General features: G+C 34.7%; 26 protein-coding genes, 10 long non-coding RNA genes and 1 pseudogene across 58 annotated transcripts; 19 read left to right on the top strand and 18 right to left on the bottom strand.

Annotated features, from left to right (window-relative positions):
* The first annotated feature begins 17,209 nt into the window (after positions 1-17,209).
* Positions 17,210-79,634, top strand: LOC136779708 (carboxypeptidase N subunit 2-like). 2 transcript variants are annotated; one of them, XM_066737446.1, is made up of 2 exons: positions 17,210-17,716; positions 74,817-79,634. In XM_066737446.1, the coding sequence occupies exon 2, from the start codon at positions 74,852-74,854 to the stop codon at positions 76,718-76,720; it is 1,869 nt and encodes a 622-aa protein (XP_066593543.1). In that variant the 5' UTR covers positions 17,210-17,716; positions 74,817-74,851; the 3' UTR covers positions 76,721-79,634. The 2 variants fall into 2 exon arrangements, with proteins under 2 accessions (XP_066593543.1, XP_066593544.1); XM_066737447.1 differs by lacking the exon at positions 17,210-17,716 and adding an exon at positions 74,179-74,722 and having other exon boundaries at positions 74,801-79,634.
* LOC136779593 (replication protein A 70 kDa DNA-binding subunit-like) lies at positions 66,091-69,635 on the top strand. The gene is made up of 13 exons (XM_066737250.1): positions 66,091-66,564; positions 66,629-66,676; positions 66,770-66,966; positions 67,091-67,260; positions 67,338-67,425; positions 67,506-67,668; positions 67,749-67,953; positions 68,056-68,168; positions 68,252-68,418; positions 68,503-68,716; positions 68,818-68,901; positions 68,982-69,176; positions 69,254-69,635. Exons 1-13 carry the CDS (start codon positions 66,535-66,537, stop codon positions 69,302-69,304), a joined length of 1,725 nt encoding a protein of 574 aa, XP_066593347.1. The 5' UTR covers positions 66,091-66,534; the 3' UTR covers positions 69,305-69,635.
* LOC136779717 (uncharacterized) lies at positions 79,615-81,772 on the bottom strand. The gene is made up of 4 exons (XR_010823665.1): positions 81,712-81,772; positions 81,179-81,318; positions 81,032-81,057; positions 79,615-79,754 (listed from the first exon to the last, which is right to left on the bottom strand). It is a non-coding gene; the product is annotated as an uncharacterized lncRNA (long non-coding RNA).
* Positions 81,773-82,392: 620 nt separating this feature from the next.
* On the top strand, positions 82,393-85,810 carry LOC136779712 (uncharacterized). 2 transcript variants are annotated; one of them, XM_066737452.1, is made up of 4 exons: positions 82,393-82,510; positions 82,567-82,923; positions 83,015-83,138; positions 83,220-85,810. In XM_066737452.1, the coding sequence occupies exons 2-4, from the start codon at positions 82,570-82,572 to the stop codon at positions 83,534-83,536; spliced, it is 795 nt and encodes a 264-aa protein (XP_066593549.1). In that variant the 5' UTR covers positions 82,393-82,510; positions 82,567-82,569; the 3' UTR covers positions 83,537-85,810. The 2 variants fall into 2 exon arrangements, with proteins under 2 accessions (XP_066593549.1, XP_066593548.1); XM_066737451.1 differs by having other exon boundaries at positions 83,015-83,141.
* LOC136779511 (uncharacterized) lies at positions 83,890-85,065 on the bottom strand. Its single transcript, XM_066737134.1, has 2 exons — positions 84,763-85,065; positions 83,890-84,678 (listed from the first exon to the last, which is right to left on the bottom strand). Exons 1-2 carry the CDS (start codon positions 85,063-85,065, stop codon positions 83,890-83,892), a joined length of 1,092 nt encoding a protein of 363 aa, XP_066593231.1.
* A 6,906-nt stretch (positions 85,811-92,716) lies between the features above and the next one.
* On the bottom strand, positions 92,717-96,072 carry holn1 (CD2 antigen cytoplasmic tail-binding protein 2 homolog holn1). Its single transcript, XM_066737450.1, has 5 exons — positions 95,906-96,072; positions 95,374-95,515; positions 93,996-94,159; positions 93,405-93,900; positions 92,717-93,321 (listed from the first exon to the last, which is right to left on the bottom strand). The coding sequence occupies exons 2-5, from the start codon at positions 95,507-95,509 to the stop codon at positions 93,083-93,085; spliced, it is 1,035 nt and encodes a 344-aa protein (XP_066593547.1). The 5' UTR covers positions 95,510-95,515; positions 95,906-96,072; the 3' UTR covers positions 92,717-93,082.
* Positions 96,073-116,101: 20,029 nt separating this feature from the next.
* Positions 116,102-117,307, top strand: LOC136779510 (putative nuclease HARBI1; annotated as a pseudogene).
* A 10,443-nt stretch (positions 117,308-127,750) lies between these two features.
* LOC136779706 (E3 ubiquitin-protein ligase MARCHF6) lies at positions 127,751-132,971 on the top strand. The gene is made up of 7 exons (XM_066737444.1): positions 127,751-127,923; positions 128,342-128,786; positions 128,870-129,194; positions 129,262-130,367; positions 130,497-131,153; positions 131,263-131,716; positions 131,790-132,971. Exons 2-7 carry the CDS (start codon positions 128,400-128,402, stop codon positions 132,542-132,544), a joined length of 3,684 nt encoding a protein of 1,227 aa, XP_066593541.1. The 5' UTR covers positions 127,751-127,923; positions 128,342-128,399; the 3' UTR covers positions 132,545-132,971.
* Positions 132,972-134,710: 1,739 nt separating this feature from the next.
* On the bottom strand, positions 134,711-139,262 carry LOC136779707 (DIS3-like exonuclease 2). The gene is made up of 8 exons (XM_066737445.1): positions 138,905-139,262; positions 137,569-138,737; positions 137,197-137,458; positions 136,521-137,047; positions 136,159-136,453; positions 135,841-136,031; positions 135,485-135,767; positions 134,711-135,372 (listed from the first exon to the last, which is right to left on the bottom strand). The coding sequence occupies exons 1-8, from the start codon at positions 139,031-139,033 to the stop codon at positions 135,283-135,285; spliced, it is 2,946 nt and encodes a 981-aa protein (XP_066593542.1). The 5' UTR covers positions 139,034-139,262; the 3' UTR covers positions 134,711-135,282.
* A 6,530-nt stretch (positions 139,263-145,792) lies between these two features.
* LOC136779710 (uncharacterized) lies at positions 145,793-147,336 on the top strand (the record flags this gene model as incomplete). Its single annotated transcript, XM_066737449.1, has 4 exons — positions 145,793-146,101; positions 146,179-146,531; positions 146,717-147,144; positions 147,211-147,336. Coding segments are annotated over exons 1-4 (1,059 nt in total), but the record flags the coding sequence as incomplete, so codon positions are not given.
* A 1,280-nt stretch (positions 147,337-148,616) lies between these two features.
* On the bottom strand, positions 148,617-149,575 carry LOC136779716 (uncharacterized). The gene is made up of 4 exons (XR_010823664.1): positions 149,401-149,575; positions 149,192-149,284; positions 148,821-149,060; positions 148,617-148,732 (listed from the first exon to the last, which is right to left on the bottom strand). It is a non-coding gene; the product is annotated as an uncharacterized lncRNA (long non-coding RNA).
* A 7,308-nt stretch (positions 149,576-156,883) lies between these two features.
* On the top strand, positions 156,884-157,543 carry LOC136779509 (uncharacterized). Its single transcript, XM_066737133.1, has 2 exons — positions 156,884-156,929; positions 157,002-157,543. The coding sequence occupies exons 1-2, from the start codon at positions 156,884-156,886 to the stop codon at positions 157,541-157,543; spliced, it is 588 nt and encodes a 195-aa protein (XP_066593230.1).
* Positions 157,544-159,230: 1,687 nt separating this feature from the next.
* Positions 159,231-160,663, bottom strand: LOC136779508 (putative nuclease HARBI1). The gene is made up of 3 exons (XM_066737131.1): positions 160,528-160,663; positions 160,185-160,341; positions 159,231-160,026 (listed from the first exon to the last, which is right to left on the bottom strand). The coding sequence occupies exons 1-3, from the start codon at positions 160,661-160,663 to the stop codon at positions 159,231-159,233; spliced, it is 1,089 nt and encodes a 362-aa protein (XP_066593228.1).
* Positions 160,664-163,605: 2,942 nt separating this feature from the next.
* On the top strand, positions 163,606-167,988 carry Ifrd1 (Interferon-related developmental regulator 1). Its single transcript, XM_066737448.1, has 6 exons — positions 163,606-163,851; positions 164,944-165,413; positions 166,308-166,561; positions 166,641-166,884; positions 167,034-167,249; positions 167,330-167,988. Exons 1-6 carry the CDS (start codon positions 163,818-163,820, stop codon positions 167,414-167,416), a joined length of 1,305 nt encoding a protein of 434 aa, XP_066593545.1. The 5' UTR covers positions 163,606-163,817; the 3' UTR covers positions 167,417-167,988.
* Positions 167,989-178,061: 10,073 nt separating this feature from the next.
* Positions 178,062-847,016, top strand: trol (terribly reduced optic lobes). Its single transcript, XM_066737443.1, has 60 exons — positions 178,062-178,176; positions 211,722-211,887; positions 212,953-213,032; positions 218,296-218,461; positions 218,554-218,722; positions 218,838-219,011; positions 219,746-219,888; positions 220,276-220,449; positions 221,742-221,858; positions 269,808-269,915; positions 273,215-273,331; positions 274,802-274,918; positions 275,399-275,512; positions 277,940-278,047; positions 282,096-282,212; positions 283,440-283,583; positions 285,771-285,878; positions 289,981-290,182; positions 290,697-290,860; positions 292,649-292,753; positions 292,847-293,020; positions 293,284-293,595; positions 294,110-294,175; positions 294,412-294,426; positions 299,123-299,350; positions 299,433-299,570; positions 299,901-300,146; positions 300,244-301,129; positions 301,230-301,354; positions 301,467-301,647; positions 301,760-301,967; positions 302,251-302,391; positions 302,477-302,770; positions 303,789-304,000; positions 306,636-306,861; positions 342,099-342,475; positions 342,591-342,873; positions 342,990-343,425; positions 344,712-344,851; positions 344,930-345,110; positions 345,191-345,220; positions 345,316-345,588; positions 366,931-367,328; positions 367,405-367,567; positions 367,663-368,083; positions 372,893-373,130; positions 373,222-373,504; positions 375,691-375,951; positions 376,857-377,126; positions 388,212-388,481; positions 388,776-388,927; positions 389,061-389,368; positions 389,494-389,963; positions 390,055-390,220; positions 477,203-477,596; positions 609,073-609,448; positions 654,739-654,940; positions 656,784-657,134; positions 657,360-657,614; positions 846,166-847,016. The coding sequence occupies exons 1-59, from the start codon at positions 178,081-178,083 to the stop codon at positions 657,565-657,567; spliced, it is 12,792 nt and encodes a 4,263-aa protein (XP_066593540.1). The 5' UTR covers positions 178,062-178,080; the 3' UTR covers positions 657,568-657,614; positions 846,166-847,016.
* LOC136779713 (uncharacterized) lies at positions 432,702-435,285 on the bottom strand. Of its 14 annotated transcripts, none has more exons than XR_010823663.1 (8): positions 435,120-435,278; positions 435,003-435,044; positions 434,574-434,852; positions 434,245-434,510; positions 434,041-434,170; positions 433,831-433,975; positions 433,267-433,716; positions 432,702-433,190 (listed from the first exon to the last, which is right to left on the bottom strand). It is a non-coding gene; the product is annotated as an uncharacterized lncRNA (long non-coding RNA). The 14 variants fall into 14 exon arrangements; XR_010823661.1 differs by having other exon boundaries at positions 434,918-435,044; positions 435,146-435,278; XR_010823662.1 differs by having other exon boundaries at positions 433,267-433,346; positions 433,454-433,716; positions 434,574-435,284.
* On the bottom strand, positions 442,974-445,074 carry LOC136779738 (uncharacterized). The gene is made up of 3 exons (XM_066737498.1): positions 443,983-445,074; positions 443,620-443,902; positions 442,974-443,536 (listed from the first exon to the last, which is right to left on the bottom strand). Exons 1-3 carry the CDS (start codon positions 445,072-445,074, stop codon positions 443,265-443,267), a joined length of 1,647 nt encoding a protein of 548 aa, XP_066593595.1. The 3' UTR covers positions 442,974-443,264.
* Positions 558,739-559,356, bottom strand: LOC136779718 (uncharacterized). The gene is made up of 3 exons (XR_010823666.1): positions 559,177-559,356; positions 558,967-559,105; positions 558,739-558,848 (listed from the first exon to the last, which is right to left on the bottom strand). It is a non-coding gene; the product is annotated as an uncharacterized lncRNA (long non-coding RNA).
* LOC136779507 (putative uncharacterized protein DDB_G0294196) lies at positions 685,036-689,394 on the bottom strand. Its single transcript, XM_066737130.1, has 4 exons — positions 689,367-689,394; positions 689,031-689,294; positions 685,409-685,600; positions 685,036-685,196 (listed from the first exon to the last, which is right to left on the bottom strand). Exons 1-4 carry the CDS (start codon positions 689,392-689,394, stop codon positions 685,036-685,038), a joined length of 645 nt encoding a protein of 214 aa, XP_066593227.1.
* LOC136779506 (protein FAM200C-like) lies at positions 690,546-692,492 on the top strand. The gene has a single exon (XM_066737128.1). It carries the CDS (start codon positions 690,546-690,548, stop codon positions 692,490-692,492), a length of 1,947 nt encoding a protein of 648 aa, XP_066593225.1.
* On the bottom strand, positions 708,735-709,958 carry LOC136779505 (piggyBac transposable element-derived protein 4-like). Its single transcript, XM_066737127.1, has 2 exons — positions 709,776-709,958; positions 708,735-709,670 (listed from the first exon to the last, which is right to left on the bottom strand). Exons 1-2 carry the CDS (start codon positions 709,956-709,958, stop codon positions 708,735-708,737), a joined length of 1,119 nt encoding a protein of 372 aa, XP_066593224.1.
* Positions 733,733-734,666, top strand: LOC136779693 (uncharacterized). Its single transcript, XR_010823647.1, has 3 exons — positions 733,733-734,163; positions 734,256-734,424; positions 734,516-734,666. It is a non-coding gene; the product is annotated as an uncharacterized lncRNA (long non-coding RNA).
* Positions 782,015-782,890, bottom strand: LOC136779503 (uncharacterized). The gene has a single exon (XM_066737126.1). The coding sequence runs from the start codon at positions 782,888-782,890 to the stop codon at positions 782,015-782,017; it is 876 nt and encodes a 291-aa protein (XP_066593223.1).
* LOC136779502 (piggyBac transposable element-derived protein 4-like) lies at positions 786,443-787,296 on the top strand. The gene is made up of 2 exons (XM_066737125.1): positions 786,443-787,193; positions 787,289-787,296. The coding sequence occupies exons 1-2, from the start codon at positions 786,443-786,445 to the stop codon at positions 787,294-787,296; spliced, it is 759 nt and encodes a 252-aa protein (XP_066593222.1).
* On the top strand, positions 787,322-788,092 carry LOC136779768 (piggyBac transposable element-derived protein 4-like). Its single transcript, XM_066737545.1, has 2 exons — positions 787,322-787,779; positions 787,831-788,092. Exons 1-2 carry the CDS (start codon positions 787,322-787,324, stop codon positions 788,090-788,092), a joined length of 720 nt encoding a protein of 239 aa, XP_066593642.1.
* LOC136779501 (putative nuclease HARBI1) lies at positions 798,211-799,568 on the bottom strand. The gene is made up of 5 exons (XM_066737124.1): positions 799,348-799,568; positions 798,980-799,266; positions 798,575-798,887; positions 798,335-798,457; positions 798,211-798,220 (listed from the first exon to the last, which is right to left on the bottom strand). Exons 1-5 carry the CDS (start codon positions 799,566-799,568, stop codon positions 798,211-798,213), a joined length of 954 nt encoding a protein of 317 aa, XP_066593221.1.
* On the bottom strand, positions 805,965-806,539 carry LOC136779680 (uncharacterized). Its single transcript, XR_010823642.1, has 3 exons — positions 806,421-806,539; positions 806,150-806,330; positions 805,965-806,080 (listed from the first exon to the last, which is right to left on the bottom strand). It is a non-coding gene; the product is annotated as an uncharacterized lncRNA (long non-coding RNA).
* Positions 810,288-811,204, top strand: LOC136779660 (uncharacterized). Its single transcript, XR_010823633.1, has 4 exons — positions 810,288-810,509; positions 810,583-810,748; positions 810,839-811,019; positions 811,089-811,204. It is a non-coding gene; the product is annotated as an uncharacterized lncRNA (long non-coding RNA).
* On the bottom strand, positions 827,424-830,450 carry LOC136779500 (uncharacterized). Its single transcript, XM_066737123.1, has 3 exons — positions 830,078-830,450; positions 829,780-829,987; positions 827,424-829,458 (listed from the first exon to the last, which is right to left on the bottom strand). Exons 1-3 carry the CDS (start codon positions 830,448-830,450, stop codon positions 827,424-827,426), a joined length of 2,616 nt encoding a protein of 871 aa, XP_066593220.1.
* A 4,761-nt stretch (positions 847,017-851,777) lies between the features above and the next one.
* Positions 851,778-854,144, top strand: LOC136779583 (uncharacterized). 3 transcript variants are annotated; one of them, XR_010823607.1, is made up of 5 exons: positions 851,778-852,310; positions 852,399-852,879; positions 853,071-853,221; positions 853,301-853,394; positions 854,043-854,144. It is a non-coding gene; the product is annotated as an uncharacterized lncRNA (long non-coding RNA). The 3 variants fall into 3 exon arrangements; XR_010823608.1 differs by lacking the exon at positions 854,043-854,144 and having other exon boundaries at positions 852,399-852,653; positions 852,731-852,879; positions 853,301-854,035; XR_010823606.1 differs by lacking the exon at positions 854,043-854,144 and having other exon boundaries at positions 853,301-854,035.
* A 1,413-nt stretch (positions 854,145-855,557) lies between these two features.
* Positions 855,558-857,918, bottom strand: LOC136779551 (uncharacterized). 4 transcript variants are annotated; one of them, XR_010823602.1, is made up of 5 exons: positions 857,392-857,918; positions 856,823-857,303; positions 856,481-856,631; positions 856,308-856,401; positions 855,558-855,659 (listed from the first exon to the last, which is right to left on the bottom strand). It is a non-coding gene; the product is annotated as an uncharacterized lncRNA (long non-coding RNA). The 4 variants fall into 4 exon arrangements; XR_010823601.1 differs by lacking the exon at positions 855,558-855,659 and having other exon boundaries at positions 855,667-856,401; XR_010823603.1 differs by lacking the exon at positions 855,558-855,659 and having other exon boundaries at positions 855,667-856,631; positions 856,823-856,971; positions 857,049-857,303.
* Positions 857,919-864,711: 6,793 nt separating this feature from the next.
* Positions 864,712-867,290, top strand: LOC136779433 (uncharacterized). Its single transcript, XR_010823592.1, has 2 exons — positions 864,712-865,675; positions 865,757-867,290. It is a non-coding gene; the product is annotated as an uncharacterized lncRNA (long non-coding RNA).
* ste14 (isoprenylcysteine carboxylmethyltransferase ste14) lies at positions 866,170-868,482 on the bottom strand. Of its 3 annotated transcripts, none has more exons than XR_010823590.1 (4): positions 868,119-868,482; positions 867,565-868,044; positions 866,637-867,489; positions 866,170-866,269 (listed from the first exon to the last, which is right to left on the bottom strand). XR_010823590.1 is itself a non-coding variant. In XM_066737022.1 (3 exons), the coding sequence occupies exons 1-3, from the start codon at positions 868,314-868,316 to the stop codon at positions 867,307-867,309; spliced, it is 861 nt and encodes a 286-aa protein (XP_066593119.1). In that variant the 5' UTR covers positions 868,317-868,482; the 3' UTR covers positions 866,362-867,306. The 3 variants fall into 3 exon arrangements, 1 of the variants encoding a protein (XP_066593119.1); XR_010823591.1 differs by lacking the exon at positions 866,170-866,269 and having other exon boundaries at positions 866,362-866,946; positions 867,023-867,489; XM_066737022.1 differs by lacking the exon at positions 866,170-866,269 and having other exon boundaries at positions 866,362-867,489.
* An 11,263-nt stretch (positions 868,483-879,745) lies between these two features.
* Positions 879,746-881,349, top strand: LOC136779498 (E3 SUMO-protein ligase ZBED1-like). The gene is made up of 5 exons (XM_066737121.1): positions 879,746-879,789; positions 879,848-879,941; positions 880,015-880,174; positions 880,249-881,264; positions 881,314-881,349. The coding sequence occupies exons 1-5, from the start codon at positions 879,779-879,781 to the stop codon at positions 881,347-881,349; spliced, it is 1,317 nt and encodes a 438-aa protein (XP_066593218.1). The 5' UTR covers positions 879,746-879,778.
* A 12,206-nt stretch (positions 881,350-893,555) lies between these two features.
* Positions 893,556-894,284, top strand: LOC136779497 (uncharacterized). The gene has a single exon (XM_066737120.1). The coding sequence runs from the start codon at positions 893,556-893,558 to the stop codon at positions 894,282-894,284; it is 729 nt and encodes a 242-aa protein (XP_066593217.1).
* A 1,532-nt stretch (positions 894,285-895,816) lies between these two features.
* Positions 895,817-897,014, top strand: LOC136779495 (uncharacterized). Its single transcript, XM_066737119.1, has 3 exons — positions 895,817-896,089; positions 896,196-896,315; positions 896,427-897,014. Exons 1-3 carry the CDS (start codon positions 895,817-895,819, stop codon positions 897,012-897,014), a joined length of 981 nt encoding a protein of 326 aa, XP_066593216.1.
* Positions 897,015-897,542: 528 nt separating this feature from the next.
* LOC136779494 (uncharacterized) lies at positions 897,543-898,744 on the bottom strand. The gene is made up of 2 exons (XM_066737118.1): positions 898,725-898,744; positions 897,543-898,623 (listed from the first exon to the last, which is right to left on the bottom strand). The coding sequence occupies exons 1-2, from the start codon at positions 898,742-898,744 to the stop codon at positions 897,543-897,545; spliced, it is 1,101 nt and encodes a 366-aa protein (XP_066593215.1).
* Between the last annotated feature and the right edge of the window lie 40,392 nt (positions 898,745-939,136).

Here is a 939,136-nt window from a genome sequence, read left to right as displayed (position 1 = left end):
ATTTTGTTTATTATTTTTGAATATTTTTCGATTAAGGCTGAGAAAAACTATTCTACTTTTAATATACATTGCAATTTTGTCCGTAGATGATTCAGTACTAAGAAATCCTGCTCATCGCTAACATCATTTTTTAAGAGTCTACCCATAACTAAAGTTCCCATTTATAACCCCGGACACGTTAGACATATTGAAATAAAGACTGTTATTATTGAAAATAGGTTTATAGGAGCAATGGAATAATTATATATTTATTAAAATTATAAATACCCCTATTGAATTTCATTGGAATTCGCTTGAAAGAGAATGATGTGCGTGAAAAAGAGGACGGGATGGCAAGCCTACCCATAATGTCGCATGGTGACGTCATAAATATTATTTTCGTTCTTTGTTAAAATTCATATATACTTACTAACTATCATGGCATTATGTAGTTTACATAGATTTCTTTAAAGTATGCAGAAATTCTTTGAAAAAAATTTCGAAATAAGAGTTTTTTTTCGGAAAATAACTGCATGTAACCCCTTAAAACAAATTATGCAAATGTCAGTTATTATTACTAAAAATCACGTTTAATCTTTGAATTCATAGGACCTCCGGCTGGACAATCAAACACTTCAAAAAATTTGTTAGAATTCAAAATAGCACCAATTACTAGGATCTTTTTAGGACTTTGCATAGCGTTTCGTATGACGTCATCCAAATACTTCGTTTTGTTAATTTCACAACATATCTGTAACATCGTTATCAAAGAGCATATCATTTTGTTTTAAATTATGGTAAACATACACACAAAATCACACAAGATTCTTAACCATTTCACTGGCACGCAACAACATTTGGCGCATATGCATTAGTGCTAAATTTGGTACAAGACGACTTTTGGTGCAACTTTTCGATTTTCGTTTAGCTTTATATCTAAGGATCATTCTGATCGCTGACTACGAATCCGTAAATAAAATTTCTTTAAATTCAGTTTAAATTATATACTCAGCACTTAAAATAAATTTGTCAAATAATTCTGACGATACTTCGACTTCGAGTTCTGATGAGGATTCTTCAGAAGATTTTCAAAATAAATGTCCAAATGAGCATAGTTCATGTGATGATTCTGATATTCCTCTTAAAATTCAGTTTAAAAAATATATCGTGTAAGTGATCTGAAAGATACTTACAAATTTGATATATTCATAATCAGCGACGAAAAAAATACCCCAGATTTAAAGCTAAACGAAAATCGCGCGAAAAGTTATACCAAAAGTCGTCTTGTGCCGGATTTGGCACGAACGCGTGTCTGCTAAATGTCATCGGGTACCAGTGAAATGGATGAAGGCTTGAATAAAACTGCATATCTGGAAAATGATAAAGTTTCGAAAAAAATTAATAAGTTACGTTTAGAATACTGTAAAAGAGAGGTATATCATAATCATATTTATGTGATTATGAAAAACACCAGTAAGATTATATAAAGATTACGATGATATCTTAAAAGGGAAATTTTATTTCTCAATTTACGTTTTGTAGATTATGTGAAGATCTTTCCAAAATTCTGTTTCATTTTCTCATTTCGTTCAGTCAATTATGTAATAATTCGATTTAAAAGTATATATATATATATATATGTGAGCGACTATACATTTGAAGCAGTTACGCTCACCCATTCAGCCAAATACACAATTATATTTAATTTCAAATCGAAATATCTAGTGAAAAAATGAATAAAATGATACATTCAACAGCACGTTGAGATGTTCTTGATATAAGGACAAATTTGCAAAATTAAATGATGATTTCATTTAAAAAACTAGAAATAACTTTTGTTTAACCATCAAACAACTTCTTAGTGAAAGAAATGAAATCGCTTCACGACCCTCTCAAAATTAAAAGAGTTTCGTTTGTTATTTTCATTTCTAATTTTCATTTCAAAGAAGATAAGAGAAAATACAGTACATACAAAATATTTACCTCATGTATGTTAATTAAATAAATTTCTATCAGGAATACAGAAGTTCTTTTTGCAAAATAAATCATAAAGTTAAGTTTATTTTCCTCTGTCTACGCATATCTTTCCTTAAAATTCTTACATGATAACGAATCTCTACTGAAATATTGGACTTTGACGATCTATAAATATAAATATATATAATTACATCAGAAACGATACTGTACGTTCTTGCAACATTCCTGGCACCTAAATCAATGTATATTAATAACTAAAAATATTTTTTTTAAATGAAGAAAAAAGACAGTTTTCATTTCAACAAAATTTATATAATTAAAACTACCTCATTAGTGAATCTTTCAATTATTAGTCATCGTCTATCTATTGGGCATGTTACCGATAAAGCAAAATTTTGTTCATTTTATATTTAAAAAATACCTCACTAGTACAGTATTAAACGAAACGCCCGAGCTACCTTAATCGAGCCCTATCGCGAAATTTTTGAAATCACCAAAAAGATCTTTGTCAATAGGGATCAGTAAAGTATTTAAATAACTTTTTCTTGTCACTCTAAATGACTATATATATTAACACCGATACTACTGTTTCATCATCATAATTTGGTTTCCTTTAAAACTTTATAATATTATAAATAATTGTTCACCCACCCTTGATGTCTCGCAAAGGGATATAGTCTTATACATTATACAATTTAATATCCATTTAACGTGTATCAATCGCTTGCAATAGCATTTTCGATCAAGATTGCATGGTCTATCAAAAGTTGTTATGTACAAGAGCAGGTTTTTCCTTCGATAAAAAATTATAATCATTTTATTTTGAAGCTTCTAAATATGTTACTCCCTTAAAAGAATATAAAAATTAAGAAAAATTTAATCTCTTTTAAATTTTTCCATAGGCTGTCGATAACATTATGTCGAAATTTTTCGGTGTCAATAAGCTTCCTACATGTGTCGTTAACCTTTGGTTCCTCAGCGTTATGATTAGCCCTGCGCCTGACGTCTTTATGTGTGTACTTAGGCTACGTTTAAGGCAAAGAATGATCTCAAGTTTCACGACTCTTGGTTAAACGGGGTTCGAGGTATACATATCATGTTCACGCGTGACTCCCAGCTACAGCCCCTTTATGAAAAGCCACGTAACCTCGAAAGAATGGGAAAGCTCGGCTGGCTGGCTCTCTTCCATTTTGGTTGAGTTCGGGGATTCTACTCTTTTGTAAACACTATTCACGAGCTATTTTCAATAAAAATATTATTTCGCTTTACAAGAGAATAACAATTCTTTTACACATCACTTGCTGCCATTTCAACGAGTATCACTGATGAAAGAATCCAGACGATGTAGGACTCGTGAAAATTTTCATTTCATCGACACCCTACCTTTTCATCAAAAAACACAAAGTTCGTTTTCTTGAATCAACAATCGAAAGCTTTGCTTTGCCATTTGCTTGTTATCGCGTTTTTTCCAAGCCATCCTATAAAGCTTCGACAATGAAGTCAAAAGAACTGGCTTGCAGGAAATTTTCACAAGGAAAGTAAAGTTTTCTTGCAATAGTGCTGAGACTATATACATATAAGGGGGGTAATGTTAGCAGCTTTTCTCCATTAATTGATAAAAACAAAAATCGAAAGTTTTCCAATAAATATACTACGATGATATATTTTTTCTTATGGTACTTTCTGATAGTGTCGATATTTTTGGCTCGAAATCTGTTACTTTTAAGGATAATTATCAATATAGTGAAAGATAAAAATCTATATACAAGGTATTTCATATGTAAATCTGGGCTTTCCTATGAAGACTCGATAGATGGTAAAATTTAAAAAAGCAAATTACATTTTACTATTTCCTGTGATTGCTCAGTTATTAGGTAAACGATTCGGTTCATTATTGGATGACTTCACTGATCATCTCTATCTCCTGTCGAAGACAGCCAACGGTTTGTATTTATTGTCTCTTGAGATGCTTGATCATAGAAAATACGAATAGCAGCATATAAATAAAGTTTGTAAAATTTGTTTAAATATGTTCCAGGATATCACACGAATATTCTACGAATATTCAACGGGATAAGCTCAAACGTATTCCATACACTATAGAATATTATCTCATACTCAAAAGTATACAGGTTTATACATTCTATGATTATTCTTTTGAATATTCTTTGGATATTCTATAGGTATCTATGAACACATTCTCAAGATGTCTCTGAATTCTCTATGGATATTCTGCATAAAAATTTTAAAAATACGTACAGAATTCAATTTCTTCAATTACTCTTTTGTCAATAGGTGCTCAATCACTAATCCCAATTAATTAATCATATAACTAAAATGCCAATTCTCGTGTTAAATACTTTTATCCCTAGAGACATACGAACCGGTGACGGTTAGTATCCTTCGTTTAACGGGTCTGCTGCTTCAACCCATTCGTTCAAACATGCAACTTCCTCCTAATAAAATTATGTATTACGTTTCAATTAAATGAGCATAAGCTTACTACATAATTTTATTTTCTCGTATAAACAAGTCTGCTTAAAATATTTTTGTTACTTATAAGAGGCCTAACCAGTAATACTCACCTTTTCCCCTTTGAACTAAAACGCTTTTATTTGACACATATTTTCAAGAACTTAATTGTTTTCGAAATAATTAAAGGCGACAAAATTAAACTGGAATATCCAGTATTTGCGTGTCATCTAATATAGTACGTTAATTCGCAAATGTTCTAAAAAGCTCGTTCTCCAATATTCTAATAATCTACTGTACCGTTTATCTGCTGAAAATTCCTTAATGATTATCCTAAGAGTGAACTTTCGTGATAACCTAAAAAAGTTTGTTCTTGAATATTCTATGGAAAGGAGTCCACCAACATCATATGTTCACTAAATATTCGTCATTGAATATCCTAAGAACGCATTATTACGAATATTAGAAAAAAATATATTTATAGAAAATAAATGGATATTCGAAAATCAATATTCAAAAAAAAATATTCGTCGATGATTCTGTAAATACACTTTTTTCAATATTCGTCAAGGGTATTCTCGCGTATCCTATACGGATACCTATAGAATAATTATGATAAGTGCGTTACAATTTATTTTATTGTTACTTTTTTATGTACATTTAGAACTTTTTTTATCAACTTCTGCAAAATTAATGTTGTAAATAATAATAATATAGTATACCAGTCATACATTTGTATACGTTTTTGTCAATAAAACGTAATTTTTTAGTTCTAAATGAGGATATACGTCTACACGCAGTAAACAGCTCTATTCATCAGTAGCAATTATCGATTTTAGCATTTTTAGAATTACTTCTTTAACACGTTCGCGACGTCGAAGAATCTAGTAGGGATTCTTCAAAGACGTTTCAGATTTGTTCTGATCACGCTATTGACACACTTTAAACATGAATAAATGCTATATTATATTGTGCTTCCCTTTTTTCAATATTTTTATCCGTGACCCACCGGTGAGCACGCACACATGTTCATAAGCAATAATAATAGTGACCCACCGATGGGTTACAACGTCGCGAACGTGTTAATACATGTAGACATTGATACCTTTTCCACTAAAAATGGTTTTTTAAATATATACTTTTTTTTAGATTATATTTAATTAATAATGTTATATTCAATTATATCTATATATATTCACCATAATATCCTTCAGGAACTCCTCATCGATTAACTTTTGATTAATATTTTTAAAATCTTTTAAATTATGAATGGAAAATTGCATTCCAGCACAAATTATAAAAATTTTTGGCATGCGATATTGTTTTTAAATTAAAGTTAAATAATAAATTATCATTTAACGATTTAAAACAATTATTTACATTCATCTGTAATGGACAAGTTGACTTTCTTATTTCCTTTCTCAAAACCACTTCAAATATATCCATTAATAATTCTTTTTTGAGGATCACATCATAAACTGCTGTAGTAGCTTTTAACTTATTTAGATTTTAATTAGACCTTTGTCTAGGGGGAATCTTATCAAATTCATTTACATGGTTGAAACATTATAATTTTTTAGAATAAAGAATATTGATTACTTAATGTAATCTTAATTAGTAGTCAAAATTATGTATTGTAAAATTTATCATCACTTAAAGACATCAAACTTCTCCATATTTCTTATTTCCAACGTTACAAGATTTAAGCATTTCTTTTCTAGCTGCCTTAGAAAGAATATTCAATCTACTAATTTTGTTTTTGAAGATAGAATTATCAGAGGGTTCTATTTCACCTTCCAATGAACACAAAATATTAAAAACATTTATTTAATAATTGCTTTTCATTACTTTTTTATTCATTTGCAAAAGTCTTTATTTAACATTTAATAAATATTAATATACTATTATTGTAATAATTAAAATCATTTTTTTTTAAATCGTGAATAGCTAAAATATTAAAATAGATTTTTAACAGTTTTAATAAGTATTTCATTAATATCAAAATTTAATATTGTAAATTTTAGCAAGTATTTAATGCAAATAATCTATCTTTGATGTATAACAACTATACTTATCATTTGTTTTTAATTTTTTTGAGAAATCTTAATTTAACATTTGATATAAATATTATTATAATATTTTTTAGTGTTTCATGATATGCAGTTTTATTATAAATTTTAAACAGCACAAAAATTTAAGAAATATTTGTAAAATGTTTAATGAACATTTAATTAATTTCCATTCATTATTTAATTTTTAACTTATTGTAGTCACATTGGGTCAATTAGACCTTAGGTTATCTTTGAACCAACGTAGCTTCCAAGAGACTATTGAGGTTTGACATTGTGGTGCCATCTGCTGTTGTTTGAAGGTACTATAATATATTTCAAGGAGTTTTGAAAGTAAAAGTGGAGTTAAACAGTATTAAGACGTCGATTTCTTCGGAAGTGTTTTTCTGTAGGGTCCAGCAGACCCTATGTGACCATTGTATGGCATTATTGAGAAAAAAGAGAGTGCATTTCAAATTAATTTATTTTTCGTTAAAGCGTGAGTAACAACGTATTTATTAGTGCATATAATGTCCTTATTTTTTCCACAAAATAATAGTTTTAATGTTTAAATATATGGCAAAACAAAACTTCAATATCCGAGCTGTGAAAGATCAATATGCAACGACAATCGCACGTGTTTATGTATTGAACGCGCTAGTCAATAATATAATTATGCATTAATATTTATTTTTTCTACGTTTTTTACATATAATTATAAATAATATATTTAGTTTTTGACATAAAAACTGTTTATTTCTTAAAAGTATACTATGTTAAACCTTAATGGTCACTAGGGGTCTAAAATACACCCAAAATACAGATTTAATTGTAACTTTTAGGATTTTAAGTTTTGTGTTTGTACCATCAATTGTGAAAAACCGATTCATGAGAAACATTATTAATTATTTTCGTAATAGAATACTTGAAAATAAAAGTTTTGTAGCCATTATAAAAAATTAGGGTCTTTTAGACCCCATGTACGTTTTATGATATTAATAAGAAATGTCCGGTTTAAGGGTTAAGAGTAAAACGAACGTAATTTAGTTACATTATCAAAAACATTGAAATTATGAATAATATTTTTATTAAAAATTAGGGAAAAATAATTCATTTTAAAAATAAGATTTTAAAAAAAATTTCTATAAACTGCAAAATTGATGCATTAACGGGAATCCGTATACCGACATTAGAGGATGAAAACTGCTTCGCATGTAGCGTTGTCATTTGTTGGCGGATTGTAAAGTTATTATAGGTTTTTGGAAATGCCAGAAGATTATCTACTGAAGTACGTTGGGTAAATTAACAAAAAATGAGAAAAAAATTTTGTTTAAATAAATATATTAACATTATTAAGAAACAACAATTAAATCGCAAAATCCCACAACGTACTTCACTAGATAATATTCTTCTGTTTCCAAAAAGTCCATAAAAATGCAAATCCGTCAAGAAAGGACGATGCTGCATGCGAAATAAATAATAGAAGAATTTCATGTTCGGGAAGTCGCCAACACGAAATTCTTCTATTATTTATTTCGCATGCAGCATCGTCATTTCTTGACGGATTTAGATTTTTGTGGACTTTTTGGAAACGTAAGAACATTATCTAGTGAAGTACGTTGGAGGATTTTGCGATTTAATTGTTGTTTCTCAATAATGTTAAGATATTTATTTAAACAAAATTTTTTTTTCATTTTTTGTTAATTTACCCAACGTACTTCAGTAGATAATCTTCTGGCATTTCCAAAAACCTATAATAACTTTACAATCCGCCAACAAATGACAACGCTACATGCGAAGCAGTTTTCGCCCTGTAATGTCGGTATACGGATTCCCGTTAAATAGAACGCAAATGGCAACTGATATTCCCCGTGGAGTCTTTTGGATCCCTTGTGACCACAACGGGTTAAAAATACCTAAATCATACATTTCGGTTTCAAACACTATATAATATATGTAATAATATTCAAATATTTAATTATTGCATTCCGATTAAGTATATAGCTCGAACAATATAATGTTTAAGTACGTTAATCGAAATGTAAATATTACCATTTTTAATATGAATGGAAAGTCTAAAAACAGGTAGATTTTGATTATTGAGATGGTAATAAAAGTAAACTCAATAATAAATTAAATTTTTTAAATTTATTAAGGTAAAAGATCCACTTAGCCTATATGTTGATAGTAAACATTGAATTTTTTTTAACGCCAATTGGTCTCATGGACAACGTGTCGGCCTCATCATCCGGAGAAACCTAGTTTAAATCCCGCCGTGGGAATTACTTTTTCCAGAGCTTATACATACGAAATAATATAATAAATAATTTAAAAATTCCAAATTCAATTTAGAGATAAAAAATAATTATATCATCACCATTACTGTGTGGATTTTTTTAGGAACTCCTATCACATAAATAACATTTTAAAAACATTTATTTAATTTTATTCCCCTCCCCTTATTAAGTTTTGTAACAAAGCTTTGTCCAGACTCCATAGGCCCTGAACATTAGTTTCTATAAAATAAGGTATTTATAGAAAAAATAACATATACGCATTATATTTTCTTATTAAGTTCAGTAAAAAATAAAATATGCAAAGTGCTCGATTAGCTCCTGACAAACCTATTCAAATTTAGAGAGCTAATGGTTTAATGAATAAAATGTTTATACCATTTTTAACGCAATTCTTATATAAAAATGATCAAGAATTAAAAATTCATTCAATTTAGACTTCATATTAGGACAACTATTTAACGACCTTCTTCTATTGGCCAACTAGGCATTGCTTAGACCATCATAACACTAATAGAAGGTTTCGAAGTAAGCAATTTTTAATTATTAATAGCTTTTAAAATAAAGGTCATATAAAAAATGATATAAGAAAGTAGTCCTTAAATTTATTCACTGTAAATAAGCTTAATTGTTAGTTTGCCACAAATTGACTAGTAACCTTTGTTTAAGAACAAAACAATATACAACACTTGATAATCTTATCTTAATTTACTAACTTTTTAATTACATATAAAAACATTAATGCTATTTTTTTAAGTATTTACCTGCTTCTAATATAATTTCGATAATATCTTGATTCCAAGTTGGGGCTGGTGGATTTTTTTTCCTGCCACCCATTTTTCTACCAATTGGTAATCCTCTTCACTAGGACAAAAAACTGAAATCTTTTCACCTTCTTCCTTTAACCATGAACTAGGTACAAGCTCTATTTGCTCTTTTACTTCATAGCTTTTTTAGCAAGAATATATGATACAAAATTTATTCGCTTTATCACTCATTTTTTAATTTTAAAATTTTTTATTAAATTCGTGTTATAAAATGAAAGAGCTTATTCCCTCCTATAGACTTTTTAATTATGGATAAACGCAAATAAAGTTGTATAAAAATGTTATAATGCATCCGTCATCCAATGCATCGGTGTTTAGCTTGCTAGAAAAAATTGAACTGATACAATGAATGAAACATAACAATAGCGTTGCCATTTCACCTTTTTTGTATTGGTTCAAAATTTACTGTATTTGGTAAAGTGTTTATTTTCTTTTTATACTACGTTAGATCAAAAAAAGGTTATGCTGTAAATTTGATCTGATTTTAAACTAAATTTAAAAGCTGGTTATTATTAGTACCATATTTTGTTAGCATTTATTTGTGATGTTACTTTCTGAAGATGAGAAGATTAATAACCCACACAGTATAAAATCTATGCTTGAGCAGAGCGAACAATCCTATTCACTCGCCCTTCTTTATTCCTGAATTATACCTTACAATAAATTACAAATTCCATATTCGTCTCTCCCTTTGACCGGCCTAATGGAGAAACATTAGGTTAGCCCTCAGTAGGTCACGCAAAATAAAATTATATATACAAACTATATACACTTTCAATTTACACATAGGCTTAGGCCTTTCCAATTCGCGTTCGAGACTCTGAAAAATTATTTCTATTTTTCAATATTGGACACCAGGCCCTTGCACCGTGCCAATTCGAAAAATCTTTCCTTATACTTTGTGAGAACTACCTTGGCCCTAACCTATTTTCCTTTACCTGTTGACGACTATATCTTCGGGGTAGCTCGAGTTGGCACAAATTTGCCTACAACGCGGAGGTTTTTCCTTTCTCTGACTACCCATACAGTACACTTGACTAAAAGTTCTCTTATAGACATCTTTTAGTCATCAAATTGACTGAAATACATCTAAAAGATGTCTTTAAGTTAATTGGTGCTCTATGGGTTACTATTTATCGTGCGGCTAACACTATTCTTGTTTATGAGTAGGCTGATCACTTCTACCTCGATAATACTCGAATTCTTTGCTTCCTAGCTCCTCTAACCTAGAAATGCTGAGAAAGTTAGATTCTGCCACATTTAGATTAGGAGGATCGTTGATCGCGCACTTCTAATGTGCCTACGATTCTCCTGACCGGTTACACATGTCCAGGTAGAACTTTCGCACACGATAGAAAAAACTTAACCAGGTTCCTGGCAGGCTACCGAATATATTCTTCGGAGTTCGCTTTCCGGGCAAAACTTAATTCTCAGTTTTCCGGCGATTTCCCTTTATTCCTTGCTTCAGGTTCCTCCTTCCTAGCTTGCTGGGCATTTTCTTCGCTCTCCTTGTCCTGGCTATGCTCGCTTCTCAGTCACTTTCCTTTCCTAGAACTCCAATTCTCTACAATACCTCCTTGCTCAAGGTCTAGCGCAGCATTCAAGCTATCCTTGCAATAAGCTTTCATCGATTAAGCTTCGATTATCGATTATTGTGGCAACACTAGGCTTACGTGACTACACTCGGTCTCATCGCGAAAAGGCGCGAGTATACAAAAAGAAACTTAATTTTACGTTCATAATTCCACTTGGAATATACAACATTACATATGCACATTATCTACAATTTAACAAAACTTCTTATTCTTTCTCTACATAATTTATTGATTGCTCAATAAATAATTTTTTGTCTGTATTTAAAAAAAACAAACAGTTTGAATTTGATCAATCGAAACTCTGGCGACGGTGTTTAACAAGCTACATTCATGAATATGTGAAAGTTAAATATCATTGAATGTAAAGAGTTCATGGAGTTAAACTAATTTGTCTACTGCATAATATCTTCCATTATATTAACAATCCTGTTTTATATAAAAATAATCACTTATTTTTATAAAATACATTACTCTACCGAATGAGTATGATTTGTTCGCTTCTAAATACATTATGTAGGAGGAATCGGTTTGTAATTGTATAGGGAATGCAATAGCTACATAAATTAGTCATACTTTAACAGTTTGAAAAACTGCCTTATGGATATATTTTTATTAAAGTTAGCATTCTTTTTAAATCTAATGGTACGGTTTTTAATTTTAAATAATGCCCGACCACATAGAAATTACGAACAGATTCGTTAATTTTAACTTGCTGTTTGAATTTAAGTGCATAACTTTTCATCCGTCCATTTTTTAATTGGCTGACTTGAAACACATCTTGTAAATAATGCCAATGCGAATTTATAATCTGCGAGTTAATGTTTTTAGTTCCGTGAACAAGTTTTCTGAGCTGTCCATTAATATCTTCGAATAAAAAGCATGAATGTATCCACAAAGGTCCAAATTTTCTTACATGATCAGGTACACAGTAACAAACGAATATTAATGCTGCAGAAATGTTGTCCATATACAGATTCCAATTCTTTAACAAAATTATACTACAGTGTATTTACCTTTTGAAATTGTTCTGTGGAACACTTTCTGAATTTAATAAAAGAATAGCACACACTAAAATAATGTAATGTGAAAAATATTCAGGCTTCATTACTTCCTTTAGTATCACTAGGAAATAATAAAAAAACCAACATTTTAACTCAGAAGCTTTCCATCAAGAGAGTTTATCAACGCTTTTCTTCATTCAATGGACAAATTTTGAAGGTTTTATTTTTAATAAGCTATCACTGACAAATGGCATCATTAAGCAATAAAGCACGGCTCATATGAAAAACAATTGTCAAACCATAAGGCTAACAATGTTTTTACGACACTTTCAAAAACTGCGTGCATAGAGTCAATCGCAGCTCCTTCGATATAATTCGCCATCATATTTACTATACAAAAAACCCCTCAATACCTTGAACTAAACTAACATTTTTTTCAGTGGTCCTTCTTTCCCATTACTGATGAGTCGCATAATTAATTGTATTTTCAAGGATCCTGTTTCTCCAATTATTTGTAAACCTATATATACCGGTAATGTCTATACTTAATAACTGACATGACTCAGATCGATGCTCACAATTGGGCAGCCGTATTCACCGTTGAATTGTTGTATGTTCAAAAACAAACTTTTAGCAGTCAGATCGCATGTTCCACTTATTAACAAGTAAAGGATAAAAATATTTTCACTTGAATTAGGTAACTTAATCCTGAATCCTTTAGTTCTGCAAGTTCATATTTCAGTGATTGCAAATACAGATTTGCAAATGGTTTATTCCTGCCAAAGCATAATACAGCGAGTATTGTGTTTTCTCGAAGAGTTCTTTTACGATGTGGCAATTCATTGATTCGTATATAGGTAGAACAGTCAAATAGATATATTACAAGAATTAAAAATAGTCACCCTATCTTATGAGCAGGTTAATAATGTGCTGTTCTCTTCTGATAACATAATTCTTTGTTTTCTAAATATATCATGCTATCATAAATGTCTTCAATATTATGTTTGTTTGTTTTTCTACGATTGAATCTAAAGAGCCTGATTTTGCATGAGTTTTTAAATAATTAGTACAAAACCAGGTATAAAATCTTGGTTTTTGGTCTCGTTAATAAATCAAACTTAGTTAAAGAAAGGACCTTATTATTGACTTGGGACGAGTCAATTTCGGGAAATATTCTTTAGCCGTCTGTTGTTTCTTCTTTAATTATACCTCTTTCTCAAGAAAAAAATCAGTATATCCTTTTATGCTTTTTATAAAGGTTTTATCCGGTGTGTTGCACACAAAACCTAAAATATTAAAAGAGTACCTCTTATTCTTTATTTCTATTCCATTTTCAATTAATCTATTACATTCTTCTATAAAATTAAAAAAAAACTGTCAGCTTCTGCACACTGGCTTCGAATCTGTATAATATAAAGCAATAACAAATGGTTTACAAACATAATTTTCGTAAAAAATTTGTCCTTGTATAACCTATAATTTTTTCTTATAGAAAAATTAAATATCCATAAACCATCAACATTAACATGTCCCATACAGCACACTTGACTAAAAATTGTCCTATAGACATCTTTTAGTCATTCAATTGACTAAAAGACATATAAACGTTGTCTTTAAGTTATTTGGTGCTCTATGGGGTTTTTCTATTTTGGTTTCGGTATAAATTTCTGGAGACACAATACTGCGTAAACTCTTTTCTATTCCAAAATATTTATGTTTATCTCCGTTAGAAACAGTTTTTATTGGTTGCAATTTTTGTAATTCTTTCTTACTTTCTGCGCATTCTGTTACATGTAATCTTTCTTCCTTTGAAATACGTAATGATTTTGAAATTGATTTTTTGTTTAATTTCGATATATTTTCTAAACAAAATAGTTTTAAATTTTCTCGTAATGATTTTTTATCCTTAAAAGTACATTCACCATTTATTTGCAGGGCTTCGGAATCATCAAATAAATCGAGATTAATCTCGACAAGATGAAGGCGAAACCAAAACGAGAACAATTACGTCGATACCGAGATTCTCGGTGTGACTCTCAGTGAAAATTGTTCTTCGTAAAAAAATAATTTATTTAATAATTACATAATTGTTACTTTATAATTAAGTAAAAGACTTAATATTTTACATGAACAAAAATTTTAATACAGATAGTAAATACTTTTGAATTGAAAAATTAAATATTATAGTCATTACACCGATCATTATAACAGCCTTAAAATAACTAAAGGCCTATACCAATCAATGTTATCCTTTCAAATTTAATGAATTCATTATTTCTTATTACTAAACCTCCTGTGATTTCGCTCCCGTAGTTTAATTTCACAGGCCAAAATTGTGATTCCTTTATTCTTTTAATTTTTTTATTCATAAGTGGCGCCTATAGAAATGGACGAAGTCAAATGATAAGTAGGGTATCTTCGACTGTAAGCCTGGCTGCCATGAATTTTTTTGTTAATTTATGCATCTCTTTACTCACACATTATGTTGACATAGGAAAACTGTGAAGCTTCGATAAGTTTCATTGTAGACATTCACGGTTTCTGGATTCTTTACCTAAAACATTATTGCTGCATGGTAATACAAGAATAACATTATTTAAAGAGGTATTACAAAAAATACGATTCAGTTCTAACAATAAGATAGCAGTAGCAAAAATAAATAATCTTGGTGAGGTATCCAGCTGATTCGAAGTTTTACTACGCCAATTTCGTGATGTTATAATACCGTGGCGACCCTGCATTAATAAGCAACGAAGTATGACTGAAAAATGCAAATTTGTAAACACTTATATCCTGAAAAAATTCAAACCAACTTTATTGGAAAATAAAATATTTTTACTAGAAAAAATGTAGGAGTTCATCCCTGCATTAAGGTGTGGCTATTTAATAAACACCCTATATACTTCGTAAATAACAATTTTTTATGTGTGTATAATAAGAACTTTCATATTACGGTGTGTTAAGAACAGAACATTTAACCTTTATCGGTCATAAGTCATCTCTCACGTGAGAGGTGACTTACGATAACGGTTAACAAGGAAAGAGTCCAAAAAAGTACATTTTGTCCTATAAAAAAATCGTTAATTTTATACATTCCTTTATAGTGATTTTATTAAGATTGTCTAAATAACTCCTCATTTGTAATCAAAAGGTTAGACTGGTTCAGGGTCCATTATCTTCTGGCAAAAATCAATACTGGAAACCTATAAAATAACTGATATTAAAAAAGCAATTTTCATGGTTATAGTTTTATTATTTAAGCATTAGTATTATAAATTATTTGATATAGCAAATCAACGATGGTTAGAACCATTATTATTATCAGTTTATATGATGATAATCTTACCATGGATTACACATTTTTTTTTATTTCGTGTGCATGAAAAACGATCTTAGCAACTATAATTTTTTTCAGGGGGCTGAAGTATAAGTCATCAGGCCCATTGAAAAATCACTGTCTGAGGGAACAATTAGCCAAGGATTGGCTTGTGAATAAAGAAGAATAATACTAATTTCAATGGCAAATGCATGTTACAGATATTGCTAATGTAAGGTTAGAAATAAATTTGCCTGTTAAGTATACAAAAAACTTTGTACCCGTTTTTCTTGAAACTACGTTTCAAAAATGTACACGGAAACAAACTCCAACAAATCTTTACTAATCGTTTTGAAATTTGTACCACGTTTTCACAACTAAATTATCTATAGAAGTACGTTGTCTTTCTTTTTTCTTGCACATTTTTTGTCATTATTTATTATATTATCTGCGGATTTTTTTTTAAATTTCTCAAGTTCTTTTTAAAAGTCGCGCCAAATCCTGAAAAATCAATATTTTCAAAAAAAGAATCCTACGTACTTCTATAGCTGGTGATATATAAAATCAAAAGCTTTTTCTTTTTTTATTCTAGGTTCAAAATTGCAGGCGATAGATTTCCGCCCCTTTACCCCTACAACAAACGAGGCACCAGGAGGAAGATATTTCGTACATCCATTATTTTCTTATAAATAATTATAAAAAAAAATCTATTTTCAAGCTTAAATTTTACTTTATGATAATACATAAAAGAATTAAAATTGATTCTACCTTCTTGTCAAAATAAATATTTTCAAATTATCCTATTTTTTCCTTCCTCTATATATCATTGAAAACTCACACCTGAACTGCGAAACCTTTACTAAAATATTTGCTAAGAACTTACAAAATAGTCCTACCAAAACCCAAATGATAAATTTTTACTCGATTAGGACCAATTTGTCTACTGAAAAATGAACCATCTAACATTATAGCCTATTTTTTCAAAGTTAACCTTTCCAAAAGTGTTAAATTGTTCCACAAAGACATATAATCCTAAAATCGTGGTCACATTTTTCCACACTGAAATTAAAATGTCACGAGCACTACAATTAGTCCTTACTCACTACACCATCATTCCCTTACTATTTTATTACCACAATGGTATCGAGGTACCTCAATCCAATAACACAAATCACCTATTGGCCTGTCCATTATCTTCTCCACACATAACGATCATGCCCTCTCTAGTAAGATTACCAGGACCATTGTATACATTCGAGGGCAAGCCTGAACGAAATAGTGTAAAAGTAAGAGTTCCACGTACTGGTAGAGACACTATCACAAAGACAGTAGTTTCGACGTTGGTGTGAAAATGGAGGAATACAGGGGGACGTCCAGACTCGTATAGGTTGGGTGTTGCAACGTTCCAATATTAGTATAAGCAGATCTGTAGTCTGTACAGATTTTCTACACACTCGCACTGTGTCAGTGTATCGCAGGGTAGCCTCCGAACGAGTGGTGGTGAGAACTGGTGGGAAGTGGGAAAATACTGGGAACATAACTGGGAACACAGGGGAGCTGGCTGCAGCCTGCGCTTTCTGCGCGTGTCTAAGCTTGCGCAGCTCCCTCTCCACCCAACTACTGCTAACTCCAGCCGCAAGCAGCAGCGACGAAACAAGCCAGACCGTCGGTTCAGTTCAGTTAGGATCCAAACTCTCCGGTCTTCGGTGCACGTTTAGATCTCACAGCGCCGTTTCCTTTTTCTTCCTTTCTCTCTCTCTCTCTCTCTCTCTCTCTTTCTATCTCTTTCTCTTTCTCTCTCTTACTCTATCTCTATCTCTATTTCCCCCAACTCTTTTCTCCCCCCTCTTCCCCCTCTACATCAGTCTTCAACTCTTCCCATCCACCAATATCACCTCTTATCAACTTATTCTGTCTTACAGCTCACCTAATTTCTTTCCATCGCTTTTTTTGGCATCTCTTCCGGCTACCATCAACCGTCACCTCTCGTGTACATGTAACTCAACCTCGTGTATATGATATATATACACGTACTCTCGACAGTTCTAGGCACGCGACTTGCGCCGAACTGTGATCGGCTTTTCTAGGATAACGTCACGTGGATTCGTCTCTAGTTTTACTGTTAGCATGGACTACGTTCGAATCTGAAGCCATTCCTGCGGGATTAATTTGTGCTTCGGTTGGAATCTTGATACTCTACTGTCAACGTAAGTTTTTGCTCTTGTACATTTTTTACTTTGACAGATAAAAACTGTTGAGGCGCTACTCTCTTATACAGCAATTTTTTATACACTACTTTAAAATATAAACGTGTCATTCTTTAGAGTGTAGTGTTATGTTTATTTCAGTTTTTTATCATAGTTCTTTGGTTAGTTTGTTTTGTTTTTTTTATTGTGTTCTTTTGGTGCTACGAAGAATTTTGTTGTGTTTTTGCAGGGGTATAGAAAATCAGTAAGAATTGTTAAGGTTTATCATTGTGAGTCGTCTAATCTGATAGATTAGAGGAGTATAATGTTTTCCAAGAAATTGCTACAAACAGTTATCTGGTATTTAGTGTTTTAGTGAGATTGCAGGGGGATTTTGACATTAGAGAAGTTGGATTCTTGCATCACGTGAAGATTCACTAGAATAGAAGAGAAGTGGAGGGTTGCTGTGTGATAGTTTCCCCCTTTACCATATTCCCAATATATATATATATATATATATATATATATATATATATATATAGGAATTGCTGAAATAAACGGACCTACTCGTTTTAACTTTCACTCAGCAATGTGTAAACACTCGAACAGTTCTTCTTTCTTCGGATCAAACTTTTAAGCCAATTCTTTTTTCTCCCCTATAAAGAACCCTCGAATCGTAACAAAGCCTAAAAGCTAGTGGTATTTGTACACTTTGGCAAAATAGTTTCTGTTTAAATACATTATATTTACAATACATCCAATTTGTCAGTATATCATTAAATTCTTATTCATTTTGAAAATTTTATTAAGTTCTTCTTTCGAAAATTAGTTTTTAAAAGATTCGTAACGTGTATCGTGATTTTAATAATATCATTAAACTCACTGAAAAAGACATTTAATCATATTACCACAATCCAATAAAGCAATCATTTTTATGCAGCCAACAAACAAGCGTTCGTTATTCAATTACTTCTTTTATTAATCAATGTACACTCTTTGTAAGCAATATACTCGCAAAGCCAGTTAACAATGACGAAATGTATAAATTAGAATATTATGATTAATTACAGAAGACAAAATATTCTATATTTTCCCTTTCCTCTATTTTTACATCAGGCCTTATCTGCACAGTTATGAAGGATTAAGGATTACTTAATTTAAGGCCTCATATTGGTCTGGAGTGCATTCCGATGAAGTCTGCACTATAGAATATCGGTTGATTGCTCTCCAATTAAAAAATATCTAATTGAGAAATATTTAATCTTCAATAACTTTTTAATTAACATCTCTAACTTTTAAAATGTTATGAGAAACTTGACTTTAGAATTATTTATATTATTCAATTTTATATGATTGAACAAAGTTAACCGGTTATTCGGTATAAAGAATTATTTGTAAAGACTAAAATAATATTTATTGTTCCTACTAATATACAGGATATACCATTAAAGACTGGCCAGAAAACACACAAGTGAAAATTCATTTCTCTTCGAAACTATAGAGACAGTGTATACTAACACAGTGACAATGCAGTGAGAGTGTGTGAGTGCATACCACTACGAAAATAGCTCACCAAAAATGACAAAAGTTATCGATAGGAAAAACGTTGATGGCATCCATATTTATTACTATACATCCTCACCATGCAATGGACACTGCGTTGATATATATGCTCACATAACGAATCACAAATATTAATTTTTTATTTAGAACCTTTCAAAATGCAAAGAAGTAAAAGCTTCGAAAAGATTCTTTCAAAAAAATATATATATCACTGGTAGACTCAAAAAAATAATTGAGCCTTACATCCAAGCTTTAATAGACCTTTATTGGTCAACTATGTATTTATTGATTCAAAATAAAAACGAAAATATTTATAAATTTGGTAATGGTATGCATCAATCGGATTTATTAAAAATTATTTTCTGTGGAAACTACTATTTTTTTGATAGATTCATGATAGAAACGACATGAAGTATAATAATTAAAATTTATGTTGATCATTTTTTTAACAAAAATATGAAAATATTCATGTGAAATATTAAATGATATTTTCAACAAATTTTTTTAAAATTTATCATCGCAACCTTCTTATTTACACAGTAAACGTTGCTCTATTGTATCGACTAAAACACAAATTCCTTTAATTCTAATAATTCACGCATAAAACTATTTCGATTATTGTTATTATGATTATTGAGAACGATCTTCATCCAATTAAAATCCCTGGTTATCGGTTTCCCCAGGAATTGTTACAAATTACTGTTTTTAATTAAAAAACAAAAACATTAATTGATTCTGTCCAAAAAGAAGTATTCATCCAAAGACTGCCTAATATATTACGGTTGATTAAATTACTTGAATGATGTTTTTTCAAGTTGACCTCATAATTCTCATTTTGATAGTTTCTTTATTCGATCTTTCGATAAATATATATTTTCAAGACGTATTTCACTGAAAAGTAAAAGAGCATTCATCGTAGGGAATCGGATTTTCAGGCTCAGGTTTGGTCAAACTTAAAATCAAAGATCACGCTTGGACGATCACAGTCCTTAAGCCGAGTTTAAAGTTTGATCGTGCGGCTACGTCGGATACTGATAGCGATATGTCCTGTTATCTCTCATTGTTTCAAACTACTTCTCCACGTCCTCTCGGAAACTGTTCATTCCTAGATCTCATCTTTTTTACCAAATTTCAATAGAGAATTTCTACGCAAAGAAATATTCGAACCCAATAAAAACCTGAAACGAAATTAACCAGGTATATGCTGACATTCTGGCATGTAATGAAATTCACGGTTCGACAATTATTCCTCGTTTTTACGTCTGCAATTTGAAAAGCGCGAAATCCACAGGGGTTCGATTAGATTTTACAAAAAGCAAACATCCAATTTATTCTCCTTTTCACGCATGCTACCAGCAAAAGCGAATGGGCGTCGAATTAATAAAGGGAATTCCTGGAAACTATCGAAATGTCGAATGAGCTCGATTATTTTTGCCTCCATGTAAATAAAGCATGTATGTCTATGCATCTGCAATGGAATTATGCTAAACTGCATCAGATTATACTGAAATCGATAGAACGTTTCTATCGAAGGATTCGTTCGAATAAATCGAAAGTTCTGCTGACGTTTTCTTGTTTGTTTAGTGTGGGTTTCTATGAGGATTCAAGAATATTTAGCAGTTAGCTCGCGTTGAGACGATAAACCATCAGCAGAGCTGAAAGTTTCTTTGTTCACAGCAGCTGGAAGGTTGCATCATTAAGATTTTTCAAGCTTGAAAACTCAACCCTGCGTCCATAATGCGTCTTGTACCAGCATGAATACCTCTACAGCTTCCAATAGTCGGATCCTTTGAACTGGGCGAGCACATCCTACGAAAGGACTAACCTTACCTCTTTCTCACTTACATTTATTCGCATGTATTTTACCCTATATGCTCCCCTTGCATTCTACACACTTATCCATCCCTTTGCTTTTCAGTATTTTCGAAAAAGATACTCACTTGTTCCTTGAACAGTTAGGTATTTTTTATGAATATATTTGTCAGGCAGAAACAATGACAGTATTGATTTAATGTTTATTAAAGTTTGGTTTTTTATTTCAATTTCAGTATAACCGAAGAAATATCAAGTTCTGAATTGTTTAATAACGAATACCAACATCATAGAATGCTCCAATAAATGTAACACCAAACGTAATTTATTAAATAACACTTGATTTTATTGAAAAGTTTGCAAAAATCACCGGAGAGCTTTCAGGTAATAAAAAAATTGCTTTTTATCAAATAATTGCTTTGATTTCTTCTCTAAAAAGACTGATTCGATCCAAACTTTATGAGAGATTTAAAAACGGTTGTACAAATATTTTAGCAGGTATAAGCCTATAGATGAATTTAAAATATGTATCTTGTAAAAGTACGTGTTAAGTTGTAAATTTATTATAAGGTTTTGGAAAGCTCTTGAGGTAAACTTTCTAAATAGGCAACAATGTAATATATAATTTAATTGAAATTTTTATAAGCAATATTCACAATGCTATTCAGCATCCAATGGTTTCACCAATACTATCGCACAATTCAATTCTAAAAATTCTACAACATTTGTCTAGGTTATGTTTCTTTAACATGCCTGTAATTCGAGAGATTTTGATAATACAACTGTGGCTGATCTTAAACATCCTCTTAAATAATATTATTACTCCATAAGAGATGTGTCAATGTAAAAGTATGATTTTTATTGATAAATAACATAAAATTGTCGATGCATGTCTCTCTAAAGCTACCACTTCGTTTATTAGGTTTGCTTAAACAAATAGAAGTTCTTGTAGTATTCTTAACTATTAGCTGGTCATTAATTTTACAGCAAGGGATAATTAACAGATCGAACCGTTGAAGACTTCCAATACTACACTGTTAGAGCTACGAGATCAAACTTCAACTTTTGTACTTTTCTAAAATTTGTATGTAATATTTAAATGTTAATTTAATAAAATAGATGTTTGGAATTAGCAAAATCGAGTTTTAAGTTTGTTAGAAACATTGGAGAATGTAGATGAAAATGGGATGAATGGCTTTTTTTTACTCAATAGGCTATAGGTTCGTTTATGGCCCAAAAAGTTATTTAAGGGTTAATAACACTACGGGGTTTTATAGCATTTTTTTTTAAATTTTTGTCTTTTATTACAATAGAATGGGTTTAAAAAAAAGTATTGTTAATTTCACAATGAAATGTTTAGCATTGCTTCAAAAAATGAATGCAACTAACGTATTCAAATTGTTCTGTAGTTCTATGTTAATTTTAATAATATTTCTATTCTTCTTATTCTAAACAAATTAATCTTAAATAATTAAAAAATTCATATTTCTTATTTTAATAATTAAATCGCAACATTTTTTTTTTGAGGAAATTTCAAGAGGAACAAATAGTACAGGTCACTAATTTTCGATGCTTGGAAGGTAGTTCTGAGAAAATTCGAGGGATGTGACCTCACCCCTATCGCCATAAAGAAATAAAAAAGCCCCTAAATAGAGGGACAATCTTGATCTTTTTTAAAACAGCATTGCACTCAGGATGAAGTTTCTGATGGGACTAAGAGACACGGTGGTGCCTCGGCGGCAACTACATATACGCAAGTTTACGTATATATATAAATAAAGTTTGGGGAAAAATTCTGGGAAGCCCTAAAAATTTCGAGAGCTAAATATTTTAGAAAAAAAAAATTACGAATAATTCTCAGTACTTAAAAACATCTATTGGATGGTTATATTGGTTTGACCTTGATAAGCACTTTGAAGGTCATACGAAGGTCGTCTGAATTTTTTTAAATGAAAACCTCAATTTTTTTATAAAATTTTTTTATAAAATTTTTTTATAGCTTATATTTCAAGTACCTTCAAAACCGTAGTTTTCATTATTTCATTTCATCCAGTCAATTACATGATATTTCGATTTGAAAGTATACGTATTAGGTAAGCGATTATGAGTTTGCCCATACGTGAAAAAGTCACGCACACTACTACTCCAGACCTACAATTTTATAAACGGTGTAATGCAGGTCATAGGAAATATTTCTACCTTAGGTTCTTCAGACAACTTCCAGTAAGAGAATGCAATAAAATTATTTTCTAATGATCGGTTGTTTCATTTATTGGTAGCATTTATCTGCTTGGTAAAAATTACAAACTGTAGTAAATTCTATTCAATTTCAAGATTTATCAAATGAGTAAATTTATCCAGACGTTTGCCAATAAGTGGAACAACCAGCCCTAAGTCTTACTATTTTTCAATTGCTTCATTTTCTCATTTATATTATAACAATGCTTCAGCAGTAAGTGCGAAAAAAAAGCGCTCATCCTTATTACCTTCGCATACTCTATTTTTTAATCTTGTAAATAAAACAGTATTATAGGCTAAGTTCAAAAATCAAATATTTCAAAACAGAACGAAATTTAAATAAAGAATCATTGCACTATTTTACTTGGAATATTGTTTGAAAAGCATATATAGTCAATATATTTTCTGTAACTCGCGTTAGATTTGTTTATACAATTTTAAATAGAGATATCTCGTAAGCGACTGGCTGACATAAAACAAAAATGTGATTTTTTAAATTATTGAAATGAATTGTAGAAATATGAAAAAAAAAAAATAAAGGATTGCACTTAATAATTTTAAAATTACCATTATTAGGTCCTTAGCATGTTTCCCAAGGTCAAAATGTTGTAACCATCTGATAAAATTTTTTAAGACAATATTCTTTTATTTTGCAACATTAAAAAAAAATGTAATTTTCATGATTTTTAACAGTTTCGAGATATATTAGAATCTTTGTATTCGTAAGATAAGCAATTTTAGATTAACAGGCAAATAACTTAAAAAATATCCAAAGTATATGAGAATTTATCAAGTAAAGTTTGTTTTCATTCGAAGAGGACGTGTTATGGTACCCTTGATTTGACCTTCAAAAACTATTTAGAAAAGTTGCATTATGATCACCTAGGATTTTTAAATGCAAACTCTTACACATTTTAAAGTAGCCGTGTAGTTAATCTCAAGAGTTTTCCAAAGCACTATATCGATTTATCTTTTAATCGTGTGATTCACTAGATATTTTGATTCGAAATTGGATATAGCTGTAGGTTATTGACTTAAGTAACACGTATCCACTGCGCATACGCATACTTAGCTGCTCACCCATTTATAATTTAAAATTGACAATTTCAGTAAACAATAGAATAAAATGATAAATATAGTATTTTTAAAGACTCTTGAGATACGTTACAAAAATATGTAACAAAAATTAACCCCTTCCCGTACAATTTAATAACAAAAAAACTGCATGAAATTACAATTTAATTTTTATTGTAAAAAAATTGTTTAATTTTACCGGAAGAAGTTTACCATATCTATTTAAGAAATTGAAAGTCATCTTTACATAGCGATCATCACTCCAACCAAGGTCAAGCGAATATCACCATGCTCCGCCCCTTTGGAAATAAAATAATTTAAATTCGAATCTATATATTACATATTTAATATTTTTTTAACAACTTACCTTTCAAAATTAAAATAACTCTTCCTGCACGTTGCCAGTGACATGTTAAATTAAACTTCCATTCGAGATAAAAGATGCTTAAAGAAAATATTCCTTCTACTAGATTACATCAAGAATAGTCTAAAGAAGCTTCAGAAAATAATAGCTTCGCTCCTCGACTATCCGTGCAATAATCGTCGTAGAGGAAGTCAGTCGTGTGGAAGGAAATTATCGTATTGTTCGAGAATTGGAAAAATCCGAAGGATCGTGGATCTGCAGGATCCTCGAGGGTACGAAGGGTTGTTAAGAAAAAGCGTTGTGCGATACTGTCATGGGAATTTCTTGAATGAAAAGAAAATAGGTTTGATGGAGAGTGACAGGGGGTAAAGTTTGGAGGTCGTGGCAAAAAATTTAATAACCAGCAAGGATGCTGAACACTGTGTGGCTGTTCTATCGTGCTAAATCACGACGCACCTGGCACCTGGCACCTGGCCTTTCTCGCTCCCCTAGAAGACCTCTCATTCCTTTTTTCTCCTAACATTTTCATCCTACATCGCTCCACTTTCTTCCACCGCAAGATATTTTCTTCCAGCAATATACCCTCTTTCGTCGATTCCACTCTAATGAGATAAATTGATTCCTCCCAAATTCTAACGATATCTTCGACTGAAATTTTCTATTGCCTTTTTTTTTAAACGAACCAATTACTCAAGATCGTGTATCGTGGTATTCGTGTGTTATTATTATTTGCCCTTTTTGTGGCGTCGAATAATAGCCATTGTAATTTTTCGGTACCGGGTACACCAGGTAAAGCTTGTTCAATGGATTCTATAGACACAAAAAGCTAATGGAATCGATAATGGCGTGCTTGTTAGTCTCGTAAAGTCTTAATCAAACGAAAAACACGAATAATTTTCTTGCGTTGTTTAAAGGGTGACATTATTGTAGTAATTGAAAGAGAAAAGGGTTTTTTGATATTCATTTTTTTTTTTTAGAAGGGAAGTAAGTAAGAAAATATTATTTACGTGTGTTGTTAGGTATATATTAAGCTTTAAAATAAAAAATTGTTATTAGTGAATATTGCAAAATAGCAGTACTGGAGCCATTCTTCTAAAGTACTGAGGTGCTCCATATAACGTAGTATAGCTCCAACAATTTTAAATATTTATGTTTAAAAGTTTAAATACGTTTTTGAAATAACATTTTGAAAAGAAATATGTACGAAATTTTTAGTAGGGTAATTTATGCAAGTGTTTTTCATAAACAAATAATTATCATTTTTTGGGGATCGAAATTGAAAGTTTGGGGCCAAATAAAAACCAAGCATAAATTAATATTATAAAAATTCTTACCTGTTTCTTTTTAGATTTTAAAGATGTGTTTAAAATTAGGAACGAAACTATTGAAAATGTTTGGAGTTGTGCTGTATTCTGTTGAAAATTCAATACTTTAGGAGAATAGGGTAGGCGTAGCTACTTAGTACTAAGTTTCAATGAAAATATTTTGTTTAATACTTCAATATGTAGCTAATAACATATATATATATATATATATATATATATATATAATTAATATTTTATTATTTAGTTTTCTTTCATAAAAAAATTGTCAAAAAACATTTTTTTCGTTTTAAATTGCTGAAGTAGTGTTACCCCTAATTGTTCATTCTAGTATTAATAATATCGAGCTGTTACTTATAAATTAATTTGTTTATCTTTGTATCGGATAAGAAAGATATCACTATTTGTTCTCCAATACTCAACTGTGAGTCTGTGCAAATAAAAAACTTTTAAATTTATTGACACAAAATAAACTAAATAATTTTAGTATAATATTCATTCATTAATTTAACTTCGTCGCTTCGTATAGAAATTTACTAAATATTCTACATCGATTGAACCAAATTTAAAAAACACATTATTAAGAGGTTCCATATTTGCATAAAGATCCATTGTCTACTATAATAACATTACACATTACATATCTATGAGACTCATCAGAATATATTTTTCTGTGTTTCACCGGTGACGAACATGCGTTTACACGCGATTGTATGGGCGAGCCGAAGATTAATGGCTTGGGGACGGTAATCGCCATACCAGTGCACCGGTAATTATCGTAAGCCCTTTGTTGGGATAACTTTATTAATGGAATTTCACCGTAGACGCTTTTCGAACCCTTTTATTACTTAGGAAGAGTCCACCGTTTTATCAAGAATAAAAAATGATTCTTACAAAAATCTTATACAACACACATTGGAGAATAAAGGATACATGTTTTCGTTGAATAAAACAGCGGACAAAGCTTATAACGGAATTGGGATGAAAATTCTATAAACAAATGGGATTATCCGACGTATATTTTCAAAGACTCTCTCTCTCTCTCTCTACTTGTTCGGTTAGACCAGTTGCCAGGAGCGAAGATGCGTATCTCCAAAAATAGGACTGTCATGGCATGTATTGTGCTTGTTCCAGTGTTTCTCATTTGGGATACACCGCTACCTTAGCTGTCTCGATGATTCACTCTCTTCTGCTATGTGTATAGTATATATATAGCCCTCCCCCTCCCTTGTTATGTCTAAAGTTTTTAGTTAATTCGATCGTCCAGCAAACATCTCAAGAACCACATCATCTACACGTCTCTGTCCCAATCTAGATCCTAACGTCAACAACTTATGTCATCCCATGCATTTTTTTAACGTATCTCCCCTAACTAAAAATGTGATTCTTTTCAGATTATTTTTGTACGTTTGTCAGTCTGCAGTCCTAAAATATCTCCTGTGCATGGTGTCGAGAGGGGTTCTAATGTGTCCTCTGAGAAATACACCACAGACGACATTAGCAAAAGAATTCGCGTCTATAAACATGTGGACATATCCGTAACGATGGAACAATGTCCGAAACAAGTAAAAGGGAGTCATAACGAGTAACATTGAGAAATATTGAATGTGCTGCATTATAACAATACTGCAGTGCTTATTAAAACAGTTTTAAACTGACTGTTGTACGAATGCTGCACATTATTGGTGGATCGATATTTCAGGAAGGGCGATAGTTGATGGAAAACAAAGGCAGTTGCAAACAAAACATGTTTGCAAGAGCAAATACATATTTGCTTTGCCAGGGGTGGTTCGTAACTCGTTGGTTTTGGTCTGCATTTTTTCTATAACAGATTATTTTTAAACTCTAAGTTCTTGGACATTTTCAAAAAACTCTTTTCCAGACGCTGATCAATATTAGCAGCGTCCTTGATAGCATTTGTTGGAGTTTTGGAATGAGTATTAGTTAATAGCATGTATATGTATAATAAGTTTTGGAATAGCTATTTGCACTTGGATTACTTACTGTAATTAAGGAAGTGGATTCTGCAACTGCCTCCGTACTCTACCTAGTATAGGTATTTTAACCCTTCACCTGTAAAGCTAGATCTTTCATGTCTGTGAGCAAAAATAATGAATTCACTACTTTCTTACTGAGTTGCTTCGTTTATTTAACAAAAACAATAGGCGAAAACATATTTTTTTATCCTTTTTCGATTATTGTATGAAACAGAAGATTTGAAATATTACTATTTTTTTCTGAAGTTTGGAGTTTATTGATGGGGTCAAAGTGGTCGTGAAGGAAGAAATTCGACTTTTCAAATGGAATGTACCGAAGTAACGTTTATAAACAAAGGTTTAAAGAAATAACATAAAAAACTATATAGAGGTCATTTATTGTATGGAAAATTCAATTTGTTATTATATCATACAATTTTTTTGGTTTTTCGAACTTTAAGACTGCTGAATGGTCTATCCTAAATTACTTACTAAACTAAGAGCAATGCTGCTGTATTAAGAATAAAAGTCGTACCACTTATACCTGTAATTTCTTATATCTTTAATTTTTTGCGTCTATAGCTACTTCTTCAATTTAGCTATGCACTGGTAAAATTTCTGTTTTTTATTTGGCTTTTATCAAGAATTTAATTGACTTTAAACTTTTTCTGATTCATTTCTGCATTAACATGTTATTTCAATTTATAAACATTCAACCGTTTGAAAATATCAAAAATGTCACATAAGATTTTTATTCTTAACATCGCAAAGGTGCAGTTGTACAATGCTCTGCTTCATTTGTAGTAACTTGTAATTTTTTACTCAAAAAAGTATCATTCTTTCCACCTTAATTTACTTACACAATCTTACATCTCAAACGAAATCATTTAACCAGACATAAAAATGCTCACTCGAGATCAACCACAATAGCAAATTTCATTAAAATGATTTAAATTCCAGGAATACCAAATCCTAAACAAAACACGTAAATTTTCATATAAATAAGTCAAGTACACGATCATAGTTCTACTCATCTATTCTGGTACATACGAATTGTAACATATAAGCGGGCCAAGTTCACGCTTGAGAGATTATCTGGCCTGTCCTGAAAGGTTGCGAGCGCGAAGACAGGTCGGCAAGTTTGCGCACTCGCGATGATAAATCTACCCGGAAACCACAGCCGGAAACTTTGCAAGAATTTCCATTTCCGGTGTGACAAATCACCGGTTAATTGCCAGCTGTTGCTCGAGCCTTTTGCACGAGATGCGAAATTCGAGTAGAGACACGTTTCGTGCCATACCCTCACATTTCTAATCCGTTATTTCGGACTAACCATCGCAGAAACCACTTTCCACCTTGAAGAATCTTGCAGCAGCGAAACGGATGCAAAAGACACGAAAATTCCTCGTGTCTCGTCGACGCCGTTAAAACTGCGGGGGCCGAATATCGGCAAACTAATCTAAGCGCCACGATACGGACAAGATCGATACACCCCTCAAACATACACGGTATCAGTGTTTCCCATTTTTCCATTACGCACACTTCTATGTATACATCCTGTCCAAAAGTCGTTATCAACTTTCATCCAGACCTTCATCGCTCCATCAGGAAGATACGTTTATCTCGATGCAATTATTCGTTGATCCGATTTGCCCAGAAGTGTTGTCCCATTATTCTTCTCATCGGAACAAGGCTCCGAGATTTCTGCGCACATTTCAGTTTTTTACTATAGTCACTAATAGGAATCCCATTATTCTCTTCATCAGAAAAGGGCTCGGAATTATTTGCACATTTCAGCTATTTACTACAGTCGCTAATAGGGATTTTCTATCAATGACTATAGTAAATAGCTGAAATGTGCAAATAATTCCGAGCCCTGCATCAGAAGAATATGGGAGTCGCGCGTTTCGTTTTCATGGAAAGTGTTTGGAAGAGGATGAACGTGCGAGTTTTGGGCAAAACGTATAGGAGGCAGAAGGTGTCTGCATCGGTAATGCGAGCAACCACAGGTGGTGGTAGCGATTGAACGATGCTTTGGCTCCTCTTCAGTGATGAAGAAAACCGCAAGACAATTTTGGTGCCCGGAACAGCTACCTAGACGTCGCCACATCGATCGACCTTGCATCAAACGAGAGATGAGAACCAAGAGACCCGATCCGGAGGACCTTGGGATTCAATAAGAAGATAGCTTGTGTTGGTGCCGTTTGCGTTACGCCCTTTTCAATTCCCTTAATTTCCATACCTATAGGTAGGCATGGACCTACCTGATTTTTCTTCGCCTCCTTCGCTCCACCCTACCTTATCTCCACCCTTTCATCATTTTTCCCATTCTCGAAGCCACTTCATCTTGGTTCTTCGTTTTCTCTTCGTCCTTTCTACCATCGCTGCCTGGAAACCTTCTTCCCCTTCCATTTAATTTTTTTTTTCAATTTTTCTCATTTAAATTCCCATAAACCTGCTTTACGATCTCGATTTTAGGGTTTTTTATTTCGATGTTAAATTCGGAAGTCTTTTCATGAATTCGAGAGGCCCTGGTGTTTCATGGGACATGAGAATAGCGCAGGGTGTTTAAAAAAAACCCTCGATCCTTCTTGGTGCCCGTAATAAAGCATCAGCAGTAAAGTGTAAAAAAAACCAGTTGTATCCATCCACATGATTTAGGGAAGAGGATTCTTTGAAATCTTCTTAATCCTAGGTGTGTTCCACGAGGCACGTTCTTCGTTTCACAAAAATACTACCTTTAATTCCTTTTTTAAACGAGGTCATCTTTTTTTACCAAAAATTCCAATATTCGATCACAATTTTTTTCAATCTCCGTTAAACTTTTGATATTTTTCACCATGGCTGATAAGCTTCAACGAAGTTTTTGTCAGATTTTTAAATTATTCCAACGAGAAATTGATGAACGATTGATGAAATCCTCATTGATTGGAATTTGCTGAAAAATATTTTTTTTAAACCTTTTAAATCTATAAAGAGAGAGAGAGAGAGAGAGAATATAGTATCGAAAACTCTATTGTAGACATTCTCATTCAGACAGCAAACAAATTGGCTAATCATCTAATTGTAAATAACTACAGTAAACTCTATAGGACTCCCAACAAAAATAGAATTTCTAAAAGGGAAAGGCTTTTGCAATTAAATTCGAAAGAACTCTACAATAGTCGTTAAAAAATGGTACAAACAATAACTTATATAATCAAATAAATCATTTTGTCTACGTTTTATGTGAATATGATAAAAAATTTGACAAAGCTTCCAAAAAGAGCATCCATTGGAAATGTGGTATCTGTAGAAAATACCCTAGAAATTTGTACAGAGTATCTTATTTTAAAAGTCCCAGGTAAATAGCTTGAATAACAAATAAGTTGCAAAAAAATATATCAAACAAATGTAAAATTACAAAAGGACATATCATGTACGAATATAAAATTAGTTTTTATTGATATATATATATATATATATATATATATATTGAAGGTCATAAGAAATTCATAAAATTTTCTTTAAACAGAGACTACTATTTTTTTATTGCACATATTTTTGTTGCTTATTTTAAAAGCTTTTCAAAACATATTATTTATTTATCATTTCATCTAATTTTCACTGGACATATCGCTTCAAAATTATAGGGGAGAGTTGCTTAATTTGGATTGCTACTTTAACTAAACCACCGATGAAGCTTCGTTCATATAAAATATTTATAGTTTTAAATTGTGTTCAAATATGGAATGCATAAATATAGTAGCGTGCCGCTTCAGTTTATTTCGTTAAACGTTGTTTAGTTATCGCAAATACACATAATTCACTTTATTACAAATCACTGATATAACTTATAATAAGAAATAAACAAGGAACCTTAATGTTTTAAAATAATAGCAACAATTTTATTATTGTAATTTCAGAAAAAGCAAATCTATTGAACCAAGAATAGTCATTATACACTTTTTAACCATGTTAAACATGTGTTTATTTTATTCTTCAAAAATTGTTAACGAGTTTTTCCAGTTGAACCAATTTACATATTTCCTAAATTGGACCATGTCACATCACGTCCAATAATAAGAAATTCAAAGCTTAGTTCGTCAGGTTTTCAAAATAAACAAATATATCAGAAAGCTGATATTACAGCATGCTACTTTAAGAAATATTACTAGAAAATGCTAGGAAAAAAAATAATAATATATCCTTAGCTTTATACTTGATTTTATTCAATGTGTGAAGGAAAAAACAACAAAAAATGATCCAATGCTCAAAAATACAAACACTTGATCTTAAAAAAGTGAACTATAAAGAATTTTATTACATCATTTGTGCTTTTTATAATTGATTATTTATTTTACGATACTATCTTTCCACAATAAGAAACATAGGTTCTTCAATTAGCCTGAAATAGAATATATTTTGAACAAAGATTTTATAGCTTTCATTTATGGCTAGAATGTTTACTTATAAAATTCAAGAGAGGGTTACTGTCGACAAGTTTGAAAAATTGTTTTAATCTAAGAAATGTTTTTTCATATAAATTCATTATCTCTAAAAATAGATTTCTACATGTTTTATTCTTCTACCAACAGAGAGTGCATTCTAATTTTACTGATACTAAAAAATTCCAAATGACGTCAGCAACACCTGTTAAATAAAATCCTGAACCAACCTGCGCAGGGCGTTCTATATTTTGTGAGTCGACAGGAGAAAAAGCTAAAATATTATTAAACTAGACTAAATTAAAGAGGATCCTTATTATTTTTTTATTTTCGATAAACTTTCAAAAGTTAAAATAACAGTCGTTTCACAAACAATAAACGCAGTAAGTAAAATCCTTTTTTTACTTCAAACAGTTGCCATTTTGACATCTGGAAGTTTTCAATAAATTAAAAATGATAAAGCATCCCAAATTTAGTCTAGCTCAATAACATATATTTAGTTTTTTCAGATGACCTGCAAAGCTGTAGAGCACGCTCCTAGACTAGTGCAAGATTCGATTTAATAAGAGCTGATGATACATTTTTAGATTTTCTTATATAAAAAATAATTAGAATATACTCTCCATTGATAGAAAAGGCCCTGTATACATAAACCTATTAGGGCAAAATCTATTCTGTTCGACATATGAACAAATATTTTAAAGGGCCTTACTTCACTGGTGGACAAGACATTTCCACATCACGTAGTTTACCTGGTCTATGTGGTCTAACACCGAAATCCGAGCGATAAATCAATGGCAATAAACAGAGTAAAATCAAAGAGCCCTAATATACTTTATGCTCTAATCATTAAGCAAAATTACAATTTAAAAATTTTTAATCAAACGTTTTTTAAAATTATTATCAATATACATTGTTTATATTTTTAACATGAAAATAATTCAAAATACAATGTAAATCGAAGCATCATTTCAATATATTAGTTATATACTGCACTTCTCATTTGATTAAAATTTGATAAAAATTAATATTTCATTATAATATATCTATAAATAATCCAAATAACCCTCTATTAAGTTCTAGTAGGACCATAAAATTAATCATTTTATTTAAGGTAGGATTTTAAAATATTTACATTAATCTTTCAATTTTCTTTAAGTAAAATTTATATTTATTTATTGCTTAATGATATGATACTTGTGTATCCTTTCTAACAATTTGAATTTATTTCGATTTAATACACAAAGAGGATATACAATGATATTGAATTTTTATTAGAATTTAATAAAATTTCCACTGTAAGATATAACTAATACAAAAATATAGATAGGATTAACGTCGTATTTGAACTCATTTTATGTTAAAAATACAAACATTGCATCGATAATAACTTTAAACACGTTTAATTAAAAATATAAAAATTCTAATTTTGGATTAATGGTAAGACCATAAGATATATTAGGGTTCCTCGATTTTACTGTTTATTGCCTTCGATTTATTGCTTGGAACTCGGTGTTAAACCATTTAGACCAATTAAGCTGCGAGATGAGAAAAAGCTGTACGCCAGAGAAGTTAGCTTTTTAAAACATTTGTTTATATGTTGGACAGAATATATTTCCCCGAGTGTATCATGTAAGTTAAGAGTATGATCGTACGTGTATACTCATTCTTGTAAATTAAAATGTATAACAAACAGGTTCAAAGGGGTGGATTAAGGAGTGTGTTCTGATTAAAAAAATCTTTTGCAGGAAAAAAATTGGTACAGTATTTTCCAAAATATGAGCATTGAAAGTTACGTATTTTTCAGCCACTTTTTGCTATTTAATGCGAGGTAATCACAACGTGGTGACGTCATTTCACTAGTGCAGCGTAGCCTGGGTTGTCTGGATATCTCATAGGGTTTCTTTCATTATTTTATACCAAATTTTCTGCTGATGCTGACAGCATATTTTTATGTACAACATCTTCTCATAATCAGTGCTTGTAGCAATTTGCAGTAATAAACCAATTAAGCCAGGAAAACAGATTTATTTAAATTTCACTAGCTTGCTGGAAAAAGAAAATTACACAAAATTAAAAATTCATAGTTTAATTACAAACAGTTGTTAATAGTAGAAGCATTAGTATTTGTAAATGATTTATGCAAAATTATCTAATAATGTCAGTTATGCTATAACTAACAATGTTATTTATTCTTATGAAAAGTCCCATAAGCTTTAAGATTCACTGTACACAACAATGACACTTTTATTCCAGAATTTGGCAACAGTTCGTTAATTTATTTTCTCATGCAGTTTTGTGCTTTAATTCACTCATTCGTAATTTTCTTATTTAGTTTGCTTTAATTCCCTTACTAAATCGTATTAAATACTATGTTACACGTACGAAAACAAAGTTACCATTTGACAATTACCTTGGCTTACTACCTGCTAGAAGGTAGTGCTGCGTCACTTGTCTCACATCTCACCCAACTTCACAGGATTACACAACTGTTTAAAATAAAGTTTTCGATGCTTAGAAATGCTTAAAGTTTTACAAGACTATTATATGAACTTATTAAAATATGAATGTTCCTTAAAGGTTTAAAAATTCTATTTTTTTAATTTTGATCTTGTTCAAAGAAATTAATAAATGATAATTATGTTTTAAAATTATAATTCGATATCTAACAGTGTCCAGAATATATTGTAGACAGTTTGTAATAGATATTCCATATTATGAAATAAAAATACTCACCTATTCGCTGGCGATATTAAATTTTAAATATTTTAAGGTAAAAGCTTGTAAAAGCATGATCATAAGTTGCTTTAATCTTATACTGAACTTAATGGAATTAAGCTTTGACTTTAAAATTAATCAAATTAAGTTTTTATTTGACTAAAATTATTTCGACTCAAAGCAATTTATTTTTTACACTTCATTACTGCATTTAATTGAATAAAATTGTCAAAAGGACTATTTATGTTATTGTAGCATAAATGTTTCTATATTTACTATAAACTTATTAGTCCATTCCTTTTTAATCGTTTTTTTAACATATCTTTTACATTAATTTTAAATATATATTAAAATACGCGCGAAATGTATAGATTTACACAATTGCATAATCACATGCTTAGTTGTATTTAAAGTGTAACTAAAATTGTACGAGAACTTGTTCTAATTTTTATATTGAAAACTTTATTTATTATACTAGAGAAATAAAAGATTAGGTAAAAACATTAGGCACTTCTAAGTATCATATGTTTTGCTTTAAACGTGAGTATAATCCCATGAAGCATAGGTGGCGGGGGGGGGGGGGGGGTAAATAATGTGATAAGGGCTAGCAGGTAGTAAATTCAGGCAGTTACCAAACATTAACCTTGATTTCATGCGTAAACGCAGTCTTCATTACACTGAAGTAAATGAATTAAACCAGATTTAATCAAGGCAATCAATAAGAAAAATATAAGTAATCTTAAATATTGAATGAAAAAACAATTTATATAAATACTGTCAAATCTATGTGTAATTTTTTAAGTGAATAAATGCCATTAATGGCTTTAACTTGGCCAATATTATTCTATAAATTTGTAAACATAATTTGCTAATCGTAATGACTCTACTAATAAAATCTGTTTTGTAAATCTACCATAGCTTTTTCATTTCATAATTTGCCTTTCGCAACGTGTTAGTGAAATTTAAACAAATCTGTTTTTTTTCTTCCAACCTAAATATAGTTTATTACTGTAAATTTCTATATACAAGTACTGATTACGAGAAGATGTGTTATATATAAAAATATACTGTCAGTATTACTCTGTAACAGCAGAAAACTTGGTAGAAATAGATGAAAGAAGACACGTGAGTGTCGTGCCCAGCTGACGAGGGCAGCGTTACATTAGTAACGCGTGACGTCACCACACTGTGGTGGTCCTGCATTGGGTAGCGAAAAGTGGCCGAAAAACACGTAACTTTAAACGTTTATATGTCGGAAACCCTCGTACCGATTTTTACACTACATGAGACTGTTTTTATCCGACAACCCTGACGAATCCCCCCCCCCCCACAAAACCGTCCGGCGAGATTTTGCTGCACCCTATATACGAAGAAAACTTGCAACGCATTTAGGGCGTTTCAGCTAACATGTTACACAGATATAACGCTCAAATTTCCAAGCCCATCAAATAACGTTTCATATAAAATTTGTTTAACTTGGAGATGTGTGTATGGATATAAGGTAATATTCTTGATTCAATATTATGCTTTAATTTAAAAGTTATTTTAAGTTTTTTAAACAAAACGACTAATTTTTATTGCATGTTTTTGTACCCAGCTTCAAAGGTTTTCAAAAACATTTTTTCTATTCTTATGTTTTATTTAATCATTTATACGAGATATTTCGATTTGTAATTATATGTAGGTGTAAGTTTGGGAGAAGTAGTGTGCGTGACCGATTCACACACGCGCGCATAGTTACTCACCTACTTATAATTTCACATCGATATATCTCGTAAATGTCTAAATGAAATGAAAAAATGGAAAGACAGTTTTGACTATTTTTGCAGTCAACTGAAAAAACATGAATTAAAAATTTGATATTTTAATTAAAATAGTCGTGGTGACCGTCGTATAACCTTCAAATAAAGTTTGAATGTCAAACAAAATACTTCAATTTACGCCTTTCTGGAAACCAAACAAGTTTTATCCGAAACACTTTTTCATAATTATATTAGTTTCAACGTTATCTCTTTGTAACATATAGGATGTATACCATGTGTGCATAGAACTTTGTGTTGAGAAACTAAATTCCGATATAAAAAGCGACTTTCCGGGATTGTGCTTTATGAATTTCCATATGAACGAAATATTTTATTTTTTATGTCTATTAGCATTTTTTTATAGCTTAATTATATTAGTTATACTGATATAATGTATAAAAGCCATGGGTCTGGACAATCTCCTTTTGATTCCAAATATATTTTTTGAACAGAAATCTAAAAATATTTTGTAATTAATAATAAGCATTTAAATATAAATATAAATAAAACTTTTCTAAAAAATTTACTTTTTAAACTGGCTTTCTTAATATAAAGTAATTATCAAATTTCTACGAACTGGTGCAGCTGAAGTAAACAAGTGGATGCTCTATATTTTTATAGTTTATTTTAACCTAATAATTGTTTAAAAAAAGCTCAGTATTTGCACAAAGATTCTCCCTTCTAATTATTAATTATGTATGTATTTCATATTAATTATAACATTAAATATTACGTTCAAAAGATTTGAAACAATAAATTTATTGTTTATTAAGTCTTTTACTTATTATTAATTTCTATATTTGCTATTCTTCTTAAATACTGTATTCAAAAGACTTATATTTTATGCAACATAAAATATGTGAAAAAGTTATTTCTTTTTTAGTAAATCAGTATTACAGGATATTATCGTTCTTCATATAAAACGAATCATTCTGTTTTATATATACTAAAGACTCAAATGCTACCATGTCTCTTGGTATTATTTTAAACCGTTAATCCTTCAAATTCTACAACTTTTGTTTAAAATATATTTCTCTATCTTGTATACCTTTCAACATATTTGTCTGGAACTTTCAAAAAAGGACACCTTATACATGTGTAAATTACATATGAGCAGCAGAGTTGTCAGATCGATTTACTTCATAAAACTGCAAAAGTAGACATGTAATAAAGTAATATTACATTTTTTTTAAATTCTTGAAACATCAACTTTGTAAATGTTTCTTTCTTGGTAGTTTGATCAAAATTTTAATAATACATAACATCTAAACAATAATATATTGATAAATAACAACGTTCATACATTTAGTGGTGTTCATGTATATTAATGCTAAGTATTACATCAATTACATCTTAAATTAGCACTCGACAAATAAGTCGCCCATGGTACCCTCTTACCTGTTGATGCTATATTGTAAATCCTCAGACCCCCTTCATGAACTCCAAACCTATACAGTTATATAGGTTTAGAAGTCATAGTGGGGTCTCTGAATATTTTCAACGTAACATCACAGTTAAGATGGCTACTCGAGCGATCTATTTCTGGAACACTGCTCCAAATCGTCATTCAAATTTCAAAAATATTTCCCTATCATTATCTAACTATATATTAGGGTGCATCTCTACACTTACAACGGAACAGTGAACCAAACGTCGTCAGGAATCATACTTACATGCTGCTATTTCAACGTGACTTGTATCACATCAAAATAACAGCATATTTATGTGATTCTCGACGACGTTCGGTTCGCTGTTCGGTTGCAAGTGTAGACACACCCTTACAATTAAAATAACAGATATCGTTCAGCAATATTTTCGATACATCATTAAAATGTTAAGCTAAAAACAATTCGGAAAGTAACCGAAAGAAATTTAAAGATTTAAAAATTATTAAAATTTAACTTAGGAGCATCTCACTTCCAGAAGGCACATATAGCAATAATTCAATAAACCGGAAGTCGATAAAACGTACAGGAGCTTCGACATATCTTTGATATCTATAATCCATGCCCAGCCCTTTGTAGGTATGTGCGAGAGAATAGGCGGAAGAGGAGGGATGCCTGGCATTATGGAAGGTGAGAGAAATACAGGGAGGGTTGGTTACAGGACTGAGGGTTGGAGGGGTGAAGAAAGAAAGCTGCGTGCCTTTGTGTTGGACAAAGACGGAAGCCAATAGTATCCCTTTCCCGTGGTTCAGCCCCGGAAGGACACAGAATGCGAGTCTTCGCAACGCATGCGCGGTTTATCGACTCTGCAGGTTATGCAGGTTGAAGGAAGAAACAGAGTGAAATCCTTTGTGATGGACAGGGACCACACTAAACTCACGCAAACTCTCGGAGAGAGCTAGGAACATTGGAAGGATGAAAGGTGGAGGTCACTGGTTATCTTTATATATATATATATATATATAAGCTTCGAACAAACCACAAACATTTTACTCAACACTTGCTCCTGTACAGGTCTTTCTTGATCCTTTTAAATCCTACAATTTATTGATCACGTGATACTTTGCAATTTTCATTCTTTAGTGCCTGAATAGTCTCACCTGCATTTCCTGTGCACTAAATGTTTTTATATGCAATTTTTGTGTTTTAACTCTTAATATTTTACAACTTTAACCAGTTAACTGAGTCGTAAACAAGAAGTATATATATATATATATATATATGTATATATATTTTGTCGTAAAAAACAGCTCATGATTAATATATTCGTCTTAACACAATTTTTTTTTGTTTTTTCTTACGACGAGTATACTCGTTAAACTCAGTTAACTGGTTAAACACCGTAATTGAATAAAATATATCAGTAGTAGGAGTGTATAGTTTTAATTTGTAGCTTATTAATGCAGTACACATTTCCTGTGTTTATTATTAACTTTGTTCTATTGTTCTTATTTTTCAAGAGGGTAATTTGCAATATTTTAACAGCTTCAGGATTTGGAATCTGAATGCATTCTAGATCCATTATCACGCCGAAAAATTTCATTCTTCTTCTTGTTTTTTGTTTGAAATAAGAGAAGAATGGATGGGAAAAAGGGAAATTTCGCGGTAGAACAATTTTTTCTCCCTTTCAACAGCCTCTCCTCACAAGATATTTCTTTGGATTGCAATTGTACGAGGTTTGCTCCCTATCAACCCCAAACCCTGTAAACCTTCGGGCTATACTGCTTCTCTCTCTCTCTCTCTCTCCCTCTCCCTCTCCCTCTCCCTCTCCCTCTCCCTCTCCCTCTTTCTTTGTCGTCCCTTATTCCTCACTGAGTGACTTTCTTTTCCTTTCTTTACCCCTCCCTTTCCCTCTCCATCTTATGTTAAAAGCAATATTTTAGCAATGGACGACAGAGGAAAAAATACGGGTTTGACTCGTTTAATTGCGTGTCGAGAAAAAGAAAAGAATTCGCTCTATATGATCTCTCGTTTCTCTTTTTCGTTGCGTAAATTCACAATATTCCCGGTGTTATTTTTGTAATAAATTTCTTCTCCCCGGATTTTCCTTTCTCTAAAAGGAAAAAAATTGAATCTTCTTACGATATATCTATATACAATATGTTAAAGTCAATTCGAGTGAGATTTTAGGGGGAGATGAGGAGGGAAGATTCAGATTCTCACTGTGAGTATTATATGCAAGAGGGAGAATTCAGAACCAATGCAAAATTCATCATGGGCGTTCGCCTCGCATTTTCAACAAGATATCCTCTCAATGACTCATTGAAATCAAGGGAAGAAACGCTTTGTAAGAGTCCTGTAATGTAATAGAATATTGGCTAGCCGAGAGTGTCTCGAGAGAAAAACACAAAAAGACTAAAAACTTGGAATAGAAAGGCTAGTGAACTCAACCCACCTCATCTATTAGCTTGTACATACTAGGATAAATATTTTTCTCTAAAAACAATGAAAATAACAATGGTATACCTCTTCAGAACTGTCCTTTCTTTTTTTATTGCCTACAGTTGGAAATAAATCTATACAAAAAACTATACATACATATGTTATCATAATATACAGGGTGGGGGCTATTAAGTCATGCCAAATCGAGGTATCTAGACAAGGATGAAAATTTGAAATAAAACATCGAAATACTATAGTTTCCTATATCATTTCTAAATTAAGAAAAATATTTAGTAAATCTTATTAAATAAGTGTTTTTATTTTAACAATAGCTTATCTTGTTAATTTTCAATAATGAGAAATTTATTTTAATGCTGCAATACATACAAATTAAAAGATATGTAATTGATGAATGAAGTATAGTGTTAAATTAAATAATATCTTGTTCATTTCAACAAGTTCGCAACTGAAATAAAATATTTTAGTTTAAAGAAGAAATCTCTTTAATACACATAATATTTTATCCAAGAGAAATCATAATGATTTAACTTAATTGAAAGGTCCTTAAAAATAAAAGTGAAAAATTGCCTGTATTTTAGCCTTGGATTTTAAACATTATTTTTCATTGATAGTGAACCACAAGACACCAATTTCTTGAAAGTTTTTAATTTGATATTAATTATTGTTTTCGATTAGTGATGCCTCGAATTCTTTATTTGATCGTCTGATAATAATGTATCCTCCCATTTCACAACTGTACGGAAAAACGTTAAAAAAATATATATTTTAGATTAAAGTCTTGCATTAGATCAAAAACTAATGGCCTTTTTTTTGCTGTGACAATCGGATAATTTACAAAGTCGTTTGAAAGATTATTCTTTATTTAAAGTATTAATTTACACAGACATATTCAAGATTTTCAAAGTAATTTCCCTTGAAAAGAATAAAACGACATTAAAAAATATAAGTAACCTTAAGATGACCTTGAAAATTGCCCAAAGGTCACAGATAATGTCTTTATTTTGTGTAATATCACGCTTTAGAAATATTTTCGGAAATTTTGTTATTGGGAGAGATTTACATAAGAGTTAAGATCTAAGGATCCGTTATCAGGTGACGATCGAATGATAATTTTGAGACCTCATATCTCAGCAACAAGGGGTAGTTTAAAATTAACTCTTAAAGCTCCACCTTTTAATTGTAAATATCAATCGACTACCCAAATTAATCCTAATCATACTTCCACTGGCAAGTTTTTATGGATCAGACTTAAGGGGATCCATTGCGCGTCGAGAAAGTACTTCCAAATTATCTTCTACAATTTTAACCCGCCAATAGGCGCGTGCTTTTTTTTACGTAGATAGGCGCGTGGGGTGCCACGGACACCCCATTTGTTTTTCGTTATTAGACGTAAAATATTTACAAATACAGATTTATTTTTCAATAAATATCATCTATGCGAAGTTCCCTTTGGTATACAATAGCAATTGCATTTCTTTACATTATTTGTATTAATTAAACGCTAATATTTTTAAGTGACTGCACAAATTTTTCGCTACGTTACCAATAGATTTCTATTCTTGGGGTGTTCTGGACACCCCGCGCGCCCATTGCCGGGTTAAGAATTTGAATATATTCATAGGGACCAAATTGGCTCGTATTGATCTGCTTAATTAACGTAAAGGCTTATTTTTTGGGTAAAAATTTTTTTTTTTAATCGGATATTAATAATAATATTCTATTTCCCATCAATAATTTCGAAAAAGAGAGCCTTTACGACGCTGCACCAAACTTCAACAAGTAATTTAAGACCAACAAGAGGCAAATATTCCCATAAATGTAGAAGATTTTTTGGAAATACTATTGTAGCGCAACAATGGCAAATTTGCAAATTTTTCTTTGTTGCGCTACAACAGTATTTCCAAAAAATCTTCTACATTTATGGGAATATTTGCTTCTTGTTGGTCTTAAATTACTCGTTGAAGTTTGGCGCAGCGTCGTAAAGGCTCTCTTTTTCGAAATTATTGATGGGAAATAAAATATTATTATTAATATCCGATTAAAAAAAATTTTTTTTTTTTAATCCATAAAATAAGCCTTTACGTTAATTAAGCAGATCAATACGAGCCAATTTATTCCCTATGAATATATTCAAATTTTTAAAATTGTAGAAGATAATTTGGAAGTACTTTCTCGACGCGCAATGGATCCCCTTAAAATACTGGAATGATGTGTAAATAATAATTTTGAAGTCGTTCAAAACAAGAAGCATGCTTCAAATCAGAGGTGCCAGACAAGTACACTTGGAGTAAAACCTCGCACATTGGTGGTACTTAAGAGGCACGTTTGGGGTGTTAAGGGTTAAAACAAGCAGGAAATTAGTTTTGCGTAGTTTCCCAACAATTGTCATTAAAAAAATATTGTAATTGAGGACTAGAATAAAAATAATTTTGAGGGTCAAACTTTACACTATGCATCTTATTTTATTTAATCTATTCAAAAAGTATCTTCACATTTAATTATCTTGTAAAAAAACTACCATACAAAAGTTGTTTAACTTCAATGGGAGATATAAGATGATGACATTGGGTTAATCTTAAAAGTTATTTAACGATTACATAAAGATCACCTTGAATTAAAAAAAACAACATATATATTATTGCATACTCTTCTAGTTGAATTTAAGAATTTTTAAATTCTCTTATAGTTTCTTCATTTCATTTTCCCTTTTATAAGATATTTCAATTTGAAAATGCATAGAGTAAAGTGGTAGGATTGACTGAAATAGGGTAAACGTGAACGCTAGACATGTACAGCACCAAGTGACTTATAGTTTATACACATCTTTTTTTAGACGTTTTTTAGTCAATCGAATAAATAAAAGATGTCTATAAGACAACTTTTAATCAAGTATGCTATATGGATTACATATATGTACGTTCAAATCGAATTGTCTAGTTAATGACTGGATGAAATAATAAATTCATATAGTAGTTTGGAAAACTCTGAAAAAAAGTTACAACTCCATACAATAAATGCTAGTGAGTTTCATTTACAAAATCTGGTTTGACTCTTATATGATCTTCATTTGATCTTTCAAGGTCAAATGAATACCACCATAATCAAATTTAAGAAAAGCAAGAGAACACGAGTTTTTAATTTGATTGAAAGTCACATATTTTCTAACATAACAGGGGGGGGGGGGGGGGGGATTATGAAAACATTGTATACGCAGGCAGTCATATTGGTAATGACCTACATTGATTTGTCACTTGAAATAGTGTTTAATACTAGCCTCCAAACAGTAAAAGTAGAACTGTCACTGATATTTTGTGGAAAGCTGCAAAGATATGAAATCTGAAGGCTCTTATTCTTCTTACTTCTTCGTAAATCGGTTCCACAACTTCAAAAAAATGATTAGGAAGACCTTGTGTGTCTTCAAATACGTACAAGTTATATATAACTTTATCTCTTTAACACAATTAGCACAAAGTTGGCTGGATCTGATCACGAACTGCTACGGTAAAATAAAAAATTCAAATGTTTCGAGATTTTAACGAACTATGATTGTTTAGTATATTATTTTTATAACACTTACGTAACTTTTAAAGCAACATAAAACTCTTTTCTTGATTTCTGACTCGTAAAGTAGTCTTAATTCGTAATTGGAATTAACATCTGGAAAACCCAACGTAACTTGAAGCTACTAGAAGCTCAAGGTAGATCAGCCTTGCAGGTAAAGGCTGAGATGACGTTTATTCTCCGCGATGAATTACATATTTGAAATTAACTTTTAATTTCAAATTCCGATTTACTACATAAAAATATATGCGGATCCATTTTTCTATAAAGTAAAAATTTCGTAAATATTTCGTATTACTAACGACTCCAAATTGCATTGTATATTTTTCATAATATTTAATAATAAACAATGAATAAAGTTTAAATAATTTAGAACTAATAAACCGTATTATAAACTTAACCTTCTTATTAATATTATTATAAAGGAAATTAGTTTATATCGATTATATCATAAAATATTAAAATAATATAATATTTTAACCCTTAAACAATGCATTATTTTTTGGCACCTTCCAATCAGGCATATGGGTCATTTGTGGTAAATCGTATTAAAAATGTTTCAAATCTGTACCAACAAATTTATATTATATTCATAAAGCTTTTTCAGCATTATATACACATATATAACTACTAGTTTAAATAATTATAATAATTAAAAACAAACTGCATAATTGTTAATTTAGCCTTTAGACTCCCAATGCCTTTTCCATGTAACCCATACAAGACACTTGACTAAAAATTGTCTTATAGAATCTTTCAGTCATTCAATCTGCTAAAAAGCGTTTAAAAGATGTCTTTAAGTCACTTGGTGCTGTATAGGTAAATTTTTAAATATACTTTGCCACAATTTTAATTATTAACAGTATATTCATGGCGATAAATTATAACGAATGTTTAGCACCACTGAAGTGGCGCCCGGCATATAATGTTTAATAATTAAAAATGAGAAGTTGAGAAAATGCATTGTAAAATTGAAAAACACGCGGATGAAACGACCGTGTATCCGGTTTAAGAATTAATCTTAAGTAACGTAAAATTTGTTAATTTTGTATTAATATTAAGTTTAAACAATTAACGCGCGACAAGTTGAGTTGGAAGTAGCGCTATAAACTAATGCATTTTTTCCACCAATAACAAGTATGCCTGTTATTAACTGAAAAAATGAAATTTGAAACTTTGGAAATTTACTTGAAATATTAAATCCATCGTAGAGAGTAGACGTTATCCGCTCTCTTGCATACTAAGCTGAGCTACCTTGCACGTCAAATCGCGTTATGCTTTTCCAGCTCTCAATTAAGATATAGGACTCGATTTTCTCAGCAATTTTAAATTCAACCTAAAGAGCCATAACAAAACATTGCATTACAAAAAGAAACAACAAAAATAAACGAGCCAGTCAAGTCTGAACAAAATGGTTAATTTTTTAAAATGCCATTAATCATAATAAGAGCTTCCACTATTACAGAACTGTATATTTTTAGGATGCAAGTGAATTTTAATACGATACATAAACGACTACTTCAGCTCTAAATCTACAAATCTATTTGAAGAATAACAATTATACTTAAAATAGCTGTATTTATGTCATGTGGGTTTCATTTTTATTATAATAATATAGGCCATCGATTAATAGTAATTGCAACTACATTACCGCTCAAAAATCCAGATAAACTAAAGTGAAAATGGAGCAATCTTTCAAATCTTACATCTTTATTCCAAAAATGGTACAGAGGTGCAATAGGTTTCAATCGAAAGGTTATTTAAATGACTTTCGACTGGTGAGTGATGAAACTAATTTAAGGCTTCTTTTATTTATTAAATCAGCAATATCTTAAAGATAAACAATTCAAATATCTGCTCGTTCTGCAATTGCGTCCATAATGGAAGGGAAAAATCATATTAATATTAAATATACAAAGTTTTGAAGATTTTTTCAATAGCTTTCGAATGTGGGTCTAGGAAGAAATTTATACCTTTATTATTAAAAAATTTATGACGGTTTTAATACAAAATTGTTACTTCTTACTACTTTAATATATCTTAGAAGTCACAAATGTTAGACAAAAACTCCTGAAAGAAAAATTTTACTTTTAGTCGAGGAATGGCTGTTACTCACATTGAATATACCATTTTTTAAAATAAAGATGTAAAACTAAAAAGATAGGTCGATTTTCACTTTACTCTATTCAGACTTTTAAACGGTAGTGCATATATTTAATAAAAATTGTAAAATGTTAAATTTTTATTATCAGTCTTGGCTGGAGTATCTTTTTTGTTGCTTATTATAGAGTAGCCTTTGGTATGACCTTCGACATTCGACACACGATTACTAAAAAAAATGAGGCGTGTTTCTAAATTTCATTTCTAAAAAATTTGTTTAGGACTTAATCAACTAACCAAGACAATTATATCAGTGTACAGATTGCCACCAATGAAAAATCCAAACAATTCGGAAATTTTAATCTTAAATTTTTCTGAAACTAGAGATTCTAGAAAAAAGTTTTATAACAACTTTGTCCTTTAAATTGCTTCCTCTATCTGGATCTCTTATTTTAGCAAAACTAAACTGACCATCCTGTGTATACACACACACACACACATATATATATGCATTTTATATAAATGTAAATTGATTTTATCTAGATAAATAAAAAGGGGGAGAAGATCCTCTTGTAAAAATGGTAATTAATTATTCCTCGAATTGAATTGCATAGTAGAGAGATTCTCTCCGAGGAGCTTTTACGAAATGAGATGGGTCATGAATTGGGTAATTCCGAAAAGGGCTTATTGTGACAAAGGGCAGAGGCGTCTCTAACGTCTACAGACGTAGCAAGACCCGAGGGATAAACGCCAGTAGGAGATGTTATTTGGACTAATCAAAATCTCTTGCTTGGAAAATTACACAAATGAGAAATATAATGCCTTAGTCTCTCTCTCTCTCTCTCTCTCTCTCTCTCTCTATCGCCCTCTGCTTTCTAAATTAAGAACCACAAGATCGTACGAGTTTGGCTTTAAAAAATGAACAAAGGTAACAAGCATAATCGAAACTCAAAAATATTTATATGGAATAACTTTCTCTTGGTGAAACTGAAACTGTTTTAATTTTCTTTCATAGAGATGAATATAAATAGTGCTATCCCATGCTCATTGTATCATTTATAGAGGAAATTGGAGTAAAATAATCCTTCGAGGGGAAAGGATTTCTCTAAGGTTTAATGGAATTTATTGATACTATTAGTTTAAAAAAATAAATTAATGTAAAAATATAAATTTCCCATAATATATAATTCAATGTATTAATGTTTGCTTTTAATGAGTAAAAATTAGTTAGTGACGATTTTTTCACCATGGTTTGTGTAAGGTAAGCGATTTTTGCAACGTATAGGGAAAAAATATGGAAATACTTTTCAAATAGCTTAATTAGGTAAATCAGATTAATAAATTTAAATTTTTATTTTTCTTAAAAGCGAACTCACAAAATCGACATTTTTAAAGCTCTGAGATTCAGTGAAAGATGCGTAATGCATTTAGGTCAAAACGATCCCTTAACGGGATCCTTCATACCGACATTACAGAGTAAAACACGTTTCAACGATACGACAACATCTGACGATCGGTTTCAAACTGATTATTCTATTTCAGTGACGTCACGAGCTGATCTTTTAAAAAAATAGTCAGATTTTCAAGAAGACGTTAAAGCAATTCTAAAATTTTGTTACTTTTATTTTCAAAAAATGTGATTATTTTACTAGAAAGAGCAACTTGTGGTATCACTGAAGTAGTATAATCAATTTAAAATCGGTCGTCAAATAACACCGTATTGTTGACACGTAGTTTCGAATTTCTCGCTCGTAATGTTGATTTGAGGGATCCGGTTAATGGTTTTTCAGTAAAAAGCACATAGCTGTTCAAACAGCAGTAACGTTAATGGCGACGAATATATGTTGTATGCAACAAACGTTTTAATAATTAAATTTAGGGATTTCAGTAGTTTTTGAATTATCATGCACGACGAAAAAAAATAATATTTTAAGTAAAATACACTTAAAAATTGTGTCTTAAATATGTGCGCGCTGTGGACTCTTACTTCCAACTCAAGAATAATATAGAAACAAATCTAAGATCATTTCAATATTTGTACAATCGTATTCTAGACATATTTTCTTATCATATTAATATAAAACAGGTAAAAAAAAATTTGTTTACATGTATTTTCGCTGTTAATGGCACTGGACCAATTATTAAAATTCTCATAAGGGATCATGCTACTTTAAAAGTCACGAAAAAAGACTGTTTTATACATTTTTTTAGAAGTTACTACCATAGATATAGACATAAAGTTTGTTGGTTGTATAAATACATTCTTAAAATATATGAAAATATATTTTAATTGTATTTATATACACTGCTAGCGTCTAAACATAGTAGGTGACTGATAAAACACAAGAAGGTTGTATGTGAGCGCCGTTGATGTTTTCTAGAAAACGGACCATCTAAAATAAAAAATTGGCATGGGTTTAGATTCAATATGTCCTTGTGTTTGACATAAACCGCAATGTTTACTGTACGTGCATAAATAAGAAAATGGCTAATATTTAAACAAAACAAAGGAAATAGGGAAATATTTTTCACCTTTGAAGCCAGGAAAAATAGTAATGATAAAAATGTTGAAATAATTCTGGTTTGCGACATAGCCATAGATGTAAGGAACATTTGGTCAAAACTACAGACGAATCGGTTCAACAGTTTCAAAAAATTCATCAGCGCGAGCTTTAAAAACACTATTCCGAGAAAAACGCGTTAAAAGTTTTAGGTAAGGAAAATCGTCATAAAAAACTTACACCTAATCAACAATGCCTGTACCATATTCTTGAATACACATTCTTTTAAAAGATGCAAAAAAAGTCGATTATTTGAAAACGATAAAGTAAAATAGAATAACCCTTAATTTTCTCTATGTATAGGTAATATTCTAAAACATTTAATTAAAAATTATGATATATTGATCAATGAAATTACCGTTCTTTAAAGCTAACGCGTTAACTTTTATAAATTCGAAAATGCCATATAATTGATCATTTTTTATAAATTCTTCGTTAGTATCGATGTGCATGGAAGTTGCAGTTATGAAGAATCGTAATAATTTTTCTAAGTTCTGTATTATAAAGTTGATCTTGTTTATAGTTAAACTCGAAGAAAAAAGAATCTCTGGCAAATTTAACCCTCGAAGATTAAATTTAACTGGGGTATTAGCAAGCAAAGTAGATGGAGCAGGCAATGAATCGCATTTCAGCTATTTGCGTAAACTTTGTCATGGAGGATGCTTGGATTAGCAAAAAAACGACGTTGATGAAGCTAAATAAAGTTCGTCGGTTATAGACTCGCCTGTTGAACATTTTAAGAAAATTCGACGATAAACTCAAACCGAATTGAAATTAGTCACCCATAACGCTTAAGCCTACCGAATACATATAATCAACGAAAATTTTGGACTCATCTATACATTTTGTATAATTCCAAAAGTCGTCCCACAGGACCTGTTGCTCCGCTCTTACTTCACAGCTGATTGTTATTGTCGATTCTCCATTTGCCCCTCCTCTACTTTTCAGTTGTACAGACAGATACTCGATTTCTCCGGTCTCGCCCCTTCAGAATATTTACTCGGTATGGCTAGGAATTCAAGATGGCGCTCTCTCAACTATTAGTCAGACTAGGAGTCACGCGCCTTAATTTATTGCACTCATTTACCTGCGTCTGCCTGCCACCTGTTCTACAGGCAAGCTGAAACAGACAGAACGGATATTTACATTTTTTTAAACGTTCTTAAGTTTACCGCATCTTGACCCGATCATTAAATCACTCATTTTCCGATGGACCAGCTTTACTGACTACCTGTCAGTAATTTCATGTTGAAACTCGTTTTTAAAAAGTCTTTTTCACCTGGTGTGGTCTTTCGTACTATTTCTCTCAATAAAATCTTATAGCTTATTAGAAATTCGTCTGCTATCAAATCGAATAATCTAGAAATGTTCATTCCACCAGGGATTAATAGCACTAAGAAGAAAAAAGATATATAATGTAATATTTTTTGTTGGAAATAAATGAGGGTCAAGTAAATTTTATGAACTATTGCATTGAAATGTTAATAGCTGTTGCAGCTAAAAAGCAGTAATATATTTCAATGGTACGAAGTTAGCACGTTAACTTTTATTTTGTAGGTTTTTGAGTAAAAATTACAGAACTTTTTTTAAAAATGGTAGAAATATCTAGAACTTCGAGGTATTACTAAAAACTGTATTTTTCTCCGATTTTATAAAGTTCGAGAGCTAATTTTATAATGGCCATTACAATTAAAAGCATACGATGTACATTAACCTAGTGCTCTAACCGAGGGTTAATGTCAGAAAAAAGTTAACAATTACTAACTACAGTATAAATAATCGCATAAAAGAAACTTTTGTGTGTACCATAATTAATTTTTACTTTCTTGTATATATTTATGTAAATCACAATTGATTGTTCGGAAAATAAGTATTAAAATATCAGTTATTTACTACACAAAAATAACATTCCTTATAGTGAATTAAATTAATAAAGTTGTTGCTGAAGGAAAAACTAAATGCCAAGTGAAGTTGCGAAATCTCCTCTGCCATAAAAAACCACCCAAAATTTTCAAAAAATAATCAATTTTACTAAGAATTCCATGGATGTTTATGTTAAAATTGGTTAAAACAAGAGCAATTTAAAATTGAGAATTCGTCGAAAAAATCATTTTCTTTTTTCTTAAAAAATTTATATTTTGTGGCTATGTTCAAGGAAATACCGGTAATTTTCATAAAAATTTCTTCATCTATATAATATGAATGGAATTTCAAATGTTCTAAATGCTCTAATTCCCCTAACAATGTAATTTTTATTTAAATTGATTTTATGCATGTCATGACTTTTAACTATTGAAGCGTTATAAAAGTGCTAAACTTATTTAATCCTTCGTCTGCAAACGTTTTTGCAGTACTTTCAACCCGTACAGCACCCAGTGACTTAAAGACATCTTGCACAAGTCTTTCAATCAATTGGATGACTGAAAAATGACTATAAGACAACTTTAGTCTAGTGTACTATATAGGAATCTGCAAACCTAAGACCTTCAGATTTTTCCTATTTGTAACTATACAAACAATCTGAAAAGATTAAAGATAAGAAATTAATGCTATTATTCCCAATCTTCTATTTCATATATCAATAATAAAAACATGAACAAAAATCATATTTATATACAGTTTTTGCTAAACGAATGAAGACACACAATATAGAAAAGCAGTAATTTGTTCGTTTTAAATTGAACACAAAAGAGCCAGGTTTACAGAATAAACACGTTAGTAGCTGTATGTATATGGAAAATAAATTTGTTAATAAAGACTTTTTGAAGTAAAATTTGATTTACAACATTTTATAGCTTTCTCGGAAAAAGTAGCAAATATATCATATAGATTATTTTTATACTTTCTACTCTTCGTACAATAAAATAAACCTTAAAATTTCGAATGAACAAAACAAAAAATTTTTATTAACATTTTTAGATTCAATGAGTCTAGCATCTTGGTGTCTCGAATATAGTTTTAATCAAAATACACTATAGCTAATTTACAGCAATTTTCCCTATAATACATTGGTAAGTGGTAGACAGAGGTGTCATATAAAAACAGAATCATTGAAGATTTCGCAGGAAAATAAATGGAGCTAACAATATTGTACGAGTCGTTTCACCAAAAGACTAATTTTATTAGTTCTGCTCTATTTCATATTAACAACTTTCGGCAGTAGCACACCCACACGTAGCAGTAGTAGAGAGTAGGAACCATAGCAAAACAGTTGATTGAATTAGCATATTAATGCTGCTAGAAAATCGGAAACTCCTTGAAGCTCCCTTTCCTATTGCACTTTAGTATCACTAGAATCCTGATGGAGCAAGTTTTATAGGACATTCGGTGATGCGGGTAAATGCGAAATAGTGGATAAACGCCACGTGGCTCAGCTTAGATCGTATCACGTAACGCTTCTACAACGCCTTTAAAACAAAGCTTTTGAATAAAAAAAAAAAAAATAAACAGAAAAACGAGGAACTTTCTCAATGACGATTATGTTTGAAGCGGTTCGATCGACCGATGGAAAAGCATCTGATGGTTTTAAACAAGCCAAAGCGATTTAACAGGATGGAAACGGTTAGTGGTACAGGGCGTTTTTCACGCGGCTGTACCTTCGATTTTAATATAGGCGAAGGAAGGCCAACAGGTTCCCGATACGCATCAGTGAGCATCACCATAGCATCTGCTTTGCCCATACCAGCCGGAATCCTGAGAAATTTCGGTTACGGGCTACAGTTTTCCAAATACTTGTATATATATATATATATATATATATAGATATACTATGGCATCTACATTACTGAACTGTGGCAGATGGTAGGAGGCGGGTGCAACTGCGAGGACCGACAGAGTAAATTACTGCCTGTCGGTTCATTAAACGCCGTTAAATTTCCAGAGCTCTTTCTTCTAGTCCCACCAGTAGAGCAGTTTATCTCATCTGATTTTTGCCCTATCTTCACACACACACACAGGCCTGCTAATTGCAATCTCCATTATTCACATGCACTGCACTCTAATTAATTTGCCGAATTAAATTTCATTTCATTTCTATCTAAACTAGAGGTCATGTTTTGTTAAACCAATCGATTTTCCAAAGAAAATAATTCATTTTGTAGGTTAATAAGTGAAAATATATAGAATTATCAATTCTATCGGAAAAAGCGAGGAGGAAACTACACTTAATTGAGTCATGTGCAAAGATTATCAAGTGACATATTGAAACAAGAATTTCATGATAAATTTTATTATTGAATATTAATAATCTTTTCATACAGATCAGGGCTTGAAATTTTTTCCACTTTTTAGCAGTTCTTTACAATAGTCAGTAACAAGGAATCCCTATTATTAAGTATTGTAAGCAGCTGAACAATGCTAAACATTTTTAGCACTTATATAAACTGCAATTTAAATATTTTTTTTAAATTATAACGCTAATTGTAGTTAACTTCACGAACCACAATTGCCATTGTAATTTATAACAAATTTTTATACTGTCGTATGATAATTCGTAATTAGAGGCGATTCTCTTTCTTCTCATCTCGGTCCTTAAATGCAGTCGAATATTTGATAAGCGTATTTATTTAAACGATTTACTCAGAGATGATCCTTTGACGTAATTATAATTCACTGATTAGAAATAATTTAACCCAAATTAGCATTTACTGTGATTTTCCTGATAATTTATCTCCCAGTCGACTGAAGTTGCATAATAAGTCCCATTGATGAGGGCATCTTCAATTATGCTTCCATAAATTTTCAAGCTCAATGGGTTAAAAAAAATTCCACATTGCCTAGAAAAAGTTTAAAATGGAACGGTCCTCGAAGCTAGCCATTTATACCATACAGATCATACTTTTTATTGATTATTTTAATTAACTAGTTTTTCCTACAAATTACGATGAATCTTAAAGGAATAACCCTTCATTTTTATCTACTCTCATGGATTTTCTCGTCGTTTTTCATTTGAGGTACTCTATAGTAAAACTGAATAGTTTTATTTTGATAAAAATGTGCATGAGTGATAGTTATTGACTAATTTCTCAAAGTACATCATGCAAACTCAGCAATTTTGAGGGAAACAAAATATAGGTCAAATGTAATTATTCATTTTTGCTAAAAAGTATGTTCAATTTACGAGACGTAGCACTTTAACAAATTAATTTATAGTCTCATCTTGGTATTCATGTTTACATAAAAATGAATTCAATCAATTTACCTCCAAAACTCTTCTTTCGTTCAAAGAGAGATATCAGAGAATAATAAAACCTTAAATTGAATGAATCAGCATTTCAATTTAAGTTACAATTCTCTATTGTTACTATTATACTATAAACAAACAATAATTAACCATACCTATTTAATTATTTTACTGATTCTATCCAATGAGTTTTGTGGATCTGAAAACTTTTTTCAATGACTAATTATTCCTTTGATGATCACGAACAAGGCCTAAAAAAATTTTAGGAGAATTATTATTTAAAATTCTTCGCTGCTTTATTTAAATTTTATCCAACTGATCGTCGATTCTGAAACACCCTATAAAATTATAAAGTATATTTAACGAAAAGGCGGAATAATTTTGATAGATTTTAGGATCGCTGTTTTCAAAGCCTACGTTCGAGTCTAAGCTAAAGCCTAAGCTTAAGCCTAAAGCCAATACTATAACCGAACCTGAAGCTTTCTCACGATATTTCTCGCTAAGCCAGTTGACACGGTATAACCAATACTTATTTTCCGAAGATTTTCAAAAGCAAGATCCAGCGTGGTGCGCGTTGGGCGTAAAACGAAGTAGAATAAAATTGAAAGCGCGAAAAGAAATTCACGAGCGGATATCCGGCGAGTCTTCAATGGCAAGTTAAGGGACGAGGAGGGTAGGTAATAGCGCAGGGACTATACTCTAGGATTCCGGAGTCTGCCTGGCGGGCGAACTGACGTAGTTCGATGGTTAGCCAAGTTTTCACGAGAGTTTGGCTCATCTTCGAGGCTCAGTTTCGCTTGCGCCAGGAAAAAAGGAGATTCCCTAAATTGAATGACTCTTGTGCGTCGCGTCACAAAGAAATAAAATGTCCTTTCCTTTGCTTTATGTTCGACTAGATTCCATTATAGACAAGAAGTCCTCTCTCGTGTTTTCCTCTATATATTATGTATGCAACGACAAATTGCCTTATCCTGTACGAGGAGATGGTAATCTATGTGGTATAATATCTACGTAATATTACTATGGTTGGCCGAGCCCACATGCCAAACTATCTGGTCGAGGCAAATGGAGATCATTTCTGCTCCCTCTCACCCTGCACCTCCTATAGCTTTCTCTATTTAACAACGATAATAAAATTGATCTTCAAATTCTGTTAATTAATCCTTTCGTAGTAGGGCATACAGGTATTTTTTTCTCATTGGTTTCTTATTTACACGATGTCGGGTATTAACCCTTCAGCTAAGGTAGCTTACGGGATATCAGGTTGACTACATCCAAGGCAAAAAATTTAGATAAGAAGTGAAATTTTAAGGCAAAATATTCTTAATAATATTTCCTAGAGCTCTTAGTTCTTAAAAGTTAAGAATAGTTCATGTTTCTTCAGCGTTATTTATTTGTTTCGGTACGAAGATTTTGTTGTCTGTTTTATTGGCTTATAAACGTTAAGATTTTATACATGGAAATAATGCATAAACACACACACACATTTGCACGGGCGTCTTTTTGAGTTTATGGTAGTACTCAAATACAAGTTTGGAGCGTGGGTTATACAAATTGGCGAAATAAAAATCTCTCGGTTAAATCGATACAGAAAATTGAAACTTTGCATCTTCCATTTCTCAAGTTCTTAATTCCTATTTCTGCGTTGTACCCATTTTTATGATGAAAATGTGTCCAAACATTATAGAACTATGACTATTTTGAGCGATATTATTTAATTGGAATAGTAAATTATACTTTAAAATAAAAATGCAATTATTTCTTACTTTAATTTAATTTCATTACTAAAATGTGTACAATTCAGGAGTAGGAATTAGAAAGTCGAAAAATGGAAATTGTAAGAGGTTCAATTTTTCTTATTTGTTTAATAGAATATGATTAAAATCTCGATTTTATTTTACATTAGGTTTGGACAAAAAATTCTGAAAAACAATTTTCCACAAAACCCAGACAACATGTACTTTTATTTTCCTTCCAAGAAAAATAATTCTAATAAAAAGGATTATTATCAAAATAAAAGCCTGAATAAAAGTACTAGCAACATAAAGCATTAAAATCAAACTATTTCGACAAGTTAAATATTTGCTATATGAATGAAATAGGGTTGATTATTATATAAATTTAATAAAAAGAAATATTTTTTTCCACATCCAATAGTTTTTCGGGCTAAGGCAAAGTCCGTAAAAAACACAGGCCTGAAAAATTAATATTAATTTTCCTATTTTTAAATTTTTCAAATAATTTCTTTTGTAATGTTTCCCACTATATTCATATCTGCCACCTAAATTCATCTATTATGATAGGTTTTCAAAATAATCAAAGTTAAATGTTTCTAAAATTGCACATTTTTAAAGTATGTTATCCTACATTATTAGATAGGGCAAAGGACTTTGCGAGATAAGATAGTGAAATCAGACCCCACAGTAATTAAGATCTACATTATGGATACACATAATTATTACTATCGACAAGTAAATTTGCCAAAATTTAAGTCCTTGAAATTATCTCTTTCTAAGATATCGATGTAAAATGCTTTTCCTACATATTTATATATTTTTTTTTTTTATGTAATTATTCCTCAATCAGATTTAAGCTTCATTAACAAAGGAATGCATTGTTCTTAACTATTTTGTTTCATTATTTACTACGAGCTGTGTGTATATACCTAATTTATTTATATATTTTAGTTTGCTGAAACATTGTTTCAGTAAGGAAAAATTATATTTATGATAATTCTGATGAGTTTATTTCATAAATAACGACAGCTGTATTGGTAGCTAAGACTGACTTTTACACAAGTTTTATTAATGTATATTTAAAGTGTACACATTTTATGAAAACTGCACACTTTAAATATTCATTAACAAAAACTCATAAGACTGCCTTAGCTGCCAACACAGCTGTCGTTATTTATTAATTAAACCCATTAGAATTATCATAAATGTAATTTTTCCGTATTGAAACAATATATGACTAGATATAGACTAGGCGATTCCGATGACCGGGTGGTGAGGGGGTAGAAAGAACTCTTCCGCACCCCTCCCCCTCCCTCACTACCCGGTCATCGGAACCGCCTATAGTCTATCTACTTATGTGTTTCACCAAACTAAAATGTTTAAAAAAATTAGGTTCATAAAGCTTATAAAAACTAATGAATAATTAGAGTTAAGAACAATACATTCCTTTGTTCATGAAATTTAAATCCGATTGAGGAATAATTACCAATAAAAAAGTAGAAATAATTATGAAAAGCGTTTTAAATCGATACATAAAAAAGAAACAGTTTTAAAGGCCTAAATTTTGGCAAATTTACTTTTTAATGGTTACAATTATGTGCCCGTGATGCAGATCTGATTTAGTCTGGAGCCTGGTTTCACTATCTTATCCCGCTTAGGCCCTTGATTATAGTGTTTTTAACACAACCAAAGTGCAGTACAAATCTTCCCATGAATAATCAATATTTTCGTATTTTAATCTAACACGATCCCTATTCTTTAGATAGTGGAAACATAGTGTAACTATAAACAATTATATTTTATATATATATTAATAATTTTAAAAAAGGGACGTTGTATTATATTAAGGCAGACTTCAACGAAAAATGTAAGACCAAAAACAAGTAAATATACTTTAAAAAGATTTTTATCTTGATTAACAATTTTGCTGCTAATGTAAATTGGTTTAATATCTTCAAGACCTGAATGCTTTTCTTTTGCAGTCAATGTTTTTTTTTATTTCATTACTTCTAAATATGTATAAGCTTTGAAAATTGTAAATTATAATTCAAAAACAAGCTATGACGTCTTTAGACGTTTTGTGCACCGCGGTACATGTATATTTACGAGCGCGACGTCTCGAGACATCAATTGCAGCATAAATTTCATAGAATCAAGGGAAACAGTATATAATATTTTGATCTACCCTTATAAAGAAAATTTTTTGACTGTTTTGCGACGCTAAAGTCTGATTATACATTAGACGAAGACAGGTGTATTATTCTTTTTGCTTTTATAAGGATATTCCATCATCTAAGCAGACAGTGAATACGCTTTTTTACTAAAGCGAGAGAGACAAAGCACCTATCTTTGTCAAACGCATAACCAAACTTCTGCGTCGCACAAAGGAGTTTAATAATTGTCTTGATAATATATATTGGTGTAAACGAGAAAATTTTCTACACCTTTAGGAGTATTTGTTCGCTTTTGATCTCAAATTGTTCATTGCACTCTGGTTTAACCTAATACAGTACCTTAATTTTTTAACTTACCCACGGGGAAACATTTAATTATTTAAAGTATTCACCTTTTTATTTTATTTTTGATTTTCCAAAAAAAAACAACAAATATAACAAACTGTACTAGGCTAAAGTACAATTAAACGAGAGATTTCTTCTATTAAATAATATTGATATTCCTAGTGCTTTATAAAGATTTTAATTGATATTTTCCATCGGTCTTGAATGCTCTTAATACAAACTCATCGTCAAGAAACTATAATTTGGCCAATTTTCCTGAAATATTAGCATATAAGATGGGGAAAATGTTCCAAAACACCTAAATATTTCGAAAATTAAGTGGTTTTAGGAAAAAATACTTTTTAGAAAAATTCCTAGTACATTTAAAAACCTATTGGATGGCTAAACTGGTTTAATTTAGAGAGACTCCTGAAGGATGTATGAAGATCACCTTGAATTTTTTAAGTGAGCCGTCAATGTTTAATTGAATATTTTAGTAGCTTATGTGAAGAACTTTTCAAAACCTTCTACTGATTTTCACTTGCATCCACGCATTTTTGAGATATTTCGATTTTAAAGTATACTTGGGTGAATGCGCATGCATACGTATTGGCAAAGATTAGCAGGAAAATTGATCATGCAGATCCGTATCATTAAACAGAGCTAAGTTCGAATTTCGGTTTAACACTTAAAACGACCGAGTTAGTACTGAAGGTTAAAGTGTGTGACAACTTGATATTAGCAAAGACAGCGTGAAGTTTGTTTCGTTCCATAGTAATCTTGATCGGTAGGTGGCGATGCAAATCGAAGCGCTGATTCAATGAACTTTAAGGCCAACTCCATCTATCGAACCTGACTCGAACCACCTTGTTTTACTTGCACGATATTACTTTGGTGGGTGCATGTGTACAGGCCTTTTTTATTTCAGTCAGCTTTGATATATTTCAGCCTTCAGGTGCCAGAGGAAACAGCATAGTTTATTTGGATTTCTTTCTCGCTCTTTATCTCACTTTCATTTAGTCAAAGAGACGAAGTAAAAGTCCTTCTCAACAAGCTACGATGTCTTTTTATACCGCAGATTCGATTTCGATTCCATCCAATTACTTCTTCATTTTTTATAATTATGAAATATTTATTTTTAGACATTGACAAATTAGATTAAATAATGTGTATAACAATATATAGGTTTTGTTATATGTAGTTGTTATATTAAGAACAGCTTTATTAAGCCATAAACTTTAAATATTGTTATAACAATTTAATTCTTATTGTGTTATTAATTGTATTAATTTATCAGTAACTACTATATATATTCCAGAATTTAAAAAAAGTAAAAACTAGTCTCGAAGAAGAAATGAAAATGGATCCATCAGGTTTTCAAAGACGGTTAGGGGAAACCAGGGTTAAAAGTAACAGGGGCAGGTTGTAATAAAGTTTATATCTTAAGAGAGAAACAAATTTGCAAAATGTTAGGGTTGGTATCAGTTGAAAAAGAAACCAAGCCTCGTATTCAACATGACTGCAAAAATCTGAGAGTGTAAATTTTAATTGGCAAGTTTCAGATTTTTGCTGGTCATGTTGGATATGAGGCTAGCCTGATTTCGGGTGAAACCGACCCTTGGAAGTCTTAACTTGCACATTGAGACATATCGAACAGAGCGGCGTATGCAATTGTCAACATCAGTATTACATAAATGCATACGCAGAGTAATTTTTCAATTCTTGAAGTAAAAGTAGACCTCAGTTTAAAGCTACGCTTATTACTTTGTAGTATATTTCATAACATATAATAAACTGTTTACTACTAGTTTCAAATATATTTCATCTAAATAATTATTCCTGTTTGATATGATGTAAAAACACGGTAGTTTTTTGTTAATAATAATAAATATTAATATGTCGCGCGTATAGGGCATAAAGTAACGTTTTAAAAGGGCTAGTTGTAACAGTGTTACAACTTTCTCCAAAAAATAAAATTTTTCATAAATTAGATGATTGTAAGTAATTAAAATTCTTTTAAAATCAATATGATAATGTGTAATTGAATTCGCGTGTCTCAGAATTAAACAAGTATCTTTTTTTTGAGCCAACTAAGCTTTTGTTCTGAATTACACATGGATTTCATAAAAAGAACAGTTTTAGGTAATGTTTAATATAAAATTGAAGCGGTCTTCGTGTGCACTCGCATACGCATTATTCAAATAGATCTTAAATTTAATACTGATGATCATGAAAATATTATAGAAGGGAGAAAAATAATCAAAATGATGATAATAATCAAATAGAAGATTATTATCTAGTCTGCTGCATGCCCTTCTCCAAATGTATAAGCACGGTGGAGAATGGATACAATGCTTGAGCTGCAATAAAAGAGTATATGGAAATGAGTAAAGGTAATTATATTAAAATTATATATCAGAACTGTTATCGGGGAAATCATCGATTCATTAATTAAATCTACTTGTACCTTACATTTAAGATCAAAATATATTTAATATATTGTTACCTCTATGTGAAAAATTATAAGTTTAAAAGAATAGTTTATTAAATTATATATGTTCCTGTAATCTTTCATTGAATAAATATTTACAATTGAAGCATTTTACACTTATGAAACAATTCTTGCCTCTGTTCTGTTAAATTTTTCCCCAACATGGGGTAAAATTTAACAATTGTTGATTTTTTAGAAAACATCTCCAATCTGTTTAGCTAAACAATATTTCTAACTTTTTTTACCCCCTCTTCATAATTTAATAGTTGTTTCTATAAACTCAATTAAGAATTTATAGAAATTATTATTACATATTAGATATTTTTCATGTTATAGGAAAAATGTTACAACTAGCCCCAATCTAACCCTATTACCCCATGGTAGACTTCTGGGTGAAAATACGCTGGACAACCAATTTGCTAGAATAGCTTTGTTGACGCAGCCTTAGAGACAGGTATATTCCAAGAGCGAAGGAAATTCCTTCCTCGAGAAATTTGCATATAAGCTACTATCCAAGCGTATTGAAAAAATACTGTTTTTATCTACAAAAAACCAATCGTTTTAATAATAATTTTATTTTCCTAAACCATTAATATACATCAAACCTACCATTTGATTTTTAATCAAAATAGCTCATACATGAAGGAAGTATCGGTATTGAAATATTTTCTCTCAAACACAAAGAGAACTCCCGTCTTTTTATTGAACATAGTTCATCTGCTGGAATGTTTAAAGTGCCGATCCGTTTGAAAATAATTTTGTCCTTCTACAAGATTTTATCAGATAAGCTTCCATTCCAATAGCATTGTGCGAGGGATCGTAGTTTCCTTAAGAATGTTAAAAATATATATCATTTTACATTATTTAAATTCGCAGTAATTAATACAATTTTCATTGTTATAAGAAAGCAGCTGTTTCAACCTTTGGAAACGGCTCTCTGTCTCTCTAAAGATTTTTCTTTAATATCCATTGTCCGATAGCAGGGCTCAGAATTATTTGCACATTTTAGCTATTTACTATAGTCACTAATAGAGATTTCTTATTAGTGACTATAGTAATTAAACAACTGAAATGTGCAAAAATCTCCGAGCCCTGCCCTAGAGCCATAAATGTTTGCTTCGTAAGAGACAGCATTAACGATTGTCCTTAGACTCTCGAAAACAATTTGGAAAGCTTCCTTCTCGTAATCGACAGCAGTTAACCGTAGTCTACTCGGTAATTATCCCTATTTTTTGCGTAAGCGTTACAGCACTCTAACAATAATCTACGTATGGAGAGGAGTACGTCGGCGCAACCATTATTCATAAAGTCTCTGGTAGCTTTTTTCAATTTCAATAGTAATTCTACGAGAATACCAAAGCACATAATGTTATCGATGTATTTATAAGTCAACGAGAGCGAAGTGCGAAGGCGGAAGGGGGATAAACAAAAGCGGATAATAGTTGCATTAAGGTAATGACAGATATATCGACGGTAGCGACGCAGTGGACGTAACACAAACTTAAATCACAAGGCATATGAAAACGAAAGTGCAAACGGACTGAAGTGATTGGAAAGGTTTTGTCCAAACAACTGTGCCAATCGATTGGTCACGCACAGCTCACATCATGCTGGGAACGCTATTATTTTATAAAAAGAGAGAAGAAAAAAAATAATTTTTTTATAAATTGTTTTTACTAAACAATTAAAATAAGTTTTCTATTACTCAAATTATTTTATAATACTTAAAATATTCTTTCTTCCTTATTCTTTCTATAATATAATAACGTTCCTGGCACGATGTTAGCCTCGATGTTAACTGTGCATAGATAACTGATTGACACAGTCGCTTGGACAAAACTTCTCCAATCACTTGTCCGCTTACGCTTCTCATATATCACACTTGACTAAAAGTTGTCTTATAGACATCTTTATTAAACATCTAATTGACTAAAAGACGTCTAAAATATGTCTATAAGTCACTTGGTACTGTATGGGTTCCGTTTTTATGTGCTTTGACTTACTTTTACATTGCATCTACTGTGCCTCTTTCGTCGATGTATGTGCCATCACCCTTACTGGCTAAGTACGTTTTGGAATTACTCATTTACTTAACACTTTCTTTAGTTGCTTATGGCACCTCAACTTTCAGTTTTCGCTTTTTAATCGATATAGCTTAGAATGTCTTCAAGTGTAGAATACGCCGATATGAAGTATAGTGAGCTATGGTATTGCAAATGAAAATACATCCAGTGCAGCGTGACATTATGTGGAACGGCTCCCTAGACGTCCTGTCCCTGATAAACATACTTTTCTTAGAGTGCTGCAGCGCCTACGTGATACGGGCTGTCTAGTCCATTATCAATACTTTCCAGGAAAACCACAATCTACCATTATTGATGAGGAGAAGGAAATCCTCAAAGATATCCATGAAAACCCAATAACGAGCAGTAATGTTATTTCTAACGAAGTAACCGTACCCAGGACCACGATGCATTGCGTGTTAAAAAGAAATATTTTGAGGCTGTACCTCAATTTCATAAAGTACAACTGCTGCCTCGTAATAATAAATATTGTATTTATTTTTGCGAAGATAAGTACTGTAAATAGATATATTTTTTTAATTGCATAATATTTTTAATAATATTAATAAAACTAAAATTGTTCGCACAATACCCACAAGATAAAGATTTTTTGGTAAAAATCTTTTAGACCAAAGAAAGTACTTTCACACTGAATGGTATATTTAACCAAAGGAACTATGTCCAAATGTCAAATAGACTGAGAATAGTCCTCTTGGCGTTCAGGAAGGATCGTTCCAATACAGATACTTCATTTATGTAATGACTAGCTTGATTGAAGACCAAGAGTGATCAATTTTGTTGTTTCTCATTGGTTTAAGAAAATTATTATCAGCAATAAATCTTACAGGTTGAATCGATATTTCTCACACTTCATCTGTCTAGCACCATTTATACGGATTTCTTAGAGGAAAAACTAAATCCGCTCTTAGAAAGTTTGCCTTTACAATTACGACAACCAATGATTTTTAGCGAAAGAATGGTTGTCTAGTATATTTCCGCGCACACACACAAATACACACACACACACCGATGTCTGCCATAGATCGAGTAAACTATTTCCGGACCGATAGATAGGCCATGGTAGGTCATCAACTTGACTCCCGCGTTTACCTCATTTGACTTCACTAGATTTTTTCCTAAGGGTCACGTAAAGAATCTAATGGAACCAATGCGTGGCGCTACTGCAGATGAGATTCGCGAATCGATCATCTAGACCTTTAAAACATACGATCACACTAGATCTGGTGCAGCGAGAAAATGCACAATACTGTCCGGAGGGCAGTAGTCAGTCTCGTTCAAAGAGGTGAGCATCTTGAACAATAAATGTAATTACGTAAAGTGGAGTGAACCTATAGGGGGACACTAATATAATAAAAACGTATTGAACTATCTATCGCCAAGTAATAAGGAAACGATAGTAAAACGTTATCGACTTTCGGAAATCACTCTTGATTACAAGAGAACACAAGAGAATACGGAACACTGGATTTACTAAAGAAAAGTTTATTACGCCGGAGCTCGCCTATCATTTTATGCATATTTATGAAATTACTGATTAAAGTGATACTTTTTGTAAGCTTTCCGATGAAAGGAATATTCTTTTTACCTATGCTTTTCGTGTAAACACTGCTTTTCGTTATATAAAAACACGAAATTTAGTAATACCAATATTTGTTAAATTATTCGATTCCCCTGGTTAAAAATATTTTCAAAACTTTGCCTATAAGAGTAAACATGGTAAACGCCACTTTTATAAAGATTATCAATTAAGAACTATAACTTTTATCTCCGACGAACCTGATGACTAACGTCAATCATCGCAAAAAAATAAAGGAAAGTAAAATCGAGACTCATCTGTTTCGATTTTCCTGGCTCAATTGATTCTTTGTCCGTATCAAGATAACACTTTGAAACATTTCAACCTTTAATAAGATTTTAAATGAGGCATATAAGAAAATAATTTTTTAGTGTTTCCTACTTATAGAATTATCCATTATGTTGAGAGTTTTCAGCTTGATCACGACTTCTGAGGTACGTTGTAAAAATATTTAAAAATTATAAAAAAAAAAGTTAAGGTTAAATGAAATCGAAATCGAATCTACGATATGAAAAGATAATTTAGTTGACCGAATAAGGTTTTTGCCTCCGTTCATTGGGTAAACGAAAGTGAAACTGCGAGAGAGAGAGAGAGATCTGAGAAAACTAGGCCGTTCTCTCTCGCATTCAAAGTATATCGAAGCTGATCAAAGTTTGAGTTTCTTCGGTATTTCGTTCTCTGCTGTATTAATTAGACAAGCTTTAAATATAAAACGAAGAAAATTTTACTACGCAAATGAATATATAATTTTGAAGCATCAAATAATGGTTGAAACACAATGAAACAAAAATAGTTTTTTTTTTCGTTCGATTTTACTTTTTGAGAAGAGTCATTATAATGATTAAAATATACCCTACAAATTAATCGAATTAATATTGTAATTTATTTACAGTAGCAAAAATAACATCATTTTTCTTATCGAATTAATCATCTTTTTATTAAATAGGAGAAATTTGAAAGCACGTTAATTATTATTTTCAAATATTTAAAAATATTGAGTCGGTGAATTTGTAGCGTATGTTTTAATGATTAAAATGACTCCATGAAAAATAAAATCGAATGAAAATGTTTTTCTTTGAAAATAAAATAAGTTTAAAAAGAAAAAGCACAGGTAAGATTAAGATAGCATCCAAATATAATATAAGAGTAAAATATTTTTCTTTATATTTTATTTGAATTATTATTTAGTGTTTCATAATTGTGTTTACTCATTCATGTGTGTGTGTGAATCAAAATTTGATATATTTTATATTTAAAACATGTCTGAGACTAGTAAAGTAAAAATATAAACCATGGAACCACCTTAATTAAGCGAAAGAAGCTAACTGAAGCTAACTGAAGACAACGCAACATATACGCACCAAAATAATGGCGTGCGTGCAAAAGAAGCAGCTCTGCTTCAATTTTTATAGATGGAGCTAGGAGTAGAATTTACTCCGGACATTCTGGACCAGCGTTTTAATTTACAGCGCCACCTACGGTAAGGTTTGTTGATGAACAGGTGACGAGACAGGTTAATTTGTGGAAAGCACCTAAAATTTTGAAATGTGCGTGCATGCGTACTCTGCACAGTAGCATTTCGACACTTGACAGTGTTCCACACATGCTTGGCAATCACGCTGCTGATTGACCAATCATATTTCATTATTCAAAATCAAATAACTGATTTGTCTCTACTGAAGTGCAATCGTTGACTGTTTGAGATTATTTGGGAGTTGGGGCTACTTGGAACTTTGGGACTTGAGTTCACTTGAGAAAATTAGTGTGGTACTACAGATTTTGGCATTAAAATCTTTCTATAGACTGTAAAACCTACAAAAGATATTTAGACGCTGCTGATTGTTTCTAGACCTACCGAAGTCATAAGTTTACAATAAAATATTGATTGCTTTTATACATTTTTGAAATGTATTTTTTATCGGAAGGAGCTTTGAACGTAAGTCTATTACTATCTTACATACTGTTGTTTTTATATAATAACAATTATGTTTAACCCCTAGCAAATAATGAATGGAGAGTATATTGCTCAACCAGTTCTTCAAATGCTGGTAAGCAATTGCAATAAATAGTGCAGCAATTTCGTAACATGTTGACAGTTAAATTAAATCTATGAGAAATTAAAATATACTTTTAATCTATAGGGTTATAAAAAACTTGATGGACCAAACAGTATTGAGAGCTATCAATTATTATTATCTGATGGGGGCAGAATCACCTCATTCGCCATGCTAGATACTCAGTTAAACCACTTAATTACTGACAAAATTTTAAAAGAATTCTCTATTTGTCAAGTGAATAAATATGTCATAAGTATGATAGATTATAGTGGAGGTAAAAAGTAAGTTCCTCTTGATCAAAGACAATATACTGTTTATTTAGAGATTTTTGTCTAGAGAACATTTTAAAATAATTATCTTTTGTTATCATATCTTTTTATAACATTTTGTAAATGTATGTTGTAGACGTGTCATGGTAATATTGAACATTGATATAAATGTTTCTGGTGACCACGTTGGATTCAAAATAGGTAATCCTATAAGTGATGATAGTGGTCCTTCTTTCAAAAATATATGTGAAAAAAGGTTTTTAGGAGAAAAGTCTGATGCTGCTTTACATGTTACAAAACTTCAAAGTAAAATAAATAATCTATTTGTAAATAAACTTAAGATATATTAAAATTTATTTAAATTATACTTTCTTTCCTAATAGCAAATAATGATGTGACAGTTAGCCTTCATCGCCCAATATCAAATGAAACTCTAATTTCAATTGATACATTAAACCCGTATCAAGATACGTAAGTAGTACTTTATAACTCATATTGAGCTACAGTAGTATTTTAAAAATTTTGTAACTTAGGTAAATAAATCCTTCTAGTTGGTTAATCAAAGCACGAGTGACTAATAAAACAGACGTAAGAAAATGGTTTAATGCAAGAGGAGAAGGTACATTGTTCAGTATGGACTTATTAGATGAAAGTGGTGAAATAAAATGTACTGCATTTAACGATGAATGTGACAAGTTTTTTGATATATTAGAGGTAAGAACCTAATGAATAGCCAAACAACTATTTATGTGGTATGCTATGATAATCAACAATTGCTTGCACCAATAAAATAGGTGGGAAAAATTTATTACATTTCCAAGTGTAACATAAAAGCAGCAAACAAACAATACTGTAATTTAAAATGTGCATATGAAATGATCTTGACCAAATACTCAAAAATTATACCATGCCAGGACAAGAGTGAAAATGTTCCAAAAATTCAATTTCATTTTGAGCCTATAAGTGCAATTGCTAAAAAAAGTGAAAAAGCTGTGATTGGTATGTTCAAAGTACTGAAATTCATTATTTAGATTGAACAGAGAAAGTAGTGTGTAAAAAAGTAATTGATGAAGTTAGTTTTGATTCTTTCTTCAATTATAGATGTATTGGGAATTGTAGCATCTTTTGATGAATTACAGACAATAATACAAAAAAATTCTGGTATACCTTTAGAGAAAAGGGATATTCAGTTAGTTGATGAAAGCAACACAATGGTAAATTTCACTGTAATGTATAAAAAGCAATGTAATTTCCAAAATATTAATTATCATATTCAAATTGGATTAATTTACTGTAGGTATCTTTAACTTTATGGAGATCTCAGGCACGAGAATTTAATGGATCAAATAATCCAGTAGTAGCTGTTAAAGGAGCTTCTGTCAGAGAATTTAATGGTAGAAAAAGCATTACTCTTTTTAATTCTTCTGTTATTCAGATTGATCCTGATATACCAGAAGCTCATAAGTATGTTAAATGCTGTAAAGCATAAATTAAGTTTACTACATCAATTTATATCATTTTGACAATTTTAAAAATTATTTTTGTTAGGTTACGAGAATGGTATAGTTCTACTGGTCATTGCTCAGAAAGTGCTACCAAAGTAGAATCACCATGTAGACGATACATTACATTCAAAGAAGCAAAAGATTTGCAATTGGGTCATAAACATACAGACTACTACATTGTTAAAGCAAAAGTTAATATGAGCCAGGTTAAGAATGCTCTTTACAAGTCATGTCCTACTGAGAACTGCTTAAAAAAGGTAAGTTACTAAAATAATCTTTGTATATTATGGAATAGGTAGCAGCATTTGTTATAGCTATTAAGTGTTGCTTAAAATATTTTAATTTATTTTTGTTTTAGTTAATTGAGCAATCCAATGATTTGTATAGATGTGAAAAGTGTAATAAAGAATATGTTGACTTTAAGTATGTATTAGTGTTAGAAGTGAGTATAATTCACAATTAATTCAAATACAGGTATTCATTTAATAGGAGTGAAATTATTTGTTGAACTTACAATTTCAGTTAATATTAACAGACCCGACGGGAAGTCAATGGGTTACAGTATTTCATAGAGAGGCTGAAAAATTAATAGGTTTATCCGCAAAGGAATTAGCAGAAATTCGAGAAATTCATGAAGATTTTTATTCCGAAAGATTGGCGGTTATTTTACTCAAGACTTTTCAATTCGAATTGCGAGTAGAAATGCAACGATGTGATGTATGCTTATATTTCTGGTATATTTTAATCTATTCCTTAAGTTTTTAACTTTTTTTAATATAATAAATTGTTCATAGGGCGAGGAACAATTAAAAACAATTGTTATATCCTCTTCACCAATGGATTAAACAATTTGGAATGGATGATTGATAAAAATAATTAAAGATTGATTAATTATTGGTAATGCGTAAATATTATTAATTGTATCCAATTATAGTCGAAATCCAAATGAGTAAATTATTTCCTTAAATATTCTAAATATGTTAAATTTAAATACTGGTTTGTAATTTTTTTATGACGTTACTCTAATAAGGTATTATAAAATTAAACAATGATAGTGAAACAAATTTATTGACTTAACAGCAATTATGTTCAAAGTTGTTATAAATTAAAAAATCCATATTTGCTATTTTATGGAAAAATTGTTATTACGAATATAATGTTAATTTATAACGTTATTTTGTACATGTTAATATTCAAACTTCAGATTTTTATTTCAGTAAACTTTAAAACATAGTTACATAGTAAATAGTAGACCCTTATTCTTTTTTGTGGATAATTACACTAAACCAATACGTTTAAGTAAAAGCTAGGTTTTCTGTGAACGTTCGCATTATTTTAAGTTCGTTCCATCCTACATATGTTATGGAGGTACGAACTACGAAGTACCTGGAGAGAGAGAGAGCATAAGGTCCCACTTTAGGTGAGGTGTTATGCCACTAAGGTGAAGGGAAGAAGGGGGGCTATCCACAATTTTTCCCCTCACCCTTCAAGGTTCAACCCCGCAAGCCTATGCTCTCTCCAGGTACTTCGTATGTATGTACCTGCATGCCCTGGCCTAAATTCATCCATCAAAACTGACGTAAAACACCATTACTTCTGATGTGCGTGTGTGTTGGACTGAAAAAACAAATGAAGCTCATACTCTTCACCGTACTGTATCGCCATACGCACACACGTGCGACTGCCGACTATACTGTTTGTTATTATTTCCTCCTAACGTCTTACATTCCTGATCCAGGCACTGTATAAAATTTATTTTCTACATATTTTTAGCGGAATCCCTCAAGCGTTTTTTAAGTTAAATGTTATGTGGACGATAATACGACGTTAATTGACTACCGATGTTAAAATCATGTACCTCTTCGGTGACATCACGAACTGCTATTTATAATAAGTCAATTAGATTAAAAATAACCAACAAAAGAAATTTAAAAAAAATACTATTTTTCATAAATATGGATATTATACTAGAAAGAACAGTTCGCGACGTCATTATAAGATGGTGCAATTAATTTCAACTAGCTTATTGTTAAATATCGCCGTATCATTGACACCCACTTCAAATTCTACTCTGTAATATCGGTACGAGGGATTTCTCATTAAGGAACAATATAAGATTAAAATTTTGATTTAGCAAGTACTGTCGTAAATATACTTACTCCCAACGAGTTAAATTGATTAATTAGTTTTTCATCTAAAATCATCTTCACTAAAGTGAAAATTAGAAGTGGAAAATAGATCAACAAAATTAATCAATTAATAATTACTAAATATGGCTATAAACTAAAGTTAGGAGAACTTTTAAAGAAAAATTACCTAATATTCCTTTTTTACAAGCTACCCTACAAAGTTTCTGTTGTAAGCATTGTTACAAGTTTCCATCTATTTTTTTTTACAGGGTTGGTGGTCCTAGTTTTTTTTATTTCTTGTTACTTCCTTTTACTTCGTAGCACTAACCTCTCAGTTATCACCTTTGCGATGAATAAGAATACAATATTATCGCTTAGTTTCGCATTTCATCGAGTTACACGTACAATTTCATCGCCTCTTCAGGAATACGTTTCATTCAGCCTGCTCGCTTTCACCTACCTAATTCTCAGCTAAATAGCACTTCTAATTTTTGTACAAACATTATTCATCATATAGAATCCTATAATAATTAAAATAGTAAGTTCAACAAATATGAAAACTGAGGTAAGTTGGTATATCAAGAAGAAAGTTGTGCAGAACTTTAACAGAAAATCTGTTAGAATTCTGTTGGTAGTGTAGCAATTTTTAACACAACAATTGGAGTAGTATCATTAATGCATTTAGCGTTATCGCTTCTGACTGATATTATTTTTAGGCAAATGCTATTTATCCAGGATCTAAATATGTCATTTATAGCAAAAGAGTCTTCGATTCCTATTGAGTATTTAGGTCACCCACTAACATTTTCTTTACTATATATTACCTCGCCTATCTCTTATCGATTAGACATAACGGTAAATTTTACTTCGATAAAAGCTGTCTGTCTTTTTCCTATTTATATGAATTTCATTCAATTCCGGAACACTCCTTCCTAGTCATCCCATTTTTTCTCCTTTATTCTACATAAATTCCAATAAAACTGGTCTTTCATGGAACTTGAATTCAAATTTTGTCAAATTCAAGACAAAATATAAATTTTTGTCTATGAATTATAATTAATTTGATATAAGAATGATCACAATTGCTGATCACGTTTACCATTATTCGGGGAACTAAAAGGTTCAGGGAATGGAAAAGGTAAGTAGAAAATGAGAAGCATAGGGATCAGGTGTGAGTAATTTTTCATGATTTTTTTGGGTAGTCCGTGAAGGAATAACAAACTGCCGCGATCCGCTTGTCATGTATAATGCACAGATTTACAACATTCCGTTATCTGACAGTACTATATGTCCTGCAAAATAACAGAGGGAGGCAAAAAATGCAGCATCGTTAACATTCGTAGCACGATCACCCTGGCGTGTACCGTTCAGAAGGAATCGCGTTCTACTTTTTACCTTAAAAGGCCCGGGGCTTCCCAGCACCTTTTCTGAAACTCGCTTTCGTTATAGGAAATGGTACTTTTCTATGACCGAAATTAATGTCATATATTAAACTTGCTTTAGTCTTCTCTATTTTAATTTTTAAGAATTTTCTTTATAAACTTCACGATGTTTCTATTACTACTCGTAGATTTGTCTAAAAGTCATCTTAGTTATGGTCACGTGACACATTTTTTCTCAAACACTCGAAGATCAAGAAAGTCTTTTTATCTTTTATCCCAATTTAAGATGTAATTAATTAATTTCAGACAACAATACAAATTGTTTTTCATTTTTTGTAGATGAATCATTCAATTTAACATCGAGCAAAATTTCATTAGAAATATTGGGTGGAAAGGGTAGTTTTACAACCTGACATCATTTCCACATTAAATTTTGCAACGGATTTTGTATCGTTAGGAATGATATAATACCACCAACTTTATTGCTAGTAAAAAAATTGACAAGGAAACTAGCCCTGTTCTGCAGGCGCTGTAACGGTTGGTAATATTCCGATGGGAAAAGCGACGACACATCTAAGCTCGAGCGGGTATGCACAGGTGTCCGTAAATAAACTCACATCAAGTTTGTGCAACAACCGGTGAACGTAAAGGGAAATAACGCTTTTGCAAACTGCTCATTTGCAAAGCTTCTTTATCGTCATGGGACATTCATTCCATAAAAGAATAACACCCGCTCTCTGTAATTTCTCATTCCGAATGATCTCCTAACCTCAAAAATAAGAAATAGCATATATTAAGGAGTTATCGTATAATTCCATTAACAAAGTATAAATCATATGGATCAAAAACGTTATTTAAAAATGTTATTTAACGTTAAAAATTACACAGTTTTAAAGTTTTTAATTCTTGGCTGTGTACCTCTGGACCATTCACGACTTCACCCCCTTCGTTAGACCTCAAAAAACAATTTTACCAAACGAACTATCAGTCTTACTAAAAAACCATCGAAAGATTACATACGAGTTTTTATTAGTGAAAAAGTTTATTTTTTTCCTCGTAGCCAGTCGTAGCACACATTTTACTACTTACGGTTTTAAACGGTCTAATATGTCAGTTATCTCGTGCAGCGGCCAGCGGAAGCGAACTCGCTATGGATTAAATATTTGGAGAAATTCAAATATTATGTAACCTTTTCTTTGTATGTTACTAGTAATTCAAATTACTGCGTTTTTATTTACATTCGTATGAACGTTATAGTTACGTTATCAAAATATTTAAAAATACATCGATATTAACCATAATTAAAGCATCGAGACATTTATGAAAATAATCGTTATTTCCTACGTTTATTAAACGTTGAAATGTCCACAAAAATTAAAATATCACGCAAACGTGATTTTCAAATGTCATTTAACGTTCGGAACGACGAAAGCTTGTATATTACACCGCCTTAGCTTTATTCATCCAAATATATAATATTGATTTCTTGGCTAGCTAAAATGCCTATGTGCATGACAGATTGATACGTTGTTATGCTACAAGAAGCTTGTCATATTATAATTGTTAAAACTATAAAATTAAAACTAACTTTACAAGACTGTTTATTAACTATGTAAAAATAAAATTTTAGATGGTATTCGAAAAACGGACTCTTTGATCTTATGAGAAATATTGTTTTTAGTTTTAGAAAGCGATAAACTCAATATAGCTATTAAGGCAGTTTAGGACTATTTGTAACAATTCTCAGAAAAATGTGCATATTTTTAAATTTATATATAATTTCTTAGCGATAGCTATTTTTTCTTAAAGCTCAATTATCCGTTCATGTAATATACTAAATCATTTAAAATCTTTTCTAATCTTAGCAAAACATATATTACTGCAAAACCTAGTGGACTGTTACAATTAGCCCACATATGTATAGGGCAAGTTTTAATAGACGGATTACAAGCATTACAATGAAAACAACAACATATACAAATCATTTTCTTTATCTTTCCTTTATTAATAAATGAAAAAAAGGTTCGCTTAAGTACTATTAGATGTTTAAAGTAAAATAAAATTAAAATTATTCAATCGATCATGAAATTGATTGACTCACAATTAATTAAAAACAAGAACAAATATACGTATTAAAATGACATTTGATGCAAATATAAGAAAATATACATAATTTTACATTCCCTTATTAAAACTGTTGATGGAAAATGAAACATTTTAATTGAATTGGATAGAAATCCTATTATTTTAAATGAAGATACAACATTCACTCTTCCAGATCAGATAGACTGTGTACGTAATTTTATAATATTATATGATTTTATGATTGAAGTTGACATTTTTGGGATTCAGAAATACCATTAAATATGATAAAACAAATTTATTATCATATCTTATCCAGCATTTTAAGAAAGATTGTTTCGCCTATTTGTCAACATTTCAGCATTAATTACAATTATTCAGCAGAATTTTTTTTATTTCAAATTTAAACCCCGTTCGACTAGTACACTATAGGAAATTGAATCGTTATCTTATCTAATATAATATAATATAGAAATTTCGCAGAGAATCTACGGAGTGAAGTTAACTGAAAGGTCGAGGAATCAATTTCTCATAATTGTATGTACAGTAGATATATATCTGCTACGGCAACATATCCTTAAGTTATTTCAGGATTTCGAGACTATTTGAACGCCCTGTTTACATCTGTCCTCATTTAGTTTAAAAGATAAACAGCCATCAATATTTTAGTGTAACTGATCTGATTTAAGTGCCCCGAAGAATATTAGTTATTAGTATTTAAAACTGTCACTTCCACTTAATTTAACAGTGAACTTTGATTACAGGACAGTTCAGGTAGAAGAGGAGGTGCTCATATGGAATGGCATCACGTGGACCCTTGCCGACGACGTTGCCGATTGCGATAGCGATGGCCGCCATGTTGGCAATGGCGAACGCTGGATTTTGCCCTAGTCGTTGTCGATGCGATGACGAAAATCTTCGAGCCAGCTGCATCCATGCCGACCTGGATATCGTACCCATCCAGCTGAACCCAGAAATTCGTCAATTGGACTTGTCAAACAATCGAATAGATAATATAGGAATGAACTTAGGCTTTTACGGGAACCTGGACGCCATCGACCTCAGTTCCAATGCTTTGACTACCCTGGGCTCAAATGATTTCGACTTCCAGCAGAACTTAATGAAGCTGAACGTGAGCAACAATGCCATTAGCAACATCCCTAAACGGACCTTTCATAATCTGAAGGCTTTAAAGTATCTGGACCTGTCAAATAACAATATCACTGACTTGGACCCACAGACGTTCAAGTTTACTAGTAACCTGGAAACACTGAATCTCAGTGGAAATTCTATCACGAGTTTGGCAGAGAACTTGCTAGAGAATTTGCATCGGATTCGAATTCTTTTATTGAGAAGGAATTCTCTGTTGGAAGTGCCCAGTGGCAACCTTGCCACCGCACCTAGTTTAGAGATTGTAGACCTGTCGGACAACTTGATTCAAGAACTGAATCGAAGCTATTTACCATCTTTACCCTCCTTGATAACCTTGAACTTGGCTAATAACGTTATTAAGAGTATATCAGACGGAGCTTTCGACGGGCTGCCGAGCCTTCTACACCTGGATCTGTCGAGGAACAATTTGACAAGCGTGCCAACCCCAGCTCTAGCCAGACTTACCATTTTGTCCAGTCTGATCCTCAGCAGGAATCCCCTTAAGGATCTACACGAGGTCGCCTTCCGGGATTTATTCGAACTGAGAAGCCTTGAATTGGATAACTGTACCATAAGCTCGGTTCATGCAAGAGCCTTTTCGGACAATATTAATCTCGAGCGCATTTCGATGGACGGTAACCATAAGCTTACGAAATTGCCCAGTAGAGTCCTTTATGGCGCTAGATATCTTAAAGTTGTCTCGCTCAGACGCTGCAATCTGGCTTCCTTACAGCCAACGCATTTTCCAGTCGATAGTTTGTCGATCTTACGCGTTGGTAGTAATCCTTTGGTATGCAACTGCTCGGCTCATTGGCTGTGGAACGTGATACGTGCAGAAGAACGTAGGAACAATACTAGATTAGAGCTGGACAGTAGTGATATTAAGTGTGTTGACGAAGAATTCTCGGGAAAGCTTTTGTTGACACTTCCAGAAAGCTCTCTGCGCTGCAGATTGAGTCCACTATACTTGTCACTGTCAGCGGCCGGTTGTTTGGCAGCTACGGCAACCATTTTGGCTTTGATAGCACACCTGACAAGAGCCAAGAGAAAGAAGAGGTTAGCTTATGCCACTCCCAATCGGCCGGAATTCCTTGTTTACGTTGGAAAAAGCAACAGCGAGCTTGATAAGAATGCAGGGTCCTATAGTAAAAGGTTACTCGTACGAAATGATAATACTTACGACACGAGAAGGAAAGTACTGGAACGAAGTCCACAAGACACCAACATCTACGAGATTCCCAGGTTTGGTAATATCGAAGAAGATCGGGAGACTTTGCCGGGAAGAACAGATCCTGCATTGGACGGTGTCTATGCAGTGGCCGACGTGACTAATCTAAGAAGAGAGCCCCCGGAAGTCTTGTCATTATATCGTGTGCACAGTCCATCCGAACTCAGGAACAGTGTGCCTAGGTTAGGCTATGGTTATGAACGCGACCACGAATACGAATATGGATACGATTATGAGCGCGGACAAGAGCCTGCCATTCGAAGCAAGCCCCATGTTGTGTTCGTTTAAACTTTTGGAAGAGGTTATGTCATCGTATCTTGTACAGTATTGGGCCAGACCTCTTGTAGACCAAACTACCGAAACTGCTGTTAATTACTTTGAACTCGTCAATTCCATCTAAGTCAGAGTGGCTCGTCGCGTCGTTCAGTTTCTAATGGCTCTTTTAGTTGGATATAGGAGAGATGTGCTCAGCGCCGGACACTTAAGCAATTTTAACGATAGATATGTAACTAATTAGAAAATAAGGTTTTATCTTCATTAATTATTCCAATTACGTATAAAAAAATTAATATTTGGAATAAAAAGTAATTCGTAACGACAATAAATTTTTGGTCTACAATTCGACGAAAGCAGCTGTAGCCCTTTATACCGGAAAGAAAAAGTTCCCTACAATCGAACAATCATAAGAAAATTTGTATCTTTTATAAATATAATAATTATCAAAGTATTCTAAAATGTCTGCACAGGCCTTATGGGCCTAACATTTACTATCTCAAATTATGTTCTCTACTCAGCGCGATGATTTTGGAAACATAATTTTTCGGTGTTTTTGAAAACATGAGACACTCGTCTTATCAGAATTATAAATGTTACATAGGAGACTATTATATTTACATATATGATTAATAAATACATACCAAACATAATTTAATTAATATATTTTGCTATCACAAGTCTTAGGGGAAATCTGTTCGATAATAATGAGAGATATATCGACGAAGGTAAAAAATCTAAAACAAGTACTTTCGATGTTGGATTAAAAATAAATTTTTAATATAATAATACTTATTAAATCAGTTTCTTAGTACAGCAATTTTTAATAATTTGATATTTATTATATTTCAATACTTGAACAAATGAAAATCACGCCAATCCAACGCGTGATCACTAGCACCAAGATATATTGCGTGCTCACCACTGTTGAAGAGTATAAAACTGAAGCAGGTTTTACGATATACAACTCTTATATTAGCCTCCTATTCAACCTCCTCCATACATTCATTGTTACTTATTTATACGGAGATACTGCTTGTGTCCGGTGCTAGCTGCTTTCCGACGTTTAGATACTTACTCCTCCTATATTAACCGTTTGGCTGCTGGCGTATTTTTTCGAACATGTGCCAAAACTGCGGCACTAATTGCGTGTGTATGGGAAAATATGTAAAGCACTTTTCATACAATAAACTCACTTGTATTGCATTGCAACAACAAAAATTAAAAAATACCAATTGTTTACAGAAATTTCGCATTTACAAGAAGAGCGCGATAGCGCTCCTCAGCAGTCAAACGGTTAAGGTGGATCTAGATATACAAGAAAACAACGTAACATAATTTTGTGGCATATCACGTCTGGACGGCACTCAAAATAAGCATGCACTCTGTAACATGAAAGTGTAAAGCTTAATCGTGACTAACCGCAACACAGTTACATTTCGCTAATCTGTTGTACATTTAGATCCACTTTTAGGTTAGGGTCAGTATCATACGTAAATTCAGGAATCTCGTGTATAACAACATAAAAAATAAAAATCAGAAAAGTATAAATTTTAATTAGTAGTTTTTCAGATGTTTGGTTTCTTATGTTGTTCTATATAAGACGTCTGATACCAAACTTTAGATTCGGATTCTTGTGCGATATATATACTCACCAAGATAGGTTTCGGTCCGTCCGCACGTGCTACGAGTGAAAATGAAAATGTCTTCCGAGGCAGTAGCCCCGCCCGACGAATCAAGACGCATTCTCGCCAAGAAACTTCAATGTGTAACGGAATGTAAATTGTATTTTACAAGCGAGGCACCGGTGCGTTTGGCTAAACTGCAACGTTTACAATTGTGAATTGCGCTGAATTACCAATAAATCCGAGGGAATAGCGATTGTTCATTTTGCATTAAATGTAGTAACAATTCAAATCAAGATTGTGTGTAGTTAAATGTGAGTCGACCGATATGGCTGCGACTGCTCCAAAAAGAATTCAAACTTTAGCATGTAATGGATATTATCCAATTACATCGATTGGATACTAGAGATACTCCGATTTTCATTTACCCTTTATTCTTATACTGTATAGGTCCAAAAGACAACGGACGCCGCTTAGCGTAAGATTAAAAAATTGATTAAGGAAATTTTTTCTTATCTGTATTTTAGTTTAATAGAATAAAGTTTATCTGATTTTTATTTAATTTTCATTTAAATTAATGTATTATTTATCCTCCCATGTTGTTAAAATTCTAATATTTATGATGACAAATTAATAAGTTGTGTTTCAATGCTGTAGAAGCTATCAATTAGACTATAAAGCACTTTCTTTTAGTTTTAAATATCCCTTTTCATGTCCACGGCTTCAGTTCTCATATACATCAAGTATTTTTCTTTTTTATAAATTTTATAATTTTATTTTTTAAAAATAAAGAATTGGCTTAAGATCCATCGTTTTTAAGATTATAAAAGCGTCTACACGTTTTTAAAAATAACGAAAAAGTTTAAGTTAATGCAATAAACTAAACGCTTAGTGTCTTTTGGACCTCGAATATATTGTTAATTTGATATCACAGGTATACAGCATAAGAGTTCACAGTCAAACTCGTTCTACGCCGTTGTAAATTCTAGCAATAAATGACATTTTTACCAAAATCGGCTACCTCAGTCAACAGTGGAAAATATTTCGTTACGAATGTATTTGGTTCGAAGACAGCTGGGCATTCCACAAGCGTTCTGTTTTTCCACTCATATTAGTTGAAGAAGTTGAAACGTCCAGATTTCCCACCGAGATGTTGACACGTTCCTCCGTGTAAAACACGTTTCAGGGAACAATTTGCATATAGAATTTAACAGGACTCGCAAAGCTAGCTCTCTCCGAACACGTAGCTTTTGCAAATAGTGTAAGTTTCAAGCAATAAAAAACTTTAAGATAGTAACATGTATTATTATAATACAAAACTTTTCAATAAAAATATTTATTTATTATTAATTTATCCTGTTAAGTTTGAGTCCCGATGTTGTTTGATGTGCGTAAACAATCATTTTTGATGCAGATACAGACATCTATAAAGTAAAAGCCTAATTTTAATCCCTTTCAACATGATCCCTCAGGTACCGCGTATGCTGCGGGAAATTTTTATTCGGTTACCTTTTGGCTAACTTCACTCCGTACATTTTCTGCTAAACTCTTTAGGGTGAGTTTCACCAACTCCAACCAGGTTGTAAAGTTGCCATGTAGGATTGCCAACTTTTTGGAAAAAATAAAATAATTGAAAAAGATAGTTGGCAATATTGATATTCCGAGCTCCGTTTTCCACCTAATGGTTAAAATCTCAGCACATTTATTCGTTTTATTATTAATTCAAATTGAATTCGCGGTATTCGTGGCACTAATAAGATTGAATATATAAATACAATACGAAACAGCGGATTAGAAACGGAAATAGAGCTCGGAATATCAATATTACCAACTATCGTTTTCAACTAATTTATTTTTACCAAAAAGTTGGCAATCCTACATGGCAACTTTACAACCTGGTTAGAGTTGGTGAAACTCAATCCGTATACCGACATTACAGGGCGAAAACTATTTCGCATGCAGCGTCGTCATTTGTTGGCGGATTGTATAGTTATTGCAGGTTTTTGGAAATGTCAGAAGATTATCTACTAAATTACGTTAAGAAAATTAACAAAAAATGAAATAAAACTTTTGTTTGAATAAATATATTAACATTATTGAGAAACAACAATTAAATCGCAAAATCCCCCAACGTACTTTACTAGATAATGTTCATACGTTTCCAAAAAGTCCACATAAATGCAAATCTGAAAAGAAATGACGATGCTGCATGCGAAATAAATAATAGAAGAATTTCATGTTCGGGAAGTCGCCAACACGAAATTCTTCTATTATTTAGTTCGCATGCAGCATCGTCATTTTTTGACGGATTTGCATTTTTGTCCACTTTTTGGAAAAGTAAGAACATTATCTAGTAAAGTACTTTGAGGGATTTTGCGATTTAATTGTTGTTTCTCAATAATGTTAATATATTTATTTAAACAAAAATTTTTTTTCATTTTTTGTTAATTTACCCAACGTACTTCAGTAGATAATCTTCTGGCATTTCCAAAAACCTATAATAACTTTACAATCCGCCAACAAATGACAACGCTACATGCGAAGCAGTTTTCGCCCTGTAATGTCGGTATACGGATTCCCGTTAACTTCGCTATAACACGAAACTGACGATTCAATTTCCCACAGTGTACATATCGGCATTACAAAGCAAAACGTAGAACAATAATATGACTTTATTTGACAACCGATTATAAATGCATACCTTTTCATTGACGCAGCCATAGTGATCTTTACCATGCATAAAGACGTCAGGTGTCCAGAAAATGGAAAAAAGAAAAAATTATTTAAATAATAGCTTTATTTCATAGTATTACAATGAAAAACAAAATTAAAAAACGGGCTTACTTACGACAAGATGCCATTCTGAACGAGTCGAACAAGCCTATAAAGATTGAAATCAGACGAGAGAAACAGCTGTGTATCGTTGTCCCGCGTTTTTGAGATGGACGACAAAACGAAGAATTCACAGAGAGTCGGTAAGGAAGGAAACTAGAAAGAATCAAGATATGCCGTACAGTCGCCGTCTCTTTCTACTTAAATGCTTTTTATATAAATTCATCTACACAATCATAAACGAAGAAGTAAACAATTTATGCTCGGAGCATACGTCTTTTCTAATACAATAGGATTATTCAAAATGCAATTGTACTGTTCATTTTCTCATAAAAAATTGTAGAATCGGCGAATACGCATATTTAAAATCCCGGCCATTTAGGAGAAATGTCGGACAATGGAACACACACATTTGTCAATAGAATTCGCCGAATTTAGACACATTGAAGCTTTTGGTTATGCAAATTATTATCAAGAGTTTAGATTTTGACTGAAGAATATAGTTTTTTAGCTATTATGTTCCCACTTGAATGGCACAGAAAAATTCACCTTGTTTTCTCGCCTAACCTCAACTTGCAACGCTCATAACCAAGAGACTATAGGGAGCGTGCAGTAAATACATTAATAACGAAGTGTCAATATGTAATTGTACATGTATAAATAAATTGGTACCCCAAAACTGCGAAAGTTGACCGATAGTTCGTGGTGATAGTACGCATATATACCAATACACATTCTCATCTCACTGTCATTGTGTTGGTATGCATGATCCCTATAAGCTTTGGCCAAAATTCGAGTTCTTTACAACAATCTACACAAAGAAGGGATTTCATTGTAATCAGTTTCATCAAATCCTGTTGAAAAATACGTACGTGTCATTATCCACCTTTTTGCCATCCTCGTAGCTTATAAAATGTCACACAGTTTGCCAACCTGCACTTTATTTTGAATAAAGTGAAAGTGCGATTGGAAATTGAGCGGCGCCATTAGAAATGTAACAAATGTGAAGATATCATAATTTTTTATATTTTTAGGATGTTTTTGGTTGTTGGTACAACACAAAAAATAAACTTTTACTCTGCGAGTTATTTACCATTCCGCGCTCCCCTTTCCTCAATAATTGCTTTGTCGAGCGTAGCCCAGTATACCAGAGTGTACGTACGAAGTGTGATTGTTTTAGGGCTTGTCTACACGATCAAAGAAATGTGCCAAATTTCTGTGACACAGTTTTTAGTTGTTCTTGGATGAATATAGGTAGCGCTTTAACTCAAATGTGTGAATAGCTATACATATTACATAAATTTATGTAATTTTGTTTAAACACATAACCTACCAGAGAGTGCAACAGGTAATAATTTATCTTTTGTGTTTTCTTCGCGTATTAACATAATTTTAAATTTGCAGAAAATGAATAATAACAAAGAAAATATAAAGACATTAATAATGCTATATGAACAGCATCCATGTCTATATGTTATTAAATCAAAAGATTATCATAACAGAGTTCTACGTGACAAAGCATTACAAATTATAAGTAAATCTTATGAACAAATAACAAATGAGAAAATAACAGTGGACATAATTAAGAAGAAACTTAATGGCTTACGTACGCAGTTCTTAGAACAAATAAATAAAGTTAAACAATCTAAATGTAGCGGTGCTTCAAGTGATGAGATTTATAAACCAACGTGGTGGCTATATGATTCCATGTCTTTCTTAGAAAAACACGTGGCAGCTAGAAAAGGAAACTCTTCTTTAAAGGTAAGTTTCAGAGTAATTTTCCTATTTTTAATTATAAGCTCTATTCTATTCATATTTCAATTGCTTATATATAATACCAAGATATTTTCAGGAAAATGTAGAACCCAAGTACATAAAAGGGAATACAAGTCTAACGGATCTTATAAATTCTTCCTCCACAGAGGATTTAGAATTAGCAGATATTACATTACAAATAGATGATGACAATGATTTGAGTAGTAAATCTTTATGATTCTTTTTATATAAACCATATAAAAATGCTTATCCTATGCAATTAATATTTCATATTTTTATAGATGAAAAAGCTGAGTTTCGCAATTGTTTGACACCACCTTCTTCAGCATCTACCACAATTACTGATGAAATGAATGTTAAGAAAAAAAAAAGGAAAACAGAAGATATATCAGAAATTTTACAACAAAGGCAACCTTTTTGGGACAATGCATTAGATGGTATAAAGAAATTATGTTCTAATGAAGATAAAAATGAAGATGGATTACATTATTGGATAAAATTTTTAGAAGCTGAATTACGTAAAAAGAATAAAAAAAAATTGAGAAGGTTACAACGAGGGATAATGGCACTGGTGGATGATGATGATAGTGATGAATGAAAAAATTAATTAAATATTTAAAAAACGGTTTTTTTATAATGTTTAAATATTAAATATTTCCATACAGTTTACTAGTATATATATTTATACTAGTTCTTATTCATAATAATAAATGTTAACTTGTTTTCCAGAAGAAAGAATTTATTAATGTTTTTACACTTAAAATATTTTTGTTTGCCAAAAAAAGTTGATAAGTCTAAGATTATAATTAAGACAGCCAATAAAAGTTTTATAAGTAGATAAATTGTTATATGTATTAAATACGCAATAAAGTAAGATTTTTTATAGAATACTGTTAATCATTTTTAAAAATGTTTAGAAAATCTATAAAATTAAATACCACATAAATTAAATTAGTTAATATAGCCAAAATGCGTTGCTCTGTCTTGCCATTCAATAGCTCCAATAGTATTGAAATAATTTTTAAATGCATTTCGAACATGAATCCCCTCTAAATTATTTTCATCACTTATTTCTACATCTATAATTGGTCTAACTCTTATATTTTGCATTGAACCTATTGAATCATGAAAAAATGTGTTATTTTCACGACTTATAAAATTGTGCAAAGCACAACATGCTAATGTAATAATTTCTACTTTTTTAACTGGCAAGTATATTGGTGTTAAAAGAACTCTAAATCGACTTGCTAATATTCCAAAACTACTTTCCACTACTCGTCTTCCCCGACTAAGTCTGTAATTAAAAACACGTTCTTCTTGGGTTAAATTGCATGTAGAATAAGGTTTTAAAATGTTTTTATGTAATGGAAAAGCATTATCTGCTAACAATACATAGGGCAATGGCTCATTCATTCCAGGTAAAGGGTTTTCACATGGAATGTTCAGAGGGTTTTCTATGTTTTTTAATAAATTTGAAATATCACTTTCCCGAAAAACTCCTCCATCGCTGACTCTTCCATTAACGCCAACATTAACATATATAAATTCATAATTGGCATTAACAATAGCTAATAATACAATACTATTAGTACCCTTATAATTGTAATATAATGATCCATCTTTAAGTGGTGCTTTAAATTCAATATGTCTACCGTCCATAGCACCAATGCAATTAGGAAAATTCCATAATTGAAAATATCTATTGGCAACATCTGCCCATTCTTCATTTGTATTTGGTGTCTATAAAAAGTAATTGCTAAATGAGTATAAGTACTGTCATAAATTAACTTTTACCTTTAAATTAATTCTTTATTATACATATACATTTAAATATTTTTTGCGTAGGACTAGATAGATAATGGAGCATGTTTCAGGAACAATTAGTGATATTGTCGACAGCGAAAATCTTGTGGAATATTCGAGACTCCTGTAGCTTTCTCCAGTTGTTAAAAAACGTAAAGTTATTGAGAGCCTCTCTTTCGGTGAAACACAGTCCCGCATTATAGTATTTTTCCTTTGTATAAATGGACCTATCAATTGTAAAAGGTGATCGAATAAATCAATTCGTAATCTAAAAAAGCCTTCAAATGATTTTTCATCTTCCAATCTTAATTCTAAGTGAGCCATATTAATTGTTCCCATTAATTTTTCAGTTCGGCGTAAAATCCATCTTTTCGTCCAAGTTGCACGACGACTATGTTTTCTTATTTCTTCCCGCAATAATATATTTTCCTCTTCTGTAGTATTTTCAATTAATGAACAGATAAAAATTAATTTCATTAACTTTTTCTTTATTTTTTTATCCATCTATTTAATCTTTACTCTTCTATACACACTATAATAAACTGATATTCAATTATTAAGAATATTTAAATGCATTTGGTAAATATGAATATAGGTATGATAAAAACCTAACATAAACTATACATTTTTGCGCTTAATGCGCAATTCCAGAATCCAAGTTTTGTATCCCACTTTTTCGTCACAGTTAAGTGTTTAAACAATCAAAGTCTAGTAACTTTCTAGTAACTTTGGACTGTGTCACAGAAATTTGGCACATTTCTTTGATCGTGTAGACAAGCCCTTAGTGACTGAGCTAACATAAATATAAACAAATGCACTTAGCTCTTGCTCCGTATACGTGAGTTGTTATATTTCGTAAAATTCTACATAAAACTAATTACGTTGTAGCTCTAAAGACAAATGCTCTAAAATTTTGAGATAATTATGAAATAATCTGTTTCACATATCGATTCTGATAACGCCTCGCATGATACAGTCGCAATTTTACTTCTATAATAAATTACAGAAAGGATAAGTTTGTAACACCTGAATAATTAGGAGTAAGTCAGCAACGTCGAACAATGTAATACACCCCAGTAATATAGACCATTACACTACTGTTATATAACATGTGAAAGGCACAAGTGTAGATTAATGTAATATTTCAAAGTTACACGACATATACATATATGAAACACAATTTTTGATACCTTTTAAAGCATTTCAAGAGAATAAATGTTATATTTTTTGTTTATATTTGATCTGTAACATTTACTATAAAAAGGCAATATATTACATATATCTGTATCTTTGATATGGAACATATACATGACGATTGCATTGCAATGAAATGTAGCAACTGTAACTGGTAAATTATACAAGAAAGTTCATAAATTCAGGAATGATCCAGATTCAACTTTTGATACTTAAAATATATAGTACAATTAATATTATTTATAACTTGTTAATATAATTATAGATATATATATAATGATAGATACGTATACCTTACTATAAAAACCAATCATATGTAAAAATACCCTTGTTTCAAAATACATAAAAAATTCGATATAAATTAAAGTGTTATTGGAAGACAATACAAAACTTAAATTTGGCTAAGAAAAGAATCAAGTCTTTGTTAATCTCGAGAGATATTCTGATCATGATCGCTGTTCAAGTGGAAACTTTCGTAGCTAAAAATTATACACTTTAGTCGAAATCTAAACTATTTATGACAATCTGCATAACTAAAGACTTCAATAATGTCTAAATTCAGCAAATTCTCTTGACAAATGCGTGTGTTCCATTGTCTGGCGTTTCTCTCATATGCCCGGGATTTGAAACATTATACGCATAGTATTAGTTGATTCTACAATTTGTTTTGAAAAAAGGAACAACGCAATTGCAGTTTGAGTAATCGTGTTGTATTAGAAAAGAGGTACGCTTCGAATATAAATTTTTAATTTCTTCGTTTACGATTGTGTAGTTGAATGATTAAAAAGCGTTTAAGTAGAAAAAGGCGGCAATAGTACGGCATATCTTGACTACACCTTGTTTCCTTCCTTACCGACTCTATGTGTATTCTTTCTTCTCGTCCACCTCAAAAACGTGGGGCAACAATACACAGCCATTTCTCGTCTGATTTCAATCTTTATAGGCTTGTTCGACTCGTCCGGAATGGCATCTTGTCGTAAAAACGCTCGTTTCTTAAATTTATCTTGCGTTTTAATATTATTAAAAAAATTGTTTAAACAAATTTTTGTGTTCGATATTTTGCACAATCTGATATATTTACGATAAAGTTCAGTTTGCGGCGTCAATGAGAAGATATAATGAAATTAACACTAAACGTACCAAAAGCGAGGTCAAATGACCCTTTTCAAATGTAAACACACGTGTATAAAAAATCCTCGGTACGTTTAGTGTTAAAATCGGTTTTCAAATAACGTCCTACTGTTATCTCGCGTTTTGCTTTGTAAAGTCAATATGCGGTATCTGAGAGATCCGGTTAAAGCTGGTGCTACTGCTGGCTGCTTTCTTCTGAATTCACAATAGACTTCATATTTTATATGAGCTGGAGAAAAATTAATAGTGAGATAAAATAAAAGTAATGGGGAAAAATATTGCCATATAAGATATTAAGTTTCTTCGTTAGGTCTTTACACGTGATTTTCGAGTGTGTAAAAATATAAATGGTACTTCACTTTTCGAAGAATTTATCTCAACAGATTTGTAACGAAGCTCGAGCTTCATTAACTCAGCAGATGTTCTATAGATGCTAAACGAGAACAGCATTACGTCAGCTGGCTTGGTTACAGATGAAACCTCAGAAGCTATTAATAAATTTTGTTACCAGTGACTGTATCATTTGTCAAGAAATTTTGATTAATTAATTTTCAAGTTCAAAGAGAAACGCGGTGCGTGACTCCTTTTTTACAAAGAATCTGAATTTCAGGACATTCGTGTTCAATCTAATAACCTATAAATATATCTCAGTATAAGTTTAACCTAAAAATATCCCATGTTTGGAAAGAATATTTAAGTATCAATTACCCTTAATTATAAGTTTCAATTTTGATCCAGGTTCGTAATTAGGGATTAACTTTTATAATCAAGTTTGCAATTTTCAGCCTACTTTACACAATTCGAAAACAAAACTTTTTTTAATTCTACTCTAGTTGACAAATTTCTGTTCTCTAATGTTTTTAATACAACAATTTTACAAGGATAATATAAAATAGTAATGGTATAATGACTGTCCAACATCGGCTGCGTTACCCTAACAAAAAGAGTACGGGGGCTGACATTTTGAATAAGAGTCGAAAGACCACCCTCGGTGGTTATCGGAATATTGGTCATAGAAATATTTTCTTGGAGACATACTTGGCTCTCAGGCGGTGTTCCTCGGTGGCATTTTGCCCGGCTTGTTAGTCACGGTAGTTAGTCATATGTTGCTATGTGCATCATGTGTACAGGGTGGGGCACTCGAGACGCCCCAGAGCATAGACACAAAAAGGCGCGTATCTTTTTAACTATAAGAGATATTCAATTTTTGCATACGACCTTTCTGAAAGAACATAACAAGAAGTTTCAAAAAGGTCCTATGCAAAAATGGAATATTTTTCATAGTTAACGAGATACGGTTCTTTTTGTATCTATGTACTGGGACGTCTTAAGTACTCCACCCTGTATAAGATGGGGTCAAAAAAACAGTCCCGTAAGGGCGTCCTTTTCTTCCAACGTTTTTTTATGCATGGGTTTCCGACGTGCTATTTTTGTTCAAAGCCCTCCTAAATAGTGTCTTTAACTCATCGATTTTGCGCCACCCCTCTACTATCCTAATAAAATCCGTCCCATTTTTTAAATACGCACAATTCATCACTGCTGCAACATTGGTTTAATTTCATTTCCTTTTTCCATCAATTAAGCATGTTACCAAATACAGTTCATTGAGGAAATTAAATCATTTACAATAATTGTTTCTTTACTGCGCTTCATTTTTTTCCTGCAAATTTTATGCAATGTGCCTGTATATTTAATTATACATAAAGAGGAACCACCACTAAAAATGTCTGAAAGCACACACATAAGAAATTGTTTATTTTCGTACGTATTAGGGATATAAAATCTCATTTTATACACAAGACCAATCTGATTTAAAATAGAAAGATACATTCAATTTCAAAAAAGGAAAACATGAAAATTTTAAATGTTTCTAAGATCGTTCACTGACTGTACCATTAACGCTATAGACCTACTGCCCTTAGGAAATTACCTGAAATGAGTTTCAGTAGCGATGATATCGAATAATGTGCTTCGTGAACGTGTAAGTGTTGCACGCTTGTGTGTGCATTCAAATATGTATTGCACATACACAAACTGAAAAAATTTATAATTCAACCTTTTTTATTTAAATTTGACTCTACTTCAAGCTCGAAATTGGATATTCTGAAATTCACGTGCACTAGGGTGGCCATACAAAAAATTCCGGTGCTTTTAATTTTTTAATCATGATGAAAAAATAAGAACTCTATATTTTCAGATTTTTTTTTGAAGCCGTTAAATGCTGGCGATATCGTTTTTAAAATTAAAATTGTAGATTTATTGAAATCGACTTAGCGAAATTATACATTAATATAGTGCTTTGAAAAGTCTTTCACAGATAAGTTACAAGAGTATATAATAAAAAATATATTATTACATTTTTAAAAAAGTTAAGATTACCTTGATCTAATCTTAATGATATCAATTAAGGGGAAATATACAAAATCAAGTAATAAACCGATTTATGTCCTATAACTAATCTGAACAATATTTTTCGAAAATTCTTTGTTCTCTATATTCGCTGTCTCACGCAAAGGTCAGCGTCAATTAATGGCAAGTTCAGAAATAACTTAGTAAGAAAAATGTTGAAGAATTTCTGTGACAAAAATTTTCAACGGTTTTCTTTCTAAGTCAGTTCTGAACTTGCCATTAATTTACACTGATTTTTGCGTGTGATAGCGAATATAGAGAACAAAGACTTTTCGAAAAATATTATTCAGACTAGTTATAGGACATAATTCGGTTTGTTACTTGATTTTGTTTATTTCCCCTTAACGGGAATCCGTATACCGACATTACAGGGCGAAAATTGCTCCGCATGTAGCGTCATCATTTGTTAGCGGATTGTAAAGTTATTATAGGTTTTTGGAAATGCCAGAAGATTATCTACTTAAGTACGTTGGGTAAATTAACAAAAAATGAAAAAAAAAAATTTGTTTAAATAAATATATTAACATTATGAGAAACAACAATTAAATCGCAAAATCCCCCAAAGTGCTTCACTAGATAATGTTCTAACGTTTCCAAAAAGTCCACAAAAATCTAAATCCATCAAGAAATGACGATGCTGCATGCGAAATAAATAATAGAAGAATTTCGTGTTGGCGACTTCCCGAACATGAAATTCTTCTATTATTTATTTCGCATGCAGCGCATCGTCATTTCTTGACGGATTTGCATTTTTTGGACTTTTTGGAAACGTAAGAACATTATCTAGTGAAGTACGTTGGGGATTTTGCGATTTAATTGTTGTTTCTCAATAATATTAATATATTTATTTAAACAAAAAATTTTGTTTTATTTTTCGTTAATTTGCCCAACGTACTTCAGTAGATAATTTTCTGGCATTTCCAAAAACCTATAATAACTTTACAATCCGCCAACAAATGACGACGCTGCATGCGAAACAGTTTTTGCCCTGTAATGTTGGTATACGGATTCCCGTTAACGGGATCCCTCATGCCTACTTTATCGACAGTTAAAGTCAATAAACAATTAGTTTAATAAAATTCAAATGCGAAGCAAATTGAACAATCGGGCGTTTGTTGGATAATGTGCCAGTCCTAACGAGTCAAACGAACATAAAAACATTCAAATTAGTTGAAAAATAACGCTGTACCATTGTGCCGCATAATTGAAGAAAGGTTACCTTTGGTTATTTCTACTTCAAGAACGCGGGACAGTGTTATTCTTCATCCAATTTGAGTTTTTTTAAGCTCAATTGGCTCGTTAGAATTGGCACCTTGTCGTAAAGAAGCCCTTTTTTGCAATTTGCTTCGCATTTGACTTTTATTAAACGAATTGTTTATTAACTTGTACTGTCGGTAAAGCACGCGTGAGGGATCCCGTTAATGTACAGACTTTACAATAAAATCTGAAGCATCGTTTGAAAGCTTTAGAAGTCTTTTATCTAGAATTTTTATAATAATTATAATATCTTATGATTCTTTAAAATTATGAATAAAATAGTAAAAAGGTGTAAGATTATTAAAAAATTATAAGTGGCACAATTCAGATAATACTTAGGAATGATATCAAAATGTACCTGAAAGTATAGATTTTTAACTTTAAAATGGTTCCGCATAAAACTCAACATGGTCATTTTTCACAGGGCTATTGCGAATGTTATAAGTCTGCTTTTCTGTTTAAATTGTCACTCTGTGAAAAAGATCGTACCAAGTTCAGCGTAGAACGATTTAAAAGGTAAAAAACACACTTTCAGGTGAATTTGATTTTATTTATCTGCAGTAACTTCCCAAAACCATGTATCATTTTAAGCTAGAGACGTCTTTTAGCGAGTTTACACTACTTCACTGTTTCATCAGCAACTCTAATAAAGAAGCGAGCAATAACATGACTAAAGTACTAAAGTATTTTCAAATATAATTTTCAATTTTCATTTTCTATACCGCTATCAACATTTAATACTGCTGATTTTTCCTTCAATTTTTGGTGCATTGCTTTGTTGAAAATGAATATATTTTTAAAAGGTCTCAACTACGAATTCAATATCTCTTATAGTTACAGAAGATGAACGTTTTTATGCATCTATGCAGTAGGGCATTTTAAGTGGCAGATCCTGTATAAAGGGAAGTGACGTCCCCATTTAAAACTCGATAACTTCAGGAATATTTAGGAGATCGAAAAACGAGAGAAAAAATATTCCTTAGACATTTGCTCCTTCTCACAGCGTCTTATAAATATACATAACAAAGAAGGAAGCAAAGCAAGTTTCTCGTGATTATACCTATTTAATTCTAGTCTACTCTCTATTTCATTATTTAATTCATATACATTTTTTTAAATATACGGTTTTCTAACAACAAAGTAAATATATCTTGCAATAGTCACTAATTGAAACTAGATGTTATTTTGCAGGCTTACTATATAGAGAGCGAGATTGTAATTAGTTTTCTCAATTGCTTTTTAAGTTTTGGAACCATCAAAATTTTTCCTTCAAGGTTCCTAACAAAAACACATAAGTCTTATATTTGTTGAGCAGAAAAGTAAAATATTTATTCAAAGGTTATCTCGATTGAAAAGAGTAATATTTGAGGAATCAATTATAAATAATATGCAGTAAGTGCTGGTGGAAGAAAGCCTTGTTCTAATCAATGGAGCTGAAGATAGAAAGCTAATTATACAAAAAAAGTAATGAAGCATACGGTCAACAGTAAACAAACATACTATTATGTAAAAAATTATTTTCTTTTGCTCATGTCCAATTTAAAGCGAAAAGAAGCAATTATCTAAAGGACATTTTATCTTCATTTTTCAATATACTAAACATTTTGGTAGCTTAAGTATATCGAATGGGGATACCATGTGTAATATATTATGTGTCATCCTGTATTTTTTTCATACAATTTTAAAACTATTTTGTAAACTTATTTATGTTTCGAAGGCAAGTGTAGTAAACACAAATTGTAGATGTTTATGCAACATTTTGAATTGCAGGAAATATCTTGTATTTAGAAATCGTTTTTAAAACTTTAAATAAAAATATTTATACTATAAAATGTAGAAATATGGCTGTAATTTTTTCTTATGTATACAGTAAGCATTTTTTGTACTAAATTTGTATTTTCTCTGGACAAAAATGTTTTCTCAAATAATAAAATATTGGTTTGCCAGAAACGATACATTGCCAATAAAAAAATATTAGTACAGGAAAGAACAAAAATGATAAAAAACATCACAGTCGATTTTAAATCCTAGATTACAAATATCACGTTTTACGGACCATAAATTTTCACGTCCCTGTTAACGCTTTGATGCTATCCTAGAATTTCCTATATACAGCCTCTTTCTCTCGTTTTAGGGATATAAAGAATGCATTTTAAAAACACTTAGAAGAGCAAATTGGGAAAAAAGGAGCACAGATTTTTCTTAACCATTACATTAACTTTTTATACTTTACCATGTCTTCTCTCTTCCTCTTTTTATAAAGGAGCCTTTCATCTTATATTTTCAATTATTGTGCAATAAATTATAAATTCATTTGTAACATGATGGAATTATAGTTTTTATCACTGTATTACAAATAAAGGTCAAAGTCCATTCTAGCAGCACTGTAAAATTGACTCTGCTTGCCAAACCTCCTCACCCATGCACCACTTTTGAAATAGCCCTCCTTAGCCCATGTAAGCATTTGCTGGGTAGTGTGGGGTCCATGAATCTCAGCACCATCGTCTTGAGACCACTTTAACTCCCACATCACTTCATCCTCTTCTGTTTCGTTATTTTTTATTTCTTCTTCTTCTTCTGATTTTTGCTCTAAAAAAGAAAAGAAAAATTGAAATCTGTGCACACAGAATAGGTAACATTCCTAGCCAAAGTGTTTCTGTTAATAAACCCACCTGTACTTATGTTGGTTTTGTTGAATTTAGATTTTTCTTTTACATCAAAGTCATCTGCATACATGTCAAGTTCTGCCTCCTGTTTTAATGGATGAGAGCTTTTCTCTCCTCTTTCTACTTTCCTTTTTATTTGCTCGTATGTTTCCTGATATATATCCATGTTGCCTGTTCTAGTTAATAGATCATTGGCTAGTTCTGTTAATTTAACAATTTTATGAGAATTGGTATCATTATCCTCTGCAGAGTCAGTCGATTGAGCTTGCTTTTTTTTCTTCCACCTCTCTGCATTAGTCATTCTTTTTTTGCCTTTACCCAGCCTACAAAGTGCTTTAGAAACAGTTTCGGTTGGTTGCAAAAATTCTAGAATCTTTCTATACAGCTGGGTTGGATCAAACATAATATCAGGGCCTTCATCACTATCGCTACCACTTTCTGCTAGACCCTTTGATTCGCTGCCTTCATCCTTTTGCTTTACATTAGTAGTTGAAGGTTTAATCTACTGAAAATATGATAGAATTACTATCTTTCTCCACAAAATTTAAGCATCTAAATTTTTATAATAACAAATTTTTACAAATTTATGTTACACACCTGAACCCAGTCTATATTGTCTAACCAATTATCTCTTATCTGTTTCTCTTTATTCCACAAATAATGCCCATCTTTATCAAAATGTCCTTCTTCTAATTCTTCTTTCATATTAAATGCTGTAAATCCAATGTTTGCTTCTGGTGCAACAGGGTCATCCTCAATACCTTAAAAAAGATTGGATTAAAAATTTCTGTTACAAAATATTAAATTTGTTTGTTTATTGTTTCATGGCACAAATTAAATACAATTCTATTAAAATATAGCAATCCAGTTTAGTTTAATGATTATATATACAACATTACAAAGCTTCATTTCTTGAGAAAGTATCCTGAAGATCTACAATCTATACAACATATATTATAGATTTCAAGTATGGCTTGAGATTTTGTATTGTTGTGCATGTGGCCATAAACATTGTATTATTTTTACTATGTGCATACAAAATCAAATATAATCGAAGAATAGAATGTAACTGCACAAGTATATGAAAAAAGTCCACTCCGGATAACAAAATTGATCAATAAACCATTGATTAAACACATGTATTAGTATATATTTTCATATTAAGCAGTTTCAGGGTCGTCTCTGGCAGGGTAAAGAACCTGGGATATCCCTTCTCACCTCACACCATTTAGCATAATCAACAAGCTTTAATTTTTGTTTATGCTTTACTAAATTATTTGGAAATTTATTTGGCTACCCACACTGAGATTTTACATACCGCTTCTTAAGGTTTTAAATGATAAGTTTAATAATATTTTATTAATTTCTTTGCATTTTTACAATACCGCACTCTATGTTGATAGTGTGTTTGACCATATCCTATCAGAATATGTGCATAATCTGCAAACTTCCTAGTCAAATTTTATTGAAATATGGTTAGCAAAAAATATAAGTGTAATCAAGGTTATTAAAAAATATATTAGAACAATATATTCTCTTAGTTTCACTTAATTCCTTGCATTGTTGCTTACCCCCTGACTCTTCTTAATATTACCCTATTGATAAGCACATAGCAAATGAATTACATTGGTTAAGATAAACTAATTTTATTAAACCTTTAATAGAAACTAGAAAAAAAAAATAAAAAGATATTTAACAATTTAAAGAGAAAAAAAAAATTAAACAAATTCTACAAATACAACTAAAGATAGCTAATATAAGCAAAAATGTATATTTATGTATATTTTTCTATACAAAATAAGGAAGAGGAAAGAACAGATACGTAATTTAATCAATGCAGTAAACTTATATTTAGATATATTAAAGAATGAATTTCAAACTTTGTTATTCTGAGAATCACAAAGAGAGTAAATTTTACATTCATGTGTCAAAATATTTTTAGTAGCTACAAAATTATTATAATATAGTAGCATACCTTCAATCTCATCCTCATTTATCACATTGTAGGCCTCTTCATTTTTTTCATCATCCTCTTCATCCGAGTCTAAAGAGTTTTTCAAGGCAGGCCTCTCCACAACATCTTCTATCTCACTAAACTTTCGTTTAAACATGTTTGACTGTAAATAAAAATTGTTGACATTTATTTTAGTTATTTATTTGATTTATCCTATATTTAATAGCCTGTAACATATTTTGATATTATTCATAATTACAAATTATCTCAGCAAAAAAAAAGTGAGTGCTTTATGCTTCATGACTTTAAGTATTGTTAATACGTTAACTGCCAATAATAAGACAATTTAATTTTTCAGAAAAAAATCCAAAATCAAGTTTTGTTTACAGGAGTAGAAAATTTATAAAAAGAAAATATAATCTTACAAAGTTTATTCAAAATCAACAATTATAATACAATTTTTATTATTTGTCATCTTGAAAAGTAATGTCGCAGTCAACGTTTGAAATAAGAGAAACATGGAATCGTCTTTTGATCATATAAGTGAGGTTACCTATGTTTGATTTTTATATGGTCAGCAAAAAGCAGGTGAAAGCAGGGGCTGGTTGCTGGTTGAGATAAATCTCATTGATCGTTGCAACTACTTTGGAGTTGGAGACGTTGGTTGGAGTAGAGTGGAGTAGAGTAGTGAGAGTAGAGTTGTCAAGCCCGCCATTTTGAAGTACACTACATTGTATCATACATACATATACATAGATCCACATAGATCTGTTCTTTTTCGCTGTATAGAGACCGTGCACACTAACACAATGACAGTGAGATAAGAATGTATATTGGTGTATATGCATACTATCAGCGCAAACTATCAGTCAATTTTCGCAGTTTTTGAGTGTAATTAATTTATACGTATACAGTTATACATTGACACTTCGCTATCATTGTGTTGGTGTGCACGGTCTCTATTGCTGCACTAATGCAACATAGTGCAATAAGTTAGAGCGAGAAAACATGTATGTTTATCTTATTTCAACTAATTGCACCAATTCGATAGTGCAATGAAAAAGAACAAATCCCATAGTTTAACGGGATCCCTCAAGCCCTCTGTAGCCAACATTACGGAACGAAAAACGAGGGAGATTTGTCCAGCGTTATTTTTCGACCGATTTTAATGTTTTTGGGCTTTTTGGAATCGTTAGGACTCGCGCCTTGTCATAATAAAGCCATATTTTCAAAAAAAAAAAAAACGAAAAAAAATAAAATTTTTTAAAAATTTGCATTAATAATATTTAAAAGCAAAACAAATCGAAAAATCGGATTTCTTTATGACAAGGTGCCAGACCTAACGATTCCAACAAGCCCAAATTAACGCTGGACAATTCTCCCTCGTTTTTCGTTCTGTAATGTTGGCTACAGAGCGCTTGAGGGATTCCGTAAGAGCGCTACAGCTCAGAATATCTTTAAAACCATTTTATTTTTTATGAAAATTATAAACAATAATATTTTTGAAAATATTAATAATATTAAAAAAAAGGGCGCTGCTGCGCCCTCAAGAAGCGAGTTGTATGAGTAATTTAAAACCGGAAAGAAGTAAATACGTCCAAAAATGTCAAAGATTCTTTTGAAAAACTAATGCAGCTATTCGAATATAAAATTTGTCTGTTTTACTGATCGAGAAGAATCGTCACGCGTTAGACAAATACACGAATATAAGGTTTCACGTTTTAGTATAGGGCTATTTTGAAATCATTGGAATACACATATATGAAAATGAAAATGTCAACTTACTTATAAAAACATTATTATATAATAAGCACATAAACACACATTCTTAAATAAAAAATAATATTAAATATAATGTCCAAAATCTAATATCTGAAGCAAAAAGCTACTTGACATGCTCCCCGTGTTTTGTATTCTAATAACATATACCAACAATTCAATAATAAAACTGTTATTTGCCTTTAATAAAAATTTGGTCAACTTTTTACTGTTCTATAAATCAGTTTCTATTTAAACATACGAAATTTGAAAACTTTTTGAATTTGGAAAAGTTATACGGTTTTACATAAGAAATGTTAATTCTGACCCAGTATTTTTTATATTCGTTGGATAAAAATAGTGTTTTAATTATGAATGTGTAAAAACAATTAGGTTCATACAAAAAGTAATAATATTATAAAGCACTGTTGAAAATTTCATTAAGATGAGTTGAGCAGTTTTTAAATGATAGCTTCAACAAATTTTAAAAAGTGCGTTTTGAGAAAAATGAGTTTAAATCTCTCACCTCTTTGTGTGCCGCGTAGCATTATTGTTTCTCATGCAGCGCGACGCGCCTTTAAGGATATAACTTCTTAATTTTTTTGAATTTTACTTTATAACTTTGGGAATATAATCTTGAAGATATATTCTAATCATTTATGAAAAAAAAAAAATAATTCTATTTTTTAAACTTTCACACGTATTTCCCCCATCCCCCTGAGCAAAATGTATGTATATACATTTATCACTACACGTATGTACTGGTATTTGTCGTTAATCTCGACCTAACGATACCGAGACTTGTCGGTAAGAGTTGCAGAATTTTATTGGCTTACAGGTATATCAGGGCTCTTCCCTTTACCCATTCCATTGTCAATGGTTTATTACCCGAATATATTCACAATTCGTTACTAGTCCAGGTAAGCCTTATTATGTTGGGAAGCCTTCTCTATATAGTAAAGTAAAGTCTAAATTAACTTTTATGATGGAATGAATACATTTCCCCGAATTATGAATGCGTAGCGTTTACGTACTTTACTGGAGTTAAATGAATAGGGGGAAGTGCCCTAATACATACCGGACACTTAAGCAATTTAAAGAATATAGCTCAGCTATAAGTGAAAGGCAAAACAATAGCGTTTCGCGACTTACTTGTGTATTACTCTCCTCCTTTATCCCTACTATGTAGGTATTTCTTCGGTTTTACTTATTTATATGGAGATACTGTATATGTCCGGTACTAGGTGCTGTTCCACGTTAGGAGACTTCCCCTTACCATTATGCAGTTTTAAATCGAAAAATCTAGCGAACCACTGAATGAAATCATAAATTAGTATAGTGTTTTGAAAAGCTATTGAAATAAATTACGAGAAAATGCAATAAAAAATATAAGATTCTATTTAAAAAATCTAAGTGACTTTTATAACTTTAATGTTCCTCCACTTAGAATATTTTTTATATAATTATTTAATCGTCCCTCTCAAAACAAAAATTGACGTAGTTTCCAAAAATTTAATATTTATTGCAAATTTCTGTTTATTCAGGGGGGACACTAATAGAAAGATCACCAGGTATGTACATTATTGCCAAATATTTTAGATGTAACATAATTTGGTAAACATAGCTTTTGATCAATATTTCAATCCGAATGATTAAGAAGCTCATTATACATGTGTAGTGATCAATTCCACAATCAAATAAAATCTATATTTCACCCAAAATAATGGTATTCTTAACCAAGTTTGTTTGGTCACATAGAAAAAGCATTCATGTACCATTATTTCACAAATACGAAATACAGTTGACTTTTGTTCTAAAACAATGCTTGACCCTTCGACATACTAGTAAATTTTCATTATGCCGAAAAGACAAAGCAAATGACGGGTATTATCAATTATTACATTGTGGCAAAGTACTCATTCGTAGAATCCATACCCTAATGTGAATTCCCCTTTTTTTGTAGAATTTAAGAGGGCCAAGACTAACGTGATTAAATCCTCAAAAATTTGCAGTTGTATTATTGGCCACTGCCCCCTCCCCCACCTCCCAAACTTGAAAAAGACCTATTACACAGGGTGTTTCACGTAAGAAACCCCAGCTCGATAAGAGAAACTAGAACGATTTGTGGAGGCAGATACATCTAATTGGCCGGGGACTGAGAGAGAAAAACTAACGCGGAGAAGAGGAGAGAGAGATATGCGTTAAAGGTGCAGGTATGTACATACACGGTGCGTGACATACACGAGCAGCACGAATATTTTTGCAAGGCATACAAGTTTTTGGCGCGGCGTTGGAGCGAGGGCGCGGCACGTTCAATAAAAGCGCGGCTCAAAGTATATCTATAGATATAATAACGCGCGTTCGCTCGCTACACGGCGAGGTTAGTGTGTTCTCTCTGCACGCCGCGCGTATACATACGTTCCACACGCCGAGCGTCTGCTCCACACGCTTCACGCGCCGTGAACCCGCATCTTTAAGGGGATCCACGACCGACGAAAAATTTAATTCGAGCCTATCTCCGAAAATAATAAAAATATGAACTTTTTAGTAGAGGTTGAATTTACTCGCTTAACAGTGCTTAAGAGCGCTACAGGCTCAGAGTTTCATTAAAACAATTTCATTTTTTATGAAAGTTATAAACAATAATATTTTTGAAAACATTAGTAATATTGAAAAAAAGGGCGCTGTGGCGCCCTCGAGAAGAGTTCTATGAGTAATTTAAAACCAGAAAGAAGTAAATACGTTTAAAAATGCCGAAGATTCGTTTGAAAAACTAATGCAGCTATTCCAATATAAAATTTGCCGATTTTACTGATCGAGAAGAATCGTCACGCGTTAGACAAATATACGTATATAAGTTGTTCCGCTTTTATAGGGCTATAAATACAGGGTTGTTCAGATAAAACGAATCTAAAATGAATCAGATCATGGACACATAAAATGCTTTTAGTTTCGTAGCTGGAAGAGTTAGCACTTATTGCTATAAGAACTTTTTGAAACATGCTTTGATTTGCATTCAGAAAGGTTGTGTAGCAAAAATTGCTAACTCTTCTAGTTACGAAGTTAAAAAGCATTCTACGTCCATGATCTGATTCGTTTTATCTGAACAACCCTTATTTATTGCCCTACTAAAGCGGGAGAACTTATATACGTGTATGTACTTGTCTAACGCGTGACGATTCTTCTCGATCAGTAAAACAGGCAAATTTTATATTCCAATAGCTGCATTAGTTTTTCAGAAGAATCTTCGAAATTTTTGGACGTATATACTTTTTTCTGGTTTTAAATTACTCATAGAACTCTTCTTGAGGGCGCAGAAGCGCATTTTTTTTTTAATATTATTAATATTTTCAAAAATATTATTGTTTATAATTTTCATAAAAAATAACATTGTTTTAATAAAATTCTGAGCCTGTAGCGCTCTTAAGCACTGTTAAACGAGTAAATTCAAACTCTATTAAAAAGTTCATTTTTTTATTACTTTCGGAGATAAGCTTGAATTAAATTTTTCGCCGGTCGTGGATCCCCTTAAGCTGCGGTTCGATTCGCGCATAAAACGTTCAGAGAGTATAGTTTACGTTTCGTTTGTTATAGATTTTTAGCGCTTTAAGTGTGCATATGCATGTATCGGACCGCAGCCTCAGTATACTCTGTGGGAAATTAATCGAATCGTCGCGCGTATCGCTGCTCCCTCCCTTCCACGCAAACACCATCAACCCTGTTGACTGGTGCTCGCGCCTTCTCCCTCTCTCTCTCTCGCTCCTCGGCCAATTAGATTTTCATGTGCCCCACCATGCGGTCTTAGATATCTTTCCAAAGTGGGGCCGGTAAAACACCCTGTATAAATTGGATTGCACGGACACTTCGACGCTAATTTTTTTTATAGCTTAATTGCGATCAGTTTGATTTTTGCTGTGCGTTATATTTTTTAAGGAGAGATTCTCTTGGAGTGTTATATTCACATAATTGAGTTAAATAAAATCCACACAAATCTAGGGAGATTAAGCCTTTAAACATAAATTGTATTATAATATTGAAAAACGATACTCACATTTTTCGAGCTACTACCAGAATTCTCAAAGTTTTTAACACAGAGTCAGTGCATTTTTTTCTTCTACAAAATATAGTGTTTCTTCGTTAAAAACTTCCGCGTCTCACTATATCTTCAGCTTATCATAGAAATGGCAAATAATTTGACGTTAACAGATTTACCAATTGATATTATTTACTGTATTTTGAAGGATAAAACTATTTCGTGTTATGATATGTTGAAACTCTCGGAAACGTGCAAAAAGTTAAACACCATTATTGAGGAAGCAAATTTTCTGTGGCGGAAAAAGTGTTTTGATATGTAAGTATTGAAATAGTACAAAGCTGAAAAGTTAACGGCCGATGGCATCGTCGTTTTTTTGACTGTATATACAAGCAGTTAACCGTACGCTTAAGTAGATAAGTCTACTCTCCGCTAGAGCGCCGTAAGTAGTCAGACAAAAATTACATAAGTCTGCCCGATACGCGCAACGCTACTAAGTACAATAATGACTAAAGAAATAATATAATAAAATTGAAAAAATATGCATCATCTTCTTTACTTGATAAGGAAAAGATCTATATATGTTAAAAAGTGGAACAAGCTACGGAAATAGTTTTAAAAAATTGAGTAACGTTCGAAAACGCTACGCGCTCGGCTTCTAACTGACCTGCTGACTATCGGTACCTCCCCGGCGAAATAAAGAAATATAAAAAATATTCCTTATTTAACAAGGAAGACACCTATATAGGTTAAAAAGTGGAACTGACTATGGATATAGTTTAAAAAATTGCTAAAGGCTGAAATACGTAGCGCGCTCGTCCTCTGATTCGTCTTCTGGCTATGGAAAAGGTTTAAAAAAATTGAGAAAGGCTAAAAAACGCTGCGAGCTAGGGTTATAAGTCGTCTGCAGGCTAGCGGCGCCTATTCGGCAAATTAAAAAAATATTTAAAATACTTCTTATTAGCTCCTTAACCTACAACTACGGGCTATGCCCGTAGTAGATGATCGGGCCAAATATGAATATTTGTAGAATATTTGATAAGAAAGATCGTAGGTTAAGGAGTTGAATTAAGAATATTTTACATATTTTTTTATTTCGCAGAGGAAGTGTCCGTAGTCGGCAGATAATTTACAAGCCGAACGCGTAGCATTTCCCAATTTTTGTAAACTATTTCCGTTGCCGGTTCCACTTTTTAACCTATATAGCTCTGTTCCTTGTTAAATAAGGAATATTTTGTATATATTTTTATTTCGCCGGGGAGGTGCCGGTAGTCAGCAGATCAGTTAGAAGCCGATCGCGTTGCGTTTTCGAGTGTTTCTCAATTTTTTTAAACTTTTTCCGTAGCTTGTTCCACTTTTTAACTTATACAGATCTTTTCCTTATCGAGTGAAGAAGATGATGCATAATTTTTTCAATTTTATTATGTTATTTCTTTAGTCATTATAGTACTTAATAGCGTAGTATGTATCGGACAGATTTATATGGGGTTTGCCTGACTACTTACGGCGCTCTAGCGGAGAGTAGACTTATCTACTTAAGCGTACATGTACGGCTAACTGTCTGTATGTACATGCAGTCAAGACAACGACGATGCCATTGGCCTTTAGAAATCGGCCGCTAGCTTCAGCCTCATTTTCTTTTTTATATTAATTGAATTCTATTTTTCTATATTTATTGTTTCCCAATATCAAATTATTAAGTATATTTGTTAAAGATGTAAATTATAAATTTAACAATATTTAATTAGGAGCATTCTTGATCTTTTTTTTTCGGCAATGGCCGAATCTTCTCTTTTACAGATGTCCCTTGATGAAAGAGTCTTACGAGACTTATTGCAAGAATGGTGGTGATCCGATTGTGAGCTGGAAAAAATGTCTACAGTGCTACCAGGAATTTTATAAACTGTACTTTAAACATATAACAAGGGTAAGTTTTGATTATACAATTTTTACGGACAAAATCCCTTTCGATTCTTAAAAAGTGTATTATTTTTATCGACCCTTCTGGTAATATTAGATGATTTGGTGCATCTTCGATAGTACACAGCTTTAATATTATCTTTATGCGGTTATTCGATCTTTTACATCAATAAATATTACTTTATTCAGGAAGAAGACTCTGATAATTCTCACCTGAGGTTCGGACCATGGCTATCACAAGAGGTGTTAAAGAAATTTGATGATTTGATCGATACCAATCATGGTGCATCGCCTGTTGCATTTCAGATCATCTGGGATCAACTTAAAAAATTGAAAGATCGTGAGCCTTCTTATTTTTGGTAAGTTATTAATAAATAATCATTAAGTTATTTCAATTTTAATTCATTCTCGTTTGAGAGTTATACGTTCACTATCAATAACTTTTTGTTATATATATTATAGTATCTCATTGAGAACACGTTGTCATAAATTTAGTGTTAGTCATCTTTAATGGGGAGAAATACATGTAAAACACTTGTATTTTCAAGATTTTTTTGTTAGAAATTATTCGACAGATTAATTTGTAATTTTGCATGATTATTGTTGACCGTAAAAAGTAAAGAATGATATTTTCTTTTTCTTTTAATATTTATTATTAATGGGGTAATGATATCTTAAACTGGATGCTAAAAAAATTGCCTTTCAGTATGGAAATCTGTAAAATCATCTAAAACAGATCTATCAAAAAAAGTTCATTAATTCATGTAAATACGTTTTACATGAAGCTTAAAAAATCAAAAAATTATAAAAAATACGAAGTTTTTTTTAAAAAAGTCATGTTTTTTTCATAAATTATTGTTAATAACGTTTTAATAGTGTTAAAATGATTATATTGAAGAGGTTCGTGCAAAGGTACATTGTTTAAGAAACAAACCCTTAAAGTTTTAGCGAAATCGGTGCAGTAGTTTTTGAATTATCGTACGCACGGCGCAAAACAGAAAAAACATTTAAGTAAAATGCGCTTAAAGATTGCGACTTAAATACGCACGCGGTTCTGATCCTCGCTTCTAACTCAAGAATAATGCATGAACAAATTCAAACTCATTTTGAGAGTTTTATATAATAGTATTTAAGATATATTTTGCTATCATATTGATAAAAAAGAAAATGGTAAAAAAAAATTTCATTTGTATTTCACTCTTAGCGAATTACGTCTCAGATAGGTGCACGTTCTAGACTCCCAATTTTAACTTGAGGATTATACAAAAATAGATCTAAAATGATTTTGAGAGTTTTACAATAGTGTGCTAGACATATTTTCCTATCATATTAATGTAACAAAAATTTTTTACATGTATTTCCCTCCTTAATTCAGACGATTGTATAATTAGAAAGTAACTTTAGCTTTTAAATCGCTGGAGTTTTGATGACTTTTTTCCCCTTAGAATGTCCGAAGAACTTATATTTCTTATCGTGAATTCGGAGACCTGCATTGGTGCGTACTGAATGTATCTCTATCTTTTTATTATTAATATGAAAACAGAGGATAAAGATATTCTCAGTGCACACTAGTGCAGGTACTCGAATTCGCGATTAGTGTTGGTCCCAAAAAAATTCCGATCCTAGGTATAGCGATTTATATAAGCATTTCTGGCGGTTTAGAGATTATACATCGATTTTTAGTTATTTGTGCAGTATGGAATGATTTCATGTTTTTTAATATCTTGTGTTTATTATTGAAGCACTATCGCTTTTCAAATTCTTTGTTAAAACTTATGCAGAGACCTGAATCTGTTATATATTGATTACAGGGATGAGCTGGAACGTATTAATCAATTGCAAATTTACATTATGGAAGCCCACGTTGCAATAGCATGGAGGAACTTCTCCAAACTACCTCCATCAAAGCAAATCATAGAAGAATGCGGATTGCTGGCATTACAGCTATTTTATGTGTACAAAGATTTTCAGTTGTATAACTTCCGAAAGAGATTTGACGTACTTGCAGAGGAAACAAAATTGGGATTGATGAATTCATGGCCGGAATATCCATCATTTTCCACACCTAGAAAAAAGATGAAAATAATTTGGAGGAAGAATGTAGCTGCTGACAATCAGTGCGATGAACTCAAAAGTACAAAAATATCGCAGGAATTATGCAACATTTCGTTTAAAAAAACTGATTATATGTTGCACGAAACTGTTTGCGACCCTTTAGCAATTGCTATTATGTACGAAGGAGCCGCAAGAAGACTGGGAGTGCGCTGTACACAAAATATAAGTAGTATTATTCTCAATGAAAAAGAGAACTGTTCGAAATCTCATTATATTAGTTGGTACGAACGTTTTCTGTCTGCTATAAAGGTAAGTTTCAATAGTAAAAGTTAAAAAGAATTTGTAGATTAAAAAATTTCTTTTTGTTACAGGATTTACCTGACTGTAAGGCTGCTTTAAAGGAGGAAATTGAACGGGTTACGATTGCAGAGGGTTTTGAAGCTAGACACCAGTTTTTGTTTGAACAAATTAATCTTATAGAAATCCCTAATAACGTGGATGACTTTTTAGAATTAGCTAAGTTATATATAATTTTAAGAATGGTAAATTGGTCTATAAGACCATTTAATATAAAAAGGGAATCTCTTTGCACGTTTAATAGTATAATAAATCAAATATATATATGGTTGACTACTTGGGACTCTGCGTACTCTTATAAATATAACATAGATTATTGGTGAATGTTTTGTGAATTTTGTTCTTATTAAGAAATATATTTTTTAAATATAATATAACGAATGATTTATTAATAAATATAATTTTACCTTATCAGAAATTTATTTAGTCTTCATTTAACACAATTATTGACATGAAATATCAAGAGACACGGTAGTGCCTCAATGGCAAGTACATTACCGTCGAGCGCTACTATGTGTAATATACAGTAAGTTTGTCCGTTCCACTTTTCAAATTGTTTTTTTTTCCGTAAATGATATATTATAATAATTTAAGCAAAGCTTCCCTAAATTAAGTTTTATTAAAGCTTTTAAATGAGACCTTGAGCGTCAAAATCGGTTCATGTAATCCAGATCGAGATCTCATACTCTATTGCCTATATATGTATACGAAAATAAGATGATTCTTCTTCTTCGGTTTCTTCGTCAATCTCTCGCGCATGTCTTCGTCCTGAAGTTAGTTGCTTTGACGTCATTTTTCTAGTACTTCTGCTCTACCAACCCATTTTTGGCTTTGACAGTTTTGCTCTCTATGTTAATGAGGTTATATTTAGTATTGTCTGTCTCGAATTTTGATCTGTCGTACTCTCAATTGCATATGTACCGTTTGTACCTAATTAACCTGATATAGAGTGAGGTTAGTTTGTGATTAAGGCCCGGTCTGATAGGTCTCAATTAAATTAATTATGCTGTAATAAATGTCACGCGGAATATATGTAGAGTATTTCGTATGATATATTTTATGTTAAATATAATATAGCATAATTAATTTAATTGAGACCTGTAAGACCGGGCCTAAAAGTGTCAATTTAGCAAATCCACAAAAACCTCCAGTTAATTATATTAAGAGGAACTAATAATTGCATGGATAAGTATAACATTCTATTTCACAATATAGAATGTAGTAAACTTTGTGGGGGTTTCTTTTTCAGATTAAAATAAAATAAAACAACTCTTTTTTCATTGCGGAGGACAAAAATGACTGGATACACTGAAATTTATATTTAAAACATTGTGGAGAATAAAATTAACTGACTGGATAATTTGAGATTTATATTCATAACATTGCTAATGAGAAGTTTACATTCAACATTAATGTGTATCAATCAGTATAAGGAGTATATTAATTGATAGAAATTGTTAAGATATTTGAAAATCATATATGCTATACTTTCAGGCATCGAAATTAATAACAAAATGCATGTTTTAATTTTTCTTTCTTTTAAAACCAATATGGATACCAACTGTTCGAAAGGTTATATCCTACATTCAAACAATTTTCCTGGAGATAATAAAACTTTCTTATTACTACGATTAGAGAAAAGTAGATGAATATTTGCTTATCGTTATTTGATATTCAATGATAATATAAAGGAATATTTAAACCGAATATTTATCTACGTTTCTTTAATTAAAGCAAAAAGAAATTAATATTGTCTCCAAAAAAATTGTATAAATTTGGTATATGTTCTTTCAGAAAAGTAGTATGAATATGTTATTAATAAATAATAATCTAGCATTCCTGACTTTATTAAATAAATAGTAGAGTTTGTATTTTCATGAAAAAAAGTTTTTTACTAAAGAACTATAGTCTATTAATAAGCACAGTTAACTCTAGGTTTCATTTGCAACAGTTAATAAATAAAACAGTGTCAACAATCGCATAAGCTAAGACAATTAAATAATATAAACAGTAAAACATTTAAGATTAAAAAGCGTAGACTGTAGAAATAGCTGTTTATCTATTACCAAAATTAAATTTGATGGCTTCGAAAGTAATAGAATATTTGCAAATATCACATATTCTACGCCATTTTAAAAACATTTAACTATTAAGCTGGCTACAAAATAATAAAAATGTCTTTTGAATTACGTATGGTATATAAGTTATCAATAAAAGCATCTTTGAGTTGATTTTAAAAAATGTTGACGAATAATATGTAATAAATTCAACAGATTTCAGAAAACATGTTAAATAAAATAATGAATATCTAACAAAAATCCGCTAGATATTAAACGAAAAATTTCTATGGACATAATACATACTGTATTTCTTTCATATTTTATCCACCTTGCAGTTATTAATTCATTATAGTAATCGTAGTTAAAAGGAACTATATATTCTTCAGTTGTAGGTGTATAACTACTTCTTTTAACACAAGAATTAAATAAATCTTCTAATTTCTTGATAGACGTCAAGTTGTGCATCCACATTTTTTTCCAACAAACAATTGTATCATCGCTATCTGCATAATCCTCGTAAACGTCTCGCATCCAAGTCTATCTTTTAAAAAGATTTTTCATCAGATTAATCACATTATATATAAATAATGTAGTCCAACTAATACAAAAATATTATTAAAATATTCTAGACTAAGTGTCTGTGAGTTTAAAATTAAATTTTTTTTCGTTATTTTAAATTTTAATTATTTAGTCCTAATCTCGCGATTGAGTAATTACTTAAAATGTAATAAAGCTTACCTTTGAAACTACTTTCGTTTATTAATTTTTTGCTCGTTATTAATTATATATGTAGTACAATTTCTTGCACGTCATTGATAAATTAATTACATCAAAAATCGAAATATCTGTGTATTTAAATATTAACACGTTGAGCGCACGTCAGCCACCGATGGCTGACACTGGACTTTCCGTTTAGGCCGTGTCAGCCACCGGTGACTGACAGCGTACAACATGGTATAGAACTAAAACATTTATATTGTTTTAAGGAACGGTCAAGAAAACAAAACAAACATGGCGCGTAACGTCTTGAATGAATGGCTATTGGCATCTTATTCTAAACGTAAATATCTTCTATTGCAATAAAAAACATTGGCCCTACAATACCAGTGCTTCTAAGCGGCGCGCGTGACCTGACCGGAACTTCCTTAAGAGGTTACTACCCAAATCAATTTTCTTAGGATTTTTTTCAAATTGATATCAAGTATTTATTATGATGTAACACGTAACTGATTGAATTTTGGGATAGCCAAGCGACATGGATTTCGAGGTATGGAGCCTCAAATTTTCTAAATTTAGCACGCGTCATATGGGATGTAACAGCAGTTTCAAGACATGTTTGCTCATTAATAAAATACGGCTATTAGGAATTTGCTGAAAAAGCAGTATTCTTTTTTTGAAACCTTAAGGAAGATGGTATTAAAAAGCCAGGAAACCTAGCGTTTCCGTTATTGAGATATTTTAATGCAAAGTCAGAGGTGTGACGTTGAATTATTCGAGATTTGAGGTTAGAAGCAGCACAACAATATAAGCGTGGTCGAACTCTCACTCTCTTACTAACTAGTCTCACTATACATATATGTACGCATGATTGTTATGTATTGTTTATGTGTGGAATGTACACAGACGAGTTTCAAAAAAACAGTCGCTTACAAAAGTTTTATGTTTACTGTGAGCTCTGATGTATAGTACTAGTCTATCATTAAGTCCTAAACTTTGTAAGTGACGGTTAGGTAGTAACCTCCTTAAATAGAGTAAAGTTAGCTTATTTATGAAAAAATGATAACGTCACATAATGCTTTCGCCTTATTCTCGTATAATTCCATTCTGTTCGCCGTGAGAGATCGTGGTGTGTTCATTCTCAATAGAAATGCGCACGCTTATCCGACATACAAGTCAAGTATATATACGCATTCTGTCTTCTTTTAAATAAAATTATTTATTTTTCAAATGATATTGTCAGCTGAAAATTTCTTTTTGCAATCAATAGTCTAATGAAAGCACTATCTGAACTTCTTCCTCTATTTTTTTTACTAACCCATATCTATTAAGCCTGACAATCCGCTAAAGTGCGAAGTGCGCACACTTGCACCAAATGACTCTACAGAAAAATCGAATCTTTTAATTTTAAGCTACCGTAAACATTATGTAAAGTTTTTAGTTCATGCCTTTAAAAATATATCAATTGAAAATTTGTTTTAATTTCACATATTCTTTTGTTTTTATTCTAATACAAAAATATAAAACAATTTTGTTCTTAACTATTTGAACGAAAACTCAAATGTTTAATTTCCCGTAGATTAGAAGAAAGTATTTTTATCTTTTTGTCTACAAACTATAGCTCCACATTTTGCACGTTTTTAATGCTTTACACCTTTATTGAATCTTTTACTGGAAAATTTGAAATTGAGATGTTTTGGTTAGATAGGATATCATTATTTCTAATTTAAAGAGAAAAATTGACCAAATTCATATAGTCATTAATCTTCAAGAAAGAATAAGTAATGCCGCGATCCGCTCCACACGTTCCACGCACCGTGTAGCCGTACTTACGTTTCTGATTGTTTAACCATTATAAAACTTTGTACTTTATCATAACTACAGAGAGAAAGAGAGAGAGAGAGAGAGAGAGAGAGGGACAGAGATAGAGAGATGTGCCATATGGACAGAAAAGTTTTTAAATATTTTTTAGCCGATAAACAATTTTGTTTTTAGTGGAAATGCAAAGGAATAGGATTTTTGGCATTGCTCTTACATGAGTTATATTAGTGTTGGTATGTTCAAATGTAAATCAATTTTTTGAAAAAACGCATATGTCAGTAGAGTAAATATAATGAATTTTATTTCATAATGATAAAATTATATACAGCTGGTTCTTCGCATTTATATCGAGCGAAAGAAAGAAAATAAGGATGTTGAAGTATAAAAACATTCGATTCTGTCGTTTCAAATGGTTATAAGTTATGCGCAAATATTAATTATAATGTAATCTCCGTGTTTTCGCTTAAATTCAAAATTACTAAAATATCTTAAAACCGTATGGATTTTGTAATAAACTAAGTCGATACTACTATCTCGCTTTTGCACATATAATTTCTCTAGAGACCTACAAATTATTGCTGCTTGCATATTAAGTTTAGTTACTTCCAAATAGCTTCTTTTATCATAAGATGCTTGCATAGTTTCATAAATTTCCATGTATTTTTTCACATTGGCTGCATTCGGATTTGAAGTCATTAATACATTTATCAACTCGTTGAGGCTGCTCATATCCTTTTGCTGATTTTTTGGAAAAAATAAGAAACGTGAATCAATTCTTTTTCCATTGAAAAAATCAACTTATACAATATAAACGTGTCTGCTAGAGGTACAAAGGAACTTGTACGTAAAACTTCATTTATCTCAAAAATTATAAAAGATATCAACTTTTTGGTTATAATCCCTCAAAATAGAAATAGCAGGAAGATAAAATATTTGTAGCAACAAATAATATCTCTTATAGTTTTAGAAAAAATGCATTTTTGTGTTGACACTCCAATGTATCTTAGCAGGAACCTTACATATTTTGGTTATAATATAATTAAATCTTACCATTTTTTCCAAATATTGGTCATCTATTATTTTACAATTCCCAATTGTTGTCCCATTTATTGGACAGTTTGTTTCTTTCAAAAATTCACCTCCACGTATAAAATCCAAATAAACGTCTTCAGTCTTTGAGTCGTCATCGCAGCATTCTTTCAACTTGAGAAAAACCCGATCAGAGTAAATAGCACATCCACAGCGAAGTCCCAGTCTTCTTCCAGTACTTTCCAAAATTACACTGAATTCTAAGTTTTTTGTAAGAAATTTGGCTCCGAAACCAGACTTTCTTACGACAGCATCCGATTCTAGCATCGTAATACGCAATGCTTCTGCGATATTTCTACCATCGATGTAATTCCATTGGTTGTCCTCAATGACGTTGTCACGCCAAAAGTTCAATTTTTCCTTAGACACAGAAAATATCGGATGTTCGGGACAGGTTTTGTGCAAATTTATCATCGTATTCTTTGCTAAGCTGTTGAATGTTTTTGAGGTTATTCTTTTAAATCCGTAATTGTTGTGCTCTAACCATTCGTGTGCCAGGATACCAAATTTGGATAAAGATTGCTTTTCTGCAGGGAGATCTAAGAGTTTCACCCATTTATTTGTAAAATAAATTTCGTTCATATGTTTCAAACATGCTCTATGATATTTCGTCCTAATAAGGTGGAGACTTCCACGATCTCCATTACAATTATTCAATTCATGTGATCTGTAAACAACACATTTGTATATTGTATAAAGAAAATCTTTTAAATTATAAGCGTTATATTTCACAAGAATATGCATAGTTTGAATCAGCATGCAGTGTCATACAACCTAATACATTACAGAAAACGTAATTTTAAACATCCAGAATTTTTAACTCAATGCATATACTAAAATAATGCTCGGAATTTGGTTTTTAACCAAATATGTATTTAATTAAATGTTCATTTTACCACATAGAGTTTTCTCAAGAATATTTCGGCCATTAAAATATCTCGATAGCGATGAATTAAAAACAAAAATGTTTTAGCAAACGTTAGAAGATTTAAAATATTCTATTTACAGATGTTATCAGCTTTAACTTTAGTTTTCGAAATGCTGCTCTGGAATAATTTAATACAAATATTATAATTTATTTCAAGTGTTTTCTGAAACTTTTTTTCATTTACACGTTTCATTTCAATAGTAATTTTAGAGAAATTTTACCATTCTAAGAATTTTAGAGAGCCTTTTTGCATATAGTTTATTTATTGCTTTTTACTATTTTATGTTAATGTAGTAGTTTTTAATGACTTTTGAAACGACTATAATTAAATAATATAATTAAAACTAAATTAATAATAAATTTATCTTACATTTTACTGAACAAAATATGTGTAAATTCTTTTTTAATGAGCTCGAAGATTAATGGCGATAAACCATTGTCAGAGGCAATTATATGATTTAATCCATTAAAAAAGTCGTAGATGAAAGTTAGTTCACTCCTTCCAATGTCATCCAATATTTTATTATAAGATTCATCAATTAAATCTTGTAATTTATTGATAGACGTTAAGCTGTCCTCCCCCACCTTTTTCCAACAAACTACTGCATCATCGCTATCCACATAATCCTCATAAACTTGCTGCATCCATGTCCATCTATTAAAAGAGGTGCTCAAATTATTTATAAAATTATTTACATTAAAAAATGTAGTTCGATAAATTCAAAAATATTGTGAACTAAGTGTTTATGAATTTTAAACTAAAACATTTAGAGTTTATTAAAAATGTATGATTTAGTCCTATATCCCAATTGAGTAACTATTTAAAATATTTTAAAACTTACCTCTGAAAGCACTTTCGTTTAAAAATTGTTTGCTCGTTATTAATTATGTAGTACAATTTGTTGCACGTCATTGATAAATTAATTACATCATCAATCGAAATATCTGTATAATCTACTATTAAACCAATCACTTCACTGGGCAAATCTGTTATAGACACGTTCTTTGACATTTTTGTATTTTTTATCGGGTGATTTTTAGGAGTGAATAACGGGTTCTCTTTAGTCTATGACAGCTCTTTGATATTTTTAATAATTCGTTCAAATCTTTATCCTAATTCCGTACACTTCGAAGAGGAGCACAACTGCTTGTGAGTCTGAAGAATAAGACGCAGACCTCTGGCGTTTATGCAGTGGTGCAGCCAGTTTGGGGGTGGTTTCACGAAGCGGAACTTAAGGTTAGTGCGGTCTTGAATGGAATCAATTGTCTTCTTTTAACCTTCGATACAATGCTTAGCTCGGTCTTTGTCTTAAGTATTTACAAAGCTAAAATTCGGTCTTTGTTTGGTTTATTGGAAACTAACCTGGGTCTAAACGAACCCCCTCCCCCTTTGACTATTCAGCTCATATAACTGTATAGGTTTACACATCAAAGTGGGGACACAGTTTATAGTGTTTATACCCAGGCTAGCTTCACTGATTACCTGCTTCAGCGACAGCAACTCCGTTTTGCACGTTCACCCCAAACGCCGTGCAAAAATGCTTACACTACGAGTGAAATCACGCGCTGTGTACCCGCTTCTTCTTATAGTACCAGCAGTACAATTGGTTGTAACATTATATCTTACAAGCAGTTGTCCTTGATTGTTCCTTGGAGAAGGTAAAATTATGCACAAGAACTTTTAATGAATTATTAAATATGATCAATAACTTGTCCCGAATTGACTTACCCTATAAATTAATTAGTTTTTTTTTTATTGAGAAAAATATTTTAATTTCTGATATATCAAAATGCTCAAATAAGTGCAAAAAATTGAACTATCGCAGTAGCGAACAAATTCTTTGGCGATATAAGCACTTTGAGAGCTAAGATGAGTTTTTGTGTTGATAATCTTCTATTTTACTGGAAAAAAATAAAAGGATCTATACAAAATTTTAAGACTTTTTAGCGATTTTCAAATGACTTTTAATTAAGTAATAGTTATGGAACAAATATAAAAATAGTAAATTAATATTCCAAATTTTCAATTACCATATCATGAGTTGAAAATTATTTCTTATCAACAGTTTTTATGTAATCATAAGATAACCATCGACAAAAAGTTGTCACTAAATTCACTAAAAACGTTTCTTTATATAATTTTATATTTTTTCATTTGATCTTTCTATGGACTTTATATAGTATGTATTTTGGACAAAGTTATGGGAGGATAGCTTAAAGTTTTTCAAAATATTAAACCATTTACTTTCCTCGGAAACAGCAAATAAAAATGGGTTGGGAGTAGGTACATTTGAATGTCTCTTTTCTTGAACTGAATTTAAGGAATTCAATGATTTAATTGACTTTATCAGCGTTTCTCGTCCTTGATCTTTGAACGCATCATATGCGAATATTCCAGTTTATCCAGGAGTACAATAGTTAACTCTATGAAAGATAAGTTCAAAACTTATTAAATTTATTAATAGGGGGCAGGTACCCAACGCCGGACAACACCTAGCGCCGGATACACAGTACCTCTGAATAAATAAGCGAAAAAGAAATAATGCCTATATATAGCAATGATGAAGGAGGAAAATAATAGATATGCCTGTTACGAAACGCTATTGTTTTATCATATTCACGAAAAGGCATCCTTTAATTGCAGTTATAATATACTAGTAAGGTTGTACAGCATAATAATCATTTTCTCGGATAATTAAATAAACACAGCAAATCATATATTAACGTTTCCTGCTCTAAGAAGGAAACTTGGTAAGTATTGTTACAGTGAGAAACGTAAATTTATTCAAACATTGGAACTATCTACTTTTTATTTTTTATTGTGTATATGCATGTCCCCTACAAAAAATTTTTTTCTAATACCGAACAGCAAAATTAAATCTGCTCGGCTCGACATTGTTGTTCTTGTGTTTAAATCTTCTGGGATTTTACAACTAAGCATAAACATACAAAGAAAATTAAGTCATTAGAAAAAAAAATATTAAGGCAAAAGTAGGAGAGTTGGACTACTAGGGTAGATGGACCAATAGCCATAACTGTTACCAAATAGTAGCACTGGAGATATCCGGTTAAACGTAGTTGTATTCACACGTGGTTATGCTAGGTTATACAATAGATTAATTGATTTGAATTATTTTAAATAAATAACAACGAATCTTTATTTTACGTTTTGTTCAAAATTTTTTCAAAGTTATTTGGAACAAAGTTTTGTGAATAGTTCGGTAAATGACAGGAAAAGATTTGTATATTAAGTCTATAAAATATTGGTCTTTACCGGTAACTTCAATTATTGCTATTCCGGCATATATTATTGTTGCGGTGATATGTACTGTTCTGTCTATCCTCCTTCTAAACGATAATTGAATTAGTGGTGTAGAGAGGAGAGAGGGCTTACATTTTTACATTTCAGAAAATGCCGAATACCTATATTCATAAGGCAAATTTAAAACCTGCAAGAGTTACTTAGATAACGAATCACTTTACAGTTAGTACACTGTTCAAAACTGAATCATGTACAGGTATAGTTTCTGCTTCCCTATACTATCTTGTAGCAAAAATGCTTCTCGCAAAATTGATTCATGTCCATCTCAACTCCTCTATGGGCGTTTTCCATTTACAGACTTAGCCCGACATAAAGTCACAGAATGTCACACCATGTCCTTTTCTAAATGGAACACCGAAAATTGATACATTTATTATTTGTCCCTAAACTCTATAGTATGTGAAAAATAGAGAAGGGAAGAGAATTTATTTTGAAAGGGGGGCAACACAAATACAAAGGTGGTATAAAGTATCTTTTAACCTAATTGAAAGCTTTTTTATTTAAATTCAGCATAGTAAAACAGAAATAAAGGTATAATTTCATATTTTTTGTTTTATATACTTGGAAGCAGAAGTTTATTTTCTTAATGAATAATAAATCAATTTTATTTTTTTAACATCTTACTAGGAGTTAAGATTGAGTCGGGTTTATGACAATCGCTGTTAATATATTAATTGTTTTGATTACAGATGATGAATAACTCAATAATTTTATCTTTAATGGAACGTCCAAATGAAGATAGATCGACTAATAGTTCATCTATTTTAACAGAATTATCAACCAGCATTACAGAAAGTGAGGACGATGAAATAAATTTTCTTGAAGATAATAAAGACTTTTTACTGTTGCCACTAATGAAGTGTTTAATGAATGGTGTAACTCGAATTTCAATTAAAAATTATTTAGATATTGTAGACTCATGGAATGATGTAGAATTTAAAAGAAACTTCAGAATTAACAAAATGACATCTTTGATGTTAATCACAGAGTTGGAATCATCTGGATTTATTCCGACACATTCATTTGGCAAAGATCCAATAGGTGCAAGAATTAGTTTTTATATTTTCTTGTGGTATATTTCAAATACAGAACCGCTAAGAACTTTATCCGAAAGATTTGATATATCGGTATCATCTGTATTTCGAGTTCTGCGCAGAGTTGTAGCTTGGCTCATTACAAAAGCTGATGAAATTATAACTTGGCCACTAGAACAAGAAGTTCCATTAATCTGCCACAGATTTAGAATTAAACAGGGATTAAGAAATGTTCTAGGAGCGATAGATTCGACTCACATTGCAATTCTTAAACCATCTGTTTATGCACGATCCTATTGCAATCGTAAAAAATATTTCTCAATAAATTGACAAGCAATAGTAGATTCCGATATGCGTTTTAGAAATATTTACTGTGGCGAACCAGGCTCTCTTCATGATGCTCGTGTTTTTAGGAGATCTTCTTTATATGAAACAGCTAATATGGAAAAAAGTATATTATTTCCTGGAAAAACATTTTTATTAGGCGATTCAGCATACCCGTCATTATCCTGGATCGTACCACCCTTTAAAGATAATGGACACTTAACAGCAGAACAGCACCAATTTAATTACATGCATTCTTCTACACGAATTGTTGTTGAAAAAGCATTTGGTTTATTAAAAGGTCGCTTTCGCCGGTTAAAGTTTTTTACGGAATATCGTAAAATAGGTTTCGTAACTGACAGTGTAGTGGCAGCATGTGTCTTGCATAATCTTTGCATTTTAGGTAATGATAATTATAATTTTGAAGAGTACAATGACAATAATTTTATTGATGTAGATAGTGATGAATCTAGTTTACAAAATGATCCTGCAGATCGTCGAATGCAGCTATTCAGAGAGTTGTTTCCTTCAACATAAAGCAATCAAAATATTATCGTGATTATTAAACAAATTGCTTACTTTGTATGTCTTCGTTATGTTGCAAACTATATATTTTTGTGTTAAAAATATAAAAAGAAAATAAAATGTATTTATTTTTTTGTACAAAATTTAGTACATGAATGATATATAAAATTAACTATATAATTCTTATTTTATTAGTTTCGTAATTGAATATGATAAAATACAAAGATTTCACATATGAACAAGAGTATTTATATAATTTAACACTAACTATATAATCTTTACAGCATATGAACTAAGTAAATGCTTTCTATTCAGAATCAGAAATATTAGTTATTAACAACTTTTGTAATAATTTCAATTTTTTATTTTCAATTTCAATTATAGCCACATTTTTAATCTCATTCTGTTTTAATTTTTATGTCAGATATTCCTTTTTCTCTTTAGCTTCTTCTTCTTTAAGAAGATAATGTTTTCTTTTTAATTGTAGAGCCTCTTCTTTTTGCTGTAAAAATACTGTCCTTTTTTCATCATTCTCTTTCTCATTGTCTATTCTCTTGCTTATATAATCAAGCAATTTATTATTTAATATATCTTTCTTTACCTTCAGCCTATTATCTTGACATTTATTTTCTTTAGTAGTTTTTTTTTTGTATGGCATATTTGTTATTGGAAGTCAAAGACTGGCAATCTTTTTTGGAAATACATGCATCTAATGGTTGTAGAAAGCCTTCTACTGTATCAGACAATGACTTTTCCACAAGTGCCTCTTCAAAATTAACAATCCCGGGCTTTTCAGTTACTTCTGTTTCTTCTGCAGATAGTGATAAATTTCCTGTAAATATTTCTGCTGCAGTATCTTCTGCAAATGATGTTGAAGGTTCTAAATATGTTTTTTGTGTAGTAGGTAGAACAGATTTTGTTGTAGCAACCTTGGACGAGAAAATGTGCTTTTTGCTACAATCTTTTCCTTTGTTAAAAATGTCATCCATTTCTTCAAAGAACGGAAAGGTTTTAGGATTTCTTCCTGACTGAGCATTATTGTCAACACACTCTTTGTATTTTTTAAGTAGAGCACCCATTTTCCATTTTATCTGATTTATAGTCATCTAAAGTAAATAAGAATTTGATTTAATGAAATTATATAATACATATAAATATATATGTATATATAAGCATAAAACATATATACATAGCAGTAAGCTTTCAACATGTATATAACCTATACGACACAATTACTATAAAAGCTACTATTTACTTACATCAATACCGAAAATATCGTGTAATTTATTATATATAATCTCCCAAACTTTTGTTTTCTTTCTCGGGTGATCCATGAGATATAAATTTGCCTCATAGATGCTGAGTAATGCTAAAGTAGCATTTCGATCCCAAATAGCACCTACAAAAATTATTAATTGGTATGAATAGTTTTTACTTATTAGATGTTTCAAAACGATTAATAATATACTATTTTTTCCGTCAATTGATTCTTTATCACTCTCCATGTTTATAATTTAAAAATTTCAGCTAATATACAACGTAGCTCACAGGTCAGTTTTACTTTTATTTATAACTCATTCAAAAATTCAAAATTTCAAATATGATTCTCTGCTATAGTTATCGTCATAGTGTTTAATTTTTATCGTGATAGACTGATTTAATGTTGGTAGTACCGATTTGTCAACAAAATTATTTTAAAGTTAACATGAGTCGACTTCTGTTGACTTCTGTCGATCTGAGTCTGTAAATGGAAAACGCCCTATGACTCCTCTATACTATCTTATAGCAAAAATTTAAAGAAAACAGCAGACGAAACGCGACATCGACAAATATGAAGATGACGTTTTGGACTTGGTAAAAGCATTATCCAAAAAGCATATTATTTATGTTGGAAACGTAGGGATGTTGAAAAATGGAATGGAAAATAATGCAAATATGGTGCATATATATAATATTATTTATCAAGTATAAAAAGGAAGAGATCGGATGCAATTTTCAGCCTATAAAGAGGAAAAGGCATCAGATAAGTATCGGGAGCAGTAAATCAAAAGAAAAGATTAAAGAATATTTTGCTTTGTTAAATTAATCTTTCTTCTGACTTGCTGCTCCCGATACTTATCTGATGCTTTTTCCTCTTTATAGGCTGAAAATTGCATCCGATCTCTTCCCTTTTATACTTGATAAATAATATTATATATATATGCACCATATTTGCATTATTTTCCATTTCATTTTTCTACATCCCTACGTTTCCAACATAAATAATATGCTTTTTCGATAATGCTTTTACCAAGTCCAAAACGTCATCTTCATATTTGTCGATGTCGCGTTTCGTCTGCTGTTGTCTTTAAATTTTTGCTATAAGATAGTATAGAGGAGTTGAGATGGACATGAATCAATTTTGTGAGAAGCATTTTTGCTACAAGATAGTATAGGGAAGCAGAAACTATACCGGTACATGATTCAGTTTTGAACAGTGTATATAGTTACTGTAGTTATATTAGGTGATATGTGGATGCAAATGAAGCAGCTGTAAATTTCATCATACCTAAAATTACTTTAAAACAAAGAATAAAATAAAACAACACAAACATATATATATATATATATATATATGTACATTCTTATCTCACTGTTATTGTGCTAGTGTGCACGGTCTCTATAGTTAAAAAGAAAGAAATATTTTTTTTATAATTGGTGGTTGAGCAATTTTTTAAATTGCTTAAGCAGTTAAACAAGTATATTGTTGTGTATACAAACCAAATCTCTATTACGGTGCGTTCAACGTGTTTATTCGTCGTTAAAAACATTATGTTTTTCTTATAAGTAAAAATGTAGTTCTTTGTTTTTCATAAAATTTGTAATAGGATCATTTTGTGCTACGTTCATTGTGTACAATGACCGGCAGAAATGGCGTCCCTTGATGCGTTTAGGAACCGCATTTTAGGATCCTTCACTGTATACTCTATTCTGCTAGGCGGAGATAGGGGAATGGAACGCGATAACTATAGTAGTTAGTTTATCTCGCTCTAAATGCGTGAGTGCGAGAGAGAGAGCTTTATACGGCATAGCAGGGCAAGCCAGGCGTCCCGAGGCTTATTTCTATCTGTGCCATTGCCTATGGCTATCTCTCTCGCTCGGTAAGAATCATTCGTCCGTCCTTGTTTAGGTCAGTTCTACGCCAATGCATACTCTCTAAAGAAGATTTTCTCAGGCGACACCATTGAAGACTGCGATTACAGCGGGGATTTTAAAATACTGTGCACCTGTCACTGTCAAACGTCAGTATGAAAGATTATTGTCGCTTACAGCGTTTGGTGCAATTAACATTATAAGTCTGGATTATTATGTGATAATCTGTAATGCACATATATATATACATATGTTAATTTACTTTTAATTTTTTAAACCAATAAGTTATTGGCATTATAGAAGAAACTCATTTAAATATAAGAATATACTGGTTTCCACTTATGTAACTTTTCTTGTAAATATAACATAATTTTAATTAATAAAATTCACTCGTTTATTAATCAGACTAAGAAGAGTTATTTCTTTTAAATTTTAACATGTATAGAATAATATCCTAAACGCGCACACTTAACTAATTATTATTAGAGAAATATTTTTATAATCGTTACACATTGATAATAATATATCTCAATATCCTTCAGTTTAAAATATCATTTACATTGAAGAAATCTTGATCAATGGTCATGAAGAGTTCGTGGCTCAATGGCTAGGTCGCTTGCCTCGAAGATTAGTTAAAGCGCTTTTGTCGGTGGTTCGAGTCCCGCGGGAGATATTTTTTTTTTCGTTTTAAAAGCATTATTATCTTTTCTTTTTGTTAATTATTTGGAAGCATTGCTACTGCCTCCAAACATATTTTTGCAAACCTTAAAATATACAATGTTATATTTATGCTTTTTTTGTAATCTAATCCATATGAGCAGGAGCTCGCGTCTTCGGCATTTGTTTTTGTGCATTACAAAATATCACATAATAATCCAGACTTATAATGTTAATTGCACCAAACGCTGTAAGCGACAATAATCTTTCATACTGACGTTTGACAGTGACAGGTGCACAGTATTTTAAAATCCCCGCTGTAATCGCAGTCTTCAATGGTGTCGCCTGAGAAAATCTTCTTTAGAGAGTATCCATTGGCGTAGAACTGACCTAAACAAGGACGGACGAATGATTCTTACCGAGCGAGAGAGGTAGCCATAGGCAATGGCACAGATAGAAATAAGCCTCGGGACGCCTGGCTTGCCCTGCTATGCCGTATAAAGCTCTCTCTCTCGCACTCACGCATTTAGAGCGAGATAAACTAACTACTATAGTTATCGCGTTCCATTCCCCTATCTCCGCCTAGCAGAATAGAGTATACAGTGAAGGATCCTAAAATGCGGTTCCTAAACGCATCAAGGGACGCCATTTCTGCCGGTCATTGTACATTGGCCTTCATCGGTAGCATTCAGCAGATGTAGCGCTCCAGTAACTATTAGATGGACCGGTTTACATTCCGAATCTTTCTCCTGAATATGTTTTCTACCGGTGTTGTATAATCTGTTTAAATTTGAAACAGAAATTGTGTGTGTTCATATCAATTCCGAATGTGTTATTTCTTTGCAAGATTATAGGCTATAATATAACAGAGATGGAACTATAATTACATTAATAATGTTGAATGTGAGGATCATTTTAATTTAACAGTGTTAACAAATACATGTAAAGAATTATTAAGTCCTATATGTGACCATAATTATTATTATCGTAATCGAGCACCTTACAAATTACGTAATAAAAATTATTTTGAAAAAACAATTCCAAAATTTTCAAATGACCAATTTCAGCAAATGTACAGAATGGATAGAAGTACATTTGAAGTGAGAAAAGTGTATAATAAAAATACAGGGTGATTCTCTAACGGCGGGACATAGGAGATTGGTGTTAGTTGACTATAGCACCCGCAATGATGAAATCCAAGAACCCTGATTGGTCAATATCGTATAGTGCCAACTTAAAATAGGCCATTACCAATAGTTTGATACAAAAAATGAGACCCATCCGCCATTTTGGTGTAAAAGTGTTTACACACTTTTCGTATATAGAAGCAGAAGGAAATGAATGAACTGTCAAAAGTAGTGATTCCGATTAATTTGTGATAAGTGTAACTTTGGCAAATAAAAGTGATGATTGTAATAAAAAGAGGAGATAGGGAAGAAATTGGTTTTCATAAAATTTGTTATTTAATGTATTAACCATGATTGACTCAATGAGTTCAATCAAAGCCTTACATTACAGCGTTTCCATCTTCTTTAATAATCAAGTGTATTTTTGTAACAACAAACTCAAAGTTCTTGTTATACAAGTGGACACAATGACCTATCAGATGTTATCCATTTCCATCAAAGAAAAACATATTTAAGTTCTCATTGAGTCAGTCATGGTTAATACATTAAATAACAAATTTTATGAAAACCAAGTTCTTCCCTATCTCCTCTTTTTATTACAATCATCAATTTTATTTGCCATAGTTACACTTATCACAAATTAATCGGAATCACTACTTTTGACAGCTCATTCATTTCCTTCTGCTTCTATTTACGAAAAGTGTGTAAACGCTTTTACACCAAAATGGCGGATGGGTCTCATTTTTTGTATCACACTATTGGTAATGGCCTATTTTAAGTTGGCACTATACGATATTGACCAATCAGGGTTCTTGGATTTCATCATTCCGGGTGCTATAATCAACTAACACCAATCTCCTATGTCCCGCCGTTAGAGAATCACCCTGTATATGCATAATTTTATTATTAACTTCTTCAAAAAATAATTTATTATTTAATTATAAACATGTATATTTATTAATATTAGGTTTTAATTAATGCAATTGGACATAAGATAAGTAAACGAGCAGCAAATAATTACGCCTTATTAAAAAAAAAGTATTATTTACTGTATGGATTTTAAGCAAACCAGTCACATTTTTAGCTGCTGGTGACAGATTCAACATCCCAACTAGCTCCTGGACATATAATATTTAAAGAAATAATTGATGCGATAGTTTCTTTAATGCCTACATATATTAAATATCCTAATAATAATAGTGCTAATAAAGAGGTAACGTGAACATGCAAATAATTTAAATATGTTGAAATGGGAACAAGATATTTTATTTATGATATTTATATAGGTTATTTCTTAATGTTTACATAAGCTATGCAATATGTATTTCATATGTACATTTTGAAGGATAAATGGACTATATGGCTCTGAATTTACACAATATTGATGGAAATTTAGTTAATTTTTGACATTTTGGAGGGTGTCGTTTTACACGTGAAATTTGAATTTTATCAGTTTCTGTACATAAATTAGATTATTTCATCGTATTTTTAAATTTGCTACACTTGAACACAGAATTTAATAGCTGCAACAAACACACCTAACAAACAATTTCTATAGGTGTTTTTTTCCATAATGTATGTTCGGGCTAACTTACAACAGGTCTCGCTTGTTAGTATTTTCTATTTCCACTGTTGTCAGAATTATCAGTATGACCAGAGATGAAACGGGAGATTGCTATTGGCAGGGTCCTAAAATAATCCTTGCCGGTAGGCGGTGCTGATGATCGTAAACGTCGAGAATTCCATAAAACCACTAACGCCATCTGTCGGACGCGAATGGAAAGCACTTTGTTAGGCACACACACCATTACTGTGGTGCAAATGCGTGTGCAACCTCCTTCGGTTACCATCGCTCAGCTTCGGACATCTTCGCTATACATCGAGTTCGAGAGAGAACGGCATAGTTTTATCGGATCTCTCTCTCCCTCTCGATCTAACTTTCGTTTAGCCGAAGAGCCGAGTAAAATTCCTTTTCGTCCTGCTTCAATCCTCCTCCATCTTTCAAACCTCAGATTGGAGTTCGATTCCATCAAATAAATTTTTTTTTTTTTTTATTGTAGAATGTTTTTTTATTGCCATGAACATATTAGATTAAAAAATATGTAAAAATGGGGTTTTAATATTCCATAGTTACGCTCAAAATATTCTTATAAAAATTTAATTTTTATTTCGTTATCCATTCAAAAAGTTATTAATGATTACTATAAATATTCTAAAATTATAAAAAATGGAAAAATAAAAGAGTCGAAGAGGTCTCGAACCTGGGCTCACCGGTTCCAAAAGCCGAAACCTTACCACATGAGCTATAGGAGACTCAAGGATATATATGATAAACTTGCATAAACTTTATAGCTACAAATACGCGTACTCGGCTTTTGGAACTGGTGAGCCCAGGTTCGAGACCTCTTCGACTCTTTTTTTTCCATTTTTTATAATTTTAGAATATTTATAGTAATCATTAATAACTTTTTGAATGGATAACGAAATAAAAATTAAATTTTTATAAGAATATTTTGAGCGTAACTATGGAATATTAAAACCCCATTTTTACATATTTTTTAATCTAATATGTTCATGGCAATAAAAAAACATTCTACAATAAAAAAAAAAAAAAAATTTATTGGATGGAATCGAACTCGAATCTGAGGTTTGAAAGATGGAGGAGGATTGAAGCAGGACGAAAAGGAATTTTACTCGGCTCTTCGGCTAAACGAAAGTTAGATCGAGAGGGAGAGAGAGATCCGATAAAACTATGCCGTTCTCTCTCGAACTCGATGTATAGCGAAGATGTCCGAAGCTGAGCGATGGTAACCGAAGGAGGTTGCACACGCATTCGCACCACAGTAATGGTGTGTGTGCCTAACAAAGTGCTTTCCATTCGCGTCCGACAGATGACGTTAGTGGTTTTATGGAATTTTCGACTTCTAACAAACATCAGCGCCGCCTACCGGCAAGGATTATTTTAGGACAATGCCATGAGCAATCTCCCGTTTCATCTCTGGTCTTACACCAGAGATGAAACGGGAGATTGCTCATGCGAGGTCCCGAGGCAATCCCTACCGGTAGGCGGCGCTGGTGTTGGCAAACGCGTGTCTCAGGTCCATCTAACCCCTAACGCCATCTATCGGAAGAGACCACGAAGCACGAGCGTTAAGCTTAGAATAGGGTAAAACATATATGCATTGTTGCCAGAAAGCGGAATAAAGAGAGAGCGGAGATATTTTCTCGGACCTCTCTGTCTTTCTCGCTGTTAGCTTCTAGCAGAAGAGTCGAGGCAAAATCTTTCCGTTTCGCTTTGCCGAAAATCTACCAATATTCGATGTCATTTATATTTGCAGGCCAATGCCTTTATACATGATTTTTTCAGCATATTTATTTATCAGCATTGACTTATTTAAATCAATAATAAATTAAGGAAATGCGTATTTGATATATAATAATTATTTTAACTATAGTTTCATCGTTATATTTCGCTTATTTCCGTAAAATCTGAATTTCTTTAGTTTATTATTGATTATTGTAAGTCAATGGCCATTAAAAAAAATTTAATCTTAAAGAAAAAAAGAAAAGTACCGTTCAGGAATCGAACCCGGACCCACAAATCGCCACGCTATTACCTTACCGCCTAGACCACGAGGCTTCTTCAGTGGACCGTAAACAGATAGTCTTTTTAAGGGCTTGAAATCTTCTATTGAACCATATAAATAAACGAAGAACCGACATCTTTATTCATTATTATTCTATCATAATGGTACACAAATTAAAGAATAATTATATAATGTAGATTTTCAAAAGCTTTTCCAATAACCAAGAACGGAAACTGCGAGCGTTGATTATTTATCTTCGTTCTTGGCTATTGGAAAAGCTTTTGAAAACTATTCAAAATATAATTATTCCTTAATTTGTGTACCATTATGACAGAATAATAATGAATAAAGCTGTCGGTTGCTCGTTTATTTATATGGTTTAAAAGAAGATTTCAAGCCCTTAAAAAGACTATCTGTTTACGGTGCACTGAAGAAGCCTCGTGGTCTAGGCGGTAAGGTAATAGCGTGGCGATTTGTGGGTCCGGGTTCGATTCCTGAACGGTACTTTTCTTTTTTTTTTTAAGATTAAATTTTTTTTAATGGCCATTGACTTACAATAATCAATAATAAACTAAAGAAATTCAGATTTTACGGAAATAAGCGAAATATAACGATGAAATTATAGTTAAAATAATTATTATATATCAAATACGCATTTCCTTAATTTATTATTGATTTAAATAAGTCAATGCTGATAAATAAATATGCTGAAAAAATCATGTATAAAGGCATTGGCCTGCAAATATAAATGACATCGAATATTGGTAGATTTTCGGCAAAGCGAAACGGAAAGATTTTGCCTCGACTCTTCTGCTAGAAGCTAACAGCGAGAAAGACAGAGAGGTCCGAGAAAATATCTCCGCTCTCTCTTTATTCCGCTTTCTGGCAACAATGCATATATGTTTTACCCTATTCTAAGCTTAACGCTCGTGCTTCGTGGTCTCTTCCGATAGATGGCGTTAGGGGTTAGATGGACCTGAGACACGCGTTTGCCAACACCAGCGCCGCCTACCGGTAGGGATTGCCTCGGGACCTCGCATGAGCAATCTCCCGTTTCATCTCTGCTTACACTTTAAATATTCTTATAAAAATTTGATTTTTATTTCGTTATCAATTCAAATAAGTTATTAATGATTACTATAAATATTATAATATTATAAAAAAAGGGAAAAAAAAGAGCCGAAGAGGTCTCGAACCTGGGCTCACCGGTTTCAAAAACAGAGACCTTACCACATGCGCTATAAGAGATTTAAGGATGTAGATGATAAACTTGTATAAACTTTATAGCTACAAATTCACGTACTCTCCTTGTTATACAAATACAAGTATACCTTCTTTCGATATATTTATACTTTGTATTATATGAAATTAAACTAAATGTAGGAAAATATTATTAGGTTAATCATATGGCCCTAGAATCGTTAATAGCTTTTAGCACTGCCAACGCTACTGCGCATAGAAAAATGATTGAAATGTGTGAGCAGAGTAGCGTTGATAGCGTCTCCATGAACGCGCCCAGAATCGCACTTAGCGATTTCTGTGGGTAAATGGACTTAACGATACCGAAAGTTGTCGCTAAGAGTTACAGAATCCCACTACTGATCACCAACCCTCTGAATCTCCTGAATCGGATCGGATCGAACTTACGCGGAAGCCTCTGATCCATCTAGTAATTTTTTTTTCAACGTTGCATTCCTGCGGCTAGGTTAGATCGTGATCTGGATCGGATCACGGCTGCGTTCGTTTGTTAACTGCGAGTACTAAAATTCTACAATGTATGTCACTTAAAATATAGGTTTTCAGTACATACTGGCAGTGTACATATAAACGAACGCAGCTTAGGTCTGTTCTTTTTCGCTGTTTGCTGCACTAATGCAATAAGTTAGAGTGGAGAGAAAACATATGTTTGTCTTTTTTCAACTAATTGCACTATAGTTCGATAGTGCAGCGAAAAGGAACAAACGGAGTAAACGGACTAGCTCGACTAGCTCAACTAGCTGTGGCTGGTGGTGTGGCTGTAATTACTAGACGTCTTTAGATATTTCACTATTTATTTGGGAGTCCATTGGATTGGACTGGATTGGAGTTACAAATGTTACAATTCACCTAGCATAGACGAATTGACGTAAGTGTTTCACGACATCACGTATAAAAAGAAATTGTATGTCATAAATTTTCACCCTCAAAAAATTTCTATTTTAGTGATACTACGTGTCATCTTATATGGTTAACACAAGGGTGTCATTTTTTAATAGTATATTTGTTCAAATTAATGCATAAGTCATATAGCTTCTCTATTCCCAACCGTTTTTTGAACTTTGCAAAATAATGTTCTGTTAGCTGTAATGTAATTTTCACCTGTATTTATTAAGCTCTCTTATTTTATTGAGTAATATATATATATATATATTTTGAGTTCAATGAATATTTTTGTAGAGACTTATTTTCTATTTTTAATTATAATATTATTCTTGATGTTGTTGATTATTAATTATTATTTGATTTTCATTCTAAACTAATATAAATATAAATTATGTTTTCAGTGATGTGAGCATATTAGAAATACGGTTTTAGCAATATTAATATCTGCTTAAACCAAACATGACGGAGGACATGTTGGGAGCTGACATTTGCAGGGTGTGCAGGTCTGAAGGCATGATTGATAGGCCTCTGTTCCATCCCTGTATTTGTACTGGAAGCATTAAGTGGATCCACCAAGAATGTTTAGTAGAATGGATGCGATATTCCAGAAAAGAATACTGTGAGCTTTGTGGATATCGTTTTTCTTTTACACCTATTTATAGCCCAGATATGCCAAGGCGTTTACCATTAAGAGATGTGGTGGGAGGTTTATTTTCTTGTATTGTGACAGCAGTAAAATATTGGCTTCATTATACTTTAGTAGCTATTGCGTGGCTTGGATTTGTTCCACTGACTGCTTGCCGCACATATAGAGCCTTGTTTAGTGGACCAATTGATTTAGTTAGAGTAAGTAAATACAGTTAACTATTTTTATTACTAATCATTTTGAATAACTATATAAAATACTAATGTAGCTTGATGCATTTCAGATTATGTCACTACCAATGGAAATATTGTCAACAGAAAATATTACATCCGATGTCTTCCATGGATGTTTTGTAGTGACCTGCACTTTATTTGCATTTATTGGCTTGGTTTGGTTAAGGGAACAGATATTGCATGCTGGTGGTCCTGATTGGTTAGAAAGAGAGAATGTTCAAATACCTCCTGTGGATAATCCACCACAAGCAGAGCAACGTCCACTTGCACCAGAACAACCACAAGCTGTACCTGCACAAGAGGGACACGATAATAACAATATTCCTCGTTTTGTTCGAGAAGCAGCCATCATTCGTTGGCTTGATCAAGTTGAAGGTAAGTCATGTTATAGCATATAAATTAATATATACATATATTCATGTAACAAAAATGTTATTTTTAGAAGCACAGGGTCAAGAGAATAATATTCAAAGACCCGTAGAATCACCTCAAAGGGATATGGAAAGCCATCAAGAAAACTCTGTTTCTGCAGAAGAGCCTACTATAGGTATTTTTAATAATCAGCTGAATTCAGATTTACGACCATCTACATCTCAAAATCTGGAAGCAGTAGACCAGGATGCGCGTTTTAATTTAACGCAAAACTTAATTGAAAAACGCAAACAATTTAATGTAGCAGAGAGAGAAAAGCTATTGAAAGATGAGCCTCAATCGAGTCGCGCAGGAAGGGATGAGCAGGAGACTCAAGCTCTTTCATATCTTACCGTTAAGCAAGCCAAATTATCGGGAAGCTGTAGTTCAGAGCCCGGAACGTCAGACGGATTGGGACGGACGGAGATAAATCCACAGGAAAATGTTCTTACGTCATTTGATCTTTCCATGGAAAAAATAATGTATATATTAGAAGATAGAGAGAAAAAAAATGAACCTGGATCGTCCGAAGGATCCATGAACCACTTGGGTCAAACGGAATCTTTTCCGGGACAAATTTCAGAGTTCGAATTTGAAAGAAATCAGGAATCTCAAGTTCAGAGAGAAAATGTCTCAGATGCTGAGCAGCAAAATGCATTAACAGAAACCTTTCATGAAACGAGTCATTCGGAGAGTCAGGCGTTGTTAGACTCTGGCTCCTTTAGCAGAGATCAGGATAGAAGTGAACAACCTATCAGAGAGGACCAGGCTAACATAGCAGTAAGAGAAGACTGGAGAGGCCAGCCTGGAGTCGTTCCTTTTCTTTTGGAATTAAGAGAACAGCCACAAAACCGAGGAATTCCAGAACCTGAGGCAGATAGAAATCTAGAACCACCAGTCGTAGAAAGACAAGAAGCTGTTCCTGCTGAGTTACCGAATGCAGCTCCTGACGATGGTTGGCGAGGACCGATTCAGAATCCTGGTCAAGGGGAGGCAGAAGAAGTGAATTGGAATCCAATGGAATGGGATAGGCCGCAGGAAGAGCTCACGTGGGAACGTCTACTTGGTCTCGACGGATCTCTAGTTTTTCTTGAACACGTTTTCTGGGTGGTTTCCTTAAATACCTTATTCATAATGGTAAATTGTTTTTAACAAATATTCATTAATTTTGTAATTTAATAGTTCGAAAATGATACTTGAACACAAAGTATATATATATATATATATATATATATAAATACATAATACTAATGTTACGGTTTTTAGGTGTTCGCGTTTTGCCCTTATCACATAGGTCACTTTGCAATCGCTGGCATGGGACTACAGGAACACGCAGCAGCCTCTCACTTTGAAGGTTTAGTGACCACATTGTGCGGATACTCAGTTATTGGGGTGTGCTTAGTAATACTTCATACTTTGGCGGCTCTTCTGGGATTCCAGCGATCGCAACGTGTTTTAGGATTGTGCTACGTAATAGTGAAGGTGTCTTTACTATCAGTTGTCGAAATTGGCGTGCTTCCATTGATTTGCGGATGGTGGTTGGATATTTGTTCACTGGCCATGTTTGATGCCACTTTAAGAGATAGAGAATCGTCCTTCAGACTTGCACCAGGAACATCTATGTTTATACACTGGCTCGTAGGGATGGTCTACATCTATTATTTTGCCTCATTCATTCTTCTATTGCGCGAGGTACTACGACCAGGCGTTCTTTGGTTCTTAAGAAACTTGAACGATCCCGATTTCTCCCCTATTCAAGAGATGATACATCTTCCTATTTTGACACACGTCAGAAGACTAGTCGCATCAGTGATCATTTTTGGAACTGTCATTCTATTAATGCTTTGGCTCCCTGTGAAGTTGCTGCGATGGGCCTGGCCGGGATTCTTGCCTTACACGGTTACCGTTCCGAGCGAAGCGCAGGTATTTAAAATAGTTATTTAAAAAAAAATATAGTGCACACTAATTCCTTTTATATAATAGTGCAATAATCATCGATTGTTCTTATGGGCTTTTCCGTTTTATAATTTAGGTGAGCGAGCTGTCACTGGAGCTATTACTGTTGCAAGTTATCCTTCCAGCATTATTAGAACAATCCCATACGCGTACTTGGCTGAAGGCTCTAGTCCGAGGATGGTGTCGCGTTGTAGCGTGGTTATTGGATCTACAATCGTATTTGTTGCGAGACCAAGCGGATGAACCAGGTCCCGCGGTTATCGAAGAGCCACAACATCCAGACTTAGGTGCTGCCCATCAAGCCTTATTGCACAGAGAAGGGCCGCCAGGTTTTCAACCATATGTGAGGCCATTATGGTTTCCTGCAAGACTTATCGGGCTCTTATGCTGCGTGTGTGTCTCACTCGTTATTGCTAGTTTTATTGCTATGACCCTTCCAGTTTGGTTGGGTCGGCGAGTTATGGCTCTTTGGATGGTCGGTGCACCAGCTCCGTCACCTCCCGTTTTACCCCCTACTTTAACTGGTTTCGGTAAGAATATTGTTAATATCTTTGATATTTACATTTACATCAACATCATTTATTAAATTTACTTTATTTTTAGATGGAAACGAAGCAGCGGCAACACTGTCAGTCCGAGTACACGAAGTTTATACCGTAGCGTGTGGTACTTACGTTTGCTGGGCTGCTGCACGAGGTTTAGCATTAGCCTTCTCTTGGTTACCACGAGGTCGCCAAGCAATATTAGATAGAGTCAAGCATTGGGCACTCCTAGGCGTGAAAGCTTCTATCGCATGTCTTTTATTAGTTGGTGTTATACCTCTTCTGTTCGGCCTTCTTCTTGAATTGGTTGTTGTAGTACCACTACGGGTACCTCTAGAGCAGAATCCTATCCTTTTTATTTGGCAAGATTGGGCCTTAGGTGTTCTATATACAAAGATAGCAATTGCTGTAACGATGATGGGGCCAGAATGGAGAATTCGTGTAGCGATTGAAAGAGCCTATAATGACGGTATTCGGGAAATGGATTTGAAATTCGTCGTTACCGAATTAGCGGCTCCTGTTATCTGCTGTTTCGGGCTAGCATTGGCTATTCCTTATGCCATTGCCTACGGAATTGTACCACTTATCGTGACAAATCTTCAAACTCAAATTTTAATTGCCAGGCGGCTTTACCCATTCTTATTGCTCGTAAATTTGATTGGTGTAGTGATTTGTTTCCAGATTCGCCAATTTAAGAAGCTATATGAGCACATTAAAAACGATAAGTACTTGGTGGGCCAGAGACTAGTGAACTACGAACATCGAAATAAATCACAACAGCAGCAGCAGCAACAACAATCTCAAAGATCCAGTTAATATTAGAAAATAGATGGATGCTGATACACAATGTGAAGCAAATATCAGTCTAACGTGAATAATAAAATAAATTTACCAAATTAAAGTGGTATTAATTAATTTTAATGAAAATCGAGAAGATCATACGAGTGGTATTAGTAAAAAAACTGCGTTCAATCAAGAATACAGGAAACCATAAAAATTACCGAGATTTAAGGGGATGCATTGCGCGTAGAAAAAGTACTTCCAAATTATCTTCTACAATTTTAGAAATTTGAATATTTTCTTAGGGACCAAATTGGCTCATATTGATCTACTTAATTGACGTAAAGGCTTAATTTTTGGATTAAAAAAAATCGGATATTCATAATAATAATTTATTTCCCATCAATAATTTCGAGAAAGGGAGCCTTTACGATGCTGCGCCAATCTTCAACGAGTAATTTGGGACCAGAAAGAAACAAATATTCCCATAAATATAGATGATTTTTTGGAAATACTATAATACCGTAACAAGGACAAATTTGCAAATTTCTTTGTTGCGCTATTATAGTATTTTCAAAAAATCTCCTACATTTATGGGAATATTTGTTTCTCTTTGGTCTTAAATTACTCGTTGAAGATTGGCGCAGCATCATAAAGGCTCCCTTTCTCGAAATTATTTATGGGAAATAAATTATTATTATTAATATCCGTTTTTTTTAATCCAAAAAATAAGCCTTTACATCAATTAAACAGATCAATACGAGCCAATTTGGTCCCTATGAAAATATTCAAATTTATAAAATTGTAGAAGATAATTTGGAAGTACTTTTTCTACGCACAATGCATCCCCTTAACAGAAGTTTAAAATAAAATATTAATAATAATTGCTGGTACAATATGAACATACACACAGCTACAGTTATTGATATACGTAATTGTCTATTTAGGTTGACAGGTTACTTAGGTTTAACTTCGTGTACATTCTTTAAAGTTTCTCCACTATGCAACTAATGTCTTACATTAATCGTTAGTTTTATTGTAATTTATTCATAATAAGCGACACCGAAAAAGTTAATAAGACTATTAAATAATATAAATAGAACGTATCGCTTATCAATAGAATGGATTAAATAAGTCAAGGTTCATATTCTTACGAATCGAGAAAGTTATGCAGATGCCATGCTATATATGTATATGTATTTTCAAAATTACCAACGGTCTATATAATTTTTTTAGATATTAATTTTCGAAGATTGGCCGTAGCGAGATGAATTACATTAATTATAATGTCGACAGACTAATTGAATTTTTTGTTACCAATAATATTATTTGTTACTTATTTTGTTTTTAAATTGCTGAAAATGTCACGTTTTAATTTAAAGTGGAATATTTTAAGTATATGAAACTACGATCACAACAGTTGGATAATGAGAGACAATTAAAAATATTAAATTTATCAATAATGCTGATCATTGATCCTGTCAAATACTATTTCTCATTGACTTCCTAAACACTATAATATTATTCTTAAAATGTACCGAGTATTTAAAGGGAAAGGTATTAATGTTTTCTTCTAACCCGTGACCCGTAAGATGGGCACTGACCGTACAGATTTTCATGCGTATTTCGAGGGATGAAAATGACGTTATATTGATAGCCCGGGGGGAGTCCAGCGGAGGGAAAAGTAATCCAATGAAAAGGGAAACAATTAAATAAGGGAGAGTAAATCACCTTCATCCTGCCAAAACATGCATGAAAAGCTGTACTTCTCACTTTTTATGAAAAATAAAAAATAGTATGTTAACCATGGGAAGAAGTCCATCACCATCGAAGACCAAAGATTGGGTGCACAAGGCGAGGTTGCTGACTCGGTTATCAACTGCGCCTTGTGCATTCAAACTTCGCGCTTTGTTGGCAATTAAATAAACACTTCCTTCTTTAGTTAACAATGTACTACTACTTGCCCATTGATTTAAATTGTTTTCCTGCTCAATCAAAAGTGAAAATATATTAAATAAAATGTTATAAATTTTATAATTTGATTTTTTTATTTTGTATTTCTAATTTTCTAGTATTAACCTTTTTGAAATTCCTTTGAATACGGATTAATCTATTTAATAAAATAGTTTTTATTGAAAAAATATATTTAAGAAAATCATTATCTGAGTTTATTGTTTAAAATTGTAAATAGATGATTCACTATGTGGTAATTGATAGAATTTTACGCCAAATAGTACAAAAAATATTTATTCGTTCATGCTGTACAAAAGTATTATATGCATCACAATACCTATATATTCTAGTTCCTCATAAAAGATTGTATAAACAAATATGAAAATACACATAATGCTGCTCTGATTGTGATCGCTAAATTGATATTACTGACCTTATTAAATTATACAGCAAGTGGGCGCCCAATTATTACTAAATGAAAAATATCAAGCAGTATGCTTATGAATGACTTTATTTCTTGAATTGAAAGAGTATTAAAGAGAAAGAGTTGCTCAGTTTGGGTCTTTCTATTAGCCAAACGCCAGTTTAACTACTTACCGATGCTTTTAAACATAATTACCTCTCAAAATGCAGAACATAAGTGAGCGTCCACTCTGTATATCGTAAATAAAACCAGTGATTACATGTACAAAAATCTAAAGGTGTATATTTCAGGTTACGTACAGGACGCGTAGAATGTGTGGATTATGTTACATTTATTAAACAGAATTTAAACGCTTTATTAGAGCCTATGTGTAACTCGGAATACGCACTAAGTTTACTTATGTTGGTGATATAAGTGTCCCCTGTAATTCCATAGAATTAGAGCACTTTTGGACCTTCACATTTAATATACTAAAGAGTGTAAATGCCTAAAACAATAAATTTAAATTATTATAAGTTAATTTATAACACTAAAAATGTGTTACATATGTGTTTTTCGCAATTTTTATATTTTTACTGGTAGCGCTACAATTCACATACTTGTGTAATAGCTGAATCTTTCCATTCAATAGTTATGGTAGGTATCGAATATTCTTTATCACAATGAATGATAGCGTTATTCTCATAATGTTGAAATTGTATGTTTAGCTTTATACCACTTTGAACAAGAAGGACATCCATACAGTGTTCGTTTATGTCAGCTACTATTGCAGCAGCAATAATAGATTCGTTTAAATGAATAAGATATGCAAAGTATAATTCAATGCTTTTCTCTTGAGCAATTCTTGCAGCATATTTTTTTACATTACAATTGTTTGCTATCCTAAAACAGAATAATAGATATTTTTTTTATTCTAAATGATTTGTGTATTTGTTAAAAGTATAAAGTAAATTACGCTGAACACATTGCAGAATTCCAGCCTTTTGGTAATGGACGATTCAAAATTGACGCGTAAAGTAATCTGTGCACGGCAACGTCTGCGTATCTTCGCATGGGTGACGTAAAATGTGTATAAAAGTCAACATTTAATGCATAATGGTGTAAATTTTTTGATTTTTTAACTGAAGAGCATGTGTACTTTGCTCGCTGTAAGCATTAAAATATTTTCTACATTAAATTAAGTGAAAAAACATGTAACAGTTACTGAATAGTTTTCACTTTATTTTAATTTACTATTTATTAATGAAAATTTTAAGAATGATTATTTTCTTACCTTCATTGACTTTAAAAACAAATTGTTTATAACCATCATTCTATACTGTGTAAGTTCATTGAATTTTTCATTGGCAAAATATGAATGTGTTTCATAAGAATCTATACTAGAGTTTAAACTGGCAGCTGTATCTATGTTTATATTTATTCCAAACTGTTCTAAATTATTTTTGGTTTTACCAAGAACTTTTCTAATTGGTTTCTCATGACATCGCAATAGAGCAGTTTCAGGATATAAATTATATAAATGAGTAGCAACTGTTGTATTAGCCAGTAACATAAACTCTTCAATGAGGCTGAAATATAAGTATAACATAACATTAAGATCATTCTAAATTTTGTACTATACAAAAAATTACATACTTATTGCTGTCCTTTCTTCCTTCAACATTTAATGAAACTGGCAATCCTAATTCATCAAGAGTAATTTGCATTTTTAGCTGATCAAATTTTAATGCTCCTTTATCAAATCGTTTCTTACGCAATATTTGTGATAAATGGAAAAGATTCTTAACTGATCGATACAATAGTAATACATAAAATTTTTTTGACTTTGTTTTTACATCTAACTTTTGAATTTTTAACCATTCAACTTCCGGCATCTCAAGTATTTCTTGAGCTTCTTCATAGGACATTTGGCAGCAGGAGTTTATTATAGTTTTTGCAAACCGATGACTCACAATTTCAGCATCAGGTGTCATCTCCCATATTATAGAAAATGCTACTTTGTCTTTACCAGGCAAGAGAGAGCACAATTTGCATAATTCTTCTGGAAGCATATGATAAGCTTTATCTACCATATAATAAGTCACAGCGCGTTTCGCTATTTCAGAATCTATTCGTGTACCCGACTGTAGAAAATGGGTTACATCAGATATGTGAACGCCTATCTAAAAACAATAATCCTTAAATAATAACACAATAAACTATTCCTGTGGATATTAAGGGGTTCTATAAATTAAAGTGCATAGTACTGTGTATTATAGTTGGAATAAGAAATTTTGAAAATAAAAATATTTAAGTAAAGAAAATAAATTACTTCAAAATTTCCATTACGTAATGGGTAACATGATACAGCATCGTCCAAATCCACTGCAGTTGATGGATCAATTGTAAAAATGCATTTCTTTCTCCACTCTTCACGATTAAGTAAGTCTATAGGTTTAAATGTGTAATTACTATTTGGCAATCCTTTTAAAAATTTCTTTTTATATGGAGCTACATGTAAATCATTCTCCATTAGGATGGCATCTTTTTCTGCTTTTAAATCTGTAGATTTTCCCACTAATCTCTCAACTTCTCTATAATATTATTATAAAATACTCTATTGTATATTTATTACTTCATAGAATAATGTTTTTAATCATGATAAATCATAAATGATTCTCTCTCAAATAAACATTTTTCTTACCCATTAGCAAATTCTCCATGTTCCCAAGAAGTCATGCGTGCAAGAAATAGAACATCAGAAGCAGTACCTAATTTTTCTTTGTCCATACGTATATTTTCTAAGCTCAGAGGATCAATTTCAAATTTTGGTAACAATGGGTCTCTTGGTTTAAAAATTACTTTACCATCAGCCTTAGTTAGGAAGCCAATTGCTTTTCTACAGTGTACTTCCTCTTTTATAGATATAATAGAACCCTTTGGTCTTTTATTTGAACCTCCATTATGTACTTGGACAATAACTATGTCTCCGTTTAAGGGTCTAGGTCCATTAATGCACTTAATGAAGATATCATCTTTATTCTCTACTGAGACATAATATCCAAATCCTTTACTATGTGAATGGATCTTAACGACTCCTTCAATCAAAGTAATTCTGCGGCGATTTTTTACAGATATTTCCTTATGCATTGTAGATGACTCCTTGTAAGAAACTTTCACTTTTTTCTTTTTGCTTTGTTCTGGAATACTTTTATAATTGTGACCTACTAAAAATCCAGCAGAAAGGCTTTGATTTATATTTTTAGGCTGTACTGTAGTATTAATTTTCATATTTCCTCTTCCTTTTCTAATCTGAGGTTTTTCTATCCATAACTCTCCTTTATGTCCTTTATACATGGCTCCATATGATTTTTTTATTATCTCCTTTTTACGTTTATTAAAAAAACAATGATCTTTTTCAAATTTAAATGCTTTTACAGAGAGACCTTTTCGTTTCTTTTTATATTCGACTTTCGAAATGATTATCAAATTCTGTTTACTCTCTTTAGTCTCATGCTTCTTAATGTAAGAAGACTCTGAATTAACTAACAATAATTTTGACTTAGGCTCTTTATACCATGCATTAGATTCTTTTATTTTTTCTTTTTTAATCCTTTTTTGAACATTATTTTCTTTTTCACATTCAAAATTATCCTCAGATGGAGCCTTAGTTTTTTTATCACATTCCACTTCAGAATTAATTACTAAATTTAGCTCCTTTTGCTCTACCACAGGGTTATTAATATTGTCTTTTATATGATACTTGTTACATTTTTTAAATTTCTTATCCAAAATATTATTTGTCATCTTATTCTCAATTGTCTCTGCTGCTACATTATTTCCATTTTTTCCCAACTCCTGGATACTTGATACCTAAAATATATATACATATAAAAGATAGAGAAAAGTCTCTCTACTTTTTCAGAAAATGCTTAAATTTACAAAAATTATTTCCTCACTAAATAATCTTGAAAAATAAATAAAGCAGTCTTTGTATTGATTTTATTTTGTTTAATTTTAATATATCTGTTATAGTTTACCTTGTCTAACTTAATTTTTTGCTTCTTTTTTTCCATTTTAATAGCTTTTAAAACTTTTTTTTTGTTCTTAGAAACCAATGTGAAATCATCCTCTTCGAATATAATACTTTTGGCTATTATCTCTGACATGTTGAAATTTCAAAAGGTTTTGTGCAAAAAGGTGATATTTTGTTAAAAATTTATCGTTATATTTGATTTCACAATTTATATTAGAGAGAGAGCACATGTATTTATAAATATATATAACTTTCGAACATTTTTGCGCTTATATGAACAAAATGTATGTACAACAGGTTATGGTAGCTATAAACTGGTTATGGCGATTGGCGACGGTTATGTTATGGATGGCCCAACCAGGGCTAATCCCGGGCCGGTATAAAGTGGAAAAATGCAGGGCTAGAAACCTCAGAATTTGAAGACAAAAAAGCAGTTTCTATGGCCGGGATTCATAAACAGAACTTGAGGAGTCGGCGACATTTTCCCACCTATAGTGAGGGACTTTTATGACACACTGTTGGCTGCACTCAAATTCACCCTAATACCCCTATATCCCAAAATTTATTGCGGAAAAAGTTTTGACCAATATGACAGTTAAATGGAAGGTTAGTTTTAGCCGCAATTAGGACTCTTGCAATTAATTGAATTGACACAAACACATATGTGTGTGTTTCTCACTCCCAGTTATTATTGCACTAGTTAGAGAAAAAAGGCACGGAATTGAATCGTAAGAATGATTGTACAAGTGATTTAGTTAAAATATGTAAAAGTGTACATAATACTTTGAGAATAAATAAATATACAATTATAATTCATTTTCACTGTGAGAAAGGGTACCGAATATACAATCTCATTTTCACTTTATATAAAAATAAGCCTTAGATACTTTGTAGATTCTAGCTGCAATATAAAAAGCGCCAAACTATTATAACTTTATCAGATAAGTAACAAATCAGTTTAATCTTTTATCCTGCTCTTCTTAGAAAGGAAAAATTAAATCAATTTCTTTGTGAACAATTTTATTTTCATTTTCAGGTGGAGAGAAAGGGATCGACCTATAGCAAGGATAGATATGCTTCTCTCTGGTTTATATAATACCTTCATTCTTATTATAAGAATAAAATAGTAAGAATTTAAAATGAAAACAATTATAGTACTTCTTAAAACAATAATACTATCTCACAGACATCCCTAGACAACATTATTGTGCAGAAATCATCCTAAGAAATTTTTGGGGATACCAGTAATAAAATGAAGGATATCCATAGGAGCTTTTCAGATTGTTTCCTGTACCATTGTGCTATAGGGCTGCTGTAACAATTGGATTCTCGTAACTAAAAATTTTTATATTTTAACACGTTAACTGCCATAAATGTTACCAGTAATTGTCAAGTCTAAATGGATTATATTGTAAGACATTGAGCATTGCACACAATGTATTAAAATTAGAGATTTTGTATTTTAACAGGATTTGCTAAGTGCATTAATTTTTAAAGTATTAATATAGAATAAAATTAATATTAATTTTATTCCTTTTTATAGATATGAAAGGCTTCAAATGTTGAAGGCTGTATTATTACCGAACATCTTTTTCAACAATAAAACTAAGCGATCTATAAAGAAGCTGAACGAAGATGTAGATGTGAATGCGTTCTTATATATAAAAGTAGTTGAATATCATAACCAAAAGCAGTAAAATCCGGACTTATAACAGCTTAAAATCTACTGTTTATGTTAAGTGTTTTTCATGATTTAAGCAGCTTTGTGATTGGACATAGTAAAATTAGTGTTTCTAAATGGTCAAGGAGTACATAACTTTCATACTATATAATATCTGTATATACAAGGTGAAAGTCAGATTGTTTAAACAATGCTATATTGTTAATAGAATATAGTGATATATTTTTTTCTATGGTATATAATTTTAAAATTCAAATAATTAAGGTGCTTCTGTATGTTTCGTTATAATATGTTACCATACCTTAATTATAGGATTATTTATTAATGATTTTTAATTATTAAATATTTATATATATATATAGCATTGTATAGAAATTAATATGTATATACATTCGAAATTAGTCTTTCAAAATATTACAATTCTTTATTACAACATTTAATCTCAGTTTTATTATTTTTGGCTGCGCATCTACTCTTTTTCTAATAATTCAAATATTCACAATGATTGTAATTTCATCTTTTTAATGAAGTTTATATTCTGTTTTAAATCATGTTATTATTAAAATTATTATTAATCTGTTTTTTAACTTATTCTATCTGCAAAACTCTACGCGACATATACAAGATATTATATAAATATACTTAAATGTATAATTTGCCCTCTATAAGATGGAAGTTCAAAAATTAAATATTTTATGTGCCTAAATTTTTACCTAGAAAAAGGACATTTAATTCCAAACTTTACACCGAAATAAAAATACATGTAAACCCGGTTTAAAAAATTAAAATAATAACAAGTGAATGCAAATGTAGAGTTTTCTTTTGATTTTATTTTCGAAAATTGCTTCGAACAAACTCTCAGTGCCGATTTATAATTTTCTGCAAAATTATTCAACAGTTTTTGACTGATTATTCATTCTAAAAATTAATATATTTTTCGTTATACGTATATAAATATTTTTGCAACTTCCGATCAAAAGTCATATTACATTATTCTAATTCAAATAAAACGAAGGCTATTTTTCTAATTTTTAATGGTCATCATTTGAATACACCAGAATTTTTTTGTTTATATGCAATTGGACAACCTGTTGTTTACTTTGGATAATCCCTTTTTAGTTTAGAAGTTGCAGTCAGAGAAATCTTCTATACAGAAAGAACATTTTTCTTGCATGCCCAAAATAGTAATATTTACAAAATGTCAAAATTGAGAAGTGAGAAGAAAAGTTGGGTGTTTGAAAATTTTAGATATTGCGTGAAGAAGAGAAGTGATGATAAAATGTAAGCTAATATTTCCTAATAAAAAAATCTGGTTTTCCGTAAAATATTCGTTTAATTAAGTTATGTGCATTATCATATATGTTTAGATTGTTATACTGTATTAATAAGAAAAGTAATTGTAAAGCCCATGGTATTTTTAAAGATAATACCTTTTACAATTCAGGAATAATGCACAATCACCTATCCGATGAAAGAAAAAATTTTAAATCAAAACTATTTGAAAAAACTAAAGAACTAAGCAAAGTGCCAGGTGCACAACCAAAACAAATTTTTAATACAGCAATATCAAAGTGAGTTTTATATACTTTATATTTTAAACCATTCGCTATGTGCATGTATTACTCAATTCTATAAAGTAATACTTATATATATTATTGAAATTATCAGAAGCAAATAATATTGATGGTTAATATTTTAGTAATAATATATTATCTATTGTGAGTATACATATATTGAATAAAAAATGAATGACTGTGACAGAAATTTATTGTTGTATATTTGTCAGGATTAGCTAATATACCTATGTATAATATATATATATACTCTAACATTAAGGAATTTGTGTTCTACAAGAGTTTATAAGTTATATAATCATTAAATGTAGTGATAGAATATTTCAAACTAATTATATTTTACCTATTAATAATGAATCAATAAGTACAACGTTATCTATTAAAACTATATTATTATACTACTATATTATATAACAAGATAGTATTAAAATAGTTATTACATTATATGTATACATACAATAGTCAATAATAAATATGGAGTGTTTTCTTCCCCATAATTTTCAAGTATGATCAGTAGGCAACGTTGGATTATTTTGTTAGTCATTATATAGTTCTTCTAAAATACATTCTTTATCCTTTTCTTTATGTAATATATAATTACTTTTATTACTCTAATTTATTAAAATAAATGTAAAATAAACTTTACTTTTGCTGTGCTGTTAAAAGTGAACCAGACATAGCTACACAAATAACTTTTACTGAATGCAGACGCACCATTCAGAGACAAATGAAACAATATCAGGAAACCAGTAATATTCGCTTAAAAGAAAATACAATCAAAGAATTTGGAATGTTTCTGGAAAAAAATATAGATCATTTAAAATATAAATTTGATAATGGAGAATGTAAATTATCTATAAAATTATTAAGTACTAATGAAAGCATGAATAATTATAATAATGTTTTAATATTTTATGAAGAAGATATTATTAATAATCTAAACGTAGAGCAAATATATGTAGACGCTACATTTAAGAGTGTCCCTAATTTTAAAGATAAAAATAAACAGTTGTTAACATTAATGGTAAAACTTAGTAATACTGTTTATTCCATAGTAAGTTCCTTTTTTTTTTAATTAAAACTTTCACGACAACCATTAATATACACTTTCCTATTAATGTATAATATATATATATAATACTGAATCACACATAAAATTTAATACAGGCTGTTCCATGCTTCTGGGTTTTGATGACCAGCCGTACTACACTTAGCTATATTACTGTCTTTAATTTTATAAAAGAATCATTTCCAAACTTTAAACCTCGTTTGGCCATGGTAGACTTTGAGAAGTCATTGGAGAATGCAATAAAAATTGTATTTACTGAAACCAAAATAACACATTGTTACTTTCATTATACTCAAGTATTTATATATATATATTAATATAAAATGTTTCGTTACTAATTTCATTGAATAATTTGAATTCACATCATATGCCATTTTACATTATCCATGTTATATATATAGTTATGTTTCTATTTTTCAGGCCTTAATAAAAAGAGCACAAACTCTAAAATTGATTACTAGAAATATAAATAAAGAAACGGCTCCTGAAAGGTTTATTGTAATTAAACAATTGATGCATTTAGCGTTATTACCAGAAGACATTATAAAGTCCACCTTTTATATACTAAAAGAAAATATACAAAAAACATATGGAGAACTTTTTAATGATTACATGAAATACATTGAAAACTTTTGGTTGAAAGATTTAAATTTTTCAGTATACAAATTAGAGGATCGTACAAATAATTATTGTGAAAGTTATCATAGAACTTTAAATAGAACGCTTGGAAAAACCCCTGCTCTCTCCTCCTTTTTAAGTACAGATATATCTCAAATTAATATATATAATATATTCAATAACCACTGAGCAGATTTAGTAGCTTGATAAGTAGATTTATTTATTAATGTAACTGATTAAAATTTTGCAATATATTGATAATATATAAGCCCTTCATTACATTTTTCATCCTATATTATTAATGATTATGAGACAAGATTTATTTTATACATTACAGGTGCAATAAAATGTTTAATAAAAGAAAACAAAATAACTATTAACTTGTTAAGAAACAATTACTATAAACCACGAGAGAAGAAAAATGGTATTAGGGATGAGGAGATCATAAAGATTTATAGCAAAATCGACAACATAAAAGAACAGAAGAAATACGATGAAATTATAAATCTATTTAACAGTTTACAAGAAGTGCAGCAGCTTAAAATTAAAGAGAAAGAAAATATGATTAAACAATTACAAACTATTCAAATAAGACATGCTAATACTATTCATAAAAGTGATTCAATTAAAATAATAGAAGTCAATAACAATAATAATTATGATGATGTTATAGAGAAACTAATATTGTTGAAAAGAAAATATTTAAACACAAATAATGATGAAATTATGTTTCAAATTATAAACAAAAATGAATAAAGTATATGCTCTATATATCTTCAAATGAATAGCTATCAACTTAAAATATTCTTTTCTCTAAACATCTATAAAATGTATTCACAGCAGTACATTTATTCACCAATATTTATTATTAATTGCTCAGTTAGATCGATAAAGATATAACACTGATTTCTGATTATACTATAATATATAAATGTAATCTTAACAATTCATAACACTTCATGCCTGCAAAATAGAATAAATTGTTCACACTTTATTGTATTATAATACTCTTACAATCATTGCCAGTTAACTAATTATATTAAAATAAGGATTGTGTTATTCCAAAATATAAAATAATTCCGTGCCTTTTTTCCCTAACTAGTGCAATAATAACTGGGAGTGAGAAACACACACACATATGTGTTTGTGTCAATTCAATTAATTGCAATAGTCCTAATTGCGGCTAAAACTAACCTTCCATTTAACTGTCATATTGGTCAAAACTTTTTCCGCAATAAATTTTGGGATATAGGGGTATTAGGGTGAATTTGAGTGCAGCCAACAGTGTGTCATAAAAGTCCCTCACTATAGGTGGGAAAATGTCGCCGACTCAACTTGAGTTCAAGCTCACCTTGAAACCTATAAGATGTGTTACGTAGACTATATGTAGATTAGCTTGAACTTGAGCTTAAGTTTTGTTTATGAATCCCGGGGTATGTTCGGGAACTGTGCTGGGATTCTGTAACTTCCCAGCGATGATTGTCGGTATCGCTAACTACCGATAGTTGTCGCTTACAGTAACGAAAAGAGCGATTCTGTAACTTCCGTCTGCTTGACTCGTACCGCGCCAAAATCGGACGTACCTAAACACAGTGCTAGCTGACTATATTATATTACTTTTATAATATTATAAATAAACCACTAGTGAGATTTTCTGCTACTAAGAGACGAATTGGACTATTAGTGACTCTTCTTCAACACATCTGTTTGTGAAATCGACTAAATATGGAAATTGGAATCTCCAAAGTAAGGGTGATGGCACATGCATCGACGGAATCGACGTATTGGACTTAAACGTAAACGTAAGTGAAGGCACATGAAAACGGAAACGTAAGTGGACTGAAATGATTGGAAAGGTTTTGTCCAAGAATCCACGCTATATGCACAGTCCACACGTCGCCAATAAAATTATATTTTATAATAAAACAGAAATATGGATTTTTGTGATGATAATAACGATGATATTTTAATTTTAATTAATTATTGGCTATCGTTAGGTGCTCTTTATTTAAGGAAAAGGAGGCAAAAACGCTGGTTGAATAGAAGATGGTTGGTTAGTCCTATCAATCGTAATCGTCAAAAGCAAGGTGATTACCATAATTTATTTATGGAACTAAAAAAAAATCCAGCTCAATTTTATCGGTACACAAGAATGAGTTTAAATCATTTCCATAATTTGTTGGAACTAACTAAACCATATTTGGAAAAAAGTCATTGGCGAGCTCTAAATGCAGAATTGAAACTACTCATTGCTATACGGTGTGTATTTATTTTAATATTTTATTCAATGAATGTTATAACATTTTTTACTAATTAAATAATATAAATTTCACTAGATATCTTGCTACTGGAGACTTACCAAACAGTATAGCTTTAGCTTTTAGGGTTGGGGAGTCTACAGTAAGGAAGATTATTAAAGAAGTTTGTGCAGCAATAATAAGTGCCTTACAAAATAAGTATCTCCCTGAACCGAATAAAGAACACTGGAAATCATGTGGCATTGGATTCTGGAACAAATGGAACCTACCAAATTGTGTTGGGGCAATTGATGGGAAGCACATTCGCCTACGTGCTCCTCCAAATTCTGGAAGTTTATATTATAATTATAAAAAATATTTCAGTATTGTGTTAATGGCTATTGCTGATCACTTATATAGGTTTTCTTTAGTTGATATTGGTGCATTTGGTGGTAAGCAGTAATTCTAATTGAAAGTGTGATATGCTATTTGATTCAACAGGCCTTTTCAGCTATAGTGTGGTATAAGAATTAACAGAAAGTGTTAAGTGATGTTAGCTGAATTGGACAATTTTACATTATGCATTTAAAATGTTGAAAAAAATATATATGTGTATTTGAATGTTCTTAATTTACAGGTATGAATGATGCTGGAATATTCCATGATTCCAATATAGGAATCAACTTAAATAATGAAGATTTGCATTTGCCGAAAGGCCAAGTACATCTTCCTAATAGTAATTTAAAGACTTCTCATTATTTTGTGGCGGATGATGCTTTTAAATTGTCACAAAGAATTGTAAAACCTTATTCAAAGCGAAATTTGTCCTATGATGAAAAAATCTTTAATTATAGAATTTCGAGAGCGCGCCGAACTGTGGAAAGTGCTTTCGGCATTTTTTCCAACAAATGGAGAATTTTTCATACAGCTATAACTATACTGCCAGACACAGCAGATTTAATAGTTAGTGCATCTGTTTGTTTGCATAACTATATTTTAAAGGAAGAGCAAAAAATTGGATCAAAATCGTATTACAATAGTGAACTAAATTATTTTCCTAATGAGGTATATACAAGCATGAAAATCAATTTTAGGCACTTTCTAAATATCAATACTCTGTACTTGTTTTAGAACGCACCTTGGATGTCAATTCCTGATGAAAATTTGAGCACATCGGTACAAAGCAACGTAATGGCAGGTGAACAGCAAAGAGCAGTTTTATTAAATTTTTTCAAATCGCCGGAAGGTCAAGTTGAGTGGCAGCACGAGCTTGTACAAAGAGGAATTTATGCAGATAGTTAAATGGTAAAATTACAAACAAATTGTAATGCGTATTAGCGTTTTGACAGATTGTGTGGAACTATGCCTGAACATTTTTTCTTATAATGTAAATACAAAAACTTTAATTTACTAAAATATGTTTTTTTACAGGGTTCAGTATTAAAGGAACAACTAATAATGCATCAGTGCATCTACTGGAAACAGATGAAAATAGCATCAAAATGATCTAAAGGTTATATTTTATATAATCCTTATTTTATTAAACAGAATGGAGCTTAATATATAAAAGTATTACATAAAGATATTTCAATGCTAATTACTTTTAGTATGAATTATATGTAACATAAATCATTACTCACCATGTTATTTTCTCGCAAATAAAGTAATAAGAAATTAAAGAAACTATTCTTTATTAATACACAAATGCATTTAAAAACATTTTAATACTAACGCCTAAAAATTATATAATAACATAGTCTTCAATATTTCTGTTTGGAAAGAAATTATAGCCTTTTTCTTTTTCGGTAAGATAACATAAACAATAAGAACACAAATTGTCGTTAAAGTATCTAATTATAACGAACTTTTGAAAACAATCTTACAAACTATATCACATTTATTTGTATGGTGACTAGTATATTATATAAAGAATTTAACTGAATTTATAATATTAAAAATAATATAACTTGCTAATTTATATATAGTAATATAAAATGTGAAAGAAAAGATATATCAATGTTACTCTATTGGAGCTATAAGTACGTCCATTATCATTTTTTTTCGTTTAAGCTTTTCTTTCTCATCGAAGGTATCAAATTGCGCCTTTAGATAATTAATAAACGCAACATCTGCTTTATACGTGTTCTCTTCCTTCTTTTTAATATAATTGGATATTGAATTACCAATATTTACTAATGTTGATTCCAATGATTTTGTTTCATCTATTTTGCATCTTTTTTTGATTTTTGAGAGACATTCTTCGCCTAATACACTGGAGGATCTGGAGTTATCTCTTTGTTGTTCACCAGAACCTCCATTTTCTTTATCCGCATTAGTTTCAGCAGAATTAAATGTAGTGTCTTCATTGATGGAAACAGATTGTTGGTTGGAATTAATTTGACTGTTAGTATAACTTCTGTAAACAAATTTATTTAATGTAATAAGAAATTAAACATAAAAATATAAATATCTTACCTTCGTCTCTTTATGATCTTATCTAAAAACGAAAGCTGCATTGAATAAGGAAATTGTGAAGATTTTGGAGCTCCACTTCCACTTTTACATAAATCATTAATTCTTCGCTTTTCTTTGTTGTACTGATCCCTTAAAGAATTACATCTTTTCTGGCAATAAGTGGGAGTATATAAATTATCTAATGTAACAAATGAATGATGTTAGAAAACATCAATATTATTTGTCACAAGATAGAATAAATTGCAAATAAATATAATATTAAAAACCTTCATTTATTTCAATCATTAATTTTGATATTTCCATCCACGCGTTAGATTTCATTATGGTGTCCTTAAAATTTTTTTCCTTTTTGTCATAGAGAAAAGGCCTTTCCTTATATAGTTCTATCAAGAGCTCATCCCCACGTTTTAAGTTATTATTTTCCAAAAAATTACATGCTGAATCATCTTCGTCATCAAAATCATTTGGACAATATACGTTACAATAATCCTGATGATCCATATTTCCTAAAAATTGCATTAAAATTACATATATAAGAAGCAAACATATAAATTATTGTATATATATAAGTTTATATACTGTTTAAACTATTATGTGACCATGCCAAAAATTAGGTTCATTAAAACATCGCACTTACCACAATTTCTGCCAATAAGTCTAAATCCTTATAGTTTATCTACTTTCTACCCAATTGCAAAAAGTCAGCATATGCAGTTTCATAAATTTTAACCTAAACATAAAGATCATTTTATTTGATAAATTACTATAAAAATTACATTTTTTTCATAAATTGTATATTACTAAGAAATTGTAAGAAGTAGTATATTATTAATATTATTTTAATACCTTCGATATATTTCTCTTTTATCTATTTTATTATAAAATATAATTTTATTGGCGACGTGTGGACTGTGCATATAGCGTGGACTCTTGGACAAAACCTTTCCAATCATTTCAGTCCACTTACGTTTCCGTTTTCATGTGCCTTCACTTACGTTTACGTTTAAGTCCAATACGTCGATTCCGTCAATGCATGTGCCATCACCCTAAGCAGAAATCAGATAGATGACCGATCCCAGACAAGCGACAGAAACGACTCAACTGAAAAAGCAGCCAAAGCGAAACAAATTGATTATGCCAATGAACAAAAAGGTAACAGATACGAACCTATTCATACTGGCCCTTACATATTTAATATAATATCTGCTAATATTAATAACAATTTAGGTAACATACACCTAATGAAGACCAGTAAATTTTTGAAAGATTATATACGCGAAAGTTTTAGCATCTCCAAGGACAATCAACAAATATTAAAGCTAAAATTTGATAATTATAAAATAGCAAACAAAACGGTAGAGGAACAAAACAAGATAGAATACAAAGATTGGATCTTCTTCGTCGCAAACTTCGCAATTACCAAGATCGGTGTTGTGGGCCACGTCTTTAATGAATTTAATGATGAAGAAATACTTTTTAACATAAATTCAAACCCAAGGAACATAAAAATCTCTAAGCTAGAGAGACTCACCCGTTGGGACGCAGTTAATAAAGTTCCCATCCCTACTAACTCGTTAAAACTATATTTTGTCTCGAACTCCTTATCTTCATACATCTACATTTTCAATGTAAAGCTAAAGCTAAAGCCGTTTATAGAAAAGGTAAAAAAATGCTTTAGATGTCAAAGGTTCGGACATTCGTCAATTCAATGCAGAGGACACTCACGGTGTCAAAACTGCGCCGGAGATCACAGTACAGAAGGCTGTGTAAACAATGTTCGCTGTGGTAACTGTGAAGGTGACCATATCAGCTTAAGTTTTGTTTGCCCAATATACAGACTTCTAGTGTTAATAATGAAAACTAAAGCGTATAAGAATTGTATTAATGAGGAGGCAAGGAAATTTATTCTAGAAAATAAAATAACTTCCGAACCAGAACTTGATAATTTTTTTGTTAACATATATAGTGACCACAATAATACTCTCTCTAACTGGATAAAACTGTATTATGAAAGACACATCAACATTAATCATATTAGGAAAAAAACCAGCCATAAAGACACCATAATCGAAGGACAGAACTGGAGTAATAATCAGGAAACCAAAGCTGCCAACATAACTCCCCTGAATTCTAATTCAAATAATATTGAACCCAATACACAAGTTAATAGTAATCATTATGAATCTTACACTTTTTCCCCTGAAGCTAATATTAACACTGAAATTATTGACAACGTCTCTCCGCCTCAAGAATTAACATACATAGAAGCAGCAGAGGTCTATCAAACAGAGGTCTGCCAACGACAACAAATTAGTAACATGGAACTAAACACCTCTTCCCCTTTAGCCTATATCACTAGTCATGACAACACTATTAGCCCAGGGGCTGAAGTACCAGACAAACCAATTATCAATCCGCTATCCTTAGATAACTCAAACTTCTTTAAACAAAAAGCTCTTCCAATCACGAATAAAAATTCCACTCGCCCTTCAAGAATCATCAAACCCTATGATAAGGAAAATACCCAACCTACCAAGAAAAAAACAAAAATTTATAATTCATACAAAAAGGATAACCAACATTAAACTTTACCGACCATACATAGCAATTAAACAATTTGAAACACATAGCCACTATAATTACTATATATCAACAAGCCTGTATCAATTCTCACTTAGCCTTTCAATACAACGCACCAACTAACCCTAAGATATCAACATATGGATACTAGGATTGTTCTTTGGAACTCTAGATCATTAAAATCAAAAAAACATTCGCTCATCCATTTTGTAGAAGGTTACAGGGCAGACATCATAGGTATCACCGAAACATGGCTTGATGAAAAAGATATATTTCACTTGACAGGATTTAATACTTACAGAAAAAATAGAAATAGCTTGGGTGGTGGAGTAGCTTTATTCACCTCAAATAGAATACTATCATTCCCTATTGTAAATTCAAAGATCACAGACGTATTCCCGGAATCATTAATAATTAAAACTATATCAGCTAATGGCAATCTGTATATCGCCTTAATTTACAACCCTCCCAATAGAACTATATCTTATGAGGATTGGACAACTTTTATAAAGGAAATGGAATCAATCACCATGAACAGACGCAACTTTATAATTATGGGGGACTTTAACAGTCTCAATAAAGCCTGGGGATGCAAAAATAATAATAGAAGCGGCTTAATTTTAAACAAAATCTGCTCTCTTAACAACTTACAAATAGCCAATAAGGGTCATACCACTATAAATAATAGACATAATTACATTAGCATCCCCGACCTTTTGATTACACCAACTTGTTTTCCTTTGTCCATAAATGTTACAGTAGATAGCACCATCTTTGATAGTGACCACTCCCAATTCTAGCATCTGTTAGAAACTTTACTCAAACTTCACAATTAAAAACCAGAAGTAGAGTTACGTACAAAAACTTTGACAAGGACTTATTCTCCAAAGATTGCTCTAACTATATTAACAATATAACAATAGACGGGAACAACCACTTATCAGAATATTCCAAATTGACAAGATTCATTATACAGGGTCTTTTCCTAACGGCGGGACATAGGATTGTGTTATTTGACTATAGTAAAAAGTACTATATTCAAATAACACGAAATCTCCTATGTCCCGCCATTAGGAAAAGACCCTGTAGATACGGTAGAGTCATTAGGTTGTAAAATTATCAATGTAACTAATAACAACTCATCACAAAGAAAGGTGAAAAAGTGCCCCTGGTGGGACAAAGAGTTAAAAAGAGAGTGGACAAACAAAAATATTCTGAATAAAAAATACTTAAATAATACAACAGATGAAAACATGGAAAAGTTTGACCACCAAAGCAAAAATTCAAAAATCTATGTACCAGCAAAAAGAAGGCTACATTTAACGAATTTATAAACAATATAAGTCCCAAAAATAGTATCAAACAAATCTGGGATACGGTAAAAAAAATTAAGAGTTCAAAATACCTCAATGCTAACAATCATAGCGACTTAGTCGACGAAGATTTTTTAAACAATACAATCAACAATCTATGCATTAATTACCCCGTACTAACGCCCCCCATTTACAGTAATAGCCAAAATATCTTTTTACACAAATTCAACACCAACCCATTCAATACTGAAGAATTGAATTCAACTATCAACAACCTGAAACAAGCTTCATCTCCGGGACCGGATCTTATAAGCAACCAAATTATCAAAAGCTTACCTTCTAATATAAGAAAAACTTTGGTAGACATCTTCAATGCTATAATAACCAACGGGGAATACCCATCAGAATGGAACCAGAGTGATATAATACTATTGAAGAAACATGGCTCTAACAAATTTCGTCCCATCTCACTCCAAAATAATCTGAAAAAAGTCTTTGAAAAATTATTAACTAACAGAATCTCTGATTTCATTGAATTAAATAACATATTACCGAACCACCAGTTTGGCTTTAGATCAAACAGGTCTTGTTCGAACAATTTAGTCATATTCACCTCTGACATTTATAAGACTTTTATTGATAGGTCGAATCTGCTGGCTTTGTTTGTCGATATCGAAGCAGCGTTTGATAAAGTTAGGCCTGATGTTCTAATTAATATACTAATTGAACATCAATTCCCTACAGCAATACAAAAATATATTTTTGATTCATTGCTGAACAGATAGGTGCAGATTTTTATTAATAACAGTCTAATTAGTACGAACCGAACAAACCTGGGACTACCACAAGGTTCATCGCTCAGTCCGATTCTATTTAACCTCTACACTAGTAAAATTTCAAATGCTATCAATAAGGATTGTAAGTTTCTTCAATTTGCGGACGATATCCTAATATATAGCTCCAACAATGACCCCTTAAAGGCAGCATTATCATTGAACAACACAATTAATAATGTGCACAATTGCATATTGACATTGGGACTGAAAATATCCAGTCAAAAGCCAGCTCTAGTTCATTTTACCAGGAAATCAAGTGTTAACAAAATTATGAGCCTAAAAAGCAAAGTAGGAAACATAGAATGCAAACATTCCCACAAATTCCTGGGAGTTACCTTCGATGAGAAACTTACTTGGCAAGCTCATCTTAAAGAAACCTCAGCCAAATTCAAAAAACTATTCAACCTTACACTGTGGCTAACCCACTGTAAATGGGGATGCCACCCCTCGTCACTAATGAAGATTCTTAGAGGCTATATAATTCCAATTATTGAATGGGGCTCAATAGTTTATATCAATCCAACTAACACTTCTATCCAAAACAGATACGACACATTTGTTCTAACAATTACCAAAAAAATGATGGGAGTATCAAATGCTGCATCCAACCGGATCACATGGTTCCTATCTGGACTACTAGATTTAAAATCAAGAGCGTTTACTACTATCACAAAGTTCCTTTTAACTAGGATGACCATTATCAACCATCCCACAGTTGCTGCAATAAAACTTCTCCAAAAAACGCTAATCGACAACCCATATTCATCCAGAAGATACATCCCATTCTTCTTACAAATCTACCTAGATTTGACAAAATGGAACAAATACATTCCTACATTCATCAGATACCCCCATCACACTATTAACACATTAAAAATATAAAACAAAGTAGAGTATGATACAGAAATCGGTAATATCTGTAAAAACTCAAAGAATCCTGACGAGACTTTTAACCATCTATTTTCTAATCTCGAACAATAGTTTCATGGATTTAGAGAAATCTACTACACAGACGGATCAATATCTCCTACAATTAACAACAATCAAATATGCAGTGCTGGAATCATAGGGTCCAAATCTGGATTAAAAATTAAAATAGCACTCAACGAACTCGCGGACACTTTCGCTGCTGAAATCGTAGCTATTTGGGCGGCAGTCAAACAGATATACAAACAAGTTATCAACGAAACTCACGAAACAATTACCAATTCATCATTTGCCATTGTTTCAGATTCAAAGAGCGCTATAGAAAAAATCGCTTCTGTCAATTGTGGTAAATCAATGAACTTCTTCTTGGTGGACAGCTGGATAACTCTAGCCAAGATACACAATCTCAATACAAGGGTCGTAACCATTTGGATACCTAGTCACAAAGGCATTTATTATAATGAAAAAGTGGATAAACTAGCCAAAAGTAAAACAACTTCCCCCAATCTAATGCTTTCATTACTAGACGTCAATAGCATTCTCCACTTAACCAAATCTCAAATCATAAATAACTTTATTTCGACCATAATAATCCCATCGAACGATATTGAGAAAGAATTTTTCAAAGTATTCGGTAAAACAAGATTTAAATATAGATGGTTTGACGGACTGGATTTAAACAGGAGAGAAATAGGATTGATTAACAGAATTTTGATGAACCAATTTATTTGTAATTACTACCTGCATAAAATCAATAAAATAGATACTCCTTATTGCATTTGCCAAAACGTAATTCAAAACTTGGATCATGTAATATGGGAAAGCTTAACCAACATAGAAAGTAGACCTAGCCTCATTAATATCTTGAAAAATCAGGACAATTGTAATGGCTAAAAAATAATAAGTACACTAAAATCTTTAGATATGACACAACTCAAATTATTCTATGAAATAATTACGAGTTATGCATCCGGTCAGAGATGACTGAATTCGACAAAGGATATCATAAATAGTAAACCTAAACACCTTAACTGAGAGGGTAGTTGTCAACAGAGGACACTATCTTTGCCACCTGTATTCATGAAGAAGTCTACATTCACCACACAATTCATGGACAACTCCGTCTCTCAACCACACCGAATATCACTGCCAAGCACTGAATAAACAACGCAACACAAAATAACTCTACGATCAAATTGTACCAACAGTGGGTAATCGTTCATCGAAGCGAAGCCCAAAACCCAACAAAGAAGAAGAACTTCCGTCTATATGGATTCAGTAACTAGTTATCGACAACTTTCGGTAATTGAATCGAGTTACCGAGAGATGTCGCTAAGAGCGATTCTGTAACACAAAGTTTTCGATAATTGTCGTTAAAAATGTCGGTCGCTACCGAATTCTATCGTTAACTTAACGACGACCGTGATAGGCGTCGGTAGAAATTTACCGAGAAAGTGAATATAATAAATGTCACAAATATTTCTTAAATTAATATTTAGAAATCACAAAAAAGTACTTACAATAAATTTTCTTTATAAATTAAGGCTTACAGTAAAAATCGTAGGAAATAAAATTTAATATTTTTCCAATTTTTATATTTAAAAATAACTATATATGCAGAGGTTTTCTCTAAAATATAGAATTAATTGTATTATTTAACTATAGCACACAGGCACTAACTGTACATTGTCTAACTCAAAAAAATGTTAAAACATTAATTTTTAACACCTATTTTAATTAAAATATACTTACGTTTTAATACTTCTTTTAAATAAAATATGATAATTTTGCTATAGTAAGAATTGCTATAGTCAAAATTGATATAGTCAAGTAACACAAAAATTCCTATTTCGGTTGGTATTAAATACACCAATATTACCAACTTCTCTAGAACCTTAACGAATTTTATCGTTATCACTTATCGTACAAATATGAGTTGCACTGACTATTGTCGTAAAGCTAAAGTTACAGGACGTTTCCGTAAATGAATCGGATTTTCAATCCTGATTAAACACTGCAGAAGTGCAACTAACTTAGGGAAAAAATATATAAATTCCCTAGATCTCAATCGGATTATGGCTTTCCGTAGAATGCAATCGGATTGAGATTGGTCTGACTATGAGAATGATCAAGAAATCTGTATCATCAAATTTACAAATTATAGGATTAATTGCTAAAAGTTTCGAACTTAAACTTTTTCTATCTCACATCTCAGTTTTTCATAAATTAATTGTGACTATTCAAATTGAGAGAAAGTAGCTTTTTTTAGATATACTTTTTCATTTGTTAAAAGTACCTTTACGTTTTTACTTTAATTCTTATATTCAGTGTTTCTTTTTATGCAATTTCTGTATTAGCTATTCGCTATGTGCACACCTACACATTGGTAGTCAGGTAAGAATGTGTAGTGATGCATATGCATAATAGGTCTGTTCTCGTTGCCTACATTTTTCACACTTTGTGCACTTTTTAGGGTGTCAACTTATACAATGGACAAAGACAGAAATACGGAAAGTGTAGAAAGTGTTAAAAGTGTAGGCCAACGAGAACAGACCTAATATCAGCGCTGACTGTCGGTAAATTTTGTCACTTTTGTCGGACTATTTTTGTTTATGTATATTGCTGCACATTCTTACCTGATTGCCAACGTGTAGGTGTGCCACATAGCGAATAATGGATGAAGAAGAAGTAACTGAAGATGCTATTAATGAAGGAATAGGTATATATTCAAATATTGAATCTGTTTAAAATGGACATGTAAATTAATGTAAATCGTTAATTTTCTTTATAGATTCCTGTAAATTTAACTGGAATTATGATCAAACAAAGTTATTGATAGATGAAGTTCAAAAGAAGTGGAAGCAACTTAATAAGAAAAATTGTTTTTCGAAAAAGATATGGAGAGAAATTTCTGATAATTTTAAGAAACAAGGGTATTCAGTATCAGATGAACAGTGCTCTATCAAATGGAAGAATCTAAAACAAAAATTTAAAAGTATTAAAGCTCACAATAGCCAAACAGGAGCCAATAGAAAAGATTGGGTATATTTAGATTATTTAGAAGATATTTTGAATCCAATGCCTGAAGTAACACCTATTTCATTAGCATCCAGCAGCAAAGGCTTCAGATTGTCAAGTACAGGTTGTAACGAAGACAATGAAATTGAAAATGCTTGTTGCTCAGTACCTTTAAACAGATATATAAAGAAACGTGAAAGAAATGAGAAAATAACTTTAAAAGATATTTTTATACAAAAAGAAGAACATCATCGTGAGAATATGCGAATGAAAGAAAAATTTTACAAATTATTAAAAGGTAATACAAAGTTATAGTGGACTGACTACACTTTTTATTTTGTTTATCACATATAATCTTATGTTCGTTATTTATGCTTATCTCTCATAAAAAGTTATAACGTGTTACATGCTTCGAATTGAAAAGTTTTATTTGTATATTAAAATTTTTAGTTATAAGAAAGCATGATGTGTCGACTGTTTCAGATTTTTATTTAATTTTAAAAACTAATGTTTTTCAACTGTTTGATCCTATAATAATTTAAAACTTTTAAAATAAATATTTTATTTAATTCTCTGTGATATTAGGTAGTTCAATAAACTAATTACTTGAGAATATCATTTATAAATATTATTTTTACCTAAAGGCAGAACATAGAAGATTCTGTATTATTTTAATGTAGCAAAATTACTATTTTATATATAATTTAAGTATTAAACATACTGACTGAACGAGATTAGTTAAAAAACAATTATATATATGTTTATATAACGAAGAATAGAAGCTAGAAATCTAAAACAACCGTAGAAACTTAACTATCTAAGCTATTTTTTAATTTGATAAGGTTTTCGAAATATTTTTTGTATAAATATTTTATGAACTTAGAAATAATAGTTTATTGATTTTACTGACTTTCTGGAAAATTCTGAATATATATAGATCGTACATTTCATACTTTAAGATATGCATTATATGCTATTTAAAAATATTTTCCTACATTTTGTCCTTTTTAATCGTAAATGGAAAAATATATTTTATATTTATTATACCTTAAAAAAACATAAAATTCTAGTTCTATTGCAAAAAATTTCTGTATCCATTTTCAAAATTGAATTAAAAACTGTTATTACTTCAAGTTTAAGGAAAATTAAGGATCGGTATCAGATGGAAAGTCGACAAGCCTTTAAATCCAACATTATCGACTACAATGTAAGAGTGCAAATTTTGATTGGTAGATTTTCAGATTTTTGTTTATTAAGTTAAATATAAAACTTGCTTGCTTTCCATTACACTGGCCCTAAGAATCTACAGGGTCTTTTCCTAACAGCGGAGCATAGGAGATTCGTGTTAGTTGACTATAGCACTCGGAATGATGGAATCTGAGAGCGCTGATTGGTCAATATTACGTAGTACCAACAGATAATAGGCCGTTACCAATAGTTGGATACAAAAAATGAGATTCATTCGCTATATTGGTGTGGAGAATGTTTACATGCTAATCCTAGCAGAAAGAGGTGTAAAATGGAGAAATGTCAAATGGTAAGGTTACTAAAGTAAAAATTGAAAATAATGAATGAAAATTACGAATATTCTTCATTTTCATTAAAAGTATTCAATTTTTACTTTAGTAACGACAACATTTGACATTTTTCCATTTTACACCTCTTTCTGCTACTACGATCAGCATGTAAACATTCTCCACACCAATATGGCGGATGAATCTCATTTTTTGTACCCAACTATTGGTAACGGCCTATTATATGTTGGTACTACGTAATATTGACCAATCAGCGCTCTCAGATTCCATCATTCCGAGTGCTATAGTCAACTAACACGAATCTCCTATGCTCCGCTGTTAGGAAAAGACCCTGTATATATATTAAATACAATTTGATCATTTTAAAAGATAAACATTTTTTAATTTAAATACTAATATATTTTACAAAACAATTACATTTAATGTAAATTTCATATTCTTTTGCCTACTTTAAATACGACCATCAATCAGTTTATTAAATTAGCTATAATATTACGTTTTTCCTCACTATTTGTAAATATATTTTCATCATAATCATTAAAATCATCGTCATTATTATTTTCTCCATTAATGTGTTGTTCGTTGTCACTAATCTCATCTTCGTTATCTATACAAATGTTGTGTAATACACAGCAAGCTAATATAATAAGAGGTACCATATCCACATTAAACATGTAGATATAATTTAATTTTCTAAACCTACATTTTAGTAGTCCAAAAGCTCGCTCTATTATTATCCTTGTGGAACTTAATTTTTTATTATAATTAATTTGCAGTTCACTTAAGTGGCCATTATCTTTATACGGTGTAAGTAGAACTCGTGATAATGGATATGCCGAATCACCAAGCAAATGTAGATATCCCGGACAATATTGTTCCCTGTTATTATCTATCAGATGTTTTAAATCACTCAGTTGCCAAACCCGAGCGTCATGGACGCTACCACAATATCCAGCAAAAATGTCTATAAATTTCATGTTGTAATCACAAACTCCTTGTAAAATTACAGAGTAAAAGCCTTTACGATTTATGTAACTGTTGGGATGTTCTGTAGGAGCACTTATTGAGATGTGACATCCATCAATAACACCCACAACTCCGGGGAAATTGCTAATTTCTTCAAATTTGGTTGCATTCCGCATTAATTGACCATTTGTAGGCCATTTGATATACTCATTAATATGATTTTCTAGAACATGTGATACGTTAAACACGCACTTCCAAACTATATCTTTGCTCATATTAAACCTGTCTGCAACTGATCTGTAAGTAATAAATATAAAGATTCTATATATGTATTTTGTCCATTATATATACAAAAACATAATATTTCTATGATTAATATTATTGAGACTAATATTCACTATTTATATTTCACTAAATTAAAAATAGACACTTGTATAATATCAGCTTACGCTTACCTATAAACTTCCTGGTTTCCTAATATCCACAGTGTTACGGCTAACTGTTTACAAGGTTGTATTTTAGGATTACCATTTCTCCGCAGTAAAAAAGGACCAATTTTATGTAACAAGGTTTCAAAGGTAGATTTGGAAAGACGAAAGTGTGATTTAAAATCTAAAAATATGATTGTTGCATTAACATAAATGTATATTATTATTCAAATTGCAACAACTACGGATGAAGGAAAATTTTTAGAATAATTTGAAAACGAAGAAACTACTCAATTCTATAAATGTATTAATGTTTCATGCTTTATTGTTCAGTAACCAATAAAATTATATAGCAAAACAAATAAATTACCTGATAAGGAATAATTACATAAAACTCTTTCATAATACTGATCAATTCTGATATGACGCTCTCTTCTTAAATGAATGAAATCATCAGACATATCATCTTCACCAAATAAAATATTAAAAATTATTGACAGATCCATTGTAAATATACTATTGGTTATTAAATATCAACTGAAATTTAATTTTAATTAACAGCAGTTGAATATAAAGATAAATTGATAGGAAAATATTTACAAGTATTTAAATGTAAGGAAAATTAAGAAAGTCAGAATATGTAAAGACTTAAAATGTAATAGATTGCTCAGGCCTCAGGCAATTCCTCTATAATTGAAGTAGTTTGATCTGGTTTGATCATTCTGATTTCTGATAGACCAATCTCAATCCGATCGCATTCTACGGAAAGCTATAATCCGATTGAGATCTAGGGAATTTATATTTTTTTCCCTAAGTCAGTTGCACTTCTGCAGTGTTTAATCAGGATTGAAAATCCGATTCATTTACGGAAACGTCCACAGAATCGCTCATTCGTTAGCGCAAGCGATAACTGTCGGTAGTTAGCGATACCGACAGCTTTCGTTAAGGGGTTTGACCCACTTGAGGCCAAAAACACTCACAATATAATAGTTGATGTGGTATATATTATTTATTACGAGCATTGTGAGTTTTTGGTGGAATGCGTGCAAGGAAAAGCAAAGGTTTATTAAAGTTATTCGTCGGATAAATTTTATATTAGTACCGTTGAACCTCTAGCGACATCTATCTCGGTCGTTGTTAAGTTATAACGATATTATTAGTTTTCCTTTCAATAAAAAACTCAGTGAAATATCAATTCTCAGCTAAATGATTCGGTTTAGTACAATTTATATTAACTTCAATTGTTCGTAACTCCGTCGCTTAACTAAGATTGAACTGAGAATTTTTTTAAAATGGAAAAAGGTACGCTCGGTAGGATTCGGTAGGTTACCGACAGTACCGACATTACAAGCGACAATCATTGCTGACTCTGAGTTACAGAATCGCACTTAGCGATTTCTGTCGGTAACTGGACTTAACGATACCGAAAGTTGTCGCTAAGAGTTACAGAATCCCACTACAGAAATAGACACACCGGATTATAGGGAATCTAGTTATTTTTTGTTGTAAGTTGCGTGACTGTGACTAGATGCTAATCCAATCCGATCCAATCCGCAGAAAAAGAGCACGGATTGTCACATGGAATTTCCGTTATGTAGAACGATTATATGGGTCGGTGAAACGTTCGCAAATGCAATGCTGGAAACCTAAGAAATTGAAGCCAAAATAGCAGATTTGATGTTTGGAAACTCGAATTGAAGATACTCTGAATAAAAACTACATAAGTTATGTGATAATTTATCATTTTTACGTAAAATTATTGTCTATTTAGAATGATCACTGCTTTTTTGGCTTCGATTTCTTAGATTTCCAGCATTGCATTTGCGAACGTTTCGACCCTAAAGGGTGAGGTTCACCAAGCCCGGATTGGGGCTAGCTAGCCGGGCTAAACTCATACAGCTCATGTAACGGAAACTATACTACTTTAGCCCGAAAGTATACCATATTAGCCCGGCTAGCCCTCAAGCCTGGCTTGGCCCTTGGGGCCGTTGTAATTTGGAAAAATTCAGGGCTGGAAACCTCAGAATTTGAAAACAAAAAAGCATTTTTTATGTTCGGGAGCTTGAAATGAAGACACTCTAAAGTAAAACTAGATAAATTATATAACAATTTATCATTTTCGCATGGAATTACCGTCTACCTAGAATGATTACTGCTTTTTTGTCTTCAAATTCTAAGGTTTCCAGCCCTGAATTTTTCCAAATTACAACGACCCTTGGTGAACCTCACCCTTACAGGGGTTGCCGTAATAAATTTGATGAAACTAGAAGTTGAAAACAAAAAACCCCGGACTTTGTCTACAGAACCCCGGACACATTAGAAATTAGATTTATCTCTAAGGATAAAACAGAAACGGGTTATTTAAGGAATCTCAACTCCTCTATACTATCTTATAGCAAAAATTTAAAGACAACAGCAGACGAAACGCGACATCGACAAATATGAAGATGACGTTTCGGACTTAGTAAAAGCATTATCCAAAAAGCATATTATTTATGTTGGAAACGTAGGGATGTCGAAAAATGGAATGGAAAATAATGCAAATATGGTGCATATATATAATATTATTTATCAAGTATAAAAAGGGAGAGATCGGATGTAATCTTCAGCCTATAAAGAGGAAAAAGCATCAGATAAGTATCGGGAGCAGCAAGTCAGAAGAAAGATTAATTTAACAAAGCAAAATATTCTTTAATCTTTCTTTTGATTTACTGCTCCCGATACTTATCTGATGCTTTTTCCTCTTTATAGGCTGAAGATTACATCCGATCTCTCCCTTTTTATACTTGATAAATAATATTATATATATGCACCATATTTGCATTATTTTCCATTCCATTTTTCAACATCCCTACGTTTCCAACATAAATAATTGCTTTTTGGATAATACTTTTACTACGTCCAAAACGTCATCTTCATATTTGTCGATGTCGCGTTTCGTCTGCTGTTGTCTTTACATTTTTGCTACAAGATAGTATAGAGGAGTTGAGATGGACATGAATAAATTTTGCGAGAAGCATTTTTGGTACAAGATAGTATAGGGAAGCAGAAACTATACCTGTACATGATTCAGTTTTGAGCAGTGTACTGGCAGTGAATTCTGGAACACGGCCTCACTGGTAGCATTCAGCAGAAACAAATGTTGAGGGAGCGGTGTATGTTATTGGTTATTACTCTTAGATCCTATAATTTTATCCAATAGAAGTAGAAGTTTAAAAAGAAATCTGGTAACGTTACTGAGCTGCTACCTCTGCTGAATGCTACCACTCTCTAATTTCGCGGACACAGAATTACTAAACGGAGTGAATAGGGAATTTTAGGGAAAGCTCCGTCGAAGCGAAAAGAGTTTAAATTCCGAACTCAACTAGTGATAAAGAAGCAAACTACGAAAATCGTTCCGCGCATGCGCGAGATTATGCCAAGTCGGGCAGCTCTCTTCAGTTGACTTCAGTACAGTACACTTGAGAAAGCCACAGTGGGCTGTCTCGTCGTGTATGTTTTGAACGTTTCGCAACATGTTAATGAGTTTTTATCAAATTCCTATTAAAACTTTATGCAGTGTATTCAGTATACGAAAAAGAATAACTAGTGCGAGACATTTACCCTCTTGATCATATATTTTTGTTAGTTTAAATTGTGCAATAAAAGAAGTGAAGGAAGATGCCAGGAAAAGGAGGCAGAAGAAGAAAGTCAGGTGAGAGATCTTATTTTTGATTTTATCTTTAATAGGATAATTATAACGTGGCCTGGATAAAGATAAACCTTACTAGTTTTCCTTTAATATCCTCGACTATTGAGTTTTTAAATGTCAATTTATCTTTTCATTAGCAGCTTATCCTGATGGTTGCGTGCGAGGTGGGATTTATTTGCTCTCCATGACGTCATTGTTGAGCCAATAATCCGATTATATCAATAAAGTTGGACTAATTAGTTTCCCGATTGCGATCCCCTTATAAATCTTTGCAGTTCCTAAAGGAACTCGAATAACTGTCTTAAAAAGCTTGTTTGTTTAGCGTCGTAAGTCGTAACCGTCCATTCTGGAATCCCCATTGATCTCCCATGTGACTCTCATGCTTTGCCATTTCCACCGTCAATTCAGTTCCAGCTGATAATGACACTGATGATAATATTTATTTTAGCTAATTAGTGTGTATACAACTTTTACGATCCTTTCTAAATTATTATGTGGACGGAAACGATCTTTCATACTTTCTTTCCTTATCTATGTATAAGGTTAGATCGACGAGTTGCGTATTAAATGGCGCCTTAGCTGTTCGTACTTTTTTTGTAAATAATAATTCGATCGAAGCATATCAAAAGAGTTGCTATTATCCCATATGTCAATCTTCGTCTTTTACCAATTGCACTCTGAATATAGAACTTCTAGAATGAAAAACTCGTGCATCAAGAGTCATTTTTTCTTATTGTCAATAAAACTCGTTCGACCTTGAATATTTTTAACTCTTTGATATTACAGATGAGATTATTTAATTTTATTGACGTATGACACATTTAAAGAAATAATGATAATGACTTTTGTTAGATGATGCTTAAAGATTTAAATTAGCCACAAGTTTAGTAGAAATTTGTGAAGTTTTTGTTTTTTGAACATTCCAGATTGAAGTATAGATATTCCAATGCAAAAGTGAATGTGCAGGCAAATGGCAGCTGGCATGTCATAATAATACAACAGCTGTTTCACACTCTTTGATTACATAAAGTTTACTTTCAATTTAAATGGTAGTCTTTTTGTTTCTACTAATTATGGCGTTTAATCATTTTTCAGGTCAAGGTGGAAAAAGAGTTGAATTATTATCTGATGATGAATCAATTAACAATGATGCATGCAGCGTGTCCAGTGGCCAATCTAGTGTTCTTGATGATGTCAATGATAACGAGGTTGATGAACTAGCTCAGCAGGAGGCATTGGAAGAAAAGTTAAAAGAAGCAATCGATGGATTAACTCAGAAAAGCTCCAAAGGTCGGACAATTTGCTTTAATGGCATTGAGAAAATTTTTGCCATAAAGTATGTACCTGACTTTGTTGAAAATAGAAAAATGACTATAACTGATGCTGTTGAGCGTGGTTTAAAAAAAGGCCGTTTTGATGAGCAATCAATAGCAGCTCGTCTCAGCACTTTGCTCTGCATCCAGTTGGGTGCTTTTGAGAGTGCAGAGGCAGTATGTAGAGATGTGAAATCAATCCTTACATTTATCATCAATGATAACACAGTACCAGCGATAACACGATCAGAGGTAGATGCTTTTGTGAAACTGCTTTAGAACCAAGGATGCATATAAGCTCAAAACTAATTTTGCATGTGTCAGTGGTACTTATAGCAACAAGATAATTTAACAATTTATGATAATTTTGTTCAATTTAAAATAAATCAGCAGCAGCTTTCAGATTTTTCGATTACAATTTTGAAGTCTAAATTTTGAAATTAAAAAAGTAAATCTAACATGAGAGTATAAGCAGCAAGTAAACTGAAGTAGAGCTTGATTTTGCTACTCGGTCATATTATGGGTCACTAATTACAAATAAAAATTCAAATTCACACAATAATAACACGTATTGCATTGATGTTGGTATATAGTATATATTACCACCCCAGACCAAGGATGTAGTAAAAATTCATTTATCCATACTTTTTTATATATAAAAGATAAGAATTTTTTTGCAAAACTTTTGTGAATATTGAAGTAAGTTACTTTAAAAAGATTTTATACAAAAATGGTTTACCCTTCGATGTTATAGAGATGACTGAATTGATTTGTTGTTGCTTTGTTATGGTGAATTATATGGTTTGATATACAGGATTAGTGCAGTAAGTAGAACAAGGTTTTGAATATCAATTTTTGATCCTTAATGAATTATCTAAAAAATTCCTAGCAGAACTTCACCCCGAGTTAATAATTTGTTCACTGTTTGATCGGCATTATCAAATCTGGCATTATAAGAATAATTTAATTTGAAACTCAATGTTGCTATGAGTACTCTAAAATAAAACTGATAAGTAATATTATGCTTCAAATTTGACATTATATGCTTCTATTACTTGAGGTACAAAAATTGACAGTGTCCAACACTTGTGGCTGTGATAAATAGAGATGTATGTTCGAGTGAAATTTATATATTGTTTGTTTCAGTGCTGCTGGGCCTTAAGTATGAATCAATTTTTTTCTGGAAATGATGGTACTGATACAATTGAAATCAGTCAACTATTTTCAACAATATTCTCGGGATCTTATCTAAAAGGAAATGGTGCTGTAGCATCCGTTTCAGCAGACATGGCAGCTTTGCACGCAGCTGCACTTTCTTCCTGGACCTTGCTTTTAACTGTCATGACGTCAGCTGATGTTTATAATTTAGTTGCAAGTGGTAGAGCAAGCAGCTATATGCCGTTAGTATAAATTACTCTTTTGGATTTTGTTGCTTTCTTTGAATAAATTGTTTAATTGTATTATTTCGTCTTACTTTAGCTCTCTCGATCGGTTACGTGAGCTATTGGAATCGCCACACCTAGATGTTCGTTTATCAGCTGGTGAAGCACTGGCTGTTATCTTTGAGCTTGGCAGAGACTTTTCCTACGATTACGAGCAAGAATGGGCCCTTGATTTAATAGATATACTAAAAGAGCTAGCTACCGATTCTAATAAGTATAGAGCTAAGAAAGATCGTAAACAGCAACGTGCAAATTTTAGAGATATTCTACGTTACATTGAGGTAAGCTTTTTAAAGAGTTACTAATGTGCGGTAATTTTGCTGAAAGGTTAAAATTGAAAAGTTAGCAAACTTCTTGAAACAAGGATAGAATGATAAATTCAATCATATAATCAGTAATTGCAATACAGCTTCATATTTCTTAATTGCAGGAAGATATTGTTCCGGAAATGCATATAAGATTTGGACAAGAAACGTTATATTTAGAGGGATGGTGTGCACGGTCGCAATATAATGCTTGCTGTCGGTTACTAGGTCCAGGTATAAACATCCACCTCGCAGAAAATCTGTTGCTTCGTGAAATTTTCCACCTTGGCAACAAAGTAATGCCTCTGCCATCTACTGAAAAAACCACAAAATTGGAAAGAGTAAGATTGAAATATATTATTACTATCACTGAAAAGTATGTTTCAGTTTCGCCCAGAAATATAGGAAATTCTATTTTCAGACATTGATGAATGCAGCTGCATTTAAGGCAAGAACTATTCTGCGAAACAAGCACAGGGATAAGAGATCAGCAGTCATGGCACCTTAACTCGAACTTTTCTGTTTTGCACCTTAGTAGTTTCTATTGAACTAATACAGTTGAATGTGATTCTTATTTATTGCAATTGTTTGATGATAAAATTTTAGCATATAATTAATTCAATTTTAAATCATAGTGATGTATGTCTCGTACGACAGTCTTTCTGCATTGCGATAATTTAAATAAATCGTGATCATTATTATTTTTTTTTATAACTGTATATACAAATTGATCTTTTAATGATCATGAGTTGTTCGCTCTTAGTTAGAAAATTACTTGTTTTTTTTGGTTTCTCCATTTTATTCACAGCTATGAATTATTACGTAGGCTGTACTATTGTTTCTGAATTTAATTTCAATGAAAATAAGATTGGACTATGCATTGGTATAGATCAATGAGTTATGACTGGAGCCAAAAACTTTTTTCTCAGTTGGAATTACATAATTTTCAATAATCGCAAGCATCCAATCGAAAACATACATTGTAAATAACGGTATAAGGTATTCTACAGGCAAGCAAATTCATTTTTGACAAAGACATTATAAATGAATGAAATAAATAATAAAGCTATATAAATTAAATTTATTGTATTGAATATTTAACGCTGTTTGTCAGTCCCCCCCCCCCCCTTTCCTATTTCCCATCGCTATAAATGCTATAATTATATTTCAACAATGGTGTGCATGTTTATATATACAAGTCCCATTGATTCTTATGGGAGCATGATTGGTGGTTCAAACTTTGAGGAGACACAAACGAAACGTACATTTTCTTTCCAAAGATGATAAACATATCGAGGTGCATTTCTTTTCTCTTACAATAAGTTTCAACTTTTGTTCAATTGGTTGTTTCTTGGACAATTAAATTAATTTTTAGGTAATAAAATACAAAAAAAGCAAGTACAAATCCAATTAGATAATTCTTTTTTACGTGCTGGATCATTTGCTGGAATGAAATATAGGTTGCTGATTGGTTATAACAATTCATATATCCAATCGACGATCACACATTCTAAATTTAGCGAGCAATCCGCGGCAAGTAAAGCATCGTTTGATTTCAGCTAAAAAGTAAATTTTGCTGAAATAAAGAGAATAGGAGATAATTGAAGAGAGTGGAGAGATGCAGCAAAGCAGGGATAAGCGGAGAGAAAGAGAGAGAGAGAGAGAGAGAGAGAGAGAGAGAGAGAAACTGCTAGACATCGAAGGAGGAGAGGATGGTAGTGGGTAGCGGAGATGCTGGACAAAGAAGTGAAAGAGGGGGCGCGGGGAGGGAGAGAAAGTGAGTTGGATGGTCGGGAGGTGGTGTAGTGGTGGGGTGGGGGATATTGGCGCGAGGAGAGGGAAAAGCACGGGGCTTTTGAAAAAGTTTTATCTTGCCGGCGCGCGTTCGGCCTCTCAGACGCTACCGAACGCCGGTACGGTGTTGCACGGCCATCTCCGTGTTTTTTCATCTTCTTGGCGCATATCATCGTCATTGTTAAAAATCATTCGGTACCCTTCCTTCCTCTTCTACTTCCACTTTTCTTTTCTTCATTCACCTCGTCGTCGACCATAACCCCAAATAACAGAGTATTAGTGCGTGTGATTTGCGTGCGTTCGATACATTGTCACCTAGTCTTCGCCAATTGCCATTAATTCCCTTTGTTCTCGCTTCTCTCTTTTTTCATCCTCCTATCTCTAGGACTCATCTAAAATTACACACTTTCCATTCTTCGCGTTTTCCTCTTCTTGCAGACGAGTCGAACAAACTACGCGACTGTAATTTAATTTTCATACACACCCCAAGAGAAAAATCTCTTCTTTCGTTGTTTCTTCATTCTATCCACTATCACTACATTATTTAGTCCAGCTTCAATTCTGTTTCATGGTTTCGCCAACAAGAGCCGCGTCGAGGTGAACGAAGAAGAGTGAAATTGGTGCACACGAGAAAAGTGACTATGTATACAATGATGATCAGTTTGTCCTGTAATAGTCTTTGAAGCAGAAGAAGAAGAAGGGAAGATAAAGAAGGGGCGAAGAGAAGAGGGACAGTGAAGGTAGAGAGAGAGAGAGAAAGGGGGGCTGCTGATCGTAGAATATAAGGGTTCGCGATTGTAACGTTGCTCGTTGCTGGTTGTTGGTTGCTCGACAGCGGGCAGGAGCGCCTAGGTGCGCCACACAAGGAAGTAAGATGAAGTTTATATGGATGACAAGTGCTCTCTTACTCATCATTCTCATTGGCGCCGATCGCTATTCGGTGGCTGCACTCGAGGTAAGCTATAGCTAGTAATTCAACGGTCACCCCCCCCCCCCCCCTCCCTCTCTTACACTTATATTCTTGTCTCTCTCCAAATAAATCCTCCGTTTCGCAGAAGTCCACTCTAAAACCATAACAGCGCGACAATTTTTTACCAAGATTTTCGACAATTATTCGACAAGTGTAACAGATTTTCTAGCTTTGAATATTTCATGCGACAAATTTGCTCGTGCTCGAAAATCCCTTCAATTTGAAACTTTAATCAATACATTATGAAATTAAAATACAACTGAAATATAATTTTAGCCTGTAATTAACGAAATACAGATTTGCCAGCATAAAACAAGGATTATAGAACAACGTAGTAGCAAATAATAAGAGAAAAATTTACTATATATACGTGAACTATTAATTAGTAATCCAGCAGCGGTGGGCATAATTAGTAGTTGGATCGATTGCCAGATTCTATATCGATAAGAATTGCTTTTCTTTTTTCGTGTCAAATTTATTAAATTCTGTCGATTGCACGGTGGATGTAAATGTTCCAAAAATTGAGAAGGATTTGATGGTTCAGCGCAACCGAGCTGCCTAAATCTTTCTAGTCAATTGAAGAGATAAAAAAAAAATAGAAAAGTGATAATTTCTGTGTTCAGGTGTGGAGAAGTTGCAAATGTATTTCACATATTATACACGCGTGTTAATTTTCTTCTCTCTCTCTGATTCTTACCTCATTTTACCGCATTAAATAAAAATTTTACTAAAATCCGTCGATCGCACGGAAGATCAGAAATGTTCCATAATAATCGAGAAGGATTTGCTCTGTCTTGTTCCGGCGCCTGAGAGTCACCCAAAAATTATTTCTAGTCAATTGTAAAAGAAAAAAAAAATAGAAAAACGGTAATTTATGTGTTTAGGTGTGGATAAGTTGCAAATATATTTCACATATTACACACGTGTATTTCTCTCTCTTATTCTTGCCTCGTCTCACCGCACGTTATAAAAATTTTATTAAAATTCGTCGATTCCAAGAATTCGAAAGTTTCCAAAAATTGAGAAGGATTTACCCTGGCTTAACTGAGAAAAATGCTTCAACCAATGAACAATTTTTCGTTATAACCACGAACAAAATTCACTGATACAACGAACAATTCATTGTTACAACGAAAAATTGTTCGTTGGTTGAAGCATTTTTCTCAGCGTTGTTGCGACGCAAGCGAGTCGCCCAAACATTTCTAGTCAATGGAAAAAAGCGAAAAAATACAAAAGTGATAATGTATATGTTATGTATGGAGAAGTTGCAAATGTATTTCGCATATTACACACACGTCTCTCTCTCTCTCTCTCTCTCTCTCTCTCTCTCTCTTCTTACCTCGTCTCACCGCAGAATATAAGAATGCTGCATCAACTACGAGGTGAAAATAGCAGTGCTAAACCACTAAATTCATCGATTCGTGGAATATTTTAAAATTCTCGGTTTCTTTACAAATATTTGTCCTTCGCTACTCTCCGATATTCTATTTATTTAACGTCGTTGCTTTCTTTCTCCTTTCAATTTCTAAAACTAATCACGCACGATGCTTGATTAGTCGTTTGATGCCTCTCGACAAGAATGTGTGTGTGTGAATTTATATTTATCAATGTGTTGCTGTACACTCTGTATATATATATTTATATATACCATAATATATACTATATAGTATAGAGAAGAAGAATCATGATTATATACTCAATATGGCAGCTGATAATAGTTGCGATAATTAGCACATGGCTCGCCGAATTAATAAGTTGTTTATAGTTGCAGCAATAAATTATTAATTCATCGCATCGATCGAGATAAAAATTCTTTTGTAAATTATATATACGTGGAGGGGAATAAAAAACAAACATACAAATATTGTAAGAGCAAACACGACGCAACAGACGCGACTTGGCAATAATTTTAAAATGTATGATAATTATAATAAAAGGGAAATACGAATCTGCTGGCAATTTAATAATCGAAGCAAATTTTATTTGGCCACTGATGTATTTAAATCGTTGGAGAGAACGATGAGAAATAGAATAGGAAAATGACGACTGATATACAGCAGGAATGAGGTATATAGCTGTATAATTGTATCAGGGCAGAAGAATCGCGTGTCAATTGACAGGAAAAGTATCGATTGATTGCTCATTCGTTTTTTTCGGCTCACACACACACACACACACACACGTGCAATATTGCAATTAATTTTGTCGAAAACTCGCGAAACGAGACAATTATGACGATTGATACAAAGTTAGGATTTGTGGTTTATTTCGAAAGTAAGCTTGAATAATGCTTAAATAGAATGCTTCATAGAGGTATTCGTGCAATCGAAGCTTAAAATCGTTGCTATTTTCGTGCTAGAGCTGTCGGAAACGTTCGTCGAATGGTCTTTGTTCTTCTACATATATATTTATGCTATATTTTCGTCAACAAACGAAAATGCTCATTCTTTCCCCATCGAAGGAAAGCTTGAATAATGCTATACGGGAATCCGTATACCGACATTACAGGGAAAAAATTATTTCGCATGCAGCGTCTTCATCTGTTGACGGATTTTAAAGTTATTACATGTTTTTGCAAATGCCAGAAGCTCATTTATTAAATTACGTTGGAAAAATTGAGAAAAATTGTGAAAACAAAATTTTTGTTTAAATAAATATATTGACATTATTGAGAAACAACAAATCAATCGCAAAATCCCCCAACGTACTTTACTAGATAATGTTCTCGCGTTTCCAAAAGGCTCGCAAAAATGCAAATCCGTCAAGAAATGACGATGCTGCATGCGAAATAAATAATGGAAGAATATCGTTTCCGGGAAGTCAACAAACACGAAATTCTTCCATTATTTATTTCAAATGCAGCATCGTCATTTCTTTTCAGATTTGCATTTTTGTGGACTTTTTGGAAACGTATGAGCATTATCTAGTGAAGTACGTTGGGGGATTTTGCGATTTATTTGTTGTTTCTCAATAATGTTAACATATTTATTTAAACAACAAATTTTTTTTTCATTTTTTGTTAATTCTCCCAACGTAATTTAGTAGATAAGCTTCTGGCATTTCCAAAAACACGCAATAACTTTGAATTCCGTCAACAAATGAAGACGCTGCATGCGAAATAGTTTTTGCCCTGTAATATCGGTATACGGATTCCCGTTAAGTAGAATGCTTTATAGGGATTATTCTATCGAAGCTTAAAATTGCTGGTTTAGAGTTGTCGAAAACATTCGTCGAATGGCCCTTGTTCATCTACATATATGTATATTGCCTATATCTTCTTGAATGAACGAAAATGGTTGTGTTGATCCTTTGCATATATATATATATATATAGGCTAGTCTCCTTGAACGAATGAAAATGCTCGTTGTTCCTCTACATAAGAGCTCGAAAATTTTTGTACTTCTCAACTGTTTATTATACTCACTAATGGGAAATCCTTACTAGTGACTGTAGCTAATAACTGAAAAGTGCAAATATTTCCGAATCCTATTCCATATCGACTTAGTTTATCCTCAAGGATATGTGGTTAAAATTAAAAGCATCATTGCTGTTACACTCTATATATATAAACTATATCTCCTCAAACGAACGAAAATGTTCGTTATTCGTCTATAATTCAGGGTTCAGAAATTTTTGCACTTTTCAGCTGCTTACTATACTCACTAATGGAAAATCCTTACTAGTGCCTGTAGTTAATAACTGAAAAGTGCAAATACTTCCGGGTCCTACACTATATCGACTTAGTTTATCCTCAAGAATATGTGGCTAAAGTTAAAAGTACCATTGCTGTTATACACGTTGTATATATATATATATATATATATATATATATATATATATATAGACTATATCTCTTTAAAGAACAAAAATGTTCGTTATTCCTCTATAATTCAGATATCGGTAATTTTTGCACTTTTCAGCTGTTTACTATACAGACTAATAAGAAATCCCTATTGGTGACTGTTGTAAGTAGCTGAAAAGTGCAAATACTTCCTAGACCTACACTATATCGACTTAGTTTATCCTCAAGAACATGTGGTTAAAATTAAAAGCATCATTGCTGTTACACTCTATACATATATAAGCTATATCTCTTTAATCCAACGAAAACGGTCATCGTTCGTCTACATAGACTATATCTCCTTGAACGAACGACTACTCTCCTGCATGTGATTTACTCCATCAATTTCAGAATTATGTCACTGTGTAGCCCCGAGGAGAAAGCGAAAGAGTCCACTATCCAGTATTTAGCAGTGTATATATATATATATATACGAGGGCTCGCTCGTTCTCGCTCGTTCGCTCGTTGCCTCAATAATTAGGAGATAACGTCATGCCTTGTCACCTCTCACCCTCCCATTTATCAATATTTTAACCTCATCCTTGTATCATTCTCGTATTTCACCAGTCCAACTTGCGCAATCTATAAAAATACTTACACCGATCACCGTTCAACTTTTTCCTCCTCCATCGACGATAGGAGACGATATCGTTAAGCTTTGCAATGAAAGAATTATAATGGATATTGCGAGACTTATTTATATTAAATTATTTCTCGTTTTGTTATACGTGCGATGATTGCTCGAGAAAGACTATAGAGATATAACTTGATATTATGTATGTGTGTGTGTTTTTCTTAAACATTCATTTCCTCGTCATTATTCTCTCTCTACTATATAAAATGCTTTCAAATTAATATAGGCGTTCTACAATAATTATGTGGAAAACCCGATTAGGTTCCCTAATACGAAGGCCAGCGTGAATGGATATTGCGAGATTTTTAAATAAAATTATTTCTCGTTTTCTTATATGTATGATGATTGCTCGAGAAAGACTATAGAGTTATAACTTGATATTATGTATGTGTGTGTGTTTTTCTTAAACATTCATTTCCTCGTCATTATTCTCTCTCTACTATATAAAAATGCTTTTAAATTAATATAGGCGTTCTACAATAATTATGTGGAAAACCCAATTAGGTTCCCTAATACGAAGGCCAGCGTGGATGGATGTTGCGAGATTTTTAAATAAAATTATTTCTCGTTTTGTCGCACGTCTGATGAATTGCTCGAGAAAGACTATAGAGATATTCTGTCATGTATATATATATATATATATATATATATGTGTTTTTCTTAAATATTGATTTTTTCGTAATTATTTTCTCTACTTTATAAAAGGGGTTTTGAAATTAATACAGGCGTTCGATAATAATCATTCCAGAAGGATTATGTAGAAAAACCGATTAGGCTCCCTAATAACGAGGCCAGTGCGGAGTGGAGGTCACGCTGGATAGGCCTGGGGGTACTTGCTCTTTTACGACGCGCATCAGGAAAATTTCTCTTCGATCCAATCAATTTCTTTTCCATCTGATTTTTTTTATACCGAAAACCCCTCGAAATTCCCCACAGCTCGGGATGATGGAGGGAATATTCGGTGCAATTAGGTCAATTCGTTTAATAGGATCTATTTGCGTGTGGCGACCAAGCGTAAAATTCCAGAACGATGCGCGTTTCAGCGTTTAAGCTTTGGTCAGCTGGGTCGTTCTCGTTACTAAAGAGGAGGAGCCTTGATCCTAGGGAAAATATTAACGTCTATTTAAAAAAATTGTTTAATATTTCTCTTTTGATAAAATAGGTGGTTTTCTTGAAAATGAAAATGGAGGCGGAATGGTAGATTTATTTTCCTCGAAGGTAAGTTCGACGCCCGAACAAGTAGGATCTTCTCCGGTCTAGCGTTCGCGCACCTGTATGCACGCATCCACCGATAAATAACGCCAAACTCCTTCAGCACCTTCGCGTAGTTCCGATTGGACGCCAGCTCTATTCCACCCCACCCCCCCCCCTCCCCCCCACAGCAACCCCTTCTGTGCCAACCCCGACAGAATTTTCTCGAGCAACAATTTGTTGCCGATATACTATATAAGTATATGGTGTGCTATCATCTCTGTTTCTTCTTTTATGGTGTATTCAACATGACACCATATATCTTGATTTCAACCCAGTGCTACATTTTTAGTCAGATTTTCTTTAAGTTATATACTCAAACAAAGATTCAGGACAGAAAACTCTGAGAAGTTTTAAAAAAATTTCGTAGAATTGCTAAAAGTAAACAAAGCCTAATGGTATCTGTATAGTGGAGTTTGGAGTTGAAAACAAATTTAAACGAAAAGAAATAGGTTATGTACAATGTCCTGTTTTAAGAGAAAAACAAATAAAAGGTCGCATTAGGCATACACGTATAATGTGACCATACGCACCGGTTCCAATGTGACATCACGTTTTTTAGTCAGATATCCTAGTTGTCCTCAAATGTAGATTCGGAACCAAAGTATATCTTGTTTACAAAAATTTCTGAGAATTGCAAGATGTAAACAAAACCTGATGTTATTCGCATGCTAGGGTGCACTCGTACAGCTAAACACAAAGAAATAAACAATGTATAATGTTTTGAAAAAAACAAACAAAGGGTCGCATTATAGGTTCATACGTTCCAGTTTTACTGTGACGATAAATTCTTAGTCAAATTTCCTAGTTTTTTTCAAACGTAAATTCGTAAGAAAAACTGTTTTATTTTCAAAAATTTCCAAGAATTGCAAGACGTAAACAAAACCCGATGGTATCCACATAATACGCTGTGCAGAGCTAAATAGAAAAATAATTAGAAACAAATAAGTAAGCCAATGTCCAATTATCATAAGCATACAAATAGTCACTTTAGCTATATACATACATACCTATCCTGTCCAAAAACAATAATAATGGAAGGGATTGCAACGAAGATGCATCGAGTTTGTAAAAACACTGGGTTACGTAATATTAATAGGTTGGGCATAAATTATATTGGAGGAATCTCTCTTTCTCCCTCAGGGTCGGTCACTTTGGGAGAGAACGGTAAAAGGGGGAGTGGGGGGGGGGGGGGGGGGGGGGGGGTTGGAGGAGAGTAAGAAGGGAAGGCCAGAGACGCGCGACGTTATACATGTTACAATGTACGACACATGCACACTGTCATACCTATAGGGATCGAGACAGAGACGTGTGGGCGAGAGAAACTGGTTTTCAGCATCTCTCGTCTTCCTCCACGTTTATGCCTGCAGAACCGTTTTCATTCGTGAACTAGCTCGCAATACTTACATTGATTGAGTTCTCCGAGCCTGTTATAAGAGAGAAGGCACGCGTGTCTCTCTCGCGAGCACTATTATTAACCGATAAGGGGAGAGCGACTATATATATATATATATGTATATATACTAAATATCGAAGCTTGTCTCAAAGCAGAAGCTTTCTAGGAAAACGAAGCATCAGAAAACTTGGTGCAGTCTACATCCTTGGTACATCGGTGCAGTATTTCGTTATAATCATTAAGTGGAGTATCTTGATGCAGTATCTAATGATATATATATATATATATATATATATATATATATATATATATGTATATATACTAAATATTTGAGCTTGTCTCAAAGCAGAGGCTTTCCAGGAAAACGAAGCATCAGAAAACTTGGTGCAGTCTACATCCTTGGTACATTGGTGCAGTATTTCGTTATAACCATAAGGTGGAGTATCTTGGTGCAATATCTAATGATATATATATATATATATACTAAATATCGAAGCTTGTCTCAAAGCAGAAGCTTTCTAGGAAAACGAAGCACCAGAAAACATGGTGCAATGTACATTCTTCGTACACCTGTGCAGTATTTCGTTATAACCATAAGGTGGAGTATCTTGGTGCAATATCTAATGATATATATATATATACTAAATATCGAAGCTTGTCCCAAAGCAGAAGCTTTCCAGGAAAACGAAGCATCAGAAAACTTGATTCAGTCTACATCCTTGGTACACCTGTGCAGTATTTCGTTATAACCATAAGGTGGAGTATCTTGATGCAATATCTAACGATATATATATATATATATATATATATCAATGACCAAGATCTATACCAATCCAACTGTCCTTTTCCCAAAATCTATATCTAACGAGTTTATCTGGTGGAACGATCAAAAGCGACGTTGCCAAATCTTCCGGGAACACAGGCTCACACACACACACACACACACACAGACACAATCTCGGTCCGTATAGCGAAAGAGGAAGGGATAGGCCGCACACAGTAGCACTTCCTTTATTGGCAGCGACCAAAAGTGGCCCGATACCATTCTATTCTTAAAGCTTGATCGGTTTTTCGGAAAGCCTAGTATCTCGCGCGGAAATAAATGGAAAAATATGGCCGTGCGCGCGCGTAAGGAGGGACTGGATGGACCAGTGGTTTTTGGCAGTGCCTAGTCTCCGCATGCCAAGCACACAAAGTGCGCGAGATATCTCGTATCTCGCGCGTTAAACGGGGGATCAGGTGGCGCATGGCCGATTTATTACGGGGATCTTCGACTTATTGTCCGAATGCTGCGACTACCGCACTCTGATGCTTCCAGCGAAAAGAAAGGAAGAAAGAAACTCGACGATCTTGAATTCATGCCTCTTGAATTATGCAGCAAAGTATTTCCTATTTGCACGTAAAATTCTCACTCTCTTTTTTTCACATCAGTGTCTATATATATATATATATATCTCAACCTCGAAATTTCATTGGACCTTGCGAGGATTGCCGAATCAACTTCTCTGGTGTTACTGTATATGTATATACAATGCGAAGTTTATTGGAGATTCATTTGCACATCCATGCATTATTAGTCTCCTATAATCACTTTCTAGACCAACCATTCTCCTTCTTCGATTTTCTTTTAAACCTATCAGACAAATTCAGTTATTTCAGCCTCGACTTCTCTATTTCTGCGAAGAATTTTCACCTTTTTTTTAAGGTTCGTTAAGAGGGTTGATATCGATCCGCGCGACTTGCTATCACGAAAATTTCGGGGGAGCGTTGATCGAACTTCTTAAAATAGCAATATTCGTGGAAATTATTGTTCCAACGACCGGAAAACAATTGGACTCGTGGTAATATCGAGTTGATTTGGATAGCACGCGGGAGAAAATTTGTATTTTAGTAGGGAAAATATTTTCCATGCGTAATGTGTTTGTTTTTTTTGTGAAAGGTCACCTTGAGCTTTTTAAATAGAAACATGTATTTTTTATTGCATATTTTTGTTTTGACCCGAGTAGTAAGTTCGGCCGCTGTGCATAGTCGTTCGACTCTCTATGTATATATATATACACACGTTTTTTCAAGTGTAAATATTTCGTAAACGAGTGGATGAAACGAAACGAAGAAAAATGCGTTTTGGAAAGCTCTTGACGTAAGCTATAATAATTTTCCAATCAAAAACAAAGATTTCTAATTATGAACTTCAAGGTGACCTTCGTAGCTCAGAAATGTCACGAAAATGTTGAACTTCGTAAATTGCACATTTTGGTTCTTAACCAATGTCATATATATATATATTTTTTAGTTTTCAATGAAAATTTGCTTACACAATCAAGAAAAAATTACCACTGTTTTTCAATAATTTATCAGTACAAGTTTTCATTTCGATTAAATTATAACACTCGAGTAACTTTTTCTTTCCGTTAGTTTGTTCAACTCCCTGCAAAGGTACTGTACGATAAAAAAGAACCGGAAGAGATTTAGTTTCAGAGAAAAAAACGTACTATGCCAATAAAAATTCGTTCTCTTATCAGAAACCATAAATCTAATAAGATATTTTATACACGTATATATATATAGGTACACCTATAAGAGATATGCATATAGCATCTTTTCATGTTCGATCAAGTATACGTGTGCCCCCTATATCGCGCGCGTCAACCTCGACACTTTTTTTCTTTTCTTCCCTAAGAAAAGTCTGCTTCTTCTTGACCGCAGAATCGATGAGACATTTGCTATAAATATTCTTAACGTGTTAAAATCCCACTATAACGTTGCTATTGCTAAGAATATCTATATGTATGTTTTCGTTTGTGAAAAAAAATACCAGTTCTCTTCCCAATCAGTATCTCAATGAGAAATAAACTCTTTCTAACGTTTTGCCGATAAAGGAAAGTACAGTTTTGTAAAAATAGCTGTGCATGGTCGAGGGAAGGAAGACGAGTTTCTTGAAGAGAAAATAGAAATGCACAAGAATGATCATTGTGCTTAAACAACAATTTTTATACAAGAACCGATAAAATTGCTGTGCAATTTGAGATGAATGTGCATAAATAATATTTTGAAAGTGATCGTCAATAAGCAATCTTTTTATTCATTCCTATTGAGAAAAATCTGTGCTTCTTCGCGAAGACAAAATCTATATGAAATTTGCACTAAAAATATTCTTAAAATGTTAAAATTTTACCGTAACGTTGCTATTACTAATATATTTGTGTTTGTGAGAAAAATTCAGTTCTCTTTCTAATCGGTATCTCAATGGGAAATAAACTCTTTCTAACGTTTTGCCGATAAAAGAAACTGGAACTTGATGTAAAAATAGCTGTGCATGGTCGAGGGAAGGAAGATGAATTTCTCGAGGACAAAATAGAAATACACAAGAATGATCGTTATGCTTGTACAATAATTTTTATAAGAACCGATGAAATTACTACGCGATTGGGGATGAATATGCATAAAACAATATTTTGAAAGTGGCTGTCAATGGGCAATTTTTTCCTTCATTCCTATTGAGAAAAATCTGTTCCTTCATGAAGACAAAATCTATATGAAATTTGCTCTAAAAATAGTCTTAAAATGTTAAAATTTTTCTATAGGGAGCGTGCAGCAAATACAATGATAGCAAAGTGTCAATGTGTAACTGTATATATGTATATATATATATATAGATATAAAGAAATTGGTACTCCAAAACTGCGAAAATTGACCGATAGTTTGTGCTGATAGTATATGCATATACACCATTACACTTTCTCGTCTCACTGTCATTGTGTTTGGTATGCACGGTCCCTAAAGCCTTGCTGTTGCTAAACAGTATCTATATGTATATATTTCCGTTTGTAAAAAGAAACCAGTTCTCTTCCTAATCAGTATCTCAAATGGGAAATAAACTCTTTCTAACGTTTCACCGATAAAAGAAACTGGAACTTAATGTAAAAATAGCTGTGCATGGTCGAGGAAGAAAAAATGAACTTCTTGAAGACAAAATAAAATGCACAAGAATGATCGTTGTGCTCGTACAATAATTTTTATACAAGAACCGATAAAATTGCTGTGCAATTGGAGATGATGAATATGCATAAAAAATATTTTGAAAGTGGCCGTCAATAGGCAATATTTTTCTCTCATCCCTAAAAAAAATCATTTGCTTTTTTCCAAGGACAAAAGAAAGTACACAAGAATGATCGTTGTGCTCGTACAATAATTTTTATACAAGAACCGATAAAATTGCTGTGCGATCGGGGATGAATATGCATAAAAAATATTTTGAAAGTGGCCGTCAATAGGCAATATTTTTCTCTCATCCCTAAAAAAAATCATTTGCTTTTTTCCAAGGACAAAATAAAATGCACAAGAATGATCGTTGTGCTCGTACAATAATTTTTATACAAGAACCGATAAAATTGCTATGCGATCGGGGATGAATATGCATAAACAATAGCCGATCACCGATGCCATTTTGAAAGTGGCCGTCAATAGGCAATTTGCATAATTTGCATGAATGAAATACTGAATGGAATGAAAGTGGTAGGGTCTTCTTCTGCGTGCGAACGGGACGCCTAACGTATAATATATATATGTATATATATATATATATATAGGTGCACCAAGGTTCTCCCGTACATCCCAAGGCATAAAAAACGTTAAAGTTCAACAACTTTTCATATTACGTACAGTATAAATGCATAGAATTAGACACGAACGATAACTGGCTTTTATAAAATTACCTTTGCAGTAGCTCAGCTCTTTGGGACCACGAGCAAACTTTTCCTCTGTAATTCCAAGTTGGTCGATTAGATTGATGAAATGAGGGGGACGCGTTAATCGTTCCTAATTTCCCCTTTACGCACACACACATATATATCTTGAATTTCTTATTTTTCGAGAAACCTTAACGAGACAGTCTTTGCTCCATTCGAATCACCCTACTACTTTTCTTCAATTCCTTAATTATTCCGATTGTCTCGCTTGATGAGGAGATGTTCTTATTATTGGACTGCTTGCTGTGACACTTTATGACGTTATCGCTTAAAATTGTCTCGAGTGTCATGCGATTAAAATGCGACACTGTATTCCATTAGGATGATTTTTATTTATGGAAAAGAATAGTGTACATAGTTGTTTCCTATTGATGGAAATTTAAAGTATAAAATTTGCCTGAATTATTTATGGCTGACACTGTTTTAATGTTTTATATTTCTCTTTGGAATATGGCTTGTTCTAAAGTATATATATATATATATATATATATATATATATAAGTGAGTAGATGAAAGAATAATTGAACGATTACAAGGCAGCAGCAGCCTGCTGTGATTGTCGCTGACAATAAATTGCAATAAAAAGCACATATGCTGAATTTATCAGAATACCGTCTCGCGCGTATAACTCGTTTAAAACGAATTGGTATTCTTATTCCCAGTACTAGATATTCAACCAGTCTTTTTTTGCTCGCCGTAGCCTCCTTATTACTTTGCCGGATAAACTTATTAAAGTTATATATCTATGGTTTCTTCCGATGTACTTACATACACACACGTACATATATATTAGAGATTATTGTTCTTTAACAGGAAGTCTGATGAATGACGTATATTTTCTCACCGACGGTTTTATTGTTCGTGGAACATCTTTCGATATAGTGTACTGTATATATAATTGATGATTTGCAATTTTAAGTAAAACTGAACGGTGATAAGACATTGTCAAAAAATAAAAATAATATTTGAGAATATTAGGTATGTTTTATAATTTTGTGGATATATTGCGTTGTCGAGATAACGATTGTGAGATATTTATTATTAGGGGGAAGTACCCTAACGCCGGAACAACTCCTAGTACCAGACACACACAGTATCTCCGTATAAATAAGTAAAAACTAAAAAATGCCTACATAGTAGGGATAAAAGAGGAGAGTGATACACGTGTATGTCGGGAAACGCTATTGTTTTATCAAATTAACGAAAGGGCAGGCATTAATCGCGATGATACTTCTGGTTGGATTTGTACGGCACAATATTCATTTCCCCGAATAATTAAATAAACACAGCAAATCATATTGACGTTTGCTGCTCTAAGAAGTAAATTTTATTAGCATTGTTACAGTAAAACTTAAAATTCCTTCGAGCATCGGAACTATCTGTTTTTTATTTTTTATTCTGTATATGCATGTCCCCTACGATCGGACAACGAATGTTTCTTCTATGTACTGGACGGCAAAATTAAATCGGTACGTCTTGACATTGCTGTTTCTATCTTTAAATCCCCTGAGATTTTACTACTAAGCATAAAAATATGAAGAAAAGTAAGTTATTACATGAAAAAAATGTTATTAATGAAATAGCTTGTGTAATCTGCCTAGAAACGAATGATGCAGATTGGATTCGATGTTCAAATTGTAAAAGATGGGCCATTGAGTCTGCACTGTTATATTGGGGGGGGAGTCATTTAGGGTTTATATTTGTGATGAATGTAAATTTTATTAAGCCTTTTCAAATTTAGAAGACTTCCTCAATGTGTCCGGTACAAGGAAACATAGTTTCTTATTACTCAATTTCTTACCAAAAGTTTATTGTTGTTAGTTATTAATATATGTCAAATATTAATAACTTTCTTCGTATATATGTATTCGTAGGTTCTTTGACGAATAATTAAAAAAAAGGAAATCTTTTTCTTCCAATTATTTGCTGAGCTATTCTTTAAATTGCTTAAGTGTCCGGTACTAGGGGACTTCCTCCTATATTTGTTATGTTTATCTTCATACACACAAGTAGGATTATAGAATTTTATCGTACCTACCTGTATTTTAATAATTTAGTTTAATAACTTTGCAGGATAAAGTTATATGTACATATATCTATAGTTTCTTCCGATATAATTATACACCTACACATACATACATTAGAGATTATTGTTCTTTAACAGGAAATCTGGATGACGTATATTTTCTCATCGACAGTCTTATTGTTAGTAGAACATCTTTAGTTATAGTGTACTATATATACTATAATTAATGGTTTACAGTTTTACCCAAAACTGAGTTTTGATAAAAGATTGACGAAACAACTTGAGAATATCATATTCTAATTTTTTAAATATTATTTTTGAGATATTAACATGCGAGATATTTAATATTTTATTTGTTATGTTGATCTTTATACAGGTAGAGTTATAGAATTATACCTACCAGTACTTTAATAATTTAGTTCAATAAACAGGATTATTTTTATTTGAAAAAAAAGGGTTTTTTCTGAATCTGAAATTTTTACATATATCGACTGTATAGCGATATTTGGGATAAGCTGTTTTTATAAATAGGATTAATATTAAGAGGGAAAATTGAAAAAACAGCAACACAGACAAAGTTGATCTTTTGGAAATGATTTGTATCACAATAACGGATAAGCTTCTCATTTATACAATCGACAAAAGTTGTAGTTGAATAAGATAGTCAAATATGCTCCCGGGTCAAATTAAATTTCTAACTTACCATTCAATTAGAAATCTGAAAATACATATTTTCACCAAGTTTTAAATAAAAAAATATGCATTGTATTTATTTTTAAAAGTAAATTAAATTTATTTGTTTTAAAATGGGTGTTTCCCTAATTATTGTTGGCCACGGCCTGTCCCTCGCCGAAGGCCTTGGCCATACGCCTCTTCGGCCAATTTGCCCAGCATCTTGGCCATATTGCAAAATTTGCTTTCGCGATATCGCCATGGCCGCGGCTTCGGAGATCGGTAATGACGACGTCTCCCATCTGCAAACACACACAAAAACAGATTTATTAGAAAATTGTTATTAAATAAATTTACTGAGTAACTTACAGTTTCCTTGCCCCCAGCCTTCTGGCCGTTGGGGGAGGCTGTGCTGGTGCTGGTGGCGGTGGCGGTGGCGGTGCTGGTATGGGCGCTGCTGAAAACATACAAAATATAAATTATTTTCTAATTTTTTGTAATTTATTTTTAACCTACCATTATTGTGCGCCGGCATCATCCTCTGTGTCGGTGGGATTCGTCGGCCGCCATCGGATGGCCCTGCCATTGGTTCTGAAAATAATTATGATGGTATATTAATTATCTAACCTACCACAGTAACCACGTGCACATGCATTTATATATTTTACTTATTTATTTGTATAAATTAGATACATACCATCCCACTCCGTTTCTTCTAGCAGTTTCTGTACTTACAAAAAGCATAAATTAGTTATTTATTTGATTTTAATTAAACATAAGAAAAATTAATGAAATGAAACCAAGAACTTACTTCTTCTGCGTTCCGATCGGCGTCAGACATCGTTCTAAGCTTTGCAATTGCATAGGCTACAGTGCGTTTTTTTTTTATTTAATAGATTGTCCACTCACAATAGATTTCGCGTTATTAGGCTATAGCACTTTCAACTACAGTAAAATTACTGCTTTCCATTTAATTTAAGTATTAAACGCGACGACCGAGTTTAATTGAGTGAAATGATATTTATGATGAATAATAGAAGCAATAAAGTTAAAATAACCATTAAAATTTAACTATCTACGCTTTTATTAATTATGATACTGTATAGTAAGTGCTTCAGTGCTACAGTGAAATAACACTCTATAGGGGTCTTCTCTATCATGGGAACATAGGTTTGTGTTATTTGACTATAGCACTGAAGCACTTACTATATACATTAGTATAATTCATAAAAGTGAAGATAATTAAGTTTGAACGGTTATTTTGGTTTAATTACTTCAATTATTCATAATTAAAATCATTTTACTCAATTAATCTCGGTTACTATGTTTAATACTTAAATTAAATGGAAAGCAGTAATTTTACTCTAGTTAAAAGTGCTATAGTCAAATAACACGAAATCCCCTATATTCCGCTTTTAGAGGGTGCTTTCCAATTAGCCTAAAAATCGACACAATCGGACACAAATGGTACTTTGCATGTCACACAAACTGTACATTTGTGTCCGGTTGTGTCGATTTTTAGGCTAATCCCGGGATTCATAAATGAAACTTAAGCTCAAGTTCAAGCTTAAGACCGGTAACATCTATAGTCTACGTAACACACCTTATAGGTTTCAAGGTGAGCTTGAACTCAAGTTCTGCTTATGAATCCTGGCCTATGTATGTTCCACCGTTAAAGGCCATATTCACCCGAAATTCATTACATCCAACCTAATGGCACGGTTTGCGGAATTGCAGTTTTCACGCGAAGTAATTGAGTATGCGGATATGTCAGAGAGAGGCTGGACCACTTATCTTCCAAATAATATTTTTCGTATGCATTTACGATAAAACGTATGTAAAGAATCTATTTGTGTCTCGAAGCAATTAGGTTCGCTATAATGGAATTTGAACAAATACATTATTTATGTGCAGTTGGCGACTAAAAAGTGGAATATTACTTTCCAACTTTACAGATCGTTTCACGGTGTTTGACAGTCAGAAAAAGACGTTTGACAGTTTTTAGTTTCTTCATAAGTTTGGAAATTAAAATTATGCGTCAACTTAGCGGCAAGTTTTTGTTTCTTGTAGAAAAATCATTTTAGAATATATGATTCGATAGAGAATCGTTCGATGGCTGTAAAAATATCAATTGCAACGTTTCACAGTAATTAGTTTCGTCGAACAATAAAATTATAGATTACTCTCGATAAAGGTTCGTTTACATGCGAAATCTTTACTTGAGTTTGTTAATTTTAAATATCAGTTATTTTCTCGAGAACAGTTCGATAGAGAATCGTTTGACGGTTGGAAAAATAGCAATTGCAACGTTTGACAGTAATTAATTCCGTCAAAAACTAAAATTATAGTTTTCTTTTAACAAAGGTTTGATCGCACGACGAAGCATCAGTGTCTGTGATTACGCCTCAGTGCTCAAAAGAAGCGCTGGTATGAAAGAAGTGTTGTGATTGATCAAATTAACTAAATTAACGAACATTTTACGTCACATATACTTTAACATAATTAACTTAAACCGACTTGGACCGCATTCCGAGTTGCGCATAAAGCGCTCAGAGTATATAGTTTACGTTAGTTTATTATAGAATTTGAGCGTTTTAAGCGCCTATATGCGTGAGTCGGAATGTGGCCCAAGTCGGTTTAATTTAATTATGCTAAAAAATATCTGACGTAAAATATCCCCCAAAAAACAGACTTCGCGTGTAAAAAAAGGCGGCAAGTACATAAACCATCTGGCATAAATGATATAGTAAAATTATCCAATTAAAAAAAGTAGTGAAATCCAAATATTAGGTAAGTATATTTTTTTACCTTAACAAAAGTTAAATTTTCGAAAAAAAAAAAGGAACAAAAAAGTTACTTGCTGGGTCCGTAATGTCCATGAACAGTGAGTAATAGAATCGTCTGTAGTTCGGCTAACTTCAATCTTTATCCTAATATGAAATTTGCTATACTACGCTATACTTGAATCACACACGATTCATTTCCCACTGTGCATGAACATTACGGACCCGGCAAGTAACTTTTTTGTTCCTTTTTTTTTTTTTTTCGAAAATTTAACTTTTGTTAAGGCAAAAAAATATACTTGCCTAATATTTGGATTTCACTACTTTTTTTAATTGGATAATTTTACTATATCATTTATGCTAGATGGTTTATGTATTTGCCGCCGTTTTTTACAGGCGAAGTCTGTTTTTTGGGGGGTACATGTTTTCACCAAGTTTTTAATCGTTATATTGTCATTAAGAATAACTATAAACTTAAAATTACAAAAAAAATATACATTTAATTTATTTTATGCTTTATAAAAAATTATGAAAACATTCAAAGGCTTTACATTCGTTCAGTAATATTTATGTTTTTTTTTTCATTTTTTTATCTGCTGAGGTAACTTTTTAAAAAGAAAGAAAATTTAATATATTTTTTACCCAATTGAAGCCAATGATGTGCAATTACAAAAGAATATCAATAATAAAGTATATTGCCATTTTTATACTTAATTTTGTAAAGAATTTTTGATTGAGTATATCACAGTTAAATATTAATTAGAGATTGGTGACTAGTATGACTATACAATTATTCATTATATAGTCCATAGCTTCACGAGTGGCGTCTGGTTTTCTATTCTAATTCAAAGATTCTGTCAGTAGCTTCTACGTGGCCATATATCATTATAATTTATAACTGTCCTTTATTCGTTCCTCGCTATTAACTTGGATATTTGATTGGATATGAAGATTTGATACATATATTTTTTTAAACTTTTATACTTGATTGAATTTTTTTAGTGTTGCAAATTTCTAGATTTTTTAATTTTTAACCTTTACACATTTTTAAAAGACATGGATTGTCATAATAAATCTGTAATTTGCTTCAGGTTTTTAAGTTAAATATAAAAAAGCAGTAATCTTTTTTGGTGAGTCTGAAAAATTTTCTTCTATTTTAGAAATAGACCTTCGAGTTAACTACGTTGTGTGTTCTTAATAAATTAAATTTTGTAATCAGGAAAAAGATTAAAAAACTCAGGTTACGCATCTCATCGGGTATGATAAGAAATCAAACGATATAATTTTTTCTGAAACCATACCATTACTATTTTTTCAAAATAATTTGCATCTTCTAAGTTTGATATGAATTGAAAACTACTTTACTGTCAAAAAGTAAGGATAACAAAGAATATATCTTCATGCTAATGAAGATAACCATGAGCACATGTAAATATATATATATATATATATACACCTACTGTTTTACATATAATAAAATAAAGAACTTAACACACTAGTCTCAATAGAAGGTTGCATGCAATCCTTTCATCAAATAAGGAATTTTTATCCCACAACAAAACATTGTTGTTATTAAAGTAATTTGGTAAAATGTCGATTTCTTATGAAGAACATTATTAATTGCACATTAATTTAAATTATTCTATTATTAAGATTTCAAATTTAAACAAATTAATAAAAAGTTTAAGAATAGAGTAGAAAGAGTGAGAATGTGGTTTTACACCTTTTGGATAAAGCAGATATGTTTTGATTATACATTGAGAAAAAAATATGAATAATAACCCGGTTTAACTTGGGACAATATTATTCAATCAGAAGAAATGATGGTATCGTTCAGAAATACTCAAAGTCGTATTATAATGCAAGTTCTCATAATTTTTCTACTTATAATAAGAACAGGAAATTCAAATAAAATAATCTCTGTAATCTTGGATCTAGAACGAGAACAAATGGTTCTAAATACCCAAAACCTATACTTAAAAGCTTCTTAAAAGACATTTTTTCCTACTCGATTTAATTTTAAAGCGTTTAAAAGAAATTACCTCGTTAAAAATGAATTCATTGATATTATTAAATGTTTATTCGAAAACCTTTTGATGGCCATTTTTAAAAATACTAACATAGATCATCAAATAAGTACAAATAATGAGTATCGAAGGATATTGTTTTCGAGTCAATAAAAAATATCGTTGTGTTAACTTTTCACTATTTATACAACAAGTGGTTGTATCATTAACATACTTGGGCCTTATTATGCTATGCAGAGCAATGCAAAAATATTAAAAAAATATTATTGAAAATATTAACGACTCTTCAAGCTCAGCGGAAACGAATGACTGTCTTTTCCTTGATCAAAGGTTTCGAGATGTTAAATCCTTATTAGAAACAAGAGGCTATAAAATTATGATGCCTCCTTCGAAAGAAACTCGTAAAAATTGAAAGAAGAGAAGAGTGTAAAAATAATCTCGATTCATGACTAAAAAATTCCTTTTGCGGCAGAGACTTTATACTGTATAGCTAAAAGGAAATATAAAATAATGAAAAAAAAAGGATTATTGACGATAAATAAATCCAAATATAGGTGTTTAATTTAGAAGTCTTGCATTTTTTCGGAATCACTTGAAAAAAGCTTCACTCATTTGTAGAATTCGTAGATAAAATTATTTCGAGAATAAGACATCAAAATGGGACTATAAATCCTTTAATTGACGAAGTAGAGCAAAATGATTGGTTTCGAAGGAAACTTTTGTTTAAAACTATTTCATTTAACTATGTATTAAACTTTTCTGAAATAACAGGAAAAGATCTGTGAATATATTATTTGTAGATTTTTGTCATTCGTCATAGGCAATTTCTTATTTAAAAGACATGGATCCAGATAAGGATCGTGTTAACAATATATATATATATATATATATATGAATATTTTAAAAGTCGAAGTAATATCAAGATACACCACCCAATAGAAATATAGATATTTTATTGAATATGTTCCAGATAGAGAATATTGAGATTTAAGGTAAAAGTCAGTATTGCTGTGAATATGTGAGAATGTTTTACAGGCTGTTAATTTTTGTTCGGATATAGTAGTTGCGATATATTACTTTCCTCGTGCTCGATATTTAACTAAAATAATGAAGTCTGCAGAAATATTAAGTAAAATATTTAATAAGGAAGATGTTTATCCAATTATCGAAGAAGATAGTGATGAAAATTAATTAAAAATGATTTATAAAATGCATTATAGTATCTTACGTAATATGAGGAACACAAATATACATGAATAATTTATAATAAAATAAGCTTTCTTATATAAAGTTTTATTAGTCATCAATATGTAGGGGAGAGTGGGGCAAAATGATCCCTCGGGTTAAAGGGATCCCTGAGGGTTTTATCGAAACTATTGATACTATTCGTTTAAAAATTAATCAATATTAAAATATAAACTTTTAAATACACAATATAATATTGTAATGTCTATTTTTAATACGTAAAAAATTGTTAGCGGCATTTATGTGTTTTTCATCATTTTTCTGTAAGATAAGCGATTTTTGAATCACATAGGAAATAAATGTTGGGATACATTTCAAATCGCTCAATTAGGTAAATCATAATAATAAGTATGAACTTTTATTTCCTCTTAAAATTAATTTAAAATCAGCTTTGGTAAAATTTTAAGATTCGATGAAAGATGGGCAACGCATTTGGGGCAAAACGATCCCATAGTGGTTTAATTGGTAAGAAGCAACCGGTGCTCAAAAAGTAGTAACGATGATGATAACGAATGTATTTTTCATACAACAAACGGTTTAAAAACGAAGCTTATGGAGAAAATTGGATCCAGTGTACTTTTTTCACGCTTTTCGCGATTTAAGCAATTATACTTGAATAACATGTTTTCTTTTCACAAAATTCAGAATGTTAGCACTAAAATATGCTTTTCTACTTTTTTATTGAAAGTATTATAGCTTTTGTCTATCGTATCTATAAATATAAATTCATTATTTTAAATTATTCGGCATGGGATCATTTTATCCCACGGGTGAGGGTAAAATGATCCTTTTGTAAGATTTACTTTAAATTGACTAGTACAAAATATCTTTAACAATTTAATTGTCGCGACCACGCAGAAATGTAAAGTAATATGTGATCTTCGTTACATAAAATTTTTGCTATGTTAAAATCAATAATGGCGTCACTAGGATGGATTTTGCCTTAGGGGGATCATTTTGCCCCACTCTCTCCTCTAATTAATTTAACTATGTTGTACGTGATTAAAAATACTAAAACAGGTTTAAATTTAATCAGTTTCATTTGTTATTTTTATTCTTTTGGTGATTATATACTTGACCAGTTTCGTTCGGAAAAGAAAATTGAAATATTTTATTTATTTTTAAAAAGCTCTTTAAGTGTATGCCAAAAATGAGAAAATTACATATAAATGCTATTGAAGAAAAATGAGATTTCTGATTTTTTTTCAATATTATATTCATAGTTATCATCAAAAGTGATATAGCGACATAAAGCTTGATAACAATATTTCTTTTCTGATGAGCAATCAAACAGTATATTAGAGATCCAAAAAAAAAGTTTCCTCTTTAAACCAAGGCTTTGCAAGTATATAGAAATACTATCAAAAAGGGATCCTAGCAGGAGCTAATATTATTGAATCTACTCCTTTTCTAAAATAATCAAATAATATTAAAGTAATTTCTCTACGAAAAAATTAGTAATCGAACAGTATATTAGAAACGCAATTTTAATTAGGGACATTTTTCACTATTTTATTCAATTACTTTTTCTCTATAGATACAATAAAATCACGAACAATCTCATTATCATAGACCATCAAAATACCAATAAATCACTCAATAATTATAATAAAAATATTTATAGCCTATACAAAAATTGGTCCTACAATCCCCCTATCAGTTCAACCGTTTAACATCCACCTAACGAGACTGAGTGTTAAAAATGAAAGAGCTCAATCCAGAGTCCGATGAGCGCCGTACCACAGCTAAATATCTATACGAGGGATCGTAATTTTAAATTTCTCAGGATCCGTTTGAATTCTCGCTGCCATTCCATTTATTTGCTCGGCTTTAATAAACTCGACAGAATTCAGGGAAAATATAATACCCAAGCCCGCGTACCCCCACCGTATCGAGCTTTCGTGGAAGAGGCGCGAACATTTCAGATCGGATCTGAAAATAATCCGAATTAGATCATCGCGCGGTTAAAGAAAAAGAGGTCGTTGGATGGTACGTGGCAATATTTTTTTCTCATATTTTCCAACGCTTTTTTAATTCAGCACAAACCAGCGATCTCACAGCAAAAACCTAACGCAGCTCGGCTCGAGCTGCACTTGGCGCCTTTAGCACACACACACATACATACATAATAACATAGTTCAGAGAAAGTTTGCTTCGTTCAACGTAGTTGACTATAGATCAAGTACTTTCAGTGATCGCATATTTCCACGAGTAACTTTTCACACATACAAGCCGCCGTATCCGTGTGAAGTGACAACGTTTGTCCCATCACACGGATACGGTGGCTTGTATGTGTAAAGAGTTACCCTGGGTGGAAATATGCGATCATTGAGTACCCTCGACCAAGCTCGCGGAGCGCGGTCTCCGTGTAGCGTGTCCCCGAGCGCCAGCCCCTTTCTTCCCAGCCGGCTCCTTAGGCCCCGGCTCCTATGGTTCCGGCTCCTTTGGCCCCGGATTCTTAGGCCCCTGCACTTTTGGCTTCGGCTCCTTATGCCCCGGCTACTTATGCCCCGGCTCCTTATACCCCCGGCTCCTTTAGTTCCGGCTCCTTAGGCCCCGGCTCCTTTGGCTTCGGCTCCTTAGGCCCCGGCTTCTTTGACTCCGGCTCCTTAGGCTTCGGCTCCTTAGGCCCCGCCTCCTTAGGCTTTGGCTCCTTTGGCTTCGGCTCCTTTGGCTCCGGCTCTTTTGGCTTCGGCTCCTTAGGCCCCGGCTCCTTAGGATTCGGCTCCTTTGGCTTCGGCTCCTTAGGCCCCGGCTCCTTTGGCTTCGGCTCCTTAGGCCCCGGCTCCTTTGGCTCCGGCTCCTTAGGATTCGGCTCCTTTGGCTTCGGCTCCTTAGGCCCCGGCTCCTTTGGCTTCGGCTCCTTAGGCCCCGGCTCCTTAGGCCCCGGCTCCTATGGTTCCGGCTCCTTTGGCCCCGGATTCTTAGGCCCCTGCACTTTTGGCTTCGGCTCCTTATGCCCCGGCTACTTATGCCCCGGCTCCTTATACCCCCGCCTCCTTTAGTTTCGGCTCCTTAGGCCCCGGCTCCTTTGGTTTCGGCTCCTTAGGCCACGGCTTCTTTGACTCCGGCTCCTTTGGCTTCGGCTCCTTAGGCCCCGGCTCCTTATACCCCCGGCTCCTTATACCCCCGCCTCCTTAGGCTTCGGCTCCTTTGGCTTTGACTCCTTAGGCCCCGGCTCCTTTGGCTCCGGCTCCTTTGGCTCCGGCTCTTTTGGCTTCGGCTCCTTAGGCCCCGGCTCCTTAGGATTCGGCTCCTTTGGCTTCGGCTCCTTTGGCTTCGGCTCCTTAGGCCCCGGCTCCTTAGGCTCCGGCCCCATCGGTCCTCCATGCGCCGACCCCGTGTGACTGCGCAGCGAAGCTTTACAGTCCACGCTACGCGCGTACCGCTGCGAGTCTCGCGACCACCTCCGCGCGCTGCCGGTTATTTCCAGCAATTTCGTCACGAAGCCACACAAAAAATTCTCTTCTTCGGGGTCTCCGCATATACGCATCTATAAATACTCGCTTACGACTGTTTCACGGCTTTATGCGCAATACCATTATAACACTCGCCTGCGTACAACGTAACGTGGTAGTAGTGTAATAACGCGCGTACTTTTTCCACCTGGCGTGGGACGCGTTCGAGCCTGCAGTGACGCGTTTAGTCGCGCTCGCGCATGCGCACACGCTTCTCATCCCTTTCTAACGGTCGCCGTGCAACGGTTTGCTTACGCGTCTTGCGTTGTTGTGTCGTAGTACGTATTCAACGAGACAAATAGGCGTTCTATGTTTTCGTCGAGCGATCAAAGGAGTAGAGGAAGAAGGATATAAAAATAGTTTTTTCTTCCTCTCTCTCTCTCTCTCTCTCTCTCTCGTTTAGTAATTTAATGCCATCGTGTGTTTATTGCCAGAGAGCACGTTTCACCATCGCGATACGAATTTCTTGCCGTAAGCAACACACGCGTAGCGTGTATATTTATCGTTTATACATACGCGTACTACTTATTGGACAATCTCGCAAAATGTTGAAGAGAATTCTCCGGTGGTATAAATAATTCGTATAATCTTGTGCGTGAGAGTACGGGGGAATCGATCGATCGGGAAACGCGGTATTTTATAATATATATTTATTCTATGCTATCTGTAGGTGACACGTGTTGGTCACTACACTTATTACTATATACAATTAACACTATATATATATAAAAGCATCAATGACGATTTATCAGCTGTCCTCCTTTTATTAAATTCTCGCCTCGCAACGTCTTATCTTAAGACGAAATTCTATATTTTATATAGTTTGCTTCCATTTGAAAATTAACGCCATCGAGTACCTACTATATATAAATATATATAAATAGTATATCGCGACGCAGGTTTACAAGAGCGAGCTCGAGTATCGAGTGGAGTCGGAGAATCTCTCATTGGAGATAAAAAAGTAAGCCTCGTCGAGTACAACGAGAGGAACGTAGGAATAAAGCGACTTGGCTTATCTCTCTCAGGGCGGCGTAACGTAAGTGTGTAACGAGTGCAGCTTCGCCAATATTTCATCGAGTCGACCACTCTTCGGCAAAGCGTTCGGAGATTAGTCCGCTAAATCGATCGATTCTCCACCCCCTCGAGCCACTCGTACGTGTGTGCTAACGACCATCCAATAATTATCGCAATTTTCTCATTTTCCAATTTCATCGTCCAAGCGTGGTTATTATTATTATGGAAAAAACTGTTTATATATATATATATATATATATAGAGAGAGAGAGAGAGAGAGAGAGAGAGAGAGAGAGAGCGAGAGAGAGAATTTTGTTGCAAAGCCATAGCGCGAATGCAATTTTTTAAGGTCGACGCAGTGACGCACAGACCGAGGCAATTTTCAAGGACACGCGCGATCGGAGAAAGTGTGGATCGACAAATTTCATAATCCGCAGCGTCGCCTCGGCACGTGCAGACGTGCATCGTCGAGTCGTGCCCATGCAAAACGATACCATTTAGGGTGAAGAGAAGAGCGCTCGGTGCCCATAGCAACTCGCAACCGACTATTTCTTCGAATCTTTGCAGAGAAAAAATCTGATTTTTATTTTTGTTTGTTGTTATTATTATTTGAGCTTTTTTGAACATTGACACTTTTGGTGAAAGTGTGGTTACAGATATAATTGTTTGTGTAAGAAAGTTTGTGGGGAATAATGTAATGGGGATTTATTATATATTATGGAGAGACGATTGTGTTTGGATGGCAAATAATTTAACCTTTTCGCGTCCTTGACCATATATTTGTGTGTTTAGTTTTTTTTTTATGATTATAGTTACTGTTTGTAACAAATAGAATAAAATTTTTATTACGGAATATACGTTAAATATATAAAGTTTTAATCATTTTTAGAAAGGTAACGAAGAAATTTTTTGTAGGTTTTACAAGAAATTACCAAACGTCCACACATATGTGGCCAAAGGCGTGAAGAAGTTAAAAGAAGAGACATTAGTCTCTTTCACGCCAAGTCTGTGTGTGACCTTACTATATTTAATTTTTAGTTTCCATGCATATGTTTTGAGAACTGTTTGTTTCATTCGATTATCGTAATACATAAATGTTTATGGATATAAAATGTATTTTCCTCAATTACATGTTGTTCTTTTGACAATATTAAGAGACAGATTAGAAAGACGATAATTACATAATAATTGTTTACCTAAAAAATTTGTCGTGAATGTGTGATAAATGCATTATTACTTTGTCAAATAAATATTTGCAACAAAATATCAATTGTTTTCTGGATAAATCACAGCTATTTTGACAACATTAAGATAGTTCTATTAAAAATTTGAATTCAAATAAGCATGCGGAATAAAAATATTTTTAAATCACAATGAAAACGTTTTGTAAGCATTCGTTAGTTTAAAATATGATTTTTAATAATAATTCAAACGAAATTCAATTAACAATAACGGTATTTTAATTATTATATTATGTGTATTTTGCTTAATTGTCTTACGTAGTTTGCAGAAATCTTAAATATAATAGCTATTTCTTAGATTGTGAAAGAGATATTTTTTGATTTGATTCGCCTATGACTATTTTTTCAACATTTTCCGAAAAAAGAATATTTATACTATCGATGTCTTGCTTCTTTATTTAATCTGCAGATTTTAAGTATTTCAAGTGTTATAAATTACCATGCAGGCGCATGGTTTCCATACATCATCTTTCACGTTCAAGTACGAAATTTCAAAAATTATTCATTTCTAAATAAGTTCGGTAATATGTAATTTAAATCACACTAATTTATTTATAAAAATATCAAAAATGATAGGTTTTAATATAATTTATATCTGCAGATTTTATCATTTTCATAGGGCTACCTTAAGAGGTAGATTAGAAAGACGATCATTACATAATAATTGTTTACCTAAAAAATTTCTTGTGAACGGGTGATAAATGCATTATTACTTTGTCACATAAATGTTTGCAACAAAAAAATCAATTGTTTTCTGGATAATTCGCAGCTCTCTCTTGAACATTAAGAGATAAACTAGGAAGAGACTCGTACAATTATTGTTTACCTAAAAAATTTGTCGTGAATGAGCCATGAATGCGTTATTACTTTGCCACATAAATATTTGCAACAAAAAATCAATTGTTTTCTGCATATTTCGCAGCGCTCTCGTCAACATTAAGAGATAAAGTAGGAAGACACTCAACAATAATTGTTTACCTAAACAATTTGTCGTGAATGAGCGATGAATGCATTAGTATTTTATCACATAAATATTTGCAACAAAATATCAATTGTTCTCTGCATGGTTAATTCACAGCTCTCTCGTCAACATTAAGAGATAAACTAGGAAGACAATAATTACATAATAATTGTTTACCTAAAAAATTTGTCGTGAATGTATGATAAATGCATTATTACTTCGTCATATAAATATTTGCAACAAAAAAAATCAATTGTTTTCTGAATAATTCGCAGCTCTCTCGTCAACATTAAGAGACCGACTAGAAAGACAATAATTACATAATAATTGTTTACCTAGAAAATCGGTCGTGAATGTACGATAAATGCATTATTACTTTGTCACATAAATATTTGCAACAAAAACCTAATTGTTCTCTGAATAATTCACAACTTTCACGTCAACATTTAACATTAAATGTACCAAGGATTTTTTATTCACGTGTGTTTACATTTATAAAGAGTCATTTGACCGCCAATTTGGTAGCCTCAGTGTTAAGATTTCGACTAGAAAGTTCATCGTAAGGAACAGTTTACGTAAAACAGTGTGCGTCGAATGGCAAATCTTACGTACGAATATTGTTAGCGTATGACATTGCGGTATGCAAGAGTCCCACACACACACACACACACACATATAGGTGCTATAAGCACGTCTGACGAAAAATGAATCGTAAGACATTTGGGTTAAGCGTTGGTTTACTTGGTAAAAAACGATTAAATAAATTGGGTTAGATTAGATTAAGCTTTGGACTCAGCTCAAGCGAGAAAAGAGAATGCGTTTTTTTAATTGAGGCTAATCGAGGAGAAGATAAAAGTTAACGATGCACGCTGCTTTGGTACGCGGTGCTCTACACCAATATATATATATATATATATATACACCTTTTTCTTACAAACTTTCAAAATTAAAGGAAATCAGAGTTCGTAGTCGAAGAACAAATTTTACGGAAGCATTTATGATACACCGAGCGTCCACGTAATCTTTATCTATGTTTCAATTAGATATAGGTATACGTTCCTCCACACACACACACACACACACACGTACACTAACATAGTCATTATCTATACTTGGCTCTTTAAAATAGTAAAAATGTTAAATTTTACACTCTTCGAAATATTACACTTAGTATTAAGGGAAGGCTTGTGGCTCAGCCAATCATAATGGACCACCAAGTTGCACCAAGTATTGACCCGAAAATCGGGAAATAATTGAAGCTTAATTGGAAACTTGAGATCTCCCAAGTTTCGCCATAATTTCGAGTGCTCGACGAATTTACTCTGTGCGATACGTTACATAATAATAATAATAATGAAACAGCGTCAGAGGATCTTGAGCATTCGTCGACTCGTTAATATACAGTAAATTATTGTTAATCTGCAATATATATATATATATATATATATATATATATAGTAGAAGAGTTTATAATTTTACATTCAAGCAGAAAGGAGTTAAGTGCAAAACGACTCGATGACCAATTGGTTTGTTGGTGCAGGCCAATTATACGAGGAGAGGTGAGAAAAAAAGAAAGGAAACCATGCTCAGGCCGAGTGCTTTATATTTTGTGAAACGGTGCTTTGCTTTCATTGAAAATAAAGCCGAGTGGCTGCGTGCAGGCCTGCTACGAGGTATCCGCAAACACTTGAAAATGGATCTCGAATGGACAGGAATATCCAAAATGACTTTCTCGTGTTCGGACAAGCTATGAAAACGCCTTTAACCCTGAAAACTTTAAATTTTCAGAAAGGGAGATGCGAATGAGTTATATATATATATATATATATAGTTTATTTGCAAAGTCAATGGAAAAGTTGAAGAATTTCTGTGAAAGGAAATTTTACCTTAAAATTTTACCACGTTGGTATTTTATAATGTATATTGAGTATATTTGTGAGAATTGTCTTTATAATAATATATTCTACTTTTATATGTACTTGTGCCGTTGAGACACTACCGTGTCTCTTGAGATATTTGTATAATAATATATATAATACTATTCCTGTATCGAGTTTGGTTCGATGGTAATAAAAGAATAATTGAAATAATTGTTATCGTTCAGTGTCATCGTTCCTACACCTTAAAATTCATAAATAACTGAACGTATTGTCAGTAATTGCTCCTCTCTTGAAATAAATTTGTTTAGGAGATACTCTATCATCGATAATAGATGTACAATTCAGATTTTGATGAAATTTATTTTGTAGGTGTTTTTTTATCACAAAATGTGCTCAATTAATATTTCTTGAAGATTAGTTGTCTGTGTAAGAAAAGTTACGAGCATTTTAAATTATATTTATTTTACACAGTAACTTAGGGGAGATGAAGCTTTATCTATAGATTTAAAAAATATATCATTAATATTATAAGAAAAGTTTAAAGACTTTTAAGGAAATGATTTAGAAAAAATATTTGATTGGTGGAAAAGCAGGATTAGTTATTTGTTAACGTAATAACGAACAAATTACTAGTTTTTTCAGGTCATTGACAAAAACATAATAGATGATACGATGATTAATATGTCAAACATATATTTTCTCCTGTTGTCAATTATTTTTATAAATATTTAATTATTGATTAATTAATTTACCACAAAATTCTATTTTCACTCAAATTGAAACACTATCTGACTAAATTTCATTATTAATTATTTAATTTACAACAAAATTCTATTTTTACTTAAATTTAAGAATTGCTTGATTAGTATCGGTATGATTTTACTAACAAAACTTTCAAATTTAACTGAAATAACACACTGAGTAAGAACGAAGCTAGAATTCAGAACTAACATAAAGCAGTGCACAGTTACAAGTACATTTTCCAATGGTCCCGAGGCAAGTATATAAACGATCGATTATGTTATAAACCAAAGTCTTAAAAACACGATTTACGAAAAATTTGATTGCTAAAAAAACAGTATTAATTATTTGTTATATTTAATAACAAACAAATTACTAGTTTTTATAAACCATTGGCAATAGCCCAAAAGAGGATACGATAATCAATCTGTTAAACAAATATTTTCTCTTGTAATCAATTATTTTTCTAACTATTTAATTATAAATCATTCGATTCACCACAAAACTCTCTCTTTTCACCCAAATTAAAAATGACCTAACCACTACGTACGACCTTACCGCAACAAAACCTCAAAATCTACCCAAAGTAAAACACTGATCAAGAACGAAGTTAGAATTCAGAAGCGACGCAAAGCAGCGCACAGTTACAAGTGCATCTCTCTATGGTCCCGAGGCGAGTCTATAAACGATCGATTGTGGGATAAAGCGTTTTGCAGTATATATTCAAGGTTCTCCGGTAATAAATATTGACATTACGCAACGGTCGCAGCAATGTACAGCTTAGGTTTCGTGCAGCTCGGAGATCGATCGTACTCGATTCGATCCGATCCACTATATTCATCCAGCGATCGTTGCATTTCGATTCGCCCACGATGTCGTTAAATACTTTCCTTTGGCACTCGCAAAAATCCCACGCGAGCCAATAATAATCGCTTACTGAGTTTTTCTACGTGTCTGCGGTATATAAATAAATAAACATATACATATATATACTAATGGAGCAAAAGGAGAATCGTCTGGTGTTCCCCAGGCAGCATCGGTGGAGCCAACAGCCCAAGGTGGGAGGTGTATACATGTATTGCGTATACATGCACGAGTGTTCTCCCTATACATATATAGGACAATGACCCAAGAATGTACGCGTTCTACGTACACGTGACATATGCGTTTACGACAGGCTAATTATAAACTCTCGCAGTTTCGTGCAGCCTGAAGGAAAGAGAGAGAGAGAGAGAGAGAGAGAGAGAGAGAGATTCCACACTGCGAGAATTGTCATCCATCAGTTACTCCTGTTGAATTTCAACTATTAAATTTCTTATCAAGTTTTCCACGCTGCTACGGTACAGAAGAAAAAATGGAGAATACGGTGTAATGCTGAGATGGAGCGAATTCAGCGAGCAGAGTTTCGCGAGCAATCGTCGAAAAGTTTCTTGGAGAAACCCTTTATGTGTTATATATATATATATATATATATATATATAGATATACAGAATGGTGTATTGTAAAATTAATGAAAATATTTTTTCGAGCCTCCGTATTATGTATGTATATATGCGAATAAAAAATATGCGTTTGGAAGAGGTGTGTTGACGAGTTTTTTTATTATTCCATTTTGTAAAAACGCGAAACAGCTCTTCGAGTATTTTCGCGCGACGAGGTACGAAGGTTTCGCGTGGCAAAAATTCGCCGAGCAATTGTCGAAAAGTTTCTTGGAGAAACCCTTTATGCGTTATATATATATAGATGTAAAATATAGAGTGGTGTATTCCCATACACCAAACTTGACTAAAAGATATCTAAAATATGTCTTTAAGTCACTAGGCGCTCTATGGATTGTAAAATGAATGAAAATATTTGTTAAAAACTCCGTATTATGTATGTATATATGCGAATAACAAATATGCGTTTGGAAGAGGTGTATTGACGAATTTTTTTATTACTCCATTTTGTAAAAACGCGAAACAGCTCTTCGAGTATTTTCGCGCGACGAGCGACGAGGTACGAAGGTTTCGCGTGGCAAAAATTCGCCGAGCAATTGTCGAAAAGTTTCTTGGAGAAACCCTTTATGCGTTATATATATATATATATATAGATATAAAATATAGAGTGGTGTATTCCCATACACCACACTTGACTAAAAGATATCTAAAATATGTCTTTAAGTCACTAGGCGCTCTATGGGTTGTAAAATGAATGAAAATATTTGTTCAAAACTCCGTATTATGTATGTATATATGCGAATAACAAATATGCGTTTGGAAGAGGTGTATTGACGAATTTTTTTATTACTCCATTTTATAAAAGCGTAAAACAGCTCGTCGAGTATTTTCGTGCGACGAGCGACGAGTTACGAAGGTGTCGCGTGGCAAAAATGTGCTTTCGCGTCTTTTTAAAGTGTTTTATATGTGTGTGTGTGTGTAGTGTGGTGGGGGTGATGGAGGAGTGGGGGAAGGGTAAAGAATTCACCTGGGAGAAAATCGCGAATAAATTTTAATTCCACGCGTTCGTTTGTAACGATGCGCCGCGTATGCTCGGCTTCTCATCATTTTCAACCCCGTTATTTCGTTCCGCACTTCAGTCTGGTCTGGTCTGGTCTGAACCTGCAGTTTCCCCTTCATCCCTTCCTCTTTACCGTTTAGTACCGTTCTACTCGTAACCGGCACGTCTGGAACACGCGTGGAATAGACGTTTTCAATACGAAGCTCTCTCTCTTTATATATCTTTTTCTCTTTCTCATGTGTGTGCACGTACACAAACTCAGGTCGTATTCGCTTCTATATCGCATCAATGAAAATCATTGAGAAATTCCTGCTCGCTCGCTCGCTCGTTTTTCAACCCACGACGTGTCTCGTGCATACACTCGCTAGTCTCGAGTGTCTCCGAGGCGGATACATTTTTGTTGTTGTGAAAATGGGTGAGAAACAGGTATAGGAAATTATATGTTTGTATATTAGGGTGGTTGGGGTAAAAATTAGTCTTTTAGTGGTATTCGATAAAGAGTACCTAATTGGTTTGGGAAAGTTTGTATGGGCTTTGACTGTTTGATGACCAAAAGGGAGGAATCTGTGGTTGGATACCTTTGTAGCACGTTTTTCCATAAGGAATTTTCGAGACTTCTGAAAATAGTTGGTTAAGCATGTTTTTTTTTTTTTTTTAAGATGTATAGCATCTTTTCTCTGGAGATTTATATATTACGTAAAAAAAGTTTGAAAATGCGCGAAAAAGAGGCACAAAAAATCATATGTACTTGTATATTAGGTTGGTCGTTAAAAATTATTTTTTTAGTGGTATTCGATAAAGCGTAATTGTTTTGGTAAAATTTGTAAGGGCTTTGACTCTGGAATTAATGACCAAATGACAGGAACCTGTGGTTCAATACGTTTGTAGTACGTTTTTCCAGGAATATTCGAGATTTGTGAAGATATAGTTAGTTAAGCATGCTTTTTTTTTAAAGATATATAAAATCTTTACTCTGGAGAATTAAATATTACGTTAAAAATGTTCTATACATTTTCTTCTTAGAATGCATATTTGTAAAGATATTCCAAGCGAAATTATTCATTTGCCATATAGGTTAAAATACATTCTTTTCCTCTCAATTTGTGACACTTTTTATTTATAAATATATCAACGTGTTACAATATCGTGAAAGACAAGAAGTTATTTCATAAAACGCGAAAAATAAAGATACATTACTATAATGTCAATTATTTTTATTCGTGACACTTTTACATTTAATTAAAATCCTATCAATAGTTTTAACGTGTTTATTAACTTTTTAGGGTGATCATAATGAATGTTAGATTCGTGCAAAAATGTACATAACACTTTATATGTAATATTTAATTTTCCACAGAAAAGTGTCTATATATATATTTTTAGAAAAATACACGTTTAATGAACCTTTTTGAGAAAACTCGAAAATTCTCAAAAAAATTGCACTTTAAAGGTTTTGAGGGACGGACGGGTTCCTGTCTTTTTACCACGAAAAGGTTCAAGCAAGTATATATATATATATATATTCTCCTCAAATACCACAGTTTTATGGGGTGCTGCCTGGAAACTTCATGTTTAACGACCACCCTAATGTATATATATATATATATATATATATATACATATAATAAATAGCTTAGACCTGAGCTAAATGTTACAAGAATAAAAATTACCATCCACTTTTAATATTGGCGAATGAACGTTGATAAAGAAATTAAAATTACAAAATATTAATGAACACTCACACATTAAAACGTTCATCTTCTATTTACAATTCCTAATGATAAAAATTTCTTTACTTTCATTTTTAATTTATTTTCCTTTCATATAACACCCAGCCCCTGTCTCCCCTATATATATATGACATACCAATAGACTGATCGAAAGGATAAAAAGTTCCATCGGTTGGAATTTTTGGTTTTTTACAAATTGTACGAAATCTAGTGGCAAGAGAAGGACTTGGACAATGGACTATCAGGGTAGTTTCACGCTAAGCTGCTCTGTGGTGGCTTCCTCGAGCTCGGAGACTTCGGGGGTCTCGAATACAAGAAGATTTGCGAGAGGCCTCGACTGGAGTGCTCTCTCATTCCCACTCCGGCACACACACATACACACTTACACAAAAGTTCCCTTTCATTCGCATCTATTTTCACACCTCCAACAACCCCTCCTCCACTTTCCACCCTATTTACAAAATGTTTTTTACTCTCTTTTTCTCAAATCCCCCAATGACCGAGTTCCCCCCCCCCCCCTCTCGATATTTCACACGTATTTCCATCGTTCAAATCTAATTCTTGAAATACAGCTAATTTCTCTCTCTCTCTCTCTCTCTCTCCCTCTGGCAATAATAAAGGAATAAACTATCATTTGGCTATACCAGGCATTACATCCACAACATATAGGTATATATCTCGAAGAAAAATTATCTGCAGGGGAAAGAGAAGGGAAAAGTTATTTTGGTTGGTAAGTGAGTTTCGTAATTTTGTCGAGTTCGTCACTCGTCGGGTATCTTCCACTCGAATTTCATCCACAGTCGTTCCAGATCTCTATACACCCCCACTCAGCTAACCACACACACACACACACACACACCAGGGACAAGAACGTTAGATATCGAAGGGAAGCAAACTTTACGAACTTATTGGCGTATCGTTGCGCAATAAGCCAAATCTGACCGATTTCTGCTATCACGAAATTTATCCAATAGATAATAGTAATCAGTTCTATATATATATATATATATATATATGTATAACATAAAACCATGGTACGCATAGGTATATATATATATATATACATAGATTCGCGATGAAGTTGAAACGAAATTCAATAAATATGTGCTACGATGCATCGATATGAAACTGAGCGAGCGGGATGGATGGATTTTTGTGAAATTTCTATTTAACGTGGGGAGGGGAGGGGGGAGAATGACGGGCTGGCAGATCGTAGCCCGAGGGGTGCAGGCAGCGGCAGCAGAGTTCAAGCAGCCCGAGACGTTTTTCTCGTGAAATCAGAGCGGCGACGTGGCTTCCGCAATTTCACTGCTCCGAGTCGCGCGAGGAAGAAGAATCGTTGCGCGCTGCTCCCTCTCCTGTGTAGACAATTAGGATCTACCGAAAGATCATCCCTGGAAAACCTCTGGGAATCGACGTGTGTGCACACACTTCTCTCCTTTCGATAATCGCATCATCCTGCCTCTTCGACGCCAAAATCCAATATATATGCTGTGTGTATGACTACAAAAAATTTCCGTACTACATATATATATATATAGAGAAGGGCTAATTGTGAATGACGTAAACCGAGGATCGAAAGAAATCGATATATAATATTCGAAACGAAGAGTACTTTTGGATAGAATAATCCATTGATTCAATGCCCTCTGTGAAAATTATATCACGCAAACATTGTATCGCTCTTCTGTTTTTCAATGCACAACTTCATGAGGCTGAAGCTAGCCGCCAGTTGGGAAGTGGAAAAAGTATTGTCGATACGGCTATGTTCGGACAATACGCACAAGTAGCAATCTAATAAATTTCTGAACGTTAGGAATTTTTTTTATAAATTCTAATTCGTGCTGTTATCTAGCGCATTAAATTTCGAATAAACTGGTGTGTATTTCATTAGAGATCTACATCGTCAAAGATATTTTCTTACCGATCGACACGAAAGACTCGAGCCGAAATCGTGACATGTCGACGAACAAGTCAATGTTTCCACCTATGGGAAAGCTTTTTCTAATTTTTCGCACATATGGTCCTTTAGTAGATAAAATTTTGAAGAAAATGGTATATATTTTATGAGGGATCTCGATTGTCAAAGATGTTTTTTTACCGGTCGAAATGTCACGATTATGGTTTAAATCTTTGCTCAATACCGATTTAAAAAATAATTTTCGCGATCGAGATCCCTCATAAAATATATACCATTTTCTTCGAAATTTAGTCTACTGAAGGATAACAGTATAAGCGAAAAATTGAAAAAAATTTTCCCATGTGTGGAAACATTGACTTGTTTGTCGACATGTCACGATTTCGGCTCGAGTCTTTCGTGTCGATCGGTAAGAAAATATCTTTGACGATGTAGATCTCTAATGAAATACACACCAGTTTATTCGAAATTTAATGCGCTAGATAACAGCACGAATTAGAATTTATAAAAAAAATTCCTAACGTTCAGAAATTTATTAGATTGCTACTTGTGCGTATTGTCCGAACATAGCCGTATCGACAATACTTTTTCCACTTCCCAACTTGCGGCTGGGAAGTGGCGGCTAGCTTCAGCCTCATACAATTTCTTGTACAAAAAAAAATTAGAATCTCCCATAAAATGATGCCTGAAATTAGACTTGCGTGCACATTACTTTCCTTTCGATAATCCAATCATCCTGCCTCTTCACTGTCAAAATTCAATACATATTCTGTACGCCACTAAAAAAGGAATTTCCTATATATATATATATATATATACATATAAAAAGAGAGAAGAGTTAATCGTGAATGACGCATACCAGAAAATGAACGAAATCGAAATATATATAAAATTGAAAATGAAGGGTAGTTCGGATAGAGCGATCCATTGGTTATCGACGTTCCCTGCAGAAGACGATATCGTGCAGAGATCGTGCCATTTTTCCGTCCCTCCCGACTTTCGACAAATATTTTAATGGCGAAAGGGTGGAGGGTGGGGGTAGAGTCCCTCAAAATAGGGTTGCTTAATTGTGAATGACGGCTCGTTGAACGGAAGGAACGTAAGCTGGGAATAGCGGTTATATTCGTTTAGAGGAGAGTGGAGGCCTCCCGCGTTAAAATGCAAAAGGAACGAGGAGAGGGAAGGGTCAGGCTCGCTCGTTGGTATTCCAGCTGTGGCCAGGCTTCTTTTTCGCGACGCGAACCTTCCAGGCATGTTCGTCGCATTAATATAGCGAGGCTTAAGAGAGGAGGAGGAGGAGGAGGGGGAGGGGGGGGGGGGGAGAATCTTCGAGAGAGGAGCAGCAAAGGAAAAGGCCCAAGCAGATTCGGCACGTTCGTGACTTTGGCCAGTAGCACGCGCCACCTCCCCGGAACAATCTATATTTTCGTTAACTCCGAGCCCTCCGGAAGTCCCTCAAATTGCCAAGATTTCCGAACGTATCACCACCCACTTCCCCCCCCCCCCCCCTCCTCCTTCTCTCATTCGATCATACGATTCCTCCAATCAACGTGAAATTTCATCTGGAGAGTTATATCGTCAAGTTTAGTATATATATATATATATGTATATGTGCTACGATGTTGCACAGGGTCGTATTTTTGTCCCGAAACGATGCAATTGTTTGTCTTTTGCACCAAATTTGGTTTTTACTCGCTTAGATATATGATACTTTGTTAAAATTTTATTCATATATTTACGTTAGTTTCAAACCCTACGGAAGTCACTCAAATTGCTAAATTTTTAAACGTATCACCTCCCCCCCCCCCCCCTTCATTCTATCATACGATTCCTCCAATCAATGTTAAATTTCATCCAGAGAGTTATCACAAAACTTAATATATATATATATATGTGTTATGCTATGACGCTGCACAACAACGAAATTTTTGCCCCAAAACAATGCAAATTCTTACCTTCCGCACCAAACTTGTTTTTTACTTAATTACATATATAATATTTTGTCAAACTATTATCTTTATCTTCGTTAACTCCGAGCTCTCCGGAAGTCCTTCAAATTACCAAAATTTTCAAACATATTACCACAACTACCCCCTCTCATTCGATCGTACTATTCCTGTGCAATCAACGTTAAATTTCGTCTTGAGAATTATCACGACGCCTAATATATATATTAGGGTGGCCATAAAAAAAGAAAATTTTTTCCGGTGCTTTTATTTTGTTAAGAATGATGAAAAAAGAGGAATAAAATTTTTTTAGATTTTTTTGAAGCCGTTAAACGGTGCCGATATCGTTTTTAAAATTAAAAATTTAGATTTATTGAAAACGATTTAACAAAATTATAAATTAATATTGTGCTGGATTAATGTTTTTCTTATTACATTTTCTTGTAATTTAACTAAAGGACTTATCAAAGCGCAATATTAATTTATAATTTCGTTAAATCGTTTTCAATAAATCTAAATTTTTAATTTTAAAATCGATATTAGCACAATTTAACGGCTTCAAAAAATTCTATAAATTCGAGGATCTCTTTTTTTCATAATTTTTAACAAATTAAAAGCTTATTGGAATTTTGGTTTACATCTAACCTCGAAAAAGTGGAAGAACATCGGATTTTTAACTTTAAAAACGATATCGGCACCATTTAACGGCTTCAAAAAAATCTAAAAAAATTCGATTTCTATTTTTTCATCATTCTTAACAAAATAAAAGCACCGGAAAAATTTTTTTTTTTTTAATGGCCACCCTAATATATATATATGTTATGCCATGACGCTGCACAGTGACCGCATTTTTGCTTTTTGTCCCAAAACAACGCAATCTCTTATCTTCTGCACCAAATTCGTTTTTTGCCTTCTCAGATATAACATTTTCTCAAACTCTTATTTATTTTCTTTTTTATCCCTGTAGGATGCGAGGCTTCTTCTTACGTAAAACTCGAATGTAATTTAAATTACTTGTATATATATACATATGCCATATCTCGTATAAAAGATACGCAAGCGACGAAAGTACTCTCGTTAAACACACACGCAGTAAATTTCTCACGCGTAATCGCCACAATATTAATTAATCTCGAAAAGAGTTTCGCGACACGTCGATAACCTTTCTCTTCCCCCTTTGGTATATGTCCTTGTAACAAATTTTCATGCAGCATTATAACATATATTGTTTCGCAGTAGCTTCGAAAATTGGGATAGTAAACACGAGTATGAATGTATGAGTTTGTAATTAATTGTATTCGTGTGGAATGTGTGCAAAAAACTGGAATGTACAGGGAAGATATATATATATATATATACATTATGTATAATCAAGGGATGTTTGGGGATGAAACGAAAATCGGAATGAATGTGAAATTAGTTCAAGTTAAGATAACCGTCCTTCCAAGTATACGTATCTATATAAATGTATCTTTAAATCCGAGCGAGCCGAAACCATTGTAGAAGCGTCGTTTGCGCTGTTATTTAGTTTAAAGGGGGAGATTCATGTAAAAATTTATTTTTGGCATTTTCTTTTATTGTAAAAGAATTTCTTTAACATCCGAAGATTGTATTCCCAAAGTTTCAAGCCCCAAAAAAATAATTGAAGAATCCTTATAAAGCTATGGAAACTATACTCTTGAAAAGAATGTAGAAGCTGAAATAGGTAAATGAGTGCGTAGTTTTGCCTTATGATATTTTTGACGTAATAAGGTTTGAACATAATTTGCTATTCGAATAATAATCGATATATATGAAGCAAGCAGATTAAGCTACAATAAGGATGAAATCCATAAAAATGTTAGTAAACAGAACTTTTAAGTTCGAAAACTTTAAACGCGTTTTTCTCAAAACGTTAAATTTTCCATGCCGTGGAATGTAACTAAAAAAATATTTGACAGCTTTATTTGAAATTTTTCACAGATATTTGTTAACTTATTGGCCTCAGTATATATCTCGAGCTTCATTAAATAATCGATTATAAATATATTTTTTTACTATTTGTTTAAAAAAAAAAGGACCGTTTAATTCAAAACATCCTCAAATTTTCATTTTTTGGTATTTTTTTGCAAATTTAAGTATACGCTATGCGGAAAAATGTACTTTAAATAAAACTTTATTTTTTTTTTATATTTTATTCAACTATACAAAGACCTGTACATTCCACGGCGTAAATCGAACAACTTAAATTTGAGCATTTGCAGCGCTGCCATTTTGTTTTTGTTAGTGAAATAATTATTTCTAGTTTTCATTTAACTTCAATATTAACATACACTTTACTGGGAGCCAATATATATTCTCGTTTACTTGTAATAAATCGTTTAAAAAACATATTTTACACGAGTTCCCCCTCCCCCCCCCCCCCTATATAAATACTAATTATTACATACAAAAATTTGAGTTCTCATTTAAAAAAACCGTATATTTATTTTCGTATGCAGGTTTACGTGAAAAGTAACAATATATATCTATATATAAATATATTATTAAATCCAATTAAAAAAACTTTGATAATATACTTGATCTAAACTGATCGAGTGACCATTCGTAGTGCGCTGAGCAAACTGCATCCACCATATAGATACACTACATATATATATATATATATATATATATATATATACAGTAGAATTAGAGGCCTATAAGAAGAAAGCAAGTTGAGGACGTTGGACGAATTTTCACGGAGCGTTTAACTTACCGGGACACGTATTTCCCATGCATTTTAAGGATTTCGGACTATAGAGACGTGTTTTGTCGAAGTATGAGCACGTACTTGCCGTGAAAGGATCATAGAGTGGACTTAGCTGGGAAATCCCGTGTAAAACTTGGCCGGAATAACAAAGTTTGCTAGTGGAGGTTTGGTCGACAGCCCCGAAGATGCTGCTTTGCGCGCGCGTCTCTCTTTATTTTTCTTCCCCCCCCCCCCCCCCCCCCGCCCACTTCTAACCTGTACACATATATATCCGATTCCCCATTACTCGCACTTTTCACCTTTTCCTTTTTCCCAAACACATAATTATTCTCGTAACATAAACTATATATATATATATAGACTCTCGACCGAAAGTTTAAAACTCGAAAATTAGCAGAGTTCGACAGAAAAACTTGGGATAAATAGTCGCAAAGGCACAAGGGTCATAAGTCTGTCGAAAAGTGGCCTGCTCGCGCACAATGTTTCGTCTGTTGTCTGGCAGGATGTGTCACCGCGCGTGGTAGCGCGAAGAGGGGGGGAGGGGGGGGGGGGCTAAGCGAGTCAAGACTCGACGGCGGCGCCCCCCACGGCCCCCACGACCCCCACGTGCCACCACTTGTTTATAAACCTCGCGCAGCAGCAGGATAGAATAGCGATGAAAATAAAACAAACGAAAAAACCTCGTGATATTCCGCGAACCCTTTCATATATACAGTATATTTTCCGCTGAACTTTGCGAGATGAAATGATTACGTTTCTGCCTCGACTATTATTCTTCGTTTCTCTCTCTTAATTTCTTTCGTTATTTTCGTAAGGAAAACAGCTGGTGCTTGAATGGTGCACTGTATATAATGTATATACGTAACGCGTTCATGAATGAATCCAAGTGGCAGAAAAAGTTGAAGCTGGAGCAGTTTTCTGACCGCCGCGTGCTTCCTCGCGATCTTAACCGAATGGCCCTGGCCGATCCTGAATTTATATCGCGTGTTTAGCTGTAAATTGCTTCTTTACGATTCGCACGTGTCGATACACTCGTATCTTCCACTTTTCCAGCACGCCCCTTTCTACACCCAGTCTCTGACACAATAATAACGTTATGCTACGATAATGCAGCTATTCTTTAGCTATTTATATGTGTATATATATACGTATTGTGGTATAATGCTTCCTATATATTTTCCAAGCTTTTTTTTACCGATAGGGCCTTAATATTGATTCAGTAATTATTCTGAATTTTGTGTCTTGTGAACGTTTATGCGATATTTCTTGCTCTCATTTTTATATAATTTTGTGATTTTTGTTTACAGAATGACGATTTGGTGTTCGATCAAGAAAGTAAATCACCTGGAAATCAAGTTCCTCTGATAGAGAAACACGACACAGATTCTTTTTTGCAAAGGATAAAAAGATGGGGTTTGGCCGATAGCTGGATTCCTAGTTTTTTAAGTTTTGACTCTAGCACAACCCCACCAGGTATGTCATATTTTTATAATTTTCTTAAAGAGTTAAACCACCCTGGAACTCGTTTGAAAATATAAATAAGGAAACTAAGTTTTTCTTTGGCGTTGTTGTTAAACATATCCATAAAAAAAAATTTATTTTGCACAATATATATTAATAATGGTTTATGAACAATTTAAACAGAAATAAATAAATAAAACACATTTAATAATGGCAAAATGTGATCCATTGAGTAATAGGGGAGATTGGGACAAAAGCTAGTTTTATAATATTTTTTCAGTTTCTCATTTTTCATATTTCAATGGAAAATAGTCTTTTGATTTCTTGTTAGTAGTTAAATTAGTTTCGTTTTTAATTGAAAATTATTTAATTCAGCTATTTATTTAATCCGTTTATAAATTTATTAGCTTTGATTCTTAGAGTCAAATGTCTCGGGTTTATTACCACGACCCCTCTTATTTGTATATTATCAGAAACTGATGCAGTGTGAAATACCTCAAGATTTACGTAATACATTTTTATATAATTTTATAATCCCATATTCTTTTTAAAATTATCAAATATGTAACATAGGATTCCTTTGATTGAAATTCCACCTTCATTTTGTATATATATATTATTAAAATTCCTAATTTTTAACAAATATCAAAGATGTTTTTCAAACAGTGTTTTTCTAAATTTCTTAATTTATTCAAGGTCCCTTTATTATACTTTAGATAATTTAAGGAAGAATATGATTTAATTTCATAAAAATCGTTCAGGTGGATCTTGTAATATCTTTTATACCATGAGGAGTGTATTTCCAAAAAATTAATAAACTTGACGATTCGTATATTTGCAATTATTAAACAATTTCAATTCGTTTTATTTTAATTATTTATAAAACCTTAATGCATATTTGCAAAATGGAAATCTTTACACATACCTAATAATGAGTGAAAGCTAATGTTGGTTTTCTTATTTGTATTCTCGAGCGAGCTTCAAGGTGGTGCAACCCTTTAACTAATTATTATACAAAACTTGCGCGTTGCACCACTCGTCAACTTTTTCTATTTTTTCTTGTTTTTCCCCCTGTAGGAACGACGGAAAGCGATAACGCAACTGAAAGATCGAAAAGAGTCGAACGCCAAAGTGGGGAGGAGAACAATGAGATTGAAGTACGTAAAATATATACTATATATATATGTATATTTATACAGGGTTAGGACGTTATACACTAATATAATTAAATTACTTTTTAATATAATAGTCATTGTAAAATGATTAGATGTATAGAAATTGCAAAAGAAATTTGGCTGTCTAGATTTTTTCATATCGTATCAATAATAATTTAGAATATTATTGGCACATTATTATTTAACAATAAAATTTGCATTGCTTAATACTTGTGATAGTGCTTAGAAATTTTAATGGTTAAAATATTTGGAAATACTTTCTGCTACTATCTGCAATTACAAACATAATTTTATGAAATTTGCAATGGTATAGGATAGTATTGTATGCGATGAAAATATCTTAGGGATTTAGAAACACATACACGCTGTTGACTTGTTAAGTGTGTTGTAAAGTGGTTACTTTAAGATGGTTCAAGCTTATCATTTTATATTAAGTGGAGGCCCTAAAGGGGGAAATCAAAATCTATTCAACTAAATTTATTTATTTAACGTAAAATACTTTGAAACTTATTATATTATTCGTAATGTAGGAAAATAATTGTTGAACCAAATAAATGGTAAATTAACTTATGGTGATGAAGAACAAATTAACCACTTTTTTATTTTACTACTTTCGAGTTCTTCCTTATTTAAGGGGGGAAATACATGTAAAACATTTGCTTTTCAGGATTTTTCAGAAATTATTCGACAAATTAATTTGTAATTTTGCATGATTATTTTTTATCACATAAAAACCAAACTTATTTTTTTCTACTTTTAATATTTATTATTAATGGAGCAATGGTATCTTAAACTGGATACTAAAAGAATCACCGCGCAGTGTGAAAGTCGATAGAATCATCCGAGACACAGATCTAACGAAACGTGTTCATTAAATTATGCAAATAAGCTTCGTGCAAATCTAAAACAATAAAAAATTCAAAAATTGTGTGTGTAAAATTATATATTTTTTTTTAAAGTCATGTTTTTTGCATAAATTATGGTTAATAACTTTTTAATAGTGTTAAGAAATTGATATTGAAGAGGTTCATGCAAAGGCGTATTAGTTAAGGAGCAATCCTTAAAATTCTTAGCGAAATCGATTCAATAGTTTTTGAGTTATCGTGCACGACGCAAAAAAATAGCATTTTAAGTCAAATACGCTTAAAGATAATGTCTTAAATATGTGCGCGCTGCACTTTCATTTCTAATTGAAGAATAATACGGAAACAAATCTAAAATCATTTTGAGAGTTACATAATCGTATTTTAGAGATAATTTCCTATCATATTAACGAAAGAAAAATGGTAAAAAAAATTGTTCACTTGTGTTTCTCCCATTATAAGAATTACGCTTTAGATACGTGTGCGTTCTGGACACTCATTCCTACTCGAAAATTATATAAAAATAGATCTAAAATAATTTTGGGAGTTTTGTGTAATCGTTTTCTGGACATATTTTCCTATCATATTGCTGAAAAAAATGTTTACATGAATTTCCCCCCTTAATCTCTATAACTTACTGATTTTATTATACTAGCTTTTTATACGTAGAAAAAGTTATAGTATTTTTTTTTGTAACAAACTATATTTTTACATTCTAATACGATACGTCTCTTAAAAATATACAAGGTGTGACGAAATTACCGTTTTTTTTAAACTGGAGATTGGGGTGGAAACCTGAGTGCAAATTTCAAATTTCGTTCAAATCGATTGAGGGATTGAGATATTCTCATTTTAATATCTTCTTTTTTTTTTTAATTTTTCCGAACGATTTTGATAGGAAAATGCAGATTGAAGAAAGCAGAGAAAAAAGTGACGACGAACGTATCGCGAATCAGAAAGAATTAGCCATCGCATAATTTTACATTTGCTATTTAGTCTATAACTTGCTTATTAAATTAAAATCAGGTTTAAATTACTTCATTCCATTAAAATCCCAAAATAAATCAGTAGAAAATTAAAAGTACTATTATTAATTAAAGTTATAAAAAAAGTGAGTCGACATAATGGAAAGTACCAAAAACGATGATGTAAATGGCAAACTAAAATGTAAATAGTTAATGCATGAAAGCATGCTCTCATTACTGATTCTGTAGAATGATTTATAATCAATGTGCATTAATGATGTAGAAAATGAAAGTTAGCGATTTAATGGTTACGCGATTCCTTCAAGCCTTAGATATGAAAAACGACACTTAAGACGGATTCTTTGATGGATCTCTCTAACAAAATCACTTTTATCACCTTAACATTTGTAAATTCAAAAAATTACTATTAACCTATATTTTCTATATCAACATTGGTTTCTTTGACAAAAATGAAGTAAAATGAAGAGAGAAACAGAGAAAATGAATAACCAGTAATTACAGTTTTGATGAATGTTTATTTGCCCCCTTTAATCATATCAAAGAAATCAGGGTTAATAGAAAACGTATAGGTCAATAATGATTTTTTTAACTTACAAATGTTTAAAAATGATGAAAGTAATAATAATTGTGTTAGGGAAATCCATCAAGGAAACCATTAAAATTTTGTTTGAAATCTTTCATTTGAAGCAAGTGCATAACATTTAAACAGGTAAGTTTCATTTTATGTATCATCAATACATTGGTTTTATATCACTTTTCAGCTTCAGTAATAAGAGTGTGCTTTCGTGTTTTATTTATGTACATTTTAGTTTGCTCTTTATACATCATAACTTCTGATACTTTCCACTGTGTCAATTCATTTGTTTTTATGAATTCATTTAATGAGAGTTGTTTCATTTCTTTATTAATTTAGTTCGAAATCCTAATGGAAATAATTTATTTAAACCTGATTTTAATTTAATAACCAAGTATAGAAATAAATAATAAATGTAAAATCATGCAATGGCTAATTCTTCCTTCTTCGTTGTACGTTCATCGTAACTTGTTTCTTTACTTTCTTCAATCTGTACTTTCATATTAAAATCGTTCAAAAAAGGTGAAAAAAAGGAGATATTAAAATAGGAATAATTTTTTAACTCTTCAATCGATTTGAACGAAATTTAAAATTTGCACTCAGGTTGTCACACCCAACCTCCAGTTTCAAGAAACGGCGGTCATTTTGCTACACCCTGTACATTGAAAGTGATATTTTATGAGCTCTTTTAATTAACGGTTTTCTCAACGACCTTAAAATTTATTTACAGATTTAGAAACTTAAAGTACAATGAACATTTTTATAAAATTTTTACAATATATTTTTATAAAACGTCGCGTAAAGTAGTTTATGCATTAGGTACAGAATGAACTAGTCAGATATGTTTTAAATTTTAAATAAAACTTATTTTTATAATTGAATAAATAATACTGAGAAATGTCAAATGATAGTTGGAACACAGAGTATAATAGAAAATATTTCACTTTTGTATTTACATGAAATGTCTTTTTGTTTTTTTGATTTCTTAATTATCTTTATAATTTCTTTTTTCTTAAAAAAAAACGTCTGATTTTAATCTTTGAGTGGTGTCATTAATTGCGAGAAAACTCTACAAATTTGCCACAAATTGGTTTTTTTATTTATTTATGTAGCAATTACGGAGTAATATAATTTTTTCTCATATAATAAGAATCCTTATTTTTGTTTATTAAAACTCTGACTTGCATATACGTATCCATATCTGACCCTCTGGTCATAAACGACCTCTTTTTCTGTTGCGTATAAATTACATTTATTTAATTTTTCTACATTTCTTCATATTTTTTGACATACTTAAAATTCAGTTTTGACAAATCTAGCCATCTATTTTATTAAAGTAGTATTTAACAAATATATAAAAATATTTAGAAGTAACAAAATTTAATTTTATCGTTATAACATACATATTAGTGTTTGGGGTCTTAAATGGACAATGTGCTAGCTATCTCATATAACCAACGTGTGTAACTAAAGGTTAATCAGTGCTTTAAGAAATTGATTCGGTGAATTTTTAGGGTATACATTTTCACTGCTAATATAACATCTTAAAAATTAAAATTGAGCGAAAATAAACGTTTATCATTGCTTTAAAAATTAATTCAGTGAATTTGTGGGGTGTTTACACCATTAATATGACACCTAAAAAATTAAAATGGATCCAAAAATAAATATGTTTCAAGAAGGAAATCAAATTAAAAAGATTATTGAGAAACGACAGCTAATAAAATGTCATTTCGTGCTAATATAAAATTGCAATGATTCGTTCTACTTGTACTCTAGCTATTACTCGATGTTTCAGCATTATTTGTTCAATTATAAAGTCGGATTTTATTTATCTCAAATGTAAAACATGTCGATTGAGCACAATCCGAATCCATTGCACGAACTACCTTGAGCAACGTTAAGCTAAACATTAAAGTGCATGTTTATTAAGGAGCAATTAAGTCTTAGGTTCAAATATTACCGACACTGCAGAGGTGTATGAAATGGAATTTTTATTACACAAGTTTATATAAAAAATACAGTGAATAGATTTACAGTAAACTGAGAATATGTGTCAGTGTACATGTATATTATTAACGCTACCCTATAGTTCAATTTTGCATTTTCTGTGAATATTTTATTTATAATTGTACTGTTACACATATTGACATTTTACTGTCATTGTGTTGGTATTCCACAGATCTATATATGATATTAAGCTATTATAAAATTTCACATAGTATGTTTGCAGTATATACCTCGAGTATGATTTGAATTTCTCTAAATTTTACGTATGCTAATATTACAAGACAGCTAGAGTAATATTTGGTATAATTTATATGGAAAAAGTTAAACAGTCAAAAGAGAGAGAGAGAGAGAGAGACTGAACCTTTTGTTCTCCTCGGTTGTGTAGCAAAAGTATCAAAGCAAAGTCAGCATCTGATTATACGAATCTAAGGTTACTATTGTTATTATTGCAATATTTAGTATAATTCATTTATGGGTGTTTCACGTAAGACGCCCCAACTCATAGATACAAAATGTAGCGTATCAATTTAACTGTAAGAAATATTCAATTTTTGCATTGGACCTTTTCGTCGAAACCTCTTATTATTTGCTTTTAAAAAGGTCATATGACAAAATTGAATATCTCTTATACTTAAAGGGATACGCGTCACTTTTATATCCATGCTCTGGAGCGTCTTACTCGAAACACTCTGTATAATTTTAAGTAGTTAAAGAAGAGTAAACTTTTCTCACTGCTTATAACAAACGTGTTAAAAAAAAGTCAATAGCTAATGATAAAAAACCGGGGTTAAAATAGTTACAATCTGTTGTAGGATGAACCTGACATCGGAAAGACAAGCGAAGCTCACTTTGCGTCGCCAAGTTACGGGAACTCCGACGATGAGGATCTGGCTGGATCCGGAGAGATCGAAGGTAGCGCCACGGAAACGGACTTGATCCGACCTGTAACGGAAAGTCAAAAAATCGGAGGCGAGCCACGTGAGTACCTATAAACACACCGATACATGTATACAAACGAGGAATACATCCAAAGGAGGAAAAGTCACCCAGAAAAAAATATTTTCCCTTAGGATTCTACCGGATAACTTTGATAGTCGGCGAGCCTTTCAGAAAAGAGTACGAGGACAGAAGCAGTCCGGAGTATCGCGAACTCAGTGGTAACCTGACCCACGCACTGGAGGAGCTGTACAATCAGCACATTCCTAATCACAATCATTTGGCCTATGTGGTCATGATATCGTAAGTGGTGATCATCCGATCAATTATACACATATACCGCCTAAGAAGAGGTATTTGATTTAATCGACTTTCATCCATCACACTCTCTTCCCTCATGCTTTTATTTTTCTACCAGGCCCACCAACGACAAATTCGCCTCTCAAGTCAGTCTGGACATTGGCTCAACATTCACCAACGAACGCGAAGTGCGTGCAGTACTGGAAGAACAGCTGCAGTACCACCTATTGGGCAACATCCAAGTGCGTCCCGAAGGATTCACCTTCAGGAATTCCCAAGGTACCTCATCCATGCACCAAGTCTTTTAGCAACTCTGTACTAATGTTAGTCCTGCAACAAATGATGGATTACCACGTTTCAAACGGAACACTCGATCGATAAGTTGGAAGTCCGTGAATACCTGAAGAAATACACGTGCAACTGATGGGAGAATCATCGACCTCTCTCGCGAGGAAGCATTGAAGCACGAGAATTATATGCTTCTATAAATATATGTGTGTATATATATACATAAGCTATTTCTATGAATGTGTGCATATATAGGAGAGAGGATATAGTGCTGGATCAGCATCAGTGACTAAGTTCCTCAGCAGCCAACTTTTCACTCGTATCATATATATATATATATATATATATATATATATATATGTTATAGCATCCCAGCACGTAAGAAAATAGAAAACGTGTCGATCTCTTATCACGTTCTCTTGCTGCTATGTATATATATATATATATATATTGATAAATAGCGATCAATGAACCATTCATCCGGTTTATAACAATATCACAGATTTTCATCATCAAAGACTATACGGGAATAGACTCGCACTCTCGCGACCTTCAACTTTCAATGTCGTTTTAATAGGTCACGCGTGCTTTTCTTATTTTGTTTATTTTTATTGAAATTTTTATTATTATTATTTCCTCTTTTATTTATCTTAAATCCATCAACTTTATAATTTCATCCTCTTTTCTTTCATTATTATTTTGTCTTTTTTGTTCTTTTCTCGATGTACACGAAGCGAGGGAGGCCGACGACTGTGACTTGTCCATCGAATTGAAGTGTAAAGATGGTACTTGTATCCCATTAGAGTATCGTTGCGATGGTCATCGACAGTGTAACGACGGGAGCGACGAGCTCGATTGTCCTACAGGATTTCCGGAACACCGTAAGTTTATTTGCCTAAGAAAAATAGAAAAAGAAAGAATGAGTAAGAAAAAAGAAATCTTGATTAAGAGGATGATAGAACCTGCGAAATATTCTCCTTATTTTCTTTATTGTTTCCGGATCCCATTTTACACAATGTCCGTCTCCCTTCGTACTCTACGAAAATCAAACGAAATTCCAATGCTCTACGTCCATATATATATATATATATATATATATATATATATGTATATGCATCCTCGGTTGGAATGAAATACCGAATGGGACTACGACGACAAACGACACGATAAATTAGGTGGCGAAGTGGCGAACGGGCCGAAAGGCTATGCGGCTAACGAGACCACTCGAGAAGAAGATGAGGAATCAACGTTTCCCCTGGAAACTCCAGATCTGGACGATTACGAGGAGGAAACTGCGACTCCGAGGCCACCGGCTAACAAATGTCGCGCGGATGACGTTGTTCGATGTTCCGATGGCAGTCGTTATATTTGCTCTATTCAGAAATGCGACGGTACACCCGATTGCGATGATGCGAGCGATGAACATAACTGTCCTCATCCAGGTTAGACACTCGGTCGATCAAGATCGATCGATAAGTCATTCATTGTAAACAGAGACTTTGTGGCAGTGCTCATTAATCCAACATAATTCGATCATCGTATTTTATTAGCCTTTTCTAACCGACCTTTTATAATGCAAGTATAATACATGGAAAGAATTATTGAGCTATTATTGAAAAAATGATTTTTTGTCACTAAACAGCACTAAGTGACTTAAAACATCTTTTACGCGTCTTTCAGTCAATTGGATCATTAAAAGACGACTATAAGGCAACTTTTAGTCAAGTGTACTGAATGGGTTTGATTATATTAGCTTCTTAATTAAAGGCATACTCTTTTAATTTGATGAATATTTTTATCAAATATTTTTCTGATTGTTTAAATATTCTCAGTATATCATTAGAACGTTCCGAGGATATCAGCACGTTTGCAGTGGACGTGCTGAGGATCTTCTCTGGATATTGTGTGCTATCAGGGCTCCTGGCTAACAAATAATTGCTTGAGATTTGATTAGAAGTTATATGCCTACTTTTTCACTAATATTAGCTAATATTTATCTCATCGTGTAGTTTACATAGTATGTGTAACATATAAAGCGATAATAATCATTATTTATATAGCTATATATAGATTGCTTTGCTAATGTCTGTCTTAAGGAGGTTCTATCAGTAAATTCGTATCGTACCAGCTAGACAATCTTCAAATTAGAGTAAGAGATTTCTTTTGCGAATTGACTAATTAATAATGAAATGTGTAGAAAAATAATTGACAACAAGAGAAAATTATATGTATGACAAACACACACATTAATTATCCATTCCTCATGAGTTTTGTATCGATGGCTTGTGAAAAAGAAAAATTGTTTTATTATTACGCTAACAAGTAACTAATCTTACTTTTCCGGCAATCAAATTTTTCGTAAATCATTTCTTTCAAAGTCTTTAAACTTTTGTTATAAACTTAATTGTATATTTTTTAAATCTATAGATAAAGCTTCATTTCCCATAATGTGATGTGTTAAATAAACGTGTTTTAAAATGCTCGTAACTTTCCTTATATAGACAATTGATCTCCAAGAAATTTTAACTGAATAAATCTTGGGATAAAAAACCTAAAAAATGAATTTCATTAAAATCATAATTGTAAAACTTTTATCGATAGTACCTCTTTAATACCAATGAGTGATTTATAACAAATTTCTGTGGAAGATTTCGACAGGAGCCGATACGAAGTTGCTCAATTTTGTATAATTTTACTTGTAAGTCGTATTAAAATCTATTTTGTTCTTCTTCAGGGTGCAGTTCAGGGGAATTCGCTTGTGACGTTTCAAGGTGTATTTTGGAGTATCAACGGTGCAACTTTGTACAAGACTGTCAAGATGGAAGTGACGAGCATGATTGTAATTATCCTGGTAAGTTTTTTCAAAAGAGTAAATATTTTATAAAAAAACATTCGTTTCTGTTTTACCTACGATCGCGCCATTTCGAGCTTAAAACACAAAGTCGTGTTTCTATGAGTGTGGGTGTGTTAATTATTATTATTTTTGTTGTTTATAAGTAAATTGCATAATTCCAAATAAGACAGAATACTTTAACATTTATTCGAGTAGAAATTTTCAGAATGAATTTTTCTCCAATATTCCGTTGCGCCCCCTACACATGGGAATCGTCGGTTTGTGAGATTTCTGTATTATCGAACGTTGTTAAAGCAGAGGAAAGAGAGAACAGGAGAGGGAGGAAGAGAGAGAATATGATGGATACCGATCGACAAAAAAAATGTGCGGGAACTGTATTATTGACTGTCGAGGAAGAAATTCTTCGTTTGTTGATATGCTTTCCCTCTCTCTCTCTCTCTCTCTCTCTCTCTCTCTCTCTCTCTTTCTCTCTCACTCTCACAGGAGATGGGTGTTTCGATCGGTAATTCATCGGGAATGACAAACACAAATTTCCTGGAATCGTTGCGTTACATTTTATGAAATTCTTAACGGATATGAATGGTTTGCGAATCACCGGTCGTTTATAGACTGCAGGTATTGTGGTGTGAAAAAGCATTATATATAGTACATTCTGATTAATAAAATAGATAGGTGGTCGTAAAAGGGGGGAGGGGGTATTGGCCGAAGAAAAGACTTTTAATATAGGAAAAAAGAGAAAGAGGTCAGGTGGAAGGTGAACAAAGCGAAATCTGGAAGCGTCTTGATGAATATTCAAATTTCGAGGAGTTTTTCGCGCGCACCCCTGCAACCTGGCAAACTCTTCTTCCCAGACAAGAGGAGGATCATCGTGATCAACAAGCCGGAAGTGGAGCCAATGTATTCCGCAGCACACTACATGCTCGATTATCCTCCATGAATTTTTTACCAATCTAGCATCTAAAAATTTATAACAATGCTGTAATTGTTGCAATGTAAAATGTATTTGTGCGAAACTCTTCGGGGAGGACATTTGATGCTGAATGAGATTATATAGAATTGCGCAATTCTCCGATAGTTACCAATACAAGGCAAACATTACACAAATAAAAATGAAATTCTTACCAATTCCGCATTATAAAATTGACAATAATAACACATTAATTATTGCAATGCAAAATATATTCTTGCGAGACTCTTCGGGGTGGACGGATGATGCGGAATGAGAGTTGATAGGATTACGCAATTCTCTGATAGTGACTAATACAAGGCAAACTTTATATAAATAGAAGTGAAAATCGTACCGATCCAGCACTTGAAAATTTTCATAAAAATACATTAATTATTGCAAGTCAATTAAATTTATGCAACATTATTCTCTGAAGGGACCGGTGATGCGGGATGAGACTGAATCGAATTGGGCAATTACGAGGCAAACTTTACTTAAATAAAAGTGAACATCTTACTAATCCAGCAGTTAATAATTCACAATAATATTTTAATCATCGCGATGCAAAATATATTTTTGCGAGACTCTTTTGGATAGGACGTATGATGCAGAACCAGAGTGAATCGAATTGCGCGATTCTCCGATAGTGACTAATAAACGATAAATTTGCATAAATAAAAATGAAAGTCTTACCAATGCAGCACCTAAAAATTCACAATAATAAAATTTCAATTATTCCAATGCAAAATGCATTAATGCGATATTCTCTGAAGATGACCAATGACGCGGAACGAGAATAAATCAAATTGCGCAATCCTCCGATAGTGACTAATACGAGGCAAACTTTCCTGCACAAATAAAAACTAAAAATCTTAGATAATTTTGGAATCGTCTTTGTCATTGTTTCCTCGAATGGAAAAATGACTCGTTAGGCATCTCGTGAGCGGTGGATAAATAGATATAGATATGACTGGATATATACGTGTAATAATAAACATGTGTGCGTAGAGGAAAACGCGATGTCTCGTGTCAGAGAGTTTCGATGTAGAGTTTGCGACTGTTCATCGTTGGGCCATTTGTCGCATTATCTCTTAAGTAGTATATATATACCTTTAGCTGGAAGTTGGGCCAACATTTATACCGGCATAAGCACATCCTATATATATATATAGACATTGGAAAACGTCATACTTGCCGGTTGAATAATGCTGAAAAGGAAAGGTTGCTCGACGTTTGTCGTGGCAGTGCCTAGCGTGCCCTTCCATTTGCTCGTTACCTATATATATATATACTGTTTATACCTTTTTTTCTCGCAGCGAAGGTTTAAAAGCTCGTGTTTTTATTAGAAGAACGGCAAATTGCTCCTATATCGCTATGAAATAAATTTCGTCTCTTTTGCCCAGGTCAGAGCGAGGGGAGATTTAATCCTGAGATTTTTTTACGACCCAACCGAGCAGAGATTGATTTAAGGTGGCGCGAGCGATTATTGCAAAACTTACGATTCACCCGAGCAGCTCGCGGAGTTTTGATAAAATTGCTGAGAAATTTAGACACCGTAAGACTTACCTTATATATATATATATACACACTATAGTTACGTCGCTAGGCCAAGGGGGAGGAAATAATAGCTCCCGAGCAAAGTGGACTAAGGTCGAGCAGAAAAAGAGCAAGTGTATATCATTCCGAAAGAGCTGGTGCAACTGCGAGGAGCTCGGAGAATGGGTGCCCCTAGCAAATACTCCACACGGACGCTCGAATACTTGAATATTGATTAAGCATGCACATCACGATTGCTGGGAGCTACTAGAGGGGAGCCGGTAAAGGGAGTCATGCGTGTCCATGAATCTTGCTACGTACGGGAGATCCCACGAACGTCTCACAAACGTTCCAGAAACGTTCCACGAAGATTCGACCTCGTCTTCTCTTTGTCTTTGTCCGTAAGGGTAAGACTCTCCGCTAATTCATCGATAACCTTCTATATATATATATATATATATAAACCAAGAATACAATCGACAAGGAGATGGAATAATTTTGCGATAAATCGAGGCTCGTGCATAGGTGAACGTGCGTTGCAGTTGCCTGGCAATTGGCGTGTGTGTAGAAAGACGAGCATTTTCGATCCTATCAACGACCCATCGATGTTACGCTTGGAGCGGTGATGCGGCCTGGCCCGTCCAGCGTGGTGTGTGTGTATATATAGGGGGGGGGGGGGGGGGGGGGGGGGTCCGTGTTTGCGTGAAACCACGCGAGCCAGCCCCAATAGCCTCGTCCCATGCATCCCCATTTCGTTTGGTTGCGCGATCCCATCTGACGCGACGCGACGTGCCAAAGACACGTTGCGATACACGAGTCCATCGGCCGGCGCGGCGGCTCCCAGCGTGCACTGTATATGTATATATTGTAGTGTAGCCCTTTCCCGCGCATATCAAGCTGTGTATGTGTGCGTGCACACGTGCACCTTTAACCTAACACGAAACTGGATCATCCCTTGAAAAATTCAATATTTCGATGGAAATTACATCGAAACGACCATGATGGATACAAGTGCATTTTTGTGGCTGTGTATGTGTGTTGATGTAGCGTATCGGTGTAGGGGTGTGGAGGTGGAAATTTTGAAAGATTTTTGGGATTTTTTTTTTATGTTTTAGAGACGAGTTGTTGGGTTAGTTTTTTCGTATTTATCGAATCAATTTTTGCGCAATGGATTTTTTATTCTCCTTGGAAATTATTAAACTTTGAGAAAAGTTGTTTATACTTTTTTTGTTGGTGTTATGGGATCTGGGAGAAAAGTCTTAAATATTTTTATGGTTATTTTTGTTTACCGAGTTGCATAATAATTTATGAGGAATCTTTGTTTAATCGTGTTCTTACGCAGCTTGGAGAATATTGATAATATCGTAAAAGTTTATAAGACTTTTTTGCTCGATTTTGACGCTTTTATCTAGAGATTTCGATTTTGCGCCCTTAAATCGCTTACCTCGCGTAATTAGATGCATGTATGTATGTTTTATGCAAGGGTGAATGATGTTTACGTATATACAGGATTTTCATACCCCCCCCCCCCCCCCCTATCACTACTTTGGAAGTAATAAACTTGCAGAATAAAAAAAGAAAAGCCTTTTAAAATTTTTAAAGTGTATATATATATTTCGAAATGATAGAAGGAGCTTTAGTGTAACTCCATATATATATAAATAACAGCCAATAGAAATAATTCTTCGAGACCTATTATCGATTTCGTCGAAAGGACGCAATGCAGTGATTCCATTACCATTGATTCCATCGATCAACATAATTATATATTTATTTATAAACCAAAAAATACACATTTTCTTGCAACCACATAAACTGAATTAATTTACAAATTGTATACCACACACTTCAGTTATAAATATATGTACTATATATATTCTCAGTTATACAATTTATGAAATCCAAATCTAAGTTTGCTTTTAGAAAAAAATCTCGAAATTTTTGGAAAAATTAGGGTTTTGTAATTATGAATTCGAAACACACACACATATATATATATATATATATATAAATGTTAACGATATAGCCAGGTTTTTCAATGCAACGAGGAAAATAAGATTAAAGCAGCGGCAATCGCGCTCGGGTCGCTTTTTAGAATTCATTTTCGGGTCGTTTTCATCTGGAAAGGTCGTGGATGAGCGCAGGGGGCGAGCCCAGTGGCAGATTGGTAGGCGGTACCGGTGTACACCGCGCGCGACAATTTCTACGTCTGAAAATCATCGGAACACTCGCACAGCTGTACTCGCGCTATTTGCGAACGGCCATTACACGTATTTCACCCCCCTCCTTTCCCTCCTCCCCCCCCCCTCACTTTCCTACATTTACAACCGCATATTATCCGTTCGAAGCTTTTTTGTAATTTACGGGAAACAATGGCCCGCCGCCAACCCGCCCACCTTGCGATCTAGCTTATACACACACACACAATCCCACTAATATAGTATATATATATATATATATATTTATATTAGCGTTGAAGTTAAAAATGATGTTTTTTCATTTTTACCCCCTCCCTTCTGGCGTTTGAATAAAAAAAAATTATTCTTCATAGATTTAGGCTCTGATAAATATTTTTAAAACTATTGGCGAGTCATTTACTTTTTTTGGTTTAAGTAAGAAAGGTTTTTTAAAGAGATTTAATTTTTTTTTTTTTTTTGTCAATGTGTGCTTAATTTTAAACTTTTAAAAACCACGTGTATATGTTGAGTATGGGTGGTAGTATTTGTGGAAAATTCGAGCAAATTTTTTAGCGCATTCGGAATGTTTGGAACACCATTGAAATTGTGACTCAAATGTTCTGTATACATTCAGCTTCAAATAACTCGCAAGTGACTGGATTAGGGTGATTCAGTTGTTCTGTATCTACTGTACTGGTCAGACGTGTCTCAAATTTGAAATTAACAGATATTTGGTATATAATTGAACGAAGATGCTGAAATACCAAATTATATTCTAAACACGATGTAAAAAACATATTTTATTACTTGCATTTTTTTTATTCTTAATTTTTTCTAAAAAAAGCTTTATTTTTTTTCGATTTTAATTTTGGAAGAATAGTTTTGGTCGTTAAAATACACTATTAACATTCATGAAATATTTGTTTTATTATTTGCAGAAATCTAAAAAAAGAAATATGATATTTTCCCATTTAACTCATTCTAAATTTATTATTGAAAGAAAATAATAGATTTGGAAGCACATTGAGCATTATTTTAAGAAATTGAATTGATGAATCTGTAAAGTATATTTTGATGATTGAATTGGTTCTACTAAAAATAATAAACTTTTATAGGCAAAATTGAGTTTAAGAAGAAGGGGGAAAAAGTGCTGGTAATAAAATGACATTCGAAGCAAAGATAAACGTTAAATATATCTTCTTTATATTGTTTTTAGATTATTATTTTTATTTCAGTATATATATATATATATATATATATATATATCACTTACACACATTTATTCTAAAATATGTGAAATCTTTGTTTATTTCACATTTAAAGCATGTCTGACTAGCGAAGTAGATACAGTGCAATGCAGCCACCTTAAATGAACAAATGGAAGCAGAGTTTTGGAAATCTCTTCAGATAAGTTACAAGAATATGCAATAAAAGATAGGGGTTTATATTAAAAAATCTAAATTGATCTTTATATGTCCTTCTGGACGCTTCCCAAGGATCAACCAACACAGCAACTGACAAATTTTTAAATGTACTATGAATTATTCCTAACAATTTTTTTCTTAATATTTAAAATTTCCAAACGTTTTCCTCACCCTATATATACTCTTAGTTTAATAAACTGAATCAATATATAGCTCACAGGCTGCAATTTTTGGCACAACAACGATTTCAGAGCTTAGAAATATTAATTTTTTAAAAATTATTAATTTCACATAACTATAAGTTAAATTATCTACAAATAATTAATACTGTACAACTTTTCACATTAGCATTTATATAGCAGTATTATGATACGATAGTACGTAAACTTGACATAATTATGACGAATGATCAATATCTTTATGATCCACCTATGCGTTTTACCAAAGAGTCACAGAATCGGCGTTAAGCGAAAATTACAAGTTATGTTGGCAACAATTTTATGTAAAATTGGAACAAATGAAATAAAGATTATTAGAGACAAGGTTTAACTGAAATTTATAGATTTTTGAGTCGTGCCCTTATTGTAGTCGATGAGTGACACGTGTATAATATTATATATAAAAAAGTACTTGTGGTATTTTTTTATAACATACCATGTGGTAAACTGTTATAATTATAATATATAGAGTACACAATACTAAAAGTTTGAAACAATGTCTGGTAAGGAATGAAGGAATTTTGCTCATTAATGCACATGGCCAACTCATAAGCTCGAGCACTTCGGAAGCAATTTGAAATAGGACGTTAGCCGTAATTATGCAAGAATATGGCAAAATCCTGATTTTTGCAATTTTTACACAATTATTATTTAAACAAATTAAGCAAAATTCAATTTTTCGAAAATCTGATAGCGAAATTGGATTCTACGTCGACAATTACAAAAGAAGTGTTTTCTAATTTCATTATTATATAATTTGCTAACTAATAATAACGTTATAAATAATTAGTGTAATGGATCAACTGCACATGTATAGGTATAGACGTCGATATCTTGGAATTAATTAAAAATTTTGAATTTCATAATCTGTTAGCATAATTAAAAAATATATTCAATTTTCGATTGTAAAGAAAATTCAGGTACCAACGTCTATATGTGTGTAATTGGTCCATTAAATTAATTGTTTATAACGTTATTATTAGTTAACAAATCACATAATCATGGAATTAACACACAATTCTTTTACAATTTTCGACGTAGAATCCATTTTCCCTGTCAGATTTTCGGTAAAGTGAGTTTTGCTTAATTTGTTTAAACAATGGTTGTTTAAACAAATTAAGAAATTTAGGGCTAATGTCCTATTTTAACAATCCTTCCGTAGTGCTGGGATTTATAGGTTGGCCTTGGGTATTAATGGGTAAAAAGCCAGGATTTCTATAATGCAATCAGGAATCAGTTTGTTTCGCGTTGCATCGGACGATCGGGTTTCAGGTACACTATACTCGACGAGGACTGTGCAAAAGTCGTAATTACGCTTAAATAATTAAGAAAATATTGAATCTAGACTCTGAAGATGGATCGAGTTTTTTTATAGATAGAACATGTTACAGCATACAATTAAAATATATACAATATACAAATTTTGAAACAATGTCTATAGTAAGAAATGACGTAATTAAAAATAAGAATTTTTTCAATCCAATCTCGAATCAGTTTGATTTCGCGTTGCATCGGACGATCGGGTACCAGGTACACTATACTCGAGACGTGGACTATGCAAAAGGCGTAATTACGCTTGGATAAGGGAATATTGGAGCGAGAGGGAAGTTTAAAGGAGAGGGGGGGGGGGTGGGGGGGGTGACGTGAGTCGGATGGATACTCTTCGAAAGGGCTCGTGGCGACGATCGAGTTGAAAAAGTCCATTAGTATGAAAATGTGATATAAGATGGGTTTGAATAAACATGTACTCGTTTCTCTCTTAGTTAGTCGCGCTTATGTATATCTTGTATCTCGCTATACATATATATATATATATATATATACATACACATATACATCAGAGATGCAAAGAAAGAACTCTTCTTCTTCCTCTTCAGCATTATACCAAGCATGACTAATCCGCGCTACCCGATGGAACCAATTTTTTATTCGCACGTGAAAATACTGAAGATAATTTGCCGGAAGAAAAATGGTTGAAATTATAATATTTTTCTCCCCTCGTGCAGCAACTTTTTCCCCACTCGTGTCTCTCGTAGCTGAAGCCAAACGAGCATCGGCCACGAGGAACGTGTCTATAAACTTATTTTATCGAAACTTTTATAATACACGAACCCCCCTCCCCCCTCTCACAGGCCCATTTACACCAGACCCATTAAGGAATGAAAGTTTGACCCATCACGCAGCTGCATCTGAAAGTCCCTGGATTAATTTCACTCGGTTGGTTAGCGAGTAATCTATATAGTCCAGTTCGCGTATAGAGCGAGCGTTACATTAAAAATGCGCTCGTCGTGCAAAACCGAGAAAACATCTCACGTGAGAGTTGCGTTTCCCCTTAATCAGCTTCTCTCGGACGATAATGAGACTGCGTTGGGGCGATACGATAAATTTTGCCTTGTGTCGTGGAGGCACAGAAACGTTAAGAAAACTCTTGGCTATTTATTATAATTGCGAGGATAAAAAAATAATATCAAGATGTGGGTTATGTATACATATATATATATATATATGTTGGAGATGATAGGTTGGCAAGCGATTGGTTAGGGAAATATAGTTAGAAATATATAGACTATTGTGGAGTGTAGCGGGAATATGTTGAGAAATACGAGTAAGTGTTAGGTACAACGATATGTAAACAAATCGAAGTTAGTAACGTAAAGTGGGATAGTAAATAAACAAGACGTAGGAAAGGGAGGGGGAGGAGGGGGGGTAATATTCTGGGGCAGTCAAGTGACAGCTTCGTGATAGGGAGAACGGAAAACTTCAGAATTTGGGCAGAAGAAGGGAAAATGAACTGCTCTCCAATATATACAGGGTGTAACGAAACGACCGCCTTTTCTCGTAACTGGAGGTTCGGGGTGACAAACTGAGTGCACGTGTAAAATTTTGCTCGAATCGTTCAAGGGGTTTAAAAGTTATTTACATTTTAAAATCTCCCTTTTTCAGTCCTTTTCGAACGACTTTGACTGCACAATGGAAAGTGGAGAAAGTGAAAAAACAATTGATGAACACCCCAATAGAATGTAAAAATTATCGATCGCGCGCGATAATACTTTTCTATTTATTCCATTAATCTGGCTATCAGATCAATTTTAAAAATAGCAAAATCCTTTTCATTACATTTCCAATTCAATTCAGTACAATTATCATTGACTGAATTTATGGAAAGAGCGAGAAGACGCAATGAAAAGGAAAGTATCAGAAACTAAGATGTCGCGCGAACGCACTGATAATTTAATAGGAAACGCATGAGGGCATTCTCTTTCTACTAACGAAGCTAAAGAGAATGATTCAAAATCAATACATTGATGATAGAGAAAACTAAACTTACCCATTTAATGTTCTCCAAGTTCTTTTACATCGAAGTTTTCGAAAAAGCTTCAAACTGGCTCTTCGATGATTTCCAGAAAGCACACTATCACTGTTTTTGCATTTAAGCACTCGTGAATTTAAATAAATTAGGTATTAACCTGCGTTTCTTCAAAACATTGGTTAATTTGACACTTTTGAACTGTTTGAAGTAGGCTGATTAAGAGTAGTCGAAACGAATTACTTATTATTTTTCCTCTCTGTGTCTCTCACTTTCTCTCCTTCTCTTCAGCATACTTCAAACAGTTCAAAAGTGTCAAATTAACCGGTGTTTTGAAGAAAGGTAGGTTAATATTTAATTTGCTTAAATTCGCGAGTTTTTAAATGCAAAATCAGTGATAGTGTGCTTTCTGGAAATCATCGAGGAGCCAGTTTAAAGCTTTCTTAAAAACTTTGATGTAAAAGAACTTGGAGAACATTAAGCGGGTAAGTTTAGTTTTCTCTATCATCAATGTATTGATTTTGAATCATTCTCTTTAGCTTCGTTAGTAGAAAGAGAATGCCCTCATGCGTTTCCTATTAAATTATCAGTGCGTTCGCGCGACATCTTAGTTTCTGATACTTTCCTTTTCATTGCGTCTTCTCGCTCTTTCCATAAATTCAGTCAATGATAATTGTACTGAATTGAATTGGAAATGTAATGAAAAGGATTTTGCTATTTTTAAAATTAATCTGATAGCCAGATTAAAGGAATAAATAGCAAAAGTATTATCGCGCGCGATCGACAACTTTTACATTCTATTGGGGTGTTCATCAATTGTTTTTTCACTTTCTTCACTTTCCATTGTGCAATCAAAGTCGTTCGAAAAGGACCGAAAAAGGGTGATTTTTAAATGTAAATAACTTTTAAACCTCTTGAACAATTCGAACGAAATTTTACACGTGCACTCAGTTTGTCACCCCGAACCTCCAGTTACGAGAAAAGTCGGTCGTTTCGTTACACCCTGTATAGGATGAGGCTCTTATTCTTCCTAGAATATAAATACAGAAAGACGAGTATCTCCTTAACTATAAAAGATACACAATTTTTGCATAGGGACTTTTCGAAGCCTTTTGTTATTTGCTTTTGGAAAGGTCATATGCAAAAATGGAATATCTCTTATATTTAAAGAGATACGCGTCTTTTTGTATCAATGTAATGGGACGGTTTAAGGTGGTTCGAGTGCCAAAGAAATTTTTTCAGAATTATTTAAAACTTTAAAGAACCGTTATTTAGGCATAGAGGAATAATCTACTAAAATTTGGAATGACGTTACCCATGATATAAGTAAGAAATAATTATTTGAAATTGGCACTTTTAACGTGTAGCCTAATGGGCGATCAACACATTTTGAAAAAATTTATGATGTCTCGTATTGCAATGACTGCACAAAGCAAGAAAAAACTGTAGTAACATATTTTAAATTATAAGCAATTTTTAAACACCGAAAATGTGTATATTATCGATAATAATCTCCTATTATTACTCGTAAAAAATAAAAAATCTCGTACTTGTCTATATTCTGCATAGAAATGTGGAAACTACTCAAATCACATGCGTATTTCTCTTAATATAATTCTTTCCAACAGATTAATAAAAATGAATAAAAATAACACTTAAATTATTTATTTTTTACAAATCGATTTTCTATCATAACCAGAATAAGTACTACCTTCAATTTTGTAACTACCAATAGCTCTATTTGACTAGAGAGTCGTGCTTGAACCACTTTAAGTGCTTCACCCTGTATATATATCTAATAAAAAAAAAGCAAAATAGAATCAATTCTCGCCTCATCGCAAAGCATTGTAGAAAATTAAAAATTTCCTTGTACGAATGTGGGGGGGGGGGGGGGGGTTGAGAGAGAGAAGATTGAAAGTTAGCATCGCGCGTCGCGTCGGGTCGGGTGCGAGGCCGACGTGGCACGAGCAGTGGCGAAAATTGCCGAGCGGTTAAAGCGCGCGAAAGGCTCTGCCCGTAGTCCGTTATCCGCAAACGCGTGGTGCTGCTGCTGGTTGCTCTTGCCATTACATTAATCGAGCCGAGGGTGCAGAGCAGAGCGGAGCGGAATAGAACGGAGAACTGATCGCTCTGCTGCTCTCGTGATCCTTATATATATATATATATATATAGCACACTAGTAAAGTAGCGCAAAATTCTGCTTCGTTCCCGATAAATTTATGAATATCAAATATTGCTGTAGATATTTTTTTATTGTTTTTGTTGTTATTGCTCCTTCTCTATCTCTCTCTTGCTCTCTGCTCTTCGGTGGAACCAGTGAATTTCTTCGAAATTTTACATTCGAAAGAAACTATGGGTTATCGCGAATTTCATTTTTTTGTGTTTCGAAGATCCCAATTGGAGTTTGAGTTAGTTAAATAACGCGAGAGTGTGCCAGAAACTCGATATTGTACTATGTAAAGTTCTCTCTCTCTCTCTATATATATATATGTATGTATATATATATATCTCCTTACAGCTTTCGCAATACGAGCTTATCGGTTATGTCTAATTTGCGCGATAAGAGAATCTCGCAGCCTCGCAATACCCAGGAATATCCGCAGAGCTTACCAGAGATTTGTCCTTCGCTGGAATATTATACCTTGAAGAGTTTGGCGAAAAAGTGAGAAAACACCAGTGAAATTGAAGAGATAGTTTTCGTATATACGTAAAAAACAAAAGCGTGCGTAAAATTCCGCGAGTAAACCAAGTGTGTCGATGAGTAACGCGATGAATTTTACCTCGTGATTTGATTCGATGGTGCGTGAATCGAAAAGAATTTAACGAGTGTGATTGGTGACAAAACACTGGTTACATATATATATATATATATATATATATAGTTTATTATTCGGTTATTGAAATTTTTGTAAAGGAAAGCTGGTACAATTTTTTATAGTGCGGAAAAAATTACCACATATATATATATATATATAGTTTTGTTTTTGTTAATAAAAAAAAAGATTGACTAGTCGAGCTGTCGCGTGGCTGCGTGACGCGCCGAGGCATGGCGCTTCGAGCGGCGGGCGGCACAGCAAGGAAGAGAGAAGAAAAAAGAAATTTAAAGTAGCTTAGTGCCTTCTCCTCCTCCTCCTCCTCCTCCTCCCACGTTTTCTCTCTCGTCCTCGTCGTAGTCGTCGTTGACAGTGCTGGTGGGGCTCTTCCGTCTCTCTGCTCTGCTCTGCTCTGGAAGTAGCGTTAGTAGCGTAGTAGTCGGCCGGCTCGCTCTTCGATCAGGCCACGCGACTACCCAGTTCTATATATATATATATATATATATATAGATACCAGTTAGTACCAGAGTACCAGTTTTTCACTTTGAATTTGCGATTTTAACGTCAGGTTCGGGTAAAAAGCTCGCCAAACACTTTTGTGATTCTCTCCCCCCCCCCCCTCCATTTTCTTCTGAAACTCGTGTAAACAGTTTTTTTTAATCGACTTTGCGAACGTCAGGTTCGGGCAAGAAGTTCGACGAACACTTTTGTGTGATTCTCCTCCCCTTCATTTTTTTCTTAACGCTAAACCTGTCGAGGATTTTTTTTACACGCGTGTTTACATTTGAGAATGTCAATTTGACCGGCAAATGGTAGCTTTAGTGTTAAAATATGGTAAACATTTGGTTTTTTTTTAGTGTTTTTTTTACTCTTTCATCAGGTTCGAGTAAGAAGTTTGTTAAACGCTTTGTGATTATCTTCCCTTAATGTTTTTTCTTTTTTCTTAAAATAGTGTAAATTTTCGTTTTTGTTTTTTTTTTTATAGTTTTTCCGACTTTTCCATCAGGCTCGGATAAGAAGACGTTCGTCATCACTTTCGTGCTTTTCTGTCCTCCTTCGTTGTCTTAAACTCGTGTAAACAATTTTTTTTCTAATCCCCTTCCGACACTTCGATCAGGTTCGGGTAAGAAGACGTTCGCCAAAACTTGTACTTTTTTCTCCCACATTTTTTTCTTAAAACAGTGTAAACATTCGGTTTTTTCTATTGTTTTTCCAACACTTTGATCAGGTTCGGGTATGAAAACGTTCATCATCACTTTTGTGCTTTTTTCTTCCTTTTTTTTTCTTAAAATAGTGTAAAAATTCGGGTTTTTCCGAACACTTAAAATCAGGTTCGGGTAAGAAAACGTTCATCATCACTTTCGTGTTTTCGTTTCCCTCGTTTTCTTTTCAAAATTATGTAAACATTCGGTTTTTTTTCTAATGGTGATTGTTTCTCGTGCTTTGTGGTATTCGATTATTTATACATACATGTATAGATTTATAATTTTATTTTGCGGGAATATCACAGTGCGGGCTTTTGGCGAAAAAGGCGGGAAAGAAGAATTTAATTCGATAGGGGCGTCCACGTATAGCGCAGACTCCAGAATCCACCACTTGACATTTATTCGTCCTACGCTTCTGCAGGGATTTTTCTAGAGGCTTCTATTTATATAAATAAGTAGAATGATAGATTTTTGGTCAATTGGGAAAAATTTGCTCGGTGGTCCAACGGTTGGTGAAAAATTTCTAATTCTCTCGATTTCAGTATTTTCCACAGAGTGCGTGAAATTCTTGCGGGGAAAATTCTGACGCGGCCCCAACGCGATATACACGGTCCAACGTCCGATAGAAAAACATCGTGGCTTGTTTAAACGTTAAAACGATGTTCTGCATTGTGTGCTTTTTTGCTTGACTTTGTGGGTGAAAAATCAAATTTATTCATCTTACATAAATAAGTAAATCGATAGATTTTCCATCATTTTCTACAAATTTCCTCGGCTTTGGTCATTTTCACCATACTCTCGCAGGTCTTCCGCATCGCGCGTGAAATTCTTATGGGGAAAACAGGAAAATTCTGACGCGATTCTAACGCGAACGTAGGAACCGGCTCGATGGAAAAGCAAGGTTGCGCGTTAAATGTTAAAATGACGTTTCGCAGTGTGCTCTGTTGTTCGGTTGGTTAGGGGTTGTAGGTGGGGGGGGGGGGGTGAAAGGTAAAAAGGGGGGTAAAAGGAGAGAAAGAAGTAAAATTGCGGGAGGTGCGAGGGGTGGTTGCTCGGAAGCGAAGCCAGCCACAACGGTGGTTGAAACGTACTGGTGCGGCTGGGTGGAGGGGGGGGGGGGGGGGGGGGTAGGGCTATTCAGAAAATAATTAAAAATAATTGAAAAACACAGCGGGTCGCAACACCCGAGCCGTATTGTGCGCGGCATCGGGCGAGCACAATTTTCTTGCCTCGGCCTCGCCTGGCGCAAAATCCGCCTTAATCTACGAAACAAAAAACCGAATTGTTGCCAAAGATGGAAAAAGGTTCGCCACGGCTAACGAGAACTCGCAGTGAAAGCTCGTACTGATAGAATACCGCCAAAGAGTGAGTTAAGGGGGGGGGGGGGAGGGGACGATAGGCCGAGAGAGTGGTAATGGCCAAAACAAAATAAAACCGAAAAAGAAACGTACAAAGAAAACTGAAAATGACTTTTCAATCTAATTTACCGCTATTTTCCGTTAAAAACTCTCGATCGAACACTCTTCTGGTCGTTTTATATTTTCCAATTGTGCGTATACCTATCCACCTACCACCAGTAGGATATTACAATACTCGTCACCAGCGATCGAGATACAACTTTCTCCCTTTCTCACTTTTTCGTTATTTCTCCTCGGAAAATAGTTGCTATATATATATATATAATATAGGAGAGTTTTATTGTCGCGAGGAAAAAAACCAATGATAAATTCGATTGCGAAACGTACGTTATACCTGATGTGTCTGTGTGTACGAATTGGAGGTATATTGAAAGAGAGAGAGGAGAGAGAGAGAGAGAGAGAGAGAGAGAGAGAGAATGGAGGGTGGGGAATTAAAGTGAAAACCTGTGTCTATATATATATATATATATATATATATATATAAAATACAGAAAAATCATCAAATTTGTTCTGGATGGACAATAAGGAAGGTTGCGAGGAATCATCGGTGAATTTCAAGATTGACGAGAAGGACTGAGGATCACTCTTTGCTTGGGTGGACGAGGGGGGTGGGGGAAATAGGCGTGACGCTCGGTCGGGCATATCCGATCGTTTGCAGGATTTAACCCAGGGCTACCTATACACATATATATATATATATATTATAATATCATAAGAGCACCGTAAGAGGAGAGAGGCCCCGTGGCAAATGAGACGGTGACTCCGAACTCTGAAGAAGGCGGAAGTAAAATGACAGGTTCGACCTGCGAGAGATTGTTCGTGATTGTGGTACTTGTGGGAGTCCTGGCACAGACGAGCCTCGCGCAAACACAAGCAACCAGACTGCATCGAGCACGCAACAGAGGTAAATACTTCATTCCTTCCCCCTTATTTTTCTCATCTATGTATTCTATTTCTTTTGTTATATATGTTTGTGCAATTGCACAAATCTTTTGGTGCGGTTACTGATTTTTTTTCCTGGGCCAAACACCCTCTTGTAGCTATACGTTTTGTGGATTTATTTGTATAGATATTATAGAATACATATATGTATATATATTTAAACAGAGGTAAATACCTTATTCCTTGCCTCTTATTTATCTCATTCATTCATTTTATTTAGATACACACACACATATATATATATAACAGCAAATCTTAGTCTTGTTAGTCGTTTATTTTCCCAAGTCGAACATCCTTTTTGAGATACAGTTTGTTTCATCCAAGTATATATAGTGTTTTGCGTAAGACGCCCCAGAGCATGGATACAAAATGGACGCGTATCTCTTTAAGTGTAAGAGATATTCAATTTTTTCTTATAACCTTATTGAAAGCGAATAATAAGAGGTTTCGAAAAGGTCCTATGTAAAAATTGAATATCTCTTGTAGTTAAAGAGATACGCGTCATTTTGTATCCATGCTCTGGGGCGTCTTACGCAAATCACCTTGTATATATATGCACTACAGAGAGAAAAAACATGGATATCAAAACAAAAGTAAATACATCGTTCCACCCCTCATATTTATCTCATGGATGCATTTAAAATTTTTATATACTTACACAATTGCAAATCTTAGTGCCATCACTCTCATACATTTCCTGAGCTAAAAACTCTCTTCAGGGTACAGCTCCTGAAACCAACTACATATACATATAAATACTACAAAACACACACATATATCCAACTTGTAAACTCCGTTAAACGAATCAATCGAAGATGTTATCTACGAGCAATTATTTATGAAAATGAGCGCTTTATTTACGAAGGCTCGCGTCTAATAGGAGTCATTAAAATTCATTAGATTCGAAGCGATGACGATGACGGTGGCGCGGCACGTCGATCCGGTGAGATAAGCGCGTGGCCTGGCGAATTCCAACGAGACAGCAACGATATTTATCGTCGCTCGCTCGTTCGTTGGGGATGGAATGGGACAGCTGGCCAATATATATATATATATACACAACACACTGCACGCGTTGCGTTATACGCAGAGCGAAAAAGAAAAATTGCTTCTGGAAGGTTACGGGGGGCAAATGTGGTGCGGTGCACGGGCTACGCGCGCCGTAAGGCGTAATCGTGCGCGCCACGAGGCCGGACACGAACTTTTAATTAACACCCAGAGATTACTCCGTACTGAGCCCCCCCCCACCCCACCCACCACTACCGGCGAGAAATGTAACTGCGAGCTCGGAAACTTTCCGCCTTTTACGACATTATTAAAAATAACTTTCCATCTAATAACTTTTCCAACCGTTTGGTTGTTCTCTCTTTTTCTATGTGTGTGTGTGTAGATGCAGATACCAATACCGTGTCTTATCAGCATTACCAGTTGTACGCGTGTACGGACGATGGTAAACTCGCTCCGGTTCGCAAGGAATTTGCGTTGGGGACCGATTGTGTTTGAGACTGTATTTCCTTTATTTTTGTGGAGAAAGGGGAGATGGAGATTATTGTTGTTTTGGTGTTGGAGGAAGGATTGTTTGATCATTTGTATTTATTTGTTTATATCAAATTTTGGTTATTTCTATTTTTTTTTTTTTTTTTTTTTTTATAAAAATAATTTCAGCGTGTATTCTCCTTTTTTTTGTAGGGAAAAGGAAGTTGGAGATTATCGTTGTTCTTGTGTTGGAGGAAAGATTGTTTGATAATTTATATTTATTCCTTCATCAAATTTTAGTTATTTTTATTATTGTCTTTTTTTTATGAAATTAGTTTCAGCCTGTATCCTATTTCTCTTTCTCTCTTTATTTCTCCGAAGAAAGGGAAATCAAAGATTATTTTTGTCGTGACGTTAGAGAAACAGCTGTTTAACAATTTGCATTTATTCTTTTAACAACTTTTAGTTACTTTCATATTTTTTTTACAAAATTAGTTTCAGCCTGTATTCTCTTTCTCCCTCTTTATTTCCATGCAGAAAAGGAAAAATCGAAGATTATTATTATCGTAACATTGGAGGAACGATCGTCCAATTATTTACATTTATTTATTTGCAAATTTGAGTTATTTTCACCTTTTTTTTCTTTCTTTTACAAAATTACTTTCAGCCTCTATTCTCTTTCTCTTTATTTCCACGAAGCAAAGGAAACCAAAGATTATTATTATTATTAAGATTATATAGGAGCACCCTTTTAACAATTTACATTTATTCCTTCGCAAAGTTTTATTTATTTTCATATTTGTTTATTTTTTCCACAAACTTCGTTCGCGTATATACTCTGGCCTAAACTTTGTTTACCCGGCTCAAGCTCTATTTCACCCCTCCCCCCCCCCTCTTCTTACTCTTCCGAATGCATCCCTCCCTCTCTTTATACAAGCTTTCCCGTGGTAATGGATTTTTTCTTCATCCACTTTTTCCTACTTTCCGCGGGTGGCATTTTTAGCCGAGGGGAAAAGCGACGAAAGAGTTAAGGATCGTGCACATGTGTGTGTGTGTGTGTGTATGTTCACTCGTCCACGCTTGGGCGTGTGGATGAAAGCGGGCCACGGTATAATAAAGTTACAGGTGAATATCATTTTCGATATATGAAACAATCGGCTTTCGGCTCGGGCCATTTCGCGGGCCGCCCGCTTCTTATTCGTATTCCCTCAAGCTTCCCAACCCCCCCCCCCCCCCCCCCCTCCCTCGATCCTTTACGGGGCTCAGCGCGCAATAATAGAATTTCTTTTTTCTTCTCTCTTCCTCCTTTTTCCTCACCTCGACTCCACACCGCTCCTGGCTTCTCTCACCTGCCATAAATTGCACCTGACACCGCGAGTCCACCAAAATAAAGTCCAACGCTCGTGGATCTCCTCGTGAAAAAATTGCACGAATTTTTTCGAGTATCGATCGTCCATTCGCGAATTCCGATAAATACGGTCGAATTTCGTGCTTTGTCATATATTTTGAACCAGGAAAGAGAAAAAATTTATAATTTTGCAAAATTTCATTGTGCATTGCAAAAAATTTTTACAATTTTTTTTAACATTTATTAATTTATTCTTACGTCAAAGCTTGTGTACTCTACGCGACGAGACACGTTCGTTTTTCGACGAATTTGTACCAGTGATCAAAAAAGAAAAAAAAGAGTAAAAATTGTGACTTTTTCGAAATTTCTTAATAGCGAAATGTTGAGAAAAAAAACTTGATGCTATTCGTCGCATGCGTGAGCGCGAAGCTTAACGGAAAAACAAACGGAATCGAGTGGGTTACGCAGTGTCCCGTTTTAATAAACACGAGTCGCGTTACGTGTGATATATATATATAGTACGTAGATGAGAAGAATGGACTATTATTGGCAAATGCGTAAGAGCGTTCGCGCGATTAAACGGAAAAGCGCCCGAGTTTATTATTGTGTATATCGCATGTAGAAATTTTATTGGTGGAAGGGAGAGGGGGGGGGGGGGGGGGGGTTAGAAGTTATCCTTGCGCGCCGCCAGCTTCTTAACGACGCTCAATACTTTCTTTCTTTTTGCCTCCGGTTCAACGGAGCTTACCTCGGCAAACATTTGCACAGTCCCCCCCCCCCCCCCCCCCTCTCAGTCGAGTTAGCAACAATGGGACCGTCTGTTTCTCCCATTCAATCTCCCCGTTCCATCAATCCAAAATAAACATCGAAATAAAGAGGCTCGTTGAGGTAACTCGACACTTACATCACTGTAACATGCTATAATTACGGATTGTAATTATTTTGTAGCGCTGTCTCGAGTGAAAATTAACCTTTCGTCTGTGTGCGTTATTCATGCGTGGTGGAATTCTCACATATATATAGGTTTATATCGCTCTGTAAGTCCCCTCCCCCTTCTTTATAGCCAATCAACAATTGATTCAACGATAGATGTTGAAGAATCTAAAGTGAACACCGAAATAAAGAAGTTCGTCGAGGTGGCTCGATATTTACTTACATGATTGTAATTATTTTGTAGCGCTGTCTCGAGTAAAAATTAACCTTTCGTCTGCGTCATTCATGCTTGGTAGAATTTTTATATAGATAGGTTTAAATCGCTCTTGAAATCCCCTCCCTTTTTTATAGCCAATCAACAATTGATTCAACGATAGATGCTGAAGAATCTAAAGTGAACACCGAAATAAAGAAGTTCGTCGAGGTGGCTCGATATTTACTTACACATCACTGTAATATCCTATAATTACTGATTGTAAGTATTATATAGTGCTGCCTCGAGTGAAAATCAACCTTTCGTCTGGGTTATTCATGCGTGGCAGAACTCTCGTATATGTATATATATAAATCGTTTCTGAAATTCCCTCTTGCTTCACAACCCTATACATATATACAGACAATAATTTACACAACAAATACATGCTGAAGAATCATTCGTAATCGAAGAATCTGAAGTAAACATCGAAATAAAGAAGCTCGTTGAGGGAATTCTATATTTACTTACATCACTGTAATATCCTATAATTACTGATTGTAATTATTATATAATGTTGTCTCGAGTGAAAATCAACCTTTCATCCGCGTTCTGGAAGCGTGATAGAATTCTCGTATATGCATTATGGTTGATACACACTGTATATATGTATAAATCGTTTCTGAAATTCCCTCTTACTTCACAACCCCATATATGTGTACAGACAATAATTGGTACAACAATACATGCCGAATTATCATTTATAATCGAAGAATCTAAAATAAACACCGAAATAGAGAAGATCGTTGAGAAAACTCCATATTTACGTACATCACTGTAATATCCTATAATTAATAAATGTAATTATCGTATAACGTTGCCTCGCGCGAAATTCGATCATCCGTTTGCGTTATGCACTAGTGGTAGCATTCTTCTATACATATATGTATATAAATCGTTCCTGTGAAATTACCCCCCCCCCCCTCTCTCTTTACAACCATATATATGTATATATCCAACAAAACAGTTGATACAACAACTCGCGCTGCAAAATCATTTATAATAGAATCAAGTTTTAAATGGTTGAGTCGATGCGAGAGCTTGTAACGCAGGTACGTATACTCGGTAGTAGTACTAGTAGTATAAACGCAGTTTCCATTTTATTGGACTTGAGCCGCGCGGGAACAGCGATGAAAAAGACTCTCGCTAAAGAGCGTGACGCTTAAAGCTCAGCCTTTTTCCAATTTACGATCCTCCCCCCCCCCCCCCTCCCACTTCTCCCCCTCATGCCTGCCTCTCGATTCGCCAAGCCCCTTCCAACTTAATTCTTAACGCTTTTTTCCTACTTGTCTTTCAAGATTATTTCTCTCTCTATCTCTCTCTTTCATGCATGCACCCTATATATATATATGTTTCGGTGATATAATCTTTTCCAAAGAAAATAAACGTTTTAAAGGGCCTTGCTCCACTGGAGAGAAGGCTTCCTTTGCAATGTGGTTTACTTCAACTAATTCAGCCTTGGGTAATAAACCCATAATAATAAACGAAGAATAATCGAAAAACTCTCATTTACTCTCTTGTTATTCCAATTGTTAATGGAGAATTATAAATTGTAATTTTAACGAAACTTTTTTAAATTTGAGCCTAAATACAGTGTTATTTGAATAATTATTTCTACGTTATAGTTGTGGTTTGTAGTTGTGTTAATTAACAGTAGAAGTAATTAATTGGGAGAATGCGGTGTTTGGGGGTTCATTTTCTTCTTTAAAAGTAAGCAATTTATTGATAATAATTGGAAAGTGTAAAAGTTGTAATTTTGGATTAGCGATTGGAATGATATGTATGTCGGGATTCTTTGATTTCGTTCTGTTTATTGCCATATCGATTTATTAATCGGGGTGTGGTGCTACTAGTCGAGGGATAAGTCGTGTGGTGAAGTAGGTTTCCTCCACTAAGGAAGTAAGTTCCTCTGAAACATTTCTTTAGATTTTCGAAAGAATATATTTCATTGATATGGAACAATACGTTAGAATAACGTCGTGTTTGGGTTGATTTTCATTTTAAAGACGCAAGCAATGTATTAATAGCTAGTTTAAAAATTACATTTATAAGTAAATGATAAGTGTTGGTCGATTTCTCGATTTTTATCGTCATTGGTTCCTTATTCAGAGCTTGGCATTTATTCGAATTAGCCAAATAATGCGATAACCTTCCTTCATCGGTAAAGTAAGGTCCTTTAAAACATTTATGTACATTTTCGAAAGAATAATAAATTCCCTTCATGTATATAGAAACTATTATCAGAATAATGTCCTGTTTGGGTTCATTATCATCTTAAAATTGTTGGGTTAAGGCTCAAAAATTGCAATTGTAGGAAAATAATGAGTATTCTTCGATTTAATGATTTTTATTATCATTGGTCCCTTACCCAGAGCTTGGCATTTATTCAGATTAGCCACATGATGAGACAAACCTCCTCTATCAGCCAAGTAAGGTCCTTTAAAACGTGTTTAGATTTTCAAAAAAATATATTCCATCGATGTAGAAATAATCACCAGAATAACGTCCTGTTTGGGTTCAATTTCGTCTTAAAAATGTTTAGCTGAGGTTAAAAAATTGCAATTACAGAAAAATAATGAATGTTCTCCGATTTAATGATTTTTATTATCATTGGTCCCTTACCCAGAGCTTGGCATTTATTCAGATTAGCCACATAATGCGATAAGCCTTCTCCATGCACGAACGAAGCAAGATCCTTTCAAAGTTTCGAACAACGCATTCCCTTCGCATAAAAATAATCATCGAAATAACGTCACATTTGACTTCACTCTCAACTTAAAAACCTTTAGTCAAGGTACAAAAATCACGATAAGAGAAAAATAACGAGCATTGTTCAATTTCTCGACTTTTATCGTCATTGGTTCCTTATCCCCAGGGCTCGATACCAGCTCGAGCAAGGTGGATCGTGCAGGAGGAAGCCTTTTTCTCCTCCTGCGAAAAACAAGGTCCTTTAAACCATTTGTTTACGTTTTGGAAAGAATATATTTCTCTCCGAGTGTACATAGATACACGGATATAGCGAGGAGCGCGAAGAGAGTCGAAGTTTTATTCGGTAGATTTAAGGATTCTCCAGGAGTGTTGCCGTCTGTTTTATCGCGTTTGGTCGCGCTCGCTGCACTCTTCATCCGCCGCGTCGACTACTTCGCTATATACATGTATATATGTTTCCCTCGGCATTATTCCATCCAATGAATCTTTTGGGAGGAAGGTCTCGCACAAATCAGTTACATCGTTGATAGAAAATATTTATCGGTTTGAAGAAAGATGATTAGCACTAGCCGTTAGTGGCTATAATTAATTAAAGTCGTTGGAGCGAGATGAGGACGAGGTCCCTCGAGTATTCAGCATATCTTGCAGGGGGGGGGGGGGAGGACTTTGTCGGAGGAGAAAAAAAAAATTAAGGAGAATAAAAAGAGAGGAGCATCGTTCATGCATATTGCAGCACGCTCCACTCGTTAAAGGATTTAATAATTACTGCGTCCAGGATATAATCAAAGCCTTTTGAATATTTCGCGTACAGATAGATGTACTCTCCTCTTGGATAGATTCTCTTGCTCTCGCCTTAGCTGCCTGCCTGGCTATCCGCCACGACTCTTGAATAATTCCACGCGTAAAACTTTGCCACGTTGTTCCATCAGACGTACTATATATATATATATATAGATATACCTTGCCCTGTACCAAGTTTGATCTATCGATTAGGATTGAAATAGGGAATAGGGTGGGTGGAATCTTCAGCCTTCGGACAATCTCGTCTCGTTTCGTCCCGTTTCTCGGAATTATTCCTAACGGCACATAGGGACAATGTTCTATAGGTGTGAGATGCTAAATGCTGAAGAGTTACGGATCATTCGAGCTTCTCACGTCGCTCCACTCGAGAGACCTTGCATCCAGGCGAAATTCAAAACAAGGACTAGTCGTTATCTAAATGAAAACCGAGGCCAGACTCATCCTGCGTGTGGTATTGTGGTGTACGAGTCTCGTGACACGGTTCTCTGTTCAGGAACACTCGATGGCAACTTGAATGGTTTTCTGATTCGTTAATGGCTCAAGGGCTTCTCTCTGGTTCTTCGGAGAGAGTGGAATCGAGGTTCGAACCGCGTCTATACCCAACCCTCTTCCTCCCTCCCATTTCTATGCGAGGACGCGGTAGGACGTAGTCTTGAGGATGACTAAGGAATCGAGGTATAATCACGTGTAACTTTATTTAAGGGGGGAGCCTCGTGTAATAAGTTTTTAAAATTGATTTTTTTTTTCATATATGGATAATACATAGCCTAAAGATATTATCTTTAAAATATTACATTAAAATTCCTATTGAGTATATGGTTATAGAGATTTTTGTATAATTGTGCGTCATGCAATAATATTGCTTCCGGGGAGCGTACTGTTCCGCTAGAAACAGTAGCTTTCATTATTTCTGTGTACGGTCAAACCTTCTTTTCATACATTGTCTGAGACTATATTTCATATAAGTTTGGTAAAAATATTTCTTATAGTCAACAGTTATCGATCCTGTTATCATCCGTCAGCCGAGAGTCTCTTTCCTACTGGAAACTTTAAACGCATTTTTCTCAAAACCATTTTTTCCGAATTGGCGTGACGCATAACTCGAAAAGTTCTCAGTCGATTTAAAAATTTTTCTTTTGTTTTAAAGGTAATAAAATTCCCCTATAGATGAACCTCAAATTATAAATATTTTGCGATACAGTATTTGGTAATCTGTTTTAAGGATGAACAAAATAATGGTCGAAATTAGACTTTATTTTTCACAGTTGATACTTATGTTTAAATTATCATTTTTTTTTTCAATGAAACAAGGCTCATCCAGAGGGGAATTTTATTAGGATTGCAGTAAAAAAAGGAAAACATGAATTCTTGGCTTTTTAAGGAAGCTACGCGTCACGCCGTTTGAGGATGTTCTTGCGGACACTTTAACATTAAAGTTAAATAATTTTTTTGAAACTCAACTAAAGTAAAAAAAAATATGATAATACTTTTGAGAATACATACAATCAACAGCAAAAATAGCGATTCGATTATATATTCCCTTACCCTTAAAAAAAATTCCCAAAATCTGCTCATTTTTCATGGTATTACACGAGGCTCCCCCCTTAACTCTTGAATCAGTTCTGGGTACTTTGTTTATACCAATTCTAATGATCAATGCTGAAGAAATGTTAAAACTCGACCAAGATTTCCATAGCGAGAAGATTTGGTACCATTTAGAGTTACGGGACAACATTTTGCAACGTGGTTTAAACCTGAATTGGGGTAGGACATACTATATATACAAGTGCACACCGAACCCTTCGAGTGTTTCTCGGATGTACAGTCTATGACACACCACTTCCCCCCTTTTACCTTGGACTCGCAGAAGCCGAAATATTTATTCGAGAATCCTGCACATCCGAGTTTTCTATTTCGCTCCTCTCCGGTCCGAACAAGAAACTGTATCAATCTTTCCTCAACATCCGCTTTTTCCGGCTCTGGTCCCGCAATCCATGTTTCGGGACGTTAATTATATCTACATTTTTTGCTATATTTTGCCTTTCGAAAAGGTTTCGCGATGAAAGTCACTGCGACTAAATTCGATAGACAACATGTTTATCCGAAGGAAAGCATGTTTGCTCCGGGACCAACAACGGGGGAAATCTAATAATTCACCGCGCGACGGTACCAGAGGAAATATCTGCGTTCTCTCTAAGAGCTGGCTTTTTCTTCTCCGAAGAGATACAGCCATCAGCCAAGATAAGTCGAGCGAATCAATGCTTGGCAATTAATTCTCATTGAGAACGTCCAACGACCCATGTGTTCTTTATATATATATATATATATATATATATATATATGTGTTCTTTCACATTTATCGTACAACAAGTACAGCCCGATGCAGCAGCAGTGTATATTAGTCCTCGTGATATAGTAAAACGTTAAAATAATTAGGAGACATATTATAATAGCAGCTGTGTGCGATACTCGCAATCATTTCAATTGCGATATTTACGAGTAATGCCGTCAAAGAGCGGACGCCGACCCGTACAGTATCTTTATGTTTCCTTGGTTTTTCTTACCCTGTATCTCATCATCTCTCTCTCTCTCTCTCTCTCTCTCTTATTTTCTTGTAATTGCATGAACTGGAATATAAGGGCTTCGAGTGGAGGGTTTGTCATAGGCACTGGAGCTACGAGTGATTTAATTGCTGGACTTATAGATCTATATATATATATATATATATGTATTAAGAAGAAATAAACAATTTGGAATTCCCTTGCACTTTTTTGTAGCAGAGTATTTAATTTAATTGATTTAATTTTAAATAGTTTAGTGAAATATGTGTTCTAGGATTATTTAATTTCTAGATTCATAGATCTCTCTATATATATATATATTAACAAAAAATAAAACTAATCAGAATCCTTAATCCTCTTTAAAGCAGCAATCATACTATTTAACCGTTAAACAGGCACATTGGCTCACCGCTCATTTGATTAGCATGTTAATTTTTCTGATGCGTCTAATTAAGAGTTAAAGCAATTGATTTAATTCGAAATAGTTTAGTGACTTATAGGTGCTTCAGCACCCACAGCATCCACGTTTATAGCACCTATAAAAACTTTAATATACATACATATATTATTACAGATATCAAAAAACCATTTATCGTCCACACTTTTCTCTCCACCCAAAGCATAATTTTAACCCACATAAATTGCTTCTACAACAATTCTAATAATATTGTTATCAATCCTCGATATCATCTATTATACACATATTTATCCAGCAACGATTCTTTGGACCTTCAAAAATAAACAACATCGCACACGAACACATCCATGATCAACTTACCTGAGACTCAAACCACCAGAGCCAATTCCGATCACAGAAAAACTTACAAAGAATACCTTTGCTTTTCCACACGAATCCTCGCGTTGCAACAGTTCTTCTCCTAACAATGTTTTTAACAGTTATGGAAAGGAGGCCATCCAATATTCTCTGCTCGTATGCGCATAAACCACTCGCGCTTCCAATTAGATACACAGGTAAGCACCTTGGCATCAACGTTCTATTTTTCAACCAAGTTGGCTAATTTGGACAATTGCATTAATTTCTGCAAATTATTGACTGCAATATTCCTAGTCCAGGATACTTAGCTCCATCGACTCGACGTTATTTTTAAACGCAATCTCTCTCACTCGTTTAGTCAGTTGGAGGTGTGACTAATTAGGTGAGTCATTCTCCTCGCACTGGATAACGCGATCGGGATAAATAGCTGCAGTGGTTTCTCGTTGCAGTTGCAGTTGTACGGTTAGGTACATTCTAGGACATCGATGCCTTGGTGTCTGAGGAGAGTGAGTGCACACGTTCGATGCATACGAGAATTGTGGTACGAGACTCGAGTCACTGTGCCAATCGTTCCCTGTGCACGTTGATAGTCTCGAGCCCCACTTTTGTCACTCTCGCTTGTAAGACTAAGGGGGGGGGGGGTATTGTCTCGATTCCACGAAGAAACATGAGGCAATCCAATGACAATTTCGGATTCCTTGCTTGTGATATAATATCTATAATTTTCTTACCTTGTAATTTTCTTCTTAATTCTTATATATATATATATATGTGTGTGTATGTGCAAGGTGTGAATAGTAGAGGACAATCAATACTCGTGATGCAGACTTCTTATCTCCCCTTTGCTTTGCACCAAGTTGATTAGGTTAGGTTGTCATTAGTGTATCAATAGTATATATATATATATATATGTATATTATATGGATTTTATCAGGTTTGCCAGCGAAATATATCCAGCACAGGATGAAAGTTATGGACAGTGATTTCAGGAATGATGATTGGGTTCGTAGCTTGTAACAACCATTCGTTCACATAGGATTATGGTTAAATAGTATTGCGAAGTAAGCCAAGCCACATGGCACATGTATCACGTCCAGATTCCCTGCCTACCAAGAGTATCTTGTATGCATATAGTGTTCTGTAATAAGTGTGCAAACACTCGAATGCATAACGTATCTCTTTCTTAGTCACACAGATGTACACTGGTGGATAAATGCTGATGAGTGAATTAGTAGCATAAAATTTGCCAAGACTCGAACATAATTATTTTTCCCATTCGATTCAATTCGTTTGTTCATTTGGCAAGTCCCGTTCGTAGCTTTCCAGCTTTTAATAGTTTTGTATTCTTTCTAATTAATGCTTCGTGGCTGCGCGGCGCCAACTCGATTTATCGTCATATGACTTCATCGTACCAATGCAGCGGGATGTTTTCCTGATTCTAGGACAAATCACTTTACGGATATACGAGTTGCTTCTGATATTATGGATTTAAATTGACGATAATTCGATAGGATGGAATCATTTCTTATCAAGAGCAATAATTATAATTGGAGCGTGTATGACATTGTACTTATGCACAGGGTGTTGGGAAAAAGTTGGAATGATCGAAATATCTCGAAAACTGAGAGTTTTGGAAAGGAGAAGATGGGGAATAATTTATAGTTTTTTCCAAATTTTGTTAAATGGTCAAATTCGTTGGAGCATTGAAGGTTGTACAAAGGTCACTTTTTTTCCTTTCTTTAAATAATTCTACATTTGTTATGATAATCTTGTAGTTTATCTCGAGAGCTTTCAAAAACGCTATACCGAAGTATGATTTCATCCACTCGTTTACCACATATCCCTCTTTAAAATTACATGTAGATAAGCGCTAGACACGTGTGGTGTAGCGGTTACTCACACTCGTTCGGACAATCCACTCGTATGCTCAATTTTAAATCGAAATATTTAGCAAACGAGACTCGATGAAATCATACCCTGACATAGAGTGTTTTGGAAAACTCTTGAGATAAACTATGAGAACACGTTGTAAAAAATAGAAAATTTTTATTTGAAATATGAAGTTGGCCTTTGCACGACCTTGAATAGTTTACTAATGTCGAATATATTTTACCAGCCAATAGGAATTCAGAAACGCAAAAAATGGTCTCTAAACTCTTCTTTTCCACATTTCTTCATGTTTCGTCTCTTTTCTGACACTCTGTGTACATATATACTTATATATAGATATAAGATGAACAGAGTAACGAAGAATGACTATGAGCTACCTTCAGTGTTTAGCCAAACGATTGCTCGTTGTCGTAAAAAAGATCCTCGCGAGAAAACCAAAAGAATTTATGCGTTTTTGTTGCACATGCATACACACACACATATGTGTGTATATTTTAGCTTTCTCTCTTTTAACCGATAAAGTCATTCATAATAATTGACGTATAACGTTACTGGATTATTTCGCGGAGAGATTAGAAGCTGTTTTGTAATTTTGAACCTAATATAATATGCTTGATACGAGTTGGATGAACGAGTGATAGTTGAGAGGACTGAAAGGCGTGCATGTATGTTTGTAGAGAGAGAGAGAGAGAGATGCCTGGTGTTACTTTCCACGGTCGAGCTTTTCGATAGCAGAGCAATTACGATAGCTGCAAAACAGCTGAGATAGAAGCAACGCAGGAAGAGAATTGTTTGCTTCGTACAGATTTTTATTTCTTCTCCTTGTGACGATTATTCACTGTGGTTCTCCATTTGTCGCCATGACCCCCCCCCCCCCCCTCCCCCCTTGGTTTTTAGGTATATCATGTATACTAAGACCAATGGGACGAACCCACAAGAACATGTGAACTACATAGTGTCTTCACCTGAACAGAATATAAATAAAAAAAGTTTGAAGAACCGTAAAGCATGTATTCGTGTTTGCATACATATATATATATATAGAGTGAGAGATTCCTAAAGTGTTACTTTCAACAATACAAGCTTTTCGTCGATATCAATTACGATAGCTGCAAAACAACTAAAAACTAAGCAACGCAGGAAAAGCATTTTTACCACGTACAAATTTCTATTTTATATTATTATTATCGTTCCTTTAGTGTGCTTCTCCACCTGTCGCCACCACCCCCCCCCCCTCCACCCTAGTTATTAGGAACACCACGCTCCAAAACCAACGAACCCAACACAAGAATTCGCCAATACACAAAGCCCTCCCGCCTGCACAGAATACAAGCAAAAGAAAAAAAACAAGAAAAGAAAAGAGGAAGACTGGCACGGAGCGGAACGATCAGCTCTATTGGTATTTTCTAAATTGCACCCACACAACTGCACGGCCTATTTTGCCCCACACACGATCATTTATCACGGAAAAAATTCTCCCAACTAATCCCTCGCCTAAATTCGATACAGAGGCACCCACACCACCACGACGCAACGACACAGCTCGCCACGATTATAGAATCCTGGGAAAGATTTTTACCAGCCGCACGCGCGCGATTTCATCCATTGTTAGGCGGGCGATACTCGCGTCGCCACAGGGAAAATCCTGCAAATCCTTTCAGGCAAGAATACGTAAGCCGATTTATCCAATATGTATACTACATCGCGCTTACAAATCGATTCGACAGACTCTTCGACTATGACGATGCCGAGTCTGCATCCTCTCTGATGTGTATATATATATATATAGTACATTATTTTGCAACAATCGAACGACCTACGCAGAACCAGAGCAAAGTTTCGAGGCGAAAAATGGCTCGTTTTACGCAGATTTATTTTCGGGCCTCTTTGGTTATTTACAATGCTCATGGGAGAGCCGCTATCGCGTCGTTCATTCGTTTATAAGCTCGCTCGTAGCATTTAGCGATTTTCGCCATCGACCGAATTGCCCCGGACTCTACGTACGCTCGTTTCGCACTAACTAAACGGAACCGAGGTTTATATACAATAGAGAAATCAAACATTATCAATTCTCCCTCTGCTAATGCCTCGTGTTTCGTTCAAATAAATAACTGCACTGGGAAAAATGAGATACTATGTATATGTATGTATAGTGGACGATCACGTTACGTTTGCGATCATTAACGATGTCGATAATTGACACGAGTGTGGTATGTGTGGGTCTATGGATCTGTGTATGTGTGCTTCTGTGTTTCTGGGGATTTGTTTGTTTTTCTTCATTTAAACTTTTCTTTGGACCTGAAACGTGGGTTTAATTGTTGTAATTGGAGGGAAGAGATTGTATGCGTGTGTGTGTGCGAGGGGGAGAGGTGGTAGAACGGAATGTTTTATTAATTGTTTAATATTTTAAACAATTAAAACTGTTGTAATAGTTATATATATATGTAGAGTAAGGTGTAATTTATCGAAAGAATGGAATGGAAACTCTGCAAGATTCTGTCACAGCTGTTTTGCCAGCTATTAATGTCAGAATTATGCCTCGGTTTGACTGATCAAACTCTTGCTCTATTCTTATACACGGTTTAATTAAATATTCGTCGTGGAGCAAATTTTTCCGCCTCACTGTCTGCGCTTCTGTCTATGTTAATGTAATATGTATAGGTGTACCAGAAAGATCTTGGTAGGAAAGGATGTTCAGGGGGGGGGGGAGGACTTTTGCTGAGAAAAATGAATTAGTAATAGTTATAGCATTTTTAGGTAACCGTTACTAAAATTCTTATATAGTGAATTTTTGACGATAATGATTTCTTGATAACTGCTCCTACAATGCATGAATAATGATTGCTACTTTTGAATCGTAAAAACTACTAATTGAAAGTAATATTAATTACTAATTAAAGTAATAATAATTTATAGTTTCTTGGATAGGTTAGCAACATTTATTAATTGATTTTAAATATATTTCTGGACCATTCTTATTAAAACTAGTCATTTTAGATGATGTAGATGTAAATTTTGGTCAGTTACTGATTTTGAATGATTTTAAAAACGACTAGTGTCATAAAAAAACATTTTGATTTTTATTAATAATTTTTAGTATATACGTAGATTTACCACAGTTACATTTTTATAACAATGATTTAATTATTTTTAAAAGTCTATAATTACTAATGAGCCTGAATGATACATCTTTGCAATTTTTTAACCAAATTCCTTTTTCTCCTTTCTTCCCCTTATCTCTTTTTATCGATGGATTGATATTTCATAGTACACACACACACGTCTGCTCTAGAAAAATTCCTTACCTCTCGATCAGAGTCGAAACTGGGTCCTTTGAACGATGAGACTGAAACTTAACCCACTACGTTATTTCACACTAATTAATAATAAAAAAACAATTTCATTATCTATATATTTAGTCTAAGTAGATTCTTATTATTAATATATTTTTAACTGCCATTAAGTTTTTACAAGTTATTCCATCTCTTACCTTCTTCAAATTCCACAATAAAATGTTGAGAAAGGATACATGATATATAACTCTTCAGCGACCTATACAAAGAAGTTTGTGTTTACAAACAGTACCTAGAAAACAAGTAAGAGCTCCCAGCATTCGTCGGAACTGCTATCAACACGAATAATATCCAAATACCAACTCTGTTTACGTCTGCTACCACATAATTTATGGCAAGTTCCTAGAACCATTTCTAAACATTACAATAAAAATGACAAAAAACAATTACACATTTTTATATACCAAGAACCTTCAAAAACCAATCAAATTCCCATAACAAAAATTTCTCAGAAAAACTCATACACAAACATCTCTCTTTCCAAGAAAATATCCCGTTACCAAGAATTACACTAGCATTGCTAAAAAAGGAAACAACATCTCTCCCACTATTCTCAACATATTCACTGGACGTACGGATATTCTCGGAACGTTCCAAGGATATACTTGCCCCGAAGACAAGCAGTTTCCACTGCTCGGTGTATATCACTCCTCGCAATAAACTGCACCAACGAACCGCTCCATGCATCTACATATTCCCCAAGAAGAATCGCATCTTTTTCGTTCCTTTAAAATTGGATCGATGCTAAAAGCTTATCGTACGGCGACAAGCGAGTCTCGGAGCCCGCGGAGCTCGCACGTGAATACGATTAGCATGACAAGCGAGGAGCATGAAATTCGCTGGAGGTAAAAGTCAGCAGCCAGATGGGAGAGGGGGGAGGGGGGGGGGGGGTAAAAAGCGAGTACTCGGTCCTTCGGTTAAATCGTCCGTGGACCACGCCACGCAACGCGACCGCACTGCGCCGTCTAATGCACAACGCCCCGCGTGTACAGGCTAAACACTCCTCCCCCCCCCCCCCCAATCCCTCAGCAGCATAAAAAGCCTACTCGACGATATTTTTTGCTCAGACTGTACCTCGTTCGCTCGTATTACGATACAGAACGATATACACTCGCGCTCTCTTCTCTCGCGACGATGCTCTTTCGTATACGTGCGTTTGTACACACACTACTCGACTCGCTATATATATGCACATCGAAGGCAACCGACTCGAACGAAGCTTTCAAGCTGACGAAAAATCACTTTCTCATTAGGAGTTTCGAAGGGACGAGACGAAGGAAAGGGGGGGGGGGGTCAATTTACTTGTCGATAATGCTGCAATATTGGTAAACGGGTGAGTCGAAGCTTTGATAGGAATTCTTATCACGCTTTCAATTATCTATATATACAGGATCTTTTCCTAACAGCGGAGCATAGGAGATTCGTGTTAGTTGACTATACAACTCGGAATGATCGAATCTGAGAGCGCTGATTGGTCAATATTGCGTAATACCAACATATAATAGGCCGTTACCAATAGTTGGATACGAAAAATGAGATTCATCCGCCATTTTGGTGTGGAGAAATGTTTACATGCTGATCGTAGCAGAAAGAGGTGTAAAATGGAGAAATGTCAAATGTTGTCGTTACTAAAGTAAAAATTGAATGCTTTGAATGAAAGTGAAGATTATTCGTACTTTCCATTCATTATTTTCAATATTTACTTTAGTAACGACAACATTTGACATTTTTCCATTTTACACCTCTTTCTGCTACGAACAGCATGTAAACATTTCTCCACACCAAAATGGCGGATGAATCTCATTTTTCGTATCCAACTATTGGTAACGGCCTATTATATGTTGGTACTACGCAATATTGACCAATCAGCGCTCTCAGATTCGATCATTCCGAGTGCTATAGTCAACTAACACGAATCTCCTATGCTCCGCTGTTAGGAAAAGACCCTGTATATATATATATACATGTATGTATATAGATCAGGTGGTGCACGTTCGTTAACCGAACGCTTTCCCGAGATGCAAAATTCGACTCTAGCATTAGTGTGCGTGCGTGTGTGTGTGTGTGTGTACCGGGCCGCAGGAGCCAACCGCGAGCCAGTGGCTCTGGCCCCGCAACGCTCGGACATATTTTAACGCGTCATTTGCAATTTTAATCGCTCTAATTAACGAGATTTTCGCACACGCCCGAAACCAACTGGTGCGCGTGCCTGCGAGGCTTAATCGGATTCTTAGCGCCGAATTTCCAGCTGCTGGAGGCTTTCTGCAATTTTCTGCAAAATAAACTGTCGCGCATTTGGCGTTGATGCGGCTGTGACGGATTTTCGAGCCGCGCGGGTGGGTAACGCGCTTACGTACGCGCGCTCCGGGGGCTGACCGGAATGAATAAAAAAGAGAAAAATGGGCGGAAGGAACAAAGAAAAAAGGACAATGAAAAAGCAGCGTTACACGCGGCAATATGATTTCATGGCTGACCAGAATTGCAAATTAGCGATCCGCGTAAGCCGCGTTATGCTTCGAAGGAAAATGACGCATTTGCATTCGCCAACGTTCCACGTTGTATATATATATATATATATATATAGAGAGAGAGGGGGGGGAGGATGTATATATAGGTATATAGCTTCCTCTCCTGCGGGAGCATCCATTTTTTTAACGGAATACCAAACCTTGGCAATGAGACGTAACCACTCGTCAATTTTACTATATATATGTGCGAATTAACATTCGTCGTAGCAGTGGCTAATTTGATAAACCAACCACTGCCGTTAAATTGGCAATTTTTATTTTAGAACGTGATGAAACGCACCCCTCCCCCCTTCGCTTCTCACCCCCCCTCCCCTCCCCCTCCATACTCGTGCGAAACGCATACCAATTTTTCGTTCCAAATGCAGACTACTTCGTTTGTTACTTTATTGTGCAATGGTATAAGGTGTACTGTGATGCTGGGTGTAACAATGATAGGAGGAATAGATTTAAGGGTGATTTTTTAATAATGTTGTTGTTTACTATAGTCACTAATAGGGATTTCTTATTAGTGACTGTAGTAAATAGATGTAATGCGCAAATAATGCCGAGTCCTGTTTTAATTTATTCGTATCATCATGTTTGATTTTTTCGAGATGGTTTTTTGAATTATACAAAAATTAATCAGTTTTTTGTCATTGGTTCGTGCTCTTAATAAGCACTCGGATTATGAACTCGTTTTGTGTTTCGAATATGTTTGAAGAGTTTTTTTTTTCCTTTCTTCTCTAAGAACCAATAGGAATTTTATCAGCCAAAGCATCTTTGTTGATTTTTCTAGGAAAGTAAAGAAGAATCTTGAAGAAACTGCCAAAAATGTTTTAACTTTTGAAATTCTTACCTGTTTATCAATAATAACGAAGAAAAAATTAAAAATCGAGATTTATTCCTTCGACTTATCCAAGATACGAATAAAGTTTGTCAGAGTTTATTTCGTTTAATTTTAAAGCTTGTGTTTTCTTTCTAATTATTAAAAAGATTATTTTGTACAGAACGTTATAGGATCAAGAAGGAGACTAAAAATTTGTTAACGAAATATCTTCACAGTGATATTGTGCATGCACCTTTAAACTAGCCCTATATCACTGTTACACATTGTATATATATATATATATATAGCCACAATCATTTGTTTCGCCACATTTTTTTTCTCTTCCAAACCATTATTGCTGATAAAATCGATATGGGTGAATATACCATCGCAGTCGTGCACTCTCTCTCTCTCTCTCTCTATATATATATATATATGTATGAAAGATTTTAGTTTAAACCACTGATAAAAGTCTAATGGCTTCAGCATTGTCTCGTCTCGCAGTGTTGGGGTGGGTCGCCCGGCCGATAAATGCTAATTTTTGGAGATTGAATGGAAAAAGTTGAAGACACGAGAGCACCGGCCTCGCACACTGTACACCCTGCAAACTCGTGCAAACTCAAAAGCTGGCAGGGCCTAACGTAGCCATGCATTATGCTAAATGCACGTCTTTCTAAATCAAGAAAACTTGCCATTGCGATTGAAGTATGCGCGCGACCAACTATTTTGCCCATGCAAATAATCCTTCAACTCGATTTAAGTTTACTGCGTTAATTGAGCCTTATAACTCGAAGTATCTCCACTTACGTAAGATTAATTCAGGGTATTAGGAGATGATTGTTCGTTTTATATCGCAGTGGACGAATCTATAGTTTTGTACAGAGACGAATATCTTTTCTTTTTATAAAAAGAGTGAGGCGGTTGAGACATTGCAGAATGTGGATGTAAAAAGACGCGTATCTCTTTAAATATGAAAGATATTTAATTTTTGCATAGGACGTTTTCGAAGCCTCTTGTTATTTGCCTTCGAAAAGGTCGTATAAGAAAATTGAACATCTCTTACAGTTAAAGAGATACGCGCCCTTTTGTATCTATGCTTTGGAACGACTCAAGTACCCTACCCTGTATATGTTTTCTTTATTGAGAAAACCACGTGTTTGTTACATATGTGATTTATATATAAAGATCTTTTAAAATATAGAGAAGTTTTATAGCTAATTAAATTCATTTGGGAAACGACTGATCGCAGTGATTGTGAAAAACTCGAATTTGAATCGCGTAGCAATGTTGAAATTTGATCAAAAGCGAAATGTAAGAGTCAATCTATCGAGGTCGCTGATAGCGACAACAAGGAAGTAAATAAAAAGCGATAAGTATGAGGAATATCCTTTTATTTTATCCTGTGAAATAGTTGAGAGTGCCCAAAACTAGTCCTTTCGACTTATGCAAGGTTTTATTTTATTTTTTGTCAACTTGAAAAAATGTATTTTCTTCCTGTTCTTAGGGTCATGACACATTGTTGAGAAACTTACAAAGTAAGGTGAATTGGACCAATGACTTGAGAATTTTGGCAATGGCTAAATTATGATTTATCTGTTCTTATTAGCTTAGTGTTTGTCAGTTAGTTGAGCTTTTTTTGTGTGCCATGGCCCTTGCTCAACGAATTTCTTAGGTACATATAGTACATTTATGCATGGACCGTTAGATGAAGTAAATCAAGATGAGAAGCATTTAAAATTGCGATGGTAAAAAATCTGTCTGTGATTAGTTCTTAACAGATAAAGATATACAGGGTGTATCAGCAATGATGTTTTTAATTTTAATCACATATTTTTTAGCATAAACTAAGTCGAAAAGTCATGTACCATTAATACCGTAAAAGCATCATTGCTGATACACCCTGTGTATATAGAGACAAATAAGAAAACACTGTGTCTTTTTGCATCCGTTACTCCCCACCCTCGCATTCATTTGTCTATTAAATAACTGGTCAAGTGGGAGGGAGAGAGAAGCAGCGAACACACTTCTCTCTCTCTCTCTCTCTCTCTCGCACTTTCAGACACATGTTCCTTCATTAAAGCTGTGTCAATCAAACATAGTTAACGATAAAGCATGTGTGTGAGAACCAGATAAAATATATATATATATATATAGAGAGAGAGAGAGAGAGAGAGAGAGAGAAGAGTGAGAAGTGTGAGAAGTGTGTTAGCTGCTTCTCTCTCCCTCCCACTTGACCAGTTATTTAATAGACAAATGAATGCGAGGGTGGGGAGTAACGGACGCAGAGAGACCGTTTTCTCTTATTCGTCTATCTCTGTCATGGAGGTAGGAAGTACCTGAAGAGAGCATAAGCTTACGGGGTTTCTAGGTAAAGGGTGAGGAGGGAAAATTGCTGGCCGCTATCTTAGTACCTGTGAGAATATAACTATATACATAAATGACTATATATATATATATATATGTGATATTGCAAATCCAGAATACTGTGAACCCAGACAAAATTAATAAAATGGATGTCAAACAATAATAATCATAATTATATAAATGTAGAAATAGGTGTAAAGCAAACAGGTTGGTTCGGTTCCAGAATTACAGATTGATTATTTTTTTCGTTTTTTTGCTGTGTGATCTAATACGAGTACCACGTGCTGGCTGTCTTGGCTGTACTATTGTATATCTGTACGTAAATTGAAGCCTTCAAAATTCTAATATAATTGAATATAATGGAGGTGGAAATTAATTATGAAAATAATCAAGAAAATCAAAGTAAAATTTATTGATTAATTTTTAAATAATATTAATACAAATAAATTTTTTCTTATTGCTGATGCAAAGATAAAGGAACTGCGAGAAGAAATAAAAAGACTAAAAGAAAAATTGGATAAGCTTATTGAGGATAAGAACCAAACGAGTGAAAATGAAAAAGAAGAAAATAATAATAAGAAAAATAAAACAAAAGAAACTGATGAAAATGTGGTTGATAAACCATTAAGAGCTGATAATATTTTTGATATTTTGTCATATTAAGTTTAATATATTTAACATTTTAATGTTATTTCTCCCATTTTTGCAAAAAGATATGGATAGAGGGCGGGCCAGGGCAGGGTGGAGTGTAAAACGCCAGAATAAATATGCAAAAAGCAACACAACTCTTTCATAACAATTAGTTTATTAGAATATAATTTTAAATATTTTTATTATTTATAGTACATAAATTTTACTCTGTTAATAATATGACATTTTCTATATTCCAGATTTATGATTGCTTAAACGAAGTATCATTTTTATTTAATCTAATAAAGTGTTACGAAGCCTTTAATTTTTGTTTGTTCAATCATAATTATATTCAGTAACAGTGTTTATATGCGAGATATTTCGATCGACTGTTCCAATATTCAGTAATAATGCTCCTAATTATCAGTCAACGTCAAACTCCTTCAACACAAATCACTTTGTTTGACCCTTTTGTGGAAAATATTGCACATTGAAATTAGCACAAAAAGCTTATAAAAATAAATATAAAACTGTGATCGAATTTAATAATTGCATACAGAATAAATAAAAAGATATTAATGAACTTTCTGTGTTATATTTTACAATTTCTATAAAGCAAGCTTTCTAAACGTAATTTTGTATAAATTATTGTTTTTTATTAATTTATTTTTAGTATTTTACTGTAAATACCTTAAAAGGTTTATATAGGACGAGACACTTAAGCCACCCTAGAATATGGATGCATAAAGACGCCTATATCTCTTTAACTATAAAAAATATTCAATTTTTGCACAAGTCCTTTTCGAAGCCTCTTGTCATTTGCTTTCAGAGAAACCATAAAAGAAAAGTGAATATCTCTCGCACTTCAAGAAATACCCTCTTTTTGCATTTATGTTTCGGGGCGGTTTAAGTGCCCCACCTTTGTATAATAGTCCATTATAGGTTATTCCAATGAGTCCAATGCACAAGTTGCACCAGTTTGCACTTGGTAAATATTCCCATTACTCGCCATTCACCAATCGCTTACATTCACTCCGTGTTGTTAATTTTTGTCTTGGCTCACGATATTCTGGATTCACAATATGACATATATATAGCTACATTTTTACAATTACCAAGATGGAGACCAGTTTCCTTTCCCTCACCTTTCTCCTAGTAACCCCCTTGACCATAGTTGGACCTTATGCTCTCTTCAGGTACTTCGTACCTACTTGATCTTTGTCTATATTGACAAGTAATCATATACCGATTGTCCGCCATATTGCAATCTTAGACATTTTTCGTCCTGATCCACTTTAACCAGCGGTCTTGTATATCCTCCGAAATTTATTATGTGAAAATGTTCAAAATATCCATATAGTCCAAGTATGTGTTCAGAGTGGAGGAATTGCGATCGCGAGCTAATTACGAGAGCACAGTTATTCAGGTATGACAGAAAGGTCATAACTCCTGTCGCACTCAATCAAGTGGCAGTAACACGACTCGCACGTTCGCTGCTGGACAAATTTTACAAGTGAGATCTCGTGCACATTGTTCAAATTAAATATAACCTTTTTATCATTTCATTGCGTTCTCCACGTAATCTCTTCTTGACAATGTGTCACTCTCTCTTAATTTTCGAATTATTACGTCATTGACTACACAGAGTTAGTGATTTTTTTATTACAAACTATGCAATGATATTATAAAGTATATTTATATTTTGTAATATTTGATTTCATAAGTTAAAAAGTGAATTTAAATTGTATATTTTTAATTTGTAGAATAAGATCGAATGTCTCGAGTATAGGTTAGTTTTGAATGTTCACAATTACTTTATGTAATATTTGTTGTAGATGCTAGACGAATTTATAAACGAAAGTCAGAGCAGAAAATATAAATTGAATGATTTATAGATGACAATGTAGATGATACAAGGAGCAAAAACTAATATTAGGCAAGGCAGTAGTTAAGTCCTTCAATTGGAAATTGGATCACGTCTGTATAGTTGCAGCTTATGATTGCATGAAAATTGTAGTAGTACCGAAAACATATCTAGAGGCTTCGTTTTTTTATTGTTTTTTACTAATTTAAAAGATATATCTTGCGTTTCTCATAATTTTCAGGAATTTGTCGTAAAATTGCGAACATCGAGGTTTTGCAATTTTTATAGTAGGAGAGAGTGGGGCAAACTGATTTGTCGGGATAAAATTATCTCCGAGGGTTTAATGAAAACTATTGATACCATTCGTTTAAAAATCAATCAATATCAAAATATAAGTTTTGAAATATATAATTTGATATGGTAATATCTAATTTTAATATACGTGAAAAGCTTTTAGCAGCATTGATATGTTCTATTATCGTTTTTTTGTAAGATAAGTGGTTTTTGAGTCATATAGATAAAAAATATAGGAATACTTTTCAAATCGCTCAATTAGGTAAGTCATAATAATAAGTATAAAGTTTTGTTTCCTCTTAAAAATAATTTAAAATCGAATTTTGTAGAATTTTAAGATTCAATGAAAGATGCGCAACGCATTTAGGTCAAAACGATCTCTAGTGGATTCGTTGGTAAGAAGCAGACTGGCTCAAAAAGTAATAACAATGATTGTGACGAATGTGTTCTGTATACGATAAACGGTTTAAAAACGAAACTTATGGAGAAAAGTAGATCCAATGTACTTTTTTCACACTTTTCACGGTTCAAGCGATTATATTTGAATAACATGTTAAAAAAAAAAAGAATGTTAGCACTAAAATAGACTTTTCTATTTTCTTATTGAAAATTTTATAGCTTTTGTCTATCGTATGTACAGTTATAAGACTATAATTTAAATTATTCAACGTGGAATCATTTTGCCCCACAAGTGAGGATAAAATGATCCTTTTGTAAGGTTTACTTTAAATTGATTATTACAGAGCATCTTTAACAATTTAATTTTAATGACTACGTAGAAACGTAAAATAATATTTGATCTTCGCTACATAAAATTTTTGCTAGATTAAAATCGTTAAGAGCATCACTGTGATGGATTTTTCCTTAGGTAGATCATTTTGCCCTACTCTCCTCTAAATTAGGTTTCTTTTAATACGTTATCAAAGATGATTTGTTATTTTATAGTCATTTAAGAAATCACTGACAATTATAATCCCACAAAAAACAGACTTGGCCTGTAAAAAAAGGCGGCAAGTACATAAACCATCTAGCATAAATAATATAGTAAAATTATCCAATTAAAAAAAGTAGTGAAATCCAAATATTAGGCAAGTATATTTTTTCACCTTAGCAAAAGTTAAATTTTCGAAATAAAAGGAACAAAAAAGTTACTCTCCGGGCCCGTAATGTCCATGCACAGTGGGAAATTGAATCGTGTGTGAGATTCAGCTATAGCGTAGTATAGCAAATGTCATGCTAAAAGGCAGAGTGAAGTTAGCCGATCCACATACGATTCTATTTCTCACTGTGCATGGATATTACGGGCCCGGCAAGTAACTTTTTTGTTCCTTTTTTTTTCGAAAATTTAACTTTTGCTAAGGTGAAAAAATATACTTGCCTAATATTTGGATTTCACTACTTTTTTTAATTGGATAATTTTGCTATATTATTTATGCTAGATGGTTTGTGTACTTGCCGCCTTTTTTTACAGGCGAAGTCTGTTTTTTGTGGGATATCATAACGTTTTGTAAGAGTATAATATTTAAAAAATTAAATTATTCTTTTAATTTCTACAGATTTTAAAGAAAATTTCCCCCTTCTCATTTTTTGAAACAGCAGCGCTTAACTAATAAAAATATATATATTTATATTGAAAAAATATCACAGTCAACACATTGATTTTATTGATATTTGTAATGCATTTTGCATAAATGAACTTCATAATTAATGCTCAGGCTAGTTTTTTAATGTTTTCAGTTTCACCATAATAAAAGTATGATTAAATTTTTCATAATCAATAAACATACTTTCAACATATAAAAATAATGAAATAAAATGTATATTTTAATTAATTTACATTTTCTGTTTATCAACATTTGACTTTTTACCAACATCTAACTTTGCCAAACTTCAGTAACTCCAGCTGCTTCAGGTGATACAAAGGCAAGACTGGAAAAGCAATTCGTAAAGCTTCAAATAAGCTACAATGAAGCATATAATCGAAGTTGGCATTGTCGTTTTGCATACGCCGTTTCTTTTTAGCACCAATCATTGTCACCTTTATGCTGCTAACTCTTGACAAAGGTGACATGGGAGATACATTGGCGAGTCGTCCTTATAACATTTCCTGTGCCAAAGTCCTCAAATTTTCGTTTCGTTAATTTTGTATACACTTGAAACTGGTCTGATTTCTGGTGCTGCAAAATGCAGTCGAAACAACTAATTTTTAGACTGAGTTTATTTCCATTGAGAATAAACGTGCATTTTTTCATCCATACCAATGACCAGTATATTGCCTCTCGTCTTGAATACTTGCATAGGTAATGGAGAAAAACAATCAGCAGCTATTAACTGCATTTTATATAATTTCATCCATTGAGTCTCATCCTTAAATTATGGCTGTGCAATGGATGACGTTTTTCTGAATATTGGCTTATTCTTACTTTGCCAATCATTCAATGCTTTCATCTTTGCCTGTTTCAAGTACCAGAATGCAGGAGTGAAAAGTACAATTGTTGATTCAACTCCAATAGCCAGTATGTATGCGAACCTTCCTCCTTGGATTTTTAATTCAATTGTACCAAATGTATTTAAGTCAAAGCACAAGTATTACTATTTGCTATAATACACTTGCACAGTGACTGTAAAATAATAAATGATGACACTACGAGTAAACCTAAAATCAAATTCATCATTTAACAATCTCAATCTTCAAAGAAAATAAATATTTGAAGGAACAAGAAGCATCTCAGTTACTTACCAGTATTTGATGTTGCCCCATCTCCATTTTCTTTAGTGCTTGGTGACTTAACTTCCTTGAGACTAAAGATCTGTAATATTTGGGTGTCTTTGCGTCTTTTGTAAACATCTATTATTGTATAATTAGCTTAAATCCAAACACTAGTCAACTGGTACTCTACGTAAATGAAGGTTCATCGGAATGCTTCATATTTTCCAAACAAGCATTACTATAATTTAGTCTGAAATATTTGTACGCATATATGATATTTGTTTCATTTACAATCTTCCTTTATCTGCATTCTCCAATAACAGGGTATTTCCAAGAATTGTTACATTATTTGTTTCATTTAAAATCTTCCTTAATCTGTATCCTCCAATAACAGGGTATTTCCAAGATTTGATACATTATTTGGCACTGGTTTGGCATCATACTGCAAACTATGAAATGGTGCCTTATATATAACTTTGTTTTAATAAAACATACTATTTTTACAATGCACTTACTTTACTTAAAAACGTTTATGTTAATTGCTGTTGAGACATTACCATGTGTCTTGATTATGAGTTAACGTAACAACCTCATCCTTCTCTGTTTCATTTACAATCTTCCTCAATCTACATTCTTCAATAACAGGTTATTTCCAAGAATTGTTAGAGCATTTGGCATTGGTAGGACTTCAAATCAGAGCTGCATACAAGGAATATGCATATAAAGAATATTTTATATAACCTGCAATAAAAAAAATCCCACAAAGTACCACCGAACATTAAATTTTATACATATTTTTGAATACAATGTGACTTATCTGATAATCTTGCTGACTCCTTCATGTTTCTTCCTTAAATTATCCGTAGTTTTGATTATATTACACTATTACACTATTATTAGAGCCAATTCATTTTTATAAAAATATTAAGGTTATACCGGTAAACCTTACAATTCAATTGACATTAAATTGACAGCTAACAGTTGTCGCCATATTAGTTATCGATTATATCGATTATTTAGTCGTCGCGTTTGTAAAAATTATGTCATTTTCTTTAGCGATTAACTTCAGCCCGAGACATACATTCTGGCTGGAGAAGATTATAAAGAAGAATCTTATTTTCGATATATATATAGATAACTGAGTATGATATCTCTGGATTACGTGAACCGATTTTGATGTTCATGGGCTCAAATAAAAGCTTATTCCAAACCATTTCAAGAAAAGCTTTACTGAAATCATGGCAGTGTATCATTTACGGAGAAAAATCGATTTAAAAATTGAGACGGCCAATCTTGCTGTATAAGATACAGTAGTGCCTCCACGGCGGTATAGACACGTCTATACCTACTTTTATGTACTTGCCGTCGAGACACTACCGTGTCTCTTGATTTTCTCGTTTACTGAATTATGTAACTTATTTCTTAAGTATTGGCAATTCCTCCACTTTCCCCTATGCCATCATTTCATTCAAGTATGTCCCTAGCGATAGTTAAGTATTTTTGAAATTTTATATCCACACACGTTACACGTATAAGCCTGAGCAAACCTAAAATTTTACTTACAAATTTTCACTTCTATACACTAGCTATCTTGGTCTATTCATACAAAAAGACCACTATTTCTACTTGGATCCAATAACCACAGTCATACCCAACCTAAATCCATCCGGTTCTTGTGTGTTTCAATAAATAATTTTACACCAAAAGCACATCGGACACATCTGACATTCGTTTTCTTTTAGGACTTGTGCAGATGCTGCCTTTTTCAACGAATTTATTTCGCGAGGTGAATTTAAAAGGTGTTTTTATAAAGCGCACAATGAATTACAGCAATATCTCTCATAGGGGCCATACGAATAATTGCCAAAAATAGTTTATTTATTGGACGAGTGTATTATAAATTCGAATGAATCCTTACAAAATGCCAGTCAATAATCCCAATGAATTGCTGACATTCCTTTTCTATAGTTATCATTATACCGACCATGTGCCCCGTTTTTAGATAGCCTTTCGTCCCACTGTCCATATTAAGCATAGACCCGAGATTCCGGAATGTTGAAAAATATTGCACAAAGGACGAAAAAACCAACGACAGCCATCTGGTAGTGTCTAGAATTAACAAATAAGAAACAAACGAAATTAAATATGTGCTTCGACTAAGTTCAGTTTCAAAAGATTGCAAATAACAGTCTCATCTGCAGATACCAATCATTCTTTTACAATCTTTGCTTCGGTTTAAGATATACTCTAAATTTGAACACTCTTTTAAATAAATCCTATTATAAAACAGAAATGTACCTTTGTGGTAACGATATACAGATGCAAAAGTAGATGTCGATGCAAATATCGCATAAATTTCTCTTTCTTAAAACGAGTAATATTAAATTATCTTTAAATCCACAAAACAATGAACATAACGTTGATCAACGAAACCCTATAAAGAAACACACAATAAATATAAAATAATTTAAATCATCTGCAAGAGAGTCGATGGCAAATTTACAAAATAAAAATATATTCTGATTAAATTATAGCACTGAAACCAAAAATTGGTGATGCATTTTTTATGCATAGGTCAGTCTCCCTATGAAACACAATACTATATATATATATATATGCTTATAACTCATCGCATACACGTTTCACGTACATTGCGACCAGAATATCAGTGTTATCTCGATCAGAAAGAGTTTTCCTCGAGAAAGCTCGCCAGATTCTCTCCCAAAATCCTTATAGACTCAACCCAAAGAGAGACAGAGTACAAGAGCGCCTGAAATATCAGTAGGAATTTTCCAATTTTCCTGAAGCAATCCTACACGGGGTGCTCGGTGGTGTCGATGCAACCGGAAACCCATTTAAAGCGCAAGACACGGGAGAAAGGTGTTGGGGTGGTGCTATAATTTCAGCTCGAAGGGTTAATAAGGGCCACACTTGACGAGCATTTGGTCACGCGTCGTTTTCCCCCAAACGCTCGCTATAGCTATCCCATAGTGCCAAATGGCATACCATCCGCAGTGTCTGGTGACGTCATCGAAATCAAGCTCCCGTGTCAAAGCACTTTGCACCTGACCCCCCCCCCCCCCCCCTCCCCTCCTATAGCTCGCACTCTCTTTATCCAAAGAGAAATTCAGAGAAGGCCCTTTTGCCACGATTCATTTTGTAACGAGCACTTTTTACCCCAAACTCGTGGTGGTATATCGCCGGGCGATCGAAGAGCTTGCGTTACCCATGCACAACTCGGGATCTATCATGTTTCCAATTGGGATATGCTCCTATGTATATATAACATAGTTTTTTCTATTTTTGAAAAAAAAAAATCATAACTGCCTTAAAAAAGGACAAAAATACACATTTGGTGGAAAGTATAATGTGGCTGGAACGACAGAATTGGCAAATGTCCGATGCACATCGGATCTAATTTTATCCTCGACATCGGGCTGATTTCGCTTTGTGGCAATAAAACAATTATGGGTAAACAATAGCCTTCTCGTTTATAGTTCTCTTGTCGAATAACAAGGAAACGGTATTCGATTTTCGGCATTTGTACACGCGATCTACGATTCGACCCCTAACCTTCCGTCAGCTTTGAAATCTTATCCGGATTATATAAGGTCGTGGTGTAGGTGTGTGCGATGCTTGTACGTGTGTGGTATATTTATGTGGTATGTACAGTGTGCAGGAGATACGTCGCACATCCTCGCGACCATTCTTCCAAGGTACGCGCTTTTGAAACCGATCACTCTGACTTCTTCTCGCGCTAAAGATGGTATATATAGGTATATATTAGGGTACAGTCGTTAAAAATTAAATTTTCTGCCATATAACTTCGAACGCTTTTATTTTGTGAGGATATATATAGGCTTTGGTTGTTTTTTCTGGAAAATCACGAAAACTCGTGCTTCGGGGGATTTAAATAATTTTGTATTTTGAGGAATTTTCAAGTTTTTGCAATGATGAATTATGGAATATGCATTTTTCTTCAAATATATATATATATATATATATATATATAGAATCTTTTTCTTCTGGAGAATTAATTTTACATTTAAATGGTTTTATATCATTTTTCCGCAAATTTCACATTTATTGAGAAAATCTTAAAGGGTTAGGTAAATTAGATTATAGTTAACAGCGACACAGATAAATATTAAAATTGTTCGTGTTTTTTATTTTTTGATGTAGGAAATGACTTATTGACATTCACCATATTCTGGGATACATTGATAGTTTTATAAATAAAAAATCTCGAAACTTGAGAAAAATTTCTATTTACCTCAAGCAACGAATAATTTAGTATGGAATATCTTTGCAAATATGGGTCTTGTGGAAAAATTCTATAGAACCTTTTTTATGTAAAATTTAATTCTCTAGAGAAAATATTCTTTGTACTTTTTTCAGAAAAATGCATATTTAACGAAATATCTTCGAAAAACTTTCAAATTAATCAGAAAATGCATGATGTAAATATTGAATCACTCGAAACTGCTGAAGCCTGTATAGTTTCTTATTAAATATTAAAATTTAAAGAATGGTGTTGCTGAAAATTAATTTTTATAATGGCTACTCTAATACATATATAGTATACACATTGTAATATGACTGGAGAGAACAAATGCAGAAGAATTATTCTAAAGCCATGTGACTACAGTATTGTTTTTTTTTTCAGCTTGCAGTCTATCTCAGTACAAGTGCAAAAATGGCGAATGCATTGACAGCAAGAGACGTTGCGACGGTAGTCCAGACTGTCGAGACAGATCGGATGAACAAAATTGCCGTAAGTATATATATATACTATGTGATAATATATATGTACGTTGAAACGTTTAAATAGTTTATAACAAGACTTTATCTCACGCTTGTTTTTCGCTTGAATAATGCATGATTTTTTAAGGATGTTCTGTAGGCATTTTAAAATGTTAAGAAAATTTTACAAATTTGACAACTTGATAATTTTAATCTATCGAAGCAACCTGTAAAATTTCGAATCGATCGATTAAACCGTTTAAAAATTATAATGATACAAATTTCGAATATTTTAACACTTTTTCCGATAGATAATTATTAAGATCGTATTTAAAATCTTTGAGAAATATAAAAAAAAAATTTTTTGATTCACAGGTTTTACTTTTTGATGGCAAAAATAATTATCTATTTTAGTTTTATGTAATTTTCATTAACTTTTACTACGTAAATATTGAGAAAAAAACATAAAGTGGTGGAAAATATCGTAGTTTGCATTTACATTGTTTCTTCCTTACGAAAACGTGACAAAAACTATTTGTCAATGCTGCCAACTATGCAGTGTACCTATGTAGCTATGTTTTTTATCAACAGGATCATGGCTTTGAAATAACAAAATTATGCCATTTTAAAAAAGTATTTGCATTAAATATAGCTCTTTCTAAGTACTATCTATATTTTTACATCAATATATTTCATTATTGACTATTAAATTGAATCACTGGATATTTCACTTTTTTTAAGTTGAAATCAGCTGATATTCGACACCAAAAGTAATCTGCAATTACCTTCAACAGTTTTGATAAATTTATAGCAGCATAAAATATTTGGAAGCTTTTACTATCAAATTTAAACGACTATGTGTCTTCGTATAATTCCTAAGTGAAATAACTTTAAAATATCAGGTAACGTGAAGAAAATACTGATTTTTTATATTAATTCACTTTTTGCTCCGAGTGTACCTCCAGAACATTCTTAAGGGTGCGTATACCCTTGCAACCGATCCTTCAACCGAACCTCGTCGCGAGCCACTGCATCTACATGCTGCTAGCTCAATGTGACAAAACTCAGATCGAACCAACGATTACAAACGTGATTCACGATTTGGTTCGATCGCAAGTGTAAACCCACTTTAAGAGCTTTCGTCCACATGCTTATTTTTATCTCTCTATTCCAAAAATTATTTCTACAAAAAATCTCGAATGTTCTTCTCTCTATATATACATCTTTCTGTGTACTAGCTTAAAACATGTTTATAAAAAGATTCTTCGTCATGGATTCTACACAATCGCACCTTTCATGTTCCCCTCCAATCGTTGACTCGTGCTACTTAAATTTCAATCCAGTCGATGACTGGTACTGCATACAGTAAGTATAAAAACCAGTTTGTGATTCAAGTGGCATTATACACAGCTAGAGTTTTCCAATTAATTATGTTGATTGAAAAATTCGTGAATAATATATATATATATATATATATATATATATATATAATTGTTTGATGAATTTAATATTCAGCATGCTAATATTTATTTGAATTGAATTAGAGAGACTCGCACTGCAAGTATAAACCACGGAGATGTAGACAGATATACAACAGAGTTTTGCAGTTGCACGCGAGAAATGGTAAACGTGTTACGATGAGCGGAATAATAATTATAATAGCTGTGACAATAATAATGGCATGTCAGCGCGCACAGTGGTTAAAGGTCATTGAACCCCGTTCTTCGATCCGCTATTTTAATGTTTGCTTAGCCTCCAGCCAAAACTCCCCCCTCTTCTCTCTTTTACAGCTTAGCTTATTATTTCTGGAATATATCTATATACCGATAGGATGCTTCCTGTTTCCTTTGGCGCAGGAAGGGGTGTGCACCCTCCTAACCACCCTCCTTCCGTCCATATTTCTTTTCCTCTCCTTACAACTCATTAAGCATAGAGAAATAGTTTCCGCCACGAATCGTAACTTCCGCCACTTTTATCCTCCTTTTCTTACCCCCCTGACCCCCCCCCCCCCCTTCCTCTACTCAACCCCTTTAAAACTTCCCTTCCATTCCGGCCGATTATATCACTCGCTGTTATTATATATATATATATATGTTTATGTAGAGCTACACGTCACACATGTATATAAAAAGTTTTTCCTAAACATACTCTGTCAATTTTATATATATATATATTATAGCTCTTTCCTCGTTAGCAACGACAGTTTGCAGGGCTTTAGGGATTCGCATCTGTCAAGCCATCGTAATAGCCGCTACAGTCGCTGGATTTTAATCCTCGACGTTAATCCGCCAATTTCTCCGTCAATGTTGCTTCACAAATTATCCACCACTTCATACTTTACTTTATGCTTTACTGCCCAATTTTCGCAGTATTCTCTTTCTCACATACACGCACACACATATTTCTACAAATATCTTCAGTGTGTAAGTGCATTCCCTTATATTGCATTCTTCTTTGTATCTGTCCAACTGTTTTCGATACAGTGACCATATATATATATATATATATATCTATATAGTGTTCTCCATGATAACTTGTTTCTTTGTTGTACGAGTACAATATGCGTATAAATAAAGGCTTCCATCTTTCCTCGTGTCAGTTTAATGCCCAATTTCAGCAAACCTCTCTCTCTCTCTCTCTCATACACACACATATTTCTATACAGATATCTTCTTTGTGACAAGTACAGTCGCTTATATTGCATTCTTCTTTGTATCTGTCCAACTATTTTCGATACTGTAACTATGTATATATCTATATAGTGTTCTCCATGATAGCTTGTCCCTTTGTTGTACAAGCAAAATATGCGTATAAATAAAGGCTTCCATCTTTCCTCGTGTCAGTTTAATGCCCAAATTTCGCAAAGCTCTCTCTCTCTCTCTCTCTCTCTCATACACACATATTTCTACAGATATCTTCTTTATGATAAATGCAGTCACTTATATTGTATTCTTCTTTGTATCTGTTCAACTGTTTTCGATAATGTGACCATATATATATATATATCTATAGTCTTTTTCGTGTCAGTTTAATGCCCAATTTTCGCAGCACTCTTTCTCATACACATACGCACGCATACTTCTACAAATATCTTCTTTGTGATAACTACAATCGCTTATATTGTATTCTTCTTTGTATTTGCCCAACTGTTTTCGATACTCTGACTATATATATATATATAGTCTTCTTCATCATAACGTGTCCCTGTGTTATACAAGTACAAAGTGCGTATAAATAAAGGCTTCCATCTTTCCTCGTGTCAGTCTTGTCGATAACGTGTCGTTAACCGTCAGAGATCTTCATAGATTAGACCGCTGGAAATTCTTGCAGCTTGTAAGGAAAACCAACTTGAATGCTCGCCAGGAATTTGCTTGCCGCTATCCAGACGGTGCGATGGGGTTGTTGATTGCAACAATGGAAACGACGAGAAAAATTGCACGAGAATGAGTACGAAAACTTTCCTTCCTTCCATAATTAGACGACTTTTTTGCACATTTGTCTCAGAAACCACGAAGTAAATTCTCTTGTATAAAACATATACTTATATATATATATATATATATATATATATATATATATATATATATATATATATATACAATGGTTGCCGTGTGAATAAGAGCGATATTTTTTTCAACGTAATGTTCTAGAATCAAACGTAGAATTGATTAGAAACAAAGCGAATTTAGAATTGTCAATCTCATAGTTTACTTGTTTCAGCGTTTTTTGAAAATATGATTACTTAAAAAAAATTCGCTTTTCAAAGGGGAAGGATAACCTTTTTATAAAAAAATCAAGATCTACGCTTTATGGAGGGTAATAAACTGAATGTTTGGCAAAAAATTGTATCAAAATAGGTTATTTGTTTTGGAGAATACAGCAGTTTAAAGTTGCGAGAAAAACGAGTTCCATGAAAATCTGCAAAATTCACCATTTTTCAGCAACTTTTAAATGCTGTATCTTTTCAAATATATAACTGTTTTTAATGGCACTTTTTATGCCAAATACTCAGTTAATTACCTTCTATAAAACGTATATTTTGTTTTTTTTTATATGACTATTTGCAAGTTGTTTTATTTCTAAAAAAGGTTGAAACTTGTAAAGTAGCAAATTGATTGTTCTAAAATCACTTTCTTTTCTAATTATTTTTATACGTTATTTGTGATCTTACCTTTAGAGAATTGGTATTCTTATTTAGACGACCACCACTGTATATAAAAAAAAAAATAGTCCGTCTACCTTTTCTTTTATAAAAGTACAAGCTTTCGTGCTTTCTTGAACAAACAATGAATAAAATTCAACGATCGGTAAGTACAATATTTCTATTTGTGTATCTCCATCTATCTATATAGTATAATTAGGAAAGAGATTTCTTCTCCGAATAAAACAGCAGTTGCAGCTTCGCTCCCCAATTTTTCAAGCTATATACCCATAAAATATTTCGCCTAATTTTTTGCTCATTACATAAAAACATTCGAAGCTGTATATATATATTTTCCCTGTGCTCGATACATATATATATATATATATATATATATAGCTTCAATTAATTACGACATACCGAAGCGGTGTCAAATGATTTATTGTGAACATCGCGTTGAATTTTTCACTTGTCCTAATGGGACATTATTTGCTGAAATATGTATTATGACAATTATACCTGTGCAGGTACGTTTTCAAATTAACTTTAATACCATCTGCTTGTTAATAACGGGAATAATTTTGCGGTGGTTGTACAGTTAGATGAGAGTTGGGGGATTACGAAGTATATAAAATCGTATAAAATCAGATAGATTTTACTCGTTGGCAAATGTTGTTTACACTGTTTTTTTTTCTTTTTTATTTATCGGTTATTCTTTTGGCTTTCCACGCAAATGCATGGTGCACGCCCATACACACGCACACCCATGAAAACAGCACGATGTCGTCAGGACGAATTCGAGTGTGGTGGAGATGGCGAATGCGTAAGCAAGAGTGCTAGGTGCGATGGTCGTCGTGACTGTATCGACAATTCAGACGAGCAACACTGCAATGGTATATATATATACACACACCCATTTCTCTCATTTTCTTCCTTTCTTTATTCCATTATTTTCTTCCTGATTTATGCAATACGCACATCGAACCCCCTACCACTCCATCAAACACGTTTCCCATTTCAATTCCTAATTTTTTACTCCTATATATGTATATGTAGACAGATATATAAACAGTTATTGCATACAGTCCTTTCAAGAAGTTTGATTTATTAAATAAGCCTAAAAATACTGGTTCAGTCGAAAACTTCATTCTGTCCGATTTATCGATTAACTTTTTACATTTAGTTACGTTATATGTGCGATTTACGTTGGGATAAATATTCATAGATCAAACTTTCTCAACGTGTATTAATCGATCTAGCGAGTATATCGGTCGAATAATAAATGAAAGGATCATTGTTCATGTAAAATGCTTAAGAGTAAAAAGTTAATTATTGAGGAATGTAATATTGGGCAATATGTTTGGAATTTTCAGTGACGACTTGCAGCGGTGATCAATTTCGATGTTTGGACGGTACTTGCCTGAGTATCGAGCTTCGGTGCAACGGAGCTCCCGACTGTACCAATGGTGATGATGAGCTTCAGTGCGGTGAGTATTCAATTTTTAATCCTATTAATTAGCGCCCCGTCTTGATTTCCAGTAACGAACGATCTGGATTCAGCAGCAATTAGCCCTGATCGACAAAGCGATAAACGTTTAACACGCATCAATTATTCATTTTTCATTTAACCGTTTGACAAAACACATTAATACCTCATGATGCCAGTCTCTCTAAATAATTAATCGGCCATTTAAAGCATTCTCCATATTGGAAAGCTCTCAAGTTCTCCTATCTGTATAATTATATCATTTCCATGCGAGAACCTTGCTTTTTCGCGCAGTTCGCGAAATGTATAGTTTTAAGACGGTCTCAATTTTTTTATTGTACATTACACCTGCCTAAATGTTTACTTTTATATTTAAAATGATTCTCCTGAAACGTAGAGCTTGTACGATTTTTTTAGAGGTCTCGCAACGACTATTTGGTTTGACCTTAAGATTAACACAGAATTTTTATTTAAATAGGTTTTGGTATACCGAATAATTTTTCACATCATATATATTCTGTTGCAAGTTGGTATATAGTCCGATTACACATTTGTTTAGAATATCTCGTTACTCTTATTTTATTTATCGTCAGCAAGAGGTAGCTCGGTATAGTCAATGTAGTGATTTTACCTGATTTTTTATGATTATATTACTATATTGAGAAGAAAATTAAACAAATTTGAAATAAAAACAGATTATCAGCTATTTTTATTTTAAATTTGTTTAGATTTCTCTTACTTTAGTAATTTAAGCATCGAACCTTATGTAAAATCACTACATTGACTATACCGTGCCGTTTCATGCTGATAATGAATAAAATAATAAAATTGGAGTAATGAGATATTCTAAACAAATGTGTAATTGAACTATCTATCAACTTGCAACGGAATATATATGGTGTGGAAATGATGTGGTATATCATAACCTATTTAAACAAAAATTCTCTGTGTTAATATTATTATAGAAAAACCAAATGGTCGTGTCGAAATCTCTAAAAAAAAATCTGAATAGCTCTGTGTTGCGGAAAAATCGTTTTAAAGGCAAAAGTAAAAAGTTAGGCAAATGGGATGCAAAATAAAAAAAGTGAGATGATCTAATAATTATATATGCACCGAATTCGATGGCGATAAATTCAAAGAATACGACAAGAAACAAATATATATATTCTTTCATGAGAAGCGCGATTTCTGCACACGCAAACACATACACGTGTTGTATCATACACGAGCGTCTCTATGTGCGTGTGTGTCAGCGTGGGTGTGATAATTGTTATGGCAAATTTGTTTATAGCTAGCAAAAATTAGTAAGAAATAGCGAGAGTGCATCATCAGCAGCGTGTTGTGTGCGATGTGCTTCGTAATCGTTGGCTTTTTCGTATACTATATCTATATATATGATAGCTAGATTAGCGCATTAATATAACAACAACAATAAAATTAATAATAAGTAACTTATAGATAAATCGCAGACATAAGTTCTTTTCGTATGAATTTCAACGATGCTTGCAATCCGGGTTTATTATATATATATATATATATATAATAGCGTGCGGTGCATCAGGGATGATAATATTCTAGGAGTGGTGTCGAGTAAACAATACTACTTGAGTAGAGTCTCGAGTCCACTGAATATCATTTTTTAAGCCGGTGAACAATTTTTCGTTCTATTAATGAATTCTGTTCACTGTTATAACGAAAAATTGTTCCAAGTGTATAGAGAGATACTATCCATACAGCACCAAGTGACTTAAAGAAATCTTTTACACGTCTTTTAGTTAATTGGATGACTAAAAAATGGCCTATAAAACAACTTTTAGTCAAGTGTATTGTAGGGTTATACATATAGTATTGATATAGTGGGTGGAGGGGGGAGAGCATGCGATGCTTTGCTTTTTCCAATTCATACAAAACGTACGTGGCGAGATGTGTTAATTGTTTAGGAACGCGTTATCCGATATACTATATTTATCTATATATATATATATATATGAATAATAGCTGAAATAGCTCATTAATAATAATGATAGCTTATGGGTAAATCGCAGACAAAAATTCTTTTCGTGTCAAATTTAACGATGCTTGAAATTCGGGTTTGTTTTACGTATCCATTATAACGTTCGATGCATCAGGGATGATCGTATTTTAGGGGTGGTGTCAAGTATACCACGCCACTAGAATAGAGTCTCGAGTATAGAGAGAGATACTATACATATAGTATTGCTATAATGGTTGGGGGGGGAGCATGCGATGCTTGGCTTTATCCAATTGATATAACGCGCGTGGTGAGGTGTGTTAATTGTCTATGAGCGCGATATGCGATAGATGGAATAATAGGGTAGGCTAGGCTGGGCTGGGCAGGGCTGGGCTGAGCTTTAAAAGTTACCTTGAAAAAATGAAAAGCGAGCATGAGTGTGCTACTGTGGAGCAGGTTGCGGGCCAGACGAGTTCAAATGTAACGATGGACGCTGTATTCGCTTTGGACTAAGGTGCAACGGGATTGCCGACTGCATGGATCATTCCGACGAACAAAATTGCGGTAACTATGTTTGTTCTCTTCTCCTTAAATTTCCAAAGTATTAAATAAATATATAGAGGCGCGGACACACCATCACCCGTACATACAATACACACACGAAACAAACAAGCCAAATTTAATTAAGCTGATCTATAACATAGCTCGAATTTTATCACAAAGTCCCAATTCAACAAATTTACGTGCAAATTATATATAATACACGCTCTTTTTTCTTAAGACAGATCTAGTTTATAAATATAACGTTGAAGGTATTTAATGTTTATATATAGTATTTTAACGTATTTATTGTGGAAAGAGGTTATAATTTGTACGCTGTTACACGTATTTTTGAATTTTAATCGGGGAAGCTGGGCTCTTCTTCCACTAAAAGAAGAGCAAGCCTTAGTATTTATATGTATAGATTGAAAAGAGCACGCGATTTTTTAAGTAAAAAAATTGCAGATTATATAGGTGAAAGAATTTAGAATTTACGCCGATCGACGGTGAGGAAAGTAGAATTTGTATAATGATGACACTATTGTACCGTAGTACTACAGTTATTGTAATGATTGTATGGATTCGCATAGAGAGAAGACTGAACGGAAAGAACAGGATACGAGACTACGATCGTAAGCATTTTGGTAGTCATAGAGCGAGGGGACAGGGACAGAAACACTCGACCAATCGAAATGGACCATTGGGAAAGAAAGACGTAATCCGAGTGAAAACTCGTGTAAACGTTTCGTGGCGAACGGTTTTACCCGAAATGAAAAAAATTAGAGATCGAAAAGAGCTGGAATCTCGTTCAAGGTCCATCGCCACAATTCTACAACGTCACACTACACCTTTGAGCGCAGAAAGATTCACGAGATTCTCGAGAAACCTGACGGAGTCCCCAGGAATCTCGAGACTCAGGAGGAAAATGCGTAATTATAAGAAAATATTGATTCACGATAAATGGAGGCTGGTACCGAAAAAACTTTGGCATTATTTGATGAATTATGAAGTACTGGAGAACAAGAATTTGTCGGCAGCTGTCGCGAGATGGTCATCGCGACCTTTCGTCCAGAAATATCCAAAACGAAGTTTCTCCGTCAGTCCAAATCCATTGCTGTTTAGCAGTTCGTTTACCACCACCATCTGGCTTACGAAGCAATCTTCGCTTGGACAAAATACAACAATAAAAAGTCCTAGTAATTCATCAGTGACGATTACACCGATGACGAATTACGTGTTTAGAAAGAATGGTTTGTTTAACAATTATTATCAGAACCACTTAAAGGGTAAATTGCATCAGAAGAATACGACGGATCGGATATTGCCAACAATTACTCCGATCATCGACAGCTACAGAGGAACAACAGAGGAATTCTACAAAACAGAAAGTATAACTGAATCAACGAAAACTATGACACCCTATTATGCAGCAGCGAATGTAATTCAGCAGAACAATTGGAAGAATAAGCAAAAATGGATAGAGAACAGGCCAAAGTCCAATGTTGAGATTCCGAAGGTTTCAACGACTTTAAAAAACATGGAGAACTGCTCGGATCATTGGAGAAAAAAATATTATCTATTGAAAGACAGTATCGCTAGTTCAAGAAATCCATCGAGTACTATTCATGAAACTAGTTCAAGGTCGAATAATTTCTTGGACAATACGAGCTCCACGACGATGCAACACTTCGACTCGGCAGAATTGGAATTACCCATTGTGGAAGCAGGGGATCTCAAGTACAGAAGGAGCACTACTGCATCTTCATTCAGCCTATCATCGATAAAAACGATCAATGAAAATAATATAAAACGGACTAGAAAAAGTAGTTATTCAACGCCGAGTTATTTACCGAAAGAAACGAGAAAAAAAAATAACACAGGAGATACATGGAAGGACAATTCTAAACCGCAAGAAGGTGTTTCAGAAAGCACTATGAAAAGTCTCGCAGATAGTTTTACCACTGTATCAGAGATCTATGATGACGTCGACTCGTCGACATCTAAATACTTGGACAATTCAAGCTATTCTTCTACAGAAAAATCTACGACGACATGTAAGTATGAATATAATGAGGAGGATGATGCGTACGTTTGCAAAGAATCTTCGGAAGATAGCACAGCTGGGGAGATTCTTGCGTCTTCTCCATCAATCGCTACGGAGATGACAATAGCAAGACCAACTAAAAGAAGATGTAAGAAAAAAGCAGCAACTACTACAGAGTCGTTTTATCTTGGGCAGGACGTGTTCAATGTCAAAAATGTTCTTAAGGACGAAGATGATTGTGATGAGGATGCAGTAAGCGAGACGATTGAGGTAGCCACCGGAACAATTTCATTGACAAATTTGGATGAAAGCACACCTGTATTAATGCAGGAAAAGAACCGAATAGCAAGGACCACCACAAATGATTATTTTGATTCAAATAATTGCCATGAATGTGGTGATAATGAGAATCTTTGCATAGATGAGTTTAAAGTTTGCAATGGTGTAGAGGACTGTCGGGATAAGTCAGATGAGATATCGTGTGAAGATTACTACGAGGGACTAGGTAATACCCCTGCTGAAGAGGAGAATGAGAGTACCAGGGAAAATTGTCCTGCTGGCCAAATTCTGTGTGATGATAAATGTATCGCTGCTGCTTCATTGTGTAATAATATACCTGATTGCGATGATAGCAGTGACGAGGAAGACTGCGAAGACTTTAAAACCAAAGGTAGTTTTAATGCACACATTCTTATATGCTCTTATCCGTTCTATTGGGAATCTCCACACTTATATGTATGTACCCTATACTATTAATATATATCGTTGAATGTCTACTAGTATATAATTACTACGTCTAAAACTGTTGTCCAGTCAAAAGTCTCATCTTCTTTCTTCTCTTCTCTCTTCTCTTCTTGTGTCTTTCGACAAAGTATGGGCTTCTTCAGAATCTACTTGTTATCACTATAAAAATCTACTTTCAATGAAATCTCGTGATAATTATCTGTAAATATATGTGAAATCTGATCTTGCTATATACAATACTGTAAGCTAAATCTCGTAGTGGATAATTTAACCGTGCATGGGTTTTTTATATAATTATAGATAAAAAAGTCTAAAGAGCCTTTCGTTAATTATTTACTTGTGTATAAGATCGAACTCTTTCTTCGTTCTTATATAATCTTACTGTTGAAATAATATTATAAGCTCCACCATGAAAAGTTGTAAAAATAATTCAAATAATAATGTGCTAGCAGAAGTTAACACTGATAGCGAACGATGTCCAGTGCACATATTCGGCATATCCAATGGACATTTGAATATCTTTGGAATGTTCTAAGGATATCCTGAGAATATTTTTGCTATTACGGGAAATATTTATTAAACTTTTTTACTTGTGATATTTTATGTTAAGGGGGGATTATATGCGTATATAGTTGAATTATCCACTGCGATATCCTTTGTTTACAATCGTGCATATAGAGTTAAAAACGGGACTGATCGTTTTTGTGTAGCTATATTTCCGTAAATCTAATGATTTCTACGATGTAAATATATAAATGCCTGCTCTTCCTCTCTGCCGAAAGCTCCCCAAAAGACTACCCATACATGTATATACGTATGTACCTATACCTATATATAAACCGGTGCGATAATATGTGGCCATTGTCACACTATACGAACAGAGGCAGAAACTCGACAGATATTGAATAACTGGATCAATTAGAGGTTGCGAGTGCTTTCCCTGTTAACGACTGAAAAATATTTGACAAAGAGATACAGATATTACGAAAGAATGGTTTATGCTTTCTGTGTACAAGAGATACGTGTAAATATGTAAATAATATACACATACATGTATACTTACATTATATATAAATAGCATAGGTAGATAAAGATTGCTTTAAATGTTTCTCATTGTGCTGAAGCTTTGCGCATAAGCTTTTTCCAAGGACTTACCTATATATATATATATATATATACATACCCCGAGAGACAAGTTTGCAGAAGCTGGTTTCTGGGGGTAGTGGGATTGTTCAAAGGTCCCCTGTCTTACACCAACGTGGCTGTCATACTGTACACATATAGGTTTGCCGCCGTGTTCCCCCATGGATTTTACCTGTGGCGATGGTTCCTGCATTCCTAAGGAGTCCGTCTGCGATGGATTCGACAATTGTCCGCGAGCAGAAGACGAGCTTTACTGCGGTATACTTAACACCCCATCTATCTCTCTTTAACTCGAATCCCTTGTCCAACCTACCGCTCCATAAAGAAGAAAAGAAAATTCCGATTCCAAAGTTCAATCAAAATCATTTCAACGAAAACATCCTATAAAATAATGTACATACATAGCTGCATGCTTCCTTTGAGTTAGCTTCGATATTTCAGAAATGTGTGCGTGAGCGAGCGAATGTATATATATATATAAATATCAATCGTTAGGATTTGCGAAGATGATTGGTCGAACGAATGATCACATTTATGTAAAATATAGACGCGTTCAGTAGTTGTGATAACGCATATCGCAGGTTGTGTATTATATAGAAGGACGTTAATACCGAGTAGAATAAAGTAATGAATAAATAAAATAAAGTAGCATTGCGCGAATAGGGTCTTAGAGGACATTGAAATATGACGTTGGATTAATGAAGGTTAGCTGCTGAACAATTTCTTAGCTTAATTAGAAGGAATAGGAGAGAATAGAGGCGAGGTGGGCTGGGTAAGCTTTGTAGTTGGTAAGGTAAGAATTTTTCAGGAAAATTCAAGTGGTGGGCAAGACTGCGAGCGAGCAGAATGAGAAAGCAACGAGTCTTCCACTGACAAATGACCCTGTAATGCCAGCTCGTTAAGGACGTTTACGGCAAGTTAATAACCGACTATCACCGCCTTACCGTGCAGCATACCCAACCTTCTTCTCGTTCTCCAGCTCTCTCTCTTACAATTAGTTAGAAAAGCTTTTATCTGGTATTATCTATATCTATAGTATACTATCTACATATACAGTATAAGTGTACCGTTTTACAATCCTTACGTATGTATATATATACCGACGATGAGAGGAACACTATCGTCACGCGACTACATCCTCTACGTCCTTCTATTGCTGAGCCCTCGACCTATATCTATGTCTATATCTATATAACCTCCTCGATTTAATATCGCATTACCAAATGATGTCCAAATTAAAATGCACGGTTTTACCGACATGCAAATACATAGCCTGCGGTATGCCAGTGTTTTCTCGATTGAAATTGTAATTTGAAAATTAATGTACTTTATATATATATATGTATATTGTACATGTATATATATATATATATAGTGAGAGAGAGAGAGAGAGTATAAAAGGATTTGAAAATTTCGCTTGAGCTTTTTACGCTTTCATCTATTCAGATATAAAGTGTGCTCTTTGTACGTATGCGACTAACACAGATCGGGAATGCACGCCCACGCAGTTCAAATGTGCAACCGGAAACAAGTGCATCGAGGATACCTACAGGTGCGACGGACACGCGGATTGCCCGGATCATAGCGACGAGAACTGTCAGCCGCTTGCCAATCAAACGAACACCCAACGTACGATTCATCTTTCAAATGGAATCACTTGTACCATTATTCTCTCTATTCTTCTTCTTTTTCTCCATCTTATTCCTGTTCTTCTTCTTCTTTCTACGATATATTTATTTTCACTTTCTGTCTAATATTCTACACATATATATATATATATATTTACCTTCGATTAAAAATTGTCAATAATTTCTTATGGAAGAAAACCGGTAATTAATAAAAAGAAATAATTATTGGAATGAATAAAGTAATGCTGTGGAGGGCGTCTCAAGCTCGGTCTCTATATATATAACGATAGATGATCCTTTTCTACATGCTCTCACACAGCTTTCCTACTTTCTATTTTCTCCCTCTCTGTATTCAACCCGGTAACATTAAAGTCAATTTAACGTCGTCGATGGACTCTTTATTTTTTATCGACGTTTATAATTTACACACGTGGCTACAAATCTATGCACATTGTTGTAATACCCACCGAGTATATTATAGTAAGTGTATGTTATATGCATGTCGCGCTCGGCTTGATCATCTTCAGCATTTTGCTTGGCTTGCTTGTCTCGATGCTAATATCATTGCGTCGTACTCCGAAATCATTTTAAACAAATGATAACAACACGATTAATTAATTTGCTTGGATGATGCTCGTTTAATGCGGTAAAATGTTAAAATGTTTCTTATACGTATAGCAAGGGTGCCTTATAATGAGAAACAGCTTAACATCAATTCTATCGGATCTTAAGCTGTCAACCGTGACTAATGCAATTCTTATTACTGGTTTGTATAATACGAAATATAAGATTTATGAAATTTTATACACCATGACAGAAAATGGCCTGCTTATACATTCACTTGAATCCATCCACAAGGACTCTCGTCTTCTTATCGTTCTTTGCTTATTTCTACTTTACACTCACCACTTTTCCTTTATCGCTTCTTTCTCGTTTTTACATATGTTACGTCATACTCTCTCTCTCTTTTTCTCTTCTTTCAGCACTTTTAGAATTTCTACTCTAGTCATCTATTTTTTTCTTACTAACATTCTCCAGCACCTCGCAGTGTAATCAACGATCAAATTTGACTTGATTATCCATTGACAAAAGTTTTATTCATCTCCATATTACTATAAATTTTACAAATATATCAGCATTCTAATGCATCACTCTGATCAGTAGGTATAATGTTACAAGAAAAGATTTTCATTAATGTTAATTTGAATCCTATGATATTTGATCGTGATGCTGATATTTAAGATCAGGTAATGAACTAGTTACGTCCTTTCTCTAGTAGATATTTCTATGATATTTGACTTTTTTCACCAAACATTGCTTGCCATTTCAATCTAGCATCTGAACAATTTGTCTATATAGTCTATAGCCACTCTCTTTGTTTGAATTTTAACGAAAGACTCCTGTGCATTGACGATTATATTGTATGTATATTTATAAATTCAATACTTTCCAGTTTCTTCGTTATAAATATGATTTATAGCTTTAGCCATTACTTCCGCGGTCCATTAATAATTCCAATTAGCTTTAACCACAGTATACTGCCAATTAAGATATTAGGTATACGATGGTCACCGTTCTAGCCAAATTTTTCGAATATCTGTTTTAATTATTAAACTTGTTAGCTTTATGATAAAATTAATATTTTTATCAACAATATTCTGGACGTTTCGAAGGATAACAATGGAATATTATTTAATAGTATGTCGTTATATTGTTGTATATACTGAGATAAACTGTATATGTATACAGTATAGAATAGTCTCATGCACATCTGTCTTCGTACTTTTCCATTGGGTATATTTATACTATCTCATAAGAAATAGCAATGTGCACTTAATAAATTGTTTAATTTATCAAGTATGATATATATGACAAGCCAGATATCTTTTTCATTATCTTCAACTTTTCTTAGCAAAATATTAAATGAGAGATTAGTGTGTGTCATATAATTTTCGATCATTTGAAACGAGAACGATTATTTTCCAACTGAAAAGTGCTCGTATTAATAGTTCTCTTTCTCTCTCTCTCTCAAAAGAAATAAGATTTTTGATCATTTTGCGCTATAATCGACTGGAAAATGCGCGTGACCAGTGCACACTGTTATTCCATTGCTATCTCTATAACAATTTCGATGCAAGCTTTGTCAATCGTCGTCATTCCTTACTAACAGACTAACTCTCATTTATAGCCTGCGCTGATGGATATCTGCCATGCGACAATGGTGTCTGCATAAGCAAGAACTTTTTTTGCGACAATAGTTATGACTGCCACGACGAGAGCGATGAAAAAAATTGCCGTAAGGATTCAACAACCACATTTTATCAGTATAAAAAAATCAGAGTTAGGGTCTCAGTTCACGTTGGAATTTGCACGTATCTCTATTTATCTCGCACCACCACCATCACCCCCGCCCCCCTTTCCGACATAGCTCAGAAATTTTTAACGAAGCGAAAATGATGTAATTCTTTTGCTAGTTAATAAATGAATGGCCAATAAATAGTTTTTGTGTATATGAATATATGTTACATGTATATAAATTATAGTAGAAACGCAGATGGCTTTAAAAATACTGCACGTTTAACTGGGCTCAATCGCGATAACCAATCGATATATACGTATATATGGGTCACTTCACGATAATCGAATATGCCTTTCAGGGCTGGATTTTATATTAATATCAAACAACGAATATCATTTTTAGTCTGATTCAAAACGGTATTTTTTTTTAAATTTAACCCTCTATCTGCGCAATAGGTCTTTTTGGACACCAGTGAAAATTTAAATGGAAATGTTTGGTATGGTTTAAGCTATTATAAATAGTGTATCTTTTTTTAAATTGTTGATATAATTCTAGGCCCAACTAATCGAATTATTATGATATATGTCGTAACTTTTTTAGATTTTTACATTGATTTTTTAATAGAAGTTTTAACAAAACAAATTTGTAGATCCACTGTACATACGATGCTGGAAAAATATTGTGTATAGACGACCGATTTATTTTTATTATTTTGGTAGTGACATACATTTCAGCTTTTCAGCTCGATTATTTTCAATGTGATTTTTTATGAACTAAAATTAACTCTTTATATAAAAACATATATAGTTTTATATAAATATCTCACTCTTCTAAATGGAAATTTTTTATACTTTCTAGAACTCAGGTAAACATTCTATTTTTTTTGCTGGATCCAAAAATGGTTTTCAAATGAAAATACTTTAAAATCGAAAATAGTAACTTTTTTACCCAATATATTTATACTTGTCAGATTTTTACTACATATAAGTATCTATATCAAGATTGAATGAAAACATAAATATAACTATTTGTCTGATTATGCACTACTTAAAATATTCTTATGTACATTACAGAAAAAATAACTCGTACACAATGTATGCATGTTTTGGTCCTATACCATAATTTAAAACTGTAGGTTAACATCGAAAGGAAAGCTATTAAACAGCGTTCCCCAAAGTGAGTATGAAATTAATTATAAATAATATCATTACGATAATTTCGATTTTTTAACATTTTAGGGTTTAATTTATTAAATTTCAATATTGTTAAACCTGAACAAAAAAATCTTCAATTTATAAAATAAACTGCAATGATTCTCTCGACAACCTATTTTATCAACGTTAAACTATTTGTATGGGGGGGGGGGGGGGGTTGTCCAAAAATATTAAATTTATTCACTTTAATCCATTAACGCCTAAACTTTCTGCATTTTTACTAAGTTTTAAACGCGATTATTTTGTGTTATCGGTGTGAAAAAAATGTACAATGACTATATTCCGACGTATAAATTCATACTTTTTCAAAATCCGTCGGCAAAATTACGGTCAGACTTCAAGGAAAAAAATATGGCCGATTTAAAAATGAGAAACGTGAATATTTTCCAAATAAAAATTTTTCTCCATTTTTTCTTGCAATGTTGTTGCAGATATTCATCTTAAAAGTATGGCCAATGGTGAGAAAACTTAACTTGAAGTATATTAGGAAATATTTTAATAGACATTTAACTGCTTTTTTTTTAAATGCTGGTGAAAATGTAAAAATTGTATAAAAATTGGTACTTACTTCTTTCCTCAAAAACGATTGATTTTAATGAAAGTTATCAAAGAATAAAAATGTCCTAGAATTGATTGAAGAATACTCTAAAAAATTTTCAAATTTTTTGATTTTTCAAAAAATTGCCAAATCAAAATATTCAAAAAATGTCTACAAAAAATCTTAAATGTTTAAGAGTATTCTTCAATCAATTCTAGGATACTTTTATTCTTTCATAATTTTTATTAAACTCAATAGTTTTTGAGAAAAGAAATAAGTACCAATTTTTATACAATTTTTATATTTTCACCGCCATTTAAAAAAAAAAGCGATGATATGTTTATTAAAAATATTTCGTAATATACTTCAAGTAGAGTTTTTCCACCATTGGCCATACTTTTAAGATGAATATCTGCAACAACATTGCAAGCAAAAATGGAGAAAAATTTTTATTTAGAAAATATTTACGTTTCTCATTTTTAAATCTGCCATATTTTTTCCTTGAAGTCTAACCGTAATTTTTCCGACGGATTTTGAAAAAGTATGAATTTATACGTCGGAATATAGTCATTGTACATTTTTTTCACACCGATAACACAAATTAATAGCGTTTAAAACTTTGTAAAAATTCAGAAAGTTTAGGCGTTAATGGGTTAAGCAAAAAGTTTATGTGCAATGTAGTTTATTTTTAGGAAATCTGTGTATAGCACTGAAGACTGTAAAGGAATACGAATTATCATAGAATAATTTCATAAAGAGCCTTACAGGTAATGGTAATACGATTGCAAAAGTAACCTTAGATTGAATAAATTATTGTTTACAAATCATAATAAATTAAACTTTAAATAAATAATATAAACCGTATTATCTTGGTGATATTATTTGTAATCATTCACATATTTTCAATTCAAAAAGCGCTACATAGTATGTGGAGCTAACGTGTATGGAAATCATTTTTATGCAATATACGTAAATTTAATTTAATGTAGTAGTCAGGAGTAGCAGGTCGAAAAAACATCAAATTTAAAAAAAGGTTTTCTCAGTTTTGTTTTGGAGTAATTACATTTTATTTATTTTTCTGGCACACATACATTAGTTGTTAAAAAAATTGTTTTAACTGATATTTTTCTGTGGTGCTTTTTTTATAAATAGCACAGGTAAGGGCGTTGTAAAAAATTCTACTGGAATGCGGAGAGATAATCTTAGCTTCGGTAGGTCTGAAAAAGAAAAACCTAATGGCGTCTTAAAATAGAAATATAATGCTAGGGCAATCCACTACAATTAGCCAAAATGTTAATTGTTAAAAAAAAAGTACAAAATCTGCGAAAAATACCTTATTTTTCAGCTAATTTTGCCAACTAGAAATTATTAGAATTTTTTTTGTAAAAATGTAGTGGATTGCCCTATAACTAATGTAAACAAGTAAAATGAAAAAAGTTTTTTTAGAAATTAGACAAATAAATTCAGAGATAAACCGTGTGCCAGTTGAAAGTCTATCATTTCCAGAAAAACTCGTTCAAAGCTTACTTTTTAATTTCTTTCAGAATAATTTGTTACAAATGATTTAGTATTGATTACTTATCATTCTTGGAATTATTTTTCACAATATAAACCTAAAAAAAGGAAAATCGAAAAAAACATTTTAATCCTAACTAATACTTGAAGTATTGTTTAGTCAGACACATTGTCCAATATTTTACTTTAATTTAATCTTGATGTAGAGATACTTGTTGTCCAAATCTGACAAATCCACATTTCGTGCAAAAGAAGTTGCTCTTTTCGATAAAAATATTTTGATTTGTTTATCATCTAGAATCGACCAAAATATCATGTCTTTTTAAATGTTTGCTTAAGTTTAAGAACATTGAAAATGTTTCCAACGGAAAGAGCAGAAAAATTGAATACAAAACTATATTTTCATGAAATAAAAACAAAAAAAATTATTTCCCACAAGAAAAATCATACTGAAAATAATCTAGTAAAAACTTCCAATAGATACCACTACCAGAATAATAAAAATGAAATGCTTAATACAATAGCCTGTTTCAATTCACATAAAAAATGATTTTTATAGTCTCAGAAAAATAAAAAAATACAACCCTGAAAGGTGTATTTGTTTAGCATGAAACGACTCATAAATATATAACATAACATAGAAAAGTAATGTACGTCAATTAACGCTAATCATTAGGCAATCAGAGCTACAGTTAATTGTTCGTTGGATATATGTTTGTATATATTCATACACGAATCGTGGCAATATATATATATATACACGATAATATTTAGGAGGAGAGTATAAAATAGTATGCGAAGAAAAAAGTAGAAATCTATTCGTTGATTTTAGCTGGTACTAGTGGAGGAGGCAGCGGTGAGAAGGAGCCTCATCGCAATTGTAACGGGGATGAGTTCACCTGTAGCGATGGAACCTGCTTACCTAGATCAGCCCTCTGCAATGGTCGTCGTGATTGTCCCAGGGGAGAGGACGAGACAAACTGTCACCGTGGTGAGTCATCATCTCCCTCGTTTAATATACTTACAAAGTTCCAGTAATGTAGGTACGAATACAGTTGACGAATACACGCAGCTAAAGCATTCGTGCCCAGCATCATTATCAGCCGAGGTGACTCTCGATAAATCTGCAAGAACCACGAAGCCCCTTGGTCCCCTCTAGCGTCAGTATACTATAGTATACAGTATTTTGTATGTTTATAATTTTAAGTAGAGATATATATATATATATCTCTACACGCAAACTTTATACGCCTATAACATCTGTACCATATAAACTACATCCTGAAATTGGTATAACTATCATATACAGAAGGAATGTCTCTGTTCCATATCCGGATCCTACTCGTCTATACACACGTGGTTACTCGATATATCATTCCTTCTTTTGGTCAATTTCGTCGATCGAAATGAGCGAAAGCTGACAGTTGAGATTGGGTTACTTCTAGGTTTAGAGACTTGGAGGCGGCAACCGGAAGTGGTGATGGGCGTAGACTATACGAATCCGGAAAACGAGGCGGATTTCGGTCCTCGACGCACTGCGGATGACAGTGATACAGAGAGAAACATCGAACCGTTGCCGACTAATCTCAGCACAGCCAGGATTTGTGCCCCGGATGATTTTCTTTGTGCCGATGGCACTTGCATCCCCAACTCACACCACTGCGACCATTTCTACGATTGCCGCGACTTTACAGACGAGCAGTACTGCTTCGGTTAGATTATTCGTATAGATTCCCCCCACCCCCTGTATAATCTGGCATTATATATTTATATTATCCTAAATTTCCTTTCGTCTTTACCGCTCTCTGTAGACGAGAGTCTGTCATCTTAAAATGATCCAGATCATTCTTGTAAAATTTTGTTTATTTTAGTAATCAATGCAAGAGATGTGAATTTTTTATTTCGGACCTTTTTGAGTCCAATTGTATCGAAAATGTTTCAAAAATGTCTTGTACGAACAATTTATATCTCTGATGGTATATATAATCAAGTTAAACAGAATTTCGCGCGTCTCTTTGGTTTGGACCTTTTTAAGTGTTATTACACATTCTACATATAGCATATTTATACCTTTCGTGCCAGATTATCCTGGTCCCAAGTTTTTTCGTCTCAGTCTGCTCTATTAGCCATCCAATAGAATCTGTGTAGGTGTTCGTGCGTAGTTTTACGTGGATATTTCAATCTTTTCTATTATAAACCTCTGTCCTCCTGATAACAGCGACAGACAAGAAAAAAGAAAAGAAATGAGAAAACTGCGAATCGATGATTATGTCTCGTAATTCGATGTGTGTATAACATTTTTTTGATCCGGCAGTAACAACACGGAGAAGAATTTAATAATAAATTTATCGCTAAACCGTAATCCTCGAATCGCATAATACCAAGTCGTATCTGTTTTATATCAGATGCATCCTAGTAAATTATAGTGCATCTTTGCCTGGTATAAAAATTAGATGACTCTCTCTCTCTCTCTCTATCTTTCTTTCTCTCTATAAGTAGTTGACTTTTATCACCCTATTTTATCATGGCATGCACAAATTGGAAGCTGCATTTCATTTTCAGAGGCTTAAAGCATCGTTATTCCTTGGAGAATAATAACATTTATCATCGACATTCCGTAATGCATTAGACTCCTCGGATTTCTTCGATGCTGAAAACCTCGTATTTTTTCCTCCTTCTTTCACCCCCACCCCTTTTTTTTCAACATCTTTGTTCGGCCATGATTTTTCATCAGGGAGATACAGTCCCATTGGTGGGCACAGAGATCTTTGTCCACTGTAGTAATACATTCCATTACAATCTATTATTCATTAATAGATCGAATGCGCGAGAAATGCCAATTTTCATTTCAAGCTAGCTCTTAATTATAATGCTTGAATTGTAGAAGCTGATTCTCATATACATCCTATTAGCCTTAATCTGTGACATTGGTATAGGATAAGTGAATACAAAGATGATTGAGATATTTTGTGAAACTTTTTGAGAAAGTCTGCAACAATTGGTGCTACAAGAATTTGCTGCTTCTATGTCAATCTTTCGAGAATCAGCTGTACTATATACACAATTTTTTTTTACGTACATCGATTGGCCAGGAAAAAAGGTGTTCCTAAATTTATATGCACAGTTAAGTAAGGAATCAGACCGTATATACATTGTACAATAAAAAGATAACAAAAAATATATCTTTTTCTCTGTCTAATCGATTGTCTTCTTCTTTTGTTTACTCATTATTAAACTCGAAGTAAACCTACCTGTATTAGCGATACATATATACCATAATAATTAAATGTTAGCTAAGTGTTTAGCGTGTTTAGAGAGCAACTAGGATCCATCCTGTGTCGATATTCTTCATAATTTATATTATATATATATATATAGTATCTAGATTATTATTAGTATTCGATTGATGATTTTTCTTTTATTGGCGATTCGTGTCGCGTCAGCATGGCCGCATACGCAATGTGGATAGTATAATAGTTAAGGCTCAACCTTGGTTGTAGGATGTAGCCGGGATCAATTCCAATGTGGCAATGGCGATTGCATTCGGCTGAGTCAACGTTGCGACGGATACGTGAATTGTGATGATGGTTCTGATGAAAATTGCGGTAAGTCGAATGCCAGGGGTCGATGCTGTGTAATTTACGAGTGAGCGAAGTCCATGAGAATCAGGGATGAAAGATGATGAAATTTTTGGGCAGACGAAACGAGCACCGAGGGACACGTAGGGGCAGGATCAGATCCTGTACCAGGAAGACATTGTTCGGCCTCCGAATTCACCTGTATCTCCGATAGGACTTGCATCCCCTTCACCTCCTACTGCAACGGTGTCATCGAATGCAGAGATGCATCCGATGAGCATGGATGTGTTCCTGGTCAGTATACACACGTTTGTTCATTCGATCATAACAATAGTAAACATTGTCCCTTCCGAAATATTTTATTACGAGCTTCCTTCCACCCTAAATCCAGTCCCCAATTGCATCGCAAGGTCTTATGATTGTTCGGTATAGACATCACGCGGTATAGTTGTAACGTACGCCCGAAGACGTACTTTTGCGTCCGGAAGTCACGTGCAAGACAATGCACCAGGGTTGATGGATTAACGTAAAAATGCTGAAACTTGAATATTATTAAGATGACTACACGGAGGTTTGCTCGGATTCCGAATGGAAATGCGAAAGTGGCCAGTGTATACCATCAGAGATGCGGTGCAATCAGCATATCGATTGTCCTTACGACGATAGCGACGAGTACGACTGTGGTGGTAACGGGACTTCGTGGACCACGACGCCATCGCCGACTCCTGTAGGCGGTAGTCAGGTTAGGTGCCAACTGCACGAGTGGAGATGCGAAAATGGCCAATGCATTCCGTCGCATCAAAGATGCGATAAGAGGATAGATTGTCCCGATGATATGTCGGATGAGCTGGACTGCACTTATCGCAATCGTGAGTTCTTAAAGCTAATTGTGTGCAAGTGACTCGACAACTCACCATAATCCCATCCATATCTCAGACTTACCAAAAATAAAACAGCGTCAATACATTTATCTATAGTTATACATGCCTGCTGCAAATATCACCAATTAACCTTGCAACATGCAGAAATGTGGGCTACATCTTTCTTTAAATAAATCTATATTTATATATATATATATATATTAATCATTATAATTGTCATCAACTGTAATGCACGCGTTTATATACCATGATGAAAGGGACAACTGCACGATGTGGTTTTTATATCCTGCGACGCAGTGCCTTATTTATATAACAATCCGAATCATTAACAGGAAATAACAAGTATCTTAGGGAAACCTAGTGAAACGCTAATCATTCCCTGCGCATATAATCTTCGTAACATTTTAATTCTAAGATTAAAAAGGTTTGGCCCAATTTAAACTAAATTCTTCAATTTTTGAGTCTGCAATTTCTCAAAGTTTTGGACTTTCTGATTTCTTAGAAACTTCCGGAGGTGAATCTGGCTTTGATTTACGGACCTATCCGAGCGAACAAGTGATCAAGCAGAGTAAGTAATTTTTTATATCCTTTCTCGTTATAAATTCCTTAACGATAAACAGTGATGATCTATACTTGTTTCACATTATACTCTCACTATATTATTGGAGACTCAAATGTGTATAGTGAGGAAAGATAATTCAACAAGTAGAGATACCGATTGAATTTTTATAGTAAAAATTAGGTATAGCTTATATCAGTGACAAAATAATGAAAATTTTTCTTTTCTTTTACTTGTCTGAACAGACCCGGCTAAGGAAGGTAAGATACGTTGAAAAAGTATTTAAGCAACTTACGCTATGGGATCATAAAAACTTTTTCATCAATTGCTAATGTAAATGTTGTTATCTCTCGTGTCAATCGTCACTTTTCCTCCTTTTCTTTTTTTATACAATTCCCTTGACGGAACGATCGAGGCGATCATCTCTTAATTTTACTCATTTTCTCATTATCAATTACTTTTCGTTAACGTGCAGAGATCTCGCCAAGGAACGTTAAATAATTTTTTATAGGGCTTATAAACTTTTATTCGATACTTTCATTCTGTCCACTAAGAATTTTATTTTCCATATAAAGCACGCCTTGAATGAAATAAGTACTAAAAGGGAGAATTAAATATTAATGCCGCCTTGCCTACTTTGCCTGCATTTAATAATTTTATTATAAAAGAGGCATGGAGAGAACCATGATTTTGCATGATTTTTAATTACGTCCTGCATGTTTCTGCTGCAAGTGAGATTTCTCAAATTTTATTTCTATACACGCATATATTTAATCGACGGGAAACTCTACTGGTTTCTAGAAACGAGAGTATGGCTTATTAATCTTAAGGGGGTTGTCGAAGTACATTTAGGCAGCAGTAGTCGGACATACTTTAAATTTTATAGGAAAACGATCTATTATCATAATTGAATAATCAAGGACGAAAATTTAACAAAAGTTAAAGAATGTTAGAAAATAAAATGTTTGAATAGCATATTGGTATCCAATAAATATTTTTAGAAGGTATGTTTTTTTTTTTTTAATCGCTTAACGAATTTAAAAATCTACGTTTCTGGTTTAATTTCCATAATTGATAAGCCATTTTAATCGTAAAAATATACTCTACCAATTGACCTATTTAGTTTTCTAAAAATAATGTGGTAAATGTAACTTCTTTTTTTAAACAGTGAATCAGTTAAATAAAAAAAAAGCACTTTTGATTGAATTTTTTTGTGATAAATTTAGAAAAATTAAAACGGGTGACACTTGTATAGTATATTTTTCCGATTACAATGGCTCATCAATGTCGTACCGAAAATAAAAATTTCTAATTTCATTAAGTGTTTGTAAAGAAAAGGAATATAGAAAAAAATGTATTAAATACCAATATACCATTCGAATATTTTATTTTCTATCGTTTCTTAATTGTTTTTAAATACCTCATCATTAATTAATTATAATAACAGAATTTTATTTTCAATTTTAAAGACTGTCTTACTATTGCATTCTGAATCTACTGCGACGACCTACCCAATCTTTGAGTTTGTTCTTTTTCATGGCATTATCGAATTGGTTCAATTAGTTGGTGAAATAAGACAACGTATGTGTTTTCTCACTCTAGCTTATTGCACTGGTGCATCAATGCAGCGAAAAAGAACAAACCTTTTGTGTCTTTCGTTACCTCTTGACAATAGTGTTCTTAGATCTTGCGAAATTGTAGCACGATACTAAAAAATGTCTTTATAGTATTGATACTGATAGTACAGAAAATAAAAGTTCTTTTCCATTTTTTAACGTTCCCCATTTATTACATGACAGCTTTTGCCTTTTTAAGCATTGTATATGACTTAGAACGTCTCATTTTTTTCCTTTCACCATTTGGCCTCCTATTATCTGTATCACATATATTCATCCTAAAAATGGTTTTCCTGAAAGGTTTGATTTGTGTACGATGTTTTTTTGGTGGTCGTGAAACGAAAATTTCGTTTATCCGTTGGTTTAATCCGTAGCATTTTTCTTTATGTTATTTTAAAAGTATTCATTTTTTTGTATATTATACTTGTTGCTGTAACTCGGTAAATAGTTTAATCATGCATTCCTAATGGTGGCACCGTCGCGCTGTAGCTACTGTACTTAGTAACCACAAGAAACACATTCGTTTAAAAAAATAAGACGGCAAGTAATTTTATTTTTCCTCCAAAACTGAAAATAACAACAAAAGGGATTATAAATGATAATAATTGCTAGATAAAAATCTTTGGAGATACAAATAGAATTAAAATGAAATATATGTTTTTATAATATAAAAAAATAAATTACTTTGTTAATTTCGTAAATATTATTGACAACATAAAGGATTGAAATCATGTAAATTAAACAAATGTATCCGTCGCGCTGTAGCTATTGTACCTACTAATCAGACATGCTTTAATCACTTGCGCTGGAAAGACGTGTCATGCACGTCTTAATGCTTTTGTCGCAGAATCGCTAATAACGTGGTATATATGTCGTCCAAAAAAACTATTAGAAGTCTTAAGTCGAAAATAAATTAGTTTAGAAGATATAAATTTTTTTCGGATTTCTTTAACGCACCGAAAACCACGTGACTACCTAGTGGGTTACACTGGACCGTTCTGGTACACGTATCTGGAAATTTCTTGCCAGCGTGCAAGTGGATAAATATGAGATAAACAAAGGTTTGATATATTTTTGAAATAACTAATGCTGAAATACAAAATAATAGTCTAAACATAATGTAAAAACATAATATTTCACGTTTATCTTTGCTTTGGACGTCATTTTATTACCTGGACTTTTTTACCTTCTGTTTAAATTCAATTTTTCCCGTAATATTTTTTGTTCGATTTTATTTTGTATAGGGAGAGAATTAATTTAATCATTAAAATATACTCTACAAATTTATTATTTCGATTTCTTAAAATAATATTTAATAGGCTTCTAAGTCTATTGTTTTCATTTTATGATAAAATTGTGATTAATTAAATGCGTAAAGATAATACTTTTTTTCTAGATTTCTGTAGATAATAGAAATTAGATTTAGTGAATTTGTAGAATATATTTTAACGATTAAAATGACTACTCAAAAAATACAACTTTTTTAGGGGAAAAGTAAATTTTATCCCTTAGCTGTTACTGTAGGGTAAATTTGACCTTAGCTGTCTCATCAAGTTTATGATTTAAACACTTTTAGCCAAAAAAAAATAGGGACCTTTTAAGTTCAAAACTTATGATGAATACGTAGTAAAATATCAAATTATTTATTGCTAAAACTGCATCATTTTAAAGTTAAGAATAATTTTTTTTTTAATGCAGACTACTAAATGATTTTTGTTTTAATAATATGCATTTCAAGAGTATTCCATTCCATTCTTAGCTCTTAACATTAAAAAGTGGAAGAGTTATGATTTTTCTACGTGAAAATTTTCAATGTTTGCTTTTTTTCACTTTAACAATCTTTTCAATTCTGCATAAACTTTTTAATTGTATATGCCAATACTGTCATTAAATGAACACCTCGCAATAATCAGAAAATTTTGTTCAAGTTAATAAAGTCAATAACAGCTTAGCAATTCCATTTTTATACGATGAGATTGGAAATGCTCCAGTGTTGTGGCAGCTATGTCATTCTGAAAAAGTGTAGCAACTAAGGGTTAAAAAAAATGTAAAAAAATGCAAATAATAAAATGGCTTCCAAATCCAAAATAAACATGATTTTTTTGTATTTAGACTATTATATTTGGTATTTCAGCATTATTTGTTCAATTACATGCCACAAACCTTTGTTTATTTCACATTTAAGACATGTCTGACTGATGAAGTTGATACAGCAAGATGGGGAGACACCTTAAAAGTATTACGATATTAATTTAATTATTCTATTACTTTTCAGAAAATGCATCATGATGTAGTTTAATTATATATTGTATTTTATACATGAGTTTCGATGAATAAAATATAGATTAAAATAAAAATTAAAAATCTAATAAATAAGCAATTCATTTGTCAGGCAGATCATTTTTTTACGAGGCTCTTCAACAAAAGAAAAGTTTCTTTGAATTAATTTTAATAATTTCGAATTCTTTGCATTTTAATTTATGGCAATATGCTCTCAAAGATAAAAACAAATGAATTTTTACTTCTCAGAAAAAAATGTGGTAGAAGAAAGAGTCCTCCTTACAAAGAGTTTCTTTATTTTTTAGTCTTTCGTATCATAATCTATATTTTAAACATCGAAATTAATGTGTTTATAACACTATATATTATAATGTGTTTTTGCTTAAAGGTAATAAAATAATTAAATGAATAAAGAATTAGTCTCAAGAAATGTATAATTAAACTATTCACTATGTTATAGCAATAAATATCATACAGAACAGTTTTTAATACGCCTAAAATAATCTAAATAGAAATAATAAGCGTAAAACAAATTGACAAATGGATATTTTGTTGGGCAATCTCTAAAAATAATCATATAAGCCATACCTTTCGGAAAAATCATTTTAAAGATAAAAATATGTGATACAGATAGTGTGATGCTGAATAAAAAATAATAATGAGACAATCTAATATATATAGTCTAGCTACTACCATTATAATGGAGGATGAAACTATTGCAGTTAACAGCAAAGATACTCATACATTTTCAGATTAAAAGGAATAAATTCAATTGCCACCACTTTGTGTCACTCTGCATAGCGAATTTTAACGAATACATAATATTTATTATATAATACTTATATCTATATGTTTGTGTAACGTATCTCTTACAAGGCAAGGTGCAAAATAAGTTGTTCAATTGTGTTGATCCCAAAACTACATATTTAACAAGAAGCCTATTATTTCGATGACTTATTTTGTGCCAAGAGATTATTGGGAGCAACCATTATTGGGAAAGTCCAATCTGATGGAATGAAATGGGGAATGAAGCAAGAAAACATTTTTTATATCATATTAGGCCGTGAAGTTGTGTTTCAATGTCGAGACGAGGGACCACTACGAGCCAAAGTTCATTGGATTCGAAGCAATAATTTACCACTGCCACCTGGAAGCCGAGATCTGAATGGTCGATTAGAAATTCCTAATATTCAGTTGGATCATGCCGGAACTTACGTTTGCGAAGCTCTGGGATATCCACCATCCACGCCTGGACGTCAATTGAGCGTTTTTCTGACGGTCGAGAAATGTACGCACACTTCCACTTTACCTCTTTAGCCCTTGATGATAACAAACATTTATTACATTTATTAACGATAACGATTTTCTAGTCGAAGTACCATCGACGAGACCACCAAAGGTTTGCCAATACGACGAATCCACGTGTAGCAATGGAGAATGTATATCAAAATTGCAAGTGTGCAATGGAAAATTCGATTGTACCGATGGATCCGATGAGTTGCGTTGTAGTAAGTATACAAGATCTGCCAGTTAAAACATGCCAGAATATAGGCACAAAAAACCTCCCATATCTTCATAAATGCAGAAGATATTAAAATTTTGCATAGGACCTTTTCGAAACCTTATTATTTGCGTTCAGAAAGGTCTTATTAATATATAATGTTGATATTCCGGATATAGTTACGGAGATACGCGTCTTCCTGTAATTATATGCTCTTTGAGCGTTTAACTGACTGACCATATATAATAGAAATTTAAATGAATTAAATAGTGCAATTTGGCAAGAGAAAATATATTAAAATTGCAATATATTAATGCTGTAAAATTTGTGGAAAAAGGTCCGCATGGTTGCGAGCCAAACGAGTTCAGATGTCAGAACACGCAGTGCGTGAGTAAATTGTGGCGATGCGATGGCGAGAAAGATTGTGTGGATGGAAGCGATGAAGAAAATTGTACACCACAACCTGGATCGGCATGCCGTTACAGCGAGTTCCAATGCGCCCGTGGTGATCAGTGTATACCTAAAACTTATCAGTGTGACTTGGAAAACGATTGCTTCGATGGAAGTGACGAAGTCGGATGCTGTAATTATTTTTCTTTCTGAATTATTGATAAATTAATTATAAAGGAAATGAAGAAACTCCACTCACTCTTCCCGTCTTTCTCTCTTGGAATTTTTAGCGCCCGTTTACATAGTTAAACCCCCGGAACCAATGCTGATACTAGCACCAGGAGAAACCATGGTCATCACTTGTTCAGCTGTGGGAGTACCAACACCGGAAATAAATTGGAGGTTGAACTGGGGTCATATACACTCGAAATGTAACACTAGCTCGGTGAATGGTACCGGAACCCTCGTTTGTCCCGATATTCAAGAAGAGGACCAAGGAGCTTATTCCTGCGAGGCGCTCAATCTCAGTGGATTCGTCATTGCAGTACCAGATACGATACTGGTGGTTAAGAAGGAAACGACCGTTTGTCCAGCTGGTAAATTCAACTCTGAAGCCAGACAAGAATCCGATTGCATTGGTTGCTTCTGCTTCGGAGTGGCCACCAGCTGTAGCAGCGCCAATCTATTCACCTACAACATTCCACCACCGACCTATCGTCACAACGTCCTTCAGGTTCAGACCTATCCTAATTTGGCTGTCCGCAGTGACCTTGGACAGGTGGTCGAAGCTAGGGCATCAGGCCGAAATGGTATCCTCATTCAAGAGATGTCCTCCGGTATCAGAAACGATCCCACAACAGCAACCGATAATCTACCTTATTACGCTCTACCGGAAGTCTATCATGGTAACCAATTGAAATCCTACGGTGGTTACCTAAAGTACAATATTAGGTACAGCGGAAATGGGACCATCAATCGCTCACCCAGCGTCATACTCACCGGTAACAACTACATCCTGGTCCATCATGGAAACCAGCTATCCTCCGATCACGAATCCACTGAATCCGTCAGATTTTTCTACGGGGATTGGTACAAAGTACAGGGCAGAAGCGAGATTCTCGCTTCGCGAGAGGACATTATGATGACGCTCGCCAATGTCGATAATATTCTCATAAAGTCAGTACCTCTTTCTCCCTTTTACTTTTCAATTAAAAAATATACGTTATTCTCAAATAAACCATTAATCTCGTTATCTCTTATTTTTGCATGTATGCAGAGCCAAATACGATGATTCGCCACAGCTCGACATCCGTATCAACAATATCATTTTGGATACTGCTGACTCGAGGAACACTGGGCTCGGCAGTGCAAATTTTGTCGAGGAATGCGAATGTCCCACTGGTAAATGAGAGTCCTTTCCTGTAATCCAACTACTAACATAATACCTTACAATACTGTACGGTACATTTGCCCATATGTCAGAATGATTAATTGGAAATCTGTGAAATTTCAGGCTATACTGGTTTATCGTGCGAGCACTGCGCCCCAGGATTCCTCAGAAGAGAGAATGGACCATGGTTAGGACAATGTTACAGGGATGAGCCTCAGTCGTGTCCACCGGGATACTACGGTGACCCATCGAGAAACATTCGTTGTCTGATATGCCCCTGTCCCCTTACCAATCCAGCTAATCAGTAAGTTCACAACAGCAGAGATCGACTTTTGAAATGTTTGAAACGAGTACCATACATGTTCCCGAAACATCACATCATCACAATTATTGCATTCCTACACCCCTATACTTAGATTTGCCCGAGTGTGCCATCTGGGATCCGATGGTCAACCCACCTGCGATTGCCCAGCTGGATACGTTGGAAGGAGGTGCGAGAGATGTGCCGATGGATACCAAGGGAACCCTCTGGTTCCAGGCGATATGTGCGTTCCCGTTCAGCAATGCGACGCCCAAGGAAGCCTCTCGTCCATCGCTGATCAATCTGGAAGGTGTCGTTGCAAGGTATTTATCTTTCTCACTGATCCACCATATTTAAAACAGATAATTCAAAATCAAACCTAGTAGAAGTATTTTATAGTATATATACAGCATCTTAACAAAGCAATATTAATTCTCTCATAATGCAAACTCGATCCTCGGATATCCAAATCATAATAACGTGAGTACAAATGACATTCGTGCATAAACAAAACAAAGATAGAACTATTAAAGCTGAGGAGGGAAAATGAAGCATTTTATACAAAGCATAAGACTAAGAGATTTCAACCAAATGATTAATTTGCAGCAATACACGACTGGTGACACGTGCAATCAATGCAAGCCCAACACATTTAATCTGGCCTCCAGTAATCAATTTGGCTGCATAAGTTGCTTCTGCATGGGTATTACCAACAGATGCGTATCCTCCAATTGGTATCGAAATCAGGTAATTATGCATAGATTCAAAGGGGGAAAGGATGAGTTGCGTGGGCTGCACTTAATTAGAAATTTCACGCTATCCCAATTTACAGATACGAGTTTCGTTCACAAATTCCGTCAGAGATTTCTCTTTGATCGAATCGAAAACACCTGATTCGTCTCCGATAGTCGATGGCATACGATTGGATACAATCACACGTGAAATTATATACGATCATTTCCCTAATCGTGGAAACAACGATGTCTACTACTGGCAATTGCCTAGCATCTTCTTGGGAGATCAAATAACTGCCTATGGTGGAAATCTCAGTTACACCGTAAGATACGTACCCTCGCCAGGAGGTCAAAGTTCCAGGAATAATGCCGCGGACGTTGAACTGATAAGCGTATGTATATTACACATGCATATATAGGTGGATATATTTATCCATAGTCCGATTCTCTAGCAGAGTAATACCGCTGCAGCGATGTAGCGGTGTACAGAGTATCATTTTACATGTTTTTGACAGATTTCGACTGGCATTTTGTTTGTAAACAAAACAACTAAACCAAATTTGGCGTCGACCCTCTTTATTTTATACACTTTATGCTGGTACTCTGTGTAGAAATTAAAAAAGAAGTCATTATGAGTTTGTAAGCATTGAAATTCTATACCATTTTGCCAATGTTCACCAATCAGATTGTATAATGAAATTTAAATTTGTTTTCTAGTATTTTTACAATTAAATATTATTACACATATAATATCAATATTTTAATAACTGTACGCTTCTTACTGCCATCTAAAATTTCTCTGTAATCCTTTTTATTGAATAGGAATATGTAAGCAATTTAATTCAATTTCAATTAATTACAAAAATTGTGGGAACATCGCAAAGTTGGACTCTTTCTCTTACATTTGACTTTCGACAACAAGATTTTGATGTTATTATATTAATCTTATAAAAATAGTAATGTTGATCATAAAAGTATTGAAACGAATGAACGCTTTTTGTTAGCTTTCATTGTGTGGTCTCGCTGGCGAACGTTAATAAGAAGCACAGGGCCTCGATTCTTGAAACCGTGACCCTAGATCAAGTATGCGAAAGTCTATAAGTTATGTAACAGAATCTGCAGATTGTTGTATATGATATCAAGGCTCACAATTCTAAGAATCGAGACCCAGACTTTCAACGCTTGCAAAGTCAAAGTGTTTTTTTTTTCATTTTTCACAGAAAAACAATAAAGTGCTTAACATAAAGAACATCTATACAAAACGTAATTTAGTTATTCTTATAAAACAATTTTCCATTGAATTTTGTAAGAAACGTGTAAAACTGTCATACACTGTGCGTCACTGGTACCGCAAAGATAAATAAGGCAATGATTCTCAATGGCTCTCACTAAGTTATTTACCAATTTCAGTCGAACGACATCAATCTCCTCTACTATTCTCGGGAATCCAAAGACTCCTTGGAGCCAAACAGTCCGATATCTTTTGTCGTACCATTATTCGAACAATTTTGGCAACGTACCGATGGTACCCAAGCTGACAGGGAACATCTGCTGATGGCCTTGGCAGATATTCGAGCGATACGAATTAAAGCAACTTACACAACTCACACGGACCAAGCTGCGTAAGTTCTTTTACATATAATACAGGATCAGTCAGATAATTCGTATCAAGAGGCGGTGGTCCATTTATAGCCCCGCAACAAGGATTAAGTGCCGGATTGGCCACGGAGAAAGAGAGCAACGCTACTCAAGTCGCTTCTCTGTCGCTCCTGGTAGTTTCTGCTTTTTAAACGCAGATTGATGACATTCATTGGCTGCTAGAGAGAGATATCAACAAAAGCGAACGAGAGGAAACGTTCAGCCAATGAATTTTGTTAATCTGCGTGTCACAAAAAGAGGGATTACTATGTAGGAGAGACACAGAGAAGTAATGTGAGTAGCATTGCTCTCTTTCTATCTCTCTCTCTTTCACTCCATGGCTAACTATGCACTTAGCCCTCAATACAGGGCTTCAAGTGGGTCTTCGCTTTGATACGAATTATTTGACTGACTTTGTGTATAAAGGGTCATTTAGTTGATGCGCCCCAGCATAATTACATGAAGACGCCTATCTTCGTAAATATTAAAGATATTAAAATTTGTTATAAGGTCTTTTTGAAACGTCATAGTATTTGCTTTCAGAAAGGTCTTATGTAAAATTTTGATATCTCTAATAGTTATAGAGATACGCGTCTTTTTGTATTTATGCTCTTAGGTGTGTTAACTGACAGGCCTTGTATGTTAGGGTGGTATTTTTATTTTGACCGAGTTGAATTTCAAATCTACTGCAAATAAATAAGAAAACATACCTGGGACCTAAGCGCTGAGAAAAAGAACTAATGTGCCCCCCGGACTGCTTACTTTTTCTCATTTAATCTATTAATGCTCAAGCGGTCCAATTTATCAGCAAACTTTCAACACGATAATTTTTTACATTATCGGTGTTGAAAAAAATTTGTTTTACATATTCCGACGTAGAATTTTATACTCTTTTGGGATCCTAGTTCAAAATTCAGATTAGACAGGAAGAAAAAAATATGGTCGATTAAACGTAAAAAAAATTTGAAAATTTTCGAACAAAATTTGTTGCTGATTTTGTTTTTGCAATGTTAACGCAAAGAATTAAAAACTGTATATTTCCTTTTTCATCCATATAGGTTTTTTTTAGATCTTCTTCTAATTTTATCCATATTTTCCTAGTTTGATGTATTTTTTAAAAATTATTCTTCACTTTAACAAAAGAGTTTGCTTTTAAAATTTCCTTATAAACATTTAATGATTTGAGTTCATCTGGTATTGCGAAACATTTTCTCTCCTCTGTAGTTATACAGTTCAGAATTATTGTATTCGACCTACTATCACTAGCTGCTGCTACAGAAAATGCAAATTGAAGTTTAATCATGATTATCTCTTTTTTATTAACTGGAAATGTCGTTTTATAAGACCATTTTCTTTTTTTATTAAGAATTTTCTGTCTCTCTCAATAAACTAGAAATTGTTTCTCTCTAAACAAAGAAGCGACATTTAAAGTTTATTTTTTATCTGTATTAATTATTTATTCACTTATTATCACTATTCCTTCTCAATTTCGCTGAACTATTCCAAAGGTAGTTGTCTCACTGGATTCAGACTGTACTAGTCAGACATATCTTAAATTTAAAAATAAAACAAATTCTGCTTTATAATTTAATTACTAATGATAAAATATCAAATAATAGGTGGAACACAATATAAAAAAAAAGTTTGCACGTTTATATTTGCATCTAATCCAGTTGTATTAACATCTTTCAATTATTTTTTTAACTTGGTTTTTTTGATACAAAATTTTTATTTTTTGCTCGATTTTAATTTTTGATATGTCATATTAAACTAAAAACATACCCTATAATTTCACCGAATTAATTCTTCAATTTATATATAGAAACAATAATAAAATTTTTTCTCATATCATTAAGCACCTTTTTATTAATTAAAAGAGATTTCCATGCACGTTAATCATTATTTTAAAAACCCGACTGGGTGAAGTTGCAGACTATAATTTCATAATTAATATAGCACCTCAAAAATTAAAATCGAGCGAAACATAAAACTTTTTTATCAAAAAAACCAAGTTAAAAAAATAATTGAAAGATGACAGTTAATAAAATGGCATCAGATGCAAATATAAAAGTGCAAACTTTTTTTTTCTAGATTGGGTTCCACCTATTATTTGATATTTCATCATTATTAATTAAATTATAAAGTAGGATTTTATTTGTTTCGAATTTAAAATGTCTGACTAGTACAGTCTGAATCCAACGAGACAACTACCTTAAGGAAATACTGAGGAAAAATTCTGACTGGGCTGGAGAGAATTCGAGCTCTTTTTATAGTTGGTGATTAGAAAAGGTCGCGAAGTCCTTGGACAGGTTGTTAATTCCTTATATAATTCTCGAAAAAATTGGTTAATTTGTTGATCAGTCTAGTCGACGCATTATCTCAGCGGATTAAAGGTATGAAGACAATCTGGTGCTATTGGGTCTCAATGGTACACAGCGAATTGTTATATAATCATCCACCTACCATGGTCCCCTTTCTCAGCCACGCGAAGCATAGCAAAATATGAATAAAAGAAATACCATTTCTTTTACATATATTAAATTTGTTCAAAAATAGCTGATGATATATTAAGGATAATATACCCTATATTATACATATTTATCTAACGAATTTGTGCAGACTTTCCTCGGTATCACTCGATACCGCTGAAAGATTCAACACCGGAAGAGCCCGAGCGGTCCAAGTTGAGGAATGTAGCTGTCCCGCTGGATACCGGGGATTATCTTGCGAGGATTGCGACGTTGGTTATACCAGAGCGATAGAAGGACTCTACCTTGGCATTTGCGAGCCCTGCAACTGCAATGGCCACTCGAAGCAGTGCGATCCCGAAACAGGAATTTGCGAGGTAATCTTCAATTTCAATTAATCCTTTTATTGCAGGTACTCGTCGAATCCCGAGATATATCAGTTGGAATTGTCAGATGATTCGTATCAATAAGCGGAGGTTCACTCGAAGCATCGTGGTATAAGTTTAGTGCATGATTCATATGGGAGAGTGAGAACTAGGCTACTCACGTTGCTTCTCTGTCACTCCTCTAGTATATAGTCCTTCTAACTCTCTTTTCTTTATTTAAGAAAAATTTCGCGAAATGTAATTGTTTTATCAATGCCAAATTGAGGATTTCGCTGAGATAATTCGTAGGATGCTCGAATGCAAATCAAATTATTGTTTCTCGTTAATTAATATTTCATTATAGCAAGAAGTTTTAAAGATTTTGAAGAAATATTCTTTTAAGGGCTACAGTAATTGATATTTGCAGTGTGACCAACTTTTTATCATAAAATATCGCTACTTGTGATTTGAAATGTCGCTGCTAAGTAAGAAATTTCGCTGTTGCTATATACAGGGTCTTTTTCTAAACTGGAAACATAGGAGATACCGTGTTATCGGACTATAGAGCTCTAATGATGGAATCCAAGAGCGCTGATTGGACAGTATCGAGTAGTGCCAAGAACATCGGAATGAATTACAGAATTACTGAACACGTCCGTTAGATTTCTGGTTAGGTTTAACGAAATGAAATGAGTAAAATTATTGTTGACAATAATATTATTTCTGATAATACTTCGTTACTTTTTTATTTTTAAGAAATCGCTACTAATAAGAAATCGCTGCTGTCTCGCTGCAATTGTAAACAAATCGCTGAAAAGGGGACTTTTCGCTGTAGTTGGTCACACTGGATATTTGTCCCAAATAATTGACCTTCGTGCAAAATATTAAGCAAGTTAGAAATTAAAATCTAAGATTGTCCTTAGCCGAAGGAACTTTAACGCTTTTGATTGCTTAACTGTCGAAACTTGGAAACGCCTATATATAAATAATAGATTGGAGTTTTGAGAATAAGTATAGTACAGCGTACTGATCTTAATTAGTTTTCGTTGAATTTTGAAATATTTATTTGTATTATACAATTCAAATGTTAATTTATATGCAGCGAATGCACCGTATTTTTCTGAATGTAACGATTAAAAGTTTAAGGGAATTTTTGAATTCGATAAAGTATAAGTGAGAAAGTTGTTCAGTAAACTATGGGGAAATTTTTCTGAAAATTTAAAATTAAACAAAGAATATGTAAATGGTTTAACTGAAGCTGTGTTGATACTGTGCCACATACCTATATGCTCCAACACCATCTCACCTGTGGCATGCAGGAAAAGGCGTAGCATAAATTTTAACTATTATCTTTTTCCTAGTTTCCGTCGAAATAATTTCAAAGTTGCAGAAATATTTCATCAAACTCTGCTGAACAACTTATTCTCACTTATATTTTGACTAATTCCCAAATTATATCGATACTTTTTATCGTTAAATTTAGGATTCATTACAATTTACACACCCCAGTGATTACCTATTTTCGAGCATCTTTCACAGTTTCTATAATAGATATCGTTGCGATCCTTTGAAGGTTTGATATAAATACTTTTGAAATATATAAAAATATTTTTTTTCACTTTACATAAGCAACTTATTTAAAATGGAATATACACATAACCTGCTCTTAAAAATACCAATGCTTAAGGCGTTGATACTTTTTTAACGAAGAATGATATACTCGAATCACAAAATCCTGAGAGATTTAAGTGCAGCATGAGACAGTGTGGTTATAGCTCGAAATGGAACTGTTGATTTTTATGCAATAGTAACAAAATGATGGTTGATTAAAGAGGTGAGTCTGATCAATCTGGGGTATTTATTCAAGTCAATTATTTCCATACTTCCAATCTATATTAATGTTAATGTAATTTTGTATACATGTAAAGAAATGGTATTTCTTTGGTTTATATTTTATGGTGAATCGCTTGGAAAAAAATCAACGTGTTACGAAGACTATTTAGCCCCGCGACCTGTTTCTAACATCGAATATAAGAAGAGCTCGAAAGCCGCGTTAGTCAGTCAGTCAGTCAGTGAAATTTAGAAAGAAAAAGTGATAATAAATTAATAAATAATTAAATAAAAATAAATATTAAACTTTAAATGTCGTTTCTTTGTTTACAGGTGAAACTGTACTCAATTATTGTAATTTATTATAGTGAATAAAACCTTATAACTTTGTTTACAGAGAAACAATTTCTAGTTTATTGAGAGAGAGAGAGAGAGAATTCTTAAATAAAAAGTGAATTGTCTTAAAAAATATTTAAAATTTATTCTTTATCTATATTTAATTATTTATTAATTAACTATTACTTTTTCTTTCTGAGTTTCACTGATTGACTGACTGACTCGGCTTCCAAGCCCTTCTTATATTCGATGTTGGAAATAGGCCGCGGGGCTCTTTTCTAAGAAACAGTCCTCGCGGTGGGCTCGTTGATTCTTTCTAAGCGATGCACCGTAAAAACTAAATTAAAGAAATACCATTTCTTTACATACATATAAAGATATATTTTAAGAACAAGGAACTATATTGAAAAATGAACTTTAATGTATATATATATATATATATATATATACAGGGTGTATCAGTGACCTATGTCAATAATTTAAAAGGTTATAGAAGAAACTATTTGAAGAAGTAAACCCTTAGAAAATTTCGTATTATTATCAATATTTTCCGACTTACGTAACGATATGTTTACCCCGATAGTGTACTTAAATAACTACGCAGCAGGTGAATATTAACCCTTTCATTACTATAGGTGACTATAGTCACTCTCCATAAAATATCATTGACGTACTACGGGCGACTGAAGTCGCTCTACATAAAATGCCACACATACTAGGCACGCGCGGCCGGCAATTTTTTTTTTCAATAAACATTGTCAAATGTACTCGGGTTCCAGTGAAGCGTAAATGCGGCCGCTGACGATTTTACTTGGTCATCGTGCACATTTTTGTCGCGGTAGCACATTCAGTGGAAATACTGCGGCGGAGGAGTCGCTCATAGCGAAAGGTTAAGAAATTAAAAAAATGTATACGAAATTTTTGTAGGTAGGTTAACCCATTAAGGCCGAAGACGGTCAATTTTAGACTAAGTTTTTGCAGCTGAATTACAGATATTTAACGAAGTAGTAGCTGGGTCTAAGGTATGATTCTTTATGTTTTTAGGTGTGCTAAATCAGATTTCGATCTCAAAATCCATCAATTTTGACTACCAAATTAAATATAGTGGGTTTTTTTTTCAAAAAAATGTCAAAAATTTTGTCATTTTCGAAGTATACGATTTTTTTCAGGCATAAAACGTATAGATATAGGCATGTTTGATCAACAATTGGTTCACAACTTTCTTGATGTTTAAGAGTGAATTTTGACGTACATACTTTATTTGCCAAAATGGCCGGTAAAATGCAAGAAAGTCAGCAAAATTGAATATTTTCTTCATTAATTTTTTTCGTAAGAATTAAAGGCTCAAATAAAAATGTCTTAGAATTGATTGGGGATATCTTAAAAATTTTTAAAGATTATTTTGAGGACATTTCTTGAATATTTCAATTTTATAATTTTTAAAACAATCTAAAATTATCTCTAAAAATACTGAAAAAAATCGAAAGTATATTTCAATAAATTCTAAGATATCTTTATTCTTAGACAGATTTGATCAAGCTCTATAGTTTTCGAGGGAAAAATTATTAAAGTAAATGACTGCACTTTTGAAAATACATACAGTTAAAAAATTTAAATAATTTTTTTCTCGAAAACTACAAAGTTTTATTTAAACTGTCTAGGAATAAAAATATCTTAGGATTGATTGAAAGATACTCTCGATTTTTTTCAGTATTTTTAGAGATAATTTTAGTTTCTTTTAAAAATTGTAAAATTACAATATTCAAGGAATGTCTCCAAAAAATCTTTTAAAATTTAAGAGAATTTCCCAATCAATTCTAAAATATTTTTATTTTCGAAAAATTTTTATTTGAGCCCTTAGGTCTTACGAAAAACATTAATGAAGAGAAAATTTAATTTTTTTGACTTTCTTGCATTTTACCGGTCATTTTGGCAAATAAAGTATGTACGTCAAAATTCACCCTTAAACAACAGGAAATTTGTGCACCGATGGTTGATCAAACATTCATATATTTATACGTTTTATACTTGAAAAAAAATCGTAAACTTCGAAAATGACCAAATTTGTGACGTTTTTTTGCAAAAAAAAACACCATATTTAATACTAGATTTACGGACTGAGCCAATTTGACTCATTCAAAGGTATTTCAAAATCATAATTTATAAGTAAGAAATGTTTTCAATAAATTTTTTAATAATAAATCTTTCGTTTAATTTAAAGTAGAACTAATTTCTATATATAAAACTTCAATTTTCGTGTATTATTCAAATATATCTCACTTGGGTAAAAATAGGTCTAATCAACGTCCGTAAATCTAGTATTAATTTAGTGGTCAAAATTTACGGATTATGAGCCCGAAAACTGACTTAGCACACCTAAAAACATAAAGAATCACATCTTGGACCCAGTTACTACTTCGTTAAATATCTGAAATTCATCTGCACAAACATAGTCTAAAATCGGCCGTCTTTGCCTTTAATGGATTAATAACGATGAAAAAAGTTTAGTTGCTCTTTATCGTACTGTTGTTCATTCTCAAGTTAAAGAACAAAATGTTTAGGTCTAAATTCGTTATAACAACAGCCTATAAAAATTGTTCTGTAACTCGTTAAATATAAAGAATATAAAAAAAATTATAAAGAATAAATTTTAAAAGATATAGCAATAGTTAATACAAAAATTCTAATGACTCTTTTTCTGAATATTCATACTCATCGAGTTACATAAAGCTTTATTTAGGAGTAGTATACCTAGACAGGACATGGATAAAGTGTTGGCGAGGGGGGCGAAGAGAGGTGTGGGGGGGACTTCCAAATATGGTTCGTATCCGGATCGTTCCGTGGGGGGAAATTTGGAGCACTTTCCGTGCTCACGCCCACTGGCCTCGCCCACTACCCATCCCTTTTTTAAAAAATAAGATCGTGTGAGTGTTGGTTTTTCCCGCCCAAAAAAAGCAGAAGATATTGGGGTAGTATAAGTAGGTAAGAGTAGTAAGATCGGGTGTGGGGCGAGTTTTTGAACGGTGAGGCTTCGAGGGAGGAGGAGTTGGGATCCCCTCCTGGATGCGCGCGGCCGACAAGGCCCCGACCAGTTTTTCCTTTTCTTTTAACTTCAGTCGGTAAGGTAGTTAGTATCTTTATCAGCATAAAAAAGTATTCATATTTTAAACTTGTCGAGACGAAAAAAATTTTGTCTTTGCTATCATATATATAAGCGCGTTAACAGCTCTTGCGTATCTCATATAAATTTTCGTAATCTTAACCTACAAAAAAATTATTCTTCTCCAGAGATTGAGGAGGAGGAAATTGAGGGTACATCAATTGTTCCTCAATTGGTTAAAAGAAATTTAATTTCAATGCTCTAATTGTTCGTTATATGTGTACAGGGTTTTTCTCTAACAGCGGAACATAGAATTGTATTATTTAACTATAGCAATGAAGCACTTACTATACATTATTATAATTAATAAAAGCGTAGATAGTTACGATTTAATGGTTATTTTAGTTTAATTGCTTCTATTATTTATTGTATATATCATTTTACTCAATTAATCTTGGATACTACGTTTAATATTTAAATTAAATGGAAAACAGTAATTTGACTATAGTAAAATTTACTATAATCAAATAAGACGAAATCTTCTATGTTCCGCTGTTAGAGAAAACCCCTGTATACATATAGAAGACGACTCGAGTATTGAAATTAAATTTCTTTTAACCACTTGAGGAACAATTGATGTACCCTCAATTTCCTCCTCCTCCTCCACCCCATCCCTGGAGAGGAATAATTTTTTTGTAGGTTAACGTTACGAAAATTAATATGAGACACACAAGAGCTATTAACGCGCTTATATATATGGTAGCGAAGACAAAATTTTTTTCGTCTCAGTAAGTTTAAAATATTAATTCTATTTCATACTGATAGAGATACTCACTATCTTACCGACTGAAGTTAAAAAAAAGGGAAAAAACCGGTCAGGGCCTGGTCGACGGCGCGCATCCAGGAGGCGACCCCAACCCCTCCTCCCTTGAACGTCACCGTTCAAAAACTCCCCCCACACCTTTCCTACTCATCCTCTTACCTCCTCATACTACCCCAAAATCTCCCGTTTTTTTTTGGGCGGGAAAGACCAACACACACAAACGGTCTTATTTTTAAAAAATGGGACAGGAAGTGGGCGAGGCCAGTGGGCGTGAGTACCAAAAGTGCTCCAAAATTTCAAACAAAAGCATAATTATATTTTGTATTTATATATGCATGTTATAATTACCATAATAAAAATGTATTAAATTATGATAACTAATTGTGAAAATAAATACTAATTAACTTTGTGCTAAAAAATTATTTTTTTTTCCTATTTCTACGACGTATATAGAGGATATTGTTCTTTCTCATTTATACAGGGTGTAACGAAACGACCGCCTTTTCTCGTAACTGGAGGTTCGGGGTGACAAACTGAGTGCACGTGTAAAATTTCGTTCGAATCGTTCAAGAGGTTTAAAAGTTATTTGCATTTAAAAATCACCCTTTTTCGGTCCTTTTCGAACGACTTTGATTGCACAATGGAAAGTGAAGAAAGTGAAAAAACAATTGATGAACACCTCAATAGAATGTAAAAGTTATCGATCGCGCGCGATAATACTTTTGCTATTTATTCCATTAATCTGGCTATCAGATTTTTTTTTAAAATAGCAAAATCCTTTTCTTTACATTTCCAATTCAATTCAGTACAATTATCATTGACTGAATTCATGGAAAGAGCGAGAAGACGCAATGAAAAGGAAAGTATCAGAAACTAAGATGTTGCGCGAACGCACTGATAATTTAATAGGAAACGCATGAGAGCATTCTCTTTCTACTAAGGAAGCTAAAGAGAATGATTCAAAATCAATACATTGATGATAGAGAAAACTAAACTTACCCATTTAATGTTCTCCAAGTTCTTTTACATCGAAGTTTTCGAAAAAGCTTCAAACTGGCTCTTCGATGATTTCCAGAAAGCACACTATCTCTGTTTTTGCATTTAAAAACTCACGAATTTAAGCAAATTAGGTATTAATCTACGTTTCTTCAAAACACCGGTTAATTTGACACTTTTGAACTGTTTGAAGTATGCTGAAGAGAAAGAGAGAGTGACACACAGAGAGGAAAAATAATAAGTAATTCGTTTCGAGTACTCTTAATCAGCCTACTTCAAACAGTTCAAAAGTGTCAAATTAACCAGTGTTTTGAAGAAACGTAGGTTAATACCTAATTTGTTTAAATTCACGAGTGCTTAAATGCAAAAACAGAGATAGTGTGCTTTCTGGAAATCATCGAAGAGCCAGTTTGAAGCTTTTTCGAAAACTTCGATGTAAAAGAACTTGGAGAACATTAAATAGGTAAGTTTAGTTTTCTCTATCATCAATGTATTGATTTTGAATCATTCTCTTTAGCTTCCTTAGTAGAAAGAGAATGCTCTCATGCGTTTCCTATTAAATTATCAGTGCGTTCGCGCGACATCTTAGTTTCTGATACTTTCCTTTTCGTTGCGTCTTCTCGCTCTTTCCATAAATTCAGTCAAAGATAACTGTACTGAATTGAATTGGAAATGTAATGAAAAGGATTTTGCTATTTTTAAAATTGATCTGATAGCCAGATTAATGGAATAAATAACAAAAGTATTATCGCGCGCGGTCGATAATTTTTACATTCTATTCGGGTGTTCATCAATTGTTTTTTCACTTTCCCCACTTTCCACCGTGCAGTCAAAGTCGTTCGAAAAGAACTGAAAAAGGGTGATTTTAAAATGTAAATAACCTTTAAACCTCTTGAACGATTCGAGCAAAATTTTACACGTGCACTCAGTTTGTCACCCCGAACCTCCAGTTACGAGAAAAGGCGGTCGTTTCGCTACACCCTGTATATATATATATATATATATAAGATGTAGTAAACTTAACTAAAACCACGACTTTCTACGTATAATCTTTTTCCTAGCCTGACACGTGCACAGAGGATATTGCTCTTTATCATTTACATATTTATTCACATATATGCATATGAGCAATTCCACCAATTCGGGAACTGGTTTACCGACGCACATCCCAGATTTTTTTGATATTCCCATATCTTGTACTCTTTATCGAAAACTTATTCTCTAATTTTCTTCAGAATTTTTTATCTATTATTTTCGACGTGGTTATATTGGAAAGTTTTTAAATTTAAGTACGTCCTATATTTTAATTTATTTTCTATACTTTTTCAAATAACATAATAAATTTTTTTCACACATGATTTCCATGTAAAATATCTCACCTTTCCAGTGGAATAATTGTTTTTCTAGTAACATCACTTTATACCGAAGAAATTAGCTTTTAAAGTATAAAAATCAATGTTTCAGGAAATGCGTTTTTTTTTAGTATTTTTTTCGTAAAGTTGAGAAAGTTTCACATGGAACCTGTAACTTTAAAAATGGGATTCCTATTAAAACTCATCGAATCGATAATAATAATAATAAAAAAAGAAATAATAAATAGTTTACCGCAAGTATTATGGACTATCTCGATTCTCAGGAACTTTTTTTCCAAGTATGACACTAGAGCCTGTAATATTTATTCGAAATGACTTAATTTTATTACTGTAAGTGCCGGTGCCTTTGCGTAAAAATCGTGATTATGTAGGAGTACCAGTTTAAATTTTTTTAATTGCAGTAATAGCTCCCCCAATGTGTTTTTTCTACTCTATATATCATTTTTTATTTTTAAATTGTCTTCAAACCTTCAAATTTTAAACTTTAAACTTTCAAAACAAGAGTATATTTAGGGTAAGGGAACAAAAAATTTTGGTTAGTACTCCTACGTAATCTCGACTTTTACGCAAAGACACCGCCACTTATAGTAATAAAATTAAGTCATTTCGAATAAATATTACAGGCTCTAGTGTCATACTTGGAAAAAAAGTCCCTGAGAATCGAAATAGTCCATAATACTTGCGGTAAACTATTTATTATTTCTTTTTTTTTATTATTATTATCGATTCGATGAGTTTTAATAGGAATCCCATTTTTAAAGTTACAGGTTCCACGTGAAATTTTCTCAACTTTACGAAAAAAATACTACAAAAAAAATTACGCATTTCCTGAAAAATTGATTTTTATACTTTAAACGCTAATTTCTTGGGTATAAAGTGACGTTACTAGAATAACCATTATTTTACTGGAAAAATGAAATTTTTACATGGAAATCATGTGTGAAAAAAATTTATTAAGTTATTTGAAAAAGTATAGAAAATAAATTAAAAGATAAGACGTACTTCAAATTAAAAATTTTCCAATATAACCACGTCGTAAATAATAGATAAAAACTTCTGTGAAAAAATTAGAGAATCATTTTTCGATAAAGAATACAAGATTTGAGAATATAAAAAAAATCTGGGATGTGCTTCGGTAAATCAGTTTCCGAATTGATGGAATTGCTCATATACAAGATGTAGTAGACTTAACTGAAACCACGAGTATTTAATTTTTTTTATTTTGTCACGTGTATAGAAGATATTGCTTTGTCATTTAACATCTCCTATTTCTTTACTCATACTTGTTTAGATAGTAATTTAATAAGATGCAACAGACTTAATTGAGGCCATCGAGTTACTGCATTCTATTTGCGTCTATTCTGCTACGTGTATAGGAGATAATAGACTGTGAATTAATGTTTCTTTCTTTTTCTTCATTATTAGTTAAATCAGACTTTTTCTACACTGTTTATACAAGATGTAGCAGAATTAATTGCACCTACGTGTCTCTACAGATTTTTGTAGAGGGGATTCAACGTATAAAACAAGATGTTTGGTAGACTCAATAGTTTAGTTCTTTTTGCTTCACGCAACCAGTTTACGTTTTAACGAGTGATAATATATTTTCAACAAAATGCAGTACGAATATATTGTGTTATCACTTGTTGGATCTTTATCAATTTTAATAAGCGAGAAAGTACCCGATACGATAAATTTATGGTAAATTTTTTAATAAAGTATGGATATATTAATAAAATTAATAGTAGTTCTATAGTACATGAATTAAATTGGATGAAGTATACCAACGAAGAAATAGGAAATGGTATGGCATTATTTAAAGAATATTATAATTTACCGTATGATAGTTCATATAGTGACATAGTAAAATCTGTGAAAGAAGAAAGGTGTGATGTAAAAGACAATGTTTTGTAGCTTAATCAAGAACAAACGAAATGGACTAAAAAGAAATTATATTGGCATTTTATTTTGGGATTAGCAGACCAAATTGAAACTACTGTTGAGGCATTAAGAATATGGAATAATATGACAGGATTAGAATTTAACTATACTAATGAAAAACAATATGCTGATATACTTATATCATATGAATCTGATCAAGAATATTTTAAATTAGAACCAAAATCAAGTCTTCTGGTCAATTAGCAGACAATATGCTAGGACATGCTTTTCTCCCTGATAAAGATAATAGTCCTAGAGAAATTCATTTACGAAAACGCATAAATTGGTTTTATGGTTTGGGGGATATACCAGAAGAGAGTCCTGAAAAATTTGAAGATTATCAAAATGTATGTTGATTTTCAAGGATTTAGACTATCAGATAAATCATTTATAATTATAGTGTTTGCTGTCTTGGATAAAAATAAAGTGGGGTGTTATGTATTTTCACCTCCTTTTCCATTTAATAATTTGAGTGCTGAAGAGAAAAAAACAACTAGATGGTTAACAAAAAACCATCATGGTTTGAATTGGTGTAATGGATATATTTTTATGACATTTATAATCAATATATCCATTACACCAATTCAAACCATGATGGTTTTTTGTTAACCATCTAGTTGTTTTTTTCTCTTCAGCACTCAAATTATTAAATGGAAAAGGAGGTGAAAATACATAACACCCCACTTTATTTTTATCCAGGACAGCAAACACTATAATTATAAATGATTTATCTGATAGTCTAAATCCTTGAAAATCAACATACATTTTGATAATCTTCAAATTTTTCAGGACTCTCTTCTGGTATATCCCCCAAACCATAAAACCAATTTATGCGTTTTCGTAAATGAATTTCTCTAGGACTATTATCTTTATCAGGGAGAAAAGCATGTCCTAGCATATTGTCTGCTAATTGACCAGAAGACTTGATTTTGGTTCTAATTTAAAATATTCTTGATCAGATTCATATGATATAAGTATATCAGCATATTGTTTTTCATTAGTATAGTTAAATTCTAATCCTGTCATATTATTCCATATTCTTAATGCCTCAACAGTAGTTTCAATTTGGTCTGCTAATCCCAAAATAAAATGCCAATATGATTTCTTTTTAGTCCATTTCGTTTGTTCTTGATTAAGCTACAAAACATTGTCTTTTACATCACATCTTTCTTCTTTCACAGATTTTACTATGTCACTATATGAACTATCATACGGTAAATTATAATATTCTTTAAATAATGTCATACCATTTCCTATTTCTTCGTTGGTATACTTCATCCAATTTAATTCATGTACTATAGAACTACTATTAATTTTATTAATATATCCATACTTTATTAAAAAATTTACCATAAATTTATCGTATCGGGTACTTTCTCGCTTATTAAAATTGATAAAGATCCAACAAGTGATAACACAATATATTCGTACTGCATTTTGTTGAAAATATATTATCACTCGTTAAAACGTAAACTGGTTGCGTGAAGCAAAAAGAACTAAACAATTGAGTCTACCAAACATCTTGTTTTATACGTTGAATCCCCTCTACAAAAATCTGTAGAGACACGTAGGTGCAATTAATTCTTCTACATCTTGTATAAACAGTGTAGAAAAAGTCTGATTTAACTAATAATGAAGAAAAAGAAAGAAACATTAATTCACAGTCTATTATCTACTATACACGTAGCAGAATAGACGCAAATTGAATGCAGTAACTCGATGGCCTCAATTAAGTCTGTTGCATTTTATTAAATTACTATCTAAACAAGTATGAGTAAAGAAATAGGAGATGTTAAATGACAAAGCAATATCTTCTGTACACGTGACAAAATAAAAAAAATTAAATACTCGTGGTTTCAGTTAAGTCTACTACATTTTGTATATATATGTGAATAAATATGTAAATGATAAAGAGCAATATCTTCTGTGCACGTGTCAGACTAAGAAAAATATTATACGTAGAAAGTCGTGGTTTTAGTTAAGATTACTACATCTAATATATATATATATATATATATTAATATACATGTAGATGAGAAAGAACAATATCCTCTATATACGTCGTAGTAATAGGAAAAAAAATTAATTTTTTAGCACAAAGTTATTTAGTATTTATTTTCACAATTAGTTATAATTTAATGCAATTTTATTACGATAATTTTATAACATGCATATATAAATACAAAATTTAATTATGCTTTTGTTTGGAAAATTGAGGCACTTCCGATGTTCACGCCCACAGGCCCCGCTCATCATCCACCCCTTTTTTAAAAAATAAGAATAACTGTAGTTTGTTATATTACAATGATGACAAATATGAGATTGATTTAATATTTAATTTTGTCGATTTGTTTGTAATGCTAATATTATAAAACGCGGTTTTTACAAATGAGTAGATGCTTTTACAGCCCAAGTATGTTTGGTTGATGATTGTACAAGAAAGAGGATATTCATACAAATTCCACGTTCCATAGTTTATAGTAACAACATTTCTATTTTCAACGAAACGTAGAATTGCTAATTTATTCATTTCCTGCAATGTAATATGAGGCATCTTCCATTGAATTTTAGTTAATTCAATCGATGCGTTAACTTTGAGTTGTTCGTACCCAGAAAAAAAGAGAATTCAAATCGTTTCGAGATCGAGTTAGCATTAAGGCGTGTCGGGTTTTATTACAATATGATTGTAATCCTCGTAATATCCCAATAACATTCGTAATGGTACACTAATGTATCAGTTGAATTTGCTATTAAATTTCTTTTATCATCGTATGGACTTAGCGCTATCTTCTCCTCAAAAAATTGTAAAGATATTATGTAAATATAATCTTATTATATTTTGCTTACACGTTAATATATTGAAATTTTTTAAAGAATCTATATAATCATAAAATTCTATATGTTTTACAACATAGCTTTTAATACCTTTAATATGTTTTTTTATCCTTATTCTCTCCCTTGATTCGATTTGTATACATTTTTAATCGAAGTCCAACCAATTCTGACTTTAAATTATCGTTACATTCATCCTTCAATAAACCAATTACTTTTCTATTAACCAAAGGTATACTATGTTTATTATTAATAGGATAATCACTTGTATCAAAATAATCTATTTTTTCTCGAATAAAATCGTAAATATTTTCACGTTTAAACTCATAAATTAAACTATCGATATCAGTATACAAAAGTTTTACGTCTAAATTGAATTTTGGTAAAATTATATCATAATGAAAACTATATAAACATATTTTAGATAAATCTAAAACGCACATTCCAATAAATATTGGTTTATCAATAATAACATTTAATTTTTTCATTTGTATTGCACTAACCCTTAAAATGCACTACGGGGTCTAAATACCCCAAAGAAAATATATACTTTAATTGTAACTTTTAGGATTTAAAATTTTGTGTTTGTACCGTCAATTGTGAAAAACTGATTCATAAGAAACTATTATTTTCATAATAGAATACTTGAAAATACATGCTTGGTAGACATTATAAAAAGTTAGGCTCTTTTAGATCCTATGTATGTTTTATGATATTAATAGGGAGTGAGCGCTTTAGGGGCTAAATCTTCGTCAAAAATTGAAATTCGATAAAAATTTGATTTCGACACTAATGATTTTACACCATATCTACCTCCCTAATTATTGTTTATATAAATATCGTATCTCTTACGTACATTTTCTATAGTTTTACCAAAAACAACATTATTCATTAATTTGTATAAATTTTTCTCAAAATCACTATTACTTTCAGTTTGTAATTTTGTATTCAAATCAATATAACTCTTCAACCAAAATGATTGTTTAAATTCTAAAATTCTATATATTTTTTCCAAAACCAAACCATGATTCAAAGTTTGTTTCAAATTTCTATAGTGAGTTACATAACGATGTTTATGGTTTAATATTGCTAATAGCTTTGAAATATTTGAATTTGGTCGTTTTTTATTTTCCGGACACATGGGTAAATCTCTTTGTAAATCGTGAATTTTCTTAGGATAAGAAAGATCAACTTCTATGATGTATCCTGTATCTGAATTATCAGCATAGTCATTTATATTGAAATTTTCACAATTCTCAACCCACTCAAAATGTCCAAAAGGTAAAGCCTAAGACATTGTCCAACCATATAGATTGATCACATCAAAATACATTAATCAACGAGAGGACTCACTTGAATTATAAGTTGATAAAAATTTATTATTTGCCTTGGCATACCTATTAGAACATTAACTGAGACCACCTCTTATATCTCGTTCAATAAAAATTAACATATCTATATCAGTTACTAATTCCAACTTAATATCAGTATAAAATAACATTACATCCTATGTATAACTTTGTAAACTAAAATAATGAACTGGATCAAGTCTATAATTATTTATATATTGTTTTATTTTGAATAATTTGTCCTTTAGAGAAATATTATTCCTAAATTTTCGTTTGCTGATAGTAATTAAATTTAACACATAATTGTAAAAAAGGTGTGAACTATGAATACAAATGATTAACAACATGATTGAGCTATAAAATATTTGATTATATTTGAGCTCAAAAATTTTGGGGAAAAACCGTAAAACGGATTAAAAAACCCCATACATATTTATGTTACAAAGGAGTACTCACAATGTATGAACGCATGGATCCTTGGATCTCTAGTAGGAGAATACATGAATTGTATCTCAATTTCTTGTTATATATCACATTTGATATATATAATGTATGTTTAAGAAATCCGTGTTTCTTAATTATTTAAACTGTTACATGAACTTGTAAATTCATGTATAAATTGGCAAAATTGCCCACGTGAATCATAATGATCCGCACTACATAATTGTTTTATAATCAACTCAAATACAATATCGTGTTACACAGATTGAGAATCAATATTGAGCACCAATGCCTTTCTTTTTCCTTTTTAGGTTAATGTATTATCTATTTGAGGTGACGTGTGCCCTCATCGGATGATTTTATAGAACTAACTTGCCAAAAAACAACGTGTTGTAAAATCGATATGATATTGTTTTATTGATGTCAAAAGACATATATCATGTTGTTCTATACTCATTCATTTGGGACTCAACATATATGATTTTCTAAAATTCTCAAAAATATCTGCCAACAACAAAACATCTGTTTTTAGATACGAATCAGAATATTCACCAATATTTTGAATATTAAAAGTATTTTATACTTTAAGAGCATGTGCATAATCATTCTTTGAAATTTTACATTCATTTAAATAATTGCAAAATAATTCACGAGATGGAAGTTTTGATTCATTAAAAACATTTAAATCTTTAACATAATCATATGGAAATACACCTTTACGAGTTAATAAATTAAAAGCATTCGAACTAATATCTTGAAATTCTGATTTCAAATACGTAAAATCAGTTTGATCTACCTAATTGGCTAATTTTTCCAGACTACAAATCAAAAAACGAAATGAATCTACAAATATAAATTTAATATTACTATTTTTTATAAATTTAATTATAGTCATATATTTTTTCATATTTAACAGTATTACTATTACATTGCCATCAAAACTGTTTGTCATATCGCGAATAAAAAAATGAGCATCATAATTACTTAAATTTTGAAATATGACTAGAATATTTAGTTTTTTAATTTATGATTTATACTGCAAGAATTATGAGCAGCACCTCTAAATAATTCTATGATATGATCATGATCTCGAATCTTTATATCACTTATACTAAATGGTTTTTCACAAATATGACAAAAATTTGGTTTTACAAACTTCTGAATATATTGTTCCGACATTTCCATTGGTTTAATATTATTTATTATCTGAAAAAAATATCAATATAAATAATAAATCAATTTTGTTTATTTGTACTTACTGCTGTTATTTCAATAGCAATTTTTTGAAGCTCATTGACAAACCATTTTTCACAATCAATACTACGTTGCATTTAAAATCGTGATATATTAGTATTATAATTACACGAAACAATATCCAATGCTATACGGTTTATGTTGTTGAAACGCTTTAGCAGGAACAGATAATGAATCTATTTTTTCAAGTATACATTCGAAATCTGCATTCATAACAAATGGTACTTTAATTTTTTTATAATAATTTTTAAATTGTAAAATATTATTATTTTTAGCTGGAAGTACTACTGCACAATCATTTACCAGATTACAATCAACACGATATTATATCAATTTATCGTTACTACTGAAATAATGCAGACAACGATTACAAAAATATTTTGTATGTTTATCTGTACTACATTGGTTATATAGTAAATATGATAAATTTTTAATTAAAAAATAATGGTATTTATAATCATTTTAAATATATAACAAATTAAAATGTTTAATTTGCTCTTCTTTCGTAAGATTTACAGGTAAATTTTTTTCTTCTCAATTACAAATACATTTACTGAAATTTTATTTAATTTTTCAAATTTATGAATGTCTTTAATAGATATTGGAAGTTCTAAACCTTCGAAATTCAGATGATTTTTATAATGAAGATAAGATGATAATACATTACAATTCCCTTTTGTTGGAAATATTCCTGTCATTATTACTCATGCAAAACAATCTTTTCCTCGATTTTTAACATTAATAACAGCATGTTTATTTTGAATCCATTGAGGTAATTTGATATACGACGATGCTTTCATTGGATGTATTTAATAATTTAAATAACAATATCTATTATTTTCGAGAGAGCCCAACCAGAATCTCTTTCCTGAAATTCTTCTAATTGAGTTTTTATGTTAGACATTTCAATTTCATACCAATTTATGATATTTTCAGATTCACATAATATCCTATAATTTGTATTAAAATATTTTACCTCCTCATTATTTTTTGACACAAATAATCCAATAAAAATCAACATCACCTTGATAAATTTAAATTTAAAAATTGCTTTTTGTATAAACTGGAGAACACTTATCTTTTGCATCCAACATAAAGTTAACTGGATCAATATGTGACACATTTATTACAACACCAGTTTGAAGTCCATTTTTAACATTTGATTGTACTTCTTGTCATATGTATCTTTTAAAATTTTTTGTTATTAATTTTCTTTTCACGACTACACACTACCAATTTTCTCATTTTTTGTCATTAAACAGTTATTTTTTTTCAACAATTCTCATTAAACCAATTATTCTATTGAGTGTTGCCTCTGCACTTATTTTTCTTCCCACACCAATTTTCATATTCAAATATGATTTTATACTTTTTATCGCTTTATTACACTTTTTACTAAAATTTATATAATTTTCAATTGATGATGATGATGTATTTTCCATTAAACAGTAATATTTTTCACGAATCTCTCTCTCCCGTAGAAAGTCAACATTTCTAAGCAATCAACCATTGTGTACATATGTTTGTGTGTGTGTTATTGGTAACACAAAAAATATACTGTAACGTGTTTTGTTGACGAGTTTAATCGTCGCGAAAACCGCTCGGTTCGCTTGACCGAGAAGGATCAAAATAAATATGGACACGTCTAATGTAGATAATAAAAACAATTTATTCAGGGAATAAATAAAATAAACCAATATTTACAATGTTTTTTTAGGGTACATGGACCTTATAACCTTAACCTATATGTGTTTGTGTTGTTTGTGTACTGCCGCTGCAGGTGTGTTCGCATATGGGTCGGTCGCTATGTCGCTAGTACAAAATTCGCCCGCTGGCGGCGCTGTTTTTGGTAGCCACACGGAAGGGCTCGGATAGGCGGCGCTGCGCTCGGTAAATGGCCTCACGGGAGGGCCCGGGGAGCCAATATGGCAGACGCCAATATGGTGATCAGCGGGGAAGCTGTAAATAAAACGGCATTAATCCCTGTAAGAAAATGGCCGTTGGTCCGGAGAACTCCTGGACTCGGCCGTTAGCATGGGCATCGGGCAAGGAGCGGTGCGGATGACGCGGAGAACTCCTGCGTCAGGAAGTGCTCGGAGAACTCCTGAGCAAAGGATAGGTATACGCGGAGAACTCCTGCATAGTAAGGTTGGGGAGAATATACCCGGAGAGCTCCTGAGTACGGAATGCTCAACTGGGTCGGAGCTCGGTCTTATATACCCAGTTGAGCCGCCGAAAACGGTATCGGCGCTGCGGAGCGGCCGTTCTGGGTAGTTAGGGAGGGGCATGACGAGGACTCTATACTTGGCGCACGCTATAGTATAGGCCGCGGTATCGGTACGTACGCCACAGCTCTCCCCACCACGCGGTATCGTGCATGGGGCAGCGTCAAAGCAAGCGTCTCGTCACAATACTATAAAGAGAGAAATGAAATTTTTTCAAAAGATCAATCAACTTCGTAACCGTTAACGACAGACACTTGAACCACAGTAATATTCTTAAATATGATTCACTGTTTTTCTATACTATACTGTTACAAAATGTTAATTAAGGAAAAATTTTAACATGTATAGTAGAGGATAAATTTACACATCAATTGTTTTATACAGGGTTTTTCTCTAACAGCAGAACATACGAGATTTCGTGTTGTGATTATAGTAAATTTTACTATAATCAAATTACTGTTTTCTATTTCATTTAAATATTAAACGTAGTATCCAAGATTAATTGAGTAAAATGATATATATATATATATATAATTGTGCGAGACAGTGCCCAAGTAGGTTCCAGTCCTGTGGTCAGAAGGGAATGTTATATCTGAGAATAAAAGTTCGAAGACAAAGGTAAGAGGTAAAAGAGTCTTTATTCAAATAAATAAAAATTATACAAAATTTTACAATATTTACAAAAAGAACCGCTTAGACTAAGATGATCGACTTTCTAGGGAATTTGTCGTCCTCAGATTCTAGGGAATTTCGATAGACGAAGATTCCCCAGAAAGGAACGCGGACTTCGAAACTCCCTGACTGGACAATTTTTCCTAGGGTATTCCCTAGTAAAATCCCCAGCCACGAGAGGAAGCGAAGTTGGAGAAGTGGTTTTAGGGAAGGGGAAGTCCCCTTACCCTTTCGGCCGCCTTCTCCAAGAGCTCTAGTGGCTCCGAGCCACCCCAACCCTTAGGGTGATTCTACCCCTCCCACTACCCGACTCGTCGAGAGCCCTGGATTTGAGGGTCGGAACACTGGGTCCGAGGTAGTCCTCGGAGGCAGTGTGGAGGGGAAGGAGAGGGTTTTAACTTCTCCCGGGAAGTCCCCGGAGAAATCTCCCTTAGGAGGGAGGAAATGCCGCAGAGGGGAAGTCCCCTCTTGGAAGGCAGTGGGTGGTGGGTGATACTTACCAAAGTATCCAAAAAGTTGGCCAAGTGGAGGCGCTGCCGTTGAGGCGTCAGTTAGGTGCCGTGGAGGCGAACAAAAGCTGCTTTCTGTTGCTACGGTTGCTGCTGTTAATCAGCTGTCGAGCAAGGCTGAGGTGCGATGGGTCCTTATCAAGGACCCATCTATATAATTACGCGACACTAATCTTGCCAGCGAGAGAGCTGCTGCGGGCGCTGGCCACCTAGTGGCCAAGCGCGCAAGTAGTGTCGCTTCGCGGCCGCGACGCGCCAGGGCCAGAAGACGCGCAAGCGCGCCGCGGAGAGAGAGACAGATAGAGCGGCTAGACGCTGTCGGTCTAGCCGTCTATTGTGAGCGCAATAGAGATGGGAGATATAACAGAGAAATGCGGAATCTACTTCGCAACATTTTCTGCTCCTCCCAATCTCGAACAATAATAAATAATAGAAGCAATTAAACTAAAATAACCATTAAATCGTAACTATCTACGCTTTTATTAATTATAATAATGTATAGTAAGTGCTTCATTGCTATAGTTAAATAACACAATTCTATGTTCTGCTGTTAGAGAAAACCCCTGTATACATATAGCGAACAATTAGAGTATTGAAATTAAATTTCTTTTAACCAATTGAGGAACAAATGACGTAGCCTCAATTTCCTCCTCCTCAATCTCTGGAGAGGAATAATTTTTTTATAGGTTAAGATTACGAATATTTATGAGACACGCAAGAGCTATTAACGCGCTTATATATATGGTAGCGAAGACAAAATTTTTTTCGTTTCGACAAGTTTAAAATATTAATACTTTTTCATGCTGATAAAGATACTCACTACCTTACCGACTGAAGTTAAAAGAAAAGGAAAAACTGGCGGGGCCTTGTCGGCCGCGCGCATCCAGGAGGGGATCCCAACTCCTCCTCCCTCGAAGCGTCACCGTTCAAAAACTCGCCCCACACCCTCTCTTAATACTCTTACCTACTCATACTACTCCAATATCTCCCACTTTTTTTGGGCGGGAAAAACCAACACACACACGCACACACACACGGTCTTATTTTGTGAAAATAGGTGGGTGATATGGGCGGGGCCAGTGGGCGTGTGCACCGAAAGTGCTCCAAATTTCCCCCCACGGAACGAACCGGACAAGAACCATATTTGGAAGTCCCCCCTCACCTCTCTTCACCTCCCCTCGCCTGTACTTTAACCAAGTCCTGTCTAGGTATACTATTTTTAGGCTATATTAACCTATGCATCTTTTTAAATATAACTTTATAATTAGTAATAATACGAAAAAAACCTACAATTGTTTTTTTTCTTCTTATCATATCTTTCAAAAATTATTCTTCATAATTTTTTATATTTATCCAGTTACAGAACAATTTGTATAGACTGTCGTTTTATCGCGAATTTAAATCAAAACATATTGTTCTTTAACTTCAGAATTAATAACAATACGATAAAGTGCAACTAGGCTTGTTTCATCCTTATTGACTTACCTATATAACACTCTTATACCTTTTCTTTATTCTTGATATTTATCATGCTTCATTATTATTTAACCTTTAAGCTGTCGGTAAAGCTGCTATAGTGGTTTTGTAATAATCTAGGTAATATATTTATTATACATATGTTATTTATATTGACAAATAGTTGAGAAGATAAAGTCATTATTCCTATGAAAAAGTTCCGGCACCCTAAAGGTTAAGTGTACTATTAGGGTAAACATATTGTTACGTAAGTCGGTAAATATTTATAATGTTAACAAAATTTTATAAGGATTTTCATCTTCAAATGACTTCACCGATAACCCCTTTAATTATTGACATGGATCACTGATATACACCCGTTATATAGGTAGAACGTCTTAAATCGCAGACTACGGCGAGAACGGTTGAAAATATAAAGATTAAAAATTGTCTGAAAAAATATCAAAATATATTTTATTTCAGTATGATTATAGTATGCTCATAAACCTCCACAATCCATGAGACAATAATTTTATAGAAAGTGGTGCACGTAAAACGAATATGAACGACAAATTATGCATTTCACTCTGCAATAATTTTTTACAATATTGTTATTATTTTCATTTTAAGGTTCATACGCACAGAAATTTTTATAGTTTTAATTTAAAGCCTCGAACTTGTAAATCGGATGGAAATTCGATTTTTTTCGATTCCCACCAACTTGAAAAACATCGTTTCGAGAAAAACGTGTTTAAAAAATTATCCGGTTAGATTTAACACGTACCACTTTGCCCTAGCTGCTTGGTGCACACCACTCCGCTTTTCCCGTCCTATTTATATTTTGCATTCGAATCAAGATATCTTCGGAACTGTGTTCTCCACATGTGTAAGAACATTATTAAATAATAATAAACAAAAATCGATTTTTTCCCATCTGACCAGACTCCCCCAAGAAAAAAATTATTATTCCCGGTTCCTTAGGATGATATTTCGATAAATAAAGATATAAAAAATTAACATTTTTAAATTATTTTAGTTCCAGTGATACCTGCGTATGTGTCAAATATTTGCCTAAAATTTTGTACAAATCAATCTAGTACTTTCTGAGAAAACGTCAACGTCATGAGGTAAAGAGTGGTAAATAAAAACTTTTAAAGTGCTTGTGTGTGTGTTTAAATATATGTATGTATAGCCAGGCACGCTCAACTACCATTGAAAGATATATTTATAAGCTGTTCTTATCTTTATGAATGTTTTAGACAATATTTTCAAAATGATAAAGATTTGGAATATGTAAAAAATAGATTTTTTGAAGCTGATAAAGTATAATGAACCCTTAAGGGGATGCATTGAGCGACTCAAACACTCATTCAAGTTTATCTTCCAAATTATTAGGAATATGAACTTTTTTGTAGAGATTAAATTTACTCTTTTGACTGTACTGAAGCGCGCTACAAACTCGGTTTCTCAAAATTATAAAAAATAATTTTCATAAAAATTATGAATACTTGTAATTTTGTTGGTCATAATAATATTGAAAATTAGGCCTTGTAACGCGCTAAAGAAAAGTTCTATGACTAATTTGAGACCAAGAAGAAACAAATATACCTAAAAATGTGGAAGATTTTTTTGAAAAACTAAATTAGCTATTGAAAGACAAGTTTTACACTATTTTACGGACGGAGAAGTTTCACAGTGCGTTAGACAAGGACAAGCCTATTAGCTCTCTTCGCTTTAGAAGGGGTACCCACTCTCTCCCCACCATTTCCCGCTAAACAAACCAACTCTCCTACACACAGCAAGGTGGCTGGCTAATGCTGCCTGTCGGTGTGAATCCGTAGCGGAATGGAAAAACAAATAATTATTTGTAGATTTCAGGGTTAGGTTTTCGCATATCCGGCGTTGTACCGCTCTTCCATATCATTTCGGGAGGCTACAGTAAAATTTTCAAAATATTTTGTCATCTACAAGTCTCAAAAAACTTGAATTAGTTGACTAAAAATGATATGGAAGAGCGGTACAACGCCGGATATGCGAAAACCTAACCCTGAAATCTACAAATAATTATTTGTTCTTCCATTCCGCTACGGATTCACACCGACAGGCAGCGTTAGCCAGCCAGCTTGCTGTGTGTAGGAGAGTTGGTTTGTTTAGCGGGAAATGGTGGGGAGAGAGTGGGTACCCCTTCTGAAGCGAAGAGAGCTAATAGGCTTGTCATTGTCTAACGCACTGTGAAACTTCTCCGTCCGTAAAATAGTGTAAAACTTGTCTTTCAATAGCTAATTTAGTTTTTCAAAAAAATCTTTCACATTTTTAGGTATATTTGCTTCTTCTTGGTCTCAAATTAGTCATAGAACTTTTCTTTAGCGCGCTACAAGGCCTAATTTTCAATATTATTATGACCAACAAAATTACAAGTATTCATAATTTTTATGAAAATTATTTTTTATAATTTTGAGAAACCGAGTTTGTAGCGCGCTTCAGTACAGTCAAAAGAGTAAATTTAATCTCTACAAAAAAGTTCATATTCCTAATAATTTGGAAGATAAACTTGAATGAGTGTTTGAGTCGCTCAATGCATCCCCTTAAGAAAAAATGGCATTCGCTTCAAATTAATTACTATTAAAATATTATTGTACAACTAAATATACCATGATTCAACAAAAACTAATTCAGATAAATGCATTATATTACATTATTGCCTAAAATTCAAGTCCATTATGCACACGCGTTTTCGAATTTCGAAGAGTTAAATAATTAAAAGCTTTAAAATTTTGGCCGAGGATAATAATTTTAGTTTTTATTTTCTACTTTGCTTTATATATTTTGTATGAAGCAGAGCTATTTAGCACGAATATGCATTAGGGTAGAGTGGGGCTAATAGGTCCAGCTTGTACTTATTGCATAATTGCTTTTTACGTTCTATATTCCTGCAGATGGCAGATATAGCAATAATTAAGGTAAACCTTTGTATACAAGTTGCTGAAAGCTCGGACAAATATATTTACTTTTAAATTAGCCTGAAAACCGATAAATTCAAACACAAATGTATAGTTCATATGAAATGCAATATAGTATTTACGTCCAATTGTGTCGATTTTTAATCTAATTGGAAACCCTTACACAAAAAATTAATAGAGAATGATATAGAACAATAAAAATTTTATCGTAATCAATCGTGTTAATCGTTGGAATCTCAGAAAACGATAGAGATTTCTATCGTATTTTATCATTTATTATTGTATTTGAATTTAATCAGAAACTAGATACACAAATTCTATTGTGAGGCTTCATATGTCTCATCACTGTAATCTTATTAAATATGAAACTTACTATAAATCTTTAATTCGATCTTTATCGGAATTTTGTAAAATATAATTTACATCACAAATCCAATGAGGTAATTATGGATTCATTTGGATAATTTTCCTATCGTTCAATATATAATAATCGAATTTTCAATATAGTAAAATCATAAAAAACTCATACATTATTTTAAAATTAAAACAACTTAGCATGTAGAATAAAGTTTTCAGGATATATTGTCAACATTATATTTTATCATCATATAGCAAAATTTAGCAGCTCTTATATCGAATATCGAGTTACTACACATATATTTTTTTCAAAGTTATGGTAAAGTTTGAGTGAATCGTAATCATAATTTTAGTATAATTTATATATGTATAATGTATGTAGTTTGGTACAATTTTTAATACATGAATAAATAATAGTTCAGTATTAATGATTTTTCATACAATCTTTATGAAATTTTATTTTAAATGTATTCTTAGTGTAATGGATAAAGTATCTCAGCAATATCATTCAAAGAACTGCGGTTCAGGTTTCGCCAGATAATCGGATTTTTCATAAGTACATGAAATAATCAAAGCATTAAAAATGAAAGCAATTCACATTTATTTCAGCACAAAAGAAGTGCAGTAGTAACCTTAAAAATTACGGTTTTACTAACATTGTAATAAAAAATTATAGAAAGCGATAAAAAGCTATTCAATTTTTAATTAGTACATTCACGATAAAAATTTATTGAATTTCTACAAGTAATAAACGATAGCGTCTTATTGATTTTCCATCGTTAAATTCATATAGGACACTATTAATTACGATTCAAAAGTCTTATTATGCACGATGGAAAAATTTGCTATCGTTTTCTATCAATTTTTTTATACAAGAGAAGCTCCTGATATTGTATAACATGTTAAGTAGTCCTTTTTGCCTGACTTGTGCGGGGTAAAAGGGACCAGTACTAATAAAACCGTATTATATTATTAAATGAAAAGTAAATAAATGCTACTAAATTTTATTCAATGAAATAATTTTAACATTTTATTGTATAAAGTTGAACATTATTTTTAATCCAATTTGTAAACAGGCTTAAATTTAAATCATACTATATTGGTTTTATTACAGTTATATAATATTTGGTAACGAATCAAGCTTTATAAATCAACAGAGTCTTTTATTATATTTAGCAACTTATACTATATACAGAATTTTAAAAAATAGAAAAGGTAATAGAGAAAAGCAATGAAATTGATTGAGGCTAGCAGGTTGTGTGTAAACGAAAATTATTAGCGCTGCCCTTTTGTCTTAACCCGCCAATAGGCACGTGCTTTATTTTTACGTAGATAGGCGCGTGAGGTGCCACGGACACCCCATTTGTTTTTCGTGATTTGACGTAAAATATTTACGTATTCAGATTTATTTTTCAATAAATATCATCTGTGTGACGTTCCCTTCGTATACGGTAGCAGTTGCATGTCTTTAAGTAATTTATATATTAATTAAACGCTAACACTTGTAAGAGATTGCACAAAATTTTCGCTAAGCTATCAATAGATTTCTTTTCTTGGGGTGTTTTGGACACCCCGCGTGCCCATTGACGGGTTAATAGTAGGTTGACGTATATATTTTTTTTTGAATCCAAGTTAAAAAAAAATAAAACAAAAAACAGAAATAAAATACTTCCATACGACTCCTCATATTCTAGAATATCTAATACTACAATTTTAGAGTCGTAATATTACAAATAAAAATGTGTCAGTAAAAATAATTGATACGTAAAATGATGCCAAAGTATAAATTTGACGCTGCACATTAGACTACTCGCTCCAGCGTCCAAAATATCATTGTTTATATACGAATGCTAACATATTTATCCCCAATGATTCTGTGTATGACCTTTAAATACCAATCCCACAGAAAAGAGACTTTGCTTGTAAAAGAAACACAGCAAGTACATAAATCGTCTAGCCTAAATAATATAGCAAAATAATATTTACAATTAAAAAAATTAGTGAAATTCAAATGTTGGGCGAGTATAACTTTTTACCGCGGCAAAAGTTAATATTTCAAACAGCAAGTAGTAATACAAATAAATTACTTGTCGGGGGCTTATTGTATGCAATGACATTAAATAGCTACATTTTGGAATTGGGAGAAGCGACGTTTGTATTGTAAGATAGCAATTTACGTATAAACATTACGGGCCCCGGGCCCCGGCAAGTAACTTATTTGTGTTACTACTTTCTTTTCGAAATTTGAACTTTTGCCACGGTCAAAATATGTGCTTGCCGTTTTATTTACAGGTCAAATCTGTTTTTTGTGGGATTTCATAACGTTTTTTTTTAAGAATATAGTAGTTAAAAACATATTATTATTTTAATTGCTCCGCAATATAAGAGAGGTTTCCAACTTTCCAATCATTCCAAATGTAGCAGCACTCATCTATAGTGTTAGCTGATTCACATGAAGTATGCCATTGGGAATGGTATCTTTGATATTACTATAGCCATTTAATTTAGTTATACTTAAGCTATGCTGCTTTCCTCCAGTTACAATAGCATTATTCAATCCAGAATTACACACAAACCGGTAAAATAATCGTAGTTGCTGTTTCACAGCAATTTTTCCAGCTATGTTTACTCTAGAGCTTACAATTTTAGCCGTATCTTTCAGTTCTTTGTGTTTACCCTCGAAGCGAATGCAAGAAAACTGTTTTACGGGACCTATAGTGCGTAATAATGTTGGATAATGAATTAGAAAATGATGTTTAGGTTTCAGAAATTCGTCGAAAAGCTGCACATATAATTCATGATGTTCATATATCAGTTGCTCTAATAATTTAGATGTTTCCTCATTTATAACAGGTGATTATATAATAGAGATAATTTCACGAAGAATCACATATAGCTGCCAATATTTATTGTTTTCAGGTATTATATCATCAATTGTTAAACCTAAATTTCGAACGAACAAAGTCATTTCGGAGGCTGAGAGCCCAAGCACCTCATTCTTTATAGCTTTTTCAGAGATAGTTAACAATATATTTTGGTTCGTACAATCAGAAGAATGGAAAAAATCAAGTTTTTTATTTGAAGCATTCAGTGTAAAACACTTCTCTTTATAAATTAATGCATTTGGTATTTTCGCTATATCGTAGCGGCATATTCCTTCTGCAATATCATGCATAGGATCTAAAAATATATTTTCCGTAACGTGATAGTTGGGAATGCTGTTGAAAATACAATTTTCTTCAATGCCATTAGTATTATTAAGTAAATCGTTATTATCATTCTCCTTAGATCTTAAAATATTTGGTTCCTCTAGATTTTGTTGAAAGCTTAGATTTTTGTTAGAGGAGCATATTCTACAAAAATGAGTAGCATCAAAACCTTTAGAAAATCCTAGAATATTATTTAATCCTAAATTGTCTCCGGTAACTAAAAGAACTGGCAAATAAACTGTCGTGTTTTCTGCATTAATGTTTGTTAAAATACCCTTTGTTTGAAGGCTTCTGAGATTTTTTATAGTTTTTAAAAAAATTCTTTTATTTCCAACTCACGTGTGATCAAAGACTTTCTGCAACTGTAACACAAGCATGTTTTCTAGCTTACTTTGAAATTCTTCTGATAAACACATGAATGTACAATACATTGCTCCTAATTTCTGAAACCCTTTACGAGAACCAAACGTATTATTCACCTCAAAATCATCGATATAAATTGTTAGCGGAAGAACAGTTTTATTACCAAACTTCTCTCGAATATTCGCCCATAATTTAGATTTAAAGATGGTTGTAAAGTTGCTACTTTTCTCGCATTTTTCAATATAATTTACCATAGTTGATAAAACATATGGCATCTCCAAAAATTTTTTGAATACACTTTCTATGTGAATTATCTGCAATGTCATATTTTTAGTTACAATTATTTTTCAATGATACCGCAGTGCACCATACAATATTAAACTTTTTGGTGGAATATAACACTTAATTTGTGTAAAATATTTTAAGGTACCATACTCTGTTTTAAACTTATCAATCGCTTCTACAATAACTCGTAGATACAATTTTAACTCATATGTTTATTACAATAATTCAAAATACTGTCTTGTAGTAGAATAGAAAAGCATTTGTTATAAAAGTCTTTAAATGTTTGAATAACATTATGTACGAAACTCCTTGATACACAGTGTTCTTACTATACATATAATTACGCTATAACGGAAACTACGTTATCATTAACAGTTTTTATAAATGTTTCAATATCATTTATATCACCGGCAGAGAGAGAATTATCATGAAAAAAATTATCAATATTATTTTCCATATAGCTTTGAACAAGGTTTAAATTTTGTACAGTATCAGTACGCTGGTAATGTTTGGATATTACGTGTTTTTTGTAATTGTGTATGTTACACTAAAACTTCGGAAACAATCTTTAAATTTGCAATGACACACATATTGTACATTTCATGTTTATGAAATGATTTAAATTGACCTACAAAACTTTCATCGCTATGGAACATTGCACAACAAAATGGATAAAGAAACATGTTTCTCGCATTTAATTATATATAAAATGAAATTGAAATATAAGCAATTTTTTCTTACGACTAATAAAATTATTTACCGCATAAACAAAGAATCACAATTGAAGCATATTTAAACATTAAAAGCTTGCCCTATTTTATAGCGATCGATATTTCGTTTATATACCCAAAATTCTTGTCTCTTTCATTCTCTAAATTATATAAGCCAATTTGTAAAAGAGTCCACAAGTGTTCGCTTTCTGAGGGGGTGTCGCGCGTTAAAAACATAAAAGGTTTTAAAGCAAATATCTAAAGCTTTCAATGTGGACGGTAAACAATACAAAAGATTATCAATGCTGACATAAAAAATATTTAACTGCGTTATCTCTGGTCCTTCCATAATAATAAATGGTTGGATAGTGCAGGAATATTTTTTTGCTATTATAAGCTTCTTCTCCCGTATACGAGATATGTCACTAATATTCTGTAAAAAAGAACGGATTGTAAGAAGACATTCCTAATTAAATAGATATAAATTGATATACAAACTGATAAATGCAGCAATGCTAAATAGTTAAAATTTTAAACTAAAGATTTCAGCTCGAATTTTAGTATAAAATTCAATAAAGAATAAAGCATTCGTGTACTGTTTTTATTCTTACATTTAGGATGTATAAAAAATTACAGCCATACTCCATTTAAAACTGTTCTCTTTGAAAGAAGAAAGAAAATAAATGCAACGTCCGAAAACAGCTGATACCGTATGATAATAAGACTTATGATCTTTGGTTTAATTTACTATGATTGCCTTTTGACAAATAAATTTTTTTAAAAATTTATATGTGTAGAGTGTTGTACACCCCATGTGTACAATTAAGGTCAACTATAAGTATACTGAAAGAAAGAACGACTTTTTTCTTTAAGCATAAAAGTAAGATGAAAAAATAAAATAAATGTAATTATACCTTTATGTGAACTATCATACTCTCCTGGCATTCATTAATACTTGGTTTCAGAAATATTTTTTGTTTCCTTCGCAATCCTTTCGGCGGGATTAAATAAGAGAGAAACATTAATTTTATTGCAGCAATAGAATCTATAATGTAAAACTGTTCAAAATTAATGAAAGTAGTATTGAATATAAATCAATCCAAATTTTCGCTGGCATTATCCATCATAGGAAAAGAAAAATCGGATGCTCCCAAAAAACTAAATCTCTTTTGAGGGGAGTTAATAAAATAATTACATATTTAAAGCGGTTCTATAAAATGACTATCTTGTCAATGCTGTATCATTAAATATTTAAGTTTTCTGCATTGAAACACAGAGGGCTATCTTTTAAGCATTCATTGAAAACTATCTCAATTTTAACTGAAATAAGAAATTTGTATTATCTTCTGAAAGGTAGGTAGTTTTCAATGAACGCTTAAAAGATAGTCCCCTCTGTTTCGAGACCAAAAACTTATATATTTAAAGGTACATCATTGACAAGACTGTCAGTTTCTGGAATTATTCTAAATAGTTAGTTAAGTTACTAATGTGCTCCACAAATATATTTAACTTATTCTTAAGACACTCGTCGATATAATAAAAATAAAATAAATGAAAAATGTACCATCAATAATTTCTCCTATTTCCAATAATTCTTTCAATAGCAGTGCATGAGTATTACGTGTATGATACTGAAGTTAGCCACAACTTTGCAGCCACAAGTTTGGCAAAAATCAGAATCTAAGTAAATTGACTGAAATAAATGTTCTGACCATTATATATTAATGCAAACTACTAAAGTTATTATACTTAACGTTTGTTTGACAAAAAAAATTAACTGAAAATTGCTTAAACGAGAAAATTAAATAAGTATTCTTATAAAGCAATTTTCACATATCAGTGAATTTTTATAATTTGTCTCAACAACACAGCATTGTAGCTTATAAAATTCTAAAGAAAATAAAGATAGTTTCATGAGGCAGCAAGACCCTCTTAATGATTTTTATAAACAAAATACGGGAAATGCATCAGCGAAACTACGTTTTTCAGCGATCTCTTCAAATTTTACCATATCAGTGAATTTTTCTAATTTTTTTCACGCACACTGTTTGAAAGGCAATAAAATTATGAAGAGAATAGTGTAAATTTCGTGAGGTAGCAAGACTCCCTTAATGTTTTTTACAAAGCCCATAGGCAGAAATGCATCTGCCAAACCACGTTTTTCACCGTTATCGTCAAAATTTAAGATATCCATGAATTTTTCTAATTTTTTTCACGCACACAGCTTGAAAGGCAATAAAATTCTGAAGAAAATAGTGCAAATTTCGTGAGGAAGGAAGACCCCCTTAATGTTTTTTACAAAGAACATAGACAGAAATGCATCTACAAATCCACGTTTTTCACCGTTATCGTCAAAATTTAAGATATCAGTGAATTTTTCTAATTTTTTTCACGCACACAGCTTAAAAGGCACTTAAATTATGCGTGAAGGAAATTAGAAAAATTCACTGATATCTTAAATTTTGACGATAACGGTGAAAAACGTGGATTTTGTAGATGCATTTCTGTCTATGTTCTTTGTAAAAAACATTAAGGGAGTCTTGCTCCCTCACGAAATTTGCACTATTCTCTTCAGAATTTTATTGCCTTTCAAGCTGTGTGCGTGAAAAAAAATTAGAAAAATTCACTTATATGGTAAAATTTGAAGAGATCGTTGAAAAACGTAGTTTCGCTTATGCATTTCCCGCATTTTGTTTATAAAAATCATTAAGGGGGTCTTGCTGCCTCATGAAACTATCTTTATTTTCTTTAGAATTTTATAAGCTACAATGCTGTGTTGTTGAGACAAATTATAAAAATTCACTGATATGTGAAAATTGCTTTATAAGAATACTTATTTAATTTTCTCGTTTAAGCAATTTTCAGTTATTTTTTTCTTTTTTTTTCAAACAAACGTTAAGCATAATAACTTTAGTAGTTCGCATTAATATATAATGTTCAGAACATTTATTTCAGTCAATTTACTTGGATGCTGATTTTTGCCAAACTTGTGGCTGCAAAGTTGTGGCTAACTTCAGTGTCATATTACGTGCATTCAGTCTACAAACAGTTTCAACTTTACTGTAGAATGTAGTAAATCTATCTTTAATATCGAAATCTTTACATAACTTGAAGAGGTTCAAAACCGGTTTCTATTAAAACATATGCTTCTTGGTTTCCAGTATGGACCAATTTGTAAATATATCCTGAATTGTGAGATTATTAGAATCTTTACATTGCATGTTTCGGTATTGAAAAATGTTTCTTTCCATTTTTCACATACCATGTCCCAAGGAATACGATTTGTTTTCAACCAAGAAACACTTTTTTCAATTTCGTCATTCACTACAAAATTATCTAGTTAAAATTGGTAATAATATAATAAAACTAATTCATACTGTTAAAGCAATATTTTCCAGAAAGTATGAATTAGTTCTAGTTATCTCCCAAATCTATAGGCTGTATATCAAATTTGCCGGGTAACAATTTTTCAAATTACAATCTATGTGAAAAGTATGCCTCTATGTGATAATTTTCAACAATTATTTTAAATTCCCATATAACCTTAGGAGCTTACACTTTTGGCAACCTTTAATATTCTGCAATAAATATAATTACCTAACAATGAAATGGATACTTCTTCACCATCTCTTTTATTGGTAGTGGTATTTTCCTCTTCTAATTTTTTTATTTTTTGCAGTGAATTGCGATATTTATCCACCAGTTTACCGGGTGATATTAAAGATTTATCACATTTTGAGTCTTTTTTCTTTATTGGTGGGATGTAATACGAGTTAACACTTTCCGATGGAAGAATGTTTACAATTTGATTTGAAATATTTAAGAAGACCTCATTTTTTAATCTAAAACGTTTTAACGAATTGTATTAATTCCTTCAATTAAAATAAATTATATTGTGAAGTTAATAATCTGTTCACATAAAAAAATGCCTTATTCCTCGTTCTGTCACGAAAGATATTATTGTGTCGATCAAAACTTTTCTTGAATTTCATGACAATAGTTTCGATTTTTTATATCCTTTTAGAATTTTAGAACATATTGCATTTTTATTTATAATATTTTAAACATCGATGAATCCAATACTATTTATAGCGAAGGAATCTGTGTTTGAGGACCCTTCGATTTCAATATTTTCTTGATTTGTATCGCCAACCTGAAAGTTAAAAAAGTAAAGTAGTAGCTACAGATAAAGTATTTGTAGGTAACTACATTTCGTTGATCAAAACAAATAATTCTTTGACTTCAAAAAATATTTAATTATATTAAAATTATTTATTATTAGTAACGGTCTACAGCTTTAAATAAGCAAATTATTAAAAGACGAAATTAAATTTAACTCACAAGTAATTCTTTTTTTACTGATGTAAAATAAGATATAAAAAATCTTCAGTAAAAAAGTATTTACACAAATGGTGCTAGAAGAGCTGCTACCTGCATTACATATGCTTCCTGCACCAAACTTCTCTTTCCAGTAAACGCTGAATCGCATTCTTAATCCCAACTCTGGTATTAACTCAACTATATCAGTTGAAGTCAGATTTTTCAAAGTAATTTCGTTTATATCGTTTTCTAAAAATAAATTAATAACTTTCTTAAAGGGAATCTGTATATCGACATTACAGAGCGAAATTTGCGCTAAACGAAACGGCCTCATTTCTTAACTGATTTTCACGTTTATACACCTTTTTGAAAACGCCAGAAGATTATCTAGCGATCTTCGTTGGCAGATTTTTAAAAAAATTAAAAACTAAAAAAAAAGAAATGAAATTTAAAAATCGGCCAACGAAGATCGCTAGATAATCTTCGGGCGTTTCCAAAACGGTGCATAAATTTTAAAATCGGTTAAGGAATGAGGCCGTTTCGTTTGGCCCAAATTTTGCTCTGTAATGTTGATATACATAAATACATAGGTATTGAAAGAACAATTTTAAAGATAATAAGTTCCCGTACCCCATTACGCTTGAAAAATTAAATTTACGTCGTTAATATTTAAACTAGAAACTGAATAGTATAGCAATATTGTCATTATACGTTAAACCCAAGTTTTATACAAATTTTGATCCATACTCAACGTGAGCAAAACAATTATAGCAAAGTAATAATAATATAATGATGCGTATACATATACGCAATGCATCGTGAAAAATTTACAGAAATTAATAGTAAAACACATTGTTGGTTACTTTTTCTTTTTCACTTTGCTTCTCGTATATATATATATATATATATATAACACAATATGAGATCTCTGGATTGGATGAACCGTTTTTGATATTCATGGTCTCAATTGAAAGCTTGTTCAAACAATTTTAAGAAAAGCTTTACTTAAATCATGATATTGGATAATTCATGGAGATAAATCGGTTTGAAAATTGGGACAACCAAACTTACTGAGGTATAAGTTAGACGATAGTGCTCGGCGGTATAGACGTGTCATTATCTACTTTTATATGTATTTGCCGTCGAGACACTACCGTTTCTCTTAATAACTCAATCATGCATCGGACTCTTAGTTTTAATGATGTGTTCTGGTACTTTAAATTTACACCTATTAGCCCTATTATACCCTACTATAGCCCTAAAGAGAATATCTATTTAAACTTTTCAAAACTGTTTATGCTCATAAAATATCAATTAGCAGTAAATACTATTTTTATTTTAATTCGAGCATCCAACGAGTAATTTTAGCAACACTCTCAACTGCTCATGCATCGGTATTTCTCGCTCCTTTTTATTATAGCCTCATGTTTTTACGCTAACAATCAACCAAAGTAGTGAAAATACATTTCAGGAAGAGATTTCTATGAGTGATAGAGAAGCAATATGAGTAGTACACTGACCGGCATGTATGGCGTCCCTCGATGCATTTAAGAACCGCGTTAGAGGGCTCCCCAACACCAATAACTCAGACAAAGAAGCGAGTTTTAGCATAGATTTTTGACTAAAAAAACTTTAAATTTTGTTATTCAAAGTTTGGTAATTCAAAATTTACGCTAACTCGCCCTTTTTCGTCTTGAATTCTTGATGATGAGCGACCCTATAACACAATTACTAAATGCATCAAGAGACGTCATACATACGGTCAGTGTACTGTTCTCTTTTTCTATCTCTTTCTTCCGGGTTACTATGCGCTTAACCCACACTACAAAATTTCAAACAGCCATCCACCCTTCTTGATGATACTTCAATATCTCAATCTAACGTATCCTGTATGTATTTATGCATATAGAATTGCGCCGATCATACTACCGGAGACTTCTGTGAGGTTTGCGAGGCTGGCTACGCAGGAGATGCGAAACGTGGTAGCCCTTACGATTGTCAGCCAGGGAACGAGACAGACACCACCGAATCCTGTAACTGTAACGAGGCTGGCTCTCTCAGTCGATACTGCGTGAGCGGACGCTGCGAGTGCAAACGTAACGTAGAAGGACCAGAGTGCAACAGGTGTCGACCAGCCACATTTGGACTCTCAACTGCCAATGTCGATGGCTGCAATGAGTGCCACTGCAGTGGAGTCACCGACCAGTGCCACGAAAGCTCTTTGTACATCCAGCAAATACCTGTCGGGATTTACGACTCTCAGCACGGTTTCACCCTTACAGATTCGTATGTACCATGAAGATGCATTTCACAATTTCTCACAACAACTGTTATATCTCCTTACACACCACACTGGCCTCCACCCATTTTCCAATCAAATTAACTTTCACTTATTTTCTAGCTCCCGACGTGAGGTTATCGATGAGGGCTTCGAGATAAACTTGGCCTTGAACGAGATCGGCTACAGGTACTCCGATAATCGAGCTCGCAGATTGTACTGGTCCCTTCCAGCAGTCTTCACTGGCAACAAGGTCAAGAGTTACGCTGGAAAGTTAACATTGACGCAGCATATTAGCGCCCACTATGGAGCTACCAATTACAAGGACCAAGACATTATTCTAATCGGTAACGGTATAACTCTGTTCTGGACGAATCCTGAGGATATTGAACCAGACACTCCACTGGTGAGACCATACTTGCATTCTTCTGTCCCTCTCTCTTTCTCTTTCAAAATGCAGACAATTTACCTTTGTTTTTGCAACATAATAATCCTTTATTGTGCGCGTTTGCGCGATTTCAGACTTACTCGGTGGAGCTAAGAGAGTCCGAATGGAATCGTTTAGCGCCTGAAGGTCCAAGAAGAGCATCCCGCACGGACATGATGACGGTATTGTCCAATTTGGAAGCGATATTGGTCAGAGCTACTCACAGCGATAAAATGTCAGCTACTTACATCAGTGACATCAGCATGGACACCGCGGTAGAGAATCCAACTGGGAACAGTCGAGCTATCCAAGTTGAGGCCTGTCGTTGCCCAGTTGGTTACAGTGGTACCTCCTGCGAGATCTGTTCTCGTGGCTATTACAGGGACACCAGTGATAGATCCATCAGTTTCCTTGGCTCCTGCAATTCCTGTCCTTGCAACAATAACGAGGAGAGCTGCGAAATCGGTAGAACTGGACAAATCAAGTGTCATTGCTTACCTGGCTACACAGGAGAGTTCTGCCAAGACTTTGGTAATTCTCCCTTTATTACAACAAATTCAATCGAATATCTCCACTTTCTTCTTCATTGTTTTTTTATTAGTTTGTATAATATTTTTCTCGTTTTCGTTCTCTACATTATTCCATTTAATAGCACGATTAAGCTGCTGAAATCATAATACATGTACGCTGTAAATATATATATTATCTCTTGCCACGCTGCACGTACGTTGCATGCAATTTGAGCATTTCCAGAATTTTATGAGGGAAGAGAGTGAGAGGTACAGCTATAACACGTATGTATGCTAATCTGGTGGTTATAAAATTCTGTGCTGGGATCTCAGGTGAACTGAGGGTAAGTTTATCGCCTATGATGAGTCAGACAGCAGCCTATTCCTGCATAAATATCACGTGTCGCTACGAATATCCTGGTATGCTGCATATATCTTTGAAATTGTCGCCTCTTAACGGCTATCCGCTGACTGCATGGACCGATAAAACTCGTAGCCTTTTTATGAAGACTCCGAATGGTGCCTTTCGCACGTGGATTGTCCATGTGGACCGTGAACCCTTCAACGTCGAGTGCCACTTGATAAATCAGGCCAGGCAGGAAGTGATCAGGGTCGTCACTTCTATGACACCAGGTTCGAAATGAAGCTTTCGAACGAATTCACAGAACATAGAAAGCGCATCATCTACTGTAAAGTCCTTGTTGGTCGTCCGCTACAATTTTCTAGAATTGCTTATTATTTAATTATTTCATTTACAAAATTGTACTCGTCCTATTGTGTCATGCTCTTTTATGTAAAAATGTCGACATCTCTCTCTCTCTCTCTCTCTCTCTCTCTCTCTCTCTCTCTCTCTGCACCTATCTTAGCACCAATTATTGTTTCATTCTATTGCTGCTACTGTTCAGTTTTTTTTATTGTCTATTTTCAAACATACTAGTTTTGCACTTTTCAACAGTGTTATGGGCTTGATAATAAAATCGTACGTTGGTCATAAAAAAACGTGCAATTTAACTTGTTGAGATTGTTGTTGGTAAGGTGAATTGCAATTTAAAAAATTACACTTATGCGATATTTGTTTTCATTCAGGATATTATTCTCATTATTCTGTAAGTGTGTATATGTATTTATGTATGTGGCGTATGTTTGTGATGACGTTATTAGTTATTTAGCACTAAATATGCTTTATGACCTCTGGTAGAATTAATCTGTTCAGTTATATTAAATTGATTATGTGTGTAACGCAGGTGTTGATTTTTTCTGTGTGCTATGAGCTCTGCAAATATTAATATAAAATTGATTTGATTTCAGTTTCGGCTAGACCAACCACGCCAGCTATTCCGACAATTGTGCCTCCAAAGATTGTTGTTTCTATTCAGGAACCGGAATTCCAGATAGTTCAAACTGGTGATAATATCAGATACCATTGCACAGGAAAATCTCTGGATCTTGTAAGTTAGCAATGGTCCTTTTTAGAGATAACTGCATTTGTAAAAAAACAAAAGCTCAATTGTTTTTTTTTTTCATAGAATTCAGTGAACATAAGATGGCAAAAGGATGGAGGACAGCTTCCTCCTGGCAGGAGCATAGACGATCATCAGGGATTATTGGTCATCCGAGACTTGAAGGTGTCCGACAGTGGTGTATACGTTTGTCAAGTGAGCGACGGTGTTAACGTCGGTATTAAAAAAGTAACCCTCTCCGTTGGAGGTACGTACAAATATTATTATTATATTTATAAACATTATGTATAGAAATATTAGATTAAGAAATTTTACCCTTGGACGCAGCTTTTCCACAAAGTTTATTAGGGATTTCAGGTATGATGCAGGGAAAAAGCTTCTAGAATATACTTTTAACAGCTACCTCGTTTTTTGTATTCAATATAACGGATCTTTTATTGTAATCAATTCAGGAAGTAATCAAGTGGAACCGAGAGTGATTATCAGACCGACTTACCTACAAGTAAAGGAGGGCGAACCAGTCGAATTCAATTGTGAAGCAAGCGGCAATCCCCCACCGCAGGTCGAATGGATCAGACTCCATGGAAATATGAGTCCGGAAGCCCAGTTCCACAATGGAATATGGAGACTTCCAGCGGCTTCAAAGAGCGACGAAGCCGAGTACAAGTGCATCGCTCGAAGCGAGCTTGGTGAAGATGAGAAAACAACGATACTATATGTTCAAGGTAACGCTCGAGTGTTTCAAATTTCTTTAGGTAACATCTTCGAATCAAATGTGGGAGATGGTTAAAATCGCTCGAATGTAGATATACATAGGGCATTCTCTGTTAAAAATGCCACCCCCTGCCCATTTCCATTTTTGAGATAAAATATTTTTCAATGTATGAAAATTTTCGCGGAAATGTCTATTTTTTAATGCCGTATAACGTTGTTGAACTTTCAAAATGGCTGACCCAGAATCGAAGTTGAAATAGAGGGATGCGTCATTTTTTTTTCTCAATATTATGTAATAACTTTTGCATCTGGATTACGAAATGCCTCTAGATAAACTATTTTATGTTTCCTTACCTGTCGAATCTAACTCCATTGCGAACAGTAAGCTAGCATGTCAAAATTGATTTAAAAAAAATTTTTTTTTATTAATTTTTTATTAAAAACTAAAGGTTTAAATAAAAATTGCAGTAGAATAAATATGTTTTAGAATTTTATGAAGAATATTGTCAAAATTTTTATAGAAAATTTTGGATTTTTTTAAAAATCGCAAAATTAAAATGTTCAAAAAAAGTCTCCAAAAATTCTTAAAAAATTTAAGAGTATTATTCAAAAAATTCTAAGACATATTTATTCTTCTACAATTTTTATTTCAACCTTTAGTTTTGAAAAAAAATTAATAAAAAAAAGTTTTTAAATTAATTTTGACATGCTAGTTCACTTTTCGCAATGGATTTAGATTCGGCAGGTAAAGAAACATAATATAACTTATCTAGAGGCATTTCGTAATCCAGATGCAAAAGTTATTACATAATATTAAAAAAAATTACGCATTCCTCTATTTTAGCTTCAATTCTGGGTCAGCCATTTTGAAAGTTCACAACGCCATACGGCATTAAAAAATACATATTTCAACAAAAATTTTCATATGCTGAAAACTATTTTATCTCAATAATTGAAATGTGCAGGGAGGGGGGGGGGTGTGGCCTTTTTGTGACAGAGAATGCCCTATATATATATGTAGTAAGGCGTATAAGGGGTGGGGTAGATAAGTTTGACATTTTAAAGAAATCAGTCAACAACCGAACAATTAAATCAGCACCAACACAAATCCACAATTCAAAGAAACAATTTATTTTTAATACACTGTCAGAATTACAACTTGCTATATCTTAACGCTGTAGCTGCTCACGCTCAACTGCCTGCATCCTTCCCATCCTCCTTCCTCTCTTCCCGAGTCGTACTCGTAAGGTCAATCTAACATTCAAAACATAAACAATCACTCTGCCCACCGTCTCTCTCACAACGTTCCGACATATATATTATAACCAGGGAGCACAGGATTCCTACGAAAACCCGCACACTAACTAATAGTAGGTAAGGAAATAAAACTAAGACAATTATTTAAACAACATTTGGGATTTATTTTTATAATTATTTATGAACTACAATATATGAAAAGTAATAAGGAAGCTAGATAGTAACACTTTGCTAATCGATGATCGGTTAACTCGTCTTTTCATGCATATACGTTGTACAATTGGCGATCAACAATGTGTTAAGATGAAGGGTCGCCCTGACGGGTCTCACGCACGCTTAGAAGCTGTTAATTAAGGCTATTTCCTGAGAGAATTTCACATACTTTTATTTTATCTCTTCTAACTTATACAAAAACTTACACTCAGTATCCACTCTCTTTGAATACTCTCTTACAACCGTCTTTCCTCTTCATGACATCACTCACATTTGAAACATCAATGCTGCCAACTCGTATATGGTAATCATTGTTACCAACTGACTTCTAACCTTTATTGTTGCCAATCCACATTTAACTTTCCTAGTGGGCCAACCCACTTCTAACAGATACAATTCAACCATACACAGTTCATTTTCATTACAATACACATTATACAGAAGTGGCCTTGCGGAGAAATGAAAACAAGAAGGGGGAGAGGGTCGAGATATTTGTGGAATATTGGGAAAGGGGCAAGGAAAATGCACTCCCGTGCACCAGAGAAAGAGGACACCAAACACTATACCGCCGATTAATATGCCAAAAAATTATTCAACGACAAAGAGGTCCAAATAGATCCGAAATTAATTCTTACAATGTTAGTGAGGTCAGAGGATAGTAATTCGTGAAAGAAAACTGCTGCGGCTGTCATCGAGGGACATCGAACAGGCGAAAATCACGAAGTAGCAGAGAGTGATTCTGTTTCTTCCTTTTTCTTCTTTACCGGATTTCGTTCCCTGTTCCGTATCCTTAATTTCCATAATCCTCCAATCAATCATTGTCAACGGCCATTGTTCTTGATGCGGACCTTATTGCGCCAATCAATATTCATGATGGATTCCTGTTGCATTCTGTTTTCTTGATCCAGTAATGGAAGTAAATTGGTTGTTCTGATCTGAGTTGGGTTGGCCGGACTGTCCAAAGTAGTGCGGAATTCAAATACGTTCAGACGTCTATAGTGCTGGTGTTGATAATGTAGAGATGGTACGGAAGATATAAGAAGGGGGAAAGAGGGGAAAATCGTTTTAAGGGGATGCATTGAGCGACTCAAACACTCACTCAAGTTTATCTTCCAAACTATTAGGAATATGAACTTTTTTGTAGAGATTAAATTTACCCTTTTGACTGTACTGAAGCGCGCTACAAACTCGGTTTCTCAAAATTATAGAAAAAAATTTTCATAAAAATTATAAATACTTGAAACTTTGTTGGTCAAAATAATATTGAAAATTTGGTCTTGTAGCGCGCTAAAGAAAAGTTCTATGACTCATTTGAGACCAAAAAGAAACAAATATACCTAAAAATGTGAAAGATTTTTTTGAAAAACTAAATTAGCTATTGAAAGACAAGTTTTACACTGTTTTACCGACGGAGAAGTTTCACAGTGCATTAGACAAGGACAGGCCTATTAGCTCTCTCGCTTTAGAAGGGGTACCCACTCTTTCTTCCACCATTCCCCGCTAAACAAACCAACGTTCCTACACACAGCAGGATGGCTGGCTAACGCTGCCTGTCGGTGTGAATCCGTAGCGGAATGGAAGAACAAATAATTATTTATAGATTTCAGGGTTAGATTTTCGCAAATCCGGCGTTGTACTGCCCTACCATGTCATTTCCGACAGCTACTATAAATTTCTCAAATCATTTTATCATCTACAAGTCTCAAAAAACTTAATTCAGTGGACGAATGCACGACTCGTAGCAGCCGACGCTGATCTCTAAGTTGTGTCGTAGCGCATCAGCGTCGGCTGCTACGAGTCGTGCATTCGTCCACTGAATCAAGTTTTTTGGGACTTGTAGATGACAAAATAATTTGAAAATTTTACTGTAGCCTCCAGAAATGATATGGAGGGGCGGTACAACGCCGGATATGCGAAAACCTAACCCTGAAATCTACAAATAATTATTTGTTCTTCCATTCCGCTACGGATTCACACCGACAGGCAGCGTTAGCCAGCCAGCTTGCTGTGTGTAGGAGAGTTGGTTTGTTTAGCGGGAAATGGTGGGGAGAGAGTGGGTACCCCTTCTGAAGCGAAGAGAGCTAATAGGCTTGTCCTTGTCTAACGCACTGTGAAACTTCTCCGTCCGTAAAATAGTGTAAAACTTGTCTTTCAATAGCTAATTTAGTTTTTCAAAAAAATCTTCCACATTTTTAGGTATATTTGTTTCTTCTTGGTCTCAAATTAGTCATAGAACTTTTCTTTAGCGCGTTACAAGGCCTAAATTTCAATATTATTATGACCAACAAAATTACAAGTATTCATAATTTTTATGAAAATTTTTTTCTATAATTTTGAGAAACCGAGTTTTTAGCGCGCTTCAGTACAGTCAAAAGAGTAAATTTAACCTCTACAAAAAAGTTCATATTCCTAATAGTTTGGAAGATAAACTTGAATGAGTGTTTAGATCGCTCAATGCATCCCCTTAACGGGATCCCTCACGCGTGCTTTACCGACAGTAGAAGTTAATAAACAATTCGTTTAATAAAAGTCAAATGCGAAGCAAATTGCAAAAACGGGCTTCTTTATGACAAGGTGCCAATTCTAACGAGTCAATCGAGCTTAAAAAAACTCAAATGGGATGAAGAATAACGCTGTACCACTGTCCCGCGTTTTTGAAGTGGAAATAACCAATAGTAACCTCTCTTCAAGAACGCAGCATAATGGTACAACGTTATTTTTCAACTAATTTGAGTGTTTTTAAGTTCGTTTGATTCGTTCGGACTGGCACATTGTCCTACAAAGGCACGATTGTTCAATTTGCTTCGCATTTGAATTTTATTAAACTAATTGTTTATTGACTTGTACTGTCGGTAAAGCACGCGTGAGGGATCCCGTTAAGGGAATATCTATGCAGATGGATTAAATTGTGAAGACTATTTTAAATAATTTTTTTTTACTACACGATTATATATAATTGAATGATCATTTATAAAATATTATTATAGCTATTTTTAGCAGTAACAAAATATTTTTTTAATGTACTTTAACAATAATATATTGTACAGTAATGGAGGAAAATTGACGGTTGAACATGAGTGTGATTTTGGCAGCGCGAGTGAAGTGAAGGATGCCGTTTACACAAGTGCAATCATCAAATTATTTCATCCCGTGTTATACACGATACTTTTCATCAAAAGTGTATGGAAAGTGACTTTTTCCATCGTACTTAACAATCGGACCGAAAACGGCTGTTTCAAGTGAGTATCAGCCGCGCACTTACTACAATTTTACTTCATTTTCGGCCTATCGGAACGGGATTTTCTTCATCCCAAGCGACGAAAATAAAGTAAAACTCTAGTCCGCTTGCGTAGCTGAGACTAACGTAAAAAGAACCATATTCGGCCCTGTAAATTACGCTGAAAAGAGCCAGTTTCTATGCACACGTAATGAAAATTGTATTAAAGTAGTTTGAAAATCGAAATATAGCATCTGTAAGAAAACATACTTAGGTGGTGAGGTTGAAATCTCTTTTCCCTGTTATCTCAAATTAAATGAGATTCTTAATCTAGTTAAATACTACTATCGTTTCTGCTAGAACTACATTTTTTACGTGAAAATGTATAAATTTTTGTTTCATTGAAGTCGAAAAATGACGGAAGAGACCATTTTTTGTGTTTATCGCCACCATTTGGAGATCTTTTAATGACATAGAATAATCCTGGAAGGGACAACGGCAGTATTCATCTAGATGAAGAATCTGTTTCAATTTTCAATTTGAGATAACGGGGAGAAGGGATTTCGACCTGCCTATTAAAGATTTTTTTTTCAAGTGCTATATATTTTAATTCGAATTACTACAACACAATTTTGTTAAACTACGTTAAAATAATAATCTCTTACTTATGAAGATAGTTATAATAATATATTAAATGACCATTCAATTATATTTAATTTAGTGATAAGAAATCATTATTCAAAGTAGCCTTCAATTTAATCTATCACACGAGGGTAGCCTCTTAAAACGGTTAGGTTACGGGCAATCGCGCTAAGTATGACCTTCACATCTGCAAGCCCAACTCGTTTATTGATAGGAACAGTGGAATGAAAACGTAGTCATCGTGATATCCCAAATATTGGAAGAGAGACTTAACAAGGGATGTAACCCGATCGGGAATAGTGATAAAGTGCAGCGATCTCGGTGTAGATGTTGGATAGGGAAGATCGAAGGGTGGTAGGTGGCTGGTTATTGCGCGAAGAGGAATGCGGCAAAAGGGCATTGGGTAATAAGGAGTTAATAAAGGAACATATGAGCAGGTTAGATAGAGAGGAAGTGAGAGGGGAATAGGCAAAGATGCTGGGGATAGAGAGTCCAAGCACAACACAGTTGCAGAAATTAGACTTTCGCGAATTTTTCTTTAAGCAAACGTACGGAGGGGGGGGGGGGTGCGAGCCGGGAAGGGTATAGAAAACGATGGTTACGAAAAGAAAGAGTGTTAGGGATAGAGGCAGTAGAATTGTGGTCTCGTATATAGAGGTTGAGAGTTTGTGATGAACAGGAAGAGTTGGAGGAAGAAAATGGGGGAAGAGGAGTGGATCGCAGTAAGGTAGTCTTAGATGAAGACTCTGGAGGTACGGAACTAGAATGGTTAGCGGTTGTTTTGGAGAAGGAAAATGTATATTCGTGGCCTCCTCTGCTTCCATCCTAATCCTTTAAACTACATAGGGGGGCTTGGAATGAACTGGGCTTCGGCAAAGCGAGGGTTCGGGGTTATGGGGATTCGGCAAGATAGGAGTTCGGCAATCAGCAGAATTAGGGAGTTGGAGAGGTTAACGAGCGGAATCGGTTTGGAGGACTCTTCCCATACTTGTCGGTGCGGTGGCTCCGGACCATTCTCCTTTCAGGCCCTGCCCATTAGTGCGGTAACATCTTTTTGTACCTAATAGGAGGGAATGATTCTGATTTTTGAATTTTGAAGGATGAGTTGCAACATAATTCTTAAGATCTTTGATGTGAATGCGTTTTATGAGCATATTATCTTCGGCGCGTGATCGATATACGGCAGGGAAAATAACGTTGTCTGCGACGTAGAGTACAACGAAGTTGGATGCTAGTTTAGCAGTTAATCCCTGGCTCCTGGAGGATTTGACATTGTTTCTTAATTATAATAATGAGTCGATGTTTGTAATATTCTTTTGCCTGTTTGATGGAGGATCAATCTAAGTTTTTTCTTACTAGGTTATGAACATGTTTTAATCTTATGATCTTCTCGGCCTAAATGGTAGGCTCTCTAGGTTCGAATTTCCGGGGGTTTTCCTCGTTTCTCAGGTTCAATATGGGAACAGGGTTTCTTTTGTAGCTCAGAAATGCAGGGGAAAATTGGGAAGAGCTTTGAACGGAAGTGTTGATGGCGAACGGTAATTCATCAGATCTTCTATCACATTGATGGTGATTATGCTCGACGTATATTGCGATCATCGTTTTCAAGGTTCGATTAATTCTTTTTACGGGGTTGGCTTGAGCATGATTTGGATTAATGGTTATCTGTGCAATTCTGTATACTTGGGCCATAACTTTGATTTCTCAGTTGACGAATTCCGTGCAATTATCCATTACGAGGTAAGCAGGGCAGCCTCTGCGATCAGCGGTTAACGAGGAGAATGCATTCGCGATTGATTTTCCACCTTGTGCGAGACAGCGCAGAATGTCGGCTCAGAACCTGTGGATTAAGGTGGGAAGGTTTGTCCAATAATGAGACTTTCAATTGCTAGTTAGCAAAGATAAAAATTTATTCAATAAATAAACACTTATACAAAATTTTATACAATATATATGATTGATTCCACCAATTCGGGAACTGGTTTACCGACACATGTCCTAGATTTTTTTGTTATTCTCAGATCTTGTACTTTTTATCGAAAAATGATTCTCTAATTTTTTCCAGAATTTTTTATCCATTATTTACGACGTAGTTATATTGGAAAGTTTTTAATTTTAAGCTCGTCCTATCTTTTAATTTATTTTCTATACTTTTTCAAATAACTTAATAAATCTTTTTTACGCATGATTTCCGTGTAAAAAAATCTCACCTTTCCAGTGGAATAATTGTTCTTCTAGTAACATCACTTTATACCGAAGAAATTAGCGTTTATAGTATAAAAATCAATTTTTCAGGAAATGCGTATTTTTTTATTGTTTTTTTAGTATGGTTTTCGTAAAGTTGAGAAAATTTCACATGGAACCTGTAATTTTCAAAATGGGATTCCTATTAAAACTCGTCGAATCAATAATAATAAAAAAAAATAAATAATAAATAGTTTACCGCAAGTATTATGGACTATCTCGACTCTTAGGAACTTTTTTTCCAAGTATGACACTAGAGCCTGTAATATTTATTCGAAATGACTTAATTTTATTACTGTAAGTGCCGGTGTCTTTGCGCAAAAATCGGGATTACGTAGGAGTATCAGTTAAAATTTTTTTAATTGCAGTAATAGCTCCCACAATTTGTTTTTTCTACTTTGTATATCATTTTTTATTATTAAATCAACTTCAAACCTACAAATTTTAAACTTTCAAAAGAAGAGTATATTTAGGGTTGGGGAACAAAAAATTTAGATTAGTACTCCTATGTAATCTCGGCTTTTAACCAAAGACACCGGCACTTACAGTAATAAAATTAAGTAATTTCGAAAAAATATTACAGGCTCTTGTGTCATACTTGGAAAAAAAGTCCCTAAGAATCGAGATAGTCCATAATACTTGCGGTAAACTATTTATTATTTCTTTTTTTTTTATTATTATCGATTCGACGAGTTTTAATAGGAATCCCATTTTGAAAATTACAGTTTCCATGTGAAATTTTCTCAACTTTACGAAAACAACACTAAAAAAAATTAAAAAATACGCATTTCCTGAAAAATTGATTTTTAAACTATAAACGCTAATTTCTTCGGTATAAAATGATGTTACTAGAAGAACAATTATTCTACTGGTAGGTGAGATTTTCTTACATGAAAATCATGTGTGAAAAAATTTATTAAGTTATTTGAAAAAGTATAGAAAATAAATTAAAAGATAGGACGTACTTAAAATTAAAAACTTTCCAATATAACCACGTCGTAACTGATGGATAAAAAATTCTGGAAAAAATTAGAGAATCATTTTTCGATAAAGAATACAAGATCTGAGAATATCAAAAAAATCTGGGACGCGCCTCGGTAAACCAGTTCCCGAAATGGTAGAATCGCTCATATACCAAGTGACGTACGAACTAAACGTAAAGTTAACGGAAGCTTAGGAATTTGTTCCTGTCAAAATTCTGGGGAATTTCTTCCGAAGAAGTTTCCCCAGAAATCAAGAAAGGAAGAATCCCTAGGACGAAGCGCGGACTATTCAAACTTCCAGACTGGACAATTTCCCTGAGGTATTCCCCAGCAAAATCCCTAGCCACGGGAGGAAGCAGAGGTGGAGAAGTGGTTTTAGGGAAGGGGAAGTCCCCTTACCCCTCAGCCTCCTACTCCACTAGCTAGTTGCTCCGAGCCCCCCCAACTCCTAGCCTAGGAGTCCTAGGGTGAGTTTACCCATCCCCACTACCCGACTCTTGCGAGAGCCCTGGATTTTGGGGTAGGAACACTGGGTCCGAGCAGAGATGAATCGGGAGATTGCTCATGCGAGGTCCCGAGGCAATCCCTACCGGTAGGCGGCGCTGGTGTTGGCTAACGCGTCTCAGGTCCATCTAACCCCTAACGCCATCTATCGGAAGAGACGACGAAGCACGAGCGTTAAGCTTAGAAAAGGGTAAAACAGATATGCATTGTTGCCAGAAAGCGGACTAAAGAGAGAGCGGAGATATTTTCTCGGACCTCTCAGTCTTTCTCGCTGTTAGCGTCTAACAGAAGAGTCGAGGCAAAATCTTTCCGTTTCGCTTTGCCGAAAATCTACCAATATTCGATGTCATTTACATTTGCAGCCCAATGCCTTTATACATGATTTTTTCAGCATATTTATTTATGAGCATTGACTTATTTAAATCAATAATAAATTTAGGAAATGCGTATTTGATATATAATAATTATTTTAACTATAATTTCATCGTTATATTTCGCTTATTTCCGTAAAATCTGCATTTATTTAGTTTATTATTGATTATTGTAAGTCAATGGCCATTAAAAAAAATTTAATTTTAAAAAAAAAAAGAAAAGTACCGATCAGGAATCGAACCCGGACCCACGAATCGCCACGCGATTACCTTACCGCCTAGACCACGAGGCTTCTTCAGTGCACTGTAAACAGATAGTCTTCTTAAGGGCTTGAAATCTTCTTTTAAACCATATAAATACACGAGCAACCGACAGCTTTATTCATTATTATTCTGTCATAATGGTACACAAATTAAGGAATAATTATATTTTGAATAGTTTTCAAAGCTTTTCCAATAGCCAAGGACGAAGATAAATAATCAACGCTCGCAGTTTCCGTTCTTGGTTATTGGAAAAGCTTTTGAAAACTATTCATTATATAATTATTCTTTAATTTGTGTACCATTGTGATAGAATAATAATGAATAAAGCTGTCGGTTGCTCGTTTATTTATATGGTTCAATAGAAAATTTCAAGCCCTTAAGAAGACTATCTGTTTACGGTGCACTAAAGAAGCCTCGTAGTCTAGGCGGTAAGGTAACCGCGTGGCGATTGGTGGGCCCGGGTTCGATTCCTGCTTGGTTCTTTTCTTTTTTTCTTAATGGCCATTGACTTACACTAATCAATAATAAATTAAAGAAATGCAGATTTTACGGAAATAAGCGAAATATAGCGATGAAATTGTAGTTAAAATAATTATTATATATCAAATACGCATTTCATTAATTGATTATTGATTTAAATAAGTCAATGCTCATAAATAAATATGCTGAAAAAATCAGGTATATAGGCATTGGGCTGCAAATGTAAATGACATTGAATATTAGTAAATTTTCGGTAAAGCGAAGCGGAAAGATTTTGCCTCGACTCTTCTGCTAGACGCTAACAGCGAGAAAGACAGAGAGGTCCGAGAAAGTATCTCCGCCCTCTCTTTAATCCGAGGATAGCCGAGAGCGAGCGAAGCCGATCGACACATGTACGGACGCTTCTACTTGTGTTCGTGACCATCGAGCAGCGGTAGCAGCGAGGATGGCTCACGCAAACGAGCCTGCATCTGTGGTTGTAAGAGGAGGGGAAAATTCTGCAGACCGACGGTCCGCTTTCTGGCAACAATGCATATCTGTTTTACCCTATTCTAAGCTTAACGCTCGTGCTTCGTGGTCTCTTTCGATAGATGGCGTTAGGAGTTAGATGGACCTGAGACGCGTTTGCCAACACCAGCGCCGCCTACCGGTAGGGATTGCCTCGGGACCTCGCATGAGCAATCACCCGTTTCATCTCTGGTCCGAGTGAGCCTTCGGATGCAGTGTGGCAGGGGAAGGAGAGGGTGGATTTCTCCCGGGAAGTTCCCGGAGAAGTCTCCCGTAGGAGGGAGGAGAGTGCCGTAGAGGGGAAGTCCCCTCTTGGAAGGCGGTTGGTGATACCAGAGATGAAACGGGAGATAGCTCATAGCAGGGTCCTAAAATAATCCTTGCCGGTAGGCGGCGCTGATGTTTGTAAAAGTCGAAAATTCCATAAAGCCTCTAACGCCATCTGTCGGACGCGAATGAGAAGCACTTTGTTAGGCACAAACACCATTACTGTGGTGCGAATGCGTGTGCAACCACCTTCGGCTACCATCGCTCAGCTTCGGACATCTTCGCTATACATCGAGTTCGAGAGAGAACGGCATAGTTTTATCAGATCTCTCTCTCCCTCTCGATCTAACTTTCGTTTAGCCGAAGAGCCGAGTAAAATTCCTTTTCGTCCTGCTTCAATCCTCCTCCATCTTTAAAACCTCAGATTCGAGTTCGATTCCATCCAATAAATTTTTTTTTTTTATTGTAGAATGTTTTTTTATTGCCATGAAAATATTAGATTAAAAAATATGTAAAAATGGGGTTTTAATATTCCATAGTTACGCTCAAAATATTCTTATAAAAATTTAATTTTTATTTCGTTATCAATTCAAATAAGTTATTAATGATTACTGTAAATATTCTAAAATTATAAAAAATGAAAAAAAAAGGAGTCGAAGAGGTCTCGAACCTGAGCTTACCGGTTCCAAAAGCTGAGCCCTTACCACATGCGCTATAAGAGACTTAAGGATGTAGATGATAAACTTGCATAAACTTTATAACTACAAATTCGCGTACTCTCCATGTTACACAGATACAAGTATACCTTCTTTCGATATATTTATACTTTTTACTGTGAAATTAAACCAAACGTATAAATATATTATTAGGTTAATTTTATGGCCCTAGAATCGTTAATACATTTTCTATAAATTCGCCGATTTGACTCTTAAATTAATTTACAGAGACACGTAAAACATTAATTTGTTCTGTTTAATTAATAACTGTATGTTTAGAAAAAAAAGCTTGTAATTATACAGAAATATTAATTTAAATAGTCGAAGCGGTGAATTTGTAGAGTAATAAATATTAACGATTAAGATCACTCGCGCGTTAAACTATGCATGTAATGGAACGAAAAATACAATCTTTTCGAAAGAAAACCGAAGTTCTAAAGGGAAATGAAAAAATACGTAGGTAATAAAATGACATGCGATTCAAATATAAAAGTGAAGTGTTCTGTGTTTCACTTTGCGTTTTAAATATTATTTGACACTTCAAAATTACTAATTCAGTCATAAAGCCGGAATTGATTTATTACAAATTTAAAAGATGTCTAATTAATATAGTAGATGTCTAGGGCCATATAATTAACCTAATAATATTTTCATATATTTGGTTTAATTTCACAGTATAAAGTATAAATATATGGAAAGAAGGTATACTTGTATCTGTGTAACATGGAGAGTACGCGAATTTGAAGCTATAAAGTTTATGCAATTTTATCATCTATATTCTTAAGTCTCTTATAGCGCATGTAGTAAGGTCTCGGCTTTGGGAACCGGTGAGCCCAGGTTCGAGACCTCTTCGACTCTTTTTTTTTCATTTTTTATAATTTTAGAATATTTATAGTAATCATTAATAACTTATTTGAATTGATAACGAAATAAAAATTAAATTTTTATAAGAATATTTTGAGCGTAACTATGGAATATTAAAACCTCATTTTTACATATTTTTTAATCTAATATGTTCATGGCAATAAAAAAACATTCTACAATTAAAAAAAAAAAATTATTGGATGGAATCGAACTTGAATCTGAGGTTTTAAAGATGGAGGAGGATTGAAGCAGGACGAAAAGGAATTTTACTCGGCTCTTCGGCTAAACGAAAGTTAGATCGAGAGGGAGAGAGAGATCCGATAAAACTATGCCGTTCTCTCTCGAACTCGATGTATAGCGAAGATGTCCGAAACTGAGCGGTGGTAGCCGAAGGAGGTTGCACACGCATTCGCACCACAGTAATGGTGTGTGTGCCTAACAAAGTGCTTCTCATTCGCGTCCGACAGATGGCGTTAGTGGCTTTATGGAATTTTCGACTTTTGCAAACATCAGCGCCGCCTACCGGCAAGGATTATTTTAGGACCCTGCCATGAGCAATCTCCCGTTTCATCTCTGGTGATACTTACCAAAGTTTTCACCAGAAGAGTTGGCCGGTGGAGGCGCTCAAGTTGGCCTGTGGAGGCGCTTGAGTTGGCCAGTGGAGGCGCTGCCGATGAGGCGTCAAAAGTTGCCGTATAGGCAGTGATGCCAGAATGCCTACGAAACTACCCCCCACCATGACTACCAGCTTCTCACAGCCACACAGGTAGCTTCGTCTATCGGTGAGGCACACATCATTACCTCGATGCGTGCATGTTTCGGCTTCCACCGCTTTACTTCGTTCACCTTCGGTAACCAGTGAGTGCGAGAGAGAGAGGGCTATAGTTTTCTCGGACCTCTCACTCGCTCTCAATCTTGCCTTCGTTTAGTCGGCGAGTCAAGGAATAATCCTTTTCGGCCAGCTCGGCGAGTAGTCCAGTCAATAGTATTTTGTACAACAAGGGAGGAAAGTTGATGATTGCAGACGAGTGTAATTTTAGCAGCACGAGTGAAGCGAGGGTTGCCATTTACACGAATGCAATCGTCAAATTATTTCATCTCGTGTTATACAATATACTATTGACTGGACTATCCGCCAAGCTAGCCGAAAAGGATTTTTCCTTGGCTCGCCGACTAAACGAAGACAAGATTGAGAGCAAGTGAGAGGTCCGAGAAAACTATACCCCTCTCTCTCGTACTCACTGGTTACAAAAGGTGAACGAAGTGAAGCGATGGAAGCCGAAACACGCATACACGCATCGAGGTAATGGTGTGTGCCTCACCGATAGACAAGGCTACCTGTGTGGTTGTGAGAAGCTGGTAGTCATGATAGGGGGTAGTTTCGTAGGCATTCTGGCATCAATGGTGGCAGGTCATTGAGACTTCTTCGAAGAAGAAGTATTCCCGAAGAGGACTCGTGAATTTAATCTAGGCAATGCGCCATTCTTGTTACTCGAAGATAAGGAGACAATATGGCTTTAATTGAGTCCCTTTGGAGCATAGCAAATTTTTATATAATCATCCATCTACCAAGGTCCCCTCTCTTAGCTACACGAAGCACAGCAAAATATCAATTAAAGAAATACCATTTCTTTACATGTATATATTGTAACCTGTTGGGTTCACAAATAATCTACACAAAATTTCCGGAACCAACCATTTTATTCCATAAAACTTAAGGGAGGGGCCTCCCGCGATGCTCATGCACACTTATAATACGTTACACAGATTATTTTCCTAATTTCTCCTTAACTCAAAAAAGGAAAGGCAGAAAAAGGGGAAGACAAGTGAAAGAAAGGTAGTCGATAGCGGCAAAATTCGAGACGGGGGGGGGGGGGTGACAGGGGCAAAGAATTGTAGGGCGAACATAAGGGAGATGAAATCAGGGAGAGGAATGCAGGATTAAGACAGGAACACTTAATCGACCGCTCCGACCGAGAATCTCCGGGTTCCCCGATTCCACACTCCGATCCTGACTTCTCAAATTCGAAGAAGAAGGCCGAATCGACGAGACGACGTTCTCTATCAAATTCGGCGACGACCCTTCTCGCTCTCTTACAAGGAAATTGCAAAAGCCGAACGAGGGCTCCAGCCCAGCTATAACCGTAGGACAGAAGTAGTCGAAGTATAGATTAGCAATGGCCCGGTCTTTACTTTCCTCTTGTGACATCAGCCGGATCCTATTCTCATATTTCTGTTATCTCATACATTATTAGGGCAACAGCGCATGTGTACGATCATCAAGCCAATTATCGATCAGATTATTTGACTATGATCCATATTCGTACTGTTCCCTCTACTCATAGGCTCTTCTCCAGCGGTGTCGTCTGCTGAGCGTTGCTTGGTGGCTTCTCGGTAGTGGCGCGGGTAGGGGAGATCGCAGCCCGGTGCGCTCATTACAAGGCGTGTCAGGGTAAAGGAACCGATGAAGCTGTCGGAGGGGAAATGCGATAAGGGGACGGCAGGAGAGTCGCAGAAACAGACGAGCACAGCGAGAAGATTGAAGGGAGAGGACACTGTATACATTGGGAACGGGATAATAAAGGATAGGAAAATAACAGTTTTCTAGCTCATGTGGGAGCAGAGGATATTTCTTAATATTACTTTTAAGCTGAAATAAAATATTCTTAATTCGGATAAACTTATTTACAATTAATCCTACAAATATTCGCCCAATTCCCAATCATGCCATTTCCTAAAAACATACACTTTCCTTCCGTGGGCGACACTTACAATATTTCTTCTGCAGAACACTACATTGTAGCTCCACGGAAGGTTCATCATACTACACTTATACAAAAGCAGGCATACTAGGGGGCGCGGGAGACACTAAGGGGTAGAGCTGCACATACTAAATTTCTGTAATGTGATTTCACCACGTTCCAATATATAAGATCATTTACTTTTTATTTAAGGATTTTCTATCTCTCTCAATAAACTAGAAATTGTTTCTGTGTAAACAAAGTTATAAGGTTTTATTCACTATAATACATTACAATATATAGGGTGTTTTGCGTAAGGCGCCCCAGCTTAGATAGAAGACTATGAGTTGATGGTGGAAGTAGACGCACCTAGCTGGGTGGAGAGCGAGCGTCAGAGAGGATAAATGGAGAAGGAGCAGCTAAACGCTCGTATACGATACGCCTAGCTATCGATGCCCCCCCTCCCCCATCATCAGTCTATTCCCTGTCTCGCTTCTCTCCACTCCTCAAATTGTGCTATTTGTCTCTCTCTCTCTCTCTCTCTCTCTCTCTCTCTTTATTTCTCTACGTATTTAATACATCAAGATGCAAAGTTTAGGCTATTATTTCCACACCATCTAGAGGTAGGTAGCAAGGTGCGTTTTTTTTAAGGGGTTTCTCCGGTAGGCATCATCCACTAGACATTCGATTACAAATGTTCGAAGTGCTTCCCCCTTTGTTGAACACAGAGTTAGGCTCTTCGAACAATGTCGCGCATTCCTCGGTGTACTATGTCAGACGTGAGTGTGACGAAGCCCGCAATAATTGCTGCACGAACCTCCTTTTCTGTACCCTCACGTCCATTCTCCACCAGATTCTTAATATGTCCCCACAAAAAGAAATCCAGTGGAGTTAAATTTGGTGCCCTTGCAGGCCAGGTGATCGGGCTACCACGACCCATCTACCTGTCTGGAAATTGCGCATCTATAGTAAACACGTTTCTATGAAAATGTGCAGGAGCTCCGTCATGCTGAAAAATCATATTTTCCTGCATAAACCGAGGCACATTTTCCAGCAGCAATGGTAATTACTCCTGTAAGAATCGTACGTACTTTTCTACATCAAGTCCAGGTGGCAAAAAGGATGGTCCAATCCAACAACAGAAAAGGATGTAGAAATATTAATCATACATCCTAAAATATACTTAATCAATTAAAACAGGTGTCAACTTAAAACCCATCTCCAATCAATCTGGCCTACACGTTGATTGTCCATTTAAATTGAAAAGCTCCAACTCTCATACCGTGTGGGTTATTTCTCGCCCAAACCACATAATGTTTTGAGTTAAATATTCCGTTGGGCGTAAAAGTGGACTCATCCGTCCATAGGACACAGTTTGGGAATTCGCTGTCACGCCTGTATTGTGCTAAAAATCTTGGAGAACGAAAGAAATTTGAATTAAAGCTAGGATAAAAAAAAATTATAGAAGCAATATCAAATTGGTATAACGTACCCATACAAATATTCACCCTAGGCTTCTAATCCTTCATGAACAATTGATGCACTCGCTGCAAATGAAATGGATGCAAGGCGTTTTTGTAAAGGACTTCCATGCTGTGAAAATGAAAGTTTGAAAAATCCTTGATATTTGCCTCAAGCTTGTCCGCGGATTTTCCTCCATGTATCCGAGCACCGTTAGTGCAAGTTCAGCGTTTGAAGCACGCTTTTTTTTTAAATTTTGTGACTTTTCCCGTGGCTTTGAAGCGTTTTACAACACGTAGGATGACCTGGTGGTCAGGGTGTCTCCGCGACGGAAATTTGTCTGTATAAACCGCGACGGCTCTATGCGCACTTTGCTTCGCTTTTCCGTAAGCAAAAATCATGTCGATGTATTCGCTTATAGTGAAAATCACGGTTGTTACCGTGTCAAAACCTTGCACATACCGCAAGAAGCAATGAGTTTCGAATTAAAATGTCAACTTTTAGCGGTAAAAGATAAAAGATTGTTATTGAAAGCGAACTAGATATGCGGTATCTTTGATTCCTTTAACCCGCGCCGTCGCTTTTTATAAAGACAAATTTCCGTCGCGGAGAAACCCTGACCACCAGGTCATCCTACGTATTGTAAAACGCTTCAAGGCCACGGGAAAAGTGACAACATTTAAAATAAAGCGTGCTTCAAACGCCGAATTTACACTAAGGGTGCTCGGATACATGGAGGAAAATCCGCGGACAAGCTTGAGGCAAATTTCAAGGATTTTTCAAACATTCATTTTCACAGCACGGAAATCCTTCACAAAAACGCCTTGCATCCATTTCATTTGCAGCGAGTGCATCAATTGTTCATGAAGCATTTGGAGCCTAGGTTGAATTTTTGCATGGGCACGTTATACCAATTTGAAATTGCTTCTATAAAATTTTTTTAACTTAGCTTTAAATCAAATGTTTTTCGTTCTCCAGGATTTTGAGCACAATACAGGTGTGACAGCGAATTCCCAGACTGTGTCCTATGGACGGATGAATCCACTTTTACGCCCAACGGAGTTTTTAACTCAAAACATTATGTGGTTTGGGCGAGAAATAACTGACACGGTATGAAAGTTGGAGCTTTGCAATTTAAATGGACATTCAACGTGTGGGCCGGGCTGATCGGAGACGGGTTGTAAGTTGACACCTATTTTAAATAATTAAGCAAATTTTAGAATGTATGATTAATATTTCTATATCATTTTCTGTTGTTGGATTGGATCATCCTTTTTGCCGCCTTGACTTGATGGAAAAAAGTACGTACGATTCTTACAGGAGTAATTACCATTGCTGCTGGAAAATGTTCCTCTGTTTGTGCAGGAAAATATGACTTTACAGCATGACTGAGCTCCTGCACATTTTCATAGAAACGTGCATACTATATTAGATGCGCAATTTCCAGACAGGTGGATGGGTCGTGGTGGTCCGATCACCTGGCCTGCAAAATCACCAGATTTAACTCTACAAGATTTCTTTTTATGGGGACATATTAAGAATCTGGCGGAGAATGAACGTGAGGGTACAGAAAAGGAGGTTCGTGCAGCAATTATTGCGGGCTTCGTCACACTCACGTCTGACATAGTACACCGAGGAATGCGCGACATTGTTCGAAGAGCCTAACTCTGTGTTCAACACAGGGGGAAGCACTTCGAACATTTGTAATCGAATGTCTAGTGGATTATGCCTACCGGAGAAACCAGTTTAACAATAACGCAACCTACTATCTACCTCTAGGAGGTGCAGAAATGATAGCCAAAATTTTGCATCTTGATGTATTATAAATACGTAGAGAATAAATAGAGAGAGAGAGAGATAGAGACAGACAGATAGCACCATTTGAGGAGTTGAGACAAGCGAGACAGGGATTGGACAGCGTGATTCGCCCTATATATATATGTATATTATATAAATAAACCACAGGAGCGGAAAGCAGCTTTTGCTACTGCTTTCTTTTTCTTTCAAATAAAATTTGAAATATATTTTTATTTAAAAAAGTGTGATTGCACTTTATTCATTTTTAAATTTTTTAAAAATTTGTTATACAGATCAAGTCAATTACTTGTCGAATTTATCTAACCATTTTAATTCTTTTACTACTAAGGATTATCTTAATTAATTGCTGTCTTTTTCTTACAGGTAAGTATTTTTTGGGGGGACTATACACACCATCGTTGCCCACTCCGCCATTTTGATTATACTACGGTGTACAGTGATGTCAGTGATGCCAGAATCAAGTTTTTAGCAAGAAAAATAAAGTTAACCGCTAGCCAGCAGCAATATAGAAAATTTGAAGGGAAGGGATATATACTTCTTCCTTTCAAATTTTCTATATTGCTGCTGGCTAGCGGTTAACTTTATTTTTCTTGCTAAAAACTTGATTCTGGCATCACTGACATCACTGTACACCGTAGTATAATCAAAATGGCGAAGTTGGTAACGCTGGATTATACGATAATAGAAATCCAATGGTGCTAATTCATGGGAATTTGGTATCCCTACCATGTTACCCGAGTAAGGATGCATACATGTGGTGCTGTAAGTGGGTGCGCTATCCCCACTTCTATTCCCGCTCGCTGATAACGCACACTATTACATCGATGTGTATGATCGTGCCACGGCTACCGTCGCTCAATTTCAATTACGTCCGGTATGGTATGAATACGACAGGGGGCGGTATAGCTTTCTCAGACCCGCGCGTATCACAATCCAGTTCTGTATATTACCAAAGTTTAGCCAATGAGTCGCGCGAAAATCCTTTTCAGTCAGTTCCATGAGTTGGAACAAAGGAAATAATACATTCTCAGAAATTTCCACTTATAACATTTTTTTAAAAATGTTATAAATAAAATTTAATTGTTAAAAAATAAATTTAAAAAGCAATTATTTGATCTGTATATTTAATTTAACAAAAATCACAATGATAATTGATACCAATTCTTCACATATGTCGGATATTTTAAGTTCAGAAGTATATAACTTAATATGAAATGTTGGCACGAAAGAGACCATATTAAAGAATAATGTAGAGAAATGGCAAAAAAATAGGAAAATTTTTTACCAATATCTTCCACAATCAGTGCACAAATGGCAATTTAGAATCAAGAGACACGGTAGTGTCTCGACGGCAAGTACACATATATATAATCGATCGCTACCGTGTAACTTATACAGTAAGTTTAGCCGTCCCAATTTTTAAATCGACGTATCTCTGTGAATTATGCATTGTCACGATTTAACCATAGCATATATATCAGAATAAGGTTTTCAAAGAGTTGCAAATTTCGCAAATTGAAGTCTGATCATTATATAATAAATAAGATGGTAATACCTTTCAAAGTGAATATTAACAAAAGTTCTATCCTATTCACTCTAATGCCAAATGAAATTGCAATATATCTTTTTATATTAATATCGAGTTGCCTAAAAATTTCAGTTATTTGACTCTCAATTATGAACAAAAGAGTAATTTTTAGATTTCATGAAATAGTAGACTGGATGAAGTTAATATTTATTTCGAAAACTACAGTTATATCATGTATTAATGAGTGGACTTAAATCTGCGAAATTTACAAGTCTAAATTGTCGTTTCTGCATGATTTTGAAAGAAATTAGTCCAAGCTTTTCCTATTTTTTTCTGCCATTTCTCTAAATTATTCTGTGATATAGTTTTTGTGTCAACTTTCCATATTAAGTTAATATAGCCTACTGAATTTAAAATATCAGACTTATGTGAACAAATGGTATCAATTATCATTAGGTTTTTGTTCAATTAAAGATACAGACCAAATAACTGCTTTTCAATTTTATTTTTGAATAATGAATCTATTCATAACATATTAAAATATAATTCATACATGGAAATTTCTGAAGATGTGTTATTTTCCTATGTTCCAACTCATGTGGAACTGACCGAAAAGGATTTTCGCGCGACTCGTTGGCTAAACTTTTGTGATATAAAGAACGAGATAGTGATCTTGGTCCGACAAAATTATATCGCTCCCTTTCGTGTTGGTGCTATGTCGGAGGTAACAAAAGTTTGAGCAACGCAGCCGAGACACCTATACTTTTCGATGGAATAGTGCAGAAATGTACTTTTAATCAATCAGCGGCGAGAGAAATATATGAATAGTCACCTACATATAATTGCACTTGTGTGTGTGCTATCTTGAGCAACTTTGCGAGGATACAAATTCCAATGAGTTAACATCACTCTTAAGAATCTATATGTATACATTCATATGTTTCCTAAAGCCAGTTTCTTCTCTCCTGTTGCGCCAATTACAATGCTCTTATTTTAGTGGACTGCATTATCGATACACGAAAGATTTTTCATTCACATTCCGTTAGCAACAATGTCAATATTGGTAACATCGACGTGCGTGACCTCGCAGCACTTTTGTTACGCCTAGCCTAAACACCGCTAATTCTTAAGTGCTTCAAACAATCTTATAGACTGTACGAAATTCTGAGGGTCATAGAAGGGGGTGAGGGTGGCACCAGAGCAAGGGAGGATGATATATTTCGTAACTCGCTTGCTAGGTTAAAATATATATATAGCTAATGTTATACACTTTCAGATAATCCAAACAAACCCGGAGCAACTAGCAATACGCTAATTATTACACCAGCGGAGTACGAAGGATTAGCGGGTGACACTCTCAGGCTGCACTGTACCTCTTCGCAACGAGGAAATATCAGTTGGACGCGCGGAGGTGGTCTGCACCTCCCCCACACAGCCACCGAAAGTAGAGACGGTATCTTGACGATAACCAACCCAACGATCAGTGATTCCGGAATCTACGTTTGTATCGCAACGAATTATCGCGATACCGAAACCAGTAAGACTGCTAGAGTAACCATTCTTCCGCGAAGAGACGTTACCACGATCAAAGTATTGCCCGAGCGACAGACCATCGCCCAAGGATCGGTAGCTGAGATTAAATGCCAGACCAATGGTGGCGAAGCTGGAACAACGGTTGGTGATAAATAGATAAGAATCTGTAGTCACTGCCCAAAATCAATCAGTATCAACGAGAACCTTCTGGTTTCAGATAACCTGGACAAAGTACACTGACGCATTGGGACCACGAGCTCAACAACACGACGATATTTTGAGGATCAGCAATGTACAGATAGCCGATCGTGGTGTATACGTCTGCAGAGTTTCCGGACCATCCGGTAGTCATGCTGCTAGTGCTATAATAGAAGTCGAGCGTACGTATAGAGATATTCATTGAACTTGGTTAGGCTGGAATCATCAGCAGAGAGTTAGAATACATCGGATCATGGCATATGTTTGTTGGTTGCAGCTAGGGAAGCACCTTTACTAGAGTTATACCCGAAGGACATCCAGACAGTCTTGTTGGGAGGTTCGGCAAATTTGCAGTGCCGTGCGATCGCTGGTTTACCGATACCGGAAATACGCTGGTCCCGACAGGATGGAAGAGTCTTTTCGCGCAATATAGAACAACTATCGGGTGGATTGTTGCGTCTCAACAACATAACTGTCGAAGACCAGGGCGCCTACGTTTGTTCGGCGGTCAACACCGTTGGCTCGACATCGATGACGGCCCACATCGAGGTACAATCGATACCGGTCATCAGCATTCAACCAAGGAATGGTATATTACCGGTTAAACTTGGCGACAGGATTCGTTTGGTTTGCAGCGCTGCTGGTCATCCTCAGCCTAACGTTGCCTGGAGCAAACACGCTAGTGACTTGGATGCCTTGTAAGTCCTCCTCCCTAATCTTTTTATTTTAAAAACAAATTTCAGCAGTTTGTAAGAAATGGGGAAAATCTAAGACGTAATAATCAATTCTTTATAGATATATGCTTCTTTTTGCTTCATATTTCTAGAGACATATTCGAAAGAAAGAAGCAAATAAAGTATTTTATAATTATAAAATGTATATTAAGATTAAGGTCTATACCGACATTACAGAGCAGTTCCACCTCAAATCTAAGTTTTCAAACAACAGCGTTATTTATGGCCCGATTTTCAAATTTGCGATGGTTTTGTAATCGACAGAATAGCAGCTTTGAGATACAACAAAGAAATATTGAAAATTTACAACAACAAAAAGTATATGAAAATTAATGAATAAATATTAAAATTTAATTAAGCAAAATTTTAAAGATTTCGCTGTGTTATCCCAAAGACAATACTTTGCTGATTTCAAAATGCCAGCAATATCGAAAATCGGTTCAAAAATAACGCCGTAGTTTGAAAACTAGTAATTTTAATTGAAATTTGTCTAGGGAGACGTAATGTCGGTAAAACAGAACACTTTTTCTAATATCCTTTTAACCCAAATGGGGGAATTGTAAATTCACAATTTTGTAAAGAAAAGCTTTAAAACAAAATACGGCTTCCCAGAATTATTATTACATACACTATTTGAGAATATTGAAGCTGATGCTACAAGGAGAGCGATGCCTCGTTCATTACACATTCAGCTAAAATAACAACAAAAACGCTTGGACTAATAATTTAGATGCATAAACCTATGAATCTAACAGTGACGTTTGGAAAAGGATAAACGTACTGATTTTTGTTTCCTATTCTTTCTAGTAACAAATCTTAAATATATGAAACGAAATCAAGAAGATATAATAATAAAGACCAAAGTAGATGCTACAATATAGACTTTAGCTTATAAGAATAGAATTTACTCTATTTTGATTGCTCAGCTGATGATAGAGAGAAAGTCGACGCAAGCCGTAGTACCTCTTTCCTCTTCCAACCAACAATCGGTAATATTCAAATAATTTTTGCAGCCAAACTATCAATCGGATCAATTTCACTGTACTTTTAGCTGATAGTGTTTAAAATGAGGAGCTCTCTATAATTTTCCAGATTTTTCCTATCAAGAATGAGCCTGTACGCGCGAAATTAGTACAACGCTACTTTTGCCGCTTCCCTTTCCTCTCCGCCAAGCATTTAAGTCAGCGTGAAACTGAACTTCTGGGTTATTGCGCGGTATGAGGTAAGGGGAATGCTCCGCTCGCTAACTGGCGAAACGGAAGGAAACGCGAGAGGAATGCAAGTTATGGATTAAAACATTTTTTGCATCTAAATTATTGGTTCAACCGTCTTTGTTGTTATTTTAGCTGAATGTGTAATTAACGAGGCATCGCTATCCTTGTAGCATCAGCTTCAGCTTTCTCAAATAATGTATGTAATAATAATTCTGGGAAGCCGTATTTTGTTTCGAATGCATTTCTTTACAAAATTGTGAATTTACAGGCCCCCTTTTGGGTTAAAAGGATATTAGAAAAAGAGTTCTGTTTTACCGACATTACGTCTTTCTGGACAAAGTTCAATAAAAATGAATAATACTACAGCGTTAGTTGTGAACCGATTTTCGATTTTGCGGGCATTTTGGAATCAAAAAAGTAACGCCTTTAGGATAAAACGGCGAAATCTTTAATTATTTGCTTAATTAAATTTTAATATTTATTAATTCATTTTCATATCTTTTTTTTGTGTGTAATTTATCAATATTTCTTTGTTTTATCCCAAGCTGCTATTCTGCCGATTACAAAACTACCGCAAATTTGAAAATCGGTTCATAAACCACGCTGTTGTTTGAAAACTAAGATTTCAGATAGAACCATTCTGTAATGTCGATGTAGACCTTCCCGTTAAGGTGTCCGTAAAATTGAAAGTTTTCAAGCTCAGTACGAAAATTATTTTAAATGGTTATAAAATAAGAGGTATGGGATTCGATTTTAAAAAAGTTTTTACTGGATCGCAAAACAATAATATACGTTTGTTTTTATCCCATTTTTGCATATAACTCTTAAAACTTGCCTCTTTTGGAAAAATGTCCTTAAGGACGGATAAAAAAAGATTAGAAAATTCTCTACAGCTATGTGTTATGCATATTTAGCGTTAAACTAATACTTATTGAGTTAAAAAGCTGGAAATAAGGAAAATTTAAAAAAAGAACTCAAAGAAAATGGATACATTATTTTATAAATTAATATTTCTAATATAAACAAATTTACTATGGTATAAAGTATGCTTTTGCTGACTGTTTTTCCAATTTCCTCAAAAACTGTATAAACATTGTGTCACCTAATTCGCACCGCAGCATGAACGCAAATCTCTTAATTTGTCTCCACGAAGAGAAGTTAATTTTTACGTTCATGCCGTTGTGCGAGATTAGTGATAAAACTATTATACACTTGTGAAATTTGCGAAAAATACAGACAGTAAAGAACGCTTTATATCGCAATATTTTTATATATATTATAACCAAATATAATTTACAAACAGAGGTACCCCTTCAATAGAGTTTTATTTCAATTATTCTCATTTGCAGTTTTTAACACAATAACTATTAGTTTTTCGCTAAAAATGTGCAACATATTATAGTCAATTTTATAATCTTCCATTCGTCCTAATGAAATTTTTTTGAAAAGACATGATTTAAGAGTGGTATTCAAAAATTGGTCAAAAATGTAATTTTTTGTTTTTCGTAGCACAGGACAAACCTATTTAAAATCGAAATAAACCCTAAATTTCTTATTTTTTAACAATTTGGAATAACTCTCATGCCGAGCATGAGAACTTTCAGTTTTACGGACACCCTAATATACAGGGTTGATCAGATAATTCATATCAAGAGGCGGAGACCCTCTGAAGTCCCTTAGTGAAGGCTAAGCGCCTAGTTGGCCACGGAGAGAAAAAGAAAGGATGACTGACCGGAGAGAGAGAGAGAGAGAGAGAGAGAGAGAGCGCAACGCTATTCACGTTACTTCTCTGTAAATTCTAGTAGTCTCTCTTTGTAAAATGCAGATTCATAAAATTTATTGTCTGATAGCTGCCTCTCATTCGCTTCTATTTGTCTTTCTCTCCAGCAGCCAATGAAATTTATCAATGTGCTTTTTATAAAGAGGGATTACTAGGATGGACAGAGAAGCGACATGAGTAGCGTTGCACTCTCACTCCAACTAGTCGTACTTTTTCTTTCTCTCCGCGTCCAATCATGCGCTTAGCTCCCACTACGGGACTTCAAGAAGATCCCCGCCTCTTGAAAGGAATTTTCTGACTAACTCTGTATATATACGAGGATTGGCACTTAGTACGCCCCTGAACATAGATAGAAAAAGACACGTATCTCTTTAGCTATAAAAGATATTCAATTTTTGCATAGGACCTTTCTAAGTCTCTTGTTGCTTGCTTTAAGAAAAGTCGTATGCACAAATTGAATATTTCTTTTAGTTAATAATATACGAGTCTTTTTGCATCTATGCTAAACATTGTATAAAAAAGGATCCGTCAGATAAAACGATTCAATCCATGGACGTAAAATTCCGTTTAATTTCGTGATTAAGATACTATTTTTTTTTTTATAAAATTTCTTTGGAAGTATTTTTTGATTTGCACTAAAACGACTTTTATACAACAAAATTTATTTCTTCTAGTTACAAAGAGAAATGAAACGTTATGTTTATGGACTGAGCTGTCTTATCCTTGTGACTGAATCTTTCTAATATATAACTATTGAATTATTTTGTAATATTTCTTTAAATTGCAATTAGGTATTTTCTTGATTCAATCAGTATTGCTAGAATTAAGCTATTTCGCGCAATAAAAACCCAATCACCTATTTATTCCACGTAGATATGTATTTTTCATATATCTGTTTATGCGGTGTCCTTTTAATAGTATTGTTATTACAAAAAGGAACAATTTTGGCGCATTCCCTTCTATTATTTTTGCATAACCTTTATAATAGTATCTTACAAGTAAACATTTCTTCCAAAACTCCCCCCAAGCCATAAAACTTACAAGTGTAGCCATACTTTCTAATCGGGAAAAGAAAAAGTTTATTCAGTTCCAATTAATTTGTAGAAGCAATAATTGAGGAAACGAATTATATATTGATAAAAATCGTGGTTAGAATTGAGTACTCAGGCTATCATAAACTCTTCTTTATTAAGTACAAAAGAACCTCATCGCACTCGCGTGTCGGTACAAGTAAGCAGAAAAAAACTTGGCGGGATACATAGCGCTGACATCGCTTAGCAGTACAGCCAATCGCAAAACTAAAATTGACTATCCTCATTGTTACATTTCTAATTCCAACATATATGTTGTGCAGAGAAAATACTGCTGAAACAATATATATATAGTTGCAATCAGTGTTGTTTACAATAATATGCAAAGCCAATATTGCTGTGTCAGTAGATATCATTTCAGAAAGTAATTATAAATGAAATGAGCATTGACGCATAAGTACTCTATTACAAAAAATAATCTAATTATTCCTTTCGTATCTGTGGAAAAAGTAAAACAAAAAGGAACGAATCTCTAAGGGCCAGTTGCACCAACAATTTAACTAAAGCTTAACTAGTTTAGCTCTGGTTAAATAATAGTTTCCGTTACATAAACTATGCTATTTTAACCAGAGTTTAAGTTAAGTCAGGTTGGTGCAATTGGTCCTAAAGGACTCCCTGTATATAGACCTGTTTTATATATATCATCTATATTAATATAAATTTTTCCTTCTTCCCCTCTCTTTTGCAGCAATTTACACAATTTAGGCGAAGCCACTCCCTTAAGCGCAGTTTACGAAATTTATTCGGTTTCACTGAACGACGAGGGATCTTACACGTGCCGAGCCATAAATGCCGTAGGTGTGACCGAAGAGCGCATACAAATCGTCATCGAGGATGATAACGACGTTGATTATCCACCATGCAGGGGTGATCAGCCATGCGATACAGGCAATGCTCCGACTCCTCACAGACAGCATACCGAGCATGTATGTGAAGAGAAATACTCCCTTTCTCTCTTTATTATTAATTACACTTGGCAAGTGAACATTTTTGTAATCAAATCGATTATCACCTTAGCGAGATCCTCATGGAGGAGTGCTGATACCAGGAGATCATCTGAGAATACCGAACGGTGGAAAGGTGGAAATACGTTGTCGCGTTGAAGCCACCAACAACGAGCACATCTATGTAGATTGGAAGAGAAGCGACGAACGTCCATTGCCAGCCGGTAGCACAGTTCACGGAGGCATCCTCAATATTCCTGTGGTTAATAGGAGCGCCGCTGGAGACTATGTCTGCCTCGGTTTTGGTCCCAACAGGGCAGTCTTGTTCAAAGCAAAAACTCATCTCGAAGTTATCTGTAAGCTATTACTATAGGCAACACTTTATATATATATATATATTAGGGTGGTCGTTAAAAAAAATTTTTTTGACGGATCCCCAAAAACCACTAGTATTTGATGAGAAACTACAGTGGTTGAAACCTGTGGCCTGACAAATGATGGAAACACGTGCCTCATTGCGATCAAATATAATTTTCGAAGAATTTTACAGTTTTTCGCCGATAACTCATGAAATATTCGATTCTATGAAAAGATGCATATAACCTTTTCTCTGCAGAATTAAATTCTACATAATAAAGGTTGTATACATTTTTCTTCTAGAATGCATACTAATGGAGATATTTCTGAAAAATCGATCCTCTTGTTTGTCTATACACATTATATTGATATGTTTATATGAATAATTATTTTTAGTTTACCGTATACAATTAACATATTTTATTAAATTAAGAGAAATAAAATGTGTAACTACAGCGAAATAAGAATAACTACTCATATGAGCATATGTCAATATAATGTGTATAAACGAAAAAGAGGATCGATTTTTCAGAAATATCTCGATTAGTATGCATTCTAGAAGAAAAATGTATAGAACCTTTATTATGTAGAATTTAATTCTACAGAGAAAAAGTTATATGCTTCTTTTCATAGAATCGAATATTTAATGAGCTATCAGCGAAAAACTATAAAATTCTTCGAAAATTATATTTGATCGCAATGAGGCACGTGTTTCCATCATTTGTCAGGCCACAGGTTTCAACCACTGTAGTTTCTCATCAAATACTAGTGTTTTTTAAGGATCCGTCAAAAAATTTTTTTTTAACGACCACCCTAATATATATGTATATTGTAACCGGAAGGGTTCACAAATAACTCAACACACTAAAATTGTCTTTGGAATAATAGTTTATTCCCGTAAACTCAGAGGAGGGGGCCTCCCGCGATGCTCACGCACACTTATCATACACGTACACAATTATTTCGGGCTCTCACTTATTTTCTATGGGTAGGGAGTTAAACAGGGATGGGCAGGGGGTGGGCAGGGGCGGACTAAAAGATGGGTAACGGGGCTGGATAGGGAAGACAGTAGGGAAGACGGTTGACGGGTATGGGCATTGGGAGTATGAGGAAAACACGGCAGCGACCACTTCGACCACGAACTCCGGCACTCCACAATTCCCACGACGCGGCAACTTCTTATTTCCGAAGAAGGGGTCCGTATTAAGCAGATAAAGCTCTTCGTTAAATACGGCGACGACCCTTCTATTTCTCTTACACAATAACGAAGAGAAAGCTCGACGGCCAGCGGCTTGTTCTAACTGTAGAACAGAAGTGGCCCGGTCCTTTATTCCTCGTTTATCTAAGGGTCCGGGTCCTTTTCCTAATTCCTAGGATATTCGTGTTCTTCAGGGCAACAGCGCATGTTCTCGATCGTCAAGTCAATTATCATATGTAATATTGACTCTGATCCGCATTCGCACTGTTCCCTGGGTTTCTTGATTTCTCGGCTAGCGGTGTCGTCTGCTGCAGGGCTTGGTGGTCTCTCGGGCGGGACGATGGTGGGTCGGTAGTGGCGCGCGCGGTCAGGGAAGCGGTAGCCGTGGCTCGGGAGTAACGCGGGCTGGGGAGATCGCAGCTCGGCGCGGTAACGGGAAGGAATTGTTGGGGCGCTCAGCGGGGGTACGTGGTGAGGGGACGGTAGGAACGTCGCGTAAACAGTCGCGCTCGGCAGGAAGGTTAGAGTGAGAGGGCATTATAGGCGTTGGGGCATGGGAGAGTAAAGGATAGGAGAACAATAGTTTTCTATCTCGTGTTGGAGCAGAGGAGACTTCTTAATGCTAATTTTAAGTAAACTAAAATATTCTTAATACTCTTTATATTATGTACAACTAATCCTACAAACATTCATCCTTCAACATGCATACTCTATCCCCAAAACATATGCTCTTCTTCCGTGGTTGACACTTACAATATTCCTCCTTCGGAAAACTACATCGTCGTCCCACGGAAGGTTCATCATGCTACTTTCACACATACACAAGCATATCGGAGAATCGCAGGAGGCGCTAAGTGGAAGGGAGAAGAACAAAAAATATATGCATTTCTGTAACGTGTTTCTACCACGTTACAATTGTATATATGAAGATTGAATTGGATAAATCCAAGTGTATCTTGAATTTTTATCCTTTCATTTATCACACAGCCCCACCGAGGATCGAACTGAATCCAACGCGACAGACCGTTGGACCTGGAGAAAATCCATCGATAATTTGTCGGGCGACCGGCGACGAACCGCTTCACATCGAATGGACCGCCATTGGACGATCCTTGCCCTATACAGTGTCAAGCTCTCGAGGTGTCCTACAGTTCCATGGAATCACCTATTCTGATGCTGGAAAATATGTTTGCAAGGCTAGCAACGATGCTGGTACGGCTGAAGCCGTTGCGGAAGTTTTGGTCAATGGTTAGATTTGTCACTTATATAGAATATACATGATACACAGTATAAAGGGTATTTCACTAAAAGTTGTTGTCTAAATATCGTCGTACTTATATGGTTTAGGGGTAATCTTGTAGGCTGCACATTACATGATATTGAGAAGGAATATCGTACAGCGATAAAAGCTTTTTGCTAAACGGAGGTGCTTTGAAGATTTCAAGGTAAAACTTTCTTTTTAATGCAAACCCCTGTTTTTTTATTATTTATTTTGTATTAATTTATCTCAAGAGCTTTCCAAAACCCCATATTGATTTTCAATTTCAATCAATAGTTTATGAAAAATATTTCAAGTTAAAGGTGTACTTAGGCCCGGATCCAACTCTCTGGTTAAAGTTAACTCGTAGTTAAAATGGTATAGTTTAAGTGACAGAAGGTATACCATTTTAACTACGGGTTAACTTTAACCAGAGAGTTGGACCCGGACCTTAGGTGAGCGATTATGCGTTTTTAGGCGCCGCAGTCATGCATTCTGCTTCAGACAAACTCGCAAAAACACGTATTTACGAAATTAAATATCTACTGAACCACTGGATAAAATGAAGAAAAAAGAGAAAAGAAGGTTCTGGGGAAATCTTTTGAAATATGCTGCAAAAATCTGCAATGAAACAAGTGTTTTGCAGTTCAAAAAAAAGTTTAACCTTGAAGCCTTCAAAGTGCCTTCTCCTAAAACAAAATTATCACCTTAGGACTCTCATTTTTACACCATGTAATTTTTTTATTCCACAAGTTTTTCCTCAAACCATACAAAAATTAAAGATATTTAGTTCACAATAGTTAATGGAATGATCTGTATACATAAGCAGTATATTAAATCTACTGTTTCACGATTTTTACACTTCTCTCCCTCCCTCTCTGTATTATCACGAAAGAACAATCGTACGACGAGACGAGCGTACGTGCCATTCAACGGGACGTATCGACTTTCGCCGGTAATTCCGTTCAATTACGCTGCGATGTCAAGGATCGTGCTGAAATTCACTGGAGCCGAGACGGAGGCTACCCCCTTCCGAAGAACGCGCGAATAGGCGACCATTTCCTCGAGATACAAAAACTCAAACCGGAGGATAGCGGCAGATACATTTGTCAGACTCGCAGCGAGTACGGAGTATCCAGCGACTATATCAATCTACACGTGGCTCGTAAGTAGCGCGCTACAAGTCTCTCAATAACTTATATTATACTTTTATTTTACAGAACATTTCCCTCCAAAAAATCCGAGGTTAGTTTGGCCTTACCTTTCTGCTTTTTCATCCTCAAGCTTCAATTTCCTCATGTCAATAAAAGTAAATCGAGAGAACTTTTCGAAAGGACTTTTTCATACTAGAATCAACTTTCGTTGAGAGAACAGCAAATATTTCTTCCTAAATCTTTCTATACTGTATTATGCTCTAGATACTAAAACATTTACACGTGGCAAGCTCAATAAGTTTAGAAGGGAAGCGGGAGAGCTTACTTTGGTTTTAAATTCGAATATATATACCTTTGAAAGAGAAACTAAGCATTTTAGAAAATACTCTGTAATGAACTTTTGTATTTTCAAAAATTTATTATAAGAAGGCTCCTGCGTCTACCATATACTAGTCAAATTGAATCGAAAATTTGATGATAACTGTTGGAGATTGGAGGTGTGTTAGTGAGAGCGGTCCGGGATTCTCGGGCCGTTTCGGTCCAGCGCACTCTCCTCTATACTATTCCACGCTCCTCACTTTGTAACAACGCCGCCAGATAGCCGTCTCTCAGAGCATTTCTCAATAGTTAAATGTCACTCCAAAATGTATTTAAGCTCGTGTGAGTCGAGTCAGTTCGTCCTCTCGATTACTTGAAGCCAGAACCATGTTCCTTAACTTTCTGAATTGACCTATCAGCGTTTACCACTTTGGTTGCACAGTCTAATCCCTATCCTTTTTTCCTTTAACCAACTTGACTTCTACTTCGGAAGTCATACCGGGTCAAGCTTCTCACAATAAATTTTTATACGTATATTTAGACTTAAAAATCTTAAATGTATTCATAGACGGAGAGCTGGCTACATGTCGAGCAACATGCCTCGAGGCACGAAAAGTTTTATATGGAAATGATTCTATGGCTATTGACAAAACGAAAGCCCGACCGTCAGAAGGCGCATTGGGGGCCAAGCGCGTGGGCGGCCGATGAAACATGTAAATTTTTTGAGAAAAAAAAAACTGTCTAGCGCCACGGCTAAAAATTTACAGAGATGTTGTAGAAACTGAGAAAAAGCAGGAAGAAAATTGTCAGAAGGCTAAGTGGGGGCTAAAGGGTTGTCAGAAGCTGCCAAAGTTGTAAAACAATTCGGAAAATTTACATGTTCAGCGGCACTTCTGACAATTTGTATTTTTTTGTTTACCTATAGAGTGAACTCCGTGTAAAGTGTCAGAAGGCAGAGGGAGGCGATCGTGAAAAATTCCAGCTCAAAGTGCGAGAGCGTATTTTGGCGCGCAGCGCGGCTCCCAGTGAACCGATCGCTTTTATATAAATTTTCACGCCGTACATATTAAGCGGCACTTCTGACAATTTGTATTTTTATTATTTACCTATAGAGTGCACTCCCTGTAAAATATCAGAAGACAAAGTGGAGGCGATTATGAGGAACTCGGACTCAAAGTCCGAGAGCGCATTTCGACGTGATACATTTGATTTTCACGCCACACACTTTTTATTGCACTTTTCTTTTCTTTACTTTACTTAATTTTTGTTTGTGATGTTACCAATATTTATTGCAAATTGTTATAAAAATAACAACGCGAGAATTATAGTCACTTACAACTACTAAGAAAAATATATAGGCTTTTTTGTGAGGTTGATTTTTGTGTACGAGTGTAAATCGAGGGCTGCCATACAATTAAATTTATTTTTTACATAACTGAGAATTTATAAAAAATATTAATCTGTCTCGTAATCTATATCTTGAATGTCTTCCTCAAATTCTGGATCTTCATCGCTGTTATATTCATACTCCTCGTCATCAACTGAAAATAATAAATATTATAATCAAATTGATCATTAAAAAATTGAGACTCGTGAATATAAAATTACCTTCAGAATTTTCATCTAAAATCACGTCTTTTACAGATGGTGGCAGTTGTGGGCCTTCAAACCACAGAAAATCATATTGATTTCCAATTAGCGTCCATCCTGAAGTTTCGGGTTCGAACTCGATCGGATCTGGTGATGTAGCATTTTTCCACAAGTGTGCAATATAGTGAGCTCTTTTCATGTGTTGAAGAAGTTCGCTGTAGCAAGGTGGCAAGCAGGAAGCGTCGAAATTTTTCAAATTTTTTTTTAAAAAAGTTTCGTTTCTATCATTTACTTTATAATTTCGCAGAAACATTTGAAATCTGACATTATTAATTTTTTCATTCTTCTCATACCCGTACATGCTGCATACAAATGACTCTACTTTTGAGAAGATTTCGTTTATCTTGGACGTATCTCCCAAGGCAGCAAATGCCTTCTGAAACTCATCGTTTTTAGCGAGTAATTTAAACGGACGCTGTTTCCCTTTCCTGAAAAATGCAGGATTGTAATCGCAACCTGTAAGCGCGTGAAATCCTGGCAATGCTTTGCATACCTCTAAACCTAAAAGTGTGTGAAGCGCATTTACATTAATAATGTGCTTACTATTAGAAACTCCACATTCAATAAAAATTTTTGCTGTTATTTTGTGCAAATTACCTAACATAATGACAATAATATCTGTGTCAGAACATTTTATAACAACATTGTAATTATGATTGATTTTAGACGCATGATAAACAATTTTTGTGTTGCATCCTTCGTGCATAGAACAATTAAAATCGGGAATTTGTGTTCTAATAACCTTACCATTAATATCGACGCTATACGAGTAACAAAGAATAAAATTTAATAAAATAGTCTTATTTCCTATAAAGGGGGCTACATCTTGATTTTGCCAGTGTGAAATAAGAAAAAGTACAAGAGCTTCTTTAAATTTGTCGTTTCTTAATTCTTTTGCAAAATCATGTTTTCTGGCTTGTTCCGGACCAGAGATGACGTACTCGTGGTTACTGTCGCTACCTCCCCTCAACGAACGTTCATGGTTTTTTATAGATGGCGAGCAAAAGCGATCAAAAACTATATGTATATATGAAGCATTGTAACTCGATATAAGTTTTAAAATTTTCTTTGATATGTTATCGAACGATTGAGGTACGTCTTTGATAGAGTGAATTAAAAAAAATCCATCAACAATTATAACATCGATGTGGGTCGGTAAAGCGCTGTCATTTCGCAGAATTTTCATTATAGCAGATTTTTCCGTTTTACAAATTGTGCCATCTAAATGGCATAACGAAGTTGGCATCGGAGTCATCGGGAATGAAAATATTTTTTCTATATCAGTAGCCTTTTCCATAGAAATTCCTAACATTCGACCGAATAAATCGCGTTGCATGCGAACTTCCTGAACTTTATGGTTTACTATCACTTTCTTTTTTTTATTGCAACTTGTAAAATTCATTATTTTATTTTGCTTGATAACAGATTCAAATCTGCGATCATCTTTTGCACATTCGGAAATAAATGTATCTCGTAGTTCTGTCCCTTTTTTTTCAGCATTGAGAAGAAAATCTGCAACAGTTTCAGATGCGCAACAACCGGTCTTGATGTTATATAATAAATCATTGCTCATCTCTGGGCAATCGAAAGGATTAATATTTTTTTTCAGTACATCGATAAATGCAATCAAATTGGCAGAATCTTTCATTATTTGATGTTTCTCTAAATTTGATGTTACATCTTGGACTTTTTTTAATCCACTAATGTCAAATACATGTGAAATAATTGTTGATCTTATTCCATGGCTCCTTGCCCATCGCTGTCGAGCAGATATCGAGTTCGTAAAATGTGTTATGCCTGTTAATCTTTTCGCTGCATCAGCGTTTACAGTTTGCTCCAGTGTTAAATCGACTGGCCCGCGCGAGAAAGAATTCGACGTTCTTTTTATTCCAAACATCCCTTTTTTAAACTCTTCGGCAAGTTGTGGATGTTTCTCTTCAACCTTTAGCAAATCTTCATTATATTTTAACAGCCATCGCGCATAATTTTGTTGATTAAAAATGAAAAACAAGTTGCATAATTTAGGTATTATGAATTTGTAGAGATCAAAATCTCCTACACGAATGCTTCGAGTAAACATTAAATAATAATTAACAAATTCAACATATATCATATAATACTGCGCTGTTTTTCCGTGAATTCCATCCAAAGTATCTTTTTTAAATTCTGAATATTTTTTAATTATTGCTGTAAGTTCTGCATCTGCCAATTCATCGTTGGATAACTTCTCCGACTGCATTTTTATTAAACAATCGATTACACGATCAGAAATAGTTATATTTTGAGTTTTAACTAACTGTTGAAAATGTAGCATTTGTAAACCTAACGAAACTAACGGATGTAATCGTTTACATCGATTGAAATGTTTTCCGCTTATGAAACCATTTACAGATCCACTAGCCAACAAATTACTTTCAACCATCATATGAGTTAATCCGCACTCATCAATGAATTTGCCTACAGCCTTAAAAAAGGCCATCATAATATGAAAACCACCCATGTGTATAAAAAGGTCGTCAAAATGAGGTTTCTCTACAGATTGAATTTGATAAGCAATTTTTGTAATTGCTAAATCATAGGTAATCTGCATGTAAGTTTGTTGACATTCTCTGGCAATCTGTTGACTTCGTCTCATTGTTTCATATACGACAGAGGGATTTGTTGGAGATGAGTTGATCGGTGTAAGATAAGATATTTTCTGTTTAACACTGTTATCTTCTATCAATTTATAGTTAAACCCCACCCACATTGGAGAATTTGGTATTTTACAGAAATGCGATAGAACCCACGCTATATCTATTTGTTTATAAAATTCATATTTCTCGACTGATATTACTCGTAAACTGCTATCGATCGGTAATAATTTTTCGCGAAAAACTGGTTTTTTACCGTAATGCTGCAATTCAGGCAGAATCGGATCGAAACTTCTCCTCCTTTTGGCTGCTCCTTCATACTCACAATTATCCCTATTGTCACAGCTTTTAGTCAGCGCAACACTGTCGACTTCAGTCACATTTTGATAGAAAATTCCAACCGTATCATGTAACGTATCTTTGCCGCTAGTTGTTTCAACAAAGCGATCGAAATTGTCAAACGCAACACCTGAACAATAATTTGGAGCTAGTATAGCACCTTCAGGTGAAATGTTAAAGGCATTGCATGCAGAAGAGGTAACTTCTGTCTCAAGCTCCTCAACAACATTATAACTACAACAATGCCCAAATTTATTCATAAGATCGACAACCTTTCGACTACTTGTTATGCTTTTAAGCGTTAATCCTAAAGTCATGTGTTTCGAAGTTTTCATTCTTCCGTGATGTGTTGCATAAATTAAATCTTGGGAAATTGAATTAACTTTACGCATGCAATCAGAGCTTTTTGCCGATCTCGAATCAATGCCACATATCACATATCGTAAAAAATCCGTCAGATCTTGTGGAATTTCACATTCGCCTGCAAGAATGTCGCTGACATTCAATGATTTTGGAAGAGGTTTTTTTGTTATTAATAAAATCTTTTTCCTCAACATTAAGGCAGCACGAGATAGCAATTCAAAATCACGAAAGTGAGAGAAAGTGTCGTCATCAATAACGCAGCCATCTCTAGGAGCGATTACTTTTTTTTGACGCATTAATAAAATTTGAATTTTCTCACCAAAAGTATTTTCCAATTTTTGTAGCAGATGTTGGGAAGTATATTTAACATCGAAAGAATTAAATTCTTTTACATAAAATTTTTCTAGAATTTCATTATAGCAATCCGTGAGAAATTGTAATAAATAACAGTTTTTATTATTTATTACATTTCTTTCAACAAAATCGCAAATATCTGCGTATGTCATTTCATGAAATTTTATTTTTTTATGCCAGTCAGTATTAGGAGCTACTTTATTAGCAATTGTTTTGCGTAAATACATCTTTTTGCACGGATCATGATAAAAAATTTTAGTATTATCATTTAAACCGTCTAATTTTATCTCCATATCGTGATCACCACATTCATTCGCAATTGCAGCAATTTCATTTCGCAATTTTTCACTCGCCAATGTGTGAATTGGTAACGCACGATAATTTAATTTTTTTCGATGTTTATCGCAAAAAAAACAAATTTGTTCGCTACTTTCCTCAGTATTTGCGCAATCATTGTCATCCGCTTTCTCATCGTCACTCTCTTCTTCGAGAGAAGTTGATCCCTGCTTGCCACTTGCTTTATCCTCTTCAAGAACAACAGACATGGACGCAGCTGGCAGTGTTTCCACTCTTTCGCCAATGCTGTCACTGTCTGAAATATAGATCAGTTAAAAAAATTAATTTTTTGACATATTGCAGTAATGAAAAATAAAGTTCGATGCACATGCGAATACTTTTCTATACTTGAGTAGAATCAACTCTTTCGCACTTGTATCAAATTATATTATTAATAATACATTACATTACATCTTGTTCGAAATATAAAAATATAAACAATTTAAAGTATTACCGTAAATAAATTAAATTACCTGAGACACTTGGAAACGAAGACGAAGCTTCCGCAATTGAAGCAGGATTATCAACAGCCATATATGTGGCTTGCGTTGATTTCGCCTCTTTTTCCACGTTGGCACTGTCTGAAATTTCATAATTTATATTTATTTTTTTTATATAAATTTTTAAAATTGTGATTTTTTTAAAACTAAGCCTTGAAGCAGTGTCTACAAGTTAGACGTGCAGCGAAGAGAAGCTTCAGATTAGAGAATATAAATAGGAGAGGGGCGAATGAGTAGGTATATAATTGCAATAGAGAGAACAGTGAGAGAGAGAGGAAGGGAGTGTACGCACCCTTCTCTAGCACAATAAAACACTCTTATACTTGCGCTCTCGCTCCCTCCCCCATTTATATGATCTCAAAAATTCATGTAAGGGTTTCTTTTCTGTCCGTCTATCTAGTAGACACTTTTTCGAGAATATTTATACATGCTTACATATTTACACATATTAATATATCGATCCCTTCTAACATTTATTTATAGTGACAGACATCACTGAAAACCGTTATGAATAATTATGAAGGATTGTCAAATTATAAATATCTGAATAATTGCATTTTAATAGTATAAATATTTAATTACCTGAGGCACGTTGAAGTTCTTCGTATTTATCGATGTATTTTTTCGGTATTGCCATGAAATTTTTTCGGCATCCAGAGTGATATCCATGAACATCGTCCACACAATCAGGAAAAATGACATCGCTGTATTTCATTTTTAATTTAGTCCGAATGAAAAGTTTTTCGCGGCATTGCCTTAAATTTTCTTCGGTAAATTTATTAATTTTACCGGAAACAGCTTCGCATTTAAAAACACAAATTAGTTTTGAACTCATTGCGTTCTTAGAAAATGCGGAGAGAAAGTGAAAAATAAAATATCGAAGCTATAACAGTGTTACAACCTTCGCAGTGGAATCCGAACTGACTATTAGCTTCCCTCCAAAAGCATCATTCCCCCACTTTCTTTTTTCAAATAGCTAACGGCCGTTGCCGAGCGAAGGATACAAAGAGAGAGAGAGAGAGGAGAGAGAGGGGATAGAGCGAATAAAAGAGCAGTTGTTCGCAAGGAGCGGTTTACCTCAGGTAAAATGGCAGGCAAAGTATTTCATAGACTAAATCAACCCAGAGGTTATTAGCTTTGGCGATCATCACCGAAACAATATTCACAGATATATCTCTCATTTCTCTCTTCGTGTATTTCATATATATTAAACTAAAAAATTCATATAAATTTGTTTTCCATTTAATTTTATTTATTTACAAAGTTACGTAAATTAATGGAATATTTCAGAATATTCGTTCCCGAACATTACAATAAATTATGAAAAGTGTGTGGCGTGAAAATCAAATGTATCACGTCGAAATGCGCTCTCGGACTTTGAGTCCGAGTTTCTCATAATCGCCTCCACTTTGTCTTCTGATATTTTACAGGGAGTGCACTCTATAGGTAAATAATAAAAATACAAATTGTCAGAAGTGCCGCTTAATATGTACGGCGTGAAAATTTATATAAAAGCGATCGGTTCACTGGGAGCCGCGCTGCGCGCCAAAATACGCTCTCGCACTTTGAGCTGGAATTTTTCACGATCGCCTCCACTCTGCCTTCTGACACTTTACACGGAGTTCACTCTATAGGTAAACAAAAAAATACAAATTGTCAGAAGTGCCGCTGAACATGTAAATTTTCCGAATTGTTTTACAACTTTGGCAGCTTCTGACAACCCTTTAGCCCCCACTTAGCCTTCTGACAATTTTCTTCCTGCTTTTTCTCAGTTTCTACAACATCTCTGTAAATTTTTAGCCGTGGCGCTAGACAGTTTTTTTTCTCAAAAAATTTACATGTTTCATCGGCCGCCCACGCGCTTGGCCCCCAATGCGCCTTCTGACGGTCGGGCTTTCGTTTTGTCAATAGCCATAGAATCATTTCCATATAAAACTTTTCGTGCCTCGAGGCATGTTGCTCGACATGTAGCCAGCTCTTAGACTATCATAATGTATATAAATGCAGCAAACTTTTAATAATATATAAACATTAACAATTCAATAAATAATAATATGGATACTATTTTGGATTCGGCAGTGAATAAAATTATGCAAGGACAGGATCGTCTTCCGCGCATGCGCCTCGATGGGTGGTATATATCTATATACTTCCCTACAGCTGCTGGAAATGCCCCGAATTCATTCAAACTTTCACTAATATCTCTTTTTTTAGTTCGTTCACCGATATTTTCATTAATGTCATTTCAAAGAGATTTTTTCCCACAAAGCTGATATAATGACATTACTGGAAAAATAAGATTTCATTCGTAATTAATTGATTCAACTTTGTCTGTCATAAGAGTCCAAGTTACAATTGTCAACTTTGAGCTAAAATTTCTTGAGTTTTTGGTGGATAAGCGGTACAAATAAGGGCACCATTAGACCCAGCGTGTTCTAAACTTTAACAAATGATATGTGCGAGTTCGAGACATTACGCGCAGGAGCCTCCTTAAGTGGCAGGGTCTTTTCCTAACAGCGGAGCATAGGAGATTCGTGTTAGTTGACTATAGCACTCGGAATGATCGAATCTGAGAGCGCTGATTGGTCAATATTGCGTAGTACCAACATATAATAGGCCGTTACCAATAGTTGGATACAAAAAATGAGATTCATCCGCCATATTGGTGTGGAGAATGTTTACAATAGTTTACATGCTAATCCTAGCAGAAAGAGGTATAAAATGGAAAAAAGTCAAATGGTAAGGTTACTAAAGTAAAAATTGAAAATAATAAATGGAAAGTATGAATATTCTTCATTTTCATTCAAAGTATTCAATTTTTACTTTAGTAACGACAGCATTTGACATTTTTCCATTTTACACCTCTTTCTGCTACAATCAGCATGTAAACATTCTCCACACCAATATGGCGGATGAATCTCATTTTTCGTATCCAACTATTGGTAACGGCCTATTATATGTTGGTACTACGCAATATTGACCAATCAGCGCTCTCAGATTCCATCATTCCGAGTGCTATAGTCAACTAACACGAATCTCCTATGCTCCGCTGTTAGGAAAAGACCTTGTATTAGTAGATAGGTAAGGCCGGTTCTCTAATCCGGAAGGGGCAATGAAAGGGTTTGCGGGGAGAGTAGTCAGTGGCCAGCTGCGTGACCGGCGGTGTTTAGTGGAAGGGAGGCTCCCCCACCTCTCCTCCCTTTCCCTTAGCAGCGGTGGGTAACTCGGCAGGTGCGTGTGTGCGTGTGCGTGCGGCCGTACGTGCGCAGCGAACCGCGCGAGGCATAGCGTTGAACGTGTATGTGCGCTTGTCCGTGCGCCTGCTTAAGTATGCGTGCCTGTCAGTGCGTCTTTCCTGCCTTAGCTGCTGGTATAGCGCTTAATTATGTGTGCGCACCTATCCATGTGGCTGCTGCTGCATAATGCTATATAGGGGGGTGGGATAAAAGAGCGATTCTCGACGAAACGTGTAGCGACTTTCGATGACTACCAACAGCCGTCGCTTTTTTTTCATAAAATTGCTGAGTTTTGCGAAAAAAAAACGACTGGTATTGCTAGTTGTCGAGAGTCACCACGCGCCTCGTCGAGAAAAGTGCTCTTTTACCCCCACCCCCTATATAGCATTAATGCAGCAGCAGTCACACGCATAGGCGCCTACACATAAGCAGGCGCTATAGAGATCGTGCACACCAACACAATGATAGCGAAGTGTCAATGTATAACTGTATACGTATAAATAAATTACACTCAAAAACTGCGAGAATTGACCGATAGTTTGCGCTGATAGTATGCATATACACTAATATACATTCTTATCTCACTGTCATTGTGCTAGTGTGCACGGTCTCTATACCAGCAACCAAGGCAGGAGAATCGCACTGGCAGGTACACATAACAAGGCACATGCACTCACGCATACACATGTGCCGAGTTTCCTCTCTCTGCTAGGGGAAGGGAGGAGGGATAAGGGACTCCCCTCCCACCACACGACATCGCGCCACCCAACTGGCCACCCACCCACCTCCTCCCCTTTTTAGTCCCCCCGGTCCGAGCACCCCCTCATTGCCCCTTGGATTATAGAACCAGCCTAACCTATCTATTTTATATTGATCTTAACGGGATCCCTCACGCCTACTTTATCGACAGTTCAAGTCAATAAACAATTTGGTTAATAAAATTCAAATGCGAAACAAATTGAACAATCGGGCGTTTGTTGGACAATGTGCCAGTCCTAACGAGTCAAACGAACTTAAAAACACTCAAATTAGTTGAAAAATAACGCTGTACCATTGTACCGCGTTCTTGAAGAGAGGTTACTTTTGGTTATTTCCACTTCAAGAAAATGGGACAGTGGTACAGCGTTATTCTTCATCCGATTTCAGTTTTTTTAAGCTCGATTGACTCGTTAGAATTGGCACCTTGTCATAAAGAAGCCCGTTTTTGCTATTTGCTTCGCATTTTACTTTTATTAAACGAATTGTGTATTGACTGGTACTGTCGGTAAAGCACGCGTGAGGGATCCCGTTAATACATACACGAACAATTAACATATAATTACAGTACACTGTAAGAATGATTCGATATATATTGACACTGATTTTAGCGACAAATGTGCCTGCTGTAAACGTGGAAATCTCTCAGGATCCGGTAAATATTGGGGATACGGTTGACATTCGTTGTTCGTGTATCGGAGCAGATAGTCCGAGGTATCAATGGTCCAGACCAAACCACGTAAACCTACCTTCGAACGCCCAAGAATATGGAAACGTGCTCAGACTTACGAATGTTGGAGTAAGTGAGAGTGGAGTATACAGGTGTACCGCACAGACACACGAAGGAAACTTCGAGGAGGACTTTAATCTAATTATACACGGTAAAATAAACAATTTTGCTTATAATTCTTCCACGCTTCTATCCTACTCTCCTATCACTATACAGACAATTTTTATAATCATACGATTTCTTGCAAATGCTGCCCCTTTTCATGCTCAACATGTAAGTATTTCGCTGATTACTCTAAGATTAAAATATTTTTTTAAAGGATCGTATATGCACGCAATTATTGGAATTTATACTCTATTTCAGTAATCTTCTAAAGCTTTGTGATACATATATATACATACATATCTTTATATATATATATATATATATGTTTTGAAAATTTTAGGTGGTCACAACGATGCTCCAGACATTGAGACTAAAAGTGCACCCTATGGATCTGACGTAGAAATGAATTGTCGTACAGAATTGGAACCACCGATTAAATTCCAATGGAACAAATTGGGAGGATTATTGCCGCGCGACACTAGAACATTCGAGGTATCTCATATACTATATATATATATATATACATCACACTCTGTATAGTGTTAAAGGTTTTGGTCTAATGCTAAGTTCTCGTTCAAGAGAGGTCTCAGCATACATCTATATAATTCGTATTTCTAATTTTAAGAGCATATTGAAACTGACGAATGTGAAGGGCGAAGATGCTGGCACTTATATATGCACCGCTGATAATGGAAATGTTAACATAGATATACCAACAATGTTAATTGTCACTGGCGTTGTTCCCAATTTCCATCAATTACCTCAAAGCTACATCGCTTTACCACCCCTACCGGATTCTTACTTGAAGTTCAGCATAGAGGTGTCCTTTAGGCCCGAAAGCTACGATGGCTTGATCTTGTACAACTCCGAGTACAAAACCCATAGTGGAGATTACATTTTGTTATCATTGGTGGGTGGTTATCCACAGTTCAGGTAATTCAATAAACTTAACGTATATAGTAATAATAATGGTGAAAAGAATCATGTCGCCAGACTATAGACCGTATCATTATCATAACATTTAATTCTCTGTAATTCGTGTGTTTGAATAAAATTAGATTTGATCTTGGTTCCGGTGCTGCAACCATTCGGGCAAAGAAATCCTTATCGTTAGGCGAGTGGCACACCGTTAAATTGCAAAGGAACAGGAAAGAGGCAACGATGCTGGTAGATGGGGAAGGTCCTTACACGATAATGGCCGCTGGACGACGTCAAGGATTGGATCTGAAGGACCTTCTTTATATCGGCGGTGTACCGGCTTACAATATTTCCGAGATCGCCGAAGCTGGCATCACCACTGGCTTCGTAGGTTGCATAAGCAAATTGCTCATTGGCGAGAAGACTCAGGATCTCATCGGGGACCAATTGGACAGCACTGGTATCACAACTTGCGAAACGTGTGCCGAGAATCCTTGCGTAAATGGTGGTGTTTGCCAAGAGGCCACTGCGAAGAATGGATATACTTGCCTGTGCAGAGCTGGTTATAGTGGGAAACACTGCGATTACGTTGGTCAATCCTGTTATCCAGGTAAACAAGCGTCTTTGTGAATCATAAATCTCTCTCTCTCTCTCTCTCTCTCTGATGTTGAAGATGCTAAAACTTGTATGGAAACTTACAGGAGCCTGCGGAGAAGGGAAATGCGTTAACAAGGAAACTGGCTTTGACTGCTACTGTCCATATCAGAGGACAGGACCCCGGTGCGAATATTCGACAAAAATCAACGATCCAGCCTTCCGAGATGAACGTTCCTTCATCGCTCATCAAACGCCGAATGCCTTAAGACGGTAATGACAATATCAAGCAGATAAAGACTCATTGACTTATCGCACGTGCATGAATCATTTGTAATAGATTAGTTACTTTAAGATGGTAGTCTTATTATTTAATGCACACCACACATATGACCTTTACTAGTATACTATATAGAAACACATTAGTGTTTTAGAGTCGTTGTAGCATTATACAGTAATTTATATATATTATATATATATAAACAGCACTTATATTTACGCACGTGCACCCGACTGTCTCAATTCTTTCGCTTATAGTTTTCAACAATCATTGTTTCACATACTGCATATTCATGAGTGTCAGACATTTTTCTTTCTTGTTCCTGTGTCCCACAAGTAGCTTTGCAATTTTTATCGTGTGGTCAAGGTGCGGGTGGGTAGGTGGTTCGGAGGGGAAGGGGGAAGAAACAAAAATAGTCGTGTTCTGTCTGTATTATACTGATTCTACTACGGTGTGACTATACCATTACAAATGATTGATGGTTGTACGTTAATGCCTATAAGAGAGAAGTGCTTTCCGGCATTCATCTGTAATCAGTAACGATTCTTTTCAGGGAGAGAAAAAGCCCCGGCACACACGTTAGAAATCCCCGTTCAAGGCCACATGCCAAAAACGGACATAATCGACACCACTAAAAACATATAGGCCTTTCTTACTAAATTGAAGATATTACACACTACAAGAGATTCCTTATGTAAACGATCATCGATTACGGTCAATCGAATAGAATGCTAAAAAGTGACCTTGGAAATATAACATGACTTTGCTAGCGTTCCGCAGTTTTATGAAATATGCCAGTGTCTATATGGTAGATCGTTACTTGTGAATCTGATGTATATGCGATAATCTCTCCATTCTCTTTGTAAGTTCGCGATTGCTTTATGGAATGTATGCTTTTGCAGAAGATCCATTTTATATACAATCGGTCAATTCTTGTCGTCGATAATTCAATCAATTATCCGATCCAGTTTGCGAGGAGGTTCGACCTTAGCAGGATTTCTGTAAAGTAAATTTGGTGCTATAGCAAATCTATTATAGGCAAACTAACTGATTAGCGATTAAAGAATTCTAGTTATCTATAGGCTTATTATTGATACATTTACCACGTGATTTTAATGTATCATTAAGTACACTTAGTGCCAAGCATCGAATCACTGCCAAAGTTATTAGATGCGTTTAACCAAATACATATCGCGAAACAATTGAGAGCTTATTGTTTAAAATCCTATATATCGCATCTTACGCGCGATGACGCCTGCTTTAACTACTACGCGTATAATAGGCCTATTCCGTTTATTCGGAATACTGTAGGTATATAATAATAATAATAGTAATAATAATAATAATAATTGTTTCTTTATTCCTTTTTCAAGCAAATAAAACCTGTAATATTTTCAATAAATTAGTACCTCTCATCATATTCCGTCGTCACTGCACAATGTTACTTTTTTACTTTTATGTTCCTCGCTTGTCACTTGCGTACGCTAAATTACACATATTGTATTATATTATACATTGAAAGATTACTCTTCGAAACGACAATAGGCACTACCGCACCATGGTGAGTCTTCAAATTAATATATTTTTTTTTTTTCATGGCAATTTGAAGCTTTTAAGGACGAACATACCCTTTATTATAGTACACTGAAAAATAGTTTTGATTGGTACAATACTTTTTATTACAATAATTAACAAAATTTATTGAGATACATATATAGGGGAAGCTGGCTCAAAAAAAAATCACTTAAAATTTACAGATGAAGAAAACTGCGAGTTAAAATGACAATTGTACACTCATGATATAATTAGTTAAGGCAATTATCCAATTATAAAGTAACGAATCATTCAAGAACATTATAATATCTTAATTTCTTTTTATACGAAAGATAAAAAGTGTCTTTTTGACACACTTTGTTCCTTGGATAAGCCTAAAGTAGGTCAACTTTTTGAGCATAACGATTCATAGCTATAGTAAACTGTACAGTTTTTTTAGACTATACAAGTGTCACCAACCACAGAAAAAGAAAAATAAATAAAAAATTTAACAGCTTTTGGTCATATATTATATTTTTAAATTAACTGAACATTAGCATTAATATTAATTATATTAACGAGCGAGGTTTCTAAGTTAAACATCATTCTTAGGAAAAATAAGAATAAATATCCTCCACCAGTGTACCTAAGTACAATGTTCATTAGCTGTTAATTGGCCCGGCCTGCTTTACACGAAAGTACAGTTTTTAGTTAATTAATTGAAACTTGTGAGAAAATTGTTAAAAATAATTTTTTTATACGTATTAAAATATTAGAGTTAAGTAATACTGGTTCGAAATAGCATGAAGAATAAAGAAATAGCTAATACAATTTTTTAACGATCAAAATAACCTTACTTTCGAAATTTTTATCGGCGCCGCTAAAAATAATTTGATATCTGAAACTTTTAAATAATCCGTGTGTTCCCCAAAGAAATGCAACTAATTTATACTCTTACGCATTAGATTAATATAGCCAGATGAAAATATTGACACTAATTGTTTAAATTACGGTATAAGAGTAATGACCCGGTTTAGATAGGATACCTTCTTTAGGCCAGCTCCTCTATATACCTGTATGTGCAATAAGACTATTCATGTGTGCGATTCATTGTATATCAATAAATTGTATTTATTATTGTAATATGCAATTTTGTATGAGTGTATATGTCTATATATAACGTGCTTATCCTTTATAAAAGAAAACGATAGAGTGAGAACTATAAAAAACGATTTATTTTTATCCTTTCTTACCGTTTCTATCAGTTTAATCGTTGGGCAGCTTAATGACCGAAAGAAGATGCAATCGTTTCTAATAGGGTTTTATAGTATCATTTCCATTCGTATCGTTCACTCTTGTATTCTACGTGTTTAAATATGTTGAATTATAAACTTACAATAGAGCTAAACAGTTACCTATCGTATTTCTTATATGAAAAATATTCTATTCAATTTTATCCAAGCTTTACAATATATAAATTATAATCTTCCAAAAAATAAGTTCTTCTAACTCACATTTTATAAAGAATAAATAATAGAGCCCGAATAGATTAACCTATCATTTTTTTTTTCAATAAAAAACATTCTGTTCAACTTTATCTTATAAATTTACGAACAAAATTATTTTATCTAGAATTAAATAGATTTAATCCGTATTCTATAAAAGATAAACGATAGAATCCAGATAGTAACCGGATGCAATTTTGCTATACAAAATTCTATCCAATATTATTCGAAAGTTATGATAAAAATTAATTTATCCAAAAGTAAAAAGGTTCAACTTCTATTTTACCTAGAGGTTAAAATAATGATAGAGCTCGAATAATAATCTATTATATCTTCATAGAAGAATTCGATCAAGAACTATAAGAAAAACAATTTCATTTTTATCATTTTTTATAGCTTTTTATCAGTTTAAATATCAGGTATCTCTAAATAAATAGAAAAGGTAACTGCTTTTAATTTTAGTGAGTTTAATATCAGATTAACTTATATTCGTCAATATAATGTATTTTGTAGCTTTGACTGTGCGCAATTATAATAATATGTAGCTATAAAAAGGAAATCAATCCATTAGTATGAAACGACGTAGCGGATCAGGTGTTAAGGTGTCAGCTTCATCATCCTATAGACACAGGTTCGAGTCCCATCAGGGGAGACAATTTTTCTATAGCGGATGTACACTCTGGGAAATCGAATTGCTCTGAAACGAAAATAAAAAAATTAAAAAGGCCTTAGTTGGTGATTAACGGTTTTTCATGTCGCGCGACTTAGTTGGGCTAGCACCCGAGTCCCAAGCAATAAACTCAAGGCAATAAACCGACCTAAATTGAAAATAACTCTTATATATTGATACTCCAATTATTATTCAATAATTTTTAATTTAATATTATTAAGTAATCATTTTAAAATCTATTGTCAATAATTTGCTTGTATTTTTAAAATGAAAATGAGCCCAAACACAAGGCTAATCGGACAATTATAATTGTGTATTAGATGTATCTTGCAGTTCTCATTTTATTTACTTCTAATAAAGCTTTTTTTTTTTTAGTAATTTAGATAGGAATTTAAAGTATTTACACATATCTTTTAATTACATATTTAAATGAAATAAATATTTATTTATCACATTTAATAATATTTTTGTTACATATTTTATTTTTTGGTCTTTCTTAAAGGTTGAAATGTTCCTATTTTCTTAGATATCGAATTAATCTTGATAATTGTTAATGGATCCTTTATGCTATTTTGTATATATTTTAATTTACTAAGTAATAGAGATACAGAATAAAATCGTTTCATTAGAATTTAATAATAAAATTAGAACTACAAGATACATCTAATACAGAATTAACCGTCCGATTATCCTCGTTTTTGGGGTCATTCTCATCTTAAAAATAAAAGCATTGTATTGATAATAGTATTAAAAATGTTTAATTAATAATATTAAAATTATAATTTTTGACTGATCATTAGAGAGTACAGGTATATAAGAATTCGTCAATTTTGAGCGGTTTATTGCCCACAGTTTATTATTTGGAACTCGGTGCTGGACCAGCTAAGTCGCGCAACGTGAAAAAGTCTTGTGCACCAACTAACTAAGGCCTTTTTAATTTTTGTTTACGTTTTCGAACGATTTGATTTACCAAAGTGTATGTAAAATATGTACAAAATATAGGTAATTAAAATATTTTAGATTAAATTCGGAACGAATAAATTGAGGAATCATGGCTGTCAAGCAAACTCAATACTATGAGCCCTTTCTTAATTAATTCGCTGTATTTTATCGAAAATTTACGAAAAGATACGACTTGTGTGTGAATTTAACCGTAAAATATAATAAAATCTTATTCGATTACAAACCAAAAACCACATTCCGAACGATAGAATATTTTCTATCAGTCTGTATCGTTTACTTTTATAAAGGATGTCACAAGTAGTACACTTTATTAATTTTATTCAACCACAGTGAAATAATAATAGAGCTTTTAATGTATTATATATAAGTTACACGGTAGTGCTCGGCGGTATAGACATGTCATTATCTACTTTTATATGTACTTGCAGTCGAGACACTACCGTGTCTCTTGATAGAATATACGGCTTTCGTTTGCATGTTGCTGCAATTATTAAAATGCTATGTCCTGATTATAATCGAAAATCGTGCAATGTTATATAATATCTATAGGGTATTCCATGTCAAATCACCGAGCTCAGGACCCGACCATTTTTTTTTTAATTTTTTACTGTATAAAACTTTCGTAGAAAAGACTATAGAAATTTTCAAATCTTTTCATTAATCCTTACAAAATATATGAATTTTTGAAAATATAAGATTTTTAAGATTTTAAATGCTTATATCTTTAAGAAAAAATAAGATATTTTAATGTTCGGCTTGCTATTTTCTTCGTTTTCAATTCTGAATTTATCTATAAAAATATAAAATAAAATTTGGCGCATTATTTTTTTATCGAATCAAATTACAAATTTCGGTTTTTCAAAGTGAATATCATTTTTAAGTGTTTTGACAAAATTCTCGAAAATTCTGTGATAAAAAAAAAACAATTTTGAAGGCTAATAAAATCATGAAATGAATTTCGGTTCTTTTCTTTTCTTCAAAATTAAAAGAAAATCACTGATTCTTACACAATAATAATTTTTTAATTAAAAAGCATATAATTTCCTTCTTTCTTTTTAAAGATAACAAACGAATCAGAAACTGTTTCATGATTGCATTGACTTTAAAAATTGTGTTTTTATAATAGCGCGAACTTTTAAACGTTTTTCCAAAAAAATGTAAAGTGATATTCATCACTTTGAGAAACCATAATTTTTACTTTGACTGGATAAAAAAATAAGTAAATAATACGTAAACTTTTATTTCCTATTTTTATAGAAAAATTCAATAGAAAACGAAGAAAATGGCATGCCGAACATAAAAATATCTTAATTTTTCTTACAGATATAAGCATTTAAAAACTTGCAAACGTTAAAAATCTTACATTTTCAAACATTCATATCTTTCTTAAGGATTAATGAAAAGCTTTGAAAATTTAAACAGAGAATTTTCTGCAAAAGTTCGACACAGTAAAAGAATTTCAAGAAAATCATAAATGGTCGGGTCCTGAGCTGGGCGGTTTGGCGTGGAGTGACTTATATACAGTGTTCGCTAAAAGTTTCGGAACGTTGAAAAATCTTGAAAACTGTTCATCTTTTCTAAAAATATCTCAAATAAAAAGCATAATGTTTAAAAATGTCTATCAGATGATTATATTGGTTTAATTACAGGAATCGTGCGAAAAGTCATGCGAAGGTCACCTTGAATTTTTTCATCGAAACTCCCTATTTTATATTGCATACTGTTGTAGCTTAATTGAAGAGCTTTCCAGAATCCTATACTGATTGTCAATTTCATCCACGCGCTTTTAAAATATTATAGATTGAAACTGCACATAAATGTAGATTTGCTTAATCTTTTAGTGCACGACCATTTTGCGTACACACGCGCTTAGTAGCTTTCTACCTCTAATTTGAATTAAAAATATGTATAAAATTCGTGAATGAAATTGAACATTAGTATAAGGTTTTGAAAAACTTTTTAGATAAGCTATAAGAACGTGTGTAATAAATAATAGAAAATTCCATTTAAAAAACTCAAGGAAGCATTTCTATGACTTTTTGCATGTCCTTCATGTTCAAACCAATATAGATATATGATAGACTTTTTTAAATACTTTGGTTTTTACTTGAAATATGTTTTGAAAAAATTAAGTTTCTAAATAATACAATCAAAAAAAGAAAATGAACTATAAAAAATACTTTAATAGATTGTTCCCTTGAATCTCAAGGCTATCCGTTGGAGAATCGAAATTCACAAAAGTTCAAACTTTAAAAGATTGTAATACTGCCGCCACCTTGAAGAAGGTGTGAACTTATCAAAAAGTGAAAATCTCGACAGTTACTGGCCGTAGAATATTCTTCTTTCGGTGTTGAACAGAAAAATACATACTACAATTTATATTTAAAGCACTTTGTTGTAACTTTTATGCCAAAGAAGTTATTACAGAAAAACTTTAATAATTTTGAGGGTATAAGTCTTTCTCACACTCCACTATCTCGCCACCTCTTGATTCGAATAAAAAAAAGTTCAAATAAATGTTAGAGGGTATCAAATTCTCTACAATTTCATTATTTTGAAATTTTATGTATGCCAACAATTGTGGAAAATAGATACTGTGATAATGGATGAAGTTAATATCATACAGGATGTAGCATACATGCACCGCCCGAAAATTTCATAATGCCATTTCTATCTTTGATGAAAACTTTTGACTATTCCATAATAATGGAATTTTAATTTATGATTTCTTTTAAGATTGTTATAAATGAAGCTACACAGGGTGTATCAGCAATGATGCTTATAATTTTAACACATATTTTTGAGCATGAACTAAATCGAAAAGTCATGTACCATTAATATAGTAAAAGCATCATTGGCGAGATAAATCAATTTTAAGCCGATTAATAAGGGTTTTGATTTAACGGAAAAATTACTTTACTCTCACTTTCATTGAGAGTTCCCATTCGAAAAACAAATGAAGCTCGTGCTTCTCCACTGTTCTGTATTGCCACACGCACACATGTACAACCATACCAATTACAAACATTACATCCTGACGTCTTACATTCCTGAACCTGGAGCTGAAGAAATTAACTTTCTGTCTGCCTACTTTAAAAAGATCTTCAAAATCACATATTAAGTTGATCATTCAGGGTAATGATACGACGATATTTGTGGATTAATTTTCAAGTCGTTCTATCTTTTTGGTGACTCAACATATGAACTGCTGTAAGGTAGTTAAAAAATAAACCTTATATTAAAAAAGCGATTATAAGAAATTTTTTGAAAATCTTATTGTATATTCGGATGGAGCAGTTTGCTGCATCGTTGGAAGAGCAAATTAGAGCAAAATGACTCGAAAATTGGATTTCAAGTAAAGACATAGTCTTGTCTTGAAATTTCGGCCTAATAAGTGAAGAGCCTGAAGGAACACTTCAATAATAAATAAGCCTTTTTTTCATTTTATGAAAGGACAAGCTACATAATGAAGAATAATTTTTTTTAATGCTGTAGATTATTGTTCATAGTCTTTGGACGCTCTTAGGTATGAAAAGATTTCAGATAAGTTGGTAAATACTTGTGCTTTCCACTTCAGTTTATTACGATTTGCTTGGTGAATTGTAATTTCCTTTTGATGATTATATCAACTTCTAGTCACTGTAAACTAGAATCTGGTCTAGCAATTGACTAGTTTTACTGGCAAGTCCATTTAGGCAGACACTATGCAAAAAGGCAAATCTATGGATAATCTACAGCTTAAAGAAAAAATTATACTTACTTTTGTCGATTGTCCTTTCATAAAATGAAAACAGGCTTATTTATTCGTAAAGGGATCCCTCAAGCTGTCCACTTAGGTCGAAATTTCCAAACAAGACTATGGCCTCACTTGAAAATCTACTTCAAGCCATTTTGCTCTTTCAATGATGCAGCAAACTGCTCTATCTGATAAAACAGTGAGATTTCCAACAACAAAAATTCTGCAATTTCTTATAATAGCTTTTATAATATAATACTTATTTTTTGATTACCTTAGACCAGTTCATATGGTTATATATATACAACTACTTATACTTACTTTTCTCTATTAACCTAAAACCTAGCCAATAACTAGGATTAAAACATTTAATTAATTAAAGTTAGTTAAATTAAAAAAGGCTCCGGTTGCATTCTGACCAAGCGCCGTGTGGCGTCATTCGTATGCAACCTGAACCTCTTTCTTAGACAACAGTACTTCCTTGTTGCCAGGGCCTCAGCGCGCGCGTGGCCAGAAGTCTTAGTCAGCTATTAGAACAATCGACTTATTGACGCACGATCGACTTAGTAACCATTGACACACGATCGATTCCCAAAAACCATACCATATATAGTCATGAGAATCGATGCATTTTGAGGCAACGACTTGACTGCTTGGCTCCTGACCGATCAGTCCGGGCCCAGCAGTAACTAGAACAAGTTATCTGTGTGTGTGTGTGTGTGTGTGTGTGACTTTATCTGAGCATTAGCTCCCAAGTTACTCTAAATTCAATCTAACTTCAAATTAGATAATTATTTTATTAAAAACCTCTAAAACGTGTATAACTATTAAACTTATTTTATATAATTGAACATTGTAAAATAACTCTACAAGGACTGAATAAATTTAGTTGTACCAAAGTACTTGAATTAGTTTGTCACGGTGTGAACCCATAACAATATGTTACATCACCGAAAAGATAAAACGAGTTGAAAATTAATCTACGAATAACTTCGTATTATTCTCCAGACTTTTCAACTAAATGGGTGCTGTCAAGGATCCTTTTAAAAATAGGCAGAAAAGAAATTTCGTCAACACCAGGATTAGGAATGTTAAGACATTACAGGAGGTAATATTAATATTCGGCGTAGTTGCGTGCGTGTGTGTGTATGCGTGTACGACAATGCGGATCGGTGGAGAAGTACAAAATTCTTTTGTTTTTTGAAGGGGAACTGTCAACGTAAATAAGAGTAAAGTAATTTTTCCGTTGAATCAAAGCCTTCATTTATCGGCTTAAAATTGATTTATCTCAGCAATGATGCTTTTACGGATGTCAAAGTATAGGACTTTTCTACTCAGTTTAGCCTCAAGAAGATGTTGTTAAAATTAAAAACATCATTGCTGTTACACCCTGTATATATATATTGTAACGTCTCGTTTCGCGGCTCGGCCTCGAATAGTGTTTTCACTCCAGGGATTACCTAAAAAGAATATTTACGAAACTCTATTCAGCCTTGGTTTGCCAGGGGAGGGCAGGGACCAGAAACGGACGACAAGACACACGGTGTGATGGCCAGGAAATATTAAATAAAATCTCGTTACAATTTTTAATATATAAAAATCACAATTTTATTTCCGCGAACAAAATGAAGCTATACATAAATTCTATTTTGCATTTTCTTAATTTAATTAATTTTGTTCTTCCGAGGATATTATTTCTGGGCGCCAGTTCGCTGGAAATTCTCTGAATATACCTTCGCGGTTGGCTGGCTGGAAACTCGTCTCAAGCGTGGACCAAGACGCTTCATAAGTTTATCTGAAAATAAAGGGGAGACGACTAGGGCAAGGAGAGTTGCACGGGCACGTGTCGGGAAATCTTCGAGGAGGCTCCGAATCGCCTTTCCTCCGACGAGGGACTACATCTCGTCCTGCAACGTATTCCTAGAATACAGGGGATCCCTACGCGATTCGCAACCCGTCCATTAGCCTTCTGCTCTTAAACTGCTCCCGAAAATGTAACCGAACAAAGAACAAACGTCCGAATTAAGTAGTCCTCCGCGAGTTGAGGAATTAACATTTAATCGAACGTTAAGCCGACTACTTGATGCCGGACGGAGCTCGAGGAACGAAAAAGAATAAACAAAAAGACACTCAAAAAGAAGTCCTGATTCCTCCTACAGAGAAATCAGGTTTACCTGGGAACTAATGCTACTTAGGCCATAGAAAAGAGTCTAGGATGTTGCATGCGCCGGTGCGTGTCCTCTACCCCCAGGTCGACTGCTACACCTCCTGCTATGCTCCTAATTTCTGCTTGACACTCAGGCACTAACTACGCACTACTATACCTAGGGAAATAACTACAGGGCATTTTTTTCCCCCTTACCGAAATATATAACTGGACGACGCCGAAAAAAGAAAAAAAAGCACGTCCAGGCTCGCTAGTCCCAAAATTACGAGTGAGTCAGGAGGTACGTGAGATAATCACTCGTGCGTGCGCGGATCGACCCCTATCGACCAGCGATCGAATCTATTACGCGTAATGATCACGGAGGCGCACAGGTGGCGCCTGCCCCTCCATTACGAGTTAACAAAGCGGACGAAGTATAGATACACTTGATAAGCATAAGCTTCGTCACAATATATATATATATATATATATATATATACAGGGCGTTTTTCTAACGGCGGCATATAGGAGATTCGTGTTAGTTGACTATAGCGCTCAGGATGATGGTTTCTGAGAGCGCTGATTGGTCAATATCATGTAGTGCCAACATGAAATGGTCCGTTACCAATAGATGAATACGAAAAATGAGACCCATCCGCCATTTTGGAGTGGAGAAGTGTTTACATGCTAGTTGTAGCAGAAAGAGGTGTGAAATGGAAAAATGTCAAATAGTGAGGTTACTAAAGTAAAAATGGAAAATAATGAATGGAAAGTAAGAATATTCGAACTTTCCAATCATTATTTTCCATTTTTACTTTAGTAACCTCACTATTTGACATTTTTCCATTTCACACCTCTTTCTGCTACAACTAGCATGTAAACACTTCTCCACTCCAAAATGGCGGATGAGTCTCATTTTTCGTATTCATCTATTGGTAACGGACCATTTCATGTTGGCACTACATGATATTGACCAATCAGCGCTCTCAGAAACCATCATCCTGAGCGCTATAGTCAACTAACACGAATCTCCTATATGCCGCCGTTAGAAAAACGCGCCCTGTATATATATATATATATATATATTTACACTGCAGGCCAAAAGTTTAGGACCACTTGGTAAAATATTCAAAAAGACAGGCTCTCCTTTAAGTGCGTGTAGTTTGGGAATCCTAAGAGGTAGAACAAATTTACGGATATTGTCGTGAAGCCTATTAAATTACGCGTCCTACTATATTGATTTGACCTGAAAAAATTTAATGGGTGCCTGTGTTAAAGGAGAGGAACATGACAACTTTTTGACGTCTCTTTATTTATGGATATCAAATTTTAATTCTTTGCATCTCTCATAATAATTGTCTGAGGCATTTGAAATTCAAATAAGTGAAAGCTTGAATCTTTAGCTTTCATTCAAGTCCAAAAACGTTTATAAATTTTTATTAGGTCAGCAGTTATTTGATAATTAATGAAGCAGTGTACGGCCAGCATTTTTTCCGTAAAATATCTGCTCGCTAAGCTCTTGTAACAAATTCAAGACGGTATAAATTATGGGTACCAAAAGGGGGATGCACGTTTAACTTTTCTTTAATTTGATTAACTACTATTCTACGGTTTCAAATAAATCAATGAAAGCTTAAATAAAATTAACATATTTATACTTTTATTGATTGAATTGAATTACGTAGTGTTGTTAATAATCAAAATAAAGAAAATTAAAAGTGGTACCCGTTTGGCACTCATAATTTATACCGATCTGCATTTGTTCTTAGAGCTTAGCGAGCAAATGTTTTGCGGATAAAATGCTGGTCGCGCACTGCTCGACTAATTTTCAAATAACTGCGGACCAAATAAAAATTCATATATGTTTTTGGTCTTAAATGAAAGCTTAAGTTTCAAGCTTTAACACAATTAAGTTTCAGCTTCGTAAGACTATTACTATACCCGGTGTAAGTCATTGAAATTGGATATCTATATATAAAGAGACATCAAAAATTGTATGTTATCTCTCACCTTTACTACAGGCACCCATTAGATTTTTTTAGATCAAATCAATGTAGTAAGACGCGGAATTTAATAAGCTTCACGACGATATCCTTAAATTTATTCTACCTCTTAGGGTTACCAAACTACACGCACTTAAAGAAGAACCTGTCTTTTTGACAATTTTACCAAGTGGTCCTAAACTTTTGGCCTGCAGTGTATATATATATATATATATATATATATGTATAACATTTCAAAATATGAACATTGTAAAGCATTTAATGTCCTAAAACATTAATTAAAACTTTTTTTCATTTGAAACAAGAGGAGGCAAGACAATGAAGTATATAAAAGTACCCTTAAAATTTTTAAAGTTTTTCTTTAGTAGTTTCGTTTGCATAAAAGTTATAAAGAGATGTTTCAAATATAAATTGTAGTGCGTATCATTCTCGACAATACCAAAAAAAAAAGAATGATCTGCGGTCAGTAATACTTGTGATTTTCCACTTTTTCAAGATGGCGATCATAACAAAACCTCTTGGAGTTTGAACTTTGCAGATTTTGATTCCTTAGGAATTCAAGAAAAAATTCCATTGAAGTATTCTTTGCAGACATTTCTCACGTTTCTCCTAATTTTGACTAGACTAAACATTTATAGTCATTCTCAAACATTTGACGAATACTGTATGTGTATTTATTAGGATGCATTTAAAAATTACATTTTTAGCGGTATCCAATAAGACAGTAGTTTTTGTTGAAAAAATGTACATTCTGAAATTTTTCCTTGGCTGGGAATTGATTGGAATCCTTACCTTAGTAACTTAAAAATATGATTTTTAAAGAATTTTGAAGTTTGTCTAAGATAATTCATTAAATATGCATTTTTCTAAAAAGATATATAAAATCTTTTATCTAAAGAATTAAACATAACATCAAAAATATTATATAAAGTTTTAAATATAACGCATATTTATAAACATATCCCATTTGAAATTATTATTTTTTACGGTAAAATTAATTTTTCTTTCAACTTTGACATTTTTTAATTATAAAAACATTTACAGTATCACGCATGAATGTTGAAAATTCATTTCATAATACGTCAAAAATAAAGCAACATAACTGGTGTCAAATTATATCTATGGTACATTCAAGTTTAATTTAATTTTTTTCAATTTTTAATGTACTTGACTTTTTAGAATTATCTTAATAATTGTGAGATCTGTAAGAAAAATGTATATAAAATTTTGTATGTAATATTTAATTCTCTAGGGGAAAGAGATTCTATGCATCTTTTAATATGATTGTAAATGTAACGAATAATCTTTGAAATACTTGAATATTCCTAAAAAATCGTACTCTGAAGGCATTGAGGCAGGGGTTCCTTTCATTTTTCTGCCAAAAGGCTGAAATGCCTACATAGTTTTTCTTCAAATACTAGAGTTTTCTACAGGAGTTTTCTCTGACAGCGACATATAGAATTGTGTTATTTGACCATAGCCAATAGTCACTTACTGTACATCGTTCGTATTAAAATAATTTTAAAACATTAATTTTGAATGCCTTTTTTAGTTCCAATACTTCTGTCTCTTTATAAATATTAATTTATTTTGTCTGATCTTACTTAATATGATTAATACTTCAATTAAATGAAATATAATAATTTTGCTATAGTCAAATAATACAAAAGCTCCTATATGTCGCTGTACTCAGGGCCGTTGTAATTTGGAGAGTAGGATTCCGGGTCGGTGACAGTTTACCTAACGGGTTTGAAATTTTTATGTTACGTAGTTGGCAACAGTGCGATATGATATAGTATGGTTGAAACTATACTAAAAAGTTTTGATGTTATGCGTGTAAATATGTGTGTAATACAGGTGGTGAAATAAAATCGGGTACCCGGCCCTAGGTCCTATAAAAATTTTTAAAAGGAATATATTTTCTACCTTTTCTATAAATATGAGTGATGCAGGACGCAATTCGCGCAAGCATACAATAAAATTGAAATATCTCCATGGGAAAGAGGCAATTCATGTGTGCTGTTAATGATTTGAATAATATTTCTGTTTACCAAGTGTCAAAATGTATTGTGGAAAGGGTTATGACAAATGTCAAATTAAAATCAGATAAGTATTTCATTTGAAATATTAAGGTAACATTTATTTAATCTAAAGAAGTTGATTCTTTGTTCTATGTGTGTTACAGATTGTTTTTATAAAACCTGATATGTAGAGGAATGTAAAAGTGTTAATCTCTACCAAGATAGAGTAAACGATGGATGGCTTTTGGAGTGGTCCATTTATATAAAATTAATAAATGAATCATTCGTAAGGTAATTGTGTGCAAATTTCACCAATTCATTGGAAGGAAGACTGGTTTCTATCATCAAATTTTCTACAATCCATTCATGTAGGATAAGGTTTCTTGTTTTGTTATCAATTAGTAATTTTAACAAGTCAATGTAAACGTTATGCCATGCCATACTTTGTGTTATTTTCTCTTTGCATATTTAAAATTCATTTAATTTATAGAAATTGGTTGTTTGCTCTATGTGTGTTACAGATTTGCTTTTATAAAACTGGATTTGTAAGGGAATATAAAAAATCTCGAGCTGTACCATGTCAGATTAATCAATGGATAGCTTTTGGAGTGGTGCTTTTACACAAATTAACAACCGAATCATTTGTGAGGAAATGGCACGCAAAACTCACCAATTCGTTAGAAGGAAGACTGGTTTCTCCTATCAAACTCTCTACAATCTATCCATATCAGATGAGGTTCTTGTCTTATTAACCCCTTGGCCGGGAATAACGTGTGTGGCTTGTGACGATGTACAAGTGTCATCTCGGGCAATAACGAGCTACACACGTTACAGATTGCGAGAATGTTGTGTGCGTTTGTGCGCGTACATAAGAACATTGTTTATATTGCGGAATTTATATTCATTTTATTGCGTATTATGAAAGTTCAAATAATTTTTTTAAATGATCTATTTGGACACTGTCCAAGCTAGATTAATTTCCAGGTTAAAGGGTTAAACAGTAATGTTATTTTCTCTTTGAACATGTTTAATATTTATTTAACTTAAAGAATTTGATTGCTTGCCCTATGTGTGTTGCAAATTGCATTTATGAATCCTGTTATGCAAAAGGAATACAAGATACATGCAATTCACGCAATGGTGGTTTTTATCAAGAGCTATATGTATAGATACTTGATTTAAAAATTGTAATCTTAATATAACTTCACCTTTGTATATGAAATCCCACAAGAAACAGACTTCACCTGTAAAAAAAAGATGGTAAGTACATAAATCATCCAGCGTAAAGAATATAGTGAAATAATATTTACAATTAAAAAAATTAGTGAAATCCAAATGTTAGGTAAGTATGTATTTTTATCATGACAGAAGTTGAAATTTTGAAAATAAATAGTAACACAAAAAAGTTACTTGTCGAGCCCGTAATATTCATTCGCCATCGCAATACTCACTAGGTGGCGCATCGAATCGTGATAAAAATGGCCGCTTAAAAAGGAAAACATTCGAGAAAAAGAGATAGTGCAAGTTAGAAAAAATAGAATAAATATAATTATTAGGTCACCATTAATGGAATTACTTTTGCAATATGTTCGACACTCTAAATATTAATTTCTGTGAAAAATTGTTTCAATGTTTTCCTTTCTAAGTCAGTTCTGAATTCACCACCAGTTGGCGCTGACTTTTGCGTGCGACAGCGAATACCTATGTCGCTATCTTACACTACAAGCGTTGCTTCTCATAATTTCAAAATGTGGCTATTTTATGACATTGCGTACAACAGGCCCGGCAAGTAATTTTGTTGTGTTACTATTTATTTTCAAAATTTCAACTTTTGTCATGGTAAAAATATATACTTGCCTAACATTAGGATTTCACTAATTTTTTTAATTGTAAATATTATTTCACTATATTCTTTACACTGGATGATTTATGTACTTGCCGTCTTTTTTTTACAGGCGAAGTCTGTTTTTTGTGGGATTTTATAACGTTTTTTAAGAATATAATAGTTAAAATACCTCTAAATCCACCTTTTTCTTGGTTGTTACTTTCACTATCAACTTTGCATTATAGCTCTCTCTCTGGTAAACTTGTGCCATTAATATATTCATTTGATTAATATAAACTGTAAAATATATACCAGTTAATACAATGGAAACCTCTGTTTTTTAGGTATACTGCTTTTAGTTTCTTCAATTTATACACCATATTCTCTATTATATATGAAATATTGAAATCATGAATTCTTTTTATATTCACACATCTACATGATTTTATTATAATTTTCATTAACTATTTCATTTATAATTCTAATATTTTATGTCCAAAATGACCTGCAAGCCCTTCATTCTCAAGGATTTGCTTAGAAATTCATCCCTTTTTTTTACCATTTTCTTAACTGGTACTCATAATATCAACTTTGAATTATGGCTTCTTTTCAAGCAAAGTAGTAACATTCATATTTTCTTCTCATTAATATAAACTAGGGAATACATCAATTAATCAAGACCCACGGTAGTGTCTCGACGGCAAGTACATATAAAAGTAGATAATGACATGTCTATACCGCTGAGCACTACCGTGTAACTTATACAGCAAGTTTAGCCGTCCCAATTTTCAAATAATATAGAATCCTCTCCTCTCTTTTAGATGTACAGCTTTCAATTTCCTAAATACATTTACTGTATGCCCCATCACATGTAGAATATTGCAATCCTGAATTCTTTTCATATTTACACATCTACATGATTTTATTATAATTTTCATCAACTGTGGTTTCTAATACTAAAATCAGAAGCCAAAAATCACCTGTAAGCCCTTTGCATTCAAGAATTTTCTTATAAACAAATTCATTTTTCCACCATATTCTTAGCTGTTACTCTCAACATCAACATTGCATTATGGCACATTCTCGAGCAGACTAGTGCCATTTATATTTTCTTTTGATTAATATAAACTAGAAAATACACCAATTAATGCAGTGGAAGCCTCTTGTTTTAGGTATATAGCTTTCAAATTCCCAAATTTATTCACTGTATGTTCTACGACATGGAAAATATTAAAATGATGACTTCTTTTCATTGTTTCATTTCTAGATGATGTTATCATTTAAATTTAATATTTAATTGACATACATATATTTCAAAGAGTTTATGCCCAAAATCACCTGCAAGTCTTTCACTATCAAGAATTGGCTTCAAAATTTTTTAATTCCTCCACCTTTTCCTTAGATTCCACTTTCAAAATTAACTTAGCATTATGGCTCCTTCTATGGCAAACTGGCATCATTTCTGACTTCTTCTATTTAATATTACAGCTCAAGCCTGCACAATGACACAATAAAGATGTTATTGTAATTAAACCTGAAATAGAATCTCACTAAGTACCAAAAAATATATTATATATTATATTATAAAATTCAATGTTATTCTTATAAAAAATTAAATTTGAATAATTTTTTTGGAGATAATAATAATTACTTTCTATTCTGATTAGGGAAGTGTAGATAAATATTTGGTTTTAATACTTTTTTATATTATAATTGAATATTAAATAACGATTAGAAAATATTCATCTACTTTTCTTTAATCGTAGTAATAAGAAAGTTTTATTGTCTCCTGGAAAATTGTTTTTATATATGATATAACCTATCGGAGAGTTTAATTCCACATCAATTTAAAGAAAAAAAGTTAAACATGCATTTTGTTAATGATTTCAATATCTGGAAGTATAGCATATGATTTTCAAATACCTTAACATTTTCTTGCAATTAATATGTTCCTAATAATCACCAATGAACATAAATGTTGAAAGTATACTTCTGCTTGGCACAGTGTTGAAAATATGTAAATATTAATCTTACTTTATCCAGTCAGCTCTATCCTCAATAATGAAAATAGAAATATTCTATTTTAATTTATGTGAAATAGAAATTTCACAAAGTACCACAAAGTATACTAACATTCTGTATTGTAAAATATAATGTTATACTCATCTAATAATTGTCGATTCTTTATGTCATTATTATTCGAATTTATTTATCATTTTAAAAATTAAACACATTCACTAACATAACAATGAACAACCTCACTCTATTAAATATACATAACCTTACATTACAATTGACAGTTTACAAGTCGTCGGATTAGTTATATCGATTACATCGATTTTATTTGATAGTTCACAACCATGGTTTTGTCGTTTAGTTTAATTTGTTGGCAGCACTGAGAAAAAATGACATCATTTTCCTCTTATCGGCTAACTTCAGTCCGAGACATACACTCTAGCTGTGCTCTGGGATTCTGTAACTTCCCAGCGATGATTGTCGGTATCGCTAACTACCGATAGTTGTCGCTTGCAGTAACGAAAAGAGCGATTCTGTAACTTCCGTCTATATGGATTCAGTAACTAGTTATCGACAACTTTCGGTAATTGAATCGAGTTACCGAGAGATATCGCTAAGAGCGATTCTATAACACAAAGTTTTCGATAATTGTCGTTAAAAATGGCGGTCGCTACCGAATTCTATCGTTAACTTAACGACGACCGTGATAGGCGTCGGTAGAAGTTTACCGAGGAAGTAAATATAATAAATGTCACAAATATTTCTTAAATTAATATTTAGAAATCACAAAAAAGTACTTACAATAAATTTTCTTTATAAATTAAGGCTTACAGTAAAAATCGTAGGAAATAAAATTTAATTTTTTTCCAATTTTTATATTTAACAATAACTATATATATATATATATATATATATATGCAGAGGTTTTCTCTAAAATATTTAACTATAGCACATAGGCACTAACTGTACATTGTCTAACTCAAAAAAATGTTAAAACATTAATTTTTAATACTTATTTTAATTAAAATATACTTACGTTTTAATACTTCTTTTAAATAAAATATGATAATTTTGCTATAGTAAGAATTGCTATAGTCAAAATTGATATAGTCAAGTAACACAAAAATTCCTATTTCGGTTGGTATTAAATACACCAATATTACCAACTTCCCTAGAACCTTAACGAATTTTATCGTTATCGTACAAATTTGAGTTGCACCGACTATTGTCGTAAAGCTAAAGTTACAGAATCGCTCATTCGTTAGCGCAAGCGATAACTGTCGGTAGTTAGTGATACCGACAGCTGTCGTTAAGGGATTTGACCCACTTGAGGCCAAAAACACTCACAATATAATAGTTGATGTGGTATATATTATTTATTACGAGCATTGTGAGTTTTTGGTGGAATGCGTACAAGGAAAAGCAAAGGTTTATTAAAGTTATTCGTCGGATAAATTTTATATTAGTACCGTTGAACCTCTAGCGACATCTATCTCGGTCGTTGTTAAGTTATAACGATATTATTAGTTTTCCTTTCAATAAAAAACTCAGTGAAATATCAATTCTCAGCTAAATGATTCGGTTTAGTACAATTTATATTAACTTCAATTGTTCGTAACTCCGTCGCTTAACAAAGATTGAACTGAAAGTTTTCTTAAAAAGGAAAGGTACGTTTATTTGGTAGGATTCGGTAGGTTACCGACAGTACCGACATTACAAGCGACAATCATCGCTGACTCTGAGTTACAGAATCGCACTTAGCGATTTCTGTCGGTAACTGGACTTAACGATACTGAAAGTTGTCGCTAAGAGTTACAGAATCCCACTACTGGAAAGGAAGAAGAAGACAGAGAAGAATCTCAATTTTCAATATACTATATATAGCTAACAGAGTCTTAGATCTCTGGATTGCGTGAACCGATTTTGATGTTTGTGGGTTCAAATGAAAGCTTGTTCAAAACCATTTTAAGGAGAGCTTTACTTAAATCATGACAATTCATCATTCATTGAAATAAATTAATTTAAAAATTGAGACGGCCAAACTTGTTGCATAAGTTACACGGTAGTGCTCGGCGATATAGACATGTCTAAATCTACTTTTATATGTACTTGCCGTCGAGACACTACTGCGTCTCTTGATTTGCAATTTGATACGATTGGTTCTTTAGTATAATTAGTGTAAAATTAATGCTAAGGTTTGAATATATTCAACCGACATTTATGTTTCTAGAATATTAATAACGCAATGTTGAGTTTCCTTTTTACAGGATATAACTTATAAATATCTTTTATATTTTATCTTTCTTTGTACTTTGATTTAATTCTAAATAAAGAAGTTAATTGAAAAATATTTATAGTGATCATGTACTATATACCTTCCTTTTCTTTATAAATTTTTTATTGGTTTATATAAATTGTGATTAAAAATATACAGGTATAATTTGATAAAGCGCGGATAACTCTTCCATATAATATTCAATACAATAAGTTTTTCAAAAATTGAAACCTGATATTTCAAATTTTATAAATTAAACATTCGTGAAATATCTATTGGTTATTTAACTAAAGTAGAGGATTCTTGCAAGAATGATAACATAGTTTTCGTTCATTTTCATCCAAAAAAACATATTTTCTCTCTCTCTCTCTGGTTTAGAAAAAGAATGGTAAAATGTTTTAAATTTACGGATAATTTTTAATTCAAAAAGAGTCCCATAAGATTTTCTTCGCAATTGTTTCACCGTTTTAATAAAGAAATGGGATTTTTTTTAATTAAAAATTATCCGTAAATTTAAAAAATTTTACCATTATTTTTCTAAACCAGAGAGAGAAAAATATGTTTTTTTTGGATGAAAAATAACGAAAACTATGTTATCATTCTTGCAAGAATCCTATACTTTAGTTAAATAACTAATAGATATTTCACGAATATTTAATTTATAAAATTTGAAATATCAGGTTTCAATTTTTGAAAAACTTATTGTATTGAATATTATATGGAAGAGTTATCCGCGCTTTAGCTTTATCAAATTATACCTGTATATTTTTAATCATAATTTATATAAATTAATAAAGAATTTATAAAGAAAAGGAAGGTATATAGTACATGATCACTATAAATATTTTTCAATTACCTTCTTTATTTAGAATTAAATCAAAGTACAAAGAAAGATAAAATATAAAAGATATTTATAAGTTATATCCTGTAAAAAGGAAACTCAACATTGCGTTATTAATATTCTAGAAACATAAATGTCGGTTGAATATATTCAAGCCTTAGCATTAATTTTACACTAATTATACTAAAGAACCAATCGTGTCAAATTGCAAATTTCATATACAAAGGTGAAGTTATACTATTAAGATTACAATTTTTAAATCATGTATCTATACATATAGCTCTTGATAAAAACCACCATTGCGTGAATTGCATGTATCTTGTATTCCTTTTGCATAACAGGTTTCAGAAATGCAATTTGCAACACATATAGGGCAAACAATCAAATTATTTAAGTTAAATAAATAATAAATATACACAAAGAGAAAATAACATTACTGTTTAATAAGACAAGAAACCTCATCTGATATGGATAGATTGTAGAGAGTTTGATGAGAGAAACCAGTCTTCCTTCCAACGAAATGGTGAGTTTTGCATGCCATTTCCTCACAAATGATTCGGTTGTTAATTTGTGTAAAAGCACCACTCCAAAAGCTATCCATTGATTAATCTGACATGGTACAGCTTGAGATTTTTTGTATTCCCTTACAAATCCAGTTTTATAAAAGCAAATCTGTAACACACATAGAGCAAACAACCAATTTCTATAAATTAAATGAATTTTAAATATGCAAAGAGAAAATAACACAAAGTATGGCATGGCATAACGTTTACATTGACTTGTTAAAATTACTAATTGATAACAAAACAAGAAACCTTATCCTACATGAATGGATTGTAGAAAATTTGATGATAGAAACCAGTCTTCCTTCCAATGAATTTGTGAAATTTGCACACAAATACCTTACGCATGATTCATTTATTAATTTTATATAAATGGACCACTCCAAAAGCCATCCATCGTTTACTCTATCTTGGTAGAGATTAACACTTTTACATTCCTCTACATATCAGGTTTTATAAAAACAATCTGTAACACATAGAACAAAGAATCAACTTCTTTAGATTAAATAAATGTTACTTTAATATTTAAAATGAAATACTTATCAGATTTATAATTTGACATTTGTCATAACCCTTTCCACAATACATTTTGACACTTGGTAAGCAGAAAAATTATTCAAATCATTAACAGCACACATGAATTGCCTCTTTCCCATGGGGATCTTTCAGTTTTATTGTATGCTTGGGCGAATTGCGTCCCACATCACTTATATTTATAGAAGAGGTAGAAAATATATTCCTTTTTAAAAATTTTATAGGATCTAGCCACCGGTGCATGCATGTACTTCTATTATGTGCTATAGTTTGCGCTCGATACTTCCGCCCGCCAATTTTTCCAGGAGCAGAATCGATGAAGGCCAGGTACACACATACATATTTCCACGCATGCCATCAAAACTTTTTAGTATAGTTTCAACCACACTATATCCAGAGATGAAACGGGAGATTGCTGAGATTGCTCATAGCAGGGTCCTAAAATAATCCTTGCCGGTAGGCGGCGCTGATGTTTGTAAAAGTCGAAAATTCCATAAAGCCACTATCGCCATCTGTCGGACGCGAATGAGAAGCACGTTGTTAGGCACACACACCATTACTGTGGTGCGAATGCGTGTGCAACCTCCTTCGGTTACCATCGCTCAGCTTCGAATATCTTCGCTATACATCGAGTTCGAGAGATAACGGCATAGTTTTATCGGATCTCTCTCTCCCTCTCGATCTAACTTTCGTTTAGCCGAAGAGCCGAGTAAAATTCCTTTTCGTCCTGCTTCAATTCTCCTCCATCTTTCAAACCTCAGATTCGAGTTCGATTCCATCCAATAATTTTTTTTTTTATTGTAGAATGTTTGTTTATTGCCATGAACATATTAGTTTAAAAAATATGTAAAAATGGGGTTTTAATATTCCATAGTTACGCTCCAAAGGTCTTTATTAAGTCCTACACTTTAAATATTCTTATAAAACTTTAATTTTTATTTCGTTATCAATTCAAATAAGTTATATTAATGATTACTATAAATATTCTAAAATTATAAAAAATGAAAAAAAAAGAGTCGAAGAGGTCTCGAACCATGGCTCACCGGTTGCAAAAGCCGAGACCTTACCACATGCGCTATAAGAGATTTAAAGATATAGGTGATAAACTTGCATAAACGTTATAACTACAAATTCGCGTACTCTTCATGTTACACAGATATAAGTATACCTTCTTTCCATATATTTATACCTTATACTGTGAAATTAAACCAAATATATGAAAATATTATTAGGTTAATTATATGGCCCTAGAATCGTTAATACATTTTCTATAAATTCACCGTTTTGACTCTTAAATTAATTTACAGAGACACATAAAACATTAATTTGTTCTGTTTAATTAATAACTGTATGTTTAGAAAAAAAAGCTTGTAATCATACAGAAATATTAATTTAAATAGTCGAAGCGGTAAATTTGTAGAGTAATAAATATTAACGATTAAGATGACTCGCGCGTTAAACCATGCATGTAATAGAACGAAAAATACAATCGTTTCGAAAGAAAACCCAAGTTCTAAAGGGAAATGAAAAATACGTAGGTAATAAAATGGCATGCGATTCAAATATAAAAGTGAAGTGTTCTGTGTTTCACTTTGCGTTTTAAATATTATTTGAAACTTGAAAATTACTAATTCAGTCATAAAGCCGGAATTGATTTATTACAAATTTAAAAGATGTCTAAATAATATAGTAGATGTCTAGGGCCATATAATTAACCTAATAATATTTTCATATATTTGGTTTAATTTCACAGTATAATGTATAAATATATGGAAAGAAGGTATACTTGTATCTGTGTAACATGAAGAGTACGCGAATTTGTAGTTATAACGTTTATGCAAGTTTATCACCTATATCTTTAAATCTCTTATAGCGCATGTGGTAAGGTCTCGGCTTTTGCAACCGGTGAGCCAAGGTTCGAGACCTCTTCAACTCTTTTTTTTTCATTTTTTATAAGTTTAGAATATTTATAGTAATCATTAATATAACTTATTTGAATTGATAACGAAATAAAAATTAAAGTTTTATAAGAATATTTAAAGTGTAGGACTTAATAAAGACCTTTGGAGCGTAACTATGGAATATTAAAACCCCATTTTTACATATTTTTTAAACTAATATGTTCATGGCAATAAACAAACATTCTACAATAAAAAAAAAATTATTGGATGGAATCGAACTACAATCTGAGGTTTGAAAGATGGAGGAGGATTGAAGCAGAAGGACGAAAAGGAATTTTACTCGGCTCTTCGGCTAAACGAAAGTTAGATCGAGAGGGAGAGAGAGATCCGATAAAACTATGCCATTCTCTCTCGAACTCGATGTATAGCGAAGGGACGGCGACATTTTACCACCCATTAGAGGAACTTTTCGTCTACAAGGTTGGCAGCACTGAGAGCACAAAGAGTTTTATTCAAGATAGGATCCCTATGAGTTCCTTTATGTCTCTTAGTGAGTACAGTTCGTTCGTAGATGGGTATTGAATAGAAATTCAATTTTGACGTTTGAATTGATACCGAATAATTGTCTATAAAGCTATTCCTTAATTCTACTGGTCACTAATTCTATACATAGATCTTCAATATTAATCTAAATATATAATATATTGACAACTGATTAAATAGTCAGGCTTTAATTTTAATAGTAAAGGACGTGATTTCTTAGTGATCTAGATCTATTGATCTATTATACACAATTCTAGCAGAGTCGTTGAGACTAAATGGCTGATAACAGCGAGCAACGAAGGGAAAGACCATCTTTCCACACAGCAAAGGAGCCGTCAGAAAATACGGTTCTAACGGACCAGAGAATCAAAATGATAAATCTAGCTAAGGAGCAGAGGCAGAATAACAGGTATGGAGCGGTTCATACGGGACCTTTTATTGTAAATATAATTTCTTCTGATCTTAATAATAACATCGGCAATTTACACCTGATGAGAATAAGCAAATCACTAAAGTGTATTTGTTCAGATAACTTCAAAATTTCTAAAGCCAATAAGGACACTATAAAATTAAAATTTGACAAAGCTCAATCTGCTAATAATTTAACAGATGCTCAACACAAACTATTCAATAAAAACTGGATAATCTATATACTTTTTTATGCAGTTACGAAGGTAGGAATAGTTAGGCATGTATTGCAAGACCTGAACATCGAAGATATTTTGCTTGACATAAATCTTAATGATAAGAACATTAAAGTTTCTAAAGTTGAAAGACTTTCTAGATGGGACAACGATAATAAAGTTCCTATCCCTACTAACTCGTTGAAGATAAACTTCGTATCAATCTTTTTGCCTTCAAACATGTATTTATTCAATGTGAAGCTGAAAGTTAAACCCTTCCTAGAAAAAATTAAGAAATGCTTCACTTGCCAAAGGTTTGGACACTCACGTTACCAATGTAGGGGTCACGGACGGTGTGGAAACTGTACAGGTGACCATGATTCTGAAATGTGTAAATCGGTAACGTTCTGTGGTAACTGCAATGGTGATCACAAAAGCTTGAGTAACAACTGTTCGGTCCTAAAATTTTTAACTCTCATTAGCAAAGTCAAGTCATATACTAATTCAACGAACCATAATGCAAAAAAGTTCCTCTTGGACAATAAATACACCTCTGAATATGAGATAGATAACCATTTTGAGGCGATTAATAAAAATAGCGGCAACTTCTTGTTTAATTGGATTCAGTTATACACTGAAAGACAGACCAGCCATCCAAATAGATCTAGAAAGCATATATATTATAGTGACATAATTACTAATGATAATGAAGTTTCAATGAATCGGATAGTCCATGAACGAGACCAGCAGCGAATGGAGGCAGCTCTCTCAGCCGACTCCTGCAAGGTGCCAGACGGGGAAGTGACTGTTTCAGGAAACTACCATTGCACAGATGATGCCCTCTATAATCCACAGCACATGGGTATAAATATGGGTACGAACATATTACATGCGATGAAAATAGAACAATAATGGCTCAAAACATTGAAGGCAAGGATACCCTAGAAATAACCCCTGCTGACATTATCGAGTACAAAAACAATTCAAATCATGAAGTACGCTCTATACCCGCAGACGATTCTCGCGATAATAAAACTATGAACGTGTATACAAATATTCCTACTAAAAGGAAAGCAGGAAATGAGAAAAAAATCAAAAAAATAGACAGAAAGGATGTTAGAGATTTCATAGCTACAAACAAAAAGATTAAAACAACTCTTACCAGCAGGAATTAGATTCTCGAAGGCCGCATAGACTAGGTCCATCACCTTTTAAGCTACAGTCGGGGAAATTGAATCGGTTACATTTCAGCTAGCTTCAGACTGTTACCTGACTAGCTATAATATCCTGTAGCAAACAAATTGTAAGTTGGCAACGCTAAACGCATTATAGACAATACGTCAGCTGTCATTAGTCTTCAGGATAAGTTTTGTCCAATAAATTAAAATAAGGGTGAAAATGATGTGGCTTTTAAAAATTACAAAACTGGATTTTTATTACATGGACTTGTATTCAATATAAAATATAGACCACAATGATCTTAGTTTGACAATAGGAGAGAGGAAATAGTATCAGATAAGTATATTAGAACCATAATAATCCAAGATGGGAAAACTATTTTGCTTTGTTAAATTGTTTTTAACTTATGATTTCAGGAATGTATGAAAGTTCCAGAGAGGAAAAGCCTATTACATCCGTGGAAATAGAAATTAGGATGCCCTTAGAAATGGTTGCATCTTCTGTGGAACATATTGCTAACCTCTCTTCTTTCACCTCATGATACTCAGCTGTGCTTGAGAAATGCATCCTCCATATGTTAAGAGCTGTATACCAAGTTCTTCAATCCGTAAGAAGCTTATGCATCAGTCATTTCAATCTGATCTCTACACGTTTGCTTCTCGCTTTCTATGTGAACAACTGTTATTGGTAAAATACAAATGGTAAAGTGTTTTTAAAGTTTAACTGTTCTATTACAATCTTAACAAGAAAATTCTGTAGCAACGAATTCTTGACTATTTAATATATTAATTTGTAACGTTTATCTGCATGATTTTCTTTTCCTTGCATCTGATCAACCTTGAAGACCATTTTTGCATTACCTTACTTTGATATTTGATATATTTACTTACTAAAATATATGTACGCTTTAATCTCTTATTGAATTTTTCTTTTCATACTTTGTCCTTCAAATATACATATAATAAATGTTACTATCCTTAAATAAAGATATTTTACTGTAGAAACATCAATTTTTTTATCAAATCACTTTCAAAAGTATGAAGCATGCAGCATGATGTATGAATCTTAGTGAATCTGTGTGTTGGTCAATACAGTAACGAAAATGCTGATTCAGTGTAATAGTATATTTATTATCAAAATAAACATTTATATAAGTTTGTGAATAAACCATAAGGGAAAATATAGTTTATGTTATTCAGAATTAAAATGGTTAATGCTTCGAAGAAATTCTGAAATGTTAATATATAATTTATATACATAATAAATAAATTATCAATATATATTTTTGGCATGCAGAGCAGGTAGTCGAAGCAAAGGGACAATGGAATGACAGGATAGCTAGGATAATGCGGAAAGTCAAAACAGGTGGTTTGTTAATCTCTGTCTCTCTCTCTCTCTCTCGGTTTTTTTCTCTATGGGCCCTGTAATGTAAGATATTAAAATATTATTAATACCAGTAGTTTATAAATTTAAAAGAAAATTAATAGTAAGCAAAAAGAAAGCAAATAAATTGATAAGATTCAGATACAAAGAAAATAGCACAACTGTCAGATGAGAGACACAATTATAGAATTATACATATAACTGAGAAAAAATATATAATCATAGTGAATTCCATTGACAATATTTCCAAATTCAATATTGGGCTGGTCAACAATATCACCAGAGCTGAAAGCTATTAAAAGTATTAAAGATACTAAATAAATATTCTAAATATCATAAAAAAGTTGTCGCAATAGCAATGAGAAATCCTTTTAAATATGGAAACAGCTGAAACACAATTAAAATATTGAAGAAATTCATTAAAATTCTTCCTTCACAGGCTCAATCAATCTAGTACTACAAAACTCAATTATCAAGCTCCCTTTCCTGTTAACATTATTTACATTGAATTAGGGAAACATTTGTTTTATATCAGCAAAATATTAACATTACCTACCATTAATAATCTATAGCATTGCCAAAATTGTCAATTACATTATTAAGTCTGTTAGGTACTGAGTTGACAAGATTTTCACAAATCTCTGGAGTTGTTCGCAGCTCATCCCATACTCGTATGACATGATCGCTTAAAGCCGTTTTAGTCCTTTCAGCTTCTGGTAACCAGCGTTTAGTCATAATTCCCCATATATTTTCTATAATATTCAAGTCAGGGGATTTCGATGGCCAATCTATTAATGAGATTTCTTGATGCTCATTGAACCATTGTGTTGTAATTTGTGATTTGTGTACACTGGAGTTATCTTGCACAAAATGTATAGTTGGCATATATTCTGCAGGGTACCTTAATCTTACACTTAGAAGCATTACATCATTTAAAACACTTGTATAGATATTTGAATTCATTTTAGTTTCTATCTCGTGTATCTCTCCCACACCGTGCTTTGATATCCAGCCCCAAAAAGCCAAAGATATCCGACTACTTCTATCTCTGCGAAGTACATATTTATCTTCCATTCGCTTATCATTTGGTCTCCATACGTTCAATCTACCATCAGCTGTCGAGACAAAAACTTTTTCATCTGACAATATAATATTGTCCCAAAACTCATTAGGAGCATTTAAATATTGCAAAGCATACCCAATTCTTTGTTCGCGATGGGCGTCCGTATACTTAATCTTTCTACATGGTCTGTGGCAATGTATTCCTCTTCGATGCAATATATTACGTACTGTTCTGGCAGTAATATTTGCATTTATTTCAGACAAAATTCTTGCTGAAGGCTGAAAGGGATTTTTCTCCATTGAGCCCATAATTATCCTCTTTTCTTCTTCATTGGTTTTTTCTATACCTGAATTTTTACTTCTCCCATCTAAGAAGCCATCAAGACCAGATTGTTCATATCTTGTTAACCATTTGCTAACAGTTTTCCTTGAAACATTTAATTTCTGTGCTATTTCACTATAATTGTAGCCATCATTTCTCAAAGCTAATAATTCACCTTTAAAAATGAGTGATTTTTTATTATTATCCATTCTAAACAAGTTAAATAAATATATTTTACCAACATAAATGAAATGTTGATTGTCATTTGTTTTATTTTTCATATTTGCATTTAAATGGCATAAAATAAGACTGATTCTAAAATCAAATAAATTGATATGTTAATGTTATTCAATTAAAATTTAAATTAAACATTAAATTAACATACACTTCTCAGCCCTATAATAAGAAATAATATATAATAATTTTTAATCCTACAAAGAACAAGGTCGAAATAATATAACTCTGTTAACATTTATTACTTATGGTTTATTCACATACTTATATAAATATTTATTTTGATAATAAATATACTATTACACTGAATCAGCATTTTCGTTACTGTATTGACCAACACACAGATTCACTAAGATTCATACATCATGCTGCATGCTTCATACTTTTGAAAGTGATTTGATAAAAAAATTGATGTTTCTACAGTAAAATATCTTTATTTAAGGATAGTAACATTTATTATATGTATATTTGAAGGACAAAGTATGAAAAGAAAAATTCAATAAGAGATTAAAGCGTACATATATTTTAGTAAGTAAATATATCAAATATCAAAGTAAGGTAATGCAAAAATGGTCTTCAAGGTTGATCAGATGCAAGGAAAAGAAAATCATGCAGATAAACGTTACAAATTAATATATTAAATAGTCAAGAATTCGTTGCTACAGAATTTTCTTGTTAAGATTGTAATAGAACAGTTAAACTTTAAAAACACTTTACCATTTGTATTTTACCAATAACAGTTGTTCACATAGAAAGCGAGAAGCAAACGTGTAGAGATCAGATTGAAATGACTGATGCATAAGCTTCTTACGAATTGAAGAACTTGGTATACAGCTCTTAACATATGGAGGATGCATTTCTCAAGCACAGCTGAGTATCATGAGGTGAAAGAAGAGAGGTTAGCAATATGTTCCACAGAAGATGCAACCATTTTTAAGGGCATCCTAATTTCTATTTCCACGGATGTAATAGGCTTTTCCTCTCTGGAATTTTCATACATTCCTGAAATCATAAGTTAAAAACAATTTAACAAAGCAAAATAGTTTTCCCATCTTGGATTATTATGGTTCTAATATACTTATCTGATATTATTTCCTCTCTCCTATTGTCAAACTAAGATCATTGTGGTCTATTTTTTATACTGAATACAAATCCATGTAATAAAAATCCAGTTTTGTAATTTTTAAAAGCCACATCATTTTCACCCTTATTTTAATTTATTGGACAAAACTTCTCCTGAATAGACTAATGACAGCTGACGTATTGTCTATAATGCGTTTAGCGTTGCCAACTTACAATTTTGTACTATACTTTCACTTCCCACCCAACCTACCCTTGCCTTACCTTCCCATGACTAGTGTTAAAATAAGTCTTTGGAATGAAAGATCTATTAAATGTAAATCCTATTCTCTACTTCACTTAATAGATAAATATAAGGTTGACATTTTTGGTATAACTGAAACATGGTTGGATAAAAATGACAAGTTTTACTTAAATAATTACAAGGTATATAGAAATTATCGTGATTCCCTGGGAGGGGGAGTCTTATTCCTAATAGCTAACCATATTTTTGCCTCACATATTCTCAACAATACTATTCGAAATATATTCAACGAATCTCTAATTGTTAAAGTAAAGATGGAAAAGTCCTTCATGTATATTCTGTTAGTGTACAATCCTCCTAAACATGTAATTGGTTTAGAAGATTGGAATGAAGCTATCACTGAGATGAACAAAATTTATAACTTTTCTGGCAACTACTTGATAATAGGTGACTTTAACAAGAGATGAAACGGGAGATTGCTCATGCCGTGTCCCGAAGCAATCCTTGCCGGTAGGCGGCGCTTCGAGCCCATCGTTTAGCTTCCTACAGCTTCCAGATGATTATGCCCTCGCGCCATCTATCGAATCTGATGCGAAACAACACGGCAGAGCTTCGAATAGGGTAAAACAGGTCTACATTAGATAATTTTATAATTTAAGAAAATATTTTTATTTTAGCGTAGAAAGATACACGAAAATAGCATTAATTTGTTAACAAACGAAATTAATAAAAGTATTATACATATACCCTACATTATTATTACAATATCCTTCTTAAATTTAAATATATGACTTCCAGATGATTTGTTTGATATATATATATATATATATATATATGTCTAATCGGGTAGATACGGAGGATACGGGGACCAAATCTTGTGTCAAATGGTATTTAGCGGTACATCTGGTACAAGTAAGGACGGTCCCCATAACTTCAATAAGTCTGAAGGTATATATGAGGACGATCCCCACAAATTTAAGTTTTTACTAAACGGTATTTATAGGTACCGCGTCCCTATATCTGCCTATACTTATACATAGTATATATTATATATGATTATATACGAAAATATACAGGGTCTTTTCCTAACAGCGGAGCATAGGAGATTCGTGTTAGTTGACTATAGCACTCGGAATGATGGAATCTGAGAGCGCTGATTGGTCAATATTGCGTAGTACCAACATATAATAGGCCGTTACCAATAGTTGGATACGAAAAATGAGATTCATCCGCCATTTTGGTGTGGAGAAATGTTTACATGCTAATCGTAGCAGAAAGAGGTGTAAAATGGAAAAATGTCAAATGTTATCGTTACTAAAGTAAAAGTTGAATACTTTGAAGGAAAATGAAGAATATTCATACTTTCCATTCATTTTTTTCAATTTTTACTTTAGTAACCTTACCATTTGACATTTCTCCATTTTACACCTCTTTCTGCTAGGATTAGCATGTAAACATTTCTCCACACCAATATGGCTGATGAATCTCATTTTTTGTACCCAACTATTGGTAACGACTTATTATCTGTTGGTACTACGTAATATTGACCAATCAGCGCTCTCAGATTCCATCATTCCGAGTGCTATAGTCAACTAACACGAATCTCCTATGCTCAGCTGTTAGGAAAAGACCCTGTATATATACAGGGTGTAACGAAACGACCGCCTTTTCTCGTAACTGGAGGTTCGGGGTGACAAACTGAGTGTACGTGTAAAATTTCGTTCGAATCGTTCAAGAGGTTTAAAAGTTATTTCTATTTAAAAATCACCCTTTTTCAGTCCTTTTCGAACGACTTTAACTGCATAATGGAAAGTGGAGAAAGTGAAAAACAATTGATGAGCACCCAGCTAGAATGTAAAAATTATCGATCGCGTGCGTTAATACTTTTGCTATTTATTTCTTTAATCTGGCTATTAGATTAATTTTAAAAATAACAAAATCCTTTACATTACAATTTCAATTCAATTCAGTACAAGCATCATTGACTGATTTGATGGAAAGAGCGAGTTGACGCAATGTAAAGGAAATTATCAAAAGCTAAGATATCGCGCGAGCGCAATGATAACTTAATAGACAATGCATGAGGGCATTCTCTTTCTACTAACGAAGCTAAAGGGAATGATTCAAAATCAATACATTGATGAAGGAGAAAACTAAACTCACCCATTAAATGTTCTGCAAGTTCCTTTAAATCGAAGTTTTTGAAAAAGCTTCAAACTGGCTCCTCGATGATTTCCAGAAAGCACACTATCACTGATTTTGCATTTAAACACTTGTGAATTTAAACAAATTAGGTATTAACCTACGTTTCTTCAAAACACTGGTGAATTTGACACTTTTGAACTGTTTGAAGTAGGGTGATTAAGAGTGGTCGAAACGAATTATTGATTATTCTATCTCTCTGTGTCTCTCTTTTCAGCCTACTTCAAACAGTTCAAAAAGTGTCAAATTAACCGGTGTTTTGAAGAAACGTAGGTTAACACCTAATTTGCTTAAATTCGCGAGTTCTTAAATGCAAAATCAATGATAGTGTACATTCTGGAAATCATTGAGAAGCCAGTTTGAAGCTTTTTCAAAAACTTCGGTGTAAAGGAACTTGGAGAACGTTAAATGGGTAAGTTTAATTTTTTCTGTCATCAATGAATTGATTTTAAATCATTCTTTTTACCTTCGTTTGTAGAAAGAAAATGCCTTGATGTGTTTCCTATTAAATTATCAGTGCAGTCGCGTGACATCTTAGCTTTTGATACTTTCCTTTTCATTCTATCTTCTCCCTCTTTCCATCAATTCAGTCAATGATACTTGTATTGAATTGATTTGGAATTGTAATGAAAAGGATTTTGCTATTTTTAAAATTAATCTAATAGCCAAATTAATTAAATAAATAGCAAATGTATTATCGCGCGAGATCGATAATTTTTACATTCTAGTGGGGTGTTCGTCAATTGTTTTTTCACTTTCTCCACTTTATTATGCACAGTTAAAGTCGTTCGAAAAGGACAGAAAAAGGGTGAGTTTTAAATGGAAATAACTTTTAAACCCCTTGAACGATTCGAACAAAATTTTACACGTGCATTTGGATGGTCACCCCGAACCTCCAGTTACGAGAAAAGGCGGTCGTTTCGTTACACCCTGTATATACTCGTATATACTATATACTATACATAAATATGGGTAGATACGAGGACGTACCCATAACTGTCATTTAGTAAAAACTTCTACATTTATATATCCATATATACGCAAATACGCATGTATACGCGTAAATAACAAACACTATTAGTCAGTATAGGTAGATACTAGGACGTACTCATAACTACTATTGTGTACAACTTTAAACTTAAATATATCCATACAACTATAGGGAAGATGAATTAGGGCCAAAAACGTGTATATGGATAAGACACTTTAACGAGTTTGCAATGTTTAGGTTCAAGCTCAAAATTTTATACATAGAGAGCATTCTTTCATGTTTATATCTCACTAAATGTAATATACGTAATACACAGTTTAGGTCTACTAAATACAGGATTTCTAGTATGTTTGTAAATTTCTAAGGATCTCTGAAACCAAAAAGTCCAGAAGCATATACATTTTCTTAGGCGAGTTAGGCTGAAAAGAGACACCCCAGACCTCTCCAAAATGGCCCAGATACAAGTTTTTTAAATACTCTTTAGTTAAGCAATTGTAGCTTAATTAACAAGTTCCTCGCCTTCTAGAAATCCGATAAAGACGAGAGTAGTCTCGTTGGACTCATCTTGGTGCATATTTTCATCCTGCACCAAAAAATATGGTCATGCAATTTTATCGCATAATCGGATGGGATACGTCGAGACAAGAAAAATAAGCCCTCGCAGAGCTCTCTACGATGTTCCGTTCGCGAGATATGAATTTTTTAAGAATTTGTTGGTTAAACAATTTGTAGCTTAACTAATGGATTTCTCAGCTTCTAGACGTCCGATCAAGACGAGATTTGTCTTGCTGAACTCATCTTTGCCTATATTTTTATTCTCAGGTAAAATATATAGTCCGGCAATTTTATGGCAGAATCGGATAAAAAATGTCGAGACACACAAGCAACCGGAGTCCTTGCAGAGCTGCCTGCAATGCTCCGTTCGCGAGATATAAATGATTGAAGTATTTTGTAGTTAAACAATCTGTAGTACAAAGGGAATTCATAAATTATTTCAATATTATGCCAGTCGGCTTTAATATAAATTTGTGTGAATAGATTGAAATTTCGTTAAAAAAATTGAACCTCTAGCAAATGCTATTTAAGGGGATGCATAGAGCGACTCAAACACTCATTCAAGTTTATCTTCCAAATTATTAGGAATATGTACTTTTTTGTAGAGATTAAATTTACTCTTTTGACTGTACTGAAGCGTGCTACAAACTCGATTTCTCAAAATTATAAAAAATAATTTTCATAAAAATTATGAATACTTGTAATTTTGTTGGTCATAATAATATTGAAAATTAGGCCTTGTAGCGTGCTAAGGAAAAGTTTTATGACTAACTTGAGACCAAGAAGAAACAAATATACCTAAAAATGTGGAAGATTTTTTTGAAAAACTAAATTAGCTATTGAAAGACAAGTTTTACACTATTTTACGGACGGAGAAGTTTCACTGTGCGTTAGACAAGGACAAGCCTATTAGCTCTCCTCGCTTTAGAAGGGGCACCCACTCTCTCCCAACCATTTCCCGCTAAACAAACCAACTCTCCTACACACAGCAAGGTGGCTGGCTAACGCTGCCTGTCGGTGTGAATCCGTAGCGTAATGCAACAATAAATCATTATTTCTAGGTTTTAGGGTTAGGTTTTCGCAAAACCGACCTTGTACCGTCCTTCCATATCATTTCAGGAGGCTACAGTAAAATTTTCAAAGTATTTTGTCATCTACAAGTCTCAAAAAACTTGAATTAGTTGACGAAAGCGTGACTCGTATCAGCCGACGCTGATGCGCTACAGTCACGCTTTCGTCAACTAATTCAAGTTTTTTGAGACTTGTAGATGACAAAATACTTTGAAAATTTTACTGTAGCCTCCTGAAATGATATGGAAGGACGGTACAAGGTCGGTTTTACGAAAACCTAACCCTAAAACCTAGAAATAATGATTTATTGTTGCATTACGCTACGGATTCACACCGACAGGCAGCGTTAGCCAGCCACCTTGCTGTGTGTAGGAGATTTGGTTGTTTAGCGGGAAATGGTTGGGAGAGAGTGGGTACCCCTTCTATAGCGAGGAGAACTAATAGGCTTGTCCTTGTCTAACGCACAGTGAAACTTCTCCGTCCGTAAAGTAGTGTAAAACTTGTCTTTCAATAGCTAATTTAGTTTTTCAAAAAAATCTTCCACATTTTTAGGTATATTTGTTTCTTCTTGGTCTCAAGTTAGTCATAAAACTTTTCCTTAGCACGCTACAAGGCCTAATTTTCAATATTATTATGACCAACAAAATTACAAGTATTCATAATTTTTATGAAAATTATTTTTTATAATTTTGAGAAATCGAGTTTGTAGCGCGCTTCAGTACAGTCAAAAGAGTAAATTTAATCTCTACAAAAAAGTACATATTCCTAATAATTTGGAAGATAAACTTGAATGAGTGTTTGAGTGGCTCAATGCATCCCCTTAAATAGCATTTGCTAGAGGTTCAATTTTTTTAACGAAATTTCAATCTATTCACACAAATTTACATTAAAGCCGACTGGCATAATATTGAAATAACTTATGAATTCCCTTTGTACTACAAATTGTTTAACTACAAAATACTTCAATCATATATATCTCGCGAACGGAGCATTGTAGGCAGCTCTGCAAGGACTCCGGTTGCTTGTGTGTCTCGACATTTTTTATCCGATTCTGCCATAAAATTGCCGGACTATATATTTAACCTGAGAATAAAAATATAGGCAAAGATGAGTTCAGCAAGACAAATCTCGTCTTGATCGGACGTCTAGAAGCTGAGAAATCCATTAGTTAAGCTACAAATTGTTTAACCATCAAATACTTAAAAAATTCATATCTCGCGAACGGAGCATCGTAGAGAGCTCTGCGAGGGCTTATTTTTCTTGTCTCGACGTATCCCATCCGATTATGCGATAAAATTGCATGACCATATTTTTTGGTGCAGGATGAAAATATGCACCAAGATGAGTCCAACGAGACTACTCTCGTCTTTATCGGATTTCTAGAAGGCGAGGAACTTGTTAATTAAGCTACAATTGCTTAACTAAAGAGTATTTAATAAACTTGTATCTGGGCCATTTTGGAGAGGTCTGGGGTGTCTCTTTTCAGCCTAACTCGCCTAAGAAAATGTATATGCTTCTGGACTTTTTGGTTTCTGAGATCCTTAGAAATTTACAAACATATTAGAAATCCTGTATTTAGTAGACCTAAACTGTGTATTACGTATATTACATTTAGTGAGATATAAACATGAAAGAATGCTCTCTATGTATAAAATTTTGAGCTTGAACCTAAACATTGCAAACTCGTTAAAGTGTCTTATCCATATACACGTTTTTGGCCCTAATTCATCTTCCCTATAGTTGTATGGATATATTTAAGTTTAAAGTTGTACACAATAGTAGTTATGAGTACGTCCTAGTATCTACCTATACTGACTAATAGTGTTTGTTATTTACGCGTATACATTAGGGTGTATCGAAAAAATCGAAATCACAGCAATTGGTTCGGCGGGATGCGGAATGTTTGTGTTAAGATATATAAAAGGAGTACCCAAAGTTTGATGGCGATCGGATAATTTTTACTATCCCCGCAACACGTTTGAAATTTACGAAATTTTACAAAAAACTGATTTTTGTTGTATTTCACATTTCAGGTCAAGCATCTGTTTTAAAGGCTACTTATGTGTTATCATATGAAAAAATACTGTACAAAGTTCAAGAAAGAGATTTAGCACCACAGAATAAGCCATGCTATGCCTGGTGTATCCTTAAAATTGATAAAATAACGTATTTTCGTGGTGATTATAAGCCGGTTAAATATTAAAAGTAGTAAAATAATCTTCGTTAAATACATATATTTGGAGACAAATCTCAATTATTGTGCCAGCCATGACACAAGACCCAATAATACATGTAACCACCGCTAGGTGGACACAGCAATAAATCTTTCTCACTAATACAAATAATGTTTTGATAATACTTAAATAGCTCTTGTCGACACGATCAGAACTCTCAATTTTGATTCGTGATTAGATAATTTGAACCTTTAGATATTATACTAATTGTAGTATTATCTATTTCTCATTTATAATATTTGATTTCCGCAATCAAAGTGTCTATCCTGTTTGCTTACTATTCGTTAATCCTGTAAAATTTCAAATATTGTGCTTTGCACAGACTTCCGATATTTTGATTGAGACGGCTATTAATTAATTATGCCTCCCAAAATACGCACCCGTAGCTCTTCCATCTGTTATATATTAGGTCCTCCTCGCAGCTTGCCACAAAGCCAGCTGCCAACATATAAAGATGTGTTGCTCGCTTGTTTTGAAGAAAAACGCAATAACGAACACAGTAAAACTCCAATTTCCGATGTGGCCAAAGTAGTAGCCTCGAATATCATAAAATTATATGAAAAAGTGTCGATTCCTACTATATCATGTAAAACTGTAACAGAAAGAATAGTAAGTTTTCATAAAGAATATGATAAATTAATGAAGTCATATCAAAATAAAGCAAGAAAAGGTACTGATAACCTTGATACTGCAGTACAAAAATTTAAATTAAAATCGGAACATTTATTTGATATTGCTTACTGCAAGTGCCCTCTTAATGGTAATAGGCCTGAAGTAAATTTTTGTTGTTGTACTGATAAGACAAAAAAGGTGCCAGCTATAGAAAAGCAGTTCCTTTATGATCAAAGAAATTTGCGCCAGATGGCAATTGGCGGGGTTGACCAAAGACTAACTAAAATATTGTGGAAGAGCAAAAAGAGAAAATATTCGACAACACAGCAAAGTAACTTGAAAGCTACACCCTTGTTGGAAGTTTGTACTCCTTGCACCCATGAATGTTCCCAGTCTTCTCTATCTGATACTTCCACAATTGACAACGATGATGAATATAAGCCTAGTTTACGCGAAAAAGATAAATTGCCAGTTAAACAAATGCGTACTAATCTCTTAAACACGGCATTGGTTAGTTATCGTTACGGCGTTTCTTATAGAAGTACAGCAGCAATTAGCTCCGCAGTTTTGAAAGATATAGGATTAATTACTAATAATGATTCATCTTTTGTTATTGACAAATCAAAAATACAAAGGAGTAGATTAAGAATTAGTGATGCTCTCCATGGTTTAAATAATAATTCCAATGTTCTTCAAGGCTTATATTTTGATGGTCGAAAAGACAAAACGATCGTTCAGGTTAAACAGGGAGCTAAATATTATAGAAGGACTCAAATAGAAGAACATATTTCTCTAATACAAGAGCCTGGTTCTTTATATATCGGACATATTACTCCTTCGTCTGGAACAGCAACTAATATAGTTGAAGGAATTTATGAGTTTTTGTCATATAACAAAACTATAGAAAATCTTAATGTGGTAGGTTGTGATAGCACAAATCTTAATACAGGATATAAAGGAGGTGTTATTCGTTTAATGGAGGAAAGATTAAATAGACCATTGCAATGGATAATATGCCTTTTGCACTTTAACGAGTTGCCTTTCAGGCATTTGATGCAATATCTTGATGGTACAACAAGTGGTCCTAGCACATTTTCTGGACCGATTGGGAAACAGTTAATTCAATGCGAAATTCTTCCTGTTGGCAAATTTAAAAAAATTAGTATTAATTTACCTGTACTAAATTTGAAGGAACTTAGCAAAGATCAAAAATATCTTTATGAGATATCTGAGGCAATTAGTTTTGGATGCTGCTCTCAAGATCTTGCGACTAAAAACCCTGGACCATTAGCACATTCTAGATGGCTAACTGCAGCGAATAGGATTCTTCGTTTATATATTAGCACTTTAAAACCTTCTGCAAATCTCAAAACATTAGTTACATTTCTTTTAAAAGTTTACGTTCCTTCCTGGTTTGCTATAAAAATACAAAATTCGTGCATTGATGGAAGCAAGCATTTTTGGCAGGTAATTAGAAAGACAAGATATTTACCAAAATCATGTCGTAATATTATTGATACCGTTATTCAAAATAACGCGTATTTTGCCCATTCCGAGAATATCCTTTTATCCATGTTGGCTGATGAAAACAGTGATATAAGGCAAATAGCTGTTAATAGAATTTTAAATGCTAGAACCAGAGAAAAATGCAAAAACAAGATGCCACGTGTTTTTCATGTGCCGTCAGTCAACTTTAATTCTAAATCTTATCATGAAATGATAAGTTGGCCCACCGATCACGATTATTTAGATCCAGCAATACTACGGTCTATTACAGACATTGAAATTCAAATTTGTGTTTCCGACAATTCTAAGATAAGTTCACTAATCGGCGGTTTTCCATGCCATACACAAGCGGTGGAACGTACTGTGAAGATAGTAACAGAAGCTGCTCAACACGTGTGTGGTGTAGATGCTCGTGACAATTACATAAAGGCAACGTTACATGCAAGATCTATAATGCCTTTATTCAATACCAAAAATGAATTCAAAGGTCTGCCTGATGAGTAGTCGCACTAAACGGTTAAAGTTCTACTATTAATAAAATCCATCAATAGTTGGTTGATTGGGATGGGTTTAGGGATGAGTCCGACGTGCAGCTACCTTCTCGTGGTGGGTTCTGAGTTGTCTCATTTTCCTTTTTAGAGCAACCGAAGAGCTGCACTTTTAGAAAATACTGCATTTATGTATCCCTGCTATTCATTCAGTTATATAAAAAATATAAGAGTTGGAAAAATTATTTAATCCCAACAAACTATATATCCATTCATCTTTCTTCTTACCTTCTGCAAATGCTAATAAAGGAACCTTGCACTTGTTATTCTCACGGATACACATTAATACACAAGTCATCACATGCATTGTTTTAAGTCGCTAAATCTCTTGCTTGGTATTTTGTATAGCATCCTTTCATATGATAACATAGAAATAGTCCTTTAAAATACAAGATTGAACTGGAAATAAAAAAATATAAAAAACTAATCTTTTGTAATATTTCGTAAATTTCAAACGTGTTGCGGGGATAGTAAAAATTATCCGATCGCCATCAAACTTTGGGTACTCCTTTTATATATCTTAACACAAACTTTCCGCATCCCGCCGAACCAATTGCTGTGATTTCGATTTTTTCGATACACCCTAGTATACATGCGTATTTGCGTATATATGGATATATAAATGTAGAAGTTTTTACTAAATGACAGTTATGGGTACGTGCTCGTATCTACCCATATTTATGTATAGTATATAGTATATACGAGTATATATATATTTTCGTATATAATCATATATAATATATACTATGTATAAGTATAGGCAGATATAGGGACGGTACCTATAACTACCGTTTAGTAAAAACTTAAATTTGTGGGGACCGTCCTCATATATACCTTCAGACTTATTGAAGTTATGGGGACCGTCCTTACTTGTACCAGATGTACCGCTAAATACCATTTGACACAAGATTTGGTCCCCGTATCCCCCGTATCTACCCGATTAGACATATATATATATATATATATATATCAAACAAATCATCTGGAAGTCATATATTTAAATTTAAGAAGGATATTGTAATAATAATGTAGGGTATATGTATAATACTTTTATTAATTTCGTTTGTTAACAAATTAATGCTATTTTCGTGTATCTTTCTACGCTAAAATAAAAATATTTTCTTAAATTATAAAATTATCTAATGTAGACCTGTTTTACCCTATTCGAAGCTCTGCCGTGTTGTTTCGCATCAGTTTCGATAGATGGCGCGAGGGCATAATCATCTGTGGCAGCCTTGACACTGCTCCAACACACTCATGCACGGGTTGGCGGCCCTGACGCCACGCAGCGGGACAAATTCGCAACGTGCGCCCTCGAGAGGCGCGAAATTCAAAAAAGTATAAATTACAGGAGACATTTAAAACGAAGCCCGGAACTTCCGTTCATGAAGGTAGTCCTCACCTTTTCCGGTTCGCTCGCTAAGGAGTTAGATCCTGTGGTGAAGCGAGTGCGTGAATATCGAGATACAACGTGTATCTTTTCAAGCATCAAAAGATAAAGAACTGTAAAAGTCATTGTGACACCATGGTGCATGAATAAAAAAATCATAAAAGACCATTTTACGAACACACGATTTTATTTTGAACCACAGGAAAATTGGTGACCCCGACGTGATAAGGTGTTTCAAGTGAAAATTGCCGAAGAGACCTTTTCAAGGTGCAAAAGCGTGTGGAAAACACTCAGCTCGTGAATCTGCAGGTGGGCCAGAATGAGTTTGCACCGGACACCTACCCAGGATAGAATGGTCCCACGTGAAGGAGTCGAGACGCGAGAAGTTCAGAGATCCCTCCTGGACCTGGAAAATGAACAGGACCAAGTAAATGAACCAGAGAATCTTGGCCAAGAGACGGAACGACACAATTCTACCGCTAAGAGCGCGCCGCAAGAAGTCATGGCCACATGGCAAGGAAAACTTCCTTCTTTCATGCAAGAAGCACCAGACATCTGGTTCATCGTCGCTGAGGCTGAATTTGTGTCATCGCGAGTAACCAAAGACCAAACCAAATATCTAGCCGTCATAAGGGCACTGGATGTTGGAACTCTAAAACAGATAACCGACATATTAAAGAACCCGCCGGAAAAAAATCTATATGAGAATTTAAAAACGGTCATCTTACAAAGACTGCTCGACTCACGAGTCAAACAGGTAGACCAGCTTCTAAAAAATCTAGTCCTAGGAGATCGCAAACCCTCCCAACTCCTCAGAGAGATGAAAGTATTAGCAAAAGGTGAAATTGGGAAGGAGATTCTACATCAGCTATGGCTGGAGAGGCTGCCAGCCCACATACGGCCACACTTGCTTACTTCAAATAACATGGATCTGGAAGCCGTGGCAGAAATGGCTGACCGACTAGTGGAAGCATTTAGTTCCTCGTACGTAATGGCGACTACGTCTAGTAAACCACATGCGACCAGCAATGAGGGACTCGCGAAGCAACTCCAAGACATGCAGGCTCTTCTCTTGACCTGCATGCAGGAAATAAAAGAAATTAAGGGTCAGGGAGCGCAAACAGAATCACGCCCAGGCTCAGGCAGACCGCATCGGAGTAGATCCCGAACCAAATCTCCTGCTAGAACAAAAAATCTCTGCTATTATCACGAAAGATTCGGCAAGCAAGCGCAGAAGTGCGCCGAGGGATGCCTTCTCTACTCACACCCAAATTCCGCTCCGGAAAACTAACCTTGCTGTCATCCTCAAGATCAGCTGATGACAGCGGAATCACTCAGGTGGCCCACGAAAAACGCCTGCATCTCAGAGACAAGAAGTCCGGGCAAAGGTTTCTTATAGACTCAGGATCCATGCTGTCTATAGTGCCCGTGGGGAATCTGAAAAAGGCCCTAAGAAGGCAAGACCTGACGCTATATGCCGCAAACACGACACAGATACCTACTTTCGGAGAACAAAAACTGAATCTAGATTTGGGTTTACGCAGGAGCTTCCAGTGGACTTTCATCCTGGCAGACGTGCCATCGGCAATCATCGGTGCTGACTTCCTCACGCATTTCAACCTGCTTATAGACCTGAAACACGGTAGATTGATTGACGCCATCACGAGTCTCACGTCGAAAGGAGAAATATTGAGGAGCAGCCTTACCAATCTGTCAACAATCAATCTCTCCGAGCCCTACGCATACCTTCTCTCTCAATATGAAGAGATTACAAAGCCCACAGGCAGACCTACACTCAAGGACATGAGTTTTGCACACCGGATCGTCACGACAGGACCACCCGTGTTTGAGAGATCTCGTAAGATTTTCGGTGAAAGGGCAGCCGCCGCCAAAGCCGAGATAAATGCTCTTCTTGAAGCAGGAACCTTACGACCCTCAAGAAGCCCTTGGGCAAGCCCAATTCATGTAGCACCTAAAAAGGATGGCACCTTCAGGGTTTGTGGGGACTATCGCAGACTAAATGCTATCACTGTACCTGATAAATATGCTCCACCATTAATACAGGATCTTTTTCCTTTGCTTCATGGAAAGACTGTATTCTCCTCTCTGGATTTAACAAAGGCCTACCATCAGATACCTATGGCGGAAGAAGATGTACAGAAAACAGCAATTACAACACCCTGGGGCCTCTACGAGTATGTGGCTATGCCCTTCGGGTTGAAAAACGCCACACAATCGTTCCAGCGCTACATAAATCACGTGTTTCGAGAACTCGAGTTCGTATTCGTCTATGTCGACGACATCCTAGTCATGTCTGAAAACAAAACTCAACACGAAACTCACCTGAAAGCCGTTTTCAAAGTCTTGAAAGATTCAAACCTGTCAATCAATCCTCACAAGTGCAAATTGGGACGAGAGGATATCGACTTCCTGGGATTCAAGATAAGCAAACAGGGATATCTACCTTCAACTGAACGAGTGGAGAAGATCCTAGAGTACCCAAGACCTGAAACAGTTGTGGAGTTACGGCGATTTATAGGAATGATAAATTATTATAGAAGGTCAATGAGAAAGGCAGCACTTATCCAAGCTCCACTCAACGAGTACTTGAAATCCTCCAGAAAGAATGATAGAACCCCAATCAGCTGGAACGCCGTTTCCGAGGAAGCCTTCTTACTATGCAAGCAACGCCTGGCTGAGAACACATTGTTACACTTTCCTTCGTCTGGGGCTAAATTGCGCTTGACCTGTGACGCATCCACCACAGCAATAGGGGCAACACTGGACCAGAATGAGGGTACCTACTGGCAACCGATAGGGTTCTTCTCAAGAAAACTCAGCCCCACCGAGCAAAGATATTCAACATACGACATAGAATTACTTGCCATATTTGCATCCATGAAATATTTTGAATACCTACTGGAAGGGCGTAATCCTGTCATACGAACCGACCACAAACCACTGATCCATGCATTCCAGCAGAAACAGCACAGGATTTCTGATCGCCAGCTACGACAATTGGAGTATATCTCCCAGTTTTCAACCAACATTGAATATATACAAGGCCAGGAGAATTCAGCGGCAGATGCTCTCTCTCGTATCCAGAGCATACAAATGCCCACCGTGCTTGATGCTCACGCTATACATGTAGCTCAGGAAGCAGATGAAGAGCTTCAGCACCTGCTGAACAACGACACATCATTAAGATTACAAAAACTAACAGTAGAGCCCAATATAGAAATCTACTGCCAGGTTGAAAAGGATAGAGTAAAACCTTACCTACCAGAAACACTACGAAGACTAGCATTTGACATAATCCATGCTCCCTCACATCCCAGCATTCGTGCAACCTCCAGAGAGCTGCGCAGCAAATTTGTCTGGACGAATGTCAACAAGGATGCCATAAAGTGGGCACGAGAATGTGTAAGCTGTCAACGTTCCAAGGTCAGCAGACATAACCGGCTAACACCAAACCACATCACAGTCCCGGACAACAGATTTAATCATATCCATCTGGATATAATCATGCTGCCAGCCATCAGTGGATACCAATACTGTCTCACCATCATTGATCGCTTCACTCGATGGCCCGAGGCCATACCATTGAAGGACATCACAGCCAAGACAATAACCCAAGCTCTTTTCACACACTGGATTGCTCGTTATGGGACTCCTATCTCCATCACATCTGATCAAGGCACACAGTTTGAGGCTGCGCTTTTTCAGTCGCTGACACAGGCTGTGGGTGCTAAAAAACTCAGAACCACATCCTATCACCCCCAATCTAACGGCATGGTAGAACGATGGCATCGTACCTTAAAAGCAGCTCTGATGTGCTCTCCAAAACCCTGGATGGAGGTTCTTCCCATTGTCATGCTTGGACTCAGGACATCCTTCAAGGAGGACTTGCAAACCACACCTGCAGAGCTCCTGTATGGCACCACTCTGAGAATACCTGGCGATTTCTTCGTTTCCATGGATGAACCAGCCAATCCCAAAATCTTCCAAGACGAACTCAGAGAGACAATGCGAGCCATGAGACCAACACCAACGGCACACCACACGAAAACCAGGATGTTCTTACTCAAGGATATAAACACTTGCACCCATGTATTCATCAGAAGTGACCACGTCCGAAGGCCGCTGGAACCGCCTTATGGTGGGCCCTACAAAGTTATACAAAGACTGTCTGACAGAGTTTTTCAAGTACAAGTAGACAATGAGGTAAAAAACATATCTGTCGATAGATTGAAGCCAGCGTACGTCAGCAAAACGGACGACCCCCAGGACACACAGGAACTCGGTGAACAACCAGAACCAGAACCAAACAATCAACCTCACATGTGGCAATCGATGATGGATAAACCAACCCGAACCTACAAACGAGTTAAATTCAAGAAGGAACAACAAACCTCAACAAATTGACATTTTTTTCAGGGGGGAGTACTGTGGCAGCCTTGACACTGCTCCAACACACTCATGCACGGGTTGGCGGCCCTGACGCCACGCAGCGGGACAAATTCGCAACGTGCGCCCTCGAGAGGCGCGAAATTCAAAAAAGTATAAATTACAGGAGACATTTAAAACGAAGCCCGGAACTTCCGTTCATGAAGGTAGTCCTCACCTTTTCCGGTTCGCTCGCTAAGGAGTTAGATCCTGTGGTGAAGCGAGTGCGTGAATATCGAGATACAACGTGTATCTTTTCAAGCATCAAAAGATAAAGAACTGTAAAAGTCATTGTGACACCATGGTGCATGAATAAAAAAATCATAAAAGACCATTTTACGAACACACGATTTTATTTTGAACCACACATCTGGAAGCTGTAGGAAGCTAAACGATGGGCTCGAAGCGCCGCCTACCGGCAAGGATTGCTTCGGGACACGGCATGAGCAATCTCCCGTTTCATCTTTGCTTTAACTGTATCCACTCAAATTGGGGTTGCACTAGGACTAATAGGAGCGGGAATATCCTGGACAAGGTTATACAACGGAACAACATTAAAATATTAAACAAAAATATATCCACCATTAATAATAAACCCACCCATTATGTTAGTATACCAGACATTATAATTTGTCCTAATAACTTCAAACTCCCATATAAATATGAAGTTGACTCTGAAAACTTTGATAGTGATCATTTCCCTATTGTTCTTGAAGTAGATAAGATGACTGGAAACAATTACTGCTACAACAAACAAAAATTATTCACTAAACATTTCGATAGTTCCAGCTTTGGATTATCCACTAATAAGTTTGATATTACTGAAAATATAGATATTAATAACCTAAATAATGTATACTCTAAAGTAACCGATTTTATTATAGCCAAGGCCATGGATTGTGGTTGCTCTCTTGTTAATGTACACAATATCAAGCCCACAAAAAATAATAAATGGTGGGATAGTGAACTGCAAGATGCCCGGAGAGAAAAGAACTTACTTTACAAAATATTCCTTGACAACTCATCTGATAGTAATCTGAAACGTTTTAATGACTCCAATAGAAAGTTTAAAAACCTTTGTATAAGCAAAAAAAGGCAGACATTTAATAGTTTTACCAAACAAATTAATCCGGCTACCAAATTAAAAGATATCTGGAAGACTATTAGTGCTATTAAAAACTCAAAGTATTTGAATGATGCTTCGCACATTGAGCTCCCTGACGAAACTATCATTCTAAATACTGTTTCCAATCTCACACAAAACGCTAACGTCTACGATCCAGAATTCTTGTTGAGTTATAACGTCTTTAAATACAAATTTGACACTCAGCCGTTTTGCCTTGATGACCTTAATCAGATGATAGCTAAACTAAAGGATCAGTCATCTCCTGGGCCAGACTTAATCAATAATGTTATTATTAAAAGTTTGCCAACTAAAATTAAGACTATCCTTTTAAACATATTCAACATTATACTAAATACGGGACACTTTCCTGTAGATTGGAACTCCAGTTATACTATATTACTAAAAAAGAACAATTCTGAGAAATTTAGACCCATTTCCCTACAAAATAGTTTGAGGAAAGTATTTGAGAAACTCTTAGGGAAAAAGATTGCTTCATATGTAGAACTAAATAACATAATTCCCCCATGCCAGTTCGGCTTCAGAGCTAACAATTCATGCCTGGATATCCTTGTCATTTTAACATCGAACATCTACAAAACCTTTATTGAAAAATCCAACCTGGTCGCATTATTTTTGGATATTGAATCGGCTTTCGACAAAATTAACCCTATAAAACTGGTGCACATATTAAGGGATATTCAACTTCCCATAGCCATCAAAAAATTTGTTTACGGCTCTCTTGTCAATAGAAAAATTGAATTCTACATTAATAATGTAAATCTTAGTAGAGGCACTTCCTCACGAGGTTTACCACAAGGTTCTGCTTTAAGCCCTCTCTTATTCAACATATACCTATCTAAGATCACTTCTTATTTTCAAAACGACTGCACTCTAATACAATTCGCGGACGACATTGTATTATTTAACCAAAGTCTCAATATTACGGATTCAGTTTACAAGCTATCTAGCTCTCTTAATAGCTTGCATTGCTACTTGTCCGACTTAGACCTCAATATTTCCAGCAACAAATCGGCTCTTATACACTTTACCAGGAAAAAATCTGTCAATAGGATCACGCAGATTAAATATAATTTTGGCACTATAATATTTAAAAAACAACATAAGTTTGTAGGAATTATTCTTGATGAAAGGCTTACTTGGAATGCTCAGTTGAAATTTGTTTTCTCTAAATACAAAAGACTATACAATATGATCTTATGGCTTACCCATTACAGATGGGATAGTCACCCTCTATCGCTACTGAGAATACTTAAATCATTTATTAGACCCGTGATCGAATGGGGATCGACTGTCTTTTTAAATCCTATCAACCAGTCTATCACTAATAGGTATAATAGCTTCATCTTGTCATTATTAAAGAAAATGTTAGGACTAAATATCTCGGCCCCTAATAACATAGTTTGGTACCTGGGTTCTGCACTTGACATCAAAGCAATAACTGACATTAGAACTAATAAATTCCTTCTTTCAAGACTACGAACTAATAACCATCCAACTATTCTTTGTCTTAAAAATATGGATAACGCCATTTCACGTAACCCCTTATGCTCTGCTAGGTACATCCCTCATTACTATAAAACTTACAAGGGTCTTAACAAATGGTTCTGCCACATTCCTAAATTTCCAATAATCCCGGAGCTCATGACAATGGGACTATCGTCGAGATCGGCTTTTGATGTGAACACGGATATTGGCATTAAATGTAGAAAGTCCAAAACTCCCAATTCCGTTTTCAATAACTGCATGAATCCCCTTGACATGGATTGCGGTCACTTCTATGAAATATTTTATACTGATGGGTCTAAATTCCTTGCAGACAATGGTGAATATTATGTTGGGGCAGCTATCATTAGTTCTAAACGTAACCTCACCTACAAGTTAAAACTATGCGGCCTATCGGATATCTGCCTAGCTGAACTGTCTGCTATATGGTTTTCGGTTAAACAAATTCTTAAGCTAGTCCAATCATACAACCTAAGTAACAAATCATTCGCAATAGTTTCCGATTCACTTAGTGCAATTAACAAACTTACCGCAAATAGCTTTAAGAATTCCTCTGACTTTTTTTCTATATATGCCATAGAAATGATGAATAAAATTCAGCTACATAATGTCAGGGTAGTTCTGGTATGGGTTCCAAGCCATGTGGGGATTATAAATAATGAAAAAGCGGACATAATAGCCAAAGACATGAAAATAACTGCTGATCTCGATATTTCGTATCTCAACAATGAGTGCATTCTTAGAGAATTGAAAAACAAGATAGTAGACAACTACTACTTACAGAGATTCTTACCGAGCAATCTTACAGAAACCACCTTCTTTAATATATTCAAGGAACATAAGTTCAGGAGAGTTTGGTTTGAAAACCATCTTGACCTTGAAAGATCGGACATCTCCACAATTAATAAAATCCTTACCGATCAATTTAACTGTAATAAATACTTATTTAAAATTGGAAAAATCGATTCTCCGAATTGTTCATGCTCAATAGGTGGCATTCAGGATTTAAATCACATTCTTTGGGAATGCCATCTATATGACAGGAAAAGGCACTTGCTTGCAGACATAATCAAACATCCATCATATGACCATGATACTAACATCTTAAACATAATTGAACATGGAAACCCTGTTAATCTGAAAAACCTCTGCTCCTTCCTAAAAAAAGATTAGACATCGCTAATGAAATATTCATTAATGATAACATCTATCTACCTCCAGCTAACAGATAATACTGGACATTAGAAACAATGATGCCAACCTTAGATCAACATCATAGTAACTTTGGAAAAATAATAGCAGCATGTGAGTGGACAATTGTTCCTAGGAACAGAGTCCAATACAACGAAAGAAAAAAAAAAAAAAAAAGATAGGATATTCCTATAGCCATTTTCTGCAACTACTAACACATACAAGGTACATACATGTGTTTTTGACAGGATGAGGTTAACTGAGAAATAATGCCAGTGAGAAAATAGGAGCAAGATATAGTATAGAATTGGAATACTTGGAAAAATATATATAGTAAATATTAATAAATGAATTTAATTGGTTTTTGTATATAATTAATGAAGAATACTTTATTGTCACATCCCATTGAAGAATGGAGATACAATTAGATAAGTTATCATTTATTTTTATATATCTATCAAATGGATAAATTAATGTAAGCGCAAAATTCTTTGTTCAAATGTGGCTTTAATTTTACAGATTAACAAATTATAAACTGATGATTGACTTCGATGAATAATCTATAGGAAATAATAAGCCAATTGAGTTTTTCCATTGATGTATGGATGGACTTAAATTTAGCAAAGACTGCATGCTCAAATCTACGTATCAATGTATCCAGCTGATTAACCTCATATTTACATAATGTAATAATGGCATTAATATGAGTCGCACTTTGCTAGAGCATAATATTGGATATGAGAATGAAATTGTTTGTATTGGGAACAATTTAGTATTTTATATGTATGTACAATGTAAACACACAAGTGAGTAATCCAAAATTATCATATTTATTATTATGAGTTTGTAAGTGTTAGGTTTGGTTAATTACTTATAGAATTATCAATCTATTTTGTCCGATAAAATCTGTTATACACATATGTATAGGTAACATGAGTTAATGTATCTTTGAAATTTTGTAGGTCTAACGTTGAAAAATATGAATTAACTTATTTGGTTTACTATATGGTATATAGTAATTTACATTAATTCTATGTCTATATGAAAGGATCTGAAAATAATAACACATAATTGCATGAAGACAATATGGGCATAAATACTATTCGTTTTTTTACTTCATAAAACACCTTCATTTATAATTACAAATTGGAGGTGTTCCTTCTTTTGTAAGTATTGATTTTTTATTACAATCAATTTATCTGCAATATTTGTTAAATTAGTTGCTTTCCTTTTACTCCTAAAGTGAGTCTGATTGATTCATTTGTATACAATTTAAGTAACATAAACTGTACTCAACTGAATCACATAACTGAGATTTAACTGAGTTTTGGTGTAAAAGGAAAGCACCTATTATCTATTACGATAGCTGGAATTTCCTTTTTATTAATGGTTTGCACTTCTGATCCTCTGCTACCAATATTAAGTAGTCTATTTACCATGCTCGTTCTTACTTGAATAAAATATGGATTAAACGTATCAAATTTATAAAAGCGCCAAAAATGTGCCTTGAAATGATTAATTCTTATCTATCTTGGAAATTTGTCCTTCCTTTAAAGGGGCAATAAGCTTTCATTTCTATTCCATGTCTTGCCTATTAATTTCAAATAATTGTTTTCATATTTCTTAAATTAATGTCGATTCAATCTCTCTTTCTCTCTGAGTTTCCTGCAAAATAGAATTAAATATATATAAGGTAGATGGCCCAATTTTCAACCATGTAAAGAGCTTAATTCGAATTTTTGATAATAATAAGGTATATGCAATACTTTGAGACAAATTTTTTCACTTATTTATTAATTAAAATATTAATAATTAATGAATTAACAGTCAAATATGTTATAATGAGAGAAATGACGATAAATATTATCATAGATACGAGGGACTCGCGTGTCGCAGATTTCGATCACGAATTTATATTCAAACCCAATTTTCGATCAAGCTTTGACTCAATTTTCGATTATTGTAACAGAGTAGCTATGAGTTAAAATAAAATGCATTTATTATTTAAATTTTGTTTATTTCAAATAAAAAATATGTTTAAACCAACAAAGTATAAGAATTTTTATAAACTTAATAAATAATTGTCAATTACAACATTTGTATAATCCTAAAATTCATAGAAAAGAACAAACTTAACCTAAGCTTTATTTTCTTTTGGAAAGCAAATAATTTTACTTTCTAATGAATTTTCATTATTTCTGTCAAGAAATTCTTCTTTAATCTTTTTGCTGCATTTAATATTTTTTCATTATCTATTAAATCTCTTTTTATTTTTAACAAACTTTGTTTAATTTTTTTATCTTCTTTAATATTCTTTTGTATATCTTTTATTTCATCCAGTAGCTTGTTTTTTTCTTGAGGCGTCGCATTTTTTGATCGACATCGTAAGATAGTTTCTTCTGCCTTATTCTTTCTCATTTTTAATTCTAAATCCTTTAATTAAGCCTGAATTCTATCTTTCTCTATTTTTATTTTAGTCAATTGAACTTGTAATTCTTGCTTCATTTTAATTTTCAATTCCCTTTGATTTTTCAATTCTAGCTTCTTTTGTTCACTTTCTTCCTTCTCTTTCTGTTTTGAAGCATGCCAAGCTCTCCACTCTTCAGAAGTTGCAACAAATGGAAGTCGTTCTTTAGGTTTTCTTTTCTTTTTATTTTTACTTGTTACTTTAGGATAAAATAAATAATCTTTGAAAGCTAAACTATTGCATTCTGTTTTGGAAAAAACAATATTTTCATGAAAATTTTTGGCAATAGTTTGATAAAAAAATGAAAGTAATATAAGATATCTTTACCACTTTTTCTTTTATTGGAATTTTTAATAGCCTTAAGTACACGTGAGTCGCCTTTTGAAGTTTTTGTGGGTAAATTAAGAACTGATTGAATATTTATATCTTCTGTAGAACCTTCACTAGAAATAGTTTTACCGGATTTGAAAATATCTTTATGTGTGGTATCGTGAAACTGTTTGTTTCTCTTCTCTACGTCTATACAATTATTATTGACAGTGTAGGACCTAATTGCCGTACATAAATCTAAAGGTAGCTGATTTGCAGCTGAAGTATGATTATGAAGAGCCTGTACAAATTTGAATTCAAAAAACCTTAATAATTACAATTATAGATTATAGAATGTATATTTTATTAAATATTTCTTACCTTATTAATTTTCATTTCATATTTAGCAGCGTTGCTACTAGTATCACTATCAGGCATAATACCTGGACACGTAGAAATATTTACTTCAGTATTTTCATGATCTGAATGATTCAAATTGTTAGATTTTAATAAAATCTGAGCCTCTCTTTCACAACTTTCTGTGGGAGCTTTTAATACTTTGCAAGTAGTTTTTTCATCAAGGACTACTGAACTAACATCTAAATTAATTGTGCTGTGTTTTTCGCCACGCACAACTGATTTTAACAGTATAAGTGAACCATTTTCTTCTAGAATAAATTCATCGACTAATTCATAACTGCTGCCATTATCGCACAAAATGTTCTTATCTTTAGAAAGATTAGATTCATCAGCAAACCTACTGTCATCCAGAAAAGTGTCACATATAAATGTATTATTTACCAAATGCTGGTTATTCTTGTTTATTCTAGGACTAGTCGTGGTAGAATTGTCTAGGACAATAGCATTCATAAGCTCTTTATCATTCGAAACAGCATTTGAAATACTTGTTACAGCCTCTTCAGGTACTGTACTTTGGTTAATTACTGTATGGGTGATACTATTCTTAAACTGTCTCCAGAAATTAAATAACTCTTGATATTCAACCGATCCAATCCACGTTGATTCTAAATTACTTTTAAATTGCTCCAAAACTGATGCATTAATGTAAGATTCGATGACACTTAAATAACTTTTATCAGCAGTGCTAGGTGATATCTCTTTAGTTACATTTTCCGACAGATTTGTCGCAGTATTACTTTCCTTTCTTTGAATAAGCTTAACATAATTAATCGCATTTTCAGAAAATGGATACAACCTACATCTTCTGAACCCATTTTGTAAAATTCTTTTTGTATCTAAACTTTCTAAAGCATTCTTAAGTACTTTGGCAAAGTATACCTTAGTTAATTGTTGCCCATCGTTTTGAAAACGCCATTCTCGTACTGCATCTCTATAGCTAACCTTTAATGGATGAAAAAGTGCAACATTCATTGGTTGCATTACGTGTGTGGCATTTGGATATAGAGCGATAAGTTCTATTTGATTTTTGTAACAAAAATCACTCAACTGCATGGTTAAGTGAGAGCTGTGCCCGTCTACATATAAAATCACAGGAAATTGAATATTTTGGCTAACGCACCAAGGAAGAAAACAGTTAGCAATATAAGAGTAAAATGTCTCGCTCGTCATCCATCCTGTATCACTTTTGCCAATGATAAAGACATCCGGGAAATTTTCAGCGATCAAAGATGGTATTCTTTCATAATTGAATATAACCATGCACGGTGCTAACTGTCAAGCAGCATTTCCAACAGCAAGTGCCGTGTAACACTCTCTCTCACTAGCAACTACACTATGAACAGCTTTTTCTTTTTTTGACATTAGTACTCTTTCACCTTTCGGAGCTAAGCAAAATCCACTTTCGTCGAGATTAAAAATCCTTTCTGGACCAATTTCGAACAAATTATGAGCAATGAGATTACTCTTAACTTCTTTAAACCAATTTCTTAAAGATGATTCAGTAATATTGGCTCTGCTGTATGTCAAATTTTGCGACATTCTCTCAGTGACCTCAGGATTTCTTTTTAAGAAAGCACTGAACCAGTGTCGACCAGGCCTACCTTTTTTAAATGGTATGACTCTGCCTGTGTTTCTGACAATGCGTTGCACAGTATCCAAAAGCTGTTCCTTCGTAATGGGAAACCCAGATCTACTCAATTTAAAAACCCATTCACTCAATTCTTTTTCTTCGGATTTATTTAAAATACTGCTAGGTCCTGACCTAGTCTTATCTGCTGAAAAATGTCCTTTGACTCTAGATTGCAGAGTGGCATAGGGAACTCCATACTTTGCACTGGCAGAGCGCGTTGATTTTCCTTTTCTCACTTTTTCTAGTGCTTTCTGCATGACAGAGTCAGAGTACTGTCGGTATTTTTTTGGTGCTTTGCACTATAAATAAAATAACATCATAATTATAATTTTTAATCGAGATAACCTCGCAATTTCAGAGAATAATTTAGGATCGAAAATAGGGTAATGTACAAAATTTATATACCAATTTTCGATCATGTGATTTCAAGAAAATTAATAGATAATTGAGCACGTACTTTTCTCCTTTTAGCCATAACGAATCATAGGAATCTGCTAAAATTTATTTCGTTGAGAAAGAACAAAGGAAAGTCGTCAAATAAATGAATCTACAAATAGACTCATGGCTAAGGAAATTCGGTAGAATACCATGTGGTCCATTAGATTGATTTTTTTTTACTACCTGAATATGTGCGCTTTATTGAAATTGTAGATAAATAATTTGTCAAACAATTAAATTTTCAAAATGGATTTCCTTTTTCACAAAACAATATATATATATTTATTGTAAAATACGCATTTTTTGTTAGCGTTATTAAAAACTAGGACGTGAACGAAAACTGCACCAACTACCTTACAATTAACAAATATTTGTATATTTTATTAGGCTTTATAAAGATGCTATTAAAAGAAAGCAATAAGGAAATTGAACAATTACAAAATGGCATTTATGAACCAAGAGATAAAAAAAAGAAAATATCAATGTTAAACGACAAAATAAATAAATTTTATAGTAACTTAAAAGAACTAAATAATACAGGAAATACAGAATCTAGATATTAAATTTGATGGAAGAGTTTATGGACATAAAGGAATTGATAAATCAAGTAAGAATGAGCATGGTAAATAGATTACATGATATTGGTAGCAGAGGATCAGAAGTGCAAACTATTAATATCAAGGAAATTCCAGCTATCGTAATAGATAATTCAACAAATATTGCAGATAAATTGATTGTAATGAAAAATAAATACTTACAAAAGAAGGTACAACTCCAATTTGTAATTATAAATGAAGGTGTTTTATAAAGTAAATAAACGAATAGTATTTATGCCCATATTGTCTTTATACAATTATGTGTTATTATTTTCAGATCCTTTCATATAGACATAGAATTAATGTGAGTTACTATATACCATAGTAAACCAAATAAGTTAATTCATATTTTTCCAACGTTACACCTACAAATTTCAAAGATACATTAACTCATTTTACCTATACATATGTGTATAACAGATTTTATATGACAAAATAGATTGATAATTCTATAAATAATTAACCAAACCCAACACTTACAAACTCATAATAATAAATATGATAATTTTGGATTACTCACTTGTGTGTTTACATTGTACATACATATAAAATACTAAACTGTTCCCAATACAAACAATTTCATTCTCATATCCAATATTATGCTCTAGCAAACTGCGACTCATATTAATGCCATTGTTAAATTATGTAAATATGAGTTTAATCAGCTGGATACAATGGTAGGTAGATTTGAGCATGCAGTCTTTGCTAAATTTAAGTCCATCCATACATCAATGGAAAAACTCAATTGGCTTATTATTTCCTATAGATTATTCATCGAAGTCAATCATCAGTTTATAATTTGTTAATCTGTAAAATTAAAGCCACATTTGAACAAAGAATTTTGCGCTTACATTAATTTATCCATTTGATAGATATATAAAAATAAATGATAACTTATCTAATTGTATCTCCATTCTTCAATGCGATGTGACAATAAAGTATTCTTCATTAATTATATACAAAGACCAATTAAATCCATTTATTAATATTTACTATATATTTTTCCAAGTATTCCAATTCTATTCTATATCTTGCTCCTATTTTCTCACTGGAATTATTTCTCAGTTAACCTCATTCTGTCAAAAACACATGTATGTGTTAATAGTTGCAGAAAATGGCTATAGGGATCCTATCTTGAATAAAACTCTTTGTGCTCTCAGTGCTGCCAACCTTGTAGACGAAAAGTTCCTCTAATGGGTGGTAAATTGTCGCCGTCCCTTCAGAGGTTTGGTGTCAGTTGGTGATCAGACTGATCAGACATATTTGGCTACCATATTGGGGTATTACCAGAGATGAAACGGGAGATTGCTCATGCGAGGTCCCGAGGCAATCCCTACCGGTAGGCGGCGCTGGTGTTGGCAAACGCGTGTCTCAGGTCCATCTAACCCCTAACGCCATCTATCGGAAGAGACCACGAAGCACGAGCGTTAAGCTTAGAATAGGGTAAAACATATATGCATTGTTGCCAGAAAGCGGAATAAAGAGAGAGCGGAGATATTTTCTCGGACCTCTCTGTGTTTCTCGCTGTTAGCTTCTAGCAGAAGAGTCGAGGCAAAATCTTTCCGTTTCGCTTTGTCGAAAATCTACCAATATTCGATGTCATTTATATTTGCAGGCCAATGCCTTTATGCATGATTTTTTCAGCATATTTATTTATCAGCATTGACTTATTTAAATCAATAATAAATTAAGGAAATGCGTATTTGATATATAATAATTATTTTAACTATAATTTCATCGTTATATTTCGCTTATTTCCGTAAAATCTGCATTTCTTTAGTTTATTATTGATTATTGTAAGTCAATGGCAATTAAAAAAAATTTAATCTTAAAAAAAAAAGAAAAGTAGCGATCAGGAATCGAATCCGGACCCACGAATCGCCACGCGATTACCTTACCGCCTAGACCACGAGGCTTCTTCAGTGCACCGTAAACAGATAGTCTTTTTAAGGGCTTGAAATCTTCTATTGAACCATATAAATAAACGAAGAACCGACATCTTTATTCATTATTATTCTATGATAATGGTACACAAATTAAAGAATAATTATATAATGTAGATTTTCAAAAGCTTTTCCAATAACCAAGAACGGAAACTGCGAGCGTTGATTATTTATCTTCGTTCTTGGCTAATGGAAAAGCTTTTGAAAACTATTCAAAATATAATTATTCCTTAATTTGTGTACCATTATGACAGAATAATAATGAATAAAGCTGTCGGTTGCTCGTTTATTTATATGGTTTAAAAGAAGATTTCAAGCCCTTAAAAAGACTATCTGTTTACGGTGCTCTGAAGAAGCCTCGTGGTTTAGGCGGTAAGGTAATCGCGTGGCGATTCGTGGGTCCGGGTTCGATTCCTGATCGGTACTTTTCTTTTTTTTTTAAGATTAAATTTTTTTTAATTGCCATTGACTTACAATAATCAATAATAAACTAAAGAAATGCAGATTTTACGGAAATAAGCGAAATATAACGATGAAATTATAGTTAAAATAATTATTATATATCAAATACGCATTTCCTTAATTTATTATTGATTTAAATAAGTCAATGCTGATAAATAAATATGCTGAAAAAATCATGTATAAAGGCATTGGCCTGCAAATATAAATGACATCGAATATTGGTAGATTTTCGACAAAGCGAAACGGAAAGATTTTGCCTCGACTCTTCTGCTAGAAGCTAACAGCGAGAAAGACAGAGAGGTCCGAGAAAATATCTCCGCTCTCTCTTTATTCCGCTTTCTGGCAACAATGCATATATGTTTTACCCTATTCTAAGCTTAACGCTCGTGCTTCGTGGTCTCTTCCGATAGATGGCGTTAGGGGTTAGATGGACCTGAGACACGCGTTTGCCAACACCAGCGCCGCCTACCGGTAGGGATTGCCTCGGGACCTCGCTAGAGAGCCTCCAGGGCTCTCTAGACCTCGCATGAGCAATCTCCCGTTTCATCTCTGGTATTACTAATGTACCATCAGCGAACGGCATTGACGTAATAGTCCAGTGCATTTAGCATTTCCCCGTAAACAAAGAGGCACTTTTATTGTTGGATGTTGTAGGGGGGGGGGGTGTCAGAATGTTAAGAAAAATATTTGCGGCCACAAATTAGTAGGAGTTCATTGTTTAAATAATCGAAGAAGTTGCCAAAAAGCAGTTTTTTGCTGATAACTTTTGAACCGTGATCATTGGCGAAAAATAAAAAATATAGGGTTGTAGGCAGCGTTGCCAAGTCCGCCATGTTGGAAGATATTACGCTGTATAGTTTGTTGGCGAGAATTGAATATACCACGCAAAATGTATAGTAAGTGTGAAACGAAGTATAGTGTTTTAGGTATAATAAGCTCTCAGTGCTTTCGGACGTGTTTTGGCCATTAACCTTGCGTCGCGGCGTTGTGTAGTTAGAATCAGAGGGGCGAGGGGATGTCTAGGGAGTTTGTACGTAGCTGTCAAATGGCGCGATTAACCCTCAATTTTATATCATCAACAAAAATAATATTTTCGGAAAACGATTGTGGAAAAGAAGGAAGAATTTTAATAAATAACAGAGAAGACAAAATATATCATATGAGTATAAATTAATAGGAAAAATGAAAATTATTGTGAATTTTTAAGAAAATATACTTTGTGGTTATTTTATTTTTGTTACAGTTGAAATCCGGTTATGATGACTTTCAATTAAGGAAAAGAGTAATTATAGACTAATAAATGAAAAAGTATTAAAACATGAAGCACTTCTCTGTATGGCCCAGTCATTTCAATAATTGTGACTTAATGTTATAATAGTGAATGTGTAAGCGATTATAGTGCATATACAACAAACTCTTATTGTAAATTTAATAATCTTGTATGACAATGTTTTAATTACTATTATTTTAAGTGAAAGCTAGTTTAATTAACATATTTTTATTTCATCCCTTTCTCAAAATTCTAAACACACATGGTAATTACCTATTCTTGTAGTAGTCATATATTCGTTAAATTACATACAAAATTACAACTGTTTTATATTTGTAAAGCATAGCTGTTTGTTGCAATGATTTTTATTATTCAATGTGAGACAAATCGCATTTTGTTTAGGTAAATGTCTTATTTATCCGCCACATCCTTCCATATCTTATGCGACATTTATTTGGCTCCGTTGCACTATTTTCTTCCAGTCTATATCATATAACATTAATTTTCTAATCATTTATACATACACACAGATCTAATAATACTGCTGATCTGCAATTATTTTTGTAATTGTTGAAATGATTGTTAAACCATTATCTTGTTTAATTTGTAAAATGGACATTTGAATGATGCTATTAAAATTTGGCAACTTTTCTGCGAGATATGTTCTGATAATATTTGTGAAGATAAAGTTCTTTAAAAGGTATATGTATACTGCTGAGTTCATCTTGTTTTCAGCTTTAAATAGTTTTCCAACTATACGCATGGATATCTATTTTGAATATAGAATACATATTTCATTACATCTATTATGATATTGTTAAGATTGATAGAAAGATATCAATTCTTTGAAAATGATATATTATATATCTAGTAACTGGATTAATTAAGGTTTTAGAACAGATAAATTTCACAAACAAATAGGACTAACAAAATATGTATTATATATTGAGGAAGGATACCCAAATGTGAATTATTTGAAGCTAAAAGCAAGATAAATTCAGCAGTATCCTTAAATGTATTGGAGAACAACATCCTCTGAAATTTAAAGAGAAGATATCCTATGGAAGAGATGCCAAACATTATAAGTAAAATAATTCAAGTGTCCATTCTTCAACTTTAATAGAACAATGGTTTACCAATCATCTTGACATTTATAAGATTAATTAGTCAATAGAATAGCTATATCTGAGTGTATATAAAAATAGCAAAAAATTAATCGTATATTTTGAAAACTAAAAGAAAGAACTAACAAGGCAAATAAATGTTACATAGGATATGGAAGGATGTGGCGGATAAATAAGACATTTGCCTAAACAAAATGCGATTTGTCTCACATTGAATAATAAAAATCATTGCAACAAACAGCTATGCTTTACAAATATAAAACAGTTGTAATTTTGTATGTAATTTAACGAATATATGACTACTACAAGAATAGGTAATTACCATGTGTGTTTAGAATTTTGAGAAAGGGATGAAATAAAAATATCTTAATTAAACTAACTTTAATTTAAAATAATAGCAATTAAAACATTGTCATACAAGATTATTAAATTTACAATAAGAGTTTGTTGTATATCCACTAATTGCTTACACATTCACTATTATAACATTAAGTCACAATTATTGAAATGACTGGGCCGTACAGAAATGCTTAATGTATTAATACTTTTTCATTTATTGGTCTGTAATTACTTTTTTCCTTAATTGAAAGTCATCATAACCGGATTTCTACTGTAACAAAAAAAAATAACCACAAAGTATATTTTCTTAAAAATTCACAATAATTTTCATTTTTTTTATTAATTTATACTCATCTGATATATTTTGTCTTCTCTGTTATTTATTAAAATCCTTCCTTCTTTTCCACAATCGTTTTCCGAAAATATTATTTTTGTTGATGATATAAAATTGAGGGTTAATCGCGCCATTTGACAGCTACGTACAAACTCCCTAGAAATCCCCTCGCCCCTCTGATTCTAACTACACAACGCCGCGACGCAAGATTAATGGCCAAAACACGTCCGAAAGCACTGAGAGCTTATTATACCTAAAACACTATACTTCGTTTCACACTTACTATACATTTTGCGTGGTATATTCAATTCTCGCCAAACAAACTATACAGCGTAGTATCTTCCAACATGGCTGACTTGGCAACGCTGCCTAAAACCTTATATTTTTTATTTTTCGCCAATGATTACGGTTCCAAAGTTATCAGCAAAAAAACTGCTTTTTGGCAACTTCTTCGATTATTTAAACAATGAACTCCTACTAATTTGTGGCCGCAAATATTTTTCTTAACATCTTGACACCCCCCCCCCCCCCCAACATCCAACAATAAAAGTGCCTCTTAGAATTTGTTTTCAAAACAACACTTTTGAAGTCTAATTGCACTGGACTATAATTGAAGTGACGATAACTAATATTATCCAAAATAATTTTAATTTAAAAATATATAAAAAAGATAAGCTGATATAATAGAAAGCAATTATATTTAAAATGACCTAAGCTTAAGGCATATTTTTGAAAATTCCTTGATATGGATATTGTGCAAAGTGATAGAATTAGTATTGATTTTTTTCTTTAGATTTATGAAATAGAATAATGAATAGAAGTTGACAATAGAGCATAGGTATATTAATGATATAGAATAAATAATATCTGAAAATATTTGTTTTTTTAATTACTATTTATATGTAACACATGTCAGATCCATGTAAAAGTGTAGATTCTACTTGTTATAATAATAGCTTCATTCTACATATATGTTTAATGTATGATAAGAATATAAATTGCATTTATAATACTTGAAACGACAGTATAGGCTTTGCTAATACATACTATGTGTCAAATAAAAAATTACCCACTTTATACATTTTAGTAATAATTTAAAATTTATCATTATTTGGAAAGCTTATAATATTTCTTTCTGTAGCCATATTTGAGCAGTGTCTCCTCTTCACAAGTGCCTTATCAAGAAAAAGCATAATTAGTGGAATCAATTGTTGAAGGCATATTACACATGTAAAGGACTACGCATGGGGTAAAACCTTTTACGAAGAAGTGATATGACTATATGAGCTACCAGAAATAAGAAAATGAACTATTTATGTCTTCGTAAAACGTTTTACCTCAGGCGTATTCCCTTTACATGTATAATATGCCTTCAACAATTGATTCCACTAATCATGCTTTTTCTTGATAAGTTAATTGTGAAGAGAAGACACTGCTCAAAAATGGCTTCAGAAAGAAATTTTATATGCTTTCCAAATAATAATAATTTTTAAATTATTACTAAAATGTATAAAGTGGGTAATTTTTTATTTGACACATAGTATTAGCAAAGCTTCTACTGTTTATTCAAGAATTATAAATGCTATTAATTTTTTTATCATACATTAAACATATATATATATGTAGAATTAAGTTACCCACAAAAGACAAGCTTCGCTTGTAAAAAAAGGACAGCAAGTACATAAGTCGTATCTAGCATGATTAATATAATATAATATAAAATTTTTTAATTAAAAAAAATAGTGAAATCCAAATGTTAGGCAAGTATAAATTTTTACCATGGCGAAAATTAAATTTTGGAAAAAATAAATAGTAATACAAAAATTACTTGCCGGGCCTGTTGTATGCAGTCGTATTAAATAACCACATTTATAATTTACGAAAAGCAACGCTTATATAGCAAGATAACGACTTACACATGAATATTACGGGCCCGGCAAGTAATTATTGTATTACTATTTACTTTTTTCCAAATTTCAATTTTCGCCATGGTAAAAATTTATACTTGCTTAACATTTGGATTTCACTATTTTTTATAATTAAAATATTTTATATTAATATATATTAATCATGCTAGATACGACTTATGTACTTTCTGTCGTTTTTTTACAAGCGAAGCTTGTTTTTTGTGGGTCTTATAACGTTTTGTAAGATATAGGAATTAAAACTAAAAAATTGTTTTAACTAATTCAATCTAGAAAACATTTTCCAATGTTGTCATCGTTCGATAATGTAAAGTTTCAATTCAAAATATTAATTTATTATTCTATTAAATAAAATACAAAATATTACAATGATGAATTCTTATCATAGTTACACTTTTAAAGGCTTTTAACATAGTATTCACAATAAATGTTTGAATTATATTTCCAACATTTTATACCCAAAATCACCTTAAAGCCTTTCGCTTTCAAGAATATGCTTCTAAATTTACCACTAAATCCACCTTTTTCTTAGGAGTTACTCTCATTATCAACTTTGCATTATGGTTCTTTCTCTGGTAAACTAGTGCCATTTATTTATTCTTTTGATTAATATAAACTATAAAATATATATCAGTTAATACAATGGAAGCCTATGTTTTTTAAGTGTACTGCTTTTAGTTTCCTGAAGTTACACACTGTATGCTCTATTACATGTGAAATATTGAAATAATGAATTCCTTTCATATTTACATATCTACATGATTTTATTATAATATTCATTAACTATTTGATTTCTAATTCCAAAATTGTATACCCAATATCATCTGCAAGCAATTCAGTCTCAAGAATTTGCTTAGAAATTGATCCCTTTTTTTACCTTTTTCTTAACTGTTACTACCAATCTCAACTATGAATCAGGGTTGTTTTTCAAGCAAACTATATAGTGCCATTTGTATTTTCTTTTCATTAATATAAACTAGAAAATACACAAATTAATGCAATGGAAGCCTCTCTTTTGTGGATATACTGCTTTCAGTTTCGCAAAAATATTCACTGTATATTCTATTGCATGGAAAATATTAAAATGGTTACTTCTTTTCATGATTTTATTTCTATATATATAGATGATGTTATCATTATATTTATTATGTAATTGACTTATATATTTCAAAGAGTTAATGCCCAAAATGACCTGCAAGCTTTTCACAATTAAAAATTGGCTTCCAAATTTTTTAATTTCTCCACCTTTTTCTTAGGTTTAACTCGCTCAACATTAACTTTGCATTATGACTCTTTCTATCGTAAACTGGTATCGTTTCTGACTTCTTCTATTAAATATTACAGCTCAAGCCTGCACAATGACACAATAAACACGTTATTGTAATTCAATCTGAAATAAAATCTCACTAAGTACCAAAAAATATGTTACATATTATAATATAAAATTAAATGTTATTCTAATAAAAAATTAAATTTGAATAATTTTTTTGGAGATAATAATAATTTCTTTCTATTCTAATTAGGGAAGCGTAGATAAATATTTGGTTTTAATACTTTTTTATATTATACTTGAATATTAAATAACGATTAGAAAATATTCATCTACTTTTCTTTAATTGTAGTAATAAGAAAGTTTTATTGTCTCCTGGAAATTTGTTTGTATATATAATAAACAGAAACTGTTATTGTCTCATGGAAAATTATTCTTATATGTGATATAACCTACCGAGCAGTTGAAATCCATATGAGTTTAAAGAAAAGAAAAAGTTGAATATGAATTTTGTTAATGATTTCCATATCTGAGATTTTAGCATATGTTTATCAAATATCTTAACAATTTCTTTTAATTAATATGCTCCTGATAAGCACCGACGCATTTAAATGTTGAAAGTATACATTTCCTTTTCACAGTGTTGAAGATATGTAAATATAAATCTTACTTCATCCAGTCAGCTGTAGCATCAGCAATGAAATTGGCAATGGAAATGTTCTGTCTCTATTTAATCTGAAAAATCAATTTCACAAATGCCAAACAATATATGACATATTATATTGTAAAATTCATTTCTATATCTAATCGTAGTAAACAGAAACTTTATTAACTCCTGGAAAATTGTTCATATACAGGGAGGTTCTCTAACGGCGGCATATAGGAGATTCGTGTTAGTTGACTATAGCGCTCAGGATGATGGCTTCTGAGAACGCTGATTGGTCAATATCATGTAGTGCCAACATGAAATGGTCCGTTACCAATAGATGAATACGAAAAATGAGACTCATCCGCCATTTTGGAGTGGAGAAGTGTTTACATGCTAGTTGTAGCAGAAAGAGGTGTGAAATGGAAAATTGTCAAATAGTGAGGTTACTAAAGTAAAAATGGAAAATAATGAATGGAAAGTAAGAATATTCGAACTATCCATTCATTATTTTCCATTTTTACTTTAGTAACCTCACTATTTGACATTTTTCCATTTCACACCTCTTTCTGCTACAACTAGCATGTAAACACTTCTCCACTCCAAAATGGCGGATGGGTCTCATTTTTCGTATTCATCTATTGGTAACGGACCATTTCATGTTGGCACTACATGATATTGACCAATCAGCGTTCTCAGAAGCCATCATCCTGAGCGCTATAGTCAACTAACACGAATCTCCTATATGCCGCCGTTAGAGAAACACCCTGTATATGCCGCCATTAGAAAAACTCCCTGTACATATAAATAACCTCATATTACCATTGACAGTTAACAGTATTCGCCGGATTAATTATATCGATTACACCGATTTTATTTGATAGTTCAGAGCACTGGTTTTGTCGTTGAGTATAACCGGTTGGCAACACTGAGAAAAATTGACGTCATTTTCTTTAGCGGTTAACTTCAGCCCGAGACATACATTCTGGCTGAAAAAGAAGAAGAATATGGAGAAGAATGTCTGAAGAATCTCAATTTTCAATATATATATATAGCTAACCGATTATGAGATCTCTGGATTGCGTTAACCGATTTTGATGTTCGTGGGCTCAAATAAAAGCTTGTTCAAAACCATTTTAAGGAAAGCTTTATTTAAATCATCACAATTGATCATTCAATTAAATAAATTGGTTTAAAAATTGAGACGGCCAAACTTGCTGTATAAGTTACACGGTAGTGCTCGGCGGTACAGACATGTCATTACCTTCTTTTATATGTACTTGCCGTCGAGACAATACCGTGTCTCTTGATTATTATATCAAGTAGAATCTACACTTTTACATGGATCTGACATGTGTTACATATAAATAGTAATTAAAAAAACAAATATTTTCAGATATTATTTATTCTATATCATTAATATACCTATGCTCTATTGTCAACTTCTATTCATTATTCTATTTCATAAATCTAAGGAAAAAAATCAATATTAACGGGATCCCTCACGCGTGCTTTACCGACAGTACAAGTCAATAAACAATTCGTTTAATAAAAGTCAAATGCGAAGCAAATTAAACAATCGGGCATTTGTAGGATAATGTGCCAGTCCTAACGAGTCAAACGAACTTAAAAACACTCAAATTAGTTGAAAAATAACGCTGTACCATTGTGCCGTGTTCTTGAAGAGAGGTTACTTTTGGTTATTTCCACTTCAAGAACGCGGGACAGCGGTACAGCGTTATTCTTTATCCGATTTGAGTTTTTTTAAGCTCGATTGACTCGTTAGAATTGGCACCTTGTCATTAAGAAGCCCGTTTTTGCAATTTGCTTCGCATTTTACTTTTATTAAACGAATTGTTTATTGACTTGTACTGTCGGTAAAGCACGCGTGAGGGGGGATTCCTCACGCCTACTTTATCGACAGTTCAAGTCAATAAACAATTCGTTTAATAAAAGTCGAATGCGAAGCAAATTGAACAATCGGGCGTTTGTTGGACAATGTGCCAGTCCTAACGAGTCAAACGAACTTAAAAACACTCAAATTAGTTGAAAAATAACACTGTACCGTTGTGCCGCGTTCTTGAAGAGAAGTTACTTTTGGTTAGTTCCACTTCAAGAACGCGGGACAGTGGTACAGCGTTATTCTTCATCCGATTTGAGTTTTTTTAAGCTCGATTGACTCGTTAGAATTGGCACCTTGTCATAAAGAAGCCCGTTTTTGCAATTTGCTTCGCATTTTACTTTTATTAAACAAATTGTTTATTGACTTGTACTGTCGGTAAAGCACGCGTGAGGGATCCCGTTAATTCTATCACTTTGCACAATATCCATATCAAGGAATTTTCAAAAATATGCCTTAAGCTTATGACATTTTAAATATAATTGCTTTCTATAATATCAGCTTATCTTTTTTATATATTTTTAAATTAAAATTATTTTGGATAATAGTTATTGTCACTTCAATTACGTCAATGGCGTTCGCTGTTGGTACGTCAGTAATACCCTAATGCGGTAGCCAAATCTGTCTGATCAGTCTGATCACCAACCCTCTGAATCTCCTGATCGGATCGGATCGAGCCCACGCGGAATGTTCTGATCCATTTAGAATTTTTTTTTTCGACGTTGCATTCCTGCGGCTAGGTTGGATCGTGATCTGGATCAGATCATGAACGTAAACGTCCAATGTTTTACTCCTCTACATATATTTTTTTTATTTTTAATTAACTTCATACACATATAAAGTTTCAAGCATTAAACTATTAAAACAAAATATATTTAGGATTTGTTAAACAAAAAATTGAGGTTGGTACACCTACTAAATCCCGACTTTTGAGCAGACACTGACCCTTATAGAAACAGCCTATAGTGTGCCGATGGAAATATAATTTTTAACGACCAGCCTACTGTCTAGTATAGCATACAGGGTTTTTCTCTAACAGCGGAACATAGGAGATTTCGTGTTATTTGACTATAGTAAATTTTACTATAGTCAAATTACTGTTTTCCATTTAATTTAAATATTAAACGTAGTAACCAAGATTAATTGAGTAAAATGACATTTATAATGAATAATAAAAGCAATTAAACTAAAATAACCATTGAATTGTAACTATCTACGCTTTTATTAATTATAATAATGTATAGTAAGTGCTTCATTGCTATAGTTAAATAATATAATCCTATGTTCCGCTTTTAGAAAAAAACCCTGTATACCGCACTACACATCTCGTCGGACATACACTGTGCCAAATTGATTCGTGTGCTACTGATTTGGAGTAAACCATACTGTGGTAAAAATATGTGAAATTGGAAGAAACTATAACAAACAGTTTAGACAACTGCAAAGAATATTTAATATAGTTGGATATCTATAGTGTTTTGGCCATAAATCTTGCGTCGTGCGAGGGGAAGTAGGAATCAGAGGGGCGAGGGGATTTCTAGGGAGTTTGTCCGTAGCTGTCAAATGGCGAGATTAACCCTCAATTTTGTATTGTAAACAAAAATAATATTTTCGGAAAACGATTGTGGAAAAGAAGGAAGGATTTTAATACATAACAGAAAAGAGAAAGTATATCTGATGAGTATAAATTAATCCCACAAAAAACAAGCTTCGCTTGTAAAGAAAGAACGGGAAGTACATAAGTCGTATCTAGCATAATTAATATAGTAATATAAAATATTTTAATTAAAAAAAATAGTGAAATCAAAATGCTAGGCAAGTATAAATTTTTGTTACCATGATGAAAGTTAAAATTTGGAAAAAGGAAAATAGTAACACAATAAATATACTTGCCGGTGGCCCGTTGTATGCAATCGTATTAAATAGCCACATTTTTAACTTATGAGAAGCAACGCTTAAATTGCAAGATAGCGACATACACATGAATATTACGGGCCCGGCAAGTATAATTTTTGTGTTACTATTTTCCTTTTTCCAAATTTTAACTTTCATCATGGTAACAAAAATTTATACTTACCCAGTATTTTGATTTCACTATTTTTTTTAATTAAAATATTTTATATTACTATATTAATTATGCTGGATACGACTTATGTACTTGCCGTTCTTTCTTTACAAGCGAAGCTTGTTTTTTGTGGGATCTTATAACGTTTTGTAAGAATATAGGAATTAAAACTAAAAAATTGTTTTAACTAATTCAATCTAGAAAACATTTTCCAATGTTGTCATCGTTCGATAATGTAAAGTTTCAATTCAAAATATTAATTTATTATTCTATTAAATAAAATACAAAATATTACAATGATGAATTTTTATCATAGTTACACTTTTAAAGGCTTTTAACATAGTATTCACAATAAATGTTTGAATTATATTTCCAACATTTTATACCCAAAATCACCTTAAAGCCTTTCGCTTTCAAGAATATGCTTCTAAATTTACCACTAAATCCACCTTTTTCTTAGGAGTTACTCTCATTATCAACTTTGCATTATGGTTCTTTCTCTGGTAAACTAGTGCCATTTATTTATTCTTTTGATTAATATAAACTATAAAATATATATCAGTTAATACAATGGAAGCCTATGTTTTTAAGTGTACTGCTTTCAGTTTCCTGAAGTTACACACTGTATGCTCTATTACATGTGAAATATTGAAATAATGAATTCCTTTCATATTTACATATCTACATGATTTTATTATAATATTCATTAACTATATGAGTTCTAAATCCAAAATTGTATGCCTAAAATCACCTGCAAATCTTTCCTTCTCAAGGATTTTCTTATGAATTGACTCATTTTTCCAACTTTTTCTTATATTAGCTGTCACTCTCAATATCAACTTTGCATTATGGCACTTTCTCTAGCACATTAGTACCATTTATATTTTCCTATCATTAATATAAACTAGGAAATACACCAACTCCTGCAATGGATGCCTCTCTTCTTTAGATATATAGTTTTCAGCTTCCTAAATTTATTCACTGTATGCCCCATCACATGTAAAATATTGCAATCATGAATTCTTTTCATATTTACAGATCCACATGATTTTGTTATAATTTTCATCAACTATGTGATTTTTAATTCCAAAATTGTATATTCAGAATCATCTACAAGCCCTTCACTTTTAAGGATTTGCTTGGAAATTCATCCCTTTTTCTTAACTGTTACTCCCAATATCAACTATGAATCAGAGCTCTTATTCAAGCAAACTAGTGCCATTTGTATTTTTTTTTCATCAATATAAACTAGAAAATACACAAATTAATGCAATGGAAGCCTCTATTTTAGATATACTGCTTTCATTTTCCTAAATTTATTCACTGTATTATGTATCGCCTGGAAAATATTAAAATAATGCCTTGAATTCATTGTTTCACTTCTGGATGATGTTTTCATTATACTTATTATTAATTTGACTTATATATTTCAAAAAGTTTATGCCCAAAATCACCTGCAAGCCTTTCATTATCAAGAATTGGCCTCCAAATTTGTTAATTTCTCCACCTTTTCCTTAGATTTAACTCTCACCATTAACTTTGCATTATGGCTATTACTATGGCAAACTGATATCATTTCTGATTTCTTATATTTAATATTACAGTTCAAGCCTGCACAATGACACAATAAACATGTTATTATAATTCAATCTGAAATAAAATCTCATTAAGTTCCAAAAAATATATTACATATTATATTATAAGACTCAATGTTATACTTATAAGAAATTAAATAATTTTTTTGCAGATAATAATAATTTCTTTCTACTCTGATTAGGGAAGTGTAGATAAATATTTGGTTTTAATACTTTTTTTATATTATAATTGAATATTAAGTAACGATTAGCAAATATTCATCTACTTTTCTTTAATCGTAGTAATAAGAAAGTTTTATTGTCTCCTGGATAATTGTTTGTATATATGATATAACTTATCGGACAGTTAAATTCCACATTAGTTTAAACAAAAAACAGTTAAACATGCATTTTGTTAATGATTTCAACACCTGGAAGTTTAGCATATGATTTTCAAATACCTTAACAATTTCTTGCAATTAATATGCTCCTGATAATCACTGATGCACATAAATGTTGAAAGTATATATCTTCTTCGCACAGTGTTGAAAATATGTAAATATTAATTTTGCTTCATTCAGTCAGCTCTATTCTCAACAATTCAAATAGAAATATTCTATCTTAATTTATCTGAAAAAGAAATTTCACAAAGTACCACAAAGTATACTAACATCCTGTATTATAAAATATAATGTTATACTTATCAAATAATTGTCAACTCCTTATGTCATTATTATTCGAATATATTTGACATTTTAAAAATTAAACTCATTCACTAACATAATAATGAACATTCTCATAGCATTAAATATACATAACCTTACATTACTATTGACAGAGATGAAACGGGAGATTGCTCATGCGAGGTCCCGAGGCAATCCCTACCGGTAGGCGGCGCTGGTGTTGGCAAACGCGTGTCTCAGGTCCATCTAACCCCTATCGCCATCTATCGGAAGAGACCACGAAGCACGAGCGTTAAGCTTAGAATAGGGTAAAACATATATGCATTGTTGCCAGAAAGCGGAATAAAGAGAGAGCGGAGATATTTTCTCGGACCTCTCTGTCTTTCTCGCTGTTAGCTTCTAGCAGAAGAGTCGAGGCAAAATCTTTCCGTTTCGCTTTGCCGAAAATCTACCAATATTCGATGTCATTTATATTTGCAGGCCAATGCCTTTATACATGATTTTTTCAGCATATTTATTTATCAGCATTGACTTATTTAAATCAATAATAAATTAAGGAAATGCGTATTTGATATATAATAATTATTTTAACTATAATTTCATCGTTATATTTCGCTTATTTCCGTAAAATCTGCATTTCTTTAGTTTATTATTGATTATTGTAAGTCAATGGCAATTTAAAAAAATTTAATCTTAAAAAAAAAGAAAAGTACCGATCAGGAATCGAACCCGGACCCACGAATCGCCACGCGATTACCTTACCGCCTAGACCACGAGGCTTCTTCAGTGCACCGTAAACAGATAGTCTTTTTAAGGGCTTGAAATCTTCTATTGAACCATATAACTAAACGAAGAACCGACATCTTTATTCATTATTATTCTATCATAATGGTACACAAATTAAAGAATAATTATATAATGTAGATTTTCAAAAGCTTTTCCAATAACCAAGAACGGAAACTGCGAGCGTTGATTATTTATCTTCTTTCTTGGCTATTGGAAAAGCTTTTGAAAACTATTCAAAATATAATTATTCCTTAATTTGTGTACCATTATGACAGAATAATAATGAATAAAGCTGTCGGTTGCTCGTTTATTTATATGGTTTAAAAGAAGATTTCAAGCCCTTAAAAAGACTATCTGTTTACGGTGCACTGAAGAAGCCTCGTGGTCTAGGCGGTAAGGTAATCGCGTGGCGATTCGTGGGTCCGGGTTCGATTCCTGATCGGTACTTTTCTTTTTTTTTTTAAGATTAAATTTTTTTTAATGGCCATTGACTTACAATAATCAATAATAAACTAAAGAAATGCAGATTTTACGGAAATAAGCGAAATATAACGATGAAATTATAGTTAAAATAATTATTATATATCAAATACGCATTTCCTTAATTTATTATTGATTTAAATAAGTCAATGCTGATAAATAAATATGCTGAAAAAATCATGTATAAAGGCATTGGCCTGCAAATATAAATGACATCGAATATTGGTAGATTTTCGGCAAAGCGAAACGGAAAGATTTTGCCTCGACTCTTCTGCTAGAAGCTAACAGCGAGAAAGACAGAGAGGTCCGAGAAAATATCTCCGCTCTCTCTTTATTCCGCTTTCTGGCAACAATGCATATATGTTTTACCCTATTCTAAGCTTAACGCTCGTGCTTCGTAGTCTCTTCCGATAGATGGCGTTAGGGGTTAGATGGACCTGAGACACGCGTTTGCCAACACCAGCGCCGCCTACCGGTAGGGATTGCCTCGGGACCTCGCATGAGCAATCTCCCGTTTCATCTCTGCTATTGACAGTTAACAAGTCGCCCGATTAGTTATATCGATTACATCGATTTATTTGCAAGTTCACAACTATAGTTTCGTCGTTGAGTATAGTTTGTTGGAAGCGATGTGAAAATGACATCACTTTCCTTAGCGGCCAACTTCAGCCCGAGACATACAGAATCAGCCTGGGACATACAGAACTCGGGAAGAAAGAAGGGAGAAGAATTTCAACTTCGGCAAATATATATAGCTAACAGAGTATGAGATCTCTGGATTGCGTGAACCGATTTTAATGTTTATGGGCTGAAATGAAAGGTTTTTCAAAACCATTTTAAGTAAAGCTTTACTTAAATCATGACAGTTGATCATTCATAGATATAAATCGGTTAGAAAATTGGGACGGCTAAACTTGCTGTATAAGTTACACGGTAGTGCTCGGCGGTATAGACATGTCATTATCTACTTTTATATGTACTTGCCGTCGCGACACTACCGTGTCTCTTGATAACAAAAAATGAAAATTAATGTGAATTTTTAAGGAAATATACTTTGGGGTTATTTGATTTTTGTTACAGGTAAAATCCTGTTATGCTGACTTTCTATTAAGGAAAAAAGTATTGTAAACAAATAAGTGCAAAAGCATTAATATATGAAGCATTTCTGTGCGGCCCAGTCATTTCGATAATTGTGACTTAAGCCCAGGCGTAAGCGGTGAAAAAAGACAAATGGCAGCACTATTGAGTAAAGTATAGCTTCTTTAAGTCTACCATATAAAATATATTTTATATGACGAAGAACATTTATAATTACACACTGTTGTGGGTTTTGTTTTAATAGACTGATCAATATTATTTTTTTCAATGCCTTTATTCTTCTCTTAGAATTTTATGCCTTACAACTTACTTTTTCGAAAGATCAAACTTGAATAAATAACTGTCGAACGAATTCTCTCAGATATCTCTCGAATAATCGAGTAGTCGAGATACATCGAACAATCGACTTATAACTAACTGTACATTTTGATCATATTATATTTTTTTACTATAGTAACGCTACAAAAGCTCAGCAGCTGGCGCCGCCGCTCGGGAGAAATTAAAACTAATTTGCCATGCATAGTATTGCATAGGTTAATATACGTGTGCGAGGCTCTATACCGGCTATACCATTACCTCGAAGCATGCGTATTTCGGTTCCCGTCCCTTCATTTCATTCAGGTTCGGTAACCAACGAGTGCGAGAGTGGGGTATAGTTTTCTCGGACCTCTCTCTCGCTTCCAATTTTGTCTTCGTTTATTCGGCGAATCGAGGCAAAAGCCTTTTTTCTTTTCGGTATCAGAATGTAGATCGATTCTAGCAGACTAACAAATTTCTTAAATACTTGTGAAGTCTTATTTATACGTCTTTTCAATTATGAATTTAAATTATGTATACAGAATACATCGTAAAAATATTTTTACTGATTAATTTTATTTGTTTGAAAGGAGTTAACCAAATTTTGAAAAAAAATTATTTTAAAAAATTTAAATTAAGATTTTTTATGAAATGAAAGATTTGGTGAAGCCTTTCTATGGATGGCTGGACGAGATTATCCAGATCTACGAGATCACAATGAATGCTCTTTTGCCTATTCGTCAAAATCATCTTGATTGTATGGATTGATATTAAAATGATCAGATCTTATTTGAAGGTCATCCGATTCAAAACAAAGGCCCTTATTTCTATGTACAAGGAAGGCACCTTATATTTTATTATATTCAACCTCCATAAATTTTGCTTTATCAAATTTATTTTTGAATGATTTTGAAGGATTCTCTTATTTTCAATTTTGGTGGTTATTCTCCACTTACTAATAATGAAATCATAATTGTAATTTCTGAAAAATAATTTAAAAATTGTAATGGAAATGTAATCCTACAGAATACAATTTGACAGTATATTCATTCCTTAATTTATCAATGAAATAAACATTAGGATATATAAGCTTTTAATTTTAATTATCTAAAAAAAATGTGCAATTGCTCTAATAAAGAGAATATACAGGTTTGGGTATTCAGATTGTAATAAAAATGTTGGGGGTAAAGTTTATAATTTTTTTAATAAGAGTTCGTTGGTATAGAGAAACTAGTGAAATACTCGCATATAAAATCGATGGTGAGAATGGTGAGCGATTGGAATACTCCCACTAAGCAAGAAAACATTACAGTCATTACACCAATGTTATCGTAACATTATCATGCAACGTTGAATTCTTTTCTTTCATTAATTTTTAAATAAATGTACAATATTTTTGTGTGGTTAACAATAAATAACTTATCATAATTAAAAATAAATTAAAAAGGTAATTTTTACAATATATTAGAGAATATGAAAATGAATGTAATAAATTTTTAACGTCACCCTTATAAATTAAAAATTTAGTATTTATTTATAATTTAAACTCATAATTTAAAAGACGTATAAAAGATTTCATAATTATTTAAAAAAATTGTTAGTCTGCTAGAATCGAGCTCCATTCCGATACCGAAAAGTATTTAGCCTCGATTCGCCGACTAAACGAAGACAAAATTGGAAGCGAGAGAGAGGTCCGAGAAAACTATACCCCTCTCTCTCGCACTCGTTGATTACCGAACCTGAACGAAGTGAAGCAACGGAAGCCGAAACACGCACGCATTGAGTTATGGTGTAGCGCCTCACCAGTGGACGATATTGCCTGTGTGTTTGTGAGAAACTAGTAGTAATGGGGAGGGGGGGAGGGATAGTTTCGTAGTCTTTCTGGTATCACTGGGCCCTCCCGCCAATCCACGCATACAATTATAAAGATTAAAAAGCCGATTCAGTCCAACTGGATCATCTTTGTCAAATTTCGGTGAATATCAGTCCTGAGAGGGAGAGAGCGATATAAGATTAATCAGTTCTCTCGTGAGAAAATATTGTAGTAATTGTACCTTGTTACACAACATTTTTACTGATTTTTCATTGATTTTATTATACAATATCTCAACCTGATAGATTCATGCGCATATGTAATACTACGTAGTATAGTATGTACAATGACCGGCAGAAATGGCGTCCCTTGATGCGTTTAGGAACCGCGTTTTAGGATCCTTCACTGTATACTCTATTCTGCTAGGCGGAGATAGGGGAATGGAACGCAATAACTATAGTAGTTCGTCTATCTCGCTCTAAATGCGTGAGTGCGAGAGAGAGAGAGCTTTATACGGCGTAGCAGGGCAAGCCAGGCGTCCAAGGCTTATTTCTATTTGTGCCATTGCCTATGGCTATCTCTCTCGCTCGGTAAGAATCATTCGTCCGTCTTTGTTTAGGTCAGTTCTACGCCAATGGATACTTTCTAAAGAAGATTTCCTCAGGCGACACCATTGAAGACTGCGATTACAGCGGGGATTTTAAAATAGTGTGCACCTGTCACTGTCAAACGTCAGTATGAAAAATTATTGTTGCTTACAGCGCGTTTGGTGCAATTAATATTATAAGTTTGGATTATTATGTGATATTCTGTATAATTCACACACACACACACACACATATATATATATATATATATATTGTTACGCGGCAAAAATCTCGTGATAAAACTTGCCGCGTAGAGCAAAATACTGGATACTCTACAAAGGTTTTTGGAGACGATACGATACTACTAAAATTAATATGCGATAAACTACACGACTATATTCGAATACTCTAAATCTATAACGCTATAAACGATAAGTTGGGCACCAGGTCCACGTAGACCAGTTTTCTCTATGACTGAATTCGCTACGAAAAATCTACTAATCGACGACTAAAATTCCCCAAAGTGCTGAGCTACCTCTGTCCCTAGCTGGATAATGGAGAGGGGCAAGGTTAGGAGAGTTATTCGCTAATATCGATAAGAAAATCTCTAACACGCGATACACAATCCGACAAAAGAAAAGGCAAGATTTACATAAGAAAAATCCTTAGAGATATTCACCAAAACTCCTGGGATATACAACTATTGAGAATACCTCAGGTTCAATTAACAAGGCCTTGAAAGTCGAAAATAAGTACAAATTAGGCCCGCCACGGTATAGATACTTTTCCTAGTAATTCTCTAACAATAAAGCTCTACAAATACATCAAAGAGAACGCCAAAATACTACAACTTAATTCGGGAACGCAATAAAACCTAATATGAAATAATCCAAAAAGATACAATAAACTCTAAATGAATGATCATGAAAATTCCTATGATCATGGCTCAATAACGATATCGTTGATTCTTTAAATCAAATATTAACTAAAACAAAACTTTACTGAGCTCAAACGCCTCGAAAGCGGAGACTTTATTCTTCAAAACCGCAAGTGAACTGGAGATAGAGTCGATGTCCGGCGGCACTCAATCTTGGCTCATCAACTCACGAAAACACGGGCTATTTCATTCCGGAAAACTTTACAAAAGATACGTAAATTATATCGAGCCTACAAAAGGTAGGCCTCGATGCGCGACACCGCCAAACGATACTTAACTGTAAGAAAATGTGATTAATTTTCCCCAGTTAACTCCCAAAATTCTATATATTAACTTAACTCAACATATCACCGTATAATATTCGGCTGTGATCATAAGAAAACAAAAGCTCGAGGATTTATGTAGCGGAATAAAATAAAACATTATGTACAAGGAAATTAGTGAAGCTCTGGCATGGTCGACCTGAATGAGGCACTCACCAATCCGCAAACTCTCGTCTATTCGGTAGTCTAAGTCTTCCTCTCGGATACAGAAAATCAGCGGGAAACAACAGTCAAAAGATGTCCAAAAGGCCTCAAAAGAACAGTAGTAGGTTCGGTCCAGGATGCTCCAGAGCTCACGTCAGACTCCCATCAGCACTAGATTTCGACTTTTAATGCTCCAAGAGCTAGATTCCCAGTCTTACTCTCGTAAAGACTAAAATAGGAGTGTCTCTCGTAAGGACTAAGGTACGAGTGTCTCTAGCAAAACAGTGCTTTCGGTAATTTTCGATCATCCCCACCTACTGATTAAAAGGTTCGGATATCGATCGTACTTCCGAATAATCACGAGGATTCACGATATTATGTGATCCTGGTCGATATCTCGTTTTCACTTCTTTCTGTCGCCAGGAGTAAGTCTTGTCCTGAACGATTCTAAATATTTTCGTCAGCTCCACCGGTAGTGTGAGGTTAAGGCTGTCGCCGTTCGCGAACCAGCGATGGATAAAAGCCGTAGGAGAGTATGAGCAAGTGACGATAGCCCTTTCTGATGTAATTATTCCTCGAATTTGGAGGACTCCACGATAGCTCTATTATTACTCGGATGTAGCTCCTCTTGCCCCCTGATCTCGGTATATCTTCTCAAGTCCAGGTGCTGTCCTTTTACGGGTCGAAATCCCTCGTTGGTCGGTAGTAAGAAGACGAAAATTCGGTATTCCCTCCGATGATTTTTCCGATGACGTAGTCTTCCCCTGGGTTGGTGATGGAGGAGAAGGAGGAGAGGCAAGGCCCCCGCTCAAGACGAAACGCTGTACAGAGAGTTTAATTTACAGAGCAAACACTTTACAAAAATGAAGCTACAAAGCGTAATCTAATATAAAATAAAATAACATATGCCGTTATCGACATGAAACGGAAGTGGATGAATAAATGAAATTTCTAACCTTTATTTGTGGTGGAATTCCAAGGTGATTCTGGAGCTTCCTTTGACCTTGAGCTATAAAATCTTACTCTAGCATGCTCATAAAATTGAAAGTGACAGAGGGCCAAAATATTACAATTATCGAATATTAATGTGATTTACGGTATTAACTGAGGAGATTATATCCGAGAGTGTGCGGGAGTTCTTTATAATTATGTTTTGTGACGACACTAATACGCATAGAATTGGTCACGTCACAATATACAGGGTGGAACGTTAACGCCGCACTTCCTTTAAACGGGTTATTCCTGAGACTTTTCTAAGGAAAACGCCGTTGGCCGTTTTAAAATCTAGCCACTGGTTAAGGAGATATTAAATATTAAATTTTGTATGCAATTATTGATTTTACATATGATTGCAGTAGTATTGGTATGTACGTGTGGCAAGTGCGAGTATAAGAGAGAAGTTGCTGCTATGACGTTTCACTCTCCCCTTTTATCGATTTTTTCGGAATCGTTGAGAAGTTGCTGCCGGTTAGTTTTTTTTTTTATTGATTAGCTGGAAATTTTGAGATTTAATTCGCGTTCTCTCGCAGAAACTAACGCGTACGCGCAATTTACCTACGGAGAATCTTGGTTAACTGTTATTGTGTGCGTCCCCATACCATTTAATTTCCGATGCCAAATAATTAATGGGCAAATCGAGATAATGTAAATTAAATTCTATGAGGATTGAACACTTTAAACCATGACTATGCTCCAGTCAATGAGCGCTCAGTTGTGCATATCTGTCGATCATTGACTGTAAGCGAGAGAAGGAAGCTATAGCCGAATTGTCGCGTCGTTGACGGTTAGCCTAATAAATGAAAAGATTGCGTAATCAAATGTTTATTTACCTGATTTTATGGAGCAACTTCAAGGATGGGCAGCATTGTAAATATGCTCCATATGGCCACCTTCAGCATCGATGCATGCCCTTGCTCGTCGGAGAAGATTTGCTTGGACAGTGGCTACCATCTCAGGTGTGATCTCCGTGATAGCCACATCCAATCGCGCTGCTAGTTCTTCCTGATCCCGAATTAAATAACTTCCCGTATAGACCTTTTCTTTCAAGGCCCCCCAAAAGAAGAAATCTAATGGATTCAGATCAGGAGAGATCTAGCAGGCCAAGGGATGGGACCACCACGGCCGATCCATTTGCCGGGAAACTTGCGGTGCAGCACGCCTTTCGCAGTGGTCGCGTTATGCGGAGCTGCTCCGTCGTGCTGGAACAACATTTTCTGCCGAATAACTGTCCAAGCAAATCTTCTCCGACGAGCAAGGGCGTGCATCGATGCTGAAGGTGGCAATATGAAGCATATTTACAATGCTGCCCATCCTTGAAGTTGCTCCATAAAATCAGGTAAATAAACATTTGATTACGCAATCTTTTCATTTATTAGGCTAACCGTCAACGACGCGACAATTCGGCTATAGCTTCCTTCTCTCGCTTACAGTCAATGATCGACAGATATGCACAACTGAGCGCTCATTGACTGGAGCATAGTCATGGTTTAAAGTGTTCAATCCTCATAGAATTTAATTTACATTATCTCGATTTGCCCATTAATTATTTGGCATCGGAAATAAAGAGGTATGGGGACGCACACAATAACAGTTAACCAAGATTCTCCGTAGGTAAATTGCGCGTACGCGTTAGTTTCTGCGAGAGAACGCGAATTAAATCTCAAAATTTCCAGCTAATCAATAAAAAAAAAAAACAACTAACCGGCAGCAACTTCTCAACGATTCCGAAAAAATCAATAAAAAGGGAGAGTGAAACGTCATAGCAGCAACTTCTCTCTTATACTCGCACTTGCCACACGTACATACCAATACTACTGCAATCATATGTAAAATCAATAATTGCATACAAAATTTAATCTTTAATATCTCCTTAACCAGTGGCTAGATTTTAAAACGGCCAACGGCGTTTTCCTTAGAAAAGTCTCAGGAATAACCCGTTTAAAGAAAGTGCGGCGTTAACGTTCCACCCTTTATATTTATGTTAATTTACTTTTAATTTTTTAAACCAATAAGTTATTGTCATTATAGAGGAAGCTGATTTAAATATAAGAATATACTGATTTCCATTTATGTAACTTTTCTTGTAAATATAACATAATTTTAATTAATAAAACTCACTCATTTATTAATCAGACTAAGAAGAGTTATTTCTTTTAAATTTTGACATATATAGAATAATATCCTAAACCCACACTTAACTAATTATTATTATGGAAATATTTTTTTATAATCGTTACACATTGATAATATTATATCTGAATATCTTTCAATTTAAAATATCATTTACATTGAAGAAATCTTGATGAATGGTCATGAAGAGTTCGTGGCTCAGTGGCTAGGTTGCTTGCCTCGAAGATTACTTCAAGCGTTTTTGTCGGTGGTTCAAATGCCGCGGAAGATCTTTTTTTTCGTTTTACAAGCATTACTATCTTTTTTTGTAATTCTTTGGATTCTTTTAGAAGCAGTAGAAATGCTTCCAAAAAATTACAAAAAAAAATAGTAATGCTTGTAAAATGAAAAAAAAGGATCTCCCGCGGCGCTCGAACCACCGACAAAAGCGCTTGAGCTAATCTTGAAGGCAAGTGACCTAGCCACTGAGTCACGAACTCTTCATGACCATTCATCAAGATTTCTTCAATGTAAATGATATTTTAAATTGAAGGATATTCAGATATAATATTATCAATATGTAACGATTATAAAAAAATATTTCCATAATAATAATTAGTTAAGTGTGAGTTTAGGATATTATTCTATATATGTCAAAATTTAAAAGAAATAACTCTTCTTAGTCTGATTAATAAATGAGTGAATTTTATTAATTAAAATTATGTTATATTTACAAGAAAAGTTACATAAATGGAAATCAGTATATTCTTATATTTAAATAAGTTTCTTCTATAATGACAATAATTAATTGGTTTAAAAAATTAAAAGTAAATTAACATATGTATATATATATGTGCATTACAGAATATCACATAATAATCCAGACTTATAATGTTAATTGCACCAAACGCTGTAAGCGACAATAATTTTTCATACTGACGTTTGACAGTGACAGGTGCACACTATTTTAAAATCCCCGCTGTAATCGCAGTCTTCAATGGTGTCGCCTGAGGAAATCTTCTTTAGAAAGTATCCATTGGCGTAGAACTGACCTAAACAAGGACGGACGAATGATTCTTACCGAGCAAGAGAGATAGCCATAGGCAATGGCACAGATAGAAATAAGCCTTGGACGCCTGGCTTGCCCTGCTACGCCGTATAAAGCTCTCTCTCTCTCTCTCTCTCTCTCTCTCTCTCTCTCTCGCACTCACGCATTTAGAGCGAGATAGACGAACTACTATAGTTATTGCTTTCCATTCCCCTATCTCCGCCTAGCAGAATAGAGTATACAGTGAAGGATCCTGAAACGCGGTTCCTAAACGCATCAAGGGACGTCATTTCTGCCGGACATTGTACATACACAAAGTTGACTGAACTCTTAAGTTACGTAACTCAACTCGACTCGGACAAGTACTACAGTATATGTTACGTAAATTGTAGTATTAGAGCCTCAACTCGAGTGACGAATGTTTGCTTTCCAATTAGCCTGAAAATGTGGACATGAAATCAGACAAATGTATAGTTTGTGTGACATGCAATTTACTATTTAATGCGATTTCAGGCTAACTGGAAAAAACCAGATAAACTCTTTGAAATACATTTTACAAGACTGGAAAAGATTACTTTTATGGGTTTGTTCTTTTTCATTGCACTATCGAACTGGTACAATTAGTTGAAATAAAACAAACATATGATTTCTCACTCTAACTTATTTTACTATTGCAGCAAAACAGCTAAAAAGAACAGATCTTACGCTAGAAGAAAAAATATACATATACTATATGCATATCGATCACTACCTTATACAAAGTTCTTTGTTATTTATTATAAAAATCTATTTTGAAAACACGAAGTTTCACGCAGATTTAGGATACAATACAAAATATACTGTAAAAGTTGCAGATTATTTTATCAAACAATTTATGAGGAATTTGCTTTTTCATAAGCGTAGCAGAGTGGAGGGGATTGATATGGCAGATTGATCACCAAAAAGCAAATTACTCTCTTATTAGTAATAATAAAAATGTGAAACTTTTCCAGAGCATTTTTGTCATTTATTTCTAGATACGTGACTCTTTATTTTTTGAAAAAAAAATCTATTTTATAATAAATAAATTATTTTTATTGAACACTTGACAAAGGTGATCACCAGCGCCAATTGTTTGGAACTAAAACTTCTTTCTTTATCAAGAAAATGGCTAAAATAATGTCGATTGGAAACTTTTTTTCTAAAAAGCAAATTATACCCAAAATATACATTGTTTAACTTTGAACATAAAGCGATTTTCTTTAATATTAGACCTCTTTTGACGTGACTCTTTTTTTCAAATTAAAGGCCTAGTTTAGTTTTAAACATATATTAAAAATTCATTTTTTTCAATTTTTGTCATATTTCTTAGAAAGGAAGAGTCGCAAACGGGCAGGCTTATGCTCTAAAACTCTTGTTAAAATGATTTTTCGATTAATTCAGTTTTGACGGCGTAATTAGCTTTTTCGTACAATGTCGGTAATTGACTTCCGGTTATGCCTCGTCTTAGGCCGGTATTCATAGTCGTTACTTATATTTAAGTCTGACTTAAAGTATCGATTGTCCTTTTTCACCTAACAGTATTAGAAAAAGATAACCTATGCTTAAGTCGGTCTTAAATATAAGTAACGACTATGAATACCGGCCTTAATGTTATAATAGTGAATGTGTAAGCGATTAGTGTATATACAGCGAACTCTTATTGTAAAATAAATAATCTTGTATGACAATGTTTTAATTGCTATTATTTTAAATTAAAGCTAGTTCAATAAACCTATTATTTTTATTGCTTCCCTTTCTCCAAATTCTATACACACATAGTAATTACCTATTCTCGTAGTAGTCATATATTCTTTAAATTACAAATAAAATTACAACTGTTTTATATTTGTAAATCATAGCTGTTTGTTGCAATGGTCTTTATTATTCAATGTGAGACAAATTGCATAGAGTTTAGGCAAATATCTTATTGATCCGCCACATCCTTCCATATCTTATGTTACAATTATTTGCCTTGTTAGGTCTTTCTTTTAGTTTTCAAAATATACCAATATTTTTTTGCTATTTTTAAATACACTCAGATATGGCTATTCTATTGACTAATTAATTTTATAATTGTTAAGATGATTGGTAATCCATTGTTCTATTAAATTTGAAGAATGGACACTTGAATTATTTTACTTATAATGTTTGGCACCTCTTCCATAGGATATCTTCTCTTTATATTTGAGAGGATGTTGTTCTCCAATACATTTAAGTATATTGCTGAATTCATCTTGTTTTTAGCTTCAAATAATTCACATTTGGATATCCTTCCTCAATATATAATACATATTTAGTTAGTCGTATTTGTTTGTGAAATTTATCTGTTCTAAATCCTTAATTTATCCAGTTATTAGACATATAATATATCATTTTTAAAGGATTAATATATCTTTCTATCATTCTTAGCAACAGGAGTAACGAAATAAGTATTTTATCCACAAAGTGGATATCCAAGCGTGTAGTTGGAAAACTATTCGAAGCTGAAAATAAGATGAACTCAGCAGTATACACATACCTTTTAAAGAACTTTATCTTCCCAAACATTATAAGAAATATCTTGCAGAAATAATGCCAACATATGTTAAGATTAAATACCATCATTCAAATGACCATTATTCAAATTAAACAAGATAATGGTTTAACAATCATTTCAACTATTACAAAAATAATTGTAGGTCAGCAGTATTATCAGATCTGTATATATGCAAAAATGATTAGAGAATTATTATTATATGTTAAAGACTAGAAGAAAATAGTGCAACGGAGGTAAATAAATGTCAGACAAGATGTGCAAGGATGTGGCGGATCAGAAAGATATTTATCTAAACCCTATGCAATTTGTTTCACATTGAATAATAAAGACCATTGCAACAAACAGCTATGATTTACAAATATAAAACAGTTGTAATTTTGTTAGTAATTTAAACCATATATGACTACTACAAGAATAGGTAATTACTATGTATTTATAGAATTTGGAGAAAGAGAAGCAATAAAAATAATATGTTTATTGAACTAGCTTTAATTTAAAATAATAGCAATTAAAACATTGTCATACCAGATTATTCAATTTACAATAAGAGTTCGTTGTATATACACTAATCGCCTACAAATTCACTATTATAACATTAACTCACAATTATCGAAATGACTGGGCCACACAGAAATGCTTCATATATTAATGCTTTTGCACTTATTTGTTTATAAGTACTTTTTTTCTTAATAGAAAGTCAGCATAACAGTATTTCACCTGTAACAAAAATAAAATAACCACAAAGTATATTTCCTTGAAAATTCACATTAATTTTCATTTTTTGCTATTAATTTATACTCATCTGATATACTTTCTGTTTTCTGTTATGTATTAAAATCCTTTCTTCTTTTCCGCAATCGTTTTCCGAAAATATTATTTTTGTTTACAATACAAAATTGAGGGTTAATCGCGCCATTTGACAGCTACGGACAAACTCCCTAGAAATCCCCTCGCCCCTCTGATTCCTACTTACCCTCGCCCGACGCAAGATTTATGGCTAAACCACTATAGATATCTGACTATACTAAACACAGGGTGTTTTTCTCACGGCGGCATATAGGAGATTCGTGTTAGAGTTGACTATAGCGCTCAGGATGATAGTATCTGAGAGCGCTGGTTGGTCAATATCATGTAGTGCCAACATGAAATGGTCCGTTACCAATAGATGAATACGAAAAATGAGACTCATCCGCCATTTTGGAGTGGAGAAGTGTTTACATGCTAGTTGTAGCAGAAAGAGGTGTGTAATGGAAAAATGTCAAATAGTGAGGTTACTAAAGTAAAAATAGAAAATAATGAATGGAAAGTAAGAATATTCTTACTTTCCATTCATTATTTTCCATTTTTACTTTAGTAACCTCACTATTTGACATTTTTCCATTACACACCTCTTTCTGCTACAACTAGCATGTAAACACTTCTCCACTCCAAAATGGCGGATGAGTCTCATTTTTCGTATTCATCTATTGGTAACGGACCATTTCATGTTGGCACTACATGATATTGACCAATCAGCGCTCTCAGATTCCATCATTCCGAGTGCTATAGTCAACTAACACGAATCTCCTATGCTCCGCTGTTAGGAAAAGATCTTGTATTCTTTGCAGTTGTCTAAACTGTTTGTTATAGTTTCTTCTAATTTCACATATTTTTACTATAGTATGGTTTACTCCAAATCTTACAGTTATTAGCACATGAATCAATTTGGCACAGTGTACATGCTGATTGTAAGAGATATGCATGTTGCACTTTTTGCGATTTTTTAAAATCGAATTGAAACACTTGAAACTTTGTGAAATTGTAGGCTGAAAGTAGCTATGAGGTTTAATCCCGCGGACAACGAAGATGGGATTTTAATGTACTCGTGTCAGAGCGACGAGGGGGTTGGAGATTTCGCAGCGTTGATAATAAGGAACGGCCATGTCGAATTTCATTACGACCTTGGCTCTGGAGTGGCGGTAGTGAAATCGGATTATCCGATACAGCCGGAAGTGTGGTCGCGCGTCACAGTCAGCAGAGATTTTAAAGAGGCGAATCTGTCAGTGAACGGCGAGGCGGACCACGAGGGAAGGTCACCGGGATCAGCCAGGACAATGACCCTCAATACTCCGTTGTATCTCGGCGGGGTAGACAGAAGCAAGGTTACCGTCACTAGGGAGCTCGAGGTAAAAAAGAGCTTCCGCGGTTGCATCAATCAGGTACCTATTATATATATCAAGTTTTTATTCTTACTTTGTTTCCTGACTATAATAAACGCATAAATATTTAATAAGTTACTGCCGTGTGTATTGCGTATTACTATATATAGTATTCATATGTACGGTATTCTGCTTTAAATCACCGTCCCCGTGGATCCGGCCTCTCCTGTTTTTCTTTTTGAAGAATTGTTGTTATTTGGTATTTATTGAAATTCGATTGTTTAAAAATTTTTATAACTTATCACTCATCGTTAAAAATGTAATAAATCTTTTAAATTGCAGTATTTTTAACCGTTTTGTATATTTAAATGTTTATAACTTTTTAACAATTAAACATACTCCAACACTGGAGATGCCATTTTCTTCATCTTCAATCGAAATTTGTTATGAAATAATTTAGCATAAATTACTCTGTTATTCATGGTGTGATCTTTATTGAATATCTATGGTTTCTGAAACGCACATCATTTTTCATATTTTTGAAAAAATTCTCGAAAATTCTATGATGAAGAAAAAAATGTCTAAGCCCATTGTGATTATGGAACAATCATATTTTCTTCTCTCCGTTTCCATTAAGTGACATTAAAAAAATATTTTTATAAACAAATTATTTTTTAATTCAAATAAAACTGATTTTATTTTTTAATTAAACGAAAATAAGACAAGAAATCACTTTATGATTGCGTAGGGTTTCAAAGTTTTGTTATTTATCTTAGTACTTATAAAAATTAATGAAAAATTTAAAAATAAAATTCATTTCAACAACAATAAATATCCAATAAAAATAACTTATGAATAAAAAAGTAATTTTTCATTGTTTTATAAGAAATCTTATTTAAAGACGAAGTATAAATGGTGTTTAAATCATTGGAATACCTTTATTTGTTAAAAGTCTATAAGCATTTAATACCGGGAAAATGATAAAAATCCTGTAATTTTTATAAACTCATTATTTTCTTTAGAATTAATGAAAAGCTCTAAAAAATTACGTATAATCGACTTTACACACAAGTCCTGAACGGCACAAAACTTTCAGGAATGTAAAAAATGATCAGGTTCGCGGGTTCGGTGATTTGGTGTGGAATGATTCATATAGGGAAGACTGGAATGAATTGTGTTTGTGTGTGGGTGTGTAACAATATGAGAGTCTCATTTTTTCCAAAAATCCTATTCATGTTAAAATTCTATAAAAAATGATGATATTTACTAAATATGTCTAGAATGCAAATTTAATTTTATTGAAGTGTATTTTAATTATTCCATACGTAATCGACCGATATGGTAGCATTTGCAATTTATCACATTCGACAATACGCAGGTTTCAATTGTAACACACCAATTTGCAATTGTAGCAAACCCACAATTCCTATATGGCGTAAAGGATACAAAAGTAGTTGAAGATACTTTGATAAACCGAGATGTTATCTAAAGGTTAACATTCATTGAGAGATGAAACTTGTAACTTTACAACAAAAAAAATAGCAACGAATAATTGTTTTATAGAAATAATATCCTTTCCATGCAAAATAATTGCATTTTTCGTACACTCGGGGAAATTGATTCTGTTTAAAGCCAAAACAAACTTTTTAAAAGATTTCAACTTCGCAGTGGCTAGGTTGCTCATACCACGCGGCTACCCGCTTTAGCATTGGGACCCGAACAATAAAGCTATGATAATAAAACCACAAAACACGGGAAAACGTCATATATCTGTTACTGCAATTATTAATGCATATATATATATATATATATTCATTTCGAATGAAATACTTTTTAAATTATTATAAGTATATTGCTGATATTTCAAAGATGAAAATGATACCAAACACGGCATTATTCGGATTAATTTTACTAGTATTGACTTATAAATTTTGTATTTTTTAATTAATTATATGTGTGATACATAGTGAAATCAAAATTAAAAATGTTTAAATATCTTTCTTAAATCAAATTGAGATAATTCTAAAATTGAATATATTAATTAACATTTAAAATTACTGAAGAATTTGGTTTAAGAGCTGCCATAGAGTAGCTTTATCTATCTAAAAATAGTAAATTAAACTTTTTAAAGCATAAGTTCTGATTTTATTACAGAAAAGATTCCAGAAAACATTGTAACGAGGTTCTCTCGTTACGTATCAAGATACCGGATTTAATAAAGAAATTAAAGAAAAAGCTAACGATTAGTAGTGGTTATTTCAAACCCTACATTACCGACTCGGTGCATAGGTTTCCGAGTGGACAGGAAGTACCGTCTAGGAACATCCCTGTGGACCGTCAGAACACCGGATGAAAAGACCGGCGCTCCACTTAAAAGTCCAAGCCGACCAAGCGAGCAAGGCAGGGCTGTGCCAAGTAACTTGGTGGCTTGAGACAAGGAGAAGTGGGCACAGGGACTCCTGCGAAAGGTGAATTCTCTAGTCCCCTGAGAAGGGGGAAATGAGAGACTGAGTCGGGCCTGGGACCAGCGTTGCCAAGTGTAGTATAATTATACTACCGTAGTATAATTTTCCTATAGCGTAGTATCCTTAGGATACTACGCTACAGTTTCTGTTCCCTGCGGGATCCTACGCTATAGTTTCTGTTCACTGCGGGATCCTACGCTACAGTTTCTGTCCTTGCGGGATACTACGTTTTGGCCACTAATCTTGAGTCTTGGCGAGGGGAAGTTAGAATCAGAGGGGCGAGGGGATTTCTAGGGAGTTTGTCCGTAGCTGTCAAATGGCGCGATTAACCCTCAATTTTATATCATCAACAAAAATAATATTTTCGGAAAACGATTGTGGAAAAGAAGGAAGGATTTTAATAAATAACAGAGAAGACAAAATATATCAGATGAGTATAAATTAATAAAAAAAATGAAAATTATTGTGAATTTTTAAGAAAATATACTTTGTGGTTATTTTATTTTTGTTACAGTTGAAATCTGGTTATGATGACTTTCAATTAAGGAAAAAAGTAATTATAGACTAATAAATGAAAAAGTATTAAAACATGAAGCACTTCTCTGTATGGCCCAGTCATTTCAATAATTGTGACTTAATGTTATAATAGTGAATGTGTAAGCGATTAGTGCATATACAACAAACTCTTATTGTAAATTTAATAATCTTGTATGACAATGTTTTAATTGCTATTATTTTAAATTAAAGCTAGTTTAATTAACATATTTTTATTTCATCCCATTCTCAAAATTCTAAACACACATGGTAATTACCTATTCTTGTAGTAGTCATATATTCGTTAAATTACATACAAAATTACAACTGTTTTATATTTGTAAAGCATAGCTGTTTGTTGCAATGATTTTTATTATTCAATGTGAGACAAATCGCATTTTGTTTAGGCAAATGTCTTATTTATCCGCCATATCCTTCCATATCTTATGCGACATTTATTTGGCTCCGTTGCACTATTTTCTTCCAGTCTATATCATATAACATTAATTTTCTAATCATTTATACATACACACAGATCTAATAATACTGCTGATCTGCAATTATTTTTGTAATTGTTGAAATGATTGTTAAACCATTATCTTGTTTAATTTGTAAAATGGACATGTGAATGATGCTATTAAAATTTGGCAACTTTTCTGCGAGATATGTTCTGATAATATTTGTGAAGATAAAGTTCTTTAAAAGGTATATGTATACTGCTGAGTTCATCTTGTTTTCAGCTTTAAATAGTTTTCCAACTATACGCATGGATATCTATTTTGAATATTGAATACATATTTCATTACATCTATTATGATATTGTTAAGATTGATAGATAGATATCAATTCTTTGAAAATGATATATTATATATCTAGTAACTGGATTAATTAAGGTTTTAGAACAGATAAATTTCACAAACAAATAGGACTAACAAAAAATGTATTATATATTGAGGAAGGATATCCAAATGTGAATTATTTGAAGCTAAAAGCAAGATAAATTCAGCAGTATCCTTAAATGTATTGGAGAACAACATCCTCTCAAATTTAAAGAGAAGATATCCTATGGAAGAGATGCCAAACATTATAAGTAAAATAATTCAAGTGTCCATTCTTCAACTTTAATAGAACAATGGTTTACCAATCATCTTGACATTTATAAGATTAATTAGTCAATAGAATAGCTATATCTGAGTGTATATAAAAATAGCAAAAAATTAATCGTATATTTTGAAAACTAAAAGAAAGGACTAACAAGGCAAATAAATGTTACATAAGATATGGAAGGATGTGGCGGATAAATAAGACATTTACCTAAACCAAATGCGATTTGTCTCACATTGAATAATAAAAATCATTGCAACAAACAGCTATGCTTTACAAATATAAAACAGTTGTAATTTTGTATGTAATTTAACGAATATATGACTACTACAAAAATAGGTAATTACCATGTGTGTTTAGAATTTTGAGAAAGGGATGAAATAAAAATATGTTAATTAAACTAACTTTAATTTAAAATAATAGCAATTAAAACATTGTCACACAAGATTATTAAATTTACAATAAGAGTTTGTTGTATATCCACTAATCGCTTACACATTCACTATTATAACATTAAGTCACAATTATTGAAATGACTGGGCCGTACAGAAATGCTTAATGTATTAATACTTTTTCATTTATTGGTCTGTAATTACTTTTTTCCTTAATTGAAAGTCATCATAACCGGATTTCAACTGTAAACAAAAAAAAAATAACCACAAAGTATATTTTCTTAAAAATTCACAATAATTTTCATTTTTTTTATTAATTTATACTCATCTGATATATTTTGTCTTCTCTGTTATTTATTAAAATCCTTCCTTCTTTTCCACAATCGTTTTCCGAAAATATTATTTTTGTTGATGATACAAAATTGAGGGTTAATCGCGCCATTTGACAGCTACGTACAAACTCCCTAGAAATCCCCTCGCCCCTCTGATTCTAACTACACAACGCCGCGACGCAAGATTAATGGCCAAAACACGTCCGAAAGCACTGACAGCTTATTATACCTAAAACACTATACTTCGTTTCTTCTCTGTGAATATCACACTTACTATACATTTTGCGTGGTATATTCAATTCTCGCCAACAAACTATACAGCGTAGTATCTTCCAACATGGCGGACTTGGCAACGCTGCCTGGGACGTCGCGCAAGGCGGACGTACACCACACCGGCTCACCGATGAGTGTGTCCGTGTGCGTGAGGTGAGCTTGCTCCCTACTCAACGAACACACTGTATGCTATCGATGCATAGGGGACCTGTGCAGGTATGGTAGGCTTCTGCCGCATGCCGTGTGCCGCCGCTAAGTCCATGGCGACGCGCATGGCACCGCGGACTTGGGCATTGCGGGGATGCACCACCCTGATAGTCCCCTATAGAAAAAGATTTCGATAATGTTCTCGTCTCCTCACCTCCCTTCACATATGTGAGTGGGTGGGTGGGAGAGTTTGTCTATTGTTATGTCCTGAATTGTGTTGTAAACTCAGGAACAGTTTTTGTTGTGGGCTCCAGTGTCCGCTGCCTACCAGCTGGTAGTAGTTGTAGGAAATTCGATGGAGGATTTTTGTATTGAGGGATAACACTTAGTTGAGCAGACTTCGATGATTTTTAATGGGTTTTATTTATTAACCGTAAAAAATATAAGAGAGTCTTCCAAGACTGTTCTAATTGAAGGTACAGTTAGCACTTGCTTAAAAGCTAATCGAATTAGTCGACGCCGGGTCCTGGATCGTGATCCAGGGAGATGGCTAAGCAAATGAAAACATTTTTAAAATGAATTTATCCTATCTTTGACCAATAAGAATTAAAGCATCTTAGAGTGAGTGGGAGGTATAATTCTCTCACGGACTTACAGTCGCACGATGCAAGATTCAAACGTAGCAAAGATAAGGTCCCGGCGACAGTGGCTGCAGATTCTGGCATATGGGATTACATTCTACTATCTTATTTCTTTTAATAAAATAATTTTATTTTTTCGGAATTGATTGGTTAGGGACGTAACACTATTGTCGCGAGGCTCGGGCTACCTGTAAGGGACCCTCCCTTCTCTCTACGACCTAGCACACTGAGCAAACCAGGCTTCCGTACCGTCCTCTATGCACTACCAATCAGCCCATTGGGAAATGCATATGATTGGAATGGTAGGGTAAGACCCCTATGTTAACGCTGGGTTATTGGCCACCTACATGACCAACTGGCGCCCTGAAATTATCGAATGTAAGGACGGCCGAAAGTAATAGGAAGATAGCTATCACGATCAGCCCATCGTGGTAGAAGAATCCATTACAACATTCGTAATATTTATGAAACCGTTTAATTCATTTTTAATTATATATAAAATAAAAGTTACCACAATTAATACAAATAATTGAATATTATGCAGAATATATAATATATTTAACTAATAGCTGTTGTTAATAAGAGTGAAATAGTTATTAGCATGTTTTTTGTGGGATATTAAATAAAGTTATTGCTGATAAAGTGAAAGTTTATATTAGAATTGTAGGTACTAGATTTAAGTACAACATACTTAGTTTCACGACAGATACAAACTTTTTTGTTAATTATAGTAAAATAAAATATAATTATATTATATTTTCTTGGACCGTTGTCCCACAATATTTCAAAAACGAAAATTTTATCCTTTGCCCTTATGACACAACGTGGCTAATGGTGCATTACTAGAAGAGAGAGCGGAAACGGAAGAGACTCCATTCCGTGCTTCCCAAACGCACGCAGATGTGCCACAAAATAAAAACAAACCGTATTTAGTCTCGTGCGCGGCCTATTTAAATAATTAGATTTGTCCTCCAACCGTTTATATGAAAATAGTATAAGTAAATATTAGTAAAATTAGTCCGAATGATGCTGTGTTTGGTATCATTTTCATTGAAATCTCAGCAATATATTTAGAATAATTTAAAATAGTAGTCTAGTAAATCGACTGGTTTTGCAGGGTATTCTTCGGGATTTTTTTTAACTACTTAAATGAAATGCAAAAAATCTTAAAATTTTATATGTTATTAATACTATATTGAATTACACAAAAAAATATTTTTTTTAATTTTTACGATATATTATTTAAATTAAATGGGTTTAAAGTAGGTGAAAAAAAAACATGTGCTACTGACCCCTGAGGTATCTCCAGTTTGGGTAATCGGAAACAAAAATATGCAACGGATTATTATTCAGTAGGATTGTCATTCTGGCCGGAAATAGAAAAAATTAATTTGGTTGAAAAATAATAAAATGGCGAATTTCGAAAAATGGTACAATTTTTTTAGTGTAAATTGGGCTGTAACTGGAAAAATAATGGATAAAAAAAATGATTCTAGTTCCGGCCAGAATTACAGATGTGTAGAACAACCTGAAAAAATTTCAGCCCGATCAGTTCAATAGAAAATCTGTTATGCCCCGGGCCGACTGAGAAAACGTGGTTTCGAGAAAAACGCGTTTAAAGTTTGTCTAACAGATCTTTCATGCTCACACTAATCGTCGATCCTCGATGCGTGCAATAAGCTTTAGATCTCTTCATACGTGTCAAGCACGGATATATCTGGTTATATTCTTTCGTATATCAAAAGGTATACGAAACTTCAAGGAAATATAAAGGTAATGAGTCATAATAGTGAGGAATAATCGTTAGCAGCTGTCGCGCAACTTACAGCGTTCAATTATGCGGCGCTCTCGAATATATGTTATATCTTTGTTAATATTTTGAATGTCGGTTTAAAATTTATACACCATATTCTCATGTGGATATACTATCAAAATATGAAAAAAAATTTTTTTTGATCCAAACAACTAGACTATTACCTTAAAAAGTATTTGATTAGAAATGAAAAAAAAACATATTATATACAGGGTGTATCACACACAGCAATGATGCTTTTAATTTTAACCACATATTCTTGGGACTAAACTAAGTCGAAAAGTCCTATACTATAAGGTCCGGAAAAGCTTCATTGCTGAGATAAATCAATCTTAAACCGATAAATCAGGGCTTTGATTCAACGGAAAAATAACTTTACCTTTACTTTCGTTGACTGTTCCCTTTCGAAAAACAAAAGAAGTTTGCATTGCTCGACCGATCCGTATTGTCGTACACGCATACACACATAAGCATGCAACTACGCCGATTATCAATATTACCTCTTAACGTTCTACAATCCTGATCCAAGCACCGTACGGAATTTATTTTCTGCTTATTTTTAATAAAATCTCGATGATGGAATTATTAATTATAAAATGCTAGAAAACATTACTCTGATTTAGATACCTATGCTTGTAAATTTTCGCCGCCAATCCTCAAGTTTCCCTAAAGATCAGCATCATCTCTACGTACTCTTCATTGGTAAAATCAGGCATTTTGCCCACTCACATGTTTTCGAAATAAAAAGATGAAAGTACATAAGCTAGGCCGGTTCTGCCCCCCCCCCCTGTCCACTCGGATCAACCTGGTTGTGAGGTAGTAGGGGGAGTCAAGAAATGCTAAGTGGTGGTGGGGGAAATCGGAGCCTCCATGTGAGCTTGCAGCAAGTAGTGACGAGAGAGTTGCGGGGGGGGGGGGGGTGCGCGCGAGGATACTTGCGGCCTTTTGATGTCACACCCCCACTACTCTGAAGTCAGGTTCCAGTCGGTAAATGCAGTTTCCTAGATGGTAAAACAGATTCTCCTTGCGATGATTTTTTCGCTCCCGTAATCTTGAATCTTTATTTATGCTTCAGTCAGTTCAGTTGCTTTATTTGCCCTTGCGGGGTACAAATGGACCTCGCTCCATGCACATATCGTCACAATCTTAAAATAGATTCGCTATACATTTTCCTTATACCTATTACATTTCGCCTTACATTTAATTCTTAATTACTAATGTGGGACATCGTGGCCCACATTCCACCTTCTTTATGTCACACCCGTCATCTACTCACACCTTAGAGAGAGAGACCATTCATTCCTTTATCCTATCCTCCAACCTTCCTCCTTCAAACTCTACACTCATACCGGACTTCGTTCCTACATCATCCATTCCTCCTTCCATCCTTTTCCTCCTCTCGATTTCCTCCCTTATCCAACTATCGCATTCCCCATCATCCCTAAGTATCTCCCTGATTCTATCCCCCACTCCCCCAATCCCTATACCTTCTCCACCCCTACATTCCTCCAACACATGTTCCCAGCTCTGTACTCTCCACCCACATACTCTGCACATCCTTCCCTCATCTCATTTCCCAGCCTAAATCTCGCTATCCTCCTCTTCCTCTTTTCATCTCCCTTATTCCTTAAGTACCTCGATTCCCCTTTCATCATCACCTCCTTATACCACCTATTGTATCCCTGCTGTTCACAATTTTATCCAAAACTTTCTCCTCCTCCATCCTCATCACTCCTATCCTCTCTCACTTCCCCTCACTTTCGTCTTCCCTTTTCCTTCCCTCTCTCTCCACCTCTCTTTCTCCATACCCCTCTAAAAAACTTGCTTTCTCCCATTTCCACCTAGACCCTACTTTCCCATCCCTTCTTCCACTCTCTATCTCCATCAAACACATCCTCGCCCACTTGCTCCCTCTACCCTTCCTTAACCTCTCCTTAAACTTCCACGCTCTCCTTGCTGCCTCTACCCTTAACTTTCCTTTCTTCACCTCTTTCCTCACCATGTACCCTGGTGTCTCTACCTCCACCCCCAATATCCATCTCATCCTCCTCTCATTCAGCCGTTCCACACCTCTCCTTTCCTTCCATCCTCATATCTCCACTCCGAATGACAGCACCGGCCAAATCAGTCTGCCATTAAGCCACATCCTCCTGCCCACGTCCCTTCCAAAAAGCCTCTTCCCTATTCTCCACACTTCCCTCAGCACCACCATTGCCTTCCTCACTCTTTCCTCTAACTGTCCTTCCTGCGCCCCATTTCTTCTTATTACGTAGCCTAAATATTTAAATTCCTTTATCTTCTCTATACTCCCCCTCCTCCACCTTCAACTCTCCTCTCACCCTCTTCCCGAATCTCATTACCTTTGTTTTCTCCACATTTACTTCCAAACCTATTTCCGCCATAAACTTCTCTCCCTCCTTTATCATCAACCTCAAACCCCTCACATCTTCCGCTACCAACGTTATATCATCCGCATAAAGCAACACAAAAATCTTCGTATTACCCAATCCCACCCCTCCTTTTTCCATCCTTTCCAACCTCCTCTCCAACTCCGCTATATACAATATGAACAATTTCGCGCTGAAAGGACAACCCTGCCTCATCCCCCTTGCTGTCCAGAACTGCCTCTTCATTTCCCTGCCCACCCTCACCTCACATCTAGTTTCCCTGTAGAAATCCCTTATTCCCCATTTCAAACTCTCACTTATCCCTTCCTTCTCCAAAATCTCCCATAACACCTTGTTTACCATATCGAATGCCGCCCTTAAATCTAAGAATGCAGCTACCAGACTAGCTCCCTTTTTTTGTACTTGCCTACCAATTACATAGTTCAGCACATAGATATTATCCATTGCTCCTCTTCCTTTTCTAAAACCTGCCTGCCGCTCTACGATTATTCCCTTCTCGCGCATCTCCTATTTTAACCTCTCCTCCAAAACGCTCGCATACACTTTGCTTGCCGTGCACATCAATATGATTCCCCTGTACTCCTCCACCTTTTTCCACTTACTTTTCTTTTTAATTGCTTCAATGACTCCCACTTTCCAGTCCTCCGGCCATCCCTCTCCTGCCCACACCCCATTTATTACCTTCCACAACCTTCCATCACACTTTCCCCTCCACATTTCCATACTTCATTTTTTATTCCATCAACCCCTGCAGTCTTTCCTCTCTTAACTTTCTCCACCGCTCTCCTCACCTCTTCCATACTTATCCCGTCATCCCCCCTCTTCCTCATCTCCCTCCCCCACCCTTCTCTCACCCTTCCCTCTACTCCTCCTAACAAGCTCATAAAATACTCTCTCCATTTGTCCATACCTATCTCATCTTCCCTTCTTTCCTCTCTTACCCTACATTTTCTCAGCAGCTTCCATATTTCCCCTTCCGTTCTAATACCCTTTATCTCCCTCCTAAACACTTCGCTTCTTTCCTCTCTCTTTCCCTCACGCAACTCCCTGTACTCCTTCATACTTTTTACATACTTCTCCTTCCCCAACTATCCCCTCCTCCATTTCTTCAACTCCCCTCTCAGTATCCTCTTGGCCTCCCTACACTCCTCGTCAAACTATCCCACTTTTCTTTTTCACCTCTCCTACTTTCTCTCCTATTTTCAGCTCTACTTCCTCCACCGTCCCTTTTATCTCTTCCCACAGCTCCTCACACCCATTCTCCCTCCAACCTTTCCCTTACATCCTTTTCCTTACCCTCATCCCATCTCCTCACCCCCCTTTCTTTTTTTCCTCGACTCTCTGCCTCTGTCTTCTAATCTCATTTCAAGCCTTATCGGCATATGATCCGATTCCGTCCTATTCAACACTCTCATGCCTACCATCTCCTTCCACTTCCTTCACACCCCACTACATAGTCAATAACCGAGCTCCCCCCGTTTCCTATATACGTCGCTCTTCCTTCTCTATCCCCCTCTATTCCCCTATTCCTTATCCCCAGTCCAAAATCCCCCAGCATCCTCACCATCCTCCTCCCCTCTCCATTTACCCCCTTATTTTCTGACATCCTACCCCTTTCCTCTTCCCCTTCTAAATCTCTTACTCCCCCTAGCGTTCCCGTTCTCGCATTCCAATCTCCTCCTATTATATATATCTCTCTCCTCCTCCCTTATCCACTTCTCTTCTTATCTTTTCCTCCGCTTTTACCCACCCCCCCCTTCTCTCACATATACCCCAATTATTCTGTATTCCGTCCCACTCTCTCCCTTTACTCTAATCACTACTACATCGTCCTTTTCCACTACCTCCTTCTATCCCTCCTGCCATAAATCTTCCCTTATCCCAACTATCATTCCTTCCATTGCCCCTGCCTTTTCTATTTTCTCTGTACGCCCACTGCTTTACCCACCTGTATCCCTTTGGCATCTCCTTCCTAATTTTACCTCATCCCTTTTCCTCCACCCATGTCTCGATTAAAAACATTGTCCCACTCCTTCATATCCTCCCAGGACCACCTATCATTCTCTCCTAAACCTGCCACGTTCCAGAATACACAGCTCCTAGTCCCTCTCATCCTTCTCCTACCCCTCCTATCTCCCTCCTTTCCTTCTTCCTCCTTTCCTTCCTCTCTATCATTCCCCTCCACTGCCGCCCTCTCTCTCATTCTCCAACCTTCTCCCTCCAGCCTCCTCAAAACCCCATTTTCCTTTTCTCCACCTTCTCCCCCCTCGTCTACTTCCTCTTTTCCTCTGTCTTCCCTGACCACCTCCTATCTCCCCCCTCTCCTAAACAGCCCATTTCTCTCCTCGCACCAAACCCAGCATTCGTCCTCTATACAAATCTTCCCATACCCTATCCTCACTCTCTTTCCTTTTCTCCTTTCCTCTCCTGCTCTGTCCCCTATGCTCCTCCTAATTCTACTCTCCTCCCACGTGAGATCATCCTCCACCCTTATACTTTTGCCCCAATCATCCCTTTCCTCAACATTATCCTCTTTTTTGTCTTCATCCACTTCAGTCTTACCACTACCTCCTCCCTTCCCCCTTCCTCCTATATACCTCATCTCCCCTTCCAACTCCCCATTCCCATCTACTCCCAGATCCTTCATCAGATCCATCACCTCTTTTTCCTTCTCTCCATTCCCCTTTCCTTTCACCCCCCCCCCCATACTACCACATTCCTTCTCCTCTCCTCCTTCTTCTTTCTCTCCATTCTCTCATCCAGCCTATTCAAACGCATTTCCTCATCACCCTCACCCCCCTGCCCTTCCAGCTTACTAACTTTCTCTCCCATCTCCTTCACTTTCTCCTTCACCCCCTTCCACTCCCCACACTTCCCATCTCTAAACTCTCCACTCTCTTCCTCATCCTTTCCATCTCCTCCCTCCACTCCCTTCTTTCTTCCTCCCACTCCTTCCTTATTTCTTCCATCTTTTCCATCATTTCCTTCTTTCCTTCCTCCAAACCCGCTATCCTGTCCCTAATTTCACTGAACATTCCCATTATCCTTTCCATCCCATTCCCCTCCAATCCTTCGGCGACCTCAGAACCTTTTGGCTCTTCTTAAATCCCCACTCCTCTCCCTTTCATTCTCCTTCTTCCCTACCTTTTTTCACTCCCGCAAACTCCTCCATACACCCCAAACTCCCCACACTATTCGCCCTCTCCCTGGCTGCTCTTACCTTACTCAACCTATCCAATTTTAATTTCCCGCCTTCCCCCTTATTTCCCATTATCCTATATTATCTCTCCCTACTTACCGACACTCACTCTTTCTTAATCCGCTAGGTATCACCTCTCGCCTCTTAACAAACTTCTTATCTCCCGCCTGAACGCCTGACTAGCCCTAACCTCACTCTTTTCCTCCTTCTCTTCTATTCCCTTCTCCTTTATCCCTTCCTTCTCACTGAGCTCCCTTTTCTACCTCCTCACTACTATTTTCCTCCCACTTCACTTCCCCACTCCCACTATACCCGCTATACCAAAAATAACTCTTGCTTAACACTCCTTATCACTCTACAATCATCCACACATCCAGTCACTCACACATCCCGGAAGAAGTCCATTCAAGCTTTAATCAACAGTATTAAGTAGTATCAGTTAATATATACCATTGTATGATTTGGAAGCATTTAGCTAAGAGATTAATTTTCAGTGATTGACAGATATGGTTTTTTGTAAAAAAAAATACTCGATAAATTTGTTAAACTAACTACTGAATTATAATGGATGGTTGAATTTTAATAAACGTGTAAATTGTGATATACAATCGAGGTTTCATGACGTTGAACGCGCTTAGGTTCGGATGAACGAATTATGCGAGCCTCTGAACTTTGCCGAGTGTTTCAATCATCGCTAAGGAAACATACAGGCGCAGTTAAATATTGAATACCGAAGGATTACACTTGCAATGAATTGCTGCTGAGAATTTTCATGAATGCTATGATAGGATATTGAACACGTTTGTTGCCTCGAGATAAATATTGGATTCGATATAATCTACTATCAGTTCAAGAGGCTCTCTCGAGCAACTACAGGGTGTTTCTCTAACAGCGGAACACAGGGCATTTCGTGTTATTTGACTATAGTACTGACTATAGCACTTTTTACTATAGTAAAATTACTGTTTTCTGTTTAATTTAAGTATTAAACGTAGTCACCAAGATTAATTAAGTAAAATATTTATAATGAATAATAGAAGCAATTAAACTAAAGTAACCATTAAAACTTAACTTTCTACGCTTTTATTAATTATGTTAATGTATAGTAAGTGCTTCAATGCTATAGTCAAATAACACAATCCTATGTTCCGCCGTTAGAGAAACACTCTGTATACATGAAATGTAAATGCTGTTAAGGGAGTTTCCGCGTTTAATCTCCGACGTGTACTTCGTGCAAGTCTGTAGGTATTACGTGAAACTTGGCCGCCATTACTTGATCTAGGGGACATAGATCAGGAACAAGATCCACAGGCTATAAAATACAACTGAAGATGGTGAAATGGAGGATGTTCTGGGATGATAGAAGAAATATGTGGAAAAAGTATCAAATTAATCAAGGAATTAAATAAGGAAGCTTATGCAGATTCTTCTTCATTTTTTCTTCAGTTTTATTAATCTTTATAATTAAGTACATTGAGATAATCACACGGTTAGACTATGGGGCCAGGAATTAACTGTATCATAATAAATAATAGAAAATTTCTTTTTTAATTAATAGAATGAATTTATCGTTAAGAATAAAGTAAGACTTGTTGAGATCTATCCACAATGCAATAATTACAGTTTTGTGAATATTTCTAAAGTTTTGAAAGTTAACGAAAAGATGGGAAAGTTCAAAATACTCCAGTTTTTTTTTCGTTCAAAATCAAAGTGACCCCAAGCATCTAATTAAAACTTAAATTAACCATAGTACACGATTTATTTTGGAGCAAATTAGTATTGTCATCTCCAGCCTAACATACAAGATCGAAGGATTAAGACGAGCGAGCTTGTCGATAGGATTATTGTCAATTTCATCATCTGTCCATCGTAACACTTTCACAGGAGAACCCAAAATTATGACATCATCGTCATCATCCTCTTCATTGATATTTAAGATGATCAGTTCAGAATTTTGACATTATTATCATTATCCTCCTCTTCATTGGTATCTAAGATGATCAGTTCCGGGTTCTGGAAACTAGCCGCACGGACTTCATAGAGGAACTGAACTTCCTCCTCCTCTTCAACTCCAAGCTCCATTTCTTCCTCTTCAATATTCACTTCTCCCCCATTTGCTTGCGGCACTTGGTTAAGCAACAGTACGTTTTCACCACTTTTATAATCATTATCACCCTCCTCCTCCTTCTCCTCCACCTCCTCCTCCACCTCTTCCTCCTCAATATTCACTTCTCCCTCATTTACTTACGGTATGTCTTCATCACTGTCTTTATTACTATCACTCGATACATCAAAAAGATGTTGAACGTTATTTATTAAAAAAATTCTAATTATTGCCTCTAACGCTACACCAATTTTATTCGAAATATCTGGCACATCAGCATCGCAGCTCATTTTTGATATATTAGAATGTGTGGATCAGTAAGAGGCAGAAACAAAATATCTAATGAGCTGTCTAGATCCACTCTGATATTTAAAACATTTCCACCTCCAGCTGCATTAATCAGATAGACACCTTTTCTACAAAAATTTTGAGGGTTACGTGTATTTATCATTGATGAAATTACAGCTAGGTTAAGATAAGCAAGCACGTATCATTGACACAGCAAATTCAAAATGTGCAGTGACAATGGTGGCTCTCTAACACCGACCACGAAAGATCTCCCCAGACATATACATAGATTATCTAACACGTTTAGGAATATCATTTCTTAAGACGCGTGTATTGAGGATAAAACATATATATTTTTTGATACAACAAACTCTAAAATGTGCAGCAGCAATTGCAGCTCTCTATGAAATTGAGATCTTCACCAAGATCATATTCTTTTAAAAAATTTTAATATATATTTTATCCAGATGATAAATCTTTACAGACATATTGATCGCTAACACATTGAAGATCATCTCCTCTTTTCTTAAAATAAAAATGTGCTTGAATACTTCATGCATATTCTTTTAATAGAGTCATATTTTGATTAATAAGCATTATATTATCTTACTAATCAGTGTTAATGACACGTTACAAATCTGCACACGTTTTCAACAATAAATTTCTTACCCCTTCCATCATTGATTTTTACACCCTCCATCAACAATTTTTCCTATATAAATGGATTCGAACAATAGTGAACCAGCTTCAATCTGTTCAAACTTTAGTTAGTGCATCAACCACAACCAGTAAGAATACTCAGATCAGTATATACCTCAGTCTCAATTGATTACTTTGAAAAGTACTGCTAAAGAAAGGTAGGAATATATTATTCAAATATTCTTTTAATTTTTCAATAATATTAATAATAATAGTTTTCTGTAATACAGGGTCTAGATAAAATGGCATTTTTAACTGAAGTTGATGCATTCGCTATCATCCCTGAGAAGACATTTGTTAAATTAAACAGTCTCGAGGAAAATAAAGAATATGACATAATTGAAATAATGAAAATAAAGGCTAAATATGTAATGAGGATAATAGTGAAACTATCAACGGAGGATTGGTTTTATCTCCCTGCCCGGATAGTTGCCTTACTCGAATCGCAGGATCAGTTTACGGAGCTGATAAATGTGGCATCACAAAATATTTTAATCATGAAATATATAGGCGGAAAATATAATAATTTAGAATTTAAGATTAAACAATAAGTGATTTGTATAATAAATGAGTGAATAAATACTTTATATATTTATTAAAAAGTGCTTTATTTTTTTTTCTAACCTTACATATCTAACTTACATTTCTAACAATATTCGTAAGCGGATTATAGTCTACAATTTTATCATGTATAATTAAACAATAGGATGTAGAATTACTCGGAATATTTTTCCAACACTCGATTTCAATCTTAACATCGACCCTGCCGGTTTTAACCGTCTCGTTCTGATGTGAACAATCAATTACAAAGAGCGGACCGTATTGCAAAAAGTTTAGGTAATCAAGCATTGGTTTCGACAGTTTTTCTGCAGCATAATATGAGTGGAAATACTTTACCTACATATCGTAGAGGACGGAGTAGCGAGATTTAGTGAAATCAGTGTCGAGACGATCGTACGGATAAAATTCAGAATTTAAATAGACTTTACGATCACGTACATCGCAATCGCAAAATTATGTACATCCGAATATTGATCGTTCTTCTTATTTTTTCTAAACGCCAGTATCACGTATCGAGGCTTCTCCAATTGTGTAGCCGCTTTCAAAACCCATGTATGTCGCTGTGTTTGAGGTAAAAGGGGATATTCGTAGAGCTCTCAGGAACGAAAAGCCATGGTGAGATTTTTATTCTGGTCGATAATGCGTAGAAATTGTAGTTTGGTAAATTCATTTAAAGTTACGTGAGGCATTCTCCATTGCACTCGGTGCAGTTCAATCCCAGAATCGGTAAACTGATTCGAAGAAAATATTGAATTTATATCATTACGCGCTCGAATGAGAACGAGCTCATGGCATGCATTGATAACGACACGTTTGTAATCTTCGCAGAATCCCAACAGCATATGCAGGAGAACGCAAAAGCTGAATGTGTCAGCAACATTTTCACGCTCTTGAGTGGCAACGAACCAGCCAGAATGACGTAGACTCATATTCTCTTCACTGCTTAAAGATATGAGATTCTTTATACTGGTAGTAATACCAACGTTTTTGCACCGATCAATCTCAATACCGTTCAATTCGTAACGAATTTCATAGAACAGAAATGCCATGGAATTAGCGTCAAGCATAAATTTATCCGTCAAAGGTGTAGTAGCAGCACGAGTACCTACAATCAGCTTCCCCTCTATGTAGAGGTAACTGCCATTGGGCAAAAGAATCAAATCTTGCGCTGTGTTGTATTGGGATACGAATTTCATCGCTATTTTCCAATGATGCATTCGCATACGGATTGTTAGCATGTATTTCCAATTTAGTGATGCGGTTGTCGTACGCAGGCTGTGCGGTAACGTTCAACGGATCCATGATTTCTTTTCTTCACAGTCAGACCCAATGAGTGCAGAAAATCTATATTTTATCTTGTCAATAATTTTTTGCCACCGATCACGTTGTTCCCTATTTCACTCTGAGCTGATATATTCAGCTCTGTTACAGCTAATCGACTGATTGGTTCATCGAGTAATATTGGTTTATAATCATCGGTATTCTTATAAATCAACATCTTCTAATGTGTAATCGTATGGTGATTTCCTCCTTTCCAAAATTTACAGGACGATTGTCTTGATTGAGAATACGTAATGTGAGACGATCGATTACCCTTGCAATGACTGGCAAGTAAATGACGTTCTTCGGTGTTTCCGAGATTTTATAGCCTGGTGGAACACTTGGGAAAAATTCGTAGATGGCATGTCGTGGTCTACAGTTCGTATATGCACCAGCGGTAATGTTGCATTCAATACGTAGAATATTTACTTTTAAAATGTTCACGGATTCGTCCGATTCAACCCAAGTGTTTGGTAGGATTATGCGGTCCGACGAAAATCCTAGCAGAGAACCAATATTATTCAGTAGTGTAAAATCAATAGAATATTTACACATTATTTCACTTTTCAGTGTGTTATTATTGGCACGCAGAATAATAACATTATCATCATACGGTAACTCCAACCGCATACGCAAGTATTCATTTATCGCACTCAACTCATAACAGCCTGTAGGTATGGTTATTAGTTTATGTTCGCCAAAGTAAAAATTATTATTCGTCTCATCTATACATTGGCGAGCGAGTAGAAACTTTGAAAATCTACGATTCCCAGCTCATAGTGACCGTCGCCCAGATTGATCGGTGGGAAAAAATTTGATTCCAACAAAAGACCGTATCCTGATAGCGTAAATGTTAAAGACATTTTATCTGTTCTATTAGAAATTTAACACACAACTGAACACAAATGCTCGTATCATACGATTGATATTGGTCATGATTGTAATAAATTGTACTAAGCGGACCGAAGTACCGTACGAGTTCAGTCGGTGGTTTCAGATTGCCGAAAGAATCGAAATACTTTACAAAATTATTGCATTTAACGTAGGCAACCCAGTGAGTACCTGGACCATTAGAATCGTCAAGGTTAACGATTGCACATTCATTAGACCATGGACCGTTTCGCGGTAGACTTGTACGTATAAAGACTTCACGGAAATTTGGTATATCACAACATACGTGAGATATTTAAATATTACTTGTAGCACCAGATCTCGGTAGACCGTGTACAGTTACATTTTTGTTCGCTTCTTTGACATTGATTTTTTTGCTACCCCTCCTCCGCTTCGTTTGTACGGTGCGAGATACAGCCCCCGTCCGCCTCTTGCAGTTGCTGCTATCATACGATTGTGACGCTGCATTTCTTCTAACTGTTTTTTCGCAGCTTTGGCATCGTTTACAGCTTTCGCTATACCTGATGCTCCACCTGCTAGTGCTCCCACCGCACCTAGCAGTGGGAGCAGAGGCAACAAGCCCCCCCGTTTTTTAGGTACTCGAATTTTACGTTTTTTTACAGCACTATTTCCAGTTTTTATCGCTGCTACTTTCCTCACCATATCTGTTTGTAATCCTAAACCAAGTTTACGCTTTGCGTTCATAGACGCCCAGACAGCTGTTACTGCAACACGCTCACCCAAGGTTGCATCACCAGCTATGATACATTTACGAGCACGTATTGCGAGCAATTTATCAGCTTGATGACGCTGCGACAAGTCTTTGTATTGCGAATATGCGATATCGTGTTGTAGATAGGCTTCGTCTAGCTGATTCACACCTCGATCACCGCGTGCTAATCGTTCTTGAAGTCGAGTTCCTGGTCCACAGTAATTGTATCCCGGTAAATGAAGTTCAAACGGTAGTTTGTTTATTGCTTTATTGAGGAATGATCCGCATCCAACGCACGGCATGTATAACAATTTTTTATCAACGATGGTAGTCCATCCGCATAAGTGGTATTAGGTAGATTGAAATGTTGTAAACAATAGCGATATTTTTGAACCTCAGGATCTGCACGAGTATGCTTTAATAATTTATTCCAATGACTGTCAATACTGTGTGAAAAGTACTTTAAAAGTACAATTTTCAGTACGTATTCCAGCTGATCACTGCTCAATTCCCCTAAACTTGTAACATCCAACACAAATGCTGGCATAATGAAAATTGATTGGATTCTCCTATTTCATGCCTATAAATAGCTTATACAATTGTGTTTGATTCTCACAGTTATTCGAGAATGTGTTTCGTTAAGCAACCGAACAGTATCCGCATTTCTAATACAGATTATGACACTACAGTCGGTGATATGAAACGTCATGGGTCTCTATTACCATCAACTATAGGGGGAGTCCGGGAGACTTCACCAGGTGGGAGACATAAACCATTTGAAATATCTTTTTTAATATTTAGGCAATATGAGAGACATTTTTTTCTAAACATATACTTAGGCACCGCCTACTCTAGCGCATAACAAAAGAGCGCTATGCAGAGGCACCTAGTTACTATTAAGGAAAAGTTGTTTGGACGTGTTTCAAGTATAATATTGCAAACTCCTCAATTTGCTTCCTATTTCTTCAATTTGTAAGTTAATTATTTGAAACTCTGTATTTTAACTCTTAATACTATCTAGTTTAATAAAATAAAATCAGTTCAGTATAAAAGAATCTCAATTTTTTTAACGAAATAATCCTAAGTGGTATATGGTGGGAGACATAACCCATATTGTGAAGGGAGAGATAAACCACTGTTTTGCGTTTTCGTAGGCGCGTATCCAATTTGGAAATTCTAATAAAAAATCGTATGATTACTTTTCAGATGTAAAATGCCTTTTCAATATAAAAAAAGGAAAGTAATACAAAAAGAAAGCCGTTTAGCAGTGAAGAAATGGCAATTGCCATCAAAGACGTGGAAAATGGTATATCATTGAGAAATGCGGCTTTGAAATATGATATTGACAGAAGCACTTTGCGTTCCTACATAAAAATAAAGAAAAGTTACAAAAACTGAATGATAATGGAAGCCAATATAAATCTAGTCAAATTTTTTCAAACTTTGAAAAAAAACTATTGGCGGAATATTTGATCAAATGCAGCAAAATGCATTATGGTCTAACGAAAGTAGGATGTATAAAATTAGTATATGATTATGCGATAGCAAATAAGAAAAAGGTTCCAAAAAGTTGGGAAAAAAATAAATGTGCAGGAAAAGATTGGTTTCGCGGATTTATGAAAAGAAATACACAAGTAAGTTTAAGAAGACCAGAAGCGACAAGCCTTTCTAGAGCCCCAAGTTTCAATAAGAAAAATGTAAAAGATTTTTTTGACAATTTAGTAAGACTGAATATCTCTTATGAACCCCAAAATATATATAACTGTGATGAAACCGGATGCACTACGGTACAAAAATGTCCCAAAATAATTGCTGATAAGCGATCGCGTCAAGTTGGTCAAATAACATCAGCTGAAAGAGGAAATCTTGTAACTGTCTGTTTTGCTGTAAATGCTATAGGAAATGCTTTACCACCATTTTTCATCTTCCCACGCGTGAAATATAATGAATCATTTGTCGAAAATGGTCCAATAGGATCGGATGGCGACTCTTATCCAAGTGGCTGGATGACAGCCAAAAGTTTCGTCAGGTTTATGAGACATTTTATAAAATATTCTCTTGCATCTAAAGAAAATCCAGTTCTTTTGATTTTCGACAATCATGAGAGCCATGTCAGTCCAGAAGTGATTCAACTTGCCAAAGAAAATGGAATTACTTTGCTCACCATCCCACCTCATTGTAGCAATAAGTTTCAGCCATTAGATATCACTGTATATTCTTCCTTCAAATCAAAATATAATTCTGCTCTTAATAATTGGATGTTGTCAAATCCAGGAAAAACAGTCAGTATTTACACAATTCCTTCTATCGTCTCAGATATTATGTCATCATCCCTTACCCAGAGTAACATAGTTAGTGGCTTTAAACGATCAGGAATCCAACCATTTAATCCTTACATATTTCAAGATGAAGATTTCTTGTGCTCTGCTGTTACAGATAGAGAAGAGTGTTCAAGTGTTTTGCAATCAGAATCAATAAATAGTTTGCAAACAGAAATAGGAGTTATGGATACACAATCAAAAACTAATCTGCCAGATAATGTAACAATTCAATTTTCATCTGTTATTGCCTCAGAATCTTCTCTTAAGCCGACATGTTCATCAAACCCATGTTCCTCCTCAATCAAATCAATATCACATTTCATTGCACCCCAAATATTGAAGCCTTTTCCTAAAGCATTATCACGGAAAAAAGCTCGCCGTGGCAGAAAGCCTGGAAGAACTAAAATATTAACTAAATCACCACAAAAAGTAGACGCAGTACAAGAAAATAAAAATCAATTAGAAAAACGAAGAAATAGTGAAGTAGATACGAAACCAACCACAAAAATACGCTAGCAACAACAAAAGCTTAGTGATGATGACAGTGAAAAAGAGGACAGTGCTGATATTCAAAATGCCACAAGCTCAGATAGTCAACTGGTAAAGGCAGAAATAGAAAATGAGAGTTGGTACTGTTTTATATGTAAAGAAAATAAAATATTGGATATGCGCCGTTGCATTCGCTGTAAAAGATATGTACACGATATTTGCGTGGGCTTAACTAAAAAAAATAAACAAAACTTTATTTGTATACAATGCAAAATTCTAAAAAATAAATAAAAAGTAGTTTTTCTTCAAACACGGATTATTAATAACTAATTTGTGTATTAAATTTAATATTTAATGTTTACATTTCCGACTTCTATTGGTATGGTGAAGTCTCCCGCCTCACTGGTTTAAGTCTCCCACCTTTCGGGGAGATTTGAGCTACTTTACAGATTTTTAAGAATAAATGCCACATTTTTCTTGATTAATGAACATAAACCTACAGATTATCTGTATTTGTCAATAAGCCAAACTATCTTTAGCCACCCGTTTCATCTCTCTATATTGTTTTGTTAAGGAAATATATTAATTTTGTTGAAAAGTGGCTCAAGTCTCCCGGATTCCCCCTACGCTGTATAGTTTGTGGTCCCTCAAATTGTGGTAAAACAAACATATTACTAAATCTTATAGTGAGTCCTAATGATGTAAGATTAAAGAATCTATACGTTTACTCGAAATCATTGCAGCAACCCAAGTACCGATACTTGGAACAGCTGTTGACAGATATGGATGAGATTAATTATCACCAATTTTCAAATAATAGTGATGTTATAAACGTAGCAGACGCATTACGAAATTCAATTTTTATATTTGATGATGTAGCAAGCGATAAACAAGACAATATACAAGACTACTTTTTGATGGGTAGACATTCAAACATCGATTGCTTCTACCTTTGTCAGACGTATGCTAAAATTCCAAAACATCTGTTTCGTGACAATGCAAATATGTTAATAATTTTTAAACAGGCTGGAACCAACCTGAAGCATGTTTACAAAGATCATATAAACACTGATATGACATTAGACAAATTTTGTGAATTATGTTCAAATTGCTGGCAGGAGTATTATGGATTTTTAGTCATTGACAAGGACAGTACGATGCAAAATGGTCGATATCGGAAAGGGTTCAATGAGTATGCAACTGCGGATTAACTTAAAGAGTGGTGTGAGTGTTGGGAAGTGTTAGTATAACGTGGAACAGTGAACAGACCGGTTGAACTGCTTAACAGACTGATTGAACCGCTTAACAGACCGGTTGATCTGGTTAACAGATCGGTTAAACTGCTTAACATGAAGCTGAAACTGGCGGCCAGAACTAGCGGCCAGCCGTCGACACAACGCAAAACTTTTGACTGATACTGTACCATAACGAAATTTTACAAATTAATGCCTAACCAATAAGAATACAGAATCCGGGCTGAAAATTTAAAGAGATATTACCTAAAACACGTATATCGCAATGATAAAATTCATATTGCGAAAAAACGGTTATTTTGTTCCTAAAAAATTAATATCTGCCAAATCTTGCATAATGCGTGGGAGTCACACACAAAGAGTATCCATCTTCAAATTTTTTGTAGAGTTTACCTGCAATATATGCTAACGAGTGGTACCAATGCGAATTTGGTGCAGCGATTATTTGTTTGTTAAATAAATAATATCTGCCAAATCTTGCATAATGCGTGGGAGTCACACACAAAGAGTATCCATCTTCAAAATTTTTTGTAGAGTTTACCTGAAATATATGCTAACGAGTGGTACCGATGCGATTTTGGTGCAGCAATTATTTTTTGTTAAATAAATAATATCTGCCAAATCTTGCATAATGCGTGGGAGTCACACGCAAAGAGTATCCATCTTCAAATTTTTTGTAGAGTTTACCTGAAGTACCTGTGAAGCAATTGTAGCATTCGAATTTGTATGCAATATTTTTTTATTTTGTGAAATCATTTTTTTATATTAGTATTTAGGGTTAATTTAGATGCTTTTTCTATCAGCGGCAGAAGTTTTTCCACCGGCTTCGGTAAAAGCTTGAACCTTGGCTTGAATCTTGGCGGTTAAGGGTTGGGTATAGGGAATAAGTGAAAATGTGTTGTGATGTGAAATGATTGAGTCGAAACTGAAAAGATGCAGTGAAGGTATACTGCAGTTTTAAGTCATTATTTTGGTTTTGGACACTGTTTAAATTAAGAAAACTATAAATTGTTGATGATGGAAAGGATAGGTTTGTTTGGAGTAGATAAAACTCTAAAGATTTTTTAAATATAAAATTCTAATTTTACTGATTATAACAAATTTTCAAAACATGTGTTGATTTTAATTACAAATTTTTGATAATATAAATATTATTAACAAATTTTTATAAATCTTTTTAACGGTTGTTTATGTTCTTTATAACATATTATCTTACAGTTGTTAATAATTTCGAGTCTTATTATATGGTTCCGTTTGAGCGCTGATTATTGCCTTTAACGATACACAATATTCGTATGTGCTCATGTATTTAAATGGCGCTGTACGTATAACCTTAATTTTTATTTCTTCTTTTTTGTTGTTTATTTTGTTGATCTCCCCAATGCAAAGAATTTCAGATCTTTTCCTGCTTTCTTGTTTCGGTTTTTCTGAGCAATCTAATATAAATCTGGCTATACCTTTTCTAGCGGAAATCATATTTTGTTCTGTAAATGCAATATCAAAATTACTGCATATTGAGAATGCCCACAAACACATGTGAATTCCACAATTGTTATCGTTAACATTTTGTAGTGGAACGTCAGTTAGTGAATGACACGACCACTGTCGCCATATTGGTTGCTCATTTATTTTAATATATTCTACTTCCATAAAATTACATAAAGACTTTATTAAGTTTTCTGGTGGTAAATTATGAAGTGAGTCGATGTAGATAAATTTTTTATGTGGATGTACTACAACTAAAAGTGCCCAGTGATAATTATGACAAATAGGAAATAGCCATATCTTATAATTTAATACATTTGTTGTATTAACCCAATTCTTAAAACCATCTGATAAATACCCTGCCATTAAAGTTGTTATAAAATGTGTATCAAAATAAAGTATTTTTTCCTCATTTGTGGAAGTCACATGCATTTGTTGAGTAAGAAAGGCATTTACAATTTCGTCTGTTATACACTGATATGGGAATAATGTTTTTAAATTATTCTCGTTCAGTATTATTCCCGCGATTTCTTTACGCACATATGGAAATCCATTTGGATAACCTATTGTATCATTTATAATATCTACAGATAGGGTATCTGTAAAAGGTATAATTTTTGCTGATGTATAAAAGGGTTCACGAATACATGAAATAGTGTTTTCTACATCTTCAGCATCTGAAATATCTACAACAGTATCGACTGTTTTATCAAATTGAAGAGAAGGTTCATCTTCATTTTCGCTCATATCACTTATTAATAAATAATTGCTGGATGAAAATTCTGCTAGATTGGATTGAGCAAAGATGCTATTTGTTTTCTTCCATTCGTCAAATTTTGAATTTCTTTTATCAACCCATATCTCAACAGGATTCTCTTCTGATGCTTTCCGTTTTCGTTGACCCTTTTCTTGTCGAGTTGTTGTCAAATCATGAGACCATTCACGAATTCGTTGCCTCAAATATCTTTGCATTGATTGCACAAATAAAGAAGCCTTCACGTTTCTCTCTCCGTTTAATATCTCATATTTTACCATTTTCATCTAATTTTCGATTTCAGCATTACTATGTCTTGCAAGTCCATAGTATTTTAGCACTAGCGCTGACCACAACGGAAAATAAGGTAAAATATATTCCAGAAAATATGAAATAAATCCTGGCAAGAAATATTAATTTTCAGTGGAACTCTCATGGTCAACTGTCTTGTATAACATTTTCTTATTTTCACTTGGTATAATCTCCAAAAAATATTTATAAAAGGGAGAAGTGTGACGCGAAGACTTATTTAATGTGCGGTTAACTTTTTCTGAACAAATTTCATTGTTTAGATCAATAAAGTCATTAGGATCATCAACCTGTTCTTCGTCTTCAATGAAATTTGTATCACATGTTTCTAACGACATATTGTCAATCACAGTTTTTATATTTGTACATTTATCAGCAAGTAATACTTTACACAGTGGTTTAAAAATTGTGCCTGCTGTTTCTATTACTTCGCAATGTACTAATTTCGCCACACATTGGATTATAAATGTTTTTAATAATTTATTTTTTGTGAGCGTTTTTACTTTTTTCATTACGGTACGCAATAAATGTGTGGAGTAAATATGAATAACTGTAAAAGTTAACATAATTTTTCGTTTCCTAATATATGTATATTTCAAATGTTCCCCATTTACATTTTTATAAGCTATTCTTAACTATTTGTCCAGGGAAAAATTGTTAAAACTACGAATAGTTGCATTAATTAAAGCTAAACTGAAGTCTAACTCCATAACATTAATTATACTATCTGTTCTGCTAGTTAACGTATGAAGTTTGTTTAAAAATTGAAAGAAGAAAAACATAATAGTTGGAACATCATGTACGGAGGATATAAATTCAGCTATTGGTAGTGGTGTACTTCCTTTTTTTCCTGGTAATAATATAGCATAATAATATACTGGGCGTTTTTCTAACGGCGGCATATAGGAGATTCGTGTTAGTTGACTATAGCGCTCAGAATGATCGTATCTGAGGGCGCTGATTGGTCAATATCATGTAGTGCCAACATGAAATGGTCCGTTACCAATAGATGAATACGAAAAATGAGACCCATCCGCCATTTTGGAGTGTAGAAGTGTTTACATGCTAGTTGAAGCAGAAAGAGGTGTGAAATGGAAAAATGTCAAATAGTGAGGTTACTAAAGTAAAAATGGAAAATAATGAATGGATAGTTCGAATATTCTTACTTTCCATTCATTATTTTCCATTTTTACTTTAGTAACCTCACTATTTGACATTTTTCCATTTCACACCTCTTTCTGCTACAACTAGCATGTAAACACTTCTCCACTCCAAAATGGCGGATGAGTCTCATTTTTCGTATTCATCTATTGGTAACGGACCATTTCATGTTGGCACTACATGATATTGACCAATCAGCGCTCTCAGAAACCATCATCCTGAGCGCTATAGTCAACTAACACGAATCTCCTATATGCCGCCGTTAGAAAAACGCCCTGTATAGGAGCTGTTTTTCCTTCAGGAATACCAATGTCGCTACCTGTAGCATCAACGTGGTAAATGACTGGTTCTTCTGCGGATAATAAAATTTGAAGTTGTTGCTCGGTAAAAGTAATAACAAAAAATTGTTTTTTGCAGAACCATTGCACGTAATTATTAAAATGTTTACCGCGCCATGTAAACTCTAGTTATTTAAATGACATATCCATCGCAATTTCATCATTTTTATTAATATATTTGGAATCTGTCATTTCACTTGACATTTTTTGCAGTAATTGCGTTGACGGAATGTTATTTAAACAGCCCGATTCTAAATTGTCATCGGTTACTTCTTCAAGCATTTCATGTTTAACTTTGCTTGGTGTTTTTGTTAACAGCTCTGATTTTATTTTGTCGCGAAATTCTCTACGTATAAATCGACGATGCCTTTCATAGGGATTATGCTTAAGCTCTTTATTTTTATATACACAGACAATAGTGCTTTCGTTAACTCCGCAATTATTAGCAAAAAAAAACGAATTTTGCACACGAAGAATTTTTGTAGTGTCCTGTTGCATAAAAACTTGCAGTTTTTTTCATTTTTAAATCTATATTTGCGGCTCTTAATTACTAAAATGCATGTAGGAAAATGCGTTTGAAAAAAATAATTATTAAAACTATCGGTCCATCCTGTTAGAATTCGCCCGTCATTTGTAAAAAATCGGGTCCAGAACCATCGAGGAATTAACATTCTTTCGCATAAATAGAAAATTTCGTTATTTCTTGAGATCCATGTTTCTTTCTCAATATTTTTTCCGTAACTAATGTTTGTAATGCTAGGTGTTTCAAAACCCGAACTCACTTCATCTGAGAATTCTTTTGCTTCTGAACCTTCGGCTGTTTTCATCTTTTCAGCAATCAATGCTTCAAAAGGCAAAACAAATCCTTTGTCTAGAAATTAAAAAATACTGCCAATGTATTTTAACTTATTTATCCTTCTACATAGATATGTAGGGTACCACACTGCATCTAGTTTTCAGTTCAAAATTTTCCTTGTGAAATAGAAGTCATTTTATAGTTGAAGAGATAGATGGGAAGAATGCAAACAAGATTTGTGGAAATTGTGTAAACATCGCATCAATTTCCTTATTACAAGACCAATTTTGAAATAATATCTACTTGAAGTGTGGTACAGTACAGGTGGAAAATTAAGAAGAAGATAGAAATAGAAGGAGTAAATAAGAAATAATAATAAAATTCCCATTTTTCACCATTTTGAATTTTTAATCTTATAGACATCGAAGAAAATAATATAGATTAGAATTTTTAACTAATTCTATGACTTTTAATCGAATCCTTAGTCAATATAGAAAATGTGATATTTTTAATAATCTACCATATAACACCTTTATGAATGAGGCACGTAGTTAGCGAAACGAAGCCGAGTTAGCAGTCGATTCGTAGCAGCCAATGCAAACATCTTTGTGAAAACTATACGCATAATACACTACGCATCCACATCAGTAGAAATCTCGTATTCTCGCTAGCGTGCCGTATGTGGTCAGACGCATTCCACATATCTGTGTCCGAAGCGGATCAATTGTATCAAAACCAATAATATGTTAAGACAGAAAGTAATTAAATTGAAAAAAAATGCATCTTCTCCCAATTTTAACAAGGAAGAAATCCGTATATATTAAACTGTGGAACTGGCCGGGAAAATTGTTGAAAAAAATTAATGAAGCTTATGATGCGCTTCGTTTTTAAAGATTTTCCTACGATTTAGTTAAGTCTCAGAAATATGCGTAAATAGTAAAATAGTAGCAATAAGTTTGTGGGAGGCCCATTATATGAAACGAGACAAAAAATAAATTTGTTAAATAATTAACGGTAACGCATATTTTTTTAATTGGCCGAGGAATTTCCTGTGAGTAGCTGCGGACTGAAACAGCCAAAACGCAGAATTTCTGTAAATATATCACGCATTATGAGATTAATTAATTTTTTAGGCAATTTCCTTGGGCGTTTCCACTTTTTGACGTATACGTATCTCTTTCTTGTTAAAAATGGAAGAAGATGCATATTTTCTCATTTTAATTACGTTCTGTCTTTACATATTATTGGTTTTGATACAATTGATCCGCATCGGACACAGATATGTGGAATGTGTCTGACCACATACGGCACGCTAGCGAGAATACGAGTTTTTTACTGATGTGGATACACAGCGTATTCTGCAAATAGAAACCGTGCACACCAACACAATGATACCGAAGTGTCAATGTTTAACTGTATACGTATAAATAAATTACATTCAAAAATGCGAAAATTGACCGATATTTTGCGCTGATAGTATGCATATACACGAATATACATTCTAATCACACTGTCTTTGTGTTGGTGTGCACGGTCTCTATAGATTTAACTAAGATTTTTGCATCGGTTGCTACCTTCAGCTTCGTGTTTGCGAACCTAAGTTTATTACACATACATAAACACATTCCACTTCATACTGTATTCGTAAAGAGGTTAAATAATAGATTAATAAATAGAATCACTTTTATTGTTTAACTAAGACACAAAACGAAACTAGAAAAGAAGATTTTCTTGAAATGTGTGAAGAGTAACGATCCGCGAAGAATTGCGTCATTATTAAAAAAAAAAGAGACATAAACTTTTTAAATAATTGTGTTTTCTCAATCTTTCCGTTGAAAACGTCATTAGATTGATGTTTAGAAGTCAATAAGACGATTGTGAAATGTGGATAAATTTCTACCTCTTGTATAATAGTAATAAAAGAATATATAAAAAATGAAAAATTTGTAGCAAATGAAAAATCGTACTTACCAACACATTCAGCATTAGTTTTATCCTGATCACAAAATTGTTGGAAAATACATTTTAAAATATTGTACTTCCTTCGGTAAATATCGTAGCACTTGCGTATACGAGTATGTACCGTTCTTACATCCTTAAAATTATTAGTACACATCTGCACTACTTTTGTCCACAAATTATCATTTGATTTTCGCTTCGAGTTTAAATTATACAATTTTTGAATTTCTTCAAAACTTTTGTTCGGAAAAAGATTAGCAAGAGCGCAAGCAACACTTTCAGGTGTAATTTCCATTTTAAGAAACAAGATAAAGACAAATTAAAGAATGTCCAATAAACGTTATAACGTTATACTACACGGTGTTCACACTTTAGAAACTGACTAGGTACTGTGGCCAGGATAAATTTCTGAACAAATTTATAGTAAATGGTGTGATTATTGTTACCGCCTAAAAGAAACCGAATTCAAGGAAGAACGTTTCATACGCGGCATTAAAAGCGCCGTGTTAAAAGTGCCGCGTTAAAAGCGCCGCATTGAAAGAGCTGCATCAGTGGGGCCCGCGAACCAATCACAGCCTTATGATTGTTTCCGAATTATTAATCACATAATAACCAATAACGCCTAGGATAAAATTCGGAAATCATTAATGTATACGTGTCTCTTCCATAAAAAATAAATAAGAAGAGACATATTTTCTTACTAGCCTGATGGATGTGTCTGTAGGTACTATACAGGAATAACTTAGCGAAAACGTAGGAAAAACTGTAAATACGTCACGTAATTTCAGTTTCGTTAATTTTTTGGGGGAATTTCTGTGGTAGGTTCCACTTTTTAACGTATACGAGTATCTTCCTTAAGAAATAAGAAAGAAGCGACATATTTTATCATTTTAATTACTTGCTTTCTTTATAATTGATTGATTTTCATACAACTGATCATATCAGACACACATACGGGGAATGCGTCTGACTACATACAGCACGCTAATGAGAATGTGAGTTTTCTGCTGATGTGGATGCATACCGTAGTACGGGTATAATTGTGATAAACATGTTTGAATCGTCAGCTAAGAATCAGCTACTAGCTTCAGCTTTATGAATTAATGTTCACGATAAGGAGATGCCTTCTGAACTGCGTTGAATGTGCTGCCTTATGAAGGTCTCAAAACGTGGCGCGTAGATACACGAGCAATGCCGAATATCTATCTACGGGTAGAAGCCATCCTAATTGAAGGCCGACGTGCCTCCTCTTTACATACGTTTTTTTTAATGAAGAATTATAGGTTTACTAAAATTGCAATAATAATACATAATCGCATAAGCTTCAGATAAAACCTGTACAAAATTGTAAGCTGAATACCCATTGCGTGTGAGTTCCATTAATTTAGACAAATTTGGCAGATATTATTCATTTACCAAAAAATAATCGCTGCACCAAAATCGCATTGGTACCATTCGTTAGCATATATTTCAGGTAAACTCTACAAAAAATTTGAAGATGGATACTCTTTGCGTGTGACTTCCACGCATTATGCAAGATTTGGCAGATATTAATTTTTTAGGAACAAAATAACCGTTTTTTCGCAATATGAATTTTATCATTGCGATATACGTATTTTAGGTAATATCTCTTTAAATTTTCAGCCCGGATTCTGTATTCTTATTGGTTAGGCATTAATTTGTAAAATTTCGTTATGGTACAGTATCAGTCAAAAGTTTCGCGTTGTGTCGACGGCTGGCCGCTAGTTCTGGCCGCCAGTTTCAGCTTCATCTGCTTAACAAATTGGTTGGACCGCTTAATATGTCTATTGAACCATTACATAAACTGGCTAAACACTTAAAAAAGTTTTGATAAGAAATGGATGAAAAGTCGCTGCTTAAAAAGATTGCTGAAACGAGCGAGGTGATTCGAGAAAAACATGGTGCACTGAAATCGGAAGGATCAATGGTGGAAAGTAGATTAAGTGAAACATTTAAACCAATAGTTGATCCCTTGAAAAAACTTGTCATGCAAACAGATAATGACTATGAAGAGCTTAATCATTCAATCATTAATATAAATCCTCATCATGGAAAGAAATGTAAAGTTTATCATACATCAACTCCAAATGAACATATTTTCAAGAAAAAAAAAATATATATATATAACAATGATAATACTGTTAAAAATACATCAACGATATCTCATGATAATCTTGATGATGATGAAGAATATATATCTGATCAATCGGTATTACCAATTGAATCTATAACAGAATCTATAGCATCGCATTCAACATCAAGACAGGAAACTTTAGGATTGCTCAAAAAACAAATAAATCATTCCATAGATTGGAGAAATTTTACACCTATTGCACGTCATTATATGAAGTTGTTTTTTTCCGGCAGTAAAGATAAAATCGATCATGTTTTCGGAGTTACATTAGATAAAGGGAACCAATTGGTGATAGGAAAATTCACATTTGATATTAGTCATGAAGGTGATATTTTAATTGATAAAAAGCGCTATATTGGTACGAGAGGTCTTTTTGAAATAATCTTCATGAAAAATCCCGATAAAAAGCTCTACACTATTGATGACAAGATCATATATAAGCAAATCCTTGAACAAACTAAATCATATAAAAGAGCAAATGATAGTTACCAATAGGTTCAAGGGAATAAGGGTCCAAAGCATAAGAAAATTATTGTGCCATTAATTTACAATAAAGTACCGTCACAACAGGTGATAGCTGGTAATGGATTTATGCGTGATACTGATGAGCCTGCAAACTATATTCATTGGAACGATCCTAAGGAATTAGTTGATCGATTGCGACTTTTAATTGCATCAACCACCGCAGGTCATACAAACCACCATAATGAAATACAGTCAATAATAGAAGATTTGCGTAAAGAGGATTTTATTCTATAAAAGGGTACAATTTATTAAAATTTTCATCAGTTGCGTGGCACACGTCAATATGTCAATTAACAAATTTGGTAGTGGTTTTAACGTAAGGAAGGAATTTAATATTGGTATATTAAATGTGACTAAAAGAGCACTGGATTTGAATAATAAAAAATTAGTAAATTTAACTATTGATTCTGATAATAATAAATGTTCTGTAAATATAAAGTTCTTGCAACACAGTTTAGCTAAATTGGAGGAAAAAATTGAAGAGAGAATAAATAAAAAAATACAGGAGATTGAGGCAAAACTATTGCAAACAAACAGCAAGATTAATGATGGATCCAAGAAGTGAATGTTTAGGATGCATCATACATTTTATACTGATGATAATCAATTGCTTTCGAAAGAAAAAGAATCATGAGTGATGAAAACAAACAGAAATTTTGTGTCTGGGGGAAAGGTTGTAAAAAGAGAATCAGGGAAAATGGTGAGTGAAGAAAAGAAATAGCTGGTGCAAGAGTTACATGTCTCTGCGAAAAGAAATTTTCCACGACGATCTCTTGCAGACTGACTTAGTAGACTTGCGTTATTATGCTAACACAGATTATCACTATATTCTGATAGTGATTGATACCTTATTGAAGTATGGTTGGGCAGTAGAAAAAGCGGATAAGGAAGTGACCACAGCTATGGGAAAAATCTTAAAGAGTACAAGATGTCCCAAAAATTTGCAAACTAATAATGGTAAAGATTTTTACAAAAGCTAGTTTCAGCTGCTCATGAAAAAACGGGGAATAAATTATTACTCCACGTACAGCACGTTGAAAGCGTCAACAGTCGAGCGTTGGAATCGAACGTTAAAAACCGAAATGTGGAAACGATTTACACTGGACGGTAGTTACAAATGGCGAAATATACTGCAACAGCTGGTAGATGATTATAAAGCACGAAGACATCGTAATATAGGAATGCGAACCGTTGACGTGAAACCTGAGCATGCTGAGCATCTGCTTGCTACTGTATACAGTAACATTAAGATCGTTGGATGTACCAAGTTCAAGGCCGGTGATTTCGTGCGAATCAGTAAATACAAAAATACGTTTGCTAAAGGTTACACACCGAACTGGACTACTAAAATATTTCAAGTTTCAAAAGTGCAAAGGATAAATCCTGCCACGTATCTACTTAGAGATTCTCGTGGTACAGACATACATGGCGGATTTTATAAATACGAACTTTTAAAAACAGCGAATCCTGATGCATACTTGGTAGAGAAGATATTGCGTAAGAAAGGGAATAAAGTGTTTGTAAAATGGTTAGGAATGGATAAAACACATAATTCATAAATAAATAAGAACAATGTTTTATAATAATAATAATAATAATCTATGTAATATAATACAATAAATATACACAGTAAATACAGCTATTAAAATCTATTCTTTTAACCTATAATGACCACAAGGTAGAGTCGCTACAGCACCAGGTGTTATGTGTGAAGTTTATCGTCATACGGACTGAGAGCAATTTTTCGCTGAGTAGTGGAAAACAACTTCTGCAATTTCGAAGGAATTAAAATTTGGTTACGGGACTATACGGTGAAATTATCCAAACAATCCTTGTAGTCGTCAAAGGTTGTTTCTATCGATAACATAACCTTTGACTCCCTTAGCCTTTTTGGTAATTTTCGTACAATCCTGCACCTTAAAGGTATACATTTTCGCTCTCAATCCGACGAGCTCGGTCATGATCTTTCCATTATTCTCGTCCTTCATTAGCCTAGGCACTTTTTTATTGACTCGAGGCAAGCCGTACCAATTATCAGCAGGGTAATAGCTGGTGTCGAATTTGACGAGATCACGTTTCATGATCGAGTAAACATCGTCACACTCGATACTGTACACTAGACTGTTCGTGTCGGTATACATCGCTCTACATTTACTGCCGAATGCAGGCAGCATATAATCGTAATGAAATTCCTACAGACAGGTCTTTGAAATATCTAAAATGCTCATGCATACGTACACAGGCTTATCAAACTTTGCAGATAATTTCGACAATTGAATAGCGACCAAATTCTCTTTAAATATCGCACGACTGTGAAAATTCGGTTTGGAAATCAGCGGTTCCACCCGTATCTTCCCTCCCACTTAGTTACGAGCCTCACGTTAACTCTATTCCTAATATTCTCCATAGTCTTGCCAAATACCGCGTTGTTCAGTAGCTTGAAGAGATTCTTCTCGAAATCGTTTTTCAAGGCGGTCCGCAAGCGCGTATTTAATTCGATATACGCCTTCAGCCAGGTGGGCTGCCGGAACTTTAAACCGCGATAAATGCGTTTTAAGACGATACCGTTACGTATACACTGCTGTAAAACACGGTAGTTTATCACATAACACGTCTTATCGCCGACGGTCGCGAGCAGTTTCTCCTGGCCTGAACCTGGCTGCTTCTCACGCACCGAGCAGAATGGTAGATCGGAGTGTTTGTCGTGAAGCTCGGGTGAATATTCCAAGTCAACCTCCAAAATATAGCCTTCGGACGAATCCTTTGACACATTAAGGATGTCGAGATAGCAAGCGTCATCGATCCATTGGAAACCGTGGGTAGGCAATGGTTGACACATTGCCCACCCATATAGATTATTAATGTCGTAATACATTAAGTATTTCGACGGTTCCGCCGGATCGTAGTTTCGCATGTACCGATTGTTGGCCCTCTCGTAGCGGTGGGAGCACTGGCTCAAACCACCGCGTATACCGCGTTCGATAAAAAGCAACATGTCCATGTCTGTGAAGAGTTCCAGACGGATTCCCGTATGCTTGAACATCGCGTCCCATCTGAAGCCTGGAAGCATATAATAGTGAGCGGGATCTAATCTATAATTTGTCATGCAGCTATCACGAAAGCTCTCGAAAACATCGGCCAACAATAGGAAATCGGTCTTTAACGGGATCCCTCAAGTTCTCTGTAGCCAACATTACGGAACGAAAAACGAGGGAGAATTATCCAGCGTTATTTTTCGACCGATTTGAATGATTTTGGGCTTGTTGGAACCGTTAGGACTCGCACCTTGTCATAAAAAAGCCTTATTTCCCAAAAAATGAAAAAAAATCAAATTGTTTAAAAATTCGCATTAATAATATTTAATCGCAAAAAATCGTAAAATCGGGCTTCTTTATGACGAGGTGCCAAACCTAACGATTCCAACAAGCCCAAAATCATTAAAATCGGTCGAAAAATAACGCTGGACAATTCTCCCTCGTTTTTCGTTTTTTGATGTTGGCTACAGAGGGCTTGAGGGATCCCGTTAAGTAGAGATCGCTGTATTCCCCAAGTGTTGTCACAGAGAATTTCGTCCATACTTCTTTGGCATGATTATATGCTTCTTCCGTGATATCGCTGTCGGACAGTCTATTGTAGAACAAAGTAACTATAAGGCGGGTAAAACCGTTTCTTCCAAGCGAGTAATGTTATCCACGTAATCGTAAGGAAAAATACCTTTTCTCGTAAGCAGGCTGAACTGTTCAATACTTAATTCCGAAAATTATGACTCTAAATTTTTCAGCTGAAATCTATTCAGATATGAACTCAATTTATCCCAACTGGATGCCATAAATTTGAACGAATCGATGAATCTTAGCTGTATATTACACTTTCGCAGATATTTACTAAATGAAGTGTATTTTTCCTTATTGACAGGCAGCGAATATACCGATCCCTCAAGCGTATTCACGATCGCCTCAATAATAAAATGTGAATCATAGCCGGATAAATTATGGAAAAATACGGGAATAACATGCGAGTCTTTAAAGTTTAAGTTGCAATTATTATGATCCGGTCCTCTATATCTACCAGTTAGGTGATCATGATCGCGAATACGCACTTGATTTGGAAGAAATAGTTTTCCACAAATGTGGCAATTAGGTTAACTGTAGTGCCGCGAAATTTCTACATCACTAAGAGTAATCATCGGTATTACAATCTTCAATTTTTCGCTGACGATGCGTGCAATGCTCTCGATCTCGCATACGAACCATTCGATGCGATTAGCACCTCGATGCGAAATATAACATGAGAGTGACGCATCGCGAGCACTTTTTAAATAATACCCTACACTAAAGGGTACATGTTTCTGATAATCGTAACTATTTTTACTACTACTATTGTCAATTTTCTGTAGTAAACATTCAAAGTCTGCATAGATGACAAACGGCACTTTTTCACTGTTCTTCTAGTTCTTAAAAGATACCCAGCAGTATTCAGCTTTCCTTGGTAGAATTACGTGCAGTTTGTCATTAAACTACACACGATCCCTCTTATGCGACTGTAGCTTATCTGCAGTACGGAAATAGTGTAAACAGCTGAAATGAATTATTGATATTAATAGTATTTTTTATTACAATATTAATACCTCTAGTATAATTCTTACTTACCGATCACTAATATGGGCACTGTATTCTCTCTTACTCATTTGACTTTTTATCAACCTTGGAAGAATTCTTATACAAAGAAAGTGTGCAGTTCCCTGGTCATCCGTGATGAGGAGGAGGTTTACATGCCTAGACCGTTTCATCTTTGTTATCTGAAGCGGTACAATTTTCACTTTGGCTTTACAATTATGTTCTTCCTCCACCTCCTCCATGGTAAAGATATTAACTAAATTGTCATTATCCACCTCAAATTTCGGAATTTGTTTTAGAGTGGTTGGAAACGTTATACTTCCTGCATCTAAAACAGACCGATAATGTGGATAGGAGGATATTTGGTAGGATTTGGCAGGTGGAATTGCAGGGAATAGTGCAACTGTTACAGCCCATGCGAAACATGCGCTATCTTCATTGTCTATGTTTATCACAGCTTTTTCATGTAAAATAGCGGCTGGGAGCTCAATTCTGCATCCAGCACGCAGTGGATTGTAATGATTAATATTAACTATTAAACTCAGAATTTTCTCCAGAGCCCAATCACTATCACGTTCTTGAAACTCACTCAACTTTTTTAGTAAAATATCTACAATATTTAGCTTATACCATTCCTTAAAATTATCAGTTTTATACAATACGCTATTCTTTGTACATACATGCTTATCATCACTAATGTCCTTAGAAACAAATTGTCCATTAAATACACAGTTTATCTTAACACTATTTACACTATCAAATACTTGGTTTACACGAATGTACACAATTTCTTCTGCATCTAATAGAAAGCTGCGCGGTTCTATGTAACAACTATTTATCACCATACCACTACATATTCGGCTATTAAACGCTGATTCGAGCTCCTTCCAGATAAATTCTCCCGCATTATGAGAACCAGAACCAAATTTAATGGAGCTTTTATCCTTTGACGCATGAAGCAGAAGACACTTGATGTTCGCGATTTCAGCAAAATTTTTCTGTCGTGTACACACAGATGCATTCCGATTATCGTTCCTCAGCTTCTGGATACGATCACGGCATTCACGTACCCATGCAGAGTATTCGTGCTCAGTTTTAATTAAGTTAAACTTTTTTCGAAGTTCGGTATACATTTTGATAATGTAAAATTGATGCGAAAAATAGGAGAAGAAGAAGATTGATTCGAGTTCGATTGTAGTGAAATGAGTGAAACTTTTCATCCATGATACATCTTTTTATAATTCATATTGAGATGAAATTTAATATACTTAGTCATCAATTGGTATGTGTGTGTATATAAAAATTAATTTTAAAATAGAATTACTACAGAAACTCGATATGCTTATTCTTCATTTTAAACACGTGTTAAAAATTGTTTTAAAAAGACTGTTGTAGGAATTTGCTTAAATAACTGAAACGTAATTTTATTTTTTTTCTTATTTAATGTACATTTTCCTTTCATACATATATTTCATCAAATAAACATTTTTCAATGCACATAAACCTTCATGATTCATGCACATGAAAAGCTCCAACTTGTCTTTGCTATATTTCAATTTGAAATCTCCCCACTCGCATTCATCTGCATTACTTATTGTATAATCACAGATACCACTAAGCCAATTCCTCTTCCCGAGTCCTTTCACAAATATCTCTTGTTATTCTTCTTTAATTACCACATATTTCCTTATAACATCTTTATACCTATAATAAGGCGAATAGCCATCTGTCCAATTTAAGCCGCGATGGTTATAATATAACCAGCTAGAAGTAAAAATAAAAATATTACAGAAAAAAGCTTCGGTTTTAATAAAACAATTTCACTTACTTTGCTTGTTTTATTTCTGCCTCATTTAACCAAGCATATAGAAATGGTGGTGAAAATAGAATATGAAACACTTTTTTATCGCGCAAAACTGCAAAATCTTTCACTATAAAAGAATTATCTTTCAATCAAAATCCTTGAAAGTCCACGAATGTAGGAGCTATCGTTTTGATTACGATCTTTCGAAAAATTTGTGTTAAACTGGCGCGTCCCCTGTCCTCGGATTTATTTAGCCGAGAAAACGGAACAGTACGTTGCACCAAGTATGCTTTGAATAAATTGTGTGTTTGCGCATGCTATTATATATTAGTTTAAAAATTGGTGAGCTATGGAAAAAAGTAACACACTCAGCTATATTTAGGGTAAAGCGGGTTCAGCGGGGTCAGTAACATGCTGCAAAGATTCAAGTTTACGCGAGCGAAAAAATCACCGCAAGGAGAATCTGTTTTACCATCTAGGAAACTGCTTTTATCGCCTGGGACCTGACGTCAGAAGAGTGGGGGTATGACGTCAAAAGGCCGCAAGTAACCTCGCGCACCCCCCCCCCCCCCCCCATAACCCTCTTGCCCTTACTTGCTGCGAGCTCACGTGGAGGCTCCGATTTACTCCACCACAACTTAGCATTTCTTGACTCTCCTCACTACCTCACAACCAGGTTGATCAGAGTGGACAGGAGTGAGGGGCAGAACCAGCCTAGCTTACCTACTGATGAAGTATCTTCCGGCTTTTTCTTTCGATGCGTTGTCATTTGTCACGGTAATAAAAAATCAGTCTTTCGGACCTTTCGTACAAGGTAAACGTGAACTGCATATCACGTGATATAAATAGTGGTTAAATATTATTTTCAAACTGCCGAATTTCACCAATGCCGAGTACGCCTAGATGCTGCTTATCCTAGAAGAAGCTCGAGGAGTGGCGGCAGAAGCAGAGAGAATTTACAGGGAAAGTAATTCAAACAGATGACACCCATTTAGCAGGACGTTTACAGATCTTTACCAAAGATCGGTAGACACTGATTCATTTTTACCAAGACAAAAGAAAGGTGGAGATAACGTACGTGATAGACGCGTGACGGAAAAAGTACTGAAATTAGTAGAAGCTTACCCGACAGCAAGCACTCACCGAATAGCTCTAGCTCGAGAAGTCAAAATCTCGTATATGAGGGTACGTCGAATTCTCAAGGCTGAGAATTTATATCCATACCATCAAACACCGGTTCAGGATCTCTTGGAAGGTGATTTCGTTCAACGCGTTAATTTTTATCGTTGGCTTCTGAGACAATCAGAAGCCAATCCTGATTTTCATCGCAGAATTTTATTTACGGATGAATCCCTATTTACTCGTGTCCGAACATTCAATTTTCACAACTCTCACACCTGCGCCGAGTTTAATCCACACGCCGTATGTGTGAGAAATTACCAGCATAGGTGGAAATTGAATGTTTGGGCCGGGTTAATAAAGACTCATATGATCGGGACCGGTCATCCTTCCAGAGAACATGAACGGGGAAGCATATGCGAGATTTCTCAGGGAAGATTTCCCTGGGCTGCTTGAGGATGTACCGTTAGACCTGCGGACCACAATGTGGTTTCAGCAGGACGGTGCATTACCTCACAATATTCGACAAGATTCCGCGATTTTGGAAGATTATTTTCCAAATCGATGGATCGCTTATCGAGGACCTGTGAGGTGGCCCCTCGCTCTCCGGATCTGACACCGCTGGACTTTTTTTTTGGGGTCACCTGAAAAATGAAGTTTATGTTACAAGAGCCTTGCTTGCCGGAAGTAGCGCTCGAACGTTTATAGGCGGTGATTGCAAACATAGACGAACGTACGCTGGAAAACGTATGGACTGGACAGAATTGCTGCGACGAGCGCGATTTTGTATTGAAGCAGGGGGGAGACATTTTGAACAGTTTTTAAAATGATAGACACAGGGCGACGATTTGACACGACTGACGCGACTGACGAGACAAAGCAACGAAACATTACTTGACGCGATTGATGAACGAAGACAGAATTAGAATACTTTCCCTGTTAATATTAGCAGTTATAGTTTTGGCGAAAAAGTAAGCCTTCTTTACTCAATTACATATTCCCGGACGAAATGATAAATTTATTACTAGGACTATCTCAATTTTCTTCAATTATAACGCAATATTGTTGTTTAGAATTTTAGGATCAATAAGTACATCTTCGAGATTCTGTTAAAAATAGACGAAAAATAAATTTTATGTGGTGTTCAGATCAGGATTTTAGAACGTTAGGAGGTAATATTAATAATCGGCGTAGTTGCGTGCGGGTGTGTATATGCGTGTACGACAATACGGATCGACAGAGAAGTACAAACTTCTCTTGTTTTTTAAAGGGGAACTGTCAACGAAAGTAAGAGTAAAGTCATTTTTCCGTTGAATCAAAGCCCTGATTTATCGGTTTAAAATTGATTTATCTCAGCAATGATGCTTTTCCGGACCTTATAGTATAGGACTTTTCTACTTAGTTTGGTCCCAAGAATATGTGGTTAAAATTAAAAACATCATTGCTGTTACACCCTGTATATTCATCTATAATATATATAAGTGAAGAATCCAACAAAATTTAAAATTAGCCCGCATAGAAACAAAACACTATTTCCCATACATTAACCACACTATGGCCCATATGTGGGTCAAACTGTGGCTACTGCCAGAATCCCACACTGTTTCCCATATTCACGCCATGGTCTGTTTCCTAGGAAACATCGATTATCAATCATATTTCTTCTATACACTGCATATTAAAAACACACAAAAAAATTTTGCATTTTTTTTCTGCAGTAAGACCCGAACTGGCAACCGATTTCCTTTGAATGTTCAACTGTTCTATTCGATGTTTAGTCCACGCGGCTAACCTATAAGTATTGAAAGATCATACAATATTTGCTATTATAAAGACAATAGACAAATGCCGTAGATTTTAAGACAGATGACTAAAGTTATAGTCTTTAATATAAATGAAGTCTTAAGTTAGCCGAGCGGGCTAAATGTCGAACACATGAACATTCCAATGAAAGCGGTTACTGGTTCGAGTCCTACCGCAGAAAAAAAATGCTAATTTTTGTTTTGTTTTTAATATGCAGTATATAGAAGAAATATGAATGATAATCGATGTTTCCTAGGAAACAGACCATGGCGTGAACATGGGAAACAGTGTGGAATTCTGTCAATAGCCACAGTTTGGCCCACATGTGGGCCATAGTGTGGGCACTGTATGGGAAATAGTGATTTTTTTCTACGTGGGAGTTTAACTGCACAATATATAGATTTAGCAAAAATCATAGAAAAATGTGATATGAGAGAGACACTAGTAAGAACAGAAAAGAATTACAGCGTCCTCCTTTTATAAAGAACTCTTTTTTTGTCAAATAATCTGAGCAGTGGAGTTCTCTTTCTCTTTTGTTTTCCCTCTTTAAATTTATTTTTAGTGTATAGCATATCCCACAAAAAATAGACTTCGCCTGTAAAAAAAAGACAACAAGTACATAAATCATCCAGCGTAAAGAATATAGTGAAATAATATTTACACTTAAAAAAATTAGTGAAATCCAAATGTTAGGTAAGTATATATTTTTATTATAACAAAACTTGATATTTTGAAAAAAAATAGTAACACAAAAAATGTACTTGCCGAGCCCGTAATGTTCATACTTATGTCGCTATCTTACAATACAAGCGTTGCTTCTCATAATTTCAAAATGTGGTTATTTTATAATATTGCGTACAACCGGCCCGGCAAGTCATTTTTTTGTGTTACTATTTTTTTCAAAATTTCAATTTTTGCTATGATAAAAATATATACTTGCCTAACATTTGTGGATTTCACTAATTTTTTTGATTGTAAATATTATTTCACTATATTATGTTGGATGATTTATGTACTTGCCGTCTTTTTTTTACTAACGAAATCTGTTTTTTGTGGGATTTCATAACGTTTTTTAAGCATATAGTAGTTAAAATACCTCTAAATCCACCTTTTTCTTATGTGTTACTCTCCCAATCAACTTTGTATTATGGCTCTTTCACTGGTAAACTTGTGCCACTTATATTTTCTTTTGATTAATCTAAACTAGAAAATACACCAATTAACGCAATGGAAGCCTCTTGTTTTAGGTATATTGCTTTCAAATTCCCAAATTTATTCACCGTATATTCTATCACATGGAAAATATTAAAATGATGACTTCTTTTCATTGTTTCATTTCTAGATGATGTTATCATCATATTTATTATTTAATTGACTTATATATTTCAAAGAGTTTATGCCCAAAATCACCTGCAAGCCTTTCACTATCGAGAATTGGCTTCCAAATTTTTTCATTTCTCCACCTTTTCCTTAGGTTAAACTCTCAACATTAACTTAGAATTATGGCTCCTTCTATGGCCAACTGGTATCATTTCTGACTTCTTCTATTTAATATTACAGCTCAAGCCTGCACAATGACACAATAAACACGTTATTGTAAGTCAATCTGAAATAAAATCTCACTAAGTACCAAAAAATATGTTACATATTATATTTTAAAATTCAATGTTATACTTATAAAAAATTAAATTTGGATCATTTTTGTGGAGATAATAATAATTTCTTTCTACTCTAATTAGGGAAGCGTAGATAAATATTTAGTTTTAATACTTTTTTATATTATAATTGAATATTAAATAACGATTAGCAAATATTCATCTACTTTTCTTTAATCGTAGTAATATGAAAGTATTATTGTCTTCTGTAAAATTGTTCGTATATATGATATAATCTTTTGGACAGCTGAAATCAATATCAGTTTAAAGAAAATTAAAACATACAGTTTGTTAATAATTTCAATACCTGAAAGATTAACATATCATTTTTAAATACCTTTTGAAATATCTTAACAATTTCTCTCAATTAATTGTGACGCTACTGTCTATCCTAGAGGATAGCGTAGAAAGGGAGGGAGGAGTGATCCCTCACCTACCGCGTTCGCGTCACAGTAGGCGACTTCCTACAAGACCCGGGGGCCTTCAATGTAATTTTAATAGTAATACAAGAATATTTATTTATACAGAGGGGGTTCTAACCCTCGTACGCGAATCTAGGGGATGGGGTGCTAATAATTGTAATTACTCAATTCCTGATAAATTCTCTTTCTTATAAGTTCCGTACTCAGTATAATACAAAGTTCTTTTCACAAGGTGTAGTTATGCTAACGCGAAGTCCTAAATGTGGGCGCGGCGGCTGAAGCCCCGATGACGTAGTAGCTAGCCTCGCGCTCGAGCCACTAGTCGGTGTTCGCGACGGTCCACACCGAGTCGCGCGGTACTCCGCGCACCACCGGTTGATTCTTGGGATAACTACTACGCGACGCTCCGCGGATGAGTCCCTACTCCGCGCGTGCGCGTTACACGACGGTTATTCGCACTCACTAAGTTCCCGCGTACTCAACTACAATAACGACCGAGATTGTTTTGGTTCGGTACCTAAGATCGCGAGTCCTCACTGTAATTGAACTAAGTCCGCGGCCTTGAACCGACTCAAGGGAACGATCACGTCAACTGTCAAACTCACAACGAACGTATGTAATCGCGAACTCTCTTTTAATTCGCGCCTCTGCACTATGATTTTTCGTTATAGTTCAGACAAATTGACCACTCCGCTGGGTTGCCCGCTTACCCGTGACAGGTGAGCAGGGCCAGCGGATCCCTATAAAACCGACCGGTGCTGCGAGCCCTAAAGCCCAAGCACACCCCGGGACGTCACAGGAATTTTACACGAAACGAATAATCACCCTACTTTCAGCTTACAATAGGCTGGCTATCTTCTTTCCTCTGTCTCTCTATCTCTCTCTCTCTCTGCTTCTGGCCCTTAGGGTTGGCCCGAAGGGTGGTAGTTCCCCGCTGTCCGGTATGGGTTCGCGGCAAGGTGGCAGTCGTCGCATTTCACTTTTACCCTTTCCTATTCGTGCAGTTGAGCCGAATAATCTTACGTCAGGCGAGGGGAAGTAGGAATCAGAGGGGCGAAAGGATTTCTAGGGAGTTTGTACGTAGCTGTCAAATGGCGCGATTAACTCTCAATTTTGGATCGTAAACAAAAATATTATTTTCTTAAAACGATTGCGGAAAAGAAAGAAGAATTTTAACTCATAACAGAGAAGAAAAAATATATTAGATGAGTATAAATTAATAACAAAAAATGAAAATTATTGTGAATTTTTAAGGAAACATACTTTGTGGTTATTTTATTTCTGTTACAGGCTAAATCCTATTCTTCATGAGTTTAAATCGCAGGAAAGAAACACTTAAAGACCAATGAATGGAAAAGGACTGATTTATAAAGCATTTCTATGTGGCCCAGTCATTTCAATAATTGTGAGATAATGTTATAATAGTGAAAGTGTAAGCGATTGCTGTGTATACAAAGAAATCTTATTACAAAATAATAATAATGTATGAGAATGTTTTGGTTCCTATTATTATAAATTAAAGCTAGTTTAATTAAAATTAATTATTTTAATTTCTTCATTAATCACACACAGATTCTATATGTACATAGTAATTACATATTCTTGTAGAACCTATCTTTAAGCTACTCTAACTGAATTGCAACTATTTAAAATGTGCAGGCCATAACTATTTACTTCAATAATTTTTATTATTTAATGTGAGACAAATTGTATAAAGTTTCTGCTAATTTCTTATTGGTCCGTCACATGCTTCCACATCTCGTATGACATTTGTTTGCCTTGAATGTTCCTTCTTCTTCTAGTTTTCAACGCATATACCAATAATTCTCTGGATATTTTTAAATATGCTCAGATATGCTTATTCTGCTGTCTAATTGCTTCTATAATAATTAGGATAATTGGTAAACTATTGCTGTATTAACCCATTAACGCCCAAAACGGCAAGAATCAAAGGTTTACTTTGCGATCAGATTTAAAGTGCTAAATCTTGTTGCACATATCGCAAAATACCTTTACTTATGTTTTCGAGGTCGCTCTACAAGATGGTATAATTTAAATTATGATTTGGTTGCGTGAAAAAAAGATATAGTGACTTTTTCCTCAAAAAGTGCTAAAAATTTTGCGACAAAAATTTTAAAAGTTAAATTTTCTACTAAAATTTGATGTTCCTCTTCATTAAAAATGGGCACAAGTTGGCACAAACATTCTAAGTTTCAAAATATCGTCCGTAGGAAATGAAAAATTCTTGATGGTCGAAGCAAAATGGCGGCAAACACGATTTTTTGTTACAAAATTTCACAAGCTTTTTTCTCATCAATTACGAACTTTATTGAAAATTTCCCAAGGATAAAAATGTCTTAGAATTAACTGAAGAATATTCTAAAATTTTTTCAAATTTTTTATAAATAATTTTTTAAATTTCAGTCTCGTAATATTAGGAAAAATAAAAAATTGTTTATAAAAAATTTGAAAAAAAATTAGAATATTCTTCAGTTAATTATAAGACATTTTTATCCTTGGGAAATTTTCAATAAAGTTAATAGTTTTTTAGAAAAAATGAATTTCATATTAATAAGGTGAACAGACTTCTCTTATAAGAGCTGCACAATACTTAAAGCTTTAAAAAGATTCACTGACGGTATGCAATACATTTTTAGCGCTTACTTTTTTTGATTGAAGTGAAATCTATCATCAACGGTCTACTACAAGTTTTTCTTCATTCTTTATTATATTTCTTTTTTTATATAAATTATTTTTCTTACATCACATGTAACGTTTTATATAGTCTTTATCTAAAGTTTTTATATTCTTAAATATTTGATAATTGAAAAATGTCGAAGAGAAAACGACAAGTTCGAATGTCAGAAATTGAATCTGATGATGATAGTTCACATGAAGAATCTAGTCAAATAATTTTGATTCCCGATCCTAATTATTCTGGCGATAATGATTCTGGTTCAGACGATGAAAATTATAATGATTTTCCTTGTACGTCATATAAAAAAGTATACCAGGGTTATTCTGCAAATTTAACTAAATTAGAAGCAGAACATGAGTATAACTGGGTTGACGGTGAAAAAAATTGTAAAGATCAAATTGAAAATGAGACACTGTTATCTGACAGCCAGAAAAAAATGATTGTGCAAAGTACACCAGTTCAATTATTCGAATCCTTTTTTTCTGATGAAATCAAAAATTATATTAGTGCAGCAACAAAGGAAAATAATTTTGAACTTTCTCGATCTGATTTAGATATATTTTTAGGAATTTTAATTTTTTCATGCTTTAACAAAAGAAAATCACAACGCGACTATTGGTCAACTGATCCCTTTTTGTCTGCTAACGTCGTTTCGTCAGTAATGTCTCGTAATCGATTCGAAAGTATAAAAGCTCATATAAAATATTCTAAAGCATCAGACAATAATCCAAATGATAAAGGATGGCGAGTACGTTCTTTGATAAACTTATTCCAAAAAAACATTCTTCAATTTGGATATTTCCAAACTGCAATGTCAATTGATGAAATGATGATAAAATCATATGCCAAAACGAGCTTGAAACAATTTATTAGAGGAAAACCAATAAGATTTGGATTAAAAATGTGGGGACTGTGTACTAGTAATGGTTATCTCTTAGGTTGGGATTTGTACTGTGGTAAGAATCAAATAGAAACGAATGTGCTGATGAAATGTGCATTAGGTAGCAGAGTAGTAATGAATTTACTAAAAGATTTCCTTCATAATACAACTCCTCGAAAGATAAATCTTTACCATGTCTATTTTGATAATTATTTCACAAGTTTTGATTTGATTTTACACTTACGAAATATAGGATTACGAGCCACAGGTACTATTAGGAATGATAGAGTTAAAATTAAAAACGAAATATGTAAGAAGGCAGAGAGAGGAACATTTGCTGTTAAAAATGACAAAAATAGTCAAATAAATTACATCACTGTAATGGATTCAAAGCCGGTGTCCATAGCATCTACGGCGGCAGGTGTAAATCCAACTCTTCCAATAAAGCGTTATAGTTCTAAAGAACATGAAAAGAAAGAAATCCAATTTCCACACGCTTTTCATATTTATAACAAATATATGGGAGGAGTTGATACTCATGATGCTCACTGTAACAATTTATTGCCCAGCATCAGAAGTAAAAAATGGACATGGGTAGTTTTTACACGTTTGATTCAGGCATCTATTACGAACTCGGTTGTTATATATAATACTGCTAGTACCGGGAATAAAAAGTCTACAAAAGAGTTTGCGTTAGATATTGCTAAGCATTATTTAGCAAATCGAGAAAAAGAAATTACACAAACTCATGTATCCAAACGTGTAGAAAAGCAGAGCAAATGCTCATCATGTCCCATAAAAACATACAAATTCTGTAAAGGATGCAACGCATATGTTTGCAAAACATGCTTTCCTAACAAACATTAAGAAAGAGTATTGAAAATAGGAAAAATGTGGGTATAAGATAAGTAACCTACTAAATATCAATGACTTGTGACCCTAAAAAATGCTAAAATATTCCAATTTCAGCTTGTAAACGAGATTAATATTTTTTTCTAAAAAACTATTAACTTTATTGAAAATTTCCCAAGGTTAAAAATGTCTTATAATTAATTGAAGAATATTTTAAATTTTTTTCAAATTTTTTATAAACAATTTTTTATTTTTCCTAATATTACGAGACTGAAATTTAAAAAATTGTTTATAAAAAATTTGAAAAAAATTTAGAATATTCTTCAATTAATTATAAGACATTTTTATCCTTGGGAAATTTTCAATAAAGTTCGTAATTGATGAGAAAAAAGCTTGTGAAATTTTGTAACAAAAAATCGTGTTTGCCGCCATTTTGCTTCGACCATGAAGAATTTTTCATTTCATACGGACGATATTTTGAAACTTTGGAATGTTTGTGCCAACTTGTGCCCATTTTTAATGAAGAGGAACATCAAATTTTAGTTGAAAATTTAACTTTTAAAATTTTTGTCGCAAAATTTTTAGCACTTTTTGAGGAAAAAGTCACTATATCTTTTTTCACGCAACCAAATCATAATTTAAATTATACCATCTTGTAGAGCGACCTCGAAAACATAAGTAAAGGTATTTTGCGATATGTGCAACAAGATTTAGCACTTTAAATCTGATCGCAAAATAAACCTTTGATTCTTGCCGTTTTGGGCGTTAATGGGTTAAGTGAGTATTTGGTCAAATAGCCCTATTAAAATTGATTAAATATTTTAGAAAATAGAGCAGCTCAAAATTACCAAGAAACAGTGATTTTGATGGATTTTCATAAAATTCACTATATTTTAGTCATTTTTAGCTGTGCATCTTTTAAAATATATAACCCATTTTAATGACATTTTTTGGAAAATACTCAATAATTGAGCCGTTCAGTGCACAAATCGATTAACTCCATAAAACAAAAAATTGAGAAATGCGATGAAATAGTGTACATTGTTTTTTAAAATTCCATTTTTAAAATAAATTCAAATAAATATTGTAGAATGCATAAATACAGATATTGCTTTTATCTAAAGTTATATAAAATTAATAAAAAAGAATAGCCGAAAAATAATCGTGAACAATGTAACAATTTTTATGTGACTAGTGGAGTTAACCCATTAACGTCCAAAATGTCAAAATTTCTTGCACGTTTTCAAAGTGATTTTTTCCTATGTAATTGGCGTTGAAAAAATTCTTGAACCACATATTCTGATGTAAAATTGCATGCTCTTTCAGAATCCGTTGCCAGAATCATGATAAAACTCACAGGAAAAGAGATATGCTCGATTGAAACATAAAAAACACCTAAATTTTCGAAAAAAAAAATTTTTAGGATTTTTTTTCGAAGTGTTACGGTGAAGATATCACCTTGCGACCGTGATCAAAGGTGATCATGGGAGTTGAAGTTTAACAGGGAATTTTTTTGTTGACCTTGAACCATCGCTTCTTTACAAAATGGCGGAAAAAACGAATTTTTTTTTTCAATCTTCATCAACTTTTTTCTCGAAATCTATGGTCTTTAGAAAAAAATTCATAAAAACAAAAATGCCTTAGAATCGCTCGAGGAACATTCTCAAATTTTTTCAGAATTTTTTGAGACAATTTTTGATTTTCCGGGAAAAATGTGAAATGGAATTTTCAAAAATGTCTCCAAAAATTCTAAAAAAAATTTAGGATGTTTCTCGAGTGCTTCTAAGACATTTTTGTTCTTATGAATTTTTTTCTAAAGTCCATAGATTTCGAGAAAAAAATTGATAAAGTTGAAAAAATAAAAATTCGTTTCGGCCGCTATGTTCTAAAAACCTATTGGTAAAAAACGATTTCTGTGCAAATTTTAGGAAGATTTTTTTACTCTTAGCGTTACCCAGAGACTACGGCGTGGACGTGGTAAAATTCTGTCTCCTTTGGGGTGCTTTTTTCCCGTGAGTCCCCTTGCCTCTCACGTCTCGGGGTGCTTGTTTTCCGTGAGTCCCCTTGCCTCTCACTTATTCATACTTTTAGGTGTGCTTTTTTAGCCAACATTTATTGCAAATATTTAAATTACATGTTTTGCAGAAAATTCTTGTTCTTATTGGACAGTTTCCATTCGAACAAATCCTCAATTTGTCACTATTAGATCGTCCATGTGCTTTACTTTTGCGACTACTTTTTTGTAAGTAGTATTTGGCAATCGAAATAGTGAACTCTTTTATTCCAACTTTTTTCTTTCCATCGTTAGCAGCATTGAAAATTACAAGAGAATTAGTAATAGACGCCTGTATAAGTCTCATAAAAACTACCCATGTCCATTTTTTTGATCGTATACTTGGGAGTATGTCATTGCAATGTCCGTCATGCAGGTCAACACCTCCCATGAATTTGTTATATAGGTGAAAAGCTTGCGGAAAAGGTATTTCAATTTTAGATTTAGCCTCTGCGCTGTATCTTTTTGAAATAGATAGAGGATTGACACCTGCTGCAGTTGAAGCTATTGAGACGGGCTTCGAATCCATGATAGTAATGAAATTTATGCCACTGTTTACGTCGTGCTTCACCACATATGTCCCTCTTGGAGCTTTCTTATCAAGCACATTTTTTTCTTTGACTCGATTATCTCTGATAGTACCAGTGCATTTCAAACGCAATTTCTTCAAAAGTAATACCAAATCCATGTTCGTGAAGAAGTTGTCAAAGTACAGATGAAATTGAGAAATTTTGTTATAACTTATTATTTGAAAAAATGGTTGTAATAAATATAATACTACTCGTGAACCTAAAGCACATTTAGATAACTTATCTCCAATTTGAGAATTCTTGCCGCAATAAAGATCCAAATTCAGTAGATAGCCGTCCGAAGTACACAAGCCCCAAAATTTCAAACCAAATCTTAGCGGTTTTCCTCGAATAAATTGTTTCAAAACAGTTTTTGCATAGGATTTGGCCATCATCTCATCAACGGATAGAGCAGTTCTCCATATTCCGAATTTCATGATGTTATTTTGAAAAAGTTTCAGTAGAGAACGAACGCGCCATCCTCGATCATTTGAATCTTTGTCTTTGTTTTTTGAAAACTTCAATTTAGATTTTGTGATTTCAAATTGTTGGCGAGACATTGCAGAAGAAACTACTTCATTAGATAAATACGGATCAGATGACCAGTAATCTCTCTGTGATTTTCTGGGATTGAATGTAGAAAAAATAACTATTCCAATAAAAGTATCAAGATCTTTCAATTTCAGATCATAACCATTGTCTTTACGCGCATCAATAATATATTTTTTCATTTCAATAGAAAAAAAGGTTTCAAACAATTGAAAAGGTTCGCTCCTACGTATTTTCTTTTTTTGCGATTCGGACAATAATACTTTATCTTCACAAGAATCAGGGTGTAACTTTTCACCCTCAATCCAAGTGAATTCATGACCTTTTTCAAGTTTATCTTGTTTTTCAGAATATTTTGCACGAGCTTTATTGTAAGTGATATTGGGTATTTCATGTTCGCAATCTGAATCAAAATCGGAACCAGAATCATCGGAACCTGAATAGTCAGGATCCGGAATCAATACGTTGCGTTCTGAATCACTATCTGAAGAATCTGATTCATATTCAGAAGATCTTACACGTTTCCGCGACATAATGTATGAAATTAATGATTTCGTTTATTTATCACTCATCCGTATGTACAAAAATACGAAAGAAGAGAATAAAAAAAGACGAATATTCATGAATACATGAGACCAAAAATTACGCTTATCTGCCGAAATGAAATGGAAATAAAGGATGAAATTTTTGTCGGAATCTATAAGTCTTTGAAAAAAGAATGAAAATAAGTTAGAATCATTCGAGCAATATTGTAAAATTTTTTCCGAGTTTTCGTAGACAGAACGTTTTTTTACCAATACGTTTTCAAAACATCGGCCGAAACGAATTTTTATTTTTTCAACTTTATCAATTTTTTTCTCGAAATCTATGGACTTTAGAAAAAAATTCATAAGAACAAAAATGTCTTAGAAGCACTCGAGAAACATCCTAAATTTTTTTTAGAATTTTTGGAGACATTTTTGAAAATTCCATTTCACATTTTTCCCGGAAAATCAAAAATTGTCTCAAAAAATTCTGAAAAAATTTGAGAATGTTCCTCTAGCGATTCTAAGGCATTTTTGTTTTTATGAATTTTTTTCTAAAGACCATAGATTTCGAGAAAAAAGTTGATGAAGATTGAAAAAAAAAAATTCGTTTTTTCCGCCATTTTGGAAAGAAGCGATGGTTCAAGGTCAACAAAAAAATTCCCTGTTAAACTTCAACTCCCATGATCATCTTTGATCACGGTCGCAAGGTGATATCTTCACCGTAACACTTCGAAAAAAAATCCTAAAAATTTTTTTTTTCGAAAATTTAGGTGTTTACTATGTTTCAATCGAGCATATCTCTTTTCCTGTGAGTTTTATCATGATTCTGGCAACGGATTCTGAAAGAGCATGCAATTTTACATCAGAATATGTGGTTCAAGAATTTTTTCAACGCCAATTACATAGGAAAAAATCACTTTGAAAACGTGCAAGAAATTTTGACATTTTGGACGTTAATGGGTTAATCAATTTGGCATCTGAAAAAGGTAATAAAGTTAAATTCAGTGTTTAAATTTTTAAGTTTTTTATTACAGAAAAAGTTAGTTATTACATATTGTTATTACATACTTTCCATATAGATAAATGTTGACAGTTCTATTATAAAATAAGATTTGTGATTAATTAATTGGAAATATAAATGATATCTTCTTCATCAGGTGTATGTGAGGACTCGTCATTTCGATTTGTTGTCAAGTTTTTATAGTAATCATGATTAATAGGAGGAATGAATTTTAGTAGGTCCATCACGTCTCTCCTTTTTTCTTTTGTCACAGTTCTACCTTTAGGATATAATATAGGCTGATCTATATTTTTCAAACTTCGTGGTCTACCTGCTACAGATTTCCTTATATTAATGGCATTAAATTCTGAATCTTCACTATAGTCACATTTATATTGTATGAGATGGGGTTTGGATCTTTCTAACTTTATCCAGCGTATTTTAAGCCAATTTACTGGAAACCCTGTAACGCTTACTTTTCTGTTAATGATTGAATCTTCTAAAGGTTTTGTAGACAAAAAGTCTTTGTGGGTCATTTGGATTAGATTAAATGGCGTTTTCTTTTTACATGTTTTGATTATATTGTACCAATCATCTGGTGAAAAAATGTTTTGAATTTTTTTCGCACGTGACTCAATAACGACAAAATCTGAGTCATTGGGCAAATAACTGTGTCCACTTACCAAAAATTTCATTTCAATGGACTCAGCTCTTATTTCCGTACTTTGAACAAGTTTCAATAAACTTAAAACAGTTTTAATATTCTTATTTTGCCCTGTACATGAATCTGAATATGTTATTATTTTTTCAAAGTTTGCGGCATAAGTCTTTATGTACTTTATTAAACATGATGAAATTTCATGAGACCCACGAGATCCTTCTGTTTCTGGCCAAACAAACATGTGGCTTGTATTTTTAATGAATTCATGACATCCGAAATTATAAACGTATAAATTTCGCTTATAATAAGCTACAGACGTAGTCAGTTTAGGAAAGGCTAAAGCTTTTTCTAAATCAAAAGAAAATACGAAAATTTTGTTTGATGTTGCCATTCGATCGGTATCCATTTGACTGCGGGCCTGTTCAGCCTCTTTTAAGTGAGTTTCCTTTTCAATTTTTGCGGTCTTAATAATTCCCTCGCCGTTTGCAGTTCGAATTTTTATTTGCAAAGAGTTGCAAGTTTGACATGTATCCTTTGATGGATGTTTAAAATGTAAATTAAATTTTGTAGAGAATACATTATAGTAATATTTTTCTTTCACTGGGACTATATTTTTCATTTCGCATTGCGTGACGTACAGTTCATACATTTTTTTAATATTTAAGTCAGAGCTTAAATATTGTCGTCTTGGATTATGAGCTCTGGTTTAGTGGCTAGTATAGGCTGGAAATGACTTTATATGGTTTATAACATTTGTGCTATCTATTTTATTGCTTGCAACATGGCCTTTGCGCTGATCAATCAAAGACGTAATTTGTTCTTTAGAACAACATTTGTATATCCGTCCGTCACTCACCTGATAAGTATCCCTAAAATATTTTTTGCAAATGGGTATATCATGTTCGTTTTTTCGAAAGTAGTATGCAAAAGAATGTAATCTTTGTTCTTTAGTGTTATTCGTAGGGCGCCATCTTTTTATTTTTTTAGCTTTAATACAACCTCTTAAAAAAACATTTTGCTCAAATTGACTATATAAACTATAAAATGCTTTCATGGCAGCCTCTCTCTCATCCAAAAGAATTTTTTGGTTGCACTTCTGGCGGCATCTGCATTCTATATCGTCAAATGTTTTTGCAGGTATTAAATTTCCTCCTCTATTCCTGTATGCTAAACCTTTTGTTTTTTTATGCTTTTGTAAATTTCGTGCCCAATTTTCTGGATTACGACTTCTTTTCCTCCCATTCAATGTGTTTGTTGCAATATTTGTACTGTCGCAATCAGATGAATCCGTAGAAACCCATAAACGTTTTCTTGAACCTGACTTTCTGGTGATAAATATTATTGAAGAACCATCACTTGATTCACTGTTTTCCAAATGCATAGTGTTATTAGTCTCACTCATCTTGATTTTAACGGTTTTTATTTATTTCTTTAAAACCACTAACAAGTTGAAATAATTTTTTCTCGTATAATGTTGGTAAAGTATACAGTTGAAGTTAAAATAAATTCAATTACACTTTATTCTTAATAATAATTAAATTGACTTCACAAATACTTGATCCTGCATGGATTAGACTCTAACTGATTAATTAATTTTATTGTACTTTCATTCTGATAAGGCAGCACTAAAAAATTACTGTCATCATTCAGCGCTAGTTGTCTAAAATTTGTTTTGAAAGTTGCAATTGCATTTAAATTGCGTTATTGAAACGATTTCATTAGAGTATGAAGTTAAACAAAGTGGCCTCTGAAAAAAATTACTTGTTATTCAATGGCCAAAAAAATTTTGTCGTTTAATGGTGTTAATCTTTATTATTCAGGAAAGTTATTAAAAATATATAAAGCTATGACTATACCAAGCGCTTTAACACTTAAATTTAAGAGTTTTTAAAAAGTGGAGTTAATCGATTTGTGCACTGAACGGCTCAATTATCCTCTATAAAATGTAAATCTTAATTTTCATTTGTAAAAACATTGTCCTTCATTTTGAAAACTAATAATTTTTTTGAATCATTATACTTTTATAACAAATGATAATGTCAAAAATTGTTGAAACATATCAATTAGTAAATTACCCATTCTTAAATCCTTTATTTTCTAATTATTTTCATATTTATCTTGGGATGTTATATAGAAAACATGATGGTTCCTTTTATTGTTTTGACATTACATATTTTTAAAACGGTCATTTAATATTAAATATCCAGCGGCTGCCCTTCAAACGCTGTTTTTGATGAAAAACTGTTTAGGCTTCAGCCGTTTCGTCGGAAATCGTGTGCAACGGGTTCAAATTGCATTTTTAGTGGAATTGAGTTTTTGTTTAAGATAATTTATTAATATGCATTTTTCTAAAAAAGTTTATAGAATAATTTCTTTGGAAAAGTAAACTTTATATAATAAAAGTTCTTACAAATTTTTTTCATAGGCCAGATGTATATTTATAAAATTATTTCAAACGAAATTATTTGCAGCCTATGGTAAAACACTTTTTTCTCAAATTTCAAGATTTTCTCTTTATAATAATATCAATGTCTTACGATAGGGTGAAAGTTGAGAAGTTATTTTATACACACAAAAATGAAGAAACATAATTGAATTTAATTTCTATCTCTATAACACTTTTAAGTTTTGTTAGTTTTTTAGATTTAATTTACTGAAGTTTTAAGATTATCTCAATAAATATAAGACCTGTGAAAAAAATGTTTAAAAATTTGTGTATGTAAAATTGGATTCTCTAAAGAAAAAATTCTTTACTTCTTTTCAGAAAAAAGCATATTTAACGAATTATCTTCGAAAAGCATTTAAAATCCATAAAAAGTGTACTTTAAAGTCAATGAGGCACGGGTCCCATAATTTTTTCGCAAAACGGTTGAACTTATATAGTTTCTCATCAAATACTAGTGTCTGAAGTGATATCACTGAAAATATAATGTTTAATGACCACTCTTACATATATACATATACAGGATGGAACGTTAATGCCGCACTTCCTTTAAACGGGTAATTCCTGAGACTTTTCTAAGGAAAACGCCGTTGGCCGTTTTAAAATCTAGCCACTGGTTGAGGAGATATTAAAGATTAAATTTTGTTTGAATTTATTGATTTTACATATGATTGCAGTAGTATTGGGATGTACGTGTGGCAAGTGCAAGTATCAGAGAGATGTTGCTGCTATGACGTTTCACTCTCCCCTTTTATTGATTTTTTCGGAATCGTTGAGAAGTGTCTGCCGGTTAACTGTTTTGTCTCTGTATTGATTAGCGGGAAATGTTGAGATTTAATTCGCGTTCTCGCGCAGAAACTAACACGTACGTGCAATTTACCTACGGAGAATCTTGGTTAAATGTTATTGTGTGGATTCCCATACAATTTAATTTCCTATGCCAAATAATTAATGGGCAAATTGAGATAATGCAAATTAAATTCTATGAGGATTGAAAACTTTAATCCAAGACTATGCTCCAGTCAATGAGCGCTCAGTTGTGCATATCTAGCGATCATTGACTGTAAGCGAGAAAAAGAAGCTATAGCCGAATAGTCGTGTCGTTGACGGTTAGCCTAGTAAATGAAAAGAATGCGTAATCAAATGTTTATTTACTGATTTTATGGAGCAACTTCAAGGATGGACAGCATTGTAAATGTGCTCCATATGGCCACCTTCAGCATCGATGCACGCCCTTGCTCGTCAGAGAAGATTTGTTTGGACAATGGCTACCATCTCAGGTGCGATCACCGTGATAGCCACATCCAATCGCGCTGTTAGTTCTTCTTGATCCCGTATTAGATGTCTTCCCGTGTAGACCTTTTCTTTCAAGGCCCCGTAAAAGAAGAAATCTAACGGATTCAGATCAGGAGATCTAGCAGGCCAAGGAATGCGACCACCATGGCTAATCCACTTGCCGGGAAACTTGCAGTGCAGCACGTCTTTCGCAGTGGCCGTGTTATGCGGAGCTGTTCCGTCGTGCTGGAACTACATTTTCTGGCGAATTTCTAGAGGAACATCTTCCAGAAGGTCTGGAAGCTGATTCTCTGGAAATTCGGCATAAATGTCTCCCGTCAATCGAGATGGTAGGATGCACGGTACAATCTGTAAACAATGTACAACGATCTTTAGTTACAAGCATTATTTGCATTTCAAAAACGTGAATAAGTGTTAGAAACTTATCAAATATTTCCCGACGATGTCTGCCCAGAGATTTACCGACCATTTGTATTGAGATTTCTGTTCTCTTATTATATGTGGGTTACTCTCAGCCCAATGATGGTCGTTTCGCATGTTTATAACACCATTTTTGTCAAACATACTTTCGTCAGAGAATAAGATACAATTTATGAAATCGGTATCCTCTCCATGTTTTGCGAGAAGCCAGCGGCAAAACTGCAAGCGATTCCCATAATCTATGGGCAATAATTCCTTTACAGTCGTGTACTTGTAGGGGTGCATCGATTCACCATGGAGCACTCGCAGCACCGTGGTTTGATTGGTTCCGAGGTCGCTAGCTACAGCTCGTGTGCTAGTCCGCGGCCTCTCCCGGAACTCGCGCAGCACTCTATCCTCGAAGGCAGGAACGCGTGTTGTCTTCTGCCTGTTGTTGTCATTGTATTTTGGCGCAAAACTACCCGTGTCCCTTAAGCGCTGCACAACCGTCTTGATGACATTTTTGTCCGAGTGTCGCCGATTGAGGAACTTTTCCGCGTACACCCTCGCGGCCACGGTAGCCGAAGCATTATTCTGCCAGTATAACTAGAGCATATCACAGTATTCGTTATTGTTGTAACTCATTTTCACTGCATTTAGGGTTCAAATACGGAAATAAAGTTGCACACTTATGTCGACAAACTGATAATAGTTTTTTCAGTTGCTAATAACAACCACCCCCTTCTTTTTAATAGCAAGAGCTATTTTCGGACCGCTAGGGATTGTTATTAGCAACTGAAAAAACTATTATCAGTTTTTCGACATAAGTGTGCATCTTTATTTCCGTATTTGAACCCTAAATGCAGTGAAAATGAGTTACAGCAATAACGAATACTGTGATATGCTCTAGTTATACTGGCAGAATAATGCTTCGGCTACCGTGGCTGCGAGGGTGTACGCGGAAAAGCTCCCCAATCGGCGACACTCTGACAAAAATGTCATCAAGACGGTTGTGCAGCGCTTAAGGGACACGGGCAGTTTGGCGCCAAAATACAGTGACAACGGCAGGCAGAAAACAACACGCGTTCCTGCCTTCGTGGAAAGAGTGCTGCGCGAGTTCCGGGAAAGGCCGCGGACCAGGGGCTGGACACTCAAGCCTCAAAGGCTCGAATTATTTGTACCGAAGGCAATTCTTAGCCAACTAAATAAAGTTAAAATTGAGGAAAATACAGTATTTAAGTTGGTAGCAGTGCTTGATGCGTTGGGTGAAAAAGAGAGAGAGTCACGTTAGGTTAGTAAGGACGACATCTTGTTACTGGACTATAGCATAATTGAGTATAGGAATATTACCAAATTTCGTTTAATTTAGTTGTATTAAACTTAATGAATGATATTATTTGAGACAAAATGGTATCTATAATGAACAGTAAAAAATATAATTAAAGTAACAAAATAATTAAAAATCCAATGCTTTTATTTTGATGCGATAATATGGTGAAAGCAGCCAGCTTTAATGAAAACTGAATACCAAAATATTATAAGAACCGAAAATCGTTTAAATAAATTGCAACTAACTATTCTACATATCGTAAATTTATTTAAATGATTACAATAAAAGAATATATACAATATTTTAATGGTTGTCCTTCAATTTTATTACTCCGATTAAACGTTCTAATTGAAACATGGGGCATTCCTCATCAAATCACGGAGCTCAGAAACAAACTACTATTATTTTCTTGAAAATTGTTTACTGTGTAGAACTTTTTGATATAAACTTCCGTATAAATTTGTAGAATTTTTTCATCAATCCTAAAAAAACTTGTGAATTGTTGAAAATGCAAGACTTAAACGATTCCGAGGTTTTAATTGTTTATATTTAAAAGAAGATGTAAGATATTTCAATATTCGGCATGCTATTTTCCTCATCTTGAATTGAATTTTATTGTAAAAAATATGAAATAAAAATTTCCCTATTATCTATTTATTTTGCATCGAATCAAAGTAAAATTTTTGGATTTTCAAAGTGAACATCATTTTTCATTTTTTCGGAAAAATTCTCTAATAAAAAACAATTTTTAAGGCCAATATAATTATGGAACAATCTTCGGTTCTTTTGTTTACGTCAAAATAAGAAGAAAATATTTTTTTTATAGGGTGATGATTTGTAATTAAAAGATATATGATACTTTCTTCTTCATTTTAAGCATAACAAAAGAACCGAAAATTGTTCCATAGTCGCATTGGCATTAAGAGTCGTGTTTTTAGGTGCGGCGACACTGCCACCCGGGAGTAGTAATTTCGCTCTATGAGGTTGGCAGCACTTAGCGCTTGAAGCATTTTATTCAAGATGCGATCTCATAGCAAATTTGATGTACAACTAATACATAAGCTGCATATGTATGCGTGTATACAAGTAAATATGAGATATCTGAAATAAGAATTGGAGCAAAGGAGCATAGCGTGAGAAATAAGTAAGGCATTTAATTTGAATGAAATATAAAAATAAATTTAATATTATTAATTGAAAAGGATGATTTTTCTAATCACTTTATTAATGATATTAAATAGTTATTTGAAATTAAATACACATGAAAATTTAATAATCAGATAAGTTAATATTTTATATTTTGATTACTATTGCATGAAGAAATTAGTGTTAGCAAACGTTCTCTGTATTAAAATAAAGATTTTATTTCGCAGGTTATTTCAAATGAATATGTCAGATTTTTCTCAATGGTGTGGTGTATTCTATGGTAAACTACAGTGATCCCTCCTTCAATTGATGCACAGATGGACATGGCTAACCGTTTTAGAAGAAGCTATGAAATAAAAAACCTATAAATATAAAGATTGATATGCTGAATAAGTATTAAGTAAGTAGCAATATCATTACCACATGTAAATGAGTTAGAATCCATTGCAATTAATGAGAAAAACATAATATGATTTATTCGGTATAATACACAAGTGAGACCAACATGTATATTCTCACACGTATTAGGTTTTATATGTGCTTATTATCATCTCTGTATCTTTTAGGTCATGTGCAAATCAAAATTTGTAATTATTAATATACAAGTAAATACAGAGATGATAATAAGCACATATAAAACCTAATACGTGTGAGAATATACATGTTGGTCTCACTTGTGTATTATACCGAATAAATCATATTATGTTTTTCTCATTAATTGCAATGGATTCTAACTCATTTACATGTGGTAATGATATTGCTACTTACTTAATACTTATTCAGCATATCAATCTTTATATTTATAGGTTTTTTATTTCATAGCTTCTTCTTAAACGGTTAGCCATGTCCATCTGTGCATCAATTGAAGGAGGGATCACTGTAGTTTACCATAGAATACACCACACCATTGAGAAAAATCTAACATATTCATTTGAAATAACTTGCGAAATAAAATCTTTATTTCAATACAGAGAACGTTTGCTAACACTAATTTCTTCATGCAATAGCAATCAAAATATAAAATATTAACTTATCTGATTATTAAATTTTCATGTGTATTTAATTTCAAATAACTATTTAATATCATTAATAAAGTGATTAGAAAAATCATCCTTTTCAATTAATAATATTAAATCTATTTTTATATTTCATTCAAATTAAATGCGTTACTTATTTCTCACGCTATGCTCCTTTGCTCCAATTCTTATTTCAGATATCTCATATTTACTTGTATACACGCATACATATGCAGCTTATATATTAGTTGTACATCAAATTTGCTATGAGATCGCATCTTGAATAAAATGCTTCAAGCGCTAAGTGCTGCCAACCTCATACAGCGAAATTACTACTCCCGGGTGGCAAAGTGTCGCCGCACCTGTTTTTATCAGAGCAATTTTGATTGATATAACTAAGTATGGAAGACAGACATCGCTATGAACATAATATTTTTTTAAACGTTTAATCTAGTACTAGTTGGAAAAATATAGTTGCGCAGCAGAATTAATGCTGGTAACATTGTAGATTAATGAACATACCCAAACACATTTTTTTACATCTGAAAATTTTAATATCTTGAAAAGTGCAGATGATTTAATAATTTTATAACCAAATTTGGATTCAGCGAGAAAATTTACATAAAATTATACTTCGAAGTCTCAAACAACTTTTAAAAACCCTAATTTTGTTGTCCTTTGTAATTATATGTATTTCATTACCCATCTATAATTTAAAAAAATAGAGACTGTTCAATAGCAAAGAAGGCTATGCTTGAGGGGCAACTCCGCACGAAGGAACTGCTTAGTTTTTAAATAAATTAAATGTATACAAATTAAGCAAAAAAAGTCCGAAAGCACAAAAAACTCTTTTTTATTGTTTTATACACCTTTTACACTAATCACGATTACAAATGATATACGATCGTACAATGAATTAAGCCATATTCCGGATACAATGTTTGTTACGCACTTTCGCATTCAATTGGCGAATCATTCTACATTTCGTACATATTATCGTTTAGCACGAGTCACATCATTTTTCCAAACAGCCGGGCTGTCGAACCATTCATATTCGTTTAGGATCGGGCCTTATGTCTTTTGTGAGCAGCAAGGTTGCGGAATCACTCGTATTCGTTTAGGACTGGGCCTTATATTTCTAACAAGCAGCCGGGCTCTGCTGTTTCATTCCCATTCGTTTAAGACCGGGCCTTATAACTTTACAAAAAACCGCACTGTAGTATAATCAAAAGTTTAAAGCTTCAAGGGGAACCGAGCTCGCTTATTACTGCGATATTTCAATTATCGTTAGATAATTCGTCTTTTCAATCGGGTTAAGGTGCTCGGGCTCGTCTTGATTGAAGGGCTATTACCAAGAAGATGTCTGTTTCTGCATATGTTTCAGGAAATTGACTCTCTTGTAGTGTAACAAAAACCAAACTTGCCAATGATTTATAATCGGTTACTACGCCACTAATATCGATTACCTGAAAAAAAGCTGGGATTCGATCTGTTACCATGTAAAGATCGAACAGAAACTTTATCGCACTTTGAAAGAATTCACTGAGCAATTTTACTCTAGAAAGAAGTAGATATTCTTAAAATTTTAGAAGATTCCTTGGAAAAATTGTAATAGCGCAACTAAGTCAAATTTCAAATATGTCTCCGTTTTACTATTAAAGTTTTGTCAAAATAATCTTTATTATACAATTCTAAGAACGTTTGTTTCTTTCTGATAAAAAATCAATCAGTGAATTCTGCAAAAATGCAATACAGCCTCCCTTTTTTGTAATTATTGATAGGAATAAAATATAATTATTTATATTGAACTTTTTTTTTTAAATCGGAAAAATATGACTTTACGTACTTTAAGTAGATTAAAAGCAGAGGTAGTTTGGTTCTTATGGAAATTTATATTCCTCCATTTATAGGAAATTTGTTAGAAATACATTTTTGCCACTCGATGCATCCTTTCAATCATTAGTATATTATACAGGGTATATCAGCAATGATGCTTTTAATTTTAACCACATATTCTTGGGACTAAACTAAGTCGAAAAGTTCTATACTATTAGGTCTGGAAAAGCAGCATTGCTTAGGTAAATCAATTTTAAACCGATAAATCAGGGATTTGATTCAACGGAAAAATTACTTTCATTTTACTACCGTTGACAGTTCCCCTTTAAAAAACAAAAGAAGTTTGTACTTCTCTGCCGATCCGTGTTGTCGTACACGCATATACACACACGCACGCAACTACGCCGATTATTAATATTACCTCCTAATGTCCTACACTTCTGATCCTGTTGTTGATGAAATTTATTTTCTGCCTATTTTTAAAAGAATCCTCAATAGCATCCATTTAGTTGAAAAGTCTCGGGAATAATACGGTATTATTCGTAGATGAATTTTCAAGTCGTTTTATCTTTGCGGTAACGCAACATATGAACTGGTCTAAGGTAGTAAAAAAATAAGTATTATATTATAAAAGCTATTATAAGAAATTTCATTCTTTCTATTTTTGGAAATCTCACTGTTTTATCAAATAGAGCAATTTGCTGCATCATTGGAAGAGCAAAATTACCCGAAAATAGATTTTTAAGTGAGGCCATAGACTTGTCTGGAAATTTCGACCTAATTGGAGAGCTTGAGGGATCTCTTTACGAATAAATACGCCTGTTTTCATTTTATGAAAGGAAAATCCACAAAGGAAGAATAATTTTTTCTTTAGGGGTATCCCTCAAGCTCTCAGTAGCCAACATTACGGAACGAAAAACGAGATAGAATTATCCAGCGTTCTTTTTCAACCGATTTTAATGTTTTTGGGCTTGTTGGAATCGTTAGGTCTGGCACCTCGTCATAAAAGGCCCGATTTTTCGATTTGTTTTTCCTTAAAAATTATTAATGCGAATTTTTAAACAATTTTATTTTTTTTCAGTTTTTGGAAAATAAGGCTTTTTTATGACAGGTGCAATTCCTAACGGTTCCAACAAGCCAAAAAACATTAAAATCAGTCGAAAAATAACGCTGGACAATTCTCCCTCGTTTTTCGTTCCGTAATGTTGGCTACAGAAGGCTTGAGGGATCCCGTTAAGCCGTAGATTGTCCATAGTTTTTCCCTTTTTACTTAGTGTCTGCCTAAATGGACTTGCCAGTAAAACTAGTCAATTGCTAGACCAGATTCTAGTTTATAGTGACTAGAAGTTGATATGATCATCAAAAGGGAATATTTTACAATTCACCAAGCAAATCGTAATAAAGTGAAGAGAAAAGCATAAGCATTTACTAACTTATCTCTGAAATCTTCTCGTACTTAAGAACGTACAATGATTATGAATAATAATCTACAGCATTAACTAAAAATTATTCTTAATTTTTTGGCTTGTCTCTTTAGAAAATGAAAAAAGACTTATATATTCTTAAATGGATCCCTGACGCTCTCTAATTAGATTGAAATTTCCAGAGAAGACTATGTCCTTACTTGAAAATCTATTTCCGAGTCATTTTGATCTTCCAATGATACCTACAGCAAACTGCTCTATCTGCTAAAACAATAAGATTTTTAAAAACAGAAACAAATAAAATTTCTTATAATAGCTTTTTTAATATAATACTTATTTTTTTACTACCTTAGACCAGTTCATATGTTGCCTTAACGAAAAGATAAAACGACTTCAAAATTCATCTACGAATAACGTCGTATTATTCTCGAGACTTTTCAACTAAATGGGTGCTATTGAAGATTCTTTTAAAAATAGGCAGTAAATACATTTCATCAGCACCAGGATCAGGAATGTTAAGACATTAGAAGATAATATTATTTGGGTCGGCAGCAGTTTACATACGACAATTGGGTATTTCTTGACATACAGTTGGCTGCACTGAGATTATATAGTTTGTGAAGGTTAAGATGAATATAGCAAGAAAATTTGGGACGGGTGACCAGCGTTGCTAAGTCCGCCATCTTGAATAGTACTACGCTCTATAGTAAGTGAATTTTGATATAAGGAATGCAGACTGCACAAAGTATACTGCTAGCGGAAATACGTCAGTCGCCATCTTAAATGCAGAACGTAATATATAAAAAATTATATATATTATATTCATAGCCTGTCACCGTGAACGGCGTGACCGAAGACAAATGTTAGTATACGGAAAAATAAAGTGTAATAAAGAAATAAAGAATAGTGAAAGCTTTGATCTATCTGACAGCTGAGGTACTTATGGTATAAGTGAATAAATAAAATAAAAATGCTTTTCCTAAATTGACTTTTAATTTTTATAAAATGGTCAAATGTAGCCATTAATTAATTAGATTTGGTAATAAATACAAAAAATGCGTTTTATTATAACAAATGAGTTGAGGTAAAATAAACTCAATGTTTTTATATTAATCTGTTAACAAATGCAATTTTTATTTATTATTCAGTCCAATAAGTTAATGGTTATTAAACAAAAATTCCTTGTAATGAAACAAAAAATGAAAAATTGTAAACTTCACCAAGACTTGAATCCGACCCTACCGCATGACAAACGGAAACCTTACCGCTTGCGCTACAGCGCTCGCTTGCTATACCAAGAGCAAAACAGCCTTTTGAAGACTGAATACAATTCTTTAATTAAGGTAGTAGTCTGGTAAATCGACCGGTTTTGCATGGTATTTTTCGGGAATTTTTTTGACTACCTAAATGAAATGCAAAAAATCTGAAAATCTTATATGTTGTTAATAATATATTGAATTATACCAAAAATTTTTTTTTTAATTTTTACGATATTTTATTTAAATTATATGGGGTCAAAGTAGGTGAAAAATAAAAAACATATGCTGCTAGCCCGTGAGGTATCTCCAGTTTGGGTAATCGGAAACAAAAAAATGCAACGGATTATTGTTCAGTAGGATTGTCATTCTGGCAGGTGCTAGAAAAAATTAATTTGGTTGAAAAATAATCAAATGGCGGACTTCGAAAGAAAAAGATACAATTTTTTAGTGTAAATTGGGCTGTAAATTGAAAAGTAATGAATGAAAAACATTGATTCTAGTACCCGCCAGAATTACAGATGTGTAGAACCACCTGTAAAAATTTCAGCCCGATCGGTTCAACAGAAAATCTGTTATGCCTCGGGCCGACCGAGAAAACGTGATTTCAAGAAAAACGCGTTTAAAATTTGGCTAACAGAACTTTCATCCTCACACTAATCGTCGATCCCCGGTGCGTGCAACAAGCTTTAGGTCTCTTCATACGTGTCAAACGCGGGTATATCTGGTTATATCATTTCGTATATCAAAAGGTATACGAAACTTCAAGGAAATATAAAGGTAATGAGTCATAATAGTGAGGAATAACCGTTAGCAGCTGTCGTGCACCTTACAGCGTTCAATTATGCGGCGCTCTCGCATATATATGTTATACCTTTGTTAATATTTTGAATATCGGTTTAAAATTTATACACCATATTCTCATGTTGGTATACTATCGATATGAAAAAAAAAACTTTTTTCGACCCAAACAACCAGACTACTACCTTAACATGTCATAAATGATCAAGAATTGGATGTAATAATAAATACATTTATATACACAGCATTATTGTACTAAATTTATTATGTTTTTAATTTGAAGCATACATTTTGCATGCAGATACGATAGTTTAAGGGTAACCATTCAGTACTCTAAATACATTAAGCTGTTCATATGCTCCATTGTCACAAAATAATTAAATTATATTATAATATATGTTACACGTGGAATGGTATAATTTATGATAGATGAGCATATGAAAGGTTTAATGTATTTAGAGTACTGAATGGTTACCCTTAAATTATCATATCTTCATGCAAAATGTATGCTTTAAATTAAAAACAATAAATTTAGTACAATAATGCTGTGTAGATAGATGTATTTATTATTACAGCTAATTCTTGATCATTATGACGAATTAATGAAAGAATTATAGTCAGTCTTTAAAAGGCTGTTTTGCTCTTGGTACATCAAGTGAGCGCTGTAGCGCAGACGGTAAGGTTGCCGTTTCTCATGCGGTGGGCTCGGATTCGAGTCTTGGTGAAGTTTAAAATTTTTCATTTTTTTTTTCATTACAAGGAATTTTTTTTTTAATAACCATTAACTTATTGGACTCAATAATAAATAAAAAAATGCATTTGTTAACTGATTAATATAAAAACATTGAGTTTATTTTACCTCAACTCATTTGTTATAATTGTAAGGAATTTTTCATACTTCGGAATTTTTAGAAGGTTCGAAATAAAAATGACAGGATTAAAGAAAAGCCGAATCCAATTTTATCAGCAACAATTAATCTAACTCTCCATTACAAAAGCCTAACGTCAACTGTCTTTCCTCAAAATCTTACTACTCACCGTTCCTTCTCTTACCCCAATCTCCTTCCAACGTCCAGAGAAGTAGAGAAGGAATAGGCAGAGGGAAATTTCAAATTTGCTCCAAATCCCTTTTTCGCGCATAATCATGTCAGGTAAATAATCTTACAGTTCGGTCTTCCTGACATACGGTCGACCCGACCTTACCTCATGAATAAGTAATCATTTCGAGTATAATCCTATAAAAATCTTTTACATTCCCTCTCTCTTTTTTTTTTCGTTTAGATTCGACAGTCAGTCTCATATTGTAATTAATTACAAAGTCGTAGGATTAATTGCTAAATTATAACTAACGCCAAGCACTGATAACTATCGAGAATAGGTTATCATTCTGCGCCGAGGTCACATAAGGTAAAGTTTAAACAACGATCTTATTAACTACTATGTACAATATTTACAGGTACTTGGTTTAACATTAGTGTTTGTCGTCCGGTCGCATACCTTTGATCCACAATTTCATGCGGTCAGGGCTTAATACTCCTGTAAAAGGTCTAGGATCCAGTTGAAATCCCTCGATATCAGATATAACATATCTATCCCTATCGAGCACCTTTCGCACAACATAGGGCCCTTTGTATTTCGGTAATAATTTCTGATTTAGACCAGGGACAGTGATTACGTTCTTTATCATAACAAAATCACCTACCTCATACTCATGTGCACTCTAATGCCTCTTATCAAAAAGCTGTTGATTATATTCTTGGGCTCTTCGATTTTTCTCGATGGCGATACTTCTAAGGTGTTCCCGGTCAGATTCGTGACCATTTATTTGGTCCAAATATTCTTTTAAGTTCTCATCTATGAAACCAATTTGTTCATAGCCGAATAGAGATATAAACTTGGCGTGGTACCCACGGATTTATGGTGAGTGTTATTAATAACGAACTGGGCTGGAAGCAACATATCATCTCACGGTTCTTCATCGGTTAGTTTTGCTAATATTGTTCTCAAAAACCTATTGACCCTCTCAACCTGGCCATTGCTTTGCGGCGACGCAGTTGCGATCTTTACGTGCTCAATTTTCAGCTCTGAGAACAGTTCAGTCATTTCTTTTAATGTGAATGAACTCCCTCGGTCCAATACCACCCTCTAACCGTACCCAGATGTAGAAAATACTGTTTCAAGTAGCAAATAACTTCCTTAGCGGCTGTTGATTTGACCGGATAGAGTACCACGTATTTACTAAACGCGTCGATGGTGACTAGAATATGTTTATTCCCGCGTTTCGAACGTTCTAATGGCCCATAGTGGTCTATGTGAAGCGTATCGAATGGTTTCGATCCCTTGTCATAAACATGCAGTCTGCCCTCTACCTTGCCCGTTGGTACCGTATAAGTGATACATTTAACGCAGTTATCAATATAATTCTTTACACACGGATGCATGCTCGGAAACCAATAAGACCGAGTAATCAGCTCAATAGTCTTTGCAGCACCTACATGTCCGACGCTATCATGGCATGCTTGTATAACAGCGTGGACCATATTCTCCGGGACATAGAATAATAGGCCTTTACCGTGTTTCTTGTATACTATCCCGTTTCGTAATTGAAAATTCTTATTCTCTCGAATCTCTAGTTCTTGATGTATCTTCTGTATAGCAGCGTCTTGAAGCTGTTTGTACACTAGGATCTGATTAAAAGATAATGGCTCCACCACCAGCACATTTCTACTTAAAGCGTCAACATGACGCATTCGTTCACATGGCCTATGTTCTAAAGTAAAACTATAATTTTGTAGGGCCAAACACCAACGGCTAATTCTAGGATTAATATCCTTCTTGTCAAATGCTTGCTTCACCGCGTTACAATCAGTTACGATTACAAAACTGATCCCCTGTAAATATATACGGAATCGTTCTATAGCATACACAATCGCCATCGCTTCTAATTCATAGCTATGATAACGACTTTCGGTATCAGTCATGCGCCTACTAAAATACATAATTGGGTGCATTTTCCCGTCACTCTGTTCATGCATTAAAATTGCCCCATAGCCATATGAGCTTGCATCTGTATGTAGCTCTGCACGAGCTGCTGGCTTATAAAACTTCAACACTGGATGACGAGTGAGTCTATCAAGCAACGCTTCGTAAGCTTTTAGTTCGTATTTTTCAAAATGGAGGTCAGCCCCTCGTTTAATATAATCGTGAAGGGGTTTAGCAATTAGCGCGTAATCTGGTACAAATTTACGAAAGTAGCTTGTCAACCCTACAAAGCTCTGCACCTGTTTGACAGTTTTTGGCTGCGGAAAATTCTGTTTAGCCTCAACATTAGCATTGTTGGGAGTAATACCTTCTACCGATAATTTGTATCCTAAGTATTCCATTTTGTTCTTCAGGAAACTGCACTTACCAAAATTTAATTCCAATTTAAATTTTGCTAACAAGTTCAATACTTCGCCTAATATTTTTAAATTCTCCTCAACAGTGCTGGTTGCGATGAGTATGTCATCCAAGTAAAGGAGGATCTTGCCACAGTCAAGCAAGGGTCTAAGTACTAGATGTATATAGCGCTGAAAAGCAGCAGGCGCGTTAGCTAGTCCAAATGGCATTTTCAAATATTCAAATTGACCGTCTAGGGTCACGAAAGATGTAAACTTAATCGAGTCTTCGCAGATCGGTACATGATGGAAACCATCTTTTAAATCCAGGCTTGTAAATACTGAAGCGGCTGCAAGGTGATCAATTTGATCATCGATCAAGGGTAGGGGATACCTATCCTTGATTGTGAGTTTATTTAGCTGCCTGTAATCAACGCACATACGGTAAGTCTAATTTTTCTTCGCAACTAAAACAATCTGACTACGAAATTCCGAATTACTCGGCCTAATAATCTTTCGAGCCAGTAAATCATCTACTATTTTTTTTACCTCGTTCCTCTCGTACCAGGAGAGACGCCTAGGTGTAAAATAAAAGGGCTTGCTCCTATCAATAAGCGAAATTTTAAATTTGTAATCAATGGTTGGCGGCTCGCAATTTGAGTATAGATATACATCTAGTAAGTCGATAAGCTCCTCCTGATCTTTAGAATTTACAATACTATCCAAACCTGCGCGTATATTGTCTAGGATATTTGTTTCCTGAGCTATGTCAATGTGTAATATTTCTTCGATAGCTTCAGCATAACTCATGCTAATTTCAGATTCTGATATTACTGTCAATTGCGATTGCATTAAAAATTCGCGACCGATGAGACAGTCGTAACTCATTGTAGAGTCTGGGACAACCGCAAATCTAATATTAAAGATATGACCTTCCATTAGTTTAAAACAAATCTGAGGCTCAATGCTCCCGTAAATGACTAAAGGCGATTTGTTCAAACCCCCATACGTTTTATCGAGACATCCCTTCTCCAACGGGTACTCAGAGAAATACAATAAATAAATACTCTCTTTATAATGCTTATGGAGCTACCCGAATCGATCAGTGCTTCTACCTAATAGTTTTTCGCTCGCGTTTTTTTGATTAAAAAGCAATACTCGCGCTTCGCCGCATTTATGGGTTCCCGAGTCGGCTGCAGGTGATGTCCGGTCGATTCTTCTAATTCCTCTGTGCACTGAGCAGGTGGAGATTCGACGAGGGCTGTAGTTGCATCATTGCTCGTTCTACTGCCACCAGATCTCTTCGGAGAGTCATGATGACGTGTCCCATTGAACCACAGGAGAAGCAGGATCCCTTAGGCCTTTTTGGTTTGAGACACGATAAAGACAGATGTCCCTCTTGACCACAATTATAACATCTTTGTTTCATGAATGTAGGTTGTCTACTTGGAGCTGCAACTGTTAGCGTTGAGGTGTCTGCTATCCTGGGTTGGGCCCGGTTTCAACGAAATATTCCGGAATGTACGGAACAAAATAACGGGGGAATCGAACTGTTGAATTCTTGCCTGATCTCGGAGTCGTTCGTCAGAAATACCTTCTATTAAGTGCTCCAATAGTTCCTCCTCCTGGACGGATATGCTATTCGCTAGTATCATTTTATCATGATAATAATCAGCGAAAGACTCACTTGGCTTCCAAACTCTTTCTTGAAATCTTTTGCGCAGCGATAATCTAGTTGATTGGTGATTGAACATCTCTCTCATTTCCATTAGCAAGTTGTCAACATTCATTGTAATAAACTCTGGTTAAGGGTGAAACTATCTTAGTGCATGACCTTTTAGTTTGGAGCTGATCAATAGCCTTAGATTGTTGTCGTTCAAGTCGTATGTTTCCCGAATAACCAATATTTGTCTCTCCCATACAGTATAAACATCAACTGACCCACCATAATCACTGGCAAGGTCAGCAACGAATTTTATATTTACATGACAGCCACGACCGTTATCGTTCGCGCTACGAGGTATTCCACGTAAAATTTCATTTTCCCGACGCGTTATCTCGGCTTCTCTTTCAGCCAACTCTAATTGTTTGCGAACAATTTCCAATTCGCGAGCCAACAAATCGTTTGAAGCTGGACCGATGCTCTCGTCTCCCTGATTAGGATCGATTTCTGCCGAATCAACTATCATTGCCTCAGGGACAACGCCTTCTGGATAGATTCCTATCAATCTCGAGATCAGTTCATTTTTCACACCGGATGTGGGTAGATTCGCTCGCCGAAGCAAATGTTTCAGCTGCACCAATGATAATTTACTCAGATGCATTGTTGCTCGATCAATTTGTATTGCGCACTGTCGTTTATTTTCACCTTGTCCACCAATCCCTCAAAAAGTACAGTGATCTGAACTACTTCTTCACTCGGCTATCCTGACCATCACTTCGTCACTTGATTTATTTAAGAGTACATAATTTTATATAAATCACACCACTAGCCATCGGGAGCAATTAGCTAAAGTACAACGCGTGTGAGAAGAAATTCTGTTCCGTCCTTTATCCCACTTCTGATATTGTAAGGAATTTTTCATACTTCGGGATTTTTAGAAGGTTCGAAATAAAAATGACAGGATTAAAGAAAAGCCGAATCCAATTTTATCAGCAACAATTAATATAAAACTCTCCATTACAAAAGCCTAACGTCAACTGTCTTTCCTCAAAATCTTACTACTCACCGTTTCTTCTCTTACCCCAGTCTCCTTCCAACGTCCAGAGAACTAGAGAAGGGATAGGCAGAGGGAAGTTTCAAATTTGCTCCAAATCCCTTTTTCGCACATAATCATGTCAGGTAAATAATCTTACATAATAAAACGCAATTTCTGTATTTATTACCAAATCTAATTAATTAATGGCTACATTTGACCATTTTATAAAAATTAAAAATCAATTTAGGAAAAGCATTTTTAATTGCTTTGAGTTTTTAGGTAAACGCAGCACCACTTCACACGGATGATACGTAAAAATGTCACGGTTAGCGTTAGTCGCTCTTCTAAAGCCAATGTTGCCTGAAGTCCAACTCACACCTATGCTGACCATGCATAGCTGTGTTTGTACCGCTTCCCTTCAAATTTTCTATACTGCTGCTGGCTAGCGCTTATCTTCATTTTTGTTGCTAAAAGCTTGATTCTGGCATCACTGCCGTGTGGAACTATTAGTTTGCTATTAAAAGCAGAGGCTTAATTTTAAGAGATTGCAACATATAGTAATTAATATAGATACAATTGTAAAAAGAAAACCAAAATTTTATTTTACATATATTAACTTTAAATAAAATCCCACAAAGTACTGTAAAATATCTTACATGTTATATTATATATCTAATCTGTCAGCTTCTTTATTTGAATGTTCATCTCAATTATCACAGTTTGATACTCAGCGATGACACAGTAACCACATTATGGTGAATCTATTCTTTTATTTTAATGTTCGATCCATATAGTTTCATCCTCAGCAGTGATACAGTAAACACACATTACTATAATTTAATCTGAAATAAAATCCCAGAAAGTACTATAAAATATCTTACATTTTATATTATATATCTAATTTGTCAGCTTCTTTATTTATTATTGTATTTACCCAGTTTTTTGACTCGTTTATTTTATTATCCGTCTCAATTAACATATTTTGAATCTCAACAATGACACTATAACCACGTTATGTTTAATCCATTTCTTTATTTTAATTTTAAAAATCCGCATAGCTCCATCCTCAGCACAGTGACATAGTAAACACATTACTATAATTTAATCTGAAATAAAATCCCACAAATTACCACAAAATATATATATCTTACATTTTATATTATAAAATTTATTGTTATACTTTGTTACACTACAAAAATTTTGCCTGACCCTTGGATATTCGTAAACTGTAACTCAATCAAAATCTAAAACGTAAGTTGGGCGCCAGGTTCCCTAAAGAACTACTGTACTGTAGTGATCGCAAAATATGGTAATCGTCAACCTATAATGCCAACTAGCTCAGTGAATATAAGGTTAGGATTGCGTAAGCGGAGAGGGGGTGAGTCCCTGAAACGTAAAAATGCGGAAGGATTTGGCAGTTCGGGTCAAATCACTACATACTATATTCGATAATAAATTCTCTATATTTCCATAAAGGCATTGCTGTATATGTCAGATTTCATAGCGCATAGATCGTAATTCATATTCTACAAAACTATAATTCGGAATGGCATAGAAGACGGTTTTCCGGAGCGCTCGGAATCAATCAAGCGAATTTCTCTACTAAACTACTAACTAATAAACTAAAGGCCTTCTCAAGGCAGGTGTTTTCCTGCGACCTTTTAACAAAACGAAACGATACCTTCTCGGGAGGGAACCGGACGGAGTAGCTCCTTTCGGGGAGAATTCACCTCCGGGGTTCCTTCCAACGAGAGAAGCGAACTGTACTCCCACGAGGGGATCGAACGAGGTAGCTCCTTTCGGGGAGAATTCGGCCTCGGGATGCACCCCTGGTTAAACGCGACAAACTATACTAAACGTAACTGAAATTCGAAACTGAACGAATATCCCGATCACTCTTTATAACCGAATCCGATCCATCAACTATACTGTAAGCGCATATCCAAATTTTCGGAAACGACAAGACTTTAGTACGGTATTATATACACGGTAATCGATAAAAGAACTTAACGTAACTTACATATAAAACTATATACATTCCATATCCGAAAGCCCATAAATGACTTGGTCCTTGAATTAATTGCGAATCTCAAAGTTTTCTCGACATTAGACTATTATTCCAATTATCGGTTTATGGTCCTAATATCCAATTCACGCACTTTGGGATATGTTTCACTCGTAATTCGTGATTTCTAACAATTTCACGGCGATTAAGCGCGTTTCTCCGAATTTTACTCGTGTTATAAAGGATTTCTAGGAGCTGGGACTCCCGCTAACCTTTTTCGCTGAAGTTGGAGGGGAAGGTCGAATCCCTCGGCGGAAGCCGAGCAGAGCAGAGTAGAGTAGAGCAGAGCGGAGTTGAGTAGAGCCGAGCAGAGCTGAGCAGGGTCGAGCCGAGCAGAGCAGGGTTGAGCAGAGCAGAGCAGGGTTGAGCAGAGCAGAGCAGGGTTGAGCAGAGCAAAGCAGAGTAGAGTAGAGCAGAGCAGAGTTGAGTAGAGCCGAACAGAGCTGAGCAGGGTCGAGCGGAGCAGAGCAGGGTTGAGCAGAGCAGAGCAGAGTAGAGCAGAACAGAGTAGTCCAGAGCTGAGCAGAGTTGAGTAGAGTCGCTTCCACACTTTTATGAAACTCCAGGCTTCACGTCGAAACTCTTACAGGAATATGTTACGAGTTGCCAAAATCGCGACCGATCTCCTTCAGGACTAAAGTACGAGTATCGCAAAAATCGGGAGACACCAGCAACGAGCTATTGGTCCTTTACCCCCAACTCTTCATAACTATAAATCTAATTGGCGGAGCCGATTAAGTTATTGGTACCACCAATCAGACCCAAGGTCCGACTTCTTCGGAAAATTCAACTTGAATATTCGGGAGTTGCGGAAAGCCGTAGTTCGTTAGGCCCATTTAACACACGACTTATGGGCCACGATCGTTACTCTACTTTTATGACCTATCAATCACCGACCTTTATACTGTATTACAGATGATAGGTAGGCCAAGCGTATATGACACGGTATTATGGCCTTGATACTGTGACCATAATATGTCTCATGGTTCTATAGAAAGACATGTATATCGTTTTAGTGAACATGTACTATCTTAAAATAGTACAGGGTCACAACTTATCTAAAATGTTAAGTCCTTTAAATACTTTAAAAATTATTTTTATGTACAGTTTACAAATTTCGTCACTTTATTTATTCACTTACACCATCAGTATATCAGCTGTCAGTAAGATTAAAACTGTCACTTACTCTTTATTTCTTTACAATACTTTATTGGGGAACGATACAATAATACTAACATTTGTCTTGGCTCACGGACCATGCAATATGCATTATGTATATTGACATATTATATGCTGCCATTTTCATATAGTAATTAGAAATATCTATAATTGCGACCCCTCTACAGTCTCCACCCTCTGACGTATTTCCGCGGACCAGTAGTATCAGCAGCGATTATTGCGTAGTACCTAAAATAGTACTACGCTATAGGATGTGTCGCTTTTGGGTACTACCAGAGATGAAACGGGAGATTGCTCATGGCTGGGTCCTAAAATAATCCTTACCGGTAGGCGGCGCTGATGTTTGTAGAAGTCGAAAATTGTTCCATAAAACCACTAACGCCATCTGTCGGACGCGAATGAGAAGCACTTTGTTAGGCACACACACCATTACTGTGGTGCGAATGCGTGTGCAACCTCCTTCGGTTACCATCGCTCAACTTCGGACATCTTCGCTATACATCGAGTTCGAGAGAGAATGGCATAGTTTTATCGGATCTCTCTCTCCCTCTCGATCTAACTTTCGTTTAGCCGAAGAGCCGAGTAAAATTCCTTTTCGTCCTGCTTCAATTCTCCTCCATCTTTCAAACCTCAGATTCGAGTTCGATTCCATCCAATAATTTTTTTTTTTTATTGTAGAATGTTTTTTTATTGCCATGAACATATTAGATTAAAAAATATGTAAAAATGGGGTTTTAATATTCCATAGTTACGCTCAAAATATTCTTATAAAAATTTAATTTTTATTTCGTTATCAATTCAAATAAGTTATTAATGAATACTATAAATATTCTAAAATTATAAAAAATGAAAAAAAAAAGTCGAAGAGGTCTCGAACCTGGGCTAACCGATTCCAAAATTCGAGACCTCACCACATGCACTATAAGAGATTTAAGGACATAGGTGATAAACTTGCATAAACTTTATAACTACAAATTCGCATACTCTCCATGTTACACAGAGACAAGTATACCTTCTTTCCATATATTTATACTTTATACTGTAAAATTAAACCAAATATATGAAAATATTATTAGGTTAATTTTATGGCCCTAGAATCGTTAATACATTTTCTATAAAGTCGCCGTTTTGACTCTTAAATTAATTTACAGAGACACATAAAACATTAATTTGTTCTGTTTAATTAATAACTGTATGTTTAGAAAAAGAAAGCTTGTAATTATACAGAAATATTAATTTAAATAGTCGAAGCGGTGAATTTGTAGAGTAATAAATATTAACGATTAAAATTACTCGCGCGTTAAACCATGCATGTAATGGAACGAAAAATACAATCTTTTCGAAAGAAAACTTAAGTTCTAAAGGGAAATGAAAAAATACGTACGTAATAAAATGGCATGCGATTCAAATACAAAAGTGAAGTTTTCCGTGTTTCACTTTGCGCTTTAAATATTATTTGACACTTCAAAATTACTAATTCAGTCATAAAGCCGGAATTGATTTATTACAAATTTAAAAGATGTCTAAATAATATAGTAGATGTCTAGGGCCATATAATTAACCTAATAATATTTTCATATATTTGGTTTAATTTCACAGTATAAAGTATAAATATATGGAAAGAAGGTGTACTTGTATCTGTGTAACATGGAGAGTACGCGAATTTGTAGTGTAACGTTGCGTTCCCGCAGCATTACAATAGCTGCCATCTAGCGCTTTGCTAATCTCAAGCGCTAGATAGACGGGTCGCGTGCGAACTAGGGAGTTATCAACCGATAAGTATTGATCTAGGATCGATAACTTGTCGGCTTCCTAGTGTCGCGCGATGGGTGTAGCGGGGCAGCAGCGGGACGGGAGCAGGGCCTTACCTGCTCCCGCGGACTGCCCCGACACACGTAATTTAGATGTCAAAGGTGACACACCGTGACACATTAGTGCCCCGCCGCCGAAATTAGTGCGACCGCACTGACAGCCGCCATCCAGAGGAAAAAAGAAAACAGGAGAAGTGCAGCGACTGCCAGGGAGCCGCGAACCCATATCAGACGACGGGACACCCTAGCCCTTCGGGCCATCCACCAAGGGCGATAGAGAGAGAGAGCGAGAGAGAGAGAGAGCGAGAGAGAGAGAGAGAGACGAGAGAGAAAGAGAAGAGAAGAGAGCCAGCCAATTGTAAGCCGAAATTAGGGTGATTATTCGTTTTGTAATAAAGTCCAGTGACGTCTCGGGGTGTGCTAGGGCTTTAGGGCTCGTAGCACCGACCGGTTGTATAGGGAACCGCTGGCCCTGCTCACCTGTCACGGGTAAGCGGGCAACCTAGCGGAGTGGTCATTCCGTCGGGCCGGTAACGAACATCTCATTGTGTACAGGCGCGAATTAGTAAAAGTGTTCGCGATTGCATCGATTCGTTGTGAGTTGACCGTTGACAGGAACGTTCCCGTAATTCGGTTCAAGGCCGCGGACTTAGTATAATCATCGTGAGGACTAGCGACCTTAGAGTCCTCGACGTAAACAATCCGGGTCGATGTTGTGTTTGCGTACGCGGGAACGGAGTCAGTGCGAATAACCGTCGAGTGACGCGCACGCGCGGGGATAGGGACCCATCCGCGTAACGTCGCGTCGTGGTTAGCCTACGAATCCGCCGGAGGCGCGAGTACCGCGCGACTCGGCGGGACCGCCGCGAACGCCAACTAGTGGCTCGAGCGCGGGGCTAACTACTGCGTCATCGGAGCTTAAGCCGCGTTCGCACGACTTAGGCCACGTCCCCATTTAGGACCTCGCGTAAGGTACATACTAGGGTACATACTAGATTGTCCGAAAACTTTTGTAGAAGTGAGTCGACTACCTATATGACTAGTGAATATGGCCGAAATCTAGTAATATATTGCTATAATGTCGTAAGGCATTTATTGTAGTATTCATTTAGATATCAAGATGAGAAAAAGATAATTGAATAATCTTCAAGATAACGTCAATTTAAAGAAGCAGAAGAAAAAACTGCAAAATAAATGTAATTAAGAAAAACTATGGATCTTAGATAAGTAAAAACGTTTGAATAATTTAAAGTATTTATATATTGAATTTACTAGTGTTACTTTGTGGAAATATATTTTGTACAAATATGATTTAGGTGTTTGTGGCTTTCGCAAAGGATTAAAGAAATGCAGCATAAATGTTTATCAGAATAATAATGAGAAACGAGACAAAAATGACTGATAAGTGTAATTAAAATATTCATGCGTACTTTATTGACATATATGTCATCTGGTATAACTTTTACTGCTACGATGTTCATATTAATTATGATTTTATGATGAGAAACGCATGGGTCAAAGAAGGCAATACTTCTTACAAGGTAAATGTAAACAATTTGCAAATGTATTATACTTTCAATTTCAAATATAAAACTGTGTCTTAACTGTTTAGTTGATTAATTATTTAGATATTACTTTTATCGCTGGAATGATATCTTGCTCATATCTACGATGAGCAGAAATAAGAAGATATGAAGGACTTTCGACTAATCCCATCCATATAAATTGCTTCCTTTGGCACAGAGTTTATGGTTAGTAATCGCAAGGTATATGTAATTTTTATTACAGTGTTTATTAATTCAAAGTTACTTTTAATTTGCTTAGCTTAATGAGTTTATATATTAAATATGGTCTGCTTTGGTTTTTCAGATATTACTGAGCGACTGAAGTGGAACTTTTATCAAATAACCTATTCAAGGATTATAATAAATATATAGAGTATGGATATATATATAATTATTAATAATCATACGCTGCAAGATTTGTACAGATGACAATTGTCTTTATAACAGTGACTTTGCAATACTTAATTAGAACAAGTTCAAGCAAAGTTAAATTATACAAGTTAATATTGAAATTTTATCATTTTCACTATTATTAAATATATTTAATAGATATACAATATGCAGGGCGTACCACTTAAAATGCTCCAGAACATAGATACAAAAAGACGCGTACCTCTTCAACTATAAGAGATATTCAATGTTTGCACAGGACTTTTTCGAAACCTTTTGTTATTTGCTTCCAAAAGGGTCATATGAAAAAATTGAATATCTCTTATAATTAACGCAATACACGCTTTTTGTATCTATGCTCTGGGGCATTTAAGTGGTACGCCCTGCATATTGTATATCTATTAAATATATTTAATAATAGTGAAAATGATAAAATTTCAATATTAACTTGTATAATTTAACTTTGCTTGAACTTGTTCTAATTAAGTACTGCAAAATCACTGTTATAAAGACACTTGTCATCTGTACAAATCTTGCAGCGTATGATTATTAATAATTATATATATATCCATACTCTATATATTTATTATAATCCTTGAATAGGTTATTTGATAAAAGTTCCACTTCAGTCGCTCAGTAATATCTGAAAAACCAAAGCAGACCATATTTAATATATAAACTCATTAAGCTAAGCAAATTAAAAGTAACTTTGAATTAATAAACACTGTAATAAAAATTACATATACCTTGCGATTACTAACCATAAACTCTGTGCCAAAGGAAGCAATTTACATGGATGGGATTAGTCGAAAGTCCTTCATATCTTCTTATTTCTGCTCATCGTAGATATGAGCAAGATATCATTCCAGCGATAAAAGTAATATCTAAATAATTAATCAACTAAACAGTTAAGACACAGTTTTATATTTGAAATTGAAAGTATAATACATTTGCAAATTGTTTACATTTACCTTGTAAGAAGTATTGCCTTCTTTGACCCATGCGTTTCTCATCATAAAATCATAATTAATATGAACATCGTAGCAGTAAAAGTTATACCAGATGACATATATGTCAATAAAGTACGCATGAATATTTTAATTACACTTATCAGTCATTTTTGTCTCGTCTCTCATTATTATTCTGATAAACATTTATGCTGCATTTCTTTAATCCTTTGCGAAAGCCACAAACACCTAAATCATATTTGTACAAAATATATTTCCACAAAGTAACACTAGTAAATTCAACATATAAATACTTTAAATTATTCAAACGTTTTTACTTATCTAAGATCCATAGTTTTTCTTAATTACATTTATTTTGCAGTTTTTTCTTCTGCTTCTTTAAATTGACGTTATCTTGAAGATTATTCAATTATCTTTTTCTCATCTTGATATCTAAATGAATACTACAATAAATGCCTTACGACATTATAGCAATATATTACTAGATTTCGGCCATATTCACTAGTCATATAGGTAGTCGACTCACTTCTACAAAAGTTTTCGGACAATCTAGTATGTACCCATACTAGATTGTCCGAAAACTTTTGTAGAAGTGAGTCGACTACCTATATGACTAGTGAATATGGCCGAAATCTAGTAATATATTGCTATAATGTCGTAAGGCATTTATTGTAGTATTCATTTAGATATCAAGATGAGAAAAAGATAATTGAATAATCTTCAAGATAACGTCAATTTAAAGAAGCAGAAGAAAAAACTGCAAAATAAATGTAATTAAGAAAAACTATGGATCTTAGATAAGTAAAAACGTTTGAATAATTTAAAGTATTTATATGTTGAATTTACTAGTGTTACTTTGTGGAAATATATTTTGTACAAATATGATTTAGGTGTTTGTGGCTTTCGCAAAGGATTAAAGAAATGCAGCATAAATGTTTATCAGAATAATAATGAGAGACGAGACAAAAATGACTGATAAGTGTAATTAAAATATTCATGCGTACTTTATTGACATATATGTCATCTGGTATAACTTTTACTGCTACGATGTTCATATTAATTATGATTTTATGATGAGAAACGCATGGGTCAAAGAAGGCAATACTTCTTACAAGGTAAATGTAAACAATTTGCAAATGTATTATACTTTCAATTTCAAATATAAAACTGTGTCTTAACTGTTTAGTTGATTAATTATTTAGATATTACTTTTATCGCTGGAATGATATCTTGCTCATATCTACGATGAGCAGAAATAAGAAGATATGAAGGACTTTCGACTAATCCCATCCATGTAAATTGCTTCCTTTGGCACAGAGTTTATGGTTAGTAATCGCAAGGTATATGTAATTTTTATTACAGTGTTTATTAATTCAAAGTTACTTTTAATTTGCTTAGCTTAATGAGTTTATATATTAAATATGGTCTGCTTTGGTTTTTCAGATATTACTGAGCGACTGAAGTGGAACTTTTATCAAATAACCTATTCAAGGATTATAATAAATATATAGAGTATGGATATATATATAATTATTAATAATCATACGCTGCAAGATTTGTACAGATGACAAGTGTCTTTATAACAGTGATTTTGCAGTACTTAATTAGAACAAGTTCAAGCAAAGTTAAATTATACAAGTTAATATTGAAATTTTATCATTTTCACTATTATTAAATATATTTAATAGATATACAATATGCAGGGCGTACCACTTAAATGCCCCAGAGCATAGATACAAAAAGCGTGTATTGCGTTAATTATAAGAGATATTCAATTTTTTCATATGACCCTTTTGGAAGCAAATAACAAAAGGTTTCGAAAAAGTCCTGTGCAAACATTGAATATCTCTTATAGTTGAAGAGGTACGCGTCTTTTTGTATCTATGTTCTGGAGCATTTTAAGTGGTACGCCCTGCATATTGTATATCTATTAAATATATTTAATAATAGTGAAAATGATAAAATTTCAATATTAACTTGTATAATTTAACTTTGCTTGAACTTGTTCTAATTAAGTATTGCAAAGTCACTGTTATAAAGACAATTGTCATCTGTACAAATCTTGCAGCGTATGATTATTAATAATTATATATATATCCATACTCTATATATTTATTATAATCCTTGAATAGGTTATTTGATAAAAGTTCCACTTCAGTCGCTCAGTAATATCTGAAAAACCAAAGCAGACCATATTTAATATATAAACTCATTAAGCTAAGCAAATTAAAAGTAACTTTGAATTAATAAACACTGTAATAAAAATTACATATACCTTGCGATTACTAACCATAAACTCTGTGCCAAAGGAAGCAATTTATATGGATGGGATTAGTCGAAAGTCCTTCATATCTTCTTATTTCTGCTCATCGTAGATATGAGCAAGATATCATTCCAGCGATAAAAGTAATATCTAAATAATTAATCAACTAAACAGTTAAGACACAGTTTTATATTTGAAATTGAAAGTATAATACATTTGCAAATTGTTTACATTTACCTTGTAAGAAGTATTGCCTTCTTTGACCCATGCGTTTCTCATCATAAAATCATAATTAATATGAACATCGTAGCAGTAAAAGTTATACCAGATGACATATATGTCAATAAAGTACGCATGAATATTTTAATTACACTTATCAGTCATTTTTGTCTCGTCTCTCATTATTATTCTGATAAACATTTATGCTGCATTTCTTTAATCCTTTGCGAAAGCCACAAACACCTAAATCATATTTGTACAAAATATATTTCCACAAAGTAACACTAGTAAATTCAACATATAAATACTTTAAATTATTCAAACGTTTTTACTTATCTAAGATCCATAGTTTTTCTTAATTACATTTATTTTGCAGTTTTTTCTTCTGCTTCTTTAAATTGACGTTATCTTGAAGATTATTCAATTATCTTTTTCTCATCTTGATATCTAAATGAATACTACAATAAATGCCTTACGACATTATAGCAATATATTACTAGATTTCGGCCATATTCACTAGTCATATAGGTAGTCGACTCACTTCTACAAAAGTTTTCGGACAATCTAGTATGTACCCTCGCGTAACACCGTTATACCGCGTGCGAAGGATCGGGAATTGTATTGAGCACAGACGTTATAATAAAGAGAATTTAACCGAAGTTAGCGAGTTATTGTATTAGCACCCTATCCCCGATATTCGCGTATGAGGGTTAGAACCTCCTCTGTATTAATAAATATTCGGTTATTGTTAAAATTACATCGAAGGCGCCCGGGTCTTATAGGAAGTCTCCTATTGGGACGCGAACGCGATCGGTGAGGGATCACTCCTCCCTCCCTTTCTACGCTATCCTTCGGGATAGACAGTAGCGTCACAAGTTATACAAACAATTTTATAAACAGATGTTCCATATGTATTTTTATATATTTATATGAGCAAAAGTATTGCATTTATTAATGCTTTTAATTTGTTTATTATGAATAATAATGCAAAATTTTTATTGTTTACGAAAAAGTAATAAAAACCATTAAAATTATTTTATTACATATTACTTTCATGTGTTACAAATGACTCCAATGAGTGTTACAATCGTCCCTGGTATGGGGATGGTTGTAACAATAGCATAGATGTAGTTAAAATATATAGCCTTAAGAAATCATAGCTTTTAAGCATCTGATTTTGATGATATCTTAAAGGCAGATATTTTTCCTTTAATTATGTTGTATTACGTTACTATTATTGTTAAAAACGAAAATAGTGCAAGCAATCTAAGTAAAATTGTTTCAATCGTACCCAGTGTACTCTACCATCGGACAATTTAATAAATGCATTAGATTATACAGACATTATTTGAAGCGTTTGACTTCCCATCAGTTTATCTATATTTTTAATCGAATTTAATTCTATTTTACACTAATAGATATAATGTTACAAAATTTTCGTAAAATACCGAAATTTAAGAATAGATCTACTAATAGAACTAAATGGGACGGAATTCAAATAAAGAAAGCTATTCAATCCGTTATTAAGGCAATGCATCAGTAAGAGCTGAAGCAGAAAGATATGATGAACCAAGAAATTCTCTTCATGATTGTGTAATAGCTATAAAACGGGGCATAGAGATTTCTTTAAAGCCTAAAATATGTTCGCCGTATAAAAAAGAGTTAAAAGAATAACAAATTAACAGAAAAGACAGAAGAGTGGAAAAGAAAAGCATTTATATGAAGAGACTGAATGCATCATCTGCAAAGAAACTCTTGAAGAAGATTGGATTCAGTGTAATAAATGTAAAGGTTCAGCACACGAAAATTGTAATGACATAAGTACATCAGATATTTTAAATTTGTGACCACTGTAAAGATAAAAATCGTGCGACGTATTTTTCTAGCGAGGTTAAATCGCTACAAACCGTCCGGTTCTTTTAGACTGAGATGGATCAAAACAATATCGACAAGCTTAATGTTCGGATATAAAACAATTTATTATGCTAAGAAATATGTACACGGTATATTACAAAGATTATACAACTACTTAACCTATTTGTGTTTGTGTTGTGTGTCGGTCTGTCGCTGCAGGTGTTACGGAGTGTGCTTACTTACTATGGTCCTGGTCTTATAGATTCGCTAGCGGGTGGCGCGTCGGTTGGTAGCCTCACGGCGGGGCTCAGATATACGGCGGTAGGCGGCGCGGCGGTCTATGGCCTCACGGAGAAGCCCACGGTAGACGGCAAGATGGCAACTTATGCCATAAACTGTAAAGAAAATGCCGGCGGTCCGGAGAACTCCTGGAGACCCGGCGTTAGTATACGGATGGGACGGTGGCCGGACGGTGCGGTCTGGTGCGGAGAACTCCTGCACCAGGATTGCTCGGAGAACTCCTGAGTAGAGATGTTAACTCGTGGGAATTTGGTATTCCCATCACGCCGCAACTAGCTAGCACGCACACACAGGCCAACGGTGCATCGGTGAGCCAACCCCACTCCGGTTGCCACTCGCTGGTCACGCACACAGCTACACTGATACGTACGTGTCTCGGCTCCCGTTGCTGATGCTCGGTTAGTTTCGGTGGAGTATCAGTGCGAAAGGGAAGGATACACTTTTCTCGGACCTCTCTTTCGCTCTCTATTTCTTCCAAGAGTAGTGTGGCGAAGGGGATTCTATGACCGGGTGGCGAGGGGGTCGGGGCTCCGCGAGGGGAGGAGAGGCAGGGAAATGCCCCCACTACTTAGCGGAGGGGGAAGGGGGGGTTCTCCCACTCCTGGGTGGTGGGGGAAGCTCGGAGGTGGGGGAAAATTAAGCACATGACACCCCTGGTGGTGGGGGAAAATTAAGCACGTGACACCCCTGGTGGTGGGGGAAAATTAAGCACATGACACCCCTGGTGGTGGGGGAAAATTAAGCACGTGACACCCCTGGTGGTGGGGGAAAATTTAGCACGTGACATCCTGGTGGTGGGCGGAAGATTAAGCACGTGACATCATGATGGTGGGGGGAAAATTAAGCACGTGACACCCTCTTGGTTCCCCCGGTAAACCCCCCCCCCCTCCCTAACCACCCAAACGTGCCAGCCCTCGATGCGAGAGATAGAACGAGAGAGAGAGGAGAACACATATTTTAAAATTAATTTTTATTTATGAAAGGAATTGAGGGAACGGTTAATTATGAATACACGCAGATTTTGGGATAAAACCTTTCGGCATAAAAAAACCCACTTTATTATTTAAAATACATATTTTTCACAACTTTCAGTTTTTTTTCCTCACTTAGACAAAATTCGAATAATTTTTTTTCTAACAATCTGCAGCGAGAAAGCCGGGCTGAGCCTGCAAACTTTTTCACGGGGCTCTGCCTGTTGTTGTTGTTATTCGCGTTGTTGCTGCTTGTACTTCCATCTTGATTCAAAATGGTCCACTTCGCCTCTTCGAAATAAGGTCTAACTCAGGCTCCATTTGCGCAGCTTGTGTTCCCGTGACAAAAGTCTCCGTTTGCGTAGCCACATTTCTCACCTGAGACATATTTCAAAATATGTTGTTACTTTTCTTTTTCACATATTAAATTTTTTATATTTTTTTTTACAAAGCAAGTATACTTACAAAAATCAGCACCTCTTTCCTCAAAGAAGAAGTAGGAGGTATAGATGGAGTTTCATCCTCCTCCTTCTTTAGATTTATCATCACAATGCACCAAGTTAATCAGGAAAGTAACGAATATTTAAATAAAGCAAACTTAAATGCTCCCAGAAAAAATAACTAAGTGCTGTAACGTTGCGTTCCCGCAGCGTTACAATAGCTGCCATCTAGCGCTTTGCTAATCTCAAGCGCAAGATAGGAGGGTCGCGTACGAACTAAGGAGTTATCAACCGATAAGTATTGATCTAGGATCGATAACTTGTCGGCTTCCTAGTGTCGCGCGATGGGTGTAGCGGGGCAGCAGCGGGACAGGCGCAGGGCCTTACCTGCTCCCGCGAACTACCCCGACACACGTAGTTTAGATGTCAAAGGTGACATATAGTGCCCAGGATAGTGCCTCGCCGCCGATATAATTGTGCGACCCCGCTGACAGCCGCCACAGGAATTGATAAGCCAATTGCAGCTACTGCCAGGGAGCCGCGAAAACATACCGGAAGACAGGACACTCTAGCCCTGCGGGCCATCGTCAAAAAGGCTGCCAGGGGAGAGAGAAGAGAGCGAGAATGAGAGAGAAAGAGAGAGAAAGAGAGAGAGAGAAAGAGAGAGAGAGAGAGAGAGAGAGACTAAGAAGAAAGCCAGCCATTGCAAGCTAAAGTAAGGGTGATTATTCGTTTGGTGTTAAATTCCTGTGACGTTCCGGAGTATGCTAGGGCCCTAGGGTTCGTAGCACCGATCGGTTTGATAGGGAACCGCTGGCCCTGCTCACCTGTCACGGGTAAGCGGGCAACCCAGCGGAGTGGTCAATTTGTCTGACCTATAACGAAAATCATAGTGCAGAGGCGCGAATTAAAAGAGAGTTCGCGATCACATACGTTCGTTGTGAGTTTGACAGTTGACGTGATCGTTCCCTTGAGTCGGTTCAAGGCCGCGGACTTAGTTCAATTTTAGTGAGGACTCGCGACCTTAGGTACCGAACCAAAACAAGCCGGGTCGTTGTTGTGGTTGAGTACGCGGGAGCTTAGTGTGTGCGAATAACCGTCGAGTCACGCGCACACGCGGGGATAGGGACTTATCCGCGTGGCGTCGCGTAGTAGTTAGCTTAGGAATCCGCCGGTGGCGCGCGGAATACCGCGTGACTCGGTGGGGGCCGCCGCGGACGCCGACGGGTGGCTTGAGCGCGAGGCTAGCTCCTACGTCATCGGGACTTCAGCCGCGTTCGCACGACTTAGGCCGCGCCCACATTTGGGACTTAAATTTAGCATAACAGAACCGTGTACGGTGAACATTGTATAATATTGAGTGCGGAATTGATAATAAACACCATTTAACTAGAATTGAGGAATTATAGTTATTAGCACCCCCTCCCCTATATTCGCGTACGAGGGTTAGAACCCCCTCTGTATAAATAAATATTCGGGTATTAGTAATATTACATCGAAAGCGCCCGGGTCTTGTAGGAAGTCGCCTATTGGGACGCGAACGCGATCGGTGAGGGGTCACTCCTCCCTCCCCTTCTACGCTATCCCTCGGGATAGACAGTAGCGTCACAGTGCTAAATCCATCGATGCCAACGATCGATTAATTTTCTATGATTTTTTAATGTGTATTGAACTGTTGAAGGTTTGAGGACTGAATGCTGCTACTCTGATGATATCCCGTCGAGAGAAAGTCTTTATCGGTTTTAAAAATATAAAGTTACATTTGATAAGGAGTCCATTCTTTCTTAATCAAAAAAAGGTAAACCGTACCCTCTGAATAATCTCCACATAGAGATATTTTTTCCTATTGTCTTATACCTATAGGTTACAATCGCAGTGGAAGTTCATCGTAAGTAAGAAAATCTTAGAAAATTACTCCTTCCAAGCATTGAAATCAAATACGATAATATTGTTTTTTTCTATTGAGTTATACTGTGATAAACCTATAGGTTAATCACAATGGAAATTCATCGCAAGTAAGAAAAAAAAATCTTTGAAAATTACCCCTTCCAAACATTGAAATTAAATACGGTTAACATACGATAATATCGTTCGTATAAAAAGTCAGTCTGTTAAACGAGAGCTGCATAGCTGTACCACGGATGCTTGACGTATTAAGAAAAAATAAGTGTGTGATTAAACGCATTAAAAAAATATATATATGTGTATCAGAAACTTGTTTGTTACATAAAAAAAGGTAAAGATATTTTTTTTTCATTCGATTAGTACAAGCATTATTTAAATGATTTTTTAACTCTAATAAGACTAATCATTTTCTTTCATAGAGATAAAAATGAATTTCAATAAAATCAATGCATTGGAAAGCGTTATTCCAAAAAATTTCGTGAAATTAGATAGCTTGACGGAAAATCAAGAGTACGAAATTTCCGAAGTGGAAAAAATTAAAAATAAAATGTGGAATTAAAATCATTGTAAAGCTTTCGACTGCCGATTGGATATTCTTGCATGGGAGAATGGCAAAATTGGCGGAAGACACCGAGGAGCTGCAGCAGCTGCAAAAGGCTGCAACTTCCAATAATTTAATAATGATATGTAAAGGAGAAAAATATCACAACGTGGAATTTAAGACTAAAGTTTAAGAATAATTGATAGGTATTTTGTATTCATAAAAGACAATATATAAATTTGTTGTTTATTATATATTTATTTAATAAAAAATTGTTTTCTTTTTTTTAACTTACATTTCTAACAATATTCGTAAGAGAATTATATTGCACAATATTATCGTGTATGATTAAACAATAGGCTGTAGTATTATCTGGAATGATTTCCATACACTCGATCTCGAGTTTAACGTCGACCGTGCCGGTTTTTATGGACTCGTTCTGCTGCGAGCAGTCGATGACGAAGAGCGGTCCGAACGTCAAAAAGTCCGTATAGTCGAGCATGGGTCTCTTGAGTTTCTCACCAGCGTAATAGGAGGTGAAAAACTTTACATACATGTCGTAGAGAACGGAATAGCGGGATTTCGTGAAATCAGTATCGAGACGATCGTACGGATAAGATTCAGAATTCAGATGAAGTTTGACATCGAGTACTTTGCAATGACTGAAGTTGAGCACATCCTCGTGCTGATTACTCTTTTTGTTTGTTCTGAACGCCAGAATTACGTATCGCGGCTTCTCCAATTGCGTGGACGCTTTTACGGACCACGTGTACCGCTGCCACTTGGACAGTAGCGGATACTCGTAAAGTTCGCAGGCGCGAAAAGCGAGTGACAGACTCTTGTCCTGCTCGACGACACTTAGAAATTGGAGTTTCGTAATTTCGTTCAGGGTCACATGGGTTATTCTCCATTGCACTCGTAGCAGCTTGATCGACGAATTGGTGATTTTGACTGATGAGTAAATGGCATTTGTATCGTCGCGCGCGCGAATGAGAACGAGCTCGTGACGCGCGTTAACGACGACTTGCCGATAATCCCAGCAGCATTTTCAGCGGCTGGCAAAAGCTGAAGTTCTTAACAGCCTCCTTGTGCCAGTCTTTGGCCGTTGCGACGAACCATCCGGAATGACGTAGTCTCGCGCTCTCCTCGGTGCTCAGGGAAACGAGATTCTTCAGAGTACTGGTAATACCGACGTTTCTGCATCGGTCGATCTCGATACCGTTCAATTCATAACGAATTTCATCGAAGAGAAAAGCCGCGGAATTGCAGTCGAGCGTAACTATATCCTCGCTGTTGGCGCTCGCGTCAGGCGTTCCTTCCACCAGCTGACCCTCGACGTAGAGATAACTCTCGCACAGCAGGAGTATCAAATCTTGCTGCTGTATGGGAATGCGAATTTCGCCGCTGTTCGCCAACGAGGCGTTCGCATACGGATTGTAGGCATGCATCTCCATTTTGGTGATGCAATTGTCGTAGGTCAGCGGTGCGGTGACGTTCAAGGGATCTGCCATTGTTCCACTATGTTCTTCCACCCAATCTCTTGACGGTGAATCACAATGATTGTAAAAATTCTATATTTCTTCTCGTTAGCAAGAAACTCCTCTTGTCGCGATTCCTGCTTTCACTCTGAACCGGTGTATTCGACTCCACGTAGGACGAACGACTAGCGAACGTTTCATTCAGTTTCACCGCTTTATAATCCTCGTTACTTTTGTAAATTAACATTTTTCTTAATGTGCAATCTTATGGTAATTTCTTCACGTCCAAAGTCTGCGAGACGATCGTCCTGATCGAGGATACGTAACGTGAGACGGTCGATTACTCTGACGATGACCGGTAGATAAATGACGGTTTTCGGTGCCTCCGAGATTTTATAGCCCGGTGGTACGCTGGGAAAGAACTCGTGAATAATATGTCGGGATCTACCGTTGGTGTACGCACCACCCGCAATGTTGCACTCGATGGGTAGAATATTTGTTTTCACAATGTTCACGGTTTCGTCGGATTCAGCCTGGGCGTTCGGCTCGATCACGCGATTCGACGAGAAGCTCAGTAGTGAGCCAATGTTATTTGGTTTTCCAAAGTCAATCGAATATTTACACAATATTTCACTCTTCAGTGTAATATTATTCGCTCGTAGAATAATAACGCTGTTAATGTCGTCTTTAATTTCGTGTTTCATAGAAATTTGATACTGCAAAAACTCACTTATTTCACTCAATTCGTAACAGCCTCAGGGTATAGTCAGTACCTTATCGTTATCGTAGTAAAACTTATTATTCGTCTCGTCCACATTGGCTATCGAGTTGAACGTTTGCATGTCCACGAGACCGATCTCGTAGCGATCGTCTTGAAGATTGATCGGGGAAAAGAAATCTGAATTTAATACTGATTTACGATCCGATAATGTCACGGTAAAAGACATTTTTTTTTAACCCTTGGCGGCCATACGGGGTAACTAGTTACCCCAGTCTCAGAAAAAGTGAAATTAAAGGTCTTAAACGTTTGAAATTGATATAAGCAACGACATTTGCCGGTAGTGAACAAGTGTGAGATATGATTCTATTACATAGGAAGTTGAAAAAATGCATGTCCGAGCATAGAGCGCTCATTTTTTTAGGGTGGGGTTATTACTTACCCCAGTGTGGCCGTAACCGTTGCTCGGTACACATTTTCTTTTGTTCAAATAGACTTTTCGTGAAGTCAGTAAAAGAAATAAAGGTAAGTTTTTGATATTTTAGTAAAAAAAAATATTTGAATTATCGTATTTTTGCAAACCTATTTTTATGAAATTTTTATTTTCTTAAGATGTACAATTTTGGAACGAAAAGTCAACGGAGAGAATTACTGGAAGAAGTTTTTGACGGTCATTCTGATTATGAAGAACAATCCGAGTATGAACAAGATGTATTAGACTCGAGCGATTACCAAACTGATGATTTCGATGAAGAAGACATGCAAAATACAGTAAAAAATCAACGGGCTCTAGCATCTCGCAAACGTAAAGCGAGTGAAGCAGGAAATCAATCGTCTTATTCAAAATCTCGTTCACATGGTCGCCCATCAACCAAATTATACGGTAAAAATAATTTTTCCTGGGAAACTCAATCGGCTAAACGAAGATCTGATCGTATACGTACAGGTGAAGTTCTGTATGCAGCAAGCTTGGCAGATGATGCTGTAAATCTAGATTCGCTAGAGAATTTTTGGGATCTCTTGTTCAATCAAGAAATCATCGAAGAAATCGTCGACAGCACGAATAAGAAAATCGAGGAGGTGTCTGCAAGCCTAGTTGTTGAAGAGAGAGCCCAGACTTACCACCATCACACTGACCCTCTTGAAATCAGAGCTTACATCGGTATTTTATACTATGCTGGCTTATGGAAGTCTTCCAAGGTGGATAACAACGAACTCTGGGACAAATCAAACGGAGTCGATTTCTACAGGGCTGTCTTTTCTCGAATGAGGTTTGAGTTTCTTCAGTCTTGTCTGCGTTTTGATGCAAGAGAGAATAGGGATCCTGACGATAGATTTTCGCCCATTAGAAAAGTTTGGTACATTTTCATCAACAACTGTACCAAGTATTATAATCCAAGTAATAAATGTACCGTCGACGAACAGCTGCTGGGATTTAGGGGCCGTTGTGCATTTCGGATGTACATCAAGTCAAAACCGGACAAGTATGGAATAAAACTGATTACCCTCAACGAGGCTTCGACCGCCTACCTGATTCACGCTATCCCGTACCTGGGAAAAGACGCCACCATTGATAATCCCCAGAAATTACCTAGTGGAGAATACTTTTTTCAAGCTGTAACGACTCCAATACACGGCTCCAATCGCACAGTGACGTGCGACAATTGGTTTACCACCATCCCTCTGCTGACCAGAATGTTGCATCAACCTTTCAACATGTCTCTGACTGGAACTATCAGAAAGAATAAACGGGAGATTCCCATGGAGATGACGTTAGCGTCGAAGAATCCTCCTGAAACAAAGTTTTGTCACACCAAAGACATAACTTTACTTTCCTATACACCGAAGAAGAACAAAATCGTCTTGGTGGGTTCGACTTATCTCCATACCCAAGAGATAACAGACGGAAAACCAAACACCATTCTCCACTATAATGATACAAAAGGAGGGACGGATACTTTTGATCAATTGTGCCATGCCTACTCAGTCGCTCGGAGAACGAACAGGTGGCCGATGCGGATTTTTATCGGAATGCTCGATCAAGCAGCCGTCAATTCCCGCATTTTGTGGAAACTCAAAGTCGGCGACGCACGAAAAATCACATCTGCAATTATTGTTATGAAGAAATTGATTTCTCATCTCACTTTCCCGATGCTACACCGCAGATTGGCAGGGTCATTTCTTCGAAAAGAGCTACGGATGGTAATCACGAGCATCCTCAAAATTGATAATAACCAAAAAATGAGCGATATGGAAAAAGTTACATTCGACCAAGGGCGGAGGTGCTTACTGTGCAACCGAAAGAGAGACAAAAAAACGCGTGTCGGATGTTCAGCCTGTAGAAGACCAGTTTGCGAAGAACATCGGTTCACTTTGTGTATGACGTGTGTTGATCAATAAAATAGGGAAAAAAATAAATTTGTTATGTTAAAATATTATCGAAATAAAATGTTTTTCACTTTTCCATATGTAAATATTTATTTAGAAGATAATAAGCAGAAAAACACAAATTGTATGTTTTGTAATTTTTTTCATTTTTCCCTTCAGTAATTTTGTAAAATATATATACTTTTTGAATGATCGGCGGATACTGTTATTTTTTTATAGTGGTGGTATATATTGTGCACATAATCCTAAATTTTTAGCCCTTCATATTGAAAAATGACGGAGTAATGAATTATTTTCTGAAAAAAGCCATTTTTACTGAATTTCCATATATATGACCAGTTTTTAGAACGCCATCTATAAATTAATCGATGCAAATTATTAGAATTGTACAAGAACATTTCAACAAACATGAAAATATCGGTTAGAAGTCTGAAAACATCTATATGTTTTGTACAATGATGTTTATCAGCGTGGGGTAATGAGTTACCCCATGTGGCCGCTATGTGGCCTGATTGAGGTGTGGCCGCTAAGGGTTAAAGTATCTTTTCTCGCAGGAATTTTACGCACAACTGACCGCAATTGCTTTTATCGTACGATTGATATTGATCATGATTGTAGTAGATTGTAACGTTACGACCAAAGTAACGCACACATTCTTTCGGCGGTTTCAAATTTCCAAAGGCATCGAAATATACGACGATGTCGTTACGCTTGACGTAGGCTACCCAGTGGGTACCAGAGCCGCATTGATCGTCGAGATTCACGATGGTGCACTCGTTGCACCGCGGCCCGTCGAGCGGCAGAGATGTGCGCATAAAGACTCCACGGAAATGTGGTATGCGTCGGCAGATGCGTGCCAATTGTATGTTACTAGTAGCACCAGAATCTGGGAGAGCTTTTACATTGCGACGAAATTTCCCCTTATTCATTTTCTTCCCGCTCCTCTTCTCCGACCGTTTATTTTTTGTGTTTTTTTTATACCTCTACGATTCCCACCTCCAACGATTCGCTTGTACGGTTTCAGATAAAGACCTCGACCTCTCTCGCGCTTTGCCGACGCTTCCATTGCGCGATTGTGACGTTGCATTTCCTGCAACCGTTCTCTCTCAGCTTTTGCACGGTTTACAGCCATCTCTATACCCGATGCTCCACCTGCCAGTGCTCCGACTGCAACTACCAGTGGGAGTATAGGTATTATACCGCCCCGTTTCCTCGGCACTCGAATTCTTCTCTTCTTCGTAGTAGTAGTACCAATTATTTTCTTGATGTTTTTTTTAGTCGCTATTGCTTTCTTCATCCCGACAATATTATGTAATCCCAAGCGAAGTTTACCCTTAACATTCATCGATGCCCATACGGCTGTGGCGACCGCGCGTTCACCCAAGGTCGCGTCACTTGCGGTAATACGTTCACGCGCTTTCCTCGCTAGCACTTTATCGGCCTGATGACGCTCCGGTAGATCCTCGTTGTGCCAATATGCTAAGTCGTGATCGAGGCAGGCCTCGTCCAGCGGATTTATACCACGATCGCCGCGCTCCAATCTTTCGCGAAGTCGAGTACCGGGCCCGCTATAATTGTAACCGGGCACGTGCAGCTCAAATGGAAATTTTTTTAGAACTTTATTGAAGAACGATCCAGACATTTAGAGCAACTGCTTTATTTTTCTCTCTCTCTCTCTCTCTTCTTGCTGACAAACGTAACAGTCTTTCATCCGTCTCGGTGGTCCGTCGTGGTGAGTAGTTTTAGGTAGATTGTAGTGTTGCAAACAATATTGATATTGCTGCACATCCGAGTCCGCGCGAATATGCTGAGGTAATCTTTCCCACACACTCGCAATGCTATCTGGAAAGTACTTAAGCAATACGATCTTCGGTTTGTGTTCGAGCTGATGATTCGTCAAGTTCTGCAAGGAATCGACGACGACTAGCATGAACGCCATCATAATGGCAACTGACTGATTAGTTCCGTAATTCGCGAAATATAAATGGACGAGACAGCTGTGCCCGAAAGTTAATACCGAGGATGCATTTCGTGAAGCATGTGCCGACTATTCGCGTGTCAAATTTGCATAGTCATGCTCACAATGCTAACACGTAAGCAAAAAAACCTCATGGATCGCTATTACCAACTACGATACGCTGCATAGTTTGCGGTCCGTCGAATTACGGTAAGACAAACGTGCTGCTGAGCCTCATAGAGAGTCCGCACGGTGTGAGATTCGAAAACCTGTACGTCTACTCGAAATCGCTGCAGCAACCGAAGTATCGATATCTGGAACAGCTTCTGCAAGAAACGGAGGAAATTGGTTACTTTCAATTTTCAAACAATTGCGAGGTTGTGAACGTCGCGGATGCAAAGCCGAATTCTATTTTCATATTCGACGATGTGGCCAATGACAAGCAGGACAATATAAGGGACTACTTTTGCATGGGTAGATATTCCAACATCGATTCAGTGTTGCCAGAAAGTAGACCGTCGGTCTGCAGAATTTCCCTCTCCACTTACAACCACAGATGCAGGCTCGTTTGCGTGAACCATCCCCACTTCTACCGCTGCTCGATGGTCACGAACACAAGTAGAAACGTCCATACATGTGTCGACTGGCTTCGCTCGCTCTTAGCTATCCTCGATTTAAACAGAGAGCGGAGATACTCTCTCGGGCCTCTCTGTCTTTCTCGCTGTTAGCGTCTAGCAGATGATTCGAGGCAAAATCTTTCCGCTTCGCTTTACCGAAAATCTACCAATATTCGATGTTATTTACATTTGCAGCCAAATGCCTTTATACATGATTTTCAGCATATTTATTTATAAGCATTGACTTATTTAAATCAGTAATAAATTAAGGAAATGCGTATTTGATATATAATAATTATTTTAACTACAATTTCATCATTATATTTCGCTTATTTCTGTAAAAGCTGCATTTCATTAATTTATTATTGATTTTAGTAAGTCAATGGTCATTAAAAAAAAATTTAATCTTAAAGAAAAGTAATCGGCAGGAATTGAACCCGGACCCACGAATCGCCACGCGGTTACCTTACCGCCTAGACCAAGAGGCTTCTTCGGTGCACCGTAAACAAAAAGTCTTCTTCAAGACTTGACATTTTCTTTTGCAGCGTATAAATAAACAAGAAACCGAAAGCTTTATTCATTATTATTCTGTCATAATGGTACAAAAATTAAAGAATAATTATATATTGAATAGTTTTCAAAGGCTTTTCCAATAGCCAAGAACGGAAACTACGAGCGTTTGGTTATTTATCTTTGTTCTTGGCTATTGGAAAAGCTTTTGAAAACTATTCAATATATAATTATTCTTTAATTTTTGTACCATTATGACAGAATAATAATGAATAAAGCTGTCGGTTGCTCGTTTATTTGTACGCTTCAAAAGAAAATGTCAAGTCTTTAAAAAGACTTTTTGTCTACGGTGCACCGAAGAAGCCTCGTGGTCTAGGCGGTAAGGTAACCGTGTGGCGATTCGTGGGTCCGGGTTCGATTCCTGCCGAGTACTTTTTTTTTAAGATTAAATTTTTTTTTTATGACCATTGACTTACTAAAATCAATAATAAATTAATGAAATGCAGCTTTTACGGAAATAAGCGAAATATAACGATGAAATTGTAGTTAAAATAATTATTATATATCAAATACGCATTTCCTTAATTTATTATTGATTTAAATAAGTCAATGCTTATAAAAAAATATGCTGAAAATCATGTATAAAGGCATTTGGCTGCAAATGTAAATAACATCGAATATTGGTAGATTTTCGGTAAAGCGAAGCGGAAAGATTTTGCCTCGAATCATCTGCTAGACGCTAACAGCGAGAAAGACAGAGAGGCCCGAGAGAGTATCTCCGCTCTCTGTTTAATTCGAGGATAGCTAAGAGCGAGCGAAGCCAGTCGACACATGTATGGACGTTTCTACTTGTGTTCGTGACCATCGAGCAGCGGTAGAAGTGGGGATGGTTCACGCAAACGAGCCTGCATCTGTGGTTGTAAGTGGAGGGGGAAATTCGGCAGACCGACGGTCTACTTTCTGGCAACACTGCATCGATTGCTACTATCTCTGTCAGACTTATGCAAAAATCCTAAATCATCTGATACGAGATAATGCAAACTTGCTAATAATATTTAAGCAAGATGGAACTAATCTGAAGCATATTTTCAACGATCACGTCAACAGTCATATGTCATATGAGAAATTTCTCAAATTGTGTTCGACCTGTTGGAGTCGCGATTATGGTTTCTTAGTAATAGACAAAGATAGATCTCTGAAGAACGGTCAATTTCGCAGAGTTTACAAAGAGTACGCAACGATCGAGTGAACGGAGTTGAGAGTCAGTTTTGATCGACGAACAAGTCGGTTGGATCTGTTAAGAAACCACGTCAGTTTTATCGGTTTATAACTGTTTTAAACAAACCCCCACCCCCTCCAAAACAGCATCGCGATGGATGAAAAATCGCTTCTGAAGAGGATCGCCAAAACGAGCGAGGTCATTCACGACAAACATCGTGCCTTGAAATCGGAGAAGGCGATAATGGAGAGCAGTTTGAACGAGATATTCAAGCCGATAGTCGATCCATTGATGAAACTCGTTTCGCAAACGGAGGATAGTGATAACACAAATAATAATTCGTTTGTCAAATACAACGATAAATTGAGGAGGGTAGCCTGCTTCACATCGACACCGCATCGAGTTGCTAAAAGAGCGAAGAATCTTAGTACACTCTAGGAAATCGAATCGTTCCAAAATGTAAACACAATTTAAAGGTGGCTTAGTTAGCTAGTGGACAAGACTTTTCTACATTGCGCAGCCTACCTGGCCTAGCACCGAGTCCCAAGCAATAAACAGAGGGCAATAAACCGATCGAAAGTGACTAACCCTTATATACCTTTACTCGAATGATCAATCAAAAATTCTAATTTTAATATTATTAATTAAACATTCTTAAAACTGTTATTAATACATTGCTTTTCTTTTTAAGATGAGAATGAGCCGAAACACGAGGCTAATCGGACGATTATTTCTGTATTATGTGTATCCTGTAGTTCATATTTTATTAAATTCTAATGAAACTATATTTTATTTTGTATATCTGTAATTTGATAAATTTAAATATATATATAAAACAATATAGCAGAAAGGATCGATTAACAGTTATCAGAGTTAATACGATATCTAAGGAAATAGGAATTTTTGCAACCTTTAAGAAAGAGCGAAAAATAAATTATGTATAAAAATATTATTAAATGATGAATAAATATTTATTTCATTTAAATATATATGTAATTAAAGATATGTGTAAATACTTTAAATTCCTATCTAAATTATTCAAAAGAAAAGTTTTATTAAAATTAAATAATTTGAGAACTGCAAGATAAATGTAATACAGAAATAATCGTCCGATTAGCCTCGTGTTTGGGGTCATTCTCAACTTAAAAATAAAAGCAATGTATTGATAACAGTTTTAAAAATGTTTAATTAATAATATTAAAATTAGAATTTTTGATTGATCATTCGAGTACAGGTATATAAGGGTTAGTCATTTTCGGTCGGTTTATTGCCCTCTGTTTATTGCTTGGGACTCGGTGCTAGGCCTGGTAGGCTGCACAATGTGGAAAAGTCTTGTCCACCAGCTAACTAATGCACCTTTAAATTGTGTTTACATTTTGGAACGATTCGATTTCCCAGAGTGTAGTAGTGATGAAACTATTACGAATCCATCGGATTTCATGACCGACGACGAGTCTTCTATAACCGATCAATCGTCGCCCGATCGTGATACACTGCCGGATTCAAAACAAAGTTTGCTAGATAAATTAAATATTGATGAAAACGAACCAGGCTTGTTACAATATGCTGTAACGAAGTTCCCCGTTACGTATACGACATACCGAATAAAAAGTATAAAAGCTACCGAACAGTGGATATTATTAATCCCTACGTTACCGACTCGTGAGATAGGCTCACGAGTGGATTATAGCAAACGTCAAGGATAGACCCCGTTGACAGGCAGAGGCCCGGATGAAAAGACCGGCGCTCCAGTAAACGATGTCCAGGTTACCCTGAGAAGTAAGGCAGGGCCATGCCAAATAACCCAGGCAACCTGAGATAAGGAGAAGCAGCCTCGCGGAGTCCTAAAAAGAATGACCGTCTCTAAAGTCCCCACGAGGAGGGGAGATAGAACATCGAGTCTGGCTTGAACGCTAGTTACTCGCTTCAAGCAGGCTGCGCGAATGTCGTGCGCAGACTGCCATAGCAGGCAGTTGGAACGCGACCATGGGACTGTGCTGATGTGTCCGTGCGTGCTGGTGAGCACGTGACGTAGCACTCAGAAAGCCATGGGTCCGTTCGCGTACGTGAGGCGTATGCTATAGGCCAGCCTGCATGTACGTCACGACAGGATACCGGCCAATGCATAGTGGGTCGTGCAGGGGCGTAGTTAGCCCGTTGGAATGTGTCCCGGTGCCCTCCGTAATTCCATAGGCTTGCGCTATGGCTGGACTGGCCGCGAACATTGCCTCCGTGGTGGTCCGCTCCTGGGAAACTCTATGCTTGGCAATGATACCGCATGTACCCGCACTCCTCACCACCACCTGTGTGTGGGTAGTGAGGGATAAATGTATGCTCCTCAGCAGGTAGATATGCGAGGCTCGGACTTCCACAAGGAACCCTCCCCTCTCTCCACGACCTAGCATACTGAGCGACCCTGGCTGGCTACCGCTACCGTCCAAATGCATGGCCACAGGGCCGTATAAGATGCATAGAAAATGTAGTCGAAAGACTTAAATGATAACGTAAGGTTGTTGGCCACCCAACTGACCAGCTGGCACCCTGATACCGATAGATAAGGACGGGCGAAGGTAATGAGAAAACCCGTAGTGTGAGTGGCCCCTCACACTGACGGGAATAACGTTACAATGCCTTTCAACATAATCGATTACATCCGATCCCTGCCAAGTATATTAAATTACTTCTGACCGATAGTGAATACTTGATTGATCGTGCTTTTGGAACTTGTATAAAAAGGAACAACTGACGCTTGGTAGAGGTAAATTTGATATTAGTCATGAAGGAGATATTATTCTCGATAAGACGCTATACACCGGTACAGTAGGTACTTATGAACTAGTTTTCATGAGAGAACCCAAAGGATCTATTATAAAACCCGATGATTTGGAACAATACAAGAGTATTCTCAATCAAACTAAGGTGCATATACTGTTAAACGATAATCTAAAACAAACCAAGGGTAATAAAGGTATAAAATATAAAGAAATTAAGAAGCCATTGCTATTGGGAAAACCAATGTTACCGCCTAATAGGTTACCGTCAACATCAGGCGCAAATAAATCGTCAACATATGACGCAAGTAAACCTTCAACATTAGGCGCAAGTAAACCGTCAACATCAGGCGCAAGTAAACCGTCAACATCATCATAAAAAAAAAGGGGTAAAGTTCTTATGCGTGTCACCGAGGGACCAATCAACTACGTACATTGGAACGATCCGAATGAATTGATCGAACGTTTGAGACTTTGATCGCATTGGTGGCTGACGGTAATACGAGTCATCACAACGAGATACAGTCCATAATCGAAGAGTTGCGCGAGGAGGATCTTATCGTATAAAGAAAGTTGCACGTTATATTTTTACTTCAGTGTAATATCAACGTCTTTCAATAGCACGAAGTACAAAAAATTAAATGTCTGATTCCTGCTGTTGTGAAATTTGCATTTGTTTAATATACATCGTAGACTATACTCTCGACATTACGAGCCATCAAAAAGAGGAATAATAATAACGAGGAACCAGAGACTGATTTTTGAAAAAGAAGTGATAGTAGTGCATTTAATTTGAAATGTCGATAAATAAATTTGGAATTGGACTGGATGGTGAAAGTAGGAAACACTTTCACGAACCAAATTTAGAATATTTACTGCTTCAATTTAAACAATAATTGATAATGACATTGAATAAACATAATGAACAATTTGAGAAAAAGATGAATAAAACTTTACAAGCAATGTGTGAAAAATTTGGTGAAAAAGTGAGTGGGAAAGATCTGATACTTGAAACACTTATCAATAGTAAAATCTAAGAATCTGTCCATTTTTTTGAAAAAAAAATGAGCAAAGAAAAGATACAGTTGGTGGAGGAGCTCCATGCACCGGCGAGGATAAATTTTCCACGCAGAAGAGTCATCGTGCGCGGCTTCGACGATCTTTGGCAGGCCGATCTTGTTGATATGCGCAATTACGTCGATGCGATTCACCAGTACATTCTCACTGTAATCGATACCCTCTCGAAATACGCTTGGTCGGTGGCATTAAAGACTAAGAGTGGCAGAGAAGTGACGACGGCAATGATGAGAATCCTAAAGAGCGGCAGATGTCCGAAAAATTTACAGACCGACAACGGCAAGGAGTTTTACAACAGTAACTTTCAGGCGTTGATGAAGAAACGCGGAATAAATCACTACTCGACTTACAGCGTTATGAAAGCGTCGATAGTCGAGTGCTGGAATCGTACGTTGAAGACCGAAATGTGGAAACGATTTACGCTGAACGGCAATTACAAGTGGCGCGCTATGCTGCAAGAGTTGGTTGATGCGTACAATGCGCGAAAGCATCGTACCACGGGAATGCGTCCCGTGGGTGTTAAACCTGAGCATGCAGATAAGCTATTCAAGACAGTATACAATAACATCAAGGTCGCAGGTCGTACCAAGTACAAAGTCGACGATTTCGTACGAATTAGTAAATACAAGCAGATGTTCGCCAAAGGCTACACGCCAAATTGGACGACGGAAATATTCGAGGTGGCGAAAATGCAGAGGACCAATCCCGCTACGTATCTCCTCAAGGATTCCAGGGGTACGGAACTGTTGGGTGGATTTTACGAATACGAGCTTCCGAAAACTATCAATCCGGATGTGTATCTGATGGAGAGAGTATTGCGCAGAAAGGGCGATAAAGTGTTTGTTAAGTAGCTGGGATTCGACAGGACGCACAATTCCTGGATAAATAAGAACAATGTTTTATAAGAACAATGTTTTTTTTTATTAAGATGTATCATTAAAAAAATATATGTAATTTTAAAATAAAAGCAATAAAGCGAATAAATTAATAAACAATTATTCTTTTAGACTATAATGTCCCCAGGGTAGAGTCGCTACGGTGCCGGGTGTAACGAAACGCTTGTCGTCGTACGGACTGAGGGCGACCTTTCTCTGACTGATCGACAAAACTTGGTGCAGCTTCCATCGAATTAAATTTTTATTGCGAGACTGTACGGTGAATTTATCCAAACAATCCTTGTAGTCGTCAAATGTTATATTTCTAGCGATAACGTAACCTTTGACACCTTTGGCTTTTTTAACAATTCTCGTGCAGTCCTGCACCTTGAAAGTATACATTTTTGCCCTCAGTCCTACGAACTCGGTCATGATACGACCATTGTTCTCATCCTTCATCAGATCAGGTATCTTTTTGTTGACGAGTGGCAAGTCATACTGATTATCGTCAGGATAATCGCTGGTGTCGAATCGCGCGAGATCGTGTTTCATGTATGAGTAAACGTCGTCGCACTCGACACTGTATGTCCTTGTCGGTATACATCGCTCTACATTTACTGCCGAATGTATGAAACATATAGTCATAGTGAAATTCATACAAGCAAATTTTTGGAATATCTAAAATACTCATTCCCACATAAATGGGTTTATCAAATTTGGCGGACAATTTCGATAATTGAATCGCGACCAAATTCTCATTGAAAATCGCGAGACTATGAAAATTCGGTTTGGAAATCAGGGTTTCCGCCCCGTATCTTCCCTCCCACTTGGTTGCGAGCCTCACGTCAACTCTATTCCTCACGTTCTCCATTGTTTTACCGAAAACCGCATTGTTCATCAACTTGAAGAGATTCTTCTCAAATTCGTTACTGAACGCGGTGCGCAAACGCGTGTTCAGCTCGATGTAATCTCGTAGCCAGGTGGACTGCTGAAACTTTAAACCGCGATGCATACGCTTCAGTACGAGTCCATTACGCATACATTGTTGCAGAGCGCGATAATGTATTACGTAACGCGTTTTATCGTTTAAAGTAGCCAGCAGCTTCTCCTACCTCGCGCCTGGCGGTTTCTCGCGCACCATGCAGAACTGTAGGTCCGCGTGTTTGTCGTGAAACTCGCGCGGATACTCCAAATCGACCTCCAAAATATAACCCTCGTGATGATCCGAAGGTATAGCGGAGACATCGAGATTGGCAGCGTCCTCGATCCATCGGAATCTATGGGTGGGCAGCGGCTGACACATTGTCCACCCATACAGATTGTTTACGTCGTAATACATGAGATATTTCGACGGTTCCGTCGGACCGTAGTCCCGCATGTACCGATTGTTGGCCCTCTCGTAGCGATGGGAGCACTGACTCAAACCACCGCGTATACCGCGCTCTACGAACAGCAACATATCCACGTCCGTGAAAAGCTCCAGCCTGATTCCCGAATGCTTTAACATCGCGTCCCAGGTGAAGCCCGGAAGCGTATAATAATGGGTTGGATCCAAGTTATAATTTTCAATGCAACTATCGCGAAAACTTTCGAAAACGTCGGTCAAAAATAGGACATCGGTCATCAAGTACAGGTCACTGTACTCCCCAAGTGTGTGCATCTGGAATTTGGTCCATACCTCTACGGAATGATTGTATGCTTCCTCGCTGATATCGATGTCGGTCAGTCTGTTGCGAAACGACTGGCGCGGTGGTAATGCCGTCTCTTCCAATCGAGCCGGACTATCTATATAGTCGTAAAGAAAAATACCTTTCCTCGTAAGGAAGTTGAACTGCTCGACGCTCAAGTCCGAAAATTATGACCTCAAATTTGTCAGCTGAGATACCGCCAAGTACGAGCTCAATTTGTCCAAACTAGAGGCCATAAATTTGAACGAATCGATAAGTCTCAGCCGTATATTATAATTTCCCTAATATTTGGTGAATTAAATGTATTTTTCCTTATGTACAGACAGCAGATATACCGATCCCTCGTACAAATTAGCGATCGTCTCGAGAATAAAATGTGAATCATAGCCGGAAAAATGGTGGAAAATCACTGAAATTACATGCGAATCTTTAAAATTGAAATTACAATTATTGTGAGCCGATCCTCTGTATCTGCCGGTCAGATGATCGTGATCGCGAATTCGAAGTTGATTTGGAAGAAACGGCTTTTTGCATATATGACAATTGGGGTCATTATAGTGACGCGATCGTTCGCTAAGACTAAGATTACGCATGGGCATGATAGTCCCCAGTTTCTCGCTCGCGATGCGCGCAATGACCTCGAGCTCGCGTACGAACTATTCGATGCAGTCGGCACCCCGATGAGCATCGTATCTCAAGAGTGACGCATCGCGAGCACTTTTTAAATAATAGCCTACACTGATAGGTTCATGTTTCTGATAAATATTACTACTACTACTACTGTTCGATTGTTCAACTTTTGATAATATGCACTCGAGATCCGCGTATACGACGAATGGCACTCGATTCCCAGTTTTGATGTTCTTGAAGGAAACCCAGCGATCCTCGGACTCTCTCGGTATCATAAAGCGGAGATTATCGTTGAGCTGCGCGCAATCCTGCTCATGCAACTCGAGCCTCTCCACTGTGCGAAAATAGTGGAGACATCTAAAAAAAAAATAATATAAAACATATGCAGTTATATTTGTATCATTATTATTACATACCGATCGCATATATAATGTGCAATTTTGCTCTTGGTGAATTGGCTTCGCACCAGTCTCGATAGATTCCTTATGCGCATAAAATGTGCAGCTCCCTATTCATCGTTGAAGAGAAGAAGATTAGCATGCCTCGATCTCTTCTTCTTCGTCACCTGAAGAGGCACAATTCTGGTTTTTGCTTCGGTATTTCGCTCTTCATTCTCCAAGGTAAAAATTTTGAGCGACACGTCATTATCCGTCTCGAATTTCGGGATCTGTTTTAGCGTAGTCGGAAAGGTTATGCTACCGACGTCTAAAACAGTCCGAAAATGTAGATAAGAGGACGAGCGCTTTGGATTAGCCGTAGGTTTTAATGGATACAGTGCCGCCGTCACGGACCACGCGAAACATGCATTATCACTGGTTTCCAAATTTATCAGAGATTTCCTACTTGCGATAGCAGGTGGCAGAGTAATTCAACAACCCGCGTGCAACGGGTTAAAACGATTAATGTTAACCAGTAAATAATGGATTTTTTGTAAAGCCCATCCTCTATCTCTCTCTTGAAATTCACTTAATTTTTTCATAACAACGTCTAAAATATTTTTTCTATACCAATCACTAAAATTATCAGTTTTATACAATGTTGCGTTAGTCGTACTAATGTTTTTTTCATCACTATTGTCCTTGGAGATGAATTGTCCGTTAAATACATAATTAACCTTAACACTATTTGCACTAACAAATACCTTATCTATACGCACACGCACTAATACTTCCGCATCTACTAAAAAATCCTTCGGCTCTATATAATTACTATTAACTACCATACCGCTGCATATTCGACTTCGAAACGCCGAATCAAGCTCCTCCCAGATAAGTCCTTGTACGTCATTGCTACAACCAGCACCTGATTTAATATACTTCAGTTCTCTGTGCGCTCGTAGCAATAGACACTTTATACACGCGATTTCGGCGAACTTCTTTTGGCGCGTTCCAACGGGCAAAGCTCGATTCACGTTGCTCAATCGTCGAATATGCTCGCGACATGCTCGTACCCATGCATCCTATTCGTTCGCACTATTAATTGTAAAAAACTTTCTTCGCAATTCAGTAGCCATTTTTTGTTTAAAAAAATTATGATTCTGTCATACGGTAGACAACAACAATAAATTAATAATTGTGAATGCGTCTCTCGCGAAGAGTAACGCTCATATATAGCGAATAGAAAATGGGAGTAGGGGTGATATACACATCCCATTGTTTCGTCCGAGATGCAATCGATATTCTTAGGTATACATTGTTATCAATTTTTTCACAGAAGTCATTTATTTCTTTGATCATATACAGATTTCATATAATAGACATTTTGCAATGAACATATACGATCAGTGGCGTACCTAGGGGGGGGGGGGGCGGTGGGTGCGGTGCGCACCGGGCGGCACTTACCTTGGGACGGCATTTTTTAAATTTACTTATAGTTGTAAAAAGCAACTTATTCATTTCATATTTATTTTCTTTCTTGAATAATAAATGATTATTATGATTATTATCAGTTTAATATTTGATTTATATAAATTATGATTAACTATATGATTTCGAATATTATTCCTCAATGTATATAAATGCATTTTAGTGTAAATTTTGAATTCTAATTCAAGAACAAGATAATAATTTTATTTTATTGTATTCATTAAAATTCGTTGAATTCGTAAAAGGATCTTTACGATTTTGTTCGGCAATTTTACCTAACTAAAATTTTTTGATATCAGTTTATAAAGGTCATTTCTTTTGAAAAGTTTATATGATTACTTTGAAGTGATATATCAATATATTTTTAAATCATCGATTTTTCTTTTGAAAAGCAAGGCCGGCGGAAAGCGGTCTGCTAGGTCTACAAAGCATTAGGGCGCCGGCATAAGAACTATCTTTTTCAAACAACAAAATCTAAATGAGACAAAACAAAAATACTGACGAAGTTACAATTTCAGGAATCGCAAATAGATAAATATACTCAGTCCGTTTTGAAGAATTGTATTTGGAATGATAAATTACTTATAAACCATTTTGTTCATTCGCGATTCAATCTTTTAACAGTGAAGAGTGAAAGAAATTATTAGGGTGCCAGTGCATTTGGAGAGTTTATTATAGGTAAGTATATTATATTACGTATTATAGATATAATATAGATGTTATTCTAAATGCTATTCAGAGTAGTAAAATGACTTTGCCGTTTTCTATACATAATATACTATTTATTTCGACAAGTTATATTTTTATTATATATCCCTAGGATGAAACGAGTAAAAGAAAGTGGTGCGTCATTTAGAAAGAAAAGAAAGAGAAGGGAGGAAATACAGACTAAAAATACTGGAGCACTACTCAAATATATCTCCCATAAGTCAACTTCTAGTTCTTATAGTATTGTTGCCTCAAATACGGGCGAAGAAGCAGCCCTCGAAGGCGAAAAAACATTTTCCAATGTTGTTCAAGAGGAAATACCTGCTTCACATACTGGCGAATAAGTAGAAAGTTCATCAAGTTCTGATGAAGAATCTGCTACACAAATTATTCCGTCTATTTCTATGAAAGGTATTGGATTATGGCCTAACAAAATTGACGACAATACAAGAGTATTTCTGGTACGTCAAGGTCCCTTTGCAATTCAAAATTTGGACGCCGACTTCAGCCAAGGAGTAAAACGTCCTAATAATACAATCAAAGCCAAAGGTGAAACAAGAAAACTGAGTCAGGACTGGCTTTTTCAAATTTTGCCTAATGGCGAAAAGCTCTTAAGATCGTGGATGGTATATTCACCATCGAAGAAAAGTATTTATTGTTTCTGCTGCAAACTGTTTGATAATCTTTGTCAAGCAGGTTTTAATACGGAAAATGGTTTTAACAAATGGTGGAAACTTAATCCCAAAATTAGTCAACATGAGGTGAGTCCACTGCACATTCGATCATATTTCAAATGGAAGGAATTAGAAATAAGACTTGGACGTGGCGCAACTATTGACAAACTACAACAACAGAATATTGATAAAGAAATAAAAAAATGGAAGGAAATTCTAACAAGAATACTTGATATAATTAGATTCTTAGCAAAACAAAATTTGGCGTTTCGAGGACATCGTGAAAGTGTTCATAAGGAAAACATCGATTCAATGGAAAATAGAGGAAATTTTCTTGAGCTTGTTGACTTATTGGCTAAGTACGACCCAGTATTACGAGAACAGGTAGTAAAAATTAAGATGGGTAATAAATATAGTATCTCTTATTTGTCGCCGAAGATTCAGAACGAATTCATAGAGCTATTGGGAGGCGCAGTCATAAAAACAATTATGGATCAAATAAAGCAGACTAAATACTTTTGTATTATATTTGACAGCACTCCTGACATTTCACACAAATATCAAACCAGTCAAATTATTAGATATGTAGTTATTGGTGGTAGCGAAGTTAAAGTTGTAGAATCGTTTATTGACTTTGTAGAAACTAAAGGAAAAACTGCTGGTGAAATCACAGATATGATTTTATCGAAATTAGAAAATGACGGTTTAGATATAAAAAATTGCAGAGGACAGGCTTACGATAATGCTGCCGTCATGGCAGGAAAGCACAGCGGTGTTCAAACTCGTATTAAAGAAATAAATCCAAATGCAGAATTTGTAGCATATACAAATCATTTTTTAAACCTGGCATGTTTACACGTAGCTTCTACAGCTATCAATTCCACCACATTTTTTGAAACTATAGAACAGTTGTTTTCTTCTTCCACTCATAGATGGAATGTTTTACATTCTGTCATTGGTCAAGGTGTTAAACGCAGTGTTGAAACTCGCTAGAGCGCTAGAGCTGCCGCGGTAACTATAGTAAAACAACATTTTTTTTACATTTTAAGCGCTTTGGAAAAATTGACATCTGAAGAAGAAAATAGTAAAACGAGATCAGATGCTGGAATATTGCTCAATTCTATGCAATCTTTTTCTTTTCTATGTTACCTTCATTTATGGGAACCCGTCCTTTTGGAAATTAATGACGCTCAAAATTACCTGCAAATAAAAGGGTTAAATGTCCACCAATGCCATATAAAATTAAATTCTTTGCAAACACATTTCATGGAACAAAGAAATACGCTAGTACAAAACGCTGTTATAGCAGCCAAAATAATTTGTGAAGAGTTGGAGATATTGACTGAGCGTCAAGTTGGAAGGAGAAAAAATATGAGTGGGGAAAATTCGCGAGACGTGGGGTTATCCTTAGAAGAAGAAGAAGTACGAAGAGAAATGTTTTCATCTATGGACAGAATTATAAAGGAAATAAAAGAACGCTTCGATCAGTTGCATGGCTTTGTAAGAAAATATTCGTGTATAATACCGTGTAACCTACTAAATGAAGAATTTGAATGTCAAATAAATGACTTGATTGACATTGATAAAGAACAGTTCCATATTGAAAGAAAAAGGATCCAGGTTTTTATGGCTGTACATACACTAAAAGAAGAGGCAAAACATTGGAAAAACGGGGAGAAGGGCCCTCTTGATCTGCTAAAATTTATTCAGCAGTATAGGTTGGAAAATTCTGTTCCCAACATTGTAATTTTGTTAAGAATATTTTTAACAATTTCAATCAGTGTCACTAGTTGCGAAAGAAGCTTCTCAAAATTGAAGTTGATAAAAAATTATCTTCATTCGACAATGAGTCAATTAAGACTACAAAATCTTGCAATATTGTCAATAGAACAAGAAATTACAAATAATATAAATTTTGAGAGCATTACACACGATTTTTCTAGTATGAAAGCTAGAAGAGTAGATATTATATAAATATGTTTACGAGTGCATACAAATATGTCTAAAAAAATTTACTCTGTGTATTAATTAATATTGATTAAATAACTTAATAATTTATTTATGTGTATTAATTTATAAAAACCACTATTTGATTGACTTATAATAGAAAGGGCGGCAAACTGGAGATCGCCCCGGGCGGCAAAAGTTCTAGATACGCCACTGTATACCATAATGAGTCATTCACTTGGGTAACGGTGGTTCGAAATTTTTACTCCCTCTAAGACTAAAGTTACCCCATTCACACTCCTTCACATTGTTTATATTTTCTAAGTTGCAAATTTTTCTCAACCAATCATATTTCTCCCGTCCTTTCACGAAAATCCAATCCTCCTCCTTCTCCTCGTATGACGTTATATACTTTCTTATTACATCTTTATACTTGTAATAAGGTGAATGACCGTCGGTCCAATTGAATCCATGGCGATTAAAATAAAGCCAACTTTAAAAAAAATTATATACAGAACTGTTCGAGATTGGGAGGAGCAGAAAATGTTGCGAAGTAGATTCCGCATTTCTCTGTTATATCTCCCATCTCTATTGCGCTCACAATAGACGGCTAGACCGACAGCGTCTAGCCGCTCTATCTGTCTCTCTCTCCGCGGCGCGCTTGCGCGTCTTCTGGCCCTGGCGCGTCGCGGCCGCGAAGCGACACTACTTGCGCGCTTGGCCACTAGGTGGCCAGCGCCCGCGGCAGCTCTCTCGCTGGCAAGATTAGTGTCGCGTAATTATATAGATGGGTCCTTGATAAGGACCCATCGCACCCCAACACTTGCTCGACAGCAGCGTAGCAGCAGCAACAGCAGCAGGTTTTGACGCCTTCTAGGCTTATTTTTGACGCCTCAACGGCAGCGCCTCCACGGCCTTCAAAAGAGCGCCTCCACCGGCGAACTCTACGGGTACATACTTTGGTAAGTATCACCCACCACCCACTGCCAACCAAGAGGGGACTACCCCTCTGCGGCATTTCCTCCCTCCTAAGGGAAATTTCTCCGGGGACTGCCCGGGAGAAGTCCAACCCTCTCCTTCCCCTCCACACTGCCTCCGAGGACTACCTCGGACCCAGTGTTCCGACCCTCAAATCCAGGGCTCTCGACGAGTCGGGTAGTGGGAGGGGTAGATTCACCCTAGGGGTTGGGGTGGCTCGGAGCCACCATAGCTCTGGGAGAAGGGGCTGAGGGGTAAGGGGACTTCCCCTTCCCTAAATCCACCCCTCCTACTTCGCTTCCTCCCGTGGCTGGGGATTTTACTAGGGAATACCCTAGGAAAAATTGTCCAGTCAGGGAGTGTCTAAGTCCGCGTTCCTTTCTGGGGAATTCGAGTCTCTACGGTTATTGGGAATATTCGTATATCGAAATTCCCTAGAATCTGACGACGACAAATTCCCTAGAAAGTCGATTTTCTTAGTCTAAGCGGTTCTTTGTGTAAATATTGTAAAATTTTGTATAATTTTAATTTATTTTGAATAAATACTCTTTTACCTCGTACATTTGTCTTCGAACTTTTATTCTCAGATATAACCTTCCCTTCTGACCACAGGGCTGGAGCCTACTTGGGCACTGTCTCGCACAAATTTTTGGTCCTTCGAGCCGGATTTCCGGCAACAAACGTTCGAAGTGCATCAGTGTCCCTGAGTGGGCATTCCGTACTGTGGTTTGGATTGTGGTTTGTTCTGGAATAGAGTTTCGAAATGGCTAGCGCAGGGGAATTATTAGAAGCAATCAATTACGTGCCCATGATTCGGGGTGAATTCGTTCGGTTGGTCGTTAACATCAAGAAGCGTGGAGTGCACAATTTCACCATTCCCTTCTTGGAGGATAGGCTAGCAGCCTTAGAGAAGTGGCTTAACGTGTTGCATAAAACTCACGTTAAGATCACTACTCACACTAAACCGGCCGAATTAGCTAAAATGGAGTACGTAACCGATAATTGGTATCAAGCGGCCCTTGATGCCCATAGTGACGCGGAAGAATTTATCCTAGGACATCTAGATGAACTTCGACCCAATCAGGGCATGTCGGCATCCGGTCCCACTGTGCTTTCAGGCGAAATAAACCACATTAGGCTTCCAGTTATTGATTTACCGAAGTTTTCCGGGGATTATTTAGAATGGAACAACTTTTATGAAACGTTTAGTTCCATTGTTCACGACAAGGTGTATGTCTCCGGTCGGGACAAGTTCCATTACCTAAAATCCTGTTTGCAAGGAGAAGCAGCTACGGTCATTAAATCTTTAGCGATCACTTCCGAGAACTATGAGATAGCATGGGACACTCTGGTAGCTCGGTACACTGACAAACGGATGATCACGGATACGTTCTTAGATCAAATCTCGCAAGTACCCACGCTTCGGGGTGACAATTTTAAGGTTCTGAAAGAAGTTAGGGACTCAGTTACGGTTGCTCTCAACGCCCTCAAAACTATGGGATACGGCGTCGATCAATGGGATCCCATAATTGTTCATTCGCTGAAGAACAAACTGGATGACACCCTTCGTTTAGCCTGGGAAATGTATCTAGGAAGCAGCAAGGATTATCCCTCGTTCATTCAATTCTCTGAGTTTCTAACGCGTCATATTAACTCCTTGCAATCATTAGGTAACAAACCTAAAACTTCCAAAAAGGAATCGGGGAGATCCTTGAAGTCACACGCTACTAGCGTGAATAGTACCGGTTGCGCTCACTGTGGTAGTAACCATTTCTTGTATCAGTGCAAGGACTACCTTGCATTGACCCCTTAGGCCCGTTCAAAGTTCGCATTTTCACAGAATCTTTGCATCAACTGTCTGAGGCCCGGGCATAGTTGCTCCAATTGCTCTTCTTCGTCACGATGCAGGAAATGTAGTAAAATGCATCATACTTTATTACATTTTGACAAATCTGGCACCGGGGGGAGCAAGGCACGGGGGTCTACCCCCGCGGTCAACTCCTTTTCCGAGCCAGAACCCTCTAGTTCGAATACTACAACACATCTTAGTGTTTCCGACACCCGATCAGTGCTTTTGGCCACCTTTTCTGCCAGAATCAACGCTCATGACGGTTCTCGTATTATAGTCCGCGGTTTAGTTGACACGGGCTCCGAAACTTCCTTCATTTCGGAAAATCTAGCTCAACAACTACGGGTATCACGAAAACGTGTCAACGCAACCATTCATGGCGTCTCTCTGAATTCGGCTCAAAACGTTCGAGCAGAGGTACAGATTACGCTGCATTCTCTATCACGACACGGTGTCTCGTTGGACGTAACTGCATTGATCCTACCAAGGATTACTCAGTATATGCCTCCGACTTATTCTCCGTCGTCTTTTCCAGCACTTAGCAAAATTGATCTGGCTGATAACTTCGCTTCAACCAGGGCTCCAATTGATGTGCTCATTGGTGCAGACTATCTTGCAGCATTGATGGAAGGCCCGTACATGCATTCTCCTGATCATACGTTGCTTGCTCAGCGGACTATTTTTGGGTGGATCGTTTCGGGGGTCGTACCCAAGGCTGGTCGCTCTCATAGTGTCACGGTGCATCATTGCTTTGAGGTAGAAAAAACTCTTCGCGACTTCTGGGAACTGGAAGAAGTTCCGGAAGTCAAACCCATGTCCACAGAGGACTCCCTCTGTGAACAACATTTTGTGAATACGGTATCACGCACCTCTTCAGGCCGTTTTGTCGTTGCTTTACCTTTTCGATCCGACATCGAGAAGCACAGCTTAGGTTCTTCCTCTCGGGTAGCAGAGAAAACCTTAACACGAATACTTCGGCGATTGGAAACCTCTCCAGAACAAGCTGAAAGTTATTCTCAATTCTTACAGGAGTATCAAGTGTTAGGACATATGTCTCCTGTTCCTTTGAACTCTGATTTTCGCGTCTTTCTACCTCATCATGCAGTTTTTAAGACCGAGAACCAGAAAACAAAGATTCGCGTTGTATTCAACGCATCTTCTAAAACCTCTACTGGCGTATCGCTTAACGACACGTTATTCATTGGACCCAAGCTCCAGCAGGACATCACGCGGATCCTAATGAATTGGCGTGCCTTTCGATATGTTGGCGTGACGGACATTGTTAAAATGTTCCGACAGATTCTTGTGCGTTTTGAGGACCGCAAGTATCAGAACATTTTATGGAAGACTGATTCCGGTGAGCTTCAGGCTTTCGAACTCAACACGGTGACCTACGGTACGGGACCGGCACCTTTCTTATCCTCGCGAGTTTTGCGCGAATTAGCTTCCACGGATGGGGCTGACTTCCCTCTCGCACAGGATGTGTTATTAAATTCTACTTATGTATACGACATACTGTTTGGGGCCCATGACTTAAAGCAACTTAGTTCGGTCAGGGAACAACTCATCGCTCTACTGGCGAAAGGGGGCTTCTCCTTAAGCAAATGGGCATTCAATCAACCGGGGTCTTCCTCGGTTGAACCTACCGAGCTGCACTCTTTCTTTGAGGATCCTGCTGGATCAAGTAAAGTCTTGGGCATATATTGGGATCACGGGGATGATAGCTTCCGCTTCCGTGCTTCTCCTTCTCACATTGGTGTACTAACCAAACGCATCCTCCTATCAGAGAATGCCAAGATCTTCGATCCATTGGGATGGATCTCTCCAATAGTCATCACCTTAAAGCAGTTAATGCAATCCACCTGGTTGCTTAAACTCTCTTGGGATGAAGAAATTCCCGAGCCTATTCAGTCAAAATGGCTCAAGTGCTATGAGCAGCTCCGAGACTTACAGACTTTACGGATCCCACGGTGGACTGGACAATCACTTACTACTGGAAAACGCGAATTAATTGGATTTTGCGACGCCTCAGAGCTTGCGTACGGGGCGGTCGTTTATGAACGCCTCACTGATGAGGACGGTCAACTCTCGGTACATTTAGTAATGTCCAAAACAAAGGTCGCTCCGATCAAGACCACTTCAATCCCTCGTCTGGAGTTGGTCGCCGCTGCCCTTCTTGTCAAATTATTGGTTCACGTCAAGGGAAGCTTGGTCGGGAGTTGTGATGCGATTCGTTGCTATTCAGATTCGCAGGTCGCTTTAGCTTGGATAGCAAAGCAACCCGTACATTGGAAGACGTTTGTGGCCAATCGCGTTTCATATATCCAAACACATTTATCGGAAGCCAGCTGGCATTATGTACACACTAAATCGAATCCTGCAGACTTGTGTTCAAGAGGAACCAGTGCTCAACAGTTATCAGAGGACTCACTTTGGTGGCATGGGCCTGCTTTCCTCCGTGAGCACACCATAAATCCCGTTCAGATCTTTGAAACCGCGGAAGAAAGTCGGAAGGTAGCGTTAACCGCTCAACTAGACACAACTGAGTGTTGGTTTTTTGATAAGTTTTCGTCTTGGTCTAAACTGGTCCTAGTCATGGCCTATGTTCTTCGATTTGTCCAGCGGACCAGGAAAACCGGCCAATGGGAGGACTCCCTCCTGTCTGCATCGGACATTCGCAGTTCGATTGAAGCCTTGGTAAAGGTTGTTCAACGAACACACTTCGCGAGCGAAATCTCAGCCTTGAATCATGGGTTACGTATACCGTCGCGGTCAAAGCTTCTTTCCTTACATCCGGTCATTGATTCACAAGGAATCTTAAGAATAGGGGGACGGCTTCGGAACGCCGAAATTTCTGAACAAATGAAACACCCCATTATATTACCGGACTGTCATTTAACTGCCATACTCATTAGACAAACCCACCTAGAGACACTTCACGGGGGACTCCAATTAACCTTGTCCACGTTGCGGCAAAGGTTTTGGGTCGTGAATGCGCGAAATCTAGTGAAATCATGTGTTCATAAATGCATCACGTGTGTTCGCGAACGCGCTAAACTCGGTAGCCAACTTATGGGTTCACTTCCTGCCGCTCGGGTTTCTCGCAGTTTCACTTTCGAACACACCGGAGTAGACTATGCCGGGCCCTTTTCGGTGAAATTACATCACGGTCGTAATGCAAAAGCCATAAAATGCTACGTGGCCGTGTTCGTATGTCTATCTACCCGTGCTGTTCACTTGGAACTTGTCTCCAGACTGGATACCGAGGCCTTCCTCGCCACGCTGACTCGATTTATCTCTCGTCGTGGAAAACCCGCCGTCATATATTCAGACAACGGCCTCAACTTTCAAGGAGCGGACGCAGAACTCAAACGCGCCTACCGATGCTCCTTAGAAGCTGCACGCGCTCAGAACACCGATTCCATCAGTAAAATCGAGTGGAAATTCATTCCGGTCGCTACTCCCCACTGGGGCGGTTTTTGGGAAAGTGCCGTAAAAAGCATGAAGCACCACCTGAAGCGCTCCCTCGGAGTTTTCGTGCCTAATTTCGAGGAAATGGCCACACTATTGACCAAGATTGAGGCCTGTTTAAATTCACGACCTATATCGCGGTTACATGATGATCCAGAGTCGTTGGACGTACTCACTCCGGGGCATTTTTTGTCAGGACGGGCGTTAAATTCCCCACCTGAATTATCCACCTTGGATTTACGAGAATCATCATTAAACCGTTGGCAAACCGTAAATCGAATCACCGAGACCTTTTGGAAGAAGTGGTCTTCCGAATACTTACACACTCTGCAACATAGACCGAAATGGCAGAACTCTAACTCGGAATTCGGTGAAGGAGATTTAGTGCTTGTCAAAGTACCTAACAATCCTCCCCGTATGTGGACCTTGGGGCGGATTCTCAAACTAGTTCCCGGGGTGGACGGAGTAGCTCGCGTAGCTGTCCTTAAAACCGCGAGAAAAGAGATTCAACGGAGTCTCTCGCAACTCTGTAAACTCCCTTCTTAGCCCTTGCTTTGGGGTCGCATCAGGGTCTATCTTTACCCTGCCTTACGGCATCCTGGGACTCTTCAGGTTGTCATCTTTCCTTCTCAAGCTTCCTGGGATTAGTCAGGTCGCTTAACTCTCTCCTTCTTGGCTTCCTGGGACTCTTCAGGTTGTCTATTCTCTTTCCTGGTTTCCTGGGACTCTTCAGGTCGTCCTGCTCTGTTTTATATCTTTTATTTTTATTTTTGTTTGTAAATAAATTTGGTTTAAACTGATTACACTCTTTCTTCCTTGTCTTGACGCTATCGCGTCAACGGGGGGAGTTTGTTCGAGATTGGGAGGAGCAGAAAATGTTGCGAAGTAGATTCCGCATTTCTCTGTTATATCTCCCATCTCTATTGCGCTCACAATAGACGGCTAGACCGACAGCGTCTAGCCGCTCTATCTGTCTCTCTCTCCGCGGCGCGCTTGCGCGTCTTCTGGCCCTGGCGCGTCGCGGCCGCGAAGCGACACTACTTGCGCGCTTGGCCACTAGGTGGCCAGCGCCCGCGGCAGCTCTCTCGCTGGCAAGATTAGTGTCGCGTAATTATATAGATGGGTCCTTGATAAGGACCCATCGCACCCCAACACTTGCTCGACAGCAGCGTAGCAGCAGCAACAGCAGCAGGTTTTGACGCCTTCTAGGCTTATTTTTGACGCCTCAACGGCAGCGCCTCCACGGCCTTCAAAAGAGCGCCTCCACCGGCGAACTCTACGGGTACATACTTTGGTAAGTATCACCCACCACCCACTGCCAACCAAGAGGGGACTACCCCTCTGCGGCATTTCCTCCCTCCTAAGGGAAATTTCTCCGGGGACTGCCCGGGAGAAGTCCAACCCTCTCCTTCCCCTCCACACTGCCTCCGAGGACTACCTCGGACCCAGTGTTCCGACCCTCAAATCCAGGGCTCTCGACGAGTCGGGTAGTGGGAGGGGTAGATTCACCCTAGGGGTTGGGGTGGCTCGGAGCCACCATAGCTCTGGGAGAAGGGGCTGAGGGGTAAGGGGACTTCCCCTTCCCTAAATCCACCCCTCCTACTTCGCTTCCTCCCGTGGCTGGGGATTTTACTAGGGAATACCCTAGGAAAAATTGTCCAGTCAGGGAGTGTCTAAGTCCGCGTTCCTTTCTGGGGAATTCGAGTCTCTACGGTTATTGGGAATATTCGTATATCGAAATTCCCTAGAATCTGACGACGACAAATTCCCTAGAAAGTCGATTTTCTTAGTCTAAGCGGTTCTTTGTGTAAATATTGTAAAATTTTGTATAATTTTAATTTATTTTGAATAAATACTCTTTTACCTCGTACATTTGTCTTCGAACTTTTATTCTCAGATATAACCTTCCCTTCTGACCACAGGGCTGGAGCCTACTTGGGCACTGTCTCGCACAGAACATTATTTTTTATCGTTTAAAAAAAAATACTTACTCATTCTTTTCTCTCTCGAGATCGCTTAACCAAGCTTCTTGAAATGGTGGGGAATATGCATTGTGATACACTTCATTATCACGCAACACCGCAAATTCTTTAACTATAAAAGTTTTGTCGGTCAATACAAAACCTTGAAAATCAACGAATGTCGGTGTCATTATCGTCAGTCCCTCGATGCAATACTGAACGATCTTTCTTTTTTGTCGCATGTAAGACATTTCTTTTCCCCCTCTATCAGGGGAACATATATGCTAAACGTATTAAAATTCAATGCTTTTTTTTTTGAGAGGTGATCATTTCTAAGATTTTATTCCCATCGTGATTGTGACCTATAGGTTCATCATAGTATAATACAATAGGAAAAAAATATCTTTTTTTGATTAAGAACGAATGGACTCCTTATCAATGTAACTTTATATTTTAAAGAAACGATAAAGTCTTTCTCTCGACGGAGATATTTCTTCGGAGGCTTCATTTCAGTTTTTTTCTTCGTCGAGAATAGCGCGAGCATAACTATGCATAGAATAACTCACATAATGGATATAGAAGGTTTCTTAGTTTATAAAAAAGAACTTTAATATAAAGATATAGCTATAATTGATTTAACAAGTAACCAAATTTCTTACGCATCTTTTCGTTTACGTGACACTATGAACAACCTTAGTGAGAGAGACAAAAAAACTGTGTGGTATTTGCTCAATATGGTGCATGGTATAAAATACAGTGATACGGGATTCGAGAAATACAAGCAGGAGGATGTAGAAGATTTTATTAGAGATTGCTTAACCTGCGAGAATCCCGTAGTAAACTACAGGGAGGGAATATTGAAAAAAATATATTGAATAGGATGAATGTGGAAAATATTAATTTAGAAGTGTATGGTTGTCCAAAGTTTAAGGATTTAATTAAATTATATGATTTTGAAAAAACACCGTGTAATTTACACGTTCGAAAGAAGAACTTGGACAATGAACGTATCCACTGTCCGTACGAGGAGGTGTCAGTTTTTGCCAAGTGGGTAAAAGTAAAAATGTGATTCTTTCAAACTTATAGGGGGAAAAAAACTATTTAGAGAAGTAAAGAGGAGAAGACAAGTCTTCAAAGCTTCATTCAATCTTATACCGTCGTCGATGCTGCATACAGGAAAAAAATGAGCTGCGAAAAGTGTAAATTAATCATGATTCAAGAGGATATTGTTCCTCTTTCACCCACTCTTCCTAGAGAATTGACAGAGGAATACGTCAATCGAATTAACGATTTTTTCCATCGTTACTTCGAAGAGTATGAACGGAAACTGCATCATTATTTGCATAAAAACTGTAAGCATTTATTTTACAATTTCTTTTTTTACTTTTTCATAATATTTTTTACATTTTTTTTTGATATAGTAAACGAGGAAGAAGAGGAACAGTCTAAGGAAGAAATTGAGTCAAAGAAGACGAGGAAAGAGAAAAACAGACTAAGGAAGATATTGATTCGGAGAAGATTAAGGAAGAAAAGGAAGAGGAAAAATATATTGTGTCAAAGCATACGAAGAAAGGAAGAAGAGGAAGAGGAGAAAAAAGTGGAGAAGGAGGAAGATATTGAGTCAAAGCAGACTAAGAGGGAAGAAAAGGAACCATCACATTTATTTTTTTTTACTATTAAATTTTTTATAGAATAGTTTTTAAAAAACATGAGAAAAAAAGTAGAGGTTAATTGAAATCGAAACAAAAAAAATTATTGAAAAAATATTATTGTAAATATTCCCCTTTCCTATTTCATCTGGAGTAAACGGAAAGAAAGCTAATATGTATTGATTAAGAGAAGAGATCCGTGAAGAAGTTTGCAGGCATAGCCCGGCTTTCTCGCTGCAGATTGTTAGAAAAAAAAATCATTTAAAATGTGTATAAGTGAGAGAAAAACCAAGAAAAAAAACTGAAGGTCGTGAAAAATATGTATTTTTAATAACAATGTGGGTGTTTTATGCCGAAAGGCTTTTTCCCAAAATCTGCGTGTATTTATAGTTAACCGTTCCCTCAATTCCTTTCATAAATAAAAATTAATTTTAAAATATGTGTTCTCCTCTCTCTCTCTCTCTCTCTCTATCTCTCACGTCGAGGGCTGACATCTTTAGGTGGTTAGGGGGGGGGGGGGTGTTAGCGGGGGAATTGAGAGGGTGTCACGTGCTTAATTCCCCCCACCACCAGGATGTCACGTGCTTAATTTTCCCCCACCACCAGTAATGTCACGTGCTTAATTTTCCCCCACTACCAGGAATGTCATGTGCTTAATTTTCCACCACCTCCGAGCTTTCCCCACCACTTAGGAGTGGGGACATTTCCCCTACCTTCCCTCTCCCCGCGGAACCCCGACCCCCTCGCCACCCGGTCATAGAATCCTCTTAGCCACACTACTCACAAGTTTAGCCATAGAGCCGCGCCAAACTCCTTTTCCACGGTATCGGCCGGCTCGATGCAATGGGAAAAAAATTTACTTTTTAACAATTATAATTCATGAAAATTGTTAAATGTTATTACAATTTAACAATTATTTTGAAAAATGTCAAAAAATGCTACACATTACAATTATTATGAAATGAAATAAAAGTAAAACACAAATATTCTCCGTATCAGTAACTGGAAAAAAACCTTATTATATTACTCGAAATGATCATTGAAGTATGACATTTAAAATTCATCAAATAAAAAAAAATTATACGAAAATACATTAAAGATTGATTAATATGAAAAAATGGTTAAAATTTAGGTAAAAACTCGACCATTCTCTTGCAATATCACTACATCAATGGCAATTTGGATTTGCAAATATTACAAAATTCATTAATATACACTATGAATTGCAAAAATCTGACCTAATTTCTATGATGAGAGCCTAATAACTGAAAACGTGAGGCTGCTCGGAAATTTCTTCGGTTATTTTCCAGTATGGAACACCTTAACGAACTGAAATATCCTAAAATATATGCAAAAATAATAACAGGAATAAAATTAGGACTTAATATATCACAATGTAAAATAATTTCAAGAAATAGCTCAAACCCACTATTTTCAAACTTTTTTTATGCAAAATTTGAGTGTAGAAGGTACTTCCGCCTTGAAACTTTTGCAAATTCATATATAATTGTTGATAACTAAATAATTATTGCTCCAGAATGTACTTAAAATAAAAGTTTATTGAAATTGAGTTTTACGCTATGATATTGATCAATCTGACTTTATCTCTGCATTGAGAGGCAAATAACTCAATTTCTCATGCTTCTCGGATATTTCTTCGGCAATAATCTGGTACAATATGTCCGATTGAACACAAATAGATGCTATTAATTATCAACAAATTATGTGGGAATCAAAATTGGGGTTTCTAAGCTATACTACAAAATAACGACCAGAAATGGCTAAAATTGTCCAATTTCAAATTGATTTTCTACAAAATTGGAGTATCGTAGGCGCTTCCGGTTTGAATTTTTTGCAATTTCAGTTATGTCCGAAGAAACATCCGAGGAATACGAGAAATTAAGTTATTTGCCTTTCAATAGTTGCATAAAGTCAGATTTTTCAATATCATAGGGTAAAACTCAATTTCAATAAACTCACCATTTTGGAGCTTTCAGCATTTCGAGCAACTTCAACTTTACAAGAAGAGCAACTACCACTAAGCAACACATTTTTATATGTAATCCGTGTGTCGTGATGCAGCGTTTACCCAAAAACTCGAAGCAAATCAAAATCCTTTTCCTTATTTGGTTTTTAATTTTTATAAAATGCTTATATGTAGCCATTAATTAATTAGATTTGGTAATAAATACAAAAAATGCGTTCTTATTATATCAAATAATGAGTTGAGGTACAATAAACTCAATGTTTTTATATTAATCTGCTAACAAATACATTTTTTTTATTTATTATTGAGTCTAATAAGTTAATGGTTATTAAAGAAAATAACTTGTGATGAAAAAAAAATGAAAAAAATTTAAACTTCGCCAAGACTCGAACCCGAGCCTGCCGTGTGACAAATGGCAGCCTTACCATCTGCGCTACACCGCTCACTTGGTGTACCAAAACCAATGCAGCCTTTTAAAGACTGGGTACAATTCTTTCTTTAACTCATCATAAACGATTAAGAAATAACTGCAATAATAAATAAACTTATTTACACAGTATTATTGCACTAAATTTATGTTTTTAATTTGAAGCATATATTTTGCATGAAGATACGATAGTTTAAGAGTAACCATGCAATACTCTAAATACAAAACTATTCATATGCTCCAATTATCATAAATTATTCGACTACACGTAACATATATTTTAATATTACTTAATTACTTTATGACAATGTAGCATATGAATAGTTTTGTATTTAGAGTACTGCATGGTTACCCTTAAACTATCGTATCTGCATGCAAAATTTATGCTTTAAATTAAAAACAATAAATATAGTGCAATAATGCTGTGTATATAAATGTATTTATTATTACAGCCAATTCTTGATCGTTTATGACGAGTTAATGAAAGAATTGTATTCAGTCTTTAAAAGGCAGTTTTGCTCTTGGTACATCAAGTGAGCGCTGTAGCGCAGGCGGTAAGGTTTCCGTTTGTCATTCGGTGGGCTCGGGTTCGAGTGTCGGTGAAGTTTAAAATTTTTTCATTTTTTTTCATTACAAGGCATTTTTTTTTTAATAACCATTAACTTATTGGACTCAATAATAAATAAAAAACTGCATTTGTTAACAGATTAATATAGTAACATTGAGTTTATTTTACCTCAACTCATTTTTTATAATAAAACGCAATTTTTGTATTTATTACCAAATCTAATTAATTAATGGCTACATTCAACCATTTTATAAAAATTAAAAATCAATTTAAGAAAAGCATTTTTATTTGCTTTGAATTTTTGGGTAAACGCAGCACCACTTCACACAGATGACACGTAAAAATGTCATGGTTAGCGGTAGTCGCTCTTCTTCTAAAGCCAATGTTGCCTGAAGTCCAAATCGCACCTATGCTGACCAGGCATAGCTGTGTTTGTACCGCTTCCCTTCAAATTTTCTATACTGCTGCTGGCTAGCGCTTATCTTCATTTTTGTTGCTAAAAGCTTGATTCTGGCATCACTGCCGTGTGGAACTATTAGTTTGATAATAAAAGCAGAGGTTTAATTTTAAGAGATTGCAACATATAGTAATTAATATAAATACAATTGTAAAAAGAAAAAAAAATTATTTTACATTTCTTAATTTTAAATAAAATCCCACAAAGTACTGTAAAATATCTTACATGTTATATTATATATGTAACCTGTCATCTTCTTTATTTTAATATTCATCTCTATTATCACAGTTTGATCCTCAGCGATGACACAGTAATCATATTATGGTGAATCTATTCTTTTTTTTTAATGTTTGATCTACATAGCTTCCTCCTCAGAAGTGATACAGTAAACACACATTACTATAATTTAATCTGAAACAAAATCCCACAAAGTACTATAAAACATCTTACATTTTATATTATATATATATTAGGGTGGCCATAAAAAAAGAAAATTTTTTCCGGTGTTTTTATTTTGTTAAGAATGATGAAAAAATAGGAATCGAATTTTTTTAGATTTTTTTAAAGCCGTTAAATGGTGCCGATATCGTTTTTAAAGTTAAAAATCCGATGTTCTTCCACTTTATCGAGGTTAGATGTAAACGAAAATTCCAAAAAGCTTTTAATTTGTCAAAAATTATAAAAAAAAGAGATCCTCGAATTTATAGAATTTTTAAAGCCGTTAAAATGTGCCAATATCGATTTTAAAATTAAAAATTTAGATTTATTGAAAACGATTTAACGAAATTATAAATTAATATTGTGTTTTGAAAAGTCCTTTAGTTAAATTACAAGAAAATGTAATAAAAAAAACATTAATCCAGCACAATATTAATTTATAATTTTGTTAAATCGTTTTCAATAAATCTAAATTTTTAATTTTAAAAACGATATCGGCACCATTTAACGGCTTCAAAAAAATCTAAAAAAATTTGATTCCTATTTTTTCATCATTCTTAACAAAATAAAAGCACCGGAAAAAATTTTCGACTTTTATGGCCACCCTAATATATATATATATATATATATATATACAGGGTTAGGCACTTAAGCCGCCCCAGCGCCGAATGCATGTTAGAATCGGCTATGGAGAGGCTAGGTGGGGGGCCGCGAAGAGTCAAGCGCTGATTGGCGAAGAATAGAAAGAGAGGGAAGCTGCACAGAGTGAGAGAGAACTATACGCTAACACGCGAATAAGCGTATCGCTACCTCTCTGTCACTCCTGATACTTTCTCTACGCTACTCGACGCTGTCTCCCTCCTTCCCTCTCTCTCGCACTTGCTGTGACGCTCTATGATGACATTTTCATCAATTTTCTTAAGTGATTCGCGGTCACTATCTTTTCCTCGCCACCTTGCGGTAGATAGCCAAGCGCGTTTTTTTAAGTGGTTTCCCCGGTAGGCCTAGTCCACTGTGCAATTAGCATTTATAAATGCTCGAAATGCCTCCCTCTTTGTTTAACGCAGAGTTCGGCTCTTCGAGCAATGTCGCGCGTTGCGCGGTACACCATTTCTGGATCCAGTTTTATAACATTAAAAGCTGCGGTAATTGCATCGCGTACCTCTCTTTCTGAGGTATCACGTTTATCCTCGACTTTCCTTTTAATATGGCCCTATAGAAAATAATCCAGTGGATTCAGATCTGGTGAACGCGGCGGCCAGGTGATTGGGCCACCACGACCCATCCACCTATCCGGGAATTGCGCATCTAATATGGAACGCACGCGTATATGAAAATGTGCAGGAGCCCCATCGTGCTGGAAAATAATATTTTCCCGCACAACGAGAGGCACATCTTCGAGTAGCAATGGTAATTGCTCCTCAAGAAACCGTGCATACCTTTCGCCGTCTAACCTTTTCGGGGAAAAGGAGGGCCCAATCTAAATAACATACAAACGATATTCATATAAATAATTAAATTTTTATAGTAGTTGGTTTTCTTAAGAATTCAAGAGAAAGTAAACCCACCACAGTGTTTCCAATTAAGCCTGCCCACACGTTGATTGTCCAACGGAATTGGAAGGCGCCAACCCTGACGGCGTGAGGATCCTCCGTGCCCCAATGCACGTAATTTTTGGGATTAAAAACACCGTTCGGCGTAAAAGTCGATTCATCTGACCACAATATGCGATCAGAGAATCTCTCGTCTCTTCTTAATTGGGCCAGAAATCCTAGATGAAATACGCAAAAATAAACAAGCAAGCATTAAGTTGAAATTAATTTTTCTACAAATTTTAATTGGCATATTAACCAAGTTAATAATCTTACCTTCGCAAAAATTAACTCTTGGCTGAAAATCCCTGGCCAGCAATTGATGCACACGTTGTAGGTGATATGGGTGATATCCATTTCTATGAAGTACCCGGCAAACTGTTCTCGTACTTGTTTGGCACATCCTTGATAGTTCGCGAACAGAGAATCGCGGATTTTCCACCACTTTTTCCAATATACATGTGGATATAGTTTTGTCACTATTACGTGCCCTTTTAAACTCGACCACCCTACCTGTCAGTCTAAAACGACGGATAACTCGTAAAATGACCTTATGGTCAGGGTGTCGCCGTTGTGGATACCTCTCGCGGTATAATTTCACTACACGTCTTGCAATTTCACCAGCAGCACTATATGCGAAAACCATATCTACGTATTCTCTCCTTAAAAATCTACTAAACTTTGGAGGAGCCATGCTTAACCACCTAATGGACGGACTAGAAGCAACTGCGAGGTATTGATATTCTTACATTAAAATATCAACATTAGGCGGCAAAAGATAAAGAATCGTTTTTTTCAACGCGTAAGCCCAGCGAGGTCTTTGACGTACAACGGATAATTGCATTTGAATTGTTATTAAAGGTTTTAATTCCTGTAAGTATCTGATGTTAGCCGTCAAAGACCTCGCTGGGCTTACGCGTTGAAAAAAACGATTCTTTATCTTTTGCCGCCTAATGTTGATATTTTAATGTAAGAATATCAATACCTCGCAGTTGCTTCTAGTCCGTCCATTAGGTGGTTAAGCATGGCTCCTCCAAAGTTTAGTAGATTTTTAAGGAGAGAATACGTAGATATGGTTTTCGCATATAGTGCTGCTGGTGAAATTGCAAGACGTGTAGTGAAATTATACCGCGAGAGGTATCCACAACGGCGACACCCTGACCATAAGGTCATTTTACGAGTTATCCGTCGTTTTAGACTGACAGGTAGGGTGGTCGAGTTTAAAAGGGCACGTAATAGTGACAAAACTATATCCACATGTATATTGGAAAAAGTGGTGGAAAATCCGCGATTCTCTGTTCGCGAACTATCAAGGATGTGCCAAACAAGTACGAGAACAGTTTGCCGGGTACTTCATAGAAATGGATATCACCCATATCACCTACAACGTGTGCATCAATTGCTGGCCAGGGATTTTCAGCCAAGAGTTAATTTTTGCGAAGGTAAGATTATTAACTTGGTTAATATGCCAATTAAAATTTGTAGAAAAATTAATTTCAACTTAATGCTTGCTTGTTTATTTTTGCGTATTTCATCTAGGATTTCTGGCCCAATTAAGAAGAGACGAGAGATTCTCTGATCGCATATTGTGGTCAGATGAATCGACTTTTACGCCGAACGGTGTTTTTAATCCCAAAAATTACGTGCATTGGGGCACGGAGGATCCTCACGCCGTCAGGGTTGGCGCCTTCCAATTCCGTTGGACAATCAACGTGTGGGCAGGCTTAATTGGAAACACTGTGGTGGGTTTACTTTCTCTTGAATTCTTAAGAAAACCAACTACTATAAAAATTTAATTATTTATATGAATATCGTTTGTATGTTATTTAGATTGGGCCCTCCTTTTCCCCGAAAAGGTTAGACGGCGAAAGGTATGCACGGTTTCTTGAGGAGCAATTACCATTGCTACTCGAAGATGTGCCTCTCGTTGTGCGGGAAAATATTATTTTCCAGCACGATGGGGCTCCTGCACATTTTCATATACGCGTGCGTTCCATATTAGATGCGCAATTCCCGGATAGGTGGATGGGTCGTGGTGGCCCAATCACCTGGCCGCCGCGTTCACCAGATCTGAATCCACTGGATTATTTTCTATAGGGCCATATTAAAAGGAAAGTCGAGGATAAACGTGATACCTCAGAAAGAGAGGTACGCGATGCAATTACCGCAGCTTTTAATGTTATAAAACTGGATCCAGAAATGGTGTACCGCGCAACGCGCGACATTGCTCGAAGAGCCGAACTCTGCGTTAAACAAAGAGGGAGGCATTTCGAGCATTTATAAATGCTAATTGCACAGTGGACTAGGCCTACCGGGGAAACCACTTAAAAAAACGCGCTTGGCTATCTACCGCAAGGTGGCGAGGAAAAGATAGTGACCGCGAATCACTTAAGAAAATTGATGAAAATGTCATCATAGAGCGTCACAGCAAGTGCGAGAGAGAGGGAAGGAGGGAGACAGCGTCGAGTAGCGTAGAGAAAGTATCAGGAGTGACAGAGAGGTAGCGATACGCTTATTCGCGTGTTAGCGTATAGTTCTCTCTCACTCTGTGCAGCTTCCCTCTCTTTCTATTCTTCGCCAATCAGCGCTTGACCCTTCGCGGCCCCCCACCTAACCTCTCCATAGCCGATTCTAACATGAATTCGGCGCTGAGGCGGCTTAAGTGTCTAACCCTGTATATATATATATATATATTCTGTCAGCTTCTTTATTTGTTATCGTATTTACCCAATGTATTGACTTGTTTATTTTAATATTCATCTCAATTAACACAGTTTGATCCTCAGCGATGACACAGTAACCATAATATGGTAAATCTATTCCTTTCATTTTAATGTTCAATCCACATAGCTCCTGTATCAGCACAGTGACATAGTAAACACATTACTATAATTTAATCTGAAATAAAATCCCACAAAGTATCGCAAAATATTTATATCTTACATTTTATATTATAAAATTTATTGTTATACTTATTTAAAATGTTAAGTCTTTTATATACTTTTAAAAATTATTTTTATATACATTTTACAAATTTCGTCACTTTATTTATTCACTTATACCATCAGTATATCAGCTGTCAGTAAGAATAAAACTATCACCTACTCTTTATTTCTTTACAATACTTTATAACTTGTGGTACGATACAATAATACAGAACTCCCTCGATGTATTTCCAATAACTATCCTCACCATTTATTTTTCTCAGCTCGCTTGGAGCTCAATTAGCGGCCGTTACCGAGCCGTCACTAATCCGCGGACAATAGACGACGCAAGAAAAAAATAATGCGCCGTATGAAAAGTTGAAACTTTTTCAAATGGAATTTGTTAAAGTTATAATTATTACTATCATTTTATTTATAATTTTACAAGTTTACTGATACCAAACACGGCATAAATCGGATAACTATTAGTTCGAATATCATAAGAAATATATAATAATTTATGATCAATGTTAAAATTAAGTATTTATGTATATATTTCTTATGATATTCGAACTAAAAGTTATCCGATTTATGCCGTGTTTGGTATCAGTAAACTTGTAAAATTATAAATAAAATGATAGTAATAATTATAATTTTAACAAAATCCATTTGAAAAAGTTTTAACTTTTCATACGGCGTATTATTTTTTTCTTGCGTCGTCTATTGTCCGCGGATTAGTGACGGCTCGGTGACGGCCGCCACTTGAGCTTCGAGCGAGCTGAGAAAAAAAACGCGTCCTGCCCTCGATGTATTTCCATCGCCGGTCCCGAAAGGTGGAAATACAACGAGGGAGTTCTGTACTAATATTTGTCTTGGCTCACGGACCATGCATTATGTATTTTGACATATTATATGCTGCCATTTTTCATATAGTAATTAGAAATATCTATATTGCGGCCCCTCTACAGTCTCTACCCTCTGACGTATTTCCGCGGACCAGTAGTATCAGCAGCGACTATAGCGTACTACCCAAAATAGTACACAGTGGGAAATTGAATCGTGTGTGCTTTTAACTATAGTGTAGTATATCATTTTCCATGTTAAATTACAGAGTGAAACTAGCCGAACCACACACGATTCAATTTCCCACTGTGTACTACGCTATAGGATATGTCGCTTTTGGGTACTACGGTAGTATGTACCGAAAGTACTACACTTGGCAACCTTGGTCATATACAATAGTTATGTTCGGGGCTACCCGCGATCTTCGACATTGTCAAAATGTACTGCTAATAGTATTTACAATACTTTTGTTTGAAAAAGTATGTAATGATAAATTATTATTATTCATTTTCATTGATAAAATATGTAAGTTTATGTTAATATTTGAAGAAAAATTTAAATTATGTTTAAACAAATCTTGTATTGACTTTTATTTGGGCGTCTAGGGCTATCCAATTTTACCTTGACTTAATTTTGAAAAATTGTAGAATAATTTTGGAAAATGGATTTTAAAGGTAAAGAATAGTATTATGCAATGCAATTCTCAAAACTAAAAAAACATTGGTTGTCAAACAAAAAAATCATGAAAATACAGAAAATAGTCATTTTTTGACCATTTAAATTAAAACTTCATAAAAACCTGACATACTGGAGAAATTTCAAAACCCTATTCATTTTAAACTCATAAAAATCTACAAGAATCACACTCGCTATTCTTGAAATTGAGAAAAGTAAAATTTCCCAGGCCTTATTCTGCAATAAATCATTTTTCTCAATAACAGATAAGCAAAAACAATTATATTTCAAAGACTATCATATTGTCCGAATAATATAATGCGAGTCACTGTGTATATATCACTTGAAGATTAATCGTTATCGATTTTCCTCATTATGCACTGATAGTATGTTTATGTATAGTAGCCATATATATATATATATATATATATATATGTATTCTAAAACAATAAAATGAAATTATAGCTGGAGGTGTTTGGTGTGGAGAAGGATATATTAAAATCAACGATAGATTTGGCGAACATCGATGATTGCTCAGCACTGATGAACGTAACTACAATGAGCAGGAGCAGCACTACCGCCTTACCAACCAAGCCTCCGACTACCAGCTACGATTCTTGCAGTATGAATCCATGTATTCATGGGCTCTGCAGTCAGAGCTCCAATTTGTATGAGTATTCGTGCACTTGCGAATACGGTTACGTTGGAAGGAATTGTGAAAACGTTCTAAAACAATGCGAGCTTCTGGTCCCATGCAGAAATGGAGGCACGTGTACGGATATGCACGGATCGTACAAATGTGATTGCCGGCTTGGTTTTAATGGGATAAACTGTGAAAAGCGTGAGTTCTCAGATATTTTCATTACCCTCCTGTACAGTATATACTAGAGTGTCCGTTAAAAAGGCATTGTTTTTATTTGTTTGTTAACTATATCTAACTTGGTGTAGAATCCGATAAAAATGAGATTTGCAAGAGTCTAGCCAATTTAGGTAGTAAAAACCCGTCCCACAGAGGGTTTGAAGTTAAAAACGGGATTTCGTATCGTAAAATGATATTTGGTGACTATTTTACATGTCATTTCTTCATTCTTCAAACGTTTCACACGATAACGTAGCTTTTCTTAGTTAAAGCTTCTCTGAATATGAATCCATAGTGAAATTTATTTTTTGACTTATTACAGCCTTTATTTCCTGTGTTAATATTTTTTAAAATAACGATTTGCAATAAAAATTCATTATAGTCGTATCTTGAATAATTTCTGTCGCTTAGCCTCGGTATCTCCACCCTTGTTCGTTCTAACATTTCTGAAAATGATAAAATTATGGACAAATTTTTTATGATATGCGTTTCATGGGTTAATGCTCTTAAAACATTTATTTATGATGAAAAATCCTTTTATTCTTGTATCTTCTAGACTCTCTCTCTCTATCATTCTATTCCTTCAAAACGTTTAGTTTTTAAGTTAAAAGTAGAGGCCTTAAGAATACATATTCTTAAGGCAGAGCTTAAGGCCTCTACTTTCAACTTAAAAACTGAACGTTTCGAAGGAATAGAATGAGAGAGAGAGAGAGAGAGAGAGAGTCTAGAAGATACAAGAATAAAAGGATTTTTCGTCATAAATGAATGTTTTAAGAGCATTAACCCATGAAATGCATATCATAAAAAATTTGTCCATAATTTTATCATTTCCAGAAATGTTAGAACGAACAAGGGCGGAGATACCGAGGCTAAGCGACAGAAATTATTCAAGATACGGCTATAATGAATTTTTATTGCAAATCGTAATTTTAAATAAAATTAACACAGGAAATAAAGGCTGTAACAAGTCAAAAAATAAATTTCACTATGGATTCATATTCAGAGAACCTTTAACTAAAAAAAGCTACGCTGCCGTGTGAAACGTTCGAACAATGAAGAAATTACATGCAAAATAGTCACCAAATATCATTTTACGATACGAAATCCCGTTTTTAACTTCAAACCTTCGGTGGCACGGGTTTTTACTACCTAAATCGGCTAGACTCTTGCAAATCTCATTTTTATCGGATTCTACACCAAGTTAAATATAGTTAACAAACAAACAATAATAATGCCTTTTTAACAGACACCCTAGTATATACCCTAGTATATACCCTATATATACCAGTCAATATATTATAATATATTTGCTATGTAGCGTAAGCTCCTTCTTTATATTAGGTCTCACTCACTCTCTATACAGGGTGTATCAGCAATGATGCTTTTAATTTTAACCACATATTCTTGTGACTAAACTAAGTCGAAAAGTCTTATGCTATAAGATCCAGAAAAGCATCATTGCTGAGATTCATAAATTTTAAATTGCTAAATCAGGGCTTTAATTCAACGGAAAAATTACTTTATTCTTACTTTTGTTGACAGTTCCCTTTCGAAAAACAAAAGATGTATGTATTTCTCCACCGTTCTGTATTGTTGTACTAGCATACACACACATGCACACAACTACGCCGATTATTAATATTACCTCCTAATGTCTTACATTCCTGATCCTTGTTCTAAAGAAATTTATTCTCTGCTTATTTTTAAAGGATCCGCGATGCACGCATTTAGTTGAATAGTCTGGAGAATAATATGCGGCGTTATTCGTAGATTAATTTTCAAGTCATTTTCTCTATTCGGAGACGCGACATATGAACTGCTCTAAGCTAGTCAAGATATAAGTATTATATTAAAAAAGCTATTATAAGAAATTGTATTTTTTTCTGTTTTTGGAAATCTCACTGTTTTATGGGATAGAGCAGTTTGTTGCATAATTAGAAGAGCAAAATGACCCGAAAATAAATTTTCAAGTAAGGTCATAGCCTTCTCTGGAAATTTAGACATAAGTGGAAGAGCTTGAAGGATTCCTTTATAAATGAGTAAGCTTTTATTCATTTTATGAAGGGACAGCCACAAAATTAAAAACAATTTTTTGTTTATGCCGTAGATTGTCCATAGCTATTGCCTTTCTTCCTAGTACTTTTTGCATAGTATCTGGCTAAATGGATTTGCCAGTAAAATTAGCCAAATGCTAGGTCAGATTCTAGTTTATAGTGACTAGAAGTTGATATGGTCACCAAAAAGAAATATTTTACAATTCATCAAGCCAATCGTAATAAAGTGAAAAACAGAAAAGCATAAGTATTTACTAACTTATTTAAAATCTTCTCATACCTAAGAGCCTGTAAAAACTATGAATAATAATTTACAGCATTAACAAAAAATTATTTTTAATTTTGTGGCTTGTCCCTTTATAAAATGAAAGAAAAGCTTATTTATTCTTAAAGGGATCCCTCAAGCTCTCACTTAGATTGAAATTTCTAAAGAAGACTATAGCCTTACTTGAAAATCTATTTTCTAGTCATTTTGCTCTTCCAATGATGCACACAGCAAACTGCTCTATCTGATAAAACAGTAAGATTTTCAAAAACAGAAAAAAATAAAAGGACCCCGCACAAAACCATAGGGTTTTGGGTCTTGGTGGATTTGACAGAAACTTTGAGAATTTGTAGTTTGCATGATGCTGATGAATAGTTCTTATTGCACCAACCTGATTCAATGCGCCGTTTGAGCTGTAGAGACTGTCGAAGGTATGAAATAGGTGGTTGCCGATACCGCTGTATGGGCAAACACCATGTTGCGGCCCTATCCACACCATCTCTAACTAATTAAATAAGTAAAGAGCGAGGATTCTACTATGCCATATCCGATTAAATACTCCAGATTACAGAAATTTGATTACCTTCTGTCACTATAAAATATTTTACCATCGGCATTAGTATTACACAATGTGCACCACGAGGAGGTGGCGCGATCGGAATTTGCACATCATGTAGCCCTAAAAAGGGCCATTTAAAAATATTGGCCAATAAGATTATTTTTAAATGGCCCTTCTTAGGGCTACATTATTAAGGTGAAGAAAAGGAGATGAATAAATTGATGTAATTGATTAGTATTAGTAACTTAACTAAGAAAATAAAGTAATGTATCATGTAAGTCTTATGCTTCAAAAAACAGAAGAAAGTCAATTAACGACAGAGAGTTATTTGGTTACAAAATCTCAAAGAAGACAGACGTGAAAAAACAAAGAGAAAAATTGATACTATTAACGAAACGGAATAAGGAGTTATAGTTCCCACTGATCCTTGATCAATCGAAAGAGGAACAATTGCGGAGTGAAGTAAATAGTCCCAATGAAATTGATCAGTCGCAAGAGGGACATTCGTAACGAAAAGATACGAATCGATGTGAATTCGAATTAAACGAGTGAGGGTGATTGTACGAATCTATAGTCGCGCGACTTACAATGTAAGACGAATTATGTAAAACGAACTATGTAACACGAATTCTATGATGATAGTTTGCAAGTGTATGTACTCGAACAATAATTAATAAAAAGGGTTTTTATGTCGTTGGTTTTTTCCCTTTAAAATCTGTGTTTAAGTCAATCAATTTATTTTTAATAAATAAAAATGGGAATGAGGTCAAGTTGAGGACTTTACTAGTTATATACTAGTAAAGTATAACTAACATACATGATGTGCAAATTCCGATCTCGCAACCTCCTTGTGGTGCACATTGTGTAATGCTAATGCCGATGGTAAAATATTTTATAGTGACAAAAGATAATCAGATTTCTGTAATATGCAGTATTCAATCGGACATGACATAATAGAATTCTCGCTCTTTACTTATTTAATTAGTTAGAGATGGTGTGGAAAGGGCCGAAACATGGTGTTTGCCGATACAGCGGTATCGGCAACCATCTATTTCATACTTTCGACAGTCTCTACAGCTCAAACGGCGCAATGAATCAGGTTGGTGCAATGAGAACTATTCATGAGCATCATGCAAACTACAAATTCTCAAAGTTTCAGTAAAATCCACCGGGACCCAAAACCTTATGGTTTTGTGCGGGGTCCTTTCCTAAAATAGCCTTTATAATATAATACTTATTTGTTGACTACCTTCGAACAGTTCATATGTCACGTCACTGAAAAGATAAAACTTGAAAATTAATCTACAAATAACGCCGTATCGTTACCCAGAGTTTTCAAGTAAATGGGTGCTTTTGAGGATTCTTTAAAAAATAGGCAGAAAATGAATTTCATCAGCACCAGGATCAGGAATGTAAGACATTAAGAGGTACTATTAATAATCGGCGTAGTTGCGTGCATGTGTGTGTATGCTCGTACAATAATATAGAACAGTGGAGAAGTACAAACAACTTTTATTTTTCGAAAGGGAACTGTCAACAAAAGTAAGAATAAAGTAATTTTTCCGTTGAATTAAAGCCCTGATTTAGCAATTTGAAATTTATTAATCTCAGCAATGATGCTTTTACGGACGTCATTGTATAGGACTTTTCTACTTAGTTTAGTCCCAAGAATATGTGGTTAAAATTAAAGCGTCATTGCTGTTACACCCGGTATATATGTATATATTAGTTTGGCCATAAAAAAAATGTTTTTCCGGTGCTTTTATTTTGTTAAGAATAGTGAAAGAATAGGAATCAAATTTTTTTTTAATTTTTTGAAGCCTTTAAATGGTGCCAATATCGTTTATAAAGTTAAAAGCCAGATGTTTTTCCACTTTTTCGAGGTTAGATGTATACCAAAATTCCAATAGATTTTTTAATTGTCAGAAATTAAGAAAAAAAAGGAATCCCCAAGTAAGTAGAATTTTTTGAAGCCGATAAATGTTGCCAATATCTTTTTTAAAATTAAAAATTTAGATTCATTGAAAACGACTTAACGAAATTATAAATCCCACAAAAAACAAGCTTCGCTTGTAAAAAAAGGACGGCAAGTACATAAATCGTATCTAGCATGATTAATATATAGTAATATAAACAATTTTAAAAAAAAAAAATAGTGAAATCCAAATGTTAGGCAAGTAAAAATTTTTACCATGGCTAAAATTGAAATTTGGAAAAAAGTAAATAGTAATTCAAAAATTACTTACCGGGCCCGTAATATTCAAGTGTAAGTCGCTATCTTGCAATATAAGCGTTGCTTCTCGTAAGTTAAATATGTGGCTATTTAATACGATTGCATACAACGGGCCCAGCAAGTAATTTTTGAATTACTATTTACTTTTTTCAAAATTTCAATTCTCGCCATGGTAAAAATTTGTACTTGCCTAACATTTGGATTTCACTATTTTTTTTAATTAAAATATTTTATATTACTATATATTAATCATGCTAGATACGACTTATGTATTTGCCGTCCTTTTTTTACAAACGAAGCTTGTTTTTTGTGGGATCTTATAACGTTTTGTAAGAATGTAGGAATTAAAACTAAAAAATTGTTTTAACTAATTTAATCTAACAAAACATTGTCCAATGTTTTCATCGTTCCATAATGCAAAGCATCAAATCGAGATATTCATTTATCAAGAGACACGGTAGTGTCTCGACGGCAAGTACATAAAAGTAGAAAAAGTCATGCCTATACCGCCGTCGAGGCACTACTCTCTTATACAGCTAGTTGAGGCGTCCCAATTTTCAAACCGATTTTTCTACGTGAATAATCCATTGCCATTATTTAAGTAAAGCTTTTTTTAAAATGGTTTTGAAAAAGCTTTCATTTGCGCCTAAGAACATCAAAATCGGTTCACGGAGTCCAGAGATTTCATCCTCTGTTAGCTATATATATGTCGAAAATAAAATTTTCCTTCATAATCTTCTTCTTCTCCAGCCAGAATGTATGTCTCGGGCTGAAGTTGGTCGCTAAGAAAAATGACGTCATTTTCACAACGCTTCCAACATAATATACTCAACGATCAAACTATATGGTTGTGAACTGTCAATTCGGCGACTATATTGAACTGTGTAAATTGTAATGTGAGGTTATTTTTATTTAATGCAGTGAGGTTATTCATCGTGTTGCGATATTGCATCTGTTAATTTCTACAATCACAAATAATTCAATTAACAGTGACTGAAGGATTCGCGAATTAGATAAGTATAACAATATATTTTACAATACAGGATGTAGTATACTTTGTGGTACTTTGTGGTATTTCTTTTTCAGATTAAATTAAGACAGAACATTTTCATATTCATTGATGAGGATAGAGCTGACTGGATTAAATAAGATTAATATTTACAACTCTGTGCCTATGAGAAGTATACTTTCAACATTAATGTGCATCGGTCATTATCAGGAGGATATTAATTGAAAGAAATTGTTAAGGTAATCATATGCTAAACTTCCAGGTATTGAAATCATTAATCAAATGCATGTTTTGCTCTTTGTTTTCTTTAATCTGATATTGATTGTAACTATTCGATAGGTTATATCATATATATACGAACAAATATTTCAGATTAAATTATGGCAATGCTTATTTTAAAGATATGAAACATTCCAAAGAATCTTCATTTACGTAAAATACAAGTTAACCAGTATTTGGATTTGAACAAATTATACGATAGTAGATGTTTACAAAAGATGCGAAGACAACCAAATATTACAGAAGTTAGGTCAACAAGCAATAAAGAAAATGGAGATGGGGCAAAATCAAATACTGGTAAGTAACTGAGATGCTTCATGTTGCTTCAAATATTTATTTTCTTTGAAGATTAAGATTGTTAAATGATGAATTTGATTTCAGGCTTACTCATAGTGTTATCATTTAGTATTTTACAGTCACTGTGGAAGTGTCTTATAGCAAATGGTAATACTTGTGCTTTGACATAAATACATTTGGTACAATAGAGTTAAAAATCCAAGGAAGAAGGTTCGCTCACATACTGACTATTGGAGTTGAATCAACAACTGGGCTTTTCACTCCTGTATTCTGGTACTTGAAACAGGCAAAGATGAAAGCATGGAAAGATTGGCAAAGTAAGAATAAGCCAATATTCAGAAAAACGTCATCAATTGCTCAGCCATAATTTAAGGATGAGACTCATTGGATGAAATTCTGAAAAATTGAGTTAATAACTATTAATTGTTTTCCTCTGTTACCTATGCTAGTATTCTAGGCCAAAGGCAGTATACTGGTCATTGGTATGGATGAAAAAATGCAATGTTTATTCTCAATTGAAAGTCAGTCCAAAAATTAATGCTTTCTACTCCATTTTGTAGCACCAGAAGTCCGACCAGTTTCAACAGTGTATAGAAATTAGCGAAACGAACACATATGAGGACTCTGGCACAGGAAATGTTATAAGGATAGAACATACAGTGAATAAATTTGGGAAAATGAAAGCAGTATATCTAAAATAGAGGCTTCCATTGCATTAATTTGTGTATTTTCGAGTTTATATTGATGAAAAGAAAATACAAATGGCACTATTTTGCTTGAAAAAGAGCCCTGATTCATAGTTGATATTGGGAGTAACAGTTAAGAAAAAGAGATGAATTTCTAACTAAATCCTTAAAAGTGAAGGGCTTGTAGATGATTTTGGGTATACAATTTTGGAATTAAAAATCACATACGTGATGAAAATTATAACAAAATCATGTAGATCTGTAAATATGAAAAGAATTCATGATTGCAATATTTAACATATGATGGGGCATACGGTGAATAAATTTAGGAAGCTGAAAACTATATATCTAAAGAAGAGAGGCATCCATTGCAGGAGTTGGTGTATTTCCTAGTGTATATTAATGAAAGGAAAATATAAATGGCATTAATGTGATGGAGAAAGTGCCATAATGCAAAGTTGATATTGAGAGTGACAGCTAAGAAAAAGGTGGAAAAATGAGTCAATTCATAAGAAAATCCTTCAGAGGGAAAAACTTGCAGGTGATATTGGGCATACAACTTTGGAATTAGAAATCACATAGTTGATGAAAATTATAATAAAATCATGTAGATGTGTAAATATAAAAGTAATTCAGGATTTCAATATTTCACATGTAATAGAGCATACGATGTGTAACTTCAGGAAACTGAAAGCAGTATACCTAAAAATCATAGGCTTCCATTACATTAACTGGTACATATTTTACAGTTTATATTAATGAAAAGAATATATAAATGTCACTAGTTTATCAGGGAAAGAGCCATAATGCAAAGGCGATAGTGAGAGCAACAACTAAGAAAAAGGTGGATTTAAAGGTAAATTTAGAAATAAATTTTTGAAAGCGAGAGGCTTTAAGGTGATTTTGGTTATAAGATGTTGAAAATATAATTCAAACAGTCATTGAATCCTATGTTAAATGCATCTAAAAGTGTAATTATGATGAGAACTCATTATTGTAGTATTTTGTATTTTACTTATTAGATTAATAAATTAATATCTCGAATTGAAGCGTTACATTATGGAACGATCACAACATTGGAAAATGTTTTGTAAGATTGAATTAGTTAAAACAATTTTTTAGTTTTAATTCCTATATTCTTACAAAACGTTATAAGATCCCACAAAAAACAAGCTTCGCTTGTAAAAAATGGACGGCAAGTACATAAGTCGTATCTAGCATGATTAATATATAATAATATAAAATATTTTAATTAAAAAAAATAGTGAAATCCAAATGTTAGGCAAGTATAAATTTTTACCATGGCGAAAATTGAAATTTGGAAAAAAGTAAATAGCAATACAAAAATTACTTGCCGGGCCCGTAATATCCATGTGTAAGTCGTTATCTTGCTATATAAGCGTTGCTTCTCGTAAGTTATAAATGTGGCTATTTAATACGACTGCACACAACGGGCCCGGCAAGTAATTTTTGTATTGCTATTTACTTTTTTCCAAATTTCAATTTTCGCCATGGTAAAAATTTATACTTGCCTAACATTTGGATTTCACTATTTTTTTTAATTAAAATATTTTATATTATTATATATTAATCACGCTAGATACGACTTATGTACTTGCCGTCCATTTTTTACAAGCGAAGCTTGTTTTTTGTGGGATTAATCTATTAAATAAAATACAAAATATTACAATGATGAGTTCTTATCATAATTATACTTTTAGAGGCATTAAACATAGGATTCAATGACTGTTTGAGTTATATTTTCAACATCTTATACCCAAAATCACCTTAAAGCCTTTCGCTTTCAAAAATTTGTTTCTAAATTTACCTTTAAATCCACCTTTTTCTTAGGTATTACTTTCACTATCATCTTCGCATTATGGCTCTGTCCCTGGTGAACTAGTGACATTAAATATATTCTTTTTATTAATATAAACAATAAAATATATACCAGCTAATGCAATGGAAGCATATATTTATTAGATATATTGCTTTCAGTTTCCTGAAGTTACACACCGTATGCTCCATTACATGTAAAATATCGCAATCATGAATTATTTTCATATTTACACATCTACATAATTTTATTATAATTTTCATCAATCATGTGATTTTTAATTCCAAAGTTGTATGCCCAAAATTACCTGCAGGCATTTCACTCTTAAGGATTTTCTTATAAATTAACTCATATTTATCCATTATTTTCTTAGATGTTACCCTCAACATCAACTTTGAATTATGGCGCTTTCTCCAGCACACTAGTGCCATTTATATTTTCCTTTCATTAATATAAATTAGGAAATACACCTATTCATACCATTAATGCCTCTCTTTATTAAATATACAGCTTTCAGTTTCCTAAATTTATTTACTGTATGCCCCATCCCATGTAAATGATTGAAATCATGACTTATTATCATCTTTACACATCTATTTGATTTTATTATAATTGTCATTAACTATTTGATTTATATTTCGAAAATTTTATGCCCGAAATCACCTACAAGCCCTTCACTTTCAAGGATTTGCTTAGAAATTGAAACCTTTTTGTACCTTTTTCTTAATTGTTACTCCCAATATCAACTATGAATCATGGTTCTTTTTTAAGCAAACTATATAGTTCCCCCCCCCCTCCCATTTGTATTTTCTTTTCATTAATATAAACTAGAAAATACAAAAATTAACAAGATCCCTCAAGCCCTCTGTGGCCAACATTACGGAACGAAAAACGAGGGAGAATTGTCCAGCGTTATTTTACGACCGATCTTAATGTTTTTGGGCTTGTTGGAATCGTTAAGACTCACACGTTGTCATAAAAAAACCGTATTTTCCAAAAAATGAAAGATAATTAAAATTGTTTAAAAATTCTCATTAATAATATTTAAACGCAAAACAAATCGAAAAATCGGGCTTGTTTATGACAAGGTGCCAGACCTAACGATTCCAAGAAGCCCACAAACATTGAAATCGGTTGAGAAATAGAGCCGTACCATTGTCCCGCGTTTTTGAGGTGAACGAAAATCAAAAATTTTTAGGAAGGAAGGTAACCTTCCGCCCCTCTCACGGCTCACGCTAACGTGTTCCCCCACTCCAGCATCGAAACTTACTGCGAAGCTTTCCTCATATTTACGCTATTCCCCTATCTATAGCTATACACATATAAATACCGCTAAAATAATGTTGAGAACATTTCATATATATTTGCCGATATAATGAAATTGCTAAAAGTGCAATTATCATTTTGAAATAAAATTGTAGAAAAAGAGAATTCATAATGCTTGAAGTATAAAGCATACGTCGAAACGCGGTAGAATTGTACAGTCGTATTTTTCAACAGAATTTGATGAGAGTAGTAATAATTAAAGCCATTCTTCACGTAGACTGTCCTAAAAAACTCGCATTCTCGATAAAGCTTATAATTTTTCAGCTATGAACGATTGAAGATGGAAGTGTGCAACAGCTGATCTACGTGAGAGGAGAAATATGTATTTGTGCACCGTGCAACTTCAAACGTTCATAGCTGAAAAACTATAAGCTGTATCGAAAATGCGAGCTCTTTAGGACAATCTACATGAAGAATGGCTTTAATTATTACTAGTCTCATCAAATTCTGTTGAAAAATACGACTGTACCATTCTACCGCGTTTCGCCGTATGCCTTATATTTCAAACATTACGAAATCTCCTTTTCTACAATTTTATTTCAAAATGATAATCGCATTTTTAGCAATTTCATTATATCGGCAAATATGAAATGTTCTCAACATTATTTTAGCGGTATTTATATGTGTATAGCTATCGATAGGGGAATAGCGTAAATATGAGGAAAACTTCGCAGTAAGTTTCGATGCTGGAGTGGGGGAACACGTTAGCGTGAGCCGCGAGAGGGGCGGAAGGCTAGCTTCCTTCCTAAAAAGGACCCCGCACTAATCATATGGAAAATCGGTCCCGGTCAAATAAATTGGTTTTTACATATGTTGTAGCTTATTACCTACTGAACAAAAGATGTAAAGGGTACAAAGCTCAATAATGGATAGTTATCGAGTTATAACCAATCAAACATGTAAAATTCGGGCTGCCGAATAATCAAATCTCGGAAGGTATTGATTTTTTTGAAAAATGTTTTAAACAAAAATAGTAGGGTTTTACAAAATTTGTTAATTAGTGATATTATTTAAGAATTTTGAAGAAACTTGAAAAGCTCCGTGAACAAAAATTTTTGTCTTACAGCAGAGATAAGGACCCTACGGTTCGTCACTTCCGTAGTATTTTTTGACTCCAAACCCTCTCTGCTGTGTGTTTATATGTGTGGTAATATAATAAAGGATATTATTGTTTATTACTCATTATTTGGATCCTGCTGTGGTGGTCTCTGAGCAGCATCTAATATTGTGTTCAATAATGATGAAGAGGGATAGCGAATATTGGGCTGGTGTCGTGCATATCCTAAGTACCACAACACGCTAGCTACATGTGCACATGTACCCACAGTCCGTGCGCCTGACTTACAGGTACAGTAATAACCCAAAATCGCATCCCTCTCATCATCTATATTATCTGCATCTCTTATGTCGTAAGCTATAAATATTTGATGTTTTGTAGCATTACGGAATCGTGAAAACACTCGCACCCTTATGAAACCTTGTTCATCAAACAACGAATCCAATTGAAATTCTTCTTGTGCATCACGCTGCATCTTATCTTGAATATAAGATCTTGCTAGACGAACCTGAAATGTGCCAATAGTCAAATCTCGTAAATATTCTAACGTTAGGCGTGGAAAGTCACGTAATTGCCCTTCATGTAAATGTATCCATTGTGCATTTCTATAACACATTCTTTCTACTTCAACTCGCGCTTGAATAATATTAACCTCTCTAGATTTATCAAGAAGTTCTCTCGCTAATTCTGCATTAGCTTCTGTCATTAAAATTAAAGGATTATATCTATTAATTATAGCACCTGCAATGTTATAAAAGTCGCCTAAGTGATGAAGTTGAGGCATTATAATTATATGATCAAAGAACTTGAACAGAGATTTGATATGTCCATTTCTAGCTTCAATTATCCACCTTGTTTTTGTCACCAATCGAGACTCATTAGCTTCTTGAGTGCATAATTGTTTCTGTTGAGGTTCAAGAAAAGCTGGCATTTTATGCTCAATGCCTAATTCGCGAAGTAATAGCTGAGCATCTCGATATCCACGATCCAATATAAAAATGTCACCATCATGAAACCATCCTCTCATATTGTCCGCATCACGTTGAAATTCATTATTTAATATTCGAGCATCATTGTTACGTGAATCGGAAAAGTAAGGACCCTGTATAGCCAGTATATACCCATCTGGAGCAACTATAAGAGAAGGTTTTATCAGATGTCGACCTTTTTGCATTGAGTATGTTTGTCGCAAAACACGAAAGTTGCTACTTTTATGAGTATAAGAATAAGTACCGTCAATATAAGCAATTACTTTCGGAATAGTTGGCTCAGAATTATATAATTCGTTTGCAAAAGGTGTTACATGTCTCATTATATACTCTTCTCGAGTTATAGCTTGAAAGCCAATATTATCAGGGACGAATCTGTTTACTAAAGACTGCCGATCTTTGGAAATCGCTAAACTCACTGCTTGTCTAGACGAATACTGAAACAGTACTTTCAGAAATTCATCAGACAGTCCTTGTCGCAGCTTGCATAGAAAAATTAAAAGATCTTTTTTAGTAACGTTTCTGATACCTTGTTCTTCGAATATAGGATCGCAATATGTATACAATTCTTGAAACTGTTGTTTTGTAATGGGTGCTATACATTTAAATTCATCCTCTGTAAAACTATTTTCGTTTTCATAGCGATTATTATTACTTGCTATATTACGAAGAGCTTCTAAGAAAACTTGCAGTTGCTGACCTTTTATTACATATGGTCTATAAATAAATCGCAAACCTGGCAGCAGTGACTGTAAAATAAATCCGCGATCATCTAAGTGTTTGTCACAACAATAAACGTGTTCAGGAATATAAATATTTTTCAAAACATAGACATTTACCCTGGATTCTAACGACAATCGTCTAATATTTACAATAGCATTGCAAAATAAACAAGAATTATTTCGGGTTTGAGTAATGACGTTGAGTCGTAGGCACGTCGGATCAAGTTCTATCTGTTCTATTTCATGTATAATAGATATATTGCAATTAAAACATAATCGGCTTTCATTGTCTATGTCAATGGGCTCCTTACCCAGTCCAGTTCGTCTAAACACAGCGATTTGTTTTTTAATTGCATCATTATCGCCATTAATTCGTACCATTTGTCGAGCTTGAAAAGCACGATCGCAAACACAGCAATGTATTCGATGTCTGTAAGCCATGATAATATTTTATTATCGAATTGCGTAGAAATATCAGATATCCGATATCAATAATATCAATATCGAACGTAGTAACGTCAGAAAGTAATAGCATACGACAGCAATAACGCTAGAATAGATACGCTTAGTAATGACAAAGTCTGCGCTAGCAATATAAACCAATATGATTTCTTACAGATTGCAGATAGAACACTAAATCGCCCGCGGTGTAGCAGTGGGGATAAGTCGCCTGGCGGCTCTAACTGTAGGAATAGAACACTCTACACATAACTCTACGCTCATAACCAGAGATGGTAAATCGTGTATATTGATTCTCAAGAAGTTTTAGTAGGAAAAAGGTTCATCAAAAATATTTTGAAAACGTCTCGAATTTAGCTACACGAATATAATAAAAAATAACCGTTTTTGTGGAAGATTTCGGTTCACGGAGTTCTTCAAGGTTCTTCAAAATTCTTAAATAATATCACTAATTAACAATTTTGTAAAACCCTACTATTTTTGTTTAAAACATTTTTCAAAAAAATCAATACCTTCCGAGATTTGATTATTCGGCAGCCCGAATTTTACATGTTTGATTGGTTATAACTCGATAACTATCCATTATTGAGCTTTGTACCCTTTACATCTTTTGTTCAGTAGGTAATAAGCTACAACATATGTAAAAACCAATTTATTTGACCGGGACCGATTTTCCATATGATTAGTGCGGGGTCCTTTTTGGTTTTCGTCCACCTCAAAAACGCGGGACAATGGTACGGCTCTATTTCTCAATCGATTTCAATGTTTGTGGGCTTCTTGGAATCCTTAGGTCTAGCACCTCGTCGTAAAGAAGCCCGATTTTTCGATTTGTTTTGTGTTTAAATATTATTAATGCGAATTTTTAAACAATTTTATTTATTTTTTTTCATTTTTTGGAAAATAAGGCTTTTTTATGACAAGGTGCGAATCCTAACGGTTCCAACAAGCCCAAAATCCTAAAATCGGTGGAAATATATCGCTGGATAATTCTCCCTCGTTTTTCGTTCCGTAATGTTAGTTACAGGGGACTTAAGACGGGATTCCTCACGCCTGCTTTACCGACCGTACAAGTTAATAAACAATTCGTTTAATAAAAGTCAAATGCGAAGCAAATTGCAAAAACGAGCTTCTTTATGATAAGGTGCCATTTCTAACGAGTCAACCGAGCTTAAAAAACTCAAATCGGATGAAGAATAACGCTGTACCACTGTCCCGCGTTCTTGAAGTGGAAATAACCAAAAGTAACCTCTCTTCAAGAACATGGCACAATGGTACACCGTTATTTTTCAACTAAATTGAGTGTTTTTAAGTTCGTTTGACTCGTTAGGACTGGCACATTGTCCTACAAATGCACGATTGTTCAATTTGCTTCGCATTTGAATTTTATTATACTAATTGTTTATTGACTTGTAATGTCGGTAATGCACGCGTGAGGGATCCCGTTAATGATTTCAATATCTGGAAGTTTAGCATATGATTTTCAAATACCTTAACAATTTCTTGCAATGAATATGTTCCTGATAATCACCAATGCATATAAATGTTGAAAGTATACTTCTCCTTGGTACAGTGTTGAAAGTATGTAAATATTAATCTTACTTTATCCAGTCAGGTCAATCTTAAATAATGAAAATAGAAATGTTCTATTTTAATTTATGTGAAAAAGAAATTTCACAAAGTACCACAAGGTATATTAACATCCTGTATTGTAAAATATAATGTTATACTTATCTAATAATTGTCGACTCCTTATGTCATTATTATTCGAATTCATTTGTCATTTCGAAAATTTGACACATTCACTAACATAGCAATGATTAACCTCACTGTATTAACCCTGAACGAACGAATGCCGCCATACTCGCGACATTGATATCGCGAGTATGGCGGCATTTGTTCGTTCAGGGTTAAATATAAATAACCTCACATTACAATTGACAGTTAACAAGTCGCCGGATTAGTTATATCGATTACATCGATTTTATTTGATAGTTCACAAGCATGATTTTGTCGTTGAGTTTAACCGGTTGGCAACGCTAAAAAAGAATGACGTCATTTTCCTCGTAGCGGCCAACTTCAGCCCGAGACATACATTCAAACTGGAGAATATTATGAAGAAGAATCTGAATTTTCGATATATATATATATATAGCTTACGGAGTATGATATCTGTGGATTGCGTGAATCGATTTTGATGTTCATGGGCTCAAATGAGAACTTGTTCAAAACTATTTTAAGAAAAGCTTTATTTGAATCATGACAATGGATTATTCACGGAGATAAATCGGTTTGAAAATTGGGACGGCCGAACTAGCTATATAAGAGAACTAGTGCTCGATGGCGGTACAGACATGTCTTTATCTACTTTTGTATGTAATTGCCGTCGAGACACTACCGTGTCTCTTGATTAATACTGTGCTTTGAAAAGTCCTTCAGATAACCCATTAACACCCAAGCGTCCCAATTTTGATGCACACTTTCAACGCGATTATCTTATGTGTTGTCAACATTGAAACAATTTTATTTTTGCATATTCTAAAGAGAATTTTATGCTTTTTTATAATCCTTGTTCAAAATTTTGATGACACATGAGGGAAAAAAAATATGGCCGTTTTAATCATAAAAACGTGACAATTTCGACACAAATGTTGTTTGGAATTATTTTTATTATATTACCGCAAAGTAATCGTGTTGCAATTATGATCGGTGGTGATCGGAATAGTTAAAGTATAATTCAGAATCTTTTTGAAATTTTTAACCACCCCTTTTTATTATATTACGGTCAGAACGTAAATATTGTAGAAAAACCTAAACTAAATTTTGTCTTGGAAACTCTTTATTTTAGCCCAAATTATCTAAGAACAAAAATACCTTAGAATTGATCAGAGAATACACACCATTTTTTTGAAAATTATTAGAGAAGATTTTTAATTTTTCCAAATATCACAAAAATTGAAATTTCTCAAACTTGCTTTTCTAGTCGGTAAAATTTTTTTTCCAAGTATACGCTGTAAAAAATGGACGTGGGTCGTTTTCATGAGACTAATCCAAGTTTTTATTGTAAAGGCATTCGTAATATTTAACATTCTCAGTGCTGAGGAAAAAAAAGTCGGAACAAAAAATTTTGCTCTCTCAATAACCAAAACTTATATACTATAAGGAAAAATGAAACGAGAAATACATGTAATAACTAAAAGTAACGAATCTAAAACTCTGTTTTCATTGTTCCATCAGAACTAGAGAAGTTTCTGCGAAAAGTTTGTACTTCCATTTTTTATTCAATGTTTCAAAAAGAAACATTGGAAAAATTTACGCATTAATGAGAGGTCAGGGGACTCACTCTAATCAAGCACCCCAAAAGGAGACAGAATTCTACCACGTCCTCGTCGTTGTCTCTGGTTCATGCAAAGAGCAGAAAATGATTTAAACTTGAATAATTTTTTCCTCAGAAACTATTTAGTTTAGCAAAAATTATCTAAGAAACCAAATACCTTAGAATCGAGCAAAGAATACTCCTAAATTTTTACAGACTAGAAAAATAAGTTTGAAAATTTTCAATTTTTGTAATATTTGGAAAAATAAAAAATCTTCTCCAATAATTTTCAAAACATTTCTGTGTATTCTCTGAAAAATTTAAGGCATTTTTGTTCTTAGATAATTTAGGCTAAAATAAATAGTTTCCGAGAAAAAAAATAGCTTAGGTTTTTCTACAATATTTACGTTCTGGCCGTCATATTGTAAAAAACTGTGGTTCAAAAATTTCAAAAACATTCTGAATTTTATGTTAACTATTCCGATTCCCCACTGATCATAATAGTAACTCGATTACTTTGCGGTAACATAATAAAAATAATTCCAAACAACATTTGTGTCGAAATTTTTCACGTTTTTATGATTAAAACGGCCATAATTTTTTTTCCTAATGTCTTCAAAATTTTGATCACGGATTATTAAAGAGCATAAAATTCTCTTTAGAATATGTAAAAATAACTTTTTTTCAATGTCGATAATACATAAAATAATCGCGTTGAAAGTGTGCATCAAAATCAGGACGCTTGGGCGTTAATGGGTTATCTGAAAGACTTTTCAAAGCATAGTATTAATTTATAATTTCGTTAAGTCGTTTTCAATAAATCTAAATTTTTAATTTTAAAAACGATATTGGCATCATTTAACGGCTTCCAAAAATTCTATAAACTTGGGGATCCCAATTTTTCAGAATTTTTAACAATTTAAAAAGCTATTGGAATTTTGGTTTACATCTAACCACGAAAAAGTGGAAAAACATCGGGCTTTTAATTTTAAAAACGATATCAGCACCATTTAACGGCTTCAAAAAATTTTAAAAAAATTTGGCTCCTATTTTCTCCTTATTCTTAACAAAATAAAAGCAATAGAAAAAAAAATTTCTTGGCCACCCTAATATACAGGTAGGTTGGAAGATGTCCGAAAAAAAATTAACGTTGCGTGCAATCCTCTATTTTAATAAATGAATTTGACTGTAGAATTTAAAGGTCCATTCACACGTTGTACGTACATTTGTTCTCAAATTCATCAATATTATGATTAAATTAAAATTGAAAATTAGAAGAGATTTTGAAAATAAAATAGGTTTAAACCAACCGCTTGTTCTTTTTCGCTACACTATCGAACTAATGCAATTAGTTGAAATAAGACAAACATATGTTTTCTCTACTCTAAATTGTTGCATTAGTGCAGCAAACAGCGAAAAAGAACAGACCTCATGTATAATCCTTAGTAAATATAAGTTTGCCATAGGTTATGAATAAATAAAGTAAATAAAGACGTTTTGTGATACAATTTTTGAAATGAAGCTCTTTATTTAAACTCATGGATAGTAAAGTATCAATAATGTAAATAATAATGAACAGGTGAAACTATATGTACATTTAATGAAACAATAAATGGTCTCTTGAAAAGAAATTATTGTTTAATATAAACATCTCCGGAACTGTCAATATTTCTTATAATGTCTCTTGAAAGGAATATTATTACCTTGGAAACCTGAAATGTAAAAGTAAATATTAACATCCAAACTTAAGTTTAAATTTTAGAATAATTTATAATGATTAGTTTTTCTCTGACCAATTTCTCTAAAAAATTTCTTAATTTTAGTCATGAAATCTGAATTCCTGTAGACAGAGAAATTTATAAATTGCAGGTGTTTATCCTCCTCAAACTTAGCTTCAGCATCAGTGAGCCAATTTTTAAATTTTTTGGTATTCGCTGTTTTTCTATGATAAGGAACTATTGTTCATTTCAATAAGAAATAGTTGAATCAATTTGATCAAAGTAACTGAAAAATATTAAAGTGTAGTTGGTGTGAAGCGGATAATGCACAAAATAATTTATAATATTGTAACCTATCGCGGATATTCACTAAGGGAAAGGCGAGTGAACGCCAGGTAGGCACAATGCACACGGACTTTATGATTTAATACTTTTAAATTTGGGCGCCAGGCCTATTTTATTATAGACCAGTCCGCGGCCTTCCCGACTTGAGCTCTCTCAGGTTTGGGCCCCGCCCAGGCATTTAACAAGTACAATTAAATTAGAGTGATTATTACTTTCAACCTTTTCTATTTATTATTCTACTCCTTTATATTCAAATATACCACCCTATACTAGTAAGAACAATTATGACCATTATGTATATTTTAACATCTTACACTTCCCATTTTATGGATCACTAATAGATCCTTAACATTCATATAATTACTCTAGAGGCCTAATTTACATGAGGCTAAATTATAAAATTCTATACTAAGAGCTTAAATAAACTAATTGTATGCTCAATGTCCTCCAGGACATCATAGTTAATTTAGGCTGGTGGTTTAGCCTCATCAGAGTCCTAAAAGATTCTTCGCAGTCTATTTTCCTCTTCACACTGCCCTTTTATCCTTTGGTAGGCACTGCGTAAGCCATCCAATGCTCACTCCTCTGCTGGGTATTCCTTTTGAGCAATGTTCCTTTGGTATCTTTCCTACTACTGACTGGCTTGTCAGTTATACTACTTCTTATACTGGATTATTTGCACCCAAATTCTTCTAGGACCTATTGGGAAAAATCTCTGGGCTGCGCTTGCCCCAGGTACTTGTCTTGTACCTCTCTATTCTCTTGCCTGACAGGCTCCGTAGCCTATTGCTGATGGGAGAGGGTCCCACTAGGTGATTGTCTCTATATTATGCTAATTAATCTCTTATTAGCCTTCTCAATTACAATTCACCTTCACTAAATGGGTATCAGTAGCATGAATCAGTATTTTACCATTTATATGGTTCACATGCTACTCTGCACCCCCCAATAAAATTTCTCTGCCATCAGCAACAGTCCTTACTATGCCCCGCCAAGAGAAGAGGCTTTCATATAAATTACAGAAAGCAAATAAACCAAAGGAGCAGTCCTGGCGCCTATAGGTTAGGTTATAAATACACGTGTTATCGCTTACCTTGGCTTTTCTCCTTTTTCCTTTATTTCTTTCTGTCCTTTATCTCTTATTTCTTTCTGTCCTTTATCCTTTATTTCCTTCTGTCCTTTATCCTTTATTTTACCCTTGCCTGGACCTACACTTGTCTAGGGTTTTCCAAAGAGTGCCACGAGGCAACGGGGTTCACCTCGCTCGAGTCCTAGAAAGAAGCAGGGCGCAGGCGCGCCCAGGGCCGGCGCCACTAGTTTTTCGCATCGATCCATTGATCGATTCAGGTCCGGGCCCACACCCACTTGGGCCACCGCACCACTGGCGGCGCGGAAATCAAAATCTATGTAACCGATCGAAACCGTAGTTTTGTCCGGTTACAATATATACTCACAGAGAAATTCATCTGTTTCTGGGTGACGGCCCATATACTCATAGAATGTCCTATGATACCTCTCTATATGATTATTAGTCCCAAGTTCTTGTTTAAATACAGATATTATTTCAGGGTTTGGCATCCAGGTTTTCTCAATATATTTTAAAAACTTTTAAAGCGGACTGCAATTTCTGGATCACTTTCTATCTCTGTTTTTATAACGTTATATTTGTGAACAATAAGCTGGCTGGGAAGAAGAGGTAAGTTTGAAATCTTTATAAATATAAATTAAAGCTTTAATTTTTTTTAATGGAAGAAGACTTTGCATCAATTTTAATGTTCTTGCTTTTTGGTTAACATTCTGTAAAAGAAGGACAAAATATAACAGACTATAAATAATGAGAAATATGGATACAATATTAACTTACATAAACATAGTGGAAGCTGCATCCTACTATGCAGCATGTGGAGAAAACTGTTTTTTATGGCATTGTGATGTCCTCTCTCGAAGTCACAAATGCATCTTTGAGGTTTGAAATTTGGCATTATCTTTTCCTTAATAAATAATAAAGCATTTTTATATGAACCTTCATCTTTTTTTGACATTAGGACCCATACAAACTGAATGAACTGAAAAAGGGGGTAAGAAATATGAAAACTATAACTTAGCATTATATTTTTACTCAAATTTAAATATTAATAACAAAATTACCTTTTCAATTTTTTGCCCCATTATAGTTAGTAATTGATAGGCTTCATCAATATTAGGTTTAGACTTATAACGTGCATCTATGCTAATAATTTGAGCATTCTTTAAGTGCTTGCACAATTTTTTGCCAAAAAATATAACGGAGTGATCACCATTTATCCCTTCGTATTTGTTGACACTTAATTTATGTGACTGACTACCACATTAGAATTTTAGGTGTTTTCTCCATTCACTTTGATTTAATATTTGTTCGCAGTCCTTAAGGGATTTTGGTTTAATTGGTCGATATGATTTGGCCTAATATCTAATAGTATCTTTCACTTTTACAAAAGGAAGTTGTGAAGCCGTAGTGGGATGCCTTAGTAATGTATTTAATTCTGAAGGTAGGCAATTCATTGATTAAGGTTATTTCATAACTTTACGTAGAAATTTATTTTATTCGCCAAAACGCCGCAGAGACATAAATATCCCTTGGACCAGCAATTGCATTATTTTTTGCCATGTTGAACATCACTTTTCTGAATTTTGCTTTATTAAAAAACTTATCCTCAACATTGTGGTCATGCTGGTTTTGAAAGGAAAAACTTATATTGTTTTTCAACTTAGCTGTACCCTTACATCCTCTTCTTCGACATTTTAAGTACCTGTTAATAGAAATTTAATAATATCAAATCTTAAAAAGTTTTCTTAACAGCGCATGTATCAGTTTAACATTTTGTATTCAAAATACTTATATTATATTTTCATTATTCTTATTTATATGATTTTTACTTTGATAGTAAGGAAATCCATCAGAATAAATAATTCTGGAAACCTTTTTAGGCCTCATAATATATTTTGAAATAAATATGTAAGGAAATGTAATAAATTTTCAGAAAAATTCCAGAGTAGCTAGATGATGTTTGCTATGATTACTTCAACATTCTTTTATTTTATCGAAATTATTTAAACGATTAGAGCAAAGTTCATTTAGCTACTCCGGAATTTGTCTGAAAATTTATTACATTTCCTTACATATTTATTTCAAAATATATTATGAGGCCTAAAAAGGTTTCCAGAATTATTTATCCTGATGGATTTGCTTACTATCAAAGTAAAAATCATATAAATAAGAATAATGAAAATATAATATAAGTATTTTGAATACAAAATGTTAAACTGATACATGCGCTGTTAAGAAAACTTTTTAAGATTTGATATTATTAAATTTCTATTAACAGGTACTTAAAATGTCGAAGAAGAGGATGTAAGGGTACAGCTAAGTTGAAAAACAATATAAGTTTTTCCTCTCAAAACCAGCATGACCACAATGCTGAGGATAAGTTTTTTAATAAAGCAAAATTCAGAAAATTGATGTTCAACATGACAAAAAATAATGCAATTGCTGGTCCAAGGGATATTTATGTCTCTGCGGCGCTTTGGCGAATAAAATAAATTTCTACGTAAAGTTATGAAATAATCTTAATCAATGAATTGCCTACCTTCAGAATTAAATACATTACTAAGGCATCCCACTACGGCTTCACAACTTCCTTTTGTAAAAGTAAAAAATACTATTAGATATTAGGCCAAATCATATCGACCAAATAAACCAAAATCCCTTAAGGACTGCGAACAAATATTAAATCAAAGGGAATGGAGAAAACACCTAAAATTCCAATGTGGTAGTCAGTCACATAAATTAAGTGTCAACAAATACGAAGGGATAAATAGTGATCACTCCGTTATATTTTTTGATAAAAAATTGTGCAAGCACTTAAAGAATGCTCAAATTATTAGCATAGATGCACGTTATAAGTCTAAATCTAATATTGATGAAGCCTATCAATTACTAACTATAATGGGGCAAAAAATTGAAAAGGTAATTTTGTTATTAATATTTAAATTTGAGTAAAAATATAATGCTAAGTTATAGTTTTCATATTTCTTACCCCCTTTTTCAGTTCATTCAGCTTGTATGGGTCCTAATGTCAAAAAAAGATGAAGGTTCATATAAAAATGTTTTATTATTTATTAAGGAAAAGATAATGCCAAATTTGAAACCTCAAAGATGCATTTGTGACTTCGAGAGAGGACATCACAATGCCATAAAAAACAGTTTTCTCCACATGATGCATAGTAGGATGCAGCTTCCACTATGTTTATGTAAGTTAATATTGTATCCATATTTCTCATTATTTATAGTCTGTTATATTTTGTGCTTCTTTTACAGAATGTTAACCAAAAAGCAAGAACATTAAAATTGATGCAAAGTATTCTTCCATTAAAAAAAATTAAAGCTTTAATTTATATTTATAAAGATTTCCAACTTACATCTTCCTCCCAGCCATCTTATTGTTCGCACATATAACGTTATAAAAACAGAGATAGAAAGTGATCCAGATTTGCAGTCCGCTTTAAAAATTTTTTAAAATATATTGAAAAACCTGGATGCCAAACCCTGAAATAATATCTGTATTTAAACGAAAACTTGGGACTAATAATCATATAGAGAGGTATCATAGGACATTGCATGAATATATACGGCCGTCAAACAGTGGGAAAAAATCGGTAAAAACGTGATCGAAAATGAAATTTTCGATTTCTTTCAATGAGTACAAACAAATTTTTGTTTGTTGATTTACACTACATAGTTTGTATTATACTCTATAAAATTATTTCTGAGAAGGATGTATCATGATTTTTCTGTTTTATAAAATATCTGTGCATAAAAATTATTGCGGAGTAAAGCTGAAATAATGTACATAATATTAGTTTCATGTCAATAATTTCATTGTATTGTTTAATGTTCCTTATTTAAATACAACCTACAGTGACATACAGTAAATACCGATAACAATTTTATCATATTTGCTGTTACTTTTCCAAATTTTGCTTCTAAAATAATTTTTTGTTTAGTAATTTCTACATAAGTTTTTCTGCAAACAAAGACTAACTCATTAAATCTTTCAGAATCTCTTTGGAAAAATATATGAAAGACTATAAACAGAAAGTCGTTTGCATCTAGTTGCAACCTTTAGAGTAAAGTACATTATAAGTATAGCGTACATTGTACAAGTATACTATTTAGGCGAATATATCAAATTTAGTTTATTATATTCCCATTATAATGACTAAGGAGCCTATAACACGTTTAACGGGATCCCTCACGCGTGCTTTACCGACAGTACACTATTGCTCAATAATCTTGCGTCAGGCGAGGGGCAGTGGGGATAAGAGGGTCAAGGGGTTATCTAGGGAATTCTAGTGGACACCGTTAAATTTTAGATCGGCTATCCCTTTGACGTCAAAAGAGCTGTCAAAACCTAAATTAACCTGTATTTTAAAGAAATACAGAAAGATAAATATTTTGAAAAAACGAATAAAAGGAAAGAAAGAAAGGATTGTAATAAATATATAAAGAAAAAATATCAGATGAGTATTAGTTAATAGGAAATGTTAAAGTAATTATAAATTATTAAGAAAATATACTTTGTGGTTTTTTTATATATGTTACAGGTTAAATGCTGTTTCTGATGAGTTTAAATTACAGCAAAGAAATATATATAGACCAATGAATAAAAAAGGACTAATTTATGAAGCATTTCTGTGTGGACCAGTCATTTCAATAATTATGGTTTAATTATGTTATAATAGTGATTGTGAAAGCGTTTGGTGTATATACACAAAGAAATTCTATTATAAATTAATAATTATATATAATAATGTGTTGATTCCTATTACTATAAATTAAAGCTAGTTCAATTAAAATACTCGTTCTCTTTCTTCCTTATCCAAATTCTATACATACATAGTAATTAGATATTCTCATAGAATCTATCCTTTAAACTAATTAAATTGCAACTATTTGAAATGTGCAAGTCATAGCTATTTGCTTCAATTATTTGTATTATTCAATGCGAGACAAATTGCATAGAGACTCTTCAAATTTCTTATTGATCTGTCACATTCTTTTACATCTTGTGTGACATTTATTTGCCTTGTTTGTTCCTTCTTCTTCTAGTTTTCAACATATACCAATATTTCTCTAGATATTTTCAAATACGCTGAAGTATGCTTATTCTGCTGTCTAATTGATTCTATCAATGTGAGGATGATAGGTAAGCTATTGCTCTATTAAATTTGAAGAATCTAGACACTTCACTTAATTTATTGTACTTAAATATAATGTTTGGTACTTCGTCTACATGATATCTTTTCTTTACATTTGACAGGATATTGTCCTCCAATACATTCATGTATACTGCTGAGTTAATCTTGTTTTCAGCTTCAAATAATTTTCCAACTACATATTTGGATATCCATTCCTAATATACAATACTTATTTTGTTACTCCTATTTGTTGTTGAGAATTATCTGTCTTAAATCCTTAATTTATCTAGTCGCCATATATATATTCTATTATTTTCAGATGATTGATATATCTTACTACCAATTCTGTCAACATTATAATAGGAGTAACAACATAAGTATATTCTATATTCAAAATGTATATCCAAACACGTAGTTGAAAAACTATTCGAAGCTGAAAGCAAAATGAACTCATTAGTATACACATACCTTCTAAAGAACTTTATCTTCCCAAGTACTATGAGAACATATCTCACAAAAGAGATACCAAATTTAAATAACTTCATTCAAATGCCTATTTTTCAAATTTAACTAGACAATGGTTTATCAATGATTTCAATATTTATAAAATTAATTAGAGATCAGCAGAATCATCAGATCTGCGTGTAATAATTAATGATTGTAAAATTATTTTTATATGTTATAGACTAGAAGAAAATAGTGCAAAGGAGGCATATAAATGTCATAAAAGATAATATGTAGAAGGATGTGACATATTAATAAGAAATTTGCAGATGCTCTATGCAATTTCTCTTACAATGAATAATAAATATCATTGAAGCAAATAGTTATGACTTGCACATTCCAAATAGTTACAATTTAATTAGTTTAAAGAATAGATTCTACGAGAATATGTAATTACTATGTATGTATAGAATTCAGATAAGGAGGAAAGAAAAAGAATATTTTAATTGAACTAGCTTTAATTTATAGTAATAAGAATCAACACATTATTATATATAATTATTAATTTATAATAAAATTTCTTTGTGTATATACACCAAACGCTTACACATTCACTATTAGAACATTACATCATAATTATTGAAATGACTGGTCCACACAGAAATGCTTCATAAATTAGTCCATTTTATTTATTGGTCTATATATATTTCTTTTCTGTAATTTAAGCTCATCAGAAACAGCATTTAACCTGTAACAGAAATAAAAAAACCACAAAGTATATTTTCTTAATAATTAACAATTACTTTAACATTTCCTATTAACTAATACTCATCTGATATTTTTTCTTTATATATTTATTAAAATCCTTTCTTTCTTTCTTCTTATTTGTTTTTTAAAAATATTTATGTTTCTGTATTTCTTCAAAATACAGGTTAATTTAGCTTTTGACAGCTCTTTTGACGTCAAAGGGATAGCCGATCAAAAATTTGACGGTGTCCACTAGAATTCCCTAGATAACCCCTTGCCTCTCTTATCCCCACTGCCCCTCGCCTGACGCAAGATTATTGAGCAATAGTGTACAAGTCATTAAACAATTAGTTTAATAATATTCAAATGCGAAGCAAATTGAACAATCGTGAGTTTGTAGGACAATGTGCCAGTCCTAACGAGTCAAACGAACTTAAAAACACTCAAATTAGTTGAAAAATAATCCTGTGCCATTGTGACGCGTTCTTGAAGAGAGGTTACTTTTGGTTATTTCCACTTCAAGAACGCGGGACAGTGGTACAGCGTTATTCATTATCCGATTTGAGTTTTTTTTAGCTCGATTGACTCGTTAGAATTGGCACCTTGTCATAAAAAAGCCCGTTTTTGCAGTTTGCTTCGCATTTGACTTTTATTAAACGAATGGTTTATTGGTTTGTACTGTCGGTAAAGCACGCGTGAGGGATCCCGTTAAGCCTTCATAATATCATGAGACAATGCCGAAGCACGGACGACAAAAAACGTAAGGTAGGAGAATATCCCACAAAAAACAGATTTCGTCTGTAAAAAAAAGACGACAAATACATAAATCGTCCATCGTAAATAATATAGTGAAATAATATTTACAATTAAAAAAATTAGTGAAATCCAAATGTAAGGCAAGTATATATTTTTATTGTGGCAAAAGTTATAATTTTGAAAAAAATAGTAACACAAAAAAGTTACTCGCCGGGCCCGTTATACGCAATGGCATAAAATAGCCATATTTTAAAATTATGAGAAGCAACGCTTGTATTGTAAGGTAGCGACTTACGTATGAACATTACGGGCCCGGCAAGTAACTTATTTGTGTTACTATTTTTTTCAACATTTTCACTTTTTGCCACAGTAAAATATATACTTACCTAACATTTGGATTTCATTATTTTTTTTAATTGTAAATATTATTTCTCTATATTATTTACGCTGGACGATTTATGTACTTGCCGTCTTTTTTTTACAGGCGAAGTCTGTTTTTTGTGGGATTAAAAATCTTCTACCTTGCGTTTTTTGTCGTCCGTGATTCGGCATTGTGTCATGATATTATGAAGGCTTAAACGTATTATAGGCTCCTTAGTCATTATAGTGGGAATATAATAAACTGAATTTGATATATTCGTCTAAATAGTATACTTGTACAATGCACGCTATACTTATGATGTACTTTACTCTAAAGGTTGCAACTAGATGCAAACGGCTTTTTGTTTGTAGTCTTTCATTTATTTTTCCAAAAAGATTCTGACAGATTTAGTGAGTTAGTCTTTGTTAGTGTAACGTAAGGGTCAGTTCCCTGTACTTCTAAACCCAGTATAGGTTTTTTTTTTAGTAATAAGAAAAATAGTTAGAAATAAGAAATTATAAGAAAAGTGTTGAATTGGCTGTTTCGACACCGGGACTTTCGGTTACTTGGCGGAGCACAAAGCTCGAAATCGTTGCTCAATGCTGACACCCGAAATTCCCGGCTGGGTGCGTCAATGCTCGGACGAAGATCAACGACCCGACCTAGTGAGACGTAGGCTGGAAAGTGTTGCGAGACACAGGAGGTCTTGTACCACCTATCCCAAAATTTTCGCATTTATAATCCGCACCGACCGACCAAATTTCAGTTATCCTGTGCATCTCACTGCCACGAGTCACGTCTGAACATTACGGAGCAGATAGCTCAACACTTTTCTTCGCCCGGCCAACGAAGTGCTGGTAGTTTAAGTATTAAATTAATTGTAACTCGTATCAACGCGACTTTAGAAATAAAACAACTACGATTTAAACCGACAATCTATTACGACGACTACCGCAACCATACAACCTGCCCAATCTTACAACGACCACAGCCGTCCAGAAATTAGCTAACATCTTACGACAACCACTGCGAACCAAACAACAAATCGAACCGTAAGATAAACTAGAGATACAATTGCTAGTCACACACATCTGAACTCTAACGAAAAGGCATTTTCTCTTCTATTTTAAATACCACGAATCCTGCTGACATTGTCGATCTTACGCCGCTCGAAGACCGACGTTTTGATTGAATCGTCGGCTCTGTTAACGCAATTCAGCAGTGTCTCTCCTGACCCAATTATATTTGGTAGCCACTCGAGCCACACTGCTTTGCTGACGCAGCGCCTAACGTAACAAACTGGTGACAGCGGTGGGATTCCTCGAGTTTTGTTTTTCTATATATATACTCTTGGTATGAGCCATTGATTTGTTTACAGCAATTCGTACTATCACTTATCTTTCTTTTACAATTAGCATCCCATATGCCGCCACCCACTGTTCTACAAGGCAGTGCACCTCCATCTCCTTTCAACGCAAACCATTCACTTGTCCGATCTCCACCTTCCACAATGACGCATAACCCATCATATTCTGCCCTTAACAACACTACGCATGTCGCGGATGGCTTAAACACCACGTCAGGATCGTACTCCCCAAGAGGGAAGGCGGCCATGATACTGAGTTCTGTACCCGAATTCGACGGTTCATTGGAGCACCTCAATTATTTTATCGAACGTCTCGAAAATGGATATTCCGCGATGTCCGATGCTTATCGGGCCGAAATCTTACAGGTCGTGAAGGCCAAACTCATGAGTCCGGCACGAACTAGTATCGCGGGCCTAAACCTCGCTAATTTCCGAGAGTATATCGCACACCTCCGCGCCAAATTTAGCCCTCCCCAGACTTATGTTTCCCTTGTCACTCAGTTAGGGGCCCTCGAGATGGGATGCAATGGACCAGTCCATGATTATATAGGGCGTACGGTAAAATTGCATACAGCCCTTCTGGCTGCCTTCAAGAGTACTTTCGGGAGAGTAGCCGCTGACGCCTGCCGTGAGACACATGAGGCCAAAGTAGTAGAGTACTTCCTCAATGGGCTGACCAAAGATCTGTTTGTAGCAGTGGCACACAGACAGCCCAGTACACTACGAGACGCTTTCGATTACGCTCGTGTGGCTAGCTTCCATATAACCCAACGCGAGGTTAGGAATGCCTCATCCGCCTATTCCAGCTACCCGGCTCATTATCCTAGTTCTTCCCCGAATTCGTATCCAGCTATCCCTAGATATCCACAAAACCCCCAGCCTAACTACATCCTCGCTCCCTCTCCTTCATATTATTCACCTGCTACTACCCCCACGTACCCGGTGTGCTCTTGTCATCCGCCGTCTGGTATGGCCCCTACCGCACCTCCGCGGCCTAGAGACCCCTATAATCCCGAAGCATTTTGCACGCATTGTCGACGACCAGGTCACGTCCTCGCCAACTGCAGATCGGTATCCAGATCCTCGGGGCCGGTAATTGCCAATTTTGCAGCTACAGAAGAGCCAACAGATTTAAACACCGCCTAGGCTCGACTGAAAGCCGCGTCTTCGAGCCCTCCGTGTAAATCGCGACCATCACTCTCCTCCGGAGACCATCCCCGATGGCCAAACCAAAACCACGGGACCCCAAACCTCGGGTATACTATACCCCCGCCATCTCTGTAGTCCTCAAAAACGTACCGCAGCTGAATATCATCGAGGGAATATTCTTATGTGATCTGGGCTGTGAAGTCAACACAATCCAGACCCAGTTTCTACGATCAGATACTCCTCGGACACCGCCGGACATAAAGGGGGTCCAGGACATACATTCAGTCACTGCATTTATAGGATCTAACGACCTTGGTCTTAACGATGACAACTATGCTTTCCAAATCGTCCCCTATCTCTCATTACTTTATGTCGGCGTATTGGGAGCTCCATTCCTTAATCAAGCCGGAGCTCAAATTTCATACACGATGTACACTCTGGTTACGGAAAATCGACCCATTCACCCATTGCGATTCAAAAATGCTGACACGATGCAGAATATAAAACAAGGGGAACCGGTTGAAGTCCCGCGAACACCTTCAATTTCCGCGTGTGTAGCCCAGGATCCAACTACCATTCCCTGGCCCTTCGATTGTGAAGTCGCACCCCCCTCTCACTCTGAGGCAGTGGTTCATCGTCCTCTGCCCTATAAGTACGAGCCTGGTTTCCCGAAGCCCCTGAACCAATCTGAAAGGATCAACCAACTAGAGACATACTTCCGAGATTTGGATAGCCCTTCTTCAGAAGATCATTCTCCCATACGCGAGCTCATCCGCGAGTACTCGGACCTTTTCTACATAAAGGGTGACAAGCCAAATCCCGAGGATCGCACCGGAGTTCTACACGAGATCAACACGTCTGATGGACGGCCATTCAAGGTCCGCCAATACCCCATCGAGCAGAGCTTGCACGAGGAAGTGCAGAAACAAGTCGATGCCCTCATCGAGAACGGGATAGTGATCCCCTCTATATCACCATATAATTCTCCCCTCTGGATCGTACCAAAGGCTCCGGACTCAAAAGGGAACAAGAGATGGCGCCTAGTTACGGACTTCCGAAAACTTAACGAACAGACCGTTGGCGACGCCTACCCGTTGCCGATAATCACCGATAGTTTGGATAAGCTAGGAGGATCTAATTACTTTTCCGTATTCGATCTCGCCAGCGGTTTCCATCAAATACGAATGCACCCTAAAGACCAAGCAAAGGCCGCCTTCTCTACATCTAAGGGACATTATGAGTATACCCGCATGCCTTTTGGTTTAAAGAATGCACCGGCCACTTTCCAGCGATTGATGAACCAGGTCCTCGCTAAACTACAAGGACAGAGTGTGCTCGTCTATCTTGACGACATCATAGTGTTCACGAGAGCCATCGACGAACACGTGGATATGTGCCGCCAACTATTTGATCAACTGAGACAGCACGGCCTCAGACTACAGACTAACAAGTGTCAATTCCTCAAAAGCCAAATTGCCTACCTTGGGCATATAGTCAGCCGCGATAGAGTACAACCACATCCTGGAAAGCTCAAAGCCGTACGAGAATTTCCGGTTCCCCAGAACGCTACCAATATCAAGCAGTTCCTGGGACTGGCCGGTTACTACCGCCGATTCATACCAAATTTCGCCGAACGAGCTAAGTCTATGACTCGCCTCCTAAAAAAGGGGGTCGCCTTCAAATGGACAGAAGAAACCCAAGCTAGCTTCGAAAATTTACGGGATAAACTGTGTGAAGCTACTGTACTAGTCTATCCAAATTTTCAAGAACCTTTCATTGTGACGTGCGATGCCACAGACTACGCCATCGGAGCCATTTTAAGCCAAGGCAAGCTAGGCCAAGATCACCCCATTGCCTACGCATCTCGAACTCTGCATGACCCTGAAACTCAATACTCAACTTCAGAGAAAGAAGGGCTTGCTGCAGTTTATGCCTTGAAGGAATTCCGACATTACATTTATGGACGAAAATTTACCCTCGCTACAGACCATCAGCCACTAGTATGGCTAAGTAAGACAATTGACCCAACGAACCGAATACAACGATGGAAACTCTGTACCGAAGAATTTGATTACGAAATCATTTATCGGAAAGGCAACCTGAACGAAAATGCTGACGCGCTCTCGCGTAATCCAGTACCTCTCGCTTTGCCTTTAGTAGTTAAGGATCCTCTTTATCTTCCGAAGATTAAGAAACCCGAGCCCGACCCTTCTATGCTAGGTTCTAGAATCCGCGATCTTCGACCCTGAAAGACTCGCGCTCGCGTCAACTACGCCGAGCCTGACACGTCCGACGAGGCAGAGTCCTCCGATGAAGAGTCTCCTGTCATAGAGGAGGTCTCCGCTAGACCCACCATGCTTCCGACCCTTATGCATGAAGTAACCCTCGAGGATAACCTAAATCTAGACGACCAAGAAGAACCAAGTATCCTGCTTGAAAACAGCGGAGTAGATTTTACCCCGCTCGACGATAAGGAGATAAGCTACCTGCAGGAGATTGGCTCCAGCCCAGAACGTGAATTACACAAGGGTGTGCATCTCGACAAAAAATTTGACCAACTTGAAGCTATGTCCCCTCCCCACTCTTCACACTTTCCATCCAGACTACCAGGATTGAGGCCCATTGCACGATCTACAATGCTACCTCAGGATATTCACCAGAATAGCGGAGAAGAAACCGACTCCGAAACAGAACTAAATACCACCATCGTGAACACAACTAAGATTTTACCAGCAATTCCTAATTCATTTGACATTAGTCTGACTGCTGACCTACAAACCATTGAGCCTGCATCGGCTCCCCCCGACCGACGACCTCCACTCTACAACAGCAATATCAGTATAACACCCTTCACCCTGGTTTGCGAACCCGACCATCTAGTTCATTTGATAGCCAGTGATTGCACCTTTCAAGACGCCGTCAGTCGTATGCTAATAGAAACGGGAAGATTAGACTTGGAGGAGGTGCGGAAGACTTCCTTAGTCCCGAACTCCTCACATACTTTTCCCTATAAAACTCACTTCATTCTTCTGCTAGTAACACACCAGCACGAACGTCTCTCTCCAAGCCACGATGAAATTGGTCTAGCCCTGAAGACCCTTTACGATCACGTAAAATCATTAGATCTAAAGTCTTTCCGCATATCCCCGTTTAAAATTAGAATGTGCCGAGTCACAAGTTGCTACCTAAGCTCCATGCTGAGTAAAATATTCTTGGATTCTTCCACGAAGATAACGATTTGCAACGGAGACATAATAGAGCCCCCCGCACCTGTACGTCTACAAATCATCTTAGACTATCATGTCGGCCTCGTCGGGGGCCATAAGGGAGTGACAAAGACATACCACAGAATACGGGAACATTACGACTGGCCGGGGTTACACAAGGATGTACAATGCGTAGTACGAGCTTGCGAAGAATGTCAAAAAAGCAGAAGCTGGTAAGAGTTAAAACTCGCCTGCCTATGCTTATCACGGATACTCCTAGCATACCTTTCGATAAAGTAGCTCTGAATACTGTAGGGCTCTTGCCCATCATACCTTCGGGAAATGTACATGTTCTAACTATGCAGTGTAATTTCACCAAATACTGCCTTGCCGTGGCCATTCCAAATATACGTGCGGTAACCATCGTCGATGCGTTCGCTCCTCACTTCATTACCTTGCATGGAAAACCACGTGCTATACTTACTGACCGTGGTACAAGTTTTTTAGGCAAACTGATAAAACACCTTACCCGGCTTTTTGATATAGAGCACCTCGCAATCTCGGGTTATCGACCACAGACCAACGGGCCTCTGGAACGTAGCCATATAGTACTCATCGACTACCTCAGACACACCATTCTGCGGCACTGCGACTGGGACCACTTCTTACCCTTCGCCATGCATTTTTATAATAACTCCGTGCATGAAGCAACCGGGTATACCCCATACGAACTTGTCTATGGCAGGAAAGCTGACTCACCCCTAGCGGTAGGTCCGGTTGAAGACTTACCTACTTTCGACTCCTATTCCACCGAGCTAAAACAACAACTTCAGGTTGTTCAAGAACTCGCTCGCGAACGGAAAATCAAAGTCAAAGAAAAATCCAAAGAATACTATGACCGCAAAGCTAATCCCGTGACATTCCATCCTGGAGACTTAGTTTATGTTCTGAAAGAACCTAGACTACATAAATTCGACCCCCATTACGTTGGTCCCTACCGAATCGACACCGGGACACCTCAGCATAACGCTGTTTTGATAACCGAAGACGGGAAACCTTTGACTAAAAATCTCGACAATCTAAAACCAGCCCATATTCTTTCGTAATTTCAGGCTAAAACACTAAATCCTTCCCTCTAAAAAAAAAAAAAAAAAATATTCTTATCTACTTTATTTGTTTTTAAATCAAGCCCCCTCTGTTGTTACAGCTCACAATCCAAAACAGTTTTCTCTTTCTTTACAAATCAACGACTTAGCCTTTAACTTTCCGAGTTAGGCAAACCTCTAGTCTTGCCGGCCCATAACAGCGAATCAGCTGGCTCCATTTACAACCCTCGATCAACCATTCGCCAAGACGAGGAACACCGACAACGCTAACCTTTGCAACTCATCTGAGACCGGAATTCACCATGATCATCATCCTGTGTCTCTTCACCATTTTCACCGAGACACCCGCTTCCCCCCACTACGAAATCACCCGCTTACGCCATAATCCCGGGGTTTATTTTGAGAAAATCGCCACTCTTCAGTACTACTCCAAGCAATGGCGAATCGCTAGTACTCTCGATATCCAGGGCTTGCTAGCCCACCACCCTGACCCAGTAGCCATTAATCGAGCATACCAAACTTCCTGCAGACTGGCTGGGAACTGCATCGGAAGGGAAAAGATCACGGCTATCCTACAGCGCATAAATGATACCCAACAGTACAACAACATCCTCCATCAAGGTATGGGTGTACCACAAATTAGCCGTGCCCGCCGATCGGCCCCTCTGAGTTTCATCGGAGGGCTCTCTAAAAATCTTTTCGGTACCCTTACCGAATAAGACGGGCAATATTACCTTTCCGAAATGGCGAAGCTTCAAGAGAAGGGAGTTCGAACAGCCCAGCTTCTAGAAAACCAGACCCACATCGTCCGGTCGAAATTTGCCAACTTACACGACCACATCACAAATCTTACCATATCCACCCAAGCACTGCAAAATCAAACCATTCGACTTGCAACAGCTTTTAACAAAAGAGATGAGGACCTCGAACGACTAGCCTTCGTTGATGCCCATGAGAGAAGGCTCTTGGGAATTGAACACCAGATCGAACAGTATCACTCCAGCGTCCTACTTCTAGTAGACGCCATCCTACTAGCCCGTCAAGGATCCATTTACCCCGCCATTTTTTCCCCTGACAACCTCTTTCGGGTACTGAAAGAAGCTGTATAGGAGACCAAACTGGCGCTGCCCTTTAACGACATCGACCTACAGATGGAAAACATTCAAGACCTCTCTCGACTCCATGTACGCTGCCAGCAAGGCTCCGTGATCATCATCCTCGAGGTTCCCCTTCTGGCCAATGAATACCACCACGTTTACCGAACTCACCCCTATTCCATGCATCAAAATCATTAACCCAATCGCACTTTATCCATGTGCATCCAACCATCCCAACCTTACCTCTGTGTCTCCTCCCCCGCTAAATACTATTCCTTCCTCTCCCGAGTTCAACTGGCGCCTTGCTTTCACAAGAAAACCATATTCCTGTGCCCTTCCGGCCCTCCGCTCCGGCCGATCCATTTCAACCAGGAGTGCGAAATAGGTCTCCTATTACATCATGAGGCTACAAATAGGGACCAGTGCGATGTATGTCTGGCAGCCTCTTCGGGCAGTTACTGGACCCAGCTGGAGACCCCGGGAAGTTGGCTCTACTCCCTAGCATCCAAAAAGGAACCTCGAGAAGACTGTGAGGGAATGCTGCAGGATTCGGAAACCCTTACAGGAAATGGTATTCTCCGCCTGGAACCGGGATGTCGAGCAGAAACAAATACCGTGCGTGTAGAGGCTCTGCACACCATCTCCTCAGCACGCACCGAACACTTCGAGGCTTTAACATCATTACCTTTACTGGAACTGCTACCAACTCCCAAGAAACCACCACTACAAAAACTTCTCCAGATCCATCCAATCCTGCAGTAGCCCCTCACGGATTGGGCCCACAGCTCAAACAGCATAGCCCTCAAGGACATCGAGCACCAAGCCCGGGACCTTCAACGCCAGGACGACCTATTTCAAACATCTCACACCATCACCTACGCTTAATCAGGGACCCTCCTTTTTATCATTATAGCCTTAAGCGTAGTTCTAATAGTAAAATTAAGGGCGTCCGGCGCTAAGACTACGGAAAAGGTAACCACTGCCATCACCGTTCAGAGCCCATCAACAACACAGACTGAACAAACCCCGATGCTGCCAACATATGCTGTCAGCATCTCACCGGTCCAAATGACGTCTCACATACCCATGCTACAATACGTCCCAGCACCACGGCCGCCCTTTAATCACCGAGACTCCCTATCTCTGTAAAAGAAAAGTACAGGTAACCGACTCCTGCGTTTTTCTTTTTCAGCGGAACATTAACTCGCCTGGGATAATTTCCCATTTAAGGGGGGAGATGTAACGTAAGGGTCTGTTCCCTGTACTTCTAAAACCATTATAGGTTTTTTTTAGTAATAAGAAAAATAGTTAGAAATAAGAAATTATAAGAAAAGTGTTGAATTGGCTGTTTTGACACCGGGACTTTCGGTCACTTGGCGGAGCACGAAGCTCGAAATCGTTGCTCAATGCTGACACCCGAAATTCCCGGCCGGGTGCGTCAATGCTCGGACGACGATCAACGACCCGACCTAGTGCGACGTAGGCTGGAAGGTGTTGCGAGACACAGGAGGTCTTGCACCACCTCCCCCAAAATTTTCGCATTTATAATCCGCACCGACCGACCAAATTTCAGTTATCCTGTGCATCTCACTGCCGCGAGTCGCGTCCGAACATTACGGAGCAGATAGCTCAACACTTTTCTTCGCCCGGCCAACGAAGTGCTGGTAGTTTAAGTATTAAATTAATTGTAACTCGTATCAACGCGACTTTAGAAATAAAACAACTACGATTTAAACCGACAATCTTTTACGACGACTACCGCAACCATACAACCTGCCCAATCTTACAACGACCACAGCCGTCCAGATATTAGCCAACATCTTACGACAACCACTGCGAACCAAACAACAAATCGAACCGTAAGATAAACTAGAGATACAATTGCCAGTCACACACATCTGAACTCTAACGAAGAGGCTTTTTCTCTTCTATTTTAAATACCACGAATCCTGCTGACAATGTGGATCTTTCGCCACTCGAAGACCGACGTTTTGATTTCATCGTCGGCTCTGTTAACGCAAATCAGCAATGTCTCTCCTGACCCAATTATATTTGCTAGCCACTCGAGCCACGCTGCTTTGCTGACGCAGCGCCTAACGTAACATTAGCAAAAAACTTATGTAGAAATTACTAAACAAAAAATTATTTTGGAAGCAAAATTTGGAAAAGTAACAGCAAATATGATAAAATTGTTATCGGTATTTACTGTATGTCACTGTAGGTTGTATTTAAAAGAGGAACACTAAACAATACAATGAAATTATTGACATGAAACTAAAATTATGTACATTATTTCAGCTTTACTCCGCAATAATTTTTATGCACAGATATTTTGTAAAACAGCAAAATCATGATACATCCTTCTCAGAAATAATTTTATAGAGTATAATACAAACTATGTAATGTAAATCCACAAACAAAAATTTGTTTGTACTCATTGGAAGAAATTGAAAATTTCATTTTCCATCACGTTTTTACCGATTTTGCCCACTGTGCGTCACCCAGAAATAGATGAATTTCTCTGTGAGTATATATTTTAAATTATTATGTGCATTACCTGCTTCACATCAACTATACTTTAATATTTTTCTGTTACTTTGATCAAATTGATTCAACTATTTCTTATTGAAATAAACAATAGTTCCTTGTCAAAGAAAACAGCAAATACCAAAAAGTTTAAAAATTGGCTCACTGATTCTGAAGCCAAGTTTGAGGAGGATAAACACCTGCAATTTATAAATTTCTCTATCTACAGGAATTCAGATTTCATGACAAAAATTAAGAAATTTGTTAGAGAAATTGGTCAGAGAAAAACATCATTATAAATTATTCTAAAATTTAAACTTAAATTTGGATGTTAATATTTACTTTTACATTTCAGGTTTCCAAGGTAATAATATTCCTTTCAAGAGACATTATAAGAAATATTGACAGTTCCGAAGATGTTTATTTTAAACAATAATTTATTTTCAAGAGACCATTTATTGTTTCATTAAATATACATGCAGTTTCACCTGTTTATTATTATTTACATTATTGACACTTTACTGTCCATGAGTTTAAATAAAGAGCTTCATTTCAAAAGTTGTATCACAAAACGTCTTCATTTACTTTATTTATTCATAACCTATGGCCAACTTATATTTACTAAAGATTATACTTGATTTAAACCTATTTTATTTTCAAAATCTCTTGTAATTTTAAATTTTAATTTAATCATAATATTGATTAATTCGAGAACAAACGTACGTACAACGTGTGATTAGACCTTTAAATTTTACAGTCAAATTCATTTATTATCATAGAAGGTTGCACGCAATGTTAATTTTTATTTACATCTTCCACCCTACCTAATATACAGAATCTTTTCCTAACAGCGGAGCATAGGAAATTCGTGTTAGTTGACTATAGCACTCGGAATGATGGAAGCTGACAGCGCTGATTGGCCAATATTGTGTAGTGCCAACAAAAAATAGGCCGTTACCTATAGTTGGATACAAAAAATGAGATCCATCCACCATTTTGGTGTGGAGAAGTGTTTACTTGCTAATCGTAGCAGAAAGTGGTGTAAAATGAAAAAATGTCAAATGGTGAGGTTACTAAAGTATAAATTGAAGATAATGAATGAAAAGTAAGAATATTCGAACTTTTCATTCATTATTTTCGATTTTTACTTGAATAACCTTACTATTTAACATTTCTCCATTTTGCACCTCTCTTTCTTTGCTACGATTAGCAGGTAAACACTTCTCCACACCAAAATGGCGGATGGATCTCATTTTTTGTATCCAATTATTGGTATAGGCCTATTTTCTGCAGGCACTACACAATATTGACCAATCGGTGCTGTCAGATTCCATCATTCCGAGTGCTATAGTCATAAGAATTTCCTATACTTCGCTGTTAGGAAAAGACCCTATATATATATATATATATATATAGGCACAGTCTGGTTAACTATGGCCAAACCGGGAAATTCGCAGATAGGGGGCGGAATTCTAAAAGCAAAAGTTCTTGAGGTAGTCCCTCGATAAGAGAGAGAATTGCCTCTCGGGAGAGAGATGGAAGATAGATAGTAGAGTGCGTATTAAATTTGGCAATATCACAACTTATAAACAACACGCGCGCGTGGCTTCGTCCATTTTTGACATCATTTTAGTTGAACATTTTGATCAATCAAAGCAAGTAAAGTAATTTCATTTAATTATTTTAATTCTATTATATTAACGCACGTTTATTCCTTTTATTTTTTAAAAAATGTATATAAATTGTTTCAATGAAATTTCTTTTTCTCTATTTATGAGTAAATGATTTTATTTAAGTTTCCACTATTTACTTGTTTTCATATATTTTTTAGATTTCAACCTTTTCATTATACTAAATATGAACAGCAAAACATAGTAGCTTGCATATGCGCTTTATCCACTTGCGATGTTGTCTACTCTTTACCTTCGACAATTATTTCTTTTAATGAAGTATTTTCAGAACGCATTAATTTTGTTATTTGTAACGGTCAATCTTGTTCATCTTTTACTACAAGACTCCTTATGTTATAAGAAATATTAATATGAAATTTCAAGTCATTCTTGAAAGCCGTTTATTAGATACTATTGTGTAAAGCTGCGAAAACGTAAAAATACTGAAATACATTAGACTGTCCTGAATTTAAAAAAATTTTTTGTTTGTTCGCTCCAGTCTTGAAAATCGCTATATTAGATAGAAAAAACAACTTTCCCAATTTTAGCTCAATATAAAAAATATTAGAACTGCCTCAATCCATATAATATAGGATGTATCATCGAAAGCGCATCAGATGTGGAACATAGAAATTCATTTATTTCCGAAATTATAACAGGTAGCAATTTTCTTTACATAAACTTTTCTATGCCTCTCTTTATTTGCCTTCTAAAAGGTTTTTAGTGATAAATTGATATCTTCTATAGTTTCGGAGATAAATCAATATAAACGTCCATTGAGAGAGTTTGAAAAAATTTTTTATCGGGCTACAAATTTGGAAAAATGGTTTTTTCTATCTAACTTAACAATTTTTGGGACGAGCGAGAAGAAAATAATTCAGGACAGTCTAATATACATATATTTTAGGGTGTCCATAAAATTGAAAATTCCCAAGCTCAGCGTAAAAATGATTCCGAATGATTGAAAAATAAGAGATATGAGATTTATTTCGATTTTAAATAGGTTTGTGCTATACTAGAAAGCGAAAAATTACGTTTATTGAGACATTTTTGCTTATAATTCTTAAATCCTGCATTTTTCGGAAAACATTTATAAGGACTAATGAAAGCTTATAAAATTCCCTACAATTTATGTCTTATGCGTTTTTAACGTAAATATAATACTTATTAAGTTAAAACGCTGTAAATAAAAAAATTTTAAGTAAAACTCTAACAAGTTGAATTCTTTCTTGTAAATTTATATTTTTTTATCTCCAATATACAGGGTGTTTCACGCAAGATGCCTTAGAGTATTGATATAAAATGACGTGTATCTCTTTAAAAATAAGAAATATTCAATGGTTTCATATGACCTTTTTGACAGCAAATAACGAGGTTTCGACAAGGTCCTGTAAAAATTGAATACCTCTTATAGATAAAGAGATACACGTTATTTTATATCCATGCTCTAGGGCGTCTTACGTGAAACACCTTGTATATTGGAGATAATAAAATAAAAATTTACGAGAAAAAATTCAACTTTGTTAGAGTTTTGCTTAAACTTTCCGTATTTACAGCCTTTTAACTCAATAAGTATTAGATTTACGCTAAAATTGCATAAAACATAAATTGTTGAGAATTGTATAAACTTTCATTCGTCCTTATGAAAGTTTTCCAAAAAAAGCAGGATTTAAGAGTTATAAGCAAAAATGTCTCAATAAACGTAGTTTTTTGCTTTGCGGCACAGCAAAAACCTATTTAAAATCGAAATAAATCCCATACCTCTTATTTTTTAATCATTCGGAATTATTTTTACGCTGAGCTTGGGAGAACTTCCAATTTTATAGACACCCTATCATATATAGTTATACTTATTGCGAAATTCATAAAACTTTAAGCAACGATATCTCAAAAACTAAACGGTCAAATGATTTGAAATTTTAATATGATATTTATGATGTCTTGTTTAAGACATGGACAAAATATGAAGCAATTCTGAAAAAGAACGATTTCTCACGGGAACCACCTTAAAGCTTTTTTGGTAGCACCTCTTATTAAAATGTTATTAGAAGTTAATATTTCGCAATTACAATTGTCTTTGATCAGTAGGAACATTCTATTAGCTGCATTACAAGCCTATAAGCCCTAAGATTCCATAAATGATAATATGTACTTAGAAAAACACAGAAATACCGGCTTTACCCTGTGATAGTAGCCTAAAGTCGACCGGTCGAGTCTTGAGTGATCACTATAAAAACTATTAAAATATAAGCACGTTAGACAATATCTGAAAACTAAGACTGGAACTTTTTCAATTTTCATTTAATAAGCTTATAATTTATATTTCTAAATTGCAAGCGTTTTTACGATGAAAATGAGTCCAAATATGATATAAATAAGACTATTTTTAACGATATATTGTTAATTAATTAAAAATGTAAACAATACTCTAAAATCATCTTAATTATGCCATGTTTTGACTCATTGTCATCGTCAAAATACTTACAATTCAAAAATAGAAATTATAAGCTTATTAAATAATAATTGAAAAAGTTCCAATTTTAGCTTAAAGATTTTGTCAAGCGTGTTTGTTTTATATATTTCTATATTTTTATAGCGCTTACTCGAGACTCAGCCACTTAACTTTCCATTACTACCATAGGCTAAAGATAGTGTGTCCGTTTATTTGTATTGAACTATCATTTAGGAAATCTTAGCGCTTATAGGCTAATAATGCAGCTAATAGAATCTTCCTAATAATCAAAGCCAATTGCAATCGAGAAACATTCATTTCTAATAGCACTTTAACAAGAGATGCTAGCAAACATGTTTGAAGAACTTTTATTCTTAGAATTCCGCCCACTATCCGTATTTTCCGATTTGGCCATAAGTACCCGCGTAAAAAAAAATCACTATTTCCCATTCATTGCCCACACTGTTTCCCATATTCACGCCCTGGTCTGTTTCCTAGGAAATATCGATTATCAATAATATTTCTTCTATATACTGCATATTAAAAACACAAAAAAAATTTTTTTCATTTTCTTTTTCTGCGGTAGGACTCGAACCAGTGACCGATTTCATTGAAATGTTCATGTGTTCGACGTTTACCCCACTCGGCTAACTTAAGACTTCATTTATATTAAAAACTATAACTTTAGTCATCTGTCTTAAAATTTACGGCATTTGTCTATTGTCTTTATACAAGCAAATATTGTATAATCTTTCAATACTTATAGGTTAGCCGAGTGGACTAAACATCAAAACAGGACAGTTGAACATTCAAAGAAAATCGGTTGACAGTTCGAGACTTATTGCAGAAACAAAATGCAAACATTTTTTTTTGTGTTTTTAATATGCAGTATATAGAAGAAATATTATTGATAATCGATATTTCCTAGGAAACAGATCATGGCGTGAATATGGGAAACAGTGTGGGATTCTGGCAGTAGCCACAGCTTGGCCCACATGTGGGCTATCCGGCCATACTGTGGTCTGTGGGGAAAGTATGGGAAATAGTGATTTTTTTTTATGCGGGAACTGAAAATCCTGTATACATATTAGGGTGATCCTTATTTTAAATTTACGTAGTACGAACCATTTATTTTGTTCCGAACGTTAACAAAATAAGATGTGCCAAGCTGTATCATAATAGCTCAATATTAACATATGCCCCTAGCCATCTCATTTTCCCTATTTAAATACCATTTGTTTTGTGTACACATCAAAATTTATTTTTTTGCTCAAAATGTGTATCTATCTTTATAATTTTTTTCCATGAAATACTATTCATTATGTCATAGTATTTGTACAAAATTTAGGTGAATTTTCGGTAATTCCGTAAAGAATGACATGTCATTGAAATGAACCCTATAATTTGTAATACTTTTAATTCTCATAACTTGTAAACGCCTGGATTAAATCACATATTATTATAGTGATTTCGAAAGCTCTTGAGACCAGTTACAAGAATATGTAATAAAAATGTATGGTTCATAATTAAAAAGACGAAAGTAGCCCTCATATGACCTTATAATGTCAGACCAATGGTAGAATCTTATGCCACTTTTTAAACCAGAAAATATTACTCTCAACCGTTTTTGTCATAAAATGTGATTTTCAGAAAATATATCAAGCGTTTTCCTTGATTCTGTAATTTTGTTTAAGAAATGGCAAAATAATGAAATGATATATTAAATAAGATTTTGAAATATTTGCTGAAAATTAAATTTTACGACAAAATGGTTGAAGCAAAAGTTATTTAGTTTAAAAAGGGACATCAGATTTTACTATTGGTTTGGCTTTGCAAGGTTATATGAAGGTCACCTTTGTTTTTTTTTAATCAGTGTTGGAAATTTGACTGGATGATTTCTTCTAATAACTATAGGATACGAGAACTCTAGTAGACAAAATAACGCTTAGAATAACTAGTAGAAAATCTGTTTATTTTACTCTGATCAATACAGAATAGAAATATATACATGCGGTAAAGATCGCTCACTGAGTATAGAGTAAGAACCACCCACAATGACACCTATAAATTAGGCAATCCCAACCTTGGCCAAAACCCCGGGTCCCAGGGTAGGATACTTCGCACCTGAGATTCCCAGGCAACGAAGTTAGAGCAGAAAAGGACGACGTTCTCCTGGAGACCAAGAAACCGACGAGGAAGAAGAATTGCGAGCTAGGAGTCCTAGTGGTGTCGCAGAGAAGGAAGGGATGGCTAAGCTGCTAATTATCTAAAGAATTTATCGAGTCTAGAGTCTAGACCGATTTAAACGAGCCGCGCTTATCACGGAACTCTTGGGCAGTTATATATACAATGGGCCCAAATCATAACAGCGAGAGAGAGCTTCGCGCCGTGGGCCACCTATCGGCCTCTGTTGGAGGTAGGACCAAGAGGGACAGAGTGTGAGCGGGAGCGAGACAGCCTGAGAGTCCCAGACCGCTCGCACCGACACTCCAATCTCCAACAATCATGAACCCTCAATTTTTATTACCATTTCTTATGGCTGGTTTTAAGAGCTTTCGAAATCACTATAATAATGTATGATTTAATCCAGGCGCTTCCAATATTTGTGAAATTAAAATTATAGCAAAATTTAGGATTGATTTAATAACGTGTCACCTTTTATGGATGTACCCAAATATTCATCTAAATTTTCATGGTATAAAGCTTATAAAAGTGATACATATTTCGAGCCAAAAATAAACTCCGAGGTCTGTTAATAAATATTATTATTTAAATGAGAAAAATGAAAGGGCTTGAAGCACGCGTATTAAAATTAAATAATTGTGATGCGTCTTGGTACATCATATTTTTATAGCGTTTCGAACAAAATACACGGATTCTGCTATCAACAACATTCAAAATTTAGCAAAATAAGGACCACCTTAATGTACATATACAGTTTCTGTGCCTATGCTCTGGGACGTTTTAAGTAATACGCCTTTTATATACACGTAAAACTCAATTGTAGTGGCAGAGGTATCATATGACGTTGCCTTTCGGGGAGATGGATGGTTGGAACTGGACAGATCGGTGATGAGCCACGAAGAGGAGCGGGAAGTCTTGGGATTCGAGATCTCTACCAACAAAACTGATGGTTTGATAATGTGGCATGGTCAAACACCCAACGACCTCAATATGGATGATTATATAGCTCTAGCTGTAGTTGATGGGTTAGAAAATTCTTCCTTATGCTTTATCACCATAGCATGCTGGGTCCGTTAGATAAAGTGGATTAGAGCAAAGAATGTCTAAAATTGCGATGGCGGACAATTAGCATATGACTGGTTCATATAGACAAAGAGCTGAATAACGACTCACTGCTTTTTTCTCTCTTACTCTTATTAGTTTTTCTCATAAGCTTAATTTATTTATGACCATAGAAACTGTGAACTATAAAAAGTAATAAAGTAGCAACATATTTTTCTCTCTCTCTCTCTCTCTCTCTTACACGTGCACCCACACGTTCACTTAATAATTGTGTTTAGTCGACACGCGTAAAATGATGTACATGTAAATATACATATGTATGAGGGAGAGAAAAAGAAGAGTGCGGTGCACATCTCTCTCACTCAGATTTCATTAATTCTTTATAAACTTAGCGCACATGAAATCACTCAACGTCATACGTTACTTTACATGAAATTCTACATTCAGTTACACGTAAGAGAGCGATATACGGCAAAGCACATTAGATTATGTTGCGTTGCGTAGAATAGTAAACTTACCGCAACGCAATCCTATATGTTTTGCCATACGTTGCTCTTACGTGAGTTTTAACGTAAACTTTTACGTAAAGTAACGTAATACGTTAAATGATTTTATGTGCGCTAAGCCTAAACCCGTAACGTACCATGTTGGATTTTGTATTGAATTGCTTGCTAGACTTGTAAAGGCCAATAACGATCCCATAGGTCCTAACAAATCTAGCAAGTAAATTACAGTAGCATATAATATCCAGCGTAGCATACTGCAGACTTTAGATCAACAAATAAATTTGGTTAATTCGAAAGAGCAAATGGAGCAATAGAAGTGACAGAGGGAAACAGTGAGTTACTTCTTTATTTCTCTATCTATCATCAGTCAATCATATACCGATTGCTCGTTATCGCGATTTTGAAAACTTTTCGTTTTAACCCACTGTACATATCTGTCGAACCCTTTATATGTGCACTATGCACACACATATACAGGTTGTATGACTGAAGGTGCATTACAGCCGTATTCATAGACAGTCCTTAAGGGTGAGGTTGACCAAGCCCGGCTTGGGGCTAGCCGGGCTAAACTCATACAGCTCATGTAACGGAAACTATACTACTTTAGCCCGAAAGTATACCATATTAGCGCGGCTAGCCTTCAAAAGCCGGACTTGGTGAACCTCACTCTAAGGACGTTCTAACTCCCTAGGCAAGAAAATCAGCCAATCACGATACAAATTACAGCAGCCATATTAGAAACTTTGCTTTCCTTTCCTTAAGGAAGGTCTGAGGCTTCCTTGAGGATGAGATTCGTTTTACTTTAATAATATAGAGACTTTTTATGCCGTACAATTGACAGCATTGGTAGATATGTCAATTTTGCTATAGTATATTAACCATGGTAGTAATGAATAGACTACGACCTTAAAGAAATTAGCCAATCGCAATAGAAGATTCTAATGTGGCTGCTGCGATTTGTATCATGATTGGTTGATTTTCTTGCCTAGGGAGTTAGAACGTCCTTAGCTAAGGACGTCCTTAAGAACCGACTATGAATACGGCCTTTAGAGGTGGAACATAAAAATTCATTTATTTCTGTAAATATAAGAGATATTAATTTTTTGTATAGGACATTTTTGGTAGCAAATACAAAGGAGCTTCAAAAATGTCATATACAACAAATTAATATCTCTTATATTTACAAGGATAAATGAATTTTTCTGTTCGACCTCTCTGGTGCACCTTCGGTGATATACCCTGTATATATGAGAAAAAAATATAAATAGATGCGATTATATATATACATTAATTGACACAGGTACGTGGAGTACCAGTATAATTTGGGATCTGGTCCAGCCGTTATGAGAGTAATCGCACAAAAGGTGGACGATGGAGAGCGACACAGGATTATTCTGAAGCGCGAGGGAAGCGAGGGTAGCATAGAACTGAACGGAGAACATACGGAAAGCGGAGTGAGCGACGGTCTTCAGCAAATTCTCAACGCACGTGGTAGTGTTTATTTAGGAGGCGTTCCCGATTACGCGATGACCTACGGCAGGTTCCAGGAAGGTTTCACCGGATGCATCTATACCCTTGAGGTCCAAGATTCTGGCGCCATTGACATTGGCGATAAAGCGATAAGGGGAAAGAACGTATCGCCCTGTACCAGGTGAAGAGCTCTGCCATTAAATTTCGTCCATCCTTAAATAAATGCATCCACTACACACCCACATATCCTAATACGCTACGACGAATTATTTATAGTTTAATCGTATAAAAATGATCGATAATCTGCTTCCACGTCTCGAGAGTAGCAACGCCTGCAAATATTATATATATCTTTATGTATCATATATATAGTGAAATGCTTATTTTTATTGTGCACGCTGCGCAGAGCAAGATGGATCCCATCTTCTCTGGTCTTCACGGATGCGGATGTGGACATCTTCGATGCTTTCGTACCACCTCCACCTGTTAATATAATCCATCCAAAACCAACGATTAATTCTGCTGTTCAAACTTTTCAATACCCTCACACCTACCTAATTAATTTTACCATCCTTCGAAATATCATCTGCGTACTAACAACTCTCTACCTATAACAACAAAATAATCGGCTTCATCCTCTACGTTCTTGTTGGGATTCAAAGTATGTAAATAAGCTTTATTTTTCTATGATTCTGTAAAAATGAAAAACTGTGACACATGTGTTTCTCTTATACTTATCGTATACAGTTGCTGATATAATTCTCTGTTGTTCTATGTATATATATACAGGGTGACAACTTAAAGTTGTACAACATAAAAATGTTGTTATAAATGATGACACTATGAAAATTTTACGAGACACATCAATTTATATATCGAGGAGGATTGATTTTAAGCTACTAGTTATTCTACTGAATTTAACCCCCTGACCTCCAGGGCACTAACCTCTAAAACCTTAAATGGCAATCGCCAATTATCTTGCGTTTTGGAAGTCTTTATATCATTTTATATACGTTTCATACGTTATTTTAAAGTTATTACCTTCGCCATCAACTTTTGAGAAGTTGGTCGTGACGATTTAAAGCATATATAATTATAGTAAAAATATTAATTCAGTACATTTCATACATTCTAAATAGTTTTGGATGTTTTTTCAAAAGGTGAGCTAAGGTATATACCTACTGTTTTATCAGGTTTACCCAATATTTAAGATAGACATTATTTTCCCACTCATGACTTCGAATAACAGTAAAATCTTTATTTTTCCCGAATTTTTGTTAATGACGTGATCGGTTATCGTCCAAAGAATCAAAGAGATGAGACGCGCTTCTGTGACAATGTCAAAGTCAAAACTGAACTCTTCGACCCGAAGCTTATCGTCTCTAGTCGCACCTCCCGGAGTTTACCTGAATTATCGATCCAGTGCCCAAATCGAACCGAACACGTCGATCACGATCGTCACCTCAACACACCACTTGTCTTCTTGTCTATGAGTAATATGAGTATTTGACGAATAGATAGTGGTCATTATGATTTAAACGAGAATATAATTATATTTCAACCTTTTTGAATGGTTTATATAGTGGGTGTGTATCAGCAATGATACTTTTAATTTTAACCACATATTCTTGAGAATAATCTGAGTAAAAAAGTCTTATACTATTACCTCCGCGAAAGTATCATTGCTGAGATAATTTAATTATAAACCGATCAATCAGGGCTTTGATTCAACGGAAAAATTACTTTACTCTCACTTTCGTTAGCACTTCCCTTTCGATAAATAGAAGAAGCTCTTACCTCTCTATCATGTCGTATTGCTATACGCGCACACACATGCAATTACATTGATTATCGATATTATCTCTTAAGGGAATGCATTGCGCGTCGAAAAAGTACTTCCAAATTATCTTCTACAATTTTAAAAATTTGAATATTTTCATAGAGACCAAATTGGCTCGTATTGATCTGCTTAATTAACGTATAGGCTTACTTTTTGGATTAAAAAAAAAATTGTAATCGGATATTAATAATAATATTTTATTTCCCATCAATAATTTCGAATAAGGGAGCCTTTACGACGCTACGTCAAACTTCAACGAGTAAATTGAGACCAAGAAGAAGCATATATCCCATAAATGTAGAAGATTTTTTGAAAATACTTTTGTAGCGCAACAAGGAAAAATGTGCAAATTTGCCATTGTTGCGGTACAATATGTTGTGATTCATTCGCAGATTCACGACACTCAAGAAATTTTTGTATAATAAACATTTATTATGAGATATTACAATGTCTCTTTCTATACAATTCGTTATCCAAGAGCTATGAGCTAGTTAGTAGTGTACTTAAAAGGCAGAGGATTGCCTAGAAAAGTCTAAAAGGTAGGAGGACTAAAGGTCCTAAAAGATTCGACTGGTTCCTTTAACTGTAGACTCGAACTGATTTTTGGGGCTGCACATTTGGGGCTTTTACCCTCAAAGTGCAGCGTCAAACATTACCTTATATGGTAACATTTGTGGGTCCCGAAGGTCAAATGCCTCATTGTTCTAGAACGTTCGACTGCTGTTGAAGTGCTTTGGCCACGTGTCGGGACTTAGCCTTGGCGACTATGTGAACGAACTGCGTCAAGCGGTTCGTGTTACACTTTAGGAATTTATCGCTTTAGGAGTATTTCTCCTTTACAATAGGGCTAATGATATTTTAACATATTTATAATGGGTTTTGATTTACTGACTATGTTTTTAAATGATAATGTTATTAATAATATTAATAATGTAATGTTTATGGTAGTAAGGGTTATGTACGTTTATTCTGTGTACATAACACCCCTCCCCCCCTAGAAGAAGAGGGTGGGTGATCAATAATCGGCATATTGAAAATTTGCCACTTGCTCAGGTGTGACAATAATCATGTGCGTTGGGGCGGCGTCATCCGTTGCTGGGGCGGCGACGTCGTCCGTTACGATGGCATTGGATGGCAATGCCGGCATTGACCTGAGCCTTGGCTTAGGTTTTCGTTTTCTGTGAAGAAATCGCCGGATTATGTAGATGGTTAATCCTATGATGATTAACGTTGTAGTAGAGTATGAGATGGCCATATGCTGATAGATGTAGTGTTGTCCTAGGTCTTCGTTTCCTACATCCTTTTTCAGCTGTTTTAGCTGGACGCTGAGCGTTTTGAGGTCGTTGACCTTGTTTAGGATGTTATGAAGCCTGGGACTTTTGGTTGTATTGATTGCTGCTACGTAATTATCAGGATCTATGGCTCTCAAAGAGAAATTATAGTGCGGGATATAGTTTTCATGTTTGCTGGGCTTGGAGGTTTGTACGGGTTCCAAAACAAAATCAGTAGCTGTTAGGATACAATTTTCGTATAAATTAATTACTCCGGAGCCCATTAATTCTATATTGTATGTAGGTTTTTGTTTGCAGATTACTTCTACAATTTCTAATCTCGTTGTGGAGTATATCCACGAGGCTTGGTTTTTCATCGGAATTAGCATCGGTTGCACTAAATGTATAAGTTTATGCTCCCGCGTATTTATATTTATGTATTTTAGGTATAATGCAATTTCGCATGGATTGACGGTTTTTATTTTGATGGATAGTTTATCCGTTGAACAAAAATAATTATCTGTTATCGTATAACATTTTTGTAGTTCGTTTTCGGTATATTCTGTGTAATGCTCAGCAATGCTGTCTATTGCTATGTATTCTTGTCTTAAATCTATTACAGAGTGTATTGTCGTAGAATTTTGAATAGGGATTGGGATTGAATATATTTGCATAAGATCGAATTCTTTAGGCGTAGTTAAGGAGATATGAAATACTACAATTAGTGTGTTAGTTTCTGAATAGATTGTGGGTTTCATTAGTTTTGTAATTAAATGTATGTTTAGTGTTTCTAGGGGAAATGGGAATTGCGTGCCAAGAGGGATGTGAGGGATCGCTTCCTTGAGATATTTAAGAATTTTTGTATAAGGAATAATTTTCGGAGTTATTATTCCTTGGCTCGCTTGTATTACGAAATTTAGTAAGTGTTCTCTTTCTATCATTAATTCTTCATACGTGAGATTTATAATATATAGAGCTTCTCGTTCGCCTCCTTGAGTGGCTAGATCACGTGCTGTCTTTATCAGCATTTTTTCATTCGCATTAATTTTTTGTATCGTGCTATTATAAATTTCTATGCTTCGGTCGATAATTTGTATTTGTTTTAGGAGCGCTAATTTGTTTGTTTCTACTGTTTGATCTATACTTTGCAAATGTTTATTTCTTCTTCATCGTTACTGTCCATTATTCCTAACAAAATTTTTCCTATTGATCCTACTCCTATTGATCCTACTCCGTTTGCTAGTCCTCGTCTAGTTCTCTCTTGATGTAACGTTATTTCGCTTACTTCGTTTAGATTTCTTTCGGCTGTCTTTAATTTGAAGACGATATCGAACACGGGGTTGTTGCAAATCGTTTTTCATTCGTAATTGTAACAGAGGGTGTGGTCATGTAGGAATTTGTTTAATTGCGCGAGTCTTTCACGGTATTCTACTATATCGGTTATTATTACTAATTTCCAATTTTCTTTATAAAAATTGATCGTGCCGAATTTCTCATAGAATAGTCCCGGTTGACCTTTGATGGGATTATTCTGGATTTGCTGGGTGCTTCTTTGGATCGTTGTGACCATAAGGGTCAGCATGCACCTATAATAAATTGTAAGTTTGGTTAATCTTAGAGTTTAATATATATACTTTGATTAAATTTTATTTCTACAGGAAGTGGTTTTGTTAGCTGGTCGCGAAGGTGCGACTCGTTCGTAGACACTAGGTCAGCATTTTTGCGTGAATTTTAACGAAGTGGGGAATGGTCTATAAAATCGCGTTTTTCCTATGGGGAGTTTCATTTCGTATTAGCAATTCGTGGAATATCATAAAAAAATTTTCCTCTTTTTAAAAAAAATGGCTCTTGTGGTGTATAAGAGGCGAGACATGTACGACCGGGGGCTATTCGACGGTCAAGGAAGGCGCCTATTCGTCCAAGTCGAGGGCGGTAAGTGTGTTTTTTTGTATTTATGTACATTTACGATTTCTCCTTTTTTTTTGTTTTGTTTAGTTGTGATAAAAAATGAGGAGGCTGTGGCATTTCGCCGTATGTGTCGGTGGAGCGACCGGAAACAGATAGAACTGGAATGGAGTTACGAGGGGTACGAGGACGACTTCAGGGTTATTTTCGACCTATACGGAATCCGGTGGCTTCAGTACACGGGCGTGGAGGCTTTCCGCGGCTGGGGCTATCCTAATAGCCAAGTCGCAGGGTTGTTCGACAAGACTGTATGAACGGAGGAGCAAGTCCTGCGTTATCATAATTTAATTTAAAAAAAAATATATATAGTTTGGTACGTTCATTATGTAAGAAGAAAGAGAAGAGAGAGAAGATTTTTTTTAACAAATTTTAAGTTACTTTTATATATATTTATTTTTATTTCTAGTTATAGTACCTTTCCTATTAGTTTAATTTAAAGATATTTTTTTTGCTTGAAAAGGAATTAAGATTAAGTTTGTTAATTATAATAAAACAAAATATTTTAAGGTCGATTATTCATAAAAAAAAAAATTATTTTAGTTAGATAATTCTAGTAATAGCAGTTGTAACGTGGCGGACCCCTATAGGACATGCCACGTTAAGGAGTCCGAATCTTCGCGCCTAGCGCGCTATTGGGTCGTCTCGCTAAAGCTCTCGCGCCTACCGCAGCGACGTCGCGAGCATACGGCGACGCACACATTGCCTAAGAGACCGCAAGAGTGGCAGGTGCGAATAAGGAGAGCTGCTGAGAAAGAGATTGCGAGAACTCCGAGAAACAATAGAAAAGGGCAAGAGGCATCGAAGCCTAAACGATAAGGACAGGTAGCCTTCCAGTCGTAAGGTAAGCGAACATAGTTATTAACGCGAATTAGTCTCCGGTCAGATGTGTGTGTAACTGCCTGAAGGAGACACGTAATTGGTAAGAATTGCGGTATTTAACGAAAAAAATATCGGCTAGCACAGGGTTCGACACTCGGGCTACCCTGGGAAAAGAGGTTAGAATCACGGAAAAGCCGGAAAAGCGGCGAAAAGTGCTCCGCTAAATCAGGAGGCCATTCGGGTGGCATACCGTGGGCCTGGCGCCCTTAAAGAAATTTGAATCGACCGAATGCGCCGGGAGCACACGTAGCAGCACCGCTTATAAGAAATAGAAGCATTTGTAATAGTCCGCGAGGATGGCCTAATGTATATTTCCCGCTTAGGCTGTCGGGAGAGGCCCTGGCAAATAAGCCAGTGTAAATGGATGTTAGAAAAAAACTTTGAGAATAAGCACCCCCCAAGTACTTAAAATATATATATATATATATATATATTTAAAAAGATCGTAGTGCTTGCTTTTATAGCATAATACCTCTCCCCGAAACCGCGTGTTACATAGTATATAGAAATTATTTAATTTTAATAGTAATTATGATAATAGTAATGATGATAATAGTAATGATGAGAGTAAGTTGTAGTAGGAAATAGACTGGGGTGATAGGAAAAGGAGTTTTATATGAGAGAGGATGGTATGTGTGGGTTATCGAGTCGGTAACTACGCGTGATAAGGTTTTAGCCTGTTGACGTGGGGTACGATTTTCATTTTACCCACTGCTAGTTCGTAGTTTAATTCGCTTAGTTTTGCAGTAATGGTATAGGGACCGTCGTATAGGGGTTCTAATTTCTTCAGTCTTCCTGCGCGAATCATTTCTCCCTTTTCAGCAATACTTAGTCTCCTACAGTTGAGCCCAATAATCTGGCGTCAGGCGAGGGAAAGCAGGAGATAAACGGGCAAGGGGTATCTAGGGAATTAACGGGTTATATATTCTAGTTCCCTAACTTCACATTTGTCCACTTTTGAAATGCCAATTAAATGTAAACAAAATTAACAGTTTTTAAATCTAAGTTACGGAAAAGTTTAAGGAAAGATTATAATGAAGAACAGGAAAAGAGAGGAAATCAGATGAGTTTGATTAATTATTATAAATATGTAAAAATATATTTGTAGATTGTTAAGAAGATATGCTTTGTGGTTATTTGATTTTAATTACAGGTTAAATTATGCGTTTTATCTCAACTTGGATGAGGAAGGATTAATTTATCAAAAATTCTGAAGGGATTTTGACATCTAAATACATTTTATTATGATAAAGAAGGTTAGATTGGTTATCACATCCATTCATGTTAATTGGAAACACAATTTGAAGATTAATTGATAAAAATGAAAGGTAAGTTAACTTTAATATTGTAACAAATGAATTTAACTCTGTGGGTTGTATTAATATATAAGTTTTATTTTTTGGTTTCTCACCATGACACATAATACATAATTATTACATATGTATTTAACTTTAAAATTACAGTACAAATTATAATTTGATTTAATATTGTAAGGCATAACCATTTGCGGCAATTACCTTTTCCAAACGGCGTGGCAAAGATTGGACAAGATTTTGGCAAATCTGTGGTTCGTTTCTCAACTCTTCCCATACTTTTCTTACGTGACACCTTAGCTCATGTTTGGTCCTCTCTTGTTCTGGTCTCCAGCGTTTTACCATTATACCCCAGACATTTTCTATTAAATTGAGATCTGGGGATCTCGATGGCCAAATCATCCTTTCAATTTCAGGATGTTGTGCAAACCATTCACGTGTCATTTTGGATGTGTGCACACTGGAGTTATCCTGGACAAAATGGATCATTGGTAAGTCGTGGACCGGATACATCCTTCTGACACTAGGCAGCATATGATTTTCTAAGATGCTTGTATACACTGCTGAATTCATCTTAGTGTCAATTTCAATTAAATCCCCCACACCGTCTCCTGAAATCCAACCCCAATAAGCAATAGTTATCCTATTATTTCTGTTCGTAGGTAGGACATATTTATCATTAAATCTGGTTCCATCCGGTCGCCAAACGTGTATCCTCCCATCTTCAGAAGATTGGAACACTTTTTCATCAGTCCAGATAACTTTACGCCAGAATTCATCTCCTTTGCTCAAGTGCTCCAAGCCAAATCCAACTCTGTCCTCTCTGTGCTGAGCTGATAATTTTGTTTTGTGCACAGCATGGTGGCAATGGATTCCAACCTCGTGCAACCTTCTGCGTACAGTCATCTTTGATATGTTCAGGTCTAATTTTCTTAATATGCTTCACGTAGGCAGGAAAGGATCTTCGTTCATTGTATCTACAATTTTTCTATTCTCCTCTTGCGATGTTAATCTGGGTCTTTTGTTATTTTTCCTTCTATCCTCCAATCCTGAATATCCCTCTTCTCTATATCTTTTAATCCATTTATTATTCGTAAACTTATGCAGCTGCAGCTGACCAGAAATATCCACTGAACTCATTCCTGCTTTCCAAAGACCAATAACTTCTCCTTTCTTTATTAAAGTTTCACTATTAATTGACATCTTTTGAAGTTTTAATTTTTAGAGAAACGATTATTGAACAGTGTAACACCTTTTGAGAGAAAACAAAACACAACAATAAAAGAAACGAAAATCGACTTGATTGTTATTTGTTTTATCGTTTCGTTTCTTTTATTGTTGTGTTTTGTTTTCTCTCAAAAGGTGTTACACAGTTCAAATAATCGTTTCTCTAAAAATTAAAACTTCAAAAGATGTCAATTAATAGTGAAACTTTAATAAAGAAAGGAGAAGTTATTGGTCTTTGGAAAGCAGGAATGAGTTCAGTGGATATTTCTGGTCAGCTGCAGCTGCATAAGTTTACGATTAATAAATGGATTAAAAGATATAGAGAAGAGGGATATTCAGGATTGGAGGATAGAAGGAAAAATAACAAAAGACCCAGATTAACATCGCAAGAGGAGAATAGATAAATTGTAGATACAATGAACGAAGATCTTTTCCTGCCTACGTGAAGCATATTAAGAAAATTAGACCTGAACATATCAAAGATGACTGTACCCAGAAGGTTGCACGAGGCTGGAATCCATTGCCACCATGCTGTGCACAAAATAAAATTATGAGCTCATCACAGAGAGGACAGAGTTGGATTTGGCTTGGAGCACTTGAGCAAAGGAGATGAATTCTGGCGTAAAGTTATCTGGACTGATGAAAAGGTGTTCCAATCTTCTGAAGATGGGAGGATACACGTTTGGCGACTGGATGGAACCAGATTTAATGATAAATATGTCCTTCCTACGAACAGAAATAATAGGATAACTATTGCTTATTGGGGTTGGATTTCAGGAAACGGTGTGGGTGATTTAATTGAAATTGACACTAAGATGAATTCAGCAGTGTATACAAGCATCTTAGAAAATCATATGCGGCCTAGTGTCAGAAGGATGTATCCGGTCCACGACTTACCAATGATCCATTTGGTCCAGGATAACTCCAGTGTGCACACATCCAAAATGACACGTGAAAGGTTTGCACAACATCCTGAAATTGAAAGGATGATTTGGCCATCGAGATCCCCAGATCTCAATTTAATAGAAAATGTCTGGGGTATAATGGTAAAACGCTGGAGACCAGAACAAGAGAGGACCAAACATGAGCTAAGGTGTCACGTAAGAAGAGTATGGGAAGAGTTGAGAAACGAACCACAGATTTGCCAAAATCTTGTCCAATCTTTGCCACGCCGTTTGGAAGAGGTAATTGCCGCAAATGGTTATGCCCTACAATATTAAATCGAATTATAATTTGTACTGTAATTTTAAAGTTAAATACATATGTAATAATTATGTATTATGTGTCATGGTGAGAAACCAAAAAATAAAACTTATATATTAATATAACCCACAGAGTTAAATTCATTTTTAACAACATTAAAATTAACTTACCTTTCATTTTTATCAATTAATCTTCAAATTGTGTTTCCAATTAACATGAATGGACGTGATAACCAATCCAACCTTCTTTATCATAATAAAATGCATTTAGATGTCAAAATCCCTTTAGAATTTTTGATAAATTAATCATTCCTCATCCAAGTTGAGATAAAACGCATAATTTAACCTGTAATTAAAATCAAATAACCACAAAGCATATCTTCTTAATGATCTACAAATATATTTTTACATATTTATAATAATTAATCAAACTCATCTGATATCCTCTCTTTTCCTGTTCTTCATTATAATCTTTCCTTAAACTTTTCCGTAACTTAGATTTAAAAACTGTAAATTTTGTTTACATTTAATTGACATTTCAAAAGTGGACAAATGTAAAGTTAGGGAACTAGAATATATAACCCGTTAATTCCCTAGATACCCCTTGCCCCTTTATCTCCTGCTTCCCCTCGCTTGACGGCAGATTATTGGGCTCAACTGTACTTCGTAGTTTGATTCTGTTGTATTTTGATCGTAATAAATCTTCGACTTTCCTTTTCCAATATCAATTGGTCTTTCATTATGTTACCGGTTGAGCGAATTCTTTCGCGAAGTTCGTTATAATAATCTTCAATTGTATATGTAGGTTGCGGCGGATATTTGAGCGAGGTCAGTAATTCTACCTTGCGTCCAAATAGCTATGAGAAAGGCGTTCGTCCTGTAGCTGTGTGTGGCGTAGTATTATAGGTGAACATGGCGTAAAATAACCATTCGTCCCAATTGTCTAAGTCTTCGTTGACAAAGTTTTTTAGGTACGATGCCAATGTTCTGTGCGCCTTTCCAGCGCACCATTCGACTGTAAGTGGTATGCCGTAGTCTGAATTTTGTCAATTTTTAATAGCTTATAGACATCTTTAAAGAGGTTACTCAGAATTTTAGTACCCTGGTCGGTTAAGACCTTTTGGGGTAGTCCGTATGAAAAAATGATCCTTTAACGAATAGTCGCGCCACAGTAGGGGCTGACTGGCTTGAATTGGTAAGGCTATGCTGTATCTTGTAAAAAGGTCTTGGAAGGTTAAGGCATACTTGTTTCCTTGTCGGGTCGCAGGGTTTGGTCCTATTATATCTAGGGCGACCTTTTCGAAAGGCTCTACTCGCGTGTCTGTTATCTGCATTGGTGCACGTCTCACGTTGCCTGTTTTATTGCGTTGGCACTTGTCACATTTTTTTATGTATTCTTCTATGTTCTTTTTCATATTTGGCCAGACGTGTTTAATTTTAATTCTTTGCAGGGTTCTGTTTAAGCCTTCGTGTACTCCGAAAGGAGTATCGTGATACTCGTATAGGATTTGATTTATCATTGTGGGAGTATAGGTCGATGATGTCTCATCCGCTGTTTCTTCCTCGGCGTCGGAGTTAGCTGAGGTTGCATCTTCATTTGAGTCGGTTGGCCTTGGGACGGCTTGCCGTGCTTTTGAGCGTGTGATCATGTGTATACGACGTAGCGCATCTGCATTTGTATTCTGAGTACCTGGTTTATATCTAATTTCGTAATCTTACTCGGCTAGCTTTAATCTCCAACGCATTAATCTGGAGCCTGGGTTTTCTACATTGAAAAGCCAAGTGAGTGGTTGATGATCGATAATGACGGTAAATCTAGTACCATATAAGTAAGGTCGAAAATTTTGTACAGCCCAAACTATTGCTGCTAATTCTTTTTCCGTGGTGCTTTAATTTACTTCGGCTTCGTTAAGCGTTCTGCTGGCGTTAGCAACGGGGAGGTCTTTGCCTACCTCGCCTTGCGATAATACGGCTCCTATTGGTTTGTCGGAGGCGTCCGTGGTCAAAATGAAAGGAAGATGAAAGTCTGGATACTGTAAAAGTGGTGCAGTAGTCAACCTTTCCTTTAGGTTTTCGAATGATGATTGGTCTAAAGAGGTCCAGTTGAACTTCACTCCTTTCTTTAATAAATTTATTATAGGTTTTGACAGGTCAGCAAAATGGTCAATGAACCTTTTGTAATAGCCTGCTAGGCCTAAAAAGGATTGCACGTCCTTTATGCTCTTGGGTGCCGGGAAATTTTTTACAGCTTTCATTTTAGTTGGGTCTGGAGAGATGTCTTTGTCTGTAATTATATGACCCAGTAGCAAGTTTCCTTGCGAAGGAAACGGCGTTTTTCCGGTTGCAACTTTAGAGTATTTTCACACAGTCGGATGAACACCTGTTTCAACCTTTTATTGTGTTCTATTAGAGTAGGGGCGTGAATTACTATATCATCTAAGTAGACGAAACATTGGATTCCTTGGAGTCCGGATAATACGGTGTTCATTAAGCGTTGAAATGTAGCTGGCGCGTTTTTCAGTCCAAAGGGCATGCGGTTGTATTCGTAGTGCCCTTGGGGTGTGGAGAAGGCTGTTTTTTCCTTGTCTTCTTCAGCTATGCCTATTTGGTGAAATCCAGAGGCCAGGTCAAGGATGGTGAAATATTTCGAGTGGCCTAGTTGGTCCAATATTTCAGTGATGTTTGGCAATGGATAAGCATCACCTATAAGAGCTTCATTTAGCTTGCGAAAATCTACGACGATGCGCATTTTTATATTCCCTTGTGCATCGGGTTTCTTGGGTATCACGAGCAGTGACGCGTTCCACTGGCTTCGGCTCGGCCGTACTATTCCATCGGCTTCTAGCTTAGAAATTTGCTTATTTATTTGTTGTTTAAGCTTTGCAGGTAACCTATAGGGTTTCTTAAAGATGGGTTTGGTATTTTCTACCAAAGTAATGGTGTGTTTTACCGCTTCAGTAATGAGGAGTTTGCCACCTTCTAAATGAAATATGTCATTGTATTCCTCACAGATATCCGTTAGAGTGCGCAATTCTTCCTGGTTTAAATGATTTAGTTCTAATTGAGACTTTAGCCGGGCGAGTCGGTCGCTAGCGTAATTATTGACAGCGTATACGGTTATTGGAACAGAAGGGTCGTCGCCCTGAGTCGGTGGACTCGGAATATCTTCTAACACGACTGTAGGCAGGGTATCTCGAGTTCTTTCTCCGTGATGTTCAAAATGCTAACGCAGCAGGTAGAGTTGGTTGGTCTAGTGGCACAGTTACCTATATACACTCCGGGTAGTATTTGGTGTCCGTTTACAATGCCGTCTAGTTTGCTATCCGTTAACGCGGTTACTAATGTTTCGGATCTCGGTTTTAGTGATACCGTAAGTGATACTACCTGTTTCATTGGCCAGGTGTGTCCCAGCATTGTCAAGGACACGTCCTTTTCATAATGAAAACTGTTTCTTTTCCAGAAATCCATGTCGATTAGTCCGTCGGCTATTAGCGAAAAGGTGTCTGGTACTATTTGGAATTTATGGGTTATAGTGTATTTTCCGATTTTTACATGTAGGTAAACTGATCCTAGCATCTTCACAGGTGTTCCACTTATTTCAGTTAGCGTAATCGGAGTTTTGTCAGCTATCGTTTCTTTGCGCAGAACTCTTATTTTAATTATGGAGACGTCGGCTCCAGTGTCAAAGAGTAAGGTTGCTGGTCGTACAAATTCAACGGCTTGTACTTCGATCAAATTTTTTATAAGAGTACATAACACCATATTGGCGGTTAGATTTCCTACAGGTGTTGGTCGATTCATGTTTTCATTAACTGGCTGTTCTGAGTTATTTGTATTCTGTTCGGCTTCTCTTTCTCGCTTTGCTTTTAGGGTGCGGCACTCTTGGATGGTGTGTCCCGGTTTTTACAATAATTGCAAGAGGTGGACACCTTGTTGACGGACGAAGAGTGACTCTGGGTCCGTTTTGCGTTACTAAGTCGCGCGTAGCATTTTTCAGCTACATGTCCTTTCCTATCGCAGGTTTGCAATGGAGGTGCGAATTATTCCGTTGTCCGGAGGGTCGTTGTTTTCCTTGGTTGTCGCGTCTACCATGGGTCGAGTTCTGTTGAGTCCTGTACTCTTCGTCGGAGCGAGTCAAGGATTCACGATCGATTGCGATAGCAATTGATTCTCTAAGAGTTGCACGTTCGCAAGATGCTACCATAGCTTGGAGTTTAAAATCCAATCCTTTTATAAATTGATGTTTCGCTTGTTGCGTTAACAATTCTTCTATAGCTTCGTTTTTAGCCGGGTCATTTGCTGGCGTGATGTATCTTTCTTTCAAACCTAATAATATGTCTTCTAGTCGAGAAGCATAGGATCGTACCGAATCATCTTTTCCTTGTCGGCATCGATTTAAACTATTTTGGAGGGTCGCGGTTGACCGTCGGGGTTTGAACGCTTCTTCTATTTCTTGTATTAGTTGCTCTTTATTTTCTATTACTTTGTGCTTAGTTTCGGTATAAGCTTTGCTTCTTAGTATTGTGAATCTAACTTGCCGTAGAAATTCTTCTCTATCTAACGGGTTTAGATTTTGATTTGCCATAACTATAGAGTTCACAAACGGTTCTAGCTCGTCTGGGTCTCCTTTATACTTTGGAATTCTTCCGAGAGTTACATGTAGGGAAGCATATCCGTGATGAGATTCTTCTTCTTCCTCATCGTCTAGATCTGGCACGTATCGCGGTCTCTCGCAGGGAGTCACATACGATGTTCTTTGTGCTGGTCTTGCCTTAGAGGTCCTCGCTGGAAACCTGTTAATATTTTGGCGTAGTTTGGAGAGATCATCTCTCAGTCTCGCGTTTTCTTCCTCAATCATACTAATTTCGCGGGGCCTTATGCTGTTGTGTAATCTTCTAATTTCAGAGTCTATGGCGCTGGGAGGTACGCTTTTGTTATGAGGGATCGTGTTTGTTGGTGCGTCTTCTATTCTGATAGGCGGACGTTCCGCGTTGTAAATATCGTCTAATTCTGGGGAGTCGTTGGTCGCGTTGCCATGTTGAGCCATAGTTAATCTATTCCGTCTTCGCATATTTACGTTTCGAAATGGGGTTCCTTCGTCAGTTTCTCTAAGAGTACGCAAGGTTCTATTTCCTAAATGAGAGATGCAACTGTCTATCTCTCGGGAGATTGAAACACGATTTGGCCATTGTACACTATGTATCGCGGGAGTAAAGCTGGGTTCGGATTGAGTTCGGTCTAAATTATCGGTATTACGGTACATGGAAGAAATTTACTACTACGAACGCTATGGGCTTGCGGTTACAAATGTTCACAAATAAAATTGCTACTGATATGATTGGTACCGTACTCACCAAAAGCTCATTTTCACTGGATGACTGGCTGCAAGTTCTGCTGGTTTCCAGTTGTTGATTTCTTGTAGTCATGAGGTAGTGTGCGGGGTGAACCTCGAAGTTGTGGGTTTGTCGCTCTGTTGCTAAGAAAAGCGAAGTTGGCGGATGTCTCGTTGAGTATCGATGATCATCCACGTCGGTTCGTCTTTGTAGAGATTGGTCAATCGAAGAAATAAAATTTTCCTGATTTTCATTGGGATGAAGATTTATGTAGGTCTGGTCTTCACCAGTCAACGGATCCCACCGCTGCCACCAGTTTGTTGTGGTTCCTTCGCAGATTCACGACAAACTCAAGAAATTTTTGTATAATAAAGATTTATTATGAGGTATTACAATATCTCTTTCTATACAATTCGTTATCCAAGAGCTGTGAGCTAGTTAGCAGTGTACTTAAAAGGCAGAGGATTGCCTAGAAAAGTCTAAGAGGTAGGAGGACTGAAGGTCCTAAAAGATTCGACTGGTTCCTCTTAACTGTAGACTCGAACTGATTTTTGGGGCTGCACATTTGGGACTCTTACCCTCAAAGTGCAGCGTCAAACATTACCTTATATGGTAACATTTGTGGGTCTCTATGGTCAAATGCCTCATTGTTCTAGAACGTTCGATTGCTGTCGAAGTGCTTTGGCCACGTGTCGGGACTTAGCCTTGGCGACAATGTGAATGAACTGCGTCAAGCGGTTCGTGTTACACTTTAGGAATTTACCGCTTTAGGAGTATTTCTCCTTTGCAATAGGGCTAATGATATTTTAACATATTTATAATGGGTTTTGATTTAATGACTATGTTTTTAAATGATAATGTAATTAATAATATTAATAATGTAATCTTTATGGTAGAAAGGGTTTTGTACGTTTATTCTATGTACATAACAAATAGTATTTCCAAAAAGTCTTCTACATTTATGGGATATATGCTTCTTCTTGGTCTCAATTTACTCGTTGAAGTTTGGCGCAGCGTCGTAAAGGCTCCCTTTTTCGAAATTATTGATGGGAGATAAAATATTATTATTAATATCCGATTTAATAAAATTTTTTTTTTAATCCAAAAAATAAGCCTTTACGTTAATTAAGCAGATCAATATGAGCCAGTTTTGTCTCTATGAAAATATGCAAATTTTGAAAACTGTTGAAGATAATTTGGAAGTACTTTTTCGACGCGCAATTCATCCCCTTAAAGTAGTAGTCTAGTAAATCGACCGGTTTTGCAGGTTTTTTTTCGGGAATTTTTTGACAACTAAATAAAATGCAAAAAATCTGAAAATTTTATGTTATTAATACTATATTAAATTATACAAAAATATAGTTTTTTTTTAATTTTTACGATATTTTATTTAAATAATATGGGATCAAAGTAGGTGAAAAAAAAACATGCTCTGCTGGCCCGTGAGGTATCTCCAGTTTAGGTAATCGGAAACAAAAAAATGCAACAGATTATTGTTCAGTAGAATTGTCATTCTGGTAAAAACTAGAAAAATTAATTTGGTTAAAAAATAACTAAATGACGGACTTCGAAAGAAAACCGTACAATTTTTTTAGTGTTAATTAGGTTGTAAATTGAAAAGTAATAGATGAAAAACAATGATTCTAGTTCCTGCCAGAATTACAGATATGTAGAACAACTTGTACAAATTTCCGCCCGATCGGTTCAATAGAAAATCTGTTATGCCTCGGGCCGACCGAGAAAACGTGGTTTCGAGCAAAACGCGTTTGAAGTTTGGTTATCAGAACTTTCATATTCACATTAAACGTCGATCCCCAGTGCGTGCAACAAGCCTTTGGTCTCTTTATATGCGACTAACTCTGGTATATCTGGTTATATCTTATTATATATCGAAAGGTATAAAAAGCTCCAAGGAAATATAAAGGTAATGAGTCATAATAGTGAGAAATAATACCGTTAGCAACTGTCGCGCAACTTATATCGTGCAACTATTCAGCGCTCTTGAATATGTGCTATATTTTTGTTAATAGTTCGAATATCGGTTTAAAATTTTTATACCATTTTCTCATGATGGTATACTATCGAAATATTAAAAAACATTTGTTTCTACCCAAGCAACTAGAATACTACTGTAAATAGTGTTGATCTCTTCTTATTCGTTATGTTGGCGACTTTACAATAAACATCAATCAAAGCTTCAATTCAATTGCATACGTAGTTGCTCTAAAATCATTATGCAGTGAAAATTGATTTAGGAAATTGCAACAATCATCGCTGTATGTGTTTACAATGGTGGCCTCTCATTCATTTTACACGTATTAGAGATTAAACAGGGTTTAAAAATATATCCAAACAATAAATAATTATATTATGTGCTTGAAGGTATGGTACACAACCCATCAAACGTTCTGGAAAGTCGCTACCTGAGTGTGTAAAACTGGCCCGAATCAGTTTGCGAATACTTAGGAAAGAAAAAGAAAAAGAGGATATCAATCTAAAGGGCTAATTGTAAGCACTTGGCATCGCAGATTAGAAGTATATGGAATATTTCATGTCTTCTAAAGTAACAAAATCATTTAGAGCTTTTTTTCAAAACCATATTTTCGGTGTTGGCCGGAAAGGTTTCTCGAACAAGCTTTTACCAATCACTTTAAAATTTGAACTATGCATTCAATATTACATTGATTAGAGAAGTACATGGAATTTTTTTTATGTTACCTTTTTTAATGTTATCATTATTTACACAAGCCCACAATATTTTTGGTCATTCTGAATATTAGATGCCAATATATTATTTCCATGTATTTTGTCCCGCTGAAGCCGAATCTGCAACCCGTTTTACTTCTACACGTCAAAATTTTGACATAACCGCAAAAAACACTTGAAAAACCTCTAAAACCGGTAAAATCATTTTTCCCATACAAATTCAAATGCCCCCCCCCCCACAAAATTAGTCTCGAATCAAGGTCTACTTCATTATTTTTTTAACTAATTGCCTAATTCAGCCAATATTGCTCCAATAATCCCAGAGCAATCTGAAAGCAGCACTGGTTTACTGGGTAGTTAAAGAATCGTGAAAATTTATAGAATTTTTTTCTGGAACGTGAAATTCTGATACCCTAGAGAAATCGGTAAATGGTGTAACGTGGCGTTCCCGCAGCGTTACAATAGCTGCTATCTAGCGCTTTGCTAATCTCAAGCGCTAGATAGGCGGGTCGTATGCGAACTAGGTAGTTATCAACCGATGAGTTATTGATCGGGGATCGATAACTTGTCGGCTTCCTAGTGTCGCGCGATGGGTGTAGCGGGGCAGCGGCGGGACAGGCGCAGAGCAGTGACGCCAGATCGTGGACAGAATATTCTTCCCACCATGCCGTCCTCTGCCCGCGCAGCTCTCACACCTAGAAAGCTCCTGCTATGTTCGTGAGATGCTTCCCCAGTCGTAGCACGCACACTCTTCCACCGGTACATACGTGTATCGGTCTTCTCCGATAATCTTCGGTAGATCTCGGGAGCGAGAAGGAACGATGTCGATTCTCGGACCTCTCTCTTACTCTATAATACGTTTACCCCAAACGCGACTCGCAATGCAAAACAAAATCCGTTTCCTAATGCTTCGGTAAAAGTTAAATTACCGAAGGTCCCAGCCCGAAATTAAAACTTTCCTAAATTAGTTTACAATTATTATAAAATGCTTATATGCAGCCATTAACTTATTAGATTTAATAATAAATACATCAAATGCGTTCTTACAATATAAAATGGGTTGAGGTATGAGAAACTCAATGTTTATGTATTAATCTGTTACAAATGCATTTTTATATTTATTATTGAGTCCAATAAGTTAACGGTTATTAAAAAAAAACTTCCCGTAATGCAAAAAATGAAAAAAAAGTCTCTGCCAGGAATCGAACCCGAGCCCACCGCGTGACAATCTGCCATCCTACCGCCTGCGCCACAAAACTCACTTAGCGTTGCAAGGGTAAAACAGCCTTTTCTCGGCTAACTCTAATTCTTTTATTAATTCGTCATAAACGATAAAGAATTAGCTGAAATAATAAGTACATTTATTTACACAGTATTATTACATATAACCTATTTTTCTTTTAAATTTGAAGCATACATTTTACACGAAGATAGGATAGTATTTAAGGATATCCACAGATGCAGTACTTTAAATAAAAAAATAAATTGTAATGGATTTTTTGCATTTTCAAATAATAATATTGCATAATAGGCTCGCAAAAGTGGATGAGCTAGACTGAAGGATCGATATTGCACTTGTGGCAAATCATTGAACAGTTCCTCCCCACCTTTCTCCTTTGATTTTTACAATTTCTGGAAAATGAGCATATCTACGTGTAGCCCCGAATGTCCACTTTCTATAATGTCTAAACAACTTTTTCCGAAAAAAGCAATTTTTCCGGCTCAAAAAGGCACTTTTCTGTTACCTTGTCAGAGAATCGTGACAAATTCGTTAATTTTGAAAGTTACACGTCTGGGCTTCTCATTTCCTTCTCTACGTATATACTCTCCGATCTTGAACGCTCATGAAACTGGTAATTGTTGACGCGTCGTGTAATGGCACCTTTAATTAATAAGCTAAATGAAAATCAGGGTAACTGAATTTTGGAACCGAATTCATGTCGCGTGTGTATTTCACGCGCCATATACCCGCACCTTTAGCAAAATCTATCGCAATTTTTTCCGTTTTCACGTGCTTTTAAATACATTTGTAAAGTTGCTGTGCACGCCGTATTTTCGTTATACGCTTTTGCACGAAACATTTGCAATAAACAATTTTGAATTATTTTCAATATATATTTAAAACACGAATAGAAATACATTCTTCATAAAGTTTACGATTGGAAGCTGTGATACGAAAGAGGAACATGATACAAACATTGAAGAAGGATATGGTCTTTTGGGATTTTTTTTCTTTCTTTTTAAGAGGTTAAAATGCTTTTACGCACACCAACCAGTAGACTCATCCTTTCAATTAATTATGATAGGAATTTGTCTGCTCGTTGATAGTTTGGGACTCATGGCCCCCAGGAATTACCTTTGTATTGGGAATTACACACTGGCTCAAACTCCCTGGATCTTTAAGGTCCAAACTCTACCCACTAAACAATCCTCTGTATATAAAAATATTTAATTTCAATAATATTCAGTTTTGCCTTGCAAAGTAGTCGCCAAGAACAGACTGAAAATGTCAAAGCTTTGCGAGGTAGTCGTCAGAGACAGACTTTAATTTTAATGAGCTTTGCAAAGTAGTCGCCAAAGCAGACTTTATTCTCTTATTCTGGCTTTGCAAAGTAGTCGCCAAAAGCAGACTGAAATTTCTTATTGAAGCTTTGCAAAGTAGTCGCCAAAACAGACTTTATTCTCTTATTCTGGCTTTGCAAAGTAGTCGCCAAAAGCAGACTGAAATGTCTTATTGAAGCTTTGCAAAGTAGTTGCCAAAGCAGACTTTCATTTTATTCATAATCTATATCATCATCACTCTCATTATAAGCATATACATTTAAACTACTTCTTGGATTAGCATCATGTGACTGGTACAAATCATTTTTCATTAATTGTAAGTGCTTCTTTGTGATATTCATTGAGATAGGTGTTTCTTTGCTTCTTCTCAAAGCATATTTGATGACACACGTAGCATTAACTGTGTCATGCACAAGTCTATTTCTTTTCTTGCTTTTAATATCAGGTAGCATAGAAAAACATCTTTCTGCCTCAGCGTTTGAGTGAGGACGAGATCTCACTAAGTTTAACAATTTCCGCAATTGTGGATATCTGATTTCCTTGTTTTCATGTTGGGCAGAGCATATTGCTTTCCACATGTCATCAAATTCTATTTTTGACCAATATTTCTTTACATCACAGCTTTCTTTTGCATACAGAGACTCCCATTTTTTTATAATTGTATTTTCATTGAAAGTTCCCAGTCGACGGCATATTTGCAGTAATTGGAAGCTACTGGCTTCTCGATCCTGATCAAATAATGCCTTGTCCTTTCCAAAAAATATTCAAATTTTCTAAAAAGTTGTCAAATATTGGGAAACGATCACGAATTTCTTCACTCGCTTTTATGAGGAAGGATAAACAATTCTGGCGAATTGTTTTCACTTGTGATTCAGTCATTTTCTTTTCTTTCAACATAGTTTCTAAATAACCAGCACAATTAGAACCTATATTAATGGTCTCTATGGGAAAAAGGTTTTCATTTCTTGAAAATCTTGCATTGCGTACAAAAGGTTAAAACACATCTTGCTTCAATAATGTTGGTTTAATATATGTTTGCAAGAAAAATAAAAGAAAATTTCTTGAACATTTGTTAAGTAAATGAATTTTTGTTTCCTTACTTTGAAAAAGAGTGTTGAAAGTATTAAATCTTCTCAACACATGTTCTAAGAAATATAAATAAGCTTTTATTTCAATATTTTCCATAATAATCAGTAATTCCTCTGTTTCTTTGATTTTCTCAAGTTGCTGTTCTACTAAAAACTTGTATATAGTATCCCATTTTTCTAAAATGCGTTCAATACATTTTTGACGCGAAAGCCAACGCGTTTCTGCATATTTCACTAAACTTTTAGTATTATCTTCAAAAGATTGCTGAAACTCTTTAAATATAGCATATCTTTTTGTACTTCCATTTATGAAAGACACAATTTTTTTAATGAAAATTGTGCATTTGTTTGGCAATGATTTACATGCATTAGAAGCTGCTAATGCTGAAGAATGACAAATACATGGCATTGTCACCAATTTCGGACTAATATTTAAAAGTCTTGTTTTAAAAGAATCATGTTTTCCAATCATTACTGATGCATTATCACAGCTTAACCCTATGACATTGGATACAGGTATTTCTCTTCTATTCATTTCATTATTAAATGCGTGAAAAATTTTGTCCGCAGAACAGTCTTTTGCGTCTAAATTAATAAAAATGCAGTAAATTATCCTGTATACACAATGATTTACTGTCAACATGTCTTGTTATAAGTGTCATTTTTTTCTCGTTTGTACTGTTTGTAGTTTCATCTGCAAAAACAGAAAATCTATGACGCTTCAAATATATCTTCACTCACTCGTTCAGTTTCATACGGACATAAGACTAGTAATAATATTTCTTACTTTTGTCTTTCCCAAAGTCATAGATTAAAGAACGTCTGGCTCTTAACCAATCTCTTGAAAAAATAAAAGTAACTCTTTACTATTTTTAAATGGAATATGATGTTGGGCGAAAAACGCTGCCACTTTAAGTTCAGCTGCTTTTACTCTATCATTAAAACGAAACGTATCATTGTCGGAAGTAGTGGGATATGCTATTTCAGCTAATGGAATATTCTTTTTTATCATATTTTCTATATGCCTTTTCTGCACGGCGTGCCTTTTAATTTGTGAAAGACCACAAACATTTATCTTTTCACACGCAAGACAAACAAATAAATCATCTCTACCAGTTACTCTCAGAACCCAGTTCTCCCAAGATGGATATTCATCGTACCATTTAATTTGGAATTTTTTAGTTGTGCTCTTTGCTTCTTTTAATTCCACAGCCATTTTTCTCAAGTGTATTTATATTATAAATATTGTGCTCACAATTATGACTAAATAATCCTCTATGAAATCAACCAGGAATATCCTTAGAACAAACTCACTTTTCACGCAAAGTATACCGAATCCAACAAAAACACTGTGGATATTAACGTGAAAAATTATTTTGCAATTAAATTTTTCAAACACAATAGAAAAGTACGCTTAATAAATTGCTTTAATTTCCAAAACTTTATTCGCGTATGTAATTTTAAGTCGTTCAATTTAACCGATTGAAACCGACTGAACGAGACACATAGATCTTTGCTGAAAAGTCGTAATTTTGTTTACATCTTAGATTCAAATACAGGTGAAATTTATCTAGAAAATTATAAAAAATAAAAAAAAAATAAAAATCTTGAGGAGAACTCGAACCTGCGACGTTCAGCATATAGAGCAAGCACTTAATCACCTACGCTACACAACCTTCTGATAGTTCTTAGATAAATAGACAATGTTAAAGGATTCTCTCGTGAAATGATATTCATTTTCTTTTCTTTTTTCAACATAGTTTGAAAACAAATCGATCAGGAACAAACTAAGCAATAATATATGTTACATGTAATTGAATAACTTATGAAGCTTTATATGATAATTAAAAAATGCTCAATTAGTTTATTTTCTTATATATATCGTTAAATAATAAATAGGAATAGAGTTTTCACATGAAATAAGAGTGTGTTTTGTTAACTCTCGCACCCCATCTCATGCAATACAAATATAATTTTTATTCAATTATTATTAATGAATATGTTACTAATGGCCATTTGAAAAAATTCTTGCAATATGCAAATCTTATATAAAATTGAATAAAAAATCTTGAAGAGAATTCTAAAGGTGCGGGTACACGGCGCGTGGAATATACGCGCGGCGCGTGAATCGTGTGGAGTGGACGCGCGGCGCGTGAAACGTGTGGAGTGGACGCGCGCCGCGTAGAGTCAACGCGCGGGATGAATTCAGTTTCAAAATTCAGTGACCCTGAATTTGATTTAGCTTGTTAATGAAAAGTGCCATTGAGGCTTCCATATTTTTGTCTCATTTCTTTTATTTTTGTAAATTACATGTCCCTTAAGTGCAGTTTCCTGATTGGTTCTCGCTCTCTGTCCTCTGCTGGCCTAACGGTGACTTTGAGGAAAAAGGTTATTTGACATTAATTACTCCTTGTTCCAAGGTCTATACGCCTGTACTTTATTGTACTATAACTCCGAAATCCTTCGGAAAAAGGGGGGGGGGTGGGAAGGCGGGTAAGGGTAAATAGGTTTTTGCACCATCTAAAGTATCCCCCATGGTCCATGTTGTAAAAATTTTTTTTTAGCCTTTCCAATGTTAATTTCCGACCTTCTGAATCGAGTAGGATGCTATTTATAGTCATATTCTGTAGGGGGTGTAAAACTATTCAAAAACCCCCCTCGATTATCCCTTTATCTTTTTTAGTTTTTTTGCAGTGGCCTTTTAAAGTTTGTGATATCTCATATCTCTCTCCGTTTAGTATCACATGTTTCTTTTTCAGTGACCTTGGTCTCATTATTATTATAATTCGTGTTTGTGTATGTCCTGTCTATTTTGTTCGCGTTACCTATGAACTCAGCTCCATTTTTTCCACTAGCCTAACGTAAAATTCCATATTTCTAATGAAACAAAACTTTTAGCCTAATATATATTGTTTTTCAACTTTGTATGTAAAAGGATCGGAAAAAATTGAGACAAATATTAATATTAACTAAGTATATAATTGAAGCAACAGTATTACTAACTATAAAATTATGTAATGTCGATATTTGCTTTAAGCTCTAATCGGTAATATTATTAACACTAAACGTACCGAGATAAGTATTTCTTGCATGTGTTTTATTTTAAAAAGGGCATATCACTTTCAAATGGTATCTTTAGTGTTTATAATAAATAATGAACAAATAAAAATGAATTTTACAGATTTAAATTTAATTTTTTTTTTTTTTTAATTAACCCATTAACCCATTAACGTCCAAAATGTCAAAATTTCTTGCACGTTTTCAAAGTGATTTTTTCCTATGTAATTGGCGTTGAAAAAATTCTTGAACCACATATTCTGATGTAAAATTGCATGCTCTTTCAGAATCCGTTGCCAGAATCATGATAAAACTCACAGGAAAAGCGATATGCTCGATTGAAACATAAAAAACACCTAAATTTTCGAAAAAAAAAATTTTTAGGATTTTTTTTCGAAGTGTTACGGTGAAGATATCACCTTGCGACCGTGATCAAAGGTGATCATGGGAGTTGAAGTTTAACAGGGAATTTTTTTGTTGACCTTGAAGCATCGCTTCTTTACAAAATGGCGGAAAAAACGAATTTTTTTTTTCAATTTTCATCAACTTTTTTCTCGAAATCTATGGTCTTTAGAAAAAAATTCATAAAAACAAAAATGCCTTAGAATCGCTCGAGGAACATTCTCAAATTTTTTCAGAATTTTTTGAGACAATTTTTGATTTTCCGGGAAACTTGTGAAATGGAATTTTCAAAAAATGTCTCCAAAAATTCTGAAAAAATTTTAGGATGTTTCTCGAGTGCTTCTAAGACATTTTTGTTCTTATGAATTTTTTTCTAAAGTCCATAGATTTCGAGAAAAAAATTGATAAAGTTGAAAAAATAAAAATTCGTTTCGGCCGCTATGTTCTAAAAACCTATTGGTAAAAAACGATTTCTGTGCAAATTTTAGGAAGATATTTTTACTCTTAGCGTTACCCAGAGACTACGGCGTGGACGTGGTAAAATTCTGTCTCCTTTGGGGTGCTTTTTTCCCGTGAGTCCCCTTGCCTCTCACGTCTCGGGGTGCTTGTTTTCCGTGAGTCCCCTTGCCTCTCACTTATTCATACTTTTAGGTGTGCTTTTTTAGCCAACATTTATTGCAAATATTTAAATTACATGTTTTGCAGAAAATTCTTGTTCTTATTGGACAGTTTCCATTCGAACAAATCCTCAATTTGTCACTATTAGATCGTCCATGTGCTTTACTTTTGCGACTACTTTTTTGTAAGTAGTATTTGGCAATCGAAATAGTGAACTCTTTTATTCCAACTTTTTTCTTTCCATCGTTAGCAGCATTGAAAATTACAAGAGAATTAGTAATAGACGCCTGTATAAGTCTCATAAAAACTACCCATGTCCATTTTTTTGATCGTATACTTGGGAGTATGTCATTGCAATGTCCGTCATGCAGGTCAACACCTCCCATGAATTTGTTATATAGGTGAAAAGCTTGCGGAAAAGGTATTTCAATTTTAGATTTAGCCTCTGCGCTGTATCTTTTTGAAATAGATAGAGGATTGACACCTGCTGCAGTTGAAGCTATTGAGACGGGCTTCGAATCCATGATAGTAATGAAATTTATGCCACTGTTTACGTCGTGCTTCACCACATATGTCCCTCTTGGAGCTTTCTTATCAAGCACATTTTTTTCTTTGACTCGATTATCTCTGATAGTACCAGTGCATTTCAAACGCAATTTCTTCAAAAGTAATACCAAATCCATGTTCGTGAAGAAGTTGTCAAAGTACAGATGAAATTGAGAAATTTTGTTATAACTTATTATTTGAAAAAATGGTTGTAATAAATATAATACTACTCGTGAACCTAAAGCACATTTAGATAACTTATCTCCAATTTGAGAATTCTTGCCGCAATAAAGATCCAAATTCAGTAGATAGCCGTCCGAAGTACACAAGCCCCAAAATTTCAAACCAAATCTTATCGGTTTTCCTCAAATAAATTGTTTCAAAACAGTTTTTGCATAGGATTTGGCCATCATCTCATCAACGGATAGAGCAGTTCTCCATATTCCGAATTTCATGATGTTATTTTGAAAAAGTTTCAGTAGAGAACGAACGCGCCATCCTCGATCATTTGAATCTTTGTCTTTGTTTTTTGAAAACTTCAATTTAGATTTTGTGATTTCAAATTGTTGGCGAGACATTGCAGAAGAAACTACTTCATTAGATAAATACGGATCAGATGACCAGTAATCTCTCTGTGATTTTCTGGGATTGAATGTAGAAAAAATAACTATTCCAATAAAAGTATCAAGATCTTTCAATTTCAGATCATAACCATTGTCTTTACGCGCATCAATAATATATTTTTTCATTTCAATAGAAAAAAAGGTTTCAAACAATTGAAAAGGTTCGCTCCTACGTATTTTCTTTTTTTGCGATTCGGACAATAATACTTTATCTTCACAAGAATCAGGGTGTAACTTTTCACCCTCAATCCAAGTGAATTCATGACCTTTTTCAAGTTTATCTTGTTTTTCAGAATATTTTGCACGAGCTTTATTGTAAGTGATATTGGGTATTTCATGTTCGCAATCTGAATCAAAATCGGAACCAGAATCATCGGAACCTGAATAGTCAGGATCCGGAATCAATACGTTGCGTTCTGAATCACTATCTGAAGAATCTGATTCATATTCAGAAGATCTTACACGTTTCCGCGACATAATGTATGAAATTAATGATTTCGTTTATTTATCACTCATCCGTACGTACAAAAATACCAAAGAAGAGAACAAAAAAAGACGAATATTCATGAATACATGAGACCAAAAATTACGCTTATCTGCCGAAATGAAATGGAAATAAAGGATGAAATTTTTGTCGGAAACTATAAGTCTTTGAAAAAAGAATGAAAATAAGTTAGAATCATTCGAGCAATATTGTAAAATTTTTTCCGAGTTTTCGTAGACAGAACGTTTTTTTACCAATAGGTTTTCAAAACATCGGCCGAAACGAATTTTTATTTTTTCAACTTTATCAATTTTTTTCTCGAAATCTATGGACTTTAGAAAAAAATTCATAAGAACAAAAATGTCTTAGAAGCACTCGAGAAACATCCTAAAATTTTTTCAGAATTTTTGGAGACATTTTTGAAAATTCCATTTCACAAGTTTCCCGGAAAATCAAAAATTGTCTCAAAAAATTCTGAAAAAATTTGAGAATGTTCCTCGAGCGATTCTAAGGCATTTTTGTTTTTATGAATTTTTTTCTAAAGACCATAGATTTCGAGAAAAAAGTTGATGAAGATTGAAAAAAAAAATTCGTTTTTTCCGCCATTTTGTAAAGAAGCGATGGTTCAAGGTCAACAAAAAAATTCCCTGTTAAACTTCAACTCCCATGATCACCTTTGATCACGGTCGCAAGGTGATATCTTCACCGTAACACTTCGAAAAAAAATCCTAAAAATTTTTTTTTTCGAAAATTTAGGTGTTTTTTATGTTTCAATCGAGCATATCTCTTTTCCTGTGAGTTTTATCATGATTCTGGCAACGGATTCTGAAAGAGCATGCAATTTTACATCAGAATATGTGGTTCAAGAATTTTTTCAACGCCAATTACATAGGAAAAAATCACTTTGAAAACGTGCAAGAAATTTTGACATTTTGGACGTTAATGGGTTAATATAATAATATTTTATTATATGGGCATAACCTCCTCTACCTCCCCATCCTCTTTCTCCTCCCCTTCCACCCCACCCTCTTCCTCCTCTTCCTCCTCTTGCTCCTTGTCCTCTTCCTCTCCATCCACCACGCAATTGCGCCCAATGCGGCACGCCTTTCCACCACCATATTTGTTATCTGTAAAATAATGGAAAATGAATAATTTAATTTATTAAGAATTAAATAAAAGAAACATTTATGATAGTAAATTGACTGAAATGTGTGTGAACTCTTTACTACACAAATGAACACATTACCAAAGCGACACACAAATGGCAAATGAGAAAGAAAGATAGTATAAATGACTGGAGGAGAAATAATAAATAAATATATTGAATATTAATACTTACGGTGACGCGCCGGTATTATTTGCTGCTGCGGTTTTTGTTGCTGCTGCTGCGACTGTTGTTGCTGCTGCTGCTGTAGCTGTTGTTGCTGCTGCTGCCCCACCAGCTTTTGCACCAACTTTTCTAGCGCAGCGATGAGCTGATCGGTAATGGGAGCCACCTCAGCCATGGCGGCTAATTCCTCTTCCATTTCATCTAAGAAAAACAAATTAATTAAAAGAATATTTAAAATATAGAACGTGCTGGACGGTGAAAAAAGTTTACTTACTATCTAACAATAAATCGTCGCTCGACATTCTGAAAAATAAATTTATAAAATAAAACATGAATAAAAACTGTTAATTTAGTAATAACTGCGTTGTGTAAATTATGCTACAATATTACACAAGACATTTTGTACTTTTCAAATTTTACATTATATATTATGAAAAGTAAGAGTATACTTACGCTTCAAACGAACGAGTTAACTGCTCCATAAGTACTGAAATGTCACTGTAACAGAGCTACCTATAAGACCTGGGCTAAATAGCAATATTTTCATATCGAAATTGGTATAGTTTCTCACCAATTTAACATGTAAAGGTATATTAGAAAGAGTTAACCTTGATCATCAAATTATACAGTAAATAATTTGTCACCGGAAAATTAAAACCTCCCCGATCACGAATAAATTAAGAAATATTATATGTTACGTGTAACGGAATAAATGATGACAGTGGAACATATGAAAAGAGTTTTTTATTTAAAGTACTGCATCTGTGGATATCCTTAAAAACTATCGTATCTTCGTGTAAAATGTATGCTTCAAATTTAAAAAAAAATTGGTCATATGTAATAATACTGTGTAAATAAATGTACTTATTATTTCAGCTAATTCTTTATCGTTTATGACGAATTAATAAAAGAATTAGAGTTAGCCGAGAAAAGGCTGTTTTGCCCTTGCAACGCTAAGTGAGTCTTGTGGCGCAGGCGGTAGGATGGCAGATTGTCACGCGGTGGGCTCGGGTTCGATTCCTGGCAGAGACTTTTTTTTTCATTTTTTTGCATTACGGGGAGTTTTTTTTAATAACCATTAACTTATTGGAATCAATAATAAATATAAAAATGCATTTGTTAACAGATTAATACATAAACCTTGAGTTTCTTATAACTCAACCCATTTTATATTGTAAGAACGCATTTTATGCATTTATTATTAAATCTAATAAGTTAATGGCTGCATATAAGCATTTTATTAAAATTGAAAACTAATTTAGGAAAGTTTTAATTTCGGGCTGGGACCTTCGGTAATTTAACTTTTACCGAAGCATTAGGAAAAGGATTTTGTTTTGCATTGCGAGTCGCGTTTGGGGTAAACGTATTATAGAGTAAGAGAGGGGTCAGAGATTCGACATCGTTCCTTCTTGCTCCCGAGATCTACCGAAGATTATCGGAGAAGACTGATACACGTATGTACCGGTGGAAGAGGGTGCGTGCTACGACTGGGGAAGCATCTCACGAACATAGCAGGAGCTTTCTATGTGTGAGAGCTGCGCGCGCAGAGGACGGCATGGTGGGGAGAATGTTCTGTCCACGATCTGGCTTCACTGGCGCAGGGCCTTACCTGCTCCCGCCTCCCGCGGACCAGAGATGTTAACTTGTGGGAATTCGGTAACCCCACCACGCCGCCACTAGCTAGCACGCACACAGTGCAGCGGTGCATCGGTGAGCCGACCCCACTACTGTCGCCGCTCGCTGGTCACGTACACAGCTACAAGGGTACGTGCATGTCTCGGCTTTCGTCGCTGATGTTCGGTTAGTTCCGGTGGCGTATGAGTGCGAAAGGGAAGGATATACTTTTCTCGGACCTCTCTTTCGCTCTCTATTTCACCTATGTTTAGCCAACGAGCCGCGCGAAACTCCTTTTCCAAGGGTGTCGGCCGGCTCGATGCGCTCGTAAGAGAAATTTATTTTTTGACAATTATAATACATGAAAATTGTTAAATGTTACTATAATTTAACAATTATCCTCAAAATTGTAAAAAATTTTTGTATATAAAAAATTATTATGAGATGAAATAAAACTAACAAAGAAATAATATTATCTGTGTAACTAATTGAAAGAAAAAACCCTTATTATATTGCACAAAATGATCACTGAAGTGTGACATTTAACATTAATTAAATAAAAAATTATACGAGAATACATGAGATTGATTAATTTGAAAAACTGGTTAAAAATGAGGTAAAAACTCGACCATTTTCTTGCAACATCACTGTACCGATGGCGATTTGGATTTGCAAATATCACAAAATTGTCCAAAATTCATCAATTTCCTATGAAATGCAAAAATCTGACATAATTTCTATGATGAGAGCCTAATAAATGAAAATGTGGGGCGGCTAGGATGTTTCTTCGGTTACTTTCTTGTATGGTACACCTATAAGCGAATGAAATCTCCTAAAAAATATGCCAAAATAATGGCAGGAAATAAAATTGCGCCTTAATATTACAATGTCAAGAAATAGCTCAAACTAACAACTTTCAAACTTGTTTCATGCAAAATTTTAGTGTAGGAGGTACTTCCGCCTTGAAAATTTTGCAAATTCATGTATAATTGTTGATAAATAAATAATTATTGATCCAGAATGCACTTAAAATAAAGGATTATTAAAATTGAGTTTTACACTATGAGCTTTAAAAATCTGACTTTATTTCTATATTGAGAGGCAAATAATTCCGTTGGTCAAGCTTCTTGGCTCTTTTTTCGGCCATAATCTGGTGTAAAATGTCCGAATGAACAAATAGATGCTATAAATGATAACCAAATCATGTTGGAATCAAAAGTTGGCTTTCATAGCTATGTTGCAAAATCAAGGCTTGGAAAGGCTAAAATTGTCCATTTTCAAACTCATTTTCTACAAAATTGGAGCGTCGTAGCCGCTTCCGGTTGGATTTTTTTGCTATTTCAGGTATAATTGTCAGTAATAATAATAAAAATATCCTCTGATTGCATTGGAATTGAAAGATTCATGCAATTGAGTTTTACACTATGAGAATCAAAAATCTGACTTTAAGCACATATTGAGAGGCAAATAACTCAATTTCTCTTGCTTCTCGGCTCTTTTTTCGGCCATAATCTGGTCTAAAATATCCGAATGAACAAATAGATGCTATTAATCATCATCAAATCATGTCCGACTCTAATTCTAGTTCCCTAAGCTGTGCTGCAATATAGTGTTCTTGAATGGCTGAAATGTAGGTCTTCAAATCATCATATCTAAATTAACGGTCTCTACGAGGTGGCTCCTTCTGTGAAGTAAAATAGGAGTAAGGGTTTATGAAATAAATAGAGGTGTGAAATATATTTTATTTTTTTTTTATTTAATTATAATACACAAAATAACCCGCAGGACGGGAATTGCTGCGCTGTCTGGGGTATTCTTCCCTGACCCGGCTATGATAGTAGCGCCTACTATTTCCCCTACTAGAAGCTCGAGCTGTAACAGAAAAAAGGAAAACATTCTTAGATTAGATACCATTGTAATAAATAATCTAATTCTTTATATAACTAATAGGAAAGGAAAGGTTCTGTAAATGGAAAAGATGAAATGCCTAACTACACTTAAGATTCTTCATGCTTACGTATATAGCCGGGTCTCGCCGCCTGAGTGGCAGGCACGAACGCTTGCACTGCCACTTGTTGTTGCTGCTGTTGCTGCAGCTGCTGCTGCGGCTGCTGTTGTTGCTGCTGCGGCTGCAGTTGTTGCTGCTGCGGCTGTTGTTGTTGCTGCGGCTGCAGTTGCTGCTGCTGCTCCAGCGCCTTCAACCGCTCCTGAATTTGGTGGAGGAGAACCCCGTTCTCCTCCACCCGCTCCAGGATGGTATGAAGGAGATCCTTCGTACTTTCTGTAACAGATAATCATTAAAAAAAAATTATTATTTGCAACATACTTTTCTAAAAAGTTCGTTTTCACTCACCATTCCTATTGGGCAAAGGTTCGGCCATGATTCTGTAACAAACAAAAAGAATTGAAATTATTGTATGAAGGAAAAGGTTTTTGTATTCCATAATGAGACAATCACAATTGAGAATGTAGATTGAGAAAAATGTAAAAAATGTATTTAATACTGTTGAAAGTACTTTCATTATCCTTCCCTTGCTGTTGCTGCTGGCGAGGCGACCAAGTTGATCCGTCGGGATTTAAGATACGAGTGAGGTACCAACGAAGTTCGTCTTCACCAAATCACCACAATACTTTTCAAATTAAATGTACAAGGTGTCCTATTGGTTTTCTAATACAATTATTACATGAGAACCTATTATTGTTGGAGATATTATTTCGCATGATTAGTTGCTTTATTCTATTTGCCATCTTTATTATTTACTGTATACCCTGTGTATTATATACAAGTTCTATTACATTACAGTAACCGTAACTTTAAAATCGAGAAGGAACTGATTTGGAATTCTTCTTAATGCGATATAAATTAAATTTCTAATTTCCGATACTGAAATGAATTAAATATTACTTACATTTAACAATATTTTAATTATTTCATGAAAATCTTTATGAAAAAAATGACTACGGCAGTGGGATTCGAACCCACGTCCTACGGTACAGATGTCTGACGCCTTACCCACTACACCATAAGGCTCCATTGGATAGTTAAAACTTTATCGTCTATATAATCTAAACGATAATGCGTAAATATTTTATATGCTTTAATAAAATATTATTTGGTAGTTAGGCTAAAAGAATTTGTTATTAATTGAATTATTTATTAATTCAATTTATTACTAATAGCTTGTTGGCTATTTATATCGGAAATTTTTAATTTTCTGGGGAAGTCGTATAGTGGGTGAGTGGATAGCGCATAAGAATGCTGATCCTGTTGTCACAGGTTCGATTCCCAGTGAAACTATCAGTTTTTTTTAATGCCAACTAATTAATTATCCGTCAGGTCATCAACCCTACATTACAAATCATTGAACCTTACCCCATTTCTGCTTTTATTTGTACACAATTTAATAAATGTATAAAAGTATATGAAGCCGTTGTATCTTGGGCATTTGCCTTAAAGCTATTAATTTGTCAAGTTCGGATTAATTGACAGTTTCGTGATATAAAGTGATTAAAGTGATAGGAAGAGTGGAAAATGTCTTCCAGTGAAAATAGCCCGGTATCAAAAAAGACTAGAATGTCTTCCAATCCGCAAAAGAGAAAAAGCAGCCACAAGAAGAAATTTCAATATCATTGGTATGATTTGAATCCATCTTGGATAAAGTGGGCAAAGCCGATACCTGATGACAGTAGTAAGTTTCACTGTTTAATTTGCGATAAAGTTTTAAATTGCGGTTATTCGGAAATTCAGAAACATGAATCCTCCAGCATTCACGTGCAAAATGCTGTTCAATTTTTAAATCGGCATATTCCGCAAGGCTCCAGTAGCTCATCTAATTCCGCAGAATTTTCGACGGAAAAAGAATTTGATTTTCTTGAACGCGTTAAAATAGCGGAAATAAGATTGTCAACGTGTTTTGTAGAACATAATATCCCGTATATAGCAAGTTCCGCAATGGTTAATATGTTTAAACATATAGGCAAGGAACCAGAAGTACTACAAGCCATAACATTAGGACGTGTAAAATTATCAAAAATTATAACTAATGTGGTTTGTCGCGAAGAAACACAAAGTCTCACGGAAATGTTACAAAATACAAAATTCTCGGTATTTGTTGATGAGACTTCAGATTTAACGAATGAAAAATGGTTTTCAATAATGGTTCGGTATATTGAACCTGCGTCATTGCAAATTCAAACACGTCTATTGCAATTAATAAATCTTGACGCAAGAGATTGTTCGGCCGAAAAGTTATTTTCCGCGTTTAATAATGAAATGGTAAAAAAACAAATACCATTAAGCCAAATATTAGCAATAGCCTGTGACAATGCATCTGTTATGATCGGTAGAAATTCGTATTTTCGAACGAAAATATTAGAAAAGAATGCAAATATAATAACGTTTCCATGCATATGTCATTTATCGTCACTCGTTGCTTCCGCTGCTTGTAAAGAGCTACCTTCATTCCCGGAAGAATTTGTGAAGAAAATTGTTAATTTCGTGAGCGGAAGCCCTAAACGGACGGCAATATTTCGGGAATTTCAAAGGTGTTTTGCAGGAAAAATAACAAATTTGTTGAAGCATGCCGAAACTCGATGGCTTACTCGCTATAAATGTATTGATCGTGTACTAGAATATTGGGATGTTCTAAATAACTTTCTATTAGAACAATCCTCAGAAAATAATATGCAAGCCTATGAATTGCACCAATGTATGCAGAACGCTGGAACTAAAGCGTATTTGTATTTTCTGCATTTTATTTTAAATAAGTTCAATACTTTTAATGCCGAGTTTCAAGCACGCGAAACAAAACTGCATTTATTGCAGCCAAAATCGGTTGAAATTTTAATTTTTATTTTAAGAAATTTCATGAAACCTGCATTATTGAAGTTTTGCATAGCTCAAGCAAATTTCTGTGATATTAATTTTTCCAAGGATATTAATATTATTCCGTTGGAAGATATAAACGTAGGATATGATTGTGAAGAATATCTGCAAGACCAAAAGAGTAAAGAAACGTTAACACAAATGCAAGTTCATGATATTAAAAAGAATTGTTTAAAACTTTTAGTAAAAGCTGCTGACGAAATTCGTAACCGTTTCCCAATACATGATGAGTTTTATAAAAATTTTACAGTTCTTGATAACGAGAACTCACATTTTAACTCAGATAGAGAATCATCGGCTGCAGCATTATTAAAAATTGGCAATACATTTGGTATAAAAAATGACATAGAGCTAAAAAAAGAATGGTTTTCTTTATTTAACGATGAGTCAGCAGATCAGAAATATAAATGGTCTAGACTTTCCTTCGATGACATGTGGATAAAAATTTCGCAAACTAAATGTGAAAGGAAGGAAAAATATCCTTTGTTGAAATTACTATCGTGTATAGTACGGTCACTTCCACATTCGAATGCAGAAGCAGAACGGTGCTTTTCAATAATTTCTGATGTCAAAACGAAAAAAGAAATCGTATAAGTTCTGCTACTTTAAATGCAATTTGCGTCATTAAAAATTATTTGAAATGTACAAATCATGATAGCATTACAATGCCAATAAATAAAAAACACATAAAATTAACTGAAAAAGATAATTTATACGCAAGAAGTTACGTCGAAAATAAGGTAACTCTTACAATTCATGGATACACAAATGACGATGATGATATTGATGGTGATTTTGATGTCGAAGTACTTTACGATTATTGAAGGAATGTCTGACGGATTCGACAATTATAAAATCGAGTGAAACTATGTCTGACGGATTCGACAATTATAAAATCAAGTGAAAAAATGTCTGACGGATTCGACAGTCAAAGAAAATACGTAAAATTGACCGAAAAAATACGTAAACCGCGAAAGGAGGGTTTTTTAGTGGGTAGGCGCTGTCAGAAGAACCATGTAGTTCGAACTTAATAAGTATATTAATTCGACACAAGCATGGAGATGGTGAGTCCCACACTATTAAGTATACGGCTAAAATACATATTCATTCCAACAATTGAACTTACATTACACAACTGTTTTATAACTTTTTGTGTAATGAAATAACACAATAGGAAGAAATGTATGTTTCCGTAATACTAACGGCCGTATTCATAGTCGGTCCTTAAGGCAGTACTCTCGGTAGATGGTTAGTCAAACGAATGTTAACTGCATTTGACTTGAGCAGTATTTTGATCTGGCAACGTTGCATTGTTGTTGAATTCTATATATATATTTATATATATACAATAACATCAACTGACATCAAGTTCGCTTGTTTCGTGTATTAATGGATAACCTGAATATGTCGGTATCGGAGTTTAAAGAGAAAAAAATAAATTCCAAGTTTTTTTTTTGGAAGAATAAGAGAGTAACGGAAAAAGTTTTCAAGAAAAGATGTCAGCAAGTGAAAAAGTAAAATTGTACTACAAAAATTGTTTAATTATTTAAATAAATAAATTAATGTATACAGTGTAAATCCAGATTTATAAGTATTTTTTGCGAAAATGTATAAGTATGTTCAAGAAAATTTAATTGTTATTGTTAAACCGGTTCTGTCTTTTAATAAACTAACTTTTAAAAAAAATTAATTTTTATTTTTTCTATTTCTGAAAATATTACTGCTGACTCTGTCTATGTTGTAACAATCGTATTGCATTTGAAATAGCGCGCGCTACCTAACTACCTTTGCGACGTTGCCACATTGTTTTAGTAAACGGTTCGGTACACATGTCATTGACGTAAATTTTGTTCTTCATATATTTATTTCTTATGTTATACTCTCCAAATACTTATTTTTAAGTACCCAAAATGTTCATTATTGATTTAACTCATATTCTGCAAAATTTTATTCAATCCTCAACCGTCAGTCTTCTACAATTAAGTATTAAAGCAAAATGGACTGATTTATGAAAATTGAAATGTTTAAAACTTTTTTCTTAAGCTCCAAAGGTTCATCAAAATTTAACTGAATATTATTCTGCATAATATCTACCTATATACCAAGTTTCAACATTTTATGAACCGTCAATCATTTTTCAAGAGTACTCCCTTAAGGAGCTCCTTAGATTAAGGACGCCTTATTCACTAGGCAAGGAATGAACCAATCACAATGGGAATAGCGATGACTCTTTCATTGTGATTGGTTGATTGTTTTATGCTACAGTCGGCTCAATACTACTTTAGTATACTTTAATTAGATATAGATATAATTTTTTGCTTCCTTATTTTAAGGAAGGTCTGAGGCTTCCTTGAGGATGGGATTCCTTTACTTACAATTTTTTATGCCGTTTGGTTGGCTGCATTGCTATATAGGCATAATTTGCTATAGTATATTACTGTTATACAGTGTGTGTCATAGCTGACAGCCACTGACAGCTGTCAAATGGTGCGGTTAACCTTTATTTTCGAATCGTAAACAAGAATAATATTTTCGGAAAACGATTGCGGAAAAGAAGAAAGAATTTTAGTAAATAACGGAGTAAGAAAAATATATCAAATGAGTATTAATTAATATCAAAACATAAAAATTATTGTAAATTTTTAAGGAAATATACTTTTTGATTATTTTATTTTTGTTACAGGTGAAATTCTGTTCCTGATGAGTTTCAATTAAGGAAAAAAGTACTTATAGACCAATAAATGAAAAAGCATTAAATTATAAAGCATTTCTGTGTAGTCCAGTCATTTCAATAATTTAGACATAATGTTATAACAGTGAATGTGTAAGCGATTGGTGTATATACAATCAAGTTTTATCGTAAATTAGTAATGATGTACGTTAATGTTTTGATTGCTACTTTTATAAATTAAAACTAGTTCAAGTAACCTAATATTTATATTTCTTCCCTTATTCCAAATTCTATATACACATAGTACGTAATTGCATATTCTCATATTAGTCATATATTCTTTAAATTACTAACAAAATTACTACAATTTTATATTTTTAGGGCATAACTGTTTCTTGCAATGATTTTTATTATTCGATCAATGTAAGACAAGTTGCATTGGGTTTCTGCTAATGTTTTATTGATCCACCACATCCTTCCACATCTTGTGTGACATTTATTTGGCTCTGTTGCACTATTTTCTTCTAGTCTATAACATATAACATTAATTTTGTAATCATTTATACATACACACAGATCTGATAATACTGCTGATCTGCAATTATTTTTGTAATAGTTGAAATGATTGTTAAACCATTATCTTCTTTAATTTGTAAAATGGACATTTGAATGATACTATTAAAATTTGTCATCTTTTCTGAGAGATATGTTCTCATAATACTTGTGAAAATAAAGTTCTTTAAAAGGTATTTGTATACTGCTGAGTTCATCTTGTTTTTAGCTTCAAATAGTTTTCCCACTACACGCATAGATATCGATTTTGAATATAGAATACTTATTTCATTACATCTATTATGATGTTGTTAGGATTGATAGAAAGACATATCAATTCTTTGAAAATGATATAATATATATCTAGTAAAAAGATAAATTAAGATTTTAGAACAAATGAATTTCACATACAAATAGAAGTAACAAAATATGTATCATATATTGAGGATGGATATCCAAATGTGAAGTTGGATAATTATTTGAAGCTAAAAACAAGAAGCATTCAGCAGTACATTTAAATGTATTGGAGAACAACATCCTCTCAAATGTAAAGAGAAGATATCCTATGGAAGAGGTGCCAAACATTATAAGCACAATATTCAAGTGTCCATTTTTCAAATTTAACAGAACAATGGTTTACCAATCATCTTAATATTTATAAAATCAGTTAGTTAATAGAATAGCCATATCCAAGTGTATTTAAAAATAGCACAAAAATTTTGGTATATGTTGAAAACTTGAAAAAGGGATTAACAAGGAAAATAGATGTCATACAAGATGTGTGGAAAGATGTGGTGGATCAATTAGCCATTTGCAGAAACCCTTTGCAATTTGTCTTACATTGATCGAATAATAAAAATCATTGCAACAAACAGTTATGCTCTACAAATATAAAATTATGGTAATTTTATTAGTAAATTAAAGAATATCTGACTAATATGAGAATATGTAATTACGTACTATGTGTATATAGAATTTGGATTAAGGAAAGAAATATAAATGATAGGTTAATTGAACTAGTTCTAATTTATAAAAGTAGCAATCAAAACATTATCGTACATCATTACCAATTTACACAATAAAACTTGATTGTATATACACCAATCGCTTACACATTCACTGTTATAACATTATGTCTAAATTATTGAAATGACTGGGCTACACAGAAATGCTTTATAATTTAATGCTTTTTCATTTATTGATCTATAAGTACTTTTTTCCTTCATTGAAGCTCATCAGAAACAGGATTTCATCTGTAACAAAAATAAAATAATCAAAAAGTATATTTCCTTAAAAATTTACAATAATTTTCATGTTTTGTTATTAATTAATACTCATCTGATGTTTTTTCTTCTCTGTTATTTACTAAAATCCTTTCTTCTTTTCCGCAATCGTTTTCCGAAAATATTATTCTTGTTTACAATTAAAAATTAAGGTTAACCGCGCCATTTGACAGCTAAGGACTAACTCCATTTTGCTACAGTTAAAATTCCCTAGATAAGGAGTCCTTAATCTAAGGAGCTCCTTAAGGACCGACTATGAATACGGCCGTAAGTGTGCCAGGATGCATTTTTCCCTTAAAAAAAAAAAAAAAAAAAAAAAACACTGCAACAATTTTCAATTAAAAATTGTTTTCATTTTTCCAATAGGAAATATTTCATGGAACACGAAGAGAAATTCAACAAGCCTTATTCGCTGAGTATGGAGATTCAGAGAGACTTTTGATTCTCATAGGGTAAAATTCAATTTCAATAAACTTACCATTTCAGAGCTTTCAGAGGGTATTTTTATTATTATTACTGACAATTATACCTGAAATAGCAAAAAAATCTAACCGGAAGCGGCTACGACACTCCACTTTCCCATTAAATGTGTTTGAAAATGGACAATTTTAGCCATTTCTAGGCTTGATTTTGCAACGCAGCTATGAAAGTCAACTTTTGATTCCAATATGATTTGGTGATCATTTATAGCATCTATTTGTTCATTCAGACATTTTACACCAGATTATGGCCGAAAAAAGAGCCGAGAAGCAAGAGAAATTGAGTTATTTGCCTCTCAATATGTGCTTAAAGTCAGATTTTTGATTCTCATAGGGTAAAATTCAATTTCAATAAACTTACCATTTCAGAGCTTTCAGAGGGTATTTTTATTATTATTACTGACAATTATACCTGAAATAGCAAAAAAATCCAACCGGAAGCGGCTACGACGCTCCAATTTTGTAGAAAATGAGTTTGAAAATGGACAATTTTAGCCTTTCCAAGCCTTGATTTTGCAACATAGCTATGAAAGCCAACTTTTGATTCCAACATGATTTGGTTATCATTTATAGCATCTATTTGTTCATTCGGACATTTTACACCAGATTATGGCCGAAAAAAGAGCCAAGAAGCTTGACCAACGGAATTATTTGCCTCTCAATATAGAAATAAAGTCAGATTTTTAAAGCTCATAGTGTAAAACTCAATTTTAATAATCCTTTATTTTAAGTGCATTCTGGATCAATAATTATTTATTTATCAACAATTATACATGAATTTGCAAAATTTTCAAGGCGGAAGTACCTCCTACACTAAAATTTTGCATGAAACAAGTTTGAAAGTTGTTAATTTGAGCTATTTCTTAACATTGTATTTTACATTGTAATATTAAGGCGCAATTTTATTCCCTGCCATTATTTTGGCATATTTTTTAGGAGATTTCATTCGCTTATAGGTGTACCATACAAGAAAGTAACCGAAGAAACATCCTAGCCGCCCCACATTTTCATTTATTAGGCTCTCATCATAGAAATTATGTCAGATTTTTGCATTTCATAGGAAATTGATGAATTTTGGACAATTTTGTGATATTTGTAAATCCAAATCGCCATCGGTACAGTGATGTTGCAAGAAAATGGTCGAGTTTTTACCTCATTTTTAACCAGTTTTTCAAATTAATCAATCTCATGTATTCTCGTATAATTTTTTATTTAATTAATTTTAAATGTCACACTTCAGTGATCATTTTGTGCAATATAATAAGGGTTTTTTCTTTCAATTAGTTACACGGATAATATTATTTCTTTGTTAGTTTTATTTCATCTCATAATAATTTTTTATATACAAAAATTTTTTACAATTTTGAGGATAATTGTTAAATTATAGTAACATTTAACAATTTTCATGTATTATAATTGTCAAAAAATAAATTTCTCTTACGAGCGCATCGAGCCGGCCGACATCCTTGGAAAAGGAGTTTCGCGCGGCTCGTTGGCTAAACTTAGGTGAAATAGAGAGCGAAAGAGAGGTCCGAGAAAAGTATATCCTTCCCTTTCGCACTCATACGCCACCGGAACTAACAGAACATCAGCGACGAAAGCCGAGACATGCACGTACCCTTGTAGCTGTGTACGTGACCAGCGAGCGGCGACAGTAGTGGGGTCGGCTCACCGATGCACCGCTGCACTGTGTGCGTGCTAGCTAGTGGCGGCGTGGTGAGGATACCGAATTCCTACAAGTTAACATCTCTGCCCTGACACACGTAGTTTAGATGTCAAGGGTGACACATAGTTCCCAGGATTTCCCCCGCCGCCGATACTGATTCTGCGACAGAGCAGCAGCCGCCGCATACGTTAATAAAAAGAAGACGTGCGATTAAGTGCGACGACTGCCACCCTGCCACCAACCCATACCGGACAGCGGAGATTACCATCCCTTCGGGCCAGTGTCAAGGGCGAGAAAGAGAGAGAGAGGCGAGAGCGAGAGCGAGAGAGAAATACAAGAAAGAGAGAGAGAAGAAAGCCTGCCAATTGTAAGCAGAAATTAGGGTGATTATTCTTTTTGTGATAAAGTCCAGTGACGTCCCGGTGTGTGCTAGGGCTTTAGGGCTCGTAGCACCGAACGGTTTTATAGGGAACCGCTGGCCCGGCTCACCTATCACGGGTAAGCGGGCAACCTAGCGGAGTGGTCATTCCGTCGGACCAGTAACGAACGTCATAGTGTGTAAAAGCGCGAATTAGTAAAAGTGATCGCGATTACATCAATTCGTTGTGCGTTTGACCGTTGACAGGATCGTTCCCTTGAGTTGGTTCAAGGCCGCGGACTTAGTACAGTCATTGTGAGGACTCGCGACTTAGACTCCCAAATATAAACAATCCGGGTCGTGGTGTGATCGAGTACGTGGGAACTTAGTGAGTGCGAATAACTGTCGAGGGACGCGCATGCGCGAGGATAGGGACTTATCCGCGTAGTAGTTAACTTAGGAATCCGCCGGTGGCGCGCAGGTACCGCGCGACTCGGTGTGGACCGTCGCGACCGCCGACTAGTGGCTCGAGCGCGGGGTTAGCTACTTCGTCATCGGGGCTTCAGCCGCGTTCGTACCACTTAGGCCGCGTCCACATTTAGGACCTAGCGTAACACCCCAATACCGTGTAAAGAGAACCGGGTATTGTATTGAGCACAGACTTTATAATAAAGAGAGTTAACTAAAGCTGAGGAATTATTGTATTAGCACCCCTTCCCCTATATTCGCGTACGAGGGTTAGAACCCCCTCTGTATAAATAAATATTCGGGTATTATAAACAAATTTACATCGAAGGCGCCCGGGTCTTGTAGGAAGTCGCCTATTGGGACGCGAACAAGATCGGTGAGGGATCAATTCTCCGTCCCGTTCTACGCTATCCCTCGGGATAGACAGTAGCGTCAAAATGGTGACACTGCTTCTTAGGAAGATATGTGGCATGATCCAGTCTCCTATTCTTTGAGATAACGAAGCCAGCGAAGGCGCGCTGCTCTGCAGGTGAATAGTAGGGTGTGAGGATGAAGCCGGAGTGTGTTTGACGGCGAGTTGACATTGTCCTTGTCAAAGTCGGAAAGCTCCTATAGTTAGTCCTAGGGAGGTATAGGGGTTATCGCCCCTAGGCCTGCGGACTCACCCCCGATCAGAACGGGATCCCTACTGTGTTGGTTTTTGATACATCTATGTCTAATAAGAAAAATTTAAAAAGACAATCGCATTTGGGAGAAAATCTAGATGAATGTATTGTGTGACGCTAATGTCTATCCCGTGGGATAGGGTAGAAGGGAAGGGAGGAGTGATCTCTCACCGATCGCGTTCTCGTCCCAATAAGCGACTTCCTACAAGACCCGGGCGCTTTCCATGTACTATTGATAGAAAACCGAATATTTATTTTAACAGAGGGGGTTCTAACCCTCGTACGCGAATTGAATGGATGAGGTGCTAATAATAATACGTTTCCAAATTCGGTTAAATTCTCTTTGTTACAAACTTCGTAACCAGCATAATACAATACTCTATCCAACACGATTTAATTATGCCAACGTGAAGTCCCTAATGTGGGCGCGGCCTAAGTTGTGCGAACGCGGCTGAAGTCCCAATGACGTGGTAGCTAATCTCGCGCTCGAGTCACTAGTCGGCGTTCACAACGGAATCTACCGAGTTGCGCGGTACCCTGTGCGCTACTGGTCGATTCCTGAGCCAACTACTACGCGACACTATGCGGACGAGTCCCTATTCTCGTGCGTGCGCGGTACTCGACGGTTATTCGCACTCACTAAGTTCCCGCGTACTAGATCAAAACAACGACCCGTATTGTTTGAGTTCTGAATCTAAGGTCGCGAATCCTCACGGAAATTGTACTAAGTCCGTGGCCTTGAACCGACTCAAGAGAACGATCACGTCAACAGTCAAACACTCAATGAACTTATGTAATCGCGAACACTCTGTTAATTCGCGTCTCTACACACTATGATTTTCGTTATAGGTCCGACGGAATGACCACTCCGCTATGTTATCCGCTTACCCTTGAAAGGTGAGCAGGGCCAGCGGTTCCCTATAGAACCGATCGGTGCTACGAGCCCTAAATCCCCTAGCACACCCCGGGACGTCACAGGAGTTTTCCACACACAAATATTCATCCTTAATTCAGCTTATAAGGCTGGCTTTTCTCTCTCTCTCTCTCTCTGTCTCTGTCTCCTTCTCCTTCTCACCCTTGATGCAGGCCCGAAGGGCTGGTATTCCCCACTGTCCGATATGGGTTCGCGACAGGGCGGCAGTCGTCGCACGTAAGTTCTGCACTTTACTGTTCGTATGCGGCGGCTGCTGCTCTGCTGCGGATAGGTTTCGGCGGCGGGGAACTCCTTCCTACGAACTGTCACTTTGGACCTCCAAACTACGTGTGGCGGGGCAGCTCGCGGGAGCAGGTAAGGCCCTGCGCCTGTCCGGCCGCCGCCCCTCTACACCCACGCGCGATATTAGGAAGCCGAAAAGTTATCGATCCTTGTGCGAAACAATGTCCCAAGTCGGCCTCCGAACCTGTGGTCAGAAGGGAAGGTTTTTTGTTCTTGAAATAAAATTGTTAAAACACAGTTTAATGGGAAAATAAGAGATTTATTCAATAAATAATATGGTACAAAATTTACAAAAATATATACAATAAAACCGCTATACTTAATTATAGACTTCCTAGGGAATTTGTTGTAGTCAACTTCTAGGGAATTTCGGTTGACGAAGATTCCCATGAACCATAGAGACTAAAATTCCCCGGAAAGGAACGTGAACTTAAAAACTCCCGGATTGGACAATTTTCCCTGGGGTACTCCCCAGTAAAATCCCCAGCCTCGGGAGGAAGCGGATGTGGAGAAGTGGTTTTGGGGAAGGGGAAGTCCCCTTACCCCTCAGCCGCCTTCTCCAAGAGCTCCAGTGGCTCCGAGCCACCACAATCCCTAGGGTGAGTCTACCCCTCCCACTACCCGACTCTTTTCGATAGCCCTGGATTGAGGGTCGGAACACTGGGTCCAAGGTAGTCCTCGGAGGCAGTGTGAAGGGGAAGGAGAGGGTTCAATTCCTCCCGGGAAGTCCCCAGAGATATCTCCCTTAGGAGGGAGGAGATTGCCGCAGAGGGGAAGTCCCCTCTTGGTAGGCGGTGGGTGGTTGGTGATACTTATCAAAGTGATTCACCAGAAGAGATCGCCGGTGGAGGCGCTCGTTGGATGGCCGGTGGAGGCGCTGCCGTTGAGGCGTCAAAAGATTGCCGATGAGGCGTCAAAAGTTGCTGCGGTTGCTGCTGGTTGAGCAGCTATTGAGCCAGTTTGGAGGTGCGATGGGTCCTTATCAAGGACCCATCTAAGTAATTACGTGACACTAATCTTGCCAGCGAGAGAGCTGCTGCGGGCGCTGGCTACCTAGTGGCCAAGCGCGCCGCGGAGAGAAAAAGACAGATAGAGCGGCTAGACACTGTCGGTCTACCCGTCTACGGTGAGCGCAAGAGGGAAAGGGAGATATAGCAGAAATGTGGAATCTACTTCTCAGCATTTTGTTCCTCCCAATCTCGAACAATCCTAGATCAATAACTTATCGGTTGATAACTTCCTAGTTCGCATACGACCCGCCTATCTAGCGCTTCAGATTAGCAAAGCGCTAGAAGGCAGCTATTGTAACGCTGCGGAAACGCAACGTTACAATTGGAAATGCTAATAAGTTTTGCTACGTGTGCGGGGGAGGGTGATTTTAATATGAAGAAATGTTTGAAAAACTTAACCAAAAATCTGCGTCTGTTTTCGTTTTCTTGGATCACCTCATACCCAAAGCAGCGGCGATAAATCAGATGCAGATTTTGAGAGATGTTTTTCAAATTTTTCTTCATCTTAAAATCACCCCCCCCCCCCCCCGCACACGTAGCAGAACCTATCAGCATTTCCAGTACATTCATGTAAATTTTCTCCCAAATGCGACAGTCTTTTCAAATTTTTCTTATTAGCCATAGATGTATCGAAAACCCACACAGTAGGGATCCCGTTCAGATCGCGGGTGAGTCCACCGGCCTAGGGGTGATAACCCCTATCCTCCCTAGAACTAACTATAAGGGCTTTCCAACTTTGACATGGACAATGTCAGCTCGCCGTCGAACACACTCCGGCTTCATCCTCACACCCTACTGTTCACCTGCAGGACAGCGCGCCTTCGCTGGCTTTGTTATCTCAAAGAATAGGAGAGTGGATCATTCCATACATCTTCCTAAGAAGCAGTGTCACCATTTCCCGAGTTCTCTAAGGTAGCAGAATTCACGTTCCAGAAAATAATTCTATAAATTTTCACGATTGTTTAACTACCCAGTAAACCAGTGTTGCGTCAAGATTGCTCTGGGATTAGTGGAACAATATTAGCTGAATTGGGCAATTAGTTAAAAAATAATGAAGTAGACCTTTATTCGTGACTAATTTTTTGGGTGGGAGGGGGGGGGGGGCATTTGCATTTGTATGGGAAAAATGATTTTACCGGTTTTAGAGGGTTTTCAAGTATTTATTACCGTTATGTCAAAATTTTGACGTGTAAAAGTAAAACGGGTTGCAGATTCGGCTTTAACGGGACAAAATACATGAGAATAATATATTGGCATCTAAGACTCAGAGAGCAAAAAAAAATGGTGGGCCTGTGTTATCCGTTGATTTTTTCTATAAAATATATATATTTATGTTTCAAAATTTACCATTTTGTGAAAAATAAATATATCGAAAATATCCCAGCAAGTTATATGCGGAATGGGAAATTTGTCAGTTTTTTTTATTGCAGTTAAAAATTGTTGGAGTTTCTTTTTAGACTTTAAGCTACTGCAAAAAATGTCAATCAGGAAATGCTGTACCATCGATATTTTAAAATTTATGGCGTTGACAAAATTATTTTTTGTACGTTAATAATTGCACCATAAAAATGCTGTTTTGAAAAATAAATGTATTATATGGTTTAACTGAATAGTGTTATAATATATGTTTATATTACCACCTCTAGAATGGTCTAACTCCTTAAAAATGTAACTGATAGCTTAAAATTAGTCATCCTTCATATGTAACTTGATGTGATTCGCGAAATTTTCGTAGTGTCATTATTTAAAGTAACATGAAAAATGCTGTACGTTTTAAAATTGTCACTTTGTTTAGATATAAAGGGTATAACATGAATATAGAATATTAATTTAAGAGATTGCAGGAGAAGTTATTTGAACAAGATAACTCATATAAAATTTTGTACCATTGTCAATATTTCCCGCCTTACGTAAAATTGTTTACCCCAATAGCATACTTTGTAACGTTATTCCAATTAGTGTAAGGGGCCACTCACACTACAGGTTTTCCCATTACCTTCGCCCGTCCTTATTTATCGGTATCAGGGCGCCAGTTGGTCAGTTTGGTGGCCAACAACCCTACGTTATCATTGGAGTCTTTCGACTCCATTCTCTATGCATCTTAGTCAGCCCTGCGGCCATGCATTTGGACGGTAGCGGTAGCCAGGGTCGCTCAGTATGCTAGGTCGTGGAGAAAGGGGAGGGTTCCTTGCGGAAGTCCGAGCCTCGCAGACCTATCTGCTGAGGGGCATACATCTATCCCTCACCACCCACACACAGGTGGTAGTGAGGAGTGCGGGAACATGCGGTATCATTGCCAAGCATAGAGATTGCCAGGAGCGAACCACCACGGAGGCAATGTTCGCGGCCCGTCCAGCCATAGCGCAAACCTATGGGATTACGGAGAGCACCGGGACACATCCCAACGGGCTAACTACGCCCCTGCACAACCCACTATGCATTGGCTGGTATCCAGTCGTGACGTACGTGCAGGCTGGCGTATAGCACACGCCTCACGTAAGCGAACGGACCCATGGCTGTCTGAGTGCCGCGTCACGCGCTCACCAGCACGCACGGACACTACAGCACAGTCCCACGGTCACGTTCCGACTACCTGTTGTGGCAGTCTGCGCACGACATTCGCGCAGCCTGTTTGAAGCGCGTAACGTAACCAGCGTTCAAGCCAGACTCGATGTTCTATCTCCCCTCCTCGTGGGGACTTATAGACACAGTCATTCTTTTTAGGATTCCCCAAAGCCGCTTCTCCTTATCTCAGGTTGCCTGGGTTGTTTGGCATGGCCCTGCCTTACTTCTTAGGACAACCTGGACATCGTTTTTTGGAGCGCCGGTCTTTTCATCCGGGCCTCTGCCTGTCAACGAGGTCTATCCTTGACGTTAGCTATAATCCACTCGTGAGCCTACCTCACGAATCGGTAACATAGGGATTAATAATATCCACTGTTCGGTAGCTTTTATATTCTTTATTTGGTATCTCGTGTACGTAACGGGGAACTTCATTACAACTTATGCAGGGATGTTCAGATAATTCGTATCAAGAGGCGGAGGTCCTCTTAAAGCTTTGTAATGGGAGCTAAGCACGTGATTGGTCGTAAAGAAAAAGAGAAAGGATTAGAGCAATCGGAGAGAAAAAGGCAACGTCACACTAGTCGCTTCTCTGTCAATTTAGTAGTCTCTTTTTACGAAAGACGCATTCAACATTCATTTGCTGCTAGAAAGAGAGAGAGAGAGAGAGAGAGAGAGAAAGTGGCTAATAGGAGCCAATGAGAGGCAGCGATCAGCCAATGAATTTTATAAATCCGCGTTTCATATAGAGAGACTATTAGGATTGATAGAGAAACAACGTAAATAACGCTGCGCTCTCTCTCTCTCTCTCTCTATCTATCTATCTCTAATAAGTCATTCTTTCTCCTTCTCTTCGCGGCCCCAATCAGGCGCTTAGTCCCCGCTACGAGGCTTTAAAAGGACCTCCGCATGGTGTCTCTTGATACGAATTATCTGAAGAACCCTGGATAGCTATGCAAATCGGTAAATATTTAAAATATAAAAAAAATGTATAAGAGTATTTTATAGGTAGGTTAATACGTTCACCGCCAACCTACGAGATAACCCATAACCAACTACGAGTTATCTCGTAGGCTGGCTGTGAACGTGTTAATATGGTCGTAGGCAATAAAACACCCTAATGATTTTTTTTCCTAATATTCATATTTATCGAATTATATAAAGCTATATTAAGGTTATTTTAGCCAATGTATTTTAAAAAATAACTATAAATATTAATAATACAACACAAAAATTTGTAACACTTTTTTGTGGACATTATCATAATTTTCAAAATTTACACCGGCACACAAAAAAACGTAGTTTATACATTGAACCAAACTCACCTATCTTTATGTATTTCGACGCACTAAATTCGAATCTGAAGTACGCTTTGGTCAATCAAATCCAAAATCTCGAGAAAAATGCAAAAGACCGTTGAAATTGACAAAAAATCGGATTAATTGATACATAAAATTGTAGAAACATTTTTTTTATCTTAACCAAGTATGATTTTGTATGTATTTTCATGCGTTGAATCTAAATTTAAAATTGGTTGAACTGCACAATGTACAAATTAAGCAAAAATTATAAAAAAATGTGATATGAGAGACGCTGATAAGAACAGAAAAGGATTACACCGTCCTCCTTTTGTAATAAATTCTTTTTATTTCAAATATAATCTGTGCAGTCGGTTTTTCTTTTTCTTCCTGTTTTCTCTCTTTAAATCTCTTTTTAGTATCCAGAAAAAATCTGATATCATATTGCTATTACACCTACCTTTATATCGAGTCTCTATTTCACTTATATTTTGATGAAATTGTTTTTCTTGTTCTCCATTGTAGTCTCCGAGATTTTCAAGGAAATAGTCAAGATGAAAATGAAGTGCAATTTCAGATTCATTAAAAAACCAAAATTGTTTAAATTTTTTAATACAAATCTTCGACTATATTCTTACAATACACATTCTTCTCATTTCCTAAAAAGTTCTGAGAAACGTTTTTGAAGTTTTCCCAAGCTACTTTCTCTAGATCGTTGATTATGGTTTTTGACCAATTTCCACCGTTTATTGCATTTTTCTGAAGATTTTGGAGGTGTTTGACCGAAACGGACATCAAATTTGGAATCAGCGTGTTGAATTACACAAAGATAGTTGGGCTTAGTTCAAGGCACAGACCATTTCTTTTTTTGTGTGTCGGTATCATTCTTCATCAGTTTTTATATTTAACGAATTACAGAACAATTTTTAAGTAATGCCATACTAACAAATTTAAACATAAACATTTTATTCTTTATTTTGAAAAATAACAATACTACGATTAAAATCAATCTGAATTCTTTTATCCTTATTAACTTACCTACAAAAAATTCTTATACATTGTAATGTTGTGGGTTCCGTCAGAGTCCACACATTATAAAGTTCCATTCAAAAGTCGCGCCGCAGTGAGAGGTAAGCAACGCCGCTGCAATAGCCTAGTAGCGCCGCCAGCGGAGTCGAAGAAAACTCGTAAAGAAAGATCGTCATTTCTAGTCAGCTTGTCGTGCGTACCGGTCGTAGGATTTTTCTTTCGGAAAAGTGAGGAGGAAAAGAAAGGAGATACAATCCGGCAAGTGTTGCTCAAAATCAGGAACAGAGGAAAAATAGGCCTGGCATCACTCGAGAGCCTGAAAGCATTGTTCATCCCCGATTGTTGGTTTTCTCCTTTGGCGAGTAGCGTGACAGGTACCTGTTTAAGAATGTTTTCCGCGTGCGATTGCTCTACCCGGTCATAGTAACCGATCGGGCGAGCCGTAGGAATTAAGAAGTGCGCGATCGATTAAAGTTTCTTTGTCGCGAATAATTGTAAAAGAGGCCCAGGATAAGAGAAGTTAGCCTACGCGTTAAATGAATGTCAGTGTAGCATCTCGTACGCGTAATAGGCCAGAAAGAAATTAGCCTCAATTAGTACTTCCAATTTTTGCCAGTTCAGGCAATCCTGAGCCTAGAGAGTCGTGCCAGAAAGAAAAAGTATGGACAGGTGAATCGGGTAAAGGAAAAGAGATCTTGTTTACTATATTGGACAATTTGGTGCAACCAGGGAAGACCCAAGAGGGGTCTGGCGCCCAACGCGCTGTAGGAGCATAACTTGAAAAAAATTTCCCATAGTTGACAGAAACTTATGGGTATTTCATAAGTCGATGCCGACCCGTAAACCGTCGATAGAGTGACCGATTCTGAGTAGAAAATCTTTATAAATTTTTGTCTACATCCCTTATAATTAACCTTTAGAACGCCGGGGTTTTGACGACTTTTTTACCCTTTGAAAAGCAGCAATATTGATTTATATTTGTCTATGTTAAGCACCAAAAAACAGCGATCTGAAATAGCGTTTTATATAAGACATTCCGGCGGCTAACATTGGAGAAAATTTAAAAATTTTTGAAATTTTAAATTAATTTGTATATAGGGTTTTCTGGAGTGGAGAAGACGATAATAATAATATTTTGTATATCTACCCCTAGAAACTACCCTTTTTGCACAGAGACCGTTTTTTTTATTTTCTTATGAATTTCATTATTATGGTAGATGCAATTTTGTGTGATATACATGAAAGCATGGTATAGAGCAGTGTTTCATGACATACGTCGCATTCAAATCTGGAACGGCGTTTTTTATTCGATATTGAACAAAGTTTACACACACGTCGGAGGACCTTTGATGAATCTTCACTGGTAAGTGGTAATTGGAACAGCAAAATGTCGACCAGTCATTCGTAGATTGCTTGATTGGATGGAAGATGAATGACGATTGGAATCAATACCGAGCATATTCCTTACTACTTCCAATCGAAATATTGGAGAAGAAAGTGGAATGTCCGATCGCTGATTATATCATGCGTGAGCATTTGCCAGAGATAGATCTACCAAATGGAAGAAAAATTTTCTATATCACTTCATGGACTTTCTAGTGTTTTCAGTCAAAGACAATTGCCTATCTATATTGTCGACTGCCCCCATGTTCTGATTATATTCGAAAATGCACGTAGGTTTTATGACATTTTCCCCAGTTTTCCAGTCTTTTTTGACGGTATAGCTAAATCCAAGTTTATGCACGGTAGTTAACATATAAACCTCTTTCTTGTCCATCCATTTCAAAATAAGCCACACATCATTGTGAGCAACTTCTACTTGACCTTTGTTTAATTTGGCATTCAATTTCGGTACGCTTTTCCGATTTTTTCGAAGTGTACCACACATTCCTGTATTTTTATCATGTAAGAATTCAGATAATTGAGGAGATGAATACCAATTAGCAATAAATATTACATGGCCTTTGTGAAAATACGGCACAAGGAAATGAGCTACTATATCTCCGGAAATCCCCAAACCACATTTTATGAAATCAGTAGTGGAACCTGTGTAGACTATGAAATTAATTAGAAATCCAGATTTGCAATCAACAAGTTCAAACACTTTGATTCCAAAGCGGTTCCTTGTGAAAAGAAGATATTGCTTGAACATTAGTCGTCCTTTCCACAACACTAAGCTTTCGTCAATGCATAAATTCTTCCCCGGAAATATAGTACGTGAAAATTTGACTCGAAGATCATCGATTACAGGTTTCACTTTTTTCAATAGATGATTTCCCAATTCGTCGTTATTTGCGAAATGCAAAAAGCGCAGGATTTGTAAATACCTATTTCGACACATTACAGTGTTGAAAATGGGAGTTGATAATAAAGGATCTGTACTCCAATAGTTTTCCAATTTACTCTTTCGAACATGACCCATATTGATCGTAAGACCTAAGAAAACTCGCAGCTCATTGACCGTCACTGGTTCCCAAGCCTTCATATTCAAACGATAAGGTACAGGGTTTTGTTCCTGATATAAATTCGTTTAAGATTTGATCATTTCGAAGAGAGAATGGTCAAAAAAGAGCTCAAAATAATCAAGAGGTAGGTTGCAACATCTGACAGACTCATGAACCTGAAATGAGCCGGTGAAATCCTTTATTGAAGGATAAAAGAATCTATCATATTTGATATCAGAAGAGTATGTACCCGTATCATAATCATCATCATTGATCTCTATTATATCCTGCTCATCACCAGAAGAATCTGGCTCTGATTCGTTACTAGACCAAATTATGGTTTCTTCGGTGTTAGCCATTATTTTTAAGAATAAACGTATAAAGTAAATTAGTACTAAGCTAGTACTAGCCGATAGCCGATATAAAATATTTAGATAAAAGATATAAACGTAAAACATAAAGCAAGTAGAGATGATTTTGGAGCACAAGTAGTATTAGCGCCGAAGACTTATTACCAGCGAGAAGAGTTATGCAACAATGCCCATCTGTTAGCCAAATATGAAATTACTTCAAAGGGGTCTAACTGAATGTCCCAGGAACCCCACGCATGCAAGTAAAAATTTTTGTGACCGTCTTATATAAGACTTTCCGGCGCAAAGGTTAAAAAGTTATCGATGGTTGAATTTTCAAAAACTGCGGTTTTCTTATTGGCTCGGTTCAATAGGACGGTTCAATCGAAGGGAGGAAGGAGGATCAATCTGGCCAATAAATAACAAAATAACAATTGAAGCGGCTAGGCCGTACTAAACATAATGGTGAATTCTTGGCTGATATTGATTTTCTATTATAGTATTTCAGTTGAGATTGTCAGTTAATATTCTGACTACCGAATTTATTAAGGGTTTCATTTGAACAGTTCTCGGTAAACTTACGCGTATTATTAACAATCTTTAATCCGATAACATGCATGCGATTAATAAATACCCGATTCCCCGATTCAATTGTTATTTATTGGCCAGATTGATCCTCCTTCCTCCCCCTGATTGAACCGCCCTATTGAACCGAACCAATAAGAAAATCGCGGTTTCTGAATTTTCAACCACCGATAACTTTTTAATTAAAGGATGTAGAAAAAAAATTATAAAGATTTTCTACTCAGAATCGGCCACTCTATCGATGGTTTTCGGGTCGGCATCGACTTATGAAATGCCCTGTATATCACCTTCCCCAACTGAGAAGAAATCGCGTTTGACCTTTTTCTTTCTCGTCACCGCTTTCGATGCTTAGCCTAATGTTTCCCCAGTTAGGCAGGTAAAAAGGGAAAAAGTGAATTTTAGTGCTATGTAGAGTGTAAATTGTAAATATAGAAAAATTGCTAAGAATCTGATTTTACATTGTCCCCTGCATAAATACCTTATCCCCTACAGAAAAGGAAAAGTGTTACAATGTTTATTTTATATTTTTAATATATATTGATTTACACAAAGCTATTTCAGAACTCTATTGAGGCAAAGGCATTCTTACTTAAATCGGAAAATATTGACAATAGTACCAAATTTTACAGGTGTTTTCTTGTCTCCAAATAACTTCTCCTGCAACCCCTTAATATTATGACTTATGCCTATGTTACGCACTGTATACAGGATATTTTCCTAACAGCGAAGCATAGGAGATTCGTGTTAGTTGATTATAGCCCTCGGAATGATGGAATCTGAGAGCGCTGATTGGTCAATATTGCGTAGTGCCGACAGATAATAGGCCGTTACCAATAGTTACATACAAAAAATGAGATTCATCCGCCATTTTGGTGTGGAAAAATGTTTACATGCTAATCCTAGCAGAAAGAGGTGTAAAATGAAGAAATTTCAAATGGTAAGGTTACTAAAATTAAATCGAAAATAATGAATGGAAAGAACGAATATTCTTAATTTTCATTAATTGTATTCAATTTTTACTTTAGTAACGTCAACATTTGACATTTTACCATTTTAAACCTCTTTCTGCTACGATTATCATGTAAACATTTCTCCACACCAAAATGGCGGAAGAATCTCATTTTGTGTATCCAACTATTGGTAACGGCTTATTATCTGTTGACACAACGCAATATTGACCAATCAGCGCTCTCAGATTCCATCATTCCAAATACTATAGTCAACTAACACGAATCTCCTATCCTCCGCTGTTAGGAAAAGACCCTGTATATGTATTAATGTGATCGTTAGAAAAGGTATTTTTTTAGTTTTACTCAGGCGCGTCCCTCAAAACCAATCTGACTAAAGAAAATGCTTAAGGGGATCCGTCGAGGTTGATTATTTTAACTTCCAGTTATCTTCTAAAATGTTAGAAATATTAAACATTTTTAAGGACTAAACTTATCCATTAAGATCCATTCTATAACGGTAATAAGCCCGTTTTTCAAGAATATAAAAAATAATAAGAATTAAATTTTACTTTGTGAAACAAATCACTATATTTATAGAAAATGTAAGTCTTTAACGATTATGAACCAGAGTGTAATGAATAATTTGAAACCAAAAACAAGCTGATATTGCTAAAATTGTTGAAGATTTTTGGCTAAAACCAATTCAGCTAAACGTAGAACAATATCGAATCTGTCTCACCAATTCAAACGTATATCAATATATTAGACAACGACAGGCGTATTATTTACTACGCTATAATAAGAACGTTCGTCTTCTCTCTACTATCGATAGCCTAAATACACTAAGAAATCTTACTTACTATATAATATCCCTGTTAGTAAGCGATAGCAGAACAACAGTGGAATTACGATTTATTTTCAACTGAAAAGAAAGGTTTCTGAAGAATATATGACTCTACCCTCCTTTCTCATAAATCAATAAAATTGTGCATAATTTTTGTAGTATAATTTGGGCTCTAGAAGTCAAAATATTTGAATAAGACATTACGGGTGTATAAATCTCAATGTACTTTGTTTTGAGTGTCTATGTGTTGATCAAAACAAATGAGCCTACACATACGAGCTAGCGAGAAAGCACGCTAAGATTTATAGATTTGTACAGTTTTATCCAATTTTCTCAGTTTCTAGAGGCCAGACTGTGATAAAAAAAATTATGCTGCTTCGTTGAGTCATGAGGAAGGGGGGTAGAGCCACAAATTTTACATAATCGTTTCTTTTCAGCCCAAAAAAAATCGTAATTGTACTATTGCAATGCATTCTTCTACCAACAGGGATATTAGTAAACGGGATTTATTAGTGTATTTAGGATAGGAGTAGTAAGGTGATGATGAATGTTCTTAATAGAGCAAACTACCTAATACGCCTGTTCTTGTGTAATATATTGATATACGTTCGAGTCAGTTAATGAGATTCGATACTTGTTTTTCGTTTAGCTGAATTGGTTTTAGCCAACAATTTTCGACAATTTTAGCAATATCAGCTTGCTTTTAGTCTCAAATTACTCGTTATACTCTGGCTCATAACCGTGAAGACTTACTTTTTCCATAAATATAGTGACTTGTTTCGCAGAGTAAAATTTAATTCTTGTTATTTTTTATTTTTCATATTTTTGAAAAACGGGCTTCTTATCGTTATAGAATGGATCTCAACGAATAAGTTTAGTTCTTTCAAAAATGTTAATATTTCTAAAATTCTAGAAGATAATTGGAATTTAAAACATTCAATCTCAATAGGATCCCCTTAATAACTCTCCTAGCCACTTACCTCTTCGCATTTAAATAATATAAAATTTAATAGACTTTGGAAAATAATTTTTAAGTTAATAAATACATAATATACAAAGTTAATTTTCAAAGTCCGTCAAAATTCAATACTATTCAAATAGCAAAATGTATAAGTTGCTTGGAAGGCCGTTTAGGATTGTTGTTATTTATTATTTAGAGTAGACTTGGGAAAGAGGGGGCACTTCGGTGAAAATAACAAAATACATCTTTCAACTATTATTATAATATACATATACAGGGTGTTTTTCTAACGGCGGCATATAGGAGATTCGTGTTAAGCCTACGGCACACTATGCTGGATTTCGTGCTAGAATGCTTGCTAGGATTGTGAAGACCAATGATGATTCAGTTGTGAATTAAATATAATAATCTGATTGGTCTTCACAAATCTAGCAAGCATTCTAGCACGAAATCCAGCATAGTGTGCCGTAGGCTTTAGTTGACTATAGCGCTCAGGATGATGGTATCAGAGAGCGCTGATTGGTCAATATCATGTAGTGCCAACATGAAATGGTCCGTTACCAATAGATGAATACGAAAAATGAGACCCATCCGCCATTTTGGAGTGGAGAAGTGTTTACATGCTAGCTGTAGCAGAAAGAGGTGTGAAATGGAAAAATGTCAAATAGTGAGGTTACTAAAGTAAAAATGGAAAATAATGATTGGAAAGTTCGAATATTCTTACTTTCCATTCATTATTTTCCATTTTTACTTTAGTAACCTCACTATTTGACATTTTTCCATTTCACACCTCTTTCTGCTACAACTAGCATGTAAACACTTCTCCACTCCAAAATGGCGGATGGGTCTCATTTTTCGTATTCATCTATTGGTAACGGACCATTTCATGTTGGCACTACATGATATTGACCAATCAGCGCTCTCTGATACCATCATCCTGAGCGCTATAGTCAACTAACACGAATCTCCTATATGCCGCCGTTAGAGATAAACCCTGTATATGTATATATAGGGTGGGCCATTTTAATCGACGCACCAGAATTACTTGTAAACCAATGATCTTATGAAAGAATGTCAATAAAAGTTGTTATACTTCGAGTGGGACATAAGAAGGTATTTCTATTTGACATTTAAATATTATCTCTGAATGCTATATAAAGGTCATCTTGTGATTTTTAAATGGAACACCATCTTTATCCTTACATATTCTGAAAATATATATTAAGAGATTTCCAAAACACTATATGAATATATCATTGCATTCTTTCGTTCACTAAATATTTAGATTTTAAATTGCATTTAAGTGAGCCTACCAACTCACCAGCATGTCTCTGTTAAACGAAAATAAATAATTTAATAGTAAAAGAATATGTGTGTGTTTGTGTAATACAGAAATTGTTTGATATCACTAAAAACTAATTCAAAGAATTTTGAACCAAAATATTGAAAAACACCTGATGAGAAAATAATTTTAAACTTCAAACAAAATATATTTTTAAAGATTTGCTTGCATCGTTCACCCACAAAAAATATACTAATTTACGAGATTGAAGAAAAAAAATATGTTAGCTTCTCTAGACGATATTTCTTACATTTCACAATGACTCTCTAAAGACTACTCTGACAAAACGAAAATGATTATTTCGACCGTAAAATTTCCCGCTGTTTTCGAATCCGATTTTAAACTTAGGTGATCCAATTTACAAAATAACTTTCATCTTCAAATAATCTTGAAAAAACTAATCCTAGGAAAATCATAATTAATAGGATATGATGAGATCTCCATCATTGCCTTGAATAACTTTTTTCCACATCATTTTTTTGTATTTAGCTTACCAACAGAGATATTCAGATGAATCGATAAGCTCACCTGAATGCAATTTAAAATATAAATAGTTAGTGAACGACTGAATGAAATAATACATTTATATAGTGCTTTGGAAACCTCATGAGATCAGTTTTTATAATATGTGAGTGTGCGAAAGTGTCTAGAACCGGGGTAGGGGTTCATTTCGCCAAAAATTTTTTAGAAACGCGTGCACCTCTCTAGATAGTTGCATGAATATGGCGACCGCCTGACAGCTAGGTACAGTCTGTTCAATAAATTAATGAAAATAAAGTAGTTGAATCAATGCAATTAAAGTTATGATAAAAAATTGTTAATGACTTATATAAAAAGACGGTTTATTTAAAAAAAACTGGTAATATTTATAGTTACAATGATTAATGAATTTATATGTTCTATCTCTAGCTTCGGGTACCACAAATGCTTCATCCTTAATTATTTATATAATAGGCAAAATTTAAGACAAGATTTGGATATTAAAACGTATGCTAAAAGAAGAACAAAAAGGGGTAAACATAATTTACAAATAAACACATTGAAATATTTGTATGTACAAATTTTAATATCTAACAATTGCAATGAACAAAGTTGCATACAGAATCTGCCATACTCCACCCCCATCCCTATCACCTTGCAGTATGCAGAGATTTATATATATACAGGGTGTCCGGTTAACTATGGCCAATCCGGGATATTCGGATATAGGGTAAAATTTCGAGTAAAAAAGTTCGAAACACTTTGTGGCTAGCACCCTTAATTAAAAAGTTATTAGCGAATACAGATCCTCAGTTTTAATTGGATTTGCTTTTAAGGATGATTCTATTGGTCGCATTGTTAGCCCATAAACGCTAAGATTCAGTAAAAGTTAATACTAATGCAAACACACGGGCAGTGGACACACCCACTTGAGCCTGTGTTAGTGACCGAAAGCCGAGCGTCATAAAAACAATGAAAACATAAACATTCTTGACAATAGTCGCAAGCTAATATTTAAACTTTTGTAATTTTCAAGTAAGAAGTTAATAATTATCATTTTTGAATTGTATGTATTTTTACGATGAAAATGAGTCCAAACACAATATAATTACGCCAATTTTAGAGTATAATTAACAGTTTTAATTAATTAATAATATCGCTAAAAAAGTCATAATCATGTCGCGCTTGTACTTATTTTCACCATAAAAATATGAACAAATCAGAAATAAGAATTAGAAATTTGATAAAACACAATTGCAAAAGTTAAATTTTTTATAAATGTCTTAATTTCATTACCCCTATTCCCCCTTTCCTCTGCCGATCAAGCGCGTAGAATTATCGAGCTCCCAAGGCTATTCATTCAACAATAGGCCTATATTTAAAAAACAGAAAAACGTAAACACATTACATTAAACAAAGAGAAATTTAACTTTTGCAATTGTGTTTTATCAAATTTCTAATTCTTATTTTTGATTTGTTCATATTTTTATGGTGAAAATAAGTCCAAGCGCGACATAATAATGACTTTTTTTAGCGACATTATTAATTAATTAAAACTGTTATTTATACTCAAAAATTGGCGTAATTTTATTGTGATTGGACTCATTTTCATCGTAAAAATACATACAATTCAAAAATGATAATTATTAACTTCTTACTTGAAAATTACAAAAGTTTAAATTTTAGTTTGCGACTATTGTCATGAGTGTTTATGTTTTCATTGTTTTTATGACGCTCGCTCTCGAGACTCGTATGCTCGGCTTTCGGTTACTACCACATGCTCAAGTGGGTGTGTCCACTGCCCGGGTGTTTGCATTAGTATTAACTTTTACTGAATCTTAGCGTTTATGGGCTAACAACGCGACCAATTGAATCATCCTTAAAAGCAAATCCAATTAAAACTGAGGATCTGTAATCGCTAATAACTTTTTAATTAAGGGTGCTAGCCACAAAGTGTTTCGAACTTTTTTACTCGAAATTTTACCCTCTATCCGAATATCCCGGATTGGCCATAGTTGACCGGACACCCTGTATATATATATATATATATATATATATATATATATCCGTCTTATAGCTTTAAATTCTGCATTGTTAATCAATGTAGCTGTACCATCACATGTTTGTATAATGCAATGTAAATATCTGTATGAAATAAAAGCAAATTTTTATTTTATATAACATGCATAATTTGTTTCCATTAATTTATTTATAATTACATTATCTTTTCTACGTTTTTATTTTTACAACAATACCACTTGTGATAAGTATATCCATCTGAATACAATATATTAGGAAGTTTTTTCGGATACATCGAGATTTATATCAAAAATTTTAAATGTATTTTTAAGAAACGCACTGCTGATAGCAATCATTTTATCTTCGGCATGAATGTCAAGTATTTACACTTGTATTGAATTACACAAAAAACAAAGAAAATACAATAAACTGCCGTTTGTCTCATGGTCGATTTATTGACTATCTAGCAGTGCATATCTTAAAAATACAATTGAAATTTTCCTTATAAATCTGGATGGCTCCCAAAAAAATTTCTAATATATTGTATCCAGATAGAAATACTTCTTACAAGCGCTATTGTTGCAAAAATAAAAACGGTGATAGTATTATGTAAGTATACATAAAGAGATGGAAATAAATTATGGAAGGTTACGTAAAATCATAATATACCTTTATCTAATACAGGTATTTACATTGCTCTATACAACCATGTAATGGTACAACTAAATTGATTAACAATTCGGAATTTAAGGCAAGCAAAGGGCACAGTCACGAAAAGAGTGATGAATTCAAAATAACAGCAGCTTTTAGGGAACTACTTTTTAAAGGCTGCATTAATGTAAATATATAAACTGTATCATTTCATAATATCAAATAATTTAAATATAAGTATTAGGGTGGTCTAAAAACATTTTTTTTCTTTTTTTTAGGGGCCACCCCGAAATATGTTTTTGCATGAAAAAAGAAAACTTTTCCCTCAACATGACCGAAATCGAAGGTGATTTAAAGGTGGCCCAAATAATTTTTCACATTTAATTTAAAAAAAAACATTTAAATAGTGTTTTATGATTTCTTTAATTATAGTGTTATTGTACCTTGATTTCAAACTCTTACATAATTAAAAACCTTCTGAAGAAAGATCTATAAATTTTAAAAATAAAAAAAATATACCGATTTACCAAAGATTTTTATTTGTAATTTAGTAAATAATTTGTTTTGTTAGTACTAAGACGGAGATGGAGCAAGCGCGTGAGAGCGGGACGACCGATTATCCCAGACAGCCCGCTCCTCAGCTTTTCGTCCAATCACTAATATACTATAATATAATCGTTTAAAATCGAAGTGCTGGAAAGATGATTAGATGATATCTTCTAATAACTATAGGAGGGAAGAACTCTAGGAGACAAAATAACGCTGAGATTTAACTGGTAGAAAGCTGTTTATTCAAATACAGTCAATACAGAATATGAATTTGTACATATAATAAAGATTGCTCACAAATGAGACTGAGTATGAAGCAAAGACCACCCACAATGATAAACCGATCAATTTGGCAATCCCAATCTTGGCTAAAAATCCCAGGTCCCAGGGCAGGATACTTCGCACCTGAGATACCCAGGCAACGAAGCAAGTTAAGGAAGGATATCTTTATCCTGGAGACCACGATAACGCCATTGAAAAGGGTTGCGATCTAGGAGTCCTAGCGGTGTCGCAGAGAGGTAGAGGAATGCCTAAGCTTTCAATTTTACACAGAATTTACAGAGTCTAGAGTCTAGTGTTATATACATATAACTACTTATACTACTTTTCTCTATCAACTAGCCAATAACTAGAATTAAAACATTTAATTAATAAAAGTTAGTTAAATTCGAAAAGGCTCCGGTTGCATTCTAACCAAGCGCCGTGTGGCGTCATTCGTATGCAACCTGAACCTCCTTCTTAGGCAACAGTACTTCTCTGTTGCCAGGGCCTCAGAGCGCGCGTGGCCAAAAGTCTTAGTCAGCTATTAGAACAATCGACTTATTGACGCACGGTCGACTTAGTAACCATTGACGCACGATCGATTCCCTAAAACCATACCATATATGGTCATGAGAATCGATGCATTTTGAGGCAACGACTTGACTGCTCGGTTCCTGACCGATCAGTCCAGGCCCAGCAGTAACTAGAACAAGTCATCTGACTTTAACCGAGCATTAGCTCCCAAGTTACTCTAAATTCAATCTAACTTCAATTAGATAATCATTTTATTTAAAACCTCTAAAAACCTGTATAACTATAATTTATTTTTATAATTCAACATTGTAAAATAACTCTACAAGGACTGAATAAATTTAGTTGTACCCAAAAGTATTTGAATTAGTTCGTCACGGTGTGAACCCATAACAAAAGTGGTGGCAGCGGTGGGATAGGCTGAAAGATCTATCAACTGGTGAAGCAGCAGGAAAAAGAAAGGAGATTTCCTTACGCTCATCAACTACTACGACGGCAACAATTGGAGGAATTCTCACTTCAAATCAACCCCTCAGTACTCCAGTTCTCAAGGGATTCATCGATCATTATCGCAGTCTCAACATTTCGACCTCGTTCATTCGGAAGATCACTGCCTATCCTAGAGGATTCAACATCACCGACCAGCTTACTCAAGGAATCTACAAGAGGACCTACGACATCAGGACTCAACTGAAGAAGAAAGGATCTTTGGTGAGTACGGTCCCAACTTGTAAAAAATCAGTAGCAAAACTATTTACTTTGCGAATCATTGTAAACGCTAGCCCCGCGAGCGAAATTAAATTTTAGAGGAAAATTTTCTCATGAGTCAAGACGACAGAAACCTTGACCGGACTCAATCGGTTCCAAATCTTACAGCAACTTCTAGGCGCTTATTTAATCAAGTTTCTATCAGTGACGAAGTAACTTCCTTCTTGCATGAAGTGCAGGAAAATACCGAACGTGCATTATTCGATTCGGAAAGCCCAGAAGTGACCGATACTGTTGCATTTCCTAGCACATCAAATACAAACACAAACCGAAATCCATTAGTTGGGAGCGTAGACCGCAGTGCTCTTAGACGCAACGTTACTATTCGTAGGCGCGGAAGCTCCATTATGGCAAATCGCGATCGTGTTGTTTTTCATGACCCAAACTCGGTTCCTGAATAAAATACAGATAGAACTCTGGATACCAGACTACCTGTAACACCTGCCCCAAGGGTGTCTCAGTCGCCAATAACGACTGAAATAAACAGACTAACTGAAACCTTACGACGAGAGGCCAATCCTCTCGAAGAAGAGAATGCTAGGCTAAGAGAAGAACTTAGACAATTACGTATCCGGTAGGATGCAATTTTATATGCAACAGAAAACGAACCGCAACCTTGCGGAAGTTCCACAATAAAGAAACCTTTACGAAGGACTTTCTCTAAGCAGTTAAACCACGGTTCAGATCATGAACGGGAAGAATCAACTCAATTAGAAAATGAACCGAAACCCTGATTCTCGTTCGATACAGCTATGAAAATGTTACCCAATTTCTCAGGGAATCCAGATGGATTAGATCCATTTATAAGTACAGCATACCTTATTCACGATGGTATAGCCCCTAAAGATCGGAGCGACTTATTACAATTCATTAGATTCTCAAGTCTAAAAGGCAAAGCGTTCCATGAACTTAAATATAGGGCCATTGATACAATCGACGATTTAGTCGTAGAATGAGAAGCCATATTCAGGCCTAAACGATCAGTAGCAGTCGTACAAAACGACCTATATACTAGCCGACAAAGAAAGCACGAGCCAGTAAAAGCATACGCTAACCGAATAGAAGGATTGCTAACTGAGCTATTACAATTAAGCTTAGACCCAGGAAACTCAGCAGACAGTAATGCCGCAATAGAAGGATTGCTGAGAAAACAAGCATTGACTCAATTTAATCGCGGTTTAAATTCGCGTATTGCAACGATAGTCAAGGCTTCTAAATGCCTCACTCTACAAGAAGCTATCTCTTTGGCTATAGAAGAAGATAGCACCTGCCCATCCTATCGTGAACCTAATCATAACAAGAGAGGAATTCAACAAGGTTCCCATACAGGTAACAATAAGAAAAATGATAATCTACATTGCGAAAGGTGCGACAGAAAGGGACACCTCGCAAAAAATTGCTACGCACGATTATCTAACGCTAAAAACCTCAAGATAAGAGAGTATCAATAAATAAAATATCTGATGTATGCAACTATTGCAAAAAACCTGGACATACAGTCCAAGAGTGCCGAACCTTAAAAAAGAAAAAACAAAGGGAATCCAGTCAGCAAATAAGTGCCGCAGAGTCACAAGCAGAGGAACGATTACGACTCGACACAACGAGACTAAACGTATTACAGAACTTTTCACATAAAAATTTAATTGAAGTTCAAGCTGATGAATTTAAAAAACGAACAGCTATGTTACTTTTTGACACAGGAGCTGATATTTCTATCATAAAAGCAGGAGTTCTCCAAGGAAGAACGATGATCAACCAAAAGGAAAATACCGTTACTGGATTAGGAAACTACCCATTCACTACTGCAGGAACAGTGGAACTACATATGAAAGTAGGGAAACATATAATTCTGCATCCATTCCAGATAATACCTAGTTCATTCCCATTAATTGCAGACGGAATCTTAGGTGTAGATCTCTGGGAGAAAAATGTTTACACGGTAAACCGAGATCATTCAATTACGATGCTAGGACACAGCTGGCAAATGCACTACTCAGCTCCCCAGACAGTGACCCTGAAACCGAGAACCGAAACTTTAGTGGCGGCGATAACACATAGCACGAGTGATGGGCTAGCGACAGCCCGAGAACTTAGACCAGGCGTGTACATGGGAAACTGTGTCACCAGGCCGTCTGAGTCAACCTGCTGCGTCAGCATAATCAATGTTACAGAGGACGAGCAGGAGATAGATACCCCAATAGTGGAACTAGAAAAAATTCCCGACCCACCCGAAGAAAACATTGAGCACTCTCAACCTCCAGCAATTTATCATATAAACAATTACAACGAAGATAGAATTGACAAACTGATAAATCTCATAGATGTAGCCCATCTCAATGAAGAGGAAAAACGGAAATTATACATGATTTGTAAAAGCTTCAGTGATATATTCCAAATAGAAGGGGATCGTCTTTTGACTACAAAAGCAGTAAAACACACACTCACCCTAAAAGTAGGGGCCACCCCAATTTTCAAGAAACCTTATCGTCTGCCAGAAAAACATAAAAACGAAATAGATAAACAAATAAATCAGATGGAAGAAGAAGGTATAGTACGTACGAGTAAAAGTCAATGGAATGCACCACTCCTAGTAGTTCCTAAGAAACCTGATGCCCAGGGAAATGTGAAGATGCGCATAGTCGTAGACTTCCGTAAATTAAACGAAGTAACGGTAGGAGATGCATTTCCTTTACCAAATATAACGGAAATACTAGATCAATTAGGATATTCTAAATATTTCACAACATTAGATTTGGCATCAGGCTTCCACCAAATAGAAATGGCAGAGAAAGACAAGGAGAAAACAGCATTCTCTACGCCAATGGGACACTACGAATACAATCGTATGCCATTCGGTTTGAAAAATGCACCCGCAACATTCCAGCGTATGATGAACTCAGTGTTATCAGGACTACATGGAATCAAATGCTACGTGTATCTGGATGATATAGTAATCCATGCACCAACTTTAACAGAGCATAACAAGAGGCTACAAGAAGTGTTTACCAGATTAAGGGAAAATACATTAAAATTACAACCAGAAAAATGTCGTTTTCTACGAAAAGAAACATGTTATCTGGGACATATAATATCGGATAAAGGAATCTATCCTGATCCGAGCAAAACAACAGCTGTGGAAAAATATCCACGACCCAAAAATGTAAAAGACATTCAATCATTCCTAGGATTAGCAGGCTATTATAGACGTTTTATAGACCAATTTGCTGACCTAGCCAAACCGCTAACAGAACTCTTAAAAAAGGGAAAAAATTTCCATTGGACTACGGCGGAAGAAACTGCTTTCAACACACTGAAAAGGAAACTCGTAAGTGCACAGATATTGCAATACCCAGATTTTAAAAAACCTTTCATTTTAACTACGGATGCATCTGAATTAGCAGTAGGAGCCGTGTTGTCACAAGGAATTCTGGGAGAAGATCTGCCATTGGCATATGCCAGTAGAACATTAAACAAAGCAGAAATAAACTATAGTACAACCGAAAAAGAACTAGCAGCCATAGTTTGGGCAGTTCAAAATTTCAGACCATACTTATATGGAACAAAATTCACTATAGTTACAGATCATCAACCTTTGACATGGTTATTCAATATTCAAGATCCAGGATCAAGACTCATGAGGTGGAGACTGAAACTTGAAGAATATGATTACGAAATAAAGTATAAGCCAGGAAAACAAAACACCAACGCAGATGCTCTTAGTAGAATACATGTTGTCACAAGGGCCACAGCGAAAAAGGTACCCTCAGATCCGCTAACAAGTAATAAGGCAAAATCTCCAATAGCAGATCCTAAGTTGATACAGGAGAAACAAAAAATCAGCAAAAAGGAGACGACAGCTGAAACTGTTACATCACTGGCAACATCGAACGTCGACCCAGAACCGGAGACGTCGAACGTTGACGCCGACACAGCTGATTCGTCAAGGCCAGAAGAAAGCGAATCAGAGGAAGAAAGCGAGTCAGAAATAATGGAAAAAGAGGAAACATATCCCGCTGAAAAAATAACTCGCATACTGTATGAATACCATGACACACCCTTTGGAGGTCATGAAGGTATACACAGAACCTTAAAGAGAATTAAACTCCGACATACCTGGCCCTACATGAAAAAGGATATACAGGAATACATCGCAAAGTGCGACAAATGTCAAAGAAACAAGACAGGGGGAGTAAAAAGGGCTCCAATGCTTATTACGGATACACAGTTAGAACCCTTTGAAAAGGTAGCACTTGACATTATTGGACCCTACCCGCCAACACCACGTGCAAATAAATATGCGCTGACGTTTCAAGACTTATTTACGAGGTATAGTATCGCCTTACCAATACCAGACCAGTCAGCTTCTACAGTGGCTAAATACTTTGTGGAAAAAATACTTTTTATATTCGGAATCCCGCAAAAAGTATTAACTGATCAAGATACTAACTTTGTCAGTCAACTCTTCAAAAACGTATGCAAATTGTTGAAAATCGAGAAAATTCAAACAACCGCATACCATCCACAATCAAATGGAGCTTTAGAACGTTCGCATCGAACACTAACGTCATACTTAAAAAGCTACGTTAATGACGATTTAAATAATTGGGATGAGTGGTTACCATACGCTATGTTTGCATATAATACAACCCCTCATACTGTCACAAACGAAACTCCATTCTCATTGTTATTTGGGAGAGAAATAGAACTCCCAACATTTCTTGAAGCACCGCCGAAACCATCATATACATACGGAGACTACCGTGAAGAATTACGCGAAAGAATGCGTTCGGCAGGTATCATGATGAAAGATCATCTGATAAAGGAAAAAGAAAAATCTAAAATGCAATATGATAAAAACACGCGAGAAATTGATTTTAATATAGGAGATAAAGTTTTACTAAAAAGGGAAATGATTCGGCATGGTAGACCAAAGAAACTTGAACCTATCTACGATGGTCCCTATACGGTTACAAGGAAACGAAACGATTTAAACTACGAAATACTAACCGGAAAAAAATTCGTGAATGTACACGTAAACAGATTAAAACCCTATATTATGTGAATAAACCAAATAAGTATAATAAGTAATCGCGTAGTTTTAATAATAAGTACTGTAAATTTTTTTTTAATAATAACTATCAAGTCTACTCTACCGCAAATTAACAATCAATCGTAATTAAAACTAAACCTGAGCTATCTTATAATTCACTACATACTAATAGGTAGGAGAATATAAATAAAAATAAGAAGAAATTAGGTAAAATCGGTAGTTTATTAAACAATTTTTTTGTTTTGGGAGGGGAAAATACAGAGATGTTACAAATATATAAAAAAAATTTTTTTATTAATCAATCAAACCATGTGGTACCATAAAACATAGTCCTCTGAGGGGGCATATTGGTACCATCCCCTCGGATACTCCACTTGGAAGTTACTGTACCCCCAGCCACGTTTGGGTACCAGTCCGGTATATTGAAGCCACCGGATCCCGTAATAATCGAACATCTAGTGGAAGTCGTTCTCCTCTTCGCCAAAATTCGCGTGCGCTCGAGCGAAATGTCGCTCTTGCCGGCGATACTGTCGTCTCGCCGTGATTGCCCGGAGGGTTTTCCACAAAACTAAATGAAAAGAGACAACAATATAATAAAAAAAAATTACAATCAAATACATAACAAAAGTAATTTTATTTAAATACTTACAACCACCAAAAAAATCCAAACAGGGGAACGCCATATTCGTCGCATAATCCCCGATCGTGAGGCCGGTATTTCGCCAACTCTTGCTTTCGGGCACTTACCATTTCGGTGAATGTTAAGAAACTACACAGTTTGAAGGAAGAGACAAAAATGACTTTGCGTCCGAAAAATGCACATTATATAGGAAAATCTCCACTTAGGAACACATAAAAAAAAAGCTGACCTGGCGACCGTGTAACGTTTAGCCATAGGTCGTACAGCAACGAAAAAAAAAAAAGACAAGAAAAGAAAGAAATCCTTCACTTACTAATAAATAATATATTCGTTTTTAGGTTCCTATTGTTATTAACAATTATCCACATTGGACGGACGAAACAACAAGTCAAAATAGACCCTATAGTTGGACAACCAGGACTCTTTTACGAACGTATTGGAACTATAAACTACTATAAAGAAAAATGGAAACTAGTAATCACAACGGACGTCACTGAATATTATACGAGACACAGGACACTAGAAAAAATAATGAAAGAACAACGATTTTGTAATAACGACAATAATAAGCAAACTTGTATGAACACGATAAATGACATAGACTACAAATTAAACACGACAAAACGAAACTTACAGGAATTTACTGAAATAACAGAACACAGATAGGTCAAGGCGAGGTTTAATTAATGCGATTGGTTCTTTAGGGAAATCGTTATTCGGAACAATGGATAGCGAAGATGAGGAAAGAATAAATAAACATTTAGAAGATATAGATAATGAAGTAGACACTAATAGAAAAGCATTAAAAAGTAAAATACAAATTATTGTTAGGAATCTAGAAATATTTAATAGTAGCGTAAGAAATCTGTACGCGAACGAAGAAATTCTATCACGCACGGCGAATAATCTGCTTACGCAGCAAGCAGAAAGAGAGACCTTATACAATATAGACTTTGCGGCGGAACAGTTAATGATAGATACCGATCATCTCCTAAATTTTGCGATACAAGCAACAGACGGAGTAAAAAACCCAAAGGTTATCCCATATTCAAAAATCTTACAATATTTAAAAGATGCGGTACAACACATTCCATCGGGTACGCAATTCCCAATAACATTAGACAATTTAAATATACACTTAATAGCAAAGCTAATGAAACCTACAATTTGGTCTAAAACCAATAAACTAATAGTAATATTAAGTATCCCACTAGTTACACCAAAGGAATACGAGCTTATACACTTATACCCTATTCCAGTTCCAACAAACTTTTCAAAAACACTCTTTACAATAATAAATCTGAAAAGAGAATACTTAGCAATAGACAGTACCACAGAAAGATATACAGAATACGACTTGAGAGAATTAGAAAAGTGTAACATAATTAACGACCAATATTTATGCCAGTTTGAAAAACCGATAATAAAAATAAAAAGCGTAAACCCATGCGAAATTGCCTTATATCTGAAAGCGATAGGAACAAATACATGTGAACATAAAGCAGTACACCTGGTTCAGCCAATGCTGATACCAATGAACAATCCATCATCATGGATATTTACGACTCCGCATAAAGAAATTATAGAGATAATTTGTAAAAATAAACCGAAATTCAGCGTAGAATTAATGGGCTCCGGGACAATTTATCTACATAATAATTGTTTGCTAACAGCTACTGATTTTATATTGGAAACCGTACAAACCTATAGAATAAGCAAGCGAAGGAATTACATTCCAAACTATAACTTTTCTCTAAATACAATTGATCCCAAAAACAGCATGAATACAGCGGACACCAACAAGATACCTCGACTTCACAATGTGTTAAACAAAGTGAACGAACTCAACACCCTCAGCGTTCAATTAAAGGACCTTGAGAAGGACCTAGAAAAAAAAGGTCAAGGGACGGGCCACTACCTGTTTCACCACACAGTATCTTCCTACTCAGCCTTGGTTTTAATTCTACTTGGAATAGGACTCTACGCATTGTGGCACCATTGTCAACGTAGGCCCACATCCAAGCCAAGGACCAGAGTAATAAAAAAAGAAGCTATGGAGATGCAAGAGGATGTTAACTCTCAAAACTCCGATCATATGTCCGTGCTGTAAACAATTAAGAGTCCCTTATGGTACTCTTCCCCCAGGGGGGGAGGGGTGTTATATACATATAACTACTTATACTACTTTTCTCTATCAACTAGCCAATAACTAGAATTAAAACATTTAATTAATAAAAGTTAGTTAAATTCGAAAAGGCTCCGGTTGCATTCTAACCAAGCGCCGTGTGGCGTCATTCGTATGCAACCTGAACCTCCTTCTTAGGCGACAGTACTTCTCTGTTGCCAGGGCCTCAGAGCGCGCGTGGCCAAAAGTCTTATTCAGCTATTAGAACAATCGACTTATTGACGCACGGTCGACTTAGTAACCATTGACGCACGATCGATTCCCTAAAACCATACCATATATGGTCATGAGAATCGATGCATTTTGAGGCAACGACTTGACTGCTCGGTTCCTGACCGATCAGTCCAGGCCCAGCAGTAACTAGAACAAGTCATCTGACTTTAACCGAGCATTAGCTCCCAAGTTACTCTAAATTCAATCTAACTTCAATTAGATAATCATTTTATTTAAAACCTCTAAAAACCTGTATAACTATAATTTATTTTTATAATTCAACATTGTAAAATAACTCTACAAGGACTGAATAAATTTAGTTGTACCCAAAAGTATTTGAATTAGTTCGTCACGGTGTGATCCCACAACACTAGAATGATTTAAACGAGCCGCACTTATCAAGGAACTCTTGGGCATTTATATGTACAAAGTCCGGCAGAAATGGCGTCCCTTGATGCGTTTAGGAAACGCGTTTTAGGATCCTCCACTGTATACTCTATTCTGCTAGGCGGAGATAGGGGAATGGAACGTGATAACTATAGTAGTTCGTCTATCTCGCTCTAAATGAGTGAGTGCGAGAGAGAGAGAGAGAGAGAGAGCTTTATACGGCATAGCAGGGCAAGCCAGGCGTCCCAAGGCTCATTTCTATCTGTGCCATTGCCTATGGCTATCTCTCTCGCTCGGTAAGAATCATTCGTCCGTTCTTGTTTAGGTCAGTTCTACGCCAATGGATACTCTCTAAAGATTTTCTCAGGCGACAGCATTGAAGACTGCGATTACAGCGGGGATTTTAAAATAATGTGCACCTTTCACTGTCAAACGTCAGTATGAAAAATTATTGTCGCTTACAGCGTTTGGTACAATTAACATTATAAGTCTGGATTATTTTGTGATATTCTGTAATACACATATATATGAGCGTTTCCATTATATTTCGATCCGGTCGTACGCACTCATGTCACCGATTTTGACGTCGATTTTTTTGGTCAATGAGCTTATTAAGATATACTATATCCCGAAATTTTAGGGCGTATGCGACCTTTGGTTCGCGAGTTATGATTTTTTAAAGTTCAAAATTTTTGATTGATTTTAGGCTATTTTTGATTACTGATTGTATGACTTCTATCATTACAATTTCAATTTTTGACATGGCATCTTCTTCGCTGTTTAATCAACTTTTAGCTAAAAGTAAGTAGAAATTAATATTTCAAAAATGCGTAGAATGGCAGTTGAAATTGTGTGTTGATGTTTTTCTAAATATCTTTCGTTTTTCAAACTGCTGCCAATTGCGTTGAATTTGATTAAATTTAACCTCGGTGGTCTTATTCTCTTCGTTTTTTAATGAACTTTAATGATTTTCTAGTCGCATAATTTTAAGTTAAAAATGATCAAAGTTATTTGTGTTGAATATACTCATTTTGTGCAAAAATGTCATTTTCAGATCTCTGTAACTTTTTTCTCCATAATTTGTTTAGAACGAAACTTTGCCAGAATGTTCAATATATATCACCGCAAATGATCCCAAAACAACTTTTCGGAAATTTGCCTGCTGTTAGAGTTATGAATTTTTATGAAAATGTGCCGATTTTTGCGTCTTTGCATTATAGGGTCTTCTTGAAAACAGTGTAATATCTCGAAAACTCTTCGTTGTCGAAAAAAATGTTTCCAATATAAATTTAATAGCTTTAAAAGATTCATCTCTTGGTTAAATGAGCTTCATCCTCAATAACATAATGTTGGTAGTGTAAAGCTCAATTTTACTTTTTATTAACAAAATTATATATTTCTTTTGGCCTTGTGACGCTATCTGCCTTTAAACCGGCTGATTGGCGTCTCAAACTCCCGAATAGCTCCCTTTATTAATCGTTTTCTTTCATATCGACTAGTAAGGACTGAATATCGCTCCTTCAACATGTAGAGATCCAAGGTCAACTCTATTTTGGTCGGTCACTTATTTTAATAATTTCAATTTTAAGTTAGCAGAGAAATTGGCCATCAGGAGAACGTTGTCTTCAGTATGAACTCCCTTTTATTTGTGAGCTTCGGTTGTTGAAAGGGAGCTTGCGTAGAAGTCGTCTTTGGACCAAGATATCATGGAAGAAGAAAACTATCATTGTCTACAGATCATACCGAATATTCCCTGCGGATAATTGGTATGCTACCTATTGGAAACAAGCTATCTATTTGTATAAATAGATGAAGTAGTATAGAGAATCAGCTGACATACTGGAGAGGCCCTTTCGACATATTATCGGATAATTGGACTACGTGGCCTGGAGCCACTCTCTAGGCAATTTTATCTATGCAAGGAAACGTCCTGATAAGTTGCCGAAACGCTCTCTAATTCTCTAGAAAATTCCTGGGACATATTAAAGACCGCCGCTACTTTTCGTCATTATTGACTTGAGTTGAGCGTAGCTCACAGATGCCACTTCCGTGTTGCGGGAGGTAAACAAGTTCGGACAAGAGAACAACAAAGGATCTGTAGACCTGAATTAACGAATTCAAGGTAATCGGAAGGATTCGGATGTATTCGTATACCTATCGACGATTTGTGGAAAAGACACACATTACTCGTTCACTTTGGATTGAACTGTGGAAGGAGCGACACGTGTAGTGATAACGACTTCGGTGAATCTCTCTCTCTCAACCTCGGCGACCTTTTATAATTAAATTTGTATAAAGAATCCTAGAGCAAATTGGTGATATAAGAGAAGTTGGGTGGCAGAATTAGCTATTTTCGTATTATTCGCGTAATAATTGGCAGGACGCCTGTATTAATTGAAGTAATTATCGTGGCAAGTTTGCCGTCCTAAGTTTTCTTGCGAGTCGTTTGACAAAGCTGTCTTTATCGTCATCGCTTTCTTTATGATATTGGTGATTAAGTATAGTTGCTATCTCCACGTATTCTCTCCTGATCATCATTAGTTCTCTTGTGGTTACTCTCTGCTGACTCGACGAAAACTATAGGCATTCCAGAAACAGTTTCCTTTTGAATTTATAAGTAACTTCATTTCCATATTTATTTTTCCGGCCAAAATATATTGTTTTATATCGCATCATTTGGAATATATCTTTATACTTTGTAGAATCCGTTAATTATTTAATTTTGGTAATAAATCCTGACTATTTATACTTATTATAACTCTAACGCTCTCTAGTTCATTGTATCTTTTTCTTAATTTCTCTAACTATCTCCCGAGTCTTATCCACCCCCTCTACCTTCATATTTGAGGACTGAGCTACCTTTTCCGACCGTTTCACTATCCTTAAGTTAAGTTTTATTAAAGTTCTGAATCTTGTGGCCTAGACGGCCTGGCGCCCAACAATATTCGCGATCTGGTCTTCTATCAAGTGATATAGTTAAATTTATCTGTTATTAGTAACTTAAAGATAGTGGCGAGGTAGCCGAATTCCTCTCTATCACTCGCGGCAGGAGATTTCGCGTTACAGCCTACATTCTTGTAGTTGGAAGTAAAGACTTTCCGAAATACTAAGTGTAATTTAATCAAGTAATTTTCGAATTATATACGGTCTTCAAGGTTGAATAAAATTTTGAAAATGGCGGACCTCAGAATAATTTGAGATTTTCTATTCTTTTATTTTTAATGTGTTGATTATGAACATGATGGTAGAAATTATAGCGGAAATTTTATTTTGATGGTAAGAACCATCAAAACTCGAAAAATTAAATTAAAGTTCTTTTTACTTTTTAACAAAAATTCATTTCTACGAATGAACTTTATTTTGAATGCACTGTATCAGGAAAATTTCTTACCAAAGGTAATTTTTACTTAAGCAATGTTCTTTAAAATTTTAAGTAATTAATATAATATGTTCAGAGAATATCGTTAATTTCATCTTCATAACCCACTTAAAAAGTTGGTTATTATAAGGACTGGTAAATGATTACTCATTGGTTGCAACATTTTTCTCAGTGATCGCTAAGTGGCCAACGCAATAAACTTCATTTTCTCTCTAACGAAATGCGCCAGTGGTATTATATAAGGGCCGGTACAAGATGGAAATATTCAGGGCTAGAAATCTCAGAATTTGAAAACAAAAAAGAAGTTTTTATGTTCCGAAGCTCGAAATTAATACACTTTGAAGTAAAATTAGATAAATTATAAAATAATTTATCACCTTCACATAAGTAATTGGCGTCTAACTAAGATGACTATTATTTTTTTGTCTTCATATTCTGAGGTTTCTAGCTCTGAATTTTTTTATCTCACACCGACCCTAAGAAACAATTACATACCTATTGTTACTATCTATCCTTCAATCACTTTTAACCCTTTGAAGTACGCTTTTATCTATTGGAGTAATCGGTTTGTAACTGCTCATTAGGAGATTTCTGGGGTCCCTAATTATGAATGCGAAGTTTAAATTTGAAATGGGGGAAAATAATATACTGGAATAAAATAAATGATAAAGCAAGGCCATAATAACTATAGCTCAGAGGTAAATATTATTTGCCTTATGAATATTTTGTCTTGAAATGCAAATTTATATAATTAATGGTCTCAAAATCCCCCAAGTGGCAAATTCCAGCCATGTTTAATTCTTTTTTGGTAGCCATTTTCATCCGCTATTTGAAATATTTTAATTTGGACCTCTAATTCATATAATCAGCGTTCTCACAATCCCTCTAGTTACCAGTTTCGAAAAAATTTGATTAATTATTCATTTTTTGACCGCCATTTTGGATTTGCCATTTTGAATTTTCAAATATGAACTTCAGATGCATAATCAGCGACCTCAAAAACGTCATAGTGATTAGTTTCAGTAAAATCTCATTAATATTTAGCTTTGGTCGCCATATTGGATCGGCCATTTTGAATGCTCACATTTAAACTTCATATTTATAATCAGCGACCACTAAAACTTCCGAATCTAAATTTTCATACAAAAATACCTGGCAGAAACAATCATTCATCATATGGTTAAACCCTTCGACTAAAGTACTAAGATTATGGGAAAAGTTTATAGGACTATTTTTATAAAGTATTACTGGGGCTACAATCTTTATTTGAAAAATGTTTTATATTACTACACAATGGGAAATTGAATCGTGTGTTGACCAGTTATAGTATAGTATATCATTTTCCATATTAACATACAGAGTGAAGTTAGCCAAATTGTAAATGAATCAATTTCCCGCTGTGTACTAATGAAGAAGATAAGTTAAAAAAACTAGCAATTGTACACATTTTTACTGATTTTCACAGTGGGAATCAAATTTGCACCATTTTCCAACATCATTTTCATAATCAAAATACAAAAGTATACAAAGTTTCGAATTTATCCAATGTTCGCGTATTTATGAAGAATTATTCATATACAGGCGTTTTTCTAAAGGCGGCATATAGGAGATTCGTGTTAGTTGACTATAACGCTCAGGATGATGGTATCTGAGAGCGCTGATTGGTCAATATCATGTAGTGCCAACATGAAATGGTCCGTTACCAATAGATGAATCAGAAAAATGAGAACTATCCGCCATTTTGGAGTGGAGAAGTGTTTACATCAAGGTTGCCAAGTGTAGTACTTTCGGTACTACCGTAGTACCCAAAAGCGACATATCCTATAGCGTAGTACTATTTTGGGTACTACGCTATAGTCGCTGCTGATACTACTGGTCGGCGGAAATACGTCAGAGGGTAGAGACTGTAGAGGGACCGCAATATAGATATTTCTAATTACTAATTTCAAAATACATAATGCATGGTCCGTGAGCCAAGACAAATGTTAGTATTATTGTATCGTACATACATACCGCAAGTTATAAAGTAATATAAAGAAATAAAGTGACAGTTTTAATCTTACTGACAGCTGATATACTGATGGTATAAGTGAATAAATAAAGTGACGAAATTTGTAAAATGTACATAAAAATAATTTTTAAAAGTATATAAAGGACTGAACATTTTAGATAAGTATAACAATAAATTTTATAATATAAAATGTAAGATATAAATATTTTGTGGTACTTTGTGGGATTTTATTTCAGATTAAACTATAGTAATGTGTTTACTATGTCACTGTGCTGAGGATGGAGCTATGCGGATTTTCAAAATTAAAATAAAGGAATAGACTAAACATAATGTGGTTATTGTGTCATCGTTGAGATTCAAACTATGTTAATTGAGACGGATAATAAAATAAATGAGTGAAAAAACTGGGTAAATACAATAATAAATAAAGAAGCTGACAAATTAGATATATAATATAAAATGTAAGATATTTTATAGTACTTTCTGGGATTTTATTTCAGATTAAATTATAGTAATGTGTTTACTATGTCACTACTGAGGATGGAGCTATGTGGATTGAACATTAAAATGAAAGGAATAGATTCACCATATTATGGTTACTGTGTCATCGCTGAGGATCAAACTGTGTTAATTGAGATGAATATTAAAATAAACAAGTCAACACATTGGGTAAATACGATACAAATAAAGAAGCTGACAGATTACATTTGTAATTTCTAATGTAAGATTTTATATAGTACTTTTTGGGATTTTGTTTCAGATTAAATTATTGTAAAGTGTTTACTATGTCAATGCTGAGAAAGGAGCTATGTGGATTGAACATTAAAACAAAAGGAATAGATTCACCATAATGTTGTTTCTGTGTCATCGCTGATGAGGATCAAACTGTGTTAATTGAGACAGACATTAAAATAAATGAGTCAGCAATTTGGGTAAATACAATAATAAATAAAGAAAATGACAGAATAGATATATAATATAAAATGTAAGATGTTTTATAGTACTTTGTGGGATTTTGTTTCAGATTAAATTATAGTAATGTACGTGTGTTTACTGTATCACTGCTGAAGATGAAGCTATGTGGATCGAACATTAAAAAAAAAGAATAGATTCACCATAATGTGGTTACTGTGTCATCGCTGAGGATCAAACTGTGATAATTGAGATGAATATTAAAATAAAGAAGCTGACAGATTAGATATATAATATAACATGTTAGATATTTTACAGTACTTTGTTGGATTTTATTTAAAGTTAATATATGTAAAATAAAATTTTTGTTTTCTTTTTACAATTGTATCTATATTAATTACTATATGTTGCAATCTCTTAAAATTAAGCCTCTGCTTTTATTAGCAAATTAATAGTTCCACACGGCAGTGATGCCAGAATCAAGCTTTTAGCAACAAAAATGAAGATAAGCGCTAGCCAGCAGCAGTATAGAAAATTTAAAGGGAAGCGGCACAAACACAACTATGCCTGGAAAGCATAGGTGTGATTTGGACTTCAGGCAACATTGGCTTTAGAAGAAGAGCAACTACCGCTAACCGTGACATTTTTACGTGTTATCCGTGTGAAGTGGTGCTGCGTTTACCTAAAAAGTCAAAGCAAATAAAAATGCTTTTCCTAAATTGATTTGTAATATTGATAAAATGGTCAAATGTAGCCATTAATTAATTAGATTTGGTAATAAATACAGAAAATGCGTTTTATTATAACAAATGAGTTGAGGTAAAATAAACTCAATGTTTTTATATTAATCTGTTAACAAATGCATTTTTTTATTTATTATTGAGTCCAATAAATTAATGGTTATTAAAAAAAAAATTCCTTGTAATGAAAAAAAAAATGAAAAAATTTTAAACTTCACCAAGACTCGAACACGAGCCCACCGCATGACAAACGACAACCTTACCACCTGCGCTACAGCGCTCACTTGATGTAACAAGAGCAAAACAGCCTTTTAAAGACTGACTACAATTCTTTCACTAACTCGTCATAAACGATCAAGAATTAGCTGCAATAATAAATACATTTATCTCCACAGCATTATTGCACTAAATTTATTATGTTTTTAATTTGAAGCATACATTTTACATGAAGATACGATACTTTAAGGATGTTCATGCAATACTTTAAATACAAAACTATTCATATGCTGGTTTATCATAGTTATTCGACTACATATAACAAATATTATAATATTACTTAATTAATTTATGATAGTTGAGCATATGAATAGTTTTGTATATAGAGTACTGAATGGTTTTAAATTATCATATCTTCATGCAAAATGTATGCTTCAAATTAAAAACAATAAATTTAGTACAATAATGCTATGTAGATAAATGTATTTATTATTACAGCTAATTCTTGATCGTTTATGACGAGTTAGTGAAAGAATTGTAGTCAGTCTTTAAAAGGCTGTTTTGCTCTTGGTACATCAAGTGAGCGCTGTAGCGCAGGCGGTAAGGTTGCCGTTTGTCATGCGGTGGGCTCGTGTTCGAGTCTTGGTGAAGTTTAAAATTTTTTCATTTTTTTTTCATTACAAGAAATTTTTTTTTTAATAACCATTAATTTATTGGACTCAATAATAAATAAAAAATGCATTTATTAACAGATTAATATAAAAACATTGAGTTTATTTTACCTCAACTCATTTGTTATAATAAAACGCATTTGTTGTATTTATTACCAAATCTAATTAATTAATGGCTACATTTGACCATTTTATCAAAATTAAAAATCAATTTAGGAAAAGCATTTTTATTTTATTTATTCACTTATACCATAAGTACATCAGCTGTCAGATAGATCAAAGCTGTCACTACTCCTTATTTCTTTATTACACTTTATTTTTCCGTATAAAAAACATTTGTCTTCGTTCACGCCGTTCACGGTGACAGGCTGTGAATATAATATATATAATTTTTGATATATTACGTTCTGCATTTAAGATGGCTACTGACGTATTTCCGCTGGCAGTATACTTTGTGCAGTCTGCATTCCTTATATCAAAATTCACTTACTATAGAGCGTAGTACTATTCAAGATGGCGGACTTGGCAACCTTGGTTTACATGCTAGTTGTAGCAGAAAGAGGTGTGAAATGGAAAAATGTCAAATAGTGAGGTTACTAAAGTAAAAATGGAAAATAATGAATGGAAAGTAAGAATATTCGAACTTTCCAATCATTATTTTCCATTTTTACTTTAGTAACCTCACTATTTGACATTTTTCCATTTCAAACCTCTTTCTGCTACAACTAGCATGTATAAACACTTCTCCACTTCAAAATGGCGGATGGGTCTCATTTTTCGTATTCATCTACAGGGTTTTTCTCTAACAGCGGAACATAGGAGATTTCGTGTTATTTGACTATAGTAAATTTTACTATAGTCAAATTATTGTTTTCCATTTAATTTAAATATTAAACGTAGTAACCAAGATTAATTGAGTAAAATGACATTTATAATGAATAATAAAAGCAATTAAACTAAAATAACCATTAAATTGTAATTATCTACGCTTTTATTAATTATAATAATGTATAGTAAGTGCTTCATTGCTATAGTTAAATACACAATCCTATGTTCCGCTGTTAGAGAAAAACCCTGTATTGGTAACGGACCATTTCATGTTGCCACTACAAGATATTGACCAATCAGCGCGCGCGCGCTCTCAGAAATCATCATCCTGAGCGCTATAGTCAACTAACACGAATCTCCTATATGCCGCGGTTAGAAAAACGCCCTGTACTGTTGTTAACTCTGTTCATTAGGGAATTATTTTATTTACAATACAAAAGTTGGCATCACTGCCTAAAAAAACTTGAAATATAAACTGTCTGCATTTTCAAATCATCGTGTGGTACATAGTATGGTATATAGATATTCAATAATTTCAATTGTCCCATCATCGTTAAAGTTAACCGAATATAATATAATTGGTATAATCTGGTTTGTAATTATTTTCTTAAGAGTAAATATAATAGTTTCCATTGTATAAATCACAATGGAAAAATGTGAAATTGGTATTTATTTTAATACAAGTTGTTACTTGAAAAGTTATTCAAATAAGAGCACCGTTTATAATATTAAGAATTTTTCGGAAGAGGATCTTTTACTATTGGGTTATCGGGTACATGAATTTTGTGCGAAACAGTGTCCAAGTAGTTTCCAGTCCTGTGGTCAGATGGGAAGGTTTTCTTTCGCAAATAAAAGTTTCAAAGACGATTTTCAGGAAAAAGGAATCTTTATTTAAATAAATAAATAATATACAATTTTTACAAATATATACAAAGAAGACCGCGAGACTTAAATATATCGAATTCCTACGGAATTTGCCCCCGTTAAATTCTAGGGAATTTCTTTCTCAGAAGATTCCCAAGAACTAAAATTCCCCAGGAAGTACGCGAACTTAATTTCTCCGGGACTGGACAATTTCCCTGGGGTATTCCCCAACAAAATCCCCAGCCGCGGAGAGAAGCAAAGGTGGAGAAGAAGTGTTAGGGAAGGGGAAGTCCCCTTGCCCCGCAGCCGCCTTCTCCACGAGCTTTAGTGACTCCGAGCCACCCCAACCCTTAGGGTGAGTCTACCCCTCCCACTACCCGACTCTTTCGAGAGCCCTGGATTGGAGATTCGGAACACTGGGTCCAAGGTAGTCCTCGGAGGCAGTGTGGAGGGGAAGGAGAGGGTTTAATTTCTCCTGGGAAGTCCCCGGAGAAATCTCCCTTAGGAGGGAGGAGACTGCCACAGAGGGGTAGTCCCCTGTTGGTAGGCGGTGGGTGGTTGGGTGATACTTACCAAAGTAGTCGACCCTTAGATTTTACCGGTGGAGGCGCTCGTTTGATGATGCCGTGGAGGCGTCCAATAAATGCCGATGAGGCGAGTTGCCGTGAAGGCGCAAAAGATGGCTAGCGGTGCTAGCTGTTACTGCTGTTGCTGCTGTTGCTGCTACTACTAGCGGGTTTGGCTGCGATGCAGCGTTGCCAACTCCGCCATTTTGATTATGCTACGCTGTACAGTGATGTCAGTGATGCTAGAAACAAGCTTTTACCAACAAAAATGAAGTTAACCGCTAGCCAGCAGCAGTATAGATAATTTGAAGAGAAGGTATATATACCCCTTTTCCTCAAATTTTCTATACTGCTGCTGGCTAGCGGTTAACTTTATTTTCGTTGGTAAAAGCTTGTTTCTGGCATCACTGACATCACTGTACAGCGTAGCATAATAAAATGGCGGAGTTGGCAACGCTGCTGCGATGGGTCCTTATCAAGGACCCATCTAACGGCCCTATTCATAGTCGGTCCTTAAGGAGCTCCTTAGATTAAGGACTCCCTATCTAGGGAATTTTAACTGTAGCAAAATGGAGTTTGTCCTTAGCTGTCAAATGGCGCGGTTAACATTAATTTTTAATTGTAAACAAGAATAATATTTTCGGAAAACGATTGCTGAAAAGAAGAAAGGATTTTAGTAAATAACAGAGAAGAAATAACATATCAGATGAGTGTTAATTAATAACAAAATATGAAAATTATTGTAAATTTTTAAGGAAACATACTTTTTGATTATTTTATTTTTGTTACAGGTGAAATCCTGTTTCTGATGAGTTTCAATGAAGGAAAAAAGTACTTACAGATCAATAAATGAAATAGCATTAAATTATAAAGCATTTCTGTGTAGCCCAGTCATTTCAATAATTTAGACATAATGTTATAACAGTGAATGTGTAAGCGATTGGTGTATATACAATCAAGTTTTATTGTAAATTAGTAATGATGTACGATAATGTTTTGATTGCTACTTTTATAAATTAAAACTAATTCAATTAACCTATCATTTATATTTCTTTCCTTAATCCAAATTCTATATACACATAGTACGTAATTACATATTCTCATATTAGTCATATATTCTGTAACGCTATTCCCGTCAGTGCGAGGGGCCACTCACACTACGGGTTTTCCCATTACCTTCGCCCGTCCTTTTCTATCGGTATCAGGGCGCCAGTTGGTCAGTTGGGTGGCCAACAACCCTACGTTATCAATTGGGTCCTTCGACCCCATTCTCTATGCATCTTATACGGCCCTGCGGCCATGCATATGGACGGTAGCGGTAGCCAGGGTCGCTCAGTATGCTAGGTCGTGGAGAGAGGGGAGGGTTCCTTACGGAAGTCCGAGCCTCGCAGACCTGCCTGCTGAGGGGCATACATTTCTCCCTCACCACCCACACACACAGGTGGTGGTGAGGAGTGCGGGAACATGCGGTATCAATTGCCAGAGCATAGCGTTTTGCCAGGAGCGGACCACCACGGAGGCAACGTTCATGGCCCGTCCAGCCATAGCGCACGCCTATGGGATTACGGAGGGCACCGGGACACATTCCAACGGGCTAACTACGCCCCTGCACAACCCACTATGCATTGGCCGGTATCCAGTCGTGACGTACGTGCAGGCTGGCCTATAGCACACGCCTCACGTACGCGAACCGACCCATGGCTGTCTGAGTGCCGCGTCACGCGCTCACCAGCACGCACGGACACATCAGCACAGTCCCATGGTCGCGTTCCGACTGCCTGCTATGGCAGTCTGCGCACGACATTCGCGCAGCCTGCTTGACGCGCGTAACCAGCGTTCAAGCCAGACTCGATGTTCTATCTCCCCTCCTCGTGGGGACTTATAGACACTGTCATTGTTTTAGGACTCCCCGAGGCCGCTTCTCCTTATCTCAGGTTGCCTGGGTTGTTTGGCATGGCCCTGCCTTACTTCTCAGGACAACCTGGACATCGTTTACTGGAGCGCCGGTCTTTTCATCCGGGCCTCTGCCTGTCAACGGGGTCTATCCTTGACGTTAGCTATAATCCACTCGTGAGCCTATCTCACGAGTCGGTAACGTAGGGATTAATAATATCCACTGTTCGGTAGCTTTTATGTTCTTTATTCGGTATCTCGTATACGTAACGGGGAACTTCGTTACATACCCCCCTCCGTAACGGAGGTTTCGACCCGAACCCGAAAGCGCCCGAACACGAGTTCGTTTTTCGCTGCCACGCCCAAGCGTGCAGTGATGCACTTCAGTCTGGGTTTACTCTTGCGGTAGCTCAGGCTTGTATGGCTTGATGTCTGCCGTAGACATTTTGCCAGTGACGTTTCCTGCCAAATCAGACAATTCTACAACTGTCTCCGATAACTTCTTCGCAATCATAAACGGTCCACCGAATGGTTTGTTCAGTGCAGCCGATATGTGTTTTGCGGCATTCGAGAGCTGTCGGTTGCGAACTAAGACTAACTCGCCAACCTCATAGTCAAGGTTGCCAAGTGTAGTACTTTCGGTACTACCGTAGTACCCAAAAGCGACATATCCTATAGCGTAGTACTATTTTGGGTACTACGCTATAGTCGCTGCTGATACTACTGGTCGGCGGAAATACGTCAGAGAGTAGAGACTGTAGAGGGGCTGCAATATAGACAATATGTCAAAATACATAATGCATGGTCCGTGAGCCAAGACAAATGTTAGTATTATTGTATCGTAGTACATGCCACAAGTTATAAAGTAATATAAAGAAATAATGAGTAAGTGACAGTTTTAATCTTACTTGACAGCTGATATACTGATGGTATAAGTGAATAAATAAAGTGAAGAAATTTGTAAAATGTACATAAAAATAATTTTTAAAAGTATATAAAGGACTTAACATTTTAGATAAGTATAACAATAAATTTTATAATATAAAATGTAAGATATAAATATTTTGTGGTACTTTGTGGGATTTTATTTCAGATTAAATTATAGTAATGTGTTTACAATGTCACTGTGCTGAGGATGGAGCTATGCGGATTTTCAAAATTAAAATAAAGGAATAGACTAAACATAATGTGGTTATTGTGTCATCGTTGAGATTCAAACTATGTTAATTGAGACGGATAATAAAATGAACGAGTGAAAAAACTGAGTAAATACAATAATAAATAAAGAAGCTGACAAATTAGATATATAATATAAAATGTAAGATATTTTATAGTACTTTCTGGGATTTTATTTCAGATTAAATTATAGTAATGTGTTTACTATGTCACTACTGAGGATGGAGCTATGTGGATTGAACATTAAAATGAAAGGAATAGAGACACCATATTATGGTTACTGTGTCATCGCTGAGGATCAAACTGTGTTAATTGAGATGAATATTAAAATAAACAAGTCAACACATTGGGTAAATACGATACAAATAAAGAAGCTGGCTGATTACATTTATAATTTAAAATGTAAGATTTTATATAGTACTTTTTGGGATTTTGTTTCAGATTAAATTATAGTGAAGTGTTTACTATGTCAATGCTGAGAATGGAGCTATGTGGATTGAACATTAAAACAAAAAGAATAGATTCACCATAATGTTGTTTCTGTGTCATCGCTGAGGATCAAACTGTTATAATTGAGATGAATATTAAAATAAAGAAGCTGACAGATTAGATATATAATATAACATGTAAGATATTTTACAGTACTTTGTGAGATTTTATTTAAAGTTAATATATGTAAAATAAAATTTTTGTTTTCCTTTTACAATTGTATCTATATTAATTACTATATGTTGCAATCTCTTAAAATTAAGCCTCTGCTTTTATTAGCAAACTAATAGTTCCACACGGCAGTGATGCCAGAATCAAGCTTTTAGCAACAAAAATGAAGATAAGCGCTAGCCAGCAGCAGTATAGAAAATTTAAAGGGAAGCGGTACAAACACAACTATGCCTGGAGAGCATAGGTGTGATTTGGACTTCAGGTAACATTGGCTTTAGAAGAAGAGCGACTACCGCTAACCGTGACATTTTTACGTGTCATCCGTGTGAAGTGGTGCTGCGTTTACCTAATAACTCAAAGCAAATAAAAATGCTTTTCCTAAATTGATTTTTAATTTTGATAAAATAGTCAAATGTAGCCATTAATTAATTAGATTTGGTAATAAATACAGAAAATGCGTTTTATTATAACAAATGAGTTGAGGTAAAATAAACTCAATGTTTTTATATTAATCTGTTAACAAATGCATTTTTTTATTTATTATTGAGTCCAACAAATTAATGGTTATTAAAAAAAAAATTCCTTGTAATGAAAAAAAAATGAAAAAATTTTAAACTTCACCAAGACTCGAACACGAGCCCACCGCATGACAAACGGCAACCTTACCGCCTGCGCTACAGCGCTCACTTGATGTAACAAGAGCAAAACAGCCTTTTAAAGACTGACTACAATTCTTTCACTAACTCGTCATAAACGATAAAGAATTAGCTGCAATAATAAATACATTTATCTCCACAGAATTATTGCACTAAATTTATTATGTTTTTAATTTGAAGCATATATTTTACATGAAGATACGATACTTTAAGGGTGTTCATGCAATACTCTAAATACAAAACTATTCATATGCTCGTTTATCATAGTTATTCGACTACATATAACAAATATTATAATATTACTTAATTAATTTATGATAGTTGAGCATATGAATAGTTTTGTATATAGAGTACTGAATGGTTACCCTTAAATTATCATATCTTCATGCAAAATGTATGCTTCAAATTAAAAACAATAAATTTAGTGCAATAATGCTATGTAGATAAATGTATTTATTATTACAGCTAATTCTTGATCATTTATGACGAATTAATAAAAGAATTGTAGTCACTCTTTAAAAAGGCTGTTTTGCTCTTGGTAAATCATGTGAGCCCTGTAGCGCAGGCGGTAAGGTTGCCGTTTCTTATTCGGTGGGCTCGGGTACGAGTCTTGGTGAAGTTTAAAATTTTTTCATTTTTTTTTTCATTACAAAGAATTTTTTTTTAATAACCATTAACTTATTGGACTCAATAATAAATGAAAAATGCATTTGTTAACAAATTAATATAAAAACATTGAGTTTATTTTACCTCAACTCATTTGTTATAATAAAACGCATTTTTTGTATTTATTACCAAATCTAATTAATTAATGGCTACATTTGACCATTTTATCAAAATTAAAAATCAATTTAGGAAAAGCATTTTTATTTTATTTATTCACTTATACCATAAGTACATCAGCTGTCAGATAGATCAAAGCTGTCACTACTCCTTATTTCTTTATTACACTTTATTTTTCCGTATAATAAACATTTGTCTTCATTCACGCCGTTCACGGTGACAGGCTGTGAATATAATATATATAATTTTTGATATATTACGTTCTGCATTTAAGATGGCTACTGGCGTATTTCCGCTGGCAGTATACTTTGTGCAGTCTGCATTCCTTATATCAAAATTCACTTACTATAGAGCGTAGTACTATTCAAGATGGCGGACTTGGCAACCTTGCTCATAGTGCTTTTCACGACGACGTAGATTATACGGTCTTGCCTGTCGTTCGTGCGCTTCTTCGAGAGCATACTTGAAAACTGTTCTAAGTGTTTCCAAGCGTTTCATGCGTGCCAACCACTTTTCTGTCGGTTGCTGCATGATTTCGGTATCGCCTTCTAATTCACGTCGCATCGACCTTGCCGATTCTGGTTCTCTACCCAGATTAGCAAATGCAGGTGTAGCTTGCAGTGAACCATGGTGGGCAGTATTGAATGCAAATCTAAATGCATCCAAATGCTGATCCCACTCTCGATGATCAGAATCGAGAAAGGCCCTTATCATCATCTTCAGGCTTCTATTCACCCTTTCGGTGGGGTTTGCCTGGGGATGATATGGAGGTGTCGTGGTTTGCCTCATACCCGTTAATTGTAATAAAGCAGTTATGTCTTTATTTACAAATTCGGTACCATTGTCGGTAACTAAAACTTTTGGTGTACCCCATCTATGAATCACCAAGTTTTCGATAGCTTCTGCAATCTTTTTGCCGTTAGCGCGTCGAAGTGGAGCTACTTCGATCCATTTTGTGTATAGGTCTTGGATTACCAACACATACGAGAACCCTTGTTTACTTGGCGTCAGTGAGCCCATAATATCTGCCGATATTACAGTCCACGGCTGTTCAACAATTCGACGTCCCATGAAGCCGACGGGAGCTTGTTGTTCTACCTTGCAACGCTGACATTCGTCGCAGTGACTGACGTAAGCCGTTACATCTTTGAACATACCTGGCCAGAAGTAATTTATCGAAAGGCGTCGATATGTACGATCGATACCTTGATGGCCGGCTTGCGGTAACTTATGGCATTCTTCGAGCACTTTCTGCCTGTACTCCCTGGGTATCACCAGTTTCCAAGCATCAAGATCTTCGAGCTCAGCATCTGCCAAATCTGAACGTCGTTGATGATACATCAACTCTCCATCTAATTTCCAATCAAGGAATTTTTCTGGCGTTCTTTCGATATCCTTTACGCGCTTTAAATACCACGCATCCTTGGTATCGGCGTAAGACGGTAGCAAAGCATTTAAACTTTCCGGTGCTCTTGACAAAGCATCAGGAACATGATTTAAAGCTCCTTTACGATGTACGATCGTAAAATCGTATTCCATCAAGGCGAGAGCCCAACGAGCAAGTCTTCCAGATGGATCTTTTAAATTATGCAACCATCGGAGACTGCTGTGGTCGGTAATTACAGTGAAGTGGTAACCCTCAAGGTAACATCGAAACTTCCTTATCGACCACACCACTGCCAAGCATTCCTGCTCGGTAACGGTATATTTTCTTTCGGGATCCGTAAGCGCTCTACTCGCGTAGGCGATTACTCTTTCTTGACCTTCGATAACTTGTGTCAAAACAGCACCTAAGCCAACATTGCTAGCATCGGTCTGTAATGCAAACGGGATCGAAAAATCTGGACAGGCAAGCGTTGGCGCGCTTGTTAAACATCCTTTCAGCGCGTCGAATGCTGACTGCTGATTGGCTGTCCATTCCCATGACTGATTTTTCTTTGTCAATTTCGTTAGCGGTTCAGCAACTGTCGCAAATTCTGGAATGAATCTTCTATACCAAGATGCCATTCCCAAGAATCTACGAATTTGCTTTAAATTCTTCGGTATCGGGAACGTGATTACGGCTTCTGTTTTCGCCGAATCCACGCGAAGACCTTGACTGTCCACGATAAATCCGAGATATTTTACTTCCGTTCTACAGAAGAAACTTTTCTCCTTATTTATCGTTAGCTCAGTTTGCCTTAACTTTTCGATAACTTTATCCAACCATAATAAGTGTTCGTCAAATGTTTTGGTGACAATGATAATGTCATCCAAATAGACGAATACATGTGGATAAAATTCGGGACCCAATAATTTATCCAGAGCACGCTGGAATATTGCGGGAGCATTAGTTAATCCATAAGGCATTCGCTTAAATTGAAATAAGCCTCTGCCTGGAACAATAAAAGCCGTGATACCACGTGACTTTTCTGCTAGCGGTACCTGCCAATACGCTTGACTCAAGTCGAGCGTTGTTAAATAATTGGCCTGTCGTAACTCATCTAGGATCGCAGCCATGTTCGGTAATGGGTACGCATCCTTTTTAGTTACAGCGTTAACGCGCCGGAGATCCACACAAAAGCGGAGCTTGCCATTGGCTTTCTTCGCCATGACTACCGGGCTCGCCCAATCACTTTGCGACGGTTCGATAATGCCATTGGTTAGCATATCGTCAACCTCTTGCCACATAGCTTGGCGGATTTTATCCGTGCACCTATGAGCTCGCTGTCTGATTGGCTCGTGATCTTGCACGTCAATTGTGACTGCCGGTAACTTTGAAATTCCAGGTTTTCCAGAAATGGGGGGCAGTTTAATTTCTAGAAACTCTTGTAATTTCTTAGCGTTATCATTATCGGGAACCATTAAGCCGTTATTCACCACTACACAGTTTAGTGATTCGGCATTCGAGAACCAATGTTTATTTTGAGGTTTTTCCTTGTAAGCCCATTCTCCCGTGGAGAAGTCCACGACAACATGAGCATCTTGTAGGAAATCAAGTCCCAAAATAAAATTACTCGACAAGGAAGGCATCCATAGTGTGTCAACTATAGTTGTCTTCCCCTCAAGAAATATCGGGATCTTGGCGGACTCAATTACTTTACATGTGTAATTGTTGCCAACGGTAACTCTTAAGGGTTCTATCTTATTGGCTTGTATACCAATTGAATTAAACAATTCAATGGCTACTTTGCCTGCAAACGTGCGTGAGGCTCCCGAGTCCACCAGCGCACGCAGCTTTTCCCCTTGTACGGTGATCGTGGTGTAGAATGCTAGTTTCCTAGATCTATCGCCAAACGTCGTAATTACTATATCAGTAATATCACCGACCGGTAACTTATCGACCGATTGATCATCGTTCGAATTTTCGGTAGCAACCACTCGAGCGCTTGTGTCCTCTGAGTGTTTGTTTACATTCTCCGTCTCCAACATAACATGTTGGTCTGAGAAGTCGCGGGAGCGATAATTATGGTTAATATTCACACATTGCTGTACTGAATATTCTTCGACATAATTATCCGGGAATATATTATCTTGGTTTTCACCCAAGATTTTCGGTATCATGTTTTTCCGCTCTTGGAGTGTCGTAACATTCTCGGGAAATTTTACTAACTCCTCTTGGCGTTTTTTGAACAGCATTTAGGGCACTCCGCTGTAGAAACCCCTTTGCTGCCACATCGGTAACAGAACATTGTTCTCTGCTCTTTACACGCACTCCAACCGTGTCCAGCTTTCCCGCAATTAAAGCAGGTAGCGCTCGGGCCCGGTTGTTTACGTTTTGAGCCCTGCCGGCTGTTATTGTTGCCAGCTGCCTTATCTAACGAAGGTTTCGACTTGGAACTGGTTCCTTGTCGGTTCCTTGTTGATTTAAAGGCTTTCAAATGCTCTTCGTTATCATTTGAATCTTCCGTTGTTGATTCGTCGGTATCAGAGCTGGATGTTTTATCCACTTCTAGGGCACGCACACCGTGTCGCCTAGACTCTCGGGATCTTCCATGACTGCCGGTATACGCCAACTCAGGAACTAAACTTTCCTCAGGCGCGGCAGGTGGACGGTATTTTAATGACGGCCTATAAGAGGCTTCGAAATTGAGCGCCAAACGCTCAAATTCTCGATACGTCATATTTTTGTGTATAGCGATACCTCTTCTATACACCGGTAGCATATTCTTGTGCGCGATAGCGATTCGGCTCCAATCCGATCTTTCTCTGCCTATTTTCCGAATATACGACTGTATAGTCTGCAAATAGGCTCGCACAGATTCGTTAGCACCCTGAGTTCTTGTTAGAAGCTCAGTCTCCAGTTCTTCCTCCCATGTTTGTGATCTGAAATAAGACCTTAAGGCGGACTTAATATCAGACCAGGTTGAGAATTCATTATCCTCAAACCACATCCTCGCCACACCTGTCAGGATGTGGGGAAAGACGTCAACCAGGTCGGAATCTCTTACCCTGAGAAGGTTCAGGACGGCATCGGTTCGAGAAATAAAACTCTCAACCGCCTCCGTTCCATCGCCCGCAAAGGTCAAGTTTGATCTCTGGAGAGATTCGAGAACACGCCAACGGGGCATACAGTCATCCCCTTGGCCGGTAACTTTTCCAGGTTTTCCCTTCAGGACCCTCGTCCTGTAGGCCCCCTGGAATATCTCAGCCGAAGCATCGTCTGATGTCGGTTGAGATTCGAGATCATCGCTCGGCCTTGTCACTGTCAACAAAGGTTGACCCTGATTGGCCGATGCCGGTAGAGCGGCCGCGGTCTTTCGCGGTCGGCCTCTAGCGCGCTTTTCGGTAGCAGAAGCAGCTGCCACTGCTGCTTCATCGGGAACAGTCTTATTTTTCAGCAGCTTGTCAAAAGCCTGCTGGACTTGAGAAATGAAATCTTGGAACGACCCTTCCAGTTTTTCCATTCTCTCGTCTAGACTCGAGATCTTCTTCTCCAGGTTTACCTGGGAAGCATCGGTAGCTGTCGGTTCTGCGAACTCATCAGAGTCGCCCGACCCGGTACTCCTCTTCCGTCCCGTGGACTCAGCCATCTACGTATGAACAATAGTGCGTGTTGTTTGTAGTCCAAGGGTTGTCGCTGGAGTGATCCGGCAAAGTTCTGTTTTGCCCCGTTAGCCGTCCGTCGGATAGGTTACCCCCACCCGAGCTTTGGACATGCGCAGACGATCTAAGTGATTCTCGTATTCTCACTTATCGCTTCTGCTCGATAACAATCGCCCTTCGATTAATCGAATTTCGATCTAGGCGCTCGATAGCTCTGCTTCATCTACGGGCCGCTAGATGGCAGCACTAGGATCGAGTTCATCGACCTCCAGTACCATCGATCACGACCGACGGCAGCACTTCCACGAATTAATGATTCATCTTGCCGTCGATTACCGCTAGATGGCAGTACCGGTAACATTTCTCGACAGAGGGTCCACGTGTGGTCTCTGTCTCACCTCGTCCTGAAAACATTGGCCTTTACCGGCTCAAGCCCATCAATTTTATTTTTGTTTTGGATGGATAGGAAAGGAATGAAAAGGAAGGAAAATAGGATGGAAATTGATGGGAAATTCACCGAGGTGTACGGTAGCGTGCGGGATCGTACGATTTCTCGTACCCGTAACATTCGGTAACTTGCAGGAGGAGTATTTCTAGGGCTCGACTAGCTGTGAAACCCTATCCATACAAACCTCCTTACGAGCCGCTTTCGTCTTTAGCGGCTTCGAAGGTTTTTCCTTCGGTGGGGTTACCACCTGGGGAACTGCCTTCGGAGTCGCCTCGGAAAGCCGTGGTTGGGCGTGTACTTTCCCACGCTCGGATCTGCGTTTTGCCGCTATCACCTTACGTGGTACGTTCGTACCCGCATTCGCCACGTATGGACCGATTGTCTGCCAATGCGGCCCACAGGCAGGGCAGGTGCGCAACGTTTTCCCGGTGCGCCCACACCCCTTACAGAAAGCATCTGTAATTGGTGTAGGGCATTCGGAAAACCGATGGCCCTTACCCTTGCAATTCCAGCATACACGTATGCCGAAATTGCCGGTAGCGCGCGTGGCCACAGGATCGGAAGGCTTCGCCTTCTTCACCGGTGGTGCCGGAGTCACCTTAGGCGGCAACAGTTGCTTAACTCCTTTCGGAGGCTTGACGGACGCCATAGCTGCGTATGACGGCCGCTTCGTCTCCGGAGCAGCTACCGCTGTCTCCCGCTGGACCTCCCTGACCCGCTTGCGCTCCTTTCGGGAGAGCTTACGGACAGGGGTGCTCAGCACAGGTGCCTCGGCCACCTCGACCGCTGCCACGACTTCGTGGTAGAGGTCCAGGTCCGCTCGGAAGAGAGCAGCCAGCAACTCCACTAGACTACGTCTAGGAAGACCCTGATTGCTCCCCCCCATAGGCGTCGGGGTTACCGAACGCATCCTGCAGTGTCGCTGCATTAATTCGCTGAGTACCTGCGTACCCAGCTCCTCATGCCCAGACTCTACAGGGTGTTTCGATACCCCCTCGAGAACAGGTGGGCTACCGCCCACCTCGATAACAGTAACGCAGGTTGGCGTTTGACGGACAACCTGCGCCACGGGAACGGGAACGGGATCGGATGCGGGACCCTCTACAGGGCCCGCAGGAGACGGGGATGCCAGGAGGGCATCCTCGTCATAGGAGTCCTGTGCCATAGGCACAGGAGCGACGGGAGCGTCGGCGGTACCGCCGGCAGTCGTGGTCGAGGGCGAGGCGTTCAAGGAAGCCATTATTTTGGCGAGAGAGAGAGAGAGAGCGAGGAAGGCTGAGAGAGCGAGACGGAGAGAACAATAGTTCTGTCGGGATCCAGGGTAGGATGAGGTGTGAGGCGACTTGCCGGCTCGCGGAACGTTAGCGAGGCGTTATCATCCGTTGCCAAATTTCCGATTCTGCGCTTAATTCGGTAATTATGTTTGGCAACATCTCGATAGCTAGCTAATTGAACTGCTCTGACAGTTAGCCGGTCGGGCTCCGCCAGGCAGCATGGCTCAGCTCAGCCGGTCGACTTGTTTACAAACAAGCGCTCAGCTGTCACTTGCCCAGTCAAGTAGCCTTTTCGGTAGCGTTAGATTTTAACACGGGCGAATATAATATTAAATTATATTTGCGCCCGTGGTTCTCATCCAATTTTCCGTTAGCTTAGCATGGGTTGCTCGAATTCTACGTGAACACGTCAATTCGATCAGGCTATCAATTCTTAACAGAATTTGATCCCTTTTACAACCAGATGATCTTTTCATGCTTTTTCAGCGTTTCCGAGCCTCCAGAAAATAGTGGGCCACCTATTCCCTGAAAACTCCAACACTTCCGGTAACTTCTCGGACTTGTGGGTTATTCGTTCGCCGAATAATTAATCTATTATAAGAAACCACGTTGGGCGCCATTTGTAACGCTATTCCCGTCAGTGCGAGGGGCCACTCACACTACGGGTTTTCCCATTACCTTCGCCCGTCCTTTTCTATCGGTATCAGGGCGCCAGTTGGTCAGTTGGGTGGCCAACAACCCTACGTTATCAATTGGGTCCTTCGACCCCATTCTCTATGCATCTTATACGGCCCTGCGGCCATGCATATGGACGGTAGCGGTAGCCAGGGTCGCTCAGTATGCTAGGTCGTGGAGAGAGGGGAGGGTTCCTTACGGAAGTCCGAGCCTCGCAGACCTGCCTGCTGAGGGGCATACATTTCTCCCTCACCACCCACACACACAGGTGGTGGTGAGGAGTGCGGGAACATGCGGTATCAATTGCCAGAGCATAGCGTTTTGCCAGGAGCGGACCACCACGGAGGCAACGTTCATGGCCCGTCCAGCCATAGCGCACGCCTATGGGATTACGGAGGGCACCGGGACACATTCCAACGGGCTAACTTACGCCCCTGCACAACCCACTATGCATTGGCCGGTATCCAGTCGTGACGTACGTGCAGGCTGGCCTATAGCACACGCCTCACGTACGCGAACCGACCCATGGCTGTCTGAGTGCCGCGTCACGCGCTCACCAGCACGCACGGACACATCAGCACAGTCCCATGGTCGCGTTCCGACTGCCTGCTATGGCAGTCTGCGCACGACATTCGCGCAGCCTGCTTGACGCGCGTAACCAGCGTTCAAGCCAGACTCGATGTTCTATCTCCCCTCCTCGTGGGGACTTATAGACACTGTCATTGTTTTAGGACTCCCCGAGGCCGCTTCTCCTTATCTCAGGTTGCCTGGGTTGTTTGGCATGGCCCTGCCTTACTTCTCAGGACAACCTGGACATCGTTTACTGGAGCGCCGGTCTTTTCATCCGGGCCTCTGCCTGTCAACGGGGTCTATCCTTGACGTTAGCTATAATCCACTCGTGAGCCTATCTCACGAGTCGGTAACGTAGGGATTAATAATATCTACTGTTCGGTAGCTTTTATGTTCTTTATTCGGTATCTCGTATACGTAACGGGGAACTTCGTTACAATTCTTTAATTTACTAATAAAATTACCATAATTTTATATTTGTAGAGCATAACTGTTTGTTGCAATGATTTTTATTATTCGATCAATGTAAGACAAATTACAAAGGGTTTCTGCAAATGGCTTATTGATCTACCACATCTTTCCACATATTGTATGACATCTATTTTCCTTGTTAATCCCTTTTTCAAGTTTTCAACATATACCAATATTTTTGTGCTATTTTTAAATACACTTGGATATGGCTATTCTATTAACTAACTGATTTTATAAATATTAAGATGATTGGTAAACCATTGTTCTGTTAAATTTGAAAAATGGACACTTGAATATTGTGCTTATAATGTTTGGCACCTCTTCCATAGGATATCTTCTCTTTACATTTGAGAGGATGTTGTTCTCCAATACATTTAAATGTACTGCTGAATGCTTCTTGTTTTTAGCTTCAAATAATTATCCAACTTCACATTTGGATATCCATCCTCAATATATGATACATATTTTGTTACTTCTATTTGTATGTGAAATTCATTTGTTCTAAAATCTTAATTTATCTTTTTACTAGATATATATTATATCATTTTCAAAGAATTGATATGTCTTTCTATCAATCCTAACAACATCATAATAAATGTAATGAAATAAGTATTCTATATTCAAAATGGATATCTATGCGTGTAGTGGGAAAACTATTTGAAGCTAAAAACAAGATGAACTCAGCAGTATAGAAATACCTTTTAAAGAACTTTATTTTCACAAGTATTATGAGAACATATCTCGCAGAAAAGATGACAAATTTTAATAGTATCATTCAAATGTCCATTTTACAAATTAAAGAAGATAATGGTTTAACAATCATTTCAACTATTACAAAAATAATTGCAGATCAGCAGTATTATCAGATCTGTGTGTATGTATAAATGATTACAAAATTAATGTTATATGTTATAGACTAGAAGAAAATAGTGCAACAGAGCCAAATAAATGTCACACAAGATGTGGAAGGATGTGGTGGAACAATAAAACATTAGCAGAAACCCAATGCAACTTGTCTTACATTGATCGAATAATAAAAATGATTGCAAGAAACAGTTATGCCCTACAAATATAAAATTGTAGTAATTTTGTTAGTAATTTAAAGAATATATGACTAATATGAGAATATGCAATTACGTACTATGTGTATATAGAATTTGGAATAAGGGAAGAAATATAAATATTAGGTTACTTGAACTAGTTTTAATTTATAAAAGTAGCAATCAAAACATTAACGTACATCATTACTAATTTACAATAAAACTTGATTGTATATACACCAATCGCTTACACATTCACTGTTATAACATTATGTCTAAATTATTGAAATGACTGGACTACACAGAAATGCTTTATAATTTAATGCTTTTTCATTTATTGGTCTATAAGTACTTTTTTCCTTAATTGAAACTCATCAGGAACAGAATTTCACCTGTAACAAAAATAAAATAATCGAAAAGTATATTTCCTTAAAAATTTACAATTATTTTTATGTTTTGATATTAATTAATACTCATTTGATATATTTTTCTTTCTCTGTTATTTAATAAAATCCTTTCTTCTTTTCCGCAATCGTTTTCCGAAAATATTATTCTTGTTTACGATTCGAAAATAAAGGTTAACCGCACCATTTGACAGCTGTCAGTGGCTGTCAGCTATGACACACACTGTATAACAGTAATATACTATAGCAAATTATGCCTATATACCAATGCAGCCAACCAAACGGCATAAAAAGTTGTAAGTAAAGGAATCCCATCCTCAAGGAAGCCTCAGACCTTCCTTAAAATAAGGAAGCAAAAAATTATATCTATATCTAATTAAAGTATACTAAAGTAGTATTGAGCCGACTGTAGCATAAAACAATCAACCAATCACAATGAAAGAGTCATCGCTATTCCCATTGTGATTGGTTCATTCCTTGCCTAGTGAATAAGGCGTCCTTAATCTAAGGAGCTCCTTAAGGACCGACTATGAATACGGCCGTAAGTAATTGCGCGACATTAAACTTGCTAGCGAGAGAGCTGCTGCAGGCGCTGGCCACCTAGTGGCCAAGCGCGCAAGTAGTGTCGCTGTCGCGGCCGCGACGCGCCAGGGCCAGAAGATGCGCAAGCGCGCCGCGGAGAGATAGAGACAGAGTGAGCAGCTAGACGCTGGCGGTCTAGCCGTCACTCTGAGCGCAAGAGAGAAAGGGAGATATAGCGGAAAAATGCGGAATCTATTTCTCAACATTTTCCGCTCCCCCCGATCTCGAACAAATTTATTAAAAATTCTAATGGGTTCGTATGTGAGCATCATAAATGTGCTTACTTAAAATACCTTTCGACACATCAAGTAAAATGTGTAGATCCATTTCATATGCATAGGAAAAATATATACTCAAATCTGTCGAGAATAAGCATTGAAATCAGTGATAATTTTTATGAGCATAGTAAAATGCGAGTTATACCGGTTACTAAGTTATGTAGAAACTGCTTTACTAAAATACAAAATAAAAATACTGAATATCCTAAAAACAATCTGAACATTCGGAATATGTTATGAGATCTCAAATAACATATTCGGTACCCGGCCTTTAGTCCTATAAAATTTTTTGAATGGCTTATGCTTTCTATCGTAAATATGAAAATGATTGATTTGGGGGAATATTGACGATTGCGCACAGATATAAGAAATTGCTCCATGGGAAAGAGACAATTTCGTATTGATTTGGTTATGAATTACGTGTTTACATTTGAATGACATTTTGCGACCAGAACAGGTTATACAGAAAGTGAAAGTCGAATAAGTACTTTGTATTTCTTTTTAATGTTGTATAATTAACACGATTTGAAGGAAGTATTGAATCTAACATACTGGAATAAAAATATGAAATCCCACAAAAAACAAACTTCGCCTGTAAAAAAATGCGGCAAGTACATAAACTATGTAGCATAAATAATATAGTAAAATTATCCAAATAAAAAAAGTAGTAAAATACAAATATTAGGCAAGTGTATTTTTTTTTCCTTAGCAAAAGTTAAATTTTTGAAAATAAAACGAACAAAAAAGTTACTTGCCGGGCCAGTAATGTCCATGCACAGTGGGAAATTGAATCGTGTGTGAGATTCAGCTATAGCGTAGTACAGCAAATTTCATATTAAAATACAGAGTGAAGTTAGCCGAACCACAGACGATTCTATTTCCCACTGTGCATGGACATTACGGGCCCTGCATGTAACTTTTTTGTTCCTTTTTTTTTTCAAAATTTAACTTTTGCTAAGGAGAAAAGATACACTTGCCTAATATTTGGATTTCACTACTTTTTTTAATTGGATAATTTCACTATATTATTATTACTAGATGGTTTATGTACTTGCCGCCTTTGTTTACAGGCGAAGCCTGTTTTTTGTGGGATTTCATAACGTTTTGTAAGAGTATAATATTAAAAAAATTAAATAATTCTTTTAATTTTTCTAAAGAATTTAAAGAAAATTTCCACACTTCTTATTTTTTGAAACAGCAGCGCTTAACTAATAAAATAATATATATTAATATTGAAAAAATATCACAGTCAACACATTGAATTTATTTATATATGTAATGCATTCTGCATAAATGAACTTCATAATTAATGCTCCGGATACTTGTTTAATGTTTTCAGTTTCTTTATAATAAAAGTTTGATTAAATTTTTCATAATCAATAAACATACTTTCAACATATAAAAATAATTAAGTAAAATGTATGTTTTAATTAATTTACATTTTCTGTTTATCAACATTTGACTTTTTACCACCATCTGACCTTGCCAGACTTCACTAGTTTCATCAACTACTTGAGTTGATACTGGGGCTAGACTGGACAAGCAATTCGCAAAGCTTTGAATAAGCTACAATCAAGCATATATTCAATGCTGACATTGTCGTTTTGCATACCACGTTTCTTTTTAGCACCAATTACTCTCTCATTTATGCTGCTAATTCTTGACAAAGGTGACATAGGAGATACATTGGCGAGTCGTCCTTATAACATTTCCTGTGCCAGAGTCCTCAAATGTTCGTTTCCCTAATTTCTATACACTGTTGAAACTGGTCGGATTTCTGATGCTGCAAAATGGAGTGGAAACCATTAATTTTTGGATTGAGTTTCAATTGAGAATAAACGTGCATTTTTTCATCCATACCAATGACCAGTATACTCCCTTTGGCCTAGAATACTAACATAGGTAACGGAGGAAAACAATCAACAGTTATTAACTCAATTTTACAGAATTTCATCCAATGAGTCTCATCCTTAAATTATGGCTGAGCAATGGGCGACGTTTTTCTGGAAATTTGCTTATTCTTAATTTCCCAATCTTTCAATGCTTTCATCTTTGCCTGTTTCAAGTACCAGAATGCAGGAGTGAAAATCCCAATGTTTGAGTCAACTCCAATAGTCAGTTTGTGAGCGAACCATCTTCCTTGGTTTTCTAATTCAATTGTACCAAATGTATTTAAGTCAAAGCAAAAGTATTACTATTTGCTATAATACACTTGCACAGTGACTGTAAAATACTAAATGATAACACTATGAGTAAGACTAAAATCAAAATTTTACCATATGATAATGTACATAATTTAATAAATTCAATAATACCATTGAGTATATTAGTTTTCCTTAATCTTTTCAGATATTCAATTATTTACCATCTTCTCTTAATAATGTAGCCGTTAGACATAATTTACATTAGGGTTAGACAATTGTTAGTACTCGATGGAACATTTTTGCAGGAAATTATATGCATTTCATCCAAAACCTTAATACCCCATTGCTGTTCATGCAACTATTCCATTGTTTGTTAGGCTCCCAAGGACATTTTTGTGTATGTGTCATCATGGAATATGTTGTTACTGAAAAACTATAGCCCATTGGCTTCTCTTTTCCTTCACTAGTAAACAGATATAACATCCAGTCATCAGCAGGTGACCACACTTGAAATTGCTGCTTCCATTGCACAACCAAAACTCCGTAATTGCATAAAACCAAAGTACTTTACTATGACCTGAATTAAAGATTAAATAAACAATTAATTTTTATCTATATACATTTTAAACAGATACTGTACTATAAAAAGATAAGCAAAACTAGTATACTATATGGAATTATTAAATTTACTAAATTATATACATTACCATATGGTAAAGTATGTATAACTCATTAATTATACATATTTTACCATATGGTAATGTACATAATTTAGTAAATTCAATAATACCATCCAGTATGCTAGTTTTGCTAAATGTTTTTGAAATTTTCAATTATATCATGTTTGAAGTCCTACAATCACAGCTGCATATTATAACCTGAAGTAATCCCACAAAGTACCACCAAATAAAAAATTTTATTAACACATATCACAATAGTGTTACTTATCTGATGAACTTGCTAACTCCTTCATGTTTATTCCTTATTAATTATCCAGTTTTAATTATATTGCACTATCATCACAGCTGAATAATTTGGATGAAAATTTTAGGGTTATACCGATAATACAATTGACAGTTAGCAGTTAGTCGCCGCCCGCCGAACTAGTTTTATCGATTATATCGATTAGTTAGTCGGCGAGTTTGTAAATATAACGTCATTTTCTTTAATGGTTAACTTCAGTCCGAGACATACATTCTGGCTGGAGAAGAATATGACAGAAAGAAATTAAATTTTTCGTTATATATATAGCTAACAGATTATAAGATCTCTGGATAGCGTGAACCAATTTTGATGTTCATGGGCTCAAATAAAAGCTTGTTCCAAACCATTTCAAGAAAAGCTTTACTGAAATCATGATAGTGTATCATTTAAGGAGAAAAATCGACTTAAAAATTGAGATGGCCAAACTTGCTGTATAAGATACAGTAGTGCCTCGACGGCGATATAGAAACGTCTACATATACCGTCTACACCTACTTTTATGTACTTGCCGTCGAGACACTACCGTGGACGTTTACGTTCGTGATCCGATCAAGATCACGATCCAACCTAACCGCAGGAATTCAAAGTCGAAAAGAAAAATTACTAAATGGATCAGAGGCTTTCGCGTGAGCTCGATCCAATCCGATCAGGAGATTCAGAGGGTTGGTGATCAGACAGATCAGATAGATTTGGCTACCGCATTGGGGTATTACTGACGTACCAACAGCGAACGGCATTGACGTAATTAAAGTGACAATAACTATTATCCAAAATAATTTTAATTTAAAAATATATAAAAAGATAAACTGATATTATAGAAAGCAATTATATTTAAAATGACATAAGCTTAAGGCATATTTTTGAAAATTCTTTGATATTGATATTGTACAAAGTAATAGAATTAATATTGATTTTTTTCTTTAGATTTATGAAATAGAATAATGAATAGTAGTTGACAATATAGCATAGGTATATTAATGATATAGAATAAATAATATCTGAAAATATTAATTTTTTTAATTACTATTTATATGTAACACCAGAGATGAAAAGGGAGATTGCTCATGGCAGGGTCCTAAAATAATCCTTGCCGGTAGGCGGCGCTGATGTTTGTAAAAGTCGAAATTTTATTCCATAAAGCCACTAACGCCATCTGTCGGACGCGAATGAGAAGCACTTTGTTAGGCACACACACCATTACTGTGGTGCGAATGCGTGTGCAACCTCCTTTGCCTACCATCGCTCAGCTTCGGACATCTTCGCTATACATCGAGCTCGAGAGAGAACGGCATAGTTTTATCGGATCTCTCTCTCCCTTTCGATCTAACTTTCGTTTAGCCGAAGAGCCGAGTAAAATTCCTTTTCGTGCTGCTTCAATCCTCCTCCATCTTTCAAACCTCAGATTCGAGTTCGATTCCATCCAATAAATTTTTTTTTTTTTTATTGTAGAATGTTTTTTTATTGCCATGAACATATTAGATTAAAAAATATGTAAAAATGGGGTTTTAATATTCCATAGTTACACTCAAAATATTCTTATAAAAATTTAATTTTTATTTCGTTATCAATTCAAATAAGCTATTAATGATTACTATAAATATTCTAAAATTATAAAAAATAAAAAAAAAGAGTCGAAGAGGTCTCGAACCTGAGCTCATCGGTTCCAAAAGACGAGACCTTACTACATGCGCTATAAGAGACTTAAGAATAAAGATGATAAACTTGCATAAACTTTATAGCTTCAAATTCGCGTACTCTCCATGTTGCACAGATACAATTATACCTTCTTTCGATATATTTATACTTTATACTGTGAAATTAAACCAAATGTATGAAAATATTATTATTGGGTTATTTTATGGCCCTAGAATCGTTAATACATTTTCTATAAATTCGCCGTTTGGACTCTTAAATTAATTTACAGAGACACGTAAAACATTAATTTGTTCTGTTTAATTAATAACTGTATATTTAGAAAAAAAAGCTTGTCATTATACAGAAACATTAATTTAAATAGTCGAAGCGGTGAATTTGTAGAGTAATAAATATTAACGATTAAGATCACTCGCGCGTTAAACTATGCATGTAATGGAACGAAAAATACAATCTTTTCGAAAGAAAACCCAAGTTCTAAAAAGAAATGAAAAAATACGTAGGTAATAAAATGGCATGCGATTCAAATATAAAAGTGAAGTGTTCTGTGTTTCACTTTGCGTTTTAAATATTATTTGACACTTCAAAATTACTAATTCAGTCATAAAGCCGGAATTGATTTATTACAAATTTAAAAGATGTCTAAATAATAGAGTAGATGTATAGGGCCATATAATTAACCTAATAATATTTTCATATATTTGGTTTAATTTCACAGTATGAAGTATAAATATATGGAAAGAAGGTATACTTGTATCTGTGTAACATGGAGAGTACGCGAATTTGAAGCTATAAAGTTTATGCATGTTTATCATCTTTATTATTAAGTCTCTTATTGCGCATGTAGTAAGGTCTCGGCTTTTGGAACCGATGAGCCCAGGTTCGAGACCTCTTCGACTCTTTTTTTTTTTATTTTTTATAATTTTAGAATATTTATAGTAATCATTAATAACTTATTTGAATTGATAACGAAATAAAAATTAAATTTTTATAAGAATATTTTGAGCGTAACTATGGAATATTAAAACCCCATTTTTACATATTTTTTAATCTAATATGTTCATGGCAATAAAAAAACATTCTACAATAAAAAAAAATTTATTGGATGGAATCGAACTCGAATCTGAGGTTGAAAGATGGAGGAGGATTGAAGCAGCACGAAAAGGAATTTTACTCGGCTCTTCGGCTAAACGAAAGTTAGATCGAAAGGGAGAGAGAGATCCGATAAAACTATGCCGTTCTCTCTCGAACTCGATGTATAGCGAAGAAATCCGAAGCTGAGCGATGGTAGCCGAAGGAGGTTGCACACGCATTCGCACCACAGTAATGGTGTATGTGCCTAACAAAGTGCTTCTCATTCGCGTCCGACAGATGGCGTTAGTGGCTTTATGGAATTTTTGACTTTTGTGGGTGCCAGTGCTATAGTATGTGTCGTTACTATACACCATCCCACTCTTCATATTTGTAAGCGTCAGTATAAGGAATAATAATGACTCGTGGTGTGCCCAAAGCGTTTTCTTTATTTTTCTCGTTCCCCTCACACAATAGTTTTAGTTTCGTGCTGCGCACGAGTACCTTACTCGACAGAGTCCTGACTACAACTGAAAGAATAATGGCGCCAGACCGGCGGTCTCAAAAATTGTACAATTCAAAAGTTACTATGATGAGCTAGGGAGTTTTGTGTCGAGGCCCACATACTCCGCCCCGAGTGTATCGCGCCAAATCAAGTTGTATTACATTAAATTGTTTTTAATATTGTAGCGCAACTTAATTTACTTATCGAATTGAACATATGGCGCAAACGTTACATGCTTTTTTGTCTTATTTGTGTACATTTTTGGAATTGTTGGCGCAGTATTTATAGTTACTGGTAAATCTTCTAGAATAAAATGTGCTGGTTTTAACAATTCAGTAGAGACTACTTTAGGAATTCCATTTACATCAATTTTATAGTCTATTTCCGATATTCTTTCAAGCACTTTGTGCGGTCCCGTGTATGGACGTTCTAATGGCTTCTTTACGCGTGCCACACGCAAGAATACATGAGTACAATGTAGTAATTCTTTAAAAACGAATGCTCTGCGCTTGTGATTATGTGAGACTGGTACTGGTCTGACATTTCGCATATGTTCACGAAATTCTTCAACAAAAATTTGCGGGTTCGGTCTGAAATCGTCGTCTAAACAAAATTCCCCGGGAATACAAAGTGTTGTACCATACAAATATTCTGCAGGGGACGCATTTGTGTCTAGTCTCACATGTGTTCTTAAACCTAATAATACTGTTGATAACTGTTTCACCCAATTTGGACCATTATTGTACATTAGGGCAGCTTTTAAACTACGATGCCATCGTTCAACTAACCCATTTGCAGCAGGGTGATAACTTGTAGTGCGAATTCTTTTGCAACCTATCAAGGACAGTAGTGCAGTAAATAGTTGCGACTCGAACTGGATACCTTGGTCAGTTGATAATATTTTTGGTGCTCCGAAACGAGAAATCCATTGGTCATAAAAAGCGCGAGCTACGATCTCTGCCGTTATCTCTTTTATAGTTATAGCTTCTATCCATCGTGAGAAGCGATCTATTAACGTTAGACAATATGAATATCCTTCACACATTTTGATTGTACCTACAATGTCCAAATGGATGTGATCGAATCGATTGTCAGGAGCGACAAATTCCGCTGGGTGATTTTTCACATGTCTGGTTATTTTCGATTTTTGACAATCTATACAGTTTCTGCACCAATTTTTTATATCACGATGTATATTTGGCCACATATATCGTTTCCTAATAGTGTGGTCTGTCACTTTTGCGCTGCTGTGAGCTGGCCCATGAAACAAATCGAACACACGTTTTCTCAATTTCGCTGGTATATATGAGCGTAACGCTTCACCCGTTAAGTCGCAATATACCTGACTATGATCTGTTCCCCATTCTATGCATTTTAAAGACAATGAGGTGTTAGACTTTTTTAATTCTATCAGCTCTGCATCTTCTTTTTGCAGTTGAGACAATTCTTGTAGATCAAATTCTAAAGGCAATCGAATTGAATCAACTCGTGACAAAGAGTCAGCTACTATATTTTCAGAGCCTGGTAGGTGTTCGATTTCAGTAGTGAACTGTGATATAAATGATAATTGTATGCGCTGACGAGGAGATGCCTTGTCAGCACGCTGATTGAACGCATAAATGAGGGGTTTATGATCAGTAACGAGTTTGAATTTTCTACCCTCAAGAAAATACTTATACGTTCTAATAGCTTCGTATGCTGCAGTGAGTTCCCTGTCATACGCACTATATTTAGTATGAGCAGTATTGAATTTCTTAGAAAAGTAAGCTAGTGGTTTCCACGAACCATTTAGATATTGCTCAAGAGTTGCTCCCATTGCAAAATCTGAGGCGTCCGTTACTAAACGAGTTTGCGCATCTTGCGAGGGATGGTTTAGCAGAGCAGCGTTGGATAAATCTAGCTTAATTTGTTCGAACGCTTCTTCTGCTTTCGGTGTCCAGTCTACTGGGCGTTGATCATTTTTCTTTGAGTCACGTATGTATTCGTGTAGTGGAGCTTGAACGCATGCGGCGTGAAGTAAACAACGTCGGTAAAAATTTATCATGCCCAGAAACTTCCTTAGTTGTACAATTGTATTTGGTTTTGGGAAGTCAACAATCGCTCGGACCCTGTCTAATGTTGGCTTGGACCCTTCACTGTTTATAGTATGACCTAAGACGTTAATTCATTTTTCCCAAATTCGCATTTAGCTAAATTTATCCTAAGGGAAAACTCTTTTAGGCGTTGGAAAGCTGCACGTAAATGTCTCTCATGCTCTTCGACTGACGAAGATGCTATAAGAATATCATCAGTGTACGCGAATACAAAGTCTAAGCTTGATAGGGCCTGATTTACGTATCTTTGGAATGTTTCGCTAGCATTTCGAAGACCGAAAGGAACCACCAAATATTCAAATAAGCCGAATGGCGTTATCACCGCTGTTTTTTTATGTCTTCAGGTGTAACTGGAATCTGGTGATACGCCTTGAAAAGGTCAAGCTTAGAAAATGTGTTTTTACCCGACAAGTTTGCAGAAAAGTCATGCAAGTGCGGAACTGGATACTTGTCAGGCACGGTGATCGCATTTAAACGTCGGTAATCACCGCATATGCGCCACGAGCCATCAGTTTTTGCCAACAATTGGATGGGGCTCGCCGATGGGCTATTAGAGGGTCTACAAACCCCCGTTTCTACTAATTGTTTGAATTCCATTTTTGCTGCCTTAAGTTTTTCTGGGGCTAGTCTTTTAGCTCGTTCTGCCACTGGAGGATCGTTCGTTATAATGTAATGAGATACCTCGTGAGGGCAAGTTGATTTTTTTGTATTTGTCTCTAGGATTTCCGGAAATTCCGAGAGAATTCTTGCGTATGTCGAGGATTTTCCTAGAACTGTAACCTCCATATTGTGGCAGCTCTTCAAGAAACCTCTCGAACACGTGTTTGACTTTGGATCAGCAAGAGTACGTTTCCTAATATCTACAACCAGGCAAAATGCTTCTAACAAATCTGCTCCTATTATCGGATAAGGCACTGCTGCAGTTATGAACTCCCAAATTAATTTCTGCCCCAAACTTAAATCTAAGACTAGACGCCTTTTCCCAAATGTATCTATCACGGTATTATTTGCCGCGAAAAACTTTAAGCTAGAAGGTTGCAGGTTGAACTTCTTATCAACAGGAATTAAGGAGATCTCCGCTCCTGTATCTATAAGAAAAATCAAACCCGAGTAGTGTGGCTATAGGGATTCTGGGACCGGGTGGCGAGGGGGTCGGGGTTTCGCGGGGGAAGGGGAGGTAGGGGAAATACCCCCACTTCTTAGCGGAGGGAGATTGCCCCCACTCCAGGGTGGTGGGGGAAAATTAATCACGTGACACTCCAATTGTTTAGCCTTTAACAAAAAGGTTTATTTATATCGTTAGATCTCTTGGTACTGATAATGTGGTATAATTTTATAAGAAGTTTGCGAATCTAAATTCCATTTTATAAATTGTGTAGTACATCGCGCGCCTATCTGCCTATTTTGTTATTTCATCCATTGGTATGCCTAATTTCAAATGAAAAATTCCAGCCGGTGTTCGCAACGGGTCCGCCAAATGTCCCACCCCTTAACGCGAGAGATATAAGAGAGAGAGAAAGAACACATATTGTAAAATTAATTTATTATTAAAGGAATTGAGGGAACGTATAAATACACGTAGATTTTGGTGAAACAGCCTTGCGGCATAAAAAACACACTTTATTATTTAAAATATATATATTTTTCACAATCTTCATTTTTTTTTCTGATAATCTGCAGCGAGATAGCTGGGCTCTGCGTTTTGATTAGTTCTTCCATCAAAAAACCAAATTATCCTCTTTGCCTCGTCGAAGTAAGGTCTACCTCAGGCTCCATTTGCGCGCAGCTTGTGTTCCCGTGACGAAAGTCTCCGATTGCGTAGCCAATATTTCTCACCTTAGACATAATTGAAATCATGTTGTTACTTTTCGCATAGTAATAGCTCTATTTTTTAACAAAGCAAGTATACTTACAAAAATTCAGCACGTCTTTCATCGATGAAAAAGAAGTAGTAGGTACAGATGGATTTTCATCCTCTTCTTTCCTTAGATTTTATCCTCACAATGCACCAAGTAAATCAGGAAAGTAACGAAAATTTAAATAAAGCAAACTTAAATGCTCCAGACAAAAAACAACGAAGTACTAAATCCATCAATTTCAACGATCGATTAATTTTCTATGATTTTTCAATGTGTACTGCATTGTTGAAGGCATGCACCAAGTAAATCAGGAAAGTAACGAAAATTTAAATAAAGCAAACTTAAATGCTTCCAGAAAAAAATAACGAAGTGCTAAATCCATCAAGGTCAACGATCGATTAAATTTCTATGATTTTTTAATGTGTACTGTTGAAGGTTTGAGGACTGAATGCTGCTCCACCGAGGATATCCCGTCGAGAGAAAGTCTTTATCGGTTTTTAAAATATAAAGTTACATGTGATAAGGAGTTAATTCTTTCTTAATCAAAATAAGAAGAACCATACCCTTCGAATAATCTCCGTATAGAGATATTTTTTTTCCTATTGTCTTTAACCTATAGGTTACAATCACAATGGAAATTCATCGCAAGTAAGAAAAAAAAAATTACCCCTTCCAAACATTGAAATTAAATACGCTTAATATACGATAATATCGTTCGTATAAAAAGTCAGCCTGTTAAACGAGAGCTGCATAGCAGTACCACGGATGCTTGACGTATTAAGAAAAAAAATAAGTGTGTGATTAAACTCATTAAAAAGAAACTTGTTCGTTACATAAAAAAAAAGGTAAGGATATTTTTTTTTCATTCGATTAGCACATGCATTATTTAATTGAGTTTTTAACTTTAATGAGACTAATCATTTTTTTCATAGAAATAAAAATGAATTTCAATAAAATCAATGAATTGGGAAGCGTCATTCCAAACAATTTTGTGAAATTAAATAGCTTGACGGAAAATCAAGAGTACGATATTTCCGAAGTGGACAAAATTATGACACAATATGGAATTAAAATCATTGTAAAGCTGTCAACAGCCGATTGGGTATTCTTGCCAGGGAGAATGGCAAAGTTGGCGGAAGATACGGAGCAGTTGCAGCAGCTACAAAAGGCTGCAGCAGCCAAAAATTTAATAATGTTATATAAAGGAGGAAAATATCACAACGTGGAATTTAAGTCTAAAGTTAGATAGGTATTTTGTATAAAAAAAAAATAATGAATAAATTTGTTGTTTATTATATATTTATTTAATTAAAATTGTTTTCTTATTTTTAACTTACATTTCTAACAATATTCGTAAGAGGATTATATTGTACAATTTTATCGTGTATAATTAGACAATAGGCTGTAGTATTATCCGGAATGATTTCCATACACTCGATCTCGAGTTTGACGTCGACCGTGCCGGTATTTATGGACTCGTTCTGATGCGAGCAGTCGATGACGAAGAGCGGCCCGTACGTCAAAAAGTCCGTATAGTCGAGCATGGGTCTCGCGAGTTACTCACCAGCGTAATAGGAGGTGAAAAACTTTACATACATGTCGTAGAGGACGGAGTAGCGGGATTTCGTGAAATCAGTGTCGAGACGATCGTACGGATAAGATTCGGAATTCAGATAAAGTTTGACATCGAGGACTTTGCAATGATTGAATTTCAGCACATCCTCGTGCTGACTACTCTTTTTGTTCGTTCTGAACGCCAGAATGACGTATCGCGGCTTCTCCAATTGCGTGGACGCTTTCACACGAGCTCGTGACGCGCGTTAACGACGACTCGCCGATAATCCTCGCAGAATCCCAGCAGCATTTTCAGGGGCACGCAAAAGCTGAAATTCTTAACAGCCTCCTTGAGCCGGTCTTTAGCCGTAGCGACGAACCATCCGGAATGACGTAGACTGGCGCTCTCCTCGGTGCTCAAGGAAACGACATTCTTCAGAGTCCTGGTAATACCGACGTTTCTGCATCGGTCGATCTCGATACCGTTCCATTCGTAACGAATCTCGTCGAAGAGAAAGGCCGCGGAATTGCAGTCGAGCGTAACTATATCCTCGTTGCTGGCGCTCGCGTCACGCGTGCCCTCCACCAGCTGTCCCTCGACGTAGAGATAACTCTCGCACGGCAGGAGTATCAAATCTTGCTGCTGTATGGGAATGCGAATCTCGTCGCTGTTCGCCAACGAGGCGTTCGCATACGGATTGCAGGCATGCATCTCCATTTTGGTGATGCGATTGTCGTAGGTCAGCGCTGCGGTGACGTTCAAGGGATCTGCCATTGTTCCACTATGTACTTTCGCCCAATCTCTTCACGGTGAATCCCAATGATTGTAAAAATTCTATATTTCTTCTCGTTAGCAAGAAGCTCCTCTTGTCGCGATTCCTGCTTTCACTCCCATTAACCGGTGTATTTGATTCCACGCAGGACGAACGACTAGCGAACGTTTCATCCAGTTTCACCGCTTTATAATCCTCGTTACTTTTGTAAATTAACATTTTTCTTAATGTGCAATCTTATGGTAATTTCTTCATGTCCAAAATCTACGAGACGATCGTCCTGATCGAGGATACGTAACGTGAGACGGTCGATTACTCTGACGAGGACCGGTAGATAAATGACGGTTTTCGGTACCTCCGAGATTTTATAACCCGGTGGTACGCTGGGAAATAACTCGTGAATAATGTGTCGTGGTCTACCGTTGGTGTACGCACCACCCGCAATGTTGCACTCGATGCGTAGAATATTTGTTTTCACAATGTTCACGGTTTCGTCCGATTCAGCCTGGGCGTTTGGTTCGATCACGCGATTCGACGAGAAGCCCAGTAGTGAGCTAATGTTATTCGGTTTTCCAAAGTCAATCGAATATTTACACAATATTTCACTCTTCAGTGTATTATTGTTCGCTCGTAGAAGAATAACGCTGTTAATGTCGTCTTTAATTTCGTGTCTCGCAGAAATTTTATACTGCAAATACTCATTTATCGCACTCAATTCGTAACAGCCTCTGGGTATCGTCAGTACCTTATCGTTATCGTAGTAAAACTTATTATTCGTCTCGTCCACATTGGCTATCGAGTTGTACGTTTGCATGTCCACGAGACCGATCTCGTAGCGATCGTCTTGCAGATTGATCGGGGGAAAGAAATCTGAATTTAATACTGATTTACGATCCGATAATGTCACGGTGAAAGACATTTTTTTTTTTCAAAGTATCTGTTCTCGCAGGAATTTCACGCACAACTGACCGCAATTGCTTTTATCGTACGATTGATATCGATCATGATTGTAGTAGATTGTAACGTTAGGACCAAAGTAACGCACACATTCTTTCGGCGGTTTCAAATTTCCAAATGAATCGAAATATACGACGATGTCGTTACGCTTGATGTAGGCTACCCAGTGGGTACCAGGGCCGCATTGATCGTCGAGATTCACGATCGCGCACTTGTTGCACCGCGGCCCGTCGAGCGGCAGAGATATGCGCATAAAGACTCCACGGAAATGTGGTATGCGTCGGCAGATGCGTGCCAATTGTATGTTGCTAGTAGCACCAGAATCCGGAAGGAGAGCTTCTACATTGCGACGAAATTTCCCCTCATTCATTTTCTTCCCGCTCCTCTTCTCCGACCGTTTTTTTTGTCGTTTTTTTTATACCTCCACGGTACCCCTCTCCGACGACTCGCTTGTACGGTTTCAGATAAAGACCGCGGCCTCTCTCGCGCTTCGCCGACGCTTCCATCGCGCGATTGTGACGTTGCATTTCCTGCAATCGTTCTCTCTCAGCTTTTGCACGGTTTACAGCCGTCGCTATACCCGATGCTCCACCTGCCAGTGCTCCGACTGCACCTAGCAGTGGGAGTATAGGTATTATACCGCCCCGTTTCCTCGGCACTCGAATTTTTCTCTTCCTCGTAGTAGTACCAATTTTTTTCTTGTTGTTCTTTTTTTTAGCCGCTACTGCTTTCTTCATCCCGACAATATTATTATGTAATCCCAAGCCAAGTTTACGCTTAGCATTCATCGATGCCCATACGGCTGTGGCGACCGCGCGTTCACCCAAGGTCGCGTCTCTTGCGGTAATACGTTCACGCGCTCTCCTCGCTAGCACTTTATCGGCCTGATGACGCTCCGGTAGATCCTCGTTGTGCAAATATGCTAAGTCGTGATCGAGGCAGGCATCGTCCAGCGAATTTATACCACGATCGCCGCGCTCCAATCTTTCGCAAAGTCGAGTGCCGGGCCCGCAATAATTGTAACCGGGCACGTGCAGCTCAAATGGCAATTTTTTAAAGACTTTATTGAAGAACGATCCAGACATTTAGAGCAACTGCTTCTCTCTCTCCTCTTGATGATAAACGTAACAGTCTTTGATCAGTCTCGGTGGTCCGTCGTGGTGAGTAGTATTAGGTAGATTGTAGTGTTGCAAGCAATATTGATATTGCTGCACATCCGAGTCCGCGCGAATGTGCTGAGGTAATCTTTCCCACACACTCGCGATACTATCTGGAAAGTACTCGAGCAATACGATCTTCGGTATGTATTCGAGCTGATGATTCGTGAAGTTCTGCAGAGAATCGACGACGACTAGCATGAACGCCATCGTAATGGCTACCGACCGAATAGTTCCGTAATTCGCGAAATATAAATGAACGATACAGCTATGTCAGAAAGTTAATAGCGAGGATGCATTTCGTGAAGAACGTGCCGACTATTCGCGTGACAAATTTGGATGCTCACGATGCTACCACGCAAATAAAAAAACGTCACGGATCGCTATTACCATCTACGATACGCTGCATAGTTTGCGGTCCGTCGAATTGCGGTAAGACAAACGTGCTGCTGAGCCTCATAGAGAGTCTGCATGGTGTGAGATTCGAGAACCTGTACGTCTACTCGAAATCGCTGCAGCAACCGAAGTATCGATATCTGGAGTAGCTTCTACAGGACACGGAGGAAATTGGTTACTTTCAATTTTCAAACAATTGCGAGATTGTGAACGTCGCGGATGCAAAGCCGAATTCCATTTTCATATTCGACGATGTGGCCAACGACAAGCAGGACAATATAAGGGACTACTTTTGCATGGGTAGACATTCCAACATCGATTACTTCTACCTCTGTCAGACTTATGCGAAAATACCAAAGCATCTGATACGAGATAACGCAAACTTGCTAATAATATTTAAGCAGGATGGAACTAATCTGAAGCATATTTTCAACGATCACGTCAACAGTGACATGTCGTATGAGAAATTTCTCACATTGTGTTCGACCTGTTGGAGTCGCGATTACGGTTTCATAGTAATAGACAAGGATAGCTCTCTGAATAACGGTCGATATCGCAAAGGTTTCAACGAGTACGCCACGATCGAGTGAACGGCCTTGGGTGTCGATAATCAGGCCGGTAAGGTTTAACGAGTACGCCACGATCACGGCCTTGAGAGTGTCAGGTTAAAAAACAGCGTCAGATAGTCGAGTGCCGACGAACAGGCCGGTCGGATCTGTTAAGAAACCGCGTCAGTAACAGGTCGGTTAAAAACCGTGTCGGTTCAATTCGGGGAAAGCTGTTGTATACAGCATCGCGATGGATGAAAAATCGCTTCTGAAGAGGATCGCCAAGACGAGCGAGGTCATTCGCGATAAGCATCGTGCCTTGAAATCGGAGAAGGCGATAATGGAGAGCAGTTTGAACGAGACATTCAAGCCGATAGTCGATTCATTGAAGAAACTCGTTTCGCAAACGGAGGAGAGTGATAACATAAATAATAATAATAATTCTTTTTTCAAATACAACGATAAATTGAGGAGGGGAGCCTATTTCACATCGACACCGCATCGAGTTGCTACAAGAGCGAAGAATCTTAATAGTAGTGATGAAACTATTACGAATCTATTGGATTTCATGACCGACGACGAGTCTTCTATAACCGATCAAACGTCGCCCGATTCGAAAAAAAGTTTGCTAGAAAAATTAAATATTGATGAAAACGAGGAACCACGCTTGTTACAATATGCCTTTCAACATAATCGAATACATCCGATCCCTGGCAAGTATATTAAATTACTTCTGACCGATAGGGATAACTTGATTGATCGTGCTTTTGGACCTCGTTATAAAAATGAACAACTGACGCTTGGTAGATATAAATTTGATATTAGTCATGAAGGAGATATTATTCTTGATAAGACGCTATACACCGGTACAGTAGGTACTTATGAAATAGTTTTCATGAGTGAACCCAATCGAGCTATTATAAAACCCGAAGATTTGGAACAATACAAGAGTATTCTCAATCAAACTAAGGCGCATAAACTGTTAAGCGATACTTTAAAACAAACCAAGGGTAATAAAGGTGTAAAATATACAGAAATTATGAAATCATTGCTATTGGGAAAACCAATGTTACCGCCTGATCGGTTACCATCAACATCAGGCGCAAGAAAATCGTCAACGTCTGACGCACCAGCAAGAAAATCGTCAACGTCTGACGCGCCAGCAAGAAAATCGTCAACGTCTGACGCGTCAACATCATAAAAAAAAAGGGGGTAAAGGTCTTATGCGTGTCACCGAGGGACCAATCAACTACGTACATTGGAACGATCCGAATGAATTGATCGAACGTTTGAGACTTTTGATCGCATCGGTGGCTGCTGGTAATACGAGTCATCACAACGAGATACAGTCGATAATCGAGGAGTTGCGCGACGAGGATCTTATCGTATAAAGAAAGTTGCACGTTACATTCTTACCTCAGTGTAATATCAACGTCTTTCGGTAGCACGAGGTAAAAAAAAAATTAAATGTCTGATGATTGTTGTGAAATTTGCATTTGCTTAACATACATCGTAGACTGTATACTCTCGGCATTACGAGCCATCAAAACGAGGAATAATAATAATAACGAGGAACAAGAGACTGAATTTTGAAAAAAGAAAAGTGACAGAAGTGCATTTATTTCGAAATGTCGATAAATAAATTTGGAATTGGACTGGATGGTGAGAGTAGAAAACACTTTCACGAACCAAATTTAGAATATTTACTGCTTGAATTTAAACAATATTTGACAATGACATTGAATAAACTTAATGAACAATTTGAGAAAAAGATGAACCAAATTTTGCAAACAATTTGTGCAAAATTGGATGATAAAGTGAGTAAGGAAGATCTGATACGTGAAACACTTATCAATAATTATAAATTCTAAGAATCTGTCCATTTTTGAAAAAAATGAGCAAAGAAAAGATACAGTTGGTGGAGGAGCTCCATTCACCGGCGAGGATAAATTTTCCACGCAGAAGAGTCATCGTGCGCGGCTTCGACGATCTCTGACAGGCCGATTTTGTTGATATGCGCAATTACGTCGATGCGGGTCACTAGTACATTCTCACTGTAATCGATACCCTCTCGAAATACGCTTGGTCGGTGGCATTAAAGACCAAGAGCGGCAGAGAAGCGACGACGGCAATGACGGGAATCCTAAAGATCGGCAGATGTCCGAAAAATTTACAGACCGACAACGGCAAGGAGTTTTACAACAGTGACTTTCAGGCGTTGATGAAGAAACGCGGAATAAATCACTACTCGATTTACAGCGTGATGAAAGCGTCGATAGTCAAGCGCTGGAATCGTACGTTGAAGACGGAAGTGTGGAAACGATTTACGCTGAACGGCAATTACAAGTGGCGCGCTATGCTGCAAGAGTTGGTGGATGCGTACAATGCGCGAAAGCATCGTACCACGGGAATGCGTCCCGTGGATGTGAAACCCGAGCATGCAGATAAGCTACTCAAGACAGTATACAGTCACATCAAAGTCGCAGGTCGTGCCAAGTTCAAAGTCGGCGATTTCGTACGAATTAGTAAATACAAGCAGATGTTCGCCAAAGGCTACACGCCAAATTGGACGACCGAAATATTCGAGGTGGCGAAAGTGCAGAGGACCAATCCCGTTACGTATCTTCTCAAGGATTCCAGGGCTACGGAACTGTTGGGTGGATTTTACGAATACGAGCTTTCGAAAACTATCAATCCCGATGTGTATCTGGTGGAGAGAGTATTGCGCAGAAAGGGTGATAAAGTATTCGTTAAGTGGCTGGGATTCGACAGGACGCACAATTCCTGGATAAATAAGAACAATGTTTTATAAGAACTTTTATTAATATGTATCATGACAAAAAATATATGTATTCTTAAAATAAATAAATAAATAAATTATTCTTTTAGACTATAATGTCCCCAGGGTAGAGTCGCCGCGGTGCCGGGTGTAACGAAACGCTTGTCGTCGTACGGACTGAGGACTACCTTTCTCTGACTGATCGAGAAAACTTGGTGTAGCTTCGATCGAATAAAATTTTGATTGCGAGACTGTACGGTGAAATTATCCAAACAATCCTTGTAGTCGTCAAATGTTATATTTCTATCGATAACGTAACCTTTGACACCCTTGGCTTTTTTAACAATTCTCGTGCAGTCCAGCACCTTGAAAGTATACATTTTTGCCCTCAGTCCTACGAACTCGGTCATGATACGACCATTGTTCTCGTCCTTCAACAGACCAGGTATCTTTTTGTTGACCCGTGGCAAGTCATACTGATTATCGTCAGGATAATCGCTGGTGTCGAATCACGCGAGATCGCGTTTCATGTACGAGTAAACGTCGTCGCACTCGACACTGTATATCAGACTGTCCGTGTCGGTATACATCGCTCTACATTCCCTGCCGAATGTAGGAAGCATATAGTCATAGTGAAATTCATACAAGCAAGTTTTTGAAATATCTAAAACACTCATTCCCACGTAAATGGGTTTATCAAATTTCGCGGACAATTTCGACAATTGAATCACGACCAAATTCTCATTGAAAATCGCGAGACTGTGAAAATTCGGTTTGGAAATCAGGGTTTCCGCCCCGTATCTTCCCTCCCACTTGGTTGCGAGGCTCACGTCAACTCTATTCCTCACGTTCTCCATTGTTTTACCGAAAACCGCGTTGTTCATCAACGTGAAGAGATTCCTCTCAAATTCGTTAGTGGACGCGGTGCGCAAACGCGTGTTCAGCTCGATGTAATCGCGTAGCCAGATGGACTGCTGAAACTTCAAACCGCGATGTATACGCTTCAGTACGAGTCCATTACGCATACATTGTTGCAGTGCGCGATAATGTATTACGTAACGCGTCTTATCGTTTAAAGTGGCCAGCAGCTTCTCCTGGCTCGCGCCTGGCGGTTTCTCGCGCACCATGCAGAACGGTAAGTCCGCGTGTTTGTCGTGAAGCTCGCGCGGATACTCCAAATCGACCTCCAAAATGTAACCCTCGGGATGATCCGAGGGTATAGCGGAGACATCGAGATTGGCAGCGTCCTCGATCCATCGGAATCCATTGGTGGGCAGCGGCTGACACATTGCCCACCCATACAGATTGTTTACGTCGTAATACATGAGATACTTCGACGGTTCCGCCGGATCGTAGTCCCGCATGTACCGATTGTTGGCCCTCTCGTAGCGATGGGAGCACTGACTCAAACCACCGCGTATACCGCGCTCCACGAACAGCAACATATCCACGTCCGTGAAAAGCTCCAGCCTGATTCCCGTATGCTTCAACATCGCGTCCCAGGTGAAGCCCGGAAGCGTATAATAATGGGCTGGATCCAATTATAATTTAGCATGCAACTATCGCGAAAGCTTTCGAAAACGTCGGTCAACAATAGGACATCGGTCTTCAAGTACAGGTCACTGTACTCCCCAAGTGTGCGCATCTGGAATTTGGTCCATACCTCTACGGCATGACTGTATGCTTCCTCGCTGATATCGCTGTCGGTCAGTCTGTTGCGAAACGACTGGCGCAGTGGTAAAGCCGTCTCTTCCAATCGAGCCGCACTATCTATATAGTCGTAAGAAAAATACCTTTCCTCGTAAGCAAGTTGAACTGCTCGACGCTCAAGACCGAAAATTGTGACCTCAAATTTGTCAGCTGAGATTCCGTCAAGTACGAGCTCAATTTGTCCAGACTGGAGGCCATAAATTTGAACGAATCGATAAATCTCAACCGTATATTATAATTTCGCAAATATTTGGTGAATGAAATGTATTTTTCCTTATGTACAGGCAGCAGATATACCGATCCCTCGTACAAATTAGCGATAGTCTCGAGAATAAAATGCGAATCATAGCCGGAAAAATTGTGGAAAATAACTGGAATCACATGCGAATCTTTAAAATTTAAATTACAATTATTGTGAGACGGTCCTCTGTATCTGCCGGTCAGATGATCGTGATCGCGAATTCGAAGTTGATTCGGAACAAACGGCTTTTTGCATATATGACAATTGGGGTCATTATAGTGACGCGATTGTTCAGTAAGACTAAGATCACGCATGGGTACGATAGTGCCCAGTTTCTCGCTCGCGATACGCGCAATGACCTCGAGCTTGCGTACGAACCATTCGATGCAGTCGACACCCCGATGAGCATCGTATCTCGAGAGTGACGCATCGCGAGCACTTCTCAAATAATAGCCTACACTTATAGGTTCATGCTTCTGATAAATATCACTATTGTTCGATTGTTCAACTTTCGATAATATGCACTCGAGATCCGCGTATACGACGAATGGCACTCGCTCCCCATTTTTGATGTTCTTGAAGGAAACCCAGCGATCCTCGGACTCTCTCGGTAGCATCAATCGGAGATTATCGTTGAGCCGCGCGCAATCCTGCTCATGCGACTCCAGCTTCTCCACTGTGCAAAAGTAGTGGAGACATCTAAAAATAAATCATATGCAGTTATATTTGTATTATTATTAATACATACCGATCGCATATATAATGTGCAATTTTGCTCTTGGTGAATTGACTTCGCACCAATCTCGACAGATTCCTTATGCACATGAAATGTGCAGCTCCCTGTTTATCGTTGACGAGAAGAAGATTGGCATGCCTCGATCTCTTCTTCTTCGTCACCTGAAGAGGTACGATTTTTGCATCGATATCATTCTCCAAGGTAAAGATGTTGACGGACACGTCATTATCCGTCTCGAATTTCGGGATCTGTTTTAGCGTAGTCGTTAAGGTTATGCTACCGACGTCTAAAACAGTCCGAAAATGTGGATAAGAGGACGTACGATTTGGATGAGCCGTAGGTTTTGCCGGATAGAGTGCCACCGTCACGGACCACGCGAAACATGCATTAACACTGGTTTCCAAATTTATAAGAGATTTCCTACTTGCGATAGCAGGTGGCAGAGTAATTCTACAACCCGCGTGCAACGGGTTAAAACGATTAATGTTAACTAATAAATAATGGATTTTTTGTAAAGCCCATCCACTATCACTCTCTTGAAATTCGCTTAATTTTTTCATAATAACGTCTAAAATATTTTTCCTATACCAATCACTAAAATTATCAGTTTTATACAATGTTGCGTTAGTCGTACTGATGTTTTTTTCATCACTATTGTCCTTGGAGATGAATTGTCCGTTAAATTCACAATTAACCTTAATACTATTTGTACTAACAAATACCTTATCTATACGCACACGCAATAATACTTCCGCGTCTACTAAAAAATCCTTAGGCTCTATATAATTACTGTTAACTACCATACCGCTGCATATTCGACTTCGAAACGCCGAATCAAGCTCCTCCCAGATAAGTTCTTGATCGTCATTGCTATAACCAGCGCCTGATTTAATATGATTCAGTTCTCTCTGCGCTCGTAGCAATAGACACTTTATAGACGCGATTTCGGCGAAATTCTTTTGACGCGTTCCAACGGGCAAAACTCAATCCGCGTTGCTCAATCGTCGAATGTGCTCGCGACATTCCAGTACCCACGCATCGTATTAGTTCGCGCTATTGATTGTAAAAAACTTTCTTCGCAATTCAGTCGACATTTTGTGTGTTTCTTAAAGAAATGACTCTGTCATACGGTGAACAACAACAATAAATTAATAATTGCGAATGCGTCTCTTGCGAAGAGTAACGCTTATATATATATCGAATAGAGAATGAAAGTAGGGTTATCTATACATCCCATTGTTTCGTCCGAAATGCATACTGACATTGATATACATTGTTTTTTTTTTCAGAAGTCTTTTATTCCTTTATATATTGATCATATACAGATTTCATAAAGTAGACATTTTGCAGTGAACATATACCATAATGATTCATACACTTGGGTAACGGTGGTTCGAAATTTTTACTCCATCCAAGACTAAATTTACCCCACTCACACTCCTTCGCATTGTATATATTTTCTAAGTTGCAAATTTTTCTCAACCAATCATATTTCTCCCGTCCTTTCACGAAAATCCAAACCTCCTCCTCCTCCTCGTATGACGTTACATACTTTCTTATTACATCTTTATACTTTTAATAAGGTGAATGACCGTCGGTCCAATTGAATCCATGGCGATTAAAATAAAGCCAACTTTAAAAAGAAAAAAACATTACATTTTTTATCGTTAAAAAAAAAAAAAAAAATACTTACTCATTCTGTTTTCTCTCGAGATCGCTCAACCAAGCTTCTTGAAATGGTGGTGAAAATACATTGTGATACACTTCATTATCACGCAACACCGCAAACTCTTTAACTATAAAACTATTGTCGGTCAATACAAAACCTTGAAAATCAACGAATGTCGGTGTCATTATCGTCGTCAGTCGCTCGATGCAATACTGAACGATCTTTTTTTTATCGCATTTAAGAAATTTCTTTTCCCCCTCCATCAGGGGAACAAATATGCTAAACGTATTAAAATTCAATGTTTTTTTTTGGAGGGGATAATTTCTAAGATTTTTTCCCATTGTAATTAAGAAAGAATGGACTCCTTATCAAATGTAACTTTATATTTTAAAGAAACGATAAAGTCTTTCTCTCGACGAAGATATTTCTTCGGATGCTTCATTTCAGTTCTTTTCTTCGTCGAGAATAGCGCGAGCGCAACGATGCATAGAATAACTCACATAATGGATATAGAAGGTTTCTTAGTTTATAAAAAAGAACTTAAATATAAAGATATAGCTATAATTGATTTAATAAGTAACCAAATTTCTTACGCATCTTTTCGTTTGTGTGACACTATTAACAACCTTAGTGAGAAAGACAAAAAAACTGTGTGGTATTTGCTCAATATGGTGCATGGTATAAAATACAGTGATACGGGATTCGAGAAATACGAGCAAGAGGATGTAGAAGATTTTATTGGAGATTGCTTAACCTGCGAGAATCCCGTAGTAGCCTACAAGGGAGGGAATATTGAAAAAAATATATTGAATAGGATGAATGTGGAAAATATCAATTTAGAAGTGTATGGTTGTCCTAAGTTTAAGGATTTAATTAAATTATATGATTTTGAAAAAACACCGTGTAATTTACACGTTCGAAAGACGAACTTGGACAATGAACGTATCCACTGTCCTTACGAGGAGGTGTCAGTTTTTGCCAAGTGGATAAAAGCAAATATGTGATTCTTTGAAAACTATTTAGAGAAATAAAGAGGAGAACACAAGTCCTCAAATCTTCATTTAATCTTATACCGTTGTCGGTGCTGCACACAGGAAAAAAAAATGAGCTGCGAAAAGTGTAAATTAATCATGATTCAAGAGGATATTGTTCCTCTTTCACCCACTCTTCCCAGAGAATTGACAGAGGAATACGTCAATCGAATTAACGATTTTTTCAATCGTTACTTCGAAGAGTATGAACGGAAACTGCATCTTTATTTGCATAAAAACTGTAAGTATTTATTTTTTACATTTTTTCATAATTATTGTTTTTTTTTTTTTTTTTTTTAATAAAGTGAAGAAAGACGAAGAGAAACAGTCTGAGGAAAAAGATATTGAGTCAAAGGAGACGAAGAAGGAAGAGGAGGAGGAGGAAAAAGATATTGAGTCAAAGCAAACGAAGAAGGAAGAAGAGGAAGAGGAGAAAAAAGTAGAGGAGGAGGATATTGAGTCAAAGCAGACTAAGAGGGAAGAAGAAGAGGAACAACCACATTTCTATTTCTTTTACTATTAAATTTTGTGTATAATATTTAAAAAAAAAAACATGAGAGAAAAAGTAGAGGTTAAATAAAATATTATTGGAAAAATATTATTGTAAATATTCCCCTTCCTATTTCATCAGGAGTAAACGTAAAGAAATCTAATACGTTTTGATTAAGAGATGTAACTCAATCTAGAGTAGAGATAGATAAGGATTATTCGTACTGGAGAGCAATCTCAACTTCAGTAGTGTTTCTGACAGTAGACGAAATGGATTCAAACCAAAAAAAAATCAGTTTGCCAGACAAAAAAATGACATTATTGGATTATCAACAAACAGGAAAGCCTGTAGCAATCGTAAAGCCATTTAGGATTGTACAACAGCCAACACCGCAGTTAGTTGTACCAAATAGATGGAGACTTCTGCAGCAGCATCAACCACTTCGTAGACCTTTAAATGCACCGCTGCGGCCTGATGCTGCTGCTGCTGCTGGTGATACCGATCATCAACCTATACCACGTATTGTAAGCTGTGCAATATGTGGTCTACGTGAGCATAGGGGTCGTAATTGCATTTAACAGCCACCATCACGAATCGGTAAGAAAAGTTTAAACTCTTCTAACATTAAGTACTTCACGAAATTAAAATTTAAGACTAATAATAAATCATTTTCAATTTTTTAATCGCAGATTCTGCTGCTGGTGGTGCTGCTGCTGCTACAGTTTAGGAGCAATATTATTATGTGTATAATATTATTATTATTTTAAAAATATATAAGTTTTAATTAAAAACTCCAACGATCGTTCAACTCGTAACCCCCATCTCCCTGCTCCTCACCCTTATAATCACGCGAAAAATGATAAAACAATATTATTAACGTTCGTCGTATCAGGATGCTAGTTAAAATATTGAGATCATCCAAAGTATGGACGAGGTAGTGGAAGATAGTAGTAAGATGGAAGAGGAGGATAATAACGTGTTGATAACTATTGTGAGGTGGCGAAAGCTAATACGTATTGATAGAGAAAATAATAATACGTATTGTTAATATATTTCGTATTGAACTTACATCTCTTCCATTCTCAGTCTACCGAGTTTGCTTAACGTGATAGTTCCTACAAAAAAAAAAAAAAAAAAAATGGGTGTAATTAAATTGTACAGATTATTTACTGAACAAAATATTGATAACATTCTAAATATGGAGGAATCAGTGGAGGAAGAAGAAGAAGAAGAAGTAGATTTGGAAGGAGGTTGGGGTCAAATTGAAGACGAGGATAACAACATGTTGACCGCAATTGTGAGGATGTTGAGGAAGAAGCTTCAGCGGCAACAATCCCCACAGTCCGATGGGAATAATGACGATAATGATGATCGTCTATCAGATTTTAGTAGTGAAATGGAGTGGGAGGGTATTGATATGGAACAAGAACTATATCCAGAAAACGTAATACGGTTCGACAAGGATGCAGACGTTCTCCAGCTACTGTCCGATTCATCTACGGAGACCACCCACAATCGGTAAGAATCGATGAAAAAAAAAAAAAAAATTTTTTGGCATCGAGTGCTTGGATAAGTAGTATAATAAATATTTTTCCTTACTTTTTTCTCGTAGATGATACCGCTCCTACTGCTACTGTCACTACCATCTGCCGCTATTTACTTAGAATAACCAATCAAAAATGATGTCAACATTTTTTCCCAGTATTTATTTATTGTATAAATAAAACCTTCAAAATAAAAAATTATACTTCCTTTTTTTTATCAACCTTACAAATTAGAATTTGCTTTTAGAGGTACAAATAAAAATATACGAGGATGCTAGTAGGTCTCTATTGACATTCTCTTTGACTGCGTTCCACTTCTCGGAAAGGAAGCTAATACGTTTTGATAAAGAGAAGACTAATATGTATTGATAAAGAGGAAAGAAAGGCATCAAATTAACTGAAAAATACGTGCGTAATCGGTCAGTTCATATTTCATTGGAAGATCGTTTTGCATCTGAGCGACTAGTGACGAAAAATCTTGAGATCATTTTAACGCTAGCGACGGTAGTGTAAAGAACAATGTTGTGTGACATACCGAAAAAGCAAGAAAATGATTTGTGGGAGAATATGGAGGTGGTGCAGGACATTGGGGATGACCCAGATTTTGCCGCCTTAGTTGAGGAACTTATGGAGATAACTAATGAAATGGAGGAACAAATGGAGCAAGAGGAGCAAGAGGAGGAAGAGGAGCAAGAAGAGAAAGGAGATGAAGAGGCGGCGTAAACCTAAAAACCGCGTGCTGAATTTTTGTAAGTATACTTGCTTTGTTAAAAAATAGAGCTATTACTATGCGAAAAGTAACAACATGATTTCAATTATGTCTAAGGTGAGAAATATTGGCTACGCAATCGGAGACTTTCGTCACGGGAACACAAGCTGCGCGCAAATGGAGCCTGAGGTAGACCTTACTTCGACGAGGCAAAGAGGATAATTTGGTTTTAGATGGAAGAACTAATCAAAACGCAGAGCCCAGCTATCTCGCTGCAGATTATCAGAAAAAAAAATGAAGATTGTGAAAAATATATATATTTTAAATAATAAAGTGTGTTTTTTATGCCGCAAGGCTGTTTCACCAAAATCTACGTGTATTTATACGTTCCCTCAATTCCTTTAATAATAAATTAATTTTACAATATGTGTTCTTTCTCTCTCTCTTATATCTCTCGCGTTAAGGGGTGGGACATTTGGCGGACCCGTTGCGAACACCGGCTGGAATTTTTCATTTGAAATTAGGCATACCAATGGATGAAATAACAAAATAGGCAGATAGGCGCGCGATGTACTACACAATTTATAAAATGGAATTTAGATTCGCAAACTTCTTATAAAATTATACCACATTATCAGTACCAAGAGATCTAACGATATAAATAAACCTTTTTGTTAAAGGCTAAACAATTGGAGTGTCACGTGATTAATTTTCCCCCACCACCCTGGAGTGGGGGCAATCTCCCTCCGCTAAGAAGTGGGGGTATTTCCCCTACCTCCCCTTCCCTCGCGAAACCCCGACCCCCTCGCCACCCGGTCCCAGAATCCCTATAGCCACACTACTAACCCGAATTAAGATTCTTACAATGGAGGCGTTTTGAACTGTTGTCATTTCCCCCCATCGCCTCAACAAGAGGGGAATGACTCAGTTTCCCTTGTCATTATCAGTCCAAGCACACGGTATAATACAACGTTTTGCATTTGGTCCGAATTTGCGATGAAAATAACAAATTTGTTTGTCTATTTCCCCTTTTTTCTCCGTCACCTGGCAATTAGATGAGTTCGAGCGATTGTTACTCTGGCTTCTATTGTTGGATTTGTCTCTGCGTTTCTTTAGCTTCTTTGACAAGTTGTCTAAACGTTTCTCCAACGCGCTTATTCTATATGCTAAAGTGTCGGACTCATCACAATGTTTAGCTATTTGCACTGCAGATATTTGGGTTTCTGGACCCTCAAAAGTTTCAATACATTTATGTGCCATAAGGGCAAGTTTATTTAAGTCCGACACTTCAGATGCTGCTAAGATTGCTCGACATTGCGCCGGCAACTGTTCAAGAAATATCGTGCGTATTATTTCATCATTGCATTTAGTATCTAACGCTCTTAATCTAGTCAGGATTAACGATGGTTTTCCACAAGTAGAGACTTGTCCTTTTATCAATTGCCGCAAGCGTTTTTCCGTGGAAGTACCATAATTTGAAATCAGACGATTTTTTATCTGATCGTAGATATCTGAAGGATATGGGGATAAGGATAAAAGATCCTTAATCACTTCCAAAGCTTTTAAATCTAATTTTTCTGCTATGCATTCTGCTTTTGTGGCTGAGACTACAATACCAGCATTTTTCATAGTTATCTCTGCTTGAAGAAACCATGTCGACGGATTGTTATGGCAAAAATTCGCAATTTTAGGTGCTTTATAAATAGCAGCAACGGAGGATGTTGCTTCTCCGGCTGAGGCTTTTTCTTCGAGAACTCTAATTTTTTCTAATGCTACCGCAAGCTCTTTTTCTACACTCATTTTTATGTCTGGGGAGCGCTTTTAGTAAACAAATATACCCGAGTATGCGACAATAATATATCGAATATTTATTTAAACTAAACAATGTTGCTCGCTGTTGTTTTCGTACTCCGGGAAGGCTTCTGTTGAGTGGGTTGTTCCTGGAATCATTATACTGGCTGCGTTGTGATGATATTCCTCGAAGACGACGGTTGACCCTCTCGTTCCTGGAAGACGCTGTATTGTGTAAAATTTCTCGAAGACGACGGTTTGCCAAAAAAAAATATTTATATATATATGCTGAATTTTCCGTTCTTGTTCGAACCAGGAGTGTTCAGCACTCTCTTGAATTTGTATGCCCGATATACGCCGGCGTACCAGCACGTATATCGGTGTGTGAGGAGGGGCTGTCACTTTATGTGATTTTGACAATTTTTTTTTTCACCCAGATCACAATAGTCACGGATCTCGTAGTAATACACAATGGGCTTATTTCCTTCTTGACGCTGGATCACGTCGGGGTCACCATTTGTGGGTGCCAGTGCTATAGTATGTGTCGTTACTATACACCATCCCACTCTTCATATATGTAAGCGTCAGTATAAGGAATAATAATGACTCGTGGTGTGCCCAAAGCGTTTTCTTTATTTTTCTTGTTCCCCTCACACAATAGTTTTAGTTTCGTACTGCGCACGAGTACCTTACTCGCCAGAGTCCTGACTACAACTGAAAGAATAATGGCGCCAGACCGGCGGTCTCAAAAACTGTATAATTCAAAAGTTACTATGATGAGCTAAGGAGTTTTGTGTCGAGGCCCACACATTTACAAACATCAGCGCCGCCTACCGGCAAGGATTATTTAAGGACCCTGCCATGAGCAATCTCCCGTTTCATCTCTGGTTCAAGTGCTTTTGTCGGTGGTTCGAGTCCGGCGGGAGATATTTTTTTTTCGTTTTAAAAGCATTATTATCTTTTTTGTTTTTGTTAATTCTTTGGAAGCATTGTTATTGCTTCCAAACATATTTTGAAAAGTTTATTTTTCCCTGAAAAGGGCAGTTAGTCAAACAAGGCTAGTGATTCCTAATTTTTGTCAAAAATGTGTCCTACGTAACGTCAATTCGTCTAGTAGTCAGTCTAATATCCGCGCCGGTCCATAACTTGATTGAGTCGATTTGGAATCGATTCAATTAAGTTTTCAAGAAACTATGGTTCATGCCGTAGGCTTTCCGACACAGCTATTGCATTCTGAAGCACTACTGCTTTCGTCCTCTCCCTTTTGGCGCGACCCATTTTTAGTCATTCTCGCCCAAACGTTTTCTATAATATTTAAATCCGGACTCTTGGCCGGCCACTAAACCAGTTGGATTTACGGATGATCCCCTAACCAATCACGAGTGGCGTGTGAAGAGTGAACTGCAGAATTATCCTGCACTACACGGATTATTGGCGTATCTTCGGCAGAATACACAGCACGAACTCTAGGAAGAAGCACCTCTTTAAGGATCGTCATGTAGTCTACAGAAGACATCTTAGGAGGAATCTCAACCAATTCACCTATCGTGCCTCCTGACACCCACCCCCAAGGGCCACACATGATTCGTCCAGATCGATCACTCTGAACGACGTATTCGGGGTTCATCCGGTAATCGGTGGGCCTCCAAACGTGAAGAAAACGTCGGTTAACGGATGATACAAAAACCTTTTCATCGGTCCAGATCACCGTTTCCCACGTTTCACGACTGGTCGCTAAATTTTCTAATGCAAACGCGACTCTTTGTTCTCGGTGCTGAGAATTAAGAGTAATCTTGCGGGCTGGACGATAGCAATTAATGCCGGCCGTGTTAAGTCGCCGCCTACCCGATCGTTCGGATAAAGGAAATCCCGTCTGAACAATTCCGTCAACTAAGTTCTCGAAGGGATCTCGCGAAATGTAGTCCACTAGGAGTTGGTCCTCTACCGGTTATGAACCAGCAGGTCTACGATTATTTGCACGGTGATCACACAATGCGTTACCACCGCCGCGCTAAAAAGCGGTAATCCACCGGCGAACGGTTTTCATCGAAACGCCTGTAAGCGCTGCAATTTCTAAGTTAGATTTTCCAGCCTCCCAAAGGCCTACAATTCACCCCCTCAACCAAACTTCGATATTCGGTGCCATTATATGCGAAAACTAATAATGATGCGCGAGCTCTAACCACCTACAGGGTCTTTTCCTAACAGCGGAGCATAGGAGATTCGTGTTATTTGACTATAGCGCTCGGAATGATGGAATCTGAGAGCGCTGATTGGTCAATATTGCGTAGTACCAGCATATAATAAGCCGTTACCAATAGTTGGATACAAAAAATGAGATTCATCCGCCATATTGGTGTGGAGAATGTTTACATGCTAATCCTAACAGAAAGAGGTGTAAAATGGAGAAATGTCAAATGGTAAGGTTACTAAAGTAAAAATTGAAAATAATGAATGGAAAGTACGAATATTCTTTATTTTCATTCAAAGTATTCAATTTTTACTTTAGTAACGACAACATTTGACATTTTTCCATTTTACACCTCTTTCTGCTACGATCAGCATGTAAACATTTCTCCACACCAAAATGGCGGATGAATCTCATTTTTCGTATCCAACTATTGGCAACGGCCTATTATATGTTGGTACTACGCAATATTGACCAATCAGCGCTCTCAGATTTCATCATTCCGAGTTGTATAGTCAACTAACACGAATCTCCTATGCTCTGCTGTTAGGAAAAGACCCTGTAGACTGCAATGAAACAGTTTATCAAAAAGAAACAAGGTATTCAGTGGTTTGTTTAAATGCGCTTCCGATCAAAACAAATGCCGAAGAAGCGAGCTCCTGTTCATATGGATTAGATTACAAAAAAAGCATAAGTATAACATTATATATTTTGAGGTTTGCAAAAATATATTTGGAAGCAGTAGCAATGCTTGCAAACAATTAATGTGATATATACACCTAAAAGCCGGGAATAAAGGTCATTTTTATGAATTTTTTTAAGGAAAACTATTTAAAATTTTGAATTGGGATTCAACTATCTAAAAGCTTATACATTCAATTATGAGTTCAATTATTTTGATTTAAAAATTTCAAGTAAATTCAATGTAATACAACGATCCATATTGCTTCGTAAAAAAACCACGCATGCGGTACCAGTTGGCCTTTCTTCAAAAATCACCTGAGAAAAAAATTGAACAAGATTATTAAATTAGATACTATAATCTAGTCTTTATTATAGCCGATTTTGAAAATATTGATATATGACAAAATGGCGGATGTTTAACACGTTCACGCCGGGGCCGATTTTCGTTTGTTTTGTTATGAGGCGGCGCTGAAATGAACATCGCGCTTCATCTGGCGGCGCGTGATTATTGCCTATTCAGACCTGCATACGCCTTGTTTGTTGCTCTGCAGTACAGTGAGATCTTATTGTGCAAGTTTTGTAACTCGTGCCGTTTTTTTCATTCTGACCACAAATTTCCGACAGTAAATATAATTAGAAAGGTGATTAGAATGTTTTTTTAATTTTTACCCTTATAAAAAATGGATAACATGGATATGGAAATAAGTGATTCGGATGAATCTATAATTAGAAGCAAGAAAAGAAAAGTGGCAAGATTACGAATAGTTTCTTCCTCTTCAGACGAGGATTTTGTTAATTTTATCAATGAAGAGAACGAGTGTTCCACGGAGGAAGAATATTTGATTTCTAAATCAGAGAACGAGGATCACGATGAAGAATGGCAGGAAGTAAAAGAAAGAACCGTATTAATAAATGAGTATTCGAAAGAAGAGGAATTTTTACATAAAAATATTGACTGTAATGACCCTTTTGCCTTATACAAACTATTCTTCACGGATTACATACTAGAGACTATAGTTGATGAAACAAATAAATATGCTACTCAAAGTATAAATAATTCTTCATCTAGCAGTAGAATACACCAGCAGGGCTGGCAGTCTATTACAAGAGATGAAATGAATACTTTTTTTGGCATATTGCTTATTATGGGTATTGTGCAATTGCCAGAAATTAGATTGTATTGGTCAAACAACGATATGTATGCGAACACACGCATAAAAAAGGCAATGACACGTGACCGTTTTCTATCTATTCTTAAGTTTTTACATTTTTCGGACGATACCACAGCCAGAACTGAAGATCGGTTGCATAAAATTCGAAATATTATTGAAGCAATTGTAGATAATTTCAAGAGTTCTATAAAACCAGGCAAAAATATTGTTATCGATGAAAGTATGGTCCCCTGGAGAGGACGTCTAGGCTTTCGCCAATACATCCCAGGCAAGCGACATAAGTATGGCGTAAAAGCATACAAATTGTGTTTACCTGAAGGCTACACTTATAATTTCGAAATTTATGCTGGGAAAAATGGACAGATCATTGAAAAATCACATCCCCATGACGTAGTAATGAGATTATTAAGTGGCTTATTATTTGAGGGCCGCACACTATTTATTGATAATTATTATACAAGTGTCCCTTTGGGTGAAGAGCTTTTAGAGAAAAATACATTTTTTTGTGGTACTGTAAAAATAAACAGAAAAAGTCTACCACCGCAGGCAAAAACAAAACAAAAACGTGGTGAAATGATAAGCTTTGAAAATCGTAGTGGTGTAAAATTTTTGAAATGGACGGACAAAAGACCAGTTTGCATGTTAACTACCTCAAAGAATCACCAGTGTAAATTTGTGCAAGGAATAAATGACCGAGTAAAGCCCGATGCTGTGTTTGACTACAATATTGCAAAAAAAGGTGTCGATTTATCAGATCAACTATCGGCGTACTACAGTTGTTTACGAAAAACCATTAAGTGGTACCGAAAAATAATAATACAATTAATATGCGGAACTTCCCTCGTGAATGCGTGGTATATTCATAAAAGATGGGGCACTAAAAATATGACTATGTTAAGATTTAGGGAAATTATTATCGATAATCTTTTGTCCAATGAACAAATATGCCGTCATATACCGTCACATAAACACGTTCTTCAATCATATAAAGGATCGGCAAGAGACACCCGTAAACGCTGCAAGGAATGCTATAAAAATATGTCTAATAAAAAGGGCAGAGCTTATGCAACTAACAATACTAAAAGGGTTAAGACGTATTGTGGACTTTGTGAGGGACAGCCAGCACTTTGCTTGGAATGTTTTAACAAATTACACAAAAAACAATAAATAATGCAGTTATAAATAAAACAATATTAGATTTTATGTTATTTTAACCGTATTTGAATTTTTTGTATAATACTGTATTATTATGTTTGTTATTGAACAAAACTTATAGTTCTGATACATTTTTGATTATAATTATTATTAAAAATAAATGTTTTTAATGACAGTTTAGTGTGGGTCACCGGTGACCCGCGCCGGCGCGAACGTGTTAAAGAAAAATAGTGATTTTCGAACAAAAAATTTGTTATTATTTTGCCTATAAAACAAAAACTAAGTTATGGAAAAAAAATCCTATGACAAAGACTAGATAATTGTGTATAGAATAACTACACAAAATTTCAAGGCAATCGGTACATTAGTTTTCGAGAAATTTCTGTACCGATTTGGAAAATTTAGTTCTGAGAAAAACGCGTTTGAAAATTTGGGAATGAATAAATCATTAAATTTGTCAACTTACTATGAGTTCTATTTCTGCAAGTTATTTCCGGCGGTAAATAACGGTAATATGGTATTTTCCTTCATACTTGGAAGGATGTTGAGGCATACCCTATACAGGGATACCTGTTCTTCACATAAAAGAAACACGAAAGGTCGAAGGGTCCCTTGCCGCTACCTATCTGCCGGTTTGGAGCGAAAACTCAGTTTCACATTCTCAGCTTTAACTGGCTTATTTTTAGAAATTTTAGCTTGCCGTTTTCATGATATATTCTAGGGACCTCAAGCTTAAAGAAAATGCAAAAAAATTGATTTTTTTCGACCATCTAGGTGTATATCTCCCCTTAACAAAAAGAAAAGATAGTAATGCTTTTAAAAGGAAAAAAAATATCTCCCGCGGGACTCGAACCAGAGATGAAACGGGAGATTGCTCATGCGAGGTCCCGAGGCAATCCCTACCGGTAGGCGGCGCTGGTGTTGGCAAACGCGTCTCAGGTCCATCTAACTCCTAACGCCATCTATCGGAAGAGACCACGAAGCACGAGCGTTAAGCTTAGAATAGGGTAAAACAGATATGCATTGTTGCCAGAAAGCGGACCGTCGGTCTGCAGAATTTTCCCCTCCAATTACAACCACAGATGCAGGCTCGTTTGCGTGAGCCATCCTCGCTGCTACTGCTGCTCGATGGTCACGAACACAAGTAGAAGCGTCCGTACATATGTGGCGACCGGCTTCGCTCGCTCTCGGTTATCCTCAGATTAAAGAGAGAGCGGAGATACTTTCTCTGACCTCTCTGTCTTTCTCGCTGTTAGCGTCTAGTAGAAGAGTCGAGGCAAAATCTTTCCGCTTCGCTTTGCCGAAAATTTACCAATATTCGATGTCATTTACATTTGCAGCCCAATGCCTTTATACCTGATTTTTTCAGCATATTTATTTATGAGCATTGACTTATTTAAATCAATAATCAATTAAGGAAATGCGTATTTAATATATAATAATTATTTTAACTACAATTTCATCGCTATATTTCCCTTATTTCCGTAAAATCTGCATTTCTTTAATTTATTATTGATTAGTGTAAGTCAGTGGCCATTAAGAAAAAAAGAAAAGAACCTAGTAGGAGTCGAACCCGGACCCACCAATCGCCACGCGGTTACCTTACCGCCTAGACCACGAGGCTTCTTCAGCGCACCGTAAACAGATAGTCTTCTTAAGGGCTTGAAATCTTCTATTGAACCATATAAATAAACGAGCAACCGACAGCTTTATTCATTATTATTCTATCATAATGGTACACAAATTAAAGAATAATTATATAATGAATAGTTTGCAAAAGCTTTCCAATAACCAAGAACGGAAACTGCGAGAATTGATTATTTATCTTCGTTCTTGGCTATTGGAAAAGCTTTTGGAAACTATTCAAAATATAATTATTCCTTAATTTGTGTACCATTATGACAGAATAATAATGAATAAAGCTGTCGGTTGCTCGTTTATTTATATGGTTTAAAAGAAGATTTCAAGACCTTAAGAATATCTGTTTACGGTGCACTGAAGAAGCCTCGTGGTCTAGGCGGTAAGGTAATCGCGTGGCGATTCGTGGGTCCGGGTTCGATTCCTGATCGGTACTTTTATTTTTTTTTTTAAGATTAAATTTTTTTTAATGGCCATTGACTTACAATAATCAATAATAAACTAAAGAAATGCAGATTTTACGGAAATAAGCGAAATATAACGATGAAATTATAGTTAAAATAATTATTTTATATCAAATACGCATTTCCTTAATTTATTATTAATTTAAATAAGTCAATGCTCATAAATAAATATGCTGAAAAAATCATGTATAAAGGCATTGGGCTGCAAATGTAAATGACATCGAATATTGGTAGATTTTCGGCAAAGCGAAACGGAAAGATTTTGCCTCGACTCTTCTGCTAGACGCTAACAGCTAAAAAGACAGAGAGGTCCGAGAAAATATCTCCGCTCTCTCTTTAGTCCGCTTTCTGGCGACAATGCATATCTGTTTTACCCTATTCTAAGCTTAACGCTCGTGCTTCGTGGTCTCTTCCGATAGATGGCGTCAGGGGTTAGATGGACCTGAGACGCGTTTGCCAACACCAGCGCCGCCTACCGGTAGGGATTGCCTCGGGACCTCGCATGAGCAATCTCCCGTTTCATCTCTGCTAGAAACACCAACAAAAGCGCTTGAACTAATCTTCGAGGCAAGCGAACTAGGCACTGAGCCACGAACTCTTCATGACCATTGATCAAGATTTCTTCAATGTAAATGATATTTTAAATTGAAGGACATTCAAATATATTATTAACAATGTGTAACGATTATAAAAATATTTCCATAATAATAATTAGTTAAGTGTGAATTTAGGATATTATTCTATACATGTTAAAATTTAAAAGATATAACTCTTCTTAGTCTGATTAATAAATGAGTGAATTTTATTAATTAAAATTATGTTATATTTACAAGAAAAGTTACATAAATGGAAACCGGTATATTCTTTTATTTAAATGAGTTTCTTCTATAATGACAATAACATATTGATTTAAAAAATTAAAAGTAATTTAACATATGTATATATATATATGTGCTGTAACGTTATTCCCGTCAGTGTGAGGGGCCACTCACACTACGGATTTTCCCATTACCTTCGCCCGTCGTTATTTATTGGTATCAGGGCGCCAGTTGGTCACTTGGATGGCCAACAACCCTACGTTATCATTTGACTCTTTCGACTCCAATTTCTATGCATCTTATACGGCCCTGCGGCCATGCATTTGGACGGTAGCGGTAGCCAGGGTCGCTCAGTATGCTAGGTCGTGGAGAGAGGGGAGGGTTCCTTGCGGAAGTCCGAGCCTCACAGACCTATCTGCTGAGGGGCATACATTTATCCCTCTCCACCCACACACAGGTGGGGGTGAGGAGTGCGGGAACATGCGGTATCATTGCCAAGCATAGAATTTGCCAAGAGCGGACCACCACGGAGGCAATGTTCGCGGCCCGTCCAGCCATAGCGCAAGCCTATGGGATTACGGAGGGCGCCGGGACACATTGCAACGGGCTAACTACGCCCCTGCGCAACCCACTATGCATTGGCCGGTATCCTGTCGTGATGTACACTGTTCAAAACTGAATCATGTACAGGTATAGTTTCTGCTTCCCTATACTATCTTGTAGCAAAAATGCTTCTCGCAAAATTGATTCATGTCCATCTCAACTCCTCTATACTATCTTATAGCAAAAATTTAAAGACAACAGCGTCAACAGCAGACGAAACGCGACATCGACAAATATGAAGATGACGTTTTAGACGTATAGTAAAAGTATTATCCAGAAAGCATATTATTTATGTTGGAAACGTAGGGATGTCGAAAAATGGAATGGAAAATAATGCAAATATGGTGCATATATATAATATTATTTATCAAGTATAAAAAGGAAGAGATCGGATGTAATTTTCAGCCTATAAAGAGGAAAAAGCATCAGATAAGCATCGGGAGCAGTAAATCAAAAGAAAGATTAAAGAATATTTTGCTTTGTTAAATTAATCTTTCTTCTGACTTGCTGCTCCCGATACTTATCTGATGCTTTTTCCTCTTTATAGGCTGAAAATTGCATCCGATCTCTTCCCTTTTATACTTGATAAATAATATTATATATATGCACCATATTTGCATTATTTTCCATTCCATTTTTCGACATCCCTACATTTCCAACATAAATAATATGCTTTCTGGATAATACTTTTACTACGTCCAAAACGTCATCTTCATATTTGTCGATGTCGCGTTTCGTCTGCTGTTGTCATTAAATTTTTGCTATAAGATAGTATAGAGTAGTTGAGATGGACATGAATCAATTTTGCGAGAAGCATTTTTGCTACAAGATAGTATAGGGAAGCAGAAACTATACCTGTACATGATTCAATTTTGAACAGTGTACGTGCAGGCTGGCCAATAGCACACGCCTCACGTACGCGAACGGACCCATGGCTGTCTGAGTACCGCGTCACGCGCTCACCAGCACGCACGGACACATTAGCACAGTCCCATGGTCGCGTTCCGACTGCCTGCTATGGCAGTCTACGAACGACATTCGCGCAGCCTGCTTGAAGCGCGTAACTGGCGTTCAAGCCAGACTCAATGTTCTATCTCCCCTCCTCGTGGGGACTTATAGACACGGTCATTCTTTTAGGACTCCCCGACAGCGTTGCCAAGTCCGCCATGTTGGAAGATACTACGCTGTATAGTTTGTTGGCGAGAATTGAATATAACACGCGAAATGTATAGTAAATGTGATTCACAGAGAAGAAACGAAGTATAGTGTTTTAGGTATAATAAACTCTCAGTGCTTTCGGACGTGTTTTGGCCATTAGGGTCTCTTTCACCAACGCTCAAAAAGCTGTCAATTTGCCAGGTAGGATTGCCAACTTTAAAAAGACAGTTGGTAATGACTGATATAATACTCTCTATTTCCGTTTTCGGTCCGCAATCCGCTCTTTATTTGTGTTTCCTCATTTAAGATGTGGGTAATTTAAAATTTTAATATCATATTATATTTATGAACGACATTGATACGGGATATTTGATATCATGGACAAAAAACGAAAAGCAGAGTTAAATTTAGACGAAAAAATAGATGTTATTGAAATAATCAAAGATTTTGCAGAAATCGTGGAAAATAAAAAAACTGATGCTTATGGCCTTAGAGACAAAAATCAAGCTTGGAATGAAGTAAATACCAAATTTAATATTAACCCATTAACCCATTAACGTCCAAAATGTCAAAATTTCTTGCACGTTTTCAAAGTGATTTTTTCCTATGTAATTGGCGTTGAAAAAATTCTTGAACCACATATTCTGATGTAAAATTGCATGCTCTTTCAGAATCCGTTGCCAGAATCATGATAAAACTCACAGGAAAAGAGATATGCTCGATTGAAACATAGAAAACACCTAAATTTTCGAAAAAAAAAATTTTTAGGATTTTTTTTCGAAGTGTTACGGTGAAGATATCACCTTGCGACCGTGATCAAAGATGATCATGGGAGTTGAAGTTTAACAGGGAATTTTTTTGTTGACCTTGAACCATCGCTTCTTTACAAAATGGCGGAAAAAACGAATTTTTTTTTTTTCAATCTTCATCAACTTTTTTCTCGAAATCTATGGTCTTTAGAAAAAAATTCATAAAAACAAAAATGCCTTAGAATCGCTCGAGGAACATTCTCAAATTTTTTCAGAATTTTTTGAGACAATTTTTGATTTTCCGGGAAACTTGTGAAAAGGAATTTTCAAAAATGTCTCAAAAAATGTTGAAAAAATTTGAGAATGTTCCTCGAGCGATTCTAAGGCATTTTTGTTTTTATGAATTTTTTTCTAAAGTCCATAGATTTCGAGAAAAAAATTGATAAAGTTGAAAAAATAAAAATTCGTTTCGGCCGCTATGTTCTAAAAACCTATTGGTAAAAAAACGTTCTGTCTACGAAAACTCGGAAAAAATTTTACAATATTGCTCGAATGATTCTAACTTATTTTCATTCTTTTTTCAAAGACTTATAGATTCCGACAAAAATTTCATCCTTTATTTCCATTTCATTTCGGCAGATAAGCGTAATTTTTGGTCTCATGTATTCATGAATATTCGTCTTTTTTTATTCTCTTCTTTCGTATTTTTGTACATACGGATGAGTGATAAATAAACGAAATCATTAATTTCATACATTATGTCGCGGAAACGTGTAAGATCTTCTGAATATGAATCAGATTCTTCAGATAGTGATTCAGAACGCAACGTATTGATTCCGGATCCTGACTATTCAGGTTCCGATGATTCTGGTTCCGATTTTGATTCAGATTGCGAACATGAAATACCCAATATCACTTACAATAAAGCTCGTGCAAATTATTCTGAAAAACAAGATAAACTTGAAAAAGGTCATGAATTCACTTGGATTGAGGGTGAAAAGTTACACCCTCATTCTTGTGAAGATAAAGTATTATTGTCCGAATCGCAAAAAAAGAAAATACGTAGGAGCGAACCTTTTCAATTGTTTGAAACCTTTTTTTCTATTGAAATGAAAAAATATATTATTGATGCGTGTAAAGACAATGGTTATGATCTGAAATTGAAAGATCTTGATACTTTTATTGGAATAGTTATTTTTTCTACATTCAATCCCAGAAAATCACAGAGAGATTACTGGTCATCTGATCCGTATTTATCTAATGAAGTAGTTTCTTCTGCAATGTCTCGCCAACGATTTGAAATCACAAAATCTAAATTGAAGTTTTCAAAAAACAAAGACAAAGATTCAAATGATCGAGGATGGCGCGTTCGTTCTCTACTGAAACTTTTTCAAAATAACATCATGAAATTCGGAATATGGAGAACTGCTCTATCCGTTGATGAGATGATGGCCAAATCCTATGCAAAAACTGTTTTGAAACAATTTATTCGAGGAAAACCGATAAGATTTGGTTTGAAATTTTGGGGCTTGTGTACTTCGGACGGCTATCTACTGAATTTGGATCTTTATTGCGGCAAGAATTCTCAAATTGGAGATAAGTTATCTAAATGTGCTTTAGGTTCACGAGTAGTATTATATTTATTACAACCATTTTTTCAAATAATAAGTTATAACAAAATTTCTCAATTTCATCTGTACTTTGACAACTTCTTCACGAACATGGATTTGGTATTACTTTTGAAGAAATTGCGTTTGAAATGCACTGGTACTATCAGAGATAATCGAGTCAAAGAAAAAAATGTGCTTGATAAGAAAGCTCCAAGAGGGACATATGTGGTGAAGCACGACGTAAACAGTGGCATAAATTTCATTACTATCATGGATTCGAAGCCCGTCTCAATAGCTTCAACTGCAGCAGGTGTCAATCCTCTATCTATTTCAAAAAGATACAGCGCAGAGGCTAAATCTAAAATTGAAATACCTTTTCCGCAAGCTTTTCACCTATATAACAAATTCATGGGAGGTGTTGACCTGCATGACGGACATTGCAATGACATACTCCCAAGTATACGATCAAAAAAATGGACATGGGTAGTTTTTATGAGACTTATACAGGCGTCTATTACTAATTCTCTTGTAATTTTCAATGCTGCTAACGATGGAAAGAAAAAAGTTGGAATAAAAGAGTTCACTATTTCGATTGCCAAATACTACTTACAAAAAAGTAGTCGCAAAAGTAAAGCACATGGACGATCTAATAGTGACAAATTGAGGATTTGTTCGAATGGAAACTGTCCAATAAGAACAAGAATTTTCTGCAAAACATGTAATTTAAATATTTGCAATAAATGTTGGCTAAAATAGCACACCTAAAAGTATGAATAAGTGAGAGGCAAGGGGACTCACGGAAAACAAGCACCCCGAGACGTGAGAGGCAAGGGGACTCACGGGAAAAAAGCACCCCAAAGGAGACAGAATTTTACCACGTCCACGCCGTAGTCTCTGGGTAACGCTAAGAGTAAAAAAATCTTCCTAAAATTTGCACAGAAATCGTTTTTTACCAATAGGTTTTTAGAACTTAGCGGCCGAAACGAATTTTTATTTTTTCAACTTTATCAATTTTTTTCTCGAAATCTATGGACTTTAGAAAAAAATTCATAAAAACAAAAATGCCTTAGAATCGCTCGAGGAACATTCTCAAATTTTTTCAACATTTTTTGAGACATTTTTGAAAATTCCTTTTCACAAGTTTCCCGGAAAATCAAAAATTGTCTCAAAAAATTCTGAAAAAATTTGAGAATGTTCCTCGAGCGATTCTAAGGCATTTTTGTTTTTATGAATTTTTTTCTAAAGACCATAGATTTCGAGAAAGAAGTTGATGAATATTGAAAAAAAAAAATCGTTTTTTCCGCCATTTTGTAAAGAAGCGATGGTTCAAGGTCAACAAAAAAATTCCCTGTTAAACTTCAACTCCCATGATCACCTTTGATCACGGTCGCAAGGTGATATCTTCACCGTAACACTTCGAAAAAAAATCCTAAAAATTTTTTTTTTCGAAAATTTAGGTGTTTTTTATGTTTCAATCGAGCATATCTCTTTTCCTGTGAGTTTTATCATGATTCTGGCAACGGATTCTGAAAGAGCATGCAATTTAACATCAGAATGTGTGGTTCAAGAATTTTTTCAACGCCAATTACATAGGAAAAAATCACTTTGAAAACGTGCAAGAAATTTTGACATTTTGGACGTTAATGGGTTAAGCACGGAAAAAATTTGGACAGCGAATATTTAAGAAACTGGTGGAGCAATATTAAGGCACAAACCAGAAAATATTTTGTAAAAAAAAAAATAGAAACATATCAAACAGGTAATGTAAAACTTAAAGAATTAGTTTTGTTTAGTTGCAGATATAGATTAAGAATTCACATTTTTCAGGAGGCGGCAAAAATAATGTTAAGCCTAATCCAGTATTTGATAAGGCTTATGAAATAATACAAAAATCAGTTGATGGATTTTATAACCCTGTTGATGGTGATCAATGTCACACTACTAAAGAGAAAAATACAATTGAAGAAATCTTTAATGCTGAAGATGAAGAAAATAATCCCGATGATCCTGTGGAACCTGTATTTCAAGTAAAATGTGTTATCATTTTTGTAAAATAACGTATAACAGACTACTTATATAGGTTGATGCAACTTAAGAAATATATGGATAATGGCAAAAATAAACACAAAAATATATTTTTAGAGTGTATTGGTTGGCGTCATTACTAACGTTTAAAGTTATCTGTATTAAACGTTAGATATATTAATTACATTACTGAGCATGTGTCATCCAATATTATTAAAAGGTTAATTTTCTTTAAAAGATTATTATTAACACTATTGCTTTTGCAGTTCTTAACTGAAACAAACGAAATCGATATGTGGGCAAAATGGAATCCTGGAAAACTCAAAAAGCCTGTTAGTCACCCTCTGAAATCTTTAACAAAGGGAGCATCTACATCAAAAGCATCAACATTTAATTCTAAAAATGAAATGGAAAATACGCAATATATTCTATTAAAAAGCAAAATAGAACTTACAGAACTAATGAAAGAGCAGTTAACACATAAATATGACATAGAGATGATTATTTTAAAGGAACAATTAAAGAAAGAAAAACTTCAAACCATATTGTTAAAATGTAAATTAAGTACAGCATCAGGAGGTTTGAATAATAATTGTGATACAGATTTTGAATCTTCAAATTAAAATATAATAATCTTATAAACGATTTTAAAAAATCAAACAAATATTTATTGAAATTGTTATATAATACGGAATAAGTTATATATTTGTAAAAGTATAATTATTTCTTGTTGTACATTTGCATGCAATAAAAATAATGATCCACAGACAAGTTTGTTTTAATGTAATTTATTTAAGGGAAAATATTCCCAAATAATAAGAACAAGATATTTCCTGTAATTGTTAATCTTTAACTTAATATGTCAGTCTAATATATAAACTTCGAAATTATACAAAGAATTAGTCATTATTAACTGTTAATTATATTTTTAAAGTTATACATATGTTATATTATAATTGCTATTATACATAATTATAGAGCATTCTTTAAATTAATAACTCCGACCATCATTATAACTTGTAGCTTTCTCCTTATTACATTTTAATCAAACTAAATCACTCTTTTTCATATAAGCCTGTAAATAAAAACATAAATAGTACAGATTATATAAATGAAGCAGTTAAAGCCGCTTTCTTTAAAATTTAAATTACTTTGTAATAAAAGAAACAAAAATAGTGATAACCCTTACCTTCCAAAATAATTTTCAATTAAATATCCTCTTTCATCTTCGTGTAAATTGTCCTCAAGATTGCTATTCATGCGATTATATGTCTCATTGTCGTCAATGTCTTGCTCTATTTCTATCGCTAATCTGGAAATATTATGTAAGACTCCACAAGCAACGACTAATGTCACAGTCTTTTGTACAGTTCAGAAACGGCTTCCGTGTGTTAAAATTGGAAACATATTTCCAAATATACCGAAACACCTTTCGACCATTGAACGTGTTCTTATTTGGGATTCGTTATATAATATTTCGTTAGGTGTTTGTGGATTTTGTAAAGGAGTCAATAGGTATGGTAGGCAGGGATAGCCTGAATCACCCAGTAGTAGCGCATTTCCAAATTCTCCATTTTCAAAACGTGCTTTTATTCGAGAGTTGTCAAATATAGTAGCATTGTGTGTTGATCCTGGCCAACGTACCACTAAATCTAAAAATTGAAGTTTGCTATTTACAATAGCTTGGACGTTTAGAGAAAAAAATCCTTTTCTGTTCCGAAAAAGTTCGCTGTCTTCTCCCCCTATAATGAGAAAATGCCATTGGTTTAATTTTATATTAATTTATTCTATACTTATAATGTACCAAAATATATAAAATAACATTTTTCAATACCGTAGGATCTAATTTTTACATGGAAACCATCTATGGCTCCTATTACACGAATAAACCCAGATAATCGATAATTTTCTTTTTGAGTTCTTAAAATGTTACTGCGATCAGAAGGAAATTTGACAAATTCATTGTACATTTCAGCAATTGACATCAATACTTTGTGCACAATTCTTTGTGCACTGGCTATGCTAATTCCACAGAAATCTGCCACCGAAATCAAAAACGATCCAGATGCTACAAATCTCAGTGTAACTATTAACTGAATAATAGGCGGAATCGCATTATTTCTGAAAATATATACAATACAAATATAATTGCATATATGCAAATACATATATTCTAAGTGAGTAATAAATTTTTAATATTACCTTTCTGAATTATGGACAATTTTTTGTTCAATTCTACTCAGCACCATACCAACCAAATCTTTTGATATACGAAATCTACATTTAAAATCTTTACCATCGTATATTTCATACCAATTTATCCTTTCTCTTATAATTCTAGGTCGACGAGAATGTTGCAATTGACCTGTATTTTCGTCGTCACTCTCATTGTCATCTAATATCCAATTTATAATATTTTCCATACTGGAAGATGAGAAATAGTGCAAAAAGTATTTCAATTTTGAATTTAAAAAAATGATCAAACAGCAGACTGCGGGCGAACCAAATAAGTGAAACAGCGGATTGCGGACCGAAAACGGAAATAGAAGACTAGTATATCAGTCATTACCAACTGTCTTTTTAAAGTTGGCAATCCTACCTGGCAAATTGACAGCTTTTTGAGCGTTGGTGAAAGAGACCCTTAATCTTGCGTCGCGGCGAGGTGTAGTTAGAATCAGAGGGGCGAGGGGATTTCTAGGGAGTTTGTCCGTAGCTGTCAAATGGCGCGATTAACCCTCAATTTTGTATCATCAACAAATATAATATTTTCGGAAAACGATTGTGGAAAAGAAGGAAGGATTTTAATAAATAACAGAGAAGACAAAATATATCAGATGAGTATAAATTAATAAAAAAAATGAAAATTATTGTGAATTTTTAAGAAAATATACTTTGTGGTTATTTTTTTTTTGTTACAGTTGAAATCCGGTTATGATGACTTTCAATTAAGGAAAAAAGTAATTATAAACTAATAAATGAAAAAGTATTAAAACATGAAGTACTTCTCTGTATGGCCCAGTCATTTCAATAATTGTGACTTAATGTTATAATAGTGAATGTGTAAGCGATTAGTGTATATACAACAAACTCTTATTGTAAATTTAATAATCTTGTATGACAATGTTTTAATTGCTATTATTTTAAATTAAAGCTAGTTTAATGAACATATTTTTATTTCATCCCTTTCTCAAACTTCTAAACACACATTGTAATTACCTATTCTTGTAGTAGTCATATATTCGTTAAATTGCATATATAATTACAACTGTTTTATATTTGTAAAGCATAGCTGTTTGTTGCAATGATTTTTATTATTCAATGTGAGACAAATCGTATTGGGTTTAGGCAAATGTCTTATTTATCCGCCACATCTAACCATATCTTATGTAACATTTATTTGCCTTGTTAGTTCTTTCTTTTAGTTTTCAAAATATACCAATAATTTTTTGCTATTTTTATATACACTCAGATATAGCTATTCTATTAACTAATTAATCTTATAAATGTCAAGATGATTGGTAAACCATTGTTCTATTAAATTTGAAGAATGGACACTTGAATTATTTTACTTATAATGTTTGGCATCTCTTCCATAGGATATCTTCTGTTTAAATTTGAGAAGATGTTGTTCTCCAATACATTTAAGCATACTGCTGAATTTATCTTGCTTTTAGCTTCAAATAATTCACATTTGGATATCCTTCCTCAATATATAATACATATTTTGTTAGTCCTATTTGTTTGTGAAATTTATCTGTTCTTAAACCTTAATCCAGTTACTAGATATTGTAACCTGGGTGTCACAAATAATCAAAAACACTAAAATATTGTCTGTGGAAACCACTTTATTCCACGAAATCTCAAGGAGGGGGCCTTCCGCGATGCTCACGCACACTTATTATACGCGTATACACTGTTTTTTCGGGTCCTCACTCGGGGAATGCTAGGAGGGAATTATTCGGGGGCGGACTAAAAAAAAGGGAAAAGGGGTGAGCAGGGGTAGACGAGGAAAGAACTTGAGGGAACACGGGGACAGGGAAAGCTCGAGGGAAAACACGGCAGCGACCACTCCGACCACGATCTCCAAACTCCACAAATCCCACGTCGGGACCACTTAATACTCCGAAGAAGGGGCCTGTATTTAAAAGACGAAGCTCCTTTCAAAGTACGGCGACGACCCTTCTGTTTATCTTACACAATATATGAGAGAAAGCTCGGCACGGCGAACAGTTCTAACTGTAGAACAGAAGTGGCCCGGTCCTTGGTTCTTCGTTCGTCCTGGGCCCCGGGTCCTTTTCCTAATTCCTAGGATTTCATTATTCTTCAGGGCAACAGCGCATGCTCTCGATCTATCAGTCAATTATCACCTATCAAATTGACTGGGATCCGCATTCGCACTGTTCCCTGGGTTTCGTAGCGTCTCGGGTATCCGTGTCGTCTGCTTCGTAGCTTGGTGAGGTCCGGGCGGGGCTCTGCGGTGCGGGGTCGGCGAGTAGTGGTCGGGGAGTCGGGCGGTCGGGGAAGCGGTAGCCGTGGCGCGGGGATAGCGCGGGCACGGGAGATCGCAGCTCGGCGCGCTAGCGGCGCGGCGCGGTAGAGGAAAGGAATGGGTGGGGCGCTCAGCGGGGACTTGCGGTGAGGGGACGGTAGGAGCGTCGCGTAAACAGTCGCGCTCAGCGGGAAGGTTAGAGTGAGAGGGAATCATAGGCGTTTGGGCATGGGAGCGTAGAGGATAGGAGAACAACAGTTTTCAAGCTCATGTTGGAGCAGAGGAGACTTATGAGTACTAGTTTTAGCCTGAAATAAAATATTCTTAATTTCTATCATACTACTTACACCTAATCCTACAAACATTCGCCCAATTCCCAATCATACCATTTCCTAAAAACATCTACTCTCCTTCCGTGGTCGACACTTACAATATTCCTACATCGGAAAACTACATCGTCGCTCCACGGAAGGTTCATCAGGCTACACACACACATACACATTCATACCGGGGGGATCGCAGGAGGCGCTAAGGGGGACAGGAGAAACTAAAAGACCTATGCATTTCTGTAACGTGTATTCTACCACGTTACAATATATAATATATCATTTTCAAAGAATTGATATCTTTCTATCAATCTTAACAATATCATAATAGATGTAATGAAATGTGTATTCTATATTCAAAATAGATATCCATGCGTGTAGTTGGAAAACTATTTAAAGCTGAAAACAAGATGAACTCAGCAGTATACATATACCTTTTAAAGAACTTTATCTTCACAAATATTATGAGAACATATCTCGCAGAAAAGTTGCCAAATTTTAATAGCATCATTCAAATGTCCATTTTACAAATTAAACAAGATAATGGTTTAACAATCATTTCAACTGTTACAAAAATAATTGCAGATCAGCAGTATTATTAGATCTGTGTGTATGTATAAATGATTAGAAAATTAATGTTATATGATATAGACTGGAAGAAAATAGTGCAACGGAGCCAAATAAATGTCGCATAAGATATGGAAGGATATGGCGGATAAATAAGACATTTGCCTAAACAAAATGCGATTTGTCTCACATTGAATAATAAAAATCATTGCAACAAACAGCTATGCTTTACAAATATAAAACAGTTGTAATTTTGTATGTAATTTAACGAATATATGACTACTACGAGAATAGGTAATTACGGTAACCGGACATTTGGCCTAAAAAATTTGAAGTGCGGAGTACACTCTCTACAGAGTGATATGAATATGACTAAAATCTGCGCAGCTCTTGGACTCCCCTTGCGGTGTAAATGGAAAATAAAAATTATAATTTGGCAACATTGCCCGGATCTGTCAGATTGCAGGTTATTATTACATTTTGGTGATATATAAATGTCAGGTGATTAATCATTATTTATTAAATTTTAAATAGGTTATTGTAAAAGAAAACGATGCTTTGTGTGATATATTTGTTGCTGGCTGCTTGTAATTTCTTCCCTACCCAATAGAATAAAATGACAAGATGCCAAACACAAGTAATATAACATTCAGGTGAAGCTTAAGTTATCATCTCATTTATATGATAAATATTGAAATGGTATCTCTTCTCGCTTACAAAAATAATGAAGAATTGAAGGATGCAAATACTTGAGACAGAATGATTGAAGAAGATTATCTAACCCATATGTACTTGATATAAGCTTGCTGAAAATTTTGGTTTATATGTATCAAGCACTATACTAATTGATTTATAATGTCCAAAGGTAAATGCTTTGCTTGTCATTAGTATTCTACTTAATTTTAAATAGTTATTTAATTCCTATAAAAACTGTTTTTATTGCATAAGTATTGTAAATAGAATTGGTGATAAATTATTGGCACCCAAGGGAGATTTGAGCGTCTGCAAGAAACTGCATATTGAGATGAAACACCTTGAGTACATAGAATAATTTGAAGTCTTTAATGAGTAGTAATGTAGCTTTCATCGAATTTTTAAAGGATAGATCTGAAAGAAGTATGTGAATAATTTAATAATACGGAGATTGCGAAATTAGGTAATTAGTTTCTACATTATATATGCCTTGGGATCTAAAGCTTTTCTTTAAAAAAAAACTGTTTTATCACATTTGCAGCTATAATTGGTTAGATGCAAGCAGTAATTAAGTACTTACAAAATATTATGACAATTTGAATATTATTGACTGGGATGCATTCTCTCTAAACTATAATTAATGTCGAAAGCCTAGAGAAGAAGTTTTCCGACAAGGTTTAGGATAATATAATGATAAAATGTGCAGTTCTAAAATGATTTATCAATAAAAGAAGACAAATTTTATAAAAATTATAACATTACTGAAACAGTTAATGCATGTACGTACTCTACTACAAAATTTGCAATACATTCAATACACACTATAAATCATGTATTTACAAAATTATTTTCAATTCACTTTTATAATTTTAGATTACGTAGAGGCATATAAACTCACGGTAACAATGTTTAATTCCAATTTCATTGACAATTCCTACAATCGGACCCTGAAATGCAGTCATAGTGTGTAGCAATATTTATTCTACACAAAGTCAGTCTACATTTGAAAAATTCCTTATAAATCCATTAAGATTGCTGCAGTCACTACAAACGAAGAAGGTCAAAGAGAACTAGTCAGCTGCATACTTCAGATTTTTTGACGTCTCATGTTTTAAACTCAATCATTGTATCTCTGATTTATTAAGGATAACACATATGTACCGCATAGAACCAGATAAATAGAAAGACTGGTATGCAACATTTATTTAACGTGTTCTTTAAATAGATTAACTCATTTTTAATACATATACAGGTGTTAAATATTATGGTACAACTGTTTCTTCTGTTTCTGCAATCTCTGTTCCTCCATTTCTCGTATATTCATCCTTTCTTGGGGAAAATATAAATATATATTTATGTCCATGTAGGAAACTCAATAACCGTATTATATAAGTAATACACATATATATGTTTGATATGGTACACTTACGAATGTATAATGTAGTAATCGTATCACGTTTTTAATGTTTAAAAAATTTATTAAATTCGAAACAGTCAACGTAACATTTTTATTTCTGTACACCTGAAACTACATCCAATAAATGTATTTTCTTTTATTTTAAATTGAAAGGGGATATGTTGTTTTCCACGGAAAGTTTGATTCTTTAGATTTTATTCTTTATATTTTATATATTGTCTCAATTTTCTTTTAGCTCTCTCATATAATTTGAAAAATTTATTTTATGTTTTTTTTTCCTTTTGTTTCCATTTTAAATATTGTAACGAGGTTCTCTCGTTACGTATCAAGATACCGGATTTAATAAAGAAATTAAACAGAAGCTAACGACTAGTAGTGGTTATTTCAAACCCTACATTACCGACTCGGTGCATAGGTTTCCGTTGTGGACAGGAAGTACCGTCTAGGAACATCCCTGCGGACCGTCAGAAGACCGGATGAAAAGACCGGCGCTCCACTTAAAAGTCCAAGCCGACCAAGCGAGCAAGGCAGGGCTGTGCCAAGTAACTTGGTGGCTTGAGACGAGGAGAAGTGGGCACAGGGACTCCTGCGAAAGGCGAATTCTCTAGTCCCCTGAGGAGGGGGAAATAAGAGAGTGAGTCGGGCCTGGGACGTCGCGCAAGGCGGACGTACACTGACATTCATCGAATCTGCTCGTGAAGAATGGCCTACTAGATTTGTAACTAGCTGGACAGCTTCAGGTCTCTAGTTCTCACCAAAGCGTAAAACGTCACGGTGACGTCAGATGACGTCACGATGACGTATAGGAGTCGTGGTGGGGAGAATAAGGAGAATCTGGTAAATTGCATATACTCGAGTGTAGCGGTTGATCGTCTTACTTTTGTCAAAAGTATATCATCTCGGGATAAAATGGTATAGTAAGAATTTTCTTCTTTCTCTGTCTAATAGCATAAGAGTGAGAGAGAAAGACATATGATACCCCATGTGCCCATTGATTCTGCTCGAGCACGTTTTTGGTATAGTGATAGGAATTTTGGTATACTGATAGAAGCGGTAATAATATAGTAATCAAACGACAGATCAATAAAAAGAAGAGGGCATATTCCAATGAGTGAAGTGTCAAAATGTGCAACTTAACCTCTGTAATTTGTATTAATTTATTAAAATAACTTGTAAGTGATGAACTTTTAATAAAATCATATTAAGTGTTATAAATTTGTATAAAAAATATGTATTTTAGTTTTAACCTATTATTGTGTAACATATGGTGTATAAAAATAACTGAAAATATATATTTTAAATTAAATTTATGTTGTTGATATTTTGTCAAGAATAACACATCATTAACTTTTATATTAATAATAAGGAGCTATATTCTTGAGTCGTAAAGTCCATTGGAGCTTGCAAGTCAACTATGGATCCCAAGCTTACAGCAATAAGATTCTACGAATAAAGAAGATGCAATTCATTATTAAAATAGATAATCGTTAACTCAGATTTTTTTGCAGAAACCTAATATCAATAGTGACAAGCTTTCGTATCTATTTCCAATTGATGATGCTGGAAGAGAACCTCTGAGAGCTCCTGACAGCTCAACTGCCACAGGTCCAAGAAACAGCTATTTACGTAAATCTGTCCAGTGTCATGCAATACATTATCCAGAAGCCATTCTGCTATTATCCAGCTAATGTTTCTACGCAATATAATTAATTTCTTATTAATTTTCAAATATACTAAATATGTAAAGAAGAAAAAGCCAATATATTAAAATCCATTTACTTACACTACATCTCATTACGTAACCATGAGTGAATATTGTTGAATGGTGACAGAACAGTTTATAGTTGCAGAATCAGAATACATTCCTGTTGTGGGTAATGTTGCTGGGTCCTTTTGTTCTTTCGCAGTATCCAAAAGCAGCAAATTTGCAATGATTTTACAATTATAGCCTATATTCGAAGAAAACTTTAATACTTAAACTTAAATTGAAGAATATTCAAATGATTAATAGTAACTCCTTACGGATTAAGATATCTTGCATTATTTTCAATTTCTGCTACCAGTGCGTATAGGCAAATTCAGTGGTAAATTGTTATTCTCATCACTTAGAGCTTGTTAATCCTGTAAGTTACGTAGCACTTTAAAGTGGGCAAACAAATCCTTACGCTGCATTATATTAGTCTTCTCTTCCTTCGCTAACTTTTGAAAATTCATATATTACTGTTATCCACGAGTATATTTACCCAGTGGCTGAAAAATATTAGAAAGAGTATGAAAATTCATTCTTAAAAGTAAGCATAAATTATTTCCATATTCATAAAGTTATACATACCTATTCTATTATTTAGCTGGATGTTAGCTGCCACGAAGACATCCATATGCAATGTGCCTGCCCTCCTTCCTTTTTAATCCAGTGTATTATCCTAATAGTTTGCTGCAGGACAGTCTTAAGTCAGAAATAGATTGAAGTGTGATAATTCGGTTCTACTTTCTCTTTACCCTGGCCTACCATGAGGAGATACTCTTTTTTATCTTGATTTTTCATAACGTAAATGATAAATAATTATTCCTGAAATAAAAACGTGCACACACACATATATATATATATATATATATTATTGTCTTTTCAGATTATATACTGTATTTTTTATCTTATATAATTTATTTTTTTTTTCTTTTTTTCAGTACTCCGAAAATTGATTTACGTTAAATAATATTGGTGGCCCTGAAAAGGGCCGATTTTTGGATCCGACACGTGGCAGAGCACATTCCTTTTTTATACCATGCAATCCGATCCATCTAAAAAAATACCCATTCGAAACCAACAACAGTAAAGCTCATTCAATAATCCGTCCAGTAGCCATTCCGCTCGATCACTTGATTAAGTCGATTAGGTATCGAGTTAGTCAAGTTAGCTAAGAACTCTGGGTCAGACCTAAGGCCTTCCCAGATATTCTTCGCTTGATCGAGAATCGCTGCCCTCGTCCTCGCGCCTGGCTCTATCCATCGTCTGGACATCAATGCCCAGACGTTCTCAATTAAATTGAGATCCGGTGATCGAGCGGGCCAATCCACCACTTCCAACTCCGGGTGTCGCGCAAACCACGCTCGCGTTTCGCGTGAGGTATGGATCGCTGAATTGTCCTGCACAAATCGGATCACCGGTACTTCATCCGCGGGATATACATTACGCACGCTTGGGAGAAAAATTTCTTCCAAGATGCGAATGTATTCCCGGGAATTCATACGTGGAGAAATCTCCACAAGATCACCGATATGTTCACCGGAAATCCAGCCCCATACGCCACACGATACGCGTCCAGACCGATGAGTCTGGAAGACGTGGTTTGGCTGCAACCGGGTATCGTTCGGGCGCCACACGTGCAAGGCCTGAGCCTGAGAGGGCAACGATATGAAAACCTTTTCATCGGTCCATATCGTAGCCTTCCAATCTGCACGGCTCCGCGAAAGATTCGCGAGGGCATAGCCAACTCTCTGCTCACGGTGAGCAGGAGTTAATGGGATTTTACGCGCTGGACGACGGCAGTGAATACCTGCAGAGTGTAAACGCCGCAGGCCGGTGGTCACTGAAGCTGGATAATCTATCTCCTCCACTATGTCGCTGACACTAGCGAAGGGATCTTCTTCGATCCTGCTCAGCAGCTGCTGGTCATCGATCTCCGAAGTCCTTTTCTGCCCTCTGTTCTCCGCTCTCCGGTCACGCAGTGCGTGGTCTCCGCCTTCGCGGTACCGACGTATCCAGCGCCTGACGGTGGTCTCGTGTGCCCCGCAGAGTACAGCGATCTCACTCGCGCTTTTCCCGCACTCAAAATAGCCAATGGCTCTTCCTCTGGTAGCCTCACTATGCTATGACATCGTCGACGTATCCAATAGATATGAATGTTATAACAAATTAACGTTATTATAGATAAAAGTGAATAATGCCTCGATTATTGAATTAGAAGTATCGATAATAACGTTAATTTGTTATAACATTCATATCTATTGGATACGTCGACGATGTCACAGCATAGTGAGGCTACCAGAGGAAGAGCCATTGGCTATTTTGAGTGCGGGAAAAGCGCGAGTGAGATCGCTGTACTCTGCGGGGCACACGAGACCACCGTCAGGCGCTGGATACGTCGGTACCGCGAAGGCGGAGACCACGCACTGCGTGACCGGAGAGCGGAGAACAGAGGGCAGAAAAGGACTTCGGAGATCGATGACCAGCAGCTGCTGAGCAGGATCGAAGAAGATCCCTTCGCTAGTGTCAGCGACATAGTGGAGGAGATAGATTATCCAGCTTCAGTGACCACCGGCCTGCGGCGTTTACACTCTGCAGGTATTCACTGCCGTCGTCCAGCGCGTAAAATCCCATTAACTCCTGCTCACCGTGAGCAGAGAGTTGGCTATGCCCTCGCGAATCTTTCGCGGAGCCGTGCAGATTGGAAGGCTACGATATGGACCGATGAAAAGGTTTTCATATCGTTGCCCTCTCAGGCTCAGGCCTTGCACGTGTGGCGCCCGAACGATACCCGGTTGCAGCCAAACCACGTCTTCCAGACTCATCGGTCTGGACGCGTATCGTGTGGCGTATGGGGCTGGATTTCCGGTGAACATATCGGTGATCTTGTGGAGATTTCTCCACGTATGAATTCCCGGGAATACATTCGCATCTTGGAAGAAATTTTTCTCCCAAGCGTGCGTAATGTATATCCCGCGGATGAAGTACCGGTGATCCGATTTGTGCAGGACAATTCAGCGATCCATACCTCACGCGAAACGCGAGCGTGGTTTGCGCGACACCCGGAGTTGGAAGTGGTGGATTGGCCCGCTCGATCACCGGATCTCAATTTAATTGAGAACGTCTGGGCATTGATGTCCAGACGATGGATAGAGCCAGGCGCGAGGACGAGGGCAGCGATTCTCGATCAAGCGAAGAATATCTGGGAAGGCCTTAGGTCTGACCCAGAGTTCTTAGCTAACTTGACTAACTCGATACCTAATCGACTTAATCAAGTGATCGAGCGGAATGGCTACTGGACGGATTATTGAATGAGCTTTACTGTTGTTGGTTTCGAATGGGTATTTTTTTAGATGGATCGGATTGCATGGTATAAAAAAGGAATGTGCTCTGCCACGTGTCGGATCCAAAAATCGGCCCTTTTCAGGGCCACCAATATTATTTAACGTAAATCAATTTTCGGAGTACTGAAAAAAAGAAAAAAAAAATAAATTATATAAGATAAAAAATACAGTATATAATCTGAAAAGACAATAATATATATATATATATATATGTGTGTGTGCACGTTTTTATTTCAGGAATAATTATTTATCATTTACGTTATGAAAAATCAAGATAAAAAAGAGTATCTCCTCATGGTAGGCCAGGGTAAAGAGAAAGTAGAACCGAATTATCACACTTCAATCTATTTCTGACTTAAGACTGTCCTGCAGCAAACTATTAGGATAATACACTGGATTAAAAAGGAAGGAGGGCAGGCACATTGCATATGGATGTCTTCGTGGCAGCTAACATCCAGCTAAATAATAGAATAGGTATGTATAACTTTATGAATATGGAAATAATTTATGCTTACTTTTAAGAATGAATTTTCATACTCTTTCTAATATTTTTCAGCCACTGGGTAAATATACTCGTGGATAACAGTAATATATGAATTTTCAAAAGTTAGCGAAGGAAGAGAAGACTAATATAATGCAGCGTAAGGATTTGTTTGCCCACTTTAAAGTGCTACGTAACTTACAGGATTAACAAGCTCTAAGTGATGAGAATAACAATTTACCACTGAATTTGCCTATACGCACTGGTAGCAGAAATTGAAAATAATGCAAGATATCTTAATCCGTAAGGAGTTACTATTAATCATTTGAATATTCTTCAATTTAAGTTTAAGTATTAAAGTTTTCTTCGAATATAGGCTATAATTGTAAAATCATTGCAAATTTGCTGCTTTTGGATACTGCGAAAGAACAAAAGGACCCAGCAACATTACCCACAACAGGAATGTATTCTGATTCTGCAACTATAAACTGTTCTGTCACCATTCAACAATATTCACTCATGGTTACGTAATGAGATGTAGTGTAAGTAAATGGATTTTAATATATTGGCTTTTTCTTCTTTACATATTTAGTATATTTGAAAATTAATAAGAAATTAATTATATTGCGTAGAAACATTAGCTGGATAATAGCAGAATGGCTTCTGGATAATGTATTGCATGACACTGGACAGATTTACGTAAATAGCTGTTTCTTGGACCTGTGGCAGTTGAGCTGTCAGGAGCTCTCAGAGGTTCTCTTCCAGCATCATCAATTGGAAATAGATACGAAAGCTTGTCACTATTGATATTAGGTTTCTGCAAAAAAATCTGAGTTAACGATTATCTATTTTAATAATGAATTGCATCTTCTTTATTCGTAGAATCTTATTGCTGTAAGCTTGGGATCCATAGTTGACTTGCAAGCTCCAATGGACTTTACGACTCAAGAATATAGCTCCTTATTATTAATATAAAAGTTAATGATGTGTTATTCTTGACAAAATATCAACAACATAAATTTAATTTAAAATATATATTTTCAGTTATTTTTATACACCATATGTTACACAATAATAGGTTAAAACTAAAATACATATTTTTTATACAAATTTATAACACTTAATATGATTTTATTAAAAGTTCATCACTTACAAGTTATTTTAATAAATTAATACAAATTACAGAGGTTAAGTTGCACATTTTGACACTTCACTCATTGGAATATGCCCTCTTCTTTTTATTGATCTGTCGTTTGATTACTATATTATTACCGCTTCTATCAGTATACCAAAATTCCTATCACTATACCAAAAACGTGCTCGAGCAGAATCAATGGGCACATGGGGTATCATATGTCTTTCTCTCTCACTCTTATGCTATTAGACAGAGAAAGAAGAAAATTCTTACTATACCATTTTATCCCGAGATGATATACTTTTGACAAAAGTAAGACGATCAACCGCTACACTCGAGTATATGCAATTTACCAGATTCTCCTTATTCTCCCCACCACGACTCCTATACGTCATCGTGACGTCATCTGACGTCACCGTGACGTTTTACGCTTTGGTGAGAACTAGAGACCTGAAGCTGTCCAGCTAGTTACAAATCTAGTAGGCCATTCTTCACGAGCAGATTCGATGAATGTCAGTGTACACCACACCGGCTCACCGATGAGTGTGTCCGTGTGCGTGAGGTGAGCTTGCTCCCTACGCAACGAACACACTGTATGCTATCGATGCATAAGGGACCTGTGCAGGTATGGTAGGTTTCTCCTGCATGCCGGGTGCCGCCGCTAAGTCCATGGCAACGCGCATGGCACCGCGGACTTGGGCATTGCGGGGATGCACCACCCTGACAGTCCCCTATGAGAAAAGATCTCGATAATGTTCTCGTCTCCTCACCTCCCCTCACATGTGTGAGTGGGTGGGTGGGAGAGTGTGTCTATTGTCGCGAGGCTCGGGCTACCTGTAAGGGACCCTCCCCTCTCTCCACGACCTAGCACACTGAGCAAACCAGGCTTCCGTACCGTCCTCTGTGCACTACCAATCAGCCCATTGGAAAATGCATACGATTGGAATGGCGGGGTAAGACCCCTATGTTAACGCTGGGTTGTTGGTCACCCACACGACCAACTGGCGCCCTGAAAGTACCGAATGTAAGGACGGCCGAAGGTAATAGGAAGATAACTATCACGATCAGCCCATCGTGGTAGAAGAATCCATTACAAATGGCGCCCAACGTGGTTTTATGTAAATTAAATTATTGAGGATTTTAATAATCTAAATAAGCCATGTGTCCGAGCATAAATATCGTCAGTAAAAGACTGAAAAACATAGTGCACGTGATTGTCAAGAGAATTTACTCATAGATAGTAAATTGCTCAATCGGGTTCATGCAGCCCCATGGAACTCGAGCAATCAGTGCAAGATAACGAAAATCATGGTAAATGAGAATCACGGTCGAGAATATAATTTAATATTATACTCGCCGTGTTAAATAGCAATGCTATCGTAAAGGCTCTTAGTACAGGCAGGATTCTGCCTAGCGCGTGTTTGTAAACACAGCCGAGCGCTAGCCAAGGCCGAGCCGGCTGACAATAATCGTCGGTCCTCGCGCCGCGGCTGAACTACCAGCCTAGTTACCGCGATGTTGTCAATTGAATTAACCGGATTAATCCAGTTAATTAGAAATTCGGCAACATCGGATATCGCCTAGCGAGCGGTGAGTGAGCCGGCAGGAGCTCATATCTAATCCTTCCTTGGACCAGACCAGACCTCCTCAACTCCATGGCCTCACAAGCCCCCCTGACCGTAGCCGACGGCGAAGCCGTCGCCTCCGCGGCCCAACCGCCTCCTGCAGCCCAGCTGCCCCCCGCAGCCCAGCTGCCCCCCGCAGCCCAGCTGCCCCGCGCAGCCCAGCTGCTCCCTGCAGCTTTGCTGCATCCTGCGGCCGAGCCGCTCCCTCCTGTCCCGCGGGTCCCGGTGACCTTACCACTTTTAGTGGTAAGGCCACTCACCGTGGGATCGGTGTCCCCTTGTGGGTCACCGATCTCAATTGTCGAAGAGGATCTCGATCCCCTCGACCTCCTGGTGGTGGACTTCGGTTCACCATCAGAGATTACCGGAGCGAGCCTCGGCTCGCTCGATCTCGAACTCGAGGAAGAGTTGCTGAACTCTTCCCCGAAATTGCGTAGGGAGAGCCCCAGGACACCTGCAAAGGTGACTGAGCTCTCCCAGCAGTTTCGAGGAATGAGCACAGCGTCTCGTTCCTCCGAGGAAAAGCCGCTGCCAGAGCCTTCCGTGTCTTACACGGAGAAGGACCTGGTGGCGTTTTTCCTCCGGGACCTTGACCTCTTTCACCGTGTGGTGAAAGCGGTCGAGGGGGCCTCGCGTCCTGCGACGGGGAAGCCCCCCCAAGCTCCGCCCCGCAAGGGACGTGGCAAGGGGAAGCGACCTCGTCCGGAGACAGAGGTTTCGAAGCCGCAGCCGAAACCTGCATCATACGCGAGTGTGGTGTCAGGCAAGGCCGCAAAGGTTAAGAAACCCCTGCCGCCGAAGGAGGCAGAGGTTCCGCCGGCAAAAAGGCCGAAGCTGGATTCCAGCGTGAGGCCCAAGCAGCCGGCGGCCAGCGGTATCGGCGGTCCCAGCAATTGGTTTTGCTGGAACTGCAAAGGCAGGGGACACCGGTTCAACCAGTGTCCCACACCCGTTGTGGAGGATTTCTGCAAGGGGTGTGGTCGCAAGGGTAAAACCTTGCGGACCTGCATCGCCTGCAGTCCGACGTAGCAGACACGCGGACTGTACGTGGCGAAGGCCGGTACGAACGTACCGTGGGACGTCCTGAAGCAAATGCGGAAGGCGTCCAGGCCTAAACCACGGCCTTCGGAGAAGGCGAAGGTGGCATCGCGGAAGGCTTCACAGCCGAAAGCGGGGCCATCCAAGCCTTCAAAGAAGAAGGCGGCGAAAAAGGAGGTAAGCCTCGATAGGGTTTCACAGCTCGTGGAACCTTAAAGAAGCTCCTCCTTAAGCTATCGTTTAAGATACCGCATTATTATCGTTTATGATATCGTTTATGATACCGCAAATCCTTGTGATTTTCCTACCCATCCAAAACTCCTTTCCTTATTTTCCTTCCTTCCCAAAATAAACAAAAACAATTTTCGCGAGGAAATGGATGGGCAGATTGAGGCTGTAAACAGACTCTCTGCCAAAAATGTTAACGGTGCTGCCACCTAGCAGTCACCGATAGAGCCACCGATCGATAATCGATACGAGTGTTGCCATCTAGCGGTGATTGAAGGAACTAGGCCATTCATCATTGATTATCGGCGACTAGATCTATGCAAGCACTGCCATCGGGTGGTGACTGTTGGAACTGGATCGTTGGTAATGGATTATCGATGGATAGATCAATCAAAGAGGGCAGCACGGGTGACAAGCGAATAGTTCGAGTGAGGGCGCCACCGTCCTCGACTATTGCGCGCGCACCCAAGCCACGGGTGGGGCAACCTACCGTGAGCGGGTTATCGGAGCCAGCGGAATAAACCTGGCTCACTCCAGCGACAACCTCCGACATTCATAGACGCCTTAACACCGAACGAGCCTTGAGTAAGTGCGATGGCAGAGAATGCGGAGAGGAGAGGGAGTACCGGGTCGGGAAATACATCGGAGGATTTCGATGACCCGACAGATAACGAGGCTGTCCAGGTTGACCTGGCAAGCAAGGTATCGAATCTCGATACGAGAATGGAGAAATTGGAAAATTCTTTCCAAGATCTCATCTCGCAAATATCGAGATCCTTCGAGCAATTAGCTCAAGGAAAAGCTATCGGAGGAACAGCGCAGGCTGTTCCCGCTAAGCGTCCCAGAGGCCGTCAGCCTAAAAACGCGACAAACCAACCGGGACCGGCCAATCAGGGCCAGCCTTTGCTGACACTGACTAGGCCAGGCGAAGATATCGAATCCCAACTAGCTTCTGATGAAGCTTCGGGATTAAGTACCGCTGCGGTGTATCGAGGAACCTACGCAACGAAGGTCACTCGCAAGACACCCGGAAAAGATATCGGCCGAGGGGACGACACCATGCCCCGTTGGCGAGTTCTCGAGTCACTCCAGAAATCGAATCTAACCTTTGCGGGCGATTCAACGGAAACGGTTGAGAGCTTCATTGCCAGGACCGACGCCGTTTTGAATCTGCTTAGGATTAGAGATTCCGACCTGGTTGACGTCTTTCCCCACATCTTAACTGGTGTGGCAAGGATGTGGTTTGAGGATAACAAATTCTCAACCTGGTCTGAAATTAAGTCCGGTTTACGGTCGTATTTCAGATCACAAACCTGGGAAGAGCAGTTGGAAACTGAGCTTCTTACAAGAACTCAGGGAGTTAACGAGCGGTAGAGGGTAAAGTGCCATAATATTTTCCTATAGCAAATTTAAGGAACTTTGGGTGAGTAGTTTATATTATGCAGCACATGCCCTCTACCGTCTCATCAACTATAAAATAATATGATATAGTAATGTTCATCCTTCCTTAAACATTTATGTACTGTATGAGGTTAATTTGGAGATTATGAAATCATATATTTTTTCTTTCAGTTACAAAATGTTGACTGTATAATAGTTTTGAAATGCAAACTATTCTTATTTTTTATTGAAATTAAATAAAACTTATTCAGAAAACATACAAACACATTTTGATTATGCATGTCTACACAATTTAGTGGATACATTGACGTGTTTAATATTATCCTTTACTAAGGAGCGAACTCATAAATAGGTAAAACTTGTATGCATGTTTAAACAAATATTTGTATTCCTTTTTTAGTGTTTCTTCGTCTTCAATAAAATAATTTCTTTTTCATAAATTACGTAATGCTTTACTATTATTTTTTATGATACCATATAATCGTTTACAAATTCCCCTTTTCATATTACACAATTTTAATGTTTTCTACACTAAAGCTGAAGATATTTTTGATGAAGAATAATAGTTTTAGCCTTTCTAAACACTCGCCTTTGAGAACCTTATAATTTCAGCATCACTTATCTACACCCAGATTTTAACAGTCTAATCTCACTAGTGTTATAGCTGTTACTTATTGTATTTTAAAGTTGCTTTTTATATTCCTCTTTTTTATAATATGAAAAGTAATTAATACACTTTATTTTAATAAATATTTACACAGACGTGCCAAATCTCATTTTCCTCATTTTTAAAAATGGTCGGAGACGATTCTTGTTGATCTTATTGTGTTGTAAACGAACCTGATTTTGAAATTACTCCAGTACATCAGATTTTTTTTTAATTTTTAGCTTAAATAGTACAAAATGGCTTTTTTCGCCATTTTCATTATTTTACTTCAGAGAACGAATTTTGTTTAAATTCCACAATTAAACCATATAGTATTATTCGTTAGCTTTAAAATCCATTTTCAAAACTTATTATACTAGTAGGATGCGATGCAATAGTGGTAATTTACAAAAAGAAAATTTGTTCTCTAAAATAAAAATCATAAACTGAGGAAAACAGCCGTTTTTCAGCCATTTAACTGATATTTCAAAACACCTGATGTGAAGGAGAAATTTCAAAGCCACATTCATATTCAGTAAAAAAAATGGAAGAATTGCCCCCCCCCCCCCTCCTTCCCGTCCATTCTTGAAACTGAGAAAATTCAATTTTCCAGGTCTGTGTTATTGTTGAAGATATAAAGTCGTAGCAAACTATACATATTACAATAATAGCATAGATACCACACATGCTACCATAGGAGTTGTTGAATTGTTCTCATCTTTTCACACCGTTCAGAAAATACTTGTGAAATTTCCTTTATGGCTGCTGGTAAAAATTCCTCCATTTCCTTATCTTATTCTTGTATTACAATTCCAAATATTTTCTTCTTTTATATATAAGTTGAACTTCCTGTAATCATTAAACACGGTATGAGGATCTTAATTGCAGCTTCGAAACTCGACATATAATAATAATATGAAAAATACATTAGAATATTACAAATAATATCAAATCAACAGACCTATTAAAGACACTATCTCAACTAGACCTAAGACTGTATGATGAAATTTTTCTAATTAAATAGTCAAGAGTACTTCGATATGTAAAGTATTAGTGTTAATCAAGCATATAAACACAATATATAACATGCTATTGTTAGACAATGTGTCAAAAATTACTAAGTTGATCTTTCACTCTTTGTCGAAGGGTATGGAAATTATTCTGTGGGAGATTTCCATTCTATGTAAACTTCAGATCAATAAAAAATTGAAGATGGCTTACAATAAATAAATGATTAAATCTGTAAAATAAACAAAATACATCCACAAAGCATACAAAAGATTTATTCTTGAATATGCACTTATTATATACAAAAGATATACTTATCTAAAAGTATTTTTGTTATATTCTTTGTGCATATGCCATATGGCATCAATATGTATAGTGAATGACAGGCCATTTCTCTTTGGTTTTCTTACAGAGATGGTTATTATACTTTTAATTCTTTTATGCCTCAAACTTTCTATATTACTTATTATAATCTTTTAATTTCAGCTGTAAGTATCAATGCACACACATTTACATGAAAACATTTTTGGATTACTTGTGTTCGTAAGTTTCTTCTACTCGCACGCATGCGCACAAAATACATTATAATATAGTCTACTCATCGAAAGCTCCATCCCTAGAAAGTAACTATAAAATTTTATGGCACTTTACCCTCTACCTTAACGAGCCTGTGCGAGCCTATTTGCAAATTATACAATCGTATATTCGCAAAATAGGCAGAGATAGATCGGACTGGAGCCGAATTGCTATCGCGCACAGGAACATGCTACCGGCGTATAGACGAGGTATCGCTATACATACTGCGATGACGTATCGAGAATTTGAGCGTTTAGCGCTCAATTTCGAAGCCGCATATCGGCCGTCATTAGGATATCGGCCACCTGCTATGCCAGAGGAAACTTTAGTTCCCGAACTGGCATATAAAGGCAATCGTGGAAAGATACGGGAGTCTAGGAGACACGCAGTGCGTGCTCTTGAAGTGGACGAAAGTTCCGACTCAGATACCGATGAATCTACACCAGAAGATTCAAAAGATATCGAAGATCATCTACAAGCTTTCAAATCATCCGGTAATCGAGGAAGGAACAATAATTCCAAATCGAAACCGAAGGAGAAAGCTACTAATAAACATCAAGGTCAGCGCGGCTCTAAATAGAAACAACCTGGCTCGAATATGACCTGCTTTAATTGCGGTAAATCGGGACACGGTTGGAGTATGTGTAAAGAGGCCAGAAAGATGTTCTGCTATCGATGCGGGCAAAAAGACGTTTCCCTTGCGGAATGTCCTAACTGTTCGTCAAAAAACGGCAAGAGGAGCTCATAAATTCTACCCAGAATTCTACGCAGCTCCAGGCGTCGGATGAAAAGATATCGCAAATCTCGCAAATGGAGCAAGACGAAAAGATACCGAGTAATCACGAAAATCCAATTTCGGAACAAGGATGTTCGAATATCGAGCATGATTACAGTTATCGCACGTTCTCAAACCCATCGGAAATGCCCAGGTTAGAGAATGTAAATAAAAACAATGCGGAGCGTCCAGACGCTCTGGTTGTCAATACCGAAATCTTCGAAGATTTATCGATCGAGGACAAGTTATCGACTGGTGATTTAGCCGATATAATAATTACCACATGTGGTAATAGTGCCGAGAAATTAGCATTTTACACGACAGTCACCATTCAAGGGAACGAACTGCGTGCATTAGTAGATTCTGGTGCATCACGAACGCTCGCAGGACAAAAAGCCATAGATTTATTTAAATCAATTGGTATAAAGTCCAGAAAAATAGAAACCTTGAAAGTTACCGTTGGAAACAATTGCGTTTGCAAAGTTAATGAATCCGCTAAGATACCGATCCTGTTGGAGGGGAAGACAACTATAGTGGAGACACTATGGATGCCATCCTTGTCTAGCAATTTTATTCTGGGACTGGATTTCCTTAGTCACGCTTGCGTGATTGTCGACTTCTCAGCAGGAGAATGGGCGTATAAGGAAAAACCACAGAATAAATTTATGTTCTCGAATGCCGAAAGACTAAATTGTGTAGTCATATGTAACGGCTTAACAGTTCCCGATACAGATAACGCTCAGAGGTTACACGATTTTCTAGAAATCAAACTACGCCCCATTTCTAGAAAACCAGGAATCTCCAAATTACCGGCAGTCATAATTGACGTGCAGGATCACGAGCCAATCAGACAGCGAGCTCATAGATGCACGGAGAAAATCCGCCAAGCTATGTGGCAAGAGGTTGATGAAATGCTAACCAATGGCATCATCGAACCATCGCAAAGCGATTGGGCAAGCCCGGTGGTCATGGCAAAGAAGGCCAATGGCAAACTTCGATTTTGCGTAGACCTACGGCGTGTTAACGCAGTAACGAAAAAAGATGCCTACCCATTACCAAATATGGCGGGTATTCTTGACGAGTTACGACAAGCCAATTATCTAACGACGCTCGATTTAAGTCAAGCGTATTGGCAAGTACCGTTAGCGGAGAAATCTCGTGGTATCACGGCTTTCATCGTTCCAGGCAGAGGTTTGTTTCAATTCAAACGTATGCCGTATGGATTAACTAACGCTCCCGTAATTTTCCAGCGTGCTCTGGACAAATTACTTGGTCCCGAATTCTATCCTCATGTGTTCGTCTATTTGGATGACATTATAATTGTCAGCAAAACATTCGATGAGCACTTATTGTGGTTAGAGAGAGTTATCGAGAAGTTAAGGCGAGCAAACTTAACAATAAACAAAGAGAAAAGCCATTTCTGTAGAACAGAAGTGAAATATCTCGGGTTTATTGTCGACAGCCAAGGACTTCGGGTAGATCCAGCTAAAACTGAAGCTGTGATTGCCTTCCCGATACCGAAAAATCTCAAGCAAATTCGTAGATTCTTGGGTATGGCTTCCTGGTACAGGAGATTCATACCCGAATTTGCGACTATTGCTGAGCCATTAACAAAGCTAACGAAGAAAAATCAAGCGTGGGAATGGACAACCAATCAGCAGTCAGCAATTGACGCACTGAAAGGATGTTTAACGAGCGCACCAACGCTCGCATGCCCAGATTTTTCCATACCGTTTTCATTACAAACCGACGCCAGCAATGTTGGCCTAGGAGCTGTTTTGACACAAGTTATCGAAGGTCAGGAAAGGGTAATTGCCTACGCAAGTAGAGCGCTTACCGAACCTGAAAGAAAATATACCGTAACCGAGCAAGAATGCTTGGCAGTGGTATGGTCCATCAAGAAGTTTAGATGCTATCTTGAAGGCTACCGTTTCACTGTTATTACCGACCACAGCAGTCTCCGATGGTTACACAATTTAAAAGATCCATCCGGACGACTCGCTCGATGGGCTCTCGCCTTAATGGAATACGATTTTACAATCGTACACCGAAAAGGAGCATTAAATCATGTTCCAGATGCTCTGTCACGAGCACCGGAAAGTTTGAATGCACTAATACCGACAACTTACGCCGATACCAAAGATGCTTGGTATCTGAAGCGCGTAAAAGATATCGAAAAGTCACCAGAAAAGTTCCCAGATTGGAAACTAGACGGTGAGTTGATGTATCATCAACGACGCTCTAATCTAGCTAACGCTGAATTAGAGGATCTCGATGCTTGGAAATTGGTAATACCAAGAGAATACAAGCTAAAGGTGCTCGAAGAGTGCCATAAATTACCGCAAGCCGGCCACCAAGGTATCGATCGTACTTATCGACGCCTTGCGATAAATTATTTTTGGCCAGGTATGTTCAAAGACGTGACGTCATACGTCAGCCATTGCAATGAATGCCAACGCTGCAAAGTAGAACAACAAGCTCCCGTCGGCTTCATGGGTCGCCGAATTGTCGAACAGCCGTGGACTGTAATATCGGCAGATATTATGGGTGCACTGACGCCAAGTAAACAAGGGTTCTCGTACGTATTGGTCATTCAAGACCTTTACACGAAATGGATGGAGATCGCTCCACTTCGAAAAGCTACCGGTAAGAAAATTGCAGAAGCTATCGAAAACTTGGTGATACACAGATGGGGTACACCGAAAGTCTTAGTGACCGACAACGGTACTGAGTTTGTTAACAAAGATATAAACGCTTTGTTACAACTAACGGGTATGAGGCAAACGACAACACCTCCTTACCATCCTCAGGCAAACCCAACAGAAAGGGTTAATAGAAGCCTGAAAATGATGATACGGGCCTTTCTCGATTCTGATCATCGAGAATGGGATCGTCACTTGAGTGCGTTCCAATTTGCATTCAATACGGCCCACCATAATTCATTGCAAGCTACACCGGCTTTTGCGAATTTTGGGAGAGAACCAGAAGCAGCAAGGTCGATGAAGCGTGAATTAGAAGGCGATACCGATATCATTCCGCAGCCTACCGAACAGTGGCTAGCGAGAATGAAACGCTTAGAAACCTTAAGGTTGGTTTTCAAGCATGCTCTCGACGAAGCTCACGAACGACAGGCTAAACCTTACAACTTACGCCGTCGTGAAAAGCAATACGAGGTTGGCGAATTAGTTCTAATTCGAAACCGACAGCTATCGAATGCAGCAAAGCATATATCGGCCGCGTTGAACAAACCATTCACCGGACCGTTCATGATTGCTAAAAAGTTATCGCAGACAGTGGTTGAACTGTCAGATCTGGCAGGCAAAATGGTTGGAAAAATGTCAACAGTTGACATCAAGCCTTACAAGCCAGAAATACCGCCAAAAATAGACCCTTAACAAGGATAGAGCGAACTAGGTTCGAAAGTATCGGTTTCGGGTCGAAACCTCCGTTACGGAGGGGGGTATGTAACGAGGTTCTCTCGTTACGTATCAAGATACCGGATTTAATAAAGAAATTAAAGAGAAGCTAACGACTAGTAGTGGTTATTTCAAACCCTACATTACCGACTCGGTGCATAGGTTTCCGAGTGGACAGGAAGTACCGTCTAGGAACATCCCTGTGGACCGTCAGAAGACCGGATGAAAAGACCGGCGCTCCACTTAAAAGTCCAAGCCGACCAAGCGAGCAAGGCAGGGCTGTGCCAAGTAACTTGGTGGCTTGAGACGAGAAGTGGGCACAGGGACTCCTGCGAAAGGCGAATTCTCTAGTCCCCTGAGGAGGGGGAAATAAGAGAGTGAGTCGGGCCTGGGACGTCGCGCAAGGCGGACGTACACCACACCGGCTCACCGATGAGTGTGTCCGTGTGCGTGAGGTGAGCTTGCTCCCTACGCAACGAACACACTGTATGCTATCGATGCATAAGGGACCTGTGCAGGTATGGTAGGTTTCTCCTGCATGCCGGGTGCCGCCGCTAAGTCCATGGCAACGCGCATGGCACCGCGGACTTGGGCATTGCGGGGATGCACCACCCTGACAGTCCCCTATGAGAAAAGATCTCGATAATGTTCTCGTCTCCTCACCTCCCCTCACATGTGTGAGTGGGTGGGTGGGAGAGTGTGTCTATTGTCGCGAGGCTCGGGCTACCTGTAAGGGACCCTCCCCTCTCTCCACGACCTAGCACACTGAGCAAACCAGGCTTCCGTACCGTCCTCTGTGCACTACCAATCAGCCCATTGGAAAATGCATACGATTGGAATGGCGGGGTAAGACCCCTATGTTAACGCTGGGTTGTTGGTCACCCACACGACCAACTGGCGCCCTGAAAGTACCGAATGTAAGGACGGCCGAAGGTAATAGGAAGATAATTATCAAGATCAGCCCATCGTGGTAGAAGAATCCATTACAATATATATATATATATATATATATATATATATTGAAATAGGTGAATGACTAGTAGCGGCGCAATTATTGCACATTAAAACAGTAAAATCCGATATTTATATGCAATTTCCATTCGAAATTTTTTTATCGAACGACTGCAGGAAATAATAATGAAATAATATAATATTTTTTGATAGCGGTTGAGATCTTTAACAGTCTCTATAAAAGTATGTATGTACCGATATCTGTTTGAAGAAATGCTCTAGTGTAATGTTTTACATTTATCTTACCGTTTAAGGTCAAATGAATTCTATTATTAGACAGAATGGTAAAATCCTAAAAAAAACCGTATGAACGATTCTTTTGTAAGTATACTAATGTTCCCCATATGTAATTTCCGGGAAAAGGATCGATTCTGGCGTTGTATCAAGTAACCAAAAGAAACGATTTTGTTTTCATAAATAAACGTTTTCACACCCTAAATGTAAAAAAGGAGCCCATTGCAATAAACTCTATGGCAGTCGTAACTTAGGAATTTGTTATTGCATATTTATAATGTATGATTTACATAATTTTTCTGACGGTTTTTCTTACCATAAGGTACGAAATTATGAAAAAAAAGACGGTACTTCCATAACGTAAGTAATATTAAATATTTTTATTCTTATCATTTTTTTTAAACAGATAAGCCAAACATTTATAAATGTTTTAGATATTTGAAATGTTGTTTAAGTAAGACATGCCCTGGCAGGGCTAAAATTTTAAAGAAAAATGACCAAAGCGAATTTAGGTTGGTAAAAAATCATAATCACCAAATTGATAGAAAAGGAAAAATAAGGGAAAAATTTAAGTATGAAATTAAACATTTTGCACAATCGGAAAACCTAATGCCCTCTACTTCTAGCAGAGATATTTATGATAAATGCTCCTTAAAGTCAGTTATAAACCTGATTTTGCTTTCCTCAAAACAAGATTTTATTGTGTCATAAATTTGATATATTGACTCTATTTATATTTCAGCTCTTCTATCTCCTTATGCATTTAATAGAACAACATTTATTATGTATAGTAATAGAAAGCTTTTCGTATAATAATTTGCAAAAATGTATCTAATAAAATAGGGTATTGTATCAAAAGTAAAAGGTGATGTTTTTTTTTTAATTACAAAAGATGCATGCCTTTATTTATTTCCCGCGTGTTACTGAGGAAAGTACACTGCGATATAATAGAATTTCAGTTAATTTATTTCGTCAATATAGTATATATATTACTTTTTTTTCTCGCTTGCAGAAACCATGCAGGTGCCGAAAGCATTCCTTTTCATAAAATTAATAGATCTATAAGAAGATGGAAGGGTAAAATGTACCCTCATACAAAGATTAATTTTCGAAATCTGGAGCAGATATTAAACAGTGAGAGGTTTTGCAATCTTTTACAATTCAAAGTAAAAGAAAGGCAGCATCGACTTACAATTTTGGAATTTGTACATGATGATGTTGCCTTCGTCATCTACTTTGATAAAAAATTGCTGAAATTAATAAAAACTTGTAACAATATCTACGTTGACGGCACATTTGACATCACCCCTAAAATGAAAGAAGCATATCAATTGATAACCATCATGACCGAATATAATGATAAGGTATAAACCATTTTTTCGTTATTTTGATAATTACTGACGAGGAAACCTACCTAAGTATTAATTTCTGATTTTTAACAATTTAGCCGAAATTTCAATGCTATGAAAATTTATATCAACAAACTTGATTTATTAGCGGAAAACTGTTTCAGAGATAGAAGCGCCTTTTTATCGCGCTAATCGACGAACAAATGTCTACAAATTTAAAATTTCGATAAAGAAGGTATTAGGTAAAGAAAAATGTATTATGCATATGTGTATATAAATGTATGTAGGTGTATCCGTATAACAAACATTTTCTTATTTACCAAGGTAGTACATTGTGTCCACTATAGTTCCTTAATTTGCGTTAACTGTAGAAGGTTTTCCTATTATTGAAACAGTTATTCCGCTATATATGTATATACATATACAAATGTACGTATATATTTTTTAATATACAGGCTGTTCCTTTTCTGTGGGTGCTAACAAATAAAAAAACACAAAATATGTACGAACAGCTATTTCTTTTTATAAAATTAAAAATTATGGATATGTTTCCTCAAAAAGTACACGTAGACTACGAGAAAGGATAGCAAAATGCACTGGCCAACCATTTTCCACAAACAGATATAGTTGGATGCTATTTTCATTTTGTTTATGTAAGTAGATAGGTTTCGCTACTTAAAATTCTACCTATAAAGGTATCTTGAAAAATGTACGAGATACGAAACATTTCTAGTTAAAAGTGTATAAATTTGTTGAGGTATAAAATAGTATCACTATCTATAATTTCATCTAGAATCATAATTTGAAGGCTACAGAAATATTCCCTTAAGTTTTTAAATTAATAGCACCTATTTCTTATTAAATATTAATTGAACTGATGTGATAAACTTTCAAAACGGTTTGCTACAGTTAACCTTTCCATGCAGGTGTTGTTTTCATATTTCTATTTGAATTTTCATAAAGGTACAGGTTTGGTTGAAGTGTTGGGGAAAATCACTATTCACCATAGTTGCTCATCTACTTATAATATTTAAAAGAAAAATATATTATGAACGATAAAGAGGAAGTTTTCAATCCTTATAGTATTTTCCGAAAATCTTCATGTAAGGTATAGAAATGTGTAATAGAAATATGAGTTTATATCAATTAAAATAGTTTAGGGGACCGTTATGTAATTTTCAAATAACGATTCAAGGTTAAATTAAAATGATACTATCTTCTGCACCTTAAAAATCATTTTTTTTAACTTTTGCTCTTATTTTCTATTTCTATTGGTATTTGCTTGGGACGAATTGATTGTTCTTTTTTATTTAGATAATTAAAAAGAAGTGTCATAATTAAGCTCTTCTTCTTTTAGAATGTACGAAAGGCTGCCAAAAAAAATAAGATTTTTAAAAACTATTCTAAACTTGCACCTATGGATAGAATGAAAATTAAACTCATTATGAGAAACCTGTACAACTTGCCACTACTCCCTATGTTTCTAATGGATACGGCAATTGAAGTAATAATAGGTGATATACCAAACGAAATGTTACCAAGATTTCAAAAATTATTAAAATATATAAAAAATTTTTGGTTGAAAAAAGTAAATCCAAAAATTCTTTCCGTCTTTAATACTGATGATAGAACAAATAATAATATCGAGAGATATCACAGGACTCTAAACAAAAATATGGGATCTCACCCAGATATTTTTAAATTTACGGGTATAGGAATAAAATAAATAATATACTTATATTTATCAAAATGACTAATCAGTATATCATAAAAATTATTTATCTTCTAAAATGGTTTAACATATTTGTGTATATCTTATTTAATACTCTCAATAATTATTTTTTGTAGAGGCATTGACGAAAATAGTAGTAATGAATATTATAGAAATAAGGCATTACAAAAATATAAATCGACGCAGAAATCATTGTCTGATATTTGAACAAAATTTGAAGGAGCTGAATCAAAATGCATTTGTAAATGTTATAAAGAAAAATGAAGCGGATGTTATATTATATTTTCTAACATCTGTAGCAAGCTTCAATACAAAATTTATGAAAATAATTGATGACTTGATTCGTGTAAGTTTTATACAAAATATAAGTATATGAATTATTTATTTATTAAAGATGTATGTTAGATATTTGAAAATAATACCATTGGCATTAAATTTGTACTACTTATTCTTTTGAGTACTTCAGACCTGCATGCCAATTTTTAAAGCATTTCACCATACCCTTTTTAAGAAATTAATATTCAAATATTTGCATTTTATATGGACTCTTATGATGCCACGTCAAATGTCGATCGGTTTTCTAATATAGAACGTGTAAAAGTAACAAGGGTTAAACAAAAAATATACTTATTATAAGTATAGTAATTAATTAAAAATTCCAGCGAAAGGCACTAATATTCTACCGTTTAGTTTCTTAGAAATTTGAATTTGAAGTGAAACAATCGTATGAAATAATATGCCAGTCGGTAACTCCATTTGATTTGGCAACGCTGTAATAAGCTAGACAATGTTACGCATGCGCGTAATGGTCATATTAAAAAGCAATATTTTAAATTATTTTCAATTTTAGAAATACTTTTTGTGTGAATATTAACTCATAATGAGAGAGAGAGGGAAATATATTAAATAAAATATATATGTAAAAAATAACATGAATTTATTTTCTTTGATAACAATTAAAAATTTATAATTTTAACATGAATATAAACAATCTTTTTAACATAAATGTTTTATGCATGCGCCTAAAGTTAAAACATATCACACTACTTCACATGCTGTTTTAAAAATGCTACTATTTTTTCAATTACTTTAGGATTTTTGGTAACCCTCGGTCTTCCGTTTATGCTTTCACCTAATAAAATTTGTATACCCTTTTCATCACTAGCAAGAAAAGCTTCGGTGAGATTCTCAAAGCGTATAGCTTGCTCTGCCATTTTAGTTATCATGCCTTTAGAAACAAAACCATCTAATACCTGCAAACTTTGTAAATACAGTGTCCTTCGAATTAAACAATCATGCCTATTTAAATAAAAAGCAAAAGTTTTTGCTGAATCTAAAAGAGTAGATTTACTAATTTTAGTTTTTTCAAGCACTTGTTGTAATAATTCAACATCGACTAAAGCATCATGGGCTCCATTACTTTCCAGATCATACTTTTCAGCTAAGGTAGTTAATTTATAATTAGTCATACCTTTAACAACTTTTTTTAAAGTGGTAAGTGAATCAGCAAATCCATAAATCCACGGATCAAAATTTGATTCCATTTTACAAATATTAATAGCATTTAACAAGTATTTAGCGTCAAAATTGACGTTGTGTGCTACAAGTAAGCAGGCCGATCCAATGCTGATGAGAAAATTTAAAAATTTACAAAGACCATCTTTTAATTGTATTGCCGGAAGGGAGACGCCATTTTTTATTAAAGTACCGTGAGAAAATGATAATCCATGTACTTCAGTGGATTTCATTGATATTCTGTTCTTGGGCAAAATATAGCAACAGAAAGTTTGTTGGTTACATTTGGCAGCAATTTGCAAGATCTCTGCGTTACCAAATCCTGACGTTTCAAGGTCGAACAACACTACAGCTAGATTTGAAGGTGGTGGTTTGCTTTCGTTTCTTATTTTTATATTATTAGAAACTTGTAAGCCTATTCCACTTTCGTAGTTAATTCCTTCATTGTTTTCTTTGCTTTCTCTCTCTTTATTTCTGGTACGTCGCAATTCTAGTCTTCTTGTTTTATATTCAGTGGATTTACATTTCTCAGCTTTCCACTTATTCCAGGCAATTCTTCTATTATAATAGTTTTTACTGATTGAGCTAGGACTTAATTTCAACTTTTTACAGACGTTATCAGGCCAATCGGCTCCAATGTTTTTATCACAAATGCCAGCGGCTACTCGAAAATCATATGATTCACTGCCTCCGTAAAATCGATTTTTTGGGGCATGAATATGAATCATATTGTTTACACTTTCGTTAACCTGGCTAGAGCCACATGGTGCAATTTTGAAAGTATTCTTTTCGTATAATTGAAGTAGAGCAACTAAATCATTATACAAGTTTTGACTTTCAAGAGACTTTGGCAGTCCATGTTTGTAATTTGAAGGATCTTGCACATATTTACACCAAGACCCACAAGAATCATGCTTATTGAAAACATGTGCTGGTAGATTCTGGAAAGCGAGCTTTAAACTGTCTGGATTTTTCTTATTTTGGTGTACAGCATAGGAAAAATTTCTTTTTATATATTTTACAGCCTGATATGAATTTCTGGATAATTCCTTATGTTTTGTAGCCAATCTATAAAGGGCTCTACTAAAACAGGCTTTGACATGATTGGTATCGGACCACTTTATAATTTCAGAAGAACTTATTCTATTTATGGCTGCTAAAGTCGATGCATCTTCGTCACCAATAAAAACACCTAATTTTACATTAGCTGATTTCATGGATTCACTGGATTGTACAATAGTCGCCGCAACATCGGCTTCCATTGCTTTTGCGCTTCCACTGAAATTCAGTCTGCAGTTATGGTCTTCTTGATTATGGCCCAAACTACATTTTTTGCATTTTTTATTCCTTACTCCAAAATCAATGACTTTTCCCGATAGGTGACCAATGAAAGTTCCAAATCCGGACAAAGAATCATAATTTCTTCCATTTCCACGTTTGGGCCATGACATATCGTAGGATAATATTACATTTACTACTTCCTTTCTTTCTGTTAAATTAATTTCGGAAGATGTTACCACTTTGTCTTCATTTCCAACAACTGGTAGATGAAATTCTTCAGGCCTATATAAGTTGCAAAAGATGAAGTAAATGAAATTGATAACATACATTTTAAATTTAATGTCTTTCCTATTTGGAAAATACTATTATTAATAATAATAGTGGACATATTAATACATTCGATTAATAATAGTAATAGACATAAATTATAGAGATACTATGATTTCAATTTGTATGTCTATTTCATTAAATGAAACAGATAATATAATATATCTAGATTCTTATTCATTACTTAGAAAACTTATACGTATGTGATATAATTATTATATTGTTGAATAGACATATAAATCGTTGTACTGTATACTAAAGAACAAAAACAGTTACAAAAGTTTCTTTAAATCTTCTAAATTGTGCTCTGTTAAAGTACGCTCTATCTCAGCAGCTTCTTTGCAGCTTTCTCGAGCAACGTTTTCTATTTGGGGCCCAACTTCTCTCTCATATGATTTAAATGTCCCTGGATTCATCGTTGGAATATTCAATCCCGCAAGGAATTTGTTAACGTGTGATATGCCCATTCCACCATTTAAAGCACCTAGTAAATGAAAATGTACACAACAATATATAATTTAATAGTATATATTGCAGGTATTCTAAAGATAGACAAAGAAATTATAAAACTTACTTAAAGCAATTTTTGAATTCACATCAAATCTACGGTATCCATTGACATCATGCTGTTTGGAAGTGGGTACCTCATTCAATAATAAGCATTTTTCACAGCGTATAATAAAAGTTTCGGCTACACCATGACCTTTTGAACTTTCAATTTTGTCTAAGAATAAGCGTTCTTTACACGACTTGCACCATAAACTTTTAGCAATAGTTTCTATTTCCACAATTCGTCGTCCTTGAACAGGAAATAATTCCTCTGTCGATTTTGGTTTTGAATGTCTCCTCTTTTGTGCGGCTACTATCTTCTGCTTTTTTAAAATTTGCTTCTTCGTGGCAAATCTTCCTTTTAATCTTTGGAGCACTGAATTTTGTTTATCGCTCATCATAAATAGTTATTTATAATTACGGTTAATAGACAGTATTTGACTTGAGTGCGACGTTGCCAAATTGTGACACTACTACGCTACTCAAAATTTGTAATATTAAAATGTAATTTTGGTCATTCATAATCCTAAAGGGAAAATCATAATAAAACTATGTATTTAAAATTAATTACACAATTTTAAAATTATAAATGTACTATTTTCACATTCATATCAAAAGTATGCTTACTTGACTAGAGAATTACTAACATACATCTTTAAGATAGTCTGTAAACGAGGTATTTCCTTAACTTCATTCAATCGATCTAAAGAAAAAAAAAATATTCCTGTAGTTTGTGCTACATGCATGACAAGATTATATAACTTTTCCCCCAACAATCAAATTGCCTGTATTTTTTCGTTTAAAAAACAGCATTTCTACAAGCCTTGAAATTTACATTTCTCCGTAAAATACGATTATCTTACAAATTTTAAGAAGTGGAAATTGCCAAGCATAAATACTGCTGTTTGTATATTTAGTTCGAGTTTTTCTTTACATGCCTAAACATTTGCACTTGGCCAAAAAACTGGCTTTCCATTCATTTTAGTTCATTTGAAAGACGTGCAAATCTTTACTTGTAAACGAAATTTCGCTACATCTACAAATACTATTGCTTTTAAACATTGTTGACGTAAAATTTATTAAAAATAAAATATATCAAGGCCTGTCAAAATCTTGTTATTTAAATTGGAAATATGATACGGAGGGCAATATGTAAATTTTTCTCAGGTAACCGCTTCCGAAAACGTTTTTTTCCTTTATGATGGTTGGTTAAAACTAAATAAATACCACTTTTAATGGCAAATATAATGCATATATAAGGTATATATATGTATGCATGTATGTATACAAAAGAGTATATACAGGGTATATCAGCAATGATGCTTTTAATTTTAACCACATATTCTTGAGACTTAACTAAGTAGAAAAGTTCTATACTATTAGGTCCGGAAAAGCATCATTGCTGATACACCCTGTATAACCGAATAAAAGTCATAACTTCTTAAATACTAAAATGTATTATCTGAATCAGAGGGGGACATCTTTATGCTTATGAAAAAAAAAGTTTTATAAAGTCATATAGTATATTATAAATTCAGCTTAAAAATTTTTGTTTCTACAAAGGGAGTTATATACAGGGTGTAACGAAACGACCGCCTTTTCTCCTAACTGGAGGTTCGTGATGACAACTCGAGTACTTGTGTAAAATTTCGTTCGAATCGGTCAAGGTGTTTAAAAGTTATTTCCATTTAAAAATCACCCTTTTTCGGTCCTTTTCGAACGATTTTAACTACACAATGGAAAGTGGAGAAAGTGAAAAAACAATTGATGAATACCCTGCTAGAATGTAAAAATTATCGATCGCGCGCACGATAATACATTTGCTATTTATTTCTATAATCTGACTATTAGATTTTAGAAATAAACAGCAAAATCCTTTTCAATACAATTTCAATTCAATTCAGTACAAGTATCATTGACTGAATTGATGGAAAGAGCGAGAGGACGCAATGAAAAGGAAAATAGCAGAAGCTAAGATGTCGTGCGAGTGCACTAATAATTTAATAAGCAATGCATAAGGTCATTCTCTCTCTACTAACGAAGCTAAAGAGAATGATTTAAAATCAATGCATTGATGATAAAGAAAATTAAACTTACCCATTTCACGTTCTTCAAGTTCCTTTACATCGAAGTTTTTGAAAATGCTTCAGACTGGCACCTCGATGATTTGCACAAAGCACTACCACTGATTTTGTCTTCAATCACTCGAGAATTTAAAGAAATAAGTATTAACCTATGTTTTCTCACAACACTGGTTAATTTGACACTTTTGAACTGTTTGAAGTAGGCTGAAGAGAGAGACACAGAGAGAAAGAATAATCAATAATTATTTTCGACCACTCTTTATCAGCCTTCTTCACTTTGCTAACTGCTCTTCTCTCTACCCCGCTACAACTATTTCATCGTAGAAGCGTGTGTGTGCGTACAAAGATAAATGTTTTAAATGATATTTTCCGTTTTATCGATTTTTTACTTGTAAAATTTTAAGCATTAAACATTTGAAAGCGCAGTCCACCGTTTACTTAGCAATGATTTAAAATTTTGCCGGAGTTCGATCAAACAGTCTGGTAGAGGAGGATTACATACATGAACTGCATACGCTAATTTATTTGGATACTAAGTATTTTTTAGTTGTAATAGTACCAATTCTAGTATCATCGTTGCCTAGTTACTAAATAATGTCAGTCGCATTAAAGAGCTCGACGAGATTAGGCGATAAAAATAATGAGTTACACACCCCGCGAAATGGCAGATATCGTGGAAGTTTATTATTGTAGTGGAGCAAACAGAGCAGCAGCTGTGAGAAATTATGCAGAACGCTACCCAGAAAGACGGCATCCTGACAGCAAAGTAATCGCACGATTAATTCAGCGATTTAAAGACACGGGATCATGCCTCGTCGCTAATGAAGGTGGAAGACCGAGGACAACACGCACTTCAAGAAGGGAAGAAGAAATATTAGAAATATTCGAAGAGCATCCTGAAAAAAGTACGCGTAGCGTAGCAAGACAGCTTGGTGTAGGTCACATGTCTGTACACCGAGTATTGAAGGAAGATTCGCAACATCCGTACAAGATCTGCCGCGTACAAGAGTTGCGGCCTACGGATTATGCAAAACGAGTTACTTTTTGCCAGTGGCTACTCGAAAAGGAGAGTCAAGAGCCAGGATTCAGCAGAAGAATTCTATTCTCAGATGTGAGCAAATTCGACCATGAAGGAGTCTTCAATACCAGGAACAATCATTGTTGGAGCAGAGTGAATCCCTATGCAACACAACCTAGGGCATTCCAGAGAAAATGGAGCATAAATTTATGGGGAGGAATTATAGGGAACTATGTGGTAAGATAATAAATTTCACGGATATTATTTTGTTTTCAAACAAGTTACTAATAATGTATCTATTTTTACAGATAGGTCCTGTTGTAATTCCCGATCGGTTGACTGGGGTAATTTATGATAATTTCCTCAGGAATGAGTTACCAGAGATTTTAGAAGAGGTGCCATTGGAAATTAGAAGAGGCATGTGGTTTCAGCAAGATGGAGCTGGACCACATTATCACAGAGTTGTGAGAGCAACCCTTCACGACATCTTTCCACGCAGATGGATTGGACGACGAGGACCTGTGGAGTGGCCCCCAAGATCACCGGATCTAAATCCGCTTGATTTCTTCTTGTGGGGCTACTTGAAGAATTCCATCTACACAGGCGGCATAGTTGATGACCAGGACGATTTGGCGGCACGCTTGGACATAGCCCTCGCGGAAATTTCCGAGGAAATGCTGGACTCCATGCAGTCCAACTTATTAAGAAGAGCGAGGCTATGTATTCAAGTAAATGGTCAAAATTTCGAGCATTTGCTGTATGTATTCGTTAAATTTATGCTATTTTAACATTTGTATTCATTTACTTTTATAAATAACTATAAAACTTTTTACAGCTGACATTTATTGAAGACATGGCCCGCTTTTTTTGATAAGTTGGCCATGGAATCCACAGCTTCTTCTGAATTACCAAGCAGGGCTACATTCAAGCGGATTGCCAATCATCCAGGTCATCAACAAAGTCGTCGTAGAGGGAATTCTGCAAATAGCCTCACAAGAAGAAATCAAGCAGATCAAGATCTGGTGATTGTGGGGGCCACTCCATAAGTCCAGTCACCCAATTCATCTGCGTGGAAAGTCGTGAAGGGTTGCTCTCATGACTCTGATAATGTGGTCCAGTTTCATCTTTCTGAAACCACGTGCCTCTTCTGATGTCCAATGGCACCTCTCTAAAATCTCTGGAAGCTCATTCTTGAGGAATTTATGATAAATTTCTCTAGCCAACCGATCGGACTATTAAAGTCCTCTCCACAAATTTAAGCTAAACCATTTCTGGAATGCCCTAGGTTGTGTTGCATAGGGATTCACTCTGCTCCAACAATGATTGTTCCTGGTATTGAAGACTCCTTCATGGTCGAATTTGCTCTCATCTGAGAATAGAATTCTTCTGCTGAATCCTGGCTCTTGACTATCCCTTTCGAGTAGCCACTGGCAAAACGTAACTCGTTTTGCATAATCCGTAGGCCGCAACTCTTGTACGCGGCAGATTTTGTACGGATGTTGCGAATCTTCCTTCAATACTCGGTGTACAGACATGTGATCTACACCAAGCTGTCTTGCTACGCTACGCGTACTTTTTTCAGGATGCTCTTCGAATATTTCTAATATTTCTTCTTCCCTTCTTGAAGTGCGTGTTGTCCTCGGTCTTCCACCTTCATTAGCGACGAGGCATGATCCCGTGTCTTTAAATCGCTGAATTAATCGTGCGATTACTTTGTCGTTAAACGTCGTAGCTTTGCGTAGCGTTTTGAATAATTTCTCACACCTGCTGCTTAATTTGTCCCACTATAATAATAAACTGCCACGATATCTGCCAAATATGTATTTTATTTTATGAATGTTTTTTAACTTATTGTATTTTATAAATCGTTGTATTTTTTAAATAAACATTTAAATTTAATGGTAAAATCTTGTTTTTCATTTCAGAAAAAGCCGAAAGTAAAACATAAAAATTTTCCAAGTTGAAAATCGTTTCAAGGAGAATTATTGCTTTAACATTTATCTTTGTACGCACACATACGCTTCTACGATGAAATAGTTGTAGCGGGGTAGAGAGAAGAGTAGTTAGCAAAGTGAAGAAGGCTGATAAAGAGTGGTCGAAAATAATTATTGATTATTCTTTCTCTCTGTGTCTCTCTCTTCAGCCTACTTCAAACAGTTCAAAAGTGTCAAATTAACCAGTGTTGTGAGAAAACATAGGTTAATACTTATTACTTTAAATTCTCGAGTGATTGAAGACAAAATCAGTGGTAGTGCTTTGTGAAAATCATCGAGGAGCCAGTCTGAAGCATTTTTAAAAACTTCGATGTAAAGGAACTTGGAGAACGTGAAATGGGTAAGTTTAATTTTCTTTATCATCAATGCATTGATTTTAAATCATTCTCTTTAGCTTCGTTAGTAAAAAGAGAATGACCTTATGCATTGCTTATTAATTTATTAGTGCACTCGCACGACTTCTTAGCTTCTGCTATTTTCCTTTTCATTGCGTCCTCTCGCTCTTTCCATCAATTCAGTCAATGATACTTGTACTGAATTGAATTGAAATTGTATTGAAAAGGATTTTGCTGTTTATTTCTAAAATCTAATAGTCAGATTATAGAAATAAATAGCAAATGTATTATCCTGCGCGCGATCGATAATTTTTACATTCTAGCAGGGTATTCATCAATTGTTTTTTCACTTTCTCTACTTTCCATTGTGTAGTTAAAATCGTTCGAAAAGGACCGAAAAAGGGTGATTTTTAAATGGAAATAACTTTTAAACCCCTTGACCGATTCGAACGAAATTTTACACAAGTACTTGAGTTGTCATCACGAACCTCCAGTTACGAGAAAAGGCGATCGTTTCGTTACACCCTGTATAAATTGTTTGTTCGGAATAACAAATTTTGTATATTCTTACGTATATATGCATGTATAACATATTAAACGCATGGTTATTGAGTTTCCTACATGGACATAAATATATATTTATATTTTCTCCAAGAAAGGATGAATATACGAGAACTGGAGGAACAGAGATTGCAGAAACAGAAGAAACAGTTGTACCATAATATTTAACACCTGTATATGTATTAAAAATGAGTTAATCTATTTAAAGAACACGTTAAATAAATGTTGCACACCAGTCATTCTATTTATCTGGTTCTATGCGGTACATATGTGTTATCCTTAATAAATCAGAGATACAATGATTGAGTTTAAAACATGAGACGTCAAAAAATCTGAAGTATGCAGCTGACTAGTTCTCTTTGACCTTCTTCGTTTGTAGTGACTGCAGCAATCTTAATGGATTTATAAGGAATTTTTCAAATGTAGACTGACTTTGTGTAGAATAAATATTGCTACACACTATGACTGCATTTCAGGGTCCGATTGTAGGAACTGTCAATGAAATTGGAATTAAACATTGTTACCGTGAGTTTATATGCCTCTACGTAATCTAAAATTAAAAAAGTGAATTGAAAATAATTTTGTAAATACATGATTTATAGTGTGTATTGAATGTATTGCAAATTTTGTAGTAGAGTACGTACATGCATTAACTGTTTCAGTAATGTTATAATTTTTATAAAATTTGTCTTCTTTTATTGATAAATCATTTTAGAACTGCACATTTTATCATTATATTATCCTAAACCTTGTCGAAAAACTTCTTCTCTAGGCTTTCGACATTAATTATAGTTTAGAGAGAATGCATCCCAGTCAATAATATTCAAATTGTCATAATATTTTGTAAGTACTTAATTACTGCTTGCATCTAACCAATTATAGCTGCAAATGTGATAAATCAGTTTTTTTTAAAGAAAAGCTTTAGATCCCAAGGCATATATAATATAGAAACTAATTACCTAATTTCGCAATCTCCGTCTTATTAAATTATTCACATACTTCTTTCAGATCTATCCTTTAAAAATTCGATGAAAGCTACATTACTACTCATTAAAGACTTCAAATTATTCTATGTACTCAAGGTGTTTCATCTCAATATGCAGTTTCTTGCAGACTCTCAAATCTCCCTTGGGTGCCAATAATTTATCACCAGTTCTATTTACAATACTTATGCAATAAAAACAGTTTTTATAGGAATTAAATAACTATTTAAAATTAAGTAGAATACTAATGACAAGCAAAGCATTTACCTTTGGACATTATAAATCAATTAGGATAGTGCTTGATACATATAAACCAAAATTTTCAGCAAGCTTATATCAAGTACATGTGTTAGATAATCTTCTTCAATCATTCTGTCTCAAGTAATTGCATCCTTCAATTCTTCATTATTTTTGTAAGCGAGAAGAGATATCATTTCAATATTTATCATATAAATGAGATGATAACTTAAGCTTCACCTGAATGTTATATTACTTGTGTTTGGCATTTTGTCATTTTATTCCATTGGGTAGGGAAGAAATTACAAGCAGCCTGCAACAAATATATCACACAAAGCATCGTTGTCTTTTACAATAACCTATTTAAAATTTAATAAATAATGATTAATCACCTGACATTTATATATCACCAAAATATAATAATAACCTGCAATCTGACAGATCCGGGCAATGTTGCCAAATTATAATTTTTATTTTCCATTTACACCGCAAGGGGAGTCCAAGAGCTGCGCAGATTTTAGTCATATTCACATCACTCTGTAGAGAGTGTACTCCGCACTTCAAATTTTTTAGGCCAAATGTCCGGTTACCGTCTTTACCATGTGTGTTTACAATTTTGAGAAAGGGATCAAATAAAAATATGTTAATTAAACTAGCTTTAATTTAAAATAATAGCAATTAAAACATTGTCATACAAGATTATTAAATTTACAATAAGAGTTTGTTGTATATGCACTAATCGCTTACACATTCACTATTATAACATTAAGTCACAATTATTGAAATGACTGGGCCATACAGAGAAGTGCTTCATGTTTTAATATACTTTTTCATTTATTAGTCTATAATTACTGTTTTCCTTAATTGAAAGTCATCATAACCGAATTTCAACTGTAACAAAAATAAAATAACCACAAAGTATATTTTCTTAAAAATTCACAATAATTTTCATTTTTTTTATTAATTTATGCTCATCTGATATATTTTGTCTTCTCTGTTATTTATTAAAATCCTTCCTTCTTTTTCACAATCGTTTTCCGAAAATATTATTTTGGTTGATGATATAAAATTGAGGGTTAATCTCGCCATTTGACAGCTACGGACAAACTCCCTAGAAATCCCCTCGCCCCTCTGATTCTAACTTTCCCTCGCCAAGACTCAAGATTAATGGCCAAAACGTAGTATCCCGCAAGGACAGAAACTGTAGCGTAGGATCCCGCAGTGAACAGAAACTATAGCGTAGGATCCCGCAGGGAACAGAAACTGTAGCGTAGTATCCTGAGGATACTACGCTATAGGAAAATTATACTACGGTAGTATAATTATACTACACTTGGCAACGCTGCTCCCCGAGGCCGCTTCTACTTATCTCAGGTTGCCTGGGTTGTTTAGCATGGCCCTGCCTTACTTCTCAGGGTAACCTGGACATTGATTACTGGAGCGCCGGTCTTTTCATCCGGGCCTCTGCCTGTCAACGGGGTCTATCCTTGACGTTAGCTATAATCCACTCGTGAGCCTATCTCGCGAGTTGGTAACGTAGGGATTAATAATATCTACTGTTCGGTAATTTTTATACTTTTTATTCGGTATCTCGCATACGTAACGGGGAACTTCGTTACAGTGCATTACAGAATATCACATAATAACCCAGACTTATAATGTTAATTGCACCAAACGCTGTAAGCGACAATAATTTTTCATACTGACGTTTGACAGTGACAGGTGCACATTATTTTAAAATCCCCGCTGTAATCGCAGTCTTCAATGGTGTCGCCTGAGAAAATCTTCTTTAGAGAGTATCCATTGTCGTAGAACTGACCTAAACAAGGACGGACGAATGATTCTTACCGAGCGAGAGAGGTAGCCATAGGCAATGGCACAGATAGAAATAAGCCTCGGGACGCCTGGCTTGCCCTGCTATGCCGTATAAAGCTCTCTCTCTCTCGCACTCACGCATTTAGAGCGAGATAAACTAACTACTATAGTTATCGCGTTCCATTCCCCTATCTCCGCCTAGCAGAATAGAGTATACAGTGAAGGATCCTAAAATGCGGTTCCTAAACGCATCAAGGGACGCCATTTCTGCCGGTCATTGTACAACGGGCACAAATCATAAGAGCGAGAGAACGCTCGGCGCCATTGGCCACCTATCGATCTCTGTTGTAGGTAGGACAGAGAGAGAGGGAGTGTGAGCGACAGCGAGACAGTCTGAGAGGCCCAGACCACTTATATCGACACTCCAATCTCCAACACCAAGCATAACAATATACTTCCTAAAGGAATCTAAAACACGATTTAAAACATTTTTTTTTTTTTAAATTAAATGTGAAAAATGTTTTAAGCGACCTCTAAATCACCTTCGATTTCGGTCACGTTGAGGGAAAAGTTTTCTTTTTTCATACAGAAACATATTTCCGGGTAGCCACTAAAAAAAAAAAAGAAAAAATTGTTTAGACCACCCTAATAAGTATATGTAAACTGTAAAAAATAATTTATAAATATCCCAAAGCGGTAAAATGTGTACCGTTCAAAAATATTAAGCAAACGATGAAAAATTTGCACCATAAATATTTCCCACCATCACCTACCCATTTATCAGAAATCGATGCAATTATAAATAATAATAAAAAATGGAGAAAATTTTAAGATTTACTATGGGCACTAAAAAATACAAACTAAGAGTGTTACAATTTCATCAAAATTCTGACACAGCAGTCGTTTTCTTTAATAAAACGTTATGTAGAAAATTGGAGAATTGCAAAATAATGTCAATTGATGCCACCTATTACACTTGTCCGAAAATGGATGGTGTATATCAGTTATTGACTGTGATGGGAAGAAATGAGAATAATAAGGTAAATTTGATTTTATTATATGTTTATATATAAATTATTGTATTGAATGTTAAAAATTTATTTAAAATTTTGCATTTTCAGTTTGTACCATTCGTATGGTCTTTAATGTCAAGGAAAACTGAAACTGCGTATAAACATCTTTTTATTTTAATTAAAACCAAAATACTTAACTTCAACCCGTCTGTCGTTATAGCGGATTTCGAAATAGGATTGCACAATGCATTGCAAGCCTGTTTTAATAACTGTTAAATTCAGGGATGTTTTTTCCATTACGTTTATATAAGTAACAAAATCATACTTAAACATAAATAGACAAAATGTTAATATTAGATTTACGGACTGAGCCAATTTGACTCATTCAAAGGTATCTCAAAATCATAATTTATATGTAAGAAATGTTTTTAATAAATTTTTTAATAATAAATCTTTCATTTAATTTAAAGTAGAACTAATTTCTATATATAAAACTTCAATTTTCGTCTATTATTCAAATTATCTCACTTTGGTAAAAATAGATCTAATCAACGTCCGTAAATCTAGTGTTAATATTTATTATTATTACTGCATTCACTGAAATAAATAATTAACAATCCGTATTATAGGATCTAAATAAATATGTAAGGAGATTAGGAGTTCTAAACAAGATTAAAAACCCAACGGTTAAAATTAAAATATTAATGGCAATCAAATAGCTGACGAATTTGCCACTTTTAAAATGGGAAACAATATTTTCTGTATTTAATGAAATAAAGGATACAATTATGGCTGATAAGGATATATTACAACTGAAACCATTGTTGAATTATATGGAACGATGCTGGCTAAAATCGAAGAAAATGATTAAAACTATTTCGGTTAATAAGGTCTGCCATAAGACTAATAATAACATTGAAAGATATCATAGGTCCCTTAAGGAAAAATTGGGACATCATCCCTCATTCCATAAATTTATAAGTAAGTTAGGGTTTAAGTATTTAAGATCACCTAAAAGTAACAAATAAAAAGTAAAAATTTATTTATTTATGTAACTGTAAAAGTTAATTTTTTGTATAATTCTGTCAGTGAGAAAAGAGTTTATTATCGACATCAATTCAATATTGAATTATTGACATTATTTTGATATTACTGACGTCAATTTAATATCGAATTGATATCAATAGCAAACTCTTTGTTCACTAGGATTACTTTAAACGTCAAATAGAATAGAGCTTCAAAAAGGTCAAGTGCAAAAAAAATTAATTCTTATAATTAACAAGCCAACATTCCCACATATCTATACTTCTATACCTAAGATATCTTATGTACTTTACAGTTTTTGAATTTGAAATCATGCAATTTTTAAGAAACATAGAAATTACTGCAACATATTATAACAATTCTGTAATTATTAATATTTTATTCTTGTAATATTTTCAGTCAAATTAACAGAAATTATAGGATTGTCCTTAATAGAATTTAAGCAACCACACATAGAATACAATATGTCTTTGGGGGAGAGATTATACCAACTGTGGCTCAGCAATGCTTACGAAAGAAATATCGAGAGTGATATTAACTTTCTACACATGACAATATACAAGAATAAAAAGTTTATGAACATGATAAAGAGTTTTTTTCTTCAAATAAGTGAGTAGTAAAACGAATTATGTATAATACTTAAATCAAATATAGGAATTATCGTTTTAACACTATATAATTTCAATTACATTTTGATCGAAAGGAGTTCATTCAAAGGAATAAACCAATTTCCAAATTGCCAAAAGACTCAAAAATAGAAGCAGGAGGATTGGTTATTATGTGAATAGTTAAATATGTATAAATCTCTGCATACTGTAAGGTGATAGGGATGGGGGTGGGGTATGGGGGATTCTGTATGCAACTTTGTTCAGTCCAATTGTTAGACATTAAAATTTGTACATACAAATATTTCAATGTTTTTATTTGTAAATGATGTTTACCCCTTTTTGTTCTTCTTTTAGCATACGTTTTAATATCCAAACCTTTTCTTAAACTTTACCTATTATATAAATAATTAAAGATAAAGCATTTGTGGTACCCGAAGCTAGAGATAGAACATACAAATTCATTAATCATTGTAACTATAAATATTACCAGTTTTTTCTCAAGTAAACCGTCTTTTTATATAAGTTACTAACAATTTTTTATCATAACTTTAATTGCATTGATTCAACTACTTTATTTTCATTAACTTATTAAACAGACTGTACCTAGCTGTCAGGCGGTCGCCATATTCATGCAACTATCTAGAGAGGTGCACGCGTTCTAAAAAATTTTGGGCGAAATGAACCCCTACCGGAATCGGCCCAGAAACCTGTGAAGTAAAGTGGTAAGGTTTGTCTAGTAATAAGTCTTTCAAATGCCTTGTAGCAGGTTTAAAACTTTATTAATATAAATAAATTATACCAATTTTTACAAAATATTTACAATTATTTACATACACGTAAACCGAAGGTACACCCATCTCTCGAAAATCTGTAGAAATCCTAGGGAATTTACTGACTGTCAAGGGTCTAGGAAATTTCTCGGAAAGAGGTTTTCCGAAAACCCACCGACAGCAAAATCACGAGGACCGAGATTAGCGCGGAGATTAGGGACTTCCGAGTCTGGTAACTTGTAAGGTAAGTCCTCTGCCAAGTCTCAACTTCGAAAGTCGTGGCAGATGAGGAGGTGGTTTTCGGGGAAGGAGCAGTCTCTTTACCTCTATGTCCGACCTCTCCCAAGCTCTAGTGGCTCCGAGCCACCCCACCCACAGAGTTGGAATCTTTCCCTCTCCCTACCCGAATCCTCAAGAGCCCTGGAATCTGGACTAGGAACACTGGTCCGAGTAAGCCCTCGGAGCGAGTGTCGAACGGGAAGGAGAGGGTGGACTTCTCCCGGCAAGTCCCCGGAGAAGTCTCCCTTAGGGTGAGGTTTTTACCAAGTCCGGCTTGAGGGCTAGCCGGGCTAATATGATATACTTTCGGGCTAAAGTAGTATAATTTCCGTTACATGAATATGAGTTTAGCCCGGCTAGCCCCAAGCCGGGCTTGGTGAAAAAACCTCACCCTTAGGAGGGAGGAGAGTGCCGCAGATGGGAAGTCCCCTCTTGGAAGGCGGTGGGGGGTGAGTGATACTTATCAAAGTTTAAAACCGAAAGAGGTTCGCCGGTGGAGGCGCAAAAAGGGATGGCCGGTGTAGGCGCTGCCGGTGAGGCGATGGGTGCCAATGAAGCGGTAGATGTCGATGAGGCGTAAAATGTAGGCGAGCTGCTGCGGTTGCTGCTGTTGAAGCTGCTGTCGAGCGGGTTTGGCTGTGATGGGTTTTTGATAAGGACCCATCTATATAATTACGCGGCACAAAACTTACTAGCGGCCGAGCGCGTAAGTTGTGTCGCTGTCTCGACGCGCCGGGGCCCAGTAGACGTGCAGGTGCGCCGTAGAGAGAGATAGGGCGAGAGAACAGGCATATGCAAAATCTAATTCTATGCCTTTCTGCTCCCCCCCCGATCTTGAACAGTGAGAATAAACAGGGGTTTTCATTTAAAAATCACAAGATGACCTTCTTGTAGCGTTTAGACAACATTTCAAGGCCAAATCGAAGATATCATTTTATATTCCCTTCGAAATCTAACAACTTTTGTTTTAAACATTTTTTGATAACTGCGACATGGATTCCTGCTATTGTGGGGAAGGCACAATTTTAACAAGAAATCATTGCAAAGGCACACAGACTTTACTTATAAAGAGCGCTAGGCTCATGAACCTTATGTATGAGCCAGTCTGAGGCTTGCCGGCTTGAGACTTTTCAAGGACGTGGCATGCTGTGAAATTAAAGTGGATTCTCTAGGAAAATTACCAGTACACATTAATAAAAATCAGAATAAGAATTATATTTTACAACTGCTCTGTCTATCAATTTACAAGTATAAAGTTAAGATAATTATACAGTTATACATGGGATTTCTCCCCAAATCTACCGTTAACTTATAAAGACAAGAGCAATGAAGTTATGATTATTCACAAGAAAAGTAATTATGTATAAATAAGAAAATTAACTATTAAATAATATTGAGGATGTGGGATAATCGAAGGACCCTCAGTCCATGTATGAATAAGTCTGATCAGACAGAAGGCTCCTTCTCAATTTATCCAACGCTAGCCCTTCAAGAACCTAATTACTTGCTATACTAGTCCTGTAGGAAATATAAAAGGCACAAGCAAAAAGGTAACACCAAGTCAAGCAAGGCATAGCCAGGTCCATCAATATCTAAATCATTATCAAGAAAGTTAAATGACTAGGGTTATATAATGGAGTCTTTTACACTCCCTTTTCAGTGTGCTTATGCACCAATTCATTAACAATATTCTATTCAGAATATAATATTAACCCTTAGTCTGGAGGTACATCATTAAAACAAAACTATGTACAAGTATATAAGTAAAGAAGAAAAATAAAAAAAAAATATATATATATATATATATATGGCATTAAAGCCTAAATCCTGTCATCGTACAGGCTATGGAATCTATAATCCAACTCATCTTAATAATAGTTAACTTTCCTTATTGGAAATACTAGACTATATGAGTGCAAATGGAAAAGCTCTGTTCCTATTTCCTGTAATTGGAGTTGGATTCAATAGTACTCCCTACTTCAATAGTACTCCCTACGTAGACCTGCTACACCCTACCAAGCCTGGAGCCACCAAGTTAATCACAAAGGAATATTAATAATTAAACGTTGAGTCCTACTATCGGTCCTCAACGCTTACCTTCATGCAATAAACATTATAGCAAAGTATAAGCCAGGCATGCACAGCAGAGTCAATTGATAGGTTAGGATTAATGGATGGAGTTGAAGTCCCCAATGAATCTCCTGACAGTTTTCCAATTTTCTGTCTACCATCCTTCCTTCCTTCTTAGTATATCAAATCCTGGTCCGTGGTCCCCTTACACGGGTATCCGAACCTGATCAAAGCTTTCCTTGGATTTTTCAAAATAGTGTCCTGCCTTGATGACGGGTAAAAGTGGTGTGTCCGCCTAAATCTTTGCGCTCGTCCAGGCGAGCGCGGCACCTGTGCACGCGTGCACAGCGCCGCCACCCGGGATCGAGAGCAACCTCATTTATGCGCGGCGTTTTAAATCAGAAATAAATTATGTATCAAGGCAAGAGAATTTGCCTTGTTACATAACAATTGGTTTACCATTAATTCTGGTGCGTCAATTAAAATGTCCTACCATGTATTATAACACTTTCAGGAACCGGTACCTATATATCCATTCAATATACAGAGTACAACTTCAAGAGGCGGCCAAAATTCAAAAGCACATACATTACTGTTAATAACATTTTGAGCCTCCCCCCCCCCCCCGCTTCATCCTAGCTTTTAGGAAGAGGTAATTTTTTAAATGATTGAAAATATAAATATACACTATATAAGGAACGTGACGTAGTTTGTTTACGTTTTAAATAGATAGAACAAGTTTTGGGTGTTATCATCTCTTCTAAGAATCAATAAGAATTTTATGAGCGAAAGCACTTTGGTTAATTTCTCTAGGAAAGTATAGACAAATCTTCAAATGTTACCAGAAACATTTTAACTCTTGATATTAATAGTAAAGAAAAAAAAATCGAAACTTATTTCTTCAACTTGCGTAAGATACAAATAAACTTGGTCAGAGTCGTGTAGTTACAAAGCTTATAAATATTGTATTCCTATATTATTCAAAAAATTTATTTATATAGGAAGTTAAGACCTTAAACGGGAGACGAACAAATTGTTAAGAAAATGTTTACATCAGTGATGTTGTGCATGCACCTTTAAATTTTTGGCACACATCACTGTTGCATGCTATATATATGTTGAATCTTCCTTAACTATTTACAAACACAGGAACACTTTGTAAAATTGATATATTAATCGCAATCATTAATATCTATCAATTGTCAGTATTTTTTATAAATTTATCATTTACAGTTTTTCTCTTCAAGTATGCAATGACTGATAATAACAATTAAATACGTTTTATTCCATGTTTTCTTTCAGTGACCGATCACTCTAGGAAAAATTTAAGAAAGGAGTACGTAATATCTGAACAACAAGGATGGCGACGACGACGAGAAGGACGAGGACGGCGACAATGACGGAAACCAAGCATATCGATATTCTTTGAAATTAAATGCCAACATTGCAAATATAACGGCTTATACGTAATATATTAATATACAATGTTTAATAGAGTGAATAAGAGTTTTTCAACATAATGATTTCGGACAATCGGGAGATAGAAAGCAATTGAAATGAAAAATTCGTCGTAGCAAAGGTCTATTAAAAATTAGTGATTTCGAACAATGGATTTCATTTGGCCGATACAACTACAATAAGGCATCCAATTTTAATGATATATCTAGAGGTCACTATCATATCGAATAATGTGAAAGTATTGTCAGTTATTTTAAAATAAATAATAAGGTGAAATGATATTTATATACACATAACGCAGTTGCTCCATATTTTTCAATTAATAACCTAATAATTCTTACAAGACATAACGATGAAAGTATAACCATAACTATAGTAATAAGAAAGATAGTGATGAGAGCATATTATCATGGATAAATATATTATCGCTAGCCGACATGAGTAAAAGAAAGAAGAAAAGATGAAAAATTTTTGCAGAAATATAAATAGGATATAAATAAATTTCTCCTATCTTGCATTATTATTATTATTAAATGATTCATCTTTTTCTAGCAAATCACATATATGAATGAATATTCTGTAAATCCAATCAATTATTTTTTATTGTCAATAGCAAACAGCTGATATTTTAATTATAACCTACGTCAAATGTAAATTTCATTTCCGATTTACACTAGCGCAGATAAATGATGAGATGTGAAATGTAAGTTACTCATACCATATATATAGTTATTTTTTACCCAGATACTTGTAAAATTTTATTCTTATCGCGACCTACCTGTATATGCCGGGCCCTTCACTTAAAACGCCCCGGAGCATATACTATATATAAAGACCATATCCCCGTAACTACAGGATTTTTTTATAACAGCGGAACATAGGAGTAGTCGTGTTATTTGACTATAATACTTTTTACTGTAGTCAAATTATGGTTTTTCGTTTAATTGAAGTATTAAGTGTAGTAACCAAGATTAATTAAGTAAAATGTGTGAATAAAATGATATTTATAATCAATAATAGAAGCAATTAAACAAAAATAACCATTCAATCTTAACTATCTACGCTTTTATTCATTATAATAATATATAGTAAATGCATCAGTGCTATAGTTAAATAACACAATCCTATATTTCCCTGTTAGAGAAAGCCCCTGGACGTTTATTTTCAGGGATTAGATTCAGAACTCGGATCAGACTTACCGCAGTGTCGCAACTTACGAAAAAAAAATACTAGATCACCCTAGAGTAATCCGGATCAAGTGAGGAGGCTTTCGCGAGAGCGAATCCGGATCCAGATTTAAGTAGAGTAATTAGGGCCTATTCAGGTGTGAGAATTTTAGCTGTCATTAGTGTCATTATTCTAACCAGCAAAAGGTAAATTTTAAGTTTCCAATATGATTTACTAAAGATAAAGAAGGAAGTATAATTATCATTAATAATTTTAACTTTTTATATAATATATTAATTTTCTTACATAATTTCTCTTAATAACATATTATTTACAGATTAAACAATGGATTATATGAATTTATGGAATATTTAATTTGAAAATGATGAGGAGGAAGATAATGTATTATTATCTTCCTCCTCATCATTTTCAAATTAAATATTCCATAAATTCATATAATCCATTGTTTAATCTGTAAATAATATGTTATTAAGAGAAATTATGTAAGAAAATTAATATATTATATAAAAAGTTAAAATTATTAATGATAATTATACTTCCTTCTTTATCTTTAGTAAATCATATTGGAAACTTAAAATTTACCTTTTGCTGGTTAGAATAATGACACTAATGACAGCTAAAATTCTCACACCTGAATAGGCCCTAATTACTCTACTTAAATCTGGATCCGGATTCGCTCTCGCGAAAGCCTCCTCACTTGATCCGGATTACTCTAGGGTGATCTAGTATTTTTTTTTCGTAAGTTGCGACACTGCGGTAAGTCTGATCCGAGATCTGGATCTAATCCCTGAAAATAAACGTCCCCTGTATACAAGGTCAGTCAGATAATTCGTATTAGCAGGTGGAGACCCCCACTTGAAGCTCCGTAGTAGGGGCTAAGTGTGTGATTGGCCGCGTGGAGAGAGAAGAGGGAAGAAAGTTGTTAGTCACACGTCGCTTCTCTGTCACTTCTAGTTGTCTTTCTTTTTTAAATGTAGATTGACAAAATTGATCGGTTGTTCATTACCTCCCGGTCGTTTTTATTAGACTCTCTTTCTGTCTCTAGTAGCGAATGAATTTTGTAAATCTGTTTAAAAGAGAGAGAGAGAGAGAGACTACTAGAGGTAACCGAGAAGTGAATTGTCAATCTTAAGTAGCATTTCTTTTTTTCTTCACTCAGGACGTTTACGTTCGTGATTCGATCCAGATCATGATCCAACCTAGCCGCAGGAATGAAACGTCGAAAAAAATTTCTAGATGGATCAGAGGGTTCCTCGTGAGCTATCTCGGATCCACGATCAGGAGATTCGGAGGATTGGTGATCACACTCATCAGAGAGATTTGGCAACCGCATTGGGATATTACTGACATGCCAACGGTGAACGGACATTGACGTGATTGAAATGACAATAACTATTATTAAAAATAATTTTAATTTAAAAATATATAAAAAAGATAAGCTGATATTATAGAAACCAATTATATTTAAAATTATATAAGCCTAAGGTATATTTTTGTAATTCTTTGACATGGATATTGTACAAAGTGACAGAAATAATATTGATTATTTTCATTAGATTTATGAAATTGAACAATAAATAGAAGATGGCAATAGCATAAGTATATTAATGATATAGAAAAAATATTATCTGAAAATATTTGTTTTTTTTAGTACTATATATATATATATATATATATATATATATATTATTGTAGCACATATCCGATCCATGTAAAAGTGTAGATTCTACTAGTTATAATAATAACTTAATTCTACATATACAGTGTGTATCAGCAATGATGCTTTTAATTTAACCACATATTCTTGCGACTAAACTAAGTCGAAAAGTCCTATACTATAAGGTCCGGAAGAGCATCATTGCTGAGATAAATTAATTTTAAACTGATAAATCAGGGCTTTGATTCAACAGAAAAATTACTTTAATTTCACTTTCATTGACAGTTCCCCTTTATAAAACAAAAGAAGTTTGTACTTCTACGCCGATCCGCATTGTCGTACACGCATATACACACACGCATGTAACTACGCCGATTATTAATATTACCTCCTAATGTCCTACATTTCTGATTCTGGTGTTGATGAAATTCATTTTCTGCCTATTTTTAAAAGGATTCTAGACAGCATCGATTTGGTTGAAAAGTCTAAAGAATATTACGGCGTTATTGGTAGATTAATTTTCAAGACGCTTTATCTTTTCGATGACGCGGCATATGAACTGCTCTAAGGTCGTCAAGAAATAAGTATTTTATCATAATAGCTATTATAAGATGTTATATTTTTTCTGTTTTTGGAAGTCTCACTGTTTTATGAGATAAAGAAGTTTGCTGCATCTTTGAAATATCAAAATGTCTCGGAAATAGATTTTCAAGTAAGGCTTTAGTCTTCTCTGGAAATTTCAATCTAAGTGGAGAGGTTGAGGAATCCCTTTAAAAATAAAAATAAGCCTTTTTTCATTTTCTGAAGTGACAATTTAAATAATTAAGAAGAATTTTTTGTTAATTTAGTAGATTATTATGCATATTCTTTGCACGCTCTTAGGTACGAAAAGATTTCAAACAGAAATTAGTAAATGCTTATGCTTTTCTCTTCACTTTATTACGATTTGCTAGGTGAATTGCAAAATATTTCTTTTTGGTGACCATATCAGCTTCTAGTCACTATAAACTAGAATCTGACCTAGCAATTGGCTAATTTTACTAGCAAGTCCATTTAGGCAGACACTATGCAAAAAGTACTGGGCAAAAAGGCAAACACTATGGGCAATCTACGGTATAAAGAAAAAATTATTTTTTATTTTGTGGCTTGTCCCTTCATAAAATGAAAAAATGGCTTATTTATTCTTAAAGAGATCCCTCAAATTCTCCACTTAGATTGAAATTTCTAGTGGACTATGGCCTTACTTGAGAATCCATTTTCGAGTCATTTTGATATTCCAATGATACAGCAAACTGTTCTATCTCATAAAACAGTGAGACTTCCAAAAACAGAAAAAATATAATTTTTTATAATAGCTTTTATGATAAAATACTTATTTCTTGGCGACCTTAGAGCAGTTCATATGCCGCGTCACCGGAAAGATAAATCGACTTGAAAATTAATCTACCAATAACGCCGTATTATTCTTTAGACTTTTCAACTAAATGGGTACTATCGAGGATCATTTTAAAAATAGGCAGAAAATTAATTTCATCAGCACCAGGATCAGGAATGTAAAACATTAGGAGGTAATATTAGTAATTGGCGTAGTTGCGTGCGTGTGTGTATATGCGTATACGACAATACGGATCGACAGAGAAGTACAAACTTCTTTTGTTTTTTGAAGGGGAACTGTCAACGAAAGTGAAATTAAAGTAATTTTTCCGTTGAATCAAAGCCCTGATTTATCGGTTTAAAATTGATTTATCTCAGCAATTATGCTTTTCCGGACCTTATATAATAGGACTTTTAGACTTAGTTTATGCTCAAGAATATGTGATTAAAATTAAAAGCATCATTGCTGATACACTCTGCTTATGCTTAACGTATGATAAAAAAAATAAATAGCAATTATAACACTTTAAACGACAGTAAAAGCTTTGCTAATACTATGTGTCAAATAAAAAATTACTCACTTTATACATTTTAGTAATTATTTTAAATTTATCGTTATTTGAAAAGCTTATATTTCTTTCTGAAGTCATATCTGAGCAGTGTCTCCTCTTCACAATTGCCTTATCAAGCAAAAGCATAATTAGTGGAATCAATTGTTGAAGGCATATTACACATGCAAACAGGCTATGGATGAGGTAAAACCTTGTACGAAGAGGTGATATGACTATATAAGCTAACAAATATGAGTAAATGTACTAATTATGTCTTCGAATTACAAGGTTTCATCTCATGTGTATAGTCCCTTTGCATGTGTAATATGCCTTCAACAATTGATTCCACTATATAATTATGCTTTTTTTTTATAAGGAAATTGTGAACAGGAGACACTGCTCAGATATGTCTTCAGAAAGAAATATTATAAGTTTTCCAAATAATGATAAATTTTAAATTATTATTAAAATGAATAAAGTGAGTAATTTTTTATGTGACACTTAGTATTAGCAAAGGTTATACTGTCGTTTAACGTGTTATAAATGCTATTTATTTTTTTTTATCATACGTTCAGCATATATGTAGAATTAAGTTATTAATATAATTAGTAGAATCTACACTTTTACATGGATCTGATATGTGCTACATATACAGGGTATTTTTCTAACGGCGGCATATAGGAGAATCGTGTTATTTGACTATAGCGCTCAATCCGATGAAATCCGAAGGCGCTGATTGTTCAGTTTTGTGCGGTACCAACATGAAATCAGTTATTGCCAACACAGAAATAATAGACGAACGCCATTATCACTGTTCAATTGGTGCTTTCCAGTTAGACTGAAAATCGACACAGTCAGACACAATCGGATACAAATGTACATTTTGGGTGACATGCAATGTACCATTTGTGTCCGATTATGTCTGACTGTGTCGATTTTCAAGCTAACAGGAAAGCAGCCAATATCTTTCTACCAGTTTCGTAAATAGAATTTGGATAAACTGAGGGAAACGTCAAAAAAGTGAGGTTAACGAGATGACACGAAATAATAAAAAGTGAGACAAATATGAAAATAAATATAGTGCATTGTTAAAAAGCGAGCTTGGTGTATTGAATATTTATATAATTGTTAACAATTAAACTAGGTTCTGTGAATAAAGTTTTAATAAAGAAGGATTCCAAAAATGCAATAAAAGTGAAAGATTTTTAGAGTTTAGCAGGTACTAAATTGATAACAAATATTATTGATAAATATCAGCTTTATTAAATTTTGTTTTGTATTTTGCAAAATATCGCTCTCCTTCGTAGACCAAGAACTCTTAAATTGAGATATTCCAAGTTTTACAATTCTGCTACAAAGTGCCAAAAGTTGAAAACAACAGCTGTATGAAAATTAAGCTTAGCGTATATCTTGCTGTTTGTTTACAAGATATTATTATATCCGAAGAAGCAGAGAATGCTGATGAGGGCTGCTGTAATCATTCTCAATTTTGTAATGCTTACGGGAAGATTGGACGAAGCATAAATAATCAGATGAATAATTTTTCGTTAACAAAAGTAGATGTAAAGTCTAATAAAGTATGATTCTTTGTGAATAATTTATTATTACAGGTACTTTTAATAATGGAATTATTTTCAAGAGAACATTATCAATGTGCAAAAGGATATAATAAGTTATGCATGTATCATAGGAAATAATCCAGTGGAATATAAGATTGCATTAATCGAAAGTCTTCTTGAATATTGCTGGAAAGAATGTATAGTTACCAAAAGCAATATTAATTATAAGGTAATAGCATTTAAAGAACTACGTTATTATTAAGAATAATAACAAATATTTAATACTAAGAATTTATTCGTTATTCTTAAATTGGTAACATTAAAGCAAAAAATTTTGTCAATGGCATGAATATTTGTGCTCTTGATAAAATTGCAATTTTACAAGTTAATTCACAAATACAATTTTTAATGCAATTGCAGTGACAAATTTCTTTCATTGATCGAAGATAACTCATGGAAATTATGCACTCAATTTCAATTGACGTAATGTGAAAATGCTTTTGGTGCAATTTAGGAGATTAGGTCTATAGAAAATACTTTAATTAAGAATGAATAGCAAAAGATTATTATGGTGATAAGTTAAATTTATGAATATCATTGTATTTAATTTGTTTCGTATGGAATAAGCAAACAATATTGTTTAATTTCAGAATATACTGCATGCAGAAAAACTTGGAATGTAGCATAGAGTATAATATTAAAAATTGAACGAATGAAGACTTCATTATGATTAATAACAACTATGTAAGTTAATTACAATGAGCAGATAGATTATTGTTTTTGTAAATCATAGGCAGAATTGCATCGAATCCTATATTTTAATAATAATAGGATGAATTTATAAGTACTATATCCGTGAAATATTCCTGAGCATAGTTGTGCGCAATTACTGCTTTCACCAATCAGTTTAGGAAGCTCGAGACCATACTATTAAAAGTATTAAATACTTAACACTTAATTGAAATAATATTGCCACAATTTTAACAGTAAAATGAACTATATAAATATATTTATGAAAAACAAAATTTATGCTAAAAATATTCGATATTAATATATCATTAGTGTTAATATATGAGCAGTACTTGATGTGTGAAAAAATTTGCTTGTTTCTTTACTCATAGAGAATTAATTAATGCATCATGTATGAATTTTATGTAATTTCTTGTTAATGCTTAAAAATTAACTTTAACAAAATTATTTATTCCACAAAAACTACAAAAATAGCTCGAATTGACCTCCAGCAACAGCATAACATAATTCTAATCTTTTATTAAAACCATTTAACACGTTCTGAAGCAGCTCAGGTGTTATCCTCTCACATTCTCTAATTATCATTCCTTGTAATTCGTCGATGGTTTCAATTTCCATTCCATTATAAATTTTATTATTCAGGTAGCCCCAGATTCCGAAATCTAGAGGAGATAAGTCAGGCGATCTCTCTTGGGGGTCATTCGATTGGACCGTATTTGCCGATCCACCTTCCTGGGTATTTGCTATATAGATAAGCAACAACAAATCTTGCTGTATGTGGTGGAGCCCCATCCTGTTGGAAAACTATTCGGCTCTGAAATACATACAAAAAATTTATTTATTAAATTAATTTTGATGCATACATTCCATATTGCCTTCAAAATTTAATGAATATTACGTTATCATCACCAATTCTTTCCACTCTTTATGCGACATCGTTCGTCAATACGTTTAAATATTTCTCAGCATTTAGATTGCCCTCGATAAATATTGGTCCAATAATATGATCTCCCAATATCCCCAACCACACGTTGACCTTTTGTAAAACAAAAGCCTAAATTTTAAGGTAGGATATTGTTTTTCTAATTTATGCCACAAGGATCTCCTGCAGACATAAACACATTGATATCTTTAACAAATACAGATTTGTATAAATTTAGAAGAAAAATGACTTATCCTGTGAGTATTCAATTTTTAATAATAATGCTTCGTAGAAACTTCACATTAAAAGAACTTGACATTTCCACTTTATTGCAAATTATTGTATGAAATTTTTCAGTTGGTTTAAAGACATGAATATTGAACAAAAAGTACAAATAATAAAGTGGTATTACAGCTGTAATTCACTTAATAAAATTGTGGAATGTTTCCGAAGAGAATATGAAGATTATCCGATACCATCTACAAGTACGGTTTTCCGTTTAATAAAGAGATTTGAGGATACCGGATGTTTAGATACAAGCCACGTGAAACAAGATCGACCAAGGAGAGCTTTTTTCAGATAACATTAAAGAGGCTGTTATACATTGCGCAGAAAATAACTCACGACAGTCTTTGATGGACATCAGTAGGCAGTACAATATTTCCAAATCGTCAGCCAATCAAATTTTGAAAAAAAAAATTTCGGGCGTTTAAGATTGACACTTCCCAATAATTAAAAGAGGAAGACAACGGAAAAAGAGAGCAATTTTGTAAAATTATGATGGAGAAAATAGAAAATGATAGGAATATGGTAAAAAATATTTTGTTTACCGATGAATCCACGTTTGTTTTAGTGCATTCGCCAAACAAACAAAACATGCGATTTTGGTCCAAAGAAAACCCGCATGAATTAATCGAATCCCACAGTCAATATCAACAAAAGTTCAACGTGTGGTTGGGGATATTGGGAGATCATATTATTGGACCAATATTTATCGAGGGCAATCTAAATGCCGAGAAATATTTAAACGTATTGACGAACGATGTCGCATAAAGAGTGGAAAGAATTGGTGATGATAACGTAATATTCATTAAATTTTGAAGGCAATTATGGAATGTATGCATCAAAATTAATTTAATAAATAAATTTTTTGTATGTATTTCAGAGCCGAATAGTTTTCCAACAGGATGGGGCTCCACCACATACAGCAAGATTTGTTGTTGCTTATCTATATAGCAAATACCCAGGAAGGTGGATCGGCAAATACGGTCCAATCGAATGACCCCCAAGAGAGATCGCCTGACTTATCTCCTCTAGATTTCGGAATCTGGGGCTACCTGAATAATAAAATTTATAATGGAATGGAAATTGAAACCATCGACGAATTACAAGGAATGATAATTAGAGAATGTGAGAGGATAACACCTGAGCTGCTTCAGAACGTGTTAAATGGTTTTAATAAAAGATTAGAATTATGTTATGCTGTTGCTGGAGGTCAATTCGAGCTATTTTTGTAGTTTTTGTGGAATAAATAATTTTGTTAAAGTTAATTTTTAAGCATTAACAAGAAATTACATAAAATTCATACATGATGCATTAATTAATTCTCTATGAGTAAAGAAACAAGCAAATTTTTTCACACATCAAGTACTGCTCATATATTAACACTAATGATATTTTAATATCGAATATTTTTAGCATAAATTTTGTTTTTCATAAATATATTTATATAGTTCATTTTACTGTTAAAATTGTGGCAATATTATTTCAATTAAGTGTTAAGTATTTAATACTTTTAATAGTATGGTCTCGAGCTTCCTAAACTGATTGGTGAAAGCAGTAATTGCGCACAACTATGCTCAGGAATATTTCACGGATATAGTACTTATAAATTCATCCTATTATTATTAAAATATAGGATTCGATGCAATTCTGCCTATGATTTACAAAAACAATAATCTATCTGCTCATTGTAATTAACTTACATAGTTGTTATTAATCATAATGAAGTCTTCATTCGTTCAATTTTTAATATTATACTCTATGCTACATTCCAAGTTTTTCTGCATGCAGTATATTCTGAAATTAAACAATATTGTTTGCTTATTCCATACGAAACAAATTAAATACAATGATATTCATAAATTTAACTTATCACCATAATAATCTTTTGCTATTCATTCTTAATTAAAGTATTTTCTATAGACCTAATCTCCTAAATTGCACCAAAAGCATTTTCACATTACGTCAATTGAAATTGAGTGCATAATTTCCATGAGTTATCTTCGATCAATGAAAGAAATTTGTCACTGCAATTGCATTAAAAATTGTATTTGTGAATTAACTTGTAAAATTGCAATTTTATCAAGAGCACAAATATTCATGCCATTGACAAAATTTTTTGCTTTAATGTTACCAATTTAAGAATAACGAATAAATTCTTAGTATTAAATATTTGTTATTATTCTTAATAATAACGTAGTTCTTTAAATGCTATTACCTTATAATTAATATTGCTTTTGGTAACTATACATTCTTTCCAGCAATATTCAAGAAGACTTTCGATTAATCCAATCTTATATTCCACTGGATTATTTCCTATGATACATGCATAACTTATTATATCCTTTTGCACGTTGATAATGTTCTCTTGAAAATAATTCCATTATTAAAAGTACCTGTAATAATAAATTATTCACAAAGAATCATACTTTATTAGACTTTACATCTACTTTTGATAACGAAAAATTATTCATCTGATTATTTATGCTTCGTCCAATCTTCCCGTAAGCATTACAAAATTGAGAATGATTACAGCAGCCCTCATCAGCATTCTCTGCTTCTTCGGATATAATAATATCTTGTAAACAAACAGCAAGATATACGCTAAGCTTAATTTTCATACAGCTGTTGTTTTCAACTTTTGGCACTTTGTAGCAGAATTGTAAAACTTGGAATATCTCAATTTAAGAGTTCTTGGTCTACGAAGCAGAGCGATATTTTACAAAATACAAAACAAAATTTAATAAAGCTGATATTTATCAATAATATTTGTTATCAATTTAGTACCTGCTAAACTCTAAAAATCTTTCACTTTTATTGCATTTTTGGAATCCTTTATTAAAACTTTATTCACAGAACCTAGTTTAATTGTTAACAATTATATAAATATTCAATACACCAAGCTCGCTTTTTAACAATGCACTATATTTATTTTCATATTTGTCTCACTTTTTATTATTTCGTGTCATCTCGTTAACCTCACTTTATTGACGTTTCCCTCAGTTTATCCAAATTCTATTTACGAAACTGGTAGAAAGATATTGAACAGTGATAATGGCGTTCGTCTATTATTTCTGTGTTGGCAATAACTGATCTCATGTTGGTACCGCACAAAACTGAACAATCAGCGCCTTCGGATTTCATCGGATTGAGCGCTATAGCCAAATAACACGATTCTCCTATATGCCGCCGTTAGAAAAATACCCTGTGTATATATATATATATATATATGTAGTACTCAAAAAAACAAATATTTTCAGATATTATTTTTTCTATATCATTAATATACTTATGCTATTGCCATCTTCTATTTATCGTTCAATTTCATAAATCTATTGAAAAAAATCATTATTAATTCTGTCACTTTGTACAATATCCATGTCAAAGAATTACAAAAATATACCTTAAGCTTATATAATTTTAAATATAATTGGTTTCTATAATATCAGCTTATCTTATTTATATATTTTTAAATTAAAATTATTTTGGATAATAGTTATTGTCATTTCAATCACGTCAATGTCCGTTCGCCCGTTGACATGTCAGTAATACCCCAATGCGATAGCCCAGTCTCTCTGATCAGTCTGATCACCAATCCCCTGAATCTCCTGTTCGCGGATCCGAAATCGAGCCCACGAGGAAGCCCCTGATCCATCTAGAAATTTTTTTTCAACGTTGCATTCCTGCGGCTAGGTTGGATCGTGATCTGGATCGGATCACGAACTTAAATGTCCTCAGTCCATCTTTTGCCTCTCTCTTTTCACAGATAGTTCACGCTTGTCGATTAGTCCCCTCTACGGAAATTCAAGTGAGCGAGCCTTCGCCTCTTGATACGATTTACATAATTCATCCTGTATATACAAGGTATAACACCGTATATCAGCAATGATGCTTTTAATTTTAAGCACGTATTCTTGAGCATAAGCTAAGTCGAAAAGTCATGTATCGATAATACCTTAAAAAAATCATTGCTGAAATCAATCAATTTTAAACCGATAAATCAGGGCTTCGATTCAACGGAAAAATTACTTTACCCTCATTTTTGTTGACACTTCCCTTTCGATAAACCAAAGACGCTCATGCTGTTCCGTTCTGTATTACCACAGGTACATACAAACATGTGAAACTTTACTAATTATAAGCATTACCCCCTGACGTCTTACATTCTTGATCCTGGTGCTGATAAAATTTATTTTCTGCCTATTTTTAAAATGATCCTTGAAAGCACCTATTAATTGAAAAGTTTTTGTAACGATACGGCGTTATTTGTAGATTAATTTTGAAGTCGTTATATTTTTTCAGTGATGCTACATATAGACTACTCTAAGGTATTAAAAAAATTAACTATTACATTAAAAAAGCTGCTATAAGAAATTTTATATTTTCTGTTTTTGAAAATCTTACTGTTTTATCAAATAGAACAGTTTGCTGTGTGCAACATTGGAAGATCAAAATGACTCGGAAATAGATTTTCATGTAAGGACATAGTCTTTTCTGGAAATTTCAATCTAAATAGAGAGCTTGAGGATTCTCTTCAAAATAAATAAAACTTTTCAATTTATAAAAGGACAATTCACAATGTTAAGAATAATTTTTTCTTTATGCCATAGATTGTTAATAGTTTTTGCCTACAACTTTTTGCATAGTGTCTGTCTAAATGGACTTATCCCAGTAAAACTAGCCAATTGATAAAGCAGGGTACCGATTCTTGAAACTATGATCCTAAATTTCGTATGTGAAACTCTACAGTTTCCGTTACATATCTTATTGACTTTTGCATACGAGATCTAAGATCACAGTTTCAAGAATCGTGCCCCAGATTCTACATTATAATTAGTAGCAGTTGATATGGTCACCAAAATGAACTTTTTACAATTCACCAAGCAAATTGTAATAAAATAAAGAGAATATCTAAGTATATACTAACTTATCTGGAATCTTCTCGTACCTAAGAGCGTGTGCAAAGACTATGAATAATAATCTACAGCATTAACAAACAATTATTCTTAATTTTGTGGCTTGTTCTTTTATAAAATGAAAAAAAGCTTATTTATTCTGAAAGTTATCCCTTAGATCTCTGCTTAGGTCGAAATTTCCAGAGACGGCTACGGCTTCACTTGAAAATCAATTTTCGAGTCATTTTGCTCTTCCAATGATGCAGCAGATTGTTCTATCTGATATAACAGTAAGCTTTTGAAAAACAGAAAAAAATAAAATGTCTCATAATCGCTTTTTTAATATAATATTACTTATTTTTTACTACCTTAGAACAGTTTATCTGTCGCTTCACCGAAATAATAAAACGGTTTCAAAATTAATCTAAAAATAACGCCGTATAGTTACCCAGAATTATCAATTAAATAGGTGCTTTCGAGGATCGTTTAAAAAATAGGCAGAAAATAAATTTTATCAGCACTAGGATTAAGAATGTAAGACGTCAAAAGGTAATGTTTATAATTGGTATAGTTTCACATGTGTGCGTTATGGCAATACGGAACGGAGAAGCACGAGCTTCTTTTGTTTATTGAAAGGGAAGTATCCACGAAAGTGAAAGTAAAGTAATTTTTCCGTTAAATCGAAGCCCTGATTTATCGGTTTAAAATTGAATTATTTTAGCAATGATGCTTTTATGGATGTCATAGTACAGGACTTTTCTACCTAGTTTAGTCTTAAGAATATGTGGTTAAAATTAAAAAAGCATCATTGCTGATACACCCTTTTATACAGGGTGTAACATGAACATAGTGCATGCATTTCAGGGGTTATTGAAGAAGTCATTTGAATAAGAAAACATTTATACAATTTTTTACTATTGTCTACATTTTGCGACTTATGTATTAATATGTTTACCCCAATAGCGTACATAAATAGCACGATAAATACTAAGAATACAGGGTCTTTTCCTAACAGCGGAGCATAGGAGATTCGTGTTAGTTGACTATAGCACTCGGAATGATGGAATCTGAGAGCGCTGATTGGTCAATATTGCGTAGTACCAACATATAATAGGCCGTTACCAATAGTTTGGATACGAAAAATGAGATTCATCCGCCATTTTGGTGTGGAAAAATGTTTACATGCTGATCGTAGCAGAAAGAGGAGTAAAATGGAAAAATGTCAAATGTTGTCGTTACTAAAGTAAAAATTGAATACTTTGAATGAAAATGAAGAATATTCGTACTTTCCATTCATTATTTTGAACTCTTACTTTAGTAACCTTACCATTTGACATTTCTCCATTTTACACCTCTTTCTGCTAGGATTAGCATGTAAACATTTCTTCACACCAATATGGCGGATGAATCTCATTTTTTGTATCCAACTATTGGTAACGGCTTATTATCTGTTGGTACTACGTAATATTGACCAATCAGCGCTCTCAGAATCGATTATTCCCAGTGCTATAGTCAACTAACACGAATCTCCTATGCTCCGCTGTTAGGAAAAGACTCTGTATGAAAAACATGTATAAGAGTTTTATGCAGGTATGTATTAATAAGGATGGAAAAAATCTAATTGCTTGTTAAATATCGTATTGTTGTTATTTTTCAAGTTAGAGAAGAAAATGTTTATGTCTAAATTCATTAGAACAACATCCTCTACAAATTGTTCTGTAACTCGTTAAATATAAAAAATTGTAATGAATAATTTTTGGAAGATTTGATAGTAGGCCACAAAAAGTGTTACAAATTTTTTTCGTATTATTATAGTATTTACAGAATTATTTAAGAAGATACGCGTTTGAAGGACTAAAATAGCCTAAATATAGCTTTATGTAACTATCGATAAATATGAATAATAGAAAAAAAAATCTGTTAGCTTTTAAATAGTATCTTTATTTATTCTTTCTTTATTAACTCCTACAATTCTTCTACAGAGCTTATACAATTTAGATGATGCTTACAATCCCGCGACAGCTCAACTGCCCTTCTCTTAGTTATCCCCGCCCTCCCCCCTTTTACCATCTTATCTCTCCTTCGAAGAGTGAGTGTCAGTACGCCAGCTAGCTGTTTCTGGCGCGAAATACGAAACTAGCTAACATTCGGCCAACCTGCTTCCTCAATTGTCCTCAATTGAGATTTCTTGACTTAATTACACTAATGTTTAACCCTCACTCTATAAATCATTCTTATAGATAATTCTAGCGTTTTTCTCCCGCTCTTTACTCTGTCTTACCAAATCCCAGCGTTTCTTCCTGCTTTTAATCCTTTCGTACAAGTAATTCGAGTGTTTAGTCCCACCCTTTTGCTTTACATTTAATATCCCTAGCGTTTTACCCGCTCTTTAATCTTCAGGTACGAGTAATTCAAGTGTTTAATCCCGTTCTCTCTTTTTTTTATCCTCGTTATAATTCTGCTGCCTCATCTCGTAAAGTTATCCAAGGTTTTATGGAATCCACAGCTACTACTGTCTTTCGCCGTAATCGGCCACGCATGTCTTCAACCTGATAGCGGTCATTGGGCAGAACCGCCACAATTTTGTAAGGTCCTCGATACTTGGGAAGCAATTTTTTACTTTCTCCCGTCGCTGCCACACTGGTTATTTTAATCAACACTAAAGTTCCAACTGGAAACCTTGGTGCCTTGGACCTTTTAATATTATACCGTTTCTTTTGTTTTTCCTGATCCTTCGTTATATTGTCTTTAGCTCGCTCTCTCACCTCTTCTATCGGTAACCGGTTCAAGTCTTCTTGCACCTCGCTTAAAATCATCCCTTCTGGAACAGATCGAACATTAATTCCGAGTAGTAATTCCGTCGGGGTAGCTCCCGTGGTTCGATTTATAGTGGTATTTATTCCCCTTTGCACCGTTTTGACATGCAAGTACCAGTCTGAATCCTCCATTTAACGCAGCTAGCGAACTTATTATTGTGCGATTATTTCTCTCGCACTGGCCATTGGCACGTGGGGTGGCAACTGCATTTGTTACATGCTTTATTCCATGTCGTTTGCAATAATCTTCAAAACTTCGAGAAGTGAATTCAGCTCCTCGGTCCGATATTATGCGCGCTGGTACACCAAATATGTCTAGTATTCCATCCAACATTTTTGTTACATACTTTGCTTTCGTGTTTCTGACTGCCTCCAGAATCACAAACTTTGTGAACCCATTCACAACTACTAATATCTGACTGTGCTTGCGTCTACTTTGTATAAATGGACCTACATGGTCGATATGTAGGGTGTGAAAAGGTACCGCGACCTTATCAATGGGATGAAGTTCTCCCGGTCTTTTCCCAGAAGGCTTTTTATAATATAGGCAGTTCATATATGAACCTACATATTTCGAAACAAAACTACGCATCTGCGGAAAATAGTAATTTTCTCGTATTTTAGCTAGCGTTTTATCCACACCAAAATGCCCTAAGTCGTCATGGCAGAGACGACAAATTTGCCATCGATTTGCCTTAGGAACTAGCCATTTCTTTCCGCCATCTTCTAATTTCCTATAAACTATATAATTCCTTAACTCATACAAAATAAAATATTGTTTATTATTCTCGCGATTGTTTCTATCTAATAAAATTTTGCGAATTAAACTGATATCTTCGTCCTGCATTTGTGCCGCTAACAACCACTCGGACTCTGTTATATTTGTGACCGCGAATACAGTCTTAACGGGATTCCGGCTAAGGCAGTCTACATGATTCATTTTTAGACCTGGGCGATATTGAATTTCAAAATTAAAATCTTGCATCTCCATCCACCATCTTGCCACACGTGGTAATATATCCTTTTTTTCATATGTACTTCGTATCGCTGCACAATCAGTTACCAAGGTGAATTGTATTCCGATTAAATGGACCCTAAAATGCCGAAGAGATTCGACCACAGCCAATAACGTCTCAAGATGATATGAATGATAATTTTGTTCCACCGTCGTGGTCTGTCTGCTAATATAACACACTACATTTCGTGATATAACCCGATCATTTATTTGAAATAATATTCCGGCTACCCCCAATTTGCTTGCATCAGTATGAACCTCTGTTCTCAATTCGAGATTAAAGATTTGTAATATAGGCCTTTTGACTAATAACTCTTTAATTAATAAGAAAGCTTTCTTTTGCTCATACTCGAATTTTCATACTACATTCTTACGTAATTATTTGGTTAATGGTTCAGCTAAAACTGCAAATTTTTCAACAAAGTTCCGGAAGTATCCGGTCAAACCGAGAAACTGACGCAACTATTTTTGATTCGCCGGTTCCGGCATGTCTCGCACCGCCAAAATTTTTCGTAATCCCGGCCTTACCCCTTTCTCCGAGATTTCTCTACCCAAGTGCTCTATTGAACTGAAAAAATACTTACACTTCATCATATTCAAAGTCAAATTATGTTCAAGAAGCCTTAACAACACCATTTCCAATCGCTTTAAACCTTCCTCAAAACTTCTGGCAGGGATGATTAAATCGTCTATATATGCTAATCGTGTAACTTGCGTCGATGGTTCTCCCATCGAGCTTTCAATTTGCGCCTGTTGACGCGTTCTTTTTCTCATAATTGCCACCAACAAACAAATCACTTGTAAATCCCACTTCTGAAATTCTGTTAGCTTTTAAATAGTATCTTTATTTATTCTTTCTTTATTAACTCCTACAATTCTTCTACAGAGCTTATACAATTTAGATGATGCTTACAATCCCGCGACAGCTCAATTGCCCTTCTCTTAGTTATCCCCCCCCCCCCCTCTTCATCTTTCACTCTTTCGACGAGTGAGTGACTGAGTGCCCGTACGCCATCTAGCTGTTTCTGGCGCGAAATACGAAACTAGCTAAGAAATCATTAAAGTTTTTTGTTGCCTATTACCATATCTTTTAAAAATTATTCTCCATAATTTTTTATATTTAACGACAGAACAATTTGTAGAGGATGTCGTTCTAACGAATTTAGACGTAAACATTTTCTTCTCTAATTTGAAAAATAACAACAATAGGATAAAAACCATGGAGGTACGAAGTACCTGGAGAGAGCGCTAGCCTGCGGGGCTGAAAGGTAAGACGGAAGGGGAAGGAAGCTATCCGACATTTTGTTTTGTTCATGTTACGTCATTATGACGTGTTTGTGAATATATATATATATATAAATATATAAATGTTGTTTTGTGCATAGAACAACCGTGAACCCAGACAAAATAAATAAATATAGGCAAAAACAAAATGTAGTTCCGTTGATTCACCCTTTTCCCACTATCTCCCGTCTTCTCAGTCGACTGAAAGTCTAACACGACGTACTACGTTATTTGTATTGTCTCTGTTCACTGTTGTTCAAAGCACAAAACAACATATATATATTTATATATATATATATATATATATTCACAAACACGTCATAATGACGTCACATGAACAAAACAAAATGTCGGACAACCTCTTCCCCCTTACGTCTTACCTTTCGGCCCTCTCGCTAAAAGTTGGCCTTTATGCTCTCTCCAGGTACTTCGTACCTCCATGATAAAAACCTATTAGACTTTTTTATCCTGATTAATCTATATGTACTAAAAATTCTTATAGATTTTTTTTATATTCCTAATATTTACCCATCTGCATAGATATTTAAGTACGCAATTAGGATAAACATATTGTTACCTAAGTCGGAAAATATTGACAATAGTTAAAAATTTGATAAGGGTTTTCTTATTCAAATTAATTTTTATATAACCTCTTATAAATTTATGCCCTATATCCATGTTACACCTTGTAGATACGTCTACTAGCATCTATATGTTCTGGGCAATTCAACAAACGAACCCTGCATATACATATATATATATATTATATATAGACGTGAAAATGTCGATTGCACAGAATCTTTCAGAAAGCAGACCTATTGTTTATCAGCTTTTAACTTTATCTCGTATAATGTATGTAGTATAGTCATACTGTACATCGAATGATCTCAGCTATTACCGTTTCATCAATTAGTTTTATCAATAAATTTCAGCATCATTCTAAGCTGTAGTAAAAATCCAGCTAGTTATTGGATATCAGTTTTCTTGCTATTTATATTGTGAAGGATATGTGAGTTGTAATCAGATTATAAAAAGGTGCTAGAAAGGTACACGCGTATAAAGTTTGTACCAAATATATTCTTTGAAAACTTAAAGAAATAAGAATCTCTATTATCTTTAAAATAAAACATATGTGTTTTCAGTGCTTTGCAATAGGTGAAGAAGCTTATTGCTTTCTTATTGAAAAGAACTTAATGGACAATGTGATGCTATTTTATTTATATTACAATACTTTACAGCATCCTGGCTCTAAGAAATACATTGTATACCTTGTATATATACATATATATATATATGATTTTATGAATAAGCATTATTTGACAACAGTGAAAAATGCATTAAAATTATCAATGCTACTTTTAGGAAATCTTATATAGTTGAATACATACAAAGAGACAAGCGTATATATATAAATAAATGATAACTATCTTATTATTCGAAAAAAATTATCATTTTAATATAGAAGTGTATGGCTTACAATGTTATATATTATATAATACTCATTCTTAAAGAAAATCAGACAATAAATCTAATTTTGCAATGACATATATTTTATAAATACCCCAAAATGTCATATTAATTACTGTTTAATTGTCGTTTTTTATAATATTTTTAAAGATGATACAAATCAGGTTCGATAGTTGAATCACTTGAATCTAATGTAAAAGAAATTATTGATGCAATTTAATAAGAATAAGATTTAATTCTCGTAAAATGTATTATTCTCATTTGTATTATATCATTCCTTTGTGTGGTACGTAAAATAATTCAAACTTAAAACAAATTTGATGAAAATACATCTTATAATGTAGCAACATATAATATTATTATATACAGATGAAGGGGAATGTCACCATTTTTAATGTCAGAGATTCAGGAATGCTTGCGAATTTGTATTACAAAGATTAAACGCCCTTTAGAGATTTAGCTTTTCTTTTGCTTCATTCCAGTGAAACACAAAAGAAAACAAGTTCTATTTTCATCATAATGCTTCTTTATTTTTAGTTTACTTTATACAATTACCATTCAAAATGTTGATCACTGGCAGTAATGTTAGTATTATATTTGACCATAAATGTAATTTCATTAAATGTAACTAGATAATGGTCTGCCAACGTTTGTGCTATACAGCATTAATAATTGATTTCCTCAATTATTGCTCCTTCAAATTGATTGACACTAAATAAACTTTTATATTTTTCTGATCAGCAAACATGATATCCATAGAAATGTTTTAGTTTCATTTGGATCCATTGGATTCAAATGAATAATTCAGAAAGTAAATCATAAATGTTTTAATACAATTATATGCAGATATAGCTATCTGAAATTGCTGCAAAATATAATATTTTCATTAATGCTGGAAGACAGGGCTCTTTAAAATATTTACATTATATAAGTAATACAACCTATGAAAGGCATGCTGGAAATAAAAAGGTTTAAATTTATAAAATACACCTTTCTTTTATCTGTTTATTAAGTATATCTACCATATGAAGCAAAAATTAGCACAATCTGTAAATGACTATTTGTTTCCATATTTCCACTTTCTCCATAATTGTGAAGTTTTATCCTTTAAAATTGGGACATTTTTGCTGTATATATATATAATATACTATTTAGCTGTCTTTTACCTATTTCAGCAATTAGATTTAAATAAAGTTTTTTCTAACTATACTACTACATTTTGTGACTAAAGATAATTTGTATATCCCTTTATAAATGGAAGCCCAGTGCCAACCCTCTTCTGATACTCAATATACTCATCACCAAAGAAATTTAATAGAGTTATCTCTTCGATTAATACTCTTCCATTAAAAAACATCCAGGAAGCTAATATATAAGCCACAAAACAGAATGGGTTTTGAAGAATCAACTGAAACAAAAAAGAAAAAATTAGGTTAAAAGGTTAATTAACTGTTTCAATCAAATGGCACTGTATACCTTATACCTGAGTTCCTATAGACCAATAAAACCAGCCAACATAGCTAGGATGTCTGCACAATTTGTAAACACCGTAAGTAATAAGTCTATGATTTTTGTGCTTCTCGCTTTGTACAACATGATTGAAATTGTGCTTTGCAGTAAATATAGCTAATTTTCTTAAAATTTCACCAGCCATACATAATACCAATCCAATATAAGAGATTATTGATGGACATTTATATACAGAGAAAAAGTGCCTCTCCAATAAAAATTCAATCCAGCTAGAACAGGCTGCCACACCATAAGCTACGCTATGATTTAACATAAAGCTATTAATAGATACAGCACTTGGATTTGTCCATGCAATGGCCAAAAACTCTGAATAATGAAACATTGCTAATACAGCTCCATATATGCCAAACAATTGCCATGATGTAGGGGCAAACAAATATACCATCAATCCAATTCCAAATACATATCCAAGAAAGGTAGCTCTTATTCCAACCTGAAAAATAGACAAAATATTTATTCTAAATAATGAACGCTGTTATTATAAGATAATTTATAAAATATACTTACTTGATAAGTGAAGTCACGAAATATAAGGCGTATAATGAGAATTATTAAGATACATTGAAAAAAATGCAAAGACAAAATGTTTGAAAAGTAAAATAGAAAATCTTCATAACCTAACCAATAAATTAATTCCGCTAATACAGAAGCGGTGGCACCCACAAGAAAACAGCTTAAACTAATATTTCCAATACTGCACGGCATATCTTATAATAAATGAAACAACTCAATAAAACCATAAGGGTGCTCCCGAAATAATTTCTCCGTTCATTAATATTTTTGACATCTTCCAATTAATTCTCTTTTCTCAGTCATTTTTTCTTTATGTTTCTTATAAGGTTTGTTATTTAGGGCACGCCAGCATTGCCAACTCCGCCATTTTGAATTATGCTACGCTATATAAGGCGAGTTCGGAAATTGGCTCTACTCACTTGGTCGAAGCTTTCCCTAGAATTCCCTATTAGCTCGGTCTAGTAATTCTGTGTTCGGACCAACTAGGACCAAGCGAATAGAGGTGAGTGAGACTCTTTTTTATCATACCCCTTCCAAAAGCCTGTCCCCTTTACTGAATTTTGACAAAGTGGGATTTTGAAATACAAGAACAGGAACCATTTAAAATTTTGAATATTAATAACGTTTCTAATTTATTTATAAGTTAATCATCCTATTACGATTCTCTAAAGATTGGTAAAATATCAGTGGTATCAGTCAAGGAAATGGATTATAGCCTGCACATTTGCCCTGTTAGGCAATTTGCATTAGGATTCTTAGCTCACTCACCTCTATTCGCTTGGTCCTAGTTGGTCCGAACACAGAATTACTAGACCGAGCTAATAGGGAATTCTAGGGAAAGCTTCGACCAAGTGAGTAGAGCCAATTTCCGAACTCGCCTAGTACATATGTTACCAGAGATGAAACGGGAGATTGCTCATGCGAGGTACAGTTTTGGCCATTAATCTTGCATCGTGGCGAGGGGAAGTTAGAATCAGAGGGGCGAGGGGATTTCTAGGGAGTTTGTCCGTAGCTGTCAAATGGCGCGATTAACCCTCAATTTTGTATCATCAACAAAAATAATATTTTCGAAAAACGATTGTGGAAAAGAAGGAAGGATTTTAATAAATAACAGAGAAGACAAAATATATCAGATGAGTATAAATTAATAAGAAAAATGCAAATTATTGTGAATTTTTAAGAAAATAAACTTTGTGATTATTTTATTTCTGTTACAGGCTAAATCCTATTCTTCATGAGTTTAAATCACAGGAAAGAAATACTTAAAGACCAATGAATGAAAAAGGACTGATTTATAAAGCATTTCTGTGTGGCCCAGTCATTTGTATAATTGTGACATAATGTTGTAATAGTGAATGTGTCAGCGATTACTGTGTATACAAAGAAATCTTATTACAAAATAATAATAATGTATGATAATGTTTTTATTCCTATTATTATAAATTAAAGCTAGTTCAATTAAAATTTATTATTTTAATTTTTTCCTTAACCACACACAAATTCTATACGTACATAGTAATTACATATTCTTGTAGAACCTATCTTTAAGCTACTCTAACTAAATTGCAACTATTTAAAATCTGCAGGTGACAACTATATTTACTTCAATGATTTTTATTATTGAATGTGAGACAAATTGCATAGAGGTTCTGCTAATTTCTTATTGATCAGTCACATGCTTCCACATCTCGTATGACATTTATTTGCCTTGATTGTTCCTTCTAGTTGTCAACACATATACCAATAATTCTCTAGATATTTTCAAATATGCTCAGATATGCTTATTATACTGTCTAATTGTTTCTATAATAATTAGGATGATTGGTAAACTATTACTGTATTAAATTTGAAGATTGGACACTGGACTTATTGTACCTAAATATGTTTGGCACCTCATCCACATGATATCTTTCCCTTCCATTTGAGAGGATATTGTCGACCAATACGTTTATATGTACTGCTGAGTTCATCTTGTTTTCATCTTCAAATTATATTTTCCAGCTACATATTTGGATATCCATTCCCAATATGCAATACATATTTTATTATTTCTATTTGCTCATGAAACTTATCTGTTATAAAACCTTCATTTATCCAGTCGCCATGTGTATATCCTATCATTTTCAGATGATTGATATATCTCTCTATCATTCCTGACAACATTATAATAAGAGTAGGGAATAAGAGTATTCTATATTCAAAATGTATATTCAAACACATAGCTGGAAAACTACTTGAAGCTAAAAAATAAGATGAACTCAGTATTATACACATAACTCTTAAGGAACTTTATCTATCTAAGGATTATGAGAGCATATCTCACAGAAGAGAGGCCTAATTTAAATAGCATCATTCAAATGCCCAATTTTCAAATTTAATAAGACAATGGTTTAACAATCATTCCAATATTTATAAAATTAATTACATATCAGCATAATCATCTTATCTGCGTGTATTTAAAAATGATAATAAAATTATTGTTATATGTTATAGACTAGAAGAAAATAGTGCAAAGGAGGCATAAAAATATCATACAAGGTAATATGTCGAAGGCTGTGATGGACTCATAAGAAATTTGCAGAACCTCTACGCATTTTGTCTGACATTGAATAATAAAAATCATTGAAGCAAATAGTTATGACATGTAGATTTAAAATAGTTACAATTTTGTTAGGATAGCTTAAAGATAGATTCTACAAGAATATGTAATTACAATGTACGTATAGAATTTGTGTGTGGTTAAAGAAAAAATTAAAATAATAAATTTTAATTGAACTAGCTTTAATTTATAATAATAGGAATAAAAACATTATCATACATTATTATTATTTTGTAATATGATTTCTTTGTATACACAGTAATCGCTGACACATTCACTATTACAACATTATGTCACAATTATACAAATGACAGGGCCACACAGAAATGCTTTATAAATCAGTCCTTTTTCATTCATTAGTCTTTAAGTATTTCTTTCCTGTGATTTAAACTCATGAAGAATAGGATTTAGCCTGTAACAGAAATAAAATAACCACAAAGTATATTTCCTTATAAATTCACAATAATTTTCATTTTTTGTTATTAATTTATACTCATCTGTTATATTTTGTCTTCTCTGTTATTTATTAAAATCCTTCCTTCTTTTCCACAATCGTTTTCCGAAAATATTATTTTTGTTGATGATACAAAATTAAGGGTTAATCGCGCCATTTGACAGCTACGGACAAACTCCCTAGAAATCCCCTCGCCCCTCTGTTTCTAGCTTCCCCTTGCCACGACGCAAGATTAATGGCCAAAACTGTAGTAGCAGAGATGAAACGGGAGATTGCTCATGCGAGGTCCCGAGGCAATCCCTACCGGTAGGCGGCGCTGGTGTTGGCAAACGCGTGTCTCAGGTCCATCTAACCCCTAACGCCATCTATCGGAAGAGACCACGAAGCACGAGCGTTAAGCTTAGAATAGGGTAAAACATATATGCATTGTTGCCAGAAAGCAGAATAAAGAGAGAGCGGAGATATTTTCTCGGACCTCTCTGTCTTTCTCGCTGTTAGCTTCTAGCAGAAGAGTCGAGGCAAAATCTTTCCGTTTCGCTTTGCCGAAAATCTACCAATATTCGATGTCATTTATATTTGCAGGCCAATGCCTTTATACATGATTTTTTCAGCATATTTATTTATCAGCATTGACTTATTTAAATCAATAATAAATTAAGGAAATGCGTATTTGATATATAATAATTATTTTAACTATAATTTCATCGTTATATTTCGCCTATTTCCGTAAAATCTGCATTTCTTTAGTTTATTATTGATTATTGTAAGTCAATGGCAATTTAAAAAAATTTAATCTTAAAAAAAAAAGAAAAGTACCGATCAGGAATCGAACCCGGACCCACGAATCGCCACGCGATTACCTTACCTCTTAGACCACGAGGCTTCTTCAGTGCACCGTAAACAGATAGTCTTTTTAAGGGCTTGAAATCTTCTATTGAACCATATAAATAAACGAAGAACCGACATCTTTATTCATTATTATTCTATCATAATGGTACACAAATTAAAGAATAATTATATAATGTAGATTTTCAAAAGCTTTTCCAATAACCAAGAACGGAAACTGCGAGCGTTGATTATTTATCTTCGTTCTTGGCTATTGGAAAAGCTTTTGAAAACTATTCAAAATATAATTATTCCTTAATTTGTGTACCATTATGACAGAATAATAATGAATAAAGCTGTCGGTTGCTCGTTTATTTATATGGTTTAAAAGAAGATTTCAAGCCCTAAAAAGACTATCTGTTTACGGTGCACTGAAGAAGCCTCGTGGTCTAGGCGGTAAGGTAATAGCGTGGCGATTTGTGGGTCCGGGTTCGATTCCTGAACGGTACTTTTTTTTTTTTTTTTTAAGATTAAATTTTTTTTAATGGCCATTGACTTACAATAATCAATAATAAACTAAAGAAATTCAGATTTTACGGAAATAAGCGAAATATAACGATGAAATTATAGTTAAAATAATTATTATATATCAAATACGCATTTCCTTAATTTATTATTGATTTAAATAAATCAATGCTGATAAATAAATATGCTGAAAAAATCATGTATAAAGGCATTGGCCTGCAAATATAAATGACATCGAATATTGGTAGATTTTCGGCAAAGCGAAACGGAAAGATTTTGCCTCGACTCTTCTGCTAGAAGCTAACAGCGAGAAAGACAGAGAGGTCCGAGAAAATATCTCCGCTCTCTCTTTATTCCGCTTTCTGGCAACAATGCATATATGTTTTACCCTATTCTAAGCTTAACGCTCGTGCTTCGTGGTCTCTTCCGATAGATGGCGTTAGGGGTTAGATGGACCTGAGACACGCGTTTGCCAACACCAGCGCCGCCTACCGGTAGGGATTGCCTCGGGACCTCGCATGAGCAATCTCCCGTTTCATCTCTGGTAGTAGTGATGCTCAAACTATATCGATACATCGATATATCGATATTTTTTCTTCGATATTTAGATATATTGTATCAATCTTTAGGTGTTCGCAGCGTTGCCAAGTGTAGTGTAATTACACTACGTAGTGTCCATATCCTATAGCGTAGTGTCCTTTCGGACACTACGCTATAAGATGTGTAGCCTTTGGGATACTACGCTATAAGATATGTAGCATTTGAGATACTACGCTATAGGATGTGCAGTATTTCGGATACTACGCTATAAGATGTGTAGTACGACACTATAATTTCTGTTAGTATATTAGTTTTCTATAATGTAGTAATAGTCTTACGAACAATACTTCGTAATACTTCTATCTTCCTCGTGTATTTTGACAGTTTATCTAGAATTGTTTGTTATTATTGAACATTGTAAAGAATATTGAAGTGAAAATTGTTCTGATAATGCATATATAATTACCTAGTAAATTGAAAATTAAATAAATTTTTAAATATCGTGTTGGTCATTATTAAATAAATAATTTTATTCTTTTATTTTATCCCGAGGATGAATGATCCCTTATAATAATGCTGTAAAAAGTTTATCCTTTTTATAATTTTTAAGAATTTTAAAAAGTATGAAAATTTATTACTTTTGTATAATAAATAGTTGTTTTTCTTGTTTATATGAATTTTATTGAAATTAAATGTCTTTATTTATGTGAAAATGATCGTTGTGGAGATTATAAATTTATGTAAATGTCAACTGAGTTCTTTTTCCTGTAAATTATTATTAAGGGGTGATACTCCTGTAAAACGTTGTTTTTTAAAGAATTTTTATTACAAGAAGAGTAAAATATTTATTGATTCGCCGTAAAGTGCATGTTAATTAATATTAAAGTTAAAAGTTGCTGATTCACCCAATGCTGATGCCAATGAATAATCCATCGTTATGGATATTTACAACTCCGCATAAAGAAATTCTAGAAGTAATTTGTAAAAACAAACCTAAGTTCATCATAGAATTAGTGGGCTCCGGAACGATTTATTTACATAATAATTGTTTGTTAACAGCTACTGATTTTATGTTGGAAACCGTACAAACCTATAAAATAAGCAAGTGAAGGAATTATATTCCAAGCCATAAATTTTCTCTTAATACAATTGATCCCAAAAACAGCATAAATGCAGCGGACACCAACAAGATACCTCGATTCCACACTATACTAAGTAAACTCAACGAACATATAATACCCTCAGCGCCCAGCTCAAGGACCTCGAGAAGGACCTAGATAAAAAGGTCAAGGGAGAGGTCACTACCTATTTCCTATCAATTTATTTTATACTATTCAACATTGTAAAATAACTCTACGAGGACAGAATAAATTTAGTTGTACCAATGTGATTGAATTTGCTTATCGCAGTGTAAACCCATAACAATATAGTGAAATTTAACAAAAAAAAGTCTAAAAATTAAAATTTAAGGTTGTTTTGAACAGAAATGTCGTTTTTTTTTATAAACAAAAGGAGAAAAAATTTATTTATAATGGTTTTTTTAATGAAGTTTGAGGTATATTTTGCTTATTGCTGAGGCCAATAAGTTAAAAAATGTATTTGCAAAATTTCCAGTAAATTAGACAAATAATTTTTTATTTGCATTTCACGACGCGAAAAATTAAACGTTTTGAGAAAAACGCGTTTAAAGTTTTTGGACTTAAAAGTTCTGTTTACTAACACTTTTATGAATTTCATCCTTATCAAAGTTTAATCTGTTTGCGTACATGTACATATATGTATTGAATAATATTCAAATAGCAAATTATGTATAAAGCTTATTAGGCCAAACAAGGCATAAGACAAAACTGCGAACTCGTTTTCTTATTTCATCTCATATACGCGTTTTGAGAGTATAGCTTCGATAGATTTGTAAAGATTCTTAAATTATTTTTTTTCACTTGAAACTTTCGGAATATATTCTTCACATGTTAAAGAATCTTTTTACAATAAAAAATTGTTAACAAACAATTTGTAAATTACTCTTCCACCTTAATAATAGTCATACTTCTTTAAATAAAGTATCTATATATACAGGAATAACGAAAAGTGTGGAATGTTATATGCTGCCTCACTCTCCAGTTTCACCATATATGAGCTAGACGAAATAAAAAATAAAGCAATGATATTTGAATATCAGGTAGACATTGAACTTAACTTATTGATATAACTATATTAAAACATAGATTTTAAATAGAATATACATTGGAGTAAACATTCCTATCCTGGGTGCAAAGAGAGCATCCCTATACTTTCTCTACCTGCATTATCGCTTATAGAGCAATAAACCAAGAACTGTCTATACAATTTACCCTTTTCAGACATCTTTTTTTACATACGGGGAAATCCATCTGCGGTGCAAATAAGCCACCCGGGAGTTTCTCTTTTTTTATGACTATCTACGAAAACCCATCCTGCGATGCAAACATCCTGCTATCGCCAACTTTGTTTTTGGGAAAAATCTTCCTGTGACGTAAAAGAAGTACTTCCCGTCCAGAAAAAATATCCTTAGCCTTCCCTACTCGGTGTACCAAAAATTTCCTCAGCAAAGGAACAACATTCGCTAAACTGAAGATCTGATTGGTCCACAGGGTGGACGATGGACCCCTTCATTTTCTTCTCAAGGAGGGATAATTCATTAAAAGCCCTCGTTAGCCCTTAGGCAATGTCTTTTTGTCTGTTTCGTCTTTGATCTTGTTTTTTAAGTTTTTGCTCTAAGCGTATCAGCGAAAATCGATAATTATTTTAAATTAATTTCTTCATTTACTGATTTCTTTGGTGAAGTTTAGTGTAATGTGTGAAAACATTTTTAAAAATAGTAAAAGTAATAAATAAAGCAAAATATAAGCTTTAAATTAAACTACATCATTCAACTACCATCTTCAATCCAATTACGCTTAGTGACACAGACGGTATCTCGAATATACAAATCATCAATAATAAAAATCTCTTTGTAATCCAAAGAAATACGGTTTATGGTTTATTCCCCAGATTAAAACGAGCTGTAGCGGTAAAGCAAAGTATCGTAAAACCGTCCTTTGTTCGAATTAAATAAGTGTTCGATTAGTGGATTATCAATAACATCTGTGAAATACATTTGAAGCATATATCAGAAAAATAGGGGTAAGTTTGTTACATAAAATCACTTTTCGTCGCTTCTACTAACATTCTTTAATTTTTAAATTTGTAACAATTTCGTTGATATTTCTTTAAAGGATTTTGATAATGAAAGCTGAGCAAGAATTTTCAGTAAATGCCCTGTCTGAAAGCAGGGGTCAAACGTATTGAAAGATTTGGGAAACGGATCCTGCTTTGAAAGATTGGCTTCAGCCTCACGCTTCCAACAAGAAAGCATTATGCTCCATGTGCGAATCTTCCATTTCGGCGCACTATCATACATTACGAAAACACGCTGGAAGTAAGAGACATTTGGATTTGATGAGGCGTACAAGTAGCACAAATAGTTTGGACACCGTGGAAACTGCTTTAGAAATTCAAACAAAAGTAACAAGAATTGAATTAATTTTGACAGGATTCTTTGCAGAACATAACATAGCGTATCGTATAGTAGATCATTTAATACCTATATTAAAACATTGTTTTCAGGATGTAGATGTTTGCAAAATGTTACGTTTGGGAAGAACAAAATTAACCGCGATGACAGGTGTAATAGCATCTTCGTATAATAATAAATTATGTATTACTTTACAAAAACGCAAATTCAGTATAATGACAGACGAAAGTACAGACGTCTCCAATGTTAAAGTAATTTGCATTATTGTTAGATTTTTCGATGCAGAAATACAAAGTATTCGTTGCGCCTTATGGGATTTAATTGAAATTTATAGAGATGAAGATAGCAATGAAACAGCAGAAAATTTATATAACAATATTATTAATTCATTCACTGTTTGCAACATTCCTTTAGAAAATATAACCGGATTTGGTTGAGACGGATGCAATAGTTTGATGGGTTCACATAATTCAGTAGCGTCTAGATTTAGAAATGATTGTCCTAATATTACTATTTTGAAGTGCATATGTCATACTGCACATTTATGTGCGAATTATGCTTGTAAAACATTACCACGTGAATGTGAAGATTTAGGGCGCAATATTTATAATTTTTTTAAACTTAGTAGTAAGCGGCAACACCAATTTAAGGAATTTCACGTTTTGTTGGATGCTGAAGTGCATAAAATGTTATATAGTGCTCAAACGCGATGGCTTTCATTAAAAGCAGTTGTAGATCGAATTTTAGAGCAATGGGAGCCTCTTCAAATGTATTTCACACAGTTGTGGGAAGAACAGCATTTACCAGCAGCAGAGATAATTTACTCATCCATAACTCATCCATTCGTGAAATGTTATTATTTGTTCTTAAAATGGGTATTACCAAAATTTACAAAATTTAATTGACTATTTCAGTCTGAAAAAGTTATTATTCCATTACTTTACAATCAAGCAGCAGCATTATTTAAAGATATTCTAATTTGTTATATGGACAATAGCTATGTTCTCAGCACGAATGTGAAGGACATAGATCCTGATAACGAGCTTCATTTTCTACCAATAAATGAAATTTATTTAGGTTTAAAGGTAAATACCGAATTGCAGAAACCCGAGATAATACAACAAGCGGAACATATACAGAATTTTCGTCTGAATACGTTTAATTTTTTGAAAGAAGCAAGCAGAGAGTTATAAAAACGTTTTGATTTTAATGATTTACGTTTGAGAGATTTGGAATGTTTTATTCCTCACAAATCTATTGATCCCCAATTTCATGTAACGGTACCAACATTAACTTCTATTTTTGAAATGTTTCCTCGTAATTTAGATTCTTCCTGTTTCACCAGGCAATCAGTAGATGATGAATGGCGTCTACTACCTTTCGCACAGCTACCACTCGACACTACAAATGAAAAGTTAATAGATGTTTTTTGGGTTAAATTATTAAATTATGATGATATTATGGACCTACAAAAGTACACGAATTTATCTCAATTTGTTTTAAACTTGCTTTGCTTACCTCATTCAAACGCTGAGTGCGAACGACTTTTTAGTAAAGTTAATTTAACGAAAACGAAAAACAGGAACAAAATGAAGACAACTACATTAAAAAATAATTTGACTGCGTGGGAATGTGTTAAGAATAGTGGTACTTGTAAATTATTTGAACCATCCGCAGATATGATAGATCATTGCAATCAAAGCATGTACAATTTTAATACATCAAATACAGATAATGAAAATGAAGGTGTTTCCGATGAAGGTTCAGAATACTTTATGCTGATGTAACGCCCGTTTCTCAAAATTGCGTAATTTACTGATATTTCAATTATTATCTTAAATTTAAAAAGAATATATAAATTTGTAACTTAATCTATAGTTTTTATTTGAATCTTCGATATTTGAAAATTCTTTAAATTTGTAAAAATGTTATATGCTTTTAAATAAATAATGTTTATTCTTACAATGTTTTTCTTCATCTCATTTTCATTGCATAAAAATAATATTTTATTTATAAATATATAAAAACAAATAGCTAGATTTCATACAAAAATTATTAATATTATGAAGCACTGTTGAAAATTTATTCAAGATCGGTTGAATAATTTTTAAATGAGAGCTTATGTTACTTCCTAAACTTTGAAAAACTATACATCATATTATTATTTTATTGAGTTTCTGTTATATGCATCATCATATTAATGACGAAAATAGCAGCTAATACAGCCAACGAAGCTAGCCAAGGCGCCAAAGACCGATCCTGTTAAAATGGAATTTCAGCTTATCAAAGTCTTAACAAAGATAAATTTTTCTCGATTGAAACTTCCATAAAAGACATTACTCTTCATCCTAAGTAATTAATAATATGATTTTATGTGTACTCAGTTAATTGGCATACGATTTTCGGCACAAATCATCAGTTTTGCAGGTACGGTAATCGAAATCTTTTAATTTGCAAGTGACTTTTCATGATTGGTCAACGTCCTTCCAAATTGACCAATCATATTTAGTCATTCATTCTCGAACGCATCTTAGGTATACTTCCAGTTGAAACTACAGTTTGTAGTCTAGACACTTGCTATACCACGTAGAGTAGTATATTTTGTTCTCGCCACTTACTATGCAGCGTAGTGTAATTCAAAATGGCGGACTTGGCAACGCTGGGTGTTCGATATGTTGGTGTATCGATACTGTGCGTAGCAATATTTCGCGGTAATTTTAATGGAGCTACTAGTTAAAGTTAACTTTTCATTTCAGCATTATTAGCATTTTCTGTTATCATTTTATGATTGTATTATATTATATAATAACGCATATTCAATTTTTTATATATTATTCGCTTAATCTAAATAAGGTATAATACAAATATAATTCATGGAATTATTCATAAAAATACTAATATCCATTCCACAGTAATTTATTTTATTTTCATTAATTTTTCAGCAACCTTAAGATACATAAAATTTCGAATTTTTTGAAGTACCAGCTAATTCCTCTCATCAGTACGCAATTTTCCCATGTTTCCTACCATTATCACTTAATATTTATGTTAAATTTATTTTTTATTTGGTATAACTCTTATCATAAACAATGTACTTTTACAGTGCCACCGAAGAGCTTTGTATGGAAACACTTCATTAAAACCCCCACGGGAGGCAAATGCAAAATCTGTAATATGGATGTGAAAGGAAATAGTAATACGACTAATATGAAGTTTCATTTAAAAAGGGCCCATGCGGATTTAAATCTGTTGTTGGTGGATGGCGTGGATGCAGGTTTGACTTCTAATAAAACCAATGTATTACCAGGAAATATAAGAATGGTTTGTATTTACCGTATATTTTATATCTTATAATTTGCAATTGTATTCTATTTACTAGATTATTTTACTGTAGCCTAGAAGTGATAGTTGTGAGGAAGCCTGTGATGATCCCAATTACATTACTGATGAGGTAAATTTAACTAGATCTTTATCATCTTCGTCATTGGAAAGTGTAATTGTAAGTAAGCAGCCAAGGATTGATTATACTTTACTCAAGCAGAACTCTTATCAAGGTAAAATTGAAGTGGTAAAATCTTTAAACATGTAATTTAAATGTATGTTAAATATAAAAAACTTTTATTTGAAGCTGGCGGTCAAAAGGCAACACAGATAACAAATTGTTTGGTATATATGATTGCCAAAGACAACATGCCTTATCAGACTGTAGAGAAGATCGGATTTCAAACATTTGTTAAGACTCTATGTCCTTTATACAATATTCCTAGCAGGGCCACTATAACTAGACTTATTGAAGAGAAATTCTTAAAACTATCAGAATCAATAAAACTGCAGTTGCATAAAACGGAAAATCTTTCGCTCACCACAGACATTTGGACGGATACATTAAATGTGAAAAGCTTTTTGGGATTAACATGCCATTATATTCATAATGATAAGCATAAATCAGTAGCTCTGGGAGTTACTGAATTAAATGATGCTCATACTTCTGATAACATACGAATTTGGCTATTAAATGTGATAGATGAGTGGAAAATTTGTCATAGTAGCATTGTTACGATTGTCTCAGATAATGGAGCAAATATTAAAAAAGCAATAAGAGATGGATTTGGAGCTAAGAAGCAACTTTCCTGTTTTGCTCATACGATAAATTTAATACCATCAAAAGTATTAGAAGATGGCCAGATAAACTACGTGTACAAAAAAGTGAAATCCATTATTACTTATATTAAGAAGTCAGTTATTGCTATGGATTCTTTACGCGCCATATCGAATTTAAAACTTATTCAGTCTGTTGACACCCGTTGGAAATCGGCTCACGATATGCTCGAAAGATTTGTAGAGCTATCTGATAAAATTGGAACAATACTATTGAAATTTCCTGCTGCTCCAAGTATGATCCACGCAAAAGAATTACAAACTTTAATAGAATTTATTGAACTCTTAAAGCCTTTTAAAGAAGCAACAAAAATTATATCAGGCGAATATTACCTAACAGCCAGTAAGGTCATACCAATTATTAGCACATTGCGAATAGCAATAAATAAATTAGAGCCTGCAACCGAAGAAGGGAATGAAATGAAACAACAGCTGCTAGAACAATTTGATTTCAGATTTAAAAATTTAGAAGAAGAAACTATTTTAGCATTTTGTACAGTTTTAGATCCTAGATTTAAACTAATTAATTTTACAGATGCAAAAGCTCGCTTCAATATCCAAAGCCAGTTAGAAACAGCTTTAAATAATGCAGTTTCAATTGCGGAAAATGATGAAACTTCTCCAACACCTCAGTTTAACAATAATAACTTCTGGGCCTATCATGAAACCTTGGTACACGAAATAAAATCAAAGGAGCCGAAAAATAAGTTAAATCAGATTTCAGATGAAATAAGGTTTTATCTTAATCAGCCACCTAGTCCAATGGATGCATGCCCAATAGATTATTGGAAGAATGACAATTCAATCTTAAATAAATTGGGTAGGAAATATTTAAGTGTAGTAGCATCTTCAGTTCCATGCGAAAGGCTATTTTCTAAGGCTGGAAGGATAGTTACCGAGAGCAGAAACCGTTTAAGCAGCGATCATTTGCAGCAACTATTGTTTTTGGGCTCTTTGTCTTTAGAAGATTGGATGCTATAACTCAAGAGGTGGGTATTTACTTTTAGTTTATATACTTATTTTATTTTGATAACAGCGATACTTATCATATACTATTTTCAGTTAAATAATCATACAAGGAGATGTAGAAGAAACACATATGCCACTACCACCTGGGCTACAAAAACTCTTATTATCAAACCAACTAGGAGATTACGGGTATCAACCTACAGTCTACAACATAATTCTTCACTACGTAGGAGTATATTTTTTTACGAGACAAAGTAGAATCAAAGTTTTTAGGTTTATAGGTATCAAAGGCTATGTTAGTAAAATTAGTTCAGTCAGAAAAGATTAATGTACTATTAACTCAATTTACAATGGTTTACTTTGTGATATCTTTTGTATATGAAATATTAGCATGTTAGCATTCTTTTTAACCCGTTTCGTACGAAAACGCCAGTCTCGGTACACTCGTCTTTAAGAGATTGTAGGAAATGTTATAGCCATCAGAAAAAATTCAGACATATATGATTTTATAGTTTGAAACCTGCCCTTTCTGATGGTAAAATCTAAATTGTCATAAAATATAGTTAACCATGAGAAAACTTTGTTTAAATGCAAAAAAAACCATGATTTTTTCACTCTTTTTTTTTCATCGAGTTTTCGAAGATTTTTCTTTTGACCAATCGACTTGGAACCTTTTTAACCGGTGGCATAAATGTACGAGGAAAAAGAATACATAATTCAACATTCGATTTTTTGTTTCAGTATTCTCGTAATGGCGTCCAAACCGAAAAATTTTAGTCAATAGTTCATGAATTTTTTACACGAAAATTACGAACTTATCGGCAAAGTACCAAGAAGGAAAAAGTTCTTAAAATCATTAAAAAAATATATTAGAATTTTTTCGGCAAGTTTCGTTTAAATTTTTTTATTTACAAAGAGCAAAATTTTTGCAAAATCAAAAAATCACTCAAAACGCTTCAAAAAAATCTACGGTTAACAGACGATTTAATAAGAAAATAATAAGAATAAGATGTTTTCAAAATTGGTAAGAGAATAAATGAGAATTTTTTTGAAGCGTTTTAAGCGATTTTTCGATTTTGCAAAAATTTTGCTCTTTGTAAATAAAAAAATTTAAACGAAACCTGCTGAAAAAATTCTAATATATTTTTTAAATAATTTTAAGAACTTTTTCCCTCTTGGTACTTTGCCGATAAGTTCGTAATTTTCGTGTAAAAAATTCATGAACTATTGACCAAAATTTTGCGGTTTGGACGCCATTACGAGAATACTGAAACAAAAAATCGAATGTTGAATTATGTATTCTTTTTCCTCGTACATTTATGCCACCGGTTAAAAAGGTTCCAAGTCGATTGGTCAAAAGAAAAATCTTCAAAAACTGGATGAAAAAAAAAAGAGTGAAAAAATCATGGATTTTTTTGCATTTAAACAAAGTTTTCTCATGGTTAACTATATTTTATGACAATTTAGATTTTACCATCAGAAAGGGCAAGTTTCAAACTATAAAATCATATATGTCTGAATTTTTTCTGATGGCTATAACATTTCCTACAATCTCTTAAAGACGAGTGTACCGAGTCTGGCGTTTTCGTACGAAAGGGGTTAATATAAAATATATATAATTTAATGTTATCCAGTTTAAATATATGTAATTTCTTACATAGTGCAAATAAACAAAAAAAAATGTTAAACTAAACTTTAGTTATGTAACATAAAATTCAAATCCCACCAGCGAACATTTTATTATTTTAAAAAGTAATTTGTTAATTAATTATTAAGTATATTAAAAATACAAACAGCTTTACTTATTTATAATGAGCTAGCAATTACTTTTAAAAATAAAAAAAAATCTATGGTAAGATGCGATCCCTCGACCTCAAGATTATCAGCTTAAGCCTTTACAACTTAACCCATACTACGATACACAGATGCAATTATCTAAGTAGTTATATTTAAGTTGTTGCAAGGTTGGGGTTTTAAAATTAAATTAACGTTGAGAAGTAACAATTTATTTATTTATTAAATTGCTTATTTTATTTAATTTAACAATTTTATAATATTATCGTAAACATACATATGTATATTGATAAAAATCAATTTACCAATAAATTTTTGTATCGATAAGATAAGTTTTCAATACGTCTGTCCTATCACAGTAAGCGAACGTACTGCAGATTGCACAAGATTAACATAGATATTTGCAATTATATGATGATGTCTACTAGGATTTAGTTGAAAATAAACGCTACAATTTATATACCTGTAAGAACGTGTTTACCTGTGTGTCAACGCTTAGCGCAACGAGCAAGAGCCTAGGCTTCCGATCGCGGGGCCCGGGTTCGACTCCCGTTATAGAAACTATTTTTTTTTAATGGTAAATAATCAGTTGATTTGAAAGCTTAAATCAACTTTAATCTTTACTATTAATGACAATTAAGATAAACAATTAAACTAAAGATCAATTTTAAAGAGCACTTGTTATTCAGAAGTAAACTTTATTTAAGGCATTTGTAAGTTAGTCGTACATAGGGATTAAAATTTGTGTTTCCTTTTATGCTTTTTAACACTCCTCCTAGCATAATAATCAAATAATTATTTAATTTTATTTCTAACTTTCAAAAACATGTTTAAGTTTGGCGCCCTCTCTTTTCTGTAAGACCTAACCTTCTTTGACTCTTTCTCTGAATAGTACGATATCGATACTTGATATTTGTCATATCGATACAACGAGTTCGATATCTTTATTGCATCGATAATTTATGTTATGATACGTATCGATACGAAATATCGATACAATTGGAAAATTTTGACATCACTATTATATGAATAGCCTCGTATGAGATGATTACAATGTAGTACCACTTTGTACTCACTAGGTGTCGCAACTTTAGAGTCAAAAAAGCTTGTTCCATATCTCCCTCTAGTGTCTCCTGTATGTATGTATATGCTTGGGGCATCCAAGACTCATATCTTTCAGAGCATACCAAAAAAATACTAATTAAATAAATTAATTCAGATTATCTGCAAACGAAAAAAAGGGTATTTTGGGAGTAAAGATATATCAGGGTGGGTTGTAATCATCTCATACGAGGCTATTCATATAATCTTGATCGACCTTCGCTTCGCTTCGCTTCGCTTCGCTTCGCGAAGCTCGATCAATCCTTCAATTATATTTCAAGCCTCGTATTTCGAGATTACAATGTAGTTGTTCAGAGATGTAATTTGTTTAATTAGGATATTTATTCCAAAAAAAAAATAATAAACTTTTGTCTTGTTTTAACAAAAAAAATATAATATTATTTATCGATGCGTTATAAAGATTTTCCCCAATATCCTCACAAAAAATAAACTACTTTTTTAAGCTGGAATTATATTGTCTTTGAGTACTTGTTGCTAACGAGCTTACCAATATTTCTATCACTTCTCTAGAGAAACCTTTTTTCATAAACGATTTCCTGATACCAGAGCTGCTATCAATCGCAAGCTCCTCGCCAACGGATGGGGCTTCAACTTGAAAGGATGTTCTAATAAATTTGTGTGTGGACCCAAGGAGATGGAGTGTAATCTTAATTTTAATAGTAATGGAAACCAAGGTTGACCCGGCCAATCCGGAACAACCACTACCCCCTGTGCCCTGTCATTCACAATCTTTCTTAACATTCTCAGTACCAAGGCAAAAGGAGGAAAGGCATAAAACTTTATGTCAGCCCATGATATTGTAAAAGCATCTATAAAAGTGGCCTGGGAACATTGTTGCCAAGAACAAAAATTCTTACATTTCGTATTGTCACTCGATGCGAATAAATCAATCTCTCTTGCCCCAAATTCTTCTAATATCATCTTAAAAAACCTTTCAGATTAACCCCATTCAGTGTCAATATTCTTTATTCTCGATAAGGCATCTGCTTCAATATTTTCTGACGAAGGGATGTACGACGCAAACAACCAAACACTATTCAGCTCAGCCCAATTCCAAATGTTCTTTGTAATATCATTAAGACTTTTATATTTTACATCTCCCATCTTATTTACATAACTCACTGCTGTTAAATTGTCTACTCTAAGGAGAACGCTTTTATTTTTTAAAAAAGGTATAAACTCTAACAAGGCGTAATAAACCGCTAATAATTCTAGATAATTTATATGAAACTCGGAGTCTTCTTTTGACCCCAAACCCTGAATATATTTTTTATGAAGGACAACACCCCATCCTGTTTTTGATGCATCTGTGAATATTACACAGTCAAAAAAATCTGACCTGATAGGACAAGTCGCTCGCAATATGTTATGCCTCCACCAAGTAAGGTGATCCTTTATTACTGGCGTCATCAACAAACTCTGGTCATAATCGCCTGCATTTTCTAGCAGGGATAAGTATTTATGTCTTTCCAGGGGCTTAATATGTAGCCATGCATATTTTAATGATAGACTTGCTGCCACCAAAATGCCTATTAATCTTGCGAACTCCCGTATTAACACTCTATCTTTATTCAAAAAATGTTCTACTATCCTCCTAATATGCCAACACTTATCTGTAGGTAAAGCGATCTCCAATTTGTCCGAATCTAAAATATAACCTAAAAATCTACATCTCTTTTCCGGTATTAAGGAGCTCTTATTAAAATTAATTAAAAACCCCAACTCGGTTAATAGCGCTATAGTAGTTTCCACATTTCTCTGGCAATCCATCAAATCTTTACCGAAAAGTAGGATATCGTCCAAGTAGATTACAGACATGAAACCCAATGATCTTAGATGTGACATTACCGGCTTCATGACTTTCGTGAAGACTAGAGGACTGGAACACAACCCAAAAGGCAGACACGTAAATTTGTAAAGCTTGTGGTCAAGAAAGAACCTTAACAGCTTTCTAGACTTCTTGTGGATTGGTATAGCAAAATAAGCTTCTTCCAAATCCAGCGAGGCCATGTGATAACCTCTTCTTAATAATTTCTGAGCGGTTCTGATGTCTTCCATCTTGAAATGTTCGGGTTCTATGTAGCTGTTAAGTTTTTTTAAATTAAGAATAAATCTTGGTTCACCATTCTTTTTTGGAACCGTGAAACATGGGGATAAGAATTGACCCTCTACTGGGGAGCATTCTTCTATTATATTCCCACGCAATAAACTCTCTGCTGCTCTCCTAAGATCGCTATTTTGCGTATTCGTGTCTGTTATATTCGAATCTGCTTGCGTTATATCTAGCTTTTTGTCAAGAATAATTTTATAACCCTTAATTACTTTGAGAACGAAACTGTCTGCGGAAATTTCAAGCCATTTGGCCTGAAAGAATCTTAGTCTACCAGTTCTCTGACTTACAGCTAGCGTTCCTTGGTCTGTTCCTTTTGTGATTTGCGTTGAATGCTTTGTTGTCTCCAATCTCGCTTTCGACTGGTTGATCCACATCGTGTCGACGAGCCCCCTCTCCATCCTTCCTGCGAGTGGAGGTGTTTCCTCGCAGGCTGGTGTCTTGAGTTTAAAGATGATCCACCTACCAGAGGAGATCCTCTTTTATGAGTAGCCTTGATTTTCTCACTGAGTTTTCTTGCCGATTTGATCTCCTTCATCTTGTCTGATAGGTTAATGCCAAAGAGCCACTCATCAGGGGGACCTTCATTAAGAATTGATTTCATTCTCTTATCAAGACCAGGTAAAATGTAGGCCTTTCTTGCCTTTCCCAACTCGAATTGAAGGTTGGTTAACAGTTTACCTGTATGTCCCAGCCTCTCTAAGAGGCTTACACGATTAACCCCTTTTTCGTCTATGTCAAGCAACATAGAAAGCACAGAGCCCAGGGCTGCCAGAGCTGATCCTACGGAATTCTGCTGATTGCAGTAATAACTATCTTTCTTCACTGCAGATTCACTAAATGCAAATTTAATCTCAATATTGAGTTTAGGTGCCTCAAAGCCTATCATTCTCTCATATCTTTCGAATAGATCCATCTTTTCCACCTGAGGAATCCCATTCTGCAGCCAAAATTTCCAGCGTCTCTCCACTGAGGGATGCAGATTCATCTTTTGTGCCTTTGAATTTGTAGGATCCTCTCCTAAAATTCTTAAAATCTCTTCATCTAACATATCAAATTCCTCTGTCGGCATCTGTGTCGGGGTTAACGGTTGCTCGTTCTCTTTGTTATCCATTAAATCTGTTGTAAAAAATACTATAATTATTTCTAAGGCTGAGTAAGCACGCGTCTTAGTACTGCTTAGAAAAAGGGACGGAATTGACTGCACACCCGTTGCAGCTCTATCCGTAAGAGAAAATAATCGTTACCAATTAAAATTGGATTTTTCTCAACTTGGTTCTCGTTGTCCTGTAATAAGGCATGGTCGCCATTTTCCTCTTGTGTATCTTGAAGAATTTCAATCGACGTGCAAGATCTCTCAGGATTTTGCTCTTTCTCTCCTCTGTCTAATCTGGTAATTTTTCTCTTTATCTCCATACACTGTTCCAATAAATTTAGTTCTTCCTTTAATTCAATTATTCTTCTTTTATCCGCCATCACTCTAACCAACGTGCTACACCTAGCGCGCAACAAAATGTTATGAGTCTTGGATGCCCCAGGCATATACAGGAGACACTAGAGAGAGATATGGAACAAGCTTTTTTGACTCTAAAGTTGCGACACCTAGTGAATACAAAGTGGTACTACATTGTAATCTCGAAATACGAGGCTTGAAATATAATTAAAAAATTTTAAACTTCACCAAGACTCGAACACGAGCCCGCCGTGTGGCAAATGGCAATCTTACCGTCTGCGCTACAGAGCTCATTTGTTATACCAGAAGCAAAACAGCCTTTTAAAGACTGAATACAATTCTTTCATTAACTCGTCATAAACGATCAAGAATTGGCTGTAATAATAAATACATTTATATTGCTACACTACAAAAATTTTGGCATACCCTAAGATATTCGTAAGCTGTAACTAAATCAAAATCTGTAACGTAAGTTGGGCGCCAGGTTCCCGAAAGAACCACTGTACTGTAGTGACTGCAAAATACTGTATTCGTCAAACTAAAATGCCAACTAGCTCAGTGAATATAAGAGTAGGATTGCGGAAGCGGAGAGTGGGTGAGTTCCTGAAACGTAAAATGCAAAAGGATTTGGCAGTTCGGGTCAAATCACTACATACTATATTCGATAATAAAGTGTCTATATTTCCAAAAAGACATTGCTGTATTTGTCAGACTTCATAGCGCATAGATCGTTATTCGTATTCTACAAAACTATAACTCGAAATGGCGTAGAAAACGGTTATCCGGAGTGCTCGGGATCAATCCAACGAATTTCTTCACTAAACAACTAACTAATCAAATAAAGGCCTACCCAAGGCAGGTGTTTCTCCTGCGACCTTTTAACTAAACGAAACTATACTCTCGCGAAGTGAACCGAACGGAGTAGCTCTTTCTGGGAGAATTCACCTCCGGGGTTCCTTCTGACGAGAAAACGAACTGTATGACCACGAGGTGATCGAACGAGGTAGCTCCTTTCGGGGAGAATTCGACCTCGGGATGCACCCCTGGTTAAACGCGACGAACTGTACGAAACGTAACTGAAATTCGAAACTGAACGAATATCCCGATCACTCTTTATACCCGAATTCGACCCATCAACTATACTGTAAGCGCATAACCAATTTCTCGGAAAATACAATACTTTAATACGACATTATATACACGGTAAACGATAAAAGGACTTAACGTAAGTTATAGATAAAAACTATGTACATTCCATATCCGAAAACCCAAAGACGACTGTGTCCTTGAATTACTAGCGAATCTCAAAGTTTCTCGATATTAGACTATTGTTCCAATTTCTCATTTGTGTCCCTAATTCCCAATCCACGCACTTTGGGAGTATGTTTAACTCGTAATTCGTGGTTTTTGACGATTTCACGGCTATTAAGCGCGTTTCCGAAGTTTACTCGTGATATAAGGATTTCTAGGAGCTGGGACTCCCGCTAACCTTTTCCGTTGGAGCTGGAGAACGACGGCTGAGCAGGATAAAGCAGAGCAGAGCAGAGCGGAGCGGCGTCGAGCAGAGCTGAGCAGAGCAGATCGGAGCAGAGCAGAGCAGATCGGAGCAGAGCAGAGCAGAGCAGGACAGAGCAGCGTCGAGCAGCGTAGAGCCGAGATGAGCAGAGCAGGTCGAAGCAGAGCAGAGCAGAGCAGCGAGGAGCAGAGCAGAGCAGCTTCCACAGTTATTCACTACGTCTTTTCCGGAATACGAGTTGCCGAAAATCACGTCCGATCTTCTTCAGGACTAAATAACGAGTTGCCGAAAATACGTCTGATCCTTTTCAGAACTAAATAACGAGTTGCCGAAAATACGTCTGATCCTTTTCAGAACTAAGATACGAGTGTCACAAAAATCGGGAGACACCAGCAACGAGCTGTTGGTCCCTTATCCCCAACTTTTCGTAACGCTAAATCTAATTGGCGGAGCCGATTAAGCTATTGGTACCACCAATCAGATCCAAGGTCCGACTTCTTCCGAAAATTCAACTTGAATATTCGGGAGCCGCGGAAGGCCGTAGTTCGTTAGACCCATTTAACATACGACTTATGGGCCACGATCGTTACTCTACTTTATGACCTATCAATCATCGGACTTTATACTATATTTCGGATGATAGGTAGGCCAAGCGTATAGGACATGATATTATGGCCTTGATAATATGACCAGAATATGTCTCAATGTTCTATAGATAGATATATATATATATATCTTTTTAGTGAACATGTACTATCTTAAAATAGTACATGGTCACAATATACACAGCATTATTGCACTAAATTTATTATATTTTTACTTCGAAGCATACATTTTGCATGCAGATACAATTGTTTAAGGGTAACCATTCAGTACTCTAAATACATTAAGCTGTTCATATGCTCCATTGTCATAAATTAATTAAATAATATTATAATATATGTTACACGTGTAATGGTATAATTTATGATAGATGAGCATATGAATAGTTTAATGTATTTAGAGTACTGAATGGTTACCCTTAAATTATCATATCTTCATGCAAAATGTATGCTTCAAATTAAAAACAATAAATTTGGTACAATAATGCTGTGTAGATAAATGTATTTATTATTACAGCCAATTCTTGATCGTTTATGACGAGTTAATAAAAGAATTGTATTCAGTCTTTAAAAGGCTGTTTTGCTCTTGGTACATCAAGTGAGCGCTGTAGCGCAGGCGGTAAGGTTGCCGTTTGTCATGCGGTGGACTCGGGTTCGAGTCTTGGTGAAGTTTAAAATATTTTCATTTTTTTTTTTTCATTACAAGGAATTATTTTTCTAATAACCATTAACTTATTGGACTCAATATAATAAATAAAAAAAGTGCATTTGTTAATAGATTAATATAAAAACATTGAGTTTATTTTACCTCAACTCATTTGTTATAATAAAACGCATTTTTTGTATTTATTACCAAATCTAATTAATTAATGGCTACATTTGACCATTTTATAAAATTTAAAAATCAATTTAGGAAAAGCATTTTTATTTTATTCATTCACTTATACCATAAGTACTTCAGCTGTCAGATAGATCAAAGCTGTCACTACTCCTTATTTCTTTATTACACTTTATTTTTCAGTATACTAACATTTGTCTTCGTTCACGCCGTTCACGGTGACAGGCTGTGAGTATAATATATATAATTTTTGATATATTACGTTCTGCATTTAAGATGGCGACGACGTACATATTTCCGCTGGCAGTATACTTTGTGCAGTCTGCATTCCTTATATCAAAATTCACTTACTATAGAGCGTAGTATTATTCAAGATGGCGGACTTGGCAACGTTGGTAGGGATGGCGATACTGTATCGATATTTCTATATATCGATATTTTTAAGCCGATATCTCGATATTTTATATCGATATGGTAAGCATTAATTATAATGTATTGGAGATCGATATTTAATGCTGCAATATCGTACTCCGATATTAGCAATGTTTGCGCGTTTTATGATTTTAGTGGACCAGTGGGCTGGAACACTGACTATCTATTTCAAGATGGGAACCCAACCAACTAATGTAAAATTACACTGTAATTGCCTTTAATTTAGTGAGAATCATACGCTTCTTGGCTAATTATAATACTATACAAGTTACATAATAAAGGATTCCAAGGAATCTTCGATTTATTTGAAACAAGAATAATACAGCCAGCACCATAGTAATACATTACATACCTATGTATGTAGTACGTGGGTGTGAGCTTCGGTAATATATTTATACCTGTTTGTTTTAAAAAGTATTAATGAGTAAAATAAAATCTTGAAAGAAACTTGGTAAGATATACATTCCTTTATTTTATTACAAATGCTTCTTTAAATATACATGAAATCACAATATTTCAGCAATTAAACTCCTACACTTGATCCTTATAACAATTCCGATCCCAGTGGCTGCCGTGTTACTCTTCATTACTCAATAGTATGCAAAAAAATTTTCCTTATCCAGGCCTAAATTGACTTTCCTGTTTATTTCTTTATATAGTATTTTTTAAAGAAAATTTAAAAATTATTATAGGTATATATTAATTAATAAACCTTCTTATTATTTAATTTTTGTGCCACCAAGGAGCATGGTCTGGAAGTATTTCATAAAAACTGCATTGGGAGGAAAATGTAAATTATGTCAGAAAGATGTAAAATCATGTGGTAATACAACCAATTTGAAATTACATTTAAACAAATATCCTACAGCTATTATTGATGATAGCCACAGAATAAATTCAGTTAATCCTCAAAGGAATGCATCAATAATGTATAATTATATTATTGTTAAATTTAATAATAAGCTGCACACATAATTATATTATAATAGCACATAGGTGAAAATATAGAAGAAGAATACATAGACAATCCAGATGATCCTGAATTAATACAAGCGAATATACAAACAGTTTCTATTTCATCAGGTGCAAATAGATCTAATAATAATTATCAACCCAGAATAGATTGCAGTTTATCTACACAAAGCTCATTTGAAGGTAAGGAATTTTGGTTTATTTATTTAAAATTTTAACATGCATTTATTAATTGCCTTTATCAGACGGTATATTTGTTAAAATCTCATTTCAGACGGAGGATCGAAAGCATTAGAAGTCACAAATAAATTACTCTTCATGATTACAAAGGACAATTTACCTTACCGTACAGTGGAGAAAGAAGGATTCAAAGTATTTATAAAATCAATACTACCTCTTTACAAAATTCCATGTAGGAAAACTATAGCAAACTTAATACAAGAAAAGTATGAAGTATTATGCAACATAATAAGAGACCAGCTTAGAAAAGTCGTTGACATATCCTTAACGACAGACATATGGACAGATCAGCTTAACACTAAGAGTTATCTGGGATTAACAGCTCATTATATATTTGACAATAAACATAAATCTGTTACAATTGGAGTTACTCAATTGTACGAAAGACATAGTGCAGAAAATATCAAAAAATAGCTAAGAATTATTATTAAGGAATGGGGAGTTAACACAGAAAGCATATTAGTTATTGTATCTGATAGTGGATCCAACATAAAAAAAGCTATCAAAGACGAATTTGGACCAGAAAAACATTTACCGTGCTTTGCGCACGCATTAAATTTAATTACATCAAAAGTGATTGAATCAAATAACATACATGTTATAGTAAAAAAAGTAAAAAGTATTGTTTGTCACTTTAAAAAGTCAATTATTGCAGCGGATGAGTTGCGAAAAGTTACTGAGTTAAAATTAATACAATCAGTTGAAACCAGGTGGAACTCAACGTATGAAATGTTGTCTCGATTTATTGAATTATCATATAAAATTGGATGCATCTTATTACAATATCCAACAGCCCCTGCAATGATTAATGCAACTGAACTACACATTGTGAAAGAGTTTGTTGTTCTTTTAAAACCATTTCAGGAAGCTACAAGAATAATATCTGGAGAAAACTATCTCACTGCTAGTAAAGTTATACCAATTGTCAATACGCTAAAAGTGGCATTAATAGAAGCAGTACCTGAAACCGAAACTGGGAAGCAAATGAAGGAATTACTATTAGATGAGTTTAATTCAAGATTTTATGACATCGAAGATACCATGATTCTAGCATTATCTACAATCCTAGATCCACGATTTAAAACTGTTCACTTTAATAGTAACTCAGCTTGCTCAAATAGTGTAAACAAAATTTCTAGTGCTTTAAGTAGAACACATCTAGATGCACCAGCTGAAAGTAGTGTTACGAGAATAAATGCAACTGGTTTTTGGTCATATCATGAAACTTTAGTTAGCAGAATAAGATCTGAAGAACCATTGAATGTTCAAGAAAATGAAATTTCAGATATGTTAAGATATTATTTAATACAGCCACCTGTCAAAATGGACACTGATCCAATAAACTTCTGGCAAAAAAATGACACACCACTTGCTAAACTTGGCAAAAAGTACTTAGCAGCGATAGCTACATCTGTACCTTGTGAAAGACTGTTTTCCAAAGCTGGTCAAATAATATGACAGAAGCAAGAAATCGTTTAAGTGGGGACCACCTTCAACAGCTACTATTCTTGGGATCTATAGGTAAGGAAGAGTGGAATATTTAAATTTAAAATATAAATTTACAAGAGGTAATATATAGAAGTTAACTTGTGTGTATATACATATAATATTAAAATTTAAATTAAGATTCTACCAAAATTATCGAAATAAAAAAGTGATAGGTATTTAATACGTTCTAGAAAATAAAAATTATGCAAGGAAGTGAGTAAACGTCAATTAAGCAAGCTTTAATATTCATCGTGGTTTATCTTACACATTTTGGTTATAAATTGGAGTGAAACTGTCAAGATAATGTAATTGAGTTTTTTTCTTAATAATAATTAAATATGTTAAGGTTCAAACTGTCAAGATTAAAATGAAATATTGTTTACTACAAAATAAATATTATTTTTATTAAAATATTACATTTTATTTTATGTTAACACAACCTACATATATACATATATAATATTGTTAATTTTGCTTACATGTTTAATTTTATTCAGACCGGTTTTTCTTATTGATAAAATTTATCAGTTTACTAAAAATTAAAAGCTGTTAAGAATTTTAATTAATTTATATTCAAGCTTTAATAAACATAAAATTTACGATGATGCTTACATAACCTTCAATTATACAATATATATATACATATATATATTAAGCTATTTATATGGATATTGCCTGCAGCACACATTTAATATACGTAATATCGATATTTCAAGTTCGATATTTATTTCGAATCGATGCTGCACTTGGCGATATGTTTCGATATGAAATATCGATAATTTTAGAAAATATCGCCATGCGAGGTCCCGGCAATCCCTACCGGTAGGCGGCGCTGGTGTTGGCAAACGCGCAAGGTTGCCAAGTCCGCCATCTTGAATAGTACTACGCTCTATAGTAAGTGAATTTTGATATAAGGAATGCAGACTGCACAAAGTATACTGCCAGCGGAAATACGTCAGTAGCCATCTTAAATGCAGAACGTAATATATCAAAAATTATATATATTATATTCACAGCCTGTCACCGTGAACGGCGTGAACGAAGACAAATGTTAGTATACGGAAAAATAAAGTGTAAAGCCTGCGGCACACTATGCTGGATTTCGTGCTAGTTTGCTTGCGGGCTACTGTGTTGGCTAGCTTGCTTGCTTAGAAGCTGGAAAATGACGTCACTTGATTGGAACAGTGCTTATTTTTCCGATGGATTTGTTGTTAGAACTGGTGCTATTTATCATGCTAGTTTAGTATTTTGGCAGGAGGATCATTATAATAAGGTGGTATACTATATGAGCCATGAGTTTCCCGACGTTTCATAATTTATCTCCTTCAAGCTCATGGCAGCCGGTTTTTTTAAAGAATTTTATTTAGTTATTGCAATTACAATACAATTATATTATAACAATAAGTGATAAATCATATTACACACGTGGTTTGTCCGCGGTATATTCAAACAAATACCTATATACATATATAAAGCACGCAAAAATTAATTATAAAACGAAAATGACACAAAAGAAGTGGAATAATGAAGCTGTCTTATGCTTGATAGAGTCTTATAAAGATGAACCATGTTTGTATGCTACTAACTCTGTTCATTACCATAACAAGCATAAAAGAAGCGAAGCATTAAAAAGAATTTGTCTCAACGTTTCATCACAAAGACCAGGAACAACTGAAGTTGAATGCTCAACTAAACTTCATAATTTAAGGAACCAGTTTAATATTGAGAATCAGAAAGTTAAAGCTTCAATAAAATCAGGGACAGGATTTGATGATGTATGTATAATACACTCAAAAACTTATTTCAAATCATTAGATTTCTTACTCTTTTTTGATTATATTATTTGAATATTATATTAAAATATTTTCAATTTGTTTTAAGGTTTATAAGCCAACGTTGTGGTATTTTGATAATTTAAAATTTCTTGAAACTTATTTTATTCCACGAAAAAGTCATGACTCAACTAAAAGATATAGCATGTCAAGAGATACAGTTAAGTTTGTAAGTATATTTTAGTAACTTACTAATTGTGTAGCAATATGTTAATAAAACTGTAAAGTATTAATATTTTTTAATAATAATTTGTCAAAATTAAATAATTATTTTCTACAGTTAGATAATGTGCAAGAAAATCTTTTAAAAAGTAGTGAGAATGATAAAGAAGAATTATCAACAACAAATAATTATCACGATGAAGAACCTGAAGTCTGGTTAGATTTAAATATTCTCGATAGTCATCAAACAGCTGATTTAGAAGAGCAATCAATTGATGATCCAATAATTACAAATCATGTGTTTTCTCAGAAGGATGTACCTTTAACATCTTCTCGCTCAGTCAGTCCTACGATATCAATGGCATCTTCAGGAGTAGATAGTGATATGAATCCACCCAAATCTTTATCCAAAACAAATAAACGTAAACGTAAAGCTAATACTAATACTGAATATAATTTTAATGATGCCATAGAAAAACTAGCAGATTCAATGAAAGCGCCAGTAGTAATACAGTCGTCATTAGATATACCACAAAAAGATATTTCTTTGAAAGCATTACATCCTGTCAATGCTTGCATGTCATTTCTAGGATCTATTGTAGAAACAATAAATAATGAGGAGTTAAAATTTCATACTTTAAACATGTTGGTAAATGCTGTTATGGAAGCTAAAAGTAAAGACTTATTATTACAAGATGCTGTTTAACTATGACTATAATTAAAGCATAGTTCATATTGAAGTACACCTTGGTATGTACTTTGTTGTGTGGAAGCTGAAAGATAAGACTTATTATTTCAAGATTTTATTTAACGAAGTCTGTGATATATCTTTAGTTTTTATATTGAAGCATTAAAAATGTGAAACTTAGGTTATGATTTTATATTTATTAGAGTGTAAGCTTCCTTTTTAAGTTATGCGTATATAGTATATATAAAAAATATACTTTGTTCTCCTAAATAAAACAAAATGATTTAATTACAAAGGAAACAAAAATGTCGTTTACTATATAATGAAGCCAGCTAGCGTAGATGTATAGGCATATATTTGTTTTATTTTGTTATTTAAAATTGCTTAATGAATATTATTGTTTAAATAAGTTTTAAGGTATTAAATGAAACATTTTCATTATTCAACGTTTGTATAACAAATTTTAATAAGTATGAATAAATTTTTGTTTGTGTTAAACTATACATGTCCTAAAGCTATAATTATAAAAAATCTTTCTATGAAATATTAATAATTTCCACCATTAACAGCATCTTCCTGCCAAAATACAGCACCAATATCATTAAAATATTCGAGGAATAAATTTCTTACATTTTGAGCCTCGCGAGAAGAATGATTCCCACTTTGCTGGCATACATTTCTTAACGAACATCTTGGTGCATCTGTATTTTCTTTCCTGTATTCAAATGGAATATATGATTTTTTAAGAATTTTGTTACCTAATATAAAATTATGTAAAAGTATACACACATATGTAATCATTTCTACTTTTTCAACAGATAATGGTATAGGATTTAACAGTATTCGAAATCTATTGGTAAGAATACCGAAAGCATTTTCTACTACCCTACGTGCTCGGCTTAAGCGATAATTAAAAATTTTTTTTTCGTGTGTTAGATTTCTTTCAGGGTACGGTTTCATTAAATTTACATGTAGTGAAAATGCATCATCTGCTATTATAACATATGGTAAATTATATGTACAGCCTGAAACTGCATTCGGTTCTGGTAAATGTAAAGATTTATTTTTAAGCTTTTCTCCTAAACAGCTATTACGAAATACTAATGAGTCATGTGTGCGGCCATTTTTTCCAACATCGACATATAAAAACTTATATTCTGCGTCAACTAAGGCCATAAGAATAATACTATCGGATCCTTTATAATTGCGATATTTCGATCCTTCAGAGCGAGGAGGACGAAAGGCAATATGCTTTCCATCCAAAGCACCTACGCAATGTGGAAATTGCCATAAAATGTTAAATTTCTCTGCTATGACTGTCCAATCATCTGCTTTCACTGGAAATGGTATGACCTTCTGTTCAAGAACCATAATAATAGCTTTTAGTGTTTCTGGAATTAGCTGCGATAATGTATTTGGAGCAATTCTTGTTGAATAAGATAAATCTTGAAAAGTACTACCCGTAGCTAGATACCTAAGAGTTGTAGCTAAGCGTATCTTTGGAGAAATTGCTTCTCTTAAAATGGTATTGTGTTTTTTAATGAATGGAGTAACCAAATCTATTAATTCGTTCATAATGCCTTCTTCTAAACGAATATAATTTGTAAATGACGTGGGATCTTCTAGTCTGATTGAAAAGACAATTTAATAATTAAATTATAATATACTATAAATATTACGATCTATAAATAATCGTACGCAATATTTACATTCAAAATATTTATATACCTAAGCTCATTAAATAACATCTTTAAAACATTATTGTTTTCATCTGTGTCACGACGTAGCAACCATTTTCGGCACCATAAACGTCGCCGACAGTTGTTTTGTTTTTTTAAATTATTAATTATTAACATTACAGTCGCTGCATTTATTCTACGACGTAATATTACATTAGTAGCAATAATATTTTCCATATTAATATTATTTTGTACTTGTTAATATTAACAAATATCTTTCACTGTTTTGGAGTTAAATTTAAATGCTACCCTTCCACGTATACTATACCAAGCAATGCAACCAATCACAATAGCCGTCCAGCACCGCACTCATCGCAGTATTAATATCTAGTGTGAAGCCAAACCAGCAGCACTACCAACATTTTAACCACCATAGTAACCGACAAGACAGGTAGCATCAAAATCCAACAAGAAATATAGCAAGCAAAAAAGCATAGTGTGCCGTAGGCTTAATAAAGAAATAAGGAGTAGTGACAGCTTTGATCTATCTGACAGTTGATGTACTTATGGTATAAGTGAATAAATAAAATAAAAATGCTTTTCCTAAATTGATTTTTAATTTTGATAAAATGGTCAAATGTAGCCATTAATTAATTAGATTTGGTAATAAATACAAAAAATGCGTTTTATTATAACAAATGAGTTGAGGTAAAATAAACTCAATGTTTTTATATTAATTTGTTAACAAATGCATTTTTTTATTTATTATTGAGTCCAATAAGTTAACGGTTATTAAAAAAAACATTCTTTGTAATGAAACAAAAAATGAAAAAATTTTAATCTTCACCAAGACTCGAACACGAGCCCACCGCATGACAAACGGCAACCTTACCGCCTGCGCTACAGCGCTCACTTGATGTACCAAGAGCAAAACAGCCTTTTAAAGACTGACTACAATTCTTTCACTAACTCGTCATAAACGATCAAGAATTAGCTGTAATAATAAATACATTTATCTACATAGCATTATTGTACTAAATTTATTGTTTTTAATTTGAAGCATACATTTTGCATGAAGATATGATAATTTAAAACCATTCAGTACTCTATATACAAAACTACTCATATGCTCAACTATCATAAATTAATTAAGTAATATTATAATATTTGTTATATGTAGTCGAATAACTATGATAAACCAGCATATGAATAGTTTTGTATTTAAAGTATTGCATGAACATCCTTAAAGTATCGTATCTTCATGTAAAATGTATGCTTCAAATTAAAAACATAATAAATTTAGTGCAATAATGCTATGGAGATAAATGTATTTATTATTGCAGCTAATTCTTGATCGTTTATGACGAGTTAGTGAAAGAATTGTAGTCAGTCTTTAAAAGGCTGTTTTGCTCTTGGTACATCAAGTGAGCGCTGTAGCGCAGGTGGTAAGGTTGTCGTTTGTCATGCGGTGGGCTCGTGTTCGAGTCTTGGTGAAGTTTAGAATTTTTTCATTTTTTTTTTTCATTACAAGGAATTTTTTTTTTAATAACCATTAATTTATTGGACTCAATAATAAATAAAAAAATGCATTTGTTAACAGATTAATATAAAAACATTGAGTTTATTTTACCTCAACTCATTTGTTATAATAAAACGCATTTTCTGTATTTATTACCAAATCTAATTAATTAATGGCTACATTTGACCATTTTATCAATATTACAAATCAATTTAGGAAAAGCATTTTTATTTGCTTTGAGTTTTTAGGTAAACACAGCACCACTTCACACGGATAACACGTAAAAATGTCACGGTTAGCGGTAGTCGCTCTTCTTCTAAAGCCAATGTTGCCTGAAGTCCAAATCACACCTATGCTCTCCAGGCATAGTTGTGTTTGTACCGCTTCCCTTTAAATTTTCTATACTCCTGCTGGCTAGCGCTTATCTTCATTTTTGTTGCTAAAAGCTTGATTCTGGCATCACTGCCGTGTGGAACTATTAGTTTGCTAATAAAAGCAGAGGCTTAATTTTAAGAGATTGCAACATATAGTAATTAATATAGATACAATTGTAAAAAGAAAACAAAAATTTTATTTTACATATATTAACTTTAAATAAAATCCCACAAAGTACTGTAAAATATCTAACATGTTATATTATATATCTAATCTGTCAGCTTCTTTATTTTAATATTCATCTCAATTATCACAGTTTGATCCTCAGCGATGACACAGTAACCACATTATGGTGAATCTATTCTTTTTTTTTAATGTTCGATCCACATAGCTTCATCCTCAGCAGTGATACAGTAAACACACGTACATTACTATAATTTAATCTGAAACAAAATCCCACAAAGTACTATAAAACATCTTACATTTTATATTATATATTTATTCTGTCATTTTCTTTATTTATTATTGTATTTACCCAAAATGCTGACTCATTTATTTTAATGTCTGTCTCAATTAACACAGTTTGATCCTCATCAGCGATGACACAGAAACAACATTATGGTGAATCTATTCCTTTTGTTTTAATGTTCAATCCACATAGCTCCATTCTCAGCATTGACATAGTAAACACTTTACAATAATTTAATCTGAAACAAAATCCCAAAACGTACTATATAAAATCTTACATTTGAAATTACAAATGTAATCTGTCAGCTTCTTTATTTGTATCGTATTTACCTAATGTGTTGACTTTTTTATTTTAATATTCATCTCAATTAACACAGTTTGATCCTCAGCGATGACACAGTAACCATAATATGGTGAATCTATTCCTTTCATTTTAATGTTCAATCCACATAGCTCCATCCTCAGTAGTGACATAGTAAACACATTACTATAATTTAATCTGAAATAAAATCCCAGAAAGTACTATAAAATATCTTACATTTTATATTATATATCTAATTTGTCAGCTTCTTTATTTATTATTGTATTTACCCAGTTTTTTCACTCGTTTATTTTATTATCCGTCTCAATTAACATAGTTTGAATCTCAACGATGACACAATAACCACATTATGTTTAGTCTATTCCTTTATTTTAATTTTGAAAATCTGCATAGCTCCATCCTCAGCACAGTGACATAGTAAACACATTACTATAATTTAATCTGAAATAAAATCCCACAAAGTACCACAAAATATTTATATCTTACATTTTATATTATAAAATTTATTGTTATACTTATCTAAAATGTTCAGTCCTTTATATACTTTTAAAAATTATTTTTATGTACATTTTACAAATTTCGTCACTTTATTTATTCACTTATACCATCAGTATATCAGCTGTCAGTAAGATTAAAACTGTCACTTTATTTCTTTATATTACTTTATAACTTGCGGTATGTATATTGTATGTACGATACAATAATACTAACATTTGTCTTGGCTCACGGACCATGCATTATGTATTTTGAAATTAGTAATTAGAAATATCTATATTGCGGTCCCTCTACAGTCTCTACCCTCTGACATATTTCCGCCGACCAGTAGTATCAGCAGCGACTATAGCGTAGTACCCAAAATAGTACTACGCTATAGGATATGTCGCTTTTGGGTACTACGGTAGTACCGAAAGTACTACACTTGGCAACCTTGGTACTACGGTAGTACCGAAAGTACTACACTTGGCAACCTTGCAAACGCGTCTCAGGTCCATCTTGTGGAGGGAATTGTGTTGGAACTTGTCCAAAAGAACAGCTATATTGTCCAATGTCTTTAACAATCTCCACGACAACCATACTATGCTAAGGATTGATATAACACATGCACCACTTAGCCACATGGGTTTGCCATTATTTGCTGCACCGGGAAATTAAGGATAACGTTGTTATATGCGTTACACTAAGCGTTAAGCTTTAACTTTATTTGAATCATCATTTTTCATAAGATTCCACATTTACAAATAGATACCTAAATTGCACGTTGTATATCGTTTTGAATGTAACGGAAGAAGACGAAGTAGTCGAATGCCGGAAACGGAAAAACGGGATATCCTTAGTCATGGCTACCAACAACGAGTTGCTAAGAATACCAACTGTATTGTTGGTTAAGGCTGCGGATGACAGATGGCGCGGAGCCGCCATAATCTAACCCCTAACGCCATCTATCGGAAGAGACCACGAAGCACGAGCGTTAAGCTTAGAATAGGGTAAAACAGATATGCATTTTTGCCAGAAAGCGGACCGTCGGTCTGCAGAATTTTCCCCTCCAATTACAACCACAGATGCAGGCTCGTTTGCGTGAGCCATCCTCGCTGCTACCGCTGCTCGATGGTCACGAACACAAGTAGAAGCGTCCGTACATGTGTCGACCGGCTTCACTCACTCTCGGTTATCCTCGGATTAAAGAGAGAGCGGAGATACTTTCTTGGACCTCTCTGTCTTTCTCGCTGTTAGCGTCTAGTAGAAGAGTCGAGGCAAAATCTTTCCGTTTCGCTTTGCCGAAAATCTACCAATATTCCATGTCATTTACATTTGCAGCCCAATGCCTTTATACCTGATTTTTTCAGCATATTTATTTATGAGCATTGACTTATTTAAATCAATAATCAATTAAGGAAATGCGTATTTAATATATAATAAATATTTTAACTACAATTTCATCGCTATATTTCGCTTATTTCCGTAAAATCTGCATTTCCTTAATTTATTATTGATTTAAATAAGTCAATGCTCATAAATAAATATGCTGAAAAAGTCATGTATAAAGGCATTGGCCTGCAAATGTAAATGACATCGAATATTGGTAGATTTTCGGCAAAGCGAAACGGAAAGATTTTGCCTCGACTCTTCTGCTAGAAGCTAACAGCGAGAAAGACAGAGAGGTCCGAGAAAATATCTCCGCTCTCTCTTTATTCCGCTTTCTGGCAACAATGCATATCTGTTTTACCCTATTCTAAGCTTAACGCTCGTGCTTCGTGGTCTCTTCCGATAGATGGCGTTAGGGGTTAGATGGACCTGAGAGTCCTGAGACCCGCGTTTGCCAACACCAGCGCCGCCTACCGGTAGGGATTGCCTCGGGACCTCGCATGAGCATGAGCAATCTCCCGTTTCATCTCTGACTATACCAAAAACGTGCTCGAGCAGAATCAATGGGCACATGGGGGGTATCATATGTCTTTCTCTCTCACTCTTATGCTATTAGACAGAGAAAGAAGACAATTCTTACTATACCATTTTATCCTGAGATGATATAGTTTTGACAAAAGTAAGACGATCAACCGCTACACTCGAGTATATGCAATTTACCAGATTCTCCTTATTCTCCCCACCACGACTCCTATACGTCATCGTGACGTCATCTGACGTCACCGTGACGTTTCACGCTTTGGTGAGAACTAGAGAACTGAAGCTGTCCAGCTAGTTACAAATCTAGTAGGCCATTCTTCACGAGCAGATTCGATGAATGTCAGTGTACCGCTTTACTTTAGTGGATATTGGAGGTTATGGAGGTAATTTTATTATACTTATATATTTCTTATTTATGGCAGTGTATATCACATAAAATATTTTACATTTAAAGGAAATAGCGATGGTGGAATTTTTAATGAGAGTAATATTGGCATCAATCTTATCAATAATAATTTAAATTTACCACAAAATGAAATCAAGCTTCCCAATAGTAGCCTCAGAACAAGTACTTACTTTATAGCTGATGATGCCTTTAAACTTTCAAAAAGAATTATGAAGCCGTATTCAGGTACCAATTTATCGTATGACAAAAGAATATTCAACTACCGTATATCCAGAGCCAGGCGAACCGTAGAGAGTGCATTTGGAATATTATCAAACAAGTGGAGGATTTGTCATACAGTTATGAGTGTTCTCCCAGAAACAGCAGATATTATAGTGACTGCTTCAGTATGCCTGCATAATTTTATATTAAAAGAAGAAGAAAACAGTCAATATAAAAATTACAGCAGAGAAATTGTTTCTGATAATACTGTAAATACAGATAATATGGTAAAAATAGTATAAAAGTGTTTAACAGTATGTAATTCATATAAATTGTTAAGCAGCTGATAATATCTATATTTTAGGATTTTACATGGTCTAATATACCTAATTCGTCGCAAACAGAAAATGAAATCACAAATGGGGAAATTCAGAGACAAGTTTTAAGTAATTATTTTCTTAGTGAGGATGGAAAAGTTATGTGGCAACATGAGTATATTCAACGTGGCAAATATAGAGATGAATAATGCAAAATTGTAAGGTATAAATAATCATCAATGTTTGATTTTATACTATGAATATTAGATGACAATTTAGTCATGAATATAATGATATCAAAAATCCAGTAAAAAAGTTTAAACAATTATCTTTACAGAAACAAGTTTTCCTAATCGTGTTCCATTTTTATTCAGTTCACAAATACCAAATACAATTAATGATATAATTGAGACAAATTATATGGAAGCAAGTGACAATTCAGCACATATGGAAAATATTTCAAGGTTACAGTAAAGTCTTATCATTTATAAATGGATTTGCTAAAACATATACTGTGGATTGACATTGGAGCATTTAAAAAGTAAAATGTTGTTGAAGTACTAGTGGTAAGTGATGCTTTATTTAATATGATTTTAATTCAAATATTTTAAAATACTCCAATCTAGTTTTAGATGAAGAATGCAGAAACTTTAACAATGGAATAGCAAATAGGAAGTTCAGGACTAGGGTATATATAACCTGCCATTAATATTTTTATGAGATGATGTTGGTAACTCACAGACTACAATTTAATTAATAATTTACTTACGTTATGCATAAATGTTTATATTATTTCATCATATAAATTTACGTTATGCAAGTAGCCATTCAAAACCACAAAATATAAAGAGAATCAATTAACGCTGAAGAAGTCATTAATGAAAAAATACTAATTCATTTTGTATACTGTTCTCATTTCCATTTGGTTTTTAATACATGTCGTTGCTATAATTAAAATTGATGTTTATTTTTAAAACGATATTAACATAATAACTAAATATATGCATTGATAAACATTTGTTTCTTATTTATACTATTTTGTTAATTATATTAGGTTATTTTATAATAAACAAGACACAGTTTCTGAAACTTCTACTATTTTCGTACATTTATTGAATAATCACGCAACAATTTGCAATTAAGTTTTAATATAATAATAATACTAGTATTGCATTACCACACACTTTTTTGTTTAGTGTTAATATAAGTCTTTAATACAGCATATTTTAAAATTTTATATTAACTATACGTAAAAATAAAAAAAACATAACAAGCATTTAAATGTATTTAGTAATATAAATCAGTCAACTTAATTAGAGAAAGAATTACTTTTGTAATGGTGCATTCAGTGCCTCCATCAACATTTTTCGTCTGTAATATATATCTTCCTCTGGAGTTGCCTTATAAGAAGAAATTAAGAATTCAATAAAAGCATCATCGGGCGATGATGACGTTTTTTTCTCTTCCATAAAATTACAAATTTTTGAACTCATTTGCATTATTGTAGCCTCTAACTCCCTTGTTTCATCAATCTTTCGTTTTTTTTCTTTAAAGGGAATAACGTTTTCTTTATCTTTCAATATATCTGAAAACTCATATGTATTTATGGATTCCGGCAACTGTGATCTTCCACTGGTACTCGGTTTGGGACAGTTTGTATAACTTCTATAATAAGAGCAATTAGCAACTTTTTGATTCTTGTTAATTAAAAATATTTATTAATGATAAAAATAATCATACTTTCGCCTTTTAATAACGTCATCCAAAAATGACAATTGAGAAAAAAATGCAAACTTTGTTTGCTTCACTGCTCCACTTCCACTAGGACAGTTGTTAATTCTCTTTACTTTAGTATATTGGTCTCTTAGGGAGGTACATCTCTTTTGACAGTATTGTGGCGTATACATTTTGTCTGTAAATAAAGGATTAAAAGTATCAAAATATTTATGTTTCTAATTGCAATAATATTTTTCAATGTGTTATTAATATAATAGTAAATATATATTCACCATGATTAACTTCAATCATAATAGTAGAAATCTCAACCCAAGCATTATTTCTCATAATAGAATCTTTAAAATTAATATTACTCTTATCATACAAATATGGACGTTCTTTAAATAATTCTATCAATAGTTCATCGCCCTTTTTTTCATTAGTAAATATTTCTAGTTCGTCCTCTTCTTCTGCGTATAAAAGACTTTTTGTATATATTTGATGATCACACATCTTAAAATAATTGAAAAATGAAAGAAAATGATTGAATACTTTTAGAAAATAAAGGATTATTTCAATAAATTATTTTTGTATAAATTTATAAAAATAATAAGTAATGAAGTAACTTTTAAACTTACCCTATTTAATATCACAATGCGGTATAATAATAATACTGAGAACAACGTAAAATAACGAAAGCACTTCGCTATTATTTAGTTTTAAATAAATTAAAAATATTTTAACCCAATTTCCATTCGTGTCAACGAATCATGCTTCTCTACAACCAGATTAACTAAAAGTAGCGGTTAGCTGCTTTCTCTTACGTCTTACAGTTTACAGATTTCTCTGCCTTAACTACTTTTACGTCCACGTCAAAAAGCCAACTTCGTATCGTTCATGACGTCATTTTTTTGACGTACGTCTCTACGTCTTCTTCTCTGCTCAAGCCCTTAACTGGAAAGCAACCACTATTGGCACTTGCTCATCTGACACTCCACTCATTGGAATTTTGGAATATACCCTGTTCTTTTTATTGATCTGTTGCTTGATTACTATTAGACGTTTACGTTTGTGATCCGATCCAGATCACGATCCAACCTAACCGCAGGAATGCAACTTCGAAAATAAAATTACTAGATGGATCAGAGGCTTCCGCGTGAGCTCAATCCAATCCGATCAGGAGATTCAGAGGGTTGGTGATCAGACTGATCAGACAGATTTGGCTACTGCATTGGGGTATTACTGACGTACCAACAGCGAACGGCATTGACGTAATTGAAGTGACAATAACTATTATCCAAAATAATTTTAATTTAAAAATATATAAAAAAGATAAGCTGATATTATAGAAAGCAATTATATTTAAAATGACATAAGCTTAAGGCATATTTTTGAAAATTCTTTGATATGGATATTGTACAAAGTGATAGAATTAATATTGATTTTTTTCTTTAGATTTATGAAATAGAATAATGAATAGAAATTGACAATATAGCATAGGTATATTAATGATATAGAATAAATAATATCTGAAAATATTTGCTTTTTTAATTACTATTTATATGTAACACATATCAGATCCATGTAAAAGTGTAGATTTTACTTGTTATAATAACTTAATTGTATATATATGTTTAACGTATGATACAAAAATAAATTGCATTTATAATACTTGAAACGACAGTATAGACTTTGCTAATTGATCTGAACACTAGTTTGCGTGCAGCATCTAAAAATGAGTTTGAGAAAAATCTTTTCAAACTAATGAACAATGCGGTGTTCGGTAAGACTATGGAGAATGTTAGAAATAGAGTTGATGTGAGACTCGTGAGTAGGTGGGAGGGAAGATATGGTGCTGAAGCAATGATTGCTAAGCCTAATTTTCACAGTCGCACTATATTCAGTGAAAATTTGGTCACGATTGAATTAACAAAATTAGCAGCTAAATTCGATAAGCCTATATACGTAGGTATGAGCATTCTTGATATTTCGAAAACATGTTTGTATGATTTTCATTATGATTATATGCTTCCTACGTTCGGTAGCAAATATAAAGCGTTATATACTGATACGGATAGTCTAAGGGTGCGTTCCAAGTCCTGCTTACAGCGCTGAAAGCCATTAAGAAATCGTTTCGATTCAACTGAAGCGCGCTTTGAAAGCGCTTTAACAGCGCTTAGATTTCCCTAGATTATATTAACATTTTAATTTCCTTGGCTCTCTTTGATCGCTTCAATAGCTAAAACTGGATTTAAGTATAGTTGCGTCAGAAAAAGACATGTCTTCTGCAATTGAAAAGCAACTCAAGCATTTTGTTTTCTTCAGAATTCTATTAACCTTTTCTCTACTTCTGCTGTCATTCAACGCAGCAATTACTTTAACTTCGATCTCAGGTAGTTAATGCGGAATGCGTTCTGTTATTGCTGATACATTTTTTCACTTTTTTTGATAGCGGTTAATAATAGAACACGGCCATTTACTAAATTGATTATTTATTACGTTTAATTGTTTAAAAATTGTGATATTATTGTACTTATTATATCCTATATTACAAATGGAAATGTATAATATGCATGACGAAGAGGGGGACATATACGATGATGCACCTATTTTAGATTATTTAATTAATAAAGAGAATGTAGATAATGATATCAACAAGAACAATGTTGGTAAGTTACAATAAATAATTTTTGACATATACATATATATAAAAATTTTAAACATGGAACTTTAAAATTATATTTTATAAGATTTGAATTTGGATTTTTAACATTTTTTTCAGATAAAATAAAAGCCTTTATATGGCCAGATAAAGCGGTATTATTATTATTAGAGCTGTATAGAGAGAGAGAAGAAGAATTTGAACATGGTTTCAAGCGAAATAACAAAATTTGGGCCGAAATAGCAGGTCAAATAAGAGAAATAGATAAAAAATATTGCGTAACTGGTTCACAATGTTCATCAAAACTAGCTGGCCTGAAGCGTACATACAAAAATATTGTAGATTCTAACAAGAAAAGTGGTAATGGAAATACATCATGGACATTTTATCCTGTAAGTATTTTTCTTGTATATGTATATAAGTATATTAGGTTATGTCTTTTTCATACTGTACATAAAAGAAAATAATTTTAAGAAGTAATTATAACAATTTCTATCAGGTCATGGATTCCATATTTGGGACAAAGGCAGCCACTAAACCTGTTGCAGTCGCTTCAAGCGAGGGACCTATCAACTTAGTTGAACCTACTAATGATAAAGATGAATTTGGAAGTTTGGCATCATCTTCAAAAAGTAAGTTCTTGCATATAAATTTTAAACAGTTAATTATCTATTACATTTATCTATTTAAGTATATTGACATTATTGGTTCCAGCTATAAAGAAAAAGAAAAAACCTCTATCAAATACATTGGAACATTTGGTTCAAATAATGGAAGAAGAAAAAAAAGAAAAAGAAAGAGAAAAATTACTAAAAGAAAAAAGACATGAAGAAAGAAGACAAGATCGAGAAAAGAAGCATAAAGAGCAACTACAGATGCAAAACTCTTTAATATCTATATTACAGCAATTTTTAAATAAGCAGTAAGCATTTGTGATACTTATACTTATATCTGTGATTATAATTTTGTTTTTTACAATTTATGCCTAGGAATGTAGTTTATTAGTGAGATGTATTATGCAATGGGTGAAAATAAGTTTTGAGTTTATTTAAGTTATAAGTGAAACTTGTTTAAAATTACAAACGTTTTATTTAATAATTAATGTAAAAATGGCGTTAAAATATTACCAAAGATAATTGTTTTATTTTCATTGAGATAAAGAAACATGTGAAATAAATTATAGACTAGTTTAACTATTAAAAATAAAATTTATTATAAATAAACTAGTAATATAATTTGAGCAAGTATAAGGTAATCTAAATTATGTAACTCTCATTGGCAACAAATCCATAATTCTGAATCTTTTCGCAATTCCTAAGTTGCTATTATTATTACTATTGTTATTTTGTATGTACGGTTCAGGTTCATCATCATTACTTTCGTCATTAAAGAACACTTCATCATTTTGTAATACACAAATATTGTGTAAAACACAACAGGCTACTATAAATTCTGGAACCTTTTCAAGCGATGTTAAAGGTAAGCAATCCAAAAGAATTCGGAAACGTATTTTCAATTGTCCTATAGCACGTTCTATTGTCATTCTTGTGGAGGAAAGGCAATAATTAAAATTGACTTGCCGGTTGGACAAATGACCATTATCTCGAAATGGAACTATTAGATGAGGGTGGATTGGATATGCTGCGTCTCCAATAAGATGACAGTCATTAGGGAAGTAATCAGGCATATTAAGAAAATTTTGAACAGGGGAGTTCCTTAGAACTCTAGCGTCATGTACGGATCCCACTTGGCCTGCGTAACAATGCGTGAACATGCCCTTCGAATCACATACCACCTGTAAAATAATAGACGCAAATCCTTTTCTATTTATATAGGAAGCTGTATCCTGTTGCGGCGCTCGTATGCGTATATGGGACCCATCGATGGCGCCAATAACGTTGGGGAAATTGGATATATTGTAAAAGCCATTTACAACATCTATCGCATTTTCTTTAGGCCATTTAATAAATCTAGGAGCTAGGCAATGAAGAGCATATGACACGCGTCGTATGGCTCTAAAAGCTGTTGCTCTACCAACTCCAAATTTTACACTTACTGATCTGTAATGATTAGAAACTATTAATATAATTTTTTTTATAAAATCTTTTTAACTTTTTTATCTTTTATGGTAAAAGAGATAAAGTTAGTTGACTGTAGGATACTTATATCTCAGTTTAAACAGAAAAAGTTATAATTTAATTTTTACATACCTATAGGAATCAGGAGAAGCCATAAACCAGAGAGCAATAAGTAATTGCTTTTTAGCATCAATGGGCTTTTTACCACCTATTGTTGAAGTTTTAGTTAAAGATGGTCCAATAATTGATAATAACATTTCAAAGGTGGATGGATAGATTCTACAATTTTAAAATATATCATTATGAAAGAAAGGTGCAAAGAAAACCAGATATATTAACTATATACATTAAATTAAAAGGTATAATATATATAAATTTTTATATATATTAAAAATTTAAATATCTTCATTAGCTTGATATTTGCAAATATCAATTGAAAACATTCCTAACAAATAAAGAAATTAATATAACTTTTAATGTAAAAATGTTACATAAATGGAAAATGAAAATATGAAGTCCAAACCCTTTCTTACTACCATTTTTACCTAAAATGTTGCTTAAATGTTTCAGCATTATAACGAGGAATAACGCGTTCCACATAGTCCGTTATTTTCTCGACTTTTTGGAGTCCATCGCGAGACTTATGCAATGATAAAAGAGTCAAGAATATTCTTCGGTTTGCATGCGAATTATCCCTTTCATCATCTTCACTACAATCACTACAGGAGGATTCGAGTTCACTTTCACTGGAATTATTTAAAATTATTAAGGAGGATAAAATAGTTGAGGCTACAATTTTTGTAGACTGCAATTGATCAACAGCCTCCATATTTTTTCGATAAAATTTATTTATACAGGGTTTTTCTCTAACAGCGGAACATAGGATATTTCGTGTTATTTGACTATAGTAAATTTTACTGTAGTCAAATTACTGTTTTCCATTTAATTTAAATATTAAACGTAGTAACCAAGATTAATTGAGTAAAATGACATTTATAATGGATAATAAAAGCAATTAAACTAAAATAACCATTAAATTGTAACTATCTACGCTTTTTTATTAATTATAATAATGTATAGTAAGTGCTTCATTGCTATAGTTAAATAACACAATCCTATGTTCCGCTGTTAGAGAAAATCCCTGTATATACAGGGTGTTTTTCTAAGTAGCTCAAACTATATTAAAATATCATTCCGAATCAATTATGCGCTCAAAGCTTTATCAGCGCGCATTAGTCATACGGAACGATTTCGAAGCGGAATGCTTCAGTAAAGCACTTTTAACGCTTTAAGCACGTCTCGGAACGCGGCCTAATATACAGCATTGAGTGTGATGATATTTACACTATTATGAGGGAGAATCTTGCTAGATTCGATACAAGCGATTATTCTCCCAACAATCAGTACAATTTACCTCTAGTAAATAAAAAAGTCCCTGGGCTGATGAAAGATGAGAATAATGGGCAGATAATGACAGAGTTTATTGGACTGAGATCAAAAATGTACACATTTAAAGTACAAAATAAAATTATCAAAAAAGCTAAAGGTATTAAGACTTACGTTGTTGCTAGAAACATAACCTTCGAGGACTATAAGGACTGTTTAACAAATTTTACTGTACAAGTCCGCAATCAAAATTTAATTCGCTCAAAATTGCATAATGTTTATTCGATTACGCAACGGAAAGTAGCTCTCAGCCCATACGATGATAAGCGTTATATCGTGCACGGAACTGTATCGACTCTACCATGGGGTCATTATAGAATAAATTAATTATATTTAAATTGAATAATTTTATTAATAAATATTGTTTTTACAAAATATTATCTTTATTTATCCATGAATTATGTTTATTATCGAATCCTAACCACTTCACAAAGACCTTATCACCCTTCTTACGTAATACCTTCTCCACTAGATATACATTAGGATTAGCAGTTTTTAAAAGTTCATATTCGTAGAATCCTCCGTATATATCAGTACCACTAGAGTCTCTAAGTAAATATGTAACAGGATTTGTTTTCTGCACTTTTATAATTTCAAATATTTCAGTTGTCCAATTTGGTGTGTATCCCTTTGCGAATACATTCTTGTATTTACTGATTCGTACAAAATCACCTACTTTGAACTTGGCACGACCAACAATCTTTATATTATTGTATACTGTAGTCAGGAGCATATTAGCATGATCTGGCGTCACATCAACTGGTCGCATTCCTATAGTACGATGTTTTCTTGCGTTGTAGTCTTCAACTAGTCGCTGCAGTATGCCTCGCCACTTATAATTTCCATTCAACGTAAATCGTTTCCACATTTCAGTCTTCAGCGTGCGATTCCAGCGCTCAACTATCGTAGCTTTCAATACGCTGTATGTTGAGTAATGATTTATTCTACGTTTTTTTATAAGCGATTTGAAATCACTATTATAAAACTCCTTGCCATCATCTGTCTGCAAATTTTTGGGACATCTCCCACTTTTCAGAATCTTCGTAAATGCGTCTGTCACTTCCTTGCCAGTTTTGGTTTTTAGTGCTACTGCCCATCCAAATTTCGACAATGCATCAATAACTGTGAGAATATAGTGGTAACCTCCGTCAGTATAATTCTTCATATCAACCAGATCTGCTTGCCAGAGGTCATCGAAGCCTCGTATTATAACTCTTCTACGTTGAAAATTCCGTCTTGCAGGTACATGCAGTTCTTCGACCAATTTTTTCTTTTCTTCACTATCCATAACTCTTCAGGTATGTGTTGGGTTTACAGGGGTACAACGAGCACTGATGGTAGTAAAAGTTTCTTTTTCCTAATAAAACTCTTTGTCGAATTATTTCAAGAAGAATTCTCCTTAGCATGATTCTCCCCATGAAAAATAGCACTTTTTTTTTTCTTTTTTTTTTTTTTTTTTTTAATTCCGCATTATCTTCATTATATGTTTCTTTGATTCAGCATCCTCTTTAGTCTGATTCTCCATGAAAATTGATGCATATTTCTTTAAATCTGCATTATCTTCAGCATGTTTCTGCATGAAATTACTCAATTTCACTTGAAAATCATTCAGCCTTAACTCAGTTTCATCCAGTCTTAACGCAATACTTCGTAAAATATCACTGTTTTCTTGCATTTCATTTTTAAGGTTCTCACGTACAGCATTCATATTATCCAGCAGAACACGCATATTCACAGCACATTTCTCATCAGTAGCATCAAATCCTAAATTTGAAATAATATTCCCCTTAGCATTAAATGCATTCATACGTATATCAAATTTTAATGTTTCATCTTCAGTTTTGCGGAAATATTTTCTCACATTACTGGCAGTGGAAATACCTCCAAATTTATTTATCGACATTGTGAAGTAACACAATCAACTGGGAAATTATGGAAAGTGTAATCTCTTTTATAGGATAATACGTTCTTCATGAAGCTCCTCAATTATTGATTGTATCTCATTATGATGATTCGTATGTCCTGCAGCAGATGATGCTATCAAAAGTCTCAAACGTTCAACTAATTCGTTCGGATCATTCCAATGTACATAGTTCACTGGTTTATCATTAACACACATATAACCGCTACCTTTTACAAGATTCTTTGGAGGAAATAATGGGCTAATTATTTTCTTCCATTTATAGCCCTTATTCCCACGAAGCTTTCCCTCGCTACTGTAATCTGCTCTGTGTACATTAGTTTGAGAAAGAATATTCTTATATGTTTTTAAATCATCTTCAGTATAATCATGTGGCTCTTTCATGAAGATCAATTCAAATAGCCCAATAGTACCCTGATAATACTCATCATCAATAATAATAAAATCTTTACGATTTACTTTAAAAGAACATTTTCCAAGTCTCATTTTGTTAAGTCTAGCATTTCGTTCAATTCCAAAATTATCATCAATTAAATCCTTATTTTTACGCAGAAACATCTCTATATATTTACGTCCAATTGGTGCATATTCTGACAAAGAACTATTTAAATTTAAGGATCTTTGCAATGGTGATGATGGAGTTTCTGCTTGCATTGGTGATGGTATTGCTAAATAATTAACATCCTTTTCCACTTTCATTCCCTCCTCCTCCTCCTCCTCCTCCTCCTCATCCCCATCCTCTTCCAGAGAAAGGTATAATGTTTCATTAGGTCTTGAATTTCCTTGCTCATCATCATCATCATCAGATGAAGGGGTTGGAATTTTAATTCTAGAGTTGTCTGCGAAATATTTGCGTTGTGGAGTCGATGAGAAATAAGTTCTTTTACGTTCCGATGGAATAATCAAAGAATTATCGCTTACAGTAGTCTTCTGTAGCGGTTCCTGTTTATACTCATATTTCGGGGACGCGAAGGTCATCTCATTATGTTCAGTGAGCTTCTTCAATGGCTCAACAATTGGTTTAAAAGTTTCATTTAAATTGGTTTCCATCATTTCTCTTCCTGATTTGAGTGCACGATATTTTTCACGAATTACTTTACTTTTCGCGGCAATCTTCTTTAGCAGCATCTTTTCTTCCATTTTCCTGCTTTCCATGTTCAATCCACGTTCAATCCACGCTCAATCCACGTTCAATCCACGTTCAATCCACGTTCAATCCACGTTCAAATCCACGTTCAATCCACGTTCAAATCCACGTTCAATCCACGTTCAATCCGCGTTCAATCTAGATTCAGTCCACGTTTATACTAGGTTTATTCCATGCTCATTTGATGTGTGTGTTTTGATGGACACTTAGCTCTAAACTGAACAATCTTAAGCAAACGGTATACTATTTAATCTTAGCATACTCATCGAAACCTTTCCGATGTCTACCATTTTGAATTGTACTATCCTTGTCGATCATTAGAAATCCATAATCATGGTGCCAGCACTTTGAACACAATTCATTGAATTTTTCAAATGACATATCCGTGTTTACATGATCGTTATAAATATGTTTTAAATTAGTACCATCTTGCTTAAAGATTATGAGAAGGTTTGCATTATCACGAATCATGTGTTTAGGAATTTTAGCATAAGTCTGGCAGAGGTAGAAGCAGTCAATATTTGAATGTCTACCCATGGAGAAGTAGTCTCTGATATTATCCTGCTTATCGTTAGCAACATCATCAAATATGAAAATAGAATTGGGTAACGCCTCAGTTACCTTTACAACGTCGCTATTGTTTGAAAATTTAAAATATCCAATACCTTTTAGTCCTTTTAATAACCGTTCAAGGTATTGATACTTGGGTTGTTGAAGCGACTTTGAGTATACATAAATATTTTCAAATCTCACACCGTTAGGACTTTCTACGAGACTAAGCAGTACGTTTGTTTTACCGCAATTCGAGGGTCCGCAAATTATACTACGAATTGTAGATGGAAGTAGGGATCCATGACGTTTACTCCTTCCTCCACAACCCCCACCGACAATAAAACGATCGGCGTTGGAGACACGAATGTGCAGTGGTTGCTTTACGAAATCCATAACTGTAAAACTCTATGATCATGCAAGCTATTTATAGGCTCGAAGCAGATTATCTCATCAGTTCTCATTATGTCGTTGTTAATGTTAGATGTGCTACGTTTGGAGGATTTAACTATTGAGCAGCTTGAATACATTCCAAAAATTTTACTATTGAAGCGCTTTCCAAACAGTATTCGACTTGTTTGGTGTAAATTACCTGAGCACATTCGTGCAGATCCTGAAGTGCAACAATATCGTGCCTGTACGGAACATTATAATTTACCTAATCAAGATCAGTTTGATGGAATACCGCCTTCAATAAAAAATTGCTGGATGTGCCAACGAACCCGTTAGGAAAGCATGACATGATGAGATATGGTTGTGGATCTTTTTTCAATAAGCTGCTAAATAAACTACCCTTCGAGCTGCATGTACCTGGCTACAATTATTGCGGTCCAGGTACTCGCCTTCATGAACGGTTAGCACGTGGTGATCGAGGAATAAACCCTCTGGATGATGCTTGCCGTGAGCATGATATCGCATATTCAGTATATAAGGACCTGCCCTCGCGTCATCATGCTGATAAAGTACTTGCACGCCGTGCACGACAACGTATCATAGCTAGTGACTCATCCGTAGGTGAACGAGCGACAGCGACTGCTGTCTGGGCATCAATGAATGCAAAACGGAAACTCGGCTTAGGACTGCGAGTGCCTAGAAAAAGTACGAAGAAAAGAAAAATTCGTGTACCGAAAAAACGAGGTGGTTTATTGAGGAAAAAGTCACTTACTAAAACAAAACGGGGGGGTTTATTACCATTGCTTCCGCTGCTGAGTGCGGTGGGCGCATTAGCTGGCGGTGCAGCAGGTATAGCAAAGGCTGTAAACGACACCAAAGCAGCCAAAAAACAATTGGAAGAAATGCATCGACACAATCGCTTAATGGAAGCGAGACGGGGACAAGGTTTATACCTCGCACCATACAGTCGAATAGGAGAGGGAGTGAAAAGGAAAAGGAAAAGAAAATAAATGGACTTCCAAAATCTGGACCTACTAGTAATATGCAATTATCAAACGTCTGCCGTAAAATACCGCATTTTCGGGGAGTCTTTATGCGTACATCTCTACCTCAAAATGCGCAACGCAATGAGTGCGCAATTGTGAATCTTGATGACGAACAAGGTCCTGGAACACATTGGGTCGCTTACGTTAAACGTAATAAGCACGTTAAGTATTTCGATTCCTTCGGAAATTTAAAACCACCAATTGAACTTGTGGAATATTTTGGACCTTCTGCTATAATCTACTACAACCACGACCAATATCAATCTTATGATTCAAGCATATGCGGTCAGTTGTGTGTCAAGTTTCTACGTGAACAATGTCTTTAACAGTTACACTCTCTGGCCGTGACTCGGTATTGGGGTCAGATTTTTTCCCCCCGATCGATCTTCGAGATGGACATTATGAACTCGGTCTCGTAGACTTTCAGAGCTTCAATTCAATCTCTAATGTTGATGAGACAAACAATATATTTTACGTTGATGATCAGGAGCTAACTATACCTACAGGTTGTTATGAGCTCAATGCTATAAATGACTTTTTACGTGCTCAGATGTTCGAAGGTGATGAAGAAGAAGTAATTTTTCTACGTGCTAATAATAATACATTAAAAAGTGAAATAAAGTGTAAATATCAGATTGATTTTACACAACCTAACAATATAGGCTCTTTGTTGGGTTTTTCATCAGATCGTGTTATTCCACCGAACACACTAGCTGAATCAGACGAGCCCGTAAACATTATAAGAGTAAATATTCTACGAATTGAATGCAACATTACAGCTGGTGCGTACACAAACGGTAGACCTCGACATGTTATACATGAATTTTTTCCGAGTGTTCCGCCAGGTTATAAAATCGCAGAAACACCGAAGAACGTCATTTACTTGCCAGTCATTGCGAAAGTAATTGACCGTCTCACCTTGCGTATTCTCGATCAGGAAGATCGTATAGTAAATTTCGGAGGTGAAGAAATCACAATTCGTTTACATATTAGAAAATGTTGATTTACAAGAATACTTATAAATCACCGTTACTCGATGAGCCTATCAGTCCAACTGCTGCAGCAGGACAGAATACATTGAGTGAAGGTAACGCTGGAGGACAAAATACATTGAGCGAAGGTAACGTTGGCGCATCATTAACAAGAAGAAATATCACCTTTCTACAATCACTGGGTTTCAACGTTAGAAATAAAAATGGATCCATTAGATGTAACCGCTCAACCGGTGTTCGACAATCGCATCACTAAAATGGAAATGCATGCATACAATCCTTATGCAAATGCCTCATTGGGAGATAGTGATGAAATTCGAATTCCTATACAACAGCAAGATTTAATTCTTCTACCCTGTGAAAGTTATCTCTACATTGAGGGAAAGATAATCGTTGGAACCCGTGCTCCAGATGCAACAGCCCAAGATGTCGTAGGACTTGACTGTAATTCCATGGCATTCTTGTTTGATGAAATTCGTTATGAATTGAATGGTATTGAGATTGATCGCTGTAAGAATGTGGGTATTACTAGCTCCATGAAGAATCTCATCTCCTTAACTGCTGAGGAAAGTGCAAGTCTATGTCAGTAGAGTAGCTAGGATGGTTCTATGACCGGGTGACGAGGGGGTCGGGGTCCCGCGGGGGCAAGGGAAGTAGGGGAATTGCCCCCTCTCCTCGAGCGGTTGTGCGCATGCGCATCCTCCTCCCCCGACGTTAAACTCGTAGGGTATACACGTGACCCCCCCTCTTACGTTAAGCAGTGGACGTAGAGAAAGAGAGAAAGAGAGAAAGAGAGAAAGAGAGAGAGAGAGAGAGAGAGATTCCATCGATGATTGTCGGTATCGCTAACTACCGATAGTTGTCGCGTGTATCCCCCCTCTGACTCCTTTGGTGGGGGGTACAAATGTGGCCTCCCCCTTTTACCTTAAATTCCTTAAAGAGCGGTGCCCAAGCGAATCTTGACGCTCCTGGGATGAGAGTTGGGGGGGGGGGGGGTGCCCAACCGAGTCTTTACGCTCCTGGGTGCCCGCGCGACCGACTTCTTTTAAGGCGAATAGTGTAGACGCTTTGGAGAAAGAGAGAGAGAGAGAGAATACTCGTAGAGAGCGATCCAGTGATCGCTCCCCCATATTTTTTTTTTTTTTTTTTCGTAAGTTAGAAAAAAGGGAATCTTTTTTTTTTTTTAATTATAATTTATTGAAGTATTAAAAAGGTTTTATTTACAATGCTTTTTTTAGAAATTTTTTTTACATTCAATTGCATGATGTATATATTTATGACAAATGCTACACCACTCTGGTAGTGAACAATTGATGCGTAGGTGACCATATTTTGTACAATTTGTACACCAGTAATGTGGTGTGAGATCTATCTGAGGCTCCATTTGCGTAGCCTCAGTTCTTGTAGCAATGGACTCCGTTTGTGTGGCCATATTTTTCACCTGGGACATATTTGAAAAACATTTTTTTTTTTTTTTTTTTTTTTTTTTTTTTTATATTGTAATAACTATTTTAACAAAGCAAATATACTTACAAAAATCACAAAAAGATTTCTAGGCTTTCGCTGCTTCTCCTTCGTTTTCCTCCTCCTCCTCCTCCTCCTCCTCATGCTCTTCTTCTTCTTCTTCTTCCTCTTATTCCACCTGCTCTTGCTCCGCTTACTGTAGCCCTTCTTGTATTCGATTTCTGAGCTCCACTAGTTTTTCAACTAGTACTATCAAATCAGGATCGTCACCCAACAAATCTTCGTCCTCTTGCACTTCTTCCTCCATTTTACCCATTATTTCCACAAGTTCTTTAACCAAGGCGCTAAATTCAGGATTATCCTCCGGATTCCTCAACAAATCTTCGTCCTCTTCCTCTATTTGTTCCTCTATTTCACTTATTATCCCCACAAGGTCTTCAATCAAGGCATCAAAATCAGGATTATTCTCAAAAATGTCTCGTTTTTTAGGTGTATCACAGAACATTGTCACTGTCGTTGCTAGCGTTAAAATGATCTCAAGATTTTTCGTCACTAGTCGCTCAGATGCAAAACGATCTTCTAATGAAATATGAACTTACTGATTAGACACGTATTTTGTAGTTAATCTGATACCTTTCTTTCTTCTTTATCAATACATACATATTAGTCTACTCTTTATCAAAACGTATTAGCCTCCTATCCGAGAAGCGGAACGCAGTCAAAGAGAAGGAGAAGGAGAAATAGAATTTTGAGGTTGTGAAATGAACGATATTTTTTTTTTGTTTTTTTAATTAAAATTTATAAATATATTTTTAATAACACACATAAAAAAAAAAGTTATAATTGAATTTAATAATAAAATATTATAAAAATGAAGTGGTAGTGAGAGTAGCAGTAGGAGCGGTATCATCTACGAGAAAAAATATTTATTATACTACTTATCCAAGCACTTGATAAAATTTTTTTTTTTTTTTTCATTGATTCTTACCGATTGTTGATGGTTTCCAGTAGCTGGAGAACGTCATTATCCTCATCGAACCGTAATATATTTTCTGGAGAAATTTCTTGCTCCATATCAATACCTTCCCACTCCATTTCACTACTAAAATCTGATAGATGAACCTCATCATCATCATCATCATCATCATCATCATCATCATCGTCATTATCCCCATCAGACTGGATATTTGATGTGGATTGTTGCCGCTGAAGCTTCTTCCTCAACATTCTCACAATCGCGGTCAACGCGTTGTTATTCACGTCTTCTATTTCACCCCAATCTCCTTCCAAATCTACTTCTTCTTCTTCTTCCTCCACTAATTCATCCATATTTAGAATGTTTTCAATATTTTGTTCAGTAGATAATCTGTACAATTTAATTACACCCATTTTTTTTTGTAGAAACTATCACGTCAAGCAAACTCGGTAGACTGAGAATGGTAGAGATGTAAGCTCAATACGAAATGTATAATTATTATTATTTTCTCTATCAATACATATTAGATTTCTCCACTTCACAATAGCTATTAACAGGTTATTATCCTCCTCTTCTACTACCTCGTCCATACTTTGGATGATATCGTTTTATCATTTTTCACGTGAATTCAAGGTTGAGGAGCAGGGGTTTGCTAGTTGAACAATCGTTGTAGTTTTTAATATATATTTTTAATAATAATATTATATACACACAATAACAATAATAGTAATGATAATATTGGTCTTAAACTGGAGCAGCAGCAGCAGCAGCAGAATCTGCGATTAAAAAATTGAAAATGATTTATTATTATTATTAGTCTTAAATTTTAATTTCATGAAGTACTTAATGTTAGAAGAGTTAAAACTTTTCTTACCGATTGGTGGCTAAAGACGTGGTATAGGTTGATTATTGACATTATCAGAATCACCAGCACCAGCAGCAGCAGCAGCAGCAGCATTAGGCTGAAGCGGTGCAGGTCTTCGAAGTGGTTGATGCTGCTGCTGCAGAAGCCTCCATGTATTTCGTCCTACTACTAACCGCGGTGTTGGCTTTACTATAGCTACAGGCTTTCCTGTTTGTTGATAATCCAACAATGTCATTTTTTTGTCTGGTAAACTGATTTTTTTTTGGTTCGAATTCATTTTGTCTACTGTCAGAAACACTACTGAAGTCGACATTGCTCTCCAGTACGAATAATCCTTATCTATCTCTACTCTAGATTGAGTTACATCTCTTAATCAAAACGTATTAGATTTCTTTCCGTTTACCCCTGATGAAATAGGAAGGGGAATATTTACAATAATATTTCTACAATAATTTTTAAACTATTCTATAAAAATTTAATAATAAAAGAAAAAGAAATGTGGTGATTCATCTTCCTTCTTAGTCTGCTTTGACGCATTATCTTTTTCCTCCTCCTCCCCCTCCTCTATTTTTTTCTCTTCTTCTTCTTCCTTCTTCATCTCCTTTGGCTCAATATCTTCCCCGGTCTGTTTCTCTTCGTCTTTCTTCACTTTAATTTAAAAATACAAATAGGTAATAATTATGAGAAGGTAAAAAAATAAAGTAAATACTTACATTCTTCCTCCTCTATTTTCTCCTCCTCCTCCTCCTCCTCCTCCTCCTCCTTCTCCTCTATTTTTTTCTCCTCTTTATCTTCTTCCTTCTTCGTCTCCTTTGACTCAATATCTTTTTCCTCAGTCTCTTCGTCTTTCTTCACTTTATTTTTTTGAAGAAAAAAATTTTACAAACAAATAATAATTATGGAAATGTAAAAATATTATAAAATAAATACTTACAGTTTTTATGCAAATAATGATGCAGTTTCCGTTCATACTCTTCGAAGTAACGATTGAAGAAATCGTTAATTCGATTCACGTATTCCTCTGTCAATTCTCTGGGAGGAGTGGGTGAAAGAGGAACAATATCCTCTTGAATCATGATTAATTTACACTTTTCGCAGCTCATTTTTTCTTACTGTCACCGACGATGTTGTAACATTGAATGAGGCTGCGAGGACTTGTTTTCCCCTCTTTATTTCTCTATGATTTTTAAAGAATCACATTTTTGCTTTTATCCATTTGGCAAAAACTGATACCTCCTCGTACGGACAGTGGATACGTTCATTGTTCAAGTTCTTCTCTCGAACGTGTAAATTGCACGGTGTTTTTTCAAAATCATATAATTCAATTAAATCCTTAAACTTAGGGCAACCATACACTTCTAAATTAATATTATCCACATTCATCCTATTCAATAGATTTTTTTCAATGTTCCCTCCCTTGTAGGCTACTACGGGATTCTCGCACGTTAGGCAACCTCTAATAAAATCTTCCACATCCTCCTGCTCGTATTTCTCGAATCCCGTATCACTGTATTTTATACCATGCACCATATTTAGCAAAAACCACACAGTTTTTTTGTCTTTTTCACTAAGGTTTTTCATACTGTCACGCAAACGAAAAGATGCGTAAGAAATTTGGTTACTTTTTAAATCAATTATAGCTATATCTTTATATTTAAGTTCTTTTTTATAAACTAAGAAACCTTCTATATCCATTATGTGAGTTATTCTATGCATTGTTGCGCTATTCTCGACGAAGATAAAAACTGAAATGAAGCATCTCCGAAGAAATATCTCCGTAGAGAGAGAAAGATTTTTTAAAAATATAAAGTTACATTCGATAAGGAGTCCATTCTTTCTTAATCTCTGGAAGATATTTTTTTTCCGAAGAAACTAACAATGGGAAAAAATTCTTAGAAAATATCCCCTCCTAAAAAAAAACATTAAATTTTAATATTTTCTTAAATGCAACAAAAAAAAGATCGTTCAGTATTGCATCGAGCGACTGACGACGACGATAATGACACCGACATTCGTTGATTTTCAAGGTTTTGTATTGACCGACAAGAGTTTTATAGTTAAAGAATTTGTGGTGTTGCGTGATAATGAAGTGTATCACAATGTATTTTCACCACCATTTCAAGAAGCTTGGTTGAGCGATCTCGAGAGAGAACAGAATGAGTAAGTATTTTTTTTTTTTTTTAAAATGTAATGTTTTATATAAAATTTTTTCTTTTTTAAAGTTGGCTTTATTTTAATCGACATGGATTCAATTGGACCGACGGTCATTCACCTTATTACAAGCATAAAGATGTAATAAGAAAGTATGTAACGTCGTACGAGGGAGAGGATTGGATTTTCGTGAAAGGACGGGAGAAATATGATTGGTTGAGAAAAATTTGCAACTTAGAAAATATATACAATGCGAAGGAGTGTGAGTGGGGTAAATTTAGTCTTGGATGGAGTAAAAATTTCGAACCACCGTTACCCAAGTGTATGAATCATTATGGTATATGTTCACTGCAAAATGTTTACTTTATGAAATCTGTATATGATCAATATATAAAGGAATAAAAGACTTCTGAAAAAAAAAAAAAAACAATGTATATCAATGTCAGTATGCATCTCGGACGAAACAATGGGATGTGTAGATACCCCTACTTCCATTCTCTATTCGATATATATAAGCGTTACTCTTCGCGAGAGACGCATTCGCAATTATTAATTTATTGTTGTTGTTGTTCACCGTATGACAGAGTCATTTCTTTAAGAAACACACAAAATGTCGACTGAATTGCGAAGAAAATTTTTTACAATTAATAGTGCGAATGAGTACGATGCGTGGGTACTGGAATGTCGCGAGCATATTCGACGATTGAGCAACGCGGATCGAGCTTTACCCGTTGGAACGCGTCAGAAGAATTTTGCCGAAATCGCGTGTATAAAGTGTCTGTTGCTACGAGCGCAGAGGGAATTGAATTATATTAAATCAGGGGCTGGTTGTAGCAATGACGTACAAGGACTTACCTGGGAGGAGCTTGATTCGGCGTTTCGAAGTCGAATATGCAGCGGCATGGTAGTTAATAGTAATTATATAGAGCCTAAGGATTTTTTAGTAGACGCGGAAGTATTAGTGCGTACGCGTATAGATAAGGTATTTGTTAGTGCAAATAGTGTTAAGGTTAATTGTGTATTTAACGGACAATTCATCTCTAAGGACCAGAGTGATGATAAAAACATTAGTACGACTAATGCTACATTGTATAAGACTGATAATTTTAGTGATTGGTATAGGAAAAACATTTTAGACGTTATAATGAAAAAATTAAGTGAATTTCAAGAGCGTGATAGTGGATGGGCTTTGCACAAAATTCATTATTTAATAGTTAACATTAATCGTTTTAACCCGTTCCACGCGGGTTGTAAAATTAATCTGCCATCCGCTATCACGAGTAGGAAAGCTCTGATAAATTTAGAAACCAGTGATAATGCATGTTTCGCGTGGTCCGTGACGGCGGCGTCTCTATCCGGCAAAACCTACGGCTAATCCAAAGCGCACGTCCTCTTATCCACATTTTCGGACGGTTTTAGACGTCGGTAGCCTAACCTTTCCGACTACGCTAAAACAGATTCCGAAATTCGAGGTGGATAACGACGTGTCGGTGAACATCTTCACCTTGGAGAATGAAGAGCAAAATAGCGACGCAAAAAGCAGAATTGTGCCTCTTCAGGTGACGAAGAAGAAGAGATCGAGGCATGCTAATCTTCTTCTCGTCAACGATGAACAGGGAGCTGCACATTTTATGTGCATAAGGAATCTCTCGAGACTGGTGCGAAGCCAATTCACCAAGAGAGAAAATGCTCATTATGTATGCGATCGGTATGTATTAATAATAATAATAATAATAATAATAATACTGAAAAAATACAATGGAAAGTACTCGAGCAATACGATCTTCGGTATGTGTTCCAGCTGATGATTCGTCAAGTTATGCAGAGAATCGACGACGACTAGCATGAACGCCATCGTAATGGCAACTGACCGAATAGTTCCGTAATTCGCGAAATATAAATGAACGATACGGCTGTTCCCGAAGGTTAATAGCGAGGATGCATTTCGTGAAGCACGTGCCGACTATTCGCGTGACAAATTTGGATGCTCACAATGCTACCGCGCAAATAAAAAAAAAACGTCACGGATCGCTATTACCATCTACGATACGCTGCATAGTTTGCGGTCCGTCGAATTGCGGTAAGACAAACGTGCTGCTGAGCCTCATAGAGAGTCCGCACGGTGTGAGATTCGAGAACCTGTACGTCTATTCGAAATCGCTGCAGCAACCGAAGTATCGATATCTGGAGCAGCTTCTGCAGGAAACGGAGGAAATTGGTTACTTTCAATTTTCCAACAATTGCGAGGTTGTGAACGTCGCGGATGCAAAGCCGAATTCCATTTTCATATTCGACGATGTGGCCAACGACAAGCAGGACAATATAAGGGACTACTTTTGCATGGGTAGACATTCCAACATCGATTGTTTCTACCTCTGTCAGACTTATGCGAAAATACCGAAGCATCTGATACGAGATAACGCAAACTTGCTAATAATATTTAAGCAGGATGGAACTAATCTGAAGCATATTTTCAACGATCACGTCAACAGTGATATGTCGTATGAGAAATTTCTCACATTGTGTTCGACCTGTTGGAGTCGCGATTACGGTTTCCTAGTAATAGACAAGGATAGCTCTCTGAGGAACGGTCGTTATCGCAAAGGTTTCAACGAGTACGCCACGATCGAGTGAACGGTCTTGTCAGGCCGGTAAGGTTTCGACCTTGCCGGTAAGGTTTCGGCCTTGTGAATGTCGATAATCATGCCGGTAAGGTTTCACGATCACGGCCTTGAGTGTCAGTTTGATACTGGAGCGCAGGCTGTTCGGATCACCGTGTCAGGTCGGTTAAAACCCGTGTCGGTTCGGGGAGAATACAGCATCGCAACAGGTCGGTTAAAAACCGTTCAATTCGGGGGAAAGCTGTTTTATACAGCATCGCGATGGATGAAAAATCGCTTCTGAAGAGGATCGCCAAGACGAGCGAGGTCATTCGCGACAAGCATCGTGCCTTGAAATCGGAGAAGGCGATAATGGAGAGCAGTTTGAACGAGACATTCAAGCCGATAGTCGAACCATTGAAGAAACTCGTTTCGCAAACGGAGGATAACACAAATAATAATAATAATAGTTCGTTTGTCAAATACAACGATAAATTGAAGAGGGGAGCCTATTTCACATCGACACCGCATAAACGAGCAAAGAATCTTAGTAGTAGTAATATTAGTGAAACTATTACGAATCCATTGGATTTCATGACCGACGACGACGACGACGAGTCTTCTATAACCGATCAACCGTCGCCCGATTCAAAAAAAAGTTTGCTAGAAAAATTAAATGTTGATGAAAAACAGGAACCAGGCTTGTTTCAACATGTCTTTCAACATATTCAATTACATCCGATCCCTGGCAAGTATATTAAATTACTTCTGACTGATAGGGATAACTTGATTGATCGTGCTTTTGGACCTCGTTATGAAGATGATCAACTGACGCTTGGTAAATGTAAATTTGAAATAAGTCATGAGGGAGATATTATTCTCGATAAGACGTTATACACCGGTACAATGGGTACTTATGAACTAATTTTCATGAGAGAACCCAATCGAGCCATTATAAAACCCGACGATTTGGAACAATACAAGAGTATTCTCAATCAAACTAAAGCGCATAAACTGTTAAACGATAGTCTAAAACAAATCAAAGGTAATAGAGGTGCAAAATATACAGAAATTATGAAACCATTGCTATTGGGAAAACCTATTTTACCGCCTTATCGGTTACCATCAACATCACGCGCAAGAAAATCGTCAACTTCTGACGCGTCAACATCGGGCGCAAGTAAACCGTCGGGCGCAAGTAAACCGTCGAGCGCAAGTAAACCGTCATCAGCATCATCGAAAAAAAAGGGTAAAGGTCTTATGCGTGTCACCGAGGGACCAATCAACTACGTACATTGGAACGATCCGAATGAATTGATCGAACGTTTGAGACTTTTGATCGCGTCGGTGGCTGCCGGTAATACGAGTCATCACAACGAGATACAGTCGATAATCGAGGAGTTGCGCGACGAGGATCTCATCGTATAAAGAAAGTTGCACGTTACACTCTTACCTCAGTGTAATATCAACGTCTTTCGGTAGTACGAGGTAAATAAATGTCTGACTCCTGCTGCTGTGAAATTTGCATTTGTTTAACATACATCGTAGACTGTATACTCTCGACATTACGAGCCATCAAAAAGAGGAATAATAATAACGAGGAACAGGAGACTGATTTTTGAAATGTCGATAAATAAATTTGGAATTGGACTGGATGGTGAGAGTAGGAAACACGAACCAAATTTAGAACATTTACTGCATGAATTCAAACAATATCTGACAATGGCATTGAATAAACATAATGAACAATTTGAGAAAAAGATGGACCAAATTTTTCAAACAATTTGTGAAAAATTGGATGATAAAGTGAGTAAAAGAGATCTGGAAAGAGCAATACTTAGCAACACTTTTCATTAGGAATTTCGAAGAATCTGTCTATTTTTGAAAAAATGAGCAAAGAAAAGATACAGTTGGTGGAGGAGCTCCACGCACCGGCGAGGATAAATTTTCCACGCAGAAGAGTCATCGTGCGCGGCTTCGACGATCTCTGGCAGGCCGATCTTGTTGATATGCGCAATTACGTCGATGCGGGTCACCAGTACATTCTCACTGTAATCGATACCCTCTCGAAATACGCTTGGGCGGTGGCATTGAAGACCAAGAGCGGCGGAGAAGTGACGACGGCAATGACGAGAATCCTACTGAAGGACGGCGGATGTCCGAAAAATTTACAGACCGACAACGGCAAGGAGTTTTACAACAGTGACTTTCGGGCGTTGATGAAGAAACGCGGGATAAATCACTACTCGACCTACAGCGTGATGAAAGCGTCGATAGTCGAGCGCTGGAATCGTACGTTGAAGACGGAAATGTGGAAACGATTTACGTTGAACGGTAATTACAAGTGGCGCGCTATGCTGCAAGAGTTGGTGGACGCGTACAATGCGCGAAAGCATCGTACCACGGGAATGCGTCCCGTGGATGTGAAACCCGAGCATGCAGATAAGCTACTCATGACAGTATACAGCCACATCAAGGTCGCAGGTCGTGCCAAGTTCAAAGTCGGTGATTTCGTACGAATCAGTAAATACAAGCAGATGTTCGCCAAAGGCTACACGCCTAATTGGACTACCGAAATATTCGAGGTGGCGAAAGTGCAGAGGACCAATCCCGCTACGTATCTCCTCAAGGATTCCAGGGGTACGGAACTGTTGGGTGGATTTTACGAATACGAGCTTTCGAAAACCATCAATCCCGATGTGTATCTGGTGGAGAGAGTATTGCGTAGAAAGGGCGATAAAGTGTTCGTTAAGTGGCTGGGATTCGACAGGACGCACAATTCCTGGATAAATAAGAGCAATGTTTTATAATAACTTTTATTAAGATGTATCAAAATATAGAATAAATAAATAAATAAATAAATAAACAAATTATTTTAGACTATAATGTCCCCAGGGTAGAGTCGCCGCGGTGCCGGGTGTAACGAAACGCTTGTCGTCGTACGGACTGAGGGCGACCTTTCTCTGACTGATCGAGAAAACCTGGTGCAGCCTCGATCGAATCAAATTTTGACTGCGAGACTGTACGGTGAAATTATCCAAGCAATCCTTGTAGTCGTCAAATGTTATATTTCTATCGATAACGTAACCTTTGACACCTTTGGCTTTTTTGGTAATTCTCGCACAGTCCTGCACCTTGAAAGTATACATTTTTGCCCTCAGTCCTACGAACTCGGTCATGACACGACCATTGTTCTCGTCCTTCATCAGACCGGGTATCTTTTTGTTGACGCGTGGCAAGTCATACCGATTATCGTCAGGATAATCGCTGGTGTCGAATCGCGCGAGATCGCGTTTCATGACCGAGTAAACGTCGTCGCACTCGACACTGTATATCAGACTGTCCGTGTCGGTATACATCGCTCTACATTTACCGCCGAATGTAGGAAGCATATAGTCATAGTGAAATTCATACAAGCAAATTTTTGAAATATCTAAAATACTCATTCCCACGTAAATGGGTTTATCAAATTTCGCGGACAATTTCGACAATTGAATCGCGACCAAATTCTCGTTGAAAATCGCGAGACTGAAAATTCGGTTTGGAAATCAGGCTTTCCGCCCCGTATCTTCCCTCCCACTTGGTTGCGAGCCTCACGTCAACTCTATTCCTCACGTTCTCCATTGTTTTACCGAAAACCGCGTTGTTCATCAACTTGAAGAGATTCCTCTCAAATTCGTTGGTGGACGCGGTGCGCAAACGCGTGTTCAGCTCGATGTAATCGCGTAGCCAGGTGGACTGCTGAAACTTTAAACCGCGATGTATACGCTTCAGTACGAGTCCATTACGCATACATTGTTGCAGAGCGCGATAATGTATTACGTAACGGGTCTTATCGTTTAAAGTGGCCAGCAGCTTCTCCTGGCTCGCGCCCGGCGGCTTCTCGCGCACCATGCAGAACGGTAGGTCCGCGTGTTTGTCGTGAAGCTCGCGCGGATACTCCAAATCGACCTCCAAAATATAACCCTCGGGATGATCCGTGGGTATAGCGGAGACATCGAGATTGGCAGCGTCCTCGATCCATTAGAATCCATGGGTGGGCAGCGGCTGACACATTGCCCACCCATACAGATTGTTTACGTCGTAATACATGATATATTTCGACGGTTCCGCCGGATCGTAGTCCCGCATATACCGATTGTTGGCCCTCTCGTAACGATGGGAGCACTGACTCAAACCACCGCGTATACCGCGCTCCACGAACAGCAACATATCCACGTCCGTGAAAAGCTCCAGCCTGATTCCCGTATGCTTCAACATCGCGTCCCAGGTGAAGCCCGGTAGCGTATAATAATGGGCTGGATCCAACTCATAATTTAGCATGCAACTATCGCGAAAACTTTCGAAAACATCGGTCAACAATAGGACATCGGTCTTCAGGTACAGGTCACTGTACTCCCCAAGTGTGCGCATGTGGAATTTGGTCCATACCTCTACGGCATGATTGTATGCTTCCTCGCTGATATCGCTGTCGGTCAGTCTGTTGCGAAACGACTGTCGCGGTGGTAAAGCCGTCTCTTCCAATCTAGCCGCGCTATCTATATAGTCGTAAGGAAAAATACCTTTCCTCGTAAGCAAGTCGAACTGCTCGACGCTCAATTCCGAAAATTGTGACCTCAAATTTGTCAGCTGAGATTCCGCCAAGTACGAGCTCAATTTGTCCAAACTGGAGGCCATAAATTTGAACGAATCGATAAATCTCAACTGTATATTATATTTTCGCAAATATTTGGTAAATGAAATGTATTTTTCCTTATGTACAGGCAGCAGATGTACCGATCCCTCGTACAAATTAGCGATCGTCTCGAAAATGAAATGTGAATCATAGCCGGAAAAATTGTGGAAAATGACTGGAATGACATGCGAATCTTTGAAATTTAAATTACAATTATTGTGAGCCGGTCCTCTGTATCTGCCGGTCAGATGATCGTGATCGCGAATTCGTAGTTGATTCGGAAGAAACGGCTTTTTGCATATATGACAATTGGGGTCATTATAGTGACGCGATCGTTCGGTAAGACTAAGATCACGCATGGGTACGATAGTGTCCAGTTTCTCGCTCGCGATGCGCGCAAGGACCTCGAGCTCGCGTACGAACCATTCGATGCAGTCGGCACCCCAATGAGCATCGTATTTCGAGAGTGACGCATCGCGAGCACTTTTTAAATAATAGCCTACACTCATAGGTTCATGCTTCTGATAAATATCACTACTGTTCGATTGTTCAACTTTTGATAATATGCACTCCAGATCCGCGTATACGACGAATGGCACTCGTTCCCCATTTTTGATGTTCTTGAAGGAAACCCAGCGATCCTCGGACTCTCTCGGTAACATCAATCGGAGATTATCGTTGAGCTGCGCGCAATCCTGCTCGTGCGACTCCAGCCTCTCCACTGTGCGAAAGTAGTGGAGACATCTAAAAAATTTAATATAAAACATGCAGTTATATTTGTATTTTTTCAGTATTATTATTATTATTATTATTATTATTAATACATACCGATCGCATACATAATGAGCATTTTCTCTCTTGGTGAATTGGCTTCGCACCAGTCTCGAGAGATTCCTTATGCACATAAAATGTGCAGCTCCCTGTTCATCGTTGACGAGAAGATTAGCATGCCTCGATCTCTTCTTCTTCGTCACCTGAAGAGGCACAATTCTGCTTTTTGCGTCGCTATTTTGCTCTTCATTCTCCAAGGTGAAGATGTTCACCGACACGTCGTTATCCACCTCGAATTTCGGAATCTGTTTTAGCGTAGTCGGAAAGGTTAGGCTACCGACGTCTAAAACCGTCCGAAAATGTGGATAAGAGGACGTGCGCTTTGGATTAGCCGTAGGTTTTGCCGGATAGAGACGCCGCCGTCACGGACCACGCGAAACATGCATTATCACTGGTTTCTAAATTTATCAGAGCTTTCCTACTCGTGATAGCGGATGGCAGATTAATTTTACAACCCGCGTGGAACGGGTTAAAACGATTAATGTTAACTATTAAATAATGAATTTTGTGCAAAGCCCATCCACTATCACGCTCTTGAAATTCACTTAATTTTTTCATTATAACGTCTAAAATGTTTTTCCTATACCAATCACTAAAATTATCAGTCTTATACAATGTAGCATTAGTCGTACTAATGTTTTTATCATCACTCTGGTCCTTAGAGATGAATTGTCCGTTAAATACACAATTAACCTTAACACTATTTGCACTAACAAATACCTTATCTATACGCGTACGCACTAATACTTCCGCGTCTACTAAAAAATCCTTAGGCTCTATATAATTACTATTAACTACCATGCCGCTGCATATTCGACTTCGAAACGCCGAATCAAGCTCCTCCCAGGTAAGTCCTTGTACGTCATTGCTACAACCAGCCCCTGATTTAATATAATTCAATTCCCTCTGCGCTCGTAGCAACAGACACTTTATACACGCGATTTCGGCAAAATTCTTCTGACGCGTTCCAACGGGTAAAGCTCGATCCGCGTTGCTCAATCGTCGAATATGCTCGCGACATTCCAGTACCCACGCATCGTACTCATTCGCACTATTAATTGTAAAAAATTTTCTTCGCAATTCAGTCGACATTTTGTGTGTTTCTTAAAGAAATGACTCTGTCATACGGTGAACAACAACAACAATAAATTAATAATTGCGAATGCGTCTCTCGCGAAGAGTAACGCTTATATATATCGAATAGAGAATGGAAGTAGGGGTATCTACACATCCCATTGTTTCGTCCGAGATGCATACTGACATTGATATACATTGTTTTTTTTTTTTTTTCAGAAGTCTTTTATTCCTTTATATATTGATCATATACAGATTTCATAAAGTAAACATTTTGCAGTGAACATATACCATAATGATTCATACACTTGGGTAACGGTGGTTCGAAATTTTTACTCCATCCAAGACTAAATTTACCCCACTCACACTCCTTCGCATTGTATATATTTTCTAAGTTGCAAATTTTTCTCAACCAATCATATTTCTCCCGTCCTTTCACGAAAATCCAATCCTCTCCCTCGTACGACGTTACATACTTTCTTATTACATCTTTATGCTTGTAATAAGGTGAATGACCGTCGGTCCAATTGAATCCATGTCGATTAAAATAAAGCCAACTTTAAAAAAGAAAAAATTTTATATAAAACATTACATTTTAAAAAAAAAAAAATACTTACTCATTCTGTTCTCTCTCGAGATCGCTCAACCAAGCTTCTTGAAATGGTGGTGAAAATACATTGTGATACACTTCATTATCACGCAACACCACAAATTCTTTAACTATAAAACTCTTGTCGGTCAATACAAAACCTTGAAAATCAACGAATGTCGGTGTCATTATCGTCGTCGTCAGTCGCTCGATGCAATACTGAACGATCTTTTTTTTGTTGCATTTAAGAAAATATTAAAATTTAATGTTTTTTTTTAGGAGGGGATATTTTCTAAGAATTTTTTCCCATTGTTAGTTTCTTCGGAAAAAAAATATCTTCCAGAGATTAAGAAAGAATGGACTCCTTATCGAATGTAACTTTATATTTTTAAAAAATCTTTCTCTCTCTACGGAGATATTTCTTCGGAGATGCTTCATTTCAGTTTTTATCTTCGTCGAGAATAGCGCAACAATGCATAGAATAACTCACATAATGGATATAGAAGGTTTCTTAGTTTATAAAAAAGAACTTAAATATAAAGATATAGCTATAATTGATTTAAAAAGTAACCAAATTTCTTACGCATCTTTTCGTTTGCGTGACAGTATGAAAAACCTTAGTGAAAAAGACAAAAAAACTGTGTGGTTTTTGCTAAATATGGTGCATGGTATAAAATACAGTGATACGGGATTCGAGAAATACGAGCAGGAGGATGTGGAAGATTTTATTAGAGGTTGCCTAACGTGCGAGAATCCCGTAGTAGCCTACAAGGGAGGGAACATTGAAAAAAATCTATTGAATAGGATGAATGTGGATAATATTAATTTAGAAGTGTATGGTTGCCCTAAGTTTAAGGATTTAATTGAATTATATGATTTTGAAAAAACACCGTGCAATTTACACGTTCGAGAGAAGAACTTGAACAATGAACGTATCCACTGTCCGTACGAGGAGGTATCAGTTTTTGCCAAATGGATAAAAGCAAAAATGTGATTCTTTAAAAATCATAGAGAAATAAAGAGGGGAAAACAAGTCCTCGCAGCCTCATTCAATGTTACAACATCGTCGGTGACAGTAAGAAAAAATGAGCTGCGAAAAGTGTAAATTAATCATGATTCAAGAGGATATTGTTCCTCTTTCACCCACTCCTCCCAGAGAATTGACAGAGGAATACGTGAATCGAATTAACGATTTCTTCAATCGTTACTTCGAAGAGTATGAACGGAAACTGCATCATTATTTGCATAAAAACTGTAAGTATTTATTTTATAATATTTTTACATTTCCATAATTATTATTTGTTTGTAAAATTTTTTTCTTCAAAAAAATAAAGTGAAGAAAGACGAAGAGACTGAGGAAAAAGATATTGAGTCAAAGGAGACGAAGAAGGAAGAAGATAAAGAGGAGAAAAAAATAGAGGAGAAGGAGGAGGAGGAGGAGGAGGAGGAGGAGGAGGAGGAGGAGAAAATAGAGGAGGAAGAATGTAAGTATTTACTTTATTTTTTTACCTTCTCATAATTATTACCTATTTGTATTTTTAAATTAAAGTGAAGAAAGACGAAGAGAAACAGACCGGGGAAGATATTGAGCCAAAGGAGATGAAGAAGGAAGAAGAAGGAGAGAAAAAAATAGAGGAGGGGGAGGAGGAGGAAAAAGATAATGCGTCAAAGCAGACTAAGAAGGAAGATGAATCACCACATTTCTTTTTCTTTTATTATTAAATTTTTATAGAATAGTTTAAAAATTATTGTAGAAATATTATTGTAAATATTCCCCTTCCTATTTCATCAGGGGTAAACGGAAAGAAATCTAATACGTTTTGATTAAGAGATGTAACTCAATCTAGAGTAGAGATAGATAAGGATTATTCGTACTGGAGAGCAATGTCGACTTCAGTAGTGTTTCTGACAGTAGACAAAATGAATTCGAACCAAAAAAAAATCAGTTTACCAGACAAAAAAATGACATTGTTGGATTATCAACAAACAGGAAAGCCTGTAGCTATAGTAAAGCCAACACCGCGGTTAGTAGTAGGACGAAATACATGGAGGCTTCTGCAGCAACAGCATCAACCACTTCGAAGACCTGCACCGCTTCAGCCTAATGCTGCTGCTGCTGCTGCTGCTGGTGCTGGTGATTCTGATAATGTCAATAATCAACCTATACCACGTCTTTAGCCACCAATCGGTAAGAAAAGTTTTAACTCTTCTAACATTAAGTACTTCATGAAATTAAAATTTAAGACTAATAATAATAATAAATCATTTTCAATTTTTTAATCGCAGATTCTGCTGCTGCTGCTGCTGCTCCAGTTTAAGACCAATATTATCATTACTATTATTGTTATTGTGTGTATATAATATTATTATTAAAAATATATATTAAAAACTACAACGATTGTTCAACTAGCAAACCCCTGCTCCTCAACCTTGAATTCACGTGAAAAATGATAAAACGATATCATCCAAAGTATGGACGAGGTAGTAGAAGAGGAGGATAATAACCTGTTAATAGCTATTGTGAAGTGGAGAAATCTAATACGTATTGATAGAGAAAATAATAATAATTATACATTTCGTATTGAGCTTACATCTCTACCATTCTCAGTCTACCGAGTTTGCTTGACGTGATAGTTTCTACAAAAAAAAATGGGTGTAATTAAATTGTACAGATTATCTACTGAACAAAATATTGAAAACATTCTAAATATGGATGAATTAGTGGAGGAAGAAGAAGAAGAAGTAGATTTGGAAGGAGATTGGGGTGAAATAGAAGACGTGAATAACAACGCGTTGACCGCGATTGTGAGAATGTTGAGGAAGAAGCTTCAGCGGCAACAATCCACATCAAATATCCAGTCTGATGGGGATAATGACGATGATGATGATGATGATGATGATGATGATGAGGTTCATCTATCAGATTTTAGTAGTGAAATGGAGTGGGAGGGTATTGATATGGAGCAAGAAATTTCTCCAGAAAATATATTACGGTTCGATGAGGATAATGACGTTCTCCAGCTACTGGAAACCATCAACAATCGGTAAGAATCAATGAAAAAAAAAAAAAAAAAAATTTATCAAGTGCTTGGATAAGTATTATAATAAATATTTTTTCTCGTAGATGATACCGCTCCTACTGCTACTCTCACTACCACTTCATTTTTATAATATTTTATTATTAAATTCAATTATAACTTTTTTTTTTATGTGTGTTATTAAAAATATATTTATAAATTTTAATTAAAAAAACAAAAAAAAATATCGTTCATTTCACAATCTCAAAATTCTATTTCTCCTTCTCCTTCTCTTTGACTGCGTTCCGCTTCTCGGATAGGAGGCTAATACGTTTTGATAAAGAGTAGACTAATATGTATGTATTGATAAAGAAGAAAGAAAGGTATCAGATTAACTACAAAATACGTGTCTAATCAGTAAGTTCATATTTCATTAGAAGATCGTTTTGCATCTGAGCGACTAGTGACGAAAAATCTTGAGATCATTTTAACGCTAGCAACGACAGTGACAATGTTCTGTGATACACCTAAAAAACGAGACATTTTTGAGAATAATCCTGATTTTGATGCCTTGATTGAAGACCTTGTGGGGATAATAAATGAAATAGAGGAACAAATAGAGGAAGAGGACGAAGATTTGTTGAGGAATCCGGAGGATAATCCTGAATTTAGCGCCTTGGTTAAAGAACTTGTGGAAATAATGGGTAAAATGGAGGAAGAAGTGCAAGAGGACGAAGATTTGTTGGGTGACGATCCTGATTTGATAGTACTAGTTGAAAAACTAGTGGAGCTCAGAAATCGAATACAAGAAGGGCTACAGCAAGCGGAGCAAGAGCAGGTGGAATAAGAGGAAGAAGAAGAAGAAGAAGAGCATGAGGAGGAGGAGGAGGAGGAGGAGGAGGAAAACGAAGGAGAAGCAGCGAAAGCCTAAAAATCTTTTTGTGATTTTTGTAAGTATATTTGCTTTGTTAAAATAGTTATTACAATATCAAAAAAAAAAAAAAAAAAAAAAAAAAAAAAATGTTTTTCAAATATGTCCCAGGTGAAAAATATGGCCACACAAACGGAGTCCATTGCTACAAGAACTGAGGCTACGCAAATGGAGCCTCAGATAGATCTCACACCACATTACTGGTGTACAAATTGTACAAAATATGGTCACCTACGCATCAATTGTTCACTACCAGAGTGGTGTAGCATTTGTCATAAATATATACATCATGCAATTGAATGTAAAAAAAATTTCTAAAAAAAGCATTGTAAATAAAACCTTTTTAATACTTCAATAAATTATAATTAAAAAAAAAAAAAGATTCCCTTTTTTCTAACTTACGAAAAAAAAAAAAAAAAAAATATGAGGGAGCGATCACTGGATCGCTCTCTACGAGTATTCTCTCTCTCTCTCTCTTTCTCCAAAGCGTCTACACTATTCGCCTTAAAAGAAGTCGGTCGCGCGGGCACCCAGGAGCGTAAAGACTCGGTTGGGCACCCCCCCCCCAACTCTCATCCCAGGAGCGTCAAGATTCGCTTGGGCACCGCTCTTTAAGGAATTTAAGGTAAAAGGGGGAGGCCACATTTGTACCCCCCACCAAAGGAGTCAGAGGGGGGATACACGCGACAACTATCGGTAGTTAGCGATACCGACAATCATCGATGGAATCTCTCTCTCTCTCTCTCTCTTTCTCTCTTTCTCTACGTCCACTGCTTAACGTAAGAGGGGGGGTCACGTGTATACCCTACGAATTTAACGTCGGGGGAGGAGGATGCGCATGCGCACAACCGCTCGAGGAGAGGGGGCAATTCCCCTACTTCCCTTGCCCCCGCGGGACCCCGACCCCCTCGTCACCCGGTCATAGAACCATCCTAGCTACTCTACTTATGTCATTCAGGATGGTTTCTAACAGATCACAGGTCTACGAATCATTTCAACTTTTGTGTACCATTGCAAATGCTGTTGGGTTTTTGTGAAGACTACAGAAGAGTTATAATAAATGCACGTCATGAACTCGTTCTTATTCGAGCACGTGATGATATAAATTCACTACATTCTTCGAGAAAAATCATCAACTCCAAAATTGATTTGCAAAAAGTGCAATGGAGGATTCCTCATGTATCACTGAATGATTATACAAAACTTAAATTTCTACGTTTGATTGAGCAAAACAAAAGTTTAACCATGGCTTTTCGTTCCTGGGAACTCTACGAATATCCACTTCTACCTGAAACACAGAGGCATACATGGGCCGTAAAAGCTGCAA

This window comes from Prorops nasuta, unplaced genomic scaffold (genome assembly GCF_024137725.1).
Source record: "Prorops nasuta isolate Cenicafe-Biocafe unplaced genomic scaffold, Cenicafe_Pnas_1.2 PNAS00017, whole genome shotgun sequence".
In the NCBI taxonomy this organism is placed as follows: Eukaryota; Metazoa; Arthropoda; class Insecta; order Hymenoptera; family Bethylidae; genus Prorops; species Prorops nasuta.
Note: the sequence above shows the minus strand (reverse complement) of the source record. Positions and strands in the feature narration are given on the sequence as shown.

Excerpts from the sequence above, each read along its gene's own strand:
- LOC136779495 (XM_066737119.1), top strand. The coding sequence starts at position 895,817 with ATGACACAAAAGAAGTGGAATAATGAAGCTGTCTTATGCTTGATAGAG. Across the intron at positions 896,090-896,195 it reads CAGGGACAGGATTTGATGAT|GTTTATAAGCCAACGTTGTG; the intron begins GTATGTATAATA and ends ATTTGTTTTAAG. Across the intron at positions 896,316-896,426 it reads CAAGAGATACAGTTAAGTTT|TTAGATAATGTGCAAGAAAA; the intron begins GTAAGTATATTT and ends TATTTTCTACAG.
- LOC136779708 (XM_066737446.1), top strand. The coding sequence starts at position 74,852 with ATGGCATCACGTGGACCCTTGCCGACGACGTTGCCGATTGCGATAGCG.
- LOC136779712 (XM_066737451.1), top strand. The coding sequence starts at position 82,570 with ATGAATAATAACAAAGAAAATATAAAGACATTAATAATGCTATATGAA. Across the intron at positions 82,924-83,014 it reads AAGGAAACTCTTCTTTAAAG|GAAAATGTAGAACCCAAGTA; the intron begins GTAAGTTTCAGA and ends AGATATTTTCAG. Across the intron at positions 83,142-83,219 it reads TGATGACAATGATTTGAGTA|ATGAAAAAGCTGAGTTTCGC; the intron begins GTAAATCTTTAT and ends ATATTTTTATAG.
- LOC136779500 (XM_066737123.1), bottom strand. The coding sequence starts at position 830,450 with ATGAGCGATAAACAAAATTCAGTGCTCCAAAGATTAAAAGGAAGATTT. Across the intron at positions 829,988-830,077 it reads GAATTCAAAAATTGCTTTAA|GTGCTTTAAATGGTGGAATG; the intron begins GTAAGTTTTATA and ends TTCATTTACTAG. Across the intron at positions 829,459-829,779 it reads GAAGATTTAAAGAAACTTTT|GCCTGAAGAATTTCATCTAC; the intron begins GTAACTGTTTTT and ends CAACTTATATAG.
- LOC136779511 (XM_066737134.1), bottom strand. The coding sequence starts at position 85,065 with ATGGCTCACTTAGAATTAAGATTGGAAGATGAAAAATCATTTGAAGGC. Across the intron at positions 84,679-84,762 it reads TACGCAAAAAATATTTAAAT|ACACCAAATACAAATGAAGA; the intron begins GTATATGTATAA and ends TACTTTTTATAG.
- LOC136779593 (XM_066737250.1), top strand. The coding sequence starts at position 66,535 with ATGTATTTTTTATCGGAAGGAGCTTTGAAC. Across the intron at positions 68,419-68,502 it reads GATATACCAGAAGCTCATAA|GTTACGAGAATGGTATAGTT; the intron begins GTATGTTAAATG and ends TATTTTTGTTAG. Across the intron at positions 68,717-68,817 it reads CTGAGAACTGCTTAAAAAAG|TTAATTGAGCAATCCAATGA; the intron begins GTAAGTTACTAA and ends TTTTTGTTTTAG.
- LOC136779494 (XM_066737118.1), bottom strand. The coding sequence starts at position 898,744 with ATGTTATTTAATGAGCTTAG. Across the intron at positions 898,624-898,724 it reads ATGTTATTTAATGAGCTTAG|ACTAGAAGATCCCACGTCAT; the intron begins GTATATAAATAT and ends CTTTTCAATCAG.
- holn1 (XM_066737450.1), bottom strand. The coding sequence starts at position 95,509 with ATGTTTAAACGAAAGTTTAGTGAGATAGAAGATGTTGTGGAGAGGCCT. Across the intron at positions 94,160-95,373 it reads AAATGAGGATGAGATTGAAG|GTATTGAGGATGACCCTGTT; the intron begins GTATGCTACTAT and ends ATCTTTTTTAAG. Across the intron at positions 93,322-93,404 it reads CAAAACCAACATAAGTACAG|AGCAAAAATCAGAAGAAGAA; the intron begins GTGGGTTTATTA and ends TTTCTTTTTTAG.
- LOC136779497 (XM_066737120.1), top strand. The coding sequence starts at position 893,556 with ATGTTGTCTCGATTTATTGAATTATCATATAAAATTGGATGCATCTTA.
- LOC136779508 (XM_066737131.1), bottom strand. The coding sequence starts at position 160,663 with ATGGATCTGTCAATAATTTTTAATATTTTATTTGGTGAAGATGATATG. Across the intron at positions 160,342-160,527 it reads ATGTAATTATTCCTTATCAG|ATTTTAAATCACACTTTCGT; the intron begins GTAATTTATTTG and ends TCATATTTTTAG. Across the intron at positions 160,027-160,184 it reads GGAAACCAGGAAGTTTATAG|ATCAGTTGCAGACAGGTTTA; the intron begins GTAAGCGTAAGC and ends TATTACTTACAG.
- LOC136779738 (XM_066737498.1), bottom strand. The coding sequence starts at position 445,074 with ATGCAGTTGAGTGATTTTTGTTACAAAAATCAAATAGAACTTATCGCT. Across the intron at positions 443,903-443,982 it reads ATGAAATGAAAATTAATAAG|GCTCTTCATAATCATACTTC; the intron begins GTAAGAAATATT and ends AAATTTGTACAG. Across the intron at positions 443,537-443,619 it reads TTCCAATAAAAGAAAAAGTG|AATGCAATAGTTTAGCTTTC; the intron begins GTAAAGATATCT and ends TTTCCAAAACAG.
- ste14 (XM_066737022.1), bottom strand. The coding sequence starts at position 868,316 with ATGCCGTGCAGTATTGGAAATATTAGTTTAAGCTGTTTTCTTGTGGGT. Across the intron at positions 868,045-868,118 it reads TTCGTGACTTCACTTATCAA|GTTGGAATAAGAGCTACCTT; the intron begins GTAAGTATATTT and ends TCTATTTTTCAG. Across the intron at positions 867,490-867,564 it reads ATTGGTCTATAGGAACTCAG|TTGATTCTTCAAAACCCATT; the intron begins GTATAAGGTATA and ends TTTTTGTTTCAG.
- LOC136779506 (XM_066737128.1), top strand. The coding sequence starts at position 690,546 with ATGTCTTCCAGTGAAAATAGCCCGGTATCAAAAAAGACTAGAATGTCT.
- LOC136779498 (XM_066737121.1), top strand. Across the intron at positions 879,942-880,014 it reads TACCAGGAAATATAAGAATG|CCTAGAAGTGATAGTTGTGA; the intron begins GTTTGTATTTAC and ends ATTTTACTGTAG. Across the intron at positions 881,265-881,313 it reads TAGAAGAAGAAACTATTTTA|ATGCAAAAGCTCGCTTCAAT; the intron begins GCATTTTGTACA and ends TTAATTTTACAG.
- LOC136779502 (XM_066737125.1), top strand. The coding sequence starts at position 786,443 with ATGGATATGGAAATAAGTGATTCGGATGAATCTATAATTAGAAGCAAG.
- LOC136779505 (XM_066737127.1), bottom strand. The coding sequence starts at position 709,958 with ATGGCTAACACCGAAGAAACCATAATTTGGTCTAGTAACGAATCAGAG. Across the intron at positions 709,671-709,775 it reads ATTTCACCGGCTCATTTCAG|GAACAAAACCCTGTACCTTA; the intron begins GTTCATGAGTCT and ends AATTTATATCAG.
- Ifrd1 (XM_066737448.1), top strand. The coding sequence starts at position 163,818 with ATGCCAGGAAAAGGAGGCAGAAGAAGAAAGTCAG. Across the intron at positions 166,885-167,033 it reads ATATTCTACGTTACATTGAG|GAAGATATTGTTCCGGAAAT; the intron begins GTAAGCTTTTTA and ends TCTTAATTGCAG. Across the intron at positions 167,250-167,329 it reads AAACCACAAAATTGGAAAGA|ACATTGATGAATGCAGCTGC; the intron begins GTAAGATTGAAA and ends TTCTATTTTCAG.
- LOC136779503 (XM_066737126.1), bottom strand. The coding sequence starts at position 782,890 with ATGAGTGTAGAAAAAGAGCTTGCGGTAGCATTAGAAAAAATTAGAGTT.
- LOC136779501 (XM_066737124.1), bottom strand. The coding sequence starts at position 799,568 with ATGGAAAATATTATAAATTGGATATTAGATGACAATGAGAGTGACGAC. Across the intron at positions 799,267-799,347 it reads ATTGTCCATAATTCAGAAAG|AAATAATGCGATTCCGCCTA; the intron begins GTAATATTAAAA and ends ATATATTTTCAG. Across the intron at positions 798,458-798,574 it reads ACACGTTCAATGGTCGAAAG|ATTAGCGATAGAAATAGAGC; the intron begins GTGTTTCGGTAT and ends TAATATTTCCAG.
- LOC136779707 (XM_066737445.1), bottom strand. The coding sequence starts at position 139,033 with ATGTCAGAGATAATAGCCAAAAGTATTATATTCGAAGAGGATGATTTC. Across the intron at positions 137,459-137,568 it reads CATGGAGAATTTGCTAATGG|AGAAGTTGAGAGATTAGTGG; the intron begins GTAAGAAAAATG and ends ATAATATTATAG. Across the intron at positions 135,373-135,484 it reads AAGATTCAGCTATTACACAA|GCATTTACACTCTTTAGTAT; the intron begins GTATGTGAATTG and ends TTATTGTTTTAG.
- LOC136779509 (XM_066737133.1), top strand. The coding sequence starts at position 156,884 with ATGGATGAAGAAGAAGTAACTGAAGATGCTATTAATGAAGGAATAG. Across the intron at positions 156,930-157,001 it reads TGCTATTAATGAAGGAATAG|ATTCCTGTAAATTTAACTGG; the intron begins GTATATATTCAA and ends TTTTCTTTATAG.
- trol (XM_066737443.1), top strand. The coding sequence starts at position 178,081 with ATGCTGCGACTACCGCACTCTGATGCTTCCAGCGAAAAGAAAGGAAGA. Across the intron at positions 213,033-218,295 it reads AGGAGAACAATGAGATTGAA|GATGAACCTGACATCGGAAA; the intron begins GTACGTAAAATA and ends AATCTGTTGTAG. Across the intron at positions 302,392-302,476 it reads CCAATTGGTATCGAAATCAG|ATACGAGTTTCGTTCACAAA; the intron begins GTAATTATGCAT and ends CCCAATTTACAG.
- LOC136779768 (XM_066737545.1), top strand. The coding sequence starts at position 787,322 with ATGAGATTATTAAGTGGCTTATTATTTGAGGGCCGCACACTATTTATT. Across the intron at positions 787,780-787,830 it reads ACTTCCCTCGTGAATGCGTG|GGAAATTATTATCGATAATC; the intron begins GTATATTCATAA and ends GTTAAGATTTAG.
- LOC136779706 (XM_066737444.1), top strand. The coding sequence starts at position 128,400 with ATGACGGAGGACATGTTGGGAGCTGACATTTGCAGGGTGTGCAGGTCT. Across the intron at positions 128,787-128,869 it reads GACCAATTGATTTAGTTAGA|ATTATGTCACTACCAATGGA; the intron begins GTAAGTAAATAC and ends GATGCATTTCAG. Across the intron at positions 131,154-131,262 it reads CCGTTCCGAGCGAAGCGCAG|GTGAGCGAGCTGTCACTGGA; the intron begins GTATTTAAAATA and ends TTTATAATTTAG.
- LOC136779507 (XM_066737130.1), bottom strand. The coding sequence starts at position 689,394 with ATGGCCGAACCTTTGCCCAATAGGAATG. Across the intron at positions 689,295-689,366 it reads ACCTTTGCCCAATAGGAATG|AAAGTACGAAGGATCTCCTT; the intron begins GTGAGTGAAAAC and ends TATCTGTTACAG. Across the intron at positions 685,601-689,030 it reads GGCGAGACCCGGCTATATAC|ATGAAATGGAAGAGGAATTA; the intron begins GTAAGCATGAAG and ends TGTTTTTCTTAG.